The 1,153,433-nt window shown below is 38.6% G+C and overlaps 3 protein-coding genes, 6 long non-coding RNA genes and 1 pseudogene across 13 annotated transcripts; 6 read left to right on the top strand and 4 right to left on the bottom strand.

The window, feature by feature from the left end:
* The first annotated feature begins 17,853 nt into the window (after positions 1 to 17,853).
* DTWD2 (DTW domain containing 2) lies at positions 17,854 to 119,792 on the top strand. Of its 2 annotated transcripts, XM_032335414.1 has the most exons (6): positions 17,854 to 18,198; positions 38,939 to 39,029; positions 45,812 to 45,906; positions 48,578 to 48,770; positions 111,890 to 112,018; positions 118,198 to 119,792. In XM_032335414.1, exons 1-6 carry the CDS (start codon positions 17,966 to 17,968, stop codon positions 118,366 to 118,368), a joined length of 912 nt encoding a protein of 303 aa, XP_032191305.1. In that variant the 5' UTR covers positions 17,854 to 17,965; the 3' UTR covers positions 118,369 to 119,792. The 2 variants fall into 2 exon arrangements, with proteins under 2 accessions (XP_032191305.1, XP_032191307.1); XM_032335416.1 differs by lacking the exon at positions 111,890 to 112,018.
* Positions 119,793 to 252,516: 132,724 nt separating this feature from the next.
* Positions 252,517 to 253,964, bottom strand: LOC116585981 (keratin, type I cytoskeletal 18-like). Of its 2 annotated transcripts, XM_032335413.1 has the most exons (2): positions 253,785 to 253,964; positions 252,517 to 253,721 (listed from the first exon to the last, which is right to left on the bottom strand). In XM_032335413.1, exons 1-2 carry the CDS (start codon positions 253,897 to 253,899, stop codon positions 252,595 to 252,597), a joined length of 1,242 nt encoding a protein of 413 aa, XP_032191304.1. In that variant the 5' UTR covers positions 253,900 to 253,964; the 3' UTR covers positions 252,517 to 252,594. The 2 variants fall into 2 exon arrangements, with proteins under 2 accessions (XP_032191304.1, XP_032191303.1); XM_032335412.1 differs by having other exon boundaries at positions 252,517 to 253,964.
* Positions 253,965 to 319,999: 66,035 nt separating this feature from the next.
* On the top strand, positions 320,000 to 340,872 carry LOC116585978. The gene is made up of 3 exons (XR_004283835.1): positions 320,000 to 320,185; positions 338,663 to 338,697; positions 340,759 to 340,872. It is a non-coding gene; the product is annotated as an uncharacterized LOC116585978 (long non-coding RNA).
* On the bottom strand, positions 328,740 to 334,479 carry LOC116585976. The gene is made up of 3 exons (XR_004283832.1): positions 334,433 to 334,479; positions 334,146 to 334,236; positions 328,740 to 328,862 (listed from the first exon to the last, which is right to left on the bottom strand). It is a non-coding gene; the product is annotated as an uncharacterized LOC116585976 (long non-coding RNA).
* A 13,813-nt stretch (positions 340,873 to 354,685) lies between the features above and the next one.
* On the top strand, positions 354,686 to 394,705 carry LOC116585977. Of its 2 annotated transcripts, XR_004283834.1 has the most exons (5): positions 354,686 to 354,810; positions 359,026 to 359,190; positions 366,524 to 366,650; positions 369,937 to 370,028; positions 394,369 to 394,705. It is a non-coding gene; the product is annotated as an uncharacterized LOC116585977 (long non-coding RNA). The 2 variants fall into 2 exon arrangements; XR_004283833.1 differs by lacking the exon at positions 359,026 to 359,190.
* A 14,462-nt stretch (positions 394,706 to 409,167) lies between these two features.
* LOC116585980 lies at positions 409,168 to 415,857 on the top strand. The gene is made up of 3 exons (XR_004283836.1): positions 409,168 to 409,244; positions 414,525 to 414,664; positions 414,766 to 415,857. It is a non-coding gene; the product is annotated as an uncharacterized LOC116585980 (long non-coding RNA).
* A 143,520-nt stretch (positions 415,858 to 559,377) lies between these two features.
* On the top strand, positions 559,378 to 1,110,875 carry LOC116585974. Of its 2 annotated transcripts, XR_004283828.1 has the most exons (6): positions 559,378 to 559,699; positions 722,529 to 722,613; positions 935,073 to 935,204; positions 1,078,907 to 1,078,971; positions 1,088,999 to 1,089,077; positions 1,110,721 to 1,110,875. It is a non-coding gene; the product is annotated as an uncharacterized LOC116585974 (long non-coding RNA). The 2 variants fall into 2 exon arrangements; XR_004283830.1 differs by lacking the exon at positions 1,088,999 to 1,089,077.
* LOC116585973 lies at positions 564,337 to 564,635 on the bottom strand (annotated as a pseudogene).
* Positions 816,463 to 819,049, top strand: LOC116585972 (probable phospholipid-transporting ATPase IF). Its single transcript, XM_032335411.1, is given in 1 exon segment — positions 816,463 to 819,049. A coding segment is annotated over 1 exon segment (1,356 nt). The 5' UTR covers positions 816,463 to 816,735; the 3' UTR covers positions 818,092 to 819,049.
* Positions 985,654 to 1,001,813, bottom strand: LOC116585975. Its single transcript, XR_004283831.1, has 3 exons — positions 1,001,705 to 1,001,813; positions 999,941 to 1,000,114; positions 985,654 to 985,747 (listed from the first exon to the last, which is right to left on the bottom strand). It is a non-coding gene; the product is annotated as an uncharacterized LOC116585975 (long non-coding RNA).
* Positions 1,110,876 to 1,153,433: the final 42,558 nt, after the last annotated feature.

The following is a 1,153,433-nucleotide window of genomic DNA, read 5'->3' as shown; positions in this document are numbered from 1 at the left end:
GCTTTATTTATCCAATCTGACACCCTGTGTCTTTTGACTGGGGGCATTTAGTCCATTTACCTTTGGATTATTTATTATTTAAAAGATATGAATAGGGGTGCCTATGTGGCTTAGTCATTAAGCGTCTGCCTTTGGCTCAGGTCATGATCCCAGGGCACTGGGGTTGAGCCCTGCATCAGGACCCCTGCTCAGCAGGAAGTCTGCTTCTCCCTTTCACTAACCTTGCTTGTATTCTGTCTGTCTCTGTCAAATAAGCAAATAAAATCTTAAAAAAAAAAAAGAAAAAAGAAAGATACGAATTTAGTGCCCTTGTATTACCTGTAAAGTCACTGTTTCTGTATGTTGTCTCCCTTCCTTTCTTGTCTATGTTCCTTTTGGGCTCTCTTTGCTTAAAGGATCCCCTTTCACATTTCTTTCAGGCCTGGTTTGGTGATCACAAGTTCTTTTAGTTTCTGTTTGTCCTGGAAGTTTTTTTCTCTCCTTCTATTTTGAATGTCACCCTTGCTGGTTAAAGTATTCTTGCCTGCATATTTTTCTCATTTAGCACCCTGAATATATCATACCTTTCTGGTCTTCCAGGACTCCATGGGTAGGTCTGCTGCCAGTCTAATGTTTCTACTACTGTAGATTATGAACCTCTTATCCCAAGATGCTTTCAGGATTTTCTCTTTGTCTCTGAAATTTGAAAGTTTCACTATTACATGTAAAGGTGTTGACATATGTTTATTGATTTTTGGGAGGATTCTCTATGCCTCCTGAACTTGAATGCCTACTTCTCCATATTAGGGAAGTTCTTCACTATAATTTGCCCCAATATACCTTTGGCCCCTCTGTTTCTCTTTCCCCTTCCTCTGGGATCCCAATTATTCCAACATTATTTCACTTTATGGTATCACTTATCTCTTGAATTCTCCCCTCATGATCCAGTGATTATTCCTCTCTCTTTTTCTAAGCTTCTTTATTCTCCATCATTGTGTCTTCTATATCACTAATTCCACTTTCTGCCTCATTTAACTAGCAGTTAGAGCCTCCTTTTTAATTGCATCTCGTTAATAGGCTTTTTAAATTTCAACTTGATTAGATTTTAGTTCTTTTATTTTTCCAGAAAGGGATTCTCTGGTGTCCTCTCTGCTCTTTTCAAGCCCAGCTAGTATCTTTACAATCGTTATTTTGAACTCTAGTTCCAACATCTTACTTCCATCCATACTGATTAGGTCCCTAGCAGTTAGTACTGCCTAGCAGTTAGTACTGCCTCTTGTTCTCTTTTTTGAGGTGCATTTTTTCATCTTGTCATTCTTTACAGAGAAGAATAGATGAACAAGAGAAAAAATAGTAAAATGGCAGCAAAGACCTTAGAGAAATAGACTCTAAACAAATCAGAAGAGGCCCCAAACTACAATAAATAAATAAATAAATAAAATTTAAAAAATTTTTAAAAACTGAGAGAATATACTCAGACAGGTGAACAGAACAGAGCTTATACTGGATCCTGTGCATATTTTGTTCCGCTTGTTAGAAAATTACATCCCAAAATTGTAAAGAAAGAAAAACTTATATATGTACAAAGATAGAATTAAATACAGTGAGAGGATAGAATGTAACTGTGAAGACAAATATTAAAAACGATTTTAACAAAGAAAAAGAGGAAGGAAAAAAAAGAGAGAATTTATCAGTCAGGTGAAGAGAACAGAGCATCACACTAGATTCTGGGTGTATTTTGCTTTGTTTGTAGAAGAAACTGCATCCCAAAATTGTAAAGAAGGAAAAACTTACATATATACAAAAATAAAATTGAATACAATGAAAGGATAGAATATAATTGTAAAAATGAAAGTTAAAAAAGATTTTTAAAAAAGAGTTGATAAAATAAGAAATTGGTTGGAAAAAGAAAGAGAAAAAAATGAAAATGAAAAACTAAAGAATTGTGGAGGAAAAAACATGAATTCTATGTATTATTTCCCCCTAACACTGCAGTTGTGCAGTTCTGTGTGATCAGTAAGCTTCGTCTTTGCCAGGTGTTTTTACTGATCTTCGGAGGGAGAGGCCTTTTGCACTGATTCTCAGGTGTCTTTGCCCCATGCAGAATTGCACCACTCTTGCCGGGGGCCAGACTAAGTAAGTGACCTTGGTTTGCTCTGTGTGGTTTTTGTTTCCAGAAGGCTTTCTATGCAGCATTAGAGGATGAGGATGAAAATGGGAGCCTCCCAATCTCCAGCCCCGGGGCAGAAAGCTCAATGCCCCATTCCCTACTGCACTCTCAGGGAAAAGCAATCACTCTGTCTCCCTGGTCCTGTCCACACTCTGTGCTCACCTGCTCTGTGAGCTAGCGTTTTCTCTCTCTCTCTCTCCCTCTCTCTCTTTTAAATTTCTCTCTTATTTATTTGTCAGAGAGAAGGAGAGAGAGCACAAGCAGTAGGAGCAGTGGTCAGAAGGAGAAGCAGGCTTCCACTAAGCAAGGTCTATTGGTACGGGACTCTATCCCAGGACCCTGGGATCATGACCTGAGCCAAAAGCAGACGCCTAGCCAACTGAGCCACCCAGGCATCCCTGAGCTAGCATTTCTATCTCAGGCATGGCACCTTGTTTTAGACAAAACTAAAAGAAATCTGACAGAATGGGAGAAGATATTTGCAAATGTCTTATCAGATAAAAGGCTAGTATCCAAAATCTGTAAAGAACTTATCAAACTCAAGACCCAAAGAATAAATAATCCAATCAAGAAAGAGGCAGAAGACATGAATAGACATTTCTCCAAAGACAACATCCAAATGGCCAATAGACATATGAAAAATGCTCCACATCCCTTGGCAACAAATCAAAACAAATCAAAACCACAGTAAGATACCACCTCACAGGTGCACCTGGGTTGGGCCTCTGCCTTCGGCTTGGGTCATGATCTTGGGGTCCTGGGATCGGGCCCCGCATTGGGCTCTCTGCTTGGCAGGGAGCCTGCTTCCCCCTCTCTCTCTGCCTACTTGTGATCTCTCTGTCTGTCAAATAGATAAAATGACTAAAATCTTAAAAAAAAAAAAAGATACCACCTCACACAAGTAAGAATGGCTAAAGTTAACCACTTAGAGAATGACAGATGTTGGCAAGAATGCAGAGAATGGGGAACCCTCTTACCCTGTTGGGGGAATGCAAACTGATGTGGCCACTCTAGAAAATAGTATGGAGGCTCCTCAAAAAGTTGAAAATAGAGCTACCCTGTGACCCAGCAATTGCGTGAATAGGGATTTACCCCAAAGATATAAATGTAGTGATCCTGGGGGGGCATATGCACCCCAGTGTTTATAGAAGCAATGTCCACAATAGCCAAACTATGGAAAGAACCTAGATATCCATCAACAAATGAGTAGATAAAGATGTGGTACGTATACACAATGGAATACTACTTATCCATCAAAAAGTGAAATCTTGCCATTTTCAATGATGTGGACAGAACTAGAGCGTATTATGCTAAGCAAAATATGTCAATCATAGGAAGACAATTATCATATGACCTCACTGATATGTAGAATTTAAGAAATAAGGCAGAGGATCATAGGGGGAGAAAGGAAAAAATAAAACAAAATCAGAGAGGGAGACAAACATTAAGAGACTCTCAATCATAGGAAATGAAGATGGGGTACTTGGGTGATGGACATTAGAGAGTACATGTGATGTAATGAGCACTATCTATTATATAAGACTGATGAATCACTGACCTCTACCTCTGAAACTAGTAATCATTATATGTTAATTTATTAAATTTAAATTAAAAATATAAAAAATGATAAAAGTTTCCTTGAACCACTTTCTATACAGCCCTTCTTCTGCCCTTGGCCCCATGCCAACACCAATGTGGGTTTGGTTTGATTTTTTTTTTTTTTTTGGTCAGTATAGATCGGTTTGAATTTTCTAGAGTTTTATATATATAGAATCATACTCAGCATCATGCTTTTTAGATTCAAACGCATTGTTATACATATTAGTATTATCATTTTTTTCCTATTGTCTGTATTTTTCCATAACTGTGGGTATACCATGTTTTGTTTATCTGTTGGTTTATTGGTGGATATTCATGTTTTTCCCCCTAGTTTCTGGATACTGTGAATAAAGCTACTGTGAACATTTAAATACACATTTTTGTGTGGATATACATATTCATTTCTTTGGGGAAGAGTAAAAAGGCTAGGTCTGAAGGCAGTTATATTTAACTGTACTGAAACTGCCATAAAACTACCATTTTTCATTTTTTAAAAAAGATTTCACTTATTTATTTGACGGTGGTGGGGGGGCGGTGCAGAGCACAAGCAAGGGGGAGGGGCAGGCAGAGGGAGAGAGAGAAGCAGGCTCCCCACTGAGCAGGGAGCCTGATGGGGCTTGATTGTAGGGCCCTGGGATCATGAGCTGAGCCATCCGGGTGCTGACAATTTTACGTTTGTTTATTTGAGAGAGAGAAAGAGAGAGTGCATACAGGTGGAGTGATGTGGGGGGTGGGTGGTGGGGCAGGGAGAAAGGGACAGAAGCAAACTCTGTGCTGAGTTCGAAGCCCAACATAGGGATCAATCCCCAGAGCCTCAGATCATGACCACAGCCAAACCAAGAGCCCACTGCTCAACCAAGTCACCCAGGTGCCCCCTACCACTTTACATGTGTACCAGCAGTAAATAAACCCCACTTAGGTTTGTACAAACATTATATAGTTTGGGAAGAAATGACGTGTTTTTTACATTTGGTTTTATACAGAGACAAATGATATTCATCTTCAGTTATCAGATGTTTTCATATCATCTGTGAATTTTTTACTTTTTTTCATCATATAGTACTTACTTCTGCTTAAGGTTAGTCCTAGGGATTTTATGTTTCTGTTATGATAGGGAACTTTTTGTAGTTTATGTTTTAACTGCTTACAACTGTCTTTTTCTCTTTTAAATACTTTAGTTTTCAGAATGGTTTTTGACTTAGAGAAAAATTGTAAGGCTAGTACGGAAAATTCCTTTACATCCAGCACCCACTTCCCCTATTATTAACACCTTACATTATCATGGTATATTTGTCACAATTCATAAGCTAGAATAAATACGTTATTATTTACTACAGTTCACCTTTTATTCAGATTTCCTTTTTTCCCCCTTTGTTTTCCTTTTTTTTTTTTTGTTCCAGCATTCCATCCAGGATATCATACATTTGCCACCAGGCATTTTTTGACTCCTCTTAGCGAGAGGTTCTCAGACCTTTTGTTTTTGGTTTTGGTTTTAATTGCTTTGACAGTTTTAAGAAATACTGATCAGGTATTTTTGTAGCAAGTTCCTCAACTGGGAATATATTAGATGTTTTTCTTAGATTAGACTGCAGTTAAAGTTTTGAGAAAGGAAGAAACCAGAGAACAATTGCCATTTTCATAATATCATCTCTCATCATGACTTATCACTGTTCATTGACCTTGACCATCTCACTGAGGGAGCATTTATCAGACTGTTCCACTGAAAAGTTACTCTCCCTCCAGTCCCTTTCTATACTATATTCTTTTTCAGGAAGTCACTATACACAGACTATATTTAAGGAGTGGGGAGTTATGTCTACATAAATTATTACATATCTCCATAAATTATTTGGGATTCTTCTGCATGGGGGATTTGTCCCTTCTCCTCCATTTTATTTATTTACTCAGTTATTTATTTATAGCTACATGAACTCCTATGTTGAGTTATTTATTTTGTGGCTCAAATTGTTCTAGTTTTGGCTGCTGGATACTCTTTCAGTTGGCTCCTTTGTCCCTTCTACATACATCCATTTTTGTGTATATTTAAAAATCATTTTTATTTTTATCATTTGCTTACTCTGTGGCACTAGAAAATGCTGTGTAGGTTAGTTTTGAGTTTCTTAAAAATATTTTTTAAAAAATTTATTCATTTGAGAGAGAGAGAGTGAGGGCAGGAGCAAACAGGAGGGTCATTGGGAGAGGGAGAAGCAGTCTCCACACTGTGTAGGGGACCCCACTTTGGACTCGATCCCAGGACCCTGGCTGGGGTCATGACATGAGCTTAAGGCAGATGCTTAACCGACTAAGCCACCCAGGCACCCCTGTATAGGCTCATTTTGTATATTTCCTGTCCCAGGAATTTTCCCTTACTCCATGGATCCCTGGTTCTTTTTATTACTGAATAGCATTAGAAAGCAAGAAATGGGTGTAGTTATATTTATTGCTATGGGGAATCTTGTTGCTCCTAAGCCCTGTCAGTTGACAGCACAAGGAAATATATGTCTTATACTGTGCATATATATATGTTTACACATATTTCTCAGATGGTATCGACCATCTGTATCCATCTTTTTTTTTTTTAAAGATTTTATTTATTTATTTGACAGAGAGAGATCACAGGTAGGTAGAGAGGCAGGCAGAGAGAGAGAGAGAGAGAGAGAGAGAGAGAGAGAGAGAAGCAGGCTCCCTGCTGAGCAGAGAGCCCGATGGGGCACTCGATCCCAGGACCCTGAGATCATGACCTGAGCCTGAAGGCAGCGGCTTAACCCACTGAGCCACCCAGACACCCCCATCTGTATCCATCTTAACCTAAACATGAATTTATACTGATGTCTCCAATTCTGATCCATTACCATATGTATCATTCAAACCTCCAGCTCTTCTTACCTGTTCTCACATACTAAAATTCCTTTCCAAAGGTTCCTTTTCTATAAACCTTAATGGCTTTAATTACATATTTTAGGATTTTTTTTTTGTCCTCAGAAACCTTTATGTCTTCTGAAAACTAAGTAGTAATTTTCAATTGTTATACCAACATTCTTTAGATGGCAAATTTATGAATATATTTCATAATTTCTAGAGGCTATGCCTTTTTCTTTTCTTTTTTTTTTACTTAAATTCAGTTAGTTAACATACGGTGTGTTATTAATTTCAGAGACAGAGTTCAATGGTTCATCAGTCTTATATGATATCCAGTGCTCATTACATCACGTGCCCTCCCTACCCCATTCCCCCATATTGAAAAGGATATGCCTTTTTCAATTTTCTAATGTAGCACTATCAAATATCTTTTAGTTTCTCCAGTAAGAAGCCTAAAGTAGATAAACCCATGCTTAGTATTTTATGTTTTAGTATTTTATCTTATTTGGAAACGATTTAGAGATTTAATTGTAAGCAGAAAGAGTTAGGGGTCCCTGTAAAAAACAAAAAAAAGATAAGACATGGCTTCCTAGACATCAGAAGAGTCATTTTAGGCTCCCTGCCATCTTGTGATCTGGGCCTGACCAGCACTACTGGCCCAAAGTGAATTATCTTGCAGAACACTTCCTGGGATATATAGAAATTAAAAGAATAGACCTCAGCAGTCTGAAATGATTTTAAAGGAATAAAAGAATGTAAGAACAAACAGCTACTATTAGGCCAGAAGACAGCCTAATCATATCAGGAACAGTAAAGCAGTGGTAAAACTGATGGTTCTGGTTCAGAAGTAAAGATCTCCTAAAAGCAATAATTCTTGAGTTATATTTGCTGGATTTAAACCCCTCTGAGCACTCAGATACTAGGTCAGCTAAAGACAGAGAACTGAGGGTGTTGACCTTTGTAGGCCCTTGTGACTTCTATATGGCTCTGTCACCTTAAGATGACTTTTGCTCCGGGGTGCCTGAGTGGCTCAGTTGGTTAACTGTCTGCCTTCCCTGCCTTCCACGCTCAGGCCATGTCCTGGGATCGAGGCCCGCATCAGCCTCTGCTCAGATACTGAGTCTGCTTCTCCCTCTCCTTCTGTGATCTCTCTCGCTTTCACTCTCTCTCAAATAAATAAATCAAATCTTTAAAATAAAAAAGATGACTTTTGCCCCTTTTTTAGTGTGTTTCTATTGGCATTTATTTTTTTAATTAATTTCTTTTCAGCATAACAGAATTCATTGTTTATGCACCACACCCAGTGCTCCATGCCATATGTACCCTCCATAATACCCACCACCTGGCTCCCCCAACCTCCCACCCTCCATCCCTCAGATTGTTTTTCAGAGTCCATAGTCTCTCATGGTTCATCTCCCCTTCCAATTTCCCTCAACTCCCTTCTCCTCTCCATCTCCCTATGTCCTCCATGTTATTTGTTATGCTCCACAAATAAGTGAAAACAATTGGCTCTCTCTGCTTGACTTATTTCACTCAGCATAATCTCTTCCAGTCCCGTCCATGTTGCTACAAAAGTTGGGTATTCATCCTTTCTGATGGAGGCATAATACTCCATAGTGTATATGGACCACATCTTCCTTATCCATTCATCCATTGAAGGGCATCTTGGTTCTTTCCGCAGTTTGATGACCGTGGCCATTGCTGCTATGAACACTGGGGGTACAGATGGCCCTTCTTTTCACTACATCTGTATCTTTGGGGTAAATACCCAGTAGTGCAATTGTAGGGTCATAGGGAAGCTCTATTGTTAATTTCTTAAGGAATCTCCACACTGTTCTCCAAAGTGGCTGCACCAACTTGCATTCCCACCAACAGTGTAAGACGGTTCCCCTTTCTCCACATCCTCTCCAACACATTTTGCCGCAATTTTATGCTGAATTCTCCCATTGCTCAAGCCCCTTCATGAATATATATGTACTGTTACCTTAAAACTAGCCCCAGTTTTGTTGTTTTGGGAGACACTATGTTGGGGAAATATCCCCAGTGTTCTCCTTTACTTGTTTCAGGCAAAACCCTTCCTTTTCCTACTCTTTGTTTTGGTTTTATCTTTTGGTTCAGAGAGGGGAACCCAGTTCTGGGTAAAACAGTGACTATCCACAATTTAATTTAACTTAGCCAAACTCTAATGTTTTAAGTTATCATAAAGATTTGGGTAACTATTTAAGCAGACACCGTATTACTGAAAACTTCATTTATAAATTTTGATCTTGCCCATATCTTTTAAATTCACTTGTTCTTAACAATCATTTCTAGATTGTTATAAACATTTTACTAAACATTAGGCAAAATTAGCCATAATCCCAAGTTATTTTTTTGGTTAAAAGATCTTTTAGAACTTTAAATGAGCTTATTTAGCTAGAAAACTCAGGTAGAATAAAAGCTTTACATTTAATGCTGAGAACTTTAAAGATGCATCTCTCCTAATTAAACCATCAAACTTAAACAAACTCTTATAGAATATTTTCTGAGATCTCTTTAACTTGAATGTATTTGGGTTGGTTTCTATTATATTTCTTATAGTTTTTATGAATACTGATTTATATAACTACTTGTTAAAACCAACTGACCAATTAAACAGAATTCTTTTACAAGTTCATATTGGCAATACCATCCAGAGGTAAAAAATTTTACACATCTACTGTCACCACTTAGACCTGAAGACCTGACCTTTACTGCTCATCTGCTTGCACTTAATGACCTTTGTCTCACTTTCTTCCTTAAGCTCTTCTTTCCAACTTATCCCTTAACTCAGGGTAAAAGGAAAGCAAAACCACCCCTCCAGCAACAGCAACTTACCTCCAGCCAGCCCAGGCCACTCACACCAGTGTGAGCTAAACCCCTGACTCCCTCTGCACAGGTGGACTAGAATGACCTCTGGATTGACCTGTGACTACCTTTATCTCATTATAATACTAAAATCCCCAGGTAAGGAGGAGCACAAGCATCATCTGCATAACATAAGATGTGTGTTTAGGCAGGTTTCCTTAAGGTCTCTGCATAGGAGGACCAGGCTTTCCCATCTAAATAATCATCCTTACCCAAATACAAGGAATCCATCCACCCTTGCTTGGGGAGTCACAGCTTTGGAAGTTGTTCCCCGTGATCTCCTTACCTGCTGCAAAAAAAGTTTTCTTTGTGTGGCTGTTCAACTTGGAGCAGTTTCTGACTACCCAATGAGGAACCCACGTTGGTTTGGTATCTGTTAACTCCCGGTGTCCACAGCTCCATTTCCTTGGTGCTGTTGTTTCTGTTAATGAACACGTGAGGTAAAGGCTTACCTAAAAGAAAGATAATAAATGATAATGGAATGGGATCCTTAAAATCCAAAGAATTAAGCACTCCAACTTCCAGCACACCTGCTTATTTTATATATATGAACCATGGTCCCAGAAACCGAAAAAATCTAGAAGCTTGTTTTGTGTCCTAAAGAATTTGGGTTGGTAACCATCAGGTTGAGTGGCCCCCAAAAAGGCTGGGCAGAAATGTCAATTGCATCCTATTTGCAGCTAGATTTGGCTGGAAGACATGTGGGTTAATGCCATTTTCACGTAGGGATCTACCCAAACTGCTATCAGCCTTCCAGAGAATTACAGCCTAGAAATATGATGGCCTTTCCAGGGAATGTTCCAGTTAGATATCATCATTTACAAAGTGCACCTGTGGGGCGTCTGGGTGACTCAGTAGTTAAGTGTCTGCCTTCAGTTCAAATCATGATCTCAAGGTCCGGGGATTTGAGTCCTGCTTCGGGCTCCCTGCACAGTGGGGAGCCTGCTTCTCCCTCTCCCACTCCCCCCTGCTTGTATTCCCTTTCTTACTGTCTCTTTCTGTCAAATAAAATAAATAAAAATCTTGAAAAAAAAAAAGTGCAACTGAAACCAAGCGTTCCCAAATTAAACACAATAGGATACCTCTTTTAATTGTCAAGCAGAAGCCTCTAAAAGTTTTCAGAATTCCAAAATAGTTTCATTGAAAGATTCACTGCAAAATGCTAATGAAAAATTGAAGACATAAGAGGTACCTAAAATAAGACTGTAAGACTGGCTAACTCCTACTGCTCCCCTCTTCCTTCCTTCAAGTACTCATTCTACTAATCCTCTGTCTGAATTGTTTTTCCACTCTGAAGGGACTACACAACCATAATCTAAAGTCTACCAAGTTAATGGCCTTGCAGATACGCTCATATCTACCTTCACAGGAGGGCCCCCATACGGGCTCCTCCCAGAGTTTATGAAACTGAGGGACATTCTGGTAAACGGCTATGTTATTCCCTGAAACAGCTAAGGGGAAACTCTGGTACATACCAGAGCCTACAGAGGGGATCCTGGGAAAACTGACAGGAGGCAGCAAAGGGTGAAAATTCTTTTTTTTTTTTTTTTTAAAGATTTTATTTATTTATTTGACAGAAAGAAAGAGATCACAAGTAGGCAGAGAGACAGGCAGAGAGAGAGGAGAAAGCAGGCTTCCCGCTGAGCAGAGAGCCCAATGCTGGGCTTGATCCCAGGACCCCAGGATCATGACCTGAGCCTAAGGCAGAGGCCCCAACCCACTGAGCCACCCAGGTGCCCCAACAGTGAAAATTCTTACATTGTTCCTCTGGATCTCTTGTCTATAGTGTCCAGTCTAAAGAGGACAATAAAACTTCAAGTTGTTGGGACTCCTGGGCGGCTCAGTAGGTTAAAGCCTCTACTTTCAGCTCAGGTCATGATCCCTGGGTCCTGGGATCAAGCTTTGAGTCAGACTCTCTGCTCAGCAGGGAGCCTGTTTCCTTCCTTTGACTCTGCCTACTTGTGATTTTTGCCTGTCAAATAAATAAATAAAATCTTAAAAAAAATTTTTTTTTAAGTTGTCTCTTCCCCTCCAAACCCAGACCCATTGGTTATTGGTCTTTTCTCTCCTAGGGATAGTGACTGCCTTATTTTAGATAAAAGGGCTTGGCTTTTTGCCTGCCTAGGACATGCAGGTTATTGGTTATTTCTTCTGGCTGTGTTTGGAAGTGACTTTGAATCTCAGGGAGTTAGTATACTTTGTACCTTGTTTGGGAGCCCCTCTTCAACCCAAGGGGAGTTAGCAAGTACTGCCAGAAATATTTAAAATTACAACCTTGTCCCCAGAAGGAAGGAAGCACATTGAAGATGATGTACTCGGAGAGGTGCATCAATCCATGTTATTTAAATTACGACCCAATTTTTTGAGAAACTGAGAGTTGCTGTCCTTATCTGACAAACCTTTTGCAATGCAAAAATCAGCTCTAGAGGCAATTCAAAATTAAACTATTCCTTTTTCCAACTGCAAAACATCTGTTATCTCAAAAGGCATTTAAATTATCAGCCCTAGGAAAGCAAAGTCCTTCTTGGAGGAAACTGCCTTCTTTCTCTGTCCCTTGAAGTTATGAATCTTGTCATGCCTTTGAAATAGAAACAGCCCCCAAAGGCCTGAGACAGTGGGGGAAAAAAGGGAAAAGAGGCCTTTTAAAAATAAAAACTCCTAAAAGGGCTCTTGTGCCCAAACTCTAGCACAACCTCCTTAAGATTAATTCCAGAGACAAATACAAATCTTAAAAATCTTCTCCACACATTGAAATAGAAGTTTTAGACATCTAGACAAGTAAACCTAACTTACTCCATCTGCCAGAGAAAGTAATTTAGGACCAACTTCTATAAAGCAGTGAGGTTTGTACCTATTTTATAGCGTGGCTTTCAGTTTAAAGCCAAAGCGGTAAGGTCTCTGTTTGCATCTATATGCTCATATGTGTCTATCTATGTGTGGTAATGTACCCAAACCAACGGGAGTTGCTCCTTGGTGAGTCAGAAACTGCTCCAGGCTGAACAGCCACACAAAGAAGGAAAGCAACAGGGAAGGAGATCACGGGGAATAACTTCCCAACTGTGACTCGCCAAGCAAAGGTGGGTGGATTCCTTATATTTGGGTAAGGATGAATATTTAGATGGGAAAGCCTGGTCCTCCTATGCAGAGACCTTAAGGAAACCTGCCTAGACACACATCCTATGTTATGCAGATGGCGCTTGTGCTCTTCCTTTGCTGGGGATTTTAGTATTATAATGAGATAAAGGCACTCACAGGTCAACCCAGAGGTCATTCCATGGTCCACCTGTGCAGAGAGGAGTCAGGGGTTTAGCTCGCACTGGTGTGAGTGGCCTGGGCTGGCCGGAGGTAAATTGCTGTTGCTGGAGGGGTGGTTTTGCTTTTCTTTTACCTTGAGTTAAGGGATAAGCTGGAAAGAAGAGCTTAAGGAAGAATGTGGGAGAAAGGTCCTTGAGTGCAAGAAGGTGCACAGTAAAGGTCAGGTCTTGGGGTCCAGCTAGTGACATAACCAAGAAACTAGGAACTGGAGAGAGGATGAACCAGCAGACCTTGAAGACTGGAGACTGCGGGCTGATTTCCAAATCAGTGGAGTACTGTGGCTGCCCACGAGCAGTTACCAACGTGGAATCTGTGGAGAGAAACGAAGGCCAGGGTTTGGGTTACTTCAACTATGCAGTGGAAGCCGATGAGCACACCACTAGCAATTCCCAGCATAGACAATACCAGCAGACTCCACTGGGGGAGACTGCAGACTGGAATTGGGGAAAGGACGAAGCCAACAAAGTCTGGCACATGGGGGCAGCAGATATGAATGGGGGTTGTCCTTTGTGGAACTGTGGACTGAATGGGGATGGGGGAGTGGGGTGGGGGGGGAGGTGGGGACTGGTGTTCTGTTGGAACCTTCTGTCCAGTCTAGACTGACCCATTAGCTGGATCGAAAAGCCAATTAGGAGCTCCAATACAGAGTGAAACTCCAACCAAGAGAGACTCACCAAGGACCCTTGGAAATGGAGAGAAAGACTGAACTCAGAGAGGGTCGCAGGTTCGTTTCTTGTTTCCCAAATGCTGTCACAAGTTCGCTTCAGATTCCCCATGCTGACATCTGCTCTGTTAGACAAGTCAATTTGAAGATATAATGGGCTTTTTAAATCAGTTCCTGAGTCATGTAGTACCCCTATCCTGTAAGTAGAGGGGAGCTCCAAGGGGCTGCAGACAAGGAAAGGTTTTTAAAGGCAGAACAAGGGAGCGAGGAAGTCATAAATAGAAAAAAGGATGATTTCAGGTGAGGTCATCTTCATTTGGGGACAGATGGGTCCTTTAATGTGGATTGGGGGATAGGGAGGGTCCATGTGACAGATGACTTCATTGGTTCTGATCAGACAATTCCTGATCCAGAAAATTACCTGACCAGGTAAGACTACATTTCTGGGGAAGGCTCTAACAGTCACCTAATACTGTTGGACATGAAGCCCCAGTTTGGTGACTTGGCTAAGTGACACCATTTGGGGCTTGTGGTTTTCTTTTTAACACTATGGTAGAAGGGGCTGGGGAGAGTTGAATCATAACAGGAACTCAACCTGCCATTACTGGATCAAAGGTCCAGAAGATTCTGCCCCAGACATATGGCACTTTAGCATTTTGACTGTTCTGAGTGAAAGACGCTTGAAAGATGGCAAATACAAGAAAAACACTGACCTTCCTTCTTTTGTTTAAAAGGAGATATTCATTCCTATATGAAAGTTGTCCTCTCTATTCCAGAAGGTAAACACATGCTAATCGCCAAGGACAGGAAATTGAGATCAAGAGAAGTCTATACAAACCATCCTCATTAAAATAATTCTGATCTTGCTTCAGCCTGCCCACAGAGTTGAGTCACTTTCCCACAATCGCCTGTCTTTGTTCAATCTAATGTAAAAGCAAGTTGGTTTCACAACTTCTTTGGGTCCTTGTCCCTTAGAAAGGCTCCCTGGTCATGCAGATCTTTTTTTTTTTTTTTTTTTTTTAAATTTATTTACTGGATAGGCAGAGATCACAAATAGGCAGCGAGGCAGGCAGAGAGAGAGGAGGAAGCAGGCTCCCTGCTGAGCAGAGAGCCTGATGCGGGGTTCCATCCCAGGACCCTGGGACTGCGACCCGAGCCAAAGAGCAGAGGATCAACCCACTGAGCCAGCCAGGTGTCCTGAAAATCTTTTTTTAAGTAAATATGAATGCTTTTCTCCCATTGGTCTGTCTTGTTGATTTCATTCTCTAAACCTATGAGATGTAGTAAAGGTAACCAACCATTTGCTTCTCCTACAAGTCAAATATGGGTGACATCAAAAAGCTGATAGCCAGGAAGAAAATGACAACCACATGGAACTGAATCCTGCCAATAACCTGAATGATGAGCAAGGAAAGGGAGTCTCCTTTAGAGCCTCCAAAGGAAATGCAACCTTCCCCCATGTAGATTTTAGCCCTATGAGATCTCTATCAGATTTCTAATATACAAACATGTAAGATAATAAATGCGTATTGTTATAAGCCACAAAGTTTATGGTAATCTGTTACAGCATTGACAGAAAGCAAATAACGGCAGGAAATGCAGTTTTACTTCATTGACTGATGGATTGATTTATAGAAAGTACACAGGAGTGGGGAGGAGTGAAGGGGCAGAGAGAGGGAGGGAGAGAGAATCCTAAGCAGGCTCCATGTTAGCCCAGAGCCTGTATTAGGGCTCAACCCTAAGATCCTGAGATCACGACCCTGAGCCGAAGTCAAGAGTTGGACACTCACCTGGCTGGGCCACCCAGGTGCCCTATCTTTATTTCAGTTAAATCCAAGTTTATTCAATGCTGGATCTTTATCCTACTGCACTGGCAGGGTATTCAATCTCAGATACTACTGATGCCCTTTCCCTTATCAGTAACACTTAAGGTCTCAAGGATCTTGTATAGAAACCTCAGGGAGGCCCCTGGAAGTTTTGTCCTCATTTGCTACCAGTGAGATGCCACTGTTCTTGTCTTCTTGGCCCCAAGTATTCTGATGTTGCAGCAGGATATTTACAAGCCTGGAAATGGTTCATTTCCTCAAGGCATGCATGAAGTCATTCCCTTATTCCTCCTATCTGGATGTTGGCTCATCTCCTGGGAGCCATGTGGGAGTGGGGGTGGGACTTTGGTTTTTTCTTTTACCAAAAGGGCACTTACCATCCCTAACAACCTGCCCACGCCCCCACCCCATGGTCTGATATTGTGATGTCTCTAATCAGTTTTTACCACTCACTGTCCTGAGGCCAACAACCCAGGTTACCTACTAGGGGCTGGGAGATAAACAATATATAAACTAACACATTATCTTGCAACAGTCTTGCTCTCATAAATCAGTAGTATACCTTAAAGGAACTTTTGCTCCCCTTCTTGATGTCTTGGCATTTCTCAGATGTTGGATCACTGATGTCTGTTCTGACACGAGTCTACCCTAGGATGGTGACCTCACATTAAGTAGCAGCTGCTTGGTAGGTGATACATCTCTTTGGGCTTCTCAAGGTCGGGGTTAACAAACCTGGATATTGGGTGAATGTCTTGCTTTCCAGAGGACAGATGACTCTTCTCCTACCTCTGGCTGCATCCCTGCTATGTGGGAGTTTTCTTTGATTCTGGTCAACCTCTGGGAGAACAGATTTATCAGAGAAGCCAGGAGAGAGCAAGAGACCATTTATGTGTCTATGGCGATACCCTATGCAAGAAATGACGGGGGCTTAAACAAGGGCAGAAGTAGTAAAAGAGATAAATGATTGGATTTTGGATACTTTGAAGTGTACAGCCAGTAATCGGATTAGTGGGGGTTAAAGGGAAAGCCAAATAGAAGTAGGCTGTCAGGACTGATTTGCCCTCACACACCTCACAGTTGGGAGGAACTTTTAAATGACTTAAGAGAACATTTCATGTCTTGAAACTAGAGAAAAGTGTCGAAAGGTTGTCACACGAGAATTTAGTTTTGGCAGTTAAAGGATTGGTTCTCCATCCTAAATCTGCAGCCAGTATTTCTTTATTTTCTGATTCACCTCTCTTTCTACAGTCTCTGGATTCTCATGATTTCCCAATTTCAGCTGGCCCATGTGTCAGTTCTTTCTCCCATCCTCCATCCCTCACCAGGTAGGCCTGTCAGCTTTTCTCTCTCTCTTTAGAGTACCCCAAAAGAAAGGACAGGTGCTGTTTCCAGCAGAAAAGAATGCAAAATAATTAAAAACATTAGCTCTGTATTCTATTCATCAGCTTGGTTTTAAGATGGCTGAAAACCCAATATTGAAATAAGTACTTTGTTTGAAGAACTACAATACTGCTCTATTACTGTTAGTGTTGAACCTGCTTTGTTTTGTGTTTAATCCTTCCTGGCTCTGGGATCGAATAATTATGACCGCAAAACTTAGATAACTGATGAAAACTAATTTTTTGTTTAAATGCTCAACAGTGGTAGAAGTCACATACAGTATTAATAAATGAGAAGCATCAGCTCCCAATTTTGGGCAAGTACTATTTCTGCCTTCATTCTAAGGCGGACTTCACTTTGGCTTTTCAAAACGCTGCAGGCTATATTGCTGTCATCCAGGAGCTGCAAATACTGGGGCAAAGTATTCTTCTTTCCTTTCCATTTCCTTCCTTCTTCCTTCTTTCCCCTCTCTCTCTCCCAAAGTAGTTATCTTCTTTCTTCTTTTTGTAAAGTAGTTATCTTTTGATGGCTTCCCCCACCCCCCGCCCCGCCCCCATCCACCCGTATCTCAGCCCTCCAACCGCTTTCCTGATCTTAGGGGCCTCAGATAACTTAAAAACCGCATTTAAGAAACATTTGGAACACTGAGAAAATAAAATTAAAAAAAAATTTTTGGTGTCTAGTGTAAAATAGTATGCTTGATGCCAAGGAGGAATGCCAAGATATAAGACACAGGACAGAGCTCCCTGCCGGTCTAGAGAAGAGTTTGCATGAAACGGACCAGCTCGGAATCCAGGGGTCAGCCCGTACAGGCTCTCCTTTGCTGGCCTTCAGCGATCAATCACATCGCTGCTCCAACTGTGGTACGCACGGAACCAGTTTAATTCTCAAAGTGCCGTCCTCAGGTGGAAAATGCAGAATTCCATTTCATTGTCGCTTTTAAAGGGGAGACATTAAGGAAGCCGCATTCAGGGTTTGCTCCTGAGAGGTCCGCTGAGGGGTTTCCTATTTTCTGTCCCTGAGAAGCTTACCTATTCGCATCTGCTCCCCGGGACCCCCCACACTTCCCTTCCTGGTTCCCAGGTATAAAGGCCCACCGAGCACCGACCAATAGGCTCGTCCCAATTCCGCAGCGGGGCGGGACCTCGAGCCTTGGCTTCGGGGACCCGCCCCCCCGTACGTGGCCTGCGTGCGTGACGCCGCGCGGCGCGAGGCGGTTTCTCCAGCGTGTGGCGCCCCCCGGCGGCAGCGAGGGCTCAATGTGACAGCGGGACCTGAGCGCCGGCCATGGAGCCGCAGAAAGAGGCGCGAACACTCGGGGACCCCGTCGCGCGGTCGTCGGGGCCCTCGAGGTCGCAGACGCCTAAAGACGAGGAGCGGCGGGACGGCGACACAGCGCCGGCGGAGGCTTCCCTGGGCGCGGAGGCGGACGGCGCCTTGGCTGACAGCGCCTTTGCGGACGCGCTGTGGGAGCTGCCGGTGGAGCCCGCCGAGCGGAGGCCCGAGTGCAGCCGCTGCAGGTGACCGCGGAACTGGGGGGCGGGGACTAAGGCCGGGGCCGCCTTCGGAGGAGGCTGCAGCGCCCCCTGCCGGGAAGGCGGAGGCTCCGGCTGCGCCGAGGGGATAGCTGCCTCTAGAGGGTCGTGGACCTTGGGTTGGCTGGTGACCTTGGGATCACTCACTCTGTGGAAGTTGCTGTCACAGCCCTTTAGTAAGGTGCCGTTGATCCAGGTTCATGGGTATTTAGCCTGACTTCCTGCGAGACCCCGAGCGTGTCGCGGGATGAGCAGGTATGCGTTCGCTGTCAGGAATCTTGAGTCTGAAAGGGGAAGCCAGGTTTAATGACAATAATACGTAAAGTAACGAATACTGTTATGCCCAAGTGACGTAGTCATCATACAGTTAAAAAAAAAAAAAAGTAAAAGTAATTAGAGAACAGAGATAACCAGTATTATTTCTGTTACGATTGCCTTTTGAATTCTGACTTCGTTTCGATTTATTGAGCACCTACATTGTGCCAGACATCTGTATGGTGCTGGGAACGCAGGCATGGATCAAACACGTGGTCTCTGCCCTCACTGGGGCACTTAGAGTCTGGTGAAGAGACAGTCAGTTACACAGGCAACCCCAGCTAACACTGAATGCTCGCAGTATGCCCAGTTGTTGCAGTGCCTTTCAGGATGACCTCATGGTGCTGGGGTACTTCAGGATGCAGAGGATTGCTTTCCCTGCCTATTTGCATCTCATACTGTCTAGATAAACGGTTCTCTTTACCTTGTGGGTGTTCAGGAGTTACTGAATGTCTCCATCCATCACCCATCTTTCTGTTGCCTTCCACAGTTTTAACCCTTAGATAGTGCCTCTGCTTCCTCATCTGGGCATAGCTGTGCAGTTTGTTATCTCATCCTAGGCTCCCAGTAACCTCCCTGCAATGAAACCCAGTGGATCCTTTTCTGTTCACTTTTCACTAGACCTCTTGGCAGCATTCTGCATTTGAATACTGACTTTTTTTTAAAAAATAGATTTTATTTATTTATTTGACAAAGATCACAAGTAGGCAGAGAGGCAGTCAGAGAGAGAAGGGTAGGCAGGCTCCCTGCTGAGCAGAAAGCCCGATGCGGGGCTCGATCCTAGGACCCTGGGATTATGACTTGAGCTGAAGGCAGAGGCTTAACCCACTGAGCCACCCAGGTGCCCCTGAATACTGGCTTCTTTTTAAAAATGTATTTTTTTTTTAAAGATTTTGTTTATTTGAGAGAGAATGCGAGTGACTGAGAGCACAAACAGGGGGAGAGGCAGAGAGGGAGAAGCAGACTCCCTGCTGAGCAGGGAGCCCAACAAGGTGCTCAATCCCAGGACCCTGGGATCATGAACTGAGCCAAAGGCAGAGGTTTAAACAACCCCAGCTCCCCCCTCCCTTTTTTTTTTTAAAGAAGATTTTACTTATTTGACCAAGAGAGTAAGAGAACACAACAGGGGAGGGAATACTAAGTTCTTGGAACACTGTGTATCTCTGGCTTCCTGGTGGTTTATCTGACTTGTCTGTCCTAGTCGTTACCTGTTCTACTCAAAACTCTGAATGTTTGGGCTTCCTCAGTTCTCGATTCTAGATTCTCTACTCTTAGAACCCCACACATTTTCGACAGGCGATCTTACCAGTTTTCATAGGTAAATTATCATCTCTACCCCAATACTTCTAGCCCAGCCCTTTGTCCCAAGCCCCAGACCTGTGCATTCATTTAACCAGTGTTTATTGAATGCTTTGCAAATTCTTGGTAATACAGTGGAGTGTGTGCCTGCCTGGGATATTCAGTCTGTTACTGACTGCAGATTATAAACCAGCAACCAAATATGTAATTACAGAATGGAAAACAAACAACAAACCAGCAGTGAAGCAAAGGAATGGGATGTTGTGACAGAAAATCACGGGATGGTGTCAGGAAATATTTCTGAGGTGGTAGCATTTATACTGAGATTTGAAAGATGAGAAGGATCCAGTCAGGAGAAAGGCATTCTGTGAAGGAAAAGATGGACAGCCTGGTTTCATGTGTTTACCACTTGACTACTTGGAGTATCCTTCCTTGGACGTTTTGATCTTTTCCCAGGATTGGATTGTAAGATCTCAAAGGAAGGGATCTTGAGTGTAAGAATCTTTTTATATCTCCCAAGTATCCTATTGAAAGTAGACACTCTGTTTAGACTTTTGAGGAGGATAAGTAATTTGTGTCTGTAAGGGACTGCATATATGAACAGAAGGGGTGTGTGAGTACATTTTATTTAAACACACTCCCTAGAGGTGTTAGGAGGTAACACTTAACAATGCTGCAAAGAGGTCTCAATAGGGTACTGATAAATCCAAGGCTGAATTATCATGCTAGCTTTGTCATGTAGTTTCTAGTTGATTCAGACCTGCTAATTACAAATGCTATATACAGTTTTTTTTTTTTAAAGAAAATGAGTCTACTACATTTAGCAACGATTTGTAGTTTTTCTGATCTGTTCCCCCCTCCACTTAATAGACTTTATTTTTTAGAGAAGTCTTAGATTCATGGCAAAATTGAGTGGAAGGAGAGGAGACCTCCTCTGTATCCTCTGCCCCCACTTGCTTCCCCCCCTTATCAGCATCCCCTGCCAGAGTAGTACACTGCTAAATTAGTTGAACATCATCATAATTCGGTGTCCACAGTTTTACATTACGGGTTTACTCTTGGTGTTGTATATGTTTTGCTTTTGGATTACTTTATAATAATATATATCTCCACTTTTATAGTATATCATGGATTATTTTCACTGCCATAAAAATTCGCTTTGCTCTGTCTTTTTATCCCTCTTTACACCCTAATCTGCTTTCTAAAAAATAAAAAAACTTGGATTTTAGCTTGTTTTCAATTATATTTAGTTAATATTTTAGGATTATGATTCATTCCAGTGTTTCTGCACTTTGCATTTTCTTATTTATTTATTTACTTATTTGAAAGACAGCGATCACAAGTGGGCAGAGAGGCAGGTGGGTGAGGAGGGGGAGCAGGATCCCCGCCGAGCAGAGAGCCCAATGTGGGGCTCGATCCCAGGACCCTGGGATCATGACCTGAGCTGAAGGCAGAAGCTTTAACCCACTGAGCCACCCAGGCGCCCCTGCACTTTGCATTTTCTAGTGAAATTTTGTACCTTTAAAGCTGTTCTCATCCTTGGCATAGTATGCATTTTATTTATTCTAATAGGTTATATTACAGTTCTAGAAATATGAAGAGTATTTAGGTGTTATTAGTAATATATAAGCTAGTTGAAGCATCTTTATATTCTATTTCATTAAGCTTTTGGAGTTTTACTAGTTCCTTGGGTGAATATCTACATTTAGGCTTGTAATAGTTATACATTAAAATTTTTTAAAAGATTTTTATTTATTTATTTGACAGAGATCACAGGTAGGCAGACAGGCAGGAAGAGAGAGAGCAGAGGAAGTAGGTTCCCCGCTGAGCAGAGAGCCCGATGTGGGGCTCGATCTCAGGACCCTGAGATCATGACCTGAGCCGAAGGCAGAGGCTCAACCCACTGAGCCACCCAGGCGCCCTAATAGTTATTAAAACAAAAATGCATTCATTGAGTTGAGTGATCAGCATGTTATAATTATTTAGCCATTTACTTAAAACCATATTCATTTCTCTAAACATACTACTATAATTGTCATAGCCTAGTGAGTTCCAAAAACTGGTTTTATTTAGGCAGTACAAACTCAGGTTAACTTCAGAACAGACTCTTACTAGTTGGAAATACAATCTTTCATAAACATGAATAGGATATTTTTTAAAAGATCCCAAACTGATTTGTTATTATAACTGGATACCTATTTCATTAGCAGTGTGTTCTGTTGAGAGAACAGGATGTACAGAGGCACAGGGTAGAGAGAGGAGTGTCTTTGGAGAATGTGGTGGAAAGGAGGGAGAGGAGAGAGCTGTAGAGATTAATATTGGTTGTACTGAGAAGGGCCAGGTAAGTTATGTTAGAGAGGTTAAGAGGAATTCAGCCTAATGTACTTGGATCCAACACACCAAGCACTGGAATATTTTTTTATTTGGGTGGTTGTCATAAGTGTGACTTCACTAGGTAGCTTTTAGCTGTAATAATTTATATTCTGTTTTATTAAAAATTGCAGATGATTGGTGATACAATGTAAAAAGTCTTGACTGGGAAGAATTGGAACCTCATTCTAGTAAAGATGCTAGGATCTTAATTATACTCTCATAACTTCTAGAGATGCTGCCATGAGCCTGAGGGTAAGAGTTAGAAACCACTGAGAAATCACTGGTCCTTAGAATAATGGAATAATGTCAAAACATGCAGTATTTTTTAATTGAGGGAGGGAAACAGCATCAGGGGCATGTACACAGACTGACACAGATAAGCTCTGAGATAGAATTTTTTTCTCTTCAATGCTTTCTTCCCCCCAAAGTACAAAATTGTAAGGATTATAAACCACACCAGTATACTTAGCACACATTTATTAAGCACTGACCATGTGCAGGTTACCAACAGGCCTAGGTATTTTGTCTGCAAGGTTTTATTTATTTCTCCGAACAACAATTCTAGAGTTATAGTGTTAGCTTTATTTTATTTTTTATTTAAAAATATTTTTTAAAGTTTTTTATTTATTTACCTAATCTCTGCACCTCATGTGAGACTTGAACTCATGACCCTGAGATCAAGAGTCACACACTCCTCTGACTGAGCCAGCCAGGTGCCCCTATAATGTTAGGTATTAAACGATGAGGTGATGCAACACCCGAAAAACAAATAATTATATTAAAATGGGCAGAGGACCTAAATAGATATTTTTCACACAAGACATAGAAATGGCCAACACACACATGAAAAGATCATCAAATCACTCATCATCAGGGAAATACAAATAAAAAACCACAATAAGATACCACTTTACAGCCTTCAGAAGGGCTAGAATCAAAAAGTCAAGAAATAGCAAGTAGGGTGAGGATATGGAGAAAAGGAACACTTGTGCATGCTGGTAGGCATGTAAATTGATGTTGGTGCTGTGGAAAACAGTATGGAAGTGCCTCAAAAAATTAAAAATAGAAATACCATGTGATCCAGTAATTCCACTACTGAATTTTTACCCAAAGGAAATGAAAACACTAATCTGAAAATATATAAGCACCCCTCTGTCTGTTGCAACATTATTTCCAATAGCCAAGTTATGGAAACAATCCAAGGGTCTATCTATAGATAATGGACAGAGGATGTGTTTATATATATATATAAAATAGAATATTATTTGACCAAAAAAAGTGTGAGATCTTGCCATTTGCAACTACGTGCATGGACCTAGAGGATATAATGTGAAGTGAAATAAATCAGACAAATACCACATGATGTCACTCCTATGTGATATTTAAGAAATAGGTGGACAAAGAGACAAACCAAAAAACATACTCTTGGTTACAGAGAACAAACTGGCAGTTGCGGGGGGTGGGGTATGGGTGAAATAGGTGAAGGGGATTAAGAAGTACAGACTTCCAGTTCTAAAATGAATAAGTCATAGGGTTGAAAAGTACAGCATAGAAAATACAGTCAATAATATTATGACAATGTTGCATGGTGACACGTGATGATTACACTTCATGGTAGTGAGCAGAGAGTCATGTATAAGAATTGTTGGATCATGTTGCACACCTGAAACCAGTATAACACTGTATGTTAATTATACTTCATTAAAACAAGAAAATAAGAGATGAGGAGGTAGAGGTAGCAAGTAAGTAGCCGAGTTTGGTCTCCAGCTCCAGTCCACCTGGCTCCTGAGCTCAGCAGGCACTTGACCTGCCTCTGTGTTTGCTGAAGAAGTCTTACGATTTTGATGGCAGAGTAGATGTAGTCACCAGTGGAAGTGGGGCCATCTGGCTGCAAAAGGAGCTCCAATTTTCCCACTTTTAATTAATTAATTAATTAATTAATTAATTTTTAAAGTAGGCTCCACATGCAGCGTGGGGCTTGAACTTTGCAACCCTGAGATCAGGAGTCCCATGCCGTACTGACCGAGTTAGCCAGGTGTCCTGATTTCCATATATATATTTAATATATTATTTATTTATTTATTTGACAGAGATCACAAGTAGTCAGAGAGGCAGGCAGAGAGAGAGGAGGAAGCAGGCTCCCTGTCAAGCAGAGAGCCCGATGCGGGGCTTGATCCCAGGACCCTGGGATCATGACCTGAGCCAAAGGCAGAGGCTTTAAACCACTGAGCCACCCAGGCACCCCTTGATTTCCATATTTTTAAAGCTGAACTATGTTTACTTCATGCTTAGTAACAAGATGCCCAAGCTTTAGTATTCTCTAGTTCCTTTTCTTTAAAAAAGAAAAAGAGAGAGAGAGAGAGATGTAATTTACATATAACATTGTGTAGGTTTAAGCTACACAATTGTGTGGATTTAATACATTTAGAAAATGTAGTACAATTAACACTGGCAGCTTGGAACGTGTAATTATTCTATCTTTTTTTCTTGTGAGAAGATTTAAGATCTAGTCTCTTAGAAAATTTGAAGTGTTCTAGGTTTCTGTCTTTTTACAACATCTAGCTCCTTTGTTCCGTGGCTTAACCTTTCTTTATTCTTTAGGTTTGCATATTCTGGAGAAACAACTGGTGGGGATAAAATCAGGAGAGAGGGGAGGTGGGACACTACAGGTGTTTAAGAAGAATGCAAGAGCCACACAGCAGCAGCCAACAGATGTTTGTTTTGAACTAGTATTTTGTGTTTTTAAATTAGTTCTAACAGGTAAAAGTCCAGATGTTTTATTTAAAAAAAAAATGCAGATTTCTGGCTTTTGTCAGGATAGGAAGACCTAGCAGGTCAGGGACCACCTTTTGGAGCAGTAGCTGGTTGAGCTGAGCACTGATCATGACGTTGGGTTGGGTGTGATCTGTTCAGGGCACCACAGCTCCTAGCTGTGACCTCCACTGCTTTTTCATTCTAGGTCTCATGTACAGCATTATGGCTGGTCTGGTTAAACAGCAGGGTAAATCAGCCTACAAGTATGGTAGGAACAAGTGAAAAATGGTGATTCCCAAGGCAGTTAGTTTAGAATATATTAAGGGCGCCTGCGTAGCTCTGTTGGTTAACAAACTTCCTTTGCCTCAGGTCATGATCTTGGGGTCCCAGGACCAAGTCCCACATTGGGCTCCCTGCTCAGTGAGGAGTCTATTTCTCCCTCTGACCTCTCCCATCTCATGCTCTCTCTCTCTAATAAATAAAATCTTAAAAAAAAATATATATTAAAAATGTTGAATTTGGTATCAACCCTTAGGTTTAGAAAACAGACTACTTTGGTAAATTTAAAATCAACTAGATTCTTCATGATGATTTTTAGAGTAAAAAGGTAGATAATTTGAAAATTTAATTCTTTGTTTGCATCAAAAGTATCATGTTCCCAAGAGAAAAGTATTAAGTTAATTTGTTCTTTCCTGTTGGTATAGAAAATATGTTTATTCTTTGAAGTCATTCATTTGTAATATATGTGGAAAGCTAACTGATTTACAAATTACTGTGCTGGCTAATCTTATGTTCAAAGTTGAACAAAGATGATATATGTCAAGAGGGATTTTTTTTTTCTTAATCTTAATTAAGTCTCCAAAGAGGAGTGACCAGTTTTTAAAAAGCACATTAGAGCTTTCTAAATGTTTGATTTATTTTCCCCAAGAAAGAAAAATAAGAATTATATCATTACCCTCTGATGGATAGAAGTTTTCTTCAAAGAACATCAAAGCACATTAATTTTTAAAGTACATTTGCCCCAAATTAATAATTCATTGTTCTGTTCATGCTTATATAGAGAGAGAAAATATTCAGAAATAGTCTTGTCTAAAATTTGGTATTATTTTAAAAGGGTCCACAGGTTACAAAGTGCTTTTACATGTGCATTTTTATTTAGTACATGAGAGACAACTTTGTGATTTAAATAGTCATTCCTTTTTATAGACTCTCAAGGTGAGGGGACTAGTAAGAGGCAGACTGCATTAGCTTTCATACTTCTGTTACTATATACCACATAATAAAGGATTGTATTGAAGTGAACAGTATGACTACCCTTGTTTTCCTGCTACATATAAAAATACTTCCAGGGAGGTGTTTCTTTGTGGATTTCGAATCCATAGATTCTGTTCTTTTCCCTTTTTCTTGGCTATTGTTAGTTATTTTGGGATGAGGGCTTTTTAATTCCTGTCTTTTTTAAGGTTGAGCTTTTATTTCTTGAATCCTTAACCTGGCTAAGGTCAGCTTCTTCTGTTGGGAAGTCCTCATTTTTCAGTCACAAAGACAAATTTGAAGATGTTACTGATAGGAATTTATTTTGTTTTCCCCTGTTGAGTTTTTTGTTTGTTTGCTTTGTCTTCTGGTTTTCTCTACTGGAAGCCTCATGGGAAGGCTGTGGGGAAAAAGGCAGCAGTGAAGTGAAGTAACAAGTCTTCTAGAGTTACTCAGGGGAGAAAAAATAAAAAGATAGAAAATGAGTCTCAGGACTTTGCAAAGGTTAAGAGGGATTATCCTGTGGAAGGAATATCTGATCTGTTGTCTATGTAGACATGTTACTTGGCAGGCTGCTCTTTCTTTCCTTTTTAAAAAATACTTGTGCTAATATAGACATAATATTGTAAAATTGTAATGGTTTTTAACTGTATAGCTCAGAGTCATGACATATATTCATAATGTTGTATAACCATCACTGCTATCTATACACCAGACTCTTTCCTCATCTTTGGCATTAACTGTGTACCCACGAAATAACCACTTCCCATCTCTCATCCCCTGCTGCCCAGCCTCTGGTAACTTCTCTTCTAATCTCTATTTTTATGACTTTGCTTATTTCAGATCCTTCATATAACATACAATATTTATCCTTCTGTTTCTAACATTTTACTTAGAATAATGTTTTCAAGTTCCATCCATATTGTAGCCTATCAAAATTTCTTTCCTTTCTATGGCTGAGTTGTATGTGTATATCACTTTTCTTTATCCATTATTCATTTTCTTTGCTTCTCTATTACCCACTAACTTGTTGATCGACACTTGTGAATAGTACTGCTATGAACATTGCTACACCAGTATCTGTTGTAGTTACTGTTTTTAATTTTGGGGGGTATATATTCCTAAGAGTGGAATTTCTGGGTCATATGGTAGTTCTCTGTTTACCATTCTGAGGAATTTCCAAATTGTTTTCTAACTTCTTTTCAACAGAGGTCATTCGATTTCTAACGTCTGGGTGTGCTCCTGATGTTCCTTTCCTGGAGACCTTCCATGCTCGTATTTCAGGTAGAGAACAGAGTCCTGGCTCCAGTGTAGTTTCCAAAGCCTGGTGTATCTCTTCCTCCACTATACCCATCCCATACCCTCTTCTCCAGCTACCTGGAACTAGTTCCCTTAAAAAAGGTGCTTTTTATGTTCTGCTTTATGCCTTTGTTCTGTTATTCCCTTTGTATTAAATGTTCTTCCCTCATGCCTGCTGTCTGAGATGCTACTCTGTTTCAGGGTCCAGCTCAAATACCATCTTGCCTGTCTTTAAAGTTTGAATTGTTTGTTCTTTTGACTTAAGTCTGTTTCTCCATGGTTCTACTAGCTTCTTGTGGCTTGGCCTTTTCCTGCTCCTTGTGTCTAACCATATATCCTTAATTACTGTAGACATTTTGGACTGGAGAATTTAAAAAAAAATGTTTTGGTTTTTACCTTTTGCTTCTTGGTCATCTCTTTCAGACTCTTAGGTTTATTTGTTTATCACCAAGTGTCTTAATGCTAGTGCTAGGCCTTCTGGGGCTAAGGAAGCTAGGTCGAATTATGTAGTATAACTTTTCATTGATCATTAAATTTTGGAATTAGAACTCTGTTTTCTTAACTCTATTTTCTTAAGAAAGCTACAGAACCTTTCTAAGCCTTGCTTTCAGGACCTGTAAATTAGAACAATAATACCACGAATCTCTGACAGGTTTTTGAGATTGAAGGAAGGTATTTAGCATAGTGCTTGTAACTTCAAAGTGTGCAGTTAACTACAAATTCTTCCTCCTTAGGGGGTGCCAGGGTGGTTCTGTTGGATTTCAGCTGAGGTCATAATGTCAGGGTCCTGAGATTGAGCCCTAGGTTGTGCTCTGTGCTCAGCTTGGAGGAGTCTGCTTGAGATTCCCCTCTCCTGGCCCACCCCCCCCTTACGTGCATGTGCTCTCGCACTCTCCCTCAAATTACAAATCTTTAAGAACTAATTCTTCCTCTCTACTCTTTCTTTTCCTCCCCCATGAAATAACCATTATTATTTATGAAATTGGTCTCTTTTGCTGTTAGTTAACTTTTTCCAGGTTAGAGTAGTTTTTCTAGATTCAGAGATTAAGGGGAAGTAAATAATTTTACATGTATTGTGCTGTAGGTCACCATTAATAAATTGCCTCATGATGGAGATTTTGTCATCCTGGGGCTTTCAGAAGTATTCATTTTCCAGCTATAGATAAATGTTACATTGATGACAAACACTTTTTGAACTACATCAAAATCAGTGGCTTATTCCATAATAACATCATTATATTCTCTTAAATATTTAAGTATTAAGTATTTAAGTAAATATTTAAATTAAACCTGGTATTTTCTCTTTTATATCAAAGAAAATTCTCTGGGGTGCCTGGGTGGCTCTGCCTTCGGCTCAGGTCATGATCCCAGGGTCCTGGGATCGAGCTCTGCATCGGGCTCCCTGCTTGGTGGGGAGCCTGCTTCTCTCTCTCCCTCTGCTGCTCCCCACTGTTCTCTCTTTTTTTTTCTCTCTCTCTCTCAAATAAATAAATAAAATCTTTAAAAAAAATTTTCAGGTCTCTTGAGAATTTATACAAAATTTTTATTTGTATAAAATTTTGAGGAATACTTCCTTATTGAATCAGCTACATAAAAATCTGTATTTTAAAATATAGTTTTTAGGAATGGAAAGGAGAGGAAAGAATAAACAAAATGAAAATGTTTCCTAGTAAAACGGGCTCTTAAGTCTATGCTATGCTTTATAAAATTTCTCTAAAGAGGATAGCTGGTCCTTGGGACCACTTTAGTGTTTGATTCCTTGCTTATCAGGATGGACATACACGCAATTCTCTTTCCTTTGTTAGTGGATAAGAAACAGGATTCTGATACACACAGACTTTGAGGCTTACTTTGATAAATCATGTGGATATTCTTTGTTCATTCAGTTATTATTCATTCAATACCCAATTTCCGATAAATGCATAGCTTGGGCCATAGGAAATGATTGAGAGATTGTTTCCTCTAAAATTTCTAGTCAACTGAGTGTGAGAGCAAATTTATCTAACTAATATTTAAGACAGATTATGAAAGTATAAAACAAAAGTTTGCAGAGGAAAGAGTGACTTAATTTGCTACTAAGAAAGATGTTTTGCTATTTTTTTTTTTTTTGTAACAATTTATATTTCTGTAGGACAGGAGAAAGTGGAAAGTAAATAATAGGACAATTGAATATAGATGATTACTTTATGATTACTTAAGATTCTCAGTCTTAGTTGACCTGTCACTTTGCCATTGCAATTTTAGTAGAGGCTTTATATAGCTGATGTATATAGTCATTTCTCTGAGTGTAAGGCTTTGTTGTCCTGACGTCTGGCTCCTCTTAAGCCTTCTTTAATTGTAGTGAAATTTACTAAAAAATTTTTTGATTATAGTTTCTATCGTTGGAACAAGCATCTTTCTTGGCCATTGATTCCTGAATTAGTTTGATTATATACCACAGTTAGTTAAAAAATTTAGGATGAAATTCTAATAGCCAGACATATTTATCCACTTGTATTTGTACTTATTATATAATAATGTATGGGGTGCCCCATAAAACACACACGCAGAAAAAGATTTTAAAAAGAAAGAGGCAATCATGAATTAAACCACTTAAAAATGTTTTGTTTACTGTGGTGAAGTTATGCTACTATTATCCATTAGGTTGAGGCATAAGGCATGTGTTTGGTGAAGTTCATTGTTAAAGATAATAAGATGTGAATCCACAGTTCAGCTAATCTTTATACTGTTTTTTAAAGTTACTTAGCTGTAAACTAACAGAACTGTAGAACAGATCAATGAAACCAGGAGCTGCTTCTTTGAAAAGAACCCACAATCAAGTGGGAAGTATTTCCAGGTTGTTCCAGTGTGGCTCAGTATTTGGAAATCAATCAATGTGATACAGCACATCAATAAAAGAAAGGATAAAAATCATATGATCATGTTATTAAATGAGGACAAAGCATGTGACAACGTACAACATCCATTCATGATAAAACCCCTCAACAAAGTAGGTTGAGAAGGAACACAACTAACAAAGGCCTTATATAAAAAACCCACAGCTAACATACTCAGTGGGGAAAGACTGAGAGCTTTTCTCCTGAGGTGAGGAACAGGTCAAGGATGTGCATTTTTACCACTGTTATTCAGCAAGTACTGGACGTCCTAGCTACAACAGTCAGACAGGAGAAAGAAATTAAAGGCATACACATTTGTGAGTAAGAAGTAAAACTTTCACTCTTTGCAGATGACATGATATTATATATAGAAAACCCCAAACACTTCACCAAAAACCTCTAGAACTGATAAATGAATTCAGTAAAGTCTAGATACAAAATCAATGTGCAGAGATGTTGAATTTCTATATACTAATAATAAAGCGGCAGAAAGAGAAATTAAGAAAACAATCCCACTTACAATAGCACCAAAGATAATAAAATGCCTAACTAAGTAAACTTAGGAGTAAACTTAACTAAGGGGGGTGAAAGACCTGTACTCTGAAAACTATAAAACATGGATGAAAGAAATTGAAGATAACAACAAAGAAATGGATTCCTTGCTCAAGAATTTGTGGGTGCCACTGTTAACACTTCATGTTAAGAGGAAGGCCTCTTTTTCTATCAGGATATCATGTATCCTAACATATTACCATATGACATATCAGCCCAAGGAGGAAGCGTTATTCCATATAATAAATATTAGTAACGCTTAAATCAAAGTAAAAATGGTAATGACCCATTGGATCGTTTTATTTAATCCACTTTGGAAATCACTGCTGTAGACATTCCCTCTGGGGCTCAGGTTTCTGGAAGGTCTCATCTAAAGAGATTCTTTTACAGAGTTACTTTCTCTCTCTCTCTCTTAAAAAAAATTATTTTAAATTAACATATAATGTATTATTAGCCCCAGGGGTATGGGTCTGGGAATTGCCAGGGTTACACACTTCACAGCACTCACCATAGCACACACCCTCCCCAATGTCCATAACCCCACCACCCTCTCCCTGCCCCCTCAACCCTCAGTTTGTTTTGTGAGATTGAGTCTCTTATGGTTTGTCTCCCTCCCGATCCCATCTTGTTTCATTTATTTACTTTCTCTCTTCTAACAGTCATTCTCTTTTCTTTCTAAGCTTAGCCTTCCTCTACTCTTAGAAGTTATAAAACAAGGTAGTGATAAAAGAGACCCTGGTGGACATGAGAGTATATTTTTATATATACTTGAAGTAGTCAGACATGGTAGATGGTACCTTTTAAAATTCCCTTTAGGACGTGAAAATTTATTTAACATTGTATTTATTATATAAAAATCTAATTATAATATATATATTTTAAAATTTTTATTTATTTTTAAATTTCTTTTCAGTATAATTATAATATATTAATAATGAAGAGCTGTTTCTTCTTTCATTGGTTATATTGAATATAGTTTAAGAAATTTGAAAACTGGCTCATTTTATAGATTAAGTTTTTTAAAGTGACAGTAGAGGGCACTGTGATATTTAGTTTTTCAAAGCTTATTTTAAAATTAGAAAGTTGGCACTTTTTTGTGTAATGCATTGTATCTATTCAACTAATCTATTGAAAAGCTATGAAACTCTTTGTTCTTTGCTTTTTCACTCCATTGGGACTATAAAAATTTTGTTGAGTACTAGGAAATTTGAGGTACACTATTTTTCTGGGTTCTACATTTGCCTTTGTATAGTGGATGAAAGAAATCTTTTAAAATAGTAATTCTTGTAAACCTACTCACTAATTTTTAAAGTTTGGCTGTGTGAGATTTTCTTGATTAAAATCAGTACTATGAGAAAAATAGCTTTCAGTGAATATAAGAATTTAATTAAACTTCTGGAAGATGTTTTTTGTAAGTCCTAGCATCTCTGCTTCTATCATATATAATTTTATTTGCCTACAGCCTGTCAGAGATAGCATCCCCAGAGTGACAGATTACCCTCGTATTATAGCATTCACCAAGGAAGCCAGTAAGTCTTAGTCTGACAGAAAACCTACATATTTATTCCTACATCCTTAACAAGAAAAGAAGAAAAAGGTTATTTGATTACATTTTCTCAGGAAATTATTTGAAAATTCCATTTATATTTTAAGAATGTAATTAACCTTAATTGGGTTGCATAGATTTTATTTATTTATTTTTTTTGGGGGGGTTGTATAGATTTCAAAGAAGATAAATCCCAATGATGGAAAACAGTATTTATAATATATTTGCAATGCATTGTAAATTTTTCTCTTTTCTACTCTTACAAAGCATTGCAAAGATAGAAGGGAGAAAAATCTCAACTCCTACTTAGGTCGTTCTATTATAAATTAGCTGAAAACTACTAGGCTTCAATGATTATATTTTTATAACCTTTGCCTCCAAATCAGGAGTTACTCCCCAGAACCTACATGAAAACCTGTGATGTGCTTAAGATCACATAGCAAGATAATGAATGACCTTGTCAGTGACATGTCTTAATAGTTATTCCCTACACCTGTACCCAACTGACCAGTTGATAGTTCTTCAGATATTAATATTTGTTCTTCAGAGCTACATAAATTCTAGAAGTACCTTGGCTTTCATTTTATTTTTTTAAAAGATTTTACCTAAAGTAATCTCTCTACCCAATGTGGGCCTCAAACTCATAACTCAGAGATAAAGAGTTGCATGCTTTATTGACTGAGTCAGCCAGGTGCCCCTTGATTTTTTTTTTCTCTCTCTCTTTTTTTTTTTTTTTTTTAAGATTTCATTTATTTTTTTATTTGGGGGAGAGAGAGCGAGAGAGAGTGAGAGAGAGCCCAGGAGTGGTAGGGAGGGGCAGAGGGAGAGGGAGAAGCAGACTCCCTACTGAGCAGGGAGTCTAAGGACGCTGGGCTCATCCCAGAACCCTGAGATCATACCTGAGCTAAAGGCAGACACTTAACCAGCTGAGCCAACGAGGAGCCCCAGGCACCCCATGATTTTTATTTCAAAATGACTGTTTACTATTATAAATAATCAGTTTTGATGTGTAGTTATTTGGTATCTATTTTCCTATCAACTGTAATAGTTCATGCAAAGCAAGGAACTTCTAAATTCTTTCTGGCACAGACAGAACAAATAAGCTTTATGAGGGCAGGAATTTTTGTCTGTTTAATTGTCCCAAGTGCCTAGTGTCTGGCACATAGTTAGTGTACAGTAAACATTTGAATAAAAATTTGTTGAATTTATAAATTATTTAATCCATTATCAATTAAAATATTTAAAGCTTCTGGAATTAAGTTTGGTTGTAGGGAGACTGTTGTTCTTTGGAAAGGGTTTTAGAAGGAGGAGAACAGGTACTCTGCTACCTACCTAGTAGTTTGGTAAAGATGATTTAACACTTGGACAGTGAGGCACCAGTGTAGTGTTGGAGACCATGGCGGAAGAGGAGATTATGAGCCAACTGGCTGTTAAAGTAACAAATAAGCACACATTTATATTGTAAAGTAACTCACTAAACATAAAGTTGATCAATTGGAATGCAAAGTGTTTTAAAGAACTATACTTTTATTAGTTTGAGCTAATTGGAATTAGAATTAGGTTAATAAAGGGGACATGCTTTAAAATAAATAGGTAATGATGTTTATGAGCCTGTCAAAGTAGAAGCCAAAACAATTAGTTTTAGCTTAAATCATAGTTATGGTGTGTACACATAAAATGCTCTTTTCTTTTTTTTAAGTAACTATTTTCTTCAGTAAATATTGTTGCTGCTTATGTACTACCGCGTACCGGAATGATCACAAATTACAGCGAAGGGAGATGTGAGATTCTGAATTTCATTTATAATATAAACTAGTCATTCAAGTACTAGAGAAGAAATGAAGGAGAGATCAATATTTGATATGTTAAAAAGTGAAGGTATAGGATAAGAAATTGTGTGGGAGGAGGAAGGCATCCCCGAGGTGGAGGCAAGAGGGAATGCAAAGTTTCCTTCATGTATTCAGCAGTCTTTACTGATAGCTTACTGTGCTGGGTACTGCTGTGAAAATTGAAAAGGCCAAGTCTTTGCCCTCCTGCAGCTTCCATTGTAGGAAAGGAAGGCCGCCTTCAGATAACATAATGCCGATAGTACCGGAACACCTCTCTTTTACTGATTAGGTTGAACATTCTTTTTCTACTGCATTTTTACATTTTTAAAAATAACAGCTGTATTAAGATATGATTCACATACCATGACATTCATTCTTTTGAGTCAGAGGTTTTTGTTACATTAGCTGAGTCGTGCAGATATCACCAGTATTACAAAGGTTTTAGCAGGGTTCTCTTTGAAGGTCTGTTTTCCAGATCTTTCTCTCAAGCTGACATCTTCTTTTGGTATCACATCCTGCTTGTTAGGCTCCACTAATTACCAGCTGATTGTCCTATTCTTTCTTTCTTTCTTTCTTTCTTTTTTTTAAAGATTTTATTTATTTATTTGATAGAGATTACAAGTAGGCAGAGAGGCAGGCACAGAGAGAGGGGGAAGCAGGCTCCCTGCTGATCAGAGAGCCTGACACAGGGCTCCATCCCAGGACCCTGAGATCACGACCTGAGCCAAAGGCAGAGGCTCAACCCACTGAGCCGCCCAGGTGCCCCTGTCCTATTATTTCTATACAGTACCCTAGGCTATTACATTCAGGCAGGGATGGTTTTTGAGGTCACTCTTTGAGGTTTGCTCTGACGGTGGCGGTTCTCTTAGCTCTTTTCCTTGGTTCTTTCTGCTGATCTAGCTGGTTTATCATATAGCTTGCTGGTCTTCATTATCGGAAGAGTTATTATTGGGGTGCCTCAGTCAGTTAGGTGTCTGCCTTCAGTCAGGTCATGATCCCAGGGATCGAGCCCTGGGATCAAGCCCCACATTAGGCTCCCTTCTCAGCGGGAAGTGTGCTATTCCCTCTTGCTCTGCCAGCTACTCCTGTTTGTGCTCTCTCTCTCTTTCTCCCTCTCTCTGTTGCAAATAAATAAATAAATAAAATCTTTTTAAAAAGGGGGCAGAGTTATCTTTGAGAGCACCCTTAAACTTGAACTTGCTCATGCTCTGTTTCAAATGAATTGGGTTCCTTTGGGAAGAGCTTCAGAGCTCTCTTTTCTTAGAGTCTGCCTCCCTTGGGCAAACTTTCCTAGCTACTGTTCTGGGTACAGAGCTGAGTACTAGCTTCTGGCATGTTGCTTCTGGTGTAGAACTTCTGTCCCATGAACAATCTAGGTTGACCACTCTTCGATCTCCAGTGTTGCCAGCCAGCCTCCTGCATGGTGGTTAAACTTCTGTTTTATAGCTGGAGGCGGTGTGGAGGAAGGCCACTGCTCTTCTCTGGGCCACCCTCACCAGGAAGATAGCCTCCTCTGCTTGGAGTTGGAGGGGATGAGAAATGCTTGTGGCCTGCCTTTTTTGTGACATATGGTTTAAGCCTTATTAAGAGCTGAGAGGGAGGTCTGTCCTCTTGGCCACACCAACCCGGAGGGGAGTTTGTCGAGCCCGGGCAGGGTAGGAAATTGGTTATGGCTCTGATGCTGACAAACTGTACCAATACCGAGTTTTAGTAGATTTTCTTGAATAATGTTTTTTCCTTTGAATATGCCCCTAGGACAGTTTCCAGAGACTTTCAGTGATTTTTTTGTTTGTTTTAAACTTTTAATTTTCATTCTAGTTAACTAACATTGAGTATTATATTAGTTTCAGGTGTCTGATACAGTGATTCAAGAACACCTGGTCTTGTCATGCTTATCATAAGTGTGGTCCTTCATCCCCGTCACCTATTTCCCCCATTCCCCCGACTCCACTCCCCTCTGGCAACCATTTGTCCTCTAGAGTTAAGTCTGTTTCTCGGTTTGCCTCTCTCTCTCTTTTTCCCGCCTTTATTTTGTTTCTTAAATTCCACATAATAGTGAAATCACATGGTATTTTTCTTTCTCTGACTGACCTATTTTCTTTAGCATTATACTCTCTAGCTCCATCCATGTTGTTGCAAATGGCAAGATTTCATTCTTTTTACTGCTGAGTAATATTCCATTGTATATTCATACCACCTCTTCTTTATGCACTTATCAGTTCACGGACACTTGGGCTGCTTTCATAATTTGGCTATTGTAAATGACGCTGCTACAAACATGCAGGTGCATGTATGCCTATGAAGTAGGTTTTTTTGTATTCTTTGGATAAATACCTAGTAGTGCGATTGGTGGGTCATAGGGTGCTTCTATTTTTCAGTGTGTTTTTTAAAATGCTTTTGTCAGCTTTGCTTATTTCACTGGACTTTGGGTCTGTGAAACACTTTCCCTTCATCCTAGAAGTGGAACTCTCCAAACTACTTAATTCTAAATCTTCTAAAGTTCAAAGATGTGTTCCCAGGAAGGAAACTATGATTCTGGGTAACTGCAATTTATTATTTTTTTCTTTTTTGAGTAACAGTTTGGGTCAGACATGAAAACCAGAGCTACCAAAATCTGAGCAGTTCTTTGCACTATCTCAAGTATCGTACTGAGGACTTTCATACTCACTATATAGGTGATGAACTAAAGATGTTATTTTCAGGGTTTATTTTACCTAGTGGTTTTCTGCCTGCAGAAATCTGCAGTGTCTACACGGCTTGTTTACTTGACTGGATTTTGCAGTTCTTTGACTTTTCTGATATGTGGATGTTTCCTTCATGGAATAGTTGATATTTTTTTGCATTGTTTGATAGCCTGTCATACAACTTAGAGACATTTAAGGTAATATCCATTCTTAATATATATATTTTAAAGTTTATTTATGTAATCTTTACACCCAACATAAGGCTTGAACTCATGACTCTGAGATCAAGAGCTGCATGTTTTACTGACTGAGCCAGCCAGGCGCCCTGGTGATACTCATTTTAATTCTGAAATTTTAAATTGGCTTCATCTGTTATTAAATTACATTTTATAAGAAAAGTTTACTGACATCTGATTGTGCATTTCAGTCATATGGGGTTTCAGATACAAAATCCGAATCTTTGTACTTCGTCTTCTTCATCTTTCTACTCAGTGAGTTATCTTTTTTTTCTAATTGCAGCCCTTCATCTCTTTGTCAGTATACATAGTTCCATCAACCACTCTCTGCTCCTCTCTGTATTTACTTGTGTTTACTCTTCTCTGACCCCTGAAAGATGCTCTTCATCTCTCTTAATCTGCTTGCATTCCTGAATGGGAATCCATTGTACGGCAGAGTAATCATACTGAATCATTTCAGACGTCAATGGGAAGGGAGCACGTTGGGTTTTCCCTGGGGTAACCATATATTCTAGGTTCAGTGGTGGAAAGGGGAGGTGGGATCATCTTGTATGGTATATTTCTATTCTAAGATATCATTTAGATAATTTCTTCAGCAGGAACATAGGTTTGACAGTTTCTTACAGAATGAGGTGGTAGATACAGTTGAACCAATTTACTCCCACTCTGTGGTTTATTAATGTAATAATTTCTTACCTTGGGGTATAACTCTACATAACTTAAACTGAGAAAGGAATTGATAGCAGTCAGTTTTGTAGTAGTAACAGTATGCTGTTGGGAATTCCCTTTAATACAACATTCATTTGTGTGCTGTTTTAATGGCAGGTAACGTCTGCCTGTAATAGTGATCTGTCATGAAAATTTACCCCCATGATATCTGGCTGCTTGATGAATTTCATATTACAAACATATATCAAATATGGGATTCAATGGTAGAAGATTCATGTATATTTCTGTAATACATTTGGAAGGACACACAGGGAACTGGTCATTGGTTGCCCCTATGGAAGAGAATCCCCTAGTTTGGAGGACTGAGATGGAAATACATACTTTATTCCATTTGAATTTTGTAATGTCATTAAGTGTTACTGAAACAATAGTAAAGCACTAAGAAGTAAGTAAAACAAAAACAAAATGAACAGTAACAATAGGGAAAATAAATTGGTAAGACATTCTGTAGATATAATTTCTGCTAAATATAATCTGGTGGTCCATTTAGGGTTTCTTTTTATGATGGTAAGCTCTTTGTGTTGATTAATTGGCAAGTTTGATTCGAACTCTCTTCTAGGTGGTAATTATATTCTTGTATTTTATCATCATTTTATTCCTTCTGATATCAGATGATTTAGAAGAGTTGCCAGGTTTCTCTTTGATATTGGATCTATTCTTGATTTGGAATGCCAGGTAGTAGAAGTGTTGCTTCAAGAATAAAAAGACCATGATAAGTATTCTTCACTTATGATAACTAAGACAGGATTTTTTGAGGTACTTTGGTTTATATAGATGGTGCAGAATTTACTTGAATCTTTTTCCAAATTCCATTTCTAAAGTCTAATTGATTAAATTCATTCTTGGTGTTTTATTTAAAAGAATGCAGCTTTAGCAAATATCTTTACATAAAGAAGAGGATTATGTTCAAGTTTTAGGTTATTGTTTTATCACTGTATTTTAAACATTTACAGGTTTTCTTTTTCTTTTTCCTGCCCTGTAGCCGGCCTCAGAAAGTGTGTTTGTGTCCATTTCTACCGTTGCATCCTCTGCACATCTCTACTCATTTATACATAATTCAGCATCCAGCTGAGGTAAGATTTATAAAATACATAATTTCAAATAGAATATTAGTATGTAAGAGGAAACACACTGATGAACATATTCATACGTTCCAGCTCTTTAACATATCTGAAAATAAATTGATGATAAATGCTTTGTCTTTGGAAAAAAGTTTCTTTTATATATTATAGTGTCATGTCATATGCTTTAGAGACCTAAAAACTGTTATCTCATAAAACTGTATTATTTCATAAAAATGGTAATTGAATAGTATAGAAATTTAGAACACCAGTGATTCTGTGTGAAGAAAAAATGAAATTTTGTGAGTGAAGAACCAAGAAAATCATTGCTTTTTAAATTTTAATCATAGCACGTATTTCTTAATGTTTCTTGTTAAAGTAGAAATGCCAGTATTTTAGTATTATGAAATGAACATATAAAATAAAATTTTATTCCTGTAATGAGTAGAGCAGATATGTATATTTTAAGTATATATGTTGTAGATGAGGATTTTTTATTTAGTACTTTCCTGTAGAGGTGAAAATTGTGCATGTACTGGTGTGTATGTGTGTTTGTAATTCATGATTAACTGCAGTAAAGAAAGAAGGGAGGGAAGGATTTCCTTGATAACCATAAATGATAATCATTATAAAAATACTTGATGCATGGTACAGAATGGGTTTAGATTAACTGAAATTAAAATTCTTCTAGCATTTGGGAACTCAGGATATAATCTACTGAGTCAGACTTTTGGAGAAGAAATAATTTTTTTCTTAAATTTCTGAAGCCTTTGCCACTTTGAAATCCTTAACAAGGATTTGAAAGGTATCAGTCTGTCTTCTTCCTTTTCCAAATGATGAAACACTTATTCTTTTACTGCAAATTGTCGAATATTCCATTTGTTGGGCAGCAGTTTTTTTTGTTTGTTTGTTTTTTGTTTGTTTGTTTGTTTTAGTGTTACAACATGCTTTTGTCAGGATCTGAACAATTGAACAATTTGGTCACTAGCATTATTTTGCTGTATTTAAATTTGCAATGCTCTGCAGCTCAGAGTTGTAAAAAAATGATAGTTTATGGACCATAATAGTTTTGGATAAAACTCGACTTTTGATGGTGAATGTTTTTTTCATTTTGCAGTATACGTGTGGCAACATCTTTGTGAATAAGTCTCCTCAAGCAAGGGAAACAAAAGCAAAAAAATAGTGTAATAGTGGTTATTATTTTGTGGTTCCAGACATAAGATAGTATTTAAAATATAGGTGTTTTTAAAAATTTGTGCCAATTTTAATGTTTTCAGGGGCCTCTACCTTGGTAGTAAAGAAATAAAACTGTCATTATTTGAGGTGACGTAGAATTGCATAAAACCTTAAAGCCTCTACCAAAAACTATAAGAACCAATAATTGAATTCAGTAAAGTTGCATGATATAAAAATAAAATACAGAAATCTGTTGTGCTTTTATACCCTAACAATGAAGTAGCAGAGGAGAGATTAAGAAAACAATCTCAGGGGCGCCTGGGTGGCTTATTGGGTTAAAGCTTCTGCCTTCAGCTTGGGTCATGATCCCAGGGTCCTGGGATCGAGCCCCTCATCAGGCTCTCTGCTTGGCAGGGAGCCTGCTTCCTCCTTTCTCTCTGCCTGCTTCTCTGCCTACTTGTGATCTCCGACTTTCAGGTAAATAAATAAAATCTTAAAAAAAAAGAAAGAAAAGAAAACAATCTCAGTTCCAGTTATACCATAAAGAGTAAAATACCTAGTAACAAATTTAACCAAAGAAGTGAAAGACCTATAGTGTGAAAACTATAAGCCATTGATGAAAGAAAATGATGGTACAAATAGAATGATATACCATGTTCATGGATTGGAAGATTTAATGTTATTAAAATATGTATATTGCTCAAGGCATTCTACCAGTTCAGTGCAATACCTTTTAAAATACCACTAGCATTTTTCACAGAACTAGAGCAAGTATTCCCAATATTTGTATGTTACCACCAAAGACCTTGAATAAATAAAGCACTCTTGAGAAAGAAGAGCAAAAATGGAGGTATCACAATCCCACATTTCAAGATATCCACTTCGAAGCTGTAATAATCAAAACAGTATTATGTTACTGGCACAGAAGTAGACATATAGATCAATAGAACAGGATAGAGAGACCAGAAGGAAACCTATACTTATATTAATTAATTAATTAATTTACAAACAAAGGAGGCAAGAATATATAATGGGGAAAAGAAGGTCTCTTCTATAAATGGTGCTGGGAAAACTGGTCACCTACATTCAGAACAGTGGAATTGGACCACTTGCTTATACTATAAACAGAATAAACCCAAAATGGATTAAAGTCCTAAAAGTGATATCTGAAACCACAAAGCTACTAAAAGAACAGATAGGCAGTAAGGTTTTGGGCATTGGCCTTAGCAGCATCTTTATGAATATGTCTCCCCAAGCAAGGGAAACAAAAGCAAAAAATAGTGTACTAGTGTTTTTAGTACACCAAAATTAAAGACTTCTCTACAGTGAAAGAAACCATCAACAAAATGAAAATGCAATCTATGGAATAGGAGAAGGTATTTGTAAATGATAGATCTTATTGTTGGTTAATAAGGTTAATATGCAAAATATACAAGGAACTTACACAAGTCAACATCAAAAACCAAATAATCCAGTTGAAAATGGTCATAAGACCTGAAAGAAGACATACAGAAGACCAACAGACACATGAAAAGACACTCAATGTCAGTTATCATCAGGAAAATGCCAATCAAAGCCACAATGAAGTATCTCCTCCTCAAGCCTGTCAGAATAACAAGTATCAAGAAGACAAGAAATAGGGGGCGCCTGGGTGGCTCAGTGGGTTAAAGCCTCTGCCTTTGGCTCAGGTCATGATCTCAGGTCCTGGGATCAAGCTCCGCATCAGGCTCTCTGCTCAGCAGGGAGCCTGCTTCCTCCTCTCTCTTTGCCTGCCTCTCTGCCTGCTTATGATCTCTCTCTCTGTGTCAAATAAATAAATAAAATCTTTAAAAAAAAAAAAAGAAGACAAGAAATAGCAAGTGGAGAAAATGGCACCCTTTTGTACTTTCGGTGGGAATGTAAACTGGTATAACCACTATGGAAAATTATGGAGTGTCCTCAAAAAATTAAAAATAGAAATACCATTTGACCATTAAGTCCATCAGAGGGTATTTACCCACAGAAAATGGAAACAGTAATTTGAAAAGATACATGCACCACTATGTTTATTGCAGCATTATTTACAATAGCCAAGATATGGAAGCAGCCTAAGTGTCCATCGATAGACACACGCACATACACACACACACACACACACAGGAGTATTTCTCAGCCATAAGAAGAATGAGATCTTGTCATTTGTACAACATGGGTGGACCTGGAGAGTGTATTATGCTAAGTGTAATAAGGCAGAGAGAGAAGGACAAATACCATATGATTTCACTTATATGTTGAATCTGAAGAACAAAACAAACGGCAAATAAAAAAAAAACTGGAAACATACTTATAAATACAGAGAACAAACTGGTGGTTGCCAGAGGAGAAGGTGGTAGGGGGTTAGGAGGTACAAATTTCCACTTGTAAAGTAAATAAGTCATGGGGACAAAAAGTACAGCATTGGGAATATAGTTATTAATATTGTAATAATGTGTGATGACAGAAGGTTACATACTTACTGTGGTGAGCATTGTGTAGTATATAGAATTGTCAAATCATTAGGTTCTATACCTGAAACTAATAAAATATTGTGTGTATATCAGCTATACATGATAAACATTATGTATAAATACAATATAATATAAATACTCAATAATAATTAAATTAATAAAATTTTATTTATTAAATTCAGTAATAAAAATTAAATAGTAAAAGGTCAAAAATGTAGGTGTTTTCATTGATTTGTGGCAGTTTTAATGCTTTCAAATATCTTATTCATTCATTTATTTTTCTTCTCCTTTGCTTCCTTTCTTTCTTACTTTTTTTCATGATTAGTTCACAGTGTAGGTGATCCTCTATAATTGTGTATGCTACAGATATCTTTTATACAAGTATCTACAACTATATCCATACTGTTTTTCCTTGTCATCCAAGGAGCTTTCCAGTTTTAATCTAACTCAATAATACTGGCCTTCCTTGTACTTAATCTCAGCACATTTTTTTTTCTTTTTAATGAGCATTCTAATTTGACCATTCCCCCTAAAAAGTGATTGAAGTCCATTTAGATAGGCTTTAGGAGGAGGCTTTGGGAAAAGATTTGATGGAGTGGATGATACGGAGGTGATATGGTGGAGCATTTCAAAGAGTACTTACATGTTTGGAGAAAAGTATTTAAGAATAAAATGTAATGGTTATCTCAAAAGTGTGAAAAATATCTGTAAGGAAGAAATGTTCTGTGACACCATGTAGCCATAGTGATGTAAGCACTATTTATTGACTTAACTAAAAATATGAGAATATGTGATGTTAGGGCATGATGGAAGAAAGGTAAATCCCTATTTATTGTAAGAGGCTGTGCTTATTCAGTGCCTTTAGTTAAGAATAAGGGCTCAGGAGCCAGACTGCTTGAATGTAAAGCCTTAATAGCTCTGTAAACTGTAACCCTGGGCAAGTTAATTAACTTCTCTGTGCTTTAGTTTCATCATTAGGAAAATGGACATGATAAAAGATACACTTCTTTACTGGTTTACTGCGAGCAGTAAATGAATCAGTTTGTCTATCCATCTATCTATAATGTACTTAGAATTATGTTTATTAGAGTCAGCTATGATGATGATAATAAATGGTGGTTTGTAAGTAATACTTAAAATTGATAGTAAGAGGGGCACCTGGGTGGCTCAGTGGGTTAGGCCTCTGCCTTCGGCTCGGGTCGTGGTCCCAGGGTCCTGGGATTGAGCCCCGCATCTGGCTCTCTGCTCAGCGGGGAGCCTGCTTCCTCCTCTCTCTCTGCCTGCCTCTCTGCCTGCTTGTGGTCTCTGTCTGTCAAATAAATAAAATAAATCTTTAAAATCTTTAAAAAAAAATTGATAGTAAGACACACATGTTTTATACAAATATGGAGATAACTACTAGAAGAAATAGTTGAGAGAGTTAAAGTGATTGCCTTTGGGAAGTGGTAGTGGGGAGTATATCTGGGAACATTATAAATCTTTTGATTTTGATACTGCACTATTTAATTCTATATATATGTATGTATGTATATATATGTATGCTGGTTGAAGTTTGGAGAGTGGTTTAAGTAGTATGTGTCATAGTCTCATAGTGACGGTAAGGAGGGAAGAAAATAATAGGACATATTGGAGACTGTCCCAGACCTCTCCCCTTACCTCTCCTCATCCCATTCTCCGTAGGAGCTGCTCCACATTGGTTCCATTCTCCTCACAGCTCTAGCTTGCTACATGTTCTTTTTAATTGCAAATCCCAACAAATCTGACTCTCCTCTTTTGTTTTCCAAGTTTTAGGTAGATTAATTTAACTACTCTTGGCATCTCTAGATTTACCTTTTCAAATTATTTTAATCAACACTTCAGAAACCTAGGACGAAAGAGATTAATGCAAAAATGTCCCTGAAGGATGTATTTGTGTGTGTGTTGAATACCGTTACTACCATAATTTTTGTTTCTGTTATAAACATAAGTAATGTAATTATAAACTTATTTTTGGTTACTTCAGTAAATTCATATGAAACGTCACCCTTTTGTGTGTTAATATGCTGTGTGTATTAATGTGCCATAATGGTCACATTAATTGCTGTGAGGATATATATAAACAGTGTTACATAAACTGATAAAGGTAACAGGGGTCTGTAGGTAGGTGAACTGCTCAGAGAGGGCTCCTGGCACTTATTACATCAGGCTTAAAATTTCCAGTCGGGCCAGTGGAGACGAGCCAGACAGTGACTGAGCACTATAGACTAAAATAACCAAGAAGAGGCAGGCTCAGGCAAACCAGCATATCAGCTGGGTATACTAGGATAAAGGATAGAATTCTTGTGACAGGAAAGGTGGTTTTTAGTGTTGAAAGCTAGGATGTTGGAAAAAAACACTGATGATAGTTAATGGAATTTGCAGGAATGGTCACCAGATTTCTCTGTGCTAAGGTTATTTTACTTTTCCCCTTCCTATAACCTTTATTGTTTGGATATAGCCTGTAAATCCAACCCACATTCAGGTGAGTAGGAGACATTAAGCTCCACCTCCTGGAGTAGGGAGTACTTATGTTTACTACTTGGAATTCTTCTGTAAGGAATTTTATCTCTTCTCTCCTATTTATTTTCTTATTTTGGGTCATAATCCAGGTACTTTGCTATTTACTTTGTTATTCAAATTGTACCATTTTGGTCATTGGGAACTCTTTAAGCTTGGCTTCTGTGTCAGTTTGATGGGCTCCATGACTTTTTCTTTTTTAGCACTTCCTTCTTTCCTGGACATAAGGATTTAGGCAATTATCTTCAAGTTGATGTACTACAAAATGTAATTATTACTGAAATAAATTTGTCAGAATAAATGATTCAGTTTAGTTAAATTCAGATTTCATTTTTCATAATCTTAACTATTATTTACATTAATGTAATCTTCTTATTTGATTAGTAAATCTCTAAACACACACAAGTAAAATAAAAATGTTTACTTATGTTTAATACTGATAAATCAGAGAAACTGTGGCTCTTTTTATTAAACTGTGATTTGTAAAAAAATTCTTGTGGAAGTTATATATCATGTAATGAATCATGTTCATCATGAGTTTTAAAAGTGTGTTTGTCTAAGTGAAAATCTATGTCTTAATTAATTTTGTAATTAAAGGAAAGCAAGGTGTTGCGGACAGTTCCCCTATTAGCAGCATGCGTCCCCCAGGACAAGTGTAAAGTCAAGATTGGTCGTCGCTTCAGTGAAGAAAGGTAAATTACCTTTTAGGGAAATTGAGAATAAGTCACAGCTACACAGATCTTTAAAAAGTGGTTTCTTTCACCTTATCCATCAGATCCAGAGCATGGTACACTGGAAGAGGTTAAAAAAAAATTAAGTTCTGCCTTCTTCCTCAAAATAATACAGGACAAATCAAAACATGAACAAAAACACCCTCAGAAAACACAGGCCAAAATGTAATAAACAGAGGAATTATCTCAGTTCTACAGGAATATATTTTGAGTCTAAAAGACATGTATTTACTGTTTATTTCATTTTAGAGGATTTGTATTAGATTTAGTTGTGTTTTTTCTTCTTTCTTTTCTTAAATTAACAATTATATATGATATACATTTATGTAAATGAACACATATTTATCCAATTCCTGCCCATTAAGGCTTTCCTAAGGCATGATGACTAGTACTGTATTTAGTATTCTTGTTATAGGCACATCACATTTAAAAAAAATTTTTTTAAGATTTTATGTATTTATTTGACAGAAGGAGCACAAGCAGGGGGAGTGGCAAGCATTTCCAGGAGAAACAGACTCCCCGCTGAGCAAGGAGCCTGATATGGGACTTGATCCTTCAGCTCAGGTCATGATCCCAGGACCCTGGGATCATGACCTGAGCTGAAGGCAGACATTTAACCAACTGAGCCACCCAGGCTCCCCAGATCATATCTTTTTTAAAGGATGCCTTTTCTTGTCATGTTTAAAATAACTCTTTGATTGAGGCCCAGTATTTTTAGGGGCAGCAGCCCATTAGTTGATAAGTTCACTGACAGTTCTATAATGTTCTTGGATCTTACTTCACATACAATGTTCTTGGATCTTATTATATAACCCATTATCATAAATTTATATTAAATACTATGTATATATTTAAGTTTTTCTGCAAATCTTTTATCTTTGAAGCATTTTTTTTTGCTTTTCTGCCCATTCACAAAGCCTTCACTAATTATTTTGATCCCACCTGCACAGTTAAGTATATTTTTAGATGCAAAATTTAATTTCTTTTGAAAATATAGGGATTTGTTTTTCAGTCCACTTATGAAAATGCTAAATAAGGCTAGTACTAGCTCCCATCCCAGGGAATTGACCAGAATTTTCCCTTCCCTTATTATTTTGGGTTCCTTTTTATTTAGTTTCAAATTATGAAAATAATATCATGTTAGAACTTTATAAAATCATTTTTTCCCTTCTTGGTAACTATTGTTTAGGAACACTTCTCATATAAAATTTTCTTTGCCTTGCCCTCAGAGATGAGATTTGCTCTGGGCTTGGTGTGAATTTTGCCATTTTATTAGGAATGCACATGAGATCCAGAGCCCTTTGCATGGCGAGCGTGTGTATCATTTACTTTGTGACATTTCTTTCACATAAAGTCTCTTTGTAATTTGTGGGTGGATGTAGGTATATCCAAACTTGATCCATCTGCCAGCTTGGATCCAGTTTATTTCATTGCAGTTTATTTCATTTCATTTAGATGAGTATCTAAACTATCTGGGTCATTCCTGACATTTGGCTATCTAACAGCTCCACCAACGTGTTTGTGGTTGAGAATCTTTTTTTAAAAAAATTATTATTATTATTATTTTCCTCACCGTAGCAAAACTCCCCCAATGTTGTGGATGAGAATCTTGATGTGTTTTCAAATAGTTCATCCCATTTTGAATCTATTATATTAAGTAGTTTGTTTTTTTCCTTTGGAGCCTAATATGGTGCCTAGTCAGTAAACTATTATTCACTATTGGATTTTAAACTAAAGCCAGTTGATATTGTTAATTAATTATTAATCTGGCAATTGAATGGTGTTAATTTAAGTTTTTTTTAAAGAGTACATGATGTAACCATTCAGGAATGGTTAAGAGACCTACTGCTTTTGGTATCTTTTATAAGTGGAGTTTAAAAATACTTACCTTCAGGGGCACCTGGGTGGCTCAGTGGGTTAAAGCCTCTGCCTTCAGCTTAGGTCATGATCCCAGGGTCCTGGGATCGAGCCCCACATCAGGCTCCCTGCTCAGCAGTGAGCCTGCTTCCCCCTCTCACTCTCTGCCTGCCTCTCTCCCTACTTGTGATCTCTGTCTGTCAAATAAATAAATAAAATCTTAAAAAAAATACTTACTTTCAATTTTTTGCCTCGAGTATATAAGAAAACAATTGGGTTTTGTGTACCAACCCTATATCAGGTGACTTTCTAAATTTATCTGCTACTTATTGGAATTGTTTTGTAGCTTCCCTAGAACTTTCTATTCAAGTTGTACTATCACCTGCAAATGATCTTTATGGCTTTTATTTTTTTTTCTTGCTTTATTGCAATAACTGGAAACCTCAGTACAATGTATATTAGGAGTGGTGAAAACCAATATTTCACTTTGATCCCAATCTCAAGGGACATTGTAAAATAAGATCTTGATGTACATTTTTGTAGATGCCATTAATCAGTTTGAAGATGCCATTTATTGTCTTCAATAGACTCTCTAACTTGTTTCCTTCCCTTCAAGGTTGTTTTGTTGCTTGCAGACAGAGGCTTTCTGACTCTTTCTTACATTTCCAGTACCAAAATGCTTTCATGTGTATTTTTGAAGGAACTACAATAAGAGTAGTTAAACTTCTTTTTTCCCCTCACAAGCTAACAGAGGATTTTCTTTTTAAATTTTTAGAGATCCTGAACTTTCAACTATTTGTCGGAAGTCTGATACATTAATATTATATCCAGGGGCCGAAGCTGCTAATTTGGAAGAATTTATATTAGAATCTCCTATTTATCCTTCCACAATCATCATCATCGATGGTACATGGAGCCAGGCTAAGGACATTTTCTATAAGAATTCTTTGTTCCGACTCCCCAAACAGGTAAACTAGTATTTTAATGTAGAATAAACACAAATGTATAATTATGTATGTTGTATATATTTTCTGTGAGGAGCTACACATATGTTTTTTATGTATGGATTTGGTAATAATTATGTGTGTGAATGCATGTACATAGATATGTATATGTGTGTATGTGTGTTTGCTATGTATATGTAGAAAGTTTGAACCCTGTTCATCTTTTTCAATTCCTGCCACCAAACTTCACCTTAATTTAGGCATTTGGTTATAGTAAGAGTATCTCAGACATTTAATCGGTGAAGTCTAAGGATTAATTATTTCTATATCTGTTAATGTTTTTGTGAAGTGTTATATTTAAATACTTCTGTATGGTAACTAAATTACCTCTTCTTATTAGGAATGACTTAATTTTTATGAAATACTATTTTGTCATTTATTATTATAATTAGATTATCCTTCAATTTGTTGATGATGGTACGTTTCCCATAGTGAGCCATTCTTGTATTCATTGAATGTACCCCACTTGATCATTTTATATTCTCCTTTTGATATTTTGCTGAAATTTTTATTTGAGGCCATTGAATTATAATTTATGTATTTTTTATACTTCTATTATCAGGTTTGAGTACTAAGATAGTCTTAACTTCACCAAATGAATAGGAGAGATTTTAGTATTTCCTATGGCCTGGAATAGTTCAAATAATATTGGAATTCTTGCTTTTTAAAAACTAGAATGAACTCATTGGTGAAACCACCTGTTCCTGGTCTTTTTAAAAATGATAACTTTTAAACCCTTCTTTTAAGCTCTTATGGAAATTATTCAAGCTTTCTCCTTCTGTTTGATTTTTTAATAACTTTTTAAAAAAACTTTAATCTTTTTGGGGTAATTATTCCTTTCCCTTGAGTTAACAAATTGGTTGCCATATACCTGAATATATTCTTACATACTTAATTTATTCTGAATTATGTCTTTTGTCCTTTCTAATCACTCACACACACACTTTTTTCCCTATGAGCATACTCAAAAGATGTTTCTCTGTTTTATTTAGCTTTTAAAAGTATTAGCCTTTAGATTGTTTTAATGGCTATTGTACTTCATTTTTTCCTTAATCTGTGATTTTTATCTTGATCAGTTTCTTTCACCACTTTCAGCTCATTTTTATGTTTTTGTAAGATTTTACTGTGTATTTTCTTCCTTTAGTAAGATTAGTGAGTTCCTTCTTTAATAATAAAAGGAGAGAAGACTGTAATATTTCTTCTTTTTCTGGGTTTGTTAATGGTAAGAAACCCGAATTGGAAATGAGGTCCATCAGACAATGGATGGGTTTGATTGGACCTCCTTAGTGGTCCCAGACTACATTTGATTTATGTGTCCCTTCCGGTTTTTTTTTTTTTTTTAATAATTAACATATAATGTATTATTTGTTTCGGTGTACAGGTCTGTGATTCATTAGTCTTACACAATGCACAGCACTCCCCATAGCACATACTCTCTCCATGTCCATCACCCAGCCACACCATCCCTCCCACCCCCCCCACTTCATAATATTTCTTCTTAATGTTACTTTCATTGTAGCTTATAATTTTGGGTTGATGTATACTTATATCTATACCACTGATATGATTTGTAATTAGTTTTGATTTCTTTCTACTCATGGATTATTGATGACTTCTTTTATTTTTTAAGATTTTATTTATTTATTTTTGAGAGAGAGTGAGCAAGTAAACACGTACAAGCAGCAGGGAGGGGCAGAGGGAGAAGCAGACTCCCCACTGAGCAGGGAGCCCAGATGTGGGACTCAATCCCAGGATCCTGGGATCATGACTTGAGTTGAAGCAACCTATTGAGCCACCCACTTGCCCTATCAATGACTTCTTAATTCTCAGGTGTTACAAGATTTTTGTCTCTTTTATTTGTATTTCTTATTTTGTTATATTGTGATAAAAGAACACTGCCTACAATATTTTGAGTATGTTTATGATTTTTGTATGGGTAAGTAAATGGCAAATTTTTGTATCTGTTTTGTGACTATAAAAAATTCACTATAAAAATTCACATTCTCGGGGCACCTGGGTGGCTCAGTGGGTTAAAGCCTCTGCCTTTGGCTCAGGTCACGATCCCGGGGTCCTGAGATCGAGCCCCGCATCCGGCTCTCTGCTCAGCGGGGAGCCTGCTTCCTCCTCTTTCTGCCTGCCTCTCTGCCTGCTTGTGATCTCTCTCTCTCTCTGTCAAATAAATAAATGAAATCTAAAAAAAAAAAAAAAAAAAATTCACATTCTCAAATTTTTCATTGCACTTTTATTTTTGTCATACATGAAGTATTTAATTCTGAAAAAGGTATTTGAAAAGCTTCTGTTCATGTCTTTTAAATGAAGTTGGCTCTGCATTTCTAGTAGCTTTTGTGTTATATATTTATCTGTTCTGTTATGTGTATAACAACACATGCACTTGGTGACGAATAACAGTGGAATCATGATTCTGAGATTCTAATCTCAAACTCTTCGTAGTTTTCATTCCCTTTGATTAAAATGCAGATACGGTTTTTAGATGAGACTCATCTACGCAAAACAGATGTAAAAAACAGCTGACGTGTTGAGTGCTTTGAATGAACCAGTCGTAATTCCAAGTGGTTTATGTGTCTTAACTTGCTTAAGTCATCCCCAGAGTATTGTTACTGTCTTAGGTAACACAAGAAGAGGCTGACACACAGATGCGTTCAGTACCTTGCTTTAGATCACACAACTATTTCAGAGCAGAGCTGCGTCTTTAACCGATCTAGTTTTGAGCCAACGCTGTTTTCTTAACCAGAGCAGCATACTGAAAGGGAAGCTTCCATCAAGGATATTTACCGAGTATAGCTTCCGTAGGTTTATCTGGCTTTGTGAATATACCATGATCCACAAGAACCAACTCCTAAAAGGCAGGGATACTGTTAGATTGCTGCACATTTTAGACAAAATTTATGTTGACATTACAATTAGATATTGTCCAACATACAAAGAAAGTTTATGGAAGTCTTATGTCTGTAGGTTTGGTGCAAATATTTGAATTGTTTTTTCTTGCTTATGCTGTGTCTGCATCTTTCATTTTGTGGTAACATGAGTACATGAGTACCATAGCAATGAATTACAAAGTCATATTACAAAGATTAAAAGATACTTTAAAATAAATATTTTACCAAATTCATTTTCTTCTTTAAGGACATAGGTAAATGAAATAATTTTCCCATCCTACTATACCATATATTTTTTTTAATCACTTTTTCCTTTTCTCATTTTTCTAAGCTAGAAGCAAATATAAGTAGATATTTGTTTAGCCTGGAAATGGGCCTATTATGACCATCAGATAAAATAAAGTGCTTAAAAGAAACATTAGCTAGATTTGACTATATGACAGAAAATATCACCATAAGCTAAAGTGAAAGGCAGATAGCTTTCTGGAAATCTGTGAATCAGATAAAGGCTTCGTAAGCTTAGAGTTCTTAGAAATGAAAAAGGTAAAGGTGAAAAATCTCCAAAAAATGGGCCATTAGAAAATAAATGTATTTATAAAATACCTTGGTAATTATATAACAATGTGATACTAAGATGTCAACTTTTATGTTGAAAGAGCTTCAAACTTTCAGAAAAGTCTCAAGAATTGTAACAAAGGTCCCTTGAATGCCCTGAAGTTTTACCATTATTCTTTAATTGCCTTATCAGTCTCTCTGTGTGTATTTTATGCTTTTCTGAACCTCTTCAGAGTTATGGAATAGGTATCCAAATTTACTTTTTAAATTGAAATGTTGCTAGCTCTGGCAAGAGCTCTAGCAAAAGTGTCTGTTTCTAAATATTTTTTCCTAAAATTTTTTTTTTGCTTGAAATAAAAAAAAATAGTGATTTAAAGCCCAACACAATTTATAAAAACTCATATATTCTGAGATAGTTTCATCTTAATATACATGGGAAATATGGGTCGTTTTAGGAATAATAATGCGTATGCTTTTTTAGAGTGTCATACAATACATAGCCCAAATATATGAGTGTGGGTTGGTTAGACAAACCAACCCACTTTCTGGAAGTTGTTGCAAAAACCAGTGAAATCTGTATACTTACTCTTTCTTTAAAAGAAAAAAGTTTTATATGTATACATACACTTACATATTCACAGATAGCTAAGTTGAGGTGAAGAGAGAATTGATTTTTGAATGTAACAACGCCTACCTTTAGACATCTATAAAATGATGTTGATAATTATAGTGATTTTATAGTAAGTTCTGAACTACCTCTTATAGTTCACTTTTTGTTACTTTTGTAACACTAAAAAGATATGCTTATTTTTAATATATTCTCCCGTTCTTAAAAAACTTCCCATTCGTATATAATGATTTTTATTTAATTAGTAACTATTCCCCAGCTTTTCTGGAAAGAATTTTTGTTTTATTATGCAATAAACTTTCCTAGGGGCCCGGCTTTAATAAGTGAGTGTACAGTTAAGATAACTTAACTTCTTGTAACATGAATTGTGCACGGGTAATTAACGACAGAGTTTCAATTCAAACTTGAACAAAAAAGAAAGTATACAGGTCATGTCACTAGGAAGCTGAGAACCAGTAGGAGTGGCTTCTGTCTTGCCTGGGATCTGGTTCTGAAGCAGCTCTCTCTGTTTTTGAGGACTGCTGCCCTCTGCATTGGGTTTGATTTTTGACTTCTTCTGTGCTACTGGAAGAAATCTGTAGGAAGCAGCAGATTAGCCTCTTACTGGCTTAATTTATCTTTTTTTTTTTTTTAAGATTTTATTTATTTGACAGACAGAGATCACAAGTAGGCAGAGAGGCAGGCAGAGAGAGGAGGAAGCAGGCTCCCTGTTGAGCAGAGAGCCTGACGTGGGGCTCCATCCCAGGACCCTGGGATCATAACCCGAGCCAAAGGCAGAGGCCTTAACCCACTAAGCCACCCAGGTGCCCGTGGCTTAATTTATCTCAACAGAAAGATGATTTCTCCTTCCAAGGGCAGAATCCTGGATTGTCCCATTGTTGGGCGTGGGGAGGATGGTGGTACAACTAATAAGAGCAGGACCACATGAATCTGGAAATTTCTCCAAGAACGTGAGGTGGTGTTATCAGGACTATTTAAAAGCAGGGATGGTCAGACCAAAAACCCATAGATAACCAGACCACTATGTATCAGTTGTTTACTTGTAAAAGCATGTTTGTTTATATATTTCTTGGCTCATTCAAAATTAGTGTGGTAGAGTAGTATTTTAATATAATTCTCTCTTACGGTTTTGTTCACCAAGGGAAAGACTGAAATGTACAATGAAAATTCAGTACTTGTCTAAATCTTCAAATGTATAAATAATGTATAAATTAATTAGATTTTATTTATAAATGTAATTTGTCAGTTTTTTCATCTCATCAGTACACATATACTCACACACCTGCTTTTTGCATAAATTTGTCTTAACTGTTAGTCTTGGTTTAGCTGCTTCATTCATTTTCTATAGTAGTATAAACATTTTGCTGCAAATACATAAGAAAAAAATGGCAGAAAGAAAAAAATCAACATTAAAATCCAAGGTATTGCTTTCTTTACAGAAAAAAATATATAGTCTTCTTTCCCTAAATAAGAGAATAACCATATGTAAACTTTGTACTTAACTGATGAATAAAAGAATTGTAATACAAACCCATTAAGTTGGCCTCTTCTTAATCTGGATTTCTAATATATCCAGACCATTTGGCAGTGAATCTCTTCCCTCAGAAGAATTTTACACAGGAGACTCTTGATGTTGGCTAGTAATAAATTCAAGATGAATATGGAAATGTTTGTAGAGGCTCCCACCTTTCTTCATAAACTTATTTCCAGTGAGTTATTTGCATATCCTTGCTCTTTTGCCTTTAAAACTTCCACTAAAGCTGTATTTCTCACTTGATAAGCTGAACACTGTTGGGAGAACCCAGGGACTAAAACATTTTCATGAAAGCTGTTTCTTGTGTCTACATAGACCTATTACAGACTGGATTATGTTACATATCTAATCTTTTGCCTAATTCAAATTCATCATTATCCTCTAAATTTTTAACTGATATAGAAGATTGTATTAGTTTCAGCTGTACAACACAATGCTTTGATATTTGTGTTTATTGTAAAAGGACCTAAGTCTAACATCTGTCAAGTGTTTTCTTTCTTGTGTTGAGAACTTTTTTTTTTTTTTTAAGATTTTATTTGTTTATTTGACAGAGAGAGAGAGAGACCACAAGTAGGCAGAGAGGTAGGCAGAGAGACAGGGAGGCAGGCTCCCTGCTGAACAGAGAGCCCGATGCGGGGCTCGAACCCAGGACCCCGAGATCACGACCTGAGCTGAAGGCAGAGGCCCAACCCACTGAGCCACCTAGGCACCTGAGAAATTTTAAGATCTGTTCTCTTAGTAGCTTTGACATGTACAGTATGGTATTATTAACCATATTTGCCATGCTCTGTGTTACATCCCTGTGACTTACCTGCTGGAAGCTTGTACCTTTTGACCCCACTTCACCCATTTCGCCTCCCCTCTGTCCTCCACCTCTGGCAACCACTGATCTTTTCTCTGTGTCTAGGAGCTCATTTGTTTAGATTATTATTATTTTTTTAAGATTCAACCTGTGAGTGAGGTTATATGGTGTTTATCTTTCTCTGTTTGACTTATTTCACCTTGCATAATGCCCTCAAGTTTATCCATGTTGTTGCAAATGACAAGATCTCCTTTTTTAAGTGGCTGAATAATGTGCACTGTGTTTGTCTGTTTATGTGTGTATCATTTTCTTTATGCGTTCATCCATCTATGGACCCTTAGATTGTTTCCATATCTTGGCTACTGTCGATAATACTGTGGTGAACATGGGAGTGCAGATGCCTTTTCAAGTTTAGTGTTTTTGTTTTCTTCAGATTATCTTTTAATTCTCTCCAGAATTTCATGTTCGTTTACTTCTATTACCAGCATTGGGAGTTGGCTTATTTTTTTAATACCCTTTTCCTTTTCAAAAGAAACAGATTTTTTGTTTGTTTTGTTTCGTTTTTTATTTCATTGACTAATTTATAAAAGATTCTGGAAAACGAGTGCACAATACAACCTGTTTGAGATATAGAGTCTGAATAGCGTAATTTACTTATTGTTTGTTAAGTGACTTCTGTACTGTGTCTTTCAATAAATGTGCTTTAAATTAGTAACAAAGTAAGTATTTCATGTCATGGAACTTTCAGATCTTTGGGGCATAGTAAGAAGAGTTGAATGTTAAATGCAGAATGCCAGGGGTTTATAATGCATCGATGATCTTTTTTGATCTTCACATATCTTTCATGGTTTTTTGTTTTTTGTTTTTTGTTTTTGATAGACTGTATCTGTACCTCTGGATCTCTTCTGGCTCATGTGTTGGAATGTTGTGTTCTCCTCATGGGTGATGAGGCTTATCTCCAAGTTGTAGATGGCATTGTATTTATATATAGAACTTGAGTTAACTTGCTTCTGTTGGGTATATCATTCCAGGTAGTAGAACATAAATTGATAGGAATTATGACTTGCTATATGTGAAAGGATAATTTAAAGAAAGTTACCAGAAATCTCTACATGAGGGGAGGCTGCCTGGCTCAGTCGAGAGAGCATATGACTCTTGAAATCAGGGGCGTGAGTTCACGCTCTATGTTGTGCCTAGAGTTTACTTAAAAAGAAAAATAAAAAAGAAATATGTGCATGAAATTCATCGCTTCCCTATTTCCATCTGTTCCTCATTGAGTTCTTTATTTTTTTTTTAAGATTTTTATTTATTTATTTGACATACAGAGATCACAAGTAGGCAGAGAGGCAGGCAGAGAGAGAGGGGGAGGCAGACTCCCTGCTGAGCAGAGAGCCCAATGCGGGCTCGATCCCAGGATCCTGAGATCATGACCTGAGCCGAAGACAGAGGCTTTAATGCGGTGAGCCACCCAAGTGCCCCCCAGAAGGAATCTTAAAGATTAATAAATTCTTAGCATTTCAGAAGTCAGGAAGCTAAAGGCCAGCAATAAATGACTCTGCTGAAGTCGCAGCCAGTTATGGGGAGATCCAGAGGTATAATCTGCTTCTCCTGCATTCTAATTCAGCATTTCAGGCTATTCCTAGAATTTGCTAATTAAAAAAAATTTTTGTATTGAATTTACTTTAACAATAACCTAAATTTATGGTTTTATGTCACAAATCATTTGTCTAATGTAGTGCCTGAAATGAAAGGCATTATTATTCTCAAATGGAATAAGTCAGGTAGAGGTATACAACAGCAGACTGTGGAAGGAGGTGCTCTGCCTTCCTTGTCAGAGTGTGGTTCATGGACCAGCAGCACTGGCATCACTAGGAAGTCACTTAGAAATGCAGAATATCAAGTGCCACTTTAGAATTACTCAGGATCGATATTTTAACAAAACATCTGGATAATTCTTCTATACATTAAAGTTTGAGAAGCACTGCTGCACTAGGTATTTTAAAATCGACATGTAATTCACAACCTTTAAAGGTAGGCCTTTGTAGTGTACAGTTCAGTGGATTTTAGTATATATGCAAAGTTGTATAACTGTCACCATTATCATATTCCACAATATTTTCATGTTTTTTAGTTCCTTTCCCCCCAAAAGCTCTGTACCCATTGTTAGTCCCCTTTTTCCTTCCCCCATTCACAAATGCAGGTGACCCACTGCTCTGTTTGTTGTCTCTGTAGATTTTTCTGGGATATTTTCTATAGACAGAATTATACAGTAGGTAGCCTCTGTGTCAGGCTTCTGTGACTGAACCACAGATATTTCAGAGTTGACCTGTGTTGTAGCACATGTCAGTATTCCACTCTTTTTTATGGCTGAGTAATATTCCAGTATATGCATATACCACATTTTGTTTATCATTAATCCATTGATGGACATTTTGTTTGTTTCCACTTTTTGGCTCTTGTGATGATGCTTTTTTAAAAAAAAATTATTTTATTTATTTATTTGATAGAGCACGAGAGAGCGGAAGTAGGCAGAGCAGCAGGCAGAGGGAGAGGGAAAAGCAGGCTCCCTGCTAAGCTGATGTGGGGCTCAATCCCAGGATCCTAGGATCATGACCCGAGTCGAAGGCAGAGGCTTAACCCACTGAGCCACCCAGGCACCCCAGATGAGGCTGTTATAAATATTTGTCTGTAGGTTTTTGTGTGCCTGCCTTTTTTCAGTTCTTTTGGGTACATACCTGAGAGTAGAATTGTTGGGTCATTTAGTAACTGTTTGAAGTTTTTGAGGAACTGCCAAAGTATTTCACAAGGCTGATGCACTATTTTATATTTCCTCTAGTGATGCATGAATGCCTGAATGATTCAATTTCTCCATTTCTGGGCCAACCTTACTTATGTCTTTGTATGTGTGTGTGTGTGCGCGCGTGCACACGTGTATGTGTGTGTTTCCCTAGTGATTAATGATGTCAAGCATCATCTTTGTATGTGCTAATTGGTCATTTGTGTATCTTTTTTGGAGAAATGGCTTTCAAGTGCTTTGCTGATCTTTAAATTCGCTATTTTGCTTTTTTTCTTTTTAAGATTTTCTTTGAGAGAGAAGGATAGAGAGAGGTTGCACTAGTGGAGGGTAGGGGCGCAGGGAGAAGTAGACTTCCTGATGAGCAAGGAGCCCTGTGGAAGGCTTGATCCCAGGACCCTGGGATCATGACCTGAGCTGAATGCAGGCACTTAACGGACTGAGCTACCCAGTTGTCCCTTGGTATTTTGTTTTTCTTATGATTGAGTTTAAAGCATTTTTTAAATATTCGTAGAATGCCCCATATTAGATATATGACTTGCAAGTACTTCCTCTTTTCCCTGGGGTATTCTTCTATTTTCCTAATTGTGTTCTGTGATGCAAAAAAGTTTTTAATTTTGGTGAAGTCCAACTTACCTGTTTTTTCTTTAGTTTCTTGAGTACTAGTTGTTTAAATGCTTATAGAAAAAGAAGCAAGTTAAAAAAAGATTGGAGGCCCTAAGTATAAAAGTCAAAGGCGATTTCAGATTTGGGAGAAGGGCTTATGAATCTCTGGACACCAAATGCTAGAAATATTTTAAGAAGTTGAGAAGCTGTTACTCTGTTCTTAATTAATTTAATTTCCCAAACGTTCTTGTATTAGTTATTATGTGTCACTTTTCTAAATGCGAATATCGACTCATTTAATTGTCATGATAATTTAATATGATTTTCATTTAGTAGAAACAAAAACTGAGACACAGAGATGTTAAGTAACTTGCCTGAGATCACACAGCTAGCATTCAAGGGCCTGGTAAAGAATTCTGACATATGTGTTTAAAGTTTCTATGTCAAATACAATGTTGGTATTAAGGGGATGAAAGAATTAATCTATAATCTTAATTACAGAGAAGGATCTAGAGGCTCCTGTCTGAGAGTGTGTGGAGGAAGAAGTGTTAGGGCCAGTCTGGAAAATGGGAGCAGTTGGGGTAAGCATCCAATATTAGAACAATATGTTTTTCAGTCACTGGTATGATTTATCTCTGGGAATTAATTAAATAGACTTCATTTTTGTGATTTTAAATTAGACTTGCCTATATGATCTTTTACATATATTTATATACCTTTCTTAAGAGAGATTAGAAAGAGTTACACATATTTTCTCATATCTAGGTGGTAATTGTTATGTAACAGGTATTGAATGTCAGTGAGATATTGAAAAATTTTATTATGGCCCACATGTTGTTCATACCTTTTGAACAACTCAATCCACAAAAAGACACAATTTCATGAGTCAAAGAGTCTGCCTTTAAAGGAGGAGAGGGAAACTGATGATTCTTGATAGGTGTGGTAATAGATACAATACTATTAACTGTTGAAAGAAATTGGCGGTTAAAGCAATAGTTAGGGACGCCTGGGTGGCTTAGTCGGTTAAGCATCTGCCTTCCACTCAGGTCATGTTCCCAGGGTCCCGGGATCGAGTTCCACCTGGGCCTTCTTGCTACATGGGGAGCCTGCTTCTCCCTCTGCCTGCTTCACCTCCTGCTTTCTCTCTCTCTCTCTCTCTCTCTCTCTCATTCTCTCTGACAAATAAATGAATAAAATCTTAAAAAAAATAATAAAGTGGTAGTTAATAATTCCCTTTGTCTCCCTTCCAGGTAACCCCCTACCCCCTAACTGCATTTCCCTCCTTGCAACTTTTTAGAGTTAAAAGTATCTTGCGTTTCCTTCCAAAAAAAAAAAAAAATTTTTTTTTTTTTGGTGCTCATAAACAGTGTAACAGTCTATACTCAACTTCCAAAGAATGTGCACCATTCCACGTGTCCTTTCACTGAGGCACCAGTGCTCTGTGCTCAGAAAGCCCTGAGCGAGCAGAAACATGAAGATATTCACAGAGCGTTGTTTCCCAAGGCTAGGATATAAATTCTGAGCTCTAAGTCTCCTATATAAGCCTCGTAACTGGGAAATCCCCAAATTTCCCATCATCAGCCAGTCTGTGGTATTTTGTTACAGCACCCTGTGCTAAGACACACCTCTGTCAGTTAACAGGGAGAAATGCCCTCATGAAAAGGCAAACAGGAATGCGATGCATATTACATTGTTATTCAGAAAAGCTTTTTCAACTTTTTACTCAAGTAGTTCTTTTTGCCCATTTCTTCTTTTGTTACCTGTGCTTTTGGTATCACATCCGTGAAATTTTTGCCACATCGCCATGTGCCACAATTTTGTGAAGCTGTTCCCCTTGTTTTCTTAGGAGGCTTTTAGCTTTGGGTCTTATTTATGTCTTGAATCCATTTTGATTTCTTTTTCATGTATGGTGTAAAATATGGGTCCAACTTTAGCTTTTCCAGTACCATTTGTTGGAGATTGGCCATTCCCCATCTTCCTGATCATCTTTGTCTCATTTTTTTCTGACATATTTAAATGATTTTTTTCTCATGCATGTTTTATTTTTTTCCTCAATTTCATTTCTGCTTTTTAGAGTACAATACTATTTTTATTCTTTTTTTAAAATAATAGTTCTAGTATTTTTTCTCCTAACTTTTTTCTTTTATCGTCCTATTATTTCAAAAAGTACGTGTTTAATATCCTTGAAAAGACAGAAAAGTTGTAGTCTAAATTTTTTTTTCTCCAGAATGTCTTTTTGTGTGTTCTCTTCGTCAATTGTTTATATGTTTGCTTATTTATTCACTTATTCATTGGTTCACTAACTCATTTGTGCAACATGTATCTGTTGAAATGCTTTCTCAAATCCATAGTCTACTCTGATGTTTTTGGTTTTGTTAGCGGACTAGAGTAGACCTGATCTATGTCTTCATGGAGTTAACAGTTTATTTACAGAGATTGACAATAATCTATTAGGTAACCACAAACATTTAATAATAATTGTGATGTTCCTGCCCAACCCCCTGCCCCAACCTTTTTGGTGTAGGGTTTACTGCATTGGTCTTGGTCTAGAATTTCTTAAAGTTTCTTTGCTTGGGATATGGCTATTCTCATAAGGGGTTTTCTTTAGATAAACATAGTGCAGTCTTAATTTACCTGGGAGCACTATCTTGAAACTTAGCTTACAGTTTTGGGGATTAAGTAGAAAAAGGAAGCAGGGTTATTACCTTTCTTCATAAAATATTATTACATCGGAGATGGTTTACTTGATAATTTGGACATCTTAACACTTAAGATATAATATGTGGTATAGGATGGAAGTCACTAGAAGAAGCAAATGCCCTTAAAAATGTGTATCTAACTTAGAAAACTTTTTATTTAAAATGAATATATGATGATAATCAATTGAAGAATATACAAAGTATCATTTTATTTTGTAGTAATGGAAAAATACCATTGCTGGGGGTTACCTGAAAACAAAAATAATAGGTTATATGATATCTTAAATATTTATAGGTGTGAACACAGCAGTTACATTTTCCTTATGAATTGTTACATTGGCAGAATTTTCATTGTAAAGTCATTTGTCAGGAACGGCAAAAACAGTCAGTAATAACAGAAATTGAAATTTTTGTTTCTCAGGCATTTCTTTTTAGAAATATATATAGTGGGGCGCCTGGGTGGCTCAGTGGGTTAAGCCTCTGCCTTCGGCTCAGGTCATGATCTCAGGGTCCTGGGATCCAGCCCACATCAGGCTCTCTGCTCAGCGGGGAGCCTGCTTCCCCGCACCACCCCCCACGGCCTCCCCGACCTCTCTCTCTGCCTACATGTGGTCTCTCTCTCTCTCTCTCTCTCTCTCTGTATGTCAAATAAATAAAAATTTAAAAAACTTAAAAAAAGAAAGAAATATATATAGCAAGATAACTTTCTGTAACGATTTGTTATGGTATCTTCTTTAAATGCTAAAAGAGAGTGTGATGTGGTAGTTCATTTGCCATCTGCCCTTGTTTTTCTTTGTTTGCATTTTTCTTTTTGTGCTGTGTTGGAGTATAGCAGGTACATAGTCTCCAGTGGCAGTTTGTTGAATTGTCCTTTATTGTTTGCATTATCCTGCACGCATGATAATTCTTCCGGTGTGTCTGACTTGTGAATCCATTGTCAGCACAGTTTCCTTGTTTGGATCATTGTGGTGAATAGATGCATAATCATCGTGTCCTGGCATCATCCTTTTCCTGTTTAAATTCTGGTGTGTAACTCTTATGGAATAAACTGTGCATGTTTAAAGTGTACAGTTTGCTAAGTTTTAACACATGTTTGCACCTGTGCAACCATCATCAGGGTGAAGATTGTAAACATGTGTCCATCACTTAACAAATTTTCTTGAGCTTTGTCATTCTTTTTTTTTTTTTTTTTAAGATTTTATTTATTTATTTGACAGGGAGAGACACAGTGAGAGGGAACACACACAAGTGGGGGGAGTGGGAGAGGGAGAAGCAGGCTTCCTGCTGAGCAGGGAGCCCGATGTGGGGCTCAATCCCAGGACCCTGGGATCATGACCTAAGTTTAAGGCAGATGCATAACGACTGAGCCACCCAGGTGGCCTGAGCTTTTGTCATTCTTTATTCCCCTCTTCTCCTGTCCTGAGACAACCTGTGATCTATCTGCTACTATCAATTAGTTTGCATTTCCTAGAATCTTATATGAATATAATTACACATTAATACCATTTTTTTTTTTTTTTTGTATGACTTCTTTCACTTGGCCTAATCATTTTGCAGTTTATTCTTTTTGGTGTGTATCCAAAGTTCATTCTTTTTTATTATGCCGTGCACTTTGTTTATGTGGGCATCTGTTCATTACCTTTGGGTTGTTTTCGGGTTTGGGCTATTACGAATAACGTAGCTGGTGCATCATTACAAATCTTTGTATGGATGTATGCTTTCTCTTTGAGTGGTTTCACCTAGGAATGGGATGCTTGGATTCATGTAATAGGTGTATGCTAGACTTAAAAAAAATGGGGGGTGCTGGTGGACAGTTTTGGAAAACTATCAAACTGCTTTCTGAAATGGTTTTACCATTTTGCATCCCTTCAGTAGTTTATGAGATCCAGTTTCTTCACGTCCTTGATAACACTTGATATGGGCAGTCTTTGATGTTTTAGCCATTATAATAATTGTATAGGGATATCTTTTGTGGCTTTGTTTTGCATTTACCTGATCATTAATGATGCCTAATGTCTTTTCACCTGCTTATTTGTGGTCTGTCTTTGGTAAAGTATACATCAAATCTTTTGCCCATTTTTAAATTGGGTTTTCTTAATGAGTTTGGAAGCTCCTCCCACCCCCCACCGCACCTTCCACTGCAGGCCCTTGAGTCTGAGAGTTCTTTATGTATTCTGGGTACAAGTCCTTTATTATGTATGTGATTTGCAAATATTTCCTTCTAGTCTGTGGCTTGTCTTTTCATCCGCTTAGCAGAGAGTCTCTTTGGAAGTGCAGAATTTCTTAATTTTGATGAAATCCAGTTAATGCATTTTAAAATACATGTGGTTGATTTTTAAGGTAAGGAATCTACCAGAGAAGTCAGCCTATTGTACCTTTATGCATGAAGAATGGAAAGAGATAAAGTTTCCAAAATTTTTATGGCTAACAAAGCTGTGCTCCAGGTATTTAAATCTTCAGAAATAGAAATGAGAGGTCAAATTCTATTACCAGGGCAATCACTTATCAAACAAGACAACCAATTAAAAAAAAACGCAGATTTGTTCAATAAAGGCTTTAGTCCCAGGACATGCTAGGACTCTTTGGCTACAGATGACTTGAGAGACTCCTTCATTACAAATAAGCAGTTGAAGGATGGTTTTATCACAGAAAATAGAACATAGAACAGGGTGATTATTACATTTGTAACTTAACAGCCTCTATACTAGACTTGTATCCTTGTGAATGCTTTCAGTTGTGTGTTATCAGGACAGGTCCTCGGACTTCGAATGTTTTGCCCTCAGCAGAATGAGCCTGAGCATCTCTTTTTATCTTTCTGAGATTCCTTTCACTAGCAATTACTAGCTAGGAGGGCTTGTGTTCTCCAAGATAAACCAGAAATTCCATTAGTTACTTGGTCCTTGGAGGAAAGAGCAAGGCTGAGAAATTTAAATATTTGTAGGATGAAATAAAAAGGGAAATTTTATTTTAACAAATCAAATAGCGGTAAATAATGTTTTATCTACATAAACACATGACACATATGTAGACAATTATAAACATACACATAAGTATATAATGCAGGTATTAACAAAGGTACTTTGTCTTTTGAGATTTAAATAAAATTGTCTTGTGTTCCTTATCAACTATGCTGCAGGAGTTTTCTGCAAGCATATAATGATCAGTCTTGCTCTGAATTCCTACTCATCTTACATGGATTCAGCCTTGTGTCTATCCAGATATGGAAGGTTGGTCCTTTCCTAGTTCACTCCACATCACATACACAGAGAGTTCCTGTTTATATATAATAGACACTAATGAATGCTGGATTAGATGACGTTACAGGGCTTGCAGAGGGGTGGAACAAGGTGAGCGATTTAAAATGGAATGTTGAGTAGCCCTGTTCTTTCTCCACGCACTTCTGGTTTTTGGCAATAATCCACTCTCCCTCTTTGTCTGTCTGTGTCTCTCTTTCTGCATGTCTGTTTCTTCTGTTATCCCTTCCCTTCCCTTTCCACTTGTCGTTGCCTACAGATTCATGGAGATTTAGGTATGTCTGATTATTTATCTCTTTGTAGATCTCACTTTGTGGGAGAATTTCCCTGAACACAGGCAGAAACCTTAATGTTAGCTGGTTAAAAAACAAACAAAAATGGCTTTTTTTTTTCTACATTAATGTGTATCTTAAAAATATGGTACAACAGTTAGAATATATTACTCTGGAACTAGGTTTTTTTTTTTTGTATTTGACATATTTTGGATCTTTTGTTTGTGACATATGTATGATAACTTATGTAACCATTCCTTTTACTGGACATTTTAGGTATGAGTACTAAATTTTAGTGAACATCTTTGAACACAGTAGCTTTTTGAATGTGGGAGAATTTTTATTAGACTCGTAGAAGTGGATTTGGGGTCAGAAAGTATGTACATTTTATACTTTGGAAGATACTGGCAGAGCAATCTCCACTAATAGTCCAGGAAAGTGTCTATGGCTCCATACTCTCAGCAGTCCTGGGTATTATGTCATCATTTTACCTTTTGCTAATGTGATGGTATAAAGTGGTATCTGATTATTATTTTAAATGTCTTTTTAATTGAATCACCTATTTTTGCTGTATTTCCAAATTTAATATAGACACTAATGGTGTGCATTCAAAGATGTTCATTATAATCCTAAATAAGGCAATAGATTTTGATTCTGTATTCTTTGTGACATAATTCTGTCCTAATATGTATGTAAAATTATCTAATATAAATGTTACATTTTAAGGCAAAATGTTTTTTCTCTTTAGCTCTTTTGTTTCACTTGATTGAATTTCAAATATGCATTAATAGTTGGGATTTTGATGATGTTAAATATGGCAGAGATTATTATTACTATTATTTTTTATTTTTTAAAAATTTTGGTACATAACTTTACCTTTCTGGGAAACTCAAATTTATTTTTAATGGGATTTTTGTCTTCGTAATGACAGTGCATAGTGCATGATATTTACTCAACTTTTTAAAAAACATTTATTTATTTGAGAGAGAGAGCGGGCATACGTGTGAGTGGGAGAGGGGCTAAGGTAGAGGGAAAAAGAGAATCTCAAGCAGACTCCCTGCTGAGTGTGCAGCCTGAAATAGGGCTTGATCCCACAACGCTGAGACCATAACCTGAGCCAAAATCAAGAGTTGAATGCTCAACCGACTGAGACACCCAGGCACCCCTGTAACACTCAATTTTTAAACCACATTTAGAGGTGTTCACCATCTCCTTTAGATAGTTAGCTAGAGATTTGGTGGTCCTGACACTTTCCTTTGAAAATTCTGATAAGCTTCAGAGGACCAGATCATACTTGGTATTCTCAAAGTATTTTATAGCCGGACTCAAGTGCTGCTGAGTTTTTGCTTGGTAGAATTGGAATCCTTCTAACTTCTTAACAGTGATGAGTATTCCCACTAGATTATGGTTTATAAGTAATGTTTTATGAAGGCTGTTTATTTTTCTTCAGTTACTATGATGTACAGTGTCCATTTCTCTCATAATTTATGATTTTATCTTTCGAAAAGAAGAAATGTTGTCAACATTATTTGAACTTATGAAAACACATTTATAATCCTTACTAATTATGTAGCAGTTAGTTTTAAAAGTTATTTAAAATTTATCTCGTATGTTTCCCAGGAAAAAAACTTTTAGGCAATATTGTTCCCACTATGTTTTAAGAATACTGACTGAGGTTTTATCATTTTGGCCAGTGAAGATTAGTAACCACATTTTTGTTGAAAAAAAAAATGGAGTTTTATGATATACTGTTTTTACTATAATAAATTTAAAGATATTTTTGATGAAAGCAAAGATAAATTAGTAATAAAAACTGGTGTCCATTTTAGTATGATAAAATATACAGATGCACCCAAAGGATATAATCTCATGTCAAATATATAGAAAGATTATATAGTAAAGCAAGTATCTATTTATATGGCATAAAAGGATATAAACAAATTTTTGATGACTTATAATCTTAGAGCATCTGGTCCTTTGATATCATTAACAACTTTGCATGCAATCCAAATCTTAAGATCCATATGGCCATCAATTGTGTATACACCAAAGAAGATGTCTCAGAAATTATTATAGACTTATGAGTTCTAGTAGATTTTATTTCTACTGTGAATAATGTGTTGATTACCATATAAACTAACAGGCATACTTTTCCCAAATGGATGCTTGTAGAGGTGATTGTGATTGAAAACACTATAGTTCTTGGTTTTACGCTCTCCAGTGATCAGAAACATTTTAAACTATAAACAATATGTTCTCCAATATGAAAAAGATCCATTGAGATAATTATGTTGAAGAAAAATAATGATAAATGTTTAAATATAACGATGAGTTTGACAGTAAATATTCAGTCTCACCTGGAAATTTTTTGTTTTATTTTGTTTGTTTGTTTTTGTTTTTTGGTTTATAGAAATCTGGGTACTCTAACCAGTTTATGATTTATTATTTGATCTTTATTTGAGTATAAAGGAGTTACAGTTGTCATATATTCATGTGGTTTATCTTTTAGCTATGCATTCCCACAGATGAACCTACTTATATTTCATCCATCCTATTAATATTTTTTGAGTCCCTACTTTGTTTTAGGTAGTATTCAATACAAAGGATGCACTTAAAAAACTCTTTTTGCCTTTGAACATTTGATAACTGATATTTCAAGTAACATATTTGCAGCTTTTCATTGTTCATAACTTCATCAAGTTAAATAATTGTATTTTCATGAATTATTTTCTCAAGAGAACCACTGGATACAGTGACATATATTGATATAACATAAGGTAAGAGAAGGTATATTGTTATGCGATCATATAGACAAATTTTTAGAATATGTTTCATGGTAAATTGCCCCAAACAAATAATAAAAGGGAGATAATTATAAATCATTAATAAGAACTTAAGATTATAGTGAACCATTGCAGTTTAATTTTGAGTTTAGCTTGTGTTAAAAATAAATATTCCTAATGAAGTCATTTTGATCTCTTGATGATCTGAATTTGTAATCCACTTTATGGATAATCAAGAACTTGTCTAGCTTATGTTGACAGGTCTCAGACACAGTTTACAGCCTGTTGTCATACTTAATCAGATACAGTATATCTCTTTTGTTTAAACTAACATGGTATACTGCCATAAATGCATACCAGCATATAGCATTTTCCCCAGTTACATAAAAGGTGTGACTTTAGGCAAGATAATGAACTTTACACAGAGAATTGTATCATATGCATTTTGGTCTCTGTTTCAACTTGATTCTCAGTGAAAAATTGTTGAAAACTGAACTGGATTGTAAAATCAAAAATTTGCTTCTCCCCAAATTTGATTGTGTTATGCTACTATTTATGTGTTTAAACATATCTATGTGTTTAAACATAAACTATTTATGTGTTTAAACATGATTTAACATTTGACAATGTTAGATTGTTGGACATACTTACGGTGCAATGTGTGTTCTCAGGCATTTGGACTCCTCCCCTCCCTTTTATTCAGCGTTTAGAATTTTAAGAGAGGTCATAGGTTGTTGATAATGTGGTTCTCAAAAAAATGCAGGCATGTGATGTGGTGAACACTGGGTGTTACACGCAACTAATGAATTATTGAACCCTGTATCAAAAACTAATGATATACTGTATGTTGGCTAATTGAATTTAAATTAGAAAAACCAAAAAATACAGGCAAAATATCTTAGAAAATATATAAGCTTATACTATAAGGTATGATAATCTTTAATATAAATAATTATAGATTTAGTTTTATTTGCATATTATATTTTATAATATAGTTAAATCCTGGGGGAAATGTAAGATATATAAGAAAACATACTTGGGTAGCTATAACAATTTTGAGATCCTTTGAGTATTTTTTCCATCACTGTTTTTTGCTTATAATCTATTAACTCTGTTATCCAGCCCATCTTAAGGCAAAATACTTTATCTTTTTATATGTCAGAATTATGACTATGCTTCCTGGGTGGATAAAATTTTTCATTTCTGCAAACTTGTGGAGAGCCATGCAGCAGGAGCAAGGAGTCACCTACTAAGCTAGGCATGAGGGGCCAGGGCTGTAGATAGTTTGCCTAAGGAATGCGAGCAGATGCAGGGAGTCACGTACTAAGCGAGGCCTGAGGAGTGGGAGGAGTGAGAGATTAACCCAAGGACTGTGAGTGCATTCGCGGGTGACGTTTGATAGATACCAGGAGTCAAGGGAAAGGCACATGATCTGTAGAACAAAGAAAACCTATGGAGTCACGTACGTGCTCACGAGCACGATGCATGCACATAGATAGTCCTTCTGATTGGTAGTTTTGTTAGTCGTGGTATACTCTGATTGGATATAGTTCGCACTTGGTGGATATATACTTGGGGGTCTTAGACTGGGTGGGGGTCCCCGGCTGAAGATTGTGAATAAAGAAGTTTGCCACTCACCTCGCCTACGGGTCGTTCTTGCGGGTCGAGAGCGACACAAACTGAAGTATTCTTTTTTTCATTTCATTGCTGTAATTTGCCCTCATTATCTTCATAGTAATACCATGCCTGCTAAGCTTGCACAAAGTTTTACAGCATTATTTTATTTACAGTTATTTGTTTAGAGATGTTCTTATGACAATAGATAACTTAAATTTGCTTTTTTTTTTAAAGATTTTATTTTTTATTTATTTGACACAGAGAAATCACAAGTAGATGGAGAGGCAGGCAGAGAGAGAGGGAAGCAGGCTCCCTGCTGAGCAGAGAGCCCGATGCGGGACTCGATCCCAGGACCCTGAGATCATGACCTGAGCCGAAGGTAGCGGCTTAACGCACTGAGCCACCCAGGCGCCCCAAATTTGCTTTTAATGTATTTTAAGTGGAAACATTTCTAAGGTCTGTAGCCTAAAAAGTATAAGAATGTTCATATTAACAGAATTTACAAAAGCCTCAATTCTCATCAGCAACAGAATAAATTATAGCATATTCATTGGAATATTCCACAGTGATAAAAATTAAACAATGAGTAACAGAATGAATGAATTTTATCAACATAATATTGATATAAGAACTGGCAGAACTATGGTTTTAAGAGGTCAGGGTAGAGATCAGTTTCTTTTGTGGTGGTAGGAGGGAAAAATGGAAGGAAAGGGGCATGTGAGGTTTCTGGATTCTGGTTATTCTCTGTTTCTTGATTTGGGTAATGGTGTGTTCACTTTGCAAAGATTCATTTATGATTTGGGCCAACATCTCTGTATATCAAACTTTATACAATATAATACTTTATACAATATAGTAAACTTGAAAAAGAAGTTTGTATATACAGTTGATTCTTGATATTTGTGATAGTTAGGTTTTATAAAATTGCTTTGAACACTGAGTTATTGAACACTGAGCCATTGGCCATAGGGAAAATATAGGATTAGTTTTCTGCAAGCCTCTGGTCACAACAGTTTTTCAGTCAGTCAATGTATAACCTTGTTTTATGTGTGTTTTTGTTTACAGACATCTTATTTAATACATTCCTTGATTGATGAACTGAACTCACGGCCAACAGCACTATATAACTCATGCCTGAATGAAGCTTATCTAGCACACATATTATCTCTATAGGGCACATCACAGCATTCTTGTGCTTAGCAACACTAGAGAGCACTTTATTACTATGCTGGGGGCCATTTTAAACGGTGAAGTCACCAAAAGAAAGCACAAAAATACACAAAATGTGGCACTTAATACACTTGAGAAAAGGGTACTTGTAAGCGGTATGAAAGCAGAAAAATACGGCGAAGCATCACTGTGTTCTACCTCAGCTGGAGTAATGTGTGCTTTGGGCAACTGCATTTTCCATTTTTCTATGCATGAGCATGTTTGCAAATGACAGTGAACCCTAGAGGACTGATCTTTGCTTAAAAATTAATTTTAGCAACCAGATGAATTTACAAATACAGAATCTATAAATAATAAGGATTGACTCTACGTGATTCCTGCTGTTACCTGAGTAAATATTTTTAGGTCAAGTATGCAAGAGAGCTAAGAATAACTTTTTGTCTCCTTGAACTAAACATTTTTAATGGCAATTTGTGTGATTAAAATTAGAACAATTCTGGAGCCTGGGTGGCTCAGTTGGTTAAGTGTCTGCCTTTGGCTCAGGTTATGATCCTGAAGTCCTGGGATTGAGTCCCACATCAGGCTCCCTGCTTGGCAGTGAGCCTGCTTCTCCCTTTGACCCTCCCTCTTCTCATGCACTTTCTCTCATATTCGGTCTCTCTCAAATAAATAAAATCTTTTAGAAAAAAATAAAATAAGAACAATTATTTTTTTGCATCAGATTACCAGTTTTCATAATAATCCTAATTTTTGATGACAAGCTTTATTAGATTAAAAAAATTTTTTTAAAGATTTATTTATTTGACAGACAGGGATCACGACACGAATAGGCAGAGAGGCAGGTAGAGAGAGAGGAGAGAGGAGGAAGCAGGCTCCCTGTTGAGCAGAGAGCCCGAAGCGGGGCTCGATCCCAGGACCCTGAGATCATGACCTGAGCTGAAGGCAAAGGCTTAACCCACTGAGCCACCCAGGCGCCCCTAGATTTAAAATTTTACCTTCTGATTTTATGCTGCTCAGGAGTTCATTGTAACATTGCAGGTTTGTTTTTGCCCAGTAGCAAATGACCATTAAATTACTATTTTTGGGATGCCTGGGTGGCTCAGTGGGTTAAGCCGCTGCCTTCAGCTCAGGTCATGATCTCAGGGTCCTGGGATTGAGTCCCACATTGGGCTCTCTGCTCAGCAGGGAGCCTGCTTCCCTTCCTCTCTCTCTCTGCCTGCCTCTCTGCCTACTTGTGATCTCTCTCTCTCTCTCTCTCTCTCTGTCAAATAAATAAATAAATAAATATTTAAAAAAAAATTACTGTTTTCAAGTAATGTAATGTGTATTTTTCAGAATAAATTCTTATCAAGGTTAACCTTTAGGAGACTTTAAATATATTGTATACAAGGCTGAGGTTAAGAATTAATTTTCTAATAGTAATTTTACTCTGAAGTTATTTGCGATGATGCATATTTCAAAAAGTAATTATTTTTGGTACATTTGGTTTCACACACTGAACCTTTTTAACCTCTTTTAAGTTTTTCATAGGAATAGAAGCTGTGTCATTTTAGGTTGGGTCAGGCCAGTGGCTTGTACAGCTTGGTATACTGTTTTTTGACAATGATGTGATCTCTCATTCCAGTTATCTATTGCTGTATATACACTAAGCAATTCACATAGTAGGCTCAAGACTGCTGTTCTTAGTAACATGCTTGCAAGAGTGGTTAGCCTCTGGGAATGTGAATGGTAAATAGTTTCCTACACAGACATAAAAGTTTCCATAAATGATAGTGGCTCGCTGTGCTTAAACTCTATGCAATCGATGCGGTATTTGGTGACTGTGTGCTGTTCTCTGGGGGTCTGAAATTTGGTATGTTCCAGGCAGAAGGTGCCTACAACCCTGACTTCCAGTAAAGACCTTGGGCACTGTGTCTGTAATGAGCTTCTCTGGTGGACAGCACTTCACACAGGCGGCCATAGCTCGGTGCTGGAGGACTGAAGTGTGTCCTTTGTGACTTCACTGGGAGAGGAGTCTTTGAAGCTTGTGGTTGCTTTCGTCTGTGCTCCCCCCTGTATCTTTTCACCTGGATGATTTTTCTTTATATTATTTTGCTGTAATAAATCTCAGCTGAGTTCTGTGAGTCCTAATAAATCACTAAACCTGTGGGTGGTTTTGGGGGACATACAAATCCTACAAAATTTGTTATCTTATAAACAACCACCATTGTATTGCATCTCACAGTTTTGTTGTTGAGGAATTCAGTCATGGTTTCACTTGGTGTGGCAGAGGTTACTTGGTGGTTTTCATGTAATGTGTACCCTGGACTGGAGGGTCTGTGAGCTTTCTACACACATCTGGCACTTTGGCAGTGATGGCTGAAAGGCTGTGTTCAGCTAGGATTGATGACTGGAGTGCCTATATGTGAACTCTGCCATTAGCCCCGACATGCCAATTAAGAAATCACACTACCCTGAGCAGGCAGATCATTCATTCATTTATTTTAGACTTCTGAAGTAAAAAACAAAAGCAACCATCATAGTTTTTTGTTTTTTTTTTTTAAAGGTTTATTTATTTAAGAGAGAGAAAGAGATGGAGAGAACCTCAAATAGACTCCCTTCTGAGCACAGAGCCTGATGTGGAGCTCAGTTCCACAGTCCTGAGATCATGACCTGAGCCAAAGAGTCAGACGCTCAACTGATTGTGCCACCCAGCCTGTGTTTTTTAAAAAAGATTTATCTATTTATTTATTTAAGAGAGAGAGGGACAGCATGGATGAGTGGGAGAGGCAAAGGGAAAGTGAGGGAGAATCTCAAGCTGATTCCATGCTGAATGTGGAGCCTGACGTGGGGCTTGATGAGATTATGACCTGAGCCAAAACCAAGAGTTGGAAGCTTAACCAGCTGCGCCACCCAGGCACCCAAAGATAGCCTGTGTTTTTATTCTTAGCTAGAATACTTGAAGTAATGTATTTTGTGTATCACCACATATTTTATGAAGTTGTTAATTGCTTTTATGTTTCCCAGACCACCTTCTCCAAGTTAAGGAATTTCTTTGTGTTCTGCTGAATAATTCTGTATTCTTGTTATCTATACTCTATGTGATGTTATTAACATGTACTATATTCTCTTGACTCTTGGATTTATAAGCAGTATATGTTTTTGTTATATCCTCTTTAGAGAAAAACTCTCTTAATTGATTTTATCCTATTCCTTCCCAGATTCATTTTTTTAAATTTGAAAATGAAAAATCTGACCTGCGTGCATGCAGTATGATAGGCTCAGATGCACCATAATGTTTATTCTCTAGAAGAACTATGGAAGCATGAATTCCCTTTGCAGAAAATATTATTGCTTTTTATGACTAGAAATTATTCTTACTTAATATGGAAAATTGCTTAACTTGTGATGAGGAATGTTTCAGGTTTGTCATTCCAAGAGACCTCATGGAGCCTTTTTTAATGGACAACATTGAAACATTCTTGCACAGTCTCCATAGTTATTATGTATTTTAGCTCATAGTTTGATATTTTCACATATGAGTTCCTTGAGAACTCCCAAGTGAATGTTATTCAATTCTATTTATTTAATTAATTATTATTATTATTATTTTAAAAAAGATTTTATTTATTTATTTGAGAGGGAGAGAGAGAGTGAGCAAGTGAGAGCAGAAGAGCAGGGGCAGGGAGAAGCAGACTCCCCAGTGAACGGGAAGCCTGATGTGGGGCTTGATGCCAGGATGCTGGGATCATGACCCGAGCTGAAGGCAGGCGCCCAGCCGATGGAGCCACCCAGGTGCCCTCAATTCTAATTTATTTTTAATGATCATGTTTATTTTTCAGTATTAACAATAAATGATATCTCTATGGGATATCAATGCAAGTTAGAAAATAATTTAGCTTATATTGTGTAATATAATTTTAGCAAATTGTAAGATTGTTTGAAAAAGTATTATTAGTGGTCCAATGTCATAGATAAGGAAGCTGAGGCATAGGGTGTTTTACTAAGCTTGAAAATGTAAGAACTGAGATGGGAATGGAGGTCTTAATGACTGCAAGTCCCGTTGCTTGTCTTTGCTGTCCTTGAGCGGCCATTCAATTTTAGGAGCACGAGTGCTTCCAATCGTAGTCTTAGTGTTTGGATTTTTTGGGGAGGAGGGGATCATCTTGATCAGGATAGGGCAGATATTAGGCACTTTACTTTCATCAGCTTTGGACAGTTGATGTTTTGAGCTTGATATTTGGATACTTAGGGTGAACCCATATGGTTGCATATAGAGTGCTTTCCCTCACTGAGAATGGCTCAGTGTAGATGACTGAATTTCAACCTTGATTTCTGATTTAGCATTCCATTTTCTCCAGGGGGAAATCCCTACCTTCCTAATTCTTGCTCTTAGAAATTGGATCACAAAAGCTCCACCCAGTGGTTGGAATCTTAATCCAAAGAAGGATCATGTTGGTGCCCCTCTGATTCTTCTGACCTGTCCGAATCAGTAGGTGGACGGCTTTTGGCTACTTACTCACCACTCCAGTGCCTCTAAAGACAGGGTCCTTTACACTGTAGGTCACACTCTGCTGGGGCTTGCCCATAACCCACCTTCTTCCTCTTACTCATTAGCATATATTGAAATTGATGCCATAGTAAGGGTTTTCAGATTCTTTTCATCCAAGTAAGCTTGTTCCTTAGAAGAATGCTCAGCTACTAATTAGATGTAGAATTTTCGCACTTACCATGTATTCATAGTATCTTCTGAGATGTTCTCTTGAAAATGAAATTGAGAATTTGGAATCTCTTTAAAGTAATAATTTTCATTCTGGAGTTGAAAGCACGGATTTATTAGAGCCTGAGGTGTACATTTGTGGGTTGTTTTCTGGGTAGAAGCTTATTGAAACCAGGCTATGATTAATGTTATCTAGAATGAGAAAATAAGGTAAAAGGAAAAGACTGTTTGAGGTTGGCCCTTGAGGAGTAGTCCTGGTGGTAGATGATGAAGACTAGAAAAAAGGCAATGCTATATATATATATATATATGGTGTGTGTGTGTGTGTGTATATATATATATATATATATATATATATATATATAGTGTTATCTATAACACTACTACTATAGATAAGTAAATTCTTTTGAAATCTGTATTGGTTTTCTGTTGCTTCCCTAACAAATTACTATGAATCTAGTAGCTGAAAACAATACAAAGTTAGTATTTTATAGTTCTGAAGATTAAAAGTCTGGAACAGTTCCTAGACAAAAATCAAGGTGTCGGTTTACCATGTTTCTTTCTTGAATTCCCTCCCAAAGTGCTTTCTTTTAGGACACTTTGTCATTTTGCCTTTATGATTGATGGTCAGTTTTGAGTTAATTTCTGTATAAGGGTGATGTAATTACAGATGTAATTTCTGTATAAAGGTGATGTATAAGGGTTGAGATTCAGTTTTCTCCCCCTATGAATATCCACCATTTGTGCCACCACCATTTGTTGGAAAGATTACCTTTTTTTTTTTCTGTTGAATTACTTAATTATCTTTAGAAAAAAATCAATGACATCTGTATGTGTAGGTCAATTTCTCGATGCTATATTTAGTTTCATTGATCCATGCCTTCCCTTATTCTCATACTACACCATCCTTAATACTGTGGTTTTATGCAGTGAATCTGGTACTGTAAATCATTTAGCTTTTGTTCTTTTTAAAAATTGATTTGGCTAAAATTGATTTGTATTTTCACGTGGATTTTAGAATCTTCTTGTCAGTTTGTTACAAAATTATGTGCTGTATTTTAGTTTGGATTACACTAAATCGGCAGATTAAAAAAAAATCTGTAGATCAATTTTGAGAGAATTGACATCTTAGCAGAAATGAGTCTTCCAGTTCATGAACATGAATGTGGTGTATCTTGCTATTTTTTTTCTTTCTAAATTTGTTTTAGCAAGTTTGTGGCTTTTGTGTTTAGGTCTTACACATTTGGTTTAGGTCTTACTTGGTTTAGGTCTTACACATATTTTGCTGTGTGTATCTATAAATATTTCATGTTTTTGATGCTATTATGACACTGTATTTTGTGGATTTTAAAAAAATATTTTATTTATTTATTTGACAGAGAGAGAGTGCAAGTAGGGGAGCAGCAGGCAGAGGGAGAGGGAGAAGCAGGCTCTCTATTGAGCAGGGAGCCCAGTGTAGGTTTTGATCTTAGGACGCTTTGGCTCATGACTTGAGCCAAAGGCAGCTGCTTAATGGACTGAGCCACTCCTGTATTTTGTTGAATTAATTTTCAAATTGCTGCAAATGTATAAAAATACAATTGAATTTTGCATATTGACCTTGTTTCTCATAGACTTTTCTAAGTTTAATTATTATTGGCAGTAAGTTTTTAATAAATTTCTTACGTTTTAAAAAATGAACACGATCACATGGAAGACATTTTTTGATGGTGAAACAGTAGAAGACATTGTTATTTTTATTGTGGAAATTGCTAGAAAATTATGAGGAAAACACTAAAAAGAATTTAACCCCCAAATGAAACATTTTCATTTAAGCCTCAATACAATTGCTCATAGGATAGAAGACTTTCCCCATAGTATCAAAGATCAGTTGATCCAAATTTTGATAAATTGCAGATATTTTTATTTAGCTTTAGATTTTCTGTGATAAAGAAAACACAACACAATTAATACTTTGGGAAAAAAATACTTTGGGTGAGCTCAAATGTAGAAAGAAAAGTTATCAATTTGTAATCTAAAAATTGAACTCAGAGCATAGATATTTTTTGAATCTTTAAAATCTGTCAGAAATTTAAATATGAAAAAAGCTTATTTCATGTGCACAGTGCCCAGTTATCGGAAGTAAAAAATTCAGATTTTTTTTGGAATTTTCAAGCAAGAAATGTGTATCTTTACTGCTTTATTACATCATATTATACATATTGAAAATACTTGTACCTTGGTTTTTTTAAAGTAGTCTCTGTAAATGATGTCATGGATACAACTGTTAAAAATAGTTTTGTATAGGGTACCTGGGGGTGGCTCAATCGGTGACTCTTGATTTTGGCTCAGGTTCTGATCTCTGGTCATGAGATCAAGCCCTGCTTCAGGCTCTGCACTGAGGGTGAAGCTTGCTTAAGAGTCTCTTACTCTCCCTGCCCCGCTCCCAACTCATGTGTTTTCTCCTTCTCTCTTTCTAAAAAAAGAAAAAGAAAAAAAAATCTGTATATATGTATAAATGTTATGAATTATCACTGGCTTATGGAACTATTAAAAGAAATCAAGGACACTGAATTTAGTCATTTTGTGTTATTTGCTAACATTTGTTGGTTGTATGGTAGAAGAATTTTATAAAGAATTTACTATATATATATTTTTTTATGTGCATTTTTTTTGACACATTTTTTTTTTTTAATTTCCAGCATAACAGTATTCATTATTTTTGCACCACACCCCGTGCTCCATGCAATCCGTGCCCTCTATAATACCCACCACCTGGTACCCCAACCTCTCACCCCCCGTCCCTTCAAAACCCTCAGATTGTTTTTCAGAGTCCATAGTCTCTCATGGTTCACCTCCCCTTCCAATTTCCCCCAACTCCCTTCTCCACTCTAAGTCCCCATGTCCTCCATGCTATTTGTTATGCTCCACAAATAAGTGAAACCATATGATAATTGACTCTCTCTGCTTGACTTATTTCACTCAGCATAATCTCTTCCAGTCCCGTCCATGTCCCTGTACCCCTGGGGATAGAGAATTTACTATATTTTTTTAAAGATTTTATGTATTTGAAAGAGAGAGATACAGTATGAGGGAGGAGAAGAGGGAGCAGCAGACTCCCCCTGAGCAGGGAGCAGGGAGCCCCATGTGGGGGTCCATCCCAGGATCCCAGGATCATGACCTGAGCCTAAGACAAACAGTTAACTGACTAAACCCCCCAGGTGGCCTCAAGAGGTTACTATATTCTAAACTCCAAGTCAGAATGTTTGTGAAATGTTCCAAAATCATAAACAAACAAACAACAAAATGCCATTGCAATTTAAGTTTATACATTATTATACTATTTCATAAGAATTAGATAAATTTGAAGCTCGAGGAAAGGAAATAACAAGAAAAAATTGAAGAATGCTTTGTGGACATTAGAAATTTAAAGTTACTTTTCAATTTATGCAATATGCCCCTGAATTTGACATTAATAAACTGAGTTAATACAAGATTTAGTGAGTTTACTCACTAGACAGTCTTATTTTTTAAATTGATATGCTTTTACTTCTGAGTTAAAGATTTAAAAAAGATGAACCATTTTTGTCATTGTGGATGCAAATATTGAAGGAATGTATGTGGTACATGAATGTGTTATTTGAAAACTTTGAAGTATGTTTGGAGGAACTTAGTTATGTGAACTACTTTTTAAACTCTTTGTAAAATCTAAATACCAATTAAAAGTTCATAATTAAAATTTATCCTCCTATGATATAAAATAAACAATGAATTTCAAATTCGACGTAGTTTTAAGAAAAGAATACAAAACCCTTAATTTTTATAGTGATTACATTTTTTTAGATTTTTAATTAACATATAATATATTTGTTTCAGGGGTGCAGGTCTGTGATTCATCAGTCTTATATAATCCCCAGTGGTCATTACAACATACACCCTTCCCAATGTCCATCACCCAGCTGATTACATGTTACCGTGATCTCAGGGTCCTGGGATCAAGTCCCGCGTCAGGCTCTCTGCTCGGCGGGGAGCCTGCTTCCTCCTCTCTCTCTCTGCCTGCCTCTCTGCCTACTTGTGATCTCTCTCTGTCAAATAAATAAATAAAATCTTTGAAAAAAAAAAAAAAGAAAAGAAAAGAAAAAAATATAGCATTTTATTTTGGATTTTCGTGGTTAAATATATTATTAAAAGTAATTTTACCTTTTTCATTTTGCTTTTTAAAATGTGACTATTGGAAAATTTAACATTACATATGTAGGTTGGAGTATATTTTCATTAGATAGCCCTGAGCTAGATCATTTTGTTATCTTGTCTGTAGGAAGTTTTGTGAGTGTTTTCTGGATGCTTGAGGTTAAGAGAGGTTTGAGTTAAGGGCAGTTTTGTCTTAATTCAGTCACTGGTAATTTCTTGATAATCCTGGTTGCATCAGCTACTCTCTTAGTAATATATTTTATTATTAATAAATAATGGACTTTCTTCATTAAGTATGAATACTGTGATCCAGTGAATCTTACTGGGTTGCTAGCATATGTGGAAGTATGTACTAACATGAAATGAATTTATGTTTGTACATACTAATTACTGTAACTTCCAGTGAATCATATTAGGGTACTGGTGGTGTTTAAGCCTCCAATTGCTTGCATTCTTTCAGAGGAGTACATTATTCAGAGATGTTTTGCATAGCCACAGTTAAGAGTTGGCTGAGAGGCAGTATATGCACTGTAGACTTTCTTGCAACAGCTGTCACAGTTGGCAAAGGTAATGCTGGAGAAGTACTGCATTAAATTGGCCCAGTGGACATAATTAATTCAGAGAAAGAAGAGTTGTTTGCATAGCAGGCATGCTTGGCATAGTTTGGCAGCTGGTATGATTATGTGCCTCAATTATAGGGCATGGTGGGTAAAACCGCCTCTGTTTATGAAGTGGTGTGGATTGTGTAGTGGGAACAGATGGCTAAAAAATACTTGACCTTCTAGTACCTTGCCATCCTAATAATGAAAATAAATTTTTTTGAAAATTTTTATAAATTTGGAAAGCATCCTGAATACAAATGGAGAATTGTGCCAAATTTAGTCAGAAGAAAAAAGGCATATTTCAAAATCTCTTTCATATAGCAGTTACTAATCTCATTATTGATACAAATTGTTACACAAATGTGTAAGAATTTCTGATTCTGTAGAATTTCACATTTAGCCCTCTGTGTATTTTTGCTCTATTCATTTACCTCCTTAATAATGAACTATGCACATTTTAAAAACTACTTCCCACCTGTGCATTTATTTGACTTCTGAATTAGAGAGAGTAAATAGGCCACAAAACTTGTGAAATGAGGCTTTTGTACTTTGGTGACTTGCTTTGATTTATATCCTCAGGACTGCATTCTGTCTACCAATTTTCAAAGATATATAGAAATTTAAATGAATTAATTCAAAAATATAAGAACTTTAGAATTTACAAAATGTAAATTACTGAAGAATATATACAAGACTATCTGCTTAAAACTTTATTGTATGTAGTGCAATGAAATGTGTAGGAGGACAGGCCCTAAGGCATGATATGTGCGACCCCAGGTCCTGATGTCACATTGTCTGGCTTTATATCAGGCTCTCTAAGTTCCTTGCTGTCTGACATGGCAAGTTACTTCTCTGCTCTTAGATTCCTCATCTGGAAACTGGAAGTAATGATAACATTTATTTGTTAGATGGTTGTGAGATTTAATTAACATTATAGATGCAAAGCATTTAGCATAGCTCCTAGCTTTTAGTGAGTACCTGCCAAAGAGTATTTTATTGCGTATGTACATAATGAAATTTAATTCCTTTTCTTGAATAACTGGGACCTGACTATTTTAATCATTTTTTCTTAATTAATCAATTGTACTTTACATGGCGTTATTACTAAATAGGAACAAAATGAGATACCTATTCCTGATCTCAAATTTCAGTAGAAAGCTGAATAAGATACTTCATTCTTTTCTGAAAAACTGTGTTTTCTAAGGGATACATGTTAATCTTCAAAAGCAGTGACTTAATCACTTTCTTGCATCACGGTAATTAAATAATTGTTAAAAAGGCTATATCATCATTTTTTTAGAATGTAATTTTTAGTAAAAATAATATATTGATATGGCTACAAATTCAAAAGATATGGAAGAGCATACGTTGAAAAGTCTTCCTCTCACTTCTATGCACTCTTTACCCAGTTCCCTTTCCCAGAAGTGACAAGTTTATCAGGATTCTTACCTATTCTTCCAGATTTATTTTCTTGATGTACAGCTAAATACATATATCCCCCCTTTCTTAGATATGTGGTAAATGCTTGCTGATGTGTTCCTTGCCTTATTCATTTGGCAATGTATTTTAGGCAATATTCTGTATCTGTCTTTCTGTTCATTTTTCCCTTAATTTTTCAGCAATAGCTTTGTAGAGATCCTGTGTTGGTTTCTTTTTGTTTGTTTGTTTTTGTTTTTGTTTACCCATATTTATATGAAGTGAATTTTTCTTGGTCTGTTATTTGCAGGAAGCACCTGTGAGGGAAGGGCCAGAGTCCTGGGAGGAATTTTCTTTGTTATTTTGGGTTTGTCCAAGATTTCACTGAAAGTGCATTTACAGAAGAACCAGTGATCTTGGACTCATATCAAAGTTCAAAACTTCTGCACTTGGAAAGTCACTGTTAAGAGAAGGAAAAGACATGCCACAGAGTGAGAAAATGTTTGCACAGAATATATTTGAGAAAGAACTTGTATTTGGCATATATAAAGACCTCTAAAACTGAATAATAAAAAAGCAAACATCTCAATTACAAAATGGGCACGAGTTTTAAACACTTTACCAAAAAGATAGCTGAATGGCAAATATGCACATGAAAAGATGCTTAACCTCATCAGTCATTAGAAAAATCCAAATAAAACCAAAATGAGGTACTGTGATACACCTATTAGAATGGCTAAAATTCTACACCATGTTTGGCAAAGCTTAGAGTCACTGAGACTCATGCAGTCCTACTGGCACCAACTACAAAGTGATGTACCCACTTTGTAAAAATAGTGTGTCAGTTTCTTAAAAAACTGAAAGCTACATCTAATATATAATCTAGCCATTCTACTCCTAGGTATTTACCCATGAGAAATGAAAATAAATGCCCGCATAAAAATTATATATGAAAGTTCATAGTAGCTTTATTAGTAATAGCCCCAAACTAGGAGCAACACAGATGTCTGTCAACAGGTGCATGGATAAACTAAGTGTGGCATATCCATCTCATGGAAAACTCACTCACTGTAAAAAGCAGTAAAACTACCCATAGTCATTGTTACCTGGATGAGTCTGAAATTATTCTGAGTGAAAGAAGGCAGATAGATATGAGGACATACTATATGATTCCATTTACATAACATTTTAGGAAATTAAGATTGAATGTATACTGTCATAAAGGAGACCCTTGCCAGGAGTCAGGGAGGGACAAGAAGAGATTGCAAAGGCTTGAGAGGGTCATGGTTATTAGTTCATAATCTCGATGGTGGTGATGGTTTCACGTATATATACATATATACATATGTCAAAGGTTTTAAAATTGTATAATTTAAATACATGTAATTTATTCTCTGTCAATTTAACCTCAAAGAACAACAACAAAAAAATAAGTGAAATGGTGAAAAGTCCACATTGCTAGAGTGATCAGCATTACAGTCCCAGAGCTCAAAATTCTTGCCAGGTGTGCCCAGGTGCAGATGATCCTGTCAAGAGAGTCACATTACAGTGTGTCCAAGTTCAGCCATTCCCCTTGGGGCCCAGCCCTTTATATAGAAAGGGCTAGAGCAGTATACTGTTGTGGGTGTGTGCAGGGACCCGTCTCATGTGGCCGGGTGTGCTCCGTCTGTCTCAGCATTGAGCAGTATGTACTGTGATGGTATAGATCTGTACACTTGGATGTGAACACAGTCTTACTTGATCGTCCTCAGCCTTCCTGGAGAGTCAGAACCTGGTCCACACACATGGCTGAACTCAGTGCCAGGTACCCAGGACAAGAGTCAAATTAATAGGAACTCTCTGTGAATCATTTAAACAGGTCCCTAGATCAGCTTTATTAAGGTTCATGCCTGCATCTCATATTCTCACAGAAACTTTTAGATCACATGTTGTCACAAATTTTAAGTTAAAGAGCTACCTAGGAGGTTGAGTAAACGGCAGATCCAGGACTTGAAAGCCCTTGTTTTTCCCACCCTACCATGAAGCCATTCCAACCTGTCAGAAGAAGTTTTTGCTGATAACAGCATTTTCAAATTGGTCTTCCCTAACTTTTTCCTTTTGGAGGGACATTCAGAATAGATCACCACTTTTTAAAAATATATAAACACTATATTTTTTCTATTGTTAATTTGTATTTTTTGATTAATATTAACTTCTTCCCTAAATTTTCACCCTTATGAAAGATTAGAATCAGGAAATGATTATATTTTCTTATTGATATTATGCTAAAAAATTTAAGTCTAGTAATTATTCTACTTCTAAAAATCCTCAACTAGCTTTTTTTTTTTTTTTACATTTCTTATTACCTTTTAAAAAATTATTACTCCTTTTTACCCTGATGCCTTTTATTCCAGGGATTTATTCACCCCATAACTGGAATCCTTTATCTAGCTTTTCTAAGTTGAACTTTTTATTTTATTTTTTATTTTTAATACAGCAGATTCACATACAGTAATAAGAAATAATTAAGAGAAACATACATCTTTTTACATCTTGTAATTTTAGTATAAGCTGAAAATAGCTAAAATAATATTGGATAGATACAGAACTTATAATACACAGTGTCATCTCTTGCCTCTAGCCCTTTGAACTCTGTGTCCACTAATAATAGATTGTGTTCCCCTGACTTCTGTGTGAATTTTCTCACCTCACAGTTTTACACATTTCCTGTGTCTAGAAGCCACATCCCCAATACATTCCTCTAATTAACGTATATTTGTCCTATAGGTCCTACTTTCAGCTCTTTTTTCTCTAATTGACTCATTTGACATGTGTCTGCAAGATGAGGCTTTTTGTCCAGGTATTTCCATAGCAACCTGCAGTGAGGTCCACAAGTTCTCCTGTCCCTGGGACCTGGTGCATGCTATCATAATTGCCCATTTATTTGTCCGTGTTTTCCTACCCTGCATGATAATCGAAGAGTGTATTGCCTGGTGTTCCACTCTTGTATTCCCAGTAACTGTTAACTCCTTAAGGGCATGTCCTTCTGTTGCCTAATGTCCAGAATGGTGTCTGTCGTGTACAGGAGCTGAGTAGATATTAAAGGTTGGATGAAAAATAATGGAGCAGAGCTGCATAGACAAGGATATTTTAGTTGAATAGTTATTTCACTGGATAAACACAGTCTATATAATAAAACAGAAGCTAGACTAGAATGTGTAGTGGTGGCTGTTTGGGTCTGGTGTAGTAGGGAAACCTTAGTTTTTAAAAGGTTATTTTAGGGGCTCCTGGGTGGCTTAGTTGGTTAAGTGTCTGACTCTTGATTTCGGCTTAGGTCATGATCTCTAGGTTGTGGGATTACACCCCACTCCAGGCCGCACACTGGGTGGGGAGCCTTCTTAAGATTCTCTCTCTCCCCACTTAAGCCCCCATGGTGATTCACAGACCTGTACCCCTGGGGATAAAAATATATGTTTATAAAAAATAAAAAATTAAAAAAAAAAAAAGATTCTCTCTCTCGCTTCTGCTCTCCCTCTGCCCCTTCCCCGATTTGCATTCTCTCTCTCTCTCTCTCTCTCTCAGAAATAAATAAATAAAAGGCTATTTTAACTGCCCAGAGAAATGATATAGAAAGTGTTAGAGGAGATTTGAAGAAATAAATTTTTCTGAAATGAAGAACCTACCCGCATTATTTTATAAAACTTTCAATTGCTTAGAGATGAGTGGTGAGATATTTTAAGAACCAAGCTCCTTTCATTTAGCTAAATTAATAGAGTGCCCTTTTAGATAAAGTAACAGAGTGCCTTACACGACAATAAATTTAAATATGTATTTGATGGTTTTGTATGAGTATGCTAATAATTTAGTTCTACTTTAATTACACCGAGCTCATGTAAGAAGGGACTGTTTTCTAGTGTTATTGGTGTTCCTAGACATTGATTTCCAAAAAAGGGTAGGAGAGTAATAGTATGATACATAATTAATATTTGTAGACCTCCTCTTAAGGACAACAGCATACCTATTTTATATTATTTCTTGAAATAGCCAAAAAGAATGAAGAAACTAATATTTTTCTGGTTCTGTGAGTGAGTTTTTGAAATGTATGCAAAAGGAACTTCATGTCAGATATGTATATAAATATGCAATTCTATTAGTGCAGTTACAGGTGTACATTTCTCTAAAATTCTAGAACTTCTGGAAAAATTTTATTGACAGTATTCTAGATCTGGCAAAAAAGAAATGGAGCATGTTTATTAGTTTTTGTGTTTCTCTTTGCCTGTTCCTTTCTTATTGGGTAACTGCAAAGGTGTATTTACAGAAAAAGAACCCTTACAAATTAAAAAAATCTGATACCTAATCTTGAACTATACTATTTGCTCTCTTCTACTCATTAGGTTCAAAGCTACAAATATTTGTCAAACTCAGCACCAGCATCTTCAAGTGTCATTTTTGTCACAATTCGTCACAATTGAAACTCATTTAAACCCATTAAACAATAGCTTCCCATTCCCCTTCTCCCTCATCACTAGGCAACCCCCATTCTGCCTTCTGTCTCCGTGAATTTGACTACTGTAAGTAGTAGTACTTTTATATGGCTTACAACAGCATACTGAAAATCATTTCAATCACCTTAAAGCTCACATGCCATCATCAAAACATATTACATGCAAATGATATGATCATATTACCTCCTTAGGAACTGTGCAAGAGAATTAATCTCATAGTTTTAGTTTCAATGTTATATATTAGATTTCGAATGCATTCTAGTATACATATTCTTTGGAATAATCACTTTATGTCTGCAGCAAAACATAGTCATATAAGTAGAATCATACGGTATCTGTTTATTTTTCTGTCTCTTTCCTGTGAAAAGCTTTTGAAGAAGTTTTATCCTCTAAGACCAGTAGTGTTAGATTTTCCTTCATTTTCTAAAAGAAATATTGAAGTTCTGGAAAAATATGAGTTTCAACTAATACTGGTAGTCATTAGAAAGAAATAGTATTTTCAAATTGGTAATAATTTGTCATTTTTTATATAAGAACTCTCAGAAACTCAGATTTCATTCTTTCAAGTAAACAATGAAGATTTAAAAAATAGATCACAGTGTTTTGAGTCATTGGAATCTGTGGTAAAAAGGGAAGCAAATAGAGCTTTTCTTTCATATTCTTGTAAAATTCATGTCATTAAATATTTAACTAGTTGTTCTTTCTATGTACCTTTGAACATATGAGAAACAAACGGTAGTTTGCATGTTTAATGTTTTGCTGCAGACATAAAGTGATTATTCCAAAGAATATGTATACTAGAATGCATTCGAAATCTAATATATAACATTGAAACTAAAACTATGAGATTAATTCTCTTGCACAGTTCCTAAGGAGGTAATATGATCATATCATTTGCATGTAATATGTTTTGATGATGGCATGTGAGCTTTAAGGTGATTGAAATGATTTTCAGTATGCTGTTGTAAGCCATATAAAAGTACTAAAAATCGGGACGCCTGGGTGGCTCAGTTGGTTAAGCGGCTGCCTTCGGCTCAGGTCATGATCCCGGCGTCCTGGGATCGAGTCCCACATCGGGCTCCTTGCTCGGCAGGGAGCCTGCTTCTCCCTCTGCCTCTCCAGGCCTCTCTGCCTGTGCTCACTCACTCTCTCTCTTCCTCTATCCCCGACAAATAAATAAATAAAATCTTAAAAAAAAAAAATCTAAAAAAAAAAAAAAGTACTAAAAATCATTCTTGTTTTTAGTTTTTAAGGAAAACCCTCAAACGAAATACCTACTTAAAATAGGGAGCCTAAGGTTTTGGTTCATATGGAAGTTTAACTGTGACTTTTGTTGGTTATTTTAGTGTCCAGCAGTTTTAGACTAGCCTATGTGAGAAAAGACCATGACATGTGTGTGAAGAATGCTACTTTTTTTTAATGTTGCAGAGACCTAACTGGAGCATTTTGTTTTTAAATTATGAGTACTCTGAATGAAGTGTAGTGCCATTTGAATGCATTGTAGTACATGATTATTTGCTAGTAGTGTGAGTTTGTAGATGTCTAAAATCCCAGCAGATATATGCAAATTGAAATAATATGTGAATGGAAAAAAACCTGACATACATTTTAAAAGAGGAAATAAGGAAAAATAATAACAATTTAGTTGTGTCTAGAATGCAATGAAAAAACCCATTCCATTTGAAAATTAGGCAGCATGCTTTAATGAGATTTTTAAAAATTCCAAAGAGAATTCCAACTGTTACCATTTGATTAAGATAAATGTTTCTGAGCTCATTAATTTTTAACACAGGTTGTTTCTGATGTTGGGGAATCTAAAATTCTGTTTGTTATAAGACATGTCCTAATTTTAAAAAGATACTAAATATGGGAGGAAATGTGTGTCTAAGATTCAGTGAAATACACAATTATTGTTCACAAGCAGAAGAAGGTAAAAGAACTTGTCCACAGTTATAAAAAGCGATTAACACTCTGGATGTGAATTAATTTCTAGTCTGGGTTTAGAATTCTTTCTTTTAGCCAGTAAAATATAGGGCCCCACTTGTAGACATGTTTGTATCTCAGTGATAAGATAAACAAAAGTGACAACCAGACCCCCTGCTTCATGGCATTCCTCTGAGTAAATGTAGTGTGGTTTATGTAATTGTTTCCCCATAGCTTTATATTTAGTTTGTGTCCAGCTCTAGTAAACATCCTAATGCTCTAGTAAACATCCTAATGCATTGTGTACACGAGTATTTATCTGTGGTAGGTAACTAGACGTGAAATGGCCAGGTCAAAGAGTATTCGTGGTCTAAAATCCAATGGGAGCTCTAAAGTTGCCTTGCATGGCTGTGCTGATAAGTTGGAGGATCTGTTTTTCCACTTGCACTGAAATGGTGATTGAATCCTACCTAAACTGATGGTGGAAAATAATTTCCTAGTGTTTTCATTTGCATTTCCTAATTTACTTTGGAGAGTGAGCATCATTTATCATTATTATTATTGTCATTATTAGTTTTAAAAGAGGGGAGTCCTTGGGATTTAGGTTGTAGACAGTAATGGCTCTGTTGCCTAGGGATCAGGCTATGGAGGAGGGTTCTAATATGGGTGGGAGTAGCCTTGACTCATCAGCATTGATGAATTATCCTGAAGATTGCCCTAAATCTAGGTCTCACTGATCTTTTTGTGGTTACTTCTGAGTTTGGTCCTCGTGGATCTGCAGTAGTTTTCTCCAGCAGTTCCGGGATGGGTTGACTTCATTTCTGTCAGTCAGCCCATTCACTTTTTAGCTAATGTCTGTTTTAGCAATTTCTCATCAACTGATATTTTCTTGGTCTTTAAAAAATTGTGCTAAGATTCTTTAAAATTCCAGAATTTTTTTTTCTTGCACAATTGAAACTCTGTACCCATTAAACAATAGCTTCCCATTCCCCTTCTCCCTCATCACTAGGCAGCCCCCATTCTGCCTTCTGTCTCCGTGAATTTGACTACTGTAAGTATCTCATATAAGTAGAATCATACGGTATCTGTCTTTTTGTGACTGGCTTATTTTACTTAGCATAATGTCTCCAACTTTCATCCATGGTATAGCATATTCTGTGTTGTAGCATCGATGTTTTTGCTTTTCCTTCCTTTATAAGGCTAAATAGTATCCCATTATTTATCTACCACATTTTGTTTATCTGTTGATGGACATGGGTTATTTCTACCTTTTGGCTATTGTGAATAATACTGCTGTGAACGTGAGTACACAGATAGTTTTTCAAAACCTGCTTTCAGTTCTTTTGGGTGTATATACACAAATGGAATTGGTAGATAGGATAGTGTTAAAACTTATACATGGAATTATAGTCCTCAAATGCAATCTTTACAAAGTCGTGAATGTAAAAACATTGCTACGTCCCTTTCCATGGAATAGGTTCTGTACCATACAAAGTGAAAATCATTTTGCATTTTCTTACCATCTTCTGAATAGAACTTTATAATTAAAATATATTTTAATATATTTTTATATGTTTAATATATCTTAACATATTTAAAATATATTCAAAGGCTGCACATGGACAGATTCAGTCAAGTATTTTTCCCACTTTTAATCATGCTAGTATAAAATTTTTAATTTAGCCAAAGAACTGAAATGTATTTGTGTTTTCCTAAGTTTTCTTGACTATATTTCCTTTACTATATTTCCAAACTGCATACACACACACACACACACACACACACCACTACACATCTACACATGTTCGCCAAAGTATTTTTTATAAGCCAGTGTCTTTGATTTTTAACTCAGCTGGAAAAAGCTGTTAATTTTGAATATGCTCAGAGCATGTAATTTGTGACCTAAGTGGGGAGAAAAATCTGTATCTGTCTCTCTGTGAAGATTCAAATACTTGTAAATTCTGATCCTTGGCAATAAGCAAGTCTGTATTTTATTAATCCAAAACTATTTACCTACTTTCTTTGTAAATTTACCTACTTTCTTTTTAAGGTTCATGGTAATATTTATTTCCTCTAACTGGTGATGTTTTCCTCCTGACTTGAAATATTTAAGACCCCCTTTTAATAATGTTGAAAAAGTAGCTGAAACATCATGTTAGATTTGAATATTTTCGTTTTAGTATTAATTTTCTTTTTAAGAGAAGCAGTGTGTGCAGGCAAGGGGGGGAGGGGGGAGGATAGAAGAAGGTATAGAAGGAGGGGAAGAGAGAAAATCCTAAGCAGGCTCCTTGCCCAGTGCAGAGCCTGAAGCTGGGGTCTACCTTGAAACCCTCATAGGATCACCTGAGCCAAGATCAAGAGTCAGATGCTTAATTGACTGAGCCACCCAGGCACCCCTACTGTTAATATTTTAAACTAACATTTATGGAGCTCTTTGTGTTTTTGCTAAATGTATAATTAATTTTTTTGCATAAAGAAATTCTTCATTGACCCTCTGCCTTTTTGCCTATTTTTATAGCACAATTCATTTTGAAGATGTGCTTCATCATTTTATACAGTTGATAGTTATTATAGGCTGTAGAATTATCCCTAAGCTATATTGTAAGTAGGAAGAAAGCCCCCCAAAACAAATTAAAGAACAGTGTATCTAGTGTAACGCCATATATGTAAGAATGGAGGTGGGTGAGGGAGAGACCATATGAAAGCGAGCATCTGTGCATTTGCTTTACACACAGAGTATCTCAGGAAGCATTGTCAAAATAAATACAAAGTTAACATTAAAGGAAAGCCAGTACAAGGTAAACAATCTTCAGCTTCAGAGAACAGTGCCAGTAGATAGATTTAGTTTTTGACATTGAAGTAGTTCATTTTCCTTCTGAATTTTTAAAGTTTTATAGCATGACAGCATATGTAATGACACTTAAAAAAAATCTGTGGCTTTTTTTAGTCTTATTTCTTTCACTGATTTTATGACATCCTTTTTTAAACCTCTTTTTGGAAACAATTTACAGAAAATTTACAAAGAAATTGTGGAGAATTCCTGTATACCCTTCATCCAGCTTTCCCTAACTTTAATGTCTTACATAACCAGGTGCATTTGTCAAAACTAATGAAATAATACTGCTACAATATTATTAACCACAGTACAGACATTTTTCACATATCAGCAGTTTCTCCCCCCATGCCGTTTTTCCATTCTAGGATCCAGCCTAGCTCGCCACGTTTCAATCTTTGACACTTTTGTAGCCACTGGCTTTCATGGTCACAGGTAATTCAATTCATTGGTAGTTTTTGTTTTTGTGAGATTGACTCTTTTGAAAAGTCCTGGTCAAGCATGCTCGGTTTGGGGTTATCTGATGTCTTCTCAGAGTTATAGCATCATTATGGATTTTGATACCACAATAAAGGTGGGGTACCTTTCTGTTTTATATCAGGGCGTACTTGTCAGTCAGTGATGGTGTTAACCTAGATGACTTGCTTATTTATTGTGGTGTCTGCCATCTTTCTCACCTGTCAAGTCACTCTTTTTTCATTTCTTTTTTTTTTAAATTTTATTTATTTATTTGACAGAGAGAGAGAGACAGTGAGAGAGGCAAACACAAGCAGGGGGAATGGGAGAGGGAGAAGCAGGTTCTCCGCTGAGCAGGTATCCCGATGTGGGACTCCATCCCAATATGCTGCGATCATGACCTGAACCAAAGGCAGATGCTTAAGGGCTGAGCCACCCAGGTGCCCCTCTTTCCATTTCTGTTGCCTGCTCATTGGAAGTGAATCACTGAGTGCAGTTTAGGTTCAAGGGGAGGGGAATTAAGCTCTGCCTCCTGGAAAGAATATCTAAATACATTATTTGGTATATTCTGTAGGATGGTATCTACAGGTCTTCCCTTCTCTCTCATTTTGTTGTTATGTTTGTTGTTTTGTTGCTCACAGTGTTTCAGCTTTGGCCATTACAAGTTCTTTCTTGTTAGTTCTTGTGTCTTTTGACATGACTCATTCCCTCTTTTTTTCCTCTCTGTCTTTTCTTAGGCACTTCCTTACTTTCTGTCACTAGAAGGTACTTTCCATCCCCAGTCCTAAAATTTCTCTAGCTCAGCCCTTTCTCCTAGGATCCCTGGCTCTTGCTGTTGATAAATTATATTAAGGAACCATGCCATGGTCTATAGGTATGCTTGCTGCAACTGGGGTGTCGGTTTTCTGGGCCCTCTCAGTTAACAGCCCCAGAAAAGATACCTATGTATAGTAACTCATGTCAATGCACTTCTCTCCTTATTTCTGTATGTAGCTGTCTGCATGTGTATTAAAGCAGATGAGTTCATAGCACTGTCTCCAACTCTAATCCCGTACCATGAGATTAATTCCTGCCTTTTCCCCTTACTCATATATAAATTCTTTCTCTGACCTTGAGAAGCCTGGCTCCCATTATCTACATTTCATTTATTTGTTCAAAAATTACATAGGTCGAATAGTTTCATGATTATTGACTCTTTTCCTCATAAGAAATACATTTACCAACCAGAATACTATGTTTCTGTGCAGTTCTTTTTTGTCTTTAACCTAATGGTATCAAGTTAAAATACCATTTTCCAAAGTTACTTTGGTCAGCTCCATCTTTTCCATCATCCTCAGGGAGATTATTTTACATCGCTGCTAATCATTAATTTTTAAAATTATGATGCTGTATAAAATAATGATGTATGGGGCACCTGGGTGGCTCAGTGGGTTAAGCTGCTGCCTTCAGCTTGGGTCATGATCTCAGGGTCCTGGGATCGAGCCCCGCATCAGCTCTCTGCTCAGCAGGGAGCCTGCTTCCCTCTCCCTCTCTCTCTGCCTGCCTCTCTGCCTACTTGTGATCTCTGTCAAATAAATACTTTTTTTTTTTAAAAAAAACCTTTTAAAAAATAATGATGTATGGTTTGTTAATCTGAAATATGGGCAGAAAAGTATATAAGAAACCTTTTGTCACTCTTTTTTTTTTTTTAAGATTTTATTTATTTATTTGACAGAAAGAAAGAGATCACAAGTTGGCAGAGAGGCAGGCGTGGGGTGGGGGAAGCAGGCTCCCCGCTGAGCAGAGAGCCTGATACGGGACTTGATTCCAGGACCCTGAGACCATGACTTGAGCTGAAGATAGAGGCTTAAACCACTGAGCCACCCAGGGACACCCTTTTGTTGCTCTTATTTCAAATACTATTTTAACATGGATCCATTGTAAGATTTCCAGGAAGTATGGATACTTGTTTTGTTTTTCTGAGTAATTATTTTAAAAATGGAATTATTTTCTCATTCATAACACATCTTACACATTTAGAAGTCCAGATGTAACCAAAAGTCTGAAAGATATTACCAATTAATAATTATTTTTTCAAAAATAGGAAAACAGTGTTACTCTCAGATGGAGTTATTATTTGCTAGACTTTAGAGAACCTTAAGGATGAAGAAATCTGTGCTGTTTATTTGTCCACTTCACCTTGTTTAGTCCTTACTAGCCTCTTGTGAGTGATGGAGTGTAATAGCTGAGGACTGAGGGCAAGGCAGATGAGTTAGGAGAATAATGAAGAAAGACACTGTTCCATTTGTACGTGTTTTTAATTAATGGGAAGTTGTTTCCCAGTTCAGCTAGGTAATTTGTTTACCATCATTGTTCTATAGTTTTGAACATCTCCCAGTTTTCCTGTTAAGGATTTATTTAAAAAATGAATGAAATGTCAGGAAGTCACAGGAGTCGTGATTTCACCAATCTCTTATCCAAATTCACATGAGTTTTTTCCTGTTTTTGTGTTCATGCACAGTAGCCTCGTCAAAAGCAAATAAAAATTTGGACATAAAATGTAAACTCTGGTATATCATTGAATGCAGCACTGCTATGGGAAGCAGTTCTTGTCTTTTCTTGAAATTGAGCACTTTTACTTAAGTTCTTTTTCTGTCATGCTAAATTGTAAGCAAATCCCCTTGCTGGGGTTACATTTTAATATTTACTGAGTGGTTTTCAAGGGGTCCAGATTCCTTGGCCTTTTCTTACTTTTTATAGTAAGTCCCATAACAGAGTCAAAATATATCTGGAATCATGTAGTATTTTATGATTCTGAGCACTTCTGAAGAGCTCTGCTATCGTATAATTTTTTTTTCATAACTGTCACTAAATATCTCAGTATAGAAACCACTTCTCTATTTTTCTTAAGTGTTAGGCATTTTTGTGTCAGTTGGTGAGTTCCTATTCCAGGGTTCTTTCCTCAGTGGTGAGAAAAAAGTATAGAAAAAATTATAAGGCAAGGCTCCTGTCTGTCCTGGGAAGGGGCTGTGACTGGTTGGCTTGTCTGCTTGTTTGCTTGTACATCTATTTATAAAGCAGAAGTTTTATTCAACATTTTTTAGGTACCAGGTCCTTTGTTAGGCATCATAAACACAAGATGAGGAGAGAGCAAGTTATCTTAAGGAGCACAGCTGAGTTGGAAGAGACAAGTACATAAATATAATTACAATGCAGTGCTCCAAGAACAATGGTAGTAGGTATTTTGGGAGAAGAAGAAGAATATGTATTCCAGCAGGGGGAAATAATGATGGAATGTTTCTTCTAGGAGTGATGTTACCCACCTAAAGAAGGTATCAGGAGTTACCCAGGGGAAGAGCGGCAGGCGGAAGGACATTGCTAGGAAGAGAGGAAAGTGGAGATAGAGTGTCAGAGAAGAGAAAGAGCCTCGTGCATTATAAGGAACCACAGGCAGATCAGGGTCCTTGGAAAATGAGGTACACATAACAAAATGGCAAGAAAAGATGCCAGAGATTAGGATAGGGCCTGGATTGGGGAGGACTTTTTAATGCCATTTGGGGATTAATGCCTGGCGCTATATACTGGAAAGATCCTTTCCATTGTTTATAGTGTTAAAATACACATAACAGCATTTACTATCTTAACCGTTTTAAGTATATGTTTTTAGGGTGTTCGACCTTTTTTTTTTTTTTTTAAAGATTTTATTTATTTATTTGACAGACAGAGATCACAAGTAGGCAGAGAGGCAGGCAGAAAGAGAAAAGAGGAAGCAGGCTCCCTACCAAGCAGAGAGCCGGATGCGGGGCTCGATCCCAGGACCAGGACTCCGGGATCATGACCTGAGCCGAAGGCAGAGGCTTTAACTCACTGAGCCATCCAGGTGCCCCTCAACCTTTTAATTTTAGGTGGCAGCAGATGATTTCATTTTAAAATACTGCAAAGCTCTGTGGTTACCTTAGAATCAAATATCCTCTTTATCATATAAAAGTTTACACAGTGTATCAGTTATATACTGCCACAATAAGTCTGTGTAACAAACAGCCACAAATATCTTGGGGGCATACAAAGGTAAGTTTGTTGCTCACAGGGTGAGCTGAGTGTATGCTGGGCAGCTCTGCTGGTCGTGGCTGGCCTTCCTCTTAGAGTCAGCATACACTGGCCCATGGATAGATAGGTCCCTGATGTGATTAAGCTTTTCTCCATTTGCTTCTCACCCTCCTAGGGACCATCTCAAGCATATTCTTATGATGATGGCAGATATAGAAGAGGAAGCAAGCAAGTACTCAAGTGCTCAGTCTAGTGCTACTTATTCCCTATTATGGAGGAAAGACCCTTCTATGTACTCTACTAAATACTCAGTCAGTTGTGAGATTTTCTTTTCTCGGTGGAGGGAGCAGACACATACCCAGCCCACTGTGTCTGCCAGGAGCCACTACCTCTCATCCTTTTAGGTGACTTTGATAATTTAAGATGCCGTCAACACAATATGGAAAGCAGGAACTATCAGGTAAAAGGTCGATAGTGAGCATGCAATGGATAGATGGTATTTGTGATATATGATAAAGTATCCTATGAATTAGAGGAAGAACACCCAATATTATAAAAATAGGGGTGCATAGGGGCACCTGGGTGGCTTGATTGGTTGAGCACCTGACTTTTGGTTTTGGCTCGGGTCATGATCTCAGGGCCATGAGATCCAGCCCTGTGTGGGGCTCTTCGCTGAAAGTGGAGCCTGCTTGGGATTCTCTCTTCTCCTCTGCCCTTCCCTCTGCACACCCACTCTCTGCAGCTCTCTCTCCCTCTCAAAAAAAAGAGGGGTACACATATGTGTGTGCACACACATAGCAGGTTATACTTAGGTAAAAAAACAAAAAAACAAAAAACCAAGATTACACACATTAAATACCAAATAGGAACAGTCACTCACCTAGTTAGGGGCAGAATATAGACTATTGTTGAGGTGTCTTAAAAAAATTTTTTTTAAAGATTTTTATTTATTTATTTGACAGAGATCACAAGTAGACAGAGAGGCAGGCAAAGAGAGAGAGGGGAAAGCAGGCTCCCTGCCAAGCAGAGAGCCAGAAGTGGGGCTCGACCCCAGGACCCCGAGATCACAACCCGAGCCAAAGGCAGAGGCTTAACCCACTTAACCACCCAGGTGCCCCAAGGTGTCTTAAAAATTTTTAAACTTCTCTATTTTACTTGCAGCTTTAATCAACTTTCTGACTTTTAAAATTACAAATTGCTCAACATAGATGCACAACTTTCAACATTAGCAGCATTAATAATATTAACTCTTTCCACTTATAAAGCATTTCACATTTCACAGAATGCTTTGCCAGACTCATTTTCATTTGATCTTATGACTCTAGCAGGCACAACAGATGAAGGACAGTGAGAAGTTTTATGGCTTAGCCAGAGTCACGAAGATGTACTTAGGGATCCTAGGATTAGAGCTGCTTATACCCAACCTTCTATTTCACATGGATATCTTTCCAAAAACATTTACAAATTTATTATTTCAAGATAATATCAAGTTGTGAGTATGCTAAGAGGTATAGGATAGCCTGTCTTCATGGTGCAACAGGCAAATAGTAAATCGAGATTCCTCTAGTAGCGTGGAGTTCAGAATGAGGTCATTTTTAATAATGATCACCTTTGTTCCACTGGTTCCTTCTCCTGCCTATTAGTGTCTGACCACAGTCACCAGCAAATCATTCACCATTGGTGGTAGCTGAAAATCTCTGATTGGGATCCTACATGAGCTCCCCAAATAGTTTGATCAGCTACCATAATTATTCCCTTCTTATAATTCTCAAGCTCTATTTCTGGATCAAGCTTGTGCCATTTTTTCCTTTTAGATATATTTGTATAAATCTCTCTTTCTCTCTATTTTTTCCCCTTCAGAGATCTCTAAGTCTCCTATATACATATATTTCTGTTGGGACTTTCCAAAACTTTCTTTTAATTAAAAAAGGGCATATATCGACTTTTCTTCATTTGTAAAATGCATAATAAAGTTCTCAGCCTCATTGGAGTGAAGGTAAAGGATATAGGGGAGCTTTTTAAACTGATACACTAAGTAGAAGAAAGAAGAAATACAAAATACCCACAATGAAAAATTATTTTATACCCACTAGATTGATACACATTTCAAAATATCTGATAATTTTATTTTATTTTATTTTTTTTTAAGATTTTATTTATTTATATGACAGATAGAGATCACAAGTAGGCTGAGAGGCAGGCAGAGAGAGAGAGGAGGAAGCAGGCTCCCTGCAGAGCAGAGCGCCTGATGTGGGGCTCGATCCCATGACCCTGGGATCATGACCGGAGCTGAAGGCAGAGGTTTAACCCACTGAGCCACCCCGGTGCCCCTGATAATTTTAAATGTTGGTGATGATATGGAGCAAATGGAACTTTTATTCTCTGCTGAAGGGTGTATAAAATAGACCTACTTTGGAGCACATTTGTCATTGTTTAATGCAGAAAGTATAACCCAACACTTTGTTATCAGCTTTACTCCTACATGTGTACCCTGGGGAAGGCTTCTATACTAGGACACATGGATTTTTATTATTTTTTATAATAGCAAATAACTTTTTTTTTTTTTTAACAAATAACGTTAAATAACTCTTATGTTTCAGTGAATACATAAATTGTGACAGATCTGCAAACAGGGTTGCTGTCAGACAGAAAGGAGAGTGAGAGAATGACAGCTGTAGGAATCAATATGGATGAATCCCTGAATTAGAATATTCTTTTTTTTTTTAAGATTTTATTTATTTATTTGACAGACAGAGATCACAAGTAGGCAGAAAGGCAGGCAGAGAGAGAGGAGGAAGCAGGCTTCCTGCTGAGCAAGAGCCCAATGTGGGGCTTGATCCCAGGGTCCTGGGATCATGACCGGAGCCTAAGGCAGAGGCTTTAACCCACTGGGCCACCCAGGCTCCCCTGAATTAGAATATTCTTAAAAAGACGAGTCATAGAAGAAAGATTACCTTTTCTATAAAGCTTGAAAGTAGGCAAAGTTGAGAAATGTCTTATTTAGGATGCCTAAAAAGAAGAGAATGATAAAAAATTTAGAGTGCTGGAGGTCAAGTTGGTTAGGAGAACTTCTGCTCTTTTACTGTGAACATTTTTAAGTGAGATGGTTGTGTGGATTTTTCTCTGTATCCATCAGTCTGTCTGTCTGTATTTTGGTGACTGTGTGGAGCATACTGAGAGCAGGGAGGGTCCTGGGACTGTCAGTCATTTCGGTTTTACTATGTTTCTTAAAGATTAATTAGAAGATCCAGGGATATTAATTTAAGTCTTATACTTCATAACTCAAATATTATTTCCTCTTACAGATATTAAAAATTTCATAATTATATATTAAAATTAAGATGTTGGAAGAATAAATACTATATAGTAAATAGTCATTGTCTCTGGGTAGTGAAATTACAAGGTACCTTCACTTTTTTTTATTATGCATTTCTAAATCTCATATGTCTATTATAATGAACATGTTATTTTTTATATTTAGAAAAGACATTGATGATTACAGAAAGTAAGCCCAAATGCAAAATTTTTCTGATGTGTTGCTAATAAACATTGTGAGCTTGAGTTACATGCTATCCTATTAAACTCTAATGTCAGACTAAATACTAAAGATACTTGTTATTGAAAGTCATTAGACCTAGTATTTTCTTCTCAGACTTTCAGATAAGCATCATCATCTTTCATCAGAATTTTAATGCATCCAAATTTGGGTTAGTGTTTTCTATACTGGTATAATGTATAGCTAAATTTAGGACTAATGATGACTTTTGAGTACTCAAAAGACTACTAATATATGCTCTGTTGTTACAGATAGAGTACTTTAGTATCCACTGCTATGTAGTGTTATTAAACAATTCCAAAAACCACTCACACTGAGTAAAAGTTTAAGTTGTACAACAGAAGTTTACATGATGCTTTTTCACTATTAGAATTTTTAAAAATAACCTATAACCAAATGAAAATGTGTTACTTTGAAAAGTTAGGGTAAAGAATATAAACATTGTAATTTTAAAGGAGTAGAATTTAAATTCTGTGGCTATTTATGGTAGAATAAATATATGTGAGTGTGCGTGCATATATATGTGATTAGACAAATACAACAGTTGTAGAAAAAGTTTTTCTGACATCTATTTTCCTTCTTTGATTGTACAATTAAAAAATTACGTGACATTTATTCCCTTTAGAATTTTTTTCTCCAAATGAGTGCTCTGAAAATGTCACTTTGAATTAAAGCAAATTGTTTAGAAGAGATAATTTATTTATGTTCTTGATGTAGATTTCAATAACATGCTGAGTTTACTCTGGTTGAATTTTTCCTTTATCCCAAAAGGGGATAAAATTATTTAGATTTAGATTTTAGATCCCTGAAATTATTTAGATTTTGCATTATAGAAAATGATATTAGAATGCATAGAATAAAAGAAAGTGATCCTTTTAATATTCCAAGAAGATTGGATAAGCACTACATATTTTATAACTAAAACAGTTCATACTTGGTTCATAAAATCTAAGCACTTTCTAGAGATTTCTCAGCTTAAATGGAGGTGTATTCCTTTTTTTTTTTTTTTTACAGTAATAACACTTGGCTGGATTTCTAGTTCTTGTAGGATTTATGTGTCATCAGTAGGCTCTCCTTGCCTTATAAACTTACTAAATTCCCTCAAAAGAGATAAACTATGATTAATAGTATTTGCTTCCCAATTCCAGCTTTCCTATGTAAAAATTAATAAGTTAATAATTGGCTAAAGTAGTTGTTCATCAACTTCATAAGTTTAAATCAGACACAAATCCCTAATCTCTTTATATGGATCTTTATTGTCTATTTCTCATTTCCACATCTGCTTCACTAGTAAACTCACAAACCCTCCTTAATCTATGCATTCACTTCTGGGTTTGAATAGACAGCTATACCTTGTATTTTTTCCTAATGATGGTGATCAGTGTTCTTAATTCACCCCTATTTATTAAATATTAGCCACTGGGATGGGCGCAGTTCTTGACATTAAAATACAGTGGTAAGTCAAGTAGACAGTCCATCTCCTAATGGAGCTTCCATTGTGGGTAAACAAATAGCAGCTGGGATCAGTAAATAATTGCAAATTAAAGTATTAAATTCTGTGGAAGAGTGCTTTAAAATGGGGGTTTGATTGAAGCTGGAGATTCCTGAAGACCTCTCTAGCATTTGAGAAGTGAAGGACAAGTAGCAGGTAGGCAAGCAAAGAGAAGGGTAAAGAGGTTTCCGTACTTGGTCTGGGTGGTATATAGTGACAGAGGTGGGAGAGGGTAGTGTTGATGACATGGGTGATTTATAGCCCATGTGAAGGATTTTACTTGTGGCCAGCTAAGGATTTTAATTGGAGTAATAATGTGTTCTGCTTGTTTATTTAAAGAATCGCTTACTTGACTGTCACATAGAGAATGACTTACAGGAAGACTAAAGTGGAAGCAAGGTGTCCAGATTGCCATCTGCAGAGATTCGATCTAGAAATGATGGTGACTCGGAAGTGAGTGCTATCATTGGAGAGAAGTTATTTAAAAATTAGAAGTCGTGCTAGCAGTGGCACAGACTTTGTGTGTCTGTGTCCCTGGCTTAAAATGTTGATCTTGTCTAGTAGAAAAAGAACTAATTACTATAGATGCAGTTGGGTTCTAGATATTGCCATAAATTAAATATACACAGACAGCCTTTATATGGATTAAGGAAGTGATGGGAATCTTAATAAGATAATAGTAAGTTAAACTACAAGAAAAGCTTTCATTAAGCATATGGTGAAAAACAACATAGTAAACCACAATTTGTTAAAATATTGCATATCATCATAGCGATACATTTTTTGTAACTAATGCTTTCCACAAAGACATGTGGAATTGACATGCCATTGTTTTGCTTAACCATCTAATAAAATTTTCTCTTAAATCACTTCATAAGATGAATGATGGGCTTTGGGAAAATTCAGTTTTAATTTGGAATCAGAATTCTTTTCTTACTGAATAGTAATGAAATCCCTGTTTGATGAGATTACTCTACTTCCTATTCTTTTCCCCTATTCTCATTCTCCCTAGCAGTTACCATGGTTCCACCACTTTTTGGGGTGGGGATTCTTCAGCTTTATACATGTCTCTAAACATGAATTCATTTGTCAAACTCAGTATCTAACACTTACGGACATATTTTTCAAACTACAATGTTGATAGAATGATGCCATTTTGTCTTGATACTATATCATTAATGACTATCACATAGTGTCCGGATTGTGTTGGGATGGATTCATTGAAGAAATATGAGTTCACTTTTTGGATTTCACTAGCTCTCTGAAATAGTCTAGGAGACTTTATTAACAGAACAAGTATAGGCATCATGGCACATCTCAGGATGTTGACGACACTTGCATGGACAGCAGTCTTCATAAAATTAAATTCCACAGGGCTACACACTAGACGCAGATTGTATTCCTCTCTAGCACTTTTTTCAGCTCTCAGACAGGATAGTTATTGCCTATTTGAGTTTCAAAAACTTATTTATCAATCGGCAGGTCTTTATATCCCTAGCACTCTGTTAGGCTGACAGGAAGGTAGTGATTCAGGGTCACCATTTGCCTGCTTATCGGTTTTTAAATAAAAGTGAAATAATAATATGTCTGTGTGTGTATCTATTTGATATTGCCTCTGCAACTTTTTCCACTTTGCCTGTTCAGTGAAGAATGGAAATATACGTGAGGTTTAATCTGGGCTTTCACAGTATTTACTCAAGTGATGGGAGATAATGGGAATCCAAGAATTTTAGAACTTGACTCTAAGAGAGAGATTTGAATCAATTATTTTATTTATTAGGGAAGTGAGACCCTGAAAAGTAAGTAACCTCCCTGAGGTCGCACAGCTAATTACTAACAGCTATTCTCTGTTTTCTAGTTTGATTTTAGTGTTTTGTACAGCAGAGAAGACTTCTAATAATAAGGGAGGAGCATTTGTTGAACTAATGCTTATTGTGAGAGTTTTTAATAACATGTTTTATTTTCAAATGTTCATAAAACATGTTTACAGGCAAGAAATACTTAATGCTCATAAAACCACCATTTAAATCAAGAAATAGATTTAAGGTGTTATTGGCACCTGAGAAGGTGTGGTCCCCCATTCTACCACATGTCACTACCTCTTTCACTACCTTCTTTCTTACCTCCAGAAGTAACAGTATCATGACCTCTATTATAATTACTTCTTTGTTTTGTATTTATATATATGTATGTATTCCTAAATGTTGTAGTTTTGCCTAATTTTTTAACTGTTTAGAAGCCAAACCATATGATGTAGGCTTTCTTGTATATTGTCTTTCTTCACTATTGTATATTTAAGACTCATCGGTGTTATTGTTCATACCCGTACTTTGCTCATTTTCGTTGCTGTACAAAAATCCCATTATGTGGATATATTACTGTGTGTTCTGTTGTTGGTAGACATTGGGGTTGTTTTCAGCTTGGAGCTGTTATGATCAGAGCTGCTGTGAATGTTCTTGTGCACAGGGCATGATGCACGTATGTGAGAATCCCACCCAGTATATACCTAGAAATGAACTAGATGGATCATGGCTTAAGCATAATTTCAGTTTTACTAGATTGAACCAAATTGTTATAAAGTGATTGTAACTGTTTATGCTCCCACCAGCAATGTATGGCTGTTGATCTAACATTTGGTAATGTCAGTGTTCTAAATTTTTTGCCCATCTGATGAGTGTGTAGTAGCTTCTCATTTTGTTTTAATTCTTGTGTTTATTTATGTGGTTTAACACACTTTTATTATATTTATTGGCCATTAGATCTTCTCTTTGTTGAATTGTGTAATAACATCTCTTAGCCATTTTTCTTTCAGCTTTTTGACTTTTTCTTATTGGTTTCTAGGAGTTCTTATATATTCTGGATCTGAGCCATTTGGCAGTTGTATATATTGCGAATATATTGTCCTTTCTCTCTTTTTATACTGTGTCTTGGTAAATGGAATTTTATATTTTAATGTCGTTGGATTTCTCCATCCTTCTTTTTCATGGTTAGTGGTTTTTTTTTGTGCTACAACATTCATTCTTACCTCTCCCTCATATTCTCTTATGTTCTTCTAAAAGTTTGCAGTTTCATCTTTTACATTTGTATTTAATCTACCTGTAATTGATTTTTCTGTTTGGTGTGAGCTATGGGTCTAATTTCATTTTTTTCTCCCATATGGCTGCCTGGATTATTGCACATTTATTGTCCCAGCGCCACTCACTGAAAATGCCAGAATAAAACTCACTGTGCTGGGGTGCCCCCTCTGTCATCTATCACCTGTGTACCTATGTGAGAATCTTGGTCTAGGCTTTCTAGTTCTTTTCCATTTTTTAATACGTCTCTGTGCCCCCTCCACCCTGTTAATTAATGTTGCTTTACACTCGGTCTTACTGATAGAGCAAGTTCTTCTACTGTGTTCTTCCAGCCTATCTTCGTTCTTTCCCCCCTTGCATTAACATATACTTTCAGAATCAGCTTTACGAAATCATACTTTATGAAAAACCTCTTCAGATTTCTACTGAGATTCCATTCACTCGTAAGTCAGATTTTGAGAATTAACATCTCTCAAGTATTTAGTTTTCCATCCTGTGAATGCTGTGTATGTCTCCTTTTAGTTAGTTTTTGCCATGTTGCTCAATAAAATATAGACTGTAATTGAGACAGTGTTTTATAGATATTTAAAATACTACATATTTGGTCCATTGGTACACAAAAAGCTAAATAATTAGTTATAAATATACCCAGGTCTTAGAAGTTCTGATATTCTGCAACCCGTCATTTCTTACTATTTAGGTATCTTGTACTCTGTATTATTCACAGGAACATAGCAACCTGTTGTTAACCAACTCTTTTCTATGTCTGTCTGCACTGTAATAAAGTCAATTAAACATCACACATGAAGAGGTAAAGGAAGATGAGAAAATAGCAGAAAGCATTAGGCAGATAAAACAATCTTGCAAGTTCATGCAAGAAATGAACATTTTTTCTTTTAAAAGTGATTTTCAAACATCTTTATAAATTATTGGTCTTTTATTTATATAGTATTGTGTGGGAATGTTTTAAAGAAATATCTAAAGATATGGGTACAAGATCTAATTATTTTGCTGATGATGGCACTTTTAATGATGGTCAGATCACATACTTCAAAGTTGAAAGAGTAAAAACCAAGTTTTTTTTTTTTTTTTTAAAACAGGATTCTTATTAGGAATATTTTATTTACATGGCAAAATGACTTGTTCTTTTCCAGCATTCAGCGAAATCTCTCTTTTCTTCTTCTTCTTTCTTCTGTCTCTAAGACTGCTTTTTCTCTATCTACTTCCTAGCTTTTCTTCTTCCATCCTGTAGAAGTTGACTTCTGGCTCTGTCCTAACTCACAACTCATTCTACACCTTTGGCCAGGCTGTTCATCTGGCTGTATTGCGGTAAATGGGAGAGCTTCAGGCCTATTCATTCAAGTATGGAGAAAGCATTGTGACTCACCACCACATCAGTAAAACCATCCTCCTCACCCTCTTGGCCTGTAGGGACTGCTTACTGTAGGGTGACGTTGCTAAACACTTCGTAGAGACTAGCTCCTTAAAGCACAGGCGTCCCCTGAGGTTGTTAAAGTTTTAGGCTCTGAGAGTTGGAAAAACTTGTCGGAGGTCATACAGCTATTATGTAGATTTAAATTTAGGTGTGTCTAAATCCCCATCTCATGCTTTTAGTTGTGCCTTCCACCCTGCAATTCATACACACTATTTTAATTCGAAGTTACAGATGAAATAAATGTTTTTAATCAGTAAAATGCACCATTTCGCTCACTAAATTTTAAAATGTACGTCTTGTGTGACAAACCAACTTATGAAGTAATAGTCTAATATGTGCTTTATTTCACACCTCAGCTAATTTATGACTCATTTTTCTTTTTTTTTTTTTAATATTTTATTTATTTATTTGACAGAGAGAAATCACAAGTAGGCAGAGAGGCAGGAAGAGAGAGACGAGAAGCAGGCTCCCTGCTGAGCAGAGAGCCCGATGCGGGGCTCAATCCTAGGACCCTGAGATCATGACCTGAGCCAAAGGCAGAGGCCCAACCCACTGAGCCACCCAGGCACCCCTGTGACTCATTTTTCTATAGCCATTTATGAAGCTGTGATGGCTTTTGAAATGGATAGAACTGCTAATTGTTAAATGAAGTTTATCTTTGGTGAAAAATGTTTGACTAGCAAGGTATTTTAAAATTGATTATTGTTTAGGTAAGACAAGTTCGTCAGTTTCTCACATCCTGAGTAAGTTTCTAATGTAAGTTTCTTGATAAAGGATATAAACTGATAGAAACCGGATATGAAAGAATGCATATCTGTAAGTGTATTTAAGTTGGACATTTTGAGTTTCAGTGGATTATCACAAAAGTTAATTTCTATAGCATGTGTTCAGCAGAGACTTGTCTTTAGTAACTGTTGTTGGAAAAAATAGATAGTGACATTCTTTCCTGGCATTGCTGTGTAGCATAAAATTCTATTAATTTACTAAAATCACTCTAAAATTATCTCCAATTATCTTTTTTTTTTAAGTTTTTTTTTTTTTTTTTTTTTTTTTTCAGAGAGAGCATAAGCCAGAGGAGTGGCAGGCTGAGGGAGAAGCAGGCTCCCTGCTGAGCAAGGAGCCTGATGCAGTGCTCCATCCCAGGACCCTGAGATCATGACCTGGGCTGAAGGCAGACGCTTAACCGACTGAGTCACCCAGGTGTCCCCATCACCAATAATCTTAACAAATTTTTTGTTTTCATGCCCCCACTAATTTTTTTTGAAGAAGATGCTTAACATTTCAAATAAAATTTTGTTTTACTTAATTATGAGAGATTATTATATTTCAGTATTGTTTTAAACTTTAGGATAATTCTGTGAATTCAGAAATTTTAAAAGAATAATCATGCCTAAGAATAAGGAGATCTAAAGATTACTTCGAACTCCATGGTTCCATGAATCTTTGTGTTTGTACTTTGCTTCTGGATATATTTACATACACACAGTTTCCAGTGACTTCAGATATGACTAAACTGGGAGTTTTGTGAAAGAGAGTGGTAGATTAAATATTTTTATTAACAAGATGAACCAGTCATCAAGATATTTGGCTAAATATTTCACTCAAGAGAATTTTAATTTTTTATCATTATTTAGAGTTGCTTAAAATTGAAGTTTCTAAGGGCTTAATTTTTAGGCTTATAAATTGTGTATTTGCATTTTTTAACCTTAAAGTTTTTGCATTTTGAAGAATCAGCACAGAACTTTATTTCTCATTTTGATGTATAACAAAGTGCTACAATTTAAGCTACATCTTTTATACAGTGTTGTTTAGTTTAGTTTTGTTTTGTTTGTAATTTTGGAAATAAGTTTTCCCATAGAATTTCTGTTGTGCAATAATGTTTCTCAGGCCAGCCGAGAAAAAAAAAATAACTTGAACAATCATCTATTTAGGAAATAGCACTAATATTACCATTTCATCTGCAGCTAATGCCCATTTCAGTTTTATTTTCATCAAATTTTCTGAGTTTCAATATTAGTCCTGGAATTCAATGAGCACTGGGTATTTTATGCAGCTAATGAATTATTGAACACTACATCTGAAACTAATGATGTACTATATGTTGGATAATTGAATTTAAATTTTAAAAAAAGTAAAGAATTTTGCAGGCTTCAGAGTGTGGCAGGGTTGGAACAAGGCATGGACGCTGATATTTATGAGTAACTTTCATGCTTGTATAGGAGAAGACTCTTCCTTTTATATCATTATTTTCAAACCATGATCAGAAGAACCCTAAAGTTCTTGAGAGGTGCCTCAGTCTTGCTTTCCACAGGAATAGCTTTGTTTTTATTTGTTTCATGTGTTGAGGTTTGCCTTAACCTTTAATTATTAGCTTGGTGATGGAGTTCCACTCTTGAATAGGACTTTAAGGGCTCATGTGTCTGCTCCACCATGCCTGATTTTAGAACCTTGAGTTAGTTCCTATACCCTCTGTGCTTTCGTTTTGTGCTCAGGACAATGGAGATCATAACAGGACTGACTTCATAGGCTTTCTGTGAGTATGGAAAGTGACAATACGTTCGTATTATCTAGAAGGGCACTTACTGTCCAGTGAGTGCATGAAAGTTTGAACATAAGTGGCTAAGTCTGTGTTAGAACTGGCAACTGTCTGATGCCAAAGTTAAACTCTTACCACTATTAAATCACACTGTTGAATTAAGCCGAGGGAATGAAAGGAATGAAGGGGATTGAAAGATTGAGGCGAGGAGAAAAGATTCAGTGCCTCTCCCTCAGAGGTTCGCTTGCAATGCAGGCTCAGATGATGAATCTTGCTTGTGGAAGGTCATGGAAGAAAGGCTGCTGAAGCAAGGAGGGATTGTTTTGTGTGTCCTCCAGTGGTGAAGACTTCAGGATGCTACTGAAAGGGAGCTTATTTTGGCCTCTTTTAGACTAGAGTTGTTTCAGGAAACAACTGTAAAGTAGACTGCCTTTCCTAGAAACCTGTAACAAGGAGACTGGTCAAGTGCTTAGAAAGTATTGTGATTCTTAATAATTGAAAAACACAATACTTTTATATAGTAATGAAACTAGGCTTAAAATGCCTGAGTACAGGGGCACCTGGGTGGCTCAGTGGGTTAAAGCCTCTGCCTTCAGCTCAGGTCATGATCCCAGGGTCCTGGGATCTAGCCCCACATCGGGCTCTCTGCTCAGCAGGGAGCCTGCTTCCCCCTCTCTCTCTCTGCCTGCCTCTCTGCCTGCTTGGAATCTCTGTCAAATGAATAAATAAAATCTTTAAGAAAAAAAAAATGCCTGAGTACAGATAACAAGTAGTCACCATCAAATTATAAAAATATAACATTTGTGGGGCCTGGAGGTACGAATTAAAATTTTAATTTTGGGGGTGCCTGGATGGCTCAGTCATTGAGTGGCTGCCTTTGGCTCGGGTGGTGATCCCAGGGTCCTGGGATGGAGCCCTACATCGGGCTCCCTGCATAGCAGGAAGCCTGTTTCTCCCTCTCCCACTTGCCTTGCTTGTGTTCCCTCTCTCATTGTGTTTCTCTCTGTCAAATAAATAAAATCTAAAAATAAAAAAAAATTTTAATTAAAAAGTAAAATTTTAATTTTGAGGTCTTAATTTATTTGTTTGGCAAAAGAACTAACCAATTTATGTTATAGAAAATTATTTTAAAAATGCTTATGTTGTATTATGCAGGGATACATAATATCTGTATTTTACAGATATAGATATTATCTGTATAATATCTGTATTATACAGATGGCATGTTCTTTCCTTGGATATTTACTTATTTTGTGGCCTAAAAGCTATTACTAAACCCCCTGTACATGCCACATCACCCAGGTTTTTAATGACTTGTCCCTTGTGACACAAACAGCTAAAGATATGCTAGGAAGGAGACATTTGAAAACACCCCTTTTAAAGGGATCTAACAGTGGTTGTCGTCATCAGACTGTTACCTAGTATTCTTGTATGTTAAATATATATTTAAGGTTTGATGGAAAAGAAGAAAGAAAGGCCTTGTTGTAACAAAGGAGTTTCTAGGATTTCAAATTTTAGCCAGTTCAGAGAATCAATGGAAAAGATCTAATGCTAACTCTAGAAATAAGATCTGGAAGAGCTGGCTGTTTCTAAAATGGGAGTTGTATTATAGGCTCACAATCCATACCAGTAGTATTCTAAGCCAACCATTGATTTTCCTTTTCCTATAAGAGAAGTTATGTCAAGAGCAGTCAAACAACTTAAATCCAAAGAGATCCAGCTTCTAAAAATATCAAAATTACTGAAGCATTCTTTGGAAATTGCATTCCTATATAATAATTGTATATCAATATTATAACAATTATAAGACTCATTAATTATGTTCTGATATGTAATTATGGTTAATACTATATATTATATATAATCTTAGGATTAATTGCTAAAAGATAGGATCCAACAACATCAGGTCCATCTATGTGATTTTTATAGCTGAGGAGGAACTGAGCATTGAAATGATTTGAATGAGATTAATTGATTAGCTTTTGTCAGGTTTGATATAATAATCCTGGTCTTTCAATAGAGCCTTATACTTCAGTAACATATTAATTTTTTCTATTCTTAAATGGTCATTTTTGCCTTGGATTTTCTTGAACTTTTAAGACAAGGCACTTTCTGACAAGTTATTTATTATGATGCCTGTGACTTCTCAGGAAGATGGATCAACAGGATTTCTTTTTGTTCCTGCTCATTTGCACACTGAATCAAGACTGACGAAGGTGATACAGCACAAAAGCTTAATAGACCCTGTGAGAAGATCCACTTCACATGCTTTTAATAACATGTATATAGATAATATGACAGATCTTAGTTATTTATGCTTTTAGTAGATCTGGTTACTGGATAAATCCTGGAGAGATGATTATGAAGGACATTCTGAAGTCTTCTAGCATTGGTAAATTCCAAATTCTGAGATTTTAAACAGCTATCGGAGCCACAGCAGAAAGTAAAATTCCTCACTGAAATAACAAACTTCTTTTTTATTTTTTAAATATTATTTTATTTTTATTTTATTTTTTTACCAACTTCTTTTTTAAAAATCGAATCTATTCCAAGGGTGCCTGGGTGGCACAGTTGGTTAAGCCTCAGACTTTTATTTTCAGCTCATGTTGGGATCTCAGTGTTGTGAGATTGGGCCCTCCATCGGGTTCTGCAATCAGTGTGGAGTCAGCTTAAGATTCTCCCTCTGCTCCTTCCTCCTGTTCTCTCTCTCAAATAAACTATAAACGAAACAAAACAAAACAGAAATCAAGTATTTTCCAATAAACAACACTCACTGTGAATTAGGCATGTTTCCCGAAGTTTTAGTTGTAATCACATATTTATTACCAATTTCTCTAGGGATGGACTTGAGTGCTGAAAGCAGTAGCTGGCTGTACTCTGTTTTCTGGTTGACCTGATGACATAGCAAAGCTGTTAGTAATTACAGTTAATCAGCATCATGAATTATGCTTACAGTTATGTAATCATAGGCTTTCTTTTTATCATTACACATTTCTGAACCATTTTCTTCCATCTCTTTCCCTCTCTGCTTCTATTTTCCATCTTTTACATTGATAGAAATATAATTTTAATATGATTATTTCTAAAACATTATTAAATATGCTTTAAAGGATTTATCCCCAAATGAAATACATTCTACAGTAAATCTTTTACGATGCCCACTTTGCTTTTCTCCCTTCCTCTCTCCCCCTTCTTCCCCCTTTTGCCCTGCCTCCTTCCTCTTTCTGAAGATAGAAGGGATACAAGTTGTAGAGAATTATTTGAATAAAATGCGTTCAGAGTAGAAGAACCATATTTCTTTCTCATTATGGGGGCAGGGATGCATAAGAAACAAAGGAAGAGAGGCGGCTGGGTTTAGTTGGTGAAGTGTCTGCCCTCAGCTCAGGTGTGATCCCTGGGTTCTGGGGTCGAGTCCTGCACTGGGCTCTCTGCTCAGCAGAGTCTGCTTCTCCCTCTCTCTGCAGCTCCCCCATTTGTGTTCTCTCTCTCTGACAAATAAATAAATAAAATCTTAAAAGAAAAGAAGAAGACTGCAGGACAAGGTTCCATGAATGTGGGAGTTTTAGTGCTTTAAAGAAATGAGAGACTAATGGAACTTCAGAGATGTTAGAAAATGAGAGAGAACACCTGATTTTATTAAGTTGCTGTGTGTTAACACTTAGACACCACTATTTCATTCCACATGCTAACATATTTTATGAATAAAAACTGAGATACTCATCTACCTACGCATCTTGAAATGTGATTCTGTAGAGTGTGGGCTAGGAATATGGTTTTATGAGTGTAAGATTACTTGAGTTTCATTTAATTAAAATAGGAATCAAAAGGCCAGAATGTTGACATTTGATTTTCTGTTGCCTTTCTCATGTCTGACTCTTGTCAGTTTTCAGGTCTCACTCAGCTAAAATGTGTGTGTGTGTGTGTGTGTGTATGCTTACTTGCCCGCACACAGACATATAGCTGTCAATTTATATTAAGAAATAATGGAAGACTAAATCATAAAATAAAATAAAAAACCCCAACTCTCAGTTCTCCAAAGTGATTAAATTATTTTCACTTCCACTGCAATGTATGAGTTTCCTTTGCTTCATATTCTCTCCATTTGGTGTTGGTAGTCTTTTTGATTTTAACTGTTCTCTATGGAGTGTGAAATATTATCTTATTGTGATTTTAATTTGTGTTCAGTCATGTTAAGCACTTTTACATGTACCTATTTGCCTTTTTTATATTTTCTTTTGTGAGGTGTCTTTTCATGCTTGTGCCCATTGAGAAAGGGTTATTAGTCTTTGTACTTACGATGTGTTGGGATTTGCATGTATTCTGTATATATTTTCAATATAACTATCCTCTTTTTCTATTTAACAATAACAATATCCAAAGGATATTATGTATGGAAGATATTGATACATTTAGTATTTTTTTTTTCAGATTTATTTATTTATTTCAGGGAGAGAGAGAGACAGAGACAGAGAGAGAGGGAAAGTGTGAGTGGGGTGGGAGGGAGGAACACAAGGAGAGGGAGAGAGAGACTCTCCAGCAGACACCCTGCTGAGCATGGAGTCAGACCTGGGGCTTGATCTCATGATCCTGAGAGCAGGACCTGAGCTGAAATCAAGAGTTGGACATTTACCTGATTGAGCCATTGACTGTACCCCAATACATTTAACACTTCTAAGCTGGCAATTTGGGAAGATTAGTATTTAAAACACAGACTTTATAATTTTCAATTTAAAACAAAAATTACATCCTGTTATTCTGTTTTCATTTCAGGTGCAGTTAAAAACTAGCATTTCTAGTCAGTATGTAATTCGGACACAACCAACTAATAGGTGCCTTTCTACACTGGAATGTGCAGCTGCTGCTCTTTCCATTTTGGAGAAAAATAATTACATACAAGAGGTACGTCTTTGGAAGGTTATATAGTTTATGAAAGGAAGCAGTTTTGGTTAGATTTTATCTAGAAAATTTAGGAATGCATAACAGATTTGCAGCTCAGGTGTCAAATTGAATGTTTCTGGTGATAGAAATTTGTGTGCATTTATAACCTTCTTTCCCCCTCTGGTGTTTTTCTGTGTTAGTTTAGCATCCAGATTGCATTATTTAAATATTCATTCTAAGCTGTGCAAACAGCATTTGTAATAAGCTAAATTGCTTTTAAGTAGCACAGCATTAAATACAGGGGTTTTTGGTTAGATTTTTCTTTTATTATTTTATATTTCTCTTTTAGCATTTTGTGTTTCTTGTACACAGCTTTTTTCTTTCTAATTAAAAGAGTATTTTAGAGCAGCCCCCCCCCCCTTTTTTTTGCATTGGTGCTTTTATTTGAGAAGTTGTACCAACTTTTTGTTTATCTTCATCACTACTTGCTTGGGGTATAGAAAAGATAATTTTTTGAGAAAAAGATGCCTGCAGAATATGAAAAGGCTATAACCTACAATCATCATTTTATTTAATTTCCATGAAAGCCTGATGATTTTGTATGTAATTAATAATCATCAGTAAAGAACGATGTTCATTGAGCTCACAAACATCTCCGTCTTTTGGAACATGTTTTGCACTTCAGGCAAAAGAAAAAAGAACAGCAAAATAAGACTTAAATTGTTAGAGTTTTTTAATCACTGAAGATTTTTGATAAAACTCAAGAAGAAGAGTCAGAGGATAATGAGCATAGCTAGATGGAGTTTTATAACTCCTCTTTCACACACACACACACGCGCGCACACACACACACACACACACACACACACACACAGAGTACTCATCCCTGTCTTCTCTCTCTCTCTCTCATTATGTACTCTGGGTACTATTACAAGAGTGTGCCTTAGCCGTGAAGGAAATTTCAGTAATGGACAAAAGCTCAGGTCAGAGTAACTGGATTGGTTACCAAGAGAAAGAACCAAAGATGTCCAGAGCAAGGAGAGTTAAAGAATGCCAGAAGCAGGGCGCCTGGGTGGCTCAGTTGGTTGGACGACTGCCTTCGGCTCGGGTCATGATCTTGGAGTCCCGGGATCGAGTGCCACATCAGGCTCCCAGCTCCATGGGAAGTCTGCTTCTCCCTCTGACCTTCTCCTCGCTCATGTTCTCTCTCACTGTCTCTCTCTCAAATAAATAAATAAAATCTTAAAAAAAAAAAAATTCTCTCACCCTTTAAAAAAAAAAAAAAGAATGCCAGAAGCAAGCCTTGACTTGCTTTTTCCCTCTCCCCTACCCTAAGCCATGGGAAATGTCAGAGTTGGAGGCTTTTCTTTTTATGAAAAAAGTAGGCTTTCCTGAGTAGGCTTTTTTGTGTGTGTGTCTTTGTAAGTAGAATTTGTTTTGGGTCTAGGCAATTTCTCTTTCTCTGTTCTCTTTTCTTTGAGGAAGAAAAAAATTTCTTGAGGGACTGTACATCTTTCTCCCAAATGACCAGAGTGTTTTCTGACTTTTCTCCCTCTGCTTTAACCTTATCACCTGTTCCCATGTATCTAGCTATCAACAAAGCACTTTATATACCCCTATACTTGTTTTTCTGTTTTGTTTATATGTTCTTGAGCAAAAATAAAATATTCTTTTTAGGCATCTTAAAAGAAAGACGAAACTGAGCGCTGTTATTTAAACTTGCTTTCTGTACAGTCTCTGTGTTTTCCTTTTTGTTGATTTAAAACTCTGCAACCAGCTGACATCAGATCAGGGACCCATTAAAAGCTCCAATCTTGAGGGAAAAATGTAATATTCTTTGGCTATGGATTTGGAACTTTATTTCCTCTCCTTCTTTGGGGTTCTGAAAAAAATTGTCCATGGGCCTACATCTCTTATTTCTGCATTGGAATTGGATCTTTTACTTCAGTTCTGAACAGAAGCTTTATTATTGTTGGTGGTGATTTAATAATGTCATTGTAATGTGATGGGGCTAGGGGTTTTGATAGTTTTTGTACTAATACTGCTAGTGCTGCTACTGCTCCTTCCTTCCCAGCTTCATCAGATACATGATTCTGGTATTAGTTAATGTACCATTCCAGCAGGAAGCTTGTCTTATGCCCTGCGTATAATATCCAACAACAGGCAAAATTCAGGATACAGAATGGCGACAGGATCCCTCCTATCTTTTGTTATTGTTGTCTGTGGGTCAAATGGCATGCGAAATCCCAAAGTAATAGTGAGGTCCTATAGTTCTCTTTCTGTTTGCTTTGATCGTCAGAAGTAGTCATACTTCAGTAGCCAGGAGAGGAAAAATGGTGTTTGACAATCAGATGCGTGAGTTGGGAGGTGCTGATAAGATTCTTGGCTAGAGCATGAGCAGAAGAAATGCATAATGGAACATCCCAAGTTGCTTATTATTACAGCTGGCAAAAAATTAGCTTTCTCAGTGGGGGAATCCCAAGTCTAGCCTGTTCAAATCTAGCTACAGTTTTTAAAAAAATACATTAGTTCATTCTTCTGAGAAATGCAGTTACTATCTGTTCTGAACATAGGTGCTTTCTCTCTTTCCTGAGGGGGAAAAGCCATGACACATGTTTCCCCAGTAACCTTTTATTAGGGGCCCCCTAATGAAATGTTAAGACAGTGGGGCGGAGTAGTAATTTTTCAGCTGGCTTTATTCTGTGTGGGTAGGTAGGGCTCCTCAAAATGAAGAACTTGGCATAGAAGAGCATTCTTAGTCTGCTGGCTCATCCTCGCTCTTTATTCCTGAGCAGCTTTTCAAACACTCACAGTGGCTCAGGGTGAGCTTTGAAGCAGGCTTGAAGGAAACCTCCATCACTTATCATCATCACTTTTTGCCCATGAGCAATTCACATAATCCCCTTGCGCTTGTTTACTTCCCTGCAATGTACCCAAAATAGTTACCTCTTAGTCCTGTTGTGAGAATTGAGTGGAATAATGTAAATTAATTACGTAACACAAGGAACTCAAGAAGAATTAATCCCCTTGTTCTTCCTTGTCCCCGATTCTTGCCAATAAATTAACAAAAAATTGGAGCTGAAAATTGGTGGTTTTCATTCAGCTTCTGTAATACTTACCAGGGCTTTTCGCACCTTGGAGGTCTCGAGCTTAGGGATCTTTTTTATAGTAAAACGTTTTCTACTTCTGAAGTTTTACCTCATGAGCCTATATAGCTAAATGGGGCAAAGCTTCGTGCACAGCCTAAGTGCCTTAGCCCTGCTCGACAGCAGTAGCTGGTCAGTCATGGCCCCTTTAGAACTGTCACTTTATACCAGCTGACAAAAGGTTTTATAAAACACTGATTCCTGTCCCCCACCCGCCAAGTAAACTTTTAGAAATGAAGTTATTTTGAAAGTGGAGGATTTCGGATTTTCATTGTTCCTCTGAACCAGTCTGTTTCTCCTGTAGCTTCGTATTGCCTGGGGGTATAATGTTTGTTTATACAGAAGCCCTGTCACGTACTGCCATGTGGTGTGCTCAACACATTAGATGCATCCCCTTAGCGTAACCGAATAATGACCCTGTAAGGTTGACGTTATTTCCCTCCTTTTACAGATGGAGAAAATGGCAAGAAGTTGTATGACTTACTTGGGGACACATAGCTAGTGATGATTACACCAGTCAGGATAGGCTAGATGTGACTGCAAAATCAGAACGGCATCACACCACAGCGGTTTATGCGTGTGTCACACTGTCTGAGCTGTGGGATCACTGGGGGCTTGTGCTTACTACAGTCCCTTAGGGGCCTAGGCTGGTGGAGGCACCATTTAGATACGTCGTTCTCCTCTCATCAAGGAAGGCGTAAAGGGAGCTGGTGAATCATACATTCTTTTAAAGCTTCTGTCCAGAGGTGACACCAGTATTTATGCTCCCATTTCGTTAACCAAAGCAAGTGATAATTTCAAGGATGGAGGACTGGTGTATTTGTGAACAGCCCTACTGAGTACCACACAGATGGAATGGGGATCTAATCTAGATCTGTCTCCACAACTCCTTCTCTGAGTTACCTCAGGAAACAGGGAGAATCTTCTTTTCAGGAGGTAAACATCGGGGGCCCTTACCAATAGGAATATTAGGGTTCTGTCCATCAAGAATCTGATAAATATCATAAATAGCAACAGAACCTTCAGTTGTCTCAGTCTGTGTAGTCCTTGGTTTGTTTTCTAGGGTTGGTGTTTCAGGATCCAGTCAGTCTGTGCTGACTCTGTAAAGAAATATATAGTCATTTCCACATTCCCTCTCTTATTTGAACAACTTAAAGGAAATCATGGTAGCATATATAAGGGGCTTTCTACACTAATGGCGTGAAGAGTTTCTCCAAGAAGTCTGTCTCTTTCCCGTTGGTGTAATCAGGGATTACATGAGGTTGCCTGTGACAGAGTGGCTCCTGCAGTGCTTGGACCATGTATGTACGCTTCTTTTTCTCCTGGGTATAAGGAGGGTGAGGTGAGCAGCCCAGGGCTGGGCATCACTTCTGTCTCTCTGTCCATCATCGAATGGATGTGTTTGACTTTAATCTTTGTGTTTATCGCCTAGGAGTCACATGATAGTTATCCCACCCCCACAGTCCTGTTCCAGGCAAGAGGAAAGTGCAGGAGCCTCTGCCTGTCGAGTCTGTCCCATTTTAAAGAGTGTCTCTGGAAGCCCCACGCAGAAACCCCCCCCCCACCACCACCACACATATCATTACACGGAGTGTCGGTAGCCAGATAGCATTACCAGCTGGGTACATTGCTACCTGGAATAACATTTTGGATTTTTTTTTTAATAAGAAAAGAATAAATATGGAGAGGGAAATGCTGGTGACTTGTCACAGTGTCTGAGTTCAGTGTCAAAGTAGAGAGCTGATGTTAAGCTCTTTGCTGCCACTCTCTGTGAATGAGGGATGATACATTTTTACACAGATGTTGTGACATTTTGGTAGATAAATTTATCCATTTTCTTTCTTTGTTCCTTTTATTTCTAAAAAAGAGTTTGCTTACTCAAGTTTGCTATTGTTACTTGGGAGATTTAGATCAGGGATCTCGGGCCCAAGGAAAGAATCTGACTCAAAATATGTTTTAAACATGTGACAGAGTGGGATTTTTTCTTTTTTTTAAATTTTTGAACTTGAAAAACTTGAGGTTGGGCTTATGCTCTAGTTGTGTTTTCACCGCCGTCATTCTTTGTTATCATATGGGTTCACCCCCCACCCCCGTACATGTTTATGTAATATGACTGGCCCTGTCGGTATTTGGATTTAGACAGGTACGTATATAGTTAGAATTATTTTCAAATGTACCAAATACCAGGGTATTTAACTTGCTGTGGTCCCCGGACCAATGTGAGAGAATTAGTAAACCTCTTACCCATTGCTGCTGTCATCCGATTGTTCTCAGGCAGCAGGAAACATGCATCAGTCTGTGATTGAAGCTGAATCAAGGGAATTAAGGGGCGCCTGGGTGGCTCAGTCCGTTGATTTTGGCTCAGGTCCTGATCTCAGGGTCATGGGATCAAGCCCCAGATCTGGCTCCCTGCGCAGTGGGGAGTCTGCATGTCTCCCCCTCTCTCTATTCTTACCCCTCTCATGCTCTCCTCTCTCTCTCAAATAAATAAATAAAATCTTAAAGAAACAATTTGTATCTAAAGGTCTCTTTTACTGTTACACATCAAATTATTATAATGTAACAGCTTTTTTGGATATTTGAATATGTTAACTAAACTGAATTTGGACTTTATCATCTCTATGCTTGTGTCTTTTTTTTTTTTCAAGATTTAATTATTTATTTGACAGAGCGAGATCACAAGTAGGCAGAGGGACAGGGGAGTGGGGGGAAGCAGACTCCCCACTGAGCAGAGAGCCCAATGTGACACTCAATCCCAGGACCCTGAGATTAGGACCTGTGCTAAAGGCAGATGCTTAACCCACTGAGCCACCCAAGTGCTCCTATGCTTGCGTCTTTTTACCAGAATTCCTTAGTGCTATGTAAGGTATGAATTAAAAGAAATTTATATTTGGAAATCTTCACATATTTAGTAGAGTGTCTATTACTTTTTGTAGTCAAAAACCAATGATGGTAAAAAGAAACATAATAATCCCTGTTTATGAAGAAAAGACTAGATACAATATTGTGATTTGTTAGACACTATTTTAGTATCTTTTTTTTTTATCTTCACAGACTTTGCTTCGTCCTCTTCAAGCTTTATGCTCTTTCCAGCTTCAGCACGGTGCTCAAATTCGCCTCAGCAAGGAACACCTTCTGAAGAATGGATTATATCCTAAGCCAATGCCAAAGAACAAACGCAAACTCAGGAAAATGGAACTGTTAATGAACAGTGTTAAAATTTAGTACTGTTGTTTCGTGGTGCTAGTTATGATGTCTTCCACTGATAAGACCAGGTGAAGTTTTCAGAAGATTTAAGTCCGTGGGTTTTTGACTATCTGAATAATAAGATTGGCATACTAAACTTGCCCAGAAGAAGGAAGTAAACCAAATAACCATAAAAAAGCAAATAAAAAAGAAAAATTCACTGACTCCATTAAAAGCAAGGTTTCATAGTGTATTTGTTTTAAAAAATGTGCCTCTAAAACATTTTTTCAGATCCATTGTTTGAAATGTGATTAGTTGTTGAGTGAGGTTAGAAGTTCTTTTTTATAAAATGGAAAGAAATTATTGCACCTGATCGGGGCAGTAGTCTTTTCATTAATTTATAGATAGGTGTAGATCTCTAATAGAGGGCACTCACATCAATATGCAATCCTGTACATAAACTTTATAGTTTTTAATAAGTAACAAAAATAATGATCATCAGGTAGTTGAGATTGAATTAATTTATTTCCTAGAATACTATAACAGAATAAGGAAACTAAATATATTTTTTAGCTAAATATATTCAAATTTAGCTAAATTTGAATTCAGCTATTTTGATTTAAGTGTTCTACTAATTGCCTGGATTTTTTGGTATTAGAGTACAATTGGAGTATAAAATTATATTAGCTTCAGGTGTTCACCATAATAATTTAGTCTTTATATACATTGCAAAATAATCACCACACAATAAGTCCAGTCAACATCCCTACATATCTATGAAATTTTTTTTCTTATAATGAGAACTTTCAAGATACACTTCTTTAGCATCTTTCCAATATGCAGTATTTGCAGTTTTGCAGAATTATTAACTATAGTCACCATGTTTTATTTTACATCCCCAGACTTATTTATTTTATAACTGGTAGTTTCTTCCTTTTGCCCACCATTTACCCTCTGCCTCCAGCAACTGCCAGTCTATACACTATATCTATGAGCTTGTTTTTTTTTTGTGGTTTTTTTTTTTTTAAGGATTCCACATAAAAATGATATCAAATGATACTTATCTTTCTCTTTGTGACTTATTTCACTGAGCATTATGCCTTCCAGGTCCATCCATGTTGTCAGAAATGACAAGATTTCAGTCTTTTTTTTAAATGGCTGACTAATAATTCATTTCAGTTATCCTTTGATGGCTGTTTAGGTTATTACCATACCTTGGCTGTTGTAAATAATGCTATAGTGAACATAGAGATATAGCTTTTCAAGTTAATCCTTTTGTTTTCTTTGGCTAAATATCCAGAAATGGAAATACTAGACCATATGATAGCTCTATTTTTTACTTCCTAAGGAGCCTCCATACTCTTTCCCATAGTGGCTGCACCACTTCACATTCCTGCCAACAGTGCACGAGGGTTCCCCCTTCTCCACATTTTCCATGTCAGCCCTTGTTATTTCTTGTCTTTTTAATACTAGGCATTCTGACAGGTGTGAGATGATATCTTATATCTCTTTGTGGTTTTGATTTGTATTTCCCTGATGATGAGTGATAGCAATCATCTTCTCGTGCACCTGTTGGCCCTCTCTATGTCTTCTTTAGAAAAATGTCTATTCAGATCCTCTGTACATTTTCCCCCATTTTTAAATCAAATTGTTTGTGGGTTTTGGTTTTTTTCTATGAATTATATGAGTTCTTGATATATTTTTGTTATTAACCCCTTATCTGATATATGATTTGCAAATATTTTCTCCCGTTCCATAGGTTGCCTTTTCATTTTGTTGATGGTTTCCTCTGTTGTGCAGAAACTTTTTAGTTTGATGTAGTCCCACTGGTTTATTTTTACTTCTGTTACTTGTGCTTTTGGTGCCTGATTTAAAAAATCATTGCTAAGATTGATGTCAAGAACTTACCACCTTTTTTTCCCTAGTTTTATGGGTTTCATTTCTTGTATGCAAGTCTTTAATCCATTTGGAATTAGTTTTTGTGTGTGGTATAAGATGCTGGTCCAGTTTCATTCTTTTGCATGTGGTTGAAGCTTTTCCCAGCATCATTTGTTGAAGAAACTGTCCTTTCCCCACTTTCCCCTTTCCCCATATTTTTGGCTCCTTTGTCAGAAATCAGAAATCATTTGGTCATGCATGTGTGGGTTTATTTGGGAGCCCTATTCTGTTCCATAGATATATTTGTGTGTTTTTATGCCAATACCATACTGTTCCAATAACTATAGCTTTGCAATGTACTCTGATTTCATACTCCCTCTTTGTTTTGTTTCTAAAAGTTGCTTTGGCTCTTTGGGGTCTTTTATGGCTCCTTCCAAATTGCAGGATTGTTTGTTCTCTGTCTGTGAAAAAATGCCATTGGACTGTTGATACAGATTTTAATGACTCTGAAGATTGTTTTGGATAGTAGCCCAAATTCTGAAAGAGGTGCATGTAATTTTGGCATAGCATCCATTTTTACTTGTAATCACTCTGGGTAAGGTTAGATTTTTCAACATTCATCTAAAAGGTTTATTGACTGTGATTAGTTGTATTGAAATTTTCACATGGAAAGAACTGAAATAGCATATAATACAACTATACTTTCAGGAACATATTTTTCTAACTAGGGCTATTTAAATCTTTTTTGGTGGCAAGAACTTTTAATTTCAGAGATTAAATTTTCCCTACCCTCTTGGGAAAATATTTACTAACATCTTTCATAGTATTAGAGGCATGTATGTAATATATGTTTATATCTAACTTAAATCTACCGCAGTTGGAGTCGCATATTGGCAAGAAGAGGGGCTTTGCTTTGTTCTTTATTTATGACTCCTAGAGTGTGCTGTATCAAGTGTTAAGTTGTAAGGAAGAACTAAACTTGTGATATAAAAATAAGCTTGTTATATATGTGTCTATATGTGTGATATATGAATGGTTATTTCTGATTGTTTTCATACTTTCTTTTTTTATTGTTAACCTGGATTAGACTCTTCTTAAAAGCTTTAATGCTAGTCATATTGAGAATGCTGATGAATGTTTGGGGAAACTATGCAGAAAATATTTTGAAATACTGAACAAAAGTTAGATTTCTTTTTATCTTGTATTACTGAATTTTTGGCTTTAAACACAAGTTAGCTCATTTGTAATCTAAGACACCTACTATCAAATGACTTCCTAGGTATGATAGAAAAGAAATAGTAATAATAATGTGTAATGGTTTCCTAAAAAATGAGTTAAAATCATCTTACAGTAATATTTTCAGTTAAAAATAAAATTTTGCAAATTTTTAATCCATTATTATTGCCTTTTTAAAAAAGAAATCACTGTATAAGACACCATATAAATCTTTAAATTGTACTTTATATTGATCTTTGTTAAGAATGATTACTACCTTTCTCTATTAACTACAGCATTTTAGGGTAATTTTTGAATCCTTACAAAGGCTTAAAATTTAGTATTTTTCAAAACTTATAAAATACTTTTAAAGTATATATAGTTTTCCAAGCTATTTTTCTGACCTCTTATTTTATTAATTTTTTTTATCTTGACTGACCTCTTGATAAGGTGATTTCACTTAATCTTTTCTGGTAGTCACTGCTTCTTTAGTCACTTGCTCTCATTAGGCAGTTTTAAGAACTATAATTGATAGTTTTAGTTACTAAAAATACTCAAAATAGGTAGAATTATATGATTTTAACTGAAATTTTTACCTGGATTTTAAAAGTTTTTTTCTTTTTCTTTATTGTAGTTGTCTTTTTAATTCAGTTGCTTTATATTTGCTTGATTTGCCTGGAGTAGTTTCAGTTTTTGTGGATTTATAGCTAATAGTAGTCTTCACTTGCACCCTCCAACTGCACTTTGATGTTGCGTAGATTGTTTCGTGAATTGTTATTTGAACCATGTAACTTAGAGGACGGGATTTCTTTATACACAACATGTCATGCATTTCATCAGCCCGAAGTGTTGGGTTGAAAATCATCATGTAATGAGTGGAGTTATTTTCAGAGTTTCTGGCCTATGTGAGTATAAAGCATTGAGAACTATAGTGTATGAAGCCAGTTACAGTGCTTGGCAGATTTCTCTAGGTTGGATTAGATGGTTTTTTATGTGGAGCATGAGAGTTATTTTAAGAAAAATTACATTCCCCTGTTTTAAGACTCATACCCAACTTTCCATGACCATTACAATGTTAAGGTTTCCCCCCAAGATTTTAGAAGAAGCAATCTCCTTGCTACCACCATTGTTAATGAATTATATGGAAGAATACTTCTACACAACTTCTCCAGTTTGTTCATCACATATTCCCATTTACTGCCCTAAATTGGCTCTTTAAAACATGGGATTGTGTAGACAGCCCTTTCCATTGAATGTTGATGAATTTTGGGGAAGTAAATTGTTGATCCTTGGATAAAATTGTCATTGGTATAGAAGTAAATGTTTTTGATGCCCTAAGTAAAAACAAAACAAAACAAAACAAAGCAAAATAAAACAAAGCTAGATTTTTCTTGGTGAACTCACAAGTTTTATGTAGTGAGCCTTTTACTATGTAGATTTATTCCTTAAATATAGGTATGAATGGATATCCTCATAGGAAAATAATACTATGGTTGAGATGTAATGCAACTTTGCATTTAACTACATCCCATAGCAATAGAATCACTGCCTCTTAGTTTTCTCAATCTAAATTTTTATCTATTGGATTTGCTTAGCATATTCTCCTTCCTTTTTCTTTTTCTTTCAGCCTTATTGAGGTATCATCGACAAATGAAATGCACAATATGATTTGATGCACATATGCATTGTAAAAAGATTCTCCCCATCAAGTTAGTTAATTGACACATCCACTACCTCACATACTAACCTGTGTGTGTGTGTGTGTGTGTGTGTGTGTGTGTGTGTGTGTGTGATAACATTTAAGTTCTATCCCTTGGCAAATTTCAGTTAAACCATTCAGTGACCAGCTATGACCATTTTCTCCCTTTTTCCTCATACTTCCTTCTTCCTGGGCTGCGCCTCTCCCTTCCTCCTCACTCTCATGATCCTCTCTCCTTTTCTACTATCCTTATCCTGTCTACTAGTCTTTTTTTGTGTGTACAAATTATCTGTGTATCCTTGTATAAGGAGTTTTCTTATAAAAGATCCTGTAGTGGTCTTAATAGATTCTAGTTTTATATTTAAAATTTGTGCAGGAAATCAGGCAGTGCTCTGTGATTTACTCTGTGCTGATGATTTGCCTCCCTTATACCCTTACTCTACTAAAAAAAAAAAAAAAGCACACTAGAGAAAGATGTTATTATTAATTAGTCTTTAAATTTTTCACTTGAATCAACAAATATGAGTTTTTTAAAGAAACTTTTTAATATAGGAATTTTTTAAAAACTGAAGTAGATATCCTTTGATTAAGAAAGTAATTTAGTTTTGTTACTTAAAGATATGTTAAGAAATTAAAACATTCTTCTTTATTTAGTTATTTTAATTGAGGTATAAATGATGTATAACATTAAATACTTTCAGGTATACAATGTAATGATTTGGTAGATATTTGTGGACACCATGAAATGATCAGGGCAATAAGCCTAGTTATCATATGAAGTTATACATTTTTTAAAAGATTTTATTTATTTATTTGACAGAAATCACAAGTAGGCAGAGAGGCAGGCAGAGAGAGAGAGGAGGAAGCAGGCTCCCTGCAGAGCAGAGAGCCCGATGTGGGGCTCCATCACAGGACCCCGGGATCATGACCTGAGTTGAAGGCAGAGGCTTTAACTGACTGAGCCACCCAGGCTCCCTATACATTTTTTTATTCTTGTGATGAGAACTTTAAGATTTACTCTCTTGGTGACATTCAGATATGCAATGCAGTATTTTTGACTGTAGTCACTATGCTGTAGATTATATTTCCATGACTTATTTATTTAATAACTGAACGTTTCTATCTCTTGAACCCTGTCACCTATTTTGCCTACTTCTCCCTCTCCCCCTCTCTGGCAACCTCCATTCTGTTCTGTGTTTGTTTTGTTTTGTGTGTTTGTATTTTAGATTCCTCATATAAGGGATATCATGCAATATTTGTCTTTGTTTGGCTTATTTCACTTAGTATATTACCTTCAAGGTCCACTTACAAATGCTCTTGCAAATGGCAAGATTTTGTTCTTTTTTTGATGACTGAGTAGTACTCCACTGCATAAATATACCATGTCTTCTTTATCCACTGGTCCATTGGTGGGCATCTGGGTTGTTTCCATATCCTGGCTATTGTAAATAATGCTGCAGTGAACATAGAGGTGCATGATCTTTTCAACTTAGTGTTTTTGTTTTGTGCAGATAAATACCCAGAAGTGGAATTTCTGGATTGTGTGGTAGTTCTACTTTTAATTTTTTTGAGGAATTTTGAAACATTTTTAAAAGTACATCTGCTTCAGGATTCTTTTGCATGCTAATAGCATTTACTCATTTCTGTCTATAAATATGTTATTTACAAGGTGAAAAATCTCCTATTACATTTTTATATGTAATTTTATGGGAAACATTAGTTGATATGAAAAAGGCAATAATTTGCAATATGGTCATAAGATTTTATAACTATAATTGCCAGTCATTTTGGCTTTATTAAATAGTTTTACTTCCAGCATTACTTCTTTCTTAATAAAATCAATGAAGAAATTTTTAAATGTACATGAAAAACCTTGATTTTGGATCTAAAATATAAGTTTTCCTTTTTTTCCATTTCTGGAATAGCTGACATTATAGAAATGAAAGCAATGTTTTAACAGCATATTTTAAGACTTACTTGTTTTGTAATTCTCAGAACTCTCATAAATTTGAATTCTGTGTGGCAAATTCTATATGACAGATACTTTCACCCATGACACATATAGTCTCTTGTAAAAGAAAGATATTCATTTAGTGAATAAAGTAAAAGTAAAGATTACTTGAAATAATGAGTATCTTTAAGGTAAAATACATTAACAAACTGACTGTTACTTTAATTTGTGAAGTGTTTATTCATTAACTTAAAGGAGGAAAAATGGATCATGCCGTCATTTTTTGATTTTTCACGTGTGCTAATGGATTTCATTACTTTGAAAAGTATTAGTACTTATTTTAGCTTAGAGTTTGTTAATGTCTTTAGGGATGGGGTGTAATAATAGTTTTTACTTAGAACTAGACATTTGTGACTTATAAGAACTAATATTCAGTTAATTATTAACAATGTTAAACTTAATTTCCATTTTAAAAGAAATAGTTAAATTACTAATGACTTAATAGTTATTTTCAAAAATGGTTTTACTATTTTTTATTCATAACAAAAGTTATTTGAAATGTTTTTGAAAATATAATTGCTGTGTTTTATTTTCTTGGTGATTCTCAATAATATCATTATTAAAATATCATTAATATTTAATTTGAAATACATGAATTATTCCTAGTATTTAGCATTGAACTACAGAGTCTGTTGGATAATACATCTGCATGCATCTACCATTATTTTGAATAATGGACGTGATGATGTTAGTAGTGAAATATGCTTGGGCATCCATTAAAGGTTTTAGTAGTATATAGTAAAAGTGTCTGTAAGTTCTATCTTTTATGCCTGTTAGTAGATAGATCTTTGTTTACTTAGTATTTCTCAGTGATCAGTCCATTAAACCACTTATTTAGTAGATATTTTTATTTAGCCTTTACTCTGTCAGGCCCTATGTTAAGTACTAGAGCGATGTGGAAGAGAGTCTATATCTGAGAAGTTGAAGTGCTGGTAGGTGGAGACAGACAGACAGACAGACAATCTGACAGACAGTCAATAAGATAATTTCAGGTATTAATAACTGTTATGGTAGAGAGTCCTAGAATAGAGTGTGATGAGATTTTAGTCATAGTTGGGAAAGGCCTTGCTGGAGGAGGTGACATTCCAGTTTTGGGCTAAGTGATGAGAAGGAAGCAGCATGTAAATAACTCTTCTTTATTTTTTTTTTTTTAAGTTTTAATTCCTATATAGTTAACATACAGTGTTATATTAGTTTCAGGTATACAGTATAGTGATTTAGCGGTTCTGTATGTTACTCAGTGCTCATCCTGTTAAGTATCCCCTTCACCATTTCATCCCTCCCTCCACCCACCTCCCCTCTGGTAACCATCTCTTTGTTCTCTGTGCATTGTTAAGAGCCTGTTTTTTGGTTTGTCTCTTTTTTCTTTGTTTTGTTTCTTAAATTCTCGATATAAGTGAGATCATAGGATACTGGTTTTTTTTTTTTTTCCTGACTGACTTATTTTATTTAGCATTATACTCTAGATCCGTCCACATTGTTACAAATGGCAAGTTTTCATTCTCTTAATGGCTGAATATTATTCCATTGTATACATGTACTACATCTCCTTATCCATTCATCAACTGATGGACACTTAGGTTGCTTCCATAATTTGGCTATTGTAAATAATGCTGCAGTAAACGTAGGGGGGCAAATACCTTTCTGAATTAGTGTTTTCCTGTTCTTTGGTTAAATACCCAAAGTGTGATTAGTGGGTCATAAGGTAGTTCTATTTTTAGCTTTTTGAAGAACGTCCATACTGTTTTCCACAGTGGCTGCACCTGTTTCCATCCCCACCAACAGTATATGAGGGTTCCTTTTTCTCCATTTCCTTACCAACACTTGATGTTTCTTATGTTTTTAATTTTAGCCATTCTGACAGTTGTGAGGTGATAACTCATTGTGGTTTTGATTTGTGTTTCCCTGATGATAAGGGATGTTGAGCATCTTTTTGTGTGTCTTTTGGTCATCTGGATATCTTTGGAGAAATATCTTCTGCCTATATTTTAATTGGATTATTTGTTTTTTTGGTATTGAGTCGTATAAATTCTTTATATATTTTATAATAACCTCTGAAGGAATTTTTTAAAAAATTTTTATTAACATGTAATGCATTATTTGCCCCAGGGGTACAGATCTGTGAATCGTCAGGCTTACATACTTCACAGCACTCACCACAGCACATGCCCTCCCCAATGTCCATAACCCAACCACCCTCTCCATTACCCCTCCCCCTGGCACCTTCAGTTTGTTTTGTGAGATTAAGAGTCTCTTATGGTTTGTCTCCCTCCTAATCCCATCTTGTTTCATTTTTTCCTTCCCTACCCCCCAAAATCCCCACTTTGCCTCTCAAATTTCTCATATCAGGGAGATTATATGATAATTGTCTTTCTCTGATTGGCTTGTTTCCCTCAGCATAATACCCTCTAGTTCCACATTGTCGCAAATGGCAAGATTTCATTTCTTTTGATGGCTGCATAGTATTCCAGTCTCTCTCTCTCTCTCTCTCTCTGTGTGTGTGTGTGTGTGTGTGTGTGTGTGTGTGTGTGTGTGTATTACACCTTCTTTATCCATTCATATGTTGATGGACATCTAGGTTCTTTCCATAGTTTGGTTATGTGGACATTGCTGCTATAAACATTCGGGTGCACATGCCCCTTTGCATCAGTACAATTGTATCTTTAGGGTAAATACCCAGTAGTGCAATTGCTGGGTCATAGGGTAGCTCTATTTTAAACTTTTTGAGGAACTTCCATGCTGTTTCTGAGTGCCTGCAGCAACCTCCATTCCCACCAACAGTGTAGCAGGTTCCCTTTCTCTGCATCCTCACCAGCATCTGTTGTTTCCTGACTTGTTAATTTTAACCATTCTGACTGGTGTGAAGTGGTAACTCACTGTAGTTTTGATTTGTATTTCCCTGGTGGCAAGTGATGTGGAGCACTTTTTCATGTGTCTGTTGGCCATTTGCATGTCTTCTTTGAAGAAATGTCTGTTCACATCTTCTGCCCGGTTCTTGATTGGATTATTTGTTCTTTGGGTGTTGAGTTTGGTAAGTTCTTTATGTATCTGATATATCATTTGTAAATATCTTCTCCCATTCAGTTGTTATCTCTCCTCATTCATTAATGATTTTATTTATTTGAGTCCTTTCTCTTTTCTTTTTCATAAGTCTGGCCAGGGGTTTATTAATCTTATTAATTCTTTCAAAGAACCAGCTCCTAGCTTCATTGATTTGTTCTACTGTTATTTTTTGGTTTCTATTTCATTGATTTCTGCTCTGATCTTTATGATTTTCTTCTCCTGCTGGGTTTAGGCTTTCTTTCTTGTTCTTTCTCCAGCTCCTTGAGCTGTAGGGTCAGGTTGTGTATTTGAGACCTTTCTTGTTTCTTGAGAAAGGCTTGTATTGCTATATATTTTCCTCTCAGGACTGCCTTTGCTGTGTCCTACAGATTTTGAACAGTTATGCTTTTATTATCATTTGTTTCCATGAATTTTTTCAATTCTTTTTTAATTTCCTGGTTGACCCATTCATCCTTTAGTAGGATGCCGTTTAGTCTCCATGTATTTGGGTTCTTTCCAACATTCCCCTTCGGATTGAGTTCTAGTTTCAGAGCATTGTGGTCTGAAAATATGCAGAGAATGATCAGTTGAGACCTGATTTGTAACCCAGGATGTGATCTATTCTGGAGAATGTTCCATGTGCATTAGTGAAGAATGTGTATTTTGTTGCTTAGGGAATGTTCTGAATATATCTGTGATGTCCATCACAGATGATGTCCAGTGTATCATTTAAGGCCTTCCTTTCCTTGTTGATCTTTTGCTTGGATGATCTGTCCATTTCAGTGAGGAGGGTGTTAAAGTCCCATACTATTATTGTATTATTGTCGATGTGTTTCTTTGATTTTGTTATTAAGTGGTTTATATAGTTGACTGTTCCCATGTTAGGGGCATAGATATTTAAAATTGTTAGATCTTGTTGGACAGACCTCTTAAGTATGATATAGTGTCCTTCCTCATCTCTTCTTATAGTCTCTGGCTTAAATCTAATTGATCTGATATAAGGATTGCCACCCTAGCTTTATTTTGATGCCCATTAGCATGGTAAATTGCTTTCCACCCCCTCACTTTAAATCTGGAAGTGTCTTTGGGTCTAAAATGAGTTTCTTGTAGACAGCACATTGATGAGTTTTGGTTTTTTATCCATGCTGATACTCTTTATCTTTTGATTGGGGCATTTAACCCATTTACATTTAGGGTAAGTATTAAAAAATATGAATTTGTATTGAATTTGTATGAATATTGTATTGCCTATAAGGTGACTGTTACTGTATATTGTCACTGTTCCTTTCTAGTCTACTACTTTTAGGCTCTCTCTTTGCTTAAAGGACCCCTTTTAATATTTCCTGTAGAGCTGGTTTGGTGTTTGCAAATTCTTTCAGTGTTTGTTTGTCCTAGAAGCTTTTAATCTCTCCTTCTATTTTCAATAATAGCCTAGCTGGATATAGTATTCTTGGCTGCATGTTTTTCTCATTTAGTGCTCTGAATATATCATGCCAGCTCTTTCTGGCCTGCCAGGTCTCTGTGGATAAGTCTGCTGCCAATCTAATATTTTTACCATTGTATGTTACAGACTTCTTGTCCCGGGCTGCTTTCAGGATTTTCTCTTTGTCACTAAGACTTGTAAGTTTTACTATTAGATGATGGGATATGGACTTATTTTTATTGATTTTGAGCGGCGTTTTGTGTGCCTTCTGGATTTTGATGCTTGTTCCCTTTGCCATATTAGGAGATTCTCTACAATAATTCTCTCCAATATACCTTCTCCCCCTCCCTTCTTCTTCTTCTGGGATCCCAATTATTCTAATATTGTTTTGTCTTATGGCAACTTATCTCTCAAATTCTCCCCTCATGGTCCAGTAGTTGTTTGTCTCTCTCTCTCTTTTTCTTTTTTTAAGATCTTGTTTATTTATTTGACAGAGATCACAAGTAGGCAGGGAGGCAGGCAGAGAGAGGGGGGGAAGCAGGCTACCCACTGAGCAGAGAGCCAAACGTGGGACTTGATCCCAGGACCCTGAGATCATGACCTGAGCTGAAGGCAGAGGCTTAACCCACTGAGCCACCCAGGTGCCCCTGTTTGTCTCTCTTTTGCTCAGCTTCTTTATTCTCCATCATTTGGTCTTCTATATCACTAATTCTCTCTTCTGCCTCATTTATCCTAGCAATAAGAGCCTCCATTTTTTATTGAACCTCATTAATAGCTTTTTTTGATTTCAGCTTGGTTAGATTTTAGTTCTTTTATTTCTTCAGAAAGGGCTTTTATTTTTCCAGAGAGCGTTTCTCTAATATCTTCTATGCCTTTTTCGAGCCCAGCTAGCACCTTGAGAATCGTCATTCTGATCTCTAGTTCTGACATATTACCAATGTCTGTATTGGTTAGGTCCCTAGCCTTTGGTACTGCCTCTTGTTCTTATTTTTGTGGTGAGATTTTCTGCCTTGTTATTTTATCCAGATAAGAACATATGAATGAGAGAATAAAATTCTGAAAGGGTGGCAAAGACCCCAGAAAAATGTATACTAACCAAATCAGAAGAGATGCTAAATTGGGAGGAGAAGAAAGGGGTAAAAAGAAGTTTAAAAGAAATTTTAAAAAATTAAATATATATATATATATACACACACACACACATTAGACTGGTGAATAGAACATAGCCAACCACTCGATTTTGGGTGCATTTTGGTCTCTTAGGAATATACTACCTCCCAAAATTTTAAGGAAAGAAAAACTTACATATATATAAAAATAAGGGGAAACATGATGAAGGGATGGAATATGACTGTAAAGGTGAACATTAAAAAAATTTTTTAAATGGAATTGAAAGATAAATTGGTTGGAAAAAGAAAGAAAAAGAAAGTGGAGAGAATTTGCTCAGGCTGGAGACTAGAACAAAGCCCTGTGCTAGATTTAGGGTGTATTTTGATCTATTAGAAGAGATTGTATCCCAAAAGTTTTTTAGAAGAAAAAACCCTATATGTATACAAAAAACAAAGTTAGATACAATGAAGTATAAAATATGACTACAATAATGAAGGTTTAAAAAGATTTTTTTTTTTAGAAAAGTATTGTTAAGATAAACTAGTTAAAAAAATGTTAAAAGAGGAAAGAGGGAAAGTTTTTAAAAATTAGAGTAAGAAAAAAATAAAATAAAAAAAATTTAATTAACTTTGCAAGACTAAAGAATCATGGGGAGAAAGCCACGAATTCCATGCTTTGCTTTCCCCTCCTCTGGAATTCTCCTGTACTCCTTGATCAGTGAGCTTGGTCTTAGTTGGATGTTCTTGCTGGTTTTCTGGGGAGGGGCCTGTTGTATTGATTCTCAAATGTGTTTACCCAAGGCGGAATTGCACTGCCCTTGCCAGGGGCTGGGCTAAGTAATCTGCTCGGGTTTGCTCTTGGGAGCTTTTGTTCCCTGAACGCTTTCTGTAGAGCTCTGGAGGGCTAGAATGAAAATGGCGACCTCCCAGTCTCCGGCCCATAGGAGCTGAGAGTTCAGGGCTCCGCTCCTCAGTGCTCCTTGGGAGAAAAACAGTCACTCCCTCCCTTCTCCCTGGTTTCCAGCTGTGCTCCAAGTTCACCCAGCCTGTGACTGAGCATTTCTGTCTCTGGTACACAGCTCCATTTGGAGTCTCCAAACCCAGCAGATTCCTGCCTCCAGAGAAGGAAGGTGAGTCTCCCCGGATCTGCCACTTCTGGTGTCCCTGCTCAAAGACCAGTGGTCTGACTGTGCTGTGGATCACAGTTTAAGGTAACCCCAAGCTGAGAGCTCACTCCTTGTCTCCATCTCTGTAGTTGGCTTCCTCACTCTAATACCTGCCAGCTCTGCGACACTCAAACACCCCTGATCCTTCTATGACCTCGCGGGACCTGAGACCACACTGTCCCTGTGAGGGCTGCACACCCACTTAGCTTCTGGAGCCATGTCCCTCAGTGGAGCTGACTTATAAAAGTTCCTATTTTGTGCTCCGCTGCTCCACTGCTTGTGGGGAGCCAGCCCCTCCCCCTGCAGTCTATCTTCCTGTCACTTCGGATTCACTTCTCCACATGTCCTACCTTTCAGAAAGTGGTAGATTTTCTGTTTCTAGAATTGTTGTTCTTCTCTTTGATTACCTGTTGGTTTGTAGGTGTTCAGAATGGTTTGATAACTATCTAGTTGAATTCCTGTGACCTGATGTCGTCTCAGTCTGCTACTCTGCCATTTTGACTCCTCCTCCTGAAAGAATTTTTTAAGAAGATTTTATTTATTTATTTTTTAAAGTAATCTCTACCTGTTGTGGGGCTGAACCTCATAACCTTGAGATCAAGAGTGCATGTTCTACTGACAACCAGCCAGGTTCCCCAAAGAATTTTTGAAAGAGATAATAATTCAGTGGGTTCAAAGGAGAGGAGTGTTTTTTGAGGAGATACAGGGTATTAAGGATAGCTATCTGGGTAGATTGGTGAACTTGTTTGAAAGAAATACAAAAGGGACAATTTTTTATTGAATTGCATTTTTTCCCAGGTGGCAAAATGGTGGCAAAGTTATCAACTGAGCGCAAAGGGAGATACTGACATAGACCTGTATATGGAGGGAGAAGACGTGAAATACTTATCTAGAGAATGGACTTACCAGGGGAGGGAATAGGGTTGTTTGGCATTGTGGTGTGCCCCTTTCAGATACAGGAGTATGAATTTGAAGTTGATAGGATCAGCATGGTTGTGTGATTTGTGTTTGTGTATGCCCACGCCCCATTCTGCTGTGGTGGATAATCCTAGAGTGAGCACCGCATTGAATTGGGGTGTTATTAGATGAGCTCAAGGGAAGGAGAGAGTATAAGCCAATGGACTATAATGGTTGACCATAGAATCTAGGCTGGATAAGGAGGGGAGAAGGACATCTGGCCCATGGATACTTGAAAATTGGTATGGTCATTGATTGGAGGTCTTAAAGAATCAAGAGGCTATAGAATTGGTTGGAAAAGTTTTGGGATATGTAAGTCTCCAATGATAAGACTAGTGGTGGAATGTAGATGCTAAAGTCATCAATGAGTGAAGGGAAGTGAGTGGAGGTTAATAGTAATGTCAACAATGAAGGTAAGGTGGGGCATCTGGGTGGCTCAATCCATTAAGCAACTGCCTCCGGCTCAGGTCATGATCCTAGGGTCTCAATCCCAGTATCAAGCCCTGCATTGGGCTCCCTGTTCAGCTGGGGAAGTCTGCTTCTCCCCACCCTTCTGCCATTCCGCAGCACCACCACCCCTGACTTGTGTGTGCTTGCTCTCTCTTTCTCTCAAATAAATAAAATATTTTAAAAAACAAACAAGAAGTGTAAGGGGTAATAAGGTCTAATAATTGAAGATGGGTACTGGTTTTTGATGAAGGAGGGAACAAGAGAGTTGGATGGGAAGTGACAGTGGCCATGAAAGAGGAAACGAGGAAAGTGATAGGAAAAGCAACCTCCACTTCATAGGGGTTGCAGGTGAAGCGGTGTCCCAAGGGGACAGCAAGTTGTAGTTCTGGTGAGGGAAACATTCAGAGGATAGCAGAGGCTACTGATAATTAGGTTGATTGTCTCATTTATTATATAAATGAGGATAATTCCATCTCTTGGATGGGATACTGGGATATAGTAAAGAGATAAAGTAGTGTGCAAACTAATACGTAGTCACCCTGTTGATGACTGAAAGTGAATTTTAAAAGCTACAGTGCAAAGATTTATTCATTGTGTGTGTGTGTGTGTGTGTGTGTGTGTGTGTGTTTTCCAAACCACCAAGCAGTTAACTTAATTCTCTGTGGCACTGACCTAGTTCCATAAATTTAATTCAGTTCTGATAGTATCTGGAGTTAGGTCCAGATACTATGGATCTGGAGGACCAACATCTTGGTCCTCTAGGACCTCCCCTCCCCAACCCCCACTTCAGACACCAATCTCAACCAACCAGCTATAGATTGGAATTTCCTACAACCTTCTCCTTAGGTTTGATTAATTTCCTAGAGCATCTCACAGAACTCAGGGAAATAATTTACTTACTAGATCACCAGTTTATCATAAAAGGATATAACTCAGAAACAGGTAGATGGAAGGGTAGGGCAGGGTCTGTGGGAAAGGGCTCTAAGCTTTCATACTCTCCCCAAATCTCCAACCTTGGAAGCTCTCCCAATCCTGTCATTTTGGATGTTTATGCAGGCTTCGTTACATAGGTGTGGTCAATTCATTCAGTGGCTGTTAGTTATTGATGTAGCCTTCAGCCCCTCTCCCTTCCCTGGTCTTTCTTTTACCGGCTTATTTCATATAGCATAAGCCCCCCAGACTCATTCATGTTGTTGCAAATGGAAGGATTTCATTTTTTATGTCTAAATAATATTTCATTGTGCATATGTATCTGTATACATACTCACACACACCACATTTTCTTTGTCTTTTCATCCATTGAAGAACATTTAGGTTGTTTCCATATCCTGGCTGCTGTGAATAATGCTACAATAACATGCAGCTATCACTTTGACATTCCAATTTCAATTCCTTTGGATATATCCACAGGAGTGGGATTTCTGGGTCATGTAGTAGTTCAGTTTTTAGGTTTCTGAAGAACTGCCATGCTGTTTTCCATAATGGCTGTAACATTTTACATTCCTACCTGCAGTGTAGAAGGGTTAACGTCTCACCATCCTCAACTGTATTTGTTCTCCTATTGTCATCTTGATGATAGCCATTCTAACAAGTGTGTTGTCAGTATCTCATAGTGGTTTTGATTTGTGTTTCCTAATGATTAGTGATCACTAGTGAAGCAAGACCCAACTGTATGCATTTTGTAAGAGGCCTTGGACATGATTAATATAAAGACAAGTTTAAAATTAAAAGGATGGGAAAGTGTATACCATGTAGACCTTGACTTTCTTCATTTTCTAATTCACCTTATTTATCATTCAGGCAGTAAGTATATATTTAACATCTACTAAGTGTCAGGCAGTGTGTCAAGGACATTGATATATATTTTAAAATGCAACCATTTGAATTTTTCAGTGTTTTGGATTTTATTTTATTTTTTAAAAGATTTTATTTATTTCTTTGACAGACAGAAATCACAAGTAGGCAGAGAGGCAGGCAGAGAGAGAGAGAGAGAGGAGGAAGCAGTCTCCCTGGTTTGCAGGGCACCCAATGCGGGGCTCGATCCCAGGACCCTGAGATCATGAACCGAGCTGAAGGCAGAGGCTTAACCACTGAGCCACCCAGGTGCCCCCAGTGTTTTGGATTTTAGATGGAAACGTTTGATGGTGATAAGGCATGTATAAGATATAAATGCTTTTACCTAAAAAAAAAAAAAAAAAAAAAAAAAAAAAAAAGCTTGTTCTTAAAAGAAAAAAGCCAACTTATACAACCTACTATCCAGTTAGTTCTCTTTTTGTAGTTACAAATGTCTACCAGAAAAAGAAATACTTTTAATCACAGTGGCAGGCATCAGTAGTTCTTAATAAATTCCTTAATACTTTCTGGATCTCTATAAGGAAGGACACAACAACAGTATATATTTTACATATCTTGTTTGATTAAAATATTTGTTTCAGTCCTTGTGATCTAGTCATTAATTCCTTAATTTATCACTTTAGAAACCATGTCACATCCACTTCCTGTTTGAATCTAGAATAAGATGCTATTTTTTCCTCCTGAGCCCAGGATGTTGCTCTCAACGTGTGGTGTGCCTCTCTGTCAGAAGTGAATAAAAGCTTCATTAGATGTTTCTTATAAAGAAAATTAATTTTCCTTTCTTAACCTACTTCGCTTTATTATCATCGGAGTGTAATTCAGAAAAGGGACTGTAATAAATGTTGACAGGGCCTTCCTGTAGGGAGGTTGCTCCAGATAACTTGCTGATTGCTACAGGAAAAAACCTTGCCTAGTGCATAATTCAGGTAAGATAGTAGCAAGGGATCAGGTTGACCAATGATTTCAGTGAGGAAATCGTGTTGGAACCAAAACATTCTATGTAAAATGTATGATATTCTTAATGCTCGCGTTTAATATTTAATAAATGCAGTCCTGAAGGATAGTCTTTGAACCACAAGTTCAGCTACCTGACTGGCATTTCTCTATGCCACAATTAGAGCTGTCAAAACAATCTCTTTTAAAATAGAACCAGAAGGAGCTTGAGTGCTTGTTATCTGGGGTTGTACTGGCCTTACTTGATGTGCATACAGAGATTCTGCCAAAAGGTGAGGCTAAAAAATATTTTCTGGTTATAAGAACTGCTCTGTACGTAACATCCACCAAAGGAAGTGACACATTTTTCAAGGCTAATAGGGAGATTGTTTTCTTTAATTATTTAGATATTTATGAATAGGAAGGCATAGCAAAAAAAAAAATCTACAAAAACACATGTAGGTAAACATTTCTCAAATATATTGGTAGAATATGGAAAAGAAAATAGGGTGATGTAGGAAGAATCCTAAAATAATTGTCAGTTAATGAGCATCCTATGTCAAACAGAATTGCTTTCAATCTTTTCAGTCAAGACTGCATAAAGTAAGTCAGTGAAGTAAGATAAGAAATGGCTCATAGATGTTTCATCTCTTCTTTCAGCAAAATATTTTCTCAGATGATTAAAATATGAATCTGAGTTTCCTAATTCACAAGTAAAATTCTCACTGTGCCTTATTAGGATCCCTCCAATTAACCATACAGAATTCCAGTACTTTAGAAGACACATTTCTTGCACCCACTTCTTGTTCCTCTTTAAGCTTATTTGCCCATTTATTTGAAAAAAAAAAAAGTATAAAAGTTCTCTGTCTCTTTCTCTCTTTTTTATTCTTAAGGTGACTTTGCCTGATTTTATTATAAGCCAGGCTTGTGATTGTCAGACTTTAAAATTTCAATAGAAATTCTGCAACAGATTCTGTGGCATCACCTCAAACATGATGTCAGGTGGATCTTCTCATTCCTATTAGGTAGGAAATGAATGACAAAGTCTATATCGTAATATCATGGATTCTGCTCTCAAACTGTCTGACTTGCTCAACCATCAGGTTGTGCAAAGAGAAGCATTGGTTCCTGCAAGTTGTGGAATTTATTTTCTTTTTAAAAGCTAGTATTTATTTATTTTATTTAGTATTTATGTATTTATGTATGTATGTATGTATGTATGTATGTATGTATTTTAGAGAGAAAGAGAGAGCAAGCAAGTGGGAAAAATAGAAGTGGGGGGAGAGAAAATCTCAAGCAGACTCTGCTGAGCACAGAGGTAGACACAGGGCTTGATCTCACGGACCCTGAGATCATGGCCTGAGCAGAAATCAAGAGTTGGACACTTATCCAACTCAGCCACCCAGGGCCCCTGCAATATGTAGCCTTTAAAAGTGTGTATGCTGCCTTCTGAAGGAAAGGGTAAATTTATTATTAAAGGGTTTTATGCTTACTGCCTTACTGTTCACTCTCCAGGTACTCCCTCCCCCCTTGACTTTATACTGTGACCATTTCCAGCTGAGTGCTGAAGATGGACCAGCTAATAGTTGGTCATTGCTCTAAAGTGCAGGGCTCAGCCCCACCTGAGGAGAGCTGTTAGAGAGTGAAGCTCTCAGGATGAGCAGAAGAGGAGCCCTTCAGAGCATCTGACAGGTACATTAGCAGCTACCCCACACAAAGGAAATCCTGTGGAGCCTGCAGCGGGCTGACTCTCTCTCCTCCTCATAGAAATGCTGCACAGGATCATAACAATGCTGGGGTCTGTGTCAGGGGTAGCCTTTCTAGATGCAGGGTTTTCCTTATTGTATCTTTGGAGCTCTTGATGGAACACAGATGTGCTCACTCACAAATGATCATGACACATGGCTAGGAAAGAAAAAATAAATGTTCCCTGGTCTATAAAGACCCTCATAGACTGGAGGTAGCGGGAGAGACGAGGGGCATGAAAGTAGTTCAGAGGGGAGGGAGTTCAAGCCCCCAACAATGCTGCACTTAGAGCCATCAGTCTTGAGAATATGAAGCCCCTCCTGGGGTCACATGGATTCCTTTACGAATTAATTATTCGTGGTAGAAAAGTTTGATAAAATTATTGAAGGGATGTCTTAAAAAATACACCTTTCTATATGTACATCCCAAGGAGTACTGTCCCCATCAGAAAAATCAGGTTAGGAGGCTATACATATATTCTGCAATATTTTTGGAAATGTTTCCAGAATATACTTAGTGTTAAGAAAATTTTTTCTTGATTTGATTTATTAAACTATTCAAAAACTTTAGCTCAAAATAGTAAGAAAGTAGAAATCAACCTAGTTTTACTGAGCAAATATGATGAATAAATTATAGTTTGTTTCTTCTGAGTTAAAAAGAAAATCCAAACATTTCACCATTTCTGTGCATCAAGCCTAATTGCCCTTGTAGCATGAATTCTTCATGAAGGATTCCAGTGATTTGAAAGAAAAAGTCAACATTTACATTACTTAAGAGCCAGGCCCTTCGACATTGTAAGGAATTTCTTCTGATTTTTTTTATTACTAATGTTTACTATTTTCTGTAACATTAAGCTTTTTTTTTTGGCCAAAAAAAAAAAAAAAAAGAAAGAAAGAAAAATCAAGTCTTCATGTTTTCTTTAGTCTATGACAAAATAATTGCTAAACCTTTTACATGTTAATTTTATTTCACAGTTATCTTTCCTTTCATCTAAATTCAACTCCTCAATAATCCACTCTCTCTTAATGAACCGTCTTACCTTCTTAGCATTTTCTCATTGAAAAATTTCATGAGTCTTGCAGATAATTGGACAGCTTACCATTTCCTGTGTAATGGTGGTTATCTTTTCTTCTTTCTTTAATACTTCTGAAGAGGCCAAAGACCTCTACCTTAACATAATTTCATCTGTGAAACTTTTAACAGGTCAAAATATCTTTCTAGAAAAACTTACTGGTTTTTGACCCGTATTTTTTTTTTTTTAAGATTTTATCTAGTTGAGAGAGAAAGAGGGAGTGCATGCACAAATAGGGAGACGGTGAGAAGCACAGTGCCCACTGAGCAGGGAGCCCAATGTCGGATTCGATCCCAGGACCCAGAGATCATGACCTGAGCTGCAGGCAAATGCTTAACCAACTGAACCACCTAGGTGCCCCATTTTTTGATCAGTATTATAACCAGCCACTTCCCTGAGGACCTGAAACAGCAGAAATGTACAAAACAGTAGCAAGACTTTATTAACTGATGTTGAAAGTGTAGCTGCAAGTTGTAATGTTGTAGCATTCCTTTAATCAGGCTTCCCTGTAACTGAAATACTTACTTTCCCATTCTTAGTTGTGAATACCCGCTCATTTTCCTTCACTGGACCCTGTTCTGCCACTGAGTACTCAGAGTTCTGACCAAAGGGAGTTGCTAGAATATGCATTTGTGGTGGCTAGATTTCTGTCTTCCCTATACCCCCATTTTACCTTCAGCCCTAGGGACCTGGGCTGAACCATATTTAAACCTCAGAGACTCTCATCCACCGCATCTAAAAGCCTAGACCATGCTTTCTCCCTGCAACCTCATCTAGGTCCATTTAAAATTCTTGCAAGAGTGGCTGCCTAGAGCATCCCCAGGCCTGTGATAGCATCTATGGGAGGAAAACCTGGAGGAGGCGGGGAAGAGTAGAAGTGAGTTGCTCCTTGTCTTTCATCTTCTGGAGCAGAGCACAGAGATATGAGTGCTGAATGGCAGGCTCTGGGCTAGGGGCCTAGGCAAGGGAATGTAGGATTCCCAAGATCAGTTATTAGGGGAAGGCGTCAGCCCTTACCCCGGCGCGATCAGGAGCTGGGTTCCAGCTGTATAATGTGCTAGAGTCTCGGCCTCCAGCTGCGTTCTGTCCCCGTTGCATTCTGTTGGCTACATCACCTGTCTGCAGGTCAGCTACTTTTCTGTAGCGCCTCCCTGCATTCTTAGCCTGCTCCTCCGCGTTCATCTCTCACACACTAAGGATGCCATTGTTAGAAGACAGTGGGGTCTAATCATGACCCTACATTCCTCATACCACTGTATCTCGTCAGTGGTCCTGCAGAAGGTGGTTTGTGGTACCTCACTTTGTGGGTCTTCTTGCTTAGATTTTGTCACAGACTCTTTCAAGAGAATTGTTTCCTGATGGTAGAGTTGGGCGGGCTATGAGGAATAATGTATTTTAGATTATGTTGATACGACAAACTGGAGGCCCATGAAATAACTTGTTTTGTACAACCTGCACACTGTGCAATGAATAAAAGAAGTTGCTAACATTTCACATTGGGAATCTCTCTGAAAAACCCAAATATATACTTCTTTTTAAAAATTATTTATTTATTTATTTGACAGACAGAGGTCACAAGCAGGCAAAGAGGCAGGCAGAGAGAGAGAGAGAGAGGAGGAAGCAGGCTCCCCGCTGAGCAGAGAGCCTGATGTGGGGCTCGATCCCAGAATGCTGGGATCATGACCGGAGCAGAAGGCAGAGGCTTTAACCCACTGAGGCACCCAGGCGCCCCCAAATATATGCTTCTTTATCACAGTTAAAATATTTGGCCTCCCTGACCTTCCCAGCAGCAGTCGGATGGTCACTGTGGTCTGCTCCATTTAGAAAGGCCGCTGTCCAGTTCTCCCTGGCCTGCCACAGTCCCTTGTGTGTTCTCCCCGGCTCCTGTTGTCATTTCAGCCGGCAACTTCAGTGTTAGAATCCCTGGGGCATTTCCAGATAACCTTATAGTTAAAGAGGATACCAAGAAAGGTGCTATCATACTTCCAAGAATATTAGATTATTTCCTGTAGGTGTAGCTGCTGATATAGGTTTGCCCTCTCCACATCTGCCTGACCAGTACAAAAATGGAAGAGATTAACAGTCATAAGAATATTTTGCTAAGATTTGTTTTCCGTTTTTACTGTGGACATGGAAATTTCCTAGAGCTATCAGTATAAATTTATAGTTAAAGACTATGTATTTCAGGGCGCCTGGGTGGCTCAGTGGGTTAGGCTGCTGCCTTCGGCTCAGGTCATGATCTCAGGGTCCTGGGATCGAGTCCCACATCGGGCTCTCTGCTCAGCGGGGAGCCTGCTTCCTCCTCTCTCTCTCTCTGCCTGCCTCTCTGCCTACTTGTGATCTCTTTCTGTCAGATAAATAAATAAGATCTTTAAAAAAACAAAAACTATGTATTTCAATATGAACTGTGTTGCTTGTCTCAAAATCTTTGCTCCTTAGAGCTGAGGCAGGATCAGTTAACAAGTAGTCTGCTGCTTTTGTCTGTACTTGAACCATTTTATGCAATTTTCATTCCAACTAGAGTACTGGAGGAATTTCCTTTGTATACGAATGATGAACAGAGTGCTTTGAAGGAAGAGCATCTGTCTGGAAGAGACACCAAGGAATGTGTAGTAACCTACTGAAGAACAAACAAATGCTTCAAGAATTCATTAGTGTATCATAAGGGACAACAGGAAGAAGGAACAGCGGGAAAGTGGAGCCCTACAAAGCCCGGGATCTAACTGATCCTGGATTCGGAAGCTGCTCACTCTCCACGGCTCTTTATACCTTCCTCCAGTGTTTGCATCTGAGTGGGAGCAGGGGATGCTGACGATCTATGCCGGTGATTAAAACAGAAGGGGTTGTTTCTGTTGCTTTCCTGTAAACCTGAAAAGTTTTTCTGTGAGGTCTTGGCGCTTTGTTTTATTTTTATTTTTATCCCAAGGTTGAGACAAGGTGTTAAAAGCGTATGTTACAGAGTGAGCAGCTGAAGAAGTATTCTAATTCTGGAAGGGAATGGAAGTGTGGAAGTGGGTGGTTTTCCTGCCGAGTATCAAGAGGTAGAGGGCTTGTGGAGCAGTAAATGAGAGAGAGAGAATATGGGGGGAGGAGCAGGGTGTGGGGGCGGGGGGTGGGAGGAAAGGAGAGGAAGGGAAAGAATGTGCATGTGTGTGTGTGTGTGAAGGATTTCTTTTTTTTTTTTTTTAAGATTTTATTTATTTATCTGACATACAGATATCACAAGTAGGCAGAGAGGCAGGCAGAGAGAGAGGGGGAAGCAGACTCCCTGCTGAGCAGAGAACCCGATAGTGCGGGGCTTGATTCCAGGACCCTGGGATCATGACCTGAGCCAAAGGCAGAGGCTTTAACCCACTGAGCCACCCAGGCGCCCCTGTGTGAAGGATTTCAAGAAAGAATTCAGTTTGAATTGGAAATAACTCAAGGTTACCTGTGAGTTCCAGGCTGAGTACAGAGTTGAAATGCCAAAGCCTTCTCTTGTCTGCTTTTCCACATACCTGCTCTCTTGGCTGCAGCTGATGTTGGCAGGGTTTTTTGTTTTGTTTTGTTTTGTTTTTGTTTTGTTTTTGAGTTTTTCAAGGAATTTCAAGGTAGAGTAATTGATCATATCAGTAAGAATCACTCAAAAGATGGAGCAAATCAGTTTCATTGACTTTTTGAAAACGTTATCTGAATTTGAGTGGTATCTAACAGGCAACTGACTCAGACCTGTTAACAGATTGTAGACCATTCATTTCAGGGCTGTGTGTTTCAGAGACGTCTGCAAGCCTTGCAGAGAAGCACCCATTTCCTTTTGATTTTCAACTTCTGACAAATCATTAAGTTGCATTCATTTTAGAATCATCAACTGCCACTCACGACGAAATCAAAGATATATATTTTGAGCTCTTAATATGCAAACTTTGTTTATAAAGTAGTTTTAAATGATTATATTCTTGCACAGCATCGCTATTTGTAACTTAGGATATAAAAATATACTGATAAAGCCTACTTGGTTAGTTACAAAACAATCTAAAATAATGATAACACATTAATGATAAACAGTGTAATTCAAGGTATGTCAGCCTAGTCCCTGTATTTTTATACTAAACATGAAGGGAGGGGGGAAATCTTGGAAGTTTAGAAGCCAGTGTTGAGGAAATAGTTGTTCATCTGAATGTAGGTGCTTGATGGGTGCCTGGGTGACTCAGTGGGTTAAGTGTCTGCCTTCTGCTTAGGTGACCTTGTCAGGGTCCCCGAGTCAGGGTCCCTGCTCAATGGGGAGTCTCCTTCTCCCTCTACCCCTACCCCTGTTCGTGCTTTCCTTCTCTCTGAAATAAATAAATAAAATCTTAAAAAAGTAATAAAAATAAATGTGGTTGCTTGAATAGAGAAAAATGTGAGACAGAGGAGACCTAAGTCCTAGATCATCTTGATGGAAGCTTGGAACCTGAGAGATGAATCATCTCATGTTCCAAAGGAAAGCTTTTGAGACACTATAAACTCATGTAGAAATCATCATGGTTGTGAACCCATATTCAATTACAAGGACCTGTTTTTCTCAACCAGCTTCTAATGTAATGGTACAACCTATGCATCTCCTGTTGTCCCACAGTAAATATTATTAGGTGAACGACAAGAATGATAAATGATTCATTTAGATGCTAAGGTTCTGGCTCAGTGTGATGGCAGTTAATAATTCAGAGAAAATATTAAATTTCTGAATGCCCAAAACGCTGACCTAGTTGGCTAATCTAAAATTTCATACGATTGAGAAGACAGTTTTAAAACCCCGTGAAAGCCCTATGTTTTGGAATGGAGTCCTCATCGGGAAAAGAAAGAAGGATTTGAGGAAGTCACTCTATGTGCTTCACCCCCCGCCCCATTTTTATTTGGGTGAAATCAGATTCATATAATCATCAAAGCAAGTTCTGCAAAAATGGGGTAAGACCTTAGGGAATGGGAGGAAGTCATAAATCATTCTGTCTAATTGAATACCTGTGGAAGGGAGGAAGCACCAATTCTGCTCAGTTTGCCTTGTTTGTAATAGGGCTTTTATGGTTGATTTATGTCAAATCGCAGAGCTTTTCTGACTCTGGGTTCTGGAGCTCCCTCCTCCCCATGCCCTCCTCTCGGGGTTGCTGCTTATTCAGTGGTTCTGGGGTATCTGGTAGCAGAGGTCAGCAAGCCCCTGCTCAAGGCCCCAGTTAGGCCTCCCACTTGTTTTTGTAAGGCCCCAGAATAAGGAATGACTGTTACATGGTTGGAAAAAAATCAAAAGAAGAATAATATTTAGCAACATGTCAAAAATTGTATAAAGTCCAAATTTCACTGTTGACAACCACGTTTCTTTTGGCACACAGCCACATTCCTTCATTTACATATTGCCTGTGGCTGCTTTGTTGCTGGGACATCAGCACAGATAAGTGCTTGCCATTGGTTAGCGAAGCCTAAATTATTAACCACCTGGCACCTCACAGAAAAAGTTTGCCAACCCCTGCCCTTCGAGCAGAGGACTTCAGAAGAACACCCTGACATTCTCAAAATCTGGGCATCAGTGATATGAAATCACTTGAGGCGATTGTAAAAATACAGATTTCTGGGTCCCAATGCCATACTTTGACTAAGTAGAAATCCATGGAACCCTCCAGACTATGGAGTCTGCATTTTTAACTAGTGCTCCCAGTGGTTTCTCTGAGCATTGTGGAAGCAGAAAGTTTGCTTCATACGGGGAAATGAAACTGGGTTTCTGGATGCCTAGAACTGACTTAGTCCAGGTAGACTAGTTCTACCTGAAATGTCATTTATGGATTGAGATAGGCTGGTGCATTCTCTCTGAATTCTACATTGTTCTATGACTTGTCTCTTGCAGAGCTCCTAGGAACCTTGCTATTGAAACCAGATCTTATTTGTTTTACTGTATAAAGTGACGGTTCTGTCAGTGCATACTGTCAGTCCATAACCTTTTGTCTTCCAGGAAGGAAATATTAGAATCATTAATTTACTCTAACTTATTTGTGTGTGTGTGAATGAAGTACACGGACAAAGCTTAAAAAGTATAAAGTTTATAATAGAAACATAGTGTTTTCCATTTATACTCATTGCCACCTTCATTCCTTTTTCCCAGGGCTATTTCTTTTGCCATTTACCTCTGTGTTTTTGAATTGTATGCCCATACTGCTATTCCTTGATTTTTCTATTGTAAACATTATCGTTGACTTCTACCACGAAAGATATGAGGATTTCTTCTCTTTTATTCTGCTTGCTCATGCTCTTGCCTTACTTCTACTGTCCGAATAGGATTATGTATAAAATTTTTGTTTAATTTAATATTCAGTGTTCAGAGTATTATGGTAATGGTTACTCTCTTGACCTGCTACATACTTATCATCTCATCTTGAAATTCCTCTTGCCTCTTTTCTTTGTTGTATCTCATACCTTCCTTTTTTCTTACTTTTTTCTCATTCCGGTGGACCCCATTTTCCTTTAGCTTCCTGATAGAAGGCATGTGGGAGGGCAGCTTTTCAGGAACTTGCATGTCTGAAAATGCCTTGATTGATAGTTTTGATGAGTATAGTACTGCGGTTTAGAAGTATATATTTTTTCTCATTAAGGCGCTGTTCTGTTCCATCTACTTGTATCTTCCAGAGTTCCTATCAAGAAATCTAATGCCATGTGGTTTTCCGGTCCCTTGTTTTTCTCTAGAAACTTTCATAAATGTTCCTTTTCCCTCCCGCGGTTTGAAATTTCAGGATGACATGCCTTATTGTAGATACTCATATCCTTCAGGATTGAAAACTTTTTGCTTGTATTATTTTTGTTTTAGTTACCTCTCTTTATTCTCTCTCTTTTGAACTCCTATTAATTAGATATGGGAACTTTTATATTGATTTTAAATTTCTTACTTTTCCCCCCCATTTTCCATCTCTTTGTTTTAAAGTTCTACTTTCTGGTATATTTTGTCACCCTTTTAACTTCCAGTCCTTATATAGAACTATTTTGCGGATAACATTTTTATCTCCAAGATATCTTTCTTTTTATGTTAATATTCTTTGATTATAACATGCTGTTCTTGATTTCATGGATATAGTCTCTTAAAGCTCTGATTACTGTTTGCTTTTTGTTGTTGTTGTTCGCTTTTTTTTTTTTTTAACCTGTGCTCTGTTCTGTGTGCCTTCTCCCCCCATCCCCATCTTAGTTTTAATTTCTGGTTTTTATGTCTGAGACCATTCTTAAATTTTTGGTGATTTTTGGCGCTTTGTTCACATAGCAGAATGGGATATGAACAAGCTTAATGAGACTTCTGTGTGTACAATTGAAGCTTATCCGCTGGTAAGGTTTATAATGGGGTAATAAGGCAACGAGCAGGTTTTTTCACTCTGGAATTGCCAAATAGTGTAGGTATTCTTTGAGCAGTTCTATTTCCTCGGAAGGACCTCCAGTTTTGTGCATGGTTGGAATAAATTTGATCTCTAACAGTCAGTAGCTGAGTAAAGTAAAGGGGCTGAAGGTCTCCCTTTTCTGTATGTAGAATTTAACTTAATCATTCCCAGTACAGTGCCTCGCCCAACCACATAAAGCTTTCTAGAAAGTAAACTGATTGTCTTTTGGCAGAGAATGTATAGGTTGGGGTGAGGCATGAGGGGAGTCATTTGGCTACACAGAGTGGCAATGTTTGTTGGGTGGTATAGCATTCTTTATTTTTTCTAGATGATCTTATTAAAAGTTCATATTGATCTTTGCCTATACAATTGTAAAAAAAATACACGTGTATATAATTTATAAATAATGAAGGTGTGTTCAAAAATAGTTACTGGTGGAGGTATTAGATGGAACACCTTTATAGTTAAATTTTTGAAAAATATTTGTATATAAAGATAGAAGTTGAACCAAGGCTTCCTTAAATCAGAAATACTAAAAATTTGGCAAGAGCAAAACTAACAAAGTTCAGTTATATAGCTTTGTATTCACACAAAAGCAAATGTGTGAGATTAATCACATGCGTTTCCAAAAGTGTCATTGGGTAGAAATTTCAAGAATCATATTTAGCCCCAATTTATAGGAGACTTTTCTAATAATTAGAGCTATTCAAATATGAAATATGCTGCTTTGAGATTTTATATTTACTTTAATAATTTGCTTTTTTCCTTTCATCATGTTTTATGTCCAATCTCCAGAGATGCTGTACATGAAGTTTCTCTTTGGGGTGATTTATTAAGCTAGAATAGTTCCACAGTCCCTCCTAAGTCTAATATTCTGTGATTTAAAATCAGATCTGAAGTTATAAAATACCATACTGGAGTCAGCTTTGAATAAGCAAAACAGAATTTGGAATAATATTTACGTGTGAAATGTATTTTGTAGTTTTAACTTCATCTTTACTGTTTATGGCTGCAGATTTATCTGACTGGGGTGACTTACTGAAGGTGTTCCTCAGTAGGGCTCCCACAGAGCCCCGTGACCCTTTCAAAGCACGGGCTCATCTTGGTGGAAAAGGCATCCATCCGTTTCACCAGGCAATCTTTCAGGTGGAATGAAAGTAATTAGGTGTCTGGCTTTAGTAGTATCGTATTAGGTCTTATCTTGAGGACACCTAAGGTTTATGTAATACCCAGGCATCAGTCAATTAGACCAAGAAAAAAACAAGTCAATTTTATGAGTCTACACGAGTCAGGCATTTGGTTATCCTGAGAAAACAGGGGTCTGGCTCCTTTCACTGAAGCTTTCTTTCTACAATCGATTAACTGCTGACTCCTGTTCCATTGACCCTCACTAATTTTGTTGCATGGGCTGTCATTCCTTATCTGCAGCGTGAGGGAGACTCCTCTGTAAATATCAACAGCTGATGAGGTTAAGGGGGGGAGCTCCATCTTTTCTGCGGCTGGAGTTCACAGTGTGTGTTGGGGTGGTCTGGACCTTGCTGCCTCGTATATTTGCTAAGACCCAATTACAAGTTGGGAATCTTTTATACATTCCACAAATTGCTGGATGGCCAATACCAGTATAGGTACTTAAAAATCAAGATTTGATTCTGGGGTACCTGGGTGGCCTAGTCGTTTACATGTCTGCCTTCAGCTCAGGTCATGATTTTGGGATCCTGGGATTGAGCCCTGCATCGGGCTCCCTGCTCAGTGAGGAGCCTGCTTCCACCCCTGGCCCTCGCTCACTCCCCACTCGTGATCTCTCTCTCAAAAATCTTAAAAAAAAAAAAAGTTTGATTTCATCTTCACTGTATTCTTTTATTTTTTATATCATATTCTCACTAATATAAAATCCTGCCTTTATGTGAAAATGCAATTTAGTGTGACTCAATAAAATTACTCTTGCCAGCTAAGAATTAGCTGGTGCTATTTCATTCTACTCTCTGTTTCTTCATGTTAAAAAATTCAGTGGCTTGTGTAGTGGCTTGTAATCCTTCAGTTACTGTGAACAATTAGTACATTCCCTTAAAGTTTCATGCTGCTGGTTTCATGGTACATGTTGGCCATCACTTGGATCTCTCTATCTGCTCCCCAAATCTTCAAAAATTTGTTTGCTGGGTTAGGTCATATCAGATTCTTATTAATTATTTTAAGAAAAGATTTCTAAAATGTACCCAAATTATGTAAGTTAGATACGAGAGACACAGAATGATGAATCCTCTGGAATGAACTAGTTGCCGAATGAGCTGTCCGTGGTGGGATACAGCACTCTTGAGTGCCTCTCCCCACCTCAGTACCTTATCATCTCAGGTGGAGCAGAAACATGACATTTATATACCACAATGCGTTTAGATTTAAATACATTGGACATTCTAGAAAGGCAGAGTAGTATAGGCTTAAGGGTAGAGACTCACTTCTATTCTTTACTTGCCCACATAATATCTGTAAAAACAGAGATACTAAGAATTTATTTAGTCCTTATCTGAATCTGAAGAATTCATCTTTTGCTTTTCTCCTGCCTGTACTCATCCTGGATAAAACCATGTGCAGGTTCCTGAACATCCTGTTCTGTTTCTCATCTGTACACCATCATTGTTTCCTCTAGCTTTTAAGAATCTTCTCAGTCGGCCTGCTCATTTTTTAAGACAAAGTTCCCGTGAAATTTCTGACTAACCAGAGTAGAGGACTCCTTCCTTTGTATCTATACCTATCAAATATTATAACCATTGTCCCTGTATAGGCTTTTTGTTGTTGTTGTTATTATTAACATGTGAGTCTCTCCTTCAGGACCATGTATTGTCAGTGCCCAGTACATGTTAAATGAATGCTTTTTTTTATGCTTAGAATATGCTGGATCAGTTATCAATTGCTGCATAACAAATTCCCAAGACTTGTGGACAAAGGCAATACTGATTTGCATGATTTTTCCATTGGTCTTACTAGTGCTTTATGTGACTTTCTGATTTATGTGACTTTCTGTGACTTCATGTGACTGATTTGTCTGTTGGCAACTTGACTGGGGCTAGAGGCTCTACTGTTGCCTTACTCATATGTCTGGGGCCTCTGTTGGAATAGTTGGGGTGATCATCTCTCTGTGTGTGATTATCCCTCTGAGCTTCTCCATGTGAGGGTGGGCAAGTGCTCATGGACAGGTGCCTGTGGAGTCTCCACAGAGTCATATTTGCTGATATCCCCTTGGCCAAAGCAGGTCACATGGCCAAGCTCAGTGTCAGTGTGGGAAAGGACTGAGCTGGGTCTCTGCGCCAGGATGCTCATGAGATACACTGGGGGCCACTAATGTAATAGTCTAGCGTATGTACTTACCTTCCCTGGCTAACTGTTGAAGAACTTTTGTTCAAAGCTCCTTTTGATCATTTTTCTCCTCCAAAAGCTCCTTTTGATCATTTTTTCTCTGTGTCCTCTCTGGGGCTTTTCTTATATATTTTTTTGGTTGCACCTGGGGTTGTCTTCAGTTATTTCCCGGGGGAGCAGCAGTGAGGTGCTCATCTAGAACTTGGAGACTATATTCATTTATACTTCACCTTGTTCCAAGAAAATGTAAGGCATCAACTTGGAAATAGAGGACACGGGGTCACCTTGGAAACTGTAACTGTCCGTCATATAAGATTTAATGCGCATTGTCTCCCAGGTCAAGTCAGTCCTTACTGGAGGTATTAATATATCCAAAAGAAATATATTGTTTTTCAGATTTCAATTTTGAAAAGATAAAAACATGTACCCCCAATAGTCTGTGCTGGGAAGGGTTCAGGGAGAAGGGCACTCGTGTGTGCTGTGGAATTGAAATGGCAATTGTTCTGTGAAGCAGTCAGGTGGTCTGTGTTCAGACCTTAAGAAGTTTGTATTCAAGTCCAAAGATTCCACTTGTAGAAAATCATTCTAAGGGAATAATCAGAAGCAGTTTTGTGCAAAGGTATTTACCGATGCATTGTTTGTGCAGAGTAAAGGGAAACATCCAAATTGGGAAATGATGAAATTACAGAACAGTTATGTAAAATGGAATATTATGCAACCAATAACAACTGGTCTGTGGGAAGAAACTGTTACGACTTGGGAAATTGTTCCCGATGCAAAGTGCAAGTGATTCAAAAGTAGATGAGGACTGACACAATTCTGCAAAACCATGTATGTGTGTGTGTGTGTGTGTTTTCAGTGATCAACAGATCTATTACACACACTGTGCTTGGTACTGGGGCTTGGTTAGAAAAAAGAAAGACAGGTTCACGTCCCTTACTCTGCTTACAGATTAATGGGGAAAGTAGATGCTGATGCTGATGGGGAAATAACCAGATTAATACTGCAAAAGGACCAAAAAGAAGAGAAAGGGAGCAAGAAACTTTGGGTTTGAAAAGACCAAGTGAGTTTCGAAGGGGTAAATTTTGGGGGGCTGGGAGAGAATTGTAGGGGTGAGACACAGAGGGAATCAATCAAATGAAGTAAAAGGGGTTTTTATGAATTTCTGCTAAATATATTCCTGCTTTGTCTTTTTCTTTTCTTTTTGCAGAAGACTACTGGAAATATTTAAGTTACTTGTCAATTATTTTAGATGCTGCAACGAAATGTCTTTGGGTGGCACATGGGGCTGACGTGAAACATTCCAGATCCTTTAGCTTATCATGGGACACATGTAAATATATGTAGTTGTGTATATGTCTGCAAATATATACAGACATCTATCCTCTATCTGTGCAAATGTTATAAAGATTGTCGGGGGGAGAGCAGGGGAAGCCTTCCAAAATCTAGGAGATCACAGGTAATTCTAATTTCGTTCTTAATTTATCTGCCGCCAGAGAAATATGTACATACATCAAAGTTACGTGTATTTAAACTTTACAAAGAATTGGTAAGGAAGTGGGTTGGTCACCAGGGAAAACATGCCCTTGCCTTGGCTGTGGGGAGGGTGACTCTTGTCTTAACTGCCCAGGTATCCTTGGCAGGTCTCACCAGTGTGGCGATGGGCTCCTCATCTGCTCTGGCCTGAAGTCATTCAACACATGTTCCACTTGCATGATGTCTCTGCCTTAGGCTCCCTACTCATCTAAACACGCTCCAGAGCATAACCGAGGTGGAGAATGTGTGGGTAGAGCTGTCTCGTGAGGCAGAGTGAGTGGGACGCTCACCACCTCAAGCCTTCTCTGTCCATAATACTGCAGACAGTGCAAATTCCATTGTCAACTTGTGAATTAGAATTCCTGGGTAAGCCCAGTTAAGATGAGTTAACGTCCCAGTGACAGATTCACGGTCCATGCGCTAACAGAATTAGATACCAGAGCTTTCCGGAGAGCACAGCAGGCCTCATTCCTGGAAGGTTCCCAAGGTCGGGCCATCCCCGGAAGCTGCTAGGCAGTTAGCCACGTGACCCATCCTGTTAACACTTGGACCTGAGTATGTTCATTTTCCTAAATATAGCACACTCTGTGCTTCAACTTTCCAGATCATGGTTTTCTTGTTTTCTTCACCAAAAGGAGAAACCTTTGAAGGCAGATATTCTTTGTCATTTTTTGTGTGTGTATACTTAGCCTCTAGCACAGTGCCTGGCCCAAAGGATGCATTTAATTAGTATTTATTGAATGAATACATATACGTTAACTGAGGTTATACATTAATCACCAGACATGTTTCACCACATACACAAAGACAACCGTCGATAGATTTCAGCTCTGTTTTCGTCGCGTCCCCTCCACAGTTCTCTATGTGAGCCCTGTTGCAGGGTTATTAAAGTTGGGTGATAGTCAAGGATGTGTTAGGTCATAAAAGCAGATACTCTTTGGTTCTGACAAAGCCTCACTTGTGAGAAATGAGGGGATTGAAGGGGTAGGGGCTCGAGGGGGAGTAATCCAGTGTGGCTCAGGTAAGAAATCAGTCTGTGAATAAAGCTTAAGTCTATTCCAATGACATTTTCTTTTGTTGTTTAAAAAGTATACCGTTCCGGGGCGCCTGGGTGGCTCAGTGAGTTAAGACTCTGCCTTTGGCTCAGGTCATGATCCCAGGGTCCTGTGATTGAGCCCCACATCAGGCTCTCTGCTCAGCAGGGAGCCTGCTTCCTTCTCTCCCTCTGCCTGCTTCTCTGCCTACTTGTGATCTCTGTCTGTCAAATAAATAAATAAAATCTTTAAAAAAAAAAAAAGTATACCGTTCCATACAAAAAACGTGCAGAATAAATTCATGAAGGACTCAAGGATGAGGAGAGCACTGGCGTTTTCTCTCCTCCGTAAAAGGGATTGACCTCCTTTCAATAGGCCTCTGCTGAAGTCATTTGTAAAGAATGGAGCCTGCAGGGAAGGGTCCTCTGGGAGGCCCCTCAGGCTTTCCCTCCTCCTACGGGATTCCTCTTCACTCTCAGGAGCTCTTTTGTGCTCTCTGGAGGAAAACAACTAATAGGCTGAGATATGAACAATGGGTTCCACACATTCTGTGCAAATTTCTCCAATTTCATTTGCACCAAACTGCCGAAAGGCATTTCCTCAGTCTGTACCTTGGGGGAAATGCGGGCAGAGGGGTGTAGCCAGCTCCACAAGGAGGAAGCTTTTTCCTGGTTTCCATTAGGCACTTTATGCCCATTCAGAAAGCAAAGCTTGGAAGGCTTTTTTCTTGTCAGGGCGGGGAAGTAGGAGCACGGCTGTGCAGAAAGGGCCAGCCCGGGTTGAGCCAAGGGGACTGAAGCTGACCTTGCCAGCTGGTCCTGGGACTGGCTCTGAGGCTGGGATGGCGTGGGGTTGTAGCTGACTCACCCTCTGCATTAGATTCATGCCAGGTGGGTGAGGATGTGTGTGAAATTGGTTTGTTTTCCTCACAGGATTTTTTTTTTTAAAGATTTTATTTATTTATTTGACAGACAGAGATTACAAGTAGGCTGAGAGGCAGGCAGAGGGAGAAGGGGAAGCAGGCTCCCCGCTGAGCAGAGCTGATGCGGGGCTTAATCCCAGGACCCTGGGATCATGACCTGAGCTGAAGGCAGAGGCTTTAACCCAGTGAGCTACCCAGGTGGCCCCTCATAGGATTTTTTTAAAAAAAGATTTTATTTATTTATTTGACAGACGAGATCACAAATAGGCAGAGAGGCAGGCAAGAGAGAGAGGAAGAGAAACAGGCTGAGCAGAGAGCCCGATGTGGGGCTCGATCACAGGACCCTGGGATCATGACCTGAGCCAAAAGCAGAGGCTTTAACCCACTGAGCCACCCAGGCGCCCTTCCTCACAGGATTTTTTTAAAAAGTATTTTTATTTGGGACCCTGCTCCCTTTTTAAATAATTTGCATATATTTCATATACTATTTCATGTTAGGTAAGCCAAATGTAATAATTGTTTTTGAGAATGATCCCTAAAAATAATTTATGAATTATTCAACATTTAAAACCCACTGTTTTCACCTGTTGCAATTTTCAAAGAAAGTTTTTATTCTAGAGGAAATTTTTCATAGTAGATTTCCATGAGCAAAGGTTAAAGGAATTTTAAGAGAAAATGAAGGGTAATTCTAGTGAGAAAAATATTAAGGAAATTTCAGTGGGGAAAAAAAAAAAATCCTGATTTTTTTTTTTTTTTTTTTTTTTTAGAAAGGCAAGAGGATCTATTCTGATGTGCTTTAGATTACAGCTGCAAAAACTGGGAGTCCTATCTTTGGGAACAATTCATAATTCCTGAGGTTTAGCATAAGAGGAAAATATGATTTTGAGAGACAAGTGAAAAGTACTAACTGATGCACAATTATTGGCTCTATAAACACTCATTTCCATAGAAGAGCATCTCATTTATCTGAAATCATTACAGCCAGTGATTTTAGTAGTTGTTAATGGAAAAGCAACACAGATGGGCTCAGCAAGAGGGGAATTTAAGGCCTATCCAAGGTGAGAGGGCTACATAGGGCTGTTTGATGAAGGGGCTCCTGTGGTGTCACCAGGACTCTGTTTCTCTCCATCTCTCACTTCTGCTTCCCCTACATTGTCTTCGCTCTCACCATCCGTCTCATTGCTGCCGCTTTCCCAGCCTCAGAGCTTCCTGACTCCCTGCCTTTTCTCCCGCTGATCCTGTAAAGCTCCTGGGATTCTCTCTGATTGCACTGATTTAGGTCACATGCCCCCCTCTGGACCTTGACTGGGATGTAGGGAGATCCTATGCACTGGATAGCTGAAGCTGGGTCCTTGTCTTCCCCTGGGGCCTGTGGAACCCTGGAGAGTCCAGTGGGTAGAGAGAAAGCAAGGGAGAAGTTCTCAAAGGAGAATCAACGGCACGAGAAGGCATATCGGAAGCTAGAAAGGCAACGATAACTGTCCACTCATACTTAAAAACATGTCATTTTCTTGTCTTCTTAGATAGTTTATTGAAAAAAGAAATAATGTTTTGTAAAAACCCTACATGGGTTAATAAAACTTACCGTTCTCAGTACTTGATAAGATTTTCCAGTTTCCATGCTGAGTTGTATGAGGCTAGTCATATTTAATATTCTTCACTTACAGGCTTTTGTAAAAATGTTCATGGGACTGGAGTGGACTAAATAGGAAACTCTATCTCCTGTCTCCTCTGCATCTCAGTCCTGGGAATCCCAGTGAACCTCTTAAGATGGTGATCCATGAGCCAGTATGTCTTTTTGATGCAGACGCACAGGATGGGGCGGAATGAGCTCTTGTTGGAGAGATGGTCGATCGCTCTCTGTCAAGAGTACACCTGTGAGAGTACCTATGTATGGATCAGATCTAAGCACTTTTATGCCCCAATAATGGGTCCGTGATTAAAGGAGCGAGACTGATATAAAGCGAAGGTCAAGCAAAGCTTTATTTCGTGCCAAGCATCAAGAATCTAACCAAACGTTCGGGGCCACACCTCTTACAAGAGAGGGCGACCCTTCTGTTTCACAGAATAGCTTTTAAGGGCAAAGGCCATGTGGTCGGGCCTGGTCACGCACAGGTGGTCAATGAGATTGTAACACACACAGGAAACTTCACAGTGATGCTAGGTGACCAAGTGAGTTACGATTTACCCTAGTAGACATTTGAACCAGGCTATTACACCTTGATTGGGACTGACGCTCAAAAGGCTCCCAAAGGGCAGGGCCCATACTCCTTGGTAACCGGGGAGACAGTATGCATCCCCCCACTGATCTGATGTCTCCACCTGGCCTGACCCACCTTTGTATCTGGGTTTTGTTACCTGTAAATCCCCTGGGGGAAGGGGAGCAGGGACAGTTTCTAAATAGGTCCTTACAAGCCCATGAATTGGAATGAGGGGACCCCTGCCTGTCTACCTGATTCTGTCAGGAGCCTCCAGGCTCTCACACCCACTTCTAGGCTTTAGAGGGGAGGGACCATCAAAGAATGGTCAGTTGGTGATTCTCTCATCTGTTCTCTCTGGAATCTCTTTGTGTTATTTCTTCTTTCTTTCTTTTTCCTTTCTTTCCTTTCTTTTTATTTATTTATTTATTTATTAAACAAATGCATTTAAATGATTTATTTATTTATTTGAGAGAGAGAGGGAGAGAAAGTGGGGGGAGGGGCAGAGGGAGAGAGAATCCTGAAGATGACTTTCCACTCAGTGTAGAGCCTGACCTGGGGCTTGATCCCATGACCCTGAGATCACGACCTGATCTCAGCCAGAGCCAGATGAGCCTGACTCACCTAGAGTCAGCCAGTTAACCTACCAAGCCACCCAGGTGCCCCAACGTCACATTATTTCTGTAGCAAATTCTCGGTCTTATTCTCGGTCTTGGTGTTTATTGAGAGAGGCTTGCGTCTCATTCATGTCTGAATTTAGGTGACATATTGATCCTTTGCACATTTTTTTTTCCTAGCACAGTCCCTTACCAGTGATGACTTTTCTCTAATGGATCCAATAATTAATTCACTGGTGGTTTCATCTTTATTAACTCTGTCATGCCTATGGATGCATTTAAGATATTAGATATTTTCAGTTACTAGAAAGACCCCAGTATAGAATGCAGATAATAAAGGTTGTGAGGTTTAACTAGAGGTGAGTGTTCCTAGAATCCTTTCATCCCGTTCTGTCTTCTCTCAATAACTTCACCTCAATCATGAACTGGAACATCCTATGTCCTCAAAGATTTTGAGACAACTAGAGACCTTTCCCTCTGTGTACACAATCCCAGGTTGTTAAGCGCTCTTAGGTTTATGATATTCTTCTCTTTCTGACAGAAGTCACTTCTCAGAACTGTCAGGGTACCCGCTTCTAGGAGACTCTTGGGTTTCCCTCTTAGTTTCTCTTTCTAACATGAGAAGGACTGAAAAGGCCTTCAAATGCCTGTGTTTAATACACTGAAATCGGGGCATTGATTTTGGCTTCCTGTGTGGCCTCCCTTCCACCCCCAACCCGTCCCTCTAAAGTTATTTGCCCAGGTTCTGGGTATGAAAAAAGGCAATGGGTTGGGGCGGGGGGGCGGGGAGAAAGAAAGAAAAAAGGTAAGGAGAGATTGGCTCTTCTCATTTTGCAAAAGGCACATGTCTGATTTTTAGTTCAAAGGACTTCAAATAAAACAGATTAATATTAGTGAGGTCATGCTTTATGAATGGATAAATGGTTTTCTTTTAGCTATTCTGTTAAGAATAATTTTTCTCAATGATCAAGAAATGCACTGAGTCAGCGCATGTTTACTTTGTTGTTGGCGAGGAGAGGTGAAATAAAGCAGGGAAAGATGGGTCTGGCCCTCCGCTGAATTACCAGGAGGATGAGGTTTGCTTCAGGACCACTCAGATTTCTCCCCGCTTTTCTGTTCCCTGAGCTCAGCCTCATTCTCTACCTGTCCTTGACTGTAGATATGCAGGGCTCCTCCCTGCTGTGGGCCTAGGCCCGGTAACCCCACCCCCACCCTCTGCCTGGCCTCCCCAGCCCAGCACCGGAGGGCACCATGCTCTTATTTGGCTCTCCCAAACAATCAACTGAATGAAACAGAGTCATTCCTGACCTTGCAGTCTGGGTCCTGCTTAACCATCACCACTGAAAATGAGTGCGACTTCTGGAACCAAGCCTCATTAAGGTATTAATACTCTGTAATGCTTAATATATTATTTCTCCCAAGGATGCTGACAGTGTGATAAGAAACACTTAAGGACCATTTATATTTAAGCAAAACGAATGATGAACCTCGAGTGGAATTCCAGGCAAGTCTGTGGTCCACTCGGTCCTGTCGTCTGTGGTCCAGAGGGGGCAGCTGGCAGCTTTCTATACCTCCCTTGGGGTAGACAAATCCTCCTCTTTGGGGTTTTTTCCACAACTCTCTCCTTCAGTAGGGTTTTTGAGAAATCCTCCATTAGAGCCAAGATGGCAGAGGGCTGATTTCCAACTCTGTTCCTGTCAGGTCCACATCCAGTGTTCAGCCCTATTTGCAGTCATCTTCATCAGTTCTTGGAAGAATCTCTCTTGGATCTAGCCCTCCTCCAGAGTTGGTCTTTTTTTTTTTTTTAAGATTTTATTTATTTGACAGAGAGAGATCACAAGTAGGCAGAGAGGCAGGCAGAGAGAGAGAGAGAGAGAGAGAGAGAGGAGGAAGCAGGCTCCCTGCTGAGCAGAGAGCCCGATGCGGGACTCGATCTCAGAACCCTGAGATCATGACCTGAGCTGAGGCAGAGGCTTAACCCACTGAGCCACCCAGGTGACCCCCAGAGCTGGTCTTTTGACCATCTCCACCTCACTTGCCCATCGGGTCAAAACCACATTCCCGTGGCATCTCGGTTGTCTTCTCTCTGGAATTGCTTCAGAAATGCTCTATCTAGAATATGAATTTACTTTGTGACTATCAACACCTCCCTGGGGCTGCCGGTTCTTTTCCTAGATTTCCTTCCTTTGCAGCCCCGTTCTCTCTAGTTCTAGCTCTCTCTCCCATTAGGCAGCATTGCGCAGCCTACCCTGTAGATATTGTTGCAAATAATGGAGTTACAATACAGAGCGTGGTGAGTGCATGTGTATGACACAGAGCATTTTGTAGTAAGGAAGATTCATGATTTGAACCTTGGTTGCCTCCAAGAGAGTGCTCATTCCACTCTATCACAGATGCATACCTCCTTCCTTCCTGCACCCAGAGCCTTCATTTTTCTAAGATAAAACATTCTATCCCCCCTAGGACAGGATTACCAGATTCTTTGTCATTCTGGCCATTCTGTTACAGGCAAATCCACTTTGTCACTGTCTCTCTGAAAATTCGGTGTCCAAAAAGGAACAAAATATAGGCAGCTTGAGAGTTCACGTAAGTGTTTTATCATCCAGCCCACATTTCTCCAACTTGTCCACAAGGATATCAGGAGAGACTATAAAAATGCCTTGCTGAAATCCTTGCATGTCAAAAAGAAAATCAGGCTATCTGACATAAAACACAAACACACATGCACACGCCGGACAACATTTTATACATTACAACTTAAATGTCCAACCGCCCCCCCATCCCCCAAAACCCATACTCTTTATTTTCTATACGTGACCTCATCTTTTCCTAAATCCCATATTCCATTTAGGAGTAGGAAAAATAAATCTAAAACTTGCCAGTTTTTGGTATCTTGGTAATTTTGTCTCTTCTGTTTTTTAAATAGTCTCTGTTAAATTAGCTCACTGTCTTTGGGATAAACGTTTGATTCAAGATTCAAACATGGGAGCTGCTTTCTTTTGAAAGTTTTTCCCCCTTCACTTCCCACTCCTTAAGGAATCATATACGTATTAACAAGGGGGACCGTGGAAACTGGTGTAGGGCAGCCAGTCTTTGTCTGGTCTTTTGCTGTTTTTGGTGTCTCCCCTAGTCACTGTGGAGACGATCCTTATCTCTCTTGATTGTTGAGTATCCTGCTGGCTGGCTTCTGCAGTAGGAGGCTGTGGCTGGTGAAATTCCCTCTCAGGCTCAGTGTAAAACACCTACTTTCTACAAATCGTAGCCCCCTTCTCACCCTGGAAGGGTCCAAATTGAAAGTACCGGAGACAGAAAAGGTGACAGTGAGATAGTGACTGTGCGGGCCTGAGAAAGGGCAGTGCATTTCCGGCTGCTGACTTGGCCAGACCTGGGGGCAACTACCATGGTTCCTGCTGCTGGAAGAGCTGTTGTTAGAGGCAGCCCCAGCCACTCTGGTCCTCAGCTGGGAGTCTGGGGGTCCGGAGCGAGTTGTCTGCAGAGCCGGTTCTGCAAGTCTATGATTCCCATGTGGAGATCTGTCTTTCCAAGTCTTCAGTTTCAGAATTGTGAGGCTCTCAATACAAGTGCTCATGTGCCAGCTGTATTTTGTGAGAACAAATCAACGGCTCTTATCATGGAAGCTGGGGGCAGAGTGGACAGAGCAGAGACTTGGAGACAGAGCTAGACTCACTTCTTCCTACTCCCTGTTGATCCTGGAAAAGTTCCTGCATTTCGTTGAACCCCAGTTTGAGCATCTGTAAAACAGGGTAACAGATGCCTCTCTGATGAAAACAGTGTCCGTCAACAAATGGCAACTATAATTTTAAGTCATTGTAAATCATAACAGCATCTTCTGAATATAAACATTATTTTTCTAACATTCCAAAGAGATGGCAGCTTATTTCCTTTACCATTGGTTGGCTTCATTAAGTACGAACCCCCCCCCCCATACAACCATTTTTCTTTGAGATAAATGCCTTTTTTCCTTGGAGGGATGTGTTTTTCCCTCTTCCTGACAGAGCCCAGAGGATCCCAGTGAACATCCTTCCTGTCCCTCCCCTTGGGGGCCCAGGGCCACACCGGCCCTGTATCATTGCCATCATTGCTCCACTGGGGACGACTGGTGGAAACTCCCGTTGTGACTTGTTGACGTCAATTCCAAGGATGTGCAAGATGGATTAAGAAAAGGCCCCTAGTAGCTTTTACTTTTCAGGAAGCCAAATGTTTTTCAAATCAGAAGCAAAAGGATTTAGCACAGGCAGGCCAGACCCTCATCTCTGTCAAGGAAGGGCTACACAACTTTCACTTTCCCCCCCAGACCCTGATGTATTTCCCACTGCGCCTTACTTACCTCCCTGCCACATGGTAAGCCTTCCCTTCCTGATCTTCCTTGAAAGCTTGTGGCTGGCCTTGCTCTGTTTGCATCCAGAGTGTGACTGGGGGTGAAGGCAGGCAAAGCAGAGAGCTCCTGTCTCTGAAAAGCCAGGCTCGTTCTCTTTGCGGGGTTGTGTAAGTGGGCTTCTCCCATCAGGTTCTGGGTGCTTCCCCTGTTTATGTGCTTAATCTCATCTCTGCAGCGAGTGTTAGAAAATAGAAAAACAATGACTTCCCTGCCCATCTTTGACGCCTAAAATGCTCTGATGAGGAGCAGGACAGCTTGCCTAAGGAAACCTGGCCCTGAACCCAAGATCCCCGTTCCTCATTACCAGGGAATAGTAAAATACCTCCTGTCTTCTTCAGCTTCTCCAGTGACCACCCTTTCTTTGCCTGGCATTCTCTGGGGCATGGTGAGAGCTGCAGGTGGGCGGAAGCGCCATTGTATAATCCTCTCTCTCTTGCCCACAGAATTCTCAAGCTTTATGGAGCCAAGAAGTAGAGTTAGAAGTGATTCAGGGCTTCCCACTGTGGCTAAACTGAGGGGGGTGGGGGGTGTGTGTCAAGAGTCAGTATTAAAAGCCAGCACAAAGGCAGCTTGGCCTAGGTCTCCGTAATCTATAAAGATCTGCGGAGGTCTCTGCAGATCTCTTTTTCCAGGAGTCCATGGTTCTAGGATATACGGATTCACCGGCTTGGGGGAAAGGAGGCCGACATGGGACTAGGGACATGCAATAGGATTGGAAGACCAGAAGGTGGCACTCGTAGTATTTATAAGGCTCCCCAGACCGCTAGGTAACTGACAGAGCCCTGGCTTCCTTCCAGCAGGCTACCCGTGAAACAACTGTGTTTTGTTAGCACCATGTTACACAGAGCTTTTTTGGTGAATTTCTGCTTTTACCCAAACTAGTGCAGCCTACTTTCCTTCATGTTGTGAGTGTTACTTACAATGAATTCAAAGGCCTCAAAGGCCGGAAGGTTTTGTTTGTTGAAGTTTGCTCCGTGTATTTATGATGCTTTCTTTTCTTTGAAGCTTGGACAAAAACAGCCCCCCAATTCTCTGGGAAATAAGGGAACCCATTTGTTTAGCAACTGTTCACTCACTCTGGGAATGTTCCAGACATCTAGATGCAAGGATGTTACTGTCTATCTTGTTAGTCTTGTTAGGTTTTTTTCTTTCTTTCTTTCTGCTTGTCAAGGCTTTTAATATTCTTTGTATGAGTTTAATGTAAAAAGGCACCAAGTTAAAGCTGCCTTTACATGACTAATAGACTGCTTCATGAATTAGTAACCCTGCCTATATATTTTTAATAGTAAAAGAACTTACTTAAAAGGAACTTGAAAGCCACTGAGAAACTTGGGAGAAACTCAGCAAGAAGCCTCTCTGGCTGTGCCACTTTGTTTAGCAAAGGAAGATTTTTTCCAGAGAAAGTAGTTGGCAGGAGTCCTATGAATGGTAACGTAGAAACCTGTCCTCTTATGTCCTTGCGTGGTGCTCTCGGGACTGGAATAAGGGGCTGCCAGTCATGGGAGGAACCAAAGCAGCCACAGACAATGTGTTAAATGTGTGGGCATGGCTTTGTTCCAATAAAAGTTTGTAGAAACAGGTGACAGGCTACAGTTGGCAGATGTCGTTCACTAATGGACCCTAGTTTGTAGAACCCTGACCTAGAGGAAGGGAGACTTCACTTTTCTTTCTCTGATGTGGACATTTCCTTTTCAGTCCTCTTGCTTTTGCTAGGGTGGTGGTGGAAAGTTTTCTAGATGTGTTTGGCTTTATCCTCATAGGATTATGATAGGAGCAAAGGGAGAGGAACAGTTTCTATTTCTGTGGCCCCTGTAAGTAGGGAAAATCACTGACAAAACTAGGGGATTGTGGTGATTTGTTTCATCTCCTCAGATCTCACAAGTGAGGGTTATATTGAGTCAAGTGGTATCAGCATAATCTTCTGATGTCATCATATTTAGCCATCAATCATCCTTTAAGTAGGAGTTGGCACAGAGCAGCCTGGGGACCAAGTCTGGCCCTCCAGTTGTTTTGGTAGATAAAGTTTTATCGGAACATAGTCATGCTCATTTGCTTACACATTCTTACTGCTTTTGCTTTATAATAACAGGTAAATGAGACTTTATGACCTATGTAGCTTAAGACATTAAGCTTTACGGACTGTGTGGTCCTTTATAGAAAAAGTTGGCTGACTTCTGGTCTAGAGTTGTACTTTTCAGACCCTGTGATGAAGGACTTTTTAAAAAATCCATCATGATGATGTGGGGTTCCCCTGTCCTTGACTGGTAGCAGGTTGGGCCTCATGCTAGTCCCTACACAAGTGCTAAAACCCCACGTTGGTCCATTCCTTTTAGAAGGACAGGAGTGCATTACTCGTGCAGTACTTCCCAAAATGCTTCATAGTCAGTGATTAATTCAGTAAGCCTGGGTGGAGTCTGTCATTCGGAATTTCTAACAAACTTAAGGATGACATGTACGGTACTGCTCCATGACTGTACATTGAGTGGCTCTGTTTTAGAGGTTGTCTAAAGGGGTCAGCGGTGCTGGCTTTGGGTCCCACTTGACTGATGAGGTCTATGTTACATAGAGAAGTGAGGCAATTTGCGTGGGGCACCCCAGAACAGAATGCAGAGGCCGTTAACTAAGGGATGCCTCAAAATGGAGACACCCTCTTCCTACCCCCTCCATCATATTGTGACCTGGGAATCAGCTTTCTTAGTACTGACACCAGGCATGCTTGCGACTTAGCTGAAACCAAGGCAGTGGTGGTATTGATTACAGCCTGTTAAACAAGTGTGGAACACGAGAAATGCAAAATGCTCTTAACCTCCTCGCCTCCCCCACGACTCCCACCTCCTTCACTGGTAGCAGGTTGACGGAGGGTCTGGCAGAACTTCCTCCCTCCCGTTATTATGCGTTGTTTGGAGAGTCTCCAAATTTTTGGACCTGGAAGACATCGGGAGAGAACATATCAATAGGAAATGGAATCCTTTTTACATTCTTGTAACATTAACATGCGAAAGATATACTTAAGAGATCCGGCCAATGCCTTTCGGTGTCATTCGGGGGCACCGTGGAAGCCACAAATGCCAGGCTTTGGATTTGCGTTGAGATTTATGTTACTAGAGCTGCATCTTGCCCATTTTCTGCCCTCCCTTAGCTGTTGTTTATCAGAAGCCTTTTGTGTGGTGCAACTGCTGCTGCTCATTAGTTTAAACGATATGGGCCACTGAGAAGAACAGAAAAAGAGGCTAATAAGGGGAGCTTAACTTCCCCGGTTGCTTATCATGAAAAGTTTATTCAGTAGCCAAATCTCCTTTTAAGATTCTCTCCACATAGTACAGTAAAAATGCCGTTGATGTTCGCTCAACTCTACAACGAGCATCCCTTTGCTTTTGTATCTATACTGTTGCTACAAAGCTTTCCTTTTCAGAAAGGCTTCCAGTAGAATGCATTCATAATGCACCAGATCCAAACTGTAGCCAGGTTTTCTTGTAAGTGAAAGTACCAGCCTGGGGCCAAGTCATTTTTATCAAATTAGGAGCCCTTTCTTCTTTTTCAAGGACCTTGGCCTCTCTCATGTTTTCTTTTTAATAGTTTGCCAGAGATAATATCAAAACCATAACGACTCCTCACTGGTAGTTTGGCCCCTGGAGGGGTAATGTCACAATGGTGTTGGAGAAGAGGGATTCTCGGCTACTGACAGAGGTCTACTGTGTTGTTTGTGATGATTCCTGTGTTGAACAAGTTATGTAAGGTGGTAAGGGTGGAAATACAAGCACCATTGTTGCTTAAAATCTCAGGGCATTTCATCCTTGGGAAATCCAGGAGACTGCCCAGATGAAACAGATTTCCACAGGCTAAGATCTTAAAGCAAGGAAGGGGAGAAAGAAGGTTCTACAGGTTGACATAGCCCGTCTTGTCTCCCTTCCAGCCATGGGGCGTGATGGCCCATCCTCTGTGGGCTTTTGCTGTCAGTTGCAGAGCTGGTCCCACCCAGGCTTCCTATGCACATGTCATTCCATTCCTGTCCCTTCTGCTGCTCCCCCAGGTCAGGTGCTTTTCATCAACTTATGCCTTAACTTCCAACATAACCCCTGAGTGTTCCAGCTGCCTGAAGTCTTACTTTTCTCCTGGCCTCTCACTATCTGTCCGGAACTCAAATCCCATGTGTCATTCTCTTTCTGAGACTTATCACCGAACAGATGACATTCCTTCACCCGCGGAAGTTCTACCAGACCCTCCGTCATCAGCCTCCCGTGCTTCTCCGTTGTTACCTCCCACCATGAGCCGCCTTGCCCCGTACCTCACGCTCCACGAATATGGAACTATGTGCAGTTTTCATGATGTCCACTTTTTCGCACCTTGAACATTTGATCATGATTCCCCTCTGCCTGTAATAGCAGCAGAGGTTTTGGACCAGAGGCGATTTTGCCTTCCTGGGAGAGCTGGCAGTGTCTGGAGACATGCGTAGGTGTTTGTATCTTGGCGAAGGGTGCTGCTGTCGTGGAGTGGGTAGAGGCCAGAGACGCATGAAGAGCCTCCTACAACAAAGCATTACCTTGCCTGAACGTCAGTCGTGCCAAGGCTGAGAAACTTTGCTCCACTTGTAAATTTCCAGGAGGATGATTTCTGTTCTCCAGTTAGGATGTAGGGAAGACATTCTCTCCTCCAGCAAAATTGTCCTCATCCTTCTTCAATTAGTTTGGGTGAATGTCCCTTCACTATATTATGAAAATGCTCTCTGTGTATACCTCTACCCTCACTGCCCAAGTCCTACGTTATTACTATTTTATTTAATTTTAATAAAGGCTTTACAGATACAACAAACAGGCTGCCAGTTGTCCTAGGATGATGGCTGCATCTCACATTCCTGGTTCGAGGCAAAGCCAACAGTGGTTCAGCTACCTCCCCTCAGGTCTGAGACAGATACACATTCAGAAACCAGCTCTGTCCCTCCCCTCACATTTCTGTGGAGGAGATGCTTTCTTCTCTCAAGGCCAAAGGGGAGGTTCCACAAGAATTCTTGTTTAAAAGAAGGGAAATATGGAAAGGACGACTGTCATTTTTATTCCCTTTTTGGATGTCTGCTTTTGCAGAGAATTGGGGACAATCAGATGGGACAAGTGAGCTTTTTACCAGTAGACCATGTTGGAGCCACCATCTGTCCATACCAGCCAGCAGGAGGGCATATACAATGAGTGAGAACAGAATTACCACCAACCTCAGGCAGGAGTGTGACCTGGCCCAGTTAGGAGGGTATTTTTTGTTCTTTCCCGGCTACCTCAGCTCTCCCCTGACAGAGAAGGAAGCAGCCGGGTAGAGGAAGGGGAAAGGGGAGATGTGAAAGACCTCGCAACCCATCCCTCCCTTCAGGTCAGTCAAGCCAAAAGTGTGGCTTGGGCTTGGGGTGGCGGTGGGACAGACAGCAGAATTTTGAATCAAAAGCAGTAGTGAAATTTTTAGAATAAATAGAGCTGAGTCGTACAGGCTGAAGAAAGGATACTGTTTGTGTAAGTCAGAATGTCTGAAAACTTATGGATTTAGGTCAAGATAATAAAAAGGAAGGCATTACTTGATACAAGACATCTAGGGATAGTTACTGGCAAAAAATTCAAGTTTATATCCTAATGAATTGACATTCCTCAGTAAGCCATATATATGTATATAATAAAAATTATGTAGTAATGACATAATCTAGTTTTTACAACATGGGGGTGGGCAGTCCTTAGGTCCTTCCTTCTTCTCAAGGGCCCATCTTTACTACAGATGGGTGAGTCATAAAATTTGGAGGGCTCCTGCATTGTGGGAGACTCTGTTACTTCAGAAAGTCTCCTGCACATCTGGGGTATGTGGTGACAGAGAGGTCAGCACCACTGACTTTTTCCACTGGAGCTCAGAAAGAAAGCAACAAAGCTGACGTGCCTCTTCTAGCCCGTGTCCCGCAATCTCCACCAGACCCATGTGACACATTCTAACATTAATATCTAAGGCTTTTTTTTGGATACCCTTTTTGAAGGGTATCAGATATTAATAAGGTCAAAGTTCTAGTTAACTTGAACACCGTCTTGTATTCTGTAAGGGAAGGCATTTCAAGTTAATAGCTACGTATCCTGCCCCCACCCCTGACTGGTTTCATTTTGTACCGTGTACTCATGCACAAACTCCAACATGCAACCCTTTCTTTGTGTGTCTTGGTCTGAAGGGACAACCCCTTCCCATGGACATATCTCTCCCGGAATTCCTCTTGGCTTCTCGCAATTTGAGAAACATCTTAGACTGTGCCCTTTTGAGCATTACCCTTATTCTCTGCCCTTCACACAGGCTTTGGAGGGAAGAGGGCTGTGTCCGTCTTACTCTGTAGCATTGGTGACGTATCTCATTTGCTGAGCCTAGAATAAGGTGATGATGTGGAAAAAATTGTCAAGAATTTCAAGATGCACTAAACCAAAACAGGAACCCTTCTGAGCATGGGGGTGCCTGTGTCACTGGGCCCTTTCCCTCTCTGGGAGGAAGAGCCCAGTTCTGCCTTTACTGGGTCACCTGTGAAGGGAGCAGTCTTCATAACCATTAATTCATTTTTCTCAGTGCTCATAGTCATGTACCTCTTCATTACGTCTTCCTACAGGCACGACTCTCTGACTTTGCCCTCGAGGACTGAGACATGACCCACGATGAGTCCCACCAAGATGTGACTCTACCGTCTGCCTGGGCCTGATAACATCCCAAAGGGAGAAACCCACACTCTGGTCTTTCCTGCTTCTCCCTTGTTCAAGGAACGGTGCTGGAGCCAGTTGATTTATCTTGATTTCATTCTACCTCTGACAGAAGAAGGGGAGGAAAGCATCTCTCTTCCTTCTCTTTTTGGTGTGTGTGTGTGTGTTAAAATATGCATCACATAAAATTAACCATGTTAACTATTTTTAAGTGCAAGGTTCAGTGGTGTTAAGTCTATTTCTCTGTGTGTAGCATCACCACGACCCATCTCTAGAACTTTTTCATCATCCCATATCTGATCCCTTTTATTGCATCTCTTACTCTGAATCAGAAGCCCCTGGAAAGCTGAGAACTTCCTCATTTTTGAATTTCCAGGGCCTTTCATACAGTAGACACTCCCTATGCTTATTAACCTACATTTATATTCAACAGAGGGGAGGAGAAAAGGAAGCTATTGTCATGTTTATTATCTGTGGCAGGGAAAGGAAGCCTCTGATACAGTTAGCAGGGTTTGCCTGTTTCCAGGGCCACCCTTCCCTTTCCCAGGAAATAATGAGAATAGAATTGTTATTTTTTCATACAGAAGTCGTTATGTCCTTTATGACATCCTGCTGGCTTCTAATTAAGGAACATTGAGGAATTTCTAGTAAATTGACTAATATGTCCCTAAATACTGCGTTGTGTCTGAAGTCCTTACATAGATCAAACAAAAAGGAAAACAAACCCGCAGCCAACACAGGGGATAATGAATTCTCAAGTCTATGGTTGCATCTCATCCTGGATTCTTTTGTGGGTCCGGGCTTTCTTTCTTTTTTTTTTTTTTTTAAGATTTTATTTATTTATTTGACAGAGATCACAAGTAGGCAGAGTCAGGCAGAGAGAGAGGAGGAAGCAGGCTCCCTGCTGAGCAGAGAGCCCAATGTGGGACTCGATTCCAGGATCCCGGGATCATGACCTGAGCCAAAGGCAGAGGTTTTAACCCACTGAGCCACCCAGGTGCCCCCGGGGCTTTCTTTAAAAGAACAAGAATTCTGTTTTACCTAAGTTTTTATTGATCAGTGGGAGGAGACCACATTTTGGATCTGTTTGAAGACCTTTTTGGTCAAAGATGTCTAAAATATAAGCTTAGGCACAAAAGAGCTCAGTCCAATTAGCACCTGCCTCTTAAAAGATAACCCCCAGGAGTTCAGTAAATATTTGTATGTGATTCCTTGAAGTTCTGAGGCTGGAGAGAAGGCTGGCAAATCATTAAGACCGGATGTTGAAGGAATTTTCTGGTGGGAGCAAGAGGGTCAGAGGGTTCTCCTGGTCCTGGATTAAAAATAAGTAGTTTGAGGGCGCCTGGGTGGCTCAATGGTTGTTAAGCCGCTGCCTTCGGCTCAGGTCATGATCTCAGGGTCCTGGGATTGAGTCCCACATCGGGCTCTCTGCTCAGCGGGGAGCCTGCTTCCTCCTCTCTCTCTCTGCCTACTTGTAATCTCTCTCTGTCAAATAAATAAATAAAATCTTAAAAAAAAATAAGTAGTTTGAAATAAAAAGTGAAAAGCAGACGTTTAAAGGGAGGGAGGTTTTGACTGCTAAATGGAGACATATCCCTTAATATTACCCCTTTAAGACATTTTTTTTTTTACCCCTTTAAGACATTTAAGCAAATAGATATACACCAAAATAAAGCTGCTTATGGGTTTTTTTTTTTTGCTTTGTTTGTTTGTTTGTTTGTTTGTTTTTGTTTATGGGGTTTTGAAGCAAGATTGTGCTGCCATACTTGTGGGAGCTTTATTTTTCTGGGAGCATTTTTGGATGTTGGAAAAGATAGAAGGGACCTATTATAGTGGGCCTAGGAAAGATTCTTCGTTGGACTATTGTGGTAGGGTGGATGGTGGTGGCAGGGTAGGGGGTGGTTAGGCTATATTTCTTCTCTTCCTTGTAAGAGGAACCATTAATAGCTGTCTGTCACTTTTTTGAGACCCTCCTGGTGTATCTGGGAATTTATCCTAGTTCTCAGAAGTGTAGGGGAAAAGAAAGGAGAACCATTTATCTATAGGAATCCCATTGTTGAAGTTAGCACATAATATCATAATATATAATTTTTGCTCAGGAATGTCTCCACATTTGCTCTTGGGTGAAATTTCCCTTATATCTTGTCCTAAATTTTAGCTATGTTAGGGAAAGATGTGTAAATATGAGAGTATTTACATCAGGAGTTTCGCTTTCGTGTTGCTTAGAGCAACAACTGCTTCAACAAAGAGGCTGCAAAATTTCAGCTGCATCCCATTGATCCAGTGGTAATTTGGGGACCCAGACTCCTCCTGTCTTGTGACCCCCACTATCTCTTAAGGTTTCAGACGACTTTACTCAAAGCCAGTGGGAGGAGGAAACTCTAAGGACAAAGTACACATGCTTCTTACCTAAGTTGTCTTAAATAACACTAAGATACGATCTTCCAGGTTATAGAGTAATATGTCATTAGATTTGTCTGGCATTCTCCAAACTCAAAACTACCATGATAGCTTTTTGTTTATTGACTTGGGACAAAAAAATCCTAACAAATGTATTTATTTATTTTTAATAAGAAATAAGTATTATTTCTTATTTGTTTGTTTATTTATTTATTTATTTATTTATTTATTTATTTTTGTGATTTCAATCTTATTTAATTTTCAAAACTTTTAGTGATATAACATGTAGTCTGCCCAGGAAAATGAATTCCATGTGTACTTGAGAGAACTATATTCTTCTTCTTTTTAAAAAAATATCTTTTCAGCGTAACAGAATTCATTGTTTTTGCACCACACCCAGTGCGCCATGCAATCATGCCCTCCTTAATACCCACCACCTGGTTCCCCCAACCTCCTACCACCCCCCCCACCCCGCCCCTTCAAAACCCTCAGATTGTTTTTCAGAGTCCATAGTCTCTCATGGTTCATCTCCCCTTCCAATTTCCCTCAACTCCCTTCTCCTCTCCATCACCCCATGTCCTCCATGTTATTTTTTATGCTCCACAAATAAGTGAAACCATATGATACTTGACGCTCTGCTTGACTTATTTCACTCAGCATAATCTCTTCCAGTCCTGTCCATGTTGGTACAAAAGTGGGTATTCATCCTTTCTGATGGAGGCATAATACTCCATAGTGTATATGGACCACATCTTCCTTATCCATTCGTCCGTTGAAGGGCATCTTGGTTCTTTCCACAGTTTGATGACCATGGTCATTGCTGCTATAAACATGGGGGTACTGATGGCCCTTCTTTTCACTACATAGGTATCTTTGGGGTAAATACCCAGTAGTGCAATTGCAGGGTCATAGGGAAGCTCTATTTTTAATTTCTTGAGGAATCTCTACACTGTTCTCCAAAGTGGCTGCACCAACTTGGATTCCCACCAACAGTGTAAGAGGGTTCCCCTTTCTCCACATCCTCTCCAACACACGTTGTTTCCTGTCTTGCTAATTTTGGCCATTCTAACTGGTATAAGGCGGTATCTCAATGTGGTTTTGATTTGAATCTCCCTGATGGCTAGTGATGATGAACATTTTTTCATGTGTCTGATAGCCATTTGTATGTCTTCATTGGAGAAGTGTCTGTTCATATCTTCTGCCCATTTTTTGATATGATTATCTGTTTTGTGTGTGTTGAGTTTGAGAAATTCTTTATAGATCCTGGATATCAACCTTTTGCCTGTACTGTCATTTGCAAATATCTTCTCCCATTCCGTGGGTTGCCTCTTTGTTTTGTTGACTGTTTCCTTTGCTGTGCAGAAGCTTTTGATTTTGATGAAGTCCCCAAAGTTCATTTTCGCTTTTGTTTCCTTTGTCTTTGGAGACATATCTTGAAAGAAGTTGCTGTGGCTGATATCAAAGAGGTTACTGCCTATGTTCTCCTCTAGAATTCTGATGGATTCCTGTCTCATGTTGAGGTCTTTTATCCATTTCGAGTTTATCTTTGTGTATGGTGTAAGAGAATGGTCAAGTTTCATTCTTCTACATATAGTTGTCCAATTTTCCCAGCACTATTTATTGAAGAGACTATCTTTTTTCCATTGCATATTTTTTTCTGCTTTGTCGAAGATGATTTGACCATAGAGTTGAGGGTCCATATCTGGGCTCTCTACTCTGTTCCACTGGTCTATGTTTTTATACCAGTACCATGCTGTCTCAATGATCACAGCTTTGTAGTAAAGCTTGAAATTAGGTAACGTGATGCCGCCAGTTTTATTTTTGTTTTTCTTTTTTTCTTTCTTTTTTTTTTTTTAAAGATTTTATTTATTTATTTGACAGAGAGAGATCACAGTAGGAGAGAGGAAGGGAAGAGATCACAGAGAGAGAGGAAGGGAAGCAGGCCCCCTGCTGAGCAGAGAGCCCGATGTGGGACTCTATCCCAGGACCCTGAGATCATGACCTGAGCTGAAGGCAGCGGCTTAACCCACTGAGCCACCCAGGCGCCCCTATTTTTGTTTTTCAATACTTCCTTAGCAATTCGGGGTCTCTTCTGAATCCATACAAATTTTAGGATTATTTGCTCCAGCTCTTTGACAAATACCGGTGGAATTTTGATCGGAATGGCATTAAGAGTATAGATTGCTCTAGGCAGTATAGACATTTTAACAATGTTTATCCTTTTTATCCAAGAGCATGGAATGGTCTTCCACCTTTTTGTGTCTTCTTCAATTTCTTTCATGAGTGTTCTATAGTTCCTTGAGTACAGATCCTTTACCTCTTTGGTTAGGTTTATTCCCAGGTATCTTATGGTTCTTGGTGCTATAGTAAATGGAATCAATTCTCTGATTTCCCTTTCTGTATTTTCATTGTTAGTGTATAAGAAAGCCACCGATTTCTGTACATTGACTTTTTATCCTGCCACGTTACTTAATTGCTGTATGAGTTCTAGTAGTTTGAGGGTGAAGTCTTTTGGGTTTTCCATATAAAGAATCATGTCATCTGCGAAGAGAGAGAGTTTGACTTCTTCATTGCCAATTTGGATACATTTCATTTCTCTTTGTTGTCTGATTGCTGTTGCTAGGACTTCTAATACTATGTTGAACAAGAGTGGTGAGAGTGGGCATCCTTGTCATGTTCCTGAACTCAACGGGAAGGCTGCAAGCTTTTTCCCATTGAGGATGATATTTGCTGTGGGTCTTTCATAGATAGATTTGATGAAGTTCAGGAATGTTCCCTCTATCCCTATACTTTGGAGCGTTTTAATCAGGAACGGATGCTGGATTTTGTCAAATGCTTTTTCTGCATCAATTGAGAGGACCATGTGGTTCTTCTCTCTTCTCTTATTGATTTGTTCTATCACATTGATTGATTTGTGAATGTTGAATCATACTTGTAACCCAGGGATGAATCCCACCAGGTCATGGTGGATAATCTTTTTAATGTGCTGTTGGATCCTGTTTGCTAGGATCTTGTTGAGAATCTTAGCATCCATATTCATCAGTGATATTGGTCTGAAATTCTCCTTTTGGGTGGGGTCTTTGTCTGGTTTGGGGATCAGGGTAATGCTGGCTTCATAGAAAGAGTCTGGAAGTTTTCCTTCTGCTCCAAGTTTTTGAAACAGCTTCAGGAGAATAGGTGTTATTTCTTCTTTGAAAGTTTGGTAGAATTCCCCAGGGAATTCGTCAGGTCCTGGGCTCTTGTTTTTTGGGAGGTTTTTGATCACTGCTTCAATCTTGTTACTAGATATCGGTCTATTCAGGTTGTCAATTTCTTCCTGGTTCAATTTTGGGAGTTTATCGTTTTCCAGGAATGCATCCATTTCATCTAGGTTGCTTAGCTTATTGGCATATAACTGTTGATAGTAACTTCTGATGATTGTTTCTACTTCCTTGGTGTTAGTTGTGATCTCTCCCTTTTTGTATGTAATTTTATTAATTTGAGCTTTCTCTCTTTTCTTTTGGATTAGTGTGGCCAATGTTTTATCGATCTTATTGATTCTTTCAAAAAACCAGCTTCTGGTATCATTGATACGTTCTACTGTATCTTTAGTTTCTACCTCATTGATCTCTGCTCTAATCTTGATTATTTACCTTCTTAAGTGTGGAGTTGGTTTGATTTGTTGTTGATTCTCCAGTTCTTTAAGGTGTAGAAACAGCTGGTGTATTCTGGATTTTTCAATTTTTTTGAGAGAGGCTTGGATGGCTATGTATTTCCCCCTTAGGACCGCCTTTGCTGTATCCTATAGGTTTTGGACTGAAGTGTCTTCATTCTCATGGGTTTCCATGAATTGTTTAAGTTCTTTGATCTCCTGGTTGATCCAAGCATTCTTAAGCAAGGTGGTCTTTAGCTTCCAGGTGTTTGAGTTCCTTCCAAATTTTTCCTTGTGATTGAGCTCCAGTTTCAAAGCATTGTGATCTGAAAATAGGCAGGGAATAATATCAGTCTTTTGGTATTGGTTGAGTCCTGATTTGTGACCCAGTATGTGGTCTATTCTGGAGAAGGTTCCATGTGCACTTGAGAAGAATGAGTGTTCTGTTGTTTTAGGGTGGAATGTTCTGTATATATCTATGAGGTCCATCTGGTCCAATGTGTCATTCAATGCTTCTGTTTCTTTATTGATTTTCTGCTTGGATAATCTGTCTATTACTGAGAGAGGCGTGTTAAGATCTACTATTAATGTATTCATACCAATATGACTCTTTATCTTGATTAATAGTTTTCTTATGTAATTGGCTGCTCCCATATTGGGGGCATAGATATTTACAGTTGTTAGATCATCTTGGTGGATAGTCACTTTAAGAATTATGTATTGTCCTTCTGTATCTCTGACTACAGTCTTTAGTTTAAAGTCTAATTTATCTGATATGAGAATCACTACCCCGGCCTTCTTTTGAGGCCCATTGACATGAAAGATGCTTCTCCATCCCTTCACTTTCAGTCTGGGTGTATCCTTAGGTTCAAAATGGGTCTCTTGTAGACAACATATGGATGAGTCCTGTTGTTTTATCCAATCTGCAACCCTGTGTCATTTTATGGGCACATTTAGGCCATTCACATTGAAAGTGATTATTGATAGATACGTTTTTATGGACATCGTGTCCTTTGAAGTCTTTCTTTCTGTAGATTGTCTCTATATTTCTTCTGTTCAATGATATTCTTAGGATTTTTGCTCTTTTATAGAATCCCCCTTAATATTTCCTGCAGTGTTGGCTTGGTGGTCGCATACTCTTTTAAGCCTTGCTGGTCTCAGAAATGCTTTATCTCTCCATCCATTTTGAATGTCAGCCTTGCTGGGTAAATTATTCTTGGCTGCATGTTCTTCTCACTTAGTTCCATGAATATATCTTGTCAGCCCTTCTGGCTTGCCAGGTCTCTGTGGACAGTTCTGACCTTATTCTGATGGGCTTTCCTCAGTACATAAGGAGCTTCTTTGTCCTAGCTGCCTTCAAGAGGGCCTGCCTACAATTATAATTCTTCATTCTTGCTATTAGGTGTCTCGAGGACTTTCAAGAATCTATAATTTTGGGGGGAGACTGTTCTTCCTCTAGTATATGAATACTGATTCCATTCGTGAGATTGGGAAAATTTTCATGGAGAACTTGTTCCACTATATCTTCTAGACTTTTTTATTTCTCCTCTCCTTCAGGGATTCCAATAATTTTGATGTTGGAATGTTTCATGGCATCATTTATTTCCCTGATTCTGTTTTCGTGGCTTCTAAGCTGTTTGTTCCAGGCTTCCTCCTGATCCTTTCTCTCTATCTGTTTGTCCTCCAGATCACTAATTCTATCTTCTGTCTCAGTTACCCTAGCTTTTAGAGAATTTAGATTAAATTGGAACTCATTGGGAACATTGTGAACATCATCCTTGGTGGCTTTCACTTCCGCCCTAACATTGTGAACATCATACCTTGTGGCTTTCGGTTCTGCCCTAATCAATTCCGTTTGGTCATCTATGGCTTTCTCCAACCTAGCTATTGCCTGGATAATTGTTAGCCTGAATTCCCTTTCCAACATATTGTCTATATTGATAGCCATTAGCTCTGTTGCAGAAGGCCCATCCTCTGAATTTTTCTTCTGTTGGGCATTCCTCTTCCTAGTCATTTTGGTGAGAGATGGCTGAACGGATGTAGCTGTATGTTTTGACCGTGGTGCAGTCAAGGTGCACCTTGGAATGCTTCTGAGCAATCAGGAATCCCCACCCAAACAAAAGAAAAAAGAGAGAAAAAAAAAAAAAAGAAAAAAGAAAAACAAAAGAAAAGAGAGAGAGAGAGAGAAAGATAAAAGAGAAAGATAAAAGATAAAAGATTTGGGCCCCCAAATGGGCCCCAAGGTAAGATTTATGACGTATACAAGCAAAAACAGACAAACAAGAAGACTGATAAAAGTACATGACAAGATGACAAGAGAAAAAATATATAGAAATATAAAAGCAAAAAAAAAAAAAATCTCGTCAAAAAGAACCCCAAGTATAAGATTTATATACTATCAGGACAAACAGAAATATACAGAAACACTGGTGGAAGAAAAAGATGGGAGAGTGGTTATAAATTCTCAGTGTGGGTGAGGAAGGTTATTTTGATTCTTCCTGGATGTATATTGATATTTTTGTTAAAGGATTCAACTTTCCTAAGATAAAGGGGGATGAAAAATTGGTTTACCTATAGGGGTAGCATTGATTGGGGAAAGGGGATTACCTTGTAGTTTAACTCCATATGAATATTAAAAATTAAAAGTAAAAAAAAAGAATAAGCTAAACTAAACTTTAAAAAAGATTAAAAAATAGAAAGGCAAAAGAAAAACATGGATGTATGTATCCAAAAGTTCAGGTTAAAAGTTATTATGAAATTTGATGTCCTGGACATCTCACTGTGATGGTAAATAGGTTAAACAATGTTGGAGGCTACGGCATGGTTAGAGTCAAGGACCAAACCAGGCCCTGACTTGTGTCTCCTTCAAAGTCCAGACACCTTGACAAGGTTAAGGACGGGAAAGTTGAGTGCACTGAGAAAGGGGTCTGTGCTATGTGTCGTGCGCTCACCTACGTGACTTCCCACACCCTCTCCCTACAGTAGGGAACAATGTGGCCAGGGTCCTGAGTTCTTAGTTAGTCCTTGTTGTTCTGTACTTCCCATAACCCACTCCCTGGTTGATTGTCTTGCTAATGGCTTTAGCAGAAACTACCTGGCGTCCCGAGGTTTGCTTGTAGTAAATGTAAACTTGTTATAGAAACTTGCGGTCATCTGACTAGGTACTGATGTAATGCTCCTCCTATTCTGGTCTGCCTTATAAATGATTGTAAGATGTGGAATAAAATTGGCACTGTTGGACATCATCTTCAGTGTCCCTCCTGCTTCATCTCTTTGTCTCTTAACTTTTTTTCATCATCCTCTTAGCCCTCACGGTTACCCTGGTCGATTCATCGTGCTGGCCATGACAAGAAAAATTATCTATATTTTTTTAAAAAGTGAACCAGAATAGTGGGAGCGAATTAAAAATAAAAGTTCTATCTATGAAGTAGTGGTGGTTGTTCTCTTGTCATCTTTTTTTTTTCTTTTTTCTTCTGGTTGGTTTTCCGGGGGAGGGGCCTACCATGTAGGTTTTCAGGCAATGTTCCCTGACTTAAATCCTCCTGTCCTCCTCAAGGGAGTGAGCTCTGAGGAAACTGGTTTTTTCAGGCTTTTGTTCTCTGGAGGTTTTTATGTTTGTTCGTTTTTTTGTTTGTTTGTTTGTTTGTTTTTCCCTTGCCTTAACAGCTTTTGATTGTTTTTGGAGGTTTAGAGGATAGCAAACTGCACCCCGACCTCCCTCTCAGAGAGAAGCCTCAGTCTTTTCCCTTCTAGCTGCTGCAGAGCACATAAGTTCGCCCTTGGCCACTGGCAGAGCGCTTTCTGAGTCGCGGTCCCTGGGGATGCAGGAACTCCTGCCTGTACCCAAAACCATGGCAGTGGCGGCTGTCTGGGCAGCTCCAGACCACCAGAGAGGTTCCATAGAACCATAGAGAGGTATTATATAAGACTGATGAATCACAGACCTGTACTCCTGAAACAAATAATACATTATATGTTATTACTTGAATTTAAATTAAAAAATAAAGAAGAACTTTATTAAATTAAAAAATAAAGAATAAATAAAGAATTAAAAAATAAAGAAGCACCTGGGTGGGGCTCTGTGAGTTAAAGCCTCTGCCTTCGGCTCAGGTCATGATCCCAGGGTCCTGGGATTGAGCCCCGCATCGGGCTCCCTGCTCTGCAGGGAGCCTGCTTCCTCCTCTCTCTTTGCCTGCCTCTCTGCCTACTTGTGATCTCTGTCTGTCAAATAAATAAATAAAATCTTAAAAAAAAAAAGAACTTGTTTTCTTAAAAGAAGTTGTTTTAAGTTGAGATTATTCTGTTTAATATTTTCCTCAGTTTTTACAATATTAACAATAAGCTGTTTGTAAGAAATGAAAATCCTTTCTATTTCCCCCAAATTAGCCATTTTATAAAATTACCTTGGATTAAATTTTTTCTTGCCAATAGCTTAAAGGAAATTAGTAAAAATATTTTTAGCTTTATAGAAAACATTAAACCAATAAATAGGTAAGTGTGTTTTCCTTTTCTACAAGTTGGTTAGATTCTTACTTTTTATCTCAGAATAGAAACTCAGCTAGATTTTACATTCCTCATTTCTATAGGAATTGTCAGCAAAATTTTCTGTACCTATGTATCTACATTTTTATCTATTTCTACACACACCCTTATATGTTTGTATCTGTGATGATCATTATATTTTTAGATTAACTTCCGAGTGACACTTTTGGTTCTATTATTGACTTACTAATTATTTGAATCTCCTTCATTCCACAAAAGGGACTTATAGTGGCTAAAATACATTTCTCTGGTAATATATGATAATAAAGAAGAAAGCTGGGGAAAAGAGAAGACAAATAAGTGGAGAAGATGAAGTCAGGGTAATGCTTTATACAAATACAGGCCACACACGCCAAAGCATGTGCATACTTTGACATAGGTGGGCTGCAAACTTAATCCCCGTTGCTCACAGTTGGTTAAGATGTTATAGAACTTCCTGTATTCCTAAGAAACAAAATAGTAAGTTGAGACAGGCACATCTATCCTTATCACCGAGGCCTGAAAGTTCACAAACCATGAGAACACGTCAAACACTCACTGTGTTTACCCAGAACGTAGGGATGGTTCCTGACCTAAAGAAACTTCTCAGGACACAATATCACATCCAACAGATGGGAATATAAAACTTGCCTCTCAGGTGGGTGCTCCTTCCCACCAGCCATCTCTGCTGTGTTTGGTGCTCTTCCTTCTCCTACTCCATACAGTGACTTTTCTCTTTATTTATTTATTTTTCATTGACATATAACATATTATTTGTTTCAGAGGCACAGGTCTGGGAATCATCAGTCTTCACAATTCACAGCACTCACGTTAGCACATACCCTCCCCAGTGTCCATCACCCAGCCACCCCATCCCATTTACCCTCCTCCCCTCCAGCAACACTCAGTCTGTTTTCCTGAGATTAAGATTCTCTTACATTTTGTCTCCCTCTCTGGTTTCATCTTGTTTCATTTTTCCCTCCGTTCCCATATGATCCTCTGTCTTGTTTCCCAAATTCCTTATATCAGTGAGATCTTATAACTCTTTTTCTCTGATTGACTTATTTCGCTCAGCATAATTCCCTCGCGTTCCATCCCCATCCTTGCAAATGGCAAGATTTCATTTTTGATGGCTGTGTAGTATTCCATTTTGAAAACCTTTTCTCCTTTCTTCAAATTGCCTAATCCTCTTCCTTCATCTCTCACCTTCCCCTGTCTCAGAAAATGGCTGACAAAATGGAACCCATCAGCAGGGAACTGCATCTTTTCACTAGCACTGCAAATGAATCTCCCTGGAACTGTGGTTCCTTCCTCTTTTCTTGGCATGAGCTGGAGGCACTGCTCCACCCTGGTAAGAATAGTTCTTGACCTCAAGCTGCAAATTCTTTTTCTTCTTGAAAACCTGGGCTTAACATGATGTGTTCTTTCTTGTATAGTCAACCTCTCTTGTTGTCACTGAAATATGCTCAGACACCTGAATCTTTAAAAAACAAACTTTCTGGACCCTGCATCTATATCCTGGACCAGCTCATTCTCCCTGACCTCTCCATTTATAGCCAAAGTTCCCAGAAGGCAGGCCATGTTCACTGGCTCCTTTACTCCACTTTCTGATAACCATTCTGGATGTTTCATGCTGAATCCACCATGACCGCATCTATAAGATCACCAATCACCTGAGTGGCACCAAATCCTGTGATCATGCTTTAGCTTTGTGAGCTCTTTTGTGGGTTTCCAAAAAAAGCTACTCTTGATTTTAATGAATGGGGCAGAGTTCATTTCAGTGGTTCACAACCAAAGACTCCAACTGATACTCTAACTATCCAGCTGTATCATGCTCTGCTCTGCTCTTTGCTGTTCTTGGTCCACTCACACTGTTTTTGTTTATTTTTATCTAAGTTCACTAAGTAATCTCTGTTCTCCCCTACCAGGAAAATCTCTTCCTCTCCCTCTTCACTTGACAATTCTAATTATTCAGATTCAAGTCAAATGCTACTTCTTCTGAGGAACATTTCCTAGATCTCTAGACTTGATTAGAAACCCTGTTAAGTATTCTCAAAGCCCAGCAATGCAGTTTAATAGTCACATAAAATACTGGCTAGCTCTTTACCTGGCTTAATGTTAGAGTTTTAATTTTAATTCCAACCACACGGTGACATTCCAAAACATATTTAATGGATTATCCAAGTAGGATGTGTGTGGCCATGGTTTAAACGGCAAGAAGAGTATCCTTTCAAGTTAGAGTGCTTGTCCTGATGTCTCATGGGCCTTTCAAGGACATCTGAGAACAACTCTGCTTATTGTCTTTATTATGATCATGACAGTTGCAGAAAAACAACCGGTTCGGAGGCCCTGAGCCAATGCAGAAGGAGCCTAGACGCTGTCATGGAAAGTCCTTCCCTGAGTGATTCATGGTCACTGCCTCTGGCTCTTCTTTGCGGCTATACGGAGCTTTACTGGTAGGTCATCCAATGCCTTAGAGTTTGGCTCTTCATCCCAACACATGCTTCCCTTATCACCTTTTGTTTTTTATTATCCCTTGAGTTGCAAAGATTCCTTGATCTGGTGTGCTTACTGGGTAAGTGTAGGAGGAAGAATACAAACCAGTAATATTTTGTGTAACATGTTGAAATGAATATTTACTTGATACTGTAACCCAGTGGAGGAGTGCAGGGGTAGAGTTACATTCTGCATTTTCTACAGGGGACACAGAGGTCAAAGGAGAAATAACTAGGGAAGACAGTTATAGCACCCAAGCCTGCTGATTTTAGATGTAGCGTTCTTTTCTGCCATACCATTAATTTAAAACTGTTTTAAATGCTTCATCTTCTTTTCACATAAGCTCTTACATATGTTTACTCAATTATCCATTTTCAACTCAGTACAGAAAAGATCCATTGGGTGTTGTCTATATAGAAGACTCTGAGGAATATGGAACAAAAAATGCATATTCTTCAAGCTTATAATTTGGTAGGAGTGGAAGTGGAGACAGGAAAATGTCATTTACTCTATTACTTCAGTGCCTCATGCCATCCTTTAAAAGATTGAAATTAGGATTAATTTAAGATTTAGCTTCTTTTACATCCCATTCTTTAGTTTTTATATGACTTTCAAATATCTCTTCGCCTATTAGACACCAAGTCAGATGACCAAAGAACTTATGAGAAGAAGATCGTGCTGACAAATGAATTTGTCTCTTTTCCTGATCTTGACCCAAAGTGAAAGGCAGGTGGCAACTGAGAGTCAAGGTGGGTCTTAAACTTGGCAAAGTAGGAGAATTATTTATTAACATTTCAATAATTCAATATTTCCATGTACAGTATTTCCATATTTAAATTACCCAGCTTGATCACCTATTGAGAAAACCCTGAGCTTTGTTTTTCACTACTGCCGCACCATGAAAGAACAGAATGAGTATTTACCTTCTGTGGCAGGGACCATTAGTCGCCTTCCCCAATATCCAATCTAGTCATGTGAGATAAAGATAGAGTTGGGGGAAATTGGAAGGGGAGGTGAACCACGAGAGATTATGGACTCTGAAAAACAACCTGAGGGTCTTGGAGGGACGGGGGGTGGGAGGTTGGGGGAACAAGGTGGTGGGTATTAAGGAGGGCACGTATTGCATGGAGCACTGGATGTGGTGCAAAAACAATGAATACTGTTACGCTGAAAAGAAATTTAAAAAAATAAATAAAATTAATTAAAAATATTAAAAAATAAAGATAGATTTTCCAGCTTCCTGCATCACCAAGCTGGCTGTGTGACGATGTACTGGCCACCGAGATGTCATGGTAGGTGATGGCAGTCTTAGGGAACCTTACATGACATCTGACATGCACCATTTACCCTCTTCCTTATGGGCAGTGCACACGGAGTTGCCTTAGATTATGGGACGGCATAAGGCAGCTGGTAGAACATTAGTATAGAGGCCTCTGTGCCAGGTCTGGGAGCTATCACAGAACTTCTTTTAAGGGGCATAAAGACACCATAGCTCTAGATTTCTTGTTTAAAAGAATGGAAGCAAAATAAGTCAGTCAGAGAAAGACGATTATCCGATGATCTCACTGATACGTGGAATTTAAAACAAGGCAGAGGATCATGGGGAAAGAGAGGAAAACAATGAAACCAGATGAAAGCAGAGAGGAAGACAAACCATGAGAGACTCTTGATCACAGGAGACAAACTGAGGGTTGCTGGAGGGGTAGGGGTGGGGGGATGGGGTAACTGAGTGAGACACATTAGGGAGGGTATGTATTGTAATGAACACTGGGTGTTATATAAGACTGATGAATCACAGACCTGTACCCCCGAAACAAATAATACATTATTATGTTAATTAAATGACTTTAAATAAAAATTATATAAAAGAATGGAAGGGGAAGTAATCCAAGTAGGTGACCTTTCTGGATTTCTCAAAACACTTGTTCTGTGAGGGTATTGAGCCAGATTTGGTTCATTCTGGAACACAAACAAATGTGTTTCTGGCCCCTCATGGAGTAATTCACACCATTAGTGTAGGCCAGAATGTCCATGATCTCCTTTTACTTTTTCTCAAAGCCTACGAGGTGTTTCTCTATTCAAAACATACATCTTGTTTCAACATGCCAAGTATAAAGCATTTAGGATAAACTTTTATAGCAGGAGATTAATCACTTAATAAATTCAACAAATAAACTGGGCTTATGCTTTTTGCCAGGCATTGTTAATAGGCTGTTGGGATTCATCAGAGAGCGATCCCCGGCCTTCTTGGGGCTTACCTTCTAGCTGGTGGACAGACAATAAACAGAATATATTACTAAATGGAGTATGGTAGTAGATGATTTAGTAGGAATCTCAGAGTGAGGAGACACAACATACTTTTGTTTCTTGGCTGCATTAAACCCAGAGAGAGGCGAATCCGTTCATCTTAGTGAAAATGTACCAGATGAGAGAGTACAATCCTGTGCATTTTAAGAAAATGGCCCTTTGTTAAGCTTACACAGAGAATTCCTGCAATTGTCCAAAATGGTACCCTTAGGTATTACCGAGAACCCGGCCAAAAGAGGCAGATTTGAGGGGCAGATATCTGATCCCAAACATTTTGCAGCTTATAAACAGAGCAGCACATTGACAAGAGGAAAAAGATGTTAAAAATACAACAGATGAATGAATTCTTTGCTTTCCTGAGGCTAAGCGCCGTGGTGAACTTGGGGTGTTAGTGACAGTCTCCGAGGAGAGAGATTCATTTCTGTTGGCCTTTGAAATTTTTCCCGTTACAGCAAACTTCCTGGAATGTGTGCAGATTGAGAACACTTTCATCTGGTAGGCTAAGAGTGGTGGCGTTGTGTATTGGCTTTGCTATCGGTCATTGTCGGTTCGGAATGAGGGTAACTTGGCGGCTCCCGGTGAGACAGACCTGCTGGGTATGGACTGTGGGTCTCAGCAGGTGGCTCTGAGAGAGGGGGCTGAGGCGTAGATAACTCGATAAATAACGAGTTAAAGAGAGGAGAGAATCATTAAAAATGTGAGGATCTAGGGCAAGGTTTAAGGGTCCCTAGCCATTTTGGAAAAATGGTGGAGGGAAAAGAAGGGCTGAAAAAAGGGAAAGCTGTGAAACCATTATTTAATATGTTCAGAGCTGAGCGGGGCAGGCCAGGGAGCACGTTCAAGAGATTTGTGGTGCAAGGAAGGCTGGAAATGAGGGTTTTCTCCTTGCAGGTGGGAGGAGGTGACTTTGGGGAGAGTTTTGACTTGGAACCAAGGACTGAGTTGGAGGGATAACAAAGAACATTTGAGGGATTCTGAGGTTTATAGGCGGACTCTGAACCTGCCATAAAGGGACATTTTAATCCACGCCTGAAGGGTTAAAAATTAGCTGCTAAAATAAAGCACCTGCTACCCTTTGGCTACGACACTAAAGAGTCATAAAAGACTCTTCCTTCTAAAGAGGAAGGTTGGCTTTATCCTAGATGTGGGTATCTGAGGATATACATGATCTGACGTAGGCTGACTGCACAGTAGGCAGTCTAAATATTTCTGGATTTCTGGATTTAATGTAGTTATTAATTCAAAGCTGTAGTTCAGTGTCTCGCTAAACTTTCTGCCATTGTGTCCTCCACTGAAAAATCAGAATATGTTTTCTCTTGGCATCATATATGAAAAGTTCAGTTACAACCCACAGATGTTGTTTTGTTGTCATTTTGTATGTGTGTTTGTATGTAGTTATAGTTATATATAGTATATAATTCTATATTATATAGTGTATGAATGCATATAGTTATGGTTATATATATGCTATGTCGTGTGTGTTATAAATAGTTATATACAATATATATAGTTATATACTACAGTATATATGTATAATACATATAGTTATATGTAACTGAACTATGCAGATATTTCTTATGAAATACATACTTATACATATTATGTATATAAGTTATGTATGTATATAAACATGTTTCATATGTTCTATGTACATAAATGTATATAGCTCTCTCTATATGTGACTATATAGTGTTTCATGACTTTAAAACATTTCATGTGCTTTTAAGAAGATTCACAAGCTAAACTTACAATTTGGAAATACTGTCAATAAGCAGCAGATACTTGGTGTTTGAGCCACAGGCTTTAATTTTTTCCCAAGTCAGATGCGGTTCTCTGTTTAGGCTCCCGAAGTAGTTTAACTTCTCTCTCTCTCCATCAGTGAATACATATATATCTAAGCACGCACACATGAATACATACAGAGGTATATACTCACTCTTACATATGCATACATACACAGTCACATCGATACCTTTAAAAAAAACCAGTGGAACATTGGGAACATTGAACAAAATAGCCTCACTATATTTAAATATGGTACTTTAGAGAAATTCCCTAATGAAATAATTTGGCACATTTTTCACTAATCTTTTATCTGTCATCACTTTTCCTAATTTTAATATACTTCACACCCAGACTTGGATTACCAAATTTGATTTAAACTCACCCTATTTCTCCTCCTGGGGTGATTTCATGACTCTGGGACCTCAAGCTCTTGGATCAAAGCTTTGCTACATCTCAGCAGCTGTCTTAACTACTCTAGAGAGAGCAGTTTGAGTCCTTCCAAACACATCAAAGAGAAGGTGTTAGTTTGTCTTTCTCACACCCCTGCTCTGAGAACATCTGCTTCCCGTCTCCCAGATGCAGGAGTCCAATGGGAAGAAAGTGCCGTAGGAGAGGGCAATTCTACTGAGCAGGCAAATGCCCTCCTGACTAGGTCTTCAGTCCTGAAGGATCTTCTTGCCATTTTTCTCTTGATAAGGTTGAGAGCAGTTCATAAATCATGGTGTACTGGCAAGGGTGCTAGGTGTGAAATCAGGTAGTTTTAATGACTTTCCAGTTCTGCTATGAAGTAGCATTTGGGGTCATTTGAGGCAAATCTTTGGTCTTCTGGTTCTCCCTTTCTTCATCTATAACATAGGATAATGGGATATTATGGCTTTAAGTTTCTTTAAAGTTTTATGATACCAGTCCATTCCTGACCCCTTTATCTTATTGGATCTTATATATATGTAGTGAGTTTCCCCCCCCCAAATCATTGCAGACTTCATTTCTAATCATTACCTTGATTTACAGTCTTTTCTTTGTAAAAATTCGAAATTATGAGGTTCCTGCATACTGTCAAAACCCTTTGAACAAATTTATTTTATTTTGTTATTTTTTAAAGATTTCATTTATTTATTTGTCAGAGAGAGAGAGAAAAAGAGAGAGAGTGAGCACAAGCAGAGGGAGAAGCAGGCTGCCCGCTGAGCAGGGAATTGATTCAGGATTCAATCCCAGGGCCTTGGGATCACGATCCAAGCTGAGGGCAAATGCTTATCTGACTGAGCCACCCAAGCATCCCAATTTGAACAAATTTAAAAAGAAGTTTCAGCCAAGTTTTGTTTTGTTTTATGCTTGCTCTAGATTCTTCTACTGAAATATCTTTATCAGATGTTGGTTGAAGAGTTGTCATTACATGTTAATGTGCTACAGTGTTGACTGTTTGTTTGTGGATGATTCACTATGATGTTACAAACTACCCTTTGAAATGAAAAATATAAGGTCATATGACTAACCACTGAGTGATTGTTTTAGTAAATGCAAATGTGATTTTCCAAAAAGCCATATTAGTTGGATAGAATAAAAAAAGTCCCAGGAGTTCCCAGCTAGTATGGAGTGTGATGACCCAGAAATGGGTAAGGGCTCCTGAGGAAAGCAGGTGGAAGCCAGCAGAGAAACCCAGGCATCCTTAACATTTAAAATGTTGTCAGAGGACGAGGAGAAGACATATGAAGCAGGGGAGCCTCCAGTCAGAGAAGCAAGGAGGAAGAAACTTTCAAAAAAGAGGCAGTGGTCAGTAGTGCAAAATCTTATAAGGAGGCAGACTAAAATAAGGTTTGAAAAGGGTCTTTGGTAGAAAAAAATCCACTCAAGCTATAGTAGTTGGGGTTTGTTTTAAGGATACTTGATGGAATTTCAGGTAAATCCAAGAAACAAAAACCAAAGGCAACTGGGCAACAAGAGGACTGGCTGCTGGGACCTGGAAAGCCACCAGGAACCCAAGCTATTGCCTCCACCCCTTTCCCAGGGACCATCTTGAAGCAGCTGCTCAGTTATCTGTTCTCAGCCAGTTCTTTTCTCTCTGCTTTCTCCTATATGGCTACAGCAGCCTCCTTGGTTCATTGGCTCCTAAATGACTGCCAGATTTCCTTTGATTTTAGTTCATATTCATGGGAGGGAGAGCCTAGCCAAGCTCTTCTTTGTGAGCTTGTACACACAGATCACAAATTTCTAGCATTTCCTATGGGTTGACTGTCTTTAGATTGCATGTCTTCTCTTGGTTCATCAGTGGTGTCTGGGCTGGGACTTCTTTGGGGGAGTCTCGTGGTAGAGAGAACATGCAGGTATACTTGACAGAGCCTGTGGGCCACAGCACAGCAAGTGCATCTAGAAGGAGTGTGGACTAGCTACTTTAAGTCAGAAGGAGAGGTTCATTCAGCAGCACCTCCAGTATAAGGTCTGTTTGATTTAGCTCCTGAATTGTACACATAAATTTGGAAAGAATGCCTTCAGTAGGATGGTGTAGGGCAGTGGTCAGATTATAATGGAATAAAGAGTGAATGAGAGGTGTATAAGTGAGCACAGTATAGACTCTGTATTTTTGGCAAGACAATAAGACTTGGCATAGGAGGGAAAGACATAAAAGATGTAGGAGGATGTAGTGATGTAGGAGGAGAGATCTAGCCTATGAATGACATAGGCTAGATTATGCTGCCACAACAACTCCAAAATCTCCGTGGCTTTTAAAGAAGGCTTAATTCTTCTTCCTGCTACATGTCTTACTTCTATCTGCTCATCATAGTTACCCTGATGGAGCCAAATACTTGTGGTTTCTATGCCAGAGGGGAAGATAGGTCTGGAGAGTTTCCCACTGTCAGTTAAATGCTTTGGGCCCAAAACAATACCTGTCATCTCCCCTCACAAATCATTGGTAAGCATCAGTTAACTGATCTCCAAGTACAAGGCCATGAAATAGTGTGATCTTAACAAGTGCCAGAAAAGTGGATAGTTGGGATGTTTGTTGAGCAACCTAAAGATGTCAAGAAATAAAGAAAATGATGAGGACAAATGCACTCTGTGAGTGGTTGCTGAGGAACGAAGGGAGTCCTCCTGTCAGGTGGAAAGCAAGGTCTCCATAGAAAGGGCGGGAGGAGTTGGTGAAGGCCTAAAATAGTTGTGGGTGATGGAGTAATGAGAGATGGCAGGAGGGATTTTAGGTCATTCCTAAGAACCTGGGTAAGGATGGTGACATGAATCTGTTGATCCTATGCCTTTCTCTGATAATATTCATGAGCCCAAATATGGATAGGAAAGGTGGGCTGGTTATCTGGGATGGAGTTTTGCTGGGCACGTGCAGCAGAAGGGCATTGTGTCAGAGGAGTTGAGAATATTAGTAGATGTGAGGTTGAATGTAGTAGATGGGTCATGTGCTGCAGGCTAATAGGGAAGTTCCTGAAAAGAAGTAGGGATGGTTGGATTAGAGAGAATGGAGGAAAAGCAGGACAGGTTAAATTTAAACATAGCCTTACCTAAGCATCTAAGAATTACTGAAGATGGCATCTTGGTTAGAATGCTTTGGGGAGGGGGCAGCATTTATCAGACAGCCCTACTTTCATGGCTCTAAACAATGAGGGCTTTTATTATTCATTTCCTAAGAAGTACGGGGGTAGACCATCGGGGGATAGGCCCAGTGATTCAGTGATATTGTGATATGGTCCATTTCATGTGTCCACATTGCCACACTCAGTGTACCGGCATTCCTTCACAGGCTTGTCACCTCATAGACGCAAGGTGGCTCCCACCACTCTAGGTAGCATATCTCCACCCAAAAATAGAAGTGGGATACACCGGTGTGAGAGATCTTTGTCTTTGCATTTTTGCTTTGTATCATGAAAGAAAATACTCCCTTTATGTCTGTTTGTTTAGAAGCAGGGCATATGCCTGCTTGTAATTCAATCACCAGCTGAGAGCAATGGGGTTTCCCTGATTGACTTCAGATGGATCATTGCTCATCCCATGAGAATTGGCACATGACTGCTTGAACAACATTGGGGTTCTGTTATCAAGGAGTATGAGAGACATACCTGCTGGAGAACTAACAGTGAGTGTCACAAATGGGGACCTCCTTCTTGGTAAATGGCTAAGAGTGCACATTCAGGGTACAAAATTATTATCATCACTTATTCAAGATCTAAAAAAAAAATGTATAGATACAAGCTTGGAGCCAGCTAAGAAATGCTCCCCAAGGGAAAGGCATAATAAAATCATATAAAATTTGAGTTTATTTTTAAAGAAAGTTTGATTTAACCCTTCAGGACACCCGAAGTTTCTTGGGTGAAGCTTGTTCTTTGGAAGATCTTCCACTGGCTGATCTGTGTGTAGAGTTTTTCTTCATCAGGTTTGCTCTAAGTTGAGACGGCTAGTGAAAGACTATGCCGTTATGACACTAAAACGCCAGGACAGTAAATGTTCACTTGTCTGGATTGTTCTTCCCAAAACCCAATATGTAAGCTTGCTTCCTTGCTTAATTTTTTAAGAAATTAATCACAGAAATGCTATGTGATGCAAAGATCTATTCCCCCACTTCAGGCTTTCCATGAGGTATCTGAATTTAAGCTCCCTGTCCCTTCCAATAGAGCTTTACCGGTTCTGGTATGTATAGTGAGATGGATAGAAAATTAGTTTGCTCTGTTTTACTTCCTTCCAATTTGAATAGGAACAGTACAGAATTGACCAATATTGTTCCACTCAACAGATATTTATTTTGCCAACAGACATTTATTTCGATAGGAAATGCCGTTTCTAGTGCTTCTCAGTACACAAACATGAAAGACCCACAGTACCCACTCTCCCAGAGCTCACATCATTGCTGTGAACATCGACATGGTGGTTGGAGGTAATTAGGTTTGAGTACATCTTTCCCCACTATTTGAAACACTTAGTTGTTAAAGACCCAAGGTGTTCTTTGGGTGTGCTGCTGTATCTTTTTTTTTTTTTTTTTTAAGATATTTTTGTCTCAATGCTTGATCTACCTGTAGCTTGTTTGTTTTTAAAAAAAAATGGAATGGTTTCTTACCCAGGAACTTGTATCCTCTCAATCACTGTAAAATTGTCCATTTTCCATGGTTTGTTATCTCTTCATGGATTTCTGGTTGTGAAACTGAATATTGACTTAAAAGATCACATCCTCTACCTTAGTCCGTAGGCTGCTTCTTCAATGCACTGGTCTATGAACCTGGTCTCCCGGATCTGAGGAAGAGGAAGAGGAAGAGGACTCTGGGTCCTCAACCAGATGCCCTGTGGCTATCCACCTCTTAGGAAGGGCTTGAAACTAAAGATCTTGCTGACAATGCCCTTGATGAACAATGGACTTAACTTTAAAAAACAGACGCTGTGTTTGAGAACAGAATTCTAGCTAATTGCAAATAGGGTTTCTGAAGGCTGCGTGTAGGAATAGAGGATCTTCCTCTGGGTACCTGCTGTACCAACTATATTGTTTTCCCACTGCAGTCTAGTTGCTCACTTTCCTATGTTCTCCCCGAACAGTGCATTATTCAAGCAGCTGCTGTTTTCTTTGATTGTGAGCTGGTCACATTTGCGATGACATCTTTTACGCTTTGTTCTGAGAGCCCCACTTGCCATGTTTCAGTATTAGGATTTGTTCACAATTAGCCTTTTGTGTACATGAGGCACCAACTCCTACTTTCCTCACCCTAATTTCTAGGCTAAGTTCAAGGGTAATTTCGCCCCTTGGCATAATTTGCAAATACTAATGAGGTTACTCCATTCTCTCCTGGATCACAAGGGTCCACAGTTCTATCAGGAAGAATTACTCCTGTCTCTGAGTTTGGACGGTTGTAACACATGACTGTACACTGGGGAGCTTATGAACAACAGAAATTTATTTCTCCCAGTTCTGGAGGCTGGAAGTCCAACATAAGGTGTTTGGTGAGCAACGGCTTCCTGGTTCAAGGATGGCTGTCTTCCTGCTCCCATGGTGGAAAGACATAACTCTGGTCTCTTTGACTTCTTAAGATGGGCTTCACTCTTGTGGCTTAATCACCTCCTAATGGGCCCACCTCCTAAGACCATCACACTGGGGGCTAGACATTGGTGAATATGAATATGAACTTGAATTTGAATTTTGAAGGGTCATAACTAGTCTATACAACTCTGCTGATGAAGGCATTGTCTTTTATTATTATACTATCCCTACAGCATCCCCAGAGGATAACCCATTTGCCCAAGACAGAATATGTTGGTTCACTGTGCTTGCTTCCTCTGGCCATGGTGATTTACTGTCTAAGCTACCCATGGCTCTGTGGGCCAGAACTGTGGATTACTGCCCTGCTAGTTCTGCCCCCTGGCCACTTTGTCTGTCAGCAGAGCTCAGTGGGCCAGGGAGGAAAGCGTTGCTGTTTACCAGCCATAGCAGGACACTCTCTCTACACCTCCTGCTTTCCACCCCTCCCAGAAACATTTAGCTGACTCTCCCTGCAAACCTCCATTGTAGATCAACCATCTTTCTGAGAAAACGCTGTTTAAGAATTTTAGCACATTTAAGTCTAAATGATATGGTTTGAAGGTAAACATATGTGAAAGTTTGCTTTACCTGGTGCAACAGCTGCTTATGTAAAAAATTATTCATCAATTGAATTTTTGGAAATGTTTTAAAGGCTCCAAGGGAAATTTTTACTTAAAAGAACTCAGTGGTGAGACTTCTAGAAAGTAAAGACTCCGTTTTCTGGGATACAAATAATCACAAATTGTTCTGTGAATTTGGAGTTTACAGAGTCTCTCTCTTTCTCTCTCTCTCTCTGTCTCTGGCTTTTTAATCTTTAGGTGATATACTGTTGTATAGAATTGGGACTGTGTTCTTATCAGGTGATATTGATATTGTTGTGTAGAAATTGGGACTGTGTTCTAATCATACTATTGGAGGTTACTGTCAAATCATGAGGTGTAGTTCATAGTAGAAACATGAACTAATCCTCAGAATTAATGAATCAAACTGTTTCTGTCTCTGTCTCTCACATATGCTCACACACACACATGACATAAATATGAGTATAAATTACACTGCATTTGAAGTGTGGAAAGAAGGGAGGGACTATTTAATTCTGGGTACTGAAGGAGACTGAGAAATTTGAGTTTTGAAGAGTAAAATTCATAATTGAAAAAATGATTTGTGGATCTTGATAGGAATTTTCTCTGGAGACTGTTTTGTCTCTCAGTTATAGCTAGTTTGATTTTTTTTTTTAAAGATTTTTATTTATTTATTTGACAGAGAGAGAGAGATCACAAGTAGGCAGAGAGGCAGGCCAAGCCGGGGGCGGGGGGTGGGGAACAGGCTCCCTGCTGAGCAGAGAGCCCAATGCGGGGCTCGATCCCAGGACTCTGAGATCATGACCTAAGCCAAAGGCAGAGGCTTTAACCCACTGAGCCACCCAGGCGCCCCTAGTTTGATTTTTTAATATGAAATGTGAATTTCAGTTTTAAACCAAAATGATTTCAGATTTTCTTAGCGGAGTTGGTACCATCGCTTTGTGCTTGGTAACCTGTCTGTTGTCTACCCAGGGGAATTTATCAGGGAGTCAAAGCCTTTTTTTTTTTTTTTTTAAACTGGTCTTCCTGCCTGAGTACAGTGATGTTTCTATCAAAAACAAAAACATTCCCGGGCAAGCTCGTTTAATCTCTGTCTCTTCTGAAGTTGCCTTTTCTTTTTGCTATTCACTTTGTTGTATAATAACGTAATTGCTCAGACTGTTTAAGAACCTGGAAAGGGAAGTGGGTTTCATATTCCAAGTCTTTAGGCATCCTGTTGCATTTTCCTGCTTCCAGACAGCCAAGGGTCTCCCTGACATAGAATTTGATTTGTCTCTTGTAAGCAGATGGCAGAGGCGCGGAACGATGCAAACAAAACCTACAGGGAGGGGACCGGTTGGATGTCTCCTGCAAAGAGCACGAGTGTTGCAGAGTGAGAAGGAGTCTCTCTGTAGCTGCTTTATATCATCTTAGCCACCTGGCTTTGAGTTCTTCATAGGACATAAAGCCCAGAAAGTAGTGAGAGTGTTTATATTTGTTCTGGATTCCAACCCAGGGCTTCTCATAGATCTGAAAACAACCAAACTTCTCGTGGGAATACTATCCTTTATGCATTTTGCTAAGCATAGCTATAAATAATATTAATTCTGGGATGGTGGTCACAGAGGCAGGCCATGAACTTCCTGAAATTCTCATTTTCTTTTTAATATGTTTCATTTTATTTTAATTCCAGTACACTTAATAGAGTGTTATATTAGTTTCAGGTGATATATATATTTATACAACACATACAACACCCAGTGCTCATCCCAAGTGCTGTCCTTAATCCCCATCAACTATTTCCCCCTGCCCCCCTCCCCATTTCCCCTCTGGTAGCCAGCAGTGTGTGCTCTAGAGTTAAGAGTCTGTTTCTTGGTTTGCCTTTCTCTCTTTTTCTCCTCTTTTTTTTTTTTTTTCTTAAATTCAACAGATGAATGACATCATATGGTGTTTGAAATCACATGGTCATCTTTCTCTGACTGACTTATTTCACTTAGGATTATACTCTTTAGTTCCACCCATATTTTTGCAAATGGCAAGATATCATTCTTTTTTATGGCTGAATAATCTTTATAGATAGATAGATAGATAGATATCTCTATATCTATCTATCTATATATACACCTCTATCATATCCACTCATCAATCATTAGACATTTGGGTTACTTCCATATTTTGGCTATTGTAAATGATGTTGCTATCAATATAGGGGTGTATTAAAAGGATATAAAATATGACACCAAATAACTGTAACATGAAGGAGAGAGGAATAAAGAATGAGTTCAGGGACACCTGGGTGGCTCACTCATTAAGTCTGCCTTCGGCTAAGGTTACATCTCAGGGTCCTGGGATGGAGCTCTGCATCGGGCTTCCTGCTCAGCGGGAAGCCTGCTTCTCCCTCTCCTACTTCCCCCTGCTTGTGTCTTCTCTCTCGCTGTGTCTCTCTCTAGCAAATAAATAAAAATCTTTAAAAAAAAAGATTTTTTAAAAAAAAAAAGAATGTGTTCAAAATTAAGTGACCATCAGCTGAATATAGACTGCTATAAGCAGAAGAGGTTATATATAAATTAAATAGTAACTACAAATTTAAAACCAGTAATAGATACGCAAAAAATAAAGAGTAAGGAAGCCAAGTATTTCATCATTTCATGCAAACCACGAAAGAGGAAAAGACAAGAAAGGATCAGAGAAAAATCTACAGAAACAAACACAAAACAAGTAATGAAATGGTAATAAGTATGTATCCATCAATAACTACTCTGAATGTAAATGGACTAAATGCTGAAATCAAAAGACATAGGGTAGGGGGAGGAGTCAAGATGGTGAAGTAGCAGGCTGAGACTACATCAGGTAGCAGGAGATCAGTTAGATAGCTTACCAAACCATTGCAAACACCTACAAATCCAATGGGAGATCAAAGAGAAGAATAACAGCAATTCTAGAAACAGAAAATCGACCACTTTCTGAAAGGTAGGACCAGCGGAGAAGTGAATCCAAAGTGACGGGAAGATAGACCACAGGGGGAGGGGCTGGCTCCTGGCAAGCGGCAGAGCAACGGAGCACAAAATCAGTTCTTTTAAAAGTTTGCTCCACTGAGGGACATCGCTCCAGAGGCCAAACTGGGGTGAAGCCCACATGGGGCCAGCGTGGTCCTAGGTCCTGCAGGGTCACTGAAGGATCTGGGGTGTCTGAGTGTCGCAGAGCTTGCAGGTATTAGACCAGGGAAGCCTGCTACAGAGACAGAGCTGAGGAGTGAGCTCCCAGCTCGGGGTTACCTTGAAATGGTCGCAGGCTGGGGGAGCTTGGAGCATGGCCAGAGGCTAGGGAGACGGGAATGATTGGGCTCTTTTCTCTGAGGGCACACTGAAGAGTGGGGTCCTGAGTCCTTGGCTCCTCCGGGCTGGAGACTGGGAGGTTGCCATCTTCCTTCCCGTCCTCCGGAACTCTACGGAAAGCGTTCAGGGGACAAAAGCTCCAGAAAGCGAACCAGAGCAGATTACTTAGCCTGGCCCCTGGTTAGGGCAGTGCAATTCTGCCTCAGGCAAAGACACTTGAGAATCACTGCAACAGGCTCCTCCCCCAGAAGATCAACAAGAAATCCAGCCAAGACAAAGTTCACCTACCAAGGAGAGCAGCAGAATTCCAGTGGAGGAGAAAGCAAAGCCCTGAACTCATGGTTTTCTCGCCATGATTCTTTAGTCTTGCAGTAATTTAAATTTTTTTAATTTAATTTTTTTTCTTCTGCTAAATTTTTTTAAACTTTTACCCTTTTCTTTTCTAACGTTTTTAAACTAGTTTATCTAATATATATATATATATATATATATATATATATATATTTAATTTTTATGTTTTTTCTTTTAATTTTTTTTTTCCTGAACTTCTTTTTATCCCCTCTCTCCCTCCCACGATTTGGGGTCTCTTCTGAATTGGTTAAAGAGCATTTTCCTGAGGTCTTTTCCACCCTTTCAGTATTTTATTTGCTCCTTCATATACTCTTATCTGGACAAAATGACAAGGTGGAAAAACTCACCACAAAAAAAAGAACAAGAGGCAGTACTGAAGGCTAGGAACCTAATCAATACAGACATTGGTATTGGTCAGACATATCAGACATTGGTCAGATATGGAGTTCAGAATGATGATTCTCGAGGTTCTAGCTGGGCTCGAAAAAGGCATGGAAAATATTAGAGAAACCCTCTCTGGAGCGATAAAAGCCCTTTCTGGAGAAATAAAAGAACTAAAATCTAACCAAGTTGAAATTAAAAAAAGCTATTAATGAGGTACAATAAAAAATAGAACCTCTTACTGCTAGTATAAATGAGACAGAAGAAAGAATTAGTGATATAGAAGACCAAATGACAGAGAATAAAGAAGCTGAGCAAAAGAGGGACAAACAGCTACTGGACCATGAGGGGAGAATTCAAGAGATAAGTGACACCATGAGATGAAACAATATTAGAATAATTGGGATTCCAGAAGAAGAAGAAAGAGAGAGCGGAGCAGAAGGTATATTGGAGAGAATTATTGGAGAGAATTTCCCTAATATGGCAAAGGAAACAAGCATCAAAATCCAGGAGGTGCAGAGAACCCCCTCAAAATCAACAAGAATAGGACCACACCCCATCACCTAATAGTAAAATTTACAAGCCTTAGTGACAAAGAGAAAATCCTGAAAGCAGCCCCGGAAAAGAAGTCTGTAACATACAATGGTAAAAATATTAGATTGGCAGTGGGCTTATCCATAGAGACCTGGCAGGCCAGAAAGAACTGGCATGATATATTCAGAGCACTAAATGAGAAAAACATGCAGCCAAGAATACTATATCCAGCTAGGCTATCATTGAAAATAGAAGGAGAGATTAAAAGCTTCCAGGACAAACAAAAACTGCAAGAATTTGCAAACACCAAGCCAGCTCTACAGCAAATATTGAAAGCGGTCCTCTAAGCAAAGAGAGACCCTAAAAGTAGTAGGTCAGAAAGGAACAGAGACAATATACAGTAACAGTCATCTTACAGGCAATACAATGGCACTAAATTCATATCTCTCAATAGTTACCCTGAATGTTAATGGGCTAAATGCCCCAGTCAAAAGACACAGGGTATCAGAATGGATAAAAAAACAAAACCCATCTATATGTTGCCTACAAGAAACTCATCTAAGACCCGAAGACACCTCCAGATTTAAAGTGAGGGGGTGGAAAACAATTTACCATGCTAATGGAAATCAGAAGAAAGTTGGGGTGGTAATCCTTAGATCAATTAGATTTTAAGCCAAAGACTATAATAATAGATGAATAAGGACACTATATCATACTCAAAGGATCTGTCCAACAAAAAGACCTAACAATTTTAAATATCTATGCCCCTAATGTGGGAGCAGGCAACCATATAAACCAATTAATAACAAAATCAAAGAAACACATCAACAATAATACAATAATAGTAGGGGACTTTAACACTCCCCTCCCTGAAATGGACAGATCATCCAAGCAAAAGATCAACAAGGAAATAAAGGCCTTAAATGACACACTGGATCAGATAGACATCACAGATATATTCAGAACATTTCATCCCAAAGCAACAGAATACACATTCTTCTCGAGTGCACATGGAACATTCTCCAGAATAGAGCACATCCTGGTTCCTAAATCAGGTCTCAACCGGTATCAAAAGATTGGGATCGTTCCCTGCATATTTTCAGACCACAATGCTCTGAAGCTAGAACTCAATCACAATAGGAAATTTGTAAAGAACCCAAATACATGGAGACTAAACAGCATCCTTCTAAAGAATGAATGAGTCAACCAGGAAATTAAAGACGAATTGAAAAAAAATCATGGAAACAAATGATAATGATAACACAACGGTTCAAAATCTGTGGGACACAGTAAAGACAGTCCTGAAAGGAAAATATATAGTGGTACAAGCCTTTCTCAAGAAACAAGAAAGGTCTCAAATACACAACCTAACCCTACACCTAAAGAAGCTGGAGAAAGAACAAGAAAGAAACCCTAAACCCAGCAGGAGAAGAGAAATCATAAAGATCAGAGCAGAAATCAATGAAATAGAAACCAAAAAAACAATAGAACAAATCAACGAAAGTAGGAGCTTGGTTCTTTGAAAGAATTAATAAGATTGACAAACCCCTGGCCAGACTTATCAAAAAGAAAAGAAAAGGACCCAAATAAATAAAATCATGAATGAAAGCGGAGAGATCACAACCAACACCAAAGAAATACAAACAATTATAAGACCATACTATGAGCAACTCTATGCCAACAAATTTGACAATCTGGAAGAAATGGATGCATTCCTAGAGACATATAAACTACCACAACTGAACCAGGAAGAAATAGAAAACCTGAACAGACCCATAACCAGTAAGGAGATTGAAACAGTCATCAAAAATCTCCAAACAAACAAAAGCCCCGGGCCAGATGGCTTCTCAGGGGAATTCTACCAAACATTTAAAGAACTAATTCCTATTCTCCTGCAAATTCCTATTCTCCTGAAATTCTCCTATTTCTAAAAAATAGAAATGGAAGGAAAACTTCCAAACTCATTTTATGAGGCCAGCATCACCTTGATCCCAAAACCCGACAAGGATCCCATCAAAAAAGAGAACTACAGACCAATATCCTTGATGAACACAGATGTGAAAATTCTCACCAAAATACTAGCCAAAAGGATTCAACAGGACATTAAAAGGATTATTCACCATGACCAAGAGGGATTTATTCCAGGGCTGCAAGGTTGGCTCAACATCCACAAATCAATCAATGTGATACAACACATCAATAAAAGAAAGAACAAGAACCATGTGATACTCTCAGTAGATGCTGAAAAAACATTTGACAAAGTACAGCATCCCTTCCTGATCAAAACTCTTCAAAGGGTAAGGATAGAGGGCACATACCTCAATATTATCAAACCCATCTATGAAAAACCCACCGCAAGTATCATTCTCAATGGAGAAAAACTGAAAGCTTTTCCGCTAAGGTCAAGAACACGGCAGGGATGTCCATTATCATCACTGCTATTCAATATAGTACTAGAAGTCCTAGCCTCAGCAATCAGACAACAAAAGGAAATTAAAGGCATCCAAATCGGCAAAGAAGAAGTCAAACTATCACTCTTCGCAGATGATATTATACTCTGTGTGGAAAACCCAAAAGACTCCACTCCAAAACTTCTAGAACTTGTACCGGAATTCAGTAAAGAGTCAGGATATAAAAATCAATGCACAGAAATCAGTTGCATTTCTCTACACCAACTATAAGACAGAAGAAAGAGAAATTAATGAGTCAATCCCATTTACAATTGCACCCAAAACTATAAGATACCTAGGAATAAACCTAACCAAAGAGGCTAAGAATCTATACTCAGAAAACTATAAAGTACTCATGAAAGAAATTGAGGAAGACACCAAGAAATGGAAAAATGTTCCATGCTCCTGGATTAGAAGAACAAATATTGTGAAAATGTCTATGCTACCTAAAGCAATCTACACATTTAATGCAATCCCTATCAAAATACCATCCATTTTTTTCAAAGAAATGGAATAAATAATCCTAAAATTTATATGGAACCAGAAAAGACCTCGAATAGTCAAAGGAATATTGAAAAAGAAAGCCAAAGTTGGTGGCATCACAATTTCAGACTTCAAGCTCTATTACAAAGCTGTCATCATCAAGACAGCATGGTACTGGCACAAAACAAACACATAGATCAATGGAACAGAATAGCCCAGAAATAGACCCTCAACTCTATGGTCAACTAATCTTTGATAAAGCAGGAAAGAATGTCCAACGGAAAAAAGACAGTCTCCTCAACAAATGATTTACGTAAATTGGACAGCCACATGCAGAACAATGAAACTGGACCATTTCCTTATACCACACATGAAAATAGACTCCAAATGGATGAAAGACCTCAGTGTGAGATAGGAGTCCATCAAAATCCTTGAGGAGAACACAGGAAGCCACCTCTTCCACCTCAGCCACAGCAACATCTTCCTAGGAACATCGCCAAAGGCAAGGGAAGCAAGGGCAAAAATGAACTATTGGGATTTCTTCAAGATCAAAAGCTTTTGCACAGCAAAGGAAACAGTTAAATACCATCTGGTTCAGACAGATGGTATTTAACCAAAAGACAACTGATGGAATGGAAGAAGATATTTGCAAACAAGATATCAGATAAAAGGCTAGTGTCCAAAATCTATAAAGAACTTATCAAACTCAACCCCCAAGGAACAAATAATCCAATCAATAAATGGGCAGAAGACATGAACAGACATTTCTGCAAAGAAGACATCCAGATGGCCAACAGACACATGAAAAGTGCTCCACAACACTCAGCATCAGGGAAATACCAATCAAAACCACAATGAGATATCACCTCACACCAGTCAGAATGGCTAAAATTAACAAGTCAGGAAATGACAGATGCTGGGGAGGACGCGGAGAAAGGGGAACCCTCCTACACTGTTGGTGGGAATGCAAGCTGGTGCAACCACTCTAGAAAACAGCATGGAGGTTCCTCAAAAAGTTGAAAATAGAACTACCCTAGGACCCAGCAATTGCACTACTGGGTATTTACCCAAAGATAAAAACATAGTGATCTGAAGGGGCAAGTGCGCCTGAATGTTTATAGTAGCAATGTCCACAATAGTCAAACTATGGAAAGAACCTAGATGTCCATCAAGAGATGAATGGATAAAGAAGATGTGGTATATATACACAATGGAATACTATGCAGCCATCAAAAGAAATGAAATCTTTCCATTTGCGACGACGTGGATGGAACTAGAGGGTATTAGTGAAATACGTAAATCAGAGAAAGACAACTATCGTATGACCTCCCTGATATGAGGAAGTGGAGATGCAACATGGGGGGTTAGGGGGGTAGGAGAAGAATCAATGAAACAAGATGGGATTGGGAGGGAGACAAACCATAAGTGACTCTTAATCTCACAAAACAAACGGAGGGTTGCTGGGGGGAGGAGGGTTGGGAGAGGGGGGGTGGGGTTATGGACATTGGGGAGGGTATGTGCTATGGTGAGTGCTGTGAGGTGTGTAAATCTGGCGATTCACAGACCTGTACCCTAGAGATAAAAATACATTATATGTTTATAAAAAAATAAAGATTAAAAAAAAGACATAGGGTAATAGAATGGATTGAAAACAAACAAACAAGACCTGTCTATATGCTGTCTACAAGAGACCCATTTCAGACCTAAAGACACTCATAGATTGAAAACGAGGGATGGAGAAATGTTTATCGTGCAAATGGATGTCAAAAGAAAGCTGGAATAACAATACTTATATGGGACAATTTAGACTTTAAAACAAAGACTGTGAGAGGAGACAAAAAAGTACATAATATAATAAAAAAGACAATCCAACAAGAAGATATAACAGTTATAAATATTTATGCACTCAACATGGGTGCACTGAAATACCTAAAACAATTAATAACTCACATAAAGAAACCTATTAATAATAATACAATAAATAGTAAGGGACTTTACCACCCCACTTACGTTGATGGGCAGATCATCCAAGCAGAAAATCAACAAGGAAATAGTGGCTTTGAATGACACACTGGATCGGATGGATTTAACAGCTATATTCAGAACAGTCCATCCTGAAGTCACAGAATACACATTTTTCCCAAGGACAGATTCTTCAGGATGGATCACATATGAGGCCACAAAAAAGCCTCAGCAAATTCAAAAAGATTGAAGCCCTACCGTGCATCTTTTCTGACCACAAGGCTATGAAACTGGAAACCAACCGCAAGAAAAAAATCTGGAAAGCCCACACATGCATGGAGGTTAAATAACATGCTACTAAAAAAATGAATGAGTCAGCCAGGAAATCAAAGAGGAAATCAGAAAGTACATGGAAACAAATGAAAATGAGCAGTTTTAAGAGGGAAGTTTAACAATACAGTCCTACATCAAAATACCAGAAAAATCTAATAACCTAACCTTATACCTAAAGGAGTTAGAACAAGAACAACCAAGAAAACCCAAACCAGCAGAAGGAAAGGAATAATAAAGATTGGAGCAGAAATAAATTACCGAGAAATCAAATACAAAACAACAATAGAACAGGTCAGGGAAACGAGGAGCTGGTTCTTTGAAATTCTCATTTTCTTCAGTAATGACAGAATAAGGGAATTATTTTATATCATTCTTTAATACAATATTAGTCTAACCTGCAAAGATGATAATGGAATATTATAAACCAATGGGAGAGCCAATAGATTCATTCATAAAGAGTATTGGGGAAATCAGTTAAAGTTAGTCTTCCTTCTCTCCCACTTATTATATCAAAATAAATCCCAGGAAGTTTAAATAGTTTGGTGTAAGATATGAACATATAAAATACACAGAAGAAAACACAGGTGATTATCTTCTTCCATTTGGGCTGCTATGACAAAAATACCGTAGACTGGTTGGCTTAGACAAACAACATTTATTTCTTACCATTCTGGAGGCTGGAAGTCCAAGATCACGGCACGGGCAGGTTCCTTGTCCAGTGAGCCTGCTTCCTGATGCATAGATGGCTCCCTTCTCACTGTGCCTTCACATCCAGAGGAAGGAAGGGAGCTCTCTGGGGTCTCTTTTAGGAGAGCACTAATCCCATTCCTGAGCACTCCACCTTCATAATTGCATCTCGAAAATCCCATCTCCTAACATCATCACACTGGGAGTTAGGGCTTTAACATGAATTTTGGGAAGACATTAGTATTCAGTGCATTGCATTATCAGGTCAAAGGTTCAGACTTCAAAGCATGAAAACTAGTAGAAGAAATGATGCCCCCAAAATCGCTTTCGGAAACCTGGGTGGCTCAGTTGATTGAGGTTGACTAAGTGCCCGCTTTCCTCTCAGGTCATGACCCTGGGGTCTTGGGATCGAGTCCTGCATCAGGCTCCCTGCTCAGCGGGGAGTCTGCTTCTCCCTCTATTCCTCCCCCTGCCTGTGCTCTCTCACACTCTCTCCTTTTTCTCCCTCAAATAAACAAATAAACTCTTTTTAAAAAATGGCTTTATTTGACATTCACATTCGACATGCTTTGGAACCATGGAAGGATGGCCTCTAAAAAGTGTGACATCTACTTAGTTTCTAAGCTGTGGGTGAGCTGCTGTGTTGAAACTTTCAAGACTGTGACTCTCAGAGCCATGGCTGGTGGAGTATATACTGCAAAGGTAATGTGCATGGCCCACACTGTGAGCTGGGAAAACATGTAAATACACTTCCAAGTATGTTTGAAGTCTATGGCTTTTTGAAATCATATGGGAGTAGCATGAATTGTGCTTACTTCAATATCCTTAATTTGTGACCTCTGTTTCTCTCCAACTCTCCCTATCAGAACAAGGTGTCACAATTTGTCATCTGTGAAATTGTAGCAATCAGGAGTGAAAGTGGAGACAGGAGAATAGAAAACATAAAAGGAAAGGAAAGGAGGGAGGGGGAGTAAGGGATGAGGGGTAGGTCGACTGGGAGGCAGCTGCTATGCCAATACTGAGGCTGGAAAAACAGACTGGAGGAGAAACAAGGAGAGATGGAGGGTCTGGACTACATGGAGTAGAACTAGAATCTCCCTTTCAGTCTTCGACATGAACCTGTGATCCCAGGGCTAGAAGCGAGATTCCCCATCTGCCTAATACCTCTGTGTGGCACCCTGCAACCCTTGGTCCTGCTCCCCATTGCTAGTCTGTTGCAGGTATGGCCACCCCTCTTAGTATTCTGGCTTGGCAGCCCTTTCTTAATATTTCACATCCTGGGCCTCTTGTGCATCAAAGCCTCAGTCTCCTCTGGACATTCCTTCCTGGCTAAGTTGGAAAACCTTTCCTCCGTACAGACTCCAGACCTGTCCAACTCTGGTTTGTCAGTGGGTCTTCCCAAGGATACAGGCATTGCCCATTTGCCTCAAATTACAGTCTTTGGCTGGTGGAGCTTGCCCTTTGTTCTGGTATTGGCCTCTTGGAGGACTTGTCTGATGCAGAAGCCTCCTTGACCTCCAGGTTGACGGAGGGCCGTGGGTTTTGTGACCTTTTGGCTCTCTCCCTCCAGCTTGCTTCACATTGCCCTCCCACTTCTTCCTATTACAGCCCTGCCTACAGTTGGAAACTACCTGGCTCTATTTCTGAGAGCCTAATTTGCCCCATAGTTATGCCGTCCTACCATCCTGGGTGGCTGCCACCCTGAGCAATGGCGGTAACTGTGGAACGAACAGATGGTGGTTAGGGACTTGCATGCCTTCTAAGTGACTCATGCCCATGAGGGCTGCCTTAACAAGAGATTGAAGGAGCGGAGGAAAAGCAAAGTGTATCTATTCAAACAGCAGATATATATATATATATATATATATATATATATATATATATATACATACACACACACACACATATATATGGTTAACTAGTAAGAAGCACTGTTGTTTCAATTTGCAAGGTTTTTTTTTTAATAATATCACAGATTGTTTTGGCTAATTAAAATTCTTAGATGTTGGCCACAATATCAGGTGGGAACCAGCTGTGCTTGAGAAGGTCATGGTCATACAGGACAGTGGTATAGGAACATTTTCTCTTGGGGGGAACTGCTGAGCCTGGAAGTAGAAATTCACAACCCAATTCCAGAGCCAGTCTTAAAAAATGCCTTTTTGAAAAATGCCTTTGCCAGTTGGAAAATCTTACATTTCAAACTGCTTTCCGTTACGGCAGGTGCTTTATACTGTCTTCATTCTTCAATAGACAAAAGCTGCCTGCCTAGTATTTTCAAACTGGCAGAGAGAAGCTGGGGTGGAGTTAGATAGAGGTGCATTTCCTCCAAACAGAAAGCTGGACAACTGTCCTTGAAGATTGCCCGGTGAGTGTGCAAAAACCTACCCTGGCCAGCCAAGGCAGTTGAATCTTTGTCCAGAATTGTGTCACTGGCCCACATAGAACCTAGAGGTTCTAAGTGCTTCTTTCTGGTTCTAACTGTGCGTTTTGTTTTCACTTCCTTTAGCTGCGCGCCCTATGACACATTTTAGCATCCTGTGTTCTCCTGTGACTACCTTCCTCCCATAGGAGTCTTTTCAATTGCTTAAGCATGACTTGTTGTGTAACTTCAAGACTGTGGGTCTTTTGTTATGACTTTGCTTTGATCCTGGGCGAACAGTTTTCTTTTGAAAAGATCTTCTTGTATAAATACATTGAAATTGCTGAAGGGATCCTCTCCATATTGACATGGTAAAGACAGAGGGCTGTTCCTTTCAGAAACCAGGATTCCCAAGGAACCCTGATTAGCTTCCTACCCCAGAGATTGCTAGGGATGTTGAACCACAGTGGTTCAAGTACAACAGTGACTTGTGTATTTAGCAGAGACTGGGCATGTCAGAAGGATGAGTTGTGTTAAATCTCAAGAGACAAAAGGTTGGGGGCGCCTGGGTGGCTCAGTGGGTTAAGCCGCTGCCTTCGGCTTGGGTCATGATCTCAGGGTCCTGGGATCGAGCCCCGCATCGGGCTGTCTGCTCCACGGGGAGCCTGCTTCCCTCTCTCTCTCTCTCTCTCTGCCTACCTCTCTGCCTACTTGTGATCTCTGTCAAATAAATAAATAAAATCTTAAAAAAAAAAAAAAAGAGAGAGACAAAAGGTTGGAGGCCAGGACAGGATCAAGGAATAGAAATTCAGGATGTAATTTATGGCTATTATTTTTGTGAGAGGTAAAAATAAGACCGTGTTGGCTGGAAAATTAAAAGCTCTCATACTTGGGAAAGTTATCCCAGTAGGCAACTGATAATAATATCATCCCATATTATATTCCCTTGAAAATGAAATCTGAGTTAGAGTCTCCCTCAGAGTTTGGGATTTTTGAAATTACTTGTGGGGCTCATATTCTGAAAAGGTACGGGGCAATAGGCTCTTTTCTCCAGTTTCTTTAAAGATTTGGTTTGCTAATCATTTGGTTTCTAAGCCATCAGCAAGCATATGTGTGAAAAGACAGTATTTTGAAGAGTGTAAACATATATTCAACCAATACAGCTGCAAAGTGCCAGATTTGACATCAGTTGGCATTATTGTTATGTGGCACATTTAAACTAGTTTTTAGAAAGGGGAATTAAAATAGGCCTGAAGTGTGGAGAATTTAGTCTGATGTTTGATTTGTATGCATAGGTTATAAATTCATTTCAGAAAACAAAGCAGTACTGAGGTGTAAGAATGTTGGAAATAAAAAGTTAAAACGGAACTGCAAATTAGGCTCGATTTGAGGTCCAGATTATGTGGATGGTAAATAGGATGAAGGTGACATTCAGGAACGCAGACATGCCCCTGAGTGACTGACGGCCACGTTGCTTCTTAAAATGAACATGAGAATATGAGGTGATCATGAAAATCCCACAATGTTTTTTTCTGAAGTTATATTTCTAGTTTCCCATTATACTTTATTTTTTATTTTTAAAAAATATTTTATTTATTTATTTAACAGATAGAGATCACAAGTAGGCAGGGAGAGAGAGAGGAGGAAGCAGGCCCCCCGCTAAGCAGAGATCCCGATGCGGGGCTTGATCCCAGGACCCTGGGATCATGACCGGAGCCGAACCCAGGCGCCCCTCCCATTATACTTTAAAGTATAGAAACAGTATTGGTTCCTGAAACACATTTTATTAGATAAGTTGTATCTCTTAGGTATGCTTATTGTATTTATCACATTAAATTCATGTTTATATAGCTTTTTCATCTCACAAGTATATTTCAATTACCCACCACACCTCTGGTCCACTTATGTTGCTCAAATGTCAAATGTGACTGCACAAATTGTACATCTCTATGCAGTGTCTTATAAACAAATACTAACATACCTTGGATAGAGCGTGTATTATCAATTCTCATTAATTCACTTAATAGAAATCAGCTGTGATGTCAATCTGTTGCCGATCACAAGCTAAACCGCTTATTAGCAATCATCATTTTCTCAATTCAGGGGATTCTGTAAGTCTTAATTCAGAAAAGCTGGAGAGTGGTAGATAGATCACTCTCAGTCTATTGATAGATACCCTGTTCATCAGAAATGCCCAAGGCACTTGCTGGAGCCTGTGTTCCTTTTGGCAACCCCCACAGACATTTCCCGGAGCTGACATTGCACCGTCCCTTCTGGTTCTTATGATTTCCGGGTGCACCTCAGGAAGGCCATCAGGGAGCTTTGAAAAAGCAAGTCTTACTACTCACAGATCCTAGAGGGTGCATGGCACGGCTGAGGACCACACATGAGGTTGAACTCAAGGGTAGGGAGAGAGAGGGAGCTTGGACTTGGGGTCCTGCTTTTCTTAGGCTCAAAGATTAGGGGTTTGAGGATTCACTCTTTATTAGCAAATTTAAAACACAAGAGCAGGGATTTGGGAGCGAGAGGAAGAAGTGGGATCTCTCAAGTGGTCAGTTATCTGGGTTATCCAGAGATTTCTAAAAGGGAAGCTTCATGCTAGGGGGTGTCTAGTGGGTTTGTGAGCAGCTGGGTTCTATAGCTGGCAGCATGTTTACTCGAGATGGGTATCTCTGAAATGATGCCTTGGAAGTCAAAACCTTAATGTCAGTATCTTACGTTACCCTTGATGCCAGAGACAGGACTTGAAGCCCAGCCCTCTTGAGGGGCTACTAAAATCCTCTGCCCTTTTCCCCAGCACTCACATGTTCAGTTAATTGGTTTTTATTAAAGTGTAGTCCATTTGGACTTTCAAAGAAAGATTAAGATTAGGTTGCTCTTTTTTTTTTTTTTAAGATTTTATTTATTTATTTGACAGAGAGAGGGAGAGATCACAAGTAGGCAGAGGGAGAGGGGGAAGCAGGCTCCCCGCCAAGCAGAGAGCCCGATGCAGGGCTCAATCCCAGGACCCTGAGACCATGACCCGAGCCGAGGCAGAGGCTTAATCCACTGAGCCACCGAGGTGCCTCTTGGTTGCATTTTTTAAAATTGGAGGACGTTCATCTGCAATTTATTTCCTAATAACCGAACATTTTTATTTGAGTTTGATCTTCAGATATCAACTTGCCAGGAGTAAACTTTGGCCCAGGTAGATGATCAACGTGAATAATCATATATGTTGCTTTCTGGCATGACCTTTCATGGGAGAGGCAAGGGGTTTATCAAATATCTGAAAAGTAGAAAATTCAATTTAAAAACTAATTCTTAGGAGGTCAGCATTTTCCGTAAAATCCCCTGTACCTTTGCCTTTATGAGTCCGACGAAGAAGCTGTTCTAAATTCATCTATTTTGTGAGGGGAGACTCATCTGTTAGGGTGAAGAATGATTTTTCTGCCCGCTTCTTTGCCAGCTTTCATAATAGCTGTGGCAAAGAGCCTGCTGGCAGGCAAACCTGAGTTCCATGAATGGGCTTTATTTTTTAATCATAGAACTTGTGATCCTTGACAGGTTCTAACAGCTTAGTGTTTGACGCGTATACTTGAACTAAGGAAGACTGGATTTTACCCACCAAAGGGAAAGAAAAACTCTAATCAGGGTCCCACTGGGACTGATGTTCAGGAAGCTTCTGTGATGTGGAACTGTCGCTCACCTATGATTCTGCATGAGAAAAGGGAAATGCATACAGTGCGAGGGCAAAAAATGCAGGACTCTTTCCTTTATTCTCCCCAGTACTGCAAGTACCCAGTGAAACCTGTTTAATTGATTGAGATGCACGACCGCACTACGGAAGATCTGATTTACAGACATTCACTGCAGTCTAAATTTCGTCGCCTTTAAGGAGAGAGCCATGCACAAGATTTGTTGGACTTGAATAGCAAACCAATCCCAGTCTGGACTGAGAAGCCTTTTATGTGCATCAAGGCAGAAAAGTCTTTCCGTATACTAAAATCCATTGGTTTGTATATTGTAAAAGAGTGAATTGTATGTATATGAATTACCCCTCAATAAAACTGTGACCAAAATAATTTCAAAACAAATTCTCATGTAGCCACCTACCAAGTAAAGATACAAAACATTTATTTATTTATTTATTTACTTATTTATTTTAAAGATTTTATTTATTTATTTGACACACAGACAGAGATCACAAGTAGGCAGAGAGGCAGGCAGAGGGCAAGGGAGAGGCAGGCCCCCCACTGAGCAGAGATCCCGATGCGGGGCTCGATCCCAGGACCCTGAGATCATGACCTGAGCTGAAGGCAGAGGTTTAACCCACTGAGCCACCCAGGCTCCCAGAAATGGAACATTTATTGTGTTTGTTTTCATAGTTGTTGTCTACTTCTATCAGGTAATAGTGGATTTCCATTTTCTGGAGTCATGTGAAACTTTCAAAGACATCTTGTTTAATACAACCAGTAAATAATAAATAATAAAAAATAATAAAAAAAATACTATGGTAGAATGCAGATAACTGAAATTGGGGAAACCTAGAGTACGGAGTTCACTTGCTTCAGAATGCAGTCATTTTCATCTCTTCCTCCGTGAAGCTATTTCATTGGTGGAGTGCCTTCCCCGTGTCCTGCATGTGCTGACTTCCTTTCTGGAGCTCCCCGCCCAAGAGGACAAGTGAGACAAGACTAAGTACCTTAATCAGACCACATCCTGAGAAGAAGGGGCCCCTGTTTTGGAGGAGGTTGTTGCAACTTTTAGAAACACATGACAAATAGGAAAAGGAATAAAATCATCAGGGAAATATGGGGTGCCTGGATGGCTCAGTGGGTGAAGCCTCTGCCTTCGGCTGGGGTCCTGATCTCAGGGTCCTGGGATCGAGCCCCGCATCGGGCTCTCTGCTCAGCAGGGAGCCTGCTTCCTCCTCTCTCTCTCTGCCTGCCTCTCTGCCTACTTGTGATCTCTCTCTGTCAAGGAAATAAAACCTAAAAAAAAAAATCATCAGGGAAACAAACACAGGTGGAAAACACTTCAAAATACAGGCTTGCTTGGTTTTATTTTGCTCCACTCTCTCCCTCCTTTCTTTCTTTTCAGTAGGATCCATGTGGCTTTTAAAAATTTAATTCTTGGGCGCCTGGGTGGCTCAGTGGGTTAAGCCGCTGCCTTCGGCTCAGGTCATGATCTCAGGGTCCTGGGATCGAGTCCCGCATCGGGCTCTCTGCTCAGCGGGGAGCCTGCTTCCTCCTCTCTCTCTCTGCCTGCCTCTCTGCCTACTTGTGATCTCTCTCTGTCAAATAAATAAATTAAAAAAAAATTTAATTCTTAATAAGATTATTTGGAGTTTCTTATCACTTCAAATAAAGCCCACTACTTGAGCTACAATTTTAAAAGCTGTAAAAACAAAAATCCAAGTACAACCACCATAAAACCTACCTTTTACCAAAGCTGGTGAAACCTAACTATTCCTTTTTGAGAATGTTTCTGCATTCCAGGTTAAGGTTAGCTATTGAGTCTGGAGAAAATAAGCGCTTTTATTCTGAGATGGGAAGCCCTGCAGTTCAGAAATCCCTTCCTTCAATACTGAAAAATGGATGTTTTTCTAGGCTTAGTGGTTTTATATTTCTGGCTTTACAGGAGTATCTCTGTATTCCAGGTGAAATCAATTGCATTCATTGACATTCCCACTACAATGGATGGGATGTTCTTGTACATTTCCAAAAGAGTTGAAGTGAGAACAAAGCCAGGTAGCAAATAGTTGTTGTTATTCTAATTTGGTGTGCTAAAACGACAGCTGCCTTTTTAGTGTTCAAATTAAAAATGTGAACAGTTAGGTCTGGAGATTCTTATTCATTGTAATGCAGATAAGCAAAACTTCATCTAGTCAGAGTTCAAGCCTGTTTTATTTAATCAATCAACAAATATTTATTGACTATTTGCTGGGTATTGGGAAATGAGCATAGTGTTACAGAGCTAAGCTCATTTTCATTCTCTGGTTTCTTTTCTTTATGTCCCTATTTCTGTTGCCCCTTTTCTACTCTCAGGGGCTCACTCTCACTTTTGGAGCTATATCTAATACATTAGATTAATTTTAAATTCTTCGTCTTTTTCTACTTCACACATGCATATCATTATTCCTGTCCTTTTATTAGAGACCACACAATTTCTCCTTCAAACAGGGGTCATTGTGTCGCTTCCCTACTGGTGGGCTCTGTACTGTTGGATCAGAGATATTTTTTCTCTTTAGGATTCCCTTTCTGAAGAGGCAAGGGAATGACTTGGTTGTTGATAGGTTAGGGCAGACCTGAGCAAGGGCTGGGATTAGAGCATGGTAGAACACTAAACAGGACAAGTGATCTGGAAAGACCACAGAAGCAGAAAAGAGGAAGAAATCAGGATGGATTAGCTGAAGAGTTGGCAGGAATCATAGTCACAGACAACAGGCTGAGATCAGAGAGGTAAGCTGGTGTCCTGTCATCCAATATTATAGGTCTGGAGTGTAGCTTTGGAACTTTAGGGTCCTGTGAGGATGGATGAAAGGAACCCTGGCATTTCATATATCCTTCCTGAATTATGCTGACCTCCAACTATGTGCCCAAGTCAGTACCATACACTTACCTCTCTCCATGTTTCCTTTTTTCTTCTCTTTCATGAATTTGCTTATGAATTCTTTTTGAACTTCTATTCAGTTTCCAAAATCCATCTAAATAGATTTCTTTAAGCTTTTCCTGATCATGTTGGCCAGAGATAGTTTTCTCTTCAAAATTCACATTTGTCAGTCAAAGGAATGAGCATTTATTTGAATGCCTATATGTGCAGAATTTTTGATATGAGCTTTCTTTGTTTAATCCTCACTTGAACCTTGTATAAAGGAAGTCCCTAACTGAAAGATGTAAGGACTGAATATAGAGACTGATAATAGTGTCTCCCTTTTTGAGTCATCATGGCCCATCCATTAGGATTCCAAAATAAGATAAAAGTATGGGAAAGACTATAGATGTCTTGGCTGGATCTCCTAGGAGATTTGGTGGGCTAAGCTACTATGGGATGCATATAATATCCTGGTATAACTTTACTGAAGAGAAGGAAGTACTTATAGTAAGTTTCTAAGTTAATACATCACAGTATTTTTCTAGTGTCCTCCCAGTATCAACTCATTTTTCCTCTCTATATAATGAAAAGGTACGGCAGGAGACATCCTGAGATAGGGTCACCTGGGGGAGAGAGGACAGAGCAGAAGGGGGGCCCACAACTGAATACTGAAATGTCCTTACACCTAGGAGGCTTTCATTTGTGGCAGAGGCTTCTCAGGGATTGACCAACACGAGGGCAGAAAAAAGGGGTTTGTTAGGATGGAGGTTCATGGTTTCTTTGATAGAAGTCTTTCTAATGAAGTGAAGGACAAAAACTTGATCAGAACAGATAGATGAGACCTGTAGAAAGCTTTTCTATGAAGGAAGGAGAGAAATGGGCCAAGCTATGGAAAGATGTGGGTCAAGGGATTATTTGTTGAAGTGGGAAATAACACAGGAAAGTTATGATAGAAATAATAGAAGAAAGAACATTAAAATACTTGATCATATCACCCTCATAATTCGGAGACTTCTCATACCTTAAAGATTACATTATTACTTACCTAGGTGGCTAGGTTGAGGGTCGAGTTCATCTCTATGTAACAAGCTTTATCATTTAAGAATATGCAACCTGTCCTCGAATTCCTTGCCCATTACTGGTCATTAGCCTAGTGGACATTAAGTTTTACTACACTGAGTAGAGAATATATGGCTTTGAACTTGGTTTTAGTACATTCTCCAATTCACAGGGTTTGGTTTGGTTTTTCTTCCCACTATGGAAGTGAATACTGGTGGTTTATGTTTCAGTGTGTGAATAGCAGCGTAGAACTGAGTAGGCAATCGTTGACTCATGAGGGAGAATCCAAACGCTTGGAATTGGCTTTTGCAGTACTTCATTCTGCCCCCCAAACTTAACTGGGGGGTTGCTCTCCCCACCCCATGGCCAGTATCAGCATTTCCAGTGCAAATGCAGAATATGGAGAATTGACTTCAGCTGATACTCTTCTTTCTCTTTAGGACCTCCTGCTTTCCTCTTCGGATTTCCAGTGGCACTTGTTGTTTAGTGATTTTGAGTTTCTGTTATCAAAATCCCAAGTTCAAAAGGCAGAATCAATGTCACTGCGTAATAGTTCACCAACACGATCCATTTATTTGCAATGCTTTAAAAAAGTTCCCCTGTGAACTCAGCACAGTTTGAGTTTTGATAAGTGATTGCCTGGCATAGCTGATACCCTAGCTGCGATTTTCATCTTAGCTAATATCTTCCTGAGATTACTTTACAGCCCATTTACTTGGGCAAGGGCTAAAATGTCCTGAGTCTCTAATCATGTGTTGAGGGTGAATGTGAATATTGAAACAGAAGGCTTAAAATGTGAGTTTATTATTCTTGATGTTGTTGTTCTGTGTTATAATGCCTCAGGCTATATATTTAGGAACAAGAGGCAGAGTGGCTTAGATGGTCCCAGGATTATCATTTCTACCTCTCAGCAGTCATAGAAAGCATGGACAGTAATTCTCCAATGATGTCTGGACTACAATTTTTCTTTTACCACATATGCTTTTAGGTGGCTCTGCTTGGGGGTCCACTTATAACTTTGTGAACCACTGTTTTGGCCAAGTGATAGATGGGATGTTTCCATCCAAGGTATGCTATTCATAAGAGGACTAATCACTCTTTATCAAACTTGAGGCAAATAAAGCCAAATTAAATTTATTTAGGTAATTAAAAAAATAGGCACTTTTTAATGGGTAGCGATGCTGTGCATTATCTAAATGCAATGCAGATGTAATGATGCATTAGAAATGCCGAGAAAATTTAATCAGCGTAGAAAAAATATAATGAAATGGTTGTTTAAACACTGTAAAGCTAATGTTAGAGTAATTACTTCCCATGGAGCAAGGCGTGGAGCACATTACCCAGGGTCTGTTTGATTAGTCATCCTGCCTGCAACATCTGGCCCTTTGATCCATTTTGATTTTAATATAATTTCTAAACTTCTGATTATAAGTTTTAGAATGAATGAACAAATAAAACAACTTCCGTAAGGAGATGAAGTTTTTACTAGCTCGTGACAGATTAACTCCACGTCCCCGGCTTCCTTCTTCTGCTCCCTCCTCACTTGCATTCTCCTTTATTTCTTCATCTGAAAGAGAACATCGAAATCCAGAAGGCTGGGCTTCCTTGCTTTAGATTAGGATTTGGATTAGGTAGCAAATCTTTAGATTTTGGATTCGATTTTAGATTTGGATTAGGTAGCAAATATTTAGATTTTGGATTAGATTTTAGATTTGGATTAGGTAGCAAATATTTAGATTTTGGATTAGATTTTAGATTTGGATTAGGTGGCAAATATTTAGATTTTGGATTAGGTTTTAGATTTGGATTAGGTGGCAAATCTTTAGATTTTGGATTAGATTTTAGATTTGGATTAGGTAGCAAATCTTTAGATTTTGGATTAGGTTTTAGATTTGGATTAGGTAGCAAATATTTAAAATAATACTTCGGCTTTCTCTGAGTGGTCTTTCTCTTGGTGGAAAGTAGTGGTTTTAGAACAATTATCTTCTTACCTTTTGATAGGAAAGGAATGGAAAGAATGGGTTGGAAGAACATAGGTCTGGTTCCTCTGATGAAAGTTTATGTGTCTTGTTGAAAATTTAGAAAATTCATGCTCCCCCCCGCTCCCCGCCTGCCTTTCTGCCTACTTGTGATCTCTGTCAAATATATAAATAAAATCTTTTTTAAGAAAAGAAAGTTTAGAAAATTCAGGTAATAGGGGCACCTGGGTGGCTCAGTGGTTAAGCCTCTGCCTTCGGCTCAGGTCATGATCCCAGGGTCCTGGGATCGAGCCCCGCATTGGGCGCTCTGCTCAGCAGGGAGCCTGCTTCCTCCTCTTTCTCTCTGCCTGCCTCTCTGCCTACTTGTGATCTCTCTGTCAAATAAATAAATAAAATCTTTAAAAAAAAAAAAAGAAAATTCAGGTAATAAACATAAGAAAATAATTATTACCCATAATCATATTTCTCAGAAGCAAACATTATTAATATTTGGGGGGAATTTCTTACTAAAAACTGACAGTTAATCTACTCTAGTCCAATAATTGTATAAATCAGGAATTGACATTGCGGTTAAGAGTGTCAGAGCTGGCGTCCGGTCACATGGGTCCAAATACTGTTTCACCTTGGACAGGTTACTTGTGTTCTTGGTGCTTCATTTGCCCCACCTACAAAATACAGACAGTAATAGTGACTGCTTCATGGCATTGTTGTGAAAATTAAATGAGGGAATTAATATATTCAGTGGATTTAAAACAATGCCAAAACATAATGAGTGCTTATAAATGTCAGCTATTACTACTGCTGTTATTGTGAGTGTTCTCCGATTATAAGAATTATATTCTGGGGGTGCCTGGGTGGCTTAGTAGGTTAAGCAACCAACTCTTGATTTTGGTTCAGGTCATTGTTTCAGGGTCTTGAGATGGAGACCTATGCTGGGCATGAAGCCTGCTTAGGATTCTCTCCCTTCCCCTCTGCCCTTCTCTCCCATGGGACTCTACTCTTGCACACTTGCTCCTGCTTAAAAAAAAAAAAAAAAAAAAAAAGAAAAAGAAAAAAGAATTCTGCATATATTTTATAATATACATTTTTTCACTTAGTAAAATAGCATCTGCCTTATATGTTAGTAGATGTTCTTTCACAGTATATTTTTTCTAATGCATACATGGATGGATTTTGGGCTAGTATATAATTTTTTATTTTTTATTTTAGTTTTTTTAGATTTTATTTATTTATTTGACAGACAGATCACAAGTAGGCAGAGAGGCAGGCAAAGAGAGAGAGGAGGAAGCAGGCTCCCTGCTGAGCAGAGAGCCCGATGCAGGGCTCGATTCCAGGACCCTGAGATCATGACCTGAGCTGAAGGCAGAGGCTTTAACCCACTGAGCCACCCAGGTGCCCCTAGTACATAATTTTTTATTTTTATTTATTTATTTATTTATTTTAATTTTTAAATTTTTCATTTTTTATAAACATATATTTTTATCCCCAGGGGTACAGGTCTGTGAATCGCCAGGTTTACACACTTCACAGCACTCACCAAAGCACATACCCTCCCCAATGTCCATAATCCCACCCCCCTTCTCCCAACCCCCCTCCCCCCAGCAACCCTCAGTTTGTTTTGTGAGATTAAGAGTCACTTATGGTTTGTCTCCCTCCCAATCCCATCTTGTTTCATTGATTCTTCTCCTACCCACTTAAGCCCCCATGTTGCATCACCACTTCCTCATATCAGGGAGATCATATGATAGTTGTCTTTCTCTGCTTGACTTATTTCATTAAGCATGATATGCTCTAGTTCCATCCATGTTGTCGCAAATGGCAAGATTTCATTTCTTTTGATGGCTGCATAGTATTCCATTGTGTATATATACCACCTCTTCTTGATCCATTCATCTGTTGATGGACATCTAGGTTCTTTCCGTAGTTTGGCTATTGTGCACATTGCTGCTATAAACATTCGGGTGCACGTGCCCCTTTGGATCACTACGTTTGTATCTTTAGGGTAAATACCCAGTAGTGCAATTGTATATAATTTTTAAAAAAAATTTATAAACAAGGTTTCCTCAGAATTCCTTTTTAGGAATGAACTTACTGGGCTAAAATGCATAAACATTTGAAAACTTTTGATATGTAGAGTGAAATTGCCCTCTCTAAAGATGTGAGCATGTCCCTTTCTCTCCCCCCTCCCCAAATGTGAATAATAGTAGCTCCTAGGAAAAAAAAAATAATAGTTTAATGGGTGAAAATGGTATGTTGTGGTTTCTTTAATTTCCATTTGCATTTATGTTTTCCCCTGTATCCTGGAATTTTCTCTTCTAGTTCCTATTCATATCCTCTGTTCATATAGCTTATGGAGCATAAATCTTTTAGTTTTTAAATTGTGGGCATTTTTTTAAAGCTTAAGGAGGTTATCTTTTTCCCAGATATATTGCAAATATTTCCCCCAGTTTATGGTTTGCTTTGAATATTGTTATATGGTTTTTATACTACTTATAGAGATCTTTTTAAAGTTTTATATAGTCAAATTACTCATTATTTTTGTTTACGATTTCTAGTTTTGGAGTCAAATTCAGAGACTTATATCAGGAATCATCCTAGTGAGTATGAAATGGTGCCTCATTGTGATTTTGATTTGCACATTCCTCGTGGCTGATGCCAACTTTACTTTGTCAGTTTTCTTTATGCCTAAAATGCCTGCAGAAAAACCTCTACTTTTCTGTCCTTGCCTTTTGCTTTGTATTCTTTATAATTCCTAATATTGGTCGAGTCTGGGCAGACCACAGCCACCACTCTAGGGATTTCAGTTACAGAGGATTTAATAGATGGGGATTTAGAGATTTGGAAGTCTGGAAGGAGCAGAAGTTAGGGCACTGGCTTTCACCCTGTTGATTTCAAGGGTTTAGACTGTGGCTGAAATCTGAAGAGTGGGGAAGCTGCTCCAGATAAGGTTTCTGTTGTTGCTACTGTTGCCGGTCCCATCCTGGAATCCTGAGCCAGCCACGGAAACCTCAAGTCTCCTCTACCCTTTAGGTTAGCAGCAATAGCTGCAGGAAAATGGCCTCTTCCTTACTCCCAAAAGTCTTGCAAGTGCATCTGATTGGTAATAACTTAATTGTTTCAGCCCCATCCAAACAGGAGAATATGTAGAAAGATGAGAATCAATGTGAAATGCTCATAGATCATGATCAGTGACTTTTCATTTCTCAGGACCTGATTGAAAACAGTGGTTTATGAATATTCAGTTTCTCACTCCCCCATCTCCTGAATCAAAAGGACCTTTGGCTTCCAGGGGCAGCAGTGGGTGTGGGCTTTGGTTGAACACATAAATGGATAGAAATGGGAATCAAAAGGAACTAAGAAAGGCTAAACGGAAAGAGTAAAGAGTTTACATTGGAAGAAATGCTTAGCTCAGAGAAATCCCAAATAATGGGGAGAGAAGATCCAGGTTGGGCTGAAGTTGAGGAACTATTTGTGGGTGGGCCCAAGAGTAAGACTGGGAGAATGGTTAGAGCAACCATTCATACTGAGGGTTACTTGTACATAGAGATGGTTGGAAGTCCTGTTGAGCATAATGTCTAGTAATCCCTTTCATAATGTCTCATGATGTCTTTCAAGGGACTGGATTAATGATTTTGATTGCCTTTCTCTGTTTTATGGGTATCAAATTTGACGTTTTTTTTTTTTTAAGATTTTACTTACTTATTTGGCAGGCAGAGATCATAAGTAGGCAGAGAGGCAGGCAGAGAGAGAGAGGAGGAAGCAAGCTCCCTGCTGAGCAGAGAGCCCAATGTGGGGCTCAATCCCAGAACCCTGAGATCATGTGCAGAGCCGAAGGCAGAGGCTTTAACCCACTGAGCCACCCAGGTGCCCCTAAAGTTTTTTATTTTTATTTTTACTTTTTTTTTTCTGACTGTGACACCATGCTGAGCTTGGTCGAAAAGGATCCCACCTTTATTTTGGATTCATTCTCTTTATCTAATTATTATTAATGAATAAGTCATTGTTTATGTGAATTGGTTAACTCTTTTTGATTGTTTATGTGAATAACTCAGAACTCTTTATCTGAAACTTGCATGAATGGGGGGAAAAGCATCCAGATATTAAAATATCAGAAGCTTGAGTGAGAAATGTCTGCAGTTAGCTGGATCTCTCTTCTCTCACATCTGCAACAGAGGCTGTCTGGGAACATTCCTCCTCCATAGTTCATATGACCTTGTCAGTTGAGATGCAGAAGGAAATGGGTTAGGAAGGAAGGGGACATGTGACATTTACTGGGATAACATACACTGTTTCAAAACTAATGAGAAACAATTTCGTAAATTGCACTTAAAGTCTGTTTTCTGATACTCAAAATATGTTTAAAGGTATTCATTGTGAAAAAGATTTGACACTTCGAAGAACAGACTCAAGAGAAATATTTTCTCTTAGTGGAATAAAATTACTTAAAATTGAAGGGTCTTGAGAGTACAGTTAATCAGTTCTTTTTTAATACAAGGCTTAGTAAAAAGTGGTCTTACCACACTGATAAGCTTCAGAAGAGGCACACTGCCTGACTGTATGTTTATCGAGTGGGGCAAAAAAAGGTAAACCTTTTCTTTTGGGGAAAAGTTAATCATAAGGATGCTAGATTCCTTGCCATAGCCTCATTTTTTGTTTTAGGGATTGGTTCCTTTTGCAGGAGCATTTATTTCTAATTCTACCCAGAATCCACAGACCCTTTGGACTTTAAACAAGAGAGGATTAAATTAGAATAGATCGCAAGGCAGACAAGTTGGGAAGCTTTCTTTCCTCCAAGATTTCTGGAGAGCACAAAATCATTTCTTTTGTTATGCCCAAGTTTTCGCATCTGAGAGACCACCGAGGAGTCAAGCACTGATGCAATCACAGGAGGGTTTATTTGACAAGCTTAAACTTGGGCCCAAGTATACCGGACACAGTGGAGTAGGGACTTGGACCCTGAACGAGATTACAGTCAGAGTTTTTAAAGGCAGAGTAGGGGTGGACTGGGCCGTGGGTAAGGACAAAAGGGATTATGGATGATGTAAGTCTCCAAAGAGTTTTGGAAGAAACGTCTCCAGGACCTTGAGGGGCTAGCTATTGTTGGGAGAAAGGTTATTTATTACTAATAATAAAAATTTCTCATGAGACCCTTTAGATGTATATCAGTGGGCCATATACTTGGGAATGATTCTTGACACTATCTTAAAGGTTTAGAGATAAAGGAATTGTTAAAGTAGACTTACAGGATCCTCTTGGGACCTGTTGGGGTAGGGGGTTGGTCAGGTCAGGCTAGGATTGTCCTTAGCAAAATCTCAAGGTGAGGGCAGTTAAGTCCCCATTTGAGAGCCACTCTGTCTGTTTCAAGGGTTTGTCAGTAGGTGAGGAATTTTAATGATTTTCTTCTGCCTCTGTTTCCCACATCAGTTAAACTTGAGGTGGGATGGCCTTAATTTTCTCGGCCTCCACATTTTAACGAATAGATTAAATGTTAGAATCAAAGACAGTTTCAGAATGTGGGGATTGGAGTGGACTCAAGAATGTATCTAGTCTTGTTCGCTAATGAGGAATTGAGAAATGCACAAGGGTGATACATTTCCCAAGGTCATGCAGGTTGAATTTTGCCTGTCCTCTATTGGGTCTTCTCTGCACTAAAATCTCTGTATTGACAGGTTAGAATGGAGTTTAGTGGTGTCTCCTTTATGTGGAGCTGGAACAAGTAAAAGTTAAGAACAAGTGAAAGTTAAGAAAGAGTGAAATTAGGTGAGCCTAGACGTGTTCACTGTAAGAAAAGACCTAAGTATGTTGCTATCCACTGCTGAGCAGCAGAGACTGGCAATGTGGAGAACCAGAGTCAGGATTGTGTCTGAATCTTATCTCTCTGTAACTTACTGCAGCTTGTAGCCCCGTGTTAATTTATCTCTTATGGAGAGTAGTTGGCAAATCAAGATTTTACCATACAATAGTCCCTTCTTTTTTTTTTAATTTTTTCAATTTATTTATTTTCAGAAAAACAGTATTCATTATTTTTGCACCACACCCAGTGCTCCATGCAATCCGTGCCCTCTATAATACCCACCACCTGGTACCCCAACCTCCCACCCCCCGCCCCTTCAAACCCCTCAGATTGTTTTTCAGAGTCCACAGTCTCTCATGGTTCATCTCCCCTTCCAATTTCCCCCAACTCCCTTCTCCTCTCTAACACCCCTTGTCCTCCATGCTATTTGTTATGCTCCACAAATAAGTGAAACCATATGATAATTGACTCTCTCTGCTTGACGTATTTCACTCAGCATAATCTCTTCCAGTCCCCCTCTTACTGCAGTTTTGCTTCCTGTAGTTTCAGTTACCAGCTATCAAGCGTTACCTGGCAGCAGATGTCCTCTTCCTGATGTACCCTCCAACACAATGCCAGCTTCACTCATCTCTTTTCATCTCATCATGTAAGCATTGTAGCAAGAGAGCCCTTCTCTCTCCTTCACATAACTTTTACTACAATGTATTGTTGTATTCTATTGTATTACTCTTATTAATCTCTTACTGTGCCTAATTTATAAGTTAAAGTTTATCACAGGTAAGTACATAAAGGAAACAACATCGACTGTGTAGGGCTGAGTGCTGTCCATGGTTTCAGGCAAGCACTGGGCATCTTGGAGCATCTTCCCTGAAGATAAGGGGAATGTACAGTACTTGATGGTGTTGTCTGTTTTTAGCTGGGTTCTCAGTTCATGTTTAAACTTGAAGGTACGTGAATTTTAGAGTTGTGTCATGTATAAAGTTTTCGCCCACAAAGTTTTTATTTATTGGTTTTGGTTTTCATCATAGATGAAGGTGGCAGTTGCTTATGTAGAAGAGGGTTTCCTCTGCAAAGGTATCTTACCACCTGGTCCATTACTGGTGTGAGTCCTGCCAGTAGAGAGCCATTCCTTTGATTTAGGCATTTCCTCATCTAGCCATTTGTATTTTTAAATCCATATATCCCTGGAAAGTATAAAGAAAAGTAAAGTGAAAGTGAGAAAACTATTTCCAGCCACTTGAGCATTTGTCTAGCATCCTGATGTTTGCAATGATGGCTTTCAGGAATTGCAAGATCCTGAATCATTATTTTTATTCCCTCTCTTCCCATTACTAAAACAAGGTCTAGTTCTAAAATTGGACATCAGGCTAATGTATGCTCTTTTTATTATTATTCTCCAGAGCAAATATATGTTTTACATGTATTTTTACATATATCAAGATATTAAATAATAAAATATTTAAACATTCAGTTATGCAGCAAAGACTTGAGAATAGAGGTCATTTAAAAAAAATTATTGTGTTATGTTAGTCACCATATAATACATCATTAGTTTTTGATGTAATGTTCTAAGATTCATTGTTTGCCTATAATACCCAGTCCTCCATGCAATACGTGCCCTCCTTAATACCATCAGCAGGCTCACCCACCCCCTCTACCCCTCTTTCCTCTAAAACCCTCACTTTGTTTCCCAGAGTCCACAGTCTGTCATGGTTCATCTCCCCCTCCAATTTCCCCCCATTCACTTTTCCTTCCCTTCTCCTAATGTCCTCCAGGTTATTCCTTATGCTCCACAAGTAAGTGAAACCATATAATAATTGACTGTCCCTGCTTGACTTCTTTCACTCAGCATAATCTCCTCCAGTCCGATCCATGTTGATGCAAAAGTTGGGTATTCATCCTTCCTCATGGCTGAGTAATATTCCATGGTATATATGGACCACATCTTTTTTATCCATTCGTCTACTGAAGGGCATCTCAGCTCTTTCCACAGTTTGGCTATTGTGGACATTGCTGCTATAAACATCGGGGTACAGGTGCCCCTTTGGATCACTACATCTGTATCTTTGGGGTAAATACCCGGTAGTGCAATTACAAGGTCATACGGTAGCTCTATTTTCAAATTTTTGAGGAAACTCCAAACTGTTTTCTAGAGTGGCTGCACCAGCTTGCATTCCCACCAACAGTGTAGGAGGGTTCCTCTTTCTTCGCATCCTCTCCAACATCTGTCCTTTCCCGACTTGTTAATTTTAGCCATTCTGACTGGTGTGAGGTGGTACCTCATTGTGGTTTTGATTGGTATTTCCCTGATGCTGAGTGATGTGAAGCACTTTTTCATATGTCTGTTGGCCATCTGAATGTCTTCTTTGCAGAAATGTCTGTTCATGTCTTCTGCCCATTTCTTGATTGGATTATTTGTTCTTTGGGTGTTGAGTTTGATAAGTTCTTTATAGATTTTTGGATACTAGCCCTTCATCTGATATGTCATTTGCAAATATCTTCTCCCATTCTGTCAGTTGTCTTTTGGTTTTGTTTGTTTCCTTTGTTGTTTACTGTTTCCTTTGCTGTGCAAAAGCTTTTGATCTTGATGGAGTCCCAATAGTTCATTTTTGCCCTTGCTTCTGTTGTCTTTGGCGATGTTCCTAGGAAGATGTTGCTGCGGCTGAGGTTGAAGAGATTGCTACCTGTGATCTTCTCAAGGATTTTGATGGACTCCTATCTCACACTGAGGTCTTTCAACCATTTGGAGTCTATTTTTGTGTGTAGTATAAGGAAATGGTCCAGTTTCATTCTTCTGCATGTGGCTGTCCAATTTTCACAACATCATTTGTTGAGGAGCCTGTCTTTTTTCTGTTGGACATTCTTTCCTGCTTTATCGAAGATTAGTTGACCATAGAGTTGAGGGTCTATTTCTGGGCTCTCTATTCTGTTCCATTGATCTATGTGTCTGTTTTTGTGCCAGTACCATACTGTCTTGATGATGACACCTTTGTAATAGAGCTTGAAGTCTGAAATTGTGATGCCACCAACTTTGGCTTTCATTTTCAACATTCCTCTGGCCATTCGGGATCTTTTCTTTTCTTTTCTTTTCTTTTTTAAAGATTTTATTTATTTGACAGAGAGAGATCACAAGTAGGCAGAGAGGCAGGCAGAGAGAGAGAGGAGGAAGCAGGCTTCCCAAGGAGCAGAAAGCCTGGTGTGGGGCTCGATCCCAGGACCATGGGATCATGGCCTGAGCTGAAGGCAGAGGCTTTAACCCACTGAGACACCCAGGCACACCTCTGGATCTTTTCTTATTCCATTTAAATTTGGGGATTATTTGTTCCATTTCTTGGGGAAAAAATTGATGGTATTTTGATAGGAATTGCATTAAACATGTAGATTGCTTTGGTAGCATAGACATTTTCACAATATTTGTTCTTCTAATCCATGAGCATGGAACATTTTTCCATTTCTTGGTGTCTTCCTCATTTCTTTCATGAGTACTTTATAGTTTTATGAGTACAGATTCTTTGCCTCTTTGGTTGGATTTATTCCTAGGTATCTTCTGGTTTTGGGTGCAACTGTAAATGGGATCAACTCCTTAATTTCTCTTTCTTTTGTCTTGTTGTTGGTATAGAAATGCAACTGATTTCTGTGCATTGATTTTATATCCTGACACTTTACTGAATTCCAGTATGAGTTATAGCAGTTTTGGAATGGAGTCTTTTGGGTTTTCCACATAAAGTATCATATCATCTGCAAAGAGTGAGAGTTTGACTTTTTCTTTGCTGATTCAGATGACTTTTATTTCTTTTTGTTGTCTGATTGCTGAGACTAGGACTTCTAGTACTATATTGAATAGCAGTGGTGATAGTGGACATCCTTGCCGTGTTCCTGACCTTAGCAGAAAAGCTCTCAGTTTTTGTGCATTGAGGATGATATTTGCTGTGGGATTTTCATAGATGGCTTTGATGATATTGATGTATGTACTCTCTATCCCTACACTTGCAAGAGTTTTGATCAAGAAAGGATGCTGTACTTTGTCAAATGCTTTTTCTTGCATCTATTGAGAGTATCATATGGTTCTTGTTCTTTCTTTTATTAATATATCATATTGCATTGATTGATTTGCGGATGTTGAACCAACCTTGCAGCCCAGGAATAAATCCCACTTGGTCGTGGTGAATAGTCCTTAAATGTACTGTTGGATCCTATTGGCTAGTATTTCGATGAGAATTTTTGCATCTGTGTTCATCAAGGATATGGGTCTGTAATTCTCCTTTTTGATGGGGTCTTCGTCTGGTTTGGGGATCACAGTAATGCTGGCCTCTTAAAATGAGTTTGGAAGTTTTCCTTCCATTTCTATTTTTTGAAACAGTTTCAGGAGAATAGATATTAATTCTTCTTTAAATGTTTGGTAGAATGCTCCTGGGAAGCTGTCTGGCCCTGGGCTCTTTTTTATTGGGAGATTTTTGATGACTGCTTTAATCTCCTTATTGACTATGAGTCTGTTTAGGTTTTCTGTTTCTTCCTGTTCAGTTTTGGTAGTTTATATGTCTCTAGGAATGCACATTTCTTCCAGATCGTCAAATTTGCTGGCAGAGAGTTGCTCATAATATATTCTTATAATTGTTTGTATTTCTTTAGTGTTGGTTGTGATCTTTCCTCCTTCATTCATGATTTTATTAATTTGAGGTTTTTTTCTTTTTGATAAGTCTGGCCAGAGGATAATCAATCTTATTAATTCTTTCAAATAACCACCTCCTAGTTTTGTTGATTTGCTCTACTGTTCTTTTGGTTTCTATTTCTTTGATTTCTATTCTGATCTTTATGATTTCCCTTCTCCTGCTGGGTTTAGGCTTTCTTTGCTATTCTTTCCCCAGCTCCTTTAGGTGAAGGGTTAGGTCATGTACTTGAGAGCTTTCTTGTTTCTTGAGAAAGGCTGTATCACTATATGCTTTCCTCTCAGGACCTTTGCTATGTCCCAAAGATTTTGAACAGTTTTGTTTTCATTATCATTTGTTTCCATGAATTTTTTCAATTCCTCTTTAATTTCCTGGTTGACCCATTCATTCTTTAGTATGATACTCTTTAGCCTCCGTGTATTTGGGTTCTTTCCAACTTTCCTCTTGTGATTGAGTTCTAGCTTCAGAGCATTGTGGTCTGAAAATATGCAGGGAATTATCCCAATCATTTGGTACTGGTTGAGACCTGATTCGTGACCTAGGATGTGATATATTCTGGAAAATGTTCCATGTGCACTAGAGAAGAATGTGTATTCTGTTACTTTGGGATGGAATGTTCTGAATATACCTGTGATATCCATCTGGTCCAGTGTGTCATTTAAGGCCTTTCTTTCTTTCTGGATCTTTTGCTTAGATTATCTGTCCATTTTAGTGAGGGGGAGTGTTAAAGTCCCCTACTATTATCATATTATTGTTGATGTGTTTCTTTGATTTAAAAAAAAATTTAAAAGATTTTATTTATTTATTTGACAGACAGAGATCACAAGTAGGTAGAAAGGCAGGCAGAGGGAGAGAGGAGGAAGCAGGCTTCCCAGAGCAGAGAGCCTGATGTGGTGCTTGATCCCAGGACCCTGGGATCATGACCTGAGCTGAACACAGAGGCTTTAACCCACTGAGCCACTTAGGTGTCCCTGTTTCTTGGATTTTGTTATTAATTGGTTTATATAGTTGGCTGCTCCTATGTTAGGGACAGATCTTCTTGTTGGACAGACCCTTTGAGTATGATATATCCTTCCTCATCTCTTATTATAGTCTTTGGCTTAAAATCTAATTTATCTGATATAAGGATTGCCACCCCAGCTTTCTTTTGATGTCCATTACCATGGTAAATTGTTTTCCACTCTCTCACTTTAAATGTGGAGATGTCTTTGGGTCTAAAATGAGTTTCTTATAGACAGCATATTGATGGATCTTGTTTTTTTATCTATTCTGATACCCTGTGTCTTTTGATTGGGGCATTTAACCCATTTACAATTCAGGGTAACTATTGAAAGATATGAATTTAGTGCCATTGTACTGCCTGTAAGATAACTTTATTGTATATTGTCTCTGTTCATTTCTGAGTTACTACTTTTAGGCTCTGTCTTTGCTTAGAGTACCCCTTTCAATATTTCCTATAGGGCTGGTTTGGTGTTTACAAATTCTTTTACTTTTGTTTGTCCTGGAAGGTTTTTATCTCTCCTTCTATTTTCAATGATAGCCTAGCTGGATATAGTATTCTTGGCTGCAGGTTTTTCTCATTTAGTGCTCTGAATATAGCATGCCAGTTTTTTCTGGCTTGCCAGGTCTCTGTGGATAAGTCTGCTACCAATCTAATATTTTTACTCATGTATGTTAAAGACTTCTTGTACCGAGCTGCTTTCAGGTCTTTTTCTTTGTCACTAAGACTTATAAGTTTTACTATTAGATGATGGATTGTGGACCCATTTTTATTGATTTTGAGGGGGATTCTCTGTGCCTCCTGGATTTTGATGCTTGTTTCCTTTGCCATATTAGGGAAATTCTTTACTATAATTTCCTCCAATATACCTTCTGGCCTTCTCTCTCTTTCTTCTTCTTCTGGAATCCCAATTATTCTAATATTGTTCCATCTTATGGTATCGCTTATCTCTCAAATCCTCCCCTTATGGTCCAGTAGTTGTTTGTCTCTCCTTTGCTCAGCTCCTTTATTCTCTGTCATTTGGTCTTCTATATCACTAATTCTCTTCTGCCTCATTTATCTTAGAAGTAAGAGGTTCCATTTTTTATTGCACCTCATTAATAGCTTTTTTTATTTCAACTTGGTTAGATTTTAGTTCCTTTATTTCTCCAGAAAGAGATTTTATTTCTCCAGACAGGGATTCTCTAATATCCTCCATGCCTTTTTCGAGTCCAGCTAGCACCGTGATAATCATTATTCTGTACTCTAGTTCTGACATATTACCAATGTTCGTATTGATTAGGTCCCTAACCATTGATACTGCCTCTTGTTCTTTTTTTTGTGGTGAGTTTTTCTGCCTTGTTCTTTTATCCATATAAGAATAGATGAATGAGAGAACAAAATACTAAAAGGGTGTCAAAGACCCCAGAAAAATAAACACTAACCAAATTGGAAGAGACCTGAAACTGCAGGGAGAAGAAAGGGGGAAAAACATGAAAAACATATATATATATTAGACTGATAACTAGAACAGAGCCACCCACACCCACTTTACTTAATGGTGTCTTCTTGTCTCTTAGAAGAAACTACCTCCCAAAATTTTAAGGAAAGAGAAAAAAAATATATATATATATACACACACACACACACATACATACACACACACAAATAGGGGTAAACATGATGAAGGGATGGAATATGACTGGAAAGATGAAAATTTAAAAAGATTCTAAAAAAAGAATTGATATGATAAGTTCGTTAAAATAAAAAAAAATTAAAAAAAAGAGGAGAGAATGTGATCAGGCTGGAGACTAGAACAAACCCTAGATTTAGGGTATATTTTGATCTATTAGAAGAAATTGTATCCCAAAATTTCAATGAAAAATACCTATATGTATACAAAAAAAAAAAAGGTTAAATGCAATGAAAGCACAAAATATGATTATAACAATGAAAATTTAAAAAGATATTTTTAAAAAAGGTGTTGATAAGATAAAATAGTTAAGTAACATTAAAAGAGAAAAGAGGAACAAGGAAAAGTTTAAAAAAATAGAATAAGAAAAAATAAAGTTAAAAAATTTAATTTTGCAAGATTAAGAGTTCATGGGGAAAGAGCCATGAAGTCTATGTGTTGCTTTCCCCTAGCTCTGGAATTCTGTAGTTCTTATTGATTGGTGAACTTGATCTTGGTTGAATGTTCTTGCCCATTTTCTGTGGGAGAGGCTGGTTGCCTTGATTCTCAAATGTCTTTGCCCAAGGTGGAATTGCATTGTCATTGTTAGGGGCCAGGCTAAGTAATCTGCTTGGGTTTGCTCTTGGTGCTTTTGTTCCCTGGATGCTTTCTGTAGAGCTCTGAAGATCAGGTATTAAGATGGCGGCCTCCCAGTCTCTGGCCTGGAGGAGCTGAGTGCTCAGGGCCCTACTCCTCAGTGAGGCCTCAGAGAAAAGCAATCAATTCCTCCCATCTCCCTGGTCTCTGGCCTCGCTCCAGGCTCATCCGTCCTGTGACCAAGGGTTTCTAGCCCTGGCATCCAGTCGCATATGGGGTCTCCAAACCCAGCAGATTCCTTCCAGGCTGCTCCTCCCAGAAGAGGAAGGAGAAAGTCTCTCCAGATCTGTCACTGTGGGGTCCCTGCTTGAAGAGCAGTGGCCCTACTGTGCCTTGGATCACAGTTTAAAGTAACCTTGATCTAAAAGCTCACTCCTCAGCTCCATCTCTGTAGTTGGCTTGCCCACTCTGATACCTGGCAGCTCTGCCACACTCAGGCATCACCCGTCTTTCTGTGACCCCATAGGTCCTGAGACCAAACTGTTCCCACGAGGGCTCCACCCCCCACTTAGCCTCTGGAGAAATGTCTCTCAGTTGAGCAGACTTCTAAAAGTTCTGATTTTGTGCTCCACTGCTCACTTTGGATTCACTTCTCCAAATGTCCTACCTTCCAGAAAGTGGTCCCTTTTCTCTTCCTAGAATTGCTGCTCTTATTCTCTTCAATCTTGTGTTGAGTCTGTAGGTGTTCAGAATGGTTTGATGACTATCTAGCTGAACTCTTGGGACCTAATGATATTAAAGTCTCCCCTTTGGTAATACATGTTGATATCTGGCAGGGCATCCCTTTACATTTTTCTTCTTCTGTAATGTCTTGGCTAATTCTGATCTCTGGTGTTTTATGTAAATTATAGAACCAGCTCATAAAGTTTTGCAAAACCCCTCAATTTTTATTGGAATTAATTTTCTCAGACCAATTTAAGGATTTACCTTTAAATGATTTCAAGTTCTTTCTAACTGTGAAGTATTATATTCTTCTATTAACTTACATCTTTAATTTTATTTAATAAAGTTTTACTTTTTTACACATGAGGTGTTCACATATCTTTGATTACATTTATTTCTAGGAACTTTATATTTTTGTTGCTATTGTAAATGCTATTTTAAATGGTCTTAAAACCACATTAGGTAAATGGTTGTGTGTGTGTGTGTTTATATGTGTGTGTGTGTGCAAAGTAAAATGGTAGAATTGTATGTATTGATTTCTGTCTAGATACTTTGCTACACTAATAATTCATCCAATTCTCCTGGGTTTTATACATGGAAAGTGAAATTACCTATAAATAATGACAGACTGTTTCTTCTTTTCTAGTCCTTACCTATTTCTTTTCTTTACCAGAAGGTGCTAACCGGGACCTCTGGCACATTATAGTAAGGAAAATAATAATGGAGATAATGGGTGTCTTTGTATTATTCTTGATTCTAATGGAATTGTTTTCAGTTTTGCCATTATATATGATTTTTTTTTTTGTGGGCTTTTTGTATGTTCCTTTCATCATATTCAGGGAGGTTCCCTCCATTTGCTTTGATTACATTTTCTTGATGATGAAGAGCTATTGAATTATATAGAAGGTTTTTTCTTCATCTACTGTGTATTAGATATGAAGAGGTGCTGTCATAATAAACCTCACAGAAGGATTTCTTCTCTAGGTAAGGCCGCAGAAACAGCAGAGGACCTCTGTCAGTCAGATTTTGTATGGCCTCCTGGCCCAGGCTCACCCGCTATCCAGGGCAGCCTGTGTCCACTGACTGAGCAGCGTGAGGGATGAAGGCCCACTTCCCTATGAGGTGGGATAGCTGCTGATTGGCCAAGGCTTTGCGGGTTCTCTACTGCAGTGTGAGTTATCTCTGCCCAATCCTGCTTTTCCTCCCTTTGTCTCACAGGTGTGGCTTCCCAATAAACATACAACACCGCAAAGTCAGCCACAATGTCTGCTTTTGGGGACCCCATCTTGTAATGACATGATTTTTTTTTTTTTCACTTTTACTCTGCTCATGTAATGAAGTATATTAATTGGTTTTTCTTCTATTAACCAATGTCATATTAAAAAATTGCATTTGTATAATAAACTCAAATTTATCATTATTACCATATTATACATTGAAGGATTTTGTTAGTTCTTATTCTTATTTTAGATTTTTATCATCTACACTTATGGGTGAAATCAACATTCCTTAAGTGTACTGTCCTTTCTGCTTTTGTCACTGAGGGTTTGCTAGACTTGTTAAATGAATTGGGAAGTTTTTTCTCTTTTTCTTTATTCTGGCAGAGTTTATGTCGGATTGTAATTTTTAATATAACTTACCTGTAAATTTATGTATCTGGTGTTTTTTTAGGGGATTTTTTTCATAGATTATTTAGCGTCCTTTTTGAAACCTTTTTAAAAGTGATAGGTCCCTAAAATGAAAGAATTTCCACAGTGATTCTCCTTAAACTGAAAGCAAGTAGAAAAAAGATATATGAGGAAAATTTTCCAAGTTGATCAACTGAAGCAAGGTTAATGGGCAACTCAACTGTGTGGTCCGCCAAAGATAATTGTCTGGAGTTCCAGGTGGACATTCCCATTCCTTTCCTACACCCCATATGGACTTAGTGATGCATGTTTCAGAAAATCTTCCCGTGAGCATTGTTGAAGGCAGAAATTTCTTCCAGCTTAAATTTGTGAAATACACACAGTGCACTAACCCAATACTTAGTGTAGGCATCTGGATATGTGGGGTCTAGTTGTGGCACTGCTGTAACTGCTGACCTCTAGCCAGTGGAGAAAACCTTATATGAGCTTCTTTATCTGTGATATGAGTTGTGCTGAAAGCTCTTAGGGTATTTTAATTTGATGATTTGACTTATTTAATGGTTATGGAAAATCCGATTTTTACATACTTTTGAATCAGTTTGGTATCTTACATGTTTTCCTAGGAATTTAACAGTTTTACCTATGTTTGCACATTTTTAAAAAATTTTATTTTAATTATTTGACAGAGGGAGAGAGAGATCACAAGCAAGCAGAGAGGCAGACAGAGAGAGAGGGGGAAGCAGCCTCCCTGCTAAGCAGAGAGTGATGCGGGGCTCGAGCCCACGACCCTGATATCATGACCCAAGCCGAAAGCAGAGACCCAACCCACTGAGTCACCCAGGCACCCCTGCACATTTTTTATAGCATTATAAAAGAGCTTTTTTTTAATAGGATTCTTTGATAATTTTTCTGCATGCTATATCTCCCCTTTCATTTGGGTTGCTATTACTTTTATCTTCTCTCTCTTTTTTAAGATGAACTGTGTCAGATGTTTATTAGTTTATATTTTTTAAAAGATTTTTAAATTTATGTATTCGATTGAGAAAGAGAGATCACAAGTAAGCAGAGAGGCAGTCAGAGAGAGGAGGAAGCAGGCTCCCTGCCGAGCAGAGAGCCCGATGTGGGGCTCAATCCCAGGACACTGAGATCATGACCTGAGCTGAAGGCAGAGGCTTTAACCCACTGAACCACCCAGGCACCCTTATTATGTCTTTTCTAAGAAACAATTTTGGCTCTGCTGATTTTATGTTTTTTATTTTGTTCATTTATTTTTTCTTCTTTTTTGGGGGTGGGGGGTGTGGTTAGAATTCTTTTTACTGAAGTGTTAAATTAGATTTTATTTATTCATTAATTTTCAGCTTATCTTTTCTTTTTCTTTAGCTTTTCTCTTTTTTTCTTATGTGAACTCTTGAAGCTGTACCATCCCCTTTTAAGTACCATTTAGCTTTATCATACATATTTTGATATGCAATATTTTATTTTATTTTATTTTTTAAGATTATTTATTTATTTGACAGACAAGAGATCACAAGTAGGCAGAAAGGCAGGCAGAGAGAGAGGAGGAAGCAGGCTCCCTGCCAAGCAGAGAGCCTGACATGGGGCTCGATCCCAGGACCCTGAGATCATGACCTGATCATGACCTGAGGCAGAGGCTTTAACCCACTGAGCCACCCAGGCGCCCCGATATGCAATATTTTAGTATATAGTAATTGAAACATATTGTGCTTTATTTTTAACTTACCTGTTATTTAAAAGTGTGTTTTTAAATTTTCACACCTACACAATTTTTCTCTTTATCACTCTCCTGTTGATATTTAACACAGTGGCATCATGGTGAGAGAATATGCTCTGAGTAAATGCTTTGTGATAATAGATGCTCTGTTTTTATTTCTACCAACTTGCTTTATGCTTTCTATTTGCCCTGCATTTTCTGTATTTCTCCCCGCCCCCCTTCCTTTCTTTTCTTCTTTTGGATTCACTTTCTTTCCTTCTTTCACTTTTTCCCTTCATATTCTTATTTGAAGATTATACAGTCTATTTGTTTTAGTAGGTCAATGCATGTCCATGTTTAGTATTGCCTAAAATGAGTTTCTTTACTCTCTAGAATAATACATGAACTTGAGGATACTTCAAGTTCAGTTATTTCCCATTTGGTTTATACTCATTGTTGGACTATATTTCAGTTTTTTATTTTCAATTTAGATAATGTTGTTGTTTTATGTAGTTGTTAAGATTTGTCTACATGTATACCCTGTCCTTTTTGTACTATTCCATTTTAGATTTTTAAAAAAGATTTTATTTTATTTAACAGAAAGATAGAGAGCACAAGTAGGCTGAGTGGCAGGCAGAGGGAGAGGGAGAAGCAGACTCCCTGCCGAGCAGGGAGCCTGATGTGGGGCTTGATCCCAGGTCCCTGGGATCATGACCTGAGCCAAAGGCAGTCGCTTAACTGACTGAGCCACCTAGGCGCCCCTCCATTTTACATTTTTGATCTTCCTAACAGTTTTGTTTTTTCTTTCTGCCTAGAGTACATTGTTTAGAATTTCCTTTTAGAAGGGTCTATATTGTCAAACTCAGTTTTTGTTTGTCTGAAAATACCTGTGTTTCACCTTTGATTTCTTTAAAGGGAATTCACTGTACAATTATTGTTTGAAGTTCTAGTCTCTTAGAATTTTAGAAATACTGTTCCACTGTTTTCTGGCTTCCATTTTTGGTATCAAGGGATCTACCATCAATTTGATGTGAGGTTCTCTGTAGGTAATTTGTATTTTCTTTTTGACTTTTTAAAATATATTATTTTTCTTTAATACCTTCAAATTTCCCCATGATATGTTTAAATCTGAATTTTAATTAACTATATTTCCTGAGCCTCATTTATGATCTTCAATTCTGGAAGACTTTCAGTCATTCTCTCTTTTTATTTATTTTATCTCTTTCATCCATTCTTTCTTGCTTGCTGGATAGATTATTAGAATATGGTAGACTTTTTTTATTCTATCTTGCTTTTAACCTTTGATTTACTTTTCAGTATTATTTTGTCTGTTTGTGCTGCATTGTGATTATCTTCAAATCCGCCTTCTAATTTGCAAGTTCTGTTTTCAGCAATGTCTAATTTGTCATTGATTTCATGCATGGATTTAAAAATGTGATGAATTAGAATTTTCATCCTCAAAGTTTTATTTTTTCAAATTTGCTTCACTTATTTTATATTTGTTTTCTTCTCATATATTAAGTATTCTCTTTTATATCTTGGAATTTGTTAAATATCCTTATTTTATAATTCAAACTTGGTAATTTTAGTGTCTAAGATCTTTATGGGTCTGATTTCTTATAGTTCTTGTTTCTTTTTGTGTTTTGTGATATTATTCTATGGATTGTGAGCTTATATTCCTCAGAAAGTTCTCTGATGGGATTTTTATAGCCTGAGAGAAATGCATATCTCTCCAAATAGAATTTGTGCTTATTTTTGATGGATGTTTAATGACACTACTTAGGTAGGAAATTAAGTGATTAGGCTGATGTTTTTTTGGATCACAGTGTTAGAACCCAGGTGAGAAGCATGTGCAGTTGCTGGTGGTAGTCATGAAACAATAGAGGAGACCAATGTCAAGGTTGAGAATCTTACATTCTCTTTCTGTCCCCTCTGAAAGGATTATTTATTTCTATTTCACTCTTAAGTAGGCCTATGGAGTCCAGCTTATGCAGGTGTCTTCCATTAACCGCTCTAGGTAGCTCTAGGACTGTTTTCTTTCTTCTTTCATAACTGAGGCTTAAGAGCATAGGGTTAATTTAATGGCTTCAGGGTGAAAATCTTCCTCAGAATTCTATTCACCTTTCTTGATTCCAACTTTTACTTCTTTTTTCCTGCTCTGAAGAGTCCTTATTTGCTTGCCAGGTCAGTGATGAAATGTAGAAAATTGGGGGGGGGGCAGGGTGGTTAATATATGTTATTCAGTATTTTTTTATTTTGTCAGTGGGGGAGGACTGTTCATAGTATCTGTCCCACCATACTGTTGGAAATTAAATCCAGTTATTCCCATGTTTAAAGATGAGTAAACTCAAGTTCAGAGAGGCCAAATGTTTGCCATAGGTCACGGGACTTGAAGGTATCAAGGTTGAGGATTGTCGACCTCATGCTAACTGTTCCTGTCATTTCCTGGCTCTCTGAAAACTGCAACCATCAGTTTAAAAGCCTATACTTAATAAACATACAACTATGAGATCATTCTTCATAAGATTTTAAAGCATTTTCCTATTTGGAAAGGTGCTCACCATTTTATCCTTTTAAAATTTTTTTTATTAAATTCTAGTTAGTTAACATACAGTTAACTAACAGTCTTAGCTTCAGATGTACAATGTAGTGATTCAGCCCTTCCATGCAACACCCAGAGCTCATCACAAGTGCACTCCCTAATCCCCATCACCTATTTAACCCATCCTCCAACTAGCACAATTTAATTCTTAAACAATCTTTTATAAAGAAAACAAAGTATGCCTTAGTATTTTTTAATTTGGAGACAGACACACCTCAGGATAATGCATGAGGATTTTTTTTCCCAGGTAGTGTTGGGAAGTTTGGAAGTAGCTCTTAATTTTCAAATAATTTAGATCGAAATATTCAAAATAATGCATGAAGATCATTATGTGATTTTTGTGTTCCCCCTTGGAGAGCAAATTATGCAGGTATGTTTTCTCAACAGCAAATAACATGGCAGTTTTTAAAAGTTATGCTTGGTGTCTTTGAAGAGCACTTCATATTGAAGAATGTGCTAGATGATTCCTTTGGCACATTTCTAGATTTAAGGCAAACTTTTCTTCCCTCAGATAATTCTGTGAACACTGATCAGACCATATGAGGTGAAGAAAAAGAAACAGCCAGTTCCATGTCCCTGATGTCTGGGTGCCAGTTGGTACAGTTGCTACTTTTGGTATAACCCTATAATATGAAAAGGCAATTATAGGATAATTTGAGATGGGAACAGGTGAAGCTCAAATAATTTCAGCCTGAGGAGAGAGGAGCAAATGGCAGCTATTCCGAGCAGCCCTGGCGCAGTTACTGTAGTGTTTGGACAGGCATGTCTCCTAATGTGATTTCATTATGCTCAGGTTAAAGACTTGGGTTTTAGATCAACAATGTGCAAATTTGGTTTATCACCTGTGTTCAAAAAAGAGATGACAGAATTCCAGAAGGAGAGCTTCAGTGTTTGCCAAGAGCACCAGCAGAAACATTGTTCTGTTTATGTCTCTCATAGAACAAAAGGTCTGACTAGAAATGTGAAATTATTTGTATCTGAGAATAAGGAATGGCTAACATTTCAGGAATACTCTTGAAACAGTACTCTTAGTGTGTATGCATCTTTGAATGCTTACTTTTTAAAAGTAAACTTTGATCTCCATTTGGTGGTTTTAGCCTATCCACGACTTTGTGATTTTTTTTTTTTTTGGTAGTAATTGTACTCAAAGTGAATGAATCATAGAAAAATACTCAGTGCTGATCCCACTCAGCTGGTTGCATAATCACTGGCACTGCAAGAGATAGGGAACAAATCCCACAGCCCGATTTGTCCTTGTCAGAAGAGCAACAATGCTTAGGAATAAAACTCAAAGTTTTACATGACTCTAAAAAGAGCAGTTTGTCAAGCGTTTCATTGGCACAAATTGAAATGAAATTAGGTCTTGGGCTCCTGAGGTCACTTTGCAACAGGAAGAATTCATTATCTAACTATACACAGAGGAAAATGCTTCACAATTGTATTTGCTTGTAAAGGATGAGTGCCCACACATAGAGCCAAAGCAGCAGAGGTCACTTACAAGGAATAAACTACATGAAAGCAGAGATTCAAGGGTCCCTGGCTCATAGATTCTTCCTTTTTTCTCCTAGTCAGAGCTGCTTTGTGGCATATTGCTCAATGAGTTGAGGGAAACCCTTAGGGAGCTCTTTGTTGTTAATACAAAATCATTTGTGCAGATCCTGCTAAGTTGTCTACCAGAAGCACAATGCAGTCTTGTATGTCTTCTCCCTTTGGGGTGGGAGGAGTTTGTTCCCAGTGTTCTCCATATTCCATATTATTCTGAAAAGTACATTTTCTCTTAAGGCATTTTATGGCATTTCCCCCATTACGCGAAGCAGGTGCAGCCTTGAAGCTTTGAATATTTAACAGCTCATTGGGTGGTTAGAGACAGGGCATTGGTTTCAGTTTAAAAAATGGAAAGGAAGGGCACGTTGAACACCTCAGTTCTGAGGTTGCATTTTTTCAATATATTTATAAATAACTAGGAACAGAGAATTGATTATTATATTTTCCATCAGGCAGAATTGGTGACAGCTCAGAAGATTAAAAAAAAAAATCATTTAAAATGGAAGCACAAATTAGCATCGCTAAGGAGAATGGTGTTAACTGAGGATGGGGCAAGGAAGTAGATGTGGAGATGTACTCCCTTAATCTCTTTCAACAGCTGACCCCTCCCCAAAGTCAAGCATCAGGAGAGAAGTGCTAGAGAGGCCCACATGTCAAGGCGAAGGGCTATTTTTCACTCCTGATCATTTCCATTCATCCAATCAAGTCTCCTAGCCTTTTAAGTTTTGAGGTTTTTTTTTTTTTAAGTTCTTTTCTGGTAATGTGGCTTCTAATTTGTTCTCTTTCTCACCTTTTTATGGCTGTGTGTTGACAGAGATTACACTGAATCTGTAGATCCCTTTGAGTAGGATGGACATCTTAACAATATCTTCTAGTCTTCTAGTCCATGAACATGGGATGTCTTTCTATTTATTTTTGTCTTCTTAAATTTCTTTCAGTAGTGTCTTTTTATGGTTCTCAAGTGTTGTTATAGGTGACTGCATGTTTGTGTTGTATTTTTCTTGAGTGGTGGGTGACTTTGGACATGATAGTGGTGCCCTTCATTGAGATATAGGGTATGAAGAGAAGCAGTCTGCAGGGCATGGAGGAGACCATGAGCCAGCTTCTGGCCCTGGTGAGTTTTAAGTACTAGTGTGGCATCTACCAAATGTATTTGGATGCAGAGATTTAGAACTAGACATTGATGATGGATGAAACTATCAGAGTGGGTAAAGATGCTTAGGAAATGTATTTACAGAGAGAGAGAGAGAGAGAGAAATCAGTTTTCCTTTCCTCTCTCTTCTCCCAATAATAAACCATCTAAATGACAAATTCCAACCTGCTAACCCTGTTTCTACTTTGATTACAAGCCACAGGAGCCAAGAGGAAAAGGGGGTACATTAAAAGGAAAATTCAGACAAATGGTACTAAGTGTCAAGGTAGCAAAGCACAGATGGCTTTACTGCTTCCTTCTGGCTGCCTGAAAACCATATTGAACAATCACGTTTCATCCTGTAAGATCTCCTTCCCAGGGCTTGTAAGTCCTGTGATTCTTTTCCCAGTTGCCCTAATAGAATTAACTTTGGCCTGGAAGGCTTGGTGGAGGAAGAGACTCAACTCCATTTCTTCTTGTCCAATCATTTTTTCATTATTCTCTCAATTCAATGGGCAGGCCCTGATGATTTCATGAAGGCCTCCTTTCTTGCCCAGTAGAATCCAATTTGGCACAGATTCTCTCCAGCCTGGAATGATTTAAATGTGATTTGACACTGAAGGAGGAGACTAGAGTGTGTGGGCAACCAACTCAGTCATTCAGTCACTGAAGTGAGATGATAGCAAAGAGTGTGAGTCCCTTCAGCTTTCCCCAGCCCCTCCTCCCAAGAAGTGGGTAGAATTTCTTAATTCCTAAGTATTTCTTGGTATAATTCACAACATTTTTTATCACTTTCTTCGGGTTTTGTTATGAAGGAGATGGCAGAAATGTGACAATGGTGATCATCTTCCCCATAGCACTTCTGGTTATGGAATATTATATTTTATATCTGCCTGTTTGGTTCACAACTTTGTCTGTGGCATGGACAACAGTGCCTAGGACATGTTAGTCACTCAATAGAGAGTTACTGAAGTAATTTTTATGGTCAGATCAGGTATTGCATATGTGTTCATTTTGGTTTAGAAAATGTGATAATTGTGGCCATGTGATTTTGCATTAAACACACTTACTAACACATTTTGTTTTGTAGTTGCTTTGGTGACGTTTCCTAATTCCTTAGTTTACCATCGAATCTCAGGTCTGGCCTTGGATACTGTTGTTAGATGTGAAAGGATAATGATGGTGTTTGTCTTTTTGTTTTTGTTTTTATTTTGGCAAGCCTGATTTAGACCTTGCATTTATTGTTACTTGTTTAGACCTTGCATTTATGGTTACTTGTCTGGTCTACAAAGAGACCTGGATAATTGACAGTTGTATTCAAGTCCTAAAAGAATTCAGAGAGCTGGTGATTAGGGGTGCCTTCTAGCTGTCACTTTGATTTCAGTGGGATTGTACTTCAATGCTTTGCCTAGAAACACTAGGAGAGAGACGGTTTTCCTTTACAGGCTCCCTGCAGAAAAACTCCACCAGTATGGAGAAGAAAAAAAATGACACCTACTGACTTACTTTTCATCTGGAATTAATACAATCAGTAAAGTCTGAAGAAGGTAGATAAGACATGTTTTCATTTCAGTGAAATCAAGATTTTCAAAGCTTTTGAGCTACTAATCCCACTCCCTTCTTTCTGCTACTTTTCCTCTTTTCTCCAGTGCAATGTCTGCATCAAAGCTACATCTCTGACATGAGCAGAACAATCAGAGGCAAGGTGAAAATGCAAAGCATGACGATCGAACACTCTTGCTTCACAGAGAGCTGCAGATCTAAGATGGGTTTGCAGTGGTGTCCCATCCTGATTACCAACACACCAGGACGTGGAATGAAAGGGGCCAGGCTGAATTATCCTGGGGCTCCTTGGCAGCCATGGGACAGGCAAAGTCCTTAAAGAAAATCAGACACCAGAGAATGGAGGGGGTACGACTTTTTTCTCTGTGGTCAAGACCAATTTCCATTTATCCTCTCCTGGGTTTTTGGAAATGACTTTACCCTGGCAACTGCGAGGAATGGAGTTAGGAGTTGAGAAAGTGGGGAAATGCTCTGTGCAGCAGGTGCTCTGCCTTGCTAAGTAGGTTCAATTCAGAGAGTGTGACATGTTTGCAGAGGAAATACTGTTAAATAGTAGAAGAGGTGACCATGAATCCCACAGCAGAGGCCGAAAGCAAACAAGCTCGAAACAGGGTGCTCAATTTAGGAGCTCACAGTTGTTTAAGTCAACATCAGATAGTTTCAGCTTTCCTTATTGTGGTAATGGGGTTCCCTACTCAAATTGAGGATACCAACAGCATGGAAGAAAATCCTAACTTGGAAAATGTGTTGGCCTGTGTATTACATAAAATGATTTTGGGGCACCTGGGTGACTCAATGGGTTAAGCCTCTGCCTTCGGCTTAGGTCGTGGTCTCAGAGTCCTGGGATCAAGTCCCGCATCGGGCTCTCTGCTCAGCAGGGAGCCTGCTCTCCCCCTCTCTCTCTGCCTGCCTCTTTGTCTACTTGTGATCTCGTTCTCTGTCAAGTAAATAAATAAAATCTTAAAAAAAAAAAAGAAAAGAAAATGATCTTTTAAACATTCACTCCTTAAATTGGGTAGTCTTCTACCATACTGAAAAATGGTTGCAGTTTTCAGAGCCAAAGAGGGAGTTTGCTTTGTGGATTTTGGTTTCTTTCCTTCTAATCTTCATTTACCGGTGGGGGGAGGGAGCTCAGGAAATCTTAACTTCTTGCTGCATCTCAGAGTTGGCATGCCACCAACATTAATTCGAAAAAGAGGAGATACGGGTACCTGGGTGGCTCAGCAGGTTAGGCCTCTGCCTTCAGCTCAGGTCATGATCCCAGATCGAGCCTCGCATTGGGCTCTCTGCTCAGCGGGGAGCCTGCTTCCCCTCTCTCTCTGCCTGATGCTCTGCCTACTTGTGATTTCTCTCTGTCAAATTAATAAACGGAATCTTTAAAAAAAAAAAAAGGAAAGAAAAAGGGGCAATAGATGGCATTGTAAGGATTCTATTAATATAGATTTGCTCCCCAAACACAGAGGGCTGCATATCTCTCCCTTGTTAGGTTCAAATTCTGTGTGGCAGTTCAGAGGCAAAATCTCTTCTGGAACCATCTACCTAGAAAAGGCCTAGATAAAGATTGTTCTAGGGGTCTTAGGTCATTGAAGCAGTGATGTCTAACTGTGGGAGGTAGTGCGGTGGACCAGTCAGGAGCTTAGGCACTGGTACCATTCTCTTTGGGTTTGTATCCCCACCACGGGTCTTGGGCCTTTGGACAAGTGACTTAGCATCCGGTGGGTGTTTGGAGGTGGGCCATTCTGAGAAGGGGAGTGACTTTAGTCAAGGCAGTTCTGCTGTCAAGGTATCCTTGAGTGGCTGGGAGTGGAAGGCTCTCTGCCAGTAGCTGGGGCATCAGGCCCTTCCATGAAGGGAGATTTGGGTGGCATCTGTGTCCATGATGCTTAGCTTCATGGCTCTCTGTCTCCCAAGAATATTTTTTTGAGACTCAAATGAGATGAGACATGTAAACTCCTAGAACTCTGGGTGGCATAGAGCAATCAGTTGGTTATTGCAGTGTACCAAGCAGAGGTTAAAAAGTTTGTCCAGAGGAGAGGTAAAAACTCTGGACTGTTCTGTTCTCCCGGTCTGTACACTCACGGCGCCCTGCCTTTTTCTCACTCTCCAGTCCCTATAGCCCTCCCCAGCAAGGTTCCATTCTTTATATTTTGTGTCCCATCCTAGATCCAGAAATGAAATGCATGAGTATTCTTTGTGAGATGAGATGTTAGGACTTCCCTCTAAGACTCAGATGAATCTTAACTCAATCCAAAGATCTGTGCTGTAGGTCTTCTATGGGAAAAGATTTCCCTAGCACCCCACAATGACGTGTGAATGATTAGAACACAACCTATTTGTACGTTGAGCTACCTGTATTTTCTCCCTCCCTGAGTTACCAGTCAAAGAGCCAATGAGTTCTGTTTCTGTTATTACCTTTTGCTTACTATTTCTTCCTTCATGTATGCACTATGGGAAAACATTTACAAATAAATTACCATATGCAGAATATTCTAGAGAGCACAATGAAGTGAAAGAATGTATTTTCAGAGAGTTTACAGCCTACTTCAGGGTTGTATGACCCAATAGGGAGGGGGGCTGAGTTTTCACAGGACTCTCTTTAGTGCTACTTTGTTCTTCTGGGTTCACAGCACAAAGTTAAAACTGACTTTTTTTTTTTTTAATGCTTAAAATTTAGTATTTTATTTTTTAAAAATTGTTTTTGTTTATATTGTGGGGAGGGGAGATGCAGAAGTGGAGGGAGGGAGAGTCTTTTTTTTTTTAAATTTTAAATTTTTAAAATTTCTTTTCAGTGTACCAGAATTCACTGTTTTTATGCACCACACCCAGTGCTCCATGCAATACGTGCCCTCCGTAATACCCACCACCAGGCTCGCCCAACCTCCTACCCCCCACCCCTTCAAAACCCATCGATTGTTTTTCAGAGTCCATAGTCTCTCATGGTTCATCTCCCCCTCCAATTTCCCCCAATTCCCTTCTCCTCTCTACCTCCCCATGTCCTCTGTGTTATTTCTTAGGCTCCACAAATAAGTGAAACCATATGACAATTGACTCTCTCTGCTTGACTTACTTCATTCAGCATAATCTATCCCAGTCCCGTCCATGTTGCTACAAAAGTTGGTATTCATCCTTTCTGATGGAGGCATAATACTCCATAGTGTATATGGACCACATCTTCCTTATCCATTCATCCGTTGAAAGGCATCTTGGTTCTTTCCACAGTTTGGTGACCGTGGCCATTGCTGCTATAAACATTGGGGTACAGATGGCCCTTCTTTTCACTACATCTGTATCTTTGGGGTAAATACCCAGTAGTGCAATTGCAGGGTCATAGGGAAGCTCTGTTTAATTTCTTAAGGAATCTCCACACTAAAACTGACAATTTTTAATTTTTGATGTTAGCGAAACATCTATGTTATACACATAAGAGCATAATAGGAATACAAATAATTTGTAACAAGTGCTCAACCCCATGCTGAAATCTGTCAGCTGTCCTCAGTCACAGGAAAGCTTTCTCTCACGACTTTCAGGTTCTCAACGAGTCTTAGCAGGTAGAGGGCCAGGATTCTGCGGTCTTTCCCCACCCTAACTCTCCTCAGGGAGGAAGAGTTACTGAATTGTATTGGTGACTTAGAAGAAACTAAGGGCATCCCATGCTTTCTTTCTTCTTTAGGGGAAGACATGGTTCTACAGTGCCTGAGTTTGACTACCAGAGGGACTACTATCCTAGTGCAGCATTTCCTAGAACTGAGTGTGTAAGTTTAATTGTGGAATTTGGGGTTGTGAAGCCCATTGACTCACAGATGTAAATCACTTTTCTCCAATGTCAGCTTTGTAATAATGATAATAATTTTTCATCAGTAAAATGGGGTTACCCTATTTGGATTCTACTTGTCTTATTTGTATCTTATTCCCAATTTGAATCTGATTGGTTCAAAGCCCAGGTGGGGATGAGGGATGTCATTTGTCAGCCTTCATTCAGTTCTAAAGGTCAGGCTTAAGGTTTCCTCATGCATTAACTCCAGACCCAGATCGCTACATACTAGGTAGATCTGGATTTATTCAACAACTGTGTGTGTGTGTTTCTTCCAAAGAGAAACTCTTGGGAGGCAGAAATTAGGGAGGAAGTCCTGATTTGAGTAGATCCTCTTTAAGTCAGCTGAACAAATTGTTATTAATCTCCTGAGATGGGGACACAGGCCCAGAGGACATAGGTGAATAGGACACTCCCAAGGACCTTTGGATCATACAAAAGATAGTGGCAAAGGGAATAGAGGGAGGGTCAACCAGGGGTCAGGATTGAAGCATGGTTATCCTTTCTCTATTTCTAACACCTCCTGAATGAACAGCACTTGGGTTAGGCTCTAGGGTCAAGTCTCACCCTAGTGATAAGGATAATCTAGTCTGATGTTCCTCCTCCCAGGTCAAGTTTTGTACAGAATAATGCTATCATTGTACAGCCATGAGAGATAAAGAGTATTATTTGCTTTACTTTGGAGTTTGATTAGGGTAAGTGACTTACCTCCGGTGTGTTTCTGATTCCTCAAGTGAAACAGGGGTGATAAGAATGCCTGCGTCATAGCGTCATAGCGTTACCAGGAGGGATAAGTGAACTAATCCACATGGAGGCTGAGACCAGTGCCTGGCCCAGAGGGTTTTTCCGCAGAGGTGAGCTCCTATGGTTATTAGCTATTATCAGGAATGTTCATGTGTGTGGAGAATTTAGCTAAACCACTCCACTGATATTGCTGCCTTGGCACCTGTTTCACGTGGCCAGACAGCCTGTAAGTTTCTTGAACTGTCACTAGCCCATCCTGAGATGCATGTTCTAGGTAATAGCTGGTAGAAAACAGCCCACAGGATCACATGCAAATGTAAGCTCCTCCTACAACTTTCCAGCAGTCCTTGTGAGTTACATTCTCTCCAGGGCGATCCCCTTTTGTGTTCCTTAGATAAGACCATCCTTGGAGCTTACCAAAACTCCGCTCTTTTTGAATTGACCAATCTGGCCTTAGTCTGGAAACCCTAAAGCACTCTACCTCTGGTCTCTAATAAAGGCATGTGCCCTAGAGTCTGTCACTCTCTCTGCCTGTGCCCTGCCTTGACCTCCCCATGGGGCATCTGTAGGCGTGCACTGTGTACTTTCTCCAGGATTTGCCATAGTCTTTCCTATTTCAGTTTCCCTCTGGTCTTCTACTGAACCTAGGTTCACCATCTAACACCCTGGGGCTCTACTTATCAAGTGTTGTGTTAACAAAGTCACAACAATGTGGCATGGTACTGGGGAGGAGAAGACAGACCATGAAGATAAGAGAATCATTCTTTTATAGTTCACTGGAAGGCTTTGGGTCTAAGACTTTCTTTACAGTAATAGTGGGGGACAATTAATAGTGGAAAAGTCTTCCATATCCAGAGAGACTCTTAATTTTGTCCGAAGTTTTTTTTGGTCATTTGGCATAGCAGAAAAGTGCTTGTTTGTGCTTGTATGTCACCTGAAGTAATGGACAATAAGGTCTGCACGTAGCAACGAGAGGCGGAATGGTTTCCAGTTTCGCCAGATTCTACTTATTTTGGACGAATGGTGAAAACCACACCCTTATCTTAATGTTCTTTATTCACGTGGGAGCTATAGATATTTATCCCAAATGCCCAATCTGGTTGTGTCTGAAAGTTAGACAGAGTGATTATCACTGAATTAAAATAGGCATTTACTGAAATCCTATGACGTACATGTGTCCATACCGGGAACTTAGTTAACATATGGTTCAACACCATAAAAATCATTCAAAGTAGGTGTTGTTTTCTTGGTTTTATAGATAATGAACTTGGAGTTTAGACTCTTCCCCAAGACAGTAAGATAGAAATTTCTGGAGTTTGACTCAGGATTTCAATAATGTTTTTTTTAAGTTTACATAGATTTAATGAGGTCCAGTCATATATTATTAGCACATCGCCTACTAATTTTATGAATTTTAGGGAATTTTAGAAATACAGATCATCAAGTAGAAAATAAAAGTCATCCTTAATATCATAACTCAGAAATAGACACCATTTAAATTTTAGAGTATTTTCATCTGGTTTTAATGCATATTTGTGTGTGTGTGTGTGTGTGTGTGTGTGTGTGCCTATGTATATACATGTATATGTGTGCGTGTGTGTATTTTTTCCCACAAACATGAACTTCCTCTTTCTATGTTCTTTTAAAATTCCTCCTTAAAAGTATGTTTTGAAGGTTGTCCCATATTATTAAGTAGTTTTCCAAAACCAATTTAAATTCCCACGTTTCATTATGTGGATAAAGAAAGCCCTTATTGTTCCAATGTGTGTTTCCTATTTCCCCTATTTTAAACATCTTTGTATATAATTCTTGTGCATATCTCTAATTAGATAGAGTCTTAGATCTAGTCTTAGAATAGACTTCAGAAGAATAATGACAGTGTTTGAGGTTTTTCCAGTTATCGACTGCTGTGTAACAAACCAACCCCAAACCTAGCCATATTAAACAACCACCATTTTATTGTGCTCATGGATGGTGTAAATTAGGAATTCAGTAAAGACATGGCAGGGATGGTTGTTCTCTGCTCCGTGATGTCTGGGATCTCAGTGGGCAGACTCAAAGATTGGGCATAGCTCGGACTATTGGGTGCTGTTCCTTCATGTGGCCTCTCCAGCCTGGTGATCTCAGCGTGGTGGTAATTTCATGACTTGGTGCAGGGATCCAAGGGTATGTCCACTGCACAAGGCAGCTTATGTGGGATTTATGAACTATACTTGGAGGTCGCATGGTGTCACTTTTGCTGTGTTTTATTGGTTGAAGCAGTTATAATCCTGTCCCAATGTAAAGAGAAGAGAATATAGACCCCTACCTCTCAGTGGAAGGGGTGTCAAAGAATTTATAGCCATGTTTTAAAACTACCAGAGAAGTTATAAACCACTTTTAAGATTTCAATGTATATCATCAGGCTGCCCCCCAGAAATGTTATATAAATCAACACTTTTTCTAGGGAGGCTGGGAGTACACTCTCACCCACACTGGGTATTACAGTTTCAAGAGGCATTTGTCAATTGATAGCCAAAAGATAGAGTATCAGGCCATTGTAAATTTCAAATATGAAAATACTAGTTAAATTCTGTGTGTATCTTTTTCAGACTCATGTCAAAATTTAATGCGAATTTTTCTATTTTTGGCTTCTTTTTCTTTTTTATTTTTAAAGATTTAATTTATTTATTTGACAGAGATCACAAGTAGGCAGAGAAGCAGACAGAGAGGGGGGAAGCAGGCTCCCTGATGAGCAGGGCTTGATTCCAGGACCCTGAGATCATGATCTGAGCCGAAGGCAGAGGCATTAACCCACTGAGCCACCCAGGTACCCCTGGCTTCTTTTTCTGTTGGAATAGTCATCTTGTCCTTCATTAATTGGTAGGTGTTGTCTACCTATTAAGACTAAAGCCAGGTGATCTGACTCTAAGTTGAGTTCTTTCACTACCACCTTTAGCAATTCTAATTAATAAGTATTTTTTAAAAGATTTTATTTATTTATTTGACAGAGATCACAAGCAGGAAGAGAGGCAGGCAGAGAGAGAGAAAGGGAAGCAGGCTCCCTGCCTAGCAGAGAGCCTGATGTGGGGCTCGATCCAAGGACCCTGGGATCATGAGCTGAGCCAAAGGCTTTAACCCACTGAGCCACCCAGGTGCCCCTCTAATTAATAAGTATTTTTAAGACTATGTATTAGGCACTGTTCATTTGTAATCCTGACTCCTTCCAAGCTATGTGGTTCTAAACAATCTATTTAAACCCCCTGGACTTGGTTCCTCTCCTGTAATACTGGGATCGTAACATTTGTATCTCACTGATTATTGTGGTCATTCAGTAATGTCCACATAGATGTTTAGAAGAAGACTTAGGACATACTACATGTCCAGTAGAGGTAAGTGGTTATTCTTGATATTATTTCTGTCATCCTAATGGTCGAAAGTGAGACCTGGACACTTTTAAGTGTTATAGTGATTATCTCATTCTTTCCCTAGACCAGCTTATAACTGTGTAATTGCTAGTCACGTCAGAGCCATTTGGCTTCTGATTTCTGAAGAGTCATGGTTGCTCTGAGAAAGATTTCATCTTTTGCTTGTTACTTCAACTCGGTTCTCGTATTTTCTAGAGGAGGTAAGTCACTAACAACGCAGGAAGGGCTTTGGGGAACGGTTGGGGAGGAGGCACTTGACTGGTTGTTGAGACAGTTGGAGGTAATTCCCATCCTTGATTGTCTTGCCAGTACAATTAGAAGGACATGAGGAAGAACTCATTTCTTTGTGAAAGTCCCGAGACAAAAACTAAATTTGACGGCATTTCCCTGGCCTTTCTCATTTGTCTTCCCATCTGTCAGACTGATGGCAGAATTGAGCATTGTAGAGAGCAGTGCTGATGAAAGTAAAACTCTTCTTTAGAAGGCTAAGTCCCAAACGGCCCTCGTTGCTTGGATTCAGGGGAGGCCTTAGAAACCAAAGGCCAGGGCCTGGGTCTGAGGTGGCCAAAGGCAGGGCTCAGCCCACCATCTCTCTCATTCCTCTTATCATGCACCTTCCTCCCAGCCTGGCACAGTCTCTCCATGCTCTTTCCTTTCCGAGCCTCATGGGGGTGTTGGAGTGCCATGTTTGGAGGTATGGGCATTGGGGGGCTGGGTTGGGGGAGGTGGAGTGAGGCCTGGCGGCCTGTCTCTACCATCCCCCGAGGCACTGAACATTTGTTGTCTCCAAAGAGGGCTTCTCTGGCTTCAGCCCAGCTGTCCCTGTGTGATAACCACCACAGCTAATACTATACTGATGAGCCACTTTGGGTCTCCGCCTCACCGCCTCTGATCAGTGTGAAATATGAGTTGGGGAGCTTTCTGTAACAAATGCCCGCTTGACTGAGCCCCTATTCAGGCATCCGGTGTCAGTACTTGACACAGACAGCCGCTCTAGCCAGACAGTGACAGATTCAGCCTCCTGCTCACACTGTCAAGGGACTCCCCCCGACAGGCATGGGCTTGTCACTGGAGTGCCTGGCTGGGTCCTGCCAGGGCTGTGGGCCGCACCTGTGTTTCCAAATGTCGGTGGGCCTGAGAGCCAGCCGCTTCCTCTGCCCTTCTTGTCAAGGTCAGCCGGCCTGATGGGGGAGGGGTGCTCCTGACCTGATCCGGGACTGGCCTCCTCTGTCCTTTGCCCCTGCCTCAGAAGACAGGCCTTTCGATACCAGGGGCTCTAGGACTTACCAAAGACCTGTGAGGAGATCTTGGGTAAAATTAAACAAACAAACAAACAAACAACCGTAAACAGACAAGCACACTTGCCTGGGGATGGGTCCAGGCAAGTTTACTTCTTTCAGGTGGCATTTCCAGGTTTCCTTTAACGTGATCTGGCTAGTCTTGATTGAAGATGAAGTGAAGGGGAGAACAAAGCAAGTTAACAGATAGCAAGAGAGAAAGTTCACGTTAGTGGCCACGCTTGAGATTCTGCCAGGGGTGGCCATATGGTGATCATAATGATGATTTATAAATCAGAAGTTGTAACCTGATGGCCCATGGACTGAATTTGGCACAATGAGTTTTAATTTGGCCTAGAGTGTTTATTTGTTTTTAATAGAACTTAATGCTAATATTTAGAATCTGGACTATTTGACATGCAAATGTGATTTCCGGCCTTTCTTCAAACACGAAGCTCTGGCAACCTTGGACTTGCATAGGGGAAACAACATGGTTGTCCCTACTCCCTTCCAAAACGGCAGATATTCTTTAGTTTGCCACAGTCCTCATGGCTCCCTCTTGTTCAGCCCAAACAGTATCTCTTATTTCTATCACATGGATGATTCCCGTTGCTCTTCGAGTTGGTGATTCCCTAGTACAAATGCTGACCTTTAATGTTTTACTACTCAATCTTGATTGAACTCTACTTAGTGTCTTTTTTTCCCCCTCCCCCTTCCTGGGATGAAATGTGACAGGGCATTGCCTGAATTTTGAAGATGCAAATGCAATTCATATTAGAAAAGAAGAAAAATACTGGTTTTATTGATATGTGAGGACCATAGTCACCCATTACCAGGTCTTAGCTCTTGATTTTAGACAAATGTCTCATAAATGATACACTTTGTGACAACTTTTGGAGTTTCTACTGACAGGGGAAGAAAAATATATGAATAGAAACCCGTTATAGGGGCGCCTGCGTGGCTCAGTGGATTAAGGCCTCTGCCTTCAGCTCAGGTCATGATCCCAGGGTCCAGGGATCGACCCCCAAGTCGGGCTCTCTGCTCATCGGGGAGCCTGCTTCTTCCTCCCTCTCTGCCTGACTCTCTGCCTACTTGTGATCTCTGTCTGTCAGATAAATAAATAAAACCTTAAAAAAAAACCCTGTTATATTATCTCACTTTTTTTTAAAGATTTTTATTTATTTATTTGATAGACAGAAATCACAAGTAGGCAGAGAGGCAGTCAGAGAGAGAGGGGGAAGCAGGCTCCCCGCTGAGCAGAGAGCCCGATGTGGGGCTCGATCCCAGGACCCTGAGATCATGACCTGAGCCGAAGGCAGAGGCCTAAACCACTGAGCCACCCAGGCGCCCTCATTTTTAATCCTTACAAAAATCCTTCCAAGTTAACAATGGAGTCTCCTTACCATGAGTGAGGAAATGGGGCTCACTCAGAGTTAAGGCCCTTTCTCAGTGTTTGAAAGCTGGAAATGAAGAGAACCAGAACTTATATTTATGTAAAAGTCTTTGCTCTTTTCTACAGCATACTGCCCTAACCAATAGAATCCTGTGTCATCTATGTGAGCTGAAATTCACTGGAGGGAATTTTACTGTTCACTGTTGAGGGAAAGTGTACTACCTTTTTTTAAATAGGCATGCATTTGGAAGCATATTTTTTGTTTTGCCTTGTTTTATTTTGTTTTGTGGGGAGGGGCAGAGGGCAAGGGAGAAGAAGAAGTTTAAGCAGATGAGCACAGAGCTTGACCTGGGGCTGGGTCTCAGGACCCTGAGATTAGGAGCAGAGCCACAACCAAGAGTCAGACACTTAACCAACTGAGCCCCCAGATGCCCCTGGAAGCACATGTTTAAGAGTCTTCAATAATAATAATTTTAAAAAATCCAAAAAGGCCTTGTTCACGATGGTGATTTTTTCCCCTAATTTTTTTAATCCACATGATACGCAGATTATAATGGTACTTGATTGATTTCAACAATGAAAGAAGTCTGAGAGACTTGAATAAACTGCCTCATAAACCACTGGGCAGGATGGGATCAGAATCATTAACACAGCTTCACCTTCTACCTGTCTAACCTTTGAATATGAATATTAGCCAAGATACTAGGTGTGCTGTAACCACTGCATTTCTGTGGTCTCTATCTAACTATGCCCATTGGTTGTCCCCGTTCTATAGGGGGAATACTGGAAAAATATCCTGAACACTTGTTTGACCAAAGAATAACTTTAGAAGTGCTCCCGCAAACGATGGCTGAAGAAGGTCATTAGTACTTCTGATAGCTGTAAATAAGTTGTTTTGCAGGGACAGTTATGGGGTGGATCACTTATGGTTAAGTGGCGTGATATGGGAATTGACTGAATTTTCAAATCTAATGAGTTTTGTTGACTTTGAGAGGAAAAAACCAGTTATAGATGATGGTAACACCACTGTACTAGGATTGCTTTTTTTTTTTTTTTAAAGATTTTATCTATTTATTTGATAGAGAGACACAGTGAGAGAGGGAACACAAGCAGGGGGAGTTGGAGGAGAAGCAGGGTTCCCGCAGAGCAGGAAGCCCGATGTGGGACTCGATCCCAAGATTGGGATCTTGACCTGGGATCATGACCTGAGCCGAAGGCAGACTCTTAATGACTGAGCCACCCAGGTGCCCCCTAGGATTACTTTTTGAAGTGTCCATAGATAGAGTATTGGAATGCTTGAAGAATTTGAACTGAATGCATTTGAGCTATAGGAAAGTGATGAAATCTTCTCTATGCCTGTCACTGAGCTGCCGTACGGGGCTACATTGCCTAGCTTGAAGTGGAGAAGTGATCTTGGATAGATCTGTAGGGCTAGATCCTCATGCCTGCCTTTGAAGACTTTCTTGTCACTGTTTACTCTTAATGCAGTTGGAGGCTGGTCTATGTCTTTTGGAGTCCAGAGCCCAGTGACTACTCTGATGCTGTCAAGGGAACATATGCGAGTTTTAGTGCTCTGGTTTTCCCACCACTGGTTCCACTTTCTGGGGCTAAGTTGGGATCCAAGTGGTGTCCAAAACGCTTGTGTGCATGCAACCATACCAATAGCTACTGTACTTTTTTTTTTTTTTGTATTGACCAAAGTTGTCTTGTTTTGGGGGAATTAGGTTAAAAAATAGCCCAAACAACTCATGGATAAGACATGCTGAAACCTCTCACTACAAATTGAAGTGCAGTCATCTCATATCCTCTTTCCCTTCCCTAGAGATATAAAGGATTAGAATTATTAGAAAAGCTATGCTTGCCCTAGATTTCCTCTCTGCTGGTTAAGTTACAGGCCAGGCTTAACCCAGTACTTTCGGTGCTGATACCTGCCATATTTCCTTGTGGGCTGCTTTGTCTTTGACAGCATCCTACACCTCGCTGTTCCCAGGGTTCATCTTGGTCATTTTCTTATCGCTTCCTTTCTGTACCTTCCAGGGTGATTTTGTTAAAAAAGAGAGAGAGAGAGAGAAAGAAAGAAGCACCCATATCTTTAGCTACCACTTAAAAGCTGTTGACTCTTGAAGAATACAGCCTCAAACCTCCTCTCTCGCCTGACCTGGAGCCCTGTATTACCTGCTACTCATAAAAACCATCCCCTTGGTGTTCCACAGGTTTCTTAAAAACAATAGGTTTTTAAACTAAGTTCATTACCTGCCTCACTGTCTCACCTGCTCTGGTTTGTGCATGTCTTACTTATGTGAAGTGTGTTTCAAACTTCATCACGCACAAATTCTGACTCATTAAAATGTCTGGGATGGGGTGAGGAACTGACATTGTTTGCAGACACCTCTAGCAATTCTGGTGTTGGTGGTTCACGTACAACACAGAGAAAAGCAGCTGTGTGAATATTCCTCTCTCCATCTGGTCTCAGGAGCTAGAAATCTTAGAATTATTGTAGACTTACTTCTTCTGCTCAACCAATGTCCCAAGGGAGACTATGTCCTGCTGATTCTACTTCTCCGTGTGTTTCAAACCAGACCCTTCTTTGCTAGTCCCACTGTTGCTCCCTTCCTTTATATTAGATAGCCCAAGCATCTCCTTCTTTCTCCTTCACTTACTCTTGTTCCCCTTTCATCTGCTTTCTACCAGACCACCAGAATGATCTTTCTCCCATCCAAGTACTAACCAGGCCCAACCCTACTTAGCTTCCGAGATCAGACGAGATTGGGTGCGTTCAGGGTGGTATGACTGTAGATTAGAATGATCTTCCTAAAATGCAAATATTGGCTTGGTATTTCCCATTGCAAAAGTTTTTGGTGTCTCTCTCTTCTAAAGCATAAAGACTAACCTCCTTAGCATGGCCTATTAATTCTTTTGAGATCAGGCCCTGACAGATACCTCATTTCACCTCTTGGCCATCTTTCATTTCAACCCATATTCCAAAGATGTTAAGCCATTTGTAAGCCTGAACATTTTTAGTCTCTGTATTCCCTGTGCTATTATGCAGGTTTATCTTTTTGCTTCTAATACCCTTCCTTTTCCTTGGCTGGCTAAATTTTACTATGTCATCCAGTGAACCAAGTCAAACATTTCCAATTTAGAGCAGACTTCCATAATCTTCCATTATCTTTGCTGACTGACTTAAAGATTTCTCTGGTTAAATTTCTCTAGATTTCTGGACCTACAGACATCAGAGTATTTATCACAGAGTGTTATATTTATTGGTTTATTTCTTTAAAACTAGAATGTGAGTTTCTTGAGAACCTTGACTATGTCTTCAATTTCTCTTTGTCTAATATAGTGCCTGACTTTTACTGGGCAGGCAAAAGATTCTTGCGAATGAATGAATGGCCAAATGGTTTTAAATAACTTGGTAAAACTTTAGCCACATTAAGATTCAGAATGAAGAGAAATATTCTGTTGTTATTAGCCTTTCAGTAATGGAATGTTCCCTTCAGTTTAATTTTGTTTCTCCCAACAATGGGGAGGTACATTTGAGGATCACCTAATTACCTAGTCATCCTTCCCCAAATTCTTTTACCATGTCCTACTTCGTAGAGTATGAAAAGGAAGGTGATGTTCTACTGCTAAAATGGAGAGCCTTCAAGATGATTTTAAGATGTGGATTTCAAGGGCGCCTGGGTGGCTCAGTGGGTTAAGCTGCTGCCTTCAGCTCAGGTCATGATCTCAGGGTCCTGGGATCGAGTCCCGCATGGGGCTCTCTGCTCAGCAGGGAGCCTGCTTCCTCCTCTCTCTCTCTCTCTGCCTGCCTCTCCGACTACTTGTGATTTCTCTCTGTCAAATAAATAAATAAAATCTTTAAAAAAAAAAAAAGATGTGGATTTCAAGCCTAATTTATACCAAATCAAATGGAATTTCAGGGAGGGTGCTTTCAGTTCAATATAAGCAGTTGGATTTTCCAGAATAAGGGAGCAGGATTCAAATAGTGAAATAACCTCTTGTAAACAAACAGAAGCCAGGGTCTTTTGAGGGGCTGAATGGTAACTTGATTATCCAAACATTCTTTTTTGTTTTGTTTTAATTTTTTTTTTTTTTTTTTTTGACCTTCGAACTTTTTATTGGCCTCCTGCTCCCCAAAGTATACCCTGCTTCTGCTCCCTCAACGCCTCAGAACTTTGGTGTCATTGGTCTCAGACACGACCTTGCCGTCCACAATCTTGCGGGTAGTGGTTTTCTGGATGGTTTGCATGGAGCTGCTGCTGTCCAGGGCGTCACTGAGATTGAAGTCCTCCCCATCTTCCAGCAGGCGACGGTAGGTAGCGATCTCAGCCTCCAGCTTGACCTTGACATTCAACAGGGCTTCGTACTCCTGGGCCTGGCGCTGCCCCTCTGCCCGGGTCTGGGACAGTTCAGACTCCAGGTGCAGCAGGACCCCGTTGAGCTGCTCCATCTGCATGGCGTAGCGGGTTTCGACCTCCCTGAGGCTGTTCTCTAAGCTGGCCTTCAGGTTTCTCATCGAATCCAGGTTGATCTCCAAGGACTGGGCGGTACGTCTCAGCTCCGTGAGGGTCATCTCAGCCTCTCCTATCTCTGAGGTCTGTGTGGTGATCACTGTGGTGCTTTCCTCAATCTGCTGGGACCAGTATTTGTCCAGCTCCTCTTGGTTCTTCCGAGCCAGCTCATCATACTGGGCCCGGATGTCTGCCATGATCTTGCTGAGGTCCTGAGACTTGGGGGCATCCAACTCCACGGTCAACCCGGAGTTGGCAATTTGGTTCTGTAGACCCTTTACTTCCTCCTCATGGTTCTTCTTCATAAAGAGCAACTCCTCCTTGAGAGCCTCAATCTCTGTCTCCAGCTGCAGCCTAGTGACATTGGTGTCATCGATGACCTTGCGGAGCCCGTGGATGTCACTCTCCACGGACTGGCGCATGGCCAGTTCCGTCTCATACTTGACTCTGAAGTCATCAGCAGCAAGACGGGCATTGTCGATCTGCAGAACGATGCGGGCATTGTCCACAGAACTTGCAAAAATCTGAGACCTCAGCTCCTCGATGGTCTTGAAGTAATGCCCCCAGTCTCTGACCTGGGGTCCCTTCTTCTCCAGGTGTTCCCGGATTCTCACCTCCAGTCTCTGATTATCTGCCTCCAGGCTCCTCACCCTCTCCAGGTAGGAGGCCAGGCGGTCATTCAGGTCTTGCATGGTCTCCTTCTCGCCCTGCATGCCCCCTATGCTGGCCAGACCCCTGGCCATCCCGGCGGCCAACCCCGTGGCCAGGCCCCCGGACCCCCAACCGCCCCGGAAGCTGGTGGAGCGGGATACGGAGATCCGGGAGCCTGAGCCTCCCGCGCCTGCATAGACGCTGGCCGCGCTGCTGACAGGCCGGACCCGGTGGCTGGGCGACTGCATGGAGCCCAGGGACCGATAGTTGGAAGAGAAGGTGGAGTGGGTGGTGAAGCTCATGCTGTTCGGAGAGTAAGATGAGAGGCCAGGACTCGGGCTCGGGCCAGGACTGTTTTAATTTTTTTTATGTTATATTAGTCACCATACAGTATATTGTTAGTAGTGTTCCATGATTCATTGTTTACGTATAACACTCCATGCAATACGTGCCCTCCTTATCACCCATCACCACGCTAACCCATACCTCCATCTCCCTCCCCTCTGAAACCCTCAGTCTTTTCCCCAGAGTCCATAGTCTCTCATGGTTCATTTCCCCCTGTGCTGTACCCACCTTCATTTTCCTTTTCCTTCTCCTACATCCCCCATGCTATTCCTTATGTTCCACAAATAAGTGAAACCGTATGATAATTGTCTTTCTCTGTTGGACTTTTCACTTAGAGTAATCTCCTCCAGTTCCATCCCTGTTGATGCAAATGTTGGGTATTCATGCTTTCTGATTGCTGAGTAATATTCCATTATGTATATGGACTATATCTTCTTTATCCATTCATCTGTTGAGGGTCATCTTGGCTCATTCCACAGTTTGGCTATTGGGGACATTGCTGCTATGAACAAGGGGGTGCATATGGCCCTTCTTTTCACTACATCTGTATCTTTGGGATAAATACCCAGTAGTGCAATTGCCAGGTCCTAGAGTAGCTCTATTTTTAACTTTTTGAGAAACCTCTACACTGTTTTCCAAAGTGGCTACAGCAACTTGCATTCCCAGCAATAATGTAAGAGGGTTTCTCTTTCTCCACAACTTCTTCAATATTTCTTGTTTCTTGCCTTGTCAATTTTTGCCATTCTAACTGGTTTAAGGTAGTATCTCAATGTGGTTTTGATTTGAATTTCCCTAGTGGCTAATGATGTTGAACATTTTTTCATGTGTTTGTCATTTGCAAATATCTTCTGCCATTCTGTGGTCTGTCTCTTAGTTTTTTTTTTTTTTTTAAGATTTTGTTTATTTATCAGAGTTGGGGGGAGAGAGTGAGCACAGGCAGGCAGAATGGCAGGCAGAGGCAGAGGGAGAAGCAGGCACCCTGCCGAGCAAGGAGCCCAATGTGAGACTCGATCCCAGGACGCTAGGACCATGACCTGAGCCGAAGGCAGCTGCCTAACCAACTGAGCCACCCAGGTGTCCCTGTCTCTTAGTTTTCTTGACTATTTCCTTTACTGTGCAGAAGGTTTTATCTTGATGAAGTCCCAGTAGTTCAGTTTTGCTTTTGTTTCTCTTGCCTTTGGAGATGTGTCTTGAAAGAAGTTGTGGCCAATGTCGAAGAGGTTACTGCCTGTGTTTTCCTCTAGGATTTTGATGGATTCCTGCCTCACATTGAGGTCTTTCATCCATTTAGAGTTTATCTTTGTGTCAAGACATCATTTTTATCTAAATATTGTGAGGATCTCTTTGGCTCTCCTGTTTCTTCTTGAGAATAATCAGTCAACATTCAGTCGCAATGAACAACCCTAAAGACTATGGGATTGTGTCACAGGTTTAGTGTACAAAGGTGAACAAGACACTCTTCCTGTCACAGAATACGCCAGCATGTTCACAAGCAACCTAGCTTTTAGAAGTCCCTTGTTAGCAATTTATCAAAATCCTTCTCTGCATCAAACAAGTAAGAACAGAGTTGGGAGTCAAGATGAAAAAAAAACCTTTTGCTTTCTTTTGTGTGAGAAAAATTCCTTTAAGGAAAGGTGACATCTGCAATGTTTTAAGTGAGTCTATACCATTGGTATGCGGCTCCTCATTTGTTTTTTTTTTGTAAAAGCATTTCAGAGGGCAAGTGTGTTTGCTTGATACAATGAAGATGACCCTAGAAAAGGTCATGTTCCTAGAATCAGAAAACCAGTGTGGCGTTGGTCCAACCAAGGCCTTTGGATGGAGGGCCATATGGAAAGAGCTGCCTCGGTGCACAGGCAGAGTTTGAAGAGGCTAGAGAGAGGGCACAGGTGTCTTTCTGAGAGCATTCTTGGTGGAACTAGGTGATCAAGGACATGGTAAATAGGATTTGGTAGGGGACATCTCTGGTTACTTAGGAATTGCATCATGTGTAATCGAATCATATTTTAGATTTTTTTAAAAGATCTTATTTATTTATTCAACACGGAGAGAGAGAGAGAGATCACAAGTAGGCAGAGAAGTAGGCAGAGAAAGAGGAGGAAGCCGGCTTCCCGCTGTGCAGAGAGCCCGATGCAGGTCTTGATCCCAGGACCCTGAGATCATGACCTGAGCCGAAGGCAGAGGCTTAACCCACTGAGCCACCCAGGCGCCCCCATATTTTAGATTTTGAAAGTATGCCATTCCTCTAGTTTAAAACCATTTTTCAAAAGAACTTAGCTGAGGCTAGTCTATGAAAGAACACAGAACAGTTGATTTAAGTAAAGGAGAAGAATATGGAACCATCCATTATGTTTCTTAGCCTCACATCAAAACATATTTGTTTATTTATGATTTTTTTTCCCCAGAGAGCAATGATTTTGTTGTTTTCTCCATAAAATACATTTATGTCACTGATGAGTTGGCTACAGACTCTTTCTCTAAATAGAGTGTTCCTTGAATATGATATTACCCATTCACACATCTGGTGTTTTCAGGATATTTCTGGAGGCTAAGTTGCTCTGTAACTTCCTACGCTGGGGAGCAGGACACAGTGAAGCGTTTCCAGCATTGCTCTCTCCTGAGGGAAGCTGTCTTCTGGGTGACCATGGGTGATTAGATAATGGAAGGCAAAGATCTTTTCTGGCATGGAGCTGGGCCCCAAGGAACTGTGCTGTTGGTCCTCACCACGGAGCTGGGAGAGCCTCTGTCAGGGAGTGGAAATCAGCTTCTTTTAGAACTCAGAAAGACTCATAGAAATGCTTTGAAACACTGGAACTTACATTTTTTAAAAAATTAATGATAAATTTTAACACTCCTTCTTGTCAGTGCCAGAGACCAGGTATTGGGATCCTGGGTAACTTTATTAACTCAAGACTTCCTACTGACCCAAAGAGCCATGGAACATCACTCACTGCTATGGGATCCCTCAACCAGCTGGTGCCAGATAGGTAGGGGCCTCTGATCGTGTGCCCTCTGTCCAGCCCCCATGGCACTGACTTTCCTCTTCTCCCATGTTACTGTGGCATGGGAAAGAACTAGGAGTTGGGTTCAGCTTCCAGATGGAATATTTGTAAAATAGCCAATCCATTCAATTTTACCAAACATAGCAATTTAAATTATAATATACCATTAAAATAAATCTGCACAGGAAGCAAATGTGGTATTATGAATTTTTGTCAGTTATTGTTCTATAGATAATAGTATTATCAATCAACTTGTCATATATTGCTCAATAGATCAGCAATAGAACTTAGAGGAGAGTGCCCAGGGTTTCTCTTGTTGCTCTTTATTATGCTAAACCAGAAAGGAGTGTTCAACATTCCTAGTACCCTAGTACTCCTAGTACCCTCAGGGTACTAGGGTTGCCTTCTGTTTGTCCATGCCTATCCTTTAACTGAGAATAAAAGAAAATAGAAAGAACAATGTGAAATCCTTAGGGTGGGTCCCTACATAATATGATAGACCCAGCAGAGGTGGGTAAAGATGGGGTTTCTTCTGGAGGAGTCAATGAATTTTAGTCTGATTTGAGGCCAGAATCTTAAGCAGTCTGTCCCCAAAGAAGAAATTATCCGCTTCATGGTAGATTCTTGAAATTCTGGTGTTTATGAGCTCTTGCTGGGGAATTTAGGGATCTGGGTTTACTCAAGCTGGGATTCTGATTGTCAAATAAGTATTCACTTAACTTCTATACTTCTATGGGCTCCATTCCCTTATCTTCCAAAAAAAAAAAAAAAAAAAAAGAACATTGAATTGGATGCTTTAGATCCTTTCTTTATCCAAAGTTTACCCTCTATTCACTTTTGATGTGGATTCATTTTTTCTATCACTCCCTTCCTTAGTAGATTCTTACAGAATACATACTGACGTTTTAAGCACTATGGTAGGTTGAGGGATATGTCTGCAATTGGGAATAGCAGAGCTTGGCTTCCAAGGATCCCAACATAGAGTATCTGCGTTGTCAGTGTGTGTGGGATGATAAATGATACAGATAAATGAGTGACAGGTACACAGCGTAATACATGGTAATCTATAAGAAGTACAGAGTGCTTTCAAAATCAAAGGTATCCTTAGTCTTAGGAGCAGAGAAAGAGAGATTCTAGGAAGAGGAATGGACTTTTTTTTTTTTTTTAAGATATTATTTATTTATTTGACAGGCAGAGATCACAAGTAGGCAGAGAGGCAGGCAGAGAGAGAGGAAGAAGCAGGCTCCCCACTGAGCAGAGAGCCCGAAGATCCCAGGATCCTGGGATTATGACCTGAGCCCAAGGCAGAGGCTTTAATCTACTGAGCCAACCAGGCACCCCAAGGACTTCTAATTTCAGCCCTGCAAGAGTTCTGCTGAGCAAGAGGATGAAGGGTTGGAGCTGCAGAGTGGGTCATATCCAAGGGAATGGGTTTGCATGAGGATTGAGAGAGAGACAGACAGAGAGGGAATGAGTGATATTCTTATGGGGTTGGAGGAAGATCTGCATGAAATCCAGCACACAGACAGGGAGGGAGGAAATGGCAGGAGACAGCTGAGTATGGTGAGCAGATCGTGAAGTGTGTTGTACTTTGCACCTTGGGGTTTGGGTGTTATTCTGAAGACTGGCGGAGAATGGGGGCTTGTAAAGCAGGGAAGTGGAGCTCTCAGCACTTTGCTTTAGAAGGATCTTTGACTACTCTGTGTAGAGGGTATTATGGGGCTGGGGAGGGGGCTTGGAAGGCTAGACTGGAGGGGAAAACTAGAGAAGATGCTTCCATTTCTTGACAGGGCCACCAGCTGTGTAATTGGAGCTTTCCAGGCTGGTGGACACAGGCTGTTGAGCCAGGAGTGAGTGATGAGAGGGTACCAGATGCTGCTATGTAAACCTGGACCCCTTCTGAGGGTGCCTCAGCAGGCAAGGGAGGAGCTGTTCACTGCCTCTTCTAACCTGGGTGCTAACTGAGGCGTGTCTCCTGTCCAGATTGGGGCTGGCATTTGCAGCCTCACCAGGAGTGAAGAGAAAAGAGCCAACTCCCTTGCAGGCTGATGGGAAGGAGCTGAGGCTCTACAGGACACCATCAGTCAGGATTTGCTCATTGCGTGGCTGAGTTGTCCAAGCGGGCCCATATGCCTCACAGTTCCTGTCCATGCCCTTGAATGACCTTGCCACTCTCAGCTTTTACTTTGTTGATTCATTTAGTACTTGAACTTTCCAGAGAATACACAATCTCCTTCTTTATTGGAGTGGACATCCTGGTCATGCTTGCAAAGAGTTGCAGAGGCATGGACTAGGGACCTGCGAGATACCCTGAGAGAGCAGACTTACAGAGGAAACCAGGCTTGGTTGCATGTCTCAGGGCCCTCCTGTGTCCTCATAGACAGAAGAAGAGCACAGGTGTGAGAACACTGATATTTGGCGGCTGTACCACATCCCATTCACACCACATGGAGAGCAGCAAGTCTGGTAAGGTGGGCTGGGATTGGGAGATGAGGAGTGTCTCTCCCTAAGAGCAATCAATGCTTGTATCTCTTTCCTATGCTTCTGGGCCCGAGGCATAACCATTGGGTATTAGTCCTTAAAGGGCCTGTGCAAAACCCAAGGAAGGCCTGTGCTTTCCGAAGGGGCTCTGTGAATGTGTTATCTTGGATTGCATTTTGTCTGTCACCATTACATGTAACTGTGTGTTTAACTCCCTCAGTAGGCTATAATTCCTTGAGAAAAGCAAATGCTTGTACCCCTCCTGGTTTTCCTGGAAGCAGTAAGCAGGGTGCCTTGCATTTAGGACATGCCCACTAAATGCCTCTTGGACTACCAGGGACTGTGCACCACAGGCTTAGGTTTGCTCACTCAAGTTTTAAATGTCTAATAGGGAAGGGTGGTCCTATAGTCAGGTATGCTACCATCATCAGTTATTTGCTTTAAATTACTAGATTCTAACCTTTGATGGCTTCTTAAGATTGATGAGATCCCAGACACAGAACAATTTCTGAGGGCCTCAAAGCACATAGCCATGGGCAAGGCCATGAAAACCATGGTTACACGTGTTTACAATGGCCTTGGAGACCATTTACTACTGATGGTTAGTCGTCATATCACAGCATGTTCCTCACATACCAGGCCTCAGGGTCAGGCCCCGTGTTCAGGCTTTACATCTAGCGTCTCTGCTAATCCTTGCCACAAACTGTGAGGATAATACTGCTCTTTTTAATATGCAGATACCTATGCCCAGTGAAGATTATAGCTTCTGTTCAAGCTTAAGTCATGTTAAAGGTGGGGCTCAGATCTAGATCTGCTTGACTCCAAAGCTTTTCTCCTTTCATTATTAGCTTCACCAATAGTGTTAGTAGGATGGGGTCCTGGGTAGGTGGGCTAGCATTACTGGAAGCTTCACTGGCTCTGGAGGACCAAGGATAGGCATGTGTGTGGGAATTTGCTTCCTGGAAGATGCCAGAGCAAGTAGAAGACTACCACAAACTCCAGACTCCCTCTTCCTAGCCCTGGAATAATGGCATGTGGTCACCATAACTTCCTGGTATGCCCAGTTATGATCTAGAACAGAAGGAAGAGATGTGGTTGTGGCTGAGGGGCCATTTTGGGGCAGGACAGTAGAAAATAATTGTGTGTGTGTGTGTGTGTGTGTGTGTGTGTGTGTGTATTATAGAGATAGAAACAGCAACCTTAGAGTTTGGTGAGTCTGAGCAGGTACTACCTTGTCTGTACGAAAGAGTCGCACATTAGGGTGAGTAAACCACAGCCTATGGAGCAGAGAGGCTGTTTCCCCTACAGGGTTTACCCAGATTGAGGGGCTGAAGGGGAGAAGCGGCAGAGAAGGGGAATGTATAAAAATCAGGAAGTCTAGAAATAGTAAGGGATAAAGCAATCCAAGAGCCACTGATTGTTTGTGTTGTTGAAATAATCTGTGTTTCAGCCTCTGAGCCCTTCTGACAGGTAGAATCATTCCTTCCTCTTTGGGCAATCAGTACAGGAAAAGACAATATTTTCAAATGTACTCAGTTTGGCAGAATTGTATGAACCCATAGTGTTATTACTATAATGTAGCAATCTTTGCTTTGCTTTTCCAATAACACTGGTATTTTCTTGTGAATAAAGGCAAGAAGTTGAGACACAATTTTCCCAAAATTCTGGGGTTTTTTTTTTTTTGAAAAGTAAAAGATGTTCTTCATTGTCACATTTAATGATTCTAGTGAAAGTTCCCCGACCCCATTCCCTATTGATTATATTTTAGAAGATAAGGGGAGAATTATAGAACTGAACATATAGCTTTGATTTGTCTGTTTATATTATTTTTTTCCTCAATGGGAGGGAGAGGGCATTTCTGTTTAAAAAGAACTTGGAAAACAAACCCCCAGTCTAATTAAAGGCAATTTCCTGGTGTTGTCAGACATCATTTCTTAGAAATCATTGCCATTGGCTGAAGAAATGGTTGAAATTCTCTTGGGAATATACCAGCAGCCCTGAATTAGCTGTTTCTATCTGCATCAAGAGCAGGTCCTATTCCCTTTCGTTGGGGTAGGCTTAATTCATCCAGGGAGGCTGCCAGTGGTCACTTGCTATAATGGCTCTGACATGATCAAGGCCACCATGAAAGAGAAAAAAAGAAACAAGATATATTGCAATCATGCAGCAGAACAAATGATTATAGCCCTACCTGGCTTCACTACTATTCCCCCTAACAAGACAAATGTGGCAAGAATTGATCTGTTTACAGAGAGACAACTTTAGACTCTAATGACCCATTCTTGGCTCACCACGTACCCTAGACTCATTAGATCCATTTTAGCCTTCTTTCTCCTTTGTTGGAAAAGCTCTCAATAGCATTGCTGACTGAAATAACTCGAATTAGTGAGTTGGTTTTTGAGTTTCTGTTATTTGGTTGGTCTCTGCATCATTCATTTAATGGAGTTGAGTTAAAGAAAATTGCACGAGATCTAACCTCCCCAAAAACATAAACGTGAAACATACTTTGGTATTGCATTTTGGGTGCATTTTTCAAATGGGATTTCCTATCTTGAAGTCCTTTTCAGACTGAATAAAATCCATCATTCTGAACGGCTGCAGTTACAGCAACCAGATCTCATTTGGATCACCTCTTATAGGCAAATGTCCATCTGTAACTTGGGTTTGGAATCTTCACTTGGTCCTTTTCTGTAGAACCTGGTCATCGGTGTACCTCAGACACAGGTTTTTAGGGGGAGAAAATCTGTGCTCCTGAGATGGGAACTATCTTGAAGTTTTGCTCTGAGAACACTATGGGTGCTTCTTAACCATTCTCTTACAACCACTGAAATGATTCTTAGCTCAGAAGTGGATACATAGGAATTGTATGAATGCGAGCTTCAGCTTTATGCTGCTTCAAGTTCAGTGGGAGCCTAGGGGCAAGAATGCATCTGTGACATCAGTAAAATAAAACACTTCTTTTATTCAAAGGATACCATCAAGGATGTGAAAGGACACTCCACAGAAGGGGAGAAAGGCTTTGCAAATCATACCTCTGATAACCAGGCTTGTATCTAGAATACCTAAGGAATTATTACAATTTAATAATAAAAATGTAACCCAATTTAAAAATGGACAAAGGATCTGAAAGGACATTTCTCCAAAGATACACAAATGTCCAGTAAGTCCAGGAAGTGTTCACCATCAGTAGCCATCAAGGAAATGCAAATGAAAATCAAGTGAGATAATGCTTGATACTCTCACTAAGATGACTTTAGTCAAGAAAAAGTGTTGATGAAGAAGTAGAGAAATCAGAACCCTCATATATTTCGGGTAGATATCCAAAATAAAGCTTTGGAAAATAGTCTGGCAGGTCTTCAAATGGCAAAACAGAGAGATTTAAAAAAAACAGTCAGTTGGAAATCTCGAAGGGAGAACAAGGCAAACATTATATGTGAAATTCCAGTGTTCAAACTTATGATTTGACCAAGCATGGTTATCTCCCAGAATGGCGTGGCATGGTGCAGAGGAATTGTCTTTCAGTGCTTTCTGCTTTTGTAACCAAGGAGAAAATTTTGTAGGAAGTCTGGGAATTAAATAATCCCAGGAATGGCCAAAGCATGTAGTGCCCAGACTGAAAACTGAAAAGGAAGGAAAAACAAACAGAGAGGAAGGACCCATTTCTGAGGTGCAAGAAGCCTTTGAATCTGGTGTTTTTGAGACACCCCATTCCAGAGCCTGGTGGTGACTTTTTGCAAGCCTGTTTGTCTGTCGATGCGAGATAAAGAATCAAAGCTCTGCCCACGGCTACTCTCCTTAAACCTACACCTTACTGGAGGTTTTTGTGTCACCTGCCTCTGTAGTGTGTTCGGGACAGAAATTGTTAAAAAGAAAATACAACAGCGAGTCTACAGGCCCAGACAACATTGGAAATCGTCCAAGCATCCTGAGGAGCATACACAAAAGAGATGTTGAAAGCAAGGCTTCATTTTGAAAGAAAACCCTTAAGGGAACACGTTTTCAGATTCTTTAAAAAGTCTTTGTTTGGCACATGAAAGTGAAATGACCAGAGGGAAGACTGAAGAAGTTAGACGTAGCTGAGGTCCAAACTTGAGGGCAGTTCCCTGTTTGCTGTTCTTCCTTATTGTCTTCCTCCTTGGATCAGCTCTCCTGTTTCCATGTATTACTTGAGTGATTGATGAGTGAGAGAAAAGAACCTCAGAAGAAAGTGGCACAAAATCCCTATCAGTGAATCAGATTTAAATAGCACCCAGGTGGCTGGCAAAGAAAAAAAAAAAAATCCAATAGCACAATCAGTCAGAAACCTGCTGTAGCTGAGAAGCACAGTTTATGCTGCGTATTAAGCAAAGGAGTCAGGATTATTGGAATTTTTGCCCTCCTACCCTCTCTCTTTATTTGGTACGAGTGTGTGTTTGAAGAGCTTAATTAAAAAATGTAAAAAGTACTGGGGGAGATGGAAACAGAAGTCCTTCAGAGCCAAAGCTCAAATCTTCTTGCCGTATGCTTTCCTAATATGGCTTATCTATGCCGGTTGCTTGTAGGCATATTGTTTTATTAATTGGTGTTGGCTTTTCTGCATGCTAATCAGTGGATACAGGCAGATATTGATGTTAATTAGTGTTCGGTTAAAAACACAAAACAAAAACAAAAACCCTTCTCACAGGAGGCAGCCTTTGGAATGTGCATTTGTAGTTAAATTGGCCCACTTGGGCTGACCTCTAATGACGTTAACAGACAATTTAGATTAGCATAATATTCTTTGTACCGTAGATGTTTCTACAAAGGACTTTACACCAGAACTATAGAAAAGACAAGTGGCCTATAAATATTTTCCACGCGTGTTGAAATAGTTGTTCGCAGGTTGTGCTTTTAGTCTTTGGGACGGACAGTAGGGGTGATTCCACTGTATCTCACTTAAGTGAGACACAGAGAAACAAGTGGACACCTGTACTCCGAGATCATATTTTCGTACCCACCTTAGGCCTCTGGTACACCTACCACCTGCTGATGGGGAGTTATTTCTGGAGTGGGATCTAGAGAACTTGCATTCCAGACATTGGCACTTTGATCATAAACACATCCCTTATTATCTTTTGAACTCTGGTTTCCCTTTTTGAAGCAAGAAGATTGGACCAGCTGAACCCTTGCATCCTTTCCAGTCCTTAGGGTTCACTGTTCTATGATTCATATGCCACTGCCTCAGGACTACCATTCTTAGAACAGGTTAGGTCTAATCACACAAATTAAAATGTAGATGAAGTAAAGCATATGGGTCAAGGACCTTAAGCTTACCTTTGTTTTCCTTAATAAAAAAGGAAAATAAGTTTGCACATGCACAGATATATAAATACCACATACACAACACATTAATAGTCTTCTTACTTAGTGATTGCAGATAAATTTTCACTGCATTAGCCCATTGATTTGTGACTCATAAATTTCACCAGCATGCAAACCACTAGCTCACCAAACTCAACTACTATCAGTCCCTTTCTCAATTAACAACCAATTATTGTGGACCAATATGGGTTCACATTGTGCTAGGAACTCTAGGGCAGTTGAAGAAATTTAAAACAGTCCCATCAAGAACAATTCAGTGCTGCATTTTTTGGTATTAATTGTATATATAATAGGGTTTCAAGAAAGAAGGAAAAATAGAAAATGGTCCTATTTTAGAGGAAGTACCATTGGGTTCACGGCTCATGAGTTGAACTCTAAACATTGAGAGGGTTATGGGCATTCTAGTAGGAGGATGGAAGACATAAACATGAGCAAATGAATGGAGATGGTACCAGTCATGTGCGCAAACTATGTTGCTATTGGACACCACTGTAAAGGTGCTTTGACTTGAGGGGGTGGCCAAGATGGACATGGTGTTTTGAAGCAATCCCCAGAGAGTGTGCAGAATGAATGTTCATGCCCCGAAATTACTTCCTCTACAGAACATTTCATATGCTCCCAGTTGGCATTAAAGGATCCACTACATGCTTTTTTATCATTTCTTTTTATTTTTATTTATTTTTAATTTTTAATTTATGTTTTGAATGATTGATTTTTAAAATTTAAATTCAAGTAATTAACATATACTGTATTATTAGTTTCAGAGATAGAGGTCATTGATTTAGCAGTCTTATATAATACTCTGCTCATACATCACTTGCCCTCCTTAATGTCTATCACCCAGTTACACCACTCTGCCTCCCCTCCAGGAACCCTCAGCTTGTTTCCCATGATTAAGAGACTCCTATTTGTCTTGCTTGATGTTGTCTTTTCTTATTTTCCCTTTTTTTCCTTATGATCCTTGTTTTGTTTCTTAAATTCCACATATGAATGAGATCATATGATAATTGTCTTTCTCTGATTGACTTATTTCAGTTGCATAATACACTGTAGTTCCATTTACTTCCTTGCAAATGGTAAGATTTCATTTTTTGGTTGGCTGAGTAATTTTCCATTGTATATTTTTATGTCATCTTCTTTATCCATTCATCTGTTGATGGACATCTGAGCTCTTTCCCTAGTTTGGCTGCTGTGGATATTGCTGCTATGAATGTTGGGGTGCATGTGCTCCTTCAGATCACTACATTTGTATCTTGGGGGGTAAATAGCCAGTAGTGCAATTGCTGGGTCATAGGGTAGCTGTATTTTCAATTTTTTGAGGAATCTCCAAACTATTTTCCAAGTGGATGCACCAGCTTGCATTACCCCCAACAGTGTAGGAGGGTTCACCTTTCTCTGCATCTTTGCCAACATACATCACTTCCTGACTTGTTATTTTAGCCACTCTGACTAGTGTGTGGTGGTATCTCATTGTGGTTTTGATTTGTATTTCCCTGATGCTCAGTGAGTTGAGCATTTTTTCACAAGTCTATTGGCCATGTGTATGTCTTCTTTAGAGAAATATCTGTTCATGTCTTCTGCCCATTTCTTTTTTTTTTAATTTTTTATAAATCCCACTTGGTCGTGGTGAATGATCCTTTTAATGTACTGTTGAATCCTTTTGGCTAGTATTTTGGTGAGAATTTTCTCATTTGTGTTCATCAAGGATATTGGTCTGTAGTTCTCCTTTTTGATGGGATCCTTGTCTGGTTTTGGGATCAAGGTGATGCTGGCCTCATCAAATGAGTTTGGAAGTTTTCCTTCCATTTCTATTTTTTGGAACAGTTTCAGGAGAATAGGAATTAGTACTTCTTTAAATGTTTGGTAGAATTCCCCCGGGAAGCTGTCTGGCCCTGCGCTTTTGTTTGTTTGGAGATTTTTAATGACTGTTTCAATCTCCTTACTGGTTATGGGTCTGTTCAGGTTTTCTATTTCTTCCTGGTTCAGTTGTGGTAGTTTATATGTTTCTAGGAATGCATCCATTTCTTCCAGATTGTCAAATTTGTTGGCGTAGAGTTGCTCATAGTATGTTCTTATAATTTTTGTATTTCTTTGGTGTTGGTTGTGATCTCTCCTCTTTCATTCATGATTTTATTTATTTGGGTCCTTTCTCTTTTCTTTTTGATAAGTCTGGCCAAGGGTTTATCAATTTTATTAATTCTTTCAAAGAACCAGCTCTTAGTTTCGTTGATTTGTTCTATTGTTTTTTTTGGTTTCTATTTCATTGATTTCTGCTCTGATCTTTATGATTTCTCTTCTCCTGCTGGGTTTAGGGTTTCTTTCTTGTTCTTTCTCCAGCTCCTTTAGGTGTAAGGTTAGGTTGTGTACCTGAGACCTTTCTTGTTTCTTGAGAAAGGCTTGTACCGCTATACATTTTCCTCTCCGGACTGCCTTTGTTGTGTCCCACAGATTTTGAACCGTTGTGTTTTCGTTATCATTTGTTTCCATGATTTTTTTCAATTCTTCTTTAATTTCCTGGTTGACCCATTCATTCTTTAGAAGGATGCTGTTTAGTCTCCATGTATTTGGGTTCTTTACAAACTTCCTCTTGTGGTTGATTTCTAGCTTCAGAGCATTGTGGTCTGAAAATATGCAGGGAATGATCTCAATCTTTTGATGCCGGTTGAGTCCTGATTTAGGACGGAGGATGTGATCTATTCTGGAGAATGTTCCATGTGCACCAGAGAAGAATGTGTATTCTGTTGCTTTGGGATGAAATGTTCTGAATATATCTGTGATGTCCATCTGGTCCAGTGTGTCATTTAAGGCCTTTATTTCCTTGTGGATCTTTTGCTTGGATGATCTGTCCATTTCAGTGAGGGGAGTGTTAAAGTCCCCTACTATTATTGTATTATTGTTGATGTGTTTCTTTGATTTTGTTATTAATTGATTTATATAGTTGGCTGCTCCCACATTGGGGGCATAGATATTTAAAATTGTTAGATCTTCTTGTTGGACAGACCCTTTGAATATGATATAGTGTCCTTCCTCATCTCTTATTATAGTCTCTGGCTTAAAATCTAATTGATCTGATATAAGGATTGCCACTCCTGCTTTCTTCTGATGTCCATTAGCATGGTAAATTCTTTTCCACCCCCTCACTTTAAATATGGAGGTGTCTTCGGGCTTAAAATGTGTTTCTTGTAGGTAACATATAGATGGGTTTGGTTTTTTATCCATTCTGATACCCTGTGTCTTTTGATTGGGACATTTAGCCCATTAACATTCAGGGTAACTATTGAGAGATATGAATTTAGGCCATTGTATTGCCTGTAAGGTGACTGTTACTGTATATTGTCTCTGTTCCTTTCTGATCTACCACTTGTAGGCTCTCTCTTTGCTTAGAGGACCCCTTTCAATATTTCCTGTAGAGCTGGTTTGGTGTTTGCAAATTCTTTCAGTGTTTGTTTGTCCTGGAAGCTTTTAATCTCTCCTTCTATTTTCAATGATAGCCTAGCTGGATATAGTATTCTTGGCTGCATGTTTTTCTCATTTAGTGCTCTGAATATATCATGCCAGCTCTTTCTGGCCTGCCAGGTCTCTGTGGATAAGTCTGCTGCCAATCTAATATTTTTACCATTGTATGTTACAGACTTCTTTTCCCAGGCTACTTTCAGGATTTTCTCTTTGTCACTAAGGCTTGTAAATTTTACTATTAGGTGACGGGGTGTGGGCCTATTCTTGTTGATTTTGAGGGGCATTCTCTGAACCTCCTGAATTTTGATGCTTGTTCCCTTTGCCATATTGGGGAGATTCTCCCCAATAATTCTCTCCAGTATACCTTCTGCTCCCCTCTCTCTTTCTTCCTCTTCTGGAATCCCAATTATTCTAATGTTGTTTCATCTTATGGTGTCACTTATCTCTCAAATTCTCCCCTCGTGGTTCAGTAGCTGTTTGTCCCTCTTTTGCTCAGCTTCTTTATTCTCTGTCATTTGGTATTCTATATCACTACTTCTTTCTTCTGCCTCATTTATCCCAGCAGTGAGAGCCTCCATTTTTGATTGCACCTCATTAATAGCTTTTTTGATTTCAACTTGGTTAGATTTTAGTTCTTTTATTTCTCCAGAAAGGGCTTTTATCTCTCCTGAGAGGGTTTCTCTAATATCTTCCATGCCCTTTTCGAGCCCGGCTAGCACCTTGAGAATTGTCATTCTGAACTCTAGATCTGACATATTACCAATGTCTGTATCAATTAGGTCCCTAGCCTTTGGTACTGCCTCTTGTTCTTTTTTTTTGTGGTGAATTTTTCTGCCTTGTCATTTTGTCCAGATAAGAGTATATGAAGGAGGAAGTAAAATACTAAAAGGGTGGCAACAACCCCAGGAAAATATACTTTAACCAAATCAGAAGAGATACCAAATTATGAGGGGGGGAGAAAGGGGATAAAAAGAGGTTCAGAAAGAAATAAAGAAAAAAAAAGAAAGAAGGAAAAGAAAAGAATAAAAATGAAAACAAATAAAGAAAAGTATAAAAAAGAAAAAAATATATATATATATATTAGATAAACTAGTTAAAAAACGTTAAAAAAGAAAAGGGTAAAAGTTAAAAAAATTTTAGCAGCAGAAGAAAAAAAATGAAAAAGAAAAAAAAATTAAATTAACTGCAAGACTAAAGAATCATAGGGAGAAAGCCATGAGTTCCGTGCTTTGCTTTCTCCTCCTCTGGAATTCTGCTGCTCTCCTTGGTATTGAAACTGCACTTCTTGGTAGGTGAACTTGTTCTTGGCTGGATTTCTTGTTGATATTCTGGGGGAGGGGCTTGTTGTAGTGATTCTCAAGTGTCTTTGCCCCAGGCGGAATTGCACTGCCCTTACCAGGGGCTGGGCTAATTAATCCCCTCTGGTTTGCTTTCAGGAGCTTTCATTCCCTGAGTGCTTTCCGTAGAGTTCTGGAGGACAGGAATACAAATGCCGGCCTCCTGGTCTCCGGCCTGGAGGAGCCGAGAGCCCGGGGCCCCACTCCTCAGTGCGCCCTCAGAGAACAGCATCCAGTAACTCCCTTCTGACTGACCTCCGGCCACGCTCCCAGTTCACTGAGCCTGCGACTGGTTCAAGGTACCCCGAGTTGTGAGCTCACTCTCAGCTCTGTCTCTGTAGCCGGCTTCCCCGTTCTAATACCTGTAAGCTCTGCGACACTCAGACACCCCCAATCCTTCTGTGACCCTGTGTGACCTGAGGCCACACTGACCCCGTGTGGGCTTCACCCCAGTTTAGCCTCTGGAGCGATGTCCCTCAGTGGAACAGACTTTTAAAAGTCCTGATTTTGTGCTCCGTTGCTCCGCTGCTTGCCAGGAGCCGGCCCCTCCCCCCAGGGTCTATCTTCCTGTCGCTTTGGATTCACTTCTCCGCCAGTCCTACCTTTCAGAAAGTGGTTGTTTTTCTGTTTGTAGAATTGCTATTCTTCTTCTCTTCAGTCTTCCAATGGATTTGTAGGTGTTTGTAATCTTTAGATAAGCTATCTAGCTGATCTCCTGCTAGCTGAAGTAGTCTCAGCCTGCTACTTCTCTGCCATCTTGACTCCTCCCCTTTTCTGCCCATTTCTTGATTGGATTATTTTCTTGATTGGATTATTTGGATGTTGAGTTTGAGAAGTTCTTTATAAATTTTGGACACTAGCCCTTTATCTGATATGTCATGTGCTAATATCTTCTTCTGTTCTATCATTTGTCTTTGGTTTTGTCAACTGTTTTCTTTGCTGTGCAGAAGCTTTTTATATTGAGGAACTCCCAATTTATTTTTGCTTTTGTTTCCCTTGCCTCTGGAGACATATCCAGCAAGTAGTTGCTGTGGTCAAGGTCACAGAGGTTGCTGCCTATGTTCTTCTCTATGATTTTCATGGATTCCTGCCTCACATTTTGAGTCTATTTTTGTGTATGGTGGAAGGTTCAGTTTCATTCTTCTGAATGTGGTTGTCTTATTTTCCCAATACCATTTGTTGAAGAGCCTTTCCTTTTTCCTTTGGATATTCTTTCCTGCTTTGTCAAATATTAGTTGACCATAGAGTTGAAGGTCCATTTCTAGACCTTTCTCTATTGTGTTCCACGGATCTATCTGTTTTTGTGCCAGTATCATACTGTCTGGATGATTACAGCTTTGTAATACAGCTTGAAGCCCAGAATTGTGATACCACAAGCTTTGATTTTCTTTTTCAACATTCCTTTGGCTATTCAGTTTCTTTTATGCTCCATACAAATTTTAGGATCATTTGTTTCAGCTCTTTAAAAAAAAGTTGATGGTATTTTGATAAGGATGGCCTTGAACATATAGATTGTTTTAGGTGGCATTTTAACATTTTAAAATGTTCTAGACATTTTAACAATATTGGTTCTTCCAATCCGTGAGCATGGAATATTTTTCCATTTCTTTGTGTCTTCCTTAGTTTCTTTTGTGAGTGTTGTATAGTTTTCTGAGTACAGATCCATTGCCTCTTTGGTTAAGCTTATTCTTAGGTATCTTGTGTTTTTTGGCACAATTTTAAATGGGATCAACTCCTTAATTTCTCTTTCTTCTGTCTCATTGTCAGTATATATAAATGAAAGTGGTTTCTGTAATTTGATTATATATCCTGCTATTTTGCTGAATTCCTGTATGAGATCTAGCAATTTGGGGTTGGAGTCTTTTGGGTTTTCCACATAGAGTATCATGTCATCTATGAAGAGTGAGAGTTTGACTTTTTTGCCAATTTGGATGCCTTTCATTTCTTTTTGTTGTCTGATTGCTGAGGCTAGGACTTGTAGTACTATGTTGAACAACAGTGGTGAGAGTGGGCATCCCCACCATGTACCTGAACTTAGGGAAAAAGCTCTCAGTTTTTCCCCATTGAGAATTATATTTTCTGTGGGTTTTTCATAGATGGCTTTGATGATATTGAGGTAGGTACCCTCTATCCCTACACTTTGTAGAGTTTTGCTCATGAAAGGATGCTGTACTTTGTCAAATGCTTTTTCTGCATCTGTTGAGAGATGGTTCTTGGCCTTTCTTTTAATAATGTAGTAGATCACATTGATTGATATGTGGATGTTGAACCAACCTTGAAGCCCAGGAGTAAATCTCACTTGGTCATGGTGAATAATTTAACGTACTGTTGAATCCTATTGGCTAGTATCTTGGTGAGAATTTTTGCATCCATGTTCATCAGGGATATTGGCCTATAATTCTCCTTTTTGGAGGGTCTGTGTATGGTTTTGGGATCAAGGTAATGCTGGCCTCATAGAGAGTTTGGAAGTTTTCCTTCCATTGCTTTTTTTTTTTTTTTTTGGAAACAGCTGAAGAAGAACAGGTATTAATTTTTCTTTAAATGTTTGGTAGAATTTCCCTTGGAAGTCATCTGGCCCTGGACTCTTGTTTGTTGGAAGATTTTTTGATTACTGCTTCAATTTCCTTGGTGGTTATAGGTCTGTTCAGGTTTTCTATTTCTTCCTGTTTCAGTTTTGGTAGTTTGTAAGTTTCCAGGAATGTGTCCATTTCTTCCAGTTTGCCTAATTTGTTGGCATACAGTTTCTCATAACATGTTATAATTGTTTGTATGTCTTTGGTGTTAGTTGTGATCTCTCCTCTTTCATTCATGATTTTATTTATTTGGGTCTTCTCTCTCTCTCTCTCTCTCTCTCTTTTTAAAAATAAGTATGGCTAGTGCTTTATCAATCTTATTAATTCTTTCAAAGAACCAGCTCCTGGTTTCATTGATCATTCTACTGTTCTTTTGATTTCTATTTTATTGATTTCTGCTCTAATCTTTATTAATTATCTTCTCCTGCTGGATTTAGGCTTTATTTGTTGTTCTTTCTCCAGCTCTTTTAGGTATAAGGTTTGGTTGTGTATATGAGACCTTTCTTGTTTCTTGAGAAAGCTTTGTATTGCTATATATTCCCCCCTGCCTTAGGAATGCCTTTACTGTATCCCAAAATCTTTGAACAGTTGTGTTTTCATTTTCATTTGTTTCTATGAATTTTTAAATTCTTATTTAATTTCCTCATTGACCCATTCATTCTTTAGTAGGATGCTCATTACCTCCATTGTATTTGAGTTCTTTCCAAATTTCCTCTTGTAATTGAGTTCAAGTTTCAAAGCATTGTGTTCTGAAAATATACGGGAATGGTCCCAATCTTTTGGCACTAGTTGAGACCTGATTTGTGACCTAACATGTGATCTATTTTAGAGAATGTTCCATGTTCATTTGAGAGGAATGTGTATTCTCTTGCTGTAAGGTGAAATGCTCTGAATATATCTGTAAAGTCCATCTGGTCCAGTGTGTCATTCAAAGCCCTTGTCTCCTGGTTGAGCTTCTTCTTAGATGATCTGTCCATTGCAGTGGGGAGGATGTTAAAGTTTTCTACTATTATTGTATATTATCGATGTGTTTCTTTAATTTTGTTAATTAATTTGTTCATAAAATTGGCTTCTCCTGTATTAGGGGCATAAATATTGATAATTGTTAGATCTTCTTGTTTGGTAGACCCTTTAATTATGATATAGTGTCCTTCCTCATTTCTTATTACAGTCTTTGGTTTAAAATATAATTTGTCTGCATAAGAATTGCTATTCCATCTTTCTCTTGATGTCCACTAGTATTATAAATGGTTTTCCACCCCCTCACTAGATCTGGAGGTGTTTTTGAGTCTAACATGAGTCTCTAGCAGACATCATATCAATGGGTTTTTCTTTTTTATGCAATTGGATACCCTGTGTCTTTTGACTGGGGCATTTAGCCCATTTACATTCAGAGTAATTATTGAAAGATATGAAATTAGTGCCATTATATTACTTGTAAAGTTGCTGTTCCTATACATAGTCTCTTTTCCTTTCTGGTCTTTGATATTTTTGGTCTCTCTTTCTGCTCAGTGGGTCCCCTTTAATATTTCTTGCAAGACTGGTTAGTGATCACAAATTCTTTTTGTTTCTCTTTGTCATGGAAGCTTTTTATCTCTCCCTCTATTTTGAATGACATCCTTGCTGGTTAAAGTATTCTTGGCTGCACAGTTTTCTCATTTAGCACCCTGAATTATCATGACAGTCCTTTCTGACCTGCCAGGTCTCTGTGGGTAGGTCTGCTGCCAGTCTATTGTTTCCACCTTTGCAGGTTATGGACCTTTTGTCCTGAATGGCTTTTAGGATTTTCTTTGTCTTTGACATTTGCAATTTTCATTATTATATGTCGGGATGTTTACCTATTTTTATTGATTTTGAAGGGCGTTCTTTGTGCTTTCTGGACTTGAATGCCTAGTTCCTTCCCCATATTAGGGAAGTTTTCTGCTACAATTTACCCCCAACTCACCTTCTGCCTGCCCTCCTCCTCTTCATTGGTGATGCCAATTATTCTAATATTGGATCACTTTATGATATCACTTATCTCTCAAATTCTCATCATCCAGTACTTGTTTATCTGTCTTTTTCTCCAACATTTTGTCTTCTCACTAATTCTCTCTTCTGCCACACTTACACTAATAGAGCCTCCATTTTTTATTGTATTTTATTAATATCCTTTTTTAATTTTAACTTGGTTAGATTTTAGTTCTTTTGTTTCTCCAGAAAGTGATTCTCTGGTGTCTCTAATGCTTTTTTCAAGTCCAGTTCCTATCTTTATAATCGTTATTCAGAACTCTAGTTCTTACATTTTACTTGTATCCATACTGATTAGGTCCCTGGAAGTCAGTACTGCCTCTTGTTCTCTTTTTTGAGGATGAGAGTTTCCATCTTGTCATTCTGCCCAGAGAAAAATACATGAATGAGAGAACAAAATACTTAAATGGCAACGACCCCAGAGAAATCTACACTAAACAAATCAGAAGAGCCCTGAATACCACCCTCCCCCTCAAAAGAGAATACAATCAGATGAGTGAACAGAACACAGCAATACACTGGATTCTGTATGTATTTTGGTCTGCTTCTTAGAAAACTAGATCCCAAAATTGTAAAGAAAGGGAAACTTATATATGTACAAAAATAAAATTAAATATAATGAAAGGGTAGACTATAACTATAAAAATGAAAATTAATGGGGCGCCTGGGTGGCTCAGTGGGTTAAAGCCTCTGCCTTCGGCTCAGGTCATGATCCCAGGGTCCTGGGATCGAGCCCCACACTGGGCTCTCTGCTCAGCAGGGAGCGTGCTTCCTCCTTTCTCTCTGCCTGCTTCTCTGCCTACTTGTGATCTCTGTTTGTCAAATAAATAAATAAAATCTTTTAAAAAAATGAAAATTGAAAAAGAGTTGTTAAAATAAGAAATTGGTTGAAAATGAATGACAAAAAAATTAAAATTGAAAGACTGAAGATTCATGTAAAAAAAAAAAAACCCTCATGAATTCTATGTGCTATATTCCTGTAGCTCTGAAGTTTTGCTGTTCTCATTGATCAGTAAACTTGGTCTTGGCTGGATGTACTTGCTGATCATCTCGGGGGAGGGACCTATTGCTTTGATTCTCAAGTGTCTTTGCCCCAGGCGGAATTGCTCTCCTTTTGCCAAAGGGTCAGGCTAAGTAGTCTGCTTCAAATAGCTCTATGTGGCTTTTGTTCCCTGAAGTCTTTCTGTGCCACTTTAGGGAATGAGAATGAAAATGGCAGCCTCCCAATCTTCAGTCTGGAGCCAAGAGCTTGGGGACCCACTCCTCAGTACTCCCCCAGTGAAAAGCAATCAATCACTCCTGGCTCTGTGGTCTCCATCTGCACTCTTTGTTCACTCAGCCTGTGACTGAATATTTCTATCTCAGCCATGTGACCCCTATTTGAGTCTCCAAACCCTGCAGAGTCCCGTTGCATGCTCCCGTGCCACCCCTCCCAGGAGAGTTGGGAAAGTCTATCTGGTTCTGTTGCTTGCTGGGCCCCTGCTTGGAGAGTGGTCACCCAATCATGCTGCAGTTCTCATTTTATGGCAACACCATGCTGAAAGCCCACTCCTGGGCTTGCTGATTCCAGCCAGCTTCCCTGCTGTGATGCCTGGGAACTCTGCTGCATGAAGACAACCCTACTCTTCCTGTGACCCCAGGGATGCTGAGACAACACTGTCCCATCTAGGATTCTGCACCACTTTACCACCTGAGCACCTTTCAGGCAGGGACCTCCTCATGGGAGCAGACCTTTAAAAGTTCTGATGTTGCTCTCAGCTGCTATATCACTTTCAGGTAGCATGCTGATAAGAGGCTCCCTCTTCCCCTGCAGTTTAACCTCCCATATAGCACCTCAGATTCACTTTTCCACAACTCCTACTTTGAAGAAAGTGGTCACTTTTCTATTTGTAGAGTTGCAGCTCTTCTTTTCTTAGATCTCTGGTTGAGTTTGCAAGTATTCAGAATGATTTAATAGCTATCTAGATGAATTCCTGGGATCAGACAAAACTAAGGTCTCCTACTCTTCCACCATCTTAGACTTCTCTTCTTTTTCCATTTTGAATTTTTGGGCTGAAATTAATATGATGCTTGCTGAGGAAACCTAAACTATCTAAGACCTACCTTATTCCAGACAATATCCTTTTGGGGTCTTTAAAGGAGATATAAGGCACAGAGTGGTCTTTTAAAAATAGAAGGCATGTGACATCACTTCTGTGCTTAAAATCTCTTAATGGACTTCAGTTCCACTCTGAAATGTGAAAAACTTAACCAATACTTTAATCTGTATGACAAGAAAAAGCTGGACATACTGAAAATCAATGACATTTTTGGACCCATGAGAGAACTGAGGTCTTTGGGCAACCCCCAGTATGAAATCTGAAGAAAAAGATGCATCCAGGGAGTCATGATCAAGATCTGTTTCCCTCAAGCAAAAGCTACTGAAGCCATAGACTAGAAGGAAGACTTGAGTGATAATTTTGATGAATTGTTACAGGTTGAGTCTGGACTGTTTGAGAGTGAGAAACACCTGAGGGATGACACTTTATGGGCTTTACCACCAGGAACCCCATCAGGTTCTCATAGTCAAGATTTAGGAATGATCTCTATATGAATCTGATAGACAAGGGAAGCCTAATTGTTATTAATTTGCCTGGAGTCCTTTCTGTAACTAGAGGACACTCTGCAGGGGAATGGCTTACCATGTCCCTACTTGGGTCAGGTCATTCCTTGCCCCTCAGCTTCCTCTAGCCCATCTCACCTAAGGATGAAATGGTGGTAGTGGTGGAAATAGGTGACAGGGCCAGGAAGAGAAGGAAGCTATGTCTCTGGAGAAACACTGTGAAGATCACAGCCCCAAGACAGACCAAGAAGAAGACTTGTAAGTTTTAATTAGAGGATTATGAAACACTGCCCCTTTCTACACTTTACCACCACATCAGTAGAGACCCAGTATAACAGTGGTCATAGTTGAAAGAGCTTGAAGACACAGACTTTTTATGAGGAGGAGAATACTCAGGGAAGCAAACCTCAGGGGTAGATTGGGGGAGACATAAATAGGGACACTGGAAGACTTTGAAGCTCAGGCACCTATAGCTATAGCAAATGTTAAATATAGCCCAACTCTTAGAAGATTGACATACTCATGTGAAGACCATGTACCTCAGCTCTATTATCTGATACATGAGAGACTTTCAACAGACCATTATAAGGCATGACAAAAGGCAATAGAAAAACAGTCTAAAGGGACAAAGCAATCCTCAGAACCAAATGCAGATATGACACACAGTACTGGAATTACCAAATGAGGAATTTGAAATAACTGATTGTTATATTAGGTAGTCTAATGGGAAAAGCAGACAACGTGCAAAAACAGGCAAGTACTGTAAACAGAGGGATGGAAAATCTAAGAAAGTGTCAAGAGGAAATACTGGAAATCAAAACAGAAATGAAAAGTGTCTTTGATGAGCTCACCCATAGGCTCAACATGGCCACAGAAGGAATCAGTGAGCTTGAAGATAGGACAATAGAAACTTTCCAAACTGAAATGCAAAGAGAAAAGTGAAAAATCAGAATAGAATATCCAAGAACTGTGGGACAACTTCAAAAGGTACAATATGAGTAACTAGAATAAAAGAAGGAGAAAAAAGAAAGGAACAAAAGAAATATTTGAAACAATATGGTTGTAAGCTTCCCAAATTAATGACAGATATAAAATCAGAGACCCAGGAATCTCAGAGAACACTAAGCAGGATAAATACCAAAAACAAAACTAAAAACATACAACCACCCCCAAAATAAGCACATTATATTCAAATTAAGGAAAACCCAAACAAGCACCCCCCAAATAAGCACATTATATTCAAATTAAGGAAAACCCAAACAAAGTGAAAATTTTTAACTAGAGTTAAAAAACAAGAACAAATAAAAAGTACACTTGTCATGATGAAGACTGAGTAATGTATAGAATTGTTATATTATATACCTGAAACTAAGATAACACTGTATATTATTTTTTAAAATGATTTTATTTAGTTATTTGAGAGAGAGAGGGAGAGCACAAAGGGAGAGTGAGAGGAAGCAACAGACTCCCTACTGAGCAGAGAGCCTGATGCAGGGCTCAATCCCAAGACTGTGAGATCATGACCTGAACTGAAGGCAGACGCTTAACCAACTGAGCCACCCAGGTGCCCGAACACTGTATGTTAGTTAACTATACTGGAATTAAAATAGAAAATTAAGAACAAAACAAAAACAAAAAAGACACTACCCCCTCCAAAAAAAACCCTTTACCTAGAGGAACAAGGATTAAAAAAACATGCAAAGAAGAAAACATAGTAAAATATTTTAAGTGTTGAGAGAAATATTCCTACCAACCCAGAATTCTATAGCTAGCCAAATTATCCTTCAAATTTGAAAGAAGAAATAGATTTTCTCAAACATTCAAAAGATGAGGGAACTCATTGCTGGCAGACCTGCACTACAAAAAAATGCTGAAAGATGTTCTTCAGGGTGAAGAAAAATGATCTAGGTCAGAAACTTGGGTCTACATAAAGAAAGGAAATATATTATAGAAGGAATAAATGAAGGTAAAATAAAATGTTTTCTTTAAAAGATAATGGTTTTGGGGGCACCTGGGTGGCTCAGTTGGTTAAGCCACTGTCTTTCAGCTCAGATCATGATCCTGGAGTCCTAGGATTGAGTCCCGCATCAGGCTCCCAGCTCTTCGGGGAGTCTGCTTCTCCCTCTGACCTTCTCCCCTCTCATGCTCTCTCTTGTTCTCTCAAATAAGTAAATAAAATCTTTAAAAAAAAGACAATTGTTTTTTGGAAGTGGTGATAATAATCATTGGGTGATTATAACATGGGTAAGTGATATGAAGTCAGCTGTGTCACAGGAATAGAATGGAGAAAGTGGGAATGTTCAGTTCTACAGTATCTGCACCACATGTGAAGTAGTATGTGGTTATGTGAAGGTGGACTTAGTTAAAAATGCATGTTGCAAACTCTGTAGCAATCAGTAAAATATTTACAAAAGAAGAGTAATTGATACACTAAGAGAGGACATAAAAGGAAATCATGTGGAAATTCTACATTAAAACCAGAGGAGGCCACAAAAAAAGAGAAGGGGGGGCAGCACATAAGGAATAAATCCATTGAATAGAAAATAGTTGTAAACGTGGTAGATGTTAACCTGACTTTATCAGTAGTCACTTTCAATGTGAGTGGTCAACATATACCAATTAAAAGACAGACAAAGTGGAGTGGTGGGGGGGGGAAGGCCTAATAGTGTCAACTCTGTTGCCTACAAGTAAACCATTTTATTTATTTTTATTTATCTATTTTTAGTTTGAGTACTGTTGACACACAATGTTACATGAGTTTCAGGGGTACGACATAGTGATTTGACTAGTCTACGCGTTATGCCGCGCTCACTGCACATATAGCCACTGTCTGTCCCATTACATTGCAATTATAGTATCATTGACTGTATTCCTTACGCTCTGCTTTTTATTTTCATGATTTTCTTATTCCATAACTCGAGGCTTATATCTCCCTCTGCCTTTCACCCATTTTGCCCACTCCCCCATCCCACTCTCCTCTGCAAAGACACCAATCAGTTAAAACGTTCCAATGGCTTTCCATGGCACTGAGAATAAAATCCATATTCCTTATGAAGGACTGCAAGGCTCCATGGTCTGGCCTCTGTTACTTCTCTGGCTCCATTCCTTACTGTTCTTCTCCTTGCTTGAACAATTTGCTCCCAAATGGATTTTCCACATGTTCTTCCCCCGCCTTCACCTTTGTATATGCTGCTTCCTTTGACTGCAGTGGTCTTTTCCTCAGATGTCTCATTCCTTTGCGGCCTTTATAGGTCATTTTTCAAATGATACTTCATCAGCAAGCCTTCCATGCTTCTGTGTTCATTTTCCCTGCACCAGTCCTTGCATGTATTTTCCCCACTGCATTTTTACCCCTTAGCTGCAAACCATCTGATTTTCTTACGTTTTACTTTTTGTTTGTTTGTGTCCAAACTGTCTTTATCTACCAGAACAAAACTCCTATCAGGTAGATGTTTAAAAAACAAATTGTTAATACTGTATCTTCAGGGCTTAGAATCGTGCTTGGTACCGAGTAGGTCTTGATAAATATGTATTGCATTTTTGAAGGGAAAAAATGGATATATTGTCCAATGCCATGTCCTTGGTGCCTACAACTGTGCCTAGAAGAATGGGAGCTGAATAAAACACTTGTTGAATGAGTGAAGGTAACACCTTATTATTAGCTGAGTTTTGGACTCAAACTCGAGTATAAATTCCAGGGAGCTAGGCTAATTCATGTCGGGAGGGGGGTCTTTTTTTGGGCAGGTTGGGCCTCAGAAGGGCTCTGATCAAATAGACCATAAGGCCTGCTCTATCTTTCCCCCAACTTGCTCTACCATTGGTGTGCTGGAACCAGTTTGTATCAGATGTGGAGAGATCATTGTTTAATTCTTAAGAATTATACATGCTAATTGTTAAGTTTGAACTTGGCCATGATGGGAGTATTTATAGCACAGTATTTATACTCCCCATCCTCTCATGGGCTTGAAGAGCTAGTCTTCTACTAGCATATCAGTGGGGGACAGGAAGGAGATGCGAAGAGATTTTTTTTCCCCCTTGGTGGTTTTCAAATGGGAAGATACATTTTTTTTTTTGTAGTTTTTTAAAAATTTATTTTTTATTTATTTTCAGCATAACAGTATTCATTATTTTTTCATCACACCCAGTGCTCCATGCAATCCGTGCCCTCTGTAATACCCACCACCTGGTACCCCAACCTCCCACCCCCCCACCACTTCAAACCCCTCAGATTGTTTTTCAGAGTCCATAGTCTCTCATGGTTCACCTCCCCTTCCAATTTCCCCCAACTCCCTTCTCCTCTCTAACTCCCCATGTCCTCCGTGCTATTTGTTATGCATTTTGATTTACCTGGGGAACTCAAACTGCATACACTCGCACTTAAATCTCTAAATACCTGGGTTCCATTCCATTTATCTACAGGTAAATGTAGTGGTGTATTCATTGCCTATTGCTGCTGTCACAAGTTACTATAAACTTAATAGCTTAAAACAAAAATGTATTCTTCTATAGTTGTGAAGGTCAGAAGTCTAAAATTAAGGTGTCCACAGAGCTGGAACTATTAGGTGAAATTAGGTGTGTTTTTCTTGTTTTTGAGTGTTTTTTCAGCTTTGACAAGCCATCTACGTTCCTTGGCTCATGACCCTTCCTTGCTTCAATCCATGCTCTTCCTTGTATTATCCCATCTCTTACTACTGATACTGAAAGTTCTGGCTACCTCTTATAAAGACCTCTTGTGATTACATCAAGTTCACCCGGGTGTCCAGATAATCTCCTCATCTCAAGATCCTCAATGTAATCATATTTGCAAAGTCCCTTTACCAGGTGAGGTAACTTATTCACAGGTTTGGGGAACGAGGACGTGGTCATCTTGGGACAATTATTCAGCCTACCGTAAGAAGTTTTCAATCTTGGCCGAACATTAGAGTCACCTGGGGAGGGGCTTAAAAATTCTTATGCCCGGGGCACCTGGGTGGCTCAGTGGGTTAAGCCTCTGCCTTCAGCTCAGGTCGTGATCCCAGAGTCCTGAGATCGAGCCCCGCGCGTCAGGCTCTCTGCTCAGCAGGGAGCCTGCTTCCTCCTCTTTCTTTGCCTGCCTCTCTGCCTACTTGTGATCTCTGTCAAAGAAATAAATAAAATCTTTTAAAAAAAAATTCTTATGTCCAGGTAGCATCCCAATTAAATCAGAAGTTTCCGGGCTGGGACCCTGGCATCTGAAATTAAAACTCTTCATCGTGATTCCAATATACACGTAGTGAAGGCTATAGAACACTGGGTTAGAAGTGTCAGGATGGGATCCAAGATACATATTTAAGGATGCCCTCAAAGGTGAAAACTGAAGAATACTCTGATTTAGAACTTCTGCCTTTAAAACTGAGAGGACTTGTGTTAATTTATATTCTGTTGGGAGCTCCTTAGCTTTAGGGCCATGTTTTGCTCATCTTCGTCCCCACAGGGCAATGTGTGATAACTATTTGTTTAATGCATGAATATACTTTTTAAAAAAGTAGTCTTGCTTGAGCAATGCTTTGCCTCAACACTGTCTTCCACAGATGCATGTGATCTCTCTACTGTCCGTGAAACTGTGCAAATTTATTAGGCATGCCAAGGTGGGGTAGAGGACGGCTCGGTCATTTCAGTGGGAAAGGACCATTGCCTTATCCTCATCTCACTTGCCTGGCGGGTAACTCATTTTCTTCATGCATTTCCCCTTCTACTGTGGACCCCTCAGTGTCTGTCTTCTCCTAGCGCATCCTATGAGACATATAGTCTATTCATCTGGAGCAAAGTTCTTACATATTCCCCAGAAATGTGTTAGAAGTTTAAAAAGCTACACCCCCATCCAGAAGAGGTGAGGCAAAGATTTTTTTTTATTGACCTGTGGCAACCACATTTTTAAAGGTCTGGAAACTACCACTGTACAGATGTGTATTACCAGGTTTTAAAGGGATACAATTCTACTTTGAGTGGGAGACACCAAGTGCATCAGCAAGCAGAGAAATTCAGGTGATATTCCAGAGGGGTCAGCAAACCCCTGTGCTCACCCTTACCCACACTGCTCTGGCCACATTGGCCAGTCACTGCTCGCTTAATATTCCAGATAAGGCCAAGTGCCCTCCTGCCCTAGAGCCTTTGACTGAGCTGGCTATCTTTTCCTCTCAAATGCTCTTTCCTACGATACCTGCTTAGCTAACTCCCTTGCCAAGTTCAAGTCCTCCTCCACGAGGTTACCTTCACCATACTCCTGTTTGCTTTGCACTGGTCTACTTTTCTCTTTTTTCTAAGTTACTAACCACAGACTAGTAATATATATTTTTTTAATTTTATTTATTTGAGAGAGAGAGAGAGAAGGAGCAGGGGGAGAGGCAGAAGGAGAGGCAGACTCCTGACTGAGCAAGGAGCCTGACATGGAGCTTGATCCCAGGATCCTGGGATCATGACCCAAGGTGAAGGCAGATGTTTAACTGACTGAGCCACCCAGGTGCCCCAATCTAATACCATTCAAACAGGGTGATCGTTTTTAAATTTCTTTGTCTCCACTTTCTAGAATGGAAGCTCTGCAAAAACAGGGATCTTGGTCTGCTTTGTTCACTCATGCACATCCAGCCCTTGAACTCTTCCTGGCACATACTTGGTGCTCAGTAAATACTTGTTGAATGAATGAGTGCGTGAATGAGAGAAAAGGATTCCAACAGCAAATAGAGAAACTAGAGAAACACAGAGCGTGATATGGAGGAAACACCATGCAATGTCCAGGATCTGTGGGAAGAAAGAATGCTTAACGTCGAGGTCAGAATGAGAAGAGATACTGAGAACTCAGCTATGAGGAAGGAGGTTGGGATGTCAGTGTGGTTTTGATTAAGGTTGAGAGGCAGGAATTATGGCCCAACGGAAGAGACTTATTACTCCTGAGGAATCCAGAAAAAGGCTAAAGATGGTAATTTAACTTGGGAATTGAAGCGGGGGGGAGTATATAGGTACTAATCATTTATAAGCTAAAAGTTCAGGGCTTTGGAAAGAGGGTAGAGAAGACAAAAGGGCATTTAAGGAGACTGCTGACAAGCAGTGCCTGGAAAGAATTGTGTTTAATATATTTATACCTGAGCTGTCACCAAAAATGGTAATGGTGCGATTGAGTGCTTTAATTAAATCTGAGCTGTGCTGACCATACCATGTGAGTTTAAGTACCGTGGTGCTTCAGTGGGATGTGATCTGCGGGAAATTCCCTCACTCGGGGGCCCAGCAGACTTGTGTGTGCTTGACTCCTCTGAATAATCAGTGGTTGTGGCAGGATGATGGTACAGGAGGCAGTCTAGAGGGAATCACTCTAGGGATATTGGAAACAGGGGAGCAGGCCAAAGCCAAGAGTAGGTGGTGGTACAGGTACACACATACACAAACACACACAAATGCAGGCATGCACGCACCTTTCTGTAATAGCTAATCATGACCAGTAGCAAGCATATTTTATACTATTCCTGTTTTCCCCCTGGTCCTTAGGAGAGTGGTAAGTAAGCCCTTGAAATTGATAACATTGGTATTTGGGGATGGCTGGGGATACACAGAGACTTTTTTTTTCCCCTTTGTAAAGGGCTCAAGGAGGGTGGGATTGGAAAGTTGGCTGCTGTAGTTCCCTACCTGACCCTGCCTTGTGCTGGAAACTAGAAGGCAAACCCACCCTAGGACCATTGGGGAATACCACCTGTGTGATCTTGCAAACTGAGACATCTGTGCTGTATGTCTGACCCAAGGAAGGAATGTCTTTAAAACCTGACTGCCGTGACTGGGTCCTAAGGAAACACGAGCAGCACTTGTCTGTTTTTATTTTCTAGTTTGGGCCGATCAGGTATTTCGGGTCAGCCCAGCAATGCCACTCCTGCCACAGGCTCAGGGATGGGGAAGGAGTGGAGGGTGAGTGGGCTCGAGGGTGAAGGTGGAAAAGCCATGGCATATAGTTCCAGCTTTCTCCTTCAGTTTATTCTTTCGATGATTCCTTCTGAAATGGCTCTTATAAAAAAGCATGCGGCTGCTGACCCTACCATGCCAAGTCTTTTGAAGTTACAACACCCCCTTTCTCCTTGATCTCTGAATCTCACTGATGAGCTTTTATCCTTGGCAACGTCCCAATCTTGTTTGGCTTTGATTGCTGACATAATGGATATGTTGTTATTTTCTGTAAACTTTACAAGTAGGTCTTAAATAACCTAATTAGCATGGAGGTTAATTAATGGGGAGGAAATTGGCCTCATGATAAAAAGGACGGTAGGTATACAATGTCATTATGCATCGAAGGCTGGAAACTGAAAGAGGGAAATACAGAATGTTGGTTTTTAGGATTAATAATACTAGGTTCTGTTTATGTACTTACAGAGAAGTGGAATACTTACCCTGATGTGAAGAACATTCTGGAAAGAGCCAAAATGCTCTTCATTAGAAAGATGCTATGGGAAGCTTTTCTCTTCCAAGTTATTTACTCTTTAGTACTTTGGGGAGATAGAATTTTAAAAGCTGGAAGACAGAACATCATGTTCTCCCTGACCCCAGGGCATATACAAAGGGATAAAAAGAGACCAACCTAGATAGTATCAGTGGATTAAACGCCAAGCACATTAGCCCTCTGAGTAAGCATAGTACTAAAAAAAACAGCAGAGAAACGTTTGCTTTGTTGAAACAAAAATACGTGGAACTTAATTGAATAATGTCAGTCAGGACTCAGTTGCCAAATACAAGTCCCTTACTGTATTTTTTTTTTTAGCTCTCTAAATAATAATTTGGACATTAAAACGACTCAGGATTCTGGATGTCATACTGGTAATTCCAAGCAACACACATAGACCGGCATATACAGAAACTGGATTGGTTTGTAACTTCCTTCTTGCCCTCACAGGGAACCAAAAGGGCCCATGTTCTCCCATCCTGTATCCCGCCGGGCCACTGTTGTAGGCACTTCATGTAAACAATGTACAATTTTACTAGTTGCGTTGAGTTCTGTTAAGAGCTGCCCATCAGGGAGTATGTTAGGCAGCTTGTCTACAAAAAAACATGATGATGGAGGAAATTGAAGACCAAAGACCAGAAACTGCCCCCAGATCTGAGGTGTCTGAAACACATTTTGAGTATGAAAGCAAATCAGGTCATGAAAGTAGGAAGTACAGCAAAGAAAAGATGTTTTGGGGAAATGGTTCTACTTCTTGGGTAATTTTATTCATTTATATTTGTTTTATTTCCTTATTTTTTTTTTAGCAAAACCTCCTTTTTATGTTTTATCTCATGCCAGCTCCAACATTTTAAAATATTATTTCCATCCCCCAGTCCCAGTGTAGATCATCAGTCTCCTATCAATGTTGAAAAGTTTCCAGTCTTCCTAAAAGAAGGGTAGTGTTTGGAGCTGGTAAATCAACATATCATGGATCAAATCCATGGCCAAGGAACACAGATTTTCACCTGGAGACATGAAATCGTTCTGGAAACCTAGTAGTCACTGCACAATGCCTTCAGAAGGCTGCCAGACAGAGTGTGGGGAGGTGGACGACGTTGGGCCACTCTGGGAACAGCGAGGCCCCCATGGCCATGGCCTCGAGCTGTTTGATTTTCAGTAGACTTGAAAAGATAGAAGGAAAATGGTAGCTCTGGATCTGGTCCCAGAATATCTGAGGGGAAGATGGCCGGGGGGAAAGATGCAAGGGGAATAGTATTCAGGAACCAAAAATAGATTTGGCTTTTCTGTATCATCCAACTTCTAGGTAAAACTTTGTGGTTGTGTGTGTTTGCTGCAGAGAGAGGAAAATATATTTCTCAGTGCCAGGCTGTGAACGTTTGGCCGGAACACATCTCACTCTTTGGCTGCCAACAATCCAGGCACCTTTAACAAATCCTGGTCTTGAAAGGGTAACGTGTGGGGACATCTGGCTGTGGGCGCCATGTCTTGACGCTTGAAGAGTGGAGTTAAAATTATTGGCTTTCTGGAAGAACAGCTTTGCAAAGGCAAGCAGTGGTATCTGCTTGTGTTAACAACCTGCTTAGTTTTCAGTTGCTCTCAAGGGCAGTTTTTGAGGCTTCCCACCATCTCTGATGGCAACTGTAAAGGTATTTGCAGCTTTATTACACTTTCTTACCCCCCCACCTTTGGCTACTCTTTCAGTTCAGGACATTTCTCAGAGCCCATTACCTGCTATTTATATTGCCTTGTTACTTAAACCTCCTTGGGCTTTGAAAATGTGAATTCTTGAGAAGAAACGAGTCATAGATTTTTAGGGTTGGAAAGAGACCATGAAGGTCAACATTTATCATTTTTATTTACTATAAGGTCCTTAAGACATTTTACAAAGATCATTGTGCCTGTGGTGGAGAATCAAGTGGGACTAAAAATAAAGACTCTAGCAACTGTGAGGACCAAATTTGTTTGCTCCCTACTTCGGGTTTCCACCGTTCAGAAGAATTAACAGGATCTGATCACCTGGGAGTAACAACTTTTGTGGAGTCAATGGGCCTTTAGGGGCCATCATGGCAACATGTCAAGCTACCATCATGGGGGGGTGGCTCTCCTGCACATAGCATGTGGGCTATGAGGTATGTTGGGGAAGTAGTGTTTACCATCAGTCTTTGATGCTGAAACATAGGGGAGACCCCATAGCTATGTCTGGCCCCATGACAGGAGGCTGGGTTTCCCTTTCCCCTTAAATTTGACATGCACAATTTCCTAGAGAGATTGGGAGGCAGTTTAATACCACTGAAAAAGGAAGACGTTTCCTTACCTTTCAGCAGCAAAGAAGAATGCTAGAATATACTTGTACAATGCTCACATCTGATACTGAAATTTAGCAGACGAGAAGAAAGGCTAGATATTTACTGGGTCATTTGAAGATATTGCTCAGAAATTGTATTCTATTGTAGAACATCCTGGAAAGGACTTCAGAGTCCTTCTAGTGTGTTAATGAGGACTCATGTACATGTACGTGTGCTATCTGTTGAACGGAACTAGAGTTTGTTTGGACCTGCCATGTGGCAGACATAGTGCTAGACCCTGGAGATGAAAAAACAAAGACGATTTAGCTACTGTTTTGAGGGCGAAAGCAAAAGACAGCTAAAGTTGGATGTCCTGCTGCTGATGTCATTCTTGTCACCCTTGGAAGAGTAAATCGTTTTTCAGGCACTGAAAGTAGCTCCCTTTTCCCAAAGGTAGGCATGGCCCCAACTCTTCCTGCCCTGATTTAATTTCCCATACAAAGGAGGCAAGTAGGGTTGATGCCCTTTGGTAGATGAGTGGAAAGCCCTGTTTTCCAGCATAAGCAATATAATTAGAAGTCTATAGGGGCAGGGCGGGGGGGCAGAAATCTACGGGAATGCCCCTCCTCCATGACCACAAACAGTATAGTGCATGGCTTGATTATCTTGGAAAGGAGATGTACTGAAACATTCTGCATGTCAGGGGATGAAGAGGAAAACTGTTTTTACTATAGTTGTTGAGAGTCTCCTAGAAGGAAAAGGGAATTGAGACGAGTTGTATAAGGGCGGACACTGAATCATCTCTGACATAGCATTCCTAATTTAGCTTAATGTCTGGGCTCTGGTGGGTGTGGGGTTCTTAAAGCCTTGAGAACCCAACCTTGGGACATTCTTGGCTGAGGTTACCTTCCAGGGAGTGGATTCATGCTCCTAGGCAATTCCATGGATGGTCTGTGGAAAGACTTGGAGCCTTTCCCCTTTCAACACAGGACATCGCATATCAATTAGGTGAGCACCTTCTTAGCTTCCACTTCCCAGCTCACCTGATCCTCTTCTTTTGTATTAGTAGAGGTGTTCCTTCTTCTGGCAGAGGCTATACCACCCTATCATTCTCAGAGCATTCCGTAACTACCCATCCCCTCTGGAGCTTGTGTGTTTAGCGGTATGTCCTCCTCTCTAGCTTCATCTCATTGTGTATCTCATCCTCCTCCCTCTTTCAGGTCTGTGAAGACTTTAGGTTTCCTTCCGCCATGGGTTCTTTGCTTGTGTCCTGCTCTCTGCCTGGAAAGTCTTTCCTATGTGGGACTAGACTATACTCTGAGGAAATACCAAATTTGAGGATTGGCAAAATATGGATTGGAGCTCAACTCAGGTTATTTTTCACTTTATTTATTATCAATCCAGTAAATGTAGATCAACGTGATAGTATGAATGGTCTCCTCTTTTCTTGTGCAGGAAGGAAATCCAGGGAGTTGGGTGACTGAATGGGGACCACCACCTCTTTAAGGCTAGATGAAGGAGAGGGCAGCAAACACGAGAAGAATTCCTTGGAAGAGGAATTCCTGATTACACCAGTTATATGTTTCTGGGCTCAGGCAAGATTCAGTAGGACTGGATGGGATCTACCAGGCTCTCTCATCTTGACGCCTTCTCATTTCTGAACGTTAGTTGAATCTTCACTTCTTCAGAGAAGATCCCTACTCTACCCTCCTTTCTCGAGTGATTTATATGGGGATTATGTGGCACATCTCCAGGACCATAAATTCACACAGTAGACTCAGATGTGGATGGTGTCACTTCGAGGTAGGTAGAGCAGCTGCTCTTGGCATAAATGATGAGGCCAATTTATTATCTTAATTTATTATCTTACTTAAGGAGTATATGTGTGGGGGTGCCTGGGTGGCTCAGTGGGTTAAGCCGCTGCCTTCGGCTCAGGTCATGATCTCAGAGTCCTGGGATCGAGTCCCGCATCAGGCTCTCTGCTCAGCAGGGAGCCTGCTTCCTCCTCTCTCTCTGCCTGCCTCTCTGCCTGCTTGTGATCTCTGTCTGTCAAATAAATAAATAAAAATCTTTAAAAAAAAAAAAAAAAAGGAGTATATGTGTGTGTGTGCTAGGGTGAGAGGACTTAAAGACTGCTTAATTCACCTCAGTGTTGGCATCAGCCTTTGCCTACCTTCTTCCGCGTGTCATTTAGCTTTCATGATGGTTCCCAGATGTCTGCCACAAGACATACACAGTACAAGAAGAGTGTCTGGCTCTTGCTACATGTCTCTGCATAAGAGCAGGACACTGTTTCATAGATGTGACCCTGACAGTCTTACATTCATATCTCATGAAGCTGTAGGTGTATACATGGTAATCACTGCAAGGGGAATGGTGTCATACTTCTTGACCTAAACCATTGTAGACTTACACTTGGGCTCACCATAGGATCCCCTCCCTGATTCACATGGAGGTAACATAGCTAAATAGAATGAAGACCAAGGAAGAAGAGAGAGGAGGTTTTTGTGCACACTACTCACAGTGTTGGTGACATCCCCAGTTGGAGTGAGGGTGGGGAACTTGGTAAAAGCTCCTGTAGGACCATTTTTTTCCCCCTCCAAGTCATTTCCTCTCAATCTGTCATTAACATATTTACTAGTGCTACTGTTGAAGTGGTCTCCTTGGCTTGTCTAAGTCTTCCTTGAGAACAAAGTGGTGACTCTTAGTCCCTGATACTTTGCGCAGGGTCTGGCTCTTAAGAGGCACTTAAAGAATACATGTAGAATGTCTGAGCTGATGAGCCATGGAGCATGGGGCATGGAAACAGGACTGGCTTCCCCTTCTGGACTCCATAAGTCCCTAGGAACCATGTTGAGGTGAATCCTCAAGACAGAGCTTCCCAAATTCTACCTACAGTCAATCCTTTTTTGCAGAGTTTGTATTTGTGAATTTACTTACTTGCTAAAATGCATTGGTATCCCCCCCTCACCAAATTAAAACTCTTTTTTAAAAAAGATTTTATTTATTTATTTATTTGACAGACAGATCACAAGTAGGCAGAGAGGCAGGCAGAGAGAGAGGAGGAAGCAGGCTCCCCGCTGAGCAGAGAGCCCAATGTGGGGCTCGATCCCAGGACCCTGGGATCATGACCTGAGCCGAAGGCAGAGGCTTTAACCCACTGAGCCACCCAGGTGCCCTAAATTAAAGCACTTTTGCCATCATTTGCAAACATTGCAGAGTGATCAAAAATGTGAATTGCCTAATCTGCATATCCCTTGCTGAATGAAGAACAAGAAGGTGATGCCCTGACCAAGAAAGTGAAGGTCCTTTTTATGATCTATTTAATCCCATGTGTTTTACACTTTTGTGCTTTTTGTTGGTGATTTCACTGTTTAAATGGCTCCCAAGTGTAGTACTCAAATACTATCTCATGTTCCTTAGTGTAAGAAGGCTATAATGTGCTTATAGAGAAAATACACGTGTTAGATAAACTTCGCCAGGGATGATTATAGTGTTGTTTGTTGTGAGTTCGATGTTAATGAATCATCAATATATATTAAATAAGGTGTCTTTAAAGAGAAACACCCACAAGACAAGGTAACACATGGCCTGGTTGATGAAACTATCATGACCAGAGGCTCACAGGAACCTAATCCTGTATTTCCTGTAGGAGCACTGGTTCAGTATTTGCTAATTCAGTGTTCCTGGCTGCTTTATGGATCATAACTACTACAAATAAGGAGAATCAACTTTTTTTTTTTTTTTTTGAGTAAAGAGTAATTGAGATAGGACTACATTAGGATTTGTGGATTATAGAAATATTTGTAAAGTTAAATGGTTAACACTAAATCTTTCTATATTCTGTGGTAGAAATTACATAGGCATGCTTCTCTTGTCTTTCAGACAAGAGAACAAATGGCTCCTCCAATTTATTTTTTTCCCATGTCTTGTTTTATCCTGTACCATGTAGAACATTTTATGCATGTGTGAACAATTCAAAATTCAATTCCATTCATATTCTCCTGCAAATATTTGCCCCTTGGTGACTCCTGTGATCCAGGGTGAATAAGCTGGTGGCAAGGTCTGCGCTTGGGAGTCAGGCCAGGGAAAAGGCCTTTTCAAGCCTTGGAAGTGGACTTAGAGCCACTTCTTGGATCCAACTGTTGGGTCTAGAAGGAGGGCGAGACACAGACATTGGTGCTTGAGTCCTTCTTCACTTCTCCTAGATTCCTTGACCCCAGGCGAAGGTCATGGTCAGAGAAAGTATAGGGTAGGACCCTCCAGAGTACTGGGCCCAGCACAGGAGACCAAGTTTTCTAAGTATAAGGTAAGTACTGGGTATGGAGTATGATGTGGCACAATAATGGTTATTTCTATTTCCATATTAGATAAGAAACAGGAAATTCCTTATGGAGAAACAGTGTTTGAAGTGAGTTTTGAGAGATGATAAGGAACTTTCCAGGTGTGTGGAGACAAGGACTGGGTTGGGGGGACAAAATTTCTCAGCCAGAATCAAGTAATACGACAATGTTTTCAGTGAGCTGTGAGTAATTCAGGAGGGGTTCAGCATGGCAGGAGAGGTGTGGCGGCTCAGATGGTGGCAGGGGCTGGGTCATGGAGGGCACTGCCTATTGAATTGGAGGGTTTCTTCTTTATCTTGCTGTGCTGGGGCACTGCTGAGTGAGGACCCCCATCTCTGTTTTAGCTATAGCAATATGCATGTTGGATTGGAGAGGCATGGGGTAGAAGTTGGACTTTGGAAGTAGCTATGGGTATGTTGTAATTTTTCCAGAGGCAATGTGGAGAAGGGCTGAACCTCAGTCCTAACCCTGTGAGGTAATGAAAAAGAACATGAGCAAGAATGATGAAAAAATACATTTATTATTGTAAAAGGAACCATCCCAAGTGTTTTACAGGCAGGATTTAATCCTTATGTCAACGCTGAGCAATAAGTGCTATTATTTACTTCTATTTTACAGATGGAGAAGAACCCTTCAGGCAGAGAAGGGTTAAATAAACCATTTCTATACACTGACTGTGTGTGTTTCCTCAAAATTCATATGTCAAAACCCTGATCCCCACTATGATGGTATTTGGAGGTGAGGTCTTTGGGAGGTGACTAGGTGCAGGGAGGTCATGAGACTAGAGCCCCCATGATAAGAAGAGGAGTCTAGAGCTCCCTCTTTCCCTCATGTGAGAATACAGCAAGAAGACAGCCCCATGGAAAACAGGAAGAGAGCCCTCACTAAGATCCATGCTGACCCCTGATATCAGACTTCCAGCCTCGAGAACTGTGAGAAATAAATGTTTCTTCTTAAGTCTCCCCCAACCTAGAGTATTTTTCTTACAGCAGCCTAAGCTAAGATATTGCTCAAGGTCATATTGCTAGTAAGTGGTGGAGTCAGGGTTTTAACTAGCTCTGACTCTTGTCTCCTTTCCCCACATCTCTAAATCCAAAGGGCCTGGAAAGAACCAGCTTTTCATCTCCCCCTTTGTCTTGTGGGACATTCTCCACGTCACAATCACTTCCAGAATAGTGTTAGGTTCCCTGTTCCCCTTTCTGGACCTAAGGGGGAAATGCAAATAAATTGATTAGTCCAGGGATACCAATGATGGGAGCCTGTGTTTCTGATTAAAGAAGGGTTGTTGATGTAAACCACCAGAACCCTTGAAGGTAAGATAGGACCACCATAAAACTCTATAAACATGTATGTAATGAGGCTGTTCTAAATCTTGTAGAGTCATTTTTTTTAAAGTTTTTATTTATTTACTTTAGAGAGAGAGTGAAGAGGTAAGGAATAGAGGGAGACGGGGACAGAGACTTTATTTTTTTTTTTTTTAAGATTTATTTGTTTATTTGACAGACAGCGATCACAAGTAGGCAGAGAGGCAGGCAGAGAGAGGGGGGAAGCAGGCTCCCGCTGAGCAGAGAGTCTGATGCGGGGCTTGATCCCAGGACCCTGGGATCATGACCTGAGCCAAAGGCAGAGGCTTTAACCCACTGAGCCACCCAGGCGGCAGGGACAGAATCTTAAGCAGATTCCACACCCAGCACAGAATCCAACTCAGGGCTGGATCTCATGACCCTGAGATCATGACTTGAGCCTAAATCAGACACAACTGACTGCACCACCCAGGCGCCCCTTTGTAAAGTTATTTTAATGCACTTTAGACCTTAGTATATGCAAGGAATTCCTTAGTATTATAAATGTTACTTTAGCATATAAAATTGTGTCATAAATTGGACCTCTTTAAAACCAATATGCTAATATAATAAGCATTCATTAAATATTTAATTAGCAGGAATTTAGCCTGCTTTTTGGGATGTGGTTATGTCTCCTATGGGCAGGATGGTAATTAATGCCTCCTCTTACTAAAAATGGGTTCCTAAAAAAGTTACTTAGCTCTTTATACCTAAGGTGCTCCATTTGTTTGTAATGTGGGTGTATCAATCATTCAATCATACCTACGTCATGGGGTTATTGTGAGGATTTGGTTAGAACAGCACCTGGCACTTAGTAGGCACTATATTAGCACTTGTTGCGTTCTTCATGATTTGGGTGGCTGAGTCTCAATCTCTTAACCAGTGCTTTCCTTCACTGCTGCAAACACGAGTGTTAAAGTTTATCTTTTTTTGATCACTATTCTTTTTATTATTTTTTCGTTAAATGTCATTGGAGCAGCTGACTTTTTTTTTAAGATTTTATTTATTTATTTGATAGACAGAGATCACAAGTAGGCAGAGAAGCAGTCAGAGAGAGAGGAGGAAGCAGGCTCCTTGCTGAGCAGAGAGCCCGATGCGGGGCTCAGTCCCAGGACCCCGGGATCACGACCTGAGCTGAAGGCAGAGGCTTTAACCCACTGAGCCACCCAGGCGCCCCTGGAGCAGCTGACATTGGAGATCACCTGTGATGCCTGAGGTTGTGAGAGTTTGGAAAACAAAAATCTTGGATTAAGGTACAGCTTCATTCCCATTGCTTCTGTGTTTTAGATGTCTGAGGTTCTATCCACTCTGGAATGCCGTGCTTTTTTGGGCCTCTTTCTCTCTCACATTCTTAGAACGCTAAATAATTCAGGCATTACAATGATTTTTGGTCATTTTCTACTTGATTTGTGTACAGAATTCTTTCAAAGGGTGGAAGATATAATGTTGTAGCATTTGCTAATCACAGGTATACCCTTGGAAGTTGTATCAAAGATGAGAAAAGTTGGAAGACAGAAATGTTGGGTGCTGGAGGAAGGAGAGAGCATTAAACTGTCTTCTCATTTAAATTTGCATTTCTGGGACTGCTAGTGAGGTGGGCCCCTCCTCCCTTTTGTTGGTTCTCTATACGCTTATGTTCTTTTCTAAATTGTCTATTCCTGTCCTTGTCCATTCACCTGTTGGGGTTTTCACTAGTTTGCACCTTGATTTACATGAGCTCCTCAAAATTATTAAAACCTTAGTGGTCATATTTATAGCCAACATTTTTTTTTAAGATTTTATTTATTTATTTGACAGAGCGAGATCACGAGTAGGCAGAGAGGCAGGCAGAGAGAGAGAGAGAGAGAGGGAAGCAGGCTCCCTGCTGAGCAGAGAGCCCGATGCGGGACTCGATCCCAGCACCCTGAGATCATGACCTGAGCCGAAGGCAGAGGCTTAACCCACTGAGCCACCCAGGCACCCAATATTTATTTTTACCAGTTATCTTTTGAGTTCCGAAATGAGAAAGTTTTGAAATTTCCCATAACCAAATCTACTGACCATATGTTTTGAGACTGCTTATGTTCCTTTAAAGATTAGACAATTTTCCTCTCCCTTCCTATGGCAGAGTCACTTACATTATTCCAAAGTTGGTGAATTCTGACTCTTTAAACCACTTAACTCTATGTATCCTTGGAGATTATACTGTTTATTGTTCATTCCTTATACTGTTCATATATATATAGAGAGAGAGAGAGAGAAAGAGAGAGAAAGAGAGTGAGAGAGAGAGAGAGAGAAACTATTTTAATACCACTTAGTGAATTCATCTTTTGCTTGTGTTTAGAGAGGGAGAGAGAGAAAAGGTGGGGTTGGGGGCAGAGGGAGAGGGAGAGAGAGAATATTGAACAGGCTCCACGTTCAGCATGGAACCTAATGCAGAGCTTCATTTCAAACCCCCAAGATCATGACCTGAGCCAAAAATCAAGAGTTGGGTGCTTAACAAACTGAGCTACCCAGGCACCCCTAGGTGTTGTTTCTAAATGGTTTATTTTTTTCTCAATGTTGTTTGCAAATTCAGTGATGGTAGTTTTAAAATATGTTTTCAATCTTGGAACACTGAAAAAATAAAAAAAAAATTTTTTAAATAAAATATATTATCAGATTTGGTTGAACTCATTTCTATTCTTTGCCATTTTCTTTTTTCCTCTCTTCCTTTCTTCCTCCCTCCCTTTCTCTCTCTCTCTCTCTTTCTTTCTTTTGCGTGTTTGTTCTTCTGGACAATTTAAACATTTTTGCCAAGTATCAAGAAAATTGAATCCCTCTGAGACTTTGGGTTAAATCACACAAAATTTGTAAAGTGATTTTGAAAAAAGTGACATCTTTACAAGACTAAGTCTTTTTTTCCCAAGGAAATAGGATCTCTTTTCATTTTTGTCTTGGTTTACATTTCTCTAGCAACCTATGTGGTGGTGTTGTTGTTGTTTTCATATAAATGATACTCATTTGTTCTTTGGATTATTGTTAGGTATCATGTTTTTTATTGATATTGTAAATGTGATTTATTTTTATTCCAATACACTTTCTAAATGGTTTATGTTAGTTTGCAAAGAGCAATCTTTAAAAATGAACGTTGTGGGGTGCCTGGGTGGCTCAGTGGGTTTAGCCTCTGCTTTCGGCTCGGGTCATGATCCCAGGGTTCTAGGATCAAGCCCCGCTTCAGGCTCTCTGCTCAGTGGGGAGCCTGCTCCCCGCCCCCCACCTCTGGCTGCCTCTCTGCCTACTTGTGATCTCTCTCTCTCTCTGTCAAATAAATAAATAAAATCTAAAAAAAAAAAAAAAAAAGAACCTCGTAAGTATTTTTACTGAGCCTTTGGAAAATTAATGCTAATAGTTTTTCAGCTGATTCTCTTAAGTTATTCTTCATCTCAAATTAAAATGCTGTATCACAGTGAGCGCCAATTCAGATTCTATAGTTCTCTCCCACATTCTAGCTATCAAAAGCTGATTTTTGAAAAAAGTGGAATGTTTAGGTATAAAGTCCTCTTGTTTGTTTTAGTGGCAGTTTTATCAGAATTCAGCTGTAATATTGGAAATCATGGAGATAGAACATCTTTCTTCTGTGTCTGTCTTCTTTCCAAAGACTTGATTCAAGGGCTAGGGAAAAGTGGTATAGGATTCAACTAGCACAGCTAGCAAATTGACAGCCTCTGCATGTGCATACACCAGTTGTAAGGAAACATTGTTGACTTCTGATAGTTGCCTTTCACTGGGCATTTTTACATTCATCACCCCAGATGGTTACAATGGCTCCGTTGTATTGGGATTTTACCTTGAAACTCTCAGCCCTTTTCTTGGATTTCTGAGAGCCTGGGGCTTATACTTTCTTCTCGCTACATGATTGTAGGAATTCCATTTTTATTTGGTCTTAAACATCTTTCCTTTCTGCTCTCTGCCCATATATTTTTACTAATGTCTTTAAAAAGCTTTCTTTCTTTTTTGGGTAGCATGAGTAACACTTTTATTTCATACAAAAATAGTAATTTATTTTTAGGACAAATCCTTGAGCACAAAATTGCACAGGTATTAACGATGATTTTGGTCCTCTCTGAATTGACTGTTATAGAGAATTATTTCTAATCCAAAAATTATGATGATGTTGCATTCTGTCATAGGAACTGCAACAATATAGGACAAAGGCAAGGAAGTAAAGAATCTGGGGCGCCTGGGTGGCTCAGTTCGTGAAGCATGTGCCTACAGCCGAGGTCATGATCCCAGAGCCCAAGGATCAAGCCCCACATCAGGCTCCCCGTTCAGCAGGGTGTCTGCTTCTCTCTCCTCACCCCATTTGTGCTCGCTCTCTCTCTCTCAAATAAATAAATAAAATCTTGAAAATAGAAAGCAAAGACCCAGAGGGGAAGTGACATGTCCTCCTTAGAAGGAGCGTTAGTAAGCAGTACGATCAGAGATCAAACCAAATTAGTACTTTTTAAAAAAAGATTTTATTTATTTATTTGACAGAGACCACAAGTAGGCAGGCAGGCAGAGAGAGAGAGGAGGAAGCAGCCTCCCTAATGAGCAGAGAGTCCGATGCGGGACTCTATCCCAGGACTCTGAGATTATGACCTGAGCTGAAGGCAGAGGCTTTAACCCACTGAGCCACCCAGGCCCCCCAAATTAATACATTTTGCAAAAGATAACACATATTTGTATATTACCTTCAACCCTCGCCTTAAGGGAGAAAACTAATTTTCTCTGTTGATGTATTTAAACAAAGTTATTGACTACCAGTAACAAAATGTTTCCTCTCTAGGTAACAGGGGAAAAGACAGGCTTCAGACTTTTGATGTGTTCCTGTGGGTGTGAACCAGCTTCCCTCACCCACTGTCCAACCGGCTATATTAAAGGCAGAAAACCCCTTAGTTCGCTGGCATGGATTTTTAGTATCGTTACATGGAAGCCTCCTGATTGGGTGCTTTTGCTAGTCCCCACCTGGTGCAAAGGGAAAACAAGAATCTGACATTTGGAAACATGAGATAGCTGTTCTATTTTATATACTGTGAAAGTTTATGTACACACACACGCACATGCACACAGAGGCACATTGTGTGATGTGGCATGAACTCTTTAATGAAAAATGTTATATTGACATGGTGCAGGCGTGTGTGTGTGTGTGTGTGTGTGTGTGTGTGTGTGTGTGTTGGTGGTGGTGGTGAAACCATACCATTCCAGCCTACTGGGATTTTTATGTAAAGAGAGATTATTTATATGTGGTTGGTGTTTGGAATGTGACTCTCTTGCCAAGTTCTCTAGTTGGTTAGCTTATTTCCCGGGTAATATAATTAGAAAAGCAAACCCCGTAGAATTTAAGGTGTTACACAGCTCTTCAGCTCCGAGTGAGAAATCACTTTACATGAGACAAGAATATATTCATTTGTATTCCAAGCAGAGATGGAAAAATATCTTATAAATGTTTAATCCACCAAGTGGCATGTATTATCCTGAGCTATTGTCCCGGGTCAGGCTGCATTTTATATGTGTTTCTTCTCCATTTGGAAAGGAAGCTACTGTGATGTGGAAGATAGGGCCCCCCCTTCCCCACCCCACCCTCCAGCCAGTCCCAACCTTGAGAACTACCAGAATGATGGGCTTTAATGACAGGGTAAAATTACTGGAGTTTATTCTTATTCACAGCCTTTTCTACCAGTGAGCTTCACTGAAGCAACATAGATTTTTCTTTTTCCATCCCAACACTGAACTCAAAATGTATTCTAAACTGAAAGAACACACACACACACACACACACACACACACACACACATTTTACTTAGATTATTTTTTAAAAAGATTTATTTATTTATTCTTTGAAAGAGAGAAAGTGAGAGAGAGCATAAGAGGGGACAAGGTCAGAGGGAGAAGCAGATTCCCGGTGGAGCTGGGAGCCCAATGTGGGGCTTGATCTCGGGACTCCGGGATCATGACCTGAGCTGAAGGCAGTCACTTAATCAACTGAGCCACCCAGGAGCCCCTAGTTAGAGTATATTTTAAAACAGAACATATTATACAATAGCAAGATTCATGACACTGGCTACCTCTACAATATGAAAAATTGAAAGCCTTACCAATAATTATCAATTATTATTTTTAAATGATAAAGTAATTGATTAAGATTAACCATAACCTTATTGAAATACATCATATTCTTATAATTATTAAATTCTACTGCAGAAATAAATCTTCACTCATTAAATCCAAATGTTTACAGAATAAATTCTCAAAGTACTTCAAGGACATACAGTATCAAACAGATTGTTAATTTTTCCTCACTTATTTATGGCCAGAAGTAGGAGATTGAAATATCTTAGGAAATCTTGTAGGTGAGTACGAAAATATCTTGCAACCAAAAGGCAAATGAGGATATAAGTTTCTGGGATTACTTTTTTTTTTTTTTTAGATTTTTATTTATTTATTTGACAGGCAGAGATCACAAGTAGGCAGAGAGGCAGGCAGAGAGAGAGGAGGAAGCAGGTTCCCCATTGAGCAGAGAGCCTGATGTGGGGCTCGATCCCAGGACCCCAGGATCATGACCTGAACCGAAGGCCGATGCTTAACCCACTGAGCCACCCAGGCGCCCCCTGGGATTACTTTTAGCTAGGATTGTTTAGATAGTTCAGGTATGGAGTTTACATATTTTAGGTAGGGTTTGTGTATTTCAGGGAGAGTTTGTGTATTTTAAGTTACAGTATTTAGCCCACTGGATGTGTGTCTGCACTTAATGGTGTGGTAAAAATAAGACCCTCTACATAACTGAGTGGTAGGGGTTGCCTGGATGGCTCTCAGCTGAGCATCCAACTCTTGGACTTCGGCTCAGATCATGATCTCAGGGTCCTGGGATCGAGTCCCACATCGGGCTCCCTGCTCAGTGGGGAGTCTGGTTCTCCCTCTGCCTCTCTACCTACTTGTGTTCTCTTTCTCTCAAATACATAAATAAAAATCTCAAAAAAAAAAAAAGTGTCTCTTTTCCTCCCCCTGACCCCCCAACCCCTGCCCATGCTCCCTCTCTTTCGCTGGGAAAAAAAAAAAAAAAAGTTGAGTGGCTAAAATTCTCTTAAACGCTGTCCTACACCAATTTCCCTATTGTGATTTAGTGACTTAGGGCATAAGATGGTGCTAATATACTTATTCAGGCTTTTCTCTCAAGGATTAGGCATATTTTCAGAGGATGGAGGGGGATTTCTCTGGGAACATAACTGAAGGAGGAGCCAGGATGAATCTTTCCAGCCTGAAATGTCTTGTTGAATGATTCTGCCCCTGCCGCTCCTTCTGTGAACCATGATGACTGCAGCCGTGAGAGAAACATGCTTTTGTTAGAGGGAGGCTTTCCTAAAAAGAGCATTGTTATAAAATAGCATTTGGCAGTAAAACTCAATTTGTAGTGAAATATGTTTAAAATTGTACTGATGAAAGTTCCCTGGGCATCAGGGGTTATGACATTCTTCTCTGAGGCAGAAGGTCAGAATTTCAGTGGTGCCGGAAATTAGGACCTACTGAAGTCTCAGGTCATGGGAATGGCCCGGTCCACAGTAGGAAGGGAAACCCCCTGATGGCCCAGAGCACCTTTGATGTTTTGCCCCCAGCAGGCTCTGCCTCACCTCTACTTCTGACCTTAGCTGGAATAACCTTCTAACTAACCTAATTGGTGGTCCAGCACGCCCCTCCTGCTGGCTGCCTCCAATTCAAATGAGAATGGCTAGATAATTAAGCCCTTTTTTAGCTGCCTCAAGCTTGGCCTTTGTGACCCTGCAGATTCCCTGTGCCATCATCCCCCCCAGTTCTCTGCGGTGGATTTCTGGCATCCTTCCACTGAGGTCTCTTCGGTGGGTGCTTTTCTTAGCCCCCGCCCTGTGCCAAGCAAACAGCTCCCTTAACACAGGACATGCCCAAATGATTAAAGCACCATAAATCCTATCCCACTGAGGCCTTATACTTGACTGCCTCCTCCCCATACCTTGTTCACCAGCTTCCTCCCCGTCAGAACAGCAGTTCTTCACACCAGTTCTTAGCAAGGTTATTTACTCGGCATGCCCAATGAGACTGTGCCTTATGTAATAAGTTCTTGGCTTAGAGATATGCCCGAGAGGGCAGACTTTTCAGCTGCTAAAAGAATTAACCTTTTAGCTGAAGATGGCCCTTATTGCCGGCCTTCATGGGCACGTCTGTGACCATTTAAGAATGTCGCTGTGGCACGCGGAGACTCTCACATTCCCCACTATAGATCTGTGTTGCTAGTCGGAGTGGCCAGGAGGTGACCATCTTTGCCAGCTGTGTCATTCAGTGTGCCCATTTATTTTAAAAACAGCTCTGTAGACTTACCTCGATTATTTATGGAAATCGGAGCAAAGAGTGGCAGTGATCATCAGAATCCACTCATCATTTCAGACCTCATTTGGCTGAGTTCAACCCACCGTCTGGCTCCTAGAGCGGGGGAGAAGAAGTCAGTGGGTCAGGCAGCGGTCTTATGAGACTCTCAGGATATTGAGATCCTTCGGTGGGAGAGAAGCTGTTTCCTAGTTTTATAACGGTGTGCTGAGTGGTTTAGACATCCCATAGGGATCTTTAGGCTCAGCCCAGGGTAGGTGTTCCACAAATTCTAATTCCCCTTAATGGTTCTTGCCTTATTTGCGTGTGTCTGTTGGACAGCATCTCAATACTACTGCGTCCCAAATAGTCACCGTTCCTGAACTTCCTCTGTCCACGGTGGATCCGACGCAGAAGGGGGGCTTTCTTACCACCTTAAACACTACCCTTCTCTTCTCTTCTTCTCCTTCTGTCCCTGTGGATTTTCATTTTCTTCTTTCTTGTTCCTCCTTGCTTCTCCGTCGTGGGGCGGAGAACTGGGCCCCACTGGATGGCATTGAGCAAGGAGGACGAGAGATGGCAGCAAGAAGTAGGCGAAAGGCACAGCTGCAGAATCTTTATATTCAAAACGTACTTCTTGAACGTGGATCAAGTGGTCGTTGTACTTTGCCCTCCCTCGGCCGACACCAGAGGATAGCGTCGTTGATTGCGGCGCAAAGCGGGAGCGGGGAAGACTGAACAGAGCAGACTCCGGGTCCCCTCGGACACAAAATACACAAACAGTGATTTCAGAACAATACTGCATGAAACATTCTGCGCATGGAATTCTACATTGTTCCCCTGGAGCCTGGACTTCAACTGAAAAAGGGACGCAGGCCCTTTGGCTCCTCTGGGCTGGCGTCTGCCCCTCCACAGCAAAGCGGGGTCGCAGAATGGAAGGTTTGCAGGGAGGAGGGGAGGCCCAGCCGTGGACGGAGGAAATGACAGCCTCACGCGGCAGTGGGGAAGGAATTGCACAGGGGGCTGCCTGTGGGTTCATCTGAAATTCTGCCAGTTACTGCCCTGAACGAGAGGGTTCTCGTGCTCAGATAAAACAATCACCGTGAACGGCCTATTCAACGATCTATCGAAAAAGATCGTTCATGGGTAGAAAGTTGTCAAATCTTTGGCTTCGGCTGCTGTTTATAGTCGAATCAGGAACAAGACTGTGTAGAATGGAACCCCGAGTGATCGCATTTTAATTTCAGCAGATTGCCGCTGTGCCGCGAGCACTGTGAGAGCGCCTCGCTCTCCTGAGTCCTGAATCTTGGAAGGCAACAGGTGGTCGCCAGGACACAGATCGTGGAGGCAAAGTCGAGTCCCGGCTTCCTGCTGGAGCTCTTGAACCTCCCAGCTTGCTCGTGCCCAGGGAGCCCCTGCACCTCTCTGGATCTCAGTTTGTCCCCGAGCTTTGGCAAATTGGGATACTGACCACCACAGCAGCCCGTTGTTGGGATGATTAATTTCAATTATGCACGTTTAAAGTCAGTCTCTTCCCTGGCGTGTGACTTGTATCTACGCACAATGTATTGTCTCTCCTTTTTTCCTTCACTTTCCTGAACCAGTAAGAAAGACCACAAGTAGAGGCAACACAGTTTTTTTTTTTTATAACTATTTTTTTAAATTTTTATTTTTAATAAACATATATTTTTATCCCCAGGGGAACAGGTCTGTGACTCGCCAGGTTTACACACTTCACAGCACTCACCAAAGCACATACCCTCCCCAATGTCCATAACCCACCCCCTTCTCCCAACCCCCCTCCCCCCAGCAACCCTCAGTTTGTTTTGTGAGATTAAGAGTCACTTATGGTTTGTCTCCCTCCCAATCCCATCTTGTTTCATTTATTCTTCTCCTACCCACTTAAGCCCCCATATTTCATGACCACTTCCTCATATCGGGGAGATCATATGATAGTTGTCTTTCTCCGCTTGACTTATTTTGCTAAGCATGATACGCTCTAGTTCCATCCACGTTGTTGCAAATGGCAAGATTTCATTTCTTTTTATGGCTGCATAGTATTCCATTGTGTGGACTAGTGTCCAAAATCTATAAAGAACTTAGCAAACTCAACACCCAAAGAACAAATAATCCAATCAAGAAATGGGCAGAGGACATGAACAGACATTTCTGCAAAGAAGACATCCAGATGGCCAACAGACACATGAAAAAGTGCTCCATATCACTCGGCATCAGGGAAATACAAATCAAAACCACAATGAGATATCACCTCACACCAGTCAGAATGGCTAAAATCAACAAGTCAGGAAATGACAGATGCTGGCGAGGATGCGGAGAAAGGGGAACCCTCCTACACTGTTGGTGGGAATGCAAGCTGGTGCAACCGCTCTGGAAAACAGCATGGAGGTTCCTCAAAATGTTGAAAATAGAACTGCCCTATGACCCAGCAATTGCACTACTGGGTATTTACCCTAAAGATACAAACGTAGTGAGGCAACACAGTTTTTTAAGACAGTTTGCGTTCTGCCAAGGTAACCGAGGCCAATGTTCTCAGACTTTGATGAAATCTTACCCGAAAGCTCACTATAAAACAGAAACAGGGTAACTTGGGGAGGGGGCCTGGGTTGCCACTGTTTAGTCCCTGCAGCGGCATTTCCCCTGTGACCTGGGAGCAGAACCCCATATTCCTCAGGTAGAGTGACTCTTTAGTTGTGTACTGAAATGTATTCCCAGGTATCTCCATGAGCTACTCCAACCCTGGGCTACTGAGAATTTATTAGAATTACTTGTTCTCCCCTAACTTGCTTGTGTATCTGAGATATTTTAACGGTGTCACATACCAGATTCATAAAGAATATGTCAAGGGGCGCCTGAGTGGCTCAGTGGGTCAGTTTGGCTCAGGTCATGATTTTGGGGTCCTGGGATCAAGTCCTGCATCAGGCTCCTTGCTCAGCGGAATGTCTGCTTCTCCCTCTGTCTCTGCCTCTCTCTCTGCCTGTGCTCTCTCTGACAAATAAATAAATAAAATCTTAAAAAAAAAAAAAGAAGGAATATGTCAGAACTCTCTACCACACATTCTCTCTGAAACCAAAGGGAGAGAAGCACATGCCTAGATTCTGAAAAGCATCAAGTGCTTGGACCTGGGGTATTTCCTTGAGGGCGTTCCATTTTTAAACAATGTGAGCCAGCTATCAGCACGTTTCTCCGTGAGTGTTGCTTGTCTTTGGGTATCCTCCGATACCTGAGGTCAAGATGAGCCAGAAGATTTACTGGTAGGTAGTGCATTTCCTGCTGATAATTTATAAACAATAGATTTTAGTGGAAAGTTATGGAAAATTTTTCTTGAATAACTGAGTTCCCTTATATGTGCTCACTGATGCTTAACTCAGTGAAACATCCGTACCCAGAATATTAAATCCTTTTTACACAATTAGATTGTACACGTACGCATACTAATGAGGTGTGAATGTGGGATGTTTATCTTCTTCCTGAGGGTTATAAATCCTTGTGGCAGGTACTGTCTCTTTCTATTTCACCATATAATATGTGCCCAGAGGTAACTATTCTTTGCCAGAGTGCATCCTCCAAACAGCAGAAATCAATGAGGTTAAAGAACTTCCTGAAATGTGTGTCTCAAATACACTGAATTTTCCCTCATTGGTACGTGTACCAACCAGTCAGTGGCTGTCCTTCAGCTCTTATATTTATCATATTGATTTTAAGGATAGATCCTTTATTTTATGATCATTTAAAGAAGAAAAATGAGGGGCGCCTGGGTGGCTCAGTGGGTTAAAGCCTCTGCCTTCAGCTCAGGTCATGATCCCAGGGTTCTGGGATCGAACCCTGCATTGGGCTCTCTGCTCGGCAGGGATCCTGCTTCCTCCTCTCTCTCTCTGCCTGCTTCTCTGCCTACTTGTGATCTCTGTCTGTCAAATAAATAAATAAAATCTTTAAAAAATAAAAAAGAAGAAAAATGAAAGAGTATCGAATGCCATACTTTTTTTGATTTGGGACAAATACTTAAATGGCTTATGCAAGAGACAAATTTTATTTCATTTCATTTTATTTTATTTTATTTAGATTTATTTATTTGAGAGAGAGAAAGAGAGAGAATGGTGGGAGGGTCAGAGGGAGAGAGACTCGCAAACAGACTCCCCGCTGAGCATAGAGCCCATTGTGGGGCTTGATCCCAGAACCCTGAGACCTATGAACTGAGCCCAAATCAAGAGCTGAATGCTTAACCAGCTGAGCCACCCAGGTGTCCCTGGAGCCAAATTTTAATTCTCAGCTGCAGTTGACAATATTTTGAATTCTGAAAAATGTCCTTATGCTATCACTTCATTTGGCTTTCGTTAGTTTGTTTTGCTTTGGCCCATCTGGTTGTGTCTGTGAACTGGAGTAAAGGTCTTGGTTACTAGTTCCTTCTATGCTTCCAACCCAATCTGTGTCAGGCAATTTACCAAAAGGTCATACCTTTGGAGTCAGATTGTTAGATGGGAGAGCTCTAACCCAGGAAAGTGGTCCTGGGTTAGAGAGAGATAAGGAGTAAGAGGAAGAAGGAGAAGAAAAACTTTCCTGCATCTGCATTTTCTGAATACTGGGGCCCATAAGACTCTACCACCTGTTTGCAAGTGGTCAGTGCTTTCTTGTGGACAGGGAGGTCCACATCCACAGGTGTGGTTCTATTGTATTTTGGGGTCATCTTTACAAATTTAGAAGCCATAGTATGCCTTAGCCTCTCATGATTTAGTAATAGATGCTTCATAATTGCTGTGAGGCATCCAAGGTTGGGCTCCCACAGTGGTGGGGAGTGCTGTGTGCTTCCTACGACAGTACATCTGTTTGACATACTGGTTATTTGCTCCCTCCACTCTGCTAAGCACAGTGGCTCTCAGCCCTTCTATGTGAAACCAAGAGAAGTGATTTGAAATGAAAATAAATATTAATAGTCTATCCTATAGGTGGCTGCTGGCTGTAATTCATTCTGAGTAAAGCTGGCAAGGACTCTGAGCACATGCCTGAGAGTCTTCAGACATATGATGAATTCTGTCACACAAAAGCAGCTCTGCACAACCATGCGGCAGCAGGCTTCCATGTGTGTCTGCCTCTGTCCGTTTTAGGAACGTCATTTTCCCGGCTCTGGTATCACCCAAGATAAGCATGCCATCATAATTCTGTCACAGAGATGGATTTCCGGGTGTGGTGGTGGTATACCTCGACCTCGAGTGGCCATGTGTTCTAAATAAAGGTCTGAGGGTGATTGGAGACATTATCTTCATGTTGAAGACGAGTCATTTGGAAGTGGCGTGGGAATAGTGCCTGCCATTATTATACACGTAGACATAGGCATGTGTATCCGAATTGCATGCTTGGGAAAAAAGTCCATGTTTTTGTTTTTGTTTTCTGAGGTTGCTTCAGAAGGTAGAAAAGACAAGTAGAAGCTTGCTCAGTTTAGGAGCAAAGAGAGGTTCCCTGGTGATGGGGTATTAATCAGGGAAGAGGATCCCAGAAGCAGCTGGGAAAGGTGCTGCCAGAAGATCTGGGAGGGATACTGGTAGGGAGAGGGCTATCCTCACTGAGGCTCATGGCCCCAGGGACCCTTGTTCTCTCCCGTCCGGTGCAGACGTTGGTAATTGTTTTTCTTCAAGGCAAGAAGGAAGCGTGTAGAACAGAAAAAACAGGGCAGGGAGGTACAAGCGACGGGGAGAAATCTGAAGGTAAATCTTCACAGGTTGTTAAAGGACCAAGAGTTTGTGTGGCGGACAGCTTGAGGCCCTGAGAGGATTCCAGGCCCCTGCAACAGAGCATGCAGCGGGAACAATAAAGACGACTTAGATAGCAACAGCAACAATGACACCATGGGCAGCTGACATTTATGTGACAGTTCCTGGGTGTTGGTTAGCCCTTGACCTGCATAATCTTATTTAATACAGTGGGCACAGAAAGATAATATTATGCCCACTCTACAAATGAGGAAATTGAAATGTAGAGAGGTTAAATTGCTTGCTTAAGGTAATAACAATAATTTAAATTTAATCAAAAAGGAACCAAATTGCTTTTGGGTGTTTGTAACTCTACAGTATTTTTTTTTTTATTTTTCCCTTGGAAGAGTAAAGCATTTAACTCCAATCCTAGCTGTGCCTTAGAGTCATTTGGGGACCCCGCTTTAAAAACTGGTGCCTGATCCTCTCTCCCAGACATTTTAAAAATTATTATTATGTTATGTTAAATTATTATTATGTTATGTTAGTCACCAAACAGTAAACCATTCGTTTTTTAAGTAGTGTTCCATGATTCATTGTTTGCATTAACACCCAGTGCTCCATGCAATACGCGCCCTCCTTAATGCCCATCACCAGGCTATCCCATCCCCCCACCCCGCTCCCCTCTAAAACCCTCAGTTTGTTTCCCAGAGTCCATAATCTCTCATGGTTCATCTCCCCCTACGAGCTCCCTCCCCTTCGTTTTTCCCGTCCTTTTCCTATTGTCCTCCATGCTGCTCCTTATGTTCCACAAATAAGTGAAACCGTATGATAATTGACTTTTTCTGCTTGACTTATTCCGTTTAGCATAAGCTCCTCCAGTCCCATCCAAGTTGGTGCAAAAGTTAGGTATTCATCCTTTCTGATGGCTGAGTAATATCCCATTGTGTATATGAACCACATCTTTTTTACCCATTCATCTGTTGAAGGGCGTCTTGGCTCCTTCCATAGTTTGGCGACTGTGGCCATTGCTGCTATGAACATTGGGGTACATATGGCTCTTCTTTTCACTACATCTGAATCTTTGAGGTAAATATCCAGTAGTGCAATTGCAGGGTCATAGGGTAGCTCTATTTTTAATGTTCTGAGGAAAATCCACACTGTTTTCCAAAGTGGCTGCTCCAACTGGCATGCCCACCAATAATGTAAGAGGGTTCTCCTTTCTCCACAGCCTCTCCAACATTTGTTGTTTCTGGCCTTGTCGATTTTTGCCATTCTAACTGATGTAAGTTGGTATCTCAATGTGGTTTTGATTTGAATTTCCCTGATGGCTAATGATGTTTAACATTTTTCATGTGTCTGTTAGCCAATTGTATTTCTTCGTTGGAGAAGTGTCTGTTCATGACTTCTGCCCATTTTTTTGGACTTGATTATTATTTTTTGGTTATTGAGTTTGAGAAGTTCTTTATAGATCTTGGATATCAGCCTTATATTTGCAGTTTCATTTGCAAATATCTTTTTACATTCTGTAGGCTGTCTCTTAGTTTTGGTGACTGTTTCCTTTGCTGTGCAGAAGCTTTTTATCTTGTTGAAGTCCCAATAGTTCATTTTTGCTTTTGTTTCTCTCACATTTGGAGATGTGTCTTGAAAGAAGTTGCTGTGGTCAATGTTGAGGTTACTGCCTATGTTCTCCTCTAGGATTCTGATGGATTCCTACCTCACACTGAGGTCTTTCATCCATTTAGAGTTTATCTTTGTGTATGGTGTAAGCAAATGGTCGAGTTTCATTCTTCTGAATATAGCTGTCCAATTTTCCCAGCATCATTTATTGAAGAGACTGTCTTTCTTCCATTGGATATTTTTTTCCTGCTTTGTCAAAGATTATTTGATCATAGAGCTGAGGGTCCATATCTAGGCTCTCCATTCTGCTTCATTTTGTATGGAACCAGAAAAGTTCCCAGACATTCTTTCATTGATCTGCGGTGTGATTGGGAGTTTTCAGAAGTCCCCAGGAGTTTTCTAATGTGGGGGTTGATGTTGCAAATCCCTGCTCTAGGGTAGGTTTTCTTCTGGTTTTTCGCTAGACTTTCATTTGATTCCACCATTTAATTTAATCATAATTCTGAACTCTGTGTTTATGTTCTGATCACGTGTTTGGTCTGTCCTTCCTAGAAGAATTCAGAGCCCATACCTATATCCCCAACATCCCATTTAATGCTAGATAAATGTAAATGAGTAAGTACCATCCTTCTGCAAAAATAGTTAATCACCAGACAGAGTGTATCCTTGCTTCAGTTTTTAAAACCAGCATCTCATACTTTTATTGAAAGAGTAATTTATTTAAAGGGGTGTGGTGTCCTGGCAGTTTCTCCTTATATGGGACCACATAAGATGGTCAGGCGGAGGAGGTGATGAGGAGGAAGAGAAAGACCAGGATTCCAGTGAGGTCAGTAGTGTGGAACTGTGTTTCTGAGGGCAACACCCATTACACAAGATTTCTCAGGATGAGATGTGGGCTTTAATATTTGGTTTAGAATGGCATTTTAAGGTTTGATCTAATATTTGATTCAAACTCTTACATCTGTGTAGATAAGGAACCCTGATGGAAGGGTGGTTGAAGACAACCCGGGTAGGGAACCTTTGGTTTCTCCAGCCGTGCAGGGAGAAACTCTGCCTTCACCCAGGCAAGCTGGTGTGGGCTGAACTGGGCTGGTTAAGACAGGGGATGGTCAGAAGCAAGGCTCTCCGGTGTCTGCTTTAGTTCTGGGCTGGGTGATGAATACAAGCAAAAGGCATCTTGCAGCCTGGAGAATAATTCAGGCCCCAACAGCTCATCAATCTGCTATTGCATTGCAGAGCAAAAATTTAATACATAATAAATAATTTCTCCCTGCCTCAAAAGGAATGAAAATTTCTTTGTAAGAATATTTCCTATTTTAAAGGTAACCATCATCCCACCATTAATGCTTGATCATAGACTAATTTGAAATCCAAATACTGGAGATTTAAACTGAAATTCAACTCATAAAATGAAATGATTAACTTGGTAAGTTGTGATTTCTGCATGCAGCTCCAATACTTACAAAGACAGGATGTGGAGGAGGCACTGGAAGTAATGCTGAGTGGGAGGGACATCGAGTCAGGGTATGCATTTATACAATGAGTGTCATGAACTATTTTAGATTTTATTTAATCGACATTTTAGTAATACTTAGTATGTACCAGGCACTTTTATGAGCACAGTATAAATATTAACTCAGTAAGTCGTCATATCAACTCTGTGAAATAGATATTATTGGCATCATTCCTATTTTCCAAATAAGAAACCAAGGCACAGGGTGCCTGGGTGGCTTGTCGGTTAAATGTCTGTCTTCGGCTCAGGTCATGATCTCAGGATTGTGGGATCAAGTCCCACATTGGGCTCTCTGCTCAGCAACCAGTCTGCTTCTCCTTCTGCCTCTGTGATCTCTCTCTCTTAAGTAAATAAAATCTTAAAAAACAAAACAAAACAAAACCCAAGGCACAGGAGGTTAAGTGGCTTGTCGAAGATCACATGGCATGTATGGGATACAACCAGAACTCAAACCTCAGGTTTGGGCTCCAGAGCCTTCAAGCCTAAGTACTATGTATCTCACCTCTCAGGGAAAAAGCCTCCCAGATTCACACGCTCTCTAATTAAAACTGAGAGATTGTTTCCTATTGAAAGAGCCATTCCTGTCAGTTCATTTGAAAATGTCCCATGCCAGGGCACCTGGGCGGCTCAGGAGGTTAAGCCTCTGCCTTCAGCTCAGGTCATGATCTCAGGGTCCTGGGATCGAGTCCCACATCAGGTTCTCTGCTTGACAGGGAGCCTGCATCCTCCTCTCTCTCTCTGCCTGCCTCTCTGCCTACTTGTGATCTTTCTCTGTCAAATAAATAAATAAAATCTTAAAAAAAAAAAGAAAATATCCCATGTCTGAGATGAAATCTGTAAGATTGCTGAACAGAGATGGGTGGCACCATAGGTTCATTCTGAGGGAATGGCCATTGTGGCTATTAGACAGGCACTCATTGGATCAGCCCTCCCCTCCACGGTCGGAGTGGTGAAGACCAGAAAGGTGAACTCACATGTGTGTTTGCAGGTGTGCCAAAGCAGAAAGGAAACATGGATGGGATGCTTACAGAAAACAGGTCCTCTAGGAAGTGGGCTGAGAGGTATGTGGCAAGTGGAGACGTGCGTTTCCTTATATATTTTCTGTGCTGCAAAAGTTTGCTTTTCTTTTTCAATACCGTGCAAATGCTAATTTCATAATATTTTCAGCAACAAGGGCTCTCACCCTGTAAATATGTCAGTTGGGGTGAGTCTGGAGTCAGGGAGGCTAGGTGGCCTTGGCCGTGATACATGGAGAAGTTGTGAGTGTCTGAGAGGAGAGAGAGCAGATGAGGACAGGAGGGTTCTTGGGTTTGGGGCCGTTAAGGAGAAGTAACCTTGAGTCATCTGTGACCTGTGAGTTCTACCTTGTTGGGGTGCACACCTGCCTATAGGAAGGTGAAATGTACATGGCAGGTGGACATGCTGGTGGTGAAAGAGCAGAGAGAGGTTGAATAGATTCTGGAGAAGGGGGCACACACGGGTCGGGATACATTACATTGGTGTGTGTGTATATATACTCCAGCGGGGCTCACTGGTGTCTGCAAAAGGGAGAGAACTGAGGTGCATGGTCTTGGTGCCATTGCTCCTCGATGCACACAAATGTGTTTGACTCTGAAGTCTGGACCGACCTTATTTTGACAACTTGCCCATAGGAAATGTGCATGACATTAAAAAAAAAAGATATTTGTTTATTTTAGGAGGAGAGAGCAAGAATGAGCGAGAGCATGGGGCACAGGGACAAAGAGAGAAGGAGAGAGTCTTAAGCAGACTCTGTGCTGAGCATGGAGCCTGATGGGGGCTCAATCTCATGACCCTGAGATCATGACCTGAGCCAAAAAACCAAGAGTCGGACACTTAACTGACTGCGTCACCCAGGCATCTCTAAGCTGGCAAATTTTTGTTTATCCCCATGTCTGTAAGTCTAATAGAAAAATGAGGTGTCATGAATTAAAATACATATGATTACTTTTTAAAGCTATGGTTAATTAGATCATGACAGAATTAAGCGAATACATTTAAACCCTTATTAATGTTTCTAATGCTAAGCAGTTACAGTTAAAATCAATATTTTTCTCAAAGTAATGACTCTAGGTACTGGATTGTATCATTTAAGCATAAAACTTTCTATGATAAATATGCATTGGGAAACGATTTTACATCTAACTTTCCTTTTAGGAAAAGTGAAGAAGTTAAAGGGTTTGGCAAAAACCACATACAGTAATTTCTTACTTTATGTAGAAGTAAATTTTTGTCAATAATTAATATGCATTTAAAACACAGGAAAAGTATGAACTCTCTAATACTGTACGAATTCTAAGAAGGCAAGAAAAATGATTGTTCATCAACTATTGCATTCATGTTGATTCTAACTAGGAATTTATATTTAGAATTGTCAAAATTATGAGGGGGCAGAGTTGTATATTTTATATGCTTTAATACTTAGGGTCCCCTCATGAAAGTCATGTGTCAGCATTAATATGAATATCCTTTTAAAATGGAGCTTAACCATTTTATCATTCTTTCTTTTTTTTTTTAATTTTTTAAGATTTTTTTTTTTTTTTTTTAATGAGAGAGAGAGAGGGGGAGAGAGCGAGCACAGGCAGACAGAATGGCAGGCAGAGGCAGAGGGAGAAGCAGGCTCCCTGCTGAGCAAGAAGCCCGATGTGGGACTCGATCCCAGGACGCTGGGATCATGACCTGAGCTGAAGGCAGCTGCTTAACCAACTGAGCCACCCAGGCGTCCCTATCATTCTTCCTATTCTGTGTTTCCCTCAGTGGGTCTCAAGTATAAGTTCTTTCTGTCCACAGGTAAAGAGGAATTTGGAAAGTTCATTTAGTGCAATAATTAAGAGTGTAAGCTCTAAAGACAGATTCCATAGATTTTAGTCCTAGTTCCAGTGTTTACTAGCCGCATAGCCTTGGGGAAATTATGTAATCTGTGTGTGTCACAGTTTCCTGGTGTTTAAAAGGGGAATGAGGGGTGCCCGGGTGGCTCAGTGGGTTAGGGCCTCTGCCTTCAGCTCAGGTCATGATCCCAGGGTTCTGGGATCGAGCCCTGCGTCCAGCTCTCTGCTCAGCAGGGAGCCTGCCTCCCTTCCTCTCTCTCTGCCTGCCTCTCTGCCTACTTGTGATCTCTGTCTGTCAAATAAATAAATAAAAATCTTTAAAAAAAGGGGGGGGGAATGAAAGCAGTACCAACCTCTATAGACATGGAAGTCATACATGAGTCACTAGATAAAGCAATTAGGACAGTGCATACATACAGTAAATGTTCACTTAATATCAGATACCATTATTAGTCAAAAGCTAATGACTAAGAACAGCTTTGACTACTAATAATACCTCAACATCTTTGACTTGAAATCTTGGAATCATGTGATTTTAAGGCCTATTATGAAAGACTAAAAAGAGAACAGTGCAGCTCACTCTCATGGAGTGCTTTCTCTGTGTCAGGCTCTTTTCTGGGTACTTCACATGTACTCTTTTAGTCTGTAAAGAAATACAGAATAAAAAAAGAATTAATAGCCATCGAAAAAGTGCCTTAAATAAACATACTGGAGAAGAATAGAGATCCCATATGTTGGCATTGAGAGACAGTGGGTCTTGGTAGGAGGATGGCCTTGGGTCCAGCGTCCCAGCAGCACAGCCCCAAGAGACACTGCTGATTGGTGTCTCCAGATCCATGATATCAGAATCCAGCCTTTTGTGAAAGATTTGTGATGGAGAGATTTCCATCATGGAAAGCTCAAAGGACCCTCCAAGTAGGGTCAGTGCTCCGACTCCTACTGTCCTGCATATCCGACAATGGACACTAGAGGGCGCACTGCCCACGTTGGCGCCTGAGGACTAGGTTGGCTCTTCTGTATGTGGGCATCTCCAGATTTCATTTAGAACTCTAGGGCAGTCCTTCTACCAGGAGACGTACCTGCCCAATACAGAGACTGCCCTATTCCATGTGTACATCCTTGCTTTTCTCACAACACTCCAGCACATCTGAGACCAGAAAAGGTGGTATGGCCCCAACCACTCAGAGGAGTGGCTATGTTACAGTGGGGCTGTAGTGAACCCACTTAAAACCCCGAGATGGGAGCTTGCTTCAGAGAATTTGAACTTGCTTCAGAGAATTTTTTAAAAGCATACTATATCCTGGGGACGCCTGGGTGGCTCAGTTGATTGGACGACTGCCTTTGGCTCAGGTCATGATCCCGGAGTCCCGGGATCGAGTCCCGCATCAGGTTCCCAGCTCCATGGGGAGTCTGCTTCTCCCTCTGACCTTCTCCTCACTCATGCTCTTTCTCACTGTCTCTCTCTCAAATAAATAAATAAATAATCTTAAAAAAAAAAGCATACTATATCCTGTAGCAAGGCAGAGGAGGTAGATTCTTTACAGATTTCCCTATATCCTTGCGAACCTAGGCAAGTCATGTTACTTGTTTTCTTCATCTTGAAGAATCAAGGATTGGATTTATAAGATGATGTTAAAAGTTTCTAATAGTCACAAATACGTTGTGCCTTAGAACTCAATTTGATAGTTTTGAAAGCTCACAGAAGATCAGGGTTACATTTTTGAACCAAGGTTGTCATATAGGGTTTTGATTTGCAGATTGGCAAGGGTAAGCGCTGACAAAAGTAAAACAACTTTTGGGGACAGGGACGACAAGCTGGTCAAGGAAGGAAAACCTCTAGTCAGGAGAAGGAACAAGATGGAGAGTCCTGGAGGATGTGATTAAGTTCCTTACCCTCTGGTGACATCAGGCATGGGTTTCAAAATCTTTGTGCCTTGGGTAGCTTTGCAGGGTGATTTTTGTTGTGGACAAAATAGTAATTTGCACCTTTTTTTCTGATTTTTTTAGGTTCTTTGATTTTCTTAACCCTGAGAACTTCAAGAATAGAAAGGAAAGCATCGAGTACCTGCACAAAAGGATAGGAAGGTTTGGCAGAAATACTTTTTTTAGCTTTCCCAGTGCTTGGTTTCAGGATGTAGTCATTTACAAATCCAGGCCCACTTTCTTTAGGGAGGAATGTGGCATGGAGTGAAGACATATTCATCACTCCTTGTGGACTGTGGTGATAGCTATATGAGGGGTACATAGACCTGTGACCTTGAAGAAAACCAAGGACTAGAAATAGGTCTCAGGGGATAGATATCAGTGGTAGCAACTGGGACTCTCCCAGCTTCTGTGCATCAGAATCAAACCACCCTCTCACTGATTTCTCTTCTTGAAAACATCAAAAATGTGTATTAACCCATTAGTTTATTTCTTCCTCAGAATCATAAAATGGAGCCTGTATCTCTTACATAGGGATATATTTTTTATAAATTTAAGAACAGTTTTTGGGGGGCATTGGCTTCAGCATATTCCTGTATATCTTTTCTATATAATATCCACTCTTTAGATTTTTCACATTTTCATAGTACTTCTAAAAATAAGAACAGGAGGGATGCCTGGGTGGCTCAGTTGGTTAAGCAGCTGCCTTCGGCTCAGGTCATGATCCCAGTGTTCTGGGATGGAGTCCCACATCGGGCTCCTTGCTTGGCGGGGAGCCTGCTTCTCCCTCTGCCTCTGCCTGCCACTCTGTCTGCCTGTGCTCACGCTCTCTCTCTCTCTGACAAATAAATAAATAAAATCTTAAAAAAAAAAATAAGAACAGGAGATAAAAATATTTGTAGAGGGATGTTTCCTTGATGAGGTATAAATATCTTTTTCATTTTCTTACCCTTAGTAGTTAAGTCCAAACAACTCAACAACTTAATAGCCATATGAAAAAACAATACACATGAATTAAAAATTAAAAAAAATTCTTCAAAACCCACAGTTACTTACTAATGAGACATGTGTATCTGTTTGGCAATTCCCAGACTCTCAGACTTTGAAATCAGACTGAACCACCTTCATGTCCTATTCCATGTTGATTTTCATGAAATACTTGCTTTTTATCATAGCAAGAACCCAAAACTCAGTTTTGCAAAGATGTGACGCTCATGAAAAACAATGCAGTGTGACCTAATGTCAAAAGGATGGACTATCTCAAGCTAGGAGTTTGTGTTATGTCTGAAAGATACCAAATATTATAATATTTTCCTCAAACATTTAAGATGCCCGAGAAAACTGTGGTGTCCCAGGGTGCCTGGGTGCACACTTTGGGAACTGCAACTTTTAAGGTTAGATGGTGGAACTTTAAAAGTGGAATTTAGAACAATTCCACTGTAGTAGAGAGTTAGTTAAAAAACGAACAACTTCTCCATTGCCTGTCACTTTCCAGATGGTGGAAAGTTGAGAAATTACAGTTTGAGCAACCAGGAAGGCAGGTGTGATACTGGCAGGGAGAAGGAGGATGGCTCTCTTGGGAAGGGGGTGAGGAAAAAAATCTCAGCTCATACTGGCTCAAGGAACCCAGGGAAGGTCCTAGAAAAGATAATTTTAACCTGCGTCTTAAAAAGTTATTTGACTAGATTTAGCTGACCAGGTCTCTGATTTATCTGACACTGTCTTCAAGATAGGATTAGAACATCTAGCTCTAATATTGTATCTAGGGGAAAGTACAATCTGTGTTAAGTTGGTTCTTTTGCATTCTGGTTTTCTGCAATGCACTGTGGTTAAAATGTGGATCATCTGTCTAGTATTATTGGTTTTTCAATATACTAATGCTGAGTTATGTTTATAGCATCATCTAGAATGCATAGAGAATCTCCTTCAGGTGAATGCTTCTAGTCATTAGAATATAAAAATGCAGATTTATTTCTAGCCATCTGTAAAGTCTCCAGGCCTATTAATACATGCATATTTTCCATTAAAGTCCTAGTGATATGTTATATACATAAGTTTCTGCCCTCCATTAAAAACAAAACAAACCCTCTTCCTTATCTATCTTTTAGACAAGATGGGAAAAAGAAAACACCAGAAAATATGGAGACCAAAATATCACAAAATACAGCAGATACGGTTTAAAGACTGTTAGCTTAATGGTCATGTTAATACGGAACACCAAAATTAGGCAGACTTAACCATTCACTTCAAGTCGGCATTAAAAGGAGGCTGTCTTCTCCCTGCAGGGGTAGGCCCTGCACAATTCATGCCATGGGAATAGAGGAAAATGTGTGCTTTTCTCAGATAAAGCTTGCCTACCAAAGAGGGATGGGGTGAGCATGTCTCTTATGCTCCACGTCCTAGCAGTCTCTAGGAGGAGTGTGAGGCTGGGCCAGCAAATGATCAGGGATTACACTGATTAGGACCCTCCATAGAAGGGAAACGTTGGGAACAGGTAAGAAAAATTCCCAGTCACATCTGAGAATTACCAGAAAGGGCTCAGGGAGTCCCTCTTTGGGGCCGAGATCGTCCTGTGGGTTTAGGGGCTTCCAATCCATGACTCAGCGACTTCAAGGGTTAAGTTTGGGAATGCTTGCTTTAACAATTCCAGACTCTTACAGAAAGCAGTTGTGTATCTCATCGTTTCTTTCGGGTGGTGAGTAAGGACCTACGCAATCTAACCCAGAAAAAGAACAAGCTCTGGTTACAAATAATGAACAAGAAATGGGGAATGACTAACCCTGTGCTTATAAAAATGGTGACCATGCTGGGCACCCCCCGGATGGCTCAGTGGTTAAGCATCTGCCTTCAGCTCAGGTCATGATCCCAGAGCCCTGGGATCTAGCCCTGCATCAGGTTCCCTGCTGGGTGAGAAGCCTGCTTCTCCCTCTCCCACTCCCCCTGCTTGTGTTCCCTTTCTCGCTGTCTCTGTCAAATAAATAAATAAAATCTTAAAAAAATAAAAATGGCGACCACACGATCCCACATTAATGATGCCAAGGGCATGCTATCTGGCGTCGCAGTTTCCTTTTCCCATAGAAAGGCTGCCCTGCTCGCCTGGCCCCAAAGCTCATTGAGAGCATGGGGCTCTGCACAGAGCGCACGCCCCAGCGCCTGGGCGCAGGCTCACTGGGCTCCTCCCCGCGCGCACGCGCCCGGCAACCAGGAAGTGCGCGGCTCTTCAGTGCGCATGCTCACGCCGGGGACCTGGATTCCCACCCTCAGGTAGGGGTACCAGCCCCTCACCTCTCATCCCCCATCAAAGGCGGTTCACATAGGACTCCGTTTAAATTAGCCAGGTCTCTTTTTCAAAATCAAAGCACCCTGACCAGGGGAGAAGGATGAGTTCATATCATGAAAACAGTTTGTAAGCTGTAAAGCCGTTCGAGAAGCTCTAGAACCCCAGGCACGGGGAGCGCTGGGGTCTCAAGTGAAGAATTTCAGGGCAGGTTACCAGAGGGGTCCGTCCACTCCTGGAGGAGGAGCCCAAGGTGAGAAGCAGAGTTTTGTCGCTAGCTGCTAAGACTTAATAAGGAAAGCGGTAGCAGTCCAGGTATTTGTCTTTCTTTACATCTCGTTTTTTAAGGGAACATCTTTAAAAACATACAGAGGCTAAGAATACTATTTAAAATACATTTTAGGAGACTTGGTATTGAGGTTTTTATTATTTTTATCTTCTCGTTTGGGTAGAAAGGATTACTGAGTAGCCCAAGTGTCCCTTCTATTTGTCTTAGGTTCATTTCACCACACTTAAAGCAATATTGATCATAGGAAATTTGGTGCCCCAAACCATGGATCCTTTCTTTCTGATCACAGCCTATCCAAATGATAGAGAAAGTATCTGAGAAAAAAAACCATGTATCTTTCTTTCTTTTTTTCTTTTTTTAAATTATTTTTATTTTTTTAAAAAAGATTTTATTTATTTATTTGACAGATTTTATTTATTTATTTATTTATTTATTTGACACCTATTTATTTTATTTATTTATCAAAATAAAAGATTTTATTGATTGATTGATTGATTGATTTTATTCACAAGTAGGCAGAGAGGCAGGCAGACAGAGAGAGGGGGAAGCAGGCTCCCTGCTGAGCAGAGAGCCCGATGTGGGGCTTGATCCCAGAACCCTGGGATCATGACCTGAGCTGAAGGCAGAGGCTTTAACCCACTGAGCCACCTAGGCGTCCCTCTTTTTCTCTTTTTTAAAGATTTCATCCATTTATTTGACCGAGATCACATGTGGGAGGGGAGGGGGGAGGCTCTCCTGCTGAGCACAGAGCCTGACTGGGGACTCGATCCCAGGACCCTGAGATCATGACCTGAGCAGAAGACAGAGGCTTAACCCATTGAGTCTCCCAGGCGTCCCCAAAAACCATGTATCTTAAGTGTGGAGTTTTCTGTCTCAAATGCATATAATGGAAAGTAGTAAGTCCATATGGTGGGAGTGAGGGTTTATAGAAACTGAAATACCAGGTGTGGATCCATGATGATTTTTCCAGATAAATCGAGAGACTGTGAATCGATTTCGTTAAAGAAATGAGGACACTTTTAAAAGGGATTTACTTAATTAAATGCTTTGAAAGTCTTATTTAAGGTAACGGAGGTAAGAGCTACTAGGTTAGTACCTGGGAGAGTCCATTTTTATGGGCAAGAATTGCCAGAGTGCAGGGTCGCTACGAGCAGGAAGGACTGGAGTCTTTGCTACAAAGATTTGAATAGGGCGGCAGTTAATTCTGGGATGCCGAGGGCATAGTCTGACGCAGGGCTCGACCTATGGCGAGGGGGCTGGGAAGGAGCTGGGAGGAACAGAGGCTGCATGGAGCACAGCTAAAAGAACTTCACTTCCCCTCCTCGCTGGTCAATGACACACAAAATCAAGCATGAAAACAGGAAAAAGTGGTTTTGAAGCCGAGGCGGTCCTAGCCACCCACGATCGCTTTGAAAAACTTTCAGCATTCACCTCAGGAAATGACCCTTCACATTTCTTCTTCACATGCTGGCTGGCGGCCCAGAAGTGGGGGATCAAGGAAGATGATTATAAAATTCAGAACTTGCTTGTGTAAGGCCTGAGTCGTTTGCAGGTTTAATATTAAATTCGTTCAGTGTTGTGGCGGGGGCGGAGGCGATGGGGAGGAGTGTGAAGGCGAGTTGTCATGATGGTGATGTGTTTTAGTTTGGAAAGGAGGGCTTAGAAGGTATTGTAGAAAGGCTTTAATTAAAAAGTTTATTTTGACAAACTGAGACGCATTAAAAAATTCTTCAACTTTGACGTATTTATGACACAGTTTGGGGTCAGGTTGATGGAAATGTTAAATCTGTGGGGTACTGGTTGCTCAGGTGGATATCTGAGTCACCGAAGATTAACTTGAGATAAACTCCTTCCACCATTCAGTCCAACTAATATAATTGGTGGTTGTGGAAGTCCTATCATAGAGAAGTTCATTTTCTAAAAATCTCAGCACAACTTCATAGAACCCGAGTTATTTGTCTTGGCATCTGGCTCTGAAAGGCCTGAAACAATGGCATTGTTAGCTTGTCTTGCAGGCTAAGACGTGGGATCTACACCAGGTGTGGGGAGCCATGCACTTGTGGATGGCAGTCACGTAGGTGACTAGGCCCAGGATAATGGGACTGTGAATGTTTAACCCAAGGAAAATGGGTGCGCTCGTGGACGACGCACGTTCAATGCCTGGAGTCACAAGGAGGGTATATGATTAACTTGTAGTTTTGGGAAAGGCACAAGATCTGTAGAACAATAGAAACCTATGGAGTCACGTAGGTGCTCACGAGCATCTCACATGCTCATGGATAAGGTGACTAGCAGTCCTCCTGATTGGTGTTTAGGTGAATCGCGTGATATGGTGATTGGGCATTTGTAACTACTGATACTATAATAAGGGGCTTAATTTGAGGAGCGGGGTTCCCGGATCAAGATATGTAGAAGACTGACAATAAAGAAGTTTGCCACTCAACCTCGTCTGCGGGTCGTTCTTGCGGGTCGAGAGCGACATCTGGTGCCGAAGCCCGGGAACCCGACTCTGGACGTGGACCGAGGATTGGGGATGCCCCTGCCCCAATCTGGGTGCCAGAGCGCCTTACCAGGCTGGTTGCGGTGGAACCTGTGGAGGATGCTGCTATTGATGATGAAGATGCTGCTGACCGTGCTGAGGTCCCCCCAGCGGAGGAGGGGGAAGAGTCTGCTGCAGCTAGACCAAGATCGGATATCTTGGAGGCTGGAGATTCATCACCTTCCGTTTAGAATGTTTTGCCTTTTCTCATTTGTGTCTTTGATGTTAACCCCCGGGGAAGCGGTTCCCTATTGGGCCTATCTGCCTGATCCCCCAGTAGTTCAGCCAGTTACCTGGAATGATCCTTCGCCTAGAGTGTTTACTAATTTAGTTGATTTATTAGGGGGATTAGCAGATAAAGGGATAGGGGCTACTTTCTCTCGAGAATTTACATGGGAAGCTACATCTTCCATGCCTCCTGTTTGTTTTCAATTCTTTACTTATGATTTTCCTCAATATGGTTGTGTTTATACTCGTTGGTTTTATCGTTATCTTGTAACATATGCGGGCACTGATGGATATCGGCCCCCAGCAACTAATGCTCTTCCTTGGCAGCTGTTGGAAGTTTTCCCCTCACCAGCGTCATCAATTAATAATTCTGCTATCGGCATGCGACCGCCAGGACGGGTGCCCTGTTCGGAGATCATCGTCCGGAATCCCGATAACCCATTATGGACTGAATGTTATTTGCCAAAGCCTTTGGTCATTGCTCCAACGGGTATCGATTTTCCTATTACGGACTGGTCAAAAAATAACACACAGAAATCTTATCACTATCAATATATCCCAGGAAGCATTTTAACTACACAACAAGAGATGTTTCACCCGGACTTATGGAAGTTGGTTGCCGCTATGGGACCTATTAGTAACGATAAAACTATTTCTGATCCAGGAACTCTTACTTTTCGTGCTTGTGTGCCTAAACCATTTTTGTTAGTGATAGGGAGAGGGCAAGTGATTAGTCTTGGCATCTGGCTCTGAAAGGCCTGAAACAATGGCATTGTTAGCTTGTCTTGCAGGCTAAGACGTGGGATCTACACCAGGGGCCACAGAAATTCATCTCTTGGTGAATTCAGATGACTATAATTGCAAAGTTTCCAGGTCCCTGTGGTCTAAAGGTAGTTGCTATAAGTCATAGGATTTCTTTGGATCAATTTTTTAGAAGTTTAATAGAAACCACTTTCCGCCAAGTGAAGTGGGACATTTTTTTTTTTAAAGATTTTATTTATTTATTTGACAGACAGAGATCACAAGTAGGCAGAGAGGCAGGCAGAGAAAGAGGAAGGGAAGCAGGCTCCCTGCCGAGCAGAGAGCCCGATTCGGGGCTCGATCCCAGGACCCTGGGACCGTGACCTGAGCTGAAGGCAGAGGCTTTAACGCACTGAGCCACCCAGGCGCCCCGAAGTGGGACATTTTAAATCATTGTGTCAAACTGGCCACCTGGAATAGTGATATCTTATTGGACGAGTTAGCATTTCTGTTTAGTTTACCTTGAGCCCTAACTGCCTCTGGCTGAAAGTGATGACTAAAAGCCCTTCTGTGAGCTTGTGATTGGCCCATTGAGGTATCCACTTGTGCAGGTTCCTGCATTCATCAGTAAATGTGTCTGAAATCATGGCTCTGGATTTGGCAGGCTAGCCCTGACTTCCATGTGGCTTCAGGACATAGGTTCTGTGCACGTGGGAAGCACTCTCACTCTTGGCACATGCCATGGACTCGTGAATCTTTTCCTTCCAGGAATCTGACCAAATGAGCAAACTCCAGGTTTCCTTTAAGCACAATTCCAGCCTATCTGCATGAACTTTGAATGCAGATAGGAAATGTGGAGAACCTTCTTACTGAATGTTCAGACTTTGGTTTGCCTGTGAATTGCAGGGCTGCACATACTGGTGACTGGGATAAGAAGAGGGAACTTGGGGCTGGCATCGAAACGGATGCGGAAGGTGATATTAAAGTCGACTCAAGACTTTTTGCAGTGAAGCCTTAGAAGAGAGAGTTAGCTAAAGGAAAACGGAGGAGGATGAGGAAGAGGAAGAGGAGTGAGGTAGGGAAGAGAACGGGAGGAGAAGAGGGGAAAAGAATGAGTAGACAGTATTTGTTGCATTAATTAGAGTACTGTGCACTGAGTAAGTCCAGCTTTCCTTGCGTCTGAAAATGGATAATTATACTTCTCTGTTTCTGATATTGTTCATGACCTTCTGGTTTGCTTGGCTAGTGTAACGTGGGTGTGCGTGGGGCATGCTGCTTGTAGGTTCTCCACATTTCCTTCTGTCTGCTGCAATCGTCAAAGTGTCTGCTTAGAGGGAGCCCTGTCAGCCTGATCCGTGAGTGACAGTCATGAGCTGAGTCCCTCTGCCAACCTGCATTGAACATGTCATGTGAACCAGGACATAAACTTTGGCTAAGGCATTGAGATACTCTTCCCGTAGCATAATTCAACTTATCTCATCTAATACAGAAATTAGGACCTAGAAAGAGGAGGCTGGTATAACAAAACTAGGCAATAGGTGGCTTTGTCCTGACTCCTGAGTAACAGAAAAACTTGTCAGAGGCTAGAAAGGCCGAGATCCATATCAGATAATGGCAAGTCATTTGGTAAAAGTGTTGCTTGCTGTAACTTTGAACACCTGTAAATCAATAAAAGTCTAACAGGACAATAGCATGAGGTGCAAGGAATGTGAACAGTTAATGTGGTAGTCTGGATCCTCTGGGGCCTGGATGTCAAGATGGGATGATGTGTGCTAGGGGAAATCCCTTTGAGAGGAAATGGGGAGGGAGTTGGGAGAGGCTGGGCCAATTCTCAGACCATGATATGAGTCTGATACTAAGTGAAAGAAAGTTCAGGCAAACGTGTCCTAAGCCATGCTGCTATCTCAGGAAACTTCTGTAAGTTCTTGGCCATCCCTCAGAGATGTCTTATGGGACGGACCTGCCCTAGTGTCCCCGCCATGCTTGGTTATTGACTGGGAGGCGAGGGCAGCAGCTAGGGCCCTTGGTTTCTCTCAGACCCTTTGGTTGCCAGTCTCAAGACATACTCTTCTGGCCATCACTGTTAGCTTCAAGATCTTAGACATATGACAAGACCGGTAACTGTCCTCATTCTAAGTGGCTTTCAAAAAACACAACATTTTTTCATCCCTCATGTAGCTAAAGTATTAAAACTGTTTGGTAGGGACGCCTGGGTGACTCAGTTGGTTAAGCAGCTGCCTTCGGCTCAGGTCATGATCCCAGAATACTGGGATCGAGTCCCACATCGGGCTCCTTGCTGGGCAGGGAGCCTGCTTCCCCCTCTGCCTCTGCCTGCCACTCGGCCTGCCTGTGTGCTCTCTCTCCCCCTCTCTCTGACAAATAAATAAAATCTTAAAAAAAAAAAAGAAAACATATTAAAAAAACAACTGTTTGGTAATAGACTGTTGACAGAGATGGGAAAAACAGCACTCTCCTCCTTTAGTTATGAGACTATAAATGGGTATAACCTTCTCAGAGACCAATTTCCATATCTTTCAAAATCATGGATGCGTATACCTCTGCCTTTCTAATCTTTCCCAAGGATACATTTGCATATGCGCAGAGTATTATGTCCCAAGATATTTACTTAAGCAGTGAGTATAATAGCTCAAGAGTGGGAAAAAATACCCATTGATAGGGAACTAATTCTGTAAAGTATGTCTATCCATAGAATTAAATATGTACCTTCAAAATAATGAGGCATATAATGGTAAGGCACTCTCTCCGGTTTAAATTTAAGTTAAAAAGGAGATACACCAATGGTAAAAGGTGCTTACCTTTGTGTTTTGAAAAGAGAAGGGGTCCTAGATATGCATGTCACTTGTATCTCTGGGTGACCACTTGAGAGGCTAATGGCATTGGTTGTCCCTGTAGGCACATCCGATAAAGGGGTATTTTAAGGGACAGGAATGGAAAGGAGACTTAACTTTTCACTGTGTTTCTTTTTGTATTATTTGAATGTTTTCCCATGAATATCGATGGCCAATTAAAAAGAACAATTAAAATATAAATAAAAATCACAGTTAAAAAAAAAAAGTTTCTCTCCCTTCTGCCACTCACAGCCACTGTGTGTCAAAATGATTTTTTATCCTCTTGTCACATGGCCATGTAGAGCTGTTCTTGGCTGGCATGAGTACATATTATTAAATTGAAAAGGAAAAGAACTGAAATGTTATTTCAGCAACCCTGGAATCATGTACAAGGACAATTTTTGCTGTATTGGGAAGATTCGCCTTTTACCAGGATCTGCCCTATAATGAACAGTGCCACCGCAATCTAGAGAAAAACCAGAATGCACTGTTATAATCAAGTTTGGGGACTTGACTTATTTTAAGCTTCCATATATCATTTGGCCAAAGATTTTTTTTTTTTAAACCAAACTCTGCGTTTCTTTTGAAGGTCACACAGTAGCATGAAACTGATGGAAGCCCTACACAGAGAACAGAGTGTGATGTACTTCACTGTTTTCAAGGAAAATCAGAACAAGAAATGTCCCTTTTTTTTTTTTTAAAAAAAAAAGAGGGCTTGAAAAATGGTGCGGGGGTGGGGGGGAGAGTGGATGGCCATTATTTGTATCTTTTCTTTGAACATATAGTCCAGGCCCACATCTGCATCTCTGGGCTATGGTATTCTAGAATTACTAGAATTACGTGAGTGAAGGGATCTCAGAGACCTTCTCTTTTTCTATCTCATTTTAGTTTCTTTCTTTCTTTTTTTTTTTAAAGATTTTATTTATTTATTTGACAGAGAGAAATCACAAGTAGATGGAGAGGCAGGCAGAGAGAGAGAGAGAGGGAAGCACGGGCTCTCTGCTCATTTTAGTTTCTTAATTTAAAAAAAATTAATTTATTTATCTTTAAAAAATATTTTATTTTTTTGACAGAGATAGTACAAGTAGGCAGAGCGGCAGGCAGAGGGAGAGGAAGAAGCAGGGCTCCCCGCTGAGCAGGGAGCATGATGAGGGGCTCAAATCCAGTTCTCTGGGATCATGCCCTGAGCTGGAGGCAGCCACTTAACTGACTACACCATCCAGATGCTCCGGCTCTCATTTTATAGATGAAAAAACTGGAGCCCAGAGAAATTAAGCACATTTTCCAAGGTCACACAGCCAGAAATTCCCCGTTTTCAGCATTGGAATATTCAATGTTAACATGGCCCCATCTTTACAGACACAAGGTCCCTGACACTTCTGACCACACTCCCCAGAGGCTGAGGAAGTCCTTCAGGTGGGCTCCTGTGTGTGCTCTCTTTCTCATCTATGCTTAGGCCTTTCCAGAAAGACTCTCTTTTGGTCTACATTTACTGGTGAAACCAGATAGCAAGGTGGGCAGGAAGAATTGAGATTGCTCCTCATTCTCCATTCCAAAATTTATCTTGAGCACCCCCCCTTTTTTTCTTTTCACGATTACCATATGAGTATTGATTTTAATTAGTTCTGTCTATTAAGATTTCCCTTAGGTTCAGAAGCCAGCCTGGTAATTAACTGTTCAGCTTGCTTCTTGCTGGCAGTATTGTTAGGTGAGTTACTGCTGCTCTCAGTCACAATCTAGGATCGATGCTCTTCTATGGATCCCCCCTCAAGAGTTCAGACGGGGATGGAGTTCCTGTGTTGGACAGTTTTCCCTGTCTTGTTACAGGCATGAGAGTATGGAAAGGTGGCTCTCACACTGTATGAGCCTTTTCCTGTTCATTAAGGCAGACACCCTTGTATCAGGGTCTCCAAATGATGTGCATGTTGTTGGCAAGAATTACAGGGAAGTCCAGATGTTTTGCAGCTTGCCCGGTAAAAAAAAACTCATTATGGCATAATACCAAACCACACCCTTTTGTATTTTGTGAATAGACCTGGTACTTCTCTTGGGTGGAGTAGGGTTTGAAGCAAAAGTTTACAGTCAGTTTTCCCTTCTGCTTTCATTCCACCGTGAATTCTGGGAAAGGTAGAGAATGCTCCCCAGTAATTTGTGGGATGTGTGAGATCTGATTGCCCAGAAAATGTGTGTGGGGTTTAAGTTTTAGAATACACATTTTGAGGCTCAACTCCCCAAGTGGATTTTCTGTGCATATGCAAATTTTACTGACCAAGTTGTATTTGGGTTTGTAGTTCTGATCGAGTAGGTGTTTGGGATAATGATGGTAATTCTGGACTTTGTTTACAGGCAATCAATTAACAATTGGGTGAGAGCCATGACAACAGTCCTTTCTGATTAAATCAAAATCCCTCCCGTTTTCTATTATTGAATGCAATCCATTATTTTTAATGAAACAGCTCAACAGTTTAATGTGTTCTTAGTGATGTTTAGCAACTCTGGATTTGCTGATGAGACTACAGAATTCTCTGTGTTTTACCCGAACAAATAGTGAAGGTGCAAAATGTCCAAGTCCATCCGTTCCTTAGGTGCCAAGTGCCTTTCTATTCCAAAACCCTTCCCTCCTTCAGTGTCCCGTCTACCTCCCCCCCCGACTCTCTCTTGGGTACCTTGAAACCTTTGCAGTCAAGTTTTTTCCTGATGTTAGTAGCCAAGGCTGTCACTCAAAGCTGAGGCTTTACTTCCCTTGTGACTTTTTGTTCTTGCCTGGTCAATCTGGGAGAGTTTGAACTGCATGGATGTTGAACTCTCATCTTGAGGCCCAAAGCCAGAAATACTGGGTCAGGGAACTCAGAGTCATCATTATAAAACAATTATATAACCAGAGGAGTATCTCCTCTCATCTGCTCCTGATAATATTTTTAACAACTGTCATACGGCAGGCTGAAATGAGACACTTTGTGTACTTTGTCTTATGTTTAGCAAAATACCACCAGACAAGAAAACGAGAGCAGTGCATTAAAACATGCATTGTTAGTGCAGTTAAGCAATTTACTCATTTGATGATTATTTACTGAGTGCATAGTATTTACATACTAACATCGTGAGGTATATAAAATAAACTCTAGGTTTCCTGCCCTCAAGGAGACTCTATCTAGGGGCTGTTTAGTCTGATCAGAGACATAGAGCTGTCTGTGGAGCTGATGAGTCAAAGTGGACCAGTGGCGAGCCTGTGAGCAGCTGTCACGCAAATGAGCCAGAGGAGAAAGAGTATTCATGTACTCAGCTCAGAAAAGACTTGGGTCACATGTAACTGTGTGTAGGAACACGACTCACAGCTGGATTTTAAGGGCAATTATGCAACTATGACAATACTAAGCAAGATCTGATTTCCCCTTAGACTTGAGTCCTGCAAAATAGGAATGTGTTATCTATCTCCTTTCACAGCAGTGCTTAATGATGTGTCTGTGCAACAGCAGAGCAATTCTTTAAGGGGGAAATTGAGTGACAGTCATTGACAAAATTTGCTGGGAATTAATTTTCTGCAGTTCCCTAGTGAGCACATGCATTTTATATTTCAAGATCATTGTTGCAGATGAAAGAAATGTAGGAAAAATGGGGCTGTATTCGATTCATGTTAAACATAATACTTTATACATCCAGGGGAAAAAAATGTTCATCTTTGCTCCAAAGAAGGTTATGTAGAAACTAAAGTTGCCAGTAATGAAACATTTAATGTTTGAGTACTAACCTACCTTGAGATGGTTTAATACTGTTACATTCTGAGGCCTGATGGCTTCAGGTGTGTGATGTATGGTTATTTCCAATGTTCCCCTTCTGGAAGATGTTGCTCCTGGGAAGAATAAACAGGACTAGGAAATAATTTTTTTTAAAGCAGTTTTTTTTTTTTTTAAGTTACTCACAGTTTATCCTCTGAAAGAATTGCTTTAGACGAATAAATAGGATGTGAAATAGAGTCCACATGCAAGTTTGGTATTAACAAATGATCCCAAAATAAGACGGTAGTTCAAAGCATACCTCTGGAATCAGACTGCTGGATTGGGTTCGAATCATAGCTTTGACACTCATTAGCTGTGTGATTCTTGCCAAGTTAGTTAACCTCTCTGTGCCGTAGGAGGTCTATCTCATAAGGGTTTTGTGAGAATTCAGTAAGTTAATAATAACTTAGATCTGTTATGTGAACTATGTGATCACATAGACCTGTTCATAGATCAGTTGTAGATCTGGTATGTGTTTAGCACAGGTAGGAAATAGTCCTCAGCATTCCTGCCTTCCAGCAAGTGCTCTGAAAGTACCATGTAGTCGAACTTGAAACTAATGTAGCATTGTGGATCAACTATACTCAAATAGAATAAAAATAGTTTAAGAAGTGCTGTGGTTGTGGTTGCCATTAGCACCGAGCCTAGCCATCCAGGGACCACCAGGCTTCGGGTCTGTCAGTGGCTGCTCGGCTTAGTAACCCCAGAAACGTGTGTAGTGGCCAAAGAAATGGTGAAGATTCCATATGTGAGGCCCTAGGCTGATGCCCAAGACCTCTGCTGCTTTCCCAAATGCTGCATGTTGGATAAATTTATCCCCTATTTCCAGAAAGAAATCGAAGTGTTGATGAGGGGCTTCAGTTCTCCAGTGCTTTGGCATTTCCTGGCAGGCCAATTTACCGTTGTGTACAGAGACTTCATTGTTCTCTGCCACCAAATGTGACACAATCCTTTTCTTGTTGGAATCTGTGGTGGGTTTGCCGAGGGGGGAATTTGTTGAAAATTCTCCTGTGGGGTCTAAGGGATCCTCTTTGGCTTTGCATAGACAGTAGTTGCACTGATGTTGGAGGGCTGGGGGACAAAAGCAACCTCCTGTCCCACCAGGCCTGTCAGTATTTCCTTAGCACCTGCTCTGTGCAAGGGAGAAAATGCTCATCTGCTTTCAGAAGATCTGTTTCCAAATCAGAAAGCATCATATGTCAGATTTTCCCCATGTCAGGCACCAGAATAGATCCAATGGAAAGTTTCTAAGTATTGTGTGGAAAAACACAACGAAACAGAATGTATAACAGTGGCTTTCTCTCGGCCTCACCGGGTAGAAAATATCCAACCCAGTGTATCAGAGTACCAAGACTAGGGCAACCCAAGAAAGTTGAAAGAAACATGGTGCCCGCATCCCATTATTCTTAGAGGCTGTATGGGGACAGGCCATAGGACTGCCCTCTGTCCTTTGCCTCTTGGTTTGTGGTTTCTGTCAGCCCACCATTCTGTTCTCTGTCTCCACCCCAGTTCTCGGGGAATCCTGTGCTTTTGGATTCCTTCTCTGGTCAATGTAAACCTTCTTAGGATCTGTCCTTCTGCTGTCTTTATTCTCCAACAACAGAGAAATAAAGTGTTACTCACATTAGCTGCCTCGAGGTCACTTTAATTCCAAGGTAGGCATGTGTATGCCTTTGTGCATTTGTAGGAGCTGGGAGAGGTAAGGATCTATCTGTATATATATTTGGAGAAGAATGTGAGTAACTCTTATGCTGTTTCTAATTAAGCTAGGCACTTTAGTTATTGGTTTTGTTGTTCCTCTAAATAAGCTAGACCTGTGAATGTTGACTGGATCTGTTTCTATCTCCCTATCTATCTATCCAATCATCTACCATCCATCCTAAAACACAGTTTGTCCGTTAGTCTACTGATGGGCCAATTCGATTATTTTCAAGGAAGAAATATTTAAAGAGACGTGCAGATGAAGTCAAAGTATGCCAGCCTGATTGGGTTAAAGCAAACCACTGTCGGGATATGGAAAGAAGAAGGTAAGAAGAGTTAAGGAGAGTAAGAGTTAAGGTAAGGAGAGTTGTATCTTTTTATTTTATTATTGTATCTTTTTTTATTTTATTATTTTTTTTAAGTTTATAAGTGACAGCATCATGAGACAGTTATCTTGACAAAGAAAAATAATTTCACAGTGTGTGGGGACATGTTCTTTTATCAGCATCTCTTAGGTTCAGTTTGTATCTCAGTGCTGTATGTATGTATCTCAGTGCTGACTCTACTTTAGGCTCTTTAGAAGCCATGAAGACAGGTCTCCTGGTCTTGCTTTCCCCCATCTCTTTTCTCCTGGTCAAAGGAAGATTTTCCTCATCATCTGACCCACCCAGGGGCAGCTTCTTGGTCTGTAATTGCTGGGAAGCCCAGTGTCAAGGACCTAGTTTCCACTCCTCTGGCAAGGAATCAAGAGACTGGCCACATCATAAAATTTAAAATCAGAACTGTCCTAGGGAATTCAGGGCCCAGAGACCAGGCAGTGTTGTCCTGAACAACCCCCAGCCACCATAGTTGTGTCAAGGAGGAAGGGTACCTTTCAGGTGTCTTTTCAGCATGGAGTCCTCTCCTGATAATGGAGGACCACCATCCACATGACATTATTTACAGGTGTTGATAGTCTCTTTGTGGCTCTGACAGTTGGTTTGTGATATGGATATTATTTTAAACCTATGCATTGCCTTTTGTTGTTTACTGTGACTAGATCTACTCATTTAATTGCTAACTGTGTTTAGTCATACAGTTAAGTGGAGAGGCACAGAACACAAATAATGAAACAATTAGTATATATGGGAGCAGGATTTAGAGAGAAATAAAAGGAAGAGTACTGGACTGGGAATCCCAGGGTTTGGATGTGAGTCTAACTTCCCATGTCTCGGGGTTGGTCCAAGGATATCTGAGGCCCTGTTCATGCTTGGTTCATTCTGTATAGTCCCTGGGTGCCTTTTCTCTCTTCTTATGTCCAGCTACATCTTGACCCTCTTCTTTTGATTCCTTATGATTTTTCTAGGTCAGGGCGGGGTCAGCTCTCTCTTTCTTCCTCTCTCCCCTCCCTCTCTTCCCTCCTTTCCCTCCCTCCCTCCCTTCCTTCCTGCTCTTGTTACCCTTTATCAAGCTGCCCAAACAGGGGAGGGGGAAGTGAACTAGCATTTATTGAGGATCTCTTTTTGCCAGGAACTTGACCTGTATCGTCTCACTGAATCCTTGAAACAATGCTGAGTGATTGGACTGGTTATTTTTGTATTTTTATTATTTCAAGGAGGAGGAAACTGAACCTAAGTGATGTCAAATACCTTGGCCAAGGTCACATGGTTGATGTTGGCAAATCTATATCTGGCTAAGTCCAAAACACTTTGATCTTCCCTTTGGAGAGCACTGCCTCCCCTTGAGAGTGTCTTGCCTCCTGGGGTTTCCACTGCTTTTAAGAGTTGACCCCGTTCCACTTTTTATGAGTAGAATCTTGGTGTCTCATCCAGGGCTCTTCTGTCTTCACTCTTCCTAATTCTGTACTGAGGCAGATAGTTCTGATTGTTTTACAGCCTCATCAAAGTACTTACTTTGGGCTTCCCTTCATCTATACAGATAAGGATTCGTAGCCTTTCACAAGTCATAGAGGTAGAGAATCTGATGAAAGTTATCCTTATGATTTTTCACATGTGTGCATGCGTGCATGCACAAGCACACACTCCACACTTTTGCATAACAATCATGGGGATTCAGAGAACGCCAGAGGCCTAACTCTGGACCCCTGTTAAAGGTTCTTGGATCAGGAAGATTACTTTTCACTGGTCAGGGACTGGGAAAACGTCCAGTTTTCTCTGTCCTCGGTAGGAAAGTAATTCATTTTGAGCATTCTGCAACGGCAGGGTGCTCAGGTCTCATCCCAGGTGACATTTTTTTCCAGAAAGGTGTTGGCACGTGCTGTGCATGTTTGCTGGCCTCCTTGGACTGGCAGGCCTGATGGGGCCATACACGAAAGGTGATCAATGTGTCTGGGGTCTGTATCTGTGTCTCCTTTCTCCACCTGAAATATTGGCACAATTCCCGTTTTCTCAACTTCTCAGGGTGAGGGGGAAGTGGGGTAAAATGTATGAGCACTTTGAAAGTAAAGCTTCATGTCAGCGTGTCACTGGAGAAAACACTCCGGGCTTGGCCATTTTTTGCATAGTCTTCTATTCCAGCTCTTCTGCTTGAATCATCTTGATTCAAAACAGCTGTAGCTGACATTTCTCAAACTTTCTGAAGGAAGGGAAAATTTGGTATTCTACCTGAGGCTTAACTGAGCACCAGCAGTCTGCTGGTGTACTTCCCAGCTGCTCCAACCCTTCATTTTAAATGCACTCTGAGACTTAAATTGGACAGACCCTTGCATTTTACACTTCTTTTTTTTTTTTTTTTTCTTCCCCAGAGAGCTACCCAGCGCTGCTGGCAAATTTATAGATGGCTGGTTTGGTTAATTAGGGAAAAAATGTTGGATGCATGAAGATTATGTAAGCCACGAGCACTGTAAAGTAAGCATCTTTTGGGGTTCACAATCAACCCAGGGAGACGTGACACCTGTCCTTAAAATGCCCATTGTGGTAATTTTATGTTACAGATTCGAAGCTAGGGACGTGTCCTGGCAGTCTCCCTGCTATTCGCTTAGGAGGGGACACAATACTGCTGAAGCCCTAACACAATCTTATTATAGGAATGGCTCTGGTGTCTTTCACAGAGTGAGCAATTCTGATTTATTTTTCTCGTGATGCAGAAGACACTTGCGACTTTAATGTGGTCTTTGCTGCCTGTTGGATCCCTTTTTAGGACTAATCATTTGACTTTGCTCTAATGAGATTAAACCCAGCAGGGGCAGATATTTTCCTTTTTAATTTTCATTCCTGTTATTTAATTGGCATTACACACACATAATGAGACCAGAAGAAAAAAAAAAAAACAGCCTGTAGCAATCTGTTCAATACAAATAATTCAGGCAGATGCAGCCAGATGTATCCATGGTGACCTCCTTGACTCTGTCACTACCTGCACGGTAGGGAAGATGGCCCAGAACACTTAACTCCCTGGTTGCTGAATGTGTCCGAGAGGCCCTTTCTCCCTTCATCCTTCCATAAGAAAAGGTGTTTAACCCCGTCCTCCTGTTCTTCAGTATTGGGAGTTATCTGCTCAGCATCTGTATGATGTAGTGTGGGGTTCGGAGTGGGTGCTGGTCGTTGGTGTTATTGCTGGCTCACCACCAAGTGGTTTCAGTGGTGTAGACAGAGACATTATCCATCTGTCCCCAAGGGTCCATCAAATAGTATTCTTACTGGAGGAGAAATACTGACCCACACTGATGGTGAGGCCATCAGAACAGGTAACAAACAGGAGCCCTCTCTTTTTGTGCACCAGGTTTCTGTATCAGAAGCAGGTTCTCTTCTGAAAAAAAAAAGACAGTGACTTTTGGAGTCCAATAGGAGGAGGTCCTCTCTGATGAGCGGTCATGGTTTTAATCTTTCTAGGACCCCTCTCTGGATTCAGGATCCCAGGATCAGCCTCCAGACCCAGTAGTGTCCAGCAGAGCACCATCCCATGGTGGTGACTCATGGGGCTTCCTTCCATACATCCGAAGTACCTCCTTTCTTCCCACCAAGGTCAGGTGCCCATTATTGTAAACTCCACATCCCATGGAACAAATTAGGTGATTCTAAAATGTATTTTGGAATTTTCCTTTGTTGACCCAGCACCTGGAACATGGAAGTTTCCATGCCTGTAACATACAGGACATTAGTGTGGTATTATCCATGTTGCCACCGAAGGAAAGGGGCAGCGGAAGGAAGCCTCACTCCACTTCTTTATGCTCTGTCCTCTCTTGTGTTTTTCTACCCAGTGCTGGTTCTCTTCCACTGTTGCCTTTTCTGGGAAGTGTACCAGCATCCTGGTGATAGGGAAACTAGGAGGCATCTTTCAGACTCCCTCCCTTTTGTCAGTGCATTTCCTTGAGTGGCTTGGGCTCTGGCTCTTGTCTACTAGGATGCCACCATCTCTTACAGTTCCCTCTCCTGCAAGTCAGTTGCTTCCTTATCCCTCCCTGGCTCTGGCTGTCTGTCCTTTCACGGACACGCCCGTCTCACCTCGTTCTTCCTCTGTCTGCTCCAGCCACTTCCTTCCAGCTCCCCGGTGCTGTGCCTCTTGCTCCTGGAGGAGGACTCTACCTGCTTCAGACTGTTACCTGGAGCATCCTTTCCTCTCCCTTCACTCACTTTCCTCTTGCCAGCCACGTGAGCGGCCACTGTGCCAGGGCTGGCTCTCCAGGTCACGTCGTACGCTCTGTCATTCCGGCTTCTATGAGGGAGGTCCCTTCCCACTCACCACGTGCTGCAGACGTCGTCTGTAAAGAGAACCCGATCTTCTGTTTTCTCAATGAGAAGATCTATTTTTTTCCCCCCCAAACAAGAATAAACAAACCTGAAGAGGCAGAGTTGAAACAGTCAAGAGCCTGGTTATGATACTTAATGTTGGCATAAACCACATGTTCCCAATCCTGTTAGGTGAAACAGTGTGAATGGAGACACATGCTTTCTCCTCCCTTCACTGTGTCCGTGGTCTTCATACTCCTCTTTGAGATCCTGTCTTCATCATCGCCAAAGCCACTTTTTAAATTCTCTGGTGCAGTATTGTGAGGCCTGTCACCTTTACTTCTGTCTAAGTTGTTGGAGATACAACAACACTTTCTGAATCATGCATGGTGCTGTCACTGGAAATTTATCCCGAGCCACTAGAACCCGTTTGTGTAACATTAGGACAGTCCCCCTCCCCCATTTGTCCCACGACTGTGTATTTCTGATTGCCACACTCTAGCCACTCCTTGCGTAGCTTTAAAAGTGATCTTTAAAAGGCTTGTTTGCGGTGACATCCAACATTTGCAATTGCTAGGTCATCCCTCAGGGACAATTACTTAATCTTTGTTAAATTCCATTCCTTCTTTATTGCCAATTATGTCCATTCTAGGTTAATTTGCTGAAAGACAATTCAGTGAACGACCAATTTGCTTAATTTACCTGTTTCTTTTCACTGTTTAATTTTAGCCCACAGGCTTTTGTTTCGTCTGCTTAACAGCATTGTAAGGAATGGGAAATTGGTCTCTGCCTCAGTTCCTTCTCCTTGGACTGGATGCTGTTTGGCAGCTTAGCAGTCATCCTCCCCTCCCCAATTTGTTTCCTTTCCTTTTTTTTTTTTTTTTTTAAAGACTATTTATTTATTTGACAGAGAGAGAGAGAGAGATCACAAGTAGGCAGAGAGGCAGGCAAAGAGACAGAGAGAGAGGGAGAAGCAGGCTCCCCGCTGAGCAGGGAGCCCGATGCGGGACTCGATCCCAGGACCCTGAGATTATGACCTGAGCCGAAGGCAGAAACTTAACCCACTGAGTCACCCAGGCATTCCCCAGTTTCTGTTTTCTAATAGAATGTTTTCTTTAGGTGATGCACCTCACAGCCTCAGGGCCCTGGAAAAACTAATGCCATCTTTGTTTTAAGCATTTAACCTTGGGTGAGACCAGATGAAGATGAGGAGAGAAAAACCCAAAGTTATATTATTTTGTTAGACCACAGACCCATGGGGAGAACACAGTAGGCTACTTAGGGATATTTAGGGGAAGCGCTGAGGGCCTTCATGATGCTGCGTAAGGGAGTGGAACTGTGGATTGTGATTTTGATGGGAAGGAATGGGAAAGGTAGGGTAGGCGATCTTAGAATTGGATACGGAGCTTCGAAAGGGGTGTTCCCATGGAGTTCACATTCACTGTGATGTTAGAGTATACGGTTTGGTGTTATTTAAAATTTACAGATGTGTTTGGGTGAGTCCAGTTTATTTGGGAACAGCTAGTAGACATTTTGTACATATTAAGCCTTTGATTTATTAAAATTAAAGGAACTTGTTTGTACCTGTCTATAAAAACCCTGCACCAACCCAGCTCTGGACCTCTCGGCGTTATCGGCAACGAGCGGCGCAGAGGTCCAGGTTCGAACCTGCAATAAACGACCCTAGCTGATTGGCTTTGACTCACGTCTCTGGTGGTCTTTTAAGGTGGGGGTAATACTCTATTGGCATTTCATAATCCCCATTTCATATGTGTGTCTCGATGAATCTCAGCCATGTATGGAATATGGAATTTCCCTGATGATATATGACAGATGTTTGTTTGCCTGATGCTGTCTTAGGCTGAGAAGGACTCAGGTCCTGGCCACCTGAGGCTTGCAGGGTGGCAGACTTCATACTGGATGCCAGTATGGAATATCGGGACCCTCATGTGGCAGATTACGTCTTAGCGGAGGCCAGCACGGACAGACAATTTTCATGGACATGTTGCCCCTTTCCTCCCGATGTCCGCAGATCTTCCACAGATCATAGATTGCCCTCAGGGAGAAAAGAAGAAAGAGGGGTGAGAGAGGATAAGAGGAAAGAGGTGTGTTCATCCAAAGGAGTCTGAGATGGCATGGAAAATTGGCAGTGGGGCTCAGTTTACTTGACATATTCAGGTTTCTACCATGAGGGTCTGAGCGCTAAGCCAAAATTTTCAGAAATAAGCAAAGACTACTGCATTCAGCCATGCTCTGCAGCAAATATTCTATCTTGACGTCTTTAAATGACCCTTCATCTAGAAGTTTATAGCCACATGTCTCCTTTGTAAGTTTGTTGTTTCCTTTGGCTTTACCTGTACCTTGTCCTGCTCACTATTCTTTTAGTATGGTACCCCTCGTTGGTGTTGCCAAAACTACGGGGGTCCAAGCAAACAGGGAATTGTGTTACATTGGATTAGCTGTAGTTGGTGGAACTTGACTAAAGGTGGCCATGTCAAATTATTTGTATTGGCTCGTTTGACGTAACAGAGATGCCAATGCAAAATTATTTAATCTTTCCAAACTAAAAGGCCACCATATATCAACTCATAGGTGGGTGTCAGAGATGGATGCTTGCAAGCCTTTCCACTTTCTCTCTCTCACATACCTAGATACTATGTGATAATATTCTTCAGATTAAGTCCTGCCTTTTACACTTTCATGTTGTCACTTAAAATTTTTCATTGTATATTTAAACATTCCAAAGGATGTAATTTCCATTATTTGGTAAATGCTGATACCTTAAACTTTTAGATGACTCTTTTAAATGTATCCAACATATATGAATTCCATAGTAATTTGATTCCCACCATAATCTTTAAAAAAAAAATTCATGAAGAATCTTTTCTGTAACAGTAGGAAATCTTGCATCATTTCTTTCTTTGTTAACAATTGACTTTCTATTGGTCTTCCTTCACAGAAATGTGTTCTGACATAATGTATTGCTATGTTTGAAAGTCACCTCACCCTACTTTTCTAGCCCCAAATAACTATGTACATTTAAATTTTAAAATTTTCTTACCACCTAAGCCTTTAAAGTGTGAATATTTTTCTTCTAGATCCACTTATCATTATAATTATTCCTACACAGTGGATCAGGAAGTATTTATTTATTTTTAGAACTTTTTTTTTTTAAGATTTTATTTATTTATTTGACAGAGATCACAAGTAGGCAGAGAGGCAGGCAGAGAGAAAGGAAGGGAAGCAGGCTCCCTGCTGAGCAGAGAGCCTGGTGCAGGGCTTGATCCCAGGACCCTGGGATCATGACCTGAGCCAAAGGCAGAGGCTTTAACCCACACTGCCACCCAGGCACCCCCTGGAAGCATGCATTTATTACAGATCATGACAAAATATACAAAATTATGACAGTATACACAAAAGTAAAATTATTGTTGACAATGCATTTATTGTGAGTTGGTTAAGATGGCTTTGGCTTAAAAGAGCATTCATCTTGTCTCTCTGTTCAGCTACCCTGTTTGGCCCCTTGGGAAAATGGACCAAGGTAAGACCAGTCAGGTAGTATGAGAGGGGCAAGACCAGTATGATTCAACGCCCTGTCTTGAGAAAACCAGTGTTAGAAACACGTGCATAGAGACATTGAGGATACATAACCAGCCCCACCTTCCTCAGGACATCCTTAGGGGTGCCCATAGCCTCTTTTGAAGAGCAGTGTCTTTCAGGATGGGAAATGTGGCAGAGATGTATTTCAGCAAAATATCACCCCCACGTTCAGGCTGCTCTTTTTAAGAAAGGGTGGTACCAGAGCACGCCTTGGCCTACGGCGCAGACCGGGATGCCTACCGTGGCAGCTAGGCACCTGATGTAAAAGCAATGATTCTGCGTGGCCAAAGGAGTAAACTCCTGTATTTTATCATGGAAAATATCTGAAAAGCAAGTTAGACATGATAGACGACCATTTCTTGGAGTAGAACCAAAATTCTCAGGTGCTAGGGAATTAGCATAGCAGGGTGAATGCTAAAACTGAACTTATTTTTAGATATCTGTGGAGATTGATTTGTTCTGATACAAGGCAATGGCATTATTACGAAGAGTAAAATAACCCCAGAAAACAGAAGACATTCTGAGGTCCAAATCAACAAAATATCAGGCAGATATCAAAGGGAAATCTGAAATGATTTATCGTGAAAGGCCGGAATACCTTTGGGGAAGGTTTCTTCCCCCCCAGGTTAGCCAATATACAAGCCAAGTGGATATGTCAAATATAAGACAAATAATGGTCTTAATAGAATTGTGCAACTCAATTGGTTTGATGGAATTGGATCAAGGGAAAGCAGGAGAAGGAACACATTTGTACAGGGTGAAGAATTGTCTGGGAATACATTGTCTCATGAAATTTGGCTTTCCAAAGGGCTCAATTTAATTTAAAGAATATCCCTTTGAATTGAAAATAAGCCCTCAGGACCCAAAGAAGAATAATAATAGCACTGAGTTGAGCTGCAGACAGTGTGGGGTTTTCCTTAGGTTTTGTGGCAAGCTTGGTTTGACCTGACCATTCCAAGCTCTGTGGAAAGGTATGCCAGACCACTGTGCCAGACCTCTACTGCCACACCCCAATCACAGGACACACTCCTTGGTAACTTTGCTGTTGGGCAAACCATCACACAATAGCAAAGATCGCCAGTGACCTTCTACTTTCACCTTGGTCTTTTGGCAGGTGAGATATACTATTTTAATATAGAAAGTGTTATAGACTGTGAGGTTCTGGACACATCAGCGAAATTTTTTGTGGGCAAATGTAAGGGTTTTTCCTCTGCTTTTATTTATGTTTTGGCTTTCTGATCATGCATCTTTATTGAGATGTAAATATCTGTTGCTGTTGATTTATTTTCTGGTATCTCTGGTGGCAGTGTTTTTTTTTTCTTTTTTTTTCTTTTTTCTGCCTTTAAGGAAGGTAGTTGTTTTGAGACACTTATTTTCTATCTTTGGGGGTCTCTGGTAATTGAAAATGATGTCATTGGAAGGAGAAATAAGAGAAATATAAATTACAGATAAAGGGATATACTTTAAAAAGCATTGTAATTATGTACAATAATTATATGCAGTTTTAAAGCCAGTATTATTTGAAAATACTTTAAAATTCAGAAGTTAAGTAAGGGCAGATGGGTTCTATTTTCCTAATATTGTTGTATGTTATAGAATCTGGTCTCATTTTTTGGCAATGCCATAAATATTAGATGAAAATCTCATTGATCCAAATAGTATTTACTGTGTGAGTCCATGAATATTCTAGCCACATGCATGACATATATATACTATCATCATATTCATACCCAAAGTAATTATGAAAGTTGTAGATGTATGACCTGAGCTACTGTCCTCTAAATTTTGGATCCCCTTGAACGGTAATCACTAGGACATTTCCATTGCTTTTGTCATAGGTACAGATGCCTGGCTCCAGATACACAGAAAACCTAATGGGAACGGGGAGAGGGGTGGTGAGGATGGGACAGCTTCATATTAAGCAAAATGCTGACTTGGGATTAGGTGACCTTTCCTTTAAATCAGAAGGAAAGCTGTCAGCTGGGCCCTTTCTCATTTGCAGCAGGTACTGGCAGCAGGAAAATGAGGCAAAGCGTCCTTTGAAGCAAAACATTCCATGCGATGCAATTCGTGCTCACCATTGTCTCTGTCCTCCTAGAAGCTATTAGTGAGCGTAAATCAGGTAAGGCCCTGGTGCACCCTGCTTCTCCACGGGCCCTTCCTGGTAGCAACATCTTTACTCTCCCACCTGAAGTTCTCTTGCCCTTTCCAGCGACAGGAGGGAGATAAGGTGAGCTTCGCTGAGTGGGCTTTCTCGAACAACAGCAACAACAAGGAATGTTTTGCGGTACCAACCACAGAAAGTGTTTGGCTTACATTGTTCTAGAGGATGGTATCGACGTAAAATGTAAAAGCCTTTTTCTGAGCTGCAGAGAGACAGCACTCTGCTGTTCCTGGGAAATCGGTGTATTGTTTTGGAGTCCTGGGAGCCTTCCTGGTACCCTCGGGAAGTCACACCCATCCTGGCCGTCCTTTTAGACCCACACAAAAAATATCAGCAGTCCCAATGGCCACGTGAGAAATGTCCCAACTGTTAGACTGCCTTCTTCATTCTCTGGGCAGGGGAGATTTTTATAATTGAGTTCTTGATTTCCTGTGTCCCAATCTTTCCAAGCTTCTTTATGCTGACATTACACTCCCTGTTTCTTCCAGTCAGATCAACCTCTTTTCCAGGTGGTTCGCTTGTCATGCTCTTCTCCACTCTAGCTCCTGCTCACACCTCCCTTTCTGCCCTCCTTGTCCCCTCAGCTGTCCATAGTTCATGCCCTCCACCCACTGCAGTGAGTGCCCAGGGCTGATATTTTTCTCTCCAACCCACTAACTATAATGCTCATGGTCTTCATCGGCGTGACTCAGTTCAGGGTGTCAGGGGACAAAACGCTCTTTGAGAGCCGCAGGTGAGTCCCACCGAAAGGGGGGTAGTCATGAGATGTCCTAATAATGGCCCAAATTAGATTTCACTGAACCACCTTGGAAGCGCATTCCGTCCTGAAAATCATGTCCCTGAATCCTTGTGGCTTGTTTCAGTTGCCCATAAATAGAGTGTTGGAATGACACACTCCTAAGGACCCTTAATGCTTAAGGCAATCATCTTGCCTGTGTTTAAAGAAATTGTCGTCTTGGGGAGCCTGGGTGGCTCAGCCATTAAGCGTCTGCCTCCGGCTCAGGTCATGATCCCAGGGTCCTGCTCTGCAGGAAGCCTGCTTCTCCCTCTCCCACTCGCCCTGCTTGTGTTCCCTCTCTCGCTGTGTCTCTCTGTCAAATAAATAAATAATTAAAATCTTTAAAAAAAAAAAAAAAAAGAAACACATTGTCATCTTGTCTGTGTTTTTAAAGGAAGTTAGGGGCACCTTGGTGGCTCAGTCAGTTAAGCGTCTGTCTTCGGCTCAGGTGGTGATCTTAGGGTCCTGGAATCGAGTTCTACATCGGGCTTCTTGCTCAGGGGGTAGCCTGCTTCTCCCCCTTCCTCTGCGGTTCCCCTCTGCTCTTGCTCTTGCTCTCTGTCCCAAATAAATAAATATTAAAAATAAAAAAAAAAAAGTTAAGGTCTGGTCTTGCCTCTTGGGAACCCTATCTTCCCATTCCTGGGAGTGTGCAATTTCTGGTTGGGGCAAAATGAGGGATCCTGACTGTGGTCTGGATGGCACGTGGAGGTCTGGGTGCTATGCTCAGTGTATGACAGTGGGTGGGCAGCAAGACAGCATGGTTGCTGTGCTGGAAGTAGAAATCCTCATTTCCCCCCATTTCAGCAGCTGGTGGCAGGACTGGTGTGATCCCCTTTACTCTGGTTCCTTTTGTATGTGGATGCATCATAGCACTTGTAGTTTCTGCACTGTGAGTTTTGACAGAATTAGCTACATTATATTTATTGTGAATTCCCTTCCTAATAAGGATTCGGTGCAACCTTTTAATCAGGTTGGACTAGAGAAGATACCATAGCCAATATATGTCGAGGTCTTATGCTGGACAGGCATGTATTTGTGCTATCTTATTGCCTCTTCGTGATGACAGGAGGGAAGGATGAGGCACAGGGAGTGATTTAGTGCAGGTCACTCAGCCTTTGAGAAGTGGGCATGAGATATGTCCCCATCAGCCTGACCCCACAGCTGTGATCTCACCTGTTGGTGTCCCTGGAGGTTGGAGCTAGTGTAGTCAACCCGTATGCATCTCAACACCCCTGTAAGTGTTCTGAGTTTTCCCTTGGAGGTGACTGCTATAGTTTCTGCTCTCCCTTTCTATTTTCAGGGTGAGAAGGATGAAGGGAGACTGGGATTTGAGATTTTCAGGTGGGTCTCATCAGTGAGAACTCTGCCCCATGGCATCTCTAGCTGAACAGGAAGCTGCAAGAGGAAGTGTGTAGCTTTTCAGCCTTACAGTTGAATGAGTGAAAGGACATGGTTTGGGCTTGGTTGTGGGGTGACACAGTTGATAGGGTCTTCCACCTGCTCGGTGACATGAAGGTCTCTCTTACTTAGCTTTGAGACAGATGCTGGGCAAATGATACTTTCTTTCCCTGAACGCTTCTGTTCCCTGTGGAAGGCTGGATAATGTCCTCCATCAACATCCAGGTCTGAATCTTGACAGAATGTCCTTGCAGCCTTGTAGCCCTCCTATGGCAAAAGGGACTTTAAAGATGTCATAAAGTCAAGGATCCTGAGATGGGGAGATAGCCTGGATTATCTATGTGGGACCTAAATGGAATCACAGCAGAGGAAGATTTGACTGGAGAGGAAGAGGTTAATGTGATGACTTGAAGCAGAATGATATGCTTCTGGTCTTGAAGTAGGAAGAAGGGGTCCTACCTGCCTCAAGAAATGCAGGCAGAAAAGGAGCTAGAAAAGGCTGGAAACATATTCTCCCCCGGGGCCCCTGGAAGGAGTATGACTTTGCTGACCCTCAGATTTTGGCCCCGTGAAATTGATAATAGGCTTCTGACCTCCAGAACTGTTACCATACATGTGTGGTGTTCGAAGCTACGAAGTTTGTGATAATTTGCTTGAGCCATCTCTGTGTACCTGTGTGTGCGTATGTGTGTGGGAGAGAGAGAGAGAGACAGACAGACAGATGGCCAGAGACAGTGAAAAAGAAGTAGAAGGTAAGGCAGGGTGACCCAGAACTCACCCTGATTAATGAAAGTTCTCTGTCCCATGTCTTTGCTCACAGCTATGGTCCTTAGTAATTAAAGTTGAGAAAACGGGGGAAAAAATCCCATTGGATTCCATTAGGCCCTCAATACTGCCCTGTGACATCTATGGTCAAGAGGTCTGAAACATGGTCTGGAACTTTTTCAAAGGCAGGAACTGTCATAGGTAAGTGGAAGGGGTTGGTTATGTATGTCGGATTTCTATTTTTCACTTCACCTGGGCTCAAGTATGGGATCTGTTTGCCAACAGGGTATAGGTACACAAGGGATAGCCTTCTGACCGTTTCTGAGGAGGTGGCTAGTGCCGTGTGCCTGGCAGCATGACACACTCAGAAGGCTATGCTGGGAGCCGTCCCACTCCCTTCAGTAGCAGGACAGAAGGCTTGAATTTTCCTGGGGGGGCACAAGAGTCTGTAATGGTGGGGTGGTGGGGAGCTGACTAGGATGTGGGCAGGGAGCTCACGTGGCGTGACAACACAGGAGAGTCTGCACAGGGGCGGTGGAGGGTGGGGTGGTGTCCGCTGGGGGCCCAGGAGCTGAGATGGTCAGAATGGACCAGCCAGTGGAGGTAGCATCACCCACATCCAGGGCCTCAGTTAGAGGTCACCAGAAGGGGGCTCTCCACGTTACCCTCCAGTGGCCTCATGAGACAAAGAGCTGGGTTAATGTTGCCAGATGTTGGATCCCAGAGAAAAAGGCCATGCTCAGACTGTGTCCTTCCCCTCCTTCCTCCCTTGGGCCTGCGTCTGGACTCTGGGCCCAGCAGCGAGGCCTGGGAGCATTAAGCTGGGAACGCGAGAGCCAGTCCAGCGGGCCTACCCTACCTTCTATTTGTTTCTAGGCCAAGCACAGTCACACAGTAGAGATGGAAAGGGACTCGAAATTAGGAGTTTGGAGTGTTGATTTTCATGTTTGAGGGGCATTTATTTCCCCAAAGAAACCCTTCCTGTGCCTCAGTCTAACTGAAAAAATGGAGGGAACTTCCAGAGATCTCCTCCAAGAGGTCAGGAAGAGTGAGCGTGCAGGTGAGGTTTGAATGGTGAGCAAGTGAGCAATCGATTGTTTTCTGCTTGTCCCCTGCGGCGGATGGCTTGTTCTGCTCCCCAAGTACAGCTGTTGCTGTCTGACTCCCGGGATGCCGAGGCAGAGTCCCTGGGTTGCCTTAGATTGAGTTCCAGATGATCTTTGAACATGTACTTGGCCCAACCCAGTGTAGGGGGAAGCTCTGTGCACATCAGGGGTGCTGCTTTAGCCTCACAGCTTCCTTGGTAACTCCATGCAAAATAGACCAGAGCACCATAAGCCTGGAGTGGGTCATTCTGACCCATCTCCCAGCCAACCTCCTCCCCCACAGTCGGCCTCGTCTCCCTTCCTTGCAGGAACACAGGCTGGAGGCTGCGAGTGCTTTGCCTCTGATTCCATTAACATGCTCAGGGCTACACCTAGCAAACATGACACCCGTCCTGCCTTCCACCTTAACCCCACCTTCCTCCAGTCTTTGCCTCAAGTGTCCTTTTCGATACAATAGCAAGGATTGAAGTGAGGATTGGTGGTGGGTAGGGGTCCTTCTCAGAGCCGTAGCCTGGGTCGAAGATGAATTTCCCTTTCTGCTGCTCTTCTGGGGACTTTTGATGAAATAAAGGGACGATATGGGGTGAAATGGGAGAGGTGGTCTGTGTAAAAGAGGGGGGGCATCTGTTTTTTGGTTCAAATTATGGGTGCATCTCAGGGAAAGACTGCCTCCCCTGTACCTTGTAGAGGGGGAAAAAACCAGATTGATTTAGTGAGTCATTTCTGAAACGCACTGAAACATGCATTTTTAGGCTCCGAGCTGTGCGATGGATTGATCCCGACTCAATGCAGTTCAACAATGGTCGTTGAAGCAATCGCTGTTAAAAGGATACACTAGCAATGCTGAAAAGCAGAGGAGGGTTGAATGGGTTTCAGCTTTCCTCAGCACTGAGCCAGAAAACTCCTCATTTGTTTTCCTTTTCCGAGAATCACCTCATGCCATTCAGACAAGGTGACAGCCATGCCCGAAGAAGCTCTGTTAAGCCAATCTACCTCAGGAGACACGGTTTTTCCAACGCCACAGAGCTGTCCAAGGACCAAGTAACTGAGCTTTTCTTTCAGAAGAGTCACGGGGTTAACCTCGTGACTCTGTTTCCCCTCGTACTCTCATACGCTGTGTAACCTTGGCAAGCCATTTACCCTGACAGGTTTTTAGTGGTTTCATGTATAAATGGCAGAAAGCAGGCTTAAGCTGGAGGCCATGTGAGCAACAATTCTGATTTCACGTCTGTTGCTGGATAGTCAGTGTGGATACCTGGGTGGTTTTCACCTTACTGTGGTCTTGTGATGTCACAGATAAGCCTCAGTGGCCAAGGCAGTCTGACTGGCAGGTTTTAGCTTTGGTATTTGAAGACCCATCAAGCTTTGACCAACTTGGTCATCGTGTCTCTTGCTCCCCTGACTGGAACTGCATACAGATTAAGAGCAAAGAATACTTTTCTTTTGGACTTAAAAAGTAGATTCTGGAGGGGTGCCTAGTTCACTTGGTTGGTGGAGCCTGAAGCTCTTAATCTTGGGTTGTGAATTCAAACCCCATAATGGGTGTAGAGATTACTTAAAATCTTGCAAAGAAAAATTAGATCCTGGATTTCTCATTTGTAAATATTGACTACTGCAATATAGTATTATAATATTTCTAATAATTCTTTAAAAGAATTAAATAATCAGACTCAACTCATTGTTTCTAGATAAGATATAAAGGCTGTGTGTATTATTGGCTCTGTTTAATGGACCTTTTGTTGTTCTCAAACATTATTTTGGGTGGAGGTGGATAAGGGAGGTAATTTTGTCTCCTTTCTTCTGCTGGGTATTATCATATGTGCCAGGAGAGAGATAAAACATGACTCCCATTCTAAAACACGGACAAGAGAGTTGGAGGTCACACATATGAACCAGAGTTTGACGATATAGAAAGGAGGCTCGTCACCAGTACAGTTGAAGCTCCCAGGTGTGGAGGGCCCAGGTGAGGACTGGTTGGTACGTGAGCAGGTAGGAACATTCTTGATAACCTGTCTCACTATATTTGGTAATGGACTGCTTGCAAAACCTAGTTTCCTCTGTCACTCTGCTCACTAGCAGTGTCTGGTCTTCTGGGTTGGTTCAGTGTAAGAGTCTCTGCATTTTGAGTCTCCATGAGCCTCTCTTTGTGCCACAAATTACCCTAAACTTCATGAGGGAAATTGTTATATCCCTGATTCCTTGTCCAGTTATCTCTCTTACCAAATGTCTTTAAGCCCCATAAAGGGTCAGATCTATCTTGCTTACTGTTGTTTTCCCAGTGACTGGCATTTATTGATTGAAGTATTTATTGACTGAAAAAAGTCATTGATAATTTAATAATCTGCTACTCTTGAAAGACTACTGGAAAGTTTCCAGGGTAACTTTAATGATTTTCTTCAACTTGACCCCTGTGTAGTTAAATTTCCCCTTCTCCCATGGTAGATTGAACATATAAGATGCTGTTTATTAATTCAACAGAAAAGGATTTTGCAGCATCATTTCTGTCAGGAGTATGTCAGGAGTGGTTCTGGGTTTATAGTTTAAAGGGGTGAACAAGAGACAAGAAGATCCTTGCTGTCCTGGAGAGCAAGAAGAGACAGAAAGAAAACTAAATAAGCACAGAAATAAACAAGAACATTTTATTTATTTATTTGTTTATTTATTTATTTAGGACTGTTTAGATAGTTCTGGTGTTTAAAATCCCGGGCGGTGTGGTGTTCTAGAGATTGGGTGGTGTGGGAAGGGCTGAGGAGGGAATGTTTGCCAGCTGAAAGATGGGGAGCCAGCCATGTAAATGGGTGGGGGGTGGAGGGGACAGTTTAGGCAAAGACAGAGGTCCAGAGATAGGGACAGGCTTGGCATATTTAAGAACCAGAGAGAAAGCCCATGCGGCTTGAGAGGAGGTGAAAGTGAGTTCAATAATATGAAGCTGGGTGTGGTGCATAAACAAGGAATCTTGGAACACTGGAAAAATAAAATTAAAAAAATAATATGAAGCTGGAGTAGGAGGCAGAGGTCAGCTCCTTTAGGGCATTATAGGCCATACAGAGGAGGAAGCCAAAGGCACACTAAAATTGGGTTATTTGGAGAGGGTTTTGATGTGGGCAGTGTTTAGGAAAAGCAACAAGGATCAGTGTGGTACCCCAGGGCTGGTGAAAGGAGGAGGGGCAAGGGGAGGGAGCAGCTGAAGAGGAGAGGACTGAGCCAGCAGGGAGTTAGCTGTGGGGAAACCATCCTTTCATTCACCTCCATGTTCCAGAGTTCCTGAGGCTGCCTCCCACTGGCCACAGCAACCTGAAACAGGAAGGCAGGGGGGCCCAATGTTGCAAGCCAAAGGATGAGCCCATCACCGTAGAGACCCTGCTGACAAATCTGGATTTTCATCCCATGCATAATGGAAAGCCCCCTGGGGGATACTGACAAGGGGAATGACACAGTCTGATGTCTTTTGAAGACTTGACTGCAGCTGCTGTAGGGAGACTGGATTGGGAGTGCAGAGCTGCAGGCAGGCTGCCCTGTTCAAAGACCCATGCCATGGTCCATGCCTGCTGTCACTGTAAACGGCTCCTGGCCCTCCCCAATGTGGTAAAGCTGGTGGAGCAGTCGTTTAGGTCTTCCCATGATGTTCCGTGCAGGGGTGTCACGTGAGGTTCCTGAGTGAAATGGGGGAAGTGGTATGGTAGTCACACAGCTTTGTGGGACACCAACGTAGCACTCTTTCTGGTGTGTCGTTTCATCTGAAACTGGACGCTGGGTTGACTTGCAAAGGACTGGTCCTCCCTCATGCCCGGCTGCCCTCCATGCTGTGTATCACTCAGTGAGGAGGGCTCTCTGGGCATGCACCGCAGAGCGTCTCAGCAGGGAGGGACCTCTCCTGCAGGAGGGACTGTTTGCAAGGTCTTTGCTCTTATTTCTGTCTACGGCATCAAGGTACTCCTGGCCATGCCTGGGGTCTGGTCTTTCTAAATTGGGCTTTAATGAAGGAAGATTGGATCGGAAAGAAAGTTTTTGGAGAAAATGTTATAACAGGTTGGCCATCCTGGGGAGAGAATATATATTATGTATATGCGTACGTGTGTGTTTATGGGGAGCAGGGAGGGGACAGGGAGGGAGGGACAGAAGAAGAAGAGAGAAGAGAGAAAGTGCGAGGTATTGACACCAGTTAGACGAGTTCAGCTTACCTTCCGAAATTGTTTTGTAGAAAATGTTCTTAAGGTGCGCTGTGACCAAATTGAGGATAATGGTAAAAATTTTTGAAACTTAAAAAACAACATACAGTAGGGGCGCCTGGGTGGTTCAGTGGGTTAAAGCCTCTGCCTTCTGCTCAGGTCATGATCCCAGGGTCCTGGGATCAAGCCCTGCATTGGGCTCTCTGCTCAGCGGGGAGCTTGCTTCCTCATCTCTCTCTCTGCCTGCCTTTCTGCCTATTTGTGATCTCTGTCTGTCAAATAAATAAATAAAATCTTAAAAAGAAAAACAACAATGTACACTTAAAACTTTCTGCTCTTTCTATGTTACAACTGTTGAACCTCTCAGTCTGAAACACTGAGATTCTGTACGTAGTTTGTGTTGCTATCTATAGTTCTGATTTTAAGTGAGGGTCGCACTAAGAATCTATAGAAAGGGTGTTCTTGAGTAAAAAAGCAACCTAACTTTGACTCCCTCATAAGTCTCGGGCTATCCTAGTGTGATTGGAGCCTTGAAGTTTGAACAGCCTATTTTTGTTGCCAACTAGAATTTTGATAACATGGTAAGGTATAGAAAGGAGTGGCTTTAGTTTTTCAGTTATTTTTAAAAGACATTTTTAAAGACAGGTTACAGTTTTCCAGATTGGAATTACCAACGAATAAGCCAAATGTTAATGACAGATAATATTTTAATACCCTGTTACAGGTGTATTGATCTAAATCGCCCAAGAATCTTTAAATCGTTAGTTAGTATTCAAGGGATGGCTATCATGTAATGAGATGGCTTTTAACAAACTCATTAAAACGCATTCAATTGACAAAAAATAAATTGAATGTGGACTATTTGTAAGGCAAGCGAAGGAAACTAAAATGCATAAAGCATAGTCTCTGCCCCCAAGGAGTTCGTGTATTGTGATAATTTTGTACTTCACTATAATCACCTTGGGAAGCGATCACTTTTTTCAATGAGATCACTCCTGCTAAAGGTCTAGGAACTCTTTTGGAATTGTCTTTAGACCCCGTTTAACACCTTTGCATATGTGCACACTCACACGTGCACACAGGTACATGCGTTAACACTTTCCTTTCTTTAGAATGTGGTTCAGCAAAATACGGTCTGCGTCAAATCCAGCCGGACATCCTACTTGGTATGTCTCCAGAGCTAAAAATGGTTATTACATTTCTCAAAGGTTAAAAAAAAAAAATCAAAAGAAAGATAATATGTTGTGACACGTGAAAATTGCATGAAATTCACATTCCGCTATTCATAAATAATGTTTCGTTGGAAGGCAGTGCTGTTTATTCATTTACATACTGTCTATCGCTGCTTTCATGCTACAATGACGGAGGTGAGCGGTTTTGACAGAAACCATATGGCCCTAAGCCTAAAATATTTACTCTGTGGTCCTTTGCAGAATCATGTTTTTAGGATCGTATCTAATTTTTTTTTTTTTAAAGATTCTCCAGTTAGATCCTCTACCTTCTTTCCAAGATTTGTCTCTGAATTACTCTTTTGCTCTTTTCTAGTTTTCAAAGAATTTTTTAGCAGAGATGAAATGTCTTATAATTTTATGGACATTCGGGAGAATCTTGTTTAGGTTTTGAAGTCATTTCCAGAAAGTTTCCAAATATTGTGAGCAATGGTCACATTGTTTTTACACTGCAGGGGGTACATTCCTGAGGCCCTTAGCATCTAAGAAATATGGAAAAGGAAAAACCACTTCAGTAGTCCCTCAAGAAGACGTCAAAGAGAAACAGAACGTTGTCCGGGTACAACAGAAACACGAGTCCCCTCTCTTTGCCAGAGTATGTCTCTGCCTCTCCAGTGTGTTCACTGGACTCTCTCCTTCCAAGGATATCGACTGCCCTCTCTCGCTCTCTCTTAATACTCCCTACCACATCGCCTCTCTTTACTAGTGACTTCCATTGTCTCATTGCTTTGGCTTCTTGTCTGTGGATCTCTTATATCCCTTCTTTTTGGTGTCTCACATTCAGACATTCTAGGAGAGAGGATCTTATTGGGTCTGTCAGTCACTACCCTGTGAATTATGCCTTTGATGTCCCTCCCATTTAGTGGGCCAGCCCTCCTTGTTGGGTGGGGAGAAAAAGCAGGCCTGATCAGTGACTTGTTGCCACTATTTGGAAAATGTTTGTTCTTAGTCATCTGTTGATCTGTTGCTCCCTAACGTGCCCTGGTATATGGATGTCCAGGCATTAGGGATTAGGGATACTGCTCAAATGACAGGTGTCCTCCCCATTATTGAACTCAACAGCCAATGGATACCAACTTGGTGAATCAGTATGGTGGAGAAATGCTAGCTATAGCCCAATCACTGGGAGCTGACTATAAAATATTCCAAGAAATGCAGATGTTATTGGATGTTATCCAGGCCAGCTGAAAGGAGGAGAGTGAATCAGACTGAGATAAGTTCAAAATACTCCATAATGGCCAGCCTGTGACCCTTAAAGTGGGATCCCAGTATGGTCTAACCCAAGCCTACTTACATATCTGCAGTTTTACGTCTCTGCAACAAAAATTTGACTTTTGGTGAGTTCATTGGAATATGCAGAGGTCCTCATTTGAGATCAAGTAATTTGAACCTTTAAAATAAACCTTTGTACTCTCAAACTCCAGACCTATTTACTGTCTCCTGGACCCATCCCTCTGTCCATCTGTTCTCTTTGTTACTTGTACCTTTTCTCTTGCAGTTTTATTTAACCATTTTATGTAGAGGCAGAGTAAACCAGAGGAAATTAGAGCCCTCATTCCAGAGACAGTTTGCTTTGTTCCAGAGAAGGGTCTAGGACACATAGAAATGAGAGTGACCTCAACCCCTTAGAGATGCACCCCGTGACTCTGGGTAAAAATCCATCCTTATTTATTTCCCTGTGACCGTCACTTCTGCCTCTCTGGAACATCTGGGCCACCTCTCTGGCATAGGTGGGATTCTCTCTGGAGAATTCAGCTCTTTTCAATGCCAGGTTGACTTTGTCTACCTAGAGCTTGGATCACTTGCTCTGGGAAGCAAAGGAGGTGAAGGTGGGGGCCACAAACACCATGACCTTTATACTGTCTCAGGACCAGAACACTCGGACTGGATAACTTGGATGGTATTAGAGGTAGAGATCCACCAGGATTACTTGTGTATTAGGAATTAAGGATTAATGGTCACAGAGGAAGACATGCACATTTTGGGAAGGGTGAAGGAAGAGAGTCTTTGTAAATTCTTTTATGAATTTTATTTATTTATTGAGAGAGGACACAAGCAGGGAGAGGCAGTGGGAGAAGGAGAGAGAGAGAGACTCTTTTTTTTTTAATATTTTATTTATTTATTTGGGAGAGAGACAGTGAGAGAGAGTATGAGCGAGGAGAAGGTCAGAGAGAGAAGCAGACTCCCCATGGAGCTGGGAGCCCGATGCGGGACTCGATCTCGGGACTCCGGGATCATGACCTGAGCTGAAGGCAGTCGTCCAACCAACTGAGCCACCCAGGCGTCCCGAGAGAGAGACTCTTAAGTAAGCTCCACGCTTAGCACAGAGCTAGATGCAGGGCTTAATCTCATGACCTTGAGATCATGACCTGAGCCCAATCAAGAATCTCCCCCATACCCACTGAGCCACCTAGGATTCTATGAAATATTTTAATGTAATTATTATCATTTCCCTTTTTAATGTTCTCCCTACCAGTGATCTTCCCTTTGCCATCAAATGGCCTGAGTTATCTCAAACACATAAGTGAACTTTAAGTAGCTGGTACCAACTTGACCAAACCCCACAATGTCCACGCCGTACCTGGTTGTGTCCAGAGGAACATGGTGGAAGGCAGCTGCTGTGGTAAAGCTGAATGCCTAGCCTGAAACACAGCTCACCAGCATGATGGGGGAAGTTAATTAACCCATCCAGATAAGAGACAGAAGCAAGGAGCAATTTCAGAGCTCCAGACAGTCTTGAGCATCAGGATAATTTTAGAGGGAGTAAGATATTTTGAAATTACTCCATGATCTCTATTAAAGTGATAACAGCTGGTACCAACTTGACAAATCAAGGAATTTTATAAGAAAGACAAAGTACATACTTCCTACAAAAACCCAGCCAGACTCATATTATCAGGGATTATAGCAAAAGCACTTGCTGCTGTCAAATCCACACACAGCCTTGTTTACCTTTTATAAATGGATTGAAAATAAGTTTAGTAAAACCCAACAAAATATATTGAAAGGTAGGCTGGAGGTGAATGGTGGGAGGTCTGAGCAATTTTACTAAACCAGCCAATCAGCAGTAATCGGTAAGCTGCCTTCTCCCTTGAGAACCCGGGGACAGATGTGGCTGCCCATTGGTAACCTTGCATGCATATTGCTTGAAGGACACTTTATTGACTGTTTTTGCCCTTTTTTGCTGGGTGTTTCTCCCGTGGGCTTTAACAATAATACCCATGAATCTGAACCTCATGACTGATAAATGTTCTATGGCCTTGGCAATAAGTGTTCAGCTTTGCTTCGATATTTGTTTTCTGCCAGTGCCCTGGCCTTGATGTGCTGAGGTGTCTGTCTTGCAGCCCAGGACCATTATCTGGGCAGCACACTTCCATTTCCTTAAATATCATCTCTTAAATACTTTGCACCAAAATGTACTTTTTTTTTTTTGAAGATTTTTATTTATTTATTTGACAGAGGGAGAGACATCACAAGTAGGCAGAGCAGCAGGCAGAAGGAGAGGGGGAAGCAGGCTCCCCACGGAGCAGGGAGCCCGATGTGGGGCTCAATTGTAGGACCCTGAGATCATGACCTGAGCTGAAGGCAGACACTTAACCCAGTGAGCCACCCAGGTGCCCCCAAAATGAACTTCTTGAGGAGATTAAACTATAGTTAAAATCATTCTTGGGGGATGCCTAGGTGGCTCAATTGCTTAAGAGTCTGCCTTTGGTTTAGGTCATGATTCCAGGGTCCTGGGATCAAGTCCTGCATCGGGCGCCCTGCCTAGCGAGAGATTCTGCTTCTCCCTCCCTTGCTCCTCCCCTCTGCTCATGCACTCTCTCTCTCTCTCTCTCTCTCTCTGTCAAATGATAAAATCTTTTTTAAAAAAACTTAAGTTTTAATTAAAAAAAAATCTTTCTTGGAGGGCCATAAGCAATTTTGTCAGTAGATTCTAGTTCCATTCCTTGTGTTTGCCTTTCCTATGTCAAAAACACACAAAGACAGTCTTCCACTGGTACTTGAACACAGCTCTCTAATCGGTGATCACTTGACTTTTCCTCTCCCCACCCTCAGCCAGAAAGAACAATTTAATTAGGTCCAGTGGTATGAAATTCATTTCTCAACTGTGAGCCTGAGCCTACTTGTTCGCCTGAACACAGAGCTCACAGAATTTCCTGAGTGGGGACACTTCCCTCCAAGGGCAACGGGGCCAAGCCTTGCAGGGGAAACGGGACGCAGATGACCTCCTCTTTCTCTGTGGCTCAGTAATGAGGCCCATTATTTACAGTGCCCTCTCTGCTCACTGACTCTGTTAGCATTTTTTTCTTTTCAATTTGGATCCTGGCCCACATTGTACCCCTCTCATGAAGCACGTGCCATTCCGATTTTAAAATAATGGGAAGAACGCTACGGCACCGCTCACTGGTGATATGACTCTCAAACTGTCTACAGATTGCCGAGTAAGTGAAATGTTTTGACAGAGAGAAATATGTGTTGTCAACATTGCTTTACCCATGGTTGAGAAGGGAAATTGAAACTGTACTTCAGCGGGGTTCAGATGTTGATGACTAGAATGATCTCCTCAAAACAAATGACTACAGACCATTTTGTTTTCCTTTATGCCTCATTCTTCTCTAATGAAATGCCCAATTAAAAGCAGAGCTCATGTGCTTTAAAAAAAGGCTTAGGAAGGATTCTGGGAAAGCGCTGTGACAGGAGCCATCCTTCATCATGGGAGAAAATCATAGCACCATTGTGAAGAATCAGTCTGTGTTGTGACCTCCAGTGTCCTGTGTAGAGATTTTAAAGGAGACTCAGAATAAGTGTAACCTTTTAAAGAGAGTAGATTGTGTGTATATTTGTGTGTGTGTGAGAGAGAGAGGGAGAGAGAAAGAGACAGCCAGAGAGATGGGGGTTGGGGGGGAGAGTTGTGAATTATTTGTGATACATCAAACAGCAGACACTGGCTAGAAATAGGGAAAAAAAAAGTCCCTGATAGAGTGATATGTTTAGGACAACTTGTGAATTTATCTCTGGGATTAAGTGGAATGTGGAACTGTGCAGCTGTGTGTTGTCTCCTTGCAAAATGAGTTTCTCTCTGTTTCCCTGGCAGGCGTGTTCTTGTTAAGAGCTTGTTCGGAGTGGGAACACAGGTAGCTCCTGGAGCCCCACTGACCATTATCTTCCCATTCAGGTCTGCATTGTTGAAGCGGCTCTCTATTTTCTCGCTTAGAGAACATCCTCGATAAGAGAAAATGTTGACAACGTTACTGTTTTTGAGACTCACTAAGGAAACATTTCTTCTTGTCAGTCTCCTTTCATGCGCTGGGCAGGAGAAAAGAAAAGGGGGTATTGCTTTGGGGAATAACCTTGACTTTCAACGAGAATTTAACAACCAGGATTTTCTTGAGCATCTGCCACGTGCAAGAGTATATGCTAGTCATTGCAGGTTGTGCACAGAGGAGTGAAGCTAAACTCCTATTTTTGATAAGGAAAATATAGCTTTGCAAATTCTTATTTGAAAAATTCGTGGACTAATTGGAAAGGCTATAAAATGGGTACAGAAAAAGTAATAAGGGGACTTGCATGGGTTGAACTTCCTGTGGCTCACTCTGAGGGTTCCAGCATTAGGCATGCCTGAACTTGGAGATTGACTCCACAACCTACCTCCTATGACATCGGTGGGCACAGTATACTTTAAGTTGACAAATGAGGAAAATGATACCGGCCTTGCAGGGCTGCTGGGATACGTCTGTGAGATCCGAAGAATACAGTGTCTAGCGTGATGCCTGGCACAGATGAGTTCGCCTGGCATGCCGGCTTTCTCCTTCTGACTTCATGCCATGCTCCATCCTGTGGCAGTCCGGCTGGCACCCGTCACATATCTTCCCTAAATCCCACAAGTGATTTATTGGTGTTATGATGACATCTTCCACCATGTCACAGCTCTGCAAAATAAAGAAATCCAGTACGGGGAGAGTAAGCAGATAATAGGATGGTTCTCTGAACACTGCCTTTCCAAGGTTTATAAGGCCAAGGGAGTCTTGTTCCCATCAAAGAACAGCCACTCATGGGAGCTATGGTGGACATACATCCTTCCACCAATATCCTGACCTTCCTTCCTCCAGGAACATGACAACATCATACACCTCTTTCCCCCTTGGAAATTAGGCATCCCCTGTGGTTTACTGTGGACGGTGACATGGGAGCAGAACTGACTTGCATCCCTTCCAGGAAAGGCTTTGGAAGATTCCGTTCTTGCCGCCACCATGATGGTGGAAACACAGGTTGAGATGGGGCTTGTGTCAGCCTGGGCCCGTGAGATACTGCAAGGAGCAGGATCCCCCTGACAATCCATGTGAAACCCAGAGCGTCAGCAAGAACCTAGCTTTTGTCACCTTGAGCTCATTTCTTCATTGGCTATGTAGACTGAGGAGGTTGTCTGCATTCCAGTCATGCTGCGTTTGCTCAAAACATTTCAGGGCCTCCTTGGCTGGAGCCACTTTCAGGGGCAGTTTAGGACAACCACAGCATCCGTGTAGGACCGTATTCGCTCTCCACCCTGTGGCAGTATCCCCCTGCTTCCTTCTCCACTTTCTTCATTAGCGTTGATGGATGGTAGCCAGTGCGAGGGAGAGATGGAGTACCGCTGAGCGACTGGAATGAACGGGCCTTCAGAAGCAGTGGTGAACAAAGCCTGGGGCCGGACTGCCGCGCACGGAGGCAGCTCACCCTGGGTGCGGGCAGTCAGAAGGGGTTTGTCTACAGAAGATGTAAAAATTATGGAACCGGCGAAGACGCGGTCTGTTATTTATTATCACTGCAAACGTGCTGTTCTAAGCAACGTTAGGGACAAGTACTCCTTTCCTCTGTGCTGCCACTTTCCCGCTTTCTTGTACACCTTCTCAAAAGCAATGACAAAGAGCTTTCAAAACTTGTGAACAACAGAAGTGGGTTGGGAACATGTTGCCCCAACTACAGAGTGTTTTGAAAGTGATAATATTCTTTTGGGATATTTACCTAAATAAGGAAAAAGAGAAGTCAGTTTGCTGTATCCTTGTCATTCATTTGTGAATAGAGATTTTGGTTTATGAATTTGTGTCTTGTCGTGTGTTCATTTGCCAACATCCTGCTCTTAGTGTGGTCCGATCCGTGAGGACAGGGCTGGGCCTCCTTCATTCTGAGGTGTCCATAGGGTCTGACCAGTGCTGACCAGCTAATTGGGCCCTTTATATGATGGATGACTCAAACTCTGTTAGCAGCAAAAACAGTACTTTATTTTATTCTGTTTTATTTTATTTATTGATCGCTCATGCCTACATGTGGCAGGCCCTGGCCCACTCCTCTGAGGGACCTTCCTGTTGTCGAAGCTGTTCTTTGGAGAGAGATCTATTCCAGCTGCTGGAGCTCGCAAAGATCCAAGACTGCAGTTTACACCCACATGAGACGGTGCACACGCCCACCTCTGAAGGAAAATCAGGAGCAGATGACTCTTCCGTGTCCATACACGCCCAGGATTGTTCTTCATGGATATCACTGTTTTCTTCATGTTCTTTGCACACCCTGTAATTTGCATTACATGCATTGAAGATTAAGATTTGTCTCAGGACCACACTCCCCCTAAGTGAGAGTCTTCAGTGCAGGCAGGGGTCTACAGGAGCTAGGGAATAGGCTGGGGAGAAGCTTCAATGTTGGCTAGTATCTCCAGTCTTCAGTTTTGCAAAATGTGAATGAATGTAACATGGGTGAACAACATAGTAACTAGGATTAACCTACAATAATCAGTAATTGTGGGCTGGTTCTGGATACCAGGTCAGAGTGAGCTTGGCCTTGGGGAGAAAGGTTATTCTCCTGAACACTCATTGTTTTATGGACAACTTATCATCATGGAAGTGGGGGTTCGGGGAAGCTTGGGTATGCCACCTTAATGTTTTCTGTCTCAGAGACTAATATTAAAGGGAACATTTGTAACCACTCTCATGTTTGGAGGCTATTCCATCTGCCAAGGGACTTCCCTGATGGAGACTGGCCTTGGGTAGACCATCCTCTGAGCTGGTACAGGTCTCCAGGGCTGGGTGGATGTCATCTGGAACTTTATGGTATGTGACCCAGGTTCTAGGATCATGAATTGGGGAAATGGCAAACAACCCAGGATTTTCATTTCTGATTTTTCTAGAAAAGCGTACACTCATTTTGAGCTCCTGGGATGAGACAGTAGAGCACAAAGAAGCTGGGAAAGGTGACTGTTTCTCTGCTGCAAACTGTCTTCCCTGGGGTTTTCCAATAAGGGCATAGTTGATCAGTGTGTATGTGCTTCTGAACATGTAGGCTTGACATGAGCCTGAAATGAAAGAGCTGGCCAAAGGGTTGACTTTGTTTCTGCTCCCTGAGAAAAATTCTGGATCTTTTTTGGTGTCGTCTCTGGAAAGAACAACACCTGAGTGGGTAATCCAGAACTGATGCTGAGTGAAGCAAGGATACCTGGCAGAATGTCTGAGTTTAAAAAAAATAATTCTTGCTTTAGGAGATGCTATATGTATTTTTTTCTTAGATTTCTGATATTACACACTGGAGCATAAGTAGACTTGGGAATCATCACTTTCTTTATAGGAAGTCTTCAGGTAAATGACAACATAATCTCATTTGTTCTCCTCCATTTGCCATTTGTTATTCAGACAATAAAAAGGATACAACTCCAAGCATGCCCTTGGGCAAGTCACTGAACAATTTTTAAGCCTGTCATCTATGAAAATGTCACAGTTGGACTGGGCAACTTTTGAGGTCCCTGCTCGCTCTGGAAGCCTGTGCCCTGGATGCGGGCAGGGAGACAGCCATACCAGGTGAAGCTCTGTGTGCCTCCCTGTATGTCGTTCCCTACCCACAGCTTACACATTTTCCTTGGTGGCTCCCTAGGCGGGACTTCAAATAGCGTTTTTCTCTTTTAGCGCTAAAGCCACATTTTAGACTTTGCAAGAATTATCCTGGATAAAACGGAACAATTAAGAACTACATGGAAACATTATTTTTAGCCCGGTGCATTATTTCCCAAACCCACTCCCTTTGTCTCTTCTTTGTCACAGGAGTTAGGCGGCTAGTTTCTCTGGCTTTCATCAAGTATCTTTTTTCCCTCCTGCTCCAGATAAACTCTGTTTCCTTTTCCCTGGCTAGATGAAAGCCCGTGTCCCCTGCTCTTCCCGATATTAGTCCAACTACAGTGATGCTGGGGTTCACGTCACTCCAGGCTGTGGATTTCAAAGGAGGCTTCGGAGACAGGGGGATAAAAAGGAAGCTTCAGCTTTCCTCTTCAGATCTCTCCCACACACTCTGTGTATTATTTCCGAAAACCCATTGGAAAGTAGACTGTTTCCCTCCCTGACTCAGCACCAAATCAAGAAGTAGCACATAATGTATTGGCATGTTTATTATGCATCATTTTGCTGCTGACACCGGGGCCATCAAATATTGGGAAATTTACAGCCAGGGAGGTCCAGCCATCATGCTGCAGCGAAGGGCAAAGTATTCTGTTATTCATCTCCAGCCCTGGCCCTTTATGGTCAGACTGCGAGCAATATACTTATCAAAGTCAAAATAACCTTCACTTTAGAAAACACGCTTGTCTTTAATTGCCAGAATAAGAATGCATAAACAGCTTCCATCTTGATCGGAGAAGGAAGGCTGAGTTCATGTTAAGTTTGGAGTGTTGTGTGATTTGCCAATAGCTGTGTGGTTCAATTAAGTTTTAACTCACCAATTACGTGTATATTATACTAGAGTAGTGGAAACACTTTGGGAGTTAAAAATATTTTTACAGTCTAAATACATTTCATACTTATATAATTGTGGTATGCATGTGTACACTTATGGTATACATATTTATGTTACACATTGTTTTCTTTTGAGTCAAAGTCAATGCCAGGAGTGCTCCTTCTCTGACCTGGCCCATAGCAGGTAAGAGTCTGGATACTAGAGGGCAGAAGTGTATGAGTTTAAATCTCTGACTCCCTCTGTGCCTTAGGCATAGGCCCTTGTTTATTCTCCTGTGACATGGTGGTAATAATAATAGTATCTACTGTATGGAGGTGTTTTAAAGATTAATGAGGGCACCTGGGTGTCTCAGTTGGTTAAATGTCTGCCTTCTGCTCAGGTCATGATCCCAGGGTCCTGGGATCGAGTCCCACCTTGGGCTCCCTGCTAAGGAGGGAACCTGCTTCTCCCTCTGCCTGCTGCTCCCCCTGCTTGTGCTCTCTCTGTCTCTCTCTCTTTAGGACAAATAAATACATAAGCTCTTTTTAAAAAGTTAATAGAAGAGATTATGCTGAGTGGAATAAGTCAAGCAGAGAGAGTCAATTATCATATGGTTTCGCTTATTTGTGGAGCATAAGGAATAACAGGATGTTGGGAGAAGGAGAGGAGAAGAGAGTTGGGGGAAATTGTGGGGGGAGATGAACCATGAGAGACTGTGGACTCCAAGGAATTATCTGAGGGTTCTGAAGGGATGGAGGGTGGGAGGTTAGGTGAGTCAGGTGGTGGATATTATGGAGGGCACGTATTGCATGGAGCACTGGGTGTGGTGCATAAACAATGAATTCTGGAACACTGAAAAGAAATTAAAAACATAAATAAAAATTTAAAAAAATAGAAAAAATTTCCCAACTCATCATATAATATTAAATAACCTTTATAATCATAATAACCAAATCTGGACAAAGAGAATAAATTAAGTAAAATACTAATAAATAAATTGAATAAAGAATGTTAATAGAGATTGCACATATGGAAAAATGCTTAATACAGTGCCTGGTCCATTATAAGAACTTGAAGAATATTTGCCACCTTAGTTCTCCTCCCCTGCCTGTTACTGTTAAGAAAAGTATTCCTTAGAAAGTACACGTTGCCAAGTCCTTTATATAGAGGAGGCAAGAAGGAAATGTTATTCTGATTTTGTAAATATGTATATATGTATGCATAGGTATGTATCTTACGGTGCTCATAGGTCCTTGAGAAGCTTGTGATTTTGAGAACCTCACTGAGATGACTGAGAAACCACAGCCAAGCTGTGAAAATAATTCTTGGTTGATAAGGCATTTGTGCTCACCTGTAGTCCCACCTGCCCTCCTGTAAAGGTGTTACTGTTGAGAGTTGGTGTAATCTGTGGAGTGGCCATCTGAACATGTTAAGGTTAGGGATAGTGGAAATGGGCAGATTTGGGAATGGAGTGGTAACCCTTGTGCCTGCGAGTCCCCATGTGGCCAAATGTGAATGACAAAACTTAGTGAGAAGATTAAAAACTCTCACACTCTTCTGGGAAGGACCAGGAGAGTCTGGAGTGTGAGCGCTCTTCCTGGACGAGAGTTGGAGGGAACATTCATTGACAAACATTCTCTGAACAGTCAAGTCAGAGTAATGGTCTTTGCTTACTTGGGGTGTCAGATTCCTTTTGAGGTTGGATGGTGACTTGGGAAAACAGACTTGAGAAATAGCAGGAAAGAAAATGTTTGGGCATTTTAATTATAGACAGTTGGCCTGAGAGTTTTTGTTGTTATTTTTTTTTTCCTGGTTTTTATTTATTTATTTATTTATTTATTTATAATCACTGTAAGATGAAATTTAGGCAAGTTAATGGGCTATAATTTCAGACCACTAGTCTATTCAGAAATCATAAGACAAGCAATAGATGACTCTATTTGAAGTGAAAATTACAGTTTGAGTACATAGGTCTTTCTTTTCTGTCAAACTAAGTAGAGTGGACAAGTGGAACTGTTGGAATCTGCTCGTGATTCATCTCTCTCTCTCCTTCTTTCCCTCTCTCTCTCTCTCTCACACACACAGACTCTAAAAGCACAAGACAAAAGTCTTATCCAGATCTGCTGGAAAGTCCCCATTCATGCTACATGTGTATTATATAAACAGTGCTTGGCTTTCACAAGAACCACCATTCAGAGAAGAGGAACCATAATGCATGTTAATACATGAAGAAAGCTTTTAGGAAAGACCATAAAACCTTGGAGGCTATAAACTCTGGAAATGGATTCCAGAATGAAAGTTCTCTGAAAGCCCAGTATGCAGGCTAAATGTGTGTGGGGCCGAGTCCATAAAGTTTTTGTCCTGAATTGCAAAATACAGTTGGTGCATTGTCTCCTGAGTTCCTCCACCTCTTCCTCTGCCTTTTAACATTCTTATTGCTTTGTGAGGGGGACCCTGCGATTGTAATAGAGAATATAAGATTTAATGAAATGGGAACATTTTGGGTGGATACATTTTTTAAAGAAGGTTCACTATAAATTTTAAAGAGGTGTCTTAGCTAGCATTTTGGACCGAACAAGATAACAGTCATCGAATTAGTGTCCTCCTCTTCAGAGCCACAGATCTCTCCAGAAGGTTCCGCCTTGAGGACACAGCTGCCGCATGGGGCTGAAGGGGAAGCCCACCTCTGGCTTATCTTGGGTACAGTCTGGAAGCCTAGAAAGGATGCTGTATGAGGGTCAGCTTTCCCAGTGGCCTCCCTCTGTCCGTCATGATCTTAAAAGTGCCTGTGTTTTCACCATCTTTGTAAGACCACGAACCACTCCGGAGTGCTGGTCCCCTCTAGAGTTTCTACCAAGCTCTGGGGGTCCCACCTAGGCCTCCCACTGTGTGGCCGCAGCACATGTGTTTCCTGAGTGAACTCAGGGCTGCCTGTGTGCATATTTTCAGTCTATAAATCGCCCGCGTTCCTCTGCCTGTTTGCGAGGCCTCCGGCCAGTGCTGTATTGTATGCGAACACGCCACATTTCTCCAGAGAGAGCTGAGCGCTCCTGCCTGGACGGTGGGGATAAACCTCCAACTGCTGAACAGTAATAGGCCATAGCTTAGATGGGGCGTTGCCTAGGCCCTTTGTGTGCAGATGAGTTCCCTTGACCCTGACCGTGGGTTGTGTGACCACTCTGCTTCAACTCTGGAAGGTGACAGTATATTTATTTTGTTTCAGGCTTAATGGAGTCACAGACACTATTTTCTTTTTTTTTCACTCCAGTATGGTGATTGGGCTTCTCAAGGTTGACAACAGCAGAGCGAAACCATCTCCTACAGAAGTCAAGCCATGGCTTTAATAAAGAGTTGACCATCAGACATGATGAGTCCTTGGAGTCAGGAGAGCAAAATATCACCTATATTGGTTTTAATCACATGATCCATTTTTCCCCCTGGAATTTTAACAATTGTAACATCTCTCACATTTAAAATTCTGGAAGAATAGCAAACTCATGGGGGAAGCTAGGGTTGGAGATGAAGAAATAAAGCAGGTGAAATGCTGAATGGTAACGTGTCACCACGTTAACGTGTAAATATTAGGACAGGAGGTTAGTGAAAGTGGGGTTATGGGTACTGTTAAGGAGAAACTGAGGCATCCCTGCTTCGGATTTCTCACTTAGGCATGGAGACGGTGTTCGGACAACCTCAGGAGGGTGAGGGGAGGATGGAAGGGAAACGGTATGCAGCATCTATCCTAGAACCATGAACAGAGTGCCTATTGCTGCTGAGCAAGTCAGTAGAGTTCCTCTTCTTCATTCAGCACATCTTTATGGACTGCTTACTCTATGCCAGGGATTGTCCCCTGGAGATACTAGCTTGTCATCATTAGTCACATCTACATCTTTATTAAGTGTTTCCATCCGTCCATGCTTGCTAGGTGTTCCAAGGGAGTTAAACGGAGTCAGTTGTGGCTTCCCGGAATTCTGCGGGAAAGACAAGATGCATATGCTTCTTCTATTACAGTGTTCTGTGTTGGGAAATGAGCAGTTTTGCATTGTTATGCAAACACCAAGGTAATAGAATCTGTATAAATTACAGTAAGTGCAATTACTCACAGGGAAATTTGTTGGCACTTAGTCATGTTATTGTGTTCACTGCAGATTATAGCTTGTTACTTTCTGTTCCTCTAATATACTTTACCCACTTAAGTTTTGAAATAGAAATGAAATGCTGGTGTATCATCATTTTGCCAGAAAGATATATATGTGTCTTCTATTGCATTAGACAGGTTAATATGTTTTTGCATTTTACAACAGGGAACTTTATTAGCATGATGAAATTAATGCATGCAGGGCAATATCTTCCGAACCAGTTGTTACCAGTAGATAAAGTCTGTTGTGGTAATTGCTAACTGAATGTCGGATCAGGGTTATTACTGAAGTAAAATCATTCACTGTGGGATGATCAGAGCTACGATGTTGTGAATGATAAAAGATCTGCCTCTACTCCCTAGTTTTAATTAGCTGTTAAAGAGGTGTCCTGGGTGATTTTGAAAGGCTCATCTTATCAATATTGTTATTTAGAAATGATTTATAATACTGTTACAGAGTCTGATAATGTTTCTATCATTAAAAGTCTATCATTGTTTCCATTATGAGCTCTGTTGTTTGAAGGCTTTGAAGACAGAGCTTAAATATTGCCTTCAAAGCTTTGGGTGCAACTTTCTCTAAAACATTGTAAGGTCTTAAAACCCCAGAGTTACTGTTCATGGAAGGACCACAGCTGATATTTATTCATATGATAATACCCAGCTTCAGTCCCTTAAAGTGATGAAAGCCCAATTTTAGAGGAGAAAATGCCTTCTCTCCTTTATCCATTGATTGTTTTCAGAAGTGAGTCTTGGTCACCCTGGAAATCTGCCTGAGTAGATTTGATAAATATATCTTCTGCCATTTAACTAGTCAGTAGACTTCTCTAGTATTAATACTTTGAAACATTAATAAAGTTTCCAGAAAGACCTAATTTATGGTCTGAAATGGTCTTGAGAGAAATTTCCGTGCTGGTCAAATCCTGAATAAGTGTAAACAGACGGATTTTTGAAGAAAAACCTTCCCCAGAGGGCTGGAGCTCATATTGCAGTGAACGTGTTCCTGAATAATCTGTTTGCAAAATCACAATTCTGTAGCTTAGGTCCTGTTCATGGTCCCTGCATTTACACTATTACATCAGTCTCAGGCAACAACAGCAGGGCTGTGGCCCTTGGATTCATGGTTCTGCACACCTTGGGTTTCTAAATCTACCAGGTAGCCATACTTTGCAAAGGTCACCTCTAGGAAAGTTATGAACTCTCATAGAAGTTTTTTGTTTGTTTGTTTTTGTTTAAATTTGGAGGCACGATGGAAATTATCTACTCTTATTTATGGCTTATGGTTGAGAAAAATGATACCAAAAGAAAGTGAATTCTTGTTTAGAGTCAAGTATCTATTTAATCAAAGGACTCTGTATCAGACTCCAGCCTGGCATAGCAGTATTTCTTTTTCTTTTCTTTTTGTTATTTATTTATTTATTTAACACACAGAGAGATCACAAGTAGGCAGAGCAGCAGGCAGAGAGGGGGATGCAAGCTCGCTGCTGAGCAGAGAGCCTGATGCAGGTCTCGGTCCCAGGACCCTGAGATCATGACCTGAGCCAAAGGCAGAGGCTTTAACCCCTGAGCACCAGGCACCCCCATAGCAGTATTTCTTTCTGCTAAATGCTTGTCTTGCATTGTTATTGGCTATGTATATTTATATTTAACCAATAACAGTGCAGTAACACTGCAAGATAAGCAAATATGTATGTTATATATAAATATTTATATAAATATAAGTAAATTTATAAACAAATATAAGTTATATAAATGTGTATACATATATATAAATATATAGAAATATAAGTTAAATATAAATATATAAATACATATAAAAATAAATACATATGTAAATATAAGTTATATATTCATATATAATATCAACATAGTAATAATGTAATTTAGATAACATGTCAGTCACTCTAAGATCAAAATTCCATTCCTTCATTATTCAGTTATGAAATTTAAGCAGATTGTTGTGACTGTCACTTTACTTGACTCTCAGTGGAGTGAGCTAGTAGGCTTCAGGAATGGTGGCTTTCTGAGGCTGAGGTACAATTTATATCACAGAGATCCTCAGAGATAATAGGTCCAAATGAGCCAGGAAGAGATTTTCTTGCCACTTTAAGGGCGCTGTCAACTTGAATGCAAGTGCATCTGTTTCCATTTTAGTGGTTATTGTAAGAAGGTTGTTGAAAATCCAAATTAGCTGGTACCATATTTCCAGTATACCCCCAATGATGTGTTGGTACCGGGATTGCCCATCATTTATTCCAGTGTGGCATTTCATTACTCTTTCCCATATTATTCCACAGGTTTGCAACTTGACCAGATTTATTTATGGCCTCTGGAGAGATGTACTACTTCTCGTGCTGACAGAGCTAATCAATGCCTCAGTGAATTTGTCTGCACAGCATAGTGCTACCTGGAGGACTTTCTGAGGTAATTGTCCTTTTGAAGTCACAGGGTGCCTGAAGTTTTGTTATAATAATTACCTGTGCGTCCTGAAGCAATGCTTCTCAACTGTGGTGGGCTGTTAGAATCAGTGGAAGACCTTGTATGAAGTCCCAGTGCTTGGGTCCCATTTTTGGCGACTGTATTCTGGGATGAGTCCTGGGCACTGGACAAGTTTTGAAACTCCCCAGGTAACTCTAGCAAGATCTGCCCCCCACCTTTTTTTTTTTTTTTTTTAAAGATTTTATTTATTTACCAGAGAGAGAGAGTACACACAAGCAGGCAGAGTGGCAGGCAGAGGCAGCAAGAGAAGCAGGCTTCCTGCTAAACAAGGAGCCTGATATGGGCTTGATCCCAGTACCCTAGGATCATAACCTGAGCCGAAGGCAGTGGCTTAACCAACTGAGCCACCTAGGCGTCCCAAGATCCCCCTTTTTAAAAGTTTCCCAAGTGTGCAGCCAGGGTTGAAACCCACCAGTGAAGAGTGATGGCCCCATTCATAACATTGTTTAATGAGATGGGATTCTTTTATTAGAAATCACCCATGATTTAGCAGTCCATACACCATCCTGAAGGAGCTGGAGCTTACAGTTTTACTATCAATGGCCTCAATGTGCTAAGTGTGTTAATTTCCAGATTTTCTATTTCCACCTCAAGGGGCTAACTGTACCTTACTAGTTTATGTTTAACTTGACAACAGTAAAAATATGAAAACCCAATAAACCCCAGCAACGTGTATGTAACCAAAAGAGATGAATTTTTTGTTGTTATTTCTCTTTTATTACTATGAGATTTCACCAATATTAAGAGTGACTTCTGCTTATGTTAATAAGTAGATGTTTTGGCATCCATTCATTTATTGATTCAAAATATTGCCTTATCCTTTTGTGTATCAGGCACTAGAATAATCAGTCTGTAACACCTCATTATCTTCATAACCAAAATTTACTGTGGAAATAGACAAATTATTTTTTAGAGTTACTGTTGATACTGCTACGTCTTTGAGACAAATGCTTTTAAGTATCATGTGATAGGCAATTGTAAGGCTTTTTTCAACAAAGGAATTCTGCTAGTTTTTACTTTTGTTTGATGAGAGGCATTAGAAAACCAATGGTAATGACTCTAGAGTTTCTAATATAATTTGCAAACTGTGGTACTGTGGTTCTATGCCCTTTGTTCGAAGGCTTAAGAACATTTGGAAGACAAAGACTTCCAAATTAGATAATTTTTGATAATGTTCATGAAGGGAATAAAAGATAAAGCATGAATAGAAAATTAAACACAGATAAACTCTAAATGGATGAAAGACCTCAATGTGAGACAGGAATCCATCAAAATTCTAAAGGAGAACATAGGCAGTAACCTCTTTGACATCAGCCACAGCAACTTCTTTCAATACACGTCTCCAAAGGCAAGGGAAACAAGTGAAAATGAACTTTTGGGGCTTCATCAGTATGAAAAGCTTCTGCACAGTGAAGGAAATAGTCAACAAAACAAAGAGGCAACCCGCGGAATGGAAGAAGACAATTGCAAATGACACTACAGACAAAGGGCTGACTGATATCCAAGATCTATAAGGAACTTCTTAAACTTAACACCCAAAAAATGGATAACCAAGTCAAAAAATGGGCAGAAGACATGAGCAGACACTTTTCCAAAGACGAAATAAATGGCTAACAGACACGTGAAAAAGTGTTCATCATTAGCCATCAGGGAAATACAAATCAAAACCACATTGAGATACCACCTTATACAAGTTAGAATGGCCAAAATTGACAAGGCAAGAAATAACAAATGTTGGAGAAGTTGTGGAGAAAGGGGAACCCGCCTACACTGTTGGTGGGAATGTAAGTTGGTACAGCGATTTTGGAAAACAGTGTTGGGCTTCCTCAAAAAATTAAAAATAGAGCTAGCCTATGACCTGGCAATTGCACTACTGAGTATTTACTCCAGAGATACAGATGTAGTGAAAAAAAGGGCCATATGCAGCCCAATGGCCCCAATGGCAGTGGCCACAATCACCAAACTGTGGAAGGAGCCAAGATACCCTTCAACAGATGAATGGATAAAGAAGATGTGGTCCATATATACACTGGAATATTACTTAGCCATCAGAAAGGATGAATAACCAACTCTTGCATCAACTTGGATGGAATTGGGGGAGATTATGTTAAGTGAAATAGGTCAAACAGAGAAAGTCAATTATATGGTTTCCCTTATTTGTGGAATGTAAGGAATAGCATGGAGGACATTAGGAGAAGGAAAAAATTGAAGGGGGAGAAATCGGAGTGGGGGAAAAACCATGAGAGACTATGGACTCCAGGAAAGAAATGGAGGGTTTTAGAGGAGGGAGGGGTGAGGGGATGGGTACTAAGGAGGGCATGGATTGCATGGAGCACTGGGTGTTATACGCATACAATGAATCATGAAACACTACATCAAAAACTAATGATGTACTGTATAGTGACTGACATAACGCAATAAAAAAAAGAACCGACTAATGCAAAACACTTTCATATCTTAAAAAAAAAAAATTCCACATACAGTGGAATATTACTCAGCCATAAGAAAAAAGAATGAGATCATGCTATTTGCAACAAAATGGATGGTGCTACAGGGCGTTATGCTAAGTGAAAGACCAAGGCCATATGGTTTCACTTATATGTAGAATCTAAAAAAATAAAACAAATAAAAACAGAAATAGACTTGTAAGTACAGAGAACAGACTGGTGGTTTCCAGAGGGGAGGGAGTGGACAAGTGAAATAAGTGAAGGGATTTAAGAGGTACAAACTTTCAGTTACTACGTAAATAAGTCACAGAGATGAAAAGTACAGCATAGGGAATATAGTCAATAATATTATAATAAAATTATATGGGGACAGACTTTGAATACTTACATGGTGAGCAACCCAAAATGCATAGGACTGTTGAATCACAGTGGTGTGTTCCTGAACTAATAGAACATTGCCTGTCAGCTATACAGCAATAATAAAAAAATTTTAACTCCCCTCCCAAAATAAACACAGAGTTATATACAAGAGGGAAGAGTAAAGAAGTAACAACACTCAACAAAATGGGTTAGTTAACAATTATGGCATATCCATACAATGAGATGTTATGATAGAAATTTAAAAACAAAATATAAAGAAAATGGGAGCATGCTCCTATCATGTAGAGAAACTGAAGATAAAGCAATAGTAACAGTATTATGTTCCCTAAAATGCACAAATATTCATGTTGATTTTGTTTTTCTCCATTCCCTGGACATTTCAGGATGATGGCAAAGTCAAGGAGATTCCCAGAGGGTCTCTGGTGTCCCAGAAGCTTACCCAGGCACAGGGTATTTGTGAAGCTGCTTTTCCGAGGTATGAGTTTCCAATTTCTGGTGATTTCTTCCAAACATGATGTTGGATCATCCTGGGGAAGACAATGTGGGTATGTAACTAAGAGACTGCTTAGCAATGACTGAGAACAAGATTAACTGGCCAAATGGTAGGTCAGCATTCCCTCAAAGCTCTTTTCCCTAAAGGAAGCCCATCATTTCCACTCATCACATGGTGTCTTGTAGCACAACACCCCTCTCGAATCCCAACAGAAATTCACTAGACCAGATACACTTCCGTCCCTCATTCATGGTCTTCTCTTTTGGTAATTTTTTTCTCTTTAACTTAAAGCAGTGGTTCTCAAAGTGTGGTTCATGGGTATGCAGCATCAGCTGGGAATTTAAACTTGGAAAAAAAAATTGCACTAGTTACATATATTGTGTTTCTTTCCCTTATAATAATATTTCTCGCCCAACAATTTACGGAATTATGAGAGCTAAGATGTTCATAGCTCTTACTTTGTTTCAAACATTCTTTGAAGTGTTTTCCAAATATTAACTCATTTAATTCTCACAAGCCCATTGTGCAGTAGATGTTGTTATTTCCCTATTTTGCAGAGAAGGAAGCTGTATGCAGAGAGGATAAGTAACTCACCCAGGGTCATGCAGCTATTAAAAAAGGCTCACAGGAGAAAGACTGGAAGCAAATACACAGTGTCAGCAGTGGTTCTTTCTGGTGTGGGACTAGGGTTAGCTTCACATTTCTTCTCCATGGCTTTCTGTGTTTTCTAAAGCAAATATGTATCATACTTGTCATTGGGGTGAAAAAAAAAATCCACAGTATTATTGAAAAGAATGAAGGCATAGGTTTCAGAGAAGACCTGGAAGAGGGCAAACCAGAATAGGAGCAAAAGGTGTTGTCATGTATTATAAAACCTTCTCCCTCAGGTCAGGTTTTCCAAGATCCTGTCAGCTGCAAAGCAAGTAAGAAAATAAGGAGCCCCACGTGTGAGCGCGGTGAGCACCAGAACTGGAAATCCAAGGAGAGCGTGAGAGTGAGCCATCTGATCTTTCAGGGTCTTCTCAGGTTTTGGAACTCAGTGTCTTTGTGGGTAGGCTGTGGTAAAGCACATTTCATCACAGTATGTCCAGGAGACCTTTGATGGAGCAGAACTCTGCTATCTGTATCCAAGGTAGACAGGGAAGTTTGGCCATAAAATAATGCCCTGACTCATCTTTAATTAAGTGTGCACTGTGGGAAAGGAATTAGTGTCTTCTGCTGTATGGGATGGAGAAACAGCTCTAAGTTTTCAAAAGAGCCCATTGTTAGCAATCTGCACTGAATCGATTGGTGCCCATAGCTCAGTCAGTCTTTGAATAAGCTGGACAATAACTGAAGTAATTATTTGGGGTAAATTATTGCCGTCGTAAAATGTAATCAATGTTTTATTACAGCAAAAAGAGACGTTTTTTCTTCATTTCTCTCTCCATTCCACCTCTCCTCGGCTGGATCTCCTTGCCAGAGCTCTGAAAGAATGGTATTTTGTTTCCTCCCCTGCATTGGCAAGGGTGTCTCAGGCATCCACATGCAGCAAGACAGGACACATCTTGTAAAGGTTTTCCATTTTAATATCCCTTAATGACCAATAATGAATTCTTTATAGTTAATCTGCTGTTCTCATGAAAACAATCTAGATGGTTAAAAAAAATCAATCATTAATGAGCAGTAAATGACAGCTCCCCAACAACACAGCTGTATTTTTGTAAAAGTGATTAAACATTGTCTGCATTCATAATTGCATGGTTAATAAGAATGTTGAGCACCAAGTCAAGCATTGTTGCTAATGATGACAGATTACGATGCTACAAACGCTTTGGAGTTATGGGGCTAAATTTTCAAAGGCAGTCCCTGGAACGGAATGCACACAGACCCACTAAGTATTCAATTTGCATGGACCATTACCAGGTTTGTGCATGGCATTTGGGAGCTATGCAGTTGAGACTCTTTTGAAAATCTGGCCCATTATGACAGAAAGCATCTGTAATTAACAATAACTGATCTCCCTCTGCCCAGTGTTGGGGAAAGGTGTAAAATGCTCTGTGGGTGGTTTGATGGAGCCTAAAGCCCCTTTGGTGAGGAGTCCTGGAGGCTGAAAGGAAAGCAGAGATTCTTTGAGGTGGTTTTTCAGCCTTGCAGGTAGGTGTGAATATCAGAGATTTGCAAGCAGGTGACAGAGTGGGCAAGTCACTGAGGAGGGGACCTGGTAGTACTCTGACTAATGATTTTGCCTTTCTTGTTTTGGTCTTAAACATACTCCCTACACCTTGGGAGTTCCTGGATTATCAGTCATGGGTCTAACTATCAAAAATCTGAGGTTGTGGGTGGCTCAGTGGGTTGAAGCCTCTCCTTTGGCTCAGGTCATGATCCCAGGGTCCTGGGATCAAGCCCCGCATCTGGCTCTCTGCTCAGCAGGGAGCCTGCTTCCGTCTTTCTCTGCCTGCTTCTCTGCCTACTTGCGATCTCTGTCTGTCAAATAAATAAATAAAATCTTTAAAAAAAAAAATCTGAGGGTGTCCCAGGGTCCACTGGGGCTTGATGGCTATGCTCAGGGATGACTTGTCATCTTTATGAAGCCGTGGGCAGAATGAATCACCCAGTGATGGTGCAGGCCCCATCTACTGCTCAGTCTGTCTGTCCTCTGGTCAGGTATGAAGCAACTCTGTGTACGAAGCCCTATGTAATCAGAGTTTATGAGGAGGATTGCACGCTAAAAACAGAACTTATAAATTCAAGGATTCTTAGAAACCTCTCGTCTCTCTCTCTCTCTCTGGGATGTCGAGGTTCTGATGAACTGTTCAGTGGCTTCATGTCTCATGAAGTTACTTACTTAATCTAGTTCATATGGATTTCTTACCTTGACAGGACGTTGGACTGGAAAACAGGGACCATGTATATCACTCAGTGATGTTTTTTCTGGATCAGTCATCCTTTGTGGAGGGTTACTGTGTTTCAGTCTGCAAGACAGGCTCACCTGGGGTGAACACAGTTTTGAGAGCCCTGGGTTTGAAATGTGACCCTGTCCCCCACTGCTGACATTCCACTTGGCTGAGGCCTTAAGTTTTGTGTTAGCGAAGTAGGAGTGGTATTAGTACGTACTCGCTAGGGTTATTGTGGGGAGTCAGGGAGATACTTGAAACTCTTAGCTTAGTGACCAGGACATAATATGGCCTCAATAAAAGTTAGTTGTTCTTGTACTTATCATTGCTAAAGCCACAGGTTTGGGTCCTGAGTAAGTGCTGCAGCTATGAGGGTGTGATTTCTTCCACTAGGCAGCGTCATTTCTTATATATAGGCAGCCTGTGATGGACTGCCCTTCTCCCGTGTGTGAAGTCGCTAGAGCCCATAGCTGTTACTTACATAGAATAAGCTGAAATGGGTTCCTCCTCCACCTAATAAGGAAGAAAGGGGGGATAGCCTGGAGGCATGGCAGCTGTGATAGTTAGAGGTGCCCACAACCCTAGGCCTGGTATCTAAAAGCACATCCAGAGCTTTTACGGGGCCACTTTCAGGAGCGGGGTTGAAATGTGAGTAGGTCAGAGCTTTCCAGAGCCTGTAAATTCCAGCTCAAGCTTCTGGTTCTGACATCAGCAGGCAGGGGAACTACTTTCCTCCCCATACCTTATAACCGATTTTTTTTTCTCGCATTGTTTATTGTTTAGAATAGAAAGAAATAAGTATACATAGATTTGTTTCCCACCCCTTCTTGTCACATAAACGAGGTATACTGTGCAGTTTTCCACTTTGCTTTTGTTTACCTAACCATATATCCTGGAGATGTCTTGTAGAAGTATATATCAATCTTTTCTATTCCTTTTTACAACAGATTCCATTGAGCAGATGTACCATAATATAGTCAACTAGTCCTCCACTTGGTGGATATTTGGGAAGGAAACTTTCTTTGAAATTGCTGAGCCTGGATGACGCTTTAAACATCCTATAGGCTGGGGCGCCTGGGTAGTCCAGTCGGTTAGGGTTCTGCCTTTGGCTCAGGTCATGATCCTGGGGTCCTGGGATTGAGTCCTGCTTTGGGCTCCCTGCTCAATGGAGAGCCTGCTGCTCCGTCTGCCTTTGCCTTTCTCTTTCTCTGTCTCTCATGAAAAAAATCAATAAAATCTTTAAAATTAAAAAAAAAAAAAAAGAAAAAAGAAAAACATATCTTACAGGCTCTCGTCCTTTCCTGTTTACCCCTTCTGGTTCTTTGGGTTGTTTGCCCTCTACTGACTTAGCAGGCCCCTCCTCCCAGAGGACAGTCAAAAACTCTGCACCAAATGAAACCAAGTCACAAGGGAAAAATAAGTTTGTGCCTTTGTCCTAGTTCCCCTCTCTTCTATTCCAAACCTTTTGGATTTTTCATGTGTAATGACAGAAATCCTAAAAATATGTTGAAGAATTAAAACCAGAGGCAGACAGTGATATATGTCAATTGTATCTCCATAAAAATAGGAAAATAAAAACACCCCAAAGGCAGAAATAAATGCACGGTGTTATAAAATTTTAAAGAATCGCGTGAGTGCTCAACATTTGAAAATAAAGAATGATGTGAATGGTATGGCTGCAGGGTTTTAGTGAAAAAGTTGAAATTATAATTTTGATACCCATCTTTAAAGCTCCCTGTATTCATCTGGCAAATGAAATCATCCTGGGTGTTTCGCACTTCTCCTGTGGCTGGAGTGTAGTAGTCACTAAGTTATTGGCAAATATTTTGTAAATATGAAATGCACAACCACAGTAGTGATTTGCATGGTGATGGTCTTCATACCTTATTGGCAGAAGTGATTGGCGAGAATATTAAACAGGACTGTGCATTCTTGGGAGCCTTCCTAAAGACTGGCAAATGCCAAGGTGTGCATATCTTTTTTGGTGATGAAACACTGTAATCTGAGACTATAGGTATGTTGTTACATATGGACATTGTTGTACTTGGAAGAACTTGAGATTTGATCCAATCCAATAGCAACTATCTTCTTTGAGTAGCCCAGGCAATACCCTCTTATACCCTCAACTTATACCCCTCTTTTTATTTATATGGCTCCTTCTGCGTCTTGTGTTTATTTATATTGTCCCCAAGCTAAGAATTGTCTTTTGTTGTGCTGCATCATGGCACACCTACACTGAGAATTCATCTTCAAACCCAGTTCAGTCTAGTGCTAAGTCTCTTGTGTGGCATGGATGCTGGTATAGCTGGCAATGGGACCTCGGGTGAGTTTTGTTGTTTTTTTTTTTAACTTCTCTGAGGCTCAGCTTCATGGTCTCTAAAGCACATAGTGTTATATTTATGTCTTGGGATTATTATGAGGATTAAACATGATAATGTGAGTAATTAGTGGTCAGTAAATTTAGTCCTACTCTGTGAAACTCTCTTTGCTGAGACTGCCCTTCAGTGACACCTCTTTGGTTAGAAAGAGGTTCAGTCCATGACACACATCTTGTTACTTGAATGAGAATGGTTTTGCATTGAGCTCTTGCTGTATTGTATGTATAAAAAACCTCCATCTCATTGTTTTTTTTCAGATTGTCTTCTGGAGAGCAGAGGCTAAATTTTAATTGAGCTTCTACTGAGACTCAAAATAAAGCTTGGAAGCAGGTGTTTAGAACGAGAAGGGTAGACAGGGATGTGTCATGTTGTCTTTTCCAGACATGATAACTTTCATCCTGCGTGTTCTACAGTATGGTCTTGCCACTTCTCCATTAGGAGGTAAAGTCTAACTCTTCTCCCTTGAATCTGAGCAAACTTCAACCCGTAGAATACTGTGGAAAGGACATTATGTGACTCCCAAGATTAGGTCATAAAATGTCGTGTAGCTCCTCCCTTGTTGAGTAGGGTCATCACATTTTTGAGTTCCCAGTCTCCCACAAGAAACTCAAACTCCCTGGGTGCCTGGGTGACTCAGTCTGTTAAACATCTACCTTTGGCTCAAGTCATGGTCCCAGGGTCCTGGAGTCAAGTCCCACATTGTGCTCCCTGCTCAGTGGGAAAGTCTCCTTCTCCCTCTCACTCTGCCTCTCCCCACTGCTCATGCACTCTCTCTCAAACAAATAAATAAATAAATAAAATCTTAAAGAAAAGAAAAGGAGCTTAAGCTCCCTGAGGTTGTCATGCTGTGAGAAGGTCCATGCCACATGGAGAGGCCACCAGACACATAAATAAAGAAGTTGTCTTAAAAGCAGGTCTGCTGTTTTAGCCCTAACTGTTGGTTTCCCTTATGGAAGCCCCAGATATCATGGAATAAAGTTGTTCCACTGTAGTCTTCCCAAACAATTGACCCATAGAACCCATATGCATAGTAAAGTGGCTATTGTTTTGTGCCATTGAATGTGCCATAGTTTATTATACCACAAAGATAATTGCAAGAAGTGATCGTGATTTGAGTACCGTGTTTTGGAGATTACAGAGGCTCAGAGAGATTAAATAAATCTTTTTATTCAAACAAGGACTTAGTGGTGGAATCATTCTTAAGCACTGGGTTTCAGTCTTGAAACTACATGCCTTCATGATTCATTGTCATGTACCTTTCTAGCCCTTGACATCAGCCCTGTGTATTTGTTGGGTTAAAACTTGACTTCAGCCCCCTGCTCTCAAGTGTTACACAATTTAAGGAGTACTCTGCTCATGTAGTAAGCAATGAGGAAATGAATCACATGAAAATCCTAGCATAGAGGAATCTGTTTCAGCCTTTAGGTGGTGGAGACATTTTGGGAGCTCCAAGAGCAGGGACAGGGATGAAGAAATGAAAAGGAGAGGTGACACAGTCTGCTGACGTTGGAGCCTTGTAGGAGAGGAAGTGGGAAGCAGCACAGCAGGATTAAGATCAGAAGGCACTGCTGAAAAAGAAGGGTTGAAATTGCTTCCACTTTATTGAGGCAAACAACTGTGTGCTGACAAGTTGAAGGCTGGTGAGCAGCTTTAGCCAATCTCTTACTGTCTACAGCAAAAGGAGAAGTGAGCAGGGGGCAGCATATGGAGCAAGAAGGGAGGCAGCAGGAGAGGGAGAGAAAGCTGTAGGAGGGATGGGAAGACGCTCAGGAAGTCTATGGAAGCAGCTCAGTGAGGCCTATCAAAGAGAGAGATGGGGAGCCCAAGCAAGCATTGGGGAACAGTTGGCCCTAAGCATAAAATATATATATATATATATATATGTGTATATATATAAAGAATTAGAGGCAGTGGGAGATGATGAAGGGAATAAAAGCACAAACAAAAGATTTTCAAAGAGAAATTGGGGATAGAATTTAAAGCAGTTAAAGAGAATCTGGAAGAGATGGAGGAAAATAGGGATTGAAACCTATTTTGAGTGAAAATCGTCAATTGATTCAATTTTTTATAAAAGAAATAGTTTGGATGAGAGTTTGCGTGGCATGGCATATTTTGAGTCACCTGCTTATTGTATTTCTAAGCTGTACCCAGAAGTGAAGTTCTAAAGAAAAATTATACATATACACAATTTTTCACTGGATGGGCTGGAAATTGCGTTTCTTGGTGACTCAGAGAAAGAAATAGCACTAGGAGTAAAAGCCTATCATTGTAATGACACAATAAAAAAATCAGAGAGTGTTCATTGTCTATATTTGAGAGCCTGTATTTGAGACCAAAGGAAAAGGAAACCGCAGGAAGGTAGTTTGTCCAGCTCATATTCTAGAGTTCCTTCCAATATCCAGAGACCTTCTGGTTCTTATATTTTGGCTTGTTAGTACTTTAAGTCTGAAATTTTGATGATGATGATGATGATGTTGATGATGATTTTGATGACAACAGGGATGAGGTAGCAATGACTAAGATGGTGCTTCCTATATGCCAGGTGCTGTTCTAACTGCTTTACATATATTAACTAATTTAAGCCCCCCAGTAATTACTTAGGGTTGGTTACATGACTTTGGTTATGTCCATTTTGTGGATCAGGACACTGAAGCCTATTTCTCTCTTTCTGTCCGACGTCCTATGTCTATTTCTATCTAAGTAACCTGGGGAAGATTAGAAAGGAAATCTCGGGCCTGATGAGTAATAAAAAGCAGCTGTCTGCAAGGTCCTGGTCATCTCAGAACCCTGTCAGCTCCCGTCTCTGGGGCTCTGCTCAGGAGTGCGTCATATGTCCCTATGTCCCTCACTGCTCAGGTATTTCTTATCAATGCGGGATTGTTATTGTCAATAGAGTAGTTGCTCATTATGATGGTGGGAGAGCATTATAAGGCCACGCCAAGATGGGATTTTATTCCTTAGCAGCTGTCTGATAACGGATGAAAGAGAAGAGCTTCGAGTGGGACAGGGGTTCACATTTGAATCATGACTCCACTTCTTAATAACTGCTTGACTTTGGAACATTTGGGTATCATTGTTTTATTTTACGTGTAAATAGAGATGATACCATCTGCTTTGCAGGGTCATTTTGAAGAGTAAGTGAGATGAGAGCTATGTAGTGCCTAGGGAGGTGCTTGGGGGTTAGAACTCTTTTTTTTTTTTTTGTAAGATTTTATTTATTAATTTGACAGAGAGAAATCACAAGTAGACAGAGAGGCAGCCAGAGAGAGAGAGAGAGGGAAGCAGGCTCTCTGCTGAGCACAGAGCCCGATGCGGGACTCGATCCCAGGACTCTGAGATCATGACCTGAGCCGAAGGCAGCGGCTTAACCCACTGAGCCACCCAGCAGCCCGGGGGTTAGAATTCTGTTACTTCTGCTTTTTTATAAAACTGATAGTTGATGATTACAGATATTTGATACTAATCAAATCAAATGTTGACAAGTTCTTTGTATGTGAGGCTGAAAACTTTCTTTTCAAAGGCACAAGGATTATGTGTCTCCATTATGAAATAATCACTGAATGAAAAATTGGAGAATAATGATGAATTTTAAGCACATGAAAAAAGAACACCCAAAAGAGAAACTATAAGTGTCTTAATTTTCAAGAACATTTCTGTGGAAGACAGAATAATGACTCCCCAAATGTAGCCATATCATAATCCAAGGACTTTGTGAATTTGTTACCCTGCATAGCAGAAGGAACTTCAAGATGGGATTAAGTTAAAATTCTTGAGATGGGAGAGATGATCCTGAATTATCTGAGTGGCCTGTCTAATCATATGGGTCCCTAGAATCAGAGAATTTTTCAGACTGTGATCAGAGCAAGACATGTGATGGTGGAAAAGAGTCCAGTGTTGCAATAGCAGAATTGCTGGCGCTGAAAATGGAGAAAGGAGCTATGAACCATGGAATGTGGGTAGCCTCTGAGAGATGGAAAAGGCTACGAAATATATTCTCCCCTAAAATCTCCAGAAAGGAACACTACTCTGCTGATACCTCTGTTTTATTTTATTATTTTGTTTTTTTTTTTAAAGATTTTATTTATTTGACACAGAGAGATCTCAAGTAAGCAGAGCAGAAGGCAGAGAGAGAGGGGAAGCAGGCTCCCAGCTGAGCAGACAGCCCAATGCGGGGCTCGATACCAGGACCCTGAGACCATGACCTGAGCCGAAGGCAGAGGCTTAACCCACTGAGGCACCCAGGAGCTCCGACACCTCTGTTTTAGCGTAGTGACGGCCGTGTTGGACTTCTCATCTACAGAATTGTAAGGTAGTGTATTTTATGTAAGAAAGTGATATAGTGGCCTTTGTTCTCAAGATACCTCTTGGAAATAATCTTAATTCTGGCAATTTTCTAGCCTTTATAATAAGAGCTTTCCTCCTACAGGTTCCTTTTTAGAAGATATGCTCTGTTAGCCTACTAGGCCCCCTTTGGAGTGACTTGACAGTGACTTCTGTGTTCTGCAGCCTGCCGCCTTTACTTCATCCCTCAGATGATCCCCTCACAGTCACATTTGTGTTACAGGATTACCCAGTTGGACACAGTTAATTCAAAAAGAAGGGTTATGTGGCTTAATGTGGGCCAACAAGCATCTCTTTACCAGGAGTGTGGATTGGGTTGAGGGAGATGTTAGTCACAGCCTCTACCTGTGGCATGAGCTGGGGTGATTATGTGATCTTGAGGGTTGGGTGATGGCCGAAAGCATGGAGAAGGTTAAAATCACGTCTGTAGGGAGAGGAGCCTGACCCTGTTGGACAGAGCAGAGCAGAGCAGAGCAAAGATGAGGGTCTGGGAAAAAAAAAAAAAAGGTGGTGGCCTTGTTTCTGCTGACTCTTAGTCCACATTTTTACCCCTCAGGGGGCCCAGGTGTCTCTCTGCCCCAGAGTCCATAAGACAGCATCGTACTAATAAAGAAAAAACGTCCTCTTTTCCTCTCTTAACCTTGCTAAGAGGTTTTCTATTCCTTGCAAACAAAACACCTTTAACTAAAATACCTACTATGATAAAGGTGAATCAAGAAGATGGGAAGGAGATTCCACTAAGGTTATTTTGGGTTTTCTTTCATGCTTTATTCCCAGGAAGCTTATAGAAAAGTTTAGAACAATATGATTATGCTGAAGGCCAGGGAGCACTTCGTACTTCCACAGCTGTAGCTGGAGGCGTTGAGACCCTTAGCTATAGAATGCTTCTGTAGGCTCTGGCCAAATGCACCTGAAGCTCATGTACAAAATTAATGTTGGCAGAGGGGTACTTTTAAATCAGAATTTTGCATTCCATGTGACTTTTCTGAAGCAAACTCAAATATGCAAACATAAACTTGAAACTCAACCTTAAGGGCTCCTGGGTGGCTCAGTTGGTTAAGCAACTGCCTTTGGCTCAGGTCATGATCCTGGAGTCCCAGGATCGAGTACCATATCAGCAGGGAGTCTGCTTCTCTGTCTCACCCCCTCTTCTCATGCTCTCTCTCTCATAATCTCTCTCTCTCTCTCAAATAAATAAATCTTAAAAAAAGAAAAGAAAAGAAAAAAGAAATCCAACCTTAGTGCTTTTCTGGGTTAACTTAATTTCAAGAATATGCATGACAGAGATTTTGGTTTCTTGGAGGAGAACATGTAGCAGAAATGATAGTTTTCCCAATTATCATTAGTTTGTAGAATTTATTTATTTTTATTTTAAAGATTTTATTAATTTGGGAAAGAATGAGAGACAGCATGAATGGGAATGGGGTAGGGTGTCAAAGGGAGAGGAAGAAGCAGACTCCCTGCTGAGCAGGGAGCCCATTGAGGGGCTCGATCCCAGGACCCTGGTATCATGACCTGAGCTGAAGGCAGATGCTTAACTGACAGAACTACCCAGGAGCCCCTAACTCATAGAACTTAAAATCACAAAGTCAAGCTATTCAACTTTTTAGTTACGCAGACAAGGAAATATCCTTAGAAGGATTTCATGGCTTATGTTACGATCTTGATGGGGTCTGTATGGGTGTCTATATACAGAATTATGAAACTCATGATATTTAGAGAATGAATTAGTATCCAAGAACACAGAAGTCTTTGAACTGAATATTTCAATGAATACCAAGTAATTTTTTTTATAATGCATAGAAAATGTTACATTTCTTTTTATGAATTGGAATTATTTCTATAAACTCAAGTGTGCCCAAAGAAATACAATTTCTTTGATGGACTGTATGTTATTAATAAGAAGTTGGGTAAAGTTAGATAGTTAGGAAGTTAGAAGTTAGCCAAAGCCCTAAAGATAAAGTGTCCATGCTTTCATTCACCTCCTCTCCCCTCCCCTTTCCTTTCTTCTTCCTTTCCCCCATCCATCCTTTCTTCGTTTCTTTTTTCTAAGTATTAATTATTGAGTACTTGCTGTATACCTAGCAATTTCTAATACATAGAGATACAGGAGTGAAATAATATGCTCTCATGGGGTTCTCCTCCCATGGTGCTCCTTCCTTCATGGAGCTTACATTTGAGTTGGGGAAAGTAAGAAAAAAATAGCTCATAAATATATAAGATAATTTTCGATAATGATGAAGTGCTATGAAGAAAATTAAAAGTAGTGATGTGATAGAGAATAATAAGCTGGGGTAACAAAGGGTATGATTTCTTAGGGTGCGGAGGTGACATTTAATTGATCTATCTATACATATATCCATCCATCCATCCCATCTATCTGATTAAATAAGACAACACGTTGATTTGTTTGCTCTCAATAAACAGAGATTAACTCACTTTCCCAAATCATAGAGTTCATGTTTTTAAATCTGGTTTTCTTTCCATTGCTTCTGCTGCCTCCTCAGAAAGGTACTGGACTGAAAATTCAAACTCAAGTTGGAGAAAAAACACAAATATGGGATAATATTTCAAAATACCAGTTGGTTTCTTCCCCCTCTCCACAATCCTCGCAAAATCCCATTTCTGATATCCCAAGGACTTCTTCTATGGCTCCCACTCTCTCTCCCAGAGCGCTAAAATGTGGCCGTGAGGGGTGCCTGGGTGACTCAGTGGGTTAAAGCCTCTGCCTTTAACCCTCAACCCAGGGTCCTGGGATTGGGCCCAACATTGGGCTCTCTGCTTGATGGGGAGCCTGCTTCCCCCTCTCTGCCTACCTCTCTGCCTACTTGTGATCTCTGTCTGTCAGATAAATAAAATCTTTTAAAAAAATAAATAAAATGTAGCCACGAGGCAAATAAAAAACAAATCCTACAAACACTCAACTGTTCTTTTGGAAAGCTCCTTGTAAATGTGATGGGAAAGGTTGAGACACATATTTGTCATGTTCATTTTCCTGATCTCAGAGTCTAGTCTCAAAAATTCTACTTTTATTAGAGCAAACACCCTCTGCCATCAGTTCTAGCCAGCTCTGGGGAAACTGAGTCACCACACACTTACTGTTTTCACTGATGGACCTTGAATATCACCAGGATTATCACCTTGAATATCACCAGGAGTCTGCTTCAGTCATCTGGTGGAGAAATTGTGGTTGTCTGTATGAGGTCTGCCCAGGAGCATGAAAACTCCACAGATGGGAGGGTGGAGAGACAGTGGTGACATGAATGGGAAGCTTCAGTTCTGACCAAGATGGAGCTAGATATTCTCTAAAATTGTGTATTGTGTTTTATCATATTTGTTGCCTTTTGTCATAACCAACTGCCCCATGGGTTAGTAGCTAAATACAACAAGCATTCATTTACTTAGTCTGTAGGTTGGTGATATAGGCTGGACTTGGTTGAGTTGTTCTGGTCTCAGCTAGGCTCCTTCCTATTTCTGGTGTTGAGCTATTGGGTGATCTAAGATTGCGCCTTCCCAGAGTGACTGGGGATGCTAACTTCTTCCCATGTCTCTCATCCAGTAGACCAGCCTATGTATTTTCTCATGGCAGTATAGCAGAGTGGGAGCAATCAAGGCCAATTGTGCAAGTGCTTTTTAAGCATGCATCTTACTGGCCAAACAAGTGGCATAATCAAACCCAGGGTCAACATGGGATGGAACTGAAGATTTGCGTGGCAAAGAACATGCAGTTTAAAGGGCAGGTGAAAAATTGGGACCATTAATGCAAACATAATGACATGAGTTCTTAGGATTAGAATTTTAAAGATTAGTTATTTGCCAGATGGTCTGGGCATCGTTTGAAGGGCAGTTTCCAATAGTAGAAAGTGGAGGCAGGAAACACAGACAGAAACCTGTCCAGGGAAATAATGGCAGTGCCTGAATCTGGGGTCGCCGGGACAGTGGGAATGGAATGGTGGGTGATATAGCCCAGCATGGCTGTGCGGTGGATTAGGAAATGCAAAAGAAATGCAGGAAGCAAGGTGAACTCTGGAGTCACTGATGTGGAGTGTGGTAATGCCTGTAACAGGCAGGTAACCCACTATGCCTAGTTAACTGAAGGGCTGGAGATGTCTTTTGAAAGAAGAGAGAAACTTGGTGACGTGAGTAGGTCGGGTATGGGGGAGACAGAGCAGCAGAAAAGCAACATGGTGGCAGGGTTAGCTGCTTGAGCTGAAAGGCATGCTGGGAGGGTGATGGTTGTGAGTACTGGAGGAGTGGAGCGGCTAGGAACTCAAGGAGCTTGAAACTCGTGGATGGTCATTTGGATTCACCATGTTGGAGAATTGAGAGTTTGCCATGGCTCTGAGGATGGTGTGTATGTCTTACTGGGTTACCCTCCAGTTTTCCCAAGGCATCTTGTCTAAAGGGTCATGCTTGTCGAGACCCCTGAGTAGGTGGGGCCATGATGGTGTGCCCAGATCATGCCTCCCTGCCCCCCACAGTTGCCAGGCTCTGCAGCAGGTCTAATCAATTACTTTGCTTTCACTTTGTCCCCAGCCACCTGTCCCAGCTCACATTCAGGTGCTGTCCGAATGCGTCTCTTTCTTCTATCTAGTTCAATAAACAATTTTAAAACCTGGCAATCAGGATGAAGCCAAGCATTCTAAATCTTAACTTATTTTTCTGTTTTTCCAATAAAGAGGTCTTTTCAAGGCACCCAAAGTGGAAAGTATTTTGAATTAGTTTTCTTTGACTGACTGTTCTTGAATTCCTCAGGATCGCCATTGATAACGTTCAGAGTGATTTCTGGGACACAGCACTACACTTAAAATAGTTTGAAGGCTTCTGGGGCAACCACTTGATATGAGAAGTGATTTGTTAGGGGTGTTAAGGAAGAATCAGACGTGATGTTATTCAAGGTTAATGAGTGGCAACTGTTTCGTAGCTCAAGCCCACCCCATACTGCATACCCTGGTTTCTCCCTGCTCTACAGAGAGTCCCAGTGTTGTAGGTAAAATGGAAGTTATTAAATACAGACATTATTTTTTCTAGGTCTTAGATCTGCTGAATCCATCTTTGTCTCCTTTGTTCTTCTGAGGCAGCTCCTGCCATTTGAAGTAAGCTGAGTCTCCATGAAGGCCCAAGTTGTTTTTGCATTGTCAAGGAGACTGGAAAATAGAACCTGGCTAGCAAAACAAACCCCTTGTGGGCGTGGGTGTTGCTCAAATGTGGAAAATCTGAAACCACGTCACTTTTCTGCTCCTTCCTGGAGCTAACTTCTGCTTGAGTTTTGTGAGGGGGCTGTCCGAAGACATGCATTTCTTTTCTCTCCATTCTGGCATTGAGTAGCCATTGTGTCATCACCAGTCATGAAGAAACTGGCTCTAAGCCAGGGTTTCCCTGGTCTGTGGACTTGAGACAACAGATCAGATATGTTTGTGAAAACAGCTGTGCATCTGGCACCTAGGAATCTACATTTAAAATTTTTTTTTTTTTAAGAATGCATCCTAGGTCATCTCATACTCCTGATAAGAACCCACTAACCCAGGGGCCAGGCGTCTAGTTATTTATTATTTGTATGCCTCAAAAGAACAAATAGTAGCAGGAGCAAATAATTAAAAATGCGATCCTTGCTTGTGGCTCTGGGATGCCTGGGTGGCTCAGTTGGTTGGGCATCTGCCTAATTCAGCTCAGGTCATGATCCTGGCATCCTGGGCACGAGACCAGATCCCTGCTCGTGGGGAGTCTGCTTCTTCCTCTGCCCGCTGCTCTCCCTGCTTGTGCTGTCTCTCTCTAACAAATAAATAAATAAAATCTAAAAAAAAAATAAAACATAACAACAACGAGGCACCTGGGTGGCTCAGTGGGTTAAAGCCTTCAGCTTGGGTCATGATCTCCGTGTCCTGGGGTCAAGCCCTGCATCAGGCTCTCTGCTTGGCAGGGAGCCTGCTTCCCACCTCTCTGTCTGCCTGCCTCTCTGCTTATTTGTGATCTCTCTGTGTCAAATAAATAAATAAAATCTTAAAAAAGAACAACAACAACAATGTAAGCTGAACTCTGACTTTAAGACCTTACCCAGCTTCTGTTGTGCTAGCAGGGTATGGTGGAGATGACTAGTTATTCACTGAGCAGCCACGCTCTCCCTTCCATATAACACAAAGTTCTTCCTGGACGACTTGGCCCACTTGAATCTAGGAATGGCCTATGACTAGCTATCTAGTGGAATGGGGCCGAAATGGTATATGCCTATTTCTTCCCCTTCTGTCCGGGTGGAGAGGATTCTGAGGCCTAAGTAAAGGATGAATGGAGCCTGGCTCCTTAAATTTACCAAGTGCTAGGACCCCTGCTTTGGACTCTTACCTGAGTAGGAAGTAAGATTTATAGTGCTGAGTCCCTGAGATTTTAAGGTTACCAATGGGTTTTGTTACCTGGAGTAATTCACAGAGGTTAGCCTATTACTTAGGCAGTTTGAGATAAGAACTATGTTCTTTGCCAGCTCAGATTCAAAATACACAGGGGTTACTCAGACAAACCTAGTAATCTTCTGAAAAGTGGGGAATCATCTCTTAGTAGAAAGAGTACTGGTCTTAGAATTAGGAAAATGGATCCAAATCCCAGTTCTGCCACTTACTGGCTCTGCAGTTTTAGACAAATCACTCAATTACTCTGAGCCCAGCTCCTTCCATTATTTAGTGAGAATAATAATATGGTATTATTTGCCTCTCAAGGTGTGTGTGAAGGTCACAGATTCTCTCGTGAAAACGCTTCGGAAATTATAAAGCGCCGTTCTACGAACAGGAGGGATGAGTTGGCTCTTTTTTTTTTTTTTTTTTTTTAAACAGAGTTGGAGCGAAGTGCTATTTTCTAGCTTTGATGTTTTCAAAAGCTTCCCAAGTCTCATTTTTTTTTCCTTTGGAAAATGGGCATAATAAAGCGTACTGGGATTATTGTGAGAATAAAAATGAGAGAACGCATGTGCTGGTGTCTAGCACCAGACCCAGCATATTGCAGAAATGCAGAAAAATGTTAGCTCCCTTCCCTGCAGCACTGTGTGCTTGAGGGAGGTGATTCAGGAAGAATCCATTTGGTTGATGAGAAATGTGAACGGAGGGCTTCCGTGGCTTATATTTTACTCACCTGTGCCAACCGGTGAGCTGATGTGCACTGTTTCGTGGGTCCCATTCTTCCCTGTGCTTGATGGTGGTCCCACAGCTGCAGGAAAGATGGCCGCAGAGGAGCCTGTGCTATTATCTGCTTCCATCGCTTCTCCTGCAAAGATGGAAACTCTAGGCTTTGTGAGTCTGAGGGACCACGTACTGAAGCCTCTCACCCACCAGACCCTGGCATTCCTGAGTGCTTTCTCATGCGTGGTCCTCACTCAGAACCCATCCTCTTCTTTTCCCTGTTTTGTCTTTATTGGACTCATTCTTTACCCTGGTGTCTTCTTCACTGGAACTATCCTCAGGCTAACCTACTTGACCGGAAGTTCACGACACAGAAACCTGGCTTTAAGTTACTTTTTTTTTTTTTTTTGGACAGGAATGGCAATTCCTGTGATTTATTTGTGTGCTCTGCTACCATTTCCATAGTACTTTCAGCTGAGTTGTCTTGTTTGTTCACTGTTGGTTTTCATAGACTCAAAGCAGCCATTAATGCTTTTGCTTAGCTTAGGAGCATTTATTGGGCAGAAGGCTGCTAGCGGGATGGGGTGGAGGGTAGAAGGGACAGAGAGCTGATATTAATTATGCATTTTTGGTCAAGCTGACTTTAATGGAAGTCAGCTAATTTAATTCTTTTAATAATTTTTCTGATGTGTCACCAGTGCCTAGCTCAGTATCATTGTTTAAAATTTTATCAACTGTAAAATTCCGTAGAGAGGTTAAAAACCTTGTCCAAAGTCAAAAATGCTATGTGGTGATCGCGATGGGATTTAAATTCTGGTCTCTCTGGTTCCCAAGCCACGTTCTTTCTCTGGTGTTACTGCCTCTAGCAGGTGGATCAGCAGAGGTAAGTAGTTGCTGTCCAGACTTGGGGAGTAAAGACAAACATTTGAGTAGAAAGACAAGGGAGCATTCTTCTCTTCCTTCCTCTTATCTCCCTCCCTCCTGCAACATCTATTATCTATTATGTGGCACCCACTATTCCAGGCTCTGGGGTATCACAGACCCCGTGCTGTAGCAACCAGTCGAATGTGCAAGACAGCTGAATTGATAAACAGCTAGACAAATAATCTAACGTGCAATAGTGACAGTTGCTAAGAACAATAAAGCAGAGCAAGGGTTAACCATGATGGAGCTTCTGCGTGAGATGTGGTGGTCAGGGAAGGTGACATTTGGGTAAGTGATGCCTGAGTAGGTGGCTTTTGAGCAGATCTGAATGAAGGGAAGGAAAGGCTTTGAGAGGCTGGGGTGGGGAAAGGAACAACACATGCAAAGCCCAAGGCAGAAGTGGGCTTAGTGTTCAGAGTTGGCGTAAGCTCAAGAGGGTGGTGGGGGTGAAGCTGGTAAGTTCAGGAAGGATGGGCCTTGGGGAAGCCTTTAGATTTTTTTCTGTGGGAAGTGGGAAGCCATTAGAGTTCTGGGCAAAGATGTGATTGGATAGGACTTAACATTTATGAAGAAGCTCTGTGGATATTGTGGGAAGATTAGATTTTCAAGGCAGGGAGCCCAGCTCACTCAATTGCCGGTGATCATCCTCGAGAAAACCCAGTGCGAACGGTATCAAAAACAAACACTACAACATTTCATCCCTTCACTTTCTGTTCTTCTCTTTGGATTTTTTATTTCAATTGTTTGTAAATCTCTTTAAATTTATTAAATTCTTACTGTGTTCGAGGTACTGTGAAAGTTGCCATTTGTGTTGTTATCCCTTTCTTTAAACCTCTTCCTACAATCTAGGTTTTTTGTTTTTTGTTTTTTGTACATAAACCAAATTACACATTGTTCCACTTATCTCAACAGAGGTAGAAAGAAATCAATTGCTTTGGTTTTCTGATAGCACAGACCTAGCTGCAGATCTGAAACGAAATGAACTGGCATTACAGGGATAGCAGGCCAGCCTGCCCAGAGCACCCCTGCTCAGGGACAGCCAGCTACTCCTGGAAACGGCTGGGATGAAGGCTGGTGCTTGTCATCAGCTTCAGACTTGGACCCTTTCCCATTTGGGTAGCACTTGCTCTCCTCCAGCTGAAGTGGGTGACTGGATTGAGGCTAGCACATGTCCAGCACCACTCAGAGCTATTAATATGGGTGGGATAATTGAATAGCCCAACTTGTTGGAAAATGTAACTACTTTACACATCACTGTAAATTGTTTCCCAGACTATCCTGGCCTCCCTTCAGCCATGAAAACATTCAGATGTGAGAAGGAAAAAAAAAGATGCTTCTTGAACACTTACCCATGAAAGTACATGAGATTGCTTTAGACTTCTCTCAAACACTCAGACTATCCACACATGGAGATTATTACCTACCCTGTTTGTTTAAATATTGGTAGATGTTTTCATGCCAACACTGCTGTCTGGTAGTATAATGCTTACTTCTGTGCAAAGGAGTGACAGTCCAATACTCGTCACCATCATTTTTGGGAACATTCTTTCTTTTTTTTTAAAGATTTGTTTTTTGTTTTTTGTTTTTGTTAGAGAGAGAGAGAGCGAGCACAGGCAGACAGAGAGGCAGGCAGAGGCAGATGGAGAGGCAGGCTCCCCGCCGAGCAAGGAGCCCGATGTGGGACTCGATCCCAGGATGCTGGGATCATGACCTGAGCCGAAGGCAGCTGCTTAACCAACTGAGCCACCCAGGGGTCCCGGGAACATTCTTTCAACTAAGGAATAAATCTTTCCTAAGTACAATATGATAATTTGGTGTCTTCTCTCTAATTTAAAGTACTCCTAGATTTTGAAGCTGGATTATGTTCATGCGTAATTACCCTCACGTTCCAAGGGGCTGAACTGTGGGACATAGAATGCGAAGGCTGGGTCTTAGGTACGTCTGGGAAGAGTTTTATGACAATTCAGTTGCCTTTGTATTTATCAAAATCTGTCCAAATCCTTCTTGCTTCAGGGTCAAACTTAAATATTGCCTTCTTTAAGAAATTATGCTTGGGTCATTTGCATATGATCACTCTCCCTTCTCAAAGAAAAGGGACAAGAAAGGATATTTTCTTAGCAGCCACTGTGTTGGATTGTTATGTATCTCATGTAATCTTGACATGAGTCCTCTGTGAGGTGGTTGCTGTTGTCCCGGTTTAGCCTAGGGAAATAATCTGACATATCCATGGGCCCACAGCTAGGAGGTGGAAGTGTCAGGATGTGAATTCAGGTCTGTGAGACAGAACTCTTTCCACCATGCCACATGACTTCTTAGGACGTTCAGAGTACTTAGAGCAAGATACACATTCTTAGCCCTTCATCAGATTCTGTTATTTGGTACTTCTTGTTGTTTCATGTGTGGGTTTTCTATTCCCATCAATGTTGCGATGTCCTTCAAGGCAGTTCCAGGACACAGAGAAGATGTGGCCTCTGCCTTATTTGAACTTGGCACGGAGTTACAGACATGAAAAGCAAGATGTTTCCTAACCCATTATTGGAGTCTGATGGGACACTACAGAGGGTACTCAGGCAGTATAAAGGAGGGGATGGTCTCTTGTAGAGGTTGGGGTAAGGGTGGATAGGAGCAGAAAAGGTTTTGTAGAGAGATGAAACTTCAGTTCTTCACATGAACAGTTACTTGTCTGGAATCTAGAAGACTTGGATCAGGGCGAGGCTCAAAAGGGAAAACATGCCAAACAAAAAGAAGTTGCCAGGCTAGGAAATGCAGCCAGGTATGCTGCATGATGGTAAATAACTCGGGAGGGTTGGCTCACACGTTAAAGGACAAGAGGGGCACCCAGAGAAGAGGCTAGAGGCAGAGGTGGACAGAGACCTGGACATGAGTTTCCTGAATACTTCACTGAGTTTGAATTTTATTCATCGTGTCTTATGCCACTGAAAGACTGTAAGCAGGGGTGCAGTTCCATCCAAAACAAAACATTTCGTTTAAGGCTGTACGTGGTAGGGGAATTACTTGGTAGGTATTTGAAGAGTAGACAGTAGGGCAGTTAGGAGACTGTTGGAATTCTCCAGGCGAGAGAGGATGAGGTCCTGGGTTTGGTGAGGAGTGATGCGAAGGGAAGGGAGTCCGTGGAGACACACGTAGCTTGGTTTTCTGCTGTGGGCGACCTCGAATGCTTCTTGTGGGCAAGAGTCATCTCCTACTCAGTTGCTCTTATCACACAGTACCAAACACATGATTTCCCTCTTTCATACACCTGCAATGCTAAGAGCTTCATTTGCTATAATGATAATGAAGACAATGTGAGTGGAGAAGACTGCCAAGGTTGGGGGTGAAGTTGAGCTCTTCTGCCCTGAACCCTTGTGGGCAGAATTACTACCGACAGAAGTCGCTATTGGAGGCAGTGATTCATAGATGAAAATAACTTTAGACCTTTTAAGAAAAGCCAGGAGGAAAAATCAGAAATATTACCAAAATAAATTTTCTAGCAGGACTCTGGCTATTTATCTTTTCACATAAGTGATGCTAAACTGTATTAGCGAGTGTTAAAGCAATTTAAGATTCTTCACTGTATGTCCTTGAAGACTATAATATTGTGGGGGGTAGTTCCACTGTTGTAAATCTATTTTGACAGGTGTAAACTTATACTAATAAATTAACAACACAAGTAAGAAAAACAAACCCTAACTCCTAGGATGCCAGATTCACGAGAGAACTGATGGGTTGAGAAAACACTGATCAACTGCCTTCTGATTGATTTTCCCTCTTGATTAGTGTAAGATTTGTGCGGATGAAATCGTCACACTTGGTATTTTTCTTACCTGTGTTTTTCACTTTTTAAACATTTTCATCACATCTCTCTTCTTATTTCTCTATCCAGAGGTCTGCTTTAAAGGTGAGCTAAAAAATTAAACAAATGTGTGGTATTTCTCAGGAGGACCATGGCAGAGTTTTCCTGTCCCTCTGTGCACTGTGACATTTTGAACCTCAGCAAGCTGTTTACCTTCCAGTTTCCAGCTTCTCGGTTTTTTTTTTTTCCCCCTCAAGATTTGTGACAGCTCAGTAAGTGAGTGTTTTCTGGGTTTTGGGACCTCCAAAAGAAACTCTTTGTAAGACTGAATTCTATCTTGATGATCTTTGATTACATTCAGTTCCTAGTAACCTGTCTTGGCCCCTAATAGGGGCCACTTAATCTATGCTGGATGAGTAAAGACAATTGTCTGCCCTTCTGGAAAAGTGCATAATTGTTTTCAGGGTGAGATGGGTGAAAGAAGGAGATAGTAGTAAACTAAATTGATATCAATGATGGAGAAATTGGGAAAATGCCCAGCATGACATGTGATATGTTGAATTTTACATATGCTGAGTTTGCCAAAAACATGGCCTTAGAAAAAAAAAAAAAAAAAAAAAAAAGAAAAGACCATTTTGGTATGGATCTTAAGGATTTTTGACTTTGTCAGCTCTGAACCAGGAATAATTCCTTTTTAATAATGGTACCCACTTAAAAAATTCAGGTATGGGGGCGCCTGGGTGGCTCAGTGGGTTAAAGCCTCTGCCTTCGGCTTGGGTCATGATCCCAGGGTACTGGGATTGAGCCCCGCATCGGGCTCTCTGCTTAGTAGGGAGCCTGGTTCCTTCTCTCTCTGCCTGCTTCTCTGCCTGCTTGTGATCTCTGTCTGTCAAATAAATATATAAAATCTTAAAAAAAAAATTCAGGTATAGAACAAGTATGTGCTTCTTTCCTAAAAAAGAGAAACCCTGTAGAACCCTGCAAGTTCTTCATGGTGTATACAGATGCCTCTACCTTGATGGCTCTTGTGCCTGTCCCATGTGGTTACATGGTTATTGCTACCTCTACTACTTCTGGGCACCCTCAGCCAGCTGGCCTGCTCTGCCTCTTCACAGTGACTGGACAGGACCCTCCCTCCCCTCTTACTGTAGCATACGTAGACTGCCTGTGATGGTTTCTTATTGGCACCATCACTGTTCATCACAGATTTGCTGGCTTGAAACAACACTTGCAGTCTGTGGATCAGAGTGTGTCTGGGTTCAGCTGGGTCCTCTGCTTAGGGTGTCCCAAGGCCAAAATCAAGGTGTTGGCCAGCCTGGGCTCTTATCTGGAGACTCTGGTAAAGAATCCATTCCCAAGCCCATATGATCGTCAACAGAACCAGTTATTGGCAGTTGTAGGGCTGAGATTCTTGTTTTCTTACTGACTGTCAGCCAGGGTCCACTCTCTGCTCCCAGGGCCTCCTGCATTCTTTCTCATTAGAGAAACGTCCATTAGAAAGGAGATTTCTAACCCTCCATTAGAAAGTCAGACTGTGTAACACACTTCTCCCCAAAAGGAAAAGCTTTGCCACACGGAGGCTAGTCAGTCCTCTGTGGAAGATATCTGTAGCTAACAGTCCATTAAAAAAACACTGCCTCTTTGCATATAACCCCACTGAGTTTGCTTTATGTCTACTTTAGAGCATAATTTCTGAAATCTACGTGGTCTGTGCGATTACTAGCAAAAGAAGCCAGGTAGCCACTCATTAGGACATGTTTCAAATGCGTGTAGGGACTTACCCTTACAGATGGTAAGGGTACACAAAGTACCAGGGAACGGATGGTCTCAGTTCTTCTCAGGGTCATTCAGCCACATTACTGTTATGGGTGGTACCATATGTCATGTAAATGCCTTTGAAAATAGCAGAGCGTGGTGCAGCATTGAACAGGAACACGAGTGCAGGTAATTGTGAAATCCCAGACAGTATGATGATGTCGTGGAAATTACAACTCCTTTGGACAGTGTTTCCTTTTTCTTCACCCCCCAAACCTGAACAGGTTTGTGGGAACAATTTACATATCATGAAGGACTCTCATTGAGTATCTGCCACCATCACTGGCTTCCAGGTAATTTGCAGGAGAAGCTATTTAACTTTCAGTAACTAATTCAATAAGGGGTTGCAGTTACCCAACAAATTTAATGGAAGCTTGTAAATTGTGGGAAGTATAGGTTAAGCGTTGGAAATTATGCCATCAATCCTAAAGTTGCGAAGTAAGAAAAGATTAGGAACTATGGCTTCTGAACAGCATGTTGTCTTGATGCTATTAAAAAACCATTGACATCAAAAATGATGCCAGGGAATCTTTAGGCTTTAAAATGGGAAGAGATGGGGTGCATGGGTGGCTCAGTGGGTTAAATCCTCTGCCTTCAGTTCAGGTCATGATCCCAAGGTCCTGGGATCAAGCCCCACATCGGGCTCTCTGCTCAGCAGGGAGCCTGCTTCCTCCTCTCTCTCTTCCTGCCTCTCTGCCTACTTGTGATCTGCCTGTCAAATAAATAAATAAAATCTTAAAAAAAATTAATAAAAAATAAATAAAATGGGAAGAGCACATATCCTCAGAACATACATCATCTTTGGTGACATCATCTGAGGTTATGACCATCAGTGAGATACGATGTTCTGCACACATTTCTGGGTCTTTAACATGAGGCTGATGGCATCTTCCCTGTATTTACCCCCTTGAGACCACTTGAAAAAGCAAAGCTGGTTGGTGCTTATTTCATGTGCTGAGCTCATTTGTAGGGTGCCTTTAAAGCCCTGTTTTCATTTAACTACTAATCGACTGCATTCCTGAGTTTGGGAAATCAAATTTCAACATAAACTTGCAAATAGCTCCAGTGCCTCACCCCTAATTCATATTCCAGCAACCTTCGCTGAAGCAGGAGGCAGAGTCAAGCTGTTGCCATGAAGATCGTTTCAAGAGCTCAGAAATCCTCCAGGGATCCCTTTATCACTGCTTTTCAAAGAGGCCTTTATTCCTCTCCTCTCCTGTTTCCTGCAAAGGGAGTTGTGTCCCATCCTTGAGGACACGGTGAAGCCAAAAAGGACCTGAAGACTCCTCCAGGGCTATGATCTTCTGAATTGTGAAATCTGCCATTCTGATCACTGGCCTTTCTCCCCCCGCACCACCACATTGGAATCAATGCTATGGTTCTGTAAAACTTTACAGTATAATAAACCTGCCTTTTCATTTTTAAAGGACTGAGCTCCCAGGTCAGTTGGCGCTTGTTTTAAGTGTTTCTGTGTAAAGGTCCATCAAATTTTCATAAAAGCAACATTTTTTTTGGACTATGTTATCTATTTGGAGACTGTTTCTTGATTTGTCTCTCTCTCTCTACTTGATCTTAATAGACATAATTTTTCTTATGACTGAGCACCAAAAAGTGTCCTATTCTCAGTAAAAAAAAAAAAGTTTATATTACTAATTACAGATATGAATGTAGATCCTAAGTTAATATGTGGATTTAATATATTTTCAGTAATGATAGGATTAAAATTACATCATGTATTTCATCTTATTTGAGGTAGCTGGGAATTGGCTGTTTTCCTTTTGAAAGGGAAAATAGGAGCTTTTACCTGTCCTATTTTATAAGGGGACATGGAGAAAAAGAAAATAAGGTAGATTTTTTTAGACTTTTTAAAAAAAAATATACTTTTTTATTAACATATAATGTATTATTAGTCCCAGGGGTATAGGTCTGTGAATTGTCAGGTTTACACACTTCACAGCACTCAATAAGGTAGATTTTTTTAAGAAGCCTAAGAAAATAGAAAGAAGAAAGGAAGAAAAGAAAAAGAAAAAAAAAGCCTAAAAAGATGTAGGCATTGTCAATCATATTCATATTCAATCCAATAGATCATGTAGTTTTCTTCTGAAAAAAATGCTAACTTTGGTCTGTGTCTACGTGCATTATCGAACTAGGTGTGAGAGGGGCGCCCGTGGGAGTCAGTATGTTAAGTGACTGACTCTTGATTTTGACTCAGGTGGTGGTCTCAAGGTCTTGGGATCAAGCCCTGCGTTGGGCTCTGCACTCAGCTGGGAGTCTGCTTAAGCTTCTCTCTCTCCCTTGGCTCCTCCCCCCCGACTGAGTGCATTAGCGGCACACATGCTCTCCCTCAAATAAATAAATAAATCTTAAAAACAACAACAACAAAAACCTAGGGTGTGAGTACGTGCTGGGGAACGTGGATGTTACCTGTTTATTGAAAGCGTATGAATGTGCAGAACAAATAACCGGTATTCTTAAAGAAGCTACTGTTCTAACTTGATGGGAAGTAATTAAATCTTTTAAAATGTATCAGGGGAGCCTGGGTGGCTCAGTGGGTTAAAGCCTCTGCCTTTGGCTCAGGTTGTGATCCCAGGGTCCTGGGATCAAGGCCCGCATCGGGCTCTCTGCTTAGCAGGGAGCCTGCTTCCTCCTCTCTCTCTCTCTGCCTGCCTCTCTGCCTACTTGTGATTTGTGTCTGTCAAGTAAATAAATAAAATATTTTAAAAAATGTTTAAAATATAGTATCAATGTGTATTTTATCTCTATATAATATATAGAGATATATTATATAGAGATAAAATAACATAGTGTGTATGTTTGTGTGTGTGTATATATAATGTTTGTGTGTGTGTGTATATATATAGAGAGAGAGAGAGCGAGAGATACATACATATATATGAGCTAAATTTGTATTTATTTCTAAAACAGAACACTAGAATTCAAAGTTTATGGGGCAGCAAGTCTGACCCATGAAGTATGTACATATTCTCTTCTGAAATAGGACTTTTTCAGTGGCAAAACTGGAGAATGCTCATCTGCATGATGGGGAAATTAGTGTTTGGACAAGAAATAAACTGATGTGTTCTTTTATGGTCTAAAATGGAAACCAATACTTGACTTCAGGTATTTAGAAGTACTGCACAGATCCAGGCTTACAATAAGATTGCCATCTTCCCATTTTCAGTTACTTGAGGATACAAAACCAAGACAAATGAGTACCACTATTGAGTATGGGCCATATTCAAGCCAGAACTGTATGTAATGAAGTGACCATGAGGAGACGCTCATGACCGTGGAGCCAAGCAGGAAAGGTCTACTCAGGTGGATGGATTATAATGTGCATTACATATTAAAAATGACAAGTGGATACAGGTGGTTTCTTAATAAGTCAGAAGCCTCCAGCTGGTCTAAAAGAATATATTGACAGGCAGATGCAACAAAGTAATGAAATGTAGAGAAGGAAGTGTTTGGAGAACAGGAAGGACGTCTGATTGCAGGTAGGAAAACCAAGTCTTTGGGAGTTGGAGAAAGTGACTGGCAAGGCTTCTAGTTTAGAGGAATTGAGGAACAGGGCATTCCACAGATTCAATATGTGGGAACCTACCATGGATGGAGGCTGTTTATTGTTCTCAAGAACCTGCATACTTGACTGGGGGTCATGGTGAAGTGGACAGCAAGGACGTTTTAATGCTGATGTCTCACCGCTGATCTGAGTGGTTCGTGACAGTCTACCTGTCAGAAGGGGCCAATTCCAGATTTCTGAATAGAGAAGAAAAAGCAGGCAACGATGGCCACAGAGACTCAGATAGAGAGTAAAGAAAGTCACTGGCACTTCTCCACTTGTTTTGCAGGTGCAAAAATCATTTAAATTTGTTTGTGCCTTGAATGAATATACCACCTATTTAGTGGCATAAACACAATAAACATATTCAGATTAAATGTTGATACATACTTTAATGTTTTAATCAATGTATGTTCTAAATAATTTGAGTTTGCAAAGAAATCATGGAGACTGAGTCCAACCTTAAGCTTGGCAGGAAATTAATTTCTGGACAAGGGATACCAGTGCATTTTGCTATGGTGTATACTCAGACTTAAAAGCACTGTATTTTTCAAACCGATCTAGGTATATGAAACTAAATCTGGTTAGAATCAGGATATTAATTTGAAAACAAGTTCATTAGAACAGAAGTGATAGCTTCCACGTGGAACTGTGGGATGAAGCATGGTCATCAGCAGCCTGCAGGAACGAAAACCAGCCTCAGTACAAGGAGAATCGGAGTCTGGTCCAGCAAGACAGAAGGAACAGCCAGGAAGAGCCCCGGAAAACGAGGCCCTCTGACAGCTCTCTTTCATGCTCTGCTGGTGGTGCCCATGCACTTGCTTATGCTCAGTGTGAGTTTTGTGTGGAGATCAGGATCAGAACCGCCCGCCCCCCCCCCCCCCCCCGCCGCCTGCCTCTTTCCCTGCCCCTGCACTTGCTGACCTCTTCTGGCAATGGCTGCTTGGAACCTGGCCTCTGGCAGCTGATGATTTCAAGTATCCAGACCTGTCACATTGCTCTTCAGGAGAGGCATCAGGCTGTCATCATGCATTAGGCAGCCCCCGGCTGATGCAGGAGGCCTTTCAAGGAGGGCCCCCCCTCTCTCAAGCTCCTGAATTGCATCTTTTGATAGGAATTGAGATAAGAAACCAGTTCAGAATCCAAAGTGAGCCACTGAGGCACTCTCCTGCCCACTTGGCCTAATTTGTTAAGTCACTCTTTTGCAGGTTAGGCAAAGTTGGCTTAGTGTTGAGTTTCAAGACTTGAGATGTAACCATTGACTTTTTTTCCAAAGGACTATTCCACCAATCATGGAAACTGGGCAGCTGGACACTTTCTTCCCCTCTCTGTCATTGCCAATGTGACAAAAAGACCAAGGATTTGGGGACTGTACGAAGCAAATCTTTATTCCTTTGGACCCAGCTCAAGCCCACTCCATTACTGAGCAAAAGAATATCAGGCCATGCTTCTGAGGTGCTTCTCTTGCCACATCTAGGGTGACAGGACCAAGTCCTTACCAGAAACTGAGAGAAATTTGACCTCAGCATGTGGCAGTTATAGAATTTTCTCCCAATCTTTTCTTGTTCTTACCCTGTTACTGATCTGTGCCTCTGTTGTAACTACTGGGATTCAACCGTGTTTTTTTTTTTTTTTTTTAATAGTTTGCATTTTAAAGATTTTATGTATTTATTTGACAGAGAGAGATCACAAGTAGATGGAGAGGCAGGCAGAGAGAGAGAGGGAAGCAGGCTCCCTGCTGAGCAGAGAGCCTGATGCGGGACTCAATCCCAGGACCCTGAGATCATGACCTGAGCCGAAGGCAGCGGCTTAACCCACTGAGCCACCCAGGTGCCCCTGTGTTAACTGTTTTTGATGAAATCATTTATCTTCCCTGCTTTTCTAAGTGCCCTGTCTTTCTTTCCTGTCCAGATGTACACTCCTTTTGGTAATCAGGGTCCAACAAGCTCATGTACATGTATTTATTTATGGCTACCCCTTAATCATTTTTGCTTTCTTTGGTCATCACAGACTACATCTCTCTGGGAGCCTTCCCCTCTTGCAGGGATGGAATACATGACCCAGTTTTAAATCATTCATGCTTCATGGTCTCTTGTCATTGCTTTCAGGCTAGGCTTGAGCCTCAAGCAGGTTCTCTCAGAATGAGGAGAGCACTTATGGCAGACGCTCGCAGACAGCGCCTGCTCTAGCTTTTGCTCAAGTCTTAGGCTAAGGTCTTAAGCCCTAAGATGGGCCAAAGGTCTGAAGCTGCAGTAGCAACTTACGGGCCGCTGAGAGTGTCTGTGTTTAAAAAAAAAAAAAAAAATGAAGCTAATGTGAGAGCAGAGCTAAGTAGAGGTGACAGATGGAACATATCTGGTGACATCATCTCAGTCCTTTCAAGTAGCTGCCTCTTAAGCCAATTCTAAGTCACTTTATTCCTTACTTCACTTGAACAAATTTGTACTGGATTTTCTGTTGCCTCTTTTTTTTTTTTAAGTGACTGAGAGTTTTAGGGTGGACTTGGCTACTTGCCGACAGCCTTCTTGATATCATCTGTGGTGTACATTGCTGACCATCTCCATATACCTTCATACTTTCTGTGCTAGGCTTACCCTCTGTTGAGACATGCCAATATTTTATATTCAATCCCAATGCTCTTTTATGGTCTGGATGAAATTTCAAGATACAGCAACTGTGTTTTCCCACTTGAGTATTTCAGGAAAGCTTAATGACTCCAATAAACCATCTCTTCACTAATTCAAAGTGGGGAGGCTTCAAGGAATTTCACAGAATTGACCCATGGGTATATAAATATATTAAGGTCCTTAACTCATTAGTTTTTCTTTTTTGTTTTGGGCACTATAGTAATTTTCCTCCTTTGATAGTGACCCTCATGCCATTTTACCTGGCTGGCAGGTAACAGAGTTAACTGCCCATGAAGGGAAGAGAAGAGGAAAGAGAAGATAGAATTTACTATATAATGGGATCAGAATGGCAGGGAAGGCAAAGAAGCACTCAGAGGGAAGGCCACCTCATGGTTCTCACTCCCTTGCATCTGATGGTTTTCTGAGAAGCTAAAGATGACCAGAGAAGTGGGGTTGAAACAAGAGCCTATTGAGATCAGCAAACTCTTAAGACTTCAGTTATACGGTGAGCAGATACAGGACCAGGTGTCTTCTATACACAGACCATGGAATGTGTGAGAATGGAGGTTGGTTCTGGGCAGTATATGGAAGCCCAATCTGTGTTCCACACTCAAGGCCAACCTTACTCCTTTTAGGGATAATGAAAAGTTCTTCTACTCCTGTGGAATGTAGTGCCTCTTGTAGTTACACTCTTTTAATTTTAAATTTCTTCCCAAGCTCTTCTTTTTTGTGGCTCACTGTGGGCTGAGGGGATACAGATGCCTCATAGGTCAAAACAGAAGAAAGTGTAAGTCCTCCACAGCTCCACAGCAAACTTGGCCTTCTCTTCCCTTGTTTGTTTGCAGCTCTCCTTCTCTTTCCCTTCTGCTAAGATCTGCACCCCTCCCCCTTTTTGATTCTGATCCATTATGTAAAACATTTTAGCCTTGGTGCTAAGAAAGTAGGAAAAAAGCCTGCAATATGAGGGGCAAAGAGGTTCCAAGGTTAAGTAGGGTGACAAAGGCTTGATGCTCTTAGTTTGGAAAATATAGTTATGAAAAAAAGTGTCATTGTGATTTAAAGAGAGAAAGTGTAAGGATTACTGGGAAGGTAGGTTAGCTGGATAAGAGAGTTCAACTTTGTCAGTTTTGTAGTCAGGCAGATGGAAAAGGGGCCAAAGAGGGGAAAAGAAGCTTTCCCCCAGTCGAGTTGGTTTCCCTTGGACTGTTTGGTCACATGATCATATCTAGTGGCAAGAGTGTCTGGGAAATGTAGTCTTCTAGGTGGTCACAGTGATTTCCACCAACTGACTCCCACCAACAACTGCTCAAGTAAAATCAGGGTTTTCTAACTAAGGGAGGATGAGGAAAGTGGCTCTTAGGTAGCAACTTTTAGTCTCTGCTTTGGAAATCCTTAAAATTCATGATTGTTTCTTTTTTTTTTTTTTAAGATTTTATTTATTTATTTGACAGAGATCACAAGTAAGCAGAGAGGCAGGCAGAGAGAGAGAGCTGGAAGCAGGCTCCCTGCAGAGCACAGAGCCCGATGTGGGGCTTGATCCCAGGATGCTGGGATCACGACCTGAGCCGAAGGCAGAGGCTTTAACCCACTGAGCCACTCAGGCACCCCTCATGATTGTTTCTTTAGAAGATGTGCTAAATTGTTAGAAACTTTATAGTCTTAAAAGAAATATAGGTGCTCTTACTAAGAATACTGGCTTTGTGGGCGCCTGGGTGACTCAGTGGGTTGGGTTTCTGCCTTTGGCTCAGGTCATGATCTCAGAGTTCTGGGATCAAGCCCTGCTTCAGGCTCTCTGCTCCCCGGGGAGCCTGCTTCCACCTCTCTCTCTGCCTGCCTCTCTGCCTACTTGTGATCTCTCTCTCTCTCTCTCTCTCTGTGTCAAATAAATAAATAAATAAAATCTTAAAAAAAAAAATACTGGCTTTGAATATAATGACCTTCCGAGAAGGGGTTTATAACCTTTGATTATGAGTGAAATATGGAAAGAGGTAAAAGCAAGATTTTAAAGTCTTTGCCGGCTTAGATATAATTAAAGTGGTCAAACAGGAGTGATAAAGGGATGAATAGCCCACAATAAGAGATGAATTTATTTAACATTGAAGAGTTTGAGGTAGATTTCAAATGCTGTGGTTATGGTCCTAAACTAAGGGAGAGAAAGCCTGAAATAAATCATGAGCTGGAATTATAGGTATAAAACTAATGCATTTTAGTTTTCACCTTGGCCATCTGTAAAGTCAGGCCACGTAAAGTCAATTGGTGAAGGAGAACACTTACAACACAGTCGGGGACATTGGGGATTGTAGGGAATAATCTGGAGAGGCAGCTACGTCTTGTCTGTGGCCAATTATTGCTGTCCCAGAAATTAGGCTTATATCTTCTACTTTTCCAGAGAAGACAAATCTAGAATTTTACTGAGGGATCCACATTTAAACATCATTGTGCAAGCCAAGCACGTATGTCTAAAACCTGAATTTGTCCAAACGAGTACCAGTTTGCAACTTGGGTCTAGTTCAACATCTTTATTTTATTGAGACTGGGAGAGATCTAGTGACTTGCTTAGGGTCACATAGCTAATTAATGATAGCTCTGGGACAAGAACCCTGCCCCTGTACTCCCAAGTGTTTTCCTCCCACACCATATTCAGCATAGCTTTCTGATAGAGCCAAGACAGTCGTGTGAAACTGTCTAGTGGAAAGACACAATTAGGGGAATTAGGCATTCCACACAAGGTCTAGACAGTTAACCCTGTAAGTGCCTGACAAAGTGCTGGGCATTCAGGGGGCATTGATCACTGTTAGCTCAATCTCTGTGTAAATTGTTCAAATCATTTAAGTTAATGAGTAAAATAGAGGGAAAGGAAAAAAAGCAAAAGAATCATTATCAAACCTTGGGGAGCCCCCATAATTAACAATGGAAGCAGAATAATTAATTAGCAAAGAGGGCATCCAAGGAGCAGTCAGAAGCAGCCAAGATTGCTTTGAGAATCTCTTGCCTTTACCTTTGCCCTAATTACAGCTTTAGGCTGTAAATGTTTTAATTTGAGGATAATTTCAAGCCCTTTAATAAATTTCTTTCCAATTATATTGCTGTCTTAAACTTATAGTCTCATAAGAAAATGTGGTCTTCAGAGGACCTTTCTTCTCCCCTTAGTAGAAATTAGATAGATTGATTAATTTTGGCTTAACTTTCTAAAAATGTTCAGCTGTACCTTGAGATTATCCCACCATTAATGGTTAAGTGTCTCCAGAATAAGTAATAATTGTCATTTAGAAAAATGAGTTTCACCAGAAGAAATGTCCTTTGAAAATCCCCTTTTTGGTATAAATATGTCCTTATGCATGACCAAATTTGTTGAATTATCTCGATGCCATAGATCACAGAGTAATAATTTTTGAAGTGATCGATTCTCCTTTAGGTTTTAATGTGCAGAGTGAAATGCATTTTAAAACACTATTTAAAATTCTGAGAAGTCTCCAGAAACTAGAATTTTTAATTTAGTGCTCATGTTCAAATCTTGACTAGTGAATGCAATGGAAAGACCTTGGGGGATCTGGTGGATTCCTAGGGCAGTTTATCTCAGAACTAACAGCTTTCGCAGTGGATTTTCCTTACAGTATTAACAACCTATGTTTATAATTTGTTCTCTTGGCAATTATCTCAACGGAACTATAATACCTACAAGGTCAATGGTGCTAAGGTCACATACTGATAACTCTTGTGTATTTAATTGGATTTATCATTATTATACTCCCAACTTAACAGTGCTGAAAGAAGCTGGAATGTGGTCATTAAAAAGAGAAAAAAAAAAAAAGTCTGTTGATCATCTGATGTTTAACCATTCCCTTGTGCTTTTAGTCTTCTCTTTTTAGTTCCAAAGCACATGCAGAATACCTGCAGATCTCAACAAGAAAATGGAATTTTCTCTGCTATCACCTGAAGCTGCTGTGACCATAAAACTAATAAATCACTGAAAAATCTCCTTGCCGGTAAAGAATGCCCACTAGAGCAGATCCAGTATCTTATCTCTCCATCCAGATGGTCCTTGTTGCTAAATATACAGAGCCTGATTTTATAGTCTTTACTAGACTGTGGTTTCCACTATTTTCATTGGGATGGGGAAAGTCATGTGAAGCATTCATAAATAATGTGAAACGGGCTACATTTTTGCCACTTGCATTTGTTGTCATTTGGGATCCACTGAAATTCTTTTGGGTCAGCTGAACACAGTTCCATGCTGTCAGTCTGGGGGATGAAGGAGTGAAAGCTTGACACCAACCACTTGGATGGGAGTTTCTGACATTGCGAGGGCAGAGCTTCTGGAGATAAAGGATATTCTTGATCACAGATTTTCAAAAGCACCTCTAAAGCTCTCAGAGTGAACCGAAAGAGGCCTTTCCCATTGCCATGAGTCCTGAGAAATGAGACACATGTTTGAGATGCAGCAAGAAGGATTTTAGGTTCTTAACTTCTTTGGGGTCTAATACTCCTTTGATAATGAGATGAAAACATTTCCCCTGAAAAAATATCCATAAAGGCACACCCATCAAATTTTGAATACTTGTGGGTTTATAAAAACCTGAAAGCATTAATTGCCTAAATATTTCTTTGGATTATTTAGGGGTCCCGAAACTCAGATTAAGAATCCCTGGAACTCTGAGGATGATTATAGAAACTTGCCTTGACATCTATGTAATCTGGATTTCCCCAGCTACTGTTACCTAATCTTATCTGTGGGGAGATATTAATAGTAATAACCAGTGTTGTGTGCCTTTTTGTGTCTGTCTGCCAATACAGGAACTCTGTCTCCTGCAAAATCCTTTTTGCTTTCTCAGGTAATTATATCTAAAAGTCCCAAAGACATTTCAGTTGGGTTCATGAATAAGTCACATGGTATTCCCTGGTCCTGATGCCTTTGCTGGACACTGATGCCCTCTCTGTTGGATTCATCTTCTTCCCCTGAGCGCTGTTCCGTCTCTCAGGGCTGATGCTGAGCCTACATGTTGTTGCCCCTTCTGCTGGAGTCCATAGTGTTCACCTTATGCTGATGCGTTAGTGTCCAAGGCTACTATGTCTTCTGCAAAATTTCAGTGACTCCAAGCCCTATGAACCTAATTTCAGTGATTACAAGCCCTGTGTACCTCTTACTACAGCTAGGTGATTTCTGGTGAGTCCTGGTTTGAGGGTCTTTAGCAAGATATATCTTTAGCTTTTATTTCTACTTCCTTCCTTCTTGGGCTGAAGGGAAAAGTCAAGTGGCCGATTATACTCAGAATCCTTAAACCTCTTCCATGATTGTAATTTGTCTTCAGTCCGAGGGTATTTGACTGAATCTGTCTCCCTTTGGGAGCTCCTCATGCAAAGGCCATGCTAGGAGCCCATCCACCACTTTATCTCAGATGCTCAGAGTTTCTGCTCAGCAAGGAATGGATCCAGCACTGATATAAACTAGGAAGTTCAAGAACATCAATATTTAAGGAAAATAAAGACAAAAGTGTGACCTTTGGGGCTTAGGCATAGTATTTTGGGAGACTATTTTGGAGAGCTTTATCAGACCTCTGTGGTGGCCTTCCAAAGTCAGACTCTTTGTAATTCTGCTCTGTCCTACATCTAAACCAGTTCAGGTGGTGTGAAAATGGCATCAAGGAAATTTCTAGGCTCTTACTGGAAACAAGCACCTTCTTTATTGTAAATAACTCCGTACAGCATCTGTAATAAGTTAGAATCAGAGTGATCTTTCTGTCATGATTCCATGTTTTTATACAACTCATATACCTCAAGCTCCACAGGAATCAATAAAATATGATTCGGAAATAATACTGAATTTTAAAGCTTAGTAGGCAGTGTGTGTGGAAAAAAAGTCTCATCATTTTTCTTGCTGTCTTTTGAAGGCATAGGCATAGATAGATTCATCACAACATTGGAAGCACATTTTTGAAAATGCCATTATCTCCATCACTTATAGATTTGTTATAATTAATGCCGATGGCTCCTGCTATACCGTTGTATTCTTCACTTAGAACCTTAATCCTCTCGTTGACACTGGACTGTTCCCCCATCTCAGTGTGGCTATCTCCCCAGGATTCTGTATATTTTCACCTTCAACCTCCTGCCATGTCCACTGGCCATCCTTAGACCAAAAAAAATTCCAAAGCAATCTTCATCCATATCTGTCCTATGAACTTCCCCTCCACGTCCATTGCATTTTCTGTCATAAACTATAATATTTTTAAAAATGTTTGATTTTATTAATTTAATTAATTTATTTTATTTTATTTATTTGGCAGAGGTTGGAGGAGAGAGTGCACAAGCAGGGGGAGTGGCAGGAGAGGAAGAGGGAGAAGCAAACTTCCCACTGAGCAGGGAACCCCAGGCAGGAATGGATCCCAGGATCCTGGGATCATGACCTGAGGTGAAGACAGATGCCCAACCGACTGAACCACCCTGGTGCACCATAAACTAGAATATTTAAGACATATATGTATATATGTATGCATGTATTTATGTACGATATGTGGTATTTTGAGGGAATCTTAACTTTTTTTAAAGATTTTATTTGTGAGAGAGAGAGAGTGAGATAGAGCACAAGCCAGGGGGAGGGTGAGAGGGGGAAGCAGGCTCCTCACTGAGCAGAGAGCCCAATGCAGGGCTCTATCCCAGGACCCTGGGATCATAACCTGAGCCAAGGCAGACGCTTAACCGACTGAGCCACCCAGGCGCCCTTGGAGGGCATGTTAGAGTAAGAACATATGAGGTCAAGTTGGATGTGAAAATAAAATGGAATTTTGTCTTTCCTGCAGTTGATAGACTCTTCTAATGAGCCTTATCCCCTCAGGTTTAGATACAGGGTGTGGCGGAGGGTGGTGGAACAGAATTCTGAAGTTGCAGAATGGTTCTCTGACTCCTCACAAGATCCCTTTTGTCTGGCATTCTCTTTCAGGTAAATGCTCAGTTCTTACACTTTCTCTCCCTCCTTGGCTTCTTTCTCAGGTAGCACCCTGCCACATGGAGGAGGGCCTCATGTCATCTCGTGGTGTTGGGGCAGGGAACCTCATTGTCTGCCAGGCATCCTCTGGATCTTCTCTGTTCTGATTGGTCTGGAGTGCACTGAGGTGCATCTGACCCCACCTGGACTCTTGGAAATGTGTGTTGTCACTGACTGCTGGAGCCTGTGACGCTGTCCACTTTTTTTTTTTTTATACAGATATCCTCACATGCTGCAGCATGTGTGGGCTCCATGCCTCTGCCCGTCCCTCCAGTTCCCGTGGGGCCCCTGCACCTCTGCATGTGGTCCACCAGACACACAGCACTTCATGAATCCCTAAAGCCATGTGGAAGGTAGAGGAAAGCCAGGGGAAGAAGCTCACCTGCCTTGCCCAGTCTGCTGGCCAGGGCTACCTCGCTGCTGCACATGGCGGATGGGGTGTTGAGGCTACTCCTAGAAGGCTGCAGGTTTTCCAGGCTGCCCCTGAGGGGTAGCCAACCATGGGTGCTCCTCACCTCACCATCACCACTGTCTTCTAGAATTCTCACCTAAGGCTGGAAGTACATTTATATCTGGCTGCCTCTTCCTCCTTGCCTTCTCTTCCTCCTCCTCCTCCTCTTCCTCCCCTTTCCTTCCACTGTTGAGGCCTTCCTTTATTTCTTCATTCAGTGTGGAAGGAACTTTCTCTGGGCTCATGATGGCAGTCGTGATTCAAGGTGGTGGTGAATAGAGGGAGAGACGTCGAAAACACATCATTTACAAGATTTCAAAATAACATCCCTGAAAATCAAATTATACGCTATCTGTAAGTAGTGGTTCCTCAAACTACATATTATCCTTGAAGACAAATGGGGATTGTATGAATGGTAATAAATACTGTTGTTTTGGGTCTCATCTTTATCTTTTATAGGGGACTCTAGTCCCACTTGAAATTTCCCACATTTATGGCTAGGATTCTTACTCACATGTTTCTCTAGGTAATGTGAGTATAAGACTAATCCTTTTTTGTGGCCTCTGCTATCTGGGCATACCTGTATATCCCTTCCATGGGTATCCAACGTTGACAGTGAGGTGGATGGTACTACTTCCAGTTATCTGCAAACAGAGTGCCCTCTGCTGCTCTGGGACTGCTTGGTGCAGTGTCCCTGGGGAACCTGAATGGCGAGGTCATGCTGCTGCCCAGGGAGGGCAAACCTCTTGAAGTCTCTCAAAGAATTTTTGAAGACTCAAAAGCTTATTCACTATTAACTTGCCACTCTTGGGGCTCTGAGAGGGCGCCTGGGTGGGTCAGTCAGATGAGCATCTGCCTTCGGCTCAGGTTGTGATCCCAGGGTCTTGGGGTCGAGCCCCACATGTGGCTCCCTGCTCAGGCAGCTTTTCCTCTCCCTCTATGCTCTTTCTCAAGTAAATAAATAATAAATCTTTAAAAAAATAAATTAGGGGGTGCCTGGGTGGCTCAGTGCGTTGGGCCTCTGCCTTCGGCACAGGTCCTGGTCTCAGGGTCCTGAGATGGCATCGAGCTCTCTGCTCAGCAGGGAGCCTGCTTCCTTCTCTCCCTCTGCCTGCCTCTTTGCCTGCTTGTGATCTCTGTGTGTCAAATAAATAAATAAAATCTTTTAAAAAATAGATAAATAAATAAATTAGGCTATGACAGAGCAAAGTAAATCTAACCTTGTTGCTTTCAGTGACTGGGGTATTGCTATTGGGTAAAGGCTGTAATCCTTATTTCCTCTTTTGGGATTTTTTTTTTGTGTGTTTGGGAGTTTGTCTCTAGGACTTTCTTTATTTCTTATGCAAATGCTTAATTTGTAGGCTTTTCCAACCAGTTTTCCTGACACTATATCACTGTGGTAGTAAAATTTATACTTAATCTGGGGCTACTACCTCCACATATAATTTAAATAAATTACAGATTTACAACTCTCTGTTTAAATCTATAAATGATCCAAGCAATCCCTTGTAAATCTTTTGGTCTCTTCTTTCCTGGGTTGCCAAATTGTTTCCACAAATTCAAGAAACCCTTGAATTGCTTGAATCTTGTCCCCACTCCCCACCTTCCATAATAATGGAAGTGATTAACCAATCTTCTGGTGCAAGAGCTTTTTTTAGATAAAGCTTGTTTGTCTTACAGGTCTGTCTCCTCCTCCCACTCTTTCCAAAGGTGGTATCTTCTGTGCCCTTCCTTACATTGGATTGTATGACTTTTTGAAAAGCCTTTTGCTTTCAAATTGGGGAAAAATAAATTAAATGTAGTGAAAGGGAATGAAACGACCCTCCCCCCACCCCATTAGGATCATAAATGATCTCCTGGGGGATTTTGGCATCCATTCTGGTAGACTCAGGCAGCACCATTCTCATCTAACGTGTGGGCTCCTGGTAATAAAAGGAGAACGAGTAGGAGTCAGATGTTCCTTTAGCAAAATGATGTTGGTTATTTCTCAAGGTTCTCGAGAAGCAGCTTTAATATCATCGTCACATGTTTCCTTCATGTGAGACCGGTAAACTGAAGCTCCCTGGGGGCAGTTAACCCATTAATTAACAGATAATTAATTAATTCATACTGCGATGAGATGAGCTTGCCTCTAGTCATGGAGGAATCAGCGGCAGGCTTCCGTGGAAATAAATGAAGACCAACCAAATGAGCATGAGCAAAAGCTATTTATTCCGAGCTTGCAAGGAGTTAGTGACCATCACTTTTGTTCTGTTTGTCTCACAGACAGGCAGAGGACTGGGAAGGCTTTATGGTGGAAATAAGAAGACTTCAGATCTGCCCCGCATGGAGGCTGTTGGCACGGGGAAGGTACAGATGGGTTCACTGTAGCCAAGAAGTTCATGGTACATATTTGAAGGGTACCTATTTGGCTTTCTCTGGTTGGCCTTAAGTTGGAAGCGGGGACAAATATTTTTAAAATCCATCAGTTATTGATCAAGTTCTGGCTGTTTGGGGCTGAATGTTACATGGGTTACTTTTGCCTTCCCAGATTGCTTGTTAGAGAGAGTGGTCTAACTTCTTACTGGTCTGGCTTAGCAGGCTGGCTTCCTGTGCTGGTTACCATAGATAATGGGTTGGTGGTTGCTACAGATGGTAGTTCAGAGCTCTGTTTTTATATGGGGTCTGGCCATTGTCTGCTTGTCTTTTATTTTACTTGTAGAGAGCCAACCAAAATCAGGCTATATACCATTTCCCTGTATACATGTATAGTGCCAGAGCTCATCAACCTTTCAGAAGCCAATAAGAACCTTAGGCAGAATTAAACTTGTATAACTTCTGGCTGAAGTTGAAGCCATAAGAATTTGCAAGAAACAGGGATGGGGGGTAGGCATTGCTGAAATGGTGGCGGATGGAATTTTCTGGGGGACGGAGGTAGAATACTGGTCAGAAGACAGTTGCTTATAGGTAGCCTGGGAGGAGAGGATAAGGGACATTTGGGAAAATGAAGGAATTAGTAAGGGAGAAAGCACTCTCCTGGGACAACCTTGCATGACCTAAGTTCTAACCACTTGGGTTCTCCTTGAGTTGTCCTGAGAAAATGAGCTAGGAATAGAGCCATAATTCTCAATCTTCCTTTTCCAATTCATTTCGTGATGCTTGTCTGATGCCTCAGTGGAAGAACTGTAATGGGTTCAGTGGGAGGATGGGCATGTGGTGCTAAAGGACAGCATCCCCAGTCAGCTGGTTGGGCCATGATGAAGAAGGGTTAGGGACTCCTCAGCTCCTCACCCATTGAAGAATGGTGGATGGAAAGAGCTACAAACAAGTGTCTGAGGAGAAGACAGCAAGGCCACCTTCGTGATTTGCTTTTATGTTCCTTGGCAATGCAGGGGGAGGCCCAGAACCATCTGAGCCATATTAAAACTAATCCCTGTCCCCCAAACAAACAAAACAATCAAAAGGAAGCAAAACAAAATCAAAGCTAGCCTAAAGATAGAACCTTCCCAAATTGTGACTCAATGCTTACCTGAGTGTAGAATACCCATATAACCACAGATAAATAATGTCTGTACGTTGGCTTTGATACAGAAGTTGAAACAAAACAGTGAGCTAGATTCATTAACTTTTGATGGGTAGGTTTTCTTTGCTAAATATTGTTTTTATGGATCAAAAAATATCTTCCCTTGAGGAAAGTGGTTATAATATCTAAGGCATCAGAAGTCTCACAAATAGATTTTGTAGGATGATCTTTTTCAGAGGGAAAACATTCAGATTTGATTTACTTACTCAAAAGAAGATTTCTTAGGATTAGTCTCATCATACTGAAGTCTTTTAGGGTGTGAAACAATGAATTATAAAAAGGAAACCAGTTTTCAAATATTTGGAGGTTTATGTTTATATTTTCAGTTCTTTCAAAATACAATTATTAACTTATATAGTGCTTCTATGATGATGCGACTTTTGTTTATATGTGTGTGTGTGTATGTATATAAATATATATTCATATTCACATATATATATTCTCATATATTCATATATGTTTTAATATATATGTATGTATGTAGTCATACTGTTTTCTGACTCAAGGAGTTTTGGTACTAGATTAAATAGAGTTTAATTTAAAAGATGAATTTGAAAGCAAGAAGAACACAATCCTGTTTCAATGGTACCTTCAAAAAGGCACTATTCCACGCATCTGTATAGAATACATCTTTGGGCTCATCAGTCCAAGTTTACCACAAATAACACAAATAGCTCAGAACCCAGATGTAATGATCTGTGGTCAGGGCAAAACTTGGGGCTCTAAAGAATTTCACCAGGAAAGGAGAAGACAAAACCTCAGACCAAGTGACCTGGCTTGGGTGGCTGAGTCCCACAGTAGAAGGCCAGTGTCTTCTTCTCAAGTATTTTCTGTATATGAGGTCAAAACAGTCAAGGCCACACAGCTGAGATGAAGCACTGAGCCACAGAATTATTGGCCTAGAGCTCTTTAAATTCTACCTGTTTAGAGGGATCCCTCACCAGTACTGGAGCGAGTGTCTGGGACAAGATCAAACACACAGGTGAGCACAGAGGTCCCAGTTTCAAAGACTAAGGGGGTGCAGGGCCTGCAGCCAAGCAGGTCCAAGTAGATGAGACAGTCTGGAGAGAGGAGGATGGATTGAATGGGACGTTTGCCTCAGAGAAACCAGCCGCCTAAGACAGTGGTAAATGCTAATCAGAGTTTCTGTAAGGAGAATTCAGGATACCTTGTTTTGAATCAAAGATTTGAGTGTCTTTAGAAATGCATTATTAGGGGGCGCCTGGGTGGCTTGGTGGGTTAAAGCCTCTGCCTTCAGCTCAGGTCATGATCCCAGGGTCCTGGGATCGAGCCCCGCATCGGGCTCTCTGCTCAGCAGGGAGCCTGCTTCCTCCTCTCTCTCTCTCTCTCTGCCTGCCTCTCTGTCTACTTGTGATCTCTGTCAAATAAATAAAATCTTTTAAAAAAATGCATTATTAGTATTTGGGGCTCATTTATGGCATGCACATAAATGCATGGACATGACCACTATTTTCTTATTAAAAACTTTCATTACCATGCTATGGTATGACCTTGGCAAGAGCATTTCCCCCACATTCTAGACGTATGCTAGATGTTGCTAACTGATTGGGAGGCATGAATACGAGCTTGTACCTTACTAGAGCAGCCAGAAACACCTGTGTTTTTATGTGGCTGTCAAGAGAGCACGGCAGAATGGCTCTGAATTCACGTGATCATCATCTACCAGGTAGGCAGCACAAAGGACACACTGTTCTCCTCTCTTACATATAGTCCTACCAAGCTAGCTCCAGTTTCCTCACCCCCAACACATCATTTCATTTTAGCTCCAGTTTCCTCACCCCCAACACATCATTTCATTTTAATACTGTTCACATCTCTTCTATCAATTCCCAGACGTTCACTTATTATGTTTGTTTAATTTACCCTTTGCCAAATTCCAACTGGACCAACTAGAATATTTGTCTGTTAACTTGTCCTGTTGCACTTAAATTACTATGATGATCTAGCAGTTCCTGCTGCTGAGGTATGTCTTCCCAATACCACTTTTGTGAGGAATATTTCCTGTGTAAGATCTGCAGTTTTTGAGGGCTCATTTTTACCTTGTGTTCTAGATCCCTCACCAGTTTATCCCACTGTCCAGCCTGCTCTGTTTCCCACTTCCTTCATCCTGACCCTGCACATGGATAAAACCTTCTCCTGACTCTATGCCCTATGTTCTGAGATGGACCCCCTCTGCTCTGCTATTCTGATCCCACCTGCCAGGCCAAGCCCAACCCAACCCTCATATTCCCCAAGACATTTTTCCAGGTTCAAACTCTAGTCCACAGTGATGTTCTCTTTACACCAGTTTTCTTTGTTGTAAAAAGCATTGTCATGGAGCTTCTCTAATTAAAAAAAAAATTTCATATATAGTCTATGGTACTATTGAGTATAGTCTCTCAAGTTAGTATCTATTTAGCCTATTTTCTTCCCCTGTGGTCAAGCCTTTTTTTTTTTTTTTTGGTAATTTATTTTATTTGGAGAGAATTTCTACATTTTGGGTTGAGACTAGTGGTCAGCATAGGGACTAAGCATGGATTGGATTTTTAACAAAGGATTCAAGGAAAATGTGTTCTTCAGCTGGAGACAAGAGATTCAGTTAGTGACAAAAATGAGAATAGAACAGTTTTCTGTAAGGACAAGAATAAATTGAGCTAAATGATTATACTTGGATCAAATTACTGAACCTTAGAAGAAAATGTAAACTGTATTAAATCAATGGTGACAAAATCCATCATGTATCCTCTATCTCATGGACTAGAAAATGATGCAATTGGATTATTTTGCTTTGTTTTCAGAACATATGACAAGTAATAATTTTCTGTTTGTGAGTGATAGCTCTGAACTTTTTGATTTGCTCATAGCTTTGTAAAAATATGTTTACTGGTTTGGTCAAAGAAATATTGAAGTTTTCATTCAAAAAAGGGCTTCTCTTGATAATACATTAGCACATAGACATGGGGAGATATTTTACCATCTTTTAAAAGCAGCCCTGTGAAAATCTGGAGGTCTGATCCAGGAGGTCAATGTTTCAATGTTTCTAAAAAACAATTATGTTAGGCTCTTCCATGTTGCAAGGAATATAACACCATTAAGGATCTCCCATAGTAAGGGTTTCTGGGAAGGATTGCTACAGAAGGAGGAAGGAATTGTTTTCACAACTACAGGTGAACCCCATGAAGAACCAGGTCATTGAGTAGGCTACAGCAGCTACATGCATGCTTTCCAGTAGGGTACCCCTGCAGCTTTGTCTCTACTGGCCACTATGGACCAACTCCTCAGTTCTTTTTACCTTACAGATTCTACTTTCTTTGATTATTTTTTTAAATATATATATATATATATATATATATATTTTTTTTTTTTTTTTTTTAATTTTAGAGAGAGAGGAGGGGCAGAGGGAGAGAGTGAGAGAGTTTTAAGCAGACTCTGAGCTAAGCATGGAGCCAAACACAGGGCTCGATCCCACAACCCTGAGATCATGACCTTAGCTGAAACCAAGAGTTGGATGCTCAATCAATTACACTACCCCAACACTCCTAGATTCTAATGACTTGTGCTGCCATATTGAATTTCTTGCCTCTTGGCTTCTTTTGACTGCATTCTCTCTGTATCTTTCCACCCTTATCCATCCCGATGTCTCTTGACTCTTCAAAATCATGTTAATTTTTCCTAAGGAAAATCTAACGGATTCTGTATTTTATCACTCAATTCTTACGCCAGTGCTCTCTGTAGCCTGCTATGGTTTGGACACCAATCCGTGGTCCAGTTAGGTATGGTCAGAGTAAGAAAGGTCATATCGTTCAAAGTGGGACCATACCAGGTTGCATATTATTGGTAAACATACCTTAGGCTAGAGTTGGACTTTTAGGACCAGGAAATTTGTCTCATCAGGGTCTCAGAATAGATTAATGTGGAGTTGGGGTTGCTAGAATTATACCCAGGGAAACTCATAAGACTAATCTGAAAGCCAGAATATCATGTTATTTACTTAAAATGAGAAATTTAGCCATCATGCAAATTAGATATTTGTGATTGCCTGGCCAATTCATATTTCATCCCTGTAGGTAGAGCTGAACCACGGACAGGTTTGCCAGCGACTGGCTAGAGGACCAAGCTGGGAGGTGTTCTCAACAATTTTGGGTTTCCACATGTAACTCCTCACATAACTGGCCAAATGGAATTGACTCCACTTCTGATTCAGTAGGTTGGTACTTAGTAGAGATTTATTGAATGTGAAAGTTCTTTACTGCACCTTTTGGTGGAAATAAAAATCAGCCCTTACCAAGGCCAATCAGTCTTTTTGAGTTCTTTTTCAGAATAGACAATCATGTTGCATTTTGGACCAGGAGACCAACACCCAATTGTGGAAGACAATAACCAAATGACTGGATTTTTACTGTCTCTTATATTGGGGCAGAGCAGCCCTTCTACTGCCCCAAGCATTCTGGCTTTACATATGTTAATACCTTAATTTTAAGCAGGGCTGCCTAAAAGAAACCTGTTCTAGGACTGTGGAGGGTGGTACATTCAAAATCAATCTCTCCCCAAAAGGCTCAAGCTATATCTCAAGATATTAATTTAATAGTATCATTAATTTCATGTTAACAATCTAATCCCAGATATTTATTCAAGATTTGTATTCTTTCACAATACCTTAAATCAATCATGCATTTCTAACTTAGGAGCCTTTCTGCTGTTTTTAAGAGGAATTTACATATTTTTGATCTGATCTATTACCCATTGATTTAGCATTCACATGGTGCCACAGAGAATTATTCAAATATGAGGCCCTGTGTTAATCACAAAACCTAGTTCTTGGAATAGCCAGATTTGTCCCCAGTGCTCCACAATCCCGTTCTCTGTCTCTCCTACTAAATCTTGAGCAATTTGAAGCCTGGGTGGAGTCTTCGTGCCAGTCCCTAGCACCCTGACACACGGCTGGGATTGGTGAGGTTAACTGAATATGAAAGTTCTCTGTCACAAATATATCCTGGTGATTTCTGTAATAACTGCCTGTAGATACAGACTGAAGGTAGATGTAAGGAATTAGGGAACGTAGCAGAGGAGTTAGCTTAAATCCGTTAATGTATAGATGTAACACCATAACTGTGAGAAACACATCTTCCCTCTTCTGTTAAAGATATGATTTCAGTATTGATTCAGTATACTTACTATTGGAGACTAAATTGACAGAGTATCCATCTACAGTGTAAGAAAATGTTCGACTATATTGCTTAAGTATTTGGATTTAAACACTCTATCAAGAAGTGTGGAATGATCATCAGGCCAGCTAATGGCATCCTATGTCGGCTTACAGTGATTCAACAAACAGAAAAGGGTAAGTCTTCTTTGGCGTATTTGCTCTTTGTGTGTGGTGATTATTTATCCCAATATGAAATTCACTTTCTTCCTAGAGAGATGATGATGACCTTTGCTCTTCATAGGAGAGCTATGTTGTGACATCTGTCAGTGACTTCAAATATATGTACATATTTACACATATACTTTGTATATATTTATATACATACCTGTTATATATACATACATGTTTTATATGTGTGTGGATGTATACATATGTATATATACACATACATATATACACACACACACACACACATATACACACATATATATGTGTGTGTGTATATATATATCTTCTCTTTAGCCATCAAAGAATAAGGCAATTTCTCTCTCCTTTTAAGAGCCATTACCTACTATTAGCTGCGGTACAAAGTGTATATATTATCTGGTACACTAATTAAATTGAATGGGATAGTGAGAACGTATTCACAGTGTTGGAGCTAATGACCCAGTGCATTAGTAGTGATAGAGAAATCACACTGAAAGACAAATGTCTTGTTTTAATTGCACGATTGTACCACTTGAATAAAGAGAATGACATTTCTTTCCAATTGTCTGTAAGTAAAGTCTGTCATTATATGAATGGTGAAATATCATCTCTGTCTCCAGACTAACTAATGTTTAGTAAACATTTTTCCTCTGTTGATTATATCCATTTAGGGACTGTAAAATTAGTGCTGCTAATGTAATTGTAAATGGGTATTGATACCAGTTATGGTTATTACACTGTTGAATAATTTGGCAGTATGGGAGCCACAGAATTATGCGAGAAAAGATAGTCTGTATGTACTTGGAAAAAAAGCGGGAGTACTGATTAACAGTGAGAGTCTGTGTTCAGGGTCTCATGATAGAAGAGACATAGAAATATATAGTCTTGGAGCAATGTGAGCTCCCCGAGAGTGGGGTTTCAGTTTGGTTTGTGAACAGCTATGTGTCGAACATAGAGAGGAACACCTGGCACGTGGTACCTTATCAGTACCTGTTTGTTGAATGAATAAATGTCGTTACACAGTCTCCTAATGAGACTTCATCTTCTCTTGAGTTTGAGCAGAAAAAGTATTTTTGTCTCAGTCCATTCATGCTGCTATAACAGAAATGCCACAGATTGGGTGGTGTTAACAACACAAATTTATTTCTCGTAGTTCTGGACACTGGAAGTCCAAGATAAGGGTGCCAGCAGATTCCCTTTTTGGTGAGAGGTGGCTTTTTGGTGCCTTAGTTGGCCACGTCTTTTCTTTTCTTTTTTTCTCTGACCTCACATGGCAGAAAGGGTGAAGGAGATTCCCTGGTTTCTAATTTTTAAATTTTTTATAAAGGCATTAATCCCATACATGAGGGGTCCACCCTCATGATCTAATCCAAAGGCCCCGCCTCTAAATACCATCACATTGGGGCATAGATTTCAACATGTAAATATTGTGAGAACATAAATATTCTTAGTCTGTGGCAATTTCCAAACTGTTTTGTTTATTAGGATTGGACTGGAAATATAATACTAAAAATCTACCTCTCTCCATTCAACTCTCTGAATGTCTCTTCTCCAATATTAAGCAGTATCTATTCTCTGTTACTTGAGAAACTAGGTTGTAAGAAGTTAGGCGATTTGGGCACAGTCATTTGGCTAAGCACCAGAGCTGTCCTGTACTTTTCTTCATGCACTCAGCTCCCACCTCCCTCTGCAACACCCTCCAACCACAGGTAAGATAGGAATAATGTTGTGGCTCCATTCCTGTAAGAAATAGAATCAGAACATTAATATGCAGGTAACTGATAAGTTTAATTAAGTGGTAAGCTGGGTTTGTATTATTACAATTTTATATAGTAAAAAAATGGAGGTAATTTGTTTGCACTAAGCAATAGAGCACTAAAGTGCCATGAAAAGAGACTGTAAATACCAGTATTTGTGGTAGCCTTCATCAGGAGAATTACTTAGTAATCACAGTGACAGTCTGACTTCTAAAACCCTGGACCTGAGGGAGAAGAATTCATTTGTCCGAATTGATTTGATGCCCTAGATTTTTCTAGGTTCTCTTGCAGGGACAAATAATCCCAAATCTCTACAGGTTTCAGTAGTGTTTATGTGGCATTTAGGATGGTTGTGTCTCTGACACATAGGTTAGAGAAACAACCCCAGGATCAAAGAACAGTCCCTATCTGGGACCCACCATACTCTTGGCAGAAGGAGACGTCCAAGAGAACTAACAGAACCACCTGATGGGTCTGGAAGCTTCTTCTCTGGTGGACCATATAGCATTTCTATTCACTGTCTGTGGCTAAAGCTAGTCATGTGGTCAAGCTCAGTTCTCCACTGGAGCCTTGAGATATATTCATGGTCATTAATAATGCCTGTTTCTTCCTGGACAGTCTCCTTAGTGCAGCCAAATCTCTTTATTCGGTAACAGTTTGATCGTATCACTATCATTCATGAAACCCAGTATTGGCTCCCTCTTTGGTGCTAGCAGTGGACCTGAGCTCTCGTGATACTAGGACAAGGAGATGAGGGGCATCCAAAGGCTCTGCCGCTGAGCTGCTATGGTATTTGTCCAAGGGGAGACAGACAGAAAAGCATCCAATTCCATCCACAGCCCTAGCATGAGTCTCCTCAGTTCCGAGGAGGAAAGCCTGTCTTCTAGTCTTTTTTCTTGATGATTCTTTTAAGGAAGTTCAACAACTCTAGACGGGGGCTTAGAATCATTAAGGGGAGTCTGAAGAGAAACAGAGCACTCTGTCAGGTGGGAAGAAGTGACTCGGGGAGGCAAGAAGGTTAGTATCTCTTTGCAATACTCTTGCTCAATGGTAGGGTTGACCAGTGTGACCGGAGCAAGATTTACACTGAAGGACGAATTTCTAATTTTCAGTTGGTTAAAGGCTGGCATTGTCGAACCAAAACAAAAAGCCAAGAATGGATTTTTCAGGGTCCACTCAAGAGAAAGACTTCAGGAATGAAACAGACCAAAGTGTCTGGCCTCCAGTCATGTTTTCCGAACAATTAAGTTGGCTGCCTTGCAGAGCTATTTCAAAGACGTTTCCTGTTTGAAGCCTGCTGCCCACTCTGCCTGAGAGGATGTAGATGATTATCTTCCTATAAACAAGGGGAAGACCTCAGGTGGTCTGACTTGGAAGGGAAACCTGGCTCTGGGAGAGAGGAACCTTCAGGGCTCAGAGAAAAGGCTAGAGAAGAAGCCAGGGGATGGAGATTTAAGGCATAAAATGGGCTGGAAAGAATCCAAACAAAGTACAGTGGGAAGGTACCATTGGCGGTTCTCATTCTGGGAACGCTTGGCCCTTCTCTGGGTGAAGGACTGAAGCTGCTTATCTCATTGAGACAAACATGCTGCATGCTATGCAGGAAAATGTCAGATCTGAGTGTGCACTGGCAAAACACTGTATGTGAAATTTTGACTGTTTTGTGGAGTGCCTGGTTTTCTAAAGCAGAATATGAAGTAGAGGTTGTTAACTCGAGGTATCAGCAAAAAAAAATAAATAAATAAAATAAAATAAAAAATGCACTGGGGGTTGTTAAACAACCCTGAAAGACTTTATTCAAGGCTATTGCAATAGGATCAAGAGGTTGAACTCAACTCCCCTGAAACAAAAGACAAGAGTGTTTTAAGGGCTGAGGGGAGCTAGTGGAAATTTACTGGAAGATGTTGTAGGGGAGACCCCTCAATGTGATTAGGTCATCTGAGTTTGCTAATTGATGCTTATTACAGTTAAGCCCCTACTTTTTCATCGACTGGCAGATAAGGATGCTGTTTCCTATGGCTTTTGGGTCCTCCAGATATTCCTGGCTTATAAAACTGGCAAGAGGCTTTTAAAAGGATTTATGTCCCATGGAGCAGAGAAAGAACTTATAATAGAGCATTTTCTCAAGTAAATTCTCTAAGTAAAGGAAGATCAGGGCCTTTGGTCAGGAAGAAACCTGCCTGGAGTTCAGGGAAATTGAGGGAAGTGTTAAGTCCTTGATCGATATAGGTTAGGTGCATTTAAGAGGTCAGTGAGAGCAGGTAAAGGTCTAACTGGTTGCTTCTCTCCAGGTCAACTTACTGAATTAATAAAGAGAATGTGTTGTTTCATGTTCCAGAAACTTCCAGGTCACATTTGGTTTGATCCAGGGCAGAAAAAGTTTCTTTCTTCAGTATCTCTGCTTTGTTTCCTTGACCCTCACACCACTGGAATGGAGGTTCTGCCTATACTGTTTCAAGATGGCTGCCCTTATCAGGACTAGGGCATTCTTCTTTACTTCGAACAGGAAAAGGAGGTTTTGTCAGCACCTCAGGAAAAAGAAGGAGCTTTTCTTTCTCAGAAGTCAGTAAATATCAATATCTCAAGTCCTCTTGGCACTTGCTGAGTCACATGTTTATCCCTAAAGCAGTTCTATGGCGAGGTAGATGGATTTTACTGATTTCCTTGAATTAGGGGTAGATTCTATCCTACCCAAAGAACGTGGCTGAATGTGAGGAGGGTATGTGTATTAGTTTGCTTGGGCCACTGTAGCAAAATACCACCAATTTGGAAGGCTTAAAGTAACATAAAGTTTTCCTCACACAGTTTTGGAGGCTAACAGTCTTAAGTAAAGGTGTTGGTAGGACCATGGTCTCTTGCAAGCTTTAGGGGACAATTTTTTGCATGCTTTTCTCTTAGCTTTTGGTGCTCCCAGTATTCCTTGGCATGCCACAGCTTCTAACTAAGTAACTCTAATCTCTTTAACTTTGTGTCCATGTCATACTTTGTGGGTCCAGATTTCCTTCTTTTAATAAGTATTCCAACTCTCTTGGATTAGGGCTTACCCTAATGGTCTCATCTTATTTGATGATATATGTAAATAACCTCTTTCTAAAAAAGTCATATTCACAGGTGCAAGGGGGTTAAGACTTCAGCTTGTCTTGTGGACATAATTCAACCCCAAACACGATGAATTCCCATAATAAGACTTCCTTTGTTTTAAAGAGGGGAATGGTTCTTGCAGAGGCAATTGCAAAATATCCGTACGTTGTTGTTAGAAATAATCATAATTTTAGGTCTCCTGCTTCCTGATGCCCATCTCCTAATTTAAGATTCCCCTTTTTCCAAAATACCTACTCTAGCAATTCTGCTCTCCTCCAAGGATCACTCATCCATCGACCTCATCACCTCACTGCCCTCCCGACTTGACTTGGGTTGCAAGGTTGTCATTATAATCACTGTCTTGCTCATACCCTCAACACACTTGTCCTCCTTCCCTTGGTGAAACGCATTATACAAAACCATGACCCTGCCTAAATCTACCTATTGGTTAGCTCTGCACCTGAACCTGAGCTCCTGAACTCAGCGGGAGAAAAAGACACTTAAGTGCTAACTGGTCTCATTTAAAATTTATTACCACAAATCTCAAATCTCCAATGGCCCCTCAATATTGCTCAGCCATATCTATCTATCTATCTATCTATCTATCTATCTATATTTATCTTGTTCATTAAAATTTGCCCCTTTTCTCACCCTATTTCACATCTTCCTTTTCTTCAACCCTCTCATCCTCCCCTCACATTCCCGAGGTCCACCTGTTGCCCTTGTTTCTTATTTCCATGATAAAATAGGAAGCAAAATAGAGCCCTTTAATCCACTGATCACAAAAACTACCAAAGTGCTCCTCATGGTATTCATATACTCCACTGTCCCTCCTATAACAGCAGGGATGTGTACTCCCATGGAAGGTAGTAAACCTATCTAGTTGTACCCTTTGCTTCTGCCATTCCCCCCTCCCCAGCCCCATTTCCCCCCTCCCCCAGTCCCATTTCCATCTACAGGGTCATTTCCATAAGTGTAAAATATGCTGTAATATCTCCATTATTTGAAGAGTTACCCTTCTTCGTATCTCTGTGAAGCCATTTGCTCATTTCCCTGCTTCCCTATGGAGCAGGGAATTATCTTTAGTCACTGATGGCCACCTCCTACAGCAAGTGGGCTTTCATCTCCAAGACTCTACTTGAACAGCTCTTGTGTAGTCCCAGTGAGCTCTACCTTGCCAAAACCAGTGGCCAGTCTCAGTTTTTAATTACCCATCCTCTTGCAAACATGTGATATATTTGTCCTTTTTTTTTTTTTTTTTTACTTGTAGACACACATCCTGGGAATCACATGTTTGCAGTGAAAACGAATGTCTAGGAAGGACACCCCATCGGTGGCTTTGCCTCTACAGCTTCTCCCTGACGTTAAATGTCCAAGTGCCCAGAGTGCTGTCTTCAGCCTTCCATTCCCTCCAGCTACCCTCACCTCCTCCGGTGATCTCATTTATCGGTCATGATTTATCGGTCATCTAAATGCGGGCGACCTAAACGCGGATGACTCGGACTCCACAATACATGTCTCAGGTCCTTACCGTATCCCCTTTCAACTCTAAACACCTACTTCTAACTGCCTGCTTTCCATTTCCATTTAGATATCTGCTAAGGTTCACAAAATTACTGCCTCAAACAGAAGTCTTCATTTCTACCTCCAATCCTTTTTTAATTTTGTAAAAGATTTTATTTATTCGTTTGAGAGAGAGAGAGCATGAACCTAGGGGCAGGAGCAGAGGAGAGGGGCAGAGAGGGAGAAGCAGTCTTCCCACTGAGCAGGAAGCCCTATGTAGGGCTCTATTCCAGGATCCTGGGATCATGACCTGAGCAGAAGACAGATGCTTACCTATCTGAGCCACTTAGGTGCCCGATCTCAGTCCTTTTCCTTTCTCTGTCAGTCTCACCTCTTATGACAATTGCACTCATCTGTCTGTCTGGAGTCACATTTGTTCCTCTCATGCTGTTATGTTTCATATTCAGTCCACCAGCCACTGTGGCCAGGTGTATGGTCAGCAGACAACCCGAATCCAGTCGCTTTGACCATGTCCACTGTTAGTCAACCCATCTCTTAGTAATTTTGACCATCACTGATCTGGTTTTCCTGCTTCTACTCTTTCCCCATTATGGTTTCTTCCCTTAACACAGCCGCAGCCAAAATGATTTTTTGAAGTTGTTAATAATCAGATTATTTCTTGATTATCAATCTTTCTGTAAATTGAATATTGCCCAAAGTGCCTATCCCAAGCCCATGAGGCTTTAGCATCTCTCATCTACCATTTTTTCTACCACTAGCCCTGGCTCCCTCTATCACTTGAACCTACTGTTTATAATTCTGTAGCACTTAGCACTTGTTGAATACTGTGCTATGTATGTATGTGTTCACTGCTGTATCCTTGGCACCTAGAACATGTCCGGCAAGTAGAAGGTGCCCTATAAACATGGGTTGAATAATAATGGCATTACCAACAGCTCATTGTCAAGCGTTTTGCTACATTCCTAGTGCTCCACTAAGGGATCATTTCATTTAGTGATGAGAATAGCACCATAATGGATGTTCTGTCGTTATGTCCATTTCAGGGGTTAGCATGATATAATGTTACACCGCTTCTAAATGGTGGAGACTGAATTTATTAAATGCTGGCTGTTGGATTCCAGAGCCTTGTTCTTGACTGTTCTGTCTTTCCCAGTGCCATCCATCCTAAATTTCAAACCCCTCTAAAAACTCGGAGAACTCTGCAGCTCCGTTTTGGAAGTGTGAGTGGAGATGAATCATGCAGGCATAGCTGCATGTTCTCCATGCTAGCCCCTAAGTTGCGCACCCCCCAGCCTAATCTCCAGGTCTTTCTGGTTGCCTTACTGCATGAAAGCATCTCGCCTTTGCCTTTTACCTATTGCCCTGTAGCTCCAGCAAAGCCTGTTAACTCTTTTTTTTTTTTTTTAAAGATTTTATTTGTCAGAGAGAGAGAGAGGGAGAGAGAGCGAGCACAGGCAGACAGAATGGCAGGCAGAGGCAGAGGGAGAAGCAGGCTCCCCGCAGAGCAAGGAGCCCGATGTGGGACTCGATCCCAGGACCCTGAGATCATGACCCGAGCCGAAGGCAGCGGCTTAACCCACTGAGCCACCCAGGCGCCCCGCCTGTTAACTCTTTTAAGAATTTCTGTTGTGCATTTTATCTTCCAGGGCAAACACCAATTCTCCTTTTCCCATTCCTATGATATTTTATTGCCACCAAGGTGCAAACATGTGGTTTTGGGTCCATGGAAATGCATCAAGATGGAAGAAATGGAGTTACCATAAATAATTGGGCATTGGTTATAGCTGAAAAGAGTTAGGCAGGTCCTAGAGACTCACTCATTACTTGATTTACTGGTAAAAGATGACCCCAAACAAGAATATCCTTGTTTTTGATTCTTTTAAAATGAATTTAACACAATTGTTGCTTCAAGAATTACCCTACTGATGCATAACGGGCCTTAATTATATGTTTTAATGTCCAAAAATAATTTTTGTTTGCAACTCTCACTCGTGAGTAGGCATAGGAGTGATTTGGGAGAAGTTGCCTCTCCTACATGGGTCTGAAATTTTATTTTTTAGGAAGGACTATGGCGGAAGGATCCGGCAGCTTATCCTAAGAGCTAGTTACTATTTCCTTCACTACTTGTCTTCCTACAGTCAGGTGTGGTGTAATTCGGCTCAGTGCTTCCTTATCTTGAGTGTTGGATTTTAATCCACTTATCATTCTGTAGAAAGTTCTCTCGATAGGTGTTTTATTTCATAGCTGGAAAATAATCCTTTAGGCTATTTTTAAACATAACACATTCAACTTGAAGTCAGCTCACTTATTCTTGTTTATGCTGAAAACCTCTCTTTACAGAGAACTTTCTCTGGCTCCCCCTTGGATAATTTAATAATGGGTTTTGCTACCTGCTCTTTGGATCAGAAGACTTGTCCTGATTCTGCAGTTGATTTTCATGCAAATCTCAAGATAAAACCTCCTTTTCACTCTGCTTTGCCATTTCCTTAGATAATACATGGGAAGGACCAGTGGACCCCACTGGACAAATTAATTCTGAAGTCAACCAGAAAGATTACTGGGGGCTTCTCTCATTCGTCTTTGAAGAGGGGACACTGGAGATTTTGTTTGAAAATGCAAACCAGGGAGGGGCTCTCCTCTAAAGAAATGGTTCTCTTTATCTATGAATAGCATGGTTTCTTTTCTTAGGATTGTTCCCTGTCTTCCCCACTTTGCTTCCTGAAAAATGTTCTTGGGTTCTCCTTGCACTTGTGGCGAACACACCCTCATGTCCCCGGCAGCACGACCGTCCTCCTGACACACTGGGCTGGAGTCGAGAATGAATTACTTAGCATCACTTTGCCAACAACAGGGATCCCAAATGTGCTGATTCACCCAGTTCTTGAGGAAAAATCAATGGTGTCAAGTCATCTTGCAGGAGGATTGGAAGCGTTGGGAGCACAAGTCAATTTGATATTCATTTGGTACTTTGGATTTGGCACCGCTTGACGCAGAGCAAAATCCACTGGTCCTGCCCCATAAAGCAGGTGTGCTGGGCGGCCACTCTATCATTTACCACCACCCACAAGTATTTATGCCACCCCAGCGGCTGTGATACCTGCTGTTGCTTCTGCAACTACTGGGAAACTTTTATTAGATACTCAATATATGACAGGCACCATTCTGATTATCTTCGCTTAATATGACAGCTCTTGTGCCATAGGAACCATTAATATGTTGGTTTTATAAATGTACAAATCAAAGCCCAAAGCAGTGGGGTCACTTGCTCTGTCCGACTGACACAGCTAGAAAGTGGCAGAACTGGGGTATAAATTCTATCTCCAGAGCACTGCCCTGGTCTCAGCCACTAATTAACATAGTGGATACAAACTGGATGCTTCAAGGATATATTTACTTTGTGTATTTTATTTGTATTTATTGATTGATTTTTAAAGATTTTATTTATTTATTTGACAGAGAGAGAGACACAGCAAGAGCAGGAACATAAGCAGGGGGAGTGGGAGAGGGAGAAGCAGTCTTCCTGCCGAGCAGAGGGCACGATGAAGGGCTCAATATCAGGACCTTTGGGATCATGACCTGAGCCAAAGGTAGACGCTTAACTGAGCCTCCCAGGCTCCCCTGCTTTCTATATTTTAAGATGTTAGTGTTAGCAGTCTGAATGATTTGCCAGTATGAGTTGCAAGTATGATTGTATTGTTTTATTTATTTCTTTAAATAAATTGCACAAGACCAGCCCATTCTTAGGAGTGTTGCTATTCTCCTGAAGCCATCCCTCCCCTCCATCCCTAACAATATCCTAAAAGGTCTACTCAGTCCCATAGGATTGGTCTACCTTCCTGCTTGCAGTTCCAACTCAGTGCCACAAGGTGTTGCTCTTCAGGATTGGGCCCCCACCATGTCAGGGAGCACAATTGAGTCTCCTGCCCTAATTAGGTCTTTGCCATTCATTCATTCAGCTGTTTTTAGTGACCACGTATTATGTGTCCGGCCTGTGCTGTGCTACCAGCTAAACTACAGAGAAGATGAGGAGATACACTCCCTCTTTATGGAGCTTATGTTCTCATGAGAAAGGTTGGCATAAATAAGGAAGCCAAAAATTAAGTAATACAACTATAGCTCATTATTCGCTTGAAGATAAGAAGCAGGAAATAAGAGGGTGTGTGTCTATTCAGGATAATCAGGGAGGACTGCTGTAAGGAGGTGCCATTTAAACTGAGGCCCACAATTATAAGCATGCTTTGAAATTAGGTTATGATGATGGTTGCATATCTGTATGCATACAAAAAACATGAAATTGCATCCTTTAGTCAGGTGAACATCATGGTATACAAGTCATGTGTCAATTAAAGTGTTTTTAAAAGGGACACCTGGGTGGCTCAGTCGTTAAGCATCTGCCTTCAACTCAGTTCATGATCCCAGAGTTCTGGGATCGAGCCCTGCATTGGGCTCCCCACTCAGCGAGAAGCTGCTTCTCCCTCTCTCACTCCCCACTTGTGTTCCCTCTCTTGCCGTGTCTCTCTGTTAAATAAATAAATAAAATCTTAAAAAAAAAAAAAAAAACCAGACAGGCAGAGGGGCACCTGGGTGGCTCAGTCGGTTAAGCGTCTCCCTTTGTCTCTGGTCATGATCTCAGGGTCCTGGGATTAAGCCACACATCTGGCTCCCTGCTCAGCGGGGAGCCTGTTTCTCCCTCTCCTTCTGCTCCTCCCCCTGCTTGTGCTCTCTCACTCTCTGTCAGATTAAAAAAAAAAAAAAAATCAAATCTTTCAAAAAAAATTTTTTTTAAAAGTGAACAAACCCCGACATGCGGAGATCTGACAAGAGCTAGATTGCTCTGTATTTTCTGCCTTTGCGCTTTTGAGGATTCTGTTGTATGAGCTGGGGAAATTCTCAGTGATCCCCACTGACTTCATTTGTCCACCTGCATTACAGCTTTAACTTCACTGGTCTTTTCTCTCTGTTGTTCCCTATCCCTGTGAGTTTATGCCCTTAAAAAAATTTCCCTTTGCTATGGTTTTGGTGAGGTTCAAGAGAAAGCAAAATGAGATGTGTTTATTTGATCTGTAATCTTAGCTAAGAACTCCCGCTATATTTTCTACATGGTTGGTGCATGTTATATATGAAGGCTGTTGTTCTGTATGCCAACCCGTATACTTAATTTTCTTATGTAATTATATCAAGTGCACATTATAATCATGCCCATATCTTGCTGATACTTATGCTTTATTTCTCTTGGCATTTGCATTCACTGGTATTTTGAGACAAAGTAAAATAATAATGATGACGATTTGTTTTTCCTGAATGTTCATGGGAATGCTTCAAAGGTTTCATCATAAAGCATGATAGTTAAACAAAACAAAACAAAACACATTTTTATAAACAAAACAAAGCAACAACAAAGCTAAATGTTGGGAGAAGCCCGCCCCACAAAGAGGCAGGGGAAGAGGATTTCGTTCAGTGGTGACTCAGGAAATGGGAGGGAGACCAGTGTAAGAGAGCTTGGTGAGCATGGAGAAGAGCATATGCCCAGGCAGACATGGCCGTGCCCATGCCTGCAGAGATCTCGCGGATGCTGGAGTGGTGTAGACAGAGCTGACAGTTCTTTGTCATTTCTGGTTAAAGCTTCGCTTTTATGATGTATTTGGATCTGCATTGATCAATTCTGCCTCCAGCTCTTGGTTCCATTACCTCCACTGTCCATTTGGATGTCTGATGGACTGGATTAACTGTAGGGTAGTGGTGGAGGTTAGGGAAGAAAGCACTGCTATTTCCAGGGAGCGCTTGGGGAGGGGAGTAGAGATACCCTTTGTCACAAGTATGGTAGCATCAGTTGGCTAATACTGCTGCACAGCTGCCATGGGTAGGCACCCTCAGTGTCTAGATTAGATCAGGAGAAGGAATAAACATAGCTAATTTTTATTGAGAACTTAGATTCCTGGCACTGATTTACCTTTTTAATACATTATCACATTTTTTGCTTCTCAACAGAGGTAGATGTTTGGAGAAAAAGACTTGAGATAATTCAAAGTAACATTCCTATGATCCAGTAGCTGGTATGATCTGATTCCATTCAAGCTTGTCTAGCATCTAAAGTGCTTTCCTCATTCTGCAGCATCTACAGTATGGCTTTTATTTTTTTTTTTTAATTTTTTATTAAAGAATTTTTTTAAAGATCTTATTTATTTGACAGAGAGAGACACAGTGAGAGAGGGAACACAGGCAAGGGGAGTGGGAGAGGGAGAAGCAGGCTTCCCACTGAGCAGGGAGCCTTATGCGGGGCTTGATCCCGGGACCCTGGGATCATGACCTAAGCAGAAGGCAGATGATTAATGACTGACCCACCCAAGCATCCCTAAGTTTTTATTAAATATAATTAATATACCATGTTATATTAGTTAGAAGTGTACAACATATCAATTCAGTGATTACATATGCTACTCACTACTATTCATAAGTATAGTCACCATCTATTACCATAAAACATAGCAATATTGTTTAATGAATTTCCTATGCTGTGATTTTTATCTGTGTGACTTATTTATTTTATAACTGGAAGTTTGTACCCCTTAATCTCCTTCATCTAAATTCCACCCACTACCCCAACCACTTCTCCTCTGACAACCAGGAGTTTGTTTTCTGTATTTAAGAGTCAAGGTCTGTTTCTCCTTTTATTTGTTTTGTTTTTTAGATTTCACATACAAATGAAATCATATGGCATTTGTCTTTCTCTGTCTGACTTATTTCTCTTAGCATTTACCCTCTTAAGTCCACTTATGTTTTAACAAATGGCAAAATCCCATTCTTTTTATTGCCTGAGTAATATTCAAGAATGTGTGTGTATCCCACATCTTCTTTGTCCATCTATCTATCGATCTATCTATCTTTCATGGACACTTCTGATGCCTCCATGTGTTGGCTGCTGTAAATAATGCTGCAGGAAACATGGGTGTGTATGTATCTTTCAAATTAGTGTTCTTGCTTTCTTTGGGTAAATACCCAGTAGTGGAATTACTGGATTATATGGTATTTCATTCTGTAATTTTTTAATTCAAGTATAATTTGTATACAGTGTTATATTAGTTTCAGGTGTACAATAGACTGTATATTATAATATGCATATTAATATATTTTTAAATTTTTGAGAAACCTTCTTTATCTATATCTATATCTATAAAGAAATCTTTATCCATTCATCTGTTGATGGACATCTAGGTTCTTTCCATAGTTTGGCTATTGTAGACATTGCTGCTATAAACATTCGGATGCATGTGCCTCTTCAGATCACTACGTTTGTAACTTTAGGGTAAATACCCAGTAGTGCAATTGCTGGGTCATAGGGTAGTTAGTTCTATTTTCAACTTTTTGAGGAACCTCCATGCTGTTTTCTAGAGTGGTTGCACCAGCTTGCATTCCCACCAACAGTGTAGGAGGGATCCCCTTTCTCCGCATCCTCGCCAGTATCTGTGATTTCCTGACTTGTTCATTTTAGCCATTCTGACTGGTGTGAGGTGATATCTCATTGTGGTTTTGATTTGTATTTCCCTGATGCCGAGTGATGTGGAGCACTTTTTCATGTGTCTGTTGGCCATCTGGATGTCTTCTTTACAGAAATGTCTGTTCATGTCTTCTGCCCATTTCTTGATTGGATTATTTTTTCTTTGGGTGTCGAGTTTGCTAAGTTCTTTATAGATTTTGGACACTAGCCCTTTCTCCGATATGTAGTTTGCAAATATCTTCTCCCATTCTGTCGGTTGTCTTTTGGTTTTGTTAACTGTTTCCTTTGCTGTGCAAAAGCTTTTGATCTTGATGAAATCCCAATAGTTCATTTTTGCCCTTGCTTCCCTTGCCTTTGGCAATGTTCCTAGGAAGATGTTGCTGCGGCTGAGGTCAAAAGAGGTTGCTGCCTGTGTTCTCCTCAAGGATTTTGATAGATTCCTTTCTCACATTGAGGTCCTTCACCCATTTTGAGTCTATTTTTGTTTGTGGATAAGGAAATGGCCCAATTTCATCTTTCTGCATTTGGCCGTCCAATTTTCCCAACACCATTTATTGAAAAGGCTGTCTTTTTTCCATTGGACATTCTTTCCTGCTTTGTCGAAGATTAGTTGATCATAGAATTGAGGGTCTATTTCTGGGCTCCCTTTCTGTTACATTGATCTATGTGTCTGTTCTTGTGCCAGTACCATGCTGTCTTGATGATGACAGCTTTGTAATAGAGCTTGAAGTCTGGAATTGTGATGCCACCAACTTTGGCTTTCTTTTTCAATATTCCTTTGGCTATTCGAGGTCTTTTCTGGTTCCATATAAATTTTAGGATTATTTGTTCCATTTATTTGAAAAAAAATGGATGATATTTTGATAGGAATTACATTAAATGTGTAGATTGCTTTAGGTAGCAGAGACATTTTCACAATATTTGTTCTTCCAATCTAGGAGCATGGAACATTTTTCCATTTATTTGTGTCTTCCTCAAATTCTTTCATGAGTACTTTATAGTTTTCTGAGTATAGATTCTTAGCCTCTTTGGTTAGGTTTATTCCTAGGTATCTTATAATTTTGGGTGCAATTGTAAATGGGATTGACTCCTTAATTTCTCTTTCTTCTGTCTTGTTGTTGGTGTAAAGAAATGCAACTGATTTCTGTGCATTGATTTTATATCCTGACACTTTACTGAATTCCTGTACAAGTTCTAGCAGTTTTGGAGTGGAGTCTTTTGGGTTTTCCACATATAGTATCACATCATCTGCGAAGAGTGATAATTTGACTTCTTCTTTGCCGATTTGGATGCCTTTAATTTCCTTTTGTTGTCTGATTGCTGAGGCTAGGACCTCTAGTACTATGTTGAATAGCAGTGGTGATAATGGACATCCCTGCCGTGTTCCTGACCTTAGCGGAAAAGCTTTCAGTTTTTCTCCATTGAGAATGATATTTGCGGTGGGTTTTTCATAGATGGCTTTGATGATATTGAGGTATGTGCCCTCTATCCCTACACTTTGAAGAGTTTTGATCAGGAAGGGATGCTGTACTTTGTCAAATGCTTTTTCAGCATCTATTGAGAGTATCATATGATTCTTGTTCTTTCTTTTATTAATGTGTTGTATCACATTGATTGATTTGCAGATGTTGAACCAACCTTGCAGCCCTGGAATAAATCCCACTTGGTCGTGGTGAATAATCCTTTTAATGTACTGTTGAATCCTATTGGCTAGTATTTTGGTGAGAATTTTCGCATCTGTGTTTATCAAGGATATTGGTCTGTAGGTCTCTTTTTTGATGGGATCCTTGTCTGAGTTTGGGATCAAGGTGATGCTGGCCTCATAAAATGAGTTTGGAAGTTTTCCTTCCATTTCTATTTTTTGGAACAGTTTCAGGAGAATAGGAATTAGTTTTTCTTTAAATGTTTGTTAGAATTCCCCTGGAAGCCATCTGGCCCTGGGCTTTTGTTTGGATTTTTTTTTTTTTTTTTTTGATTACTGTTTTAATCTCCTTACTCATTATGGGTCTGTTCAGGTTTTCCATTTCTTCCTGGTTCAGTTTTGGTAGTTTATATGTCTCTAGGAATGCATCCATTTCTTCCAGATTGTCAAATTTGTTGGCATAGAGTTGCTCATAGTATGTTCTTATAATTGTCTGTGTTTCTTTGGTGTTAATTGTGATCTCTCCTCTTTCATTTATGATTTTATTTATTTGGGTCCTTTCTCTTTTCTTTTTGATAAGTCTGGCCAGGGGTTTATCAATCTTATTAATTCTTTCAAAGAACCAGCTCCTAGTTTCATTGATTTGTTCTATTGTTTTTTTGGTTTCTAGTTCATTGATTTCTGCTCTGATCTTTTTGATTTGTCTTCTCCTGCTGGGTTTAGGGTTTCTTTCTTGTTCTTTCTCCAGCTCCTTTTGGTGTAGGGTTAGGTTGTGTACTTGAGACCTTTCTTGTTTCTTGAGAAAGGCTTGTACCGCTATATATTTTCCTCTCAGGACTGCCTTTGCTATGTCCCACAGATTTTGAACCATTGTCTTTTCATTATCATTTGTTTCCATGAATTTTTTTAATTCTTCTTTAATTTCCTGGTTGACCCATTCATTCTTTAAAAGGATGCTGTTTAGTCTCCAGGTATTTGGGTTCTTTTCAAATTTCATCTTGTGGTTGAGTTCTAGCTTCAGAGCATTGTGGTCTGAAAATATGCAGGGAATGATCCCAATCTTTTGATACCTGTTGAGACCTGATTTAGGACCCAGGATGTCATCTATTCTGGAGAATTTTCCATGGGCACCAGAGAAGAATGTGTATTCTGTTACTTTGGGATGAAATGTTCTGAATATATCTGTGATGTCCATCTGGTCCAGTGTGTCATTTAAGGCTTTTATTTCTTTGTTGATCTTTTGCTTGGATGATCTGTCCATTTCAGTGAGGGGAGTGTTAAAGTCCCCTACTATTATTGTATTATTGTTGATGTGTTTCTTTGATTTTGTTATTAATTGGTTTATATAGTTGGCTGCTCCCACTTTAGAGGCATAGATATTTAACATTTTTAGATCTTGGACAGATACTTTGAGTATCATAGTGTCCTTCCTCATCTCTTATTATAGTCTTTGGCTTAAAATCTAATTGATCTGATACAAGGATTGCTATCCCTGCTTTCTTCTGGTGTCCATTAGCATGGTAAATTGTTTTCCACCCCCTCACTTTAAATCTGGAGGTGTCTTTGCGTCTAAAATGAGTTTCTTGTAGGCAACATATAGATGTTTTTTGTTTGTTTTGTTTTGTTTTGTTTTAAAGATTTTATTTATTTATTTGACAGACAGAGATCACAAGTAGGCAGAGAGGCAGGCAGAGAGAGAGAGGAGGAAGCAGGCTCCCCGCTGAGCAGAGAGCCCGATGCGGGGCTCGATCTCAGGACCCTGAGATCATGGCCTGAGCCGAAGGCAGAGGCTCAACCCACTGAGCCACCCAGGCGCCCCTGGGTTTTGTTTTTTAATCCATTCTGATACCCTCTTTTATTGGGGCATTTAGCCCATTAACATTCAGGGTAACTATTGAGAGATATGAATTTAGTGCCATTGTATTGCCTGCAAGGTTACTGTTACTGTATATTGTTTCTCTTCCTTTCTGATCTACTGCTTTTAGGTTCTCTCTTTGCTTAGAGGACCCCTTTTAGTATTTCCTGAAGAGCTAGTTTGATGTTTGCAAATTCTTTTAGTTTTTGTTTGTCCTGGAAGCTTTTCATCTCTCCTTCTATTTTCAATGATAGCCTAGCTGGATATAGTATTCTTGGCTGCATGTTTTTCTCGTTTAGTGCTCTGAATATATCATGCCAGCTCTTTCTGGTTTGCCAGGTCTCTGTGGATAAGTCTGCTGCCAGTCTAATATTTTTACCATTGTATGTTACAGACTTCTTTTCTTAGGCTGCTTTCAGGATTTTCGCTTTGTCACTGAGACTTGTAAATTTTATTATTTGGTGATGGGGTATGGACCTATTCTTGTTGATTTTGAGGGGGGTTCTCTGCACCTCCTGGATTTTGATGCTTATTCCCTTTGCCATATTAGGGAAATTCTCTCCAATAATTCTCTCCAATATACCTTCTGCTCCCCTCTCTCTTTCTTCTTCTTTTGGAATCCCAATTATTCTAATGTTGTTTCATCTTATGGTGTCACTATCTCTCGAATTCTCCCCTTGTGGTCCAGTAGTTTTTTGTCCCTCTTTTGCTCAGCTTCTTTATTCTCTGTCATTTGGTCTTCTATATTGCTAATTCTTTCTTCTGCCTCATTTATCCTAGCAGTGAGAGCCTCCATTTTTTATTGCACCTCATTAATAGCTTTTTTGATTTCAACTTGGTTAGATTTTAGTTCTTTTATTTCTCCAGAAAGGGCTTTTATCTCTCCAGAGAGGGTTTCTCTAATACCTTCCATGCCTTTTTCGAGCCCGGCTAGAACCCTGAGAATCATCATTCTGAACTCTAGATCTGACATATTACCAATGTCTGTATTGATTAGGTCCCTAGCCTTCGGTACTGCCTCTTGTTCTTTTTTTTTGTGGTAAATTTTTACGTCTTGTCATTTTTTCCAGATAAGAGTTATGAAGGAGCAAGTAAAATACTAAAGGGGTGGCAAAGACCCCAGGAAAATACGCTTTAACCAAATCAGAAGAGATCCCAAATCATGCGGGGGAGGAATGGGATAAAAAGAGGTTCAGAAAAAAAAAAAAGAAAGAAAAAGAAACAATTAAAAAAAGAAAACAAAGAAAAAATATTAAAAAAATATGTATATATAGTTTAGATAATCTAGTTAAAAATGTTAAAGTAAAGGGTAAAGTTAAAAAAAATTTAGCAGCAGACAAAAAAATTGAAAAAAAAATTGAATTAACTGCAAGACTAAAGAAACATGGGGAGAAAGCCATGAGTTCAGTGCTTTGCTTTCTCCTCTACTGGAATTCCACTGCTCTCCTTGGTATTGAACCTGCACTCCTTGGTAGGTGAACTTAGTCTTGGCTGGATTTCTTGTTGATCTTCTGGGGGAGGGGCTCGTTGTAGTGATTCTCAAGTGTGTTTGCCCCAGGCGGAATTGCACCGCCCTTACCAGGGGCTGGGCTGAATAATCAGCTCGGGTTCGCTTTCGGGAGCTTTTGTCCCCTGAATGCTTTCCGTAGAGTTCTAGAGGACAGGAATGAAAATGACAGCCTCTCAGTCTCTGGCGGGGAGGAACCAAGAGCTCGGGGCCCCACTCCTCAGCCTAGCCTCAGAGAATAGCGCCCAATTACTCCCATCTCCCTGGCCTCTGGCTGCGCTCCGAGCTCACCCAGCCTGCTACTGGTTCAAGGTAACCCCGAGCTGAGAGCTCACTCCTCGGCTCTGTCTCTGTAGCTGACTTCCCCGTTCTAATACCTGCAAGTTCTGCCACACTCAGACACTGCCGATCCTTCTGTGACCCTGCGGGACCTGAGGCCACGCTGACCCCATGTGGGCTTCACTCCGGTTTAGCTTCTGGAGCGATGTCCCTCAGTGGAACAGACTTTTAAAAGTCCTGATTTAGTGTTCCATTGCTCCACCACTTGCTGGGAGCTGGCCCCTCCCACTGCGGTCTATCTTCCCGTCACTTTGGATTCACTTCTCTGCCAGTCCTACCTTTCAGAAAGTGGTTGATTTTTTGTTTCTAGAATTGCTGCTCTTCTTCTCTTTGATCTCCCGATGGATTTGTAGATGTTTGTAATCTTTAGATAAGCTATCTAGCTGAGCTTCTTCTGCCTGATGTAGTCTCAGCCTGCTACTTCTCCACCATCTTGACTCCTCTCCACACTTACTATTTCTTGTCTCTCTCTCTCTCTCTTTTTTTTCTGTTATGTTAGTCACCATATAGTATGTCATTAGTTTTTGATGTAATGTTCCATGATTCATTGTTTGTATAATACACCCAGGGCTTCCATGTAATGCATGCCCTCCTTAATACTATCACCAGGCTCACCCATCCCTTCATCCCCCTCCCCTCTAAAACCCTGAGTTTGTTCCTCCGAGTCCACAGTCTCTCATGGTTCCTCTCCCCCTCTGATTTCCCCCAACTCACTTCTCCTCTCCATATCCCAATGTCTTCCATGTTATTCCTTATGCTCCACAAGTAAGTGAAACCATATGTTAATTGACTCTGTTTGCTTGACTTACTTTACTCAGCATAATCTCCTCCAGTCCCATCCATGTTGATGCAAAAGTTAGGGATTCATCCTTTCTGATGGCTGAGTTATATTCCAGTATATATATGGACCACATCTTCTTTATCCATTTTTCTGTTGAAGGGCATCTTGGTTCTTTTGAACAGTTTGGATTTTGTTACTGCTATGAACGTTGGGAGCATATGGCCCTTCTTTTCACTACATCTGTATCTTTGGGTTAAATACCTAGTAGTGCAATTGCTCGGTCCTTGGGTAGCTCTATTTTTTTTTTAATTTAAAAAATTTTTTTTAAAGATTTTGTTTATTTATTTGACACAGAGAGAGAGGGGCAGGTAGAGAGAGAAGGGGAAGCAAGCTCCCTGCTGAGTAGAGATCCTGATGTGGGTCTCAATCCCAGGACCCTGAGATCATGACCTGAGCCAAAGGCAGAAGCTTAACCCACTGAGCCACCCAGGCACCCCATCTATTTTTTAATCTTTTGAGGAACCTCAGCACTGTTTTCCAAAATTGCTGTACCAACGTGCATTCCCACCAACAGTGTAAGAGGGTTCCTCTTTCTCCACAACCTCTCCAACATTTGTTGTTTCTGGCCTCGTTAATTTTTTCCATTCTAACTGGTGTAAGGTGATATCTTGATGTAGTTTTGATTTGAATTTCCTTCATGGCTAATGATGATGAACACGTTTCCATGTGTCTATTCATCATTGGTATGTCTTCTTTGGAGATGTGTCTGCTTATATCTTCTGCCCATTTTTTTACTTGATTATTTGTTTTTTGGGGTTTTGAGTTTGAGAAGTTCTTTATATCTTGGATTGTCTATAGCGTCATTTACAGATTTCTTCTCCCATTCTATGGGTTGCCTCTTTTTTTTGTTGACTGTTTCCTTTGCTGTGCAGAAGCTTTTGATCTTGATGAAGTCCCAAAAGTTTATTTTCACTTTTGTTTCCTTTGCCTTCAGAGATGTGTCTTAAAAGAAGTGCTGTGGCCTATGTCAAAGAGGTTACTGCCTATGTTCTTCTCTAGGATTTTGATGGATTCCTGTCTCACATTGAGGTCTTTCATCCATTTAGAGTTTATCTTTGTGTATAGTGTAAGAGAACGTTTGAGTTTCATTCTGTATATAGCCGTCCAATTTTCTTAGCACCATTTATTGAAGAGACTGTCTTTTTTCCATTGTATATTTTTTCCTGCTTTGTTGAAGATTATTTGACCATAGAGTTGAGGGTCCATACCTGGGCTCTCTAGTCTGTTCTACTGGTCTATATGTCTGTTTTTGTGCCAGTACCATGCTGCCTTGGTGATCATAGCTTTGTAATAAAGCTTGAAATCAGGCAACATGATGCCCCCAGCTTTGTTTTTCTTTTGCAGCATTTCCTTGACAATTCAGGGTCTTTTCTGGTTCCATACACATTTTAAGATTGTGTGGTTTTTTTTGTTTTTTGTTTTTGGTTTTTTTTAGCACTTTGAAAAATGCTGGTGGAATTTTGATCTGGATGGCATTGAAAGTATAGATTGCTCTGGACAGCATAGACATTGTAGCAATGTTTATTTTTCTGATCCCTGAGCATGTAATGTTTTTCCATCTTTTTATGTCTTCTTCATTTTCATTCATGAGTTTTTTGTAGTCCCTCAAGTATAGATCCTTTACCTCTTTGGTTAGGTTTATTTCAAAGTATCTTAGTTTTTTGGTGTGAATGTAAATGGAATCAGTTCTCTCTAATTTCTTTTCATTATTAGTGTATGAAAAAGCAATGAATTTCTCTGCATTGATTTTGTATCCTGCCACATTACTGTATTGCTGTATGGGTTCTTGTAGTTTTGGAGTAGAGTCTTTTGGGTTTTCTACATAAACTATCGCGTCATCTGTGAAGAGAGAATTTGACTTTTTCTTTGCCAATTTTAATACACTTTATTTCTTTTTGTTGTCTGATTGCTATTGCTAGAACTTCTAGTACTGTGTTGAACAATAGCAGTGAAAGTGGGCATCCTTGTCTTGTTCCTGATCTTAAGGGAAATCCTCTTAGCTTTTTCCCATTGAGAATGATACTTGCTGTGGGTTTTTCATAGGTGGATTTTATGAAATTGAGTAATATTCTCTCTGTCCCTATACTTTGAGGAGTTTTAATTAGGAAATTATGCTGTATCTTGTCAGATGCTTCTTCTGCATCAATTGGGAAGACCTTGTGGTTCTTCTCTCTTCTCTTATTAATTTGTTCTATCACGTTGACTGATTTGTGAATCTTAAACCCCCCTTGCATCCCAGGGGTAAACTCTACCTGATCATGGTAGATAATCTTTTCAATGTATTGTTGGATCCTATTAGCTAGGATCTTGTTGAGAATCATCCATATTCATCAGGGATATTGGTCTGAAATTCTCCTTTTTCTTAGGGTCTTTGCCTGGTTTAGGGATCAAGGTGATGCTGGCCTCATTGAAAGTCTGAAAGTTTTCCTTCTGTTTCTATTTTTTGATAGAGTTTCAGGAGTAAAGGTATTATTTCTTCTTTGAATGTTTGGTAGAATTTCCCAGGGAATCCATCAGGTTCTGGACTCTTGTTTTTTGGGAGTTTTTTGATCACTGTTTTAATCTTGTTACTAGTTAGTGGTCTATTTAGGTTGTCAATATATTCCTGTTTCAGTCTTAGAAGTTTATATGTTTCCAGGAATGCATCCATTTCTTCTAGGTTCCTTAACTTGTTGGCATATAACTGTTGATAATAATTTCTGATGATTGTTTCTATTTCCTTGGTGTTAGTCACTCTCTCTCCCCTTTCATTCATAATTTTATTAATTTGGGTCCTTTCTCTTTTCTTTTGAGTTAGTCTGGCCAGTGGTTTATTGATCTTATTAATTCTTTCAAAGAACCAGCTTCTAGTTTCATTGGTGTGTTCTACTGTATCTCTGATTTCTAATTCATTGATCTCTGCTCTAATCTTAATTATTTCCCTTCTTGTACATGGGGTAGGCTTAATTTGTTGTTGATTCTCCAGTTCTTTAAGGTATAAAGGGAGTTTATGTATTTGGGATTTTTTTTTTTTTTTGAGTGAGTCTTGGATGGCTATGTATTTCCCCCTTAGGACCACCTTTGCTGTATCCCATAGGTTTTGGACAGATGTCTTTTCATTCTTATTGGTTACCATGAATTGTTTAAGTTCTTCTTCTTCTTCTTTTTTTTTTTTAAGATTTATTTATTTATTTATCTGACAGAAATCACAAGTAGTCGGAGAGGCAGGCAGAGAGAGAGAGAGGAGGAAGCAGGCTCCCTGCTGAGCAGAGAGCCCCATGCGGGATTCAATCCCAGGACCCTGAGATCATGACCCGAGCCGAAGGCAGCAGCTTAACCCACTGAGCCACCCAGGCGCCCTAAGTTCTTCTTTGATCGCTTCCCAAACTTTCTTGAGCAGGATGGTCTTCAGCTTCCAAGTGTTTAAATTTCTTCCAAACTTTTTCTTATGATTGAGTTCCATTTTCAAAGCATTGTGGTCTGAGGATATGCAGGGGATAATCAATCTCAGTCTTTTGGTGTCAGTTGAGACCTGGTTTGTGACCCAGAATGGGGTCTATTCTGGAGAAAGTTCCATGTGTGCTCGAGAAGAATGAGTATTCTGTTGTTTTAGGGTGGAATGTTCTGTGTATATCTATGAGGTCCATCTGGTTCAGTGTGTCATTCAAAGTTCTTGTTTCTTTGTTGATTTTCTGCTGAGATGATCTGTCTGTTGCTAAGAGTGGCATGTTAAGATCCCCTATAATTAATATATTCTTATCAATGTGTCTCTTTATTTTGATTAACAGTTGGCTTATGTAGTTAGCTGCTCCCATGTTGGAGGCATAGATATTTACAATTGTTAGCCCTTTTTGTTGGATAGATGCTTTAAGAATGATGTAGTTTCCTTCTGTATCTCTGACTATAGTCTTTAGCTTAAAATCTAATTTGTCTGATATGAGAATTGCTACCCCAGCTTTCTTTTGAGGTCCATTGGCATGAAAGATGGTTCTCCATCCCTTCACTTTTTTTTTTTTTTAAAGATTTTATTTATTTATTTGACAGAGAGATCACAAGTAGGCAGAGAGGCAGGCAGAGAGAGAGAGAGGAGGAAGCAGGCTCCCCGCTGAGCGGAGAGCCCAACACAGGACTCGATCCCAGGACCCTGAGATCATGACCTGAGCCGAAGCCAGCGGCTTAGCCCACTGAGCCACCCAGGCGCCCCCATTCCTTCACTTTTAGTCTAGATGTATCCTTAGGTTCAAAATGAGTCTCTTGAAGACAGCATATGAATGGGTCCTGTCTTCTTATCTAATCTGCAACCCTGTGCCATTTTATGGAAGCATTTAGGCTGTTCATGTCGAGAGTGATTATTGAAAGATATGTTTTTATTGTCATCATGTTGTCTTTGAGGTCTTCGTTTCTATAGGTTGTCTCTGTAAATTTCTGTTCTGTGTCACTCTTGGGTTAGTTCTTCTTTTATAGAACCCTCCCTTAATATTTCTTTTACTGCCAGTTTGGTGGTCACATACTCTTTTAAACCTTGCTGGTCTTGGAAGCTCTTTATTTCTCATCCATTTTGAAAGTCAGCCTTGCTGGATAAAGTATTCTTGGCTGCATGTTCTTCTCATTTGGTGCCCCGCATATGTCTTTCCAGCCCTTTCTGGTTGCTAGGTTTCTGTGGACAGGTCTGTCATTGTTCTGATGTTCCTCCCTCTGCATGTAAGGAATCTCTTCCCCCTAGTTTCCCTTAAGATATTTTCTCTGGTTTCAAGATTTGTGAGTTTCACTATCACATCCTGGGGGGTCACTCTTCCCTCATTGATCTTGGGATGTGTCCTTTCTGCCTTTAGGACATGAACACTTGTTTCATTCCCCAGATTAGGGGAAGTCTCAGCTAGGATTTGCTCAACTATAACTTCTAGTCTTCTCTCTCTCTCCACCCCCTCCCCCCACCAGGGATCCCAATAATTCTGACATTGATATGTTTCATGGTGTCATTTATTTATCTAATTCTGTTTTCATAGATTCTAAGCTGTTTGCTCCAGGCCTCCACTTGATCCTTCTTTTCTATCAGTTTGTCTTCTAGATCAATAATTCAATCTTCTGCCTCAGTTATCCTTGGTGTTAGAATACCCAGATTAGATTGGATCTCATTGATAACATTTTTAAGTTCTGCTAGATCAGCTCTCACTTCTGCCCTTAGAGAATCTATGTTGCCATTAGTGGTTTTCTCCAACCTAGTTATTGTCTGCATAACTGTTACCCTGAAGTCTATTTCTGTCCATATCTAATAGTTCTGTGGCAGAGATCACAGTCTCTGAATTTTTCCTCTGTTGGGTATTCCTCCTCCTAGTCATTCTGGTGAGGGATGGTTGCAGGAATGTACAGAGTCCAAACTGTTGACCACAATCCAAGCAAAATGCACCTGTTTTATAGGGAGATTAGGGTTCTTGGCCTCTTGTTCTTTCAGCCTGTCTTCTAGGTGGAGGGGCCTGCCATGCTGCAGGTAACCCTGTTTAGACAGAATTGCCCTGTCCCTTGGTTGTGGGGGTCGGTGGACTCAGTCAAAACTGGTTTTGGGGGGCTTTTGTTCTCTGGCGGCTTTCCCTGGTGGCCCTTCCAAGAGTCAGAGCAGAAGTGACTGTGTCCAAACATTTGTCTAAGAACAGAGAGATCCCAGTCTTTGGGCAGAGAACCCTCCTGGTCACACTGACTCCGTTTCTTTCTGTACTGCTAAAAACCACAGTGTCCTGGATTGTGCATCCCACAGCCACATGCCCAGCCTTCGCTTCCAGGTCCAGGCACATCTCTGCCCTTTGTGCTTCTAAAACTACCAGCTGCCCCCAGTTCATACTGTGCCCCTGAAGCTCCAGGTTTTAGCCCTGGGGTTGCTCTAAGATCCTTTCCCTGCCTCTGCCAGTCTGTGAGTCTGTGCCCAGTCCCCAGCATGGGAGTCTTCTGCAGTCCTGTTATTTCACCTTCCTGGCACCTGTGCTTATGGTGGCTCCCCCCCCCCCCCGCTTCCATTTATCTTCAAATACCTGCCTACAGAATTTTGTCTCCCCACCTCATACCTAGAAACCAGCTGCCTGAGTTATTCCATTGGTATAGATCCAGTATATCTTCTTACATCTCAGGCTGATTTTGTGAGTGTTCAGAGTGGTCTGGCAGATATCCAGCTCAGTTTAGGGGACTGGTTGAAATAGGGTCCCCTACTCTTCCGCCATCTTGCCAGACCTCCCTACAGTATGGCTTAACAATTTAAGGAGGCAAGAAAGTCCAAAATACATTTATTTTTTGTGTGTTCCTTAAATCTTTATATTTGTTTTACTAGTTTACTTTTAATTGTAGTATAGTTGACATAATATATTAGTTTCAGGTGTGTAACATAGCAACTGGACATGAGATAACATTGCAGAACGCTCACCATCTGTCACCACACAACGTTAGGATGATATTATTGACTATATTCCCTTGGCTGCTATTCACATTTTTAGATGAGGTCCATCAACAAGTGCTAACATGAAGAGAAGATACATCTCCCAGCCCTAAGGAGCATTAGATCATTCAAAATAGATTAATTTCTGGGATGCCTGGGTAGATCAGTCATTAAGCGTCTGTTTGCGGCTCAGGGCACGATCCCGGTGTCCTGGGATTGAGCCCCACATCAGGCTCGGTGCTCGGCGGGAAGCCTGCTTTTCCCTCCCTCACTCCCCCTTGTTGTGTTCCCTTTCTCACAGTGTCTATCTCTGTCAAATAAATGAATAAAATCTTAAAAAAAAACAGATTCATTTCTTAAGGTTTTAGATTCTTTGTGCTAATTGTTTCAGTGTTCTGAGGACAGAACTTTCTGAACTTGTAAATACTTACCCCAGGACTGAAAAACAACTCTGAAAGATATCAGCACAGCAATCCATAAAGCCTAAGACTTTGGGGAAGTCTTCTCACCAGTTAGGCTACCCTTAGCACAGAGCCAGGCAGAAGGGACCCCACAGAGCCCTGGGGTCTGTGTTTCTCCCAATAAGGTGGGTGTTATTGAGAAGATAGGTAAAGCAGAAAAATTTAGGGTATATTGATTGTATCCATTATCATCTTTACTCCTTCCCAGAATCCTTCTCCCCTTCTAATGCTTGCTTTTCAAGATGAGTGAGAAAAGACTGATCTTGTAACGTTCTGGGCAAAGAGGGTCAGAATGGTTTGGTTTGCATTCCCCCTCCACCCCAGAATCATTTTCTTTTTTCCTAGGAGTCTTTTTCTTTGGATCAGGAAAGAACTTCTTTCTCCCCTGCTAGTTTAGCCTGAAAGGCGAGAGCTGCATTCTTCCGGGAAATCCTACGTTAGGATTTGGAGGAATTTTGGTATCTTTTCCTTTATGGAAAATAATGAATTCCTTAAAACACATAATTATGCAGAAGTTCTCTTTTTAAATTTACATCTTAAATATTCAGTTTCTTCCTCCCCAGGCGCTTAACTTAAAGGTCTGAATGGTTCTGGGGGAAGATTTCACATGAAACTACTTTTCTTATTCATTGGCCCTCTCTTGATAATTCAGAAAGCAAACCCTCAAGGTATGTGTGATTATTAGAGATATTTGAAAAATAGAATTCTTTTTTTAAATTAAATGGCCTTTTCTTTTTCTTTTTGGCTTTTCTGTTTCAGAAGGTATTAGGTGAATCATTTGAACTTTCCATTTGAGTAGGTCAAAAATAATCAAATACTGGTAATTTCGTACCTTCAGCCTAATCCTTATATCCTAGCATCACATGTGTTACATTTTGTGTGAAGTTGTTCTCTCATAAATATTTCCTCTTCTCTCATAAATTTTCTCACTGGAAAAAAAAAAAACCTGAAAATGAATTCCTTTTTAAGTTTCTGAGGAAAGTCATTTACATTGAATATTTTCTTGCAAATGAATCAGCTGCTGTGTTTTTACCTCTGTCTTCTATTTTAAGGCATATCTTAAAATGTTCATTTCTCCCAAAGAATTCATACTGCAGTTGCATGAAGAACTCCTATAACAAAAGTAAAATATCTGTCTTCATATTATTTATAGGGAACGTTAGTAGAATTAAACTTGAATGCAGTGCAAAATAGCCCTAATTACAACAGAGTAAATACCTTATTGCCTGCTTCTGGCAATACTTCTCACTTTATTTATAAGTATGTTCCTAAGGTGACTAAATTACATAGCCTATTAAGAGAGAAAAAGGGGTAAAGTTTTGAAACAAAATAACTATAAACCAGATTTTAATTCTGATGTAAATATACTTACTTGGTATTATAATTACTGAGAGTAGATACTTAATAAAAATTTTCAACCCTCTGGAAAAAAAAAATAGAACAGTTCTTTTAACAGCACATTAGTCTTTTTTGAGGGCCAGCAAATGTAAAGCACTTGAAATCAATAATTTTATTTTTAATTTTGGCCTTTTTTATGAACTCAAGATTTAAAACATTACTTTTTTGCCTGTGAGAACTGAATGCATCATCATCACCCTGTTGATGGCTGTCTTGGTGGGATTGCATGCAGTGTTTCCTTGGTTCATTAAAGTGAGGAAATCACAAGGAAAATTCCCCCCAAGGCTGCTCTCTCTGCTGCTGGATGTGTAAGAAATCTCCGGTTTCTGCCTCACCTCCCTTCCTTGGGTCCAGAGGGATCCAACAGGTGTGATATTTGAGGGGTAGGGAAGTGGGGGGGGTTCTCTCTTCTTCTCTGACAGCTCTTGTCTTTCTCTTCATTGGGAGAGTGAAAGGCATTGCTAAACTTGGGGTGCTCACTGCCTGGGACAGCATATGTTAAAATAGAGAATTAGGACATAATTTTGAGGTCAGTTGTCTTTATTTTAAGTCACACTCAGCTGGCAGGAATCTTCCTATGTTTTTAATTTTCTGTTTTCTTTTACTCCTCCTCCCTTCCCCTTCTTCCTTGAACCCCTCTTTCCTCTCACCTCACCCCAATTCCATTTTTGTCTTCAGTTTCCTCGAAATTACTTGGTAAGCTGGTTTGGTGCCTGGAGTACATTTGCCATAAAATGATACTGAAAATGATGGTCAGAATCCATGCTAGTCATAAGCTTCAATGCTTAGTGTTAAAATACTATGTTGAGATTATGAAATCACATTGTTGCAATATTGGTAATTAAACTCAACAGAAGATATTTAATTAAAAGTAGACATTTAGTTTACAAGGATAATTTTTAATCCTATTTTCTATTTCATTTCATTTGCTCTCATTTTAACTTAATTTTAGGGTTCACTATAACTTCCAATTCAGTTCTGAGATTTTAATTTATTAAATCATTTAATTCACTTTTCCCCCCATTTAACTTGACTCATAGAAAATGTCTGTGAGAAAATCTAATCAATATTTTTCCACTGAAGAAATAAAGAAATTAAGAAGAGTAAATGCTTAAAGCAGTGATTCTCATCATTAATTAAATGAGGCAGTTTTTTTTTTTTTTTTAAATAAACTCCCAGGCTAATAAATTTCTCCTTCTCTACCTGTGTCACCTGGCTGGTAGTAGCATTTTTGCAAGTCTCCTGGGTTGGAGATTTTGAAGACAATCTATAGTGATCTGCTATTGCCTGTCATTCGTAAAGCACAGGTGAGTTTTTTACTTTTTAAATGTTTTCTACAGCGGAACTTTAATTTCTCTTTCAAGCAACTATTTCTCTGGAGCAGCAGAAAATTGTTCTGATGAGGGTTGTGCTGAAAGGGATGGAAATTCTAGGCTTCCATGGTGCCATGGTGTTGCTGGTGGTGGGATGGGTCTGTCAGCCCTGCTGTGCCATCTAGCAGTGTTGGCATCTGCAGTCCTACAACTCCTGTCTGGTCCTTGGTTACTGGAACACGCGAGCTATGGAACGAAGCCTCACATTCTTGTTGGGAAGGCCTTTGCCACACCATCTCTTCTCTCTGCTACTTCTGTGCACTCTTGCACAGGAGCCATCAATTCTCATTATGTTGAGATCTGATGAACTCCTCTAGTTGACTGAGTTCTGGTTGGTTCTGGAATGCCACACTGCTATTTTTCATCCAAGGATTTTCTGCGTATTTCTGCTTAGGGTAGGGGCTCCTAGTCCCTCTCTTCCCAGTTCCCTGGGAAATTTCCTATGCATTCTGAAGACCGTCAAAATGCAGCACCCATTCCAATGCATGTCTTGGTTTTGATAAATAATTTTCTGACTCTCTCTTGTCCCATCCTTAGGGGAATCTTGGTGTGATAGAAATGTGGTGTGGAAATGCTGTAGGCTGGCTTTTCCTCTTCCTTGTTTCTTCTAATCTGTTTCCGTATCCTCCCCAGGATTTGAATGTGTCCAAGGCCCTGGCTTTTGAAATTTAGAAGCAGGGAAAAATATAGCTGAGAGGGAATGGAAATAAGTAAGGCTAAGAGGTAACAGAATATGGAGGTGGAGACAAGCATTAGTTATTTAGAAAATATTCCACCTTGCATCATAAATTCTTTACCCTCAATCACCATATATTATTAGGTGGGTGTCCTATGGATATGAACACTATAGTATCTATTGGATTCATTCTGTCTCCCCCCAGGGAAGGTTCAGGGAAAACTTCAGTGGCTCTACACTTCTGTCAAGTAAACTCCAAACTTCTCCAAGTTTATAGCATTCAGATCTCTTCAAAACTTGATCCCAATGGCAAACCTTTTTGGACCTTTTCTTTCCTCCTATCCACCTGATACTGTACTATTTCATTTCTTGGCAATATCCCTCACATTGCCACCTTTCTTTGTTCATGCTAATCTCTTTACCTAGAATCTTTTTGCTGCCTTTTGGAAGACTATTCATATGTATTTATACAAGGCCCAGGTTAAATGCTACCTCTTCCATGAAGCCTTCTTGGATTTCACCAGACCATAACTACTGCCTTTTCTTTTTTGGCCAACTTTACCCACTGGCTTTTTCTTTCTTTTTTTTTTTGGAGTCTCCAACCATTGAAAAAAAGTCTGCCTTAATTAGAGGATTAAGAGGCACAAACTTCTAGTTATAAAATACATTAATCATTGGGATGAGAAGTACAGTGTAAGGAATATAGTCAATAATACTATAATAACTTTATATGGTGACCAATGGTAACTGCACTTATCATGGTGAGCACTGAGAGATATACAGAATTGTTGAATCACTTTGTTCACTTAAAAGTAATACCACATTGAATGTCAACTACACTTCAATAAAAAAATAAATAAATGAAAATTTTTTGTTTTTATGTTCGGCTTTTAGGTACTTTGAAGGAAATAATTGTGTCTTGTTCTGAAATTTAACAAGGATTTCTGATTTTTTCTGTTGCTTTTATAGCCTGCCCTTTCAGTTGCTCTAACAAAGACCAAAAGTTCAGCTTTGTAACTCAGTCACTCTTTAATATAGTTTCCATCTCATGCTCTCAGCTTAAGTTGACCACAGGACCTTTGAGCAATTGGAGCAAATGGGAGTTTCTTAGGTAAACCAGTTGATAAGGTCACCCTGTCTGAATTGGCTGTTCTTTCAAAGGGATGAAAAGGAAGGAGGTGTGAAGGGAAGGAGAAGTCAAGCTTCTGGAAGTTGTGCTCATCTTTTCCATTACATCTCAGAGGAGAGACTGGAGTTCCAAGGGTGCCCTTAACTTCAGGAGAATCTGGGGACGTCCGACTTGGTGCCATATTCCCAGTTAAACTCAGGAGTAATTAGTACGAGGAAGGAGTGAGGGGGACAGCAAGTAGTCTCTGTACACAGACTGAATCTGAACATTTCCTTTTAAGTCTATAGTAGAGAACTAAAATTTCTACCAACTTTTTGAAGTGCTTTCCTTTGGGAGATGGGGGGGGGAGATTTTACTCTGTTTCACTCTTGCATTTAATAAGTAGACTGTCTCTTTTTCAAGAGCAAGTACTGAATAAAAATTTCAGAGCAGAAAGTTTTGCAAAAGCAGCAGGAAATGTAATATGTTTGTCTTTGGTATTTTTAGGTTAGGCTTTCTTATGGAATTAACTGAAAGATGATATTCCATAGGCCTTCCCAGTAGATAGAGTTTAGAGGAAATGGATGAAGAAAACTTACAGTGAAACTCGGTTTTCTGTCTAGGTATTACCAACTTGGTTTCCCAGCCCTGCTCTGGTGGCACGAGGAGGCTTCACACTGGGGTTACAAGCAGTCGGGCTATGCCTTCAGCCGCCTTCTCTAATTAGCTGTACCATCCAGTGGGCAAACCCAGTAGGGAGGAATGTAGCCGGAGGCACCCTCGGTGTGCCCACAGCAGGAAAAGGTAGGCCAGTACATCTCCAAGAGATTTTTCTTTTCTGTTCTTTTCCCTTTTTTTGAAGATTTCAGAGGAGGTGAATGGCGCCCTTGTAGATCCCTCTTTTTAATCAATGGTGACCTCAATATGTCATCCCACATTTTCGAAAGGGATCTGTGAAATGCAACAGCTAGTTCTTAAATTTGAATGTATACTTTGTCCTCTCTCTGCAGCCCCCAATTTTGCTATCAGTCATGGTTGCTAATATCCCTGCTGTCTCCAGCCTAGCTGCCAACTCTGTCAGTTACTGAAATATTGTTTATGCAGGAGCAATTTATATTTTAGAGAGATGAAGAGCAGATTGCAAAGCAGACCCTCGCCAACTTGTTAGAATTTATTCCAGTTCAGAACACTTCAGTGTTATTTTTTTGAATTATTATTTATTATTTTATGTTGATTGGTAAAGGGCTTCTTGAATAATTGATTAAAAATATCATGCTATTTTTGACATAATTGCCGGTGTGCTGCTTTATTTGCGTTTTAATAACAATAATTATATATTCTTGAAAATACTAAACAGAGAAAGGGTAAACCGACACTGCCTCAGTGTGACATATTTTTGTCCTGTAACACGTGTTATGGTAATTGATGTGCAGAAGCATATTTTAGTGTATTTTTCATCTTATTTGTAACGGCTTGTGATTTGTTTCTAAACATTGTTTTACATTTTTTCCCCCTATTTTTAACAACCTTAGAAGAATGCAGGTAAGGCAGAATGGTTTTTGTTTTATTTAGTGGCTTCTCTCTATGTCTTGGAAAAGATCACCAGTAGCAGACATTCCTACTTCAAACAGGTTGAGCTTTGTAGGGAAGAAAGTGATGCTTGAAACTCGATTTTCTGCCTTTGGTTTATTTTTCATCTTTGTTCATCACATAATGTGTTATTTTCTTTCTGGTCTCCCTCCCTTTTGTCTTCTCCCACCTCCCGCAACTTTCTTTCTCTCTCATTTAATTGAAGTACAGTTGACCCAGTGTTTTATTAGTTTCAGGTGTATAGCACAGTGTTTTGATAAGACTATGCTTACCCTGTGCTCACCACGAACTGTAGCTACCATCTGTCACCATACAACACTGTTACAGTATCAATGGCTGTATTCCCAATGCTGTGCCTTCTATTCCTGTGACTTACTCATTCCATAACTGGAAGCTTGTACCTCCCACGCCCCTTCACCCATTTTGCCCATCCCCCCAACCCCCTGCCCTCTGGCCACCATCTGCTCTTTCTCTGTATTTATGGGTTTGTTTCTGCTTTTTGTTTGTTTATTCATTTTTGGTTTTAGATTCCACCTATAAGTGAAATCGTACAGGATTTGTCTTTCTCTGTCTGATTTATTTCACTTAGACTAATAACCTCTATGTCCATCCATGTGGTTGCAAATGGCAAGATCGCATTCTTTTCTTTTTTTTTTTTTTAAGATTTCATTTGTTTATTTAGTTAGAGAGACGGAGCAAGAGCAGGGGGAGGAACAGAGGGGAAGAGACTCTCAAGGAGACTCCACAAGCTGAATGTGGAGCCTAATGTGGGGCTTGATCTTATGATCCCGCCAAGATCATGACCTGAACCGAAACCAAGAGTCAGGCACTTTACTGACTGAGCCACCCAGGCATCCCTGGATTGCATTCTTTTTTTTAAGGCTGAGTAATATTTCACTGTGTCTGTGTATATATATATACATATATATATATATATATATATACACACACATACATAACACTATATATAGATAGATGGATAGATAGATAGATACGTAGATAGATATCATAACTTCTTTATCCATTCATCTATGGATGGACATTGGTGTTGTTTGCATATCTTAACTATCATGAATAATGTGATAGGCATAAGGGTGCATATATCTTTTCCATTCTTTATCTCTTTGTATTTTATGATATTTTAAAAATGATTTATTTATTTATTTTAGAGAGAGAGAACATGGGAGGAGCAGAGGGAGAGAGGGAGGGAAATCCCAAGCAGATTCCACACTGAGTGTGGCCCTGGCCCTCTCTCTGTCTCTTTTTATTTATTTTACTTTTTAAAAGATCTTATTTATTTATATGACACAGAGAGAGATCACAAGTAGGCAAAGAGGCAGGCAGAGAGAGAGGGGGAAGCAGGCTCCCTGCTGAGCAGAGAGCCCGATACGGGGGTCGATCCCAGGACCCTTAGAGCATGACATGAACCTTAACCTCCTGAGCGACCCAAATGCCCTCTTACCCTCTCTTTTTCAACTTCATGTAGAATTTACTTCCCCTTTTTGGCATTGATTATCTGAGAAAATTACTACCTTATTCTCTAAGTAGTATTCTGTACTTAGGACATCTGGAGTGTTGGTCAGTTTTAACTCCGATAATGCCTTTTTTTTTTTTAAAGATTTTATTTTATTTTTTTTTAAAGATTTTATTTATTTATTTGACAGAGATTTTATTTATTTATTTGACAGACATAAGTAGGCAGAGAGACAGGCAGAGAGTAAGAGGGGGGAAACAGGCTCCCCACTGAGCAGAGAGCCGGATGTGGGGCTTGATCCCAGGACCCTGGAATAATGACCTGAGCCGAAGGCAGAGGCTTTAACCCACTGAGCCACCCAGGCACCCCCCGATAATGCCTTTCCAGCTCTTTTTCTTGTTCTCTACTGCTCTCTTCTTGCTATTTTATATTTTATAAACAGAATAATATCAAAGTCATTATACTATACCTAGGAAAAAAGAAAAACAATGCCCAGGACCTTGAATTTCGGGATAGTAGTTATTATTTCTGCTTTAGGCCTAGTGACCATTGTTCGGTTCGACCTCCATTAACTTGCTGGATGACTCTATTAGAAAGTTATATATTTTTTATTTTTTGAGTGAAAATGCAGCTAACCTATGTCCTGTTGGATAATAAACCTCCATTTTCACTGAGATTACACCAAATGGCAGAAAGTGGGATCTTCCGTTTTCTGGACAGAATGAAAAAGAGCTGCCTCCCTCCCCCAATTTTTTTTAAAAAGTACAGTTGCTTAAAAAAATAATAAAAAATAATTTTAAAACCTGCCTAAATGAAAGGCATAACACAAACATTTCAGATACCAGTTTGCAATCTTATTTTTTGACCCAGGGTTTTTCAGGTGCCATATAGCAGTTGGCAAAGTAGGAAGTCTTTGTGGTTATAATTCTTGCTGGTTGTTTGATATAATTATAGCATTTTCTTTTCTGTATACTGAGAAATTTATATATTGAATAAAGGGAGTGTCTTGTAATGTTCATTATTTGGCTTTTTATCATTTTATTTGTAGATATAAAACATCTTCCTTTATTAGCAAGCAATGCCCATGGCAGTGCTATGCTAATCATCTTATTATCTAGCCTGTGGTATAATTTAGTGTCTATATTTGTTAAGGGAGCAAGTAAATGATTCAACAGTTATTACCAAAAATAAATTTATTTTCATTTTTTCTGATAATACATGCATTGAACTTTCTTATCTCCAGGGGTCATCTGGGGCAGTTATAAAATCAGTAATATCTGCTACTGTTAGAGCAAAACTCACTTACCGTTTCATATGTTCACCTCAAATCGTGCAACAGTACTCTCTAATTATGCATTGTGCCTGCCCTGAAATAAAGTTCAGGATGAATGATAGTGAGACCGTTGTAAATAAATGAACATAACAGGGGTTGGCGTGCTGTTTTTGAAGTTGAGTCTTACTTAGTTAGACTTGAACCTTGATTCTGTGCTTGTATGTACATGCATATCCCAGCGACTGGCTAGCAAGGCCTTTCAGGTGTGTGGATATCCCCGAAAGTGGACGTTCCATGGTACAGTAGGTATACTTGGTCAGATATGTAAGTGAGCCCTCTGAAATGACTGATGGTAGACATAGAAGGATGTGCTGCATATAAAAGGCAAAAAAGTTTTTTTAGCATGCAGTGTATATTAGCAGTGGACACTTGGTAAGATCCTCAGAATTTACTGTTCATGTAACTTTAATAACCTCCTGAACTAGTTTTTCTGCCCACAGTCTGGCCCTTGCCACTATATTCTTCACATGATTTTCATCCTTGGATGCAAATCGATCCTAACATGCTGTGACTTAGGTCATTGATCGATTTCACCTGCACTGATCCATTTCACCTGCAGGTTCGTCTGTGCCCTTTGATGTCCTGTGCACGGCCTTCCATGTGTGGACCTGGACACTGGCACCGTCACTTTTGCCCCCTCCTTCACCTGTCCACTGAGGAGCTCCTCTTGTCTAGATGTGCCAGGTTTTCCCTTGACCCTGATCCTTTAACATGTCCTTCCCCGCCTGACTTTCACCTTGCTCTTGTGTTTCTGGGCCTAGCTCAAGATCAGCATGTCTGGGAAGGCTTCCTTAATCTTAAACCCCTGAAGTTCCAGGAGCCAGGAGTTCCTCTCCCCTTCCAAAGACTCTGTGCTTAATGTCACCATATTCTTCATTGACTTCCCTGTCTCACTGCTAACCTGACTGACGACAATTCTGTAATGGTTGGCAGCCAAAATGGCTTTGAGATTCCAGTGAAACTGCTCCCTTCTAGCATGCACTTGGGGAGTTCTCTAGTCTTCTCGGTCTCTGAGATACTGTGGAAAGTAAGTGCTAACCTTCCCCTGAAATTCCTCTGTGGTATTGAGGTAGGTTACCAAGCTTTTCTGGATTCACTCTTTCATTCATGGCAAAATGAAAATGTAGACATTGTTTTTCTAAGGATATAAATTATTCTGTGTGGTGTAGAAGACAATTACAGCTAAAATATGGTTAGAAAAAACATTCATTTTATAACAAAGAAGTAAACATAGGAGTGAATAAATACAGTGGAGATTCAAAAAATATAACATTGATTTGAACACCCCACACCCTATCAGAAACCTATTCATCTCTGGTTGGAATATATGAAGGTTATACTTTTAGTTACAGTGACATGTTGAATGTTAATTCATTCACTTATTTAATTTTACTCACCTGTCACACAATTACTAGCTGCTTACCATGTGCCAAGAACTGCCCCAGGTACTGGTCATGACCGAAATGGGATTCATGTTCTCAGAGAGCTCCTAGCTGTAGAGCAGAGAAGCTTCTTTAAGCTCCCTTAGAGGGATGGAATGCAATTCAAGCAGATCTGATAGTGGGTTCTGAGAAATATCTTCTGTTTTTTTCCATTTTTTAAATATAGAAGATGTGTTTTGGCAATATTCCTTGAATAAATAAATTGGGAACTAAAATTTTCCAATTTGAAAACAAAACTGAGGATGACCAACCACGAGTGAACAATACTATGTATTCAATTGCCTTGAATGATGGCAAAGCTGTATTCTATTGATCACTGCAAATAATACCCTGAAATAGAGGAACTTCTACAGAAAAGAAATTTAAACTCCTTTCTCCCTTGATTATTTGTTAATAGCTTCATATTTCACATGGTACCAGAGGATATTACTTTAGTGACATTCAATAAATCTAAGGCAGCAATAGAAATAATTAATAATCTATTCATAGAAATCATGATAAAATACTAGGAAAACACAATCCGATTATGGTAGTAGGAGAAAATAAAATGGCACAGGATGGAAACCGTGACAAATGAATAAAGACTCATGTATGCCCCTGTATTTCCAACTTTTATTTTTGAAAGGATGACTCTCTTTAAAATGGTTAATTGCATCAAAAACTAATGATGGACTGTATGGCGACTAACATAACATAATAAAAAAACAAAGAAACAACAACAAAAACTAATGATGTGCTATATGCTGGCTAACTGACCATAATAAAAATAAATAAATAAATAAATAATCCAGCAAAAAAAAAAAAGGTTAATTGCATTTAATTTTAGAAAGTTATATTTATAACATTTTATGTTCTTGGTTAAAAATGTGTAAGTTTTCGTTCACCGAACTGCAGAGTAGGGAGGCTTGGTGACAATTTCTCATTTATGCGAAGTTTCCAAACATGGAAGGAGTTGGGTTTTTGGAAGTAACCTTGAGAAGCCTGGCCCTCACCCACATCAGCTTGTGGTGCTTTCTTTCCGCTTGCTTTATAAAGAGAAGAAATGTGTATAACTGTACCACGATCACTTTCTGTGTGATCCAGATTGATGTTTGGGAATCTTCTATCTAGCTTTATTCTCGTGTCATGTGGCCAGATTTTGAGGTCTGTTTGATTCTCCACTTCTTGTAAGTCATTATCCCCTTTTAGTAAACTACAGGAAATGTGGGGGAGGGGAGGAGGAGCCAAGAGTTGGGAACAAGAAAGGGTCTGGTGTGGGCAGAGGTTCAGGCTGGGGTCATGGACTTGATTCTGGGCTTCAAGTGTTTTCTTAGTCCCTGTTTAACAAGTCTTCAAGAAGGGCATTGTGCTGCTTTGGCAAAAAGTGCCAATTGATGTCTTCTGGTCAATGCTGCGGTTTGTAACAGACCCTGGACAGCGGTTAGCTGAGAGGTATCTGGGTTTTTGAAGAGACTGGTTCTGAGCCAGCCTGTAGGCACCGGAGTTAGCAGTGGTCGCTACTTCTGTATAGGCTGGGAAGAAAGTTGGTTCCTGGATGCTGGAGTCAGAGTTGGTTTAAGGGGGTTGCCTATGAAAGATTTCCAGAATGAATTCAAATGGCCTATGTCAAAGGAATTGGGCCCTGTGGATCTGTTAACTGGAAAGTGCACCGCTGCCTAGTGATTTGGGTAGATGGATATATAAGGAGAGAGAAAAGAATCACAGCACTTGAGAGAACAAGATTATCATACAGTCCCTTCCCTTTGTTTCTGCCGTTGTGTCAGCCGACCTCAGGTTTCTTATTAACTCTGACACTAAGAAGCCTCCAGAAAGGCCCTGTGGGACAGTCTACACTGCTAGTGGTTTCTCCTCTGCAGGAGAAGAAGGTTTCATAGAGGAGTGTGTGCAAGGAGATGGACCAAAGTGCCATCGCTCCTGACCTTGTAAGGGGCTGGTTGTGGGGCTACAAAGTGAGAGTGGTGATCTCACGCTTTTTCATGCATATATTTCTTACTGTTGGCATATCAAAAAGATTCAAGTAACAGTAAAAGATTTTTATGTTCTTCCAAGATGATTAATTATTGTGTTTATTCTTGGGGTTCTGTAACCTCAATACTGTTAACCTAAAAACAGTGGAATATTGAAATGTGTGGACATAAAATTATGATTAAAAAGTAATACTAGCAGGCATCTCTTTCTCAGTTAATGGAACAGAGCTATCTCCAGAAAGCTTGCCTTCCAGGGAGTTCTTAAAGTTTTATGATCTTATCTTTTTGGTTGTTACTGCATTTCTGAGCAGAGGAAGAGGGACAGATAGGCCTGTTTCCATTTCAGGACGAGAAGAATTTTAAGATGGCCTACTGAGAAGAGTTGAATAAATTATGGAATGTTCGTATAATGCCTTAAAGGAGATGGATGTATTTTCACTTGGGAAGATATCTGCAATGTATCGTTTGGTGAAGAAAATAACGAAATAAAATGAAAACAATTGAAGATGTCACATAAAATATGCACAGACCCCCACCAAAACACCATGTGATAAAAGGATTGGTATCCATGGGGTTGTATTATAAATTAGTGTCACTTCTTATTTCTCCTTTTTATTGTGAAATTCAGATGTAAAAGTAGAATAAGCATATCTGTGTGTACATACACCATATACATATATACACATTTTATATACAAATAAAATTACAAAAAGCCTCTTTCTGACACAGGCCACCAGTCTGTCCCTCTCCAAATGCATCTGCTCCTACCCTGCTTCCTCTTTTCCAGGTAAACCCCTCTCTGTCCTTTGCCTGATTGATTTCCTTGCTTTAAAGGATAATTTGCTTTCTATGGGTTTTTTTTTGTGCTTTAAAAAAAATTTTTTTAATTAAATTTAATTGTTTTTCAGCGTTCTAAGATTCATTATTCATGCACCACACCCAGTGCTCCATGCAATATATGCCCTCCTTAATACCCACCACCAGGCTCACCCAACCCCTACCTCCTTCCCCTCCAAAACCCTCAGTTTGTTTCTCAGAGTCCACAGTCTCTCATGGTTCGCTTTCTAGTATTTTATCTAAACAATATATTGCTTGGTCTGGAAAAACTGAGTAGCGCATACAAATCTATTACCGTTAGATGAAGACTCCTGGGAAAAGGTAACATTAATTCTTCCTGATTCATAAGCTTCAGGCATCTTTATAGTTTCCAAGCGTCCTTTCTCAGAATAGTCAGTCTATAAGGTTCTTTGAGTCCTAGGAAAATGGGGCTCACACCACCAAGCAGGGTATCTAGCATAGCTAATTCAGAATACCCAAAAGAAATGTACTCAGAGGAAGTAGAGTGCTTCATGTTTTCTTCTTTAAGGGCACCATGGTCTGCTTTTCAATTCTCAGGTTTATCTGGACGGAACAGTTCTGAGGGGTGAAGTGAGTGAACTTGTCTGCTTCAGGGTTCAGTGTTTTTAGAGAAGGACAGGAGCTTCATCAGCATGTAAATCAGCAAGACAAACCAGGCTTACAGATAGTACATGCAACCCATATCCAGGTGTCCTATCTTCAGGTACACAGGACTGTGATGTTAGAGCTTGTGATTGCCATCTTTTGAGTGACATTACTCCAGCCAGGAGCAGCCATGTATCCCTGTGCACAGCTGCAATCCTGGAATCCCTCTTTTCTGTCTTGTCCTTTTGCTTCTTTGCCTGTCTCCTGGATTGGATCCCCTATTTACTGATACTAATGTCCTTTTCTTTGTTGTTGTTAAACACAGGTTTCCTAGCAGATTTTTGAGGAAGGGGGAGAGAGCTATACCTATGAAAAAGAACTTTCAAGTCTGAAAATGTCTTGTCTTGCCTCCACACTGATGGATAATTTAGCTGGCTATCAAATTCTATTAAGGATTTCATTATCTTTCAGAATTTTGAGGCATTTCTTTACTACTGTCTTCTTGCTTTCGGGATTGCTACTGATCAGAAAGCCATCTGATTCCTTCTACTGTCAACGTGATGTGTTCTTTCCCAGTCTCCCTCACTCTTCCAGAAATACATAGAATTTTCTCTTCATGACCAGTAATCTGAAAAAACCCAGTTATGTCTTGATACAAGTGATTTTTTTATATACTGCGCTGGGCACTCAGTGACCCATTTCAATCTGGCAGTTCATGCAGAATGCTTTTGTTGGTAATTTCTTCCTTTCCACATTCTCAGTTTTCTTTGGAAAACCGAATTATTTGGATGCCGTATTTGAGGAAGTGTTTCTCTTATCTTCTCATAGCTATTTTCCATCTCATGGACTTTTGTTCTACTTTCTGGGAAGGTTTCCTCTTCTTGACCTATTAGTGCTTGCATTGGGGTTTTCATTTCTGCCATGATGTGTTTTAATTTTCATAATCTCTTTTTTTGTACTCTAAATGCTTTTTTTTAATGTGTCCAGTTTGTATTATAGTATCTTATTTCATCTCTTTGAAAAGGCTTGTGAAAGTTATTATTTAAGATTGTCTTCTCCTCAGTCACTCTTTATCTAAATGTTTTGGACTCTGTGTTCTAGGTTAGAGATTTTCTGATTATCTTGGACTTTTTGCTAATGATGAAGGTATCCCCCACACCCTCCCCAATTTGTGTGTCTTATTATTATACTTTATTGTAGAGTAACTTGGATGGGCTATTTGTAGGGTAGGGGCACCTTCTAATGACGCCATCTCTAGGTGTTTCTTTTGGGGTTGGACAGATTTGTAAGGATAGAATCTTCTAGTCTCCTGCTTGAAGGATGAAAGTCTAGTTGCTGGAATTCTAGAAGTGAAGTTGTACTTTTTTGCTCTCAGAATTAGGAATGAATACAGAAACACAGTTTAAAATTAAAGATAGGTACTTAGGCTCTCAGCCTAAAACAGCATGTGACATCCCTCTGGCCAGAGAGTCTCGGAGATGAAATCCACAGATTTCTGCTGAAATGAGAGATGATGCCCAGCAACATGGCTTACAGCACCTGATTAGCAATCTACTAGTTCTCAGTGTTCCCACAGTTCTTCAGTAATTTAATAATTAGCCCTTTTCCCCATTTTCCCCTATTTCTAGAGGTACAAGAACTGCCAGACTCTGAGTTTGTAAGGATTCTGTGATTTTTTTTTTAAGATTTTATTTATTTATTTGACAGAGAGAGATCACAAGTAGGCAGAGAGGCTGGCAGAGAGGAAGGGAAGCAGGCTCCCCACTGAGCAGAGAGCCCGATGCAGGACTTGATCCCAGGACCCTGGGATCATGACCTGAGACAAAGGCAGAGGCTTTAACCCACTGAGCCACCCAGGTGCCCCAGATTCTGTGATTTTTAGAATAAGGTTATTTCACAAACTTTTCTTCTATTGACAGGGAATTTAGCTTCTTTCTGTCTTCTAAATCAGTTACTGCACATCCATGTCCTGAACAGCATGTAGTGCTACATTACTGCCCTCTTCCTTAACAGTTGACAACTTTAGAATAAATCCCCTTTACTCTGCTTTTCAGTGGCATTTTGGAAGGAAACAAATGACAATGAATGAATTTGGCCTTCTTACACTAGAATGACTTACTTTTTAAATGTCTTCATAGTCTCATGTGTGTTTAATGATTAACATATATTACTTTAAAATTACCTAAAGTCATGTTCATTTTTTTTAAGTAGTTCTCAGTGTTCCCACAGTTCTTCAGTAATTTAATAATTAGCCCTTTTCCCCATTCTCCCCTATTTCTAGAGGTACAAGAACTGCCAGACTCTGAGTTTGTAAGGATTCTGTGATTCTGATTCTGATTCTGTAGCCTCTCTGCCTACTTGTGATTTCTCTCTGTCAAATAAATAAATAAAATCTTAAAAAAATTTTTTTATGTTCATATTATTTATTTATTTGGCAGACAGAGATTACAAGCAGGCAGAGAGGCAGGAAGAGAGAGAGGGGGAAGCAGGCTCCCTGCTGAGCAGAGAGCTGGATGCTGGGCTTGATCCCAGGACCCTGAGATCATGACCTGAGCCGAAGGCAGACACATAAAGTTCATTTTGACCAAAAAAATGATGAAATAAGTGTTAAGATAATAAGAAAAATAGGAAATAGTAAAAAGAAACATAAGATAATAACAAAAAAAGAATGAGGGGGTGTCTGGCTGACTCAGTGGGGCATGTGGCTCTTGATCTCAAGGTTGTGGGTTCAAGTCCCCCATGCTGGGTGTAGAAATGATTTAAAAAAAATTAGAATCTTTAAAAAAAAAAAGAAAAAGGAACTAAATATTTCTGTCTCTTTTTCTAATATTTACACAAGTTTTTGAGAAAATAAAATTTTTCCTAATTTCTTGCAGACTAGTTAAATGAGTCCATCGAAAGATGGGCATAGTTTTGAGTGGCTTGGATAGTGAAAGTTCTGGGTAGTGACATAAGACACTTGTGCCTGTAATATGTATATAACAAAGGATATATATACATATATATATATATATATATTGCATACACATATATTTAAGAGATTAGATGATATTGTGAAGATTGATTTTGCATGAAGAACAGATAAGTAGACAAGCTCAGAGTTGCTAAACAAAAGCCAGGAGTAGGCAGTCCATCTGCAGGCCTCAAGAGTACACTCTCTGCAACTGTGGGTTAGGGTCACTCTCTCTAGCACGTAGTGTAGAGACAGTTGTTTCCCCGTCGTGTCCAGAACTTCCGTACTTTCTCAGGGAACCCCATGCCTATTGCTTTGGGATCTTTTCTGCTTGGTTATAAAGAAACAAATATTACTAAACTCTCCAGGGTTTTCAGTGATTTAATACATTGCTGTTTGTGGTTTACAGATTTTTAAGTTACCCAGGATTTTCTCGAAATAATACATTAGTACTTAGATTATCTCCAGGGGTATTCATGTTCATTTCAGGAGCCAATGAAGGATGGACTTAAAATGGGATAACTTGGTATCCTCTCAGGGTCAATTCCAGCAGGTGTAGAATGTCCTAAATGTACCTCAGCAGTACTGACTCCCTGGGAAAGCCATGAAACATGAAGGGTATTGCTTTATCATTGTGGGTCAGAATTTGGGGAGGTTTGTAGCAGCTTGTCAGCATTGTTTACTGAAAACAGGGAAGATTGATAACAGTGAGATGAATGATTTATACCCAGAGGATTCTGCTCTTGAGGCTCTGAACGTTCCACCATTTATTTATTACTTTGACTGATTGTGGCCCTTTGGATGGTTTCCAGCTTAGGGCTTTTATGAAAGTACTACTCTGAGCATTCTAGGGCGTGGGTTTTGGCGAATAAATATAATTCCTTTCTGTTGGGCACATACTTAGGAGTAGAATTGGTTGGCATTTTAGATTTCTGTATTTGTAGCTTTAGAAGATATTGCAAGGTGTTTTCTGAAGTGGTTGTACCAATTTATACTTGTATGCAGATGATCTTTTAGGAGGTTGGAAAATGTTGCAGACTTCCCTGAAAAGTGAGGAAATTCTTTTTTGATGACTGTCTGTGTATAAATTCATTATTTTAAATAATATTTAGCTGTGGATGTTACCTGATGGGAGACACATCAGGTTCTTGGTTCTTATTAAACAATTCCTACCACTAATTTTCTTTTCTTAATTATTATTGATTTCTATGTCCAAATAATTTTTCCTTTCTATTCCTTGTTTTTTTTTTAAAAAAAAAAATGAAAGCAGGAGTATCTGGGTGGCTCATCGGTTAAACGTCTGACTCTTGATTTTGGCTCAGGTCGTGTTCTTGGGGTTGTGAGATCGAGCCCTGCATTGAGCTCTGTGCTCAGAAGGGAGTCTGCTTGAGATTCTGTCTCCCTCTCCCTTTGTTCCTCCTCCTGCTTCTGCTCTCTCTCTAAAATAAACAAAATCTCTAAAAAATTAAGAAATTTTAAAAAATGAAGGCAGAACATCACCTTACAGATACCAGGTACCCCTTAATGTGGACTTTTGAGATCAAAACTGGTCAAGTTCTAGTCTGTAAATTATTCTGGAAGCTTCTGGTTATTTCAGGTTTATGATGTTTTAAAGAACAACATCATGCCCCCTACCATTAGCTATTCTCTAAACTCCTGTGAGAGAAAAAGAAAAAATCTTCCACAGACCCATGAAATTTTATTTTTCAAAGAGACTCATGATTAAGACAGAACTTGAAATATATCTAATTCACTTTGGAAGCCCAAGGAAATTTGGATAAGTATGAGCAAGTTGAGAAAATTAGACATGTAATACATGCCAATTAAATTTGAAGAAGGAGAAGATGACTCATCTGGAATTAAAAAAGAGAGAGAGAAGAAGATGAATAGAAGACATGACCAAACTGAGAACCAGTCTTCCTGTTGGAGCACAGGAGAAGGGCGCTTGGGGTAACACGGCTTGGAGGAACAAGCTTTAAATGCTCATTAGAAAAATTCTTCTTTTTTTTCTCCATCAATAGATATTCCTTTGAAATGTCCCAGAAATGTCCAGCCATCAAATGTAAATTAGTGTAGTTGATTAAAAATTTAATCAGTGACAACCATGTGTGCAGGGCAGGCAGAGAAAGTAATGAGGAGGCTCACTTGTGCATATGTTTCCCTTGCTGACCCACTATGATTTGTCAGTCAAGGGCTTGGCATGTCAAACAATTAATAATTCATAGGCCTTGGCTTGTTTGTTTTTTAACCTTTTTTTTTCTCTTTATAATGGAGATTTTTGAATATTCAGAGTGGTAGAGAACATGGTGCTGGGAATCTGAGATACCCATCAACCAGCCTCAGCAGGGGTCATGACTGTCCCATTGTGTTTTATCTGTACAGACCCTCACTTCACCCCACCTCTACACAAATAATGACATCACACAGGCTAGACTTCATAATCATTTCATTTAAAAATGTTTCAGCATATCTGTAGAAGACAAGGTCTTGTCTTTACAAGTATAATTGTGTTATCATTATCACACCTCAAACACATTTCCTTGATCTGTGTTTAGTATTTTTCTGTTGTATTAATCAGGGAAAACTTCAACATAAGACTTGGACCAAATAACCATGTCTTGGTGTCTTAAAGTTTCCATTATATTTCATTACACGTGAGCATGACACGATCTATGTTCAAATCTACTCAAGTTCATGGCAGAGTTCAGTTGAGTAACAGCTTTCTCTACTTTATCTTCTTAATCACTATTTCTTTTAACATTTCTCCCTCTACTGGTATTGCCTGATGGAGCAGATATCTGATGGGTCCTTGTCTGTTCCTGCATGGGTGTCTTAATTGTGAAGTATGGTGTCTTCCAGCTATGAATAATTAGAAATGAATACAGACACAGCATTTCCTTTTTTCTTTTTTTTAACATTCATCTGAATTTAATTGAACTGTTCAGTGTATTTTCAAAATACCCATTGCTTCAACTTTTTACTTTTCCTTCAAGCTTATCAAGTTTTCTACAACACACTGACTCCACATTGCAGGGATAGTCAACTTCTCAAGCAACTGCAGCCTTCCCTGCCATTAAGCGTGTTTTAATTTGACATATTTTAATTTTAATCTTATTAAGCTTCTTAATGATGTTTAAATTAATTAAAAATGTATTGTTTTGGAACATTCTATCTCTTGGCTTTCATTGTACTATATTACATCTCAATAACAATTTTTTTAAATTTAATTTTATTTTTTTCAGTGCTCCAAGTTCATTGTTTATGCACCACACCCAGTGCTCCATGCAATATGTGCCCTCCTTAATAACCACCACCAGGCTCACCCATCCTTCCACCCCACCCCTTCCCAAACCCTCAGTTTGTCTCTCAGAGTCCACAGTCTCTCATGGTTTGTTCACAGCATTTCATTCAGTGTTTTAAAATTGTTCCCATATGACATCAGTAGAACTTTGGCAGGGGTGCCTAGAGTGGTCTTCCTGTGACTGGAATTCTCTAGATGAGATTAAGTTCTCTGAACCCAGAGAGAGTCCAGTGATACCATCAGCATTTCAGTATCACCAACAGTGCCATTTGGTGCTTTGAGAAGTAAGGATGAATTGCTGTCTGCTCTAAGTGAATGTGTGGTGGATACAAAGTAAGCACTGAAGCCAGGCTAGCTGTGCTCTTGTTATCCAGACGTACTCATGTGCTTTAGGAAAGGCATATCTCCAATGATACACCTGCTTTAAAAAACCTGTAGACACTTCTTGCACCTCAGAAACAGACGGGTAAAGCCGGCCATGAATAAAAGGCAGTAATTTGGGTATTTTTAGGAAGAAAGAGTCTATTAGAGCCGCTTCATTCTCCTCTAAACCAAGAAAGGACTATTTCCTCCCTTCTACGGGATGTAGCTCGAGATACGATGTTGCATTATGTGGCTGTGCAGTACCAGCCTGGAGGGTCTTGGGGCATTCCTCACGTTGGCCATTATAGTGACGAGCATGCCTTTGAGGGGAGGCAGTGGAAGGGAGAGCCTGGGGAATGGTGTACTAGTTTCTAAATCCTTCCCCATGGAAGTGGCCCAAGTCTTTTCCCACTAGCATTGCACCAGCCAAAGCAAGTGCAATGTGCCCACATTTAGTAGGTACAAGGAAACACAGCCCTGCCATTTTCTTAGAGTGAGAAAGGAAGACCTCCTGAGCCTCATTGATGGATAGCCTACCAGTTATATTCTGACCGATTTCTTTTAATGTTGCTGAATCTCTACACTTACGTTCGCATTTTGATGAGAATACAAAACAAGGACCCCATTTCTTTTCTTTTCTTTTTTTTTTTTAATCTTTCCCTTCTTAACCAGGAATTTTCTTCCTAAACATTGTATATCCCTTCAGATATTTGGATGATGGTAGATCCCTGTGTCTCAAGCTTCAGGGTGCATACACATCACACAGATTTTGGTTCTGTAGGGCTGAGGTGGGACCCCACATTTTGCATTGCTAACAAGTCCCTCAGCTGGCCTGCTGTGCACACTTGGAAGAACAAGCCTTTGGTCTATCACTCCTCTGTTGAGACAGGGGCAAGCATCGTGATTTTCATTGGCTTCAAAGAGAAATTTAGGCCTTTAGTTTTTTGTTTTTTTTTTTTACCCTTTCCACTACAGCTGAATGAAGAACTGTGTCTCATGGTGATAGTTGTCAACCATGTAAGAAGCTTGTCAATTCAACTCAAATGCACGCTTCTGAAAGATAATTGGCTTTGTGTTCATTCATATTGAAACAGGACTGCTAGGAAGAAAGGAGACCTAATTGAACACTCAAGACATCCCCCTAAAAACCACTGTCTAATTATGGTGGGGCCCACACAGCAGGGGCACTGAAGGGAAGAGGATAGACGGAAAACATCTTTATACTCCTTTGCTCTGAAGAGCCCTTCCCAAGATCAAATGCAATTTGTGCTAAAGAGGCAGCAACCGACAAGCTTTACCCCCAGCAAGGTTCTCAGAGACAGTCAGTCAGAGGATTTGTCATCATGCTTCGTTTTTGCCTAATTACTAATAGAACACTTATTATTTTTATTTTTTTTCTCATCCTGATCCTTGACTAATTAAGATTCTTGCATGTTTTAAGCATTTCTCTTAGTACTCAGGGTTGCAGGTGAGTTGCCATTTGGCTCCAACATGCAGACTGGCTGCAGAGGGCTGTATCAGACCCGTGTTTAGATGTGTGCTGGGGTGGAAATGAGGCTGGGCTGGCCTGAGCCCTCACAGGCCCTGCACGTCTGATCCACAGCCTGTTTTTTACTTTGCTCATTCGTAATGCCAGCCCAGGAGGACGACTGGGTGTATTGCTATAAATTAACAGCCGTGTCTCATAGTTCTTATTCTGGAGGTGTAATTCAAAGAACTGTCACAAGGAATAGCAAAGCTATATATTCTTCTTTCCAGCAATCATCATAAAAAAAAAAAATCCCAATTACTTTAAATTACCACAAAATGACTTTAAAATCAACCCTGGACCTGCTGCCCTTGATTTTCTTTTGATTAGTTCAAAGGGCAGGAGACAGAGCAGTAAGTTCTGGGGGTATATTACATAGCAGTTACATTTTTCATGATCAAGGAACTTTTAGTTTACAGCTTCTTTCCTTTGAACTAATTCGTTGGAGGAGATAATAATTCTGGAGTCATTTCCTCATTCCGCTGACACTCAATTTCTGGGACAGGTATATTTCACTTCTCTTTTATCATTAAAATATTTAAAACTCTAATTTAAAATCTTAGCAAATGCTTGGTTTTTATGTGATCATTTGAAACTCATTGGTATTAGCCCACAGGATCTGGCAGTGTCCAAGTCCTGTCCTGGCAAAGCCACTCTCTTCAAGAAGCTCTGATGAAGATGGACACATTATAGACAGTTACAGAGGCAACTACTTCTTGGGCCCACACATCTAATCTGCCACTGCAGAATTCCTTGCTAAACCCGGCTCTAACAGAAGGCTTCTGCGGGACATTTGAGAACTTTGCTCCGTCCCTAAAATTAAACCCACATTTTGCCATCAACACATTGGCATAAGAGGAGAAACCAAAGAAATCAGAGAGTTTATCCCTGTGTAAGTAGATCCCATGAGTGCTACGTCATGGAGACATCCAATGGGAAATGCTCAGCACCCTTACTTTCTGTGCAGAGGGGAGGGGTGGCTCCCATGGATTTAGACACCTTGGAAGATCGAATTACTTTTTGTACAATGTTCCCTACCATTTGCTATTTGCAAATAAAGATAACAAGTTCCTGTACAAAGGTAGACACTCTGTGGATCCATCGCTTCATATACTGATCCATTCACCCATCCATGCATCCATCCACGCATCTGACCTATCAACAGAAAAATGGTGGGAAATAATGGTGTCCTCTTCCTTTTTTTTTTTTTTAAAGATTTTATTTATTTATTTGACAGACAGAGATCACAAGTAGGCACAGAGGCAGGCAGAGAGAGAAAGGAGGAAGCAGGCTCCCCACTGAGTAGAGAGCCTGATGCGGGGCTCCATCCCAGAACCCTAGCATCATGACCTGAGCCGAAGGCAGAGGCTTTAACCCACTGAGCATCCAGGTACCCCAATGGTGTCCTCTTCTGACCAGAGTATCTGTTCTAGTGTCTTCTCCTATTCCCACAAAGAGCAGTCATATGGACAGCAATTACAATTATATATATATATTTTTAAAGATTTTATTTATTTATTTGACAGACAGAGATCACAAGTAGGCAGAGAGTCAGGCAGAGAGAGAGAGAGGAGGAAGCAGGCTCCCTGCTGAGCAAAGAGCCCGATGTGGGGCTTGATCCCAGGACCCTGGAATCATGACCTGAGCCAAAGGCAGAGGCTTTAACCCACTGAGCCACCCAGGTGCCCCTATAATTATATTTTTAAAACATGTATTTTAATGGGACACAGGATGGATGGTGTGGTGCAAAGGGCACTAGATCAAATAAATTTATCCAAAGGCCCTGTATCCCCCAACTCCCAATCACTAGATTTCCCCCTATATTTGGAGTGTTGGACTTACTATCCCTGGGTGCAATTTTTGATAGTTATCCTTACTCTTCATATCTACCCATATACAAAGCATATGGAGGGGCGCCTTGGTGGCTCAGTGGGTTAAGCTGCTGCCTTCGGCTCAGGTCATGATCTCAGGGTCCTGGGATCGAGTCCCGCATCAGGCTCTCTGCTCAGCAGGGGGCCTGCTTCCGTCTTTCTCTCTCTGCCTGCCTCTCCGACTACTTGTGATTTCTCTCTGTCAAATAAATAAATAAAATCTTTAAAAAAAAACAAAAAAAAAAACAAAGCATATGGAAATAGTCTATAAGTTTAAGGTATTTTTTCCACCTTAATATAACCATTTTAGGGAACTTCAAAGGATGTTTTTCTCCTGAGATGTCAGGAAATATGTAATCTGATCTAAACGTTCCTCAGGAAAGGTTGCTTCCGGCCGTTTTCTAGGTAGGTGCTTTTTGGTCATTCTGTTCACTTTCTAATTTTTATAAATCTGCTAAAAGCTCCTGCTGAGGGGCACCTGGGTGGCTCAGTGGGTTAAGGCCTCTGCCTTCGGCTCAAGTCATGAACCAAGGGTTCTGGGATCGAGCCCCGCATCAGGCTCTCTGCTCAGTGGGGAGCCTACTTCCTCCTCTCTCTGCCTGCCTCTCTGCCTACTTGTGATTTCTGTCTGTCAAAAAAAAAAAAAAAAAATCTCCTGCTAAGGGCATTTCTAACACTGCCATTACGCAGAGTTGGCTTTTCTCAGGAAACTTTCACATTTCATTATCTCTCTACTGTATAGCCAAACTTCTTGTCAGCTGAATGCTTTTCATTGTTCTATATCCTGGTTATCTGAATGCTCTCTCATTTCTGTCCAGCCACCCTACTCTTTCTCTCTCCCATTAACTCTACACAACACTTCCATTTCCTTACTTACCTCTCACCCAGTTACCCAAGGTCCACCCCTCTGCTGAGCCACCTTTCTAAAATGCTAAGGGGTGGTCTGTTGCTCAACCCAAAGAATGTGTTCTGGTTTTACCGTGGATGACTATTGAATTGCATTCAGCATGGCTGGTCACTGCCTTCCATCATATTCTTTGCACCTGCTCTGCAGGCTTCTCTCCTTGATGTTCTTCTGTGGCCACTCTCTGGTCTCTCCCAGTGTAGAAGCATTTATTCTTAAGGCTTCAATCACTTCCTATAAATAAGTGACTTAGAAGGCTGTATCTGTTGTTTAAGACCTCTCTTCCTGGCTCCAGGTTATCCAGTCTCTCTGCTTTCTTGACCTCTCTCTTGCATGAGTTACAGACATCTCAAAGTCAGTGTGACTAACACTAAACCCATGAGCTCTTCCCCAAGCATTGCCTTCTCAGGTGTTCTGTCTCTGCATGGCCTTGCCGTTCATCTAAGATAGGCCATCTAGAATCTCAGGAATCATCCTTGACACCTCATTTCCCTTATCCTTGTATATGCTCCTTCAACATTTATTCCACAAATATTAAATGCTCTTATGTACCAGGCACTGTTTTTTAGCCCGAGACACACATCATCAAATAGATCCACCTCTAATCCATCACCCAGTGTTGTCAATTTTACCTCTCATTTGTAACCTACTCTCCCAATTTCGTCCATTCTGTCCTGAGCTCTCACCATCTCTCACTGATGCTACCACAATAGTCTGTTTAGTACGTCTACACTAAAATAAACTTTCCAAAAGCTTAGTGTTACCCTAGCCCATCCCCACCTCTTGCTCTTGATTAAGCACCCCCACCTCCCCGCGGTGCTCTTGGGGGGAAAAAAATGCATTATTTTGACTTGCTGGGCTATGACTGCTCCAATCCCTGCTATCTGCCCAGCCTCATCTGTCCTTAGCTTTCCACTTGGTCCTTCCTCTGCAGCTACTTTCCATCACTTTTACTGCAAGTCCTTTGAATATTGCTCCTTCCAGCTTTTGCAAAATCTCATTTCACAGCTCAGCACAGCCCTCCCTTGTACAGACACTCTCCTTACCTCTGCAGACTAGACCTAATGCCATTGTTCCACACTTGAGTGGAATACACCCAGGTCTCTGCATTCTCCCCACAGAGTCCACAGTGCTTTGTACAGCACCTCATGCATATTAGGGATTTGTTGATACTTACAATTACAGAGTAGTTCCATACTTCATTTTTATGAAAATGAATTACCCAGGCCTTTTGCACATTTGCTTATCATAATGGAATTCTTTGGATTACCTGGGTCTTTAGTGATGCTTTTCTTTGGCTCTACCTAGATTTCTGCCTCTGTCCTGAAGTGACCTTTTAATGAGTTCTACGTGGACACTGTCATCTCCGATTATTTAAGATGCAGCAAAGAACCTTAGACCATTTACATCAGAGATAATTGCTGGGGAATATGTAAATTAACATCAATTATTAGCATTTATCAAAATTTTCATTTAAACTCATAGTTGAGCTGTTCACAGTTGCATAAATTATTTTAAAAACTGATATCCTTAGGAGAGAACCTTGTAATTACACTGGAGTGGAAAGATGACTGACAGAGAAGAAGATGGAACTATTTATGTTGCTTAAAGTAATTTAGAAAAGTGCCCAAACAGTTCAGTTATGGTCTTGTGACTCTGCCAAAGTCAGACGCTGAAACTTGGCATGTTTGAATTTTTATTTTATCTTTTTTCCCCTCATCCTGCCTGGTTCCTGCATTGCCTTTGAGAACTAAAGAGAAGAAAAAAGTGGGTCAAGCAAGAGTGTGGAACCTGGATAAGACACCAAACTAAAAGTAAACTCAAAGACAAAATATTTATTTACTTATTATTATTATTATTATTATTATTTAGAAAAATACCCACCTAGCTGCTGTTACTTATAGGTGGCACCCGTTAGCCACATGATCTTGGGAAGACCCTTTTACTTCCTAATAAATAGGACCAATAATATATGTATTATATATGTGTAATATATGTATGTACATGTATATAACATATAGTAATTCTCTGCAGAGTGCCATACCACATGGTTAGCTCATATGATAGGTATGTCTCTTTATTGTGAATAACCAGGCTTCCTGGGATTCCTCTGTCTGAGACCTTTGGAAAAGGCAAAAACTTTCTAGTGTGCTCTATGTGCTAGATACTAAATACCTTACAAATCTTTATTCATTTAATCCTTAGAACAACCTGAATATGAAATAAGTATTATTTTTTTAAATTTTTTAAAGATTTTTATTCATTTGACAGAGAGAGATCACAAGTAGGCAGAGAAGCAGGCAGAGAGAGAGAAAGGGTGGGGGGGAAGCAGGCTCCCTGCTGAGCAGAGAGTCCGATGTGGGACTCAATCCCAGGACCCCGAGATCTTGACCTGAGCTGAAGGCAGAGGCTTAACCCACTGGGCCACCCAGGTGTCCCTTAAATAAGTATTATTACTGTCATCCTCATTTATAGAGTAAGCAACTGAAGTGAAAGGAAGTTAAATAGTTCACCATAGTTTAGGATCACATGAGTAGGAAGCAGTGTCTTCGTTTGGAAAATAATGGTCGTGTTCTAGAAAATTCCAGATCTTGGCCAAAACTGTTCCCCTCTAACTTAACCTTTCACCCGCAGGGGGTGGGCTCCATGTTTCAGTTATAGTTGCTATGTGGGAAAATTCTCCATTTTCTGTTTGAATGTCCCACTGGCTTCACTTTGTATGTTGGATTGGTGGCGTGATGTAGGCTCCTGCTTCAAGATACGATTACTGTTTCACTTTATTTTTCTTTCAGGATACCATGCCAGAATGCTTTTGAGATTTTGTTATTCTCTGCATCAATGATTTGTCCTTTGAAATAGAGAAATAACATCTGTCATTCTGACATTTGGAGATCTAGACTGTGCCATTTGTCCCTTCTTAGCCTTGTTTAAGGTAGTAAATTAGGCAAGGTGTGGGGTACTTGGCTTGGAGATTAGATATTATCCATAATAAGAGTCTCTTGGTGTTGTCATGTTTTGGATATAAGATGGGGGATTTCCATTTTTATAACATTTTTATGTTATGCAGAAATGTTGTTTTTCTTTTCTTAGTTTTGTTTTGTTTTGTTTTTGTTTTTGTTGTTGTTTTAATCTTCTCTCTTCTTCCTGTAAATGGAAGAGAGTTAAGTTTGGCTACTGGGGCGTTAGCTCTTCTGACATAATATCAAGAGTATCTGTATTTGTTATTCTCTATTGTGTCCCCAGGTTGACTGAGGGGACAAGTCTTAGAACTGATGATTTGATTTGACTTCACCTGAAATTAAATATCTCTTGATTCATCATCTTTGTTTTATAGACCATCGAATTTTTGTTTTTTATATGTGTGTATGTGTTTTAAATTTAGTAAACAGTTTAAAGAATCTCTTACCTTAAATTTGAGCAGATTTCAAATCTCAAAGCAAAATCTTACAGGTATTTAAGAGAATGGTAAGCTATATCTTTTTTCAATGTTAATTTTGAACTATGGTTAATAATCCTATTTTTAGTTACATAGGAAAAATGTTAAGGAATGGAAAATGTTTAACTGTGTCTTATTTTCTACTTCTGTTTTGCACTTTGGATATTCTTGAATTATGCTGTGTTTGACATAATTAGGTTGGTGAATATAGTGGAAGGCAGTTCTTTTATGCTTTATATATAAAAACACTGGGAAGGGGTGAGAGGTAGGTAATGGGTTTTCTTAGACTTTCTGAAGCCCTGTTATAGGGTTGACAAATAAATATAGGACACCTGTTTATATTTGAATTTCAGGTAAACACTGACTTATTTCCTAATGTAAGTATGTATCAAATATTGCATGGGAACATATTTATACTCCCTCCCCCCCGGCCCTGCCTGCCAATTCACTGTTCATTGTGTAACAGGGCATCCTGTATTTTATTTGCCAAATTTGGCCACTCTATCTTAGTTCTGGTTAGTCCTTCATTGTCCCTATTGGACAGTGATTTTCCTCTCAGGTATCTAATTTCATCATCTCCAAAAGTCACATCAGCCCCAAAGTGGAATTTAAAACCATTATGGAAACAAGCAGATAAATACATGAAAGAGCCGTGCAACAATTGTGGTTAATCCATTTCCACCCACCTAAGGCGCGTAGGGAAGGACAGTAAAATCCCCAGTCTCCGCATTCCAGGTCTTTCGTAGAGACAGGCGGCAGCCCCATTCCAGTAGGTTCTGCCACAGCCATCAAATAGTACTGAGGGATGACTGTGTCTTATTTATAAGCCACTTCCAGACTCACCCCCAATCCTTAGCACAATGTTTTGGACCCTGTAGATATCAAAATGGCGTAACACAGATCAAAATGCTATAATCCTATCACAGCAAAGGCTAGAAGAAATACCCAGCTTCTGGTGGGATTTAGGATGTTAGATTATTTAGGATGTTAGATTTAAAAAAAAAATAGATTTGAGAAAGTCCTATTTGAAAAATGTTGACTGGGCTTATAATGGTATTGGCTGTGACAGCATTGGCTGCTTTTATGGGAATGGGTCTTTCTATGAACCCTAAATTACAAGGCAATCCCATACTAACGTAGGTCAGCAATAACATTAAATGCATGATAAATACACACTTCCTCTCTAAAACACAAATTAATGACAGTGAAAGTGCCTTCATCCTACGTTAGAAATATGGTGAAGTCTATTTTTTGTCAAAGTATACTTGACATGCAATATTCTATTAATTTCAGGTGTACAATGTAGTACGTCAGTGTTTATATATGTTAGGAAGTGATTACCACAATAAACCTAACCACCATCTGTCACCACACAAAGTTGTTAACCTATTCTTAACTATATTCCCTATGCTGTACCGTGTAGTCCTCTTTCTTATTAATTTTATAAGGGAAGTATTATACCCTTTAATCCTCTCACCCTATTTGATCCATCCCCCCACCCCATCTCCTTTCTGGCATCCCCCAGTTTATTCTCTATCTCTGTGAGCCTGTTTCTGTTGTATGATGTGTATCTGTTTGTTTTGTTTTGTGTTTTTTTTTTTTTCGATTCCATGTAGAGTGAATTCATACAGTATTTGTTTTTCTCTGTCTGCCTTATTTCACTTCACATAATAACCTCTAGGTGCATCTGTGATGTTGCAAATACCAAACTGTCCTTCCTTTTCCTGGCTGAGTAATATTTCATCATATGTGTATTTATACCACATTTTCTTTATCCATTCATCTACTGATGTATATTTTGGTGGCTTCTGTATCTTGGCTGTTCTAATGCTGCAGTGAACATAAAGGTGCATGTATCTTCTTGAACTAGTGTTGTCATTTTGGGGGTATAAATACCCATGTGTAGAACTGCTTGATGACAAGCTAATTCTATTTGCAATTTTTTGAGGAACCTCCATGCTGATTTCCATAGTGACTGTACCATTTTGCATTCCCACCAGCAACGCATATAAGTTCCCTTTTGTCCACATCCTTACCAATACTGAGGTCTTGTCTTTTTGATACTGGCCATTCTGCCAGGTATGAGGTGTATCTCATTGTGGTTTTGATTTGCATTTCTATGATAATTAGTGATGTTGAGCAGCTTTCCATGGACTGTGGCTTATTTGTATGTCTTTTGAGAAATGTCTGTTCAGGTTCTCAGCCTATTTTTTAGTTGAGTTTCTTGGGTTTTTTTCAATACTGAGTAGTGGGAATTTCCTATATATTTTGGGTATCAACCCCTTATCAGTTAATATCATTTGCAAGATAAAGCCTACTTATTTTGATTTACCTTCTCTTTTTCTTTTTTGGTTTATATCAGATACTTTTCTTACAAGTTTTCCATTTTCTCTAGTTTTGGCCTAATCTTTTGGGGGAAAAGAAAAACCCTTAAAACTGTTGTGATATAAAAGAGGTATAATTTCATCTGATGGATCTCATTTCACTTACATGTTTTTGCGACTCAGAAAATGTTCATCCTTCTGTGGCTAAAACAGAGTGGTGTTCATTTGAGCTTTGATCTAGATGTGAACATTCAAACCTCAGACTTCTCAATCAAATTTGGAGATACAGTTCCCAGGTGGGTTTTTTCCTCCTGCCCTACATCCTTACTATCAAGAATTTTGTTGATCCAGACATTTGAGTTATCTGTAACTCTGCTGGAAAGGAAAAGGTTGTTGATGGAAAAAAGAGACTTCTTAGAAAACTGGATCTCTTTTTTAGCTCCAGAAGTGACTGACCACTTACTGAAAAAACTTGAACCAAGGACAATATATTCAGAATGCTGACAGTTCAGTCAGGATTGTTATTCTAACAGAAAAATATTTGGACTCTAGGCATGGGCCCTGACCCTCGCTCTTTCCCCCAAAAGGGCTGTCTTGCTGTCAGATACTCAGATAACTTTTCCCTCCTATGACAGATTTTGTAGTAGATGTGATAGTCTGTCTACGGTGGGACAGTGCGGGGCTGCTTGATGTAGTGTAGCCAAGGGGGACGTCACTGTTTTTCTAAGATGCTCGTATATAACTGGCTTAGTTAGTAAGAGAGTAAGGTATAATCCAGTCATTACCTTGAGACCAGATGGTTTCAGACAACACACTTTTGTTCAAATCAGTTGAAGTCATGACAAGCGACTACTTTTTGATTTTCTTTATTCTCAAATGCCTTCTGTTCATGATGTTTCCTTGTGCTGGACACCAGGGAGAGAAGTGTCCCCATATAATTTCCTCACACATGAAGCTGTAGGGGGCCTCGAGGCCAAGCAGGTAGGTTTGACTGGCTGAGAGAAAGAACCACCTTCACCTGGTCAGTATTCTACCAGTTTTGTGTTTGGTTAGAAATGCAGTACAAATGGGAGCTGCAGAGTGTTATGCTAAGTGAACTAAGTGAAATAAGTCAACCAGAGAATGACAATTAGCATATGATCTTGCTGAGATGTGGAATTTAAGGGGAAAAAAAGGAGGCTCATAGGGGAGGAAAGGAAAAAATAAAACAAGCCAAAACCAGAGAGGAAGGCAAATCATAAGAGACTCTTAAGCATAGGAAACAGACTGGGGGTTGCTAGAGGGGAGGTGGGTGGGGGATGGGGTAACTGGGTGATGGATATTAAGGAGGGCATGTGATGTAATGAGCACTGGGTATTATATAAGACTGATGAATCCCTGAACTCTATCTCTGACACCAATAATACATTATATGTTAATTGAATTTAAATGAAGATAAATAAAAAAAATAAAATGATAATATTTTTTAAAAAGTGCCGTGATTCAAACTGTTTTGAATCTTTCCTTCTTTAAGACAGCGTGTTTTTTGCCTGGAATCATCATCTTTACCATATTTATTTGAGTGATTATTTTATGCAAAACACAATGATAGTTCCAAGAGTGAATTTTCCAGTTTTTAGTGACACCATCTGTAGGAAGCTCTGAGTAAAGCTAACCAGGCGAGCTTACTCGTGCTTCTGAATTTGAGCACCGTGAAGGATGGGATGGTCCACCTGGATCCTGGCTTCCCAACTGCAGGCTGGGCTGCTTCTTGCAGTTTTGCCAACCTTTCATACTTAATCTTGGAGAAACCTGACTCTGACCCTGAATTTCCTCATCATTCAAAAACGGGAGGGATCAACTGAATGCTCCTTGATGGGTTCCTCCAAGTCTACAAGGTAGTGATGACCTGTTCATCAAAGGGCTTCTCCTGGTCATCATGAGAGGTAATGACCTTCACTTCAGGCCCTTCTGATATTACTTCATTATGGTTTTTGTTGTTGTTTTGCTTCTTTCTGTGAGGATTGTGCTGGACCAGCACACCATTCCCTTTCCATAGACGTCCTCATAAATGCTGTTTTACGTTTTGAGTTTAGAGACACTGTCTTCCAACCATGATATTTGTGGCTCTCTCTCAAACTCGAAGGGGTAATATTACTCAGAATGATCTTCTCATAAGTAGGCAGGGTTCAAAACACATACAATATTTTTTGTGGACTGTGCCTCTATGGTTGTAGGCTACTTCCAGTGTTTGTAGCATTGTCTCTGATTTCCCCCTAGTAAATGGCCCTTTTCTTCTTCTTACGTTGAAGAAGAAGAAAAATAACCAATTGATTTAACTGTTTCATTTGTGGAGGAAAGGCGGGGTAAGGATGTGGCGGGGGTGGGGGGTGGGGGGGGGGTGCGCGCACCCGGGCCTGCGCGCTGGCGCGCTCTGTGTTTGGGAAGGTTCAGGGAGGAATCTCATCTGCGCACTGTTTTCCTGGAGGAGTTTAGAGTTTGTTTTGGTGTAAACTGAGCCGAAGTTTGAAAATAAGAAGAGACTTCCTAAACGCTCCCTCTCTGTATAACCACCTTGTTAAATAAATGCAGCGTTTGGACCGATTCCGTTTTTCTAATTCCATTGTACACTTGGGAAAGCAGAAGGCGTTTTGCATTATGCAGAGTCTGGTGTTTGGTGATTTGGAAAGCCTGCATTACCCACGAGGTCACAGGAAATGACTACAGATGCTGAGAATATGTTGACACTGTCAGCAGTGAAATCTTTGCCACACAGATTGTGAAAAATTACAGGAGGGCAGGACATAATTTATTTTGCTAACAATCCATTTCCCATCTGCAGCTTGTACCTGTTGAAGCTGGGAGGGCTCTCCTTGTTTTGATCCAACTCTTGCTTCCCTCTTTCTCCTTCCTCTGACAGGCATGCCACACTTGAAGCCTCAAGTTCAGATGAACATTATTAACAGCAACCTTTATAGTCTACCAGGGATTAATTTAATTTTTTTGGCGTGTGTTTTTACAATAGTTTCAAGATGCTGGAATGTAGATATAGTTCTTGTTAAAAAAAAAAAAAAAAAGGTGGGGGGGAGTTGAGACAGGTTGATTCATTTAGCTACCCAGCAGGGTCTGACTGCTTTTGCTAAAATTAAATTTCAAAGAAGAAAACCTAGCATACAATCCCATCCACATCCACAAACACATGGCACATGCCCTACAAACGCATATAGCCAGTATGGTAAGGATGTCCCAGGCCTGGCAAGACATGCTTCTTTACATGGAGATGGATTAGGTTTTAATTAATTTCTAAGTGTTTTTACTCTGGTCCATTTTCCCCTTGGATGAACCATGACCTATTAAATAGATATTTACATGATTTTGTTCTTCCTGAATCCTTATTTTTCAGTAATCGAAATCACCAGATTCTAGGGCAAATTAAGAGGTTGTTTTCTTTCTATACGGGGAGTGGGTAGGTGTGTTTTATCTTGCTTGTTTGATTGTAGCTGACACAGTTAGAGAACTCTTTTGTCCTGCTTTTTCAAGCCGTATGCGAGCTCCATTTCAATGCTGAATAGGTAGGTAGAGTGGTAAATTATACATGTTGTGGATATGCTAATAATAAGTTATTCTTATGGCCTTTCCAAGAAATCATTCTGGAGGAAAGGCAGTGGGAAGTATGTCTTGCTGTTTTGGGAGCACACAGAGAGTGAGTGATACTCAGACAAAAATGAAAATGTTTAATTTTTACACTTTCACCTCAGTTTGAAATGCAGATGAAAGTTGCATTTTTATTTATGGCTTGAAGGAGAGCAGGGCCCGATAACAAATCATAAAGAAAGATGGAAGCCCCAATAGCAACTTTCATGCGGAAAATTTCATCATTTGTCACATATCAGTTGCTAAAAAAAGGAAAAAAAGGGAGGGGGTAGAAAAGCCTTGAATTTGTGTGATCCTCTAAGCTCCAAATGTAGCTGAAATCATGATGTGTGCTAGGCCATTTAGAGAGCATATGCAAAGCTCTGGACTCTTCTTCTTCTTCTTTTTTTTTCTCTTAAAGCACAGGGTAGAAACATGGAGTGTCCTGAACACTTTCTTTTATCAGAGATACATTGACCTCTCATAGAGATTTTCCCTAGTACCCAGTGCCTCTGGCCATACAAGGACTTTGCACAGAAAGACAGGGGTCAAAAAGAGAACAGGGGATATTGAATTAGGGCATTTGGTGGTGTGGAGGTTAGAGGGCAAGCTGCCTCAAGATTTCTCACGGTCACCTAATAGCGTTAATGCTCTGTAAAATTAACTTAATTTAGAGCGCCTGACCTCCAGGCCAGTAATGAAGTAGGGGCCTTTGTACTGAGTATTCCATTTTAATTCCTGAAGGCGATCTTTTTCTCCTTCCTCCAACTTCCAGATCATCCTCTGCACCCCTGCCTACCATCCACGAACCCATGGAACCGAAATAAGACAGACCCCAATCTCTGTTTCCGTTTGGGTTTGGAGAGCTCACCAGGTTTGCCAGCTGATGTCTCTTGCCTTGTTTAAAATATTACCCGATAATAGATAGGTGAGCCATTTTTTAGGTTAGATGCGTAACGCAAGATTCTATGTGTCACATAAAGATACAACGAACAGTGGAGAAGGTATTCTGAAATGGGGGAGCGTCTTAGCAAATACTCTCATACACATAGTTACTTTCTCTATTTGAAGGAACGACCACATCCAGTCAATCAGAGATTGATGGAGATAAAGACACGATAAATAAAATAGAACTTCAAAAATAGAGGGTTAGATTTCTTCAAGTCCTTTTTGGGGTTGTATTTCCTTCAGAACTCTTTAAAGCATTTGGACCACATAGGGAAACCTGAATGATTAGAATCAAACGGAAACATTTTAACTGTTAATTTTTATGGCTATGGTGTCATAAATTGACATCATAAATTAAGAAGGCGCCTAAAGACTGGCATTGGAATCGGATGACCCAGGCTTTGATTTCAATTCCTCCTTGTATTAGCTGTGGGATCTTGGGCATGTTGTCTAGTCTGTCTGAATGTGACCTTCGTTGATGATTAAAGTGGGAGCCGTTGTCAAAGGGCCCTAAGGGGATGGTGCACGTGCAAGTCGCCATGAACACAGAAGGTGTGTGAACATGTTATCATTAGTAGTAAGTAGTTGCCAACCCTTTCTAGAAACATTGTCTGCCGGCGAGTTAATTAAAAACCTATTAACTGTGATATATGTAGTGGAAAGAAGAGCAAGAAGGGAGTGGCAAAGCCGACTTCTAAAAGAGTGGGACAATTATGTAAATAGCTTGAATTTATTGATTTAATGCTAATTATTTTTAGCTTGAGTGAGTTTGTCAGACATTGAACGTTACATTAATATATCCTAGCTAGTTGGATTGGTTTAATTTTCCATGTAATTTTCGAGGCCCTGTTGAACAGCCAATTGCTATCATGCAGGATATTAGAGAATTCTGCAGTTACTTGATGCTGAAGAGTCCTCGTTTGGGGCCATGGTTTTAGAGATGAGTATAGCAATAAATGCACTAGGAGATTTCCAGTTATCCGTTCCACTGGAAGGGGTTCACAGGAAAAGAAAATGTGTATACACAACCCAAATGAAGTAAGTTATATTTCAATGGTTTACATATATGTTATTCTTAATACTGTGATGAAGAGCGAAGGGTAGAAACTGTCATCCCATTAAAGAATACTGTGAAAGGGGCCAGAGTCCTCTTAGTAGGAGACAGAAGAGCCACTCATCATTTATCAGAAATGGTGCCCTAGAATATCTTTCATCAATATTCACAGAAACAAGGGACCAAAATCTGTTGATCAAGTATGTGAATTATTATTATTTTTTAAAGATTTTATTTATTCATCTGAGAGAGACAGAGGGAGAGAAAGAGAGAACACAGCAGGGGGAGTAGCAGACAGAGGGAGAGGGAGAAGCAGCTCCCCGCTGAGCAAGGAGCCCAACACTGGGCTTGATCCCAGGACCTGGGATCACCTGAGCTGAAGGCAGTTGCTTAGTTGACTGAGCCACTCAGGCGCCCCGAGTATGTGAATTATTAATAAAATTTCTGGGATTCCCTGGGTTTCAGGGAAGCATAGGTGGCTGCAGAGAAATAAGGGGAAATAAAGGTAAACTATTTCTGTGACTGTCAGAGGAGTTTTTAGAAAAGCCCATGAAGAACTGTTATTCATCACGAGACACCGAGTTAGGGTGCCCAGGAAATTGCTCCAGTGACCTCCAAGGTGATGTTGTGTTTGCTTTTCGGCAGTTCCCAATTATGTACACTGCCATGAGGCTGGATTCCTGTAGAAGGACGTGAAAGCAACATTCCTTAAGCTCACAAACCACAAACAGTGCTCAACAGTCTAAGGGTCTTGAGTAGTGTCTAGTTTAACCTTCTCTTTTGGATGCAGTAAATGAGATCAAAGCTTGTCTGAGTTATTGCACAAATACTTACTGTCCAAAGGAAAAATGTGAGGATAATTAAGAATTATTATATAATTGTTATTTTCCAGTATAGTCTATATCACAAAGCTAGATTTTAGGTATTATTACATTGATTTCACAAGTGAGAAAATTGAAGTTCATTAAGGACAAAAACTTGAGTTTAAAATGCACTTGCTGGTAATTGGTAGGATTTGAACCCACAGGGATCTCACCTTTCTATTAAGTCACAGTATCTCCCAGGAACCATCATAAATGATAACAACAGCAACCACAAAAATGTGTCTTGATTTTAAAGCAATGCTTTCTTTTTAATTTTGTATTAAGATTTGCTGCTTAAGTGGTGAACAAGGTCAGGCAAAGTGGAAGAAATTATTCAAGAAGGGAGGTAGGAAGAAAAAAAAATTCTAGGAAGACGGAGGAATCTCAGTATGAAAATATCTCAGAATGAAAAAAATTGGTAAGAGGATAAATGTGACAAAACAGAAGAAGGGAAGGAAAGCAAATTCCCTACTGTGGGAGCTCTGTAAGAGTCTGAGAGGGCACGAAAAGAAGCTGAGCCTTTTGCTGGAAGCTACAGACTGCTAGGCTGCATGAAGTCCTAGAGTTGCAAGAAACACATGTGCATTAGTAAGAAAGATAAATACAGTTGTAACTCTTCAAAAGTAACAATGGTTAATATCGTTCAAGTGGGGACTGCAGAAAAGAGTAAACTGACATGCCTCTCCAGGATCTGAGTTGATTTCTGGAGGCATAAATCTAAGCCATAAATGAGACCTGCTTAGACTCATTAAACCCACTAATCAATTAACTCCAGCTGGGATTGAAGGAACAAACAAGAAATTTGTTCCCAAACCACGTTCCAAAGGAAACTTCCATAAGAAGGGGGAAAAAATAAGGCTCTGTGCTGAATTAAGGTCAGGCAATATCACATGCTAACTCTTTGCTCTTGGAGAGTCCCAGGAAAGAAACCTGGTAGACATTGTTTAGCCTAGAATTTTCCAAAAGATTTTGGCTTTGGGCCACTTTTTCAGGAACATGTATCTTAATGTGTGGAACAAAATTTTGAACGTATTATTCTCGAATACCTGGTTATCCATGTTGGCCTGTCAAGTGATTTGATATTTGCAGAGAAAAAAGAGAAAGAGATACTCTCATTTCAATATATCTTTATAGCTTTGAAATAGAAGATTAAATCTTAAATTTTCAGAAATTTTTTTTTTTCTGGTATTTTTCTTACAGTCTTATTTGTGTTACACGTCCTGTGCTAGGCAGTTTATCTTGGCTTGAATTCAGTTATCGGGGAATAGATTGTTTGGTTAAAATGTTTGCTTACTATTTCCTTACTGCATAAGCTAAGTTCATGTTTTTGTTTTTAGAGTTGCTTTTTAGAGCTGCATTTGAGCCCCAATTGATGAAAATTTATTAAAATGCTGTGTAATAGCATAAAATACAGTGATAAAAATTATAAAGTAAAGGTATCCTTTCAAAATAGTTGCATGGATATAGAACATAAATCTGTGTGTTCTTGGAAAAATAATTAACAGTGGCAACAAGTTCACATATGCATCCCCAAAAAAAGAAAGAAATAAAGAAAGAAAACTACAGGTAAAAGATACAATGAATATTCAGTTGGATATATGAAAATGTAATTTTATAGGATCTGCATTCTATTTCTAGAATTCTGTCAAAAACAAAAAACCCTGTTTGTAATATACTTGTTTCAAAGTACTGGTAAATCAGTCAGTCAAATCACTCTAGATTCTTCTAAAATAGGAACTGGAATAAAATTATGTTTATTCAGAGAACTGTTGAGCTCTCAAAATTGTCAGAGCACAGCAACCACAAGTTTAGGGATAAGAGAGAAAAAAAAGAGGCAACTGGTGAAATTGTAGAGCTGGGAAAACTCCAAAATCTTTGGGAGCTAGAAAAAATTGACATTGCATAGGAAATTCTTGAATGTTTTTAAGTCAAGAAGATACAAAATTTACTGTGAGGTTTTGTGTTTTTTTTTGATATTATGTTCTTCAAAAAAAAAAAAAAAGTATGTCATGCTTTTGCCAAAAAGAGGATAAACTGGTATAATTGCATCGAGAGAGAAAATTTGCAGGTTACAATTTTTGAATCAAATAATATTGTTGGTGTTGCTTAATGTCAGGGATATGTCATGTAAAAAGGAATTTATCACCATGCATTTAGTAAACACCTAGCAGTTTTGTTCCGATGGAACCAGTGATGGGCTCCACAGGAGCACATTCTTGGCAATTGCAGTCGGTTTACAAGAGAAAAGTGCTCAGTGGGTCTCTGTTTTGGGAATCGCTAAATATATTGCTGCAGAAATTAAACAGTTGTTAATGATTATATTTGAACTGTGCTGTAGAATAGAAAAGGTGTCCTGAAATTGGCCTGGGAGAACAGGAGCCACTTGGACAGGAGGAAATAGCCTTAGTGGTTGCATTGCTATGAACACCGGAAATGGACAGCTTTATTTATAGTAAATGATTGGAAACATTTTTCTTTCTCTTTGCCATGAAATGAAATTTAAGGAATTATGAATACAGCCACATTATTGTGAGTGTTCATACTTCTTTTCAGTGTGTTTGAGAAGAAAGAAAAGAAGATTGCAGAAGACTGCTATTTTTTGTTAGAATATTGTAGGTGTTAGTGAAAACAGGTTACCCTCACCAGTTTTTAAAATAAAGATGATATAAAATATTTTTCTTGAAACTTTTTATGCTGGTAATTTCAAGGTTTAGTCAAATAATGAATCCCATTGGTAGGTCTGAATCTTGAAAAGACTCAACTTCCTGCTTAAAAGCAGATATATCATGACTATACTCTGTTTAATTTAAGTAGTCCAAGATTTAAAACAAGACTAAATTATGGGGCAAATGGCTTTTACCATGCGTTAGATTCTCATCCAGCGTTTGAAGGTTTTCTTCTCTCATCAGAGAAAAACATTGATAATATGTCATGGTTATATTTTACATCAATATCTAGATGCTGTCACAAAATTACTTTCCAGTGCCAAATACAGTGTAGCAAATGGAAATCTATTTGTGACAGTATTGCAAATTAAAACATTTTAATGTGGTGTGGTTGCCGATTTATATTCTGAAGATCCATTGGAAATAGTGTTTGATGTGAAATTTCTTAGTAATTTTTGGGTCATTATTTAGCTTTTTAGCCAGAATTATACACATTTACTGCCATTATGGTTGACTTACAAGACTAAAAAAATAAGTCAAGCTAACCCCTACCTATAACATAATCTATAGCTAATCTTATTTATTGAGGGCATTTTTTGAGATCTTGTTGTAAGATGAGAGACAATATTTTCCCTACCCTGATAGGAAATTAATAAAAATACCAATTTTAATATATACTTTATTTTTATAAATGAAAATCATAACACTTAAAGTTCACTTAAAATTAGTGATAAGGATTTTTGTTAAATAACTAATACATGTTTTGTAGATTTGTTATTATTATTATTATTATTTCTTTATTTAACAGAGAGAGATCACACGTAGGCAGAGAGGCAGAAAGAGAGAGAGAAGGGGAAGCAGGCTCCCTGCTGTGCAGAGAGCCCCATGCGGGTCTCTATCCCAGGACCCTGAGATCGTGACCTGAGCCAAGGCAGAGGCTTAACCTAGGCGTTCTACATGTTTTGTAGATAAAATGTTATAGAGACATTGATATAAGAGAACATTTTGAAATATGATAGATGATGAACTCAAGTGTTGGAGTCACAGAACACAAAGACCATGAAAAGGAAATGCCATGGTTTCTAAAGCCAAACTTGAAATAAGAGAAAGAGGAATCTGATGCTCAAGTAATTCTATAAAACAGAATTTTAGTCACAAGGATGGATGTAACTGAGAAAAAAAAGTATACTGTGGGAATGCCAATGGTGATTGGAAAATGAGGAAGAATGAAGAGAAAGAGGAAGTTGGGTGCTGATTCTTTATTCATTCAATTAATAATATAGTTATATTTTCCGAGGATTAGTAGCTAGTTGATATGGAACTGAGTTAAGGTATCTGAGGTAAATCTAGAGCCCATGTCTGTTGGAATGGGAACCAGTGCTCTAGATCTTTATGATGGTCTTTGACTGAATATTACACCCAGAATAAGGACTACTTTCTAAAGAAATATCATGAGTTGGACTTTACTTGAGTAAAATCAAGGGCCTGTGAAATATCTGCCTGGGATATCAATAATGCAGTTGGACATAAGGTCTGACATTCAGAGCAGCTTTACAGGCTAGAGACACCAAATTGGGTGTCATTGTGTTACAAAACCTGGAGTCGATAGGAATTTACCTCAAACATTTTATCTGCAAAGCATGTACTTGTTATTTAACAAGCAGAGGATTTATAGAGAAGGGAATCTAGAAACACTCGATATTTGAAAGTTAGATGTAATCCCAGCCATTGGCCAGTTACCTAGAGGAGGAAAAGCAGTTAGAGAAGACCAAAAAGGAATGATTAGTAAGAAGGAAGGAAAACCAGTAGAGTTGACGTCACAGAATTCAGAGGAAGAGAATGTATGTGTGGAGAAAGACAACTATGTGCCACTCTGCTAAGAAATGAAGAAAAAGAAGGGAGGAAGGTCCCACAGAAGCTTTGATGCTGAGAGATACGGCTGAGTTTCCCAAGTCAGTGGAGTGTTGATAACAGAGCACTGTGCATGGGTTGTTAACAGGAAGTATGAGTAATATATGCAAATTTAGATACCGGATTCTACAGAATTTTTCCATGGCATCTGGATGTAAAGTCAGGTTTAAATGAATTTGGGTTGGGTACCTGGGTGGCTCAGTTGGTTAAGTGTCTGCCTTTGGCTCGGGTCATGATCATGGGGTCCTGGGATGGAGTCCTGTGTCAGTCTCCCTGCTTTTGGGGAAAGCCTGCTTTTCCCTCTCCCTCTGCCCCTCCCCCACTCCACTCATGCTCTTTCTCTCTCTCTCAAATTAATAAAAATCTTAAAAAAATAAATTTGGGTCATCAGCTGGGAACTTTGGAGTTCTTCATTTGAGAGTGATTAGGGGAATAAAGACAGTCATGGTCTTTAACACTGGTGGATACCCAATGTTTATATTCTGGGCCAACAAACACAAAGTTCAAACAGGGTTGACTGGATCTTTGTTCCCCTTCTCTTTGGTTTCCTTTCATGCGTCAATCTCCTCTTGAATGTCTCTTTTCTTTTAGAGAAAAGAGTTATTGTTATTTAACAATTTTATTAATTAATGTTAATGTTAGTTAATGTTACTTAACATTGCATATGTGTGTGTGTGTGTGTGTGTGTGTTTGGGAGGGCACAGTTCAGGGTAACATGGGATCGTCTTAATGTTGGAATATGGAATTAAGAAAAGAAATGCATCCAAGCTATACTGTGAGATGGTGTAATGACATAACTGAATTTAAAAAGCAAATCTTGAAAGTCTTTGTCATAGATGAGTAATACGCTTTATACTTTGATGAGGAAAGTGTTTAATTTTTTTTTAAAGATTTTTACTTATTCGACACACAGAGAGAGAAATCACAAGTAGGCAGAGAGGCAGGCAGAGAGAGAGAGGAGGAAACAGGCTCCCCGTTGAGCAGAGAGCCCAATGTGGGACTTGATCCTAGAACCCTGGGATCATGACCCGAGCCGAAGGCAGAGGCTTAACCCACTGAGCCACCCAGGCGTCCCAGGAAAGTGTTTAATTTTATTATAACATTAAAAATAACCCACCATGTTCTGAGTTCATAAAGATGTTTAATCTTAGAAAACCAACAGCTAAAGGGCCATGTCTGCAAAAATATTGTGTGGAAAATAGCGGTTAAAAAACCCCCTCCTTTTAACAATTTTACTCTAATATGTGAATAAGGATTTAATGTATCATATTTTATAAAATGAAATTAATATTACAAAGAAATGGTGAGGAACAGGATCATTCTACTTCATGAGAAAGTTTTTCTCTTTTCATAAAAACAAAAAAACAAAAAAAAAAATCTTTGCTTCCTCATCCATTCTTTTTGAAATACAGAACTTACACCACAGAAGCAGTTGGCTTCTGTGGGCTACAAACTGGCAGATCATTTATTTTGTCTGATTTCTTAATTACCGAGCCTGCTGTATATGGTACCAAAATTTATAGACTTTGCCAGAGTCATTTTGTCATTTCACCCAAGATTTGTATAGTTTATTTTTGATGTGGTGGACATGATCCTGCATTAAATTATCTGTGCATCTATTTCCGAAAATAACTCAATGTAATAAATAAGTATTTTGGTTTCAAAACAGAAATCAATTCTGGTTAAATTTAAATGGAGAAGTTAGTTGTTTGAAAGGATTCATTCATTACTTTCTTTATCTGACAAACCTACCTTGAGCACCTACCATGAGCTAAGCCCCATTCTGGGGTTAGGGGTAAATCAGGGAACAAAGCAAAGACCTGGAAGCTTCTATTTCAGGAAGCTTATATTTCTGTTAGGGAAGACAGACACCAAATCAAAAAAATATGTCACATGTTGAATGGTAAAAAATAATACCAAGAAAAATGAAACAGTGGTTGGAAATTGGAATTGATGAGGAGCTCGTGAGTTAGGCTCAGAGAAATGGTCATCATGGGGCGCTTAGCACTTATGGTCATAGCCAGAATGGTCTGGGAGGGAAATGCTAACTCTTCCTTGGAAACTGTCAGCGTGAGGACAGGATATTCACTTCTTCCACTGGACACTTCACTCCAGAGTCAGAGACTGGATAGGGAATGCTGAGTGTAGGTCTTGACCCCCCACTTGAGCTTTGCAGAGAGATCATGTGCTCCCGGTGCCATTTCTAATTTCTAATGGAAACACGACTCAGTCCCCCACCAGTCTTGTTCTTTTTTTCTTCCCCAATTTGGGGATATAAGATAAAATACAAGATAACCAAAGTTTAACTTTAGATAAATGCTAGTTAATTTTTAAGTATAAGTATAAATTTAATGAGTGTCCTGTATCTGTTTTTGCTAATTCTGACAACTCTACCCCATATAGTAAAGATGTTGTTTGCTGAGAGCCCTCAGATGAAAAGCACCTACTCCAGTCAGATTTAACAAAGATCAGGACGTAAAGCCAGAATCATAATACAGTGTACCCTGTACTATAATAGAAGTGTATACAAAAGTCTGTGAGAGAACATCTGAAAGAGCAACTTTTTTTTTCCTGCCTAGCAATTAGATGGAGAGTTTGGCCAAGCTATAAATTGAGGGTGAATTTTGAGGTGGGTCTCAAAATGTGTAGGAATTTGCTAAGTAATAAAAAAGCCCTTCACCAACAGAGAGAGCAAGCAACATGGACCAGGTAGTTCTGAAGTGAGTGTCATGAATTCGTTGTGCTCGGCATGAAGGGGTTTGTGTGTAAGAAGTGATTGGGGCCAAGTGTGGAGAAGGGCTTTGGGTGAGATTGAGGAGTTTGCTGTGATAGGAAAGTTAGGGATTAGAGCTGAGTTTAGAAACCTTGCTGTAGCTACTCTGTATGACTTGACTTGGGTTTTATGGGTTTGACATTATTTATATATTTTGTCCCCAAGTTCCCTTACCTTAAGCCCCTCAGTAGTTATTACAAGCGTACTTGTTGGTGGGGGACAGACTGAGTGTCTGGTTTGCGGCGCTCTGAAAGAGAGTAATGAAGCCAGTATAGATAGAAAGTCATGGAGTGAATGACCATGTTGGGTGTCCACCCTCCATGGTGAACACTGGTGAAGCCCTAACAGTGCTCTTGGTGCTGTCCAGTGAGGAGGCTGTTAGGCTGGTGCGAATGAACAGAAGACAGAAAAGGAACCTCTGAGGTGACGAGTAAGTGAAGGGGCATTCGATGTGTTGCAAGTTAATGGGGTCGCAAGTACCTAAACGGAAAGACATCCTCAGATGTTTCCCTCAGCAGGGTAGTTACATACTTTCCTTAGGCCACTCAACGTTGAGGGAAGTTGAAGCCTTGAAATTAAATCACAGATTTTATTCAAAGAAAAAGTTTGCTGTAGCAGAATACCTAGCAACTCTCATAAGACTATGAGAATTTTGAGTTCATAGAACAGACTCCCATGAATGTTGGTAAGTACTTGTCTGTAGTTTCTCAGGGGAAATTTTAAGAGATCGTCAAATGGTTACACACGCCAAGGCAAATTCTCTTGTCTGAAGACTTGAATCAAACAGAAGTGTAATCTCAAAATTTTTTTTCTCGTGGCTTAAGATAAGTTCCAATGCATCAGTTTTTGCTTCATTCAGCTGTTCATTTCATTGTTTTTTTTTGTTGTTGTTGTTGTTTTAGGTGTATCACAGGCAGTTGGGGTTACATCAAACTGCAAGACTTTTTGATGTATCAAATTAAGGACTTCACTAACTCCACAGTGATTTATTTTTTCATGTCCTACATCTTTGGGAGGGGTGTGTATATATTTTTAAAGATTTTATTTATTTATCTGACAGAGAGAGAGAGAGAGACAGCAAGAGAGGGAACAAGCGGGGGGAGTGAGAGAGGGAGAAGCAGGCTTCCCACTGAGCAGGGAGCCGATGTGGGGCTCGATCCCAGTATCCTGGGATCACGACCCGAGCTGATGGCAGACCCTTAACGACTGAGCCACCCAGGCGCCCCTGGTGTATATATGTATATTTTTACATTTTACCTTTATGAATATATCTGCTGTTAGAGAAAGAAAACTCAGAGACAAAACAATTACTAGCATCATTTTTTTTAAAAAGTTGAAAAACTGTACTGACTGCTTGAAAATTTCATTATTTTTAACTCTGCCTCTGCCTCCCACATTAGTGTGAATAGCAATGGGGAGTTGCTATACAAATGTTTTGAATAGGCCCTCTAGTTATGCATGTAGTACATTAATATCACTATGTTGTAGGAGTTACATACATAAATGCATATATGTAAATGTGCCTTTCTGGAGTTCATTTTTTGTAAAGAGCCAGTAATTAGTGTTAGGCAAAAATAATGGAAAGATACACAAACTAGGACCAACTTTTTGCTAAAATTGTAGGAAGTGTGCATTGGGAGAAGGAAGGATTAAGTAAAGGTAGAAAACAAAAACAAGAAACCCCAAACCTGAACATAGCAAGAGGACGTTTTGAGAGAAGTGCTGGGTCTAATATGACTGAGCTGGGTTTCTGAAAACATAGACTTTTCTTCTGAAGAAGTAACTTGGGAAGCCAGTGAAAAACTAGTGGGAGTAGAGAACCATTTTGAGTAGATGGGTACCAGGAAGGAAGCTGGGCCTGATTCAAAAGATTATAGCCATTAAAAGACGAGAATGATTCAATTTTCTCCGAAAATCTGATTTCTAAAACCTCAGTGCCCCTGGAGCAGAGTGTTCTGGAGATTGGGAAAGAGCTTACACTGATAAAACTTTATTAATTTCTCCAACATTCTTCAGTTTCATTGTGGAGATCCCAAATACCTTTTGGTAGACCTACTCTTTAGTATTGGGCTTTATATTCTTTGATGATATTGCAGAATGATGTCTTTCTCTTTTAATCAAATTGTCTTCCTTTTTGCTGCTCTTGTCTAGACATGCATCTGATTGTATGTCCAGCCACGTGGCCAATAGATCAATAATTTGGGGTTTTCAATATGCAATTAATGATATCCTTTGCAATTTTAATGAGTTTGTCTCCTCAATTCTAATCTTTGGGTTTCTGATTTATTCTGCTAGTTAGGGTCTCTAACTCAGTATTAAATAGAAATACCATCATCATCATCTTCATCATCATATTGTACCTTTCCTGACTTCATTATTATTTTTTTTAATTTTATTTTTTTGTGGTAAGAACACTTAATAAGAGATCCGTCCCCTTAAATTTTCAAGTGTATGTGGACAGCCACGTGCCCATACCTTCAACTACAGGTATAATGTTGTATAACAGATCGCTACAATTTTCATGTTGCATAACTGAACTTTTGCCCATTGATTAACAATTCCTGTTTTTCTGTCCCTCAAGTCCTGAGTAATTATCAAACTATTCTCTGATTCTATTGAGTTTGACTATTTTAGATTCCTTGCATAATGGAATGATGCAGTATTTATCCTTTTGTGATGGGCTTATTTCTCTTACCACGATGTCCCTTGAAGTTCATCTGTGTTGTGGCCTATTGCATAATTTCTTTCTTTCTGCAGGCCAAATAATATTCCATTTTATCTCTATATACATTTTCATTATCCATTCATCCATCCGTGGACGTGTAGTTGTGCATCATCTTGGCTATTATGAACAGTACTGCAACAAACATGAGAGTGCTGTGTCTTCAAGATCCTTACTTCAGTAATTTTGGATAAATACTCAGAAGTGGGATTGCTAGATCATATGATTACTCCATTTTTATATTTTTTAAGGAACCACCATGCTGTTTTCCATAGCAGCTGCACAGTTTTGCATTCCCTTCAACAGTGTACAAGATTCCAATTTCCCCACATCATTCTCAACATTTGTCTTTTGTTATTTTGCTAACAGTAACTGTGATAGGTATGAGGTGTTGTGATCTCTTTGTAGCTTTCATTTGCCTTTGCCTTTCCCTAATGGTTACTGACATTGAATGTTGTTACATATACCTGCCGCTCTTTTGTATGTCTTTTTTTCAGGGTTGTTTATTTAAATCTTTAGCCCATTTTCCAGTCATTTATTAGTTTATATTTCAGAGTCCCTTATATATTTTGGAAATTTAACCCTTATCAGATAAATAGCTTGAAAACATTTTTGCCCATTCTGTAGGTTGACTTTGTTGATTGTTTCTTTTGCTTTGCAGAAGTATTTTATTTTTAAAAAAGATTTTTATTTATTTATTTGACAGACAGAGATCACAGGTAGGCAAAAGCAGGCAGAGAGAGAGGAGGAGGAAGTAGGCTCCCCGCTGAGCAGAGAGCCCGATGCGGGGCTCAATCCCAGGACCCTGGGATCATGGCCTGAGCCGAAGGCAGAGGCTTAACCCACTGAGCCACCCAGGCGCCCTCCCCACCTTTTTAAGATTTTTATTTATTTATCTGACAGACAGAGATCACAAGTAGGCAGAGAGGCAGGTAGAGAGAGAGTGGGGACAGAAGTATTTTAGTTTGGGGCACCTGGGTGGCTCAGTGGGTTAAAGCCTCTTCTTTCGGCTCAGGTCATGATCCCAGGGTCCTAAGATCGAGCCCCGCATTGGGCTCTCTGCTCAGCAGGGAGACGGCTTCCACCTCTCTCTTTTTGCCTGCCTCTCTGCCTACTCGTGATCTCTGCCTGTCAAATAAATAAATAAAAATCTTAAAAAAAAAAAAAGAAGTATTTTAGTTTCATAGTCTCTCTTTACCGGTTTTGATTTTTCAGATATGTTTTTAGTGTCCTATCCATGAAATCATTACCAGTACCAATGTCTTGAAAATTTCCCCTATGTTTTCTTTTCTGTGTTTTATAGTTTCAGGTCTTACGTTTTAGTCTTTAATCCATTTCGAGTTGATTTTGTGTGTATGTTGTGTGAGGTAAGAGTCCATTTTAATTCTTGGCATCTGGCTCTCTTATTTTCCCAACACCATTCATTGAAGAGACTTTCCTTTCCCCATTGTATATACTTGGCTGCTTTATTGAGAGTGAATTGCCCCTATAGGTTTAAACATAGGAATAAACATAGGTTTATTTCTGTGCTCTCTGTTCTGTTCTCTTGATCTACATGTCTGTTTTTATACCAAACTGTACTGTTTTGATTACTATAGCTTTGTAAAAATATTTTTTATTATGTTCAGTTAGCCAATGTACAGTACATCATTTGTTTTTGATGTAGTGTTCAACGATTCATTAGTAGCATGTAACACCCAGTGCTCAACCACATGTGCCCTCCTTAATACCCAGCACCCTATTACCCCATCCCCCTAACCTCCTCCCTTCTGTGACCCTTAGTTTGGTTCCCAGAGTCCAGAGTCTCTCATGGTTTGTCTCCCTCTCTGGTTTCTTCCCATTCAGTTTTCCTTCCCTTCCCCTGCAGTCCTCTGCGCTATTCCTTATGTTCCACATATGAGTGAAACTGTATGATAATTGTCTTTCTCTGCTTGCCTTATTTCACTTAGCATAATCCCCTCCAGTTTCATCCATGTTGGTGCAAGTGGTGGGTGTTCATCCTTTCTGATGACTGAGTAGTATTCCATTGTATATATGGATCCCATCTTCTTTATCCATTCATCTGTTGAAGGGCATCTTGGCTTCTTCAACAGTTTGGGTATTGTGGACATTGTTGCTATGAACATTGGGATGCATGTGGCCCTTCTTTTCAGTACGTCTATATCTTTGGGGTCAATATCCAGTAGTGCAATTTTTGGGTCATAGGATAGCTCTATTTTTAACATCTTGAGGAACTTCCCACCTGTTTTCCAGAGTGGCTGCATTCCCACCAACAGTGTAAGAGGATTCCCCTTTCTCCACATCCTCACCAACACTTGTTATTTCCTGTCTTGTTAATTTTTGCCATTTTAACTGATGTCAGGTGGTATCTCATTGAGGTTTTGATTTGTATTTCCTTGATGGCTAGTGATGTTAAACATTTTTTCATGTTTAGCCGTTTTTATGTCTTCTTTGGAGATGTATCTGTTCATGTCTTCTGCCCATTTTTTGACTTGATTATTTGTATTTTGGGTGTTAAGTTTGAGAATTCTTTAAGATCTTGTATAACAGCCCTTTATCTGTAATGTCTTTTGCAAATCACTTCTCCCGTTCTGTGGGTTGCCTTTGGTTGACTTTTTCCTTTGCTGTGCAAAAGCTTTTGATCTTGATGAAGTCCCAAAAGTTCATTTTGGCTTTTGTCCCCCTTGCTTCTAAAGACATGTATTGGAAGAAGTTGCTGTGACCAATGACAAAGAGGTTACTACCTATGTTCTCCTCTATGATTTTGATAGATTCCTGTCTCACACTTAGGTCCTTAGTCCATTTGGAGTTTTTGTTCGTATATGGTGTAAGAGAGTGGTCCAGTTTCATTCTTCTGCGTGTGGCTGTCCAATTATCCTAGCACCATTTATTGAAGACACTGTCTTTTTTCCATTGGATATTCTTTTTTTTCTTTTTATTCTTTTTTAAAGATTTTATTTATTTATTTGACAGAGATCACACGTAGGCAAAGAGGCAAGCAGAGAGAGAGGAGGAAGCAGGCTCCCCGCTGAGCAGAGAGCCCGATGCGGGGCTCAATCCCAGGACCCTGAGATCATGACCTGAGCGGAAGGCAGAGGCCTAACCACTGAGCCACCCAGGTGCCCCCATTGGATATTCTTTTCTGATTTGTCAAAGATTAGTTGATTACTATAGTTTTGTAATAGAGTTTGAAATCAAAAAGTGTGATGCTTGGTTCTTGAAAAAGGTTGAACTGGCTATTCAGAGTCTTTCGTGGTTCCATAGAAGCTTCAGGATTGATTTTTCTATTTATGTAAAATGTGTTATTGCGGTTTTGATGGAAATTGCATTCTGTAGATCACATTGGTTAGTATGGACTTTTTAACACTGGTATGTCTGACAATTTATAAACACAGGATGTTTTTCTATTTGTATCTTTAGTTTCTTTAATCATTGCTTTGTGGTTTTCAATGTATTAGTCTTTCACCTCCTTAGTGAAGTTTATTCTTTTTGGTTATTGCTAATGAGATTGTTTCCCTAATTTCCTTTAAGGTAGTTCATTGTTAATGTATAGAAATGTAAACTGATTGTGTATATTGATTTTGTATCCTGAAAGTTTACAAAACTTGTTTTGTATAAGAGTTTTCTAGGGTGTCTTTTTGGTTTTCTGTGTATAAGATCATGTCATCGGCAAATGGGCAATATTACTTTTCCTTTCTCATTTGGATGTTCTTCTCTTCCCTTCCCTTCCCTTCCCTTCCCTTCCCTTCCCTTCCCTTCCCTTTTCTTTTTGCCTAATTCTGTCTAGGACCTCTAATACTAGGAGTGATGAGATTGAGTATCCTGCTTTGTGATGATCTTACAGGAAAAGCCTTTGGGTTTTCACTGTTAAGTATGAAATTGGCTGTGGACTTTGCCTATATGGTCTTTATTATGGTATGATAATTTCCTTCTGCTCCTAGTTTGTTGAAAGCTTTTTTCAGTAAAAGATATTGAATTTTCCAAATGCTTTTTCTGCCTTGATTGAGGTGATCATGTGATTTTTATCCTTTATTCTATTATAAGTGGTAAATCTTATTAACTGGTTTTCATGTACTAAACCACCACTGCATCTCAGGTATAATCTACTTGGTCATGGTGTAAGATCTCTTCAGTGTGCTGTTTAATTCAGTTTCCTAGTATTATGTTGAGAATTTATGCATCTATACTTATCATGGATATTGGCCTGTAGTTGTCTTTTCTTGTGGTGCCTTTACTGGGTTTTGGTATTATAGTAGTTTCATTCTTAAAATGTGAATTTGGCAACATTTTATCTTTTTTTACTTTTTTGGAAGAGTTTGAGGATTGGCATTAGTTTTTCTTAATGTTTGGAAGAATTCACTCGTTAGGCCATCTGGTCCTGAGCTTTTGTTTTAGGAGGTTTTTAATTATTGATTCAATCTCTTTACTAGTAATTTACTCAAATTTTCTTCTTCTAAATGATTCAGTTTGGGTAGGTTATATGTTTCTAGGAATTTATCCATTTCCTCTAGGTTATCTAATTTGTTGGCATAGACTTATTCATAGTAGTCTTTTGTGATCCTTTGTATTTCTCTGGTATCAGTTGAATGTCTCCTCTTTCATTTATAATTTTATTTCACTCCTCTTCTTTTTTTTTCTTCATAAGTATAGCTAAAGGTTTGCCTACTTTCATTATCTTTTCAGAAATCCAGCTCTTATTTTCATTCATCTTTTCTATTTTTTTGGTCTCATTTCATTGATTTGTACTTTGATCTTTCTTATGTCTTTCCTTTTACTAATTTTGTGTTTCATTTGTTCTTTTTCTAATTCCTTGAGGTGTACAGGTAAGTTGTTTATTTGAGCTTTGTATTTTCTTAATTTAGGCATTTTTGCTATGAACTTGACTTATAGTACTGCTTTTGCTACATCCCCTAAGTTTCAGTATGTTGTGTTTGCATTTTAATTTATCTGAAATATTTTTGATTTCTCTTTTGATTTATTCTTTTACCCATTGGTTGTTCAGTTGCAAGTTATTTCGTCTCCACAAGTTTGTGACTTTTCCAGTTTTCTTCTTATATTTGATTTCATACCATTATTGTAATACTAGGGGATGGGAATTTTCCCCTCTGTCCTCCGAGCTAAGCCCTAAATGAATAGGCATGGTGAGTGTTTGAACCCAAGTAAAGCTGTTAATTTTTTGCTAGTCTTGGGGTTTCATGGACACAACCCTCATTGGCTTTCAGAGGTAGGTGTTTTAGACATCTTTGCCTTGAATGGGAGTCTTAGAAATTGAGGTCAAGGCCTTTGCTTATTCAAGGCAGTTGAAAGTTACCTCCTGATTGTGTGGTGTTATGCCAGGAATTGTATTTATGGTGAGACTGTGTGTCAGCCTTTCTAACCTACTTCCCTGTGGATATCTTCTCATTTGCCTGATGTATAGGAGCCTTTTGGCTATTCTGGATTTCTTTCAGAAGAAGTTGCTTGTTGTGTCTATGGGAGGAGAGTTCAGAAGCCTTCTGTGCTGCCATCTTGGTTGACCTATACACATATATTTTAAATTGTTACATTCTTTTGGTAGATTGAGACCTTTATCACTGTGCAGTGATCCTCTCCATTCTTAATAGTGCTGTTTCTCTTAAAGTGTACTCTGATATTAATAGTGCTATTCCAGTTTTATTTTGGTTAGTGTTTCTGAGATAGGTCATACTGTACTGTTTTCTTCCAATATTTACATGTTCTTATGTTTTTGGTGAATTATAAGTAGCATGTACCTATTGGTCCTTAATAGTCCTTTTAGTTTTCCAATTTAGAATATTTATATTTATTGTAATGATTATAATTATTGATATACTTGGACCGATTGCTATTAACTACCAATTTATTATTTGGTTCTTTCTTTCTTCTGTTTCTTTTCTTTTCTTTTTTTTTTTTTTTTTATTTGTTAGAGAGAGAGAGAGATACAGAGTGCACACACAGGCAGACAGAGTGGCAGGCTAGAGGCAGAGGGAGAAGCAGGCTCCCTGCTGAGCAAGGAGCGGGATGTGGGACTCTATCCCAGGACGCTGGGATCATGACTCTAGCCAAAGGCAGCTGCTTAACCAACTGAGCCACCCAGGCGTCCCCTTCTGTTTCTTTTAAATCTTTCTTATTTTAATGATTTGAGTTGGTATGTATACTCTCTCCCTATAAGGCAGGAATTTATTAGCACTTTGTCTACCAATTAATTTTCCACCTCTAAACCCAGATCAGTGGCGCTCCCCACCCCCAAGCCTTCTACATACTCAAATGTAAATACTAGTTCAGAATAGCTCCTCATTATTTTGGAGATTCCATGGTTTTCTGCATTTTCATACTTCAGTTCTTTCAGGGTTGGTTTTGGCCAACAAATCCAAATGAGTGTTACTAGATTTATATCTTCTCAGAACCAGTGCCCATTAGAATTGCTCTTTATTCTGTAGCTATTTTTTACTATAATCTGCATACTTTTTTTTAGCTCATTTCTTGAAACTACTTATGCCACAGTTATGGAGACTTAGATTTATTACCAGTATACTTTGTGTTTTGTTTTGACTGAAGTACTTTGGATGAAGGACACAAGTGCTCTAATGGATTTCTTTTTCTTTCTTTCTTTCTTTCTTTTTTTTTTTTCTTTTTTTTTTTGGTCATGGGTGGTTGTATGTTAAAGTTTAATGTAAACTTTTTTAAAGTTAAAGTTTAAGGTTTATTTTCTCCTACTTTAAAAAAAAACTGATGTTTATTTTAAATGTTGGAGATATAGGTCAATTTGGAGAGGATTATTTCTTTCCACTTTCACCCCATTCTGGAGAAATATTCATGGCTACTCAAACCATTGGTGTAGTTGAGACACACAGCCTTTCTCAGATCAGTGTTGTCCACAAGTTCTGCAACATATTTCATAAATACTGGCATGGAGCTTTCAATGGAATGGCAGTATTTATTTGTTGTCGTCCATTACCTTGCTGAATTTTCCATTTTTCATTATCTGGTACTCAGCCTTATGGGTGCTGAAATATCGTCTGTCCTCTAAGAGGCTTTTCTCAGAAGTGAACACATTTTGATACCTTATCTCACAGCTGATATTTCAAACCAGACTTTCTATTACGTCTATTTGTTAAGCAAATATTGTTGCCATCGAGACTAAGTTACCCTAAAGGTGTTTGGATTACACATTCCTAAAAATTCTTATCAAGACTGTGATATGTGTCAGACTTTGCCCTGATAATGGAAGATTTAAGGATAAATAAGTCCAACTATCCCTGCCTTTTAAAATGACATTAACTCAGGAAATAAAGTTAATACCATGTAAGATTTATGCAATTTATTAGTTTACTATGAAACTATTAATTTACTAGTTTACTATGAAAATTGACTATTCAGGAATAGGAATTTTGAAGTCTGTAAAATCCACATATTCTCTCTCCTACTGGCCTCATCAGCATAATCAGCAGATAGATCCAGTCCATGGATTCACAAAAAGGATGTTTCTTATAGATTAACTCTAAACCAATGGATATGAATTACAGTAAGCATGGTTCTATAATTTGTCTTTTCCTTTTTTTTTTTTAAAACGTGGATGTGAGAATGATCATGATCACCATATACCTTGCTGAATTTTCTCAAATCTAGAAGTTCTTTTTTTTATTTTTAGATAACAGATGAGGGGATAACCCAGTTTTACTGGTTTGGGGAGCATTCTGCTTCTTTAGATAAATTTGTGTCTCAGTTTGTTTTGATCTTTTTGTTAAGAGTTGGCCTTAAAAAATAGTAATAACTTTCAAGAGGCCATTCTCATTTGTTTTCCAGGGTTTTTTGTTTGCTTGTTTGCTTGTTTTTAGGGAAAGTTCACCTTACTATAGATCACAAGAACAGATGAAAATTTTTAACATTTTCTATATTATTTCAGAAGTGTTAATATTGTTACGCTTAATTCCTAATAAATCTCTTTCAACTGGAATTGTAATTTAAACTATTTTGAGTTGCTTTGGTATTTATAATTTACTTTTGACTTTGAATTTTAGATAAGCTAATGGAATGCTCTCTGTCGGAAGTTCTTTGTGTGCCAGTCACCTAATAAGGTATTTACAATGCGATGATTTCATTTATGGATTATAATTTACAGCTTATTCCATTCCATACATTAATTCCAGAAACTAAATATGTAGGATATCTGGTATTACTAGGTTCTTGTTTGTAGGCCAGATGTAGTCTAATTTTGGTATATACATATTTTGGCTAGTATTATAAATATAGAATTATTAGAATATGGCCATAACATGATATTTCTGTCATATTGTAGGCTTTTTTTTTTTGGTATGTGCATTTGTTTTAATTGAGTATAGTTGGCATATAATTTTACATTAGTTTTAGATGCTCAACATAGTGCTTGGACAAGTCTCTACATTATGCTATCTATGTTTTTAGTTAGATGAAGAATATATCTGAACACCTTTGGTTTAGAGCAAAGGGTGTTTTGTTTGATTCTGCTGAAATTTAGGGTTGAACTGTTAAGGAAGGCCCTTTGACAGAGCATCAGATTTGGAGGTAGGGTCAGAGGCTGCCCTAAGACTGGGTGAAAAACCTTTTTTATTACCTTCAAGGAAATTCTATAGAACCCGTGAAAACAGATATAGTGGAACCACAGTCTGTCAAGATTTGATGGCTAAGCTCATGAGGTTCCCAAGTAACCTATATATAAAAATTTCATTTTTTTTCTTCAAAAAATGGACTTATTGTGTGCATCTAACTTCATAGTGGCTCAAAAGGAAAATTGTTTTTTCTCTACTTGAGTGAAATGGGAAAAAGCAAGTTATGGAATTTCGTATAATGGAAAATTTTATGAGAGAAATGAAATTGAGATTGGTGGCCCTGATTTGCACAACTTCCAGAGAATTTATAGCAAAGAAAAACAAACAAGAAGAAAAGAAAGGGAAGGTCCCTCAAACAAGTCAGAATGCCGAGGAAGCAAAATAGTCTGGATTGTGCTAGGATGGTGGGTGGAGCTAAAGTGGCGGCTTCTGCAGAGTGCTAACACAGCCTCGATTTTTGGAGCCTGTGTCCTCAGCCACTATCTCTGCTAATGCTTAATGGGTACACCATGTTGTTTAAGTTCAGTTAAATGTAATCTGTTGGTGAAAATCTGCATCTAGAACAGAGACTGACACCTTGAAATGCAGGGATGGGTGGGGAGACAACCTCTCAAGAATTCCAGAGCTGTTTTTCAGTCCTCAGTCTGAGGGTAGAGTCCATTCTGAAGTTGCCACTTGAAAGGTCAAGAGAAATGGGGCTTGAGCCATATTGACACTGAAAGGAAGATCTGGGGAAACACGGTGTATGTGTCTCTGTGTGTGTATATTAGTGAAAATAAAACTGAGAAATAGAGAAGGAGCTTAAATGTTTATCTTTCAAGAAATAGCTGCCTGTTTTCAGGAAGGATGTAACATATACGCTGTTAAGAGGCTAGAGGTTGTGTGATTCGGGTTTACAAAAAAGATTTGTACGTGAAAGCTTTGCACTGTGAGGAGCAGCTAAGTTCCTTAGATCAAAAAACCCCTTCATCACTTTGAACATCAGTTTTCTTGCCTCAGCCAACTGTTTTCCTAGATTAAGTTTCCTGCAAGAGCTGATGTGTCCTAAGTGAAGTGCATGGCTTCTTTCTGTAAGCCTGTCCTTCATCAGATATATCTTCTGTCAACTTGAGAAGAAGCCCCTTGCCTCCCCTTGCACACAACGCACATCTCTCCACGTCTTGCAGTTCCAAGACTTCAAGCTCAAGTGTCAGATGGGAATACTAGCCAAATCCTCCAAACCCCATTTACCGTGGGAAAACGGAGGTGAAAACTAGCCAAATCCTCCAAACCCCATTTACTGTGGGAAAACGGAGGACAGAGCACCCGTGAGAAATATCTGATCTCAGAACAACCACCACCTGTTTTATTTGTTTCCAGTTTCAGGAAGTGATGAGATTGGAAGAGGACAGAGAGAACCATGGCGCCAAGCCTCAGAAATTGGTGAATATGTTGATTCTGGAGATGGGAGTTACTTCCGTGATGAGTAATACAAGAGACAGGGGCTGAGGTGACTGACACGAGGCATGTGGACATGTTTCACACTGGAAATAGGGAGAAGATGTAGCTTAGCCAGAGAAGATGGTGGGCTTGAGATTGTGGAGGACATGGACAAACTGAGGACAAGACCAGTTCCTCCTCACCTCAGAAAGCTCCCAACACTCCCTCCTAAACTGCACACTGATGAAAACAGTCGTTGTGATTGCTTTAGGATGTGGCTGCCAAGTCTCACATGCTTCCCTGCGAGGATGAAAGCATCACATGCTGGTAGGTACCACAGGACAGGGATTAGGGAGATGCTGCAAGGGATATAGAGGGATATAAGTCTAGGACATGGAAGGGATATGAAACTGCCCAGCTGCTTGGTTCTCTTGCTCAGATGTGTGATAGGACTTTTGAATCTACTGTGGAATCTAATGAGCAGAGTTTCTTTCGGTGATAACATTGAGTTTCTTTCATTGATTTCTTCCATTTCATTCATTGATTTCATTGATTTCTTTCATTGATTTCATTTCATTTCTTTCATTTCAGAGTTTCTTTCATTGATAACAATGTTATCACTTTGATCATAAGGTATTTCCATTTATTTTTAAAGGTTTTATTGTAGTTCTGCACTTTTATTAGTGAACATAAGATATATTCTTCTACAAAAGCTGGCTGACATGTTTGTTGATCTATTTTTTTTTTTTGAATTTCCAGATAGAATACCAATTTTCTGTCTAATTTTATTTTAAAGATTTTATTCACTTATTTGACAGAGATCACAAGTAGGCGTAGAGGCAGGCAGAGAGAAGGGGGCGAAGCAGGCTCCCTGCTGAGCAGAGAGCCCAATGCGGGGCCTGATCCCAGGACCCTGCTATCATGACCTGAGCAGAAGGCAGAGGCTCAACCCATTGAGCCACCCAGGTGCCCCTGTCTAATTTTTATCTCTCTCCCATTGTAGAAAGTGAACCGAGGTGATGTGATCAATTTTTTTTTTCTACAAATAATCATTTGGGGCTCCTCATAGGAAACAAACTAACTTTTCTAAAAACAATCTCTTTCTTTGAGGAAAAGGCAGCATAGGCTGAGGGGTGACAGGAAGGGATTTTTCATCTCTTGGCCAAGGAGTTTCCTAGGATGATAGATCATCACACCAGCATCCTGGGATTCTCTTTAGGTTTTCAAATGCAGGTCCTCCATTCACTCTTCCAAGTCTAGGGTATTGAAGGCAGAGTGGATAAGTGAAGCACCCTATGTATCAGCCTGGTGGGTGCCATGGGCTTCTCTTACTCCCCACAGATCCCACTGCAAGCATTTGTGATGCCCCCTTGAAGACATTCCCATATGTTTTGGTATGAGGACTTGCAAGCACTTTGAATTGTGGTTTTCTATTTCATATGCTATCTTTCTTCCAATATTTGGAGATTCTAAGTCCCTCTGACACTTCTTGATTTGGGAGGCTGTTCATTTAAGTATAATTTAATGTCATTTCTAGAGAATTCAGTGAGAAAGAGAAAGGTGGATATGCTGAGGTCATTACTTGACTCTTATCCTGCAGAGAAGATGGACTGTATTACTCTAGAAGGAGATCGTTTTTTGTTGAAATTGGTTTCTGTTTTCAGTAATGTCCAAGTGCTCTCATATTTGCATTTGCTATTGTTGTCTTATTTCATTTGGTGTGTCTTTGACCTCTTTTCTGCAGTCTGATTGGAAGGAGAATTATCCACATTATTTTCACTTGTCTAAGCAAGAGGAAGTCCGATAAAGAAAGGGAACTGAAGGAGAGACCAGATGAACATTTGTCTTCTGAGTTGCTTGAATTCCTTTCATTTCTCTGCTTGTTGAATTTCTTTGAGTACTAGTGAGGATGAGCTAGCATGTCATCAGGTAAGCAGCCACAGAAAAGTAGATGCCATGTACATTTGGGGTCAGCAGAAATACACATTCTAGACCCGCCAGCCATCAACCTAGAGTCAAAGTGTGGTGTTTCATTAGGATCGGTATAGGAGTGTTTAAATCAAAAGAACCTTCTGCATTTTGAAACTAGTTTTGCATACTTCATTTTATTTAATAATCTAATTAGTCCTTCTTCTTCTTCTTCTTTTTTACTTCTTACCAACTGACCCTGTTTGTTCAGGACTTAATGTTCTGTGTCCTGGCAAGGCCCTCAGTGTATCCAGTGGTAAGGGCCACTTTTAATTTACCTGAGACTTAGCTACTTTGCTTTTAGTCTTGGATGAGTTCTATGAAAATATGCTTTCTGTAATCAATTTCCTTAATATGTATCAGATAATAATAGAGAAACAGAGTGATAGAAGCACGAGGCTGAATTACCCATTGGTTTGGAAATTCAAATTCTCTCCATTTTTTTTCTTTTTTGTTCTATATCAGACTGCAGGATGTGTAATAGATGAACAATAAAATGTTTATATATGTATTTCTGAAAAAAACAATGCTGACAGATTGTAAGATAGTAAAATTGCTGCAAGCTATCACTTTAGAAATTGTCTTTTTTTTTCTTAAAATTTGAAAGCTTTTTATTTTAGCCTGTTGTTTCCTTTTCTTTGTTTTTCAGTTAGAAAATATTGCACCAAGCTGTGTGAATACTTTTCAAATATGTGCTTTTCTGTATGATCATCTTTCCATTGCTTTATTATCTTTTAATTTTGTGTTTGAAAACTTACAAAGAAACTCTGCTAGAGAATTAATATATGAAATGAGTCCATACTTAATGACATTTCTAGAAAAAATATGAACACAGCCATGTTGGAATATTGGAAAAGAATACTGGTAATTTTACATATTAACATACTTATTGGGTGTGTTCTTGGGACAAGATCTTGAGGTAGGAATTAAAAACAAAGGCATAAGAAAATGTACCTGTGGCTTAATGGCTTGACTTACTATACAAAAGAAGTGAAGCATAAACATATAAGAAATGAGATAACAGTAGTGAAGTTGCTAATAACATAAAACAGAAATAAAAGCACTGAAGGGTAATAAAATGTATTGAAATGTCAATGCTAGTTGACTTAGTCAGCTCTAATATGGCTAAGTTGAGGACAGTTTTTACTTTATTTCAATTTCTATATCAGAGTTCTCCAGCTGTTTAAAAGGGTTTTGCACACTACTGACATCTTTTTTTTTTTTTTTTTTTTTTTTTTTGCAGCAGGGGAGTGGTAAGAAAACCCGTTTCCTGAGTAGGCATAACAAGAAAAGCTTTCTAGTGCGCAGCTAATCAGTAGTGGATAAGAAAAGCTATATAAATTTTCAGCTACATTAAAAGGGCGTTGTACTTTTTGACTTGTCAGTCACCAAATACTTTTGATCTTGATATCTCCCTTCTTTAACCCCCTTCAAACCATCCAGCCTTTCAAAAGTTTCTCTCCCATCCTTGTGTAATAATTACTATTTGTCTAATGCTTACTGCAAGCCACATGCTATGTTACCAGCTTTATGTACTTGATCTCCCATAATCCTTGTGGTGATCACCTGAAAAGAATGGGTAGAGTTGAGAATTTAGCCACTGAAGTTTGCTCTGCTGTTGGCTCACCGGTATAATGGGTCATCCCAACAATGAATCCAATCACAATATGTGTAGTCTGTTTCTGGTGTTCAGCACACACTTGGTGATTGACAAATGACTGCTGTAGACACAGAAAAGTCCAATGCATCTTTCGTGTCATCTCTGTTCCATATTAAACACTTCATCTGTGTCCATTTTAATACAAAAAAGCTGATATATCTTACCTACTAGCCTTGGCAGGCCCTGAAAATCAAATTGGAGAGTCGCCTGGGAGATTGGTAGTTTCAGGGTTTGGGGCTTTGGGAAAACAATCCCAAGTGATGCCTATCCCCATTTCTAGGACCCTCATTCCCTCTTGAATTTCTCTAATGCTCATTTCAAGATATATATAGCCTCTTACCTCATCATCTGCTGGTTCTTCTGTATTGACCATTCTGTAGTGACAGTTCAGCTCATAATTCTAATGATCAGCTAGTAACAACTTCTTGGTTGAGAATCTGTGGGGTCATTCGAAAGAGTAAAGCTGGCTATACCATTGACTTAGTAAGTATTAGTTTTTAGTATACGTATATGTGATTATTCGTGTGCATCATGGACTTCTCATTAGTCTCTAATGCTGATTGGAGCATACCCTTCTCATTGCCTACTTAAAAGCGAGAAATCGTTAGATTCTTGAGGTGATTGGATTCGCTATATGCATTTTTTTTTTTCTCAGATGTTCAGAGACACAGCAGCAGAGAGGGCACATTTAGAGTATCAAGCGAGTGCAGATCCTGGTTAAATATTATCAATGTAGAATATTTCTTACTGAACACACAAGGCAGCATATGAAGTTTATTTATGTCATGGTGATGATGATTATTTTTTTTCTGAATCCTACTGGGCAACCAATTTTTCTAGAATACAGTCATACCCGGCTTTTTGTTTTGATCAGCAATCTTGTGTAATGTAATTTCAAGTTAACAAAGAAAATATACTAACTCAGTTTAATCACATAGGAATATGGTCTTCTGGATTTACTGGAGATGCTTTCAGAAGTCAAAAATGATCCAAAAATAATGATGGGAGTCATGATATATTTTAGAGCTAAGGAGAGCTCTTCATGAAGACCGGCCAGTAACTATTCAATTTCTGTCAAGTCTAACCACATGCTATCATGATATTAAATCAGAAACAATGAGCACAGTTCAGTGACCCAGATAGTGGAGAGAAAATGACAGGGTTCAGATGCACTTTTGCTTATGTGTTATCTGTATAATTTCTAAATTTTTCCAGACATCATGATACTGAAAGAGTCTGTGGCTTAGGTTTTAACTATCCTATTGAGTTGATCTAACGCAGTTTGAAGACAAATGGAATCTTTGAATTCTGGTGGGTATTTTCCACCACAACCTTCCCATTTTCAGTACAGATCGAAAGATATGAATGAGTACTAGCTCAACAAGCTACAGAAATAAAATCTTGAACACACATCATAGACCTACACAGAGTCCTCCCTCTCCTCCTTGTCCTCGGAAATAGAGTTGTTTGAATTGAAATGATTTTGTTTTGTTTTGTTTTGTTTTGTTGTTTTTGAACATCTTAAGGTGTTGAGGAGTTTGATGGAAACTGAGGATAGCTGTTTCTTTCAGTTTTAGTAAAATTAATTTTATGAGGCTCTGGAGTTTGACAGATTTGAGGCTGACTTAGAAGAGAGTAACCCCTGTTATACTTGAACTACTATCATCTAGCTGTGTGTACAGTAGTCATACTGTATTAAGATAGCTACCACCCAGAAGAGACCATTCATTTGATCTACATTTCTCTTTCCTTATCTGGGAAACAGGGATAATAATATCACTTAGTTTACAGGTGATATTACAGGGTTGACGAGAGGATTTAAAAAGCTAAATTTAATCAAGTGCTCAGCAGAATGTAATTGGGTTGGTCTCATTTCTGTGGTCTCCACTGTCTATTTAGTAACTCTCTTTCCATCACTTTCAAGCACTTAGGTGACTGTTTTATTGAACTCCTACCAAAGAGTGCATTAAAAGAGATCTCAGAACAGTTTAGATACATTATCTTGTTAAGTCCCAGATTCTGTTACTAAGATCACAGGCAATATATACCTACTGGGTCATGAATTTATTTGGTTGGGGTAAAGTATCAAAGAAAACCAGGTTAAGAATTTAATTTTTCCTTGGACTTGTCACCCAGAAGAGTGCAATTAAAACTTGCCAATCAATCATCTGTGAGGTGCCAGTGGCTTATGTTTGTACTTTATCTCAGGTGACACTTGTCTTTTTTTTTCCAAGTTCGAAAGGTGAAGAAACCTCTCTTGGGTCAAACAGTTAATAAGTGGTGAAGCCTGTAATGCAAATCTGGATCTGATTCATTTCTGAAGCCCGCATTCTGGGTGGTATCCTCCCCAGAGTATGTGAAGGATGGAAATTAAGACTCTGGTATATTGTCTTACAAATACAAGTTGTTTAGCACAAAGACAACTATGTGGGAAGATCTTGCTGCATGTGTAGATATTTGAATCTAAAACAGAGCCTATGGGGGGGCGCCTGGGTGACTCAGTGGGTTAAGCTGCTGCCTTCGGCTCAGGTTACGATCTCAGGGATCTTGGGATGGAGTCCCGCATCGGGCTCTCTGCTTGGCAGGGAGCCTGCTTCCTCCTCTCTCTCTGCCCGCTTGTGATCTCTCTCTGTGTCAAATAAATAAATAAATAAATAAATAAAACTTAAAAAAAAAAAATATATATATATATATATATATATATAGTAGGGCCTATGGGGAGCCTGGGTGGCTCAGTGGGTTAAGCCTCTGCCTTCCGCTCAGGTCATGATCTCAGGGTCCTGGGATCGAGCCCCGCATCGGGCTCTCTGCTCAGCAGGGAGACTGCTTCCTCTCTCTCTCTGCCTGCCTCTCTGCCTACTTGTGTTCTCTCTCTGTCAAATAAGTAAATAAAATCTTTAAAAAATAAATAAATAAAATAGAGCCTATTACAAATCCTAGATAAGAAAATCTTTTTTTTTTTTTAAAGTAACTGTGCTTTTATTTATTTACTTACTTACTTAGAGAGAGGGAGCATGAACAGGGGGAGGGGCAGAGGTAGAGGGAGGGAGAGAACCTCGGAGTGTAGGGCCCAATGTAGGGCTCGATCCCAGGACCCTGAGATCATGACCTGAGCTGAAATCAAGAGTCAGACACCCAACTGACTGAGCCACTCAGGCGCCCCCTAGACAAGAAAGTTCTACAGGCTCACTCTCTGATTCTCTTCCCCTCCCTGTCAGAGAAAATTCCATTGTGTTTGCTGGTATTAGCCCGTATTACAAGTCTCAGAAGAAGTCTGAACTAACTCTAAGTTGAATCATTGAAACAATCCATTGACATTTTGAAATTATTAGTTAAGTTTTGAAACAGATTTCATTCAAAGTAGGAGCAGTTCTTTCTAAATTACAAATGTTCTCCATTCTTTAGTGAAATGGTATTCCTTTAAATTGGGTCTAAAAGAAGAATGACCTTTAGTGCAAACGATTAAAAAATCTAAAGAACTGTGTTGTGTGTATGTGTGTGTGTGTGTGTGTGTATAGATATATATGAGATACAAATTTAATTTTTTCCCCTTTGTTCCTCATTTGAAAGTTAAAGGTCATGTGTACTATTTAATCAGCTCCCAAATTTTATAGATTGAATTACCCTCTGTCTTTAGACTCTGTGTCTCTCAGAGGTCACAAATGATAAGCAAGAGTTTCCAGCCATCACGTAGTTTAAAGAGGATTTGGCCCAGATTCAGAGCTTTGTTTCAGTAGGGGGCACCCAGCCCTTCCCTTCACTGCATTTGTATTCTGAAATGCTTTCTATTTGCATCAGACAAATACTTGCAACCCCTTTTAGTGGATTCCAAGGGAAGTGTGTGAAACACTTGTCTTGAGTTGATACTGCTCTTTTTTTTTCATGGGGTCCACCATCTGACTTTCTTATTCTGTCTTACTTCTTATGTAGAAATCTCTCTAAATTTTATGAGAGCCCTGCGTTGGTGATGGGATATGTAGGCGGGGAGTAGTATGTGAGCAACTGCTCAAAAGCCAAGTGATACAGCAGGAGGGTGCCTGTTACAAGGCTAAGTTTGAAATCTTGAAAGAAATAAAAGATGAAAATTATATTCAAATGAAGTCTCCCAGTTTTGTCTTTGATTTTAAACTGATGAGGTAAATTGCTTTCAGAAGTTAAAGTAGAGATCTAAAGGTTATAATAATATCAATGCAAAAATAGCCCAGAGAAAAGAAGAGACAGGAGAGTTCATTTAAATATGCGAATGATTTGTGGAGGTGTAATGGCCCTATTAATATTAATTATGCCATTATCATTCACTGCTCTCCAAATGGAAAATTGCCGGTCTCTATCTCACTAGCAAAGATGCTGAAATGTAAATATAGGTTGACAACCTTGCTTCTGTGTGTACAGGTCACCTGTGACTCCTAGTTTAAAACGGTGTAACCAGCGTAAACTTGAAACAGTCAAAAGTTTGGCAGAAAAACTCAGGCAGTGAAGAACTTGTTACTTTTGAGGGTTGCTTGGTACCTTGAGCTTGGTCTTTTTACTACTGGTTGCAATACTGACGCTACCTTGTCCCAGGTTCTGATGTATCTCTTCCAGGGTCTGCATAGCCACTCTGCAAAGATGTCTGGGCAGGAAGAGAGTTCTGTCAAGCCTGGCGGAGGGGATCTTGAAGGCAGGGAGATAGTCAAAGGGATAGTCTGTTTCTGACCGCCTGAGATGAAGGGGTTGTTTGTCTCAAAACCCATTACTTACAAACCCAAAATTTGTCTTTATTTGGAGATGGGTAATTGTAAAGATAAATAATTTTATCCCTGAAAAATTGTCTCATCAGAGAGAGGATAGTCTTTTAACTGCACACTGGAGCTTTTGTTTTGAAGCAATTGACACTTAATGAGAAAGGAAACAAGAATTTTGAACATTGTATTTATTTTTCTAACACTGTGACTGTCCTCCTGTTTGGAAGGTAATGATTTTATGTGTGGTGTAAGATATTTGGTATCAAGTTGAGTCCTGAGCAGATACATTTCATTAAATTCCCAAGACTTTGGTTTTTACCCCATTAAATTCCATTATCAAAATTATCAGGCGATCTCTTAAGAGCTTAAAAGTTACATCTCTAATACTTGCACAGGTCTCTTCCTTCTTGTTCAGTGTAAAATGCTATTTTAAATGAATCAGAGCATGTGTTTAGCTGCCAATTTGAATCCCCACATCTGGGAATCGTCCCAGGATCACACACTTCCTGTCTGGAGGAGGGATCCTGCTCAGTATGAGCATCATTTGAGGCAGTAATAAGAAGAGACATCCCAAGTGAGTCCTTGTGATTAAATATGGAAAAGGGGGCTCTGGATGTCTTGGGTCCTTGACATGTGAAGGTAATTAAACCTCCAATTTCGAATGCTTCCTCTTCTCTTTATAACTATGCTGGTCCTAAAGAAAACGAAAAAGATTTGAAATATGGGCAGAGGGGAGTGGTGCCATATGGCAGAACAAACAAAATTACCCAAACACTTCAAAAACAAGCAGGGTGCGCTTCTCCCTCTGTTCAGTAACCATATGTTAGCTCAACACGTGAGAAGCTCCCTTCAAGTTGGTGCAAACAGACTCTTTGTCTTTTGGCCTCCAGTGGGCTTGCTTTTTTGAAACAAAAACCGGGGGACCTTAGAGAGATGTTACAATGAGGTCCCTGCAGGATCTGAATCCAAGCTTGTAGAACTGTTTTTGAAGTGATAGAACTTCAGGAAGCAGGAAGAAGTTGTAGGATAGAAGAACCCTTGCCATCAAGAGGCAAGACTCTTCTGGAAGTTGTTTATAGAGGATGGGAGGGACACACTTCTGCCCTGATGGGACTCATCATCAGTGAAGGGCAGTTTGGTCGTTACAAACAATGGGCACAGAGACTTCTTTATAAAATCATGAGGATGAATTGTTTGAATGAAGAAGCAATGCACTATATGGGAAATGTCAATAAAGTGTGGGTTTTGGGTGAATCCTCTTGCATCCAACCTTTCCTTTTCTTACACCACTGCAAAGTGTGTATGTGTTCTTGCTGACTATTAGCACAAGCCCTCCTTTCATCTTTTCCTTTGAAGTTCCCACCTGGCTTATTTCAAACCTACATATTGCCTTAGGACTGGGAAATCTTGCCTTGGTGGCATTGATTATATTGCACTGTATCTAAATGAAATATTTAAAATTTAATTGAGAATATAATATGAAATGTAGGAAAGAAAAATCCCCAGCAGAATTGACCAGACAAATTAGAATCAGAAAAATCCAGAAGTCTGGAAATGGATCTGACCAATCTGGGTAAGGGAGACAGCATGTAGACATTTCAAAGGATCTCATATCTGTTCTGGATTCCAATTAAGGTACTTGGTGCATGATCACTGATACTCAGTTCAAGTAGCTGTCTTAAATGGAGTAGTTGGTGAAGGCTTTAAAAGGCCAAATTAATGAATGACTTGGTAATTCAGTAGACATTTTTGAATACCTAATACACGTTAGCAAACCAGCCTGATAAATGTTTTTAGTAGCCTCACTGTAGGGCAATTTGAACACAAAGTATTAGTACCATTTTTTGTTGCTGTTGTCTGCACAGCTAGCCATGTATTTAATCCCTTTCAGCATTTTCATTCTACACATTTTAATATTCAGAAGTTCTTTGTTTAGCGTATGGTATTACATTAGTTATCAAAATAATAATGAAGTTGCTGTAACCCATTATTATGGAAAGGTCAGACACTTGGCAATCTCAACCCTGTTTAGGTTAATAGTAGCTCGGATTTTAAAATACATGCACACACTCATACGATGTAACACATGCCCACACGCGTGTTCGAATACTGTTTTATTAACCACTTCTAGAGGACTTGATTGAAGAATCAAGAGAGAAAGGAGCTCTGAAAAATCTGCTGGTCCGTAATATGAGTCACCATCTGCCTGTTTCCTTTTCTGCATTTCTCAAGTCATCCCCATTATGCTTGGGAAGGTTCTGGTGTCTGCAGTATACCCTGTCACTTGGCAGGAACACACTTGTTAAGTCACTGGGACGTCAGGGAAGGCCGTGGGACTCTTCCATGCAGCAGGGCAGCTGGACCCCAGAAGCTGGTCTTTCCTTCCTTGCCTGTTTGTTTTTAAAGCCCTTTGTGGGAGTCAAAAGTTGCAACTACCAAAGTAGCTCCGTAGCTAATCCGCAGCGGATTTCGATTGATCTTGAAGTGCACGAGACACACTTTTCTCAGCCGCTGGCCCCCATTTATATGTCGACGCAGATCAGTGTTGAGCACACAAGTGACCCAGAGCACTGAAGGAAGAGCCGTGTTGGTCGTCTCCAAAGTTATTGGAATGGACTTGCCCTTCGGTAGAAACGCGCTGGGTCAGAATAATGTCTCTTTTGCCGGAAGACAAGCACTCAAGTGATGTCAGCCATGTCTGAAAAGGGCATTAAAGTGTCTTCTATTTAAACAAATGGAGTAACAGATTCTGATGTAAACCAATTGACTTTGGAGGACTTCAGTATGCTTTACTGGTGGATGGCCTGTAGTTCACGTCACTTAAGATTATTTACTAATAGGACTTCCAGTAAGACTTGAAAATGTTCTATACTTACTGATTTTTTTCTTTTGTATTTATTTAATTTTATTTTAAAAAAGATTTTTTTTTTTAAGGAATCTTTACATCCACCGTGGTGTTCGAACTCACAGCCCTGAGATCAAGAGTCAAGTGATCTACAGACAGAGCCAGCTGGGTGCCCCTAATTGATATATTAAATTAGGCATTTTCCATATTGATTTTGTTTTGGAAAAGGCAATAAAAAACATTACAACTCATTGCATTGTCCAGCTAGGAAAGGCCTGTAGCAATGAAGTAGTATGCCAAATGCTATTTCTAAGTCAGAGACTTAAGGGACAACATGTTGGAGAATAATAATGGTGATGAGACTTAGATGGTAAGGTACAGGGATTGCCTGAATTGAGAGAGTAGTACCGTCCAGGTGACCTGCAGTTTAACTACAACTTTAGTGCATGGCAACTTCATCTGTGTCACTTGATCTTTAAATTGCTTATTTGAAAATAAATTGTATTATCACGGTAGTCAAAAGAAGTATTTGCATTTCTCGGGTGTTAGCCTCCTGTTGAGAACTTTGATGGCAGGCCACAAATGAAATATGGGAAGCTTCTCATTTCTCAAGTTAGGCTTAATTCTGCTAACCTTATTGCAAGCTATTACCATCTTGGTTAGAATGTAAGGATATATTTTACTGTAGAATATATTTGTTATGTAATATATGTAATATAATGTATAATATATTTTACCATATTTTGGTTACTTGGCAAATGCATTGAAGTCAAAAATATTAGTCAAAAACAGGAAAAAAGGTGTTAGAAATGAAAGAAGACTTAAAACATCATTGAGGCCCCTTTATTAACTGCTGTGCTCCTTTGTGACTTACTGCTCTAATGCTAAGTTTTAACCCTACAGTCCTTTGGAACTGCTTCCTTGAAAGCGGTTTATTATGTACTTGATTGGCCTGAGCCTCAGAGCTGTCCCTGTGTATTTATACCGGTAGTGGACCACAGCTCTCAAGTTTCTACACATCAGGAATCTAAGAATCTTGTACTTACTATGAACTTACTTTGAATTCTTAAAGTAAAGGAGTTTTCTGCTTTCCTCTCCACCTCCCACCCCCCTGATCAGTAGTCCACCTTTCTCAGTGGAGGAGGAAAAAATGCATAAGCTGAACAAGGATGATAGTCTTCTCTGTGAACATAGTTATAACAAGTGGCTAGTGACTGCTTTCTCCCAAGATTGCTGAGTGAGAAATCTGAATGGGGCAAGAGATGATGCTGGTTTTTTTTTTTTTTTTAAAGATTTTATTTATTTATTTGACAGACAGAGATCACAAGTAGGCAGAGAGGCAGGCAGAGAGAGCAGGGAAGCAGGCTCCCCGCTGAGCAGAGAGCCCGATGTGGGGCTCGATCTCAGGACCCTGAGATCATGACCTGAACTGAAGGCAGAGGTTTTAACGCACTGAGCAACCCAGGTGCCCTCCCCCACCTTTTTTTTTTTTTAACATTTTATTTAGTTATTCATTTGATAGAGAGAGAGTGTGAGAGAGAAAAGCAGAAGGAGAGGGAGAAGCAGGCTCCCCGCTGAGCAGGGAACTTTATGTGGGATTCCACCCCAGGATCCTGGGATCATGAGCTGAGCCAAAGGCAGATGCTTAGCTGATTGAGCCCCCCCAGGTGCCCCAGAGGATGCTGTTTAATAAGTAGTTAATGAAGCAGTGATTATCTTATCTTGGATGGAAACATGGAGTGAGCCTGGGTGCACCCTCCCTCTCCCAATCCCCAACCACCACTTCAGGTTCTAAAATCCATTTGGGATCCGTTTCCCTCTCTTCATCCTCGCTGTACCCTTTGTCTAAGGTACTGCTTCATTTACTATGAAGCAGCCAGGATAGGTTTCGTGTTTTTTTTTTTTTTCTTTTTTTTTAAACAAACAAACAAACAAACAAACAAACACCCCATGATTTTCTCTTGTATCTGAGATAAACATAAAGTAGAATATCCTTGGGGCACCTGGTGGCTCAGTGGGTTAAGCCTCTGCCTTCGGCTCAGGTCATGATCTCAGGGTCCTGGGATTGAGCCCCGCATTGGGCTCTCGCTCAGCAGGGAGCCTGCTTCCCCCTTTCTGCCTGCCTCTCTGCCTACTTGTGATCTCTCTCTGTCAAATAAATAAGTAAAATCTTTAAAAAAGAAAAGTAGAATATCCTTAATATAGCTTTTTAGGTTCTGTGCAGTCTGGTCCCTGTTTACTTTTCTGTCTTTATCTTGAGCTCTTCTCCCCTTTGATTAGTGGCCTTCTTTCTAATATACTACTCTTAATTTAGTTCCCCCAAAGGGACAAAGCTCACTTCCATGGAAGAACCTTTACAGTTGTTGCCTCCTCTGGTTGAAACACCCTTTCTTCGACTTTTTTCCTACTTACCCTTCCATCCCAGACTAAGTGCTATTTTCCCATCAAGGGGATCTCAGAAGAACCAATTTAAACTAAGCATACCTTGTTTGTCTTGTTTGCAATGTTCTGTAGAAGGTTAATTCCAAGTGCTAAAGCCTTATACATTTCAAAGAAAGATTTGCTTTAGGGCTATCTCCTAGAAGATAGATACTGAGCCTTTATACCCCTGAGGCCTTGGGCATACACAGCACAATTTGATTAAGTCTTAGCCTAACAAGATGATTTATGGTAAAGACTGCTTTTGCCCCAGGGCACTAGAATCTGAGTAGTTGAAGTCAGTTAGGTAGGAGCTATATACCTGTATGACTAGCTCCTGTTCAAACTCTGGATATCAGTGCTCAGGTGAGCTTCCCTGGTTGGCGACACTTCAAGTGTGTTGTCCTACACCACTGGTGGGACAATTGAGTGCATCCCATACAGCTCCACGGGGAGGGGACTCCTGGAAGCTTATACCTGGTTTCTCTGGATTTTCTCCCCTTCTGCCTTTTCCCTCTGCTGATTTTACTCTCTGTTCTCTCTTTGCAGTACAGTATCACTGTGAGTATTACTGCTTTTCTGAGTCCTGTGGGTCCTAGGGAATTACCAGAACCAAGAATGATAGTAGGGATCCATAATATCTTGTTGGTTTCCTTTGAAATAATGATCTCCATTTGCCATTCTATATAACTGTTTTATTTATTTTTTTAAAGCTTGATTTCTACACATTCTAGTGTAGAAATTAGGCAGTACATAATTATCTTTCTCTCCTTATACCTAGTCCCTGGCATAGGACCATACACACTTAATCAAAATTTGTGGGGGGGAGGGGTTAAAAGTAAAATATACAGTATTTAGTGAAAATAAAATTTTAAGAAGCTCCAAAGAACTTTATTTTTTTAATTTTAATTTTTATTTATTTATTTACTTATTGACAGAGAGAGACATAGCTAGAGAGGGAACACAAGCAGGGGGAGTGGGAGAGGGTAAAGCAGGCTTCCCGCGTAGCAGGGAGCCTGATGCAGGGCTTGATCCCAGGACCCTGGGATTATGACCTGAGCCAAAGGCAGACGCTTAATGGCTGAGCCACCCAGATGCCCCTATTTATTTATTTTTAAAGATGTTATTTTTAAGTAATCTCCATACCTGCCATGGGGCCTGAACTCACAACCCTGAGATCAAGAGTCACATGCTCTATTGATGGAGCCAGCCAGGAGCCCCAAGAACTTTAAATAAGATGTGGTAACCTTCTTATTTGATTTCACCTTAAAATATTATGATTTAGTTTTTATACCTAAATAGTATATCTGGAAATAGAAATTCACCGAGATTTCAGTTGGCTTTACAGATTTGTGCTCCTAGCCGTTTTTCACTCAGTTCTCTGGTTAATATTTTTTTTGTCACATTTGTATAGAATTCCTATGATAATCTGTACGTTTGAAATAGAGGATTTTGATATGGCTAATGGAAAATAAGGGAGAGACCAAACAATGCAAAACAGAATTATTTGGATGGTTTAGAAAACAAAGTGACAGTGCTGTATATTAGATACCCAGAATTTATTCACCATGCATAACCGAAACTTTGTATCTTTTGACCAATGTCTCCTTATGTCATACTCCTCCCCATACCCGCTTCCACCCTTGGAAACCACTATTGTAGTTTCTGCTTCTATGAGTTTGACTATTCTAGTTTCCATATGTAAGTGAGATCATGCAGCATTTATCTTCCGGTGTCTGGCTTATTTCACTTAGCATGATGTCCTCCTTGATCATATGTGTATTACACGACTAGGATTTCTTTTTTGAGGCTGAATATTATTTCATTATGTATCTCTATTCCTATTTATGCATACATCTCTCATCTTTCTTTCTATCCCATGTTTTCATGTCTCTTTATCCCTCCATGAAATTTGGTTTTTTCCTTATCTTGTCTACTGTGAATAGTCCTGCCGTGAACATGGGAGTGTTAACTATCTCTTTGAAATCCTGATTTTAATAATTTTACTTATTTATTTTCTTGATTTTTTATTAAGTTTTATTTGTTTTTTTTCCCCTTGTTCCTTTAAAGTATTTACTGTTCACATGCATGCAGTCATTTTTACTTTTATTTTTCCAATACTTTTAGATAAATACCCAGAGGTGGGGTTGCTAGATGATGTGGTAGTTCATTTCTATGTTTGGGGGGAATCTTCATATTGTTTTCCATCACACTATGCCAGTTAAATCCCCACCAACAGTGCACCAGTGTTCCTTTTCCTCTACCTTCACCCATACTTGTAGCTTTTGTCCTCTTGATAAAAGCCCTTCTAACTGATATGAGGTGATGTCTTATTGTGGCTTTGCTTTGAATTTCCCTGATGATTAGCCATAGTAAATATATTTTCATGTACTTACTGGACATTTGTATGTCTTCTTTGAGATATGTCTACTTTTAGTCCCTTGCTTATTTTTATTTATTTATTTATTTATTTGAGAGAAAGAGAGAGAGAGTGAGCATGAGATGTGGGAGGGTCAGAGGGAGAAGCCAACTCCCCACTGAGTAGGGAGCCTGATGTGAGACTTGATCCGGGGACTCCAGGATCATGACCTGAGCTGAAGACAGTCGCTCAACCAACTGAGACACCCAGGTGCATCCTTGCTTATTTTTAAAAAAGCTTATTTTTAAAAAAAGTACCTTCTTCTTGTCTTTGCTATCAAGTTATAGAAGTTCCCCACGTATTTCAGAAGTTCATCCCTTATCGGATCCATGGTTGGCAAATATTTTCTCCCATTCTTTAGACTGCCTTTTCACTGTGATGACTGTTTCCTTTGCTGTGCTGAAGCTTTTTAGTTTGATGGAATCCCACTTTCCTATTTTTGCTTTTGTGGCCCATGCTTTTGGTGTCATATGGAAAAAATCATTGCCTAGACTGTCAGGAAGCTTTCTCCCTTGTTTTCTACTTGTAGTATATAGCTTCCGCTGCTAGGTTTCAGTGTTTTATCCATTTTGAGTTGATTTTTTTGTATATAAGTTTCAGTTTCATTCTTCTGGATGTGGATATTTGCTTTCTCAGTACAATTAACTGAAGAGACTATCCTTTCTCCATTGTGCTTTATGGGTACATTTGTCATAGATCAGTTGAGTATAGATATGTGGGTCATTGATTGATTCTGTTCCATTGGTTTGTATGTCTGTTTTTATGCCCTCGCCATAGTGTTTTGATTACTGTAGCTTTGTAATGTATTTTGAAATCAGGTGTTATAATGCTTCCAGCTTTGTTCTTGTTTGCTGAAGCTTTCTTTGGCTAATTGAGGTCTTTTGTGGTTGCATGTGATTTTAGAATTTTTTTTCCCAATTTTTTAAAAAGCCACCATTGGAATTTTGATAGAGATCGCCTTGAAGGTGACTATGTTCTCGTGATCTGCTATACAACATTGTGACTATAATTCATATTGTGCTTGAAATTTGCTAAGAGGGTAAATATCAAGGGTTTGCACCCCAACAACAAAGAAGATGGCCAGTATGTGAAGTGACAGATATGTCAGTTAACTTGATTGTGGTGATTATTTTGCAACATATAGGTAGGTTAAATCATTGAACTATACACCTTCAATAAATACAGTTGTCCATTATATCTCAGTAAAGCTGGGAAAAAATACAATGAGGCAGTAAGTGATGAGCTGTCCCTGGAAGGAGAATTTTAAAGCTGTGAAGAGCATAATTAATTAAAGGACTTTGTAACTTGCTCTTGACCCACATTTTAAACTGCAGAAAGCTAGTAAACCAGGACTAGAAATCTCTAAGGAGTCAAGAGGAAGAGACAAAAGCTTGTCTTATAAATAGAACAGGGGCAATGAAAAATTAATTTAGGAGGTTAAAAGGCATCTGTTGTAGTGACTGATCAGAAGTCGTCCACTATTTCCTTCATGTCCTTGCATTTATCTGTGTTCTGAGCAAGAATGTTGAAGCTGTTCTTCCCTTGTCCTGCATCACACCCATCGTGGATGGAAGCTGATGTAGAAGGAAGTAGAGGATAGGAATTAGAAACCAGTCATGATGAGTCTGGTACCCGACAGTGCATACTCATTTGCAAAGATTCTGTACAGGACGACGAGGGCTAGTAACGTTAATGTTAACTATCATTTTCCTAAACCAGACATATTTTCTTTCTAACACATTGAGTTACAATGTGTTTTTTTTTTCTTTCTCCTAAATCAGACATATTTTCTTGCACGAGTTACAGTGTTCTTTTTCTGTCTATAAAGTACAGGATATTGAAGTGGTCCTGTTTGTTTTTTGTCGGCCAGGTATATGTTCCTCTTCTCATAAAGCACCCTGGTTTCCCACTGAGACTCTGTCCTTCCCTGGCCATGCCATGGGACATTGGCAGGTCCAATCTAAAACACACTTGGAAATTTAAATCTGCAGTAGAAATAAAAGCCAGGAACTGGTTTTCCCAGTTGCTAGGTCCTATCTGTGTTCTTGGAATGCCCTAATTCTTCATTTGTTCTGAGGCAAATTATTTCTTTGAATCAGTGAGAGCTAGAACCTCAAGGTTGTGGTGTTAATCTCTCACTGCTGGGAAGCTCCACCTAATGAAGTGAGGCGTGGCTCAGGGAATGTTCAGGGGCAGATGGAGATATGTTCCCGCAGATTTATTTTCATGGCCTTGGAAGGTCCCTGATGGCAGTAGTGCTCTTTAATTAACATGTGATCTCTCACAATCTTTCACAGAAGCAAATTCTTTTCCGTATAGTTTCACTACAAGATTGGATCTGGTTACTGTCGCTCCACAGTAAGTGAATTCAGTAAAACTTCTGGGTTTTGTCTATGCAGTTACTCCTCTCTTCTCTTCATTCATTGCCATTCAGTAAACATTTTCAGAGTTATTCTAGACAGGACGCACTGTGCTTTGGGCTGATAGCGCTTCTTTCTAGGACATTTTTATGTGACTGAATTGATCAGTTGTGCTCGGGAAAAATTTAAGAGACTTTGGGAATAAATGTCATTTCAGGGAGGTGGAGATCCATGAAGTTTTTAAAGACTTGAGAAATCGCGGGTCTTTAAAACAATTTCTTGGGGCGCCTGGGTGGCTCAGTGGGTTAAAGCCTCTGCCTTCGGCTCAGGTAATGATCCCAGGATCCTGGGATCGAGCCCTGCATCAGGCTCTCTGCTCAGCGGGAAGCCTGCTTCTCTTCCTCTCTCTCTCTGCCTGCCTCTCTGCCTATTTGTGATCTCTGTCTGTCAAATAAATAAATTTTTAAAAAAGTTTTAAAACAATTTCTCTTGTTAGCAGCTCCTAAATATAGTCTAGGGACGCCAGCGTGGCTCAGTGGGTTAAGCATTGGTCTTTTGGTTTTGGCTCTGGTCATCATCTCAGGGTTATGACATGGAGTACACTTCCCCATAGGGCTTCGTACTCAGCGGGGAGTCTGCTTGTCCCTCTCTTTCCCCCTCTGCCCTCCCCCCTGCTTATCTGCAGGTGTGCACTCTTTCTCAAATAAATAAATAAAAAAAAAATATATATATATATATATGTAAAATCTAGTATTTCACCTCAGAAGATTTCAAAGAATTCTCCTCCTAACTGACCTGAATTCCCCTAAAATGCAGTTACGCCTTCTTCCCCGTCTCTGCACCCATGGAGTAGCCCATTCCTTACGACAATCCTTCTCTTAGTTAATAAAGTTCTTAAAAAATCTTTTCTGTAGTAAAGGCAGCTATGAAGTCACTTTTCAGCCGTTTTCTTCTTCAGGCTAAATAATCCAATTATGCCAACCTTTACACTGTAATTAAACAAAAGAGTGCTGCAGAAGACACCAACCAGGTGCCCAGCAAGGAGAACCATGATTAGTGACCTAGTAAAACTAAAGAGGTTTCAGGTTCTGTGCTGTTCTATGCTGTAAGGCTCCGTATGGCACAGACTTGGAAGGAACAAACAAAAACCCCATTCCAGTCGTTGCCCTTCAGTGGGGCTTGACCCATCAGTGAACGACCTGAAACAGGTCTACACCCTTGGATGAAAAAAGTCCCAAACCCAAGCTTCTCAGTGCATTCTAGAAAATCAGCTTCTGGGTCTTGCACATTTGAATCTGAGGCCAACCTTGTGCACAAGGTTGTAGAACAACCTTAGAATTAGTAGGTTAAGTGATCTTGTCTGTACCTCACTATCCCGTGTGTTCTGTCCTCTGTTAGGGTTAGGGGAATTGTTGGTGGCCCCATTCCTGTATGACCTTACTGCCTTTCCATGAGTCAAGGTATGTGCCTTCCATTGGTATTTCTTTTGTTGTAACTGGTCTACAGTGTTGTTGTTGTTGTTGTTGTTTTAACAGATTGTTATTACCTTTAAAATGGTAGATTTTAACACATTCTTTACATATTTTAGATAAAATCTGTGTTCCAAAGAACTTCATGTCCATAAGCACTTTTTCACCTTTTCTTTTCTTTTTCTTTTTTTTTTTTCCTTCTGACTGCTATCTACACCCTAAAATAAGGAAGAAGGAAATTACTCTGGTTGTCCCACATTTCCCTCCCTCTTAACCTGAACATGGAGCTGACCTGAAATTTGAATTGGGAGCTATGTGACTTCTCAGTTTCAGTTCCTTCCAGTGCTACTGTCTTAATAATGGGATGTCCTGAGGGCCAAGAATGGAACGAAGCAAGAGAGACGCCCAAGGTGCAACATTTAAGGAGGCACCAGCTTGCAGAGCTCTGGCCTCTTGCCTGGATCCTCCTGACTTTTTCCTAGTGGGGTATGCAGTAGGCATACAGATGTGCTAGTATGTGGTCAGAGGGTGGGGGGTCCCATGTTAGCTGCAGTCCTGGAGGAGTCTGACCCACATACCCACAGAATAAAAATTCTGTGGGTCCAGGAGAGGGACCAGCTGTCTGTGGGTAAATCAGGATCTCTATTCTGGTCCCTCAGATTTTTTTCCTCCTCTTTTGACTTGTGCTTATGTTATGGACTGAATTGCATTTCCTTAAGCTTGATATGATGACATCCTCATTCCCAGTACATCCTAATGTGACTGTGTTTGTATGTGGGGGTATTAAAGAGCTAATTAAGATAGAAGGAGGTCTTAGGGTGGTGCCCTTATTCCCAGAGGTAGAGCCCCCAGGGAGGTGTGTGCACAAAGTGAAGGGCCACGTGCAAGCAGAGAGGCCTCAGGAGACACCAAACCTGTCAACACCTTGATCTCTGACTTTTGGCTTCTGGAACTGTGAGAAAATAAATTGCCGCGGTGTAAGCCACACAGTCTGTGGTATTTTGTTGTGGTAGTCCTATCACGTGAATATAGCTAGCTGATCATGTGGCCAATGTGAAGCAGACAAGTCCTAGTATATGGAAAATTTCCCTCTTAGCCCCAAGTGTGACCTTCTTGGGCGTTCCTGTGGACTCTTAGTTTTTACTGTTTTATTCTCTACTCTTTACTTCAAAGAAGCTATTCTTGGATTAGGAAATTCCTTTATGAGTTATAATTAGAATTTGAGGTCAAGCCAAAAAAGACCTCTACAGCCTTCTCTTTGCTCTAGGAATAGGATTGTAAATCTTAAGGGATTGCCTCAATGTTCTCTAAGTTTGAGGCTATGCCCAGTCTCTGCTGTTACTACCTTAGATAGAAAAAAAAAATTGACTAGATGCCATTCTTGAGTGATGGACCATGCCTCTCTTCTAAACAAAAAGCTGGCTAATTTCCATGATGTCCATTTCATGATCAGGATCATTCATTTGTCTCTCCAGTTCTTTTCACTTAATTTAAAGTTAAATCACATCTATTCTCTTTGCTCTTAAACACACACCAGTTTGTAGAAATTCCAACAGCAATACATTAAAATACAAAACCAAGAAGACCAAAAGAACTAAAGACCAAAAGAACTTGTCCCCCCAGGGGACAAGTATCTGTCATGAGTTTCATGGTGTCGAGGACCAGAATTGATTCCACCGCCAGTCGGCTCAAGTATCCATATCTACAAAGGGAAGGACTTGTATGACATCATCTCCAATTCTTGTTATGCAAAGATTCTGTAACAAGAGATAAAGAAAAATAATTGGAAAAACTAGGTTATATGTTCAAATACTAGCAGGTTGGACACATTCCCTGAAGCTCCACTGTTTCCTAGCAGAGTGAAGAAATTCAAAGTGAACTCTGATCTAGCAACTATATCCCACCCATTATTCTAGGAAAGCTATATTCATTCAGCATTTTAAATGTACACCCTAAGCCAGGAATTTCCAACCCAATGCCTATTGGCCAGCATGGGGGCAACATGGCAGCAGTGGTTAGCTGAAGAGCAGTGTACTTCAGCTGTCTAATCCTGGGACCCAGGATTCTGCCCCCTATGATATTACTGATCTGCACGATGAGGAGATGATCCATGATTGCTAGATCTTTAGATTTTCTGGGTGAAGCCAGACATCTAAATTTTAGTATCACATTTCATAATCCTAAAGTGTTGTCAACCATAAGTTTTTTGAAACTCTGTAAGGTAAATAAACATGTGTGCCATCTTTTTTTTTAAACTAACCCTATAGTTCTCAATGTAAGAGCTATGCAGACATTCCTGACACTGGGTTCATGTTGTCTATCTTCGTGGGAAATCCCCGTTCCCCTAGAGTACAGTAGATTCTCAGGGCTCCTTATGTATTTGTCTTATTATTTTTGACATGGCCTAAAATTTCATTTAAGCAAAGAGTTGTTTCCATAAATAGATGTGAAGTGTTTGAAACAGTCCTGGGCACATCACGAGCACTACTGAACTGTTAGCTACTGTTGTTAGTAAAGAGTTGGTAAGACATATTCTGTAGGAATCATGAGTTAATGTCCTAAGCCTAATTTCTCTGCCATGTTGTTCTGGAGAAAGACCATCCTTCAATTTCATGAAATGCAGAACCATTTTAAAACATCTTTAAAGTTTTTATATATTCAGAAATAGCTATACTTTATGTAAGCTTAATATGCAAAAAACCAAAGAGAGTCTTAGCTAGTTTGCAACCTCGCTTTTGCTATTTTTGCTTTTAGATTAAAAAAAAAAAAAGTATGCAGTTTCATTTTTTATCTAGGTTATTCACAGCTGGGCTGACTTGGGGGATTTTTACCTTTGGATCTGAGAGTACAAATACTTCTATCAATATTCTATTTCCCAGAGGTATGCTAATTCTCATGAATAATCACAATGATCATGGCAAATTTTTAGAGATTATAACTGAATCATTTCTCTGCAATTGCTGTAAAGAAAGTCTGTAGTAGAAGCTACTTAACTTGAAGATTCTCTCACATTCTGTCCAGCCCCTGACCTACCTTTCCAGGAATGCGCACTGACAGTATGCTTTCTTCTTTTGCTTGCATCCTAACACGTGCCCAGAATGCCTCTCATCTCTCTCTCATTGTCAGAATCATTCCCATCTTTAAATCGTGGTTTCAAATTCTGCCTCCTCCAGCTAACATTTTTTCAATATTATAATCACCCTGTGCCAGCCCTGACATTTTCTTCCTTTGAGATCTCATAGCCACTTATTCTTATATCTTTGAAGGCACCAAATTCTTATTATGCATGCCCACATACCTTTTATAGCTCCCTACTAGACTTTCTGCTTTGTGGGAGTATATGGACTATAAACACTTTATGGTACATTATTGCACATCTAATTAAATCCGTTAGAGCTATTGATTCTTGGTTCCTTTCTTCTTCCTCCTACATGTTGAGCCCTTCTATGGTCCATGGTTCTGCCAGTACCTCCTAAATTTCCCTTCAGTCAGTTTGAGCTGAACCCTCAAGTGGTATTGGGGTGAGCCATTTTCTCTGAACTTGTTCTTATAGATACTACCATGTCTCACCTCTGTAACATTCTATATTCTCATGGATATACCAAGTTATTAGTTATCTTAGAATGTTATTGATTCCTTTGGGGATTGGGGAAAATTTAGAATATGGAGCTTGTCGTTATTTAATCTTGTCATAGTTTCTCACAGAAATCTGTATAACCCTTGATATTCACTTTGCTTAGTCTTTTGGGTGAAACCTTTGAAGTAATGTGGTCATGAAGTGGCTTTCAAATGCTCTCCCTGGTGTCCACTGAGGGCTCACAGTTGACGTTGGAGGACAAGAATCTCCAAAGCCAGCTTCAATATCAATGGGGCTGGTCTTCTTTTTCCCACAAGCTAAGGTATTCAGACATTTTTGTTTGTCTGGAATAGAACCCAGTTATGCCTCCTGTCCTTGTGTAACTATTAATAGTGACCCCTTGTATCCTCAAAGTGTGTCAACTTAGATAATAAATTACATAGTCTCTCAACTCATAATAGCCCTCTGTTTATTATGAAATACCAATTAGTAGAGTATTGAAGACCTGTGAATTGAGGGGCAATCAGGAACTGAATGGGAATAAAGAAGGATTTGCTTCTAGAGCTGGGACCTCTTTCTTCTGGAGTTTAGTATATTCAATAAAGTCCTGTAGACAGAATGAGTTCTTATCTCCCTAAGGTATCCCTGATGTCTCCACAGGGCTATGACGTGTGTGTGTGTGTGTGTGTGTGTGTGTGTGCTTGTGTGTATGGGTGGGTGATGGATGTGGATGTAGAGGTGGGTGCTATTACTGGTAATACAAATACGCTTTGATAATGGCATAAGCACAGTTAATGAGTGTCATAGCCGAGTGACCCGAAAGCTTTGGTAGCCAACCTTGGTGACAGGGAGAAATGTCTAAAACTGATCATTATGGCAGAAGAGGCACCTTCAGAATTTTTTTCCTCCTGGCAGATCCCTGTACTCACTTAGGGGACATGGGTATTTCCTTTTAGGGGAATCTCCTATTTGGCTTTGCACAGATTGCCTTATAAACATCAGGATTCACATGCCCCCCCCACCTTTTTCCCCCTGAGCTCTATATCATAATATTTTAAACCCATTTGTGCTTCCAACGTCCTTGTGAGCTAGAACTTCATGTTTGAAATTTGGACATTATGCTCTTTCTTCTGGCCATTCAGTGGGTCAGGAAATTGGTCCACTGGGGTTAGAGACAACATTCAAGATATGTCTGAAAAGAGACAAAGAATTTATAATAAAGGAAAAACTACATGTCAGAAGACTTACTTTGGAGTTTGTAAAAGCTCCTAAGTCAAGAGACTTGTCTCACATTTCTTAGTCCTTTATTCCTAATTCCCATCTCTTCCTCCATTCACCCAGTAGAGTCTAAATCATGTTACCTGAACACAAACTGATCTAATTAATCAGCTTAGGAATGCAATGACCTATATGTGATCTGGGGGCTAATGAAAAACATTATGGAAAAATTAAAGTCATCAATATTTCCTGAATTCTCTGAATAGATTCTGCAGTGTCATGGTTAGAAGCGGGAACCCTGTAGCTCGGCTGTAGGAGTTGGGGAATGAAGTTCCCATCTCCCCACTTTTTAGCTGTGTGATCCACACCAAGTTCCTTTGGTCTCCAAATCTCAGGCCCCCATCTATAAAATAGACATGATGATGCTAGTATTTACTCTCTAAGTTTTCTAGAAATTGGAAGATAAGGCCTGCTGAGGTCTTCACATTGTCTGGAGCACATATGAATGACCAGTTATTTGTATTAATACTGTGTTTCGGATGCTTTGACTTCTGGTGTGTTATGGATCCTGGAGAGGATTGTCCCAGAGCTAGCCAGTTCCTAAAGATACTGTGTGACTCCCCTTCGCGGTGAGTGACTTGCCTTTTATATATGGCAGCTAACTAATTCACATCCCAAGCCCTTACCTCTCCTCTGTTGGGTTCTAATACTCAGGGCCACTTTTCCCCTGCCTTCATCATTCCAGGGTCAGGTATCAGACAATTACAAACAACCCCTATGCCCAGAGCCCACCGAAATGACTCAAATCAGCCAATCCTAAATCCGATTTCCACATGTCATCCATTTCTTCCTATGGAAACCACAATTAAGGCCCTTGTCCCCGTTTCCCCTTATTCCTTCTGCCTCCTGATTGCCCCTCATGCTTCTCTGTGTGGCACTCTACAAGTGACTGGTGTCACCCTCCTCTTGGGAACTGTGAGCTGCAAACCATCTTTTTAGTTGAAATCATCTCTTTAATCTGTTGGCTGTCCCATACTTGAAAAATAATAAAATACACATCTTAAGACAGTATTTTTAAATTATTATTATTATTATATGCTAAAGAGAAGGCCTCATACCAATTCATTATCCTATAGATAAATGCCTACCACTAATGTCTTCATATAGATAATTTTTCAAGGCAGGAAAAAACCACCAAATTTTGGATTTTTGCTTAGAAGTATGGAGGACTTAGAAACTGGGAGATGTGAATTCCAGATTTAAATCCATCACTAAATTTTGCTTGAAAAAGTATCACAGATTTGGTATCACAGATTCCTTCCTTTTAAAATAAATAAAATAATACAATTAGATTGATAAAAGCACCTTTATATAAAAGGATAAAATGTGAGTGGCTTGAGAAAAGTTTTGAAAACACAAGATGGGAGATATTATGTTACATAGGGACATCAGTGACCCGATTTGATAAAGAATAAAGAGCTATCCCATTTCCATTGATGAAGAAATGTTGGGTTTCATCTCAATCATTTTAGGCAAGAAAAATAATGAGGCAAAGCTATTATAGAGACGACATCTAGGGAAAAACATGCTAAACTATAAATGAACAATGCCCGTGATGAATTATGCATGATTTCAAATTAGTTAATGAAATAGATTCATATTAAATGATAATGAAGGATTTCTGGTTCTGGTTTTGAATTCCATACTAAAGTAAATCACTGTACTAGAATCCCTATGGACGACCATGGCAGGGTGAATCTCGCCATGTGGCCCACTCAGTGCATCCACCCTAATGAGGAAGAAGGACGTCGGAAGTGTTGACATGTTGGAATATAGAAGTGAGGCTATGGGTGGGTAAGGGACTGGAATGTGGAGAGAGAGCATAGCATGTAGGTTCTTGCTGAAGATGACATTGTCAGCAAAATCATTTATGGCTCAGTCCCCACATGATCTTTGAGTGGGGCTCTGTTTTATCCTTGATGGTTCTCACCTCTTAGCCAATTACCCATCTTTACTGATGTTTGTTTAGCATTTAGCATTTTGTTTTTGAGGTTTCCTCTTTTCCTTCCTTGGTGGCCATTTAGCTCAGCTGGTGAAAATGAGGCCATCCGTCAGTCCCGGAGGCAACAGCAATGGTCATTGGTCATTTGGCAGTGTGTTCTCCATGGCTGAAGCCAGCTTTCAAGCTAATTTGCAAGAATAGTGGACTTTTTTTTTAAGTACCTTCTAAATATCCAGAGCTTCCCATGCATTCTCTGATTGAATCCCTATTTTATCCCTTTGAGCTGAGTGTTTTCTATCACATTTTTCTTGTCATGAGATCTGGGCTCATGGAAGACAAGTGGTTTGGCCAAGGTCTCATACCTAGTAATGACCAAGCTAGAAAATGAGGTCCAAGTGATCTCATCCCAAACTCTGTGCTCTTACCAAGTGATTACTTCTCAGATCTTCTCCTGGTCACAAGGACAATGTAGGCGGCAGTGGAGCTATGTGCATTAGAAACACTGAGCACCCCTGAAAAAACTCCCAGGTATCTTGTCTACTCAATGCTTCATCTTTCCATATGAAATATGGCACCTTCACTTCTGACTCCGTGTATTAGTGCCTGAATCTCTCTCCTGACCTTTCTAGAGGTTAGAAACAACCAAATGACCTATCCAATGACTGTTCTTACTAGTGAATTAAAAGCAACCTCTGGGGGGTGCCTGGGTGGCTTAGTCGGTTAAGCATCTGCCTTCAGCTCAGGTCATGATCTCAAGGTCCTGGAATCAAGTCCGGTATTGGGCTCCCTGTTCAGCAGGGAGCCTACTTCTCCTCCCTCTACCTCCCTCCTCCTCCTGTTCTCGCTCTCTCTCAAATAAATTAATAAAATCATTTAAAAAATAGAAAATAACAGAAAACAGTATGCCTTGTTAAAAGAAAAAAAAAAAAAAAAGACAACCTTCGTGGGGGGGAGTGACTACTTCAGCCACACCAGACATTTTCTGGCTACTGTTGAAATATCACTTACCTCTTCAAGGATGTTGTGTACTTTTCTCATGTCCAGATTTGGGTGCAGCTCGAAGATAGGGGAGTTCTGGTCGTTTCTTTGGATCCTCTGATTCCGCTTGAAGATTAAGTTACATTTTTCTCTCTGATCTCCTGACTGATGTGGTAGCCCACAACCAGGAATTCCTCTGGGCCGATTTTCACTTGCTTGGTACTTAACATTAAAGGCAAGGTATTTCTGACTCATCATTTCTGTTGGTACACCATGTCCTATTAATCCTCAAAGGTCATGTTCCTTTTTGGTTTCTCCAGCACCTTCTATAATGCTTTTTCCATAGGAGATTCTCTGTAAGTATGATTATTGTACTCCCACCCAATGGGGAGGTGTGGGGAGTTTTGCAAGTTCATCCACTAAAGTGTGTCTAAGCACTATAACAAATTTCAGATTATGGTAAATCTAAAACTATTCCATAGCAACATTGCCTGAATAACTCAAGCTATAGAAGATGTCTATATTTATAACTCTGGGAACTAGAAACACCTTCTTCTAGTCAGGGAAGGTGATCTCAATTGAGTAAGAATCCTGGCTTTGGTGATCCTGGGATCTCAGACTCCTTAGCTTCTTCTTTGCCCTACGGTGCATCCCCACACATGTCCCACATGTTAAGCTTCTTAGGGATTAAGCTGAGTGCATTTGTTTGCATGTACTTGGCTGTATGAACATCTCAAAATCCATGTTTAATGTGTATCTAATCCTCATAGTTCTTTTTTGTTTATGTACATATGGGCAGTAGTAAAAGCATGGCTTATCTGAGTTGTAAATGATTTGGTTTTACCACTTTCACCCTGTAAATATGAAGAAATCAAGCAAAGGCTTTGGGAAGATTATCCTGGAAGCCAAATCAAAGTCAAGTGGCTCTCATTAACAATTATAATAATCCAAATTATAATAATCAAGTAATTTTCCATTAGGTCCATGAATTCAGGGAAGGGTCTCTCTTTAATGGATACCATGTGGTTGTTAAATTTCCCCTTGAACTGAGCATATAGAAGTAGATTATTTTTCGCAGAGTTTCTGAATGTGACTATGTGGGATAGAAATTGGCTTTTTTTCCTTTGGTTTTTTATTTATGTCATCTTGTGCATTTTCCCTCTTAATCTTTCATAAACACCTATTAATTGATTCCCTGTGTACCCTGGAGAAAGTATATGACTAATGCGATTTTAAAATAATTAATAGAACAGAAACACTGATGATACCCCAGTTTTTTGTTACCTTTTTCTACCCGCCAGTTATAAATCTCCTCCCCATGCTCTGTGACTAGAATCATATATAATGAAACTTTATGACCTCATTTTCAGATGATTTCTTTAAGGTATTCCATTTTAAACTCCTGAAAACATGCCTCAGAACATAATGTTTTCACACAGCATGTGTGTTATTAATTTTTGAAAATGCGACCTCCAAAACCTATTACATTTGTCACACCGTGATGGAAACATTTACTCCTGGAAATGGTGTTTGGGCCATAAAGGCAAGCATCCTCTGAAGCTGTGCCGTTTTCGTCACCCTATCCGCGTGTACATCTTCTCCTGCCAGCCACTGGCTTTCATCACGTCCGCAGGTACACAACAAGGCGATGACAGCATTAAGGTCTGCAGAGGTTCATTTTGGGAGTTGGCATTTTGTCTGAGCCCTTCCCAACGTCGTGAGTCACCTCCGGTTGCCGGAACAGAACACCATAGACTGGTATGGTGGAACAACAGGAGTTTACTCTTTGTAGTTCTGACGGCTGGGAAGTCCAAGGTCACAGTGCCAGCTGATTTGGGTCCCCCATGGGGGCTCTCTTCCTGGCTTGCAGATGGCTGCCTTCTCACGGTATCCTCACCTGAGGTGGGGAGAATCTGAGAAAGTGTGAGCTCGTAAGTTCTTCGGTGTCTTCTCTTACCAGGGCATTAAATCCTATCACAAGGGCCTCATCCAAATCTAATTTTCTCCCAGAGACCCATCTCCATATATCATCCCAGTAGGGCTTAGTGCATCAACATGTGAATTTTGAGGGAATAAAGTTCAGTTCATAGCACCTACTCTATTAAAGCCATCATAAAGGGGTAACATTTCAAGGTAAGGTGAATGTGAACTCAGCTCTGACCTTCCACCAGGCAGGCTTGGCCTCCTCTGGTCTTTTCAGGGAACAGGCTTTCATCCTGTTCCCCTTCTCTGCACTCCCCGTGCTCAGGCTGCGCCCCCTGCTGGATGTCTCCCCTTGCCCCATCATGCAGCATATACCTAACATTTACCAGTCATCCGAAATAATTTCAAATGCCACCCCTTCTGCAAAACATTCTCTGCTTTTCATAACCAGAAATCACTTATTCCCACTTTGGTGTCCACCTCCCCCCCGCATCTTTAACGTGCACCTTGGAGACATCTGCAGCCCAGGGAGAGGCAGTGCTGCTTGCATCAGCAAGGCCCTTGAGATCAGAGCACCCAAAGTACAGAAAATCAGGAAATATAATTAATACACCTGCCTTTGCTAGAAATCCATCTTAGATAACCCCTTTGGCAGGGATGCCCACTGGGGAGATCAGGAATGAGCATATGAATTTGTGAGCCAAATCAGAATATCAGACCTTGGTGAGAGGGGGGTGGGGAGGCGGGGATTGGAAAGTCCTTGAGAAACATTCTCTGGTCCTCAGGATTGCGCTCTGTGCTCTCTTCTCTCTCTGCCCCTTCTCTCTCCAGTTATGTACTGCTCTGCCGTCCACTCTTTGATTTTCTCTTTCTCATAGCTTTTCCCTACTTGTGTCTCTTCTGCTCATGATTTCCATTGCTTAAGCAATTCAGTAGTACATGCAAATCATTTTACTTGATATATAACTTATTTGAATATTAGTAAAATTATTACTGCTGGCAAATGACTTTAGTCTAAGGAAAGAATATAACTTTTAAGATGGCAAATGTGATGTGATTCGTATGCATCGTTGACATTTTTGTACCTAGTCACAGTTTTGACAGAATGGACATTTGGGAAAGTGCACGTAAGTTTTCCTGGTGACTCAGGCTTACCTTCCCCCAAGAAGTCTGAGAGAAGCCATATACACAGGACTCACTTCCTATTCTCTCTCTCTTTTTCTTTCTTCTCTCCTTTTTGTTGGGAAGCAACATCGCTTTTCATGGGGAGAATATTACATGAACATACAATAGAAAATTGACGTAAGGAGATTTCACTGAACCCGTCACAGTTTGAACCCTGCCTCATTCAAGCACAAGAACTCTCCAGCATTGAACCCAAACAGCCAGATGGTGAACTCGGGTGTTCTGTGCATGCTACTACTCAAGTATGTTTTCTACCATCTTGGCTGCTAGGGGATGCCACTGATATGTAAATATGTCATTGATAATTTGTCAGTTTGCCCTACTAATGACAGAAACTGTAACTCTCAAAATGATTAAAAAAATATCTAAGCAATAACTGTCAACCTGGAAATTTTGAAGATTGTCTTTGCAATAGGAGAGCCAGTGAGGTATGAATTCTGCTGGATTTCAGTGGGTACCTACCCCTGGGCTATAGGGCAGGCGTGCAGTTTCTGCTGATGGCTGGTATGTAAGAAGAGCCCTGCGAGTTCAGTGCCTTTCTTACAAGGGTCAATATGGAAAACAAAAGATTAAGACTTCCATCAACCTTTTATAGTCTTCCAGAAACATTTACTTTTATTACTGTATTTTTTTCTTATGATGTGTATGAATGTTCCAGTTCTAATATGCAGAACGAAATCATTCCTTGAAAAGAATTATCTCCACTTTTTAAAAAGATTTTATTTATTTATTTAGATTTATTTTTATATTTATTTATATTTTATATTTATTTATATTTATTGATTATTATATATTATTTATTTATTTGACAGAGAGAGAGAGACTGCAAGAGAGGGAACACAAGCAGGGGGAGTGGGAGAGGGAGAAGCAGGCTCCCCGCTGAGTGGGGAGCCCAATGCAGGGCTCTATCCCAGGACCCTGGCATCAAGACTTCAACGGAAGACAGACACTTAATGACTGAGCCTCCCAGGTGCCCTGAGTTATCTTCATTTTATTGAACCCAGATGTAATGTGACCTTTTAGAAGAGAAGGGACCCCATCCCAAGTTTTGTTTGTTTGCTCCACATATTAAATGAATGCCATTGTGTGCCTTGAACAAAGCAAGAGGCACATAGAGCCACCTGGAGAAATAGGTGAAGCTGAAAGATGTACAAAAGGAAACCAATGGGAGGAAAGACATATTGTTGATTAAGCAGCTTCAGAAGCTGGGTCAAGAGAGAAAGGGAAAAGGAACAAGATACACATTCATAGCAGAAAACAGAGAAAGGAAAATCCCCATCTGAAAAGTCACTCCCTTAATATTGAGTAAGTGATCGCAGTCTACTTGCTGTAACCCACAATTCTTCGGCAATATTTTAGTATATTCCAGAGATACCACTGAGATCTGCTGTGCATACAATTCTACTTCAGCGCCTTCCCAACTGGCCAAATTTCTCCCTTTTATTTATGAGTTTGATTAAAATGTTAACAAAAACCACAGCTAAACCCAAATAATGTACTGGTCTGGGAATACGGCGTGCAAACTGCAAATAAATGTATTTAGTAAGATATTAGTATCTTGCATCAGAAGTACACCTTAAAATATGACCACACTGCCCCCTTGGAAGAGGAAGTGGTTTTGTTACTTTATTTACCGATTAGGTTTTATTGCAGGCCGTATTATATTCTGACAGTTCCATGGTGAGAGTGTATTCTGATGCCACTTAGGACTGCGGAGTGGTGCTAAATTCTCAGAGAACGGAATAAAACTACTTGGAAAACATATGTTTCAGTCAAGTATGGTTTGTCCAGTTTGGTGCAGAGTGATTTTGCCTCAAAAGGAAAAGGTGTGGTCCCTTGAAAGAGGAAGGATGTTTTTTAAAATGGAAAGAGGAGTGGGGCGCCTGGGTGGCTCAGTGGGTCAAAGCCTCTGCCTTTGGCTCAAGTCATGATCCCAGGGTCCTGGGATGGAGCTCCACATCGGGCTCTCTGCTCAGCAGGGAGCCTGCTTCCTCCTCTCTCTCTCTGCCTGCCTCTCTGCCTACTTGTGATCTCTGTCTGTCAAATAAATAAATAAAATCTTTTTTAAAAAAGGGGAAGAGGAGTTAAAAAACAAAAAAGTGAAAAACACAGCTTTCAATGTTACGTGTCAGTTATATCTCAATAAAACTGGAAAAAGAAGTAAAAGGAAAAACAAACGACTAACCAACCATGGCTTTGACCTTTTAGAGAGAAAGTGTGGCAGACGCTGGGAGAAATCAAAGACTGGGCATCTTTGTCTTTGTCTTACAGGAAGTACAGGGTGGGGTGGGGGGTGGGGGGTGCAGGATTGGGTCTTCTTATTTTCCTCAGCACTCCTCCTGCACCCTGTGAAGTGGTTCAGTACCACCAATGTACTTCCTTTCTTCCTCTCAGCTCCCAGGCCTCCCTATGGTGAGATGCAGTGTGACCTTGGACCTGGTTCCCAGAGGGGATTCTCACTGACCTCTGACATCCCAGCAGGCTGCTGAGGGGACAGACTTAGGGCCTCGGCTACTTTGTACCACCACCTCCCTTACCTGCTCTATCTATCCCTCTGTCCTCTTTCCCATCATACTGTCAAGAGGTTTTTTTTCTTTCTTTCTTTTAAAGATTTTATTTGTTTTAGTGAGAGAGAGTGAGCAGGAGGGGTAGGGGCAGAGGGAGAAGCAGACTCCCCTGAACAGGGAGCCCGACTCAGGGACCCAATCCCAGGACCTTGGGATCAGGACCTGAGCTGAAGGCAGATGCTTAACTGACTGAGGCACCCAGGCACCCCCACCCCCCATGAACTTTCTATATGGATTCTTAGTCCTGGCCCCTGGGTCTTTCCAATCATGCAAAAATGAAGCTGTTGGCCTGGGCCCAGAGTCTGATCTCATTCCTCAAACCTGATGGACAAAATGTGACTATGGAATCCTGGCCTGAGCCCTATTATGAAATGAAAGGTCATTTTTAGCACATGAAATCCTTGTCCCTCGCTGTAAAAAAAATTATTCTCGCTCAGTATTAAACTCTCGCTCTAAAACTTAACAACTCTGCAATTTTTATGAACTTGTGAAAGCCGTATACGTTACCACTTACTGACAGGCAGTAATGGTTATATTAGAGTAAGTTGAAATTAGTTTAAAAATAAATTTATTTGGCCATAAATATATAAATGTGACGGGAGTGACTGAATTTGCTAATAATTATTCTTGATTTTACAGACATGAATATTCTTTTCAAAGGCGGTCAAGAAGGGAGTGATAAAGGGATCAGGAGCCAAATGAACTCCTCAGGCTTGCTTTGGAGAATTTTTCTTTTTGAAACCATGTCAAGATTATCAGTGCTTTGATGTCTATCACATGAGTTAAAGTAAATTGGCCTGGTTAAAACAGAAAGAAGGGCCATCCTGTAATAACAATGGTGAATAGGATTTGAAAATATGACTAATATTTTTTGTTCCAGGTATATTGGAGATCACTCTTCTCCTCTGTCTTGGCCCTTAGGTTACTGATGTAGGTGGGACTGATGCTTTCAGCCTGGAAAACATTTATGGGATGGTTGTGTTATAATTATAAGGACAAAAGCCTGTTTTTAGATTTGTAGTTCACCTGAGTGAGGCCCTCTTGCCCTCTACTGTGGGAAGACGATCTTGACAGATGTTTGGCAGTTGACTGTCGCATGGAGGGAGGCATCTCAATCTGGGTGAAAATATCAAAATGTAATCCATTCCATAGTAATTTGTTCCTGAGAAATCAAAGGCACTGATACACAGCTTTCTGGCAATTATTCTGTGTCTTGCTTGGATTATTTTGTGCATGGTGTAGACCTTAGGAGCAAACAGAGATCTCCCACGGAGGGTTCATGGTGGGATGGCAGGTAAGTAAACATGGGGGAGACCTAGTCTGTGTTCCTTTAGCACTGTTTGTTGAGGAGATAGCTTGTTTTCTTGGTTTCTCAAGAGGAGACTAAACTGAGGGGCAAAACAGAAGAGAATTCTAGAAGATGATATAAAAAATACATAATGGCTCCTGCTAAGCTTTGCATGGTGACTCGTAGCAGGTGGTGGAGATGAAGCCCATCAAGGTATTCTTCAGAAAGATGTCACCCAAATGTATCATGTCACGTGCTGGGAAAATCTGACCACCTCCAACTGTGAAATAGAAGAATGGCTGTTCTTTCCTTTAACCCCAACTAGTGAGACCCGTAAGGTGTCCTCTTTCTTCTGAGCCAGGAAGGGGGCCAGACCCTTGCCTCTACATTCCTCTCTAGACCGGGAAGGTAAGCCAAATCCAGTGGTGTTATAAAAGTGGCCCTGGAATTTTCAGAGGCTCCTCTGAGTCTCTGGATGTGAACTCCAGGATTGTTGGAACACAGTTATACCAAGTCTCTTTTTGGCGTTCTACCTCTGAAGGCCTGGTTGTGAAGTAGTACACATTCTCTGAGCTCTGTCCGACAGGTGGTCTCCCCTGCTCTGCGGAGCATGAGCTGAGCAAACACGCTGTAGTCAGAGACCACCCTTCCACAAACAGTGGAGTGAGTCTGGGGAAATCAGAAGCTTCTATACCTGGGGATGCTGGACATGCAGACAGCAGGGCCAACCAGCCTGAATGACTGAAGAGGGGGATAAAAATGAGAGACATCAAAGAAGGAAGGCCTCCTACTTGGCAGTGGAAACTCAGGGGCATATCCTTGGACTCCAATTGCTTCAGAGAAGAAAGTACCTACAGCTGCTAGACAGTAAAGAAAGATAGCGACGTTGAAGCATGTCATGGTAAAATAGGATAGGGAAAGAATTTTGGGATACAATGCATTGCTTGAGAGTGTCAGGTCATGTGACAGGGATATATGACTGGCATAATGTCACTAATGGAGAGCATTTAAGACAAATAACACAACTGACATGTTCTTGACCAGTTTATGAAGAAATACCAGAAAAATCCCAAAAGCTCTCGTAGGGCAAGGAAGACTGTCTCCCTCTGGACTGATATTCTGCGCATGTGCTCCTTCTTTGTGGAGAATGTCAGACTCGCAGATAGCTGCAATGCGAGTGTGAATCATCTCCTGTAGATCATAAAAATGCAATATTAAAGTAGTGAAACCAAAGTGATTTTGAAGGAAACGTTCTAAGGAATCATAAAATAATAAACAAAGACTGAAGATTGAGGTTTGGGTCATAGACCCTGTTTATTTGAACTTATCAAGCATGGGAATTCATTGAAAAACAAAAGTGAAGGCATGGCCTGGGATGATTTGGTACAGAATTCTAGAAAGGAGACATTCATATTACAATATTATAAACAGGAGACGAGCTGTACATGACGGGTCCTCAAAAAAACTGTGAGAATCCAAGGTCAGATCAGGACTTGCTCCCATAGTGTTTGTTGTGTTTTGCAGTGAGTAGTGTTAAGTTCTCCCATGTACCACGATGTACCAAGCTCTCTCTGCCTATAAAAGATAGTTCCTTAAGCACCAATCCAATAGTCCAATAAGAAAGGAACAACAGAAACAGAAGAGTTGAAGAAATCGAAATGCTTTTTATAATTCTTCTTCAAATCCAGTTCAAACTGGCCTGGTTAGAAATCCATTTCTAAGAAGAAAGAACAACTTAAAAAAAATAATTCTTGTGAACCCTTGTTATTATGCATGGGAAGGAGCTATATGAAGAAAATAAATCATTCTAATATGTTTACCAAAGCTTATGGTTCCTTGTGACAATGAGAATGGGTGTTAAGTCCATAGATCAGGGGTTGCGAACTCAAATAATGACAGGAACCAGGCAGGTAATTAAATGCTGAAGCAGGGTGGAGGATGATCTAATTTTAAATGTTGGCAACTAATTAAAATGTTTTAAAAGTACTGTAGAAGCCAAACAAAACACATCTGGGGACCACATGTCCAAGGGCAAGCCTAAAGCAACTTTTGAAATCCTACTCCTTCTTCAAGGCCTGCCTTGTATGCTTGCCTCTCCAGGAATCTTGTTATTGCAGAGACAGCCCATGCTTGGCCTGACCTTCTGGAAGCTTCTACTGGACTGGTAACTAGGAATATAAACTATAGCCCTTGTGCTCCCTCACTCTTGCCTCAGTAGGGCTTTCACTCCCCATGAGACTGAAGGTCCTTGGGAACCGAGTCCATGTGTTGTGGTTTTCTCTTTCTCTGACATTGGCAGCACTTTCAGGTCCTCAAGAGTAATAATGATGGTAAATATAAGGGCAGCAGCCACCATTTTTAAAGCTCTTTCATGAGTCTGACACATTTCTGATAGCTTTTACATGCGTCATTTAATCCTCACTATCCTTGTGAGGCTGGTACTAAACATCATCCCATTTTACTGATTGGAAAACTGAGGCTCAGAGAAGTTAAGGGACTGGTCAGGCTCACACAGCTGGTGAGAGGCAGAGCCAGGACATCTGGCCAGCATGTTTGCTGAGGCAAGATGCTACGGCTATTATTAATTCAACATAGTTTTTCCTAGCCAGGAGTGTAAAGCTTTACCGTAGTGTTTATGAATCTTAATGTGTTGGGCTCAAGAGCCATTCTGTTTTATTTCTGCCTCTCTTCTGCTTTCTGTCTTTTGTTCATTTTTGATTCCCAATAAGGAGCAGAGTAGTAGAGTTAACATAAAACACCCAATGCCTTCAGATGCCAAAATAGGCGGGTCACTTGTTCATGTTCTTTATTCAAAATTAGGTGTATGCCCCTTCAGTTCACCAGTCTAAAAGTTTTGTAGGTGCATTCGGCAATTTAAGAGCTAGATAAGAGATACTGAATATTTTCGTGAGAAGCACTTGAGGGGAGAGAGGAAAGTTCTTGGTGGCGAGCAGGTTGCTCTTTCTGCAGTGGAGAGCTGTGCATAAATTATTGGTGGGATGAACTGGGAAATGGTCTCAAGGTTTTGTGACTGTGGGTATATCAGTATTTGACCCTGCTTTATCAGTGGTTCTTCTCTATATGGAAGGGGAACAAGTCATGCATCAGGCTATTTCATTGTGCATTCGGGATCATAAAAATACTTGATAATCATTTCTGAGAGTAAGTTGCTCTGAGATTGTGTTATGGTTACTATTATCTGCTTATGTAATAGCAGAGCTCATTTTGTAATAGACAAATGGCTGTATCCTCCCTGTCTGAATGGAAGATGAAGAGTTGCCCTTCACACCCACCCAGGTATGTTCTGGTATGTTCTAACACCATGGAGAGTTGCTCAGCTCTCTGGCTATTGAGAAAAGTCTTAACAGTTTGTCTTCTAGAGCCAGGAGAAGGTATAGAAAAGAACAAAGATGGGATCCTTCACCCTATTGTCTCATTCCTTTCCTGGCCAGACTTTAAATATGGCTGCACCGTTGCCAACACATGTGGCAAATGAACTTTGGATATAGCCCTTTGATGTGGCTGGGAACATGATATTTGGGTATCTGTCCTTGAGTCTTTCTACTGATGCTCAGGGTGAAAGCCATGGTTGCCCCATCATGTGTCTGCACCTAACATTTCATCATCACCACCATATGCTTCAGACGTTCTGCTGCCAATCAAACCTTGTCTGTCTGAAGCCCCATTCCCTCCGGACCCTGCATTCTTTTTCATGATAATGGGTGCCAATGGAATAATTTGATAGACTAATCTCCAATAATGTTACTCTTCTCAAGTAAAAGTCTCTTTTAGCCTAGTTAAAATGCACAGCACCTTTAGAAGGTCTTTATGGGGTGACAGGAAAATTTGAAATTTCTGAAAGACCAATCAAGAGGACATATTCTGGTGAGTGAGACCTTCCATAACTCTACAACTTAAGCCAGTGAAAACTTTTAGGTGTTTCTGTTTCATGTAGCAGTGAACTGGCCACGGTCGCACACATGCACGCACACATACACACACACCCCTCTCACCTCTTTAGGACATATGAATATGGACTCACTGTGTACTGACTGAAAGCATAGTAGCAAAAAGATATGAATTCAAGTAGTAGAAGCAAAAATATATAGAAAATGGTGTCCAATTTAATTGGACATTTAAAAATTTAATTTACCGTCTGATGATTCTCAAAATGTTTAACAACTGAAAGATTTCACTATTGAGGAATGTTTAAATATATTTTGTTATGCCCATTGATGAATGTTATCTTATGCAAATATTTAAATAGTCACAAAATAAGGTGAGTGAAAAAAATTTAAAAAATATGTATGTAAAAGTACGTACACGTACATGTGCACACAGACACTGACACACACATATTGATTTATAAAACCCTACATGTTCCAGTATAAGACAGGAAGTCTCCAGGGCGCCTGGGTGGCTCAGTGGGTTAAGCCACTGCCTTCGGCTCAGGTCATGATCTCAGGGTCCAGGGTAGAGCCCCGCATCGGGCTCTCTGCTCAGCAGGGAGCCTGCTTCCTCCTCTCTCTCTGCCTGCCTCTCTGCCTACTTGTGATCTCTCTCTGTCAAATAAATAAATAAAATCTTTAAAAAAAAAAAAAAAGACAGGAAGTCTCCAAAACAATATCTGAGTGATGTTTTTGGGTCTGGGGCTTTTAATATCCAGTGTTACATTTCTCGGCATTTTGGACAATTCACATGTATTATTTTAAAAGTGACTGATAGACGAATGTGGTAGTGATGACAGAAAGAAGTGTCTGTGTGCCATGACTGCACCAGCTTTGGCTTTGCTGACAGAGAAGGAGGCAGAGAGCCTGCAGTTCTGTTTCTCCTGAACTACGAGGTGTATTACAGCAACCTGGTCCTGGAAAGCAAGACCCAGGGTTTCTGGATCCTGATGGTTGAGAAGGCAGAGGGTAATTAGTGCCTCCTGAAGTGCGAAAGCCAGGATTGATGCTGGGCTTCATCTAGGGCTTGCAGTGCCCCTCTCAGAAGAATTCAGGGGGCTAGGGGATAACTTGGTAGCCGCTGTGCTGTCTCCTCCTCCAAGACACTGCCTGTACTGACCCCCATTTTAGCAATTTCCTATAGCTTTATTTCCTGAAAGATGGTAGAAGAACACCAACCAGTTAGCTGTACTAGCTGAATGTCCTCTTGGTTGACTGGGCAAGTACACTTTGATGAAAACCAATCCCAAGCAACTGCTTTTAGTCAAGATCTTTTGTGTTGGGGCCTCTACAGACTCTAGCTTCTGTGGCCACCCCAAGTCGCTCTAAGTCCAAGGAGCTTTTTTTCGTGTCCTTCAGCCTCTCTGCCAAACCATGTTATGAGGAGTAAATAACAGATTTTTTTTTTAACACTAAAAAATTCCAGAATGCTGCTTCTGTTCCTAATGGAGCAACAGAGACTGGATTTGCACATCAGTGCTAAATACTCTAAGTTAGACAAAATAATTCAAACAATGGATTGCAGAGATAGGACACTTAGAAAGCTGAGGATACTCATCCATAATAGAGGAAATACAAAGTAAGTACCTATGATTGTTCTGCCTTATGGCCTTGAGGGTTTCCATGCTATAGCCCAGGAAAGGGGAAGATTGGCAGAATCCACTTGGAGAGATCGACTTCAAAATTTTGTTAAGCCAACAGGGCTGAAATTTGCAGGGTAGAATATTGGAGAGGAGAGAGCTACACATATAATGAGAGATGTGCAGATAATGAATTTTGGAGATCTCAAGGCTCCCCCTGCATCTTCATATGATACTGATCAGTGATTGCATCGGAGATGATGATTTGAGGCCAGAGAAAGCACTACTAGAAAGGGAAGACAGAACAGCCCGCAAAGCTTTCACAGGTCTAGGAAGGCTTCCCTTCCTCCAGAGAGCATAGAGAAACCTTGTAATGCATGGACATCAAAGTACTCAGAAGGGCTGAGCTGATTCTAGATTAAAAGCTGTTCTGGTTCAGCCTAACAAAGGTTAAAACAGAGCCTTGAAAGGATTAAACTTTTTGTAAGTAACTTAACTGCACCTTGGAATAAAGCTCAGGAATCTTTAGAGTATAAAAATACCCGTCACTCAGTAAGGTGAAATTCACAAAGTTTAGCATCTCATCTGAAATTACTAGTCAGCCAAAGAAGCAAGAAAATGCAGACTATAATGAGGAGAGAAATTAATCAATAGGAAGAGACAGAAAAGGCACAGATGGTAGAATTAATAGGCACAGAAATTAAGAGTTATTATAAATAGATTCAATATATTCAAGAAGATAAAGGAAATAATGAACATATGAAGAAGATATATGGAAAATAGGAAAAAGGTGCTACTCAAGCCTTTAGAGAAAAAAATACAGTCTGAGATGAAAAATACATTGGAGGAAATTAATAGCAAATTAACTGCAGATTAAGCATTGTGAAAGAAAAGTTAAGTAAATATGAGGATGTGATAGGAGAGAAGAAACCATCCAGGCTTCAATACAAACAAACAAACAAAAAATGAATCACATTAACCCTGGGATGGCTTTAAGTGTTTTAAGATACATGTAACAGGGAATCCCCCAAGGAGAGGGGGGGAAGTACAGGGAAACTATTTGAAAAATAATGAGTCAAAAAAAAAAATGAGAAGACAAGCCACAGACTGGGAGAAAATATTTGCAAAATACAAAACTGATAAAGGACCGTTGTTCAGAATACATAAAGAGCACTTAAAACTCACCTCTAAGAAAATGAGCAAAGGATCTGATCAGACACTTTCTCAGAGAAGATCTACAGACGGGAAGTAAGCAGATGCAAGGATGCTCAACATCCATCGGGGGGAATTGAAAACTAAAACAACAAAGAGATACCACTCCACACCAAACAGTGGCTGAAATCCAAAACACTGGTGATGACAAATGCTGGCAAGGATGTGGAATAGCATAACCTCCCATTCGTTACTGGTGGAAATGGAGAAAAAAAAAAGGCACAGCCACTTTAAGACAGGTTGGCGGTCTCTTACAAAACGCAACATACTGTTACCATACAGTCCAGCAATTGCCCCTTTTGGTGTTTACCCAAATGAATGAAAAAACTTAGCTCCACACAAAAACTCGCCTACAGACGTTTATAGAAACTTTATTTACAATTTCCCAACACTAGAAACAACCAGTAGGTGAATGGATACCTAAGTTGTCCAGTGTCCAGACAATGGACTGTGATTCAACACTTAAAAAAAAAAGGCACTATCAAGCCACGAAAAGACATGGGGAAAATCTTACTTGCATATGACTAAGTGAAAGAGGCTGGGCTGAATAGCCTACATACTGTATGATGCCAACTATGTGGAATGCTGGAAAAGGCAAAGCTGTGGAGACAGTAAAAAGAGTAGTGGTTGCCAGTGGTTCCATCCTAGGAAGGGAAGGAATAAACTAGCAGAACACAAGCATCTTTTAGGGCAGTGAACCTATCTTGTATGATGCTAAAGTGGTGGATACATGACACCGCGTATTTATGAAAACCCGCAGAGTCTGCAAAGCCAAGAGTAAACTTTCAACTATGGACTTTGGTGGATGATCACCATGGGGCAATGCAGATTTACTGATTGTAACAAACATAGCGCTCTGGTGTGGGATGTCCAGAGTGGGGGAGTCAACGGGGTCTGTGGGAGATATTTGCACTTTCTGCTTGACTTTGCTATGAACCTAAAACTTCTCCAGAGAATGAAGTGTATTAATTAAAAAATCATGGCCAGAATTTTTCTCAATTTCATACAAGTAATAAACTCAGAGATCCAGAATGTTCAGCAAGGTAGCAACATAAAATGAAAACCAACACTGTACCATGAAAATTCTATTCAAAGTTTTTAACCTGTGATGAGGTGAAAATCTTAAAAACATTAGGAAAAAAAAAAGGAAAGTTTAAAAAAAAAAAGATTAAAAAAAAAAGAGCACAGAGATAAGAATAAGAGTGGATTTTGCTTAGCAGTAATGGGAGCCAGAAAAAAGGAGAGCAGCCTTATTGAAAGAGACAAAAGTCTGCCAACCTAGAATTCTATGTCCGTTGAACGTATCTTTCAGGACGACGATAAAACAAGGCCCCGTTCAGACATATGAAAGCTGAACGAGTTAATCACGATCAGACTTGTATCTAAGAAATGGTAAAGGAAGTTCTTTGGGCAGAAGACAAATGTTACCACATACAAATCTGAGTGTACATAAAGGAAGAATGAGCCTTGGAAGCCATACGATGATACAAAAGTTGGGTTTTTCTCTGATCTTACAAATCTCCTTATAATATAAGAGTGTTTAAAATGAACAAGGCTGCCTTTTGGAGTTTTTTCTTATATGTAGAAATATGTATGTTCTCTGACTACGAGAGAGCACAGGCTGGAAGAGGAGAGATACAAGAACACCATGGTAAGACCCTTTCATTATATGTGAAGTAGATGAACATGAATTGAGAGTAGATTGTGGTAAGTTAAAGAGGTGTACTAAAATCTCCTAGGCATCCAACTGAAAAACAGATACAAACCCATAAACAAAAACAAGTGCACAACAAGGTATGGCTGTTAGATCAATAAGGGAGATAAAATGGAATCATAAAAATACTTTATCCAAAGAAGGTTGAAAAGGACAGAAAATGGGATGAAAAAGAAATAGGGCACATAAAAACTAATAAGCAAGATCGTAAGGTTAAATGTAATGCCATCAGTCATGACATAATATGTGTGTGTCTTAACAGTGCAATTAAAGGGCAGAGTCCTTTATTAGATTTAAAAAGCAAGTCCCCACTATAAACGGCCTACAAGACACATATTTTCAATGTAAAGGCCCAAATAGGTTAAAAATAAAAGCGTAAAATCATATGTGAATGCTAACATTAAGCAACAGAAAGCTAAAGTGGCTTAGTCTTGGCCAAGATGTACACTGAACACCAAATACATGAACGATAGAAAAAAGTGATTAAGTAGCACTTCATTGAAATGAAAACATTTGTTCTTTCTAAGAGACTTCTACAGAAATAAAAAGACAATAAAAATAAAAAGTCATTGACTGGGAAACATGTTTTCAAAATAAATATTTGACAAAGGACTTGTATTTAGAATATGTAAAGAACTCCTACGATTCAAAATTAATATGACAACTTAATTTAAAAATGGTCCAAAGATTTCAACCCTTTACTAAAGAAGATACATAGATGCAATATTCCCTCCTTGTAAGTTGTTCACTATTCATAGTTGTATATGGAAATGTAAATTAAAACCACAAAGAGCGATTCATATAAAACCTCTAGAATCTCTAATATTAAAACACCATTATTTCAAGAGTGGGCGAGGACTCAGAAGAACTGGGATTTTCATACACTCTATGGGGGGAATGTAAATGATAAACCATTTTGGAAACAATTTGCCAATTTCTTGAAAAGCAAAAAATACACCTACCAAATGATTCAGACATTCCATCAAAACATTTATCCAAGAGAAATAAAAGCATTTGTCTGTGGGAAGATTTGCATAAATGTTCATAGCAGCTTTATTTTTAATAGCTAAAAACCAAAGACATGTACCCACTGAGAGAGAAATGGATCAATGCCTTGTGGTATATTCATAGAATGGGTAACTAATCAATGATTTTTTTTTAAAAAGTGAACTTTTTTAAAATTTTTATTTTATTTTTGAAGATTTATTTGAGAGAGAGAAAGGGAGCACAATGTGAGCAAGGGGAAGGGGCAGAGGGAGAGGGAGAAAGAGAGAAGCAGACTGCCCCCGTAAACATAGAACCTGATTCAGGGCTCTATCCCAGGACTCTGAGATGACCTGAGCTAAAATCAAGAATCTGACGTTCAGCTGACTGAGCTACCCAGGGCACCGCCTCTCCCCACCCGAAAGAATGAGGATTTAAAACAGACAACAGGGAGGCACCTGGGTGGCTCAGTGTGTTAAAGCCTCTGCCTTTGGCTCAGGTCATGATCTCAAGGTCCTGGGATCGAGCCCCACATCGGGCTCTCTACTCGTCAGGGAGCCTGCTTTCCCCCACCCCCTGCCTGCCTCTCTGCCTACTTGTGATCTCTGTCAAATAAATAAATAAAATCTTAAAAAAAAAAAAAAAAACCCAGACAACATTTTGGATGAATATCCAAAAAATTATGCTGCGTAAAAGAAGCTAAATGCCCCCCTACAAAAATGAGTACTTATTATATATTCCAATTATAGACAATTTAAGAGAATGAAAATTAGCCCATATGACATATAGAAGATCAGTGGTTGCCTGGAGTGGGCGGGGGAGTCATGGAAGGGCAGGAGAGATGGATAAAAAAAAGGGGAATAAAGAAACTGTGGGTATGATAGACACGTTCATCATCTTAAGTGTGGTGATGCTCTCACGAGTGTAGACATATGTCAAAAACTAATCCAATGATGGTCGTTATATAGTTTTATATATATATATATCAGTTATGCCTCAATAAAGCTGTGCATGTTTTAAAGATTTCGGATGAGTCGTTTGTAGAGTGGGCACAGCCTTCCAGAATATGGCTGCCTGAATCCAAAGCATAACTCTGGAAGCTTTTGCCCTGGGTTGAGGCTTCCATGTTTATAGCAAAAGGACACCTAGGGAGAGAGCTTCCTTGTAAGGAGTGCTCAGGGTTGGACTCCTTGGAATCTATTGTACTTCTCGGTTTAATATGTGCCACATTCCTTTGCATTGCAATACCACCAATGGAAAAGAAAAAGGAGGATTATTTGTGGATGAAATAAAGGAGGAAAACACAGCAAGCAGGCATTGACTTTGACAGTCATGATCTTAGATCATCAACAGAAATAATAAAAATATGAGGGAAGTGACCTGGGACTGAAAGTTATGAAGCATGGTTTTCTAAAGATTTTTTTATTATTTGGGACGCCTGGGTGGCTCAGTTGGTTAAGCAGCTGCCTTCGGCTCAGGTCATGATCCCAGCGTCCTGGGATCGAGTCCCACATCGGGCTCCTTGCTCGGCAGGGAGTCTGCTTCTTCCTCTGCCTCTGCCTGCCATTCTGTCTGCCTGTGTTCACGCTCTCTCTCTCTCTGACAAATAAAAAAATCTTTAAAAAAAATTTTTTTTTTAATTATTTATTTGACAGACAGAGATCACAAGTAGGCAGAGAGGCAGGCAGGTGGGTGGGGGGGTGTAGGAATGGGAAACAGGCTCCCTGCCTAGCAGAGAGCCAGATGTGGGGCTCGATCCCAGGATCCTGGGACTATGACCTGAGCTGAAGGCAGAGGCTTTAACCCACTGCGCCACCCAGGTGCCCCCAAAACATGGTTTTCTAAAGCCATGTATAAAGATTACCCTCATTTTTAAGCACCCGAATATGTCCATACGTAGTTACAATATGCTGACTGACATTGGAATGGAGTAAAGCAAAAATGGTCTTCTGTCTGGAATAGATTAATTTCATCGAACAGTTTCAGCAAAAATTGATTTTTACATGTCAATAAAATAACATTTGTATTGTTCTTAGAAATATGTTTCTGTTACTCATCAGGAAAAAAAACCCTCCCTGTACAAACCTTAAATATTTTGGACATATTTTACCTTTGTACCATGTGCATCACACCATGGGCTGTGGGTTTATGGCAGCTGAAAGCAGACGCCTCTCTACAAAATGCAAATCTTTTCTGTTGATTTTATTAATTTGGTATGTAATAAAATATTTGGTTTTAGTAGATAAAAACAGATTGGAGTTGTATGAGTAAGACTCTCATTAATTGTAATTCTTTTTCCTGGGAATTTTTTCTTTTAGATTCCATACATAGTATACCCCAAATCCAGAAATTCCAATTTAGTGATCTGTAGCTTCTTTTTTTTTAAGACTTATTTTTTTTTATTTTAAAATTTAACTTATTTATTTACTTGTCAGAGAGAGATAGTGGCAGGCAGAGTAAGAAACAGACTCCCCACTGAGCAGGAAACCTGAAGTCGGACTCGATCCAAGGACCCTGGGATTGTGACCTGAGTTGAAGACAGGTGCTTAATCGACAGAGCCACCCAGGCATCCCAAGATTTATGTGTTTTAGAGAGAGAGTGAGTGCAAGCTGGCGGAAGGGCAGAGGAAAAGAATCTTCAGGAGATTCCCTGCTGAGTGTGGATCTGAGGACCCATGAGATCATGACCAGAGTGGAAACCAAGACTTGAACACTCAACCCACATGAGTCACCCAGACAGTCTGTATCTTCTATGCAAATCTATCTATATGGTGATCTTATATGGCTGAGACCCACATGACTGATAGATAAAAGAAGCAAGCAGTGATTATTGTCCAAATTTTTCCCAATAAAAGTAAATAATAGCTAACTCACTAAGATTTTATCAAGGGATTTGTAAGAGATCTTTTCATTTGATTATAGAAAATCCTTAAAATGGAGGAGCATTTTGTAAATGCTGCCAGCTTGGTCAGTAAAGCATGAGACTCTTGTTCTTGGTTGGGTCATGAGTTTAAGACCCACATTGGGCCTGGAGCTAACTTGAAAAAAAAATCCTTAAAATGGTTTAGTAATTATGAACATATGTTAAGAGAACAATGATGATTTCATGGGAAAAGCAAAACCATAACAAAATTATAGGTACAAAATATAGTGGGATAGAAAGGTACAAAATGCAGTGGGATGGAAAACTCTTCTTGACCATCATGATATTGAACCCAATATTGTGTAATATATTACACAATATTGTAATATATATTGTAATATAATATATTGGATATAATAATATATTGTAATATAATATATTGGATATAGTATAATAGGCTTGCTTTGACACCACAGATTGTATTTGGCATCCTAATCATTTATCACCTCTTTGTACATATTCAAAAATAATGGCTAATTGAACAATATATTCACACAGAATACTGCAGAAGATTTTAATGAGGCAGAAAATGTCAACATTTCAATGGGTGATAGGTTTTGTTCAGAGCAGCTGGAAATTATGAATTGCCAATTAGGAAAACTTTGGTAATCGGGGTAATCTTTGTTGCCTGTCCAGAATTTATCTGAGTTTGGCAGCCATAAATTTGGAAATAAAATGATGACCCGTGGAATTCCCTTATGTTGTGCAATATATTTGTATAAAACTTTCCAATTTCATGTGTTGCAGATTGAACCACATTAAATAGCATTTAAAGGTGAATCTTTATAATTTTAATTGGTAACACTTACTATTTTGTTTTATTGATTTTTTTTTTTTTGGCTCCTGGCATAATATAAAGCGAAAAAGAGAGAAGAACAAAATTAAAATTAACACTTACTAGTTGATTTGATCAGTGTAGACAGCTTCAATTGTTAATCCGGGTGTCAAAACAGATTGTTTTCTCCCAAAGAATTGTATGATTCGTGTGACAAGTAGACTGTAATTGTGAAGGAACTCATTACATTTGTTTTACCAATTTTACCGATTATCTACCAAACAACTGATTTTACAGAAGCTACATGGGGAAAAAGTACGATGAAGAACTCATGTGCACAAGGAAAAATATGTAAAGAATTCTGTACATGAATAAGTAATTTTGATAAAACACTTTCCGCAATGGAGGATAAGGACATGTGGAATCTTTCTTGTACATTTTTGCTTCTCTGACAGATCTTTATGGGACCAATTCTCAACACTGCTGTTGGAACCATGCCTCTTCAGTTCTTTTGGATTAGGAAGGCGTCGTCTTTGATTTCTATACAGAAACCTGGTTTTAGTTTACAGAAGGTACAGATAGAAGAAAGACTGTTTGGTGGCAAAGTACATTATTCATAATATTTAGAAGACAATTTATTCTGATGAGCTGAATTACGCTAATTAAAATGCACCAACTCTGACACTAAAATTGTGTTCTCCACATGGAAATTATTTCTCTCCTTGGACCTGGGATCCACGTGTTGCGAAAGAACATTTGAAAAAGGTAGTAATTACCTTCCCATGCTTTGTCACCGTGTCCATTTTTCCCACCAAGGGGATGGCCACTGTCACCCAAGAACAAAAAAGCTATCTTATTTACTAATGATGTCTGTATTTTTCCTTTTTGTAGTCCCCACCGCTTATATATGTGGTGCCTCACGTTTTTTATGCTTCGATGCCATCCAGCTGCGAGAAAGAATAGTAATCACATCTAATTAGAAAAGATTAAAATCCTATGACTCACAGAAATAATGAAAGTTGATTATATTTTATACAAGGCATAAATCCCAAACCTACATTTTGCCCTTGAAATTGGCTTCCACTTCAACCAGCAGTGTAGTAACAGCCTAGTGAACGTTCATCATGGTGCTTGATCGCTCCATTGTCCCAGGACCCGAAAGGTCAGCCTTGTCCCAAGGGACTCCCCTTCTTTTAGGCAGAAAAAGAGAATCCCGTCAGATTTTATTTTTTTTCTTTAAACCTTACTTTATAACGTTTTGATTTTATTTCCTTTAGCATGTTAAGTCACAATGATAAATGAGAACAGAGTAATATCCGTGATTTAAAAAGAATCAACTGACCAGACTCCTGATGTTCCTTCTCACCAGTCCCCAGAACCAAAACATCATCTCAGGTTTTGTTCCAGTTTTCTAGGGGAAGAGAAACAACATGCAATGGGGAGACGATGGCTTCCTTTTCAACAATGAGGATTTTTTTTTTTTTTCCCCTTCATCCTGGACTCAGCGTGAATGTTCTTTTTAGTTATAGTCCAGTGCACAAAGATCCTTCCTGCACACACACAGGCATTGGTGTTGAACATATGAGGTTTTATAGTGGAGCAGAGGGACACATTATACACAAATAGATTTGTGCCGTAAACACATATGGGCATAAGGGATTGTCTAGATGGAAAAAGAAAAAAGAAGCCAACATAAAAACTTCAAAAGGATTGAATTGCAATTCTAGGAGGCAGGAAGTGCTCATTTATCTATCTACCTGTCTGGCATAAGATTACAGCTTTCTGAAATATATGCATGAAAATGTTTTTTTAAGTCCAATGATAAGATAATTCAGATAATACATGGGATTAGTGTGAACACTGCGATATTAATCTGAGTTAGATACCCCCCTTGGGGGGATAAGCCACTTTTACTCCACGGGTGTGTGTGTGTGAGCTGAAGTCATACCAGGGGTAACAAAGTCCGTGGTTGTAGTAACTATGAGAAGGGACGACATGAGACACTGGGACATGGTATTTAAGCGGTGGAACAGTTTTCTTGGGATCTCTTCTCAGTGTGCAATGATGAAAAAAAAAAGTGGAACTTCTGTTAAAAACTTGGCTTGCAAAAATAAGATTGGAGTCATGGAGAAGAAAAGGACAAAGTTACCTTTAGGGAAAGAACATCAGTGAATATTACTCCATTCTGAATGAGGAGAGGGAAAATAGAGTGCCTTCTGGAAATTGAGGGTGGCTGTTTTTAAAAGGAGCAATTCTTTCGTTGAAATATTTGTATGCTTATCTCTCCTTTGATTGCTTCTTTTGCATGGAAGGGTATCACTGGAAATAAATGCATATCATAAACCAGGAGTGATGTTTCAAAATGGATTCTGTGAAGGTTAGGGATAATAGGTTCCTGATAGGAATAATATATTATTGTTCTCTGCTGAAGAGAAAATGAATAAATGTTTGTTCTCCAATACTAGCTCCTATAAAAGTGGGGTCAAGTTCAAGTTGTTCCTATAGCATGGAGCTATCTGCCTGGACCTGTCTTGATGTCCTTCTTTTCAAGTTAACTTCATGGTCAGCTGTGATCATATCCCTTTGGAAATGCCTGATGCCCTTGAACCTGTTTGTCAAACCTCTCTGCTTTGTCAGACTTATTTAGCGAAACTACAATCCAAGCAAAATCCAACTCCCACCCCGCTCTGTACCTGCACCTGTGAGGAGGAATGTGGCTACAGAAAACATCAAACAAAACACAAAAACACAACTCAGCCACCCTTCTCACTGAGCACAAAGCTCACGTGCTCCTGCCTGGACCCAGCACTCTGCAGCTTTCCTTCCGCAACCTGCACTTCTCGCTCCTCAAACCTCCAAGCTCTACCCCCTCTCCAGATGTCCTTGCTTCCTACTTCCCTGAGAAAAGTTGAAATGATCACAAGAGATATCCCCACAGCCTCCCAGCACCACATGCTGACTTCTCACTCTGCAGAACATGAACCGTCTGAGTTGCTTTGTAAAGCACGGACCCTTAAATTTGTGCCCCAAATCTGTCCCATCTCATATACTCTAGAACACCATGCCAACAGTTTTCTCTCCTGCATCATACAGCTCCCCCTCTCTGTAGGATTATCCCTTTAAGAAGACACTAATCCTGTAATTTTTCCAATATTAAGAAAATATCTTCATTCCTGTTTTTCCTCACCAGGTAACACCCCATTTCTTTGCTCCCCTCTATAGCAAAATCTCTTAAATAGGCTGTGTATACATGTGGTCTCTCATTCTGTTGCTCTCTTTCTACCTTCAGTCCATCTGATCTGACTCTTCGCACCACTCCATGAAAACCGCTTTTATAAGGATCACTGGGAACCAGCCTGCAGAAGAGCCCAGTAATTCATTCTCAGCCAACATGCATTTGATATGTTGGCAACATTTGATATAATCGATCATACTTCTTTGACACGCTTCCTTTATGTGGCTTCCACAGTAACATGCAGTGCCCGTTTTGCTCCTGTAACACTCTTCCTTGCTGGTTATAGCATGTGTTCTTTTGCTATTGAAGAATAATTAATGCTAGCCTAGAAAACTAAAGAAACAACAAATCAAGATAACTTTCTCTGCAAGCTTATGATATCTTATGGTCACTGGCTAGGAGTAAAAGTCCTTAAACCTTTCTTGCTAGCTTTAGGTCCAGGGCCTTCTAATGAATTACGTACTTTCCTATTACCTGACTCAATGTCCAGCAAACTTCCCAAACTCTGGATGTCCACAACTGAACTAAACCTTCTCCAGATACATTTTTGACCTACAGGCTTTTATAACTCAGTTGATGACAGCTCTGTCTTTTTAGTTGCTCTTGTGTTTTTTCTTATAACTCACATCTAATCACTACCACACTGTTGCCATCTACATCTAAACCACCAGCATTTCTTACCTGGGTTACTTTGATAGTCTGTGGCCTGCCCTCCTGAGTTTACAACCCCTTGTCCCTACCCCCAATAGTCTGTTTTGAATATAGTAACGAGATGGAATTTTAAGAAAGGTTATGCCACACCTCTGCTCACAAAACTTAAGTGGTATCCCATTTTACTGAGAGTAAGGCCAGTTCTTTTGATCATTTGTAAGCCTTATGTGGTTTGGCCTCTGGACCATGCTCTTTCTGATCTTCTCTCTGGTAGTCTTTTCCTTTCTTTCTCTGCTCTTTATGGTATTCTTTTTTTTTAACCTTCTTTTTAAAAAATTTTTAATTTTTAATTTTTTATAAAGATTTAATATATTTTTATCCCCTGGGGTACAGGTCTGTGAATTGCCAGGTTTACACACTTCACAGCACTCACCATAGCACATACCCTCCCCAATGTCCATAACCCCGCCCCCCTTCTCCCAACTCCCCTCAGAAACAGACCCTCAACTCTTTATAATATTCTTTAAGAATCCTCAGACACACAACGACATCTTTGCTGGCGATTCCTCTATCTGGAATGCTCTTCTTTGCAGATAGCTTTCCAGATAGCTAAATGCCTCAACTTTATCAAGCCATTGGCTCAAAAGGTGCATTTTCAGTGACCTCTATCCTGAGCACCTTATTTTAAATTATAGGTTGGTCTTTGCCCTGACACTCCCATTCTCTTCCTCCCATGATTTTTCCATTACTCTGATCAAAATATGTCATGCACTCATTTTGGTACTTATAGTCTATCCTACCTGCCCCCTGCAGACTAAAGTTCCTTGAGAAAGTGATTGTTTGTCTGTTTTGTTCACCTAAATAGGAGGGTCTCACACCTAAGTGTCAGCTGAATGACCTGGAGGACTTACTAAGTCACACTTGGCTGGACCCCACTACTAGAGTTTCTGACTCAGAAGTATATTGTAGGATCCAAAAATTTGCATTTTTTTAAAGATTTTATTTATTTATTTGATAGAGAGAGAGATCACAAGTAATCAGAGAGGCAGGCAGAGAGATGGGGGGAAGCAGACTCCCCGCCAAGCAGAGAGCCCGATGCGGGGCTTGATCCCAGGACCCCTAGATCATACCCAAACCAAAGATAGAGGCTTAACCCATTGGGCCACCGAGGCGTCCCAAGAATTTGCATTTCTATCAAGTTCCCAAATGGCACCAATGCTGTTGGTCCAGTGACCATACTTCAAGAACCACTCATCTTAAGGAGTCCTATTACATGGTAAATGTCTAATACATAGCTGTTAAGTGAATAAATGAAGTTGTTATCTCCTTTTATTTATATTTTGGAGTATGGCTATGATTGGATACTCCTAATATGCTAATTTGCTATTTGTTTTCCTTCTTTTGTAAATTTCTTACATCATCGCTTTGTTACTAGGATGTTTACTAATATTTATGTGCTGAGAATATTAGCTCTTGTGTGTCACATATTGGAAGATAAATATCTTGTTTGGGCTTATACTACTTAATATTTTCTATGCTCCTTTTATGATGGCAAATTTAAATTTATGCCATCAAGATTATTAATAACCATGTGTAAATTTTGACTTTACATGTTGATTTAGAAAACCTTTCCCTAGCCTAAAATTAGATGCATATTCATTGATTTTTTAAAAAAATTTTCTTTGCACCTGCTCATTTTCTATTTAACTCTTTAATCCATGTGATGTTTCACACATGGCTTTTGAAAAGGCCCATTAACCTAGCTTTCTATATGTACGCTGATAACTTGCAGCTTTTCTTTATTGTATTTTTATGGCAGCTGTTAGTATCTAATAAGGCAATTTCTAACCTTATTTATTTTTCTAAAGTGTTTGATAATTCATTTTATTTTCTGCAGGAGAAGCCCCATCAAATTAAAGTACTATTGAAAGTTTTACTGGAACTGAATTCAAAGTTAGAGATTAACATTTGGAGAATTTACATTTCTATAATACATAGAAATTAGTTTTGCTCTTCAGTGTCAAAGAATAGTGCTGAATTAAGTCACCTTTTTTTTTTCATCTGTCAGTATGTTTTTGTACTTTTCTTTGTATTTGCTGGACTTTAATTTTTACTTTGTTAATTTTAGACCTATGTACATATTTTTGTTAGTGATAGTTTTCATTGCATGTCCTGATTATTTTAGGTATCTCAGGAAGTGGTTGATTTGAATATATGTAATTTCAACAGGCTGCCTTATTGGACTCTCCTATTGATATAATTTTTTTCAGCTGTCATTTCTGTGTCCACAAATAGCCTAATGAGTATCTATAAATAATTATTGTACTTTATCCTTTCTGATTTTTCAATGTTTGTTTTCATATTTCCCTGTTCTAGTGCATTAACTGGTAATGTCAGCATTTGTTAACGTAACTCTATGTTTGTGGCTATCTTTTTTGAATTTTATTATTTACTTAAGGATATTCATTTCTGTGTCATCCAACTCTATGTGTATTCTTAGTTTACCGAGATATTTTAAAAATCAGAACTCAAATAGGAATTTGGTTAATTTACTATAAATTAATAAGGCTGTATCCTTGGGAGATATGGGGAAACTGCTCCATCTTACAGTTGGTACTCCCTCTTCCCAAACTGATATGTTGAAATTTTAGCTCCCCAAGGTGATGATATTAATAGGTGAGGCCTCTGAGGGGTGAGGATGGGACCCTAGTGAATGGGATTGATGCCCTCTGAAAGACACTGCACAGAATGCCCCACCCCCCCCGCTTCCACCATGTGAGGATACCATGAGAAGTCTACAAACCCAACGAAAGTCCTTTCCTAGCCATACTGGCATATTGATCTCAGACTGTCAGCCCCCAGAACTGTGAGAAATAAGAAATAAGCTACTGGCCTGTGGTATTTTGTTAGGGCAGCTTGAACAGGTTAAGACAGGAATGCATGTATTAAGGAATGTGGCATCAGTGATGGTATATGATGTTATTTTCTGTATTGCTCAAAGGTGGAGATAATAAATGGATTTATGTCTTTGTAATTGAGACTAACTGCATGTATTTTAAAAAGCTGTGCCCCGCCCCCCTACACTTTGTACATCTACAGGTTAAATTCTTTTACAGATGAAAAAGAGTGCAGACTTCATACTCAGGCTCAGCCCCAGCATGGGATAACTCATTTTGTAAAGATATTCGTTTTTTATCTTAACAAGGAATATGCTCTATGGCATTTAGGGTTGTGCAAACTTAGTTTTGGGGCAGTGAGCTGACTTTAAAAGTATAGATGTGGGGGCGACTGGGTGGCTCTCTCTCAAATAAATGAATAAAATCTTAAAAAAAAAAAAAGTAAGTAAGCTTAGTGAGTCTAGGTACCAAGGTGACCCAGGGGAAGTCAGAATCTTGGACAGCTCAGTGGGCCGTCTGGGTCTTTGGTTGGGAGGATGACTTCCTTGCCTGGTAGTATTTATTCCTTCTTGTATCCTTGTAGCCTTGTAGACAAACAAGACCCACTTGTGTTTGTTTGAAACTCTCGTCTAGGTCAGTCAAGTACTCTGCGGAGCACTGGAGTGTGGAGTTGGTGGGTGGGTAGCATCTTGCCTTTTTCCTCTTCAGGTTTGTCATTTCTTGATCCAGGATACAATTGGCATATTATTCCATGCATGGGTTTTAGACATTTTGGGAGCACTCCTAAGGAATTTATGAATTTTGTGTGTGTGAGTATGTGCCTGTGTTAAGGACAACTCCCACAGGCAGAAAGATCCTTGATGGGGAATTTCTCATCTCATCTTCCTCATCTTCTTCCTTTCAGTGATCTCAGTATCCAGGACCAACTTTTTGCCCATTGTGATCCCTTCACCTAGACACACATGAATTAATGAGAAAATGAATGTATGAATGAATAGCTCTTGAGAGAGACTGCTATCACCCAGTGTTACAACCGCTTTAAATTATGATGTTTCACTATATCTTAAATTGATGTTTCACTATATCTTGAAGAATTTCATAATTCAAATTCCTAACAAGAAACTTTTTAAACCTTTGAGAAGCATATTTGTAAATACATTTCTGAGGTTCCCTGCCTCTAGTTGGATCTTCTTCCTAAATTCTGTGGTATAGCCTAACCAATTTTACTAATGTATACTGTAGGACTTTTCACCACTAAAAAAGAAAAAATGAATGATTGGGGCACCTGGGTGACTCAGTTGGTTAAGTGTCGGACTCTTGGTTTTGGCTTACGTCATGTTTTCAGTGTCGTGAAATTGAGCCTTATCAAGCCTGCTCTGGGCGTAGAGTCTGCTTAAGGTTCTCTCTCTCCCTCTCCCTCTGCACCTACCCCCCACCCCAAAAAGGAAAGAATCGAATGATTGAAGGAATATGGGAGAACAAAATATTGAATATTCACATGGCATTCTGAAGTTCTTTCAATATTAATTTTTTTCTCCATTTTTGGCAAAGACTGCTTTACTTCCTGTTGGAATTCTGAAATAATTTAGTCTCAATTGCAGACAATTATCCTTTTACGTAAAATATTTTTTTTTTTACTTTCAGCCATAAATGAGTCTCTTAAGCAGGTAAATAATCTAAAACTATGTTAATATTCAAACAACTTTTCCCACCTTCATCTCTTTTTGCTCTGCCATTTAAGCTTCTTTCACAAACATCTAATTTACTTTCATTAAAATTAAACAGGTAGCATATTTTTGGGTATAAATTTAGTGAGAAATTTTATATCATTTCTTTATCATCTTCTCTAGAACTCTCTGAGTATCAGCATGACTGCACTGCAGATTTCAAAAGTGACTCTTACTGTCGCCAGACCTTCATATCAGGTTGTCCTCTTTTTGTTTTTTTAAGGAATCATATTCTTTTTTTTATGTTTATATTGTAATTTATTTATTTTTATTTTTTATTGTGTTATGTTAGTCACCATAAAAGACATCATTAGTTTTTGATGCGGTGTTCCAAGATTGTTTATGTACAACACCCATGGTCCATGCAATCCATGCCCTCCTTAATATCCACCACCAGGCTCATCTAACCCCCCGGCCCCCCTTGCCTCTAAAACCCTGTTTGTTTCTTGGCATACACAGTCTCTCATGGTTTGTCTGTCCTCTTGTGGAATCTTGTGAAGTACAAAGAGTGTTCACTGCATCCTTTCTCTGGCTAGTAAGTAGTAGTTAGTAGAAGGTAAGAGTAAGAAGGCAAAAGAGAATCCTTCACTGGACATAATATCACTTTCAGCCATCACATTATTAATGCCCATTACTTACCAAAGCAGGTTAATAAATTGATATGTTTACCCTAGGTCATGACATTGATGCTACTTAGAAGTTTGTACTCCCATTTAGCTAAAATGTTGTTAGGTTGATGATAGTTCAGAAATAAGTCATTGCTGTCAGAAGAGAGTTGTTTTTTTTTTTTTTAAGATTTTATTTAATTATTTGACAAAGAGCAGGAGACCTTAAGCAAGGGAAGTAGTAGAGGGAGAGGGAGAAGCTGACTCCCTGCTGAGCAGGGAGCCCAATGTGGGGCTCGATTCCAGGACCCTGGATTATGACCTGAGCTCAAAGCAGATGCTTAACAGACTGAGCCACCAAGAGGGAATTTTTCCCAAAAAAATTTGATCAGAGACATTTATTATTGAAACCTAGTGGAAAATGGGCATAGCCGCAAACCCAAGCATCCTCAAGGACTGCCTATTCCTGCATTTCTCATATGTCGCTCACAGAGTGCCCAGCACAGAGAACATGCGGTCATGACTCCATCCTTCCTGAAACAAGGACTTTATGCAAACTCGGAAGCAGGTGTCCTGGGGCCAGTGAGATAACAAACTATACGGAGAGTCCTGAGTTCAAGGATAGGCTAATTTTCACATGGGGAAATTAATGTCACTATGCACACAAGCCAGTCAAGTTTATAAATCCAATTGTTGTCTCTCCTTGAAAAGATTCAGAAAAGGTGGTGGTCAAGAATGAGGGCTTTTTGAGAGCTCTTATGCAGAGTGGCTTTACCTTCAAGTATCTGGGCAAAAACAGGCGGGATCTACAGCAATGTCTACTGCAAACCCACACTATTTTTGTTCTGTTCCATTTCTCATTCTAGTTTGCTCAGGATTCAGGCTCCCGTTCCTCTCGTAGACTCCTGCAGCTGCCTCTTTGGGGCTCCCGGACTTATCCCCATGCTATCTATTCATTCCCCACATTCACGGTAAACCTAGTATTCTTTTTTAAAAACTCAGTATGATTGTTGTCACATTAAACTCTGTATAATTGACAATTGTGATCCGGCCCCCAGGCCTCCACTAAAGGGTCTGTCCTTGCCTGATTTCTGGGACTCCATCCCGGACCACGCCAAGCCTTGCTCATTATCACATAGCTCTCCCGGCCTGCTATCTTTTTCTCTAAGATTTTAAATTTGTTTCTACCTCGAGACCTGTGTTTCTTCTTCCCGAGATACTTCCTTGCTGCTGTGCAAAAATAAAATCTTTGCTTCAAGCAAATTCAAGCCTGGGCTCAAATACTACCTTCTTACATATATGCCTTCCTACTTATTTTAAATCAGGCTCCCCTATTCACTTTATATTATGATATTTTATTTTATTTTACTACTTCTTTTTTTATTTTTAATCTCTTACAAGTAACAAATTGTATTTTTATTTACTTGTTTCCTTTTTGTTTGGGGTTCCTCTCATAGAAGTTAGGCCCCATGTAAGCAGAGGACATGACTTTTGTTCAAGGTCGTACCCTTGTGTCAGGAACAGTTTCTGACGTCCAGAAGGCACTCAGTAGATGTCTGCTGCATGTAGGAGTAAGTAAATACAGTGATCTTTAATAGCCACTGTCTGTGAGTACCATAAAATTTGCTACATGCTAGTCGCTGATTCTGGTATGACCTAGATATCATTTATTCAAAAAAAAAAAGCTCCAAATCATTTCTTGATTTATATTGGGAAAATCAGAAGACCAAAAGGAATTGTTCACTTGTGGATTCATTCAAAACAAATTCATGGTTGAACACAGAAAGAAACAAGAGAGATCTGGCCTTTGTCTCTGTGGTCATTTGTTAAGGGCTCGTATTAATGTTTTGGAGAAAGGGAGTTAACACTGCAGGTCCAAGCCAGCGCGGGGAGCAGTTCCAGGCATAGGACATACAGAATCGTTTTAGACTCAAGGGTGCGTTTTGGAGATTTCAGGAGTCTGAGGGTAGCCGGCCTGAGAATGGCCGTGGTGGTGATGAAGGTGGAAAGATGGCGAGCAAGGACTTTGGAGTGCCTGGTTGGAGCGAATCACCAAGCTGGCATCCAGTTTCGTTACCAGTGCCAAGGCTACAGACCCGCGGTAGCCAGGGCTGGGTCCGTGCAGAGCAGAGACCGAGGTGAGGATGAGGGGGTTTAGGGAGCCTGGGAGAAACTTGCCAGAATATCATAGAAACGTTCTTGGAGCAGCTGATGGGGGGGAACGGTGCCAAACTGGGCAAAGCATAATATATGGATTTGTTGGGATATATGGGACATCGGTGAGAGAACTGCACCCCGGGTTGACCCTGGGGCTGGACCCAGGCGGTCAGAGGCTCCTCCTCACCCCTCCTCGGCCTTGGATTGGGCATAGCTGCCGACAATTATCTCACGAGCAGCTGATTTCCAGGACACACGCAGCCTCCTGGGAGCTCGTGTGGCGGAGATCCTCCGGAGGGTCAACGCCTGAAGCCGGGGAAGGCTTCCATAGAAGCTTGAAGGTTCGGTGGCAGGTATGAAGACTTCATCTTGCCCCCCATGACGAGCCCCGTAAGCCGGCTTCCTTGTTTGTGAAAGCGGCCACCTTCCCGTGTGTGATGGCCTGGGCCTTGCTCCCGTCTCTGCTTGCGTTGGGCGCGGCGCGCGGGGCTGTTGCACGTTTCACCCTGGGGGCTCCTGAGGTTCCGAATCCCTGGCCCTCCGCCGTCTCCGTGGTGCCGCTTACCCACTGCGTGGCCTTTGTCACGTGGTTTGGCCTGGAAGGTTTCTACATCCGGGGCCAGGCCGCCTCAGACCGGTTGTCCGTGGCACCCCTGGCGTATTTGATCGAGGTTGTGCTAGCGGCGCGGCTGTGTGAGGACTGACGGCTTCCAAGGCTGTTTCGAATCACTCCTGTGAGCCCGGTGAGGAGAATACTGACTGCTTGCCGGAGCTGTGTCGGGAGTGAGCCGTGGAAGGAGCCGGGTGAGGTGTTCGTGGAGGGGCCTCCCGAGAAGCTGAGGTGAAGATAGAGGGGGGACTGCGCTGGACAAAGGATGGGGGGGTTCCCGCCCTGCCCCCCACAGCAGCCGGCAACCATCCGTCCCTTTGTGCAGAGCTCAGGTATTTAAAACCCTGTTCCTGTCCGACACGTTCTTTGTCTCCCGAGTCCTGTTGGGCATCTGTGGGGAACAGCCTTGCCCTGAAAGAGCTTGTACTGGGTACTTTCTCTGGAAGCCTCGCTCAGCTCTCCAGCTGTGGGACTTTCAGAGCAGTCATGGATGAACAATTGCTGACCTTGAGGTGGTGCCCCATACTCTCTTCAGAACACAGGCATTCATTGGTCCTTGTAAGAATTTTATGGCTTGGCTATGAATGACCTCCATTTTTCAGGCAAAAAAAAAAAAAAAAAAATTATAAAGAGGGGAAACGATTTGTGTGAAGCTGCCCACCCCACACATGCTGGAGGTGGACATCAGTCCCACTTTACTTGGGTTTGAGAAGGCTGACCGACCACCTGTTCTAGATGGAGACATCAGATTTAAAGAGGTATTAGGAACACTTGGGGACTTGATTAAAATATGGATATGTGGGCTCAATCTGAGGGAACTGCTTTTTTTTTTTTTCCCCGAGGGGTGGGGTGGGGTGGGGCGGGGCGGTGGTGTCAAGGTGTCTTTATGTTTTCCTGGCTTCTTGGGGGATTCTGATGAAATCCAAGCATAAGTTATATGGCTTTTGTCTGTGAGCCCAGTTACTTTGAAATGGAACCTAGTCTCTTAGAATAGTGATGATAATTCAATCAGGACTGCATTGAGAAACAGAAGGGAGAATGATCTGGAAAACACTTGGCAAATCATTGACTCTCAGATTGGCCAGAAACACCTGGGTAGGTAATTAAAATGAAGTTCCTAGTCCTCACTTACACCTGCCAGGTAGTGTTGATTGCTATAGGCGGCAGTGGGATTTGGTGGCATATAGTGTTTGAGCAAGAATGATCTTAATTCAAACCTCATAGGTACCATTTAGACTTGACACTGGTTGTCACCAACTTCTCTGGGTCACAGTTGTCCTCAGAGAAGTGCAGGGGAATATTCCTCGGCAGGCCTCTGAGATCACGTGAAGGGGTACCTCTGAGGTTTTTGAAGGGGCCTATCTCCCATTAGCTGGTTTCCTTTAGAAGTGAGCCGAAATTCCGCATGACTGTAGAGTCCAGAGTGTTTGTTTTCAATGATAAAATATGCATTAGTTTTTATTCTCCTGCTGTTATAATATTTAGTCATTATAATCTTACAGAAAGAAATTTTCTTGTATAGACTTTAATGGTTATCTCTCAAACTGCCAGATGGTTCCATCAACAACTTAAGAAATTTATGAAATTAATCCCTTCTATACTTCACATTTAATTCTGTTTCAGTGGCTTCAAACCACAGCTTTCATTTGAATTCTGAGAAAACTAGAAAATGATTTTCCTCATAAACTCCAAAATGCTGTTTTGCTTGCCTCTTCTGAGCAGAGCCTGATATTGCTACAAAGGGATAAACAATTTTGCATTAGGCTTGAAGAGATTTCGTTTTTCTTCACAATCCTAATGAAACTGAGACATCATAACTGGAAGGTGGGAAGGGAATGGTGGTTTTTTCTCTTTCTTTCTATTGGTACTGTATTTTATTTCTTTTTGCTTCTCTGTCAGGCCAGTTTTTATTAGCATTCATCAACTAAGAACTAAGAAGGCGTTAGCAAAGTTCACATTTCCCCACTGCTATCCCACCATGGCTCCAACACAAAAGTCACTTGAGTTTCACTTCAATTAGAACAGGGATTTTAGGTCTGCAGTAGAGTGGCCCAAGAGACACACTCAGGTCTATGGCAGACCTGGCTCTGTGCCATTCTGACTTACAGAGATCCTCAGTGTGGAAGATTTTTCATCCTGAGTTATTACATAAATTTTCCAAATGGGGCTCATTCCCCCTTTTATATTTTAAATGAATGGTTCATGGTCACCATCAGTTCTTGTGTTTATTTAGGAGAAATACTGCTTCTTATTCTGGACTTGAAGAAGAAGGACTTGGATTCATTTTTAATTGCATGACTTATTACTTACAAAAGTTGAAGTCAGGCAGCCTCCCTTTATCGACCTGTAAAACACCACAAAATTCAGTGTTTTCCTAAGGATGAAATTTTATCAAATGTGGTGTAAAACGTTAATGATTAACTAGATTTCTAGAATCCCAGAATCATTCTTGGAGAGTGGCAAATTGGGTTAGGAAAGGCTTGGATTTTTTTTTTTTTTTAAAGATTTTATTTATTTATTTGACAGAGAGACCACAAGTAGGCAGAGAAGCAGGCTGAGAGAGAGGAGGAAACAGGCTCCCTGCTGAGCAGATGTGGGGCTCGATCCCAGGACCCTGGGATTCCTTTTCTTTTTTTAAATTAACATATAAACTTTTATTTGTTTAAGGGATACAGTTCTGTGATTCATCAGTCTTAGATAATTTACTTTTCCTCCTTTTTCAAATTATGGCCTCCACAAAGAAGTCTTTGAAATCTAGGTTTGCTGATCCCTCCAACTGAATAACCCCTACTCTAAATAATTACAGTTATTTATTAGTATTTCTTTAAGAGCCTTACCTTGTTCCAAGGATACAGAAATTCACATTTTTTCTTCTTGATTTAGGTCTCCTATTAGAGAGTTTCTGTATCTTTGATCTGGGTCTGAATTATGTTTTTGTAGTATCTTATCTATATTAAATGCTAGGTTTATTGAAACTGTACTCCAACAGGGACTTTATTACATAATATATAGTAGATACTTCATGAACTTGCCAATTTAAATTGAGGATCACTTTCAAAAGATGAGGATATCCACCTTGAAATAAAGAAAAAAACTCTTTACTATAAAATACCTGTTTCTCTGTTTACTTCAGTAATGCATAACAAATTAATGTGACCAGGAAGGGGCAAGAGAAGTATAACGGGTTTAGTGAGCATTCTTTATTTAAATGTCTCCAAGAGATTGGGAAATTCTCAGGTGAATAGGGGTTGGCTAGGCCTTTCCTGCTTCTAGTTGAAGTCCATCCTTAGTAAGGTTCTGATTTCCCAACTGATCTTAACAATCGCTGGTCAACATCCTTCCCTTGGAAGGAATGGGGACAGCAGGAGAAGGAAGTGAAATTCAGCCCTGTTCTTGTTCACAGTCCTTACTAGAATGGGCATGGATATTTTCTCATTACCTCTCTCTTCCACACTAGTGATTTCCTTTCCTGTTCTGAATTAACTTCCAAGAAAGTGTTAGGACATTTTGTCTTATGCCATACATATATGTAATCCATGTATAATAGTAAGCATATTTCAGGCTCAGTTGAATGTTTTGGAAATTGAGGAAAGGCCAGGTTATAGTAAACTCTCTTCTTTTTTTTAAAGAAAGTTTTTTTTTTTTTAAGATTTTTATTTATTTATTTGACAGAGAGACACAGTGAGAGAGGAAACACAAGCAAGGAGAGTAGGAGAGGGAGAAGCAGACTTCCCGCTGAGCAGGGAGCCCTATTGTGGACTTGATCCCAGGACCCTGGGATCATGACCTGAGCCAAAGGCAGACATTTTAATGACTGAGCCACCCAGGCACCCATGGGAATAGAAATAAAATATAGCTCCTAGTTCTATCCATGAATACACTCGTTCAGCAACCTCTGAGCTATGACTTAATGGAGGCCAGTGTGTAGATCACATGATTTTTTTTCCCCTTCCAAAAAGAGAATATAAGATTTAGACAAAAGATTCTGAATGAGGAGTCAGATGAGTAGGATGCCTCAACAAAAGTAAGAAGTATGACTGCGCATCACGAGAGACTGTATTCAGTAGATAGAACATACATTCACGTTAGACCAGAACATTTCAAAATGGTAATAAAGCATCCTGTAGTACACCAACATTTCTGTATAATGTCTGACCAAACCACCTTGCTGATAAATCATTAATCGCTTCAGTATAGGTAATTTGTTAACATTTATGAATCTTACAGAGAGACAAATGTCATACATTTAAAAAGTGTTTTTCATTTACCTTTGCATTAGTACTTAAAATACACATTTCTATTTCAAGTTAACATTTAAAAATTGCTCTAATACAACAACAGTGTAAATACAACCCTGTAGTTACAAAAAAATGCTAAACTGGGATCCACAGTGAAGTTATTCTCATGTTTACAAGTATGATTCTGAAATAAATACTACTTCTAGGCAACTGTTAGCAGCTTTCTGGGTTTGGTTTAAATACACGTACTTTCGGTTGTGGGGAAGCTTATAATACTGTATTCCATGCAGTGTTCTGAAAGGGTTAAGAGCCATCCAGCCCTAAAACGTGAAGTACTCACTCAGTCTGCAAAACATCTAGAGAAATGTTAAATGGGATTCCCACATAACATCAAAAGCATGTGATATTCTGCAGTAACTGGAGTACTCCAGGATTGCCATATTGTCCTCTTCTAATTTTGACAGAAGAGTTTAAAAAGGAGCGTGTTTTACTACTATCAAGTACATTTAGAAGAGACGTATTTCTTTTGTGCTAATTGGACTCCCCTGAATGACCTAGCTAGTTAACTGGTCACTAGTAATTTGGTTACCAGGCAAATCAAGCTGCAAGAAAGGAAGCCAATATTTAAATTACTGTGCTATTGTCTGACCCATTCAAATGATTTGTTTTCAACATGAACATAAAAATGCAATATGAGATGCCTAACAAGCATCAGCAAGCACCAGCAACAAAACCAAGACCGCTTCTCTTCTTCTAAGGTTTAGGCTTTGCCCAGAATTCCTTATCCATGGAATAGCCCATACCAAGAGTCATTGCTCCCACGACAAAGCCTTCTGCTGCCACACGCACGTGGTGGATCAGGTAAACAGACATTTTAGGATTTCCCCTGTTCTTTAATTTAAGTAATCCATATGCAACTATTGTTGCATACTTTGCCATTCCATTGGGAACAGATGGGGCCTCTCTAGCTTTTTGGATAAGTTTAGATCCCATCATATGAAGAAAGAGAAACATCCATGCTGGTTCACATATTGGCTGAAGAATCATCCTACAATGACAGGACTTAGGCCTCAACTAAGAACCCATTCCCTCTGGAGAACTTCTTGAGAATCCCTTATGGTGAGGTGAGGGAAGGTAGGGGAGTTACCTGAAAAGAAAAACAAATTTCCTCTACCTACCTCCCCCCATGATTTAGAGCAATGCATTAAATGACAGGACTGAGACTATTCTGTGTATTTTTCCTTTTCTTCCAACAACCTATTTACCTTGTTGGGAAAAATATCTTACTTTGTTGCCAGAGACAACTGAATTATGCCAGTTTATTAAGAAAATCCTTAGTTATAACTGAGTCTTAGTTAAGCAACTTGATAACTTCTTTTACTTGGGTTCTCCATAATAACCACTCTTCAGGGGAGAATTTGGGAAATTTCAAAGAATTGGTTACTTAATCTGTGTAATTGTTATCTTACCTATACTGAGTGATGTAGTCCTTTTGTGGTTTTTTTTGGGGGGGGTTTCTTAAGCAGTGGCTTACAGCCCTTTTTTCCTTCTCCTCCCCCCCCCCCTTTTTTTTGTCTTGTTTTCTGTTTTTTGTTTTTGTTGGTTTGTTTAGTAGCTTGAATCTGAACACTGAATGTGGAACTTGAACTCCTGACCTGGAGATCCAGAGTCACACCCTCCAGTGACTGAGCCAGCCAGGCAGCCCTGCCCTTATGTTTTCACATCTACTTCTCTGTTGCCTCAAACTTAGTTTCTCTATTCCTTATCTTAAAGTAAGTAGTAGTCTTGTCAGTACAACATCTTTGATGTGCAAGTAGGTTGGAATTTGTTTAAAACATGTCCAGAGTGGTTTAGATTGAAGAGAAAGGAGACTTTTTTTTTCCTGAAATAACTTCTGTAACCATCAAGCTTCACCAGTGGAGTGGTTCCTGTCCAGTAGAATCTTTCATATACCTACAGTAATTTCATTGAAAGATTGCCACAATACACAGTAATAAAATTGCATTAGCAAGTTTGCTTGTTTTTCTTGCCACCTTTCCAGCTTGAGTTCTGAAAGTTGGCTAAAAAATTCCATTTTTTGATGAAATAACAACTGTATAATTTTTCTTTACCCTTTGAAGGTAAAAAAAAAAATTAAAGCAAAAAAATACTGACTTCACTCTGAATGATTGATTCTGATTTACTAGTAAAAAAATGGAAGGCTTTGAAAATGTGCCTGCTGTTTTTTTTTTTTTTTTTTGCTTTATTTAAAAAAAAATATACTGAAATCTACCTGTGCTGTTGGGGGTTGGCAAAGGGGATTTATGTGTCAGCCAAACAAAAAGCTGTCAGGCATTGCTGTCATAGAATGTGCTTGTTTAAATAGCTGAAATTGATGGGGTCATATGCTGTACAATTGGACACATGGTTATTAAGTCAAAAGAATGAATTTAAGTACTAGAGTCTGTTGCTGAGAATCCTGCAATAAACAAGAAAGATGAAAAGTCTGCCTGTGTGCGTGTGTGTTGATTTTGCCTTGTAGTTAGGGAGTTGGGAGGGAGATTGTGTGTTAGTACATAGTGCATAGAAAGTCCATTTTTCTTTTGCTGGCAAATGGGAAGTAAATCAGTTTGTGTCACCACAGATTGAGAGAAGTATTAAAACAACCCTGTCAATGCTATACAATAGTTTTCAATTCCATCAATTCCTGATGTCCCTTTGGATAATAAATTACTGTAGGGTGAGCTGGAAATAGGGATGTCTCTACCCCATTTCTTTTTTTGTTTTGTGGAAGACTACAAAACAGTGGCTTGGTGAATGAGGATAACCTTGATCTCAAAGAGTCCACTTTGCTGAATGTGAGAACAAGATCTTGTCCTATTCATAATGATCAGTTTAATGTTATATGAACAAAACTAGTTTGCTTTTAGTATTAAAATGATAATCCACATGTATTGCTGCATTTGGGGTTGTGGTTTTACTAATTAGGAATATTTTCCAATGAAGAAGCCAACATATGGATGTTTAAAAAAAACACCTCAGACTTTCTCCTTACCCTCTCTGTTTCTGATGGGGCCTTGTTTGGCTTTTGAAACATGTGCTGAGTTTTGCAGCTTAACCCTGAGCTCCACCACTACCCATCCTGTGACTTTTAAGGAATAATTTTCTTTTTCAGTCACGTTCAAACGAACCTTTTTGGTACTCAGTACAACCTGATTCTGATTATGTAGCATGCAAAATTCAAGGGATCAAATCACCAGCAATTTGCTTCCCCAAGTTGCTTTCTTAAATCAGCTTTTAAATAGATTTATGTTGCCTGTGGATATAAAGCAGTAGAGTAAAACTAAACCTTCCTGATTTCCAAATCAGCATTTAAAGAGCTATAATTCATATTTAATGAAGAAAAACAGCTAAATAAGCATCCACAAGCATTTAACTAGAGACTTTATGCTCATAAAGTTTTTATCCTCTCTAAAAGCCCCTTTACCATATCTTTTTATTATACTTTGATGCAAAATGCTAAAAGGAAGTTGGATATTGTTAGACTCCTATTAAATTATAAGAGAACAAATATTAAGAATAAATTTTAGCTCTGTTAACTAGGACAAGACTGGCAATTTTCCTAACTGGTCCTCAACATTGAAGTTTTCCAAGAGAGAAAATGTTTTATTGCCAACAGAACACAATATTGAGGCCAGATGTCTCTGACCTTTTGTCTAAGAATAAAGCCCCTTCTATTTCAAGGCCAGGCATCCTGTTTATAAATGGCCACATCATGGGGAAAATGGACTTTATTTTACCTGTGAAATTGGGTTTGGCCATTTCCCCTGAAATAAAGATGGGTGGTTGAGAGCTCCTTGCCACAGGGAAAAGATCAAATTGATGACATAATGTACATCTATCTGGGGCTTGATTGCTGTTTAAATGTACATGGCTATAATCTCCCATCCTTGACTAACCTCTTGTCTCAATATCAAAGCCAAGCCCAGGACTAGCTGAAAAGAAAGAAAGAGTATACTGTGAGAAAACCAGCTGATCCCTAGGACATTTCTTGATTGGCTCAAGTTGTCCAATTTGCTTCACATTTGGTCTTCCTTCTAAAGCAGACTAAAGAAAAGGAATAATAAGCAGAAAAGATCTGCTTAGAAAGAGTGACTGATCCAGGCTATTAATTTAAATAAATACTGAGATTCCAGCAGGGACATTTGGGCCACTATTGATAACACTTAGGGAGGCACGACCAGTGTCTTACATATTTCATTACTTTAGGGAAGTAAGATGATGCCGTTGGCTTCAAAAAATTTCACTCCATCACCTCATCAACTACAACCTCAAAACCAGTCCTACTAGTATTAAAGGCATTCACTGAGCTTTAACTCGTATTTCCAACTCTATGAAGTCATCACATGTAGAAATTTTTAAGTCAAATCACATTGAAGATTGGGATTAAAATAGCTCAAGTATTGTATTTTAGTCCTCTGAAAGGTACTTACTTTCCCAGAAAATGCTGCAGGACCCATGGCGGCACTTGCTTTTCTGTCCGTGGCTCAGTTTTTTGATCACTGCCCAAGGACGACTTACTCCTGAGGAAATAGCCATATGGTTGGGAGTGAAATTTGAAACTGACCTCGGACTCAAACTCTGGTGCAAAAGGATGACTGTGAATTTCTTCTGCATTGGATGGAGTGCGCCATTGATCTCTGGAATGAAGTACAAGTGGTACCCTGTGGACTGCTATTTTAATGCAGCAGAGCAAATTCAATGAATTGCCCAATTCTCTAGGGCCCTTTAGAAAACGACTCAGAGCATGGTTTTAATGGAGAAATGGCACAAGGAAATGGAGCACAGGGTCTCCCAGTTCTCATCCATTAAGGCCAGGACATCTGAATCATTGCCTCAGGATTACTTATGGCCTTAAATAGAAGAGTTTAAAGACTGGACTCAGTGTCTCTGACACTGAGACCCTGGATTGTTGATGTAGAATGACTCACTCTGTGTCTGAAGGATATCTACAGCTTCTGACCTATTGATTGGCTTATGAAGATGAGAGAAGTCTTTAAGTATCAGGATCCTCTATAGAGCGTATTCTAATTGGCCACCATGGAAAACATAACACACTTGAGAGGACAGTTAGCTTTGGGCGCTCAGATTTTGTGTCTCAGGTTAATATTTTTGGGCGCCCCTTCCATCTATATAGTACTTCTTATGAGCTTGAAGTGGACCCTTCCTGTGAGTGGAATGGGTACAAATATGATCATGCCATGTGGGAGTGCATTGAGTTTTTCATCCATATGAAATAACATTTAAAAAATATCCAAGGTAGATAAAATGGATTGAATAATGTGTATCTGGGGCATTGATGCTGATTGAGTAAGGACATGGTACATACGCCTTGAATCTGATGATGAAAACTATACCTGTGTGTTACAGAAATTTGGAATTTTTGAAAAAATCACAAAGCAAAAATTCTTACAGCTTAAATATATTTCTTTTATTAGAAAGCCAGGGGTGGGAGAGAGAGAAAGAGGTGGGTAGAGCGAGAGAGAGACCAACATGGTGCTGGATCTCCTGACCCTGAGATCATGACTTGAGCTGAAACCAAGAGTCAGGCACTTAATCGACTGAGTCACCCAAACACCCCTCAATATTTCTTATATGAAAAATATTCTGTATATGTTAGAGTATGTGATTTACCTTCCATTTTTACATGTTGTACACATTAATAATTCTACACGACTATTTTTAATTGCTCTATCACATTCTATATAACATAATTCATTTAACCAGTTCAATAATTTCAGACCTCTGTCTCCAAATTTATAATGTGATAAGTACTGCTATAATAGGAGTAACCCTTCATAGAAATTTTTGTTTCATCTTTGCTGCTTCCTCAGGATAATTTTTTCAATTTATTTATTTTCAGAAAAACAGTATTCATTATTTTTTCACCACACCCAGTGCTCCATGCAATCCGTGCCCTCTATAATACCCACAACCTGGTACCCCAACCTCCCACACCCCCGCCACTTCAAACCCCTCAGATTGTTTTTCAGAGTCCATAGTCTCTCATGATTCACCTCCCCTTCCAATTTACCCCGACTCCCTTCTCCTCTCTAACACTCCTTGTCCTCCATGATATTTGTTATGCTCCACAAATAAGTGAAACCATATGATAATTGACTCTCTCTGCTTGACTTACTTCACTCAGCATAATCTCTTCCAGTCCCGTCTATGTTGCTACAAAAGTTGGTTATTCATCCTTTCTGATGGAGGCATACTACTCCATAGTGTATATGGACCACATCTTCCTTATCCATTCATCCGCTGAAGGGCATCTTGGTTCTTTCCATAGTTTGGCGACTGTGGCCATTGCTGCTATAAACATTGGGGTACAGATGGCCCTTCTTTTCACATCTGTATCTTTGGGGTAAATACCCAGGAGTGCAATGGCAGGGTCATAGGGAAGTTCTATTTTTTTTAAAGTTTATTTATTTATTTATTTATTAGACAGAGAGAAACACAGCTAGAGAGGGAACGCAAGTAGGGGGAGTGGGAGAGGGAGAAGCAGGCTTTCCACTGAGCAGGGGGCCATATGTGGGGCTCCATTCCAGGATAACCAGGATCATGACCTGAGGCAAAGGGAAATGCTTAACCCACTGAGCCACCCAGGAACCCCCTTCAGGATAATTTTTAAGAATGCAAGTATTTTAATACATGAGGTGCTCATTCTAACTTTGCTTAAATACATTGCAAGTTGCCTTCCATAGAGAGCAGGCCAACTTTTATTCCCACAAACATATTAGGAGAATTTATTTTCTCATACCATAGCCAAAACCGGGAATTAGTATTTTAAAAATAGGCCAATCACCAGACAGGAAAATAAGACTATTTTTAAAATTGATACATTTGATTGCTGATTACTTAATTTTGAGTGGTTTACACTTACTTACCAGTAATTTACACATGTAACTTGGTGCCCTATGTTATCTGCCAAAGTCTTTCCTACAGGGTGTTTGCTTTATTCTCTAATTTTTAAAGACCTCCTTATATTCTAAAGGTACCAACATATCTTTTTGTCATAAGTATTAAAATTTTTTTAATCAGTGTGTGGTTTGGAAAGGGGCACTTTCCAGCAGGTTTCATTTTTTATATATATTTTTTAAAGATTTTATTTATTTATTTGACAGAGAGAGAGATCACAAGTAGGCAGAGAGTCAGGCAGAGAGAGAGAGAAGCAGGCTTCCTGCTGAGCAAAGAGCCTGATGCGGGACTCGATCCCAGGACACTGAGATCATGACCTGAGCTGAAGGCAGCGGCTTAATCCACTGAGCCACCCAGGCAACCCTTCATTTTTTATATTTTATTTAGCATCATTTATAAATGGGCAGGCACAGTGACTCAGCATTGGAGAAGGAAGAGAAGCCAAGGGATGTGTTGGACCTGAACTAATAGTGGAGTGAAGAGAGGTGATGGGAGACCAGAGTTCAAGATGTTGTATTATGGGGCGCCTGGGTGGCTCAGTGGGTTAAGCCGCTGCCTTCAGCTCAGGTCATGATCTCAGGGTCCTGGGATAGAGTCCCGCATCGGGCTTTCTGCTCAGCAGAGAGCCTGCTTCCTCCTCTCTCTCTCTCTGTCTGCCTCTCTGCCTACTTGTGATCTCTCTCTGTCAAATAAATAAATAAAATCTTTAAAAAAAAAAAAAAACACCTTATCTTAAAAAAAAAAAAAAAAGATGTTGTATTATGAGTTCACAGAAAGGCAAAGACTTTATTGTATGGTCTAATATCATTGCAGAACCACTAAAATTTATTCCCACAAAGTGTAATTGGTGGTGGGAGAGAGATGAACTGGCAAATGCTAGGTCAGGTTGAGGTGAGTGAACTCTTCCGTGTGAAGAAGGTGTCAATTAGAGAGTCACATTTACTCTGAAGCTCGTCAGGCTTCCACATGGTATGCTGTGGAAATTTATAACTGACCTTTAAAAGTTGGTGAACTTTCAAAAGTAGCTGTGTGTGTGTTTTGTTTAAAGAGTGATTTACTTGATGAAACCCACCCAGTGGGACCTGGGGTGTGTGTGGGACCTGTATTCCTAGGTTACTAGATCCCATATCTTGGCCTGACAACATTAAGCATGATCAAATTGCTGAAGAGGCTGCCTTTGGTCCCCAACATTGTCCATGTGTCTGTCTGGTATGTGGTAAGGAATTATTTTTCCTCCAGAGCTCTTGTGGTTCTAGCTGAAAAAATTTTGTCCCCTCCTGGGAGCCTTGTTTGTTTCCTTTGACTGCCATAGCCACTACTTCAAGGACTTCAGAACCATTAGGGAGACGGATATTGCATGTGGTTCCATAGAAAAGAAATTCATTCTAATCAAGAGGCTGTCACTCTTTATTCTGTTCATGAAGGGCTGGAATGTTGAACTGACTTCAGTGACAGCTTCCATGAGCCCATCGTTTAATTTAATGGATAAAATAGAACGTTTTATTGAAATAGGGTTCATTTCCTAGAATGGCATGAATACACTCATATCACTTATGTTAGCAGTACAAACATGTGGTCAAGGGGGAATCGATTAACAGATATATTGTGATATTTTTATGGTAACTCTTGACTAAATTTTTCTTTTTCCTCTTTCTCCTTAGTAGGACAAATATGGCTGATGTCTCTTTGATCCCAGCATGCCATCCTGAAAAAGATACTCTGTGTAGCTTAAGTAGGTACTGTACAGGAGTATTGTGAGGATTCAGAGTGATAAAACTTGGGAAAGTGCCTTAAAAAAACAGGGTAAATCACTCAAAGATGCTAGGTACAGAGATGATTATTTGCAGGCAAAGTACAACCTCTTGGCCTTTGCTCCAACTTTTGAAGAGGTCGTTACCACTGACAGAGATTGAATGAAGAACACTGGTGAGGGTGAAGATGAAGGATAAAAACATGAGGATGGGAGAAGCATATGTGCTAAAATAATTAAGCATGAAGGAGGAAGAATTTCTTTGTGTGTGTGTGGCAGGGTGTGTGTGTGTGTGTGTGAACGGTGGGGTTGCTTTGTTTTTGCTTAGACATCTGTATAGACACTTAATCACGACATGGAGCCCAGGAGTGCAGTCAGTTTTTAAAGTTGCGCCATCCATCATGCTCTTCCTTCACGGACTTGAGTCAGCATGTTATAAAGCAGCCTGTGTTGCAAGTCAAGACAACTGACTGTGAGTCCCAGCCGTGCCACCAATTATGTCAGCAGCCCTGGGACCCAGTTGGTTCGTCTGAAAAGATATATGGGAGGAGATGAGTGTTTACGAAGGTGAGATCTGTATATAGTGATGGCAGTAGAGATGATTTTAGGTGAGAGATGCAATGTATTATTCATTTATTTGTTTTATGTTAGAATAAATATAATTACTATATAAAGCATGTAGTTTTCTGAGTATTAATGTTAAGTAAAAAAAAAAAAAAAAAGGTGAGAAATGAAAAAATAGTAAAGTAAAATAGAAATAAACTCGAAGAGACCAAACTGGCTGGTTGGTTGTCAGAAAGGAGGGGGATTGGAAGGATAGGCAAAATGGGTGAAGGGGACGAAGAGGTGCAGACTTCCAGTTACAAATAATTAAGTCATAGCAATGAAAAGTACAGCCTAGGGGACAAAGTGAGTAAGATTTTAGTGACATTGTATGGTGACAGATGGTAACAACATTTGTCACGCTGCCTGTTGTAGAAAATTGTCCAACTGCTGTGTGGTACACTTGAAACTAATAGAACTTTGTACATCCAACTGTACTTCAATAATAATAATAATTAAAAAAAGGTAAAAAATATCGGCAGGATACAGACAGAGCAAAAATCATGAAGAAAGGACATTTGGGAAATGCTAAGCTAGATTATCTCCAATTTCATTTGAGATCTACGATGTAAAGTATGTGATTTTTTTTTTTTTAAGATTGTTTTAGAAGAACAGAGAGCAAATGAGTAGGGGGAGGGATGGGGGTGGGGAGACTGTCAGGCAGACTGATGTCTGAACACAGATTCCCATGTGGGGCTGGATCCCAGCACTCATGTGATCATGACCTGAGCCAAAACAGAGATGCTTAGTGAACTAAGTCTCCCAGATGTCCTAAATAATATGATTTCTTAAGGGACATAGTGTACTCACAATCTTATAGAAATATCTGTCTATTTTTTATAAGAGATTTAAAAAATCTCTTATAAAAGAGATTTTTATAAGAAAAATCTTATAAAAGATTTTTATAAGAGATTTCTGGTCCAGATTTGGCCATAGGTATTCTCTATGTGGCCTCAATCATCGCAAAAATTTCAGCATGATCCTAGACCGCAATGAGTAGAGTCTGGCATGAGCCTCAGTGGACCTCAGAGATAGGACCCAGAAATGGGAGAACTGGATCCAGGATCATGCCAGAGAAGGGACAGACATCTAATGCACAGGATGGCTCAAGGTCTGCTGACCCCCACTGACCACTTTGGTCCCATCTTCTCTGGGAAGCCAAGACTGCCTGGCACACTTGCTTTATTTTGGGGGGATGGGAGAACCCCAAGCTTGTGTTGTTCCCTTCTGAATCTGAGAGACCAATGATCAGGGACATTTACTGGGTTGACATCTACTCATCAACAGTAATCAAGCATTTTATAGAACTCACACCAAAAGTAGTCAAGTTACCTGTATCACCTACTTTTGGGGGGAAGTAGAATTGTAATTGAATACTCTCTTGATTGCTTTGCTCTTTCTATTGAATCTATCAGTCCACAAGCAATGGTTGATTGTACAGATTCTAGTTCAGGACGACTGCTCAGTGATCCCCAGGTGAATCCCAGGCAGAGCAAATGGTGAGAGGAAACGTCTGCATTTTCTGACAATTAGAGCAGCTTTTGTGGAAGCTCTGCCAGTGACCTCTGGTTAGGCTGGTGGGAAGAGGATTACAGCTCACAGCCCTTAAGATATTGTGCTGGGGTGTAGTTGAGTAACCTGCTAAGAATACATTGGTTTTAACTATTTCTTTTAGTTTGGGGAAAAGATAGCAAATGTTTCTTCCATCGGCGATAGAACTTTCTTCAACTGACATTTTCCTTAATTTGTTTGGAACATGGTCATGCTGGAAAGACAGTGTCCTGTGATAATTAGTAGGTCACATGGTCCAACTGACTTTCCTTCCAATCTCAGCTATCCTAGTTAGAGGTAGTGTAGCCCTGGTTAAGCGTTATCTTCTTGGGGACTGGTAGGGTGGAGATAGTAAAAGTATCTAGCTCCCAAGTTTGAAGTAAGGATGAAATAAAGTATCAGGGCCTCTAAGGTACCATTTTGATTCTTCTTAATCCTATTAATCATTCTTAATCCTATTTCTCATTCCAGCTTCTGGGCAGGTTCTGTGCTGATAACTTTCACTTCCTGCTCTGGGGGTTCTCTGATGCCTCAGACATGGAGAACCCACGGAGCTTGCTTGTTATCCTTGTGCAAGTTTCGTGTTTTGTATATGGTGTAAGACAAGGGCCAGGGTTCTATTTCTTTTTTCTTTTTTTCTTTTGGTTATTGAGTTGATTGAATATTGTTTGTTGAAAAATTGTCTCTTTCCCATTCATTTGACTTGTCCCTACTGGGGAAAAAAAAATCCATTGACCATCTGTGTGTGGGCCTATTTCTGGAATGTCCTTTCTGGTTCATTGATGTAAATGTTTATCTTTCCGCCAAAACCAAATTACCTTGATTGCTGGGGTTTATACTAAGTCCTGAAATCAGGTAGGATAAGGACTCCAATTTTCTTTTTAAAAATGACTTTGGTTATTACAGGACTTCTAGGTTCCTATGTAGATTTTAGAATCCAGTTGCTAATATTTGTAAAACTACTTTAAGAAAAGTTTTATGTAGTCATTTTAATTTTTTTCTTAATGTATTTTAAATGTATTTCCTCCTAGAAATTTCCTTTCTTGAAAGCTGTAAGGGACGCCTGTGTGGCTCAGTTGGCTAAGCGACTGCCTTCAGCTCAGGTCATGGCCCCAGAGTCTTGGGATCGAGTCCTACACTGGGCTCCCATCTCCATGGCTAGTCTGCTTCTCCCTCTGACCTTCTCCCCTCTCATGGTCTCCCTCACTCTCTCTCTCAAATAAATAAATTATAAAAAAATGTTTTAAAATCTAAAAAAAAAAAAAAATCTTAAAAAAAATCTTTTAAAAAAACCCTAAAAAAAAAGCTGTAAGGATATTTACCAATGTTTGCTTTTAGAAACTTAATTTCTTTTTTATAGATAAATGTCTATTAATATGTCCATCTGTAGATACATTTAATAAACAGTTGTCTAGTTGTCTCAATATCCTTTATAGAAAATATTCTTTCATTTTTGAGTGAAGATATACCATCAGATGAGGTTTTCTATATTTACTTTTCTCCATTTCTTTTTTTTAGTATTTTATTTATTTATTTGATAGAGATCATAAGTAGGCAGAGAGGCAGGCAGAGAGAGAAGGAAATAGGCTCCCCGCTAAGCAGAGAGCCCGATGTGGGGCTTGATTCCAAGACCCTGGGATCATGACCTGAACCAAAGGCAGAGGCTTTAACCCACTGAGTGACCCAGGCACCCCCTTTTCTCCATTTCTCAAGCATAGCTTGATCCCAAAATCTCCCATTGTTTGGAAATAATACATAATTTATAATGTCCATTATATATATATAATGTGTGTGTGTATCCATATATATATATACTTAAAGTTGAGTGTCAATGTGTGTCCTTGCCATTCTGCTTAACCGGTGTTATACTCCTAGTTTTGCTATTAAGACCTTATTGCTATTCAGCAAATGGTTTTCTTTCCCACTTAGACAGGGATATACCTTGAAATTTATGCATTGATTTGGTACAAACTCTTTACATGAAAGGCACAGATAATGGCTACTCATTGTATACCATGGCTGATCATAAATGAATCATACATAGTGTTTCCAGGTAATTAGTGTTTGCTGAAAGGTAAAGAATGATTTATGGAGGCAGTTTCACTTAGAATATTGGGATATTATTGCTGAGAGGGAGTGAGAAAATGAAAATTTCTGAGCCCTTAGAGCAGTAGGCACCATGCCAGGTAATTCTGTGGCTTATTTCATTTAATCCTTATAACAAATCTATGAAATGGCAGTATTAGCACCATTTTACAGGTGACATTGCAGGCCAAGCGATGTACATTAAGAAACATGCCTACGGTCTGTTCAAGACCTTAGATTAAAATCTGATATCTGTAGTTTTTTTTTTTTTTTAATAGTATTCCTGTGATCTGGGGGAAGATCAAGAGCAACTTCTTAAAAAATACTATTAAAAGGAATGAACTTGGAAGAGTTGAGTTTTTGCTCAATTTTGTGAAAATTATGACAGATCCAGGACAGATATGCACTTTTTTTTCTTGCTTCTTAGTTCTTAATAATTTTTACCTTGCCTTTTTTACCCAGAAAATGACAGCATTGACTCACTGTCTGACTTTGAGAGCAGCTTCATCATTTACTGGATATGTGATCTCAAAAGTCTATAAAAATGGTTATATAAACAGGATCTACCTTTTAGGGTATTGCAATTAAATAAATGTATAGAGTTTTTGTACAAAGTAAATGCTCAGTAATGGTTATTTTGCCACAGGTGGTAAACGCAGGACGATTTTCTCTCTCCTCTCTTACCAGTGTCCAATCACAAGAACAAATCAGTTGTCACTTTTTTTTAAAAAGATTTATTTATTTATTTTAGAGAGAGCAAGCAAGCCCCCGGCCAGCAGGGAGGGGATGGGCAGAGGCAGAGAGAGAAAATCTCCAGTAGACTCACCTCTGAGCCCAGAGCCTGATGAGGGGCTTGATCTCAGACCCCCGAGATCATGACCTGAGCTGAAATCAAGAGTCTGCTGCCTCAATGACTGAGTCACGCAGGTGCTCCTTGGCTGTCACTCTTAAATACACAGATATTAATTTAATCCCATGTGTTAGCTTTCCTATAGATTATTTTATGTCTTGTACCTCATTTTGTCCAGGTGTGCAAGCTATAGCAATGAGATGGAAAGGCGATTCAGAACATGTGTTGATACAAAGAGAGGATAAATAGGCATTTTAGGGAATTGCCGGAATCACATTGCTTGACACAAAGCCATGTACTAAGTGTATGCCTAAGGCTTACAGTGAGATAAAGGCAGTCTATGTTTAAGGATCATGTTCCATGGAGGAGCAGACATACTCAGAAGCACATTCTTGAATGACAACATAGGACCTGGCAGGGGAGTGAGCTACTTGGAGATGCTAGCCCAGAGCTCTAGGAGAGTTCATGTGTGCAGCATGAGTACCAGAGGTAAACAGATGTTGCTCTTCAGATGTGTACTGGAAAAGGAACCAAGGTGATCCATTATTTTACGGAGTTGAAAAACAACAACAGCTCTACATTGAGTTGTAGGGGGGCTGTTTTTGAATCATGACCTCGATACTCCATCAATTTTTCAGAAAAACCACCTCAGCCTGTCCACAAACAGTAGTCACAGGTTGCCTGTGAATAGTTAAGCTTAGAGTAATTAAAATGAAATAAAAGTGGAAACTGAGTTTCTCTGTTGCTTTAGCTGCCAGTGGTCATAGATCCCATGTCACTACTGGCTGCTAGGGATAACAGGGCAGAATATTATTTCCGTCATGGTGGCAAGCTGGTGACAACACTGAAAACCTGGCCTCCCCTTAGAGTAGACTTTGTGGTTTCTCCTAGTCTACCATTCCAAGATTTGTGGGATGACCATTTAGACTGGGATGGGAAAGGTCAGCTAGTTTTGTATGACGGTCTCTGTGAAGTTTCCAGGAATGTGTGGAGGAATTCTGTGGGGAGCAGACAACCCTGTCACCGGTAGGGACTGCATTGTACTTCGCCTTCCTCGCTCCCTGCTCTTTCAAGATCAAGGCTGTTTTACCCACGTCACAGAGGTCAGCCAACACATTCCATACATGGCACCTTTGTAAAGGTAGCATTATTTGCCACTCTGAACATGGTGGTACTAATGAAGACAGGCTGGATTATAAGTGTGACAAACAGCTCCCAAATTCTGCTTAAAACACAGGTTTATTTCCCTCTCACATTAAAAACCCACAGAGGCTGTCTGTGGGCTCGGTTTTGCATCATCTTTATTCCTGGATGAACGCTCTGAGAGCAAGCAGTTCTTCAGCATAGCAAAGAGGAAAAAGGAATGGTGAATCACAGCTTGGCATTTAAAACTTCTTCCCATAATACAACTGAAAGGAATACAAGTGGTTACTTACTGGCAGCAGGAAAAAGATAAGGCAGGATTGTAGTAGCGATTCTCAGAGTATATGTCTTAAGACAATTTTGACTATTGAGATTACTAAATATATCTACACAATAAAATTAGTAAAATGAAAAACCTTGAAAAATCGTTGGGTTGGGGGAAGAGTATTCCTTTTTTTTTTCTTTTTTATTATCTTAGTCACCATACAGTATATCATTAGTTTCTGATACAGTGTTCCATGATTTGTTGTTTGCATGTAACACCCAGTGCTCCATGCAATCCGTGCCCTTCTTAATACCCACCACTGGGCTAACACTTTCCCCACAACCCTCCCCACTAAAATCCTCAGTTTGTTTCCCAGAGTCCACAGTCTCTCATGGTTCATCTCCCCCTCTGACTTCTCCTCCTTCATTTTCCCTTCCTTCTCCTAATGTCCTCCATGCTATTCCTTATGTTCCACAAATAAGTGAAACCATACAATAATTGTGTTTCTCTGTTTGACTTATTTTATGGTGCATAATCCCCTCCAGTTTGCATCCACATCCATGCAAAAGTTGGGTATTCATCCTTTCTGATGGCTGATCAATAGTGTATTGTATATATGGACCACATCTTCCTTATCCATCCGTCTATTGAGGGGCATCTCAGCTCCTTCCACAGTTTGGCTGTCATGAACATTGCTGCTATGAACATTGGGGTGAATATGGCCCTTCTTTTCACTACATCTGTGTCTTTGGGATAAATACCCAGTATTGCAGTTGCTGGCTCATAGGGTAGCTCTATTTTTAATTTTTTGAGGAACCTTCACACTGTTTTCCAAAGTGGCTACACCAACTTGCATTCCCACTAATAGTGTAGGAGGGTTCCCCCTTCTCCACAGCCTCTCCAACATTTATTGTTTCTTGCCTTGTCAATTTCTGCTATTCTTACTGGCATAAGGTGGTTATCTCAATGTGGTTTTGATTTGAAATTCCCTGATGGCTAATGATGAACACTTTTTTGTGTGTGTCTGTTAGCCGTTTGTATGTCATCTTTGGAGAAGTGTCCATGTCTTCTGCCCAGTTTTTGACTTATTTGTTTTTGGGTATTGAGTTTGAGAAGTTCTTTATAGAAGTATGTTCTATGCCATTTATTCTCCACATTTCTTTGGCCAAAGTGAATTCATGGCCTATATAAGCTCAAGGGCTTAGGGAAGTACAATGCTAATACGTCCCTGAGAAGCCAATAGGAATATTGGATGGAGAATATTAATGACCCCCACAATATTCATAGGCTAACCCTAGAGGAATGCTGCCATGGGGCCAACAAGGAAAGATCAAATACTTGGGCTATAGTGGTGAGTGGCATTAGCTGCTGTGAATTACAGACTTCATGTCCATTGTCCTGTGAATTGATGCTACACAGAAATGTCTGATTGGGTCTTTTGAATCTCGTCGTCCTCTTCTTCCTGCCCTTTCTTATCTTCCTTTTCAAGAGAAGCTGGAAATACATATTGTTATGTGAAGTAACTTCATTAAAAAAAACTGGCTCATTGTTTACGAACAATGTATGGATGAAAGAATTTACAGTAATGCCAAGTAGAGTGTGCATTCACCACGCTCTGTTTGACTTATTTCATGGAGCATAATCCCCTCCAGAAATGTCTGATAGGGTCTGGGAGGGAGGGCAGGTGAAGGAGATAATCAGAGACAGTGGTCTGGAAGATGGGTGACCTGAGGACTGGTCCTAGTATTATGGCAAACTGTGAATTTGTTTGAGTCACTGAGCCTACCTCTTTCTTCATCTATGGAATAGGTAGCCTGGGCAAGATCCATGGCAAGGCTGGTATTTAAAATGATCCCTGCAAGTTTTAGGAGGTACTTGAGTAATAGAAAAAGTTCTTTCTTCATTCACCTTGCTCCTGGTTCCATAAACTTCATGAAAATGACACCATACTTCCTTTCTCTATTCTGCTAGATACTGGTGCAGAAGGGACCAGTGATCTGAGAGAAGGTGATGGAGGTGTCACAGAGATGTTATTACCCCAGACATAGACTGTAGTCAGAGATTCCCTAGAACAATGTGGTCTCTTGTTCACAGAAAATTAGTGGCAATGTATGGAATGTTTTGAAAGATGGGACAGTTAATAAGAGTTTTGACTGGTTTTAGATTTGGGTTTAGACTGAGTTCTCCTAGTTACTAACCTGATGTCATCACTCTTCTTTCTCTTCCTCTGTTCCTTCATCCATAAAATTCGGATGAGAAGTAACAGCATTTACTTCATAAAGCTATTGGGAAGGTTAAATTAGACAATATATATGAAAGGCCTTCTAATATTTCTTTTTTTTTCTAAATTTAAACTTTCATTTTTTCAGAGTTCCAAGATTCATTGTTTATGCATCACACCCAGTGCTCCATGTAATATATGTCTTCCTTAATACCCACCACCAGGCTCACCCAACCCCTCCTCCAAAACTGTCTCTCTCTCAAAGTCCACAGTCTCTCATGGTTCATCTCCCCCTCCCATTTTCCCCAACTCCCTTCTCCTCTCCTTCTCCCAATGTCCTCCGTGTTAGTCCTTATGCTCCACAGGTGAGACCATATGATAGTTGACTCTCTCTGCTTGACTTATTTCACTCAGTATAATCTCCTCCAGTCCCTATTTAACGTTTCTGAGCCATTGTTGCTACAGTTGTACCCACATCTCTTCTATCCACTCTCTCCCCGGCACAATATTTCTGGAATAGAAATCTGTCTTCCCCTGATTTTCATGGAAATGGTACTCAGTGTGCAACAGAAGAAAACGCTGTGTTTTGACTTCCTTTTTTTCTGATCAGATCTTATGTAAATATAGCTTCGTGTCTCTGTTCTTAGGAACCCAGAAAGAGAGGTCTTCAGGGGGATTCTTGTCCTGCATTTGTTATACCATGAACATTTCAGTTTTAAAATCCTATTTATAGGGGCGCTTGGGTGGCTCAGTGGGTTAAAGCCTCTGCTTTCAGCTCAGGTTATGGTCCCAGGGTCCTGGGATCGAGCCCCACATCGGGCTATCTGCTCAGCAGGAGCCTGCTTCCCCCTCTTTCTCTGCCTGCCTCTGCCTACTTGTGATCTCTGTCTGTCAAATAAATAAATAAAAATCTTTAAAAAAAATAAAATAAAATCCTATTTATACTGACCAGAGGGATTTTCATTGTACTCTGAGTGTGGTAGAAACATGAAAAGTAACAGCTTAGAGCTTCCCACATCACTGATGTGAATCCAAGTGGCATAATCAAGACCAGCAAAACTGTTCTTGGGACTCTTGTGTCTCGAAGTTAGAATATTTGAAACATGCTGGTAATGATCACAATCACTATTGTTTGGATTTTACTGAGGTTGTATTTTTCTTGTGATAAATTTGGAGACTGGTGGGTACCCAGGCCAATGGGAATCATCTCAACTTCAAAGTCCTTTCCCTTGATTTGAAGCAGTGAAGATCTGAAAGTAAAGGTACTCTGGCATCATTTTCTTGGGTGCAGATTTAGGCTCCCATTGGAAGGATCAGAGCTGATCATTCATAATGGAGTATGAAGAAACTAATCAACATGCATTATATCCATAATGCTAGGTAAAGTGTACTTCCACTAAAAAATAGTATCTGCATGTGTTAGATTATATTCAAGTAAAATGTCTTCAACCAGTTGTTGCATATACCATATGATTTGAAACTGCTTACTTTAAAGATGACTTAAGGTAGTTTTTTTTGTTGTTGTTTTGTTTTGTTTTTTTTTTTTTAAATCATGAACACTCTGTTAAGACATTTGGCTTTTATTACACTCGTTTTGTTTGTGGAGAAAATCCACTTTGTTTCTCAAAGGCAAAATTGAGTTGCTTTTTCTCCTTCAAGTAGGTACTGTCATAAATGCTGGTTATTAAATTCAAAAGGAACCTACACATTTTGGAATCAAAATTTTAAGTCTGTGTTGGAGTAGTTGTGCAAAAGACAAACTCTGTGTGAGTCTTTATAGATGTACAATGTGTTCTTTAAAAAGGTGTACCGCTTTTTACCCAGATTTAAAAATTATATATGTTTTTTGTAAATACATAATTGTATCACGTTACCTTACCATGCAGAAATCATACTGTTGATTTTTGGAAATACTTTTTTGATTTTTCCCGTGTATGTAGCAACCTAAAAATCACAGCTCCAAATAATCCCAAATTACTTAAAACAGATTTCAATGGGGGCATTTTTACATGGTTCTATTTTATTCTGCCTTTGAAATATCTAGATTCCTTGTTACAGAAGACATTGGCTGGTAGAAACTGTAATTCTTCCTTCAGTCTTCAGGGATACAAATTTATTGATGGATTTTCTTTGCCTTTTCTCACCTTTTCTTTCTTGACCTGAAGCTGAAAGTAATGGAGAACAGATAATAATTAAACAGTTAAATGTACAAGTGGAGGGTAAGGATAATGAGCAAATGACATCTGTAATGTGTTTGTACCTTTTCTAAATCAATGGAAAGCCTTAACAGCAATAAAATGACAACTGTATTTTAATTGAGATAATTGAGATAAAGGTAGTTAACCATGTTAAAAAAAAAAAAGTCTTAAATCCAAATGTGTCCAAGATTCATATTCTGCTTTTTCTGGAAAAACTATTGTTTGTAGAGCTTTGGTTTTTCCTTCACCAAAGTTGCCTATTCTTATTAAAAAAAATGTCTAGATTCTGTGCCTATATAACTTATATATTTATTTTTAAAGTATTCCTGTGCACATCATCTTATGTGGACTTCAGCAGTTATCTGAAAAGAAGTTTGCCTGCCTTCTGGGATTAAACATTGGTGACTCCATATTCAAAGGACTGTAGGCAGGAGACCATTAGCCTTGTCTGTAGCTTGGAAATCCATAGATTGTCACACACTGGAACATAAAGTGAAGCCCAGTAGATAGCATGACATTGGTCAAGAATTCACTGAAGTCCTTGAAGGAACAAGAGAGCATCTCACTGTTGCTACTGGTGAGGGACTGTACTCTTCATGCTTTTCTAGGTCAGAGAGAATCATCTTTTCAACCTGCTGCTTCCAGTGAGTCAACTATTGATCAGGTGTAAAGTTATGAAATGTAGTTAAGGAACATCATTCAATTGCCTGTTACTATTAAGAGCTTGTCTCGTTCAAGTCAGAGATGACCCCATTTCTTTCAATATCCATGGTCAGGAGGTGACTCACAAATAAAGGTTAGAATTAAATTTGTAATATCCAAATCCATTTTATGGTCTTGAACTAGAAATGTCTCCTCACAGCCTGCTGGGCTGTCTTCCCAGTTCCCCTGCTTTTTTTCCAAATGGCTGAAGCTGGAAATAATTCTGCTTTGACAATCAGCTAATGAGCCCTGCATCCTCTTTCCAGCTGCCTTGTGCTAAATGGAAGTGATCAAAACACAAAAGAATATTCATATATCCAAAGGTATTAAGGTCCCTACTTTATGTAGGTTCTTTAAAGATGGATTTGGCTCTTTCCTATCCTCCAGTTCCAATTCCATACAGTATCTCTCTGCATAGGGGGTGAACTCTGTTGAAGTTTGGTCATCTCTTGCTTTGTGCAACCTTCACAGTGCTTTGAATTCCTGTAAAATAAACATAAATGAATGAATGAAAAAGCTCTTCAGAGACAAGAGCTATAAATGAGGATGTGTGATGGCCATGAGGAAAAACACAGGAAGCCATTCCAAAAGGGGTAAGAGAGCAAAAATACAAGGGCGAGGAAAACCTAGTGTGTTTCCTAGGAACAGCAAGCCATTCATTTTTGACTGAAGGTAGAGTGAGTAAGTAAAGAACAGACTGGAGAGTTTCATTCAGTCTAGATTTGCCCAACCTTTAATATAATATAGGGATTTTTTTTAATTAATATTTTAATTTTTTTTATAAACATATATTTTTATCCCCAGGGGTACAGGTCTGTGAATCACCAGGTTTACACACTTCACAGCACTCACCAAAGCACATACCTTCCCCAATGTCCATAATCCCACCCCCTTCTCCCAAACCCCCTCCCCCCAGCAACCCTCAGTTTGTTTTGTGATTTTTATAAAATTTTTTTACTACTGACTTTTACATTTTACCGTCCCTACTAGAATATAACCGTTAATCTACAAATGAAGCCCACATAAACCTAGAATGCATGTAGTCCATTCTTAGGTTGGAGTTAAAGTAACTGCAGTCCAGTTGGAACACATGCATTTCATGTATGTGATGATGATTACACTAATACACACAAAGATAAAGTAGCAATAATAAAAATCAGTTGAAGACATTAATGCACAGCACAACTGCTTAAAATTCTTAAAGTTTGTTCTCTTATTTCTGAACATTCCTACAGTCTGGCTAGTTCTATGGGTAAAGCATTCTCCCTTGCCTTTACATTTCCTCTTACATTGAAATAGAGCTCTTTCTCCCTCTCCAAGGCCTAACTTGAACTTTGTATTATGTAGATCACTTTTGCCTCTGTGAGTCTGGTCTTAAGGTTCCCCTTCTGCTTCTGAGATTCTAAAGGAGCATCTTGGATCTCATTTAGCAAAAGAGTCCTTAACCCTTAGCAGGGGAGTCAGAAAATGCAAGCACCTTCTCCTCCCCCCCTTAAGTCTGCCATACAAATAATTGCTAATTGAGAATAATGTGCTTGAGAGGAAAACAAATGGCATTGGGCATTGGAGGACCAGGGCCTAAATCTACAATTCCAGTCTTTCTCAGTGGGTTATCTTGGGCCAGTGATTAAACACCAATCATTGGACTCCTCATCTGTTAAATGGAGATGATTACACTAATTTTACAGAGAATAATGTGTGTGTGTGTGTGTGTTTTCATTTGCAAAGAGCCACGTGAGTGACAGTTATTAGTTATTGTATTTGAGATGACTGGTAGAGTCCATTCCTCAAGTTCCTTCGGGAGAAAATCATCTTTTCAGTTTCTTAGAAGATCCCATCCTCACATTTCCAGTGATCTCCTGCGGTGTTTCTCTTCAGTCCTGGGGGAATCCTGTGAGGGCCCTTGGCTGCCCAAATGCGCTCCCTATTCGGGGTCCTCATTAATACTCTGCTTTTGGGGACTTTCTTGTCCCAGACACATGGTCTCATTTAATGCCTTATTTTTTCTCTTTGTGACAGTGCCATTAGCATTTCCTGAGATTGCTGTACCTTGTTCCCAAAAGTTAAAGGCTGTTTTCTCCATCTGTAAGCATGCACTCCCTCTGGAAACTAAGCCTTATACTGTCCCTTCTCTGTCAGTTCAGGATGAGGTAGTTTCAACCAATGACTTTTGTCTTCCTCCATTTTAGTAGCTGTAACCAAATACCACTGACTGGGTAGTTGATTAGTAACAGCAATTGATTTCTCAGCATTCTGAAGGCTGGAAGTCTGAAATCGGGGTACCAGCATGCTTGGATGGGCCCCTCCACAAGATGGCAGATCTCTCTTTTTGTAGCCTCCTCAGTGGAAGGGAAGAGGATACTATTGGGCTTCTCTTTTTTTTTTTTTTTTAAGATTTTATTTATTTATTTGACAGTAGATGGAGAGGCAGGCAGAGAAAGAGAGAGAGAGGGAAGCAGGCTCCTCGCTGAGCAGAGAGCCCGATGCGGGACTCGATCCCAGGACCCTGAGATCATGACCTGAGCCGAAGGCAGCGGCTTAAACCACTGAGCCACCCAGGCGCCCCACTATTGGGCTTCTCTTAAGAGGATGTAAATCTCATCCACAAGGGCTCCACCCCTCATGACCTAAGCATCTCGAAAGTGGCCTGCATCCTGACACTATCATAGTGGGGTTAGATTTCAGCAAAGGATTTTGGGGGTGGGGGGCGGGACACAGACATTCAAACCAGAGCAACTTCAATTAAAACAAAACCAATCCAGAAGGAAACTCTTATCTGCTTCCTTTGTGAAAAGCACCAGCAGGAGTTGTCAGAATATACAATTTATCGCTTTTCTTCTATTTCACAGTGAAGGGCCATTGGGGCGTGAAGCTGTTTTAAATAGACTCGGTGTACTCTTGTGCCCTCTGATATCTATATTAACAAGGTCAAAATCAAACGAGGAACCAGGAAATGCTCATAATGGGGCTAAACGTGATTTGGTCCCTGACCTTGTACATTAATCGCTATTAGCTATGTCTTAGTCATACTTTGATCTACTGCTAGTGCCCAAGGAAAAGACCTGTTTTGAGTCAATAGAATGATTAAATCCATAACTCTGATGTCATTATTTCTTAATGATTGAGATTCTAATTTAATTTACGTGCTACTTTAGTGCAGGAAACTAACTGACGGGTCAATTTGTTTTAGGCACATAATTGTAAAGCACAGACGTGTAGCAAGGCTTTCGAATTAGAAAGGACATTACTTAACTTCATCCCCTTTGTGATAGTTGGCATTTTATTAATATTCTAGATATAAAATCTGATTATGTGAGATTACCCAAGTGGAAGCCCCATGAAGTGGATGGAAGCCAGGGACTTCCATCCAGGTCTCTGGGATCTATTCAGGTCCCTCATAATGAGGAGTAAAGCAGAACTCATCATGGAGACTAATCTCTTATCCTATGGGGAATGGCTTTTCCTAGGTTGTCTGCAGGGGGCAGGTGGTTGCCAGGACATGAGGACAGGGAGAGGCTGACAGCTTATCTGTACCTGTTTTGATGATGGTCAGCTCCATGCAGGGATTTGTGTTCTGAAAATATGCCTTCTGTCTACCTGATGCCATAGGAATGCTTTTTGTGGCTCTCAGGACTTTTTTTCTGGGGGTGAAGATAGGGGGAGATTCCTAGATCTAAATGCACAGCACTTTCCATTTTAATACAAACCTGCAAATGGGTCATTGCACTGTAGGTGCCTAGACTCTAGTTGGGGTACTCTTAAGAGAATTTGTGGAAGAAAAACACAGGCACACTGTTTTTAGAGGTCCTTAAGATTTCCTCCTTCAACCTCTGTTTCTTTTAGGATCATGAACTTTGGACTCCATCTTACTTGTAAATTGTTTTCTAGATAAAGTTCTAAATAGCTCTGTGACCGAGGGGATACCACTTAAAAATGACCAGAACCCAGTTACTTATTTTTAAAACTGAGCACTTGAGATGTGTGCGTATATGTGTGTGTGTGCGCGTGTGCGTGTGTGTGTGTGCATGCGCGTGCACACGCGCATGCCTGAGTGATAAAGAGGGAGGAAAGAGAGAGAGAGAGGGATAAGACCCCAAGCTTACAGTAGGGCCTGACACATAGGCACTCAATATATAGTCTCCTATCTTTAATTAATCTCACCTTCAGTGATTGGCTCACTCTGACTCTGTGAAGCTCCTTATAACCTATTTGTTCCAAGCAGGGTGTTTTCTCGGATCCCGACAATGTGAGTAACAGGAGCTCTGAATCAAAGTACCATTTTTACAAGATGAGGAGGGGACAGACTCAGAGCTGAGAGGAAATAGATTAATTTCAGCTTCAATTTTTATAACTTTATTGGTGTGACATAGTACAAATGGGCTGCCAAGGCGAACAAATTAAGTGTTGGTATCTAGGGACAGATTTTAAATCGCATCTCTCCCTGTCTCACTAGGTACCATCCCCTCCCCCACCCCCACCCCCAAATTCAGTTTTGATTCTAGATGTTCAGCTAACTCTCTTTTCCAGGGCAGAATTTATGTCTTTGGAAGAGTGTGTTTTCTTCCATGTTTAAAAAATACGAACTGAGATACGGAGAGTTGAAAGTTCCCCAAGAACAGTGATGAAAACCATGGCCTGAATAAATAGATCTTTAAAGACAGTCTAAAGTAATTCTGGTTATTAAATCTCAGGAGGAGAGTGATGAGGAGAGACTCATGAGGAGAGGTGATGGGGGGAATCAACAGCTCTGCAGTAAGTAATATACACAAAGGTATGAGTGTCTGGGCTCTATCTCCCTTTGAGGAAAGAGAGGGCTTCTTTTCATTACCAAGACTGATTTGGATGCAACTCTAACACACAGTTCTTGCCTGTGATGGTTAGCAGATCCCAGGGCCATGAGAGTTCTTCCTCAAAGGAATGTTGTTGAAAAGAAGACTCAGTCATTCTGATGTGGATGAAGAGGGTTTTGCCCAGGTGCAAGTGAGTTGGCCATTTCTCCCCTAGGAACTATGGAAGAACTCTCTCTAGATACAAATCTCAACCTGTACTCTGTTTTCAGCCCATTTCTTTGTTCAGAGCTCTTTGTAAGATTTTGCTTAGGAGTGATGAGCCTGGTGAAAAAGTATTTAAAATGTACTGGTGTAATGGGAGCTTCAGGAGTTGAACTATCATTGGCTAACGGAAATGAAGACTGTGTGTGGTGCTTTGGAGATTTTCCAGATACCATTTCATTTACTCTTCACCAACAGTCCTGTGAAGTAGGCATTATTATTTTTGTGGATAATGAGACAGAAACTTAGGGAAGTGACCTCACTTGTCCATGCTCCATGTGACCTCCACTCCTGAGCATCTGTGGCTAAAGGTGTGAAGGCAGGTGGCACCTATGTCTTCTCTGAGGGCACACCCAAGTATATAGGACAGAGACCATGTTGAGAGGATGGGTTTTGAAGAGTTCTCCTCTTGGGTTTTCCTACTTTTTAAGAAAAACTGTCTTGTGATTGCCTAATTAGAAAAGTAACCTTCCAGAAATGAACATAGACCCTAGGATATATCTGAAAATGGGAGAATTTAGTAAGGTAACATTGATTTTTATACTTTAGTATTATCATTTGGATACACATGTATTCAGGGGTTCATTTTTTTATGACATTATACATTCTTGTGTTAATATTCTTAATCTGTCAAACCATACCTTTTCAGGGAGACATTTTTAAATCTTGGGAATATTTCACCACTGGGTTAAAGAAAGTATAAGGACACTTTCTAGATGACATTATTTGTGGGAATGTAAAGGAGAAAATGTGAAAAAAAATGAAGAAACAGGAGAAACTCAAGAAAGAGAAAATAAACAAAGATCTAACACTTGGCTTCTAAAGTGAGAAATCTCTCTGATTCTATGCAATTTTTTAAAGCCAAAGCCTCTTAAATTCATGGCTTCAACCCCAGACTAATCCGTGACTTTGCTTGTGTTCTCGTCTTGATCTTAGAAAATCAATGTATTCTAAAAATGTCATCATTGCTTTATAATGGACAAAATTTCAGAATGAAATTAGTTCATCTGTATTAAAAAATATTTTTGAGTGGTTTTTCCCCCCTGTTAACACACTGGGAGGTAGGTGATAATTTTTTTTTTCCTCTTAATTTCTAGAATCCTTATTTTAGGAAACCTAGTACTTACTATAAAAATATATAAAACTAGAAATAACCCAAATGCCTAGTAATAGTGGAATGAATAAATGTGTTCTGTTTAGAATTTCACACAGCAATTAGCTTGAAGCTGTATATCTACCTGCAACAAAATGAATGAATGTCACACATGGGATGTTGGGCCAACAAATCCAGACCCCAAATCCAGACCCCACAGTGTGTAACTGTACATACTCTCTAGTTGCATTCATCTGAAAGTCAAAACTAATACAAAACTAATGCCATTGAAAGTCAGCCCAAGAATTGGCCCTGGAAGGGAAATAGGAACTAGGAAGGAGCCTCAGTGGAGTTTCTGGGGTTGCCGATAATGTTCTGATTTGTTTTGGGCCCTTGGTATAGGAGTGTGTTCAGTTTGTGATAATCCATTGAGCTGTGCAATTAGAATTGTATGTGTTTCTGTATCCATGATGTTTCAATGAAATATTCACTAAGAGTTTAAACAAAACAAGTCACTAGAAGTGAGATACACTTGATTGGAAGTTTAGACACAAATACTAGTCTTTTCATATTAGAACACCATGTAGGGTTACCATATTTTCTGATTTTTATAGGGCACTCACTTTGAAATTGTATCATCTTTGAAATGAAAAGATGTATCATAGTTCATAATCTTAGCACTTGTTTCTCCTTAATTTTATATAAAATAATGGTGCCTTGCTATTGATGGTGTGCTAGTTTTAATGAAATACAGTATTAAGAACATATTACCCTATTAAGCATTTGCTTAAATAAATGGTAAGTTGATATTTACAGAGGTGAACTTACTCTGTTCCTTTTGGAAAATACTAAGGGGGGGTTTATGATATTCTATAGCATTTTAACGAAATTTGTTGGGATGAGTCAATGTGTAAGCAAACCCTATATATATATTTTTTTAATGTGAAAGAGAGAGAGAACAGAGGGAGGGGAAAAGGGAGAGGGAGAAGGAAAGAAGCTGACTCCCCACTGAGCATGGAGTCCTCCCCAGGGCTTGATCCCCTGACCTGAGCTGAAATGAAGAGTCTGGTGTTTAACTGACTGAGCCACCCAGGCCCCCCCTAAATATTTCTTAATAAGACAAAGATTTAATTGACTGGATTCTAGATACTGTTCTGAAAATACAGAGTTACAGTGACATACAAAGGTAAAAAAGTAGTGTCTTTGAAAAAAAAATCATGAAATATGTAGGAGAATATAACATATATCAAAAGTTGCATTTAAAATCAGGGTGGAAAGTTTAGGGGGAAAAAAGAAATTGAATGAAATGTGGCTGGCCCTTCCATCTGTCACTTTGAGTCTGTGCTTCCCAGAATTATGCATGAGAGGTAGGAGGTATCTGGCTTGTGGCTCATGATAGACTAGCCTGTGGGTATGATAACTGCTCCTCTCTGTAGGAAATGCTTGTCTTTGCCTGAGCACCATACTTGGCTCCTTTTACTTCTGAGATCCCATATTAACTCCTGGATGGGCAGCATATGAATGTATTAGTCCATCAATGGAGAAGAATCTCAACCCTGAAGAGTCACTTAAACAAATGAAAAAAATGGCACATGAAAGTTTGCTTGCTGCATAGATTTCATGTGATGACCCCCTAAATTTAAAAGGATCCTTCCAGTCCTAACTGCTGAGAATAACTGATACGTGAAAAGAGGTGTCATGAGGTAGGGGTGATTGGGCTTTTTGAACATACGACTTGTTAAGGGGAAAGGATGGTTTCTCCTGGAAATAGACTTTCCTATTTCTTATTGATGGAGTAGATGAAGCTCAGAAGACACTGCCCTGATTGCTCTCTTGTCAGTTTAGGAAAAAAAAAAAAAAAAAGTTAGATCAGGAGGAAAAAAAAAAAAAACCCAAAAATTTCAATTACATTTACAGCAGCAGCTGAAGGGGAACAAAAATCAATGAAAGGAGCATACTTATTAGAGACCTGCAGTTGCCATAAAACTGAAACTAAATCACAGTGACAGTGTCTGAACTTCAGATAAATTGCTTTGAATTCAGAATGGGAGCCTGGAGAAATAATGGAAATGATATTGCAGTTGGTAGGGGAAACCGGGTTAGAACTTTTTATATCCTTTCCTTCTCTGGATCTGGTAGATATTGTCAGGATCAAATACTGATTTGTGATCTTTTTTATTTGTTTGTTTATTTTTTATTGGGGGGGTATTCTCTTTTGGTAATTCCAGATAATTCCATCTCCTCCATTTTCCTGGCGTGGAGAGGATGGAGGATTATGGGACTCAGATGTTCAGGGTGGAAGGTGACCTTCAGGGGGAAGCCTGTTCTTTCTGAAGAGTGGGCAGGTTGACAAGGGGGTGGGTGGAGGGTCAGGCAGCCCTGCTACACTTGCTCAGTGGAGACGCAAACCATCTCAGTCCAGAGATGTCTCCTAAACCCCGTCCTAGTGTGGAAAATCATGATGTTCCACTCCCACCCCACTGCTCTGCTCCCTGAGCGGTGTCTTTTGCTAGGCTCCCTGGGCATGCCTCAAGCTTTGGCCCAAGGTGATGCTGTTCCTGCTCTTGTTAAGCACAGAGGGCTTACCATGCACTTTTTACCTAATTCCTGATACATACGTATAATGTAAATACTGCAACTAAAGTAGTGTTACATTGATACAGCTAAGGTAGTTACTGTTACTGTCCTTTTTTCCATTCTCTCTTTTTTTCTTCGTTTCTGCTGTGTATCTTTCTGTTGGTCACTTAAACATTTATTTAGAATGTTTTATTTATCTCTATAGATATTAAAAAATATTTTGTATAGCTTTTATAGGAATGGCTCTAGGTAGTACTTCATGCATGTATAACTTAACGTAATCCTCATGTTGACATTACTTTACCATTTGGAGAGACTTACAGTAACTTTACCTATCTTTTTGTCCCTTTACCCTCTTCTCTTTATAGTAAAATTGTTTTAAAAATTTCATCGACCTATGTTTAGAACTACGTCCGAGAGCATTATAGTTTTTGCTTCTATAATCAAACGTAACGTAGGCAACCCAAGAGAAGGAAAGCCTATTGTATTGACTAAATATTTTTGCTCACAGTGTTCTTTCATTGTACTAGAGTTCCTTCTCCTCATTTCCATTCTGTTTAGAAGATTTTCTTTAGGGGCACCTGGATGGCTCAGTTGGTTAAGCATTAGGCTCTTGATTTCAGCTCAGGTCATGATCTCAGGGTGATGAGATGGAGCCAGGTATCGGGCTCTTCACTGGACATTGAGGCTGCTCCAGGTTCTCTTGCTCTCCATCTCGCCCTCCTCTCTCTCTCTCTTAAAAAAAAAAAAAATTAAAAAAAAATTTTTTTCCTTAGCTATTCTTTCAGGGTAGGGATTTTCTTTTCCCCCTAGTGTAGGGATGTTGATAAGAGATTCTTAGCTTTCTTTTATTTGAGAATGTCTTGTTTTGCCTGCTATTCTTGGGGGTATTTTTGCTGGGTAAAGAGTTGGGTTGACAGTTCTTTTTTAGCCCTTGTATATAGGATACTACTTCCTCATGACTTTGGTTTCTAATCTGAAATGCATTGTCATTCAGATTTTCTCCTATAGATAAGATGTCATTTTTCTCCCATAGCTTTCAAAATTTTTCTTTGTCTAATGTTCTAAAATCCAATTACGGTGTGTCATGACATAGATTTCTTTGTATTACTGTGTTGGTGTTCATTCAGTTTACCAAATCTGTAAGCTGGTAACTCTTGCCAGATTTGAGATGTTTTCAGCTGTTATTTCTTCAGGTATTTTTTTTTTAGCCCCTCCTGCTTCCTCCTCTCCTTTTTATGACATGAGTATCAGCCCTTTTGTTTGGCACCACAGGTCCCTAACTCTCCTTGGCATTTTTTTTTAACCTATTTCCCCTATGTTTTTTAGATTAGGTAATTTCTCTTGCTTTGTTTTCTAGTTCACTGGTCTTTTTGTTCTTTCCAGTTCGCTCTTGAGCCCACACACTAAGCTTTTTATTTCATTTAATTTGTTTTCCACTTCTCAAATTTGTACTTGCTACTTTTTTACTGATACTGTCAATATCTCTGCTGAGACATGCTATTTTTTTCATTTGTTTCAAGTTTATTGCTAATTACAAATTTTTATGTTCTTCAACATTACTTCTTTAAACTCTTTGTCAGATAATCACAGTATCTTGTCTTGTCCTTGTTGGCATCTGTTGGTTGGTGGTTAAGTTTGTGAATCTTGGTATGAGGTGTGATTCTTTGGTTAAGAGCTAGACAGTTCATTTTATGCTGTGAGTCTCTGGACCTTATTTAAATGTTTGGATTTGACTAAGTTCTTCTAATACCAGGTGTGTGAGAGTGGAGTGTGCCATCTTATTCTTGTCAAGTGAGTATAAAAGTCCAGGTTCCATATTCTGTTGACTCCCAAGGGTTGGGGGTTTGGAGGTCCTCATAACTGTGAGGGTCAAAAGTCCGGGATACCCATACAGTCTGAAGTGATCACTAATAGTGTTGAGCTGGTTACCTCCTGTTTATGCCTAATTACAGTCTGTCCATGGGGAAAGTCTAGGGCAGTCCACTCAGCCTGGGCTGGCATGCATGGGTAGGCTCACAGGTTTTTTTCTGTGGTGTTGGGCTGGAATAGAGTGGCTGATGTTTTGAGTTTTCTATCTTTCTTTATTTTTTAAAATTTTATTTATTTATTCCAAAGAGAGCTCGTGTGCCTAAGCAGGGGGAGCAGTTAAGGGGGGGTGGGAGAAGCAGACTCCCTACTGAGCAGGGAGCCTGATGCAGGGCTTGAACCCAGGATTCTAGGATCATGACCTGAGCCAGAGGCAGATGCTTAACCAACTGAGCCAACCAGATGCCCCTCAAGTTTTCTATCTTGCTAAGCTATGCTTTCCCTCATTATTTGGCAAGAGAGGGCAGGCTTTTGTTTGTCTGTGCATGTTGGCATTTCTGGTTTAATGGCTTTTTCAGCTCCAAGTCTGGGATACGGGAGTCCAGAACAAGACAAAAAGCAAACAAACAAACAGACAAAACCAGGGAACTCACCACTGTGAGTTCCCTAGACACCCCGAGGTCCCTAGACAGTCTGTCTTCACTCCAGCTCAAAGAGTTTTCTTATGTTTGTGTTGTGTATAATGTCCAGAAGTTTTAGTTACACTTAGCAGTGGAAATAAAGAAAAACTGGACTGTACTGTATTCTCCCTTTAATATGTTTTTATTCTTTTCTTTGCCATTTTAAAATCTGTTTATGCCTTGTTAATTATGCACTGAATTTATGCTGCAGTCAATATGAAAAATGTCATTAATGCAGATGCCATTGGTAAGTTATTTCTGAGAGTAAATGCATTTCATTACCTTGCCAAATGGAAATAGAGATAAATGGTTCATGGGCTCCCAGTGAGTCTGTGTGAGTCAGATAGCACATGAGAGACTATGTGAAGAAATAGTGTTTGTTATTAGTCTAATGTGAAACTGGGTACAATGACATGCTTCTGCTGACTCAGAAAAGACTGCCATTGTCTAAATTTGGCAGTAGTTAGCATTGACACATTTAGGAATCACTCATTTAGAATGAAAGTCTTGTGAATAGCTGTTGTGGGTAGCTATTGTGTTGGGCTATGTCTCGATCCTGCTTGAAGAGTCTAGACCTTGTCCTTTGCTCCTTGTCTGGGTTTCTGGAGGCATCGTGCACAACATAGCTGCTCTTATGTATTCCTAAAAGTTGAAGAAAATTGCCAGTTTTTGCTACACTTCATTTTACACATTTCCTATTCCCAGTAAGATTTTATCTAGCTAGTCAAGCAAGGGTAAATATGCATATTTTATTTTTTTAAGAGTCAAGTTGCAGTGAACTCTTAAAACTTATTTGCAAATTTGCTTCCCTGGGCTATATTCCCAAAGAAAGTTTACTTGAATTTACATAAGACCATAATGTTTGTCTTGAAAGAGCTCAAGACTTCCTAGAATTGCTAAGAACACATTCACTGAATTTCCCCAAGAGGAAGGAACTCTAGGCGAAGCTCCTAAACCAAGAGACTCCAATCTTTCCTGTTAGCTTATTTTCTCTGGAGGAAGCTTTCTAATTTATTTTCCATCTGGTAGCCTTTGCTAAGATGGAGTTCAGAGCAGTGCGCCCTCATGGCGTAGATCACTGTCCTGGCATGTAACCTGCCTGTGGATAGATTTCATCAGAACTTTTGGGAAGATGAATGTGTTTACGTCTGAATCCAGAGCTTGTCTCTTACCAGAGTTGCTCTGTGACTTAGACATGAGACAGAGGGTAAAAGTAGACCACAGGCAGATTAAAGGTAGCCAACATGCGAATGGATTAATGATGTCTTCTGTAATTAAAAGGAGATCTCACAAGAACAATCTGGGGCTTAGACTGGAAGAAGCAACGTCTCTGTATTACAGTCTGTTCTCTGTCGTTTTTGCTGTTTCTCAGGTACAAACAGATTGGTGTTTCTTTTGGTTATGTCAAAAGCTCCATGTAGAAGAAGTTGGTATTTCTGGGGCTTCATGCAAGTGCGTGATGTCCTACACCACTAACATGCTGTGTTAGCTCGGTAAGATTTATTGACTCAGGAGCGGAGTGGTAGTAAAAAGAGTAAGATACATCAAGTGTGGGTGGTAGCTCAACCAAGAACATTGCCCTGCCTACAGGTTGGAGGTGCTTCAGGAAGCTCTGCGGTAGGGGTAATCCCCCCTTGTACCAACTGACATAGGTTTAGGCTAGTCTAAGTGGATATGGAGGAAATACTCTTTAGCAAGTAAAAGTAGCTGTTCTGGGCATCTCCAGGCCCATGGAACAGTAGCAGGTGAACTTGGGAGCTAACCTTGGGAGTTGTGTACTAGGGTCACTCATCAACCAGAGGTCTTCCATCCTTTCTCCAAACATACAGTCCAGCGGGGCCACACTTCAGGGAAGGGGGAGGGCAAGGAAATCCTATCAGTTTTCTTCCAAGACCAAATGAGGGGCTGTGTGGTGAGCAGCTAGAGAATCCAGGCAAGAGATGACTGACTGGGGGCTCTCCTAGGGTACTGTTAATAAAAGGGGAAATTGAACTATAGGGCTTGGCATATATTTGGTACTTCTGCTGAAGGGGATGTAAGGGGTGAAATTAAGTGAGAAGCCAACTGGGTGTCTTGTTGGAACACCTGGGTGGTTGGCAGTGTCATGTCATGGCTGGGAAATAATGGGGGAGGAGAGGGAGCAAGACCCAGGGACTTTGCCGTATTAAGATGGTGGTATTTATTAGACAATCCAGGGGTACTCTCAGGTACAAAAATGGGCATCCACAGTTGGGAACTTACCTGAGGAGTTATGAGGTGTTTGGGGGCACGCAAGCCAAAAGCTTTGGTGAAGGTCTATTTCTGTAAATAAATCTGGAGCCAGAGTTTTTTTCTGTGATCAAAGCTTGAGCAGGGAATTTATGCTCCTTGTTTTAAGACTTGTCAGGGATTCATGTGTTACTTCTTAGAAAAAAAAAGTTTAGGTTCCTAGTGAAACATCCTTTCTCATGTCAGGAGAGAGAAGAGTCCATTCTTTGGCTTTTTTCTTGGGGATTCATTCAGACACAGGATCTCACATTCTTGGATTTTATTGCCTCTGACATCAGTCGTTGCATTTCTATAGAAGTTCAAGGCGACTGTTGTTGAAAAGTGTGTTCAGTTCAGTCTGCCCGTGGGAACAGGAAGGGTATGAGGTGAGGATGAACTTGGGAAAGATGACAGCTGCCCAAACACAAGTGGTATTTTCAAAGAAAGTTCAAACTGAGCCTGTTTAAAATGGACAGTGCTAAGGTGGGGATCATCTCTGTTCTCTGGCAGGAAATGTTCAGTGATTATTTTCATTGGGTTCTAGTTTATAGCTTGTTTATTTATGCCTGGCTGATTCTCCCCACAATCTGAATTTGTTTTTCAAACATTTAACAAATGTGCAGAGGGGATGTACTGGGCTTCCCGACCTTACCTGTTCTTTATTGTGAAAAGCAGAAAACAGAAAAATACCTCTTTTTGAACTCTTAAATACAAATATACTTTGGTGTGAGGGATAGCCAGAAAATGTCAACTACTGAACTCTATCATACCTCCTTCGCTAGTGACTTTGAAGAATAATGTTCTGCAAGACCCAGGGATTATTTTTTTAATCAGTTTTGAGAGTTGTGTGCTTTGATAGTATAATAGGAATTCAAAAATTAGAATGTGTCTTAGAATTGTCCATGTGTTTTATTTCTTAGCGATACATAAAATAATGGTGTGTGTTTTACAGTGGAAGACATGGTATGCTGCTGAAGGAAACTAGTGAAGAGAAATAACATCCAAAAACTGATAGAGGACCAACATGTGAAAGAGAGAAATGGATGTTCAGTGCCACTCTCTGAATGAGGGATATAAAATGAAAATTTGTTGGCTGTTCCTTGATTCTGATGTGTTTTTGAGAGATAACCCATTACTCTTTATTTGGAACCCCCAAAGCAAAACTTTTATAGTGACATGTAAACTGTTTTCTCAAAAAAATTCTATTAAATACTCACAAATTTGAATTTTAAGGAGAGGCATTTAAAGCTTTAGATGATGTTACAGAGCTTATGGTTGATTCTTCTTGACCAACTCACCTTATCTCCACTGACTTGAGAAATCCAACAGAAGACAGAAAGAAAAAATCTCAAGTTTAAAAACCTGTAGATCCAGGTGATTTCTCTTGGTTAGACAGTCAGGAATTATGGGCATACTTTTGGAGGCTGAGTGATACAGTCCAGAGAGTCTTCTTATAATTTATAATAATAAATTGTTCATTAGCATTTTCCTCCTTAAATAATGGGTTCAATAACTCATTTCCCAGAAGCTGTCAATGATTCTCTGTGCCCTGTGCTTTGTAGTCATGCCTTGATAAAGAATTACCTGAATTGGGTAGAACTTCTGTCAATATCGGATTTATGGGTGATGGTGTTTGGCCCAGTCATGCCACTTTTCTAAAACCTTGACACCTAGTCCATCAGTCTGCCTATAAAAGGACAACTTAATTTCCAAAGCGACTGAGTCCATTCGTAGTAATCCAGTCAGGTAGCAAAAGCTTCCTATGAAATAGAGCACAGAGGAAGAGGTGAGAGATAGGGGTATAAATTTAAGATCATCAAGAGAGCTCAGTTTGATGAACAGAGCTAGATATTAGCCTACCTCTTAAGTCAATAAAAGCATTTCCTGGAGACAATCTTTTGATTCCAACCCCATGCCCCATAAGCCAATAGCAACTTGGCAGTTTATTTGCAGATGTTCTCTTGTCACCCTCTGACTAGAGAAAAGCTTTTCTGGGAGGCAGGGGCCCACGTGGTGTTTTCCCTACATTGTGCAGTGTGGTATGGCTGATGGGTTTTGCATATGTTGTTTTTATTGTGGTGAGACTCATATTTTTCTCTTCACGCTTTCCTGGAGCAAGACACTTTTCTGCCTCTCTCCCTGGGCCCCAGTCCATATCCAAGATAGGATAATAATCCAAGGAGTTTTTGCTAGAGAGAGAGGAGAAAAAAATGTTTTGGCATCATACACCAGAGCCTTGCAGAAGGGATAGACAATATTAGCAAGAGAAAGAGGAGTTTTTCTGGTAGCTGCTTCACTCTGAGGTGAGGCCTGAAAGGACCATTTTCTTTCATTTCTTCCTTCAGTGAGACCTTAATAGTGGAACAGCCTAACCTTGGGTAGAGCACCCAAAAAAGGCAAATGAGGGTTTTAGTAACTCCACCACCAGAACGCCCATTGGTCCCCATTCCCAGAGTCATGGTGAACTATGGTAAACAAATAAAAAACTCTTAATGTTTAATGCTCGTATTATAAATAGAGTTTTAATAAGTCTACTTGTCTCCACATCCCACCCCACCCCCACTTTACAAGCTCCTAAATACCATCTGTGTAGAAATTCTGGAATAGCCCCAACTCCTATTAGTGCCCTTGGTTGAAAAACCTATCTTTAATGGCAGCTGGGGGCAGAGGCCATGAGGAGAAAGGAGTAGGACCTTCTGGGCTGGGCAGAGGAGGAAGAAAATCTGAGGGCACCATGTAGGGAACACATGTGTGGGGATGAAACCAGAGAGGAGTTTCTCTGAAGTTGGCTGAGGTGGGCTGTGCATGGATGGGGGAGGGGCAAGAGGTTTAATTGCAAGAACTTTTAAACAATGGACTGATACATCCCACTGTTCCCAATGGTAAGGGCATGGCTCTGGGGGTCACATTATCTTGGGTGAGAACATGGTTAATAATGGTTAATAAGAGTTGTTAAAGCCAGAAAAGTGACTCTGGTCTTTGGCACTGTCTTGAAGTGAGAGAAGAAATTATCTATTTCTGAGAACCTGAGCTAGCTAGCTAGTCAGTGATCTGTTTTGGTGACTCTCCCCACTCCCCAAATGTAACGTAGTAGCATTGGATCAGATTCTAAGTCCTAAAGTCTGTCCATCTCCTTAGAATTTCCTATGCCTGGATTTTAATCCTGGCTAGACCACACTTCCTGTTTGTTCGTTGGGTAACCTCTAGTACTTACGTACCTCAGTCTCTGTTTTGCTAATATGCATAACTGAGATGGTTTCCTTTGACAGTTAAAAGATGTGTGATATGGTGCCCACTCCATGGTTGGCTCTCCCAGGATGGTTATGACGTAAGTTGGGCTGTGATTACCATATCCTTTTTCTTTTCTTTCCTTTTCACTCGTGGCTTCCCCTAAGCTAAAACAACACCTAGATTTTGTCTGACACATATGATTTCTCTCCTCCTTAGTTATATTTTGTGTGATAAATAGTGATGGAGTATTTGCAGAATATTTTACAACTGTTCCTTAGATTTTATCATTTTTATGGGTGCCTGGTAGTCCTTTATTCAGTGACTTGAATTTGATGCTAAAATGTTAAGTACATGCAAGGATTTGACTAATTGGGTGATAAAGAAGTAGTCATGGAGAGCAAGTGGGGTATTTATCTATAGTAGTTACAGGACCCTTTTCTATTACTCTAGATACCAGACTTGTTTGGGAGGGACCACAACTGAACTAACCTGTGGGGAGACATAGTACTGATTGGAGCCATTTCCCACACTCCTGAGCTCATAAGGAAGCTATTTTACTCAGGAAATATTTTTTAAATAAATAAAGCTCAGTGACAGATGTGAAGGAAATAGGAGAAAAATAGACCAACTGGTGTAAAAAGGACTCCTAAGGGAAGACAACATTGATACTGGGTGAATAGCAACTTGGATCACCAGGGGTTTGCCAGAAATACATTTAAAATTTCATTAATAGGCTCCATCAGGAAATCTAGGGTTTTTTTTTTTAATGTGAAAATGATTTTCCCAATTAAATAATTAATTTGCAATATTGCAGTCATAATTGACCAGTCAACCTCACATTTCTCAGAAACCAATATCCAAATTGCAAACTGTATCAAAAGATCAAAAGACCTAAAGCAAGGGTTAAGTTGCTACACAAAAAAATAGGTTCATGTTTGGTTTTTGTGATGGCCTAAGCTTTGTTTGAACTAGTTAGAAGACTTAAAAATGGGAAGATTTCAACAAAGTCCAGGTTTCCATACTGTCTTGAAAGTGAGTCCTCATGGCCACTTTCTGTTGGAGCCAAGCCATGGCTGCCCCTATGGATAGGACTTACAGTTTAAGGATAGCTAGGGTTCCCCACCTCATCTTCCAGTCAAGTTGGCTTACCCTTTTTAGTTACCCTCACTCTGCTCTTTTGACAACGGGATCAACCTGTTTTATCCACCTGTATTACCTGCTTAATTCCTATGGCATTTTTTATGTTTCCTCTTGGGATATTCCTTCATGCTTAAATTGTGTCTGTCTTTTCATTTAAATATTATTGAGGGTGAAGGGAATTCTTCAGCAGTACCTGTTCAAGGAGAGACTGCTCTTAGCAGAACTCTGAAGGACATGAACTTGAGTGAATATCCTTGGAGCATGACTGGTGCCCTTCTCTGAACCATTATTATTATTTTTTTCATGATCAAGTGGGATTTATTCTGGGGTTGCAATGGTGATTCAATTTTCACGAATCAATCAATGTGATATACCATATTAATAGAAGAAAGGATAAGAACATTATGATTATTTCAGTAGATGCAGAAAAAGCATTTGACAAAGTACAGCACCATTCATGATTAAAAATCCTCAACAAAGCTGGTTTAGGGAGAACATAGCTCATATATAATATTTTTTTCTTTTTTTTAATTTTTTAATTTTTTATAAACATATAATATATTTTTATCCCCAGGGGTACAGGTCTGTGAATCGCCAGGTTTACACACTTCACAGCACTCACCGTCCCCAATGTACATAACCCCACACCCCTTCTCCCAACCCCCCTCCCCCCAGCTACCCTCAGTTTGTTTTGTGAGATTAAGAGTCACTTATGGATTGTCTCCCTCCCAATCCCATCTTGTTTCATTTATTCTTCTCCTACCCACTTAAGCCCCCATGTTGCATCACCACTTCCTCATATCAGGGAGATCATATGATAGTTGTCTTTCTCTGCTTGACTTATTTCGCTAAGCATGATACGCTCTAGTTCCATCCACGTTGTCACAAATGGCAAGATTTCATTTCTTTTGATGGCTGCATAGTATTCCATTGTGTATATATACCACCTCTTCTTTATCCATTCATCAGTTGATGGACATCTAGGTTCTTTCCATAGTTTGGCTATTGTAGACATTGCTGCTATAAACCTTCGGGTGCATGTGCCCCTTCGGATCACTACGTTTGTATCTTTAGGGTAAATTCGCAGTAATGCAATTGCTGGGTCATAGGGTAGTTCTATTTTCAACATTTTGAGGAGTGGTTTTTTTCATGCTGTTTTCCAGAGTGGTTGTACTATCTTGCATTCCCACCAAAAGTGTAGGAGGGTTCCCCTTTCTCCGCATCCTCGCCAGCATCTGTCATTTCCTGACTTGTTAATTTTAGCCATTCTGACTGGTGTGAGGTGATATCTCATTGTGGTTTTGATTTGTATTTCCCTGATGCCAAGTGATATGGAGCACTTTTTCATGTGTCTGTTGGCCATCTGGATGTCTTCTTTGCAGAAATGTCTGTTCATGTCTTCTGCCCATTTCTTGATTGGATTATTTGTTCTTTGGGGGTTGAGTTTGATAAGTTCTTAATAGATTTTGGACACTAGTCCTTTATCTCATATGTCGTTTGCAAATATCTTCTCCCATTCTGTCAGTTGCCTTTTGGTTTTGTTAACTTTCCTTTGCTCTGCAGAAGATTTTGATCTTGATAAAAGCCCAATAGTTCATTTTTGCCCTTGCTTCCCTTGCCTTTGGCGATGATCCTATGAAGATGTTGCTGCGGCTGAGGTCGAAGAGGTTGCTTCCTGTGTTCTCCTCAAGGATTTTGATGGATTCCTTTCTCACATTAAGGTCCTTCATCCATTTTGAGTCTATTTTTGTTTGTGGTATAAGGAAATGGTCCAATTTCATTTTTCTGCATGTGGCTGTCCAATTTTCCCAACACCATTTATTGAAGAGGCTGTCCTTTTTCCATTGGACATTCTTTCCTGCTTTGTCGAAGATTAGTTGACTATAGAGTTAAGGGTCTATTTCTGGGCTCTCTGTTTTGTTCCATAGATATATGTGTCTGTTTTTGTGCCAGTACCATGCTGTCTTGATGATGACAGCTTTGTGACAGAGCTTGAAGTCCGGAATTGTGATGCCACCAACTTTGGCTTTCTTTTTCAATATTCCTTTGGCTATTCAAGGTCTTTTCTAGTTCCATGTAAATTTTAGGATTATTTGTTCCATTTCTTTGAAAAAGATGGATGGTACTTTGATAGGAATTACATTAAATGTGTAGATTGCTTTAGGTAACATAGACATTTTCACAATATTTATTCTTCCAATCCAGGAGCATGGAACATTTTTCCATTTCTTTGTGTCTTCCTCAATTTCTTTCATGAGTACTTTATAGTTTTCTGAGTATAGATTCTGTGCCTCTTTGGTTAGGTTTATTCCTAGGTATCTTATAGTTTTGGGTGCAGTTGTAAATGGGATTGACTCCTTAATTTCTCTTCTATCTTGTTGTTGTTGTAGAGAAATGCAACTGATTTCTGTGCATTGATTTTATATCCTGACACTTTACTGAATTCCTGTTCAAGTTCTAGCAGTTTTAGAGTGAAGTCTTTTGGGTTTTCCACATATAGTATCATGTCATCTGCGAAGAGTAATAATTTGACTTCTTCTTTGCTGATTTGGATGCCTTTAATTTCCTTTTGTCGTCTGATTGCTGAGGCTAGGACTTCTAGTACTATGTTGAATAGCAGTGGTGACAATGGCCATCCCTGCCGTGTTCCTGACCTTAGCGGAAAAGCTTTCAGTTTTTCTCCATTGAGAATGATATTTGCGGTGGGTTTTTCATAGATGGTTTTGATAATATTGAGGTATGTGCCCTCTATCCCTACATTTTGAAGAGTTTTGTCAGGAAGGGATGCTGTACTTTGTCAAATGCTTTTTCAGCATCTATTGAGAGTATCATATGGTTCTTGTTCTTTCTTTTATTGATGTGTTGTATCACATGGATTGATTTGCGGATGTTGAACCAACCTTGCAGCCCTGGAATAAATCCCACTTGGTCGTGGTGAATAATTCTTTTAATGTACTGTTGAATCCTATTGACTAGTATTTTGGTGAGAATTTTCGCATCTGTGTTCATCAAGGATATTGGTCTATAGTTCTCTTTTTTGATGGGCTCCTTTTCTGGTTGTGGGATCAAGGTGATGCTGGCCTCATAAAACAAGTTTGGAAGTTTTCCTTCCATTTCTATTTTTTGGAACAGTTTCAGGAGATTAGGAATTAGTTCTTCTTTAAATTTTTGTTAGAATTCCTCCAGGAAATCGTCTGGCCCTGGGCTTTTGTTTGTTTGGAGATTTTTTTTTTTTAGAAGTTTTTATTTATTTATTTGACAGACAGAGATCACAAGTAGGCAGAGAGGCAGGCAGAGAGAGAGAGGAGGAGGAAGCAGGCTCCCTGCTGAGCAGAGAGCCTGATGCAGGGCTCGATCCCAGGACCCTGAGACCGTGACCTGAGCCACCGAGGCACCCTTTGTTTGGAGATTTTTAATCACTGTTTCAATCTCCTTACTGGTTATGGATCTGTTCAAGTTTTCTATTTCTTCCTGGTTCAGTTGTGGTAATTTATATGTCTCTAGGAATGCATCCATTTCTTCCAGATTGTCTAATTTGTTGGCATAGAGTTACTCATAGTATGTTCTTATAATTGTCTGTATTTTTTTGGTGTTAGTTATGATCTTTCCTCTTTCACTCATGATTTTATTTATTTGGGTCCTTTCTCTTTTCTTTTTGATAATTCTGGCTAGGGGTTTATCAATTTTATTAATTCTTTCAATGAACAAGCTCCTAGTTTCATTGATTTGTTCTATTATTTTATTTTATTTTTTTTTGGTTTTTAGTTCATTGATTTCTGCTCTGATCCTTATGATTTCTCTTCTCTTGCTGGGTTTAGGGTTTCTTTCTTGTTCTTTCTCCAGCTCCTTTTAGTGTAGGGTTAGGTTGTGTACCTGAGACCTTTCTTCTTTCTTGAGAAAGGCTTGTACCGCTATATATTTTCCTCTCAAGACTGCCTTTGTTGTGTCCCACAGATTTTGAACCGTTGTGTTTTCATTTTCATTTGTTTCCATGAATTTTTTCAATTCTTCTTTAATTTCCCGGTTGACCCATTCATTCTTTAGAAGGATGCTGTTTAGTCTCCATGTATTTGGGTTCTTTCCAAACTTCCTCTTGTGGTTGAGTTCTAACTTCAGAGCATTGTGGTCTGAAAATATGCAGGGAATGATCCCCATCTTTTGATACCAGTTGAGTCCTGATTTAGGACCGAGGAGGTGATCTATTCTGGAGAATGTTCCATGTGCACTAGAGAAGAATGTGTATTCTGTTGCTTTTGGATGAAATGTTCTAAATATATCTGTGATGTCCGTCTGGTCCAGTATATCATTTAAGGCCTTTATTTCTTTGTTGATCTTTTGCTTGGATGATCTGTCTGTTTCAGTGAGGGGAGTGTTAAAGTCCCCTACTATTATTGTATTATTGTTGATGTGTTTCTTTGATTTTGTTATTAATTGGTTTATATAGTTGGCTGCTCCCATGTTAGGGGCATAGATATTTAAAATTGTTAGATCTTCTTGGACGGATCCTTTGAGTATGATATAGTGTCCTTTCTCATCTCTTATTATAGTCTTTGGCTTAAAATCTAGTTGATCTGATATAAGGATTGCCATTCCTGCTTTCTTCTGTTGTCCATTAGCATGGTAAATTGTTTTCCACCCCCTCACTTTAAATCTGGAGGTGTCTTCGGGTTTAAAATGAGTTTCTTGTAGGCAACATATAGATGGGCTTTGTTTTTTTATCCATTCTGATACCCTGTGTCTTTTGATTGGGGCATTTAGCCCATTAACATTCAGGGTAACTATTGAGAGATATGAATTTAGTGCCATTGTATTGCCTGTTAGGTGGCTGTTACTGTATATTGTCTCTGTTCCTTTCTGATCTACTACTTTTAGGCTCTCTCTTTGCTTAGAGGACCCCTTTCAATATTTCCTGTAGAGCTGGTTTGGTGTTTGCAAGTTCTTTCAATTTCTTTTTGTCCTGGAAGCTTTTAATCTCTCCTTCTCTTTTCAGTGATAGCCTAGCTGGATATAGTATTCTTGGCTGCATGTTTTTCTCGTTTAATGCTCTGAATATATCATGCCAGCTCTTTCTGGCCTGCCAGGTCTCTGTGGATAAGTCCGCTGCCAATCTAATATTCCTTTTTTTTGTGGTGAATTTTTATGCCTTGTCATTTTGTCCAGATAAAAGTATATGAAGGAGCAAGTAAAATACTAAAATGGTGGCAACAACCCCAGAAAAATATGCTTTAACCAAATCAGAAAAGATCTCGAATCGTGGGGAAGAAAGGGGATAAAAAGAGTTTCAGGAAAAAAAAAGAAGAAAAAATTAAAAAAAGAAAATGAATAAAGAAAAAAAGGCCTTTGTCACTGAGACTTGTAAATTTTACTATTAGGTGACGGGGTATGGACCTATTCTTATTGATTTTGAGGGGGGTTCTCTGCCCCTCCTGGATTTTGATGCTTGTTCCCTTTGCCATATTGGGAAAATTCTCTCCAATAAGAATAGGTCCACACCCCATCACCTAATAGAAAAAAAAGGAAAGAAAAAATATATATATTATATAAACTAGTTAAAAAAGAAAAGGGTAAAAGTTAAAAAAAATTTAGCGGATAAGAAAAAAAAATTGAAAAAGATAAAAAGAATTAAAGAAGACTAAAGAGCCTAAAGAATCATGGGAAGAAAGCCATAAGTTCCGTGCTTTGCTTTCTCTTCCTCTGAAATTCCGCTGCTCTCCTCGTTATTGAAACCGCACTCCTTGGTAGGTGAACTTGGTCCTGGATTTCCTGTTGATCTTCTGGGGGAGGGGCCTATTGTAGTGATTCTCAAGTGTCTTTGCCCAGTTGGAATTGCACCGCCCTTACCAGGGGGTTGGGCTGAGTTATCATCTCCGGTTTGCTTTTGGGAGCTTTTGTTCCCTGAGCGCTTTCCGTACAGTTCGGGAGGATGGGAATGAAAATGCGGCCTCCCAGTCTCTGGCCCAGAGGAGCCGAGATCTCAGGGCCCCACTCCTCAGTGCACCCTCAGAGAATAGCGCCCAATAACTCCTGTGTCCCTGGCCTCTGGCCACGCTCCGAGCTCACCCAGCCTGCGACCGGTTCAAGGTAACCCCGAGCTGGGAGCTCACTCCTCGGCTTTGTCTCTGTAGCCAGCTTCCCCGTTCTTATACCCGCACGCTCTGCAACATGCAGACACCCCCGATCCTTCTGTGACCCTGTGGGACCTGAGGCCACGCTGACCCCGTGTGCGCTTCTCCCCGGTTTAGCCTCTGGAGCGATGTCCCTCAATGGAACAGACTTTTAAAAGTCCTGATTTTGTGCGCCGTTGCTCCGCCGCTTGCTGGGAGCCGGCCCCTCCCCTCGCAGCCTATCTTCCTGTCACTTTGGATTCACTTCTCAGCCAGTCCTACCTTTCAGAGAGTGGTTGATTTTCTGTTTCTAGAATTGCTGTTCTTCTCTTTGATCTGCCGATGGATTTGTAGGTGTTTGCAATCTTTAGATAAGTTATCTAGCTTATCTCCTGCTACGAGAAGTAGTCTCAGTCTGCTGTTTCTCCACCATCTTGACTCCACCCCCTCTGAACCATTCTTAATGTCTCTGTGGTCTTATCAACACCTTTTTGAAGGAGCTCACACTCCAGCATGCTTTTTAAGAGATTTTCATTGTTGTTTCAAAGATCTTAAAATAGGAATTTTATTTGTTAGCATGTCCACGTGTCTTCCTTGCCAAGATGAGTGAAATATCCAGGGAATGTGTTTTGGACATCAGTACAGAGAAAGCCTTTGAGGGCCATGGTTTCTTATATGGATGGAAGTTTCTCTGGATCAGCTAACTCACTGATGGGTATATACCCAGTACCTACTGTGTATCTAGCCTTGTTCCTTAGGTATTCCTTATGTACTTACACATTCACCACTGTAGTGTAATCAGAAGGACAAATGGGGGTTAATCCTTTAATATTGACAGGAGAATAAATAAATGAATTAAATGACTTTGTGAAATCAAGAAATCCTTCTTCTTCTTCTTCTTCTTCTTTTTTTTTTTAAGATTTTATTTATTTATTTGACAGACAGAGATCACAAGTAGGCAGAGAGCAGGCAGAGAGAGAAGGGGAAGCAGGCTCACCGTGGAGCAGAGAGCCCAATGTGGGGCTCTATCCCAGGACTGCGGGATCATGATCCAAGCCGAAGGCAGAGGCTTTAATCCACTGAGCCACCCAGGCGCCCCAAGAAATTCTGAATGAACCCATGACAGAGGTGATAATTTATTCCAGGGGTTCCCTTTTATTCCTAAAAATCACAAGTAGTTTTCATTCCCAGTTAGGTTGATACCACCATCGTACTTTACCTTCAGTGACTGTATAGTTTTATTTTTCAGAAAGCAATTTCTGTTCATTTTTATGGCCACGGTCTTTTCATTTTTCTCCTTTACAAACGAAGAAGCTAAAACAAACTTCTCTGGAAGCCGTTTTATTGGTTTAGTCAGTTATGGGACAAATGGGTACACATGGAGAGTTTATTCTTCTCAGACAAAAACAAACCATAATAAAACATGTTCTAAGTATCCCGTCTACCAGCCAGCACGTGCTTGTTGATGTTACTCCATATTGGTCTGTTTGTTCTTTAAGACATCATCAATGACTGCTACAAGGGAACTAATCTATTTTAACTAGTCTCTAGGTGGTCAATTTAATCTTGGGTTCATGGTACTCTTTTTATCACTCTATTCATTTTACCTCTGAATTTATAGTTATCAGATTTAGAAAAGTGACCTAGAAGTCTGGTCATTACAAGTGAGAGCACTGAGCCCAGTGCAGAGTCCATCATCTGCTCTTTCTCTATAAAAATTGTCCTTCCATTTCTGATCTTAAATTAATTTGGCAATAAAGAGTCAATATTAAAAATTTCTTTGACAGGCGAATTAAAAGTAGGGTAACTGGTTCTTTTTTTTTTTTTTTTTTCAGACAGAGATCTCAAGTAAGCAGAAAGGGAGACAGAGAGAGAAGGGAAGCAGGCTCCCCACTGAGCAGAGAGCCCAATGTGGGGCTTGATTCCAGGCCCCTGGGATCATAACCTGAGCTGAAGGCAGAGGCTTTAACCCCTTGAGCCACCCAGGTACCCTGAAGGTAACTGGTTCTTGATAAAATTACAGACTTCATGAGTTAAGGATTTTCACAACTGTTTCAATACTGTTTTCCAGTAATGGATTCCTTTATTTTTCACTACCTCAGAAAAACCAAACCAAAACAAGGCAAAGAATTGTTTTTAAAAATTAATATAACAAAACCAAAGGATCAGGAAGAGAATTAATATGGGTCTCTGTTATACTCCTAGTATTTTAATTTCAGGCTTCTTTAAAACAGTGATAGATTTATGCCTTCATCTTTCTATTACCTTCAGTATTTTTCTGTGTTTCACCTTAACTGCAGTGATGCCATTGGCACTGAAACAGCTCTACAGTTAGTGTTTCTCCGCATATTAAAACCACCCTCCCAGAGACATACATAACCCACACGTGGTGTCTGATTTAGCATTTCTTTAAAATGAAGGGACAGGAACAAGAATCGATTATTTTATTTTGAAGGTGTTATGCCTTCATGTACTTAAAATTCTACTTGGCAGCATTTATCTTGAGAAAGGGAAGACATTTGGAAGAGGGTATCAAAGGGAAAAAAAAACTTGTCATTGAGAAGTAAGTACCTTGTTCTTCAGGCCAGAAGGAAGCTGCAAAATACTTAAGAAGCTTTGAGAAAAACTCATCAGGGTTTCGTCTAATAACTGTCAGTCATAAATCTGCAGCCAGTCTTCAGCACATGGAGAAGATTGGGCTCTGGCATGTCTCCTTAGCTCCGTCGTTTCTTAGCAATCCTGTCTTGGCTCACTGTGATCACAGAGGAGGTAAAACCCGGTAGGGATTTAGTTGATGCCACAAGAGGGCGCCCTTCCAAATGCTTGGACCTATTTCCCCCACCTCTTACTGGCTATGTTGGTATACACATGCTAAATTATGCTCAAGCTTGAGGTCATTTTGATGCAGAAAGGCTATTACCCTTGCATTTTGTCATCTTGAGGACAAATGGTTCCTGGTGCTTGGTCACTGTGTTGCACAGCTCCCCATTTATATTTCCCCTACACAGACTAGCTCAGGATTTTTCAACCTACTGACACCTTGTAGGTAGGAGTGAGGCTCAGGTAAGATGCTAGGACCCCTCCTGATGAATCTTCCAGGAATCTTTTTAATAAGCGTCCTTTGGGGATCATTCTTTGCAAAAACAGAAAAGTCACTGCTTTTCCTAAAATGCCTGAAAATGAAACACTATATAGTCTCAGAACCAAGTATTCAGAGTTCCTCAGTATTGTCAAGCATGAGGTCCAGGGCTAGTGGGAAAGAAAAAAAGCACAATTTGTTGTAAGAGGAGACCTAATTTGAGTATTAATTCATGGAGAATTTTGTTCTATCAATCTTAGAGGTATCTCCGTAAACTTGAAATGCACTACTCCTTCCGTGGATGAGACATCATTTACCCTCTCTACACTGTTTATGTCAGGGTTTCATGGTTTTCTGTGTGATCCAGTAGAGGGTCTGGCTCTGCAAGTTGGGAATCTCTGAGACAAATATCAAAGAAAAGCAGAAGGTCCTTCACAGAGCCTTGTTTCATTTTTCATTGCAAAGAAACTACAGAAAATTCCTAGGTAATATTAGTTAATGGATTGGGAAAGCATGTGAAGCAGAACATATTGAAAACAGCCTGTAAACACACCAGGTCTGATCAAAGAATAAATAGCCCTTTTTGAAAACCAACAATGGAAATATATGTAATATGAATCATGCTAAAGTTTCTACAGTGCTTGCACAAGGGGAGCAGTCACTAGGAGTCATGTAAGATAGAAATTTCTGGAATTTCTAGTTAAAATATTTTTAGCATGGCCATTTGCAAAGACACTTTAAGAATAAACAGCATAATAAAGTGTCATATACACATTGTCCAGCTTCAGTAGCTATCAGCATTTTGTAATCTTATTTCATCGATTGTTGCTGAATTATTTGAGCAAAACCCCAATACCATAAATTCTTCAGAATATATTCCTAATGCCTACTGACTTTTTCCATATATACATTTTCATTAGCATAACTCATCTTATGAATGATAACATCTAGTAACCAGTCTCTGTTCAGTTTGCCTAAATATCTAAAATAAAACCTCCCTGTTTTCTTTTTGTTTAGGGAGAGAGAGACCAAAGGAAAGAGGAGGGACAGAGGGGAAAGAAAAGCTTAAGCAGGCTCCAGACTCAGCATGGAACCCTACAAGGGGTTTGATCTCATGGTGCTGAGATCCTGACCTGAGCCGAAATCAAGAGTGGGACACTTAACTGACAAAGTCACCCTGAGCTTCCCTAAAATAAAGGCTGTCTTTTTACAGTTGGTTCCAGTCAAAATCTAAACAGTCTAAACATTGCTCTTACTTAATGTTTGTAAATTTCTCTTACTTTGTAGCAGTTTTCCCTGCTTTTTGCCCCCATTGCCATTTATTTGTCAGAAGAGAAAGGAGGTCTAGAGGAATTTTTCGTAATTGGCATTTGTCTCATTGCTTCTTGGTGGCATCATTTGCTTAACTTTTTCATCTATTCCCCACGTTTCCTGTAAAGTGTCGAGTCTCAAGTATTTGATTCTGAGCCTCCCTCTCTCTCTCCATTGCTCGCTCTCAGCAAAACAAAAGAGCTTGGAAAGGTACTCGTGGAGGTGCTGGGACTTTTCTAATACATCACACTGGGAGGAGGGTGCACTTTCATTGGCATTAAGATAACGCCAATCCTTTAGAGTCGCAGCCTCTTGGATCTGTGAATTTCCCACCTAGCGCTCATCCATGCATAATCCTTGCCAAGACGTTTGCTTTCTTTAGAGATGACAGCATCATGATTTTTAATGTTATCATTTCTTCTGCATTTATAGCTGAAATTGTTCCATAAAGCATAACGTTCCTTCATGCAATATTATTATCACAAAATAGGGTTTGTACAGAAACAGAAAACAGATCTGATTATGCATGAGACCCAAAGCAGTTGAAGGATTTATGGAATGTTGGGAATGGTGCAGAATCCAAAAGAATTGATTATGTGTGTTTACTCATTTGCATAATAATAGTTTATATTTTAGCACCCTTAGAGTTGACCAGTGAGGGTTTTTTTAGAAAACATTGTTATGTGCTCTGATCAGTTGCACACATTATTCACTCTGATTGTCAAATTACCCTATTTTTGACCAATAGGAGCTTGTTGGCTCTTTTGTCTCTTTTTATATGGCTCCAGTAATTTTTGAAACCTGTCTTGGTTTTTGGCACCAGATGTCCCAGGCTCATTTTGAATATTCCCAGACCTGAAATCACACAATTTCCCCGCAAAGAGCCTTTGTTCTCTTAATAGGAAATGACAGTTTGAATCTAAACTCTTCTTTGCTACTGCATTCCCATTTCTTTTAGACTTTTTCAGGAGACTTTTTTCAGGACCTGAGAATCCAAACTTACTTACATAGTGAAAATATATCATGAGTTTATGGGAATATCGGTCATTTAAATTTCAAATTAGAGGGTACTTACTACTATGATTTTATATTCACATCTCTCTCTCTTTTGTTAAGTCTAAAAATCTTGGTTCTTAAGGGCATTAACATAGTTACTTAGATCTTTATCCTATGATATAGTAGTCTCAAAACAACAATGCCACCATTTCTAATAAGACCACTGAGGACAGTGGAAGATTTCTTTCTGGTTCTTTTTGTCCTTAGGATATATCCCAAAAAGACTGGAGAATGGAAATACTGTCTTAATTCCTCAACCTCATTTCTTTATATGGATTTTCTACCAACCTAGTATACTGTTACTAGGTTCATTTGCTCCAATTACTTTTCAAAGTACAGGGATAACTTTTTTGTTAGTTAACCTCAGTTTTGTTTATTTACTTAAAACACACACCATTCTCCAAAGTAAAAACTTTTTAGACTTAAGAGAGAGAGATGTGAATATAAAATCATAGTAGTAAGTACCCTCTAATTTGAAATTTAAATGACTGATAGTCCCATAGACTCATGAAGCCCAACTTTCATCTGTATCTCTGCCTGTTCTTAGATGTAAGAGTTTTTAGTCATTTTTGGTTGATCTTTATGTATTTTAAAAATAATATGTATGTATGCACACACACATATACGTATACATGGACACGTACAAACTTGTGTCTGTGAATCGATACCCCTGTATTGTATGTGTACCTTACATATTTCCAGTCTGTTTCTTATGCAAACAGTAATACAATACTATTAAAAACTGGTCTGTATGTGGGTTTCTGGTGTTTTTTGTTTTTTGTTTTTTTAGATTTTATTTATTTATTGCTAGAGAGAGAGAGAGAGAGAGTGCACAAGCAGAGGGAGTGGCAGGCAGAGGGAAAAGCAGACTCCCCGCTGAGCAGGAAGCCTGATTCAGGGCTCCATCCCAGGACCCTGAGATCATGACCTGAGCTGAAGCCATTTTGGTGCCCCTGCATGTTGGTTTCCCACCTAACAGTTGGTCCTGGTGCTCACTGGGTAACAGTAGAGTGGATCTTTCTCATTCATACTTATAGCTGTAGTGTACTTTGTGGAAATTTGCTCAGGGAGCCCCCTAGGGATGGGCCTTGATTTTTCCCATTATTACAAATACTATTAAAATTAATTGTCTTTGCATGTAATCTTTTAGACTATTCTCAGTGAATACGGGGAAAGTCCTGATAGTGAGGACCGTGGAGATAAAGGCCACTAAGTTAGACTTTAAGTGTTCTTAGGTGGTATCACTTAGCATTCCCTCCTGTAATGTGTGAGAGGACCTGATTCCCTGTGGGCCTTCCATGGAGACTGTTGTCAAGATTTTAGACGTTTGCTGATCAGATACATGAGAAGTTGTATTTGACAATAGGTTAACGTGAATTTTTTATTATGAATGAGGATAAGCATCTTTACATGTCTTTAATCTTTTTTAAAACATTATTTGTTGGTCTTCTTCTCAAATGTTCTTTAAATTTCCTAGGATATCTTTACTGTGATAGGTTACTGATATTATATATATATATATATATATATATATATATATATATATATAATTTCTAGTTTGTAATTTTATTAGTATAGTCTGTATATTATATGCATTATATATAATTTATAGCTTGTATAATTTCTAGTTTTTAATTTGCTTAGTATATTCTGAACTTCTTGATGTACTAACATCCGTTTCTGAACTTTTTCTTTTTGTCAGTACCATATAGTTTAATTATAGATGTTTTATAATAGGTTTCAATAATGGCAAGAAAAAGCCTCCCACTTCTTAGCACTTCTCTGGCTGTTATTGTCCTTTAGTTTTTTTCCTGTGAACTTGGAAATGAATTTATATAGCTCTAGAAGCAATTTGTAGGGTATTTGTATTGGGATTGTATTAAATTTATTAAGTAACTTGGAGAAAATTTTTTTCATGTTGCTGTATTTTCTTATCCAAGAACACGGAACGTATTTTTACTTCTGCAAGTCTGTTTTGGTGTCTTTCAGCAATGTTGTACAGAAAAAAATATTGTAGGCAAAGCATTTAATAAAATATGATATCGGAGCCAGATTTCCTTAGTGCTATTGACAACTGAGCTAAACAGTCTACGTTGGAATATCCACATTAATATGGAGACAATGAATGTCTCTCAGAGTAAATAAGTTTCTACTGAAAAATATACACAAAGGAATCAATTTTTATTACTTTATAAACAATTTTTGCTGTCTTATTTATTAGATAACTTTAAATGAGGCTGATCGTATTTCTACTTGAATATTCTGAATAACATATTTACCCCATAATAAAATTAGACCTCTGGTTGTACATCCTAATTTACATATAAGGTGGTCTTAGGGTCAAGTTAGCTTCATATTATAATCTCTTTACTTCAGCTTGAATCTCAGTGTATGCATGATTAAATAGAAAGTGACTCTTAATCTCACAAAACAGACTGAGGGTTGCTGGGGGGAGGGGGGTTGGGAGAAGGGGGTGGGATTATGGACATTGGGGAGGGTATGTGCTTTGGTGAGTGCTGTGAAGTGTGTAAACCTGGTGATTCACAGACCTGTACCCCTGGGGATAAAAATATATGTTTATAAAAAATAAAAAATTAAAAAAAAATAAAATAAAATAAACAAGAAAACAAATAAAATTAAAGTAAAAAGTAAAAAAAAAAGAGAGATGTGAATTATGTACTCATTGAAATGCATCAGTATCTGAGAAAAAAAATTGGTAGTTTATTTTTGTGACCTTATATTTGTGTCTGCATGATCTTCTGTATTATTTTGACCAAGTTAAATAACTGAATATTTAATAATGCCAAATGTAAATCCAGATGAAAGGAAAATAACCTGAGGCGTGTATAGGCCCTGTGGCTTGACTCTTTTATCGAATATGGAACAGAACTTGGGAGTCCTGGGTAGACAGCGCTTGGAGGCAGCATGGATGTAGTGGTTCTCCAATGAGAGTGGTACCTTGCCATCCATGGACATCTGGGAGTAGGTAGGGAGCGTTGTTTGTCTGAAGTAACAACTGAGAGCTGGGAAACCATGTTCTTGCCAGTTTACAGGCAGAACCAGATATTCAGTTCTCTTGCTATAAAGACAGAATCTTCCATGATGGAGAAAGGTCTTGTCCAAGTTTTGTGGAAGGTATTGAAAATCTGGGGCGCCTGAGTTGCTCAGTCATTAAGCGTCTGCCTTGGGCTCAGGTCATGATCCCGGGGTCCTGGGATTGAGCCCTGTGTCAGGCTCCCTGCTCAGTGGGAAACTTGTGTTTCCCTCTCCCACCCTGCAGGCCCCAGCTTGTCTTCCTTCTCTCATTGTATCTCTCCCTGTCAAATAAATAAATAAAATCTTTAAAAAAAAATCTGGGAAATCTGGGATCCTTGCTTTGTGTTACATGGCTAGAATCACATTAATTATGCTTTTATTTTATTTTATTTTATTTTTTGAAGAAGTGAATGAACTGGTGGCAGGGAGGGGTAGAGGGGCAGAATCCAGTCAGCGCAGAGCCCAGCATCGAGTTCGATCTCATGACCCTGAGATCATGACCTCAGCTGAAATTAAGACTTGGATGCTTAATTGACCGAGCCACCCAGAAACCCTTAATGATGGATTTAGAATTCCCACTGAATCCAGTTTCTTAAAAAATGGGGGCAGAATTAGACCAGACTAGTTTCTTATTTGTCACATTATTTATGTGTGATCAGGAACAAAACAGTGCCTTTATTTTTTAGTAAAACCTATAAATCAATAGACACTATACTGTATACCAGAGGATCTGAAGTTTTATTTGGGAAGGATTGTTTTTCTTGGACTGAATGCTTAAATATTCTTATGGTGAGCTTTGAGATTGTGCAGAAATTAATTAGGTTTTTCCCTTATGCATGTCTCTGTGGGATAAAAAGGCATAGTCAAGGGAAGCTGAAGGCCCTGGGAAGACTTTATTATTGCCAATTCTCACACTCCAATAGCTATATAATGGAAATAGGTACTTTCCTTAACGGTGCTAACCAGTATTTCACTGTTTCCATGAAATTGAAGTTTTAACACCCTTGTTTTACTAGAGAGTCCTCACTACTTGATCCATGGTGTGGCAAAATGGTTCTTCCTTTTCTGGAAAGAAAGATTTTGTCTTAGTTTGAGCTCTTGAATCTGACTACTCCAAGAAATGCTGCTTTTTTCCTGAGGTGCTGTTTCTGGAAACAAGGTCATTAAACTTCAAATGAGAGAGTGGGTCCTCTTATTCAAATGGTAATGCTTGGCAAGGTGTTCTTTGGGAAAAAGAAAATAAATTTTATCATGATCTGTGTAATAGCTCGGGAAAACAGCAACAGTAAAAACCAGAAGGAAGTATTAGGTCATCACTAAGCTTTTCTCTTGAAGGAAGGAGATGTTAACTTTGAAGGTAAACAGATTCATCAAAAACCTACCAAGATAGAAAACAAATGCTAGCAGATCATTGCTAAGTACCAACAGAAGATTTTTCTCTCAAATGCCAGCCACCAGAGATGATCAGAACTGCAAAACCTCAATCCTTCCAGTCACCACCTCAGTGTCTTGCTTCAGTATGTCAGAAGTGGGCACAGGAAATCAGCGTTGGCGGTTTTCCCATCCTTTAGAAAAAAGCCGGAAGCCCATCATGAATGAAAGCACACAACACCGCGTTTGCCATCTGCCCAGCTTCCAAACCTCTTGTATTTTATAGCAGTCGCCTGCCAAAACCCCAACACGCCAAAACCAGAATAAAACCCCCCATCTGAAAGAGAGAAGATGGCAAATAATAAAATCAGCCAGACAGCAGAGAAGTAAAATTGCAGAAAATCAGGCTAAAATAGCAAAACTGTCAGGCAGTGTGGAGAGAGCTTAGGAAATGGTGTACAAAGGCAGATTTAGAGAAAAACTGAAAGCTGAGGATAATGCAGACCATTGTTCAGGGGAAAGGTTTTCCAAAGCGAGTATGCTTGCTGGTAAGAAAATATTAAGCTTTTCCAGAAAATGTGACTTCTTTCTTGTTCTGAATATTCAAGCTATGTTGGTTTGAGATAAAGCAAACCTTTATCTTAGAGCTGTCGGGCCCTGTTTTAGTTTGATAAAAGAATAGCTTTCTGGGAGAGAATCAAACTTAGGGTCTCGCAGTTCTTAATTTGTCTTTTGGGATACGGTCAAAATTAGAAGCCAGATAAACAAAGCTTTGAAATGTTTAAAGCCAGTAATTCGTAAGACCTTTTTAGGCAGATGCGAAGGGGATTGTGACTTTGATTTTATGTAGGTTAGTAGTCCCACTCCAGCAATCAAAATGTATCAAGCTCTTCCAATTTATGTTAATAAATTAATCAGGAAGAAATTTACATATAAGTTAGAATGTTTTAAGGTAGCCTACACTTTACCTGAGGGACAATAGGGAAATTTTCCATGAATTCCTTTTGGGGGCTATAGGCCACTTTCATTCCCCTTCCCATCCCTCTTCACATTCATACTTGTATTCTACAAACAGTATTAAATGCCTCCCCCATTTCTCTAAACAATATAACATAAAAGCCTGAGAAGTAAGATATTTGCCATGATGATGGATTTAAAAAATGTGTATGGATGTATCTTTTAATAGTTAGTTTGTGCTATCTTGTCCTCAGATCTCTGGTGGGGGTGTTCCTTTTTCCAAAACCCAGTTAGTGTTAATAGGAGACAATTAGGTTTTCTGTCCAGTTGATAACTGCACTATAAGGGAGTGTTCTACAAACATGATTGCTGTGAATGGTCATCCAAAACTGAAATGCCTGCACATTTTATCACCAGCCCCTGGGATCTGGACATCTCCTTCAGCTCAGTGCTCAAAGCCTATAGATAAGTCTTACTCTATTAAGTTCAGGGAAATGGCTCAAGGAGTAGTTTGACTGGGCATGTCCTGATCTTGCTGTGCATTGAGAAAGCTCCCTCACACTGGAGGAGGTGGGTAAGCTTTGCGAGAATGGAAAACAAGATGGCTTTTCTAGGTGAGGGTTTCTGAGAATAAGGGCAGTTGGCTTATGCTAGGATATAATGAATGATGAAAATACGGGATGGGGAAGATACATTGTTGAGGACAAAGAGAATGTCAATGAGAAGAAAGCTAGGAGAGCTATGTCTTAATGCTTGCCTCCAAGAGCTTTAGCAGGCATGGGACAGAAGGAGAGTCATGCTATTTTTGGGTACCCTTGTCCCCTTCTGGTAAAGGGAAGGGGAACAGAGCTCCTGGGTGTAAAATATCCAAGTTGACCAGTGTCTTTGAGGGAAACTCAAGGAGCAACGTATTTGATTTGGAACTTTGAGGGATAGTGGCTGCCCCATTCAGATAGAAACTCCTTTTGGCTGTTTTTCCAGATAGCCCTGAGCTGGGTCTTAGTTGGATCAGAATAAATCTTGGGTGGAGAAAAAAGATCAGTGATTTTACTGGTCCCAGTGAGGATGAACTCAGGGTATCTTGCAGAGCACGGAAGGAAGCAGAAAGCAAGAGGCTGTCAAGATCACTGCAGATGGGGGCGCCTGGGTGGCTCAGTGGGTTAAGCCGCTGCCTTCGGCTCAGGTCATGATCTCAGGGTCCTGGGATCGAGTCCCGAATCGGGCTCTCTGCTCAGCAGGGAGCCTGCTTCTCTCTCTCTCTCTCTCTCTCTCTCTGCCTGCCTCTCCATCTACTTGTGGTTTCTCTCTGTCAAGTAAATAAATAAAATCTTTAAAAAAAAAAAATCACTGCAGATGAACTTGGAAACTCAGTGTTGTCCAGCCCAGCCCAAGAGCCCAACAGGCTCCTTACAGACAGTGACTACATCCTGTGTCCCTTGGTGTCACCAGTTTTTTTTTTTTTTAAGATTTTATTTATTCATTTGACACAGAGAGATCACAAGTAGGCAGAGAGGCAGGCAGAGAGAGAGAGAGGAAGAAGCAGGCTCCCCGCGGAGCAGAGAACCTGATGCAGGACTCGATCCCAGGACCCTGAGATCATGACCTGAGCCGAAGGCAGCGGCTTAACCCATTGAGCCACCCAGGCGCCCAGGTGTCACCAGTTTTAACCACAGTCTTTAAGACCCAGTGAATGCTCACTAAATAATTCTGGAATAAATGAAAGCTTTGAAGTCATTTAGGCTAGCGTTTGAAGGTGGCTCTGCTCTTGATAAGCTGTGTACTCTTGGGCAAGTCAATTAACCTCTCTGAAACTCTGTTTCCATATCTCTAAAGTTATGATAATGATCCTCACATTGCTGTGAACGTTAAACAAGTGTTTCTATTGAACAGATCCAGCATGATGCCTGTGCTTGCCTCTTTACTATCTTTTCTCTGTGCCGACTTCTTTCTTTGAAGTTGAGATTCCTTGGAATAGCTTCCTGTTTTTGTTTTTGTTTAATGCTTTTTAAATTCATTTTTCCAACACCAATCTCAAGCACAATTTCTCTGTGAAGATAATTCTACCTCCCTGCTTTTCCCATCTCCTCCCACCTAACTGGGTATAAACTCTGTTTCTTCACAGCTCATGTACTACCTTATTTGGTTTGTAAACGTAATTCAGAGTCAGTGTGGCTGTGTTTTATTCACTTCTGATTTGAGGAGTGGGTTGCATTTTTTCTTACTGAGATATTTTTTGCATGTGAGATAATACATAAGAAAAAAAGTAAAAAAAAAATCACTTGGTTTGCAGAAGGAAAGTTAAATCTGGAAAAATTTTCTGCCTAGTTGGAAATGTGTGCAGCCTGAGTAAATCATTTTGCCGAGATGAGCTGTGTACAGTGATTGTTTTTAAAGGGTTGGCATTTAAAATATATTGATTTTTTTTTCTTTTGCTCACCTGGAACTTATGTCAATAAGTTTTTGTACTGTGTGTCTTTTGACAAGGCACAAAAAACCAGATTCTTTATGAAAAATATTATTTAAATGTGCAAATTAGAAGAATAGGTGGAGTTTCTTGTCCAATGGATGAGTCAGCCTTATCTCTGTCTCTCTCTGTCTCTCTCTCTTTCTCTCTCTTTTTTGGCTAGACCTAAGTACGTTTTAAGATGGTGTTCTGGGGGCATCTGGGTGGCTCAGTCTATTAAGTATCTGCCTTTGGTTCAGGTCGTGATCCTAGGGTCCAGGGTTTGAGCCCAGCAAACAAAACTCGTTAATGAAAGAATCCTTACAAATGATCTTAATCTAGTGCCCCCAATTACTTTATAGGCAAGGAATCAGATTCACAGAGGAAAATAACTTAAATTTAGAACTAGTAAGTAGCAAAGACAGGAACAGATTCCAATTCCGGCTTGCTTTTCCCCATATCCCCAAGTATTCTTTTTATTTTTAGTTGTTTTACTAACTTCCTCACCAGAAAAGCCATTCTCTCTAGCTACTGTGTGAAGCTGTGTTCATATGATGGCCAAGGAAAGAACTGAAGTGTAGAATATTCGGGATCATCCTGTTTATTCTGATGGAGGCATATACCTAATCATGGTTAATGGAATGGGTTAACCCTTCTCACAATAGCATTTCGAGTGGTGAAAAATAGATGCAGTATTTCTACCTTGAAAGCAAGTATATGAGGAAGGATCTGAGGAGGTGATGAATTGAGTTTACTTCTTACCGTACAGCATGCTCATTGCAAGTATGGTTGTCGCTTCCTCACAGAATAGAGATTTGAGGACTGTAGAGTATCTAAATTGCAAATAAGATATTTTTATCCATTTTCTAAAATACTGCATAATTCAGGGTCATTACTGTTCCCCTATGGGGAAGAGAGTCTTCCCACTTCTTTATTAGTTGTAGATTCCAGTAATCAATCACTAATTACATAATAAAGAGGTGAAATTGGGTGTTTAGCATGAAAATATGTAACTGTCACGTTCCTGTATTGTAATCAGTTTCTGTGATTGTGATTATCAGTGACTGGGGGGCAGCAGTTAGAATGCCATCTTTCTGGGATTTCTGAAGAACTCCAACTGAGCAGTATCTAGAACATTAACTTATTGTTTCACTTTTTCTGCTGTGGTAGCCAAAGTGTTACATTTGTATTAACTATAGGTATAAAGGTATTTTATATTTGTATAAGCAAACAGTATGTAACTTGATTTTTCAGCAACAGTGTAACCTTTGTACCAAGTTAATGCATATAGATCTACCTTACCCTTTTTAAGAGCTCATAGAGAATTCTCTTGAATGGGTATAACATAATTGATCAAAACATTCCCTAATAAATGGACACTTAGGTCTGTTTGCACTTGTTTTTTCTTTTACAAAGTTATTGTACTCTTATTTCACTTGGATACATTCCCAGAGCAGGATTTTAGGGTCAAAGGGTATGTGACTTTGCAGTTTAATAAGTATTTCCAGATTGCTTTTTCCAAAAATGTGTCCTAATTTATAACCTTACCGGTAGTGTCTGACAGAAAATATGTTCCTAAGACTTTGTCAGTACTGAATGCTGTCAGTCTTTAAAGATCTTGTCAGATGACTGGACAAAAGTTTGGTACTTTCTTTTTATAATTTGCATATTTTCTGACTACTTCTGAGATGGTTATTCTTTTGCATTTTCTGGTATGTGAAACATCTTTTCATAGCCTTTGTCCATTTTTATAATGGGTAGTTTGTTAGTGATTTTTTGATATTTGGGATACTAAATATTTTGCTAAAGTTTTCTCATCTTTCATTTATTTGTTGACGTCACTATGTTTAGGGCTGTGTGTGTGTGTGTGTGTGTGTGTGTGTGTTTGAGTCAATATGTCTACATTTTCTTTTCTCACTTATAGGCATCTACTCTTACTTAAGATTCCCCTAAGTACAAGGTTATAAAATATTCTCCTAGATTTATTTCAAAAGTTTCATTTTTTTGCACTTAATTCTTTGATGCACCTGTAGTGAAAATTTTGATACAGTGTATTAATAATCTATTTTCCCAGCTAATGATGGATCTTATAAAAAATAATCCCTAAATTCTAAGAATGAAGGAACAAGGGCTTTAGAAAGCAAAGTGAGGGTTGCCTGGGTGGCTCAGTGGGTTAAAGCCTTCCGCTCAGGTCATGATCTCAGGATCCTGGGATCGAGCCCCTCAGGCTCTCTGCTCAGCTAGGAGCCTACTTCCTCTTTCTGCCAGCCACTCTTCCTACTTGTGATTTCTGTCAGATAAATAAATAAAATCTTAAAAAAAAAAAAAGAAAGCAGAGTGAATTGCCCTAGATCACCCAAATTAATTTTTGGTGTGCTTTTGTTTTCTCCATCTTCTAGAATCCAAGCTCATAAGAGTAAAAATCTTGTGTGCGTTGTTCACTTCTGTATCACTGACACCTGACCCTCTTAATAAATACCTGTAGAGACTTCTCTTGATCATTAGATATGACTGTATCTGCCTTTTGCCATAACGTATTTTGTCAGTGTGGTGATGCTGAGTAATTACACTATTGATGAGAGGGTTTCCCACTGTGAAGATGTCCAAGTAAGAAAGAAGGATGTTACAGGGAGAGGATCAAGTGTGGTTGTGATCAAAGAGTGTCTCCACTTGACTGGTAAGGAAAAAGGAATCCAAAGGACTCAGAGAAGAGAGGAATTCTCACTGGGGATGAGCTTAATCGTCTCAGTTAAGTAGAAGTATATGGATTGTGGATCATTGCAGTTAAATACACTGAAGTGTATGCACACACTAAGAGAAGCCATAGGTGTATATACTGTTGTATACTGTGGACGACTAGAGGGCACTACCCTGTACGAGGCTGTGGTTTGGCTCTGGTTCCATTATGAATCATCTGTCGCTTAACCTTACTGGGTTTCAATGTCCTCAATTCTTTTTTTTTTTTTTTTTTTTTTTAAGATTGTATTTATTTATTTGACAGAGAGAGAGACCACAAGTAGGCAGAGAGAGGGGAAGGGAAGCAGGCTCCCTGCTAGCAGAGAGCCCGATGTGGGGCTCGATCCCAGGACCCTAAGATCATGACCTGAGCTGAAGGCAGAGGCTTTAACCCACTGAGCCACCCAGGTGCCCCGAATGTCCTCAATTCTTAACTGAATAGTAGGTCCTATATATCCTACCTAATATTTACTGAGTGCTTACTATGTAGAGAGATGGCACTTCCTCCAGTCCCAGAATCCTCATCTCCCATAAGTGTAACAATAGCTCAGTTTCATGGGGAGAAAGTTTCATCTTTGGTGAATTATTGTTTTCAGGATCATTTAACCAGTGAGGGAGGTTTGTATCCCCAGTTGTGTCTGACTCCCCGAGGCTCTCAGTCTTTCTGGTTGGAATATGTGAAGCTGGTACCTGTCTGCATGTGGGCAAGAGTCCCTTAAGTTTCTCAGTATCTTTGGACTCTGATACACATTTGTTAAGTAGTAACATTTCATGGTTCCCATGCCCAAGCCAAAGATTATGTGATGATCTTTCAGGTTTCTTTGCTTATGGTCTTGGGACACTGTAAATGACAGTAGATTCCAATCCTACTGAGATGTTGGAAGCTAAAGAAAGTCATGGTTTCTTAGCACACATCTTTCTTTCTTTTTTTTTTTAAATTTTATTTATCTGACAGACAGAGATCACAAGTAGGCAGAGAGGCAGAGAGAGAGGAGGAAGCAGGCCCCCTGCTGAGCAGAGAGCCCGATGTGGGGCTCGATCCCAGGACCCTGGGATCATGACCTGCGCTGAAGGCAGAGGCCTTAACCCACCGAGCCACCCAGGCGCCCCAGCACACATCTTTCTAACAGTAATTTTTCTCCTACCTCTGCACTAAAGTAGTGAGTGGAACCATCCTAGATAGCTGAGAGTGTAAAGATCTCTTGATCTCTACAGAAGTTGGAGCTAGAAGGAGCAATCATCAGTCTCAAAGCAGTGAGCTCACAGATGTCTTCAACAGACTTCCTAATGTTTTGTGTGTTTAGTGAGCAGCGGAGAAAAGCCAACCAACCGGTGGTCATTGAGATTAAAGATTAAAGATTTCATTGTGTAGCTATTACAATTATGAGTCATGATATACTGGAAAGTTTTCACATCCGTCCACCATCATTGTCCTCTGCCTTCTGATGTGGTACTGTCTTTCTTTTATGCATCCCCATGAACTGGGGATTGTGGTAGGAGTTCTTACAGAGAAGCCCAACTTAACTGTCTGTGTACCTTGTCATCAGACTTGATTGACTGTGACATGCTCTGACTTCAGGCAACAGCTGAAGGATCCTCAGTCATCTGTCCCGTTGGACACACTGAAATAAAGGAATACACTGAATTTCTTTAGATTAGAGCTCTGGCTTCATTGTTCTCAGACTTGGTACTGAAGCATCACTGTCAGATCCTGCTCTGTTGAACTCTGCTTCTTCAAGATTAGCTGTTGGTTTTGATTTTGAGTAATTAGGTACAAAAATGCTGAAAGTCTGACTAGCATTTCATCTTTGTTCTCTATGAGACGGGAGGTGTTTTTCCTTAAGTGTTCAGATATGCGTCTCTGGTTCATTTTATTTATCTCAGAAGTATCCTAGAGAATATTTGCTGTCTCAAACTCTCTCAAAACACCTTGCCTGGATCTCCATCTTGATGTTTCTACTTACACTATAAAGATGCTACAAGCCACAATAAGCAAATTGGATATAACTTCAAAGCTTGACTTTTTTTTTAAATTATGTTGACGGTGACCGACACCCATCGTACTTGTCACTGTTGCTCCTGCTAGACACCCCCGTTCTGATCAGAAAATGCATCAGTGGCAGAGCCTGTGGTTCCCTAGGCTGAGTAAAACCATGTTAGAGATGTTACAGTTGTTTTCACTGAAAGTTGCTGACCTTACAAATGAAGGTTCATCAAATGAACTTGTAAAAATGAACTGCTCTAAGAAAAAAGATGCTGAAGCAAATAGTGTTGGTGGAGAGCTTGGGCAACTGTCACATTATTCCAAGTGTTTTTCATATGATGCCAGGTAGAGGGGACCAGGTGGGTTTCCAGTGTCTCCCAGCCTCATGCTGCAGAATGCTTGTGCACATACGTGGGATGCATCCTGGTCCTGTTTAACTCTATTTCCTTATAGGGTGGGCATGAGATTAGTCTCAGAGGATGAAATAGACTCCATAGGTGGATGGCATTGCTGGTGCCTGGGGGACTCTGAGAAGTTGAGGCCATGGGTAATCCCTCCTGCTGTAGTTGATGGCCAGGCTGCCAGGAAAGAGCCACTGGAATTTTCTCATGGTCATTCCTTTCCCCATGTAGTGATAATGAAATGTCTGTTGTCCATTGAGTAAGAAGGAGAAATTAAGACACAGGTGCCTGTCTTGGATGGTTAGGGAAAATAGGACAATGTATGGAAATGCATCTTCAGCTCTATAATGCCTTGGAAGTCTTCGCCCTATTAACCATATTGCTCTCCCTACTTCACCCACTGTGTGCTGGTGATTTTAAATCAATTTAACATTAAAACAATCCACTAGGTTTCTTTGAGAGTATTTAAATTGACCGCTTCAATGTCCAAGTATACACACAAAAGCCTGCTCTTTGTCCATACATTTGAGTGAGCCTCATTAATGCCAGTGGGCATTGTGAATGTGTATAAGGAGTACATAAAATGCATTTGAAAACCCTTTAACGGTTCATTCACATAAGCTCTGTTTTGTGTATTAGAATATGATGAAATGTGCTCTTACTCTTTTCTCTAAGTTGAAGCAATATGCGTCAGTGTTCATTTCTTTAAATGTCAAGATTGTGCATTTTCTGCATTCAGGAAATTAATCGGAAATGTAGAGGTAGCCAGCAGCATGTGCTATTCCAGGCCAAGTTTTGCAGTGTAGGAAGTGAATTCCTGATGGTATTTTCATTGCAGTGGTTGTGGTCATGGCTTTGAAAAGTGGCAGTTCTGAAATTGACAATGTATCATCATCATCTTTTTTTTTTTTTTTTTTTAATGCAAGAAACACCCACTTAAAATGGTTGGCTTTTTTCTCTGAATTCCTGTAGGCAGATAATTTTTACAATCAAGTTGCATAGAAACCATTCATTCATAAAGGATAACATCTGAGATATTTCAATGAAACATTCATGACCTATGCTTTTTCTAAAGCAGTAGGCAGTGACTTTGAAACTGCCCAATTCTTTCCTTTGAAAAAGATCAAAAACAGCACCTGCACAGAAGGGTGTGTGTTTGTGTGTGTGTGTGTGTGTGTGTGTTGGCCTGAAATCCTTGAGGGCAGAGGCTGTGTCTGCTCATTCAGTACTCCCCGTGCCTACAACTGTGCTTGGCATGGAGTGGGTTCCTGTGAATCTTTAGAAAATGTGTTTTCCAGTGGTGTTCTGGAAACCTCCAGGCTCTCTGCATAGGCAATGTCAGCCTGCAGTAAAGTGACCATAGTTTGTAGTTGAGAGTCAAAATGTTGTCTGATTTCCTGAGAATATCTTGACACAGTCAAGACAAATGAGTGGGTGTTTCCCTTACGGATTTTATGATGTTTACATGCCTGTTTATCAGAAGTGATACTGTAAAAATTGAATGATGACGAACCTTGCTGTTTTGACAGTCTAGTGTTTGCTAAAAGCAGCAAAGGAACTGGAGTGGAAAATATTTTAATACCCAGTCTATCCTTTGTCACTTATTTTAAAGAGGAATCATAAAAGCATCATTATTAATTTCATGTAAAATGAACAAGGTGATCATTTATAGCTGTTTGTCAGTTAAAGTTTTTGTGTGTAGCTTGAGCTAAGTACCTGATATCGGTATGGAGAGATCTTTGGTCTTCTCTTCGTGTGGGAAAAATCTACTAGAAATTCTGCCTGTGATAGAAAACTAGCAGCAGTGCCCACTGAGTAGAAAGCTTGCATAAGGATCGGGGAATCTGGGTATTTTAAATTCTGCCTTAGTTCCAACAGAGTCAGATCCTCCTGCCTCACTTCAGAAACATTCTTTATGAGATCTTGACATTTTACAATCGCAGAAGTTTCTTTAAGTACTTGCCTAGAACTTTTTATTAAGATTTGGGAGAAAAAATATATAGATTTATTATTGTAAAAGTAGATTATGGGAAAACAGCAATTTAAGGAGAAGGAATAAACATTAGATAAGGGAGCGTATACTATTTCTCTGTTCCCCCCTTTTTTTAAAGTAGACCCAAATTCGTATGGAAAACATGTAACTTAATTCCCTTTTTATTACCTTAAATATAGGGAATCATAATACAGTAGGAGATGAGATGAATATTTTTTGTAAGTTATATAGGATTGGAAAAGGTTTCTTAGAAGCAGATTTTGGGTTTTAAATGCCTGGTTTCTTCATATTCCTATACCTTTCAGTAAACACACATTTTCATTAAAACACAGTGATGAGGTTTAGGTCACAGACCTGGTTGCTTTTAAATAAGAGAAAAACTGTCTCACTTACAAATGGAGGGGTTTTTGCCTCATGGTTGCTGTTCTGACCTTTATTTTTTTAATCTTTCTTAAAAAGTTTAATTCTAGTATAATGAATGTGTGATTTGTTAGTTTCAGGTGTACATTATAGTGACTCAACAATTCTGTATGCTGGACTGAGTCTGTTTTACACAGACTTAGCTAGGATAGAAGAAAAATTAAGCTGTGTCATCCAATGAACCTTCAGTTATTGTGAACAAGCTGACAACTCCAGCAGTTTTTATAGCAGTTCTGAAGATTTTCCCCTAGAGCAGGAAGCCATCATGAACTTTAAAATGTGGAGCGAATCATCTAATTATGAACATGTTGGGTTCTGCAGAGCGATAAATCAACTGTTGAAGCCTATTTCCTATCTATGAATAGCGACTCAAAGGAACTTGAACTTGGGGTCTCTTAGTGTGTTATACTCCAGACTCATGCCTTCCATAAATACTTTTTTAAAAAATATTCTATTTATTTTACAAGTAGGCAGAGAGGCAGGCAGAGAGCTAGAGAGAGAGAGAGAGAGAGAGAGAGAAGGAAGCAGGCTACCTGTTGAGCAGAGAGCCCGATGTGGGACTCAATCCCTGGACCCTGAGATCATGACCTGAGCTGAAGGCAGAGGCTTTAACACACTGAGCCACCCAGGCGCCCCATAAATACTTTTTGAGCACCAACCCTGAACCGGGTACATTATGGCCACTGGGGAAACACTAATAAAAGTACAGAGGTAGACAAATCTATAATAGAATGTGAAGAGAGAAGGACTATAAACAAACATGAAATACAGAAGGACATAAAGAATGACAGGGGCTGTAATTTTATATTTGGTGGTCAGGAAAAGATTTCTCTGTGGAGGTGATCTTTGCGCAAAAACTTTAATGAGGTGATGAATAAGGCGAGGGTGTGAACCACAGGTGTATCGGGAGGATTAATGTTCCGGAGAGTGAACCTTGAGTGTGAACCACTTGAGGCATGAGTTTGCTTGGTGTGTTGAATGGTGAGAGGATCAGCATGGCGGTGGGGGAGGGAGGAAGGGTATGAAAGGAAGCCAGAGGTATAGCCAAACTCCTTACCCTGTGGAGCCTTCTAGATGTGGTGAGGTCTTAAATTTCTGGCCTACGTGTGATCCCTCAGGATGCCAAGGTAGAAACAGACTCTCCTTAGGAGGCTTTTGAGCTCTCAGCTGGAGATGTAAGTGACTGGACCATGGATAATAATAAACTTGGTGAGAAGGAGTTAGATTTGAGGATAGTTAGGGTTTGGGGTACTTACTGGCATCAGAAAAAAGCCTGAGGATTTCCTGATGAATATTTTCCAGCCAAGTATTTTCAGGTACTGTTATTCTGGAATCAGTAGAGTTTGTCAGGCTTTAAAAAGATGTAATTGAAAAAAAAATGTAATCGAATATTTTTATGTGCTCAGAAAATGTGTTAAGTTTTGTGAACACCCCCTGTTGGTAATATCCATCATTCTTTCATGTTCACCTTGTGGTCTGCTCTTCCGTAGGATACTAGCCTTCTCTTAAATTAACACAATGCTGATAGGCACCCAAATGGATCTTTCTCTTCTAGCTATAACTGTACAATCTAGTTCATGGGTCTTGTTTCATCATTCCTAACCTAGCATTTACTCTGTATTCTTCATTCATTAATGTATGCAACAAGTACATACTCATTTTTTAAACAAATACTATTGAGTCTCTACAGTATGCTAGGTATGCAGGACTTGACAAAACAGACAGTATTTCACCTGCAGGATTTTCAAATGGAAGGAGAGAGAAGATAAGTAGATGAGTAAATGTATAGTTCACCATATGCTGGTAAGCATTTGGAGAACACTAAAGCAGGAAGGGGTGGGCTTCCTGGGTTAATGGGGAAAGGCAGGGGAATGGTGGTTTGAATCAGATGTCAAGGAAACCCTCTTTGAAAAGGTGCCATCAGAGAAAGCAGATGAAGCAGGTAAGACAACAAGCCATGTATATATGTGGAAGGAAATTGATCCCAGGGAAGGAATTGCCATGTGCAAATGCAGGGAATTGGGAGTGTGTCCAGTGAGTTCTTGGAAGAGCTGGGAGGCCAGTGTACCAGATGAGCTGGGGCAAGAGGAAGCAGGGGCCTAGATGGGGCAAGAAGGGCAAGTGGGGCAAGGCTCAGTGATTGGATGTTAGAGAAAGGAACACTGGAACATATTTGAATGGGGGAGGGACATATTCTTCTGTCCTTAGTGGGATCACTCTGTTGGTGTGTTTAGAATGAGAATGAAGTGTGGGGGACAAATGTAGACAGAAGACAGATCAGGAGGCTGTGTTAGTATCATCTTGATTGGTTACACAAGCACAGGGCTCCCTGCCTGTGTGAGGCTCTGCCTGCCGTCCTTTAGCAGTCATTGTCACTGTTGAATGATTTCTCCCGTCTACACGGAAACTTTGTTACTTTCTCACCCCACGTGGTTTGTGTGTGTGCGTGTTTTAAATTCTCCATTTTCCTTACCGTTGAGATTATAAGCCTCCCCTCCATAAAACTTGAAATCTTCTGAGTTTTTAGTTTTATTGTGTTTTACTAAGTGCTTCCAAGGAGAGGGCAAAAAAGGCTTACAAACTGTCTCAAGACTAAACAGCCCGGTACTTTTCTGCAGGTAAGTGCCAATGTACAGATCTGCAAAGATGCTAAAATGGCTGGCTCTAATATCCTAGAGGAAATGGTCAGATGGACTTGCTGTTGCAGTAGAGGAAAGTCAGTGTCATTTCATTGATAATCTATGAAAATGTGTCAATAGAAATTTAAAGCAGAGCAACTCCTGTCTGTGTTTCCATGAATCTGCAGGTGTGTAATTATATCCACATCTGTTTTTTACAGATAGATGCACTTTGAAGTTGATTTGCGGTCCCTGAATTAGAGCTTACCAGACTTTAAAAATTGACTGCAAAGGGTAGCTCTAATCTCTTAGCAGTAGCCAGATTTCCCAAGGCTCTGTTTGAGTTGTGATCGCACGTGTCTGACGGAAGGGTTTATGTCAGGCTTCTGTACTAAAGTGCAGTGAAAGCTAAAAACATAGCAGTGGACAGTTCCACTTACTCTCAAAGGGTTGTTTATCTGAAGTCAAAAGAATAGAAACAGATTTGCAAGCAACTTTAGGGCTATAATTTTTGCAAGAAAAACCTAACTATAGCCAATAGTATCAAAAGAAGGGTTAGAAATGCAATATAAACCAAGAAAAAAAATGAGTCTCTGAGAAGAAAAAAGAGATATCCATGAAAGATATAGCCCAGTTTTTGTACCCATTGGAGACATATGTCATATGTGCTATGAAATTAATAGGATTTAGCTGCTGGAGATGATAGGTGACCTCATTTTTAAAAAGATTTTATTTATTTATTTGACACAGAGAGACCACAAGTAGACAGAGAGGCAGGCAGAGGAAGAGAGGGAAGCAGGCTCCCTGCTGAGCAGACAGCCCTTCTCAGGCTTGATCCCAGGACCCTGAGATCATGACCTGAGCCGAAGGCAGAGGCTTAACCCACAAGCCACCCAGGGGCTCGTGACCTCATTGTTACAAGGAGTTCAGTCGAGCTGTAAGTGGGCAGTCTAAGAACTACTGATAGGTCCATCAATCCCTGCCAGTGGAGGACTTTTTTCTTGCAGTGGATGTAGCAGTCCTCCTCCTGGACTTTGTGGGTTCACCCTGCTGGGAGAGAGCTCTATCCTTGTGCTTCTGCCCTCCCGCTTGCTGAGGATGGCTCTTCTTAGCACATACATACACAGAGGGTGCAATAATGACATCTAGTGAGGAGCCAAGGGAGAGAGAGTTCCAGAGTCTCAGGAAGCAAAGCTTTTGCTAGATGTTAATGAGAAGACAAACAGTGTGTGTGTGTAGGGGGGAAGATTCTGATGTTTAGGTGACTTGGATGCAATGGAAATGATGTTAAGAAATACGTGTATAAGCCAGTTCTCATTTGTTCGTGGATTTGAATTCTCATTGGGGTCATCTGCCTTTTGCTCTCTCTCTTGCTGAGAATATTTTCGAAATGGGGATGGGCTTCAAAACATCAAGGTATAAAGTTCTGATCTAGAAGTTCTCGCAACCCGAAAGGATGTGAGGAAGAAATGGCATTTTCTCCCAGTCTCTTTCGACTTTATTCCTCAGAGACAAGCATTACTAATAGCTATGTGCATTTGTCAATTTTTTTAAAAAAAGATTTTATTTATTTGGGAGAGAGTGAGTGAGAGAGTATGCAGAGGGAGGGCAGAGGAAGGGAGAATACTCAAACAGACTCCCTGCTGAGGGTGGAACCTGATTGAGGGGTGCCGGGGCTTGATCCTAAGACCGTGAGATCATGACCTGAGCCCAAACCAAGATCAGATGCTTAAGTGACTGAGCCACCCAGGTGCCCTTATTTGCACATATGTTACCAACACATTTTAATTAATCTGTTAACATACCATACATTCCATCTGTTAAACTGTAGCAGTTTACTTGACATGGCTTCATGAACATTTTTGTGTCCATTTCTTTCCCATTTTATTGGCTGCAACATATCATTATGGAAAAGTATTGTAATTAATTTTTAATCCACCCTCGGCTGCTGTTGGAAAGTCACTACCCATATTTTTTTCATGTAAACAGTATTGCAGTGAACATTCTTATATGTTATCTCTTTGCCCTCATATGTGATTTCTTTTTCAATTAAATTCAGAGAATAGACTTACTGAAATTGGGATATATACTTTTGTATTGCCCCCTAGAAAGATAATACTAATTTGCAGTCTTATCGGAAGTTCATGGGAGTACCCTTTTCATCTGTATCAAAGTCAGCATGGAATTTATTTTTTACTGCATTTGTAAAGATTAAAAGTATTGATATTTCATTACCTTTTTAATTGAATGTATTCAGTGATTTGTGGGATTAAGCTTATTTTTATTGCCCATTAGCCCTTGTATGTCTTTTGAGACTTAATCACACATTTTACCAATCAACTGTTCCTTATATATTGTACTTTTCAGAAATTAAAATTTTTTAGTTAGTAAACCCACTGGTCTTCTAATTTGTGGTCTTTAATAATACTTTTAGGGCTTTTTCTGCCCCTATTTTATTTTAAAAAAATCTGTCTCTGTTGTTTTTGTGTTATATTTTGACACTTACAACCACAAGCTATTTATAAATTATTCTAGCCTGGGCTTTAACCCCAGACTGAACTTTGGCAGTTATCCCTGGCTTTGGTAAGACTTCTCTTGCTGTGTCTAGTGTGACTGAAATAGTTCAGAATATAACAACTGGGGTTTTTTTTTTTCCTTCTAAAATAATACCTAATTAGTACACATCGTGGGGACAGTACAGCTCATCTGAAACACACCTGCAAGTGTCAAAGGGGGAAGGGTGAGAAAGACTGGAAGGGACTGTTTTACTGTAAGGTATACTTGGGAACTAAGTCAGCTGCTCCATACCTGTTCACCTATGACCAGCTGTCTGCTTTCTACCTGAGACAAGAAGAAAGAAACAAAGAAAATAACAACAAAAACACCCAAAAAACAAGAGAAAGAAGAAAAGGAAATGTCTGGGGCTTATTGTGGAAGATGCAGCTTTGGTTATTATCCTGGTTTTGCCAGAATCCTGATGAGAATAAAGAAATAAGTAGAGAAATAGATCTGGGGCTTTTCTGCCCAGAGACAGGCTCTGTCTATCCTAAAAACATTGATGGGATTCATTTGGTTGATAACAATTTAGCAAAAGCTTATTCTGACTAGATAGTGTTCTAGGTGTTGTGGCCACAACACTGGACACAAGACATAGTTTGGGTCATGGCAAACTGACTTTTTCAAGAGCAGACCGACAATATGTAGTATAAATGAATGCAATGTAATTGGTTCAGTAACACAGTGGTAATGGGGACAGTGATTTGTGTTAGCACTCTGTGCAAGCGAGGGTGGACAGGAAGGATCCCACTGGTAGAATTTGAGATGGGATGGCCAAAGAAGGCTTTACTGAGCAGGGACACTTAACAATAAAATTTTGTATATAAAATAATATACATAATCGTTCTCCAGTTAGGTAGCCTGGCATATTGAACACATCATTTTATTTCTCCACCATTGTATTTTTTCATCAAAAACCCCCCCCAAAACCACACATGCTTTCCATTGAAGATGTCTTTAGCTACTTCCCATGAAAAACATACTTGTCATTAATGACATTATTCTACTGAGCATGAATATAAGGTCAGAATCATTCTTAAGTTACTCCTATGGGTGAATATTAGCAACAGATCAGTCAACCTTCCACTGAACATACATATTTATCCTTTGTGTACATATTTATGCATTCTGTCCATCAATGAACTTAGACTTGTTCCTGACAGTTGGTTTGTGATGGAAAGCTAGAGAAAGAACAAGAATCACATAAACAGGAGCTATATAGATGTCCAAAATAACTTTTTCATACTTCTACAAAAGATTTTAACCATGATTTTTGTCTTGTTCAAGGAGTCGCATGGGCTGCCATTTTCCTTCTAGGAAATCTGCTAGAAGAAAAGTATTCCCAGTATTTCCTGTAGCTGAGCTTGCGTACTGTTAGAACCAGATGGAAAGATTGGGGTTGGAGGATAAGGGAGGGAAACTTGGAGAACCGTATAGGAAACCTTGTCCAGTCACATAAAAAAGTGAAAGCCAAATGAAAAACTTCCCTCAGGTGCTTGGTAAGAAATCCAGCTGACCTTTGAACACTGTGGGAGCTTAATGCCAGCCCCTCATGCAGTCAAAAATTTTCAGTATAACTTTGGACTCCTCCCATGCTTAACTACTAATAACCTACTATTGCCCAGAATCCCTGCTGCTAACAAAAAAAGTGAAGATCTATTTTGTATGTCAGATGTGTTATATACTGTGTCTTAAAGTAAGCTAGAGAGACGACAACATTAAGAAAATAGGCAGAGAAAATACATTTAGGGTACCATACTGCATTTGTCATGGGAAATCTGTGTGTAAGTGGACCCATTCAGTTCAAACTCAAATTTTCCGATAGTTGTTTATGTGGAGGGATAATTAAAGTGAAAATAATGATAAAAGTGATACATTACTAAATCAAAAGCCCTATATTCATGTTTTTGAAATACTGTTTCAGAGCAATTATTATACTAGAAACTAAACCCGAAGTACTAATATTTCAGTATAATTCTTCAGCATTTCAGTAACTGTTAATTATGTCGTAATGATCCACTAAGATCTAGCAAGCATTGTTACATCTAATTTTACAAAAATATGTGAATATATATATATTTATATGCACATCCATATATACACATATATCTGTCAACTGTCTTTAAATGTTAAGTGCCATTTCATAGTATGTTAATAACAAAGGCAAATGAAAACCCACATCTTGTCATCTTGAGAAAAAACTGTAGACTATGTATCAACTCATCTTACTGCCATTGTACTGGGGAAAAAAAAAAGAAAACCCCAAGCCTGGTCTGGGAAGGTTACACTTAGTGTTACTGGTAATGTCAGATTAGGTCACCAGGTATATTGATTTTCAGCCCAGTTTTTGGTCCTTTACTGACTGAGAAAACCCTCCTGAAATTGACCTACTTGATGGACACCAAGCTGTGCCTTGAAAAGTGTTATTTGCCCTTCCCAGCCTGTGAGGCCAGTGGGATCTGACTGAGCACATACTTAAAATGCAGCCCTTCTTGCCCATCCCACTCTCCTGAGTCATCTGCCATCTGTGGTTTCTGGGCCCATGTCTGCCCAAAAAGAAAAACAAAACAAAACCCTCAATGCATAAATAGACTCTGCTTGGGTGGGAGGGAAGCGCAGCACACCCTTTTCCTATGGCTACTGAGTTTATACTCCTCAGATTTCTTTGGTCTTGAGACAAAGTGCAAGGAGAAGATTCTGCTCGCTTTGAAAACTTAATACTCAGGTGGAGGACACTGCCCTTTTATGCCCCCATATGCAGGTCTATCAGTGACTCCGTCCGCCCTCCCCTTTACTCCTGCTTCCTCATCTCCTCTGTCATCTCTTCCCTCCCTCCCTGTCTCTGTCCTTCTCCTCATCTGCATGGTTCATACCAATAAGGAATTCTAAATCGACAGACTTTATTACTCACATGCTTGAGTTTCCTGTTCACCTTCAGTACTCTATTTAGTGTTTACATCTGCTGTCTCTGGGGAAACCGGGCACATGAAAGTATGTGTGTATTGTAAGGAAGAGAAGAACTTCAGAGCAGTCAAGGAGCCTTATTTGATAAAACAATGAGTAGAAAAGAAAAAGTAAATGTTACATAGCCAAGTGAATTTTATGTACTCTTTTTTTTTTGAGGAATTTAATGAATGAAGAATTATAGTCACATACCTAATACTCAGAATTAATAATGGCCAATATATCTTCATATCTGTTTCAAGATATATACCTTGCAATATATATATAAATATATATATTTTACTGTATATATATGCATATATAGTAAAAAAATATATATATATATTTTTTTTCCCTAAAAGAGATCGTTCCATTATGGGTATTAAAGATGAGACTAAAATTATCTTTTACCTACACCTGTGTTCCTATTATTCTTCTTCCAACCCCAGAAGGAGCCAATATCTCATATTTAGTATTTTTCCTTTCATTCCATTTTTACTCACCTAAGTATGTATGCCAAAACAGTCCAAGAGTATTATTTTTGTTGTATTTTAACTGCCATAGATCATTCTGCATTTTCCAGCCTCATGTTTTTGAGATGTTTCTACATTGTCTGCTTTATAGTGTTCTTTCCTGAAATTGTGACCCATTATACACATGTGTTTATCTGTTTCTCTGCTTGTAGACTCTTGGGTTGTTCCCTTGATTTTGCTGTTAAGGAAGAATGCTTCTAGGTATATGTCTCTTTGTATACATATGTAAGAGATCTCCTAGGTATACACCCAGAAGTGCACTTGCTACTTGAGCTGTGTGATCTACACATATTTGCATTCACTGGGGATGGTCAAATTGTCCTCTAAATCACTGTATCATTTATGATCTTGCTAGCCATATCTGAGGGGACCATTCTTTTTCCAGATCTTCTCAATACTTGACATTTTCAGACATAGCTGTTTTTACCAAATTGGCAAATTAAGTGGAATTGTGCTTATATCAATAATGAGTTTCTTCAATTATTAGTGAGATTGGATGACTTGTTATTACTTATTGGTTATTCTGGTTTCTACTTTTTGTCTCTTTCTGATTGGCTGTATTTTTGCATTACTGATTAAGTGTTTACACATTCTGGAATCCAGTTAAGGATGACTTCATGTTCTTGGCTTGAGAAGTAGGAGAAAGGGGTTGATATTTACTGATATGGTTGGATTTTTTTTTTTTAACAGACATCAGTTTATTAGCATAATAAAACTATTTCAAGTGGATTTCTTCAGTCTTGTGTAAGTAATGTCGCAGGGAAAACAATAAATATGGTCTCAGCTCTGAAAGCCAAGAGCAGTGGAGTTTTTAGTTCTTTGTTCTTACCTTGGGAAGAAGTTAATTCCATTTGGCCGGCACTCTTGTTGGTGTCCAGACATCTGTGATGCAGAAGGGTCCAACTAACATCACTGCCTCCCTTTCTCTGTGACAGTTTCCCAAGTGGCCTGGGGCCAGGTTTAGGGTGGGGTGTAACTTTCTACCGGTGTGTGTGTCACACCAGTTACAGATATTGTTACCTTCTAGAGGATCCCACATGTTCCTCGGTCTGTTGAAAGAGCAAGAATTATTTGAACATTCTGGCTCAGCCAGTGTTGTAGCCGCTGGATGGCATACAATATACATACATCACACTGTGAATGTCACTAGTAAATCTAAATATGTTAATGCTGAACTAAAGAGCTGGTTACCGGCCCTTTGCTTTTCTACATGTTGTAATACTGTCTTGTGTCAGTTACTTGTATTTGCACTTTGCTCCTAGTGAACTTGGATGTTTACAAGGATGTTTCCTTTTAATGTAATCAGATTTATTACTTCTTCCCTAGGGTAGGTGCTTTTGGAGTCTTACTTAAGAAACCTCTTCCCACTGCTTTCTTAAGTTTTACTTGATTCTATATAGATTTAATGTTTGTTGCTTATGTTTATTTTTAAGTTCATATGTGGGAAAGATCATCTTTTTTCCATTGAATTCTAGCACAGTGTTGAATGGAGGTGTTGAGAGGGGATGTCCTTGTCTCCATCCTGACTTGAGGAAGAAATCATCTAGTTTATCTACATTAAGTATGATGTTCACAGTCAGCTTTATGTAGATTTTTTAAAAAATCAATTTGAAGAAGCTCTGATCTACTCCTACTTTTATGATAGATTTTATTGTGCAGTGGCATTACATTTTCTCCTATGCTCTTTATGTGTCTCTTGATATGATTATATGATTTTTCTTCTTTGGCCAATTGATACGATGGATTTTATTCATTTTTGAAAGTTGAGCTAGCCTTTCATACCTGAGGTAAGTCCCACTTGGTCATGGTGTATAATTCTTTTTAATTTTTTTTCTGTAGTAAGATTTAATTTGGTAATATTTGTTTGAGGATTTTTGCACTTATGTTCATGAGAAACATAGGTTTGTAGTTTGACTTTCCTTCAGTGTCTTTGTTTTTGGAATTAGGGTAATGCTGTCCTCATTGGATTAGTTGGAAGTAATCTCTCTACTTCGATTTTCTGGAAGAAATTATAGAAAATTTGTATCACTCCTCCCTTAAAAGTTCAGTAGAATTTTGTTTTCACACTCTTAATTTTTTCCTTGAATCTTCTATTTGTGGAATCATTTTTATTCTTTCCGAGATAGAGCTTTTGGTAATCCCTTCAGTACACATTTGTGTGTAGAAATTTTTTTTGGATACCTTATACTTATATCTAAAAATGGCTTCATTTTCATACTACTTTGTGGAGATTTTCAGTTGATAAATATATTTCTTTGGCACTTTGGCAGGATTATTATTCCACTGTCATTTCATTTCTGTTCTGGATGATGATAAGTGTGCTATCCATTTTGATTGGGCCGTTGTTCATTCTGTGTGTGATGGGTCTGGTCTCCAGGCATTGGTTACTGAGTGCTGACATTATTCCTTATGTAGAAAAAGTTAAGACCTTTTTGCTAATAATTTTCATGTCTAGGTAAAATAAAAAAAATATTCTTGGAATTCAAGAAGTACTTTTAGTCTGAAGAATTCTCTTTTCAGTTATTACAGTTTTTATCCTGTCATTACACATTTCTCACACATTCTTACTATTTGTTCCTTCTGGAATTTCTGTGGGTTTTCGGTGATTCTTACCTTTTTTCATCCCTCTTATCTTTTTGTAACTTTGTACTGCATTGTGGGAGAAACATGGTTTGTTATTTCATTATAGTGATTTATTTTTTATCTTTGTTGTTTTAGGTATTAAATGTTTTTATTTCAGTGACTATGTATCATTTATCCTTGATTATTTTCTGTATCTACTTCCTTTCAAAAGGACTTTTTATGGATTCCGTTTTTGCATTTTAGACATCCTTTTTGGATTGTTCTGTATTCTAGGTTGTCAATTATAAATTGACATACATAAATTTTTGATTCTATGGACTGTATTTTGTGTTGTTAACATGTATTTTTCTTCCTTGGGTATCCTCTGGAGGATTTCTTCATTCCATTTTAAAGTGACCCTACAGGCTTCACCAGATCTGATTAACCATTTAGATACCTTTTTCAGTTCAGGAGTTTCATAATTAATTAATAAATGTGATTGTGATTCTTACTTGGTTTGGGTGGGGATTCTGTTTTTCTACATATGTCCTGGGTAACCAATTTCTTGCAGGCTGCTGGAAGCTGGCTGCTTTTCAGAAAATTTCAAGTCACTATTTCCTTAAGTAATATTCTCTTTCCCCAGTCCCAGCTTTATACAGGGAGCCCAGTGCTGTTTCTCTAACATTAGTGATAAAACTACCTAAATCTGCAGTCTTTCAATAGTGGCTTAAACCTTCAGCCCCTGGGGCATGTATCTCTTCGTTTTTTCCTGTAGTTCACATGGCTTGAGTTCTTGCTAGATTTCTGGTACAAGGGTAGTTTCCTTCTCTGCGTTCAGACTTGGCTATGTATTTTCCCCAGACAGCTTTAATTGAGAAGAGATGGATATACCTACATTTGCTCAATTCATCATTTTGACTGTAAGTCTCCAAAACTATTCTTCTCTGGTCAGAAAAACACAACACAACAAAACAAAACACCAAACTTTTCAGTGAAGTTCAAGTGTTTAATTGGGGGCTATAGCAATTTTCAGCCATCCTTTGGAGTGAATGTCTTTAGAATTCTTACCTGTAGCTATCCTTTTTATAATTAATTTTCTTTGTGCTCAACCCAGTAGTTCACAAAAGAAGATTCCTTTAGTTGCTCATGTCACTTTTCCTGTGGGGTGAAAATAGAATATTGGAACCTGGTTTCTGTCTTTAGTTCCCATATTTCTCTAAACTTTCTGTTCTGTTTAGGAGACCTACTGGAAAAGTACAGGTATCCTCACTAAATTCTTAACCTTCTGTGTTTGTAGTTTTCCTAAGACGATCAGGTTTACCAAGAGCAAGTCTGAATAATCAATCGACCACTTAAAAGCAAACAATTACATTATGATTTTTTTCTTGTAGATGAGAAGCAGAACTGAAAACACAGTTATGCCCTCATAACTGATTAATATGGTTCCAAAATTTTTCTCATTTACTGACCTCTTGATTCAGCCAACAAGTATATATGCTGATTGTATGCAAGGTATTCTAAAGGGTACTAAGATAACACTAAACCATACAAAACATGCCCAGTGCCTTCATGGAGTTTATACCATCCAATGAAAGGATGGGCTAGTTACAGCCAAGAGGGTGCGGAAGCCCACCCACATTCATTTGTTTACTTATTGTCTGTGGATGCTTTTTCATGATGAGGGCAAAGTTGAGTAGTGGAAACTGAGACCCTATGTCCAGCAAAGCCCCAAATATTTACTCTCTAGTCTTTTAAAGAAAAGATTGAACAGAAGACAGAGACCTTAAGCAGTGAAATACAAAACTCCAATTAAGTAGAGTTTCTAAGGAGGAGGAATAGAGGCTCTCGAAGTATGAACATGGGAAGTACGTCTGGTCTGAGGGCACAAGGCAATAGTGTGGGTCTAATGGGTGCTGAAGAGTAAGACTCACATATTAGGAGAGGGAGGAAGGAGAAGTTCATTAGACCATTTGGGGCAAGGAGACAGCATGTGGAAAGAGTAGGCTTAGAATATAAGAACAGAAAGGATGATCCTGTATCTGGAACACAGTAAGTTAGGGTCGCACAAAATGAGGCTGGAGAGATAGGCAAGGGCCAGGTAGTGGAAAGGCAATTAGTTTTCATTAGTAGTTTAGACTTTTTTTCTTAGAAACAAGGAAAAGCCTTTGAAGCAAAAAGGAACAGTTAGAAGCCTATTGTAAGCCTATGCATGAGACCCAGTGGTCTAACCTGGTTTTGAGTAATGAGCAAGCTGAGAAAATAGTGGATGAATTCAATTTGATGGTGATGAAAGGAAAAATTGATGGGGATGTTTTAGAAAGTGGAAAAATTACTGTGACCCCCAGTCTTCCACGTTGGAGATTATCATTTATGAAGATGGTGGACATGGGGAGAGGGTCATGATTGGGTGGGACAGCTCATGAGTTAAATTTTTAGGGTATGTTGAGTTTGAGGTGTGTATTGAATCAACAGTGGGCTCTGTTCATGTGCAACTAAGAAGAGAGACAGTTATGAGTATAAGGTGGTGATTTTAAGCTAGTGATTTCCGCCCCCCCCCCAGAATGAACAAAAACAAAAGAGACTTGATAGTATATTTCTGACTCTGCGTGTGTTGGACCTATGAGAAAGCCTCTGTGATGTTAGCTGTGTGTGGGCTGGAATTGTAAAGAGCCATTGTATGGAAACTTTTGCTGCAGCCTTGTCCGGTCATTCTGTGTTTTTGATCAGGGAAACATCTACTGAACTTCATTTCTATTTCTCTGGGCTAAGTTGGAAACAAACAAACAAAAAGGCATAGAGCTGGGTGTGCAGAAGGGTCTAGGCATTATATAACCCCCTGTGTGTTACAAATCCACCCCAAAGATATAACATATTCCCAGCCCACAAAATTGAAATGATACATCTAGATTTCTCAAATGGGCTAAAATTGTATGTGTTCTAAATGTGATGAAAATATGACTTATGATAGGAACTAATAAATACATTCTCTATATAGGACCTTTGTGATGATAAATTTCTTCTGTTCTAGTTAATGTCCTTCGAGGTGCAATTTTTAAACTTTGCCTTGCTAGGTGAAGTAGCTTATGGGTAGATACATTTATCTGCTTTCTAATTCCTTTCCCTATCTTGAGGGCCACGAGAATAATAGCTTCTCATTTTATCAAAGGATATCACTCCTGATGTGATGGAGTATATTTCTAATAATAGAAAATATTAATCCATGCATGCTTATACACTTGTCTTTAACTGTACATTTTTATCTCCAGTTATACAAATATTGGTGCCAAGTAACCAATGTTCACAAGAATTTATTGTATCATTAATATGATTGTTTTTGTTGTGTGATTTACTTAGCATTGTTTGCATAAATTATGGAAATTTATACAATAGCCCCAGGTATCAATCAAGTACAAACCTAATAGAAAAATGTAGGCAGGCTGATTTTTCTGTGTTTTGTTGGGATTGTATTGCTAAAACCACATTTTCATTTTTAGGACGGTGGAAGATGTTTAGAAATAGCCCCTAAACTTTACTGTCCTCAGTAAAGTTGCCCTTCCTAAAAGGAAATGTCTGCACTGGTAGGCAGGAATAAAAAAGATTCCACATTTCAGGGTCATCGATAGGAACATTAAGTACTGAAATTAACATCTTAAACTCAAGGCTAGCAGATCAGTTAGGTTATTTTTCAGCAAATGGAAGGGAAGTGACAGAATTCTGTTAAAGGAAAAAGAAAGGAACATTTTCACTGCCCTTTAAATCCATGGTCATCTGCACAGAAATGTAGCCAGTATCTCGACAAATGGCTGTAAAAATAAGATTTCTATGGTGTAGATACTTTATTAGGGTAGAGTGACTTTGCAGTAAATGGGAGCGTTATAAAGGTAGGATGTAAAAGTGACTGGGTGTAAGACTTGCATAGGTAACATTTTTTGAATTTAGAAGACTAAAAGTGTAAGTAGCAATGTAATCCATTAGAGAGAAATAGCGTGCTTGTGAAATATTGCTTCAAGCTTAACACTGATGGTTTGGAGGCTTAATCAAACTGAATTAACTTCCACAAATGTGACCCTAAGGTAGATTGTTGATTATCATTCTCAATTAGTGAGTCCTCTGTTTTTCTCATGCTTAATGGTCAAATTTGGATCTATCCAGGCAGGGACAGCTGTGGGTGATTCCTTTCCAAGCCACTCAGTTCAATTCTTGCCAAGATTTCCCCAGTGTCAATGGCAATGTCAATTGTAATGTTAGTGTTTCCAAAGGAGTGCTTGAAGATTAAGACTGTTTTCCAAAGGAAGATTTTAGATTCTATAATTAAATGTTTCAAGTTTGGTGGAATCAACTATTTGTTCTTTTCTAACTTACACCATCATTTTAGAAAACAGACCCAAAGTAGTAGGGTGATAGGGGTAAATGTAATTTTTTTGTAGGTTTTCTAAATTTTAAAAATGACATGCTCTGTGTTTATTTTTGTAATAGTGCTTTTTCAGTAGTTGTTGAAGTAAGAGGTATAAGTGGCTAGAAATGAAGGTGGTGCTGAAGGCCTAATAATTCAAAAGACATGCCACCACTACTCCCATTTTCTAAAAGACTTCATTTCTAACACTTTCAGCTGTTTTATTTGTGTACACTTTTAAAATATGAAAATATACTGCTATTTGAAAATTTTTTTCTACCGATTGCTGAATTGGCTAAAGCTTTGGCGTTGTCACCATGACTGCCCCCCTACCTCGCCCTTACCATGCATACTCATGCTCACCTCCCACTTTGACTTACTACAAGCTCTCTGTACAGTTATGTCTTCAGTTTGTTGGTTTCTTTTGTTTGAATGAGACTACAGGGATTATATAATTAAGACTGTCAATGGCTATGTTTTTCGAAGCTTAGTCATGGACTGTACCAGGATGTACCAACTGCCTTGTCATCATTTGCTTATGTTCATCTCTCTTACCTTTTAATTAATCCATGAAATTTCTAATAATAGTAAGCCTCTCAGTGTGGTCAAATGCATCAGGTAAAATCTCAGGTTTTGCTTTGGAGACATTTTTCTGGAATGTTGCATTCCCCTGCAATCTGAACTGGACTCTTTTTTTGGAGGGGTGGGTTGGATTCTGACCATCCAGGGCATTCCTTTCAATTTTCTCTTTCTTTCTTCCTTTCTTTCTTTCTTTCTTTCTTTCTTTCTTTCTATTTATTTATTTATGGTGTTTAGTTTTATTGTCTAGATGCTCTGACTTCCTTTTGCTTACTGCCTTATTTCAACAGAACGCATTCCTTAGTAGCTTCCTAAAAGGACGTTGCACTGAATGTAGAATTTTTTTGTGACCTCACTTGTCTGAAAACACCTTTCTCTTACCCTTACACTTGATTGATTGTCTAACTAGGAATAGAAGTCTAGACAGAAAGTCATTTCCTCTTGGAATTGTGTAGGTATTGTTTGTTAACTTCTAGATGAGAAGCAGGATTTTTTGATTCCCAGTCATTTAAATGTGGCCAAATTGTTCTCACTGTAAACTGTTACAGAGTTTTGACGTTATTCTCAGTGTTTCTGAAAAATCAGCATGATGAACCATGTTGCCAATATTTTTTATTTATTGTTCTCTGCATTTATGGGTCACATTTATTCTGGAAAATGGGGTCTTCAGTGTTGCAAATATATTTTCTTTGATTTCTTTAATAAATAAGTTGCTTTCTGTGTTTTCTCTGTTTATTCTTTCTGTACTTGTATTTTTTGGATGTTTGACATCCATGACAGAACTCTTAATTCCTTTATGTTTCCCTCCATTTTTCACTTCATGTTTCCTAGTTTTCTTTTCAGCTTTTGTGATACTGTGTTTTTAAAAAAAAATTTGTTTTTTAAATTACTTTTCAGTGTACTAGAATTCATTGTTTATGCACCACACCCAGTGCTCCATGCCATACGTGCCCTCCATAATACCCACCACCTGGCTCCTTCAACCTCCCACCCCCCCGCCCCTTCAAAATCCTCAGATTGTTTTTCAGAGTCCATAGTCTTTCATGATTCACCTCTCCTTCCAATTTCCCCCAACTCCCTTCTCCTCTCCATCTCCCCACGTCCTCTGTGTTATTTCTTATGCTCCACAAATAAGTGAAACCATATGATAAGTGACTCTCTCTGCTTGACTTATTTCACTCAGCATAATCTCTTCCAGTCTCGTCCATGTGGATACAAAAGTTGGGTATTCATCCTTTCTGATGGAGGCATAATACTCCATAGTGTATATGGACCACATCTTCCTTATTCATTCATCCATTGAAGGGCAGCTTCGTTTTTTCCACAGTTTGGCGACCGTGGCCATTCCTGCTATGAACATTGGGGTACAGATGGCCCTTCTTTTCACTGTAGCTGTATCTTTGGGGTAAATACCCAGTAGTGCAATTGCAGGGTCATAGGGAAGCTCTATTTTTAATTTCTTAAGGAATCTCCACACTGTTCTCCAAATTGGCTGCACCAACTTGCATTCCCACCAACAGTGTAAGATGGTTCCCCTTTCTCTATGTCCTCTCCAACACACGTTGTTTCCTGTCTTGTTAATTTTGGCCATTCTAACTGGTGTAAGGTGGTGTCTCAGTGTGGTTTTAATTTGAATCTCCCTGATGGCTAGTGATGATGAACATTTTTTCATGTGTCTGATAGCCATTTGTATGTCTTCATTGGAGAAGTGTCTGCTCATGTCTTCTGCCCATTTTTTGATATGATTATCTGATACTGTGTTTTAATTTTTTATAGTATATTTGTGAGTTGCTAAATAATTGTCTTGCTTCAGAATGTTCTTTTTTTGTAGACTTGTGTTCTTTTTTAACAAAATTTTCTTTGAGATAATTGTAGATTCACATTCATTTCTAAGAAAAAATAGAGTTTTCATACCTACTTAATGCTGTTTCCTCTGTTGGCAGTATTTTGTTAAACTTTGTAAAATTTTGGAGTCGTAATATTGATACTGATCCCCCTCTTCTTGATCCATTCATGTATTGCTTGACACTTGGGCTGCTTCATAGTTTGGCTATATTATAAATAATGCTGGAATAAATACAGGAGTGCATACATATTTTCAAATTACTGGATCATATGGTAATTCTATTTGTAAGTTTTGGGGAATCTCCATTCTGTTTTCCAGAGGGGCTCCACCAGTTTGCATTTTTTGCAGTGACAGTGAACAGTGGTTTCTTTTTCTCCACATCCTCACCAACCCTTGTTGTTTCTTGTGTTGTTAATTTTATCCATTCTGACAGATGTGAGGTGATATCTTATTGTGGTTTTGATTTGCATTTTCCTCATAATTAGTGATGTTGAGCATCTTTTCATGTCTGTTGGCCATCTGTGTATCTTCTTTTAAGAAATGTCTGTTCATGTCTACTGACCATGTTCTCTTTGGATTATTCTTTGAATTGTATTAGTTTTTTGTGCATTCTGAATACTAACCTTTATTATTGCATGTGTCATTTGCAAATATCTTCTCCCATTGTGTAGGTTGCCTTTTCATTTTGTTGATTGTTTCCTTTACTGTGCAGAAGCTTTTTATTTTGATGTGGCCTCAATAGTTTATTTTTTATGTTCCCCTTGCCTCAGGAGACATATCTAGAAAGATGTTGCTGTGGCCAATATCAGAGAAAATACTGCTTGTGTGCTCTCTTCTAGGATATTCCTGCTTCCAGGTCTTACATTTAGGTCTTTAATCCATTTTGAATTTATTTTTGCATATGGTATAAGAAAGTGGTCCAGTTTCATTCTTTTGCATGTCACTGTCCACTTTTCCTAACACCATGTATTGAAGAGGCTGTCTTTTTCCCATTGCATTTTCTTGTTTTCTTTGTCAAATGTTGCTTGACCATATAGTTGTGGGTTCGTTTCTGGATTTTCTTTTCTGTTCCACTTATCTATATGTCTGCCTTTGTGGCAATACCATACTCTTCGGACTACTACAGCTTTGCAATATAACTTGAAATCTGAATTGTGATACCTCTAGCTTTGCTTTTCCTTTTGAAATTACTTTCGCTATTTGGAGTCTTCTGTCATTCCATACATGTTTTAGGATTGTTTGTTTTTTTCCCTACCAAAATGCTGTGAAATTTTGATAGAATTGCATTAAATATGTAGATTGTTTTGGATCACACAGATATTTTAATAATATTTGTTCTCCCAACCCATGAACGTGGAATATATTTCCATTTGCTTGTGTTGTCTTCAATTTCTTTCATCCATGTTTTATAGTTTTTAGAGTACAGGTCTTTCACCTCTTTGATTAAGTATTCGTAGATGTCCTCTTATTTGTGGTGCATTTGTTTGTTTTTTAAAGATTTTCATTTATTTATTAGACAGAGAGATCACAGGTAGGCAGAGAGAGAGGCGGAAGCAGGGCTTGATCCTAGGACCCCAAGATCATGACCTGGGCAGAAGGCAGAGGCTTAACCCACTGAGCCACCCAGCACCTCTTGTGGTGCATTTTAAATGTGATTTTTTTCCCTTCTTTTTTGTGCTCCTTCATTATTAGTGTATATAAAAAGAACAGATTTCTTAATATTTATTTTCTATCCTGTAATCTCACTGAATTCATTTAACAGTTTTAGTAGTTGGGTTTTGTTTTTGTTTTTGTTTTGTGGAGTCTTTAGGGCTTTCTGTATTTACTATCCTGTCATCTGAAAATACTGTAAGTTTTACTTCTTCCTTATCAATGTTGGTGTATTCTAATTCCTTATTCTTAACCTTATTGCTGTGGCTAGGACTTCCAGTACTATGTTAAAAAAAAAAAAGTGTTGAGAGTGGACATCCTTTTCTTCCTGATTTTAGGGGAAAAGCTCTTAATTTTTCACCATTGAGTATTGTTAGCTGTGGATTTTTCATATAGGGCCAATTGAACATATGTGTTGAATTTTTTTCCTTCTGAACCTACTTTGTTGAGGGTTTTTTTTTTTCATGAATGGATGTTATACTTTGTCAAATGCTTTTTCTGCATCTATTAAAATAATCATAGAGATTTTATCCTTTCTCTTGTTGATGTGATTGTCACATTGACTAATTAGTGAGTATTGAGCCACCCTTGCATCCCAGGAATAAATTCCACTTAATTGTGGTGAATGCATTTTTAAAATTTATTGTTGGATTCAGTTTGCTAATGTTTTGTTGAGGATTTTTGTTTCTACATTCATCCGAGATATTGGCCCATAGTTCTCCTTTTTTCGTAGTGTCTTTATTTAGTTTTTGTATCCAGTAATGCTGGCCTCATAGAATGAATTTTGAAGCTTTCCTTCCTCTTCTATTTTTTTGGGGAGAGTGAGACTAGTTTGAGAAGAATAGGTATTAAGTTTTCTTTAAATGTTTGATACAGGGGTACCTGGGTGGCTCAGTCCTTAAGTGGCTGCGTTTAGCTCAGGTCATGATCCCAGGGTCCTGGGATCGAACCCTGCATTGGTTTCCCTGATGGGCGAGAAGGCCTGCTTCTCCCTCTCCCACTACTCCACCTGTGTTCCCTCTCTGTCTCTTTCTGTTAATAAATAAATAGTAAAATATTTAATTTTTTAAATTTTTTAAATTTTTTATAACATATATTTTTATCCCCGGGGTACAGGTCTGTGAATCACCAGGTTTACACACTTCACAGCACTCACCATAGCACATACCCTTCCCAATGACCATAACCCCACCGCCCTCGCCCAACCCCCGTCCCCCCAGCAACCCTCAGTTGTTTTGTGAGATTAAGCGTCACTTATGGTTTGTCTCCCTCCCAATCCCATCTTGTTTCATTTAATCTTCTCCTACCCCGCTTAAGCCCCCATGTTGCATCACCACTTCCTCATATCAGGGAGATCATATGATAGTTGTCTTTCTCCTCTTGACTTACTTCGCTAAGCATGATACGCTCTAGTTCCATCCAAGTTGTTGCAAATGGCAAGATTTCATTTCTTTTGATGGCTGCATAGTATTCCATTGTGTATATATACACCACATCTTCCTTATCCATTCATCGGTTGATGGACATCTAGGTTCCTTCCATAGTTTGGCTATTGTGGACATTGCTGCTATAAACATTTGGGTACACGTGCCCCTTCGGATCACTACGTTTGTATCTTTAGGGTAAATACGCAGTAGTGCAATAGAGGGTCATAGGGTAGTTCTATTTTCAACATTTTGAGGAACCTCCATGTTATTTTCCAGAGTTGTTGTACCATCTTGCATTCCCACCAACAGTGTAGGAGGGTTCCCCTTTCTCTGCATCCTCGCCAGCATCTGTCATTTCCTGACTTGTTGATTTTAGCCATTCTGACTGGTGTGAGGTGATATCTCATTGTGGTTTTCATTTGTATTTCCCGAGTGATATGGAGCACTTTTTCATGTGTCTGTTGGCCATTTGGATGCCTTCTTTGCAGAAATGTCTGTTCATGTCCTCTGCCCATTTCTTGATTGGATTATTTGTTCTTTGGGTGTTGAGTTTGATAAGTTCTTTATAGATTTTGGACACTAGTCCTTTACCTGATATGTCATTTGCAAATATCTTCTCCCGTTCTGTCAATTGTCTTTTGGTTTTGTTAACTGTTTTCTTTGCTTTGCAAAAGCTTTTGATCTTGATAAAATCCCAATAGTTCATTTTTGCCCTTGCTTCCCTTGCCTTTGGCGATGTTCCTAGGAAGATGTTGCTGCGGCTGAGGTCGAAGAGGTTGCTGCCTGTGTTCTCCTCAAGGATTTTGATGGAGTCCATTCTCACATTGAGGTCCTTCATCCGTTTTGAGTCTATTTTTGTGTGTGGTGTAAGGAAATGGTCCAATTTCATTTTTCTGCATGTGGCTGTCCAATTTTCCCAACACCATTTATTGAAGAGGCTGTCTTTTTTCCATTGGACATTCTTTCCTGCTTTGTCGAAGATTAGTTGACCATAGAGTTGAGGGTCTATTTCTGGGCTCTCTATTCTGTTCCATTGATCTATGTGTCTGTTTTTGTGCCAGTACCATGCTGTCTTCAAGATGACAGCTTTGTGACAGAGCTTGAAGTTTGGAATTGTGATGCCATCAACTTTGGCTTTCTTTTTCAATATCCCTTTGGCTATTTGAGGTCTTATCTGGTTCCATATAAATTTTAGGATTATTTGTTCCATTTCTTTGAAAAAGATGGATGGTATTTTGATAGGAATTGCATTAAATGTGTAGATTGCTTTAAGTAGCATGGACATTTTCACAATATTTATTCTTCCAATCCAGGAGCATGGAACATTTTTCCATTTCTTTGTGTCTTCCTCAATTTCTTTCATGAGTACTTAAAGTTTTCTGAGTATAGATTCTTAGCCTCTTTGGTTAGGTTTATTCCTAGGTATCTTATGGTTTTGGATGCAATTGTAAATTGGATTGACTCCTTAATTTCTCTTTCTTCTGTCTTGTTGTTGGTGTAGAGAAATGCAATGGGTTCTTTCCAAACTGTGCATTGATTTTATATCCTGACACTTTACTGAATTCCTGTACAAGTTCTAGCAGTTTTGGAGTGAAGTCTTTTGGATCTTCCACATATAGTATCATGTCATCTGCGAAGAGTGATAGTTTGACTTCTTCTTTGCCGATTTGGATGCCTTTAATTTCCTTTTGTTGTCTGATTGCTGAGGCTAGGACTTCTAGTACTGTGTTGAATAGCAGTGGTGATAATGGCCATCCCTGCCGTGTTCCTGACCTTAGCAGAAAAGCTTTCAGTTTTTCTCCATTGAGAATGATATTTGTGGTGGGTTTTTCATAGATGGTTTTGATAATAATGAGGTATGTGCCCTCTATCCCTGCACTTTGAAGAGTTTTGATCAGGAAGGGATGCTGTACTTTGTCAAATGCTTTTTCAGCATCTATTGAGAGTATCATATGATTCTTGTTCTTTCTTTTATTGATGTGTTGTATCACATTGACTGATGTGCGGATGTTGAACCAACCTTGCAGCCCTGGAATAAATCCCACTTGGTCGTGGTGAATAATCCTTTTAATGTACTGTTGAATCCTATTGGTTAGTATTTTGGTGAGAATTTTTACATCTGTGTTCATCAAGGATATTGGTCTATAGCTCTTTTTTGATGGGATCCTTGTATGGTTTTGGGATCAAGGTGATGTTGGCGTCATCAAATGAGTTTGGAAGTTTTCCTTCCATTTCTATTTTATGGAACAGTTTCAGGAGAATAGGAATTAGTTCTTCTTTCAATGTTTGGTAGAATTCCCCTGGGAAGCCGTCTGGCCCTGGGCTTTGTTTGTTTGGAGATTTTTGATGACTGTTTCAATCTACTTACTGGTTATAGGTCTGTTCAGGCTTTCTATTTCTTCCTGTTTCAGTTGTGGTAGTTTATATGTTTCTAGGAATGCATCCATTTCTTCCAGATTGTCAAATTTGTTGGCGTAGAGTTGCTCATAGTATGTTCTTATAATAGTTTGTATTTCTTTAGTGTTGGTTGTGATCTCTCCTCTTTCATTCATGATTTTATTTATTTGGGTCCTTTCTCTTTTCTTTTTGATAAGTCTGGCCAAGGGTTTATCAATTTTATTAATTCTTTCAAAGAACCAGCTCCTAGTTTCGTTGATTTGTTCTATTGTTGTTTTGGTTTCTATTTCATTGATTTCTGCTCTGATCTTTATGATTTCTCTTCTCCTGCTGGGTTTAGGGTTTCTTTCTTGTTCTTTATCCAGCTCCTTTAGGTGTAGGGTTAGATTGTGTACCTGAGACCTTTCTTGCTTCTTGAGAAAGGCTTGTACTGCTATATATTTTCCTCTCAAGACTGCCTTTGTTGTGTCCCACAGATTTTGAACTGATGTGTTTTCATTATCATTTGTTTCCATGAACTTTTTCAATTTTTCTATAATTTCCTGATTGACCCATTAATTCTTTATAAGGATGCTGTTTAGTCTCCATGTATTTGGGTTCTTTCCAAACTTCCTCTTGTGGTTGAGTTCTAGCTTCAGAGCATTGTGGTCTGAAAACATGCAGGGAATGATCCCAGTCTTTTGATACTGGTTGAGTCCTGATTTAGGACCGAGGATGTGATCTATTCTGGAGAATGTTCCATGTGCACTAGAGAAGAATGTGTATTCTGTTGCTTTGGGATGCAATGTTCTGAATATATCTGTGATGTCCATCTGGTCCAGTGTGTCATTTAAGGCCTTTATTTCCATGTTGATCTTTTGCTTCGATGATCTGTCCATTTTATTGAGGGGAGTGTTAAAGTTCCCTACTATTATTGTATTATTGTTGATGTGTTTCTTTGATTTTGTTATTAATTGGTTTATATAGTTGGCTGCTCCCATGTTGTGGGCATAGATATTTAAAATTGTTAGATCTTATTGTTGGACAGACCCTTTGAGTATGATATAGTGTCCTTCCTCATCTCTTATTATAGTCTTTGGCTTAAAATCTAATTGATCTGATACAAGGATTGTCACTCCTGCTTTCTTCTGATGTCCATTAGCATGATAAATTCTTTTCCACCCCCTCACTTTAAATCTGGGGGTGTCTTAGGGTTTAAAATGAGTTTCTTGTAGGTAACATATAGATGGGTTTTGTTTTTTTATCCATTCTGATACCCTGTGTCTTTTGACAGGGGCATTTAACCCATTAACATTCAGGGTAACTATTGAGAGATATGAATTTAGTGCCATTGTATTGCCTGTAAAGTGACTGTTATTGTATATTGTCTCTGTTCCTTTCTGATCTACTACTTTTAGGCTCTCTCTTTGCTTAGAGGACCCCTTTCAATATTTCCTGTAGAGCTGGTTTGGTGTTTGCAAGTTCTTTCAGTTTTTGTTTGTCTTGGAAGCTTTTAATCTCTCCTTCTATTTTCAATGATAGCCTAGCTGGATATAGTATTCTTGGCTGCATGTTTTTCTCGTTTAGTGCTCTGAATATATCATGCCAGCTCTTTCTGGCCTGCCAGGTCTCTGTGGATAAGTCTGCTGCCAATCTAATATTTTTACCATTATATGTTACAGACTTCTTTTCCTGGGATGCTTTCTGGATTTTCTCTTTGTCACTGAGACTTGTAAATTTTACTATTAGGTGATGGGGTGTGGGCCTATTCTTATTGATTTTGAGGGGCATTCTCTGCACCTCCTGAATTTTGATGCTTGTTCTCTTTGCCATATTGGGGAAATTCTCCCCAATAATTCTTTCCGGTATACCTCTGCTCCCCTCTCTCTTTCTTCTTCTTCTGGAATCCCAATTATTCTGATGTTGTTTTGTCTTATGGTGTCACTTATCTCTCGAAATCTCCCCTCGTGGTCCAGTAGCTGTTTGTCCCTCTTTTGCTCAGCTTCTTTATTCTCTGTCATTTGGTTTTCTATGTCGCTCATTCTTTCTTCTGCCTCATTTATCCTAGCAGTGAGAGCCTCCATTTTTGATTGCACCCTATTAATAACTTTTTTGATTTCAACTTGGTTAGCTTTTAGTTCTTTTATTTCTCCTGAAAGGGCTTTTATATCTCCTGAGAGGGTTTCTCTAATATCTTCCATGCCTTTTTCAAGCCTGGCTAGATTCTTGAGAATCATCATTCTGAACTCTAGATCTGACATATTACCAATGTCTTTATTGATTAGGTCCCTGGACTTCGGTACTGCCTCTTTTTCTTTTTTATGTGGTATTTTTTTATGCCTTGTCATTTTGTCCAGATAAGAGTATATGAAGGAACAAGGAAAATACTAAACGGGTGGTAACAACCCCAGGAAAATATACTGTAACCAAATCATAAGAGATCCTAAGTTGTGAGGGGAGTGAAAGGGGATAAACAGAGGTTCAAAGAGAATGAAAGAAAGATTAAAAAAAGCAAGAAAGAAAAGAATTAAAAAAATAAAACGAATAAAGAAAAGTATAAAAAAGAAAAATATATATATATTAGATAAACTTGTTAAAAAACATTAAAAAAGAAAAGGGTAAAAGTTAAAAAAAATTTTAGCAGAAGAAAAAAGAAATTAAAAAGAAAAAAAATGAAATTAACTGCAAGACTAAAGAATCATAGGGAGAAAGCCTTGAGTTCCGTGCTTTGCTTTTTCCTCCTTTGGAATTCTGCTACTCTCCTTGGTATTGAAACTTCACTCCTTGGTAGGTGAACTTGGTCTTGGCTGGATTTCTTGTTGATCTTCTGGGGGAGGGGCCTGTTGTAGTGATTCTTTAGTGTCTTTGCCCCAGGCGGAATTGCACCACCCTTACCAGGGGCCAGGCTGAGTAATCAGCTCGGATTTGCTTTTGGAAGCTTTTGTTCCCTGAGGGCTTTCCGTAGAGTTCCAGAGTACAGGAATACAAATGGTGGCCTCCTGGTCTCCGCCCGGAGGAGCCAAGAGCCCTCAGAGAACAGCGCTTAGTGACTCCCGTCTGCCTGACCTCTGGCCGCGCTCCGAGCTCACCGAGCCTGCCACCGGTTCACGGTAACCCCGAGCTGTGAGCTCACCGTCGGCTCTGTCTCTGTAGCCAGCTTCCCTTTTCTAATACCTGTAAGCTCTGCGACACTCAGACACCCCATATCCTTCTGTGACCCTGCGGGACCTGAGCCCATGCTGACCCCGTGTTGGCTTCACCCCGGTTTAGCCTCTGGAGCGATGTCCCTCAGTGGAACAGACTTTTAAAAGTCCTGCTTTTGTGCTCCAATGCTCCGCCGCTTGCCGGGAGCGGGCCCCTCCCCCTGGGGTCTATCTTCCCGTCTCTTTGGATTCACTTCTCCGCCAGTCCTACCTTTCAGAAAGTGGTAGTTTTTCTGTTTCTAGAATTGCTGTTCTTCTTCTCTTTGATCTGCCGATGGATTTGTAGGTGTTTGCAATCTGTAGATAAACTATCTAGCTGATCTCCTGCTAGCTGAAGTAATCTCAGACTGCTACATTTCCACTATCTTGACTCCTCCCATAAAATCTTTAAAAAAAAATAAATGTTTGATACAATTGACCAGTGAAGCTATCTGGTCCTAGACTTTTGTTTGTTGGAACTTGTTCAATGACTGATTGAATTTCATTACTGTTTATTGGTCTGTTCAGATTTTCTATTTCTTCTGATTCAGTTTTGCGATGCTATGTTTCTAGGAATATATCCTTTTCTTCTAGGGTGCCCAGTTAGTTGGCATATATTTTTCCATAATATTTTCTTATAATACCTTGTATTTCTCCTGTACAAGTTGTTATTTCTTCTCTTTTATTTCTGGCTTTGTTTATTTGAGTCCTTTTTTTTAATGAGTCTGGTAAAAGTTTATCAATTTATTGACCTTTTCAAAGAACTACCTCTTGGCATCATTGATCTATTCTGTTGTTTTCTTTAGTTTCTGTTCGGTTTAATTCTGTTCCAATCTTTACTATTTTGCTCCTTCTACTGGTTTTGGGTCTTATTTTTTCTCCTTTTGGTTCCTTTAGGTGTGAGGTCAGGTTGTTTATGTGAGGTTTTTCTTGTTTCTTGAGTTAGGCCTCTGTTACTATCAGCTTCTTTTTTTTATATATTTTAAATTTTTTTATTAACATATAATGTTTTACTAACCCCAGGGGTACAGGTCTGTGAATTGCCAGGTTTACATACTTCACAGCCCTCACCATAGCACATACCTTCCCCAGTTTCCATAACCCATCCACCCTCTCCCTATGCCCCTCCCCCTGGCAACCCTCAGTTTCTTTTGTGAGATTAATAGTCTCTTATGGTTTGTCTTCCTCCTGATCCTGTCTTGTCTCATTTATTCTTTTCCTACCCCCCACACCCCCAACATTGCATCTCCACTTCCTCATATCAGGGAGATCATATGATAATTATCTTTCTCTAATTGACTTATTTTGCTAAGCATAATACCCTCTAGTTCCATCCACGTCGTCGCAAATGGCAAGATTTCATTTATTTTGATGGCTGCATTGTATTCCATTGTATATATATATACCACACCTTCTTTATCCATTTATCTGTTGATGGACATCTATGTTCTTTCCATAGTTTGGCTATTGTAGACATTGCTGCTATAAACATTCGGGTGCATGAGCCCCTTCAGATCCCTACATTTGTATGTTTAGGGTAAATACCCAGTAGTGCAGTTGCTGGGTCATAGGGTAGTTCTATTTTCAACATTTTGAGGAACCTCCAAGCTGTTTTCCAGAGTGGTTGCACCACCTTGCATTCCCCACAACAGTGTAGGAGGGTTCCCCTTTCTCTGCATCCTTGCCAGCATCTGTCATTTCCTGACTTGTTAATTTTAGCCATTCTCACTGGTGTGAGGTAGTATCTCATTGTGGTTTTGATTTGTATTTCCCTGATGTTGAGTGATGTAGAGCACTTTTTCATGTGTCTGTTGGCCATCTGTATGTCTGTTCATGTCCTCTCCCCATTTCTTGATTGGATTATTTGTTCTTTGTGTGTTGAGTTTGATAAGTTCTTTATAGATTTTGGATACTAGCCCTTTATCTGATTTGTCATTTGCAAATATCTTCTCCCATTCTTTTAGTTGTTTTCTGGTTTTGTTAATTGTTTCCTTTGCTGTGTGAAAACTTTTGATCTTGATGAAATCCCAATAGTTCATTTTTGCCCTTGCTTCCCTTGCCTTTGGTGATGTTCCTAGGAAGAAGTTGCTGTGGCTGAGGTTGAAGAGGTTGCTGCCTGTGTTATCCTCAAGGATTTCGATGGATTTTGCTGCTTCCCAAAGATTTGAGACCATCATATTGTCATTTTCGTTCATCTCAGTGTACTTTTTGTTTTTTTCTTTGATTTCTTGGTTGAACCATTCATTGTTTAGTAGCATGTTATATATAACCTCCATGTATTTGTGTTTCTTTCCGGAGTTTTTCTTGAGGTTGTTTATTTCTAGTTTCAGAGTGTTGTGGTCAGAGAAGAAGCATGGTATGACTTCAGTTATTTTGAATTTGTTGACACTTGCTTTGTGGCCTAATATGTGATCTGTCCTGGAGAATGTTCTGTGTGCACATGAAAATAATGTGTGTTTTGCTGTTTTAGGATGGAATGTTCTTAGTATAATGGTTAGATCCATCTGGTCCAGTGTGTCATTCAAAGCCACTATTTTTTTTTTTTTTGGTTGATTTTCTATTTGGACAATCTGTCCATTGATGTAATTGGGGTGGTTGTCAAAGTCTGTACTAATATTACATTATTAAACTACTATGAATTATGACCTTTATGTTATCAGCTGCTTCACATATTTGGTGCTCCTGTATTGGATGCCTAAGTATTTACAATAGTTATACTTTCTTGTTGGATTTTTTCCTTCATGATTATATAATGTCCTCCTTTGTCTATTGTTACAGTCTTTGTTTTAAAGTCTATTTTGTCTGGTCCAAGTATTGCTACCCTGGCTTTCCTTTCACTTCCATTTGCATAGTAGATGTTTTCCATTCCTTCATTTTCAATCCACAGGGGTCTTCAGTTCTGAAGTGAGTTTCTTGCAGGCAGCATGTAAACAGGTCATGCTTTTTTTAATCCATTCTGTCGCTCCCATGTATTTCAACTAGAGTGTTTAGTCCATCTACAAAGTAGTTATTGATAAGTATGTATGTATTGTCATTTTGTTACTTGTTTTATGATTGCTTTTGTAGTTCTTGTGCTCTTTTCTCTCACAGTTTGTTGTTTTTTTAGTGATTTACTTGGGTTCCTTTCTTTTTATTGTTTGCATATCCATTACTGGTTTTTGATTTATGGTTACCATTAGATTGGTATACAACATCTTATGAATAGAATAGTCTGTATTATGTTGATGGTCACTTAAGTTTGAACCCATTCTTTACTCCTGTCTTCACCATGGTTTATGTAGATGGTGTCCTGCTTTACATTCTTGCTTTCTCTTAATTCTGTGACAAATTGTTATAGATACACTTTATTTTACTGCTTTTGTTTTTCCTGCTTTCCTTACTCCTAATTATGGCCTTCCCTTTCTACATAGAGTCCCTTGAACATTTCTTGTAGGGCTAGTTTACTGCTGATGTATTCCTTTAACTTGATTAGGGAAACTCTTTATCTCTCCTTGTATTCTGAATGATAGTCTTGATGGATAAGGTGTTCTTGGCTGCAAGTTTTCTTCTTGCAGTGCTTTGAATATATCACACCACTCTCTTCTGGCCTGTAGAGGTTCTTCTGAAAAATCAGCTCATAGTGTATTGAGGCTGCCTTTGTATGTAAATCCTTTCCTTTCCTTTGCTAGTCTTAAAATTCTCTATTTATCACTACACTTTGCCATTTTAGTTAGTCTCTGTCTTGGTGTGCCCCTCCTCAGGTTGTTTTTACTGGGGATTGTCTTTGCCTTCTGGATTTCTGTTTCCTTCCCCTAATTCAGGAAATTTTCAGTTATTATTTCTTCAGATAAATTTTCTGGATGCTGCTGTTGTTGCTCACTTTTTGAACAATGGCACCTGGGCTCATTCCAGTTCTTGGCTATTACAAATAGATGCACTGTTGTCATTGATATACAGGCTTTATAGGAGTATAAGTTTGCATTTCTCTAGGATAAATGCCCAAGAAGGTAGTTGCTAAGGCATATGGTAACTGTATGTGAATTTCAAAAGATATTGCTGAACTGTTTCTCAGATTAATTCCATCATGTTATATTTGTACCAGTAATGTACCAGTTACATTTATACCAGTTTCTCTGCAATCTTGCATTACAAGGCAATTTGGCATTGCCTTTTTTTTTTTTTTTTACTTTAGCCATTTTAATAGGTGTGTAGTGCTGTCTCGTGGTTTTCATTTTGCAGTTTGTTGATGATTATGAATTGGAATATCTCTGTGTCATTTGTTTGCAGTCTGTGTATGTTCTTTATTGAACTGTCCCTATATCTTTTGCTTTAATTTTGCTTTTGCTATAATTTTTCAGAATGTTGTGTGTTTTATTTTAAATCTGTAATCCATTTTGAGTTAATTTTTGTTAAAGAGTGATGTTGAGGTTGATTTTCTTTCTTATGGATGTCCAGTTGCTATAGCAGCATTTGTCAAAATGGTTATCTTTCCTCCACTGTATGGCTTTTGCACTTTTATTAAAAAAAAAATGAGCACATTTCTCTGAGACTATTTCTTGGTTCTTGCTTTGCTCCATTGACCTACATGTCTATCCCTCTGCCAATACTATACTGTCTTGGTTAATATAGCTGTATAGTAGGATGTAACATTGGGTAGACAAGATGGATCTTTTATTATTGTCTTAGAGGTTCTTGAGATCTGGAATAAAAAAGTTAAGGTTTATATAGCATATCATTAGGTCTAGTTTTATAACAAAGATTTTTTGATTAACTGTCAGTGTGAAGTTTTTAGACTTATTACTAGTAAGTAAAATAAAACTTTGATAAGGATGAGATACTTTTTATGTGTTACTTTTTATGAGCCTGGATTTAAAGCTATACACTCATTATTCCTTTTTGTATTTTATTATAGTAAAATATTCCTAAATGTAACAACTTAACCATTTTTAAGTGTACAACTTACTGAAATATTATATATTCACAGTGTTGTGCAGCCATCACTACTATCCATTTCCAGAACTTTTCCATCATCCCAAACAGAAGCTCAGTATTCATTAAGGGATAACTCTCCAGTCTCCCCTACATTCAGTACCTAGTAATGACTGTTGTACTTGGTATCTCTATGAATTTGCCTATTTGTCTTTCTGTGTCTTGCTTATTTCATTTAGCACAGTGTTCCAGATTCATCCATATTGAGCATGTATCAGAATTGCACTTCTTTTCATGGTTGAATAATATTCCAGTGTAGTACATACAACATTTTGTGTATCTGTTCCTTGTGTTTATAGATGCTTGGGTTATTTTCACTTTTTGACTTTTTATGTTTTAAAATTTTTAAATTCTTACAGAAACATTATGAGATAATTATTATAATTCCTTTTAACCTCTTCAGCAAGGTTAAAAAGGTGTCTGAATGTCTCAAAGACATCAGGTAGATTTGAAGGAGTTTGAATTGATGTATAACTTGCATCAAAGAGACACAGATCATCAGATAAATGATCTTAGAACATTAGGGGTTGCCTCAAAAATGAGCAGAGTCTTAGGAGCCTCTGATATTGACTGTTCAAACCCCCAAGTTTAACCAGGGAAGTTCCTCCGTAATGTGATTTACATTTTGCTTAAACAAAAGATCATGTATCTAAAATCAATGAGAAGGTCCTTTTTATCTAAAAATTTAGAAATTTTCAACAGTATTTATACTACTGGGGAACAAATGCCTTAAAGTATGGAGGGTGGTTGTTCAACTTAGGAGAAGAAAAGGGATACAGTTACCTAATTAAGTTGAAGAATCTTTGTGTGGAAAAATTGTACAGTATGCTCCAGAGATTACTTAGTCTCATATCTTGTGCATCTTTCTGGGTCATTTCTACCCTACGTCACTTTTGAGCTATTTTATAGCAGCATTTATAGAAAATTGGTAATAAAACAAATAATTCTTGTCCATAGAAATGCAACTGAATCTCATCTGGTGTAATGCAATTAATTATTATCCTGCAGAAGGATAGTTTTTCACATTCTTATAAATGCACTTCAGAATTCTGATGGAGCTATGTAAGTGAGGTCAGCATTTTGCTGGTGGTGGCATTAATGGATCCCCCATGGATGGATAATTTAAAGTCCTTTACAAGTGTTTATTTTATATTTGTATGAGTCATGATATCACTTCTTCCTCCTTTTTTCTTTTAATAATCACTTAATTAACACATTAATTTGGAGTGTAGGTAACTAGTCCAAGGTCTAGAGATTAGTTCTTGGCCAAACCTGGGAGAAATTCCCAACAGAATTAAATTCCTTCTTAGGTGCCCAGAGGAGCTTATAAAAACCCTCAAAGAATTCTCGAGTTGCACAAGTGGCCTCGAGATGTCCCGACTTCCTTCCATATTTGTCTTCACATTGTAGGGAATGAACTCAAAGCTCAGGAGCTCCACCAACATACTCAGAGTCCAGCAAGGGACTTAAAGAGTTAGAGGCAATTCCAAGACTCAAATTATATCTCTTCACGGTAAGAGAATTCTGGCTTGGACTGGAGTTTTCAATGAAAGCACAAAATATACAACTTTTGTAAATCCAAGCAGAAGGTGTTTGAAATAGACAGAAAAGGAGTTGTGCTGATAGAATTTTTTTCTGAACTGTATGAACACTTTGACCCAATCCAAGCAACAGTTTGCCTCTACTTTCATAAATTTTTACAGTGAGATGATTGAAATAACTTTGTGACTTTATTTCTGTCATATAAATTATTCATATAGTTGGTTTTGTGATAAATAAATATTGGCATCCTGAGCATTTTAGGCTAATGGTGTTGAGGCAAGTATATTCAAAATGGGTTGCATTATTTAAAATGTTGAAGTTTATTCTGTATTTTTGTCTTATAAATAACCTGGAAGGGTGTTAAAGATGAACAGAGTTAGAACTGAACCTATCAATAATGAATCAGAAGACTTTAACTTAGAAAATTCACTTTAACTGTGGAGGAAATAAATGTTTTCTTCCAAAAAGGAAACAAAGGTCATAGACCTAATGTATAAGACCATTTTCTCAATAAATATACTATATATAGTCTTGCAATACACATTCTTTCCTTTTCCTCTTTAGAGAACCCCACATTCTGGCAGGTGTATGGTAAAACGAAGGTCTGTAGATGGGGTATGTGCACACATAAATGAATCCACATGAACATAGTTTCTAACTCAAAGGTTCCTGCATGGCTGCAAGTCCATGAAAGCATTGACCAAATAGTTCTCTGCTGTTCCTCAGGACTGTGCCAACCATGTTGCAAGTATGGGACAAGTCTTTGTTGAGTTGATTGAATAATTAATTTATTCAGTGAAGAGAGTTGGAATGATAGGGCTTTGTAAATAAATAAATAAATAAAATGCTTTCCTCAAAAAATAAAAGTACAGGTTGTAATTCAGAGGACATCACTGGAAACTAAAAAAGGGAATTCAGCACACAGGTTGAGATATTACACATTTTTCGTCACATGTGCTGGAACATGAGGGTGAAAGGTAGTCTCCAAGTGACTCATTTCCTGGGTAAAATGAAAGAGAATATGATAGATGGAAAAATGGCACAGGGAAGATAGAAAAACTTAAATGTCAAAGAGAAAAATAGATTTCAACAAAGAAAATTGCGGGAAGGACCAGTTAGTTGTTAGTTGGATAATTAATCAAAGAGCACATTGTGGAAAGAAAAACTGCACTGGTAAGACTATAAAGAGGAGGATGGCTCCTGACGCTCCAGAGTTTAGGGTTTTAAATCGGAATGACTGTGTGTGTAAGCGAGAGATTCATCATATTTTCCCAATGCAAAGCTAAAGTGCAGAACCCAGGTGCTGAGGATAAGGCCTCGACTTTGGTTTCATATGAACATTTTTAAAAGAGACAAGGTCAGATTTGCCCTATTTTATGTTTTTAATATTATGGTGAAAACTGAATTTATCCAGAGAAACTTGATAGGACGTATTATTAAAACACTCAAAATAATTAGAGGAACTCACCAGTGAGATGAAACTATGGAAGAATATTTAATAACGACACTTACTTAGAGTGCTGACACTGGGTGTGCTATGAAGGGAAAGATGAGGTAGAGGATAGAACCCATTCTTGCCCTAATGGATCTTCCATTCATAGGAAAGAGAGAGTGAAATACACATATACACACACATACACAAATGAACTGAAGAAATTAATAGCCACTTTCTCTTGGTTGTAGAAGAAATGACAAAAAGCCTAGGGCAAGGAAATGATACAGAGTGAAGGAATCCTCTTGAATGGTGTGGTTGTGAAAGCTTTTTGAGAAGGGAAATTTGTTTTTTAAAGATTTTATTTATTTACGTGATAGAGAGATCACAAGTAGGGAGAGAGGCAGGCAGAGAGAGAGGGGAAAGTAGGCTCCCTGCTGATGCGGGGCTCGATCCCAGGACCTTGAGATCATGACCTGAGCCAAAAGCAGAGGCTTAACCAACTGAGCCACCCAGGCACCCCTGAGAAGGGGAATTTAAGCTGGTACCTTAAGGTAAGGGAGTGGGGAAATAGAGTTCCTGGCAGAGGGAATATGTGGAAGGTCTTAGGGAAAGAGCTTTCTAAGTCCAGGATTGCAGAAAGCTCACATGTGCAAGTTATAGTAAATCAGGAGGCAGGCAGAAAAGGATGAGTTTGGAACAGAGAAGAGGGTAGACCATGATGAGCTTCATAGTCCATGGCATTGGAAAGCTATTGGAGGAGAACAAAAATAGCACAGTGAGCTCTCTTCATTGTTTGTGAGTGAGTATCAGAAATTAAAATAAACTTACTTGTTCAGCAATATATCCACTCATTTGAGTCCTATTTAGAAAAATGCCTCCTGGAAATGTATTCATATTTTTGCTAAGCCAGAGTAAGTCTATTGTACTTCTGCATGCAGCTGGGAACAAAATTTATGGCTGTATATAGGTTAACTATATTATTAACTGCATGCATTCATGTTTTAGGGGAAATGATTTGAACTTGCTGACTCTGAAAGCACAAGTCACACTGAAACTTTTCATTTTGCAGATTTTCTATGTATTTACCTTGATCCAGAGCTGAATGCTCTGTGATACTTCACTTTCTTAAAGCAGAAGGTGAAATGACAGGTTAAAGTGACAAAACTACTTAATCTAAGTGACTTACCCACTTTCTGTTCTTAAGGCATCAAGTTTTGGTATAAAGTAGTATTTCCAAAAATTGTTGTTTGTAGATCACAGACATACTTTTGCAGTTTCCAAGTATTATTATTTGCTTCTTCTTTAGCAATGATATGTAAGAAACCAGAGATCTCATGGGCTGGTTATATACTTTTAGTGCACATTAAAATGAGTGCATGAGGGGCGCCTGGGTGGCTCAGTGGGTTAAGCCGCTGCCTTCGGCTCAGGTCATGATCTCAGGGTCCTGGGATCGAGTCCCGCATCGGGCTCTCTGCTCAGCAGGGAGCCTGCTTCCTCCTCTCTCTCTCTGCCTGCCTCTCTGCCTACTTGTAATCTCTCTCTCTGTCAAATAAATAAATAAAATCTTTAAAAAAAAAAAAAAAAAAAATGAGTGCATGACAACATCAAAAATCATTGTTTATCATCTCTCAAGATCAATTATCTTGGGTATCACTAATGTTTCATAAAACACAATACAGGGAAAATTTGGCATAAAAAGATGAGACTGTTTTGTTGCAGAGCCCAACTGTGCACCTACACCATCCCTTGGGTGGATAGACACAGCATCTATGCCTTCTGAAAAATCAGTACCAACAAACCATGACAGAAGCATAAGTAGAAATTAAGCCCAACCTTATTCTAATAATCTGTACTCCCCGTGAACGGCTGAAGCCTGGGGCAACTCAACACAATCTGTTGACAGTACATGAATTACTGTTGGGCACTCTCAGCCAAGAAAACCTCCAACTTTCGGTTCTGCTCGAGGTCACTGGAAAAAACTTGTTAACTACACCGATCAGCAGCTCATGACTACAGATGGTGAGAGAAGAGCAGCATGATTCATATGGATGGACCCTTCTCACCTCTGGCTTCTTCATGTAAAACATGCTTGGTTACACAGAAGTCTTTTGCCTACAGGCAGTTAAGAAAGTGAAACAATTGAGAAAGTAGCAAATAAATTCAATTAAGAGCAAGATTCACATTGCGCCTACTTGGAATGAGGTAGAGAGTCTCCATCATCAAGAAGTAAGCCAAATATTAATTGGGCTGAAATTCCATCAGAAGTTCTCCTTTAACTCTTTCCTCAAGGGGCAGACATAGAGTTTGTCAAACTAAAAGGCAGAAATTCACTTGTTAAGCCTAGTGTAACCCTGAGAAACATTCTTTTAAACAAAGTGCTCCAAAGATCAGTAGCATTAAAAATGGGAGGCTGAGCTAAAAGTCAGAAGTACAGTCTACCATCATAAGCTTTTACGGGACTTTCTAATAATTTACTTTTCTCTTTCTTTTTTTAGTAGGAATCCTGTTTCAAAGTCCTCTTTCCTTCTCTTGATCCCTCTTCTGTTATAGTTAGACTATATTTTAAATGAATGCATCAGGGAATTTTAGAGATACACGATTACTGTAGAAAGTATGTCCTGTAATTACAAAGTTTCCTTGTAAAAAAAAAAAAAAAACACATGAGAATTTCAACCTCTGTGTCTTCTCTGTGTTCGTTTTAATTTAGTAAACTTGTGGAGTGTCTAGTGTGCACTATAGTTGTAGCTGTCAGTTTAAGCATAGAAAATGAATGACCTTGACCCTTAATCTGAAGGAGCTTCCAGTGTAAAATGGAGCATGATGATAGATGTTGGAGGTACCCACCAAGAGCTTCATGCCATGATGGAATGTGATGTGAGCTCTATGGAGGTTTAGAAGGGATGCCATGCTCTTCTGTGCTTGCTTGTTCTGGCCTTAACAGTACTGGGCATAGCTTCACTGAGCTGTATATCTTTCCCTAAACTTCCAATTTGTTATACCCGTTTCAGTTATATAGTGACCTTTGGAGAACAAGGGAAACAGGAACAACCCATACCTAACACAGAATTCACAAGTATACCATCTTGAGCACATGCTACATTATATAAACAGTCCTCATTTATTTTTTTTAAAGGAATTACCATTAGTCTTTACGTCATTTGATGAGGTCTTCTCTTCCCATTTTGAACTCCTGATGGTCAGTTCCCCATTAGTATGACTGCCCTCATTTCAGTGTCCAGAACAGTGAGACATACTCAGTGATTTTTTCAATGGAATAATAGTAAGAATCTGAAGCTCAGGAAAAATCGGGAAAATCTTGACAACTTTCACAAGGAGCTGCAAGGAGACTGGTTCTGAGAAGACTTTTTATGGAACTCACTACTCAGTGCTTGCAATTTTTGGCATGTGTCATCAAGATGCTAAGGGATATGGCAGTGTTCCCAGAAACACAATTTGTTCATAGTTTAATACTGTCCCGTCAGAAGTACATGCAAAACAAAATCTTTCTTGATTGACATTTGGATGAGAAAAGAATAGGTAACAATGACTATAGACTAGCAATATGATAAAGTAGGTCTTCCTTATTTTTGTCAACAGCTGCCTGGCATAAACCGAGATCACCCTTTGATTTGATTCACAACAACCTATCCCTAAGACAAGGGGAACTCTGAGACATTTAGAACATTTCCCAGGAATTAAAAAAAAAAAAAAAAAAAAAAAAGGAAAACGATAAAAAAAGAAAATTTCCCAGGAAAAGAGAATCTGAAAGGCTCAAAGCCAGGACCATGATCTGGATCCCATCTTCTAGCTCCATTTTCTTGTCATAAAACCACAAACAATTTCTAAGATGCAAGCTCTACCACTTTAACCATGAAATTAGGTCCTGCCAATACTGTCCTTTCTGTGAACAACAAAGACCATTCCACATCATTTATTTTTATACTTCTTCTCATCAGAATTTCCAAGGCTCTTCTTAGCCATTATTCCCATAGAGTTTTGAGTGACTCATTTGATTAATCAGAAAGGAGCTGAGTCAGCCATCTTCTACTCAATTGCCTTTTGCCCTGGCCTAGGATCTATTTTCATTGATTATGCTTCTCAACTGTTCACTATTATGTCATCAAATATTGTCATATTAAGTGGTTTAGTTCCATAGAGTGACTTCAGCTGCACTGAAAGAACTGCATTAGTCAGAAATTTGTCATAATTGGACACAAAACCGAAATGCTTATATACCATCATGAGCAACTACTAGTCTATTTTATCACTGAGTGGCCTCTGATCTTCAACAGTCCAGAATGTGTGCCCCTCTGTGCCACTATGACCTTTCCCAACTTGAGATTAATACCTGTGCCTGTGTTGATGTATGCATTATACATGTGTGCAAATGTTCTTGAGTACTGTGGATATGCATGGATCTTTCAGGTGATTTGCTACTGGTGGAAGATTTTATGAAAAGGTGCTCTTGTGAAATGGAAAAAGAAGTCATGCATGGTTTGAGAAAGAGAGAAATTACATGTTTTTAGTGTTTGCAACTTGATAAAAGGTAGAGTGTCCATATGATCTGTGAAATAGAAAAAAGGGGAAACATTAGGGACATATCATTTCTTCCTTAGTTTCTTTTCCAGAGATTAACTATTTCAGTACCTTAATTCTTTTCCAGAGATTAACTATTTCAGTACCTCATTGGTGGATGTCAAGGGTGGTACAACACTTATCTCAACATAATGAACTGGTACCATTGTGATAGGGGTACAGTCTAATTTTACTAGCTTAATTTCTTAGCTGAAAAATGCAGTGGACACAATGGTAAAAATGCCCCCAAGGGGCAAAAAATGGTTTTTAAAAGGACAAAAATCCTACTCTTTTTGTGTATCAAGCATAGATATACACAGAAGACATATATAAACGTGTATATGTATATACGTATATATATTAAATTTTTTATTTATATGTATATTATCTGGGGATATCTGTGATACTAAAATTTCATAGAAGGGGCAACTGGGAAAACAATGTCTAAAAAGTCTCCATAGGGAGAGATAATGAAAAAGGGATTGAGAAACACCACTCTAGACATAGTGATTTTTTTTTTTTTTTTAAAGTAGATCCCCAAAAGAAGTCTGGTTATAATTGGTCACTATACAGAGATATTACAATATTATTGAGTATATACCCTGTGCTGTACATGATATTCCCAGGACTTATTTTATAGTTGGAAGTTTGAATCTCTTAATCTCCTGTACTTATTTCACCTCCCTTTCACATTCTCCCCCAACACTTCCCCTTACTGGTATTCAGAAGTTCCTATGAGTCTGTTTCTGTTTTGTTTTGTTTTGTTTTTAGACTCCACATATAAATGAAATCATATAATAATGTGTTTCTCTGATCACTTTTACTTAGCATTATACCTTTAGGTCCATCTATGTTGTTGGAAATAGCAAGATTTAATTCTTTTTTATGCCTGAGTGATATTCCAGTGTGTATTTGTGTACACCCCATATGTTTTTGTCTGTTCATCTATCAGTAGGGCATGAGTTTGCATTTGTAGCTTGGTTTTGTTGACTATTGTTGCAATTAAAAAAAAATGCATGTATCTCTTTAATTTTTTTTTTTTTGTTCTCTTTGAAGAAATACCTAGTAGTGTAATTGCTTGATTGTAGGGTAGTTCTATTTTTAACTTTTGGAGGAACCTCCGTACTGTCTTCCAGAGTGGCTTCACCAACTTGCCTTCCCACCAGTAGATGGGGTTCCCCTTTCTCTGCATCCTCACCAACACATGTTACTTCTTAATCTTTTTGATAACATCTTGAATGTTATTATTATTATGCTAGAATAATAGAAATTGAGGTAAATGAAAGAAATAAAGAAACTGAGGCTAAAATAAATGTTTCAAAAATGAGCAGTGCAACATTATTAGCAATACCAGTGATGTGGTTTAGAGGTTGTGGACTTGATCAGTGTAGTAAGAAGTTCTCTGGGAGAAATTTAAGAAGGGTAGGCAATTTCATTTTTTTCAAATCTGAAGATGTGGTGATTTTTGCATGGCAGCTAGAATCTGGAGCTAGGAGTGAAGTGGCAAATACTGGGCAGAGACCTGGGAGAATTTGTGATAGAATTCATTTGTAAACGTGCCAGGTTCTGTGTATTGTTGTTAAGGTTTGAGAATATTTAATCCTAAATGTTTGTGCAGTTACTCTTATCTCATTTCTTTGATATATTACATAAGCAACTTCAAAAAGGCATAAAATAAAAAAAAGAGAAAATGACAAATTGATAATCATTTTATATTGCCCTGGTAATTGTGTGTTGCTTTGTGCATATAAAACAAATAGCCATTGATTTGTATTCCTTCCTTGTAGTGCAAGTCAAGTTGAAGGAGTTAAATATGAATTTCAAGGGCATCCGTTTGGCTTTTCAATAGGAATGGTGTGTTGTATGCTCTTTAGGGCTCTTCGGCATATAACTGTAGACACATACTGTTAGAGCCACACCACTTTATGATTTATAGATGCTTTCAGAAATACAGCTTACACTGTTAATGTACTTAGAAAAGGCTAGTAAAAATCAGAGTCCTGCCTCCATAAAATATAAGTTTCATTACCTGACTCAGGGAAATGAGTGTCTCTCCACTTCTGAACACGACTCTACCACTCAGGCACATGTCACGGATCATTTATTAATGTAAAAATGATGAAAATAGATGGAAGAGGACAATCACTAGTGCAGTTAATTAGCAAACAAGGACATACACAAACATCCCTGAAAAGTGTGGTTGTTTTTACTTACTTATTTAATGGAGAAATAATTGAGTCATGAAACAAATTTAATGGGATCCATAAGATCTAAATAACAAATACCAGGAAAATCAGAGGTATGGATGAGTATTATCCTTTTTTGAAATGCATTCCTATGGTTGTCATTAAAAATTGTAAGAATTCTTTTTTTTTTTTATAAGATTTTATTTATCTCAAAGAGAGACGGGGAGCCTGATGTGGGGCTTGAACCCAGGATCCTGGGATCATGACCTAAAAATGAAGGCAGTTGCTTAACAATTGAGCCACCCAGGCACCTCAATTGTAAGAAATCTTAAACTAGAATGCCTGGCATGAATTAGCAGGTAGATAATGAATGCACGTCTAGACTTGTCATCTGGGACTCTTACGAACGCTATCCCTGTTTCACAATTAATTATGGATCTCTCTTCACTTTCAGGTGACATTTAATATATTTTGTATTAGGTATATACAGGACTTTATTTAACAAATATTTGTAGAACATTGAGGTTGTCAATAGGATATTTATAATTTTTTTTCCAGAAACGTAGAGAGTATTTTTTTTCAAAGCTTACTGTGAATAAACATCTATTTGTTTGCTTATTTGTGCTTCGGGCTTCTAACTGGGGGATCGACGTACACCTTGAACATTAAATTCCTAATTTTTTATTCATTTCCTGTGAGCCGACTACCAGAGATTGTGTACGCATACCCATATGTATGTACTGCCAAATATCAAGCCATATCTTAGCTATATTATTTAGTGGCACTTCAGGGAGATTTATTTCAGATTGCAAAAAATTTTAATCCTGCTGTTGAAGGAATAGTTGTCCCTAAGGATGATAAATTTGTTTTTCTTTAATAATTTTATCTATTTTTGCCACCGCTAGGCCTTGTTATCTCCCTGAGCTCTTAACATGAAATGCCATTCACCAGGAATAGCAGTATTTATGATAGGAGCTGGAAACTGAGTCAGCTCTTTGAATTAATTTGTTTTAGAGTTCTTTATCATGCTTATTATTGCCATGAATTCTGACAGTCTTCAAAACTGACCAAATTGATTTTGTGGGTTTGGGGTTTGATTCAGATCACCTGAATCTAGATGCCTTGCCCTCCATGTTATCTCATAAAAATAGGTGTTTTAGCTCAATGTCGCTGCTAAAAAATTCACATATTCTACTTTAAGCATCTGAAGTCTTGTAGGATCCCTTCAAAGCTTAAAAACTCAATGTATCATCTAGGTGGGCTCCAGAAAATGAGCATTTGGTATTTTGAGTGGCATCCTTACCTCTTCAGTTGAACTGGCTTCTTTCAGCTTCTGTGTTAGCCACAGAGAGAGCACTGCCATTGGGTAAGTTCACTCCATATATAAGTTCTTCGTTGGTGGTGGGTGGTGGTGATGGTGATGGGGTTCTTTGGATTTGAGAAATGAAAGGAAGAGAAAGAAGAGGAAGTACATAAGGGCACTTGTGTTCAATATGTGAATTCTGTTCTCTGATCAAGTTTCTCAGTTGAATGTCAGATAATGGCCTTATTCTTCCCCATGTTTATGCGCTATTTTTATGGTTCTCATTTCTTCTCTGTAATATTGGGGCAGTCTCCAAGAACTCCCCAGCATATTGCAAGTGGAACCTGCACAGTAGTAGTATTGTTCAAGTGAGAGGAGAACTAGAACTAGGGGGAAGCTTGGAAAGAAAATTGTCCTCATGGGTAAAGGCATGTTATTTTTAATCTTACAACACTGTTTTAAAATGAAGGATTGTTAAGATGACGATAACTATGACTTGCTATATTATTTCATATCTGAACTCACTTTAGGTTAAATCTATAATTGGACCACCTGGACTAGAACTGTTAGGGGCCTTGGTTGTGAATGTGTGTTTGACAACTTAATTCTCTTTGGAAATTTTCAAGTAGAAAGGCTTACGGTTCCACATGGGACCCAAAGCTGTGCCTTATTCCGCACAGGGCAAGAATTCCTTAGCTTTGCATCTGACTTGCTTGATCTTCCTTTGCTTCTCTGTGCTCATTTGTAAAATGTGAATTGAAGAATTAATTTACCTCTCAAGGTAATATTGATGGAACCAAGAAAAATGGTTGTAGAACATTTTGAATATAGAAAGACCTATGTAAATGTCAAATTATAATGACAAACTGAGTAGCCCAATTATCTATTACAACACTTCCCACTGTTTGATTAACCAAACAAAGATTAACCATATTTCTTAAAGAGCATCCTTCAAAAAAATGTGCAGCTTTCTCTGGTAGACTGTCACACTGAAATTTTAATGGCGAAAGGTGTCACATCTTGACAACCTTTTAAGCTTGTTTATGTTTATGAATTATATTATAAAAAGTCATTTCATTTAAATTACGGGGTCTCAGTGGAGACTTGATTTTTAGTCAAGACTGAAGTCTTTTTCATCACTGTGAGCATATTTTGCCTTAATTTGGTCACCAAGTAGAACTCAGGTCAAAGTTGAACTTTTGTTCTATTTCTGTTGTAAAAATGCCAAACCTAATTGACTTTAGAAATGAGATTTTTCCAAAAATATGGTGGGGTGGTTTTTCTGTCATTCTAGGGAAATAAATCATCCTAGGTAAAGGAGTAAATATGTTCTTTTCTTTCTTTTTCTCTCTCTCCCTCTCTTTTTACCCCAAACAAATTTCTTTTTGCTAGACTTAAATAAATAGGCATGATGCCACATGTTTTGAGTTTATAATTTATCCTGTTTTTAAATTTTAAACATAAAATTAAATGATTGAACCATGAATGGTTAATAAAAACAAGAACCTTGCAAGGTCACCCATGGGCCAACTTCACAAATAGAAATTGGTAAATGAAAATTCAACCAGATTTCTTATCGATCTCTACTGATAGGTAAGCAAATCTAGGTATTTTTAAAGCCTGTTTTAAAAGAGTCAACACCATAAATAGTTTATGATTAGAATGTGGTCATTGATAAAGTGCTATACTTTGCAAATCTTCATTCAAGAGCCCAACTGCCTTCAAATTCATATACCTATCAGTATGCCATAAACAGGCCCTGCTTTTGGACTAAAATGGTCATCTCTGCAGATAATAGTTTCTTTTTTAAATTAATATAAAATGTATCACTTGTTTCAGGGGTACAGGACTGTGATTCATCAGCCTTACACAACTCACAGCTCTCAGCATAGCACATACCCTCCCCAATGTCCATTACTCAGCCACTCCATCCCTACCATCCCTCTCCCTTCTCGCAACCCTCAGTTTTTTCCTTGAGATTAGGACTCTCTTATGGTTTGTCTGGTTTTGTCTTGTTTCATTTTTCCCTCCCTTTCCCTATGATCCCCTATCTTGTTTCTTAGCTTCCTCATGTCAGTGAGATCATATGAGAATTTTCTTCCTCTGATTGGCTTATTTTAGTTAGCTTAATAGCCTCTAGTTCCATCCATGTCATTGCAAACGGCAAAATTTCATGGTTTTTGATGGATGCATAATATTCCATTGTGTATGTATGTGTGTGTGTGTGTGTGTGTGTATATACACATACATATATATATGAAGAATATGTGACATATATATCACATATTCTTCATTCATTCATTTGTTGATGGATATCTAGACTCTATTTATAATTTGGCTATTGTGAACATTGCTGCTATAAACGTTGGGGTCCACGTGTCCCTTCGGACCACTACATTTGTATTTTTCACGTAAATCCCAGTGGAGCAGTTTTGAGTCATAGGGTAGCTCGATTTTCAGCTTTTCAAAGAACCTTCATACTGTTTTCCACAATGGCTGCACCAGCTTGCATTCCCATTGACAGTGTAGGAGGGTTCCCCTTTCTCCACATCTTCACCAACACCTCTCATTACCTGACTTGTTTGTTGTAACCATTCTGACTGGCGTGAAGTGGTATCTCACTGTGGTTTTGATTTGCATTTCCCTGATGTTAAGTGATGGCGAACATTTCTTCATGTGTCTGTTGGCCATTTGGATGTCTTCTTTGGAGAAATATCTGTTCATGTCTTCTGCCCATTTATTGATTGTATTTTTTTTTTTGGATGTTGAGTTTGATAAGTTCTTTGTAGATTTTTGATATAAGCCCTGCATCTGATAGTTTCCAAATTTACTCTTATGGTTGAGTTCTAATTTCAAGGCATTGTAGTCTGAATATACACAGGGAATGATCCCAGTCTTTTTGTACCAGTTGAGACCTGATTTGTGATCCTGGATGTGATCTATTCTGAAGAATGTTCCATGTGCACTAGAGAAGAATGTGTATTCTGTTCTTTGGGATGGAAAGTTTGGAATATATCTTTGATGTACATCTTGTCCAGTTCCTTATTGATCTTTTGCTTAGATGTTCTGTCCATTTTGGTGTTAAAGGCCCCTACTATTATTGTATTATTGTTAATGTGTTTCTTTGATTTTGTTACTAGTTGCTTTATATAATTGGCTGCTCCTATGTTAGGGGCATAGTTATTTAAAATTGTTAGATCATCTTGTTAGACAGACTAAGTATGATAGAGTGTCATTACTCATCTTTTATTATAGTCTTTGGTTTAAAATCTAATTTTTTGATACAAGAATTGCTACCCCAGCTTACTCAGATGTCCACTAGCATGATAAATTGTTTTCTACCCCCTCACTTTATTTTTTTAATTTTTAAAAAATTTTTTATTTTTTAAAAACATATATTTTTATCCCCAGGGGTACAGGTCTGTGAATCGCCAGGTTTACACACTTCACAGCACTCACCAAAGCACATACCCTCCCCAATGTCCATAACTCCACCCCCCTTCTGCCAACACCCCTTCCCCCAGCTACCCTCAGTTTGTTTTGTGAGATTAAGAGTCACTTATGTTTTGTCTCCCTCCCAATTGCTGCTTGTTTCATTTATTCTTCTCCTACCCACTGAAGCCCCCATGTTGCATCACCACTTCCTCATATCAGGGAGATCATATGATAGTTGTCTTTCTCCACTTAACTTATTTCACTAAGCATGATACGCTCTAGTTCCATCCATGTTGTCGCAAATGGCAAGATTTCATTTTTTGATGGCTGCATAGTATTCCATTGTGTATATATACACCACATCTTCTTTATCCATTCATCTGGTGATGGACATCTAGGTTCTTTCCATAGTTTGGCTGTTGTGGACATTGCTGCTATAAACATTCGGGTGCATGTGCCCCTTCGGATCACTACGTTTGTATCTTTAGGGTAAATACGCAGTAGTGCAATAGAGGGTCATAGGGTAGTTCTATTTTCAACATTTTGAGGAACCTCCATGCTGTTTTCCAGAGTGGTTGCACCAGCTTGCATTCCCACCAACAGTGTAGGAGTGTTCCCCTTTCTCCACATCCTCGCCAGCATCTGTCATTTCCTGACTTGTTGATTTTAGCCATTCTGACTGGTGTGAGGTGATATCTCATTGTGGTTTTGATTTATATTTTCCTGATGCCGAGTGATATGGAGCACTTTTTCATGTGTCTGTTGGCCATCTGGATGTCTTCTTTGCAGAAATGTCTGTTCATGTCCTCTGCCCATTTCTTGATTGGATTATTTGTTCTTTGGGGGTTGAGTTTGCTAAGTTCTTTATAGATTTTGGACACTAGTCCTTTATCTGATATGTCGTTTGCAAATATCTTCTCCCATTCTGTCAGTTGTCTTTTGATTTTGTTAATGGTTTCCTTTGCTGTGCAAAAGCTTTTGATCTTGATGAAATCCCAATAGTTCATTTTTGCCCTTGCTTCCTTTGCCTTTGGTGATGTGCCTAGGAAGATGTTGCTGCGGCTGAGGTCGAAGAGGTTGCTGCCTGTGTTCTCCTCAAGGATTTTGATGGAGTCCTTTCTCACATTGAGGTCCTTCATCCATTTTGAGTCTATTTTTGTGTGTGGTGTAAGGAAATGGTCCAATTTCATTTTTCTGCATGTGGCCGTCCAATTTTCCCAACACCATTTATTGAAGAGGCTGTCTTTTTTCCATTGGTCATTCTTTCCTGCTTTGTTGAAGATTAGTTGGCCATAGGATTGAGGGTCTATTTCTGGGCTTTCTATTCTGTTCCATTGATCTATCTGTCTGTTTTTGTGCCAGTACCATGCTGTCTTCAAGATGACAGCTTTGTAATAGAGCTTGAAGTCCGGAATTGATATGCCACCAACTTTGGTTTTCTTTTTCAATATTCCTTTGGCTATTCGAGGTCTTTTCTGGTTCCATATAAATTTTAGAATTATTTGTTCCATTTCTTTGAAAAACATGGATGGTATTTTAATAGGAATTGCATTAAATGTGTAGATTGCTTTAGGTAGCATAGACATTTTCACAATATTTATTCTTCCAATCCAGGAGCATGGAACATTTTTCCATTTCTTTGTGTCTTCCTCAACTTCTTTCATGAGTACTTTATAGTTTTCTGAGTATAGATTCTTAGCCTCTTTGGTTAGGTTTATTCCTAGGTATCTTATGGTTTTGGGTGCAATTGTAAATGGGATTGACTCCTTAATTTCTCTTTCTTCTGTCTTGTTGTTGGTGTAGAGAAATGCAACTGATTTCTGTGCATTGATTTTATATCCTGACACTTTACTGAATTCCTGTACAAGTTCTAGCAGTTTTGGAGTGGAGTCTTTTGGGTTTTCACATATAGTATCACATCATCTGCGAAGAGTGATAATTTGACTTCTTCTTTGCCAATTTGGATGCCTTTAATTTCCTTTTGTTGTCTGTTTGCTGAGGCTAGGACTTCTAGTACTATGTTGAATAGCAGTGGTGATAATGGCCATCCCTGCCGTGTTCCTGACCTTAGCGGAAAAGCTTTCAGTTTTTCTCCATTGAGAATGATATTTGCGGTGGGTTTTTCATAGATGGCTTTGATGATATTGAGGTATGTGCCCTCTATCCCTACACTTTGAAGAGTTTTGATCAGGAAGGGATGCTGTACTTTGTCAAATGGTTTTTCAGCATCTACTGAGAGTATCATATGGTTCTTGTACTTTCTTTTATTGATGTGTTGTATCACATTGACTGATGTGCGGATGTTGAACCAACTTTGCAGCCCTGGAATAAATCCCACTTGGTCGTGGTGAATAATCCTTTTAATATACTGTTGAATCCTATTGGCTAGTATTTTGGTGAGAATTTTCGCATCTGTATTCATCAAGGATATTGGTCTATAGCTCTCTTTTTTGATCGGATCCTTGTCTGGTTTTGGGATCAAGGTGATGCTGGCGTCATCAAAGGAGTTTGGAAGTTTTCCTTCCATTTCTATTTTATGGAACAGTTTCAGGAGAATAGGAATTAGTTCTTCTTTAAATGTTTGGTAGAATTCCCCCGGGAGCCATCTGGCCCTGGGCTTTAGTTTGTTTGGAGATTTTTGATGACTGTTTCAATCTCCTTACTGATTATGGGTCTGTTCAGGCTTTCTATTTCTTTCTGGTTCAGTTGTGGTAGTTTATATGTTTCTAGGAATGCATCCATTTCTTCCAGATTGTCAAATTTGCTGGCGTAGAGTTGCTCATAGTATGTTCTTATAATGGTTTGTATTTCTTTGGTGTTAGTTGTGATCTCTCCTCTTTCATTCATGATTTTATTTATTTTGGTCCTTTCTCTTTTCTTTTTGATAAGTCTGGCCAGGGGTTTATCAATTTTATTAATTCTTTCAGAGAACCAGCTCCTAATTTCTTTGATTTGTTCTATTGTTTTTTTGGTTTCTATTTCATTGATTTCTGCTCTGATCTTTATGATTTCTCTTCTCCTGCTGGGCTTAGGGTTTCTTTCTTGTTCTTTCTCCAGCTCCTTTAGGTGTAGGGTTAGGTTGTGTACCTGAGACCTTTCTTGTTTCTTGAGAAAGGCTTGTACCGCTATATATTTTCCTCTCAGGACTGCCTTTGTTGTGTGCCACAGATTTTGAACCATTGTATTTTCATTATCATTTGTTTCCATGATTTTTTTCAATTCTTCTTTATTTTCCCGGTTGACCCATTCATTCTTTAGAAGGATGCTGTTTAGTCTCCAGGTATTTGGGTTACTCCCTCACTTTAAATCTTCAGGTGTCTTTGGGTCTAAAATGAGTCTCTTGCAGACAGCATATTGATGGGTCTTGTTTTTTTTTTTTGTTTGTTTGTTTTTTAAATCCATTCTGATACCCTATGTCTTTTGATTGGGGAATTTAGCTTTTTTATATTCAGAGTAACTATCGAAAGATAGGAATTTAGTGCCATTGTATTGCCTGTAAGGTGACTGTTAAGTGTTTATTGTCTCTGTTCTTTTCTGGTCTGTGTTACCTTTAGATTCTCTCTTTGCTTAGAGGACCCCTTTCAATATTTCCTGTAGGGCTGGTTTGGTGTTTGCAGATTCTTTTAGTTTTTGTTTGTCCTGGAAGCTCTTTATTTCTCCTTCCATTTTCAGTGACATCCTAGCTGGATAAAATATTCTTGGCTGTGTATTTTTTTTTTTTTTTTTTTGTGCTCTGCATATATCATGCCAGCCCTTTCTTGCCTGCCAGGTCTCTGTGGATAGGCTGCTGCCAAGCTAATATTTCTATCATTGTAGGTTACAGACCTCTTGCCCCAAGCTGCTCTCTGGATTTTCTCTTTGTCTTTGAGACTTATAAGTTTTGACAGGATGTTTATCTATTTTTATTGATCTGGAGGGGGGTTCTGTGTGCCTCCTGGATTTTGATGCCTGTTTCCTTCCCTGAATTTGGGAAGTTCTCCCCTATAATTTGCTCCAATATATCTTCTGTCCTCTGTCTCTTTCTTCTTTTTTTGGGATTCCAATTTCTCTAATATTTTTTTCATCTTATGGTATTACTTATCTTTCGAATGCTTCCCTTATGATCTAGGACTTTTTCTTTTTCTCAGCTTCTTTATTTTCCATCATTTCGTCTTCTATATCACAAATTCTCTCTTCTGCCTCATTTATCCTAGCAATAAAAGCCTCCATTTTTTTCTTGCACCTCATTAATAGCTTTTTTGATTTCAACTTGGTTAGATTTTAGTTCTTTTATTTCTCCAGAAAGGGATTCTCTAGTATTTTCTATGCTTTTTTTTCAAGCCCAGCTAGTATCTTCATAATCATCATTCTGAATTCTAGTTCTGACATCTTACTAATGTTTGTATTGATTAGGTCCCTAGCCCTCGGTACTGCCTCTTGTTATTTTTTTTAAGGTGAGTTTTTTTTACTTTGTCATTTGTCCTGAGAAGAAAAGATGAATGAGAGAACAAAATGGTAAATGGGTAACAATAACCCCAGAAAAATGTACACTAAATAATTGGAAGAGACCTGAAATCAGGGGAAAAAGAAAGGAAAAAAAAGTTTGATCAGGCTGGTGAATAGAACAGAGCCACACACTTGATTTTGGGTGTATTTTGGTTTGTTAGAAGAGACTGTCTCCCAAATTTTTAACAGAAGAAAAACTTAGATATATACACAAATAAGGGTAAAGATGATGAAGGAATGGAATAGGCTAAAGATGAAAATTAAAAAGGATTTAAAAATGGAATTGATACGATTAGTTGGTTGAAAAAAAGAGGGAAAAAAAGAAAAAAAAATGAGAGAATGTGATCAGAGAGGAGATTAGAAGAAAACCATACACTATTTTGGTCTGTTGGAAGAAACCGTATCCCAAAATTTTAAAGATAGAAAAACATATATATACAAAAAAATAAGGTTATGTACAATGAAGGGATAGAATATGATTGTAAAAATGAAAATTAAAGAAGATTTTTAAAAAAGGTATTGATAAATGTTCATTAAAAAGGAAAGAGGAAAATTTTAAAAAATAGAAAAAGAAAAAATAAAGAAAATTTAAAAGATTTAACTTTGAAAGACTAAAGTATCAAGGGAAATAGCCATGAATTCTTTGTGCTATTTTCCTCTAGTGCTGGAGTTTTGTAGTTCTCATTGATCAGTGAACTTGGTCTTGGCTGAATGTTCTTACTGATCTTTTGGGGGAGGAGCCTGTTGCAGTATTTCTCATATGTTTTTGCACGAGGAGGTGGAATTTCACCAACCTTGCCAGGGGCCAGGCTAAGTAATCTGCTCAGGTTCACACTTAGGAGCTTTTGTTTCCTGAATGCTTCCTGAACAGCTTTGGAAGATGAGAATGAAGATGGCAGCCTCCCAATATCCGACCTGGAGGAACAGAGAGCTTGGGGGCCCCACTCCTCAGTACACCCTCAGAGAAAAGCAGTCAATCATTCCCATCTCCCTGGTCTCCGGCTGCACTCTGAGCTCACGCAGCCTGTGACCAGGTGTTTCTATCTCTGGAAAACGGCCCTGTTTGGAGTCTCCAAACCCAGCAGATTCTTGCAGTACACTGCTCTTCCCAGCGGAGGAAGATGAGTCTCCTGGGTATGCCACTTGTGGGGTCTCTGCTCAAAGAGCAGTGGCCCAACTGTGCTGGAGATCATGGTTTATGGCAACCCCGAGCTGAGAGCCCTCCCCAGTTCCATATTTCCAGTCAGCTTCCCTGCTCCGAAACCTGGGAACTCTGCCACACTCAGACACTGCTGGTCTTTCTGTGACCCCAAGGGTCCTGAGACCACAGTGTCCCAGAGAGGGCTCCACCCCCTACCTAGCCACCAGAGCAATGTCCCTCAGCAGAGGGGACTTCTAAAAGTGCTGATTTTGTGCTCTGCTACTCTGCTGCTTGCTAGGAGCCGGCCCCTCCCCCTGCAGTCTCTGTTCCCATATATTGCCTCAGATTCACTTCTCTGCATGTCCTACCTGTTGGGAAGTGGTCACTTTTCTGATCATAGAATTGTTGCTATTCTTCTCTTCGATCTCCTATTGAGTTTGTAGGTGTTCAGAATGGTTTGATAACTATCTAGCTGAACTCCTGGGACCAGATGAAATTTAGGCCTCCTACTCCTCCACCATCTTGCTTCTCCCAACCAATCCCAGTTAAGTTTATAATGCAGTCTTTCCTGAGAATAGAGACATAGAAAGATACTATGATTCACAAATTTCCTCCTGTTCATCAATCAAAATTGTTCTCTGTGGCTGTGAGAGGGCACTAGGCACTTGAGGCTGAAAATGAGAAGGTAGTATCCCATAGCCATCTCTGTCTTTTGTCAGGATATCAGTTTTGAGTAGAAGATAGAGCAAGTTCAAGAACACGTTGATTTGCTGAGAGGTGATGGTGGATGAATGTCATTAGACAGTTGTGGAAACACATAGAGGGTGCAACGGGAAGAGTGAAACTTAACGTAAACGGTGGACTTCAGTTAATACTTAGATATCAGAATTGGCTTATCACTTCTAACAAATGTACCACCCTCACGCAAGGTGTTAACAGGAGGTATGTGTGTATGGTGGGGGGATTTGTCATGAGTATTCTAATTTCCATCTTTCTGTAATTCTAATACTAGTACTTCAAAGAGTAATAGTGTAAAAATAATCTTTCAACAAGGAAATTATATATAACTGTCATGGTGAGCCCAATTTGTACTATATTTTAAATTGTACCTATAATGTTATTGAGTAAAATCTCTGAGATTGCTTCAGTCTTATTAATACTTGAATCCTGTAGTTGTCCCATCAAGAAACATTATGACTCCACCATGTTAAAAAAAATAATAAAAAGAAATTTCAAAAATACACACATGATTGAAGACTTTATTTAAATCTCCCTGTTCTGCAAGAGAAGGAAAAGATTAATCACAGGTCTATTAGGTCAGAGTGATGCCAGTTGCTTCATGACTTAATGCTGAATCTTCTTGTAGTTCCCAAATAACAAATAAGATCCTACTCACATCACATATCAAAAATCAAATCCTTTCACCCAACTGGGTGACCGGCATTAAGGCGGGGTGTGATGAGCATTGGGTGTTATACACAACTGATGGATCGCTGGACTCTACCTCTGAAATTAATGATGTTCTGTATGTTGGCTAATAGAATTTAAATTTTAAAAAAATCAACAGATGAATGAACACAGCATCTGAAACTAATGAGGTACTGTATGGTAGCTAACTGAATTAAAAAAAAAAAAAAAAACAGCGAACCCTTACTTTTTTTTTTCTTTTTTGTGGTTTTTTTTTTTTTTTTTATTTCCAGCATAACAGTATTCATTATTTTTGCACCACACCCCGTGCTCCATGCAATCCGTGCCCTCTATAATACCCACCACCTGGTACCCCAACCTCCCACCCCCCGTCCCTTCAAACCCTCAGATTGTTTTTCAGAGTCCATAGTCTCTCATGATTCACCTCCCCTTCCAATTTCCCCCAACTCCCTTCTCCACTCTAAGTCCCCATGTCCTCCATGCTATTTGTTATGCTCCACAAATAAGTGAAACCATATGATAATTGACTCTCTCTGCTTGACTTATTTCACTCAGCATAATCTCTTCCAGTCCTGTCCATGTTGCTACAAAAGTTGGGTATTCATCCTTTCTGATGGAGGCATAATACTCTATCCCCAGGGGTACAGGTCTGTGAATCACCAGGTTTACACACTTCACAGCACTCACCAAAGCACATACCCTCCCCAATGTCCATAATCCCACCCCCTTCTCCCAAACCCCCTCCCCCCAGCAACCCTCAGTTTGTTTTGTGAGATTAAAAGTCACTTATGGTTTGTCTCCCTCCCAATCCCATCTTGTTTCATTTATTCTTCTCCTACCCACTTAAGCCCCCATGTTGCATCACCACTTCCTCATATCAGGGAGATCATATGATAGTTGTCTTTCTCTGCTTGACTTATTTTGCTAAGCATGATACGCTCTAGTTCCATCCATGTTGTCGCAAATGGCAAGATTTCATTTCTTTTGATGGCTGCATAGTATTCCATTGTGTATATATACCACATCTTCTTGATCCATTCATCTGTTGATGGACATCTAGGTTCTTTCCATAGTTTGGCTATTGTGGACATTGCTGCTATAAACATTCGGGTGCATGTGCCCCTTTGGATCACTACGTTTGTATCCTTAGGGTAAATACCCAATAGTGCAATTGCTGGGTCATAGGGCAGTTCTATTTTCAACATTTTGAGGAACCTCCATGCTGTTTTCCAGAGTGGCTGCACCAGCTTGCATTCCCACCAACAGTGTAGGAGGGTTCCCCTTTCTCCGCATCCTCGCCAGCATCTGTCATTTCCTGACTTGTTGATTTTAGCCATTCTGACTGGTGTGAGGTGATATCTCATTGTGGTTTTGATTTGTATTTCCCTGATGCCGAGTGATATGGAGCACTTTTTCATGTGTCTGTTGGCCATCTGGATGTCTTCTTTGCAGAAATGTCTGTTCATGTCCTCTGCCCATTTCTTGATTGGATTATTTGTTCTTTGGGGGTTGAGTTTGCTAAGTTCTTTATAGATTTTGGACACTAGTCCTTTATCTGATATGTCGTTTGCAAATATCTTCTCCCATTCTGTCAGTTGTCTTTTGATTTTGTTAATGGTTTCCTTTGCTGTGCAAAAGCTTTTGATCTTGATGAAATCCCAATAGTTCATTTTTGCCCTTGCTTCCCTTGCCTTTTGCGTTGTTCCTAGGAAGATGTTGCTGCGGCAGAGGTCAAAGAGGTTGCTGCCTGTGTTCTCCTCAAGGATTTTGATGGATTCCTTTCGCACATTGAGGTCCTTCATCCATTTTGAGTCTATTTTTGTGTGTGGTGTAAGGAAATGGTCCAATTTCATTTTTCTGCATGTGGCTGTCCAATTTTCCCAGCACCATTTATTGAAGAGGCTGTCTTTTTTCCATTGGACATTCTTTCCTGCTCTGTTGAAGATTAGTTGACCATAGAGTTGAGGGTCTATTTCTGGGCTCTCTATTCTGTTCCATTGATCTATGTGTCTGTTTTTGTGCCAGTACCATGCTGTCTTGATGACGACAGCTTTGTAATAGAGCTTGAAGTCCGGAATTGTGATGCCACCAACGTTGGCTTTCTTTTTCAATATCCCTTTGGCTATTCGAGGTCTTTTCTGGTTCCATATAAATTTTAGCATTATTTGTTCCATTTCTTTGAAAAAGATGGATGGTACTTTGATAGGAATTGCATTAAATGTGTAGATTGCTTTAGGTAGCATAGACATTTTCACAATATTTATTCTTCCAATCCAGGAGCATGGAACATTTTTCCATTTCTTTGTGTCTTCCTCAATTTCTTTCATGAGTACTTTATAGTTTTCTGAGTATAGATTCTGTGTCTCTTTGGTTAGGTTTATTCCTAGGTATCTTATGGTTTTGGGTGCAATTGTAAATGGGATTGACTCCTTAATTTCTCTTTCTTCTGTCTTGCTGTTGGTGTAGAGAAATGCAACTGATTTCTGTGCATTGATTTTATATCCTGACACTTTACTGAATTCCTGTATAAGTTCTAGCAGTTTTGGAGTGGAGTCTTTTGGGTTTTCCACATATAGTATCATATCATCTGCGAAGAGTGATAATTTGACTTCTTCTTTGCCGATTTGGATGCCTTTAATTTCCTTTTGTTGTCTGATTGCTGAGGCTAGGACCTCTAGTACTATGTTGAATAGCAGTGGTGATAATGGCCATCCCTGCCGTGTTCCTGACCTTAGCGGAAAAGCTTTCAGTTTTTCTCCATTGAGAATGATATTTGCGGTGGGTTTTTCATAGATGGCTTTGATGATATTGAGGTATGTGCCCTCTATCCCTACACTTTGAAGAGTTTTGATCAGGAAGGGATGCTGTACTTTGTCAAATGCTTTTTCAGCATCTATTGAGAGTATCATATGGTTCTTGTTCTTTCTTTTATTGATGTGTTGTAACACATTGACTGATTTGCGGATGTTGAACCAACCTTGCAGCCCTGGAATAAATCCCACTTGGTCGTGGTGAATAATCTTTTTAATGTACTGTTGAATCCTATTGGCTAGTATTTTGTTGAGTATTTTTGCATCTGTGTTCATCAAGGATATCGGTCTATAGCTCTCTTTTTTGGTGGGATCCTTGTCTGGTTTTAGGATCAAGGTGATGCTGGCCTCATAAAATGAATTTGGAAATTTTCCTTCCATTTCTATTTTTTGGAACAGTTTCAGGAGAATAGGAATTAGTTCTTCTTTAAACGTTTGGTAGAATTCCCCCGGGAAGCCGTCTGGCCCTGGGCTTTTGTTTGTTTGGAGATTTTTAATGACTGTTTCAATCTCCTTACTGGTTATGGGTCTGTTCAGGCTTTCTATTTCTTTGTGGTTCAGTTGTGGTAGTTTATATGTTTCTAGGAATGCATCCATTTCTTCCAGATTGTCAAATTTATTGGCGTAGAGTTGCTCATAGTATGTTCTTATAATAGTTTGTATTTCTTTGGTGTTAGTTGTGATCTCTCCTCTTTCATTCATGATTTTATTTATTTGGGTCCTTTCTCTTTTCTTTTTGATAAGTCGGGCCAGGGGTTTATCAATTTTATTAATTCTTTCAAAGAACCAGCTCCTAGTTTCGTTGATTTGTTCTATTGTTTTTTTGGTTTCTATTTCATTGATTTCTGCTCTGATCTTTATGATTTCTCTTCTCCTGCTGGGCTTAGGGTTTCTTTCTTGTTCTTTCTCCAGCTCCTTTAGGTGTAGGGTTAGGTTGTGTACCTGAGACCTTTCTTGTTTCTTGAGAAAGGCTTGTACCGCTATATATTTTCCTCTCAGGACTGCCTTTGTTGTGTCCCACAGATTTTGAACCGTTGTATTTTCATTATCATTTGTTTCCATGATTTTTTTCAATTCTTCTTTAATTTCCCGGTTGACCCATTCATTCTTTAGAAGGATGCTGTTTAGTCTCCATGTATTTGGGTTCTTTCCAAACTTCCTTTTGTGGTTGAGTTCTAGCTTTAGAGCATTGTGGTCTGAAAATATGCAGGGAATGATCCCAATCTTTTGATACCGGTTGAGTCCTGATTTAGGACCGAGGATGTGATCTATTCTGGAGAATGTTCCATGTGCACTAGAGAAGAATGTGTATTCTGTTGCTTTGGGATGAAATATTCTGAATATATCTGTGATGTCCATCTGGTCCAGTGTGTCGTTTAAGGCCTTTATTTCCTTGCTGATCTTTTGCTTGGATGATCTGTCCATTTCAGTGAGGGGAGTGTTAAAGTCCCCTACTATTATTGTATTATTGTTGATGTGTTTCTTTGATTTTGTTATTAATTGGTTTATATAGTTGGCTGCTCCCACGTTGGGGGCATAGATATTTAAAATTGTTAAATCTTCTTGTTGGACAGACCCTTTGAGTGTGATATAGTGTCCTTCCTCATCTCTTATTATAGTCTTTGGCTTAAAATCTAATTGATCTGATATAAGGATTGCCACTCCTGCTTTCTTCTGATGTCCATTAGCATGGTAAATTCTTTTCCACCCCCTCACTTTAAATCTGGAGGTCTCTTCGGGCTTAAAATGAGTTTCTTGGAGGCAACATATAGATGGGTTTTGTTTTTTTATCCATTCTGATACCCTGTGTCTTTTGACAGGGGCATTTAGCCCATTAACATTCAGGGTAACTATTGAGAGATATGAATTTAGTGCCATTGTATTGCCTGTAAGGTGACTGTTACTGTATATGGTCTCTGTTCCTTTCTGATCTACCACTTGGGCTCTCTCTTTGCTTAGAGGACCCCTTTCAAGATTTCCTGTAGAGCTGGTTTGGTGTTTGCAAATTCTTTCAGTTGTTGTTTGTCCTGGAAGCTTTTAATCTCTCCTTCTATTTTCAATGATAGCCTGGCTGGATATAGTATTCTTGGCTGCATGTTTTTCTCGTTTAGTGCTCTGAAAATATCATGCCAGCTCTTTCTGGCCTGCCAGGTCTCTGTGGATAAGTCAGCTGCCAATCTAATATTTTTACCATTGTATGTTACAGATTTCTTTTCCCGGGCTGCTTTCAGGATTTTCTCTTTGTCACTGAGACTTGTAAATTTTACTATTAGGTGACGGGGTGTGGGCCTATTCTTATTGATTTGGAGGGGCGTTCTCTGAACCTCCTGAATTTTAATGCTCGTTCCCTTTGCCATATTGGGGAAATTCTCCCCAATAATTCTCTCCAGTATACCTTCTGCTCCCCTCTCTCTTTCTTCTTCTTCTGGAATCCCAATTATTCTAATGTTGTTTCGTCTTATGGTGTCACTTATCTCTCGAATTCTCCCCTCGTGTTCCAGTAGCTGTTTGTCCCTCTTTTGCTCAGCTTCTTTATTCTCTGTCATTTGGTCTTCTATATCACTAATTCTTTCTTCTGCCTCATTGATCCTAGCAGTGAGAGCCTCCATTTTTGATTGCACTTCATTAATAGCTTTTTTGATTTCAACTTGGTTAGATTTTAGTTCTTTTATTTCTCCAGAAAGGGCTTTTATATCTCTCGAGAGGGTTTCTCTAATATCTTCCATGCCTTTTTCGAGCCCGGCTAGAACCTTGAGAATTGTCATTCTGAACTCTAGATCTGACATATTACCAATGTCTGTATTGATTAGGTCCCTAGCCTTCGGTACTGCCTCTTGTTCTTTTTTTTGTGTTGAATTTTTCCGTCTTGTCATTTTGTCCAGATAAGAGTATATGAAGGGGCAAGTAAAATACTAAAAGGGTGGCAACAACCCCAGGAAAAAATGCTTTAACCAAATTAGAAGAGATCCAAAATCATGAGGGGGGAGAAAGGGGATAAAAAGAGGTTCAAAAAGGAAGAAAGAAAAAAAAAGATAAAAGAAAAAAAAAAAAAAGAAAAGAAAAGAATTAAAAAAAAAAAAAAGTAAAACACCTAAGAAAAATGTAAAAAAGAAAAAATATATATATTAGATAAACTCGTAAAATATCGTTAAAAAAGAAAAGGGTAACAGTTAAAAAAAAAAAAAAATTTTACCCGAAGGTGAGAAAAAAAAAACAAAAAAACAAAAAATGAAAAAGAAAAAAATTAAATTAACTGCAAGACTAAAAAAAAATCACAGGGAAAAAGCCATGAGTTCCGTGCTTGGCTTTCTCCTCCTCTGGAATTCTGCTGCTCTCCTTGGTATTGAAACTGCTCTCCTTGGTAGGTGAACTTGGTCTCGGCTGGATTTCTTGTTGATCTTCTGGGGGAGGGGCCTGTTGTAGTGATTCTCAAGTGTCTTTGCCCCAGGCGGAATTACACCGCCCTTACCCGGGGCCGGGGTGAGTAATCCGCTCGGGTTTGCTTTCAGGAGCTTTTGTTCCCTGAGCGCTTTCCGTAGAGTTCCGGAGGACGGGAATACAAATGGCGGCCTCCTGGTCTCCGGCCCGGAGGAGCCGAGAGCCCAGGGCCGCACTCCTCAGTGCGTCCTCAGAGAACAGCGCCCAGTTTCTCCTGTCTGCCTGACCTCCGGCCGCGCTCCGAGCTCTCCGAGCCTGCGACCAGTTCAAGGTAACACCGAGCTGTGAGCTTACTGTCGGCTCTGTCTCTGTAGCCGGCTTTCCCGTTCCAATACCCGCAAGGTCTGCGACACTCAGACACCCCTGATCCTTCTGTGACCCTGCGGGACCTGAGGCCACACTGAACCCGCGTGGGCTTCGCCCCGGTTTAGCCTCTGGAGCGATGTCCCTCAGCGGAACAGACTTTTAAAAGTCCTGATTTTGTGCACCGTTGCTCCGCCGCTTGCCGGGAGCCGGCCCCTCCCCCCGGGGTCTATCTTCCCATCGCTTTGGATTCACTTCTCCGCCGGTCCTACCTTTCAGAAAGTGGTTGTTTTTCTGTTTCCAGAATTGCTGTGCTTCTTCTCTTCGATCTGCCGATGGATTTTCAGGTGTTTACAATCTTTAGATAAGCTATCTAGCTGATCTCCGGCTAGCTGAAGCAGTCAGCCTGCTACTTCTCCGCCATCTTGACTCCTCCCTCCTTTTTTGTGGTTTTGATGGGAGAATCGTAAAACTATTTTAAAAATGAGTATGATGAAAACAAAATGAAGATGAGAGGCTTCCAAATCCAGGTGGTAGACTTGAGTGCATGATTTCTTTTCTCATCTCTCTTTGGACTTGATGGAAATGAAGGTATAGAAATATTTTTAAAAAATTCATAAACAAAGATGGATGTGAGTGTCTTTACAGATGGAACAATTTGGAAATATTAGAAGGTGTATACTTTATACATCATTGTTTATACCTCATTTCTTTAATATATTTGGTAACTCTTACTGTATTACTACACACAGACCAGACTTACTTGTATGCTCTGTAGTAATGTTACTCATTCTCCACCGATGGACATTTAGCTGTTTCCAGGTTATTGTTTTGCTTTTCACAAGTAAAGTGTTTCAGTTAGCTAGAAGTATAGTTTCAGGTGCAAGTGAAAGAATATTTATTGTATGAATTATTAGAAGTGAGTGTTGGAGTCAAATGATATATGCATTCTAAATTCTGATGCTGTTAATTCACCAACGTCCTATTTTAAAAAATCTAATGTAATATTCTATAGGTTTGGTTGACACAAATTTACGATGAGTGAATCTAATTCAATTACCAGAGAGGCCAATGTTAAGACAGTGCATTACTGCAAAGCGTGCGAAGTCTTAACTCAATGTACAGTATGTAAATAGAACAAAACATCTCAACCTGCCAGCTTCCGCCATGATTTCCCAGCTGAAACCATTGTGCCATTGTGACTCCACTTAGGAAGTTGCATTTATTGTATGAGAATCGTGCTTCTAGAGACACAGGCAGTGTTTCCAGCTTAACTGTGTTTCTGAAGATAGAGTTTGATCCATAGTGGGTTTGGCTCATCTTCTCATTTCTTCCTACCTGACTGCTTCTTTAGTCATTGTGATGAAACCTGATTCAAAATCCTTTTTTCTGAGAAGCCAAGTCATAAATGTATTTCCTCTACCTCCATTTCCATTGGAATGACTAAGTTTGAATAAAAAAAAAATAGAGACAAAGAAAGTGATTAAATAAAAAAGGTCTGCCTTGTGCTGAGAAATTCCTCCATGTACCAATTTTTGCCCTCGGGCTACAAATTTGCGTTGTGAATCAGAGCATTCTCTGGCATGTGTCATTTTGATGGCTATGGAGGGTAATGGCTGGTGGAGTTATATGCACCAGGAACAGCAGGAAGCCCCTTCTCCTGTTGGCTCTGCTCTACAAAACTTTGAAGTAAGAAAGACTGTGATTATAACACGTACTTCCTAGGGGACACCATGGAGATAAAGTTGAAAACCACCATCTGGCTTCTTTAAGAGCTATGCTGAGGCATGCCTAATGACGGTAGGTCTGGTAATATACCCCATACGGTCTGGCAACAGCATAATAATTGTTTTTAATGCATGGTATGTAGGTCATACAGCTTGATTCAAACAAACTCTAAAGGTTTGCATTCTCTTGCTTTATTAAAAAAACATTAAAATGGCCTACATTCTGCCGGGAGAGTGACCCTAAAAGCACACATGGCCAAATAGTTAAGCCAAACAACATGCTTGATTTATATATTCATGCCCTTTTCTCTACAAAGAACCAGCCCTTATAAAGTTTTAAGTGAACTGTGAAAAGTTTATTTCGTTATTATCCAAATGTTCTTTAACCCAAGGTTAACCATGGTAATGTGAGAACAGGCGCCACGAAGCCCTGATAGGAAGCAGGAAGGCTTTGTCTACACAGCCTGGAGTTTGCAGGCTGCTTTCCTGATGTGACCATGTGAACTCATATGGCTCAGAGCCCTGCTTTGCCATCAAACCTCAAAGGTCTTGGAGGAAAAAAGCTGAAAACGTTCTGGAGATGCTTGGAGCGTCACTCAACTCTTGGCTCCTTGACTTACCCCATAATGTTTAATGGGACAAGTTCTCACCTTGTCCTTTCAGATGGAAGGTCTTATCTGGGTGTGAAGTTTAAATTCAGTTTGAACTGAATTTAAATAATAGTCCCAGATGAGCTCTGTAAAGCAGCCAGCGTGAGAGGCATTTTTCTCACTGCATGTGTGGACAACAATATTTAATTTCAATTTATTTTTAAACTTCATTTCTTCAGGGATAAATTTTATGCATCGGCTTATACTGAATGCAGAGTACGGGGCAGCAAGACTTCCATCCGCTCTGGGAGCACAGATGGCATCTTAGAGGGTGATTTGTACAGGCTAACAATTCAGTAGAATTTCATTCACTTACTACTGTGATGCTCAATGTTTTTAGGAGTTCACAAGCCAAAAAATAGCTAGTAGCAGTGGGTTCCCCAATTGCCCCAAAGAAGTGGAGTGTGCTACTTCCTCCTCATATCTACTCCATCTATTCCTAGCTTTCCAGATGTAGAATTTAATCTAAAATCTTTGGAATAGAAGGGTGTTTGCCTAATACTGGGTTACCACTGCTGTTCAGTTGTATGATCCAAAGGAGAGGAAAGAGAGTTACAGTTGGTTGGGTCATGGGTTTTCAACTCTTGCATTGTGCCTGGCATGACTCGTGGTACTTTTATATATACTATCTTATTTAGTCTTTACAACCCTCGTATCTGTAGGATTATCATCTTTGCTTTTTTTTTTTTTTTTTAAGATTTTATTTATTTTTTTGGCAGACAGAGATCACAAGTAGGCAGAGAGGCAGGCAGAGAGACAGGGAAGCAGTCTCCCTGCTGTGGAGAGAGCCTGATGTGGGACTTGATCCCAGGACCCCGATCATGACCTGAGCCGAAGGCAGAGGCTTAACCCACTGAGCCACCCAGGCGCCCCATCATCTTTGCTTTAAAGATGAGGACAGTGGTTCTTAACTGATGTACTCAGAGTGTACCACTGGTAAGTGGCAGATCTAGAATATGACCCCAGTCTGGGCTTTATCCATGAAGTTCTACCTCCCTGCAACATTCCATCTGTCTTGGACCAGTGTGGACAATTGGGGGTGATGAGGAAGAAAGCTCAATGAATTATTTTCCATTATCAATAACCTTCTAAATACACACATAACATAATTGTAAAATGAAAACCTTAAATTACATTTTCAACTGGCACCTGGTTGTTATTTCGGGATGGTGAGATCACCAGGGCTTTTCTTTCTTTGCACTTTTCTATGTATTTCTAAGTTTTATATATAGAAGATATAATTCTTATAATCCAAAAAAAGCACAGAAGTAATGATATATTAAGACTTTCAGCCATGAGTGATAAATTTAAACCATTCCATGATTCCTCTAAAGAACAGCAAGTTACTTGCTATAGTTACCTGATTATATTTTTTAGTAGTTATTTCCAACTGTATAATGTTTATAGCTAAAATGAAGTGATAAACTTTGTTTCCTTAAAATAATATTTTAATTCTTTGAAATAGTAACATTACATACTTACATATATATGTGGTTATATATATATATGTATATATATATACATATGTGTGTGTGTATATATGTGTATATATGTATGTATGTATGTATGTATTTTACATAGGTATATATGTGTGTATTTATTTATTTTCCAGACATATTGATATAGGAAATTATGTGAAAAAATTCCATGGCCCATATCACCCTGTTTGTGTGTTCCAGATATTGAACCAATTGCTAAAGGTACAGGGAGGAGACATTTGTAGTCAAACCACTTCTGTTTTTCTGTTTAGCACACTAGACCCCCAAAGCATATTTTCCAAAATGATTGAGAGGAGAGATTGTTTCAGTTACACTCCTGGGAATGAGAACCAGTTTCCCACCTCTGTGTAATTAATTGCAGGTCAGGACTTAAGAATAGCGCTCATAGGAAAATAAATTGTGATTTGTACAAGATAAACACTAAGGCTTAGAAGTCTTTTACTGGGCATCAGAATACTGTAATTTATTGAATATTATGAAATAAAATGATCTGGGCCAGAGGTTAGGCTGGCTTGATAATGGGTGAATGTTTTGGAAGTACTCTCTGAGATGCCAAAGTTTGGAAGCATTGGTGATTTTGTGAGAGTCAACAGGAGGAATTAAGAAACCTATTTAAATGGGATTTTCCTAAAGGAATTAGTCTGCAGTTATGTTCCTTATCATCCTTAGAGAGTTGTCTGGATTCTCCATCCAGCTTTAGCTCAACTGTCCCATGGCTTGCCCTGATTAGAACGCAATCCTTTGGAGCCTGGGGAAACTCAGGGCTTTCTCAGACTGAGGGGTTTCAGTTTGGCCTGCTCTGCATGGTGGAGTGAGGGCTCCATGCGGGTGCTGAACTTGACTTGAAGCTTCCTTCAAAGTGAAAAATGTAGGCTAACTTATGAATTGTTGTTGTCATGTAGAAAAAGAAACATTCCTACAAGCCTGTCTCTTCCTCTGAATATTAAAACTGACTGGGGAATGAAGCTGAGCGAGTTAACAGTGGCTAAAAGGATCCTGCAGGCAACGACTTGGAAGGAGTGTATAGAACCAAAGGGAAATTGAAGTACCCCAGTGCCTCCCTCTGAGCTAGTCATCCATGATTCACTGCGTGTTTGGAATCTGTCATCTGGATCCTAGTTTATTTTTAATCTACTATACTCTGAGATCTTCATCTTACTTTTTAACTAGTCTGCTTTTGGACCCCTGTTGCTTTCTTTCTCTATTAGTTGGTTTAAGTGCTTTGTCCTAGACTCTAGATGAAATTTTCAACCTGTTCTTTTACCCGTAGCCAAATGACAGCCCAAAGTGACTTCACCAGAAACACTTTTTTTCCTGGGGAGACCTGTGCCAAAATCTTTGATCCAAATATTAAGTCAGTGGCCCCATGGAATCATAACTCAAAATATGGAAAGTTAGAGATTTTTAACAGTTACTGTGATTTTGGACATTCTTCTTTTTGTGTGAATTCCAGTTAATGGTGATTGTCCCGTATCCTTAGTTGATTATTGTTTTTTTTTTTGTATATTTTGTGGATCATCTCTAATCTCAAATCCTTGTGTTTTTTTTTTTAATCTTCCACTGAAGAGTGTGCAGAATGAAGCTGTGAGAAGAATTAAAGAATGTCCATTAATTGACTTAAGGAAAAGATATCTTACTATTGAACTGCAAACACTTAATACTTATCTAGAAAATGATGAAATTTCTCTTGATATTTTAATGAATGAAATACTAACCTGCCACTCTTTCAAGTGTGGCTCAAAGCATGAATGTGTTTGAAATCTTCCATTTATGATCTACAGAGTCTAATTTTATCAAATAATTTCATTTTGACTTGTCCATAATAAGATCGTGCCTAATTATATTTTAGCCTTTTCATCAATGTATCTTCCACAGGACACTATGCTTTCATATTTATTTTTAATTTATTAAAATAAATAAGACATGTGTTTTTTTTTTTTTTTTTCCAAGGGCTTACAATTCCTTTTTCAATATCCATAAACTGCAAGACCGGATACAGGGTATTGGTTTTGACACCCATAGGTCTTTCTTTTTTTTTCTCATATGTTTTGTTTTCTTTTAGTTTGATGTTTTGATTTATGAACACCCCTCCAGGTCTTAATATGAAAATGCTTATAAAAGCTTAAATATACTCTGTGTATCTTGAGGTTTATTAATTTCAGATTATTTTTTTTCCTCTACGTCTTTAGCTTCTACCCACCCTCTCGACTCTATTCAATAATTTTTCTCCAAAGCTAAGCTGTCTCTTACTATGCTCCCCCTGTAGGTTATGGACTACCTTTTTTAAATTGAAAACAATACTAGTGTTGAACATAGCTTGCTTGCTGAAGGTGCCTCTCACTCTGAATGATGGGCAGCCCCTGAAATCCAGTTTCTACTGCAGATACAGTCTTCTCGCTTCATCATGGAGTCATCTGATTTTCGCATAGTGAGTGTGAATTAGAAGTCAGAGTTGAGGAGAAATGGCAATGAAAAGACAGCTATTTAAATATCATTACCCTTTAAAACCTCCTCTTGCTGTATTTGAATTCATGATCATTAATATCTTCCCCTCACCGTCTTCATCCTTGATGTATCTTATTATCATTTCAGGAACTCTTAAAATTTAGACTAGGTTATATTAAATTCCTGACGATTTAGTGTTGGTCCTCCTTTTGTCTCCTTTTCTAAATTTTATACATGGTGGCTTGTATTTATTTCTTTGTTTAAGACTGAAGACATAAGTGGTTTACTTTCATGCTTTGTTTCTCAATATAGTGTTCAGTTGCTTCTTTTTTAGTCAAGGAATTTTGACTAAACATTATTGAGATTGCTAGTTTATGAGATGATTCCAAAACAGTTGGTGAGATCACAGAAAAAAAAAAATCTTATTTGATTTTACCGGTCAAACATTTTGTTTCCTCCCATTTTGGTATGTTAAATTGTTAGGCCCTATTGTGTATTCAACAAACATTACAGTAGCAGCAAAATGGCAGGAAAAATTGGCTCTACTGTAAGATAGTTGGACTGGTAGTATATTCAGATACTTTCTGCTATTCAGTTTAACAGCTAAAAGACTTCCTGCTACTTACTGTGGTTCTTCTCTTTGGAATCTGATCTCATCTTCTGGGGTCAAAGTCTCTCTCCTTTTCCAGGTATAGTCTTGGATATCAAGTACTCCTTAGAAGCGAAAGACTCCTCATACAACACAGATAAATAAAATGAGTGGTTCATTGTAGTTGGAAGGGTTTTTAAAAGGTCTCTAATACCAGCTTTGGCTCACAGCATGAGTTTGAACTTTTCTGTTAGTGTTTTACCCAATCTAAGTTGATCAAATAACTTTGTAATATATTGTAAAGTAATTCTTTGCTGACAAGGTTAGCTTTCTTTATCTCTAGATACAAGTGAACTTTAGGTACTGTGTATTGACCATTTTCTCCTTGTTCTAATGTGATTCAATTAATTGTAATTATATGACCAGTATGAAGACTGTGTTTTTATGGACTTTAAACATTCTGTCTTTTCCTAGCCCTCTTGGTCAGATGGGCAAATCATTCCATTTGCATGAATCTGTCTTGGCTTGCTTTTAGCTCTTTTCTTACTTATTTTCATCTTGCATTTTTTTTTTCTGCCAGAAGAATGCTTTGTTCTGGTTGTATTATTATTTCTCACTAGTCTTTCATAGTTCCATTTTTGTGAGATATTTTAGTTTTCATCTTTAGTTGTATTTGGCACTTAGACCTCAAAAACTGAATTTATTTAGATTCTTCCTCAGTATATCATTTCTAGGTTATTAATCAAAGGATGACATTTGATGTGGCTAAAACATGGGCTCCCCCACTCCACCCCGTAACTGCTACTGTATACAGCTCTTCAACTTTTTTTAAAAAAGGATATCATTGCTTTACTTTCACATTTTAAAAATCCTTTTGAGTATGTCACTTCCTTCCTTTTGAACACGCATAGTCTTATGTGAAGGGAGATACATTTCTAGGAATTTCTTCCGTTAAATTCAATTTGGTCTACTAATTCTTTGCTTGGAAAGAGTGATTGGTTCCCTGTCAGACTCCTTGGTCTGATACTCAATATGGTCTCTGCAATATGCATTTTCATATTGCTGATTTTGTTTTGTCTCTGGTAATGAAATCTAGTTGGACTACTTGTTTTGTTTGTGATTATTCCCTAATTTTGTCGCTTTAATAAAGCTTTCTTCCTACTGAATTTCTTCATTTAGACCCCCTCTTCTCCTCTCTCTTCTTTGGTATATCCATAATGCAAGGTCTTTGGGGGCCAAGAATAGCAGTGCTGAGGTCAAAGTCATGGGCCAGTTACCTGCATACAGGAAAAAAAAAAAAAAAAAAACCGATTTCAAGCTATTACCCTTGTTCAGGCTTCTTGGCTCTGCATGCTGCTGGTTCCTAGGGAACGCTTCACATTCTTTGTGCAGTTCAGTATTACCCATATCGTCAGCCCAGGCAGGCAGACGGACACACACACACACAATTTTCAAGAAAAAAAACACAAACAAAAACCCTTTTAATAATTTGTATAAGCAGGTCTTTGGTTTTCTGTCTTTACTTTTTTTGGATTACTTTTTCTGTACTTTTTATAGAAAGAACTACCTGGACAAATGTGCCATATGGAGTGCATGCCACCAGAAATACACATGCTTTGAAGTATAACTCAAGGGGATAGTGTTCAAATAAATAATGAGTAGCAATAAATAAAAGCCATGTCAAAGTTGGGGAAGAAGTGGTGGCAGAGTATAGAAATGACGAGAAGAGTGGCCCGCAGGGACAAATGGAGCTGTATTAGAGCTCATCTTTCTGTCATCATGCCAGTGGCGGTGCTGAAGAGTAGCTCCGGGGCAGATAAAGAATGCACCACACACAAAAAGTCTCCATTAGTTTTTCCTCCATGAGTTACCGTGAATGAATCTAAAAATGCCCACATGGTTACCTCTACGGTGCTACTTAAATCCTGAAGCTTTCTCTAGTAACCCATATGTTGACTACAACCACTGGAATTAACAAAAAGTTTAAACAAACCAAAATGACCCAGCTTCAATATTACTTCAGTAATCACTAATTCAGTAATCAGTAATTACTTCAGTACTTCAGTATTATATGAGGCCATATTGTTGAGTCTGTGTATGTTTCCAAATTTATTTTCCTTAGGCCATCCTCCCTTCCCCACTAACTCGTAGTGAGGGAGGAGGGTATATATATCAAGTACATGTCTACATTCTTTGCTTCTGTTTTGATTCAATACAAAGAGTTTCTAGAGGGCTATCTAGCTACTTGAACTTGATCTAAGTCACTGGTAGAATGTCTTTCTGCTGCCAATTGTTAACCCATTTATCCATTGTTTGCTGACTACCTACTCTGAAGGTCTCCTGAAACTGAGTGAGCCATTTTGATCTATGAGCTTCTGTTTTCTTGTTCTCTCAGGAGAATTTGGAAACCTTAGACTGAGCCTGTAGTTTTTAACTAATTGATCTTTCATACTCCCTCATTTTCCTTATTTTATTTCCCTTAGAATAACACTCCTGATTATATACTTAGCACAATTGGTAGGATTTTTTTCAACATCTACTCTTCTTACTAATTTTAATGGATTACAAATTTATTGAAATTTCACTCTTTTTCTCTTAAATCATTGAGTTTCTGCTATTCCCCAAAATGTGTGTGTGTGTGTGTGTGTGTGTGTGTGTCCCATTGTTCTTGATTCAAAAACTACTTGTGTTATTTCTCTCTCTTTTGGGGTGGACTTCTGAAATCATGTTTCTTGTTAATGATTTGCAGAGATAGAATGGCATCACAGATTTGGATAAATGTCTTGGGGTTTGTTGTTGTTCTAGTATTTCTTTTATACTCCATAAGAAATCTGTCTAATTCCAGTACTTCCCAAAAGACTGGAGGCATGGAAGGTCCTTAACTCCTTTTCATTGAGATCTAAACTTGAAGAGGAGGAAGATAGGCTCAATTCTTCTTGAATCCCCTGCCAAGCAGTCGTTTCATGATAGAACACTGGGGTGAGGTGGACTTCTCCATGTTGAGTGTTGAGTTATCTAACTTTGTGCTACTGCAGGTTAGCTCACAAAATATCCCCAGTATACAAAATCTTGCCCACGTGTCCACAAGAGATAATTAAGGAAATTTAAAGTGAGACTTTTGAAACTTTTGTGGAAAAAAAATGACCCTTAGGTAATTATATGTCTATTGAGTTTAATTGTTGGAAAAGTAGTGCTTAAACTTTGTATGATGGATAGTGACTTGTATTTGCTAGGTAATTCGTTTTTATTTTAATTTTCTTAAGTATTCTGCCACAGATGGGAAGTTTTAACAAGACTATACTGAATTCTCACTCAAGATAATTTGAGAAGCACTGGTCTAAATAAGCAACAGAATACTCAGCAGTTTGCTTTTTATTCATGAATTCAGAACAATGCGCTCCTATGCTATTCTAGTCTTGAAGTTCTGCTGTCATTTCTGAATGGCTGTAGGAGAAACAAAGGGAAGGAAGAATGGCTCAGAATCTGGCTGATTCAGAAGATAAATTGCATGGGTTTTGAGGAATAGCAGCTTTTTATTGGCAGTGGTGATCTTGCATAAAGGAACTGGAGCTACCCTATTAGGGTTGTATTTTTTTGTTTCAGCAGGGTTTGGAGAGCACATCTGATCCGTGCTCCCCAGACCTAGTGGAGTGGGTTAGATTGAAAAACGAATGTTTGAATCTATCCCCATTGAAGGTACCTTCACTAAGAATTGCTATCCTTCCCTTACCTGGGGACTTTGACAAATTGCCTTATTCTTATTTCTGTTTTCAGGAATTTTCTTGGTTACTCTGTATTTGTTTGGATTCATGGACATTTTATCAGGATCATTAGGAGGGGTCTAGGAGCCAGCTAATCTGCTACCTTAGTTTTACTCAAAGACTTCCAGTGTTGTTTATAAAGGACACCCCATTTTGTTTTGTTTTGTTTTTCCTTTAGTTACAAAGAAAAAAGACTACCTTGTATACCTTTTTATGAACACATTCCAGGAGATATATTGAAGTTTCGGAAAGGAGGAGCCTTTTCATGACAGAGATTTCTAGCATGGAGACAGCTCTGTTAAGAGGAACTAATGATATATTGATTAATGTGAATTGAGCTTGGGGTTATCTCTTTTTTCTTCCTCCATCTACCATCTTACTCTGACATTTGGGTTCTTTAGTATTGAATTTCTGCTTTGGAGCAAAATTCGACTTTATAATAGTCCTTTCAGTTATATTTATCTGACATAGATAAGGTACAAACTCTGTTGGATCATGATCTTTGTCAACCACAGTAATCCCCAGAATCAGCCGACTTCAGCGATTGATAACCTCATCCATTATGATTTAGCTTGAGAAATGTGCTACTGCCTTTTACAAAAAATGTAAACCTTTTCTGAGAGTAAATAAAACTTTCCCTGAAGACCTACCAATAGGTATAAAAATCAGCCCAAGTAAATGCTTGCATACTGGAGGCTGGAGGTAGTGACAATGAAATGTTGTGGAAGGGCTAAATTTGAAAACCCTCGGCATGTGGAAAATTGATTGCCTTAGCTGCTCATGCATTTTTCTGGGGAATAGGAGCCTCTCTCTTTACTTTGGAATTTAACAGCCTTTCAGTACACCTGCTGTCTCTCACTCCCAAACACAGATGTAACCAAATATTAAACAAGAAGCCAATAAAATTAAGTTTAATCTAATATTATGAATGTGTCAAACTTGCCAACCTGTTTTTTTGAATTGATGGCCTGATTCCTGAACACTTGGAGGATTTTAGATGTATTTTTCTCCCCCTGCCTCTGAGCAGCTTTCTCTGCTGATAATCTTAAACCCCATACCTGATACTGCAACATCAAATTGTGTTCCATAACAGTAGAAGGTAGAACAAACTTCCAACTCTTCCAGATGATGCAAGAGAAAAGCAATGAATGGTAAGCACACAGTGGTGTGCCAGAGTAAAGGTAAATTCCGTCCAGGCTTCAAATTTTGAGGAACTGATTGTGTGTACTCACCTAAATTCCAAGTGGGTATGATCTTACCTGAAAGGAAAGAAATTAAATGAAAAATAACCTTTGCTAGGACTTAAGTTGATCATCTCATTTTGACATTACTCTTCACTGTCAAAACATGATTTGAAAGCAAACAAAAATGGCGCCACCAAAATGTTCTCATGTTAGTCATACTAATAGATATAAAATTCTGACTTGTGAGATACTTTAACTTCATTCATCTCAGCATCTGTGTCTGCGTATCTCTAACAGACAACTCTCATTCCATCTGAACAAAGTGGTAAATGAAAGAGGGAAGAAAACTAAGGGTGGCGTTTTACAGGATGGTGGAAACAGTTTTATTTTAATGTAAAATTGGCCTCTTGATTTTAGGGTAGATTTGTGATGTGGGAAATACTGAAACAGAATTCCAACAGGAATGAATAACTGTGAGCCCCATGTGGTTGGAAACAAGAAGAGAACAGGAAGCTTAGTGCTTGCCAGAAAAGTTGCCTGCGATGTTTTAATTTTAAAAGGCATGTGTGGTGCATGTGGATAAGAGTGGTGTCATCTAAACTTTAGGACTTCTTGGCAGTCCTCAGCTCCATCAATATTAACCTTGTCTGTGGATTGACATCAGGAATGGAAGCTGTTGTACATGCCAGGGGGGCGGCCCCAAACCATTGAAAATTACTGGGTCACATATTGGGAGCTTTAGCATTGCCATTTCTATGGCTCAGCAAGGTTTTCCAGACTGCTTGGATTTCTAGTGCCTTTATGGTATTACCTTCTCAGAAGTTTGCCCACTTTTAGAAAAATGCAAGTCCCGCAAGAGTTTCTATGCCCCCAGTGGTGGTCTTTACAATTTTGTGGCAGTCCCTCCACAAAGAATTACTGGTTTTGTCTCTTGGGTTATTTTATTTAAAGTCACAGGTCAGTATGTTTCAGGAGTTCACTTTTTTGGTTTGTTCGTTTTTAGTTTAGTTAGTATCTTCAAGAGTACCCTCTTTGGTTTGTTAGATTTGAATTTAAAATCAACTGAGCCTATCTCCAGTCTTTCCTTCTGTCCTCCAAGTCACTCTGATGAAGAAGGGCTTGCTGGAATGTCTACACATTGTAGCTTCTTTTTTAAAAAGATTTTATTTATTTATTATATATTATTATTATTTATATTATATTTTAGTATTATTTATATATTTATATTTATTATATAATAGTATGTTATTATTTATCACATGTAATAAATGGATTTTATTTATTTATTTGCTTAAGAGAGAGTAGGGGAAGGGGCAGAGAGAGTGAGAGAGAATCTCATGCAGACTATTCTGAGTATGGAGTGGAATGTGGAGCTCGATCACACAACCATCAGATCATGACATGAGCCGAAATCAAGAGTCGGCTGCTTAAGTGCTTGAGTCACCAGGTGCTTTTACACATCAGATCTTCTGAGTGGTTAAATTGTTAAGCGATTCAGGCAATTGCATCCTTGTGACATGAGCCACATCAGCTAATACAATACCTGTGGAGGTATTCAAGGTCTTTTGAATTGAGTTAGAGTATAGAGTTATGAAACTGTAACTCTCCTGTGTCAGTTTGAAAGTATATTTATTCATTCAAAGAAAAATACATGTTTTATTTTTTTTTTCTTTTAAACTGTTAGACCACAGGGGCACCTAGGTGGCTCAATGGGTTAAGCCTCTGCCTTCAGCTGAGGTCATGATCTCAGGGTCCTGGGATCGAGCCCCACATCGGGCTCTCACTCAGCAGGGAGACTGCTTCCCTCTCCCCCTCTCCTTGCCTCTGCTTTGCTTGTGCTTGTGATCTCTTTTAAATAAATAAATAAAATCTTAAAAAAAAAACCAAAAACCAAAACTGTTAGATCACAGAGGAGTTCTTTGTTCTGAAATGCACATATTAATAAATTGAGGAGTGTTGTTTTTAAAGATACACATTTCAACATAAAATGCTAAATCAAGAAAGACTTCATGAGTAGAAGTCTGAACAAAAGTACATATTTTACTCACTGATTACAATATTCTGGAGTCAAGAGTGATCTTCTCTTAGGTAAGGCAAACAAAAAGCTCATAAAAAATGATTAATTTTTTTCACTTTATCCTATCATGTAGTCATAATACTAACCAATTATGTTATTAAGTGCTGTAGATTTAACCTGTGTTGCACCTCTTAAAATGCCAAAATAATAGGTCATTTTAAGAAAGTCTCTTAAGTAGAGTTCAGCAAATAGGATAATATTTTAATTCATTGTGTCACTAATGTTTAGGAAAAGCTTTTATGATTTTTGACTGGTTTAGCTATAAATTCTGCTGACAAAGAACTGCATGAAATTATATGCAATTGCAGATAATAGAATGTTGCATTTATAGATTTTAGGTTGTAACTTTGAACATGGATATTTTATCCTATAGAAACTAAGGTGTATATATTGTGTTTGGCTACTAGAAGAATTTAGAGAATCTTAATTTAAGAGGTACTTAAAATCACTTGAGGTACCAAACTGTCACTTCTGATAACACTTGACTCTGAATAGTCACATTTCCACTGGAGTTCAGGAGCCAGTCCCTTTTGTAGAAAGCTGAAAGTTGATCTGTTGTCCAATCTTACTTGATAGGTGAGAAAAGTGAACCTCAGAGAGGTAAGCCTCACTTAAGAGAAAAGGTTAATAGCGACAAAGGCCTAAGTTTGCCGGCTTCTGGTCTAATCCTTTTGTTATTATACTACTTAGATAAGACTACCTGATCTGTTACATGTGAAAAATGTTTGCACAACATTTTGAATGGTAAAAATCATGATTTTCCTTGGAAATATAAACTACCTACAGGACTAGAGTATATCAGAGTTGTATGCTAATTAACAAATACTTCTTTGAGAACATTTATTTATTGCCTGTTTTGTGCCAGGTTTTGTGGTACATAGAAATCCAAGTTATACCCTCTCCTCTGCTTTTTAGTGGAAAATCACTGTCTTGAGATTTGATAACAATTAATGAACTACCTACTGCATACTCTACATTAGCAAATGATGTTTTTTATCCCTTTAATTTTGTACATAGTTAGAGATAAAGTATGTTTTCATATCTTGCTCATTTACAATAGCTAAGATAGGGTAGCAACCTAAGAGTCCCATTAGTAGGTGAGTGGATAAAGACAATGTGGTGTGTGCGTGTGTGTGTGTGTGTGTGTGTGTGTGTGTGCATGCACACACACATATATACATGCACACAAAGGAATATTACTTGCCCATGAAAAAGAATGAAACGTTGTCCAGGATGGACACCTAGCGTAGTATGTTGGCCAGAGGAAGACAAATACTGTATGATCTCACTGATACATGGAATTAAATAAACAAAACAAATGAACAAACAAAAGAGAAATAGCCTGATACATACGGAGGACAAACTAGTGGGTTGCCAGAAGAGGAGGAGGGTGGAGGATGATGGGCAAAATAGGTGAAGAAGATTAAGAGGCGTAAGCTTGTAGCTATAAAATGTATGTCATAGCGATAGACAATATAGGGAATAGAGTCAGTAGTATTACAATAATGTTGTATTGACAAATGGTGAGTAGACTTATGGTGGTCATTACACAATGTATATAAATAGTGAATCACTGTGTTGTACACCTGAAACTGCTATAATATTGTATGACAGCTATATTTCAATGCAAAGAGCTAGAAAGTGTTTTCAGAGGTGATTTCTTTTTCTTCCTCTTAAATCCCCTTCCTTATTTGGACCTGATTTGTAAAATAATAGAATGGTTTTACCCCTTTACATAGCTCTTTTGACCATTTTCTGGAATCTGGCAAGATGGTGTAGATGATACAGTACTGTGGGGATAATATTTTAAAACAAGCAGGAATATTTTGTCAGTCATATTAGGTTATCCCTTACCTTTGCATATTTAATCATTGCATATTTTGCAATAAATAAAAATTTTAAATCAATTCAATCCCATTGACCATCTGCTCACTCCCTTCTGGGATTTTTCATTTGTAGAAAAAAAAATAACTAATAGGAATTCATTTCGAAATGGGAAACGGAAAAGACTCACTGATATTTTCAACCAAACCCAAACTGATTTTGAACAAGGACTCAGAAAAAGAAGTTTAAAAAATTAGTAATTCATCTGTCTCTGATTGTAGATAAACAGGTTGGGATAATCATTAAGATCATATCTTAATGTTGTACTGATTTTTAAAATGCATATATAATGATAATAATTATCTTTTAATTTAGTCACTTAAAATGTTTTTCAAACTCCACCAAGAACAAATGACAGTTAAATGCTTAGCTCTATTCTTTGTTAAAATCTTCACATTAGAAATGTTCTTCTAGATATACTTACTCTCCTCTAACAACAACTGTGAATTTATCTTAAAAGATTTAGTGGCTCTTCCTATAGGCATCAACTCACTTGTCCATATTAATTCATTGACAAGTTTTTACTCAGGCACAAATAAGTTGTTTCAACTTCCATAGTAAGTTGAGAAAAGAAACTATATAATTAAAAGGCAAAACTAGATCGATTCCCCTGCGCCCAACTATCAAGTAAAGTTTAACTTTGGTGGGAACCAGAACACACCTGACACCAGAAGTATGGAATTATGATCCGTTTTTCGTAATTTTACTATTAAAATCTGTTGAAAAAGTACAATATTTATCTTCCATCTATAGCTAATAGATGAAGGTAAGTCCCCAAAGAGGAACATAAAATAGCCTGTTCTTCCAACAAGGGAGACTACCATTGTGATGAGTGATTATTAACACTTGGAATGCAGCAAGCATCCTGGTTAATAAAAGGATACTTTTTACAGGTGGTTTAATAAGGCACATATTCCCACACGGGTCAGAAGGGACAGAACTTTAATGGGATTGTGCAAATTCTGAGATGTATCAGTTCAGAATTGGTGAACAGGGCCCACAGAAAGTTTTAAAATAGGGATTGAAGATTAAATAATTGTTGGAAAAGCCCAGCTGAGCTACCTATTGTTCTACAAGGGGTATTATTCTGATGGAGCCTCCTTGAATAGGTTAGGTAAATGGATTTCCAGAAAGTTCCTGAAATAGACAATAAAGTTATCTGTAATTTCATCTTCCTGGGACAGATCCTTCTTGGATAATAGTAAATTTATGGAAATGCAAACAGAAGCTCTGTGGCCGAATACAGATCCAGTTCTCGAGTATTTATGGCTGTAAATATTATTAAAATACCTATCAATAAACTTGAAGTTCTATTTTCTAATTAGCTGGTTACTATGTGTAGTTGTCATTACTAATAAAGATTATCTAAGAGGATTTATACCAGATAAGTGCCCTGAGCTTTAGCCAGTAGAAGTCTGGGAGTAACCCTGTGAGGGCACCTGGGCTTCATGATGGTTCTCCTATGGATAAATATTTTCATACAGTTTTGGTGGAACAATGTGATCACATCTTCACAAGCCAAAGAGCATAAGGTTTTTACCACCCCATTAGAATATTCTAGTCTGTAGAAAATTAAAAAGGTAGCATTATCTTCCTTCACGGCTTGAGAAATCAAGTTATTTCTCTTGATTGAGAAGCTGAAGGACAGAAGATGGACAGGTGGCAGGATAAGAAGTGGGTATAATATCAATCTCCAGCTTTAATTTAAAGAGGGAGTGGCCTCACTCCAGCACACCTGTGCCTTGATGTTATGTCCTACGCTACCTGTAGCAACTTGGACATGTTTGTTTAGAGGCTGATAGATAGCTATGACCCCTTCTCTTCTCTCCTGCTCCCTGCTCATAGTTATAGTGATGTATTAGGTGTTCCTTAGCATAGCAAAAGCTTTCAAAAACCCACTTGCTTTTTTTTTTTTTTTTTTTTTTTTTGGTGAGAGTCGGAGTACCTTTATAAAACAAAATAAAAAAATCTCTGACCATTTATCTTGCTGCAGATAGAATTGCATAGTGCCTTCCTATTTCTTTCTGTGGTTTGTTCCTGACGGCACTTGCAGGGAGAACGTTGCTTTCAAACCTTATTAATATTTTTTTACTTACATTATCTCAAGGAGCCAGCCAGAGGATAGCCAGGGCTCAGACACATGAGCTGCATGTATGCACGGAAAGTGAATTGAAAGGTGGAGGGCATGTTTGAGATTAAATAATGTAAGCCAGTCCAGTGTGCTCCTATTGCTCCCAAATGTACATGGCCCTCGTGCTTGCTTTCAGGATCAGAGACTTGCCTCAGTCTCTCACTCTGCATATGTGGGTGCAATCCCGTTGTCAGTTGAAGTTCTGATTTCCGAGAATGATTATCAATATAGAAAAAACTATGATAGGAAAAAAAGTGAATAATTCACATCCCTATTCATTCATTCACTCATTTATTTTTTAACGTCCTGTAACAGAATTAGCAGCATTTTGACCCTAGAGAAGCAGAAAGTGAAACTCACCCCAAAACTGGATTCTTTATTAAAAAAATGTCTTAGGATTTTATTTCATTACCCCATCAAGAACCTCATTTACCTTCATTATATTTTATATAATGGAAGTATTCCTATTTCCTTCTAATGCACAGCAGTGTTGTTTCTTGGTATATATATATATATATATTTTTTTAAAGATTTTATTTATTTATTTGACAGAGAAAAATTACAAGTACACTGAGAGGCAGGCAGAGAGAGAGAGAGAAGGAAGCAGGCTCCCTGCTGAGCAGAGAGCCCGATGCGGGACTCAATCCCAGGACCCTGAGATCATGACCTGAGCCGAAGGCAGTGGCTTAACCCACTGAGCTACCCAGGCGCCCCGGTATATATTTTTTTAATTTTCTTGGTTTATCATTTTTTTTTAAACTATAACCAGATGGAAACTGCTTCACGGGATTGGAAAAGCATATACTTCCAAATCTCTAAATTTCAGTCCCAGCTCTGTTACTTTTATCAGATATGTGAGGTCGAGCAAGTTACTTACTGACTTAAAGATGACATTTCCTCACAAGGGATCTGGAATGGTTGCATCTACTGAACTGGGTTGTTAGGAGGTTCAGATGAGGTGGCGCTGGTGGTGGTCCTTCAGTCCTATAGATCTAATCACTTAACTGTGTCTGGCATGTAGTAGGTACTCAAGTAAGGGTGAACACACAGAAAACAGGCTGCCCATGATCCACAGCAGCTTTCTCATGGCAGAAGTGTTGAATGACAGAGGAACAGGGTTTCCAAGTTTGTATCTTGTGACTCCCACATTAAAGCAAAATCCAGGGAAGTCAAGATGCTTGCTCAGAAGAATTCACCCTGGTCAGTGGCAGATGGAGAGTCAGGACTTCTCTCCTGATTTCGGGGGCTGGTGCCATTTATCTTAACCATCTGGCTGTGTGATATATGAAAGTCATATTTTATGTTGAACATCATTAGGACTACTCTGAAAAAAAAAAAACACTCAGAAAAAAAATTCATCTCATCATTTGTTTATTTCACTGTGGGCCAGCATCCGTTCTATAATAACGCATGTTAACATTAGTCCAAGTGGCACAGATAATGAAGACTGCACTCAGACATTGCTTTCCTGTGTTGTTTACACAAAGTACACTCAGGGAGTCCTTGAGTGCCAGCCATGTGCATAGCTGTGATAACACCGAGGCAGGCCCAGGGAGCACCCCAGATAAAGCAGCAGCCCCTTAGTGGACAGATACGAAATCAACTGACTTCACATCTAAGTAGGGGCTCTAAAAGGAGGGGAGGGCATTCTAGGGGACTGAAGTCAGATTGTAAAAGACAAATAGGAGTCTTCCAGATGGACTGGGCAGAGGACAGCCTTTCAGTTACAAGGAGTAAGTAGCAGGGGCCAACACAGAAGACTACATCAATATAAAATAGAATAAACTAAGTCACTTTGGTTGGATGGAGCTTTGCCTTCAAAGGACCCAGAAGTGGGATACAAAGCTGACTCAATCACCAGAGACAGATCCTGGGGAGTGTCTAAAATTCCATGATGCTGCCTTTGGCCTTTATTAGATAGCTTTAGATTTCAGGGTATTATTTCAACAGTGAAGTTGTGGAAAATAGCCATCAAGTCATCTAACAGGAATTTAGAACATTTACAAGATAGTTGTTAATGTATTCAGCAAATATTTATTATGCGCTAGCGTGGTAATTTGAAGGAAATCTCTCCAGAACTGATAGGACTCAGAGGGGAAAAAATTAGTCTGAGGACAGTGACAAAGCTATTGAGAAATGAACTTTTGACCTCGGCGACCACCATTAGTGTCCATAAGGAAAACTTACTGGAGAACCATTTAAATATGATGGAGGCATGCATTATTCAATGAAGTCTAACAAGGCAAGAATCCTTATTTTTCACTGGGTCAGACATAGGAATAGAAAGGCTCCATATATTTTTTGGGGGGTTGGGGAAAGAGACTCATCCTTGTATATATTATTCCCTCAGGGTATCCACAGGAAGCCCGGGGTAATAAACCCACAGAACTGGGAAAAGGGCCCAAATGCTCCCTTCCATCTGCAGTATGGCATGGATTTTCCTTTCTGTTTTCCATTCTGCAGAGAAGATTATGAAAACCAGTTTCCTGTCATTATTTAAATTAATATTCGCTTCTAGTACATGGCTGAAAATGGCACCCAGGAGTTTGCCGCCTAAGGAGAGAAGGAAAGACATTTGAAAATTAATGACATCATTGTCTAGTAGAAAGGTAACTGAGAAGCAAAGTTGTTTACATAAAAATGGGCATTTTTAAGGGAAGAAAAACATTAAGCAGAAATAAAAGCAGAGATGCATCTGTTCTGTATTTTTCCTTTTGAATGTGTTCTCCCCACCAATTTCAGAAAGAAGGGAAATTTTTCAACTATGTTTATCCTGCTTCCCCACCCCAACAGGACTTTAGCTGGCAATATAGAAATACTAAAAAAGAAGAAAAAACCAACAACAATAAACAGGGCTTTAAAAAATGGTTAGAAATTAGAGATGGTTGCCTCAATGGTCTATCTTTGAAAGTCTGGCTTCAGATAATGAGAAGAAAAACTCCAGTAAATGTTGACTTTCACATGCTCATTTAGAGTAGTTCATAGGAGGGGAAAGGAGATAATCAGGCTGTTTCACAGATAGATTAAGTCTGGTAGTTACTGATGTAGTAACAACATATGATCTAATTTCTTTTTTTTTTTCAGTAAACCTTTCAAAATTGTTTCATTTCGGGCGCCTGGGTGGCTCAGTGGGTTAAGCCGCTGCCTTCGGCTCAGGTCATGATCTCAGGGTCCTGGGATCGAGTCCCGCATCGGGCTCTCTGCTCGGCAGGGAGCCTGCTTCCCTCTCTCTCTCTCTCTCTGCCTGCCTCTCCATCTACTTGTGATTTCTTTCTGTCAAATAAATAAAAATAAAAAAAATCTTAAAAAAAAAAAAAATAAATAAATAAAAAACAAAAAAAAAAAACAAAATTGTTTCATTTCAAGTGGGATGGAACCTTCATTTCTCAAACTTATCTGGGCACTGTAAATGCCGAAGAATACTACTGGGTCTGTGATGGTGGCTTTTGCTTTCCTGCTGTGTTTCTGGTTTGCATTTGATTAAGCCTCTCTTCCCATGGGTCTCTTTCTGGTTGGAAATTGTGTCACAGAAACCTGTTTTATCAGTTGGGGTGCACTGCTGGAGATTTTCGGACTGGGATTGCAGGAAACCAGAGGCTGTTCTGGTCTCCCTTCAATAGAAGGGAGTGGGGGGAATGGCTTTTTCTCCCCCAAAGTCCTCCAGCCTTTTTAGTCAGGAAACCAGAGCTCCCTGTCTCCCTCTGACCCTACAAGCTTCATCTCTCTTATTCCAGGCATACCCTGGGAAAATCTCCCAGAGTTGTACTAAGGATGACCTGAGGTCAGGTGGTAGGAGCAATCTTTAAAATTACTTGTTTGATTATTTCCCAGTTGGGCTCAGATCCTCCCAAGGATCTGGAATAGAAAGGGTTTGGCAGTTAAAAATAAACAAGCAGAACAAAGTCTTTGATTGCCCAGAGACAGTAAGTGAACCAGGGACTAAACAGAAAAGAATTCTGATTCATACCTTTAGTTTTATGCTTAAGATCTGATGACCTGGGGGTCTTAGGGAAAGAGTGGGTCCAACAGACTTCTGCATACCAGAATTGGTGTGGGTTTAGGCAGGTATTCCCACTGTAGCCAACACCCATCTAACTTCATGGATTTCAAAGCAAGAATCACAGAAACCTGGAAAAATGATTTTATTCCTTCTGTGAACCATAAACATCTTTTTTTTTTTCCCTATCCATAAAGTAGTGGCTCATGTTTAACAAGATTGAGCTTGAGTCTTTTTGTAAAAGCACTTTGGTCTTTGCAGTACCAGTCAGAGCTAGATAGTTCCCATACCAACTTCTTGAAGCATGGTACCTTGTAGGCTTAGATGTATAGTCTTTCTACATGGAGGCTTATGGGACACATTTTTGACTCTGTCTTATTTTGCAAGCAAGGAGGAAAAGAGAGGGAGAGGGAAGGTCAAAGTTGCAACTAAAGAGTAAATGACTAGCTTGTCAGTTGTGATTTTGGTATCTGCCAGTTTGGCTAATGTCTCAACTTTTGAAAACACTTGGTGCAAACTTTTTTTTTTTTTTTTTTTTAATCAGTCATGAGAAATGAAAGAAGAGGAAATGGTTATCTAAAAAGTGTAAAGCACATTTTCCTTGGTGCTGAATTTTAGTCTGGAATGAATTTTTATGACCACATTATAAACTTCTGAAAATAGAGTTTAGTGGAAGTGCCGAAACTGCCTTAAATAAATTTTACTGGCAAATGTTCTCCTGGAATGATTTTTGTAAAGGTAAAGGTATTAATTTTATGCAATCCATATGTATGCATGTTTTAAAACATTTGAAGGGTTACTTATTTTCAGCATAACTAGCACATAATCAAAGATGGAACAGAATGATGTGAAGAGTTTTTCAAGAAGAAATTACACATGCTGTCTGTCAAAGGTCCTGCATAATTCATTTTATTCTAATACTGTGGTGCATTTAGCTCCTTACAATGTAAGCACCGGGGAAGATAGATCAGTCTGGTATGATTCCAGAATTTCCTCCTTAGAGACCAATACCCATTTCATTTCTGATGAGAGTATTCAATCAAAGCGTGAAAAAAAAAGTCTCTTTTCCCATCAGGGTGTATGTGGTTCTAAATCTAACGATTGATTTGAGAATTCAGAAACAACAAAAATGGATTTTTCCACTACTATATTGAGTGATATTTGAAAGAATAATAAAAAGTTACGATCTGTGTATGCAGTATTTTAACACAGGACTCTGCAGACAAATTCTGAGAATCAAGTTTAATTAAAGTTTGAAGGAAAACTGTATCTCCCGTAATAGACATCAGATTTTCCTCCATTTTAAGGTAGTTGAGACTAATTTGGTCATGTTGCTATGGGGAAAAAACTTCAAGCTTTTGCAAGTTCTCTTGCTGCCAAGGCGAGAAGTACCAACTGAGAAAATGTACAGGCCAGAAGCAAATCGTAAGAATTTTTTGTAGGAACTTCTAAAGCAAATGTTGATTTTGGCTATTTCTGAATGTAGATGCAAAAGTGAAGGAAGGAAAAAGAAAAAAAAAGAAATCCACTGTTTAGGTAGATTACGGGCAAAGTGTTTAAGTGGAAACTTACTGGATAAGTAAAAGTGAATTCTCTTTGATAGAAGTCTCACGTAGACTGTGGTTTCAGTGACTGAATGCTTATCACCTGTATCACACTTTGCTTTGTATTTGTTTTGGGCATTGTCCTTGAGGAGAGAAGAGGACATAGGGGGTTATGTTGAAGGAGAAGTGAGTTATCTTAGGTGTCTCAGGGTAGTAGCTGAGGAGCTACAAATATGAACTTACACAAGCTCATGAAATGACTTCAAGTACTACTGAAAATAGGATTTATTCTGGGTGGTTCTGAGGAGGAGGTATGAGTATCAGTGATCCTAGGTAAGCCAGGTGGATTTTGCCTCAAAATAAGCTGCAACTGTTTAATAGAGTTCTTTGAAGCTGGAAAATGTCACCTCACGGACTAGTCTGTTCGTTTTGTGTCTCTGGAGACTGGAAAGAGGAGCTAAGGGGCTTAGTAAGAATTAATAAATCCTGTGGAGTATGAAATCAAATGCTACCTTGGAGTCTTTCTGACTGTGATGACTTAGTATCTTGGAGATGTCTGTGTTTGCAGAACCCCTCCTTAATGGGAAGAGTACATTGGTAGAATATATCAACACTGATCTATCCTGATTTATTTTCTGTGCTAAGTCACTGAGCCTTGCACACAGATGAACAGGTCCTTAGAGTATAAGAAAGTAGGGTCTTTGCCCTTTGCAAAAAATCACTCAAGGAAATCTAAAATATCCTTGCAGCTCAGCTTCTACTTTACTCTTCTTTGGGAGAACAGAGAACGTTAAGGCAAGACAAAATGATACATAGGAAGTAGTGCAACTTACAATAAATGGTAGTTGACATCTAGGGATATCTGGGTCACTAGCTCTGTTTTAGTTATGGCTTAATTAACATTATAGATGTTAAACCTACCTGTTGTAAACCTGAAGCTCTGTAGATTTTCAACTTTGCTTTGACCTAGGGGATCCCTGGTGCTTGGGAGATGAGTTTCCAGAAACAATTTGTCCTTTTGATGAACAGGACTTAAATGAGAATTTGGTGTAATAATGAAGATAATGGCTTATTGGAGCTACTTTGTAATTCTATTTCTGTTGTTATAAAAGTCATTATTACTCAGCTCCAGAAGCTATAAGAAAATATCTCCGTTTTGCAGTGAATATCAACACTGACTGCTCCATCTATTAACCTGGGTGCTTTGTACTTTTTCTCATTGATCTGTAGATTCCTACCCCTTCAGGGCTCTCTGAAAGGATATACAGATAGGTTTGTTGATCATAGGTATCCAAATTCAAGTCTTTATTGTATTCTCTTTGGAATGTGTCTTTGACTTTGGTACAGCTTGCAGATGTGAGCTTTCTCTAAGACTCTTAGAACCAAGATTCATTACCTTTGTGAGTTTTTGAGTCTGTATCTCTCTGTGGTCTATACAGTTATATTAGTCTTACCAGTTGATAGTAAGGCAATTCATTTTGATACAGTGTCTAAGATGTTACTTTAGGATGTAAAACCATTTTAAACTTCCTTTATTCCTATTCATTGTGTGATGAAGAGTCGCCCAGTATTTGCAGGAGAAGAACATATATTCACAAGCGAATTTGAATAAAACTTTGTTTTCCTTCTACTTCTTTTTAGTTCTAAAAAGTATGTACCAGTAAGGTCAATTTTTAAATTCTGAGTTATATGGACACACGGAAACTTGACAGTGACAATTCTTGTGAAAATTATATTATTTGAATTTCTTAAAACAACTGTTTTTTTTTTCTTTGAAAATTATGTTGGTTAATTATTAAAACCAATAGCTTTAGTTTGGTCATCTTGTTTATACTGAGCTAGGAAATATTTTTCTTTTTTTAAATTGAGGTAAAATTGGTATATGACATTATGTAAGTTTCAGATGTATCACATTGTAATTCAGTATGTGTATACACTACAAAGTGATCACCACTGTAAGTGTCCTTACCATCATTACCATATAGTTCAATACCATCACCATCACCATTTGGGTGCTGGGTCCTATGCTATACCACTTGCGTCAGAATCTCTGGAGTTGGAGCCCCAGGCATTAGTATTAGTGTTTCTAGGTGATTCTCAAAAAAGTATGAAGGTTCATTGTACTATGTTACTGGATACATAAAGCCAAATGTCTAATTGTAGAATAAAGAGTATTTGATTTAATGTGAAGTTAGCCAGAAATAACTGATCACTAATTTAGGTCAGGACAAGAGAGAAATAAGAACGAGCAGAGTGATTTCCTGGTTTCTCCTTCTTCCTCGGGTATATACATTTAGAAATGAATCCCAGTGGTGGCTCTCCTGAATGAAATATAATCCATTAAGCCAGAATGTTCCAATAAGGAAGATCAGTACTCTTGGAATCAGTAATAGATTGGGTTAATTTATGACTTGGGCCAAGAGAAGATGCTCCATATGAAGTATAAATCTCCTGAATATATATAAAATATCAACCTGAAACTATTAATATGTAAGAAGGGATCCCCAGGAAGGTAATACCTTCTCTCAAGCCATTCACTTTTTGTCCCATAGTGTGGCCTCATAATGGTCAAAAGGAGTTGTAATATGACGATGTTGGTTTATTTAAAAGGAACGATTTTATGAGAAGAGATGTGATCCTAATACTGACAGCCAGAAAGGGGTATATTTGATATATACTCTAAGATAATAAAGAATTTATTATAACCAACTATGATATCAGTAGTGAAGTAGTCCCTATTGGAGATAAAGCTGACAATGTATGGTAGTGTGACTGATACTCAGAATATTTCATTGATATCTGACACATGTCAAAATTCTGATATTCTTTCCTAAGTTAGAATGTTACCTTGTTACATAGCCTGCTTTGGTGTGCCCCCCTGCTCTCCACTCCCCCCAAATAATAGGGCTTGCTACTAGACATGGGTAATGAGGAGTAAGGATTTTGTGGTTTGAAGCAGGCTCCCTGTGGAATTTCTTTGAACTACAGAAACCCTGCTACTTGCTGTCTTTCTTGTTTTTACCAGTTTAGCACAAACGCCGCCTTCCAATGCGACTACACGTTCAAAGCAAAACATAAAATTGTGTTAGTTTAAAGGACTCATTAATTTCCTTTGTACTCCAAATCCTCTGCATTAACAAATGCAATATGCTGATTCTATATTCAAACTTATTCCATTTTGGCTGCTATTAACTTCAAAGGAAATCGGAAAAAAGAGTGTAAGAGTATTAAATTCCTGTGTTGAAAAATTAATACATTACTGACAACTGACCCACTTTTCAGTTCCTCTATTTTATGAAATTTTAAAGTTTTTCTATTTGTAAGACAGATCTGTGCTTAAACTTGTACCAGGATCTTGCTCCCCTTAAGGTGAAATCTCTTGCTGTATCAAGTCTGCGTTGTTCTATAAATGCTTGTGGCCTGGTTCCTTTAATATAACCATCAGAATCTGATGCCATCGTGGGTGTGTGTATGTGTTTGTGTGTAAATATTATGCATAAGGTATTCAATATCTAAAATGATAAACTGGAAATAGTAGTTAATATAAGAAAAGGGACTTTGTTTTATATTGCTGCCTTAAAAATTACCCATTACTTAAAACAATTTGTTACCATTCACCTTATTGGGAACTGTCAAATATTGAGACAGAACTAATATAATTTAAATATTAATAACATGTTAGTATAAATATTTGTGTCATGCTAGGTTATCTTTTAGTGATGGAATTAATCAGATTATCAGTTTAGAAAAACAAATCCCAAATAGTTGGCTGCAAATTAGTACAATTCTAATGAATACATTTTAACACATTTTCCCTATGATGATGAACAAAGTTTGGTCTTCTGCAGTGACAAATGTGAATCAGGATAAAAGGAAAGGCAGTTGCTAGGTGATATCAATAATTCATTCATTTGATACTAAGCAGAAAGTTTAAATCCCAAGATGATATGACAGTTTCTGAAGAATGTATCTGACATAAAGTAGACATCAATTTCTTAGGGTGTCTTTCTTCTGTATGAATGTAAAATAAATACCTTTTCTATAAAACATGTTTTAAAAAAATCTGTTTTCTAGTTTCCGCCTATAATTTATCATTTTACTTCTACATTTGTATAAACAAACCGAAAACATATTTAGGCAAAAACTCAAATTATCCCAACAGTTTTTTCTGTCATTTCTCATGGTGTTCCCAGCAGAGCTGAAGCTCATGATTGTGTTTTCAGAATCATTTCACTTGAAAATTGGTACATCTTTCCTAACTCTGAGTGTCTAAATGATTACTTTTGGTTGGGGGGTTTGTTGAAAATGCTGTAAAATCTGAAAGATTTTTCTTCTTAAAAACAATGGAGACTGAAAAACAAAGCAAAACAAAAACAAAAAACAAACAAAAAAACAATAATGCAGACTGTGCTGATGGTTCAGAAGGCTGGTGAAGCCCCTGTGTGCCACATCCTCTACTGGGATTCAGGAGCAATATTCTTGGGAGCTCTGTCTGCATTAATCATGTGTCTGTCTTACCCTGCAATTAGTGAGTAGAATCAACTACACTTTCTACATGGTATCTCAATGGTATTTCTACTTTCTCCCTTGCCCAATTACTTCCTGAATAGCTATCAACTGTGAAGTTAGATATGCTGGCTCTTTCCCTTTACTTTCTGTTACTTTATCATGACTTTTTTCTCTGTATCAATTTAAAACACCTGTAGCCCCCCAAAAGGGTAGGACCCTGAATTAATTAAAGCATTCCTGAAATGCTTAAGGAAGCAGACATTTAAATACGGTAGAGATACAGCAAACTTGAACCCTGGTCTGGTGAGCTGAAAAGTATTAGGGGGTCACGTGGAAGCCCCATTCTGCATTAATGCCATAGTCCTTAATTATCTCCAAGAGAAAATTTTCATGTAGAAATGACAGCTCTGACTCACCAGACCTGCTTATTTTTCAAGAGAAGCCCATGTGCTGGCATTTTATGTAAAATTTTCCAGCATTTATATTTTAGCTTAATTTTTTAAAATTCAGGTTAAAAACTTTTCTGTGGGCAAGATTTGGCTTGAAGCATGTAAACTTCCTCTAGAAAATGAGTAAGGTTCATCAGTGGATTATTCTCATATATGTCATATGAGAATATTCCTATTCTCATATGTCATAGCTGGCATCTCTGTATAAATTTTTCCCCCTCCTTAGAGCATGAGTTTGTCTTTTTTTAAAAGATTTTATTTATTTATTTGACAGAGATCACAAGTAGGTAGAGAGGCAGGCAGAGAGAGAAGAGGAAGCAGGCTCCCTGCTGAGCAGAGAGCCTGATGTGGGGCTCAGTCCCAGGACCCTGAGATCATGACCAGAGCCAAAGGCAGAGGCTTTAACCCACTGAGCCACCCAGGTACCCAGATCGTGAGTCTGTCTTGAAAGTAGTAGAACTAGCTCTTGATTCAAGGTGATCCGTGACCATATTCTTACTAGCTATATGACTCTAGTCAAGTTCTTTCTTTAAAATCTCTTACCTTCAGTTTGTTTATGCAACGAGACTAAGGATGTAACTCGGTTACAGATCATCTATCAGCACCAGAGTTTATATTTTTGTTTTGTTTTTATTATTTCCCTTGAGTAATACCACAGAATCAAGAGCTTTCTTTGTTGGTACATGATAACACAGGTTAAGGACTGATTTGCAGACTTCTAAGTATCTCTTTTGTTGGGGCAGCTCTAGTCTGAGGTCAGCACCTGTCTGAGAGGTACTGATGCTAACAGTTCAAACTCAAGCTTAGGCTCACATTTTATGCAGATAGTGGCTTTTTAATTTCTGTATCCCTCCTCTCTTGCTCCAGCAGGATGGGCAATGATTTATTATCTCTAGCCTAATGAAGGGTTTCATGGGATACTACCTGACCGGTTTTCCTGTTGTGTTTTAGAGGTGGGGACAATGGTGGGGAAATAGGAATTCAGGAGCTTTTAAAGTGGTCATCATTACCAGATTGTCCCATTTCCAGTGGTTTCTTCCAAATTCTTATTTGTCTCTTAGCAGTACTTTAGTCTGCTTATAATAATTGAGAACAGCTGGACTTAATGTTGGAGCAGATTTCCCCAAACAGATTTTCCAGCATTGTAATAATTCAGTTGGTGGCTGGGAGTTAGAAAGCCACCAGCCTTATCAGAATTTTCTAAGATATTTGAATAATATTTTTAAAAAATATTATAAAGTGTGTTATTTTTGCCTCTTTCCTGAAAGGATTCTCTGGTTTCCCCACCCCCACAGACATTCTTGCTTCTCCTGAATCCTTCTTTTATGATTTTGGTCATTTGTATTCCTTTTATTCTGCCATTTCCTGGTTTCTTGTCAAGTTAATAATTCATGGAAAAGTGAAACAAAGGCTTGCTCTCAATTTTAAATCAGTCTTAGGAGACTCTAAAATTCTTTGTAGGGAACTCAACTCAGGGCACACTACTGTGCCATGTTGTCATGCCCAGATCTTGCCTAAATATGACAGGTGAATCTAGCATCAGCACCAAGTAACAAAGGCCAACACAGGCTAGCTTACCTGGATTCTAACAGAAGACAAAGAAAACTGGTTGCTCAGTTTCATGTCTACCATGAAGGTGGTAAAGGAAGGAGAGATCATCTCCTCACTTTCTCAACTCAAAGCAGCAGTGATAGATATGGTTGGGTATAATATTAGAGCACTGACTAACTGACAAAAAGATCAGATACTTGGCTTACTTTTCCTTCTCTTCCATCAGAAGAGTTTGTGAGTAAGAGCAAGGTTGGAGTTAGGAAGACCAGTCAGTTTATTAGCCCAAGTGGAAGGTGATGATGCGGGAGATCAAGGCAGCGTGAAATAGGGCTAAATTGATTCCAAGGAATGGAGAAATAGCCAGCGGTAAACTAGGGGGTGGAGAAAAATGATTTAAAGCAGATTATCCAGGATGACCTGTGAGTCTTTTAACTTTAGAGACAGGACTGCTGGTTATGGCAATCCTGAAATGGTGCATACTCTTTAAGGGTTCTGCAGGTTTGATGGGGGAAGAATGAATTACATTATAATGTACTGAATTGGAGATATCTGTGATGCTACATCGAGATAGAAACAGCCAGGAAAAGGTTAAATCTCAGAAAAGAGGTTTAGGAGGACTTATATTTTATATATATATATAAAATACATTTATATATTATAATATATAAATGTATTATATATTTTTACATATAGTGATCCTAGGGATACATATATATATATAAGTATATATTTATATTTAAATATATATTTATATTTTAAGATATATTAAATATATAATATATTTTAACATTAAAATATATTAATATATATTTTATATATTATAATTAATAAATTAATTATATATAATATATAATTAATATATTAATATATATTAATATATATTTTATATATTATATCTTACACACACACACACACATATATATATATATAGTAATTACCAGAAGAGGGCGGAAATTGAGGCCATGCCCAGTGTATGTGTGGAAAATGTTGCATTCCAAGGATCACAAACCTTAGAGGAGTTGGTAAGAGGGAAGAGGACCTGAGCAGTAGCCCTTGAGATGGAAAAATCATCACTGGAGAACGCTGTCTTAGACACAAAGGGAAGCATTTTACAGGGAAGACAGTGTTTTAGGGTTATGAGAAAGAAAGAGCTGGAAACTTAACAGGATTAAGAGATTTTTCATTTTCTTTATTCACTTGATGATATGTGTGTGTTTTAAGATGGGAGCAACTTGCACATGTTTATAGGGTGTGGGGTTGGGAGGCAAGGGAGACAGAAGAGAGGGAAAGTCTGAAGTTACAGGAGAGGAAAGAAGTAGCCAAGAGCAGGTCTCAGAGGATGACTGAGAAGAGGTGAAATGACGCATGGCAAGGCATAGCAGGCACTGGAAAGAAGAGGGGTTTACAAGAGTGGGGATGATGACTTGTGTTGGTGGAGGAGAAAGAATCAGGGGCCATTTCTTGATAAGTAGAAAAGAGTGCTTGCTGATTGACTGGGCTCCAGGAGATTCGTAATGACTTGGAATGAGCCTTATGGGAAATGGGAGAAGCTACAGAATATGATCATTTAAAAAGAATGGTGAGTGATCTTAGGGATGGGGTATTCTCTTATTTCATATTAAAATTAAGAGAGGTGATAGGAGAGAGAGAGAGGGAAAAAAAAAAAAAAAAAGGTAAGGAGACCATTGGTGTTGAAGGGCTGGTGCAGGGTGAAGAGCTCACAGATCATAGGCTCGCAGAAGCCTGGATGGAGCTCCCAGTCACAGTGTCTACAGGGTCCTGAACATCTCTTGGGAGATAAAGATCAATGTTAGACTCTGTTTGGATGGTGATTTCCTGCTTGAGTTCCAACTGCTTTGAGCCTTGGGTGCAGTTTGAAAAGCTCATGGCCAATAAAGGCCTTCAATGAGGAAAGAAATGGGAAAACCATTTATATCCACAAATTGGTAACATTGCCCTCTAACATATCCATTAAGTAATTAGGCACAATTTCAGTGCAAGGAATTTGTCTCGGTGTCTTTGCTCACTTGGAACTGATGGAAAGTGCTTTTATTCTGTTTGCTTATAACTTCAGCAAGTCACCTTTGTTCTGAGGTCTTCACCACATCTTTCTGGCTCACTCATCTGTGGCTGAATTTAATGAGACCCACGTCTTGCTGTGAAGTAGGTTGTGGAAATTATTGTAATGATTATTAAATCATTTTCCCCAGTCCTTTTAATCTTTGAAATGTTTAATTTTCCAAATCCCAAGTCACCTGGTAAAATGAAAAGACTGCACAAGCCGCCGAGCTCCCCTACCTTGGCCTAAAGTGCAGATTCTCCCTCCCATCTCTTTGATATTTACCGACATCCATTATGGAAATTAAAAAGCAGCAGTAACCCACGTCGTGAGGCTCTTTCTATTTGTGTGGCAATATGAGTTTGAAAGTTGAGAAGGGAAATGAACACAACACATAAAGTTTGTCAAGGCAAAAATGATAAGGTGGTGTATAAGGAAAATATTCAAAAGTCCACAACTTTGTTATTTGGAAATTCATAGGTAAGGAAAAGATAGATATTATATATTTTAGCAGAATCCTGAATATAATTATTCATGAGTATATTACTGATAGCTTGGGGACTGTTGCTGGAAGACGTTTTGGGAACTTACAGCCTGTCAGTTATAACTGAGGTGCCCATACCTGCACTTAGTCCAGCAAAGTCCTAGTTCACCTATGTTGTCTCTGATGTAATTATTAATAGTGTCTTCCTTTTGTTTTGGTTTAAAGGTGATTCTTATGGTCACACTACCTAGGTACAGAGACAGTGTTATTTTTGACCTAGGATAGCAAGTGACAAAGTAAACTCTACTTGTGAATTTGGAAAATCTGTTCAGGTCAGTTTTTCTAAAAGGACCTATTTGTTGTGAAATGACCCTGATTCACACCCTTGCTCTCTTAGAGGTGGTGTGAATGCCTGCATTTAGGCAACTTCTCAAAATATAGGAAAATGTCAATACCAGTGCCACTCATTGCCAAATTTATATTTTACTTTAAACGTAAGAGCTTGAAAACATTGTCAAAAGCAGATCTCGAAAATGCTACATATTTCTTTCCATAAGTAATGCTAAGTGAGGAATGATTCATTTCTGCCTGTAAAGTTGCGAAAAATAAATATTTGATGATATGACAGTCATCTTTGAAACAGGCTGCTTTTGAGAAATTCATTAGATTCTTTTATCACTTTTACTTAGAGAATATTGAAATTGCTTCTGAAATAATCAGTGTGTACTACCAAAGGCAGGGGAAATGTGTTATGTCAGTATGAAGCCAAAGTGCAATTAAGGTGTGGAACCGTGTACATAATTTAATATTTTTTCTTGGCTTTCAAGAACTTCAGCCATTGCCATGTCAATTCCGAATGATTAGAAGAATACAAATGCAAAACCTTATTATGAGAAGTTTGCCAATTACAGCTCTCTTTGAGCGGCGAGACTGAACTGATGGGGAATAAGCAGAAGCCAAATTTATTCTTCTCTGCCACTCCCTGTTAAAACCTAACCCTAAGCAACTAAACTTCTTTTGCTAAATAATCCTTTTGTTTTTCCTGGGTGAAAGCAGGTATATCACAAAGTGTTTATGAACTTTATTAGATAAAATTACAGACTTCGTCTTAGATTAAAAAATGGTTTTATTTGGGATATGATGTCCCTGGCAGAATTAATCACATAATTTCAATCTTGGGTTGGGCTTTCAGAAAGGGGGAAGGTGATAGTTTTTGTTGGTTTCTTCCTCTCTTCCTTCCTTACACGTCTCTGCAGGAAAAAAGGATTTAGGGGAAAGAGGCACACACTTAGGTGGCAGTCAAGAGTTATAATCTGTCCTTGGTTTTCTCTTAGCTTACAAGTTCATGGAATATTCAGGGTTTTCTAAACCACTTCTGCTGTGGTTCCTTGGGACAGACAGTATAGCAGGTTCTGTCTTCCAAGTCTTTCCAGTTGGCCACATATGGCTGATCCGTTGGCTTATGGCTTGTGGATCCCTTGACTGATCCGCACAGATTTCCTTTTTTGGGATCTCTTTACTCCTTTGGGCAATCTTACTGGGTAATGTCCCCTTCAAAATGATAGTAGCCTGGTCCCTCTCTTGAGACAAGCAAAAACTCACTCATTCTTTCTTTTCCATAGAAGGAAGGGCAGCAGCCTACCAGTGCAACTCTGATTCTCTTTGCCACCTGAAGCCAAAACTTCAAGGAAAGCACATTTTCTCCAGGTACGTGGAAGAATCCATGGCCTCCTCTGATGTTGAGAGTGGTAAGGAAATTAACGTAACATACAATTTTCCCTATCCTGTAAACTCTCTCTCATTTATATATTCTGGAATTGGCACATCAAAAATGCTGTTAAAAAAGCCTTTTGTTGTCTCTTAGCATGTCCTATATAGCTTGTCTAGCGGCTCCTTCTGGAAAAGAGATTTGGCAAACTTTAGCCTCCTGCCCAAATCTGTCTTGGTCCTAATTTTTTCTATGGCTGGTGCTCTGAGAGTGACTTTTATAGTTTTAAACAGTTGAGAAAAGAATCAAAAGAAGAATATTCTGTGGTATGTGAAAGTCAGGAGAAATCCAAATTTCTGTGTCTGTAAAGTTTTATTGGAAAACAGCCATGGTCATTCATTTGCATGTTATCTGTGCTGCTTTCCACATACAATGGCATGCTTGAGTGATTAAACTTGATGAACTGAAAAGTTGAAAGTAACTACTATTTAGTATTTTTCGGAAAGGGTTTGTTGACCCTTGCTGTAGAATGTGGTATACTTGGCGTCTGTCTTGATTGTTTTTGTCTTTAGAATTTCAGATGGAAGAATAAAAGTTCCATCTTAACATCCTATTACTCTTCATATGAAAAGTGTCAAAATATTACTACTCTCTTAATTTATAAGTCTTGAATATTCCCATTATCCATCTAGATTGAGATTTTCAAGGAGACAGACAAAATGCTATGCTTTCTCATCAGGAATATTTTGAGCTGGAAATGTGTACAACAGAATTAGAGAATCATTCATAAAATTACATTTAACTTGTGTGGCAACCTAAAGCTTCGGTTCAAAGCATGAGTTACTCTATGCCTCAAAATGTTGGTGGCCTGTTGGCAATGACTGCTGGGATAAATAAACTACATCTGCTTGCTTGGTTTCCTTTGGGTTTGATTTTTCCTTAAAGTTATAAAAGGGTAGAAATTTATGACCAAGATGTTTCAGCAGTTTTTTAGTATATGTGCTGCCGAAGCGAGCACGATGTTTCAGCAGTTTTGATTTGAGTGTGTGATCTATTTAAAGAAATAAAACAGAAATCACAAAATCATCACAGATGAAAGGAAATGTTAATTTGAAGTGTCATAAGATGGGTAGAAATTTCCAGCAGCCCAACTGGCATGGTATTCCACAAAATAATTTAAATGATTGTTTCCAGAATTTGAAGCTTGACATACTGGCTATTAACCATATGAAAACCCTTTATAATGTAGGCCAAAGACAGAAATTTAAGTCTGCTCTGGCCTGTACGGACTACTTGATGGTTTCAGACTATATCTCTCATTTCACATTCTTTGTGTATTTGCCCAGAAGCTTTTGGTAGACCAGAGGCACATTGACTATCCTGGTTTCTTGACTGTTAAAATCCTGCCTGGCCTTTAAGACTGAATTCTGTTTTATCTCTGCTGTGACATATCTCTCATTAACACTTTATTGTTGCTTCTCTTGTTTCAAAGTCATATTTTGATTTGCTGTATAGTTAGCCTGTGTATCTCTTTCTCTCTTTCTCTTTGTTTCTGAGGTCAGGAACCATATATTAAGTGTTTTGTCTTCACCACAATACTGGTAATTAGTAGGTTTCATAAAAACTAGCTATAGAAGAAAAGGCAGACTTGGGACACCTGGGTGTGTTAGTGGGTCGAGCGACAAACACTTGATTTCAGCTCGGGTCTTGGTCTCTCGGGGTCGTGGTATTGAGCCCCATGTCAGACTTTGCACTCCATGTGGCATCTACTTGAGATTCTCTCTTTCCCTGTCCTTCTTCCCCTTCCCCACTTGTTCACACTGGTATGTGCTGTCTCTCAAATAAATAAATAAATAAAACTGACAAAAAAAAGGAAAAGCAGATTTTAAAGCTTAATGAGCTATTTAAGTTTAATAAATTTAAACATTAGCCAAAAAAAGTAACTGTTCATGTATGTTCTTATACAAAGTTAGGTTTTTATTTTCTATTTTTTTTTCCAGAAAAATCAGTTTTGCAATGTGCAATTAGCTACTATGTGCAATTGAGTTACTGTGCAATGAAAGCCTCACTACCCTGTGGATGCTCTCATTATTTATATATTTTTTAATTTTGGAAGGGCAATCTGAGGGAGAATCTTGAAGAGTTTGGGGAATTAAAAAAAAAAAAAAAGAGTCTCATATGCATCCGTATGAGTTGAACTGAGTTAGAAAGGCCAGATGTCATTCATACAGTGGAGCATGCCAAGCGAATGCTTTCAAAATGACATGGTGTTTCTAGAAACTATGATCTAACTACCTCCTTTCAGTGGGATTTGAGTTGTTGATGGGCTTGGTTTTGCTAAATAAGCTTTGCTAGAGTACTCTTTTGCAAGACATTGTAGAATTTCCTTTATGGAGTTCTTTCAAGATTTAAATATCTTCAGTTCAGCTCAGGATATTTAGAGGCCCAGAGTCCTGTATAAAAGAGTAAAATCGGCCGTATAGAGGGTAATTGAGTTCCATTTAGCCAATGCTTAACAATTTGACTCGATTTTATGTGTCATCTTTGTTGCAAAAAATGCCTCTATTAGAATGGTACCAAATTGTTATATAAGGACACTGGTCCTAAAAAAGAATTTTTATAAGAGATCTTCATAGCATTTTCTGAGTAGGTATTTAAGCAATATATTGTTGACGGGTTGAATGCTAGTTGAATAAGTAAAATGACAACAAAGAGAATTAACATTTTGAAAGTTTATGTTGTTTGTTCACATCTCTTTATTGGTATCTATTCACATCAAATTACCCATATTTCCTTATTGTAGGCGTGTTACAAAAAGAAAAAAGGAAGAATGTAGGAATCCTTATTATCTTCTTTTTTTTGACTTCACATTGAATATGGTCATTATGCAGACTTATTTTGGAGTTTCTCCATCTTATATTCCAAGAATAGCCAAATGACTTAATACAAATGTTCCCAAGGTATTATTAGTCATTGGTTTTGAAATTTTACTTTCAACACCGTTCTCTAGACAAGTCATTTAATTTTCATACTTTAATTTTTTCATTTTCCAAGTGCTGGGACTATGACTGTTTTATGGGAATAAGTGAAAGTCCATCAAATTTTATTCAAAATAGATTTGAATTTTTTAAATGAAACCATGAAGGCTATATTACATAGAACATCGTTTTATGTAATGACAACACAACTTATTATACTTGTCGCTTCCAGTGTGTAAATCATGTTGTTATTTGTCTCATCCCTGGCAATGATGTGCTTGGAGGAAAGTAGGCATTATACTCAGCATCTAGTCCTATTCACATGTTTGTGGACAGTCTGGAAGACCTAACACCCATCCATCTTGCTATGTATTTATTTGTGTGTGGAAATGACTTCTCTGAAACAATGAATTTTGGAGGGGGATGCTTTGCCCCCGTTCTCTGAAGGGATGCAGTGGGGATGGGAAGCATCTGTATGAGAAGTACACTTTCTTTGTCTTGAGGCAGAGATAGAAGGTCGAAGATGGGTTGTAGCATGACATAAATGTTATGGTGTGGATAGTGATGTAAAGTTTCTGTGGATTACTTGAGAGGGGTGTGTGTGTGTGTGTGCGTGCACGCGTGGATGTTTCCTCACATTCCATTTTGTCCCTTGGCCTTTCCTTATTTCATGTTAAACATGAGCAGTCCTTAGCTTTGAGGAAGCTTATCACTATATAACTAGGGAACTGAGGTATCATGTTTTGGCTTTTAATTCCAAAGCTGTGGTTCACGTGTAACACAGCAAGATAGGAAGGTTGTGCATCCAAGCAGAACCGCTCTCCCTCTGAGGAGAGTTGAAGAGCCTCTGAATTTAGGAGAGGGCAGGGAGAGGAGAAGGACAGAAGAGTAAGGCACTGAAAGAAGTCTCTTGGAAGGAGATTGTGGAAAACAGAGGTCTTTCCTCAGTTGCTGAGGGAATTTCTTCTTGCAGCCTCACCCCTCCACGAGCACACTCACTGAGATGCTGCCCTGGGGAGATGAAGAGGAAAGGAAATGAAAGGTGAATGGGCTGAGTTTACCCTGCAGGGTTCAACTTCAGCATAAATTAGAAATACTGTATTTTGCACTTCTAGATGGAGTGGGACTTCCAGCTAGAGAGTATATGCACTTTAAAAAAAATATAAGAAGTGAAATTTCTTGCACCCCTGTTTAGGTTTCACATGCTATTAAGACTTAACTGTCAGAGTCCCTTTAAGGACAAATAGCAAAGGTGACCCCTCAGTATGTTCTTGCTTTTCTTGCCTGTCCTTTGAGTAACACCAGGCTTCTGACTTTCTTCCACCAGCTCATTTAGCTGTCATGTTGAACTGAACACGCAGCTCACTCAGTGGCCATCACTATGATGGTACCTTCCACCTGATATGTGTACATGTTATGCAGTGTCCTTCCATAAGCTCTCATTTCTTGGTAAGCAAAATGTGTTGACCTTTCTCATGTACAATTGCCTTAGGGCATTATGAGGTCATCTCATAAACCAGGCGGGTTCAACTTGTGTTTTTCTGTTTTGACATATATAAGGAGTCATGTATTTTCATATCTGTTATAATAGCTCACTAGGTTATGATTCTTAAGTACAGGGGTACATAGATTAAACTTAATGGTGTAAATATAGAATGTAATCCGGGGGGAAGATGTTTCCACACTGGGTCTTGATCTCACACACTACCACCCATGACCTCAAATCCTCAGCAAGTCATTTCTCATTGTGGGATACAAGTAAACAATTATATACTGTGGAACGATTACCTGAGCATTTGCATTTTAATAGGAGATGTTTAAAAATGCTGTGTAATTTGTAGAAAAAAAGTTGATGTGATTATATATTAAAAAAAGATTGTTCAGTAAAGCGGAGCCACAGAGAAAGTTAACGGCCTAATGATCAACTGAGAGAAAAAATGTGTAACATCTAAAAGTAATAAGGACATCCCTTTGAGGGTAACCTTTTAAGATTTTGTATCCTTATTTAATATTTAAGTTATATACCTTCAGACAGTATATCATTATATATTCAAAGGTAGGTGGATAATTATACATCCATATGTGGATATACTATATATAGTTATATAGACAAATATATACAACATAGAGCCTATTATATATTATATATACAATGTATATAAATATACACTCATATATATATCAAGGGCTATTGCTATTGCTATTCCCTGAGTTCTCTACTTTTATTCATGGTGAAGTTTCTGTTTTGGATCACTTGTTACATGGTTAGAATCCTTTCTTAATTGTTTTTCTTAGATTTTTTTAATAACACTTTTTCCTTAGTCCTAGATAGGTGAGTGGTGTGATGTCCAAGTATGAAATTCCAAAGTCTCAGCTCCCTTTTTATGACTTATAGGTATATTTGCACTCTCTTTTAGCTTCATGGACTGAAGAATAGTCTACTATCTGTCTTTTAGCACCATTTTGGTATGCTGGAAGTGAAATGTATGGATACATTTAGATCTAATAACAGAAGACCAATCTCATATGCCCCCGGGCATGCACACATCTCATAATACTTGATTTTTCCCAGTGCTCAGGCTTTAAGGATCTATGCCAAAGGCTCTAAGCCTGGTTTCAGGTACCTTTTCCCAGAACCAAGGCATCTCTTACATTTCAGCAGCCATTGGACCTAGCAAGGAAGAGAGATTGGAAGTATTAATGGAGGAAAATGGAACTGCTTGGACTTCATGCTGAATTAATCACTTAGGTGTTCCATAAATTAATTGTTAGGTAAAACATAGTCTAGACTCATGCTGTTCTATGGGAATCTCTAACTACTTCTGACTTGGCTGTGGACATACAGTATAGCTATCTCCAGTTTCACCTAAGCAGGTTGTAAGTCTCAAGTGAACCCTTCTCAAAATAGGAAAATAATAATGCACTGAGGGTAAGAAGAAATTGAAGAGCAGCTCTAAAAGGCCCTTAGAAGCAGTTTTCCTTTGAGTGGGCATGACGCTAATGGAGCAGATAATAAACTCTCTTTAGGTGCCAGAGAAGGGCTGTCTTCTACTTATCAGGTATTTTGAACTAGGGTAGTCCCCAGGCATACTGAAGAGCATACCAAACACAGCCATTCCATTTTCATCACTAGGAATAGGGCAGAGCCTCCCATACAGATGCATAGGACTGTTTATACTGGCAAAACAGCCCTTACTTTACTGATTTTCATTCTCTGTCTTACCAGATTAAGATACAGAAGTGGAAGTTTTCTTCTCCAAGGGAAATGGTTTTAGAACAATGAAATCAGAAATATGGTTTTGTGGACATGCTCCTTAACACATTTTATTTAAATTTTATTCTATCTGAAAAATGGGGGGTATGTGAGGAAGGAAACACCTCACACCCGGGGGACGCTTGAATGCTAAATTCTATTGCTTCTCACTTTAGCGCTGGTGAGCACTGCTTTGTTTAGTATATTGACTCCAGATGTTGCAAAATACCCAATTCTTTTAGGAGAGCTCAGATTTCCTGCACAATGGCTCATGGTTACACTCACTATGTAATACACATGCCCCAGCACTATAACTAATGGCTGCAATGTGTATATCTGAAACAGTACTTGCATTTTATTCCCAAATAGGTACTACTTAAGCTACTGGGGACCAAAAACCTCAGTGATATAAAATTAGAGGTAGTACACTGAAATATTTGAACCAATACCCTCAGACATAGACAGTGAATATACTCCGGGATGAATGATTCCTTTTATTCTCCCCCTCATTTAATCCTTGTGAAAATCCTTTAAGTGTTGTTATTACCTGTCACGTGCCTAGGATTGCACAACAGGTGTCAGAGCTGGGATGTGAGCCCAGTAACCTGATTGCAGAATCAGTGTTCTTCACTACCTCATAAGCTTTGGAACTTTCCTATAATTACACTGTATTCCAGTTTCCTCAATGCTGAAACAAGGATAGGTAAATTAAGGTTGATAAAGCATTGAACGTCTGGTACATATTAAGCATTCAAGAAATAGCTTCGTTGTTATTATAATAATTATTTAGTATATATTATGTACTAGGTATGAGGCTAAGCATCTTATTTAATATGTATTAGAAGATATTAAGGAATTACAAGAGTGCTCTGTGCTAGCAAGAAGTGGAAGGTACCTTGGGAAAATATGATGAGGGCTTTCATGTAATCTTTTGGTCTGGGGAAATTTCTCTCTGAAGGTGAGCTCCAGCTATTTCTATAAAGTCAACAGGGATTTGTATACTAGAGAAGACCAGGGAGAAGAGTAATATATAAAAATATTGTAGATTCATTTTGGGGGTGGAAGATGAAGGGCTTCCTGATCCAGGTTAAAGATTCTGGGTTTATTCCATGAACAGCTAAAGGTGGTCACAGGATTTCAGCAGGAGAGTGATGTGATCAGATTTGGCTTTTAAGAGCATTCTGGGTGCTGTGTAAGGAATGGATAGAGCTGCACAGGAGTGGCTATGTAGAGATCAATTAGGAGTTTATTTCAGCAGCTGTTAAGAGAGATAATAGTAAATAGTATAAATAAGGGTTCTGACACTGGGGAAGAAGATTCTGTCTTTGTGGATTCAAGAACCATCTAATGTGGTGGAAAAGAATGGATTAGCAAATTGCATTCTTGTGTCTAGTTCCCCCAACCCTTCCTGCCTGACAGTAGAATAGGACTCTAGTGTAGTCACTAATCCTGGGTTGTGTCTATTTCTGGGTTATACCTGCCTCTGTATCTTCCAACCCATCTTCCTTGTTGTCTCCTTCTGCATTCCCATTTCCAAACTCAGCTCTAAACCTCCCTCCATTGCCATCGCCCTAGCCTTGACTTAATCCCACCTTCCCACTATTCAAGGAGATTCTGATATTATTTTGAACAAGTATTTTATTTGACAGAAATTAAATTAAGGTACTGGGGTGATTCAGTGGATTAAGCATCTGCCTTCGAGTCAGGTTATGATCCCAAGGTCCTGGGATTGAGCACTCGTGTCTAGCTCCCTGCTCAGCAGGGAGTCTCCTTCTCCCTCTCCCTCTTACTTTTCTTCTCCTCTCCCTGCTCATGCTCTCTCTCTCAAATGAATGAATAAAAAAAAATCTTCAAAAAATAATTAAAATTTTTGAGTGAACACACCCTCTGCATCCTAACATTAGAAAAAGACCTTTTTAATAATAAAAAAAAATTGTCCTTAGTCTTTTTGCAGAGAGAACTCAATAATCTGGTCTCATTCACTGATTGAATAAGCATATGAGATTATTCTACTTATTTCTACCAGTAATCACTTTTATAGGTTGAAGTCCTATTCTCAAGAACCTTTTCTACTAGACTGATATACCGTTCCTCTTTCTTGTTTATCATCAAAGGGTCAGAATGGTTTTAGAACAAGAGTGCACAATTAGGAAAATCATCTTGCATTGGTAAGAAGGATGATTTGGAGTGCAAAACAGTTTTGAAAGTCTGCACTAGCAGAGGAACATTGTGGTGAACAGAAAAAAAAACCTTAAATTCAAGGTTATGTAAATTTGTGAATGTTACCATGATCATTTTTTTGACAGATATGTGAGTTTCTATCATGTATGATAATGAAATGAGGTAGATTTGCAGAGATTGTCAAGGGCCAAATTATTTTCAACCTTTGAGCCATGGCATGAAATTTAGCCTTTATTTGAAGTATGTGATACTAGAAGGCTTTAACAGGGAAAAAGCATTATTATGTTCTCTAAAAGATCACTGTAGTGCTTAGATTTAAAGATGGTGGGTTAGTGGAAACCAAGACTTTGCAAATAGAGGGGGAAAAAAACCCTTAGGAAATCTGATTTCAATTAAATATTAGAAGGTACTGTAATAATAACCCCAAAATGTGATCACATAAAATAAGCAGAGCAGATCTCTTGTAACATTCAGACATGAAACTGGACTAGAACACCAATGAAAAGGATTGAGTAACTTAATGGAGAAAAACTCCTGGGGGGGAATAGCACAAAAAAAGTCAAAGGCAAACAAAATGGGAGATAAAAGACAAGGAAATTAGAAGGCTGTTTCAGTGGGTCCATTCTCAAATTATTGTCATTCTAAAAAGAGAAAATGGAGGAATAGAAATTTTCAAAGACCCCAGTGTCTCATAACTAAATGTTTTGAATTGCCAGACTTAAAGGATTTACCAAGTAACCAACACAACAGATGAAAATGATACATACCTAGTCATATTACTGTAAAGTTTCTGAACACTGGAGACACATTTTCCAGAAGTAAGCAGAGTTTCATGCAAATTATGAGGATTGCAATGGGTTTAGACTTCTTAGCAGTGATATATAAACTAGAAGACAGTAGAACAATTCTTGAAAAATTCTGGGTGAAGTGCTTTCCATTCTAGAATCTAGAATATTTTACTCTAAAGTACCACTGAAGAATAAAGATAAGTAAGTAGATTTTCAGGTATGCACGTTGTTAAAATTCACCTCTCCTGCTTTCTTTCCCAGAAAGTTACCAGAGGATATCCTCAATGAAAATGAGGAGTAAGTCAAGAAAGAGGAAGCATGGGGTCCATGACAGAGAAAAAAATACTAGCAAGAGTAGCAACAAGAATCTTCCAGATGTTAATGAAGGGGGGATGTCAGAATGCTCTCTGTGAATGAGGTTTAAAGGCCAGCTGGTTTGGATAGAATAGGTGAGAAGAAAGAAGCAATAGAAATCTCTTTAAGAAAAAAAAAAGATGCAATTGAGAAAGTATGTAATGTGTGCAAATGTATTGAAGAAAAATGTCACAGCTGGGGAAGAGTGAGGGTTAAATTTATTATAAGTGTCAAGAATAACTAAATATGCAATAGTGTGGCTCTGAGTAGCATTCATGCAGTCACAAAAATATAAATGCTATATCTATACATAACCAGAATTAGATAAAAATATGTCAGAAGGAGGAAGGCATAGAAATTGAATGTGTGGTTTCTGGAGGGGAATGGTAAGAGCCAAATTGTCATTTTCTTTAGATGGAGGTAAATAGAAATAATTCCTTCAAATGAAAAATCAAGAAGTAGTGTGAGTATTGTGATTGCCTTTGCCTACAACTAGACTCAGTGTTCTACTTTGTGAAGAAATGTTTATTGGAGAGCCAAGACGTGAGAAAGTTTGCTTCCCGCATTTAGGACTCTCATGACCACCCACAGAGGAGGAAGCTGAGTAACATAGTGCTACATAGCCATGTTAATGTTCAGTCAAGGATTACATAATTTTCAGTAAATGATTTAGAAACAACAATGCTTAAGCAGTCTCTGTCCTCAGCTCACAATCCTCCTAAGATGATAGCTACCTTTATAAAATCAAGTTCATTATAGTGTTTATCAAAATGTGCTCTGTATCCATCAGTACAGTGTGTTTTAGAAGAAAGCCAAATATATCCCTTTTGGGAGAAAAGAAGAAGCATTTTATATACATATTTATACGACACATGCACAGAGATAAATAACAGGTGAATTGAAAGTAACTATCTCTGAGAAGTATGATAGGACTATGAATTAAGGGATTTCTTTTTTAATGAAACTAGTGGAATTAATTTCTTTTAACCACTTACATGTGTAACGGATAGAAGTTACAATTGCATTTTTCCAACGATGACTCTTCCTGCTTTGTTAAAAGTGGACTGTGGTAAAGGGAGACAAAGAAAGGGAGAATGGAGGGTTTTGTAGTCATCAGAAGGTTGACGATGCTGTTAATCCTAAATAGCACCAGGGCACTGGAGTAGTAGATGTGGGAAGTTTTCCAGTTTTCTCTGATGACCCGACTATTAGAGTGGATGATGGCAATAAATCTCGAATTACCGGTACCAAAGAGAGGGGTAGAAATGAATTTGTTGAGAGTCAATCTTGGATTGAACATGCAAATGAGGGAAGGCAGAGAAAAGGAACAACAAGGGGTGACTGACAGTTTTGTGGCCTGGCCCACTGGGGGATCATAGTCCTGTACTGAGATGAGAATAACCAAAAGAGAAGTGGTTGTAGGGAGAAAATCAAGGATTTTTTTTTTGGACACTATGTTCAGTTGGCATTGACAACTACACATCCTAGTCTAGAGATGGGATAGGCTCCAACCTTCCCTGCTTCCCTGTGAGGTCCCGAGCTCCTGAGTTCCAGGACTCACCCATTTTCATTCCCTTTAATAGCCAGCACTGTCAGGGAGGTAACAGCATTAGATCTAAAGTTCATAGTTGTCTGTAACTCACTAGTGATAATGGATCCTTGTTGTTTCAGTCTTTCCCCTGTCCTAGAAAACACATAATAATTCTTGTCGCCTGAGTTCCCTGAAGGAATATTGTGAGCATCAATAAGATATCTGTAAAGCATATTGAGCTTTTGGGGGAAGAAAGCTGTTTTATAAATTATGAAGTATTAGAGTGTTGACAGGCTGTGAGGTGCTGGCTAGGAATATTCACTGCCTGTCCGATCAAAAGAAAAATGTAAAACATTAGATAAAAAGGTGGACCTGCCTTAATGTTGTGAGGCTTTTTCTCGGTCCTCTTCTCCCCCTTTATCTTGTCTTTCTCCAGGAGTAGCACTCTTAGATAAAACGCTAATCCTCCGGTGTGGTGGGAGGTGGGAGGGAGGGATTTAATTGATGAAGTGACTTGAATGGAGATAATATAATACTCGACAGTTACCAAAGGTGCAGAGCTTTAAAAAAAAAAAAAAAAAGGAAAAGGCAAGGAATGCATAAAAATTTGATGAGGAGACTGCCATTAGCTACTTTTTTTCTTCTCTGTTTTAGCCTCCCTGCATTTGCTCTATTTTCTTCTCCATGTCTTTCATGAACTTCCCTCACACCAGCAACACACAGGCAGATTAGGAAGTTGGTCACTCAGGTCAGCATGTTTAAATTCTCCTGATACTTCGTATTCTGTGAGCATTCCCCTGGTTGCAAAAACTCAAGGGCACTGGAGAGCTTCGATAGACGTATTCTCAGAATCTGATACTGAGCAAGCAGTAGATTTACACAATGGTATTTTCAACGATCTGATTTAAACAGAAGTTTCTTTTCATTCATTTGCCAGTGGAAAACTGAAAATGAGAGGGTGATTTGCAATTTTATAAAAGTAAAAAAAAAAAAGAGAAAGCTTTTTTAGCTTACAGCATAAAGGAACCCTGTCTGCTTAGTTGTTTTGCCCAGTTAACTAATCTAAGTATAATTTTCTCATTTATGGAATACCAATAAAATGGAACCTATGCACAAGCTTTTTATGAGGGTTAAATGAGATAATTACTATAGTGTGCTAAGTAAAATGCTTGCTGCTCTCTGTTTATAGTGCTTTTTAATTTTTATTACTTGTCTTAAGGATGTTTTCTGCTTAGGTATTTGGCATTTATCTCTGACTTGAGTAAACCGTACTATGCTGTGTGTGTGGGTGTGTGTGGGTGTAAAATTTATGGGAGGAAAAATATGAGCTATTTGCACCTGTATTCATGAGATGAGGCTGGTCAAGAGAGAGGCGAATCAGTTAGCTAAGGGTGAACACTTTTAAACCTTGCCCTCAATTGAAAGTAAGTATAAAAGAAAAAAAAACCTATGTAAATTATAAATACCTTCATAGAGTCATATAATGACAGCTTAAAAGTTCTTTCCAAATAGTCTGATCAAACCTCTACATGTATTTCCAAATGGTCTGATCTAACCCTGAGATGTTAGATCCCCTTCTAGTAATACCAGTTAAGGGAATTTTCACTGCACCAGCATTTTATAAACACATTCTGCTCCACTTAGTCCATTTGTGTGTTACTAATGGAGTTTAGCTTTGTTTTAATCCATTTTTCCTAGAAAATATATAGAATACATGTGGAAAAGGAGAACATTGAATGATCAGCCTAAGTGCAGCTTTTAAGACAAACCTGTTGAGTTACCCAGTCTTAAATTTGCATTTATCACTAGCATACCTGACTGCCCATCAAGGCAACATAACTTCAGTTCTAAACATACGAAGTTTGATGCAAACTTGTTGTAAAGTTAATTTCATGTGTTGCAGTAAGAGGATATCAAGCTAATAAAAATGGGGTCCTAACACTTCCCCAGTCATATTCAAACCATTTAAAGGGGAAGATTTGGTAGAAAAAGACAAGTCAATAATAATAAAAGTACAGAAAATAAATAAATAATGATAAGTTAGAGTTTTCTTTAAAAAATTGATGTACCCTAAGGATACAAACGTAGTGATCCAAAGGGGCACATGCACCCGAATGTTTATAGCAGCAATGTCCACAATAGCCAAACTATGGAAAGAACCTAGATGTCCATCAACAGATGAATGGATCAAGAAGATGTGGTATATATACACAATGGAATACTATGCAGCCATCAAAAGAAATGAAATCTTGCCATTTGCGACAACATGGATGGAACTAGAGCGTATCATGCTTAGCGAAATAAGTCAAGCAGAGAAAGACAACTATCATATGATCTCCCTGATATGAGGAAGTGGTGATGCAACATGGGGGCTTAAGTGGGTAGGAGAAGAATAAATGAAACAAGATGGGATTGGGAGGGAGACAAACCATAAGTGACTTTTAATCTCACAAAACAAACTGAGGGTTGCTGGGGGGAGGGGGTTTGGGAGAAGGGGGTGGGATTATGGACATTGGGGAGGGTATGTGCTTTGGTGAGTGCTGTGAAGTGTGTAAACCTGGTGATTCACAGACCTGTACCCCTGGGGATAGAGTATTATGCCTCCATCAGAAAGGATGAATACCCAACTTTTGTAGCAACATGGATGGGACTGGAAGAGATTATGCTGAGTGAAATAAGTCAAGCAGAGAGAGTCAATTATCATATGGTTTCACTTATTTGTGGAGCATAACAAATAGCATGGAGGACATGGGGACTTAGAGTGGAGAAGGGAGTTGGGGGAAATTGGAAGGGGAGGTGAACCATGAGAGACTATGGACTCTGAAAAACAATCTGAGGGTTTTGAGGGGACGGGGGGTGGGAGGTTGGGGTACCAGGTGGTGGGTATTATAGAGGGCACGGATTGCATGGAGCACGGGGTGTGGTGCAAAAATAATGAATACTGTTATGCTGGAAATAAAAAAAAAAATTGATGTCAAATAAGTATAATACACTCGTACCTTAAAAAAACTAGGGAAAGAAGAACTTATCAGACTCAAAGCATATTGAAGGAAGAAAATAATAAAAATAGGAATCAATGAAATTGAGAACAGAAAACAACAAGGAAATCTTTGAGACCAAAAACTATTTATCTGAAAAAGTTGATATTTTTCCGAAGAAAACGTATAGGTGGCCAGTGGGACGTGAAAATATTCAACATCCCTCATCGTCAGATGAAAGCAAATCAAAACCACAATGAGGTATCACTTGACACCCGTCAGAATGGCTAAAATAAACCAGTATTGTTGAAGATGTGGAGGAAAAGGAAAACTTGAGCACTGTTGGTAGGAATGTAAATTGGCACAGCCCTGTGGAAAACATTATGGAAATTCCATATTGTAATAGTATAATAGAGTAATAGAAAATACTCTATTTTCAAAAGAGTGAAAGTAGAAATACCGTATGATTCAATAATTTCACTATTGGTGGTTATTTATATATACATCCCAGTGTTTATTGCAGCATTATTTACAATAGCCAAGGTATGGAAGCCACCTAAGTTTCTATGGATAGACGAATGGATAAAGAAGATGTGAGATATACACACAGACATAGACACACACAGACACAACATGCATACATACACACACAATGGAATATTATGCAGCCATAAAAAGGATGACATTGTGCCATTTGCAACAACATGTGCAGACATAGAGAATATTATGCTAAGTGAAATGAGTCAGACTGAAAAAAGACAAATAACGTAGTTTCATTCATGAGTAGAAATGAAAAAACACACAAATGTATAAACAAAAACCAGAAACAGAGTAGGAAATACAGAGAACAAACTGATGGTTGCCAGAAGTGTGATGGGTGGGGAGTGGGCAAAAAATAGGTGAAGGGGAGTGGGAAATACATGCTTCCAGTTACACAATGAATAAGTCACAGGGATAAAAAGCACAGCACAGGGAATAGAATCAACACTATTCAGTAGTATTGTATGGTGACACATGGTAGTTAAAATCGTGGTGAGCATGGCAAAATGTATAGACTGGTCCAATCACTGTGTTGTATACCTTAAACTAGTGTAACCCTGTGTAGCAACTATATTCAAATAAAACATTTAAAAAAATAGCCCATATGAAACTGTAATAGATGATCAATTTATATTTAATGTTACATGGAGTTTAGTATTCTACCATCTTTATTCTTTCAGAAGTTTGGCAACATTAAAGAGGCATTTCTTCATCTGGGAGAAAAAGATTATGATATTTTTTAAAGTATGGTATTTTCTCAGGAATCAAGGGAAAGAAAAAATCAATGGAAGAAAACAAGGAGATTGTAAATGGATTGACCGATTTCTTCAGAACGTGTGATATGACAGTAAAGCATTAAAAACTACTTAACTTGTTGACTCCTGGATAAAAAATGCTAGGAAAACAGAATATACACTTGAAAATAATAAATTTGCATATTTATAGACTATACTTTGCTATCTTTTAGGGGTTAGTCTTTCTGAAGCCTGTAGGCTTCTAAGGGTGCTGTCTACATTTGTCGCCCTAAGAGTGAATGCTTTAAATTTTATATCCTGAGGGGCATCTGGGTGGCTCAGTGGGTTAAAGCCTCTGCTTTCAGCTCAGGTCATGATCCCAGCACCTTGGGATGGAGCCCGGCATCGGGCTCTCTGCTCAGCAGGGAGCCTGCTTTCCTTCCTCTCTCTCTCTGCCTGCCTCTCTGCCTACTTGTGATCTCTGTCTGTCAAATAAATTAAAAAAATAAAATTAAAAAAAAATTTACATCCTGAGAACCTGACTCACTTTATCACTATCTGACCACCATTCACTTTGAGCTAGAATCCCAAATGTCTTATGCTTTCCAAATGATAATAAACTGTTTACTAGACTTCAGAAGAATTTGAAGTTTGGTTTCTCATCACCTGGCTGTTGAGGAAAACTTCTATCTAATACTGGGTGATGTGGCTCTGAATTAGCAGCCCCTCTAATTGCAGGCCAGAAAGAAATACACTCTAGAAGATAAGGCTGTTGTCTTGGATCTTAAATTATTTCTACAAACATTGTTTCCAACACAAATGTACAGTAAGCAGTTTAAGTTAGCCACACACAGTAACAAAACAAGGTACACTACTTTTAAGAACCATCAGAAGTAACAGGCAGCACAAGCAAATTCTCCACCCTATGGATCTATCTTAGAAATATAATGTTCAATGAAAACAGCATAACCAGGAAAATACGTGGAAATAATGGAAGAGTACAGAAGCACAATTTAAAAATAAAATTTAAGCATTACTACAAGGGTGATTAAAGAACATTTTAAAAAAGTAAGGGAATGTTATACACAAAAAAGAGGCAGTAGTTTTGGAGAAGAAGACAGGCTATGGGATAGGGAAGAGGGATGTAGGCATTGAGAGTGTTCTGGTCCATGCAGTCTGTGCCCTCCTTAATACCCATCACTGCAGTTAACCCATCATCCCATCCCGCTTCCCTCTGGAACTCTCATTTTGTTTCCTGTAGTCTATAGTCTCTCATGGTTTGTACATTTGAAAGGCTAAAGATTTATGCGATCTGAAGAGAAACCAGAGTATGGTTTGTACATTAAAAAAAAAGTCTTTTGGTGGTGAATTCACAGGTGGTCATTATACTTTTAAATGTTTCATGATTAACATACAGGGTACTTAAAATAGTTTGTGTATATTTAAATATAGAGGTCGAAAAATAAACTTGAAGGGCAGTTAATCTGTAGCATATTATTATTAATACATACACAGGCAAGTAATTGTATTCTAAATTAATAACGGCTTTTATAAATCAATAAGACAAAAAGTACAACAGCAGAAGGTTATATCATAATTTTAGATAAATTTTATAGAAGTAAACATTAGTGTTTATGCAGATTACACTAAGAAGATACCATTTCAAACCCATCAGATTTGCAAACATTAAAAGGGTGATAAAATATCAAGCCTGATGAGTATTTGGGAAGATAGGAATGATCTTACCCTGATGGCAGAGCTATAAACTGGTATAGTCATCTTAGAGAGAAATTTGCGAAAATCAAAGTCAGAATGTCAAGATTTTATGACAATATAGTAGCAATCCTAGATCTGAATGTGTATCTTACAGAATGTAAACATCTTTGTGTAAAAGATGTTAATTTCTTCATCAGCAAACATGAATAATTGTGGAATATTCATGTAATGGGATGTCATATATATGTTGAAATAAGCAAACTAAATTTAGTATTAATAAAGATCTCAAAAATGATGTTAAGTTTAAAAGTAAGTTATAGAAATACAAACAAAAGATTTATACAAAAATGTAACAAGAACACTGACATACATATTTTATGAATCTATGCATATTGAATGTATACACAAACCAAAATAGATTTTGTCTATCATGCTTTATTTATTATAAAATATATCTGAAGGAAATAGAGGAAAATTTTAATATTTGCTAAGTCTGGGATGTAGTTCATGCCTCTTGTAAAATATCTTAATTTTTTTCTGTACCTTAAAAAATGTTAAATATATATGTAAGAAGCCTTTAAGAAGGTTGATGAAATATTCACATATATGTTGCAAAGCCTTCCTCTTTATATCTACGCTGTGAAAGTCAAATGTTAGGTGAAAGCTACTTGTCATGCAACACTCATAAATCTTATTAGAAAATGTATGTAGGGGCACCTGAGTGGCTCAGTGGGTTAAGCTTCTGCCTTCAGCTCAGGTCATGATCTCAGGGTCCTGGGATTGAGCCCCACAATCTTAGGGTCCTGGAATCAAGCCCCGAATCAGGCTCTCTGCTTATCAGGGAGCCTGCTTCCCCCTCCTCTCTGCCTGCCTCTCTGCCTACTTGTGATCTCCATCTGTCAAGTAAATAAATAAAATCTTAAAAAAAAAATGTATGTAAGGAAGAATAATAGACATGAAATATTCTTTGCTTTCCTTTAAGTAAAAAATTGCAGTTAAAATGAAATTTTGTTCAATATTGATAAATCATAGTTTAATATAGTTTGATTTGTTTTCAAGGTAAAATCACAAACAAAATATTTACTATGAACTTTTGATCCTGTTTGAGGTAGATTTAAGTGTCCTCTCCTAAGACCCATTTTTTTTTTTGAAGCAAAGAAAGACTTGTTGTAAACTGCAAATTTCTCTGGACATTCTAGATGGATAAAATAATTTTCGCATAGATTTAAGTGTTAAACTGAAGAGATGTTTAAAATAACATTTTCAAAGACCAGTTTTACATTAGTCTCTCTAAAATATTTTTTTCTTTCTCTTATCTTCCTAACCACCACCAAGACTGACGAGTAAGATTCACCCATATAATAAAGAACTAATCCACACAGTGTGTGCGTGTGCGTGTGTGTTCATGTGAAGACGATTGTGGGGAATAGTAGGTGGTCTGGAAACTCCTATATTATGCTGTCTTTATAACGAAATTATGTAACTACTAGTGACAGTAAAATGGCAAACTTTGAATAAAAGTTTATAAAAGCAAACACACTTTTTAAATTCTTTTTTTTTTAAAGATTTTATTTATTTGAGAGAGAGAGAGAGAAGGAGAGAGAAAGGGAGAGGGGTGAGAGAGAGACAGAGACTGTGAGCAAGGGCAGGGGAAGAAGGAGAGAGAGAAGCAGGGAGCCTGATGCAGGACCCTATCCTGGACCCCAAAGTTGTGACCTGAGCGGAAGGCAGACTCCCAACTACTGAGCCACCCAGTAGTTTTAATTCTAAGAAAAACGCACCAAATAAGATTGATAGAAAGTAGCTTGACTATTACATATGTGGAGATCAGATTTATACAATCTAATCTGATAATTTGGAAATATAGGTGCCTATTTAGGCATAACCCTCCCCCTGGCAAAAATGTAATAATGGATCTCCTTTGGAGCAGTCGTCTGCTGGAAGATACTTCCCCTCCTCAGTTGCCATGAGGAGTGACTAATGAGATCCAAATGAAAACCATTGGGTGGGGTTTCCAGAATAGCTCTTGAAAGGGCTGTCACTTGGATGTGAGAACAGTTTGTTGTTCCCCTGACTCTGCTGGAAAATGAATGCGATGGCTAGAATATCAGCAGCTACTCTAAGACCTTAAGGGTGGAAGATGTGTGCTTAAGATGGTGCTGGAGAAGAACGGTTATAAAAGCTTGATTCTGTAATGATTTCATAGAACTACCCTGCCAGGACTGGACTATTTTACTTGAGAAAATAAACCATTAATTAAAAACAAACAAACAAACAAAAACCCCAACAACAGCTTTGGTCATTAGGACTCGGTTACAAACAGCTGTATCCAGTTCCTAATTAATACAGAGTCTGATAAATTCATAGTCAGTAATCAAGGTATAACCCTTGTGTGGGTGCATCTTCATTTGTGAGAAACCTCGTGGGGAGAGGATAAGGAATTGGGATTTTTATCTGTAAGTTAAAGTGTTCTAGAAGAAAATCAGGTGATCATGATAAAATATAAAATTCCTCCTGTAGTTGATGTGATGAGAATTAGGAAAGACATTGAATAAGCTGATAAAAGCAATTGAACCTTCGGAAGTTCAAGTTTCTGAAGAATGAAGACTTTTGCTGCTCAAAATACCCAATTTTGTAGAATTTTCAGGAATACAAGACAGAAGAGCAAAGAGTTGTAAGTAAGGTAGAGGAGAGAAACCTCAATGATAAGCATAATTTTTTTTTCGATATCCAGCTGCTGAAGTTTGCAAGCAGAATTTTTGGAGCATACCAACTTTTATTTATGTGTCATGAAGAAATAATTTACTTTAGAAATATGATGACTACACATCATTATGAAAGCATACTGTGTGCTATGTCAATGAATAATAGGGAAAATCGTATGAAGCTCATACTAAAAAGAGAGTTGAGTCCACGTAATAATTTCCCATAACTAGTTAGTATAGCAGCTAGGAATAGAATTCACTTCTAATAAACCTGTGGCATAGAATTCATGTATTTTCTAAAATATTTAACATATTTTGTTTTGAAAAATAGTCTTTTGTTTAAATGCATTTTTCTAAATTTTACTTACTTTTTGCAGTTTTCTAGCAATGTAATAATTTTCTATTTAATAGAGACTAATCATTTGTGATATTAAATAAAATATTAATTTCAATTCTAGAAACAAGTTTAAAAACTAAATATAATTGAGGATTAGAGAAGTTATAGCTTTATGATATTCAAGTTTATTTATCACTGAGGAGAGAACACCTGAAATATCTACTCAAAAATTTCTTAACCATTTTTCATAATCAAAACCAAAGCAATGAAAAAAAAACCCTCTAAAATTTAAGATATTTTTACATAGATTAGATGTAAATTAAAGGCAAATCAGTGTTTATCAGAGACCAGCTAAATAATGAGAAACTTTAGATCAATTATGCCCTTAAATAGAGGAGAAACAAGCTAATTTAGAGCAAGTCTAAGCAAATACCTCTAGCATTAACCTTCACTGCAGTTTTAGCTCAGGAAAATAGGAGAATGTACAGAAGCAGCCATCCAAGCCATAGCTCTTGAATTCTGGCAGAAATGGTAATGTTTAGTCAGAAGATTCTAAACTTTGTCAAATTCTGATATACCCAGAGATCTTTGGGAGCTTATTTAATAGGTACTTCTGCCATTGTTGATACTTGTATAAATTCTGCTCTGTTTAAAAACAGATCCCTCTAAGGGACACCTGGGTGGCTCAGTCAGTTAAGGGTCTGCCTTTGGCTCGGGTCATGATCCCAGGGTCCTGGGTTCTAGTCCCACATTGGGCTTCTTCAGTGGGAACCTGCTTCTCCCTCTGCCCCTTCTGCTCTCTTTGTTTGCATGCACTCTTTTCTGACAAAATCTTTAAAAAAAAATCACACTTTTTGTGCTCTACAATAGTTTCTAGTTTCTATAAGAGAGACTTTCTATTTCTTGAAAGTTTGAATATACCACTGATAAAACAATTAGGGATCAGATGCTTTTGGGATGTAATTCTTTGAAAAAGAATTGTGTATTGTGCCATGGTCATTGGAATATTGATATTTTATTTTCTCTTAGGATCAATTTTAATTGTTCATTCTTCTGAAACCATATGTTGAAGTTTTCTCCTCTGCAGCAATTGATGTCTTACTTAGATTGTTCAGTGGAAAAAACAACTCACTAGTGTAAGTCCAAACAGGAGATAAATCAAAATTACGATTAAGGAGTGTGGTTTTCTTTTCCCTTTTTTTTTGTTTTGTTTTGTTATAAGAATTGTGGTAAGCATTAAGTCCACTTAATTATAGAATTAAAATAATAAGAGATTACAGTTACAGACCAGAATATAAATACTATAAAAATAAAAATAATTTCAGAAACAAGATGATATAAATACAACGAAAGAAATCAGATACATGATACATTTGATTGATTTGAATTTATCTCCCAAGCCTTAAAATGTTGCAGAGTTCCAAAAACAAAGCAATAAGAACAAAAACAAAAGTTAAAATTGCACAAATACAACATAACCCCTTAGAATAAACAAACTAACAAAGAAATAAACAATTCTTCACCGAGATGAAAAAGTAAATGTGGCCATTAGTTCAGAAGTTTGTTTCTACTACTTGAGTATTATAAAGAATGCTGCTGTGAACGTTTGTGTCCAGATCATTGTGTGGTGAAATATTTTAATTTCACTTATGAAGGGTTGAAATTACCAGGTCATATGGTAGTTATTTTTAACATTTGGAAACTGCTAAGCTTTTCCAATATGAATGCATCACTTTACAGTCTCTCCAGTGGTATGCAAAGTTTTTACCTTCTCTCCACCCTAATCAGCACTAGTTATCATCTCTGCTTTTATTTATAGCCATTCTAGTGAATGTAAATTGGTTGTAGTTCTTTGTGGATGTAGATTTCATGGTGGTTTTGATTCTCATTTCCCTAATGAATGCTGATGTGTTAGCTTTTCATGTGTTTTATTAGCTATTCCAGTATTGTCTCTGGTGAACACTCTCTTCAGAGCTCTTCAAAAAATAGTGGGCTCTTGCCCATTTTGGAATTATATATATATATATATTTTTTTTTTTTTAAATTTTTGAGTTGTTAGTGTTCTTTGTATGTTATAGATTACAAGTGCCTTGTGAAATACGTGTTTCACAAATAGGCCTGCTTTGTGGATTTTCTTAATGACTTTCTTAATGATTTCTCTTGAAGTGTGAAAATTTAAAATTTTGTTGTAGACTAATTCATTTTTTCTTTTACTATTTATACTTTTGGTCTTCTATCTCGGAAACGATTGCCTAATCCAAGGTTTCTTCTAAGAGTTTCTTAGTGTTAGATCTTACATTTCAATATATGATTCTTTTTGTGTTCTTTTTTGAGTATGGTGTGAGGTAGGGGTTCATGGTTTTGCATGGGCATATCTAATCATTTTGGTACCATTTATTGAAAGGCCATTTTTTTTTTCCTCCAGTGAATTTTCTTGGCAGATTTGTTACAATTCAGTTGACCATAAATGTAAGGGTTTGTTTCTGACTCTGAATTCATTTCCATTTCTTTATGCCTATCTCCTATCTTCTTATTACTTTGTAGTAAGTTTTGATATCAGGAATTTTAAGTTCTCAAATTTTCTTCTTTCTCCATTGTTTTAGCTATGCTAGTTCCTTTCATTTTTATACGAATTTTAGAATCAGTTTGTCAACTTCTTCAAAAAAAGTACCTATGATTTTTGACAGGGATTGTGTTGATTCTATAGATCAATTCAGGGAATTTTGCCATTTTATAATATTAAGTATTCTGACCCATGAACATGGGATGACTTTTAATTTATTTGGATCATCTTTAAAATATGTCAACAAGATTGCTTAAGTACAAATCCTGCACTTAACTAGGTTAAAATTATTCCTGAGTATTTTATTCTTTTTTATGCCATTTGAAATGAAAATTGGTTTCTTAATTTTATATTTAGATTGCTCATTGATAATATGTAGAAATCTAGTTGACTTTTATATTGATCTTCTATTCTGTGACATTGCTGAGTTTATTAATTTTGGTTCTATAGTGAGTCCTTAGGATTTTCCATATAAATGTTATGTTCTTTACAAACAGAGTTAGTTTTCTGTTTTCCCTTCAGATCTGGATGCCTTTTATTTCTCTTTATTGGCCACTTATTCTCAATTCAATTTTTAACCAAAAAAAGAATATTCTACTCAGTTACTTAGTTCCTATTTATCCTTTACCTCCCCTCTTTGTTTTGTGAGGGGGTAATATTGGTGGATATTTTTTGTTATGCTTTCAAATGCTTACAGCCTGCCAATATATAGATATAGAAATCCTTTCTAACCTTATGAGATCATTATTATTTTGTTATTGTGAAAAAGGGACCAATGATCGGGAGTTATAGAATTTAATGTTCAATGCATTATTGTTACTTTGTTATTGTAAATACAGAGCCAGTGATCAGGAGTTACAGAATTTGATATTTAGCTGGTAAATTTGAAATTTTGACCTAGTCTCCTTCAGGCTATGAGCCAGGCTCTTCTCAGTACACTACATCAATTTGTTTTATAGTTGCTTAATAGGTATTTATTTTCTGAAATAAAAATGTCTTTGTCATGAAATTAGTATAAAAAATTCTGTGCAATATAAGTTTTCAGTGTGTCAAATTAATTTTAACTGAGTTTTCCCTGTTTTTATTTTTATTCTTTCAAAGGAAAAAAAAAAAAGTCTGAATTTTAGTACCTTGACCTTGACCTTGTTTATATTATTTAGTTGTGAGAACTTACTGTTTTTTTCCTTCATGCTTGGACAGATTCATTGCTGCTTTATACTCCACTGAAGCACTACAGCTATATGAACATTTTGATGAGGAAATAAAGTCCATTGAATTGAGTTAACCATTGCCCCGGTCACAAAAGTCACTGGGCAGAAAAACAAAAACAAACACAAAAACCCTAAAAACTCAATAATCACCTGGCATCCTTTCATGAGTGAAAGAACCCAGGAAAGTGTAGAATGATAAATTCAACAATTTGAACTTAAATTGTTAATAGAGAGTTTAGCATTAACCTGTATATGAAAGTGTCTCAAGATTTCACAAATCTATTCTGTCCTTATCTCATAGCAAAATGATTGCCTTTGTATTATGCCACATAATTTATAAAACTGTTAACTTTAAAAAAAGACAAAACAGAGGATAAAAATATAAACAATAGAATAACATTAAATATATGAGGATTAAATAAATATTCTTGAAACCAGGATCAAAGTACCCTATTCTTTTGTATCATTTATATTCTCTTCAGAGACTATTAGTCAAACAACATATTACTTACAGATACTGTTATTGTACACCGTAAGACGAGTAGGCTAAAGGTAGTAGAATGTGGTTTCTGGTGGGGTTTTTTTGTTTGTTTTATTTTGTTTTGTTTTTGTTTTTTCCCCTGTTAGAGGGGAAAGTAGGGAAGGGGAGACAGAAAATCCCAAGCAGTCTCCACTCTCAGCATGGAGCCCCACGTGGGGTGTGATCTTACAACCCTGAGGCATGACCTGAGCCAAAATCAAGAGAGGGATGCTTAGCTGACTGAGCCACCATTGTGCCCCTCTTTATGAACTTTAGGTGTTAGCTGCTATCATTAGAATTCTTTGCTATAATTGAGAAATTGCACTTTTATTTAACTTGAATTATCTTACTTTTTATTTAATAAGTGAATTTTAATCAACGTAAATATATATATTTAGCCATATATTTATATACATGGTATAGATTGTGTGTATATATGTGTGGGATGTGTGTATATAATACATATATGAACACACTTGCATACAGATACATATTATTGATGTCATATCATAGGATAAACACTATTGCAGATCCACCCTTCTGTCCAAATAGCTACACTGGCAAGGGAAGAGGAAATCCCAACATGGCAGTCATGAAACATACCAGCCATTTTTGTGTAATCAGGGTCATATTTGAAGCAGTAGATTAGTAAGTAGATTTGGGGCATTTTGATGGCGGGACCAAATGTCAAAGAAAGATCTTACAGAAGGAGATTAAGGAAAATGGAGACTGACACAAAAACCTAGTCTAAGAATGAGCCAGAGTTTACCCGTGGTTTTCTCTTTCTTTCTCCCTCCCTCCCTCCCTCTCTCTCTCTCTCTCTCTCTCTTTCTTTCTTTCTTTCTTTCTTTCTTTCTTTCTTTCTTTAAGATTTATTTATTTATTTGAGAGAGAGAGAGCAAGCACCAAGATGGGGAGGGACAGAGGGAGACAGAGAATCCCAAACAGACTCCTTGCTGAGAGTGGAGCCAGACTCAGGGCTCAATCCCAGGACCTGAGATCATGACCTGAGTGGAAATCAGGAGTCTGCCATTCAACTGACTGAGTGACCCAGGTGTTCCTACCAGAGTTTTTATTAATTGGTTTTATCAGTCAGCATTATCTGGGGGCATACTGAAGTATTTCTTCTTTTGCCAGTCACCGAGGTGGGTGACTATAGTACACTGAGCTCTCCTTAAAGCTACCTCTTTTTGGAAAACTCAATTCTAGTATCAGTAAGTTACCACAAAAATAATAGATAAATGACTACCATTGTTGGAACAAGGTAGTATTCATAGTTATAGGGGAGTATTTGCTTTAGCAAGACAGAACCCAGTGCTGTTCTGTTATAGTTGTTTCATGAATCCCTCTGAAATGAATCTCTGGTTTCAGAAAAAGAACTGATGGTTTAAAACATTTTTATTGAAAAACTAAATTCTCTTAGAAAAGTACCATTGAAAGGTAGTAGGTGCTTATCTTACAAAGTAGTTTTTTACAAAGATCTTGTTTGATCTCAGGTTTGGATCCCGTATTTCTCAAGAGAATTATCCTCAAAAAATCAGAATCCCTGTGGGATTCTATATATACTTCAGGGATTATTTATGTAGATAATAAAGCCTGTGTTACTTCTAAAGTTCTAAAAGGACAGCAGTGCTTCCACTGTCCTCAGGTCTGGGTTATGTATAGTTTTAAATATCTGCTAATGCTAAAGAATTTTCCAGTTCTGTTCATCGTGTCTCATTAGGATATGGGTGACTTTAGTTTCCAATGATGGATAATCACAGATAAAGAGTATTCCATAATAAAGATTATACACTAATGTGCTAACAGTTGATATTTTTAGGTGTAGATTTGTTGTAACTGCTTTCTTTTAATGACTTACCTATACTTTCCAGATTTTTCTAGAAATAAAACGGATAGACTTTCTTGCCATACTACATACTCCCTAGCCTCACCTGCTAGTACAAATGATTCACATTTAAAGAAATGAATAAACTGGGCTTTTAAAGACTATTTTTCTTTTCCTTTTTAAAAGATTTTATTTAGGGGCGACTGGGTGGCTCAGTGGGCTAAAGCCTCTGCCTTCAGCTCGGGTCATGATCTCAGGGTCCTGGGATCGAGCCCCACATCGGGCTCTCTGCTCAGCAGGGAGCCTGCTTCCCTTCCTCTCTCTCTCTCTGTCTGCTTCTCTGCCTACTTGTGATCTCTCTCTGTGCCAAATAAATAAATAAATAAATATTTAAAAAAAAAAAGATTTTATTTATTTGAGAGAGAGAGAAAGCACAAGTGGAGGGTGAGGAAGGGCAGAGAGAAGAGGGAGAAGACGACTCCCCACTGAACAGGGAGCCTGATATGGGGCTCCATCCCAAGACCCTGGGGTCATGACCTGAGCCAAAGACAGATTGTTTAACAACTGAACCACCCAGATGCCCCTAAAGACTATTTTTCTGACAATATACAAGTTGTACATAACATACCAACCCTGCTAGCTATTGTGTTTATAAAACATTATATGATGGTTCAAGGGCTGGGCAAAATACAGCAAGGATTATATACTCTGCTTATATTTAATGTAATGTAAAAATATGTTACATTTCAAGTAGCATTGATCATGTCATGAGTAATTTTCAATGCCATTAACAACCTTAAAACAGGTGAATTCATGCTTTGGTACCCATATGCAATGTCCAATAGAAAAAGTCAAATTATGATTGATGCTTGCAATCTTTATAACCCAAATAGCATTTATTATGTGCACCCCAAAGACACACACTATTGAATTTAAAATAGATAAAAGAGTGCCTTGTTTTCAACAGTGCTAGACAGTTAAAAACAGTTCCTATAAACAGTTCTAGTTGAGGCCACAGGTGGTGATTGATATTTGTCATTATTACAGTAATTTGAATTCAAGTTCAGAGCCAAATATAAAGGAAATTTTTTTTCTTCCTTTGAAGATTTGCAACCTGAAAAAAGAAAGCAAAACAAACCCATCTGTTATGATTCAGAGACTACTCTGTATTGTAGATCTCAGAAGGGACAGATGAAATAATAGTTTTTCAGAGCATATCCAAAGTACTGTGAAACTTTTCTGACTTACACTCTACACCATATAGTTAGAGATGCAGCATGACTTTTGGGATAAAATATGCTTGGGTACTCAGGCCCTGAGGAGGTGTTTGGCTACAGGTGAGGTCCCAGGAGTCAGAATTCTTGGAGTGTGTCCTCATTCAACCACTAAGGTGTAACCCTGAGCAAGTTACTCAGTGACTTTACACTTCAGTATCTAATTTTTAGATGTTTAAAATTAAATGTCATCATAGTTGCAAAGTACTTATAAGTAGTGTAAAAAATAAATGATGACATTAATAGGCATTTTTACTTTAAGGTTTCAGGTAATTTTTCTGCTCAGTATTGTGCTAAATATTCAGTCAGTATTCATTGATCAGCTGATTGTAGCCTAGGTTGGCCCAGTGGGTTTGTTTTTGTGAAGGAACTCAAAACCTTTCGGAACAGATTGCTAATGTGTTAAGTGGTTTGGTTGATGACTATAGCTTTCTTCTTATTAAGCTGCCACTTTTTTACTGGGAGGAAGACATGGAAGAAGAGGTATTGAGTCTTCAGAGTATCCAGTAGGGGACGTGAAGCTATCTGGATATTTCAGTCCTGATTATCTGGAGAAGTTGGTCTTAAACAGACATCAGCTTGGGACACGAATTAAAAACACACTTCCAGGGCCTCCTGCGTGGCTCAGTCATTAAGCGTCTGCCTTTGGCTCAGGTCATGGTCCCAGGGTCCTGGGATGGAGCCCCCGTGGGGCTCCCTGCTCAGTGGGAAGCCTGCTTCTCCCTCTCCCATCCCCCTGCTTATGTTCCCTCTCTCTTTGTGTGTCTCTCTCTGTCAAATAAATAAAATCATAAAAAAAAAAAAAACCCCACACACACACTTCCATGTTAGTCGGGTTAATTATGTAATTGGCTTTCTTCAGAAAATGCCTTCGGAAAATTTTCAGGATTTTGCACTGGTAAAAATGATGAAGTTCTAGAACCTAGGTTAGGTTCGGTGGGCTGAGGTCTGGAGCCGATGACCAAGAAAGAATTCTTGAGACATCTTTGGTGCAAAATGGTGGTTTATTAAAGCACGTGGACAGGACCCATGGGCAGGAAGAGCTGAGGCTGCCCCGGGTTTTGAGGGATGGCAGGTTATATACCTTGCCACTGGGGGGTTGTGAAGGGGAGGGAGGTTTCAGCAGAGTTTTCATATGTTAAAGAGGGCCTACAAGATGCCTGGGGGAAGGCCTTGCCCTTGTGGCTTGATCAATGTCATCTTTAGGTCAGCCATTAACATCAAGATAGTTGGGAGATTCTTGGTGGGGTGTTATGATCCTGCTATCATTTACATTCCCTTCTACCTCAGCCTTCTCCAGTTTCATTTATGGTGGGGAGGGAGACATTAGGGCTTCAGGAACTGAGAGTTATTTGCCTCTGGAAATTTGTGCTATTGATAAGGTAACCTCCCTGTTTGTAGATCTCTAGGACATCTGTAGAGCAAGGGAGATTCCTGTCCTGCAGGATTGTGATCTCTGCAAGTTAACTATTTATCGTTTATGGCAGTCAGGGGTGCCTGAGGAATGCTACACATATTACGGAGGGGAGCGGGTGGAGAGGGGGGTGCAAGGCGCCAGCTTTTGCTCTGTCCTCAGCCAGCCTCCTGCTCCCTCATCAAAAAGACTTCACCTCCCCTGTACCCAGCCTCTAAGAGAGAACAGTTTAGTGAACATGAAATATTCCTCTAATAGACTAGGCTTCATTATCATCAACTGGTTGTAACTGCGAAAAGCACACTCATTTGTGAATAAACTTTCACGCCTATCGCCAAAATAAGTCGTTAGCTCATGCATCATTGCCAGTCCCTTTTTGTAAGTTCTGAACAGATATTTGAAATTATAGGGAAGCAAATCCAAAGGAATACTTGAGGTATTTTAATGAACCAGTGTCATTAAGTCAGCCCAAGAGATTTTCTTTCCTTGGTGAAAGAGAACACCCAAAATGTTTTATGATGAGGTCTGAGATACGGTATCTTCCAGCACCATGACTGGTGCTCTAGTGTTGCTGTGTAGACAAGCCGTGATTACCTCGGATCTGCTCTTGAGCATGTGCAGGCTTGAGGGACATTGTCTCACAGTAGCTCTAGAGGGAAGTACTATTTTGTCCCTATTTTACACATGAGAGAATGCTATAGGAGATGAAGGAACTCAAAACCGAATTTGTTATCTATATTTAGCAAGTGAATAGCTCCATAAACAACTCCATAAAATGAAAAATGACCTCCTCCCAGAGTTACGTTATTTTCTCACCCGTGTGTTATTCCAGCTCAATTTACTTTTATTTGCACTTAATCCTGTTTCTTAAAAAATGCACCTTTAAACCATCTCACATCTTATTTATGAGTTAGGAAGTGTATACAGTTTTCTCCACTGGCTGTTGTGATGCAATGGCCTCCTGGTCTTCTCCCTCCCCTAACTTCTAATGGCTTCTTTAGATGTTCTCCAGACTCCTCTTCTAATTTTGTCCATTGTGTAGATTTTCACCTGGCTGGAGACAATCTGCACTTCCTATCCTACATGCAATTTTGTCCATTCCTTAATTTCTAGCAATACACAGCTGATTCACACTTTATTATCTCTTGTTCCCTTCTCACTTCAGAGTGCAAATCTGATATGTTTATCCATCTTGTAGAAATCTCATGGTAGAACATCACCAATTTACTCATCATTTCTATCCCTGTCCAGCAGTGCACTAAAACAAAATTATGATCGTTTTTCAGTAAATAATTCCACCATTGAGCCAGTTTGTCAGCCGCTTAGAAGTCACCTTGATGCTTCTCTTTGCTTCACTGTACTTACTGTCTCCATCTTTGGGGCGTTCCCAGATCCATCTACTTTTCTTTGTGCCCATTGCTAACACTATAGTTCAGGGTACCTTAGCACACTTTTCTTGTACTTCTGAAAATAACGTCCTAACTAGCTGACCTACAAACAAGTTCTGACACTGAACTCCAGTACAATGAAGTCAAAGTGATCTTTTCAGTGGTAAGAATCTTCTCAATGGCTTCTGGTACTGTCATTGATAAGGAAAGAAGGCTCCTTAAAATGGCCCACAAGGTTCAGCATTGTCTGGGTCCTAGCAGCCACTGTGAACTCCATTTCCTTATAGTTATGATCCTGCCTGCCCCCAGGACATTACCACATGCTCGATCCTCTGCCTGGAATGCTTCCTTTACATCCTCCACCCCACTTTCATTAATGTAAGGGTGTCTCATCCTTCATGTTTCTCCTGCCTGGATCAATTTCCTAGTTATAGGCTGCTATGGTATCATGAATCTTTAAGCCATAACTTTTTTTATAGTAGCAAATTTGATATATGCATATTTTTATATTTTTTATTTTATATATTTTTAAAATTTATTTATTTGACAGAGAGAACAAGAGTAGGCAGAGAGGCAGGCAGAGAGAGAGAGGGGGAAGCAGACTCCCTGCCAAGCAGAGAGCCTGATGTGAGGCTCGATCCCAGGATCCTGCGATCATGACCTGAGCCATAGGCAGAGGCTTATCCCACTGAGCCACCCATGCGCCCCTATATTTTTTATTTTTTTAAAGATTTTATTTATTTGTGTGAGAGAGAGCACAAGCATGGGGAGCTTCAGAGAGAGAGGGAGAAGCAGGTTTCCTGATGAGCAGGGAGCCCAGTGTGGGGCTTGATTCTAGGACCTTGGAATCATGACCTGAGCCAAAGGCAGATGCTTAACCAACTGGGTCACCCAGGTGCACTGATATATACATATTTTAAATTTAATGTTCTGCTAGATGGTTGAGAAGTAATTATACAATACATAGGGTTTTTCCTGGATTTATAAGTAATTTGGTGGCAAGTTGGTTATATAAATTTATATTATCTGTAGAAAGATATATGTTCCGTATATACATAAAGTTACCTGTGATTGTTTTCGAAAGGAGATAGAGGTAAAAATAAAGTAAATAGATCCTTCTAGAGTATGCATCTACAGTATAATACACAGTACTTCCCATTTGGAAAGCTCCTGTTTATCGGTTTGGAAAATGATACCCAAAAATGATATCTGACTACAGTTTAGAAGTTTGGGGAAAGAGCAAATGCTAGATCTTTGCTGTTGAGTATGATAGCCAAGAGTCACATATGGTTATTTATATATAAATTTAATTTTTTTCAAATCGAGTAATTTAAACATACAGTTTTTTGGTTACTATAACCATAGTTCAAGGACTTAAAAGCCACAACTAATTAGACATTGTAGGTACAGAATATCACTGTCATCCCAGAAAACAGTCACATACACATTGCTCTAGACAGCTCCTACTCAGGATGGAAATGTTAAGTGAAATTAGGGAAAAAAACCCCAAACAACCAAAGGATTTCTGAGGTAAAATTAATTGCTTTCAAAGCAAGAGCTCTTAGAGAAGTTAGAAATAAATTTTAATGAATTTCCCTTAAACAGTTTGTGCTGGCTTGTAAAATACAGTCGTATCTTTCTGAAAGCCCCTTTCTCCTCAGAGAATTCTATTTATAGATATGTGAAATTTTCCTGATGCTTTTTACAAGGTAAATTGAATAACAAATTCAAAACCTGCCATTAAACTGAAGAATGCAGTTATAATAAAATTGGACTTAAAAAATGCTAGGTTCAAAGATTCATCTCGAAAGTATATTCTTGCTTAGAATTTAGGGTTTTCTATTAAAAATAGGTTACACAGATAAGACCTCTATCCCTTTCATCCCTGTTTATTTTTATAAGGGACTCTTTTCACATCTTTTCTTGTTACCAGACGGGATATTGGAAAGCCAAGTCAGAAGGTACACTTTAATTTCCCACAGAATAAAGTTGAAACTCCACATGAAAACTTTTAATGATATAAAGTCATTCATTTGACATTTTTTCACTGATCCTATCCTTTGTGCTAAATCTCATGCTAGATTCTGATGGGAAGGAGGAGGAAGCATTATCTGGGAGAAGGAAGGTACTATGTGAGACAGAGTGTTTTGGGTAGAGGTAATAGTTTGAGGAAGGGACAGAGGGAAGAAATGTATGTAGAACTTCACATGACTCAGTCTAGGTGAATTATGATGTAATTAGCTCCACGTGCATTTTATGGGTAGAGAAATGGATGCAGAATAGAAACATGCTCATGCTGTTGTGAAGAGTTGCTGTCAGAGAACAGAAGAGCAGAAATAAAAGTCCTTGGGTGTGAACCCACTGTTTATCCCAGTAAAACTTCATTTCCCTAAAGACAGAGGTGACACTCATTAGAACCACCCCTGAGACGTGGCAAATAGAGAAATTCTTTGGTACTTCAGATTAATGACTTGGATTCAGGGTATGACTGTTGCGTTGAAAAAGGTTGCACAGGATGGGGGCACTGTATTTGAAATCAGAGCACCTGTGCCCACATTCTGGCTCTCTTTCTAGTAGCTGTGCAAACTCAGACCAGTCTTCACACTCGGGGTCTAAGTGTTTGAATCTGTAGAGTAGTCCTAAAAACAGCAATATCCAGCTCATACAGAGGCCATAGATGAACTGGATTTGCAGAGCTTCCATATAATCTAGAGTTTTATGATATTCCCTAGATGGTAAACATGGATATATCCCAAGAGATGAAACCACATATAAATAGATGAAGAATCATGAAGGAGTATTTGGGGACAGATGAGAACGTTAGTATGGCAGGACGATAGGATGTAGATATCTGTATGTCTACCATGTCAGTGGGAGTTGGGGAGAGCGGTGAGAAATGAAGCTGAAGAAATATTTTGAGGTCATTGAGCCAAGTACACCTCAAGGATGGAAACTTGATACAATCTCTATGTTATTGGTGCCAAGCAGAGAACCCACACACATACACAGATGGATGGATGGACAGATGAGTAAATGAGTGGATAGAAGGATATTGAATATATTTAGCTGAAGTAAGAGAATTATGTCTAAGGATCCTAGTTTTAGTTTTATTTTGGGGCTAGTTAAGATTCTAGAAGTGTTTTAAAGTAGGAAAATCATGTATTTTCAGAATATAGATGTCTGTGTTTCAGAGAACTGGCTGGAACAAGGGGAGAACATAGGCAGGGCAATGACAGGGAGGTTTTTATATATTCTAGACAAGAAATGTTGAGTCCTCTAAGTGGGAAAGTAGAGAAGAAATGGAATTTAAGACTGTTTTAGGCAGAGGGAATAAAATGTGTAAAGATGTTTTTATGGGGCAAGAGACAAGAGACGTGTGAGCCATATGAATTTCTTCATCTGGAAAAATAGTGAGAGTTTGTCTAAATCATTTCTAAGTCTATTCTGATGTTAAAATACATGACCTGGTGTTATCACTGCAGCAACTTTTTTTTCAGGTAATTCTCTAATAATCTGTCCTTTTCCACTAGAACTATGTTTTGTCTTCTCCCTTAACCCTCTTTGTATTGTAATTGACTGTTGACTTGTTTATACCCCTTGTTAAGCTGCTTACTCTTTAAAGGCAACCACTATATCATCTTCATTCTTTTATCTCCAGCTAGATTATCCATCTAAAATAAATGCCTAGTATTTAGTTGTTTCTCAAAAAATATTTCTGAAATAATACATGAATAAATGAGTGAATGAACTTCTGACTAGGGAAATCCTGTCAGAATCTCTCAGGAATTTATAGCTGCAGCCAAAAGTGCTGAATACCTTGAGTTTGGTCTCTATTCTGGCATCATCTCTCCATTTTCTGTTGTGCTGGATTCTGAGGGACTAAGACCCTTTGAAATAAATGGAATATTCAGGCACAGACTTTTTTCCTTGAATACTGTCTTTTCCTTCAAACAGGCATCTGAGAAAAAATAATTCGCTAGGCTGGTTCCTTCTCTGTACCATCCTTTCCTAGGGGTGGGTAGACAGGGGAGGGCTTTTCCTGAGATCTGAGAACTGTGAGGATGCCTCAGGTTCAGGAGACACAGCAACTCTTCATCATAACAAAAACATTATGGAACGTCACATATGGAAAGCAAAGAAAACAAAAAGCAAAGCCTAATGAACTTGGTGCTTTGTTGGTTATGATTCAGGATTACTTTCCTATGAGATGATGTTCTTGGACGATTATGGATAAGTCAGGAAATACACAGTCACATTTGCAGTACCAATTCATCTCTATTGCAATAATTGAATTGGAGGTTAATGAAAACTGTATTGTAAACATCATGTGGTGCTTTACATCTTTTTAATAGCCAAGTTCCCTGGTTTCACATAAATGAAGTTCGTTGCCCTGAATATTGAAATAAAAATATTTCAAGACATATTCTCTACTACATGCTTTAATGAATTATTTCACACTAGGGATCCATAAAATAAGTACCTTTAAGAAACAGCAGTCTTGTTTTAATGGAATTTTATATTATTTTTTAACTGAATAAAAACTTACTTCTTTTCAAATTTACATTTGAGATTTATCTATTTGAGTTTGTCCATTTATTTAAATTCTCAGGAACTGCTTTGAATATGACATATATTAATATTTCACTTTAGTTTTGTTTGTTTTGCTCTGTTTTGATTTCAGAGATGATGTGTCTAAAATGAAAACCTAGGATGGATGGTTTTATATTACCAGTGACAATACTTAGTATCCAGCAAAACAGCTCTCAAACTCTAAGGGTTAAGGCACAAAATGAACATATGATATATGAAGTTAGCAACTTGCTAGGGCAAGATTAGATTATTTCGAAGATTAAGCATTCCCTAGACCAGAAACTAGATTCAGTAATAGAGTTTGCCTCTGTTCTAATGAGTGACCACATTAACAACCAAAGAAAGAATTAATCCACAAAGAAGGCACAGTCCATTGCAGCATAAGAAAGAAGACTCCAAAGATGAATGTGTTGACTTGCTCTTGTAGTAACATGCACAAGAATGGGTCACTGACAAACTACCTCAGCTTACATGCTCTCATGCAATGTGTGATGTAGCCATTATGCATTCATGGTCCTAGGCTGATGCCATGGGCTATTAAAATAGTGCTGTGGATTTTCATTCTTCTGATTCAGTGTGTACAGACCAAAATTGGATTAAAATTTGGTTACCTGGGGCACCTGGGTGGCTCAGTGGGTTAAGCCGCTGCCTTCGGCTCAGGTCATGATCTCAGCAGGGAGCCTGCTTCCTCCTCTCTCTCTGCCTGCCTCTCTCCCTACTTGTGATCTCTCTCTGTCAAGTAAATAAATAAATAATCTTTAAAAAAAATTTGGTTATCTATTACTGCATGATAAACCACCTCACTACCTCAGAACTTAGTAGCTTAGAATAACAACTAGTTCTCATGGTTTTGCTGGTTGACCAGGAGCAGTGGGGAAGTTTTCACTTGAAGTTTTTCATGTAGTTGAGTTTGGGGACGTCTGAAGGGCTCATCTGGACCAGATGTTCATGATTGTCTCTTTATTCACACATTGGACTAAGACTTCAGTTGGGTTCCTGGATGAGAATCTTTTTCTTCTTGTGGCTTGGCCACATATCTTGCTTGACTTTCCTCACAGCATGGTAGTCTGAGATAAGTCAGACAGATTACATAACTACTAACTTTCCAGAGACAGAATTTCCAGAAATTTAGGCAGAATTTGCAAGACTTTTCCTGGTATAACCATTGAAATCATACAACTTCACTCTGTAGAGAGAAGTCAAAGGGCCAAACCAGCAAGCCCATTGGAAGCCATTTTTGGAGATTAGATACAACAGAGGTTTAAAAGCTAGAGCAATTTCTTAAGGTACTTAGCCTAGAAATAACACCCACTGTTTCTGTTTATTTATTTCCAGATGTATTATAAAAAAATACAAAGACTTATACAAAAGCAATACAAGCATTTTAAAATAGTGTTGAGTGAAAAGTAAATCTTACCATTGCTAGCTTTCCTAATTTCATTCCCTCATCTTTCATAAGCATTCTTAGTTGCATTTTTCATCATAATTATAAAACAAAACAATGTATTTACAGTTCTCTTGCTTGATTTATCACTTTAGAAAATATATTCAAACTCCTATCTTCAGAAATGGATAAATTTATGTCCTTTATGTGTTTTTCTCATCTCCCATCCACACAGTTTTTATTGTACTTTTATTTTGTTTATTGCTCTCCATCATTTTTCACAATATATTTGACTATCTGTTACATACTTAATTAAAAGAATGGGTATTTCTTGGTTTACCGTATTAAAATAAGGGAAATTATTATTCTTTACAATTTCTAACTTTATGCTTTCTGGTAATGACTTTTTATATTTCAAGTATGGTAATATTTAAAATATGTCTAGAAATACAGTGAATTCTTGAGACTTTAGTATTTATCAATTTTAAAATTTGTGAGGGGAGGTGTGTAAATTTTTTAACGTACTATAGTCTATAAGTGTCAGTCTTCAGAACCATATGGTATAATTGACCCTGTATTAAAAAAAATATAAAGTGATCATGAGTCATTAAACCTGTACCACTTGACTGAGAATATTTCAAGGTCAAGTTCAAACAGATGTCTTTTTTTTTAAAACATTATATTTTTTTTCCAAAATGATAGTCTTTATTATTTGGACTCTTTGTTTCTTTTATGGTATTTTTAATGTTTTTTAAAGGATTTATTTATTTATTTGAGAGAGAGAGAGCATACAAGTTGGAGAGAGAGAGAGAGGGAGAATCTCAAAAAGACTCTGCACTGAGCTCAGACCCCAGTGTGGGGCTCAATCTCCTGACCATAAGATCATGATCTGAGCCAAAATCAAAAGTCAGATACTTAAGAAAAAAAAAAAAAAAGTCAGATACTTAATTGACTGTGCCACCCAGGCACCCCTGAAATTTTTCCTATTTTATAATGTTTTTCTTTTTGACTCATTTTGCTGCTATGTAACGCTTCAAACCTTATATTGATGATATTAGTTGAATTAAGATATATATCCATTTCTCAGTGAAAATATTATTTCTGAAGCTATTTTACTTTTTGGGGTAGGTAGCCTCTAAGATGACCCCAAATGATCTCTATCCCCTGGCATTACTCCTTACATAATTCTTTCTTCTTATGGGTGCACTACACTCATTTGCTTTTGATGGATAAATTATGGTGAGAGTGATGTGATGTCATTTCTAAGATTAGGTTATAAAAATCATAGCTTCTGCTTGAGGTATTCTGTCTTGGTTTGCTTATCTTGGAAAAAAATCACCTGCCATTCGTGAGGGAACCATCTAGAGAGGCAAGTCAGTAATTGTGTAAGCAATAAGGTCTCTCATTTGAGCCTTCACATGAGGTTGCTTCCACAACCAACAGTGACCCTGAGTAACCTCATGAGTTACCCTGAGCCAGGAATCCTCAGCAAGGTGCATCCAGATTCCTGACCCAAAGAGTTAATATTTTTGTTGTTTTAAATTACTAAATTTGTAGAATAATTTCTTTTACATAGAAATAGATCACACAAGCAGATGTTAGATCAGAATACTGATTCTTGGACCAGGGAAGCCAGAGGGGTCGCCCTCATTTAAAACCTCTTGGTTACAACTTAGTGGTATTTATAAGGGCTTGCTTGGCATTACCCTTTCACATATATTAGTTTATTTGGTCCATCCAGTCAGGTGTTACTGCCCTTCTTTTATGAAAAGATATTTAAGCCCGTATGTAATACTAAGTGATTTATTATTTAGGACTTCTCAGACTAAAATTCTAGAATATGGATTATTTTATTCCTAACCCATTTGGTACAAACAGTGCCTAGAATAATGTTTTTTAACACTTTGAAAATATTCAGCAGGAACCACACAAAACAAAAAAACCCACCAGATTTTTGTACCTGAAAGTGAGGTACTATTAAAACAAAAACTTAAAATGTGGGAGTATTTTCAAAACAGGACCAGGCAGTAGGCTTTGAGGAGAGTGTTAGCGAAGGTATAAAGTGAATTAAAGTAGTTTTTAATAGAAGATTCACATTCTCAGTTAAGGCTGTGGCCCCTGGAGGCTTGCAGGAGGGGGTCTATGTGATTGGAAAATGGAGGAGAGGGATACTTATTATTTAGTGGCAGAAACTTAGCAACACTGCTGTCCACAGTAACATGGAAAGTAAAAAATGTGCTTGATGAGCTAGCTGAATGATCTGGCAAAGGTCAAAGAGCATGATTTCCATGTGAAATGGTAGAAGTGATATCTAATTTCTTGTTGATGCTTTTGGTAAAATCCAAGAGGCAAGGAGTAAATTGAGGGAAAGCTGTAAAAGAGTCAGAAATTGATGTTTTGAAAATTTCTTGCTTTGGTAGATGACTGATAATGCTTAATTAGGAAACAGCTTCCAAGCAAAGATTAAATCCAGGACTTAGCCAGAAATGTTCATTCCAAAGACGAAGTCAAGGTTACAACTGTAAAATAATTTTTTTAATCTCCAAAAGATCGAAGTTGGTTTATCAGGAAGGAGAATGAAGGTATTATTTACAGATCTCCAAGAACAGAGATGTTAGGAAGGGCTTCTCTCAAAGAGATTTTTGAGTATGGTTTTTAATAGAGTGCAGCCAAGAGAATTCCAAGGAGGTCCTACTCTTTAAGAAATGCTGTAGAAGTGCCCACCAGCTTGAGTTGAAGAGGGCAAAATGTTAAGAATGAGGAAAGATTCTTAGACTCCAGAATTCTACTGGCAAGAAGTGGACTGAGAAAGTTGGTTAGTCACTGATACATGATACCTTTCATGAAAAAGGAAAGATGACACAGGGACAAAAAGGAGAGTCCATCAGGTGGAACCAAGAGCTATGGAAGGAAAATGATTTCTAGATCTTGAGACCTAATGAAGCAACCTCCAACATTTGCCAGGCTGGATTTCAGAATTCCTTTGGAGTACTAACAGCCTTCTGTCTTCCATATTCTCCCTCTTCGATCAAGAGTGTCCCATGCAGTTATCCTTCCCTTGTGCCTGTATTGTTCATTGGTGTGCGTAGGGGAAGACAATTTATCTTTCTGGCTGCACAGATGGTTGGTTAAAAGGACCCCATCCAAGCAGTCTCTTGACACATGACACTGATTTAGATGATGATTCTGAACTTTGAGCTGATGCTGTAAAAAGATGTCACTTCCAAGATAAGGTCAAGAATATCTGTGGCTTCCATCTTGAGTCTTTTCTCTTGTTCTTTCATGGATTTCTCACCCTGGGGGGAGCCAGCTGCAATTTTGAGGGGCAGCTCTGTGCAAAAGCTCATAAGGTAAGGGACTGTGACCTGCCATTAAGAGTGTAAATGAAGGGGCGCCTGGGTGGCTCAGTGGGTTAAGCCGCTGCCTTTGGCTCAGGTCATGATCTCAGGGTGCTGGGATTGAGTCCCACATCAGGCTCTCTGCTCAGCAGGGAGCCTGCTTCCTCCTCTCTCTCTCTGCCTGCCTTTCTGCCTACTTGTGATCTCTCTCTGTCAAATAAATAAATAAAAATCTTTAAAAAAAAAAAAAGAGTGTAAATGAATACCCAGTGAAGGTGGAAGTCAAGCTGTTGGCCAGGGTGCAGTCTTATTTGGAGGCTCAGTTTACCAGGTTCACAGGGAATCTACTTCCATGCTATGAATGTACTCTTGGCCCTAAGAAATTGTGTAATGCAATACATATTTATTGTTTTGGGATAGTTTCTTATGTAACAATGGACAAATATGACAGGTATGAGGATGTTAACTGAGGTGGTAAATGTCAAAGAAACACTTGTTTTATAGAGGAAAATAAGTCCTCTATTTTCTGCATATAAATCTCTGCGGAGGAGGTTGGCCAAATTGTACATGGAAATTAGGGTTTATCTAGGAGGGAAGAGGGTGATATTACGTATCTCCTCTCTTCCCTTTGAGATCTAGAGTTAGAGGACTTGATCTAGATGCACTCTTACTATTCCTTTTCATGGTCCAATGGCATTATGTGCAGCAGAGTGGCTGAATGTTTGGATGAGAGTAGAGAAAATAAAGACCTGTAGAGTGACTCTTACTAGGATGAGATGAATGAGAATCAGTGTGTCTGGCTCACTAGAACAAGCTGTTAAAAGAGCTCCAAATCACCTCTTCTGGAAGAATATAAGTTCCACAGTAAGCCTAAATTGGGCTGTAATATTCTGCCATGCCTCATAATACCTGGAACAAGGGATTGAATCCTAGTTATTATGTTCTGGAAGCGGCTTTCTTAGTGAGCCACCCTGTTTACAACACTGTTCATTAGAGACACATTTCCCAGTGGATAGAGCACAGTCTGAGGGCATTACATGCCAAATTTTTCCTTCCTTCCTCCCGAATATTGGAATGTCTACAGGCTTATGGTTTCCAGTTTATTGCAGAAGTTACAGCAAAAAGCAGAACAGATCCAGCCCTTATCCTCATGAGGCTTTTTTACCTGTTCATGCATCTTAGGCTCTGGCTCTTTCTAAAAGAGTCCACTTGGATCCCATTGCCACCCTTGACTTGTGAGAATGGCTAGAGGAAGAAATTGTAAGACCTTTGATCCTGAGTGCCACGGTCAGTTAGCCTGAGTTTAATTTTAACTGAATTGAAAGCTGAACAACTGCTACTACTCTGGGTGAAATCGTGCTCTGGCACAAGTCCAAAAACAGGTAGGGGATCCGGGATTAGCTGTTGTTCTTTAACCATGCTCTGCTCAGACCAGTTTCCACTCAGTAGCCAGTGGCCACTCTCATAGTCAGGGCACTGAAACAGGACTGAGTCGGGTGCACTCTCTGCTCAGGACTCTCTCAAGCACATTCTTTAACATAGAAAGCACAGGCAGTGGGGGCTTGGAAGGAAGGCAGACTCTTTGTGTTTGCATTTCTGTCTGGTGGGCTTTTGTATCTCACGTTGCAAACTAGAAGTTGCAGATCAAACTATAAAATAGTCCATCCAGCTTATATATAAAAATTATGGGGAATATTAAATCCAGATTCTGAAGCTAGATCAATTTCATTTATTAAAATGCCCTCAAGAAACATACTCCTGATTAAATGAAAACCTGCTTTAATGAGCCTAAGTGACACATTCTTTGTGAGTAAACATTTATTTTACAAGTACATTCACACACACACATGCACACATACACGGAGCTTGTTCAGCTCAGGTTACGTTTTTAAAAAAGACTGTATTTGTAATGACAGAGCAAAATATTTTAAAAATGTATATAAGCACATTCATAACCTTTTGAGTCAAGTCCATATGGCAAATAATACAGCACGGCAAATATTTTGCAAATGTTTATGCCCCTCTCCCCACAGTTATTTAAGTGTTAGCTAAGATTTAGCAACTGGCAGTGGTTTTTGGAAGTGTCAGCCAAGCAAGCAAGCACTTGCTGTTACTGACCAAAGTAAACCCAAGTTTCATTGTCTGTGGTTCGATTAACATTGTCATAAAGGTAATGTTTACCAGAAAGCAGATGTCTGCAGTTAGAACCTAAGACATGCCCGTGGCTGGATAAAGTAGAAGCTTGTTATTTTTGTCCTTGCATGAGTTACAGCCATATTTTCTTCCAGCATAAAAAGAGTGCATATAAAAGATTGTTATATTGCAGCATAAAAAGAGTGCATATAAAAGATTGCTAACAACTCACTTTCCCTTGGAGATCATAGATTAAAATAGTACCTTTGCTTGGTTCATAGACTTGACGGTTAGTTGTCCTTAAGGAACTATAACTCAAACATATCTCACTTATTAATCATCATCTGGTATGCTAGGCTATTTGAATATAATTTCTGCAAATAAGTATTTTTAATTGTCAGGGCATCTGGGTGGCTCAGTGGGTTAAGCTTCTGTCTGCCTTTGGCTCAGGTCTTGATCTCAGGGTCCTGGGGTTGAGCCCTGCATTGGACTTCTTGCTCAGCAGGGGAGCCTGCTTCTCTCTTTACCTTTTCCACCCCCCCTGCTTGTGCTCTCTTCCCTCTCTCTCCCATTCTCTCTCTCTTCTCTCTCCCCCTCTCTCTTAAATAAATAAATAAATAAAATCTTGAAAAAGTAAGTGTTTTTAATTTTCAAAGTTGTCTTGAAAATTTGGGTAAAATATGCCAATTCTGTACCATTTATAATTCATCTAAATCTTGTCCAGAGGAGGAGATAATTCTGTGCTTTCTTTGTTGACAATTTTGAAACAAGAATAGGATAGTAAGATTTAATGCTAGTATATTTAGTGAATATGACATTGTCTTAAGCTTCTTTTTGTTCTAACGTGAGGATTGGACTCAAGCAATTTCATTTTCCTTCCTCACTAACCAATCAATTATGAGATATTTTAAATATTAGAAAGTAGTACTTTATAAGGTATATCATGTATTTAAATCTGATAGTTCATTTTCATAATACATATGTTGAAGAAAAAATAGTGCAGGGTTAATCACATCTCATGAATTTCTAACTATAACAAGAAGAGAAAATGGCACATTAGGATGGAAAAGCCAGGGCTATTTTAAGGCCATGACAATTTTAGGAAAGGTACATCACTCTGCAGTTTAGATACTCTTGTTTCATTTCTGTAGCAAAGTAGTTAATGAGTTAAAATTGAGTTTAAAAGGAATAGTATCAATCTCTTGGCTGGTTTGGGTAATTTTCACATATCTGGACACAGATTTTTTTTCCCTATCTTAAAAGCACTTTCTGTGCCCCAAAGATAGAGACTATGTGATGTTGTTAATGGATTATCTACATTTATAATTATTGAGTCACTTGGCAATGTTTCCTGCTTGGGGGGAACACCTCTGCCTAGCTCTGAGCGAGGGGAGGAGCTTTTTCTCAGAAATAAATTTCTGTTAAGGTATGCATTAAGTCTGTTGGTGTTAATGATTCTCTTGATCCTAATAAATTATAACTTAAAAGGCTGTAGTCCCTTTCAATGCATTCTAGTCCTTTATTTCTTCCAGTGTATTGAGAGATAATTGACATAGATTACTGTAGAAGTTTAAGACATAGAGCATGATGGTTTGATTTACATATATTGTGAAATCTTCAATTTCTCTTTTACCCCAGATAGCGTAGGCATAGTGCATGTAGCTTATGTAATGCTACTGAAACTCATCGAAGGGTTAAGATTGAGAGGGAGCACTACCAGATTAATGTGTCACTAATTGCTTATCACCAGTTGACATGAAAAGCGGTTGGGCTGACAGTGGGCTGACAGTGAGCCTCCAGCTAAAGAAACTTTCAGCTGAAAAGTATTGAAGATGAGATGACACCTGAAAACCCTCCACTGTGTCAGGTTTTAAATGAACAAGGAATCTACAGATTCTCTTTGTAGGTGTGGAATGCTTTCTACTCAGGCCTCCTTTATTTTGATGTGTTCAAGCCTTCTTCCCTTGTCTTGGGGAAGGTTTAGACTAATAATCTCACCTACCATGCCGAACAGAATGTGAACACACCCATCTCACATTTGTGAAGTAACAAGAGGAATCTTCTTGTTCCGTTGAACTCAAACTGACAATGACTAGAATCCCTTCTAGTGGTATTTCTCCTGGGGAAGGGTGTCACAGTAGGCATTTTCTTCCATATACTTCCATGTACTCTTCCATATATATACTTCCATGCTAAGGCATGGACACATCTGCATTTATGCTCAGTTTTCCTGAATTCATTTTACCATGATCATCATTACACCGATAACAATGACATTAATGCAAAAGAGCAATTTTTCCACAAACAAGTGCCAGAAAAATGTGAGGAGTTTTTTCTTATTTGATCACCCATGGAGTGAAAATAGAGGGAGGGAGGGAGAGAAGGAAGAAAAGAAGGAAGGAAGAAAGAAAGAAGGAAGGGAGGGAGGGAAGGGGGAGAGAGAAAGAAAAAGAAAGAAAGAAAGAAAGAAAGAGAAGGAAGGTAGGAAAGGAGGAGAGAGAAGAAAGGAAGGAAGGAAGAAAGGGAGAAAAGATGGAAAGGAAGGAAATTCTTCTTTCTTTAAAGAGTATGACTTTGTGTTCTAGGTTGAGATTCGCCATTTTTGAAGATCTGGCTAAATTATACCTGGGCAGTTAGTCTTCATGTTACCTGAGAAAGAAAAGAAAAAAGATATGTCACAATGGAAAAGTGTGTTCCTATATGCAGGTGGCTTCTATCCGAAGGGGGAAAGGACAGTTTGTAGGATTATTCAGGTGGCGTAGACCAGTGCTGTGGCTGAGTATTTCACCTTGGAGATGTATGCACTGAGGCAGGACTCAGAGAGATAGTGGCCGGAGCTGGTGATGGACAGGAGTGTGAGCAAAACCCTGCAGTGTGGGACCTCATATAATGCAGATGCTCACCTGAGGCCAGGATCCTCCTCTTTTATTCTTGCAGGATATCTGAAACCTGGGCATTCTGTGTGATCTCATAGAGAAAGGAGTCCAAGCAGTGCTTGACTTAAGCCTTGTGGTAACTTTGTATGTAAGTTGTTAGAGCCAAAGTTGCTTTACTCTAGAAAGACAGAGGCCATTGGCATTTGTTGCTTTTTGAGTATCATGGGTACAACTAACACCTATTGTATTAACAACAATTTCCTTACTTTTCTGTTGTGTGCTCATGTATATTTCATCTCTAATCCTTGCAAAAACCATTTTAGGTGAGTTTCCTCTTGATGGTCTTACCTGTCTTTACGTATGATTATATTACTTATTATGTCAGTACTATAGTTACCTAGCCCTGCCTTAGTTGATTCAGTATTTATTTTTTGCCCACTATGTGTCAAGCGCTGCACTAAGTGTTGAGAATAAGTAAGAGAAACAAAGTCTGTGCTGTCTAAAAAGGAAGACACTAAACCAGAGTCATCTTGAGGTCAAGGGCTATATACTATTCAGCCTCTTACTCCCAGATGCCCAGAGATAGAATAAGGTAATCAATACTGGTTGTGTGCTTCCTTTGTGCTTTGGTAAGGATTTCTATGTTGTATTAGTTAGAGTTTAAATTGAAAAAAAAAATTAGCTTTAGCAGGAAGGGGGTGAACTGCAAGATAGCTCTAGGAACCTAGGGGCCAGAACTGAGGGAACTCAGTATCTCTCCAGGCATCAATTACATTGGCTTTGTTCTCTCCTGCTACACATAGTCTTTGTCTACTTGCTGTGACATTTTGACGAGCATCTACAGATTGGCTGCCTTCCAGTTTCATGATCTGGTATTCAAAGAGGTATTTGGCCCAACTGTATTTGTAATAAGACTGGGACTGTCTTGACTTCGGACAAATGCTTAATCTTGGAAATTTACCAGGAGGATGAGGTCACCCTAATTGGTCCAGACTGGATCTATTGATCACCTCTAGGCTCAGCACACGGGACTAACTTTTAGTGGGAGGCGGAGCCTGAAGGAGATATATGCCAGGCAGACTAACATAGCTACCAGACATAATTCTTACAACAAGTCAGAAAAATAAAACCACCCTCATATTTCTGCATTTTATAAAAAACTTAATTTTGTCTTAAAGGCATTAAGTTACTTATCTATATTCACTCAGCTTATGGAGGTGGGATTCAAACCCTGTTCTAACTGCTAGAAATCTGGTGCTCTTTTTGCTATGCCATGTGATTACCATCATGACTAGAACATGACTGCTCCTAAGAAATATTCACTGAATATATACATGAGCATCAAACTATATGTAGCTAGGATAATCCGAAAAAGAAAAAAAAAAAGCTATGCAATTTTTACCCAGAATTCAAATTGGAATATATATAATCCTATGAATTTTTAGATTTGAGATGAGAATACTTAACAAGATTTATGTATAAATATGTATATGAACACACTGTGATATACTTGGGGAACTATGAATACAAAAGTACAAAAATAATTATTTCAGTTCCCATGTAGAAAATGCTATTTTCAATTTCTTACTTAGAGAAGACTTAAAAAAAAAAGTTTTAAAGTTGCCAAAATCACTTGTATTTTGACAAAATGAATCAGCAAAATGTATTCTGGTGGCATATGGAGAATAATTTTCTGACTAAAATGGCTTGTATTGGTTAATTGGGACATTTTCCACTGTTGTCTGGACTGTTCTGCACCTTCTTCTTAGCTTGTGTCTTACTGTGGTGAAATCTATGCGTTAGTTCTGACTGGCAGTTCTTGCTTCTCTGTGGCCATCTGTGAGGATGAGCAGATGTTCTAAATATTGGCTGCAGAAGCTTACCTGTGGTGTCTCAGGTGCACTCCTGAGAAACAAGTCACAAAACCCCAGCTTCAGATGGCTTAAAGCCAAGGATAGCCCCACTTGGAGAACCTGTGGATATGCCTCAGGTCATGGGAAGGTAGTGACAGGAAGGAAGCAAGATCAGGAGCGGATGTTCCTTGTGTAATCTCTTCAGGCGCTCAGACAAAGTTCGTTTTTTTCCTGCCTTCTTTCAGTCAGTTCTATTAGAAGTCAGCATACTTTTTCAGTAAAAGGCCTTTTCTACAAGCCTAAAATATTTTAGTCTTTTTGTACCATAGAGTTGCTGTGGTGACTGCCTCACTCTGCTTTTGCAGTGCAAAGGTAGGCAGCACAAAAACAAATACACATGACCATGCCCCCCTTCCCTGAAAAATTAATTTGCAAAAACGTGGGGAACACTTTTTGGCCTGTGGGCCCTACTTGGCTGACCCCTGGCTTATATGTAGGCTGTTAATACATCTGTGTCACCTTTCTATATCTATTGGACTGTTCACTCTATGGCATGCACTGTACTGGGTAAGGAAAAGAATGTGTTGATGTCATTTGCTTTGGGGGCTATATATCTAACATACAAGCCTGGGCAGAAGGCCATGATGTTGCATATGGAATGCAAACATAAAGGTTTTTCAGAGTTTATGGGAGAGACCTCATCTCACCTCATCATGTGAGAAAGGAGAATCTAAAGAGAAACTTGAAGAGCAGATTGTAAAGCAAGAGCTTATAAAGTGTTAAATGTGTAGGGGATAGCAAAGAACTCAAGTACAAAGGAGCAAAAGTAGAGACCTCACTAAGTGAAAGTCATCATGACTTGTGTCTTAAACAGTATGAAGTTGTTTGGGTTCAGATCATGGAGGGCCTTGAGTGCTGGATTAATGAGTGTGGGTTTTATTTTTAGGCAGTGAGGGGCTAGGGGGAGCTTAGAAAAAAGGGGAATGATGTAAGCTTTACATCAAGAAGCTGGATGCTTAACATGTAAGTAGTTTGGATTGGCATGCAGAGAGCTTGGAAGTAAGGAGATGAGGAAATAATTAATTGGACTTGTCCAAATAGATGGAGCGAAGGCTTGATCAAAGTGTTGCAAAGTGGTAGATCTATCTACCTGTAGAATATGAATGTTGTATGTTTACATTGACTAATATAATATGAATATTATACAAATGATATAATAATAATATATGAATATGAATATTATAATATGAATGTGAATGTTTATGAATGAATATGAATAATATGAATTGTTATTCATATACTATAATATGAATATGAATATTATATGATGACTATAACTATATAATATGAATGAGTTGATAATATGAATTAAATATGATTGTTATAACAAGTGTTATAATAATCTATAATTAAAACATATATTTTATATACAAAAGAAAAAAACAAAAATAAATTGATAGGGAAGACAAGAGTTAGCATGATTAAATATCAAGGAAAGACAGAAGTCAGGCAAGACAATTAGGTGCCAAGCCTGACAACTAGGAGGAAAGTTTTCATGTTTAAAGAAATAGAGATGTCATGGGCTAAGGCCAATTTTGGGAGAAATGTATTTAATGTACCCTTGACTATATGACACATAATAGAAAAAAACTTAGGTTGAGTCCAGTGACATGAGACATTCTTTGCAAATCAAAAGCTTCTTATCTTTGAGAGTTTCTTAATGAGGATGTGTAACTGAGACTGCCTTACTCTTTTATAATAAATTATTAGATCAATGACTTAAATTACACTACCAATCTTATGGGATCAGCCATCAGTTCCAAAGAGTAGTAAATTCTCTTGTTTATTTGGTAAGAAAAAGTACATAGGTGAATGGATGTGATAGACAGTATTGGAAGTTGAATTAAGGCATGATCTTCACGTAATATATTTTATTAACTGTCAGTGATCATTGTTTTAAAGATTAATGGCTATCTCCTGGTTTAAATTATAGTACATTTCATTACAATAGCGATCAAATGATATAAAATTGTAAAAGCTACATCAGTTTAAATCATGTCTAATAAATTGGGGCATATGTTTTGATAAAGAACAAAAAAGAAATGGAGCTAAATCATGAATTTTATAATTACTGGCTGACATGGGAATAAAATGCTAGGTTGGATTTTCAGACTTATGTTTTTAATTAGAAGTCATTGGTAATGTCATTTAATAATCAAATTTAATTCTAAATTGAGATGTGGGGATACTTGTATTTTTCAAGTGACAAAGGACATTGATTAATGAGGGATAACATTCAAAAATGACATTTTAAATGCTTTAACTGCTTAATAATTGATAGAATTTCAATAGAATTTGTTTTCTTTTTCCAAAAGGTTTCAAGAGTATCCCAGATGTTGTAAAAATTAATTCTAAGATCACTCTGTGTTGCAAATGAGCACCAATAGAATCTATATTTTGTTGAGTGAGACCTTGCTACAGATTACTTTAATAAATAGTGTGTCTGATTTCCCCCCTAAGTCCCCAGAAAGCACAATTTGAAGTACATGAGGGAAATTCTCTATCCATTCCTCAGTTTTGGTGCTTTTTTCTGTGACTCATCAGGTTTACAGAAGATGCAATACACATGGGAGGTATAACGAATTTTACTTTGCATCTGAAGATACAAATGCATTGGTGAAAATAGGATTTTCTTTGGAATTCTGTAACAAGTTCTTAAGAGAATGAAACCAACAAATTAACAGATCTCTTATAAAGGAGAAGGGGCAAGAATAATACCATGAGGCCCCCTTCTCAATTGAGGTAATAGACCAAACACCAACTCAGAGTTCTCTTTTTCATGTATATGAAGATAGAGAAAAAAAAAATGGATTAATGAATATGCTTAAGTAGAGCCCTTTAAGGATTTTGAAGAGATATATTTTTGAAAGTTCCGGGTATGTGAAGGTTGGATTCAGGGATAAGACACTGAGGGTCTTGAAAAGTGAAGTAATAAACGGAGTGGGGGTTAGTTGTAGTATGTCATGGGGTTGGGGGAGATATTTAAGTTCCCAGGGAAACCAGAAGGACAGAGGTAGAAGGCTAAATTTTATGCACATGGAAGGCATGTAGAAGTAAAAGAAAATCCATGGCCAAGTAAGTACCTCCATCAAAGGGAAAGCAGACTTATTTAATACAGGTTTTAATTAAAACACTCTTATGATTCTATAGTTGAAAAGACTACTAAAATGACAACATGCTTGATGAGTTAGGTTTCTTGTCAAAATGAAGAGGTATAATGTTTTCTGCAGGCTGGTGTAGGGCCTGGCAGGAGTCACCTGTGAGTGGCTGGATGATAGCCCTAATTTAAAATAACTACTCATTTCTTTGTTTTCTTAACTCAACATGAATTTGTGGGTAAAACTAAAATGGCTTCCTGGATTAAAAACCCAAGTATGGAGTGCTAAACAGAGTTAATTACAGTCCTAATTCTCTCTTGTGAATGAAATCATATCAGTCAACACACAAAACATGACAATTTACCAGTGCAAGAACTGCATTTGATATTTCTTATTATTGAGTTAGTAAGGAGGAGGTTTCACCCTTTTTGATGATTTCTGACCTTAGTTCCTAATGAAAAAGAAGCTTCTGCATTTGCGAAAATAGGAGATGGTTTCAGAAGTCATCCACTATGATTCTTCCAAGTTAGGGAATGCTCCTAGCTTGTCCTCCTATTGTTATTCAGACTTCTGAATCTGGTTCTTGCTAAAGTCAGTCAGATCCTTAAGCCAGTCTTGTGTGCAACACCATCAGGGAAATTTCCCTACTGCTTAGTAAAATACTTCATCCTTGGGAGCCAAAGATTCAGCCATTTTGGGAACAGAGTACTTGAATAATAATTGTGAGCTCCAAACTAGTTAAGTCAAGGATAGAAGATTTGATTTTGGAGTAGGTAGGCTTGGAGAAGAAAAAAAATCTCTAGTCAGTCCTGACTGGATTTCTTTCCGAAACCTAACTGCTTGATTGGATGGGGTATTTGGATTTAAGGGAAGATTCAAAGGTAAAGGGATGGGTTTGTCAAAATAGAAACTGATCAAAAATAGATGAATGTATGTCTTTATTGGTGGAGATGGAATGGAATCAAGGGAAGAGCACAATGAGGGAGGAAATTAGATACTGATTTATTAGGCTGTGGAGAAAGGATTGGGAGTAAAGGAATAGGATGGTAAGAGAGACTGGAAACAAACAAGTTCAGGTCTGGGGTGAATGATTTTCAAGATAAGGGAAATTATGTCACTTGTGTATATGAACTGAAAAGTTCTGTGGTTCTGGTGTCAGAAAGAAAATACTGTACATTTCCTTGGAGAATCATGCACAGTCTGAGGGGATCTTGAGGTCCCCAGGGCCCACAAATTAATAAATTATATGCTAAGACTTAGGCAACCAAATTTCCCAAGCTTACTACAAGGCACAGCCCAGTTAAAATGTATGTGTATATTGGTGGGGATTTTTCTTTTCTTTTTCATTTTTAAAGATTTTATTTATTTGTTTGAGAGAGAAAGAGCATGAGTGAGAGGCATGAGGGAGATGCAGACTCCCTGCTGAGCAGGGAGCCCAATGCAGTATTCGATCCTAGGACCCTGAGATCATGACCTGAACTAAAGGCAGATGCTTAACCGACTCAGCCACCCAGGAGTCCCAGTTGGTAGTTTTTCAAATGACAAAAGGGCAGTGATGAGATCACAGCCAAATTTGTACCCAGCAACAGGCAGTAGTTGGCCATCTCCACTTTAGTCTTCACTGTTCATTTGGGCTTTGGGTTGGTGACCCTAGATACAGGGAGATGAGAACATTCAAGCAACATATTCAGAGTACTGACTCACTGTGGGAGGAGAGCCGACTTGCGTATTTCCCCTCCCAACCTGAAAAGCAATCACTGTTTTCAAGTGCCAGCCATTTTACTACTTCCATCCTAGTTTATCAAATATGGCAAGTGCAGAGTCTGAGCTCAGATGATGTTCAGTCTCTTGATTTTTCCTGGAGAGTAATCTGGGTGAGCATCACATTAAGAGCAGCTTCATTAATAACTGCGGCAGCCACTGTGATCTCTGGGGTAGTTACCCTAAGTGTATTTACATATAAAAGTGATTATTCTTGCGTCTCTATGGAGATATGGAAATGTGCAAGGCTAATTCCAACTATTAAGACCTGGGCTGGATTCTTGAGATAGTATGATACCCAACTATTTCCGGACTCAGACAGAAACTGGGAATTTACATTTTTGTGTTGACATGTAAATGGTACCCTTACTCCACCTTTGATAATACCTTTCACAAATGTGGACCTGATGACTACACCAAAATACGCTCTCCTGTAATTTGGGCATAGAAGACATCACTTTGACTTTTCTGCAGCTCCCAGCTCATTTTATTTAAGGGACGGCAACATGAAGAATTATGTAATTGATTAGGAAAGTGAGTAACTGGCACTTGAATATAAGTGGCCTCTTTCTGTCAGGAATGGAGTTCATTATTCGCCACTGTTCAGAGCATGACATAAAGCCAATAAAGCACTTGGTGCAATTTCTCTGTCACTCTTTAACAACTGTATCGTTGCTGTATGTGATCCAGGGCCAAAAGATTGTCAGGGTATATGTGGTATTTGGAACTGTATTAGATGTGAAAATATTTTAATTTTCCTAAATCACGCCTACTCTTCTCTACTTTTCTGGACTTTATTTTGGAGGTCTGAACTAACAAAGTCACCCAAGCCAGTAGCATTTCTGTCACTCTGTGAAAACTGATGCTTTACACACACAAAAATACTATTAGATTTGGACAAAGTTAAAACATTATTTATGTTGTTCAAAATAGCCTGTTTTGGAGTTCATCACCTAGTAGTGCCTTTTGGTCTTTGGAATGGTAGCTAAATCCCATGCCACTCTGTGTCCCTAAAGATCTCTGGGCTATTTTATTTTACTTTCTTGGTGTCTATAACGTCTTTCTGAACTTTGTTTATTGATAGTAAGAAAAAGCGTATAGCACAGATTATTTTGTCCGGTAACACATCAGATTTGCTGAGCTTTTATTTATGTATGTTTTTAGTGAGTAGGAGATAACTTGTACCATGTAAAAAGTGAGGGCAGCTTACATTAAATAACTGTCATATACCATATCAAGTTTTGGTAGTTTGTTCAACTTTATTTTTTGTTTCCTGTATAGCATTTGAAAATTGTGTGGAGCCAGTTCATCAGAGTAGGAAAAAAGGGCCACTTTGGTACTTACTGACAGACTTACTGACATTGATCTATTAAGCTGACTATCCCACAACATGTTTGAAGTACATTGACGATGGGGGAGATCCCACTGATCAAACAGGTATAACAAAAGCAGAGTAACACAATGTAATCAGCCCATTAACATCCATAGTTGTCGTGCACATAGATTTAAAAACAAGAAAATTTTTTAAAAATCAAGTAAATAAAAAAAATAAAAACAAGAAAATTTGGGCAATGCAGGTTTAATACTATCGAGAAAAATTCCTCTATATCAAAAGTACTATTCACTTCAAATAAAAAAATGAATGCCTACACACACATATCACACTCATGTGCATATACACATGTATACAAATTGGTATTAACAGTCATTCAAATTATGTTTCAGTAGTTTCACTGGACACATGAAAAGGGTGTTCATTGAAGAAGGTGGTGAGAAAGGCTGCAGCTGGAAGAGGCAGGGAGAAGTGTAAACAGAAAGACCAAATCTCCTTGAGATCCTGTGAGAAAGTCAGGATCCTTCTGAGGTCCTGTTTACTCTAATGAATGTGATCCCTTAACTCTGATTCCCAGGCATATGTTATTATGATATTTAGTTCTTTGATTTCTTTCATTAGAGTTGTTTTCTCTTTTATGGATGGAGGGTCTGTACATATTTGTTTGATGTATTCCTGAGTATTTCTTTCTTGGGTGCTCTTGTAAAAAAGTAAGTAAATGTATATGTAAAAGTATGTAAAAAGAGTTTTTTAAAGAAAAAAACTTGAAAGTTTAGTTTTTCATTGCTGGCATATATAATAGTACAAAAGTAATTGACTTTTCAGTAATTTCAGAAAAAAAATTTTTTTAAAACCTTCTTTGGAAATGTCTACATAGATCTTAATGCCATCTGCAGACAAAGATAGTTTTTTTTCTTCTTTCCTTCTTAACCTGTAAGTCGCTACTTTCCTTTCCTTGTCTTTGTCATGAGCTAGGACTTGGAGTACAGTGTTCAGTAAGAGTGTTAAGAGAGGACAGGTTTGTGATAGGTTTCAGGTGCTTCCTTCATATGTTGCTGAATTCAATTTTTTTGTGCTTTGTTGAGGCTTTTGGCATCAAATGTTTATGAGACATCTTGGGCTCTGGTTTTCTTATAGTTTCTTTGTCTTCTGCTTCAAGGTAAAGTGGCCTCATATAATGAGTTACAAAGTGTTCCTCTTCACTTTTTGGGAAAAGTTTTAGAAGAAAAGGTGTTAGTTATTCCCTACATGTTGGTAGAATTCGCCCGTGAAGCCATCTGGTCCAGGGCTTAGCTTGTGGAGAAACTTTAAATTACCGATTCAATTCCCTCGCTTGTTATAAGTCTATTTAGATTTAGTTTTGGTTAAGTTTTTGCTTCAAGGAAATTTTCCATTTTATTTAGGTTATCTAGTTGGTTTACCTGTAAGTATTAGCAATACTCTTTTATCCTTTTTACTTCCATAGAATGTCTGCGCCTTTATTTCTGATTTTAGTAACAGTGGATCTTTGCTTAAATCTGACATAAAGAGTCAAAAATCGCTTGAAGAAAAAATAGGCTCTATTCGTTTTCTGCCACTGCTATAACAAGTTGCTACAAAGTTTGTGGCTCAAAACAATGCAAATGTATTACTTTATAGTCCTGAAGGTCAGAAGTCTGAAAAAATATTTCACTAGACTAAAATACGCAAGTTGGCCAGGCTCTCTCCTTCCTAGACTCTAGGGGAGAATCCATGCTCTTGCCACTCCCAACTTCTTAAAAGCTCTTCTCACTCCTTGAGTTATGACTCCCTTCCATCTTCAAAGCCAGCAAGAGCTAGAGAGGTCTCTCTTACATTGTAGCTCTCTGATTTCGACTTTTAAGGACCCATGTAATTATTCAATAATTCAATATATCTCTCCTTTTTAAGATTATTTTCTAGTTAGCTGCCTTAGTTGAACCTGCAACCTCCTTTCCTCCCTGCATATCACATCACATAGTCATAGGTCCTCTGAGTATTAGAACATGGACATCTTCACCTGAGTTATGATTCTGCCTACTGGACAGGTCATCTGGATTTTTGGTGAAGGTAACTTCTTTACATGTTAAATTTTCATTCAGTTTGGAGGTTAAATGTAGAGAGTGGGGCTGTGAAGTACTGGATAAGGATTACCATAGCATCTAATTTTTTCATCCCTTTGACTGAAACTTGAAAGTTAATTGTTTGGAAGTGTCCCTGTAAAGGGAATAGTCAAGGATTCACTCAGGATTCTGACTTGGCTAACAGAATGGAGGGAGTCCTTGTAAAGAGGAGGAGCCTTTTAGGAGCAAGTGATTGGTTGAGGGGGCATGAAGACTTCCATTTGACATTAACTCACATTACCAGGTATACTCTTCTTCTGTAGTTAGATAGTAGTGTGGGATTTAGGAGGGAAGATTTGTGGTGAAGATAAAACTTGAGGAGTTGTTCTCATAGGGGCGGTAATTAAAATGAGAAAAATGACTGATGTCTTCTTAAGAGTGCTTACAGAATAAAAAGAGAAGAGTGCCCGACCTAGGAATTCAAACATGAATGCTAAAGGGCCAGACTGACTGATTCCTCTGCCAAGAAGACAGAGAAAGTGTGGATAGACAAAGTACTGCAACACTGTAAGAGCATCAGAAGAGGAGAGTATCCCTGGAAGGTGGGAACAATCAGAAGTAATAAATGATATAGAAAGCTAATCTAAGTATTTATTATTTAATAATAATTTTTAAGGTAATTAAGTACCTGAAAAGAGGCAGTTGAATTTAGTTTTAAGCACATCACCTTGACAAAAGTTGGGTCAATGCCTTAGTGAAAATAGTAGCTATATTCAAGTGTATTGAGGCAAGAGAAAGGCATGAGTAGCAACCTGGAGAGCAATTATTACCTTAGTGGACAGGGAGACAACATGGGAGAAACATAGACAGTTGACATGTCATGACAGAGCCATCAGAGTGGCTTGTGTTGAGGGTACAGGGAAAAGACGAAATGAGAAGTAAAGACTTGAGTAGAAAAGAAGGGTGTTTCAGCAACCAAATACCCTGAAACGGGAATATCTCTTTCTTTGACATCAAAATAAAAAGAAAAGGATGAGTAAAAACATAGTCATGTATTTTTTCTTCTGATAGTCTGCAGTTTGGAGTCTCATTTGGTTGTTTGCATTTTCTCTGTGAATCAGGAGCAATGTCCCCTGTAAGGAACGTTCTCTCTGTGAATGTAAGGAAGATTCTCTTTGTGAACATTCTCTATGAATATGAAGGTAGACATGATGGGTTGGAGAGATTTATGATTAGAAGTTTGAGGTAGCAGCCCCAAATAAGGATGGGACAAGTCTTTTTACATGTGACAACTGCTGTGAGTCAGGCAAATAAACTTTTACAACCTTTATTTCCTTAAGATTTCAATCCCCTTTGGAAGCTTGATTCATACATTGTGGGAATCAGACTTCTTAGATGGCTCCCAGTGATCCCCACTGCCTGATATCCATGCCCTAAATAATCCTCTCAGCTGAAGAATGGACTGCATTTGGTGACTGGCTCTAATAAATAGAATACAGCACAAGTGATGAAATGTTACTTCCGAGATTAGGTTGTAATAGACTGTGATTTCCAGCTTGCCAGCGTTTTTTTTGTTTGTTTGTTTGTTTTTTGTTTTTTTTGGGGGGTTTTTTTTGGCTGTGCATTTACTTACTCTGATGAAACTAGTTGCCATGTTGTGAGCCACCCTTTGGAGAGATGTACATGGCAAGGAGCCAGGAGGGAGGCCTCTGGCTAATAGTTGGTGGAAAATTCAGCCCTTTAGTCCTATAGTCCATAAAGAACTGAATTGTGGAGCAACAAAGTAAGCAAGCTTGGAAATGGACCTCCTCCCAGTTAATCATTAAATTGATACCAGCTCTGGCTGACTCCTGGATGGTAGGCTTGAGAGAAACCAAAGCCAGAGGACCCAGCTAACCTGAGCTTGAATTCCAGACAGGCTGTGACCTAATGAATATTATTGTTTTAAGCTACTAAGGTTTGAAGTAAAGTGCTATGCAGCTATTGATAATTTATACAGACATCATGTCCTCTGTTAGAGTTTAATCTTTGATTGCTATCAATAGAGAACAACAATGTGTAAGCCAAGCGGGTGGTGACTTTAAAAGGAAGTGTCTAAGTAGTAAGGACCTCAGTAAAATGTAGGTGCTTCAGTTGATTAATCCAGGTCTTATTTGGAGCTTTGGGGAATTAACCAGAAATCTTGCCCTCCCACCTTCAAGAGAGATTTCTGTTGGGCACAGTGGTCTATCTCACCTTTTTTTTTTTAATCAATGAAATGAAGAATCTCAAACTGTTAAGGTAGATCGAACTAAGGCTGCTTATTCTCAATTAAGGACTTGAAGAGAACTTATTTAAAGCAAGTTTTATCCTAATGGGAACAAAGGGATTAAGTATGAGATTGACAGAAATATTTCTTTTTTTTTAACAAGTAAATCCTGGAAATCAGAAAGTTCTTCCTCTGCATGCATAAGGGCTCATTAAATTCTTGACCGGATCACAAGGAGCATTTTTGCTTCACTCAATTGGGCTTTACCCCTCCTGACAAATCCAAGGTGGACACACCCTCCAGGAGAAGACACAGTGAACAGAAAATGAATTCAGTCTCACCAGGTCTCATGGCTATTTCATTTCCATAAGGTTAAGAATTAGCAATGTGAACTGCAAAAATGGCTAAGGATTTTGAATAAAGGGACTCTGTGGTTGTAAAGAGCATCGGTCAGCTTAGGTCATTATTATTAAGAATTTATAAACGAGCTGGACATTTTAGGGAGATTTATGCATTTGGAAAAGAGTAGAGGTGTTTGGGGGCTGCTTTTTCAGATAAGAATGCACTCTGAGAAGACTAATTCTTTAAGTTCCTGTATACTGACTAGATCTACATCCTAGGGTGAAAATGTTGGGTCAGCTAGTTTAGGCTCCTTTGTTCTTTTATGAAGAGTCTACTGTAAGCCAGATTCTTGCTAAAAAATTGAGACTTAAAGAGGAACATGAGGTCTTTCTGAATTAAACTAACAAAAGAGATAAACCGTATAGCTATGTGAGTTTTAATTAGCAGTTAGTAGAACTCTAAAAATGCAAAATATGAAGCACCGATACCAAGGGTGTGATGTATTCATATGCCATTAATCACAACCCTCTGTGCTATTATGGCGAAGACCTAAGGACAGAACGGCTAATGTGTTGTCTCTGTCTTCGTATTGATAGAGATCCATCTCTGATCAGTCTGTCTTCATTTGTTTCTACAAGCATTTGCTACTTTTAGGGAGGAATATTTATATTCATTGCAAAAATCACTTAGTTTCTCCATGTCATTCTAAGTTGGTCAGGTATTTAAATAGCACACAGATTTTAGTTCTGCTATTTTTTCTTCTCCATTTGTATTTTTTATTGTCATAATTGATGTCAGTCAGGATTCTCTTTGTTGTAAGTAAAGGCAGACACAGTTCCCATAGCTTAAGTGAGAACCGTCAAGCAAAATAAAAACAAAACAAGAAGTAATTCATAGTCTGAAACCAAAAAGCCTAGGTGTAGAAATAGTTTTGGATACTTGAAGTACTCAGGGCTCAGACCCTTACCATGCCATACTATGCTTTGCGCTAAGCTGATACAATTCCAGGTACTTTCAAGAGACAAGGTAAAAGTAGTATAGGGTCCAGCTGACTTTTTCTAGAAAGGACCAAATAGTGAATATTTTCAGCTTTGTAGACACACGGCCTCGGTCACAGCTACACAACTGTGACACTGGGTACCACAGCAGCCCCAAATGTTATACAAATGAATGGCTGTGCTGTGTTTCTGATTCTCTATGTCAGTAGTCAAATAAAAGTCATGGACCTCAGACTTAGGTGGCCTCCTAAGTCTTATTCCTCAGTCTTAAACACAAAGTGATGAAATAATGTTTAGCATAAAGCAACTAGAAGGTGAGGACAGTATAGCCAAAGTGATTCACCGTATTCTGGAAGGGGATAAGGCCAGAGAGCACTCAAATCCATTGTTGCCCCACACTGTCCAGCGCCACCTCCTTGACATGCCGCTGACAGCTCTCAGCCAGCCTGGTGAAGTGAGTTTTATGATATTGTCATACAAAAACACCTGTACCTCTAAGTATTTTCCCATGATTTCACTATACATTTTTCCATGATCCATGTCAGTGTCAAGAATTCCAGCATGTGGCGCGCCTGGGTGGCTCAGTGGGTTAGGCCGCTGCCTTCGGCTCAGGTCATGATCTTGGGGTCCTGGGATCGAGTCCCGCATCGGGCTCTCTGCTCAGAGGGAGCCTGCTTCCCTCTCTCTCTCTCTGCCTGCCTCTCTGTCTACTTGTGATTTCTCTCTGTCAAATGGATAAATAAAATCTTTAAAAAAAAAAAAAAAGAATTCCAGCATGTTATGCACTGGAGAACTCTCCTACATGCCTGTGATCTTGACATTGCACTTTAGACTGCCTTGAAGTCTGTGTGTTTTGTTTTGTTTTGTTTTTGAATACTGTATCTCCTATTTGATGTACATATATGATCATACAAATCAGCTTGGGGCAAGCATTAAGGTGCAGATTTCTGGTTCTCACTGCAGACCTTCTATGTCTGAAGTGAATCAGAAGGCTTTCTGAAACAGGAGAGAGCCTGAGGAGTTGACATTTTCAACCACTTCCCTGGATGGTTCCCACGAATAGGCAAGTTTGGAGAATATTACTTTCAATAATACTGTTTTCACATCCACCATGTTTCACTTGCATTGTATTTGGGATGAACATTTAATCAATCAATCTTTCTTTACTTTTCTTTCATAAATTGTTACATTAATTTTGTGTGTACAACACCGTGGTTTAACAAGTCTATACATTATGTTATGCTCACCACACTTCTAGCTACCACATGTCACTATAGAACACTACTACAACCCCATTGACTTTATTCCCTATGCTCCAGCTTTCATCCTTGTGACTTACTCATTCTGTAACTGGAAGTCTCTATCTCCTACTCCCCTTCACCCATTTTGTACATTCCCCTCAATCGCCTCCCTTCTGGCCACCACCAGTTTATTATCTGTATTTATGGGTCTCTTTCTGCTCTTGTTTGCTTGTTTTGCCTTATAGATTCCACATATAAGTGAAATCATATGGTGTTTGTTTTTCTCTGACTTATTTCACTTGGTGTCCATCCATGTTGTCACAAATGGGAAGATCTTATCCTTTCCTAGGGTTTTATAATACTACTTTTAAAACATGTATGGCATCTTTTTTATCCATTCATTCATTGATGGACCCTTAGGTTGCTTCTGTATCTTGACTATTATAAATGATGCTGTAGTAAATGTAGGGTGCATTTATCTTTCAAATGTGTGTTTTGTTTTCTTTAATGAGTACCCTGTAATGGGATTACTTTGTCTAATTTTTTGAGGAACCTCCATACTGTTTTCCATAGACTTTGCACCAATTCACATTCCTACCATTGGAGCATGAGAGTTTTTTGGTTTGTTTGTTTGTTTTTTTTCCTCCATATCCTTGGCAACATTTACTTCTTGTCTTGTTGATACTAGCCATGCTTACTGGTATTAGGTGATATTTCATGGTGCTTTTTTTTTATATTTATATTTCCCTGTTAGTGAATGTTAAGCATATTTTTGCTTATCTTTTGGCCATTTTTATGTTGTCTTTGTTAAAAAATTAAAAGGTCTATTCAGGTCCCCTGTCCATTTTTTAAATCAGATATTTTGGGGGTTTTTTTGGTGTTGAGTTGTGTAAGGTTTTTGTTAATTCTGGATATTAACCCCTTATTGGATATATCATTTGCAAATACCTTCTTCCATTTGGTAGGTTGCTTTATGTTTTGTCATCGGTTTCCTTCATTGTGCAAAAGCTTTTTATTTTGGTGCAGTCCCAATAGTTTATTTTTGTTATCATTTCTCTTGCTCCAAGAGATGTAGCTAGAAAAATGTTGCTGAGGCCAATGGCAAAGAGATTACTGTGTTGTCTTCCAGGAATATTATGGTTTCAGTAGGTCTCATCTTTTTTATTGTGATGCAAGTATGACATTTTTTGCTTTATATCAGAGAGTAGACTTCCATTATGGCTGTGTATTAGAATCACCTGAGATGTTTTAAACATACTGACTACTGTAATCTAACCTCCTTCCCCAGGATACTAACCTACTACATGGTTGACAATCACTGGTATAGGAACTGGTTATATGAAAAATTATATGTAAGTTGTTCTTTACTTTTGTTCCGCAGAACAGTACTTACCCAGCAGTGACATAATGTCACTGAAAATTTCTGCAATATCCTTTACCACTCTAGTTTTGGAAACTTTTTCATGCAGTTATTTAGGGCAAGCTGTGGAAGGTATAAGACTCTAATTAAATACACCTGTTTGCATGATATAGGAAATTTTCACTTAAAAAAAAGATTTTATTTATTTATCTCACAGAGATCATAAGTAGGCAGAGGTGGGGGTGGGGGAGGCAGGCTCCCTGCTGAGCAGAGAGTCTGATGCAGTGCTGGATCCCAGGACCCTGGGATCATGACCTGAGCCGAAAGCAGAGGCTTTAACCCACTGAGCCACCCAATGAAGAGTTTTCCAAACCCTTATTGTTATTTCTTTTCTTTCCTTTTCTTTTTTAAGATTTTATTTATTTAACAGAGATCACAAGTAGGCAAAGAGGCAGGCAGAGAGAGAAGAAGGGAAGCAGACTCCCTGCCTAGCAGAGAGCCCAATGCGGGGCTCGATCCCAAGACCCTGGGATCATGACCTGAGTGGAAGGCAGAGGCTTTAGCCCACTGAACCACCCAGGCATCCCCCACCCCTTATTGTTTTTTCTTATCCCAAAGTAATGTCACCAGTATACTTTTTGGATAAATACTCAGTTGCCATTTATTCAAAATAACAAGGAATAGTCTTGTCCTAAAATGATTAACTCTGATTTTAAAAGATAAATTATAGTATACATTTTCCTCAGTCTATGGTGAATAAAATGGTACCATATTTAAAAGCAGCTATTTAGAACTTAAGTCCTTTTAAGATGGGAACAATTTGCACAGTCTAGAACACCAAGCTAAGTTCTCAGTTCAGAATCATACACTGAAAATCTTGCCAGCAAATTTAGTGATTTGAGTGGGATCAGCACAAGTATACCCATGACAAAAGAGTCAGACACTTGGAGAGCCAAAATGAATATGTGGATTATTCTAGGCACTGATAGTGTGTAATCTGCATTAATTCTCAAGAACCATCCAAGGTAGTAATGCTATTTTCCCTGTTCTTGGGTGGAAGAACTAACAGTTCTACGATAGTTAAAGAATGGATATTTATTAGCACACTGAGGCTACCCAAAATCACACCCAGCCCCCATCATTCTCCCTCACAAATGAGAACACAGCAGGACTAAAGGTTTAGAAGATTAGAATTGGGGATAAAACGGTGAAGATTGTTATAAATGGGACTTTAATCTTGTTTCAGATAATTTCTCATCCTCACAAATATATCATCTTTGTTCCCTCTCAAAACTGTATATATTGACCCTATTATGTTTATGGGTCTAGATAAGTCTTAGAAAGTAATGATCAGAAGATGGTGACAGGGTGTTCAGGTGGGTCGGTAAGCACAGTGCTTAAAGTACATAACCATGGGTCACTGTGAATGTTGACAGGGAGGCTGACAATGGGAGAGATGTGTGCCAACAGTAGGAGCAAAAGATGTGAAATCCTAGGCTGCTGATTCACAGGAAGACAGGTCCCATCAGGCAGAATAGCACAGCAGATGCACATATGTCCAGCCTGGGAGAAGGAGGTGTCAAGCAGAACAGAGCCCCACCCCTGTTTGGATCCAGAGAGGACATACAACGAAGCAGAAAGGACTTATGGAGAGGGAGAATTACAGAGGTCATGTAGGACTTGATCAAACAGTAGCCCAGAGCTGGATAAGCAGAGATTGTGGCACTAATGACTGTTGGAATTTGGAGTTGATGAATTTCTTTCTATTTCATGTTGAATTGGTTCTAGGAGGTGAGAGTAGAGCTAAGAATGAAGAAGATGACCACGTGGCCCCAGGCTGTTGGGAGAAGTCCGCTTTCCATCTTTTAGAATTAGGCTTCTCTGGCCTTTTCTGCAAACATTGGCTCATGAGATGACCTCTCTGTATCCAACGTCAGTGGCTCTCTTCTGGTCCTAGCATCTACCTTACATAAAACAAAATCTGGATTTGGTACCCTTAATAGGATACTGTCCATCACAGTGTGAAAGTCTTGATATAACTTACCTGTCAGCTGTATAAGGATTCCCTGGTTATCATCAAAACTGTCTATTCAGGGAAGACTTTCTTCAGGTCAAATTTAAATTATAACAGGTAAATGTTAAGAATGAAACCTTGATTTCTCTGATTCCAGATGGCACAGTAAACATACCTAAATGGTCTCCTTTTATTAAGACCCAATAAATATAATAAAAAATTCAAGGGAATAAATCCAAGCCAATAAAGACATTATGATAGAAGAATGTTCTTGGTGAATGATAGATTTCAAACAGATTTCTGGAAGACAGAATTCAGATGATTGTGTTTAAACAAATGAAGCAGAGAGAAGGGAGTCATAGCCTAGAATACCCAAAGGGACATGCTCAGAGAAAGCAAACAGATGATCTCTTCTTGCAGCATCAAGAAAAGCTCCAGATTTGGGTTCAGATGGTAATAGGAGAAGGGGCTAAAAATAGGTGATTAATTGAAAGTCTATTTATGGAGCATATAGCATATGCCTTGGAGATACAGTCCCTCTCTTTTCTCCTTCTTCCATACTAGCTTATCAGCATCTTGATGTGTTCCTCCCTGGTAAAAAGGAAGACTCTTTCTAAGGAGACTAACTGATAAAGCATCTGGGGCTACAAGGGTGGATGTTTGTTTCTAAAGTGATGCCTCCTTCTTCTGACATTTTGAAAATCCCAACTTAGTGAAAAACCATTCACTTGTTTGTAGGTAAACCAAAACGAATATATTATTTACAATGTACTTTAGAATAAATAATACAAATTTTGAAATATGGAAAATATGTTAAATTGTTTTGGGAATAAATGAATTAGTCTAATAGTAGCAGAGAAACATAGCACACTTCAGGCACATTAAATGATAGAATAAAGTAGAACAATGTCTTCAAGTTTTCAAGGATTAAAATTCTATACACAGCTAAATTATGAATCAAGTATAAAGGTAAGGTTGAATTAAAACATCATCAAGTCTACAATGACTAAAAATGGATGCTCATAAAACATTTCTAGGAACAGACTTAAGGTATATTCTAGCAACACCAAAAGAGGAAAGCATGACTTGGTGAAGTTGTGGAACATGAAAAGGAATTCTAGCATATTAGAGACAAATACGTCTAGAAAGTATTTCATCCAGATTAAAACAAGAAATAATCTGTGGTCTCTAATGAAACAAAAAGGTCTTTCAATATGAAGAATAAGATAGAATATGCTTATACAAAGGTCTAGTAAGACTTAGAAAATATTGTAAATGTGAACGTTCCTCTGTGAACAAATAAAAAGACAATTAGAGACTCTAGGGGTGGATCTGGTGGTAGTGGGCAGAGAAGAAATCTGTCTAGTGAAATTATGGTTTCTATGGGTGCTTCTTAACTTTGGCTATACATTAAATCTTCGGGAGGGGGGGCAATCAAAATCTCAGGGGTCAGCCCACACCCCAATTACATCAGAATCTGGTGGTTGGGATCCAGGCAATTTTTTCCTTCTTTTTCAAGTTTTTATCTAAATTCCAGTTAGTAACGTACAATGTAATATTAGATTTGGGTGTAGGAGTGAGTTATTAACTACTCACTTATATACCCATTCCTCATCATGAGTGCCCTCCTTAATCCCCATCACCCATTTAACCCATCACCCTCTTAATCTCCCCTCCCCAGCAACCCTCAGTTAGTTCTCTAAAGTTAAGAGTCTGTTTTTTGGCTTACCTCTTTCTCTTTTTCCCCTTATGTTCATCTGTTTTGTTTCTTATATTCCACATATGAGTGAAATCATATGATATTTCTCTCTCTGATTTATTTCACTTAGCATAATACCTCTGGGTGACTTACTTCACTTAGCATAATACCTCTTTGCAAATGGCAAGATTTCACTCTTTTTGATGGCTGAGTAATATTCCTCTCTGTGTGTGTGTGTGTGTGTGTGTGTGTGTGTGTGTGTGTACCGCCTGTTCTTTATCCATTCATCAGTAGATGGATGTTTTGGCTCTTTCCAAAACATTGGATATTGTTGTATATTGTTGATAATGCTGCTATAAATATTAGGGTGCACATGTTTCCTTTTGAATCACTATTTTTATATCCTTGGTTGTTTAATTGCTGGATTGCAGGATAGTTCTATTTTTAACTTTTTGAGGAACCTCCATACTGTTTTCCAGAGTGGCTGTACCAGTTTGCATTTCCACCAAAAGGGCAAGAGGGTTCCCCTTTCTCCACATCCTAGCCAACATCTGTTGTTTCTTGTGCTGTTAATTTTAGCCATTCTGGCAGGTATGAGCACACTTTATTGCACTTTTCATTTGTATTTCCCTGATGATGAGTGATGTCGAGCATCTTTTCTGTCTGTTGGCCATCTGTAAATCTGCTTGGAAAAATGTCTATTCATGGCTTCTCACAAATTTTCAATTAGAATATTCATTTTTGGGGCGCCTGGGTGGCTCAGTGAGTTAAGAATATTCATTTTTTGGGTATTGAGTTTTATAAGTTCTTTATATACTTGGGTATTATCCCTTTATGAAGTGTTATTTGGAAATATCCTCTCCCATTCCGTAGTTTGCCTTTTAGTTCTTGTTGTTGATTGTTTTCTTCACTGTGCAGAAGCATTTTGTTTTGATGAAATCCCAATAGTTATTTTTGCTTTTGTTTCCCTTGCTTCAGGAGACATAGTAAGAATTTGTTTCAGCCAATGTTGAGGAGATTACTACTTGTATCTTCTAGGACTTTAATGATTTCCTATTTCATATTTAGGTCTCTCCATTTTGAATCTGTTTTTGTGTATGGTACAAGAAAGTGGTCCTATTTCTTTCTTTTCTTTTTCTTTCTTTTTTTTTCTTTTGAATGTTGGTATCTATTTTTCTAAACAACATTTGAAGAAACTGTCTTTTTCCTATTGCATATTCTTTCTGACTTTGTCAAAGATTAATTGACCCTATAATTATGGGTTCATTTTTGGCTTTTCTATTCTGTTCTGTTGATCTCTGTGTCTTTTTTTTTTTCACTACATTACAAAGGGATAGGTGCATCTCAATGTTTATGGCAACATTATCACAGTGGCCAAATTTTGGAAGTAGTCCAAATGTCCTTCGATTTGATGAATGGATAAAGAACAGGTGTTGTATATACATATAAGGAAATATTACTCAACTATAGAAAAGAATGAATTTTTACCATTTGCAATGATGTGGATCATGCTAGAGAGCATTATGCTAAGCAAAATAAGTCAGAGAAGGCAAATACCATATGGTTTCACTCATATGTGGAATTTAAGAAATAAACAAATGGACATAAGGGGAAAAAAGGGAGAAGCAAACCATAGAGACTCCTGACTATAGAGAACAAACTGATGTTCACTGGAGGAGAGGTAGATGGGGGAATGGGTTAATAGGTGATGGATATCAAGAAGGACATTGTTGTGATGAGCACCGGGTCTTGTGTGGAAGTGTTGAATCACTATGTTGTACACTTGAAACTAACATAACATTGTATGTTGACTACCTGGAATTTAAATAAAAACTTATAAAAAATAAAGAAGTAGGGGGACTTCTAGATGGAAGCATCAGCCCTCAGCCCTGGACCTCCCAGAGCCCAGGAGAACAGAATTCAACAAAAGGCGATGATTAAAGTCATCTCCAGACAGCACCCCAGAAGAGAAGCTTAATTCTCTCTAGCACTGTGATAGAACATGCTTTTGTGGTCAGTAGTCTTAGCACTAGTACTGTCATACTAGGAAATTTTATACAAATTGGATATGAATGACTGCCTTTATTTTGGAGAAGGAGAAGCACTATATACTTTGCACAATTGTTCTTCTGAGAAGCTGAGAGTACTTTCAAATGGTTTACCCATCATTGCATCCCTTGGTGGAGTGGGGCAAATATAGTTAAATAGAATTTATCTCCATTGCTTCTATCGCTTTTAAAATGAGATGATTTTGGCCCCTTTCCAAAATATTCATGTATTATATTACCTTTGCTTTTCCACGATCATTTTCTTCCTCTTAAACTAAGTATATTTTCCACCACACCATTTAGGGATTAGTCTGTGTTTGGGGAAATAAAATAACTACAACTTGGAAATAAGACAAAAAGAAGAGTTCTATTTTTTTAAATGTTATACTAGAGCATTTTCCAACAAGACTGCCTGAGGGTCATCTGATTCTCTCATGGAATATAATTTTGATTTACTATTCACAGTTGATTAAGGCTCACATGTCTTATAACTATAAACGAGAGGTTGATTTATAGAAAATGAACAAGGTGTGATTTTTTTTCTGTTTGAGAGAGAAGATATCCCCCAAAGGTTACAGCTTATTGCCCTGTAGGATATTAATGAGTCTGTATCAGACTAAGCAATTTTATTCCAAATTTCTTTTTCCACTGACCTTATAAATCTGAGATTCTCATATCCTCATTTAATCACCTATGTCATTCTCTGTTAATGAATTAAGTAAAATTTTGACATGTGTTAACTACTTACCTGAATATTATTTTTTAATAATTTGAGAATCACACATTTTCATGTATATTGGATGAATCCATGTTCAGAACTTTTATCTTCATTTTTCCATCTCTCATTTTAAATGGTGGCTTAAGTGAAGCCGAAATGAACATAGTAAGGTCCACAACTATAGCAGCAACAAGACTTATGCTTCTTGCTACCTTATCCAGACCTTTGAAAATTATAGGATATTAATAAATATTTTCACAAAAGAATTTAAGAAGTCTTAGATCAGTTAAATCATCTCAACTACTCCCTTGCAGGAGACCTATACTCTGTCTTAACATGGAATTGTGAATATTTATAGCTTGGTTCAGCAAACACTGATTTATAATGGGGAAAAAGAAGAGGAATAAAGCATAGTCCATGCCCTTGCAGACATTATTATAGTTTAATTCATTCATTGAATTATTTCATATGCATTTATGAAGGCCCTCCTAAGTATCCATCCTTGCTTGATAAAAGCAGTAAACATTTATTTTTTTCCTGCTTTTCACTGAGCATAGTTTTCAGAAAAGTGGGAAGGAGAAACAAAAATAGATGCACAGAACAGCCAGGTGTTGATATGTGCTGTAAAGAAAACTCAAGGGAAGTTAGAGCTATTTTATATCTGGTTGTGGTTTGTGTATATGGTGGAGGGGGTTTCTCTGAGGAATTTTACTTGTAAGCCAGGAACAGAATCAACTGAGGGGATAGTGTGACTCTTAATTTATATTGGTCCAAAACAAATGATATTGTAAATATTCATTGTCTATATTCTAAGAAAATACTTAGAATATAGAAATACTATATAAGAAAATACTTCAAATATATAAACCTCTGCCAAGAGATGGGTGATAAATAATCTAGCCAAAATAGAATTTCTATTATAACATCATCAATAAATTGATTCTAAAACTTAAAAACAAAATGAATTTTTGTCTTTATATAAATACAGTTAACTACACAGCAAAGGATAATGGAATTTCTATTTTTCACGTAAGAATTTCTTTGATCCCTAAAATCAAAGTAAAAATAATTACCTAGTCTTATCTTCCTGCAGTTCCTCAAAATCATGTCAAAATTTATCTTGCTTGTATTAAAAATAATAGTACCTAATCTTGGCTGCACACTGGAATTGCCAGAGGACTTTTATCTTTTTATTTAATTTTTTAAATGTTATGTTAGTCAACATACAGTACATCATTAGTTTTTTTTTTTTTTATTAACATATACTTTATTATTTGCTTCAGGGGTACAGGTCTGTGAATCATCATTCTTACACAATTCACAGCACTCACCGTAACACATACCCTCCCCAATGTCCATAACCCAGCCACCCTATCCTCCCCCACCCCACCCCCAGCAACCCTCACTTTGTAACCTGAGATTAAGAGTACATCATTAGTTTTTGATATAGTGTTCCATGATTCATTGTTTGTGTAAAACATGCATGCTCCATATAATATGTGTATCCCCCTTTCCCATCCCCCCCACCCCCTCCCTTCTAAAACCCTCAGTTTTTTTCCCTGAGTCCATAGTGTCTCATGGTTCATCTCCCCCTCCAATTTACCCCCTTCATTTTTTTCTTGCTTCTCCTAATGTCCTCCATGCTATTCCTTATGTTCCACAAATAAGGGAAATCTTTTGCTAATTGACTTTCTCTGCTTGACTTGTTTCACTTAGCATAATCTCCTCCAGTTCCACCCATGTAGATGCAGAAGTTGGGTATTCATCCTTTCTGATGGCTGAGTAATATTCCATTGTATATATGGACCACATTTTCTTTATCCATTTGTCTGTTGAAGGGCATTGTTGCTCTTTCTACAGTTTGGCTTTTATGAACATTGCTGCTATGAATATTGTGGTGCATGTGGCTTTTCTTTTCACTACATCTGTATCTTTGGGGTAAATACCCAGTAGTGCAATTGCTGGGTCATAAGGTAGCTCTATTTTTAACTTTTTGTGGAACTTCCAAACTGTTTTCCAAAGTGACTGTACCAACTTCCATTTCCACCAGTAGAGTAAGAGGGTTCCCTTTCTCCACATCCTCACCAGCATTTGTTGTTTCTTGCCTTGTCAGTTTTTGCCATTCTTACTGGTGTAAGGTGGTATGTCAGTGTTGTTTTGATTTGAATTTCCCTGATGGCTAATGATGATGAACTTTTTTTCATGTGTCTGTTTGCCATTTGTATGTTTTCTTTGGAGAAGTGTGTGTTCATGTCTTCTGCCCATTTTTTGACTTGATTTTTTTTTTTTTTTTTTTTTTTGGGTGTTGAGTTTGAGAAGTTCTTTATAGATCTTGGATATCAGCCCTTTATCTCTAGTGTCATTTACAAGTATCTTCTCCCATTCTATGGGTTACCTCTTTGTTTTGTTGACTGTTTCCTTTGCTGTGTAGAAGATTTTTATCTTAATGAAGTCCCAAAAGTTCATTTTTTACTTTTGTTTGTCTTGCCTTTGGAGACATGTCTTGAAAGAATTTGCTGTGGCCAATGTTGAGAGATTACTGCCTGTGATCTCCCCTAGGATTTTGATGGATTCCTGTCTCACATTGAGGTTTTTCATCCATTTAGAGTTTATCTTTGTGTATGGTGTAAGAGAATGGTCCAGTTTCATTCATATGCATGTAGCTGTCTAGTTTTCCCAGCACCATTTATTAAAGAGACTGTCTTTTCTCTGTTGGATATTTTATTCCGTTGGATATGCTTTGTTGAAGATTAGTTGGTCATAGAGTTGAAGGTCCATATCTGGATACTCTGTTCTGTTTCATTGATCTTTGTGTCTGTTTTTGTGCTAGTACCATGCTGTCTTGATGATCATAGCTTTGTAATATAGCTTGAAATGAAGCAGTGTGATACTCCCAGCTTCATTTTTCTTTTTCAGCATTTCCTTGGAGGTTCAGGGTCTTTTCTGGTTCCATACAAATTTTAGGATTGTTTATTCCAACCATTTTGAAAAATGCCATTGGTATTTTGATTGGGATGGCATTGAAAGTATAGATTCCTCTGGGCAGCATAGACATTTTAACAATGTTTATTCTTCTAATCCATGAGCATGGACTGTTTTTCCATCTTTTTGGCTTCTGTTCCTAACCCAGGGTTAGCTTTGTAAAAAATGTGTATTTAGTAGGGAATATGTGGGCTTTGTAGTTCAAATTCTTAGACCCTCTGCATAGAGTAGAACCTTATATACTGTGCTTAGCAAGTTCTCCAAGTGTTCCGTCATGCTGAAGTTTGAGAACCATTGGACTACACTATTTGTGTGAGCCTGAATTCCTCATTAATAAAAAGATGTTAATAATATTGCCTTTCCTCATCCAGGAGTCCTAAGGATTAAATGAAAAATGCACATACATAACCCAATGCGATACTTGGCACAGAGGAACTATTTAATAAATCTTAGCTCTTCTTACTAGCTGTTACACTCTGACCCTTGAGCTACTTCTTATTGATTTCTTAGAACATCATACTGGCTTTGTCCCTCTTCCCTCTGTTTCCTTCAACTTTGATTCTTTGAAATAGAAGAGGAGGTTTTAGGGAAAATTCCATCAGTCAGTTTGGGGTTCCAGGAATAGAGAGCGAACTAGTTGTATGTTGCTAAATTTCTGTAATTTTCCCTAATTTTAGTTTCTTCTTTATGAAATTGAGATAATTTCTTGATGTGCTGATTGAGAACAAAATACAACTAAATATGTAAAGCTTCCATAGGAGAGCACATATTAGGTGTCCAACATGAATAGCTACTATTCCTGCTTTTTTATTTATTCTGTTTGCTTCTTTCTCTCTTACTGTTACCATTTGTGTTCGGTTCTACAAGATTCCAAGGCATAATACTGGGTGGCACCCAAGAATTTCAAAAATAGCTATTTCCCTTCTTCTCAGTACATCTGATTTAGATGCTTCCTAACTAGCACTGTCTTTTATTAGGTTCCTCAAGTAACAGACAGAGCCTAGAATTTGTGTGCAGGAAATGTATGGGAGAGAGCCCTCCTGCGAGGGAGAGAAGGAACAAAGAATTGCAGACAGAGACATTAAATTGCCAAGGAAATGCAGCAGAAGCCTAAGCCAATCCCAAGGGTACTCTCAAAGTTGCTATGGTTCTTCCTAAACTGAGGCCACACATCCTGACCTTTTTATTCTTACAGCCACTAATCAAGAAGTCCCTTCATTCTGTGATCCGTCAGTCACTAGTCCATTAGCACTTTGCAATGGTGGGAGAATAAGTGGTCCTACAGAAGCCCTAGGTGGCTTGTACCACCATTACTTACTTGCTCCATATATAGTAAGTCCAACTTCTCTGGGAAAGCTCCTCCAGGATTCTCTTTGTTTGTTTCATCTGGAGAATCTCAACCTTGATGCTGCAGCCATCTCTGATCTGTAACTCACGCTTAGCATCTCCCCTCCCTACTATTCTTTCTAAATTCTGGCCCCCATAAGCACACCTCTGCCTGACTAGGTGGCTTAAACAGTGAAACAGATTCTGATCTTCCAAGCACTTAAGACTCTGCTGTTTTACTTGTGCATTTATTATTAAAGTCAAACAGTGGAATTCCTTAAGATGCCCTTATGGACCATCTGCTCCACTTGGTAACAGTAACTCTAGGTCCTACTGATGATCAGAGATAACTGCCCTACTGAAGTGACCAATCTTTTCCTTACCTTCTGGTCTCTTGGCAAAAGGGGCCAGGTGGCATTCATAACTTAACATTTAGTGGTCTGCATATTGTCTCCCCTGTTTGAAGTAATCCTCCAGGGAACAAAGACCTCTAAATCCATACAACCTAAGGTGAAAAGATGGGGAACAAAGAATCCTAACTGGTAACTTGGAGCAATGGTGAATGGGTCACTGCTGTTTGGAACTCTTGCTTCTTGAACTAATAGTTATTCTCCCTGTTGGAGACATAGAACCTAATTTTGATCTTTGATTTGAGGAATAGACTGTCTCATGCAGGTTGTTGCCTTATTTTTGAAGTGCCTTTTCTCTATGCTGGTACTTCAGAGATGACTTCAAATTGGTGTTCCATTGCTTTTAATTCTGGCACCTTTATGTGGTATAGTATTTGATGAGATGAGTAGATCTCATTGTCATGGTAGTACTCCTGTAATGATTTGCTGTAATATAGATCCCTTCATTTAAGAAAAGATGTTAGACATACCAGGTGGGTGGATCAACAACTTTATAAGACCTTGAGTAGCATTACTGGCTCAGGTAAACCATATCCATTATATATCTCAATGCTGCCAAGATGAATAGACTCCCCTCTTGGGAAAGAGGGGGTCCAATATAGTCAACTTGCCACCAAGTGCCTAGTTTTATCTTCAAAGAATGCTGTTATATCTGGGACTCTAGTCTCTACTGCTGGAAGGTTTGGTATTCAGTAGCAGCAGTAAGTAGATCAGCCTTGGTGAGGAGTATATCCAGTTGGCCCATGCATAGCCTCCATCTGTGTCACCATGACTATAATATTCACAAGCCCATCGTGTAAGCAGTAGGGTGGCTGATGACATCAGTTGGTTCAATCAGTCTTCACTGGTTGTATTAACATGTGACACAATAATCTTCACTCTCATGCCCACTTTAGCCCAGAGATCCTTGTCTCTAACCTTCATATCTTTTCTTGCCAGGATTCTGGTCATCTAGCTAAGCAATCACTGCAATCACTGCTGCCCAGTAGTCTAAATGCATTAACGTTCTTATCACTGCCCATTGGAGGATTTTTCCCCACCACTGTCCTTGAAAGACATATTATATTATATTATATTATATTATACGTATATATACATATAATATATGATTTAATATATGATTTTATATGTATATATACGTATAATATAATATAATAAGACTGAGTTGAGCTGCATTTTGGTATTGGTCATTTTGGGGGCTTACACATAAGTACTGTGGTAACCTATCTATCCATGATATATAAATAATATAATATATAAATATTATATAAATATAAAATATTATATATAAATAATATATTTAATATATATTATATAATATATATAATATATTAATATAATATAATAAGACTGAGTTGAGCTACATTTTGGTATTAGTCTTGGGGGCTTACACATAAATACTGTAGTAATCTATCTATCCATGATACAAGTTTGACCTTTTTCCTCTATTATCCTTCCCTGCCATGCTTGAGGGTCCATCTGACCTTATACTCAGACCATCTAAAAGAACTCTGCTTCTTTCTCCACATCCTCGCCAACATCTGTCACTTCCCACGTGATTAATTTTAACCATTCTTACTGTTGAGAGGTGGTGTCACATTGTGGTTTTGATTTGTATTTCCTTGATACCAAGTGATGCTGAGCATTTTTTCATGTCTGTTGGCCATGCATATGTCTTCCTTGGGTAAATGTCTGTTCATGTCTTCTGCTCATTTCTTGATTTGATTATTTGTTCTTTGGGTATTGAATTTGATAAGTTCTTTATAGATTTTGGACACTAACCCTTTATCTGAGAAGACATTTGCAAATACTTTCACCCATTCCCATGCCTCTTAGTTTAGTTAACTGTTTCCTTTGCTGTGAAAAGCTTTTTATCTTGATGACATCCCAGTAGTTCATTTTGCTTCTGTTTCCCTTGCCTATAGAGGTGGGTCTAGCTAGAAGTTGCTGTGGCCAAAATCAAAGAGGTTGCTACCTGTGTTCTGCTCTAGGATTTTGATGGATTCCTACTTCACACATAGGTCTTTCATCCATTTAAGTTTATTTTGTGTATGATGTGAGAAAGTGGTCCAGTTTCATTCTACTGCATGTAGCTGTCTAGTTTTCGTAACACCATTTGTTGAAGAAACTGTCTTTTTTTCCATTTGAGGGTCCATTTCTGGGGTCTCTGTTCTGTTCCACTGATCTATGTGTCTGTTTTTATGTCAGTACCATACTGGCTTGATGATTACAGCTTTGCAATATAGCTTGACATCTGAAATTGTAATGTCCCCAGCTTTAGAATTGTTTGTTCCAGCTCTGTGAAAAATGATGATCATTTTGAAGGAGTTGTATTGAATGTATAGATTGCTCTATGCAGCATAACATTTTAACAATATTTGTTCTTTCAATCCATGAGCATGGAATGTTTTTCCATTTCTTGTGTCTTCCTCAGTTTCTTTCATGAGTGTTCCATAGTTTTCAGAGTAAAGATCCTTTGCCTTTTTGGTTAGGTTTATTCCTAGGTATCTAGTGTTTTTTGGTGTGATTGTAAATGGAATCGATTCCTTGATTTCTCTTTTGTCTGTCTGGTGGTTCGTGTATAGAAATGCAACTGTCTTCTGTGCATTGATTTTATATCACGTCACTTTGCTGAATTCCTGTGTCAGTTTTAGCAATTTTAGCAAAAGTTTTAGTATGATACATAGAGTATCATGTCATCTGCAAAGAGTAGGAGTTTGACTTCTTTGCTAATTTGGATACCTTCTATTTCTTTTGAAATAGATTTGTCTGATTGCTGAGGCTAGGCTTTACAGTACTTTGTTGAACAAAAGTGGTGAGAGTGGACATCCCTGTCATGTTTTTGACCTTAGGGAAGAAGCTCCCAGTTTTTGTCCATTGAGGATGATATTCACAGTGGGTTTTTCATATATGCCTTTTAAGCAACCGATGAATCACTGAATTCTACCTCTGAAACTAATAGTATAGTGTATGTTAAGTAAGTTGAATTTAAATTTAAAATTTTTTAAAAAAATCTGTTCCTGATAAAACTGTCCTCCCCCCCCCAAATGTCACAGAATTTATCTGCTGCCTAGTAGACCATTGTGATGTTCTGCAAAATACGTAGTTCAAATCCTTTTTAGCCTATTGTTACTTAGGGTGGGAGAATTGACATAGCCCTTGGGTCACATTATAGTAGTTTCCTAGTGTCTCTGACTTTCCATTTACACTTGAATTAATAATTAATCACCCACAGCCTCCCTTTATATTCAGTACAGTCATAGTATTCACCAACAGCTATCCAGTTCCAATATACTTGTAATTACTACCTCTGAATCTCTTCAGTGCCTGAGGTAGTGCATCTACCAGCAATTTTCTTTTCCCTCACAAAGCATCCCAGTTTGACTTCAGTGAAAGTTTAGCAGTGTCATTATTGCAGCCTGCCAAGAGCTGTTAGTATTCCCCTATTCCTAACCATTGTGTCCTCATCGTGTATAGTCTGGAAGGGATCAGAGTTCCAGAATCTCATTTTATGCAATTTAAATTTACTTTAAATTTTTTTTTGGAATAAAAGGTTTAAGAACAAGAAAAAGAAACTTGAGAGCAAGCTGCCAACAGAATGTCTCATTAGTCCCAAATATTTTGTACATTTTTTTAAAGAAAAGGGCATTCTCCTATATGACCTCAGTATAACCATCCAAATCAGGAAATTAGTATTGAAACATTGCTACAATTTAATCCAAGACTCCGTCTAAATTTTACCAGCTGTCCCAATAATGGCCTTTAGAAGTGGTATCAGTGCAATAAAATTCAGTTCAATAAGATTTCACTGTCATATTTCATTAGTTTTCTCAAATCTGGAATAGTTCTTTACTCTTTTCTCTACCTTCATAATATTGATGCTTTTGAAGATTACAGGTGATTTATTTTATAGGCTGTTTCTCAACTTGAGCTTATCTCATACTTCTTCATTGTTAGATTTAAGTTTTACAATGTGCATCTTTGGCAGGAATTTCAAAGAAGTGATGCTGTTACTCATCCTATCAATATCAAGTAGCATATGTTTTTGATTTGTCCTATTGCTATGTGACCAGTATGATACTAGAGAAGCTTCTCCCCTATAAAGTCACTCTTTCTCTGTTTGGTGATAATATTTTGTTGGGAGACTCTTTGAATCTAAACAGCCCACTTTTATTGTGATCTTTAATTTTTAATTCATTTATTTGTATCAGTGTATACTCAGAAGTTCTATTTTATGCACTTTTCTTTACCATTGCTCTTCATATTGATGCTTAGATTGCTTCAGATGTGGCCAGTGGAATTTTTCCAGCTGACATCTGTGTTGTTTTTTTTTTTTTATCTTTCCCATCATCTTGAGTATTTGCTTATTTTGTCTCAGAAAGATGTTCTAGGCTCATCTTGTATTATCTCTTCCCCAGCCCTGGAATCAGTCATTTCTCTAAGTAGTTCTCATTCCTCTGAGTTGAGAATGAAATTTGGAAGCCAAAATGTAGGTATTAAGTATGCACATTGCTTTTGAAATGTAACTGCTATCAGGCCTTCTCATTGAACAGAGCTAGAGAACATATGCATGTAAATATATACATATTTACTGAGAAATTTTTATTGAGAAATCTCCTGGGAGTATTTTATTGAGAAATCCTCCTGGGAGTAACACCTGTGAAGGAGTGAGAAAAGCATCCAAGCTCAAAGGAAGCTCTATGGCTATTATTATTCCTTCAGCTATCTCATATCAGGGTATGCATATAAGGTCTTTGTCCTGACATCAACCAGTCATTGGATGTGGCCTGTACTCAGGGAGTTGGTAGCTGTGGGAGGGTGACTCTTCATGAAGGGAGAATCTGGGCCACAAACGACAGTAGCCACTTGTTTTGGCTTCTCAGGCTAGATAACAATTGAACTAAATGAGTTCACTTTCTAAAAATACAGATTCTTAGACAACATCCCCAGAGAGTATATTTCAGTGACACTTGGACAGGGCCTACAGAATCTGTTTCTTTTAAAAAGTCTCCAAATGATTCAGTGTTTATCCTGTTCAGCCACAGTTGGCCTTTAGGTAAGCATAATGATATTACTCTCAGAGAGAAGGCAGAAGGCACTTGAAATTTATAACTTTCAATTTCAACTTTCGACTCTTCTCCTTGGTGGCACTTTGTATATCATCTCTCCTGACGGTTGATCAAAGTGCAAAGGGTTTTCGTTTTGTTGTCTGTGGTCATGAAAAATGACACTACTTCCAGCGTGACCACACTTGTCATTACCATCACACAAAAGAAGCTTAATTTTATGTTGTAATATTTTTGTGTATCCTTTAATGTGTTCCATAAAATATTCTTCAGTTGTTAAAATAGAAGCTATGGATTGTTTGTTGCATGATCTTTACTTTTACATACATTGAAAATAATGTATTTGGCCCTTTCAGTTTTATGTTTTCAGATCAGCACAAAGTGGGTGTTTGATGGCCTGTACTGCCCTGGAAAGATGGTTATAAATGTCAGTCAGATGGACATAATCTTACAGAGACCAGCCACAATCCCACAGCATGTATGCCAAGACATCTCCAAGTTTCTTAAATGGGGAAGCAGCAGGAGGAAGTAGTTGCCTTTTGACTTTTCAGAAGCTCTTTGCAGGGAGAGTGGGTGTGCATGACAGCTCTGTGTGTAGATACCTACTCTCAGGAAATTCACTTAGTAGGATGAATAAGGCAAGAGATGCAGGACTCTGCTGGTGGATTCAGTTCTGCTGCAGTGTGGATGTCTGAAGATGTGGAAAATCCAGGGAAACTGGAGGTCTTAGAGCAAATGGTTTTAAACAGCATGATCAAGTATAGATCCTTCCAGGCTATTACTCAATCCAAGAACGCCTCATGCTCTCTCTACACTGAAGATAAGTCCATAGCACATCATCTTAATAGTGTCAGAGATGAATTTTGAGTTTTATGACCCTTCAAAACACTTGAAAACATTCTGGAAGTCCCCCATGAGGATAGCCCTGCCTCTTTAATATCTCCTTCATTTTGTAACATATTATAGTTTTGACAGAGAAATTTGAGAGTCCTACAGACATATCATGAGGGAAACCTCATCATATAGTATGCAGCCATATATGTCAGTCTTTTGTTAGATGATAAATGAGAAACTCTCTTTTTCTTTTTTTAAATAATTACCTATATATGGCATGGAGAGAGTACACTTTCTAGAAATAAGAAATGACTGGTATGTCTCCATTTTATAGAGCGATGTCTCTTCTAGTATCTGCTTTTCAGGGCTTCTTCTGTTATTCTCCAGTATAAAATTATGGAAATCCAAATTCTTAAAGTATGCCATTCATTTATTATGTTGACCATATAAGTGACAGTTGACATTTTATACACAGTAAGGTTTTTTATTTGTATTCATTCAGCCAGCCATTATTTATTCGGTACTTATTATACCTGAGACACTGTGTGATGCTGGGACACGTAAAGGTGTTTAGGGTCAAGGCTAACTGAACTGATTTACTTTCTGGATCTCTTTTGGGAAGTGCTTATCTAGCTGTGGTTTCAGTGCCTTCACTAATGGGGAACTCTGCCTAATTAAGTACCATACTGGACAGTTCTATTGATGTCTTCATCTAACTTCACATGTCTTGATTCTCTTTCTTGGCACCACACAATGACACTGTAATTTCTTTTTCTCATACTACTATTTATAATATTTGAAAACAGCTATCATGATTTAGCAGTTTGCATATCTGGAATGATTCATGTACTGTTTCAAGGGGTAAAATCATGTACTGTGGTGGTCATGTTGGGTGTTTGAAGATCTGGCACTAGTAGAATATGGGAAATAGGTATTAATATGGGGTGGATCCTGTGGAGTAATAACCCTACTGAACTAGCTGTGGTCTAGGATGCGAGCTTGAGGTGCTAGCCATTTTTAATGGAAAATACTTGGCAGTCTGCTTCAACTTTGACTATGTACCATCAGAGGAAAACAATGAAATGAATGAATTGACAAAGTATTGAATATTTTTTTAAATATTATGTTTCTTGGTTTATAAGTTTTGTGTGTATGTTTACACATTTGTGCCACCATATGTCATTACAAGTCTATGAAATGTAAAATCTGGTATTTGGCTTTGAATCCAAAGCATATTGGAATATGGGAATGTGGAATTGAGCCTGAGTATCTGCCATTCTATTGCATACTGTGAAGCACATTAGGGAAGAATCTTTGCCAAGATATGAAAGAAAAGAAAACCCAGAGAAGCCTGTGGAGCACCTATCTTGTCTTCACTTTCCCTAGGGCTACTCTTTCCCTTCCCAGAGTGGTACCTTCTGGTATTCACCGACCAGGCCTAATTTGACCTTTACCCAGACAATATTATGACTTTGTTGACTGTCTTTTTTTTTTTTAAGATTTTATTTATTTATTTGACAGAGAGAGATCACAAGTAGGTGGAGAGGCAAGCAGAGGAAGAGGGGGAAGCAGGCTCCCCGCTGAGCAGAGAGCCCTATGTGGGTCTCGATCCCAAGACCCTGAGAGCATTGCCTGAGCCGAAGGCAGAAGATCAATCCACTGAGCCATCCAGGCGCCCCTGTTTGACTGTTTAAACAGTGGAGATCAATAGTTAGGAACCAGATGGGTGAAGTGCCATTCTTCTTATTGTTGCTATCATTTGATGTATGAGTGATAGAGAGATTATGTCATAATCATATCATCCTTCTAATGGTTTGTTATGAAGATTGAATACAATGATGTACCCACATTACCAACAGAGAGCTTCTCCATTTGATAGTTCAACAATTACTGATTATTATTAGATTACTTTTATTATTAAGTCAGTTTGAGATATAAATGAATACAAGTTAAAAGTTCTTTGTGCAGTACAAAAAAACTTCATGAGATCTACCTATGAATACTTTAAACATTTTCTTAAAAGGCTACCAACATATATATTCTTCTTACCAGCCTTTACACTTCTATTGAATGAATGATTGAATTTAATTGGTCCCTTTCTGTCTGGGTTTATTGAATAAGAAAGAAGATATAGGTCTTAAGCCATTGATAACCATTTTTCTATCAATAAGTCAATTTGTGCTTGAAGTCCTGTGTTAAAAACTCTGAATTTTACCTCTAACTGTCCTTAAACTTAAAACCTGTATCTTCAATATTTTTTTCAAAAATGAAATAAGGTAACTATTTCAATTATATATTATGACACGAATATAATAATTTTAAGAGATTTATTTATTTTAGAGAGAGTATAAGTGGGGAGAGGGGGCATAGGGAAAGGGAGACAAGCAGACTCACCACTGAGTGTGGAGCCTGACCCAGGGCTTGATTCCATGATCCTGAGATCATGACCTGAGCCAAAATCCTGAGTTGGGTACTTAATTGACTGAGCCACCTAGATGTCCCTGTTACTGTTTTTTGAAATTGTATGTGTTTTTCCTTAATAGTTAAGGAAAAGAAGAAGCCAGTGGAAATCAGTTAAACAAACAAACAATAAAGGGATCTTGTCTGTTTTTTCTTTAGAATGTGGGAGGAATTTTATGTAAAGATGGAAAAAATGAAAATTGAACCAGAGCAGTTGAAATGTCGCGGTTTTATAGTTTGTTTGAAAAGTCAGGCTTTTGTAATGACATCTGGGTCATGACAGATGGAACTGAGTGAGACTTAGAACCAAGATTTAATTCAGATTCAGTCAGGTAAATTGGATAAAGAATACTATTGACTAAGGGGAAAGCATCACGTGTATAGATCTATATTCAAGATGTAAGAAATTCTCTTCAAAGAGCTCAGTTTTGAACATCAGATCTGTTACCTCTGTGTAACAAATTACCACAAACTTAGTGGCTCAAAACAATACAGGTATATGATCTCACAGTTTCTGGGGGTCGGAGGGTTTGGGTGGGGTGAGATGGATCTTGTGTTCAGGTGCTCACCAGGCTGGAGTCGAGGTCTCAGCTGGGGCTGGGGTGTCATGTGGAGCTGGGAATCCTCCTGTAGGTTCATCTTGTTGGCCAACTTCATTTTCTTGCAGCTCTAGAACTCAGGATGTTGAATCTTCAAGGCCAGGAGGAGTTGGCACTTCTTTTTCTCTTGCTTTAGGACTCACCTGATAGGTCAGGTCTACCCAGGATAGTCTCCATTTCAGTGAACTCGAAGATAACTTGTTAATAGGCTATCTTATCTGTAATTAGGTTATATTCACTAATCGTGCCCACACTCAAGGGAAGGGTGTTAGCCAGGCCGGGTATACAGGGGTTGGGGAATCTTAGAATTCTCCCTATCACAATATCAGAAACATATTTTTAAAGACAAAGACTATCATACAAGTTAGATAAATAAGGGATACATTATTTGGAATTTCACACTTGGCCACTTTCATTCATTTGAAGTCTTGACTCTTTTCACCCAAAGCAGCCAGCTCGAAATGTGATCCACCCATCCTCCATTTCAGTAATGTGCCAGTCTCGGTGTATCTGTTTTCTGTCTGTGAACCATAGACAATATCCAGAGTTTTTTCTCTAAGGGCTGGTTTCCCTTCGGAGTAATGAGAAGCCCAATAGGAAACACAGCATACAATTAGCAGACGCTGACTGATAGACTCATTCTGTGAGTGATTCAGTGCACATCCTGTGTTTCTGTCTTCATACCCTCTGACAGATGATCCATGAACTACAGAGTAAACCTGTCAAGAAATCAGAATACAGTGACTTTCCTTCATGCATGGACTATTGCCATATGTTGCCATAGAAATCAATGGAAAATTCATTCTTTCCCCATATTTCCGCGGTCCTTCCTCTGACAATTAACAGTGGGCAGACATGGCTGCAGGGCCTTAGAGAGCTTTCTCGACTAAGTACTCAGCCACAAGTATCCCAGTGAAAGGGGAAATAACAGTGTTTATGTCTCCTTTGGCCACTTGCTTTCTTCTTCCAGAGATTGTTGACGATTTGCATATTTTTAATCCCCTTTTCTGCCTCTGTCTGCACTTGACTGATTTCTTGGCATGGGCGATACCTCATCATGGGATGAAATCAAACTTACTTCTAACTGACCGTCAGCTGCATTGCTGCCAGGTTGCCACTAATGGACACGTTGCACTGTTATAGAAGATTACTGGACTGAGCAATATTTCCATAGCTCAGCTTCAGCATAACCTGATCTGTTTTCAGGCTGCGTTGCCACCATGCAAAGATGGAGATCAGGCTGAATTCCAGGAGCCGTGGTCATAGCACCTGCAGGCTGGCTGTTTTGCCAGAGCACCAAAAGGAATGACGGAACTAAGAAGTGCTATAGTCAGCTCACATAATGAAGATAAAAATGATAATTAGGCTTGTGGTAATTTGAATTACACAACTAAATCTTTGTTGTGCTGTAAGATGTTCTAGTAATAGATTGTGAACCATTTCATCTCTTGGCGTTTTGTCATTTTAAGAAATGGGGGGGTAATAGCAATTTTTTCAAATGAAAATAAATGGACATACTTTTACATGTAGAAATTGCAGTGTGTGTAGAACCTGAGTATTGGGCACAGTCCCAAGTAAAATTCAGTAGAAATGATCAAACTCTAGCTTGTAAGCACCCTGAGCACGTCTTGTCTGAACTTTCTTGCAGGTGAATTAGCTCATATATTCACGTGTACATTAAGGTCAGCTGAATTAAAAAAGTGGCCATTTGGGCTTTGATGGTTGTTTTATTTATTTGGGAGAAAGAGAGAGAAGAGAGAGAGAGCATGAATAGGGGGACAGGCAGAGGGAATAGCAGACTCCCCACTGAGCAGGGAGCTGATGCATGTTCCATACCAGGACGCTGGGATCATGACCTGAGCTGAATGCAGGTGCATAATGGACTGAGCCACCCAGGTGCCCCCGATGAATGCAGTTTTTGAAACACATTCATATTTGTTTTTTTCTGAGTAGTAACTGTTAAATGATCTATTGAGGACTCGTTGCTTTGGCACACTGTTAAATATGAGTTCTGATTTGTCACTCAGTGATTGATCACCAATTCAGAAAGCTCTGAACGAAAACCCAAATCCTGTCTCTAGAATTTTGGTGTGAGGCTGAAGCTCCAAAGGGATTTTTGGTAAGCCAGAAAATGGACCAAATCTTCTTTAGGAAATTGTTGACCCCAGATCTTTAAATGAGTGTGAGCCAACCCTTGAGTAAAATGACTGTGAGTTTAATTGCTGAAAGTAGGTCAACATGAGTTGGGGAGGCATGTTAACACCAACATTCTGCATATAATATATATTCTGTGGAGATCAAAAATGCCATGTATTTGCCAATATAGGAGAAGAAGAGCACAGAAAAGTTCAAATACTTGGAAAGTAAAAGTTATCTGGAAGTAATTATTCTGAGTATTTCCGTAAGTTGTGAGTTTACATCATTTTATGACTAGGGGCCCAGGTCTTAGTGTAGACTGACATCCTGTCTTGGCTTTCCTTGTTGCTAATTGTGTATCTTAAGCCAGGTTTCCTGATTTTCATTCCTTACTTTGTACAGTACCTGTGCTATCGGAAACGTGTCAGATGCTGAATACAGTGTCTGAAACATTATGATAAAAGTTGACTCTTACCTTCATGATATGTAGGCACCATTTTTCTTCTACTGAACCCTCAAGGATCCTGTACTGTGTTCCAGTCATGATGCCGGGATACAGCAATGCATAAGAAAAGACCATGTCCCTACAGACCTTACCTTCTATAGGGAAAGCAGTAAATTCTGTGCTTTCAAGTAAGCCCACGTCTGAATCACCCTAGGGTATGTGCCAGTAGCTTGCTGGGCCTGCCCATGATGTTCTGGAGTTAGGACCTCTGGGGTGGAGCCCAAGGACATGCATTTCTAATGGGCTCCTCTGTGGTGTTGACACTGCTGGACTGGGGACCTACTTGGGGAATCCTAGCCTAATGGATAATTTAAACTATGAGATAATTTTTTTCATAGGGATATAGACAAGGTGGCCCAGCAGCAGAGCAACTGGGTCTAGCACAGGGATTTAATGACCCTTTCTAGAGACAATGTCAGAGGAGATAGTTGAAGGATAAAGATTAACCAGGTGGACATTTACAAAGGTGGGAAAACACAGAGCACTGGCACAGGTAGAAAGCTTTCTTGAGCTCCTTTAGGAATGTCCCTGCCCATTTAATCCATATATCATTTACTCTTATTTTAAAAATATTAAAAATAGTTGTGATGTTTATACTATTTCTGAGGTAATCTGTTATGAAATATATATTTACTTTGAAAAGTGAGTTGCAAAATAAAGTGTTAAAATTATTGATAATCCTAAATTTTGATATAGTTGATTAAGTTCTGATGTCAGTATCTCTTATTCAGATTCTTAATAGTAGATGTAAAATTAGGTAGATAAATATTTTTATAAGTGTTATAGTTTTATGTAGCTATGAAACATGAAGTAAAATATCTGATTGCCCATAATATGCTTCTGTGATCATAGTATAAAGTAAGTATTCAAAAAGAGCTGCTCAGTTTTTATGATTAACAATCTTACTGTTTTGTGAAAACAAATTGCTTCTGTTTTGTAGCATTTTGTTTCTTTTGTGTTATTTTGAGTATTGCCTATATTCAGGCAAAGTGGAAAAAGGAAAAGAAAATAGAATCCACAACAAATTTTTACTACCCAGGAATACCTACTATTAATTTTTGGTGTCCTAAAATTCAGGATTTCTGTATAATAACTCAAGAATAGAAAAATAGAAATATTTTAAAAATTAGCTCATGTTACATACTGTTTTCCTCAAAGTGATTACATTAATTTCTTCTGTATTTAAAAGAATAAAATATGAGGAGGGAAACTTAAAAATTGCTAACATTTTGGCATGCCTAGGTAACTCACTGGCTCAGGTCATGATCCCACTCTCCCTGCTCGGCGGGGAGCCTGCTTCTCCCTCTCCTGGCTGCCCTTGCTCTCTCTCTCTCTTTCACCATCCCTGTCTCTCTCCCACATAAATGAATAAAATCTTTTTAAAATGGCTAACATTTTGATAAAATACTTAACTTCTTCACTGTAGGAAATAGTAGTTTTTGGAAGAGTCCCATAATGTTAGGAAAAGAAAAAATATAACACATTTTTGAGATTAGAATTAATACTTATTTCAACTCTAGATTGTGTTTATTGAATTTTAGGTATGAAAGGGAACTAACTAGAGTTAAGCTTTCTCCAGCTTTTTTATCTTTATCCTCATACTTTGATTTGTGTTACTTGCGTTAGTATTTTTACATAGTTGAGTTGTATAATATTTATATCCTCTTCACATCAAGAAGTAGACTGCTTTCCAACATGTCACCAAACAGTGGAATGACAGTGGCATAAGCAATAAGAAAAGGTTATCATTCAGATGGAATGGAGGGATCCAGAGTTGACTGAAAGTATCACCAGCTTTTCCCACTGTGGGATGTGGGTTTACCCTCTTGGCTCCACCTGTGGTCCCCAAATGGGGGCTACACTTCCAAATTGCACATTCAGAGAACATCACTGAGCCAAGAATTGTTTACTCCTTTCTCTGGTTTTGGCTGGTTTTGGGTGTGCAGGGTAGGCAGGTGCAAAGAAAGCTGAGGTCAACTTGTTTTTCTCCTTTTGCTTAGGACATTTTTTTTCTGTTAGATTGTGTGTGTGTGTGTGTGTGTGTGTGTGTGTGTGTTTTAATTTATCTCCCAATTTGAACACCTGCCTGAGGATGTATTTTCTTATGTGTTCTCTGTGAATTTTTCCTGGTACATAGTGTGTCACTTCAAGTCTTTATCTTTTGTTTTTTAGAGACAAGAAGTATGTTTGCTGGATATTTGTTTCTATATCAGTGCCTGTATTTTCAGTTATGTTTTTTTTATTTTTTAAAATTTGTGTAATACAGAATACACCTATGCACTATGTTTTTCTTTTCCATCTATTTTCTAACTTTAATTTCTAACTTGAATTGAAATCTCTTCTTTAAAGAATTGTCTTGTCATTTTTCCAGAGAAATCAAATGCCTATAATTTCAGTTGAGATGATAGAAATCTATGTCCTTGATTTTTTTTTTTTAATTTTCTAAGGTACTGCCTTTACATTGTAGATCATTCATCTACTTTTTATGTATGTTCTTTTGCTTTTTTTAGCATTTTGTTTTGCTTTGTGTTTGTTTAGTACTGCTTTTATGCACAAACATGATGCTTTTTTTTTTCCCCCTAAATCTTTGAATTGGGCTAGCTACGTCTTGAATGTTAATGTGGGTAGAAGTAGGGGAATAAATTGAAACAGTGGGAAGCTTCCATTTAGGCTCTCTTGTACAGAATATTTTCTTACCAATTCTGTTGTTTTTGTTTGACTTGTCACCTCAGTTTTTATTGAATGTCTTAAATATTTTTTCTGTATTGTCTGAGGATCTGAATTGATTGCAATGTGGGTCCCAAAGGGAAAAATAGGCCTTAATGTTATAAGAAGGTGCTAAAGAGATACGATCAACTATATAAGGCTTGTTTTAAAGAAATAGCACCATATAGCATGATAGGTGTTTTGAAATAATACTCAAAAAGTCCAGCATGTCTCCATTTTTATTGGCCATCAATCTTACACAAAGTAGGAAGATTTAGAATAAAAGGAAATAAAATAAAATTAGATATGAATGTGAAAATTTCCTTAGGATGAGAAAAGATAGTGTGACAAATTAAAATTAAAAAAAAAACAAAAAAAACCAACCTGGGGAGGAGTCAAGATGGCAGAGAAGTAGCAGGCTGAGACTACTTCAGCTAGCAGGAGATCAGCTAGATAGCTTATCTAAAGATTGCAAACACCTACAAATCCGTCCGCAGATCGAAGAGAAGAAGACAGCAATTCTAGAAACAGAAAAACAACCATTTCTGAAAGGTAGGACTGGTGGAGAAGTGAATCCAAAGATAGGAAGATAGACCCTGGGGGAGGGGCCGGCTCCTGGCAAGCGGTGAGCAATGGCGCACAAAATCAGGACTTTTTTAAAAGTCTGTTCCGGGGCGCCTGGGTGGCTCAGTGGTTTAAGGCCTCTGCCTTCGGCTCAGGACATGATCCCAGGGTCCTGGGATCGAGCCCCGCATCGGGCTCTCTGCTCAGTGGGGAGCCTGCTTCCTCCTCTCTCTCTCTGCCTGCCTCTCTCACTACTTCTGATCACTCTGTCCTGTCAAGTAAATAAATAAATAAAATCTTGGGGGAAAAAAAAAAAGTATGTTCCGCTGAAGGACATCGCTCCAGAGGCTAAACCAGGGTGAAGCCCACGTGGGGTCAGTGTGGCCTCAGGTCCCGCAGGGTCACAGAAGGATCTGGGGTGTCTGAGTGCCGCAGAGCTTACAGGTATTAGAACGGAGAAGCTGGCTACAGAGATAGAGCCGGGAGTGAGCTCACAGCTCGGGGTTACCTTGAACTGGTCGCAGGCTTGGTGAGCTCGGAGCACGGCCAGAGGTCAGGCAGACGGGAGTAACTGGGCGCTGTTCTCTGAGGGCGCACTGAGGAGTGGGGCCCCGGGCTCTCGGCTCCTTCCAGCCAGAGACCAGGAGGCTGCCATTTGTATTCCCATACTCCAGAACTCTACGGAAAGCGCTCAGGGAACAAAAGCTCCTGAAAGCAAACCTGAGCGGATTACTCAGCCCAGCCCCTGGTAAGGGCAGTGCAATTCCGCCTGGGGCAAAGACACTTGAGAATCACTACAACAGGCCCCTCCCCCAGAAGATCAACAAGAAATCCAGCCAAGACTAAGTTCACCTAACAAGGAGTGCGGTTTCAATACCAAGGAGAGCAACAGAATTCCAGAGGAGGAGAAAGCAAAGCACGGAACTCATGGCTATCTCCCTATGATTCTTTAGTCTTGCAGTTAATTTAATTTTTTTTCTTTTTCATTTTTTTTCTCTTCTTCTGCTAAACTTTCTTTAACTTTTACCCTTTTCTTTTTTAACATTTTTTAACTAGTTTATCTAATATATATATATTTTTTCTTTGTTATACTCTTGTTCATTCATTTTCTTTTTTTAATTCTTTTCTTTCTTTCCTTTTTTTTTCTTTCTTTCTTTTCTTTCTTTCTTTCTGAACCTCTTTTTATCCCCTTTCTCCCCCCTCACGATTTGGGATCTCTTCTGATTTGGTTAAAACATATTTTCCTGGGGTTGTTGCCACCTTTTTAGTATTTTACTTGCTCCTTCATATACTATTATCTGGACAAAATGACAAGGTGGAAAAATTCACCACAAAAAAAAAAAGAACAAGAGGCAGTACCGAAGGCTAGCGACCTAATCAATACAGACATTGGTAATATGTTAGATGTAGAGTTCAGAATGACAATTCTCAAGGTTCTAGCCAGGCTTGAAAAAGGCATGGAAGATATTGAGGAACCCTCTCGGGAGATATAAAAGCCCTTTCTGGAGAAATAAAAGAACTAAAATCTAACCAGTTGAAATAAAAAAGCTATTAATGAGGTGCAATCAAAAATGGAGGTTCTTGCTGCTAGGATAAATGAGGAGGAAGAAAGAATTAGCGATATAGAACACCAAATGACAGAGAATAAAGAAGCTGAGCAAAAGAGGGACAAACAACTACTGGACAACGAAAGACATTTAAGCCGAAGTTACCCTGAATCTTAATGGGCTATATGCCCCCAATCAAAAGACACAGGGTATCAGAATGGATAAAAAAACAAAACCCATCTATATGTTGCATACAAGAAACACATTTTAAGCCCAAACACCTCGAGATTTAAAGTGAGGGGGTGGAAAACAATTTACCATGCTAATGGACATCTGAAGAAAACAGGAGTGGCAATCCTTATATCAGATCAATTAGATTTTAAGCCAAAAACTATAATAAGAGATGAGGAAGGACACTGTATCATACTCAAAGGGTCTGTCCAACAAGAAGATCTAACAATTTTAAATGTCTATGCCCCCAATGTGGGAGCAGCCAACTATATAAACCAATTAATAACAAAATCAAAGAAACACATCAACAATAATACAGTAATACTAGGGGACTTTAACACTTCCCTCACTGAAATGGACAGCTCATCTAAGCAAAAGATCAACAAGGAAATAAAGGCCTTAAATGACACACTGGACCAGATGGACATCACAGATATATTCAGAACATTTCATCCCAAAGCAACAGAATACACATTCTTCTCAAGTGCACATGGAACGTTCTCCAGAATAGATCACATCCTCGGTCCTAAATCAGGTCTCAACAGGTATCAAAAGATTGGGATCATTCCCTGCATATTTTCAGACCACAATGCTCTGAAGCTAGAACTCAACCACAAGAGGAGGTTTGGAAAGAACCCAAATACATGGAGACTAAACAGCATCCTTCTAAAGAATGAATGGGTCAACCAGGAAATTAAAGAAGAATTGAAAAAAAGCATGGAAACAAATGATAATGAAAACACAGCGGTATAAAATCTGTGGGACACACAAAGGCAGTCCTGAGAGGAAAATATATAGAGGTACAAGCCTTTCTCAGGAAACAAGAAAGGTCTCAGGTACATAATCTAACCCTACACCTAAAGGAGCTGGAGAAAGAACAAGAAAGAAACCCTAAACCCAGCAGGAGAAGAGAAATCATAAAGATCAGAGCAGAAATCGATGAAATAGAAACCAAAAAAACAATAGAATAAATCAACAACACTAGGAACTGGTTCTTTGAAAGAGTTAATAAAATGGATAAACCCTTGGCCAGACTTATCAAAAAGAAAAGAAAAAGGACCCAAATAAATAAAATCATGAATGAAACAGGAGAGATCACAACCAACACCAAAGAAATACAAACAATTATAAGAACATACTATGAGCAACTCTACGCCAACAAATTTGACAATCTGGAAGAAATGGATGCATTCCTAGAGACATATAAACTACCACAACTGAACCAGGAAGAAATACAAAACCTGAACAGACGCATAACCAGTAAGGAGATTGAAACAGTCATTAAAAATCTCCAAACAAATGAAAGCCCAGGGCCAGTGGCTTCCCGGGGGAATTCTACCAAACATATAAAGAAGAACTAATTCTTATTCTCCTGAAACTGTTCCAAAAAATAGAAATGGAAGGAAAACTTCCAAACTCATTTGATGAGGCCAGCATCACCTTGATCCCAAAACCAGACAAGGATCCCATCAAAAAAGAGAGCTATAGACCAATATCCTTGTTGAACACAGATGCGAAAATTCTCACCAAAATACTAGCCAATAGGACTCAACAGTACATTAAAAGGATTGTTCACCTCGACCAAGTGGGATTTCTTCCAGGGGTGCAAGGTTGGTTTAACATCCGCAAATCAATCCATGTGATACAACACATCAATAAAAGAAAGAACAAGAATCATATGATACTCTCAATAGATGCTGAAAAAGCATTTGACAAAGTACAGCATCCCTTCCTGATCAAAACTCTTCAAAGTGTAGGGGTAGAGGGCACATACCTCAATATTATCAAAGCCATATATGAAAAACCCACCGCAAATATCATTCTCAATGGAGAAAAACTGAAAGCTTTTCCGCTAAGGTCAGGAACATGGCATGGATGGCCATTTTCACCACTGCTATTCAACATAGTACTAGAAGTCCTAGCCTCAGCAATCAAACAACAAAAGGAAATTAAAGGCATCCAAATCGGCAAAGAAGAAGTAAAACTATCACTCTTCGCAGATGACATGATACTATATGTGGAAAACCCAAAAGACTCCACTCCAAAACTGCTAGAACTTGTACAGGAATTCAGTAAAGTATCAGGATATAAAATCAGTGCACAAAAATCAGTTGCATTTCTCTACACCAACAACCAGACAGAAGAAAGAGAAATTAAGGAGTCAATCTAATTTACAATTGCACCCCAAACCATAAGATACCTAGGAATAAACCTAACCAAAGAGGCTAAGAATCTATACTCAGAAAACTATAAAGTACTCATTCAAGGAATTGAGGAAGACACAAAAAAATGGAAAAATGTACCATGCTCCTGGATTGGAAGAACAAATATTGTGAAAATGTCTATGCTACCTAAAGCAATCTACACATTTAATGCAATTCCTATCAAAGTACCATCCATCTCTTTCAAAGATATAGAACAAATAATCCTAAAATTTATATGGAACCAGAAAAGACCTTGAATAGCCAAAGGAATATTGAAAAAGAAAGCCAATGTTGGTGGCATCACAATTCCGGACTTCAAGCTCTATTACAAAGCTGTCATCATCAAGACAGCATGGTACTGGCACAAAAACAGACACATAGATCAATGGAACAGAATAGAAAGCCCAGAAATAGACCCTCAACTCTATGGTCAACTAATTTTCGACAAAGCAGGAAAGAATGTCCAATGGAAAAAGGACAGCCTCTTCAATAAATGGTGTTGGGAAAATTGGACAGCCACATGCAGAAAAATGAAATTGAACCATTTCCTTACACCACACATGAAAATAGACTCAGAATGGATGAAGGACCTCAATGTGAGAAAGGACTCCATCAAAATCCTTGAGGAGAACACAGGCAGCAACCTCTTCAACCTCAACCGCAGCAACATCTTCCTAGGAACATTGCCAAAGGCAAGGGAAGCAAGGGCAAAAATGAACTATTGGGCTTTTATCAAGATCAAAAGCTTTTGCACAGCAAAGGAAACAGTTAACAAAACCAAAAGACAACTGACAGAATGGGAGAAGATATTTGCAAACGACATATCAGATAAAGGACTAGTGTCCAAAATCTATAAAGAACTTAGCAAACTCAACACCCAAAGAACAAATAATCCAATCAAGAAATGGGCAGAGGACATGAACAGACATTTCTGCAAAGAAGACATCCAGATGTCCAACAGACACATGAAAAAGTGCTCCATATCCCTCGGCATCAGGGAAATACAAATCAAAACCACAATGAGATATGTCCTCACACCAGTCAGTGTGGCTAAAATTAACAAGTCAGGAAATGACAGATGCTGGCGATGATGCGGAGAAAGGGGAACCCTCCTACACTGTTAGTGGGAATGCAAGCTGGTGTAACCTCTCTGGAAAACAACATGGAGGTTCCTCAAAATGTTGAAAATAGAACTACCCTATGACCCAACAATAGCACTACTGGGTATTTACCCTAAAGATACAAACGTAGTGATCCGAAGGGGCACGTGCACCCTATTGTCTATAGCAGCAATGTCCACAGTAGCCAAACTATGGAAAGAACCTAAATGTCCATCAACAGATGAATGGATAAAGAAGATGTGGTGTATATATACATAATGGAATACTATGCAGCCATCAAAAGAAATGAAATCTTGCCATTTGCGACAACGTGGATGGAACTAGAGCGTATCATGCTTAGCGAAATAAGTCAAGCGGAGAAAGACGACTATCATATGATCTCCCTGATATGAGGAAGTGGTGATGCAACATGGGGGCTTAAGGGGGTAGAAGAATAAATGAAACAAGATGGGACTAGGAGGGAGAAAATCCATAAGTGACTCTTAATCTCACAAAACAAACTGAGGGTTGCTGGGGGGAGAGGCTTTGAGAAAAGGGGGGTGGGATTATGGACATTGGGGAGGGTATGTGCTTTGGTGAGTGCTGTGAAGTGTGTAAACAGGGTGATTCACAGACCTGTACCCCTGGGGATAATATATTATATGTTTATAAAAAATTAAAAAATTAAAAAAAACCTTCAAATTAGTAAAATTATAAAACCCAGAAGAAAATAATTGCATTTAAATTAATTAATTAGCTGATACAACTTTATACTATTTCCTTTCTATTTATTTTTGGCTACAAAATTTGATTCCCATTTCATGACTATGATTTACTATGATTCTCTACTGAAAGTATAGGGATAATTCAGCCTTTTGGTTGAAATTTGTTTTTTTATATTATTGGTAATTTAAAATTTCCTTTTAGTTTTAAAGCTTACTATTATCATATCAGATAAATGTTGTACTATTGCTATCAAATATGGAGGATAGTTATTTCAAAAGTTTTCTTTTTTTTTTTTTAATGAAATATAGCATTTGGAGGACTTTTCCACAGGCTATCTTCTCGTGCTTTATATTTCAAGGCTTTTTGTTTTCTTCCATTACCTTTATTTATTTAGTGTTAACCTCAGTAGGACAAGTTAATTGTTCCACAAAATCTGTGCTCTGCACCTTTGTGAGTTAATAATGAAGGTAGTTAATACCATAGGTTGTGAGAATTTCCTGGAACCCATACCTACCCCAGGATGGATGGGGACAACTAAACCAAACATAGACATGACTGCAGTTAACATTCATAGACCTAATTAAATCAAACTCTGTTGTCCCCAGATCAGCAACTTCATAGCTACTCCACATGTATCTTATATTTGAGAAGTGTGTTGGTGGGTGATAAGGAGTGGGAAGAGCCCACAGTCTTAACCAGCTTCCTTCAAGTGTCCTTTTGCAAATCCTGCAAAAGCATGTAGAGTGTGTTGTGTGGAGGGACCCAGGCAAGGAAGAGGCTCTGACATGTAAACTTAATTAGCATGGTGGTTAATTCACATCTGAAATAAAGGCAGATATGACAGAGATTTGATATTTGACTTGATATTTGAAACCAATTCAAGCAAGTGGTAAATGCCATAAAAGACTGAAAGATCATCAGATAAAGATAAGCAGATGTCCAAAAAAAAAAAAAAAAGATAAGCAGATGTCCTGAGAATCCACAAGATTAATCTGTAGGCATTTGACATCTAAAGAGTATGAAGAAATAGATAGACGTCTGTTTGAAGCCAGGACTGCCTTGCAACAACGGGAAGAGAAATTGGCACATGTCTTCCAGTTCATAGAGAAAGACCTGATACTACTTGGAGCTACAGCAGTGGAAGACAGGCTAGAAGATAGAGTTCGAGAAACTATTGTAGCATTGAGAATAGCTGGTATCAAAGTATGGGTACTAACTGGTGATAAACATGAAACAGCTGTTAGTGTGAGTTTATCATGTGGACATTTTCACAGAACCATGAACATCCTTGAACTTGTAAACCAGAAATCAGATGGCGAATGTGCTGAACAATTGAGGCAGCTTGCCAGAAGAATTAAAGAGGATCATGTGATTCAGCACGGGCTGGTGGTGGATGGGACCAGTCTGTCTCTTGCACTCAGGGAGCATGAAAAACTATTTATGGAAGTTTGCAGAAATTGTTCAGCTGTATTATGCTGTCGTATGGCACGACTGCAAAAAGCAAAGGTAATAAGACTGATAAAAATCTCACCTGAGAAACCTATAACATTGGCTGTTGGTGATGGTGCTAATGATGTAAGCATGATACAAGAAGCACATGTCGGCATAGGAATCATGGGTAAAGAAGGAAGACAAGCTGCAAGAAATAGTGACTATGCAATAGCTAGATTTAAATTCCTCTCCAAATTGCTTTTTGTTCATGGTCATTTTTATTATATTAGAATAGCTACCCTTGTACAGTATTTTTTTTATAAGAATGTGTGCTTTATCACACCCCAATTTTTATATCAGTTCTACTGTTTGTTTTCTCAACAAACACTATATGACAGCGTGTACCTGACTTTATACAATATTTGTTTTACTTCCCTACCTATTCTGATAAATAGTCTATTGGAACAGCATATAGATCCTCATGTATTACAGAGCAAGCCCACCCTCTATCGAGACATTAGTAAAAACCGTCAACTAAGCATTAAAACATTTCTTTATTGGACCATCCTGGGTTTCAGTCATGCCTTTATTTTCTTTTTTGGATCCTATTTTTTAATAGGAAAAGATATATCTCTGCTTGGAAATGGCTAGATGTTTGGAAACTGGACATTTGGCACCTTGGTTTTCACAGTCATGGTTATTACAGTCACAGTAAAGATGGCTTTGGAAACTCATTTTTGGACCTGGATCAACCATCTTGTTACCTGGGGATCTATTATATTCTATTTTATATTCTCTTTGTTTTATGGAGGGATTCTCTGGCCATTTTTGGGCTCCCAGAATATGTACTTTGTATTTATTCAACTCCTATCAAGTGGTTCTGCTTGGTTTGCCATAATACTCATGGTTGTTACGTGTCTATTTCTTGATATGGTGAAGAAAGTATTTGATCGACAGCTCCATCCTACAAATACTGAAAAGGCACAGCTTAATGAAACAAATTCAGGTATCAAGTGCTTGGACTCCATGTGCTGTTTCTCAGAGGGAGAAACAGCGTGCGCATCTGTTGGAAGAATGCTGGAACGAGTAGTAGGAAGATGTAGTCCAACCCATGTCAGCAGATCTTGGAGTGCATCAGACCCTTTCTATACCAACGACAGGAGCATCTTGACTCTCTCCACAATGGACTCATCTACTTGTTAAAGGGGCAGTAGTACTTTGTGGGAACCATTTCAACTCCTTTCCTAAAATTCAGTGTGATCATCCTGGTAATGGCCACACTAGTTCTACAGAATTACTTTCTAAAATTTCTCAAGTATTTCATACCCACTCAGAGTTATAATGGAAAACAAATAAAAAGCATTAACATAACCCCCTTTCAACCCCTTTCATTTAAATCCGAACATGTTAGAATTTGTGAAAGAGACATTGTCTATCTCTTTGGGTTGTCCCTCATGCTTATGGGACTCCTAATGGCATTTCAGCCTCTTGCTAAGGCCACTATATTTTAATATCAAGGTAGAAAAGGGAGGTAATTCCTAGCTAATTGTATTTTTTAGTATTAGTTTGGTTATCGAGTCTTCTATTCAAATCTGCTTCTGTAAATTATGCTGAAAAGTTTGCCTTGAAAACTCTATTTTTTTATTAGAGTTATATTTGAAACTTTTCATGCGAAAAGTTAATGTGAATAGAAAGGAATTTTGGTCCCTCAGTGACCCATGTTGTTAATTCTTTAGTGCTTTCTAAGTTCACAGAGCAAATTAGAAGAATGCATTTCCCATCATTATTTACTGCATTGTGGGTAGTAAATATATACCAAAACCAAACTTCTCTAAATACTATAACACAACCAGTAAAGTTAAGTATATACATGCAAAGGGTATATTATATATATAAATCAGGAATCAAGTCCATTCACCAAATTTCAAGTTGATGTTTACTAATATTTTTGTGATGGAATACAAAGAACCTATAGTGGGTAAATTATATACCATTAGCATATTATTATTTAATGTGTTTATCATTGGATCTTTTGCATGCTTTAATCTGGTTAATATATTTAAATTTGCCTTTTTTTCCCTCTCTATCTGAAAGCTCTGTTTATAGTATTTTATGACACTGTTGTAAAGTTCAACTATATCAATAAAAAACAAGTTTGGACAGTAAAAAAAAAAAGATTAATCTGTAGGGAAAAGTACTATTATATATTGCATTTTGTAAATTACATAGTACCCTTGTGGAGTTGACAGTAATCTTCATAATTTTATGTGAGAGCTATTTACAACAATTACCTTTGATCGTAGGAGCAGGAGTAAGAGAAGGAATTATTCTTTCATTTTCAAGCGATTTTGAGTATCAGCTCTTAATACTTCCTGTCAACTAAAATTTTTAATTATTTTGTTTTTTTAAAATTTGTTAAAATCTAATATCTTTTATTAAAATCTAATATCTTTTATTTCCTACATTTATTTTTCTTCCATTTGATTTTAAGGGCCTCGAAATGGGCAGTGTTTTAGCTTTTATTTGTTTATTTCCATTGCTAGACTCACATTGGTGACTTAATAAAATTGGTTCCCTGATTACCCAATATTTCTGCATTCATTTTGTCTTTAGCTTTCTTTCTCTCTTCCTTCCTTCCCTCCCTCCCTTTCTTCCTTCCCTCCTTCCTTGTTTGTTCATTCATTTGTTCATTCCTTCCTTCCTTCCTTCCTTTCTCCTAAATCTAATGACTTCACTTAACCCTATGTTTACCCTATCCATTATATACCTTTTCTCTTGATACTCATTTTAGAAACTTTTGGAAAATTGAAAATATAAAGACACCATAGATAGTCATGTAGAATTTTTCTAGCCAAGGTCATCACTGTTAATATTTTAGAATATTTTCTTCCTATGTTTATCCTATGACACTTGCATTGTAGATATTATGTTATATACAAGGGTTGGTTAGTTCTCATCAAATTAAAACTTGTGCATAATTGAAAAATACAATAAAACTGAAATAATTGCAGTGAAAACTAGCACTTGCCTTTTGTATCTGTAATTCCACCCCCAGAAACATTTGAAACTCTGGACCCATTTCTTAGGGCATTTGGTATTTGTTTCCATATTTCTGAGACAAAGAAAAATCTTAACCAACTGTTGATCTTTCTTTTCTATTTTTGGCATTATATAATGAATCTTTAGTTTGGTTGATTTGATGTAGTTTATCTCCTAATATCTGTCTCTCTCTCACCCCCATAGTGGGTGGAATTGTAACATAGACCTTACTGAAGACAGTGTTTACTATGACTACATAAATAACTTTTGGTATTGAACCAAGGACCAGAAAATGATTATTTTCTTCTTATGTAAGCTCAAACATAATTTCTTCTTTTCCACTGGCTTGATTTCTATGAAATTATCAACTCCATTCAAATAGTTAACTTATTTATCACATGACAGTACTTTTTTTTTTTTTTAAAGGATTTGTTAGTTGCACTTTGTTTGGAGCCCTCTTGTTGCCTTCTTCCCTCCTCTAGCCCAGGCTGTTCTATAGTAAGAATTTACAAATACCATTAACATTTCATTTTTTTAAAATCTAAAATAATTTTCTTTTGTTATTGTGTCTTTTCCTTTATAATGTCTTTCAGCACTTTTTGGCTTCTGAATAAATTTTGTAGGGCATTGCAAAAATGGATAGAATTCCTTTAAACTGTTCTATAAAGTGAATACAATATGGAGATAGCTCAGTAGAAGGATTTGGATGGACATTGTAGGAAGAAAGAGGTTCTCTTACAGGTTTAGCAGCTACCTCTTTATTCAGCTATGTATTCACTACCAGCTGTAGCTCTCCTATATTCCATGCTTTTCCCTGCTGGTCCAGTGACTAAGGTCCAGTTATGAGCTGGCTCTTCCAATGAACTTTGCCATCTTGTGGGCTGCAGCCATGCCTCCTCCAATGAGGTCTGATCTTCAGCCTTGGAGACAGAATCTCCTTTCTAGGTTTCCTTTTCTTGGATACTCTGTCTCACTAATAGAGTACCCTTCAGCATTCTTTTTGCATCTTACCTTTACTCTATAATCATAGTTTAATAGGTAAAACCTCCCCTATTTAAATCATTGTTTTCTGTCTCCTGGTTGGATCTAGATTGATGCACCTCCCAGTTGACCTGTCAGGTCCTTCAAGGAAACCCAAAGCTCCCAAGAACAGTTTGAAATGGGCAGTCTAAAAAACATACATGAGTTTATCTGAATTAGGGCATATTCATAGAACAAAAATAATTTTAAATGGACACTTCAAATCAGTTTTTCTACAGTGAAATAATCACATGGTTTCAATCAGATTGGCAGAGTGGGGGCTTTGAATTGTTTATTTGAAACTCATTTTTCTGTTCCAAAAATAATAATATACTCAACAGGCACTCAGCCGACTGAACTTCTTGTCCTGTTTGCACCATGAGAACAGGGCAAATTGCTAAATGCTCCTGAACTTCATTTCCCAAATCTGTGATATGAAGAACGTGTGCTTGGTTTTCATGACCCTTAGAATTCTTAATCTTTATCCTTGAAAGTGTTGATGATGGTTCCATTACAGTCCTTAACTGCTCTAAAAGGTAGTTCACCCCATCTTTGTGAACTATTACACTTTTTCACAGAAAAAAGACTCTAGGCTAAGACTCTTATCATCACAAAAGATGACTTCATGCAGCCCTAGGAAACATGAAATTAGTATTACCAAAAGAGTAAAAATCTTTTTACTGTTGCTCCCAATGCCAGTGGAAGAATGAAGTGGATTTTTTGTTTTATTTATTTATTTTTTTTCTGAGCTTTTAATCTTCATCTGTGGACTTCCCGAGGGAATTTCCCAATGATGGTGCTATGGCCTTAAAGGGATGAAACAGAGCAGGGCTGACAAGGTCCTGGAGATTTTTACAAGGTCTTTATAATGATGTTTTAAAAATTAGAAAATAATTTTTTAAGTGACCTTTTTCTGACCTTGAAAAGAGACAATTTAAACAATAAAAGCATAAGGTAACAATTAAATGTCACCCTCGGGGCACCTGGTTGGCTCAGTGGGTTAAGCCTCTGCCTTCAGCTCAGGTCATGATCCCAGAGTCCTGGGATTGAGCCCCACGGCATGCTCTCTGCTCAGCGGGGAGCCTGCTTCCTCCTCTCTCTCTGCCTGCCTCTCTGCGTAATTGTGATCTCTGTCTGTCAAATAAATAAATAAAATCTTTTTAAAAATAAATAAATAAATAAATAAATAAATGTCACCCTCGACTCTGCTGTCCAGAAAGAGGCACTGTTAACATTTTGAAATAGGTTCTTTCGGTTTTCCCTATGCATTTATATTTGCATATAGCATATACTGTAGGCTAGGGACTATTTTTTTTTTAATATTATTGATTTATTTATTTGTCAGAGAGAGAGAGAACACAAACAGGGGGAGCAACAGGCAGAGGGAGAAGCAGGCTCCCCACCAAGCAAGGAGCTCAATGTGGTACTCCATCACAGGACCTTGGGATCATGACCTCTGAGCCAAAGGCAGATGCTCAACTGACTGAGCCCCCTAGCTGTACTGGCTAGGTACTATTTTAAGATGCTGAAAATACGTGAGTGAGTAGTCAAAACTCCCATCTACAGTCTACTCATATTGTGTAGAAAGTTTTGTTTCTTGCCTTTTAAAGTTCGATTTTGGAATGTTTTCCATGTCATTAGATAATATCTATAGAACATGCAAAATATTTAATGAGGTTGTTTTTTATTTAATGTTGAAATATCATTTCAAATATTTTATAATAAATCTCTAGTAAATGTAATTGTATAGAGATTTTTGTATACATTCTTTCCTTGGGGGGAAAAATCCTAGAAATAGAAACACTAGGCCCAAGAGAATAATATTTTTGAGGCTCTTTTTTTTTTTATTAAAGATTTTATTTATTTATTTGACAGAGAGAGATCACAAGTAGGCAGAAAGGCGGGCAGAGAGAGAGAGGGGGAAACAGGCTCCTTGCTGAGCAGAGAGCCTGGTGCAGGTCTTGATCCCAGGACCCTGAGATCATGACCTGAACTGAAGGCAGACGTTTAACCCACGGAGCCACCCAGGCGTCCCTATTTTTGAGGCTCTTAATGTACATTATCACATCACCTTTGTGAAAGGTTTTGAAAACTACACCAATCCCCCACCCTTTCCTGCAGGTTCATGCATGTGCAGGTTATGGGATGTTTGCTTGTCTAGGTCTGCTGTCCTCTTTTTTTTTTAACCACAGCTTTTTCCCCAGAAGTCTGACTTGTGTGGATGTCCTGTCGCCTCTGGCCTCTGAGTCCAACCAAAGGTAAGCACCCACTGGAGATCAGTGGGAAGGAGGAAATGAAGTGAAGGGCTTAATCTCCTCTCTTTCTTTTTGCTGAATTGCTAATGGTTGTGGAATAATGGCCATGGGTCCTTTCATTTGGCCTATGTTGCATAGTCCTCCTTCTTTTCTGGAGATTTTAGCAACTGCTCACTTCCCTTGCTCCTGAGAGCCTAGATGTGACAATGGCTCCCGCTATTCCTATTGTGGGGGTGTTTTTCTCTCTTGGTCTTTGTAACCTCTGGCCATACCTTTTGTAAAAGTCTTTTTGGTATGCTTTTTCTTGCTAGAAATCTGACTGACACACTGCCCATTTAACTGTTCTTAAAAAAAAAAAAATTATTTACATATACACACACAGAATATATTATATATATTATATTACACATATTACATGTATTATGTTACACATAATGTACATATATACATATTTGTAATATTTGTGTATATGATTATATAATATACATGTGACATATATGATTTATATGTATATTATATAGTATTTATAATATAAGTATTAACATGTATTATATTGCATGTAATATACACATACAAAATATAATCACTATCTCAGGGACATGAAATTTTATTTTAATTATATTTTTTGGTTTACTCTTGAGATGAATCTTTTCATGTGCTTATTGGGCAACTTTTTTTTCCCTGTTAGGGATTGTGAATCATCTTATTTCCAGTTTTTGTTGGAGTTGTTAAATTTTTGCATTGATTTTTTTAAGAGTTCTTTACATATTAAAGACATTAATACTTTGTTATATTCAAATACATGTTTTTCAGTTTATCCTTCTGCATCAATTGGTAAAGTTTTTTTTTTTTTTGTAATAGCAAAGTTTTGGGATACTTTTGAGTTAAATCTGTCACCTTTTATAGTAATCTTTTCAAAATAAGCACTTTCAGTCATAGAAATTTCACTAATACCTGAATGATTTAGACTATATGGATTTTTTATGGTTGTGACAAAAGTATCTCAGGAAGTTTAGAGTGCTTATCTGGGTTTCACTTGCTCTTCTTTTTCTATATTGTGAGCAGGTACCGTCTATCATTGACTTACCCTATTTACTAATCATATCTGTCCAGTTATTTTGATCCTCCTTCTATTGTATTATTGACCAGTTCAGGTTTCCATTGTTAGGATAAATCTTACAGTGAAATGAAGGGATCCTGAGTGCACTATTCAAGTTTGACATATGTAAAGAATATGTAATCAGAACTCCCATGAAATCTTAACATATCCTTACTAATCTACCAGGTCTGTCAGTATGGAGAAGAGTTGTTAGTATCTCCAATTACAAATGCGTTTTTTTTGTGTGTGTGTGTGGTTCTCTTATGTTAAGATCTGTCAGTATATGCTTCGTGTACTTTGAAACTCTCTTAAGTATTGACACAATCATAATGTTTAATATTCCACATGAATTTTTTAAAGTTTATTGAATTATTTTTTTTTTAAAGGTTTCATTTATTTTGAGAGAGAGTGTGTGTGTGTGTGCATACACAGGCATGGGTGGGGGGAGGGGCAGAGCGAGAGAGAATCTCAAGAAGCAGACTCCATGCTTAGCCCAGAGCCTGACATGGGGCTTCACCCCACCATGATGAGACCATGACCTGAGACAAAATCAAGAGTCAGACACTTAACCAACTGAGCCACCCAGGCACCCTGAAACATAATTTAAATGCTATAAAAATCATCCATTTGGGGGTGCCTGGGTGGCTCAGTCAATTAACCATCTGTCTTTGGCTCAGGTCATGATCCCAGGGTCTTGGGATCGAGTCCCACATTGGGCTCCTTGCTCAAAGCAGGAGGGCTGCTTCTCCCCCTGCCTCTGCTACTCCTCCTGCTTGTATTTTTTCTCTCTCTCTTTCGGTCAGATAAATAAATAAAATCTTTAAAATTCATCCATTTTGTGTGTGCAGTAATTTTAGTAAATACATACAGTAATGCAGCTATCCAGATTTGGAATATTCCTATGAGCCTAAATCTTCCCTCATGCCCCATTCCTCCTCTTCTCCCACTACTGATCTCAAACAACCTCCAATTTGTCCTCTATCACTCTAGTTTTGCCATTTCCAGAAATTTATATGAATGCAATCATACCATATATAGTTTTTAACATCTGATTTCTTTTGCTTCACATGATGATTTGAGATTCTTACATGCTGTTATGTACATCACTGTTGCATTGTTTTCTGTTGGTGAGTAGTATTCCATGGTTTGGATATACCATAGTTCATTGATATATCGGTTGGTGGGCATTTGTATTGTTTCCAATTTTTAGCTACTATCTCTATTTCTGTCATGAATACTCACTTAAAAAACTTTGTGTGGATTTATATGCTTTCATTTCTCTTGGGTAGGTACCAGGGAATAGAATTGTTGGATTGTATGTTAGATGTTTGTTTAACTTTAAATAAAAATCCTGGAATACTTTCCAAAGGAGTCCATCCTTTACATTGCCAACATCATTGTATAGGTATAACAGTTTTTCAACATTTTTGCCAATACTCGATGTACATTTTTTTATTAACATATAATGTGTTCTTTTAGGGGTACAGGTCTGTGATTCATCAGTTTTACATAATACACAGCATTCACCACAACACACACCTCCCCAGTGTTAATCACCCACCCATCCTGCCTACCTGTCTTCTACTCCAGCAACCCTCAGTTTGTTTCCTGAGATCAAGAGTCTCTTGGGGTTTGTCTCCCTCTCTGGTTTCGTCTTACTTGATTTTTTCCTCTCTTCCCTATAATCCTTTGCCTTGTGTGTCTTTTTAATTTTGACCATTCCATATTTTATTTATTTACTTATTTTAGAGAGAGTTCATGAGCTGGGAGAGAATCTGAAGCAGACTCCATGCTGAGCTTGGAGCCTGATACAGGGCTTGATCTCACAACTTTGAGATTATGACATGAGTGGAAACCAAGAGTCAGACACTTAACAGACTGAATGATCCAAGAGCCCTTCTCATTGTGATTTCAATTCACCTCTCCTTAATGACTAAAGATGCGTGGAGTATGTTTTCATGTGCTTTTTTTTCCCCATTTGAATATATTCTTTAGCGAAGTATCTATTTAGATCAACCGTCCATTTTTTACTGTCACTGTGGGTCTTGTTAATATTCAGTTGTATATATTCTTTTTATGGATGAAATTACTCGATTGAATATATTTTTAGAAAATATTTACAGTAAGTCTTTGGCTCACTTCTTCGTTTAGTTAATTGTGCCTTTGCAAGAACAAAAATTTCTAACTTTGAAATTTTGAAAAAATGATCATTTTAATGATTCTTTTAAAAATTCATATTTCCATGTACCATTCGAGAAGTCTTCACCTAACTGAGTCAAAGAATTTTCTACTAAGTTTTCTTCTACAAGTATTATAGTTTTAGGCTTTACAACTAAGTCTAAGTGATGCATTTTAAGGATATTTTGGTTATACACTGAAGTTAAAATTGAGCCTATTTTTTATTTTATTTTTTTTTTCACATGAATATCAAGCTGTCCCACCACCTTTTATAGAAAACACTATTTTCCATTGAATAACCTTGGCCCCTCTTTTAAAAATTATTGATCATGTATGTGTGGGTCTACCTAGGAACTCACTGTCCCTTCCACTCATTTATATGTCTATTCATAAGCCAATACCATACAGATTTAATTTTGTAGCTTCATAATGGTTTTGACATCACTAGTGTAAGTCCCCTAACTTTTCTTTTTCAAAATAACTTTGGCTATCCTTGATACTTTGGCTTTCCATACACAATTTAGAGTCTGCTTTTCAATTTTTACAAAAAAAAAAAAAATCCTACTAGGATTTAGTTTAAAGTTTCACTGAATCTGTCAATTTACATGAAATTGTGGTATTAATAGTTTTCAATCTTTTGACCCATTAAAATGATACAAATGTTTATCTGACTGGCTCCTTTCACTTAACATAGTGTTCTCCAGGTTTATCTATGTTGTCTTAAATGGCAGGATTTCCTTCTTTCTTCTTGGCTGAGTAATACTCTGTTTTAGATGTGTACTATAATCTCTTGATCCATTTATTTGTCAACATTTAGGTTATTTATGTGTCTTGTCTGTCTACTGCAGATGCTGCTGCAGTGAACATGAGAATGCAGGTATCTCTTCAATATAGTGATTTCATTTCCTTTGGATATATACCCCATCGTGAGATTGGTGGATTTTACAGTAGTTCTTTTTTTAATTTTATGAGGAAGATTCACATTGTTTTCCATAATGGCTTTATCTCATTTTTGCTTTGCACCATGAATTACTTGGAAATATATTCCTTAATTTCCTATATTTTAGAGTTTCTTAGACTTTTGTTTTTAATTTCTAATTTAATTCTAGTATGGTCAGAAAAATACATGATTTGCAGTTCTCTTAAATATATTGAAGCTCTTTTTTTTAAAGGATTCTATTTATTCATTGGAGAGAGAGAAAGCATGAGAGGGGGGAGCACCAGAGGGAGAAGCAGACTCTCTGGTGAGCAGGGAGCCCAACATGGGACTCAATCCTGGGACTCCAGGATCATGACCTGAGCCGAAAGCAGACACTTAACCAGCTGAGTCTCCTAGGTGCCCCTGAGGCTCTTGTTATATTCTAGTGTATGATGCCTATATTTATTCTTGAAAAAAAAAAAAAAAAACTGTCCTACCATTGTTGAGTAGAGTGTTCTCTGTGAGGTCATACCAGTTGATAGAGTTATTCATTCTATATCTATACTGACTTGCTATCTACTTGTTCTTTTCAATTACTGAATAGAAATCTTGAAATTGAATTTAACTATAATTGTTGCTTTGTACTTCTTTTAATTCTTTAAGTTTTGCTTCTTGTGTTTTGAGGTTTTGAATGTTATGAATGTTAGTTTATTGATACGCTGACATATCTCATTACAAAATGGCTTTCTTTGTAACTAGTAATAGTCCTTGTTTTATGTCTGTTTTATGTAATAACCACTTCACCTCACCAATGGTCACTTTGTTGTTGTTGTTGTTATGTTTTCCTCTGTCCTTTTATTGTCAACCCCTTGTATTAGAATTGCCATTGAGTTGGATTTGTATTTGAGTTTAAAGTCCATCTCTTGTAGAAAGCATATAGTTGGATATTGCTTCCTTTTTTCAATCTAGTCTGACAATCTATGACTTTTAATTTGAATGTTTAATCAATTCACACTTAATATAATCATTAATATGGTTCAGCCTAGGTCTGACATGTTACTTTATTTTCCAATTTGTCTTCTATCTATCTTCTACTTAATTTGTTTTGAAAGAAATGTTATGGAACAGAGTTTTTAAAAATTTAAAGATGAGGGGCATCTGATGGCTTAGTTGGATAAGTGTCCAACTCTTAATGACTCAGGCCATGATCTCAAGGTCCTGGGATCAAGTCCCACATTGCACTCCCTGCTCAGTGGGGAGTCTACTTCTCCCTCCCCCTCTGCCCCTTCCCCTCCTCACATTTTCTCTCTCTCTCAAATATAAATAAATAAATCTTTAAAAATGACGTGTAAGATTACTTACACTCAGAAACATTATTAGAGTCATTTCAATGCCTTTAACATTAAGCAATTTTTTAATATTTAAAAAACTAACATTTTAGTGGATACTCTAGGGATTTTAATGTGTATTTGTTATTATTACCTTCTTCAAATTAATACTGATATAATTCCAGTAAAATAATCTATTCCACAACAACATAGCTCAGTTTCCTCCCTCACCTATATGGAATGAACCTGACAATACAATATTATAGCTGGGCTTAATCAGTCATATGTTTATTAAAAACAGAATATTAAGAATAGATTATTAAAAGCATAGGAGAAGAAAATATATATGCACAGAAACATTTATATATAGGCATTTTTAGGAATGTATTCACTTTACTTTTTAAAAGATAGTTTCGCTAGATATATAACTATCAGTTGATAGTTTTCTTCTTTCAAAACACTGAATATGTTATTACTTATGCCTTTTTGTCTTTAATGTTTCTAATGACAAGTTGACTATTAATTGTATTGCACTCCTCTGTATGTGATGTGTGGAACTTTTTTTCTTGCTGCTTTCAGGGTTCTACCATTGTTTGGGGGATTGGACAAGTATAATGATTTTTACTGGAGTTCAGTGTTTTTGCCCTTCACATCTCAAATCTATCACTGAACCCATCTGGTGAAACTTCTACTTCAGCTACCTTGTTTTTACTCTCTTGAATTTTCCTTTGGTTCTTTATATAGTTTCAATTTCTAATATATTCCTTATTTGTTGACTCTGTGAAAGCATGTTCTTTGAATATATTTAGAGTAGCTTCTTATCCAACATGGTTTCATAGAGCTGAGGAAGCAGAGATTGGTCTAATATCTAAGGACTGCTTTGTTTTCTGAGTATGGATATGGGTTGCATTTATTACTTTGTGATTGAGAACAATGGTATGTTGCAGCAACTCTAGATTCTGTTTTTATTTTTCTGAAAGTTTTTGTTTTTTTTTTTCACTAATTTGCCTTGACTTACTTGGCATAATCTACCTCCCCATAGTGGTGTATAGATTCTGGTATCTCTCTTCCATTTTTCTCCCTGTCTTCATAGGGATGACCCCCTACGTCTGTGGTTTAGCGCTTACCCGTTGATCTGGGCTCAGACACCTTAAGTGCATAATGCTGTTCCTTTCTGCTACCTAGTCTTTCTGCTACCTAGCTGAGGAACATATGGGAAGTCTTTACAAGTTCTCAAGTCTCTCCTGGATTTCAATTCAATTGGGTTTTCTTGAATTTTCCACGTTCATGTTTATATTAGTGAGCTCTTCTATTGATCTCTTATTCCCATCACCTCTGGTTGGTTTGCCATCTGACCTCCACTTTCTGCTTCCTCATATCAGTGCACTGTTGGTTGATGGTGTTTAGGCTCTACCTCCCGGCTTCCTGGCATAGAATGAAAATGCTTGTGAAGATACACTTTGTGTCGTAGCTTTTCCTCAAGTATCACAAGCCTGTGTTGCCTGTTGTTTAGTGTTGCCTGTTGTTTAATGTCTTAAGACATTTGCTTCATACATATTGTCTGGTACTGTTTACAGTGGGAGGCAAATCCAGTATGAGTAACTGTCAGTACTATGTTGCAGAAATCTGGCACAATATGGAAATCTAATTGATCAGGTTTTCTGTATAAACATCTAAAGCCACAGAGAGTTAATTTTATTTTTACCATTTGAAGTAGTCTCAATATTTTAAATACTGTAATGCTTTGTAGAGTTTAAATATATTTTATATTCTCAAATAAGCATACCTTTTCCCTACTTGTCCCATTTCTGAAGTCCCCTTACTTTTAGGTAGTGTTGATATTCCTATCACCTCAAGACCCTGGGAAGATGGGTAGAGATGACTAATGGAGAAACAGAGCTGTGTCGCTAATTGAACATTTCCTGTTGTTTTTTTCCAAAGATCATTTATTTATTTATTTGAGAGAGGGAGAGAGAGAAAGAGAGAGAGAAGAGTGAGTGGGAGGGAGAGAGAATCTGAAGCAAGCTCTGCACTGAGCACAGACCCTGACTTTGGGCTTGATCCCATAACCCTGAAATCACAATCTGAGCCAAAACCAAGAGTTGAACGTTTAACGGACTGAGCTACCCAGGTATCCCTCATCAGAACTTTTCTTAAGAATCACAGGTATTCTGGACATTCTTCAGAATTTTGGGAGTACACGTACCTAAAAGGCATAATTCTTCTAGTACTTACAAGTTATTGGGAAAGAGAGAAATATGTATATTATAAGACATGATAATACAAGTCAGCCAGCGTTAAAGCTTTTTCAGTGGTGAAAATATTTAGTAGTTGTACAGAAGGTTACCTGGATCTCATGGGAAGAGATTCAACAGAGGTCTTAAATACCTCTCATAGGAAGTAAATAATAATATAAATGAGTAGAGTGAGGAGATTTGAAGGTACAAAAGACAACATCCAAGACATAATAAATAGTAACTGATACTTAACCTTCATAAATGAAGGATATAGTATAGAATGGTGGTAAACTTACTGTACTGGAGAGTAAATGACCATGTACAAGGTGAGCTACAGCTCAGCTTCTGCTGCTTATTGTCTAAAGTATTGAAAATTCACATAGTACCAGACCTCCCAACTTCCCAGAAAGTTTAGAAATCTAAATCTCCCAATTTTTATTATTTTTAAATTTTTAAGATTAAAAAAATTTTTTGGAGAATCTCCTTATTTTTAAATGTAGGCAACCAACAACATATTTTATCATTATGGAGGCCGAAAAAATTATGTCTGGGAATGAATTTGGCATACCAGTCTGTCCACCTCAGAGTCAACAGGTTCTGAAAGACAGATAAGTCTGTGGAAGGAAAAAATTTTCTTAAAGGTATTCTATATCAGAAACAATTACTTAATGGCTTAGCACAGTCAGCTGTGCTACTGCCCTGTAGCATTTGATGCTTGCTATTGCAACTTAATAAGCATAAAATAATGGAAACACCTTTATATCCTTTAGAAAACAGATGCATTTGAATTTTATTTAGAAATTCATAGCTAAAAGTTGTAAACAGAATCATTATTTTTATGTACTTAAGTGCGGGGATTCAGGGCTCTTTGGGTTTGTAAAATTAACATTTTTTAAAAAGGAGGAAGAAAACTCCCCTGCAAATACCAGCTCAGTGTTGCATAACAGATTGCAGCATCTCCACAGGAGCTCTGAGCTCATCAGTGTACATGATACCCAAATATTTTGCCGATTTAAAATGCATATAATTTACCAGGAGATTGCAGCCTCTTTGGTAAACCATTAAATCCATAGTCTCAGTATCTGTTCCAACATTTTTAAAGTATGATTCTCCTTGGTTAACCTAATGGAGAATATTTTCTTTAACAGTGATAATGCCCTAGAAAAATAGATATTCCCTTTGAATGGCCTTAGCTCAATTTAGACCTGAGTGCAAATCTTCAGAGAGTCAAGTTTGCTTTCTGATTCTGAAATGTAGATTTCAACTATTAAAAAAAAAAAAAAAGGAGTTAGAGAACGCTCACACTTTCTCACATATTTAGAAGAATAGTTCAAGCAACATTTTGATGAGGTTAAGTGTAAATGAATTGGAACTACCTGAATATTGCTTTCTTCCATAAATAAGGAATTAAAATAAATATAGGGTAAGATTTAATGAAGAAATGAAGTGCTCCTGCTGAATGCAAACTACCTAAATACTGGTGAAGTCCCTTTCCTAAAGGAGTACTGTGATCATTCCAGGACATTTCTCTTTTGCATGAGTATGTATATGCATATGCATATTTGTGTGTTTGTATGTGGGGGTTTTCTGTGCAGCAGTTTATTTAGTGAAGGGGCTAAATCAATTTTGCTAGCTGAGATGCTAACATTTATGTGGTTGTTAACATTTTACCAGATGTTGGTCTTGACTTCATTTTCATTGAGCTTACAAGCTAGGTTGTATAGAGTCTAAGTTCACACACAAGTAATTGGTGTAACTTTGACTTCCAGTTCTGTCATTACAAGCTTTTGAACCTTAATCTCTTCTTAATTATATCTTGTTTAATCAAAGCTCTCAATAGCTAATCATATTTTCAGTGAATTTGTTTTCAAACAGATCACAAAGCCATTTGTTGGAGAATTCCTTTTTGCTTTATTCTCTTGACTTGATTTTTTCCCTTTTCTCTTTTGTTCTTTATTCCATTTACAAGTGTTTTGGAGAAAAAAAATAGAAATCACATCAAGATTGCATTTAAAGGGCGCCTGGGTGGCTCAGTGGGTTAAGCCGCTGCCTTCAGCTCAGGTCATGATCTCAGGTTCCTGGGATCGAGTCCCGCATCGGGCTCTCTGCTCAGCAGGGAGCCTGCTTCCCTCTCTCTCTCTCTGCCTGCCTCTCCATCTACTTGTGATTTCTCTCTGTCAAATAAATAAATAAATAAAATCTTTAAAAAAAAAAAAAAAAAGATTGCATTTAAAAAGAAAAGGTAATGAGTCTCAATTTGGTTTAATATATAACACTTTATTTTGTACTGAGACACCTCAATCTTTTTTGTTTAAAATCAATTAAAATATATTATTTACCTCTTTATGAATGTGAAGTGCAGTACAGAGTCTATTTATTGTGTTACTGGCTTAATTTCACTAACTCTTAGTACAGTTAAGGATGATCTCTGTAGCTGAAGATTTCTGGGGGAAATTTTTGATAAATTTATATACAGCTAAACACAAAATAACAAATCTTAATTTCTCATTTATTTCCATCAATTACTTCCTGAATGTGTTTAAAAATATTTGAGAAGACCAAAGATAAACCAAAACTTGAGTTCATGGTGTTCTCTTCTATGTAGATTCTTCTTTGTTGCTTAAAATATTCTTGTCTGTTAGTTCAGATGGTTCCTTGTCTTATTTAAATAGAATGAAAATATCACATTCGAGGCTAACGAAGACAGTTTCGTAAGTGCAAGTCCACAGACCATTCTCTATCTAAAATAATCTGTGAGCTTTCCGTGATTTGATTTTGTTTTGTTTCTGGTTGGAAGTCATTACTCCTTTCTTTGGTTTGTCTGTAGTGTATTTTCTCACCACAAATCTATGTTTTTACCTTCCATCCATTTCAGAGTCAAGGTTTTTGCCTTTTAAGAAGTTTTTCCTTGTACCTGATTTTGTTGGGGCTAACTGGACTGTTTTGGGGGTATTCTTCTTCTATACTATACTTTTAAGTCATGGGAAAGTTTTTTGGTTCCAAACTTTGGGAGTATCTAGAAATTTTGTTCAAGTCCGTATGCACAAATTTAACTGTAACTGTTGAATTTATACTTTGATTTAAAAATTCATTGTTGGGGATATTTTTTCTTAAATATTCACATACGGGTAAATTTGATTAACTTTGGTTATTTAGAATGTTGTTTCTTGTAACTATGATACACAAAGTGGCTTTCAAATATCTGTGATCGAAGGCAGAGGTTTTTTGTTTGTTTTTGTTTTTGTTTTTGTTTTTAAGTGTATCAGGAAATGTGCCATTTGGTAGGGCCCTGGACAGTTGACTCATAAATAGTTAAAATATAATTTTGTTTTTTATCTTCCATTTTCTGTAAGTTTGATTCAATGGGATAATTCCCTTCCCTTGCCCCTAGATGGCAACTCTAGCTGATCTGATGACTTCTCCTCTCTTTCAGATAAGAAATAGGTCAGTCCTAAAACCATATCAAATTGCAAACACCATTGCTTTTAATTTTTAGAATGTAACATTTAACATACTGATGAAACCACTAAATTTGATTTCCAAGATGATTAAAGCTGAAGTGCTTAGCTGCCTTGATGAAAAGTAAACCCAACTTTTTTGGGGTTATATTCATAGATTTTTCATGGGTTCCTTGTAGGACTCTTGAGAAGGCTGGCACTATATTTTTTGACTCAGTACCCTGTGTGATTTTTGTGTTAGTTGCCCAGCTCTTGGTGTTTGGTGGTTAACATCCAGGTTGTTGCTACTGAGATGTTTGGCTGTTTTACTCATCCTCTGGCCTTCAGTCTCTCCAATGGGAAACTTATATGCCTTCCTCAGACTAACTCCAAACTGACACCAATGCGGGAGCAAATGGATTGCAATATAGAACATAAGCTCCTGGCTCAGTCACTGGGGGCAATGGTCAGCTCCTGTCTTCTTGTTTAGATTTTCTGGTTTGTCAGATGCAAATTCTTAGTTGCTTTCGTTTTCATATATGATAGTCAGACTTTTTTCTTGTTCCCCTCAAAATTTCAGAATATACCAAGATCTCTCAATTATTCTCCTGAAGTTTTCATAGTTTACCTTAAAATGAACAGCCAAGAAGTGCATCACCATGATATCCTCCACAAGGAGGAAGATTATAGGCAAGGTACCATGAACGATCTTTCTCTACGGAAGTCCTCCAGCACTTAACACTGACTCCTTATGTATTCATGAACTTTGTACAAGATTCTGGGGACATTTGACTGTAAATCTGTCTAGGGTGTTTAGCCATCTATCACATACATTCCATTACTATTTTTTTAACCATAACTTGAGTATTTTTTTAAGGAAAAGGCTGTTATAGTTTTCAAAAGTTTGCAAATCACCGATCAGATGGTATAGGTTCAGTTAAAAAATAAGGGACAGCCAACTAGAAAACTTAACTTTATAAAATTCAGAATTCAAAGATATATTTTTTTAAATCCGTTTTTCTACTCATTACTTTCAGAGAGTTGACCTTGAGTTCAAACCATAAGTGAAATTCATGCCCTTATTGAAAATCTAGGGAAAATTACCTTTCAAATGACCTATGGAAATAACCTTCATCTTCTTATAATCAAGAAGAAATTCAAATCAGATTCTGTACTCAGGTTGAATATTAATATTCAGAATATTGCCTGTGATATGGAATATATTTTCTGTTTAGTGATTTGTATTAAGGTAATTGTTCTTGTGTCTGCTTATGTTTGAAATTAATTGAAATAATGGAAAATAGTACTGTCAGTACTTCACTAAATGGTCATAGATTTTTATGATAGAAATAACATCAAGGGTCATTTAGTTCAACATTCTAACTTCATAGATAAATATATAGTAAAGACCATACACATATTTATATAAAGCTTTTCCAAATATGAGAACCCAAGGAAGTTATTAGCCTCATTCAAGGTTAAAGAGACTTGCATTAGACCCCACATTCCTGTTTTCAGCCTACTTCTTTATATTGCATAGTGATTGGAACCCTAATTCAACTTGGGAAACTGAGTGGTAAAATTGAAATATTTTTTCTACAAAGTGAAATAAATTGAAAAAGAATTATTATTTGCTCTAGACCTCAAAGAGGCAACTACAAAGATACTGATTACTAGCATTATGAAAAATATCATGACAATTTTCTTTTGATTCCAGAAGCAAACCCAACCAGATCTGCATAAATGAAAGGGCAAGGAATGTAATAAAATGGAATGTGTGTGTATGGGTTTCCTAAATATTTAGGTGATATGATTTGTCAGTTCTAAGGAAAATGAATATGTCTCTTTCAGTTAAAGACCTAATAGATCATTTAGAAATAGACTTCTTTCCCATAATTTTTTGTTTCCTATTATGACCTTGTCATAAAAAATAGTTATTCACTGATAATCAGGGAGTTGAAAATATAGTTTGTTTTTTGATCATTTGGCTTCTTTTCCTCCTTTGATTTTGCTTACCTGTTCAGGTTATAATGCAAATCATTCTGCCTCAGATCTTTTGTCATTACTGATGCTCTTAAGGCAGATTTTGAGTCAGAATGCTTAATAGGTATAGAGAGTAAAAAGGCAACATAAAATGACTAGAGAGAAACATACTGTAACTACCTGGGGAATTTTTTTAAAAAGTGTTTGTAGGCTACTTATGTGCAAATGAAAGCATTTAATTGTAATGTGTCTTCCGTGATAAATGGGGGGAAAAGTCTTGAATAAATTTCCCATTATAAAATGAGAAATTGTCATGCCTTGCCCTTTTCATTTGCTCCTTGAGAAAGGTGAACGTATCTAAAAAAAAATTATACCAGTAGAGCTGCTTTTATTCAGCTAATGAACTACAGTAACTTGGAAAAAGGCACTGTGTTGAGTGGTATTAGAGAGCAGCAGGAATAGTAGCAGGTTTACATTATTAAATTAATAGTGGGATTAAAAAAAAAAAACAACCAATTTTATTCTGAAATTTGCATAGAAATTCCTGAGTGGCATTTAAGAGGGGGCACAAGATAGCCTTGGACAACCACGTAGCATCTTATCAAGGACCACAGGTCCTCTGGGCAAGTAGGTCACTTTCACATCAGAAGTTTATTTTTTGAGTTGAGGGTTAAGGACCCACTAATGTACCAGAAGCTGTTTTCTGAAGTGTAAGCATAGCAGATACTGCCTTTTGGAAAAGAAACAACTCATTAAAGGCCTTGCCTCATCTTAAGCTGTAGTAGACAGGATATAAAATTGGTATATTAGAGTCAGAAATGGGATTTTTCTTAGAGTGTGGAAGCTATGCCTTCTGCCCACACACAGGAAAGTTCTTTACAGGATAAAGAGGGAAATTAAGTGTGACACAAACATGCAGCACTTGGCAAACTACAGAAAAGTCAAGGGCACAAACACATGATCAGGGGAAAAAATTTTTGTTTTCTAGTATTTCAGTTAATTCCATACCCATATTTTTCTTTAACAATTCATATATTTGTGTTGCTACAAAGTCACTTTTTATCATGATCAATTTTTTTTTGCTGTGATCAGCATTGAAAATGCACAGCAATTTCTTTTTACTGATGATTTTAAATGGTGAGATCCATTTCCAGAATTTCAGAACCACCTTTAATCAGCAAATCAGTTTTCTTCTAAGAATACATATTGCAGATAACCTTTAAATTTACTCAGACCCTTTGACTATGGAGTGTAATAAAAATCAATTGTTTCCAAAGAATTTAACTGCTGCATTTTGTAAAAGCGGCTTGGCTTTACCAAGTGGAGGCTTTATTGTTTTGCTTGAGGCTAAGGTTGATGTTGGATAATGTAAGATTTTTTTTTCTATCACAGTAGTCTAGTTTAACATACGTGAACCCAAAGAATGATATCTCTGAGGAGGTGGTATTAGTTTAAGTAAAACCACAAAAACATTTTTTTTCCTTTGTGAGAAAAAGATCTCTGAATGGGCCATACCATGTTAATATTAAGTTTTCTGTTGTCTACCTCATTACTTTGGTGGATGACTTGCATTAAGGGCAGTGAAGCAGAGAATCAGTAACCTGGGTCTTGGCCATTTCTGTAGTGCCACAGATAAACATTTCATACAGTGTATATGGAAATTATGTTTAGTGTACTTTCTTAGAACATCTGTGTGCTGGACTAGAAATTATGCCTTTATTATGATTCCTCAAGGAATTATTATGAGGGGAAACCATAGTTATTAATAACCAAGGCCAGAAAACTAGCAAATACTTAATAGTCATTGGTTATGTATTACACAGCATATTTGCTTATGTGAACAAACACAGGTACAAAATTTATTCTTCCTTTGAAAACTCTGGAAAAAAAAATCATTACTCTTGAAATCAACTGAGAGTGTGTCAGCTTATGGAAATCAGTAATAAGTTTCCCTTTTCAAAACAGAAAGAGGTTTGTACTCCTCCCTCAGAGAAGATGAAATGTTTCTTTTATGTAGTGAGAAAACATATTTCAGATGGCTCTTTCAGACATTTTTAGGGGCCTCACATGCTTCCTAAACTCTCATTCTTGGGCTTCAACCCTGAAGGGGTTGAATTTGAAGTCACTTGGCATATAGGAAGGTGAGCCTGACCCATGGCTGTGACATTTCTCTGTAGCTCACTTTATCTTGAATGTATTCATGTTTATCCTCTGAATGGGAAAATCCCTAATAACACTTGTCTATGTAAATATTGTTAATTGGCTCATTGATAAAAATCATGTGATGAACACTTGCAGGACTGAGGAATCAGGAGTAATTGATCTATAGGGTTTATTTATTTATTTTTTAAAGATTTTATTTATTTATTTGGCAGAGATCACAAGTAGGCAGAGACTCAGGCACAGAGAGAAAGGCAAGCAGGCTCTCTGCTGAGCAGAGAGCCCAATGCGGGGCTTTATCCCAGGACCCTGAGATCATGAACTGAGCCCAAGGCAGAGGCTTAACCCATTGAGCCACCCAGGCGCCCAATCTATAGGGGCTTAAACTAAGAATTTACTCCATTGTGGCAAGCAGATACCCAAAGTTAAACTACTATTGCGACATCAGCAACATAACGGTGTTTTAAGGTTAGCTCAAATTACCTTTTCCTGATCCTGCGAAGAACCACAGTGCAATAGTATGATGTAGAAGAAATATATATGTGGATACTCACAGGACTGAAATAAGTCTCCATACACATTTTGTCTTCTTTGTGTTTCCATGCTCATAGATCCCCAAACCCTTGGAATTTCCTAAGCACTGAGAGTGATAAAGGTGTCTTTTGTAATGTCAATGAGGTGACTTTTGAAAAGCACCTGAGAATGGGGGCTTGGTTGCCATAGAAGCCAACCACTTGATTAGTTTCAGTCCTACCCACCCCTCTCCCACCTCCAAAGAGAGGAGGACTGCAGGTTGAATCAGTCATAAAGAGGCAATAATTTAATGAATCTTGCCTATATAATGAAGCCTCCATAAAACCCCAAAAGGAATTGGGTTTGCAGAGCTTTGGGGTTGGTGACTACATGGAGATCAGGGACAGGGACTCCTAGAAAAGGTATGGAAGCATGGATCCCTTTACCCATACCCTGCCTTATGCATCTTGACCATCTGATCAAGATGAATTTTCTTCTTCAAAATAAACTGCAAATCTAGCAAATGAAGGGGGTTGGGGTCAGGGTGCATATAGTCTTGCAGGACTGAACCCTTAACCCTTACCTGTGCAATCTGATGCTATCTCCAGGAAGATGGTGTCAGAATTGCTGCTGTGCAAGAATTGTTCGTTAAGATGGGAGAACACTACCCTTACCCCCCTGCCATCACATTGGAAATTGAGTCTCAGAACATACAAAGTAGACACCAAAGTTGATGTCCCTTTTTAACATTTGTTTTGGAGGAAATTCTATGCCAAGTGAGGTGATTTGCTAAATTTCAGATGCTACTTATTGTGCTTATTCCATTAAATCAGGACTCTGCTCTATTTCTGGTTCCTGTAGGCACTAGTTTCTTAGCCACCATTTTGTGTCCATATTGTCTGTGAACGAACATTCTCTTTGGATGCCCCTGGTCAGGAACTCACAGGATAGTTTGTACATCAAAGTGAATCAGTGCATGTTCATAGTGGCTGGATTAATGTCAATGAATACCATCAGTGCATTTTGGGAGCAATCATACTTATTCTTACAAATCTCCAGTGTTATGAAAAGTCTTTATGATGGGAGACATTGAAAATAACACAACCTTACAACTACACTTAAAAAAAGAAAGTTATAAAACTCTAGATCTTAGATTCCTGACTTAAATGTAGGTACCATTTATTGAGGTCCTTTTGTGGTAGGAAATTTTACATAGCCTTTTTTTTTTCTCTATTGTCTGAGGTTATTTTGATACACTGAAACTCCAGCAATTACTCCAGTAATTTTAACTTTATACGATTTCGAGAATTCCTATTTGTTGTATTTCTTTTAAGTTCTTTTGCTGAAAATAATACTTTCTATATAAGTCTTGATACCTGCTCAAGCAGTGTTTTTGCTGACGCATATCAGGGAAAAAACTTGTCTACTCCAGGCACTCTTAAAAATCTCTTAATAATCAGAAGAATTAATAAAAAACTATAAAAATTCATCTATATAGATGAAAAACTGGAGTGCCTGGGTGGCTCAGGTGGTTAAGCATCTGCCTTTGGCTCAGGTCATTATCCCAGGGTCCTGGGATTGAGTGCCATGTTGGGTTCCCTGCTTGGTGGGAAGCTTGCTTCTCCCTCTCCCTTTGCCTGCGGCTCCCCGTGCTTATGTTTGTGCTCTTTCTCTCTCTTTCTGTCAAATAAATAAATAAGATCGTTAGAGACAAACAAAAAAGATTAAAAACTAACTGAACAGAAAGATACAAATCTGAAAAAAAACACAAAAAACAAAAAAACAGAAACAAAACAAAAGACCACACAAGTCATCCAGGACCAACTCCAGGGCTTTGAGCAAGGCTGAACCATGGGAACAGTGGATGATATATATATCTAAAAATCTGGGTCCAGAGCTAAAAAGTTTACTTTATTATTAGGGTGTTGAATTCCCCAAAGTAAACACTCCTCTCTCGTCTTCCATAAGCATTTCTTTGTTATTTAAGAGCTCGTTTGTGTTTTTCAGACAACTTTTGCTCTGTAATTTGGCCCCCAGAAGGCCATTGTTTGTCTAAGTGATAATTTCATTTCCTTTCCAATCCTTGGCTGTGATACCTTATAATGGATTCCAGAATATCCAAGATCAGGCACAATAATGAGCATGGAGATGGCTGTAAGAAATGCTGGAACGTCTGATGAGGATCTAGTGGTGTGGGAGAGAGAGCATGAACCATCTGGCGAAATTATTTCTGAAGAGAATTATTTGTAAGCTCTAAATTAAGGCAAAGCTTAGTTCAAACAGAGATTGATAACTCAGAGGTTCTGCTTGGTTACTGGTCCTGTCACTGAAGTACAAGGCTTTGGCACAATGGATCTGGCTAGGCAAATGATCTTTTGGAAAGACGACTAAGGTGATTAGCCTTGTACAAGAGGAAAGATTCACAAATGACAGGGGCGGCTGATGTCAAACTCAGGGTTTCCAGAGAGATGCTAAATAAGTAGAAATTGGATTGCTAAACAGGAGTTTGCCAGAAACTCAGTCATGACTGTTAGCAACACACAGATGCCAGAGTCATGCAAACTGGGGTATTGGATGGGATTATGGATTCAGGGGTCAAGTTACTGGGGTTCCAATGCAAGTTCTGAACTTGGGGGTTAACTTTGTGCAAGTTATTTTACTCTCTGAGTTGCTATTCCTTATCTTTAAAGTAAGGATTATTAAATTATAGAAAAAAAGTAGAAGTACCTGTACCATAAACAATCAAGTTCGGAAAATATTATTTAAGTATTGCTTTGGTAAAATAGTTTCTGTTGTTGTTTAGGATTCAGGTGTAGGTCTTAAGTGATTGCAGTTGAAAAGAAACATTGAGAAGTCTGATGATCTTGGAGGTATGCTATCACAGTGGAGTTTCTCACTCTGACGGAAGAGTAGGTGATAACAGCTAGAACAAGATGACAATCATAAACATCTTACCACAACTCTTCTTATCTGCATCAGCATAAATGTGTCCTGTATTCCCTCCGCCCTCTGTGATACTTCCACAGCCTCTCCTTTCCTGTTTGCCTTGTTCCATTTCGATATTTTTTTTCTGTAAGTTCCTTAGTTATACTTCTCATCTCATGAGCAAGTCCTCTGTTGTATATGAGTGTATATATGGGAATACAGATGAACTTTTTAAAGACCATTTTTATGTTTAGGGGAAAAATGAGTACAAAGTAAAAACAGTTCCCATATACTCCCCAATTTTTCCCTATTCCCACTGTTTCCCCTCTCACTTATATCTTGTTTTAATAATGTACATTTACTGTAATTGGTGATCTTGATGGTTAATGTTAACTAAAGTGTATAAATTTTGACATTTATGAATACAGCTGCTATAAACATCAGTGTGCAGGTTTTTCTCTGGATACAAGTCTTCAGTTCATTTGGGTAAATAGAAAGGAGAACTATTACTGGATTGTAGAGTAAGAGAATGTTTAGTTTTTTAAGAAACTGCCAAACTGGGGAGGAGTCAAGATGGCGGAGAAGTAGCAGGCTGAGACTACTTCAGCTAGCAGATCAGCTAGATAGCTTATCTAAAGATTGCAAACACCTGCAAATCCATCGGCAGATCGAAGAGAAGAAGAATAGTAATTCTAGAAACAGAAAAACAACCACTTTCTGAAAGGTAGGAGAAGTGAATCCAAAGCGACGGGTGGGGTGGGGCGGCTCCCGGCAAGTGGCAGAGCAACGGAGCACAAAATCAGGACTTTTAAAAGTCTGTTCCGCTGAGGGACATCGCTCCAGAGGCTAAACCAGGGTGAAGCCCACGCGGGGTCAGTGTGGCCCCAGGTCCCGCAGGGTCACAGAAGGATCAGGGGTGTCAGAGTGTCGCAGGGATTACAGGTATTAGAACGGGGAAGCCGGCTACAGAGACAGAGCTGACAGTGAGCTCACAGCTCGGGGGTACCTTGAACCGGTCGCAGGCTCGGTGAGCTCGGAGCGAGGCCGGAGGTCAGGCAGACGGGAGTTACTGGGCGCTGTTCTCTGAGGGCGCACTGAGGAGTGCGGTCCTGGGCTCTCGGCTCTGCCGGGCTGGAGACTAGGAGGCCGCTATTTGTATTCCCGTCCTCCGGAACTATATGGAAAGGGCTCAGGGAACAAAAGCTCCTGAAAGCAAACCTGAGCAGGTTACTCAACCCAGCCCCTGGTAAGGGTGGTGCAATTCCGCCTGGGGCAAAGACACTTGAGAATCACTACAACAGGCCCCTCCCCCAGAAGATCAACAAGAAATCCAGCCAAGACCAAGTTCACCTACCAAGGAATGCAGTTCAATACCAAGGAGAGCAACAGAATTCCAGAGGAGGAGAAAGCAAAGCACAGAACTCATGGCTTTCTCCCTATGATTCTTTAGTCTTTCAGTTAAATTAATTATTTTTTCTTTTTCATTTTTTTTCTCTTCTTCTGCTAAACTATTTTTTAAATTTTATCCTTTTCTTTTTTAATGTTTTTTAACTAGTTTATCTAATATATATATATATATGTATATATTTTATACACCTCTTTGTTTTCTTTTTTAAATTATTTTCTTTCCTTCCTTTTTTTTTTTTATTCTTTCTGAACCTCTTTTTATGCCCTTTCTCCCCCCTCACGATTTGGGATTTCTTCCGATTTGGTTAAAGCATATTTTCCTGGGGTTGTTGCCAGCCTTTTAGTATTTTACTTGCTCCTTCATATACTCTGATCTGGACAAAATGACAAGGCGGAAAAATTCACCACAAAAAAAAGAACAAGAGGCAGTACCGAAGGCTAGGGACCTAATCAATACAGACATTGGTAATATGTCAGATCTAGAGTTCAGAATGACAATTCTCAAGGTTCTAGCCGGGCTCAAAAAAGGCATGGAAGATATTAGAGAAACCCTCTCGGGAGATATAAAAGCCCTTTCTGGAGAAATAAAAGAACTAAAATCTAACCAAGTTGAAATAAAAAAAGCTATTAATGAGGTACAATCAAAAATGGAAGCTCTCGCTGCTAGGATAAATGAGGCAGAAGAAAGAATTAGCGATATAGAAGACCAAATGACAGAGAATAAAGAAGCAGAGCAAAAGAGGGACGAACAGCTACTGGACCACGAGGGGAGAATTCGAGAGATAAGTGACACCATAAGATGAAACAATATCAGAATAATTGGGATTCCAGAAGAAGAAGAAAGAGAGAGGGGAGCAGAAGGTATACTGGAGAGAATTATTGGGGAGAATTTCCCCAATATGGCAAAGGGAAAAAGCATCAAAATTCAGGAGGTTCAGAGAATGCCCCTCAAAATCAATAAGAATAGGCCCACACCCCATCACCTAATAGTAAAATTTATAAGCCTTAGTGACAAAGAGAAATCCTGAAAGCAGCCCCGGAAAAGAAGTCTGTAATATACAATGGTAAAAATATTAGATTGGCAGCAGACTTACCCAGAGAGACCTGGCAGGCCAGAAAGAGCTGGCATGATATTTTCAGAGCACTAAATGAGAAAAACATGGAGCCAAGAATACTATATCCAGCTAGGCTATCATTGAAAATAGAAGGAGAGATTAAAAGCTTCCAGGGCAAACAAAAACTGAAAGAATTTGCAAACACCAAAGCAGCTCTACAGGAAATATTGAAAGGGGTCTTCTAAGCAAAGAGAGAGACTACAAGTGCTAGATCAGAAAGGAACAGAGACAATATACAGTAACAGTCACCTGACAGGCAAAAAATGGCACTAAATTCATATCTCTCAATAGTTACCCTGAATGTTAATGGGCTAAATGCCCCAATCAAAAGACACAGGGTATCAGAATGGATTTTAAAAAAAAAAATCTATATGTTGCCTACAAGAAACACATTTTAAGCCTGAAGACACCTCCAGATTTAAAGTGAGGGGGTGGAAAACAATTTACCATGCTAATGGATATCAGAAGAAAGCAGGAGTGACAATCCTTATATCAGATCAATTAGATTTTAAGCCAAAGACTATAATAAGAGATGAGGAAGGACACTATATCATACTCAAAGGGTCTGTCCAACAAGAAGATCTAACAATTTTAAATGTCTATGCCCCCAATGTGGGAGCAGCCAACTATATAAACCAATTAATAACAAAATCAAAGAAACACATCAACAATAATACAATAATACTAGGGGACTTTAATACTCCCCTCACTGAAATGGACAGATCATCGAAGCAAAAGATCAAAAAGGAAGTAAAGGCCTTAAATGACACACTGGACCAGATGGACATCACAGATATATTCAGAACATTTCATCCCAAAGCAACAGAATACACATTCTTCTCTAGTGCTCATGGAACATTCTCCAGAATAGATCACATACTCAGTCCTAAATCAGGTTTCAATCGGTATCAAAAGATTGGGATCATTCCCTGCATATTTTCAGACCACAATGCTCTGAAGCTAGAACTCAATCACAAGAGGAAATTTGGAAAGAACCCAAATACATGGAGACTAAACAGCATCCTTCTAAAGAATGAATGGGTCAACCGGGAAACTAAAGAAGAATTGAAAAAATTTATGGAAACAAATGATAATGAAAACACAACGGTTCAAAATCTGTGGGACACAACAAAGGCAGTCCTGAGAGGAAAATATATAGTGGTACAAGCCTTTCTCAAGAAACAAGAAAGGTCTCATGTACACAACCTAACCCTATACCTAAAGGAGCTGGAGAAAGAACAAGAAAGAAACCGTAAACCCAGCAGAAGAGAAATCATAAAGATCAGAGCAGAAATCAATGAAATAGAAAACAAAAAAACATAGAGCAAATCAACGAAACTAGGAGCTGGTTCTTTGAAAGAATTAATAAAATTGATAAACCCTTGGCCAGACTTATCAAAAAGAAAAGAAAAAGGACCCAAATAAATAAAATCATGATTGAAACAGGAGAGATCACAACCAACACCAAAGAAATACAAACAAGTATAAGAACATATTATGAGCAACTCTACGCCAACAAATTTGACAATCTGGAAGAAATGGATGCATTCCTAGAAACATATATACTACCACAACTGAACCAGGAAGAATACAAAACCTGAACAGACCCATAACCAGTAAGGAGATTGAAACGGTCATTAAAAATCTCCAAACAAACAAAAGCCCAGGGCCAGACGGCTTCCCAGGGGAATTCTACCAAACACTTAAAGAAGAAGTAATTCCTATTCTCCTGAAACTGTTCCATAAAATAGAAATGGAAGGAAAACTTCCAAACTCCTTTGATGACACCAGCATCACCTTGATCCCAAAACCAGACAGGGATCCCATCAAAAAAGAGAGCTATAGACCAATATCCTTGATGAACACAGATGCGAAAATTATCACCAAAATACTAGCCAATAGAATTCAACAGTACATTAAAAGGATTATTCACCACGACCAATTGGTATTTATTCCAGGGCTGCAAGGTTGGTTCAACATCCGCAAATCACTCAATGTGATACAACACATCAATATAAGAAAGAACAAGAACCATATGATACTCTCAATAGATGCTAAAAAAGCATTTGACAAAGTACAGCATCCCTTCCTGATCAAAACTCTTCAAAGTGCAGGGATAGAGGGCACATACCTCAATATTATCAAAGCCATTAATGAAAAACCCACCGCAAATATCATTCTCAATGGAGAAAAACTGAAAGCTTTTCCGCTAAGGTCAGGAACACAGCAGGGATGTCCATTATCACCACTGCTACTCAACATAGTACTAGAAGTTCTAGCCTCAGGAATCAGACAACAGAAGGAAATTAAAGGCATCCAAATCAGCAAAGAAGAAGTCAAACTATCACTCTTCGCAGATGACATGATACTATATGTGGAAAACCCATAAGACTCCACTCCAAAACTGCTAGAACTTGTACAGGAATTCAGTAAAGTATCAGGATATAAAATCAGTGCACAAAAATCAGTTGCATTTCTCTACACCAACAACCAGACAGAAGAAAGAGAAATTAAGGAGTCAATCCCATTTACAATTGCACCCCAAACCATAAGATACCTAGGAATAAACCCAACCAAAGAGGCCAAGAATCTATACTCAGAAAACTATAAAGTACTCATGAAAGAAATTGAGGAAGACACAAAGAAATGGAAAAATGTACCATGCTTCTGGATTGGAAGAACAAATATTGTGAAAATGTCTATGCTACCTAAAGCAATCTACACATTTAATGCAATTCCTATCAAAGCACTATCCATCTTTTTCAAAGGATAGAACAAATAATCCTAAAATTTATATGGAACCGGAAAAGACCTCGAATAGCCAAAGGAATATTGAAAAAGAAAGCCAAAGTTGGTGGCATCACAATTCTGGACTTCAAGCTCTATTACAAAGCTGTCATCATCAAGACAGCATGGTACTGGCACAAAAACAGACACATAGATCAATGGAACAGAATAGAAAGCCCAGAAATAGACCCTCAACTCTATGGTCAACTAATTTTCGACAAAGCAGGAAAGAATGTCCAATGGAAAAAGGACAGCCTCTTCAATAAATGGTGTTGGGAAAATTGGACTGCCACATGCAGAAAAATGAAATTGAACCATTTCCTTACACCACACATGAAAATAGACTCAAAATGGATGAAGGACCTCAATGTGAGAAAGGACTCCATCAAGATTTCTTGAGGAGAACACAGGCAGCAACCTCTTAGACCTCAACCGCAGCAACATCTTCCTAGGAACATCGCCAAAGGCAAGGGAAGCAAGGGCAAAAATGAACTACTGGGATTTCATCAAGATCAAAAGCTTTTGCACAGCAAAGGAAACAGTTAACAAAACCAAAAGGCAACTGACAGAATGGGAGAAGATATTTGCAAACGACATATCAGATAAAGGGCTAGTGTCCAAAATTTATAAAGAATTTAGCAAATTCAACACCCAAAGAACAAATAACCCAATGAAGAAATGGGCAGAGGACATGAAAAGACATTTCTGCAAGGAAGACATGCAGATGGCCAACAGACACATGAAAAAATGCTCCATATCACTCGGCATCAGGGAAATACAAATCAAAACCACAATGAGATATCACCTCACACCAGTCAGTGTGGCTAAAATTAACAAGTCAAGAAATGACAGATGCTGGCGAGGATGTGGAGAAAGGGGAACCCTCCTACACTGTTGGTGGGAATGCAAGCTGGTGCAACCTCTCTGGAAAACAACATGGAGGTTCCTCATAATGTTGAAAATAGAACTACCCTATGACCCAGCAATAGCACTACTGGGTATTTACCCTAAAGATACAAACGTAGTGATCCAAAGGGGCACGTGCACCTGGTTGTCTATAGGAGCAGTGTCCACAATAGCCAAACTATGGAAAGAACCTAGATGTCCATCAACAGATGAATGGATAAAGAAGATGTGGTGTATATATACACAATGGAATACTATGCAGCCATCAAAAGAAATGAAATCTTGCCATTTGCGACAACGTGGATGGAACTAGAGCGTATCATGCTTAGTGAAATAAGTGAAGCGGAGAAAGACAACTATCATATGATCTCCTTGATATGAGGAATAGGTGATGCAACATGGGGGCTTAGGGGGTAGGAGAAGAATAAATGAAACAAGATGGGATTGGGAGGAGACAGGCCATAAGTAACTCTTAATCTCACAAAACAAACTGAGGGTTGCTGGGGGGAGTGGGGTTGGGAGAAGGGGGGTGGGATTATGGACATTGGGGAGGGTATGTGCTTTGGTGAGTGCCGTGAAGTGTGTAAACCAGGCGATTCACAGACCTGTACCCCTGTGGATAAAAATATATTATATGTTTATAAAAAATAAAAAATTAAAAAAAATTTAAAAAAAGAAAAAAAAAATAAAATAATAAAATAAAATAATAAAGAAAGAAAGAAAAAAAAAAAGAAACTGCCAAACTGCCTTCCAAAGTTACTGTATCACTTTGCATTCCCACCAGCAATGAAGGTGAGTCCCTGTACCTTCACATCCTCGTCAGAATTAGATGCTTTCAGCATTTCCAGATTCTAAACGATCCACTTTCTTGAAGTTTTAGTAAGTGTAATGCTAGTTGCTATAACAAAAAGACCTGAAATGTTCAGTGACTTAGTTTCTTTCTCCTCTTGTGTAGTTGTCCATTATGATATGACAGGTAGGACAGTTTACCACCCCCATTCAGGAACCCAGGCTGAAATTGGCTTTGTCATCTTCAGCAGATTTCTTTCTGAGGTCACTCTTCCCATCAACATTCCAGAGAGCCAAAGGGGGAAAAGTGGGTTGGGGCACTTCAACACATTTGAAAAGGCTTCAGCCCAGAAGTGGTACCAAGTTCTTCTGTACCCATTCCTGTGATGGAAACTAGTCACATGCCTATACCTAACTGCAAAGTCCACTGGGAAATGTAGTCAGTTCCTGTCTGGCTAGTGGCTCCAAGGCAACAACTCTATTACTGTGTAAGATCAGAGCACATTTTGGAGAATGTCTAATGATGCTTTGCACATTTGCTGAGACAGTTCTTTGTATCATTGTGATGAAATAGATTCTGTTACTCCATCACTTCAGACACTAATGGTAATGCTGTTAAGATGGAAAAACAGCAAGGACTTCCTGGAACCAGTGATGATTTGGTATAGTTTTGTCTATGATGTCCTTGGATGGTTGGCCTTTAACATTGGCCCTTCTTTATAAGACTTTTCCCAGTGCTTGGATAGATGACTATCCAATAAGATGAGTATCCAACTCTCCTATCTTCTAGAAAGATGTGGTTCTGTGGAGGAGAAATCTAGTCCGACTTAAATGGCATATGATAAAACTACAATATACTTGGCAACATATTGATTCTGGTGGGGGGTTGAAGGCAATATTAAGAAAATAATCACAGACTTCAAAATCCACTCATCTCTGTGTACTCTTGTTGCTATTCCCCTCCTTATGCACACAGTAATTTAGGTTTTGTTTTGACAGGAACATAGAGATATTCATAAACCGAGAGGCAGTGTTTCGAGATTTAGTGAATGTCTTATCAGAAATAAATAATAAGTGCCCTATGTTTTTGGAAGCTTGGTGTGACAGTGTACTCATCTTCATTAGCTGACTGCAGTCATGAGGATTGTTTACAAATAAAGGTTAAATAAATTCATACCTTTAAAAGATAATCTAAATATGTATTTAATTGACCGATCGGTCTTTCCAGTCTGTTTGGACTGCTGTTATTCAACCAACCAACCAAACAAACAAAAAAAGAAAACCCAAGAAAACAACAACAACAAAAAACAATTTCTCTATTTATTTAATCACACCAGGACATTAGCAGGTATCAGCGATTTTATTGTCATCTGCCCTTTTTAACATAAAATGTTCTCAGTTGGTATGTTCCATCTTCCCATTCCAAAGGATAGATGGGTGGAAGGGAGAGGGGAGGAATAGGAGAAAGGAGGGTGGAAGAAATAGCTTTAAACTAGATACATGAGTTTTAAAATAGCAAGGAAACACTTGTTAGTTGTCGCCAATGTAATAATTGTTCATCAACATGCTAGCAGTTCCCTAAAAGCAGAAAACTATAGGCAGATGCTGTGTATTTAATTTACAGTCTACAGTTGGTTTATGTCAAAACTCCCAACAGGATTTAAAAACCTGCCTTTTTTGAGACTCCTCTCTCCTTTAGGATGGTACTGTGAATACACGCTTGAATTTTTTTTTTTTTTTTAGTCAAAAGTATCTTTGACTGCCAGATTATCTTGTTTTCTTGTTAGAACTAAAAAGTTTCCAAATGAATGATTCTAAAGGCCACATCTGTGAACCAGACCCTTTAGCTCTAGCAAAATTTACTCTATGTACAAGTTTGGGAACAATCAGTTTGTTAATGTTAAATAAGCAACTGACCATATTTTAAAAAGACAGGTGTCCTATTCATGTGCATTTATGCACTTCACTTTTTAGGATCTGGGCAAGAGATTTTTTAAAAGTGCTCAGTAATTGTTCTCTCAGTGAGAAAACGTCGCATGGCCCACAAGAGCCAGTGAAAAGATAACTTTTTTTTTTTTAAAGATTTTATTTATTTATTTGACAGAGAAGTAGGCAGAGAGGCAGGCAGAGAGAGGAGGAAGTAGGCTCCCCACTGAGCAGAGAGCCTGATTCTGGGCTCAATCCCAGGACCCTGAGGTCATGACCTGAGCCGAAGGCAGAGGCTTTAACCCACTGAGCCACCCAGGCACCCCAAAAGATAACACGTTTTGACATTGCATTTATTCTTGCGCTATCATTGATTCTTGACACCACAAGTGTTGACAGCTCCCCCTTTCTTTTAGTCTGAGCATATCTTTTTAACTCTGGTCTCTTAAAGGGCTACTTCTCTTGAAGACTGTATCAGAAAGTAAGGAGGAGGAAACACAGCTGCCACCTAGTTACATAGTTACATACAACATCCTTCTTTTTTTTTTTAATTTTTATTTTTTATTTATTTTTTATTTTTTTAAAGATTTTATTTATTTATTTGACAGAGAGAAATCACAGGTAAGCAGAGAGGCAGGCAGAGAGAGGAGGAAGCAGGCTTCTCGCGGAGCAGAGAGCCTGATGCGGGGCTCGATCCCAGGACCCTGGGATCATGACCTGAGCTGAAAGCAGAGGCTTAACCCACTGAGCCACCCAGGCGCCCCCACAACATCCTTCTTGACTGTGGAACTGTCTGCCCAGAACCCTGTTGATTGGTTTTTCTCTGTTACCACTCTCAACATCTACTTTATTACCAACAACAAGGCAGACTGAAGAGACTTTAGGAGTGTAGCATTTTCATTGTAACATTGACTACAAAAGAGAAACTCTCCATAAATGAGGCCAGGTTGAAATTGACCCATTTGTTTTATAAAGCTTCTTAGTAAACAACATGTAAGTGTTTAGACCTTGTTCTCCTTGAATCCAGTGGCCGATCCTGATTTCAGTAATCTGTTGTCTTGATACCAGTATTCTTCTCTATAGATCAGGAGGTGACAGAGTTTATGAGACCAGGACATTTTAGAGAAGGCATGTATCATAGAGGTATGAGAAGAGACATTGTCATAAAAATTCAGCCTCACCTGTGTTATGTAGATCAACTGCATATTTTTCAGAAAAAGTATTTAAACTTGTTGGCATATGTTTGAAAATTTCATACACAACATAATGATTTTTAATATCATGATTCAGATTATGTGCTAAATGCATTGATCAAGATGGAAAATCAGATTACAGACTTTCCAATTTCTCAAAAATGACCATTTCAAATTAATCTTCTTAACAGTGTATAGTATTCTTATTAGACAGGGAAGGAGTAGCTCTCCCCCACACAGGAGGGGGATATTCAATATTCATTTCTACCCTAAATTGCAATTATTCTTTGTTTATTAACAAAATAATACAAGATGAAAAAGCTTAACAATGTGATTTTTTTTCAGTAAGTCTAGAATTTTCAAGCAATGGTAGAGCTCTACCCTCACAGTGATACATTTTTTTATACATTACTACATGTACTCTTCAAATACTCACTAACCAAAACAAGAGAGTATAAGGGTATTATAGATTATTTTAAAAATCATGTTGTTTAATTATATTTTCTCTTTATGTGTAAAATGGAGATAAAAGTAATACATTATAAGCATTCTTTTAGACTTTTCAAAAATATTTTCATTAAAATAAACTTACTATTTGATCCTCACAACAACCCCATGGAAAAGCAAATATAAATAGGTTTAGATCCTTTCATTAAAGGTGAGCTAACCAGGGCCTAGAGAAAATGATGTGACAAGTGTTAATTACATAGACAGTACGTGGCGGAACTGAAATTGAATTTAAGTCTTGTGATTGAACTCACATGTCCTAGTAACATCCTATTTAAAAGGTATAAGTGAAACATATCTCTGTGACTAAGTTTAACTCGGGCTTTTCCTCCTTGTCTCCCCAACTTGTGTGAAAATAGTCTATACTGAAGGCCCGTTTCTTCATCTCCTACTTGACTCTTAAACCCTTTTAAGACTTCTCGTATTCATTCTACTGAAGCTCTTTTCTTCGCGGTTATAACTGATTTTCATATACCCTCATGCAAGCTAATTTCATTTTTTAAAGTTTATTTATTTATTTATTTTTTAAGTAATCTGTGCACCCAATATGCAGCTCAAACCCACAACCCTGAGATCCGGGGCTGCAGGCTTCACCAACTGACCTAACAGAGTGTCCCTAATTTCATTCTTTATCCACTTTGAATATAGTCTTCTATCCTTTTCTTTCCATCCATCCATACACTCATTCATACATCCATTCTTCCACTCATCCCTTGTCTTCCACACCTACCCTAATGGTAGGTTATTTTTTTTTTTAAGATTTTATTTATTTATTTGACAGAGAGAAATCACAAGTAGATGGAGAGGCAGGCAGAGAGAGAGAGAGAGGGAAGCAGGCGCCCTGCTGAGCAGAGAGCCCAATGCGGGACTCGATCCCAGGACCCTGAGATCATGACCTGAGCCGAAGGCAGCGGCTTAACTCACTGAGCCACCCAGGCGCCCCAATGGTAGGTTATTTTTGAGGCAACTTGGAATATAGAGGGATAGAAGAAAACATGGGGCTGGCAACAGAGAGATCAGATTGAGCTTTGTACGTTTTCGTGTGCCTGTGGACCCATTAGACCTCTGATAAATACACACGTTAATATTAGTTCTCTTACCTCCTCTCAGTTTTCAAATTCTGAGATATGATTCTCACCTTTCCATAGTTACCAAAGTGGTCCTTGGCTGTCTCTTGCCCAGGTTACTGTTACTACTTTATAATTGATCTTTCTGACTCCAAACTGAACAGCTGTGTGCACAGCACTCTTTTCCCTACCTGGCCAGCTACTGCAGTTCTAATTCATCCTTTATATGGCTGAACAAATTCCTTTGTTAAAAGGCATCTTTGATCATTCTACTCTCCTTGTCAAAAACCTTTTATGGTTCCCAGTTGCTCACAGATGAAAATTCACTGTGCTTAGCCCGGCAATCAATCCCTTCCTCAATCTGTTTCTCACCTATATTTCAAGATTTGTCTTCCTTTATTTTGCTTCTGATGTATATTTTTTTTCGAAATAATTTTAAAAAGTTTTTACATAGAAAAAACTATCAATTTTTTCCTCTATGGGTACTGGGTTTTGTTTTGTGTCGTTTCAGTTTTCATGGTTTGTTTGGTTTTTTGTTTTTTTTCTTTTTTGGTTTTCTGTAGAAAGGTGCTTTCAAATCAAGATAATAAAAATGCTGTCCATTAAAAAGTATTTTTTATTCTACTTTCAAATTTATATTTTGGTTTTGGTAATATACTATACCTGGAATTTCTTTGAGGATATGGTTGATAGTCACGTAACTTTGCTTTCCCCCAATTTTTCCAAAACTCCTTATTGAAACTCCTTGTTTCATTACCTTTCAATGGTATAAGCATCATGAAATTAATTTTGTGAGTATGTGAGTCTGCTCATTGGTCTTCCATTATTTTCCATTAATAGATTTACACATTTTTACAACAAAATCACTCTTAAAACTTCTCAGACTTTATATATATTAGTACATTGCCTTCTAAGTATCTTGTAATTGTCCATTTAAAAATATTTTTATCTCTTGTATCACACGTTTTTCCCATATTCCTTTAAAATAAGCTTAACCTATTTAATGATATTAAAATTTTAATTGGGATTACATTATACATGCATTATTTTATAGAAAATGGGCATTTTTAACACATTTCATTTTTCCATATACAAGTACACTATGTCACTTTGGATAATTAAATTGTATTTTATGTCCTTAGGTTAAGTTCTATAATTTTACTCTTTTGTTTTTTTCATATACTTGTTAGCTTTCATTCTAGGTAGGTTTCTTTTTTTTTTTAATCAATTTTATTTATTTAAGAATGGCATCCATATAAATTATATCTTGCTGGTATACAGAAAGGCTTTGCTTTTTTTTTTTTCCACATCAATCTTGTATCAGAAATATGTCATCTAAGACTGCATTCATATTTGGGCAGCATTTAAGGAAAGACAGTTTATTCAAATAATTTATTGGAAGCCTTCCAAACCAGACTCAATGAGAGCAGAATGTATACATCTCTGAGGGATGAGGCAGCTGGAACAATTGACAGTCTTTTCAGAGAGGCTATTTTGGAGTCAGTGATCCCTAGCTTATTTTTTTTGTTTTTGTTTCTTGTAACTCTGTTCAACATTGAGAGAGAGAGCTAAAACAGGGGTGATCCCAAACGTTGGGATCTGTGCAACAGGAGATGTCCTGAAATAAAATAAGGGTGTTGTCAGTAAAATTGACATTGAATATTACTCCTGGTGAGATAAATTGTGTCTGTCGTAAAACTGGTTGTTTCTTTTGATTAAAGAGAATGCCACGATGAGTGTTTGTGCTCATGTCACCTTAAACCCATGAACAGGTATTGCTTTAGAAGATACAACAAACTTGGAATTTCTAAATCCTAAAGAATGTGTGTTGGTGTCATTGTGATGCAGATTATCATTTCCCTATAGAGCAGATTAAGGAACTACTTTTTATTTAACTACCATTATACAAGTATATCTTTTATTCTATCCTTTTCAACTTGATTTAATTAAAATTTTTTGCCCGTGTTCTGATTAAAACTTAGTAGTGTTTTATATTAAAAATGAAGTTTTATATCTCCCCTCTATGCTCTCTTTCTTTGTAATAAAATTAGTTTCACGCATTTTTTTACTTACTGGGTTGTATATTCCATGAGTGCAGGAAAAATCCAGGTACCTCTCACAGATACCCAGTGCAAGCTTTCCCAGATAGGTTGTAAAAACACTGCTAGAATTTGCTTATTTGTCCTCTGCTTCGTAGTTCGGTGCTTTACTGACGATAACTAATGTCCAGTGCCCATGTTAACTTCTAAGATCACATGACAAGTTGACCAAGGCAAACTCATTCTTGGTTTTCCAGACATCTTTGTTTTTTAGTCATGCTTCATTCTGTAGAATAAATTTGCTCTACATAGAATCTAGAACACGTAACAATCCCCATCTTCACCTTGTACCTTATCAGCACTGTATTTGATCCTGGACTACTATTTCTCAGTATGTAATCTATACTTTGACCCATAGATATGTATGTACATGTATAGATACTTCTGTAGGTCTAATAAAACAAATAAAAAGAACATAAAAGAACAAAATTACCTTTTTTGTATCTTTGGGAAGTTGTTTTACAATTAACATCTCTAAACAAGATTAAACTCTTCACAGAAACATTTCTAAAAGACTGCCATTGAGGGGTGCTGGGTGGTATAGAGAGTTAAGCATCCAGCTCTTGGTTTCGGCTCAGGTCCTGATCTCAGGGTCCTGGGATCAAGCCCCTCACCAGGCTCTGTCCTCAGCACAAAGTCCTCTTAAGATTCTCCATCTCCCTTGGTCCCTCTCATTCATGTTCTCTTTCTCTCTCTAAAATAAATAAATCTTAAAAAAAAAAAAGCTGTCATTGAAAATTTAGCCTTGATCGCATTGTATGAAACAACCTTATGGAAGACAGGAAACTATTTTCACTGGGAAAGGGAAACTAGATTTCAGAACTGTGAATCTCTTTTGGCTTTGTATTGTCACACTCTGAAACATTTACGTTGGATTAATCATCCCAATGATACGTTCACTTTTGTACTCCTGTACACTGAATTGCAAAGTATTTGGAAGTGGTTCACTAGGAGGCCAGGGTGTTATGCCTAAAATTATGTAACTTTAGCATCTTTAAATGATAATACACATTTTCTAATTTCTCCAGTATGCTCCACAGTTGTTGTTTAAAAAAATATATTTTCCCAAATGTGTATATGCCATTTCATTTAAACTGTATTTATGGGTAGCTCTTTGGTATATAGGTTATTTTTACTTAGTTATCTGTATTCCTTGAATGAAATGTTCCCTACCCAGTTACCCTCTCTCACCCGGCAAAGACAGTGCTCAGAGCTCTAATCTTTTAGAGCTATCAGATGAATTAGAACTGGCAAGTAAATGTTTAAGAGCAAAGCAAGTTTAGCTGAGTAAATATTACATTCTCTCCATCAACATCTGATCAGAGTATTAGAAGGACTTAAAGGATATAATGACATTATATCTTAAAGGATATAATGTCTATGAAGAGCCTGTTCAAAGAGAGAAGATAGTGTCCTCCTTTCTTATTTATTTATTTATTTATTTATCTTTTGAGAGGGAGAGAGGGGGGGGCAGGGTACAGGGAAGGGCAGAGGGAGAGAGAAAATCTTACGCATGCTTCATGCCCAGCACAAACCCTACATGGGGCTCACTCTCATGACCCTGAGATCATGACCTGAGCCAAAATCAAAATGCTTAACCATCTGAGCCACCCAGTCACCCCAATAGTGTACTTCTCAGCAGTAGGTCATTGAGTTGCTACTATTCTAGTTTTTATTACTTTCCTCTAGTCAGGATCTAGTAAGAATAAAGCTGTTTTGCCATTGTCTGTCCACCTGCTTTCTTCTAATTCGGTTTTATCGTCTTCCATCTTTCCATCGGATCCCATCCTCTCCCATTCCTGGCATGCTGACATCTTGGTCTTGCCCAGATGCTGCTTCTATACTTCACAGAAGTTCACTTTAAGAGAAAAATATTTCTCTTTTTGGAAATTCCCAATCACTGGATCCCAGTGATTGAGAAATTCCCAATCATTGGATCTTCAAGCTTTAGGGTACAACCAGCTTATCCACCAGAGGGAGAAAGAGGCGAGGAAAAGATGTGAGGAAAAATTCTTAGTTTGGGCAAATCTGGGTAAGAAAGACTTTTCACTCTTGGGGCGCCTGGGTGGCTCAGTGGGTTAAGCCGCTGCCTTCGGCTCAAGTCATGATCTCAGGGTCCTGGGATCGAGCCTCGCATCGGGCTCTCTGCTCAGCGGAGAGCCTGCTTCCCTCTCTCTCTCTGCCTCCCTCTCTGTCTACTTGTGATCTTTCTCTCTGTCAAATAAATAAATAAATAAATAAATCTTAAAAAAAAAAAAAAAAAGAAAGAAGAAGAGAGCATGAGAAGGAGGGGCAGAGGGAGAGGAGAGGAAGAGAACCTTAAGCAGACTCCATGCAGAGTGTGGACCCCAATGTGGGTCTCGATCCAAGGACCCTGAGATCCTGACTTGATCTGAAGCCAAGAGTCGGATGCTTAACTGACTGCACCACCCAGCGGTCCCTATATATATGCATTTTAAATGCACTGAGTGAGAGCATGTGCAAAATAGGTAAAGAGACATAAGCTTTAACACCTACACCCATTATTACAAAATCTAAGACAGTTACTACTACTAATAACAATAGCTTACATTTTTGAGTACTTATTATGTACTAGGCATTATGGTAAATGTCGCATCTAAATGGGGTATCCATCCTGATCAGATGAGAGTCCCCAAACATGGGGCAACAATTGGTGGAGGCTGGTTGCTATGGGTAGTCAAAAGATTCACCTGTTGTGGAACAAAGGGGATTAAAGTTTACTGACTACACTGCAAGGAGGTAGAGGGCTGGACAGCATAGGAGAGGCTGTCTGCAGTGAGGCGCAGTGGGTAGGGGCTATTTTGAAAGGAGCGTGGGAGAGTATGGTGACATATGGAATTTTCCCTATTTGGGGTACTATGCCTGGTTGTAAATAGTGCATCGGTCAGTTAGGTCCTGTGGATATTTCAGGGTGTTTCTTCCGATGAGCCTATCTCTATTCCATCGCTGAAGCCTGTTTGCCTAAAAGCAGCCTCTATCGTTAAGCACTTGATAGGCATAAATTTATTATATCTCAAGGAACACATGGAAGGTACTGATGGTATTTTTGGGTGATTATTCTGTGAGTTCAGTAGCTATGGTGATCAGGTGCAAAGCATGGCTCATTAAGTTACCACCCAACATTTTGTGTGTAACTCTTCCATTCAGCCATGATTCAGTGTGTTACTGCTGTGTGACAGCCCTGGGCTTGATCCTTTGGACATCTCTAAGCCATAGATAAAATACAGTACAGAAAGTGCCAGGGCCAGGCAAATCCCCAGTACTTGGTCAATTACAGCTTGTCATTTCGAGGTATGCCAAAATGTAGCTTGTGGTTTAAAAGACCGAAATAATTTTCAATTGCAGACAGAGGGAATAAAAAAGTTCTCTGGAAGAGATGACATTTGATTAGAGAAGTCTGTAATATATGAGTAGAATTCAGATAGGGATAAAGGAGATTAAAAGGGCATTCGTTCCATGCTGAGGGAATGACACAGGAGGGCGGGACCATGTGTAGATCCCCACAGTATAGCAGGGAGGAGGAGGAACCTGGAGACAAGCTTGGCTGCCCTGAATTCACTGAAGGCCTTTTGCACCAAGCAGAATTTTCACCACTTAACTTCACAGGATTCAGAAAAACTCTGAGGAGTTTTGGAAAGAAGGTGGTTGGTCCATCACCAGAGAGGTTTTACCCTGGAAGTGTCAGATGGGGAAACAGATGAAGAATAGATCAGTCAGGAAGCCCCAATCAGAATTCAGGTACAGGAGATGGGGTTTGTGTCTGGATAGTGATTGTGAAATTAACAGGAAGGGATTTATGTATTAAAGGCCATGAGTAAGACCAGCTAGCCTGAGGACTGGGAAAGTGTCTTTGCAGATGTGAAATCTGCAAAGAGACAGTTATCCTAATGAAGATCACCTTACACAGTCTGTCATTCTTTCCTCTCACTGCCCCACGGGTCTTCTGTAAGGCATTTATTTACTGCATAGTTGTCCCCTTCAGAGCACTTTTCCCCATTTCCACTTTTAAATGAATAAATGAGCTCTCATTTGCTCTAACTCATAAGTAGTCTAATAATTTAATATTCTGCATTCGACTTTCATTGAGATGGTTTTATGAACAAATATTAGCTTTTTGTACTTTAATGTTTGCACAGGACCTCATGAATTTTTATTTTTAATTAAACACTGACTCACTGATTGCTGATCCTTTTATATTATTCTTTAGCTTATTGCTTAGTCTAAGCATTTTTCTTTCTACCAAGTTATCCCTTTCTCTCCATTTAAACCTTCAGTGCAGTCCTATGGTAGAATCTGTCATTAATCACATTATTTCAAAAAACCAGCAAATACTTCTTTACATCAGACAGATTCTTGGAGATTAAAAACAAAAATTATTCTGTTCAAGATGTATGGTTAACCTAGTAAGTGACAAGTGCTTTCGTTAGAAAGCTTTTAGGCTTCATTGAGACAGAAGAGATTGAAATTAAATTCTATGATTTAAGAGGTCTTGCAGTGGAGAAATGGTATTATCTCTGTTTAGGAATTAGTTGTTTTGATCCCAGGCGAAACAAGATAGTTGGGAAAAATATGAAAATTAGAAAGGAAAAGGGGTTCTTCTCATGAAATGTTCCAAGTGAGAGAGAACCAAGCATTGACTTGTGAACTCAAGAGAAATTTATTGATGGAAGCTGCTTTTGACAACTCTCACTGGGGAGTTGACCAGAAGCCTTAAAGAGTTGTACTTGACACATGCCATTCCCTGAAAAACCTGGTTAGTCGTAGAAGAGGTGGGTCCAGATAACAAAGTCAATAGGACAAATGCTAGATAATATAATTACTCAAGAAAAGAAAATATCCTGCAATACAGGAAATGTTGATATGTAGACATACAGCGAGTTTGATATATAGTATGAGATAAAAGGTGGGAATTATTCCAGATTAATCTGCTATTTAGAGTGAAATGTCCTCAGATTATGTGTATATCATATAGATTTAAAAACATAGTGCTCTATACTATTTATGCACAGTTTCTTTTAAAATTCGTTCTCATTCTTATAAAATGTGTGTCATTGGTGGCATTGAACTATCTGTTTCTCATTTATTTTGGAGATTACTGTGGGGATTCTGGCCATTTAAACCAAGGGAGTACTAGATTTACAAATGCCAAGCTAAGAACAAAACTATGGCAGACTTGGAAGGTATCCTTATACTTTATTGAGATGACAAGTGATGAGAAGAACTCTTTCTGACCACAAACAATTGCTCTGAACAACTTCTGGTGGCTCTTTCCAGTGATCTATGGTGACCAAATCAGGTACTCATAGTTTGCATGGCAGAATGGAAGCTCTTGTCCTCTGAATACCTCTTACTACTTCTTTTCCTCCCCATCTTCACCCATGTGGCAGGAGATGATTACGTCCCGTTCACCCTTGTTTATCCACCACTGATTCTGCTGGGGGAGAAGACATTTCAGGCAGTGATGCAACAGAGAGTCTTTTATGCAAGAGATACTATTACTTGCCTTTTGGGTGCTCTACTCTTCAGAACTGAGTATCCAGGTTAAATGAGACTTGCTAGTTCCCCTCCCCGAGTGAGCAGCATTGACAGGACTTGTTGACTTGATGACAAAGGGTGTGTAACCATAGAGCAGCAATTGTTGGGTAAGGAAGCTGGCAGGATAGATGGGAGCGATGAGAAGTGAGAGAGGTTGTCAGGCATCCGTGTGATATAGACCATGAGTAAACGTATACTTCCACTGCCCGAGGATGGCAGGAGTGTCCATGATTGACAGAAGATTGGGTCTTTCAGGTAATAGAATGAGCCAGCTTATTTGAGCAGGTAGGAATAATGAAGGGCCACATCTGGGTAATACTGTTCTCTACATAGGTGTCCGTATAAAGTTTTCCTTGCTGAGTTTGTGAGAACCAGCTATGCTTCCCATACACTGGACTTTATTATCCGGAAATGATCATGGAGCATTTGAGCATTTAATTGTGTGCCGGTGATGTTTGGGTACAAACTCAATTCTCTCTCTTTCTCTGTCCCTTCTTTACACATGCCTATGTAGAGATTCACACATACACACATACACATATACACACATGTATATCACACACATTTTGAACCAAATTATATTTCCATTATTTTAAGGAAAAATCACCCTCATTAACATGCATTTCCTAAAATGTCACTATTTTCTAAAGTCAGTGTCTATAATCTTAAATAAGAATCTATGATATATATTATATAAGATAGATATATAATATATATGATAGTATATCATATATATTATATAAGAGATTATCCTTTAATATATTAGCATTATTAGTTACCCTAATAGGAGCAGGGAGAAAGAAAAAAAATGACTTCACAATTTTCTTAATGAGGTAGAGATGAGAGGAGGAGAAGTCTAAGGTATTTTACAGAGCAAAGTGATCATTGTGCTAGCCAGAAATCATTGTGAACCATGGTACATTCCAAAGGGACCGAAACATTTTTGTGAATGACAACTTATTCTTAAATATTTTTCTCCTTGAATTTTTATAATCATGGTACCAAGAGAGTAGACATAATTAAGGCTGAAATGAGATTTCTATTTGGAAACTGATGGCTGAGATTTAATATTTATCCCAGTTATATGGCATGAGACTCTATCATATCCCAAGTCCCTTAGGGTTGCTTCAGATTTTTCTGTAATAAAATTTGATTCGTCTTCATGCCATTTAAAAAAAAAATTGTTTAAAAATTTTATTTATTTAACAGAGAGAAAGACAGCGAGAGAGGGAGCACAAGCAGGGGGAGAGCTGGGGGAGAAGCAGGCTTCCCACTGAGCAGGGAGCCCAGTGCAGGGCTGGATCCCAGGACCCTGGGATCATGACCTGGGCTGAAGGCAGGCTCTTAAGGACTGAGCCACCTAGGCGCCCCCATGCCATTTCTTTTATATTATTATTTTGGCAGGAAAGACATTTGTTAGCATATAATTTAGGGTTTATTTGGAAAAATATAGCTGGACTAATATACAGAGTTATTGAAATTCTTATTTTGTCCATCACCCTTATTAGACAAAAAACATGTGGAAGCATTTTTAGATTTATATATTGTGGTATTTTGAACTGCTTAGCAGTTTTCTTATAATAGAAACAAATACTTTCACCTTCATATGTAGTCATCCAACCTCCTCCACCCCGTTTTTTTTTTTTTTTCCTCCTCTGCTATCCTCCAATCCAAGGAGCTGAATTTTAAAAAATTGCAGTTGGGCAGACAGCTGGTCTTTGTAGAAGATTTAACACTTTGGGTATTTTGAATACAGTTTTGTAGCTGCTGGAAACTGAAATATAAATAAAACGAAAAAAAAATGTGAGAGAGAAAAATACCCCACAGCTTAGCCAGCTCTTTACGGATTCTTTTTGAAGTAAAGACATGCTTTTCCTCTTGGTTTTATGGCACAAACCTGGAATACCATTCACAAGTCATATCAAACTGATAGAGCTCAACTGTGAGAAGGTATAGGTGATAGTAGAGACCAGTAAAGAACCCGCTGTGTTATAACTCAGTGGGAACATCTTGTGAATATTTTTAATATTTCTGTTGTTAAAAATTTCAATAGTAAATTCCATATAAATTTTAGGATTGTTCCAGCTCTGTGAAAAATGTCGATTGTATTTTGAATAGGGATTGCATTGAATGTGTAGGATGGAACAAAGAATCTTAAAATTCGTATGGAATAAGAAAAGACCCAGAATCACCAGAGGAATGATGAAAAAGACCAAAGCTGGGGGCATCACACTGCCTGACTTCAAGCTATATGACAAAGCTGTGATCATCAAGACAACTTGATAGTGGCACAAAAACATACACACAGATGAATGGAACAGAATAGAGAGCCCAGGGACGCCTGGGTGGCTCAGTTGGTTAAGCAGCTGCCTTCGGCTCGTGTCATGATCCCAGGGTCCTGGGATCGAGTACCACATTGGGCTCCTTGCTCGGCAGGGAGCCTGCTTCTCCCTCTGCCTCTGTCTGCCTCTTTGTCTGCCTGTGCTCGCTCGCTCTCTCTCCCTCTGTCTCTGGCAAATAAATAAATAAAATCTTTTAAAAAAAAAAAAAAGAATAGAGAGCCCAGAAATGGACCCTTAACCTTGGGGTCAACTAACGTTGGACAAAGCAGGAAAGAATATACAATGGGAAAAAGACAGTCTCTTCAACAAATAGTGCTGGGAAAATTGGACAGCCACATGCAGAAGAATGAAACTGGACCCTCTCTCCCACCATACACAAAGATAGACTCAAAGTGGATGAAAGGTCTAAATGTGAGACAGGAATCTGTCAACGCCCTGGAGGAGAACACAGGCAGCAACCTCTTTTACTTTGGTCACAGCAACTTTTTGAAGACACATCTCTAAAGGCGAGGGAAACAAAAGCAAAAATGAACTATTGCAACTTCATCAAGATAAAAAGCTTCTGCACAGCAAAGGAAACAGTCAACAAAACTAGAAGGCAATGTAGGGAATGGGAGAAGATATTTGCAAATGACATTACAGATAAAGGGCTAGTATTTAAGATCTATAAAGAACTTCTCAAACTCAACACCATAAAAACAAATAATCCAGTCAAGAAATGGGCAGAAGACGTGAATAGACAATTCTCCAAAGAAGACATCAAAATGGTCAATAGACACATGAGGAAATGCCCCAGAACTTGCCATCAGGGAAATATAAATTGGAATCACAATGAGATACCCCCTCACCCCAGTCTGAATGGCTAACATTAGCAAGACAGGGAATAACAAATGTTGGTGAGGATGTGGAGAAAGGGGAACCCTCTTATTTTGTTGGTGAGAATGCAGGCTGGTACAGCTACTCTAGAAAACAATATATTCTTCAGGATGGTAAAAATAGAGCAGCTTTATGACACAGTAATTGCACTACTGGGTATATACTGCAAGATACAGATGTAGTGAAAAGAAGGGGCACCTGCAGCCTAATAATCATTGCAGCAATGTTCACAATAGCCAAACTGTGGAAGGAGCTGAGATATCTTTCAACAGAAAAATGGATGAAGAAGATGTGGTTCAGATATGCAATGGAAGATTACTCAGCCATCAAAAAGAATGAATATCTGCCATTTACATTGACATGCTTGGCACTGGAGGGTATTATGCTAAGTGAAGTAAGTCGATCAGAGAAACACAATTATCATATGGTTTCACTCATGTGTGGAAACATAAGGAAAAGTGCAGAGGACAATAGGGGAATGGAGGGAAAATTGAATGGGGAGAAATCTTTGAAGGAAACAGGCCATATAAGACTCTTGACTCCAGGAAACAAACTGAGGATTGCAGAAAAGGAGGTGAGTGGGGGGATAGGATAACTGAGTGATAGGAATTAAAGAGTGTACTTGATATGGCGAGCACTAGGTGTTATATTTAACTAATGAATCATTGAACATTATATCAAAAACTAATGATGTACTATACCTTGGCTAATTGAATTTAAATTTTAAAAATATTACAAAGAGGGGCGCCTGAGTGGCTCAGTGGGTTAAGCCGCTGCCTTCGGCTCAGGTCATGATCTCGGGGTCCCGGGATCGAGTCCCGCATCGGGCTCTCTGCTCAGCAGGGAGCCTGCTTCCTCCTCTCTCTCTCTGCCTGCCTCTCTGCCTACTTGTAATCTCTCTCTGTTAAATAAATAAATAAATAAATAAATAAAGATGTCATAAAAATATTACAAAGAACATAATTAATTTAAAGTTTAAAAAAAAAGAATTTCAATAGCAAACGGTTTGCACTTGATTTAGGACGTAGCTATACCAAAGATGTAGCAGTAGAAAGAAGCAGACTCCTGAAGTATTATCTCTTGAATGTACAGAATGATAAAAATCAGCAAAGTTCTGGTAAACCAAACTTTTACCTTGACCCAAAACTTCTGCCAGGGAAGTCCCCACTGTTTAAGTTAAATGTGGTCCTGATGTCTGAGTCTGGAATTGAGAATTGTGAATTGAGAATTGAGAAATGTGATAGGTAGGTTTCACAGAATTAGCACAATAAATATATTCTTTTAAGGGTACATGAACGAAAGTATAATTTTTAACTGGTGTTAAATGAATATATCAGGCAGTGTAGTGTTAAGTACTTTATATGGACTTTACCATTAAACATTGGCAGTAATGCCATAAGGAAGATAGTACTATTATCACAATTATATAGTTGAGGAAACCAACAGAACAAGAAGTTAAATAACCCATCCACATTTTATGCCATTTGCAAGAGGGAGAGATGGACTGTGATGCCAAGCAGGTTAATTCCAAAGGCCAGTCTCAGGTACTCTACCATCACCATGAGTTACAGAGGTGTTTCTTTGTGTTTTTCTGGGTACATAGTCATTTATTCATGACATTGTTTCTGTGGGAAAATATTTTTTGAAATTTTGGTGAAAAGCCCATACGTTAGAGCAGTAAGGGAGACATATATTGCTAAGTGATTATTTGGAATAATACTGAGTAAACATGCAGAAAAAATGGATTGTCAACTTTCTTGGAACTCATGAGTGTCTTCATCAGTGGTTTCACTTAGATCTACCCTTGTACTGTCTTGTCCAATACATGGAGTGGCTGTCAATCCATCTGAGTTTTATCCAGTTGTATATTCCTGTTGCCAGAGGAGAACCAGTCTGTATTGCTGTGTTTATTTAGGCTGCACTATTTTTCAAGGAATATCTGGAAGATGAGCAGCATGTCATAGTGGTTACCACCACAGATTATAGAGCTAGATTCTTTTGGTTTAAACCCTACCTTTCCTAGTTACTAGCCATGTGATTTAGGGCAAGCTCTTCAACCTCTGTATGCCTATTTCTTTATCTATCCATGTGATCAATTTTAGTTCATTAGTCAATAGTAACTCATGTAGATAGGATTATTAGGATTCAGTCAGATGCTGTGTTTTAAAGCATCTTAGACCAGTTCCTGGTTCGTAGAAAGCAAAATATTATGTTTGTTTAAAGCAGACTTAATTTTGATAACATTTAACCCCAGTTTGTTATAAAAAGTTCTCAGCTGGGGCATCTGGTTAGCTCAGTCAGTTAAGCGTCTGACTTTTTGTTTCAGCTGGGGTCATGATCTCAGTGCAGTGAGATTGAGCCCCTTGTTGGGTTCCATGTTGGGCATGGAATCTGCTTATCCTTCTCCTTCCCCCTCTGCCCCACCCCCCGCTCTCTCACTCTCTCTCTAAAATAGATAACAACTTAGAAAAAAGCTCTTAGATACTAAAATATAGAACATCCATAAAATATAAGAGGAAGTCTACAAAAAACAGCTTAAATCATACTTAATGGTGAAAGAATGATCATCTCCCTAAGTCTGATAATAAAACAAAGATATATACTTTTGTTGTTTTTACTTAAAATTATAGCCAGGTAAGAAAATAAATAAAATGTATTCAGTTTGGAACGATGAAGTAAAACTATTTATTTGTAGATGAGGTAGTCATACATGAAGAAAATCCAGAAAAGTTTACCCCAAACCACTAAAACTAGTAAGTGAATTTAGCAAATTTGTAAGACTTGAGGGTAATAACTTATTATAAATTTGCAGCAAGCATTGTGTAATAATAATTCTACACTAATAATAAATCTATAGCATAAGAGTAGTCTTATACACCAACAGAATAGAATTAAGAGTCCAGAAGCAAATCTTCACATTTATCACCAATTGATTTTTAACAGGAGTACCAAGAAAATTCATTAGAGAAAATAGTCTTTTCAACAGATGGTGCTGAGACATTGCATACCCAAATGTAAAAGAATGAATTTGGGCCCCACCTCACACCGTATATCCGAATTAATCCAAATGGATCAAAAACCTAAATATAAGAGTTAAAACTGTTAAAGTCTTAGAAGAAAGTATAGGCATAAATACTTAGGACCTTGTATGAAGTAGCAGTTTCTTAGATATGACAACAAGAGCCTGTGCAACCAAAGAAAAAATAATTTAAAAATTTGGGCATCACCGAAGTGAAAAGCTTTGAGGATTCAAGGGCCACCATTAAGAAAGTAAAATTACACTCCACACAATGGGAGAAAACTTTTGTAAATCATGTATCTGATAAGTGTCTAGTATCCTGAATATATAAACAACTCCTATAACTCAATACTAGTTAAATAAATGAACAAAGGATCTTCATAGATTTTTTTTTCCAAATAAGCAGTATAAATGGCAGAATGTATGTAGATACATTCTCAACACCAATTAGCTCTGAGGGAATTGCAAATGGAAACCACAGTGAGATCTACCTCACAACCTCTAGGATGACTATTTAAAACCAAAACCAAAAAAACAAAAACAAAAACAAAACAACAACAACAACAACAAAAAAAAAACCAGTGACATGTTTTGGCCAGGATATGGATGAATCAGAGTTCTCATAAACTGTAGGTGGGAATGTCAAATGGTTCAGTGACTGAAAAGTGGTCTCTCAGTTAATCAAAAGGTTGAATGCAGAGTTATTATGTGACCTACCAGTTCTGTTCCTAGGTATGTGACAAAACAAAGAAAACATATATTTACCCCAAAACTTGTGTATGTGTGTTCAGAATAGAAAGTGGAAATAATCCAGATATACAGCTGATGAATGGGGAAAAAATATGCCATATCCATACAAGGAAATACTACTCAGTATTTTTTTTATTAATTTTTTTTTTTATTTTTTTATTTTTTATAAACATGTATTTTTATCCCCAGGGGTACAGGTCTGTGAATCACCAGGTTTACACACTTCACAGCACTCACCAAAGCACATACCCTCCCCAATGTCCATAATCCCACCCCCTTCTCCCAACCCCCCTCCCCCTAGCAACCCTCAGTTTGTTTTGTGAGATTAAGAGTCACTTATGGTTTGTCTCCCTCCCAATCCCATCTTGTTTCATTTATTCTTCTCCTACCCACTTAAGCCCCCATGTTGCATCACCACTTCCTCATATCAGGGAGATCATATGATAGTTGTCTTTCTCTGCTTGACTTATTTCGCTAAGCATGATATGCTCTAGTTCCATCCATGTTGTCGCAAATGGCAAGATTTCATTTCTTTTGATGGCTGCGTAGTATTCCATTGTGTATATATACCACATCTTCTTGATCCATTCATCTGTTGATGGACATCTAGGTTCTTTCCATAGTTTGGCTATTGTGGACATTGCTGCTATAAACATTCGGGTGCACGTGCCCCTTTGGATCACTACGTTTGTATCTTTAGGGTAAATACCCAATAGTGCAATTGCTGGGTCATAGGGCAGTTCTATTTTCAACATTTTGAGGAACCTCCATGCTGTTTTCCAGAGTGGCTGCACCAGCTTGCATTCCCACCAACAGTGTAGGAGGGTTTCCCTTTCTCCGCATCCTCGCCAGCATCTGTCATTCCACTCGGCATCAGGGAAATACAAATCAAAACCACAATGAGGTATCACCTCACACCAGTCAGAATGGCTAAAATATACTCAGTATTTTTTTACTGCAGTAAAAAGCAGTGAAGTGCTGATTCGAGCCACAGTATGGGTGAACCTTGGAAACAGAAGGCTAAGTAAAAGAAGGCTGTCAGAAGAGACTAAGTTCTGTATGTTTTCATTGAAATGAAATGTTCAGAATAAATAAGTTATGATAATAGGCCACATTTTTACTATCTACAGGTAACTAAGAAGAAATAACACTTATAATCATATCAAAAACATCATACATTTAGAGGTGTATTTAATAAAATACATGCAAAATCTATCTTCAGAAAACTACAAAATAGTGCTGAAAGACATTTAAGGAGATCTAAAAATGAAAGAAAGAATATGCCATGTTTTTTAATTGGAAGACTCAGTGTTATCGAAATGCCAGTTCTTCCCAAATCGATTTATAGATTTGACTCAAAGTCAAGCATGATAGCACTGCACTTTGTTTTGGTAGAAATTGATAAACCCCAGTTCTAAAATATGTATGAAATAAAAAATATTTATTATCCAAAGCAGCTTTGAAGAAGGACAAGGACAGAGCACTGGCACTACTGATTAAATGTATTAGTCATTGGAATGGAGTAGGGAGTCTAGACATAGACCTATACGTATCAGTCAATTGATTTTCAAAAACAGTGCTGAGATAAGTTAATGGGGGAAGGAATGGTGTTTTCAGTGACTTGTCCTGGACCAGAGGAATAAATGCATGGGAAGTAACGAACTTGGACCTCTGCCTCACAGTATGCTAAAAGCAAGCACAAAATGGACAGTATACCAAAACATGAAATCCAAAACTATAAAACTCCTGTCGGGAAGCAAAGCAAAACAAAACAAAACAACAAAACAAAAACCACAATAGCATTGCAAAAGGCAAAAAAGTCTTAGGACACCAAAAGCACTAACTGTAAAAGAAAAATTATGAACTTAAAACTTGTGCTCTTGGAAAGCCATAGAGGAGAAAACAAAAAGGCAAAGCACAGACTGGGAAAAATACTCATAATGCATAATGGACCAAAACCTTTGAAACCTAATAGTAAGAATTAACCAATCCAATTTTTTTTTTAAAGACTTTTTTTTTTAAGATTTTATTTATTTATTTATTTGACAGAGAGAAATCACAAGTAGACGGAGAGGCAGGCAGAGAGAGAGAGAGGGAAGCAGGCTCCCTGCTGAGCAGAGAGCCCGATGCGGGACTCGATCCCAGGACCCTGAGATCATGATCTGAGCCGAAGGCAGCGGCTTAACCCACTGAGCCACCCAGGCGCCCAACCAATCCAATTTTTGAAAAATGAGCCAGATTTGAGCATACTCTTCACAAGTTACAACATTATCTTGACTAATGGTAAGTCTAAGAAAAGATGTTCTATATCAATAGTGATTAGGGAAATGTGAATTAAATCTGCGTCTAGCTACTCTATGCCCTCTAGAATGGCTCAAATTAAAAAGATCGTCAACACCATGCGTTAGTAAAGATAGGGAGTCACCGAAGCTCTTCCATATTGCAGGGAGAAGTTAAAATGGTATGTTCCATTTGCAACACTGGCCATTTATTAAATGCATATTTATCATTAGGATCAGAAATTCTACTCCTAGTTATTTATTAAAGAGAAATGAAAACATATGTCCACACAAGGGATGGAGATAGATAGATATCTATCTCTCTATCTATCTCCATAAGTATTCATGATAGCTTGATTCAAATGGATAAAACTTCACATAACCCCAAGGTCCATTAATAGGTGATTGGATAAACAAAATACAGTAAGTAAGTGAAAAAGAATACAATTCTCCAATAATAAGACATAAAATTCTGGTACCTGTAAGAATTATATGTAGAGATATCTCAGAACCCTTATGCTGAGTATAAGAAGTCAGATAGAAGGAGGACCAGATTTGTGGCTATCTCTGTATGCTAAACTAGAATAGACAAAAAGCAAATCAATGCAAGATTGCCTGCAGGCAGGTTTAAGGGGCCGGAGTGACTGAAAAAGAACCCACAGGTGCTTTCAGAGAAGTTGGAAATACCTCTTATTTTGCTTGGAATGTTATTTATGTGGGGATATATATCTGTCCAAATTCATAAAAGGCATACTTAAAATTGGTACTTTTTTAATCTATAAAAGTAGACTTTAATAAAGTTGAGGTAAAAACTAAGCCAGGGCACTCAAAGAAACAAAGAAAAGGCATTATTATAATCTGTGAGAGCTGGAATTGCTATATCTGGATTTAGAATCCAGCTTTTAAAATCCTCTTATTTAATATTTCGGGAGACTCAGGCCCGGATTTGTACTTTAAGATGTTTCTTAAAGTCACCCTCGCTGGTCAGGGGCAGACCCAGCACTAGAACTGAATTCTCCTGACACTTCCCATTGCTTTGTGGAAAATCCAGAGGATGTGGCTAGCTTGTAGTTCAGTCAGTGTTGCCTTAGGTACATTATTCAAGATTTGGGGGTAGGGGGTAATCTAAGCAGAATCAGAGTTGCTTTCCAAAAGAATTAATTTAATTCAGCCTTTGTTTTGGTGTTAGGGTCAGTTTATGAACTGACATTATCAGACAGATGTCTACAACAGCTTTATAACTAAAACGCCCTAGAAGATAGGACACTTTCCTGTTTTAGAGAATGATTTTCTTTGACATTGTATATAATTAGCCCCCCTCCCAGTTCTCAAAATATCTATAAGCTATTTCTAATTCGATCTCATCCCAAAATAAGACAATTTAAATTTTAGAAGTAGGAAGTAAGAAGAAATATGCCTGCTGGGTATGTTTAGTGAAAAGTGGAAAGGAAGGGAGAGAAGAAAAAGGGGGAGGCAAGAAGGAAAATCAAGTTTTTCTTAGTTCATTGCACTTCCTAAAACATACCAAATAAGCATGCATTATTTATAATTTAAGGAGTTGAATTAATATATTAAGAGGAAGTAAGCTAGCGTGGCTGATGGAGCTGAAAAGGAGAAGATGGTTGAAAATGCCTTTTTGCCCCAATGAATATGTAGCTTTAGGACATTGGGTGGAATAAATACCGTTGCTACCACCAACAGTCTTGTCCTAGTGCATTTTCACTGGATTCCTACCCACTGGCAGTTATTTACTGAAGGGAAAGTGGCAGAAGAGGAAACAGACAAAGCTACAATAAGGATGATACTGTGTTTCAAACTCTGTTTCTGCACTCTGCCTTGCTGTACAAGCCCAAGGCATTGTAGATACATAGCTTATGAGAAAACCAGGGACTGGCTACCAGGAGCAGAATGGTATTGTTTGTGGGGAGGTTTCTGTCCTAGGGGGAAAGAAGTAGTTTGGCCCACCCGAGAAACTTCTGTACTACAATGTTTGGAAATTACTGATTGAATTCATGATCACTGGCCAAAATTCTGCGTATATAAACTCTATAATGAATTCTCTGTGACTGTGAAAGTCTAGAACATTTCAGCCCAAGTTCAGTCCGTCTGAATAATATTTTTGTTTGTTTTACTCCTTGTAAAATACATCTAGAAACTAGGACAGATCATGATCTAGAGTATAAGTGGCATTTTTGAAAAACAACAACAAAACCCAGAATATAAGCTTTGTTTTTCACCATGAATATCTTTCATAGAGTTAGGAAACAAATTAGGATTGTAAGATGGAGGGAAGAAAACTTGTCCGGGCACATGGGTGGCTCAGTGGGTTGATCATTTGCTTTCGGCTCAGGTCATGATCTCAGGGTCCTGGGATCCAGCCGCATGGGCTCTTTGCTCAGCGGGGAGCTTGCTTTCCCCCCTCTCTCTGCCTGTCTCTCGGCCTTCTTGTGATCTCTCTCTCTGTGTCAAATAAATAAAATCCTTTAAAAAAAAAAAAGAAAGAAAAACTTGTTTTGGGAGTTACAAATAAAATGGTAGTTGTTGTGGGAAAGAACTTTACATGGTATAATCTCTCTCTTTCCTTTTGATGTTTAATAGCTTGTTAGACACAGGAGTGGCTTGGCTTATGCCGGCTAGCTACCTAGATAGAACCCGATGCAAGACAGAGACTGCTGGCTTCTTCTGTTTTCTTTTTTCTCATTGAATTAGAACTACTGAGAATCTCGAAATATCACACTGATTTATTTCATTTAAGCAAATCTATAATGTTTACTCCAAATGTCATGCTCTTTCCTTTTCGGTTTTCTGGAGCCAAGAGCTGCTGGCTGAGTTTACTTCTAAACTGGGTCACTCTGCTGCAAGTTTGCTAGCTGGATCACCATGGGAGAAAAACCCCAAGTGTGACAAAATTGTCACGGGGTTGGAGGCACTGCCAGTGCAAGCACCCAGTTTTGTTATACTTGTTTGAAGGGGCTGAGCCAAGTGCTTACGCTGCCTGGAGCCTGCTTGTTTTGCAAACTGTCACATACTCTTTTAGATGACGTTACAGATGGAGCCGTAAACTCAATCTAGCACTATATCGGCTTCCAGTTTTCCTCCCAGCAGTATCAATCTATGGCTGAATATTTGAAATGTAATCCCTTTGGATGTTCAATAACATGCAGTAGCCCTCATCATTGAATTTGTCTGGCATTTTTTAGGGGAGAAAAAAGGCTCATGCCATACAGGAGATGCTAGAAGAGGGAGACCATTGAAGTCATTTGCCTTTTGCTATCAGCAAATGAGACTTTGTTCCCCCTTCCGGATGCACTTTGGATGATAGTGGCTTTTTGATGTCATTGCCAGGGAAGGAGGGCAGGAGATACATATGTTTATCTAGCTTCAAAACCACTAGGAAAAATTAAGTTGTAAATAAAAATCAGACATATTTTATTCTGCCTAAATTTTGAGGCTCTGATGAATTAAAAACATACGCTTTTCCTAGAGTTGTTTGCTTGGCATGAGAGAGATGTTTATTTACTTAGAAATTAAGACTCTATTTGAGCTGTACAAAGTATGATATTTAAGTAGTCTGTTTGGAACCCAAAGTCATATCCCATCAAAATGTTTTAAATGATGAAATTCATAGATCAGCCTATAAGGATATATTTAGCCTGTAATAGACATTATGGATAGACTCTTTTTATCCTATCTTAAATCTGACTGTAAAAATACAGTATTTTCCTAGAAAAATGCACCCATAGATCCAAATTAGGTTGACTAGAAAGCCTTCTGCTGAGGCCCTGGATATGGGAACAATGACTAACAGGTCACTTATAGCTCCCACGGGTTGGGGCAGGGTCTGTGGCGTACCACAGGAACTGATGGCTAAAATTTGGTGGCAGGCATGGGTAAAAGAAGTATCTATCTAAGGATAGACAGTGCTGCTGTCTGACAGTCCAGCTCCAAGCCCAAACCTCAGATTTCTTAATAATTGGCTGTGTACTCAGGCTGGAATCACCATAGATGTACAGCTTCTTCCTAGCTCTCTGGCTCCTATAACAAAACTTGTGTTATTTAGCTTTTGCACAAATTTTTTTTAAAGTTTCAGAATGCTTCTTTTTATGATTCTGTCTCTGAAAGTTCTTCCTTTAGAGCTGTACTGGAATGACAGTCCAAACACACTTTGGGGGTAAGTATATGAAGATTAAATCAAATTGCCAAGTTACAGTAACATGAAAATCCATTAGTTCATCAAGGCATTCAATCCCTGGGACTGGAGTGGAGATAAGGGATTGAAGGAAATGGGTTAATTATCAGGAATACTGATAAACATTCATTTGTTTCTTCATTTACTCAATAAATATTTGCTAGGTGTCTAGTCTGTAAGATACTGTGCTAAGTAATAAGGACTTAGAGGTTCATATGCTCTGATCACGGCTACTGAGACGGCTACATCCAGCTAACGAGGAGGTACATATGAACAAAAACATAATTAATGCATTAATGTATGTCTAGACATTTTGAGAGAAATGACCACAGGTTATTTTTTCTGTTTTCTGCCACTGCTGTGACAAATAAACATAAAGTTAGTGACTTACACAACACAGATTTATTCTTTTACAAGTCTGAAGATCAGGAGTCTATAATCAAAATGTTGGTATGTTGTGTTCTTTCTGGCAGTCTAGGGGGAGAATGCATCTTCTTACCTTTCCTAACTTCTAGAAGTTGCCTGTATTCCTTCCCTCATGGCCCCACAGTGTACCTTCAAACCCAGTATCTTCCAGTTCCCCCCATCTCCACCCCACCTGTTTCCATGATCACACTGCCTTTTCTGACTGTCTCTCCTGACTCTCTCTTCTTAGGACTCTTGGGATTATATTGGGATCACCTGGATGATCAAGGCTCATCCCCTCATTTTGAGATTCTCAATTCCATATTCCTTTTAACTGTGTAAGGTAACCTGGTTATAGGTTCTAAGGATTTGGACATGGATTCTTTGTGGGAGACATTATTCAGTCTGTCACAGCTCTGGTGGAATCCCATAGAAGGAAATTTTGGATTGCCATCAGGGGTGGAGGTAGGAGGTCAGAAATGGCTTCTTTGAGGTTGTAGTGTTTGAGACAAGATTTGGTCTTTGAGTAAGCATTCAGTAGGGGAACACCACGATATCCAGATGGGAGTGGTGTGCACAATTTTCACAGTGGAAGGTAAAGACAAAGATAGGCTCAAGTAGTTTGCAAGTAGTTTGACTTGCCTAAAAGATCATTTAGAGGGAGGATTCCCAGAGGGATAAAACTAAAGGTAAGTAATTGCATCAAATCATACAGAAACTTACATGCCGCACTAAGGGGTTTTGGTTAGTATTTGTACACTGCCTTGCAAAGTTTAACCACCTTGGATTCACTGAACTCTTAGTTATGTTTCCTAAATCAGAGAAACCATGGGATTCTGCCTGTGTTCCCTCTGCTTGCATCGTAACCTTGAAATTTCTCCAGGTACTAACCTGTTAGAATCATTCTATCTCCCATCTCTCAGAGATCACTATCCCTCCTTTACTTCTGTCCAGTATATTGAGTTTTGTTGTTTAATATAGTTAAGAATCAAACTTCAGGCATGGCACAATGTATACTCCAGATGAAACTGAACCTCCTTGTCCTCATTTAAAAAAAAAAAGAGGCTAGAGTTATAGGGGAGATTTCCTTTACCGTAGGAAAACCAGTTTCATGGACAGTTCCATTATGCTAACTAAAGCAGAGGAATTGACCATTTCAAAAAAATGAGGATACAAAAAGCTGTTTGTGTTGTATCTAAATAATATGAATTTAAAGAGCAAATGTCTTTTCTCTGTGAGAGTCCAAGTATGGTTGAGAGTTTGCATTCTGGGGTGATGGAGAATGTTGAGTCATATCCCCATGTTTGGATGGAAGCAAATCCTTTAAAATGTAGCAAACTAGGGGTTCTGAAGTAAGACATCAATGAAATGTCTTGGCTTGTGGGTTTTGGTCATAACCTCATTTTAATTACATATTTTTTTTTTCTTTTTTCAGTTTTGGTTTTGTTCTTTCATCTTGAAACTTCAGGAGAGTTTAGTTAAACTTTACAATGTAGTTTTAAAAAAAAATATATAGACTGAAATTGAGGGGGAGGCCTCTGTCAAAATTTGAGTAAAGTGATACTGAGGGATAGTGGCAGCCCAGGATGACTGGTGTGCATTGGCAAAATGTAGTTGACAGAGAATCTCTCAGTAGGTGTCTACAGTGAGAGCAGGAGCTGAGCAGACAAGGGGCAGGCCCCTTGTTTTCATGGAATGTTTGGAGTTTTCATGAGGATTCCAAGAGGTAGTTGACAGGGAAATCCAATAAAGCTGGATTTTTTTTTTATGATGAAGTCTGATGGGGGCTTATACTTATAAATTATAAGTAAGGTGGTTTATTTATGATCCAGTGTTTCTCTCCAGTTAGTCTATTGGTGAGAGCATAGCCACATATGGCTAAGGGAAGAATCTGTCCTTGTTATATACAGATCCCGTTTTTTGTTTATCTTTTTTTTTTTAAGGTCATCAGCTAATTTTCTTTATCCTATGTTATTGTACTTCTCTTAATTGTCAGTCAGAATTATCACCTTCTTGATTTTATAGTGTTTTTAGTAACAGTAGAAGCTCCTTAATCTCCCTACATAAATTATTCATAGATCAGACTTTAAATAGGGAGACTTTATACTGTGTATTTATGGTTACGGCTACTGGTGGGCCTAAATTTGTGATGGTACAGATGTGTATGGTTTTGGAATTTAATGAGATTCCCTCTTCTCTGTCATTATCTATAAATATTTGTTGTAGCTCAGCCAGAGATGACTGATTTTTGCTCTGTGACAATGGAAGGAGTTCTACAGAATTTTTTATATTATAGCATACAGAAAATGTCTTCTGGGATTAGTATTATTATCATTATTATTTTTTTGGTGGGAAAAGAATCATTAATTCCATTTTACTTTGCTGCAACAGTATCATCACATCCTATAACTCCCATGTAATGCTTATATGAGATTTGCAATGTCTTCTAGCTAACAAAATCACTGGTTTTAATACCAGCAATAGCTGTAGAAGGATGATGTCTCTAATAAGCTTTGCATAATTTTTAAATGCCACTGCTGTTTTATGTCAGAAAGGCATGCTGACAGTGAGATTTCTCTTCAGGGTGAAAATGCCAGTGACCTCCTTGCCTTCTAAGTAATGTCCTTTATAAGAGGAATTTATAATCTTTTCTACTTTGGAACCTCTCTGACACTGCTTAACCTACTTCAAGTTGCTTTCTGACACCTCCATTCCACAGAAAGAGCTCCCAACAATATCAGCCATAACAGACTCATTGCAAAATCTGTCACTTTCTAGTCCTCTTAGTATTTGTCATCTAGACCATATCTGACGCCGTTTTACGTTTTGTCCCTCTTGGACTTCTCCCCAACCCTTAACTGCCATTGAACCACCCTTTTATTTTTCTTCTATATTTTGGGTAATTCCTTGTCAATCTCTTCCTTGTTCTTAAAGACTTATAGTCCATAAACATTTTTTCTTCTTACCCTGTCTTAGTCTGTTTGGGCTGCTATAACAAAGTTCCCTAGGCTGGCTAGCTTATAAATGACAGAAATTTATTTCTCACCATTCTGGAGGTCTGGAGTCTAAGATCAGGGCACCAGCAGGTCAGGTTTTCTCTTCTGGGTCACAGACTTCTCATTGTATCCTCCCATGCAGAGAGGGCTAGGGCACTCTTTTCAAGACACTTAAAATAAATATATATTTATTTGACAGACTTGGCAGAGAAAGAGCATGCATACACGTAGGCAGAGGGAGAGGGAGAAGCAGGCTCCCCACTGAACTGAGAGGCCCATGCAGGACTTGATCCTAGGATGCTGAGATTGGGACCTGAGATGAAGACAGATGTTTAGCCGACTGAGCCACCCAGGCACCTCTGGGATCTCTTTTATAAAGGTATTAGTCCCATTTGTGAGGGACGAGCCTCATGATTAAGTATCTCTCAAAAATCCTATTCCTTTACACCATCACGTTGGGCATTAGGGTTTCAATGTATGAATTTTGGAGAGACGCCTACATTCAAACCATAGCAAACCCTACATATGAGGCTGTTCCAGACTCTTTATGCTCATGATTTCCAAATCAGTACTTCTTATTCAGACATTTTTCCTTGAACTCCAGAACAGGTGACAAAATATTTATTTGTGTTTTTTTCTGGCACTGCTTAACATTGTCAGCATGGGATTATTAACCTACTCCCTAAAGCCATATTCACCCAATCTCCAACTTAAAGCATTAGAATTTATATGCTTTGCATGGGGGCTGTACAGAGCAGATCCTAAGCAGATCCCAAGACTAAAGCATTTACACTTTATCTGAGAAATGCAAACCCAGGATCTGAGGATGTGAATATAAAGAATAGGAGGCAAGAAAGATGTAAGCCATGTGATATGATACGTTACTATGTTAGTCCCAGCTTTACAACAGACTGTAAAGGGCTGTCTTTCAGAAGAAATGTTCTCTGCTCATGGAGAACTCTGAGCATATTATGGGATAAAATCATGCCTTGATATGATTTACAGAAGAAAGAATACAGGCAGGAAGAATTTATCTGCCTGATTCTCTCCATAGAGTTACATCTCCCACTGCTTATTATTCATACCACAAGGAATTAATTTCCAGGTTGTTTCATTGAAGCTCTTCACGGCCAATCAGGAACTCAGGCTAACTCCTCAGGGTAAAGCACCAACCAAGGGAACAAGATTAGTAGGTAACTGAGAAAATCTAAGCAAAGTCATAAGGTCAGTGTCTTCCTAATTCATTATCCTAAATTTATTACTGTATCTCTATCTCTGTATTGGATTAGTTACCAAGAAGAATTATTTTGACTTCATTGTCTTAAACATGTCCTCTTATTTTATGTTCTCAGCATTTTTATCAATGGCAACTGCTACAATTTCTTTTTTTTTTTTTAAGATTTTATTTATTTATTTGACAGAGAGAGATGACAAGCAGGCAGAGAGGCAGGCAGAGAGAGAGGAGGAAGCAGGCTCCCTGCTGAGCAGAGAGCCCCATGCAGAGCTCAGTCCCAGGACCCTGAGATCATGACCTGAGTCGAAGGCAGCAGCCTAACCCACTGAGCCACCCAGGTGCCCCTACTGCTACAATTTCTTATTCATTCACTCTGACTTAGCCTTGCTTCCCTTCCCTGCATCCTCCATTATCTTGTCATGGTAATTTTCCTAAAATGTGACTACCACAATTTGACCCTATACCTAAAATTTCTCTGATGGCGCCCACTGACTCCGGAGTAATATCCCCATCCTGAGCATGGACAGAGGCAAAATGTCCTCATTATCTAGACTCTGCTTAAATCTTCAGCCTCTTCCCTCATCACTGTTCAAACAGTATTTTACGATCAGACTGTGATCATCTATTGTCATCTTTCCCAAATGTACCCTGCTGCCTTTTTCATCCAAACATTTTGTGTTATGTTGCTCCATCTTCTGTTCTTTACAAGGCTAGGTTCTGGTCAGTCTTCAAGGTCAGTTCAAGATGAAAAACCAATAAAATATTTAATTTCTTATTCAAAAGGAATAGTTATTTAATTACTCTTACATACCAGACAACACTGTGTTCTGATGGCACAGAAGATAGCAAAGTGAGCAAAAATCTCCCTCCTAGAGCTTATGTTCTACTGGAAGAGATGGTCAATAAAATAAATAAGTATGAGAGATAAAATGTTAGCTAGTGAGAAATGACAAAGAAAGAAAAATCCAGGAATAGCAGTAACAGCCATTTGGGGGTTATAATTTTAGATAGGATGGCCTGAGAAGACTTCACTTGAAGAAGTACACTTTGAGTAAAGACTTGAAGAAGATAAGGGAGTATGTCATATGAATATCTTGGGGAAAAGCAAATCAGGCACAAGGGAAATGACGTGCAAAGGCCCTAAGGTATAAGCATACCTGGAGTGCTTGAGGAATTGCAAGAAAATAAGAAAGTTTAGAATATTGAATGAAGGGAGAATAGTAGAAAATAAGGTTAAAAACATAATGAGAGCCTCCCTTGTATAGAGATGACGTGGAGACCATTTTACATATATACATATACGTTTATGTATATATGTATATGTGTATGTATGCATATGTGTGTGTGTGTGTGTGTGTGTGTGTGTAGAGAGAGAGAGAGAGAGAGAGAGAGAGCGCATGCGCGAAAGGAAGCCATTGAAGGACTTTAAAGGGACAGTAGAGAATGGCTCAGGATATTCTTTTGAAAGTAGATAGTGAGAGCACAAAGGCTGAAATTAGGAGATGACTTAGCAGGCTTCTGTAATAATCCAGTGTGAGATGATGGTGACCTGTCCCAGATGGTTGTGATGGAAGTGATGAGTCAGAGTTAATTTCTGCATATATTTTGAGGATGTAGCAGAGTTGATATGTAGAGTAAGTGGATTTGGAGTAAGCAATTGAGATGGAAAGTCAGAGCAAAGGATGGTCGGGGAAGGGATATAAGGAGCTCCATGTGGAGCATGTGGGTATGGGGTGGCCATGCGTCATCCAAGGAGGGATGTCGAGTGTGCTGTGGGTTAACTGAGGCAGCATTTGAGTGTTTGCTAGACGATCACAGAGTGTTTGTTTAAGAATCATCATCATAGAGATGGGTCCTTGAATGCATGCAGTTGGATGGCTTTCTTTCTCACTCAGAGTGAAAGGCAAAATCTTATAATCACCGAGGAGGAGGTTATCAGTAGAAAATAGGAAATGTTCAAAGTCAACTCAGGGACATTATAACATATAAGGATTTAAGGATTTGATGGAAGCAGAAAAGAGACTAAGAAGGAACTACCCATCAAGGAGAAAGAAAACCAGTAGATCATGGTGTCCTGGATTAGTGATTGAGGTGATACAGGCTTACATAATAAATTGACACAATTATTTAATGAATTAAACACAGTAGACTTTTATTTTTTCCCTCACCTAACACTTTGAGCTGGATACTCTAGGTTAAGGGGTAACCGCCTTTCATATAATGAGACATGTATTCATGTTTTCTCTAACTTATGCCTGGTTCTACCATTCCCTATTGGCTTTGTGATTATTTGAATTTGTCAGTTAAAAGGAGAAAAAAATTGTAGGAGGGAGTATATTCACTTTTTAATATTTGACTTGCACATGGTACATGTCACTTCCACTTACGTTTCTATAAAGTCTGACTCATTCATAAGGTCACATTTATTTGCAAGTGAGGCTTGGAAATGTGGTATAGCTTGTGTACCTTAAGAGGAAGAAATAGAATTTTTTAAAATGTATGACTAGCGTCTGTGTCATACCAAATGAAGATATTTTCCACGCTGCCTCTCTCTGAATTTTAATTTTGCTTTACTTGCTGTTTTTTCCTTAATGGATTTGTTGACAGCATTTATGTCTGGGTCCCTGATAGTTTTCATGTTGATCAGGACTTAGATGTTCAATAAGTATGCAAAATAAAAAGATGAAAGCATTAAAGTTATAAGATGTTTTATGGCTTATAAAATAAACTAAGTAGTGCAGGTATAATCCCATTCCTTTGATGGGTAGCAGGAGGCTCAGAAAAGTTAAGTGTCTTACTAAAAAAAACATATAGCTAGAAAGTAATGGCTCTGACCCTTTAACCCAGATTTCCTGCTTTGAATATGAATATAAATAGCCTTGATCATCTCTAGTTTACTTGCAGAATACCAAAAGTGAAAATGAAATATTTAAATAGCTAACTCTGATGTGTGATTTACTGAGAGTTTTACTATAGCCTCTATTTAAGTATTGATCTTGGATTATGACACAGACCAATGAGCTATTTTGGTTCTCTAATGACATTATGTTGGACGGAGAGTCGGGTCACAGAAGCAGTGCCATTAAAGTTTAAAATTACTGAGGCAAGCTGGAAAAGAAAACAAACGAAATTCAGCAGGGACAATTCAATTAGGGGACTACAGTGTAGAAGAAGGATGAATATAAACAGAAATAATCTTAAAACAGAGTAGAATGCAATGCTTAATAAGAGTTTCATGAGAAGTGTCAGGCAAGTTCAGCGGCATACGGGCAGATCTCATCTTGCTTCAGGTCAAGGTGACACTGTGCTTTTGGAGATCGCATTCCATTTTCAGTCCGCAGGCTCGGGAGTACCTTTCACATGGAAGTTGCAGGAGACTGTTGGAGGGATCTGGAACATTCTGAAGATGGCCTTCGAGGCATCAATAATAGTTTACAAGGCAAGGAGTATTTGCCAGTTACGATTTCTGTTTGTAAGTGACAGAAAACCTCCCTCAAAGTGATTTCAACACCACAAGCAAATAATGTGTTCATGGGATTAAAAAGTCTTAAAGGAAAAGTGTCATCAGAGTTTCCAACTAGACCCCTGTAGTTTTGCTTTTGTAGATAAAATTTGACTACAGGTGAGCAGGCTCCTTTCCTGAAATTGGAGTCATTGAGGGAGGAGCCGCAGTCCTGGGATTTTCACTGGGTGTCCTGGTCTGTATCACATGCTTGACTCTTAGACCTCTGGAAGGAGCCATGTCTCAGGAGCCCCATGGGTACCATGTGGAAATTAATCACGTTTGAAAAAGTGAAGAGATGCCCCCAAGAGACCAGAGCAGAAGGTGAGGCCATTTCAGGAGTAAGAAGCTGTTTTTAAAAAGGAATGTATCAGGGAAAGATTGAGGTGTATTTTTTTTTTTTTTTATTAGTCTGTGTTTGGTACCTGGAATAATGATTGGCAGCTAGTGCTCAGTAGATTTTTATTAAACAAACGAATGAATAAATGAATGAATGGATCAGTACATCGATAGAAAGCCTTCTCCAATTTGGGCTGGAGCATGTGATGTCATATAGGAAAAATGCAGAAAATTAAACCAGAATTTAATAAAGCACATAAAGCAGCTCTCGTTTTTAACTCATCTCTGTGCACTTTTGCTATGGACCAGCTCTTACTCACCTAGCCAGCCATTCCTCCCTGCACTGCCTGCTCTTGGATGCCTTTCTGCTGCTCGGGCAGTGCCTGTAAGAATACACGCACTGATTTGGACCATAGCCAAAGCCAGCTGTAAACATGAAGGTATATCTTCTGCAAAATTAAACATACAGTTATCCAAAACCACGAAATGAAAGGTGTTTGTGTCAGCTGCTACTTGAGATTATTTGCACCACTGCTTTCCTCCATTGGTGTGGGTAATTGGGCAAAGACTATACAAATGCCAACTGGAGGGTCACGGCTATGGGAGGATACCGTGTAAGGGATTACGAGTTATGGCTGATCACTAGTTGAATTAGTCAGAGGTGGTGTCTTTTCTTAACAATGAAGCTAACAAAACCGTCCTTCGTAACTCTTTACCAGTAATTATAATGGGTGAGGTTTAGATATACAGTAATGACAATGACGCAATGTGTACATCCTGACTTCCAAAAATAGTAAACTTGGCACAACACACACTTTTTCAACTAAGCTGCCCTTTCTCATTTTGGGGGGAACTCTATAGGGTAGGCTTCAATTTATGATCACGTAAGAAAACCCATTTTGTTATTTTTACTCTAGTTACTTTTATTCTGTTAAATGGAAAAGACATACTGTATGATCTCTCATATATGGAATTTTTAAAAAGTTCAAAGATAAAAAGATCAGGAAGTGGGGCCTGAGAGGTGGGAGAAATGAGTGAAAATATATATATATGTCTGATAATGTTTTCATGAAAATATAAATCATTAAATTTCAGAAGATTTTGCTTGAACCTTCAAACCAAGTTCTGGAACACTAAAAAATCTACTCAGAAACAAAACAGCACTGATAACAGTCCTTGACACGCAGAACTCCTTCCCTTAATGACAGTTCCCAAAATCCTGGCCTCATCCCTAAGGTGGCTCCTGCTTTTGGACTCCCTAGACAAGCCAGATTCTTTCCTCTGAAATCTTAATCACAGACTTGCCATTCTCTTGAGCACCCCATCCCCCAGATGGCTTGCACAATCACTGCTCCTAGACTGTTCTTCATTTTCATTGGCATTTATTCCTCTACTTCTGTTTTACCTTTACTTAACCTCACTCTGCATTTCTTTCCTTGCCAGGGAGCTAAATTTCTCTATTTCTGCCATGTTCTAGAAAGTAACCTAAACTATCTTGAATGCTTGTCCTGGAAAGATCCCCAACCCTTAGAAATCTTACTGTTGACCCTCTCTGAGCTTACCCTCGGGATACCGAACAGATGATAAGAAGCTTGTAATGGGGGGTGCCTGGGTGGCTCAGTGGGTTAAAGCCTCTGCCTTCAGCTCAGGTCATGGTCTCAGGGTCTTGGGATCGAGCCCTGAATCAGGCTCTCTGCTCAGCAGGGAGCCTGCTTCCTCCCTCTCTCTCTACCTGCCTCTCTGCCTACTTGTGATCTCTGTCTGTCAAATAAATAAATAAAATCTTTAAAAAAAAAAAAAAAAGAAGCTTGTAATGGGATGGAGTAGAACCACCACATTGCCATGGACACACCTTCACACAGAACCTCACCTTTTCCTGGCTCATTCTTTTACTCTCCACAGTTTGAACAGATTTGGGAGCTTTTGACAAATAACTACAGCTGCAAAATCACCACTGTACTCAATCTATAGAACAGTTCCATTATGTGGAAAATTCCCTCCTGTCCCTTGCAGACCAGCTCTCCTCCGCCCCTGGTCTTTGGGCACTACCAATCTGTATTCAGTTTTTAGATTTGTGGCTTTCTGGGATTTCATTTAAAAGAATTGTGCAATAGATATCCTCAGAGTCTTTCTTCTCTCTCGCTTAACCTAATGCATTTGAGATTTACCCATGTTGTTGTGAGGATCAAAAATTCATTCAGTTGTTGCATTTAATTCATTGTGTAGATGGACTGTAGTTTGTTTATCCATTCACCCATTGAGGGGTGAATCCATTCTTTCCAGATATTGATAATTATGAATAAAACTGCTACACCATTTGTGTCTAAGAATGAATTTAAGTTTTCATTTCATGTGGCTGTCTAGGCAATTGCTGGGTCATCTTATAGATATTGTTTAACTTTAAAGGAAACTGGTGATTTATTGTGCAAAGTGGATATAATATTGTTCAGTCTCATCAGCAAAGTAGGATTGTTTCAGGAGCTCCCCATCCTCCTAAGCACGTCGGTACTTTTTTTATTACAACAATTCTAGTATGTGTACAGGTGCACCTCATTGTGATTAAATTTACATTTGCCTCATGACTAATGTTGTTAAGTGTATTTTTCATATGCATATTGGCTAATCATGTATCTTATTTAGTGACATAGCTGTTCGAATCTTTTGACTCCTTTCAAGGGGTTGTTTGTTTTCTTATTGAGTTCTGAGAGTTAGTCTGGAAAAAGAGTCCTTTATCAGATACGAGTTTTATAAACATTTTTTCCCAATCTGTGGTTTATTTTTTGTTTTCTTAATAGCCAGAGAAGTTTTCAATTTTGATGATATCAAATCAACCATTTTTTCTTTTCATATTTGGTTCATGGTTAGTGTCCTAGAGAAATTTTTGTCTAACCAAAGGTCACAGTAATTTTACCTTTGTTCTCTTTGGGACTCTCTATTGTCTTTGCTTGGATCTCTGTGTCTGTTTTCACCAGTATGACAATTTTTTGATTAGTGTAACTTCATAGTAAGTCGGGATTACACAGTGTGCATTGTCCATGATCACTCTTCTCTTTCAAAGTAGTTTTATCTATTCTAAATGATTTCCTTTCCCCAATAAATTTTAAAATCTGTATTCTAATTTTAAGAGGAAAGAAAACTCATTTAGCTGTTAACTGATGTTGCATTGAGATGTAATTGAGATTAGACAGAAGCGACTTAATATTGAGTCTTCCCAATCATGATCATAACATAGCTCTGCATTTATTCACAACTTCCTTAATACCTCTCATCAGGTTTTAGCATACAGTTCCCACACAGATTTTTAGGTTTTTTAGGTTTCAGCATACAGTTCCCACACAGATTTTAATTTACACCTAGGTATTTAATGTTTTTTGATGCTACTAGAAATTATTCTTTTTAAAATTTCAGCTTCCAATTGTTTGTTGCTACTGCATAGACATAAAAGTGATTTTTGTATATGAAGTGTCTATCTTGCAACCTTGCTAAACATTAGTCCTATTGGGATTTTGTTTTTGCTCTGGTTACCCATAGCTTTAAGCTTCCTCTATGAGCCTCCACCTCAGACGGGGTCTCCCATAAGTTTCTGCTCGTTGGCTGATGGCAGCCTTCTGCTATTCCTTATGGCACACCTGTAAGCCTGTGGCAAAATAATGGAGAATGGTCAGGATGTTGTTCTCTCATGTCCTCCTCATTCTTGGGCAGTCTGTGTCCCCTGCTATTGGGAGTGGAACTTTCTCAGTGACCCTGCCCTCCCAGCAGGTCTGGATCCAGATAGTTGTCTGTCTCTCACCCAGAGACAGAGATTTTTCTTCTTCTTTTTTATCTCCCCAACCCCAGTCATACTGGAGTCTTCATATGTGTCCTCTGAGTGAACAGTTTTTGCTGCCCCTCCCCCATTTGCACAAGGTTTTTGCTCCTAAAGGAAGAAAGTTCCGGACTAGTCTTCATGCCTTTCCACCGCAGTGTTTGCTTTTCTCTCTCAGGTTGTACCACCAGGGAGCCTTCTGCTCTGTGCTGTTTTTTTTGTTTGTTTTGTTTTGCTTGTTGCGCAACCTTTGAGGACTGGGGATAAGAGCTTGCAGGTGTCTATAAACTTCCTTAGTGTCAACAGTTCTGTGCTTTCCTATTGATTCCCATTTGGTCTTTAAGAATTCATTAGGGACGCCTGGGTGGCTCAGTTGGTTAAGCAGCTGCCTTCAGCTCAGGTCATGATCCCAGCGTCCTGGGATCGAGTCCCACATCTGGCTCCTTGCTCCGCAGGGAGCCTGCTTCTCCCTCTGACTCTGCCTGCCACTCTGCCTGTGCTCGCTCTTGCTCTCTCTCTCTCTGACAAATAAATAAATAAAATCTTAAAAAAAAAAAAAAAGAATTCATATTGTAGCAGAATTCTTCCTACTTGCTTACAAGGCAATGAGATCTTATTCCAGATCTCTGCCCCAGGTAAGCCAGGGCTGAGCCCTCCTCTCTTGAAGATGCCTTTTTTTTTTTAAAATTTTAGTCTATTTGGTCGTTCTGTGACCTGAGGTGTGATGGGCTCAAGAAGAGTTGATACTTCGATTTTCATGTTTTTTCTTGATAGAGTAGGAACGGTACATTTCTCCTTTTGTATATACTATGTGGAAGCCAGAGCTCTGTTTTAGTCTTATCCTTAATTTTTCTGCCAGTAAATAAACCAGTTGAGTTTCAGTTTTTAGTGTCTGGTGCAAAATAATGGAGAGACAGTAATTTAATATGGGGAATGTGTTTTTTCTTCTTATATTGAACTGTCTAAAGCATATTCATATCAACTCAGCCCCCACCTCAACAACATAACTGTCAATCCCGAGACCCTCCTAGGTAGACATTCTCTGGAGCTGCAGTTTTTATTTGGATAGACTAGAGCTACACGATATTACATTCGTTACGTAATAAAATTGTGGGAAATAATACGATTCTTTTTTTCTCTCTCTAAATATTACTTCTCCTATCTGTTGGCTAAGGAAGTCTCTTTTATGTTCTCTTATAAAAGATTTTCCTTAATATGTCTTTTGAGTACTTCTCATTTCCTACAAGTTATTACTTCTCTTGACTCAACGTCATTTTGAAAGGCACTGCCTGCATAAGCTCTGGAGTATTTTTTTCTTTGCAGACAAATTGTTATTCCTGAATGTCATGAGCTCCCAGATCTCTTCATAGGTGAAAAATACAGCTATCTATTTCAAGATCTTCTTAAATGCAACCTCCTCCTTTTATTTCAAGCCTAATTTTTTAATGAAAATACCAAGTGTGTGCTTTAGCAAGACTGACTTTTGTTCTCCATTCCAATCTATCCTGACCTTCTCTTGCTTTATAAAAACCTTGTTCAAAATGCTATTTTCTGTGGAAGACTCTTACTTCCTTTTCACAGGCTTGCATCACCTGTCCATCTTCATTTTCTGTTGATCGAGTGTGGTAAAAGAACTTTGAACTTGAGGTGGGAGATGGCATTTTAATCTGGGTCTGGCTACTCTCTAGTGGTGGCTGTTTTTTTAATTAAAGATTTACTTTGTTTATTCCTCTGTTAATAAGCAGTGCCCTATTTAAACCCTGACATATGAGAGGGTTTTTTTTTTAATCTTTTTGGGATTTGATTAATACATGCCGTTTGGATATTTTCATCTTAGAAAATTATCTTTGAATATTAATTCCATTATATTTTCAAGTAAGAGAAAAAATCAGTCTGTTTCTGAAAAACAAACATATGTATTTAATGTTTGGACAATTATGGTTCTTGGTAGAATTCTCAGTCCAAACCTGCCAATAACCTTAAGATACAGTTTCATAATTTTATCTGCAAGCAAGGGATTGTCTTTGCCAGCATTGTTTTTTTTTTGTTTGTTTTGTTTTGTTTTGTTTTGTTTTCTTTTTTTTTTTCTTTCTTTCTTTTTTTTTAAACTCACATTTAGGGCTCAGTTGGTTAAGCATCTGCATTGGGCTAATTCATGAATCCCGGGTTAGGGGGTGGAGTCCCGCATCTGGCTCCCTGCTCTGCAGAGAGCCTGCTTCTCCCTCTGACTGCTACTCTGCCTACTTATGCTCTCTCTGTCTCTCTGTATCAAATAAATAAAAATAAAAAATAATAAAAAAAAATCACATGAATGGGGTGCCTGGTTGGCTCAGTAGGTTAAATGGTTGACTCTTGGTTTTTGCTCAGGTTATGATCTCAGGGTTGTGAGATCAGTCCCTGCATCTTACTCTGCACTCATTGGGGAATCAGCTTGAGATTCCTTCTCTTCTCTCTCCCTCCCACTCTGCTCCTCCCTCTGTTCTCTGTCTGTCACAATTAATTAATTAATTAATTATATGATTCAGTTCTTTCTATTAAGAAACTTGGACCCATAGATTTTTTTAGTGACATTTTTCACAGACTTTATTTTGCCTTTTATATTTCCCTCCTGCTCACAGTATATTTGTCCCTGTCTCCTTCCCTCATTTTTAAAATTAATAGACCATTTTTAGAGCAGTTTTATGAAATTGGTCAGAAAGTATAGAGTCCTCACATACCCCTTCACTCCTCCCCCAACTTCCTTTTAATATTAACATCTTGCCAAAGTGTGATACATTTGTTTCAATTGATGAGCCAATGTTGACACATTATTATTGACTAAAGTCTGTAGTTTATATTAGGGTTCACTCTGGGTGTTTGTATATTCTGTGGGTTTGGACAAATGTATAATGACAGGACCCTCAAAATATGCAGAACAATTTTTCTTAGAAGATTTTATTTATTTATTTGACAGAGAGATAACAAGTAGGCAGAGAGGCAGACAGAGGGGGAGAGGAAACAGGCCCCCTGCTGAGAAGGGAGCCCGATGCGGGACTCTATCTCAGGACCCTGAGATCTTGACCTGAGCCAAAGGCAGAGGCTTAACCCAGGATCACGAGGTGAGCTGAAGGGAGACACTTAACTAACTGAGCCATGCAGGTGTTCCTCACGTAGTAATATTCATTTATATTTTCTTCATGACTTTTCATGGTGATGATAGCTTATTTCTTTTAACCCTGAATTGTTATTTATTTGTAGATATGGATATACCATAGTTTTTTGTTTTGTTTATCCATTCATCTATTGCAGTCCTTCAATAGGACCATAGGATGGCTTTCAAGTCTTGACAATTATGAATGAAGCTGCTCTAAAAATGCCTTCCTTTGTCTTTGTAACAATAGTAATCCCTAGACTCCTTCTGATCTGTGCTCTACCATGCCATAGCTAAATAGGTTTAAGACATTATGTGAACCAGGGTGAACACCTATTGCATTGTCCACTGAGATGACCAGTAACCTGTACGTGGGCCTTATGTTAGAATAGCCACAGCATACAAGAGCTATCATCACAACCTATCAAAACCTCTCTTTCTGGAGGAATCTGTATTTGAAATATTCAGAAGATTTATTGGCCCAAAGTTCTACTTTAAAGAGAAATAGATGTATGCTGCCAGAGATGACCGTTGAAGTAAATTGCTTGACCTTGGAGGACAAAGTGACCACAGAAGAGAGGAGGCAATTAAACTGGAAGACACTTTGTGCCCAAGATAAACTTCAGGAGATTTGCACCCTTGTCTGGAGTTGCCCAGGACCAGTGCTTTAGTGATAAGAGCCTTGCTGAAAACGAACTTGAGGGATAGTGGATTAGAAATACCATGTTTAAAATCTCAAGTCTGATATGCACTCGGTGACGCAGGAGGAGATTTCTCCTTTAATTCCTGTGTGCATTTGTCTGGAGCTCCTTTATTTTCTCTTGCTTTCTTAAAAACTAGCCTCTTAGCTCCTGCTGAAGGGTGTGTACACAAGAATTGCTGATGCCAGTGCTTGCTCTTCTTATTGAGAAAATATGAGCAGTAAATCAAAGAACATAAAAACAGTGAAAGGGAGGCTGTTTCTGCAAGGAGATGCTTTGCTATCACAATATGACCCTGCTTTCTGTAAAAAGTATCTCAGTTTTATTTTCTAGATAAATCCATGGAAAATGTTTTGGTGTACTTGATGTGTGCTCTTTTTACTATTCCCCACTTCCCCCATGAGACTCAGTTGTCCCAAATAATTTATTGGTAGGTAAACCTAATTGGACATCAGTTTTTATGTAACTTAATCGATGATACTGATACTAATATTTTCCATAATATAAAGCATATTGGAAAGGGAGGAGGAATAAGAAGATTTCTGTTGATGTTGATGATGATGATGATGATGATGATGAAAAAGAAGAGAAGGTCAAGGAGAAAGAGGGGTTGGGGGGGTGGAGGAGAAGAAGAAGAGGGAAGAAGTGGGGGAGGAGGAAGAGGACAAGGAGCATTTTCTTATCCTTTATCCTGGTGCTGGGACCAGTGGCTTACATGCACTTTTTCCTTTACTGTTACACCAAATACATATGGACCTGAGGCAAAGAAGAATGAAAAGGTATGGATGAGGCAATGATTTGAAGTTGGAACAACAAAAAAGTGAATGAGAGAAATGGCAGCAAGTGAGAAGTTCAGGCATAACCAGGAGGGGAGCTTGTACAGAAGGGAGAGGTGCATAAGTATACCATTGTACAGATGCCTCATGCGGGTCCCCCAAGGAACGGGCAAAGTGATGCCCCATTGAAACAGGGCTTATGCTCTAGAGATTTGGGAGAGCCACTTATTGGGCATTTTTGTGACTGCAAAGAAAATACTTCTTCTCCAGTCTACCTTCTTCTATTCCTAATCTGTTTCTCTGCCTAACACCAATTATTATAAGTGCTAAAATCTCAAGCTAAAAGGATCCAATTGCATTATATCTACGTTCTTCTTTCTCACATATTCTAAATTTCAGAATTATTTCCAACTGTAAGATTTCCCTAATATCAGGACACACGCCTAATCTCCCATTAGAATAAATTAACTTGACATGACTCAGGATCTCTTAATTCATCTAGACTCCTTCCTTAGCCCCCAGCAAAGTGGGTAGACATGGCAAAGGATGAGGCAATTCCAGGTATCCTATATGAACAGCCAGTAAGGGGTTCCTGGCCATGGGTTTCTAATACCTAAATACAATGCAAGTACTCCTTCAGAGAAGGTAGAGAGAGCCATTTGTCTTTTCTCATCTGCTTATGAGAAAAAGATTTTCACGATTTTGTTACTATCAGCAATGGAGAGAGTCTAATACTAGAAGCATTTTAACATGTTACGAACATGTTTATTCTTACATATTTATGTTTCCATAGCTCATGTTGCTTACAATTCCCATTCCCTGTGTTATGATCACCTGTGTCCTTCACTGAGCAGGGCAGTGCAGCACCATTTTTTGGGAAATCTTTGCAACTAAACACATCCTAGAGTAATTTCAAATAATAATGTTAAATGAGGTACAAATTATAGGGAAATGCTATTTGAAAATGTTGCCTAATGAATAGGAAAAAATATTTGAAGCATCAACAAGAGATTAAAAATTCAGATGCAGAGATGAAATTTGGAATGAAATGTTGCATCCAAGGACGTAAAAAAGAACTACTCTCAGGAAGCCTTTGGTTTTAGAGGAGCAATCCGTGCTATTCTGGAAGAGTTTGAAGGCAGAATGGATCACTGCGCTTTAGTTAGCATCTCATTCCTGACATCTATTTGGGAAAGAAATGGCTGCTAGGAGGGGGAAAAAAATGATTTTAGTATAGGCTGCCTGTTGGGATAACATTCACTCTGGACCCCATAATACCCGTTAGTCTTTCTTTCCTACTAAATCCAATGGTAAAACTAAACCAAATGGAACTAAAACAAAAATCATAAATCATACACACACACACACACACACACACACACATACATGTTCACACACACTTACATGTACACAAACAAAGCTAGTGGAGCCAGAAAGAGTGAATTAATGGGAATGTTGCACTTCTACTTAAAGAGATCCTCACATATTTAAAATATGTGAGAGTTTGGATATTGACATTATTCCTGTTTTCTAACATTTTTCACTCTCAAGCCACCCCTTTAAACTTGCACCTTTCCACTGGGCTCATTCAGTAATACCAGCATTATAAGGATAATTCAGAACATAGTGCTCCTTTGCAAAACTTGCTTAGCAAGAGTTAAATTGATGCTGATGCAATGCATTTTGTTTTTGTTTTTGTTTTGTTTTGTTTTAAAGATTTCATCTATTTGAGGAAGAGAGCACAGGACAGGGACGGTGGGGAGAGGCAGTGGGAGAAGAAGACTTCCCACTGAGCAGGGAGCCCAGTGTAGGGCTAGATCCCAGGACCCAGGATCATGACCTGAGCTGAAGGCCAGCCCTTAACCCACTGAGCCATCCAGGCATCCTGGTTTTTGTTTTTCATTTTGTTTTGTTTTTAAGATTTTATTTATTTATTTGACAGAGAAACAGTGAGAGAAGGAAGATAAGCAGGGGGAGTGGGAGAGGGAAAAACAAGCTCCCTAAGGAGCATGGAGCCCGAGGCAGTTCCAGGACCCTGGGATCCTGACCTTAGTCAAAGGCAGAAGCTTAATGACTGAACCACCTGGACAGCCCCTCCACTCCCACCCCCAGGCATCCCTCTTTTTGTCTTTTGTTCAAGTTAAATAGAAGATTGACAAAGGAAATCAGACACTAGCTAAATTAGGGTGGAGCTGCCAAATAGTTGTGTGTGAAAGTCAGGTTGACCTGGCTGGGAGAGGTCAGCAACTCCCTGGCACGAATCTTCTCTCCAGGTCACGCAGGAAGTGAGGTATTGATTTGGGGAGTTCATTCTTGAGGCTCCATCCTTTCGGAGATATTTGTCTTTATTATCTGTTTTCATCTTGCAGCTATTTGTCATGACTGCCGTTCTGTCTCTGGGAGCTGGGGTTTGGAAGACCAGACCCTTAGGGTTAGAAGGCATTTTGCAGACCAATGACTGCTATCCATTATTAATTCACTAACAAAATGAGTCCATTTTGTAAGATGTGACACCGGCTGTCATCCATTCTCTGCTGTAATACCTCTGGAAATGGGCTCACAACTCCATTGTGGGGTGGGGGAAGTAATTTTTTTAAAACCCAAATGAGTCTTTTTAGAGCTAACTGGCTGTGAGCATTTAAATGATCTGGCTAGGTCAGTCTGCTTCCCCGGGAGCGTGTGTTATTTTTGGTTGATTACATTAAATGGTGAGTGATGAAGTTCTAGAACCTAGGTGAGGTTCGGTGGGCTGAGGTCTGGAGCCAATGACCGAGAAAGAATTCTTGAGACATCTTTGGTGAAAAATGGTGGTTTATTAAAGCACGGGGACAGGACGCGTGGGCAGAAAGAGCTGCTGCCCTGGGTTGTGAGGGATGGCAGGTTATGTACCCTGCGGTTCGGGAAGGTGAGGGGAAGGAAGGTTTCAAGGGAGTTTTCATATGTCAAAGAGGGCCTACAAGGTGCCAAGATATCGGAGGCCTTGCCCTTGTGGCTTGACCAATGTGTCTTTAGGCCAGCCATTAACATCAAGATAGGTGGGAGATTCTTGGTGGGGTGTCACAATCCTGCTATCAATCATCTTTGTTAGTGGGATTTAGGTTCAGAAGAGATTTAACTATATTTACATTCCCTTCTACCTCAGCCTCCTTCAGGAGAGCGGGTGGAGAGGGGGTGCAAGGTGCCAGCTTTTGCTTTGTCTTCAGCCAGCCTCCTGCTCCCTCAACAGTGAGTCCTAGTGGAGTGGCTTTCCCATCTTCAGTTCCACAGTCATAGTTTCTGTGATGGGGGAAACTAGATTTAGGAATCAGCTGGATTCTGAATCTCGACGCCTTAAACTCCACTGCTGTCTCATCACTCCTTCTTCCTCCTAGCTACACACTCTGGATTCACCAGAGAGAGAGAAATACACAGACACACATGTACATATGCATATATGCATACCTATGCATATACACAAACACACATGCAAAAAAATGGCACCCATTTGTCTCAGAGATCTTGTGGTCTTAACCCCATTGCCATCTCCTCATGAGCAGCAGTCCCCATGAAGGACTCTTCCACCTGTAGACGGTGGTCATCTTCCACTGCAGTCCATATACATGTATGTCCTTATAAATGGGGAAATCAAAATTACTCCTCTAAATTTAGAAGAAAAGGAAAATTTCCCACTAAAATTTAGGAATTAATCTACTCCTAACAGCTAGACCCCCTTCTAGGGAGGGGGCAGTTCTTAGTTTCCAAGCAAAATATCCTCCAAGGTAAGGGCAAACAGCAGTAGGACAATTCCAGAACAATTCTAGGGAAGCAAGAGACAGTTTCTTTAGCCTGGTTGCTGTTAACCCTTCTGTATTTTGAAGCTGTGATCCTACAAATCTACCATGTGTTAGTTCCTTGTCTACTCTTTGGGGCTTTCATATGAGGTAATAACTATTGTGTTATTATTATATTTATAATATATATATGTATATATGTATGTATCTATATATATTTATATACACATCATAGTGGCAGGCAAAAAAAAAAATTACTTAGGCAATGAAAAGTAATGAATCAGTTTTTGGCACAAGTCTTCTCAGTCATGCTCAGGTAATTCATTTGAATTCCTTGCCTCACAGTTGAACTTTGTTAGGTAATTTTTGAATTGAGTTACCAGTGAACATTATCAAGTGATAAGGGCTTTTTTGGAAACTGTCCCATTATAATATTCAATAGAAGTCCCATTTGGCTGTTCAGTTTGCCGTGTGTAGCTAAAGTAAGATAATTTTCATGTTGTTCGACAGAACAATTCAATTTGAATGAATAATGAATAGTTATCCTTCGAAAACACAAAGAGGACACAGTGTTTTCAGTAGTAAGTTCAGAGAACCTGGCATCTGTGCCTAAATCTGGTTCCTCTTTACTGTTTTGGTATGTGGTCTTTGAGAATGCAGTTTAAATTTAATAAAATCAACACTGTCTGTAAACTGTAGCTACTTTCACAAGCATACTAATTACCAAAGTAATCTGTATGAGACTTTGGGATAGACAAACTAAAGAGATAGAAGAAACAAACCTCTAAGTGAGGAGAGTGTTGATTGCAAATGAAGGCCTTTTGCAAAGTGGAGGTTTTTCTTGTGTCTTACAGGAGAAATACGTCCATTTCTTGTGCTTTTAGCCATTCAGTTACTTTCTTTATTGATAAACTCCCTACCATGCAAGTTATTTGGGCAGCAGGGCCCATTCCCACACTATACACTGCAAAAAACAGATCTTCAATAGTTTAGTAGAGAAAATAAGTTCCAACAATTGGAAGCTGAACCTGGAGCTACTTAAACAAAAAGGCAATGGTAAGTGAGAATTCGTTCTGGTTCATTGAGATGTGGAAACCAATCCCAGCTTCCAAGGGGGGGTTCTGTGGGAGCATGAGCAACAGGCAGCATCCCATGCAAGGACAATGCCAGTGAGGGTCTGTGTCCAGTGTCCAGGGATGGCTGCTGTGATGTCTTTACCTCCCTGACCCTAGAGTGTGGTTTCCAATATGGCTGTAAGCCGTCCTTCTTTGTGTTTACTAGCCTTCATTTTGTAAGTCTGTGAGTTACCCCAAGGTATTTGTAGATTTTAAATTTTGTATAGCTTAGCTTCTTTTTTCTGTTTTAAATAGTCAGATTTAGTTTCTGTTGCTGGCAGTCAGAAGTCCTAACAAATTTAGCCCTAGACAAATTCTGCGTGATTAAGATCAGCCCCTCCAGTGACATGATACATTAAGAATTGTATCTACCTTCATTTATCCTCACGATAAGCCATCATTCTACACTCCTTTCCATACCGATCGATCCTCCAGGGCAGGAAACGGACATGGGTTCATTGAATGTATGATGCTGAAAAATTGGAATCTGACTATTCCAAATGGACTGTTCTATGCCCTTCACTTAGAAAATAAATGTTGTTGAATTTTAAGTGATTGAATACTTAGAAATGTTAGGTTTCACTTAGTGAAAGAGTCCATTTACTCTATCTTTCTGCATATCACAGTAGGGTGGGAATAATTTAGAACTGTTCCCTGTTTAAGGGTGGGCTTTCCATTTTGAGGGCTTATACCAAAGAAAAGACCAATATTATATCAATTCACTGTATTTTCAGTTTTGTCCACTATCTGACTGATGGTTGATTTTAATATTGGTCTGGCATTAATATATTATTTTCCTTTTAGCTTCTCTCCAATTACCATTGATTGGTATTCCTTGACAACCAGTGGATGCTGGTTATAATACTTATTAGACTTTATATCATTCCATGGTATTAGTTTTCGTTCATGCTGTGATTTATATCTGCAAGAAGGTATTGTGACATTATCTTTGGATGACAAATAACATTCAGAATGTGTGCAGATTTGTATCTTGATGTTCTTTCTCCCTGAAACCTAGACTTCCCCCCCATCCATTCTTACCCTGCCTACGCTCTGCTCTTGCTTCTGAGAACTTATCAGACATGAAAGTGAGTGTTGATGGAAGTAGGGCGGGGACAATAAGAACAGCAAAAATTCTAACACTAGTCAGCCTTTAGTGTGTACATGCTTGTTGCCAGGCACCATATTAGATTTAAGACATACTGAAGTCTGGATAAATTTACCCACAATCCCATGAGACAGATTCATATTCTTATTTCCCACGAAGAGTCTGAAACTTAGTAAGATTAAGGAGTTGTTTGTGTTCACATAATGAGTGAGAAAACTGAGATTTTTTTATCTTGAAATTCCAGACCCAAGTTCCTGAGCTCTCTTCCTCTTTTTATGTAGTTATGTTCTATTCTCAGAGGTGTGTATCCACTAAGAGAATCTCAGTAACAGTATCTTGACTGAGGTGGAGAGTCATGAGGCAGAGGTCATGATACTTTTCCTTGTAACTCTTGACCTTGAATTTTTTACATTACAGATACTTAGAATCTAATGAAATGTGTGTGTGTGTGTGTGTGTGTGTGAGAGAGAGAGAGAGAGACTGTGTTTGTGTGTGTATATGTATATATATACATATACATAAAAGAAATTTGTAAGTGTATTCAAGTTTGAGTGTGTATATGTGTGTGTATATATATACACACACACACACATACATGTACAAGAAACTTTGTAACTATATGTGTATTCAATTTTGACCTTACTGATAAACTTTAATTTAGGACCCTACTTTAGATGCCTGCATATCACCTGATACTACAGGAGTCCCTGAAATGGATGATTTAATATTGTTGCTTATAAGGTATAGGTCATATTTTAAATGTCTTCATTTCATAAGTTTATATTGCATGTGGACACAGAGGATTTGGAAGCAGTTCTAGGATTCTGATTCCCAGTGTTATCCATTATTATTGAGAACAGATGACTTCCCAGGAGAGCAGGGTTTTGTGATCAAGTAAAGTTTATCTAAGTCCCCTGATCTGTATAGCACAGCACCTTGTGATACTCACTACCGCTAAATAGTGCTATTGTTATCAAGATTATTCAATTAACCTGAAATTTCTAATATCACTTAATTCACTGAGACAGTGTAGAAATGCTGTATTCCTCATTATCAACATGCTATTTCCTCTTGGTATTTTTTTGGAACAGCTTGTCCATCATTCAGAAACGAGGTCGTCATCTTTTAGGACCAAGTATTTCCAAAAGACAACATTCATGGAATTTTAACTGTTACTTAAAAATATATTCAGTACTATCTAAATCGAGAAGTGAAAGCATCCAAGGAAAGAGATATCAGCACTGGATATATTTTCCAGTAGTTCAGACATCCTGTGTAGAAGTTATTATGGAGGACCATTCCATCCATCCTTGGGGACCAGGACACTTGTTTCCCCCAGCTGTAAGTGAGAGATACTAGCTACTGATGAATCACAGCCGAGTTTCTCTTCAAGCCGTTCCCTTAGCCAGAGACAGCTTCCTTCCCCAAAGTTAAACCCTCATTTGATGCCTGGTAGATGAAGATACTAAAGGCTTGCCTTCTTGCCTAGGTTTGGGACAATTCTGAAAGGCCATACCAGTTCCAGGGGTCCCTGGATAATTGGGTGAGACCTGTTTTGGAAAATGAATCAAGTTCAACTTCTCTCTCTGACCAGTCTTACTTCCCTCACTTCCATAAATTTATGCCCTAAACCACTCCTCAGCAAGCTTTAGTATGTCAATGCCCATATCAAGATATGTTTCTCAGGAAAACAACACAAAATACATTAAGAAAAGTCTTAAGACTGCGGAGTAGTATGATGTTAGCTTTCTTAGACTGGAAACCTCTTCAGGCAATTGCCACGGGATAATAGAACTTTCTGGCCTGGTACTAAGATTTATGGCTTGGAAATCCAGATTCCTGTTGTAATGTGTTTTCATGCTCCAGTTGAAATTAAAAATATGTTTGAATGTTAGATTTGAAGTGTAAGAGTTTATCTAATCTTTTCGCAGATTGGATGGGTTACCTCTCCTTGGGGAGACCAAATCCTAATAGTGCTCCAATCCAAAAGCCTTTTCAGTGACAGTGTCTAGTGGCCATTTCTTAGGCTATGGCAGCAAGATACAAACTCAACTGATGCTGTTACATTGCATTCTCTGTGGCCAGTTATGGAAGGAAGTATTCCTCCACTGACTAGACCAGGACAGAGACTCTTAAGAAGGTACTCATCCTCCTCACTCAGGTTCTGACTGAGGTGGTGAAAAGTTAACCTCATGTTTTAATTAATCATGGCCCTGTATTCACCACTGGAAAGCAGGACATGAGACTAGATAGTGTTCGTATTCTTTTTTTTTTCCATTTATTTTAAATATTTTTCTCCATAGAAATTCCCTACTCATTTAAGAAAGTCTTGTTGAGAATCTGGAGCTAGAAATGATCGTAATCAGTCTAATCCAAGATACCTTGCTGTATTGACTTTATTGTAATATTCTTAAAATATTCCCAGTACTCAGAAAGTACTTGAAAGGAAAAAAAAATATATATATATATATGTCATTATTATGGGTAATTACCAAACAAAGAGTGAAACCTTGCTCTCCATATCACAAATCTGTCTCACTCAAGGTAATTAGTGTTGATAATTTAGGAAGGATCTTTCTGGGGAACAAAACCATGTACATATGTGTCTTGTGTTCACATGACACACTCAGAAGTTTTCCCCAGTCAGTTGGCCATTTAGATATTCTCCATCCAGAGGACAGGAAAAGAGACTTCCAAGAGTCCTGTTCTGAGTGTGTCTCTTTGGTTGTGTTGTAAGTTTTCCTAGAAGGAACTCACCAAAGTCTCAGTGTGAGATGCTGCCTTATGCACAGGTGAATTCTATGAGCAGTTTCCCTCTACCTTCCTTTCCTTGTGTTTTCACAGTATGTGACTCCAGCCATGAGGAACAAAGCTGTTGCCTGCAGATAAAATGCCACATAAACAAGTTGACAAGGGTAGAAAACATATGGCGAAGTTGGTGCATGCTGTTAAATGTAAATACCATTGGAAATCATCTTTTTAATTACTGCACACTTGGCTGTGATGGTGTAACATCAAAATATCTAGTTATTCCATTAAACAGTCAAAAAAGAGAAGAGAAAGGAAAAATCTGATTTAGTATATTTGTCTATACTTGTGGGATGAGGAATTGAACTTTGGTGATTTAGACACCAATCTGGGTTGACTGAAATGTTCATCTTTTAATCAATTACTTATTAGAATAAACAGCATTAGAGATGAATAGGAATAGAAAAAAAACATTAACTCAATGTGTAACATTCTTATTAGTATGGAACTTTATTTGGATCCTTCTTTAATGCTCATTTAATTTTTATTTAGTTAAGTATCTGTGAGATTTGACTTTGTACAAGATTGGGTTTGCAATGCTGAAGGTATAGGGGTCAAGAATTCAGACAGAGTTGTTCTCTTCTGCTAACGTCTAGTGAGGAGTCAGAGTCATTCACTTTAAAATATATTTTGATCTAGTTTATTGGATGGTCTGTAGATTGTGGGCTTTATCTTCCTCAAATGATTGACATTTAATCCTTGACACTGATCGTGGGAATAGATAAACATGCTGCTCCAGCCAGTGCTGTTCCTTTTCCAGGTGAGAAGCAAGTATTGGTCACCGAATGCCCATCTAGCTCTATAATCTTGTTTTTCTGAGAACTCTCCCACCGGTCTTCACTGCTTTGCTTGCTCATTTGGGGGTGCGTCTTGAGTTCTGCAGCTCTCAGCCTGAGAAGAAAATGCTAACCTTCTCCTCTTAGGGCCTATCTCTGTGACTGTTTCTCTTGGAGTGGAAATGTGCCCCCTGCGTTTTATCTCTTTCAGATAAAACATAATCCCTCTTCTGTTATTTCCCTTCAAAGAATTCCATCTCAGATTTCTAGTTCTCTCTTAAGTAGCTTGAATGGTGTGGTGGTGACTGGCCAAGATTTACTGTCACTGACACAGTCCTACAAAGGTTTCTAGTTCCTCCCTTTAGGGTGTCTGGTTGCTTGTCCAGCATTGCCCTCATCCCTGTGGCTTTAGTAAAAATGTCCCAACAACAGGAAAAGTCCATTTAGTATCATGTTACCTCTAATATAATTATGGGTAATTGTTAAGTGCTATGTGAAAAAAGTCAAGCACAATAAGGAAAAAGAAAGTATCTTTCCCAGTAGAGGGGGAGGGGAAAATGTCCTTCTCCCTTCCCCCACATCTCCTAGCATCCTGCCAGGCCTACCCAGAGGCCAGACCCAGGAAGTTGCCCCCTAATGGTGAATGAAGCCTGAGATGTACAGCCTGGGGGTCAATGTCCAAAGTTCTAAGAAATTTATCTGTTTGCTTCAGAAGAAAATATGACTCCTAGGTGATAGCCTTCCAACTCACAGCTTCACCAAGCATTAGGAGAATTGCTTCACTGATCTTTGTAGAAAGGTCCTTCAAACAGAAGACAGCATGACCTGGAGAACAGAAGGAGAACATATAGCAACCTCTTACAATCTCCATGTGTCTATAAAATCCTGTGTGTTTCAAGTTTTTACTGGCAGTTATTTAATCTGTGAAAAACTGTTCTCAAAATATGAAAACACAAGCACCTGGGTGGACCAGTTGGTTAAACATCTAACCCTTGATTTCAGCTCAGGTCTTGATATCAGGGTTGTGATTTTAAGCCCTAAACTGGGTGTGGAGCTGAGTTAAAAAAAAAAAAAAAAGAAGAATGAAGTATAAAAACAGGTTTTGCTTTTTTTTTTTTTTTAACTCTAATACCCTGTTACTTATAAATAAGCTGCATATACTTAAATATGAGATGGACTCTGTAGACTAGAGGAGTCTCTAATAGCATTATGAAGTAAAACAAAAATAAAACAAGTTTTTTTTTTTTTTTTTTTAAAGATTTTATTTATTTGTCAGAGAGAGCGAGCGAGAGCGAGCACAGGCAGACAGAGTGGAAGGCAGAGTCAGAGGGAGAAGCAGGCTCCCTGCGGAGCAAGGAGCCCGATGTGGGACTCGATCCCAGGACGCTGGGATCATGACCTGAGCCGAAGGCAGCTGCTTAACCAACTGAGCCACCCAGGCGTCCCAAAAATAAAACAAGTTTTATATTTTAATGGGTTTATTGCTTTACTATAATTCAGTTATTTTGCAATAAAATATAGATGTAATTTTTTATACATAACTCATAATTACAATTTTAGGATTTTTATACTCATTAATTAATCATCATTTTTTATCCTGGTGTTTTTATATACCACATAACATTGCTCCCATCAAATATTTTTAATAACTTAGATGAGATTGCTCTTTTGCATGGTAAAAGTATTTCATAAAACTTGATGATCTTCAGAGAAGCTTGTTGCCTTGCCTTCTTCCCTGTGAATTTTGTGTACAATCATTTCTAAGTCATTCTAATCAGATTAAAATTGATTTTCATATTATTATTTAGATCATCAGAGAAATAGCTGTCAGACTTGTCATCAGTTTTCTATTCTAACTTATAAATCCTCATGGAACACATGTCTAATCATTTTACCTTACATTTCTAGACCTTTTTATTTATGCTATTACCCTGGGAAGAACAATTGTTTTCTGTGTATAGATTCCTTTGTATAGATATCAACATTTTTTGCATTTGGACCCATAAACTCCAGTTTCTTTGGTCCCTTATTAAAAAAATGTGTTTTTTTTTAATCTTTTTTTTTTTTTTAAGATTTATTTGAGAATGAGTGGGGAAGGGGAAGAGGGAGAAGGAAAAAGAGAATCTCAAGCAGACTCCCTGTTCAGCATGGTGCCCCATATGGGCCTCAGTCTCACTACCCTGAAATCACAATCTGAGTGGAAATCAAGAGTTGGACACTTAACCAACTGAGCCACCCAGGCGCCCCAAAGCAAGTGAGGTCAAGCCCTGCATTGGGCTGCACTCTCAGCATGGAGTCTGTTTGAGCCTCTCTCTCCTTCTGCTCCTCTCCCTCTTTCAGGTAAATTAAGTAAATCTTTAAAAAAAAAAAGTTTATGTTAGAATTCTACTTGTGCAGCTCATGTAACTTAAATTGCACCCACCCTCACCATGTTTTCACCCAAAAGAAGAGGAAAACCAAGTTTCAGTTAAGAGGCTTATTTGTAGGTCAGTTAATAGTCATTACATAAGAAATTACATTCTGGGTCCAGTGTAGCTCTTGGGGACATAAGACAGTAACACACAGTTCTTAAATCAAAGAGTTCGTAGGAATTAAAGAGGGGAAAAAAAAAAAAAAAGGAAAGAAAGAAAATGTAGGGTATTTTGTTTGCTTGAAAGTTAACTTTCAGGGTCCAGAGTTGTTTTAATCAAAGTCATAGGTCTGATTTTCAAATTTGTCTCACCAGTGAATCCACTTACAATTGTCCTTATACTGGATTAGCTGTAGAGTATAGACATGTTACAAAGCAATAATTTGGAGACGGTGAATCTCTACCTCCTCATTTGTGTTGAGCACTTGTAGGAACAAGCACATTGTCTTGAGTCTGGGTATTCTAATGGGTCTCATAGGATGAAGAACTCTCACAGATTTGAAATGCTATGGATTTTCTTATTGATCGTCATTTATTTATTTTTTCATTTAAATTAAAATCTGAAGATAGAATTAATTCAAAGTTTTGAGTGTTACATCTTGTTTCCAGGTTATGCTAATGCTCATCATATAAACAGTCTGTGAACATGTGGTTGAACATATGAGATTCTCCTTCAGTAAGTATTTTTCCCATCAGCCTATCATATTTATGAAAATGCTTCTGAATTTTGCCCCAGAAGACATTGTATATGTGTGTTTCTGTATATATGTATATATGCACATGCATTTTTTTTTAAGTTCAAATTATAGACCCTCTTCTCAGAAAAGCTAACATTTGAAGGGTACCTGGGTGGCTCAGTTGGTTAGGCATCTGTCTTCATTCAGGTCATGATGTCAGGGTCCTGGGATGGAGCCCGGCATCAGACTCCCTCCGGGCTCAGTGGGGGAGCTTTCTTCTCCCTCTCCCTCTGTTCCTCCCCCCTGTTTGTGTGCTCTCTCTCTCTCTTTCTCAAATAAATAAATAGAATCTTTAAAAAATAAGAAAGAAAAACTGACATTTGAAAAAGACTTATTTTGGGTGTTCATGATTCCTGCCTATCAGTAAACACTGCCCCATAATATCAGAGAGGTAAGAGAATAAGGATAGTAACACCATAAATGTATGAGTTTGCAGGCGGTGGTTTACCAGCACAGTTAAATATCACTTTAGAAATTAAAAATCTGTTCTCAGGACAACAGGCCTCCAGACATATATTTTTGTGAAGGCAGTGGGGAAAAGAGAAAATGATCAGTTTGAGATGATCAGCCTAAACATGATCGTGGCTAGACAGTGTAAGAGCCTGGTCCAGAATGATATGCTTCTGTGTCAGTAGAAATAGTATGGATTTGTGAGGCCATCTGACTCTTCCAGCAGCAAAGAAGACTCTCTAAACTTTTGAAAAAACCGCATAACATAAAATTTACTTTTTTTTTTTAAGTGTGCTGTTAAATGGTATTATACACATTCACATTATTGCCCTCCAGTCACCAGCATGCCTCCACAGAACTTATTTCACAAAGCAAAGTCCATACTGATGAATAACCCTCCATGGCCCTCCCCCAGTCCCTGGCAACCATCATCTTAATTTTTGTCTCTATGAATTTGGTTACTGTAGGTACCTTAGAGAAGTGGGATCATATAGTATCTGTCCGTTTGTGACTAACTTATTTCATTTAGCATGACGTCCTTAAGCTTTATTCATGTAGTGGTATATGTCAGAATTTCCTTCTTTTTTAGAGCTAACTAATATGCCATGGTATGTTTTACCACGTTTTGATTATCTGTTCAATCTGTTGACAGATACTTGGGTGGCTTCTACATTTGGCTGTTGCAAATCATGCATTTGAACATGAGTATGCAGGTTGCTTTTTGAGAACCTGCTCACATTTCTTTTGACTGTATACCCAGAAGTGAAATTGATGGGCCATACAGTAATTCTCTTCTAATTTTGGAGGGACCACCATGCTGTTTTCTATAACAGCTGCACCATTTCTGTTGCATTTCTACCAAGAGTGCGCAATTTCCAGTGTCTCTACATCTTGCCAACATGTATAGTATGTATTTTTTGGTAATAGGTATTCTTATGATTATGAGGTGGTATCTCATTGTGGTTTTGATTTGCAGTTGTCTAATGATGAGTGTTTTTGAACATTTTTTATGCTGATATATTATTTATATATCTTTTTGGATAAGTATCTCTCCAAGTCCTTTGCCCATTTTAAAAATTGAATTGTCTGCTTGTTTGTGGCTGAGTTGTAGGTCTTTAAACATTTTTAGTTAATTACAATTCACCCTTGGACAGTGTACAAGTTAGGGCTCCTGCACCACCCACAGTCAAAAATCCACATGTAACCTGACTCCTGAAATAGTTAACTAGCAGTAGCCCATCATTGACCACTACACAGTCAAGTAACACTTATTTTGTCTGTTATATGTATCACACACTGTATTCTTAGAATAAAGTAAGCTAGAGAAAAGGAAATGTTAAAAATATTAAGGAGGATAAAAATACATTTATAGTCCTATACTATATTTACTGAAAAAGAAACTGCATGTAAGTAGACCCATATAATTCAGAACTATGTTGTTCAAGGGTCAACTATAATTCTTTCTTTCAGACAAAACTGATACAGCACTATTTATAAATTGAGTGTTAATTATATTGAGATATTTTAATTAGGGAATTTATTAAAGCATGATAAATGGAACTTCTGACTGACTTCTTCTATATTGTTAAAAGTTAAAAATAGTGAAGGAGTTACATTTATGAGGCAAGAGGGGAACTTAGAATTTTTCCTTATAATTGATTAAGGTGCCACCTGGAAACCTTATGGTGCTCTAGTGTTTTAAGCTCACTGTTTAATTGTGGTAGATGAATTATAGTTAAGTATAAATAACTTTCTTACATCGAATGATTTCCAAGCAATAGTCCCTCAAGCTTATAATAGCAGAATTTAGTATTTATGTGGGATTGTAACTTTCTGGACATCTGCTAATGTTCATTTTTAGAGTCTCTTGTATGCCTGAAGAAACCAAATGAGAAAAACCCTCTTCCAAAGGTGGTACTTCAAGCTTGTTGAAACTATTCTTATTAAAAGTAAAAGATCAAATACCTTTGCAAATATCTCTATAAATACCGAACACCAAAATATATTTTTAAATCATTGTCAGTTATATTTTTGATAGAATTAAATGATTAGCTCTTTGCCCTTTCTTTCCTTTAAGTTGGGGAAGAAAAGCTGTAATTTATCTTGGATACAATTGGAAAATTGTGTCTTAGAAATGTTTAAGTCATCTAGTCCAGTAGCTTTCAAACTTCAGTGCTCATATATTCGCCTGGAAAGCTTACTTAAAACAGTAAGTCCCCCTCCCCCATCAGGGATTTTTGATTTAACATATAGGTTAAGTCCTAAATATATGTAGTTCTAGCCAACACTCTGAAAGGATTGTGGTAAAGCTTGCCCATGAACAGGATTTGGGATAATAATTAGTCTACCTTCATAGTTTGTAGGATTAGGATAGTGAAGTTAAGCATGAAGAAGGTGACCTGGCCAAGAACACATCAATAGAAGTGACTGAGCTTGCAGGGATGATTCAATATTCACAAATCAGTTGATGTGATATGCCACATTAAAAAAAGAAAGGATGAGAACTATATGATCCTCTCAGGAGATGCAGTAAAAGCATTTGATAAAATAAACATCCTTTCTGATAAAAACTCTCAAGAAAGTAGGGATAGAAGGAATATATCTCAACATCGTAAAGGTCATATAAGAAAGACCCACAGCTAATATCATCCTCAGTGGGAAGAAACTGAGAGCTTCCCCCCTAAGATTAGGAACATGACAAGTGTGTCCACTCTGACCTCTGTTGTTCAACATCGTACAGCAATCAGACAACAAAAAGAAATAGACATTCATATTGACAAGGAAGAAGTCAAACTTTCAATCTTCACAGATGATATACTCTCTGTAGAAAAGCCAAAGGACTCAACCCCAAAATTGCTAGAACTGATAGAGGAGTTCAGCAAAGTTGCAGGATACAAAATTAACGTACCGAAATCTGTTGCATTTCTATATGCCAATAATGGAGCAGCAGAAAGAGAAATCAAGGATTTGATACCATTTACAATTGTACCAAAACCCATAGGATACCTGGGAATAAGCCTAACAAAAAGGTGAAAGATCTATATGCTGAAAACTGTAGAACACTTATGAAAGAAATTGAAGACACAGAGAAATGGAAAAACTCTTCATGCTCATGGATGGAAGAACAAATATTGTTGAAGTGTCTTATACTATCCAAAGCATTCCATTCAGTGCAATCCCAGTCAAAATGACATGAGCATTTTTCACAGACCTAGAACAAACAATTCTAAAATTTGTGTGGAACCATAAAAGACCCAAATAGTGAAAGCTTTGTTGAAAAAGAAAAAGCAGAAGACATCATAATATAAGACTTCAAGCTCTATTACAAAGCTGTAATCATCAAGACACTATAATACTGGCACAAAAACAAACACTTAGATCAATGGAACAGAATAGAGAGTCCAGAAATAGATCCTCAACTCTATGGTCAACTAATCTTGGACAAAACAGGAAAATATAGAATGGAAAAAAGACCATCTCTTCAACTGATGGTGCTTAGAAAATTGGACAGCCACATGCAGAAAAATGAAACTGGACCACTTCCTTATGCCATAAACAAAAATAAATTCAAAATGGATGAAAGACCTAAATGTAACCCAGGAAACTGTCAAAACGCTTGAGGCAGCAACCTTTCAACCTGGGCCACAGCAGCTTCTTGCTAGACATGTCTCTGGAATCAAGGGAAACAAAAGCAAAAATTAACTCTTGGGACTCCATCAAGGTAAAAAGCTCCCACACAGCAAAGGAAACAGTCAACTAAAAGGCAACTGACATAATGGGAGAAGATACTTGCAAATATCTTACCAGATAAAGGACTACTTTTCAGAATTTATGAAGAGCTCATCAAAGGGAAGGGAAGGAAAAATTAAGTAGCTAAAAACAGGGAGGGAGAAAAACCATAAGAGACTCTTCAACAGAGAACAAACTGAGAGTTGGTGAGGGATGTGCTGAATGGGTGCTGGGCATTAAGGATGGCATGTGATATAACAAGCACTGGGTGTTACATGTAAGTGATGAATCTCTAAAGTCTGTTCCCCAAACCCGTACTACACTGTATGTTAACTGACTTCAAAAATTAGTAAGTGACAGAGCTAGGATTTGAATGAATCTTATTCCAAAACCATATCTGAATGGTCAGTTTTCAAAGAGGTGTAACAATTAGTCACATATCATTTATACTGAAGCCATTTTCTATTCTTCTTTTATTTTTGAAAATACACTTGATAATCTGCCAGAGATTCAGCTCTCTCAGTATACACTTTGATCCCATTGTAGGCGTAGATGCTCAAATGGAGACACATAGATTTAAGATGGAATCTATGCTTTGGAAGTAACTCACTGAATTCATCTGCTATAAGCATTTTTATAAAACTTGGCATTTATTATAATAAAGTGCCCTCATTGGAGACATTTGTGTTGATTTGGATACCAGATACATTCACATTTCTGCTTGTTATTTCTATTAGTGTTGTCTCATGGTTAATGTTTCCTCGGATCCAATCGTGAACCTACTATTTACTCTCTGTGACTTTGGGTAACTTTCCTATCCTTTCTGGGCTTTGGTTTTCTTATTTGTAAGATACTTATAGGGTATATATCACAGAATTGTTATGAGAATTAAATTAGATCAATCCTATAAATAAGTAGAAGTGTACTAGACATAGATAACCATATAATTTATTCATGCACTCATGGGTCAAAAATCTCTTTATAGTTGAATATTATTCTTGAAATATAGGAGTAATAATTCTAGGTGAGTGGGTCAGGAAATTTTTGTGAGCATTACTGGTGTTTGAAATGCAAAAAACACACAAAAAATAAAGCATTATTTTTGAAAGACGTGGGATGAAAGACAAGGAGGTTTTGTTTCCACTAACATTTCTTTTCTGCTGGATTTGAGATTCATCCAAGGTGCTAAAACCGGTCTGGGAAGAAACCTCTTTTTTTCCTTAGAAAAACTGCATGTAAAATTTCCAATTGAGTCTCCTGTGTTTTTGGTCCTTTGCCTCCTTGGCCTTCATAAATTGTGTTTCCCAGGTTCAAGCAGAGAGATTAATTGGTAATTAAATTGAAGGTAGAACTTGAATTATCTGAGCCCTTATTGTAATATGTCTAAAACAGTAGGTGAAGAATTGCTTTATAAAACAGTCTTTCAGTTTTCTCTGTCTTGCCTCAAAGGTCTGAAAACTCATGAGTGATTTCACGATTGGGTAATTTGTCCTTTCAATCCTCTTCATCTGCTTTAATCTAACAGATACTTCTGTTGTTAGTGTTTAGTAATTCTGTTATTTGTTGTTTGGCAATTCCTGAAATTGATTTTCAGTTGTATTTTTTTTTCTGCTACTGGTACCTAATTCATCAGTTATGGATGGGATCCATTCTGTTTTCTTCACTTCATTGTCATTGGGAAAGCCAAAACTGGTTGGCTTTCCTTGGAATTTTGTGTAACAGGGTTGTATACATATGCTAGGTGTCAATGTTTAATATACCGTTACCACTAGCTGTGAGCCTTTAAATCAGTGTTTCTAAAGCATTTCTGTATTTATAATCCACATGGGATGTTGGTTAAAACTTCTTTGTGGGTCCACAACCGCACAAGACTCTGATTTAGTAGATATGGTTGGGCCTAGAAACTCACATTTTTAATAAAATCCAGACAGTTTTTATGGATGTGGACCAGGAATGATTCTTAGAGAAACTGTGTGACTAGGCTTAATGTCCTATTAGGAAACCAGTTATGATTATCTTCTCTCACAGGGGGAGTTTCAGAAGCTTTCTTTGGATATAGTTTCACTGTCTATTCTAAAATACACTGGTCTGATTTGGGTCTTTACACTTAAGTCTTTAGCATGGGGTAGTTCAAAGAACATCTTTGTTGCTTTAACCTTGACTTTTATCAGCTGAGTAACCCTTGGAAAAGCCACTTAGGTTCTCTGAGCTTCCGTTCATTTTCTATAAATAACAGCATAAGTGACTGTCAGAGGCATTTGGGAGGATTAAGAGAAATAAAAGCTATAGGAAATGATGTTGCCATAGTGCCTGGTATATCATGAGAAACTGATACATGTTAGTTCTTTTCCCATGTATCTGCCTCATTTCTGCAACTTATCTGTCTTGACTCTCTGAGTCTTCTTGACCTCCGCCTCTGGAATAGTTACTTGGATTTAAAGCTACTTCTTTGCCTTGATCTCCTGCTTCACTGTGACCTTGGCTGTTGGGTTCAGAAACTTTCTTCTTTGCCCCAGTAGCTTAAATGAACTCATTGGTTTCACATCTCAGTACTGCTTTCATAGAATATTGCTCTCAAGTTCTTATTTGATTATTTGACTGTATATGTATGTACCAGTTATGAATTCTTAAAGTGGAATTATCAAAAAAAAAATCAAAGTAACAAAACTGTCATTTTCTAAGAATCTCTCATTTATTCTGTAAACTATTTCGACATTGTCTCAAGTGGATTTCCTATCTTATGTACTCTGATTTCAGGGGAACTAAAATGTAATTTGATACATGCCTTTATTTTTTTTTCTGAGTAACTGTTTAAGAAAAGCATGTTTTGTATAAAGGGTGGGACACTTATGTTGGTCACAGTATCAAACCAGTTGAGTGTTCCCAAAGCCCAGGTCACTACTACCTCAAAATAAGGACTTTTTCATTTATAACCCCTTTACTCTCTAAGGGTTAAGTGGCTTCTTAGTAGAACTTGTTTCCAAGGAATACTCTGTGTTCAGAGAAGCTTGTTCTTTAGTTTGAAAGGAAAGCTTACATTTCAAAGCACAGAGACATAATAAATCTATTTTTGGTGTAGTTGAGTGCACCTAACAAAAGTTATTATAGAGATGCAACATTGGTCTTAAGATTTAAAATACAAGTGTATATTCTGGAAAATGCCAAAAAGCATTGCATGACTCAGTCCCCTCTGCTCAGAAGCCAGAAATTATATTTAACTAAACAATCACAATTGATTGAAGCATGGAGAATTTCATATCTCAAATCCACTAAATATATCTATTTGGAATGCTCATTGAATCTGAGGTATAGAATATGACATTTATAAAAATACATGTGCATATCCATGTGCCTATATACATTGATAACTGTGTAAATAAACTATTCGATCATTCAACATTAGTGCTTTTATTCAGTCAGTGAGCAAATACCACATGCCGATTATGGGCAAAGAACTATGATGGGTTGTTCAGGGACTACAAGAGAAAAAAGAGTTTTCAGACATGAGCACCCTCAAACGCTGTTGGTGAGAATGTAAATTGGTACATTTTTGCAGGACATTTGGTTAGATTGTATTAAAATCTGAAATTTCTATACCTGTGATCCTTCATTGTCATTCCTACTTCTGGAAGTTTCTCCTAAAGGAAAATGGGTATGTGTGTGCAAAGAAATGTATAAATGAATTTTAATTACATTATCACTCATAATAAGAAATGAGACTCAAGGCAAATATCTTTCGGGAGAGCAGTGGTTAAACACACAGGACACAAGAACATTGTGGAATACTATTCATAATGAAGTAATCCCATTTGAATGTAGTCTTACAAAGCAAAACAAGAGTTGCTAAGTAATAGTGTATCATGAGCCCATTTTGTGTTTAAAAAGTAAAACAGTCACAATAAAAATACCTATGAAACAAGTAGAGAAATATTGAAATATTGATATAATGAAGAAATACTAAAACTCTCAAAGGCAATATTCTCTAGAGGATGAGATAATAAGGGGGAAGTTTCATTCCTTGTATTATGTATTTCCATAGATTTAATTTTGTAAAATTTCTAATACCTCTTTGGCCAGAAAAATAATAGAGTTGGAATAATTTTTTCAAAACATCCCTTTCCTGTCCAGTAGTCTAGTGTGGGAAGCAGAAGTGTGTATCAGGTTTCCTGTAGCAAAGTCACTTGTTCAAAGTCAGACACTAATCAGAGCTGGTCAGACCAGAAACCAGATACCAAGTCTGCAGGCAACCGCACTAGTAGCTTGTCAAAATATGTGTCCTTCCTGGCTGCTCAGGCACTTATGAACTCTTGACTTGAATTGATATTCTGGAAGTATCCAAGTACAGCCTTTAATTAAAGAAAATCTAGACTAGAAAAGACAAATTTTTTCTGAAATTATTCAGTCATAACTATAAAAGTTAGAAACCGAGGAGATGCCATGGCTCATCAAAAAAAAAAAAATGCTCAAAAATGTTCGTGTGGTTTTTAAAAAGTAACTATTTTATTTTTAACTTAACATAATGGGTTGAAACAATCAAGATTCAGAAAAAGAAAATTATAGATATATATTAGCTTTCAAAAATGGCACAGGATATAGGTCTCTCTTGCTCTAATGCATCAAAATATATAATTTTTCTTTATCAACATTGTTAGAAATGCATCTGTCAGGGAACTTAAATGTATCCAAGCATTGTGTTTCATTTTGAGCTTTATTGAATGAGAAAAAAAAAATGTCAGTGTGTTTATTTGAAAAGACTATTTTTCTTTGCTTTTTTATTTTTTAAGATTTTATTTATTTGAGAGAGTAAGAGAGAGCATGAGCAGGGGATAGGGCAGAGGGAGAAGCCGACTCCCTGCCCAACAGGGAGCCCAGTGCAGGACTGGATCCAGGATCCTGGGATCATGACCTGAGCCAAAGGCAGGCGCTTAACCTACTGAGCCATCCAGGTGCCCCATGTACTCTTATTTTCAGCAGACTTTTTCATCTGTCAGTAGATTGCAGTCAAATCCTTGTCTGTTTGGGAATGGAGCTGGAAGCCCGCACTTCCATGTTTGTGGCTCATGTGACTGTCTCTAAAAGTTTCCCTTATTTCTGTGACTTTGAGCATAAATACTAGAAGGTCAGAAGCTGCCATTCCTTGTTCTATTGCCTCCTGTCTCCATCATCTTGAATCTTTTTATCTGCTGCTTGGGGTTCACTGCCAGCTTGGAGACTTATGTTTCTGTGACCATAAGTGATGATCTAGTAATTTGCCCATTTTCCTAAGCAGGCGGGTGGAAACTATTTCTGTTGTAAATGGTGGCTGTAATAAATAATAGGATTTATTCAACTAAATCCTCTTTATATCCTGCAGAGTAAAGCAGAACTATCTTAATAGCAGGGAATAAGGGGGTAATTTTGTTGGCAGAGCCTTGATTTTATTACCTAGCACTCTCCTTAGATTCCCTGAGCCTCATCCTGCTGAAAAATAACCTTTTTGGTTCAGAGCTTGCAAAATCTCAGCATGCCATCTTGGCATGGCAGCTCTGAGGAGCAGAATGGGGGATGCCTGCTGCTTAGATAGTACACATGGGGCAATGGCCCAACAGATATTAATTAACATAGAAGGTGGCCCCTTTTGATTCGTAATAGAGATATGCAGGACTATGGGAGTGAGCAGCATCCCTCCTTGACTTTCCCCAGGGGTCCCTCAGAACCCATGCATCTCCCAAGACAGTTTCTCTATCCCTGCCTCTGAAATGGCTTCTACTCTAGCAGGGTCCAAAGGAAATGCACATGGAGGCACATACATGCATTTGCACACATACACCCTGGTGCACACACACACAGCATGTACATGTGTGCATGACTCACACACCTTCCTGTCATCTTTTAAAACGCTGAAGTCTTGAGCATGGTCCCTGGTTGCTTGATGCGTGGTTTCACTTCACAGATCCCTTGTCTGGACTCCGTTCGCGCTTAGGGTAAAACGGGAATGAACTAATATCTGTTGATGAATTATACACTAATGTAGATTATATTCCTTATCTCTAAATAAGGCTCTGCAGTAGCTAATAATATCCCCATTATCTAAGGAAAGAAATGGGGATTTATGGTGCTGAAGAATCTTGTTGAATTCCATTGAAGAGCTAGAATTCAGACTTGCTGAATTTTCCAGTTCCAGACTGTATGTACTTTCTGTTCCCCAGCACTGACTCTCATGATTTAATGGTGAGTGTCTAAAGCAGAATTTCAAATTATGATACAGAGATAAAAAAATATTAGGGAAAAAAGTACCCTGTGTTTTCAAGGAGTGGTGGGGTATTTGTTACACTGTATTATATTTGTGAAATAAGCATCTACATTTCACATTCAGGAAAGAGATATCAGGCTCACGATTATGTTTTACATTGAATGAGCTGGTATTTTTCACAGTAAATTTGCCACATAGATTTTGCCATCTTTTTCTTACCAAGGAATCTGAGGTTCAGAAAAGATACTTGGTTTTCCCAGTGTGGTAGAGATCATTGATAACAGCATCAGAAGAAGCCAAAATGTGCATGAACAACGTCTCATTAGCTACATTAACTGTGTGAGAGTGTATCTTACAGGGCTCAGCATATTTAGTGATGAAATGCCTGGGGCAATGAACTCTGACCTACTTATGACATCTATATTCAGCTTCATCATTGGTCTACTTTCAGCTGAAGTTTTAAATTTACCTGTTTCTGTTTGTGTCATGTTTTTTTAATTTTGGCTAACATTGAGTCGTCTAGACTTTGGGTAGTATTCCTGATCTCCAGAATCCCATTGGCGAATGTTGTGTTTAACTTTTTTGTAGTTGATAAGCTGCAATTTGGTTTTGAGGTATGTTTTAAAATACTAGGTTAAATATGTTATTATGTTCATTATATTTATGGTAATAACATTCTCTGCACAATGAGAAATGTGGGGTATCTGACTATATGATACAGAGAATTAATGCCAATACATTCTCTGATTCTTGACTTCTGTGTAAACTGCTGGTAAATGTCTGGAATAATGGTGGGTTCTGCTCTGCAAAGGAAGGTTGGCTGGTTTCTTCGAGCTCCCCTGTGGCGTTGCTTGGTCATGGGTCTAGATAAGCTTCTCACTGTCTCAGGCATCACTAGACAATTCTTCTAACCTGTAGAGATTTTCTAGTTTGTGTTTCCTTTGTTTTTTTTAAAGGTATTTTTTTATTTGTCAGAGAGAGAGAGAGAGAGAGTGAGCAAGCACACCAGAAGGGGAGAAGCAGGCAGAGGGGGAGAAAGAAGCAGGCTACCCTTTGAGCAAGGAGCTGATGGCGGGACTCGATCCCAGGACCCTGAGATCATGACTTGAGCCAAAGGCAGACACTTAATGGACTGAGCTTCCTAGGCGTCCACAGTTTGTGTTTACTTTCTATTACAGGGTATAGCAACTGGATTTGGAAGTCACTTTTGAGGTATCATTGAGGATGATTATGGGAAACTATTTCTAAATCATTAACCTTATACCTTAATCCTGTTTGATTGTTCAAATTGTTTCCCTCTTCTGATAGGCGAATAATTGCAGAAGGGGTAAGTAGAAGCCATTATTGGTTAACATTTTGGTTATTAGAGATTAATTGACATCCAGCTGAGGGCCAGCAATAGCTCGTAGGCTCAGAAAGTAGAAAGGAATAAGGAGAACCATGGTTAGAGCAGTAGGGGCAATTAGAGGAAAGAGATGGGTAGCGGGTGGTAGTGGCTCCAAAGTCACCATATTATGTCTACTTTCAAAGCAAGGTGTCTAGATCTCCCAGGTGATGTTGTGAGCCTGAGCTTGTTCAGTTGCTATGGCCACCATATAAAGACACCTTGCTGGCAGGACCTTCTATCTGGTTAAAATCAGTGCCAAAAGACTCATCTGGATAGGGGTGCCTGGGTGGCTCAGTGGGTTAAGCCTCTGCCTTCAGCTCAGGTCATGATCCCCGGGTCCTGGGATCGAGCCCCGCCTCGGGCTCTCTGCTCAGCAGGGAGCCTGCTTCCTCCTCTCTCTCTGCCTGCTTCTCTGTGATCTCTGTCTGTCAAATAAATAAATAAAATCTTTTAAAAAAAAGGACTCATCTGATAGACTATGGACAGTGATGACTCTCCCTTGTTAGCAAACCCTTGAAAAATGTCTGGGCAAATAATATCAATAAATTTAACTCTGGTTTGACTTTATTTTAGAAATAGTCTGCTTCAACTTTGCAAGCTAAAGTACACCATGGTAGGGTATTGAGCCACCATTCTTGGTCCCGCATATATAACATAAATTTCATCTTTATTGCCTTTTATTTTCTGTATCCTATGCATGGGAAAATAGAGGAAGTTGTGTTGGCAGAAATACAGAGGCAGCTGAAATGTTGTTCAGGTGATCGTGAAGAATTTCATTTTATCCGCACAAGAAAAGGAGGTCCAAAAGAGAGTCCAAGCCCTCTTTTGCAGTCTTCATAGGCCAGCTGCACACTTTTACCCAGAGTACCTGATAGGTTCTCCTAGACTCACTAGCAAAGGAAAAACCCAGTAAGGCAAAACTCAGCCTGAGAGTTAATTAGATCATTGTTGACCTTCTTGGCTCTCATTTTCATGTAAAGGTCATACATTAAGATAAGTATAAATATAAATACAGAAGGTGTGTTTTGTGTGGAGGTAGAAGAGAAACCAAACTTACCTGATGTAATATGTCAGACAATGGTTCATGGCAGATAATGAATGGAAAGGAAATAACGAACAGGATTGTACAGGTATCCCCCAGACCCGCATTGGCAAGTTTGCATTTTGTCTTTTGCAAAAAAGCTTGCATTAATGCCCGTTTCTGCTAATCAAAAGAAATCAAGGAGGATTTTCGCTTTTACAAAAAAAAGGTAGAAAGCAAAAAGAGCATTCAGCATGTTCTGCAGCCAGCCGCTGGTTATAGAGGCAGCACTCCCTCTATAGGGAGTGGCAGGAGGGTGGCACCGCCAAGCACCTTTCCCAGGTGCTACAGTCAGCAAGTCAGCATCAAGCCACCATAGCTTTGAACCATGCTGTAGCATCTGTGCTTTATCTTGATTTATCATTTTTGCATCCGTTAGGAGGATGTGTCCTAAGGTACTATGATGGGAAGTCTAGGTGGTTATTTTTGGGATCTGAGAACACTCAAAAAATTGTCCATATAAATGAATGATAATTGCTTCTTCCATTCTCTGCCATTTTGACTTATGAAAGTTTCCATAGGAATGCTTCATTTTAGGATAGTGGGGGAAATGTATAACCAGGAGAGGGCAAACATAAATTAGATGTAGTGCAACACATTTGAGCGGGTGCAAAAATTTAAACTACACAGTGTGATCACTCTCTACATTTTTAAATATTATAATTTATTGTGGAAGATCTGCTCATTCTATACCCAGTCATGCCTGTTCACCTATAGGAAATCCCTGGAGTTAGATGAGCTCCTGTTGAGGCTCTGTATCTACAGGTAAACATGAAGAGACAGTCTTGAATCACTTAAGGTTTTTTTTTTTCTGTTAAATCCGGGTGACATAACTGCTAAATTTATGATACAAGCATGTTTTTAACACATTGATGAACAAAGAAATAGGTGGCGTTGGCCAGACACAAGAAGAAACCAGTGTTTTCTTCACTGAGCTAAACATAGTTGCTTTATGGGGAGTCCATTTTGCGATTGTATTCACCTTCGTCCATTACTATAATTTTATCTACCTCAGCTTCAATGCTTTACTATTTGGAGGTAGCAAAAGAGTGCTAGGGTCCATAATGTAAATGGAATTTTGAATTATCATGGTTTTAGTTCATTAGCACTGTTTTTCTCTAGGGAGCACTGCAATCTACGATTTAGTCCTATTAGAGAATTGTGGTGTGGCCCCACCTGTAAACATACCAGTGTCTTCAGATGATGGTTGCTTAATTTTCCCATCTGTGCCTTTTTTCTTGTCTTTCCTTCTGGATAAATTACTGCACTTAAGCAGGAGGCACTTTAAGGAAAGAAACAGAATGCCATTTTAAGCTGCCAGTTTGGAGTCCTTAGGGAGAGTTCACATTTAAAAATAAATAACTAAAATGCTTCACTAAATAAAGATGATAAGAGTTGTGTGGATATAAGCTCATATCATATTTATTCTCCATGACCAAATAGTTGTATATCCAATTAGGTACAAGGGGTGTATTGAATTTGTGAACTTAGCACCAAGTTATTTTTATTAAGTTTGTTGTTTGGGTGAGAGATGATGCAAAGACTGTTTTCTAGACAGAAGGACTTAATATGAAGTTTTTGTGTGTGACCTTCCATATTGCACACTGTTTGAAATCCCATTGAGAACCCCCATTAGATGAGACCTTTAAATGTTTCTTACTCAGTTCTGAGGACTTCTGTTTCATTGCCCCTCCAGACCTAGAGTCATTAACTACACAGAGGCAAGAGACTTAGAGTTCTTGAGTGGTTTCAGTTTCTTGACAGAATGAAAAGCTACAGACTTTGTCTATCTGCCAAAAATAAGTCATCCATCACAGTTAAAATATGTCTAATGGTTTACATTCCCTGCAAGTAACTTCTCTGGTTTGTGCAATGCATGATAAGGTTATTATACATACAGTGCTGGTATTTATAACAAGTAGTTATAAGAACATGACATGTAATGGCCACATTCTCAGAAGGATCCAAAAATGGATAAATCAGTTAGTTATGTGTGAGCTATAGAGCTTATTTATTATCATTAATTTCTTAAGTGAACTGACTAAACCCAATAGTGATATTTACATAGGAGGATAATGAAGATTTATTGCAAAATAGTCTTTATTAATATCTCTTTTCTTGGGGTTGCAAATAAAGTTGCTCAAGGATAAATTAAATTTTGGAAAGATTTTCATTTATTTTTCTGTGTGATTTTAAAGGGAAGTTATAATAATATGCTGGTAAATACTATATCCCAACATAGAATATTATATTGGAAAATTATTTTTAAAAATCTGATTTGTGTATGTTCTTCTTATAAATATCAGTCAATATTTTTTCTGAGAATATTGGAATTAATGTGAATTTCATTTGACTCTTACATAAGAGATTAAATATCTTGCAAAATATTGCAATATACCAAATCATGTATGTTTTGTGTATTATAAAACTAAAATGAGCAAAGGGAAAATTCATTGAATAAACTATAATTTGTCAATTCAGACAATTTTTTAAATTAATGTAACATGGATAGTTTTACTGTCTTGTTTTGTATCTTTGCGTAGTAGATGATCTGAAAGAAGTTCTATTTCAAACATTTTAGAAAAGATGGAGGTATTTCTTCATATTATGAGATTCTAGGGAAAAAAAACTTCTCTAACCTTAGAAGGCTTTCAGAATTTTGGTGTTGATTATAGAAAATACATCAATGAAGAAGAGAATATGAGTGTAGGGAAAAATCCAGTGTGGATCCATGAACACTTATATTTGAGCTTTAGATGGTAAAATAAAAATGGTAGAGAAAAAATATAAACATAGAAGAATTATTCATACCTTGGTATAATCCTGAAAGCCAACATGTAAAGTGAAGCGAGTTTTACTAAAACTTAAAAGTAATGAAAATAATTTAATTTCAGATTTCATGTGGAAATGTAACTCATGACAAGTTAATATCGAGGATAACTCAGTGAAAGCAGAATTCTTCACTTTGACATTTGTACTTAATACCAGGAAGAAAGATATTTAGTGGAAAAATCCATGTTGATTTATATTTTAAGGTAGACACATACTCATTACCTTTCCAAATGATCTAAAATCATTTTTTCTGGGTTGCCTGGGTGGCTCATTCGGTTGGGCAACTGCCCTGGGTTCAAGTCATGATCTCAGGGTCCTGGGATCAAGCCCAATGTCAGGTTCCTTGCTCAGCTGGGAGTCTGCTTCTCTCTTTGACCCTCCCCCATCTCATACTCTCTCTCTCAAACACATAGGTAAAATCCTTAAAAATAAAATAATTTTTTCCTAAAATTTTTTTCCAGTTTAACTGAGGTACAATTGACAAATGAAATTGTAGGATATTTAAAGTACATATGTGATGATTTGATATACATATACTTTCTGAAAGGATTCTTCCCATTGAGTTAATTAATACATCTTTAATATATATTTTAAATGAAATGTAACGAATTGTTTTCAAAGGACTCAACTGGTCTCAGATTTGATTAGAGATGAATGAAAATATACTCCATTCAAGTTCATTGGAGGCTAGATCACTAAAACCAACTTCAAGGATCTGGAAATCTCAAAATGTAGAAGAGGGGAGGAATTTTATGAGAAGAACTTTTGGAGCAAGCTGGCGAGCACTTAGAGAGGGCCTTTTGAGGGAGGAGGGAATTTAGCCCTTAAATCCAGAATAGTGGAAGGGCCCAAGACCACTCAAGTTCTTCTCTTCAGTGAGTAGGTACAGTACTGGAATTAGACTTATGTTTGAGAAATTAAGACAGTAAAATGACTAAAATAGGATTTCATCTTCAGGCTAAGATGTAGTAGCTTATATCTGGCTAACATGTCTGTCAAAAAAGAGTTGAACAAAATTAAAAAAATAAAAAACAACAAAACCTTATTTTAAAAAATATATCTGAAAGACTCACAGTCTTTAGAGAAAGAAAAAAACACAAAGGTATACTCTATGGACGGTTTTTTAGCTCAGGGCATTTGCCAGTTACTGGTATTACAAAGAAATCCCAAAGAAGAAGTAGCTCAGAGCCTATGCCATGACATTGGGCTAGAGAGAACAGAAACAGAACAGTATTAAAGCCACCAGGGAAGACAACACTTGATGGAACAAGATTCTGGAGAAAATAGTTATATATCCATGCACTGAGACACAACAAAGTAAAAGGAAATCAGCTACTAAAAAGGCTAAAATGGGAACCAAAGATTTATGGAGTGTCACAATGCAGTGGAAACGATATAATATAGTTTTAGGCTCCACTAAGGAAGGCAGGCCATGTTGAACACCTCAGGCTTTCTGCTGAAATCCCTGATGGCTATCACAAATGAAGTAAGAGCACATCAGAGAGAGATGAGCTCTCAGTGTTTCTGAAACACAGCCTTAACTATATCTAAGAAGTCTGTCTCTATTTCCTCTGCCAGCTGGCAGCATTAGACCTCCTGACTAGAAGTCTGTAACAACATCTAGAGCCTCATTATGTGTTCATAATAAATGGCCAACATTCAATCAAAAAGACTACCAACTTTTTCCAAGATTTAAGATGAAATAACCAAAAGCTGAGAAAGAAAACAAACAGTTGAAGTGCACAGACAACTAATCCAGATACTGGAGTTACAAGATAGAGGCTTCCATAGGTCAAAACAAAACAAAACAAAACAACAACAAAAGCTGGGGTAGAGTTTACAAAAATTAGTAAATGAAATAAAAAAAATTAATGACTGATACAGTAGCTCATAGGTCTAGCTGAAGAGAGGATTAAAAACCTGGAGTCCAGGTCTGTAGAAAATAGATTGATGCCTAAGAGAAAAAAAAATTGTGAAAATACAGAAAAGAGCACAAAATGTGTGGAATACTGTGTACAAGTCTCTCTGGATTCCCAAAGGGAGAATGGAGGACAAAGGCATATTTTGGAGAATTCTTAGCATATATCTCTTCAAATTGATGAATTAGATCAAGCTGCAGATAATAATTATAATGATATCATCATCATTGATGCAATTAAACATCAGTCGTTGCTTGTAGAACCTCCTTTTAATCATGAGAAAATATCAAACAGATTAAAGGATAACCTACAAAATAACTTTCTGGTACTTTTCAACAGTGTCAGGAAGGACAAGGGAAAGACTGAGAAAGTGAACTATTGGATGACTGACAACAAAAATGCAATTTAGGATCCTGGGTTGGATCCTATAAATGGAAAAAGGACGTCAGTGAAAAAACTGTTGAAATTTAAATTAGGTTTATAGTTTAGTTTATAGACTTGTACCAATGTTAATTTCCTATTTTTGACATGGCTCTATGGGTAAAAAATATGTTAACATTAGGATGAGCTGGCTAAAAGACCTATGGGAATTCTGTACTATTTTTGCAACTTTTCTCTAAGTCTGAAAACATTTCAAACTAAGAAGTTTTTAAGTTATAATATATATGATTGAATGTTATACTATATTTTTACCATGCTGAATACCACAATTTTTTTAGCACAGTCTACCAGATGAATTCATTTTGTGTATATCTTTAAATAAAGCTTCTCTTTTTATCTCTGTTTACATGAGGAGTATCCCAAATTTGTCATAATAAGTAGTTAAATAACTGCTACCCTTTGCAAATAATCCCTGAATAAATAGTTTTTTTTAATATGGTGTAACTAATATATATGACAGAAATAAATACTGGAGAGACTGAGCTGATATTATCACTGTAATATAAAAATATTAAAAATAGCAGCATCAATATTCTTATTAGTTTTATAAATAACATTTAAGTTTATGCTTATAAATTTATACTAATAAAGTGGCAGTCATATTAATTTTATATTTATCAGGATTTCATTAGCAAAAGGCATGTTACTTCTATAAAAACTTGTAAAGCACTGCACAAAAGTAGGGAGTACATTTATGACAGGGATTCTACCTGTAGTCCCTAAAAGAGTGCTTGATAATGTTTATTTGATCAGTAAGTGGATAGACTAATCTGTGTAATTAACATGCATAGATAAGCCTGCCCTATATTTGGTTCTATTAAATTTCTTGAGGAATAGCACGCTTCATACTCACATATTAAATAAGCAATTTCGTAAAATGCTACATAACTTCTTGGTTATAAAACTAAATGATGAAATGGCTTCCATAAACATGTATAAAATCATCTCAATTTCAGCTATCATTTTGGCACAGATTTGAGACTAATATCTGCTTCAAATTAGGATAATCTTATTAAGAGCTAAATCAGAATGCTACCGATCTCTATTACAGACCACTTAAAAATATGGAGAAGAATAGCCAGAATTACCACAACTACTGAATCAGTGTAATCTTAAAAGTCGGCAGTGCTATATTCTGGAATGAAAAAATACAGACTTTGGAATGTTATTGGAGGAAGATAATTGAATATTTGAAGGTACAAAGCATGCACTTGGTGGAAGTTGTACCAAGGATGGAAGGAGTGAAAGGCAGGCAGCTACATGGAAGTAAAATTTTTTTCTAGAAACTTAGTCTCACAGTAATATGCTTGTCTGACATGTGGTACGCTTCAGTCATGCAAAAATACACAAAGGTCGTTTTCCCCAGCACGTGTCTAGTCTACAAGACAATCCACAAATGCACTGAGGTCTCCTAGCAAAATGAAGGAAGAAAGAAAAAAGTTTTCAGTGTTTAGTTTCCTAGCAAATGCCTTGCAGTGACTTGAAGTTTGGGTCCTTTTGATTAAACATGGCTGTGTTATGCCAATAATGAATGTGAGCAAACCCAGAGTTTGGATGTAGATTTTTGTTATTGGTAAGGACTTTTTGGGTCCCTAAGAAAGAATGGTATATAACTTAATACCTAACCAATTATTTCACCACTGCTTTTTAGTAATTTTTAGATAATTCTTCAAGTAACTTTTCAGGGCTTACAGGAAACATCTTTGTCAGTATTTTTGTGGTAATTACATGGGATATAATTTCTCTTTGATAAGAAGCTTCACACACACACACAAAATGCTTCTTTAAAAAAAATCTTCTCTCTTAACCTATAATCATAGATATTTTTGTTTTTCTTAAAGAAACACACTGATGGACTTGAAAAATAAATAGTCTGTCCAGAAATCACAGGGCCAGTGTTTCTTATAATTGATTCATGGAGAAACGATTAATCACTGATAACCAAAAGTACTCGCTGTGGAAAATTCTCCTTCCTCCCTTCCTCCTTCCTTTCTTCTTTTCTTCCTGCCTTCCTGCCTATCTTTCTTCTTTCTCCTTTTTCTTTCTTTTTAGTCTTACAAGTAAAAATGGATTATTTCCCGTTTTATTCAAATTAGTCCATGTTGGTAAGGACAATACAAGCCCACATATTTTCCAAGACACAGATACTTTTAGATTTGTTGTTGTTGTTGCTATATTTTTACTATAATGAATCTTGAAGGAAATAATATACTGAGGTGACTTCTCTGGGTCCTCCAGGGCCCCAGCCTGAAGACTACCTGCTTATTTTACATACTGTCCCCTTTAGCTCATTCCTTTTGCAGCTGCTGATCAGCTGTAGAGGGGGAAAATACCTGAATCTATCCTAAATTCTGTGTTGGAGACAGCTGGAATTTGACAAGGTCAGTCGGACACAAAGCTGTGTGATTTCCAAATAAAGCAGCAAGCTGGATCTTCTTCTAGCCACTCTTGTGCTTTCCTGCTAGGGATGAAATGACTGGCAAGTACCAGTTTGGGCTCCAGAAGTAACTCTAACATTTAAGAGATGAGTCTGACCGTTTATCCTTTTTTTTTTTTCTTTTTTTTTAAAGTAATTTTTAGACTTTTAAAGTTAGTAATTTGTCATTTGTAAATAACATCCTCACAAGGCTCTGGGTCAAAAATTATTATTCTACCAGGAGTGTTGACTAAGTAAACACTGTTGTTAATAATATTAAAATTGTCAAATGCCCACCTGCCCAAGCCTATAATTTTATTATATGTATTATTATATCTGGCATATATTATATATAACATATTATATACACTATAATATAAAAATAAAAAATAATACAAAATATAAAATAAATATATTTTATATTTATAATTATCTAAATAAATAAAATTAATATAAAAATTATAATTTTGGGGGGTGGGAAAAAAGCAGACAGTGGAGGTTTCAGTCATTTTACTCTTGGCAGTGCCCATCAGGAGGGAAGGATTTGCTGATATAAATTAGAGCAGGTTGGTAAATTTTGTATATGTCTTTACAAACATGTTTTGTAGCTTTAATTTCACTACCTTCATATTCAGTTTCACGCTATACATGGTCTGTCGAGACGGATTTCACAGTAATTAGGCGAGTTGATGGTTTCAGGATTTGCATCATGGTGTATTTCACAAGCCTATCAAGTCTTGTAGTGTTTCATTGATAACTGTCATCACCCTGCAAAGCTGACCCCACTCACCTGCTGGTTTCATCAGACACCCAGTTCCACTGTAGCACCAGGATATTTGTAAGAGATTCATAGTCTTAGGAGAGAAGGAACTACATGACCCTGAAGAACTTGTTTATATAATATTCTACCAAGTGTATGCATTTATTGTTATTTTGCATTTTCTCCCACCAGAAAACAAAACATATTCATCATTTTGAGGAAATGTATAAATGAAACTACCCCCAAAGTCTCCAACAAATGTTTTATTATGGAATTTGTAAAAGGGTTTACCTAGTAAATCATAGTGAGTTACTGATAGATTACTATATCATATCCTAACTACTTGAAGGGATGTAGGCAAGCCAGAGAGTAGAAGGAGTCATGGGCAAGTCCATCTTTTTTTTTTTTTTTTTAAGATTATTTATTTATTTATTTATTTACCAGAGAGTGAGATCACACATAGGCAGAGAGGCAGGCAGAGAGAGAGGGAGAAGCAGGCTCCCCAATGAGCAGAGAGCCCAACGCGGGGCTCAATCCCAGGACCCTGAGACCATGACCTGAGCTGAAGGCAGAGCCTCAACCCACTAAGCCACCCAGGCACCCTAACAAGTCCATCTTTTGGTTGGCCTTGGGAGCATGAGTTTTACCACACAGTTTGGCACTGGACTATAAGCTGCCTCTCATATTACCTAAGTGTGGCATGTATGTTTGTTCTATCTCAAAAAATCCCTGCTTTCTAAACAGTCTATGTTTTTAGTATGGTGTCGGTTAAGCACTTAAGCTCTTGCTTATGGCAAAAGAAAAGGAATTTTTCGTCGAGAATTGGCTGGCTGGCTGGCTATCCATCCATTGACCCATCCATCAACCCATCAGTCCACCTATTCACCCTCCCTCCCAAGCCTCCCTCCCTCCCTCCATCCATCCACCCACCCATTCACCTCCCTATCCATCTATCTATCTACCTGCCCATCCACCTCCATCCATCCATCCATCCATCCACCCACCCACCCATCCAACTCCATCCACCTATCTATGAATTCATCTATCCAGACATTCATGAATGAACTATGGCACTTGAAAATAAGACAAAAAAACAATAACACCCCCCAAAACAAAAAACACGAAAAACAACACAAACAAAACAGTTTTTATATATTTGAAGACAGAACCATTGGGAAGTTTAATAAAAAATTTAATTCCCGGTTCTCACTTAAAAAATTATGGTGATTTGGTATGGTCTGAGGTAGTACCTAAGAATCTATATTTAATAAATTTCTCTGCAATTTAATTGCAAGTGCTTTTTCTACCCATGTTGGAAAACACTGACTTGGAAAGTCTTTATTAAATTTTATAATGAAAAAAAAAAAAAAAAAAAAAAAGATGATTCTGGTTTTCACAGTTTATCAATTTCTTTGCTATTCAACTGATACTTCCAGAAATGGTGGTCTATAATAAAGTATTTGCAATGTAAGTATTTGATTCTGGCAATTTGAAACCCAAGCTTATCCCAGAAGGGCATTATTAGCCTGCTATGAACCCAACATTTATTCCTGCTTTCTTTTTTATTGACTCTTGCTTGACCTACTCAGAAATAACTATTATTTGGGTCCACTGAGGCCCCAGGCTGTTACATATTTAGCACTTCCTTCTCCAGCTCTAAGCCACTCAGCTTGGTTGAGCTATATAAAAAACATTTGAACAGCAGTGTTTCTTTCTGGTTGTTTATTTAACTGCATATTAGTTCACTGTTGCTTGCTGGATTGTTTTCTTCTTTGCCTGACGGAAAGGGTAAGATACCTGCTTCTTTTGCTCCATGTTGTGTACAGCCTTCAATGAATATTATTCAGCAGATTTTGCTCTATCAACCTTCCCTTATTTTAAAAACTTTCTTTACCTGTAGACCTTCGTATTTTTTAGGATTTTACTCTGATTTGTCTGAGATTTCTGTTTTAGTCGTAATATACCAAATAGTATATGGGAAAGTGATTTATAGAGTCCTATAAGAATCTGAATGGGGCGCCTGGGTGGCTCAGTGGGTTAAAGCCTCTGCCTTTGGCTCAGGTCATGATCCCAGGGTCCTGGGATGGAGCCCTGTATCAGGATCTCTGCTCAACAGGGAGCCTGCTCCCCCTTCTCTCTGCCTGCCTTTCTGCCTACTTGTGATCTCTGTCTGTCAAATAAATAAATAAAATCTTTAAAAAAAAAAAAAGAATCTGAATGGTTGGGGTGCCTGGGTGGCTCAGTCGGTTAGGTATCAAACTCTTGATCTTAGCTCAGGTCTTGATCTCAGGTGTTGACCTCAGGGTCTTGATTTCAAGCCCCACATTGGACTCTGTGCTGGGTGAGGAAAAACTACTTAAAAAAAAAATCTGAATGGTTTATAGGATTTATTTAAGATTCCTCCCATCCTGACATGTACTTCTTTTTCTGTAGTTTGTGTGTGTGTGCGTGTGTGTGTGTGTGTGTGTGTGTGTGCATGTGTGTGTATGCTTGTGTGTGGATATGTGTAGGCTTGCCTGCTTTCATTTCCTGTCAGTTCCCGAAGGAGAAATAACATCATTTAATTACTGGCCATTTAAATTAGTGGTAATTTTGTACAGCCATATAAGCTGACACAGAGTTATTATTTCAAATACATTATTTCATCTTCCTCATGAATGTATTTATATTAGTCAGAGTAGGAGTGAGTCCTGAATTTTGGGTGAGAGTTTATGTGAACCCATTGCCTATTTCCAACAATTTGTGTTCATTTTACTGCCTGTCTTCTCCAACTCATACTCTACTGTCTATTCCAATCGCAAATACCTCAGAAAACTATTAAATAGTCTAAAGAGATAAAAGGGAGACCTGAATCCCCACTTCTGTTTGCCCTTTGGATAATCCAGTTTAGATTCTTACATTACAACTGAGTGAGTCTCAAAAATGCAATTCTGATCATGGTGCTTCCTATCTTCACATTCCTTCAATGGCGCTATTTTGATTATAAGATAGGAAACTCCAACATGACAAATTTGTCTTGCTGATCTTATTGCTCCTTATTTACTGAGCCTCACATCCTGCTATTCCCACAAACTATACTTAGCCCCTAACGGTCTTTATTGTTATCATTGTTGTGCTTGCCTATGATTGTCCCTCAGCTTAGAAGGCACTCCCCAGCTTGCCCACCCAAGGGTTATTTAAGAAAGTCTAAGTGCGAGCTCTTCTTAAGAAGGAGCTGTGAAACTCTTGTTCTGTATTCCTGGCTCTCATAATTTCCCTGTGTCATCCTTTATCATAAAAGGTGTTTCATGGCATTAAAATCCTTATTTGTCTCATCTGTTCCTTTTTGTGGGAAAAAAAATGACTTCATTTTGCTCATTTAAAAAATCTTTGTGCCTAGCCAAGTATCTTATAGGAAATAAATGCTGATTTAAGAAATAGATATTTGCATATGGTAAGTAAGACAGAATATAACACATTGGCATATTTATCTTCATTGGCCTCAATTATATTTGATGTAAACCCTATTTCACTTGCCAAATTATTTGATGCTAAAGATTTTGTGTTTTTATGCTTTGTTGAAGAGTCGAGGTCTAAATTCTATCTCTTAAATATATCTTATATTAACATTCTCCTACCTGTCTCTTGTCATTACCTCAGGAAGCAATTTAAATATAATCTCATAAATAAAACTTGACCTCACCTTACCAAACCTCAGCTATAGGACAGTTAAATCAATGGAAAAATCATGTATGTTTATCCTCTTTCTCCATGTGGAAATGGCAATTTTGAGTCTGCTTTGATCATTTTTTCTTATCCCGGTGTTTACGAAGATTTCAGAATGTTGCTACATTTTGATATTCCTGATGTGAGATGATATACCATTCTTTTTATCTTGATCTTTTCCTGCCTGCTTTCCCTTTGGCTAACATCCCCTTTGCTTGCCTAACCCAAAGGCTTAGGTCACATGTCTGTTGAAATAGCACTTTTTTTTAAATTTTAAAGAATTTATTTCTTTATCTGAAAGAGAGTATGAGAGAGAGAGAGCACACAGGGCCAGAGGGAGGGGCAGAGTTAGAGGCAGACTCCCCACTGAGCAGGGAGCCTGATGTGGGGTTTGATCCCAGGACACTGGCAAAGGCAGACACTTAACCAACTGAGCGACCAGTGCCCCTGAAATAGCACTTATTTGAGGAAGAATTTCTTTTGCCCGATGTAGGGCTCGATCCCAGAACCCTGAGATCATGACCCGAGACAAAGGCAGAGGCTTTAACACACTGAGCCACCCAGGCGCCCCCTTGAAGAAGAATTTCTTGATTGAAGATGGAGTGTCATGACTTTAACTTAAGCCCTGCTTTTGCCCCATCAGATCACTTATGGTTTTGTAACATAGTAGTATATTCACTTCTCTTTTTTTGTCCCTGAAGTATAAAAGTGTTGAGAACAGATGCTGTTAAATCCATCCACATAGAAATGTGCCTGAATAATAAATTTTATTAAGTTAAAACGTATCTATGTTAAAGAGAACCGAAATTGTTTTTGAAAAATAAGCTTACTTTTCTTGAAATATCCATCTACAAAGATTCAACTTAGAACCTTCAAAAGTAAGTTTGGATTTACTGTTTTACAATTCGGTGTAAACTTTGGGATGGGTAAAACAAAGCTAAGCTATGTTATCTTCATGTATCTCATAGGACACTGTTAAGTTGCTTTCTTATGCCAGGAAGCTTCAACAGCGTTATTGTTTGCTTCTTTTGGAGAGCTCCTGAGCCATCCAGAAGTCACTGAATCAGAAGATGCTCAGGGAAGGTCACTGTCAGCTTCTTGGTGATCCAGCAGTTGCTGGTGTGCTGATGAGTGAGGGTACAACTATGTTTGAGTGAGAGGCACAGCCAAGTGGAGAGGTAGCTGTCTGGCTGCAGAACAGGCAGGAGAAATCACTAGTAAAATATAGATAAGTCAGAATAAACCCTTTATGGGTGTAAGGCAGATTCACTCAGAATTAATTAGGGATGACAGGAGAGACACAAGCTTAGTCCGTGTCTAATGTAACATTTGGCCTTATTGTGTTATATGTCAGATGCTCTGGCTCTTGGCTTCCCATTACTTGAGGACCCACAGATTTTCCCTTTCAATATGTGGGGAGCTATACAATTAGTGAGCAGCAGAGTCCAAATGCATTTTGTTCCCATGAACACCTTGGATATTGGGAGTTTGGTCCTCCTTCCCCAAACTTCTCTAAAATCTCAGAATCCCACATCAATAGGGAACCAGTGTTACCTAAAGGAGTTTATTCATTGACTTGTGAGTTAGTTGCTGAGCTATCTGACAGATTCTAAAATTACAGAAGCATGCTTCTCTCCTTTTCCAATAAGTGAGTAAGTAGCTATTGAACTAATTGGTACTTGAAGAAATCTGAATTCTCACATTTCAGGATATGCCTCTTAAAATGGCTTTCCTAAAAACCTTCTCTTATGTACTCTTTTTGGAAATGATATTTAGAAAATATGCTCATGAAAATGACATAGTGCACACCATGCCAATCCTTGCCATAGCTGTTTGCTGATGTTTAATGAACTCACATTTATTTATAGCCCATCCGTCTCTTCTCCTTGCCAGGACATAGTGTTGTTTTCGTTTTATCCAGGTGCTTTTCCTTTTAATGTTCAGCGCGTTGTCAACCCTACCTTATCTGAAGTAAATGATGTTACTGGCTTTCCTGGGGGAACACAGTAAATATCAGTAGGTAAATAGAAGCACTGGTAACTTCTGCAATGCCATCTTTATCTCTGTCACCATTATGGTGATGGAAAGCATGCAAAGCCTGCCGGTCCATTCCATCTCTCTGACTGTATCCCTTGCACTTGGGGGAATGTGACTCATGTTTAACTGCACATGAGTTCTAATTACTTTTGAAATACTGCAGCATCAAGTGAAGATATACTTTCAATACTCAGCAGTGCTCAGTGGCCCAATAACCATAAGCAGCATCACTGATAGTCTTTCATCTATTTATCCATTCATGAATGTCTCAAGCTTAAATAAGAAGGGAGTCCAGCAAGTGTTCCCATGTGGAAAGGCCTCTTGTTCTAACCTATGAATGATGAGTGGATAAGAGGAAAGGGGAACCTTCCAAATGGTGGGTACACCAAAACTACTTTAATGTGGAGGAATACGTCAGGGACAAGGGGCAGAGAGGAAGTTGCATGGCTAGAGTGAACAGGTTGAGTGGGGAGCATTCGAGATGGTGCTACAGAGATAGGGCGGGGTCATATTGTGCAAAAGCATATTAGCAATGTCGGAGATCTTTTTATCCCCAAAGCAAGGAGAAGTGTCTGAATGTTTTAAGGAGTTTGAGTGTGTTTCTTTATGAGGCATGTGTGTCTTTTTGGGTGTGTCCATGTAGTATTGTTTTACCCCTGGCATGTGCATCTCTGCCTACATCTGAGCCTATGTGTTTGTGTGAGTGGCATAATCACATTAACCTATTTAACAAATACTTGGGCATTTAGTAAGTGTTTATTATTGTTCTGTGTGCTAGAATGAGATCTGTGTAAGACATGCAAGATCTTTGATTTCATGGAAACATATTCTCATAGGAAAAGCCAAAAAAAATAGTTAAGAAATGATACAATGATATAGTGATACAATGTCGCATAATGACATGTGTTATAAAGAACATTAAGTAGAGTAAAGGGATAAAGAATGACCAGCCATGTTGATCTTGAAAACCAAGGTTAGCAGATTAGTTATGGGACAATGTGGGGAAGAGCATTCCATCTTGGGAAGAGTAGGTGAAAGGCTTCAAGGAAGATATGGGCTTAGGGTGTTTAAAGAATAGTGAAAAGCCTATGGAAGAGATACTATGATAGGACAGGAGCCAATATGGGTTGGTAAAGGTAGTCTCAGCTTAGAACTAGAGGCCTTACCTGGCATATTTAAAAGTGTCTTCCCACCATGAAGCGTGGGTCACAGATTATGACTATCAGGAGGATAAAAGGGTAGAAGCAAGGATAGAAGGATAGTGGTTTGTGGAGGAAGATCAGATTCTAGATATACTTTTGAAGGGGGAACCAATAAGGCTTGCTGATGGATTAGCTGTAGGATGTGGGTAGGGTGAAGACAGGTAGAAAACTGATCTTTTTTAGGCCTGTGTAACTGGATAAATGGTGGGGTTATACACTGAGATGGAAAAGATGGAGAGAAGAATGGGTCTGAGGAGGGACAACTGAGTGGCTCAGTTGGTTAAGCATCCAACTCTTGGTTTGAGCTCAGGTCCTGGTCTCGGTTGTGAGATCGGCTGTGTATCTGGCTCTTTGCTTAGCAGAGAGTCTGCTTGAGATTCTCTCCTTCTGCCCCTCCCCTAACTCACACATGTGCTCTCTCTCTCTCTAAAATAAATAAATCTAGGAGTACCTGGTTGGCTCAGTCACTTAAGCATCTGCCTTCAGCTCAGATCATGATCCCAGGGCCCTGGGATCAAGTCCCACATCAGTCTCCATGCTCAGCAGAAAGCCTGCTTCTCCCTCTGCCTCTGCAGCTCCCCTGTACTCCTCTCCCTGTTTGTGCATGCTCTCTCTCTCTTTCCTTCTCTCTCTCGACAAATAAGTAAAATCTTTAAAAATAAATAAAACTAAATAAATCTTCTTTAAAAAAAAAGAATGGGTCTAAGGAGAAATTAAGTATTCTGTCGTATTGTATGTGGGTATTTTATCATGTTAAAAGGCATTCAGGGGCGCCTGGGTGGCTCAATGGGTTAAGCCTCTGCCTTCGGCTCAGGTCATGATCTCAGGGTCCTGGGATTGAGCCCCACATCGGGCTCTCTGCTCAGCAGGGAGCCTCCTTCCCCCTCCCCCTGCTGCCTGCCTCTCTGCCTACTTATGATGTCTGTCAAATAAATAAACAAAATCTTTAAAAATATAGGCATTCAGACACACCTTTGCGATATCCAAGTAGAGATTAGATTATGAAATTGTGAGTATGGTTTGCATTTAGAAAATATCACCCTGCCTTTGATATAGAACAGATTGTAAGGGAAGTGTTCTTCCTTCCCACCCTACTCTTAGTAACCACACTATAGTCAGAGTGTGATTTAAATACACATACTTAAAGGAGGAGGTGGTAGAAGGCAGTGATGTAGTAATAGTGAGGAGTTCCAAACACAACTTGAGTTTCATAGTGGAGTGGTATTGGCTGCCAGCCAAACTAATTTGGTCCTGATTTCCTGATGGGGGAGGAAAATGAGACATCCTCCTCTTTCCATTCAGCTTCATAACTCCTTCACTGCACATCATGTGAGACTGCAGACTGTGGCATACAACACTTCAGGTCAGATCCAACTAGACACGAGGTAATTGATGTCATTTGGTATTGAGCAAACTGAGCATTTTGCTCCTACCCTCCTGATTAATAAAAAGTCTGCTGTCCAATATAACAGCCACTAGCCACATACAGGTATTTAAATTTAATTTAGATCAAAATTAACTGTTAAAAATTCAATTCTTCAGTAACATATTTGATGTGCTTGATAGCTGTATGAGACAAGTGGCTACCATACTGGACAAGGCAGACACAGAATTGTTTCTATCCTCATAGAAAGTTCTTTGGACAGCTCTGGTGTTGAGAGAAATAAATTGGACAATAAGCAGATTTCTGTCTTTTCAGTTCAACTGTATGCCTACACTACATGCAAATGTTTCTTTTGCATGTAGAATCCTGTCTCGATTCAGACCGAAGTGGGAGCTTATGACAGGTACTAACCAGTAACTTGAAACCATATATTCCTGTATTTTTCCTATAGGGGTTTGACCTTTAAAGTACAAACTGCATGCGCGCGCGCGCACGCACACACACACACACACATACATATGTCATTTAATAAAACAACAAATCATTGCTCTTCCAAAGTAAGGCCTGGGAACATGGCTCCTGCATCAGTTCAAAGAAACACAATGAAAGCTAGAGCTGGTCAAAGCTTGTCCCTTCTAATAGGTTCTCAGAAATGTACTTTCTATTCCTTTTGTCCCAGTTTGATGAAGCTTTGCTACTACAGAAAATTATGTAAGTTGTAAACAAAGAGCTACATCATTATGAGCAGAACCTAATGTAATATCAGCCTTTAATGGTCTTTTATAAACCGTGTATGAACAGCAGTGCCTTACAGAAAACCAGCACAATTGATCTAAAGAAAACTCCTTCATTCTGCACACTAACTAGTACCAGAATAAAGAACACGCCGGCAAACAATGAATTGTATTGAAATAGAAAAATATGTGAAGCAAGGCTGCCAGATTATTTATCTTTCATTAAAGGAGAAAATCACACATAATTATCCCTGGTAAATGAGTATGTTTGTGAAAGTTTGCATTGGGCTCAGAAATAATAACCATAAAAAATTCTCCATTTAATCAAGTTAAAATAACTGTCTGTTTTTATGTAAATTTTAGGAAAGGGACTTCTGAGCAAAGAATGCATTGAAAAGGGAGCAAAAATAGCCCTCTGAGTCCTGCTTGATCATCAGTAGAGAAGAAACAACGTGGATTTTCACAGGCAAGTGGAGGAGCTCATCCAGGGTGAAGGTAGGGTTCTATCCCTGTAACTTCATTACTGAGTAATTACAATGTGTAGCTTTATAATTCATGCATCAGCAAGTAACAGTCGAATGCGTTTTTAGCTAGAGAGATTTGGAACCCCATGCCCAGAAAGGAAGCGGTTATGTAACACTTTGTGATTTTACTTATTTGTATTTGCATGTGTGTGTGTGCATGTCTTGCAAAATTAAATAGGACATGCCAGACAAAGATCCCAAAGAAGAATTTGCATTTCGGCAAGGAGATAATATGCAGGTGTCATCTCGTTTTTGTAGTCAGGAGCAAAAGTCTCAGCCAACCAACCTGAGACCTTTCAAATTTTAGTACAGCATTGCTTTTGGTTCTAAAGATAAGCTTATGACTATTCAGGAAACAAGGGCATGCCAAATCAAGTTTCCTTTGCTGTTTCAGAGAAACTCCCAAGTTTTATTTGTTTAGTTTTTAGTTTTTATTTTTTTAGGGGCAAACTGCTCAGTCTGTAAAATATTCCTGGCAGAAGTTCTGAGTAGACATCTCCTAATATTTTCATTGATGAAGCTTGTCACCCTAGAAAGAGTGAAAATAGATTCCCTGCCTTAGCTATTTTAGGAGAGACTTGGATTAGGATGGAAAATTTCTTGTTCTTCTAGTGTGATCTAGTGAAAATTTTTACAGACTCTGAGACTTAGAAATTCACCTTAGAAACAACCTGTCTGCCTCTGGTCACTGAATTCTTTTCTATTATTCATCCTTGCTTCAAGAAATACAAATTTTCACAAGTAATGAAGCTACTTCCATCCTCTTCCCCTTCTAAACAGAGTTCCAGATGACCATTTTATAGACAGTATTTTTTTTTAATAAGAAGACGTGGGCATTATTTTACAAAATCATATCTCAGGGTTCTATTTCATTCATGTAATTTATTTGACTTGGGAAATCTTTAGGACCTTCCTCCTGTTTTCACCACTGCTCAATTTACAGAGATTACCTGAGTTGATGGTCATGGTTAATAGGAGAGAGAATTTTGGGAGCCACATTGGTGACTTTGACCTCTCACTTATTTTACCTTCATAGATTCTTTAGATATACAGGTTCTCTTTCACTTTGCTGTCAAAGGTCTAAAAATACTAATTACTAATACCAAAGATTAAGAAGTATAAATTTTTTTCGTAGAACTGTAGAATGTCAGAGCTGGGGGGGTGGGACTGAAAGATAATCAAGTCTGTCTCCTTGCGTTCTAAAGACGAAGAATTGGTGATTTACACACAGATGGAATTTGTGAGCCTCAAAACTGAGTCCAAGTTTTGGGTGTCTGAATTGGGTCCTCTTTGTCTATATCCTCAACGCCCCACCCCAGTGTGATTTTCCTGCAGTGTTTAGTGTCTGACTTAATTTCTCACTTCTGGGTGGAGTTGCAGACATTACCCTGTGGGGTATGATGCTTTCCTTGTGTGCCCCGTACTCATCCCTGAGCCTTACTGGCCCTTTGTAAACTACCGCTCCCTAAAAGTATGGCAGCCCATTCCCTTCTATGAGCCTCTGTGACATCTGTTTTCCCAGCTATCATTTTCTTTCTTCTGTCTCTGTGCCTGGGAGTTTATCTGAAATCTGTTCTCAGGATAAACTAGTCAGACTATAAATTCCCCTTATAGGAATTTTGGACAGGAACAGCCTGACTTATCTTAGAACTTTGTCACATCAGAGAATTAGAAAATGTGCTTCATCTTCTCACAGGAGGTATCCCTCAGCATTTTTAGCAGGCAAAATAAATAAGTCTTTAGTGTTTCTCAGGCGCTTTTTCTGCTTTCCCTTCTAACTTTTTAGTAAGTGATCCACTTCCTGGATTATCAGGAACATATAATATAGTAATAATAAGTCATAATGAGGACAAAGATTTGGAATGATTTTGGAAGATACCTCATGAATAGAACAAGAAGCCCAACTAGGACCTAGGATCTAAGAGTATAAGTATTGCTGGTAAAGATGGATTGGGTAATGCTCTTTGAACCATCTTCCACCTTGAATTGATCTTACCTTCTCAGAACGTGCCTGGCTACAAGCAGGAGTTGGAAAGCAGTGGGGCTTCCTGTCTCTGATCCATGAGGTGGGCAGTAGGAGAAGGGGCACAAACCTAAGGGAGGGTCCTCCTCCAAGAATTTACTTGGCCCCACCCACAGCTGTGCACTAATGGAATAAGGCTCCTCCTAGTTGTCCAGGTCAGGCAAGTCCCTCTTCTCAGGAGGAATGAATAAAACTCAAGAAGGAATGTCAACAAATTTATTTGGGGGTATTCAAGAGAGGTAGGAAATAATGGTGGAGCTATCTGCTGATGTGCAGAATCAGGGATATAGAAAGGAAATTTTTCTAAAAAAGAAAAAAAAATCTTCTTTCTAAATACTACTTAGTAAAAACTGAAGTTGAAGAGAAGATAAGACGTTTCTCTTTAAGTAGCATCTCTCATGCAATGTCAAAGTCTGTCTTTATGAGAGGTTTTAAACAAGGGAAGTGTCCAGGGCAATTTGTGTTTATTCTTATGGACGGGAATGGATGCCATGCATGGATGCAATCTCTTAGTGCACAATTTCAATGTCAGACCACATACCAGGTACATGAATGCAGGAAATTAGGGGTCATGTGTTTTTTTTAATTTTGAATTTATGCTTATTCTGGCAGAATTGAAGTAAGAGCTTCCCCCCACCCCAAAAAAAATTCATCCCCCTTCCCAGTAAAATGGACTTGGAAAAGCTGAGCTATCCAGCTGTGTCACTACATCAATCTTGAGTCAGTGTACTAAAACACGCACAACCTTCTTTTAAACAATGCTTGTATGGGCTTGCGTTTAAGTGCACCCACTGTGCTTACTTATCTGCTACTTTGAAAGGAGGTAGGCTGAGTGCTTGTCAGACTTTAAGGTGCATACAAATACCTAGGTGTCAACAGTCATGAAGAGGGTGTGGTTTTATCTTGCTTTCAGGCCAAGAAGTTAACCTTGCCCAGTTTCATTTATGCTGCCAGAAGACATGAGGCTCATGGTCCAGAGACAAAAGAATTTATTACTCAGTATCCAGCAGACAGCATGAGGTTTATATTCACACTGGTTTCCCTTGCTCTTCAAGTCCTGTGGGGCAATGCAGAGCAATCCAGGGGAGGCTGCTGCCTAGGCTCTGGGTTTGCATCACCCCTGAGTAATGTGGGACGTAGGAAATTTTAATCTTTGGGAGAGATGCAAACGAATCTGTTCTACCATTGTTCTCAAGGGAGACATGACCTTTAGTAACCTCAATAGCAAACATATTTACTCCTCTACTCTGGAGGGAGATACCATCTCTGCCTTTCAAGCCTGTGTGCTATACAGGGACCCTTGAAAACAAGAGCTCTCAATGCTTCTTCCCAGAAGAAATGACATATGAGATACCCATAGAGAAAAATCTCCCAACACTAGGATCTTGTTTAAATAAAAATTCTAGTTCAGTTGGTGTGGGGTGGTTATCTGAAATTCTGCCTCAGTCACAAGCTCTCAGGTGATGTCAGTGATCAAAAGGCAGGGAAGTAGTGGGCATATTTATTGGTCTCTCTAACCTAGCATTCGGTCTGGATTTTAATATGTAGGAGAAAAAAAAAATCTGTCATGATGATGCCCTAGAACAAAACTAACTGATTCCTTTTGTCTCCTGAGGCATAATGGCATGCTACAAGTTAGCCATTCTCGTCCCTTCATCCAACCCTCACCCTCTCTGTCTCACATACGTTAAATAGCTGTACAGAAATCCTAACTAGACACACACACACACACACACACACACACAGAGACGGAGACACATACACATAAAATAGCAGAATTTAATGTAGTAAACTTAGAACATTGTAGAATGGCCACACATTTCCGCCATCATAAGAACTCTTCGTTATATGGGATTTAAGGAGAAAAATTTGTTCTGTGGGTAAAAGCATACTTTCCAGAGCCGAACTGTCAGACTGCCATCAAATGTGGATGCTGCCACTTAGTAGATTTGTGAACTTTGGCTAGTTACTAATCTTCTTTGTGACTTGGTCTCTGCATTTGAAAAATGAAAATGATATAATCAGTGTCAAGTGTGTGTGGAAGAAATGCTAACCCCTAATAATAGCTACAGAAATGTTTGTTACTAATATTGCTAGTTCCACTAATACTCCTTTTAGTTTGCTTTATTCCTTCAAACCTAATTATGAATAAATTGGCCAAAGAAAGTGGTCCTTTGCAGAGCAATACTAAAATTGAAGTTCATGGTATTAAGAATTTGTTATCTGATAAATTAGAGTTCTCACCGATATCATGTTACTTTTTTTTTTTTTTATTTCCAGCATAACAGTATTCATTATTCATGTTACTTTTTTAAAAAGATTTTATATATTTATTTGACAGACTGAGATCACAAGTGGGCAGAGAGGCAGGCAGAGAGAGAGAGGAGGAAGCAGGCTTCCTGCTGAGCAGAGAGCCTGAGCCCAAGGCAGAGGCTTAACCCACTGAGCCACCCAGGCACCCCATCATGTTACATTATTGAAGACCCAGCAACCACACACGTCTAGTCATTACAAAACTAAAATAATGCTCTATACTACATAAATTGGCAATATATTCCTTATACAAAATATCACAGTCCATATATGTAATTAATGTACCTTCAGTACCGTACCTTAAGTTTAATGCTTTAAAGTACCATAATGCTTTAAAGTACACATACATATAATACATATGATTATTCTGTCATAACATTTATCTAAAGTTAATATACTATTGGCTTGAATAAACATTTAATATTTTTACAGTCCCTTAATTTTCTGTACAATTCATTTCAGCTTAACAAATTCAAATGAACGTCTCTTACTTGGCAGTTGTATTACTAGGCACTAGGGACATAGAAAGAGTTAAGATCTAGCTGTTAATGACCTCACACCCTAATGGACAGAAAAAGTGCATATTATAATATGATTATTTAATAAATATATCTATAACATAATAACTCTCAGAACCCTAGGCCCAGATTAATAACTTTTGGTTTCCTAAATCATGAAGTACATCAGGATTTGAAATAACTGTGGCTCTTTTTTTCTCTCCAAGACATTCTCTGAAGGAAGTACGCCTTTCCTTTTTGCTATTTGCTCTATGCAGGGTATAAACGAATCATTCATTTATTTACAGTAACATGTTAAGTATTCTACCATGTGCCAGGTATCTAGAGGATGTACTCCCCCAAAATAAATACATAAATTGTGGTTTATGCCCTCAAAGAACCACAATGTACAGGCAAGGAAGACAAAGAAACGATAGGTTGCAATGATGTTTGATGTGTCAGTGATCAAGGTAATGCCCAGGTGGCAAGGGACATATGTCTTTTGGACCATGGAGAGGCTTGTTGCTGTTCTTTCCTTTTATTTTATTTTTGAGGTATGAGAGTGATTGAAAATATATTTGCCTCTATTATCTATTTTTATTTTATTTTCAGTAGCTGTTTATTTCTGCCTATTGCTCCCTTCAGCTTCTGCTGCATTATTTCTCTTTTCTGACTGATTTCCAAGGTTTTTATCTTGATGGCACTGCAGTGTCATTGAAAGATTTAATAAAAGAGACAGGGATAGCGTTTATTGGTAGACATGACCTTTTGGTAATTTATCATTAGTTTATCATGTTTTTCTGTACTCTGAATGAATGCTTGTCTCAAAAAACATGATGAAATACAGAAGCATAGAGTAAGAAACCAAGCCCCCTCCTGTTTGACACCCCCCCAGTCCCACTCTCCGCATGAAAGCATTTTACATTTTTTGTGTTTGTTTCAAGAATTTTTATAAGCATAATCAAGAATCTATACCAAGAGATATAAGTATATAAAGCGGAATACTAACTTTTTAGTACCAATGGATTGCTTTTTCTGTTAAATGGAACCTAAGGTTTCCTTTATCACTACACATAAATTTATCTCATTCTTTTTTAAAAAACATGCATTACTTACAAACACCAGTGATCTGTACAGAAATATTGCATGTTTGTCAGTGTTTTATTGGATGAATTTTTGGAAGTGATATTGAGGTTCAAAGAATATGTGCATTTAACATTTTATTAGATTCCACGAAAATATCTTCCAAAAAGATAGTGCCAATTTATACTCCCAATAAAAATGTTATGAAAGTTCACACTTTCCACACATGCTTACAACACTGTCTGTATTTTACTAAACTGAAAGACAAATATGGGTATCACCATTGTTGATGTGCAAGGGTGTGTGTGTTGGGGGGGGGTGTTGCCTATTCATATCCTTAACGTACTTTTTAAGTGAAATTGTTTGGGTTTGGACTGGCCTATGGTCCTTCAAAAACCCATAGATGCTTTAGGGGATGAAATTAAGTTTTTCAGATAAGGAGATTTAAAGTAGAATACTTCGGTAAGAAATAAAGGAGAAGCCACACAAGTTTATGGCTCTACATAATGGCAGCATACTTTCACTTTTGCCAGACTGTTAAGGTCCCACTCATTCAGTCAAGAATGTCTTTTAAAAAAAGTAATAAAGTTGAAACTCATTTTCCATTTAAAGCTTAATAGGATATTCTTTTTCACCTTTTGAGTACTTTCTATTTAGGTATTTAGACTTTTTTCTTTGTATCCACGTGTGTAGCTTCCCTGCTGAGCTATATAAGATCAGCAAAACTCACTGAGGATATTTAAAGATATTGAGGCTTGTGACCTCAGGACATATGAATAGATCATGTTTATATATCCTAGTTTTGGATAACTATCTCTCTTCCAAAATAAAATTCTGCATTTTTCAAATTTGTTAAAGTAGATAATTCAAGGATATCAACAAGTTTCAGTAAAAATATGCTTGTTCATATGTGTTCATTTAACGTATTTCCTTTGGAATATATTGAACAATGTAAACTCTTTTAGAGACAATAGCATATTATATAACTATAAACATTATGTTTAGTGATTATCATATAAAGACAGATATAAATAGTTACAGTAAAACTGTGGGTAATGTTATTCTGGAATATTTGGCAGAGATGAATTTAAACTGAGAATTTTAGTGCAAATTAACTAATTAGAAAATAACTTTTACAACATATATTTAGAATTAAAGTGTTGTCTTTTAAGAAATTTAGCTTGACTTAGTATTTTGCAGAACAGCTATTTTAGACACTGCCTTCACTGATTGTTATGATCCTCTCTTTAAATGTACCAAATACGCATATTGTTTTGAAGTTCTCAAAAGAAATTTACTAGAATCTATTATATGAATCTTCCTGTATAGAGAGATATTTCTGCTCTACCATTAGTAAGCTTATCTTAACTGCTACTGGAGAAATGATATTAGTTTAAACTCTAAGCCACTTGAGGGCAGAGGTTTTGTCTATTTTTTCTTATTTCCTCAGCAACTATACTTGGTACTTTGGAGCTTAATAAATCTGTTGAATGAAAAAAAAAAAAGAATAGAAAAGAAAAAGAAGAAAAATCATGATGATAATTATTTGAATCTATTTGAAAAAATAGATAATCTATTTGACTCTATTTGGAAAAATGATTCACATCATCAGAATACGATTCCTTTTAATGAAATAAACCATCAGATTTTTGCAAGGGTACCATTATTTTTAAAGAAGAGAGATCATATACTAAATATAGATTTTATAGTTATTTAATGGCAACAGATTAGATACATGCATTTCATTTTCAATGTTTCTTTGAAAACATTTTTTAATACAAATTTAGATAAGTAAAAGAAACACCTGCTTTTTTCTTATTCCTCTTTTAAAATGCATTCTGTCTTATGAAAAACAGACTGTGTCTTGAGCTGACTGATGCAGAAATGATTTTGATGGTTTATATCAATAAATGAAGAGAACTCTGGCATCTCAATTTTTAATTGTGTAACAGACAATACTATAATCAAAACTGAGAAATACCACTCTGTCAGTGAGTAGAGTCAGAAAATTATTTTCATCCTCATTTGTCTTCATTAGTTTACATAGTACAAAAGACTTATTCTGAGTTTGGAGACACACATAATCTCAAGGTAACTATAAGACACCAGATATTAATTCTGGTGCATGTTCTTTGACTATTTTTGAGTTAGAAGCCTTAGAGATGCAGTGTAAAAGGGTATGGTGCTTTAGATGAATACCTCTCAAATTTTCATTTATTTATAAATCATCACCTGAGAGTAGCTTTAGAGGGGCAGAGTTGAGATTATTTAATTCTGACAAACTTTAAAGAGATGCTGATGCTGTCAGGTTGTGAAATACACTTTGAGTTGCATAGCTGTGGATCACTTTTTATACTGGAGCCCAACTGTGTATTCTAATACTTGCCCAAATAGGAACCTGGATAAATTAGTCCATGCTTCATTTTCTAATCTGAAAAATGAATGTATTTCCTTCATAGAGCTATTGTAAGGATTGCATGAATGAATATAAAAAAATTCTTTTAATAGTCCTTGAGAGATGTTAAATAGTTTAAGTACATTTGAAGATCTAATTGGCTTTAATAAGCAATTCATGAATTGGGCAACATCCCATCTAGCAAGCAGAAGGGAGCTCAGAGAAGTTGTACAAAATGGAAGATTCTGAAGGAAGGAAGGTGGGGCAAGAAGTTACTAACAAAAGAAAAGGAAGGATTGTTTCCGGAAAGATCACCTTCCCTTAGAGGGAGGGCAGGGAGTCTCTTTAGGTGGATTATATCATCTTCTTTGAGGGATGGAGAGGGCCCATGCAACACATTACCTCGCAGGTGCTGACCAGAAAATTTTAGATTGATTGGTTTTGAAAGTCCACTCCTGGAAAGGTTGAAACTGTAGTTAAGTCTTGTTTGTTGTCCTGGAGGCAAGTAACTCTACCTTGTGCCTTGTGGCTTTCTTTTTAACACAAGTTGTAGAAATTCTTGCAGCTGTTTTAATTTTTATTTATTCCTAAGTGAGCAATAATATGTTATCAGATACAGAAATCATCATCAGAGACTTGAGAAATAATCTCAGGGATGTTTTACAGTGTAAGCATTCAGATTGGTTACCTGACAGAAGAAACAGCGTTTGTTAGTCTCCTGGTATGCATACTGGTGTTTTGTGCCGCCATACCCTATAATTGATCTTTTAACTATACCAGTGTCTCTACAGATGTATAAAAAACTTTTTTTTTTAAGACAAATAATACTCTGTCCGCTAGAAAACCCCGATTTCCTTCCCCCATGACGTCCTAGCAATTTGCTATCATGCTGTTATTTGCTACAATAGCAATGCATGGCTACCCTCAAAAGAACAAGCAATGTGTCTTCCACTGAATTTTCTTTGCACAAGATGGAGAGAGAAAAAAAAGAGAAAAAGATGGTTGGAATTCAACTCCAACCTCCTGCAGCTCATGCATTGATGGCCTTTGCTAGCAGGAATGTTGTTGAACATGAATGAAGCATGCATGGGAAGATAGAAAAAGTGGCTTAGGAAAAACATAACTCCTTTGCAGCCAGATGCTACTCTGGCTAAGGGATATATCATGTCACTGTTGGAAAAAGCATTTGTGTTCAAGTGCCTGAATAAATCTAAAGACCATATAGAACAAAAGCTACTTAAAAAAAAAAAAAATCCCTTTGTGACAGCAACTGGTGTTGCTCTCCAGAAGGGATTATTGTAGCTGTTCCTATCCTAGGAATTTTTCTTTTTTATAGCCTGGATAATGATTTAACAGTTACTAAATAATTATTCTGGGTCAGGTACTATAGTTGTCATTGAGGGAGCTGCAGATACAGATAAAGCAAAGTCCTCTTACCAGGAACTCATAATCTAGGAGAAAGTAGAAGGTTGGTCACATATAGTTAAATACAAAGGATCTACAATGAGCTCTGTATTAGAAATGAAAGGTTATTGGTATTTTGAGAAAGAAGACATTCCTGTCAGGGGATTCTCCTTGAAGGAAGTGAGACTTAAACCCTGCCAAGAAGATTAAAAAGGATTTTTTAAAATTATTTTTATTAACATAATATGTATTTTTTGCCCCAGGGGTATAGGTCTGTGAATCATCAGGCTTACACACTTCACAGCACTCACTATATCATATACCCTTCCCAATGTCCATAACACAACCACCCTGTCCATATCCCCCCAGCAACCCTGTTTGTTTTGTGAGATTGAGTCTTTTATGGCTTGTCTCCCTCCCGATCCCATCTTGTTTCATTTTTTCCTTACCTCCCTCCAAAACCCCCAACTCTGCCTCTCAAATTCCTCATATCAGAGAGCTCATATGATAATAGTCTTTCTCTGATTGACTTATTTTGCTTAGCATAATACCCTCTAGTTCCATCCACATCGTTGCAAATGGCAAGATTTCATTTCTTTTCATGGCTGCACAGTATTCCATTATGTGTGTGTGTGTGTGTGTGTGTGTGTGTGTGTGTGTGTGTGTATATACACACATATATATATATGATGGAAATCTAGGTTCTTTCCATAGTTTGGCTATCGTGGACATTGCTGCTATAAACATTAAGGTGCATGTGCCCTTTCAGACCACTACATTTGTATCTTTAGGGTAAATACCCAGTAGTACGATGGTGGGTCATATGGTAGCTCTATTTTCAATTTTTTGAGAAACCTCCTTGCTGTTTTCCAGAGTGGCTGCACCAGCTTGCATTCCCACCAACAGTGTAGGAGGGGTCCCCTTTCTTGCATCCCCTCCAACATTCCTGACTTGTTAATTTTAGCAATTCTGACTGTTAATGAGGTATCTCATTGTGGTTTTGATTTGTATTTCCCTGATGCCAAGTGATGTGGAGCACTTTTTCATGTGTCTGTTGGCATCTGATGTCATCTTTGCAGAAATGTCTGTTCATGTCCTCTGCCCATTTCTTGATTGGATTATTTGTTCTTTGGGTGTTGACTTCGATAAGTTCTTTGTAGATTTTGGATACTAGCCCTTTATCGATATGTCATTTGTGAATATCTTCATCCATTCTGTCAGTTGTCTTTGGTTTTGTTTACTCTTTCCTTTGCTGTACAAAAGCTTTTGATCTTGATGAAGTCCCAATAGTTCCTTTTTGTCATTACTTCCCTTGCCCTTGGCGACGTTTCTAGGAAAAAGTTGCTGCAGCTGAGGTTGAAGAGGTTGCTGCCTGTGTTCTCCTCAAGGATTTTGATGGATTCCTGTCTCACATTGAGGTCCTTCATCCATTTTGAGTCTATTTTTATGTGTGGTATATGGAAATGGTCCAGTTTCATTCTTCTGCATGTGACTGTCCAGTTTTTCCAACACCATTTGTTGAAGAGACTGTCTTTTTCCAGTGGACATTCTTTCCTGCTTTGTTGAAGATTAGTTGACCATAGAGTTGAGGGTCTATTTTTGGGTTCCCTATTCTGTTCTTTTGATCTGTGTGTCTGTATTTGTGCCTGTATGACACTGTCTTGATGATGACAGTATTGTAATAGAACTTGAGGTTTGGACTGGTGATGCCACCAACCTTGGCTTTCTTTTTCAACATTCCTCTGGCTATTTGGGGTCTTTTCTGATTCCATATAAATTTTAGGATTATTTATTCTGTTTCTTTTAAAAAATTGATGCAATTTTGATAGGAATTGCATTAAATGTGTAGATTGCTTTAGATAACATAGACCTTTTCACAATATTTGTTCTTCCAATTCATGACCATGGAACATTTTTCCATTTCTTTGTGTCTTCCTTAATTTTTTTTAAAAGATTTTATTTATTTATTTGACAGAGAGAGACACAGTGAAAGAGGAAACACAAGCAGGGGTAATGGTTGAGGGAGAAGAAGGCTTCCCACTGAGCAGGGAGCCAGGCGTGGGTTTTGATCCCAGGACCCTAGAATCAGGACCTGAGCTGAAAGCAGATGCCTAATGACTGAGCCACCTAGGCGCCCCATCTTCCTTAATTTCTTTCATGAGTACTTTATAGTTTTCTGAGTACAGATTCTTTGCCTCTTTGGTTAGGTTTATTCGTAGGTATCTTATGGTTTTGGGTGCAATTGTAAATGGGATCGACTCCTTAATTTCTCTTTCTTCTGTCTTGCTGTTGGTGTATAGAAATGCAACTGATTTCTATGCATTGATTTTATATCCTGAAACTTTACTGAATTCCTGTATGAGTTCTAGCAGTTTTGGAGTAGAGTCTTTTGGGTTTTCCACATAAAGTATTATATCACCTGCAAAGAGTGAGAGTTTGACTTCTTCTTTGCTTATTTGGATGACTTTTATTTATTTTTGTTGTCTGATTGCCAAGGCTAGGACTTCTAGTATTATGTTGAATAGCAGTGGTGATAGTGGACATCCTTTCCGTGTTCCTGACCTTAGAGTAAAAGCTCTCAGTTTTTCTCCTTTGAGAATGATATTTGCTGTGGGATTTTCATAGATGGCTTTGATGATATTGATATATGTACCCTCTATCCATACACATTGAAGAGTTTTGACCAGGAAAGGATGCTGTACTTTGTCAAATGCTTTTTCAGCATCTATTGAGAGTATCATATGATTCTTATTTTTTCTTTTGTTAGTGTATTGTATCACATTGATTGATTTGCAGATGTGGAATCAACCTTGCAGCCCAGGAATAAATCCCATTTGGTCGTGGTGTATAATCCTTTTAATGTACTGTTGGATCCTATTGGCTAGTATTTTGGTGAGAAATTTTGCACCTGTGTTCATCAAGGATATTGGTCTATAATTCTCCTTTTTGATGGGGTCTTTTTTTTTTAAGATTTTATTTATTTATTTGGCAGAGAGAGAGAGATCACAAGTAGGCAGAGAGAGGGAGGAAGGGAAGCAGGCTCCCCACTGAGCAGAGAGCCCAATGATGCGATGCGGGGCTTGATCCCAGGACACTGAGATCATGACCCGAGCCGAAGGCAGCGGCTTAATCCACTGAGCCACCCAGGCGCCCCTTGATGGGGTCTTTGTCTGGTTTTGGGATCAAGGTAATGCTGGCCTCATAAAATTATTTGGAAGTTTTCCTTCCACTTCTATTTTTTGGAACAGTTTCAGGAGAATAGGTATTAATTCTTCTTTAAATGCTTGGTAGAATTCCTTGGGAAGCCATCTGGCCCTGAGCTCTTGTTTGTTGGGAAATTTTTGATGACTGCTTCAATCTCCTTACTGGTTATGGGTCTGTTCAGGTTTTCTGTTTCTTCTTGATTCAGTTTTGGTAGTTTATTCATCTTTAGGAATGCATCCGTTTCTTCCAGATTGTCAAATTTGCTGGCTTATCATTGCTCATAATATGTTCTTATAATTGTTTGTATTCCTTTGGTACTGGTTGTGATCTCTCCTTTTTCATTCTGGACTTTATTAATTTGGGTCCCTTCTCTTTTCTTTTTGATAAGGCTGGCCAGGGGTTTATCAATCTTATTAATTCTTTTTTGAAAGAATTAATTCTTTGGAAAGAATTCTTTGGAACCAGCTCCTAGTTTTGTTGATCTGTTCTACTGTTCTTTGGGTTTCTATTTCACTGGTTTCTGCTGTGATCTTTATGATTTCTCTTCTGCTGGGTTTAGGCTTTCATTGCTGTCTTTCTTCAGGTCCTTTAGGTGTAGGGTTAGGTCATGTACTTGAGACCTTTCTTGTTTCTTGAGAAAGCCTTGTTTGGCTATATACTTTCCTCTCAAGACTGCCTTTGCTGTGTCCCACAGATTTTGAACAGCTGTGTTTTCATTTTCATTTGTTTCCATGAATTTTTTCAATTCTTCTTTAATTTCCTGGTTCCATTCATTCTTTAGTAGGATCCTCTTTAGAATCCATTTTTTTAAGTTCTTTCCAACTTTTCTCATGTGGTTGAGTTCTACCTTCAGAGCATTGTGGTCTCAAAATATGTAGGGAATGATCCAGTCTTTTGTTACCGGTTGAGACCTGATATGTGACCCAGGATGTGATCTCTTCTGGAGAATGTTCCATGTGCACTAGAGAAGAATGTGTATTCTGTTGCTTTGGGATGGAATGTTCTGAATATATCTGTGATGTCCATCTGGTCCAGTGTGTCATTTAAGGCCTTTATTTCCTTGTTGATCTTTTGCTTGGATGATCTGTCCATTTCAGTGAGGAGGGCTGTAAAGTCCCCTACTATTATTGTAGATGTGTTTCTTTGATTTTGTTATTTGGTTTATATAATTGGCTACTCCTATGTTAGGGGCATAGATATTTAAAATTGTTAGGTCTTCTTGTTGGACAGACCCTTTCAGTATGATATAGTGTCCTTCCTCATCTCTTATTATAGTCTTTGGCTTAAAACCTATTTTATCTGATAGAAGGATTGTGACCCCAGCTTTCTTTTGATGTCCATTAGCATGGTAAATGGTTTTCCACCTCCTCCCTTTAAATCTGGTAGTGTCTTTGGGTCTAAAGTAAGTTTCTTACAGATGGCATATCAATGGGTCTTGTTTTTTTATCCATTCTGATACTCTGAGTCTTTTGATTGGGGCATTTAGCCCATTTCCATTCAGGGTAACTATTGAAAGATTTGAATTTTGGGGCACCTGGGTGGCTCAGTGGGTTAAAGCCTCTGCCTTCGGCTCAGGTCATGATCCCAGGGTCCTGGGATTGAGCCCCGCCTTGGGCTCTCTGCTCAGCGGGGAGCCCGCTTCCCCCTCTCTCTGCCTGTCTCTCTGCCTACTTGTGATCTCTCTCTCTCTCTCTCTCTCTCTGTCAAATAAATAAATAAATAAAATCTTAAAAAAAAAAAAAGAAAGATTTGAATTTTGTGCCAGTGTATTGCCTGTACGGTTACTGTTACTATATATTGTCTCTGTTCCTTTCTGATCTACTACTTTTAGGCTCTCTCTTTGCTTAGAGGACCCCTTTCAATATTTGCTGTAGGGCTGGTTTGGTGTTTACAAATTCTTTTAATTTTTGTTTTTCCTGGAAGCTTTTTATCTTTCCTTCTATTTTTAGTGATAGCCTGGCTGGATATAGAATTCTTGGTTGCATATTTTTCTCATTTAGTGTTCTGAATATATCATGCCAGTTCTTTTTGGCCTGCCAGGTCTCTGCAGATAAGTCTGCTATCAGTCTAATATTTCTACCATTGTATGTTACAGACATCTTGTCCTGAGCTGCTTTCAGGATTTTCTCTTTGTCACTAAGACCTGTATGTTTTACTCTTTGATGACGGGGTGTAGACCTATTTTTATTGATTTTGAGAAGAACTGGATTTTGATACTTGTTCCCTTTGCCATATTAGGGAAATTTTCTACTATAATTCACTCTAATATACCTCTGCCCCTCTCTCTCTTTCTTCTTCTTCTGAATCCCAATTATTCTAATTTTGTTTTGTCTTACGGTGTCACTTAACTTGAGTTCTTCCCTTGTGGTCCAGTAGTAGTTTGTCTCTCTTTTGCTCAGCTTCTTTATTCTCTGTCATTTGGTCTTCTATATCACTAATTCTCTCTTCTGCCTCATTTATCCTAGCAGTAAGAGCCTCCATTTTTTATTGCACCTCATTAATAACTTTTTTAAGATTTCAACTTGGTTAGATTTTAGTTATTTTATTTCTCCAGAAAGGGATTTTATTTTTCTGGGAAGGGTTTCTCTGATATCTTCCATACCTTTTTTGAGACCAGCTAGCACCTTGATAATTGTCATTTTGAACTTTAGTTCTGACATATTACCAATGTCTGTATTTATTAGGTCCCTTGCCGTTGGTACTGCCTGTTGTTCATTTTTTGTGTGTGGTGAGATTTTTGGCCTTGTCATTTTATCCAGATAAGAATATATGAATGAGAGAATAAAATACTAAAAAGGTGACAAGGACCCCAGAAAAATGTATGCTAACCAAAATGGAAGCGACCCAGACCCAAGGGGAGAAGAAAGGGAGAAAAAAAGTTTTTTTTTAAAAATGTGTGTGTGTGTGTATATATATATATATATACACACACAGACAGAGAATATATGTACATATACACACACACACATATATACACACACATACATACATACATATATAAAATACGTGTGTGTGTATATATATATACGTGTGTGTGTGTGTGTGTGTGTGTGTATTATATATATATGAAATCAGAATTGTACTTCCTGGACATGGCAATGATGAGTTGGTGGATCTAGGACAAAGATAAGTGGAAAGACAAGAGAGAAAACCAGGATACTCTTTGGCTGGAGGCCTCTTCCTGCTTGATGATGTGTCAGAAGTATGAGATGAAATAACCCCAGTTACTACATAAATCTACCATCCATGTAACCTAGATGTCATAGCCATTCAATTCTATGATTAAAATCTCTTTTCCCCACTTGTCAGCACCATAGACTAAATAAGTAGCCACAGGAACTATGGTGTGAGTGCTGTGTGAGAAAGAGTTATGCTATTCAGAACACAGACAGAAGCTTGACTTTTGGCCAGATCTCAAGAATGTACGAACATTGACTTTGACACAACACATTGTGTTTCTAATGATAAGAACTGCAAGGGAAATTATTTCAATTAACCAAAATTGGTGGAAGCCAGAGGGAAGATTGAAAACAAATAGAATAGTGAAAAGATAAAAAAAAATTTAAGGAACAGGTTTTTTTTGTTTGTTTGTTTTTGTTTTTTTGTATCATGAACCCAATATTAACACTAAGTATAGAAATATTTGTTTCCTCTCTACAAAAAAGAAAAAAAAAAAGTTTGTTCTAAGTTTGGAGCACTACATCAAAAACTAATGATATACCGTATGGTGACTAACATAACATAATAAAAAAAAAAGGAAAAATACTAATTTGGGATCAGAGAGATTATCAGTGAAATATATATAATTGCCAAAAACATTCAGGTTTATCTTCCAGTTAGTCCTCAAAACAATTCTATTTCATGGTTTTAATTGTCTTTGTATTTATGGATGGGGGACAGTCCAGAGAGATAATTTTTTTTCAGTTAGAAAGCAGCAGAGCTGAAGCAAGAACCCAACCCCTATGGGGATGTAAATCCCATCCTTAAAGTCCTCACTAATATTACTGCAAGTTCCATTAACTTAGTTTACAAAAGAATAACAAAACAGGGTTCTTTCAGTCAATGAATTTTTTTTTTTAAAGATTTTTTTTATTTATTTGACAGAGAGAAATCACAAGTAGATGGAGAGGCAGGTAGAGAGAGAGAGAGAGAGAGGGAAGCAGGCTCCCTGCTGAGCAGAGAGCCCGATGCGGGACTCGATCCCAGGACTCTGAGATCATGACCTGAGCCGAAGGCAGTGGCTTAGCCCACTGAGCCACCCAGGCGCCCTCAGTCAATGAATTTGAAGTCAGAATACCCAAGTTTGTGTTCAGCCTCTGCTCTTGAACTAACTTGGTATGATCATATATGAATTGCTGATTATTCTTGGACTTCTTTGTAAAATGGTGGTACTTGTTTCCTGCCTTGCAGTTGTTGCTAGAGTAATGGAAAAATCTCGACATGCTATAAAATCACCTTGCAGTCTTGTTGCAGTGTATAAGGCGTGTTGAATATTCGATCACTTAATATCTATTTTTAGTAATCAACTAAGCATTAATGATGATGGCTATAATATTAGTTGGGCTCTGTGAGCTTTACATTTCACTCTTGGCATGTTCCTCTTAGTTTTTGTGTTTAAATGAACATGGTTATTTTCATCTGTCCATCGTATATATATTGTCAGCTTAGAAGTGGGAAACCAACTATAAATTGTACCTAAGATGCAGGTTAGGATAATGGCAAATATTTGGGTTTTAAGTTCCATACACCTGGTTCGATCTTCCACCCAGACACCCCTACCTCAGCCATGGCTTTATGTATGGATACAAATTACTTAACTTGATATATTTCCATAATTTAAAAAATATTTAATATTTTATATTAAATTTTATAATATTTAGTATTAATATTAAGAAGATGTGTTTAACATTATGAGGATCTGACATCCTGGAAAATATTGAGTGCCCAGTGTAAGACAGATATTATTGTGGTAATTAAATGAATTTTTCATTTGGTTCCTTTGTGTAGATGAAAACTTCACAGTGACATAGGAAAGGAGATAGTTTTGGCAAAGAATCATTTATTTTCCTTCTGAAACAATAAAGATGATCACCAGGGCCGAAAAAAATATCACAAAATCCACACTCCCACGTTATTTCTCTCAGTCTTCAGGGAGTGCTGGGGGTCATGAAATTATCATCAAGCTCCTGTGATTGAAGTCCTTACTGTAAAACCCTCTTATATTCAGGTATACAAGATGATAAGATGTTATTGCTCTTTGTCTATTAAACTCAGATGTACTTAGGAAGTTTGTATATTGGTTAATTTGTAATCTCTAATGGCATTCATACTCAAAAATAATGTGAAAGGGAGCAATTAACAATAAAACTATAGCAGAAGATAATCATCCTTTGATGATTGCTCATCAAAACAATCAGGGTCTGAGAATCCTCAGCTGAATAGTCTGAGGTCAGACCACTCAGTTTCATTCTGGCTCTTTCTGTGCTAGCTGCATGAAGTAGGACCATTTGTCTTAAGACTTCAGCTTTTTCATCAGGTTAAAATTAACAAAATATTCTAATAGCTGCCTCCCATGTTTGTAAAGATTAATAAGATCATTTATGTGAAGTCCATCTTACAATGGCCAACACCGAATAATTATGTCAAAGGCCATTACCTCTGCTGTGGTATGGGGTATGAACCATCATTGTGGGGCCTGCTGTCCTGTCAAGGACCAGACTGACTCTGCTCTGACTTCAATATTCCTTCCTGTGTGATTCATAGAGGTCGGCTTCTTTGCCATTTTAAAAATCTTTCTTTCCAAAATAGACTAGAGTCCATCCTGGTTATTTGAAATTTCTGGTTCTTGGATGGCAAACAGATGACAGCTTTCTAGTTCGGTTTCTAAATGTCTCAGGTTTTTTTTTGTTGTTGTTGTTTGTTTGTTTGTTTGTTTTCAGTAACAAATTTAGGATATTTAACTAATGGAACCCAGTTTATAAAAGCAACATCAACCTAGCTTTTGAGATGGACCTTTAAATTTTCACCTCTGGTTTCTCTGCATGCCAGAGTGCATACTCCTCTGGGCAGATTTAATTTTCCTTTGACAATCTGAAGGCATAAATTGGCAAGCCGCTTTCCAAAATTTTGCTTCATCACACTTAATACTTTTTGGAATCATACTAAACTATTGGCTTCAGTGATTTCCTCTGGGACCTAGATCCATGGGCTAACTTGGCTTTATGCAGAGAAGTATTTCTTTTTATCTGTTCTTAATTTCTTGCTTTTTAATGCTCTTGTGTTTTCTTAAAAATGGAGCATCTAATTTATATTCTCTGTACCACTGATTCATCCTATAATGAAACCTCGATGTGACTGAAGGGACATAAGCATACGTTGATAATCCTCATTACTCTTAATGTTGATATTCTATCGAAGTATTAAGAAGACATGTGAAAATAGCATATTCTATAGTTTATTCATAAATTGAACACCAGAGGCTCATTGGTAAGTTTGTTATTTGGTATATGGGATGGAATTTTCATAATGAAGATTTAAGAAATAATGATTAAATAGAGTTTAGTTGAATTAAACACATGTTTATGTCTGTATCAGGCTCTGTGTCCTGTTCACTATTTTGAGTACATAATCTCTGATGCCATGAAATCTACAATATACCTGTTAATTATAATACATATAATAGCTATCATTGACTGAGAATTTAGGCTAAATACTCTTCTAAACATTATATGTACATTATCTCATTTATCCTTCCCAAGTGACTGGTAAAGTAGATATAGTTGTTACACTTATTTATAAACAAAGAACCAAGGCTTAGAGATACTTCGAGTCTTGCCTGAATTCAGAAAGCCGAAGAGTGGCAGCCTCCTTATTTGAAACCAGGCCTGCCATACCTCAAAATTCATGATTTTTTTTCATCTTACTACATTTAAGTGGTACTGTTTATGTCTTATGTTCCCACTTACAAACAGCACTATTGGTTACGTGGATATTTGTAGGCTAAGTGGTTAAGTAACTAATTACTATGGGCATTATTACTTTCTTTAACCATGTCCTTCAGAATGTCAGTAGCATATCAACCCTATATTGTAGAAGTCAGCAAGGGCTCCTTCCAGCCTTGGACCTAAAAATAAGTCTGCTGACCTCAGTACCAATAGTGATGGCAAGAACAGGCATGCCAGTGGAAGGGGGCAAGGTGTTGATGTCCCATTTAAATTACCCCTTGCTCTGAAAGGAGGCTTGCCCTGTGCATACAAATAGATGGAAGGAGTCTGGGCCCCCAGACGTGGATCGTGTCCCTCTTGCTCTATACTGAGATTAAATTGGAATGTTAGGATGGAAAATATGAATGGGAAAGGATTTTAAAGAAGAAAAATCTAACCAAAGAAAGACTATAATGGACAGAAATTATGAGACTAGAGGAGGAATTTCTGAAAAGAACAACAAATGTTAAAGTAAAACAACAACAACAAAACTTTCCTAAAAATATCCCCCAGTCTGATGGATCTGTGTTTTTTATAGAGAAGACATTGGCACTGCAGTTAAAAATCTCATGGCTTTCTGATTTTGACTCAGATTTAAGGTGTTTAAAGATGAGAAGACCAGCATGATGGGACAGATTCTAAAAGACTTCACATACATAGGGTGGCGTGGTAAATAGAATCTTCGGGCTAAGGAGTGCTTTACACCTTTGTGCTAGAAACTTCAGGAATTGAACAGGATAGAAGTATTTTCCAGGCAAAGCTTGATAACTGCACACATGTTAAAGCAACAGAACAAATAAAATATTTTCCTGATATGGTATGAATAGGCTAATCTGTGGAACCTTTTATTTATGTCTGAATTATACAAACCTATGATACTGTCATTAGAAATTGAATAATTACCAAAACATAAAAGCTGCATCATGATTAAAACATGAAATATAGAGGATGTTTATCAGAAAATTACCCAGGTCTCTTTGAACTTATAATTCCACAAGAATAGATTTCTTCTGAGATTACCTCCTGGGGAAAGCATGACTGTCTAATCATAATGAAAGTCTTCCTTCCTATGTTTATGCAAGTGACTGATGTGGTTTTCAGAAAATCAGACAGTTCAGAAGCTGTGAAAAGACAAAAATAAATAGTAAATTTGTAAAATGTCCTAAATGATTTTAACTTTATTTTTTTAAAAAGATCAGTGTCTGAGTTTGAAGTAGTTACACACATTCTTTTTGTTGTTGTTGTAATGCTTTGTGTTAATCTAGCATAAATAAACTCTATGAAAGAAAAGACAGTTTAATGAGAACATGTTTTAAATGAATAACTCATTTGATGGAAGTATTTAAACATTTGAAAACCCTGAGTCCAGGCTAGTTAGTTAGGTGTGTCCCTGCAAAATTGTTTCAGAGAGTATAAAACTCATGGGATTGCAAAATTGGGAAATCTTGGAGATTATTCCAAGCTGCTTGTTTTTATAAACAAGGAAACTGAAATGAGGAGTTATGACGTACTCCAATAATAGAAATGGGCAGAATTGATCTAGAGGCCATTGTGTATAAAATCAGTTTATGGTTCTCTTTTTTATTCCTATAAGTATTTTGTATAATAGTCCTTCAAATGAAGAAAAAAACTCTGCCTTTACTCATTATTTACAAGAGATACTAAATGGTGAACCTACAGGGCAAATGCTTTTTTAAAAAATGCGTATTAATAAAGTGATGTAGATATTCAAATTTTTTTATATTAAAGGACACATGGTTTTACTAAATAAGGGAAGTTACTGGCCTTGTATGGCTCATATAGTCTCTATATATTCTCTTCTCTGTGTAGCATCAGTAACAAAGATCGAGTCAAATTATCATGTTTCTGGACCCTTGTTGTCTACCTCATTGCCCTCAGAGCTACCTTCTTAAAACAATCAAGATTAACCAGTGAACTAGTAAAAAAGGGAAACATTCATAGTGATGCTAACTCAACAGGTAAATAAAAAGAGGGACCAGTTTATCTAAAAGGGATTGAAAGAAATTGGCCCTTGTCTGTCTGTGGATTGCCTCAGGAATGTGTGTCACAGACAGCTAGTCTGTTTGTCTGGGATCCAGTGTTTGAGTTGGGCTTAAACAAAATGTGAAATGCAGGTGTAACTACTTTGAAAAATACCTTTTCTGCAGGTATTGGTCTTGAAACTATGGTCTGGTGAACAACAGATTGTTCAAAGCAGTACAGGTCATAACAAATAAATCGTGGAACACTACATCACAAACTTATGATGTAATCTATGTTGGCTAACATAATAAAAAATTAATTTTTAACATAATGAAAAAATTAAAGTAAAATAAAAAAGAAAGAAAACAATAGCACATGGTATAATGATGAAATACACATCATCTTCTTAGAAAAAGCAAGTCAAAATGTAGCTAAATAGCCCAGGATGAACTTGTCAGTTTATAGCCGTATAATTTAACTGGACCATTTGGACTAAAGCAGTCGCACAACTTAACTGATATTCCAGGGCTAATAATGATTTAAGATTTTTTTTACTATGTGTCACTTAAAAAAAAAAAAAAATCCTGAACTGGTTTCTGTCCCTGAAAACTGCATTCTACGAGGCCTAACTTACTCTGTGTTGGATTAGTGTTTTCCCACTAAATTCTGATGATTATGTATAATAGGTCTCAAAGTCATTGTTGTTCCCTATCAGCTCAAAACAAACCTTATATAGTCTAATGTTCTGTCATTGCATTCTAAATGGGATTTTTATGTATCACCCCCACATTTATATCCTTGTATGTCTGTAATTATTAAATAATTAGGTAATTAGTGTCTTGCATGTATGATACAATGAAAGAATTCTTAGTAAGTTATTAAGGAAGTGTCTAGAAGGCTTAAGTGATATTTGGAGAAAATTGGTTGGGATTTTGGAATAGGCTGGGAATGCATTATTTTTCACATTTAAAATAACGAACAAAGGCTCCTGTTATTCAAAAATTTGATATCCAAGCTGTTTTCAGAATTGGTTTAATTCAGATAACAAGGGATGCCTATATTAGCAAGTTGAATTAAATTATACAGAAGTATAATACACCAGTATATCTTGACCAGTTGAAGTTCATGGCATGAAAGGAAAAATGATTCAAAAGTGATAACTCTAATACTTTAGAGAATGAGCCAGTTGAAGAACTGCTAATTTTATCACCAGCCTAGTTACTCTTTTCCAGTAGTTTTTCAGTTGATTTTGTGAGGGAAGATTCTGATATTATAATGGAATTATCTGAGAGGAAGTGATAATGTCTCCTTCTCCTTTATAATTTTGGCATTTCTTATTTCTTCAGTTTTCAAGTTACATTAGCTCCTTTTTCTAGAAAAAGGCTAAGAACAGTGGTGACATTGGGGATTGATGTTTTGTTCCTGACTTAAGAGAAAGAGATATTCTATGTATGAGGGAGCTTCATGTCAAATGAGTAGGGGAACATGCAACTGAGAAATGACCAATCATCTAATTTTATATGTCTTTCTCAGTAAACGAAAATAAATTCCCAAGTGAATCTTTAATGTAGTTGTGAAAATTTAATTCATAAACTTGTGATAAGGAAATAAGAATGGATTTATTTCTTGGAAGAAGGTAGGGTATTTGGTGAATCATACAGGGGACCAAAAATCCATAAAGGGGGAAAGATTAATTTTATTAATTAAATATTTTCAACCTTTGTATGATGAAAATAACCTAGAAATAGAAATATAGAATAGAGAAATAGAAAATATATAGAAAATATAGAAATAGAAATAGAAATAGAAAATAACATAGAAATAAAATGCATACCTGTGAAAAATTAGTACAATGCAGATTTCAAACAAAAAGTACCTGATTTATAAAGATTTTATGTGAGTTAATAGAAGAAGAGGAAGACTTCTATAGGAAAAAAATGGGTAAGGTGTATGCGTGACTATTTCACAGAAAAAATTAAGACATTAAGTACATGAAAAACTCAATCTCATTGTTAAATACATATAAATCAAAGTAAACAATAGATAATATTTTAACCCATCATATTGGCAACTGTTTAAAGAATTTGATGGTGTTCAGTGTTGGCATATTTATGGTGAAACAGGAACCCCTATATTTCAGAAAAGAAACCAACATACATGCATAGGATATACTTTGCAGCATTATTTTTAACAGCAAAAGCAAAAAGCTAGAATATACTAAATATCCATTGGTTGAGAAGTGCTTAAAAAATACAGACTTCAGGTGTTAAATAGAATGAGGTAAATCTACTTGTTTTGAAGTGGAAATACAGGGTCCTTTGGTAAAAATAAACAAATAAATATTATATACACTAGTGTATATGCTGAAAGATAAATTTTTTAAAATATGGTTACCTTTGAGGAAATGTATAGAGGAGACTGGTTGTAGGAATAGAAAAGAAAGATATTTGAATTTCATATCAAAACCTTTTGTATATATTTTCTTACCATTTACATGTAATATACATTTTGATGTCAGCAGGAGTTTTGTGAGTGATGGGATTAAGAAATTTTTTTGTTTATCTCTCTATAATGTTCTTTCACAGCAGAATAAAAGTGTAGAGATTAAAGTAAAAGTTAGCCACCTCAAATATTTTTTAATGAATAGATATTCTAACATAATTTTCTCCTCTACTGTACTCTAGGGTGATTTTTCTTGATATTTTATGTATCAGAATTGTAAATTAAACCATCTATTGAACAACCTGAGCTTGAGGTGGTGTTAAACTTGAAATAGAATTATTTTTTCTTCCATCTCTAGGAAATAACATGTATTTATGCATATACAGTCATCCTTCTCCATCCCTACACTGTGACGCCATTTTGAGTCACTTTCATTGAATTAGAAGCACAAGGAGGTTCAACCTACTGATCCTGTCTTTGAACTGATCTTGGTGTTTCAACATCTGACCTTGTCTCTGCATCCTCCCCCACCCCTGCCTTTGCTCTGACCTTGGCTGGAGGGACCTGAGCTCTTTTAATTCTCTCCTTGCTTTTCTGATGTTGGAGCAGGAAGGATTTACTAAGGGAAAGAGACAAAACCTTTTCCTTGAACTGGGCATGCAGGTGCATCAGTTCTTTGAGATGGCTGTTTCCAAAAATTCCCTGGAGTACATGTGTAAATGCTTTGGAAGCTTCCCCGTTGCCCAGTGTCCTAGCATTTGAGATCCAACTCCAGTTCCATGCACCCTTTCCATCCAACCTGCTTTCCTGGTGTGATGGGAAGGAATCAGCATGTAAATCCGAGCTAGAGAAACCACACTTGACTCTGCTTTCACACTCACTCTCATTCCCTCCTTTCTTTAGCTGCCTGCTTACAGGGATAAGGACAAAGCATGTGGGTTGTGTAAATAGAGGCAGTTAGCCCACTAACTGGCCTCTGCTAATGTGTAGGAAGAAGAGAGGGTGCTGGCTCTTGTTGGGTCCAATACTAGGACAGTAGGAAGCTTTCTACCCAATCTTATTTTCCACAGAATTCTCTCTAAATGTATTAAATACACTCCAGAAGCTAGCTTTCTTTACAAAGTCTAGTCTTTGATGCTAGGAATCTGCCAATTTATCCTAAATCTTGTTAGATTGAAGATTTTTGAGAGTATTATTAAGTTGATAGTGCTATTATATATTCTTTGCCTATAAGAGGAGAAATGGTGAGAAAAAAGGCTGAAGAGATAAACTAGATCCTGAAAAGTATTTTATTCCCCCAAAATGAGTTTGGATTTTGCCCTGTCAGTAATGAGAAGGCTTTGAAAATTTTACCCTAGATAATAATAACTGGTTTTATTGTTTAGAATTTACCTCAGCTGCTATAGAAGTATTGGGGAGAAGCTGTCTGCTTCAGTGCAGTACACTCATACCTGAGTGGTCATTTGTTTCTAAATTCAATAGGTAAGCTCAAAAGCATTGTTGGTGGTCAGAAATGCCTTAAAATCAACCAAGAAAGTACCAGTTTGGGATCAACATACTATCTTTAAATAGATACACAACACAGGTACTTTTTCCTTCAGTGATTAAAGTGTCTGCCATTTGATTGATTAAATGGACGGTTAGATTGCATTTAGAAGTTATATTGTACTTTTCAAAACTGTCTACAGGCTTAGGTCAACAAGAAGCTTACACATGAAAGTGGACCTCAGGAAGAACCAACAAACAGAACTATCTCATCTCTTGCTGGCTCTGGGGCAACCCGTTATGAAGTTAAAATAGTTGGAATTGCTACTCTGTTCAAAGAATTTTGCCCTATTTATTTTTGCAGAACAAGTAAAGTTAATTATGCAAATGTTACTATTTGTATAGTATGGCTCCAGCATAATCTAGACAGAGATAAAGAACCCTGAGAGAGATGAGAAGTCCAGGTTTACATGAAGTTTTAGGGAAGGCAAAGTAATGACATTTGGGCAATGATCAAATTTGAAAGAGACATGAATAATATCTAAGACAGCAGGTTCGGAAACTGGAAAATGCTGTGGTTATTTATTTTAATAAGAAAAACTTTAGGAAATGCAAATTTGAGGAAAAGATTATCCTTTCCTTTTTAGATGTAGAGGAGTTAGATATATTTGTGTGTAGTTCTAAGATCTAAGTTGAAAGGGGGGATTTGGAAGTCATCAGCCTATGTGATCAGGGTTTGTCAACCTTAATGCTACTGACATTCTGAACAAGATAATTTTTGTTGTGTTGATTTGTCTTGTGCTTTGTAGGGTACTTTGCAACATCCCTGGCCTTTTTGCTGTGGATTCCCATTACATCCACCATTTATGGCATCCCCAAAATGACAATGAAATTGTCATCTGTCCCCTGGAGGGCAAAATTGTCCCTGATTGAAAATCACTGGTATAAAAGATGTAACCAAAGCAGAGTTAGGTGGAAAACTTGTTAGGATAGAGAGGAATTACCAAAATTACATCAACATTTTTTGAAATGGTGACTAACATAACACAGTAAAAAAAGAATAATACTAATAATAAAAGAAGAACCACCCTCCAAGTGTCTTGAGGGGGATCTGCTCTAAACAAAGGATGGAAACCAGAGGAACATGAAATTGTAGAACCAGAAAGAGATATTAATTCAAGGAAAAAGTGGTAGATGATGTCAAAACCTATAAAAAACACAATAAGGTGAACATATTAGTTTTTTTCTGGCTGCTGTACCAAATGGTGATTTCATGATTTACAACAGCAGAAATGTGTTTCCTTATAGTTTTAAAGATCAGAAGTCTGACAAGGGCCTCAATAAACTAGTCAAGAGGAGTGTGTTCCTTTCTGAAGATTCTAGGGGCAATCTGTCCATGCTCTTTCTAGCTGTGGAGGCTGCCCACATTCCTTGATTGTGACCCTCCTTTTTGCATCTCCAGGATTAGCCATATCATATCTCTGTAAGCTTTCTTCCTTTGTCAAATCTTGTACTTCTATTTCTGACTGCAACTGGGAAAGTGTCTTTAAGGATTCATATTAATTAGATTGGGTTCATCTTGCTATGTTTATTACATTTGCAAAATCTCCTTTGAAAAATCCTATAATAAGAATCTCAGGTTCCGGGGTGCCTGGGTGGCTCAGTGGGTTAAGCCGCTGCCTTCGGCTCAGGTCATGATCTCAGGGTCCTGGGATCGAGTCCCGCATGGGGCTCTCTGCTCAGCAGGGAGCCTGCTTCCCTCTCTCTCTCTCTGCCTGCCTCTCCGTCTACTTGTGGTTTCTCTCTGTCAAATAAATAAATAAAATCTTAAAAAAAAAAAAAAAAAGAATCTCAGGTTCCAGGATTAGGATGTGGACATTTTGGTAGGGGGATTATTTTGCCTATCACAGTGGATCAGTGGAAGTCCTTTAGGCTAAACAGCAAGAGAATCATGTTTAATTTTGTTGAGAACATTTCAGAAGAACAATGGAGGAGGAAGACAGATTAGCAGGTTACAGTATATAGGAACTGAGGCAGAAAAACCATATTGGTGATTTTACTTGTCTTGTTCTAGTTTTAAAGAGAATTATATTACTCTTTGGCATTAATTATGATTAATCGTTTCCTTTGTTTTCCAAATAACTTTTAGTTAGTGAATATTTCTCATAATCCTAATTTTACTAGGGAATTTTAAATGAATGAGTAACTTCTATTTGGTAGATTTCTTTTTAAAACTATTAATGTGGGGGCACCTGGGTGACTCAGTCATTAAATATGTGCCTTCAGCTCAGGTCATGGTCCTGGCATCCTGGGATTGAGCCCCGCATCAGGTTCCCTGCTTCTTCCTCTCCAGCTCCCCTGCTTGTGTTCCATCTCTCCCTGCCTCTCTCTATCAAATAAATAAATAAAATCTTAAAAAAAAAACTATTAATGCCATCAGTTACATTAATAGCCTTTCTGTCTTTGTATTACTAATATGTATCCAATTTGGTATAAGTATCTTTTAAATATAATGCTAGATTCCATATACTCATGTTTTACTTAGGGATTTTGTATTTAGGTTCACTAGAAAACTAAACACTATTATTTTATTTCTGGGTGTTTCAAGTTTTATATGAAGTTCAAAAAGGCTCAAAAATTAGAAAATCCAAAAATGATTCATTCTTTCTTCTTGTATTTTCTGAAAGTTTGAGTAAGATCGACTTTTTGAATATCTGATAATATTCACATTGAAAATTGTGTGTGCCTAATGCATTTCTCTGAATAGATTTTGCCTACTGATTCAGTGTATTTAATGGTTATAGACTAAGTCAGGGAAATGGTTCAATATTGGAACATTGTATCCTTCTAAACAGTTACATTAAACCAGATTTTTAAATTTAATTGGTATGAAATTGTTGAAAATATTTATGTTAGCAACTTTTGTGTCCTTTCATAAATTATTTAATCATGGTCACCTTTGAATGATACCTCCTTTTTTTTTTTTATTTTCTTGATCAGACTTGCCACTATTTTTTTTTCCTTTTTAAAGTTTTTTCTAAACAATCGGTTTCTGTTCTGCTGATCTATTTTCATATAGTCTTTCTTTCTACTTTAGTCCATGTTTCCCTTATCTTTATTTTTCTCCTCTTCTAGTCCCTTTTCATTTTCTGTCATTCTGAATTACTTGAAATGTACTCTTTTCTTGCTATTCTAATATAAACCTGTATTTTATTTCTAATACCTGTAATTATATATTCTTCAAAGTAAAGCCTTATCTGCATCTTACAAGTTTTATGTACACTCTTTTGTTTCTAAATATGTTCAAATATTCATTAGGATTTATTTCTTTATAGGTGTGACCATGCCTATTTAGAAGTATGCTTCTAAATCTTCCTTTTACTTTTTTGTTATTGATTTCCAACTTAACAGATACAGAAAGCATAGTACAGTATCTAAATTTTTCATGCTTATATGGTCACCTTTTCTTAAGGAATTTGCTTTGAAGAAGGAAAAAGAGTGATAGGCTTGGGCCCTTAGAGAACATATACAAGGTTAAGGGGTTTTGCTAATGTTGTTAATGCTTTGTTTTTGTTTTTCATCAATGAGGTAAATTGAGAAAAGTAAAGTGCTAATGGCAGGAAGGGGTATGGTATGAAAGGCAAAATAAGTAATGTGCATTCCTTGGAGGCTGGGAGGCGATAGGTTTCCCATATTTTTTGCACAATGTGTCTTAGAAGTAGAGTTTATTATAACAAGAGAGAATGAAAAAGGATAAGTGTGTATGTAGGAAACTTTGTTAACTGAGTGGTTGAGAATTTACAGAATGCATTAGCCCTTCCTGTGAAAAATACAGTGAAATTATGTTTTCATGTGGATGGCAGGGATTGGTAGGAAGTTTGAGAAAATTGAAAAATGTATGAAATACCCAGACCCAGTCAAGAGAATAAACTAGGGAAACACTAGAAAGTTTGATGGGCAGTTTTAAGTAGCTAGAATAATTCTTCACTGATTGATATCTTTGTTAGATTGGAGTAACTCGTGAGTAACTTTGCACAGATGTGCATCCAAAACTGTTATTAAATCCTGGACATAACCTTCTTTCAGATCCTATTTAAACTGTACATTCCACTGCTTCCAATTACAGATCTTTGGAGGCACATCCTTAATGCCCCACTCTGTGCTTATAGTGAGGGAGGAAACATTATTTTTCCTCTACCCTTCTAGGGATAACTGACCTAACTCACTCTTTGATGAACTCACTCTTTGATGAGTTGCAGTTAGAAACTATACCAAATTCAGTGATAAAACTGAACTAAAATATAAGTAAGATTTATTTGTAGCAATTGAGATCACAAGGAATAACTTCCAAAGCCGTGACTCCCCAAGCTAGGTTGGATAGGTTCTTTTTATTCAGGGTTAGGATGACTATTTATTTATTTATTTATTTATTATTTATCTATTTGACAGAGAGAGAGAGAGATCACAAGTCGGCAGAGAGGCAGGCAGAGTGGGGTGGGAGGAGAAGCAGGCTTCCTGCTGAGCAGAGAGCCTGATGCAGGGCTTGATCCCAGGATCCTGGGATCATGACCTGAGCTAAAGGCAGAGGCTTAACCCACTGACCCAGGTGCCCCTGGAGGATGACTATTTAAAAAGGAGATTCTTGTCATCGCATGTGAAAGTGGGCATAAGGTTACACATGCACCTTAAGGAAACATACCTATAAATGCACTGTATGTTATGTATTTGAGGCTTGTGCTGCTCCTTGGGCAGAAATTTTAGTATCACAATGACATGAAGGTAGTTGTCGGTCATTTTAGAGGTTACTCCATGGTCCTTCTGTATAGGTATGAAGTAGGGACTTTGGCTTAAAGTGGTCTGGGTGGTCAGCTGGAGGTCTTGTAGGGCTGTTGTTACAGCTTTTGAGGGGATGGTTTTGCTTTCCATTTGCCTGAGTTAAGAGAGAATAAGCTGGACAAAGAGTTTCAGGAAAAAATATGGGACAAATGTGAGTACAAACAGTGGATAATAAAGATCAGGTCATGGAGTCTAGCTGGTGACAGAGCTTGTTTTAGGTTGTTTGATAAATCCCCCCAAGTAATAAAAAGGCAGGTGTACAGGAGGAAAAGAGAAGTTTAAGATGCATAACTCCTGTATACTTGTGAGAGACCCCGGAAAATCCTCAGAAGTGGCCAGAGCCACCGCCTTAAGTAACATCTCTAGCTAAAGAATAAAGATGTTGGGGAGGAAGGGCAGAAGGAAGAAGGACAGTTTTGGAAGATTACCAGAAAAACTGCAGTAAACAAAAGAAAGGCTCTTAGGCAGATTTTAGTCTGAGTCTTCCCAATTGATCAGTTTCTGAAGACTTGGGAGCATCCTTCTCTTCCTGGTACGGAAAGGGAGACTCCCTTTCAAAAGATTTCCCTTACAAATGTCGACGTCTCTTATGAAAGTAACTGCTCCTGAGTTTTCAGAGCTTCACCTATGTCTGTTCTTTCTTAAAGATAAACAGTTTAAGGTAATCAATATGGTAAAGAGATAGATTTAGGGGTTGTGTATTTTCCCGCTTTCACCTGGCACCACAAACATTTTACATCCTTTCTTCAAAGAGAATTCCAGAATGGGCCTTAGCTAATAGGCCATAGTTATATCATATTCAGAAATATTTAAAACATTGTATTTCTTAGATTTAATTTAGGATTAAAATTTTTCATTTGGCCTGCATATTAGGTCTCATTTTTAAAACAAAGTACTTGTTTCTATTTTAAAATCACTGTTAGCCTCAGTGCTGTCCCAAATATCATACTCAGTTTGTGTTCATATGACTGTTTAGAACCATAAATGCTTAAACTTGTGAATTTTAAAATTCTTTCTTTCTGCTGTTTCCTGCCATGCTCCCTTGTTCTTTTTTTTCCTGTCTTCTGTGCATGTGTATGTGTGTGTGTGTATAAAACAGTATCTACTTATAAACACTTGTTACAGCATCAATAATTTCTAGCTAGTAGCTAGTAGCTGACATATTAGATACTATAAATATTTCTGAATAACCAAACCAGAGGGGAGGAAATTTTTTCTTTCTTCTCTTTTAGGTTCTTTGGCTGGTCTTATAATTAAACTGACATAAAACACATTAACAGAAGAAACCAAATAAATTTACCTTCATTCATATTGGAGTTCCAAAGATGTGAGATTCAAGGTCAAGCAATTAAGGTTTATATGCCACCCTGAACTAAGGAGAAGAGGCTGAGTGTTTGGAGCTTCAAAGTGAAGGAAGACAACTAATAGGAAGAAGGGAAAAGCAAATGTTTGGTAAAGAAAAGTTTGCCATGCCATACATATAAGTCTTTCTGATGTAAAAAATTTATTTCTGGTAATAGCTCTCTTCCTGGTACAGGACCCCATTACAGTTTCTTTTAAGCAGGTAAGGGGAAGGTAGAAAGCCCTTCTTGAGTGTTAAGGCTTTAACTGCCTTCAGCTCAGTTAAAGCAGATGCCAAAATGGCACATTCTGGGGCAGCCTGCCCTGAACCTCATCAAAAGTATACAACATATTTTACTGTATTAGGTCTTAAAAGGTTAGTCTCTTTTGTCCATATTGATGATTTTCTTCTGTTGCTCTCAAGAGAGATGATTAAAAACATATGCTATAAATTGTTGGTGATGTTTTGTAAGCTTTTCTGAAAATAAGGTGACCCAAGGTTTTCCCAGAACTGAGGGGTTCCCAGGATGTGAGATTTTCAGCTTTAAAATAAGAACAATTCTGGGAAAACTGGGGCAATGGGTCATCCTACTGTGAAAGCCAAACTTGAGCCATAGTTTGGATTATCTCTGTTTCTAGACAAAAATTAGTTTGTTATTAATATTTTACTCAGTTACACTAATAAATGTGACAGTTCCCTTCATGGATTCTATCTCGAAAGTTTGACCTCAAAAGTCATTCAAAATAAGCATTTTAAATTAGGTACACACAAAAAACTTGAAGAATCCCACTTGGACAAGTAATACTTGGTCTGAGAAACTCTATTTGCACTTGCTGCAATTTACTTTTCATTTATAAAGAATAGCATCTAAAAAAGTCTGGACATAATTTGAGGTTGCAGACCAGGAAAACTCGTGCTTTAGTTCTGAACTCAAATGTCAGTATACTTCACCAGGTTTGTTTGACCCAAAATAAAAGTGAATCAATATATGGTTTGGAGGAGTGGGTGAGGGACAGGTATTATCTAAGGAATGCTAGCAGAGATCAAAAGTGTGACTTTCTTTCCTAAACATCTTTTTTTTCCATGCAATTATGTTAATTTCCTAGGTTTGGACTTTAATAATACACTGAATTAAAATATAGCCCAGGTGGTGGTGGAGATAAGTATTTTAGTTGAAGGTGTTGAGGACATATCTCTAATGAATTAAGGATGTGTGAATTTCTTTGTCTAATATCCCCCATATGAGGTTGCAGGAGGGCTGAGCATACAAATCTGAAAGAACAGAAAGGTGCGAGTGAGAAAGATAGGACTTTTTCATAAAGCGAGTGGTGGCCAAATTCCTTAACCCTGAAAGTAAATTTTTAAAAGCCTAAAGCTTAGGAAAGAGGGTGTATTTATAGATTAAAAAGTCAGTGATTTGGGTCTAAGGAGAATGGAAGAAAACAATTGCACAGAGTACAGCTCCTCTGTTATAAAACAAGTGGTTCTGGACACTGTAACTTAGAAAGGAAAAATTTAGCAAACATGGGTAAGTGTTTATGTCACTGTGAGTACGATTACCTATTAGAAATAAGCCAGTGATGATCATTTATACATCTTTCTTCCCCCGTGGTCATTAAAGCAAAGGGTTTAATTATGTCCTTGGAAAGAATGTGGGGATAGTAATGCCTTGTTGTTTGGTGAGACAACAGTCTGTGTGGATGTGGTCCAAAGAGTTCCTAAGGGGGACTCATGGCTTTTGAGGGGAATGGCTCAAACAAAATTACTCTCCTTTGATAGAGGAGAAGGAAGGAATGTGAAGCCAATGACAGCATATGTGCAAAGATAGTGAAATCAGAGGAGAAGGATCTTGGTAATGACAGACGCCTGTGCCAAGGCCTTCAGAACCCATCAAGGGGCTGATTGAGTTCCAAGAGCGGGCAGGCATGCAGAGTGATGGTTAGAGCCCTTTGTAAAGGACACCGTGGAAACGCATGTCAGCAGGTGACTTAACTAATTTCCCCTATTTTCCCAGAAGGTGGTTTAAGATTGAGGAAATCAGCAGCAGCTTCCCTTGCTCTCCCTTCCCCACCCCCACCCTCTACCTTTTCTTCCGGCAGAGGTGAAACAAGGCAGCTGAAACAGTTAGAGGCATTCATGCTTTGTAATAAACCTTCCTTGGCTTGTGGATCTGCCAGCCAAGGGAAGTTGGATTTATGCTGGGTGGTAAGTGTAATTCATTCTTTGAGTTATGGATATGGATCTAGTAGATTCTTTCTCTTAATGAGCATTAATGGGGTACCTCTCAAGTGCCTAATTCAGTGCTGGGTGGATTTATGCAAAAACTGAAGACAGCAGAACTTCACATTATGTTTAATTCTCTTTTATCTGTTTGGAATTAACCAGCAGCTATTACTTCTCATAAGAAAGGGCATTCAAAATGGAACAGTGCTCTTCTCCCCCTGTCTGTTCCCCATCCCTTATGATTTACACTTGGGTGATAGTAAAAGCTTGAAGAATAAAGTGTTTGGGGTATTTATGCTAATTTCTAATAAGCATCAAAAATTAAGAAATGATAAGGAAAGAGCAATGTAGGGGGAAGGCCCTCCATTATTTAATTGACTGATTCTCTCCCTAACGTCAGAGCTCTCAGAATATTGACACTATTTTACCTAAGTCCAGAGGATACTTCTAGAACTTTGTGGAAAACGCAATCTTTCTTCCCTTTTTTTGGGGGGGGGGTATTGATTTGTTTATAGCACTGCCAGATGCATTGATTTATCCCCTCTCATACTGTCAATGCAGCCCAGTTCTGATGTTGAACATGAGCCATTTCAGGTAATCTATCAAGACATGGTTCAACAGTGCCAAGTTCCTTTAAACCCTTCCCTAAGTGTGTTTTCTTGCTCAAAAGCTACCACTTTGTGGACTGACCTCTGCACCTGGTGTGTCAAGATTCAATAACTAATTGAATGCACAGTGATTTCAGTTTTCCACCTGAGAGCCTGATAATCAAACAAAGGCCTATCTAACACAGCGGGATCTATAAATTAACTTGGTGGCCCATCAACTAGGGTCTGTCAAAAAGAAAAATAAAAAAAGAATAAAGAAAGAAAGAAAAAGTAGAGAACTGTTAGCAAAATTACGCCCTTCTACATTTGGACTCAACCAGTAAATAGTCATCAGTACACTCATTCTGTGTTAGGAAGTCAAATAAATATAATCTATTAAATCCTTAGCATGTAAAAGGGAAGGAAGGCACTCATTTGGGTTGAGCCCCTTTTATTTAGTAACGAAGGTCTACAACCCAATTTCATCTTCACTATCATGAACACTACGTATTTTTATGTGTAATAGGTATTACTGTTGTATAAAATATATTTTTCTTATAGTATAAGAAGAAGGTGACCTAACAGATTCTAGGTTTTTGGGTCATTTCCCGGAGACTCTGAAATAAAGCAGAGTGTTTATGAGGGAATTTCCCTGTAGGGACACAAAGCTGGATTATGCAAAGCAAGAAGTTCAGCTTCCAGGCAGTAAAACCCAAGTTTCAGGAGGAGCCCAATGCATGTATTGTTCATCTGAGACGTCTGGATTTGTGGTCAGGTCCTGTACCCTTGCACAGTCCTGCTATGCAGCATGCTCAGGGGAAGGGCCTGACCTTTGCCAAGGTGACCCTCTTCAAGTCCCAGGGAGGGCTTGGGCATTGCAGGAGGCTTAGCTGCGTGCTCTCCCAGCAGCTGTGGTAACAAACCTTAAATCCTAAAGGGAATTCACTCCAACAGCTTAGCGAAGTGTTCACTCTGTCACCCAAATCACAGCCGTTAACAATCCAGGGTAAGCATCCAGACAGACGCAGGAATTAAAAAAAGCAAAACAAAACAAAACAAAAAACAGTTCAGGAAAAATCCAAGTGCTTAATTGTAGTTTGTCTTCCTGAAATAAATGTTGGTTGAATTCCCTGGATATGAATGCCTCTTTGCTGGGTTCCTGATGATTTCAGTTCTTCAGGCATATTTTGTGATGGGGGTGTTTGGTTCTATATGGGTATATTACCATTTTTGACACGTGGTTTAACTAGCAATGTGGAGGTTTTCAGTAGCAGGCTCAGGAGCAAAGGGCATATTTAAGCTCAGAATGGGCAGCCACGGATGCTGTCGTTTTCCCCGGGATTTTATTGTTTTTCAGGGAATATTCTAGAAAGAAGTAGGTGAGTTGCTACAGACCACAAAGACTGGTTGCATGATTAGGAAGTAGAGATCCCATCACTCTCTAATAAACTGGACATAAAAAGTAAAGAAATACAGCTTGTGAATACAAGAACAAGTTATGATAGTTGACCTGAATTAGTTAAATCGTCAGCAACTGGTGCTCTCGAAGAAAAAGGCCTATCACAGGAATCAAAAAGCTCCTCAGGGGCGCCTGGGTGGCTCAGTGGGTTAAGCCGCTGCCTTCGGCTCAGGTCATGATCTCAGAGTCCTGGGATCGAGTCCCGCATCAGGCTCTCTGCTGAGCAGAGAGCCTGCTTCCCTCTCTCTCTCTCTCTGGCTGCCTCTCCGTCTACTTGTGATTTCTCTCTGTCAAATTAATTAAAAAAAAAAAAAAAAAAGCTCCTCAGAGGAGGAGCATGGAGAATGAATAGTTTGGAAGTTTGGAATGCTGGTGGATGAAATGTTAATCTAAGGCAGGGCTTCTCCACCACAGCGCAATTGATGCTTGGGGCTGGATAATTCTTGGTTTGGGCACTGTGTTTTGCCCTGGAGGATATTTAGCAACGTCCCAGGACTTTACCCACTAGATGCCAGTAGCAACCTCCCCTTCCAATCATAACAATCAAAAATGTCTCCAGACATTGCCAAATGTCCTCTGGAGGAAGGAATTGCCCCCAACCCCCACTCTCTGCTGAGAACAAGTGATCTGTATATAATGTCCTCTCACGAGCAGCCAGGCATGTTGGTGCATGTGCTCTTAAGGGCTGTTAAGGTGAGCCTAGAGAGGAATTGTATTTGAATTACAAAAACAAAATTTTCAAAAAAGACCCTGTTTTTTCTTGTCGCCATTGTACAATACTGCCTTCTGTCCCTCTAATGAATGTATTCCTCACTTTATATTTATCATTTTCTAAGTCAAGATAGCTGCGTGTGCGGCAGAAACAGTGTAATTGGAAAAGATGGAAATTGGGTGTAGAAAGAATGAAAAGTATAATGGAAGAAGTAGCGGGCTGTTGAGTGTAATCCTCGGGAGAGTTTAAAAGTATTTCAGAGGTGGTTTATCACTGAAAATATCTATAGCTCTATTTTCAAAGGCAAACCCGATAATCAAGTCTTTCTAGGACTACATGATAAGAGTTCAATCGTTTCATTCTTCATCTGAATTTTTAAAAGAAGTTTTGAATGTTATGCATATATTTGGAGTCCTTTTCTCATTTTCCAAATATGTGAATTGAAGAAAATGCACTACAGTGTTACTATAGATCATGGTCTGTGAGACACCCATACAACATAACGTTAGAGAATGTAACGGACATTTCAGATTATGCTATCCCTTGTTCTTCTTTTTTTTTTTTTTTCCCTTTCAGGGACAGTTTTCATCATATTGTTTAAATTTATAATGCTATAGGAGCTTTATTAAGCAGAAGCATTCCATTTCCGTTCACACACTTAGAAAATAAACATTACGCCAGATTTATCTGTTCCCACAGCTGTGTGTTTGTAAATGTCAGAGCAAGACATGCTATGTTAGATTGGAATCTGTTATCATTCATGGAAGTAAGCTGCATTTGTATAGTTAGGAGAAAAGGACAGCAAGCTAAAGGCAAATTCACAATTAATTGCTTCTGGTACCTAAAACAGTAAAGAGAATCTATAATTTGCCAAGTTGTTAGGAAAATGTTGCTTTCAAATTCCTTAACTTTGTTGGTCTGGTGTCAGTGTTTGGAAATCCAAGTAGGCTTAAAGATTTTTCTATTAGCCAATGGAGATATTAGATGTCTTAGTGGAGGGTGGATTGTATTCTATTTAGTTCTTTGCCTGTCCTCCTCCCTCACATATGAAATTCTTTCTCCCCATTGCTGCCATTGCAAGCTATTCTATCACTGGGGTGAGAAGAACAAGAATGTAGCTCTTTGAGAATGAGCATTAAAATGTGCACTCACATAAATTTTCTTCTTTCAGCAGTGTTGGACTTCTTTCTGGTTGCCAAATCATACCTTTGATTGATTTCCGAGTTTCGACTCTTCATATTTCCTTCCGAGTACCTTTAATCCCATATGTGATTTGCTAACTCATTCTCAGTTGAAATGCTGTTTCTTTCATAGTGTCTTCAGAGATCAGTTAAGTTGTAATTCTTCTTTGCTGGGGCTCTTCAGCTGAAACTCCTGGGATCAAGATCATGCCTTTGCTTTTGGTTATGGTTTCCATCTTCAGCTCCTGATAGCCCAGGATTGACTGGCCACCTCTTCCACGTCGTCCTCTTTCATCTGGACATACAAGTCCTCAAGGATGGGTCTCTCAATAGTTCTATTTGTGTATGGAGAAAAATCTCCATGGTTATTCTATGTCTCTGCATGTCTTTTCAATGGATATATTGCCTGCCTTTGTTCTAGACTATCTTTTCAAATATGTTTGTGTAGGGTGCAGTCTTTGAAGAGAGAGTTTCTAACTTTAGAGCAAAGGGTAATTTTTTTACTCTTTAGTATAATAAAAATAATGTCTTCCTCTGGAGCAAAGATTATACAGTCTACTATCCATTATAAAAGCATGCATTCCATAAGGTCAGAGATCCTCTCCTGTGATGTACCCTATGGAGGAGAAAAATAATAATCCCTCTACACTTCCAGTTTCTTGACTGAGGCCCTTCCTGTGATTAAAGAAAAATTAACAGGAGAAAAGTAGAAGTTTAATAACATGTATACTTCTTGTATACATGGGAGATACACAGGAAAACCAAGTAACTGCCTGAAATAGTCCAAGCCACCACCTTAAATACCATCCCCAACTAAAGACAAAAGATGTTGGGGATTGGAGGGAAGGCCAATTAAGGGAAGTTACTAGGGAAACTGCAGTGAACAGGGTAAGGTTGCTATGCAGACTGAAGTCATTGGCTTCTCCACTAATAAGAGTTAACTAGAGATTCAGAGGCATCCTTCCTGGTAAGGAGAGGGAAACACTTACAAAAGGAGTTTTCTGTGTAAATGTCAAAGTCTCTTACAAAAGGGTAACTTCTATTAAGTTTTCAGAGCTGCACTTATGTCTTCTTTTTCTTAAAAATAACCAACTTCAACATAGCATAACGTATAGAAATGTTGAATCACTTTCTTGCACACCTAAAACTAATATAGCATGGTGTGTCAATTGTATTTTTTAAAAAAGTTTAAAATAAACAATATGCCAAGAGGCATATTTTGGGGTGGTAATGTCCCCCCTACTTCCACCCTAGTGTTTGTGAAGGTGTTATTCTTTTATCATGCTGTGGGAATTAGGGCTTGAGGAACTAGTGCAAATGCTGATTATCTGGTTACTTCTTTTCCTGTGATGAATTAAACCCATCCTTTTTCTCTGACCCAGAAGTGTTGGGTCCCCTCTCAGTATCCAGGAAACTCGGGCAACATAACTTGTTAGCTTGCAAATAGGTTAAAGTCTTAGACCTTTCAGTTTCTGACCTTCTGGTTCCTGGAAAATGTTTCCCCAAACTTCCTCAGCTGTCAGTGGGTCTATGCTTCTAAAACACTGTCCTATTTTCTCTCTTCCTGTTGCTTCTTATTTGTAGATACTTTTTTTTTTTTAATTGACATAAAAAATTTATTATTTGCTTCAGGGGTACAGGTCTGTGATTCATCAGTCTTTCACAGTTCACAGTGCTCACCACAATACATACCCTCCCCCGTGTCCATCACGCAGCAGCCCCGTCCCTCCCACTCCCTCCCCTCCAGCAACCCTCAGTTTATTTGTAGATTCTTTAGGTCCTCTCTTGAAGATGGTCTTTCTTTTTCTTGATGAGTCTGGCTAAATGTTTTTTAACTTTGTTTATCTTTTCAGAGAATCAGCTCTTATTTTCATTGGTCTTTTGTTTTTTTAAGTATCTCTTTCATTCTACTCTGATTTTTATTACATTTCTACTACTAGCTTTGTGCTTTGTTTGTTCTTTTCCTAGTTTTCTAGGTATGGGATTAGACTGTTTATTTGAGATTTTTCTTGATTCTTGAGTGAGGTCTTTAAAATTGCTATAAAGTTCCCTCTTAGAACTGCATGTGCTGTATCCCAAAGATTTGATCTGATACGGTTTCCTCTTTCGTTTGTTTGAAGGTATTTTTTTTCTTTCATTTCTTTAACGCATTTGTTGTTTTAGTGTTTCTACATTTGTTTCTATTTTCTCTAGTTTCTGTTTTCTTATAGTTTTTGGCTTCATATCATAGAAAATACGCTCAATACAATTTCGATTTATTGAGAATTGTTTTGTAGCCTAACATATGATGTGTCATGGAGAATGTTCCAGGTGCACCTGAGAAGAAGGTGTATTTAGCTGTTCTTAGATAGAATATTCTCAGTATATCTGTTAAGCCTAGCCCCAGCAGGCCAGCTGGAGCCCTCCTGGATCTTCCCCTGTCTATGCCATCAAGGCAAAGTTCAGACATGAATAGTGGTCCTCACCAGCACCTTTGATACTGGAGTTTCTGCAGTTTCCCTGCTGTTTGGCAGGAGCTATAGGGTTAGTAAATGGATTACCTTCACTTATACTCCAGTTGTCCTTTAAACTACTGTTTACTGCTGTGCCCAAAGGCAGGTAAATCCATATGCAGGTCCCTCCTTATTGCAGGTCATAGCCTGGGGTGCAGGTTCCAATCATTACTGTGGCTCCGTGGCTCCTAATCTTCTCTCTGTGGTCCCTCTATCCTTTGCCCTGCGGAAGCTCTTCAGTCAGCTGTTCTTAATTTTTCAGGAGGAATTCCTTGGCTTGTAGGTATATATTTGGTGTGTCTTGAACCCTAAAACTGCTATATTTGTTTTAGTATTTCATAAGCCCTATTTGTCTCTTTAACATTTGAATGACAATCTTGGTCCAGGTTTAACTTCATAGAATTCACTTCATTTCTCAGAGTTGCAAATCATTACTTTACTATCTTTTAAATTAAATGTTACCAGGGCTTAAATCTCATCTTGAATTTTATTTCTGATTTTATACCTTTGAGACTCTTCTCTGATGCCTTACTCATCATTATCATCATCATCATCATCATCATCATTATCGCCACCATCATCACAATTATCAAAATCATCAATATAATGATAATAATAGCCAATATATGTAACCTCTTTTTATTTATTGAGGTTGCCTCTAAACAAAGAACTTATTCTAAACTGCTTAAATTTCATTATAACTCTGAGGTGTGAGCCATTATTATACGGATTAACAGGCACATAGAGCACATTACCCAAGGCTATACTGTTAGACGTTTGGATTTGAGCACAGGCAGTATGACTCCAGAGCCTCTAGTCTTAAGCACCATGCTATGCTGACTTTCAAATCATACAAAAATTGGTCAGTTAACACCTAAATGGATGCTCCATTTCTAAACCTTAAAATAATATATATTGTTAGGGAGGAAGAAGTTTTCTTTTACCTTCTAAGCTCTCTAGCTGTTGAAGAGGTATAAGAGTAACAGGAGGACAACACACTTACTTATGTATGTATAGGACCCCAGAAGATTATGCGACCTCCCCCAGGCAGTCAGGCACTGAGGCTTCCGTGCCATGCTGGGAAAGGAGAAAGGGGTAGAAGTCTGAGGCTTCAAGGGGGTAGGATACAACTTACAGGAGGATGGGAAGAATAATTATTTGGGGGGAAAAATGTTTGCCATGCCATGTGGAGAGAGTAGGACACAGAGAAGAAATTTATCTCCAGGCCCTGCTGAGCTGAGCTTCCCTCCAACCCCCCACCCCACCATACATAGCCTATACTCTTTATAGCTACTTTGGTAATAGTAGTCTTCCTGGACCTGGCCCTCTGTCTGAATTCTTCTAGGAAGTTAAGGGGGTGGGGCATAAAAGCTCTTCCTGAGTCTTGTGGACCTTGACTGACTTTAGCTCAAAGTAATCCATATGCCAAAGATGTTCAGTCTGAACCCCTTTCGTATACAGAAAGTAAAAGCTGAAGCTCCCCCTTTGCTTACCAGTTCCACTCCCCTCTATAGTGGCAAGTAATGTTAACATTTGAATATTTATCTGTAAATCTGTGTTTATGATATAAGCATACACTTGTATTTAGCGTAGGTGTTGTCTTTGCAGAAATGTGGCATAATGTTCTACAATTACAATATAAAATACATATTGCCCATGAGCTTAGATATGCCTAATGTTTTTAAACATGTCAGCGTATTCTACATGTCAGTAAACCGTAATTTACTGTTTATCTCTTGATTGACATCCTACTACTGAAACTTAAAAACACACATAAAATAATTAATTTTAAATATTTATATTATATATTTATCTTAATAGGCCTCTGGGTAGATTTTGGGTTTGGTTGACATCAAAGCTAGTTTGTTTTTAAGTTGAATTCATTCTGATGCTTGATACCTACCCTACCCTGTCTTCTTGTTCATTAAATCCCTATTTCTAAAGGTCAGTATACTCTTATGTTTGGCATCCCAACTAACAATTAAGAATAGCCTATCACAGGGATGCCTGGGTGGCTCAGTTGGTTGGGCAGCTGCCTTCAGCTCAGGTCATGATCCCAGAGTCCTGGGATCGAGTCCCGCATCGGGCTCCTTGCTCCACAGGGAGCCTGCTTCTCCCTCTGACTCTGCCTTCCACTCTGTCTGCCTGTGCTCGCTCTCGCTCGCTCTCTCTCTGACAAATAAATAAAATCTTAAAAAAAAAAAAAAGAATAGCCTATCACAGAATACTATCAGTATTTTGTGTGGAAGAAAAGTCAGTCATTCTGTCTTTGCACTTTGGTGGCTGAAATTTTCCTGTGGAACATAGCTGCATCTAGATCATGATGAACTTTTTCTACTATGAATCATATTTCTCATGTCTATTTAAAAATATTCAGTTTAATGAAACTAAATAACTTAGGGATCTATAAATGATGCTGCAATGTACATTCCATTTTTAACAGGAAGTCCTTAATGCAAATCTGTGAATCTTCCTGGATGCATTGATGTGACTTAGAATTATTATTTTATAATTGAGGAATATGTTTATCAGTAGAAGGAAATTGTCAAGAAGTACTCTATATTATACTCTCATATGTTCCTTTTTTTTTTTTTTTTTTTTAATGTCAGAGACCTACCAGGCACAGTAGGATAAGAAAAAATGACATTCCCATGGATTGGCAAATTTAAGCAGCATGAGCTTTTCCCTAATTTCTTGTGTACCAAGACTGGAGAGATCATAATGGTCACTGTCAGGATTTCTCAGCCCTGTGTGATAGGTGCCAATAACTATCCTAAAATACACATTTATGAGGCTCATTCATTAATTGTACTTAAGAGATACTCCGTTTTATGAGCTTGTGAAATTGCCTTTGTCAAAAACTCTTTAGTTTTGGGGCGCCTGGGTGGCTCAGTGGGTTAAACCTCTGCCTTCGGCTCAGGTCATGATCCCAGGGTCCTGTGATTGAGCCCCACATTGGGCTCTCTGCTCCGCAGGGAGTCTGCTTCCCCCTCTCTCTCTGCCTGCTGCTCTGCCTACTTGTGATCTCCGTCTGTCAAATAAATAAATAAAATCTTCAAAAAAAAAACCCAAAAAACCTCTTTAGTTTTAAGACTATTTCTTTTGCTTCAGAGTTTAGCCTTGCAAGGAATTTGTATAAATAGCGTTACTTCACCGCTTGGGTATTCTTTTGCAAAGGGTTAAACTCTTGGATATAGAGTAGACTATTTCTTTCCTGATAGACCTTGAGCAGGGGAACTTAACCTCCAGAATTTTTTTTTCTTTATTTGACCCACCTATCATTCTATCTCAGCTTTGTGCCAACCTGTTTTTTAGGGGAGATTTAATTCATGCTTGTCAAGCTCTTTAATATCCTTAGCCGAGAGGTGTTCTAATAAATAGAATAATGTTAACATAATAATTTGAATGAGAATAAAGAGATAGGAAAAATGAATTCAGGGAACCTCTAGCTAGCTCATTGTAAAATGAAAATATTAGATCAGAGATGAAGATCCCATATAAGCATGTCATTTGCATATAGAATTATATGGATTTGATAGTGGGGCTTAACACAGCCAAGCCTGACAGTCTTTATCCATAGATTTTCCATATTTAAGAAAAATATAATACCAAGTTCTGTTTTTTCTGTGAAGCAGATGATTTAAATGAATCCTGAAACTGGCCCTTTCTGCTAATTTCAGAAATAGATAGAATGTCTCAAGCAATTCATTCAAAGAGCATTTTTCTTTAAGCTGATGGCAGAGGGTTGGGAGGAAGGGCTGTCTCAAAACAAAATTGAACATTCCCTCAATATTTGCACTTACCATTCCAATAATAATAGGAAATCAAGTTTCCATAATGGTATCGGCTTCTTCAGTTAGAAACAACAGGAGAGTTTCCTCCACTGCATTAAAGATCATCACAAGCAAAAAAAAAAAGGTGGGGGGAGGCGGGTAGTTTTCAGGCAGTAAGACCGTATGTTTAAAAAGCATTTCACAAAAAGTTTTTATGATATTGTCTCATTTGAGTATAAAAACTAGTGCTGGGCGCCTGGGTGGCTCAGTGGGTTAAGCCGCTGCCTTCAGCTCAGGTCATGATCTCAGGGTCCTGGGATCGAGTCCCGCATCGGGCTCTCTGCTCAGCAGGGAGCCTGCTTCCCTTCCTCTCTCTCTCTGCCTGCCTCTCTACCTACTTGTGATCTCTGTCTGTCAAATAAATAAATAAAATCTTAAAAAAACAAACAAACTAGTGCTGTCTTCAAAACAATTTAGATTGTATTTTTACTGTTTTCTAATGTGATACTGCCTTAGTTTATTACTGGAGTTTAAAGATATATAATAATAAACTGTAACTGACAAGGTAGTGAAAAATGTACTTGCAGACTTTCATGATGGATCTTAGAATCTCTTTACATCACAAGGGCTTCCTACATACAGTTTAGGTTTAATTATCAGTATTTTTTAGAGATAATTAAAGGGATGCTACATGATATAGTTCAACTATTCTTTTTTTTTTTCTCTGACTTACAGTGAAAAGAAAACCATGGCTCTATTTCTACACCAATGAAATGAAAACTGCAGATTTGTTGTTTCTTGGTTATTCTTACTGCAGTGTTTATGCTGACCAAGAGAAAGTGATTATCTTGAACTTTTGTTGTTGATTTTTTTTCCAATCCACTAGCATTCTGGTATCTTTTTATTTTTTCTTTAATAAACAACCACCATAAAACATTTATCATATAAATATGGCTACAGAAATTTTGGGGGGCAATCATGTTCAATCCTTTAGGATTTTTGAGGCTTTCTGAAGAAAGCTTACCTGGTGCCTATGTCCCTTTCTTCTACTGTTCTTTGGATCTAGTGACAGTTCCGAAGCTCAGGCTTATTGGAATCTCATCAATTTCATACCTTCCACCAGAAATTTCCACTTTCCCAAATCCAGAGAATCCTTTTGGGGGCTGATGAACTTCAGTTCTTTCTTTTCTCTGCCTCTGCATTTTAGAACAGGCTGTGTATTTTTCTACGCATAAATAGAGGGTCCATGCAATATTTTTATTTTGTTTTGTTTTTCTTATTTCCTAAAGAATATATAGAGACCCAAGAAATGGAAATTTAAGTCTCTATCTTCAGGAAGAAGAACATACATTTGGCAGCATTAAAACAAAAATCAATAGACACTCAAAAATATATTAACACACACATGTTTCTTCAGGCTTCCAAAAATGTAATTTTGATCTGTCATTACCTCTGCACATATTTATGGAGTAAACAAATGATGTTTGCATTAGGGTAAGTGAACCTTCTAAAGGGTCCTCCTCACCAGTCCCATCTCCTCTCTGTGTGCCCCGTGATCCTAATGCTGCTGTGGGATCCCAGCAAGTTGTACTGCCGGTGGCAGAGACTAAATGTGGATATGGAAGAAGGAGGTCAAATCCAAGCCTGATTTAACACCAGGGGGGTATGTGTGGGTGCTCTTTTTTTTTTTAATTTCATTTTTTTTAATTTTTAATTTTTTATAAACATATATTTTTATCCCCAGGGGTACAGGTCTGTGAATCGCCAGGTTTACACACCTCACAGCACTCACCATATCACATAGCCTCCCCAATGTCCATAACCCCACCCCCCTCTCCCAACCCCCTCCCCCCAGCAACCCTCAGTTTGTTTTGTGAGATTAAGAGTCACTTATGGTTTGTCTCCCTCCCAATCCCATCTTGTTTCATTTATTCTTCTCCTACCCCCTTAACCCCCCATGTTGCATCTTGTGGGTGCTCTTTTAAGAACCCACAAACACAGCACACATTAAGCATGAGATGGCATCTGTTTATCTGTCAGAAAGAGATGATCCATCCTGAAAGGCAACCAAGAACAGAGAGGGTATTCAAAGAATTCTTGGGTCCTCACCCATGGAAGCTTTGCCTCTCCTATCACTGCCAGCCTCAATACCAGCTGAAAGGCATGTGTGAAAGAACCTTTCATTTTTCTTTCTCTCCTTTGGCCCTTGAGGAGCTGTCCATTCAGTCTTGATGTGAGACTGTTTAGGATGAGGGAGGGTTGGTGGAGAAAGAGGAAGGAGAAGAAGTTTTTTTCTTGTTGAACTGAAAGCAAGATTATAACCTCAAGGAGCACAGAACTGTGTCACAGTAAATATGGATTGACATTATGAATGGCCCAAAAATGAGACCATGGAAAGCCTAAAGTTTACTTAAGAAGGTCGCTATCTGGGGTGCCTGGGTGGCTCAGTGGGTTAAGCCTCTGCCTTCGGCTTAGGTCTTGATCTCATGGTCCTAGGATCGAGCCCCACCTCCATCCCCATGCTGGGTTCCCAGGTCTGCAAGGAGTCTGCTTCTCCCTCTCCCTCTGCCACTCTCCCTGGTTGTTCTCTCTCTCTCTCTCTCTCTCTCTCTCTCTCTGTCAAGTAAATAAAATCTTTAAAAAAAAAAATTCACTATCCTGTAGGAAAAAGGCTTGGTATAATGTAGTAAGGACAGATGTTTGAAAAAAAGAAAGTGCTCTAGGTTTTATTTCAGCCAGTGGATTTCATGAATTCACTTGGTTGTATAAACAAAGAAGATGATAGAGCAAAGACTGAAAAGAAGTACATTTATCTTTTTTTTTTTTTTTTTTTACTTTATCCCTAACAGAGCCATAAAAACATGAGTCTGGACAATGGAGAATCTTGGTGTGGGTTTAACAGTCTGAGTTTGTTACTTTCACTATCCTGTCAAATGCCTTTCTGTTTCTTTTATCTTGAATTTGAGAACCTTTCTTCATTCTCTGGATTCCTAAGAAATCTGTTTTATTTTTTTTTATTTTGGATCTGGTTCCATTTAACTCAGTTTCAGATTTCTTTAGAGCTTCCCTTAACCAGCCAGAGCAGCGTACACTTATCAGAATCCTTTAGGTCCCATTCTTTGTGATGTTTACTGCCCCAGATAATGAGTGACATTGAGGAGTAAATTGACTGACCATTCCCCAAGGAGTACAGTGGTCATGGGAAGAGTTATGCACAAGTTCAGGCTTTTGGATGGAGGGAGACAGGTGTCAGGGATTGTGCTGAGGACAACCACCTTATTAAGTCAGAAGAAAGGGCAGATTCAAGTAATGATGACCCATAGGATATGAGGAATATAGGAGGGAAGCCTCTGGAGCTGTTAGATGTTTTCAGGTAAGAATTTAAAGAGTCAAGCTGTACCTATCAGAGCCTGAAGAGGAAGCTTGATCTGAAATGCAGAGATGTCACAAGGTTCTCCTAAGCACTGGCACTAGGCAAAATGATGGTCTTAGGCTAAATGGTATAGTCACTAAAGTAGTACAACTGGTTGGTAGATAAGAGTGATTTTTTTTTTTTTAAGATTTTATTTATTTGAGAGAGAGCATGAAAGGGGTGAGGGGCAGAGGGAGAAGCCGGCTCCCTGATGAGCAGAGGGCCTAATGTGGGACTTGATCCTGGGACTCCAGGATCATGACCTGAGCCGAAGGCAGTTGCTTAACCAACTGAGCCACCCAGGTGCCCCAATAAGAGTGATTTTAATTAGAAACAGTATATTGAAGTTGGGATCTGATAGAGTAAGTCAAGTCATTCTGTACAAAGCTATTTTTATGAAAACTTTTAGTCTGAAAGGAAGTTTAGGTTTCAGAGAAGAACTGTGATCTTCTCAAGATACATCCATTCACATCATACTATATTAGTGTTTATTCTATAGGCTTTGTGGGGGAGACTTCCTCGTTGTTTAAATTCATTGCTGTTTTCTCTTGGGCACACAACTCAACTGCATTTCCCAACATTCACTGCATTGGGTAAGGATTTGTAACTCAACCCTGTAATTGCTCTGCAAAAATAGCAAGAATAATGAGAAAGAACAGTTATTGACAGCTAGTATCCTAAATTTTGGTAATTTTAATTATGGGAGTTGATAATTTAAAAATACATTTTCAATAAATGGAGGGAGGGAGAAAAGAATGAAATTTGTATGTATTACATTTTTATTGGCAATGTGAAATGTAGAATCAATTGACATTTTATACTATCAGATGCCTTTTTAGCATTTATAGAGAGGACCACAGGTGACTCCCAGACAGATTGGCTCATAAAAAGATAAAGTAATAGAAAGATAACCTTCAAAGTGTTTTCTTGATCAAGATGGCTCTAGCACCTGACAAGCAACACAGTCAAGGAATGTTCGCTTGCTGTCTCTTCACTACTTTCCTGAGTAAATACAGTAACAATGGATTAATTTCTGAGAGCTGTCTTTCTTGCAGAGGTAGAACTTTTCCTATTGCAGACCAAGAGTTTTAAATATTGAATATCCAGTAGTGTAGTTGCTGTATGAAAGAGACAGATGCAATAAAAAGAAGGGCTGCATGCACCCCAATGTTCATAGCAGCAGTGTCCACAATAGCCCAACTGTGGAAAGAGCCGAGATGCCCTTCAACAGACGAATGGATAAAGAAGATGTGGTCCATATATACAACAGAATATTACTCACCCATCAGAAAGAATGAATACCCACCATTTGCATCCACATGGATGGAACTGGAGGAGACTATGCTAAGTGAAATAAGTCAAGCAGAGAAAGTCAATTATCATATGGTTTCACTTATTTGTGGAACATAAGGAATAGCATGGAGGACATTAGAAGGAAGGGAAAACTGAAGAGGGGGAAATCAGAAGGGAAGATGAACCATGAGAGACTATGGGTATGGGAAACAAACTGAGGGTTGTAGAAAGAAGAGATGTGGGGGGATGGGTTATGCCAATGAAGGGTATTAAGGAGGGCAGGGATTACATGGAGCACTGGGTGTTATACACAAACAATGAATCATGGAACACTGCATCAAAAACTAATGATGACTAGCATATAGTTAGTATGGTGACTAACATAACATAATAAAGAAAAAAAAGAAAAATATTGAATATCTGTAGAAATTATAAAAAGAGAGGTTACCCTTTGTGAAGATGTGCATAGAAAGGGGTATGTTTGTTCCTTTGTAGCCTAAACTCAACTAATAAGAACAGTTGATTCGTGCCAAGACAGAATTAGCTGAAATATTTTAACAGGTCAGTTTTTCAATAGCCTCTTTCCATTAAAGTTATTTTGGTCTCTGAATGTCCAAAGGAGGTTATCCTAAAATAACATGAAAGAGATCACAAAGTTTGAACAGTTGAATTTGATACACTTAGGATTAAACAAAGAAAAAGTCAAAGCAAATATATGATTATGAATTTTGGACTGAATTAGGTAGCCTACCATTGGAAAAAATAAAAAAGAGTGTTGGTGTGTGAGATTTATAGCCATTTAAAAGCTTCATCCATAGCTGAGTGGGGGGTCTCTTGTTTGGGGGGTGGGGTGGGAGTGGATGGGAGAGAGGTAGGAAAAATTTTCCTGTTTTGGGGGCTTTTTTATTTTTTTTAATAACCCAGGCTATTTGACAATGTTAACTGAATTTTGCTCATTATAGTAGATGAAGCTAAACTCTTTCCTTTGGGGTAGGATGAAGTCGCAAGTTCTGGATTCTAAGATAAGAATCAAATTTGTTTGCACACTCAAGGTCAGCATTCTGGGTCACCTTGCAAATGCAGCCATTTGCCCTGAAAACATCCTGGTGCCCATGTTTTCTGTTCTCAGTGTTTAGACTAGATTTGGCTTATTTCCACTTACTCTGAGTGTTGAACAGACTTGTGATTGCCTTCAATCAGAATAAATAAGGAGATTACTGTGGCACAACAAATAAATTATGGGCTAAGTCTTGTCATAATAATAGTTTTCATTTTTATAACAGATTGGTTTGGGAGATCTTGAAGAATTTGCAAATATGGTTTCCTCTGTTTTGCTGATAGGAAAACAGTCTCTGGCGCTAGTTGAGGATTACAAATCTCAGGGACTCCAGCCTAAAAAGGAGAACACACATTTTAGAAATTTGGACTCGGTTCATTAGAGCAGGATAATAAAAACATGACCAGGATCTGCATCCTCCTGCCATTTGGAGGAGGTGGATTTGCTGATTCTGCTAAAGAAATACTTGGCAAGGAATTTATTGTTTCCTGCTTCAAGACTTCGAAAGGATTTAGAAAATGCAGGATGTGAATCCTAAAAAATAATAGCAGAGGGTCGTATGCTAACTGCCATCTCTAAGGATTATCTGGAAACAGATTTGCCACTTTGAATAGACACTTTTATTTACGGAGTACAATCTATAAATAGGCTCTGCTTGGTTAAATATTCTAATACAATTAGCAAAGTAATGTAATTGGCTGGCTTCAATACACATCAGTTCTATGGGCAGCATAGCTAAAGTTAACAGTCGTGCTGGAGTTGGGACCAGGAGGCTGCACATGAAGCCAGATGTACACACAGAGGGGCTGTAGACCCATCAGGGTTTCCTGGGGGAAATATTCATTAGACTGTGCATCTGGTAGAGTTCTTCAGAAATTGCCTCCTAAAAGATTCTTTGCTAGATGTGTTTTAAAATAGTCTCCCCCTCTACCTCCACCCATTTGAAAAGCAAACATATGTAGGATTGTCTCAGATTAATACATTGCCCCTAAATGAATTGCTCAGACAAAAGGAAAGCTTTGTAAAAGATAGTGATGCCAAGTAACGGAAACCTCCCTCTCTCATTGTTAGAGGGGGGAAAAATGTGTGTGTGTGTGTGTGTGTGTGTGTATTTATATGTATACACACACACAATTATCAAAGATTTAAGACCATCTTTAATTCACCACTATATATATAAGGTCAAAGTTAACATACGTAACTCCCACTGCAATATACCATTTCATATATATACACACACACATATGAAACGGTATATTGCAGTGGGAGTTACATATACACACACACACGCACACACACACACACACATACATATGAAACGGTATATTGCAGTGGGAGTTACGTGTGTTAACTTTGACCATATATATATAGTGGTGAATTAAAGGTGGTCTTAAATCTTTGATAATTTTTTCATCGATAATGGATACTTAAATATTTCTATAACTTCTCTGACCTGGCCATTTTCTAGTCTTTCTCCCATTTCTATGATTGTTCCTTCTTAAGCCCTTCCTTCTTCACATCAGGTCCTTTTTTCTTTTTAGATGATCCCCTTCATATTTATGGTAGAATTTGCTCTTTGGGCTTCGAAATCCTTATATCCAATGACCTATTGGCTATCTCTACCTTTCCTGTGTTGGAACTGCCATCTTCCCCTTGTCTATTTTCAATGTCAGTGAGTGAGCATACCCTCAAGTCTCTAAGAAAAACCAGTATCCCAGTTTGATTTTCTCTTTGTCACATCTTCCAAGTTTAATCAACCACCAAAGGTTACTTTTGTGAGTTCATGAAACTCACTCCTGTCTGTCCATTTCTTTCTAGTTGTTCTCCTCCAACCCTAGCATAGGCAGCCATCACCTGATGACTCCTCCTCTTTAACTCTGCCTTCTGTATTGACCAACCCATTTTCTGTATACCAGTGGGAATAATCTTCCTAAAATACAAATCTGAACATGAAATTCCCCTTTGCAAACTATCTTCAATGACACCTTGCTCTTTTTGGATGTAGGGTTTTTCATTTGTGTTTTCTGCTTTTTAGAGCTCTTCTTCCCCTGCCCACCTTTTAGTGGCTATACATCACATAGGTGGCATTCATATTCCTTTTCTAAACCATGATGCGAAAACACCCACTTTCAGTTAAGGTTGTGATAAATGGCAAAGGGCTCGGTCACCTTTCTTCATGGACTTCTTTTCTGTGACATACTGGGCCAACCTCAAGCTGCACCACATTTAAAATGAGCTCAAGATCATTTGAACTTTGACAAAACATCTCTTAAGAGTCCTGCTTGCTAACTTTACAGTGCCATTTATTTTGATTAAATACCCCTTTTGAACCTACAACCTTCTGTTATTTCTATGAGACAGCTCCTGACTATTTTTTGGTGAATGATAGCGGCATGTGTCACATTAAATTTTTCTCTGCCTTGGTGCTCTTTCCAAACTAAACCCAATCTGTTCTTGGAGTTTACCTGTCTATGGACATATGAAGACATACGGGGACCCTGTGATGATCTGAATCCATTCCCTTTTGTATTCATTAACATTAGGTAGGAATGTTGGGATTCTTATTTAGAATGAGAAACTCCAAATGGTAACTATTTTTGGAGTGTCATCCGATCTTTAAAAGACAAATTGTATGTTTATTTTTTCTCAGATTGGTATGGCTCCAGTTCAGAATGTGAGGTGGCAAGCTAAAATATATCCTTAAGACCGACTTTTTGTTTACACTTGAAACTCAGGGTCTTAAATCAATGTTTTTAAACAATTCTAGTTACACTCCAGTGCAATAGCAAACCCCAAGGAAAATCTCAAAACAACTCAGCATACACTTATTGATTTACAAATTGAGTAGCTGATCTTATAAACAATGCATAGAGCTATAGTCTGACTCAGATATCTTTAAGCTTTAACTTTTGCTTTTCATAGCTACATATAGTAATACTTTGCTAATTTGAAAAGCTAAAAAGAAAGTGTTTTAGAACTATTGGAACTAGAAAATACAAAAATGAGAAAATTAAAAGTTTACATATTCCTTATATATTCAGAATAAGGTCTGTTAACTTTCTGCAGGGCTTCCTTTAGTTATAGTTTTCTCTGCCTAATAAATAGCTGTTGAATGAATGGAGAAATGTATGTAAATAAGAATAATTATACTTCCTCATGTCTTAAAGTAGCCCCATAATATATTAACTAAAGCATACTGTCTGTTATGTAAATGATCATTTCTTTGGATATAATAATTTCCCTATTATTAGGCATCCACATAATTCCTTGATGTAAATAAATGCAGATACATTATACTTTGGGTTTGTATTTTGGCTGCATTTGCTCATAAGCAAATACATATTTCTAAATATTTCATATTTAGACAAATACATATTTCTTTAAAATTTTTGATAAATATGGTCAAAGTGCTTTTCAGAAAGATTGTGTTTAATGCATACTTCTAGTAAAACTGGCTGAGAATATCTGTTGCACAGTACCTTATTATACTAAGCCCTGTTTTTCTTTTTAAGATTTTATTTATTCATTTGAGAGACTGCACAAGCAGGAGGAGCAGCAGAGGCAGAGAGAGAAGCAGGCTCCCTGCTTAGCAGGGAACCTGATGTGGGGTTCAGTTCTAGGACCCTGGGATCATGACCTGAGCCAAAGGCAGACACTTAACTGACTGAGCCACCTATTATTTCAAAATGTGAGTTCTGTGGGAAAATAATTTTGTATTACTTGGATTTAATTTTTTTTTTCTTTCTTTGGAGTAGTATGGCTTAGCAGTTTTCATTTTAGCAGCACTTCAACTTTCATGGGTTTTCTGTGTGAATCTATTTTTTTTTTAATATTTTATTTATTTATTTGACAGAGACAGATCACAAGTAGGCAGAGAGGCAGGCAGAGAGAGAGAGGAGGAAGCAGGCTCCCTGCTGAGCAGAGAGCCCGATGCGGGACTCGATCCCAGGACCCTGAGATCATGACCTGAGCCGAAGGCAGAGGCTTTAACCCACTGAGCCACCCAGGTGCCCCTGTGTGAATCTATTGACAAGATTTTTTCCCCCTAACATTTATTGAGCACCAGGCACCATTCAGAGTGTTTCAAATTTATTGATTTGCTTGATCCTCATAACACCTCTCTAAGTGATGTGATACTCCTGTAATCCCCCATTTTACAAATGAAGGAATACAGCGCTGGGATGATTTCTGATGTTGCCTAATAATTCTTGTCTTAGTACATTTTATAATCACTTTACATATTGAAAACATTAGCCAGGTAGACAAATGTGTGGCAAATGTGTGGCAAATTATTTTTCAGGTTTGTCAATAAATTTTATCTTGTAAGTTCAGTCATTATACTGTTAATGGAAAGGTTAAGTGTGTGGGGTTACTGATTTATATATTATCCCTGTGTTTTATGTTTTTGTGTATTTATTTGCTTCTTTTGTTAATTTATAACTCCTGTGGATTTGTAAACACTGTGTTACATGAAGTGAGAATCTCCCTTCATTTTCCTTCCATAATCAGTAGGTTTTCCACCTATTTTCAATATATCTGTGAAGTATTCTGAGTACATGTACCTAGATATGCATTTATGTGTACACATACAGAAATCTTTCTCAAATACTATTTTATTTAATTGTTTTGTCACATGATACTTGCTTCTAAATCATATTGTACTGTTATTGTTTTCCTTAGTTCAGTTTAAAAAAGGATTTTATCATTTTATGTTAATAAAAAATTTTTTAAAAACCCTAAAAAATAAAAATAAAAAAGGATTTTATTACATGAGATGACATAATCCCTGTTAATTTTCCTTTGAAATAGTTTACTCTGTTTCATGATACTACACACACACACACAAAATAAAAACCTATTGGGTTTTAATAAAATTTAACATATACATTAAAATAAATTAGACTCTGTTTTTGTTTTACTTTATTGTCATTGAATTTATGATTAAATTTTATGGTATGAAATTACTTTCCAGGAATGTAGAGAAGGAAATATAAACACGTTGGTGAGGAAAAAACAGGTTCTAGTGTTGATAGCTTGACTCCTCATTTTTACGTGGGAACCAGCTGATTTGAGGAAGTTGCCTCCAGTGATTTGAAAGAACTGGAGGGACACCCATGCATTACTGAGCTTCTTGGTAGATGCTTTGCAGTTCTGCATGTAAATACTGTGGAAAGGCAAATGAACATTCTATCTCCTGTAAGCTGATGGGTTTTCTTTATTCTCAGTTACATGGTTAAGTTGGTCAGCCTCCTGTTAAATTTTTATCTTTTTCATTGTCTTCCTCGGTTTTAAGGAGAAAATAGAAGCTCTGTTTGAGAAAGCTTCTCTCAAGAGCTTCCTTCCTTCTGTTAGGATGATGAAAAATTTTATTTTGATGATCATGGATCAGTGATCCCAGGACCCTGGGATCATGACCTGAGCTGAAGGCACATGCCCAATCCACTGAGTGACCCAGGTGCCCCATGATGATGACAAATTTTAAAGCAATACCCAGAACCATGTCCCACTAAACCCTGTGGGTATTCCCATTTAGGGGAAATGTATATACTACTTAAGTAAAAGTAAAAAGTTCATCTTGTAGGCTTCTGCCTCTTCTTAACTCTTTCTGTAGGTAGTTGATATAAAAATATTTCCCTAAAATGAGTCTGGTAAAGACCCTTAGTTTCCATAATCATTCTCAGGAAAAAAGAGTAGAGGATCATTCAGAAGATGATGTTTTCTTCAGTGGTTCTTAAATATGCTATGTTACGTGGGCAAAGTGTATTTCATAGACATTTCACCCTTATAGCCTTATCGATTAATTAATGTATTCCTCTATCATTTTCATCTTCAGTTCAATAAGAAAATCCATTTTTACTTCCTATATCTCATCCATTATCTAGTTTCCAGATATGTTATGCTTTCTTATATAATAACATAAACCTATATTTTATGTTTGACATGTTTATTCTGTTTGAAACTTCTCTCTTAAGTAATTTGAAACAAAATGACCATATAGGATCTGTGTCTTTTATCTACATGGTTTACTCTTTAGTTAGTTAGAGCTCCACCATGCCTCTGTTAGGACTGAGATGAGCCAAGTCAGTGTTTATTTTATGGGCAACATCTAAGCATATGTGAGAATGCATGGAGCCATGAAAGTTTCATATAGCAAATATAATGCTGTAAAGGTAGTATTCTTGGAAACAGCAAGTGGTGGATTTTATGGCATTTTTTCCCCAGATACTGTGCTTTAGCCATTGTCTAAGTAATCCAGTTTTTTCAATGTCTTTCAATGTAATTGAAAGATTTGTTTGGTTAGTGTCCATATGAAAATTATTCTGAACTGTGCCGTTATTTTAACTGCTCCAAGAATATTTCTTAGTGACAGTGTTTAAATAATATACTCTTACAGCTCAGTCAGGTTAGACTATGATCCTATGTAATGTTTTTCATGCAAAAAGAATGAATTATATTTCATTCACTGCTCATTGGACTTGTGTAGATATTGTGCCAGCTTTTTGTACCTACACACTTCACATCACTTTGACCTACTTTATCTTTCATAACTACTGGGAACATAGATGTGATTATAGATACAGAAACTGAAACTCAGAAGGTGAAATCATTACTTGAAGGCCACACAGGTCATAAGCACTAGAACCAACACTGGAACATACACGTCTGAATGTTTTCTTATGCCTAATACAATATATAAATAAACTGTTGGTATCTTCCTAGACTCCCTGAATTGTTTCATTAGGACATGAATATTACTAAATCACCCTCTAAGAAATTTGGTTAAAATTATGTAAAGCCAGAAGACATTTCCACATGTACTGTATTTAACCCAGTTTTATTTTTGCATTTTCTAATATACCTAATAAAAGCACAGATGCCATGAATGCAGTGGGAGTTACATATGTTAACTTTGAGCAGTTTCTCTGAAACACCCTCTACAATGATAGGGACTGAACATAATACAATGCTAGCAGAGCAAGCCACATTTTGGCATTGACTGTATGATGTGGTTGTTGTATAGCAGGGTATTTCTGGTCTGAGACTAGTAATAAAAGAAGTCCTTTGGTCACAAAATGAGAAGAGAATTTGAACTCATGCAATCTATATTATTGAGGTGGTTAGTGTTTATAATAATATTAACCTAACCCTGTAGAAAATAACACCTGCAGTGAGCTGTGATTGTTTGAGATATCACCAGTTATAAAGTTAAGGAAAACATGTTTTGAATGGTTTACTCTATTTGCTTGTTTGTTTTACAAATTAGAGTAGAATGTAGGGTACTCTGATAACCTTTATTCTTCATTTCATTTAACAACAGTCTTGAATGACAGAGAAGGTATAGGTGAAATGCAAGACAGATACCTACTGTGAATACAGATACTGTGTGTGATTATGTGTATATGTACCTGTAAATGTTTGGTGGTAGTGATAAAAGTTAAAGAAGTCTAAATTTCTTATACTCTTCAGCATAAGAGAGAGAAATTGACTTTAGGTTTGTTAAGTCATGTACACAGGTTCAAAAAAGGATATGATACAGAACTTCTAAACCAGTAGAGGGGAAAAAGATAATAAAGAAAGTTCAGCCAATAGAACAAAGTGCAGGAAATTAGAGAAGAGCATCAAAGAACAAGCAGGGTAAGAAGAAAGCACAAGAAGTTGATAGAAATAAATCCAAATATTTTAGTAATCAACATCATCCATCATGCTAGGATAGAAAACAAGTTGAAAATTGCTGATATAGATGATATTCTGTATCCAAGGTCTTGGTAGAAAACCTGAAATACTGGAAACTCACAGAATCCTTCTGATCACAGTGTAATGGCTAATCAAGTGTTTGACCTCAGAGAACTCTAGGTAAAATTTCTCATATGTTGAGCATTGGTTAGACTTCCATATTAGCTACACTAAAATGACTTGCACCTCAGTTTAATGAGTCTTTCCAAATCATTTCCTCTTGCAGTACTCTGTTATTTTCCTACTATAATTTGTAACTATATAATATAATTTTCTATATTAGTTTAATAGCTCTCTTTATAACTAATCAGTATGCCTGCCAAAACAGAGACTACTCTCTTTTGATCTCTAGTATTTTCAGTGTCTGACATATCACCTGAAACAAATTGAATATTGATACATAATTAATGAATGAGTAAATGAATGCCATTGACTCATTGAGATCATCTTTACCCTACAAGATAACAAAAAGTAAGCCATCCATATACATTATCATAGTAGTATGCCTTTAGAATGCCCATTTTTTTTTAAAGATTTTATTTATTTATGAGAGAGAGAGCATGAGAGCCTGAGAGCATGAGCAGGGGTAAGGGCAGAGGGAGAGGAAGAAGCAGACTCCCCACTAAGCAGGGACCCTGACACAAGACTTGATCCCAGAGTGCTGGGATCATGACCTGAGCTGAAGGCAGATGCTTAACTGATTGAGCCAGCCACCCAGGTGCCCCTGTATACCATTACACTGTAATACCATTACCTTGTAATACCATTACAAAAACTGTATAGCTCTTTGTAACTGAAGAGTAGTTGTTCTGAAAATATATGTGGGCGATTGTGATGAGGGATTTTTAGCAGATTTATTGTCATTCTGATTTTTCAAGTATCACATGTGGCATTTTAAACCATTAATTAATTTATTTTAAATTTATTATTAAAGAATAATGATATGCAATGTTATATTAGTTTCAGGTGTACAATATATTGATTTAACAATTCTATGCATGACTCAAAGCTCACTGTTATAAGTGTAGTCATCAGTTGTCACCATACAGTGTTACTACAATATTATTGATTATATTTCCTATGCTATATTTTTCATCTCTAACTGGAAGTCTGAATCTTATCAATCTATTTTGCCCATCCCCCCAGCCAACTCCCCTCTGGAAAACATCAGTTCCTTGAATTCATGAGCCTGGTGTTTTGTTTTGGATTCCACCTATAAGTTAAATAATATGGCACTTGTCTTTTTCTGATTTATTTTACTTATGATTTCCTGATATGTCCTAGGTCCATCCATGTTGTCACAAATGGGAAGATCTCATTTTTTTAATAGCTGAGTAATATTCCATTGTGTGTATTTGTGTGTGTGTGTATTTGTGTGTGTGTGGGGGGGTAATATTATTATTGTATATATCTAGTTGTAGCCCTGATCTGTCCATGAAGGATGTGAGGTTAGAACCACCTACTCTGCTGTCTTCTCTGAGACTTCTCCATGTGTGGCATGTTTAACACATTTTATCAAATCAAATAGACTTTGTATATATTTTAAGAGCCATGCACAACAAGGACTTGTTTTGCTGACATGGAATTCTCAGTTAATGTACAACAGCCGTGGAAGTTGAAATTCGTCAGTGTTCTTATTTGGCTGTGAGTTAGCCTCCTAGCAATTAATAATTTGTAATTACTTATTTATAGTGTTTATATTTGTTTAACATCTGTACTTCCTTAAGGCAAGGATGATTATCCACATAGATAGAGATATTTTGTTGTACTCTATCAGGATTATTAATTGTCTAGGCATTATATAATCTCTTAGAAATGGAGTCATAGAGACTGTCCATTTGTAATGACCTTACCATTATTTGGAAATGTTCTAGGGTAGCATTAAATATCATTGTACATTCCAGGAGTATTTTTATTCTCCCTGAAGGTGTTGATACGGGTTTACATGAAAAATTCTTTTTAGTTCAGCGTGGAAAAACACTAGAAAAGCATATATATCTATGAATCCAACTGAAAGAAAGTTTTCCAAAAATAAACACTATCATAAAATTAGAATTTCAGAATTCACAGCTATTCTTTTTTTTTTTTTTTTTTTTTTTTTTTAATATTTTATTTATTTATTTGACAGAGAGAAATCACAAGTAGTCGGAGAGGCAGGCAGAGAGAGAGAGAGAGAGGGAAGCAGGCTCCCTGCTGAGCAGAGAGCCCGATGCGGGACTCGATCCCAGGACCCTGAGATCATGACCTGAGCTGAAGGCAGCGGCTTAACCCACTGAGCCACCCAGGCGCCCTCACAGCTATTCTTTTGTTCCACGTTGTTTTTCACTGATTCTATAGTGCTTTTATACAACAATAAATATGACTAGATGGTAAAATGACTAAATCAAACTTTATTTATGTATTGAATATATTCTAAAAGACACATTGTACCAAAATTAAATAGGAAAGGATTGAATCACAAATTTTTTAAAACTTCAACACACTGAGTCATACATAAAGAAAATGTTACCTCTTCCTTCTTTTTGAAAAAACATTTCAATTCCAGTGCAGTTAATATACAGTATTGTATTTGTTTCAGGTGTGCAGTATAGTGATTCAAAAATTGCATATTATTACTGAGGGCTCATCAAGATATGTGTACTCTTAATCCTCTTCACCAATTTCACCCATCCCCACCATCTTGCCTCTGGTAACCTTCATTTTGTTCTCTATAATTAAGAGTCTTTTTCTTGATTTTTCTCTTTTTTTCCCCCCTTGGATTGTTTGTTTTCTTTCTTAAAGTCCACTTAGTAATGAAATGGTATTCGGGTTTCTCGGACCGACTTATTTCACTTAACATTATGCTCTTTGGATCCAGCCACATAGTTGCAAATAGCAAGATTTCATTCTTTTTTCCAGCTGAATATTATTCCGTTGTGCGTGTGTGTGTGTGTGTGTGTGTGTGTGTGTGTGTATACACACACATGAAGATATGAGATATATATATATCGCACATCTTCATCCATTCATCTGTTAATGGACTTTTAGGCTGCTTCCATAACTTGCCTATTTTAAATAAAGCTGCAGTAAAAAAATAGGGGTGCATATAACCCTTGGAATTAGGGTTTGGAACAGATTCCCACTGGTGGGATGACTGGAGCACAGTGTAGTTTTATTTTTAATTTTCTGAGGAATCTCTGTGCCATATTCCAGAGTGGCTGCACCAGTTTGCATTTTCACCAACAGTGTGTGAGAGTTCCTTTTTCTCCCCATCTTCACCAGTGCTTCCTTCTTGAGCTTTTTATTTCAGCCATTTTGACCTTTGTGATGTGATACCTCATTGTGGTTTTGGTTTGCATTTCCCTGATGATTAGTGAGGTAACTTTCCATGTGTCTCTTAGTCATTCTTAGAGAAATGTCTGTTCATGTCCCTCTGTCCATTCTTTTAAGATTTATCAGCAGGTACATGGATACATAAATTGTGGTATGGCCATACAATAAGGAAAACAATTAATGCACATTATAGCATGAAAACAATACATATGGTATGATTCTATTTATACAAAAACTATGACTGTAAACTAATCTATAGTTAGAGTAAACAGGGGCATGGGAGAGGGGCTGAGATTCAATTTACAGAGGTCCGAGATGAAATTTTGGGGGATGATGGCTCATTATCTTGATTGTAGTGATAGTTTCAAACTTATATTCAGATGTCAAAACATACTAATTTCTATCCTTTCAAATATGTGCAATTTATTGTGTTTCAGTTTTATCTAAACTATCTTTCTTAATATGTTTCTTTTTTTCTTAACATGTTTCTTAATAAAATGCTTTTCTTGACATCTTCTAATTAAATATTAAATCAGGAAGCTTTATTTCAATCCACTCACATTCAGAGTTGACATAATCTAGGATTTTTAGATCCAGTATATTGCTGTTGAACTGTTAGTTTGCCTTCAATTTTTAATGCTCTTTCAACAAATATTTAGGCTGAATATTTTAACTTCTTACAATACTTAGGATTAAATCATTATTTCATAAATTCTCCATTTTTGAGCATTGTTATTATTCACTTGTTACCTTCCTGGATTATAACTTTAAAATATTCAAACATACTGGTAAAGTATTTCCTGAAACATTCTAGAATCATACATTTGTCTTAGATGAAACATTCTAGAGTAAAACATTTGGGGCACACACTTTTCCTTTCAGACATCTATGAAATATCCCCATTATTTTCTGATATGGAAAAGAAAAAAACTTTTAAGGATAATCAGAGTATTGAACACTTATAGGTAATATTTTCCTCATGTAGATTCATGCAATAACTTTTTCCTTTATTAAAAATATTAATCATGAGGGGTACATCGGTGGTTCAGTTGGTTGAATGTCTGACTCTTGGTTTCAGCTCAGGTCATGATCTCAGGGTCCTGAGATTGAGCCCTGTGTCCAGCTCCACACTCAGTGTGGAGTCTGCTTGAGATTCTCTCTCTCTTCCTCTACCCTTCCCCATACTCACACACATGTGCTCCTTCTTTCTCTCTCTCTTCTCTCCAAAATACATAAGAAAACTTCTAAAAATATTTATCATGAAATGTCTAGATATGGCTTTCTTTCGGTTAATTGTGATATTTAGTGGGCATTTTTATTTCAAGATGTTCCATAGTTTACATGCGATTATTAATTTTTTTGTTTGTTTTATTATTGGTGTCTACTCGGTTATTTTCTCCAGGAGCTACAGTTATCTATTAATTATATCTCTATTTTCTGTCCTCTACTCTGTCATCTTCTCAATTAATACTTTCTTGTTTTAATCTTCCTTTGCCCTTAACACCTTGATTTGATTTCTTAGAGTATCAGTTCTCCTTTTACCACTTCCAAAGCAAAATTAAAATCTGTATCAAAAGTAGGAAATATTCCTTGTATTACCCCATTTTCACCTCTTCCTGAACTTGAGTTAGCTCCTTTTTACCTCACTTTTTTTTAAAGTTTTTATTTAAATTCCTGTTAAGCTATAAGGTAATTAGTTTTAGGTATACAATATAGTGATTCAGTACTTCCATACATCACCCTGTGCTCATCAACACAAGTGCACTCCTTAGTCCCAATCACCTGTTTCATCTGTTCTCCCCATCAACCTTCCTCATGGTGACCATCAGTTTATTTTCTATAGTTAAAAGTCTGTTTCTAGGTTTGCCTCCCTATATCTCTTTTTTTTCTCTTTGTTTGTTTGTTTTGCTTCTTGAATTCCACATATGAATGAAGTCATATGGTATTTGTTTTTCTTTGACTAACCTACTACTCTTAGCATAATATTCTTTAGCTCCATCCATGTTGTTGTAAATGGCAAGATTTCATTATTTTTATGGTTGAGTAATATTCGTTTGTATATATGAACCACTACTTCCTGATTCATCTTTAGTTAGACACTTAGGCTGTTTCCATAATTTGGCTATTGTAGATAATACTGCTATAAACACTGGGTGCATGTATCCCTTTGCATTAATATTTTTGTATTCTTTGGGTAAATTCATAGTAGGGTGATTGTTGGATCATGGGGGGTAGTCCTATTTTTAATATGTTTTACAAAAAGATTTTATGTATTTATTTGAAAGAAAGAAAGTGTGAGAGCATGAACAGTGGGAAGGGTAGAAACAGACTCCCCGCTGAGCAGGAAGCCCGAAGCAGGCCTGGATTCTAAGACCCCAAGAACGTGATCTGAGCTGAGGGCAGACGCTTAACAAACTGAGCCGTCCAGGCACCCTATTTTGAACTTTATGAGTAAAATCCATACTGTTTTTTTTAATTAATTAATTTATTTATTTATTTATTCATTCATTTATTTGAACCTCTGTACAGTTTTCCAGAGTGGCTGAACCAACTTGCATTCCCACCAATAGCGTAAGAGGTTTCCCCTTTCCCTGCAGTCTCACTAATACCTGTTGTTTTGTGTTGTTGATTTTAGCCATTGTCATGGCTGTGCGGTGATATCTCATTGTAGTTTTGATTTGTGTTTCCCTGATAATAAGTGAGGTTAAGCATCTTTTTTTTTTTTTTAAAGATTTTATTTATTTATCCGACAGAGAGAAATCACAAGTACACTGAGAGGCAGGCAGAGAGAGAGAGAGAGAGAAGGAAGCAGGCTCCCCGCTGAGCAGAGAGCCCGATGCGGGACTCGATCCCAGGACCCTGAGATCACGACCCAAGCAGAAAGCAGCGGCTTAACCCACTGAACCACCCAGGCGCCCCAAGGTTAAGCATCTTTTCATGTGTGTGTTGACCATCTGTATGTCTTCTTTGGAAAAATGTCTATCCATGTCGTCTGCCCATTTTTAACTCTATTATTCACGTATGGCTTATGGAGTTTTATAAGTTCTTTATATATTTTGGATACTAACCCTTAATCAGCTAGGTTATTTGCAAATATCTTATATTCACTAGGGTGTCTTTTAGTTTTGCTGATTGTTTCCTTTGCTATGTAGAAGCTACCTCCTCCTCCTTGATGAGAAAACAAAACAGAACAAAAGAACACAAAACAAAAAAGGCCTCAGGTTTATGTTTATAAACATGGGTCCCAATTCAAAGTTGTTGGCATTGAAATACATAACAGCTAATTAGATCCAGTAACATCAACAGAATGACAAAGTAGTTAGCCCCCAGGCCATCCTTACACCCACAGACACTAATTAAGCAGACAAAATCCCTTTGAGAAATCTGGAAAGCAAATGAAGGAGTGTTACACTCTGGAAATACACAAATTCAGACTTACTGAAGCTAGTAAGGAGCTGTAGGCACTCTTAGCAGTCACTTACCGAGGTAAATGCCACAGGATCAGAAGGAGACCTTGTGGCTCCTAGTTTCTCCCAGAGGAGGGTTAGCATTGCTTTGCATCTCTGGTTCCCCAGCTTTTCCAAGTGGGGCTCTGCAGAGGACTGATGTCAGTTCTGCCGGTCTTGGCACTTGATGGGTCCTTTACAATGTAGCCTCTTAGGGGAGAACACAGATAATAGGTTGGGCTGGAAGATTCCATAACTTCCCTTCATGTCTCACCGTAGAGTGAGCTAACAAAAATGGGACTAAAGACATATAAAGAACATTTCAACCTAAAGCCACAGATTATTCATTCTTCTGAAGTGCACATGATTCTTCCTCTGGGGAAGATCACCTGTTACTTCACAAAACAAATCTCAATGAATTTAAGATTAAAGTTATAACATCTGTCTTTTTTGACCACAATGGAATAAAATAACAAATCAAGAGCAAAAGGAAATCTGGAAAATTCACAAAAATGTGTAAATGAGACAATATATTCTTGAACAGTTATTGGGTCAAAGGAAAAAAAATTATTAAAAAGGAAATTGCAAAATACCTGAAGACAAATGAAAATGAATAAAGATACTACAACTTACTGGATGCAGCAAAATCAGTATACAGAGGGACATTCAAAGTGACAAATGAGTACTTTAAAGAAGAAAGATCTCAGGGGTGCCTGGGTGGCTCAGTCATTAAGCGTCTGCCTTCAGCTCAAGTCAGGATCCCAAGTCAGGCTCCCTACTCAGCGGGAAGCCTGTTACTCCCTCTCCCACTCCCCCTGCTTATGTTCCCTCTCTAGCTGTCTCTCTCTATCTCTGTGTGTCAAATAAATAAATAAAATCTTTAAAAAAAATAAAGAAGACCAATCTCAAATAAACAGCCTAACTTTACACTTGAACAAGGTAGAAAAGGATTAATAAACCAAGCCCAAAGTTAGTGGAAGGGAGAAAATAAAAATAAGGGCAAAAGTAAATGAAATAGAAAATAGAAAAACAACAGAAAAAATCAAATTATTTTTTTGAAAAGACAAGACGGACAAACCATAGCCTAAACTAGGTGACATGAAGAGAAGACTTAAATAAATCAGAAATTAAAGAACATTACAACTGATAACGCAGAAATCAGAAGGTTTATAAGAAGTTATAGGCTAAGGAACTGTTTTGGCTAATCCAGAAAAAAATGGATAAATTGCTAGAATTATACAGTGTACCAACACAAAGTCATGAAGATAGGGAATGACTAAGTGGATCCATAACTGGTATGGAGATTAAATCACTATTCAAAAAATCTCCCATCAAAGAAAAGCCTAGGACCTTTGTGGTTTCACTACTGAATTCTATTAAACATTCAAAAACATAAAATTGTATGAATCTAGTCAATCCTTCTCAATGCTTGCAAAAAATTCACACTAGTCTAAGTAATCAAGAGTTAATTATCTTTAAAATACTAGTTGATTACCAGGATCATTGGGGGTCCTTTAAAATGTAGATATTACTGAGTCTTTTCCCCAGAAGTTATGGTTTGTTAGTTTCAGGCTGAGGTCTTGCAATAGAATTTGAAAATGTGGTTTGGATAGAGTTTGGTTTTCACTGACTGGGCAGCTCCTTAAGACTTGACCATTCCCAGGAGGATGTGGGCAGGTGCCAGCCCCATGTTAGACTTGACCCTTACCTGTCCTCTTGTGATCTTCACTACACTCTCTACTTAAAGCTGTATTGAGATATGTCTGGATTTACTAAAGAGGGGTCTTCTGGAAAACTCACCTGTGGAATTCCTTATGGGTTTAGGGGTGGCTTCCTGGAGTGTTTCTTAGTCTCACTTGTTGACCACCATAGCAATTGCTCCTGCTGTAGAAAACACCATCTGTTTTTTGTCATAGCTATCTAAAATCAAATGATAGAAAGTTTTCTTCCATATAGAAGTTAAGAATTAACATAATTTTGAGGGTGTTTTTTTTTTTTCCGATGTTGTTCACTAGTAGTAACAAATAGAGAACAAAAGGAATGGAACAAAGTTCACCAAAGCTTTAAGGTCTGAAACTATCTTTTCTTTGAAGTGTAACTGCTAAAGCAATCTTTTTTCCTCACTTTTAACTTCTCTTAAAAGTTAAGAGACAGCCAAGCAAGCCTTCTAGCTACATTTTTATTCCTTGGATTAATATATCAGTACTTTCTCACCTTTTAAATATTCTTTTATATCACTTGTCATTGATTTCACCCTAGTTCACCTAGATGGGGTCAGGTACACCTAGCACTGTGGGCACTTGGCTACACCAAGAAAACAAGACAGTTTATCTTAGCAAAAAGTACAAAAATGGAAAATTTACTATTGTTTTTCTTTCATGGTCCCATAACATGGGAGGCCTCAGATTAAATGGCAATCACTTGGGGCGCTTGGTTGGCTCAGCGGGTTAAAGCCTCTGCCTTCGGCCCAGGTCATGGTCCTGGGGTCCTGGGATCGAGCCCCGCTTCGGGCTCTCTGCTCAGTGCAGAGCCTGCTTCTCTCTCTCTCTCTTTCTGCCTGCCTCTCTGCCTGCTTGTGTTCTTTGTCAAATAAATAAATAAAAAATCTTTAAAAAAAAAAATGGCAATCACTTCCCAGTGATCATGGCCCTCATACAGTAGAAGCATCTGGCCCAGTGCTACTGGAGTCCACCAGCATAGTGCAGGTTTGTTGGAGATGATTCCTAGATCCTAGCTTTTCTCTCTCCTACCTTTTCCAATGATCACTGTCAAACCTCTTCTTCTCTATTAACATTCCATTTTGGTTATGGATACATCCGAGGCTGGATGAAGTAATGCTAAAAACTATTCCCATAGACATAGTGCTTTACACACAAAGAACTTTCACGGTAGGCTGGTTTCTGATTTTTGTTAGACTTTAGATGTATTAATTATTGTGTTTAAATAAGGCAACCAATTTTATATACATAGCCTTAAGAGCTGTGTTTTTGTAACGTTTTCTTTCTCTAAGACCTTTTGAATTTTGGAAGAGGAATTAAAGGAGAGTGGTGGGAAGATGCTCTAAAGAAAATGTCTACACGACAATCTGGCCACCAGTTGTGAGAATTGGGCATCTCCCAATGAGATGTTCCTTAGTAGATAGGAAAAAAAAAAATATCTATCTATCTATCTATCTATATATATATATATATATGCACATATGCTGGCTAACTGAACATAATAAAAAATGAAATAAAAAATAGAAAAAGAAAACAAAAGGAATATGAAAGTATTTCCAAAGAAACATGTGCTTCACCAACAGAAGAATTTTCCATGTATTAAAATTTTAAAGAAGTGTTTAGAAGGGCAACATTTTAATTGTCATTGTTTTGCATTTTGTTTTAGTACATCTCAAATAGTGTGATTTATGAGATACAATACATTCCTACAAGACAGTGACATTCACACAATACTTTATGAATTCCTGTTCTAATTGTCTGGTACACAATCCATCTCTATGTGTAGTAATTTTTGTGTGGTGTGAAGAATTGTAGAAGTATCACCCTTTGTATCTCAAAGCCTTGCTGGTGCCTCTCACCTTTGTGCTTCATTTGCAACCTCTTACCAGCAGAGTGATTCCATGTACAACAGCTCCCTTTTGGTTTTTTGTTCTTTGCTTTATTTTGTTTTAAATTTTGGAGTGATGAACATGTTGTTGCTTACAGTAGTGTCCTATCACCTCCTCAGTGACTCAGCAATACTGTGCAATATGGGAGCACTGTGGCATTTTTTTATTCTGCTTACATGTTGAGACATACAATTATTATTATTATTATTATTATTATTATTATTATTATTGAGAGAGATTGCATTATTCCAGATCAAGTCCTCAAATACTTTTAAAATGCTACCACTGTTGATACTTAGGAGAAGTAAGAAGACAGCCGTGAGGTCTAATCTTCAAGAGAACCTCTTGTCTCCTTGCATGATTTCTCTTTTGGGCAGAATGCATTTATGACATTCCTTTAAGATTAGAATTCAGGAAAATAATCAATAGGATAAGACCTTAGGATTGGAAGTATTGTGAAGTCATTTGATGGTGAGAATTAAGCAGATGTGATGGTGACTGACTTCTTCAAGAAATGAAGCATGACATCAGTGGGTCAAACCAGATCACAGAGCCATAAAGAAAATTGAATTGTTCACTTGTTCTGTACATTTTTGTTCTTGGAGTTGATACTTTTGCTTGCTTTCTTGCTTGTCAGTTTTTTAAAGTAGGCATTGGCTTTTAAAATTCAATTTGTTTTCTTTGTATTTATTACTGTCCTGTTTTGTTTTACTAAGGTGGCAAAATTTCATTACAATATTTAACTGTCTCATCAGTGGAAAGTACTTTGGGATATAAATTCACTTTGGCTGGGAGTTGACTCATCAGTAAAAATGTTTTTGGACAGGGGGTGCCTGGGTAGCTCAGTGGGTTAAGCTCTGCCTTTGGATCAGGTATGATCCTGGGGTCCTGGATCGAGTCCCGCTTCGGACTCTCTGCTCAGCAGGGAGTCTGCTTCCTCCTCTCTCTCTTGCTTGCCTCTCTGCCTACTTGTGATCTCTGTCAAATAAATAAATAAAATCTTTGGGACCCCTGGGTGGCTCAGTTGGTTAAGCAGCTGCCTTTGGCTCATCATGATCCCAGTGTCCTGGGATCGAGTCCCACATCGGGCTCCTTGCTCAGCGGGGAGCCTGCTTCTCCCTCTGTCTCTGTCTGCATGTGCTTGCTCTCTCTCTCTCTCTGACAAATAAATAAAAAAATATTAAAAAAAAAAAAAAGACTTCCAACTTTGGGGCGCCTGGGTGGCTCAGTGGGTTAAAGCCTGTGCCTTCGGCTCAGGTCATGATCCCAGGGTCCTGGGATCGAGCCCTGCATCAGGCTCTCTGCTCCGCGGGGAGCCTGCTTCCTCCTCTCTCTGCCTGCCTCTCTGCTTACTTGTGATCTTTCTCTGTCAAATAAATAAATAAAATCTTGAAAAAAAAATGTTTTTGGACATAAACATGGTTTGGCCGTGATTTGGCTGAAGAATGAATTTTGCATTATTTTAAAAAATTGTTGCCATGAGGTACTAAACTTCTAAAACTCTCAATAAAACATTCAGTTCTGTCCAACTAAGTAGAACGTATGATTCTCAAATAATACATGCCCAACATGTGTGAAAGTTCAAGTTTAGCGTACAGGTAAAAGGCATGACTTACTTTGGAAAAGTGAAATACATTGTTGGTATGCCTGAGTTTATAGGTGCTTAATGACGAGAGGAATAAATATAGGGAATAGCATTCCAAATACAGTATTTATTGATTCTGATTTTTTGTTCAGTTTTCTAAAATTGGGTTGTGATGTTTATTGGTGGTTTATGGGTAATGTCACAATGTCTTCCTTTCTTTCCTTGTTCTTTTAACCACTGGCCACTGACAAGCTGCTTTAAAATTTAGGGTGTCTGTGTTTTTTGACTAGGGTTGTCTTATAGTAGGCTGCATGAAAATGATAGTTCCTTCTATGGGAGGTCAAAAAGTGAGGTCAAAAAGTGAAAAACTGCATCATCAGGTGAAAGATATTGAAGGAGGGTTTGTAGAAGAGCCCCATGTATAAGGTATTATGATTGTACAAAGGAACAGAAGGGGAGAAGTACTCCAGGAAATACTGAAGGAACATGTGGGTTCAATGTTGGAATGGGGATATGATCAGAAGGTAAAGGACGGATTGCCAGCAGCAGAAGGAGACACCATCACAATCATGGAGATAATTCATAGGCAAAGCAGTCCCGATAGTAGAGTGTGGGCTTGGACTTACAAGACTGGTATTGGATATGCTTGATAAATGAAGTACTTTTGAACAGGAAGGTAGCAAAATGAAGCAGTGTTATCATCTATATGGGTTGCTCGTAGATCAGGAATGAGATGCCAGGAAAGGTATTCGGATGTAGAAACAGTAAAAGAAGATACATTTGAGTTCTTATCTACATTGAAGAGAATAACGGCTAGAAAGCTGAAAGGTCTCTCTTAGACCAGACATCTCATGAACAGTCTGCACATATGGATATACCCTTTATAAGAGAAGACGTGAATGCTGAAATAAAGGAGCAGGTACTTAAAAACCTGAGACACGGGCTGAATATTCACATAAATTCAGCTGCTACATGTGAAGGAAGAGGGAATAAAAGACAGAAGAGAAAGAGTGAAATGTTACTTTAATTTAGGCATAATGATATAGATAAAGGAAGAAAAACAAGAAGTATATCATATTGAATCAGCAGGCTTTAGCTTCTTGAAGATAAGCACTATAGTTTATTCCTCAAAAATATTATCCTGAACCCTGATGTCACTCTATATGTACTTAAATGATGCCTAAGTGAATGAAAGAAGCCTTGTCATAATTTAGTAACTGACTGAAAAACAGAAGTAACTCTCACTTTTGAGATGGAATTCTTAAAGGGTGGGAAGCAATATGAATTTCAATAGTGTGGTAGTAACAAGGGCTCCCAAAGACTTCTATATCCCTATCCCAGGAACCTGTGAATATGGTAGCTTACATGGCAAAGGGGATTTGGTTGCAAACACAATATCAGTTGTTAATAGACTGACCTTCAAATAGGGAGATTATTTTTGGATATTCTGTGTGGGTCCAATCTAATTACATATCTCCTTCAAATGTGGAAGGGGGAAGCAAAAGTTAAAGTACCAGCCAGAGTAGAGGATACCCTTGGAGACAGACTCAATCGACCATTGCTGCCTTTGAGAATGGAATGTCACTAGGAGGTAAAGACTGTAGACAGTCTCTAGACGCTAGAAAAGGCCAGGAAACAGGTTTTTCCTTAGAGTCTTGAAATGAACCCCTCCTCCTGACACCCTGAATTTAGTCCAGTGAGACCTATTCCAGACTTCTGGTCTCCAGGATCGTAAGAAAATATATTTACAGTTGATCTTGAACAACTTGGAGGTTAGAGGTTCTGACCTCCACACTGCCAAAAATCTGCAACCAACTTTTTGACTTTGCCTAAATTTAAAAACTAATAGAACTTCGAGAGATCCCTTTTTACTGTGATGAGCAATTTTTTGGAGAGACTCCTCCCAGGGAGATGATTAGCATCACACATATTTAAAGGAGATATTCCCAACACTTGAACTCACTGCAACAGCAATGGGAGAGGCTACAAAATTATTACAGTAGCACAGTATGTACTAGAATTAATTTTATGCAGTTCTGATTTAATACTGCAGTTTTAACCTGTGTTTACATTTCTCTCAACTGCATTTGTGTTTGTGTGTCTAACTTGAGATACATTTTAGTTTTTTATAATTGATTTGTGCATGCTGCATGGTAGTTAATGATAAAATATACTGCTATCTACATATATTTAACTTTCTCCTAATTTTTTTTGTATTTTTGGGCTACGTGGTTTGTCTGCCAGTTGTTTAAAATTGTCAGAAATCTCCAAAAATGTTTCCAATGAACTTATTGGGAAGAAAATCCACATATAACTGAACCACGTAGTTCAAACCTGTGTTGTTGAAGGGTCAAATGTAATGTGTTAAAGTAGAAATGGGAAACTAATACAAGTTGGTTTGGGAGGAAGGTGTGTCAAGCATTTAGTAGTGGGAAGCCATTAGGTTTGATATTTGGAATATTGATTCTGCAAAATCTAGCAGGGGAGTCTTGGGGAAATTGCTTAAATTCTTCGGGTATCACTTTCTTCATTAATTATTTCCTTGGCATCCCGAGAGAGCTGTACTTGATTCTATTGCTCCATCACTCACTGGCCTTTCTCTGACTCTTAAATATGTTTGTAGTCTCCTGTATTACTAGTCTGTACCAGTAATACTAGCCTCCAGTATTCTCACTTATTATTCCTGATTTCCTTTTTAGTGATTTGACTCCTCTACTCTCATGGTTCTTCTTGTCATATATTTGCCTGAATGAAAGGCACTTTGATCTGTTTAGCACCCAATCTTTTCTTCAAATTGCATCTATATTTTTTTAATTTTTAAAATTTTTTATATTAGCATATAATGTATTATTTGCCCCAGGGGTGCAAGTCTGTGAATCAACAGGCTTACACATTTCACAGCACTCACCATAGCACATACCCTCCCCAAATGCATCCATAGTTTTAAAATAATTCCCTTAGAATTCATTAGAAGGGACATCAAGCTCAACTTGTCTCTAAACAAATTTCTCATTTTCTCCTTTTAAATGGGTCCATTTAAACAGTTAAATACAATAAGCTTCTAAAACATCAGTGTTTTCATCTCTCTAATTAGTTAAATCACATACATTCTTGTCTGAACATCTTGATTGAGGAGAAGAGGGCTGGATAGGAATAAGAATTTACTGAACACTCAATGAATACCAGATATCTAAATAGATCTTATACAAAAAAATGGGAATTTTTTTTTTCTAAGAAAAAGTTAAACTGATTTAGTGAAATTGAGGTACCAGGCTTCATTGTGTCTCTCCATGCACTTCAGCAAAGGCAATTATCCGTTCTGGAGGAGAGAAGATGCCATACAGAACAGGGGTTGTTAAACCTTTTTTAGTGAAGTACCATAATGAATATTATAAGCTCTGTGAATCAAACACCATGCCTGTCTCATATTCTTCTTTGTTGGGCTTTGTGTGCTTGTTTCTTTGATCATTTGTGTGTATTTTTTTAAATTTTTTATTTTTTATAAACATATATTTTTATCCCCAGGGGTACAAGTCTATGAATCGCAGTTTACACACTTCCCAGCACTTATCATAGCACATACCCTCCCCAATGTCCATAACCCCAACCCCCCTTTCCCCCAACCCTCCTCCCCCCAGCAACCCTCAATTTGTATTGTGAGATTAAGAGTCACTTATGGTTTGTCTCCCTCCCAATCCCATCTTGTTTCATTTATTCTTCTCCTAACCCCTTAACCCCTCATGTTGCATCTCCACTTCCTCATATCACGGAGATCATATGATAGTTGTCTTTCTCCTCTTGACTTATTTCGCTAAGCATGATGCCCTCTAGTTCCATCCACGTTGTCGCAAATGGCAAGATTTCATTTCTTTTGATGGCTGCATAGTATTCCACTGTGTATATATACCACATCTTCTTGATCCATTCATCTGTTGATGGACATCTAGGTTATTTCCATAGTTTGGCTATTGTGGACATTGCTGCTATAAACATTCAGGTGCACGTGCCCCTTTGGATCACTATGTTTGTATCTTTAGGGTAAATACCCAGTAGTACAATTGCTGGGTCATAGGGCAGTTCTATTTTCAACATTTTGAGGAGCCTCCATGCTGTTTTCCATAGTGGCTGCACCAGCTTGCATTCCCACCAACAGTGTAGGAGGGTTCCCCTTTCTCCGCATCCTCGCCAGCATCTGTCATTTCCTGACTTGTTGATTTTAGCCATTCTGACTGGTGTGAGGTGATATCTCATTGTGGTTTTGATTTGTATTTCCCTGATGCCGAGTGATATGGAGCACGTTTTCATGTGTCTGTTGGCCATCTGGATGTCTTCTTTGCAGAAATGTCGGTTCATGTCTTCTGCCCATTTCTTGATTGGATTATTTGTTCTTTGGGTGTTGAGTTTGCTAAGTGCTTTATAGATTTTGGACACTAGCCCTTTATCTGATATGTCGTTTGCAAACATCTTCTCCCATTCTGTCAGTTGTCTTTTGGTTTTGTTAACTGTTTCCTTTGCTGTGTAAAAGCTTTTGATCGTGATGAAATCCCAGTAGTTCATTTTTGCCCTTGCTTCCCTTGCTTTTGGCGAGGTTCCTAGGAAGATCTTGCTGCGGCTGAGGTCGAAGGGGTTGCTGCTTGTGTTCTCCTCAAGGATTTTGATGGATTCCTTTCTCACATTGAGGTCCTTCATCCATTTGGAGTCTATTTTTCTGTGTGGTGTAAGGATTTGGTTCAATTTCATTTTTCTGCATGTGGCTGTCCAATTTTCCCAACACCATTTATTGAAGAGGCTGTCTTTTTTCCATTGGACATTCTTTCCTGCTTTGTCGAAGATTAGTTGACCATAGAGTTGAGAGTCTATTTCTGGGCTCTCTATTCTGTTCCATTGATCTATGTGTCAGTTTTTGTGCCAGTACCATGCTTTCTTGATGATGACAGCTTTGTAATAGAGCTTGAAGTCCGGAATTGTGATGCCACCAACTTTGGCTTTCTTTTTCAATACCCCTTTGGCTATTCAAGGTCTTTTCTGGTTCCATATAAATTTTAGAATTATTTGTTCCATTTCTTTGAAAAAGATGGATGGTACTTTGATAGGAATTGCCTTAAATGTGTAGATTGCTTTAGGTAGCATAGACATTTTCACAATATTTGTTCTTCCAATCCAGGAGCATGGAACATTTTTCCATTTCTTTGTGTCTTCCTCAATTTCTTTCATGAGTACTTTATAGTTTTCTGAGTATAGATTCTGTGCCTCTTTGGTTAGGTTTATTCCTAGGTATCTTATAGTTTTGGGTGCAATTGTAAATGGGATTGACTCCTTAATTTCTCTTTCTTCTGTCTTGTTGTTGGTATAGAGAAATGCAAATGATTTCTGTGCATTTTTTTTTAAAGATTTTATTTATGTATTTGTCATAGAGAGAGAAGCGAGAGCAAGCACAGGCAGACAGAGTGGCAGGGAGAGGCAGAGGGAGAAGCAGGCTCCCCGCCAAGCAAGGAGCCCGATGTGGGACTCGATCCCAGGACGCTGGAATCATGACCTGAGCCGAAGGCAGCCGCTTAACCAACTGAGCCACCCAGGCGTCCCTGTGCATTGATTTTATATCCTGACACTTTACTGAATTCCTGTACAAGTTCTAGCAGTTTTGGAGTGGAGTCATTTGGGTTTTCCACATATAGTATCATATCATCTGTGAAGAGTGATAGTTTGACTTCTTCTTTGCCGATTTGAATGCCTTTAATTTCCTTTTGTTGTCTGATTGCTGAGGCTAGGACTTCTAGTACTATGTTGAAGAGCAGTGGTGATAATGGACATCCCTGCCGTGTTCCTGACCTTAGCGGAAAAGCTTTCAGTTTTTCTCCATTGAGAATGACATTTGCGGTGGGTTTTTCATAGATGGCTTTGATGATATTGAGGTATGTGCCCTCTATCCCTACACTTTGAAGAGTTTTGATCAGGAAGGGATGCTGTACTTTGTCAAATGCTTTTTCAGCATCTATTGAGAGTATCATATGGTTCTTGTTCTTTCTTTTATTGATGTGTTGTATCACATTGACTGATTTGCGGATGTTGAACCAACCTTGCAGCACTGGAATAAATCCCACTTGGTCGTGGTGAATAATCCTTTTAATGTACTGTTGAATCCTATTGGCTACTATTTTGGTGAGAATTTTCACATTTGTGTTCATCAAGGATATCGGTCTGTAGTTCTCTTTTTTCATGGGATCCTTGTCTGGTTTTGGGATCAAGGTGATGCTGGTGTCATCAAATTAGTTTGGAAGTTTTCCTTCCATTTCTATTTTTTGGAACAGTTTCAGGAGAATAGGAATTAGCTCTTCTTTATATGTTTGGTAGAATTCCCCCCGGAAGCCGTCTGGCCCTGGGCTTTTGTTTGTTTGGAGATTTTTGATGACTGTTTCAATGTCCTTACTGGTTATGGGCCTGTTCAGGCTTTCCATTTCTTCCTGGTTCAGTTGTGGTTGTTTATATGTCTCTAGGAATGCACCCATTTCTTCCAGATTGTCAAATTTGTTGGCGTAGAGTTGCTCATAGTATGTTCTTATAATGGTCTGTATATCTTTGGTGTTAGTTGTGATCTCTCCTCTTTAATTCATGATTTAATTTATTTGGGTCCTTTCTCTTTTCTTTTTGATAAGTCTGGCCAAGGGTTTATCAATCTTATTAATTCTTTCAAAGAACCAGCTCCTAGTTTCGTTGATTTATTCTATTTTTTTTTTTTTTTTGGTTTCTTGTTCATTGATTTCTGCTCTGATCTTTATGATTTCTCTTCTCCTGCTGGGTTTAGAGTTTCTTTCTTGTTCTTTCTCCAGCTCCTTTAAGTGTAGGGTTAGGTTGTGTACCTGAGACCTTTCTTGTTTCTTCAGAAAGGCTTGTACCGCTATATATTTTCCTCTCAGGAGTGCCTTTGTTGTGTCCCACAGATTTTGAACCATTGTGCTTTCATTATCATTTGTTTCCATGAATTTTTTAAATTCTTCTTAATTTCCTGGTTGACCCATTCATTCTTTAGAAGGATGCTGTTTAGTCTCCATGTATTTGGGTTCTTTCTAAATTTCCTCTTGTGATTGAGTTCTAGCTTCAGAGCATTGTGGTCTGAAAATATGTAGGGAATGATCCCAGTCTTTTGAACCGGTTGAGACCTGATTTAGGACCGAGGATGTGATCTATTCTGGAGAATGTTCCATGTGCACTAGAGAAGAATGTGTATTCTGTTGCTTTGGGATGAAATGTTCTGAATATATCTGTGATGTCCATCTGGTCCAGTGTGTCATTTAAGGACTTTATTTCCTTGTTGGTCTTTTGCTTGCATGATCTGTCCATTTCAGTGAGGGGAGTGTGAAAGTCCGCTACTATTATTGTATTATTGTTGATGTGTTTCTTTGATTGTGTTATTAATTGGTTTATATAGTTGGCTGTTCCCCGTTGGGGGCATAGATATTTAAGATTGTTAGATCTTCTTGTTGGACAGATCCTTTGAGTATGATATAGTGCCCTCCTCATCTCTTATTATAGTCTTTGGCTTAAAATCTAATTGATCTGATATAAGGATTGCCACCCCTGCTTTCTTCTGATGTCCATTAGCATGGTAAATTGTTTTCCACCCCCTCACTTTAAATCTGGAGGTGTTCGGGTTTAAAATGAGTTTCTCGTAGGCAACATATAGATGGGTTTTGTTTTTTTATCTGTTCTGATACCCTGTGTCTTTTGACTGGGGCATTAACATTCAGGATAACTATTGAAAGATGTGAATTTAGTGCCATTATATTACCTGTAAGGTGACTGTCCTGTATATTGTCTCGGTTCCTTTCTGATCTTCTACTTATAGGTTCTCTCTTTGCTTAGAGGACCCCTTTCAATATTTCCTGTAGAGCTGGTTTGCTGTTTGCAAATTCTTTCAGTTTTTGTTTGTCCTGGAAGCTTTTAATCTCTCCTTCTATTTTCAATGATAGCCTAGCTGGATATAGTATTCTTGGCTGCATGTTTTTCTCGTTTAGTGCTCTGAAAATATCATGCCAGCTCTTTCTGGCCTGCCAGGTCTCTGTGGATAAGTCAGCTGCCAATCTAATATTTTTACCATTGTATGTTACAGACTTCTTTTCCCGGGCTGCTTTCAGGATTTTTTCTTTGTCACTAAGACTTTTGAATTTTACTATTAGGTGACAGGGTGTGAACCTATTCTTATTGATTTTGAGGGGGGTTCTCTGCACCTCCTGGACTTTGATGCTTGTTCCCTTTTCCATATTGGGGAAATTCTCTCCAATAATTCTCTCCAGTATACCTTCTGCTCCCCTCTCTCATTCTTCTTCTTCTGAAATCCCAATTATTCTAATGTTTCGTCTTATAGTGTCACTTATCTCTCGAATTCTCCCCTCGTGGTCCAGTAGCTGTTTGTCCCTCTTTTGCTTAGCTTATTTATTCTCTGTCATTTGGTCTTCTATATCACTAATTCTTTCTTCAGCCTCATTTATCCTAGCAGTGAGAGCCTCCATTTTTTATTGCACCTCATTAATAGCTTTTTTGATTTCAACTTGGTTAGATTTTAGTTCTTTTATTTCTCCCGAAAGGGCTTTTATATCTCCCGAGAGGGTTTCTTTAAAATCTTACATGCCTTTTTGGCCCGGCGAGAACCTTGAGAATCGTCATTCTGCACTCTAGATCTGACACATTACCATTGATTAGGTCACTAGCCTTTGGTACTGCCGCTTGTTCTTTTTTTTATGGTGAATTTTTCCACCTTGTCATTTTGTCCAGATAAGAGTATATGAAGGAGCAAGTAAAATACTAAAAGGGTGGCAACAACCCCAGGAAAATATGCTTTAACCAAATCGGAAGAGATCCCAAATCGTGAGGTGGGAGAAAGGGGATAAAAAGAGGTTTAGAAAGAAAGAAAAAAAAAAAAAGCAAAGAAAAGAAACAATTAAAAAAAGAAAACAAATAAAGAAAAAGTATAAATATATATATATATATTATATTAGATAAACTAGTTAAAAAATGTTAAAAAGAAAAGCGTAAAAGTTTATAAAATTTAGCAGAAGAAGAAAATAAATGAAAGAAAAAAATTAAATTAACTGCAAGACTAAAGAATCATGGGTAGAAAGCCATGAGTTCTGTGCTTTGCTTTCTCCTCCTCTGGAATTCTGCTGCTCTCCTTGGTATTGAAACCGCACTCCTTGGTAGGTGAACTTGGTCTTGGCTGGATTTCTTGTTGATCTTCTGGGGGAGGGGCCTGGTGTAGTGATTCTCAAGTGTCTTTGCCCCAGGCGGAATTGCACCGCCCTTACCAGGGGGCGGGCTGAGTAATCCGCTCGGGTTTGCTTTCACGAGCTTTTGTTCCCTGAGTGCTTTCCGTAGAGATCCGGAGGAAGGGAATGAAAATGGCTGCCTCCTGGTCTCCGCCTGGAGGAGCCGAGAGCCCGGGACCCACTCCTCAGTGTGCCCTCAGAGAACCGCGCCCAATTACTCCCGTTTCCATGGCCTCCAGCCATGCTCCGAGCTCACCGAGCCTGTGACCCATTCAAGGTAATCCCGAGCTGGGAGCTCACTCCTCAGCTCTGTCTCTGTAGCCGGCTTCCCTGTTCTAATACCTGTAAGCTCTGTGACACTCAGACACCCCTGATCCTTCTGTAACCCTGGGGCCACGCTGGCCCTGCATGGGCTTCATCCCGGTTTAGCCTTTGGAGAGATGTCCCTCAGAGGAACAGACTTTTAAAAGTCCTGATTTTGTGCTCCATTGCTCTGCCGCTTGCCAGGAGCCAGCCCCTCCCCCGGGGTCTATCTTCCCATCACTTTGGATTCACTTCTCCACCAGTCCTACCTTTCAGAAAGTGATTGATTTTCTGTTCTAGATTTGCTGTTCTTCTTCTTTTCGATCTGCTGTTGGATTTGTAGGTGTGTGCAATCTTTAGATAAGCTATCTAGCTGATCTCCTGCTAGCTGAAGTAGTCTCAGCCTGCTACTTCTCTGCCATCTTGACTCCTCCTCTGTGTATTTTTTTTTTTAACAGTACTTTTAAAATCTAAAATCTGGGACTCCTGGGTGGCTCAATGGGTTAAACGTCCTAGAACTGAGCCCCAGATTGGGCTCCTTGCTCAGCAGGGAGTCTGCCTCTCCCTCTGCCCCTCTTCCTGTTCCTTGTGTGCTTGAGAGAGACATCTCTCAAATAAATTAAAAAAAAAAACCTTTAAAAAATATAAAATCTATTCTTAGCTTATGGACCATTCAAAAACTGATTCAGTTTGGTGCACAGACTAGATTGGCTTGCATGATATTCTTTGTGAAGTAGAACAAATAGGGCATTCCTGAATTGTACCATAGTGAAAAAATATCCTTGAAACCTAGACTTCATTGAGAAAGAATTTTTCCCCCTTCTAAATTATAAGTATTTCCTATCACCTATGGAGAACTAGTTGCGGTAAAACTGGATTGCAGAGGGGAATGGACTTGAGGGATATTATTTTAAGACAAGAGGGAAGTAGAAAGACCTGTTGTCACTGAGAGGTAAAGCCAAAGAAAAATAGAAATTCAAGTGGCTGGACATGAGTGTCCTTGCACTTCTCCAAACTCTCAGATCAAATTACAAGGGTAGGAGTAGTAGAAATACCTGGTGAGGCTTGCAAGGGAAGGTTCCTAGAGAGTGGGAGTTGTTTTGCTCTTCCCAGTATATTGCCCCCCAAAAGTATAACCCATTAAAGAAGAACCTTATCATAAATCGTGTAAATGTGTTAAAACTTATTTAGCTGCTGTTAGGCCTGCAGGAGATCTAGAGGTATCCTAATATCCTGGATGCAGGAAGAAAAGATGCTGAAAAAACAGTCATTAGGAAGAGACCCGATGTTTTAAACATGGGAGCTTCAAAGGTTCGTAATAGTTCGTAATAGTGAAATCCAACAGGGACCATAAACTTCAAAAGCAGATTTAAGTTGGATGCTCTGATAGACAAGTTTAGCAATAGGGTGAACCAGGGTCCAAACCAGGTGACTACCCCCAAGTGTGTATACTCAAAACAATGTGTTAGATCATAGTATTTCTCAGGATTCAATCAAGCGCTAAAGGGGGAAAGGTGACCACAAATTTCCTGATTATATCTTTTTCCCCATTGAATCAGGTCAGATTCTGTGAGTGCTTTGGGCATCCTAACGTGGTGTAAGTAATGAGTCAGTCTTCATATCCAGGCTTCAAGGGGCAGGCAAATTTTTCTTACTGTTTCTTGAAACACTTATTCTTGGGACAGCCATCTGGAAATCTCCAAACTCAATGTCATGAGATGCTTAGCCATAAAAGAAAGCTAAATATAAGCACTCAATAGCCCCAGTCAAGCTTCCAAGAGCCTTCGTCCTATGATATGAGGGAGCTGTGCTGGTTGTCTAGGTCAGTTGATCGCTTAAAGATACCTGCAGCTTTGGCCAGTTTCTTTCTGCCTCTATATGGGAAACCTCAAGTGAGAAGCCTCCAACAGAGCCCAGTTAGTGCAAAGAGCCTTAAAAAACAGAACAACAATACAATAGATAATTCAAAGAGAGTCCAAGAACATTTCATCACTATATGGAAAAGAGCTTTCTCCTGGTGAAGCATCCATGCCAGGAATGGATATTTTATGAGTGATAAATAGCCTTTATATATTAAGTTACTTAGATTTCAGGGTCAATTCTGTACCAAAGCCAAACATATAGTTTGTTGAAAAAAAAAATGAGTTTTGGGATTTAGTGGTTATCAAAGTATGTTTTCCATACCCAGGAGTCCCTGAGATTGTTTTAGGCAAAGTCAGATCTATTTTTATATAATTGTAAGATATTTTTTGATGTTTGCATAGATGGTACACAAGCAATATTGACCAAAACTCCTGGTGCATTAGCATGAGTCATAGCAGTGACACCAAGTCACAGAAGTCATTGTATGCTTTGCTGGCCATGCACTTGAATTTAAAAACTGGCAATGTTACTTAAGAACATCCTTGACAAAGTAGTAAAAATTGCTGATTTTTTATATCTCAATTCTTGAGTATACATCTATTTTATTATCCTGTGTGACAAAATGGAAAATATGCATAAAATACTATGTAATAAGTTATGATGGTTGTGTCAAGGAAAACCACTTGGGTGCTTTTTTGAGTTGTGAGCTAAACAAGTTCTTTTTTTTTTTTTTAACATACCCCAGGATCACTGTTTTTTGGTTTTCTTTTGTTTGTTTGTTTTGTTTTGCTTTTAAAGGATCACTGTTTTTATTTAAAAGAACAACTATAGAGACAGGATGATTATTTAAACTTGGCTTGAATATGAACAAAGACTACTTGTCATTTTAAGAAAAAAAAAAACAGTGTCTTTGTTTTTGGTAGCAAAATAAGAGTTTTCAAGGAAAAACTAGAAGTTTGGCAAGGTAGACTAAATAATAACCTTCACCTTAAAAGGTCCATGCCCTCAAGGAGTCAAGATGGCGGAGAAGTAGCAGGCTGAGACTACATCAGCTAGCCGGAGATCAGCTATATGTAAAGATTGCAAACACCTACAAATCCATCGGTAGATCGAAGAGAAGAAGAACAGCAATTCTGGAAACAGAAAAACAACCACTTTCTGAAAGGTAGGACTGGCGGAGACGTGAATCCAAAGCGACGGGAAGATAGACCCCGGGGGGAGGGGCCGGCTCCTGGCAAGCGGTGGAGCAATGGAGCACAAAATCAGGACTGTTAAAAGTCTGTTCCACTGAGGGACATCGCTCCAGAGACTAAACCGGGGCGAAGCCCATGTGGGGTCAGCGTGGCCTCAGGTCCTGCAGGGTCACAGAAGGATCGGGGGTGTCTGAGTGTCGCAGAGCTTGTGGGTGTTGGAACGGGAAAACCGGCTACAGAGACAGAGCCGAGGGTAAGCTCACAGCTCGGTGTTACCTTGAACCAGCCACAGGCTCAGTGAGCTTGGCACGGCCGGAGGTCAGGCGGACGGGAGTAACTGGGCGATGTTCTCTGAGGGCGCACTGAGGAGTGGGGCCCCGGGCTCTCGGCTCCTCCGGGCTGGAGACAGGGAGGCCGCCATTTGTATTCCCATCCTCCGAAACTCTACAGAAAGCGCTTAGGGAACAAAAGCTCCTGAAAGCAAACCTGAGCGGATTACTCAGCCCGCCCTCTGGTAAGGGCTGTGCAATTCCGCCTGGGGCAAAGACACTTGAGAATCACTACACCAGGCCCCTCCCTCAGAAGATCAACAAGAAATCCAGCCAAGACCAAGTTCACCTACCAAGGAGTGCGGTTTCAATACCAAGGAGAGCAGCAGAATTCCAGAGGAGGAGAAAGCAAAGCACGGAACTCATGGCTTACTCCCTGTGATTTTTTTTTATTCTTGCAGTTAATTTAATTTTTTTCTTTTTCTTTCTTTTGTTTTTTTTTTTCCTCGCCTTCTGGTAAAATTTTTTTTTTTTAATTTTTACCCTTTTCTTTGTTAACCTTTTTTAACTAGTTATATAATATATATATTTTTTTCTTTTTTATATTCTTCTTTATTCATTTTCTTTTTTTTAATTCTTTTCTTTTCTCTTTTTTCTTTCTTTCTTCCTTTTTGAACCTCTTTTTATCCCCTTTCTCCCCCCTCACGATTTGGGATCTCTTCTGATTTGGTTAAAGCACACTTTCCTGGGGTTGTTGCCACCCTTTTAGTATTTTCCTTGCTCTTTCATATACTCTTATCTGGACAAAATGACAAGACGGAAAAATTCAACACAAAAAAAAGAACAAGAGGCAGTACCGAAGGCTAGGGACCTAATCAATACAGATGTTGGTAATATGTCAGATCTAGAGTTCAGAATGACAATTCTCAAGGTTCTAGCCGGGCTTGAAAAAGGCATGGAAGATATTAGAGAAACCCTCTCAGGAGATATAAAAGCCCTTTCTGGAGAAATAAAAGAACTAAAATCTAACCAAGTTGAAATCATAAAAGCTATTAATGAGGTGCAATCAAAAATGGAGGCTCCCACTGCTAGGATAAATGAGGCAGAAGAAAGAAATAGTGATATAGAAGACCAAATGACAGAGAATAAAGAAGCTGAGCAAAAGAGGGACAAACAGCTACTGGACCACGAGGGGAGAATTCGAGAGATAAGTGACACTATAAGACGAAACAACATTAGAATAATTGTAATTCCAGAAGAAGAAGAATGAGAGAGGGGAGCAGAAGGTATACTGGAGAGAATTATTGGAGAGAATTTCCCCAATATGGCAAAGGGAACGAGCATCAAAATTCAGGAGGTTCAGAGAACGCCCCTCAAAATCAATAAGAATAGGTTCACACCCCGTCACCTAATAGTAAAATTCAAAAGTCTTAGTGACAAAGAAAAAATCCTGAAAGCAGCCCGGGAAAAGAAGTCTGTAACATACAATGGTAAAAATATTAGATTGGCAGCTGACTTATCCACAGAGAGCTGGCAGGCCAGAAAGAGCTGGCATGATATTTTCAGAGCACTAAACGAGAAAAACATGCAGCCAAGAATACTATATCCAGCTAGGCTATCATTGAAAATAGAAGGAGAGATTAAAAGCTTCCAGGACAAACAAAAACTGAAAGAATTTGCAAACAGCAAACCAGCTCTACAGGAAATATTGAAAGGGGTCCTCTAAGCAAAGAGAGAGCCTACAAGTGGTAGATCAGAAAGGAACCGAGACAATATACAGGACAGTCACCTTACAGGCAATACAATGGCACTAAATTCATATCTCTCAATAGTTACCCTGAATGTTAATGGGCTAAATGCCCCTGTCAAAAGACACAGGGTATCAGAATGGATAAAAAAACAAAACCCATCTATATGTTGCCTCCAAGAAACTCATTTTAAGCCCGAAGACACCTCCAGATTTAAAGTGAGGGGGTGGAAAAGAATTTACCATGCTAATGGACATCAGAAGAAAGCAGGAGTGGCAATCCTTATATCATATCAATTAGATTTTAAGCCAAAGACTATAGTAAGAGATGAGCAAGGACACTATATCATACTCAAAGTTCTGTCCAACAAGAAGATCTAACAATTTTAAATATCTATGCCCCCAACGTGGGAGCAGCCAACTATATAAACCAATTAATAACAAAATCAAAGAAACACATCAACAATAATACAATAATAGTAGGGGACTTTAATACTCCCCTCACTGAAATGGACAGATCATCCAAGCAAAAGACCAACAAGGAAATAAAGTCCTTAAATGACACACTGGACCAGATGGACATCACAGATGTATTCAGAACATTTCATCCCAAAGCAACAGAATACACATTCTTCTCTAGTGCACATGGAACATTCTCCAGAATAGATCACATCCTCGGTCCTAAATCAGGACTCAACCGGTATCAAAAGATTGGGATCATTCCCTGCATATTTTCAGACCACAATGCTCTGAATCTAGAACTCAACCACAAGAGGAAGTTTGGAAAGAACCCACATACATGGAGACTAAACAGCATCCTTCTAAAGAATGAATGGGTCAACCGGGAAATGAAAGAAGAATTGAAAAAAATCATGGAAACAAATGATAATGAAAATACAACGGTTCAAAATTTGGGACACAACAAAGGCAGTCCTGAGAGGAAAATATATAGCAGTATAAGCCTTTCTCAAGAAGCAAGAAAGGTCTCAGGTACACAACCTAACCCTACACCTAAAAGAGCTGGAGAAAGAAGAAAGAAACCCTAAGGCCAGCAGGAGAAGAGAAATCATAAAGATCAGACCAGAAATCAATGAACTAGAAACCAAAAAAACAACAGAACAAATCAACGAAACTAGGAGCTGGTTCTTTGAAAGAATTAATAAAATTGATAACCCCCTGGCCAGACTTATTAAAAAGAAAAGAGAAATGACCCAAATAAATAAAAAAAAAATGAAAGAGGAGAGATCACAACTAACACCAAAGAAATACAAAATATTATAAGAACATACTATGAGCAACTCTACGCCAACAAATTTGACAATCTGGAAGAAATGGGTGCATTCCTAGAAACATATAAACTACCACAACTGAACCAGGAAGAAATAGAAAGCCTGAACAGACCCATACCAGTAAGGAGATTGAAGCAGTCTTTAAAAATTTCCAAACAAACAAAAGCCCAGGGCCAGACGGCTTCCGGGGGGAATTCTACCAAACATATAAAGAAGAGCTAATTCCTATTCTCCTGAAACTGTTCCAAAAAATAGAAATGGAAGGAAAACTTCCAAACTAATTTGATGACACCAGCATCACCTTGATCCCAAAACCAGACAAGGATACCATGAAAAAAGAGAACTACAGACCGATATCCTTGATGAACACAAATGTGAAAATTCTCACCAAAATAGTAGCCAATAGGATTCAACAGTACATTAAAAGGATTATTCACCACGACCAAGTGGGATTTATTCCAGTGCTGCAAGGTTGGTTCAACATCCGCAAATCAGTCAATGTGATACAACACATCAATAAAAGAAAGAACAAGAACCATATGATACTCTCAATAGATGCTGAAAAAGCATTTGACAAAGTACAGCATCCCTTCCTGATCAAAACTCTTCAAAGTGTAGGGATAGAGGGCACATACCTCAATATCATCAAAGCCATCTATGAAAAACCCACCGCAAATGTCATTCTCAATGGAGAAAAACTGAAAGCTTTTCCGCTAAGGTCAGGAACACAGCAGGGATGTCCATTATCACCACTGCTATTCAACACAGTACTAGAGGTCCTAGCCTCAGCAATCAGACAACAAAAGGAAATTAAAGGCATCCAAATCGGCAAAGAAGAAGTCAAATTATCACTCTTCGCAGATGATATGATACTATATGTGGAAAACCCAAAAGACTCCACTCCAAAACTGCTAGAACTTATACAGGAATTCAGTAAAGTGTCAGGATATAAAATCAATGCACAGAAATCAGTTGCATTTCTCTACACCAACAGCAAGACAGAAGAAAGAGAAATTAAGGAGTCAATCCCATTTACAATTGCATCCAAAATCATAAGATACCTAGGAATAAACCTAACCAAAGAGGCACAGAATCTATACTCAGAAAACTATAAAGTACTCATGAAAGAAATTGAGGAAGATACAAAGAAATGGAAAAATGTTCCATGCTCCTGGATTGGAAGAACAAATATTGTGAAAATGTCTATGCTACCTAAAGCAATCTACACATTTAAGGCAATTCCTATCAAAGTACCATCCATCTTTTTCAAAGAAATGGAACAAATAATTCTAAAATTTATATGGAACCAGAAAAGACCTTGAATAGCCAAAGGGGTATTGAAAAAGAAAGCCAAAGTTGGTGGCATCACAATTCCGGACTTCAAGCTCTATTACAAAGCTGTCATCATCAAGAAAGCATGGTACTGGCACAAAAACTGACACATAGATCAATGGAACAGAATAGAGAGCCCAGAAATAGACTCTCAACTCTATGGTCAACTAATCTTCGACAAAGCAGGAAAGAATGTCCAATGGAAAAAAGACAGCCTCTTCAATAAATGGTGTTGGGAAAATTGGACAGCCACATGCAGAAAAATGAAATTGAACCAAATCCTTACACCACACAGAAAAATAGACTCCAAATGGATGAAGGACCTCAATGTGAGAAAGGAATCCATCAAAATCCTTGAGGAGAACACAAGCAGCAACCCCTTCGACCTCAGCCGCAGCAAGATCTTCCTAGGAACCTCGCCAAAAGCAAGGGAAGCAAGGGCAAAAATGAACTACTGGGATTTCATCACGATCAAAAGCTTTTACACAGCAAAGGAAACAGTTAACAAAACCAAAAGACAACTGACAGAATGGGAGAAGATGTTTGCAAACGACATATCAGATAAAGGGCTAGTGTCCAAAATCTATAAAGCACTTAGCAAACTCAACACCCAAAGAACAAATAATCCAATCAAGAAATGGGCAGAAGACATGAACCGACATTTCTGCAAAGAAGACATCCAGATGGCCAACAGACACATGAAAACGTGCTCCATATCACTCGGCATCAGGGAAATACAAATCAAAACCACAATGAGATATCACCTCACACCAGTCAGAATGGCTAAAATCAACAAGTCAGGAAATGACAGATGCTGGCGAGGATGCGGAGAAAGGGGAACCCTCCTACACTGTTGGTGGGAATGCAAGCTGGTGCAGCCACTATGGAAAACAGCATGGAGGCTCCTCAAAATGTTGAAAATAGAACTGCCCTATGACCCAGCAATTGTACTACTGGGTATTTACCCTAAAGATACAAACATAGTGATCCAAAGGGGCACGTGCACCTGAATGTTTATAGCAGCAATGTCCACAATAGCCAAACTATGGAAATAACCTAGATGTCCATCAACAGATGAATGGATCAAGAAGATGTGGTATATATACACAGTGGAATACTATGCAGCCATCAAAAGAAATGAAATCTTGCCATTTGCGACAACGTGGATGGAACTAGAGCGTATCCTGCTTAGCGAAATAAGTCAAGAGGAGAAAGACAACTATCATATGATCTCCCTGATATGAGGAAGTGGTGATGCAACATGGAGGCTTAAGTGGGTAGAAGAAGAATCAATGAAACAAGATGGAATTGTGAGGGAGACAAACCATAAGTGACTCTTAATCTCACAAAACAACCTGAGGGTTGCTGGGGGGAGGGAGGTTGGGAGAAGGGGGTGGGATTATGGACATTGGGGAGGGTATGTGCTTTGGTGAGTGCTGTGAAGTGTGTAAACCTGGCGATTCACAGTCCTGTACCCCTGGGGATAAAAATACATGTTTATAAAAAATAAAAAATTAAAAAAAAAAAAAGTCCATGCCCTCAACTCCTGGATACTTGAAGTTACATGACAAAATGTACTTTGGAAATACAATTAAGGTTACTCACCTTAAAAGAGAGAGATTATACTGGATTTTCCTGCTGGAGCAAATCACATAAGCCTTTTAAGCAGGGTACTTTCTCTATCTAAAAGCAAAAGAGACGTTACAGAAGAGGAGGTCAGAGAGCTTCAGAGTATGAGTGTGTAATATACTGTTGCACGTTTGGGGATGGAGAGAGCAGCATGGCTAGAAATGCAGGACTCCTTAGGGAGCTGAGAACCTTCCTGGCTGACACTATTTGAGGAACCAGGAACCAGAGACCTACAGCCACGTGGAATCAAATTCTTGTGGCAACCCGAATGATCCTGGAAGCAGATTCTCCCTCTGGCCTCCAGATAAGAGACTAGGCTGGTTAGTATATTGACTGTACCCTTGCAAGATTCGGAGTAGAAAAATTATCTAGGTCCATCTGGAATTCTGAAAACATACTCTGAGATCATAAGCAAGTGGTGATTTATGGCAACAGCAGAAAACTGATACGTGTGAAAAACTTAATTGCTGCCTTGACTGATATTTCTCATAAGATCAGTCGTGATATTAATGAACAGTTTTTTGATGCTGTATAATGAAATGTGTCAACATAGGGAGTATTTTCAGCCAATATTTTCCAAGAGATGTTACAAAATTATGCATGAATAGAAGACCTGTGCAAATTGAAAGGTAAACTTGAGTACAAAGAGAGTGCAAATGAATTCATTGATAAGCTTCCAGATTACTCAGGTAATATTTATTTTTAAGATGCTCTTACTCATTGTGTTTGGTTTTGTTGTAATATTAAAAAAGAGTAACCATAATTTTGTGAAAATACTGTTAGAATATTCCTTCCTTTTCCAGCAAAATAAGTGTACAAGGCTGGGTTTTCTTTAAATATTGCAACTAAGATGTATCACTGGATTGAATACACAAGTATTTATGAAAATCCAACTATATTCTATGGATCCAGATGTCTAGACATTAAAGAGCTTTGCAAAATGTGAGGCAGCTCCACCCTTACCATTATTTGGCGGGGGGCAGTGCTTGTTTTTCATGAGAAAATGATTTGTGTTAAAATGCAATGAACTTTTATTTTGAAATCAATGTGCAGTTAACTTGTTTTTTCTGTTTTGACTTATGGTAAATAATCAAGAGATGATCCATATGAACATATAAGCAATATAACCCACATAAACAGTACATTCCACATAACCCCCTAAACTTTTGGGGTTTCTCAGCTTTTAATATGAAAGGGATACTGAGTTCCAAAGTTCAAGAACAAAAGACTTCATTAATCCTCACAAATACGGATGACATGTGCACCTAGAAGCCCACTGCCTAGTTCTTTTAAGAGCAAATGAGAACTCCTCTCTGTACCCAAAGCATCTTCAGAAAGAGAAAAGGGAGAGAAGATGCTCTGAGAAGGGAGCAAGCATTCCAGGTGTTGACTTGGAGCTTTGAAGTGAATGAAAAAGTCAATCTGAAAAAGTTTGTCTGAAACAGGAAGAAACCAAGTTCTCTTTAATTGGCCAGGTCAAGTATAACTGCCTTACCTTCATCAGCAAAAATAGGGAATCCAGTATATAATATCAGTTTTTTAAAAATTGTCTTTTACCTTTATTTTATAAAAGAGAAAACTGAGGTTTGGAGAGAGTTAATATCATGCTTTGCTTGAATAGCCCTCTGTTGCCTTCTGAGCAATACATAAATTCCTGTGCAGATAGTGCCTAATGTGGCCAGTTTCTTGGCAGTGTCACCTGTCACCAAAGTTTTGCACCTGATGTGCTTTATCTGTTTTAAAAAATGCATTTGAGAGAGAGAGAGAGAGAGAAAACACAGGAGTGCAGAGGGAAGGAGCAGAGGGAAGGAGAGACAATTTCCAGCAGGAGCTAAATTTGGGGCTCCATCTCAGGACCCTGACATCGTGACCTGAGCTGGAACCAAGATTCATATGCTTAATCAACTGTGCCACACAGTGCCCCGTGATATGCTTTAGGTTTCATTCAAATCTGTTGATTTTTATACTTCCTGAATACAACATCTTTGTATTCTCCCAAGCTGTGCATTTCTCTTCTGTCTTTAGAATGTCCTTTTCTTCTGGTACACCTGGAAATCTTATACTTAAAAAGAGTTGTTATCGTCACCTCTTGTCTGAAGCCTCCATTGGCTAATTTCATGAAGATCTCCACCAAGCATGATTAATTCCTTCCTTCTCTGTACCTTAAAAAATTTCACTTATTTCTAAATGGTACTATAAGTTTTAAGTAGGATTGTTTTGTTGACAAAACATGAGATAGAATAGTATTTTCTGATACATTGTTGAATTTGACTTTTCTACTGCTGACTTTCCATTGTACTTTTATCTCTTCTCTTCACATCCCATCTGGCATCTCTATGTATGTTGGCCACGTTACTTTTAGTCCATCTGATTATGTCATTTGAGAGGTAGTTGCATAGGAAACTGAGAATTGACTGTGAAACAGGGAAAACAGGTTATTTTTTTCATCTTATCTGCTGCACTGTGAACCTTGGGAAGACAGATTCTGTCTTTGTGTTTCCAGCATAGTTCTTGGCACATTCAGATGCAGTGTTGAGTAAATATGTGACTGATAAATGCATGAGTGATAACATGTTTGAATTGGATACTCTCTCACTCTTTCTAAAGGTCCTTCCAATTCATAAGCCCTTTCTTTTCTTTTGAACCTCTTTTTCATTTCTCCCTTAATTAATCTTTTCTTCCTGACTTTGTTTTCCTTCGTCTTTTTTTTTTTTTTAATATCTAGGATTCTTTCTCTCCAATTTTCTTTTTTTTCCCTCTTTTTAAAACAAAGAAATACAGACTTGTCATGTAAAATGACTATTTTGTTAGCAGCCTCTGATGGAGATTTTCCTATCTGCCATTCGCCTAACAGTGTGCACTTGCAGATAAATAGGAAATTTTACCTTTTTTTTTTTATCATAAGTGAAGATGAACATATTACCCTATTGTTCTTATAGTGAACACTTAATTGAAAAAGATTCCTTTGTGACTCATTTATGGGTTTAAATGGTTTGATGTTGTTGATGAGGAGGGTACCATAATGAAATACTGCCATCAGCTAACATGTGACATTCACTAAGCCCTTAGGAAAGCAGGAATATGGTTATTGCATTTGCCACCTGGGGCCAATAAACCCCTTATAGGTTTTTATACTTTTTAGTCATTTTATGAAAAATTTACAGAAGAATAAACACATGGGAAAAAACAAAAAAAAAAAAACCTAGACTTATTAATCTAAACACAGCAATACTTTCTGTATTGAGAGAACTATGGTGTACAAACATGATAAAAGGTGCAAGAATACCATCGCATATACTTTTAGCAAAATGGGATGATTTAGGGTCTGTTTTATGGCATATATTTTTCCTTTACAGTCTTAGAAATACATTGTTCCCTCAGAAGTTCTTTAGTTTTAAAAAAATTCGTAATGGGTTTCTGTTACACAAATAATCTTACTCTCATTTTTATCTCTCGAGTGCTGCTCTGACTTGCAAGACAGATTCTTTTGTCAGTTTTCTTTGGTTTAGTGTTTTGGGGGGTAACTCAAAAATTCTGAATTCTCAATTGTGTTTGATAAAAGTAAACACAATGCAGAGAATGTCTTAGGTCTTCCTTAAGTCTTTAGAAAGATGGTGTAATACTTTAGATGATAGGATAAGAAAACCAAGGAAGAGGGTGCCTGGGTGGCCCAGTGGGTTAAGTGGCTGCCTTCGCTCAGGTCATGATCTCAGGGTCCTGGGATTGAGCCCCGCATCGGGATCTCTGCTTCTCTCTCTCTCTCTGCCTGCCTCTCTGTCTACTTGCGATCTCTCTCTCTGTCAAATAAATTTTTAAAAAAAGAAGAATAAAGGAAACCAAGGAAGGAAATTTTACCATTCTTCTAGGCTACTCCATGATACTTTCTATCTTCCTGTTTTAGTTATTTCATACATCATTGATGGTAACTGATGAGTAATGAACATTTAATGATAAAATAATCTCTAAGATGGTGAATAATAAAATATTTCAAAAAATCTGGGAAGTATTAAGCTCTAAAGTTCCATTATGTAGCATAGATAGATAAGACTCGCTTGATCCATACAGTAATGGTGAGATTGAGGATGAGGATGTTCTATTACATTTCTCGAAATGAGTAAAATTCCTATTTAATAGCAGGGAAACCTTAAGAATAAACGTTATTAAAAATTCACCCTTACAAATCATTAGAACTGTTTGAAAGAGAACCTCAAAAACTGATCTGACGGAGTCAGATGATATACTGAGAGTTAATAACGTACTAGCCTATTAGTGTCATTCAGAAGACAGTCCTCCTCTCTGTACCACACCTTTCCTATTCTATTCAGAACACATAATCCGGACAGGAAGTTGAGCTTGTTGGAAAGCGGAGGAGCAGGGAAGCTTCCAAAGCCCATTTGATCACATGGACTGTGGGATGGTGATGCCTACCTCGGTAGAGCTACAGGCCGATTGTAGCCCTGAGGAATTTTAGCAGCAGTGTGAGTGCTGCATTGCTCTTCATCCTCTCATTCTCCTCTCGCTGAGCACAGCCACATTAGAGAATCCATACCGAACACCGAACATTAGGCTGGGAACCTTACAAGAAGCCTGTTCTACTTCCAAAATCCAAGAGAAGGTTCTCAACAGAATCAGAGTATAGGTTTCAATTCTGAGAAGAGACCTAAGGTCCATCTCCTGGTGGGTATACACTGAATCAATAAAAGAGTTTTTCTCATTCATGTAACAGTAAAGAACTTAAAAGAAAAAAAACAAAAAACAAACAAACAAACAAAAGCAGAAACTAGCCAAAGGGACCTGCAAACAAACATGACAATACAAGAAATAGGGGCTATAATTCTGAATATTCTGAGAACGAGGACTTCGAAACTGATTTGCAGTAAAATGCATGATGATAGAACTTCTAAGCAGAAGGAAAAAAAAAGAAAATTAAAAGAGTTGGGTAACATAAAGTGGAGTTGCAAGGATGGTACTATAAATAAAGTTCTTATCATAGTGGTGAAGAAAGTTCTGGCATTGTAGAAATTGCGTCCAGGATGTGGACGAGAAACTTGAAAATAGAACTAAAATAAGAAAGGAAATAAAAATGCAAAGGCAGGTAATGACATCCATCCCAAGATTTTTCAAAAGTTCAGAAAAGGTACAATGGGGGAACAGTTCATATCAGTAATATTTACTAATGGAGATACTCCTTGATACCAGCTTCCTAACTAATGATTAGTATATTATAGTCATTTAGTCAGTATTTATTGACCAGATGGATCCTGGAAAAATTAATTGATTAGCTAAGTGTTGTCAAATGATAATCTTTAACCAAATGGGGCTGGCAGATATTTTATTTGGCCTGTATGATGTCACTTTAAGAAAAAAATGTTATGCTGATATTAAATAGTGTGATTTAACAAATTCACCTGAAAAATTTGGCTGTTTGGGCACACTTAGACCCTATTTCCACATGGCACCTGTTTTTTGATTATGAGTAGTAGCTACTCCCTTTACATGGGGCTTGTATTTTGACTCAGGACCTACTTCACTACTTGTCTAGACACTGGAGTTACTGGAGTTTGTGACCACTCCCCTCTTTTTTACAACAAAGAAAAAGAACCAGTAAGAGCACATTGAATGGCTTATCACAATGCGAGTGTAAATATGAAGAGAGGTCAACAAGTCTAGACATATTCTGGCAAAACAATTAATTACAAAGATCAGGAATAAATTTTTGCAAGTATCTGTGCTAAAAATATGGTTTACCTGCCAAGTAGAAGTCAGAATGAATTTAGTTTTACTCTTCAACAGCAAATATAAGACAGTAATGGAGAAATAATTATGAAGTTTCAAGGGAAAATTTTACACTTTAAACTTTTTATTCCTTGTTTTTGACAATGTAACATTTTGTGGGGGGGGGCCTTACAAACACATTGCCAACAGGCTACTAAAAAATATATAGGTATACATACATTTTACAGGCAGGTAGAGATCAAGACTTGTGAATGTTTAAAGGACAGTGGTGAGCTGTGAAGCCATTTAAACATAGAATTGCCAAAATAATTAGTGCATGTGTGGCCACAACACTGAGTTGTAATGGCAACATTATTTCACAAGCAGAAAAATAATAACACAAACACATATCCCAAACTCCAAACCCCACACTAGCAAAGGTTAAAAAAAATAGACATGTCATCAAAAGGTAGTAATAACATGCTGAGTGATTACTTATGCATAAAAAGAGATTTAGCATGGGTGCCGGGTGGCTCAGTGGGTTAAGTCTCTGTCTTGACCTCAGGTCATGATCCCAGGGTCTCAAGATCAAGCCCCACATCAGGGCATTCTGCTCAGCAGGGAACCTGCTTCCTTCTCTGTCTCTCTCTCTGCCTACTTGTGATCTCTGTCAAATAAATAAATAAAATCTTAAAAAAAAATAAAAAGATTCAACAGATACAATTTAGTTCATAATGTTGGTAATCAGATAAATCCAGGTTTTGAAAAAATTTAAAGCTAAACAACATATACAAAATAGTAAGAAACAAAACAACACCTAGCAGTCTAACAGTGATGGTCTCACGTGATACCCGAAAAGAGAAAATTCACCAAAGGAACAATATAATTACTGGTAATCACAAATTATCCTGTTGAAGTAATCATTGACAAGAGTTACCAATTCCTAAATAAGGAATTATATATAGTGTCAAATGCTGCCAGTCAGGTGTGTACTTTGTGTTACTTTTTCCCCTTCTGTTGGCTAACCAGTTTAATTCACAACATAGTCATACAGAAGTGGATATTATGACGACTGCTTTTAAAATGAAAATTCTTTTTTTAAAACATTTTTTTAAAAGATTTTACTTATTTATTTGACAGAGACAGCGAGAGAGGAAACACAAGCAGGGTAGTGGGAGAGGCAGAGGCAGGCTTCCTGCTGAGCAGGGAGCCTGAGGTAGGGCTCAATCCCAGGACTCAGGGATCATGACCTGAGCTGAAAGCAGCTACTCAATGGACTGAGTCACCCAGGTGCCCCTAAAATGAAAGTTCTTCTGAAACTCCCTCCTTCCTTACCTCCCCCAACCCCATAGTATATCATTAGTCATCCCTCACAACCCTGAGGCAGCAGCTCATTCTGCCCGTGGGTCCTGTCCCCATGCTTTAATAAACCATCATTTTCACACACACCCCCCAAAAGAAAAAAAGAGAGAGAGAGAGAGAGATGAAGAATAAGAAACAGAATTTGGGTAGTTTGAAACAATCTGCCCAGTAGTACTGAACAGCATGAGAATTTTCATCCCCAGCATCAGGGTACTCTTCTCACTAGGGGTGATTCAGTAGGATGACTAGGACTGACCTCTGGTACCAGTAAATCAAGGACTCCACCCAAACGGAGATGGTAAATATATTTGAGTGATATTTCAAAAAGAGTTTTGAAATTGATTTTGTTAAAAAAAAAAAAGGAAGGGGAGGGGAATTGTGTTCAATCTTTTTAATACTTCCTTATGTTACTGTTTTATTTAAAAAACATTTTAATGAGTGTCTTGGGAGTAGAGACTACAGTCATCTTATTGCTTACGTCATAAAGAAAATGCATACTTAGATCAGTGTTCCCCTTGAGGTTTGGTCAGCAAGCCATTTGAGTTCTAATTTTTGAGGGGGTTGATAAATCTAGAAGTGCATTTAGCCCACCGTAGTCTTCTTCAATTGAGGGGTCTAGAGGTGAGGCCATGGAAATTTAGGGTCTTAATAAGTTCCCCAAGTGACATTAATATATAATGGAATGTGAAGACTACTGTTACTTCTTTTTCTTTTCTTTCTCCTTTTGTGAATCCTCCATTCATATCTTTTTTTTTTTAAATGCAGTATAGTTGACAGACAATATTATATTAGTTTCAGGTATATAACATAGTAATTTGCTGAGTGTATATATTACACAATGCTTACCGTGATTGTATAGTTACCATCTATCGCTATACAAAGTTATTGCAGTAGTATCAACTGTATTTCCTATGCTGTACTTCTCATCCTTATGACTTAGAACTGGAAGTTTGTGTCTCTTAATCCCCTTCACTTGTTTCTCCCATCTCTCCACCCTACTTGCCTCTCTGGCAATACTACTCTGTTCCATTTATGAGTCTGATTTTGACTTTTTGTTCATTCATATTCTTTTTACATTCCACATACAAGCACATTGATACAGCGTTTGTCTTTTAAAATCTGACTTATTTCACTTGTCATAATACCATCTAGATGTATCTATGTAGTCACAAATGGCGGCATTATTGCTTTCTCCGGTTAAGTAATAATCCATCATCCATATGTATTTCACATCTTCTTTATCTAATGATGAACACTGAGGTTTCTTGCATATCTTTGCAGTTGTAAATAATGCTTCAGTAAATGTAGGGGCACATATATCTTTGTGAATTAATGTTTTCATTTTCTTTGGATAAATATTCAGAATTGGAATTACTGAATCACATGATATTTTTTTAATTTTTTGAGGAATGTTCATTCTGTTTTTCATAGTGGCTGCACCAATTTACATTCCCACCAGTAGTGCATGGGAGTTCCCTTTTCTACACATCTGTGCCAATACTTCTTACATCTTGTCTTGCTGATACTAACCACACTGACAGGTAGAAGGTGCTATCTCATGGTGTTGATTTGCATTTCCCCAATGATGAGTGATGTTGAGCATCTTTTCATGTGTCTGTTGGCCATCTGTACATTTTCTCTGGAAAAATGTCTATTCAGGTTCCCTCATTTTTTTATTAGATTGTTTCAGTGTTGAGTTATATGACTTTTTTATTATTTTGGGCATTGACCCTTTATTGGACATACTATTTGCTAATATCTTAACCTGTTTAGTAGGTTACCCTTTTGTTTTGTTGATGGTTTCCTTTACAATGCCAAAGTTTTTTAGTTGGGGTTGTCCCAATTGTTTATTTTTGGTCTTGTTTACTTATCCTGAGAAGACAGATTCAGGAAAATACTGTTAAGGCTAGTGTCCAAGAGAATACTGCCTATATTTTCTTTAAGAAGTTTTATGGTTTCAGGTCTGAAATTTACATTTTTAATCCCTTTTGAGCTTATTTTTGTGTATGGTATAAAAAAGTTGTCCAGTTTCATTATTTTGCATGTACTGTGCAGTTTTCCCAATACCTTGTATTGACGAGGCTGTCTTTTCCTCATTGTATATTCTTGCCATCTTTGTGATAAATTGACCATAAAAATGTGGGTCTGTTTCTGGGCTTACTATTCTATTCCACTGATGCATATGTCTTATTTTGTACTAGTACCATACTGTTTAGATTACTAGAGCTTTGAAGTATAGATTGCACTTGGAATTGTGATCCCTTGAGCTTTATTCTTCTATTTCAAAATGACATTGGCTATTTTTTGTGTGTCTGATTCTATACAAATTTTAGGATTATTTGTTCTAGTCCTGTGTAAAATACTATTGGTATTTTGATAGGGATTGTATTAAATCAGTAAATTGCTTTGCATATTATATAGACATTTTAACAATATTCAGTCTTTCAATCCATGAGTGTGGTATATCTTTCCATTTATTTATGGCATCATCATCTCTTTTTTTCCATCATGGTCTTAAGAATTTTCATAGTACAAATCTTTTAGCTTCTTGGTTAAATTTATCCTTAGGTGTTTTATTCTTTTTAATGTAGTTGTATATGGAATTGGTTTCTGAATTTCTCTTTCTCCTAGTTCAGTATTAATGTATAGTAACAACAGATTTCTCTATATTGATTTAAAAAAAATTTTTTTTATTAACATATAATGTGTTTTAGCCCCAGGGATACAGGTCTGTGAATCACCAGGTTTACCCACTTCACAGCACTCACCATAGCACATACCTTCCCCAATGTCCATAACCCAATCACCCTCTTCCCATCCCCCTCCCCGTGGCAACCCTCAGTTTGTTTGGTGAGATTAAGAGTCTCTTATGGTTTGTCTCCCTCTATATTGATTTTTTATGCTACAACTTTACTGAATTCACATACTATTTCTAACTTTTACTTGAAACAGTTACTACTTGTTTCTAACTAGTCTTTGGGGTTTTCTGTAACTATCATGTCACCTGCAGATAGTCAAAATTTCAGTTATTTTTTTTTTTTTTGCCAATTTGGATGCCTTTTATTTCTTCTTACTTGATTGTAGTGTCTATGACTTCCAGTACTATGTTGAATAAAAGTGGTGAGAATGGACAACTTTATGTTGTTGCTGATCCTATAGGAAAACCTTTTAGCTTTTTGAGTATTATGTTAGCTGTAGATTTGTCATGTATGACTTTCATTGTGTTGAAGTATGTTTCCCTAAACCCACTTTTTTGTTTTGTCTTGTTTTTAAGGAATGGATGTTGAATTTTGTCAAATGCTTTTCCTGCATCTCATGATCACGTGAGTTTTTTTTGCATTTTATTAATGTGGTATATCACACTGAATGAATTATAGATGTTGACCTTTTCTTGCATCCTTGAAATAAGCTCTACTTGATTATGGTGAATTATCTTATTTTAATTTGGTTTCCTAAGATTTTGTTGAGAATTTTTACATCTGTGTTCATCAGCACTACTGGTCTATAATTGTCTTTTTTTTTTTTTTTTGTAGTGTCTGTCTGATTTGGTATCAAGATAATGCTCGCCTCATGGAATAAATTTGCTAGCATTCCTTCTTCTTTTTCTTTTGTTTTTGAAATACTTTGAGAATTATAGGTATTAGCTCTTCTTTAAATTTTTGCTGGATTCACTTGCAAAGCCATCTGGTTCTGAACACTTGTTTCTTGAGAGTGTTTTGGTTACTGGTTCAATTTTGTTAGTCTTTCCAAATTTTTTATTTCTTCCTGATGCAGTCTTAGAGGATTGTGTGTTCTGGGAATTTTCCTCTTTCTTATAGGCTGTTTAATTTTTTGGTGTATAATTTTTCATAGCATTCCCTTATAATCCTTTGTATCCTGTGGTATCAGTTGTAACTCTTCTTTCATTTCTGATTATTTTGAGTCCTGTTTTTGATCAACTGTGCTAAAGGTTTATCAACTTTGTTTATCTTTTCAAAGAAGGAGCTTATTCCATTGATCTTTTTCTATTGTTTGTTTAAGTCTCCATTTCATTCACTTTCATTGTGATCTGTATTATTTTCTTCCTTCTCCTAACATTTGGCTTTGTTCCTGTTTTAATTCCCTTAGATATAAGATTGGAGTTGATGGTTTTCTTGTGTCTAGAGGTAGGGCTATATTGCTACAAACTCTTAGCACTGCTTTTTTGTTTCCCAAAGTCTTTGAAACATCGTGTATCCATTTTCATTTGTCTTTCACTTTCATTTCTGTCATTTGATTTTCTTTTTGATTTCTTCATTGACTGCTCAGCAGCATGTTGTTTAACCTTTTGTGTTTAGCCTTTATATAGTTTCTAGTTTTTTCTTGTAATTGATTTCTAGTTTCACCCTGGTGTGGTTAGAAAAGTTGCTTGATATGATTACAAACTTCCTAAATTCCTTGAAAATTGTTTTGTGGCCTAATGTGTAATGTATCCTGAGGATTGTTCCATATGCACCTGAAAAAAATATTCTGGTATTTATAGATGGAATATTTTGTTTATATCTGTCCATCTGGTCTAATATGTTGTTCAAAGACATTGTTTCCTCATTGATATCCTGTCTGTATTATCTACCCATTGATGTAAGTGGGATGTTCATGTCCCCTACTGTTACTGTTTGACCGTCTATTTCACCCTTCATGCCTGTTAATTGAAGAGCGCTTTTTAGAAAAAAATGGAAATAAAGCTAGGATCTTCTTAACTCAGTAGCATTTTGGTTTTTCTGTTACCCTTTCTGGTAGGCAGCTTCTAAACTAGCTCTTAAGTGATCTTGCTTCCTGGTGTTCTCTCCCTCGTGTATCTTCCTTCCCTTCAGTAATAACTGGATCTTCTGAATTACCTTTGGTGAACAGAATGTAACAAGGGTATGGAATGTCTCTTCTGAGAATAAGCTGCTTAAGTACAATAGCACAAGTCTTGGGTGTGCTCTCTCTCCCTTTGCCTGTGGCCACAGCTAGTTCACCCTGCGGGAAACTAACTGTGATATCATGAGGTAGACCCAAGGAGAGGCCTAGGACAGTGAGCTTGATATCAAATTCTTCAGACCCAGTTAGTCCTTTCAGATGACTGTAGCTCCTGCTGACAGCTTGAATATGCCCCTCATCATGAGGACCCTGAGCCAGAGGCACTCAGTGCCACTATGCCTGGATTCCTGACCCATAGAAACTGTGAGATAATAAATACATGTTGTCTTAAAGCTGTAAGTAATTTGCTACACGATGCACAGCTAATTCTTCCTTAAGGCATAAGACACAGGATTGTTCTCTAGCATACTTACGATTCCAGCCATTCCTGTAGATTCTCTTTGGACTGTTATTTCCCTAGCTTCTCCTCTTATGTTCCCATCATGATCCCCATGACCTAGTTTCCTCACCATGTAATGGTCTTTGACTCAGATCTCTATTTATAGTCAAGGCAGATGCTAGATCAGGTCAGTTTAGGCGGTAACCTGGTCCCTTAATGTTGAGATCCAGGCAGACTGGCACAAGTTGTTGCTATTGAATGTTATTTCCGAACACCGTTAGTATTCAACATCAAATTTCTCCATTTAGCTATATCTTAAGGGATATTTGAAATGCGCTAACATACTGTTTTCCTTTCAAGAGGTTGAGTTACTTGGGCCAGCTGAGTTTATAGGATTAGAAATTATTTGAGTGGTATTTACACAGAACTCATAGTTAAGTGCAAAAGAAAAGATAAGCCTTCTAAGCTCTGTAGAGCTTAAAAAGAGGTCAATTTAGGGTCTGTGGGGACACAGTAGTTTTTATGAAGCTGGTCTATTTGTCACTTAAGCATCCTGTGACATTTTCTAACCCTACCTAATTTGGCACAAACATGCAATGCAAACTTGAGGTAGAAAAGTATCATTACCACTAACCTATTTCCTTTCTTAGGGTATTGAGAAATTTCTTTGCATAGCCAAACTCCTAAAGTAATTGCCCAAGAGTAAATCTGTTGATATGGCAATAAGATGATGTAGAGGGCATGGTGCTATCCTCTAAATTTTTCTTAAACCCGCTGAGCTGTGAGGACTCGATCTAATGTACTCTGTTGTGGCCTGAACCTCTGCTGGGAGTACATGATTAACAGTGTTGTGAAACAATGCTGACAAGGACTCTGGCCAAGAACCTCCCTGTAGTATATGGTAGCTAGACAAAGACTTTGCCTGCTGATGCCAAATCAGCCATTGTGCTCTGTCAAAACTACTAGTCAAGCTGTTTATTTGCCACCAGGGAGAGAAAATGACCTGAAGATTGCCTGGGTTTTGCAATTTATGACTAGCTCTCCTGGCATCATGAAGACAGACGTACTGCTGCAGCTCTGTATTTCCACTTTTGTTCCCTAAGCTAATTGTTTGTATTAACAGTGAAGTGATTAAAAACATAGGCCTAGAGGTCAGGCGTCTAGCCCCATCACTTAGTTCTGTGTCCTTGCCTGGAGTATTTGAATTCTCAGTCTCAGTTTTCTCATTTGTAAATGGGTATTGTAATAGTACCTAACTCAGAGTAGGAGAGGGTCATGAAGATAAAAGGGGAAAATATATGGAAAACTCTTAAAGTATTGGCTGGCATGTAGCAGTTAACAGAAGTAGATAGTAGGGGCACCTGCATGGCTGATTTGGTTAAGCATCTGATTCTTGATTTTGGCTCAGGTTATGATCTCAGGGTCCTGGGATCGAGACCCTCATCCAGCTCGAGGCTCAGTGGGGAGCCTGCTTGGTACTTTTTTTCTCTCTCTCTCTTGCTGCCTCTCCTCCTCTCTAAAAATAAATAGATCTTTAAAAAAAAAAAAGCCAATACTAGTATTTTTACTATTAATATTACTAATAGCTCTCAATTCAGTAAAATTACACATAAGCTTCAGTGAAAAATCCTTTTATGAGCAATCATGTTGTAATTCTGCTTCTCTTTACTTACATAGTTAAGATATTGAGCTTTCTTAAGAGGCTATAGTTCTGATGACGGTTGAGACTTTAATTTCAAAATTGAAAGTGCATTATTAAAGTTAAAGACAAAATTAAATATGTAATTCCAAATGTGCTCTTAGTACTTAACTCTAAAATTTGGGGGTCTTACATTGTGTTTCTACAAACGACTTTAAACTTAAAATGTACCCATTTTACATATGTCAGTATTAATTTTCTGTTTACTGGAAACCAACACATCTGGGTTCTCTTTCAACTTTGAAAAGCTGTCCCACTGTAACACTTTTTATATACTCTTTCTTCTAATAAATTGTTCTTGGTGCTTTTTTCATTACTAATGAAAAAGTTTTCCATCTCCCCTCTAAATCTGCATAGATAAGGAATCACGTGGTTGTAATGCAGGTGCATACCCCAAGCTTAAGTGCTTTTTTGATGAAGAATAAGGAGAAATAACCAGATGTTCATTTTCCTGCCGGCGTGATCAGCATTTAACTGGGAATCCTGAATTTGTTTCTTCTTTTTTCTTTTCTTTATTTTTTCCCCTTAGAGAGAGATATAATTGAACCACCCCCCTACATGAGGGTCAAGGTAGTCAGAATGTCCATCTGTTGTTAGGGTGTGCACATCCTAAATTTAGTTGAGGAAGTGCAGATTGGAAGCAGATCTGGATCCTTAGATCCAGAGGTCTTAGCTGAGTCATTCCATTAGTCACAGAATATGACTGATTAAATTTTACTTGAGATTCTTGATTTAGCGGCATTTACTCTAATGTGACAAAAAGGTCTTTGGTTTAGTTACAAGAATATCCTTAAAACTATCTTGTATTTTGAGAAGACCTCATCACCATCCATCTTTCTTGCAAATGAATATGTGTCAAAATTATTATTGTAGTGACTAAACCTCCTAACCTTTTCTTAAAATAGAATTATGGGTTTGAAACTCCACTTTCATTTCTATATATAATGACAGCACTCAGAACAGCCTTAGAATTTGCAAAGATTCCCAAACCAAGTGATGTTTGATACTTCTATCAATTACCGTAGTTTTGGAAAGGCATTTTACCCAGGAGGGATATTAAGTGAACAGTAGGTGGGTGTTCTAAATTTGTTCGTTTCAGAGCTGTACAATGATGCTGTGAATCTCTGGTATATTGTAAAATATTAGGCCACTATATGGTTCAAACCCGAGGTAACTCTGTTGTTATTCCCCAGAAAAAGTATTGTACTCTTTGAAGTGGATTAATTAAATCATTCATTCAATGATTATTTATTCAGCTGATGAATTTATGGACTTATTTTGAGTTCTGTAATTATAGTAGTGAACAAAGAGGTTTCTTTTGTAATAGAACTTACTTTTTAGTGGGAGGAAAAGAACAAAAAACATCAACACATGTGTGTCAGAGAGCAAAAAATAGAATGGGGAAAAATAAAAATGACAAGAAACAGGAATATATGAAGGTCAGGAAGGGATGGGGTAATTAATGTAGGTAAGATCTCTACACAAGAAGTATGTGCTGGAGCATAGAAGGAAATAAGACTAGTTCACATTTAGGACATGCCACTAGACAAGGGCACGATTGCTTGATTAAGGAACAGTGAGTGATAAGGCTAAATGTGGCTGAGGCAAAGTGAGCAAGGGGAAGTATTAGGGGATGAAGTCAAAGGGTAAGGATGAAGGAGTTGCCATATTGGACATAGGAGGAGATCATTAGGTCTCTGGCTTCTGGTTTGATTGACCTGGCAAATACCAGATACTCTTGAACAAAGGAAGGAGATGAATTATCTTGTGTTTTAAAGGGATTGTTTTGGTTGCTCTGGGAAAAGACACTGGAAAAAAAAAAAATAGGGCATGAAGAGAGGCTCAGGACCAATTAGTAGTCCAAGTAGGATGAGAACTGAAAATTGGCCATTGAATTTAGCAGTGTGAAGAACATATTGTGACCTTGATAAGAAGGTCACCATCACATAGCATTTTACATAAGCGTACCCTGAGATGGATTTTTGCATGCTTGTATTAGGGATCAACTCCTGTAGAAGGAAAAGAAGAAAGCAGGATAGAGTAGAGGATGAATTTGAGATGTCATGTGTTTGAACTGTGATGCAAGCTCAAAAAAAAAAAAAAAAGCCTGGGGCATTCGATGAAGGGCTGTGAATATACAAATGGAGTCTCAAGAATATTTTGCATTAAATATCTGGGTTTTTCTAAGCCTGCAAAAATCGGTCGTTGGCTGTATGCTCACCCACCAGGAGAGGCATGTGCTTGGGTTCAGGCAGCTCTCTGCAACTGAGGCAAATCCTAAAGTAACTGAGAGCTGTAAGCTGTTTGTGAAATGATCCAGTAGTAAGGGAAAATGTCAGCACAAGAGAGGGGGAAGTCACTGGACTGATGTCACTTTGAAGGTGAAGGAAAATGGCATCTAGTTGACCTTTGTGCAGAGTAGTGATTATCAAAGCATATGCATATAATTATGTCAATCTCATCCAGTTTAATATCTTTAGTGACATAAAGTTTATGTTTATTAGAGGAAAACTCTGTAAGGAAATCCAAAGACTATGTTTTTCATACTCATTTTAAAAGGTCCTTTTGCAGGTGAGCCCAGCATTGTTTTCTTTTACAGATTTTTTTTTATGAATTATTCACTTCATCAACATGTAAAAATATCATGCTGCCATTATAGTTAAAATTTGATTGGATAGAAGTGCATCATGATGAACAATAATTATTTTTATATTTTGTGCAATTTGGTTCTTAAAGTTCCTTGAAATCTGTAGTAGCAGCAGCATACTTTTTCCCACAATGGGGCCTGAAATGTAGGCTTCAGGAATGGATATGAGGTAATACTAACATCTGGAGTAGAGTAACTGGGTAAGAATCAGTGACTCCTGAAAGAAGTCATGTATTTTCCTCACCAACTCACCTGCTTTTCAGTATGGAACATGCTAGATATATGAGCACAGTAAACTGAACAGAAACTAAGTATGGAACATAGAACAAATTCAAAACCTGTGTACATTAACGTGGCTGTACCTCAGTTCATCTTTTCAAGTCTAAAAAAGAGATATTATTCTAACTTCCTGACTTCATAGTGAACACAGATTTAAACATTTTACATCAGAAATCAATAAAATCAGCAATACTATGCCATTCTGGGCAGGTCAGTGAATGTATTAGCAAACTTACCTGTTGGATTAAGGCCCTCCACTTAAGAGGGCCGCTTAGGCAAGAGTAGTTTGAGGTAGAGTGAACTCATGTGGACTTGTAAACTTTTGAGAAGTTAGTGAGAAAAGACAGAAATTTCTCATCTAGACGTCACTGAATAGTACAGTAAACAGACGCATGAGAGCAGCAACTGATGACCTCTGAATGTTTCTTCCAACCTTAGGATTCTCTTCAACTCTGCCCCAGAAGCACTTTGCTGATGGCTGAACCACTTTATTTCTCTACGCCTCATTTCTCTTCCTGATAAATTTGTGAATGTTCCTGTAACACATCTGGTGAAGTGGTTGTAAGGAAACCTATCCCTAAAGATTATTTTCACCCGTAGTTTTGATTCAGCAGAGGTCTATCAGCTGACAATAAAACATCCCCATATTTTCCCAAGCCTCTTTCTCAAAAAGTGAAAGAGGATGCACATGTGTGAAGAGCTCATCATTATGGATTACCAAGGCCATGAACAGAAAGAAAGGAATCGTAAAAGTCAGGCACTCTGAAAGAAACTCAAAATATAGTTCACAGTGGATTCCATTGGTAGCTTCTCCTTTTCATTTCAGTCCAAGCTTAATTCCAATACCCAGCAACTATTACAGATAGGGCATTCCTTTGCCGGGAATGTTCTTCTTGCCACAAGTTATGCAAATCACTCTCTCTCATTCAGTATTCTTCAGTTACATCAAGACTCACGGATGTTTTTTAACTCACAAATCCAGTAAGATTTATAGTTTGCAAAAGATTCTTCTAGATGTAATTAAAAAGTCAGGTATTTTTCACAATTTTGAATTGTCTTATTCTCTCACCTATACCTAGCTCAGTGTTCTGCCATAAAAGACCCTAGGTAAATGCCCTCCAGATGCAGTCATGAGTTTTCTAAAGGAATACTCTGTGTATCCTTAAAGGGCACGATCCAGATCTGGTTAAATATATGGCTTTTAAATCAACATATACCCTTTTAGACTTTTAATCAATTATATTTCTAAGGATTGACTGCAGTTTGCATTTTTCAAAGAGCTTTGGCCTAGATAATTTGGATTGATTAACCTGAAAGTGAAATTGGCAGCCACTGTTTATTTATCTGTGAAGTCAGTGAAAAGCAATTAAAAAAAAATTCCTCACAAAGGAATACAGTTTTTTCTCTTTAACTTAAATCTTAAAAGAGTTCAGAAACAAAATACAGCAGAAATAATTATCTGCTTGTTTAAGAAATATTCTTTGATGCTCTGGGGTTCTAAATAATAAGCAAAAGCCATTTATTTCAAACTAAAGTCTTGACAAATCTTGAAACTAAATAATGATCTTCAAATCTGAAATTGTCTTGAAATCTAAAATAATCTTAAATCATAATCTCAAAACTAAAATCTTAACATAAATAATGGTATGTGCATAAGGACAACTCACCTCTAAAAGATAATTTCTGGATTAATAGTGCATCTTAAAAACATGGCAGTACCTACTAAAATTGAAAAACATGATTGAGGGGGTACATGAGTGGCTCAGTGGGTTAAGCCTCTGCCTTCGGCTCAGGTCATGATTTCGGAGTCCTGAGATCTCCCTCTGTCCATCCTTCTCCCCACTTTCTCTCTCTCTCTCAAAAGAAAAAAAAAGTCAATTAAATCAACCTAGTATATATTAGACACCTAATATATACTTAATTCCATGATAATAACATAGTCCAGTAACTTACAAATTCCTACATTCAAGAAGCTTATGAAGTAGAAGGAGAATAAAGAAATGAATTATATACATAAAAATGACACAATGTGTATTAAAAATGTTAAAATCTGGAATAATATTGAAGTTTGAATGGGGTGAGATGGTAATTTTGGCGAGGATACAAGCTGGAAAAAAAAAATCAAATAGGCCGGAAACCCAATAGAGGCTTGGGAAATAGTGAATCACACAGTTTAGTTTAAGTATTGGCACAGGTGTAGAAACAGGAAGACCTTAAGCTGGCACGGTTGCCTGGGGGCATTAAGCACACTTTTTTTCTACAAACATGTAGAATTAAAAAACAGGATACTGACTTCCAAATCACAATAGGAAGTAAAAGGAAATGAAACATTTCTTTCTAATTATTTTTGCTATAAAACATTGTTCTGTTAAGAGCGAGCATCATATTCATTCAGGACTTTTTTTTTTTTTTTAAGAGAAATAAGATACAAATGAGTTTTGGGATTAATGGAAGCTACAAGTCATCAGAAGATATTACAGCTTCTATCCTCTATGCATTAAATAAACTGGCAATATAACATTTAGGAAAAAGTGTTAAAAATTCCAGTATAAATTAACAAGGAAGCCAATTAATAGCAAATGTTAATATATATCACTTTCTGTTCTGCCAAGAACAGAAGTATCAAGAAAGTAGTATTATAACGTTTCCAATGGATAGAAATGAGTATCTATACCTTATAAATGTAGATCATGGCTCTGCTCAAACATTCACTTGGTATAGATAAAATTGGAATAAAAATTAGTCAACATATAACAGAGTCAGATTAATAGAGAAGTTGATAGTGACTGCTTTAGTGCAGCACTGATAAGACATTTTGCAATGATGAATGTGGCTGAGTATTTCAGATGTTGCTGCTGTGACTGAGGAATAAACTTTTAATTTTCCTTCATTTTAATTGATTAAAATTCAGTCACATGTAAGACAGTGGCTTATATATTGGGTCACCCACTTCTAGCATTTTCCGTGTTTATGTTTCCAAGTGGCTGAATTTAAAAAATTTCCCCATCCATCATTAATTTTAGGCTTTGTTGAAAGGTGGATTCAAAAGTGATGCGTGTTGTTTCTGACTTAAAGAGTAATGCATGCTTCATTTGTAGTCTAAATTCCAGTTTTTTAGATGTTCTTTGGCAACATACAGCGCAATGCAGTCAACAATAGCCCAATTGCAGAAGACAGAATAGATGGGATTCCAGAAATCCTGCTGATTAATACTGTTGGATTTCTGTCTAGAGACTATAACAGGCACTACGCATTTGAGAATGTTTGATTAGAAATAGTATCAGTAGGTTACCAAAAAGGAATTAAATGATGCCCTGCTAATAAAACAAGGAATAACTAAGATAAACTAAGATAAAGGTCCGTTCATCTGTCTTTCTTTCTTTCTCTCTCTCTCTTCCTTCCTTCCTTTCCTTTTGCTTCCTTCCTTCTTCTCTCTTTCCCTCCTTGCCTCCTTCCTTCCACCTTTCTATCCTTCTTTCCTTCTTTTTACTATAATGTTAGTCTAACATGAGCTAAGAGCTTCTTAGTTTTCTGAGAGCTAGTGAAAAATAATTTAAGGATTTAAACATCTTCTTTCTTTCTTTATTAAATATATCTCATGGATGTTAATGCATTTTTTATCACCTGACTAAGCGGAAAAGCAGTACACCATTTCAAATGCCCCAATTGTCCGAAACTTGAAATTGCTCAGTAGCGGATGAGTTTTAGAAGGCAGGAAGTGATTTATCATGAGAGTCATTTGAAAGAATTCACGCAAGATCAGTTTCCTAACCTGAACATGTAACAAATTCTTCCTTAGAACACTTTCAGAATCATGTATTCTTTTTCCAAAGAACATAGACATGGGTCTCAGCTCTCAAGAAAATAAATGAATAAGATCATGCCAGTGACCCATATATGAAGTTACCACCAAAACAAAGGAGTTTATGTCATTGAGTTAAAACATGAATATTCAAATGTGGTCAGGAAAACAGAACATAGATACAAACAATATGCAAAAACCAGGGTGAGGATAATATTTCAGAACTATCAAAAGCAATGTGAGAGACGTATTTTCTTGAGATTAAAAATAATTGTATAAAATTAACTAATTCTGCTACAGAGCATTTGAACAGCAAAAGCACCAGGTCTAGAAGTATTTCCCTAAGTGTGAACCAGGTATAAATTATAATTTTATCCTCTGGATAATGAATTAGAAACAACCTGTTGGTCCTTCATATTCAGGTTGGAGCATTACATGTCACTGAATGAACAGTAATAGTATCAGATACTACTCTCCATTCCAGTTATAGTGTTTGACTTTTTTGACTAGACTAAGATTATATAGTAACCCCCAAAATGGCAAGTGACATTCATATCGGTGTGTGTGCATATATGTATGTATGTATTATATGTATATTATATTATTATTATATTATATGTATATTGTACTATATATTATATATTTAAATATATATATAAAGGACATGTTTAATGGCTCAAATTGTATACATATATACTATATTATATACAGTATATATATTATATATAATATATATTTTTACCATATATTTCATATATCTGGGATTGATGGGTATTAAGGTTAGAAATAAAGTTTATTTTAAACTAAACTGCTGGAAAATCATTTGCTTTTATGAAAATAAAAAAGCAGTTCACTGAGTAGTATACAGTTCATTAATTTATACGTTGTAATTAATACCAAAAATAGATGTAATATTTTGTTAGCAAAACCTAACTAAAACCTGGAAATAAGGCACAAAAGGACTTTATGTTGTTTCAGTATCGTACTAAAGTGCTATTTATCAAACTAGGTCATCTGAATTTCTAAGGGAATATGACTTAATGGTCTCACTATTTACTACTACTCAGGACCCAGATTCTGCAAAGTTAGAGATTAAGTTGAGGAAAATAGAGAATAGGAAAGTTATTTTCGTACACTGTTGATGTAATTGATTTCTGTCTTACAGAGAAGGTAATTTCCTAAGTTATAATTTTTGTAATCATTTTTAAAATCTAAGCTTTTTCTAAAACTTACTATTTTATATGTGGGGATTTTTTTCTCCTCTTGAACCATTTTTGAATTTTGTTGATTTTTTGTTAATGACTCAAACAAAACTTGGACATAGACTCACCATGAATTTATGACAATTATGCTTTTAACATTTTGTTCCTGATCGCTATTGTATTTTGTTGTTAAGATTTTTAAAAGCTGGTAGCATGCAGTGGAATGCCTGGTGGTATTTCTCATCTGAAAAAAACATAAGGTTATGTGATATTTGAGGCTGAGATAAGCTGAGAAAGAGTATCCTCTCTGTGTGAAATAGCTTATGATTGTCCACACACCATCTGTTCATCACAATCAATGCAATGACCATCAGAAGTAAGAGGAGGCAAATCTGTAAACTTCCAATTTAGTAGTGTTTCTAAACCATCATTATCATTAAGGCAAAATTCATTAAATTATCTGTTGTGCTGAGTTGTAGATGGATCAATTTAACAACATGGCTCTTGCCTCCTAGGAAAAGACCAATTTAAATAGACACTGGTGATAAATTCAAGGGCAAAATGATGTACACATAAATGTATCACTATGAACAGATTAAATGAGTAAGATGAATGTTAATTTTAAAAATAAAAGAAAATGGGGGTGCCTGGGTGGCTCAGTGGGTTGGAGCCTCTGCTTTTGGCTCAGGTCATGATCTCAGGGTCCTGGGACCGAGCCCCGCATCGGGCTCTCTGTTCAGCAGGGAGCCTGCTTCCCCCTCTCTCTCTGCCTGCCTCTCTGCCTACTTGTGATCTCTCTCTCTCTGTCAAATAAATAAATAAAATACTAAAAAAAAAAAGAAAGAAAATGTGCTGATCTCATTCCAAAATTAAACACAATGGCTTCTATTGTGACTCAATTATGACTCCCAAATCTTGGGATATGAATAAGACCTTCGACTTTGGGTATTTTTGTGATTTTTTTGAAGTTCCGAGTCAGTAGATCAATGGCTGTGGTTGGGAATCTACTATTAAGTACTGGGTGGGGGAAACCCTAAAAACTGAGTTGATATCTGGACTAAAGGACTCAAATCATGTGTTGTGTGAATCAGTCTTGTCTCAGGTATTTTATTGTTTTTCTATGCAACCTGCTTGTCGGTAGTTGTAAAACTCAGCAACTGCCATTTAAGTACTTCTTTTGAAGCCAAGATCTAGATGCCAGGTGTGCTCTTGGATATTGGGCTATCATTGCTTCTAGGACCTTCCAAGGGCCAGAGCTAAGAGATTTAGCTGTGACTAAATTCATATTCATACTTCCAATTTCGGTTCAGCCCCATAGGTTTCTCCCTTACTGTCCCCCAATGTATCTTTTCCTCCCCTTAGTCCATAATAAGGACGATGACCAGAAACTGTAGTGATGTCACCTCTCCCAGTCCTGCTACTGTTAGTATGTGTCGTTGCTCTTCTTCCCTGGTTAATCTGGTTAGGGACTCATCAGTTTATTTGCTCTCAGGGAATCCGCTTTTCCCACTATAAACACTTGTGGCTGGCATGAGGTAGAGCAGGGACATATGAGATCATGCTCTGGCAGTCGTGTTTTTCCTCTTTGAAATTGTTATTTTGATACTTAGGAATTCTCTACTTCCAGGTCACTCTGAAAGCGAAACTTTCTTATTTTTTTTTTTTTCTCTTGTATTGCAAGATTTGGAGGCCACTATTATCTTTCAGTATCTAGAATTCCAGAACTCCAGTTTTAACCTATTAATCCAGGGTTGGTTTAAGGATTTTTTTTTTTTTGAAGATTTATGTATTTATTTGAAGGGGGGGAGGCGTAGAGTCAGAAGGAAAGGGAGAGACAGAATCTTGAGCATACTCCCCACTGATCATGGAGCTTGATGTGGGGCTCAATCTCATGACCCTGAGATCATGACTGAACCAAAATCATGATTTAGATACTTAACCAACTGAGCCATCAGTGCCCCTGTTTAAGGATATTTTGATGTACATCAGTTATTAGTTACATTATTGATTTTACTAATAAATGTTTAAGAAACACTTGAGTTATTTCTCATTCTTTAAGAGTTTTAATAAGTTAGGAATAATGGGTATTTCTTTAACATAACAAATGCTCTTTATCCCAAAACAGTCCCCATCACATTCAATGACCCACACTCAATATTTGCATTAGTATCAGTAGTAAGTCAAGTACACCTTCTATCAATATCATTATTTAGTATTATTTTAGAAGTTGAATAGGAAACAGTAAGCCAGAAACATTAAAGAGATATAAAAGTTGTAAAAGATGAGGAAAAACAGATTATCTCAAACATTATTTCAATATAATCTGAGAATCAACAACTTAATCTAATAGTTTAGCATAGTAGAGACAATATAAATACAGACACTACACAAACTGGGTTAAAATTGTAACAACCCATTGGAAATTTACTGAGAAGAAATACTTCATTCACAATAGCAAAACTAAATTACACATATCAAAAAAAGAAAGAGGATACCAAAATAGACCAAAAACTGAAAACTTACTAGGACAAAAAAGAAGAAAATGAAATATATATATATATATATATATATATATCAAAGTTGAAAACTTAGTATTATAACATCATAAATCCTTCATCATTTAAATTAGAAATAATTTTGGCAAGTTAAAAAATGTATATATATATGTGTGTGTGTGTATATATATCTCAATATTGCTTTGTTGACATAGTTCACCTAGTAGAATAAATATTATTTTGAAAAAGGAAACATTCTTATGAGAAATATAATACTAAAATTTTTTTCATTTATTTATTACTTTTTTTATTTTGTTATGTTAGTCACCATAAAATACATCATTTGGTTTTGATTCAGTGTTCCAAGATTCACTGTTTATGTACAATACCCAGTGCTCCCTGCAATACATGCCCTCCTTAATACCCACCACCCAGGTAATACTAAAGTTTAAAACATACCAGTTAAAACACTTCGTGATTGGAGCAAAGCTACTCTAATTATGCACGTAGGAAAGGGTGGTATTTGACAAGTAAAAATATTATTTTTGAAAAATATTTAATAGATTATGATATTATCATTATTTCCCCATTTTTTGTATACATTGTCTGGTTAGAAATAAGTATGTATGATAGTCACTTAACTATCCTAGAAATGATTGTGCATTCAAGAAGGACATTAGACACATTTTAAAATTTGAGTTATTTGTATGCTACAATATTATTTATAATTAGTCAAATGTTACATTTTATTTTATTTAGTTATAATTTTAAAAATTGATATATATGACCTACAATATCAAGTACTTTGTAGTTCCATAAACATTTTAGGATTTTTAAAAAATTAGTCCTGTGAAAAATACTATTGGTATTTTGATAGGGATTGCATTAAATCTGTAGGTTGCTTTGGCTAGTAATGAACATTAGAACGGTATTCTTCCAATTCATGAGTATAGTATATCTTTACATTTATTTGTGTCATCTTCACTTTCTTTCATCTAATTCTTACAGTTTTGAGAGTACAGGTCTTTCACCTCCTTGGTTATATTTATTCTTAGGTATTTTATTTGATGCAATTGTAAATGGAAATTATTTTTAAATTTCCCTTTTTGCAAGTTTCTTATAAGTGTATAGTAACACAACAGATTTCTGTATATTCATCTTGTATCCTGAAACTTTCCTGAATTCATTTATTAGTATAATAGCTTTCCAATGAAATCTGGTGCTTTATATATATAGTATTTTATCTGCAGTGACAGTTCACTTGTTTCTTACCAATTTTTTCTTTGTATTGTCCTTTTCTTGTCTGACTGCTATCTAGGACTTCTCATACTCAGTTAAATAAAAGGGGCATGAGTGGACATCCCTGACTTGTCCTTATCTTAGAGGAAAAACTCAATTTTTTATCACCAGGTATGCTGTTAGATTTGGGTTTGTCATATATGACCCTCATTATGTTGAGGGATGTTCCTTCTATATCCACTTTGTTTTTTTTTGTTTTGTTTTGTTGTGTTTTTTCAATTTATTTATTTTCAGAAAAACAGTATTCATTATTTTTTCACCACATCCAGTGCTCCATGCAATCTGTGCCCTCTATAATACCCACCACCTGGTACCCCAACCTCCCAAACCCCCGCCACTTCAAACCCCTCAGATTGTTTTTCAGAGTCCATAGTCTCTCATGGTTCACCTCCCCTTCCAATTTCCCCCAACTCCCTTCTCCTCTCTAACTCCCCTTGTCCTCCATGATATTTGTTATGCTCCACAAATAAGTGAAACCATATGATAATTGACTCTCTCTGCTTGACTGATTTCACTCAGCATAATCTCTTCCAGTCCCGTCCATGTTGCTACAAAAGTTGGGTATTCGTTACCAACTTTTCTGATGGAGGCATAATACTCCATAGTGTATATGGACCACATCTTCCTTATCCATTCGTCCGTTGAAGGGCATCTTGGTTCTTTCCACAGTTTGGCGACCGTGGCCATTGCTGCTATAAACATTGGGGTACAGATGGCCCTTCCTTTCACTACATCTGTATCTTTGGGGTAAATACCCAGTAGTGCAATTGTAGGGCCATAGGGAAGTTCTATTTTTAATTTCTTGAGGAATCTCCACACTGTTCTCCAAAGAGGCTGCACCAACGTGCATTCCCACCAACAGTGTAAGAGGGTTCCCCTTTCTCCACATCCTCTCCAACACATGTTGTTTCCTGTTTTGTTAATTTTGGCCATTCTAACTGATATACCCACTTTGTTGATAGTATTTACCATGAATGGATGCTGAGTTTTCTTAAACCCTTAGGCATTTCCTGAGATGACCATTAAATTTTTTCACCACATTACAGTAGTAATGTGTCAGATTGACTGATTTTTGAATAAGGAACCATTCTTGCATCCTTGAAGTCATCTCACTTGAAAGACCCTCATATATTTTTGACCTTGGTTTGCTAATATTTTGTTGAGGATATTTGCATGTGTGTTCATCATGGATATATATTTGTAATTTTTTTCTTTTCTTTTTTCTTTTCTTTTTTTTTTTTGGTAATGTTGTCTCGTTTTCGTACCAGGGTAATACTGGCCTTATATAATGATTTGGAAGATTTCTTCCTCCTCTGTGTTTTGGAATAGTTCAAGTTTGTTAGGCATTAACTCTGGTTTAAATGTTTGGTAGAATTTACCTTTAAAGCCATCTGGTCTAGGACTTTTGTTTGGAATTTTTGAAATTAATGATTCTGTTTAATTACTAGTAATTTGTTTAGATTTTCTATTTATTTCTTATTGTTTTAGAAGATTATGTATTCCTGTGAATTGATTGATTTCCTTTAGGTTATCCAGTTCCTTGACCTGTAATTTTCCATAGTTGTCTGTTATAATCTCTTGTATTTCAATACTGTTGGTTGTTACTTCTTCATTTCCATGATTTCTTTATTTTATAACTGGAAGTTTGTACCTCTTAACTCCCTTTAACTATTTTATTCCCCCTCTCCTGGGAACCACAAATTTGTTCTATTTGAGTCTGGATTTTGGGGGCGTAGGTTTTTTTTTAGATTCCACATATAAGTGAAATAATACATTTTTGTCTTTTTATTTCTATTTCTGTCTTTTCATTTCTGTCTATTTATCTCACTTAGCATAATACCTTCTTGGTTCATCCATGTTGTTGGAAATGGCAAGCTCTCATTTTTTATGGCTGAGTAGTATTCCATTATGATAGATACCACATCTTATTTATCTATTCATCTTTCGTGGATCCAAGCTGTTTCCATATCCTGGTAAATAATGCCACAGTAACATAGTAGTAAATATATCTTTTCAAATTAGTGTTTTTGCTGTCTGTGGATAAATACCCAAAAGTGGAATTACTGGATCATGTGGTATCTCTCATTTTTCTTTTTTGAGGAATCACTTAAATTACTGTTTTTCACAGTGATTGAGCCAGTTTATATTCCCACCAACAGTGCACAAGCATTCCCTCTTGTCTACATCCTCACCAACATTTGTTATTTCTTATCTTTTTGATACTAGTCATGCTGACTGATGAAAGGTAATATCTCATTGTGTTTTTTATTTGGTTTTCATTTCCCTGATGATGAGTGATGATGCACATCTTTTCATATACCTGTTGAGCATGTATATGTCTTCTTTGGAAAAATACATATACAGATTCTCTGGCCTTTCTTGTAATGCTACTTTTATACTGTTGTGTTCTGAAAACATGCTTGATATGATTTCAGTCTTCTTAAACTTATTGAACCCATTTTGTGTCCTTACATGATCTATCCTGGAAAATGTTCCATGAGCACTTGAAAAAAATATTTGTTCTTCTGTTTTTGGATAGAATGTTCATTTTATATGTGTTAAGTCCATCTGATTTAATGTGTCATTCAAAGGCAATGTCTCCTAATTGATTATCTGTCTGGATGACCTATTTAGTGATGCAAGTGGGGTACAAAAGTAACCCTACTATTACTATATTACTGTGAATTTCTCCCTTTATGTCTCTTAACATTTGCTTTATGTATTTAGCTGCTTCTGTCTTGAGTACATAGATGTTTATAATTGTTACATACTCATATTTAATTGATCCTTTTAGCATTATGAAACGCCCTTCTTTATCTCTTTTCTGTTTTTAAGTCTATTTTTGTTTGATGTTAGTATTGTTACTGAAGCTTATTTTTGCTTCCACTTGCATAGAACCTCTCTTTCCATCCCTCCATTTCATTCTTTATATGTGTTTAGGTTTATGGTGTGTCTCTTGTAGGTAGCATATAAATAGTTCTTTTTTAAAAAATTTCCGTTCAGTTAGCTTATGTCTTTTGATTGGAACACTTAGTTTTGTTGTTGTTGTTGTTGTTGTTGTTGTTGTTAGGATTTCTTTTTCTATTTTATTAATAATTTTTTTTCTACTTACCTTTTGCTCCATATTTATTAGAAAAGAGAGTTATGAAATTAAGTTAGTATTTAGAAACATGTGTCTTATAGTGAAACAAAGGAAGTGTGAAAGCAAATGACTATCCCTATAATAAATGAGTCCTGAGAGGATTAGAGCCAAGACTAGCATGGGCTGGAGTTTTTTGTTTTTGTTTTTGTTTTATTTCTTTTCAGCATAACAGAATTCATTGTTTTTGCACCACACCCAGTGCTCCATGCAATACGTGCCCTCCTTAATACCCTCCACCTGTCTCCCCAAACCTCCCACACTCTGCCCCTTCAAAACCCTCAGATTGTTTTTCAGAGTCCATAGTCTCTCATGGTTCACCTCCCTTTCCAGTTTTCCTCAACTCCCATCTCCTCTCTATCTCCCTATGTCCTCCATGTTATTTGTTATGCTCTACAAATAAGTGAAGCAATATGATACTTGACTCTCTCTGCTTGACTTATTTCACTCAGCATAATTTCTTCCAGTCCCATCCATGTTGCTACAAAAGTTGGATATTCATCCTTTCTGATGGAGCCATAATGCTCCATACACTTTGTCTTTTTACATTTAAAATAATTACTGATAGGTTTGGCCTTAATGTCATTTCATTAATTGTTTCATTGTTGTGTTTGCAGTCCCTCTTATCTCTTACTTCTTTCTTTATCTCTCCTTTACAACTTGATGACTTTCTTTAGTATTATACTTGGATTCTTTTTTTCTCTGTTTCTGTATACTACTATTATTTTTTAGTATGTTTACCATGAGTTTCATATATAGCTTCCTAATTACATAACAGCCTACATTAAGTTGATGATTGCTTAAGTTTGAAGACATTATAAAAATACTACATTTTTATTCTGCCCTCCACATTCTGTGTATATGATGTCATATGTTATATCTTTTTATTTTGTGTATCCCTTGACCATTTTTTTAAAAGATTTTATTTATTTATTTGACACAGAGAGAGAGAGAAAGCAGGCTCCCTGCTGAGCAGAGAGCCCAATGCAGGACTTGATCCCAGGACCCTGAGATCATGACCTGAGCCAAAGGCAGAGGCTTAACCCACTGAGCCACCCAGGTGCCCTCCCTTGACCATTGTTATAGATGTGATTTTACTGCTTTTGTCTTTTAACCTTTATACTAGCTTTATAAGCAAATTATCTACTATCATTATTGTATGTTTCCCTTCACCATTGAAAAAAAAATTTTTTTTTAAATTCTAGTTATTACATTTTCTTTTCACCATTCAAATTATTATGTGTCTGGGTGTGGACTTCCTTGAGTTCATCTTTTTGAGGGCTCTCTACTTCTAGACCCAGATGTCTGTTTTCCTTTCAAGGTGAGGGGAATCTTATTTATTACTTTTTTCTTTTTCAGTAAGTTTCCTGCCCCATTCACTCTGTATTTTTTGGAGATCCCTTTAATGTGAATGATATTATTCTTGATGTTATTGAAGAGGTCATTTAATCTATCTTCATTTTTAAATCTTTTTTCTTTTTGCTTTTTACCTGGATTGCTTTCCACTACCCTGTGTTCAGTTGCGGATTCATTATTTGGCATCCTCTAATCGGCTGTTGATTGTATCTGCTGTACTTATCATTTAAGTTATTGGACTCTTCTGCTCTGAGGAATTATTTTTTCTATCTGTGGATAGTCTCATAGATTTCATCCACTCTTCTCTCAAGACTGGTGAATTTCTTAATGATGATTAGTTTGAACTCTGTATTAGGTAAGTTGTTTATCTCCATCTCATTTAGCACATTTTTCTGGGGTTTTGTTGTGTTATTTCATTTAGAACATACTCCTTTATCTCACTGTTTAGTCCGATTCACTGAGTTTGTTACTATGTATTAGGTAAGTCAGTTATGTCTCTTTGTTTAGACGTAATAGCCTTATAAAAGGGTTCTTGCAAGTGGCCAATAGCACAAATTTCCCTGGTCACCAGAACCAGGTGTTCCAGGGGTGTCCCTTGTATGGGCTCTGTGCACCCACCTGTCATCCCCAGACTCTGACTGCTGCAGGCATTCTGGAGGGCAGCTTGCTCCTGGTTCAGCTTGCTGACAGGTTCTCTGATAGCAACAGTTGGTATATTCATGCATGGGGTTAACTCCTCCCCTCCACAGAGTGGCAGTTGCTTTCAAGGGCACTGGCCCCTGCTAGGGTCTGTTGGGTGTGGCAGTAAGGTAGTCACTTTCAGCACTCACGAATCCCAACTGCGGTTGCCCTCTTTGTGTGGCAGGGCAGGAGAGCTTTTCAGGGGCACCTGCCAGTACAAAGGGACTGGGTGGCACCTGTCTGTAAGGGAATGTCAGGGATGGACAAACACTATAGAGCAAGGTAGATGGAAAGTGTCAGAATGAAGTTCCCTCAGCATCTGGCCAGCTAGGTAGAAGGAGGACAAGACAAAATGGTAACCACCAATACTAACGTTCCCAGAGAAAGATCCTTTAGATCCCTGCTGCTCTGGTGCATGTTTTCAGAGGCAGGCCCCTGGCCAGGGCGGCCTCCGCCATTAAAAGATGGGGCCTGGCGAGCTGCCGAGAAAAGTTGCCTCCTAAGACTAAGCAGAACGCCCTACAAGGAAGCGTATAGCATTGGTTGCTGGCGCAGTCATCTTGCTTAGCTCCCCCTGTGATTCGCCCGCTTCTGTACCCTATGCGCTCATTGGCTGTGTGAGGATATATAAGCATGTCGCTGGAAAATAAAGAGAGGAAAAGAGCGCAAGACAAGGAGGCTGATTGTCGTCCTTGCAGGTCGAGGGCGATACATGTTCTAAAACTAGTCAATAAATTTTCATGTATACCCTACACAGTTTTCAAACTGCCTTTTCTGGTCTGGGTCTCAGACCTAATGATGTACTGTTCACCCTGTAAGAGGTAAACTTGGTTTCTCATTGCCCCCGGCTGTCTAAAAGTTAAACCCCAGTGATGTTCAAATCTCCCGGAGCAAAGACTTACCAAAGCCAGAAAATGTGAGGTCTTGTTCTCCTGGTATGGGTCCCCATGGCCAGTAGTGCTCAATGTGGGGCTTAATCTCCTTGCTCATTGTTGAGCTCAGTATCTTCCTACTCTACCAGCTTCCTCTGCCCTCAGTAATGTTACCTTTTAAAGTAAAATTTCAGAGTCTTCTAAATGGCAATTTCAGCATACTGAGTATAAAGACAGTGAACATAATATATGTATAGATAATCATAGTAATAGTATAACTGAAAAGAAATAAAATTAAAAAACTGGAAGTAAAAAAAATAAAAAGATTACATATATTTGTCCCACATGGTTGTATTATAAGGTGATTAAAAATAACTTTCTGTATTAACATTCTAGAATAAATTGTATACTATATTAACAGAAACACACCCAATAACCAGGAGTTTATTTCAAGGAGTGATACATCAACAGACGCAAATACTATCAACACTTTACTAGGACAGGGACTGAAATGCATCACTAAAATGTGATTCTGACGTACCTCAGCAATCAAGTTAAAGTGTATGAGGGCAGTGGTGGAAAACACGGGGTGATAATCAAGAAGAGGTTTGTTTATTTTCTCAGGAACAGTATTGAGGCTAGATGAAATGCTAATGGAAAAACTCACAAACAAGGAGAAGGGAAAAGATACAAGGGAAAGAAAAGCAAATGTGACTGATAAAATGAAGTTCTTGAGGAAAAAGAAGGAAATCATTGGGATGTCGATTATCTATGAAGGAACTAAATAAGAAGTTGGATATCTTTGTTCATATACCTAAGGAAGGGGATGAAATATTTTTTATTAAATCTCATATAAATACTCATTTTGGGGCAAAAATATGGAGAGATATTTTTCTAATATTTGTAATTTCTTTATGAAATAAGAGAACATCAGTCTAGCTCAAAAGATAGTACATTTCCCCCACTATTTTGTGATACTACAAATAAATTTGCCTCATATTCACACTATAAAAATAAATATCTATTCATACTCATTAGTATTTCCAGAGCACTTAGTGTGCTGTGCATAAGTACAGAAATAGGAACTTTCTACATTATTAGAACATTGGCCTAATAATCCCACTCTTTCCTTCTTTTTTTACCTAAATCACAATTTTGGAAGTTTTAGCCATATAGAAGTTCCCCTTCCCAGCTACCCTCCTACTTTTTTTGTACCTACAACAAGTTGTATGACAACCTCTGGGTTAATGCTATGGAAACACACTATTCCTTAGTCATCAGCTAAACAGTACGGTGTTTTACAATGCAAAATATTGACAAGGTTTTGAGAAATGAGAACTCTTGCACATTATTATTTTAAGTAAAATTAATGTAACTTGTGGAAGATAATTTGAAATTCTTAGTAAGTTAAAGACTGTACTTTTGAGTTTTATCCTGAATAAACTTCCCTGTATATAAGGAAACAGGAATAGTAATGTGCATTATACCACTGTTACACTAGCAAAGAAGTGCAGACAACTTAATTTTCTACTAATAGGAGACTGGATAAATGTGGATTATTCACTTGATGAAATGTTATAGAGATATAAAAATGATTTTATTACACAAAATAACTGCCAAAATGTAAAATAAAAAATCAAGTTGTAAAAGGATATAGTATTATATGATAAATATTTATGAGAATAAACATTAATTCAAAATATATAAAAATATAGATGGAAACTTTAAAGAACAACTTGTAGGGAGTGATATCAACTGGCAGTAAGGGAAAAATGGTAAAGAGTGGGGCTTTTACAAGACAAGAAACAACATGTGTTAGAAGGGATGTGGAGAAAGGGGAACCCTCTTACACTGTTGGTGGGAATGCACGTTGGTGCAGCCTCTTTGGAGAACGGTGTGGAGAATCCTCAAGAAATTAAAAATAGAACTTCCCTATGACCCTACAATTGCACTACTGGGTATTTACCCCAAAGATACAGATGTAGTGAAAAGAAGGGCCATCTGTACCCCAATGTTTATAGCAGCAATGGCCACGGTCGCCAAACTGTGGAAAGAACCAAGATGCCCTTCAACGGACGAATGGATAAGGAAGATGTGGTCCATATACACTATGGAGTATTATGCCTCCATCAGAAAAGTTGGTAACGAATACCCAACTTTTGTAGCAACATGGACGGGACTGGAAAAGATTATGCTGAGTGAAATCAGTCAAGCAGAGAGAGTCAATTATCATATGGTTTCACTTATTTGTGGAGCATAACAAATAGCATGGAGGACATGGGGAGTTGGAGAGGAGAAGGGAGTTGGGGGAAATTGGAAGGGGAGGTGAATCATGAGAGACTATGGACTCTGAAAAACAATCTGAGGGTTTTGAAGGGGCGGGGGTTTGGGAGGTTGGGGTACCAGGTGAGGGGTATCATAGAGGGCATGGATTGCATGGAGCACTGGGTGCAGTGAAAAAATAATGAATACTGTTATGCTGAAAATAAAAAATAAATTTAAAAAATTAATTAATTAATTTTAAAAAAGAGTGGGGCTTTTAGCTACAACTGTAACTTTTTTCATTCAGAAAAATTCATAAAATTAAGAAAATAATAAGAAAGTTATTGCATAAGTAAGCACAGGTATTAATCAAACACACGAACACATTTAATTGGGTAACTGCTAATGTTATTGACACCTTAAACTAAAATAGCTACTTACTAATTGGGGACTTAAAAAAATAATGGGCAACATAAAATGTTTTCATAAGTAAGATTAAATATTTATTAAATAAAGTATTCATGAAGATGAATGAGGCAGCCCAGTAGTCAAATGTAAAGTCCACCCAGGATCTGTCATAGAACTCAAGAATTGACCCTTATATAAGAGTTGGGGTTTTGGAATTCACACTGGATGCAAAATTACAAAAATTTGCTGTTGAAATGCAAACTACTTATTTTTCTGTTGCTATAAAATATAATATTAGAATTATTTATTGTAAATTATGGATAACTGCAAGCTGTAGGAAAACCTGCCTAATGATTAGGAATATATCTATTTGAACACATCTGGAGTTGGAGAAGTTTATAATCCCAAAAGAAATCAGTTCATTTGCCCAATACTTGAAGCCACAGGTTAGGATTTTGTAGAAAATATAAATAAATAGTACTCCTCAACCCAAAGATCTCAGGATGCTTTTCTCTGAAGTTTATGAGTATCTATTCAAATTCAGTAAAGATTGTAGTTCAATTTAGGTTAAAAATAATGGAAGGAAGAAAAGGCAGGAAGGGAGGGAAGAAGAAAGCATCCTTTTTTTATGTTAAAATAGGTGATGTTCTGAGGTATTGGTATATTCTATTTTTGAATTGGGTGGGCTTTCACAGGTGTGCTCAATTTACAATAATATATTGAGGTATCTCTTTATGATTTGTGCATTTTTTTTGTATTCATACCATACTTTGAACAAAAAAGGATCTCTGTGGAATTTAAATTGTTGAAGTTCAGAGATCACATTGCCAGTCAAAGTCAAGTCGATGAGGTAGATCTTCTGTATAATTCAGTAGATGTGAAAAGTACCATGACCTCAAAAATTATTAAGTCTCATTTTTACTCTTTGAGATTCATAGATGAAAAGTCCAACATGAATAAGATAATGAGTCTATAAAGCTTCTCTGGTGGCTTAATGAATTCAAGGAGAGAAAGGACATTTCACAGTTACTATTACTAAAATATTAATGCTAATATTTAATTAAGAACAGCAGATTTTCCCCCATAGTTTCCAATTTCTATCGATTATATTGATGAGGTGCTGACTTTCCATCATGACTGGATACAACGTGTCTATATTGTTGCCCAAACGTATTCACTTCTTGACTCTGAATAAACATGGAAGGATATTAAAGTGAAGGCTACAATATGGGAATGAAAGCTACTGTACTTACAGATATGCAGATAGAATAGAGCTACCAAAGTCCACATAGAAAATTTGAATATGAAGTAATAACTATAATTACGAACTTGATGCCTCTTGTGAAAGGCTTTATGAATTTTCATTTTATCTCCTTTCAGAACCACTTAGCTTAAATATAATTTAGATTAAAGCCAGCTATGATGTATCATAGTCATTTTCAGGGGCATATCTCTAGCACACTTTTAATGGAGGGCAGGGGAGAAATTATTTTCTTCATAATTTACAGTGACTTGTACCAAGAATCTGCTTGGATAATCCAACAGGCTACTTGTGAACTTAAGTAACTAATAGCTGAGTGTCATAATCTTACTAAGGCAGTTAGGATCATTTAACCTTTTTTTACAGAGTTGTAAATTGAGAGTTCTGGAAGACAAGTAACATTACAGCTCCCAAAACAAAGCTGCTGCTTCTATGGTCTACTCCTTGGCACCTCCTTCTGCATATTTTCTGTTAGGTAATGGCATATTTAGCTTCTTAATCTGTAGGTTTGAATCCCAGAGACATCTTTGGTTCTTTATTCCTCAAACTGCATATTTCAGTTGTATAAAAATTATGAATAAAAAATAAAGCCACATAAAAATAAAAACAAAGAAATCACAGATACATTAGGGAAAAGAACACAGATCTTAGAATGGGAAAAGCCTTTTTAAGCATAACATGAAATATTATAAATTAAAAGACTATAAAGTTTTTGACTATAAAAATTAAAATGTAGGATTGCCTGGGTGGCTCAGTCAGTTAAACCCTCCATCAGGTTCTGGGCTAGTGCAGAGCTGCTTATTCTTCTCTCCCTCTCCACTCAAATAAATGAACAAATTAAAAATAAAATCTAAACAAAATGTAAAAAAAAAAAAAGAAAATGAATTTTTTTTTGTATAGCAAAAATATCATATAAAAGTCAAGACAGAGATAAACCAGGACAATATTACTAAAAAGTAAAGAACTAATTTTACTAATAACAAAAAGCCCTCAAAATCAATTAAAGGTAAAATTCTGATAAAAATAGTCAAAAGATATATACTAGACTGTTAAGGGAATAGGAGATATATGTTGACAATTTATATAGACAATATAGCCAACAGAAGTGCTTGGTATCACAAGTAAAGAAAGACAATGAGACCTCAGGTTTCATCTATCATATGGAATTAACTGGCAGTACAGTTTTGGGGAAATTGAGGGGGAAGAAACCTTACTACTTAAAGTATAATGTGTTAACATTTTAAAATTAGATTAAAATATTGTTGTTGTGGGGTGCCTGGTTGGTTCTGTCTGTTAAGCCTCCAACTCTCGATTTCAGCTCAGGTCAGGAGTTTGACCCCTCTGTCCGGCTACTTAAGATTCTCTCTCCCTGTCCCTCTCCCTCTCCCCCAAGCCCCGCCTCCAAAATAAATGTTGATGTTGTTTTTGTCCCAATAAACAATTCTAGAGTATCCAAAGGAAAATATTTATCTATTTATTTATCTATTTATTATCACAAACAACAAATATGTTATGATAATAGAGAAAAGGTGACAACTACCCAAATGTCTAATAGTGCAAAGTGAAAAGACATAAAAATGAAACACCTCTTACCAAGTTTTACAAAGCTGTGTATTCTGCACCCGCTCATTGCTTCTGCTTTATGCCACTGTTTGCTCATTAAACACTGTCCTTTTAAACTTTATGTCTGTTTATTTATTTATTTATGTATGTGTGTATGTATGTATTTCCTTTTATTTCCCCAGAGATATTTTCTCATTCAATCCAACTCTCTCATCTCTGCCTAGTAAATTCAATTTCATTTAGCTCTCACTACCTTCTATACTATGCCCGCCTCTTCTGAGCATCGTAGTAACTTGGGAATGCTCATTCCCATTGTTCTTCCATATATTTCTCTGTTGTATTTCCAGTTTAATCAAAGCAAATCTGTATCTGAATTCCTGGGTTGTATCCCTAGTGGTTGTTGTGACTAACACCTTTTAGGTATTTAATAAATGCTCACTGAATTAACTTTGTGAATTATTTTGTGTCTATACGATAGACTACAATTCATCCATTATAATTATGTCATAAAGTATTTGATGACATTAGATATAACCAAAAGCAATAATCCTTTTACCTAGTACTAGTACCTAGTACTTAATTTTTTCATTCAATTGTAGTGGACACGATGTTACATTGGTTTCAGGTATCCAACATAGTCATTCCACAATTCTTCATGTTAGGCAATACTCACCAGTGTAGTCCCCGTCTGTCACCATATGATATGTTACAATACCATTGACTATATTCCCTATGTTGTACCTTTCACTCCCATGACATACATTACCTAACAATAAGCCTGTAATTCCCACTCCCCTTTGCCCATTTGGCTCATACCTCCACCCTCTTTTCATCTGGTAAACCCCAATTTGTTCTCTTTATTTATAGATCTGGTTTTGCCTGTTTGGCTTGTTTTATATTTTAGATTCTAGATATAAGTGAAATCATAAGGTATTCATCTTTCTCTGCATGAGTTCACTTAGCATAATACCCTCTAGATCCATCCATGTTGTTCTAAATTGCAAGAGCTTGTTCTTTTTTATGGCTGAGTAATATTTCATGGTGTGTGCGTGTGTGTGTGTGTGTGTGTGTGTGTGTGTGTGTGACATCTTCTTTGTCATTTTATCCATTGATAGACTCATAGGTGGCTTCCATATCGTGGCTATTGTAAATATTGCTGCAGTAAAAAAAGAGATACATATATCTTTTCAAATTACTGTTTCTGTCTTTTTCTCCACATTCTTGCCAAGGCTGGTTATTTCTTTTCATTTTGATACTAACCATTCTGTCAGATACAATGTGATAGCTCACTGTGGTATCAATACGTATTTCCCTGATGATTAATGATACTGAGCATCCTTTCATTTATCTGTTGCTGGTCTGTATGTCTTCTTTGGAAAATTGTCTATTCATGTTCTCTGCTCATTTTCCAACTGGATTATTTATGGATTTTTGGGTGTGTGTATCTGTTCAGTTATAGGAGTTACTCTTATATTTTTGTTCAGGAAGTTGCCTTTTTGTTTATTGATGGTTTTCTTCACTGTGAAAGAGCTGTTTTTTTTTTTTAATTTTTGTATAGTCCCAATAGTTTATTTTTGGGTTTGTTCCCTTTGCCTGAGAGAAATATCTAGAAAGATGTTCCTGAGGACACCATCAAGGAGATTGCTGCTCCATTACCCTCCCATACCCTTAAGAATTACCCTTAATGCTTACCTCTCAAGACCACTCTCCGCTTTGAGATTATAAGGCCTAACAATAACTGTAACATTAGGATACTGCTATGTCAATGATTCCCAGAAGCTCACGACTTCCAGATATTTCATGATACCTTGGATTCCAATATATTTAAAGCTCTTAATACTACTCTTTTTTTGTTTGTTTTTGAATACCATCTTCTTCCGTTCTATAACTTCTTTAATCCTTACACTGTGCTCTTTAACAGCCAAAATCAATAATTAGTGAACTCCTCTATAATTTTGCTGTTCTTCTGTCTTCTTGCTCTAATAAAAACCTGCCTCTTCCTCAATTAACTGTTTTCTTGAAACCTTCTCAAGTTTATGTTCCTCCCATATCTCTCCTACTATTGGACCCAAAGTAAAAGAGATAAACTGTTTCCTCATTAGCATTTTGAGGTTATCTTGCTTCCCTTCTCCCAGAAATCTTCAGCCCTGAATGTCATGTCACCAGATCCTACAATCTAATACCCCTTAGTCATATACTAACCTGAAGCCATACCCCATCAGACATTGAGGATTTTATCTCCTGTCTTTCTTCAATGTTAATTCTTTCCTACAGTCATAATCAAGATATTATAAAACCTGTGATACAATTTTTAAATAATTTTTAAGCCTAGTTGCCATTATTTGCAGGTGTACAACATAGTGATTCAGTGATTCATACCTTATAAAATGCTCTCACAGTAAGTATAGTGACCAACTCTTCCAACCAAAGTTCCTACAATATTATAGATTCTATTCCCTATTATGTGCTTTCATCCCCGTGACTTGACTTATTTTAAAACTGGAAGTTTGTACCTCCTAATTCCCTTTGCCTGTTTCACCTATCCCCTCATCCCAGAAGACAGTCACCTGTTTTTGTTCTCTGTATTTACAAGTCTGTTTCTGTTTGGTTTTTGTTGAATTTTGATAGTTTGTTCATTTTTTTAGATAAAACATATAAATAAATCGTGGTATTTGTCTTTCTCTGTCTGATTTATTTCATTTAGTATAATACCCTCTTGTGTCTATCCATGTTGTCACAAATGACAAATCTCATTATTTTTATGGCTGAGTAATATTCCACTATGTGTGTATGCTACCTTTTCTTTAATCATCTGTTAATGAATACTTAGGTTGCTCCGTATCTTGGCTATTGTAAATAATGCTGCAATAAACATAGGAGGTACTTACTTACCTCTTTTTTTCCAATTATTAATTTCATTTTCTTTGGGTAAATACCCAGAAATAAAATTATTAGATTATATAATATTTTTAATTCTTGAGGTACTTCCCTACTGTTTTATAGTGGCTTCTCCAATTAAGATTTTTATCAACAGTGCATGAAGATACCCTATTCTCCACATCCGTGGCAACTTTTGTTATTTCCTATCTTTTTTGATATTAGACATTGTGATTGGTATGAAGTTATCTCTTTGTGATTTGAATTTGTGTTCCCTGGTGATTTGGTGATGTTGACCAAATTTGCATGTATCTGTTGGCCATCTGTAGGTCATCTTTAGAAAAATGTTCACTCAGATTCTTTGACCATTTTTAATCAGATTATTTGTTTTGTTTCCTGTTGAGTTGGATGGATTTTTTATATTTATTATATATTAACTTTTTATCAGATGTATCATTTTCAAATATATTCCATCCAGTTGGCTGCCTTTTCATTTTGATGATTTTGTTTCATGATTTTTTGATATATGAAAGCATTTATTATGTTCAAAAGATAAATTTATATATTACACATGAAAAGCTTACAAAGCTCAACTTTGCAGGACAGCTTCGTACAATGTAAAGTTAAAATTACAATGAATGTACAACATTTCATAGTATAAGCTCCTGTCTTAGAACAAGATAATGACCATTCTTTAGGATTAAAATAAGATTCAGTAGTAGTCCTCTCTGTAGCTACAGAATAGCACACTTTTTTTTTTTCCCACTTTGAAGTTATAAATTTCATCATAGACTAAAAAGCTTTTTAGTTTGATGTAATCCCTGCCTGTTGATGCTTTTGTTTTCCTTACTGGAGGAGACAGATCTGGAAAAATAGTGCTAAGGCTGATGTCCACTAGTATACTAGGCTTTTGTCTAGAAGTTTTATGATTTCATGTCCTACATTTAGGTCTTTACCCATCTTATTTTTGGATCTGGTGTAAGAAAGTAGTCTACATTCTCTGTTTGCATGTATTGGTGCAATTTTCCCAACACCTTTTATTGAAGAGACTGTCTTTTTTTCATTGTATATTTTTGTTTTCTCTGTCATATAGGAGTAATTGTTTATATATGCATGGGTTTATGATGAGTCTGGCCTAAGGTTTATCAACTTTATCTCTTCAAAGCACAGCTTTTAGTTTTATTAGTTCTTTCCATTGCTTTTCTTTCTTTCTTTCTTTCTTTTTTTTTTTGTTGCTGTTGTTCTCTATTTATTTCCAGTCGGATCATTATTACTGTTCCTTCTAATAACTTTGAACTTACTGTCAGATTAGATTGTTTATTTGGGATTCTTAGTGTTTGTAAGGTAGGACTGAATCAGTATAAACTTCCCTCTTAGAATTACTTTCACTGCATCACAAAGATTTTTTTAACCACTGCTTTCCATTCTTACTTTTCTCTAGGTTTTTTTGTTTTGTTTTGCTTTTTTCCTTCTTGATCTCTTGATTGACTCATTGGCTGTTTAGAAGCACATTGTTCAGCCTCCACATATTTCTGCAGGTTTTTTCCCCCATTATTTTTTCTTGTGATTGATTCTTTTTAGTTCCTACTCTTGTGGTTGGAAAAAATGCTTGGTACAATTTCAGTCTTCTTAAATTTGTTGAGACTTGTTTGTGACCTAATACAAGATACATCCTAGAAAATATTCCATGTACACTTGAAAAGAAGTGTATTTAGTTGTTTTCGGATGGAATGTCCTGTATGTAGCTGTTAAGTCTAACTGGTCTAACGTGTCATTGTAACCCTACCTTTTCATACTGCTTTTCTGTCTGGATGAAATAACCGTTAGCGAAAGAGGAGGGTCAAAGTCCCCTACTGCTGTTGGATTAATGTCAACCTTTTCCTTTATAATTGTAAATACTTGCTTATTACATTTTATTTCTGTGTTCCTCTGCTATGTGCATGGATATTTACAGTTGTTCTACTCTCTTGTTGAGTTGTTCCTTTTATCATTATGTAATACTCCTCCTTGTCTTTTTCAGTCTTGTTTTAAAGTGTAACGTTTCTGATATAAGCATTACTACCCCGGGTTATTTTTCCCTTCATTTGCGTGGACTATCTTTTTCCATCTCTTCACTTTCAGCCTGTATGCTTCTTTAGTTCTGAAGTGAGTCTCTTGTAGACAGCATATAGATTTTTTAAAATCCTTTTAGTCACCTTATGCTTTTAAATGGAGCATTTATTCCACTTACATTTAAAGTAATTTCTGATAGGTATGTACCTATTGCCATTCTGTCAATTGTTTTCTAGTTGTGTTTGTAGTTCTCCGTTTCTTTTTCCTTTAGCTCTCTTCCTTATGATTTGATGACTTTCTTTTAGTGTTATACTTGGATTCCTCTCTCTCTACTTTTTGTGCACTATTATAGGTTTTTGGTTTTTGGTTACCTTGAAGCTCATATATAACATCCTATGTATATAGCTGTCTATAATAAGTCAGTAGTAGCTTAAGTTCAAACACATTCTAAAAGTACTTCATGAAGTATTCTAAAATACTTCATTTTTACTCCTCCCTCCACATTGTGTGTGTGTATGTATATATATATACACACATACATACATATATATGAAATAATATTTTCTTTTTATTTTGTGTATCCCTTGACTAGTTTCTGCAGATAAAGTTGATTTTACTACCATTGTCTTTTAAACTCCTTTCTAGCTTCATTAGTGATATATCTACTACCTTTAGTGTATGTTTGCTTTTTGCTAGTGTTTTTTTTTTTCCTTTTGTAATTTTCTTTCTTCTAGTTATTCTAGACTTTTTCACTTAAAGAAGTGCCTAGTATTTCCTGTAAGCCTGGCTTAGTGGTGACGAACCCCTTTAACTTTTGTTTCTCTGAGTAACTTTTTAGCTCTCCTTTTTTTCTGAATGATAGCATGACTGGCTAAGGTGTTCTTGGATGTACCTTTTTCTCTTTTCAGCATTTTCAGTATATCATACCCTCCTTTCTGGCCTGCAAAGTTTTTGCAGAAAAATGGATTTATGTTTACCTACTACACAACTGTTCCTTTTCTCATATTGCTTTTAAGATCCTCTCTTTATGTTTAGTTTTGCCATTTTCCTTATTTTATGGCTTGGTGTGGGCCTCCTTCAGCTCAGTTTTCTTGGAGCCCTTCCTAGACCTGCATATCTTTTTTCATTCTTCAGGTTAGGGAACATATCAGCTATTCTTTTTTTCAAATAAGGTTTTTGTCCCTTTCTCTCCCCTGGGATTCCTCTATTGAAAATGTTAGTATGCTTAATGTCACTAGAGAGGTTAAGCATATGCTTGTTTTTAAAAAATTCTTTTTTCTTTCTGCAGTTCAGCTTAGTTGCTCTCTGCTAGACTTATTCCAGATCACTGATCCATTTTACTGAATTCTCTAATCTGTCATTGATTCCCCTATGAGGTGTTTTTCATTTTAGGTACTGTATTCTTTTTTAAAAAAAATTATTTATTTGAGTGAGGGAGAGTGAGAATGAGCAGATAGGAAGGGTAGGGGGAGAAGCAGACTCCCTGCTGAGCAGGAGCCCCATGTGGGACTCGATCCCAGGATCCTGGGATCATGACCTGAGAAGAAGGCACATGTTTATAACCAACTGAGCCACTCAGGTGGCACTCATTTTAGGTGTTATATTCTTGATACCTGAGTGGTTCTTTTTAATATTTTCTTTCTCTTTGTTGAAGTTCTCACTGAGTCAGTCTACTCTTCCTTCAAGTCTGATGAGCGCCTTCATGACCACTAACTTCAACTCTTGATCAAGTAGATTGCCTGTCTGTTTTATCTCTTTTTTCTGGGAAATTGTCTTATTTTTTTCATTTGGAACATAGTTTTTGGTCTCTTCATTTTGTCTGACTCATTGTGTTTCTTTGGGGATAGGTAAGTTGACTACACATTCTATTCTCAAAGGAGTGGCCTTACAGAGAAAGTATTTTCTGTTCCACAACTAAGTGAAACAATATGGTAATTGACTTTTTCTGCTTGACTTATTTCACTCACATAAACAATGAGTCTTGGTGACTAACTTAAAATAATAAGAATAAGAATAAGAATAAGAATAAGAATAAAAATATCTTGTGGTAACCAATAGCACAGTCTCCTCTTACTAGTGGAACCAAGTGCTCCAGGCATGCCCTCTGTTACTTGTGTCTACCCTCCTGTTGTGGCTGGACTGCAAGTGATATGCATACACTAGTGACCACAACTTGTCCCTAGAATGGCTGGCTGAGAGGCTTAACTTCAGCTTGCAGTGAGCTGGTGGGTGAGGTACCTCCCTTTCCCCAGAGCTAAACCTGTCTTGAAGAAGGCAGATCTTAGCTGGAGCTGCCTGCCAGAGCTGACAAAGTGTCAGCTGTCTTCCGGGGGAAGACAGGTCCTGACTGGGGTGGGAGCCATTTTGGAGGTACACCTGTTTGCGAGGGCAGGTCCACAGGTCCATTTTTCCATGCTAGATGGAAAAAACCAAAATGGGCTCTTGCAAGCATCTGACTGGCTAGGTTGAAGGGGAGGGGGAGAAAAAATGGCACTGTCAGCATTTACATTCCAGCAAAAGCTTGTACAGGTCCCAGCCCTCTGGTACACATCCTAAAATGAGTTAGTGGATCTTCATGCATAACTCTGGCACTTTTCAAACTTCACTTACTTGGCTCTGTGTATTTTGCTTCTCATCTTGTTAGTATGGGATGATTTTTTTGTGTTCCTACCTGAGGTCGCGCATCCCACTCAGGCAGCAGATACAGCCCCTTTAAACTTCGCACTTCAGCATCTCTCCTTTCTCTTTTGCATCTTTTTTTTTTCTCTCTCACCAGATAATTCCAATTTGCTTGGTAAAAACTATCATTTCACTCACCTAAAAAAGCCTTCTATTGATCCCATAATCATCTCCAGCTACCATTCAGTTTCTCTGCTCTACTTGACAGCAAAATCCTTTCCAAAAGGTGCCCATTTCATTTCTCTAATTCTACCTTCCCTTATCATTTGATTTCATTTTAATTAGGTTTTCTGTTGCATCACTTCATGAAGCAGTTCTTATAAGGTGATCAATAGCTTGGTTGAAAATGAAACATGTTTCCAAGCCTGGGCATCTTTGAAAGGAAAAGGGAGCGCAAATGATTATGACACTGAGGAACTGGGTGCAGAGCAGGACTGTCTCAGGTAACTTGCCCATGTGGTCACCCTACCAATGATTACAAGGTTGCTAACAGTTGTCTAACCTGGAAGGGAACAGAGGGCAAGGGAAGGAGAGGGATCTTTTGTAGCACTGAAAACAGATTTTTAGTACTTCATGCATGAAATACTTTATTCTCTTGGCTTCTAGTTCACCACATATGTTGGTTTCCCTCTTCCTTCATGAACTGATGTTTTCAGGCTCTTTACCAGGTTTTTTCCCTCATCAGCACAGCCTGTAAATTGTGGAGTTTGCTAGCGCTTCTCCATTAATTCTCATTTGTTCTCCTTTTTTTTTTTTTCCCCTACGATATTCACCCATTTGATTTTCAATTAAGTAAGGTCGACTATACATTTTCTCCTCTGATGGTTCCACTGCACTCCAGACTCCTCTCTTCCACTGCCTACCCATTGTCAACATTTGGATGTGTAATGGACCTCTTAAACTTAACATAAATGGTAACTTTTTCCTCCCAAAGCCTTGGAGCCATTCTTAATTGCATTTTCTCTTACATGTGCCCTAAGGCACTTCTGTCACCTGTATTGCCACCACCCTGGTTCAAGCCTTCATTTTCTCTCACCTGGATTATTGTAATAGCTTCTTTACTAATTTCCTCATTTATTCCCTCAAGCCATCTCGCCATCCCCTACATACGTAATCCATTCTCAACACAGCATACAAGGGGAACATTGGACTTTACCAATCAGGATGTGCTGATCCTCTCTTCAGTGACTCTGCAGTGGCAAATGGTTGTATTCAGTTGAAATAGTGCAAGTCCTTTAGTAACCATAAATCCCTACATTATTATACTCAACTTCATCTCCTACTCTTTCCTTTCTTCCTTATTCTGCTTCTGCCACACTGGCTTTCCTGCTCTTCTTAGACATGCTTGGCATTCACCTGATTCCTGGAATGTTCTTCTCCAAAATTTAGTGTGATTATCTCCCTTATCTTTTTATTTTTCTCTGTATTACCAATGAATTTATTTTTCATTAAAAATATTTTCAGCAAAAACACACATAGCTATTAGTTTTTATTATACTTTGTGGAGTTACTCTCTACCTCCTTGAGGGTACAGTATTTACATAAATCGTTTGGAACTCTTCTGTTAAGGAGACTTGCTTACTCTCTTCACTCAATATTTATTGATATCAGTATGAACTCATGGAGATTTATTGCATACTTTGGGTTATAATCCAGTACTACTTTATATTGTTGCTCAAATTGTCATTGCTCTGCCAGGCCGAGTGTGTGTGCGTATGTGTGTGTGTGTGTGTTTAAAGCCTTTTAAAATATTCCCTTGATAGCAGTGCTTCCCCTACTGACTTATTTTAAATTATAACATCTCCCCACCAGATGTTCTTCTCTGTTCTCCTACATTGCTTTAGATTCTTCATAGCACTTATCACTTCATGGCACTTACTGGACTACTATCTGTTTATGTGTTTATTATATCTACTTTATCTGTTTATTTATCATACACACATGCACACACACACACACACACACACACACACACACACTGGATGTCTACTTGTACTGGAATATGAACTCCAGAAGGATAAGGATTTTTACCTGCTTTTTCTATTGCTTTTTCCTCATTTCAAAGAATAGTACCTAAAACATAATAGATATTCAAATATGTGTTAAATGAATATATGAATTGTTGATCTAGCCCACAATGGAGTGTACTAAATGTAACCATAATAAGGATGAGTACTACCACTGCTGGGCACTGTTCAAGTGATTCTTATATTTTTAATCTCATATGCATAGAGAGGAGTCAGTAAGGATATGCATAAAATTGCTAATAAAAGTTACCTTTGAGTGAGGAGATTATAGAAGATGGTTTTGTTTTTGCTGATCTCTCTTTTCTAAATGTTTATCTGTAAAACGTATATTATTACTATAATAAAAAAAGATGAATAGGAGATTGTCCCTCTTTTTGCACTCTATTTTATTTATGTTTCTTGTAGCCAGGCTCTTAGACAGAGACAGAGTGTGATTTAGGAAAAAGACATTTCAAAAATAACTTTTCACAGACAGTGGGTATTTTTTATCCTGGCTTTTAATATATATCAGGTTTGCTTACTATATTTTAAACACTTTTGAGTCTTTAAGAGAAAAAAGTAAGCAAAAAAATTCTCTTCATTGAACTTTTAGCCATACAGTAAGTAAAACCTACTTAACAAGGCATTTCTAGCTTACACAAGTCAAGAAAAACTGAATTCATTGTTTCTCTGATTTCACTACTGAAATGAAGTCATTAAAGAGTCCAAAAACTGAAAAGCATCAAACCAAAACCTCCAGTCCCCCAAATACCCAATAAAGCCATACTCATGATAAAAAAAAAAAACAACTCATCTATTCCCTGAAATGAAGTAACAATTTAAAAAACAAAGCGAAAATATAATCTCACACACTAAAATATACTTAGGCTATTTTAAAATAGGCTTATAGACTCAAGTTTTGCTTATAATGTGACTTTGCAAGAATCCAAGCTAATTGAATTTGGAAAGTGTCAAGCACTATATATAAGCAAAACCAAATGCTGTGAGCTTTTTGAAGCTCAAATGCAGTTTAAGCTTGAGTGAACTCAGTTTATAAATTCAGATTTTTAACTTTCTGAATAAAATGCATATAAGGGTAACATGCTTTCTTCAGCAACTAATTGGGAGTTTATACATTCTTTTCTGTCTTTTGTGGGTGTTTTTCATTTTGTTTGAAAATTAAAGAAATGCTTTTGTAAGCTTGAAATACAGTTTTGAAGGTGAAGGCATTCAGAATATCACCCCAAAATATGCTCCTTTGCCACGTGGACTGTTTTGAACTAGAGGAAATCAAGACCCACCAGACTCAAGAAAGAACTTTGACCCTCAAAATACCTAAAATAATTGAGATAGTGGGCCTCACCCAGAAAGAGAACTAGTTAAAAACCTTTTTAAACTGAATGACCTGTATCTTTGGAAGAAGAAATACCAATAACCAAACATCTGCTCTTGTGATGGTATGTGAATTACCCTCTTCCCATTTAAAGGCTGGGTCCTGTCCCATTCCTTAGCTCGAGATGGCATATAAGCCTCAGTTGCTTAGCTTCTTTCTGAGTCATATTTTCATAGGGTCCCTGTGCGTGTCATTCAAATGTCTTTTTTCCCTGTGAATCTGTCTTGGGTTTGTTTGATTTTTAGGCCACTCAAAGAACCTAGAAGGGTAGAATAAATTTTTTTTCTTTCTTTCTTACTTTATTATTTTTTTTTTCTTTTTAGAGATTTTGTTTATTTATTTGACAGACAGAGATCACAAGTAGGCAGAGAGGCAGGCAGAGAGAGAGAGTGGGGAAGCAGGCTCCCTGCTGATCAGAGAGCCTGCTATGGATCCCAGGACCCAGAGATCATGACCTGAGCCAAAGGCAGAGGCTTAACCCACTGAGCCACCCAGGCGTCCCAAAGGAAATTTTTTCTAACCAATAAAGGTAAGGGATGGAAAAAAGGCAGTTAAGATGACTCCGTTTGTCTCCTGTCAGTTAAAAAAAAAAAATGCTAGGAATGTAAATGGGGGTTTAAAACACTTTGAAACATTTCTCTTGAGAATTACTTCAGGCTAGGGCTTCCAGAATGGATAATGCAACCTGGTTTTTAATCTCTCAAAATTGTACTACAGAGTGTCACTATCAGGAATCAAAATGGGTTAAGCACATTTAAAGTGTCTCATTTCCAGTTGCAAAAGTTTCACCTTCATATAATGAGCAGCCAGGACCCTGGACCTGGGGATGCAAAGAGCAAAGGCTTAATAATAGTACACAAACCATGATGGGAGAACAAGATAATAATATGAGCAGAAACCTGTAGGCTGACAGTATGAAACCAGATGAGTGACTAGTATATCTAGAATCTTAGATGCCAATATTAATAATACAGAATGATAACACAAATCAGCTAGGAGTGAGATGACAGAGTCATTTGAAGACAGCGCATAAAAAAAATACACTATGTCAGTGAATCTAGTAGAACTGCTGCTCTAGGGGCGCCTGGGTGCCTCAGTGGGTTAAAGCCTCTGCCTTCAGCTCAGGTCATGATCTCAGGGTTCTGGGATCGAGCCCCACATCAGGCTCTATGCTCTGCATGGAGCTCCACTTTCTCTCTCTCTCTGCCTGCCTCTCTGCCTGCTTGTGATCTCTGACTGTCAGGTAAATAAATAAAATATTAAAAAAAAATACTGCTGCTCTAAACTCATTGGACACCAGTTCATGTAACTGTCGGTAAAGACTGCCACAGGAGTAGGATACTTAGAATGCCGGTCCTTTTTAACAAGGCTGAGGCACAACACCGATACCCCAACACAAGGTCAAGAAGTGGTGAGAATGCCACAACTCAGAGCTTACTTACTTTTCTTTCCAGATTTCATGGATTCAGTCCCCTGGTCCTGTATATTCACCTGTCCTCAAGCACACTTCATCTTCATAGTAGTGGTTTACTTGATGTATTTCTTCTAATACATGCCCCCCCTTTCCTTCACGTTCCATTCTTTGGCACAGTGAGAAAGATGTCTCACTCCTTCTCTTCTATTTATGGTCTCTTCTCTGTTGTTCCATCAGTGATCCCAGTATCCAGCCTCCGTATCCATTTCTGTCACCCACTGAACTGTGGTATGTCCTGACCTCTGCCCCATATCTTTGGGACCAACGTCTTGCCAAAACTGTATGGTGTAGAGCATTCACACAAAACTAGGCATCCATTCTAACTCAGGCATGAACTCGTAAGTATGGTGGAGTTAACAACTGTTCAGACAGTCCTTTATTAATTGGGAACTACAGTCTCCTAGTAGGTCAGTTAAGAATTTTTTTCTCCGTGGTTCATTAAAGAATTCCAAGAAGCATAATTTCCAAGTTGCCTATGGCAGTGAGCAAGTCACTGCATCCTTGGATTGATTACTTCTGCCTTACCAGTTTCATAATAATTAGTTTTGCATTCATGCACCCTGAGATAAGTTCCTACAGTATATTTATCTATATAATGAAGGTTGTCTTGGGCTCTGGTTTACAGAGGGACTCTCATTATGATGGTTTTCATTTTATGCTCCCTGAGCTGGAATAAAAATTGGAAGCAGCTTTTCTCAGAATGTTACATAGAATACAACTTTCTCAAGATAGTATTTTTTAAAGTTTTATTCCAAAATAAATTAGGAGTGGTACCTGGGTGGCTCAGTGGGTTAAAATCTCTGCCTTTGGCTCAGGTCATGATCCCAGAGTCCTGGGATTGAGCCCCGCATCAGGCTCTCTGCTCAGCGGGGAGCCTGCTTCCTCCTCTCTCTCTGCCTGGCTCTCTGCCTACTTGTGATCTCTGTCTGTCAAATAAATAAATAAAATCTTCAAAATAAATTTGGAAACCTCTACATCTTATAGTATATTTAAGGTTCAGAAAGTTTTACACTTAAATTTGCCTCTTTGATTTAATCCATCATTTCCCCAGCTTTTTGGACAAAGTTTTAAAAGGCAATAACCATTGACGAACAGCTTTTGAACTGTTTGAACAACAGCATTGACAGCCACAAGAATACAAACAAAAACAAACACACACACACAAAAACAAAAAATGAAAAACAATTCCATGAAATCTATCATAATAAATGCTGTGATTAATTTCTGAGTACTAAGATACCACTGGGACATCTCTGAAATCATAGATTATGCTCAGAAAATTCATGCCCTTCATAGGAGACTTACGTCTTTTGGAGTCAATTTCTATGTAAGCACTCAAGCAAGGACCTTGAAGGAAACTTGACCTGATGGGAAAGTTTAATTGCATCCAAGCAAGTATAATCCAGCTTCCCAGCCTGCTTCCCTGTCTGCCTGCCTTCTTTCTTTCATTATCTCCTTCCTTCTGTTACTTACTGTCCTCTCCCCGTTTCTCCCCTTCCTTTTTTCTTTCTTCTCTTTCTTCTTTCTTAGAAGACTTTCTTGAAGAGGAAGGTAATGAATGCACAAAATACATAAAAATGCTATCAGAGAATGTATCATATCAAAACTGAAATTTATGTATCAGGTGATAGGATTTTTAGGAAGTGTTTACTGTTCCCTAGATTAGGAATTTTGAGACTTCTATTAAACCATTTCAATTCATAAATTGATGTAGATTGGGAAAAAATATTTCCTACTCCACCATAATTCTTTTTTCTCTTATAACTTTATTTTTTATAATAACATTTTCAAACATTCAAAAATAATTATATAATGAATAACAATATATCCAAAACTGGATTTAGCAGTTGTTAACTTTGGCATATTTTCTTCATCTACTGTTTGCTAAAGTAATTTTATAGTGAGTTAAAAAATCATAGCATTCACCTTATGTACTTCAGCATGGGATCATAAGAAATAATGACTTTATGTTAAGTACCACTTACTACCTTTATCATACAGACCAATAATTCCCTGATACCATCTAACATGTATGCCGTATTCAATTTCATGTAAAATCTCTTGATCATATCCTATTATTTTTATAATTTTTGTTTCTTTTAAAAAAACCTTCTTAGGACTATTATAGAGTTTTGAAGAGACCCAACTAGTTGTCTAATAAAATGTCTTACATTTTGGATTTTTCACATTGTTTCTTGTTGCCATGAAGGTGTTCTTCTAACCATTGTATTGTGCGTAAGTCAGAAAGTCAATGTAAAGGATTTTTAAGGGTCTGGTTAAATATTTTAAAAAGGGAAATTGCATAGTGGATATAACATTATAATCTTATACTTGAAATAAATTTATTGAGTCAATTCTACAGTAAACACTGTACCCAGAAATATATTGGGAATGAAAACTCATTAAATCTTTGCTCCTGCAGACTTCAAGCTCTTCTAAGGTATCAAGCTCTCTGAGTAGACATAGCACTTTTTCTGTCTGAAAAGACAAGTTTTAGGGTTATGCTTTCTCTTTAATATAGGCAGAAGTTCTTCTCCTTTTCTATTTGTATTTTTAAATTTTTAATCAAAATATAGTTGATAACCAGTATTAGTTTCAGGTATATAATGTAGTAATTCAACATGTGTATCTATTATGAAATGATCTCTGTAAGTCTAGTTACCATTTGCCACCATACAAAATGATTACAATATTATTGACTATTTCCTATGCTGTACTTCAAACGCCCAGGAATTATTTATTTTATAACTGCAAGTTTGTACCTTTTAATATGCTTTATCTATTTCCCTAATCCTCTCCTTCTTCCCTTCTGGCACCCACAACTTTGTTCTCTATAGTTAAGAGTCTGTTTCTATCTTTGTTGTGTGTTTTACTTTTTAAATTGGACATATAAGTGAGATGATAATAGTACTTGACCTTTTCTGTCTGATTTATTCCACTTAGCATAATACTCTCTAGGTCCATCTGTGATGCTGGAAATGGCAAGATTTTATTTATTCCTATGACTAAGCAATATTCCATTAGTAATATTGCATTCCTTTCCATACTACAATGTCTTTATCCATTCACCTATCAGGGGACACTTGGGTTCCTTTCATTTGTGGCTATTGTAAATAATGCTGCAAGAAACATAGAGGTGTGTACATATTTTTGAATTAGCAAGCTCAGTTTCTTTTGGTAAATACCCAAAAGCGGAATTACAGGGTCATGTGGTATTTCTATTTTTAATTTTTGGAGGAACCTCCATTATGATTTCCACAGTGGCTGTTCCAGTTTTACATTTCCATCAACAGTGCATGAGGGTTCCCTTTTCTCCACATCCTCGCCAACACTTACCATTTATTGTCTTTTGATACTAGCCACACTGACAGCTGTGAGGTGATATCACATTGTAGTTTTGATTTGCATTTTTCTAATGATGAGTGATATTGAGCATCTTTTCATTTGTCTCTTGGCCATCTCTAAATCTTCTGTGGAAAATAATCTGAGTCCTCTTCCCATTTTAAAATTTCTTTTTATTTCCTTTGGAAATGTAGGAGGTTATATATATATATATATGTATATGACATTGACATCCTATTAGAGATATCATTTTCAATTATTTTCTTCCATTCAGTAGTTGTTTTTTTTTTTTTTTTTTGCTTTATGTTTCTTTTGCCTGAAGAAGATTTAGAAATATATTGCTAAGGCCGGTGACCAGAAGGTGACTGCTTGCGTTTTCTTCTAGGAGTTTTAGGTCTTAGAATTAGGTCTTTAATCTACTTGAGTTTATTTTTGTCTATGGTGTAGAAAGTGGTCCAGTTTCATTCTTCTGTATGGAGCTATCCAGTTCTCACATCACTATTTATTAAATACTATCTTTTTGTATAGTATATTCCTGGCTCCTGTTTTGTAGATTGTTACCCTATAAGCATGGGTTTATTTCTGGGTCTCTATTCTGTTCCATTGATCTATATACCTACTTTGTATAGTGCCATACTGTTTTGATTACTATGCTTTATAATACAGTTTGAAATTTGGGAATAGATTCCTTTTTTTTTTTTAATTTTTAATTTTTTATAAACATATATTTTTATCCCCAGGGGTACAGGTCTGTGAATCACCAGGTTTACACACTTCACAGCACTCACCAAAGCACATACCCTCCTCAATGTCCATAACCCCACCCCCCTTCTCCCAACCCCCCTCCCCCCAGCAACCCTCAGTTTGTTTTGTGAGATTAAGAGTCACTTATGGTTTGTCTCCCTCCCAATCCCATCTTGTTTCATTTATTCTTCTCTTACCCACTTAAGCCCCCATGTTGCATCACCACCTCAAGATTGCTTTGACTCTTCAGATTCTTTTGTCTTTCTCTATAAATTTTAGGATTTTTTGTTCTAGGTCTGTGAAAAAAATACTATTGGTATTGTGTTAGGGACTGCATTAAATCTGTAGCTTGTTTGGTATTTTAACAATATCAATTCTTCCCATCCATGAGTATAGTACGTTTTTCCATTTATTTGTGTAATCTTTGACTTGTTTCTTCCAGATCTTATCATTTTCAGGGTACAGGCCTTTCATCTCTTTGGTTAAATTTATTCCTAGGTCTTTTGTTCTTTATGATGCAATTTTAAATAGGACTGGTTTCTTAATTTTTCTTTTTGCTACTTTGTTTTCAGTTATGTTATAAAAATGTAACATGCTGTATATTGGTTTGTTTCCTGCAACCTTACTGAATTTGTTCGTTTTTTTTCTTGATTTTTTTTTTTTGATGGAGTCTTTAGGGTTTTCTGTATGTACTATGTCATCTATGAAGAGTCACAGTATAACTTCTTTATGAGTTAAAACACTTTTTGTTTCTTGTCTGATTGCTGCGTCTAGGATTTCTAGCACTATGTTGAATAAAAGTAGTAAGATCTGATATTATTCCTTGTTCCTGAACTTAAAAAGCTTCTAAATTTTCACCATTGAATACAATGCTAGATGCGGGTTTTTCACATGCGGCCTTTGTTATGTTGAATTATGTTCCCTCTAATCCCACTTTGTTGAGATTTTTAAATTATGAATGGATGTTAATTTTGTCAAATGCCTATTTTGCATCCTTTGAGATAATCAGATGATTTTTTTATTGTTAATGTGATGTATATGTTGATTTATTTGTAGATACTGAAGCATCCATGCATCCCTGGAAGAAATCCCAGTTGATGATGGTGGATGACCATCTTAAGGTTTTGTTGGATTTGGTTTGCTAATATTTTGTAAAGGATTTTTATATCTACGTTCATCAGGGATATTCTGTAATTTTCACCTTTTTTGGGGTCTGATTTTGATTTTAGGATAATGGTGGCTCATAATAGAAAATTGGAAAACTCTCAGATTTTTGGAATAGTTTGGGAAGGATAGGTTTTGCAGTTTTTTGATACATAATTTTTTGCAAGAGTCTCTTAAAACATTTGTATTTCCTGGTGCCATTTAACTAGTTTATTTCTAATTTTATTTGAGTTCTCTTTTTATTGTGATAACTCTGGCTGAACATTTATCAATTTTGTTTATATTTTCAAAGAACCAGGTCTTAGTTTTATTGATCTTTCCCATTGTTTCTTTAATACATTTTATAATCTTTATTATTTCCTTCCTTCTCCCAACTTTGGATTTTGTTCTTTTTTTTTTTAACTAGTTCCTTTAGTTAAAGATTATATTATATAATTTTTTGAGATTTTTTCCTTATTTTTGAGGTAGGTTTATATCACTATAAATTTTCCATTTAGAATTGCTTTCGCCACATTCCAAAGACTTGGAAACTTTGTGTTTCCATTTTCAGTTGGTCTCTAGAAATTTTTAATTTCCAATTTGATTTATTCCGTGGACCATTTGTTTTGGGCCAAGGAAGACAAACATTTGTTTGTCTGTTTTGCCTCCATTTGTTTGTTTTGTTTATTGCTTTTTCTTAAAACTGATTTTTATTTTCATACCCTTGTGGCAAGAGAATATGCTTTATGATTTCAATAATTTAAAATGTGATGTATCTTGTAGAATAGTCCACGGGAACTTGAAAAGGATGTGTATTAGGATAATTTGGGGTGGAATGTTTTGTATATACCTTTTTAGTCTATCTGGTCTAATGTGTAATTCAGTGCCATTGTTTACTTACTGATTTTTTATCTAGATGATTTATCCATTATATAAATGGGGTGTTTAAAGTCCCTACTATTTTGCATTACTGTCAATTTCTTCTTTTATTAACTGTTAATATTTACTTTATATATTTAGATCCTTCTGTGTTGAGTGCACAGATATTTACAATTGATATATCATCTTGTTGGATTCATTATTCTATCATTACCTAGTACTCTTTGTCTCTTGTTAACAGTTTTAGTTTTAAAGTCTATTGTTAACTCAGCCTTTTTCTTCTTCTTCCTTTTAGATGGGATATATTTTTCCATACCTTCACTCTCAGACTGTATATGTCTTTAGTTCTGAAGTTAGTCTCTTGTGGAAAGCTATAGTTGGTTCTTGATTGTTTTTCTGTTTTTTTGTTTTTATCTATTTAGCTACTCTGTGTCTTTTGATTGGAGCACTTATTCCATTTACATTAAAGTGATCATTGACACATATATACCTATTACCATTTTCTTAATTTTTTTTTCTGGTTGTTCCTGTAGTTCTTCTCTGTTCTTTTCTTCTCTTCTCACTTCCCTTGTGATATGATGACTTTCTTTAGTATCATGGTTAGGACCCTTTATCTTTACCTTTTGTGAATGTGTCATAGATTTTTGATTTGTGGTTACCCTGAGGTTCATATATAAAATGCTAAGTGTATAACCGTGTGTGTGTGTGTGTGTGTGTGTGTGTGTGTGTATTATGTTAATGGTCACTTAGGTATGAACAAATTCTAAAAGTACTATACTTTTAATATCCCCCTTCATATTTATGCATTTAATGCCATATTTTATATCATTTTATTTTGTGTATCCCTTAATGATTTTTTTCTAGATATACTTGGTTTTACTATTATTGACTTTAACCTTTATACTACATTTATAGCATGTTTGCTTTTATCAGTGAAATTCTTTCTTTTCATAATTTTCTTCTACTTATAACATTTTATTTTCCACAAAGTCTCTTTAATGTTTGTTGCAAGGCTGGTTTGGTGGTGATGAACTCCTTTAAGTTATGTTTTTCTGTGAAATTACTACTCCCCTGTCTTGAAGGGGCAGCTTTGTGTAGGAATGTTCACCATATAGATTGCATGTACCTGGTTGCTTTGGGTGCCTAGTTAGAACAGGTGCAGCATCTGGGTCCTGGGTAGCTCTGTGTTGCAGCCACCTTGGCAGGTTGCTGGTGCTGTAGGGAACTCTAGTGAGGCATCTCCATGGTAAGTTCCACCAGCGCCATGCTGGCAGGAAGTCTGGAGCTGAAGTAGGCAATGGGTGTGATGCTCCTCACATAGCATTCCCTACCTGGACAGCTATGGCTCAAGCCAGCATGGGCTGGAAGTCCTGGGACACTCCACATTGGGGCCACCCTAGAGGGGTAGCTGAAGCACATGCCCGATGGGATGTACAAGTAAGGGGCCTCTTGGCAGGATGACTGAAGCAGGTAAGGGTCAGGTCACTCCATGCCTGGACCATGCTGGCAAGATAGTTGGAGCTGGAGTGGATGCAGGCTGGGTTACTCCATTCAGTGGATGCTGTGGTAAGACAGTTGGCACTGGATTGGGCAGTGGCCACCTGTTTCCTAAGGAGCTGTGTTTCCAGATCTCCTAAGGACCTGGAAAGGTGACTGGAGTTAGATTGGGCACAAATTGGGGGTGTGGGCCACATGAGGACTCTGGGACAGCTGGAGCTAGAGATGACTAGGGGCCCAGGGCTCACTAGGTAGAGCACCTAGATTCTGCTTTGTCTGTGGTTTCAGACAAAGTAGCTCTGACCATGGGGACAGATCCAGCAGTTCCCCCACATGTGGGAATGTACAGTGAATAAGAGGATTCCCTTTAAAGTGTGGTTGTCCCTCAAATCAACTTTTTTCTGTGCCCCAGGGCAAGATAACTGCACATGGGTCCCTCATTGATCTTCCCTCCCTACTGCACCTTGCAACATCAGGAGCAGAATTCTGTTTCTCTATCTCCCTGGCCGCCTTTTTGTCTTCCCTCTACCTTCTCTCATGCTGAAGCTGTTCACATCAACCCCCAGTTCTTCCTCAGGAGGCATTCCTCTATATGTAGGTATAGGTTCTGTGTGGCTGGGAGAGAAGGTGAGCTCAGGTTCTTCTTCCACTGCCATCGTGGACCTCTAAAGCCCATTCAAATTTTTTATATAAGGCCTTTTAGTACCTTTTGTGTCATGAAGTTTCATAACTAATACACCTTTGAATCTGTTTCTTGAAAGCATTTACAAGGATGTTACCTTTACCTGTGTTCTTGATGAAGAAGCAAGTACATGGCATTTGGCATTTCGGAACCTAAAATGTGTGGGGATAGCCGGGTTTAACAGTTTATTGCTTCGTCATTTAACTACACTCAGCCTGAGGACCTCAGGCTTGTTGATGGTCTGAGCATCATGTCCCAGCAACATGTAGACACTGTCTTCCTACTTTCACTTACTAATTTAAATATGTGATTTATTTTCCATCTGAGGTTGATTTTTTAATTTTGATACAAGGTCATTAATACTATAACGTTCACAGTGGGAGAAAATGTACTGGCTTTATTCTCCTCAAAATCCTTAGAAATCCTAGCTAGCTACTTAGTCAACATTAAAAAATGTTTTTAAGTGAACTTTTTTTTTTTTTTTTTCCCCACAGTAATATCCAATCCATTCACTTCCCTAAACAAGACTGTTTCTTCCAATGTGCTTTCTGGTGTTTGGTTCAGCCTGATATATTCAGCTGTTTAACATACTTGTATTTATGTAAAGCATGTTGTAGATTCACCTAGAATTTGTCTATTTTCATTACATTTGGTTTGGACGTATTGTGTTCGGAAACATTTTAAGCACTTTATCTGATGTGGTTTGAAGGATGTTTGAATCCTCATTCATGGCTTTATTCAGCCCCCACCCCAGTGCTCTTCCCAAAGCAACTTTCTGAGGCTAGTCTTCGTAGGTTCCTCAGTATTTAAAAACTATGTAACTTAAGTAAAAAATAATAAATAAATAAAAATGGAATCAGAGGGGTTGAATAGAATATAAAAATATGTGAGAGTATTTTTAGTATTGAGATAAAACAAAGTAAAGGAGAACAAAACAAAATTCAGGTTGTAATGGAATTAAACAGAACCTGTTTACATTTATATGGTATTTAACATTAGAATACTGCAGTTTCCTCTTCTGTAAAATAGCAACTGCATAGAGCTTCTGAGAGGAGTAAATGATACACTGCCTGTGAAAATACTTAAAAGAGCTTCAGCACATGGTAAGTAAGATTTAGAGATTAACAGCATCACGATCATCTCTATGAAACAGTGGGACAGAAAATAAACATCAAGAATATCATTGCTTAATAAGGATGATGGTATTCCTAATTAAAATCTAATTAATAGTTGGTTCCAACCGTCCTGTAACTCCAACTTGGTGTGTCTTCTAAAAAATGTAAACCCTGAATGGGAAGTATGCAGATGTTTCTGTGTGCATATGCATGAATGCTTGGTTGTGTGTTTTGGGAAGATGTAGAATGTCCTGCTGATAAACAGAGCTGCAGGGAACATTTTATTAGAGCTAGTTTAGTGGCAAATCGTGCATTTCTAAAAGCCTTGCAAACAGTGGACTTACTGTGTAAAGAAGACCTGCACATCTAAGCAGCAGTTAGTCTGTTTAGAAAGTCAGGCCTGCAATTTAAATAATATGCAAGAAGAATTAAAAAAAAATTTTCCTATACCCTGTGTTTTACAAATAGCTGCTGGACAAGTATATATATGATTGTATCACACATGCCTTTGAGGTTTAATTTTTCTTATGGATGTATTGGACCATGTATATGACCATAGTATAAATCTTACCTAGTATTTTTTAAAATTAAAAATATTATAATATTTTTAAGAATTATAAAATGTTTGCTTCTAGTACTTGTATTAAAGACCATATCTTATTCCATTTATAATAACTAATTTTAGTTGGGGCATCAGTGCTCTTTCTTTGCTGTAGAAATTATAATATGATCAGACTTGGAAACAGAATGAACCAGTTACTTAGAAGAGTAACACAAAGCCCCCATTTTTAGGAGTTTTCAAATAATCATTTGATCTGGGGAAGCTAAATGACCAGTTACTGCTAGATTAACAAAAACAAAAGTTACAGCACCTTTTTTTGACCATTATTATTGACCAGTGCCCTCCAGTTTCACCCAATTTAATTCTTTTTCTAAATTTTATTTTTCACTGATGTATAGTTGATAAATACTAGTTTCAATGTACAACATAGTGATTCTACAATTATATACATTACAAAATGCTCACAACACTAAGTATAGTCACTGTCAATCAAGTTACTACAATATTATTGACAACATCCCCTGTGCTGTACTTCTTATCCCCATGACTTGTTTTGTAACTAAAAGTTTTACTTTTAATTTCCTTCATCTTTTTCATCTATTTCCCCACACATTTCCCTCAGGCAAGTTTGTTATCTGTATTTATGAGCTTATTCATTTTTGTTGTTCATTGTTATGTGTGTGTGTATATATGTGTGTATGTGTATGTATATGCATACATATGTATAATATGTGTATGTATATGCATGCATATGTATAATATGTGTATGTGTGTATATGCATACATATGTATGTGTATGTATATACGTACATATGTATAATACAGGTATGTGTATGTGTATGCGTATATATGTATATGTGTGTATATGCGTACATATGTATATATGCACATATCAATGAACAACAAAAATATGTGCATATATATTTATATTCCACAAATAAATTATAAAAATATTTGTGTTTTCCCATTTGACTTCTTTCTGTTAGCAAAATGCTATCTTGGTTCAACTATGTTGCTTTCTTATGGCTCAATATTATTCCATCGTGTGTATATACCTTATTTTCTTTGTATAGTCACCTGTCAGTACATAGGTTTTTTCATTATTTTGGCTGTTATAAATAATGCTACAAAAAACATAGAGGTACATATATTGGTGTTTTTGTTTTCTTTGTGCAAGTACCCACAAGTAGATTTACTGGGTCATAGAGTATATTTTTGATAGTGGCTATACCAACTTACATTCTCACCATCGGTGCACGGAGGCCATTTTTCTCCCCGTCATTGCCAACACTTGTTATTTCTTAGCTTCTTTTAGTTACCCTGGCTGATGTGAAGTGACATCTCATTGTGGTTTTGAATTGCATTACCTTGATGGTTAGTAATTTTGAGGATCTTTTTAGGTGTCTAGTGGCCATATATATGTTTTCTTTGGAAAAAATGTCTATTCAAGTCCTCTGTGCATTTTTTTTTTTTTTTTGCCTGATGATGTGGATTTGGGGGGGGGGGGTTCAGTTGTAGAAGTTCCTTATATATTTTGGATATTAACCCCTTATTGGATACATCATTTGCAATTTTCTCATCCCATTGAGTAGATTGCCTTTTTGTTTGGTTGATGGTTTCCTTCCCTGTGCAAAAGCTCTTTAGTGTGATATAGTCCCATTTGCTTATTTTTATTACATTTCTCTTGCCTGCAGAGATGTGCCAGAAAAACACTGCAAAAACCAATGCCTAAGACTTTGCTCTTTATACTTTCTTCTAGGAGTTTTACAGTTCAGGGACTTATATTTATGTCAACTTCTGTGTACGGTCCAAAAAAGTGATCCTTTAGTTATTTAGCCTGTAGCTATTCAGTTTTCCCAGCACCATTTATTGAAGGGACTATTTCTTTCTGATTGTATATTCTCACCTTCTTTATCATTGATTAATTCACCACACAAACATGGGTTTATTTCTGGGCTCTCTATTCTGTTCCATCACTCCATATGTTTATTTTTGTGTCAGTATCATACTGTTTGAATTACGATAGCCTTTTAGAATTTGAAATCTTAGATCATGGTATCTCTAGGTTTGTTCTCAATCTCAAGATTGCTCTGGTTACTTGAGGTCTTTTGTAGTTCCTTACACAATGTAGAATTATACTATCAGTGTTTTGATAGGGACAGCATTAAATATGCAGTTGCTTTTGGTAGTATGGATATTGTAACTTTATTAATTCTTCAAATACATGAGCATGGTTTGTTTTTACACTTATTTGTGTTTCCTTCAGCCTTTAGTTTTTTCATTAAAGTCTTATAATTTTTAGAGTACAAGATTTTTATCTCCTTGATTTAATTTATTCCTAGGTATTTCCTTCTTTTCAGTGGAACCGTGAATGTGATTGGTTTTGTAATTTCTCTTCCTGCCACTTTGCTTATTAGTATGTAAAAACTAAAAATTTCTTCCTTTTAATTCTGTTAATATTGGCCTTATGTACTTCGGTGCTTCGGTGCTGGATGCATAGATATTTACCATTGTTGTATCTTCTTATTGGGTTGATTGTTTTATCATTATGTCCTCTTTGTCTCTCATTAAGACCTTTTTGCTCTCTTGATAGTCTTTGTTTTAAAGTCTATTTTGTCTGGAACAAGTATTGCTACCCAGGATTCCCCGCCCCCGCCACACCGCTGGCATGAGATATGTTTTTCCATACCTTCACTTCCAGTGTATATGTGTCTTTAGGTCTTCATCAAGTCTCTTGTAGGCACTTTGTGTTTTGTTTTGTTTTTCTTTTTTTTTTTTTAATGCGTTCTCTTTTTGAGCATGTAGTCCAAGTACTTCTAAAGCAAATATTGATAGGTATGTACTTAGCACCATTGTTTACATTGGTGTTTGGTTATTTGTGTGGGTATTCTTTGTCCCTTTTTCTTTTCTTGCTCTTTTCCCTTGTGATATGTTATATATCCATTATAGGTGTTTGGTTTGTGGTTACCATGAGTTTCACATAAAATCCTATGTATGTATCAGTCTGTATTTGATGGTTGCTGAAGTTCAAATATATTCTAAAACACTACATTTTTAGTTTATCATTCCAGTTTTTATGTACATTATGTCATATTTTATATCTTTTTCCTTTTTGTGTTGTTTGACTAATTTTGTACACAAAATTTCACTACGCCTGTCTTTTACCCTTCATACTTGCTTTATGAGTGACTGACGCAATCACTCTCTGTTTACTTTTACCAGTGAAATTTACTTGTAATTAAGACATTTTCTTTGCCACTTAAAGAAGGTCCCTTTAACAGTTCTTGTATAGTTTAAGAGTAATGAATTCATTTAACTTTTGTCTGGGAAACTATTTCTCCTTCAATTGTGAATGATAACCTTGCCATTTAGAGTATTCTTGGTTGTAGGGCTTTTTCCTTTTAGCACTTTGAATATATCATACTATTCAGTGGCCTGTAAATTTCTGCTGAAAAATCAACTGATAGTTATATTTGATGGAAACCAAATGAGCCTGTTTCCTTTTCTCCTGATGCTTTTAAGATTTTGTCTTTATCTTTGTGTGCCACTTAGGTTCATCTTGTTTGGGGTTCTTTCTAGTTCTTGGACCCGGATGTCTGTTTTTTCCCCGGATATGGAACTTTTCATCTATTCTTCCTTGACTTACGTTTTCTGCTCCTTTCTCTGCTCCTACTGGGTCCCTTATAATGTGAATCTTAGTATGCTTGAATTTGGCCCTTAGCCCATTTCATTTCTTAAATTTGGTCTTTTTGTTGGTCATCTTGGTTGCTTTCTACTACCCAGTCTTTCAGATTGCTGATGTGTCCTTCTGCATTTTCTTATCTGATGTTGATTCCCTCTAATTGATTTTATATTTCAGCAGTTGTATTCTTCAGATCTGACTGATTGGTAAACTTCTCAGTTCATTCAGTCTTCTCTCAGTCTGATGAAAATCTTTGTGACCTTTACTTTGAACTTTTTTCAGGTAAATTTCTTCTCTGTTTCATTTAGCTCTTTCTCTAGAGTTTTGTTCTTTCATTTTCAACATACTCCTTTTCCCCTTATTTTGTCTCTATGTGTGGCCCGATGTGGAAGGTGTCCTCTGATGCCTTGTTATCAATGCCGTCTAGTCCCCAGAACCAAATGTTCTAGAGGTCCCCAGTGCCTGCATGCATCCTGGTAGGCAGCCTCCTCCCTCAACCTGGCTATCATCAATGACTTGGCAGACTCCTCTGTGTACATGGGTAGGCTGGCTTGCCCCTGGTATAGCTGCCTGGGAGGCATGATTTTAAATACTAGGGCCACCTGGTGGGTGGGACCATCCCTGGAGCAAGCAGGATTTGTTCTCTAGGGGCACTGGTGCTGGTCCCTGGGTGACACATTGTGCTCCTCACCCCAAGGCAATAACAGTCCCAAATGAGGTACCCAGGATGTGTGGAAAGTAGGGAGTTGTTTTACAGGGGCCCTGCCTGGGTAGGGCAAAGAGTGCTAGCTAGGTAAATAGAGAGTGTCAGAACAGGCTCTAGCAAATATCCAGATAGATAGACTGATAAAGGGTAATAAAAATGGTTCATCCTCAGGGCAAGTCCTGTAGATACGGGTCTCTCCAGCACACATTCTAAAAGTTGTCAATAGATCTCTCTCTTGTGTAACCCTAGTGCTTTTCAAACCCATGCTTCTGAACTGGGTCTTGGATTGAGTACTAAAGCCCTTGCTCTTTAAGAGCAGATACTCAGTTTTCTATACCCTACCCTACTGACTCTCCTGGACCTAAGCCCAGCTGATTTTGAAAGCTGGATATTATCAGAGCTCATCTTTGTGCAGGTCCCCAGCATCCTAGATGTGGGGCTTGATCCTTCGTACTCCTCTGCACCCATTTATGCATTCCTGCTCCAGGAGTTTAGTTCTCAGATGTGTCTCTGCCCATCCAGCCCTTCAGCTTTATGTCTTTAGCTGTGGAAGATGTTCTTCTGGTCTTCAGTTCATTTTCAGAGTGAATTGAATTACATGTACTCGTTGCTTTGGTGTTTCTGTGGAAGGAGGTGAGCTCTGAATCCTCCTGCCATCTTTTCCCACTCTCCTCATCCCATTTAATTCTTAATGAAACAGTGAATCACATTGAATCACGCTATCACCAGCTGGTCTGAGATGTCACCTTACTATCCAAGTTTCTCCTTGCCTTTGCTTTTTCCTTTCTAGGAAATTAAACATTTTCTTCCCAGACTGCTAACCAGGTTTGAGGAACTTGTAAATGCAGCTTTTTTATTTTTTTATTTTTATTTTTTGCTTAGTGATACAAAGAAAGAGAAGGATATGAAAATAGCTGGATGAAGAGGAGGAGTATTCATAAATGAACTTGATAAAATATTGGTGAGCTAAACATAATCTTGTAAAATTGGAATAATTACTTCTTAATTTATTTGCAAAAGAAGACATTTTCAGTAATACCAGACTATGACACTATATCTATCATGGTCCCCAAACTGAAGACACTGTACCACAGAATTGTATGACCCATTTATGTTCTTTGCTTGGACTCTATCTTATATATTAACACTATTAATTAGTTCTAACATGGAAAATTATTAACTTTGTAGATCATGGACAAGAGAAAGAAAAAAAACACGATTATGTCCTGAAGGAATCTCCCATCAATAATATAGTCCCCATTATACAATCTTAATAGCCATTATGCCTTATTTTCAAACTGAACCAAATCTTATGATTCAAAAGGATAATAAAGAGAATATGGAAGATGGCAGCGTAATAGGATCCCGAGTTCTGCTCCTCCTACAACACAAGAAAGCTAGAACTACATGTAATGAACTCACTTTCAAAATGATTGGAAGGGGAGACACATAGTTGGGAACCAGCCAATGAGCCTAGTGTAGCAGTCCCACAGTGGGAGGGATATCCCTGAAAAGCAAACAAGTCAAACCCCATATTGAGCACACCCAGCTGCAGGGACCTTCACAATGAAGATAACCCCTAAAATGTCTGGTTTTGAAAACTGATAAGTCTTATACTCCAGGAGAGCTAAAAGGTTATAATAAAATGATTCTTCACCCATAAAGAACCAGAATGCTATATCACTTTGGTCCTGTGACCCAGCACCAAAGCAGAGGTTTGAAAAATCGCCTAGTATATACATTAGGGAGATCTATTGACTAATTTTAGGACATGCATTTGGGGGTGAGGGATCTTTTTGTTAGAATAGAAGTGTTTGTGGTTACCATCTTTCCTGCCCTCCAGCCTAGCTTGTTGGACACTTAACTGGAGCCAATTGTGACACTCCATTTATTTTGCTAATAGGTTTGCCCTGACCTAGCTATCCCTTGGGAACCCACCCCACCTACCATACCTGCTCCGTCAGGTGCCCCTCCAAAGCAGCTCCCACCCCTGTCTGGGTTGGAGGGGATACTCAGCTGGGACTTAAGATTGCTTCCCTGACACATTGCACAGGCAGCCTTACCCAGAAGAGTGTACCTTTGCAGAGTACTTACCACTTTGAAAAGGTGGGGTAAGACAGTGCCAGCAGCACACCTGAAATAGTTGTGACTGGTCATTGCAAACAGCCAGGCTGAGGACATCCTCACCCACCAGTGCTCTCAGAGTGACTGTAGCCAAACCTCTAAGGCACTTATGCTGGGGGCAAGACCTGCTTACCAGTGCACCTGCAGCCATCACAGCCCAGACCCTAAAGAAGGCTGCATGCATCTCAGCCAGAGATGTCCCTAGAGCACCTGATTTTAAAAACCATGAGGGACTGACCTGTTGGGTGCTACATGATGCCTTCTACCTTAGGTCATACTTTCAAGACTAGGAGATATAGCTGACCTACTTAATACATAGAAACAGCTGCAGGAAGAAGACAAAACTCTAGGAAAAGAACTAAAAGAAACATATAACCAATTTATCAAAAAAAAAAATGCAAAAACGTACTCACCAGACTGGGAAAAGACTTGATGAACTCAGAGGGAATCACCAGAGTAAAGGATGCTGAAGAATGGATCAGCAATCTGACAGACTAGTGGAGAGTAACCAGGCTACACAGGGGAAAGAAAAAATAATTTTTAAAATGAGGATAGGTTAAGAGACCTCTGCAAACAACATCAAGCATACTAATATTTGCAAAATAGGGGTTCCAGAAGAAAAGAGATAGAAAGGAACATAAAACTTATTTGAATAAATAATAGCTAAAAAAAAAAAAAAGCCCTCCCTAATCTGGGCAAAGAAACAGATATCCAGGGACCAAAAATCAGAGAGAATGAAACAAGATGAGCTTAAGGAATTGTGTACTATAGCAAACAATATAGCAAAACAATAATAGCAAAATTTAAGGAGAGAATGTTAAAAGTAGAAAGAGAAAAGGAGAGGATCATATAGAGGGAAAATACATAAGGCTATCAGCTGGTTTCTTTAGAAGAAAGTTTGAATATATCATCTCTCTCCTTTCTGGCCTGCAAACTGTAGGGTAGTCCCTCCCCGCTTAGCAACCTAGAATACCTTATGCAGCAAAGTTATCATTCAGGATTAAAGGAGAAATGAGGACTCTCCTAGGCAAAGAAAAGTTAAAAAAGAGTTCATCACCACTAAACTGGTCTTGTGAAAAATGTTCAAGGGACTTCTTTAAGTGGAAAAGAAAAGGCCATAATTAGAAGAAAAAACTGAAAGGAAAAAAATTTCACTTATAAAAACATACAGTCAAGGTAGTAGATAAATCATTTTTAAAGCTACTGAAGTTAAAAAGATGATAGTAGTAAAATCAATTACATCTATAAAAGTTAGTCAAGGGATACACAATTTAAAAGATGTAAAATATAACATTACATCATCAAACAAGTATGAAGAAAAAGGCTGTGCTTTTAAAATGTGTTCATACTTAAGCTACCATTGACTTAATATAGATTACTATACACACAAGATGTTACATATGAACCACAAGGTAAAAACAAACCCAAAATATGTAGTAGATGTTCAAAAAAATAATCTAAACATAATGCCAAAGACTATATTTAAGGGAAATAGAGCAAGAGGAAGAAAGGAATAGAACTACAAAAACAATCAGACAAATTTAAAAATGGCAGTAAGTAATACCTATCAATCAATAACTACTTTAAATGTAAGTAGACTAAGTGCTCCAGTCAAAAGACAAAAGATGACTGAATGGTTGAAAGAACAAGGCCTATCTCTGTGTTGCCTACAAGAGATTTGCTGCAGACCTAAATACACGCAGATTAGATGGAAAAAGTATTCCATGCAAACGGAAGCAAAAAAAAAAAAATGCTGGGATAGCAATATTTATATCAGATTAGATAAATTTTACTGTTTTAAAAATTTATTTTATAAAGCAAGAACATAGGTGGGGGAGGAGCAAAGGACAGGAAAAGAATCCTCAAGTAAACTCCCCATTTAGCATGTAGCTTGAGGCAAGGCTCAATCCCAGGACTCTGAGATAATGATCTGAACCAAAATCAAGAGTTGGACCATTAAGCAACTAAGCCACCCAGGCAACGCACAGACTAGACAGATTTTAAATAAAGAGTAACACAAAACAAAGAAGGGCATTACATAATGATCAATGCAACCAGAGGATATAATTGTAAATAACTGTGAACCCAACATAATAGTTCCAGAATATATAAATCACATGTTAACAGTCATAAAGAGACTTATAGTAATACAATACTACCAGAGGACTTTAACACCTCACTTACATCAATGCATAGACCATCCAGAGAGAAAATCAATAAGGAAATAGTGGTTTTGAACCAACATTGGGCCCAATATAATCCCAAAATAGCAGAAACACATTATTTTCAAGTCACATTAAACCTTTCTCAGGATACCCACATTCTAGGCCACAAAAGTAATATCAATGAATTTCAGAGGCTTGAAATCATATCTGGATAATTTCCAACCATGATAGTACAAAACTAGAAATCCATTGTAAGAAAAAAGTAGAAGAAAATATAACACAGGGAGGCTAAACAGCATACACTAAGAAAACCAGTAGATCAATGAAGAAATCAAAGAGGAAATAAAAATATCCTGAGACGAATGAAAATGGAAACACATCAGTTCAAATTCTAAGACACATTTAGTGTCCTAAGAGGGAAGGTGATAGGAATATGGGCTTAAACCAGGAAAAAAGAAAAAAAATCACATAAACTGTCTAACGGTATACCTAGAAGAATTGGGAAATAACAAATACTGTCCAAAAATGATAGGAAAAAGGAAGTAAGATCCTAGCATAAATAAATGAAATAAAGACTATAAAAAGTAGAAAAGTTCAATGAAATTAAAATAGCTGGTTCTTTAAAATATAGCCTTTTAAAGTTTAACCATTTGCAGATGACAAGATACTCTATCTAGAAAACCCAAAAGAATCACCACAAAATTGCTAGAACTGATACATGAATTCAGTAAAGTCACACAATACAAAATCAATGTACAGAAATGTGTTGCATACCTATACAGCAATAATGAAACAGCAAAAAGAGAAATCAAGGAATTGATCCCATTTACAATTGCAACAAAAATCGTAAGATACTTGCGAATAAACCTAACCACGAAGATAAAGATCTTGTCTCCAAACTATAGAACATTTATGGAAGAAATTGAAGAGGACACAAAGAAATGGAAAAACAGTCCATGCTCATTGGTTGGAATAACAAATATTGTTAAAATGTTTATATTACCCAAAGCAATCTACACATGTAGTTCAATCCCTATCAAAATACCAGCGGCATTTTTCACAGAGCTGGAACAAAAAAACCTAAAATTTTATGGAATCAGAAAAGACCCTGAATAGTCAAGGTGATCTTGGGGGGGGGGGCGCAAATCTGGAGGCCTCATAATTCCAGTCTTCAAGTTTTTTACAAAACTGTAGTGATCAAGATAGTATGGTACTGGCACAAAAACAGACACATAGATCCGTAGACCAGAATAGAAAACCCAGACATGAACCCCCAACTATATGGTCAATTAATCTTTGACAAAGCAGGAAAGAATATCCATTGGAAAAAAGTCTCTTCAACAAATGCTGTTGGGAAAACTGGACAACCACAACCAAAAGAATGAAACTGGACTACCTTCTTAGGCAATTCCTTAAAATAAATACAAAAGGGATGAAAGATCTAAATATAAGACAGGAAACCATCAAAATACTGGAGGAGAAGCCAAGCATTAACATCTTTGACATTGGCCTGAGCAACTTCTTTCTAGGTATGTCTCCTGAGGGAAGAGAAACAAAAGCAAAAATAAACTATTGAGACTTTATCAAAAGAAAAAGATTTTGCATAGCAAAGAAAACAATAAGCCTATAGAATGGGAGAGGATACTTGCAAATGACATGTCTGATATAGAGTCTGTATCTAAAATCTATAAAGAACTTATCCAATTCAACACCCAAAATAACAAATAATCCAGTTTAAAAATGGGCAGAAGGGGCGCCTGGGTGGCTCAGTGGGTTAAAGCCTGCCTTCAGCTCAGGTCATGATCTCAGGGTCCTGGGATCGAGCCCTGCATCGGGCTCTCTGCTCAGTGGGGAGCCTGCTTCCCCTCTCTCTCTGCCTACCTCTCTGCCTACTTGTGATCTCTCTCTCTGTCAAATAAATAAGTAAAAATGTTTTTTAAAAAAATGGGCAGAATACATGAAGATAAATTTTTCAAAGAAGATGTTCTCATGGTTAACAGAAACATTAAAAGATGCTCAAAATGTTGAAAATAGAACTGCCCTATGACCCAGCAATTGCACTATTGGGTATTTACCCTAAGGATACAAACGTAGTGATCCAAAGGGGCACATGCACCCGAATGTTTATAGCAGCAATGTCCACAATAGCCAAACTATGGAAAGAACCTAGATGTCCATCAACAGATGAATGGATCAAGAAGATGTGGTATATATACACAATGGAATACTATGCAGCCCTCAAAAGAAATGAAATCTTGCCATTTGCGACAACATGGATGGACAACATGGATGGAACTAGAGCGTATCATGCTTAGCGAAATAAGTCAAGCAGAGAAAGACAACTATCATATGATCTCCCTGATATGAGGAAGTGGTGATGCAACATGGGGGCTTAAGTGGGTAGGAGAAGAATAAATGAAACAAGATGGGATTGGGAGGGAGACAAACCATAAGTGACTTTTAATTTCACAAAACAAACTGAGGGTTGCTGGGGGGAGGGGGTTTGGGAGAAGGGGGTGGGATTATGGACATTGGGGAGGGTATGTGCTTTGGTGAGTGCTGTGAAGTGTGTAAACCTGGTGATTCACAGACCTGTACCCCTGGGGATAGAGTATTATGCCTCCATCAGAAAGGATGAATACCCAACTTTTGTAGCAACATGGACGGGACTGGAAGAGATTATGCTGAGTGAAATAAGTCAAGCAGAGAGAGTCAATTATCATATGGTTTCACTTATTTGTGGAGCATAACAAATAGCATGGAGGACATGGGGACTTAGAGTGGAGAAGGGAGTTGAGGGAAATTGGAAGCGGAGGTGAACCATGAGAGACTATGGACTCTGAAAAACAATCTGAGGGTTTTGAAGGGACGGGGGGTGGGAGGTTGGGGTACCAGGTGGTGGGTATTATAGAGGGCACGGATTGCATGGAGCACGGGGTGTGGTGCAAAAATAATGAATACTGTTATGCTGGAAATCAAAAAATAAATAAATAAATAAATAAATAAATAAATAAAAAGATGCTCAACATCACTCAGCATCAGGGAAATACAGATCAAAACTACAATGACGTATCACCTCACACCAGTCAGAATGGTTTAAATTGACAAGACAGGAAACAACAGGAATTGGCCAGGATGCGGAGAAAGGGGAACCCTCATATGCTGTTGGTGGAAATGCTAACTGGTGTAGCCACTCTGGATAACAGTATAGATGTTCCTCAAAAAGTTAAAAGTAGAGCTGCCCTATAATCCAGGAATTGCACTACTAGGTATTTGCTGAAAGGATACTGAAGGGATGCATGTACCTCAATGGTTATAGTGGCATATCAACAATAACCACACTATGGAAACAGCTCAAACTTCCATCGATTGATAAATGGATAAAGATATAATGGAATATTCCTCAGCCATCAAAAAGAATGAAATGGTTCCCTTTGCAATGACCTTGATGGAGCTACAGAATATAATATAAGCAAAATAAGTCACTAAGAGAAAGACAATACCATATGATTTCACTGATATGTGGAGTTTAAGGAACCGAACAAATACTTGGGGGGTAAAAAGTGAGAGAAACAGACTTTTAGCTGTAGAGAACAAAATGATGTTAACAGAGGGGAGGTGGGCAGGGAGAACGGGTGAAATACGTGGTGGGTAGTATGGAGGGGAGTTGTGATGAGTATTATATGTAAGTGCTGAATCACTAAATTTCACACCTGAAACTAATATTCCACTGTATGTTAACTGGAATTTAAATAAAAACTTGGATAGGGGGAAAAATCAGAAATAAAAGATAAAAGTGACAGCACAGACATAAATGGATTAGAGTACTATGAAAAACTATGCAAACAAGTTGGACAACTGAGAAGAAATGGATATATTTCAAGAAAAATACAATGTTCTAAAAAAGAATCAAGAAAAAATAGAAAATCTGAACAAATTGGTGGCTAGTTATAAAATTGGATGGCTAACCAAAGTAGTTCCAACAAACAATGTCCAGCCTCAGGTGGTTTCACAGGTGAATTTACCAAATATTTAATGAATAGTTAACACTTAAATTTCTCAGACTAAAAGTAGTGGTTCCAAATTCATTCTATAAGACCACCATTAACCTAATACCAAAACAGCTATACTACCAAAACACTATGGACTAGTAGCCTTGATGATTAAGGTGCAAAAAGTCCTCAACGACATTTAGCACACCAAGTTTAACAATACATTAAAAGGATCATTTACCACAATCAGATGCAATTTATTCCAAGGATGCAAGAATGTTTCATTATTTGCAAATCAGTGTGATATACCTCATTAACAAAATCCATAATAAAAACAATATGAAAATGTCAATAGATACAAAAAAACATTTGACAAAATTCACTGTCTATTCATGATAAAAACTCTCCACAAAGTGGGTATAGGGGAAACCTATCTCAACATAACAAAGACCACAGCTGACATCACAGTCAATGATGAAATGCTAAAAGCATTTCCTTCAAGATTAAGAACAAAACATTCCTGTTTACTTTCATCACTTTTTTACATTATTTGTCCTGGAAGTCCTAGTCACAGCAATGAGACAATAAAAAAGAAATAAAATCTTTTACATTAATAAGGATCAAGTGAAACTCCTTATTTGCAGATGAAATGATAATGTTTATAGAAAACCATAAAGACTGAAAAGAAAAGATCAGAAGAAATCAAAGAAGTCAGAAAAGTTGTAAAATACAAATCATGTACAGAAAAAAATCCCATTTACAACTGTATCAAAAAGAATAAAATAACTAAGAATAAATTTAACCAAAGAGGTGAAAGAACTGTACTCTGAAAACTATAAAACAGTGATGAAAGAAGTTGAAGATGACACAAATAAATGGAAAGATTTATCTGGCTCATGGAATGGAAGAATTAATAACGTTAAACTGTCCTTGTTTCCCAAAGCAGTCTACATAGCCAAAGTAATCCTGAGAAAGAAGAACAAAGCTGGATGTATCAGTCTTGAAACTATACCACTAGACTCTAATAATAAAAATAGTATGGTACTGGCACAAAAATACACATTAATCATCAGCTAATAGAATACTCCAAAATAATCTCATATTTTTATAGTCAATTTATCTATTAAAAGGGGGCAAAAATATAGAACTAGGAAAAGACATTCTCTTCAGTAAATGGTACTGGGAAAACTGGACCATTTTCTTAACTCCTACAAAGAAATTCAAAATTGAAGACCTAAATGTCATAGACAGTAAACTTCTGGACATAATTCTTAGCAATATTTTTCTGGATTTGTCTCTACAGGCAAGAGAAACAAAAGCAAAAATAAACAAGTGGGACTACATCAAACTGGAATACTTTTGCACGGTGAAGTATACTATGAACAAAATGAAAAGCAAGTATCCTGAATGGGAGAGATATATAAAGGACTCATACAACTCAACAGAAAAAAAAAAAAAAAATCCCCGAATAGCCCAGTAAAAAATGGATAGAGGATCTAAGTAGACATTCTTCCAAAGAGGACATAGAGATGGCTACAGACACCTGAAAAGGTAGTCAGCATCACTGATCATTATGGAAATGTGAATCAAAAGCACAAAGAGATAGTCATCTTACACTTCTTACTTACTTCTTACTTACATTTCTTATGTTAAGAAGATAAGAAAAACCAGGTGTTGTTGAGGATGTGAGAAAAAAGGAACCATTGTGCACTTCGGTGGGTAGGTTAAAAAAAAAAAATTAAAAACAGAAATACCATGTGGCCCAGTAATTCTCTTGGTGGGTTTTTACCCAAAGGAAACAAAAATATTAATTTAAAAAGTATATGTGTACTCTGTTGATTTTGTTAATTACAATACCCACAATATAGAAGTAATCAAAATGTCCATTTGCAGGTAAATATTAAATAAAATAAGATATATTTACTCAATGGAATTTCACACTAAATGAAATAAGTCAGGTAGAAAAATACCATATGACTTCACTTATGTGTGGAATCTAGAAAGCACAAGAAACAAAGCAACCAACCAACCATCAAACAATACAAAACAGAGCAGAATGATAGATACAAAGAACAAATTGGTGATTGCCAGGAAGGAGGGCTTGGGGAGACAGGTAATAGATGTGATGGGTTAAGAGATACAAACTTCCACTTACAATATAAATAACTCACAGTCATGGAAAGTAGCATAGGGAATATAATCAATAATATTGTAATAACTTTGTTCAGTGACAGATTTTAACTATACTTATTTGGGTGAACATTTCATAATGTATATAAAAGGGAAATCACTACACTGTATACCTGAATAAAAACTATGTAACTCTTCTTCAATTACAAATAAAAAAGGATTAAATAGAGGTAGAAATAGTCATTTAAAATATGGAAAATGTTAAACTGTCCTTGTTCCCCAAAGCAGTCTACATAGCCAAAGTACATACCTATATATGTATTAAACACACACACACGAGATACAAATACAAAACCTGTGTAGAATGCAAATACACATGTTTATGCTTATATGGTTTCTGTATTTCATTTCAAACTTTTTTAACATCTAAGTATATATAGAAACAGCTAGATTCAAGATTTTACTCCTTTGTCAGTATTTTATTGACAAAAGTTACTTAAATTACTTAAAGTTTTACTTAATATGTAGATTAAAGACTAAACATATATATTTTACTATATTATTTGGTTTTTAGAATAAACATTTCATTGAAGTATAATACTTAGAAAAATGCACAAATTACAAGTGTACAACTCAAAGATTTTAACACTAACTTTATTATATTAGTCGTCATACAGTACACTATTTGTTTTTGATGTAGTATTCCATGATTCATTGTTTGCATATAACACCAAGTGCTCCATGCAATACATGCTGTCCTTAATAACCATCACCAGGCCAACTCACCCCCTCCACCCTGTTCCCCTCTGAAAACCTCAGTTTGTTTCCCATAGTCCATAGTCTCTTATGGTTCATCTCCCTTCTGATTCTGCCTGCCTCACTTTTCCCCTTCCTTCTCCTAATATCCTCCATGCTATTCCTTATGTTCCACAAATAAGGGGAACCATATAATAATTGGCTTTCTCTGCTTGACGTATTTCACTTAGCATAATCTCCTCCAGTTCCATCTCTGCTGATGCAAAAGTTGGGTATTCATCCTTTCTGATGGGTGAGTAATATTCCATTGTATATATGGACCACATCTTTATCTGTTTATCCACTGAAGGGCATCTTTGTTCTTTCTACACTTTGGCGACTGTGGCCATTGCTGCTATGAACACTGGGGTACAGATGGCCCTTCTTTTCACTACATCTGTATCTTTGGGGTAAATATCCAGTAGTGCAACTGCTGGGTCATTGGATACCAAAATTCTTAACAATATCGTAGCTAATAGAGTCCAACAGTACATTAAAAGGATTAGCCATCATGACCAGGTGGGATTTATCCCTGGGGTTCAAGTGTGGTTCAACTTTAGCAAAGCAATCAGTGTGATAATACATATTAATAAAAGGAAAGAGAAGAACCACGTGGCCCTCTCAATTGATGCAGAAAAAGCATTTGACAAAATATAACATCCTTTCCTGATTAAAACTCTTAGAACATAGAGATAGAGGGAAGATTTCTCAATTTCATAAAAACCAACCATGAAAAGCTCATAGCAAATATCATTCTTGATAGGGAAAAGCTGAGAGCACTTTCCTTAAGATCTGGAACACAGCAAGGATGCCCACTTTAGCCTCTATTGTTCAAAATAGCACTAGAAGTCCTAGCAACAGCAATCAGACAACAAAAAGGTGTTCAAAATGGCAACAAAGAAGTCAAATTCTCCCTCTTCACTGATGACATACTTTATGTGGAAAACCCAAAAGACCCCCCCTCTAAATTACTAGAACTCATACAGCAGTTCAGTAATGTGGCAGGATACAACATCAATGCACAGAAATCAGCAGCTTTCCCATATACTAACAATGTAACTGCAGAAAAAGAAATTGGGAATCATTCCATTTATAATAGCACAAAACCCATAAAATACCTTGGAATAAACCTAACAAAAGAAATGAAGAATCTAGGGTGCCGGGTGGCTCAGTGGGTTAAGCCACTGCCTTTGGCTCAGGTCATGATCTCAGGATCCTGGGATCGAGTCCCACATCCGGCTCTCTGCTCAGCAGGGAGCCTGCTTTCCTCACTCTCTCTGCCTGCCTCTCTGCCTACTTGTGATCTCTCTCTGTCAAATAAATAAATAAAATCTTAAAAAAAAAAGAAGTAAAGAATCTATTCTCTAGAAATTATAGAACACTTATGAAAGACATTGAAGACACCAAAAATGGAAAAACATCCCATGCTCATGGACTGGAAGAATAAACATTGTTAAAATGTCATTGTTAAAAAGTCTGTGCTACCCAGAGCAATCTATACTTTGAACACCATTCCAATCAAAATACCAATGACATTTTTCAAAGTGCTGGAACAAACCTAAAATTTCTATGGAACCAGAAAAGACCCTAAATTCCCCAGGGAATGTTGAAAAAGTAAAACAAAGCTGAGGATATCACGTTGCCTGACTGTAAGCTATATTACAAAGCTGTGATCACCAAGACAGCATGGAATTGGCACAAAAACAGACACACAGATCAATAGAACAGAACAGAGAGCCCAGATATGGACTTTCAACTCTATGGTCAACCAATCTTCGACTAAGCAGGAAAAATATTCAATGGGAAAAAAGTCTTTTCAATAAATCGTGCTGGGAAAATTGGACAGCTATCTACAGAAGAATGAAATTCGACCATTCTCTTACATCATACACAATGATAAACTCTAAATGGATGAAAGGCCTCAATGTGAGACAGGAAACCATCAAAATGCTAGTGGAGAACATAGGCAGTAACCTCTTTACATTGGCTGCAGCAGCAGCTTTCAAGACATGTCTCCAAAGGCAAGTGAAACAAAAGTGAAAATGAACTTTTGGGACTTCATCATGATAAAAACTTCTGCATAGCAAAGGAAACAGTCAACAAAACAAAGAGGCAACCCACAGAATGGGAGATGATATCTGCAAATGACACTATAGATAAAGGGCTAATATCCAAGATCTATAAAGAACTTCCCAAACTCAACACCCAAAAAACAAATAATCAAGTCAAAAAATGGGCAAGAGACATAAGCAGAACCTTCTACAAGGAAGACATACAAATGGCTAGCAGACACATGAAAAAATGTTCATCAACATTAGCCATCAGGGAAACTCAAATCAAAACCACATTGAGATACCCCCTTATACCAGTTAGAATGGCAAAAATTGAGAAGGCAAAAAATAACAAATGTCGGAGAGGCTATGGAGAAAGGGGAACACTCCTACACTGTTGGTAGGAATTCAAGGTGGTCCAGCCACTTTGGAAGATGGTGTGGAGGTTCCTCAAAAAGTAAAAAATACAAAGTAACTTTTTGAAGTGTTCCCAATAAAGAAAGAGAACATACCAGCACCTCCCAAGCCTCATCCTAATCACCTGCTCAATTCCACACAGGTATGCTATAACCAAGGATGACATTTAGCACTGTGGTTGTTTCTTTTTGATTTTGAAATCCACATAAACCAAATTATGTTCTTTTATGACTGGTTCTATTTTTTGACCTCAAAACTAAGAATTATTCAGGCTGTTTTAAAGCAATTATTTGCTCATTCACTTGGCTTTTTTTGTATTCAATGTGAATGCATATATCACAAATTATTAATTCAGTATTCAGGTGAAAGATTTTGGGTGTCTCCAGTTTGGGGAAATTACTAATGCTGTTCTAAAGATTATTTTACATGCCTTTTGACAGACATATGCATATAGTTCTATTGGGTATATTAAATAAGTGAAATTTCTATGTAATAAAATATCTGTATGTTGAGATATATATTTGACATTTCTTATAAATATGTAGCATATGCACATTTTTCTGAGTGTGACAAGCCATTTTAGAAGGGAAAAGGACATGGGATTTTACATAGTGTCTTGCTCACATAATTTGAAAACAGTGGCTCCATGGTGAATTTCCCTACGAATGACAGAGCTTTTGCCACTGGCTAACTGCTACTTTCCTTAGAATGTAATTGACTTTTCTGAGCAACTATATAGCAAATTCAGTATATATTTTCCTGTGTGAAAGATTAACAAATGTTCCTGACATATGATGCCGTGCTTAGTAAACAAAGGTCATTAAAATGTGTTCTTCAGCAAAAAGGATATACAGACAGAAAATAAACACATGAAAAGTTGCACAACATCCTATATCCTGAAGGAATTTCAAATTAAAAGAACAGTAAGATACTATTATGCATATAGTAGAGCAGTTAAAATTCAAAATACCAACAATACCAAATGCAGACAAGGATGCAGAGCAAGAATTCTTTTTTTTTTAATTTTTTATTTTTTATAAACATATATTTTTATCCCCAGGGGTACAGGTCTGTGAATCACCAGGTTTACACACTTCACAGCACTCACCAAAGCACATACCCTCCCCAATGTCCATAATCCCACCCCCTTCTCCCAAACCCCCTCCCCCCAGCAACCCTCAGTTTGTTTTGTGAGATTAAGAGACACTTATGGTTTGTCTCCCTCCCAATCCCATCTTGTTTCATTTATTCTTCTCCTACCCACTTAAGCCCCCATGTTGCATCACCACTTCCTCATATCAGGGAGATCATATGATAGTTGTCTTTCTCTGCTTAACTTATTTCGCTAAGCATGATACGCTCTAGTTCCATCCATGTTGTCGCAAATGGCAAGATTTCATTTCTTTTGATGGCTGCATAGTATTCCATTGTGTATATATACCACATCTTCTTGATCCATTCATCTGTTGATGGACATCTAGGTTCTTTCCATAATTTGGCTATTGTGGACATTGCTGCTATAAACATTCAGGTGCACGTGCCCCTTTGGATCACTACGTTTGTATCTTTAGGGTAAATACCCAGTAGTGCAATTGCTGGGTCATAGGGCAGTTCTATTTTCAACATTTTGAGGAACCTCCATGCTGTTTTCCAGAGTGGCTACACCAGCTTGCATTCCCACCAACAGTGTAGGAGGGTTCCCCTTTCTCCGCATCCTCGCCAGCATCTGTCATTTCCTGACTTGTTGATTTTAGCCATTCTGACTGGTGTGAGGTGATACCTCATTGTGGTTTTGATTTGTATTTCCCTGATGCCGAGGGATATGGAGCACTTTTTCATGTGTCTGTTGGCCATCTGGATGTCTCCTTTGCAGAAATGTCTGTTCATGTCCTCTGCCCATTTCTTGATTGGATTATTTGTTCTTTGGGTGTTGAGTTTGCTAAGTTCTTAATAGATTCTGGACACTAGTCCTTTATCTGATATGTCGTTTGCAAATATCTTCTCCCATTCTGTCAGTTGTCTTTTGATTTTGTTAACGGTTTCCTTTGCTGTGCAAAAGCTTTTGATCTTGATGAAATCCCAATAGTTAGTTCATTTTTGCCCTTGCTTCCCTTGCCTTTGGCGTTGTTCCTAGGAAGATGTTGCTGCGGCTGAGGTCGAAGATGTTGCTGCCTGTGTTCTCCTCAAGGATTTTGATGGATTCCTTTCGCACATTGAGGTCCTTTATCCATTTTGAGTCTATTTTCGTGTGTGGTGTAAGGAAACGGTCCAATTTCATTTTTCTGCATGTGGCTGTCCAATTTTCCCAGCACCATTTATTGAAGAGGCTGTCTTTTTTCCATTGGACATTCTTTCCTGCTTTGTCGAAGATTAGTTGACCATAGAGTTGAGGGTCTATTTCTGGGCTCTCTATTCTGTTCCATTGATCTGTGTGTCTGTTTTTGTGCCAGTACCATGCTGTCTTGATGACGACAGCTTTGTAATAGAGCTTGAAGTCCGGAGTTGTGATGCCACCAACGTTGGCTTTCTTTTTCAATATCCCTTTGGCTATTCGAGGTCTTTTCTGGTTCCATATAAATTTTAGAATTATTTGTTCCATTTCTTTGAAAAAGATGGATGGTACTTTGATAGGAATTGCATTAAATGTGTAGATTGCTTTAGGTAGCATAGACATTTTCACAATATTTATTCTTCCAATCCAGGAGCATGGAACATTTTTCCATTTCTTTGTGTCTTCCTCAATTTCTTTCATGAGTACTTTATAGTTTTCTGAGTATAGATTCTGTGCCTCTTTGGTTAGGTTTATTCCTAGGTATCTTATGGTTTTGGGTGCAATTGTAAATGGGATTGACTCCTTAATTTCTCTTTCTTCTGTCTTGCTGTTGGTGTAGAGAAATGCAACTGATTTCTGTGCATTGATTTTATATCCTGACACTTTACTGAATTCCTGTATAATTTCTAGCAGTTTTGGAGTGGAGTCTTTTGGGTTTTCCACATATAGTATCATATCATCTGCGAAGAGTGATAATTTGACTTCTTCTTTGCTGATTTGGATGCCTTTAATTTCCTTTTGTTGTCTGATTGCTGAGGCTAGGACCTCTAGTACTATGTTGAATAGCAGTGGTGATAATGGCCATCCATGCCGTGTTCCTGACCTTAGCGGAAAAGCTTTCAGTTTTTCTCCATTGAGAATGATATTTGCGGTGGGTTTTTCATATATGGCTTTGATGATATTGAAGTATGTGCCCTCTATCCCTACACTTTGAAGAGTTTTCATCAGAAAGGGATGCTGTACTTTGTCAAATGCTTTTTCAGCATCTACTGAGAGTATCATATGGTTCTTGTTCTTTCTTTTATTGATGTGTTGTATCACATTGATTGATTTGCAGATGTTGAACCAACCTTGCAGCCCTGGAATAAATCCCACTTGGTCGTGGTGAATAATCCTTTTAATGTACTGTTGAATCCTATTGGCTAGTATTTTGGTGAGAATTTTCGCATCTGTGTTCATCAAGGATATTGGTCTATAGCTCTCTTTTTTGATGGGATCCTTGTCTGGTTTTGGGATGAAGGTGATGCTGTCCTCATAAAATGAGTTTGGAAGTTTTCCTTCCGTTCCTATTTTTTGGAACAGTTTCAGGAGAATAGGAATTAGTTCTTCTTTAAATGTTTGGTAGAATTCCCCCAGGAAGCCCTCTGGCTTTTGTTGTTTGGAGATTTTTAATGACTGTTTCAATCTCCTTACTGGTTATGGGTCTGTTCAGGCTTTCTATTTCTTCCTGGTTCAGTTGTGGTAGTTTATATGTTTCTAGGAATGCATCCATTTCTTCCAGATTGTCAAATTTATTGGCGTAGAGTTGCTCATAGTATGTTCTTATAATAGTTTGTATTTCTTTGGTGTTAGTTGTGATCTCTCCTCTTTCATTCATGATTTTATTTATTTGGGTCCTTTCTCTTTTCTTTTTGATAAGTCGGGCCAGGGGTTTATCAATTTTATTAATTCTTTCAAAGAACCAGCTCCTAGTTTCGTTGATTTGTTCTATTGTTTTTTTGGTTTCTATTTCATTGATTTCTGCTCTGATCTTTATGATTTCACTTCTCCTCCTGGGCTTAGGGTTTCTTTCTTGTTCTTTCTCCAGCTCCTTTAGGTGTAGGGTTAGTGTGTACCTGAGACCTTTCTTGTTTCTTGAGAAAGGCTTGTACCGCTATATATTTTCCTCTCAGGACTGCCTTTGTTGTGTCCCACAGATTTTGAACCGTTGTGTTTTCGTTATCATTTGTTTCCATGATTTTTTTCAGTTCTTCTTTAATTTCCCAGTTGACCCACTCATTCTTTAGAAGGATGCTGTTTAGTCTCCATGTATTTGGGTTCTTTCCATACTTCCTTTTGTGGTTGAGTTCTAGCATTAGAGCATTGTGGTCTGAAAATATGCAGGGAATGATCCCAATCTTTTGATACTGGTTGAGTCCTGATTAAGGACCGAGGATGTGATCTATTCTGGCGAATGTTCCATGTGCACTAGAGAAGAATGTGTATTCTGTTGCTTTGGGATGAAATGTTCTGAATATATCTGTGATGTCCATCTGGTCCAGTGTGTCGTTTAAGGCCTTTATTTCCTTGCCGATCTTTTGCTTGGATGATCTGTCCATTTCAGTGAGGGGAGTGTTAAAGTCCCGTACTATTATTGCATTATTGTTGATGTGTTTCTTTGATTTTGTTATTAATTGGTTTATATAGTTAGCTGCTCCCACGTTGGGGGCATAGATATTTAAAATTGTTAGATCTTCTTGTTGGACAGACCCTTTGAGTATGATAGAGTGTCCTTCCTCATCTCTTATTATAGTCTTTGGCTTAAAATCTAATTGATCTGATATAAGGATTGCCACTCCTGCTTTCTTCTGATGTCCATTAGCATGGTAAATTCTTTTCCACCCCCTCACTTTATATCTGGAGGTGTCTTCGGGCTTAAAATGAGTTTCTTGGAGGCAACATAGAGATGGGTTTTGTTTTTTTATCCATTCTGATACCCTGTGTCTTTTGACAGGGGCATTTAGCCCCTTAACATTCATGGTAACTATTGAGAGATATGAATTAAGTGCCATTGTATTGCCTGTAAGATGACTGTTACTGTATATGGTCTCTGTTCCTTTCTGATCTACCACTTGTAGGCTCTCTCTTTGCTTAGAGGACCCCTTTCAAGATTTCCTGTAGAGCTGGTTTGGTGTTTGCAAATTCTTTCAGTTTTTGTTTGTCCTGGAAGCTTTTAATCTCTCCTTCTATTTTCAATGATAGCCTAGCTGGATATAGTGTTCTTGGCTGCATGTTTTTCTCGTTTAGTGCTCTGAAAATATCATGCCAGTTCTTTCTGGCCTGCCAGGTCTCTGTGGATAAGTCAGCTGCCAATCTAATATTTTTACCATTGTATGTTACAGACTTCTTTTCCCGGGCTGCTTTCAGGATTTACTCTTTGTCACTGAGACTTGTAAATTTTACTATTATGTGACGGGGTGTGGGCCTATTCTTATTGATTTTGAGGGGCGTTCTTTGAACCTCCTGTATTTTGATGCTCGTTCCCTTTGCCATATTGGGGAAATTCTCCCCAATGATTGTCTCCAGTATACCTTCTGCTCTCCTCTCTCTTTCTTCTTCTTCTGGAATCCCAATTATTCTAATGTTGTTTCGTCTTATGTTGTCACTTATCTCTCGAATTCTCCCCTCGTGGTCCAGTAGCTGTTAGTCCCTCTTTTGCTCAGCTTCTTTATTCTCTGTCATTTGGTCTTCTATATCACTAATTCTTTCTTCTGCCTCATTTATCCTAGCAGTGAGAGCCTCCATTTTTGATTGCACCTCATTAATAGCTTTTTTGATTTCAACTTGGTTAGATTTTAGTTCTTTTATTTCTCCCGAAAGGGCTTTTATATCTCTCGAGAGGGTTTCTCTAATATCTTCCATGCATTTTTCAAGCCCGGTTAGGACCTTGAGAATTGTCATTCTGAACTCTAGATCTGACATATTACCAATGTCTGTATTGATTAGGTCCCTAGCCTTCGGTACTGCCTCTTGTTCTTTTTTTTGTGTTGAATTTTTCCATCTTGTCATTTCGTCCAGATAACAGTATATGAAAGAGCAAGGAAAATACTAAAAGGGTGGCAACAACCCCAGGAAAATATGCTTTAATCAAATTAGAAGAGATCCGAAATTGTGAGGGGAGAGAAAGGGGATAAAAAGAGGTTCAAAAAGGAAGAAAGAAAAAAGAAAAAAAAGATAAGAGAAGAATTAAAAAAAAAGAAAACAAATAAGAAAAATATAAAAAAGAAAAAATATATATATTAGATAAACTAGTTAAAAAACGTTAAAAAAGAAAAAGGTAAAAGTTTAAAAAAAATTTTACCAGAAGGCGAGAAAAAAAAACAAAAAATGAAAAAGAAAAAAATTAAATTAACTGCAAGACTAAAAAAAATCACAGGGAAAAAGCCATGAGTTCCGTGCTTTGCTTTCTCCTCCTCTGGAATTCTGCCGCTCTCCTTGGTATTGAAACCGCACTGCTTGGTAGGTGAACTTGGTCTCAGCTGGATTTCTTATTGATCTTCTGGGGGAGGGGCCTGGCGTAGTGATTCTCAAGTGTCTTTGCCCCAGGCGGAATTGCACCTCCCTTACCAGGGGCCGGGGTGAGTAATCCGCTCGGGTTTGCTTTCAGGAGCTTTTGTTCCCTGAGCCCTTTCCTTAGAGTTCCGGAGGACAGGAATACAAATGGCGGCCTCCTGGTCTCCGGCCCAGAGGAGCCAAGAGCCCAGGGTCCCACTCCTCAGTGCGCCCTCAGAGAACAGCGCCCAGTTACTCCCGTCTGCCTGATCTCCGGCTGTGCTCCGAGCTCACCCAGCCTGCGACTGGTTCAAGGTAACACCGAGCTGCGAGCTTACCCTCGGCTCTGTCTCTGTTGCCGGCTTTCCCGTCCCAATACCCGCAAGCTCTGCGACACTCAGACACCCCCGATCCTTCTGTGACCCTGCGGGACCTGAGGCCACGCTGACCCCGCGTGGGCTTCGCCCCCGTTTAGCCTCTGGAGCGATGTCCCTCAGCGGAACAGACTTTTAAAAGTCCTGATTTTGTGCTCCGTTGCTCCGCCGCTTGCCGGGAGCCGGCCCCTCTCCCCGGGGTCTATCTTCCCGTCGCTTTGGATTCACTTCTCCGCTGGTCCTACCTTTCAGAAAGTGGTTGTTTTTCTGTTTCCAGAATTGCTGTTCTTCTCTTCGATCTGCCGATGGATTTTCAGGTGTTTGCAATCTTTAGATAAGCTATCTAGCTGATCTCCGGCTAGCTGAAGTAGTCTCAGCCTGCTACTTCTCCGCCATCTTGACTCCTCCTCCAAGAATTCTTATTCATTGCTGGTAGAAATGCAAAATGGTACAGACATTTTGGGAAACAGTTTGGCAGTGTTTTTTACTGTCTAACCTAAATATGCTCTTACCATACAACCCATCAATCATACTCCTTGATGTTCACTCAAATGAGGTTGAAAACTAGTATCTATGCAAAAACCTGCACATAAATTTTCAAAACAATTTTTTTTAATAAATACCAAAACTTGGAAGCAATCAAGTGTCCTTCAATAGGTAAATGGTAAACTACTTCATATTCAGACAGTGGAATATTATATAGAAATAAAAAAAAGTGAGCTATCAAGCCACAAAAAGACCTGGAGAAACTTAAAAGCATGCTGCTAAACCAAAGAAGCCAATCTGAAAAGAGTGCATACCATATGATTCCAACAATATGGCATACTGAAGAAATTCAGCTAAGAGTTCAGGAATTCAGTGGAAGGGAGGGAGGGACAATGAGTAGGTAGAGAGCGGGGAGCTTAAGAGCAAAAGTATTCTGTATGGTATGATAATGATGGACATATTATACATTTGTTAGAATCTATAGAGCTTCACAACACAAAGATGAACCCTAATGTAAACTATGGATTTAATAATATGATAAACTATATGGGGTCAAGAGAGTTGTGTATAAAAATTCTCTGGATTTTCAAATCCATTTTTTCTATAAATCTCAAATAGCTATAAATAATAATGTATTTTTTAAATTTTATTTTTAAAATTTGTCAGTGTTCCAGAATTCATTGTTTATGCACCACACCCAGTGCTTCATGCAATAGGTGCCCTCCTTAATACCCACCACCAGGCACACCCAGCCTCCACCCCTCGCCCCTCCAAAACCCTCAGATTGTTTTTCAGAGTCCACGGTCTCTCATGGTTCATCTCCCCCTCTAATTTCTCCCCACTCCCTTTTGTTAATTAAAAAATAGGTATTGATGAATGTCTCAACACATTTTCCTCAACTGCGTGTCCTTTCCATTCAGGTGGAATATCAGAGTATTACAGCCTGAGTCATGAGGTGACCCTCTTCATTTTTGTGTACAGAATTCTATTTATCAGCTACCCTAGTCCACTTTTAACCGAACGAAGTTATTTCAAATGAACTGAGTTATTTCAAATATAAGATAAAAGTAGTAAGTCTCTTTGGCAAGTATGATTAGTGATTTCATAGAACAAATTCCTATGATGTTTGAGTAAATCATGATTGTTATAAGAGTTTACTCTTCTTAAAGTCCATTTATTTATTTATTTATTTATTTATTTATTTATTTTTAAAGATTTTATTTATTTATTTGACAGAGAGAGAGGCAGAGAGAAGGAGGCAGAGAGGCAGGCAGAGAGAAGGAGGAAGCAGGCTCCCTGCTGAGCAGAGAGCCCGATGCGGGACTCGATCCCAGGGCCCCAAGATCATGACCTGAGCCGAAGGCAGCGGCTCAACCCACTGAGCCACCCAGGCGCCCCCTTAAAGTCCATTTAAATGGAAAATGAATCATAATAAGATGTCAAGCCCCAAGGAATATAATAAAGTGTTACCTTCTCTATACTTTCAGATGTTTTCTCATGTTTCACTGCTTCCCACCTAAAACATCTATGGAAGTGTTCCTTATTTTTTGGAGAAAGCCTATCTAAAAACTTAACTTCAAACTCTACTAGAAGATCAGAAATGTACATCCTGTTGAGATTTTCCACTCAGTATGTAATTTTTTTGTCCATAAGTATATATTTGAATAAAAAATAGAATTAAAATTAGATTATGAAGATTTTCTTTCTCCTTCTGTGCCTTCTGTATTTTAAGTGCCTTCTGTAGTATGTATTTTTTTGCTTACATTCTGAAAAAAATCTTGAGAATGTCTATACCACCCAATTTATCTGTACGTCAAGAAAACAAGTGGCCTCTTTTAATCATGTAATTTCAGAAAATGAGTACTCAGCAGTAATAACCAAAGAGACATGGATTCATGAAAATATGAATGGTGAGAGAGATGGAACAGAAAAATTTTTTGTGGCATTTTGCTATGAGGAACTTAGAAATGGGGCTATTGAAGGGTAATGTGAGGTCTAAAGAAGACTGTTTTAAGATGGTATAATTTAAAACATGTAAAGTATGCTCCTGGAAATAATACAGAAGGCATGGAAAAATGCTTCATGAGAGGAAGGAGATAATTTCTGGATGGATATCTATGAGTGAATGAAGGGCATGAAATCCAGTGTATGAGTAGCAGGATTGGTCTTGAGGTGTGAGTATAGACAATTCATTTTGAGTAGCAGAAAGGGAGATGGAACACACAGTTGCATTTACAGCAACATGAGTAAAGGAAGTAGTGGGAACCTATGGATGTCCTTTCCTCAGTGCACTTTTTTCTCAGCAAAATAGTCAATGTGATCAGCAAATGAGTATTGACATCAGAGGACTAGAATCTGGAAATTTGCAAAGAGGGTTTAGGCAGATTGCCGTAAGTATGCAAGTATAGAGGGAAAATATGGGAACACATGAATTCTGTTGTGTATATTACCAGATTTATACAGTCCAATCATGGCATTAAGTATCTTGAATTCTAAAATAATACTACTGCATCATTAATATTGAGGCTAAATATACAAATGGACAATAGGACAATAGCAAGCCCACAAATGACAACAGATTTCTGATGTACAGCTTCTGCAGCAGTTGGCCTAAGAAGGCCAAAAATTTAAAAAAAAAAAAAAAAAAAAGCACTCTGTAGATCAGTCACAGCTTCGTCAGTGAATCAAGCTTCCCTGTATTTTACTCCTCATTCCAGCTCAGGACCAAGAAGAAAAAGCCAAAGGTACTCCCCAAACCAATCACAAAAAATGCCCCCACTCTAGTTACATTGCTACCAGATTACCCATGCCAACAACTCTTCCACTGGAGCATCTCAGGAGACTTCCATCTTTTTTACTATAAAAGTCATCTTCCAACACCGCCTGCCTTGGAGTTTCTGCCAAATGCAAGTGCTAGTAGCTGACTCCCTTCCTCTAACAGACTCTGAATAAATAACCTCTGTTTGTTCGCATTTGGGTGGTCTTCTTTTATTTCTTTGAAGCCATGTTGTGTAAACATGGCATTTCAAAGAAACCATAAGTAATCAGTTTGTCATTTCAATAGAAAAGAGTCAAACTGCTTAGTATCCTACTATTAAAAAACCCAGCAAGCTTGTTAATGGTTATTTACATTTTTCTATTAATTGTCGAAGAGGACACAATGTAGAGACGTAAGGGTGGACTGGGCAAGAGGCATACATAGGTTCAAATCTTTGTCTATATATTAGCTGAATGATTTTGGTCAGATTACACAATCTCTAAATGTTACAGATATCTTATCAGTAAATGGGATAGTAACTGCTATCTCAGAGGAATTGTTAAGATGAATACATAAAGTAAATATAATTCGTGGAACATAATGGGTACATCAGTAATGCTACCTTCCTCCTATGGACCACCTCCCTCCCTCTTTCTCTAATCCAGTATAATGACAATTGTGTTTAAGTATCAATAGCCTAAAAGTAACACACACTGAAAAAAAAAATTGTTCTCTGTTCCCAGTAATCTGAAAACCATTAATTGCCACCAGAACAAATCTGATAACTAAGGAAAAAAGTACAGTGGGTCTCTACGAAGCCACAGTTATTTTCCTGGCAAAGGTTTCTATGTTAGAAAAAGTTTAAACACGTGCTTTTTAAAAGAGCTACATTTCTGTCTTTGGTCACCGTGTCTAGGGCAGTTTCTTGCTCTATTTAACTTAGAGCCACAATATATGCACCGGGCCTAGCACAAGGTTGACATCCAGTGTGTTCTTCTTGGAAAACTGTATGGAGGAATAAAGACTCATTCTTTTCCCAACTCCATCAGGAAAGAGCCAGTTCTCAAACCTCCCTTATACTTCGAGCAAGTGTTCTGTATAATTCAGTGAAACAAAGGAGATGCCAGTATGTCTAATTCTAGGAATTGAATAACTGACTGAATAGTGGCTTTGATAAGCAACAGATTATTAAGAAAAAAGTTTATATGTTAGCTTCACTTATGTCTTTAATTGTTAGACCAGAAAAGTCTTTCTAGGACTTTTTAGATCTGGCTTTTGCATTACGGTTAGCTCTGTATATGCCAGAGCTGTTTTCAGCATCTGAAATGTGCATTTCAGGACTCTCAGGGAGGATGGCAGAGTGGAAGGACCCTGAGCTCTCCTCCTCCCACAGACACACTAGAGCGACGACTACATGATATGCAATTTGCTAGGAAAATGACCTGAAGACTAGCAGAGCAGGACTTCCACAGCTAAAGACATAGAAAAGAGGCCACCTCGAGAATGGTAGCAGCAGCAGAAAAGCAGTCAAGGACAAAACCCCGGCCCTGTGCCCCTCAAGTAAGACAGAGATCACAAGCATGGAGGAGCGAGGCGATCAGGCCCCACATCGAGCAACGCAGCCTGCACTAGAACATGATCCCTCATAGTGTCCGGCTTTGAAAAGCAGGAGCTTACCCCTAGGAATTTTAAAAATCAGTGCAGCTGAGCTCCAGGAGAACCAGAAGGTTAAAGAAAAATGAGTCTCCCCTCTTAAAGGACCAGCCTCCTATATCATTCAGTCTAAGACACAGCATAGAAGCAGCAGTTTGAAAAGGACATGAGGTAGGCAAGGAGGAGATTTATTGACTGATTTTAGAAGGGATACTAGAGAGACAGGAATCTGCTGGTGCTTCCTCTGGACATGGAGGTGCAGGTGGGTACCGTTTCTTCTGTATGCCCTTATTCTGCCAGGCTGACTGGATGCTTGCAGGAGCCAGTTATGAAGCTGTCTATATATCCTGCTAGCACTGCTTGCTCTGCCCGGGCATTCTCTATTGGATCCACCCCATCTAACATGCTCACCTTAGCAAGTGCCCCTCCAAAGTGGCTTCCACCTTGCCACACCTCGCAGGCAGCCTCAGTAAGGACCATCATCCCCATAGAATTATTACTACCTCACCACACCCAGCTGGAAGCATCACTTGGGACTGGTATCCGTCCAGAGTGATTCCTGCCCTGGGGAGGGTGGGGGGACCAGTCTTACCCACTAGTGCACCCAAAGCAGTCACAACCATCTGGGCTGGGGGCCAGCCTTGCCAACCAGTGTACCCACGGGAGATACAGGCCAGCCACAGTAACAAGGCACTGGCAGTCCATGAAAGGGACATGCCTAGGGTACCTGGTTCTGGTGACAAGGGGATATTGTGCTAGATGGCACCAAAGGATGCCTTCTACATAGGTTACTACTTTTAAGACCAAGTGACATAACTGACCTACCTAATACATAGAAACAAACACAGAAAGGCAAGATGTAGAGCCAGAGAAATATGCTATAAATGAAAATAAATAAATAAATAAGACAAAATCTCAGAAAAAGAGCTGAGCAATATGGAGAAAAGCACCTGATAAAAAGTGCAAAGCAGTAGTCATATGTATGCTCAATAAGCTTAGATAAAAGTGGATGAACACACTGAGAATTTCAGGAAAAATAGGAGATATAAAAAAGAATGAGTCATAGTTGAGGAGTATAAGATCTGAATGAAAAATATCCTAGAGGAAATCAACACCAGATTACAGGATGCAGAATACCAGAACCCAATCTGAAAAAAATGAGTGGAAAGCACCCAAACTGAGTAAAAAAAGGGGGGGAAAAAGATTAAAAAATGAGAACGGGGGCGCCTGGGTGGTTCAGTGGGTTAAAGCCTCTGCCTTCGGCTCAGGTCATGATCTCAGGGTCTTGGGATCAAGGCCCCGCATCGGGCTCTCTGCTCAGCAGGGAGCCTGCTTCCTCCTCTCTCTCTGCCTGCCTCTCTGCCTATTTGTGATCTCTGTCTGTCAAATAAATAAATAAAATCTTAAAAAAAAAAAATAAAGCCTCTGCCTTTGGCTCGGGTCATGATCCCAGGGTCCTGGAATCGAGCCCCACATTGGTCTCTCTGCTCAGCGGGGAGCCTGCTTCCTCCTCTCTCTCTCTGCCTGCCTCTCTGCCTACTTGTGATCTCTGTCAAATAAATAAATAAAGTCGTAAAAAAAATGAGAATAGGTGAAGGGGCTTCTGGGATAACACTAAGAATACAGATTCATATTATAGGGATCCCAAGAGGAGAAGAGAGACAAGGGAGGGCAGAACACATGAGGAAGGAAGGAGATACCCAGGTTCAGGACATACACCAAGCCCCAAACAAGATGAGCCCAAGGAGGATCACAGCAAGACTTACAATAATGAAAATGGCAAAAGTGAATCTTAAAAGCAGCAAAAGAAAAGCAAACAGTTGCACATAAGGGAAATCCGAAAAGGCTAACAGCTGATTTTTTTCAACAGAAAATTTATAGGCCAGAAAGGCAGGATAAAATCAAAGTGATAAAAAGGGGGGAAAAAAACCCACAAAAAACAAAAAACTTACATCCAGGAATAAACTTCAAGGTTATCATTAATAATTGAAGGGGAATGAAATGTTTCCCAGAAAAATAAAAATTAAAGGAATTCACCACTAAACAAGTCTTACAAGAAATGATATAAGGACTTTTTTTTTAAGAGAGTAAGAGAGTACATGAACAGAGGGGGGAAGGGCAGAGGGAGGAGGAATTTTTTTTTTTTTTTAAGATTTATTTCAGAGAGGGAGTGAGCATGTGCATGAGTGTGGGGAGGAGCAGAGAGAGAGAATATCAAGCAGACTTCCCACCTGGCATGGAGCTTGATGCAGAGCTTGATCTCACAACCCTGAGATCATGATCTGAGTTGAAATCAAGAGTCTGATGACTCTTGATTTAGACTGAGCCACCCTGGTATCCTGGTAAAAATACTTCTTAAAGTGGAGAACAAAAGGCCATAATTAGAAGAAATAAAATTATAAAAGTAAAAAATTTCACTGATTAAACAACATACAGTATAAGTGGTAAATCAATTACTTATAAAGCTAGTATGAATGATGAAAGAGCAGTAAAATCAATATATCTACAAAAATTTGTCAAAGAATACACAAAATAAAAAAATACATATATATGACATACATTAGATATAGGGGTGAGGGGGTAAAATACATTGCTTTTAGAATGTGATCAAACTTAAGCAACCTTTGACTTAGTGCAGACAGCTATATACAGAGGATGTTATAGTACCTCATGGTATTCACAAACCGGAACCCTACAAAAGATCCACACAAAAAAAAATAAATAAATAGAAAGAAACCTAAGAATAACACTAAAGAAAGTCATCAAATCACAAGATATCAAAAGAGGTAGAAAGGAACACAGAATTACAAAAGTAACCAGAAAATAGCAATCAGTACGTATCTATCAATAATTACCTTAAACTTGAATAGACTAATACTTCCAATGTATTTGCTGCTTACCAAAGAGAGACTCAGAACTAAGGACACATATAGACTGAAAGTGAAATACTGGAAAAAGATAATTCACGTGAATACTTGTGAAAAGCAAAGTTTCGATAGTAGTACTTGTATCAGACAAAGTAAACTTTAAAACAAAGACTGAAACAAAAGACAAAGAAGGGTATTGCATAATAATATAGTTAATCCAGCAGTAAGTTATAGCAACTATAAATATCTATGCACCCAACATAGGAGCACCTAAATACATAAGGCAAATATTAAAGGGAGAAACTGACAGTAACACAGTAATTTGTAGGGGACTTTAACACCCTACTAATATCAGTGGGTGGTTCATCCAGACAGAAAATCAAGGAAAAAGTGGCTTTGAATGATGCACTAGATGTGATGGATATAACAGATACATACAGAATCTCCAAGGAGCAGAATTCATAATCTTCTTAAGTACATGTGGATTATTTTCCAGGATACATGTTGTATCACAAAACAAGTATCAAAAAATTTAAGGGCACTGAAATAATAACATGCATTTTCCAACCACAATGGTTATGAAACTAGAAACCAATTACAATAAGAAACGTGGGGGGAAAAAAACCAAAAAACAAAAACTGTAATCTAAGGCTAATAACATGCTACTGAACAACCAATGGGTTGATGAAGAAATCAAAGAGGAAGTCAAAAAATACCTTGAGCCCAATGTAAATGGCAGCACAATAGTTCAAAATCTCAGTTTATAGCAAAAGCAGTTCTAAGAGGGAAGTATCTAGTATCTAGTGATAGAGGTCCATTTCAAGAAACAAGAAAAATTTCACCTAAGCTAATTCAACCTTATAACTAAAGACCTAGAAAAAATACAAAACAAAACAAAAAAGCCCAAATTTAGTAGAAAGAAGTATATAATAAAGATTAGAGCAGCAATGAATGACATACAGCATAAAAAGACAATAGAAAACATAAACTAAGAGTTTGATAAACCTTTAGCTAGATTCATCAAGGAAAGAAAGAAGACTCCAATACAAATGAAAGAAAAGTTAAAGCCAACACCACAGAAAGAGGATTTTAAGACACTGCTATGAAAATAGCATAGGTCTAAATTGGACAACCTAGAAGAAATGGATAAATTCCAAGAAATCTATAATCTCCCAAAACTGAATGATGAAGAATTAGAAATCTGAACAAACCAATTACTAATAAATATATCATGAGTAAGAAGAAGCTGCCAACAGAAAAAGACCAGATGGCTTCACAGGTGAATTCTACTAAACACCTAAAGAAGAGTTAATACTTATCCTTCTCAAGCTATTCTGAAAAACAAAAGGGGAATGAATGCTTCCAAATTAATTCGGTAGAACCAGCATTATCTTGATAGTAAACCCAGATAATGATGCTAGGAAATACACACACACACTCACTCCTATATACCTGATTAACTTAGATGCTAAAATCTTCAATGAAGTATTAACATGCAGAATTAAAAAATGAATTAAAAGGATCATACACCATGACTAAGTGGGTTTTTTTTTTTTATGATCCATAGGCATTTTATTTTATTTTTTTATTTCCAGCATAACAGTATTCATTATTTTTGCACCACACCCCGTGCTCCATGCAATCCGTGCCCTCTATAATACCCACCACCCGGTACCCCAACCTCCCACCCCCCCGTCCCTTCAAAACCCTCAGATTGTTTTTCAGAGTCCATAGTCTCTCTTTTTTAAGGAATGCAAGGATGATTCAATTATGCAATTTAATCAGGAGGGTACACTGCATTATCAAAATGAAATATAAAAATCATATGACCATTCCAATACATAAAGAAAATGCATGACAAAATAAAACACCCATTTTTTAAAAAAGATTTTATTTATTTATTTGACAGAGAGAGATCACAAGTAGACAGAGAGGCAGGCAGAGAGAGAGAGAGAGGGAACAGGCTCCCTGCTGAGCAGAGAGCCTGATGCGGGACTCGATCCCAGGACCCTGAGATCATGACCCGAGCCGAAGGCAGCGCCTTAACCCACTGAGCCACCCAGGCGCCTGGTAAAAACACCCATTCTTGATAAAAATTCTTAACAAAGTAGAAATAGAAGAAATCTACCTCAACATAACAAAGGTCATATACGACAAAACCACAGCTAACTTCATACTAAATGGTAAAAAGCTAAAATCTTTTAAGATCAGAGACAATGCGAAGAGGTCCACTTTTTTTTTTTTAAAGATTTTTAATTTGTTTATTTGACAGAAATCACAAGCAGGCAGAGAGGCAAGCAGAGAAGGGGGAAGCAGGCTCCCCGCCAAGCAGAGAGCCAGATGTGGGGCTTGATCCCAGGACCCCGAGACCATGACCTGAGCTGGAAGGCAGAGGCCCTAACTCACTGAGCCACCCAGCTGCCCCAAGAGGTCCACTTTTAACCCCCATTTTTTTCCAATGTGGTTTGGAAGTCCTAACCAGGTCAGTCAGACAAAAAATAAAAAGTAAAAATAAAAAATAACAGTCGTCCAAACTGGTAAGGAATGTCCAACTGTCACTATTTGCAGATGAAATGATACTGTATTTGGAAAACCCAAAAGATCGGGGGTGAAAAAAACCTAGATGTAATAAATAGGTTCAGTAAAGTTGGAGAACACAATCAATATTTAGAAATCTGTTGTGTTTTCTTGTACTAGTAATGAAATAGCAGAAAGAGAAATTAAGAAACCAATGCCATTTATAGTCACAGCAAAAAGAACAAAATACCAAGGAATAAAGTTAACCAAGGAGGTGAAATACCTGTACTCTCAGAACTATAAGGCATCGATGAAAGATACTGAAGACAACAGAAACAAATGGAAAGATATTCCATGTGCATGGATTACAAGCACTAATATTGTTAAAATATCCATAGTACCCACTGTAATCTGCAGATTTAATACAATGCCCATCAAAATACCAAGAGTACTTTCCACAAAACTAAAACAAGCATCCTAAGATGTGTATGGAAGCTCAAAAGACCCTGAGTAGCCAAAGCAAACTTGGTAAATAACAAAGCTGGAGGCATCACAACCCTGAATTTCAAGATACACTAGACATCTACTTGGAACCAGGATGGCACTGGCACTAAAGCAGATACATAGATCATTGGAGAATAGAGAGTCCACTTACTATTTTTATGGTAAATGAATCTACGACAAAGGAGGCAAGAATACATAATGAAGAAAAAAACATTCAATAAAATGGTGCTGGCAACACTGGAAAGCTATGTGCAAAAGGAGGGAACTAAACCACTTTCTAGACCATACCGAAAAATAAACTCAAAATGGATTGAAAACCCAAATGTGAGACCTGAAACCATAAGACCCTTAAAAGAAAGCATGAGCAACGAACTTTTAGACATGGGCCTTAGCATTTTTTTTTTCCTGCCTAGGTCTCCCCAAACAGGGGAAACAAAAGCAAAAATAAATAGTTGGGACTATATCAAACTAAAAATCTTTTATATAGTGAAGAAAACCATCACATCAACAAAATGAAAAGCCAACCAACTTAATGGGAGAAGAGATTTGTGAATGATATATCTGCTAAGATATTAATTTGCGAAACATAAAATACACTGCTACAGCTCAACAATAAAAAAACCCAATCTGATTAAAAATGGTAGAGGACATTAATAGACATTCTACATATTTATATCTATCTATATCTATATCTATATCTATATCTATATCTAACAGGTATGTTAGATATACTGGAGGCCAAAAGGCACACAAAAAGATACTCAACATTACTAATCATTAGGGAAATACAAATCAGAACCACAACGAGATGTCACCTCATACTAATCAGAATGACTAGTATCAAAGTGATAAGAAGTAACAAGTGCTGGAGAGAATGTGGGGAAGTGAACCTTTGTGCACAGTTATTTATTGAGAATGTAAACTGGTGCAGCCACTGTGGAAAAGAGTATAGAGATACCTAAAGGTTAAAAGTAGAAATGCCATATGATCTAATTCTATGTCTGAATATTTACTTGAATCACAATACTAATTTAAAAAGATATATATACTCCTACGATTATTGCAGAATTGTTTACAGTAGCAAAGATACGGAAACAACCTAAGTATGTGCAGATAGATGAATGGGTAAAGAATATGTGATGTGTGGGATGGACTATTAACCACAAAAAGAAGAAAACCTTGCTGTTCAGGATAGCATGGATGAACCTAGAAGGTTTCATGCAAAGTAAAAGAAGTCAAAGAAAGACAAATGCCATATGATTTCACTTAAATGTGGTATCTAAAAAAACAAAACAAAACAAAACAAACTGAGAGAAAACAGAAAGAGACTCATGATTATAGAAAACAAACTGGTAGTCGCCAGAGGGGAGGGTATGGGGCACAGGTGCAATAGACGAAGGGGATTAAAAGGTACAAACTTGCAATTATGAAATAAATAAGTCAGGGGGCTAAAAAGTACAACATAGGGAACATAACAAAAATATTGTACTAACTTTTCATGATGACAGATGGTAACTACATTTATTGTGGTGAGTATTTTATAATGTATGCAATTGTCAATGTACTATATTGTACAACTAAAACTAATACAGTATTTTACACAGGTATTTCAGATAAAAATAAACTTTTCCTAAATCATTCAACATATCCATTTATAGTTAGATTCATAAGAAGAAAAAATTCAATTGTCATTTGTGTCAATGTAAACAGAGTTCTTATTCATTATATATACCTTTCTAAATTTTAGTTAAAAATACTCCTGATATAGTCAGAATGCTAAAATTAACAAGTCAGGAAATGACAGATGCTGGCGAGGATGCGGAGAAAGGGGAACCCTCCTACATTGTTGGTGGGAATGCAAGCTGGTGCAGCCACTCTGGAAAACAGCTCTGGAAGTTCCACTTCCAGAGTGTACCACTCTGGAAGTTCCTCAAAAAGTTGAAAATAGAGCTTCCCTATGACCCAGCAATCATACTACCAGGTATTTACCCTAAAGATACAAATGTGGCGATCTGAAGGGGCACATGCACCTGAATGTTTATAGCAGCCATGTCCACAATAGCCAAACTATGGAAAGAACCTAGATGTCCATCAACAGATGAATGGATAAAGAAGTTGTGGTATGGAATGGAATGGTATGGAATGGTATGGAATGGAATACTATGCAGTCATCAAAAGAAACGAAATCTTGCCATTTATGATGACATGGATGGAACTAGAGGGTATTATGCTCAGCGAAATAAGTCAATCAAAGGAAGACAATTATCATATGATCTCCCTATTATGAGGAAGTTGAAAGGCAACGTGGGGAGCTTGAGGGGTAGGAAAGGAAAAAATGAAACAAGATGGGATTGGGAGGGAGACCAACCATAAGAGACTCTTAATCTCACAAAACAAACTGAGGGTTGCTTGGGGGGGAAGGGGTGTAGGGAGAGGGTCGTGGGTTATGGACATTGGCTGGGTATGTGCGATGGTGAGTGCTGTAGAGTGTGTAAGCCTGACAATTCACAGACCTGTACCGCTGGGACAAATAATACATTATATGTTAATAAAAAAATAAAAAAAAATACTCCTGATGGCATATATTGTTCCAGTTACAGAATTGGTACTTAAAAAAAATACTACTGTGATATAGATTATATAGTGTCATTTCCCTTTCCTTGAGAATGTTAGAAGCTTTTATTGACACAGTCAAACTTTTTAAATGGGGAGAAAGTGATTCACTCCACTTTCTTATGCAAAATGTAATTGTGTTTTTTTGCAAAATAATTTTGGATATGAATTCAGATGAATTCTGGTCATTAATTTAAAAAATGCTTTTTAAATTAAAACAAATCAGATGTGTATTTGTTTTTAGTATCTATCCTTATCCCTCTAATATCCAGAATTAATTATTGGTTTATGGGAGGAATGTAGAAGTAAATTTTCATGAAAACTGACAATTAATTGAAGCTACAAATGATGACTGTACAAAGGTATAGTATCTCATGTAATCTAGACTATTGAAAAAAGAAGGCAGATTTTTAAGTTTTTCTACATTTTAGAGGAATTATTATAGTTATCTAGTTAGTAAGTGAAGCTTATCTCTCAGAAAAGTTGTAAGTAGAGATGGCCTGGGAAAAAATGGGTAAAAATTAAAAAAAAATACACATTTCAGTAGGAAGTGTTCATTTATGCCAGATGAGCATTATTTTAAGTGGGGCACATGGCAAGTAATGCCTTGACTAGTTTTTTGACTTTCCAAAATGAAATATTAGGAATAGACCTATAAACTTGATTTGGTAGTTACTGTATGCTTGACTTGAGTGTCTAACACCATTCCTTGATATTTCATTAGAGAGGTAAAGAAAAAAATATATCTTAAAGATATGAAAAACAACACTAATATTATGTATCAGTGCTTTGTCATGATTTAATAGTCAACATTGTGGAAAGCTACAAGTCAACAGTGGAAATTACCCCTTTCTTCAAGGAGTCTGCCATGCAACATCAAACAGCCATAAAAAACTCTTTTAAGTATGCTCTAATTATTACTTATTCTATATTTATGTACTTTGGTAGTGAAAGAACATGGTTAAGGCTTAGGTGAATCAGAGTTAGGTGTATTCCATCTTATAAAGACTTTTAGGAGATGGGTTTCTAAAAAGGGAGTTGAAAATGGCCAGTTCTATCTCTTTTTCTTGAGGGGGTTGTCTGGGGATGGGGGTCACTTTTATTTCCAGCCTTTTAATATAGGAGTAGCTTATTATGATCTCACTACTTGGATGGCTAGAAATTAAATTCTTCTTTAATTCAAAGAGAAATATTTGAACAGAGCTCTGAAGATCAATGGCATCTTCCAAAGGAAGGTGTGTTTGGGAAACTGGCAGCTACGAAAGAATGTACAAAGAACTTCATTGTTATTTAGTTTGGTGACCCTAATGCAGCAGGCACCTGGTAAACTCCACATGGGATAAGATACAACAATGACCTCAACTCCTGATGGACTAAATGTAAATACAGAGAAATACAAAGCTTTTCCTTATTAACAAACCAACCCCAGAGAGGCCTTTTCCATTGATCTTAAAGATAACTGATGTAAACTTAGTGAATGTTGGAAAATTTAATAATTTGGGTTAATGTTACTTCTGTCTTAAACAGAAAAAAAAAAGTGTCTGAAACTTGCATTACTGAAAAAGTTGGAAAAGTTATGGACACAGCATAAAATGTAGTAATATCTTTATATAAAGAACCTTAGAGCACTTTTCCCCCAATTCCTCCTGGGAAAGCTGGACACTGTTGAGTAATGGATAAGCAATAATAGTAGGATTTAATGAGCCACTCTGAAGAGATGTGATCTAAGCTCCACTGCAAACTTCCATCTTATTAAAACAACCAGACTGCACATTTATCAAAAGTCTGGTTCTTTGGAATCAAGGCCCAGTGCAATAAAGGTGCTACAGCTTCCTCGCCATACCCTTTATTTATACCCTCCTTAGAACAAATTTTCTGATTCAATAACCATACCACGTATTCACTGATACCTTACTTATAAAAATAATACAGTGTCATTTCTTTCTCAGTGAAGCACTGATGAAATATTCAGAAGTTAAGGATAAGTAATAAAAGGCTCATTTGGCTAGAAATAAGCTCATTATTGTTTGTTATCCTTGCCTTCGAACTGAAGATCAGGGTCCAGCTGTGATTTTTTTTTTTCCCTCATGGATTTAATGGGGTACTCCTGTGCTGTAATGTGAGAATTTACTGAATACAATCTGAGGGGAGCAGAATATGCCACTCTAATATTGATTATTGAGAATTAAAGTTATTTAAGAAAGAGCAGATACAAGGATGTTCTGACCTCCTTTGTCTCCCTGAAAGCAGGAAATGAGTTTCCCACAGGATGGCACCTTCTTCATATGGGGAAGGAAGAAGGCAACCTTCTCACGAGAGAGGAAATTCATGACCAAGAATGCTGTATAAACACATCTTGTTACTTCTTCACTAATTTACTACACCAAGTTCACACCCCTTTCTTTTGTCAATTCTTCACAAATTTACTCTTTCTTTATCTAAAAAGTGTCAAAGCTGCCTGCTCTGGTCACTTCTTTGAGCCTCACATCTTTGGGGCTTCATTTAATTATAGGCCAAAGAACCAAGAAGAGAAGAAGGGAAAAGTCTTCTCCTGCAATTCATTAACATTTGGAAATTTAGTTCTTTTTCCAATTAACTTGAATCACTCCATATATATATATTTTTTAAAGACATTTGGCAAGGCGTGTGTGTGTGTGTGTGTGTGTGTGTGTGTGTGTGTGTGCTTGAACACTGTACAGTGAAGGAAGTGAAAGAAGATAAAGTCTAAAAATTACAGTGTGATTCCCGGGCTATATTAGGAAAATAAAGGCCCACTGATGTACTTGTAGGGTGGTATTGGAGTTGAGTAGGCTTTTAACACATATGGCTGGTGTCCTTACAAGAAGATACAAGAAGATAAGAGACAAAGAGAGATGGGAATCTTAGAACACATGTGAAGAGATGCAGAGGGAGAACACCATGTGTCCTCGGAAACAGAGACTAGAGTGATGCATCAACAAGCCAAGGAATGCCAAGGATTGCCAGCAACACCAGAAACTAAGAGAAAGGTAGAACAGGTTATATCTTACAGCCTTCAGAGAAAGAAAGGCCTTTGCCTCAAACTTCAAGTTTCTAGAACTATGAGAGAATAATCTGTTTTCTATGGTCACCCCATTTGTGGGACTTTCTTATGGCAGCCCTAAGAAACCAACATATCCCCCCCCCACACACACACACATGCTGTTGGAAGGCAGGTCACATTCCCAGCTAGTATGAAGAAGCCTGCTTAACTGACTTTAGTAGCACTTAGGAAAATCAGAGGCAGTGGCCTTTATACATAATTGTTAGCATCTCTGGCAGACAAAGATACTGAGTGGACCTAAAATTTTTTTGAAAGCTTTTATTCATGTATTTGAGAGACAGACAGAGATAGAGAGAAAGAGAGCTGGGGTGGGGGGTCGAGAGGAGCCGAAGGAGAGGGATAAGCAGGCTGCACTGAGCATAGAGCCCAAGGCGAGACTGGGTCTCATGACCCTGAGACTTGAAATCATGACCTAAGCTAGAATCAAGAGGCAGATGCTTGACTGACTGAGACACCCATGCACCCCTGAATGACCTAAAATTTTAAAACTGGGACATTTGGACTTAGGAGTGGATAAGTACCTCACTGAGTCCACCAAAGCTGTTGAGGGGAGTTGAGTTGCATCAATACTGGCTATTATGTAGATGGGACACCAATAGCAGCCCAGGTCTCAAGACTATCACGATGGCTCATTACAGAATCCAGCTCTTTGCAATATGCTGAATTGTCAAGTAAATTCTTTGTACTGATCAAGTAAGTAACAATTGAATGGAGCAGTAAAATTGATCACCTCCATTTATCACCTTAAACATCTATCTGTGGACCTTCATTTTCCTCACATAGCCTGTGAATCACTCTGTTATTTTCCAATAAGGTCACAGTCTAAGGTACTGGGATTAGGTCGTCAACATATTGTTCTGGGAGAACACAATTCAAGAGTGTTTAAGTTTGCCTTTGAGCTTCCCAGAAACCAAAACAAACAGGGTTCTGTGATTACATAAGTAATCATCACATTCAGATAAGGGAAAGCCCATTGGTTCCTTAGACAAAGGCAAACATTGATAATGTCCCAGAGAGATTTCTCATATGAGGCTTTCTAGAGATCATTCTGAATTACTTAATTCATAGAGCTTACTAGCTACAATGATACACAGGCTGTGACAGACTGGCCTTGTAGCAATGGCATCATCAGTCATGCTCATTGCTGTTGTATAGTTACCTTTTCCGAAAACTCAAGTCATTGTTACAAAGATCACATTAAAAACCAAAATGTTTCCCATCATTTTCTGGCTCCCTACATGATGCACATTATTTTCCAGGAGCCCATGCTCTCAACATGAGGCCCATGTCCGGCCCCAGGGCCTCCTCCTTTATCCTTCATCTATTCTTGTGTGTCTTAGAAGCCCAGTTGCGTCAGTGTGTCATTCCAAAGCCTCTTAAATACTTCATGACAATTTTTTTTTCATATCACGAAAAGTCAAGAATGAAAATTGTATTGTACCCATACTCTGACAAAAATAAATAAATTTTAGGAAACAGCTACTCCATTGCAATTAGGTAGAACTTCTGTGGATATTGCAGAAGTTGAGACAATAACCTTTGACTCTCTCACACCCAAGTCGATTTTTGAGTAGAACCAGTTGGTACACTAATTCAAACTGCTCCCAAGTACATTTACCTATGCAGTTGTAAACTGGAGATGATAAATATTAAAGAATTTTGAGATCTGTATGTGTATGTGTAATGTGTGATGACTCTAGGAAGGTCTTTCAAGGTTTCAGAAGTGACAGTGAAAATGTGGAGCTTTACTTGACCCTATACTACCAGAAAAAAAATCAGTAATTAAGAAAATCTCCATCATTTTTCTTTCTCTGAACATCCCCCATATATATGTCATTTGTATTCTGAGAAAATGCTAAATGCAAAGTACCACGTTGCCCATGTGTATTTCAACACCCATTTTTACACTTCCTCATGACCCTCTCCTTTTATAAAACTCAGTTGTTCTCAGGCTCCTGGGTGGCTCAGTGGGTTAAAGCCTCTGCCTTCGGCTCAGGCCATGATCCCAGGGTCCTGGGATTGAGTCCCAAATCGGGCTCGCTGCTCAGCAGGGAACCTGCTTTCCACACCCCCCACCCCTGCCTGCCTCTCTCTGCCTGCTTGTGATCTCTATTTGTCAAATAAATAAAATCTTAAAAAAAAAACCCTCAATTATTACCCTTTTGAGATGTTTCTCAAATATGAACAGTCTCCATAGTGCTGAATAAATACTAATAAATACTAAACCAAATAAGACCATCTCCTTAATGATCTTGTGCATTATGTCTGGGCTACAACTATCATTTTTTTTTATTTTGATTTTTTCAAAACAAATACCAAGTTTGGACCACATACTTTAATTATGACATGTAATTAAGCAGTTTTTAACTAATTAATCATTTAGAAATATTACTTCATAAAAACGTTAAAAAAAGAATACCTGCTATTTTTCTTTTTAAAAATCACTGATTGAGTTATAGCAATAGACATATCTTTAGTCAGAAAATACACAGAAAAGAGATTTGCTCTTTCAATTTTTTTTGCATTTGCTTTTATAAGAAATACATGTTGGCTGGTGGTAAAGTTTTATTTACTATGTATTTAACCAACCAGTGTGAAAGTCCATTAAATTTTACAAGAATGTGTTCAGTTTTTAAGATGAAACTCTTGACTTGGGGAGTTCTTTTAACCCATAGGATAGTTCGTTACCTAATCCTGTATCTGTGCAAAAATATTTTTACTTGACTATAATGTGGGTAAAGTTAGAAAACCAGAGAGCTACAGTCCTCTAAAGAAATAGCATTTGTTACATTTAATGGCAGAGTTCTTTTTTTCACGCACTTTTAAAGAATTCTACCTAATTTTACTAGTAGGATATTCTGAAAGTTGTCATTTACGCATATGGATCATTTATCCTGAGCCAAATGATCAGTTTTGGAGGGATCAAAACCTGTGCACTAGAAGACTGATAAGAATTCTATTTTTAAATATTCTGTTATAGCTGGAAAGTATATGTCCATAATGGACAACTTAACTTTGCTTCCCCCCCACCCCCCACCACTAGTCTTTGCTGCTGCTTTCAGAGCCTGAGGCTATCCTGGATGCAGAGTATACCTTATTAACTTAGAATAATATAAATATCTTTTCTTCATGTCAAAAAAGCAAGGATGGGGCACCTGAGTGGCTCCGTTGGTTAAGCATCCACCGGGGTTTCAGATCAGGTCATGGTCTCAGGGTCATTATATGGAGCCCCACGTTGGGCTCCCTGATCAGTGGGGAGTCTGCTCTCTCCCTCTGCTCCTGCACTTACTCTTTTTCTCTGTCACTCTCTCTCGAAATAAATAAAAAATCTTAAAAAAAAAAAAAAGGCAAGGACAAAGGACAAAGTACCTAAACAAATAACTAAAGTGAATGAAATTATAAGGTATGTGTTTACCTGTTTGAGAAAGTGAACTACTGAACAGACTCTCAGGGATGATGGCAGTGGAGGAGGAGGACCCAGAGCTCACGTCCTCCCACAGACAATCCAAGACTCCATGTAACGGATCTCACTCCAAAAAAAGCCTAGAGACTGGAAGAACAGATCTTCCACAGCTAAAGATACAGAGAGAAGGCCACACAGAGAAGGGTAAAAGCAACAGAGACACGGTTGTGAACCAAACCCTCAGTGTGGCTACTCACAAATGGGAGGGATATTAAAAAGCTCAGAGGAGTGAGGGGCTCAAACCCCACACTGGGCACCCCTGGACTTAAGGACCTTTCTTAGGAACAAGAGATCACGTAATGCCTGGCTTCAAAAATCAACAGGGCTTACCTCTGGGAGAATCAGAGGGCTACTGGAAACTGACTCTCTGCACATAAAGGGACAACATGGTGGATCAATTAGTCTGAGGCCCAGAAGAGAGGCAGCAGCATGAAAAGAGCCTGGGTTATACATGGAGAGTTACTGCTTAATTTCAGGACATGTGCTGGAGGAAGAAGGATCTGTAGGAGCTTTCTCCAAGGGCAGAAGGGCTGGTAGGTGCCATTTCTTTTTTTTGCTTGCTTTCAATTTACCTAGCTGGACATTTTCAGGAGCCGGTTCTGACACTCCATCTCCCTTGTTAACACACATTGCCCTGAGGTGCAGTCCCTGGTAGAGCTGTCCACCAAACACCACCATCCGGGAAAGTGCCCCTCCACGTGGCTCGAGTCCTGCCACACTCAACAGGCAGCCTCAGTTGGACCAGCATCTCCACAGAGTGACTATGGCCTGGCCACTGGGTGTGAAATAACACCCCTCCAGGGCAACTCCAGCCCCAGGGAGAGCGAAATTAGGCCTGAACACCAGTGTGTCTGCCTCAGCAGGTGAGAACATGCCCTGCCCACCAGTGTAGCAGCAGCAGTCAGAGCGCAGGCAGAACAGAAAGGCAAACATGGGCCACACAGGGAACAGCCCTGGGGCATCTGGTTCTGGTGACAAGGGATTATTTTACCATAGGGCAGCAGAGAATTCCTTTTCCATAAGGCCATTACATTAAGGACCAGGAGACATAATTGACTTACCTCGGACAAAGAGATCCAGACAAAATGTTCCAAATGAAAGTACAAAAAAAAAAAAAAAAGCAATGGAAAAAGAGCTACACAAAACAGAGATAAGCAATCTACTGGATGAATCTACTGGTTCTAAGTAATGGTCATAAAGATGCCCATTCAACTTGAGAGAAGAGTGGATAAACTCAGTGAGAACTTCCACAAAGAGACTGGGAAAGAAAAAAAAAAAAAAGTTGTTATGCTGCCTACCAGAGATAACCTTCAAACCTAAAAAATTAGGCAAACTCTAAGTGAAAGGACGGAAAAAGATAGTCCACTCAAATCAAAGTAAAACAAACAAAAAACACCAAAAGCTTGGGTAGCAATATTTATATCAGATAAAACACTTTAAAAACAAACTTCACAGGGTGCCTGAGTGGCTCAGTGGGTTAAACTCTGCCTTCGGCTCAGGCCATGATCCCAGGGTCCTGGGATCAAGCCCCATATCCGGCTCTGTGCTCTGTGGGGAGTCTCTTTCCCTTCCTCTCTTTCTCTGCCTACTTGTGATCTCTCTGTCTGTCAAATAAATAAATCTTTAAAAACAAAGAAACAAATAAACTTGTGGAACATAAGGAATAGCATGGAGGACATTAGGAGAAGGAAGGGAAAACTAAAGGGGGTAATCAGAGGGGAAGATGAACCATGAGAGACTATGGACTCTGAGAAACAGGTTTTAGAGGGGAGGGGGCTGGGGGAATGGATGAACCTGGTGGTGGGTATTAAGGAGGGCACGTACTGTATGGAGCACTGGATGTTACACGTAAACAATGAATCTTGGAACATTACATCAAAAACTAATGACGTACTGTATGGTGACTAACATACTAAAAAATAAAAATAAATATAATGAGATTAAGGACGTTACATAATGATAAAGGAATCAATTCAACATGGAGATTTAACAATTACAAATACCTATGTACCCAACAGAAGAGCTCCTAAATATAAAAACCAAATATTAATAGACATAAATGGACAAGTTGACAGTTATACAATAATAATAGGGGACTTTAACACCCCACTTACATCAATGGACAGATCATTCAGGCAGAAAATCAATAAGGAAATGATGGCTTTCAATAACACATTAAACCAGATGAATTTAACAGATGTATATATATATAACATTCCACTCCAAAACAGCAAAAATGCATGTTCTCTTCAAGCGCACCTGGAATAGTCTCCAGGATATATCACATGTGAGACCACAAAATAAGTCTCGATAAATTTAAGAAGATGGAAATCATATTCATCTTTTACAACCGCAATAGTATGAAACTGAAAATCAATTACCAGTAAAAAAGTAGAGGGAAAAAAAGACCCCACTGACACGTGGAAACTAAACAACATGCTACTTACTAAACAGTAACTAGGTCAACAAGTCAAGGAGGAATAGTTAGAAAACCAATGAAAATAGAAACACAATGGTTCAAAATCTTTGAGAAGCAGCAAAAACAGTTCTAAGGAGGAAGTGTCTCATGACATAGGACAACTTCAAGAAACAACTGAAATTTCATGTAAGCAATCTAACCTTATACCTAAAATTGCATTGATGAAATAAAGATGACACAAATAACAGATATAACATGTTCATGGATTGGAAGAATATTACTAAAATGTCCATACTACTGAAAAGAGTCTAAAGATTTAATTCAATCCCTATCAAAATACCAATTGGGATGCCTGGGTGGCTCAGTCAGTTGGGCATCTGCCCTTGATTTGGGTCATGATCCCAGCGACCTTGGATGGAGTCTTGCATTGTGCTCCTTGCTCAGTGGGGAGCCTGCTTTTCCCTCTGCCTGCCACCCCCACCCCCACTTGTGTGTGCACTCGCTCTCTCTGACAAATAAATTTAAAAAAATTAAAAAAAATACCAATAGTATTTTACACAGTAGTAAGAGAAATAATCCTAAAATTTGTATAAGACCACAAGATCTTGAATAACCACAGTACTTCGGAGAAAGAAGAAGCCGGGAGGTATGACAATCCCAGATTTGAAACTATTCTAAGTATAGGGCACAAGCAAAATAAATTAAGGGAGTTAAGAGATACAGACTTCAAGTTATAAAGTAAGTCATAGAGATATAAAATACAACATACGGAATATGGTCAGTAAGATTGTAATAACTCTATATAGTGACAGATGGCAATTATACTTAGCATAATAAAATTTCATAATGTATACAATAGTCAAATCACTATGTTTTACATCTGAAAGTATTATTCTATATAGACTATACTTTAATAAAGACTTTTAAAATATGAAAATTAAAAAGAAACTAAATTGAAATTCTTAGAAATAATTTATATATAATTGCAGTATAAACAATAAGTGTATAATAATATAAAAACACATATACACACATATACCAATATTTATACTCACACAAACATGCACACATATATCAATATTTTTATATGTTTACTAGGGCTATTCCTAACTATTCATTAAAGCATGATAAAACAAAGAATATTTAGCTAGTCAGTTGCCTGGCTGGCACTGGCAGCCATCTTTACCTGAAAACAACAGAAACTATATTCTATAGCACAGACATATTGGCTTCATGCCTCACATTTGTTTAGATCAGTATATGCATTGACTAACTACAAGTAAGCTATGTGATGATTGATGTTATCAATTAACCACTCTAAATGAGGACATTTTGTTCAAATAAGATACACTTACCCAAAGGAGGAAAATCCAGAGGAAGTTCATAATTTACATGAAGATTTTTCTGACACTCTTTTAGTTATATTCTTTGATCACAAATGAGAAAACGAGAAGAATTCCTGTGGTTTATCTGGTTTCATGCTCTTTTTACACAGTGTAGCAGTGGGGTTGTGCAAGGGCAGCACTTCCTAAAACGTGAAATCAAAGGGAAGTAAGAATGGCACTATTCTAGGGGTGCCTGGGTGGCTCAGTGGGTTAAGCCTCTGCCTTCAGCTCAGGTCATGATCTCAGGGTCCTGGGATCGAGCCCCGCATCAGGCTCTCTGCACAGCGGGGAGCCTGCTTCCTCCTCTCTCTCTCTGCCTGCCTCTCCTCTCTCTGCCTGCCTTTCTGCCTACTTGTAATCTCTGTCTGTCAAATAAATAATAAAATAAAAATCTTTAAAGAATGACACTATTCTAAGTATGGCACTATTGCTACATGGAAGGACTGTATAGTCACATTAAGTCATAATACACTACACACTGTGTCCACCTAACGGAAACTCACTGTTCAGATAAACAACTCCATGATCTGGCTGCCTCAGCATCCATTTTCTGTGCCTAAGTAGCCTGGAAGAGCTTTGAACCTCCCAACAGGTGACAGCACAAGTAAATGAAAGTTGCTGGTATGACTTCCCAGCAGCCCTTTTGAGCAACAGTCCACCCCCGGGCTTTCCTCTTGTGTGCCCCTGAGACAAGACCTCTGTGGAACTTACCAAAACTTTATTGTTTTAATTATTTATTTTGGGGGGTGTGAACTGACCAATCCAGTCTTAGAATCCCAAATACTCCACTCCTGAGCCCTAATAAAGGTCATACCCTAAGTCCTGTGTCTCTGTACTCTGCCTTGCCCTCCCCACGTAACCCCTTGAAGCATACATTTCCTCAAGTATCTCCATATAATAAGCTTTCCTATTGTCATTTCTCTTTTGCTTTTGTTGAACCATCTGACATCCCAGGTCTCAGCTTAAGAAATACTCATTTAACAAAGTCACAACACTCATAATGTATCTTCTTTAACATTCTGATGTCTTGCAGTAAAATTTTCAACATCAATTTTATTTAAATGTGTCTAGTGTTTAATTTTATTTAATTATCAAGTGGATGAGTTTAAGAAATTCTCCACAAATTTATTAGGTAGTTTCAAGAAACATCAACCACATATATTCACATAAGCTGTTATCCATAATGTACCTTATTATAAACATGTGCAAGAAAGCAAGGAAACTTCTCAAGAGCCTTAGGTTGCACAGAGGAATGTTTTATACTCATGATTTATAGTCCTCCAAATGACCTTCGTAATAAGCAATGCTATGGTGACCTGATCCTGCAATCTTCAAACAGAAACATGATTATTCCTCTTTTCTGATGCCAATATGGAAGCCCAGATGGCCAGCAGAAGAAGGATAATCTGAGATGGAAGACTGAATCCTCCGATGGAATCTCCTCAAAGTAGAGTTGACTGGATGAATCAGTAACACTCAATATTAATCATTAATCAGCATAGGCAGCTCTACTCCAACCTCAATGACTACTAGCAACACTGAACAGTGTTTTAATCATAAGTTTCAGTGGCTTGTGTTACAGGATTTACTCCCCTGTCCACAGCTAACTGAGGCAAGAACTAGCGGTTGACTTGAAGTATATGCCTTATTTTTTAAATATTTTATTTATTTATTTGATTGAGAGAGAGATCACAAGTAGGCATAGAGGCAGGCAGAGAGAGAGGGAAGAAGCAGGATCCCTGCCGAGCAGAGAACCCAATGCAGGGCTTGATCCCAGGACCCTGAGATCATGACCTGAGCTGAAGGCAGAGGCTTTAACCCACTGAGCCACCCAGGTGCCCGAAGTATATGCCCTATTTATTACGTTAAGTTGTTGCATTTACAAAAGTCACTTTACGAATAATCTAGTATTTTTTAATTTTTTTTTAATTTTTTTTTATTTCTTTATTTGACAGAGGAGAGATCACAAGCAGGCAGAGAGGCAGGCAGAGAGAGAGGGGGAAGCAGGCTCCCTTTTGAGCAGAGCGCCTGATGTGGGGCTCGATCCCAGGACCCTGAGATCATGCCCGGAGCCAGCGGCAGAGGCTTTAACCCACTGAGCCATCCAGGCGCCCCTCATCTAGTATTTTAAATTGTGCTATCTCTCTCTCTTTCTCTGTGTCACTCAAGGAATTAAAAACTGGCATCTATACTTTAATCAGTTGATAAAATTTCTGGAAGAATTCAATCAGGGTAGTATTAATACTCATGAGTATGTCTGAGCTAAGATTCAGCCAACTGTCCAAGTTTGGTCAATGTCAGAGATTCAAGGCATGGTTGGTTCAGCACTGAAGCCAGAGGTTCTCCGATCTTTTTCTCTCTTCCTTTCTTGCACAGCTAAGATAAACTCAAGAATCACTCTCCCCCAAACTTCATGAATCTTCTACCTGGAGCTGCTGTTTCATCAAAGAGAAGTTTTGTGCAATACTAACAATGCCCTTGTATCCTCTCTCTCAGAAATAATCATTGGGATTTATGTAAAAATCCATGTGATTTCCGCTGAACCTGGCCCTAAATACATGAGCAGGGACTAGCTTTTAGGGATTTATTGATCTCTGTCTTCTTTTAGCTGTGTTGTAAAGTATATTCATTCATTCAATTTGGTCAGATTCTCTTTCTGCCTAAAAATTGCCTTTATGAAAACACTGACTGAGGCAGAATCCCCATTAGGAATAAAAATGACTGTGATACTTAGAAAGGTTTCCTTCCTTGCTCACAACCAAAAAAAAAAAAAAAAAAAAAGGGCAACTCATCTATGAAAAACTAGTTCTATACAAGTTTAAGCTCTTACTCAACCTCTGAAATAATATTGCAATCCTGGTAAATGGATTTGATTATTATGCCTCTTTTTAAGGAGATTGTCCCTTCCTTTCCTCTGCAGTATGAATTTTTTAAAGATTTTATTTATTTATTTGATAGATCACAAGGCAGAGAGGCAGGCAGAGAGAGAGAAAGGGAAGCAGGCTCCCTGCTGAGCAGAGAGCCTGATGTGGGGCTCGATCCCAGGACCCTGGGATCATGACCTAAGCTGAAGGCAGAAGCTTTAACCCACTGAGCCACCCAGGTGCCCCTACAACATGAATTTTTTTTTTCCTCACCACTGTTAGCATTTATGCCTTGAGAGATTTTTCACATGGAGAATCACAGGGTAGAATCCACTTGTCTCAGCTCTCCTGGTGGTAGCTTCCCGAGATTGTCACACATAAATGATTTTTAGTATTTTGTAGGGAAACGTTGGCCTTAGCTGCATCACCAGTGCTGTCTCCCATTGTACTTTTTGGTTCTTTCACGTTTTGACATTCAAACATGCCTCGTTTTATTGATCCAGCCAATGTATTTCAGGGAAATTGTGCAATTCTCAGTATTTCAGTCTCTCTTACTATAGAGGAACACTAGGGGCAGCATGAGAAAACACTGTGCAAAAGTACTCAAAAGTCTGAGAAATAGTTGGTCTTAGATAAGGAAAGATATACAAGGCCTATTGCTAGGAATGTGCCTCTAAGGGATAGCTGATTAAACCAGAATAAAATAGAGGAGGAAGAGTCAAAAAAATATACATACACATTTTTTTGATCCAGCAAAATGGATTATTCTGATAGAAGGCAAAAAAAAAAAAAAAAAGAGTAAGTTTATGTTAGTTTTACTTTAGCCCCCAAATAATTATTTCATGGCTGATAAGCATACAATTCTAACCAGCCTGATTGTACCATGCAGCTGGTCCCTCTGCCTGAAGCAATGAGCCATTTGTAGGAATCCTCACTTCTAAAATATGTATTTATGTCTTCCAAAAACCGTCTCTCCTCATTTCACTTTTGTCTAGTCTGCCCATGCTTTTGCTCAACAGATAGGATAGCCTATTTCATTTTCAGCTCTATGTGAATCACCTGTGACCAGAGCCACCTGACTGTACCATACAGACCAGACCCAAGGAAATGCTGTTTTTCCATGTCCATTTCACTCTGACTGGTGGCTGGAATGGGCTCCACTGTCTCATTTAAGATGTTCTTGATATAGGGGCGCCTGGGTGGCTCAGTGGGTTAAGCCGCTGCCTTCGGCTCAGGTCATGATCCCAGGGTCCTGGGATCGAGCCCCGCATCGGGCTCTCTGCTCAGCAGGGAGCCTGCTTCCTCCTCTCTCTCTGCCTGCCTCTCTGCCTACTTGTGATCTCTGTCAAATAAATAAATAAAATCTTTAAAAAAAAAAAGATGTTCTTGATATATTTTTTTCCCTTATGTTTGGTGTATTTTAAAGGGTAATTAAGATGATTCACAATCATCCCTCCCCCCCCTTTTTTCCTATTCTCCTTCTATGCCCTTTTTAGCTGAATTTATTTCTACGGAACACCTCATTTTTCAGTCTGGCTTTCCTTCTTTTGATGTCACATACCTGGGGCCAAACAACTTTACCAGATACGTGGTAAATATTTTTCTGTAAATTCTGGCTTTTCTTTGACTTTGGGCCCTTTTCTTGTATTATTTATTAGATTTTATTTTTAAAGAGCAATAGTAGATTTTCAGAAAAAAACTATACAGACACAGAATTCCCATATACTCCGTTCTCCACCCACTCCCTAACTTCCCCAAACATAGTTTTACCTGTTAACTAACAGCTTTCACTAGTGTGGTGGGTACATGCTTTATAATTATTGAACTTACACTGATACAAGATTAACTAAAATCTATTAAGTTTCATCCTTTGTATTGTTCAGTTCTATGAGTTTTAACAAATCTAGAATATTTTTCCACCATTACAGAACCATAAAACAGTCTTTCTGCCTTAATAGTGCCGTATGTTCCAACTATTCATCCCTACACCCCTCTCTCTGAATCTCTAACAAACACTGATGGTTTAACATCTCTGTAGTTTTGACTTTTCCAGAATATCACATAGGTGGAGTCCTCCAGTAGGCATCTTTTTCAAACCAGCTTCTTTCAGTTATCAAGATGGATTTAAGGTTCCTCCATATATTTTGTCACTTGATAGGTCATTTCTTGAATCTGTACCCTCTTATATCATTTCTCTGCTCCTTCTCCCCACCCCATTTCATTTAGCCATTCTCACCTCTTAGATCCCCTAATATATGATTTCTTAGACTACTCCTAATATTTCTGTCACCATATTTATCGTTTCGGGTTTTTTCCTCTGGATTCTAAGAGAATGGTATGACCTCCAGCTTAAGTTTTTTTTCCCCATTCATAAATAATTTCCTCCACTGCAGTTTTTCATCAGCAATAATGCTTCTCATTTCCAGCAATTATTTCAGGATTCCCATGACTCCCATATATTAGAATACCTCTGTCCTACAAGTAACTGTTACCTCCTGTTCTGACTACTCAATTGCCTTCCTGGCCTCACCATCCCATCTTCTCCCACCCTCCGTCAATCTACTCTCTAGAGTTGCCGAAAGAATATTCTAAAAGCACATTTTATCATGTCATTTTCTTGCTTATAATTCTTCAGTGGCCTCCATTAGTCTTAGGATAAAATTCAAACTCCTCAGTATGGCTTCCTGGACCAGAGATGAGCTGGCCCTTGCTTCCCTTTCAAGCCTAATCTTGTAGCCTTCCATCTTTACTTTCTCCTGGACCCTTGTTTTCTTGTTGTCATTTTTTTTTTTAAATTTTACTGACTCCCACTTGATTTTCCCTCTACACATTTCATATTTTCCCCACGTCTTGGCTAATTCCAACTCTTGTTTTCTTTCTTGGTTTAGATATCACTTACTCAGAGAAGCCTTCCTTGATTGCACAGATTGGATCAGCACTCCCCTGCTTTCCGTGTTATTTGTGGTACAGTTCATCTCCATAGCACTGTGCACACTTCTAATTAATTTTAATTAAGGGGTATTAGGTGAATAGCTATCATCTAAATATAATTTTGTTAAGGGCAGGAAAGGTGTCTTTTTCACTCACAATGGGGTCCTCAGAGCCTAGCTCTGTGCCTGCAACAGGGCAGCCAATCGAGGAACACTTACTGAAGGGATGCTTTTCTGCACCTCTTTCCTACATAGGGCTACCGCGGTTTCCTAGATGTGATATCTCAAAATCTTATTAAAAATACAAATTAAACATTTGAAAATGTCATTTTCTCCTTTGCACTATTCTATTTCAGAGGATATATTTGCTCTGGTTTCTTTGGAACATATTGTATTATTCTTTTCAAGATACGGTATTTCTTTTTCTATTTACTGTGCAAGTATTAATCTCATTGATAAAGATGAATATGTTGAAATAGAAATAAACTTCCTTTGGGATTGGTGAGGATATCTATCTTAAATTACAGGAAATCTATTATTTCCTCAGGCTTTCATCTGGATTGAAAGCATTCACTATGCAAATCCAGGGATATGTCAGCCTGGGACGAGTGAGAAAAGGAGAGCAGGAATTAAAATTTGTGGCTCTGCAATGAAAACTTTCTGTTTTGTGTTTCCCAAGACCATCAAGAGTCTTGTAAAGGGCCTGCCGGGGCTTCTCTGGTCAGAAGCCAGTCCCTTGGGGTCCCTTTTGCAGAGCATGAGACTTTCTGCTCACTATGGTTTTAGGAAACACACCCCTTTCCACAGTCATCACTTGGTTTGAAATGGGTCTCCTGATTGTCCCACAGCTGGCCTCACCTCTGAGTCCATACTACCTGTCAAAGATGTGGACAGGATTGGACCATTGTTGGCTTCCGTTACTCTTAAGCAGCCTATTCGTGGGCAAACAAGAGGCATTCCCCCCCACCACCCTTCATTTCGTCTCATGTTCTCTAGGATCAGTTGAAATTTCTCATCGTCTCCAACGTGGATCCAACTTTCCTTTTATTTTTCATGTTTCTTCCTGATTTAGATCTTTTCATGGAAGTTTGAGAGAGGAAAACTTGCTCCCAAAGTAGTGCTCACTTAGTCGTCTTCTAGCTTTCACACTGGAAATAGGACTTACTTATGGGCTTGCAGGAAAATACAACATGCCCACGCCGCAGTGTTCTTGTAACTGGCAGAAGGCTCGAAAGGGCGGTGAGGTAGCGCAGGTGCTGAGAGAGAGCCACAGGAGGCCCTCATCTTGCAGGCATTTTTGATGAAGGGCTAAGGGGATGGTCATGGAGAACGGCAGTTCATCATCGTCTTAGCTCTGGAGTAGATCCTCTGGTTTAGGTGGTCAGTGGTGTCCTCCACATTTCATTTCTGTTTAATCCCCAGACATGTGCAATGGTGGTTTTCTGTCTGGAGTGTCTTCACTGCACCGAGAACTTAGCTGGAGAACTGGCACTTTTCACCTTCTGTCCATATGAGTTTATTGAATTGCTATCCGTCTGTAGCCTGTTGGAAGTAGAGCATTGTTGGGATTTACCCAGTGATAGGGACAAGCACACCTTGAACACCAGAAAACATTTGTATAGCAGCAAATTCCTTCTAAGGTTCAACCTACCTTGTAGGTTATGTCCTCATGTTGTAATAGAAGTATCATTTGGTGAATGGACTTAAGTTTCATGGATTCCTTCATAACAACACCATATGTGATTATTTACTTAATACTACAAATGGGAATAATTTGGAAGAGAAGACCTTGCTCCTTTCTACAGTTTAAAGGTGTAGCTTCAGAAATAGAAGTCTGTATTAGACACCTATATTTCTCAGCCAAACAAAATATGTTTAATGCTTTTGTCTTTAAAGACATTAAATCTAATACTTTAATTTGATTTAATTTAAGCAGCTTTACAGTTTTATTTAAGCCAAACCAATTTGCTTTTGGATTAATCAGCCCTTCTAATGAAATTCATAATTGTCTATGAGAAAAATGGAGTGCTGCCTATTTCAGAAAAGCTAAAGGAAATATTAATTTTCTTTTGAGCAAATTATATACTTTTCCAAAATCAGTCTACAAGTCAGTCTTGTCTTGACTGAAACAATTCCATATTTAATTTTTAAAAAAATATTTTTTGTGATGGTAAAGAATAAGTAGATTTTGGTTAACTATAACCTTACCTTTGAGAACAAATTTTGTGAAATGTTCTAGAAAAAGTACTGACTGTGACATTAATAGTTGCATTTGTTCAACTTTTTAAAAGAAAAAAAGCAGCAACTATTAGTAACAGTTCAGGCAAGTATTTTAGTGTCTCATCTGATTATTTAACACTTGACAATGAACTTACACAATTTAAAAATAATGGATATCCTATTTTTGTATTCTCAAATGAAGCCTATTAGTTGAAACTCAAAGGAAGAGGGAAAAATGGATTGTCTTTTTCTCTTTTCATTTTGCTTTTCTTTTATGTCACAGACGATTGTACAGTCTAGAACGACAGGATGAGGATTTCTTTTTTGGCCAATGGGATTGTGAAGCTTTTTTTTTTTAATCTAGGAATATATGGATTCAGAGAACCCTTGCTAAGAGAACATAGTTTGGCAGAACAAGCTGTTGCATTCCCCATCTAGCAGTTAGCTAGTTGTTATAGGTGTTGGTATCCTTACAACAGTAAGAAGTGAGACCAGACCCTTCCCCCTTCCTCTGTTTGCCCTAGAGAGGAGGTACTTATCATTTATCAGTTAATATAATACTTATAACAACATCTGAGCTGGATACTATCATTACCTTTGTATGAGAGATAAGGAAGCTAGAGGATGGAGAGGTTAAGTGGCTCGTCCATATTCACATACCTATTCAGTGGCAGAATAGAAATTTAAATCTTTAACAGTAGGGCTTTAAGAATATAACAGAGCATGAAGTGTTCCAAAGTGTTTATATAGTATGAGGGCCTTTTTTTTTTTTTAACATATAGTACTTCAAAACATTTTTTTAGAGTGTAGTGGAAGATCACCCTTCAGTGACCCAAATGAGAAAGAAAATAGTTCAGTTGCTTTTAACCCGGTCAGTCATCCTGCATGTGCAATCAGGTCTTGTCCAAGGTAAGTAACCACTGAAACTTTTGGAATCTCTGTCTGATCTTTCAAAACAAATTAACCCAAAGAGAAAACCTAACTTTATGTTACAGATTGAGTGTTTGTATCTATGCCCTCCAAGTTCTTATGTTAAAATCCAACATGTGTTGGAGAGGATGTGGAGAAAGGGGAACCCTCTTACCCTGTTGGTGGGAATGCAAGTTGGTGCAGCCTCTTTGGAGAACAGTGTGGAGATTCCTCAAGAAATTAAAAATAGAGCTTCCCTATGACCCTACAATTGCACTCCTGGGTATTTACCCCAAAGATACAGATGTCGTTAAAAGAAGGGCCATCTGTACCCCAATGTTTATAGCAGCAATGGCCACGGTCGCCAAACTATGGAAAGAACCAAGATGCCCTTCAACGGACGAATGGATAAGGAAGATGTGGTCCATATACACTATGGAGTATTATGCCTCCATCAGAAAGGATGAATACCAACTTTTGTAGCAACATGGACCAGACTGGAAGAGATTATGCTGAGTGAAATAAGTCAAGCAGAGAGAGTCAACTATCATATGGTTTCACTTATTTGTGGAGCATAACAAATATCATGGAGGACAAGGGGTCATAGAGAGGAGAAGGGAGTTGGGGTAAATTGGAAGGGGAGTTGAATCATGAGAGACTATGGACTCTGAAAAACAACTGAGGGGTTTGAAGTGGCAGGGGGGTGGGAGGTCGGGGTACCAGGTGGTGGGTATTATAGAGGGCACAGATTGCATGGAGCACTGGGTGTGGTGAAAAAATAATGAATACTGTTTTTCTGAAAATAAATTAATTTAATTAAAAAAAAATCCTAATACCCAGTGTCATGCTGTTTAAAAGAGAGGCCTTTGCGAGGTGACTAGGTTAGATGAGGTAAGGAAGAAGTCCTTGGTCTTCCCCAAGGACGGGATTGGTATCCTTACAAGAGTAAGAAGTGAGACCAGACCCTTCCCCCTTCCTCTGTTTCCCCTAGAGAGAAGGAGGTCATCTGCAAGCCAGAAAAAGGGCCCACACTAGCTTAACACCTGATCTCAGACTTCTAACCCCCAGACTTATGAGAAATAAATGTGTACTGTGTAAGCCACCCAGTCTGTGATATTTTGTTGTTGTAGCCAAGCTGTCTAGAACACCACCAGATGGTTGAGAAATCCACATGAGCAGTACCCAGATTCTTACTTAATATTTTCCAAACTATAAAAGACATAGTAAGAAATAAAATAGTACTGATTGATATCTGTCCTCTAGAATTCTTCCACTCCTTGATCTATAAGATGGAACTTTTTCTCTGCTGAGGAGCTTTCAAGATAATTTTCCTGATCTTTGGGTCACACAAAAGCTCGCCTGATATACTGAAATATCATCAAAGTAGAAATTTTATTCTTACCTTAATTTCTTTTACTTTGCAAATGAGGCAAAGAAATATGCAAACCTACCTAGTAAACAACCAGCCTCAGGCATCTGTGTCTATGCCTTGGTATTTTTTTCTCTAGCCTGAGAATCCTTGTCTCACAGCTTTTTTCTGGTTATGGCAGAAAGAGTTTCTAAATGACATTGAACCCAGGTCACATACACAGTTGGCCCAAACTTTACTCTTAATCAATTGTCTTAGCCATTTTATGGTTTTTATCTAATTGTTTATCCGTGGGCTGAGCTAATACCTCGCAGCCAAGCAAATTTTTATGGCTCTGTATATAATTTCTGAACAAATAGGGTGTATAATGGAAATGAAAGTGCTGACATTGTACTTTCTATAATGGCATGAGTAGACTCAGGATTACAAAGTACACTTTTATTGCATCCTTCCACCAGGTCGTTTATATGAAGCATGGATTGAAATATAATTTAGAACTGTGATGCTGGTACTTGAACCCAGTAGCTAGAATATGAACACCATCAAACAAATAAACAGACAAATGTAAATGATCCAGAAACAGAAAACAACTGACTCACCAAGGCCTCTAATAATTTAAACATGGCCAGCAGAGTCTTTTAGAGTAAGCGTCTAAATCAGTCTTCTTGAATAAAGAAAAATATGTCCTGTTCATTCAGATACAAATCGTCTTTGACTTAAAATAGTAAGATAGTTGGAACTAAGGTTCTTTTTGCCTAAAGAAAAAACTCCTCTTTTTTTCCCCTTTTAGATAAAAATATGTGTGTGTGTGTGTGTGTGTGTGTGTGTGTGTGTGTGTGTGTGTGTGTGTAGGGGAAATATTTCTCAGGAATCTAAATTTAGGGAAAAACATTGATATTATCCATCCTATCATTGAACCTGAATATTTTTTTCTGACAAACTAGAAAGTAAAATAAGCAAGAGAAAAGGGAAAAGAAGGCCATTTCTCGCTTTGACAGTGTTTACGAAATACCACAAATGCAGAGAGAGCTGACTCTGGCTTTGGTTGGTTGATTACAAAGGTTAATTCTGAAATCTCACATGTCAGACTCTTTTTATACCTTCTGTTGCTTCTTTAGGCTTTCACCCCAGCGGTGCCATCACGTCCTTGCAAAAAGAGGCATATTCTGGAATGTTCACTGGGTATTACTGATTAGAGCCAAAATACAGGCTGTGATTAAGACACTCTGGTGTATTTATCAGATGGAGTCCTTTTTTGCAGTTGGAATTCTTTTTTGAGCTCTTTTCATATCTTCAGTTCTTCTTCTCTGTCCTATAAGCTCTCCAGCCACTTTCAGTGCTGTTCTAGGTTATTTGAAATCTCCCATTCTACAGGTCTGTGTACTTCCCCACCATACCCTTCATGCTCTTCCTTCCTTCTTGTCTACACAATAAGAGGAATGCTGGTATCTCAGATAAATGAAATCCTTATTAACACAATTCACACTAAGGTGCATCACATGAGGAGCGAGATCATACGATGATTTCTATGCATTATATATCACTTGCTTACCCAAGTGAGTCTTTCATAGTCCCAGTCTACCCCGGCTCCCTCACCAACAAGCTCAGGAATCTTGAGCAAGTTATTACATCTTAACAAACTTTTGGACCTTCTACAAAAAATGCTGGTAGAACCTCCTGATATGAGAGGATACATTTAAAGAACTTAGAATACTTTGTACATGGCAGATACTTGATAAGTATGTTATCTATTGATTAAATGATTTGAATTTCACAGATTCATAAATGCTAAAGTGGGAAAAGAAGTAGATAACGGAGTACATCCTTCTTATTTACAGATGAGAAAGCTGAGGTTCAAGGAAGTCAGGTGTCTCACTAATGGTTATTAAGTAATTGAGAGTGGAGTTAGAATCTAGAGCTTAGGAATCATTTAATTAATACAATTCAAATTATTCCATATACCTTAAAGCCCTGCATCATTGTGAATTGTGCTGGCTTCTTCCTGTGCCCGTCCACCCACACACTAGTTTAGGACAAATCTCCCTTTTCCTCTCTCGTTATATTTTTTGTGTGTGTGGGAGAGAAAATTGTCTTATTATCTCATAATTATGGCCTATGAAAGTAACTGGCCTATTGCTCACTGAATACCTTCCTCTCCTTTCTGTGCGGTTCCTACTGATAAGTACTTCCTTAGCCTCTACTTTAGATCTGCCAGGTTTGATTGTCTTTGTGTAAGGCTAATTTCCCCTCAGACAACTGGTTCCTAATTCTGCCTCCTCTAATATCTTCGAACACTAGATTCAGTTGAAATGACCTTCCTTCTCCAGAATGTTAAGTCTTCTAAACATTTCATAGTCTAGGACGTAATATGTATATATGCATTTTGAGGCAATGTTAACATTTACTTCCACAGCAGCTCAAAATGACTGAACAGTGTGTTGCAGATGCCATTCTCCCTCACGGGAAGGTTCTGTGAGGATCCCACATTTACATGCCTTGCTGAAAAAGGCATGGGGTAGGATGAGGGGGTGGGGAGGGGGGAAGATATACATTCTCCAAAAAAGAAAACACTTAAGCTAAAAAAGATCTAACGTTCCTTAGTTTCTGGATTTCTGGGTTCTCTCATCATTGCTTTACCTATCTGCTTCTCAAGAGTTCTGGTAAGGGGCTTCTGGGCGTCTCAGTGCATTAAGCATCTGCCTTTGGCTCAGGTCATGATCTCAGGGTCTTGGGATCGAGTCCCACATCAGGCTCCCTGCACAACAGGGAGCCTGCTTCTCCCTCTCCCTCTGCCTGCTGCTCCCTATGCTTGTGCTCTCTCTCTGTCAAATAAATAAAATCTTAAAAAAAAAGGAAGTTTATTTTGATTCTTCCTTGGTGTATCTTGATATCTTTGTTAAAGGACTCAACTTTCCAGAGATAAAGGGAGATTAAAACTGAACTTTTGGACTTCATCAGGATCAAAAGCTTCTGCACAGCAAAGGAAACAGTCAACAAAATTAAGAGGCAACCCACAGAATGGGAGAAGATACTCAACAAATGACAATACAGACAAAGTAGATATCGAAGATCTATAAAGAACTCCTCAAACTCAACAAACACAAAACAGATCATCACATCAAAAAATGGGCAGAAGACATGAACAGACACTTGTCCAGAAGACATACAAATGGCTAACAGACCCAAGAAAAAATGTTCATCATCATTAACCATCAGGGAGATTAAAATCAAAACCACATTGAGATACCACCTTACACCAGTTAGAATGGCCAAAGTTAACAAGACAGTAAACAACATGTGTTAGAGAGGATGTGGAGAAAGGGGAATCCTCTTACACTGTTGGTGGGAATGCAAGTTGTTGCAGCCACTTTGGAAAACAGTGTGGCGATTCCTTAAGAAATTAAAAATAGAGCTACCCTATGACTCTGCAATTGCACTAGTGGGTATTTACCCCAAAGATACAGATGTAGGAAAAAGAAGGGCCATCTGTATCCCAATGTTCATAGCAGCAATGGCCACAATCGCCAAACTGTGGAAAGAACAAAGATGCCCTTCAACAGACGAATGGATAAGGAAGATGTGGTCCATATACACTATGGAGTATTATGCCTCCCATCAGAAAGGATGACTACCCGACTTTTGTATCAACATGGACGGGGCTGGAGGAGATTATGCTGAGTGAAATAAGTCAAGTAGAGAGAGTCAATTATCACATGGTTTCACTTATTTGTGGAGCATAAGGAATAACACATTGGGAGAAGGAGAGGCAAAGTGAGTTGGGGGAAATCGGAGGGGTAAACAAACCATGAAAGAACGCGGACTCTGAGAAACAAACTGAAGGTTTTGGAGGGGAAGAGGGTGTGGGGTTGGGTGAGCGTGTTGGTGGGTATTAAGGAGGGCATGTATCGCATGGAGCACTGGGTGCGGAGCATAAACAATGAATTCTGGAACACTGAAAAGAAATAAAATAAAATGAAAAAAAAATTCTGCTAAATATCCATACTGTTAGAAAAAATCCCATAGGATAATATGTAATCACTTAAGTTTTTATAAATTATAAAATATTTCAAAATCTACAAAATTACCTATTTCTGCTTTTAGTAGTAAAGCAATGAAGCTTAAGAGTGAGAGCTGAAGCTTTATCTAATTGCCTCCACTCTCCTTTGGCCAAAAGCAACCATTAACCTGAAGTTGGCCCTTATCATTCTAATTCATGTTTTTATAATGGAAATGCATGTGGGTATACACATTAACCATAAGTAACATTGCTGTGTGTTTTAGACAAATTATAATATCATATTATAGATATCTTTAGTATGGCTTTTTTTCATTTTTACATTTTCGGTTTGAATTGTATATTAAAACATATATTTCTAATCCATGAATTCCAACTGCTAAAAAGGACTCCATTGGATAAATACACCAGAGTTTCTTTATCACAGCCCATAATTTTACGTTAATCCGCACTGCTAAGTGAACATTCCTCAACATGCCTCTTTTTGTACCGATGGAACATCATCCCCAGGGTGGATGCCTGAAGAAGAAACTGCTGCCTTAACAGGCATGAATATCTTCAACCTCATTACATATTGACAGATTATTTTCCACAACAGTTTAAACTTCCAGTAGCAGTGGGACATACTTCCCATTTTATCCTCCTCCGTGACAAGTTTTTCATTTTAATTTTCTTTAAAATTCTTAAATAAAAATTGACATTAGTTTTCTCTCTTAGGTATGAAAGGTGTTTTTGAGCCTAGAAGAAATGACACCCCAAAACAACATCCACTCTGAGCTCCTGGTTTCCAAATATAGTTCTTTACAAAATTGAACCAGGGCTCTTAGGAAACCCCAGAGTGCTTCAGGGAAAGCCTGAGATGAGCCTGAGTCTCCTTACTCCAAAGAGTACCCCAAAAAAAGACAGGAAACAAACAGGAACCAGTTTGATGGGGCTTCCACTGGCCAAATCTAGAACAATTTAAGCATCAAAAATGAAAAATGACTGTAATGATTGTAATATTGGGAAAAGAAACGGTGCTTATACCAATAAACAAGTAATGAATATATGTTAAGGTTGAAAGGGATGGGTCAGATGACAAAAATCATACAATTTAGTAAGGAGTTTAATGTCCTTCATTCAAAGGGAGACGATCCATGGACTGGAAGAGCACAGAGCCCCGTAAGCACTCCTGCTGGGGGATCTGGGGCAAGCCTAAGTTTCAGAAAGAATTATGACACGTGACTGGGAAACAGAGCATGTTTGGCTAGTAGGTCAGGGGTTTCCTTAGAAGGCTAGCAGGTCCTGTTTTCTACAGTAACGTAAGCCAGCTACAAGGTGAGTGGGAGGATTTTGATTGGTTCCTGTTATAATTCCTTGTCAAGGTGTTTCCTAGAAATCCATGCTGACTTATTTATGGTTAGACCCGTGACATGGCCAGGCCACTGAGAGTCCTGAGGTGTGTATTAACTTTCTCAAATGAGAGAAAAACCACTGATTTGAAAAAAAAAATTTTTTTTTTTTGATAGGGATAAATATCACACTGCTGGATGCTAAAGCCACAAGTTCAAGTTTGTTGACCAATAAAATATTTAGGTAGTTTTACTCAGGAAATGACAGATGCTGGCGAGGATGCGGAGAAAGGGGAACCCTCCTACACTGTTGGTGGGAATGCAAGCTGGTGCAGCCACTCTGGAAAAAAGCATGGAGGTTCCTCAAAGTGTTGAAAATAGAACTGCCCTATGACCCAGCAATTGCACTATTGGGTATTTACCCTAAGGATACAAACGTAGTGATCCGAAGGGGCACATGCACCCGAATGTTTATAGCAGCAATGACCACAATAGCCAAACTATGGAAAGAACCTAGATGTCCATCAACAGATGAATGGATCAAGAAGATGTGGTATATATACACAATGGAATACTATGCAGCCATCAAAAGAAATGAAATCTTGCCATTTGCGACAACATGGATGGAACTAGAGCGTATCATGCTTAGCGAAATAAGTCAAGCAGAGAAAGACAACTATCATATGATCTCCCTGATATGAGGAAGTGGTGATGCAACATGGGGCCTTAAGTGGGTAGGAGAAGAATAAATGAAACAAGATGGGATTGGGAGGGAGACAAACCATAAGTGACTTTTAATCTCACAAAACAAACTGAGGGTTGCTGGGGGGAGGGGGTTTGGGAGAAGGGGGTGGGATTATGGACATTGGGGAGGGTATGTGCTTTGGTGAGTGCTGTGAAGTGTGTAAACCTGGTGATTCACAGACCTGTACCCCTGGGGATAGAGTATTATGCCTCCATCAGAAAGGATGAATACCCAACTTTTGTAGCAACATGGACGGGACTGGAAGAGATTATGCTGATTGAAATAAGTCAAGCAGAGAGAGTCAATTATCATATGGTTTCACTTATTTGTGGAGCATAACAAATAGCATGGAGGACATGGGGACTTAGAGTGGAGAAGGGAGTTGGGGGAAATTGGAAGGGGAGGTGAACCATGAGAGACTATGGACTCTGAAAAACAATCTGAGGGTTTTGAAGGGACGGGGGGTGGGATGTTGGGGTACCAGGTGGTGGGTATTATAGAGGGCACGGATTGCATGCAGCATGGGGTGTGGTGCAAAAATAATGAATACTGTTATGCTGGAAATTAAAAAAAAATTAATTAAAAAAAAAACATAGATATTAAAAAAAAAAAATTAAAAAAAAATATTTAGGTAGTTTTAAATTTGCTGGCCAACAGGTTACTGACCAATTACAAAGCTATTTCTTTTAAAGCAAAGAAATCTGGCAGAAACTACCTGAACTAATTAATCAAGTTGATAGAACAAAGAAGAGAACAAACTGACATCCAGTGCTTCTGGATATTTGCTTTGAGAAAGATGCTATATCACATATGTACTATTTCTGACAAAAACGCATAAGCTGAATTGAATAATGGAAAAACAATGAGAAAAACCCAAACTGAGGGATATGCTACAAACCACTGAGCCTGTGCTCTTTTAAATACTAAGGACAGGCCATGAAAGACAAGACCAAAAAAAAAAAGGGGGGGGGAGTGGGGAGAGCCTTTCCCATATTAAAGGTGAGAAATAGCATTGTATGACCAGTGAGATATGAATGTGCACTGTATTACATAATAATGATATATCAATGTTAATTTTTTTTTTAAATTTGCTCAGTGGCTAAGTAAGAGAAATATTTAAGGGCCAAGGGTCATGATGATCTCTGAGACTTTCTGTCAGATGTTTCAGTCCCTCTCCCCCAAGGAATAAGAATGTGACTACTGGGGCACCTGGGTGGTTCAGATGGCTGGGTGTCTGCCTTTGGCTCAGTTCATGACCTCCAGGTCTCGGATTAAGCCCCATGTCTCCTGTGGATGGCTCAGCGGGGAGCCTGCTTGTCCTTATGCCTTTCCCCCTGCCTGTGTGCTCTGTCTCTCTCTCAAATGAATACATTTCTTTAAAAAATCTTAAAAAAAAAGAACATGACTATTTTATTAGGATCAGTGTACATGTCTTGATCATTCTTGGCAGTATTTGTTCCATAATAATGTTGGAATATTCCCATGGAAAACCTATTGAGAATTTAATTGGAACAGGAATAATATAGGAAGTATAGATATTACTATCCTTATCATACAGTTAAAGAAGGTGTAGAAATTAGGGGGTGTAGAAATTAGAAGACTTTGCTTACGGATCTGAGGCATTTATATCTGGAGAAGAAACTAGAATTAGAATCACAGTCTTCTTACCAAGGCAATCTCTTCCTTTTCTTTTTTTTCTTCAGAATCTGTGGAAACATGCTTGCCTAAGTAGAAGCTGAAGCCATTGCGGGTAGTTTCATTCTGTTTTCAAGGCCTAATGTGAGTACACTGTCATCACTGAGGCCACAAGCGACCGAAAATGTCAGCAAGCCATACCCTTTGATAGATGATCTCCAAGGAGCATTAATTCTGCAAACATGTAAATGCAAAGAACGTTCAGAACCTGCTGGAATGCCCGGCTGTTACTTGGATCACCTTGCAAGCTTTCTGTACTTTTTTTCTTCTTCCCCTTGGAAATAGTAATGTCTTCGAAACCAGAGGGATTTGCAAGATTCTTACATCTGTGGTTTCCCGAGGTCTTAATTTGATTTTGTAGTCCTCTTGATAGAGATCATCAGGTGGTGACTGTGTTACATGCCGACTTCAGAGTTTCACTCTCTCCTGCCACTTGATGAAAGCTCTCTTGGGAGTGCAAATGCAAATACTCTCACTTCAGCAGGCAGAGTTTCATCTGCAGCCCTGGTGTGTGCATTCTCCATCATAAAGCAAGATCCACTAAATCTGTCTTTGGCTATGACTCTGGGGAAGCCATCACTTGTCATCCTGCCCAGTAGAGCACGTTGTAACACCTGCTTTATATTGTACCTTGCTACGGAGTATCCTTTCTGGTGGAACATCAAACAACCCCATATTCTCATTTATCCAACTGACAGGGTGGGGAGAGGGGTTATATACTGAATTGGGCCAAACTTCAGCTGCGTCACTAAGGGTACCATGTCCACTTTTCTCTTACATAAAATACACGAGCACACAAAGATCTAAAAACCTCACTAACACAACTGTCTACTTCAAAATCTTGAATGGCACTTCTCATCCATTGATTAAGTGGAAGTTAAAATATGTCTTAAGGTTAAGGTAAACCTTCACGCAAAACAGGATTTTGCAAGTTTTCCAAAGATTTCAATAAGTTTTGTCTTGAATTTCTACAACCCTTCTAATTTAGTTCTTACTATTTTCCATTTTCAGAAATATATCTGGCATTTTCTAAAAAACAAACAAACAAACAAACAAAACTACCATATATGAAATACCTACTCTCTCTCATATGTTGTCTCATTTAATATTTATGGTAAGCACATGGAAAGGGCATGACAAAGAACTTGAAGTTAGAGAAGTTCAATATGCCCAAGGCCATTACAAAGCTAGAGAACCCTTTTTAATTGGTAGCAGATTATGTTAGTTACATATCTAAAATCAGTTCCCCCTTCCCACAGTTCTTTTCCTGTGATAGGTCAGTGTTTTACTCTGGGGCCATTTATCCCCAGTGTGACCCGCCCAGCGGTGAGGGAAGGCAAAACTATGTCTCTGTTAGGGTTTGACTCTTCTAAACCTATCACAGGTTCTGTATTCACCTTGCCCATGTTTGGTTTAGCATTAGACATTAAGGCAAGGTTCTGGCCAATGTTGTAATAGGGAAGATATGCTAGAAGGGGATTCTGGAAAGTTTTTTGTTTGCTTGTTTTGTTGTGTTTTTAACTCTTAAAAGAGACCCAAAGAAGAGAGGTGCGCTTTTCTTCTGCAGTGTACTATCTTTGCGTGTTGATAACTGCTGTGTCAGCCATTTTGCATCCTTGAGGGGAGCCAGCATGAGAGTAAGACCAATTCTCTGAGGATGCCCAAGCAGTGTGAGAGACAGTTTCTAGATCCTTGTGGACAATGTCAAGTTCCTAAACTGACCAACATTGGAGTCACTTCAGCTCAGGCCTTTTTACTCTGAGGAGAAATTCATTTACCATGTGAGCTCCATCTAAAGTCATTCTAGCTGACACACAATCCAGGATGTCTGAGTCAAAAATCAGCAATAGCGTTTCACAGAAACACCACAGGTAGCCTCCGTGGGTATCCATTTTTCACTTAATCTATATAGCTGTCAATTAGGATTAACATCCTTCTTTTTAAATGGAACTCACCAATCCAAATGCCTACTGGAGCCAGGCAGCTAACTTGAATGAGTCAGGTAGGTTTTTGGAAGCCAGGAGAACAGAGACCTCTCTTAAAGAAGAAGAGCAAGCTAACCTCCAGCAAACTGCTGCCCAATATTTGCAGGCTTTCCAGTTTTTTAAGAGAAGCCTCCAAACCCAGATTTCTGGGGGGACCATTTTATAATTTAATGATTTTGGCCACCAATCCATTTTTAAAATATCCAAGTCACGCAAAGCATGTATATAAGTTGTATCGGGTGTCTTAGTTGTAATTTTGCAACTTCTACCATAGAAGACTACAATTTTATTATATCTATAATGTCACTGCAGCCCATATAAAATAGACTGTGTGGTTTTTCCACTAGCCTTCAAAAAACATAAACCCACCAGTGCCAGGGAGATGGTTCTTTATCTCCAGTCTAACCCAAGCGGAAACAGCTCAAACTGGACCCAGGGCAAGCCACCATGATTTATACCTTTGAGGGAATTCTGTTTTGACAAATCATTGCCTCTGCAGAAATTTCAAGTTTTAGTTCTCAAGAAAAAATAGCGTGTGTGTGTTTTTTTATGGAAAGTTTGCTTTTATGACTCCAAAGTGTTCCAAAAAAACTTTTTAAAAAAGCTTTAAGGCTGTAGGAAGCTCATGGTAAGATGTTCAGATTCATCTAACACTTGATTGAAATGTCACAGCCTTACTTAAGCCTTTAAGGTATAGCCAGAGATTACTAAAGAGCGAGCTCAAGAAATGGCTTCAGGATTCTGTGATCCCAGTTTGACATATCTTAGACCAGAAGAATGTTAGTGGGGAAAAAAATGGTTTTTTAAAATTTTTCTTTAATTTTTAGCTGTATGTTTCCTAGTTATTATTGTAATACATGACCATTTTAGAACATC

This window comes from Mustela erminea, chromosome 3 (genome assembly GCF_009829155.1).
Source record: "Mustela erminea isolate mMusErm1 chromosome 3, mMusErm1.Pri, whole genome shotgun sequence".
Classification (NCBI taxonomy): Eukaryota; Metazoa; Chordata; class Mammalia; order Carnivora; family Mustelidae; genus Mustela; species Mustela erminea.
This window is presented reverse-complemented; position numbering and strand designations above follow the sequence as displayed.

Coding starts and splice junctions, on each gene's coding strand:
- DTWD2 (XM_032335414.1), top strand. CDS start 17,966: ATGGAGCCGCAGAAAGAGGCGCGAACACTCGGGGACCCCGTCGCGCGG. Junction 39,030..45,811: donor TAATTCAGCATCCAGCTGAG/GTAAGATTTATA, acceptor TTGTAATTAAAG/GAAAGCAAGGTGTTGCGGAC. Junction 45,907..48,577: donor CGTCGCTTCAGTGAAGAAAG/GTAAATTACCTT, acceptor TTAAATTTTTAG/AGATCCTGAACTTTCAACTA.
- LOC116585981 (XM_032335412.1), bottom strand. CDS start 253,899: ATGAGCTTCACCACCCACTCCACCTTCTCTTCCAACTATCGGTCCCTG.